Source organism: Lycorma delicatula, chromosome 9, assembly GCF_047948215.1.
Source record: "Lycorma delicatula isolate Av1 chromosome 9, ASM4794821v1, whole genome shotgun sequence".
Lineage (NCBI taxonomy): Eukaryota > Metazoa > Arthropoda > Insecta > Hemiptera > Fulgoridae > Lycorma > Lycorma delicatula.
This window is the reverse complement of record NC_134463.1, coordinates 74,266,437-75,196,436: the sequence shown is the minus strand read 5'-3', so window position 1 is coordinate 75,196,436 and position 930,000 is coordinate 74,266,437. Positions and strand designations below refer to the sequence as shown.

At 30.8% G+C, this 930,000-nt stretch overlaps 5 protein-coding genes across 5 annotated transcripts; 3 read left to right on the top strand and 2 right to left on the bottom strand.

Moving 5' to 3' along the window:
• The first annotated feature begins 93,852 nt into the window (after positions 1-93,852).
• LOC142330053 (uncharacterized) lies at positions 93,853-604,360 on the top strand. The gene is made up of 5 exons (XM_075375079.1): positions 93,853-95,484; positions 558,845-559,035; positions 593,619-593,801; positions 597,862-598,027; positions 603,726-604,360. The coding sequence occupies exons 1-5, from the start codon at positions 93,875-93,877 to the stop codon at positions 604,237-604,239; spliced, it is 2,664 nt and encodes an 887-aa protein (XP_075231194.1). The 5' UTR covers positions 93,853-93,874; the 3' UTR covers positions 604,240-604,360.
• A 20,286-nt stretch (positions 604,361-624,646) lies between these two features.
• On the top strand, positions 624,647-638,531 carry LOC142330685 (eukaryotic translation initiation factor 3 subunit D-like). The gene is made up of 3 exons (XM_075376132.1): positions 624,647-624,697; positions 629,701-629,848; positions 638,134-638,531. The coding sequence occupies exons 1-3, from the start codon at positions 624,647-624,649 to the stop codon at positions 638,529-638,531; spliced, it is 597 nt and encodes a 198-aa protein (XP_075232247.1).
• A 12,281-nt stretch (positions 638,532-650,812) lies between these two features.
• On the bottom strand, positions 650,813-654,694 carry LOC142330684 (eukaryotic translation initiation factor 3 subunit D-like). Its single transcript, XM_075376131.1, has 3 exons — positions 654,673-654,694; positions 653,308-653,651; positions 650,813-650,965 (listed from the first exon to the last, which is right to left on the bottom strand). Exons 1-3 carry the CDS (start codon positions 654,692-654,694, stop codon positions 650,813-650,815), a joined length of 519 nt encoding a protein of 172 aa, XP_075232246.1.
• Positions 654,695-661,815: 7,121 nt separating this feature from the next.
• On the bottom strand, positions 661,816-687,643 carry LOC142329756 (eukaryotic translation initiation factor 3 subunit D-like). The gene is made up of 9 exons (XM_075374511.1): positions 687,329-687,643; positions 683,995-684,040; positions 681,118-681,529; positions 677,590-677,722; positions 676,012-676,159; positions 671,329-671,672; positions 669,215-669,357; positions 666,012-666,204; positions 661,816-662,058 (listed from the first exon to the last, which is right to left on the bottom strand). The coding sequence occupies exons 1-9, from the start codon at positions 687,488-687,490 to the stop codon at positions 661,963-661,965; spliced, it is 1,677 nt and encodes a 558-aa protein (XP_075230626.1). The 5' UTR covers positions 687,491-687,643; the 3' UTR covers positions 661,816-661,962.
• A 133,849-nt stretch (positions 687,644-821,492) lies between these two features.
• Positions 821,493-822,533, top strand: LOC142330683 (uncharacterized). Its single transcript, XM_075376130.1, has one exon. The coding sequence runs from the start codon at positions 821,493-821,495 to the stop codon at positions 822,531-822,533; it is 1,041 nt and encodes a 346-aa protein (XP_075232245.1).
• The last annotated feature ends 107,467 nt before the right edge of the window (positions 822,534-930,000 follow it).

Here is a 930,000-nt window from a genome sequence, read left to right as displayed (position 1 = left end):
ATGCAAAAAGTTAGGAAACTTTTCGAAAATTATTTGTGAAATTTAAGTGTAAAAGATGATTCAAAAAGGACTTCACAATTTTAAAAGCATACAAAATTTTATTCACATAACCTACAGATTCGGTTGAGGTCTTATTTCATAGAAAAACACATCAAGTTTGTCACCCAGCATTCACTTTGGTTCGATATAGCTTCCATTTGTAGTGCAACATACATCCCATCTGAAGTCTATTTCATTCCAGAATGTAGGCAGCAGATCGGGCATTATCTCTGCAGCTGCGGCGTTAATTCAAACTTTTAGCCCAACAAGATGAACAGGCAAAGGTGGTTCATAAATTCGATTTTTAATGAAACTCCGCAAGCAAAAATCTAGCGGGGTCAAATCTGGGTAGTGAGGTGGTCATGCAACTGACCATCACGATCGATTCTCCGACCTAGGAATCGAGATAAATAAAATCTCGAAAATCTAAGTGATAGTGATGTGATACTACTATCTTGCTGATAGTAATGACTTGTACTTCTATCTTGATCAACATCGTCTGACTGAGGAATTAGAAGATTCTTCCTTCTGGAAGAAGAACGGGCCATGCAGTCTTTGCTTAGGGCACAAAAAAAACATCCTTAGGGCTATCACAAATGTGCTGCAAAGTTTCATGAGGGTTTTTCTACTCCATATTTAACAGTTATGGGTGTTCATCTTGCCGCGATATGAAACATTGACCCATCACTAAAAATTATATTGTCTAATAAATAAAATTATATTGTCTTTCTGCAATTCTATCCATCATTTCCAAACAAAACTACAGCCGACCAACTTTGTCCTCATCTGTAATATGCTGAAAAATCATGGTTAGTTTTTACGGCTCTAAGTGCAATCGTTTACGTAATATGCGCCAAACAGACCTTAGTGGAATGCCAGTCTCATGTGACGCACGTCGAATTGATTTCTTCGGACTACGTGTAAGAGATTTTCTGAGTTGTTCCACAGCAGCTTCAGGGGGTCCTGGTGATTTTGTTTGTTTATAGAATATCTCGACGAAGGTTGGGTGCAAAGATTAAATTGTATGCCTACTAGGTGGCTCCCTACCGTACTCTCTAAAAATTACGTTGAACTACAGTTGTAGACTGCAAATCAAGAAATCAAAACACACAACGAGCACGTTCCGCACCAGTAAATGTATTCATTTTTAACAACACTGGTAGATGAATTGTGATGTTTAACCGAAAAAAATAATAAAACATCAACACAGATAATAATTTTTAGTATTATTAGGTAATAACTTAATAAAATGTTCGCTTAAAAACACTTTCAACGGTGCTTAATTTAAATCTCTATGTACGTAGAAACAAATACATAATTAGTTTTTACTAATTATTTTCTCTTTCACCCTTCTGGCGTGTTTTTGGATAGATTTGGCAATCAAAGAGCCCTTGCTTTTCTCCATATTCAGATCACTACTGAAAAAACAACTAAATTGCTTTCATATTCCTTCCACCGACAAACTAGAAAAGGGAACGAACAAGGAACGTTCCATAAACATGCGGTATAAAAAAAACTACCTTCCACCAGCACGCCAGGATCGGCACTACGGGAGCGGCAGTGCTCTCTCTTCCTCGCAGCCTTGCATGCAGCTTCCTATGTGCACATGCACACAACAGCCAAACACTACGCTGCTTGAACTGTGATTCGCACAGTTCCATACAAAGATTTTTGTATGTTTTTCATAAACTGGGGAATGGCTACTGACTAAGCTTACGGATTATGTATTGTACAAGTAAAGAAAGAATTAAAGAAAAAAAGGACTCATTATATTAAATGTTATCGATAATATCAAGTGGTAATAGGGGGTGCTACACTTCCACAGTGCCTATACGCGAGCCGCCACTGTTCATACTGCAAAAGGTCGCCCACCGGGCGGGCTGATATAGTGGTTAAATCGTCATCGAAAATCAGTTGTTTAATATTTCATTTTCTAAGTCGAAGGTTCTAAGGTCTAAATCCTAGTAAAAGTTAGTTACTATAAGGATTTGAACAGACAGTGGATACCAGTGTACTTTAGTAGTTGGGGTTCAACTAATCATAGTCTCAGAAGTGGTCGGCCTCGGTCTGTACAAGATTACACCTTATTTACATGTCATACACATCATTCTCATGTCATTGGTTTGTGGAAGGTTGGTTATTGTTCACTAATTGAACAGATTAGTGGAATTAAATTACATACATTAGGAAAAATAAATAATACTGCATTAGGTAAAATCTTGTCAAATATTTTTATAAAATTTAAACTAAGTTACTTTGAGTTTATCCATTAATATAACATTAATATGGGTGTAAGTATTACATTAGTTATAATTACATTATATTTTACATGTGCAAACTTCAGAGGGAAATATTGTAGGTATAAGCTATACGGTTTACTGTCTATGTAACTCAAGAACATATTTTGAGTTACGTCATAATTGCGTACTACATTTATCTACTAACCATAATATTATCGTCACGAGAGAACAACCTGAGCTGTATACATTTTTTACAGTATAATAACCTAATGATATATGGGGCGATTTAATATTTTATAATTCATGCGTATCTAAAAATTGCTACAGGCTAAATTTATCGAATTATTCCAAATATTGTTTTGTTGTGTTGTATAGAATTTTATTACGTGTACAATGTTTTATTTTTTTTATTCAAAATGAAAAGGTGCAATAATAATCATAATAATAATAATTGATATTCTGATGTTATGTTACTATCGTAACATTTATCAGTATTCGTATATTTTGCGATATATCTAATGTTACTACATAACTTGAAGGAGATTAATCCAATCTTGATTTGTGTCTATTTGTTCAGAAATCGTGTAAAAATGATAGATCCAGTTTTAATAAAATTTTTAATATTAATTTATCTTGCCTCAAGTTGTACTCTTAATATTATCTCAAGTTTTATTACTATTTGATGGAGAAAAAATTATTCCCCCTTTAAACCTTTCGTTTTCCAACAAAAAAATCTTTTTTTAATTTTTAAAAGGCTAAATTTAAAATTCAGTAAACGTTTACCGACAAATGATAAATACCCTAGTTTCACGTAAAATATTCTATTTATTTGCTAATTATTTTCAGTATAAAATAATTAAAATGTTACATGTTAACAAAATTATTAAGCGTAGTTTATTTATTCAATCGTAATTTTTCCGACCTCTATTACAAAGTGTTAGCGTCTAAGCCTTTTATGCCGAAGTTCCCGGGTTCAAATCTAGGCCAGGAATTTCATTTTTCATATGTTACAATATTATTATTTTGTATTTCCACTCTGAAATTTTAAAGTTACATGATGAAACATTCATCAAAAGAAAAAAATTAATATTACATAACTGTCAGTTTATCTTGATGTGTGTAAAATATTAAAATAATTTAAAGACCAAAACTGAGATAAGTTGTCAAAGAAAATCTGCTACAGTGGTTTCAAGACAAAGATTTCTTTGCAGCATGCATAAATAAGCTGATTCAGAGATGAAACTAATGTATTAATGCTACTGATTATTTTTAAAAATGAAAAAAAATGTCACATTGATTAAATAAACCGTTTTAGCTCCAGAGTAATTTATTTTTAATTATTAAATGACCCTCGTATTTAAAAAAATAATAAAAATACCCTTTTGGCACGGCTGAAGGCGGAGGTAGATTTCACCGGTTAAAAAGTACCGGATTAAAAAGATTTCCACCTTAAAGTTAATAAAAACTTCAAATTTACTCAATACGGCAATGGTTGCATATAAAAAAAAATTCACATGTTTAGCGGAGGACAAGCCCTTACAATTCTTAAAATCTTTTTACAATTCCAACAACATTTTGGTCATCCCTTGCTGTAAGGGTTGGTCATATCAAAAATTGTTACAAAGATAAGTTTTAGGTAATGTTTAGAGGACTGACGGCCACTTAAAACCGATTCGGTACTGTGCCTATTAAAGGAGGTATGATTCTTCTTTGTCTTCTAAATCCCACTTTTTCCAATAGCCCAATAGTTGGTGATATAAAAAGAATTTACTTATACGTTTTAGACTCTTATCCAAAAAACAGTAGGAACTTTAAACGAATTCTTAATAAGAATACTTAATAAGAAACTTATTTTTACTACTACTTAATAGCTGCTACTTAATACTTAATACTGGTTGTTGATACCAAAATTAATGGTTGATGACATCAAAAAACTTTACTTACATAACTTTTATTTCTTTATCCAAAAAAAAAATAGTAGAAACTTTAAACGGATTCGATATTTTATTTAATAAGAATGTTATAGCAATATTTTGTTTTTTTCAAAAAAGTCTTCCCATTTCCACCCCCATATTCCAATTTTGACCGTTAACAAACTCGACCGACGAGTTATTTTAAAGGAACAATTTGAAAGTGATTGACGCAAAATTACGGCAGTTATAGTGTCCACAAGAAAGTGATATATATATATAAAATAATATATATATATGTAAATAAATAACGTTTTGAGCTGACGGTGTTTTTGGGGTCTGGTGGATGTGAAACGCGAAGATATGTCGAAATTTTCCGGAAGTCAAATCCTGGTTCCCTTACAATAGGTAGCTTTCTTATTAAATCTACCTAATAAAATAAAAGTACATACATTTATTATGTAATACTCATATTTTATATTTCGTTGAAAAATGTTAAATTGTACATCTCATGTGTTTCTTCCTTTAATTTTAATTGAAATATTTTTTCCTTGTAAACGAAAATAGATTTTTTATCTATTCTTTGTTGAGTATTTATTTTAAGAAAAAATTTCTGTAAACATATAAAATTTCTAAAGGAAATAAATCATTGATTATATTATTTATTCGAAAGAATTACACATATTTAGTTATATTATATCACTGAAGTGAAGTGTTTTCTTGTATGTTATACAAGAACACATTTTTGTATAAAAAACACATATTTTGTTATTGTTTCGAAAATAGATATACTGAGTGTTCCACGAAGGAACGCCAAAACTTTCAGGACATGTTCTACTGGTGAAAATAATGAAATAGGTTAATATAAAAATAGGTCTGGAAACGCTTTGTCTTCGAGTTACGGCTAGCAAAAGATTTCGCCCAGATTTAAGCACTTCTAATAAAAAGAAGCCCTAGTGTAATTTTTTGGGACCCAAATTAAGGAAGTAAAGTTGGTGATTTATTATGTAGTTAGAGGTGAGAAATAGGATACAACAGGTCCCAAAACTGTAACTCCAGTAGTTTTTGAGATATCCGACGTAAAACTCAAAATTCGGTGTCAAAAAAAGTTTTTTTTTAGATTTTTAATATAATACCTTTGTTAAAGTGACTAATAAATGCGGAAGATTTAGTAACAAAACTTTTAGAGAATTTAATTCTGAGAAAATTAATGTAAATACAAACAGTAAAAAATAAATAAAAAATTTAAAGTCGGTTTTTTTATTGTGGGTTATTTGTTATTTTCAGTTATTTATACTGGGACAATCTATATATAAATCTTTTTAAATTTATTATTATTTTATTCGTAATGTTTATATTACAATCTGTTCTACTACTGAACAACAAGCAACCCCTCACGGCTCTCACTGATATGAGGCAGATACATATGACATGTAAATAAGGTATAGTCTTCTACCGAGTCAGGTCGACCATTCCTGAGTGGAATACAAACCCCAATCACCAAAGTACACCGATATCCACTGTCTAATATTTAAATCTGTATAAAAGTATTTTCATTGGTCTCAGAATTATAGCCAAATAAAATTTTAATTAATGAAATATTTGGATCTTACAAGGGTAAGGCACATCGGTTCGAATCAGACTTCATCTATTTTTTTTTAACTTATTTTAATTTAAATATATTGATTTATTAATAATTATTAACCTCTGATTGTAAAAAAAAAGGAACGTTACGTTAAATAATAATTCAATAATAGCAGTAAAAAAAAATTAGAAAAAATATCAGAAGTTATTAATGAAATAAAATTTAATGTACTTTTCATTTTTTTAAAAATGGGTATATGCAATTTAATAGGCGTACAAGGAAGTCATGTGGTGTCCACAGCAGATATTTTTTTAAATCTGTATATATATAACTATCAGGATCTGAACCTAAGAACCCTCGACTTCGAAAATCAGTTGTTAAACAACTGATCTATAACGACGAGTTAACCTCCAGACCATGCCAATGGACTTTAAAAGTATTTTACAAGTAATATTATTCTTAGATTTATCCTTTGCATTCTTAAAACAGTAGATAAAAGGAGATTTTTATTTGATTGTAATTTAAGAGCACAGTGTGCGTTAGTATTAATTTTAGTATCAAATATTTCATGAATTAATGAATCGGACAAATTTTATTGTAATTTAAACTCCTTGTAATTTTAATTGTAATTAAAATCTATTGTAAATGTAAATAAAATTATTGTAATTTAAATTTAAAATTCCTTGTTTGTGACAAAACTTATAACTAAATTGTATAAAATGCTATGATCTAACGTTAAATAGTTTTTCTTTTTTTATCTTTGTATGTGTATTTCTTTTCGCTTTTTTTATGTATATATAAATTCAATATTTACATTATATAATTTTATGAAATGATGATTATGAAATAATATACTTTCTTTATCTTTACGAATTCTAAAGTAAGAAAAAAAGAATTGAAAGAACCATTTTTTTGTAAGGCATGATAGTAATAAAGAAAAAGTAAAGATGTAGATATTATGATCATATTATTTTTTTATTAGAAATTCTTTCTTTTTAATAAATCAAAAGAAAAATAAAAGTAACGTAATAAAATTTTATTTAAAATTAAAATAAAAAAACTATTGGTTAAAAATTATTACAGAAGAATATGAGAAGGAGAATTTTTATAATATTTTTTTTTCTATTTATGAAGAAAAATATAAAAAAAAGGCTGGATAAAATAAAAAAATCTAATAAAACCAGACAAGCAAACACAAATAAAGAGAAGATTCTATGTAGAAATGAAATGTAGTATTAAAAATTAAAGGAATTTGGAATTAAAAAGAAATTTCTTTTTTGTAATATTTTTATCCAGTAGAGTGTGATGATTTATAACATTAAAATATCTCTATTAAGAAAGTTAGAAATTAAAGGAATAAAGACTTTTAATATTAAGTCTACTGTTACAGTAGGAAGTGTGAAATTAATTGGATCGATAAAAAAAATAGAAGTGAAGAGATGATTGGCTATAAATAAGTATAGAGACATCTGTGATTAGTTAATTTAATTCTAGTAAGAATTATTGAGTGAAATTTTTCATGCAAGTGACAAATTTTTGAGTTATACGATTTTGTATGTATTTTGAAATTAAAATATGACGGAAGTATGAGCTTAATAAAGTAATACTGTCTGTAACTTGAAGTAAACCAATCGAAAAACAAATTAAAAAGAGAATTATTGTTATCTATATATCCATATATGTTACAGTAACTATGATTAATCCGGTGATTAAGCATAATTACCGGTGAATTTGATTAATCGCCTTAAATTTTGGAGAATTTAATAAATATATAACGATTTATTAAATATACCGGTCATTTTACATTTTCTCTATATTAAAATAACAACTCGACTAAAAGCAGTAATTACTGAATTTATTCTTTAAATATTCAAAACATTATTGTTAATTAGTCAAGTTTAGCCAGCGAAGCGATCATAGGTTGTGTTTGGTTAAATTATCATAACCTTTCTTTCTTTTCTTGTTTAACCTCCGGGAATTACCGTTCATTTTACTTTAAGAGGATGAATGAGGATGATATGTACGAGTGTAAATGAAGTGTAGTCTTGTACAGTCTCAGTTCGACCATTCCTGAGATGTATGGTTAATTGAAACCCAACCACCAAAGAAAACCGGTATCCACGATCCATATTCAAACCCGTGATTATCATAACCTAACCAAACATAACCTACGCTCGCTAGTCTCGTCTAATTAAAGTTAAATATACAAATTATATAAATATGTTATTCTCCAACATTGGAGGCGATTAATCAAATTCACCGGTAATTATGCATAATCACAGGATTATATATATATATATATATATATATATATCCCAACAGGCTGGTCTGTTGGTTAACTCGACGTCGAAAATCAGCTGTTAAACAACTGATTTTTGAAGTCGAAGGTTCTTTGGTTCACATCCTAGTAAATGTTAGTTACTTTTATACGGATTTCAATACTATACAGTGGACACCGGTGTACGTTGGTGGTTGGGGTTCTATTAACCATACGCTTCAGGAATGGTCGGCCTGAGTCTGTACAAAACTACACCTCATTTGCATGTTATACGAATCATCCTTATCTCATTGAGCCGTGTCGAGGTTGCGTATTGTTCACTAACATTTCTGTTTAACCTCCGAAATTGTAAGTTATTACTTCTGAGGATGAATGAGAATGATATGTATGAATGTAAATGAAGTGTAGTCTTGTACAGTGTCAGGTCGACTAGTCCTCTGAGATGTTTGGTTAATTGAGGACCCAACCACAAAAGAACACCGGTATCCACGACCTAGTATTCAAATCCGTATAAAAGTTACGATCCTTTACTAGGATTTGAACCATAGAACTCTCCAAATCAGCTGATATGCGTTGACGAGTTCACCAATAGACAAACACGAAAGATTGCTTAAAGTTCAATAGTTGAACAGATTGCAAGTACAATTTAAGAAAAAATAATGTATATATACATATATAAAACATATGCTACTGACTGATAATCAAGCCGAGCAAAAAATACTGGAGATAAACTGATGAAAATTTGTATAGATATGTGTAAGTGCATACTAAGAAAGGATTTTTTGAAATTCCGAGTTTAAAGGGTTAATATCTAGTAACAATGATGTTTACTATTTTTTTAATTTCTCAGTAATAAATTAAGATATCAACTTGATCTTTAGTGTGTGTAATCTTCTTGTGAATATCTAAAAATCAATTTCTAAGATTTTTTTTTGAAATTCGACCTTGAAAGGGGTGAAGAAAAGTAAAATCAAATTCAAATAATGATTAAAAAGTTTCCTCTTTTCCGACTATACTAAACCAGATATTTACTTTGATTTGCGCTTGCAAATACTCTTCAGATAAATATTAAAATAAAAACCATTTTTTAATTTTAATATTTTAAGGAGTAAAAAAATCATAAATTGTATATTAAAATTTTTACTGTTTTATGCTACTTTTTTTGAATCAATATTTATGCGATTTGGTAACATTGGGATGGTAATTTATATTTATAATTCTGATTATGTATTTCGCGAGCGAAGCCACGATGGGAATTATAAAAAACCAATTAGCGGGTTCTATATTGACTAAACTGTTGCTCTGAAGAAATCACAATACACCGATAGTTTTTATAAATTGAACAGGCTTTAATTTTTATTTTTTAAAATTATTCTCACAAGCATGAGTTTTGCCTGGATCCACCTGTGTTCACACAGGAGGATCCAGGCAACCGCCGGGTTGGTCTAGTGGTGAACTCGTCATCGCAAATCAAGTGATTTCGAAGTCGAGAGTTCTAAGGTTCAGATCCTAGGCAGTTAATTTTATACGAATTTGAATAAATACTAGTTCGTGAATACCACTGTTCTTTGGTGGTTGGGTTTCAATTAACCATACATCTCAGGAACGGTCGACCTGAGACTACATAAGACTACACTTCATTTACATTCATACATATCATCCTTATTCATTCTCTGAAGTAATATATTACGGTGGTTCCGGAGGCGAAACAGAAAAAAAGGAAGGTCCAGGCGGCAGAGCCCTCTGATCGGCTAAACATCCCCTGACCGCGACAGGAAATACAAGTAACCATAAAAAAACGCTAGCGAAGCCGCGACGGGGATGCTATTTATGTAATATTATCAATACAATAAACTTTTATTGTACGTTTAACATTTCATTTACGAAAGAATAGTAATTTTTTCATAATTTGATATTATGTACGATTGAAGGAAGGATACGATAAGTATCAGTTCTTTGTTTTAAGCAGAATTATTGGTTATAGGCGTTATTATCACACAGTATTATCAATATTTATCGGTTACCATTATGATTTGATTTGATTTAAAATGATTTAAATGGTTTTGAATCAAACCATTTTTTTTTTTTTTTTTTTTTAAGAAAAGAAAGAAACAGGTTATAGTCCAGCGTAGGCGTTATTTTACTTTTGCTATTAATGTTATTAGGTATAAATTTTATTTTTATTGGGCATATATTTATAATATATTCATACAGACGACCGCTTGCGAATATGATTTGTTGTAGCCTATATGAATTAGCGACGGATTGCAGAGAAAGGTGTTCGTTCCATAAGGGCTTTAAAACTGGTTTTACAGTTGTATCTGACCGAGATTCTGTAACGTACTTTTATTGTATAGAACCGTTATTTGCATTGAATATCATCAGCCTAATATTATATACAGATTTTTTTTATATTCTTGTAAGTCCTTTAAAGCTTTATTCAATAATTCTTTATCTATTTTAATGTAATAAATTTATATAATTACATACTGCTCTTTATGTATTTATATTCCATCCTTTCACTGATAGTTGAAATCTTTCATCTGTGGACATCTGTTGTTGATTAATGTTACTATGTTTATATTGTAATTTGCACATAATAATATTAAGATCATGGAAGAATTAAAATTCAGCGGGTTTCTTTTATTGTAAAATATATGCCCTTGGTTGCATCAATTATTATACTAACAAAATGTTAGAACTCTTCAAAAAATTGTAACCCCATTAGTGATTTTTTTTTTTAAATTCGTAGTAAACAGTAATATTATTTTAATTACATTTTAAAATTACTTTAAAATTAATACAGTCCAATTGCTATTTTAAAAAGTCATTGAATGATACCTTTCTTCACTTTACGATAACTGATCAAACACATAAAGTTTTTATATGCAATTCCCCTGCGCGAAGGGAGAACCCTCCACAAAAGTAGGACCCCATCAAGGGCAACCTGCTAGACTCAAAGGCACTAGGATCGAAAGTCCCTGGTCGCAATGAAGAAATTGCCTCAGGAGAAAGACGCAGACATCTTGGTAATTTAAGGAATAACCTGATCTAAAAGGATCGGAACCTAAACCTCCGTCCATCTTTAAAATAAAATAAAAATTAATATACTGTCATTAAAAATTAAAATCCGCCAGATAAATAGAATGGACACATGTCCAGGCTTTCTAATAAATAAGAGGATAAAGCATCCTTCAACATATTTGCGTTCCGTCCTGTACCGTTGAAGGATAACCATCGAAGTAGAAATACAGTGTATCATGCTTGTAAAAATAAATAAATATTTTCTTTTAATCGTACATAAAAATACAATATTTAAATTACTCAGGTATTCTACTGTATTGAGGTAATAAAAAGGAACTCTCCCAGCATTTGCTTGGATGGATCAAGGGAAACTTTAATTACAGCAGCATAGAAAAATTATAATTAATTGTTAAATTAAAATATTTAATAAAAAAAATGGGGTATTAAGTCCATTTTAATTACACTGATTTAAAAAATAAAACTTTTTAATGTTTCTCTAAATGTAATACCTCTTTCTCCATCCTGGTTTTGCGTAGATTACAGGTCTGTATCTATTACCTTCAGTTCCATATAAATGGGAAAATAACGGTCTATAAAAGTTAATATAACTAACGTTATGGGAAATCATACATATACATTAAAACTTCTTAGCAGATGCTTTCCTTTCATAGGTAGCTTCAGGTACATCTCGAATTAAAGTTAAACAGTATTTAACTGTACATTCGTCTTTGTAATAGTTTTCCAACCCTGAAATATCTTGGTGAAACGTGTTCATCACTTATTGCTCCAAAGTTTGTTGTTAGAAATCCATATGTGAATATAGGAAATGGAATTTTAGTGAATAATTACATCTCACATTTCTGTATGAATTTATCGATCTATCTACAATATCATGGTCCTTTTATTATTTATGGACGCCCGAAAATTATTCGCAAGTCTCTTTAAACGCTGTTCAAGTAGTGAATAGCGTTTAAAGATATCGGTCAACATAGAGTTAACATTTCATTTCTGACCGGTTTCTTTGTTGAAAAGTGGGTCAATAAAAATCCCTTCTTTAACTTCAGTTACATTTGACAATTTTACTTCACGTGCAAGAATTCACGACTGTCCCTCTTCATAGCTTTTATTAATCCCGATTTGATTTGAAGGGGCGGTAAAAATATTTTCCTTGCTTAAGTAGACGTTCATAAATAATATTTTTTTATCGCCAGGATATTCTCACGTTTCTTCCACTGTTTTCCTATATAATGATGATCCTGGTTGCCCCACACACAAATAAAACAACAGTATTTTGTATATCATAACTTCATGCCTAATAAAAGAGCTATGACTTTTAAATTTCCACACATGTTACGACTACGCTTTTTATAATTTACTTTTTCAATAAATTTTCATAACATCGTACATTTGTTTCGTATTAATTCCGTAACAGATCGGAATAGAAGGATATTTATAACTTTCGTGAAACAGAACTGCTTTTGAGCTGTACTTGGAGTAATCAATGAAAAGGCGCTACTGCTCAGGTTCATGAACTCGCCCTAACTGTAACATAAATTCATCAGTATTAGTACAATAAACTAAGTCATTTTCTTTAGCTAAATATTGAGAAAAATCTTTCTGTCAGCTTCGACAGTCCAAGATTTTTTATATTTTTTCCGAATTTTCGAAGAAAAGGTATTACTTTCGGTCGCATGATGAAAGTGACTGGGAGTGAAAATGGATTTTCTTTACGTTTTGAGGTATGAGGAGTGCGAAAATACCATTCACTTAAATTTAGGTTTCATTGTTTAATTATTTATAGGCTTATATATAAAATTTTGTGGCTCGAAAATCTCCAAAACTACTAAATCAGTTACATTGAAATTTGATATGCTGTAGTAATATTATCTGAAATTGTGCATAAAAAAATTAGATGAAGGTTGGCTTAGTCGTTCTTGAGTTTGCTCAATTTAAAGTTGAAAAAATTTAAGCGAATTAAGTTAGAATTGTGGTTCGTTTTAATGCTGCTAGCTGGAATGTTGATGTTACTTTATCTGACTTATCTATTATTAACAATGTTGTTAGGCGAATGCAGATAGCGGCCCTTCGATATTTTGTCTGTTTTATTGGATGTGCCCTACCTTGTTTAGGTATATTGTATTAGTGTCGTTAATTTAGATATATTGTTTAGGTTAAGTTTATATTGTAAGGGCGAGGAGTCGTGAACTCTCACTGTCGGAAAAATAATTGGATTAGATTGATTGTAAGATCGTCGTTGCCTTGTTGGCATTTTCGTGGCGTGTTCGTCGCCTTCTTCGTACGTGTAATGCTTTATTTCCGTGTTTATTCTCGTGTTTTATTTCCTTTGAGGGAATAAATAACTTGTAAGAATGGTTTTTGCCTTCTTGGAATATTTTCGTGGCATGATCACCGCCTTCTTCGTGTTTTCGCATAGTGTATTATTTCCGTTTTATTTTTGTGTTATTCTTTAAAGAAATAAGATTATTAGCTTGTAAGATTGTTGTTTGCCTTATTGGCTTGTTTTCATGTCGTGTTCATCTTTCATTCTTCGAGTTTTCGCGTTGCGTTTTATTTTCGTGCTTTATTCTCCTGCTGTAAATTTAGATAGGATTCGTTAACGGTAAGGTGATTGTATGCCTTGTTGGCTGGTTATCGTGTCATGCTTATCGCTTTCATTGTTTTTCACGAAATATTATTGCGCGTATTATGTTGGTCTCTAGCATTCGAGACGTTTTGTTAGTACGAGTGAGTTCATAAGGGGGTCTTCGGATGGCCCTGGGGTGCGTAGGTTTTACTGCAAAAGGGGAGTTGTTTTAGAATCGGTAGTTTGCTGCGGTTGGATTAGACTTACCAGCATAAGTCCGACACTCCGTGCGTAAATGTATTCCACCTCCCTCCAAAAAAAAGATAGCGGTACCTTCTTTGATTAAGTATGTCTTTGAGCGGGTCAGAAGGAAACAAAATAAAATAACGAAAAGTCGGACTTCTTGCGCAGAACTGCGCAAGAATTTTTTAAAAAGTAAATTATAACCTGGCAATCTTAAACATAAAACTCCAATTTGATTTTTTTATAAATTTAAATCTCTTACCAAGTCATTTAACTCTTCATTTTTGTGTTATATAATAGTTTTTATCTATATTTAAAGTTAGTACTCATTAAATGACGCCAAAAGAGGTGATAAAGATTTTTTTACGAATTAAAAAAGAAGGAATTTATCATATACGTTGTCAAAAAAAAAGGTAATTTTTAGCTATAACTTGATTTTCTACAGTTTCATTTTTTCAATTCTTATCAATTCCCTTTTAACCCATTATGAATTTCGTTATTCGAGATAAATTATATGAGATAACTTACAAATACGGTAACTAGTACAGCAGCTGGTAGGAAGTACGGGATTTGTTTTAATAATCTGTGTATCAGATAAATGTAGAAAATATTCCTTCCTATTTGCGTTATATCACACTGACTTTAACATTATTATATTTCATTTATTTTATATATTGACTAAAATAATAGTGAATACATGCATTATTTGTTTTATATTACAGTTTCGATTTAAAAGGATTCTACAACATATCATTAAATATTTTTTAAAAAATCATAAAAACTATTCACTAATAAGTGTTATAATCCAAAATAAAGCAATCAAACCTAATAAGTTACTGACTTAAAATAAAACTGAATGGTCACCGATTCGTTCACTTAAACAAACATTTTAATATAACGAACAAAGCTAACTGGTTAGTTTATGAATAACTAACCTTTTATTAGAGTTTTCAATTTACACGTACAAACAAAACTTATTCACATATTTAGAAGAAAAATCATTCATTACACCATTTTATTTTAATTCCAACATTTGTTATGTCTAGAAAAATGTTTATACGAACGTCTAATTATGTTCTTATACCTGAATAAATATCGCTAACATTTGTAGAATATTTTAAAGATTATAAATTTTGTTTTAATATAGTTTTATTAGTTAAAACAGCAATAGCATTTTTATAAATAACATTAAATTGTAATGCATAAATTCATTTTAAAAAAGTGATTTAAAACAATCCTGATTTAAACCTGATACATCTAATGTTATGGCAAACGCACAAAAATTAAACCTTCTCTTCATATTTTATTATATACTATTATAGACGAGCGTATATAACGTTACCTGCCGGCGGTTTAGTTGTAGGAAGAATACGATAATCCAGCACACACACAGCCAGGCGTCGACGTAATGATTGGTAAGATATTTCCACCGCTGGGAACATCGTGTTGAAGCACGAATGAGAAAGATGAATAGTACCTTGAGACTACTACTTTAGTATACACGAGTGTCGATCTTGGTAAAATGTTTATTGCTGTACGTCGCGTACTCTACCTTCTATTTATTTTGAACATATCATGTCTCCAGTTCTTGCTGAATTTTCTTTGTCGCTACACAAGTCAATGAACAAGATTAAGTGTTTTCTTCAGATGTCTATTATTAATTTGCAGGTGAATCCAGAAATTTGCAGGTCTATTTTTCTCTCTAAGTATAAATGTTTGCAAATCGTATATTCAAGTGCTCTTCTTTCATTACACTTCCATATCAGTTAAAAAATGATATAACGCTTCAGTACGTGAGAGTGAGTATATCTAGAAGGAAAAATGGAAAAGGAATGCGAAACGGCCCTGAGTTTTTTTTTGAAGTTGAAATTCTGTATCTCATTGCATTGACGGTGCTTTTCCACCGCTCGTAGGGACGTTCAAGACAATCCGGGACTTCGATAATTGTAGAACACACTTATGAGAGTAAAAAATATTCTTATTTCTCGATGTAATCCCCTGACACATTTGTCTCAGCGTTTCACTGGTGCCTGGATACCCGCAGTGAAGAAAAATTTGTCGTTACATCGAAACCAAGATAGGACTGACTGCTTCACCTCATCATAGCTGTTGAAACGCTGGCCTCCAAGGAACAGTTTCAAGAGCCCGTACAGGTGAAATACGTATTGCTGGGAGCGAGGTCTGGACTGTACGGCGGGTGTGGCAATAACTTTCAGCCAAGATCTTGTAGCGTGCATGTTGTGCAGTGGGCTGTATGCGGTGTGCATTGTCTGCAGAAACAGAACGCCTTTACTGATCGTACCAAGCCGTTTTTTCTTGAGAAAATATGCACACCTTGAAGAACTTTGCAGAAATACTCTTGAAGGATTTACGCCTTCATTCACGAGAAATTTCATTACAACGCGCTATTCCACATATCCATTCATTACATTGGACGTCATGCTCTTCATGACTGACTGCTAATATTGACTCCACAGTGTAGAAAATCGACGTGAATGATGCCATTATTATCCCAAAAAACTGAGGCTATAAATTTGGTGGTTCCGAACCACCTCACTCGAAATCATCACTCATTGATGTACAGCTTTCTTTAAAACTTTTGCATCACTCAAATGTTTTATTACGACTAAGAATCTCATCACCGTACTGTGCAAGGAATTTCGAACAAATTTCACCCGGTTTACGCCTACATTCACGAGAAATTTCATTACAATGTGCTTTTCCACATATCCATTCCTAATATTAGACGCCATGTTCTTTACGACTGACTGTTGTCGTTTAACATTGCTTCAGGCCAGCGCGCCATACGGTAATACCTGATTGTTGTACCTTATGTGTACAACCGAATGCGCATGTATCTCCATTTGCATTCTAGTCTGACAAAAGTTCCAGATTGACATGAACGTCCCTATGTTCTAAGGTTCAATATTGGTCGGGTGGTAACTTCGCATCGACGCGATACTGTTTGTAATAGTCCTTATAAATACTGAGCTTCGCTTCATCCTATTGTATACTTTTGAATAGTTATTTGTAGTAAACATAGAAATTAAATTTCTCAACGTCATCCATGAAAATAACGAATTTTTTATATTATTATCATTTTTTTGGATCTGGGAATCAGGGCCCACCCCAAAAACATATTTTGTTTACTATCAGAAATTTCTAAAAGTATCAGTATTTTTTAAGTTTTAAAGGAGAAATAAGCATCATGTTTTTTTTTTGTTGAAAAAGTATCAAAATATACACAAAATCACACGTACTTTTATATCTCTATGCTCACTTTTTCTTGAGTTAGGCGGTTGGGATTTAACAACCGGATTGAATGTTAGTCAAACAATAATATTTTTTACAGGCTAAAATTTTTCATGTTAAATTTCCTTTAGTAGATTAACTCTAGCACATCCAGTTGTAAATTCGCAGTTACCCAACCTAAGAAAAACTAGGTCTAAGAACCAAAGAAATTATGTATATTTATTGTGTATATTAGTACTTTTTTTTCTAATGTACCGAAATATGTAGAAATCCACAGTCGAATTGTTCAAGCAACCGCAGCGTTTGCTTCCCTGAAGTGATGCTTGTGGTAACAAAGCAACACCACTCTGAAGACTTTTCCGAACACTGATCCTCCCAATTTTATTGTTCTGAACAGAAAAGTGGACACTACTTAAGACAGACCTGAGCAAACTTGAAGCGTTTCAAATGGGATGCCTACGCTAGAGCATCAGAGTCTCACTTCGCGATCATATCTGAAATGAAGACATCTGCCATCGCTGCAGCAACAGCCATCAATCGAGAAACAGATTCAAAAACGGAGAGTACGATGGTTTAGCCATGTCTGCAGAGTGAGTGAAAACCTATCACCATACAAATTCCTCTGGCATGAACGACCTACCCATTGGAGAGTCCAACGAACAGCTTCAAAGAAAACGTGGATCAAGCAGATAGATGATAATATAAAAAAGCGCAGGCTAAACCTTAATGAGGTCAGGACAACAGCCATGGATTGCCATGTACGGAAGCGTCTTGTTAGTGAAATCAGACAACCGTTGGCATCCACAGGAGCGTACCGGCTTAGGAGTCAATCCAATCCAAACGCCAGGTAGAGATCAAAAGAAGAAAGAAGAATTTTTTTTAATTTGAGTTACTTATTTTTTTCCTTCTCAAATTAATAAGTTTTAATTAATTTAGAAAGTTTTCTGGTAAAAATCCGAAAGTTATTCATTTGTTAAAAATGGATTAAGAAAACAATTCAATCATATTAAGCTTTATTTGTTTCTTTAAGATAAAATAATTCATTTTCAATGAAAAATTATAACCAATATTATGAATTCTTTTTTAACATAATAAAACTGTGAATTTTTTCATTTTGGAAGCTTCTATTCTCAAGAAGAGAAAGTATTCGGTTAAAATTTATTTTAAAAAAAATAATCCTAAGTGATGATAATAAATTTAAAAACAGAACTTTTTAAAAAAATACGGAGCTATAACCTGAATTCTAAATAAATAAAGTAATTTTCTAGAAAAGGGGTGAAAGGTTTTGGGTAATTATTTTCTTTCAAATACCATTGAGTAACAACTATCGAAAAATAAGATTTTACACTTTAAATGCAGCGCGTAACTTGCTAGATAGATTAAAATTTAAAATAAATTTTGAAAAAGAATATTTTTTATTATCGCAGACCACTGAGTGGAGTGGGTAAAATATTTTATACTGATTTGAAGGCATATCGATGTACAAAATATAGATGCAAAAAATTCCCATTAATTTCTTTTCTGAAGCAAGATAAAGCTATATATATATATATATATACACACACACATTCTCACACACAGGCACAGTCATTTTTTGGAGAGGGAGATGAATAATAATAACATTTTTTGGTAATTAGTAATCTTGATAAAAAAATTTCAACTTTTGTAAGAAAAACGTTTTGCTAAAATTCCCCAACAATAATTTAAATTCTATTTCTGCCAAAACACGCCCACCTCTTTTTCCACTTTTTGCAAAAACTTTAATACCAAAATCTAAAATATAAATTTACTAACATTATAGAAAGACGGTGTTGATGTATTTAAATTCTATGTTTTGAAAAAAGTGTTCAAAAGGAAGATAGTTGTGTTTGACTGGGATTTGAGCCCCGATCCTTTTGGATAAAAGTTGGAAACACTATCACTTCACAACGGAAGAAAAGTCCTTATTTATTTTAGATATATTTATTATTAATTTAATAGTACTTTTGAGTAAAAACACCTTTATTTCTATTATTGTTAGTCTTAATACACGTTTCTTGAATTTCTAGTCACATAGGAATTAATGATGAAAGAGCAGACTTAGCCACCAAAGCAACTTGAATTCAACAAATATTCACAGACTGTGTGGTCACATACGACTGTATGTGTTTTGTTAAGCCCTGATTGAAATCTGTGCCCTGCAGAGTAAATACCCGTTTGTAGTCGACAAGGTATGCCACATCAAAGATACTGTAATCCATGGATATTTTCAGTTCATCGGAGTCGCAGTAAAGATTCGTTCTTTAGTGGTAAATTATCCTTGATTATGTGGGTTTTACTACAGGGCAACGCGAAGTATAACAAATACTAATAAGACAAATTATCGGTATTTTAAGCGTCTATATTTCAAAGTACGAGTAGATAATATTTTTCAATTTTCAGAATCTGAATTGACTTTTGGATTTTTTTTGTCATATTGTTTGCACAAAATACATTTTACATTAAGGCGGGAGCATTTTAGTGTACCAGTAACATGATAATAAGTTTTTTTTACAAATGTATATTGTGTGTGATAATACTATGCAGTTAATTGCCTAACTGGCGTTCATTCGAAAGCTTTTAAATAATAATATTATATTTATAGGTAAGATCTCTTTTAGATATTTGAATGATGGAGCAAGGTCCTTCTCTTATATTTGAGTGTACTATCACTTGATATGTGCGAAACCTAATTATTACATAAAACTTACTTATTCTCCTTATTTTTTTACATATAAGTCGTATTTTTTTTAATCAGAAAAGCATTCTTTAGTCGGTTTTTGTGTAAAAACTATCAGAAAATACAATAAATGTTTTGATTCTTTTTTTTCGTTGACTACTGATAACTGATAAATTTATCTATTTTATTATTTAAAAACGTTGTAATTATCAATTTTAAAAATGATATATAAGTAGTTTTAATGAAATTTGTATGGTGGATTGAAATTTTTATATTTTTACGTGGTAATATTTTGACAGTTGTCTATGAGGTTAATTAGTAAACGATTTTAATGTACAGAGTGTATCAAAAAGAATGACCCAATTTCAGACAGATATATTTCATAACAAGAATATGTTACAATTACAAGATAAATTACATCCTTTTCAAAAATTTATAAATGTTCTGTATGTTCTCCATCTGCTGGAATGGTTAACATTAAGACGATAGCTGAATTCTTCTGCAATGCATTGCAATCAGTATTCTGTTACAAAAGTTATTACTGCTTTAATCCTAATTTTCAGCCCACCCAAATCACCACTAATGGTGGAACGTAAACACTTTGTTTCAAATATCCCCGCAAGAAAAACTCACAAGTTTTAAAATCTGTGGATATTAGGACCAGGAGGAGATCTTAGGAATCTGGTCTCTTAGGAAACCAGGAGATCTTAGGGATATCCCCCCTCGAGGCGATACTTAATACTTACAATTTAATTGTTTTAATGGTGAAAAATAATAATTAAATGAATAAAGATTAAAACTGTACTATTAGAAGGAACACTTTTTTTTGTTTTATCGCTACCATAGCATAGTACAATAAAAACTATGTTCCAATTACAACTGAGAAGGGTCATTAACTTCATTATATATATATATTTTGAAGTGATATAAGAAAACGAATATCGACTTTCGGCTAAAACTAAGAAATACAGAGTGTTTAGAAAGTGACGCAACTTTATGGGAATATGAATAAGTTAAATAGTTGTTGAAAGTGGCCTCCATTACGCGATTCACGTAATTAAATACGACGTTGCATGCTCGTAAACATATGTTGCATGCTCTTGTAATGTTTGTTGAGGAATTGCGGCGACACATCCTTCAATTTCACTCTACAATTCGGGAACGGCGTGAGAATGAGTTTTGTAAGAAGCATCCTTAACGTATCTTCACAAGAAAAAGTCAGGTTGAGATAAATCAGGAGATCGAGGGGGCTACATCCCCTTCGAAATCACTTGTCCATGAAAGCACTTAGCCAAGAAAGTTATATTGTTGTTTGCTGTATGAGACGTAGAATTTTCCTGCTGAAACCATATGTAATCAAGTCGGTCTGCTGGTACAGTGTTTACAAATTGTTGCACCATCTGTATGTAGCGTTTAATAAGAATGCCGTGAAGATTCGCTTACGTGACATTGCACACCAAACATCTACTTTTTATCCGTCCGTGCAGAGGAGACTCGTGCAGCTGATTTAGATTTTCCGTACACCAAATACGTGAATTCTATGCATTCACGTATCCATCAAGGTGGAACCATGCCTCGTCAGACCAAAACCAGTCATCGAGGTCTTCCCAATCTGGCGTTAAAAATGACATGAACCGTGACAGAAAGCTATACCTTTGTCTGCAGGTAACAACGCATGAACAACACTAATTCCGTACAGATGCATCTTTAAACACATGTGCGATGCACAATGTGCACATGTGTGGGCACTACCAACAGAAAGACTAGACTGGTTATATAGGCCTCGCACAGACTTCTTGGGGCTAACAGAATATGCAGCTTACACATCGATCAACTTTTTTGGTGTTAGCACTTTCGGCCGACCAAGTTTAGCTGTATCTGGTACATTGCCTATCTCTTAGAACTTCTCGTACAGACGCTTGATGGAGAACTTATTTGGTGCATCCACACCATACTTTTCTGTTTTGGGCATTTTGGGTCTGGGCATAACTGGCACATCTAATATATTGGAAGACAATGAATATTCTCTGCTACATTGTGTAACCCATTTTTCTTCAATTAAACTGAAACAAAAGAAGGAAACATTCTTCCATAAGTTGGTGTCACTTTTTTAACAGTCTGAATTAGTGTTTTTCTATTTGCTCTTTTTTTTAGTTATTGAACGTTTTAATTCCATTAATTTTTGCCATTTTATTTTTGAATTTAATGGTTAAAATAAATACCCTTCTTTAATTGGTCTGATTTTTGGTGTTCTACTAACAATAATTTTTTTATTTGCAAAAAAAATAAAAATTTATTTATTAAAATTATAATATTTAATATTTATTAAAATTTATTTATATCTACCTCTGATCTTGAATCGTATCAGATACGTCGGAACAAATTTTTCTTTATGATACGCTGGAAAGGGAAAATTAAGAACACATGAATCTTACAATGGTTGTAAGTCAATATTAACTATATATTGAATTACTATATAAAAATAATTTAGATAATAAAACGATGTAAAAATAATGTAATGAAGAAAAGTATGTGTGGAAGGAATTTATAAAGTATTTTTCTAAACATAAACAAAAATATGCCGGCTTATTTTTTGAAATTAAATTATACTTTTTTATATATGTGCTGCTATTGATGTTTCTTGTTTCATCTATTATTTGTAATTTTCTAAAATAGAAACAAATTATTTAAACTTCTAGGGTATTGTATTTTATCTTGGAATTTAACTAATCATTATTTTCTTCATTAAATTTCATTCTTTTGATTTGTTTTTATGTGTTTTGAAACTGAATTTCTCTCCTAGCAATATCGTTTAATATCTCTTCAGCTCAATTTTAGTTGAACAAAACAATAGCGAATTTTAACATTATTATTTTCTATATTTTAGTAGTTACTACGTTTATAAATTTTTTTTTCAATTCCTTTATTATTTCTTCTTTGTACAAATTGAAAAGAAATAATGATAGTTTATATATTTATATCATTCCTTTTCTGTATTAAAGCTTATCTTTCTTCATTTTTTACTTTAATCTCATAGCTTCCTGTTTTTAAACAGTAACTTAAATTGTTTTATCTTGAATTACAATATGCAATGCTTAAAAAAAATGTTAAATAAAATATATTTTCATACTACATAATTAAAATCTTAATCAAAACACAGCTTAAAGAAAGTTATTTTAAAGATCTATTGCAAGTTCTTTCAACTTCTTCCAAGGTAAACATAAACAAAACTGTAAAAGAATTTATATATAATACAGTCATATCAAAAGAAATTTCTGAGTTATTTTAACGTAAAATTACACCGATTGAAAGAAATTATGTTAAGAATTTTTAGTAATAAGTAGAATAATACTTTTAAAAAAATACCCAACAAATTCTGGAATTATAAGAAATTGTAAAAATAGTCGCATGTAATGTAGCCGCATGTCTTAATAAAAAAAATGCGTGTTAGGAAGCCAGATAAAAAAAAAGATATCAAGAACTTTGAAATGTGGAGTAAATAAACATATATATATATATATATATGTTTAATTTTATTCGGCCCAGGGGATTTTCTCGTACTACGCACAATACAAAACAAATTAAACGTTACACAGATTGGAGGGACACCTCATAGTGACGTTGGATTTTAACTTGACCTTGTTTCAAGGTGAACGCGATATTTTTCAAGTGGCAGACCTATTTATCCCACCAATGAAAAGAGCAGAAAATTTTATATTGGAATATGTAGTCACACATATAACCTTGGACCATTTTTGAAGGTCAAACGACTAACCATCAGAGAGAGTGTTATACGGATGATAATGTTATTTGAGTTACACATTTTTTAAGGTCATACGCTACTTCTGGAGTATTTATATTCCAGGTCATTTATCTTACAACTATGGGATAGTGCATAAAAATTGACTTTACACTATCTTATAACATTTTTGTTAGTAGTGTTTTATTTTTAATAGTTTCTGAGAAATCTGGAGTAACTGACAGAAGATTGGGGTCAAAAACATAATATTTTACGTTGTATAACAACTTTGTTAAATGGGTAAAAAACAGATAAATGTTTTAAACAAAACTTGAAGAGAATTTCATTCTGAAAAAATGTATGTATAAACTCGAGTATATATATATATATATATATATATATATACTTGAGTTTATATATATATATTTAAACGCAAACACACACATATACCGTTTTCATATAATCCAAAGGAAAAATTTTCTGATCATCTAAAACCAGTAGTTTTGTGTTGTTCGTTTATTCTTTATCATTCATATTTTTATTTCATCTATTAATTATTGTAATAACACTTGCTAAGCACAATTTAATTAAATATGAAATTAAGTATGTATTTATGAAATTTTATTTATATTTTATACGATATCAGCAACTACCTAGAAAAAACAGCCATTGCTCGGTTGATTTTTTGGATGTCCAACAGGCCTTTGTAAGGCCTTCCTGGCGTACTCTATAAATGGAAAAGAAGCCATCCTAAGCCATATTATTTGATCCTACACAGTTAGCTGGATGGAGGTTCTCCCTAGATGAAGTTCAATCAAGAATTATCCTTATACTTTGAGACGGGGTCGGGTGTTCCTAAGGGCACACTTCTAGGGCCGGTTCTATATTCGATCATCACTGCAAATCACCCAACTCCAGTGGATATCACATTTGCATCGTGTGCGGATGACACGGCAGTCCTGGCTATGGATGCTGACTCTATAGTAGTTTCTGCTACACTTTAACAGTATTGGACGTAATTAGCGAGTGGTTAACTAAATGGAAGATGAAGGTTAATCCGGTTAAGTCTAAGGTGTGGAGGAGGGGGGGACTGCCCGCGAGTTCAACTAAATGGCGTTTTCTCATCCTGCATGCAAACAGCGTGCGATTCCTGGCCTGGTGTAACATCTGGATCGCTGTCTGACCTGAATAATTCACGTCAGATGGAAAGAGAAGCAGCTTTACTTTAAGTTCAGAGAGTCGTACTGATTGCTAGGCAGGGGATCACAATTATTAGTATCCAACAAGCAGTTATTATATTTAAACCGATTTGGGTCTATGGAATCTAACTGTAGGGTACGACAAGCGAGAGTAACACTGAAATAGTGCAATGATATCAGAACAAATTATTGAGAAATATAACAGAAGTGTCAAGGTTTACAAAAAACACTGAAATACACGATTATCTGGAATTCCAAAACGTTCAAGAGGAGAAAACGCTATTCGGTACAAGATACAAGATGAGACTGAACAAATATGTGAACTGGCTCGCGGTTAACCGCTTGGGTAACAGCGAGGACGTTAGTCGCCTAAATTGACTGCATGTATTAGATCTGTAAGTTCTCCAATATTTTAGGTGAATCAGTTACCCTATGGTGTTGTGCATCGTCAAAATTCCTCATTTCGTTTCCCCACTTACTTTTGTTGATTCTTTGATTTATTTCACTCTTTCGTTGATTGATATGACTATTTTTTGGTGTTTTCTTTGCTTCTTATGTTCTGAACTTTATCAGTGTTCCTTAGACTCATCTTTATACGTAGTTATTTATGTTTATTATATACATATATACCGTACAAGATATATATATAATATGTAGTTCTTTGAGTTCATGTTTTTTTTTTTGTTTTTTTTTTAATCAAATATACCTATGATTCCTGTAAATTGGAACCAATTTAAATTAAGCCGTGCAAAAAAAAAATTTTGAACGAAATTTTTAACGTGCGATAAATGCCAAATATGATCGGGATTCGAACTCAGAACCTTTCGGGTGCAAACGAAAATTATTTCAAAGAGGCCGGCAGATATTTCTGTTACGGTAATATAAATAAATAAAAAAAAGAAAATAGAATAATAACGAATGAAATGGATTGTGACATTTAAAAGATAGCCGGTCCCCACTACTGTTGTTGAATTCATCATTTAAACGATGACATTATGGGCTGCTGTTATAGTCTGTCGCAGAAGTAATAGCAATGAAGGTATGGTAATGTAATACAGGTGCGTTTGACACAAACCATCAGAAACATCTGTTCATCTGCCTTTATCCCACCTCATACCTAACGTATACCCTTAAAACATTGCATTTAACTGTCCCCGTCTCTGTTCCCTATTTCCCCCCATTCGTTTCCCTCTTATCCTCTCGTTCCGACGACCTTCCTGCAACCAGCATCTTCCATTGTATACTCTTCTCTCAAACAACAATTTGTCCTTCTCTTACACAGACATGATGTGGGTGATGACGTAAATGTAGGTTGTTAACACGTCATGTTATTCTATTATGTACGTATCAAATACAAATACGCACGTTTAGACGATTTAAATCTCTACGTCTCTCTGTATTGTATTTCATTTCACATATGTTTCCCTTATTTATTTAATCGTTCCTAATTACAACGGGTTCGGTTTACCTCCCTTAAAAATCCGCTGGAAAAGTAATTGAATACAGATTTATAAGTTAAGCACTGTACTTTATCAGTTACTTTTTATCCCAGATATAAACAAAAAATAAAAAACAAGAATGATAAAATTTAAGAAAAGTTTATAGACTGCGCAAAAGCAACTGATTCTGTTTTAATTTTCTATATGTTTTTTTTCTTGTTTATGGTAACAAGAAAAAGGGGAAATGAAAAAAAAAGAATCCAGAGACTAATGAAATGTGGTATTTCATGAAGATGTCAAAAATTTACATGTATAGATAAAATTCGAAATGGATGGAATAAAGACGAATAGAAGAGAGAAACGTTTGGAAAAATCTTTTTATGAGGCAAACTATGCTGATGAGCCATATATATAGAGTGTTTCTAAAACTGTGGGCTGGCTATACTTTTTCAGATTCTACTTGTAAAACTAAACAAAAAATATCTTTAGGATAAATGTTTTGTTCTCCTGCTGTCCATCATTTTGTTATTTTATATAAAAATTTATATTTCACGTTCAGATAGACGAATCACATTAATATTTGGTAAGCGTCTTGGTAAAAAATTAGCAAATAATCAGGAGTTAAAATACCTTCGCGAATTACAAAATGGTGACCATGTTTATCTTTCTATCCGTTATATCTCCATAAATATTAGTTTTATCAAAATTTATGTTATTTAATAAAATATTAAGCCTTTTATTTTAAACAAAATGAATTTTTTTTTTAAATCAGTTAACAAACAGTCGAGTTATGACAGAAAATTGATGTTGTAATTTTGTATCATAATTATTAAGTCTGTTATAGTGATAAAATTATTACTTAATTTAATACTAATCTACTATACTAGAATTAATAATAAATAAAAACAATTAATATTTAATCGAATTGAATGTAAAGTGGAGAACATGAAAACAGACACAAAATTCCAACATCAATTTTCTATCATAACTCGGCTATTGTTAACCAATTTAAAAAAAAAAAATTTATTTTATTTAAAATAAAAGGCTTAATATTTTAATTAATGACATAAATTTTGATAAGACTAATATTTATGAAGCTAGAAGAGGTTGAAAAATAAACATAAACGCCATTTTGTAATTTGCGAAGGCATTTAAGTCCTGATTTTTCTAATTTTAAAACTTTATTACCAAGAAGCTTACCAAATATTAATGTGATTCGTCTATCCGAACTTTAGATACACATTTTTATATAAAAACAACAAAATGGCGGACAGTGGGAGAACGAAGGAGAAATTGCCATTTTTCCTAAGGATATTTTTTGTTTATTTTTAAAAGAAGATTCCGGAAAAGTATAGCCAGCCCACTATTTTAAAAACATTTTATTTTTCTTTGTCACTTTAAGGGTGTTCCGTTCCTAGTTGCTAGTTGAGCCAGCTAGTGCTGCTCTCTAGTTTTTGTTAGCGCTGGCCTGCGAGCCAGTTCATACATTCATTCGAGTTAAGAATCTCGTCTGGCGCGTTCATGTAGTTTGTCATCTTATGTGACTTTTGTTATTTAGTATTTTTACGAATTAAATTCAATTACCTAGAAGAACATTATCTCATTCTTTCGTCAACAATTAATACAGTCCATCCTACCATCCTAGCTCTAAAGACTTAACAAAGAGTAATTAAAATTTAAGTAGTTTTGACCCGTATAACAGACCCAGACCTAAAATAAGAAGTAATTTTTTTTCATTACTGTTTTAAAAGTTATCCTTTACGTTTTCAATATTAAATTTTTTTTTTTAATAATTTTTATTGTATTGTCCCCTTAGAGTAAGGGAGCTTCCAAAATCAATATATTTTAATTTTAAATTTGGAAATGTTGATGCTTATATCTTGGTAATAATTATATAAAAAAATAGCCCCATTTATACGGGATTGTAAACGTTTTTGTTGTAAATTTATTTTTTTAGGAATTTAATTTTTCTAATTTGAATAAAAAAAAATAGGAAAATTAATTTGGAATCCCAAAGTTACTTTGACTGTCCCGTTTTTTAGTGATAAGGAGTTTAATGGATTAAAAAAACTATTCGATAATATTTTGATAAAAAAATCTTTCTTTCGTTGTTGTAATCTTTTACGGTGTATTAAATTCTCTATTGTTGATTAGCGTATATTTCATTAAAAAAAACCTTTAGAAACAAATATAAATTATACGTTGTTCAATCAAGTATAAAAAAAAGTTAAAAGTTGAAATGACGACTAAACTTTGAAAATGACCTAGCTGCGGTCGTTTAAGTAAAACAATATTTTTCATTTACAACCTAAAAACTTTAAAAGTTTCTGATTCACTTTCATGTTTTCATAAAGTTCTCAACTTAAAAAAACTTATTTTACATTATAAAGAGTAAGATAATCCGTATTATAATAAAAGAAGATATATATATAATATGTGTGTCTAAACTATAATGAAAGTGGGAATCACTTTCGAAATAATTAAAAAATTTATTGCAGTTTAAATTAAATTAAGAAGTTAAAACAGAGGATGCAAGTAATCCGGCACAGGAAGAAATTATTCAGCTTTAATAAGAACCAACCGTATTGAAGTTTTAATGGGTACTTTACTTAAATATAACAGCCAGTTTATTTGCATGAAGTTAACTTTTTCTAAAAATTCTTCGCAATTTACACTTTTATTTACTTAATGAAAGAAAATATAATAATAAAATAAATTTTCCCGGCTGAACCGTAAATTAATAAAATATAAGTAAGTTTTTTGTAGTTTATGTTAACATTTAAAAAAATTCATGCAGTTATAATAATTATGAATAATATACGTAATAAATTAACATGAAAATGATTTACTTGTAAGTACAAAAAACTATACAAGCAGATTATATAGAATTAATCACAAAACTTTTTCTTTACCTTAAAAAACACCCGCAAACTGTAAGGAACTGGGTCAACTTGAAACCCAGTTCCCCCTGTATTTTCGGTACTCTTTTTTTGTTTCACCTCCGGGACCATTATTAGACATTGCTTCAGAGAATGAGATGAATGATTTGTAGCGCGTATGCAAATGCCATGCCTGACCGGGATTCGAACCCGGGACCTCCGGATGAAAGGCCGAGATGCTACCACTCGCGCCACGGAGACCGGCGTGTTTTCGGTACTGCTATCTTTCAATGTGACCCCATTCTCCCATCTGTGGGCAAGTAATGCTTCCGCATTCGCCTTACTTGCTCCCCTGCACGTTGCCTTTCTCTTCCGAACGAGGATATCTAGGGATGCAAATCCAGAAACAAAGCCGGCGGCATCGCTGTAGATGTTCTTCTACCCGCAGCATACCTGTACGGGGACAGTCCTGTGCACCCGACAAATTCTTGGTCGGATGCGCAGGGCTCTTCTTCTCACCAGCGCGACGACTATGCAGTTGCTTCGTACAAAACTTGCGAGAGCATGACCTGGGTCAAAACTCATTGTTTGTCTAAGTCATTATCTGACTGATGGCGGCTGCCGTTTTTTTGGCCTTAACCGACATTTCTGCCAAGTGTCAGAAATGTGACTTCTTATCTATCAACATCCCGAGGGTAGGGACCCCAAAATCACAAAACCAACCTAATCTAATATGTTTAAACCCAACCTGACCTAAAATAAAACTTTTGGTAAAATGAAACCATAATTCAGCCGAACTCTGTATGAATATTTGATCAAAATGGTTTGAATAAATCATTATCTCTTAAGTGAAACTTTACAGAAGTTGATAAAGATAATAACTCACAACATTCCGCATAATTCCTTACCTACACTGGATAGTTTTTTATGAGATTATATACTCCGTTTATTCGGGTTATAAGCTTTCCAAAAATCCACAATTAAAATAGTATTAGAAAATATGAAAGGTCTATATTATCAACCAAGGGTTCAAATATCCTATAGATTAGGCTTAAGGAGAGTATTTTTATATATCTTCCCACTAACATGCAAATTTGTGAGTATACATGACCAAATATAAATTTCGTCAATGAAAAACCACAATCCACTAATTATAAGTAATCCACTAATTATTAGGTTTAATTTGATGGTTCACCCATTACGGCAAACTCTTTTTTAAAAATCTGACGTGGGCACAACATGACTTCCTTGCACGCGTATTAAATTACATTACACATTTCTTTTAAAATGAAAATTACATAAAATTTTATTTCATTAATAGCTTCTATTGGAGAATGTTAAAAATCAGATGGGTGGATAAAGTGACAAATGAAGAGGTATTGCGGCAAATAGATGAAGAAAGAAGCATTTGGAAAAATATAGTTAAAAGAAGAGACAGACTTATAGGCCACATACTAAGGCATCCTGGAATAGTCGCTTTAATATTGGAAGGACAGGTAGAAGGGAAAAATTGTGTAGGCAGGCCACGTTTGGAGTATGTAAAACAAATTGTTGGGGATGTAGGATGTAGAGGGTATACTGAAATGAAACGACTAGCACTAGATAGGGAATCTTGGAGAGCTGCATCAAACCAGTCAAATGACTGGACAAAAGACAAAAAAAAGCTTCTATTTTTCCTTTTTTTATTGTTATTATTGAATTATTATTTATCGTAAAACTGTTTTTACAATCGGAAGTTAATAATTATTAATGCATTGTAAGATCAAAATATTTCATTAATTGAAACTTTAATTGCCTATAACACTGGAACCAATGAAAATAAATACTACACTTATGATATATCGTTGAAAAGCTCTCAATCAGGGCTTATTAGTGCAGTTAAGAAAGAGTCCAAAATTCAAATTTTTTTTGGAATTTGATTTTTTTTAACATTTTGGGTTCATTCAATTGCAATCAAAAGGGGAGGTGCACAACTAGATGTTACAACAGTCCAAAATCCAAAATTTCAACATCTTATGGCTAATCTTTTTTGAGTTATTCGAGATACATACATTCAGACGTCACGCCGAAACTAGTCAAATAGGATTTAGCGATGGTCAAAATGTATATTTCCGTTGAAATCTGAAAACCGAAATTTTTCGCGATCACAATGCTTGTTTTACTTCGTACAAAGAAGTAAAAATGTTCGTTTATTTTAAAAACCTTTGTATAAAATTTCTAATTAATATTTTACTTAAAATCTTGTGAGTCATAAATCTTGTTCATTTTTCAATGAATATAAAAAAATCGAGTCTTCAACGAGATTAATTTAAAAAGATTAAATTTAAATGGATTATGATTAAAAAGAATTAAGGATTGAAATTAATTTTAAAAGAAGGTTTAAACAATACCAAAAATAATTTTATTGTTTTAACAATAATTTAAGCGCTGTTCCTAGGGACACCGAACATCACTGATGCATAACTATCAAGAAATTAAATCCATTATATTGGCATAAAAAAAAAACATTATCGAAAAATAACCAAAAATTAAATATTTAATAATAATAAAACTTTACTGTAGCCGTAAATTTCATTGTTAATTTTATATGAAAGAAAGATGCTACTTAAAATAGGGCAGTTTGATCTTTTTTCCCCTTCCTCCCCTACGCCGAACCCGCAATTAAGCATTGAACAGCGTAGGGGGTGTACTTTCTACTCTAACAGCCCTTCCCACCTCCGGCAGTATGTCCGGCATGGCAGGTCGGGCTGCCGGTTGAATATTTAATTTGTATTATATTAGTAAGCCATTATTATTAGTATCCCACTTCCTGTGCAGTTTTCCTATATGAGGCTATCCAGTTGTCAGAACACAAAAAAAAAATACTAAAGGGTTCCCCGATCCCTCATCAAGAACGGTCCACCTCGACGAAAAGTCCTCTCCAGATCGAGGCTGTCCTTCCCAACTAAACACACGCGTGGTTAAACACGATCGAGGTCCCAACCGTCACTGGATTTTGTCTTCAGTATTCTAGTAGCTAGCTTCTCCACAATTCCCCAGGCCTGTGCCTACTGGAAAGCATATAACCCGTCAAACCCAGCCAGGAGTAAGCCAGGTCAAACCCAGCTCCTGGCGAAAACCGTCCCACCTACTAAAGTGGTATATGGTGTACTCCGGTGTGTCCTGTGACTCGCAGTATCTACAAGCAGAGGTAGCGCGTTTACCGAACCGGCACACGTACCCCTCAAAATCCCCATGCCCGGTTAACAGCTGGGAGAGGTAGAATCCCACCTCCCCATAGCCACGCTGAACCCACAGATCAATGTTATGTATAATACGTCTTGTCCATTCTCCCGTAGGAGAAGGATTCCAGACTTCCTCCCAATCTCTCAAAAGGATTTGTCTAGCTTCAACTTTAGGCATTCCGTTATACACTCTGTACAGCATTTGAGCCCTCAGCAGAACTGGAGGTATGCCCGAAATCACTTCAGCAGCATTACGGGAAACAGTCCACTATCCCGAAATAATTTTTATGGCAATTCGCCTCTGAATAGACGGCAGCATATCAACGTTACTTTTACTGGTAAAGGCATCCATCCAGGCATGGCCGCATAGAAAATTATGCGGCATGGCCGCATTATTTTCTATGCGACCAGTTTGGTCTTGTGAACAACAAGATTAACACCGAACACACGTACATAGAACATTAACATCCGGAAAATTTCCATCCGGTTTTTTTGATTCCTTAGGTGAGAAAACCTTACGATCCGGTGAAAACCGAGTTTGTCTAAATTGGACCGATTACAATATTTTTCTTTCAAGAGCTATAGATCTATTATAGCGCTATCTAAACGGGAAAGTTAAATCCTATTATCATTTAAGAAATTCTGATTAATATATCCATAACTCCTAAGATAATTCTAATCAAACACACAAAAATATTTTTCTTTCAGAAAAATAGAATTAGATAAATAATAAATCGTTTCAAAGGATCACAAAGTCAATATGAGTAAAGCACAGATTATAAAGAACTTTTTATAAAAGGGTAATTGATTATAAATGTCCCATTACAGACGGAAGTTAAAACTTTATTTAAAGTAGGAAATAAACATAACGACTGGATAAATACTTTATTTTGTTTTTTCGAAAATATTTTTATTATTTTACTACAATGATTAATATGATGAAAATCTATTATAAACAAAAGTTTGAAAATCCAACAAACCCGAAAAATATATTTGTTTGTCATCGTATCCGTAGGCTATAATCTACATACACAAATACACATACAAACATAACAAAAAGGCGTCCTGTTTTTGATATTTGTTTTTCCGTTAAACAATATAGAACTGATATTTGTTATTTTGTCGTATTCGATTCTGTCTGTTACAGGTTACGCACTTTCTCTTTTTTGATGGATGATTTTGTTATGCTTTACGTTAAAATTGGATAACTTCAGCGCTTTATTCCTTTTCTGGATTTATAAATATTAAAATATATTACAATATTTTTATAATGGATTTCAATTTTTTTATGTGGAAGATAAATATTTCGTTAATTTTTTTCCTATTAATGGAAATAAGATTGAAAAATCTTATTTTAAATCTATTATTTTATCAATTTTTATTTTCATTTTTATTGTGTATAATAAATTATTTAATTTAGTATTAAATTACAATTGATCATATCTCAGTTAAAATATGAACAGATATTTTTAATTGAAAATCATTCTGTCTTAAAACATTATCATCGCCTCCACTTATTATACTTCCAAACAAATTAAACGTTTTAAAATGTAATTGAAATGAATAATAAAATTCCTTTAAAGTATTTTTACTTTCTGATACGTCCCTCATACTAGTAAATATTCATTTTGCCGTTATATATTCTTTTCTTTTTGTATTCAGCATTTTCTACTTTCTTTTTGGTTATCTGAATGTGTTTTATATAAATTATCAACCCAAATTGAACATTCTATTTTCCTTAATTCTAACACAAGTTTTTGCAAAACCTAGACAGTACTGGTAAAGGGAACTAAACAACATTTATGTGAATGAATGGTAATTTTTTTCATATTTAGAAATTTATATAAGAAAAATATTAAAATATCTTCAACATTCACTGACCAAATTATCAATATATTAACAGTTATCAATTATGACAGTTATCAATTATCAATTATCAATATATGATAATATATTATCATTAATCCAAACCCACCGGGTTGGTCTAGTGGTTAAACTCGTCATCGTAAATCAGCCGATTTCAAAGTTAAGAGTTGTAAGATTCAAATCCTAGTGAAGCCTTTATACGGATTTGAATACTAGATTATGGATACTAGTGTTCTTTTGGTGATTAGGTTTCAATTAACCACACATCTCAGGAACGGTCGACCTGAAACTATACAAGATTACACTTTATTTACATTCATACATTTCATCCTCTGAAGTAATACCTTACGGTGGTTCCGGAGACTAAACAGAAAAAGAGAGCAGATAGACCGAAAATATACTGGATCTGTTCTTTATAGTAGTTATGACATTTACCAAAAAATTGGCTGTGATGGTACATAAAAGCATCCTTCGTTTGACCTCTCATCCACTTTTCCGTCTAGATGCGCTGCAGAAGTAAAAGGGAAAGTATTGTAATCTGTCCAATTTGGGCATGTGCGGTTTTCACCGGATCTTGACTTCTTGACACCTAAGGAACCCCAAAAACCAAAAAGAAAGGTTGGGAATTTTCCGGATATTAATTTTCTTATGTACGTGTGTGTGTATGTATGTGTTTGGTGCTGGCCTCTAAACCACCTTACATCTCCAGAACTACTAGACCGATTTTGAACAAACTTAGTCAGATTATTTCTATATATGAGGCATTGATGCCGTTAACTTTTCAACTTAATTGTTCAAGGAGGGGAACTTACTAGAGCAAGGTCACTCTCAGGATCTCGAGATGTCGCCTAATTAAGATCATATATTCTTAGGCACATTTGTTAACAATTAAAAAATAACAATATATGATATAATTTAAAAAAAATTTTTTTTTTTAAATCACCCCTCTACCTCACAATATGCTGTTGTAGTCATCTGCTATGTTGTGACTTCACACGTGAGCGGTAGTATTAAATAAAAGAATAACATTTAAATTGTAAAAAATTAACTTGGTCTGGCTGAGTCTCGAACTCGATCATCCGGTGGACTCTATACCTGGTGCGTTAAGCCTACACCAGTCTTCGACTGTACAGTACAAGCAAAATGTTTTCTATGTGAGTTGTGAAATAACGTTAGTTTAGTTAGTGCTGACCGTCGTCGCTAGTACCACCACATCCGCGCGAATTAAATACTGTATGAGTGCGTGCTTTAGTTAGAATCATTGAATTAAATAAACGAATAAATATTTTATTTAAATAAAATTATAAATATTTTTAAATAAGTTGTGTGTGGAAGCCGTGCATCAGAAACAAACCACAGTTGTCCGATTTTTTTTTTAGCGGGTGAAATAGGGCGATCTCTGTTATCCGATATAACCATCTGTTGAACGGTAAAACTTCTCTAATAAGGAAATATAAATATATATGCGCTCATCATTACTTCCTCACTAGAATGTGTAATATGGAAATAGTAAATTAAAGAATTGAATAAATTAAGATGTATTTATACTTTGTTGGTTTCAATATTTTTCTTAATTTTAGTTAATTGAAGTAATTGTAAGTTTAATATTACTTAATTTAAGCAATAAAATATTTTATTATACATTTTATTATTTCAAGTTAAAAAATATTTCTTTCTAGTAATCATTACATTTTAAGAGCAAGCCTGTTTTGTTTGAATGTAGGAGACAGCAGAAGCTTAGTGGAAAGGACATTTTACGAGAGAATATTATCTCTCATGTTACTTTTTTATACTCTATACGCTGAAAATGGTTGGTTAACTTATATCCTTTAATGTAATTTTTATTGCTTTCGTCTGCAACTGATAATTCCAATTTAATTTAATGAAAGGTTTCAAAGACCATTGTCTAACAAATTATTTTATTTCATTTAAATTATACAAAGTAATTATTTTTGTCTAATGATTTAAGACATCTTCTTTTAGTCATTTGACCGTCGACTATTTTTACATTCTAAATCTGTACTTCCTATACTTATTTATACTAATCATTACCTCCCCCTTTCATCACAACAGGTTTTACTTTTTAAATTTGTTCCATTAATAGATTATTGTTTTGTCGAACAAAACAACTGAACTAAAGAAAAAAACTGAATTAGAATATTCAAATTATATTAGAGCCCACCGGGCCGGTCTAATGGTAAACTCGTCGTAAAATCACTTATTTTAACAACTGATTTTCTAAGTCGAAAGTTCTGAGGTTCGAATCCTAGTAAAGGTTAGTACTTTTATACGGATTTAAATATTAGACAGTGGATACCGGTGTACTTTGGTGGTCAATTAACCACACAACTCATGAATGGCCGGCCTGATTTTATATAAGACTACATCTCATTTATACGTCATACATATTATCCTCATCTCATTGGCCCATGGAGGGAAGGTTCTTGTTCAGTAGTTGAACATAAAGCAGTTTAGCTCTGCTAAAGCAGAGCTCCATTTTGCATTCAATTCGACTCAATTTTCAAACAAATTTGTAAGATTTATAATTATGCCTGAGACTCAGCCCGTTAACACTCAATAGTTAAACAGATTGCAACGTACATATTAAGAATATTAAAATTATATTATAAAAATTAAATTAAAAATATTATTTATTATTATTATTGCTGATGGATGAAGCAGGAGCGATATAAAATGCCGAATAGCACAGGCGAAGCGAGCTTTCAGTCAGAAATATAATTTGTTTACATCAAAAATTAATTTAAATGTCAGGAAAAGATTTTTTAAAGTAAATGTTTGAAGCGTCGTTTTATACGGAAGTGAAACTAGGACGATCGGAGAACCTGAGAAGAAAAGATTAGAAGCTTTTGAAATGTGGTGCTATAGGAGAATGTTAAAAATCAGATGGATGGATAAAGTGATAAATGAAGAGGTGTTGCGGAAAATCGATGAAAAAAGAAGCGTTTGGAAAAATATAGTTAAACGAAGAGACAGACTTATAGGTCACATATTAAGGCATCCTGGAATAGTCGCTTTAATATTAGATGGTCAGATAGAAGGGAAAAATTGTGCAGGCAGCAACGTTTGGAATATGTAAAACCAATTGTTGGGGATGTGAGATGTATACCGAAATGAAACGACTAGCATTAGATAGGGAATGTTGGAGAGCTGCATCAAACCAGTCAAATGACTCAAGATAAAAAAAAAGTTATTATTAGTTATTGCTATTTATAACTTCTTCCTTCGTAGTTCTAGAATGTAGCTGATAACTTGAAAATGAAAATGTGCCTCGTTTTTACACAAATCTTCCCTCCCACGGTCATAATGCTTGAATGTTTTTTTTTTTTTTATTTATTGTTATGTTTTTTATTGTTTTCATATTATTTATTTTCTAATCTACGTAGAAATTAGATCTGAACTTAAATGACTGGATCAGATTTAAAAAAATATAATAAACCCTTAAAAATACTACGTTTTTTAAGAATCTAAGTTCCTTTCTAAGGTGACAAGTTTTTCTTGTAATATAATGAAGATACAAGTAACAATAAATCAAATTAAACAAACATTATTTAAAGTTAAAATGCCGTAACATATGAAAAGGAATTTTTACGTTTATTATAACAATTTGATTCCGTTGCTTAATATTATTCAAAAAAAAGTATTTGTAAATAACTAACAAATAAATAAATTATTCATAACATAATATAGATAAGTAATTAAAAATATAATTAATTACTAGAATTTTTCTCCATTATTGTTATGTGAAAATGCAGAGCCACATTTTCTTGGAAAATAAAGCAGGGGCAGATAAATGTGAAGAATACAGAACAATTAGTTTAACTAGTCATGCATCAAAAATCTTAACTAGAATTTTATACAGAAGAATTGAGAGGAGAGTGGAAGAAGTGTTAGGAGAAGACCAATTTGGTTTCAGGAAAAGTATAGGGACAAGGGAAGCAATTTTAGGCCTCAGATTAATAGTAGAAGGAAGATTAAAGAAAAACAAACCAACATACTTGGCGTTTATAGACCTAGAAAAGGCTTTCGATAACGTAGACTGGAATAAAATGTTCAGCATTTTAAAAAAATTAGGGTTCAAATACAGAGATAGAAGAACAATTGCTAACATGTACAGGAACCAAACAGCAACAATAACAATTGAAGAACATAAGAAAGAAGCCCTAATAAGAAAGGGAGTCCGACAAGGATGTTCCCTATCGCCGTTACTTTTTAATCTTTACATGGAACTAGCAGTTAATGATGTTAAAGAACAATTTAGATTCGGAGTAACAGTACAAGGTGAAAAGATAAAGATGCTACGATTTGCTGATGATATAGTAATTCTAGCCGAGAGTAAAAAGGATTTAGAAGAAACAATGAACGGCATAGATGAAGTCCTACGCAAAAACTATTGCATGAAAATAAACAAGAACAAAACAAAAGTAATGAAATGTAGTAGAAATAACAATGATGGACCACTGAATGTGAAAATAGGAGGAGAAAAGATTATGGAGGTAGAAGAATTTTGTTATTTGGGAAGTAAAATTACTAAAGATGGACGAAGCAGGAGCGATATAAAATGCCGAATAGCACAAGCTAAACGAGCCTTCAGTAAGAAATATAATTTGTTTACATCAAAAATGAATTTAAATGTCAGGAAAAGATTTTTGAAAGTGTATGTTTGGAGTGTCGCTTTATATGGAAGTGAAACTTGGACAATCGGAGTATCTGAGAAGAAAAGATTAGAAGCTTTTGAAATGTGGTGCTATAGGAGAATGTTAAAAATCAGATGGGTGGATAAAGTGACAAATGAAGAGGTATTGCGGCAAATAGATGAAGAAAGTAGCATTTGGAAAAATATAGTTAAAAGAAGAAACAGACTTATAGGCCACATACTAAGGCATCCTGGAATAGTCGCTTTAATATTGGAAGGACAGGTAGAAGGGAAAAATTGTGTAGGCAGGCCACGTTTGGAGTATGTAAAACAAATTGTTGGGGATGTAGGATGTAGAGGGTATACTGAAATGAAACGACTAGCACTAGATAGGGAATCTTGGAGAGCTGCATCAAACCAGTCGAATGACTGAAGACAAAAAAAAAAAAAACTAGAATTTATTGTATAATGAGCCACGATTTTATAATGGATATTTCAAAAAGGACGCAACCTCTTTGTTTGACGACATGAATTTATTACAAAAATATTAATGTTAATGAAATAGTTGTCAAAATTAAAATTACCTTTAATAACTTTACAATAGATGTACAAAATGTTTTCATGTGATCCCGATGCAGGTTCATACACGTTTTGTAACATTTGCCGCCGCTTTTCGTAATGTTTGCTCTGTAGTGATTGAAATCTCACTTTCAATGTTGGCCTTCAATTCTTCAAGTGTTTGAGGACTGTTTTTAAAAATTACACTTTTTTAAATACCCCCAAAGGAAAAGGTCTGCTGCTGTAAGATCCTGGGCTTTTGATATCAAACGATGGTCCCGTAACATATCTAGCGTTTATTAGCAGTGTGATGCGTTGCGTTATCCTACTGGAACCGACATTCTCGGTCGTGTAAATCTAATACGGCAATAAACTGTTCGATTAAGTTGTGAAAAATCAAACCCTCTACAGACAAAAAATAAAGGCCGTATTACACGACACCGGAAGATCGCACACCAAACACCAATTTTACATGCGTGTAATGGTCGTTCATGAAACGCGTACGGATTTTCAAGCGCTCCATATTCGGCAGTTTTGGCCGTTAATGTAGCCACCCGAAAGAAACCGTTTCTCCTAACTGAAATAAACACGTTCCAAAATTTCAGTACTGTTGTCATCAACAAGAGAATGAACTTGATGACAATACTGTAAACGTTTCCCGTGGTCTACTTCTTTCAGTTCTTGAACGACACCGATACGATAAGCATGCGATTGTAATCTTTTAGTAGCTCTCAAAGCTGTAGATAGTGAAAGCCCAGTTTTTGAAGGTAACTTTCTGAGCGATTTTCTGGGTGAGCGAATCAAACTTTCTTTTACATACTCCAAAACTTCTACTGTTAACAGTGATAATCGACCTGTGCTTTTCCGATCATGTACATTCTCAGTCTCACGACTTCGACTTATTAGGAACTGAAGAATTGGGAAATTTTATCCGAAACTCGTCTTTCATTCGTTCGTAAGATTAATACACGCAATAAGTCTCAATAATAAACACACGTTTGTCCTTGGAAACATAGTTATCACAATAGAAACGAATTTATACTGGTATAGCATTAGAACATAAGGACATTTCAACTGATACAACTATTAACCTTGAGTACAGTGTTGCCAACTGATATGTAAGGAGAAATAAAATTTACCTATGGGTCACTTCTACCTTCATAATCTGAGGGTTGCGTCCTTTTCGAAACAGTCGTTATTTTAGCATAAGTAAGCATTATTACAGGTATGTATTCCTGGAATAGTAGTCATTTTAAGAAATGTTTGTTGTGTTGAAGTCTTTGTTCTGTATGTTGTTTTTCTGACTAGTTGTGTACTTTTAATAAAATTACATCTTAACATTATATGTAATAGTCTTGTTCTCATTTTGTTCGGAGGTATATCCAATATAATATAGAAAGAATATTTATATGAAACATCAACTTGTAATATATTAAAGTAAAGGTTTGTTCTTTAAAAAATAATTATTTAAGAAATAACTTAACTGGCACAGTCGGTAGGATGTCTTCAAGGAGGATTAAACGAAATATATCCACCGTTTATGAAGACAACAAATACAACGGGATTAAGAGTATATTATTCTACGGAGTATAGAATGAATAACTGCATATTATTCAAGTTAGTTATTTTTTAAATTTTTATGTGTTATATATTCTACTAAGTAAATTTATTTAAAATTGAAGAAGTTAAATTAATGAAAAATTAAATTAATAATAGTCTACAATCACCATATTATTCATCATGATGAGTAATATTATACTATCTCTCCTAATTCACTTGGTCAACTTTTGAGCAATATTTTGAAGATCCATAGTTCATATTATCTTTTTTATGGTGTAAAAGTGTCCGTCTATAAGTAAGGTAACTTTTATTAAATATCTGGGCTTATATTGATGAAAACTTGAAATTGAACAAACGTATTAGATTTTTATGTGGGAAACTTAAATTTATGATCTATAAATTTTATAAGCTAGAATATTAAGATTTGATTACCTCAGAATACATTTTGCTTTAGTGCAGTCCATTACACTAAGAGATCATGGGATGCTGCTGCTTATGATTTTATGAATGATATGTCTTTAAGATATAGAAATTTGGTTAAATAATATGAAAAAAAGGATATACTATACACATCTATCCATAACTTTAAAAAAATTTGAATGTGTTAACTGTATAGACAATATACTCTCTCTACCTTCTCCATCCCCAAATAAAACAACCAGGCCTTATGATTAGTTGGCTCAGGTGGCGTTTGTCTAATATTTTACAATATATTACCTCAGTGATTCCCAAACTGTGCGCCGCTGCGCCCCGGGGAGCCGCGATCTCTTCACAGGGGTGCCGCGAAATATTGTGAAAGCTTGATAATTAATTGAACCAAGAAATTTATAATTATTAATTTAATGTTAATAAAGCAAAAAAAATAATGAAGATACACGAGTTTTATTTATTTTTATCTCTTACTTACGAGTAGTCATACTTTTACTTTGGGTAGGGCGCCATGGAAAAATTTTAATTGAAAAAGGGCGCCGCGACTCGGAAAAGTTTGGAAACCATTGCATTACATAAACAATAACAATCGCTAAAATTAAATACGAGGGTTATTTTTTTTCAAGGTCCGATCAGTCACGAAATTAAAACCAAAGTGAAAATAAAAAATTTGTTATTTGTAACAAGTACTTACATAGTTACGTTATTTCTCTACATAGTCGCCACTCCGATTTAGACATTTGTCGTAGCGTGGTACCAACTTTCCAATACCCTCGTCATAGAACGGAGCCGCCTGTGTTTTCAGCCATGTTTCTACGCTGGTCTGCAGCTCTTGGTGAAATTCATGGAACGTGGCACGACCATCACTGCAGCCTCATACTGCACGACTCTTCAACGTCTACGAAGGGCAGTTCAGAATAATTGGAGAGGGATGTTGTCATCAGGCATTGTCTTTCTCCATGACAATGCTCGGCCGCACACTGCAGCTGTAACAAAGAAGCTCCTGCAGCGTTTTCGTTGGGAAGTGTTTGATCACCTACCATACAGCCCGGACTTACCTACTACATCTCCATCCGATTTTCACCTCTTTGGTCACATGAAACGCTGGCTAGGAGGACAACATTTTGGCACAGACATCGAGCTGCAGACCAGCGTAGAAACATGGCTGAAAACACAGGCGGCTCCGTTCTATGACGACGGTATTGGAAAGTTGGTACGACGCTACGACAAATATCTAAATCGGAGTGGCGACTATGCAGAGAAACAGCGTAAATATGTAAGTACTTGTTACAAATAAAACATTTTTTATTTTCACTTTGGTTTTAATTTCGTGACCGATCGGACCTTGAAAAAAAATAACCCTCGTACAATAATAAACTCCAAATAGATATTTCATTAGTTAGTTTTCTAAAAGATGAAACATAACATTATTTAATTGCATATAAATCTAATTTTTAATTTTAAAGAGAGTTTTCTGGATGTTGAGCCTTATCAAAATCTATTTCATTAATGTCCGAAAGTTTTGGTTGCCCGGGATTTTCATTTGAATACTGCAGAGGTTATTTCTATATATAATTCTAATATTATTAAATTTTATAATGTATATTTATTGAAATGTTTTAATTATTGTTTGCTTATAATTTAACATTTTTCTTTTTTTCGTTTTCGGCAGAATTACCTAAAATTATTGCATCTCTGGTACCCATTTAATTAAATTTTCAATATTTTGTAAAGGAACATATTTACAATTAATTGTTTTACTTGAATTAGTAATAAATTTATTATGTTATATTATTATTTATATATATAAATAATAGAACTATTTATACATAATTTGTTTAGCCGCCTTAAAACGAAAAGGATAAAAAAGTGAATTAAAATGTAAGATATTTATTAGAAAAATTGTAAAAAACAAGTAAATAATGTTCATTTAATGCATACAAAATATTACGTGTAATCAATAGTACTTGACTGCATCTCTTTAATTCGGTTTGGTCGTACAAATAATTTATACAAAAATTATTTAAGAGGAAGTCGATTATTTAAATGCAAACGTTTGTCTACTTTATCAATAGTCAATGAAATAATACTAGAGCAACGGTACTTTCAGTTCATTCACCGGAAAACTCTTTTATTTCTTAATAGCAAGGATTCAATGAACCGAATCAAAATTAAATTTTTAAATAAGAATTATTCATAAATAACTGTAAAAATATTTATTAAATGTATTGAGTTTATGTTACATTTTTTGATTTACGTAATGAAATAAATTAACCATTTATGTCACTAACGATTTGATACCAAACATTCAATAAACTATTTCACCAAATTGCAGAATTGAAATTTGTTGAAACTTTTCTATTCTAATAATATATCGAATATAAAGTTTTAATAGAAATATCAATGAAAATATTACAAAAAGATTGGTAAAATAGATTTTATGACTATTTCAGTTGGAAAGTATAATATCTTTATAATGCATTATTTCAAAACAGTAAAGGATAAATTAATTTTTTGGTTTACATAACTTTTCATACAGCGTTAGCTTTGTAACGTTACAAAGCACAAAAGATGATACAGTCATTGTAACTTTTTCTTAGAGTAATGGTGTTAATTGTACAGCCATATCCTGTGGTGAAAAAAGTGATGTCACTTATAGTACTAATCTTTAACAGACTTCAAAGAAGAAGTTTATTTATTTGACCCGTATATTTTTTTTGTTTCTTTGCGCATAACGTTTTCCCTATTAATCCGATTGAAATAAATCTTGTTGCAATCGACGCAGCTGCTACCGCGGTAGTACCATAATCTTGAAAAAATGTTTTAGACAAAAAAAAAACCGGTCTGAAAATTGACACGTTACATGTTATATGGTCTTCTTCGTGACTGTGTTCACAACATATATAGCACCGTTAATAAAATCATCAGAAATGGAGATATCTCGTCTTATACATTTCAGACCCAAAATACATTATAGATAATATACAGCATCGGTAGAGACAATGGGAATCTTATAATTATATATTCGTACATTACATTACATGGTCTTGATGTCGGTTCCATTTTTTTTTTTTTTTTTTATAATTATTACCTAAATTTCAGTGAGCTTGTAATACTGATGTGAAGTAGTAGATTCAGTTTAAGTAGATTTACGGGAAACCACTTCACACATTTTTTTCTTAAGTATAACTACTGTATGGAATATCTGTTATTTCTGGAAATGCCTATTCATATCAGGTCATTTTTTACATGCTCGTGAAAAATTTTGGCTTTCAGATTTCAACGGAAATATCCATTTTGATCATCCCTGATGACGAAAATCATCCCTTTTGCTTAGTTTCGGCGTGATATCTGTACGTACGTACGTACGTATGTATGTATCTCGCATAACTCAAAAACAATTAGACGTAGGATGTTGCAATTTTGGATTTACGACTATTGTAACATCTAGTTGTGCACTTCCTCTTTTGATTACAATCGACTAGACCAAAATTGTCTAAAAAAGTCCAAATTCCAAAAAAATTGTATTTTGGACTTTTTCTTTACTGCAGTTATAAACCCTCATTGAGAGCTTTTCAACGATATATCATAAATGGTACTTACTTTCATTGGTTCCAAAGTTATACCCAAATAAAATTATTGAAATATTTAGATCTTAGAGGAAGGCACATTGGCTTGAATCAGACTTCTTCTCCTTTTTTCTTTTAACTTTTCTTTTTTCTTAATTAAATGTATTGATTAATTAATAATTATTAACCTCTGATTGGAAAAAAAAATAATGAAATAAAATTTTATGTACTTTTTATTTTAAAACAAAATGTGTATATGTAATTTAATAGGCGTACAAGGAAGTCATGTGGTGTCCACATCAGATTTTTATAAATAGGGTAGGGTCAAACGCTTCTTAATCGTATTAATGCCATCACGTGTTAAGTACATTTGAAAAAACTTTGAAAGTGTTCAAAATATTATTTAGCATCTCGGATATATTGTTACTGGTCAAAATAATTCTGCTATCAAAAATAATACGGTTTTATATTTTTCCTAATAAATATAGATTACACATAATCATAAATATTATTCAGCACATTTTAGGAGTTAATAAAAATTTAACAAAGCAATGTACTTACATGTATGTTTTATTGTTGAACAGAGCATTTCAAACAGTTTTGTTTACAATAGTTATTAAGTTCAAACAAGATTTCACATTAGCACTTACAAACAAGTACGTTAAACAAGAGCTTTTGTAGCACGTAAAATGTCTACACGATATTCAATTTCACACCATACTTTACGAAGAATATCTGGAGTTATTCCATTTTATTATACCTTCGATTCTTCTTTATAATTTATTGATGTTCACAAACTTCATTGCGTACACCCTATATTTGACATACCGCCAAAGAAAGTAATCGAGTGGCGTAACGTCAGGGAATCGAGTTGACCACGGAATTGGTCCATCACGGCTAAACCAAAGTTGAGGAAATTATTCATGTAGGTAGTATTGCGGAACCTGTTAGCGAGCCCGACAGCACCCGTAAATGAGGTTTCTCCACCTCTATATAAAGAAAGGTAATCCCTAAAATAAAATATCATCCTAATGTGTTGGGGCGCCATCTTGTTGGAAATAAATGTTGGGTTGCCGATGTTCAACTTGTTGTACTGAATACTTCACTAACATGTTTAGATAACTAGCGCTAGTAACCGTTGGCTCGACGAAAAAGAATGGTCCGATCACTTCATAAGGAGTCAACGCTCACTGAAAATTAATTTTCAGTCTATCCCGTTGTGTTCGACGAGCAGAATGATGGTTCTCGCTATTCCAAATTTGACAATTATGACGATTAACGTGACCAGAAACATGGAAGGTAGCTTGAAGATTTCTATTTCTAAAAACGCATTATTATGAATGTCGACGACATCATAACGACTGGTTTATCGTCATATCAATTGCTTATACCGACTGGATGTTTTATGCGTGAAGTTTTACGTGCTTGTGTAGAACCTTCACTATGTCGATTGCGGTATTCCTGAGTTCTAAATTTTCAGGACGAGTCGATTTACCCGAGTTTTTCGAAAGAGTTTCTTTTACTCGGTCACAACTTCCTCGGAGATGGGAAGTCTGCCAGCACCTTTTTTGTGTAATACACTTTCTGTACCCTTAAACTGCTGATTCCAACGTAGGATGATCACGACCCAACTCTAAACGAAAGCGTCTACGAACATTAATAATAGATCGGCTTTCATGAAACCATATTACACACTTTGCTTTTACTTGTACGGTAGCCATTGCTCAACTGACGATACTATCTGTCAACACATCGCACCGGCGTGTACATTCAAGATCATTAGTAACTCTAGTACCTACATCCTGACCCCGTAGGCGAAGACACCTTCCATATTCCAATTCTAAAATTGCATAATCCGTAGTTCACGCAAAACGAATCTATTGCTTCGACGTTGTGTGTTGAACTCTCTAGTACGAACACTATTAATTTCTCAAACATGGTACCACTGGTATGTTAAATAAATAAATTAACAATTAATATAATCCACCTTACCAGCACATTGTTATGTTCTCTAGATCTCTCGGCTTACTTGAAGCCATCATCAGGAGTTAAGATTAATGCATAAAGTCAAAAGTTTTAGTTAAATTTACAACAAGTCATGACTTTTCTGTCCTACTACTATACTCTATATTAAAAAAAATCAACGCGCACTACATTACTTGCTTCATTTTTTATTAACCTCGAATGTGCGCTGAATAATTTATGTTCACCAAATACAATTTTTTGTAATAGGTCTGTTGACATAATTATAAAGCCAGTAGGTGCGCTTTAGATATGTGTATCCTCACCCCTGGTCACAGAAATAAGTAGGATGATAATATAAAATTTATGAAAAGCTGATATTCAATGAAATATTGATCTCAAAAGAAAATAAGGATAGACTGGAAGCACTAGAAATAAGGTCACGGAAAAAATGGAAAAAGATAAAATGAATTGGTAAAGGTGGAAATGAAGAAGTGTTAAACAAAATTGGAGAAGAGAGAAAAATAATATAATATAATAAAGAATATCAAAAGAGACTACCTAGGGCAACGGCAAAGAAAAAAAGTATACTACTGAGGAATGTAGAGGAAAAGGTGAAAAGATATGGTGAGGAAGAGGAAGAAAATATCAACTAATTGATGATATATAAGTGGAAGGACAAAATGGATAAACGAAATGGTTGGCTTAGAGGCTGGCTGTTTATTGAAACTTGCCTAAACGGTAGAATAGTCACTACCATTTATAATTTTTCTTTTCGAAAGCAGTTCTAAATTTTTTTAAGTTTAAATTATGAATTTCAAAAGGTATCTTCTAAAGTGAATCTCTTGTGATAAAATACGAAAAATGGTTTCTATCCAAAAGAGGAAAGAAATTTTGTATATTTTTGAAATGTATTTCTTGGTTTCAGTCTTGGAAAGATAATTTAGATTTGTGGCTGAGATTGTACGAGCAAAGGAATTGGATTACAAGAAGTGGAAGAAGTTACTTTAAGAAAAAAGAAAAAACAACATAACGACCGAAACCCGACTGCTGGGGCTGAGGCTGAGGCTAATTAGAATGGCGAGGACACTCCCCTGGGCTGTAATACTTGATTGCCCTAGTGCTTGGAGGATGCAGTGCGCTCCCAGTTTTCAGAGCGAGCACCTGCTGGCGATGACATAATTGTAAGATTTTAGAAGGTGGAGTGGTTGGTGAGACAAAGTTAGGAAACTTTCTTTTCTCGGGCTGTTTTCATTAGTGCATCTCGGCTGGATTCATGTCCGGTCGGATTCTAGTCCCTGGTAGCGGGTCAATCATCATTGCTGTTTCTTCTTTTCTTCTTTAGCCTAAAATAAAGAAGCAAATTTTTACAAACATTTATTCGGAAACGCTTCGCGAGTAAAGTTTAGTCAGACTAATTCTTGGAACCCCAATTAAAGGAGTAAATTTAGTTATTTTACTTGACAACTGACTTGAAAGTTTGTAAAAAAAAAAATAGAACTGTCTTTGTTGAAGTTTTTAGGACATTTTGGAGTAAAGGGCTCCAAATTTTGTTTCATTTAATACTACTTTTTTTTTTTTAATGTATTGCTTCAGAGGATGAGATGGATGACACAATGTAGCCTGTATATAGCCAATGTATGCCTTACCGGGATTCAAACCCGGGACCTACGAATGAAAGGCCGAGACACACTCAACCTTTTATCCGGCCTTTCGTTTAATACCTAGTTAAAATCTACCATATTTTCATGTTTTTTTTTTTTTTTTTTATAATAACCGTAGCTATTCTTACGTTAGTATTTAATTTCCGTGGACTTTACTCATGCCATTTTACTCAGGATGAAATTATCCCCAAGTTTTGTTATAACTTTTATGTGTTTATTACCCATTTAACAAAAATATTTTACCCCTAACATAATAGAGTATGTTTTTCGACCCTGAACTTTTTATTTTTACCCCACATTTCTCGAAAACTACTAAAAATATTGTTCTCGAAACTACTTTTTTTCAGCTCGATTTTAGCGATGGCGTAGAAATCAGGGTGAAATTTTTCGCCAGCTGAAACCCGTTAACGAAGCGTTTTCAAAATTATATTTATATGAGATTCCTTCTTTATTTTCAATAGTAAGACATATCCTAAAAGGTTGTTACATTTTCCATGAATCACCAAGTATATTATTTCGTTATTTTGCTTTTTAATTTTCTTTTTAATGTTTGATGTTTTTACTAGTGTAACTTTGGAACGGAATTATTCATCTATAATCGATCTTTTTACTTCTCTGTTTCAATATGAGATCGAACACGGAATCTGTTTTGATAAAAACAACCGTTTAAATTTTTTTCAGTATTTTATAAAACAGCTTTTTTAAGACCTATTAATTAATTTTTAAACTAGCAATATTTCAATTAAAAAAAATTAATCTTTTATGTACAATATGAATGAATAAATACCGGGAAAAAATTAATATTTTAAGGAAAGGACCATTTTGTTCAATAATATAATAAAATTAAAAAAGAATCCCATTAGAGCTAAATGGAATTTTAAAAGAGGGGATTTTTATTTAATCGGTAAAATATTGCGAGATACATTTATTTATTAAGCGGTTAAAAGAAGAGATTTACATTATCTAATAGAAAAGTTAATCGCTTGAACAAAATAAAATCGGTTTCACGAGTTCATCTGATTATTTTATTTACAGATACTAAAGTCGATGAACGCATATAAAATCATGCTTAATTATATTTTATTTTTAGGCAGGCCGTTACTAAAATTTTTCGTTTAATTAAAACATTAATGGCTTAATAAAATTCTTGTCTCGCATTAAATCTAAAATAAGGATCTAAAATAAGGCTCTGTATTATTTATATATTACTACTTTTATACCCGGAGTTGCTCGGGGTCATAATTTATTTATGATAAAAATTGTCATAACTTTCCATAATAATTATAAATTTCCTCTGCATACGTTTTTGTTGAATTTAACCTTTCAAATCTATCCTGTTTATTACTCTACAATAATATTATGGTTTGAATGAAAATGCGAGTTTGAAGAAAGCATATGTATTTTAAACTTTCAAATGAAATGCAGTACATTAACTAATGCAGGCTATACAAATATGTAAAATTTAATTTGATTTATTCTTTGTTTAATTAAATTAATTAATCCTGCCGTGAATATCGAGAGATATCTTATAGATAGCCATAAGTTGTAAATATTCTAGAATGTTCCAAAATGTTTAAGAAACTTATAAAAAGTTCTGAAAATTCCAATATGTAGTACTATTCAAAAATATTCTACAATATTACCAAATCTTCCAGAATTTTAACGTTTTATAATGTTTTATGGTTCTTACACTTCACCCCTCCCTAAGAAGCTGTGGTAGGGAGAATACTCGCAGCATTTTTGTTCAGTTACTATGTAGTAATTGTCCAAAGTTTGATTGAAATCGATTCTGTTGTTTAGCAGGAGATGCGGAACAAATATACACACAGAGTTTTATTTATTCTAAGATTACATTTAACAATAATTAAATTTCATCACCTTTTCTGCTCTCTTTTCGCACAAAACACCGGATGTGTGGATCAATATTTATCGATCTACCTAATATATTTATCTTAAGCAACCTAAGGAAATTAAATGGTTTTTGTTTTAATTTTATTAAATATTAATAATATTGTCGCGTGTTCCTGGCTCGATCAGGATATTGAGAGATTGACAGTTTAAAATGTTTATATAATTACAATTTATCGGTTTAAGGACATAAGTTAAACAAGACAAATCAATAATAACGACAATAGTAATAGTAAACGACAATAATAAACGAAATAATAAAAATTGTAATCACAACCACAATAATAATTAGAATAATAATAATGACAACAGCAAACAATAGTAGTAGTAATAATAATAATAATAATAACAACAGACAGTGATTACATACAAAACATAATTAAAAGTAATAGTCAGGATTAATACACAGGTAACTAAATAATGAAAAGCTGAATTCAATCCCATTGACAAAAGTCATTACCATGACCACTAGTTTTAACACTTTTAACCATTAGTTTTGTATTGACAACATAGTACATTAGATAAGAAAGTATAAAGTTCTTGTACTGCAAATACATTTGCTGTTCACAAATAAAATTACCCTAACAATTTTTGCGTGAAATTTATTACATTAACTCTTTCAATTATAGTCTTATAGTAACACACCGAACTATTTCTTGTTTTCGTGCACTGAAATTACTTGTGACATCACACCTCAATCGCGTCGAACTCGCATAGTAACTCCTCTATCGTAGCACTCTCGCAGACTCTCCTCTCAGGCTCACATCTCGCTGACTAACAACATAACGTCTCGCATAGACTGATTTCAAATGGTCTTCCCCGGAGAATTTATATTCCCATTCTCTTTACCTGCAGGACCAGACCCCAGTTGAGCGTGAGAACGATTGACCGAGCCCTTTCATTTACATACATTTCTACCCTGGTCCGGTAACTCTTCTCACGGAACATTTGTTTAGGTGTATCAGTAAGCAGTATTACAAAGGACCAGTGTTACCTTCACGAAAAGGGTTTCTATTAGCCCCTTTCTGGATCCCTCTCATTATTATATAATCTACTACTTTCTTTTTAATTGGCAGGAATTCGATACTCAGGTCCGTTATACCGATATTGTTACAATATAGTACTATTATTATTATTCAAATTATTATTATTAAATAGATTATATAGTTTGGTAATTAAAATTTGTTATTAATTAATAATATAGATTTTTAAGTACAAAGAAACCAGTGGAAATAAAAAATCAATTTTTTTGTAAGTGTAATTCTGCATATTTACTTTTAATTTTATATAAGTAAGAAAATTGAAATTTTCTGATTTTATTTATTTGTAATACAACTGTCACTTCTGCCGAGATTTAAAATGAACAAAAATGTATTACTTATAAATTTATTAGAAAATATTTTTAAAATATATAAAAATTAAGAAAAAATATAAATTTATTACTTATAAAGAAACTAATTTAATTATAATCTGTATCAATTATTAAGGCATAAAAATTTAATTTAAAGTGAAATGAAATAGTTTGATCGAAAACTTAGTGAGCTCAAAGTTACAGTTGAATAATTAATCCGAATATAGCAATGTTATAATAATTACTATAATTTCTAACTAAATTTGTTTTCTTTTAAGTAACTAGCCGACTAGTTAAACATAACTATGCTTTGCTATTGCTAGATTTGAGTATATATATGTATATAGATTAAATGAATATAATTGAAAGTCTGATATCAGGTATTGTATTTAGTTAAAATTAGATATCTACATATACATTATTACTTTTATGTTTTTGTTTACATAAATTGAAATATGTACAAAACGACCAATATTTTGTGGTTTTGGCGGCATGAATGTAAAATCGTCGCAATTAAAATTAAACATTATTAAATAAACTTAAAAAACTTCAATTCATAATGCAGCAAAATCATCCCAGTTAATTGAACATTAAGGAACTTATTAAAAAACTGAACATTACGGAACTTCACAAAATTTAACCTTTCACTTTATAAATGTCAGAATGTAAATAAATCAAATTATCAGAACAGAATTACCTATCGGATTTAATTCAATTCAAACTATTCTCTAAACACAGTAGATGGTTCAAAATGCCTCTAACTTTATTTCTACTGATCAGATCGAGGATTTCTATAGGTTTAAACCTTCTCCGGATAACGCGAACCATTTTGTAATAAACCGGGCGTAAATCGGTCCAGTAGTTTTTTAATCTATAGCGAACACACATACGAACATTGCCTTTTATATATTTAGATAAATTTATTAATATTTTTGTTCATTTTTTTAATAAGTTTCAAATATTGATAAAATATTTTCTAAGAAATTTATACGAGTAATAAATTTTTCTTTATTTTTAATAATATATAGATACTGCTATTATTTTCAGTAAGTGAAAATTTAAGTCACGGAAAATGTGGTGATAGTATAACGAATAAGACACTAATTTTCCTTATAAAAGTTTTTCGAGTTATAAGTTGTACAAAATATGAAAAAATAAATACAATTTACTATAATTCATTACACTTTTCTTAATAAATATATATACTTAAAAAAATATTTTTTATTGTAAAAGACAATTTGAAATAACTTTGATAGGAAATATTTTCCAATCTTTTTGATGGTGGGAATGAATTTTCTTACTGGTAAAAATTGATGCCAGAAGGAAAGGAAAAGAAGATATTTGGGCGTTTCAAACTACCTTCAATCGATTCTTCCTTTTTAAAGTACTTTTAAATACTATTAACAATAATAAAAATAATAATAGTAATTATAATCGTTAAAATAGATAAACAAGCGTCCCAGAGTAATATACTTGCTTTTTTTGCTACTAAATTCCTTCCAGATCATTACTTACACTGAAGGGAAAAATACAACGTAATAAACTCTCATAGAAACCAAGAAATGGGGACACATAATATTTTTTAATGCGTTCTCTACCACTAATAAAACTCTGAGGACCTCTATACCCCTCTCTTAGATTTAAATCCCACGGAAAAAAGACCAGAGAAATAATTCACCGACGGCAAACCGCACCATTTCTTTACTAAGTCTAAAGAAAAGAATTAACTTTCTTTTTTAAAAGAAAATGTACGGTAAGTACCTAGTATAATAGTAAAATTTTAGACGTTTATTTCTCCATTAATTTATACTTTTTTTCAGCATTTTAAGCAACCCTGAATCCATTTTAAAACTTTTTTAAAATAAAACTGCTAGTCTGTGTATGTGTGTTGTGTTATCTATGCAGACGCGTACATACATATAAATATATCACATTCACAGGAAAACTTAGTGTTCAATATTGCTCGAAAATACATAAATGGCTTTGAATAAAAGTTTCAATTTACATATATATTCTCCTTAATAAATTTAAGATATTCCTTAATTTTTATACATGAAATTAAAATAAAATCAAATATTTTAATAAATTCAAATAACTTTAAAGTTATTACACAATTAAATATAAATTACTAGGGTTGTCCCACAAATAATGCAGAGTTCATCAGGATTCAAAGAAAATGTATTTTTACACCAAAGCAAGTTTACAACCCTTCAATATAATCCCTTCCCATATGTAATGCACGCTCGCCAACAATCTGACAGTTTTTGGATTTGGAAACGATCTTTGTTTAGGTGTCAAATTTTCTTGACCATAGACGTTGAAACTTTTACAAATGCTAAAACGAATTCCTAGGAGTGGTTCTTTCAGCTTTGTAAGGCGATCGTAGTCCGGCGGTCTCAAACCAGGGCTCTATGATGTACGACGAAGCATTTTCAAAGGATAATCTACAAAAAGACAGAACTCGCAGTATTATGGTCATGCAACCCACTGAGTTGGTCTAGTGGTGAACTCGTCATCGCAAATAAACTGATTTCGAAGTGGAGAGTTTTAAGGTTCAAATCCTAATAAAGGCAGTTACTTTAATACGGATTTGTATACTAGATCGTAGATACCGGTGTTCGTTGGTGGTTGGGTTTCAATTAACCACACATTTCAGGAATGGTCAACCTGAACTGTACAAGACTACGCTTCATTTACACTCATGCATATCATCCCCATTCATCTTCTGAAGTAATACTTTACAGTGGTTGTCATGCAAAATTAAAACACAGTAACTTTATTTTCTGGACGCAGTTTTCAAACTTTGGTCGCGAAATCTTTCATTAAAATGCGGTTTACTGTAGCTTTTGGTATTCGAATTCTCTCACTATCATACGACGGTCTTCAATGATAACCGTGACAATAATAGTGTTGCTTGTGTTGTCAACAGCAGTTGACGGTAGGTAAGAGCGTGACTCATCTGCTGTACTCTTTTGCCCTCCCTAATATGCCAATGCTGTACGGTGCTGCTACAGTATTATCAAACATACTTATCATAACGATTGATATATTATTGGCACGTATTGCTTCTTAAAGTTTCGATTTTGATCTATACGCGTTGCTCGAATTTTGTTATGTGATCCGAGTTCATTTCTGCCTCTTCTTCGGACTGCCGACATCGTTACGCACTTCATAAACCCGAACAACTAATACGTCTACTTCGTGACACTTCAGCCTACATATTGTCAGTTGCCGCGGGTCGTTCCATGTCTTCGTTTTTTTTTTATTTCGTGCATGTGCATTGGAACCCTAAGTATCAAATATAATATTACTAGTATGAAGATTGAGGTATGCTAATCTTTGTATCTAATTTATTAGAATAAAATAGCAAAGAAAATGCTCAAAAACCTTTTGAAAAAGTAAACTCTAATATAAGATGCGGATTTAGAATGTTAATAAGGGAAAAAAATTTAGGTCCTAAAAAACAAAAAAGAAGCAAATGATTAAATTTACCCTCATTTTTAGAATAAAACCGATTGAAAAATAATAACTAATAATAATATTAATAAAGCCTGGTTGCTTTTAGCCCTGGTTGAATTAAATGTAATAGGGTATGTTTAATTTTCCCTTAGTATTATATACTTCTCTCGGCAATATTCACCTACAGAGAGACTCTAGTGGTAGCCAGTCCACATAGAAAGTAGTACAGAATACTCACTGTAAGGTAAGCATTTATTTTCTACTTGAACCATTTACAATAGTTTTATTATTATTTCTTAATCTTCGGATTTTTTTATATAAGTAATGTTTTATATTATTGAAGATTATATGTTTTTATATTGATTTCATGGATTTATTTTTATTCTTCACTCATTCTTTGTCTAATACCTGATGCTGATTGTTTAACAATCGAAACTTGCAATCTACTTTTAGTTTTTGCTTTCTGCACTTTTAGTTCCTGAGCATTCGTTACGTTCCTGTGTCAGTAATATATGAAACTTAGAAAAGCAGAAGATCTGCTAAATTCAAGTTAAAAATTAGTTGTTTCAACTAAATAAAAACTCAATGTTTTCCTTTTTTTAAATTATTTTCCTACTTTAACAATATATAAGTATTCCTAAAATTCGTAGTTTTTTTGCTTTTAGTTATTTTTATGTAATGAAAAAAATAATTTTTTTAAAAATAATTATAAACCTCCGTACTTAAAATACAGAAAGTTTTTTGAAAAATTTCACATTCTTGTTTTATAGCCTTTATTGAAGGGAGTTTTAGATAGAGAAAAGTTTACTTATATAATCTTTTAACTTATGAATATTTTAGAATTTAAAAAAAATTGATTTCCGAACCTTAAAAAGTATAATACAGTACAGTCCTGCTATAACGCGGCTTGATATACCGCGGTTACGAATATAACGCGAATTATAACCTGTTCCCCAAAAAATATCTGAATATCTGAAAATGTCGTATCTTCCACACTTAACTTGTTTCTATGTATGTACACAATATACTGTATTGGCTTTTTCTATAAACCATTATTTCTTGATTTTTTGCCTATTTTTTTTAATTGATATCCCTTTGTGATTTAAAATTTACTTCTCGAAATAGGTTAGCTTATAACGCGGGTGTCAACCCCAATAACCGCGTTATAGCGGGGTTACACTGCTTCTTTTGCTTCTTTTGCTTTTTGGCTACAACTCTTGACTTTTATTAATTATTTTCTGACACTTTAAAGGCAATATTAATTATAATTATAATATATTCACTCTATATATTATAGAGTATTTTTTTCTTCTGTAATATATTCCGGATACAATATAAGTAGCAATTTTATTCATTACTATAATAAAAGTTATTCTTTACTTTTCGATATTTTTAAAGAATATTTTTTTCTTTTAATACTTTTATTTTTAGCTGCATCAACAATTAAAGTCATTAGCAACTTATTAGTGTAATGTAACTGTACCAGTAAATGTGTAGACTTGAACAAACCGACCATTCCCGAGCTGAGTGATTAATTGAAACCCAACCATCAAAAACACCGGTATCCACGATCCAGTTATTCAATTCCGAATAAAAGCAACTACCTTTATTAGGATTTTTTTTTTTGTTAGCTTCTTTATAAAAAATTTTTTTAAGGTTCTTCCCACAATTAGGGAACCCAAAATAAAAAATAAAAAAATTGAAATTTGAAATTTTTTATGCTTATTTTAATAATTTTAAATCTTATTTTGGTAATCATTATAATCAATAAAAAATATTTGGGATTGAATATAGAGTCCCAATTGATATAAGTACCCCAAAATTTAAAACAATTTGGAAAATTTTTCTTTTTACTTACTTAAATTTAAATATTTATTATGAAAATAAAAATAGGCTTTTTAATGATTCAATTGCAAAGAAAAACGTTTTGCAATGGAATATCCGTGCAAGGAATTGTATAATGACCAGCGTAGCCGAAAGTATATAATAATTTACTAGCTTTTTTGTATTTTTTAATTCTTGTTTATAATTTTTATTTATTTTTCAATTAATTTATTTTTATTACCGTAAATGTGTACTTACTGGTAATAATTTAATAAAAATTTGAATAAAAGTAACTAAATTTGTATAAATGGAAATGCATCAGAGGTCAGGGTTTTCCTTCTTTGTTTATATTGTTATAATTATAATTTATACGTAAGATTTAATTACTTCCTTAATTTGCAGTATTTAATTTTTACAGTCCATTATAATTTAATGTAATTTCGTTGTAATGTTCATATTTTAGAAATAAATCTTGATTTAATAACAATTCCTCTCTTAATAAAATTTTACATAAAATAAAATTAAATTGTTGATACTCAAGAACATAATATTACATCAGGAAAAATAAAGGAATTAATTATTTATACTCATATGGTATTTTCGGTAATGTTTAACATTTATTAGCGGATATCCTAAAAATTTGGAAATAGCTACTACGTCTGGTCATGTTTATATATATATATATTATGTATGTATATATAAAAGTTTTTCGTTCGCTCTACCAGGCGCAATTTTTAACTGATTTTGACGAAACTTGATGGGTTGATGTAAACCTAAGGATTTTCAAACGAATCGATTCAGAGTAACCGGAGTTACATCCAAAAAACGGGGTCTGTGAGTACATTTTGAGTTTATTTCGTTCTATAATTATGCATTATTAAATCGTGCACTTAAATTAATGCTTTCATAAAAATTACACCACCTTTTCAGAATACATCAAATATTAAACTAATTATTTTAAAATTTATAACAAACCTTATTTTTAAAATTATAACAACAATAATACAGACAGAAATTCAAAAAGCTTTGGTAAAATGTACTTTCAGTAAAGCTGTATATGCTGCCGGCCTACGTGGCGCGAGTGGTACCGTTTCGGCCTTTCATCCGGAGGTTTTCGGGTTCGAATCCTGGTCAGGTATGGCATTTTCACACACGCTACAAATCATTCATCTCATCCTGTGATACCTAACGGTGAACCCGAAAGTAAAAAAAAAAGAAATGTATATGCTGCGATCTAGCGTATTTGATTTATACTTAAATGGAACTGTAGTGTTCATGAAAACCTTCATGATTTAATTCAGTGATAACTGATAAGATTCTTTTACTAACTTTAAATCGAGAGTAAGTCAAGAATGACTCAACCATTCTTCATCAAATTTTCACATGCACAACGTCAGATATACTGCTACAGCATATCTAAATTTCGATAAAATTGATATAATAGTTTTGAAGATTTTCGAACTACAAAATATTTTACATAGGTCTATGTATATAAGGAAGCTACACAATATAAGTAAATAGTATTTTCGTACTCCTTATATCTTAAAACGTAAAGAAAATTCATTTTCACTTACCACTCCCACCATACGACCGAAAGTAATATCGTACTTTTTTCGAAAATTTGATAAAAAATAGAATTGCATAAAAACCCTAGTTTCGCTGTGGTATTTTAATTTTGCAATAATCTAAAATGTGATATGGTATGAAGGAAAGAAATTGGGTGTCCAAAAAAATCAGTTTTTAAATTTTAATCGGTTTTGAACATGTTACTAACGTAATATGAAATATTAAAAAATAACCGAAAGCAATGTTACTTTCAAAAATCATTACAGCAGTGCAACATCCTTTCTTTCTTAATTAAAACCGAAATGCGCTCTTCTGAGGAACTTACTGCGAAGAATTATTATATGGGAAATACCACTTCATAAAGCCATATATAAATTATAAATTATAGCAATAATAAATTTTATTCGTAGAATTTCTTATAATGTTATCTAATTACTCGTAGTTATTTTCCAAAAGTAAAGTTGTACATAACCGTTTCACTCCTCTCTCTCTCTCTCTCTCTCTCACGTTGTGTGTGTGTGTGTGTGTGTGTGTGTGTGTGTGTGTGAGTGTGAGTGTGAGTGAGAGAGAGAGAGAGAGAGCGAGGGAGACGCGCTTGCCAGTTTGTGTAACGTATTTACTTTCAATGATACGAGAGGTAAACGAAGAGCGTTGTATGTAGAAATTACAGATGAACAAGTGCAAATCTAATAGGACTTTAGTTCGACCACACAACCAACATAAACGTATTAATCTACACCGACATATATTCGTACAACACAAACAAGAACGCTGAAATTCAGAGTTGTATTGTTTGTCAGATTGTTCTCTTCTGTTAAAGGGCTACCACTACAATCAAACGCTACAGTGTTTTGGAACGAGTTAAATAGTAATGGGTGGGGTTAGACACGATAGGGTGGGTCGTTTTGGTTGTAATGTAATGATGCAGCACCGAACGGTATTACAGTATGCATAAATTCAACCTACACTCATCATCATTGTGTTATGTTATATCTTGTACTGTTCATTCAGACATATACATATACATGGCGTATTAATCTCGACTGAATTGGTAATTTAATGCAATTACTTGTAATTTCAGTGCCATTAGTAGATATAGACCAGTATCATATTAATAAAACTAGTTGCATATTGTATCTGTTATTATTATTTATCATTTGTACTGTTTATAACTTTCCCTGTTTTATAGTATTAGATATAATTATGCATAAATCAATTATAATTAGGGTTAAAAACTGAAGAGGAATAAGAATTAAAAAGTTTTTTCACCGGAACAATTATTTAATGGTATTTTCTCACTCCTCGTGTTTTAAAACGTAAAGAAAATGTTTTTTAAACAAAGGTAATTGGCCGTATATCTCAAGATTGAACAAACCGATTTTATGCGTGAGATATGGAAATGAAATTTTTTAGTGTATAAAAAAATGCCATTCGTGACTGGAATTCGAACCTTGGATCTCCGGATTAAAGACCGAGACGCTACCACGCCGCCAAGTAGATTAGCTCAAATATTTCTATACATGGGTCATTGATCATATTAATTTTTGTTTCAAAATTTGTTTAGGAGATTGAGGGTATCGCGAAAAAACCAATTTCGAATTTCTTCAGTCGTCATTTTAGAAAATACTTTTTAGAAGCAAATTTGTTAGCTACAATGCATATACAACTAATTCAATAAAAGATTTTTCAAAAAGTCAACCCCCACCTTAAAATTGAAATAAAAGGTTTATTGCTCTATTGTTCTTTTGATCTATTTCCCTTCGGTTTAAAATTTTTCAACAATTTTTTGAAAGTTTATTTGATAAATAGATATCAAAATGTGTCTACAATTTTATAGACTCGGACCTTTTGTTTTTCTTTTCCTGTTTAACCTCCGGGAATTATCATTCATTATCATTCCGAGGTTGGATGAGGATGATATGTATGAGTGTAAATGAAATGTAGTCTTGTACAGTCTCAGGTCGACCATTCCTGAGATGTGTGTGGTTAATTGAAACCCAACTACCAAAGAACACCGGTATCTACGATCTGATATTCAAATCTGTATAAAAATAACTGCTTTAATAGGACTTGAACTCTCGACTTTCAAATCAGCTGATTTTGGAAGACGTGTTCACCACTAGACCAACCCGGTGGGTATAGACCAGGACCTAAAATGTAAAAAAAAACTTTTTTGAAAATCTTCGTTTTCTTATGTAATCCTTTATTGAAGGAGGTTTAATATTTAGCGTAAACTTTCTTAATCAAATTTGTTAATCTTAACCTATATATAGATATTTTTAGAAAACTTTTTCTTATAATTTATTCACCACCTCTAAAAAAATATTTATGCTGGTTTTTGGTTTTTAGGCTCTAACATTTTTATTTTTATTATTGATAGCCAAGAAAGTCAAGCGATACTTTGCTAACTACAAAAGAAAAAAAATTATAAATAAATAAAAACCACTCCCATGTTTTGGCATAATCTCATGATAATGTCAATCAAACACTTCCGTGTAATATTTCATGAAGGTATTGATGAAAACGTATAAAATTAATTGAATTCTACATACTTTGTATAAATTCTATTAAATATTTGAATCCAATCAAAAGGTGAAGTGATACATAGATTACATAACTGGATAAAAATGATCGAAAGTTTTTTAACTGTTCATTGCCTTTTCGATGTAATTAATGTGCATTATCATCTTTATCTTAAAAATAAAAGAAAGATTTTTTTTTTTTTAAAAAGTTGGAATTTAAAATATTATTAATTTAAAATACATTTTGGGATGTTAAATATTATTTTGATAAATATATCTTTTAAAGTGGTGAAAAGGTAATGAATGAATTTCAGTAGAATAACTAGAAAATAGCCGCGAAAAATGTTACATGGTTTATGTTTCATTTCAGATTATTTCGTTAAATGTTTCTTCCAATTGTAACTAACGTCATGAATTTAGCATAAATTGTAACGTCATGAATTTAGGATACTAACACAACAAAAACTTTTACGACGAAAGCTTCAAAATTCTGAACATTTTTAACTGTTTCATGAATTGTAATTTTTTAACACAGCTCTAACTCCAATTTTTTCCTTTTTTATTCCTAAAATACAAACATAATTGTAAATAAATCATTCGTATCAAGAAATATAAATCTTTTATGCACTGCGCGCAGCCGCCCGGCGCACAACCAACGGTCCGCTATGCGTCAATAGCACCTAAAATAAAAACGTGAGCACATACAACAAACTCACATAAATTCATTTTTTATGGAGAGTGATTCCAATACATCTCCAAACTGAGTTTACACAAAAACTGGAAATTTAATAAGGCGATTTCTATTTATGATATATTGACGTCAAAATATATTCTTGTTTAAATTCATCTAAAGTATGAATAGTTAGAAATTTATAAATACTATATACCGATAAAAAAGTCTCCAAAAATTACATTTTTTTCCTATTTATTGTTATTTAACATTTTTGGTTTATTACGATTATATTAATTATATAAATATTACTTATTTATTCAAATAATATTTTTCAAAAAACTAATTCATTACAAAAATATTAAAAATATACGAATATTAAAAAAATAAAACAAAAATTTAAAAAATTATTGGTTATAATTAAAACTATTATAATTTAACAGTAAATATTTTAACAGGAAATGCATCTAATGTTTGTATTTTTTGGGTAGATTTTTTTAAATTGAATTTTTTTTATTGTGTTTTAATTAAAACTAATGATAATTAGCCTTTTTCACCGTGATTTTCATCTTAAAGTTATAACTTTCGAAAATTACTTCAAATCGATTTCAAATCTATAATATAAATTAAGAAGGTGCAGCAAATTGATTTCTTGGCATTGATTATATTTATATAGTAGAAAAATAATTTTACATGAAAAATGTACATAAGATTTATTTAGGGAGAAGAGTAATTTATCGTGAAGTTTTATTGTAAAATTATCATTATATGTTTAAATAAACCAAAAAAAAGTTTAAAAGTTCAAAAAAATCAGTATATTGTTATTTTTTTCTGTTCCCCTACCTCCAAAATCACTTTCAAAGAATTTTTTTCTACGTTTATTATGTTAAATGGAAGAAACTACAAAAAAAAGTTCCACTAAAAGATATACAACCAATAAAAAGTTATCTACGATTTCTTTTTTGAAAGTGGCGGTGAATTGCTAGCATAATGAAATTTTGTTCTAATATTATTATTATTAATTTCATTTAGTAGTAATACGTAATAATATTTTTTTTTTATCTCTTGCACTACTACTGCTATACCTAGGAAAACATATAAGGAAAAAATCGATTAAAAAAATATAGAATAAATAAAAAGACAGCTTTTTTCGATTTTTGGGGAACTGGGAATCTTGGGGCAAACTTTTTTTAGAATGGTAAGATAAGATGTACGCATATACTGAACTTAATGTAAAGTGGAGTTATGTTTATAAAATTTTGAGAAAATTAATCCCAAAAACCCCTTTACTCATTGAAGACATGACTCCAAATTTTACCTACAAATTGCCTCATATACTCGAGTCTGTTCAAAATTTCATGAAAATCGGTTAATCCAAACAAAAGTTATTTAGCTTCAAACACGCCAACATACGTACATACGAACAAACGTACCTTTTGTTTATTTTTTTATGGCTTCTGGTCATCAAACATCGAAAAATGCATAAAACCTTACTCCATTTTTTGACTGATTACGATACTTTTCTTCTTGAAGCGCAGTTCTAAATCTATGTTGCCAGGAAAGTAAAAATTATAAGCTCATTCAAATTATATTAATTCGCATATTTTTATCAAATCATTCAGTATAAAACATTCTAGTTCCGTTGATCGATTATTTTATAAATTTCATACATGTATAGATTTAATAAAATCTCTATCTAGCTGTGTGATTGGTTTGGAAATCCTCCCATCTCTCTTTTTTCTGTTTAGCCTCCGGAACCATCGTAAGGTATTAATTTCAAGAATATGTATAAATGTAAATGAAATGTAGTCTTGTAAAGTCTCAGGTCAACCGTTCCTGAGATTTGTAGTTAATTGAGACCCAACCACCAAAGAACACTGGTATCAACGATCTAGTATTCAATTTCGTATAAAAGTAACTGTCTTTATTAGGATTTGATCCTTGGAACTGTTGACTTTGCAATCAGCTGGTTTGCGATGAGGAGGTCACCACTGTAAGGTGGGCTAGAAATGTACCTTTCGTACTTTCTTTTACCTGTTTAGCTTCCAGGAATTACCGTTTAGGTATTACTTCATAGGATGAGTGAGGATGATATATATGAATATAAATGAAGTGTAGTCTTGTACAGTCTCAGGTGGATTGTTCCTGAGATGTGTGGTTAATTGAACTCAACCACGAAAGAAAACATTATCCACGATCTAGTATTCAAATCCTTATAAAAGAAACTAACTGCCTTTACTAGGATTTGAACCTTAAACCTCTCTCTACTTCGAAATCAGCTGATTTGCGATGACGAGTTTAACAACTAGACCAAACCGGTGGATTTTTTTATTAAAATATAAGACGATTCAATATTAGAAATCTACGTTGTTTTTCAAGTATTCATCTGGTTTAATAAAGAAGCAATTTACTACTAGCAGTAATCCTATTTAATAGATCTTTTTTATTTTAAATGAACATTTTTAATTCTTATGGTTATCTTTACTTAGTAAATTTTGAATAATCTTTATCGCTGACCGTCATGAACAAACCGTAAAATTTTTGTGAAACGTTTATAATAGTAATTAATTTTGTTCCATAATTCATTTCATATAATATGGAGTTTCACTGTGTGGTGTAATAATAATCCTTTTTTAATATATATAAAAAAAAAGCTTATTGCTCACTAGTTGAACAGATTGCAACGTACACATTAAGCAAAATAAATAAAATACAAAAAAAAGTAAATATAAAACTTTACGAAGAAGGAAGTATAAAATGATAAACAAACGTTACGTATTATTATAATTTGTCCTACTTCTTCATCGATTCAAATGTATAAATACAATCAAAATGCGATGAGAAATGAGAGAAATCGTGCGCATTTTGATGAAAAGAAAAGAACCGCATTGATGCCCTGATACATTAAGCCTAAAGCATTATTATGGAAATGATAAAAGTTGTAATATCTGCATCTGCAATGAGAAGATTTAATGCGATATTCCCATCGTATTAAATTTATCTATTTTATAAACAAAGAAATAAATTTAAATGAAATAAACGAATTAAATTTATTATATTTCAGTTAAAAGGAAATTAAATAACTATTTTGTTTTGTGGAAAATAAATAATTATGTAATAGTGAAATGTATTTAATTCATTTTCAGAAAAACTCGGTTACCCGTATTTTATTATCTGTTCTTTTTTTTATGATATTTTCCTTCCTTTTTCCCTTATACAGATTTTTTTTCAAAAATAAAAATCAAAAAGTATGTATATGGATAAATAATTATCTTTTTCCTACAATATGAAGTAATTAAATTACTATACGTTATAGTTTTGTATATAAATCTCATGATGAAAAATTATATTGTAGTGATGTTCATAAAATATTTTTTTTTCTGTATTAATAACTATCATGAGTAGAGGAGTTTTTTGTAACAAAAAAAGAGACAAAGACCCTCTTATTTAAATAATGTTACTTCATAGATTCTCGACAGAAAGGGAAAAATTAATTCATTATTTTACTCTAGTTTTGTTATAAATATTCCTCTATATCTGTTATTTCCGGGTGATTCAAGAAGGACTTCACAACTTTAAAATCATATAAAAATTTATTGAGATAACTTACAAATTTGGTTGAAGTCTTATTTCATTGAAAAACACATAAAATTTGTCACCCAACATTTACTTAGGTTCGACATTTGGCTTCACTTTTTAATGCGACATACATCCCACCTGAACTCGGTTACATTTCAGACTATAGCCAGCAAGTATGGCGTTATCTCTACAGCTGCGGCCTTAATTCGAAGTCTTAATTCAACAAAATCACGAGGAAAAGATGGCACATAAACTCGGTTTTTAACGAAACGCTACAAGAAAAAATCTAGCGGAGCCAAATCTGAAGAGCGAAGTGGCAATGCAATTGGATCTTCACGATCAATCCACCGAACTGGGAATCGAGAATTAAGAAATTTCGGACTTTTAGGCGTAGTGAGATGGTGCCCCATCTTCCTGATAGTAGTGGCATTCCATCTTGGTCATCATTGTCTAACTGAAGAATTAGAGAATTTTAAAGCATGTGCAGAAAAACGATACCATTTGCGGTTGCCTCCTGGAAGAATAATAATCTGTCTTAACGATGGTTTGGTGCCAAGAGTAAATTGTATGCCTACTAGGAGGCTCCCTACTGTAATCTATATGAATGTTATGATGAACTGCAGTTGCTGACTCCAAATCGTGAAACCAAAATACATAGCGAGCACGTTCCGTATCAATAAAAGTATCCATTTTTAACAACACCAGTGACAGCGCTGGTGGTCAAATTTGGTACTAATGAACTAAGTCAAAACTTGATGTGTTTTGCTATGAAGTGAGTCATTAACTGAATCTGTAAGTTATCTAAATAAATTTCTATATGCTTTTAAAGTTGTGAAGTTATCGGCTTAAGACTCAGTTAGTAAATTAAAATTGTGCATGGAGAATAAAATAAGGTAACCGTGTTTTTTTTAAACTTTTTGTCGAAGATAATATACTTGGTATTGTTGATCAAACGAAGTGAAGTCCCTTTAACTCGACTTTTTGAAACTTTATTTGTCAGTTTTATGTGTTTATGCCAATCACGTAATTCGATTTATAGAGTTTTTAAGTAAAATTTAATTCTATTAGGTATACGACATAAACCCACCGGATTGTTCTAGTGGTGAACGCCTCTTTCCAAATCGGCTTATTTGGATGTCGAGAGTTCCAGCGTTAAAGTCCTAATAATAGCAGTTACTTTTACACAGATTTGATTACTAGATCGTGGATACCGGTGTTCTTTGGCGGTTGGGTCTCAATTAACCACACATCTCAGGAATGGCCGAACTGAGACTGTACAAGACTACACTTCATTTACACTGATACATATCATCTTCAATCATCATCTGAAGTATTATCTGAAAGGTAATTACTGGAGGCTAAACATGAAAAAAGAAAAAAATAAAGGTGTACGACATAAGTGAAACAATATTTAATAAAATGTTCAATTTCAAAACGGTGTTGTTATGTTTCCTGTGATATAGTGATGTATTAGAAAGAAAGATTCTGTCTTCATATCAACACTGCCGCTGATTGCCTCAGTGATATTGTCTTTATTCATGATCTTAGATATCCCTGTCGTCATCCACCAATTTTATTCTATTTATTTGCAACGGTTACGTGTTAGATACTTCCAATTTATACATTTTACTCCATGTTTATAACTAATACTTGTCTGTGCGAGACTGTTCTCATACTAAATTACAACATCGTATATTTCTTAATATACTATTACATAGTTAATTTTACATGAATTTCAAAAAGTTGTTTTTCCTTCAAACACCTTACATTAAAAAAGAAACACACCAAGGTAATAAAAACAGATTACCTTCTTGATAATTATTCACCGCTCTCTGTTGCCCTGGTAAATAAGGTTTATGATACCGTTAGTAACCTTCCATAATCAGTGACGATAAATAAGTCAGTTTTTTTAATGTATTTTAATTTTCATTATACATTAATTGAATTCCATTGTTGAGTGTCCATTTTTTTTTAATTTAACACAAAATGAGCAAGGGCTACTGTTCACAAAACTATTACTAAGTAGAATGTAAACGAAAAGTACAGCACTCGTGCGTGTTTTATGTGTTTAGATAATATTAAAAAATACAACTAAACTGGGTCAATACAATGTGTACAATTGACTGCTTTATAAAATACAGAACGCATGAACAGCGCAATAGGCTATAAATACTTCTGTGTCTGGACCTTACAAATTAAATTTTCTACGGTAGAATATATATAGGTATAAATATTGTTTAAAAAAATCGGTTTATGCAGATATAGATACGTGTAAACAATTTTTTTTTCTGTAATGTATACTATGCTTATGTTGATCAGTTTTCTATATTTACAATTTCACTGAATTATGTAAGTCATGATATTTTTGATGTTGTGTGTGTGTGTGTGTGTGTGTGTGTGTGTGTGTGTGTGTGTGTGTGTGTGTGTGTGTATGTGTGTGTGTGTTTTACGTGTCTGTTATATCTTTGTTTGTATATATTCGATGAATGAACGAATGAGTAAAGCAATTCGCTTGAATTCTCACTGTATCAATTTTATTTTAAACACTAAACTCGAATAAAAAGGTATTGCTTTATCTAGTATTATTTAACTTTCACCCGCATCTGTTGTTATAGTGGTGTTATTAATATAATGTTTTAACTTTTCCTGTCCCTCTGCTTTTTTCTTATAGAAAGTATATTTTTTTATTCTTTATTCGCATAAAAAATTTCTTGTTTAAAGTTCTTTTATGTAAATGAAAATTTAATTAAAATAGTTTGAATTATTTTTAACTGGTATCTTTGTCTTATGAAACATTAAATTATTTAAAATAGAGAAAGAAGAATTAATTTTTTTTCTTAAGGTAATTTCATCTTTTATTTTGGTTACCAGTTATCCTGTTATTATAATATCATTTAAGGGTATGCGACTCTTCCTTTTTATTTATGTATTTATTAATTAACTTTTAGATTCATTCTAGCTATGATAGTGATAATTCTGATTGTTTTATTTGCGTTTTTTCTATACTTTGTTCCGTTTTAGTATGCCAACGATATTCAGTTTCCATGACGATTCCTACAGTTTATTTTATGCAATATATTAGTGGACCCGGAAATGCTTCGTACTATTGCTAATTTGAGTGTATGAATAATACAAAATTTATTTAATTTTGTAATATATTTGACAAATTATATTACAAAAATGATAAAATGTACAATATTAATTTTCATTCTTTCTTCTTCATATGACCCTCGCAACGTTTCTTTTTTTTCATTATTTAACCTCCGGAATCACCGTTAGGTATTGCTTCAGAGGATGAGATGAATGACAAGTAGCGTGTGAAAATGCCATGCCTGACCGGGATTCGATCCCGGGACCTTCGGATAAAAGGTCGAGACGCTACCACTCCCGCCACGGAGGCCGGCCCCAGAATGTTTACCATAATTCAAACATCACCAATTTCACTACTAAGTAAATCATAAAAAACGCGTATAAATAAATAACCTAAAACTTCTTTTACTAAATTTAATGTCCTTATATATATATCGAGATATATAGTTTATATCGATTGTGATTGTCTATATCGATCGTTGTCTATGTCAATATCGACTTCCTCAGACAATTATTTAATTTAAAACTTAAATTATTATATTATTAAATATTATGGAGTTAATTTACATGTAAACCCTCCTGGGAGGGATGAATATAATAAATTGTGAAATTTTTATCGGAATGGGTTAAATAGGCATTGAGTTATTAGGGCAGACGCAAAACGAAGATTTTCTTACATATACAGAGTGTTTCATTTTAACCGCCCAGACGGTAAAATACGCACAATACAAAAAAAAATGGCCTAAACAAAAGTTACTCAGATTGGAGGAGGACACCTCATGTTGACCTCGTATTTAACCTTGAAATTGACCTTGACCGTTATTTCAACGTTAACAAGATTTTATTCAAATGGAATGACCTATTTTTGACCCTACCAATAAAAAGAGCAGAACAGTTTGCTTTGGAATATGTAAAATATACATCAGCTAACCGTCAGAGATAATTTTATACAAATTAGACGTTTTAGAAGATCATACAATATTCCTGATATATTTAAATTCCAGGCCATTTAACTCGTAAACTATGGGAAAGAGCATAAAAATGACTTTTCACTATCATATAACACTACCTCTGATGGTTGGTCGTATGATTTTTAGAAAAACGTCCAAGGTCATATGTGTGTCTACATATTTCAGTGTAAAATTTTCTGCTCTTTTCATCGGTGGGATCAAAAGCAGGTCATTTCATTTGAAAAAAATCGTGTTAACACTGAAATAATTGTCAAGGTGAAGTTCAACGTCAAATTCAAGATCACCATGAGGTGTCACCCTCCATTCTGAGTAATTTTTGCGTAGTTAATTTTTTTTTATTGTGCGTAGTTTACGAGAAAATCGCCTGAAGCAATTAAAATGAAACATCCCATATAGATTACTTAGACCAAAGTCACCGGGTTGGTCTAGTGGTGAACGTGGCTTCCCAAATCAGCTGATTTGAAAGTCGAGAGTTCCAGCGTTCAAGTCCTTGTAAAGTCAGTTATTTTTTTACACGGATTTGAATACTAGATCGTGGATACCGGTGTTTTTTGGTGGTTGGGTTTCAATTAACCACACATCTCAGGAATGGTAGAACTGAGACTGTACAAGACTTATACTTCATTTACACTCATACATATCATCCTCTGAAGTATTATCTAAAAGGTAATTACCGGAGGCTAAACAGGAAAAATAAATATTACTTAAACCAGAATTTTAAAAAATTTGGTGTATAAAAGTAAATATTTTTTCTATCAACAGTTTATAAATGTTATATTTTTATAACAATTAAAATTTTTTCAATATTTATTTTATACTATTTATAGAGTGTATTTTGTTAATGGGCCAAGTTTAAATTCCAGACATTATCGTTTCATCCTTAACCTAACTAGCCGGTTCAGTCAGCTGAACTATTTTCTTAATTAATTAATATTTATAAAAAAAAATCTATTATTAATAGACAAGAGGAAGTAACAGTTTTATAGTAAATCAGTAGACATTACAGGAAACCAATAATATTTTGATTCGCTAATTAGGTAAGAAATATGTTTAAAAAAATTATTTAGTATCATTCAGTCTTTCTATCTCCATAACCCGTGATGTGACGTTTTTTGTACTTATCGGATTATAAACTAAGGGGAAAATTTATTAGTTTTATACAAAATTTGGTTTAAAAACCTGAAAAAATAATAAATAGGTTGCAGAACTGTATTTTTCGAAAAATCAGGGGTAAAAAATAAAAGATTGGGTTCGAAAAATAAACTGTTTTATGTTTGCTGTAGAATGATTTTATTAAGTGGATAACAAATGTAAAAGTTTGCAACAAAACTTGTAGAGAATTTGATTCTTAGTCAAATGATATGATTAAGTTTATCAGAAACTGAATGCAAAGGTAAAAATTTTGAACTTTATTAAAACACATCAAAAGAATGTGGCAGATAAACTTTAGCTAGAACATGTTGTCTGTGTTCTTCATTAGAGAATTTATAAGGCATTGTTAGGTGACTTCTCTTTTCTTTTTAGCCTCCAGAACCACCGTAAGGTATTGCTTCAGAGGATGATGTGTAGGAATTTAAATGAAATGTAGTCTTGTACAGTCTCAGGTCGACCATTCCTGAGAGGTGTGGTTAATTGAAACCCAACTACCAAACAACACCGGTATCTACGATCTAGTATTCAAATTCGTATAAAAATAACTTCCTTTACGAGGATTTCAACCCTAGAACTCTCGACTTCGAAATCAGCTGATTTGCGATTACGAGTTTTCCAATAGACCCGGTGGTTTTTTTTAAACCTCCGGATTCACCGTTAGGCATTCTTCAGAAGATGAAGATGAATGATTTGTAGCGTGTGTGAAAATGTCATGCCTGACCGGGATTCGAACCTCCGGATGAAAGGCTGAGATGCTACCAATCGCAACACAGAGTCCGGCTTATTTAAATGTTTAATGCTGTTCAAACGGAATAAAAAAATCAAGCTGTTAGTTCAAATCAACTGTTTGTATCACCGATTTATGAAGTAATTTATATCAAAATATTTAGATAAAATTAATCTTTAATTACTTTAAAGATGCATAATAAATTGTTTATAAATTTGATTTTTAATTTTGGTTGTTTGTTTTTATAAAATACTTATTTCTTTTGTTTTGGAATATTGAAAATTTTGTTTCATTCAGTACCTATTTAAAATAGCTAGTTACACCTTGCGCAATATGCTTTGTTTATTTAATAAAATTCGAAAGTTTTACGTTTTTAGTTAGTTTCTGTAACCCACCGGGTTGGTCTAGTGGTTAACGCGTCTTCCCAAATCAGCTGATTAGGAAGTCGAGAGTTACAGCGTTCAAGTCCTAGTAAAGCCAGTTATATTTCCATGGATTTGAATACTAGATCGTGGATACCGGTGTTCTTTGGTGGTTGGGTTTCAATTAACCACACATCTCAATGGTCGAACTGAGAATGTACAAGACTACACTTCATTTACACTCATACATATCATCCTCATTCATCCTCTGAAGAATTATCTAAACGGTAGTTACCGGAGGCTAAACAGGAAAAGAAAGAAAGAAAGTTAGTTTCTGTAAACTTTATTCAAATCATTTTACTGAGAATCAAAGCTCTATAAGTTTTGCTTAAAATTTTTATGTTTTTTATTCATTTCATAAAGTCATTTTGGAGCAAGCATAAAGAACTGTCTTTTATCTCCGATTTCACTAACACCTAAACAGTTCTGGGTCTTATATTTCACTTTTTTAGGTCAGATTGAAACCCTTAATTTGGATCTCAAGAATTACATTCTAGCCAAATTTTACCGAAGACTTAGAAATCAGAGCGAAATCTTTCACCCAGCCGATGAAGTGAATTTTTCACTTCATCTAATGAAGTGTTTCCGAACCTATGTTTATGTTATCGTGAAAAACCGATGTCTGGAAAATGTCGACATTCACCGGAGAATGTTGACACATACCAAATCAAATACTCGGTGAAAGACCAATATATTTGCTTATTAGGACCTTCGCCGATGTTTATCGACATTCATCATGTACTTATGGTGAAAATTGAATAAAAACATTTTTATAAAAAAATTGCACTAAGGTCAGTTCATCTGACCACTTGTTATTAGTCATCCATGCAGTTAACATATTCTGTATATCTTATTTGGCTCTTTCAATTTATAAAATACTGAAAATTTTATTAAATTTTTTAATAAATGCGGTAAATTTGATTACTCCCTCAAAAGTTGGAGAATAGCATTCATGTTTTGTATATTTAACGTTAATTGGACTAAGATAGCAAGCGAAGCGTTCTTAGGTTACGGTTGGATGAAATTTAAACTTCTTTTCTTTTTTTACGAGGGTTTCTCGTAATCTGATTTACCTTAGAGATTGGTAGTGGGTGATTTTTTTTTTAATTCCTTGTACGAAGTAAAGAAAGTATTGTAATCACGAAAGATCTCAGTTTTCAAATTTCAACGGAAATATCCATTTTGACCATCCCTGAATCCATTTTCACTATTTTCTGCATGACATCTCTACGTACGTATGTGTATCTCGCATCCAATTCAAAAACGATTAGCCGTAGAATGTTGAAATTTGGGATTTAGGTTGCTGTAACATCTAGTTGTTCACCTCCGATTTTGATTGTAATGAACTTGAACAAAAATATCCAATAAACCTAAAATCCAAAAACTTTGGATTTTGGAATTTTTCTTCTGCCATAATAAGTCCCTTTTCAACGACATAACAGAAGTGATACTTATTTTTATTGGTTCCAGAATTATCCAAAAACTTTGAATTTTGGACTTTTTTTAACTGCAGCAATAAGCCCTCATTCGGAGCTTTTCAACGATATATCACAAGTGGCAGTTATTTTCATCGGTCTCCGAATTACAGCCAAATAAAATTTTAATTAATGAAATATCTGGATCTTACATGGAGAAGGTACGTCGTTTCGAATCACACTTCATCTCTTTTTTTTTTTTTAACTTTCTTTTTTTAAATGAAATATATTGATTTGTTAGTAAGTAATTAACCTCTGATTGTAAAAATAGATTTACGATAAAAAATAATTCATTAATAATAATTTTTTTAAATATGAAAAAATCAGAAGTGATTTTTGAAATAAAGTTTTATGTACTTTTCATTTAAAAAAAAATGTGTATATGTAATTCAATGGCATACAAGGAAGTCATCTAGTGTCCACATCAGATTTTTTTAATTACTATTATCTTTTCGACCCTCACTAGAGCTTATCTGTGTTTGTCGGCATATACCGGCAAAGGTCCGACTGTATAATAACATAAGACAATATGTTGGTCTTTCACCGACGTTTTTTGTACATTTCGATATTGACCGAAGAATGTTGACATTCTCTAATTTCGATCTTTCACGGTAACATTTATATGAAACTTTCTTCTTTATGTTCACCAATGTCTTAAATATTTGTCTTTATGTCCACGTCTTAAATATTTGTTACATTCTTCGTGAGTTATTCAGGATAACACGTAACGAAAAATGTTTTTGAAAAAGATCCTCTAAACCGTTTGAAAATAAAATAGAAATTAATTTTTTACTTATTAAATTTTTAATTAATTTTTTTACTTAAATATTATTTAAGCGAAAAGCAAAATTATTTTTTATTCTAGAAGGGTTAGTACTCTATATTCATTACATCCAAAGTTTGAATCTCGACAACCAACAATTAATAAAGAATTTTATTAGAAAGAGGGAATAAGGCGCTTAGGAAAGATTGTTGAACAAATAGACAGACTTTCACTTTTATTTAATTATATAAGTAAAAAGAAAAATTAAGTCCTAATGTTTATTTGTAGGTAATAATTATTCTTCCCACGATCTGATTGCTTATATAAAATTATATTACATAAAATAGTGCTTTGTAATGATTCCATTTAAAGTTTTTTCACGATAGAATTTTTTTTATAAGTAACTACAACCTTTTTATTATGGTTTCTGAATGTGATCCGTATTTGCATCTCTTATTTGATGGTTCCATAATTGAAATTAAAAGAGATGAGTTAAAGATCGTATTTAGTAAACCGTTTCACATTATCATTAGAGTTAAACGATTTTGATTGCAGTATAGAGCCATTCATTTAGTGGTTAATAACCATAAAATGATAGTTAGAATTTTATTGTTATGATCAGGTAATACAAATTTAATCAGTGATTAAAACTGAATTTATAATAAATTTTGAATTTATTTTCAATAAACTTTTATTTATTATTTAGAATTGTGGTGTTTGTCATTAAGCAAGTGTTCTAATAGTAGTTTCACTAATTTTTCTAGAGTAAAAAGCACTTTCCATCCGATCAAATCTATTATCAATTGATATACATTTGCTGTAACTTTGACCCTAGCCAATCTTTAACTATTCCTTCAATCGTTCCATAAGAATATATTCTTATCTAATTCAGCACGCTTCCTATTCTACCAATACTCGTTTACTTGTTAAACGAATATTGGTTAAACTAGATACTTTTTCCCATTACATCAAAATTTGATTAAAAAATTAAATTGAATCAACATTTACCATTAATTTACTGATAAAAAGGGAATATAAATAAACGTTAACATTTTTGCATTTAAAATTAATTTTTAAAGATAATAAAATCACTTTTGGAATTTACCGAAAAAATACATACACTGGTTGATATCACCAATAATATTTTTCATCGTATTCAATATAAGATTTTGGCTTTTATTGTGATGGTTTACATAACAAACTGAATACATAGAGTCGGAGCATTAAAACATGATTGTAGGGGCACAATTTTCCTGTCGATCAGACAAGGTGGAAAAGGTCCCTAAGTATGTCACAATTAACATACTTCTAGTTATTTTTCCTGTTTAGCCTTCGGTAATTACCGTTCAAATAATACTTCAGAGGATGAATGAGGATGATATGTATAAGTGTACATGAAGTGTAGTCTTATACAGTCTCAGTTCGACCATTCCTGAAATGTGTGGTTAATGAAACCAAACCACCAAAGAACAGCGGTATCCACGATACTAAAAGTCAACAGCCTCACTACCATTCCGCTTCATTACCAAATTTGTTAATTGATCCAGGTGGATATAGTAAAATGGTCCACTCTACATCGATGTAAATGTATCGCAGTCTAGTTTTTTGGTTGTAATTAGTTAAATATTGAATTTATCGAAAGATTTTATAAACAAAAATTGGAAAAACAGGTCATTTTACACAAAAAAATTTCTAGTAACATTTTCATAAGACCATAAATAAACGCGAGAATAATTTGTTACATTTAAAAAAAAACTCTTTTTTTATCTTAATTTTAAAAAAATAATGAAATCATTACACCCAATGCAATCTAATTACAATGCAATCAATGAACACCCAATAAAGTGTATATTTCTTGATAAATTTACAAAGTGTAACGTAGAAATCTGATGTGGACACCGAATGACTTCCTTGTACGCATATTAAATTTCATATATTTTTATAATTATTATTTTTTGTTGTTATTATTGAACTATTATTTATTGTAAACATTTTTTTTATAATCAGAGGTTAATAATTATTAATAAAACAATATATTTAAATTAAAAAAAAAAGTTAGAAAAAAGGAAATGAAGTCAGATTTGAACTGACGTGTCTTCCCCTTGTAAGATCCAAATAATTCATTAACTAAAATTTTATTGGGCTATAACTCTGGAACCAATGAAAATAAGTACCACTTATGATATTCCGTTGAAATATCTCAATGAGAGCTTATTACTGCAGTTAAGAAAAAGTCCAAAATCCAAAATTTTTGGATTTTGAGCACTTTTCGTCCAGTCGATTGCATTCAAAAAGGGAAGTGCACAACTAGATGTTACAAAAGTCGTAAATCAAAAATTTCAACATTCTACGGCTAGTCGTTTTTGAGTTATACGAGATATATATATATATATATATATATATATATATATATATATACGTACATACGTGTGCTACGGAACTAGTCAAAATATATTCAGGAATGGTCAAAATGGATACTTCCGTTGAAATCGGAAAACCGAAATTGTTCGCGTTTACAATACTTCCTTGTACAAGGAAGTAAAAAATAGAAAGAATATTTGAATTTACAATTTTAATCAATTGGACCGAAAATATTTATTTGCATTTTTTTTCCAGTTTCTAAGCCAGGTTTTTTAATCGCTATAGTCATTTTTCATTGACGACTACATATTTACTAAATTCTATGTTTTATAGATTCGAAAACTGTTCTTTTGGTAGCAGATCGAAAATACTGAATAGAACTAGTTTCTTGATCTCTACAAAGAATATTATCATTTTATTTCTTCCTGTGTTTGTTTATTCGTATGCACTTCATAAACGGGAATTATGAAAAGAACTCATTTTGTTTGCATAACAAACCGACAGAACAAAAGTTTTGTAAGAATATGAAGACCCTATACGCACACGTACAGGACGGACTACTACGCAACGCAGTACACGTGTACAAAGTTTATTATATGGTGTGCACGCTTTAAAGAACAGAGTTAGTGACTCAGCGCCACATAAAACTCAGCCGCTAACACCCCTAATAGTTCACTCGCTCTTTTCCTACACCGATTCTACCCTCCCCCGTTTTCAACCCTCTAATTAAATAAACCAGACTCATCTTTCTATTTCATTCTCTATCCTGACTTATCGAGCCGACAACAAAAATGGGGCGGTACGGTGATACAGAGAAAAGAGGGAACGTTCCCTGTAGAATTCATCATATACTCGACTGTCAGACCGACAAATAAATATACAGGACGTACTTACACGAAGTGTATTAAACCACATGGATTTGTCTGACTGGATTACTTGCAATTCAGAAAAAAATATAAGCCCTCACCGTTCAGTCATTGTTCCGTGGGACGCGGTTTATTCGCTTTATGAATTCAGTTCCTGTTCTCCCTGTAGACTGTACTTTTTTCTTTATATCTCCTTCACTTTTTTTATTAATGTTACACATATAAAATTTTGTTTCTATAAAAAAGAAATTGTCCTGACGTACTTCGTAAACGAATTTTTTGTACTTAAAATTCTCTAATAAATAAATCACAATTTTATAAGATTAATATAGTAGTATGAATAAATTATTTATTAAATATTTTATCATCTTTACTTTCAATCGGTGTGAAAGTAAATTTAAATTGCTTAATAATTTTTTGGTTTATTTTATTAGATTATTAGATTATGTTATAATAATGTATATAAATATCAGAAAAATTGATTTCTTTAATACAGTTGTTAATAATTTCTTAAAATTACAATATGCTTAAAGTAATGGAAAATAATTATGCAGAAATATTTCTTAATTTAAACTAATCATTGGTAATGATTAAAATGTCCTTTTTCAGGATTATATATATATATATATATATATATATATATATATATATATATGTGCGTGTGTGGGTGTGTGTTAGAGTTTGCTATGTTTGCTACATATAGAAAATAGCAAAACAGCAATAAAGAAAATTGTGATAAATAACTATTTACAAAACTTGACTATAAATCTGAAACAATTATCCTTATCCACTAAATTATCAGCTACAAAAAATTATGCGCATAAAATCAGTTATAGGAAATCGGGAAGAAAATATATTAAAGAAGAACAAAGTAAATTAACTAAAAAAAAGAGAAGATGTAATAATTAAGAAAATAAATATTACTTATAGAATTGCTTGTTTATTTTCATTTATTTATTGTTTTATTTATTTATTTTTTTTTTATATTGCTGATGATCATTACTGGGTATATATATAAATTGTTCATAAAAATATTATAAATAATACTTATAAGTTTATTTATCAGCTAAAAGACCTGTAGTGATACAGTTAGATATTATACAAAGCTAGACAACAGTAAAGAAGTGTATTCAGTTAAGATTTATGGTGAACAGAGATTTTATGGTGATAAACGTTCTTCTAATTTTAGATTTAAGTAAGTTTCTTGTAAACGTTTTCTTTTTTCAAGAATATATTTAGATATATAAACACATTGGAGGAATTATTTTCTCTGCTCGCCATGCTCGATAAATCCCTCATAATTTTTATGGTTTATGGTTATACAATTTTCATAATTTTTGTTAGATACTGTTTCAATTTTCCTGACATCATTGAGAGATAAATAACCAGACGGTTTATTATTAACGTAGTATTCTTCATTAGGTGAAGAATATTCATGTTTATTCAGTAGGTTACGTGTTATTCATTTGAAGGCAAACAGATTTTCAATTAATGTTTTTTTTTTTTTTGGCAAGTTTTTCTTTTAATTAGATTGGACGTCGGAGACATCAGTCGCCATCAATGTAGCGCATGTGATTTGTTTTAGTATTATTTCGTTTTTAAATGTTCAATGAGCTTTTTCAGTAATTTATTATAATAGTAAAGTAAATTAATAATTTTTTTTTTTTTTAATGCCGTACAACAATGAATTATTTTTAATCTATGATTTGTAATAGCACCAAAATAAGTTACAGCGATATATATTTTCATTAATTTGTTTTTTACTTTAATGAAATTCACAGTGAATTAACATAATTGGACGAACTAGGAAAAAACCTTGCTGTTACACAGACACCACACACACACACACCCACACCCACACACACACACACACACACACAGAGAGAGAGAGAGAGAGAGAGAGAGAGCGTGACATATAGTTAGGCAGACAGACAGAGAGAAAATTTGATTCACACATCATGAATTTCATTCAAAGTTACAAACACCCGTCCTTTCATAATTCATTCATAAATTACAAAAAATTCTGTATAGCACCCATAAGTAAATATGAATCATTTGGATCAGTATTAGTAAACTGAGAATTTTAACTTATCTACATACTCGTATTTAAATTTATGAATGTACAACTTTTACTAAAAATACAATATAAATTCATTCATAACAGTATTCACCTCTATCAAACGAAACTCCGAACTGTATTTATGTAATTCAATACTTTTGCTTATTAGAAATGGCCAATGGAAAATATATTTTCGTTGGCATTTCTAATAAATTACCGTTGCTTTTGAAAGATCTTCCCACCAATTTATTTTAATTAGGTTTAAAATAATATCTTTTATAGAAACAATATTACTGTACCGATAAATTTTTGAATAATATTAAAAAAAATTGTAAAAACCCTGAATTTTCTGCATTCAGTTTAAGGTGTATATATATATATATATATATGTGTGTTCAAATAATTTTCACTAACTCCTTTTAAATTATTACTTATTTTTTACTTACGTTATATAATTGCAGGTTTATACCTTTCTTTTTCTTGTTTGGCCTCTGGGAATTACCGTTCAGGTATTACTTCAGAGGATGATATGTATGAGTGTAGTCTTGTACAGTCTCAGTTCGACCATTCCTGAGATGTGTGGTTGATTGAAACTCAACCATCAAAGAACAACGGTATCCACGATATAGTATTCAGATCCGTATAAAAGTAACTGCCTTTACTAGGACTTGAACGCTGGAGCTCTCGACTTCCATATCAGCTGATTTGGGAAGACGCGTTCAACATTAGACCAAACCGGTGGGTTTGTAGGTTTATACCTGCAGGAATAAAGTCTACTTAAGATTGTTTTACGGGTGTCGTAACCAAGAATAGTTCATAATAAAGAAATGTTTATAAAAGAAGTACTATTTCTCGAAATTATAAATTTTTAATGAAAAATTGAACCAAATTTATTTTAATATCATTTATGAATCATCAATCGCTTTTTTTATCATTTTCAAAGCATGGTCCTGCTGTTTCCCAGTCTGTTGTCAGTTGATGTTATTGATGAAGATTTATTTCAGTAAAAAAAAATACTTATTTAGGTATATGCTCAAAAATAGTATTAGATTTAGTTGTCTCTGCTTATTAGGATATCTGTGTTATTATTAGTATTTTTCATAATGCAAAGTTTTAATACGTGACTCTTCTTAGCGATTGTGTTTAACCTTGCTGGTTGTTGTTTTTTGTGGATGGATTTGCAATTTCCTTCTATGAAGTTTTTGACTGGATACTGTTGTAGAGTACTTTCATGATATGCTCATTGTATCTTCATTTAAAGGTATCTCCTGTTTGCTTAATAAATAGAACATTGAGTAGACTGAGCAGTTTAGTTTACATTTTCATCAGGTTTTATGTTTATTGTGTTTTTTGTTTTTAAATCTAGATTGTTTCAAGTTTTTCTGCTTCTTTGTACGAAGTAAAGGAAGTATTGTAATAGCGAAAAATTTCGGTCTTCAGATTTCAACGGATATATCCATTTTGAATTCATTTTGACCAGTTCCGGCATGACATCTTTATGTACTTACGAATGTATCTCGCATAACTCAAAAACGATTAGCCATAAGCTGTTAAAATTTTTGATTTAGGACTGCTGTAACATCTAGTTGTGCACCTCCCCTTTTGATTGCAATCAACTGAACCAAAAGTGTCCAAAAATGCCCAAAATCAAAAACAATTTGAATTTTGGGCTTTTTCTTAACTGTAGTAATAAGCCCTCATTGAGAGCTTTGAACATTATATCATAAGTGGTACTTATTTTCATTAGTCTCAGTTATAGCAAAATAAAATTTCAGTTAATGAAATTTTAGATCTTAGAAGGGTAGGTCCATCGGTTCGAATCAGACTTCATCTCTTTTTTTTTAATTTATATATATCGATTTATTAATAATTATTGACCTCGGATTGTAAAAAAATGTTTTCCAATAAATAATAATTCAATAGTAATAATAAAAAAATAAAAAATCAGAAGTTATTAGTGAAGTAAAATTTATGTACTTTTCATTTTAATTCAAAAATTTTTACAATGGTTCATAATTATTAATAAATTAATTTATTTAAATTAAAAAAGAAAGTTTAAAAAAGTATATGTATGTACATGAAGTCGGATTCGAACCGATGTGTGCATGGTTACGGATCCTTCACGTTCTCACTTATACCACATGACTACTTGAGCGACGTGGAACAATATTAATATATGAACTAATGTAAAATGCTGATATTGACACCACAAAAAAATGTGATGCAATGTGTTGTCCACCACAATGCAATTGTGTAGTTGTCCACTGTATTAAAGAATTGGAGGGTCGTATCTCACTTTCAAAAAAAATAAGTTTAAATGAAGTGTAACAAAAAATATGTGTATGTAATTTAATAGGCGTACAAGGAAGTAATGTCGTGTCCACATCAGATCTTTTTAATTTGTGAGCGCTTTTTCCTTTATCTTTCTTTACACGAGGGTCATTCAATAAATTAGAGACAAATGGCAACAGCGGAAAACAATTTAATAGAATAAACTAAAACTTTTTGATGTTCAATTTAGCAACGCTGGCATATAAAATAACAGTTGTTCGAAAAGAATTTCCATTATTATAACCTCTTTTGTTTATTTTAAAATGTCGGCTCTGCTTGAAATGTATACCTTGAAAGAACAGTTTGCTTCTATAATACTTTTATTTTTTGAAGATGTAAAATGAGCCTAAATTCACTCACTGATTTTAAAATGTATAATAAAAAGAAATGAATCTTCAAAATAAGTGGTTCGAATAGTTTATTTCGGGTAGAGTAACTTTTTTCTTTTTTGTAGAGGCGAGGAATCCATTTTACAGACGCCAAGCGGTGTCGGGGTTGCTAACAGGACCCGCTAGGTTTTCGGAAGAGCGTATGTATACCTGCGCACTACCGACTAAATCTCCACCTCTGGCTATCCACCGAATTCGTTATTAGGCATAGCTAATAACGCATTCGGGTAGAATAACTGCCAGCGACCCACCGGCTTGGTCTAGTGGTGAACGCGTCTCCCCAAATCAGGTGTTTTGGAAGTCGAAAGTTCCAGCGTTCAAGTCCTAGTAGTCAGTTATTTTTACACGGATTTGAATCCTAGATCGTGGATACTGATGTTCTTTGGGTGGTAGGTTTCAATTAACCACACATCTTAGGAATGGTCGAACTGAGACTAGAAGACTTCACTTCATTTAAACTCATACATATCATCCTCTGAAGCATTATCTGAAAGGTAATTACCGGAGGCTAAACAGGAAAAAAGAGAGTAAGAGTAAACCACCAATATTTATTGTACCGGAAGACTAATGGATGTTTCGATTGACGCTTTCCAAAATCGCATTAATGATCATATTCACAAGAACTGACACATAAAAATTTTGAAAATTGCTGAAATTTGTAGTGGAAGTATCGGCATTGTACATTCCATTATCTCATGATAACCTAAATTACCGCAAAATATTTTCGGGGTGAGTTCCAAGACAGTCAACTTAAAGTAACAAAGTGACCCGAATTCATATTTGTACGGAACTTAAACGACTAATTTTAGCGGAAAGTAATGGTTTTTATTTCGTATAACAGGATTTCATGAGAAGTCACGAAACTTGGGGTCATAAATTTGATTCGGAATCTAAACGTCAGAATATTAACGGAAACATTAACGAAAACCTATGTGCCTGCTCGTAAAGTGTGATGCTAAAATGGATTTTGGACAATAAATGCTCAAGTTTTAGCGATTATTTGGAAGAACAATAAACAGTCAAGAGCGAATATTATTGTGATCTGTAAGATGAAAGCTTCAATGAAGAGAAAACATTCCGGTTCTTTCTCAAAGGCGTAATTCTTCTGGATGATAACGCCCTCTCCCATACTACTTTTAAAAGACATCGGGAAAACATTTAAAAGTCAAGTTGGAAGGTATTGCCATCTCTACCTTACAGTTCCAACTTGCAACATCAGACTTTTTTTTTTTTTCTTGATTCCATCAAAGAGTTTTTACATGGCACCTCATTCGTCAAGAATGCAATACAAGAATGGCTAAGATGAATAAATAATTTTTTTGTTATTGGTATAAGAAAGTTAATAGAAAGGTAGAAAAAATGCCTAAATGTAGCCAGGGATTATGTTGAAAAGAAGCGTTAGTTTGATTGTAATTGAATAGTAAATTTTTTAGTAATTTATCCCTTTAAATGTTCGGCTAGATGTTATTAATAGCTTATGTGTACCCGCACCCTACCGACTAAAACTCATATCTCACCTTTTCTCCTCCTCCGGGGTCGGTTCTGCAGTTTAAGCATTGCGCGGGCCCAGAAGGTGCCTTTAGGGTCCAGGGGTCCAGAGTCCCCGTGCTTCACCGTCGCCCATCCACATATGTGCAGACGCACGACGGCTCCACAGGGAGCTATCCTTCGCCCCTTTACCTTCAAGTCACTTTCTTCGCCTGAGTCTCAGGTCTTTTGTATGGAACTCTGATTCCTTTCTGGTGATCTTCAGTCCTCTTACTGATCTGGTTCCTTAATCAGGCTCTTTCCCATTCTCTCGCTTTAGTTTTCAGGATACTAGTTGCTAGGAGTACTACCTTGTCCCATTCCGTTCTTCCTGTCAACATGTATGGAACTGTTTCTTCCGGAGAAAGCCAGCTTAACCCGACATCTTGTCTGACCACATCCCACCGCTGGCATTGGTAGATAGTGTGCTCAACGGTATCCTCAAGATCGCAGTACCTGCATAGATATATATTTATTTATTACATTATTTCTTCATTCGATTAGATGTTTACAGATTTCCTTTCTTCTTTTCATCTTTCAACTGCTTCCAGTACTTTTTCATTCTTTCCAAGAATATCTATTTTTGCTCTTCTGTAAATTTCCTGGAGATGTTCTTTGGTTTTACCTTTTCATCTAGTTTGAAATCCTAAATTCTTTTTTAAAACTATTCTATCTATTATTTTTTTTTAAAGTTTTATTTATTTTTTCTAGGAATTCCCGATACCACCTTATTTTGGTTTTTATGTCTTTTTAAAAGTTAAGTAAATGTTTTCTAAAAAAACCTCATTGGTGTTTTTATCTCCCCAAAATACTTAGATTTGCCTACTTTTTGTCCCTTTCACAGATAATTTCATCTACACAGTTCTAATCATTGGTTATAAATTCTGTTTTCTTTCATAGGTCATTATTAAACCTATTAGGTACATTTCATAAGAAAGCTGCTACCTATTGTAATGAGTACCATAATTCGACTTCCGGGTAATTTCAACATATCTTCACGTTTCACATCCCCAGACCCGAAAACCACCATCAGTTCAAATAAATTAACATTTATTTATATATATATTTCACTTTCCTGTGGACACGATAACTGCCGTAATTTTCCGCTCACTTTTCAAATTGATACCTAAAATATATCGACCCAAAATCTCGGTCGATCTCGTTAACGGGAAAAATCGGACCATGGGGGTGGAAATGGGGGCGGACTTTTTCGAATAAACAAAATATCGCTATAACTTTCTTATTAAGTAAAATATAGAACTTGTTTAAAGTTCCTGCTATTCTTTGGATAACGGCCTAATACTTATCTAAGTAAAAGTTTTTGATATCACCAACCATTGATCCAGGGGGTGGAAGACATAAAAAAATCGTACCTTCCTTAATAGACACAGTATCGAATCGGTTTAAAGTGGTCGTTAGTTCTCTAAACATTACATAAAACTTTTGTCTGTAACAATTTTTGATATGACCAACCCTTACAGCAAGGGGATGACCAAAATATTGTTGGAATTATAAAAAGATTGTTAGAATTGTAAGGCTATGCTAAACCTGTGAAACTTTTTTTACATGCAACCATTGTCATATTGAGTAAATTTGAAGTTTTTTAACTTTAAGGTGGAAATCCTTTTATCCCCTACTTTGCACCGGTGAAATCTACCTCCGCCTTCCGGCGTACCGAAAGGGATTTTTTTTCGTCTAATATAAAATACAATTTTTTATGAAAACAATTCGTATTAAACTATGTTTGTCTAGCTGCTAAGTCCTCCTACGGTCTTACATGGCATCCGGGAGAGCGTATTCGAGAAACCTTTTATCCGAAACAACAGAAGAGACCACCAAGTCATCCTAACTCTACTGAGTATTGAACACACTAGGCTTACCCACCCCCATTTATTTGGCTCTTCTCAGCAGAACTGTGAGACGTGTAATGTAAAATCGTTCATACACCACTTCTTCTTAGATTGCACAATCTTCAGTTGTATTCGTCAATAATTAGAGGGGGTTCAGATGTGAAGTGTTTGCTAAATCGGAAGAAATGCATCATAAAAAGACTGTTGCGGTTTCTCTCTGATAGTGAGATGAAGAACGTAATTTAGCGGTTTTGCTTAGTTTTTATTTATTGTTTCTTGTTCTTGGTGTTTATTATTTATGATTATGTAGTTACATTTAAGTCGCTAATGAGACTATAATTGTTGATGGGACTAAAATAAATGTATTAAAAAAAATACGATTAATAAAGATTATATTAATAAAATTTTAACATCTGCTACTAAATATATATTAAACTGTAAAACAGCGGAATAAAATATAATGATAGTCAAACCCAACTGTTTTCGGAAATGTATTATTACAGGAGAGAGACAGGTATACGAGTATACACAGTTCATTTAATCAAACTGTACTTCGCTGATTACATCATATTAATTAGCAGTATTTGGAGAGGGATAATTGGAACGGGTAGATTGGTAACCCAATAAAATTGTCATAAATCAATTTTATTGCTTTAACTTCATTCATTGTCACAAAATACATTATCTATGTAGCTGTTGCGCAAACAACTAAAATAATTCACATCAAAACATTGATGAGTAAATGAATATGTAAATACAAATGCTTCGCTAAAATATTATTAAAGATAATTATAGGTTTATATTTATTAAAGTAATTTTTTCTATCCAGTTTTACGATTATCTGTTATAGAAATCCATATAACGCTGAAGAGGTGTGTTCAGTCATGAGTTGTAATATAACGAGTTAATTTCTTTTCTTCTCAGAATAATATCTAAATGATCAATTAACAACCAATCTTTTATCACCAATTTTTTGTTTGACTGATTTGATGTACTCTGTTTTTTTTTTTTTTAGTTCTCTGCTGTATTTTTAATCACAATATATTTTCTACAAGATAAAGAAATCTTATTTTCATTTTCTGTTTATTTATTATAGATTTTCGTATTTTTATAGTGATTTTGTGTTCTGAGTTATTCATGATTAAATTAATTAATTTAATCTCTAAATGCTGTTACGTATGATCATCCACAAAGTAGGTTTTGATTACATAAGATGCTTATAGAAATTATTTATAAATTAAATTATTGTATAATATATTCATTTCGAATTTTATAAAATTATCTGTTAGGTAGGCTATTATTATTCTTTTATAAAACTTAATTTCAAAATTTTAATTTTGTTTTCTTATATATCGCTATCCTATTTTTTTCATAATCAGATGAATGTATTGAAAAATAATTCCAAATCTATGAATTGAAAAATATATATATATATTTTTTTAATATCATTTTAATTTCTAAATCTATTTTTGTATTAAGAGATTTCTTTTCTGCATGGATGTTAAAATCTAGGTAGTATTTATTTCCATTAGTGATCATCATTATTTCTTTCTTTATATTGAACATCAGAGAAAATTTCCTTCTTTATATCAGAGAAAACAATTCGACTGATGTCTAATACTTAAACAAATTATACAATTCTTGGAATAGGAAAAAGATTTTTCTAGGAGATCAGGAGAGATTTTATGGAATATGAAATGAAGAATATTTTTGAAAACGTGAAATTGTGAAACAGTTTCACGTTTAAAAATATTTCATTTTTCGTGAGCCTTTCAGGTTAAAATCTTTACGGTTACTTATTTAAAAATAGGTATGATAAACAGTATTTGAAATATATTTGAAAGAAGATATCGAAAGTTATTTAAAAGATTTGATGTGAACAACACATGACTTCCCTGTACACCTATTAAATTACAATTACATACATATTTTTTACAACCAGAGGTTAATAGTTATTAATAAATAATATATTTAAATTAAAATTAAGAAAAGTTAAAAAAAATGAAAATGAAGTCGGATTCGAACCGATGTGCCTTCCCCTTGTAAGGTCCAAATATTTCATTAATTAAAATTTTATTGGGCTATAACTCTGGAACCAATGAAAATAAGTACTACTTATAATATATCGTTGAAAAGATCTCAATGAGGACATCACTGCAGTTAAGAAAAAGTCAAAAATCCAATTTTTTTTGGATTTTGGGCTTTTTTTGACACTTTTGGTCCAGTCAATTGCAATCAAAAGGATAGGTGAACAACTACATGTTACAACAGCTCTAAATCCAAAATTTCGACATTCTACGGCTAATCGTTTTTGAGTTATGTGAGATAGATACGTACATACAGATGTCTCGCCAAAACCAGTCAAAACGGATTCAGGAATGGTCTAAATGGATATTTCTGTTGAAATCTTTTGCGATTACAATACTTCCTTGTACTAAAAATTAAATGAAAAATAGCCTTTATGCAGTTGTAACCGTAAAACAAAGTAATGCATCTAAATAAAAATAATTTAAACAAAAACAAAATTTAAAAGAGATATTCCACAAGTAAAAATAAAAAATACAAACAACCGTTATCGTTTCAGGCAATACTAAACAAAATTCTAAAGTTAACTTAAAAAAATAAATTACTGCATTCTCTAAATTAGACTCCCACCACTGCTAATCCACGGCTCTAAGATAAAGTTGGATAAAATAGAAATTTATCTCAAAGAAATAGAGATAGCAATAGAGAGACCCCCTAATAAAAAATTATATCCCCCCCATTCATGAATAAAAGTTTAGGGAAGGGGGTAACCGTTAAGAAAATTTTCACAAAGCTATTTTTTTAAAAATGTAAAATTCTAAAAGATTAGGTTAAATTTTGGTTCCGTATTCAGTGTTAGAAATCGTGATAAAGTAAGTTGTCCAAATGTTCAGTTCCTGTTTTTTACGTGAAAATTTATAAAGCTCTTGTTTCTAATAAATCAAATTTTTGATCAGCTTCCAGGCAATGTTGTCCTAGAATTAATTTCTTTATTGTTCTAAGTTTATAACGAGATAAATACTCATTAGGAGAATGCTCATGAATATATATTTATTTAGGGTTGTTTATTTCGATCTATTTTTAAAAAAAAAAGTTATATTAAGAATATTTATTCTTATCATTGGAAATAATAAATCTTAACAACAAGTTATTTTCAGTTATTTTCAATACCTTTTTATACTTATAAAATTGTTTACTAACATTTTTAATAAAGCGTTGAAGTATTAATATATGAGAGATAAAAAGGACTTCCCACACCGTTTTTAACTGTTGACTGAATCCATTTCTCCAGTACTTTGTTAGTACATTATTGCTACCAGCTGCTGTATGTAGCAGCTGGTGTTAGTATCAGAAAAGGTCAAATCAGCCTTCAGGCTGATAACAGTGTATATAATCTATATACAAAATTTAAAAAGCCAATTGTATTTTTGTTCATAGATAAATTACTGTTGTTAAAAAAATAATTTTTCATTGTAACTTATTAATTTATGAATTTAAAAGTCGTAAATTATTTTACACAAATATTTTTAAAAAGTGACGTCCATATCGAATTGTTATACTCCTTATGTCTTTTTTTTCGTACAGTAAATAAATTATATGCTACAAAAATTTAAATTTTAAGCCCATTTTTTCATTTTTAGACGCAAGTTGGCGGAGGTGGTGAAATATGTTATTTTGTTGACACCAATTTTATATTAGAATAAATAAATAATTTAAAAGCGAATTGTTGGTTTCAACTCAATTTGCAATCTCATTTTTTTTTTTTTTAATTAGTATAATATATATTATTATGTAAAGAGGAAGAGGGATTTTATTTGTTCGGGATAAATGAAAAAATATCCTATTAATCTCCACCAAATTTTTTTACTCAGGAAATTTAAAATTTTAGAAAAATAAAACATTTCGGGGTCATCTTATGATCATAATAGTACTATTTTCTTAATGCAATAAAGTCGGGAAAGTATTATACCAATGCTATAAACCTAAATAGTTCATAAAATTTATTTAATTGGTTTTGTAGATGCCTGTCTAATAAATGCTACAGTATTACCTACCGTTAATCAGATTTAATTCGAAGGCAGTAGCCTATCATCAGTTAATGATAGGTTATTTAGTAATTTAGTAATTAAAATAAGAATTAATTATTATTTATCTAAACTAAAATTAGTTTATCCATTCCCCTCGTTTTTTAACCGATCTCAAAAAATAAGAAAGTCCAAATTAGACCCGTATGCTTTTTTATTTATGTTCATGTTTAAACCAAATGCACCTAATTCGCTGGTACGTTTTTTGTTCGTCTGGATTACTTAAGGATCACGTTTGCACTTCTTGAACTTCTTTTGTTTTAACAATATTTTTTTCATTTTTTACTCTGTTGTTTTTCTTTCTTGGCCCACTTTCTACCGATAGTCCTTTTATCCTTCTTCTCTAAAAATTTAGATTTTTGATTAATTTTCTAAATTAGCCATTATTTAAACAGGTTTGTTTGGAGGTTTTAAAAGTTTTAAGATCGTTTTCTTCTTCTTTAAACAAGCTAGTTTTAATAGTTCTACTGTTATAAAAGTTAAATATTTGTTTTGTTAATCTGTTTCCACTCATTCTGTATAAATGCCCATAAAATTGTAATGTTCTTCTCTAGATGGTTTCTTTTACTTTTTCTGTATTTTTATAAATTTTTGTGCCATTTTTAGTATATAAATTCCATCTTGGTAATCCGCTCCATATATGTTTCTTAAAATTCTTTTTTCTATTTTAAAAAGATCTTTATCCGAAAAATTTTGCAAACACTCAGCGCATCCTGAAGATTAACTGTTCTGTAATGTTAGATTTTAGTATTATGCGAAAGCGATCTTTTATTATATAAATTTCGTGTTAAGTTGAATGCTAATGCCATTTTCTGCGTTCACTCTTTTAGCGCTTCCTTTTCTAGAGAGTTTGGCATTATTACTTCTCCGAGGTATTTAAATTTTGATACCCTTTTAATTTCCTGATTTTCGAGAATTTTTAGCTTTTGTAATTTATGAGGAACCATTTTGTTTTTTTGAAAGAAATTTATAAGCCTATTTTATTAGTACATTCGCTTAACTTCTGAACTTTAATTCGAGCCTCGTTTATGTCTTTTGCAAATATAGCGTTATCTTTTGGGAAGGCTAATAAAGTTCCGTTTATAAATTTTTTTTTATATCCCATTTTTCACATTTTTTGCAGTATTTAGTTTTTCGAGTTCTTTGTCCCATTCTGTAATTACTTTTTCTAGAGTGCAGATAAAGAGGATTGATGGTACTTTTTTTATTTTAAAGTGAAAATTTCTTTGGTTATTGATTCATTTTAAATGATTTCAAGTACCCTATTTTAACTTTTTTATTAAATGAAAAATAATTGGTCAATATCATTCATTACATTGTGTAATGTTGGGTTTTTATAACAAAGTGATAGTTTGAAGTCTTTATTATATATATATTTTTTTTTAGCAATTTTTAGGAATGTTAATTGAAAAATTTAGATTTAAAAAACAAAACAATAGTTTATATACATTCATATGGATAGCCTTAACTATCGCTCATAGGTAGTTATAGTTTCTTCGTATTTCTTTTATTATTATTTTTTATTATGACAGGTACTCAACCTTTTCATTTTTTACAGATGGATTTTTTGCAGTTTATTCGCATTTTAAATTAAATTAAATATAAAAATTAATTTTTAAACCGGTTGTCAATGAAAGATCTATCTAATAAAGCTTTCACGAACCAATATTTTTATTATTGTATATTAACGTTACATAAATCTTTAAGGGATTACTTTTATGTTTTAAAATTCCCTTAGCTCATGTGACCATTCAAATCAGTGACCGATCAAATTAGTACTTATATGTTAATCATAAATTATAGCTTTATATGACGTTGATTCCTTTGCAGTATCTGCTACAATTATAGTTACATTTTTTATAATTTTAAATTTAAAAAAAAATTTAAATCTGCAGTGGTGCAAATAAGTTTATTACGGTTTTAATAAATCTTTATTGTGGTCCTACATACGCTAAGTTAATAAATTTATTTCCTGTTTTGGCGGTTTAATGGCATATTTTTCCAATTAAAAAGTTAATTTTTCCAAACATTTCACTTGGTCTTTCACTTGGTTTACAAAATTGATATTTATATACTCGTATAAAATACAAGTATATAAATATCAATTTTGTGATTTTATACATTTTTAGTAAATATTACATTAGTGCGTTTGAACCAACTTATAGCTTACATAGTTATTGCGTAGTGATTATTACAAAATTTATTTTTTTGAGGGCCATTTTGAGGTAAACCCGATGGCCGATCGCGGACATTCATGAATTTTTATAATTCTCTAATGATGATTAATCGGAATCCGAAATCGAATTTAAAACCCGAGACAAAAAGACACATACACACATACAAACATATTGAATCCAATAAAGACTGTTCGTTTGTTGATAAAAACATTAAACGGACATCTCAATAAAATACTCAATAATAATAAAATAATATAATAACAAAACTCATACTAAATAAAAATTGAGAATTAATACATTTTTTTTTCTTTTTACAATCGGCTCAAAATTATAACACAGATTTTTAATTTTTAAAATAGTATTTTATCAGTTTATTTACCTACATTTTATTTTTTTAAATATTTTTCTCGTTCTATATATTTCCTATCGGATTTTAGTGTGCAACTTACACTTTACAGTTTTTATTTGTAACGTAACATCCGTAAGAGCATACCAGACCTAGAAATGATAGACAAACTACTCATCCGGCATTTCTAGGTCGGTTATAGTTTCCTCTTGATTATTTATTTACGATATTATTGCTCTTTTTCTTTATAAACTCATTTATCTCTCATTTTTCTTATAGTTTACGTACTTCGTGTCTTTTCAAAATGAATTCGTCTTTCCTATATTCAATTTTCTTTTTGAGAATGATTCATTAACTCTGATTTTATATAATTAATTTTGTACTAATTTAATATTACTAATGTTTATTATCTATTTTATTATTTTTAAATTCAATATACCATTGTGTATACAATTTTTTCTAACTCCAATTTTTTTTTTACTTATATCAAAATAGTAATATTCTAAATAATTCGACGTATTAAAAAAATAATAATATAATAAAATCAGGATTACATTTTCATTTGTACGATTGGTTTGGGAAATTTTAGAAATGTTGAATTATCGAAAAATGTCTTCGTTTTTGTGTTACATACATTTTGAAACCATTATTTTAATTCTAAAAATGAATCACTTATATCAAGCTATCGGAAAAACCTTTTAAATCTTTATTTTGAAAACTTTTAAATGTATATTTTTAGATCTCTTTGAAAACTAATTGAGGATCATATTTTTTAAGGATGTTTCACAAAAAAAAAAAAAATTATTTTACTTAAAAAAAATATTATTACGACTCAAAAATAATTTTAGTTTTGTAAAATATTTAAAAAAAAAAAAATAATAATCACATTTAAAAACAGACTACCTAGTCTAGTGGTTAACTCGTCGCAGATCAGTAGTTTAACGCTGATTTTCGAAGTCGAAAGTTCTAAGGTTCAAATCCTAGTAAAAGTTGGTTGCTTTTAAACGGATTTGAATACTAGACGGTGGTATTTGAATACCTATGTATTTTTGTGGTTGGGGTTCAATTAACCACGCATCTTAGGAATATAATGTGATCGGCCGAGCCGATCACACTTCGTTTACATGGGGACTGTGGGTTAAAACCTTCCCTGGGATAACAAGAATGTATCCTGTAAATTTGAAAGCAATCGGTCGGTTGGTTCTTGCATAATGCGCGAACATATAAACAAACAAACAGTCAAATAAATAAAATTTCGGCTTTATATAGTATAAATATATACTGAAATATACTATAAATAAATATTAAATCTAGGAATAGTAATTGTATTAAATGAAACAACAACATTCAAGCATAATATAAATAAATATACAAACATGTAATACGTAATAATCTGAGTTAAGCAGAAGTTAGAAATAATAACTTTGTGGAAATTAATTAATAATAGAGAAAACGGTAGTAATATTAATAATAATAATAAGAATGTTCGTACGGGAAAGTATTACTAGACTTTTCATTGATAACCGGTTTATTATTTAAATGTAATATTAAGTTTGCTTGACGGATAATTTATTTTGAATTGTAAAATAATTATAAATAGAAAATGCTGGTTAAATAGAAGAAAGACGATTTCACGTTTTTTCAAGTTTTTCTATAAACGAAATAATATATGTGCATATTTGTGTTTTATTAACCGTTATTTCTAAACTAATAAAAAATGAAATTATTGTTACAGGGTTTCTTCAAGAGACGTGATGGATCAAACGACTGCAACAGCATGGGAGGATGCTGACGCAGGCCTCGATTAGGAAGGGTAACCACCCTGGGGGTGGCAAAAACCGCCCTCTATCAACTGTTGAATTACTTAAATCCGAAGAAGATATCGATTACAATACAGTAACTGTACAAAGAAAATTCTCTTTAGGGAATACAGGAAATCCTACTGCCGATGATCCCACAAATTTATTCGTTTGCCGAGACAATGTAAACGATAACGTGAAGTTAAACGATATAGAAAATAATAATTGTAGTAGTCATAAAAAACAAGAAAAACTTAATTACGATAATAAAGATAAAGAGGATACAGAATCTTCTGAATGTTCCGGTGATAACTATTTTTATGATTTTTTCGATAGGAATCTTAAATTGGAAGGGGAAGAAAAAGATGAGGTAGCAGGAAATAATAATAATAATAATAATATAAATGAGGGTGTAAACCCGTCTTCGTTAGATAACGAGACTTTAACGGTGGATAATGTTAAGGGGTGCACGGATTCAAATACAGTTCCTAATACTTCTGTTTCTGATAAATTAATACCGTTAGAAAACGAGCCGAGTTGTAGTCAAACCGAAGTAGATAATTCTGATAAAAATAGACCACATAGTTGGTACGAAAGTAAATCTCCGGAAGACAGTAGGAAAGTTAAACGAAGACAAACGCATCCGGGACATCATGCGGATTATCGGGAGGCGTTATCTTCTCTTTTATGGCAGCCTTACGAATGTCAAAGGGGTGAAGTAATTTCTTGTTCTTCACCCGACGATTCGGATGTTGCGTTCTGGTTAGGTTGTAGATTACCGGAGTTACGGATACCTCTAGATTTATCGTCATCGTCGTCGACCGCATCGCCTACGTCCACGATATCCAGTAGGGATAGCTTATTGGACGGGGGTGATGCGGTTAAAAGGCTGAAGGACGTCGGTAGTAATAATTGGGGAAAGGAGCCATCCGGATCGTCGTTAAGAGGGTTGTTAGAGGAACAGCGGGTCAGCGACCCTGAGTTAGAAAGGTTGCCGCTAGGAGCGCTACATCATCCGCAACAACAGTTGTCGAGGACTAGTACCGTCAGTGTGAAGTTAGACGCGGGCAGCGATGGTGTGTCTACGAATATGGTGGTCGATTCAGTCACGCGGTCCGGTAACCCTGTAGTGAGTGTTAGTGTTGTGCGATGTTACGAACGCGATCGTCAAACAGTATCCACAGTGCCTAGCATAGAGTGTTCCAACACCGCGAACGATGTTACTTCTTACACTACGACGCCTACCGTAAGGACGTTTACGTCTACGGAAGCTCAAACGGACGACGTGGTGGTCGATGTCGTACGTCCTAGAGACAGGAGACGTCACACGAGGAGGCCTCAACCGCCTCCACCTGCGCCTTCATCATCATCCATAGCCGCCGCTCCTTTGACCGATCGTCTTCCTGATATCCTAAATTCTCATTTACCGCCCCCGTATTCGACACTTCCTATCGGACTGCCGCCTCCGGTCGTCCCTCATTTACCTCCACCACCTGTTCCAGTTCTGCCACCCCCAGGTTCACCGCCTCCGACTCCATCGAATATTGTCGGCGGTCTACGCTTCCCGTTTGCAATTGTTCCAGCAGGACGTAGAAGGTAAATCATATTTTTTTCTTTCAATTTTTTACTTAATAAACAACAATTTATTAATAGTATTATAAATAACTATTATAATCCAGTCTTGTATAATTATTTGTAAATTAAAATAAATTGAACATCAACCTTTAGAAAACATTCATCGATGTAGTTCAATTAGTGTGGATTGGTTTTTTATTCAAAACTCTCCTTTTAATTTTAATGTATTCCGTTTTAAACGAAATCATAAATAAAAACTTTAATTAATTATAAATTATTATTTTAAATTTAACATTAACACTGAAAATGATTAAAATTTAAAAAAAAATCAGGAATCGATTGATGGTAAAAATAAACGAAGAACGCGTAAATAGGACAATGCATTTTGTAAAGTACTATCATAACGAGGTCATATTTATTCTTATAATTTAAATTTATGCAATTGAAATTATAAGAAAAGAGGTTAAAAGAATTTTTTTTTCTATTCTTAAGAACCGAAATTTATTAGGAATCTTAGAAAGTGAAGGGTTTTGTATTATTTTTTAGTAAATTTTAAATAATTAATGCATTTTCATTTTTAACTCAATATTTCATCACAACTGGTTACTAGAATAAAGTTTATGTTGTTCAGTAAGATATTTTAACATATTCGAAATAATTTAGTAACGAAAAATTTGCATTTTCCCTTGGGTTTCGTTTTTTATACAAATTTTCAAATTCTAGAATTTTATAAATTAAATCCATTTAACAACTAAGAAATGTTTACAACTATCCACTACGGTAATTTCACATAAACATTTCATTCCTTTAGATAATAATTATTTCATTTGTATAATATTGTAGTGTATAAATCGTAAGCTTTTTTAAACAAAAAATAAATTAATCTCTGGAGAATTAGAGACAATAGATGTTTACAATTCCAAGTACCTTTGTCACAAGTTGGTTAATATTGTTAACGTGCTTACGTTGCATTAAGGAGGTCATAAGTTCAGATTGCAATCTTACTACCTGCTTTTTCTAAATTTATTTTATGTACTTTTCATTATTTTCTTTAATTAAAAGTAAATAAAAGTATAAATTTTAAGAATTAGTTGAATTTTCATAGCAACAAATTAATTTTTTGTATAAGTTTTTATTGCAAAAATTAATAAATAAAATTCCTTATTTTTTTATCATTTTGTATTAAAATAATTTTTATCTTTGTTAATTTAAATACGTATTATATTGCTCAAAAATTATTTATATATTTATTACAAAATTGTTTGATAAAAAATTATAAAATTTCACAAGTTTCACAAAATTGTTTCTCACAAAAAAATTGTTTGTGAAACAAACAATTTTTTTTAGAATATTATTAAAAAAATTTACATTCAAATATTTTTTGTTATCTTTTATCCAAAAAGGGCATACTGGTCGATTTCAAGCTCTGAGTAGTAGAAAGTACTGTAACGAGTTATTTCGGTAATTATTAAATATGTATTAGTAATCTTTCTGAAATATACTTATGCTGTTCCTATAAACAGTCTGAAAAACGTAATTTATTCTCGTTGTCTTATAATTTGGACGGTTTTCCAATTATTGGCTATTTTTTTTTTTTTTTATTAGTAATTGCATACATATTTTACGTAGATATTGACTGCTGTAATCAAGTTTTTCTTTGTCCCATTCAAGTAAATTCGCTATTCGTTCCTTTTCCCATTCATCGAATAACTCACTTACCTATTCATGATTGTAAATACTCGTATATGCATTGTTATGTACCAGTCAGAATAAAGGATTTATTTATTTTTTTAATAAAAAATTAAAAAGCATATAGGAATAAGATAACCATTATGTTTCAGTGGCGATGAAGGGGTTTAAAAAAAAATTGCATTCATTGTTGTAGAAAGAAATAAGTACTGTAATGATCAAGTAATAACGTAGGCGCTATAAAATAAATATCAGAACAGTAGATAATTGATTGATTTGTCATATAAATGTCTATGATAATTAAAGAGCAAAGTAAGCGTAGAACGACAACTACATTAGTATTCACAGGCCAATTTTAATTATTTTGTAGTTTTCTGTATTATAATTTCAATCCAAATTCGAATTTCTAAGTTTAAAAAGCTTTTTTTTATTGGCTTATGCATTTTTTAATTTTTTTATAGTATAATGTAAAAAAAATCTATAAAACCTACTTTGTTTCGGATTAGTTTATAAAAACCTTGTTATGTACTTAAAGACTTTAAAAAAAAATACCGCTAAGCCTTTTGATTTTATAAATTTTTAATTGTTAAAAGAAGAGAGAAGTTTTTTTTATATTGAAGTAATGTTATTTCCATTATTATTCATTATAATTTATGTATTTCTAATTATATTCTTGTTTATGTCAACTTTAGAAATAAATAATAAACGTTACAAAGCTCCTAAACACTTCTTATTACATAAAAAAGATTATAAAGATAATTAGAATAAATAGAATCAGATAAATGTGACAAAAGTGAACGGATGAAAGTAAAGTAATATAGAATTTATTTTCTTTAATCATGTTTAAATGTCACGAGAAAGATGAAATAAAAAAAAGTATCATTTCTATTTTATAACTAAAACCGCTTTCATTTGACTTTAAAATTAGATTAGAATGACTGTCGTTGTTGTATTTCAATTATTCAGTTTTGTTTTATTCATTTGCATTGTTTTTACTAACTTATACGGTATTAATTTCGGTTAAATGGTGAGAGTGGGGGTAAAAATGAATTTTCTTTACGTTTTGAAGTATCAGGAGTACGAAAATACCATTCACTTAGATTGTGGTTTCCTTATTATTTATTTATGTACATGTATTTATTTATAAAATACGGCTCGAAACTCTTGTAAACTAATATTTATTAATGTCACTAAAATTGAAATACGCTATAAGAGTTTATCTGAAGTTGTAAATGTGAAAATTGGTTGAGTCGTTCTTTTTGAGTTACACTCAGTTTAAAGTCGAAAAAATTTGAGAGAAACAAAATAAAATAATGGAAAGTCGACCTTCTTGCGCAGAACGGCGGAAGATTTTTTAAAATTTTTAAATAATTTTTGACTTAAAAATAAATAAATAAGTTAGTAATTATTAAAATGAAAGTATATGAATATATTAAAAATAAAGTAAACCCACCGGGTTGGTCTAGAAGTAAACTCGTTGTCGTAATTCAGCTGATTTCTAAGTCGAGAATACTCAGATTCAAATCCTAATAAAGGTATTGCTTTTATTCGTACTTGAATACTAGATAGTGGTTACTGGTGTTTTTTTTTAACCTCCGGGATCACCGTTATATTTTACTTCAGAGGATAAAATTTCTGACAGGGATTCGGATTTCTGACCCGGGATCTGCGGATGAAAGGCTGCAACACTACCACTCGCGTCACGGAAGCCGGCTTCTTTGGTGATTGGGGTTCAATTAAACACACGTCTCAGCCTAAATTTGTTAAGACTTCACGTTTACCGGTACAGTTACATTACACAGATAAGTTGCTAACGACTTTAATTGTTGATGCGACTATAAATAAAATTATTTTAAAAATAATAATTTTTAAAGGAATTAAATGAGATAAATACTCAAACAATTAGCAAAAAAGAAGATTCTCAATTGGACTGTATTTCGTTTTCAAATATATGTTTATGCCTTACTCATATCAAAATGAATCCATTTCGATTTTTTTTACATTTTTTCAAAGAGGAAATACCACCTCTGGTTACTCCATTGTAAACATTTATTAAATAAATTAAGATTAAAATTTTTAAACAAAAAAGTACATTTATATTATGTTGTTAGAGGATTTTAACTTTTTTTTTTTTTAGGCAGTCATTATTTCATATTAGTTTTTTTTTTAGTTTAATGATACATAAAATGACATTATTTTGGTACTAAATGTATTTTCTTGCAAAAATTTAAGAAAACTAATTATTAATTCTAGAGAACCTTAATTCATGTTCTGTAGTAGTCGTAACACGTCGTTCGCTATATTCCTTTTCTTATTTTTACGAGTATCAATACGCAGATTTATCGGCTTTAACGTTTCTTGTGAACCGGTTTTTTGAGAAAGATATTTTTTTTTTAAACCTACCATATTTTAAATAAAATAAAAATTTAAAAAACTAACAACTGTGGGTTTTTCTGATGCACGGCTTACACATACAACTTAATTTGTGCCCGAGTAATCGAGTTCGAAACCCAGCCAGAGCGAGTTACTTTTTTAAACTTTAAATATTATTCATTTATTTAATTCCATGGCTCTTCCTGTAACGTCACAACATAGCAGTAGTTAAGAAGATTTTTTGGAGGATGGGAGTGCGATTTTGCAAAAATATTTTCTTGCAAATATTGTTATTTTTCAATTGTTAACAAACGTGTCTAAGAAAAATATGACTTTAATTAAGCGAAATCTCGAGATAATGAGGATGATTTTGTTCTACAGCCTCACTCCGTTGACCTTTTAAGTTGTAAATTTAATGGCATTATTGCCTCATATATAGAATTAATGTGGCCAAGTTTTTTAAAATCGGTCCAATAGTTCTGGAGATATGAGGTGATTTAGAGTGCGACACCGAACGCGTACACATACATATGAAGATCCGGAAAATCACAGTTTTTTTTTTTATTTTTGGGAATCCTTAGGTGTCAAAACGTCAAGATCCGGTGAAAACTGCATAATCCCAAATTGAACCGACTACAGTACTTTCCATTCTACTGCTATATCGCTAGATGGGAAAGTAAAAGACTATTGAAAAATGTATTATTAAAAAATATTTTAAAAAGGGAACGTTACCATTTTGTTGGAAAAAAAATTTCTATTCTGAAGTTTCCAAGTTTAATTAATTCTCTGGAAGTTTAAAAATTTCTTTTACTATAATAATGTTTAATTTCAATAAATTTTACAGCATATAGGTTATATTATATCTAAAAATAATGAGTTTAAAAGTTAAAGTTAGTTATTATAAGTTGCTCTTATACTCGGAAAAGATTAAACCAAAATCATTTAGGTTAAGTGTTATTCTAAAGTACTTTTTCGATTTCTGCATAAATTTTTATAGAATATTTAATCTTTTTCACTTTTTTCTTTATTATTTCATTTTTAATATATTATTTGCATTTGTTAGAATGTTATTATATTTCACTTCTATTATTAAAATAAACGTTGAATAAGAAATAAATAACAGAAAATGTTTATTTGTTTGTTACACTGCTGGTGTGTATATATATATTTTATATTTCGATTATGCAAAACTTGATATTTTTTCCTTTTTATTCTCTTCTCTATTCCATATAAAATATGCAAGTAGCCGACCAGATATTCTTAAGAAATATACACTGCAACGTGTCATTGCCCTGTTTATTTAAATTATTTTATTTTTTATGTGTTTTTTTTATCAATAAAATTTATATCGTAAGGAAACGTTTCTTTAAAAATATTAATAAATGGTTCATTGAACTGTCGTTCATTGTAATTTGATTTATAGTTAATATTTTGTATAATAATATTAATTATAATTACAACGTTATTAGTACAATATGTTTTATTTGACTTTATTAACAAATATTTTCCTGGTTTAAAGTCAAACTGACCGGCTATTTTATTTGTTTTTCCATGTAGAAAAAACTACTTTGTAAATTTAACTCCAAAGTTTTATTATTAATTAAGTTGAATTGGTTGGCGTTTTTACTCGGAAGATTTACCAACATTCATGTACTGAATTTGGTCCTGGTTTGTCACATCAACATACCAGTCCCTCAAAAAATGTAGATCATATTTAGCTTTCTTACTACCGTTCATCGTAGGATATGATCATGAATTGATCATCATTACTATTATTGTAGAAAGCGGCTATAAATAGTAATTATTATGCATTAGTTCTTATAAGATAACCTGGAACAGGTAGTGTAAATTCACCAAACAGCAGAAATTTACCGATCTCCGAAATCTTAAAACGGATCTGGATCCGTTCAGCTTAATACTGCTACTAAGCACTAGAAAAATAAGAAAAAAGGACCATCTACAGAATGGTAAATTATGAAAAGGGACAGATAAACAAAACCGACATCCTATACCTATCAACGGACAACGGACTTTATTACCTGTATGAAATTTGAAGGAGTGCTTCACAAGTTCATACAGGTAATGGATACCTATTCTGTTTTAAATTTTTCATCGATCGTGATACTTTATTTCAATTTCCCTATGCTTTGTTCTTTGTGAATAGCATATTTTTAATCATTATTTTGCGTTGAACGGCTCAATTATACATAGGAATAAATTGCAATTCCTTTTTCTACTAAAGATCCAGCTGAAAATAAGTTCAATTTTCCTTAAAGAAAACCATCAACCTTCCACAGAATACAGGTGATAAAATGTTAACTCACCGGGTTGGTCTAGTGGTGAACTGCGTCTTCCCAAATCAGCTGATTTGAAAGTCAAGAGTTTCAGCTTCCTAGTCCTAGTAAAGACAGTTACTTTTATACAAATTTGAATATTAGATCGTGGATACCGGTGTTCTTTGGTGGTTGGATTTCAATTAATCACATATCTCAGGAATGGTCGAACTGAGACTGTACAAGACTACACTTCATTTACACTCATAATATCATTCTCATTCATCCACTGAAGTAATACCGGAACGGTAATTCCCGGAGGCTAAACAGGAAAAAAAGAAAGGTGATAAAATGTTAGCTTTCCAAAGTAAGAACATTATTTAATTTTTTTTTTGTAACTTAATTTAGTAAATAATAATTTTTTTTTTTAATTGAAATTTATGAATTACTGTTTTATAACAGATTTTTACTCAATGTATACATTAACTCTAAAATGTATCTGTAACAAAAATGTGTAATTAAACAACGATGTTTTTTTTTTCATTACGCCTTCAGTCTGTATTCACTTTTTTTTTTAAGGGGTTGGAAACTTTATATGAAATAAGTTTAGACCCTTATTTGAAATTGAGACAAACCAGGTGGTTGTAAAGTTGGAATCGAATCTAGATCGTGCCGTTTAATAGAACAGCTGTTATATAACAGCTGACCAGCGAAGATACTATGCACGTTCACCCCCTAAATAACATCGGGTTGAAATAATGGTAGAAAATCTATCGGTATGCAGACATTACCGATTAGAGAAGTAACAACATGTTTCGTTTACGTTAACGAACAGATAAAAATCAAACTGTAAATAGTTTATAATATTTCATATCCTTCTGTTTTTCTCGTTATACTTTATGTAATATAATAATAATATACAATATTTTATATATGATCTATTACGGATGTACTTAGTTATTTATCCGTGACATTTATTATTTTTATAATATATATATTGGTTGCTCGTTGTAGTACATACGGATGCGTTGCGTTGAAGGACTTTCCAAAAGAAAGTAGCTAATGAATTTACAGTTGATATGCAGTGTTTATTATTACATTATAGTAGAGGTGTAAGTGATAAATTATAACGGAAGCAGTCAAGCGAAAAAAATGAATTATAACATCAAAATTCTTGGTCAGGTAGTCGATATTTTGCACTCGTTTCTTTCTATATATATATATATATTCGATGTAGTCTCTTCGATATGAAGTAAACGTGGTTATTAAATTTTACTATCGATCGGAACAAATTATTTATCTTTCGTACCATGGAATTTGATAAATCGATAATGTAAACCATCGATATCCAGCTGATATAAGTTATTTTATACTGTTAGCAATCAAGAGAGAAAAATAAACGTGTGGAATGGTGTGTGTGAGAGAGAGAGTGCGTGTGAACGAACAGATGAACTTTCAACAATTTTTCTGATATTATTACAAAAACATACACACGTACAAAGATGTGTTGTGCTTGACCGCATATTAGTGAAAGTTGATATAAGCATGTATTATAATAATAATAATAATAAATGATTTTACAGTTATTTTCTCTTGAATCCTAAGTTATGTTCTCTAACTAAAACAGTGATTTTTCATGTTAATTTTAAAATATAAAAAAACAGTAATGTGGTTATCGTATAACACTCTTTGAATAGTTTTTTAATTTTCAATTTATTGAATTTCGTTTCAGTCGATCGGTTTTTGTCTTAAAATATATTTAAATTTTTATTATTTTATGACCTCAACAGATTTATTTTTGATATTGCTTATAATTATTAGATATTTTATTATATACTACTAAAAATAAAGAATTTCCGTAAAAGTATAGCAGTTTTTAATAAAAGCGAGTATTTAATGTTAGTAAGTACTAATAAATTCTTTGGCTCTATTCCATTATTTATCAGCGTGGATTATTGTTAGAAAATTTTTTTTATAAAGTTTAAGTTGTTATATTTTTATAAAGTAAGTAATTTACTGATTCGCGGTTTCAAACTCAAATAAAGCTAATAAAGCTAAGTAATAAATAGTAATCGAAATTAGATCAATAAAAATACTGAAAATACGAGTAGTTCTAACCCGGTAAGGTTTAAGTACAACTTTATTTTAAGGAGCAAATGACAGCATAAAAAAAATTTAAGTTGAATAAAGATTTAAAATTAAAATTAACGAAATATTAGGAAAAAACAAGTTATAGAAAAAATTAATATTTCTTTGATTATTTAACCGATGTAAAAATGTACATGCTATATTGACATATGACAGAAAAGAAACCTTCCTTTTCACATGAAGATGGTAGTATAATTGGCCAGTATTATCACTGGTATAATATCTAACAGGTCGGCTTTTAAATCAATTGGACTCGTGTTTATATTTCCCAGTAACGATGTAACATTTTTTCACGTATCATTTTAATTTACATTCATGACCCACCCATCTTTCTCGTTAAAATACATATGTAAATACATGTTCGAGGTAGTAAAATAAAATAAAATTTAGTAATATCTTTTACATCGTTACGATGTACGAGTATTTCTGTGTGAGTGTTCCATTTTTTTTTGTTAGATATATAAACGTAATCCTATAAATACACAATGTTTTTTTTATACATTAAATTAGTCATGGAATATTTTGTCGGGTCACTTTATTATTAATTTATTCAAAGCTTTCATAAATCACGTTTCCTTGTAATTTAACATGGTACATATTGCATGATAAAATTCTGATTCAGCTTTGAAATATGATGTTTCTGATATATAGTTTTTTTTTTGCACAAATCATAGCTGGTTTTTACTGTCAAGTGTAATAAACCTTTGCCCTAGATTTTTACATTAATGAGAATACGTTTTAGTTTGAAAAAAGATAATACAAAACCTTTTTAAAAAATTATGTTTAAATAATAATTCTGAATTGGAAGACAGATCTTACTAACCGAGGAAAATTAAGGACTTTAACAAGGTTAAAATTAAAACGAAGGTCATAACAGAATTATTGGTAGCAAAGGATTGTGGGAGGTTGATGTGCCTAAAAATAACCTTATTGTTTTACGAATAATATTAGCTTTATTTCCAGGGCACAGCACATTATTGACTGATGTTTGTCAAGGAGTTGCCTATCCCCCCTTTTTTTTGTTTGTTCTTTCCAATTTTCTAAACGAGAATGTACAGATTGATTCAGGAAAAGTAAATAATTTTAGAGCTGATTCTACAGCTTGAAATAAGGAAAAAGGTTCATACAAACATATGTCCGAAAACGCTTTGTTATCGAGTTGCGGTTAGTGAAAGAAATCTCCCAGATTTCAGTTCCCCGGTGAAATTAGGTCTTACTTAACTTAAGGCGTTATATAAGGGATAAACTTGATATTTTTATGTTTTTTGCCCTAAAACATCGAATAAAACAGATCCGAGAACTGTATCTGTCGTAGTTTTCATTATATCTAACATAAAACAGGAAAAGTCGGTGACAAAATTTATCACGGTTTTTTTAGGTTTTAAGTACAATAACTTTGTTAAATGGCTAATAAATGCGTAAATTTTATTATCAAAATTTATAGAGATTTTAAGTATGAAAAGAATGTTACAATAAGTTTATGAAAAACAAAAAAGAAATTAATTTGTATTATTAAAAACTTAACAGAAAAATCTGACGTGGACACCACATAACTTCCTTGTACGACTATTAAATTACACATACATATTTAAAAAAAATGAAAAGTACATAAAATTTTATTTCATTAATAACTTATGTAATTCTTATTTATCTTAACAATTTTTTTTCCCAATCAGAGGTTAATTATTAATAAATCAAACATGAAATTTATTTATACAATTAACATTATTACAATTACTATAGGTTAACTATAAATAATTAACTTTTTGCGTGTATGTTAATGATGAATTAAATAGGACGATGAAGTGCATCGAGCGAATACTGCAATAGAACTTTATTTGATGAGAGAAGAAGACCAAGGAAATAATAAAAATATTAAGAAAAAATGATGAATATAAAGAGAGAGAAAATTTGAAAACTAGAGAACGTTTACACAAATTAAGATCAGAAGAATTATATGAAACCAAAGAGCGATTAAATGATTGGCAATAAAAAACAAATAAACGAAATGATGATCAATTTCGACTTACGGAGAATATTGTCCAACAGTATCAGGAGTAATCGGTTTAAAGTTTTCGTTGGTCATGCAAAGATTACCTAAAAATTCTGTTTGTAACAATTTTTGATATGACCAACCCGTACGGCAAGGGATGATCAAAACCAAAAAATAAAAACAGTAAAAACACATATCTGTAACTTTCTTACTATTTAAAATATCAAATTCGTTTAAAGTTTCTATTATTCTTTGAATAAGTGCCAAGGAGCGGAAAAAATTGGGTTTCAAGGACAAAAAACGCATAGCTCCCTTAACAGGCACAGGATCGAATACGTTTAACGTGGTCGTTAGTCCTCTAAACGTTACAAAAAAATTTTGTCTGAAACGATTTTTGATATGATCAACCCTTAAAAAAGGGATGACAAAAATATTGTTGTAATTATAAAAAGAAGAGGCTTCCCTTATGCTTAACATGTGGAACTTGTCTACATATGAAACCTTGAGTGAATTGGAAGTGAACGCATTTAAACTGCCGTGAATTAGTACTGTGTATATTTTAATTTTTGTAAGTGACAATATTTTATTGCCAAAAGTAATGTTTGATACGAGCAATCGTGCAATCCGTGTTCGCCTATCCCTATTTTGACCCGGTGAAATCTACCTCCGCCTTCCAACGTGCCGGAAGAAATTTTTTTTATTTATTAAAAACTGGAACAAAAACAATTTTTTGTGTTAAAAAATAACATTTTTTAAATTCTTTTAAAATTTATATTTAACTTTTAAAAAATATTTTAATTACATAAGATTAAATGTTAATTTAGTTTAATTTCTTTTTATTTAATTTTATTACTTGAATTTACTAAATTTTCAAAATCCAAACTTTATTCCGCCACCATTTTGGGTAAAAATATCGTACAACTTTTTATATATACCATTTTTTTTGTCTTAAAAAGCCATTTAATATGATTTATCATACAAAAGGTCATTTAAAAAAACTGGATTACAATTCCTGTGCCGTCCCCCAAGAAGAACTTAATATTTTATTTCTCGTGAAAAGTATCTCTGACCGATACCTTTACCTGAAAGTTACATTATTCTATTTGAAACAGTTTTATAGTTTATACTTTTGACTCGCTTTGTATAGAACAGGCGAAATTATAAAAGGTCGAGTTAAATTAAGATCTTTATTCGTTCGATAAGTAATTTGAATTGTAATAATTTTTATTTAAAAACTACGGTTGAGTACTAAAATCGTTTAATGATATTTATTTCAATAAAATAAAAATCTTGAATATTTTATTTTATGTATAAAAAGAAAATTTTTCAGGAGTCAGAAATAAGTTACTTGATCTAGAATAGCCCGTAAACCTATATCTCACTTAACCATTCGTTGTCTCCAGTAAAACATTTAAGCATTAATTATATTTTCTTAGTTCACCATTATTTGGATTAAAACTGATACTATGATTTTTTTTTTGCTTGCTATTGATGATATAAAATGTAATTTATCATAAAGAATGCATATAAAATTATTTGAAATAGAATGTTGTAGAAAATTAATGTCTGCCATTATTTAAGCGTAGATGTTTAGTTAATAATTTTTATTTTATTATTAAGTTTATTTTTATTATTAGTCGGCTACAACTTAGGAGGAGAAAATGATCTGTTAAAATTTTCAGCATTATAAAAGGTCATTTAGAACATCAAATTTCTTTGACGAAAGGAAGTATTACATCCACTAGTACAAAGTATGTCCCTACTTGTTATTTAACTCTTTGTCTACTATCTACTGTAGTGGAACTCCCTTCTTGTTATTTTAAACTACCATCAAGGGATAAATAATTTAGTTTTGGTTAAGTAATTGTTTGATACGAAATACATCAATGATTTGATGTAATTGAACTACATCATGAACTTTTGAAATACGTAGTAGCCGCCATATACAGTTGGCATCGCTGCTTTATACAAAGGAAAACTTGCGATTCGGTCATCATGGAGCAGTGGAATGGTCAACAGTATGCTTTTACCATAAACATTTTTTACAAAACTAACAATAGTTTGGAAGGTGCACAAAGGGAGTTCAAAAGTTCCCCATTTTTTTATGTCACCTGTATTTTAATGAATAGTTATATTTATTGGTTAAATTTTTTAAAATAAAATCAAAATATATAATGCACTTTTATTTCTTTAAAAAAAAAACTTGTTTACACTTGTTATCTATGTACGAGGGATATCTTTAAAGTAAAGACCTCTGGGTATTTCTCTCCTTAAGGTTGGCGACCTATGTCGCCAACATAAGGCCGTCGTTCATGGCCACGCTAGTAATGTACACACTGCATTGTTGTCTGTATGTTGTCGTGTTGTAGTATCTTTGATTACGTATGAGTTATTACGTTGTAAAATTAATAGGAAAATCGATTTTGCCACAGACTGTGAAATACGCGGAATCATACTTTTTTTAAACCATCTGAACGTTAAGCCGGCTGAAATTCATAAGCAGTTGTTGCTGTCTACGGTAATAATGTAATGAATGAAAGAAATATCCGAAAATGGTGGGAAAGGTTGTGAAATAACAGAATTAATGTGCACGATGAAGCACGTTCGGAGAGGCCCTCGAGGACTTGTTGAAACGCGTCGATGATGAAATCAGAAAAGATCGTCGCTCAATGATTTCCGACCAGGCTCTTCTTTTTCCTGATGTTTCAAGAGCTATTTTCGGTGATATTGATGACCGTTTAGACTTCAGAAAGGTTTGTGCGTTGGGTGCCTCATATCTTTAACGGAACGTCACAAAAAAATCCGGATGGGATCTGCTTTGAATTTTTGATGCACTTCACAGAAAAAGGTGTTGAGTTCCTTAATTCGATTGTTACCGGCGATGAAACATGGATTTCGCCATGCTAGATGGATTTTTATACGCTAGAGAGAAAACGGCAGTCAAGTAAGTGGCGTCAACCTCAATCACAAACCAGACCGACAAAGGTTAAGCCACAGCCATTTGGACGCAAACCGACAGCCACAGTCTTTTAGAATCGGTTTGGCATAGTGCTGATCGATTTCATGCCACGTGGAACGACTAAAAATTCAGAAGCCTACTACGACATAAGTTATAGCGCGCCATTCAAAATCGGCGACATGGGCGGCTGACCGACGGCATCTTCCTGCTGCACGATATTGCACATCCACATGTTGCGGGTTTGGCACGTGATTTACTGAGGACATTTGGATGGGAAATTTACGATCACCCCACCATATAGTCCGGACTCAACTCCTGATTACCATTTGTTTGGGAAACTGAAAGAATTTCTTAGTGGTAAGCGATTCACGTATGACCTTAAAAATGCTGTTAATCAGTGGCTAAATGGATTGGCGGCAGAAGAATACGACGAGGGTATATTGAAACTGATGTATTGCTAAGATAAATGTCTTAATTCATGGCGATTTTACAGAGACGTAGTATAAGGTATGTAGTTTAAGAGAAATGAAGAAATATTTACAAAGTTTTCAGAATAACCTATTTTACAATTAACGGTCTTTACTTTAGAGATAACCTCTCGTATAATCTTACTACTGCAAGCGATAGTATGAAATGAAGATACGGCTAGTACTACTTATCTTTAAATTAATAGGAATTATACAGGTTGGTAAAGCCGCCCGTATATTTTACATTTACTGTGAAGAAAAATGTATAAATATTAGGATACTCGTACATTTACTGGAACTTGTTTCTTAAACAAGAACTTTTATTATTTTTTAAAAAGTCTTTTTTTCATGCGTATAAAAAAGATTTAGACTACTTAATTTAGAAAAGATATGAAGCATTAACTCTATTGTATCGTATTCTGTTCTTTTATGTGTTTTTTTCTTTTATTACAAGAAACTAGTCACAATTTTTTTTTCCAATAAAACATCTGTTTTACCTGAGTAGAATTAATTGTGAAATTCCAACAAGGGTCACTGTTCCTTTATTATGTTGTAAATATATACATTACAATTCCCACACACCTTCTTTTGCTATTTTTATGTACATTTTATTTAATGTGGGCGTTTTTCAATGTTTTTTTTTTATATAAGATTTTACTTCTTTCAAAATTGGTGAAAACTAATAAAATTAGTACTTCTTGTGTGGATTTAAAAGTTATTATAATTTAATTGATAAGAAAAAAAATGTATATGTTTTTTTTTTTGTTGTGAGAATTGAAAAGTTTCTATAATTTATAAACGCCTTTATTCAGTCTACACCCACTTTGATATATTTTTAATGTATAATTTTAAGTTTTTGGAGAAACATATTTTATTTGAGATAAGTGTACTCTTTAAATGAATGATAAGTGTAAATCTTTCTACCAAAAAGAAAGATTTAACAATAGTTGTACTGCCGAAGAGATTTATCAAATAATATTAGTCTATCAGTTATCTATCAATTATCAGTCGATCGAAATATTTTCTTTCTGGATCAAAAATAACAAAATATTTGACATTTTTTATAGATCATATCATTGTTCTGCATTATTTAAATTTTATTTAGGTCATTTACGTCAAGGGTAATGAAAAAAACGCCTAGTTTTATGTTTAAAGGAGAAAAATTCGGAGCTTCTTTGTGTTACCAGTAGTAAAGTTTTTTCTTGACGATTGAACATCTTATCACCAGAGAATATATATATATATTTTTCTTCCTATAATAGCTGTTAAAAAATTATTTTTTGAAATGTTTTTATGGTAATTTTTTAATAAATAATGTTTTCTAAAAATATTAATCCCAACAAAAATGTAAATCAAATGTAGAAAAATATATAAAGATTTTTCTTAATTTGTAGTTAAACTATGGACTTAATTTTTTTTTTTTGACATTTTTAATAAATCAGACTAGATAACAGTTATATCGGCCACCCTGGGATAAGTGATAGCGTTTCGGCATTTCGTGCGGAGGTCCGGTGTTCGGATCCCGATCAGACATACTATTTTCACACGCTACAAAAGTCGTCATTCATTCATCCTGTCTCTTTTCTTTCTTTTTTCTGTTTTAGCCTCCGGAACCACTGTAAGGTAGTACTTCAGGGGATGAATGAGGATGATATGTATGAATCTAAATTAAGTGTAGTCTTTTACAGTCGACCATTTCTAACCCATCGAGTTGGTCTAGTGGTGAACGCGTCTTCCCAAATCAGCTGATTCGGAATTCCTAGTAAAGGCAGTTACTTTTATACGGATTTGAATACTAGATCGTGGATACCGGTGTTCTTTGGCGGTTGGAATTCAATTAACCACACATCTCAGGTATGGTCGAACTGAGACTGTACAAGACTACACTTCATTTACACTCATTTATATCAACCTCATTCATCCTCTGAAGTAATACCTGAACGGTAATTCCTGGAAGCTAAACAGGTAAAAGAAAGTACGAAAGGTTGACCATTTCTAGTCCACCTTACAGTGGTGACCTCCTCATCGCAAATCAGCTGATTGCGAAGTCAACAGTTCCATGGTTCAAATCCTAATAATATTTTTGTGTTCTCGGTATTTAGGAGTTGGTCCTGTAAATTTAATCGATTTTTACAAGAATTCAATTTGTGTTCCTTTGTATTCCATGAGTTGAAATATATGTTTTATTGCAGACCTCACTATTTTTATCTCTTTTGTCAATATTAAACCTCCGTGATTGGACAGGTAGCACCTCGATATTTCGTGAAGAGGTCCTGGCTTCAAATCCCGGTCAGACATGGCATTTTTCGAATGCCACCGAACTAATGGCTATAGCTTTTGATTCCTGCTCTTTCATAACAAAAAAAGAAAAAGATTACGAAAGTTAATTGTAAAATATTAATCATTTTCATTTCGTTGATTAAATCTTCTGTGACGAATAACATCATTTATTAACCCACATATGATTTTTGTACGTCATTGCTATACATTTCATAGAAATGCTTAAGAATGTGTTTTCTATCTCCAATTGGAACAGCCTCAAAACATTTTATTGGTTTTTTCCTAACGTCTATTTTGCTAATGTTAATCTGCTGTAGCTTTTACGTTTCTTAGATTGAAAATTTCTATAGTTTCTTTCACTTTTACCATTATTAGTATTACTGATAATATAACAAAAATTACTTACTAATAATAAAGTCAAAAACAAAACTGAATAATAAAAAAAAAAAACCATTTATTTTCAGTAATGATTTTCATGAAAATATGATGAATATTCAGAGCACAGTGAATGGGTTTAGCTCCTTCTTTGTCTGTAAAAGTTTTTACAATATATTTGTTTATTTGGAATTGAATTCGTTTTTTGCTACAATAAATAAAAAGAATCATGCGGTTCATCTTTAAGATGTTCATGATGCAATTAAACAAAAATCGGAAAAAAAAATTTTTTTTTACTTTGTACCCTTACTTTACTTTGTACCCGATTTAAAACCTTTTTTCTTTGTACCCTCCAATTATTAATATATATAAAAGTAGATAATGTAAGATTTTAAAAATTTAGTAGGTAATTTACTAACCATTAAGGATCAGAATCCTTGTTTGAGTTGATATTTTTTATAAGCTAAAATATTTTCATTTAATATTATCACATACACATTTTTCGAGCTTATAACGTCAATTTTCTAAAAAAAATTAAAGAAGCGCTTTAAACCGATCAAATAACCGACAAAATAAAATAATTAATAATTTTTTGAAGTAATTTGAATTTAATAATTATAAATGTGCAATTTATCAGTTTATATATTATTAATGTAAAACTTTTATGGAATCAATTATGAATTTCAAAATCAACATTTTCCAATAAAGTTGGAATTTTACTGTAATATTATTTCAATTAAACTTTGAAATTATAAAAGTATTTACGGGCTGATTTTCTTAGGGCTTCTCATGTTTATCGGTGATTCACTTTAGTCTAACTAAACTCTAACAGTTATCTTAGTCTTTAGCTAGGCTTATAGTTTGTTCTGAACTTTAAGCTATGGTAATTATATTAGTTTTAGACCTTTAACTTTAATCGCTGATTCGGTCGGTCTGCAGGTCTCCTGTAAAGTTAATTATTACTATCAGGTTCTCTGTAGATTCAATTCATAAATAATTAAATAAGCCGTTGAATAGAAATGAGGTGTAGAATCTGTAAACTTAATTTATTATAATTTTCCTGTATTTCTCTACTCCTTTTTCTATCTGAAGGTGTAACATTAATTTTTTTTCTTGTTTTTTTTTTAATTTTCGTCGTCTATACGTACGTATGTATGTATCTCGCATAACTCAAAAACGATTAGCCATAGAATATTGAAATTTTGGATCCAAAAAAATTGGATTTTGGGTTTTTTCTTAACTGCAGTAATGACCCCGCATTGAGAGCTTTTCAACGATATATCATAAGTGTGGTACTTATCTTCATTGGTTCCAGAGTTATAGCCAAATAGAATTTTAAATAATGAAATTTTTGGAACTTACAAGAGGAAGGAACTTCGATTCGAATTCGATTACATTAAAAAAAATTTTTTTTTAATTTAAGTTTATTGATTTATTAATAATCATTAACCTCTGATTGTATAAATAATAATTCAGTAAAAATAAAAAAAATATCAGAAGTTATTAATGTAATAAAATGTTATGTACTTTTCATTAAAAAAAAAATGTAATTTAATAGGCTTAAAAAGAAGTAATGTGGTGTCCACATCAGATATTTTATTTATGTAGGTATATTTTTTGTATAATGCCATGCCTGACCGGGATCCTTGAGTGAAAGTTTTATACGCTACCATTCTTCCACGAAGATCGGCAGATTTTTTACATAAAAAATAAATTGTAAGACCAAAGTTTTAGTATTTTAATTTTAGCCATGTTAAACATGTTTCCGAAAGGTTAAAGCGTAAATTTAACATAAATTCTTTAGAACATATAAAAGAAAAGATTTATTTTGATAAAATCTCTTGCCCTTAAAATTTTTTATTATTTTTTAGGCTGGCACTTTTACTATTTAGATGAATTTTGTAGTTCTTCCAGTTACCTTGTTAGGTAATCAGTAATAAAAAGTAAATTTTATACTAATTTTATCAAACATGGTCCGTTGGTATGATTATATAATTAATAATTAAAGAACCCATTTACCAACCATTCTTTTGTATATACGTTCAAGCGCTTTCAGAATAAATTTCCATCATCAGAAACTTAAAAAAAAATTATTGTATAATCTTAATAAAACTAAAACTTCTTCGTCATGTTAATTTTTTTATTAACGTAATATAATAAAACAGTGGTCGTCATACGTTTATGTCTCCACCGTTATCTAACGGTGAAGACATTCATAATGACAGAAGGTTAAGTCAACATAATTTTAAACATATGACGACTATTGTTATATTATATTACGTTACACAAACAAATTAACTTGAAGAAGTTTTAGTTTTATTAAGACTACTAGCGTACTCCGTCGCGACTTCACCCGCAATAAAAATGTAGCTTCTTCACTCGCGATGCTTTTTTAATAGCAAACTTATATTTTTATAAATAAAAAATATTAAATCAACAATATTATATTTAGATTTTCATTAAATCCTAATAAAACGGTAAATAAAATTTTTTATGAAAAATACTGAAGGAATATACGATAAACAATGAATTGTTGCCCAAAACTTAAATAAAGGAAAATAAAAAAAGGAAGATAAGAAAATTGAACATTATTTTTTAGAACAGTCCATTTTATGAATGAATTAAATACTTCAGTATAAAAGTCCAATAAAGATAAATAAACAATTTATTACAGTCCCAAATCTAGCATCCCCATCGCGGCTTCGCCCGTTTCCCTTTCCTTCTCCCGTTTCTCTTTCCCTTACTTCCTTTTCCCCTTCCTCTTTCCCAATTTCATCCCTTCATCTTTCCTCTTTTCTTTTTTCCTTTCCATTTCCTTTTCCCGTTTTCTTTTACCCCGTTTTCCCTTTTTTTTTCTTTTTTTCATTTTCCCCTTCTTCCCTTTTTACCTTCTTCCCTTTTTACCCTCTTCCATTTTACCTTTTCGATTTTTCCCTATTTCCTATTCCAGATTTTCCCTTTCTCCCTTCTTCCCCGGATTTCGATTCCAGTTGGTTTTCGATGAATTTCTGTATAGGTTCATTTTGCCGCTAAGCAAAAATCATGGTAAAATTCTTTGTTATTCCTAATTTAAAAACAAAGCCTTTTCCCGGACACATGATATTATGAACTTTTTTTCATTATTTTAAACAGAGAAATACAGCTGTAAAATTTAACGGCATTCTTCTGGAGCACTCATACACTCATTCTGTCGCTCTGCGCGCGCACACGATGTATTAATATTACTTATTTGACAGATGTAATGAATTACTTCATTTCCATACTTTACTTACGTTTTTAATCTCAACCAATTTTTTAGCATCTGACATCTTCAATTTGCTTTACATATTCTAATTTTTTAATTCCATTTTAATGTAATTATTTATTTATTTTAAATTTAATTTAATATTATTTTATTTTATTTTAATTAAATTTATTTAATCCCTTCCTCTTCCCCCAGTTCACTTTCCCCCTTCCTCTTTCCTCTTTCCTATTTTATTTTTTCTCTTTTCCCTTTTCATTTCGTTTTCCCCTTCTTCCCCGCGCGTAAATCGGTCCAGTAGTTTTTTAGTCTATAGCGGACACACATATCGGAAACATTGCAATGGAATCGTAAAATATTTAGTATAGCGTATGTTGCTTTTACGTCCAACAGATAGCGCTGTTAACAGGAAATTTAGTTTTTTATCGATTTAAACCCCTTAAAATCAAAATTTCGCAAAATCCTTTCTTAGTGCACGCCTACTTAAAGATACGAAGGTTCCCTGAAAATCTCAAGTCTCTACCTATAATAGTTTTGGTTGAACGTTGATTATGAGTCAGGACATTCTCTATTATATGAGATAATATAAATTTTTATGTTCCTGATGGAATTTTATTCTAAAACTATTTGCACGTATATATAAAAGAATTTTTAGTAAGTGGGTTCTTTAACTATTAATTAAATTTTATACATTATTATCACATTCTAAATTAGAAATTGTTTGTTCCTGTCTTTATTTTTATTTTCTTAGTTACTTTAGAAACAGTAGTTCAAAAAATTTCATTCATTTATCTATAAAATCTAAAAAAATAAATAAAACGTAAAAATTAAATTTGTATTAATTTTGTATTCATTTATTATACGCGTATATAAAGTACGTGTTATGGATATAAAATATCATCATTACGAAAAAACATATACAATTATTAACTAATACTGTTTTGTTTATATTTTAATTTCATTGTGCAATAAAAACAATAGCTGAGGTCAAAAGTAATACTTTTGGTCAGCGTTCGGTATCCGTTTCGATTAACCTTAAGGTTAGCTCGATTGGTATTCAACAAGACCTACGTAGCTGTTGAATGTTCCCACGTTTATTACGTGAATAAAAGGCAAAAGAAGACTTCTTGACACATGGTGTATAGTGAATGTGCCTCCTTTTAAAACTTCACCCTCTTCGTTTTTGTATTACGTGTATGTATGTGTGTGTGTTATTTTAACAGTGTATTAGTATATAACGCGATGAGAATGTTCTGGTGTTCCTTCTGCATTCCTTTACGTCTGAATGGATTCGTTTTACTGTTGCTGTTGTTATTTTTTGTATTTACTGCTGTTGGGCGGGCGCCTCTTTTTTGTCCGTTCATTTTTTATGCAATAATGTTTACCTTTTTCGATCTACGGTTAAGGTCTAATTTTACATTATTATGTAATTAATGATTATATTTTATTTTTATCAATAAATAAATGTTTCATTATATTTGAATTTTCGGTAATAAAAATAATAAAATAAAATTATTTTTTGAAAAATTTTGTTCCTGGTAATCTGTAAAACAAATTTTAAACCTCATATTATATTAATCTGTAATTTAATAAAATACTAGTAAACAGCTGTGCCGGCCTCCGTGGCGCGAGTGGTAGCGTCTCGGCCTTTCATCCGGAGGTCCCGGGTTCAAATCCCGGTCAGGCATGGCATTTTCACACGCTACAAAATCATTAATCTCGTTCCCTGCAGCAATAATACCTAACGGTAGTCAAACAGCTGTGCTAAACGGTTGGTAAAATATATTCGACAGTTGGTTGTAACATTCCAAAAACCAGTACCAAATATGTAAAACTGGGTAAATGGCTACTTTGATTGTTAAACATTCATCAGCAATAATAAAAAAATATAACAAAAAAAAAAGTATATCTAGATCAGTTTATAAAATAAAAATAACTACACATATTTAAATCCATGCGCGAAGTAATGGAAGTATTGTAATCGCGAAATATTTCGGTTTTCAGATTTCAACGGAAATATCCATTTTGACCACTCTGAATCCATTTTGACTAATTTCGGCGTGATGTCTGTACGTGTCTCTAATAACTCAAAAACGATTAGCCGTAGAATGTTGAACATTTTGGATTGAGGACTGTTGTAACATCTAGTTGTGCACTTTCCTTTTTGATTACAATCGATTGAACCAAAAGTGTCGAAAAAAGCTCAAAATGAAAAAAAGATTGGATTTTTTCTTATCTACAGTTATAAGTCCTCATTGAGCGATTTTCAACGATATAAGTGGTACTTATTTTCATTGCTTCCAGAGTTATAGTCAAATAAAATATTAATTAATTAAATATTTGGATCTTACAAGAGGAAGGCAAATCGGTTCGAATCCGACTTCATTTCTTTCTTTCTCTTTTAATTTAAATATATTGATTTATTAATAATTATTAACCTGTGATTGTAAAAAACGTTTTACAATAAATAATAAATCAATAAAAATTATAAAAAAACGATAAAAAATAATAAGTTAGTGAAATAAAATGTACTTTTAAAATTGTGTTTATATAATTTAAAAGGCGTACAAGGAAGTCTTGTGGTTTCCACAACAGATTTTTTCTTCGTGGTTAGATTCATCGACTACTGTGATCATTAGCTCTTTCTATCCACAAAAAGAGGGGAGGGAACTATATCATCCTGATAAAAACACTACATTTATGATAATTCTTACATTTATGTCCCCAGCCAACAAATGCGCCTCTTTCGAAAGGAGAGCGCATTGCTTCCTCCAAACACTAGAGCCCCGGAAGGCGTATTCCTGTTACTCCGAAAGGTCTTCAGTGGACGGACTGAAGGGAGATTATGCCAGGAGTACGAGGCTCGTTTATGCCTAGTCTCCTACGATCAGCCCCGGTCATTTATTTCTCACTGGTCTAAAGGACCGGAACCCACCGGGTTGGTCTAGTTTGTTAACGCGTCTTCCCAAATCAGCTGATTTGGAAGTCGAGAGTTCCAGCGTTCAAGTCCTAGTAAAGCCAGTTATTTTTACACCGATTTGAATACTAGATCGTGGATACCGGTATTCTTTGATGGTTGGGTTTTCAATTAACCACACATCTCAGGAATGGTCGAACTGAGAATGTACAAGACTACACTTCATTTACACTCATACATATCATCTTCAATCATCCTCTGAAGAATTATCTAAACGGTAGTTACTGGAGGCTAAACAGGAAAAAGAAAGCAAGGTCTAAAGGACCGGAACGCAAATAACAAATCCGTCCAAAAATAAAACACATAAATCTATAATCGTAACTAAATAAATAATGACCCGTCCGATAAACGAAAGACCCAGCAGCAAGGGTCATTTGTCCAGGCTCTGCGATTAGCAAGAAGATAGTAAACTCCCGCTATCCTTGCGTTCCGTTCCGTTCTACGTCGACGAGTTAACTACTAAACCAGCACGGTAGGGATAAAATTTAAGGTACAAAAATTTAATGTGTTGACTAATAAATTTATTAAGAAAAAAATTATAAGATTTTTTATCAGTTCGCTTTTATTTCATTTTTGAACATTTGGATTATATGAAGAAAAAAGAACACTGGTTAAATGAATGAATTTTGTTTTTAATTACCACTGCGGCGTTTTGTTGTTAATTATTCCCAGCGTTCTCCTACCCTTTATCAATCTTTATTTTTCTTTCTCTTTTCTCTGTAACTTTCTGTGTATAAAGGAAATGAATATCCGTGTTACAGTGATAATATAAATTATTCATAAATTGACATTATAAATTATTCATGTATGGTATAATATTTTAAATTGTTTTTATAGGCCTTTTAAAATGCATACCGCTTATTACGAAGATCGGTATTTTTGGGAGATTTATTTATTTTTTTTTTTTAATTTGCCTCCTATTTATTATTTTTAATGTTTCGTTTATTCACTTTTCTTTAGTACTCGCTTCTTTTTTTTTATTATAATTTGTATTTCTTTTAAATTCGATCTTTTATTTACGTTGTTTTATTACATTTTACAGTTACTTCACATTGATATTTTTTTCTGAATAGGAATAATTATTGTTAATTCTATTTACATATCTGGAAAATTTATTTTTGTAAGGTCTAATAAACATTAGGCTACATCTAACAAAATAACACTTAAAATAAATCAACTGACCCGTTGATTTAGGTCAACAATTATTATATTAATTTAATTTTATAATATTAGGGCCGAGATAGCTGCATATAATCAAAACGGCGAGTAATATTGGTTAGACAAAATCCTCTTATAATCATTGTTAAACACTGTTCTTTATCAATTTGTAAAAAAATCTGGTGTGGACATCACATGCCTTCCTACGCCTTTCAAATTACATACCAAATTACCTATCAAATAACATACTGAACAATACCTGAACGGTAATTCCCGGAGGCTAAACAGAAAAAAAAGAAAGGGCTTATTACTGCAAACAAAAGTCCAAAAAAGTCCAAAGTCCAAATGTTTTAAATTTTGGGCATTTTTTGAACATTTTTGTTCAAGTTGATTGCAATCAGAAGGGGGGGGGGTGTACTACTAGATGTTACAGTAGTTCTAAATTCAAAATTTCAATATCCTACGACTAATCGTTTTAATTATGCGAGATACATACTACGTACAGACGTCACACCGAAAATAATCAAAATTGATTTAGGGATGGTCAAAATGGATAATATTTTTACTTCCTACAAGGAAATAACAAGTATAAACACAGTAAAAAAATATTTAGAAATAAATTTATATTTATGAAATCTTACGATTCGGCAATGCGCTTTCACATTACTTATATAAAATGCAGATAAAGCAATCGAAGATTGATTACCAATTATGGTATTACGAAATGAGAGATTAAACATTTATTTTCGAATAATTGATATATTTAAAAGTAACTTGGACGTTTTACTGTAAAGCAGAACGTCATAAAAAAAGAAACAAGTACGTCAAATTTATATATAACAAAAAATACTTGATTTTTAATCAGTAAAATAATCTGATGTGGACACCACATGACTCCTTGTACGCCTGTTAAATTACATATACACATTTTTTTTTAAATTAAAAGAACATAAGATTTTATTTCACTAATAACTTCTGATCTTTTTTCATTTTGTATTTGTACTATTATTATTATTATTGTTGTTGCTAAAGGTTTTATTACAATTAGAGGTTAATAATTATTAATAAATTAATATATTTAATTTAAAAAAATAAATGAAGTCGGGTTCGAACCGATGTGCCTTTCCTTTCTAAGATCCAAATATTTCATTAATTAAAATTTTATTTGGCTATAATTCTGGAACCAATAAAAATAAGTATCACTTCTGATATATCGTTGAAAAGCTCTCAATGAGGGGTTATTATTGCAGTTAAGAAAAAGTCCAAAATACATTTTTTTTTTTTTGATTTTTGGCTTTTCTGAACTTTTTGTTCAAGACGATTGCAATCAAAAGGGGAGCTGCACAACTAGATTTACAACAGTCCTAAATCACAAATTCCAACATTCTACGGCTAATCGTTTTTAAGTTATGCGAGATATATATATACGTACAGACGTCGCGCCGAAACTAGTCAAAATGGATTCAGGGATGGTCAGAATGGATATTTCCGTTGAAATCTGAAAACCGAAATTTTTTGCGATTACAATATTTTCTTGTACTTCGTACAAGGAAGTAAAAATTATTTTAAATTATTTACACCGGAACATAAATTTATATTAGGTTGTGTAAAACGTATTGAGCCTCTGGAGGTAAAAATTAAGAACACATTTAGGATTTTTGGGAAAAGAAAACATTATGAGACCACATATGCACCATTTTTTTGGTGACTGCCATTCTTCTGGCAACACCATAAGCCCCTCGCTGTAGAATTATTCTGGTTTTCGGTCAAAAAATTGTGATACGTGCTTTCACTGGCCTCTTTTAAAACTAACTTAACCTTTCCGGGAATTCTGTATAGACCGAAAGAAATGGTCGTCTATCAGTGCCAGGTTCTAGTTAAATAAAAACCATCCCATTCATGACCTCTCAATCTTTGATAGGTCGTTAAATATATAAGCGATCTGTTGTTGTCAGTATACGAACCCCTTTCTGTCGACCAGGTATTTAAATTCCTAGCTGCAATTGTCCTAATTGTCGACAGTATAGGTTTGAGTTTATCGTTCTGCCTTGCAGATGCAGCTGATGACGATCCTATACCGAAGCAAAAGCACAGCATAACCTTCCTGGGAGTCAGTGTACGCTTTGCCCCAGACTCGGATCTTCTCCTCACATCAACCACAATCTTTTCGCACATTTTTGTAGGTTATTCACTTTTCATCATTCGCAACCAACCGTTTCAGAAACGGATCGATTTCGTTACGTTTCAGTAGAGATTCGCAGAAAGAAAATCGAACAAGTAAATTTTTCTTAGTCAAATCATGCGGCACCCAAACGTCGAGCATCTTTTTGTATCCAGCTTTCTCAAAACGGTTTAACTCTGGTGATAGATGTTTACGTCATTGGGGATGGCATGTCTATTTACATAACGGATTTCCTCGATTTTTTCCAGAATACGCTAACGCTATCTCGTGGACAAAATGCTCAATACGAGCATTTAATGCGCAATACGCAATACGTTTTAAATACCTATTATATTTATAGATTACTTAAGAAGTAGATAGGTTTCCCACTTCATGGATTAAACGAAGTAACAGAAATTGTCTTCAGAGTTTGCGTTCATAGAAAATAATTTTTAATATATGATTGGCTCTAAAAAAAATAAAAACAATTCTTATAAAACAATGATAACAATAAAAATTATAATTCATTTTAATACATAGAAATAATAATAAATTAAATTCGTTAGTATATTTAAGACCAGCAAAAATATAGGCGTATATTTCAGATGTCAGATGGACAAAATCCCGCACTGTAGAGCAAATTTACATTTACATAAAAAAAACAATAGAAAGCTAATAATAATATAATCATTAATTATTATAAATAACACAAAAATAACTATAACAATTAAGAAGGCGTTAATATAAATTATTTTAGTACAAAATTTGCATGTTTAAAAATGAGGTTACCGAGAGAGTCGAATGCAGTTCTTTTAATACAACCATATAAAAATTTATCTGGGTTGCAATAATTCATCATAATCTCATTTAACCCTGCTAATATACAGTTCAACTCTTCCGTTAAAATATTATAATTATTTTAAGAAACAACTTGATGTATGGTGTTCTTTCTTATCATATCTATTGTAGTCACTTCGTGTGCCATTTACTTAGGTAATCTGTGGTTGTATTTAGCATGAATCTTCTATTAAAATTCAAGAAGAACCTGTTTAATATGTATCTAGCATTCTTTCCCATCGAAATTAACACATTAATTTACTGCTTTGCACGATCTTTAATTTTATTTTTTATCATTATGATTCATTTAAAGCATTTGAGGTACAAATGACACTAGTTTCAATAGCTTTCTCTGAGAATAATGATTCTCTTTGTACAGTCAATCTCTGGTGAAATTAGTGAAGATGTCTTATTTATAGGGCTGAATACCAAGATTGATTTCAGTGGGATTGGCATGCTGATGTGTAACCGTAGATTTGGTTCAGTAAAAAAATGTAACGGGAAACCATTTTATTTTTCACTCTCTTTAGTAAGCATGGTATTGGATTTTGTTATTCTTTGGGATTGCTGTACCATTTCTGAAGGTCATTTTGTCTCGTGTCTGATCCATCTAAAACGCTTAGGATTGTAGTATTTTACACGTACACATACATACAATGGAAAGTAATGAAGTGAAAAACGAGAGAATAAAATTATACACGTGTGTTTCAAAATGAATATTGGGGTATTAAAGCTATGTAATATTTCTCAGGTTTCATGTACATTAATTAATTATACATGAAATGAAAGAGCAACAACTCAAACGGTTTTAGCTCTAAAGTCTACAGATTACCGTTTGCGTGCTATCTTTGCATATAAAATGCACCGTGACGATGAAGACTTTCTTTATCGTGTCGTATTCAGTGACGAATCAACTTTTCATGTTAATGGAAAAGTAAATACTCATAATTTCTATATCTATGGATCAGAAAATGCTCACGAAATATTGCAGTGTCAACGAGACTCTCCGAAACTGAATGTTTTTTATGCCGTATCTCGACGGAAAGTTTACGGACCAATCTTTTTCCCGGAAGCAAGTGTGTCCGGAATGAATTATCTAAATTGAGATAGTAACTATCTTGATATGTTACAATTATGGCTCTTTTTTCAACTTCAATACGAACCGTAGAACTTTATTTGGGAACAAGATGGTGCGCCTCCTCCCTGGCATAACGCTGAACGTGATCGGTTGAATAATATTCTCCATGACCGCTGGATATTTTGCCGGGTTCCAGATGACAGGGTTTGTTAGCCGTGGCCTCCACGTTCACCCGATTTGGGCCGGTGCGATTTTATTCTTTTGGGGTTTATAAAGAATCAAGTGTATGTGCCGGCCTACCCGATTTGAGACACAAGATTGAAGCAACTGTTGCATCAATTACTCCAAACTTGTTGATTAAAGTATGGGATGAACTCTCTTATCGTCTGGATATGTCCCTTGTGACGAATAGTCCTCACATAGAAAAAAAACTGATTGATTTGTTCTTCATTCAATGTATAATTTATTAATGTAACTAAAATTTAGTAAATATTACATAATTCTAAAACCCCGATATTCATTGTGAAATACACGGAACACTCAAACTATTCCTATAACACGTGCTTCAGAAGTCTGGGGATGAGTAAGGGATATCCTTAAGTAAACCTGAGCCTGTAATCAGTTTTACCTAAAGAAAAAGCAGTTTTTTAACCTTTGTTTAACCACGCAAAAATGGTGATCAGTAATGTGCTGGTGCATAGTATGAATAAAAATTTTCCGAAGAATTTTCGACGGGTTGATAACACTAACTGAATGATATATTGACGCACTGACTTTTTGTGCGATTTTTTATCACGTTTCACAATAATTTTGTAAATGGATTGTTCCTTTTCCTTTCGAATCCATCCTGTTTCTTTATTCTTAATTGCTTACTTACGTATGATCTACGGATTTAGATGCAAGTCAAGATTCATTTTAGGTAGATTTCATAAGAAAGCTATTGTAATAAGTACCATGATTCGACTTCCGGAAAATTTCGACATGTCTTCGCGTTTCACATCTCCCAAACTCCAAAACCACTGTCAGCTCAAACGTTTATATATACATTCCATATACACACTTTCTTGTGGACACGATAACTGCCGTAATTTTGCGCCAATCATTTTCAAATTGTTCCTGAAAAATAATTCGTCCCAAAATATCGGTCGAGTTCGTCCGAAATAGGACCATGGAGGTGGAAATGGGGGGGGGGAGCTTTTACGAAAAAACAAAATATCGCTGTAACTTTCTTATTAGGTAAAATATTCGTTTAAAGTTCCTACTATTCTGTAGATAATAGCCTAAAACTTATCGAATAAAGTTTCTGTATATAACCAACCATTGGCCCAGGGAGTGGAAAAAATGGGGTTTCGAAGACAAAAAAATTAATACCTCCTTTAATAGGCATGGTATCGATTTGGTTTAAAGTGGTCGTTAGTCCTCTTAAACATTGCTAAAACTTTTCTCTGTAACAGTTTTTGATATGACCAACCTTTACGGTAAGAGATGACCAAAATGTTTCTGGAATTGTAAGATGAGGTTTGTCATATGCTAAACATGTGAAACTTTTTTCACATGCAACCGTTGTATTGAGTAAATTTGAAGTTTTTTCTTAACTTTAAGGTGGAAATCTTTTTTATCCCCTACTTAGCACTGGTGAAATCTACCTCTGCCTTCCGGCGGAGAAAGGGAAAAAATCCTTTTCGGCGTGCCGAAAGGGTTTTTTTCCTCATTCTTGATGTCTAATTCTCGAATAATGCTATGATATTTAAATAAGCGATAAAATATTCGGAACCTTTAGATTTTCTGCGTTATTGATGTTTATTTGATTTAATGAAGAAGCTCTGTCTTTAGTCTTTATCTTCAGATTTCCAAATGGTGGTCGTAAAAATCAAGCCACTACTGAATGTGCTTATTGGGTAAAGATATGCTTCCTTATCCCTTGTAATACATACATCTAAATTTTAACTTCAGCTTTTAACAGAATCATGTTTAGAGGATTTCACTTGCACAACGGAAGTATTTTATTAATTACCGTACAATATAAATTATCAGATTAGGTACTACTTAGAAGGTCTTCAAAAGAGAGAGCTTTCCGTTATCGTGTAATAATAATAGTGGTTAAGAATATACTCTTACCCATGTAAGACGATTAATTATCAACTAGTTACTTTCAAAGAATATGTGTGAAAAAATGTATATTCAACCGTTTTAGTTGTATAACAGCTACAAAACTTGTGTTAATTTGTTTAGTTATGTGAGGAATTTTTTAACTATAATGGTCGAGTGAACATTAAAAATATTATGTATTGTTAAATGCAATATTTTCTCATGTGCCTCCTGCTACCTGGTCGGTTAATGATTATTACATAGGTTGGCTATATACAGGTATAATCATTTGTTTTGTACTCACGTGTACATTTAGACAGTAAATTTATATTGTTTTATTTTTTTCTATAATGCAGAACTACATTAAAGACGACCTTCCATTTAATTGGGTCAAAATTTTTCCCACAGAATATTTTACTGTTAATTTTATTTTTATCCGTTTATTCTGTTTTACCGTACGGTATTTCAATAACAAAGGACTTCATGAATATTCATTACTTTATTAGGGGAATTTGAGTGTAATGGTATAATGATAAATTCATTAAATATTAGTTTTTCCTGCTAATTTAAAAAAAAAATAAAAATAAGTATATAAAAGGGCACCGTTTCTGTTAACATGATTTTTCTGATTTCCAATATGTTTTTAACCTCTTATCTCCTGTTTCTTTTTCCAAAAATTTCATTTTCTTAAATTTTTTTATTTTATTTTAATATATAAAAAGTAGCCATCCTCTGTGGAACAAGTCGTAGCGTCTCGGGATTTTATTCAGAGGTCCCGGGTTCAAATCCCGGTCATGGCATTTTTGAACGCTACAAAATTATCATTTCATCTCATCTTCTGAAGCAATACATAACGAAAAACAACAATTCCCTTTTTCATACCAGAACTATTTTCTTTAAAAAAATATGTACTAGCATTCACCAGTCGCGGCTTCACTCGTGCTACATGGTTACTTGCGATTACTGTCGCGGTCAATTTTTATTTTTTTTAATTTTATGTTTTTACTTCCTTGTTCGAAGTAAAGGAATTATTGTGATCGCGAAAAATTTCGGTTTTCAGATCTCAACGGAACTGTTCATTTTGACCATCGCTGAATCCATTTTGACTAGTTTCGGCGTGACGTCTGTACGTACGTAGTACGTTGCATCTCGCATAACTTAAAAACGATTAGCCGTAGGATGCTGAAATTTTGGATTTAGGACTGCTGTAACTTCTAGTTGTGCTCCTCCGCTTTTGATTGCAGTCGACTGGACCAAAAGTGTTTAAAAAAGCCCAAAATCCAAAAATATTTGGATTTTGGACTTTTTCTTAACGGCAGTAATAAGCCCTCATTGATATCTTTTCAACGATACATCATAAGTGGCACTTATTTCCATTGTTTCCAGAGTTGTAGCCAAATAAAATGTTAATTAATGAAATATTTGGATCTTATAAGGGAAAGTCACATCGGTTCGAATCTGACTTCAAATAATTTTTTTTTAAAACTTAAAAAAAAATTCAATTTAAAAAAAAATATGAAAAAATATCAGAAATTATTTGGGAAATAATATTTTATGTGCTTTTCATTTAAAAAAAAAATTGTCAATGTAATTTTATAGGCTTACAAGGAAGACATGTGGTGTCCACATCAGATTTTTTAGTTAAGTTACCGGAGGCAGGTGTAGTTAGTCATGTCGCACAGACAGTAACAGTGGCAGTGGCTAAATTGGTTGAGTCGCCCCGCCGTAACCGTTACACCCCTTAAAATAATATTTGTAAGCCCAAAAACAGAGCATTCCCATCGCGGCTTCCTGGGTGGTTAATAATCAGCGCCCATTAAAAACTACTGAAGATAAATTAATGAAAATTTATATACAGATTCTTCAAGTGTATTCTAAGAAAGGATCTTTTGAAATTCCGAGTTTAAAGGGTTAAATTAAGTTACAATGAAATTTACTGTTTTTGATTTTCTCAGTAACAAATGAAGATTACAACTTGATTTTTGACGCTTTAAGGCCTTCAGCCTTTTTTTCTTGTTTCAACAAAATTTTCCTAGAAAATTCTCTCTTTTCCGATTCGTCTTCAAAATTTTTCTTTTATTTATTGTAATTAATTTGTAGCAATCTCCTTTCCTGTGATTTTGTTTTAATATATCTATTTTCAATGTTTAGCTACTATAAAGGGTTAAACATAAATACAAATATTTTTTTCTATTTCGTAAATCTATTACTGATTGTTACAAATTTTTTCTGAATAAATTTTTACTTCGTTATGATATTCTACTTTTAATCGTAAAAATTTCTTCCATGCTTACGCTCATAAATGTGATTCGTATATTCCAATATTTTGTAAATTAATATATCCATGTTTTTATATTTACGACTGCGCAACTTTCCTAAAAATAATAATTTATTCTTAAAAAAATAATAATATCTATATGTATTAAATCTGACAGTACAGTTGTTTTCGTGTACTTTGGCTTACTAAGTAAAATGTTACCATTTTTAATAAATTATTAACTCCTCTGTAAGATATTTAATAAAAAATGTTCTTTGTCTTACATATCTATTCAAAACATTGTCATTAATATCTGAATTGTTATTTATTTTATAATTTTTTTCTGGTATTGATTATATCACTATATAAACAATACAATCCACTTGTTCGTGGATTAGATTTTTCTAGCGTGTGAAAAATGTCATGTCTGATCGAAATTCGAACCCGGGGCCTCCGGATGAAAGGCCAAGACGCTACCACTCCGCCACGGAGATTTATTTAGTATCTTCATATATTTAACTTACTACATGTTTATTTTAAATTATTAATATGAACTTTAGCCATTTCATTTTTTTTTATTTTATAATTAATTTTAAATTTTATAACCCTGGTTTGATCACAGTTTCTTTTTGATCTATCCAGACAGATTTTTTTTCAACTGTTTAGTTGTATACGTATTATCTGGAATAGCGTCTAAATTGCAGGATATTGAGGAGTTAAATATATTAAGATAAAACAATATATTAAAAAATTTTCTGTTATTTTTTATTGATTTTGTAAAATTAAAAAAGATAGAAGACTTAAAGAATATTTGAAAAGCAAATCAAGACAAATAAAAGAAATTTTATTCAGGAAAATAAATTCATGATGGTAAGACATTTTACGCAAATTTCATAAGAAAGGTACCATGATTCGATTTCTGGAAAATTTTGACATATCTTCGCCTTTCACATCTCCCATACCCCAAAACCATCTTTAGTTCAAAAGTTTATATATATATATTTCACTTTCTTGTGGACACTATAACTGCTGTAATTTTGCGCAAATCACTTTCAATTGATACTTAAAATATAACGTCCAAAATCTCAGTCGAGTTCGTTAATTGTCAAAATCGGACCGTGGAGGTGGAAGTGGAGGGGCTTTTCGAAAAAAAAATATCGCTAAAACCTTTTTATTAGGTAAAATATTGATTCATTTAAAGTTCCTACTATTCTTTGGATAAGGTTCTAAAACATATCTAAGTAAAGCTTTTTGATATCACCAAATATTGGCCCAGCGGGTGGAAAAAATGAGGTATCGAAGACAAAAAAACAATCATACCTCCCTTAATAGGCACAGTATCGAATCGGTAAAATGGTCGTTAGTCCTCTAAACATTACCTAAAACTTTTATCTGAAACAATTTTTGATATGACTAACCCTTACGGCAAAATTTTACTGGATTTTAAGATGGGGCTTGTCGTATGCTGAACATGTGAAAGTTTTTTCACATGCAACCATTGTCTTATTGAGTAAATTTGAAGTTTTTCTTAACTTTAATCTGAAAATATTTGTTATCCCCTACTTAGCATCGGTGAAATCTGTCTCCGCCTTCCGGCATGCCGAAAGGGATTTTTATAATTGTTGTTACTTTTAAAATGTTCGATATTTCACTGCTAGGTTATTTGAAATGGTTACAAACTTAATTTTTAAAAGTTTACTACCCTCAAAGTTTTTATAATTTCAGAAATATTTTCAATTTCGTTTTTTAAATATACAGTTGTTTTTTTACAATATCTGTGAATCAGGATGTAGTAATATTTCAATATCACATATTACGTGAATTATCTTTTGTTTTTTATATATATATTTTTTTAAAAATATATATAAAAAATATATATTTAGTAAATATTAGAAAAAAAGTGGAAAAAAAATGTCTTGCTTTAATATTCGGTATACCCTGCTTCCTTATAAGTGAAAATACTGCTCTTTAAATTACGCAAACTTGTGTGTTCTTTAAATGTATAGTAACCAATCTACATAATGACAAAATACACGTTTATTAAATTATTGTAATTCTATTGTTATACGAAAAGAACAAAAGATTAATTCAACTGTGGAACAAACATTACAATCCGTTTCGGCTACGGTAGATTTATTTTAGATGACCAGCTGTTATAAATAAAATAGCTCTCGGGTCGTCTTAGGTAACTTCTTCTAATATTACGTCGAATATACGTAGGTTGTGTGGTGGCTATTCTTTCTTTTGTATGGCGGACTTCTTGGTTGTTTATGGTAAAAGAACGTAAAAAGACCAAGAAGAAGAAGAAAAAAGAGATGTAGAAGCAAGTAACTATCTTCCTGAACCGGTTTTTGGCCGCACTTTGTATGATATGCACTCGTGTTCTTGTGTGGACGATGCCGGAACAGGTTTCGTGATCCGGTCTGCTGGCACATATCGCCTCCACATTATCTCAACACCACCGTTCGTTCATTCGTCCAGTCATTATTTACAGCATCGTCCGTAAGGTAGAGAAATAATACCGGATATTTTGCACTCGGCTTCTCTTAGAAAATTATTACTATTTTTTCTTTCTTTCTTTTTAAATCGGTCTATGAAGAAGTATTTATATAGTATTTATGTTTACTTGCGTACTACGTACTATGTAGGTCAATGTATAGTTTCCAACCGAAGCTAAATGCGAAAGCTGTTGCTTATTCTGTTGTTATAAATACGTCATGTTTTTTTATTTGCAAAATTTCAACTTAAAAATTTCTGAAAAATTATTCATATAATTATTATAAGATCTTGAACTAATTTTTATATAATTTTATAAATATTTATATAGCATTTTTGAATAGTTTTTATAAAATTTTGTGTGGAGGAAGAGCACATCAATTTTCAACGTATTTAGTCCGTGTTGGTCGGCGGTGAAAGTTAGGAAAAGTATTAATTTTAGATGACAAAACAAAGCAGATTGTTTTTAAAATTACTGTCTTGCTATCACCGCATCGTTACGTCTAAATTTTATTTTCCTTGAATTATCATTTTGATCTCACAGTTTTTATCCGATTTATTTACTTTTTTTTTCTAAATTTAAATAGAATAGCAATGAACATTGTGTAAATTATTGTTTTACTTTATTTATTTCTGAGTTAAAACGTGTTTTTCTTCAACAGTTTGGTATAAAAAAATTACAGTTTTTTGGCAATCAAATTATTTGGTTAATAAGGGGCAGCCAGAGATAGAGCGGTTACATATCGACCTTTCATCTCGAAGTCCCAGGTTCAAATCCCTTAAAGATGTGACATTTTTAATAGCTACAAAATTTCCATTTCGCATTTCCACGATACAAGCTTCTAACTTATTTTGCATCAAAGCTTATAGCACGGTAAAAACTTCGAATTTTTTAATTATTAAATAAAAGCGTTATTTATAAAAGCTTTTATTTAATGAAATTAAGCAATAATTGTTTTATTAATATTGTTTGTTGTCAAGGTAACCAAAATTTCCTTTTTTTCGTTGTAATTACCTAACGGTTTAAATTCAAAGGTAATTATTTAATTAAAATAATCTTTAGCAAGGAGTAAGTGAGGTATCCAAAGAAGTAGCTGTTTCCATGTCTTATACATCAAGGGATATTCATGGGAAATTTAGTTCCAGGTAGAAGGGAAATTTCATGTTTGAAGAATTTAAGGCAGTGGTTTTCCGAATCTACCAGCATTTTACTTCGGTCAGCTATAAACAAATTTGAAATTATTCCGATGGTTACCAACCTTTGATAATAGATGTGGTACAAAAAAAAGATTTTTTAGATATACCAAACCGTTTGGTTGATAAACTATTTGTCATTTTTATCAGACAGTTGGGTGGAAGCTACCAAACTATGTATTTATTAAGAATTAATTGTACTTTTTGTACTTGCAGAACGATTTTTGGTCTGTATATAAAAGAAATTAAAATAATTTTTAGCACGGGGTAAGTGAGGTATCCAAAGAAATAGCTGTTTCCATGTCTTATACTTCAAGGGATATTCATGGGAAATTTAGTTCCAGGTAGAAGGAAAATTTCATGTTTGAAGAATTTAAGGCAGTGGTTTTACGAATTTACCAGCATTTTACTTCAATCAGCTATAAACAAAGTTGAAGTTATTCCGATGGTTACCAACCTTCGATAATGGATATGGTACAAAAAAAGATTTTTTTAATATACCAAACCGAAGAAGAAGAAATCGAAGAGGATGAAAGTACCACTCTTAATATATCGTTGAAAAGCTCTCAATGAAGGCTTATTACTACAGTTAAGGAAAAATTCAAAAATCCAATTTTTTTTTGATTTTGGGCTTTTTTGGACGCTTTTGTTTGGTTCAGTCGATTGCAATCAAAAGGGGAGGTGTACAACTAGATGTTACAACAATCCTAAATTCAAAATTTCAACATTCTACGGCTAATCGTTTTTGAGTTATTCGAGATACGTACGTACAGACGTCACGCCGAAACTACTCAAAATGGATTCAGGGATGATCAAAATGGATATTTCCGTTGATATCTGAAAACCGAAATTTTTGGTGATTACAATACTTGTACCAGAATCTCAGCAGATATAGTTTGGTTATTTTTATCCAATTTCGTTTTCCATCTATAACCATTGAAAAAATATATTCACTTATTTGAGACTATATATATATATATATATATGTATGTATGTATAGTCGTTTTCAATGATTAATTTGTTAGCAATGATTCTCATTTGAACTAATTAATTCAGAAACCTCGTAATCACTAATATTCTTTTCAGACAATGGATTTGGAAAAGAATTACGTAATTATTAACATTATTATTATTTTAATCTATTTATCTATTCAACAACTAAATAATTTTATTTTATTTCGATCTGTCTAAAATTATTTTGAAGGCCTCTAAAATGATTTTGTTTCTTTGTATGCGTTCTCATTCTTTATTTAATAATATTTATTTAAATTTAAAAAAAACTTTATATTTTATCAATACTTTTAATCTATAATTTAAAAAAAATAAATCTTATAAAAGGAGATCTTTATATGAAGAATAAAAAAATGAATTGATGTCTATTTTATAATAGGTTGAAAAAAACGTTAAACACTAACTGTTGTTATTATTATTCTCTTTTCTTCTTCTATTGTTGAATTCTAGTTTTATTTATAAGAACAAGGTAGAGAGAAAGGTGGGGTTGAATATCACGAACTGTTGTTGTTACCTTAGATGTTTCAGATGTTGTTGAATCGGACAAGAACGCAGAATTAAAAATCATGAATAACGTGTAGTAGTAGTAGTGTACTAGGTACAGCGTATAACGTTGCAGGACAGGACCTTTTTATTTTCTTTCTTTTAATCTTTTACTAGTTTATCTTATAATATGTAGGTACGATTCTTTATTCTATTTTCTTTTATATTCTCTTCCGTTCTGCTTGACAACGGTTTGGTCGGTTGTTCTCTAGTATAAAAAAAATAATAAAAGACTTTTTTTTTGTTAAGATTTCTCTCCCACGGCTTTTCTTCTCTTTTCTCTATTTCTCTGTCGTTTTTTTATATGCTTTTCATTTAAATAGATTACTGCACGATTTGATATACCTTTAACTTACTGTTTTTCTTGTAATTTTTTTTTAACGTATGAATGAATATCATATTTTTTAAAGACATGGTTAATTCATAAATATTTATTCGAATATTTATCACCAGTATTTTATAGTAATTTATTTTATTTTAAATAGGACTATATCCTCATATTTATGTTACTATCATAAATATAAACGGTGTAGGTGATTTGACAAGAAACATCTGAAAATGGTGTAGCTATTTTACGGAACATTAAGCATACCATGCCAGGTTTACTAAGGAAAGTAGTGTTCTGCTATTTTCTTCAGTGAATAAAACGTACTACTGCATATTTTCATGCTAATCCATCGATATTCTGCTATACAAGTTAATTTCTCTTTAGTACAAGAAATATTAGTACAATGAGAAAATATACTGTTAAAGAAAACAACTCGGACCAGTTCAAATTCATAACAGTTGTGATAGTATTACACCAGCCGTTCCCATATGATTATTCAGTTTCAATATCAATTGCATAAATAATATAATTGATCGTTTATTTATATTAAATGCTTCTAAAAATTTCTAATAAGCTAACATCTCAGAAAAGTTAACCGGCTGAAAAAAATTCGGCGAAACGATGAAAACGTTTCGGGAAATATCAGGAATAATGATAAAAAAGTTTAATTAATATGGAATAAATCCTGAGTCTTTGAGAAAAATAACAAATAATTTTTGATGTAATTTTGTGAACTGCATGATTTTTTTTATATGAAAAATACTTTAAAAATTTAATACGAATAGAAAATTGATCAAGTAAGCAGTGTAAATGAGTAATAAATCTTTAAAGCGAAATAAATAATTGTGTATAGTAAGTTATCATAATAGAGATTTACCAATTAGTTGTAAAATTAATTTAAGAAACAATTAGAGGATTTTCGTACTCCTCATAGCTCAAAACGTAAAGAAAAATTCATTTTCATCCCCCACTCAAACCATGCGACCGAAAGTAATACCGTACTTTTCTGCAAAAAGTTGATAAAAAACAATATTAAAGAAATAACCTTGTGTATATATGTGTGTGTGCGCGCGCGCGTGTATAGAATATGGTGAATATGAATACTGTTTGCCCTACTTTACAAGTTCGCACGAGTTAAATACATACCGTAGTATTCAGTGTAATAGTTTTTAAGTATTATATATTTATAAAATTTGTTTTTAAAACTATTATTATAAGTTTTTTTTAATAACTCGTTATTATTGTACTCTTTACATTTACTAATTTAAAATATGTTTTTTCTTTTATCTAATAAACAAAAAAGCCTCTAATAGTAATCGCATTACTTAACTGTATATTTATTCGAATGGTTTAAATACATATTAATCAAGTTATTTAACGCAAATGATCAAACAACTTTCTAGCTAATACCCTATTACTGTTGCTTGTAATAGTTTTAATATTAAAATTAATATTACGCTACTTATAAATTAAACCTAACCTCCTATTCAATGCTAATAAGTTATATACTGTATTTTGACATTTAAGCATAAGTTTAATCCCTCCCCCTCTACTCTCTTCTCATCTAATGTATGTTGAATTTCATCAAATAAATTTTTTTTTCATTTAAGTTTCATATTGTTAATATTTTTTTTTTTGTAATTGTTCAAATTGTATTAAATTTCTAATACTCTTAATTATTTAAATCGGATTAACATAAATAAATCACGTAAAATTGCCGTTTAGTTCTGAATATTATATTTTCTATTATCCTATTATATAATTTTATAATTAGTAAAATAATTTATGGAAATTCTACCAATATAAATGTATTGTAAAAATCATCAGTTATTATTATTATTATTTTTTTTTTTTATAAATAAATAAAAATAAATAGTGTTTCAGTAAGTACCGGTATTTTATATTAAGCCCCAGTATTTTTCGAACTATAAAATTATAAACCGCCATATTTGATATATATATATATATATTTATTATTATTATTATTATGCTTTTACGTTGTATATGATTCTCGACAGGATTTTGTATGTGCAATCCAGGAGAGATATGCCTATGTAGTTTTCCGGATTAGTTTTATCCCCTTTTTTATGTAATGGATGAATGAGGGCTGTGGTCCAGTGTTCTGGAAGTTTTTCTTCGTTCCATATTTTTCACGGGCATAGATATAGGGAAGTTTTGACTGAATAAACTGATGAGTGTTTCCAGAGTTCTGCGAAAAGCTGGTCTTCTCCGCTTGCTTTGTAGTTTTTTATTTATATAAATATATAAGTTTATTAGAAATGTCATTTTACATATTAGAGCAACGTTTATTTATTTCTAGAGAATCTCATGATAACGAAAAGTATTTATCATTTTTTACAGTAAAACTAGCGTCATTTTAGAAGAAATAGGGCACAATAATATTAAATATTATTTATTGTTAAATCTCGTTATAAAAATGAGGATTATTTGACGGAAACTATGAGAAAATTACGTACTGATTTTGAAGGAAATCAGTGTGAATTCACACTGATTTCCTCATCTCTGTGAATTATTTTCTGAGAATTAATTTTAAAAATTGAGTACATTATATGTATTCCCTTAAAGATGATACATCGCATGCGTCAACGTTCCGCACAAAACATTTTGAATGAGTGTAACAATTCATTATAAAACATCAATACCCCATTGAGCACAATAATTAAACATTTCACAGACTACGTACAACGAATTTTGACAAAATACCTTCTTTATGCATAAAACATTCTATTAATGCAAGATCTGCTTCCTAGAAATTATAAACGATAAGACTTCGTCAATTGGATTTTGGAACATAAGAAAGTAAATGTTGAATTTCAACGGAAAATAATCTTTGATAAGGCTCATTTCCACCTTAACAGTTTCATGAATAAATAAAATTGTTGAATTTAGGGCAGTGAAAACCCAAGAATAGTTCTTACGCATTCCATGAATCCAAAAAAACGTAAAGAGTATGTTACGCAGCTTGGGCTGGAGGAGTGATTAGGCCCTATTTCTTCGAAAACAACGCTGGTTATGCCCTACGACGATGTTACGATGAATATTGTTTGTTATCGTGCGATGCTTGCGATATCTTTTTTTTTTTATCAGAATTGAAAGTTATGGACCTGGAAGATTTACGGTTCCAACAGGACAGTGCGACCTACCACAGAGTACGTGAAACTTATTGCAGAACAAATTTTCCTTCGTATAATCTCTAGTTTTGAATATCAGAACTACCCAGCAAGGTCGTACGATCTAACGTTTTACGATTACTTTCTGAAGGGTTATTTGGTGAAGAGTAACGTGTATGCCAATAATTTACAGACACTCCTAGAGTTGAAGAACGAAATTCGTCGATATATTGAAGAAATTTACCCTTGTAAACGTGTAATATGTACTTAAAAATTTATTGAGAGTTAATTCCTGCGACGGAGCCATGGCGGTTAATTGCCTGACATTTCCATACTTAACCTCTTACATTGTACTTTATAATAAAAATATTAAATATTTTTGACAAAAAGTGAGTTTTTTTAATCAAAATACAGGTTTTTATTGAGACACTTTATATAATTATGCATTTATATATATATATATACCCAAACAAATTACAATGATATTGTAAACCGTACGGTAAGAGTCTAGCAGATATCATTTCTTCCGCTCAAATATAAACATTTCTGTAATATAAATAAAACTGTTTTTAACAAAACGATACTGATATCAAAAAAAGATAATTCCTATTATCAAAATCTGTTATTAATTTAGAATTTCCTTTAAAAATAAATACGTGTTAAATATATATAATAACAATAGATATACAATAATAGATAATAAACAATATTTAAGCGTTCCATATAATAAGCAAAAAAAAGAAATTTTGTTGCAAAACTCTTACCGGCCCGATTTCATTTATACGTAATACATATCACATTTACAGAAATAACAAAATTCTTATGATTATTAGTTGTTTAATAAATTAAATCGGACTGGTAATAGTTTCGTAACAAATTTTTCTTTTTTTCCTTATTACATGAAACGCTTAAACTTTTTTTTTTAATCTATTATTGTGTATTTATTATCTATTACATGTATTTAACATGTATTTTTTTAAAAAAAATTATAAATTTATAACAGATTTTGATACTAGAAATGTAGTGTCTTATCTTTTTTGATATCAGTATCGTTTTGTTAAAAACAGTATTATTTATATTACAGAAAGTTTTGTTTTTTGAGCGGAAGAAATGATTTCTGCGAGACTTACTGTACGGTTGCAATTTATTGTAATTCTTTTGGATATCACTGCGCTTTCTTAGATTATTTTATTCTATTTCATTATAAATTACTGACTGATAAATCTTATGGATTTATTGCCTTTCTAGAACAAACAAATTGAATTTCACGGCCAATTTTTTTTGTTGATAGTTATAGCATTCACTTCATACCATACTTTTCCTTTTTTAATAAAACTATTATAATGACCTTTACGAATCGAAGATCCGTGATGTAATTTTGCACTTATTACTTGTAAGTGTAACCCTCGATTTTTATTGTTAAATTCGATTTTACCAATCGAATTTATTTCTGTTTTATTTATTCCTTTTTTAATAAAACTAGTACAATTTCTTGTAAACTAATACTTTTAAAGAAATAATGGGAATTAAAAAAATTGTTTCATCTTCAGTATTTTCACTTATATAAGAGAATTTACTATTAAAACACAAGTATTTACAATACTTGAATTAACAACAAATTAAAAAAATTAATATTTCATCCAATTGAAAGTAAAGGACATGAAAACTTACACATAATTACAGCATCAATTTTCTGCCGTAACTCGGCTGTTTATTAACCGATTTTAAAAAAATAAAATGTTATTTTATTAAAAATAAAAGGCTTAATATTTTAGTAAAATAACAAAATTTTGATAAAACTAATATTTATAGAGATATAACGCATTGAAAAATAAGCATGGCCGCCATTTTGTAATTTGTGAAGGTATTCAAGTCCTAATTATTCGATAATTTAAAAAATTTATTACTAAGACGCTTACCATATTAATGTGATTCGTCTATCCGAACTTAAGATATAAATTTTTATATAAAAATAACAAAATTACGGATAGAGAAAGAACGGAGAAATTGCCATTTTTCCTAAGGTTATTTTTTGTTTAGTTTTACAAATAGAATCTGAAAACGTATAACCAGCCTACCATTTTAGAAACACTGTATAAATTTAGTATGGAAATTTATAATTGGAGTAGTCTAATAATTTATACATGTAAAAAAACTTATATGAAAATCGATAATTATATATGTATAAATTATAATGTAATGTTATAGATCCTCCGTAATTCATCATGTACGAGATGATGAAAAAAATAAATAAATAAAAATTACGAAATGTACTTATTTATACTTGTATAGTAGTACATAACTTAGTACTTGAGAGAAAAAACCGTGGATGTTATTGCAGCAAAGTACAGAGTAATAAATTCTTGCAAAAAAATAACATAAACAGTATAACTGTTTTTTTACGTTAATAGAGATGAAAGTTATTGTTTTACTTATATGATTTTTTATTGTGATTAATAAATGAAAAACAAAGAAAAAAGATCTGCTAGAGAAAATATAAACAAGAATATAAAATGATAAGTATGTGAAAATTTTATAATTTTTTGCTTTATTTTTTTATTTATATTTTGTGTTTTTTTTGCAATAAAAATTTTAATTTTTTTTTTTTTTCTAGAAAGACAAGTACTGTTGTCTTTGTTTGTTTGACCTAGTATATTTGTCTTCCTCATTATTCTACACATTTCACGAGTATTTGATATACAAATCAACAAAATTGCTGAGAGCGGCTGGCCCGAGCACCTGCACTTCTTACTAAACAACTACGCTCTGGACCCACATTCTTCAGTAACTTCTGTGTAATATTAAAATATGTTATATGTATATATATATATATATATATATATATATATATATATATATATATATATATATACAGAGTGTTTCTAAAAAGGTAGGCTGTCTATACTTTTTCGGATTCTCCTTGTAAAACTAAACAAAAAATATCGTTACGAAAAATGGCAATTTCTTCTTCGTTCTTTCCCTGTCCGCCATTATGTTATTTTTATATAAAAATGTGTATATCAAGTTCGGATAGACGAATCACATTAATATTTGGTAAGCGTCTTGGCAATAAAGTTCTAAAATTATCGAAAAATCAGGACTTAATACCTTCGGAAATTACAAAATGGCGGCCATGTTTATTTTTCAATCCGTTATATCTCCATAACAAACGTTTTACCAAAATATGTAATTTGTTAAAACATTAAATCTTTTATTTTAAACAAAATGACATTTTATTTTTTAAAATCGGTTAACATATACCCGAATTATGGCAGAAAATCGATGTAATTTTGTGTCTGTTTTCATGTCCTCCACTTTATGTTCAATTCGATTAATTGTTAATTGTTTTTATTTATTGTTAATTCTAGTATTGTAAATTAGTATCAAATTAAGTAATTATTTTCTAATTTGTTAATCCTAACCATACTAAAAAGGACCCGGAAGTGGCCCTCCTGGTGGGTTAGTGGTAAGTGGTCCTCCGGGCGGGACAACCCGCCCGGAGGACCTAGCTGCGAAGGGCGTGCCTACGGCAGGTCTCTGCTATTACGTAAATAAAGTTGTATGAAGTATTCAATGATTGATTACAATATTAAAAGATTTTCACAGAAAATTATGTAATTATGATAATAATTATAATTACATTATGATACGATATTGTGTATTAAGCATACACAATTTATTTTTTATTTTTTACATTATAGGCATCATAACTCTAGAGCTATGCTACAAGAAGTAAAACATGTTAATTAGTCAAAAAATGGGGTATGGTTTTTTTATTTTTACATTTCTCGACGTTTCATGACCCAGCAACCCCAAAGTCAAAAAAGAGGGGGAATGTTCGTAGTTACATATGTACGTATGTTGGCGTGTTTGAAGCTTAATAACTTTTGACTGAGCTAACCGATTTTGATTAAATTTTGCCCAGAGACTCATTTTTAGAGGATATTCTTTTGTAATTTTTTGTGTCAATATTGCCAGGAGGAAAGAAGGGTTTTTTGGGGATCAATTTTCTCTCACTGTTGCAAATGTAACACCACTTTATATTAAATTCAGTACAAGCGTGCATTCTTATCTTAACATTTTTGAAAACAATTTGCCTCAAAATTCTCCCTACCCTAAAAATAAAAAAAAAACAATCTTTTTATTTATAGCATATTTTTTTACCGAAATTTTTTTTGTCTTTCTAGGCGCACTAGTAGGGCAAGAAATCCCCAAAAAATACTTTAGGGGCAGTATTGGGAATTGGGATCAAATCATAGTTTAAATATATCTACTTTGTTTTAACTTTTCAAAACTTTTTTTTCGTTTATTTAAACACTTAGTAGTATTAAAAGTTAAATTAATAAATTATTAGTAAATAATATTACAATAAAATTTCATTGTAATTCACTCCCTCCATCCACAAGAAAGACATCTTAGGTAATTTTTCTTTGGTTGAAACAGTTTTAGTGGAATTTTTTTTAGTTTTTTCCACTTAACATAGTAAAGTTAGAAAAAGTTTTAGAAAGTGAAATTCTTAGTGCTGGGAAGCAGAAAACATAAAAAAATAAAGATTTCTTTAATTAGAAAGTTTTTTTAAATTTATTTATACATATAATGATAATTTTACAAGAAGTTTTATTATAAATTAACCCCACCCCAAAAAAAGGAATCTTAGGTAATATTTTTCCTTGTATAATTAATTATTTTTCACTGTATAAGAATAAATAACCGAACTTGAATGTAATAAAACTTTAATATCACCTTTTTATTCAATAATGTTGCTCTAAAATGTATATAAAAAAAATTATTACCAATGCAATAAAATTAACTTGTTTTTTTCTAAATAATATACTAGTGTATAACTCAAAAAAGTTTAAGATTTTAAAGTCTTAAATAAATCCTTTAAAAAAAAAATTAATTTCTATTTAAAAGTGGTGCTCTAGTTGTTCGGTACCAGGACTATCTGTTTACAAGAGCAGCGTTCCTGTTTGGTAACCGAAGTGTACATGATTTTACCCGTCTCTACAAAGTTCTTTTATTTCTTCGACGTATAGCATTTTAATTTTTAAATTATTATTATTCTCTTTACTATTAAATTCCATAATTTTAATGTTATTACTAGCTGCAGGGCATGCCTCAGCAGCTAAGCCCTCCGGGCGGGCGGCGTCTCGAAATGGGATAATTAGATGTCTAAATTTGATTACCTCTTGTGTAAAAATGCTTTTTTGAATGATAAAAATTGATCAGGAAAAGCAAAAAATATCAGAAAATCATCCCAATTAAATTTGGTTTAGATCGGCTTAGATATCTTTTAAAGATTGCACACTCTCATCAACTTATTATTTATATATTATATTTAATTTACGAAATAAATTATCGTAATACAAAACTTACCTTCCTAGACACAATAATGAAAGAGAAGTTGGCTTCAAAATCAATAAATCGCTTAGGAGAATATGTAGGATTCAAAATTCTTCTAATTTTGACCATTATTGTTTCTTCTAATTTCGACCTTTATTGTTTACCATTTCATTTTACCCACGTGTTTTGCCTATACGTATGTTTAATTGTAAGTATAATGCCAAAAACTCTGATGTAGGCACCACATGACTTCCTTGTACGCCTATTAAATTAAATATACACATTTTTTTAAATGAAAAGTACATAAAATTTTATTTCATCAATAACTTTTGATATTTTTTTCATATTTTTTATTGTTATTGAATTATTATTTACTGTAATTTTTTTTACAATCAGAGGTTAATAATTATTAATAAATCTTTATATTTAAATTAAAAAAAGTTAAATAAAAAGGAGATAAAGTCTAATTCGAACAGATATGGCTTCCCTTTTAACCAAATATTTCATTAATTAAAATTTTATTTGGCTATATTTCTGGAACCAATGAAAATAAGTACCACTTATGATAAATCATTGAAAAGCTCGCACTAAGGACTTATTACTGCAGTTAATAAAAAATAAAAAATCCAAATTTTTATGGATTTATCGATTGTAATGAAAAGAGGAGGTGCACAACTAGATGTTACAACAGTCCTAAATAAAAAATTTCTACATTCTACGACTAATCGTTTTTGAGTTATGAAAGATACATACATACGTACGTACAGACGTCACGCCGAAACTAGTCAAAATTGATTCAACGATGGTCAAAATCGATATTTCCATTGAAATCTAAAAATGGTAATTTTTCGCGATCTCAATACTTGCTTTATTTTGTACAAGTAAAAAAAAAATCATATATACTATTCTAATTGGATAATCCATAGTATTTTCAGTATCGATTTATTTGTATCGAAAATAGTTGTGTTTTAAGATCTGCTATGATATTGAATGAATGAATTACGGTAGCAAAATTGATTAATTTATTTTATAACTATTATTACTGTTGTTATTTATTATTTATGAACATTTAAGAAAAAACTCTTATAATTTTTTGACGGGCAGTATGTTCAATCATGTTCTTTCTTTTTGCTCTTATTTGTTGGCGTTGCTTCTTCTTACTTATTATTGATAAACATTTTTTTTAAAAAATCAAATGTTTTTTGATGGGCAGTATATTCAATCATGTAAGCATGTTCTTTGCTAAGGGGGATGTACACACAGACAGACGCACATACAAATGCCCTTTAGTAGGGTAGGATTATTATTATTTATTTTCAAATTGAATATTTTTAGTTGCAATCAGTATATAACACTTATTTTCCACAAACATAATGACGTTATTATCAGTTAATATAGGTAAAAAACTACTTTCAATTTTATCCTTGACCGTCGTTTTGTATTGTACACATTAGAATTCGTTATTCAATCTTCATAACCGTTTGATTATTTTGTAACCGAAATAAATTATTAGTGTTTTCATTTAAGGCAGCCATTCATTTTATGATTCGTAGTATGGTTTACGTGAAAGTTTTATGTCCATCGTGCCGTATCATTTGTATTGCCATATTTATTATTACTGTTGTGGAAGGATGTTACAATAACTATATATCAGTATATTATGAGCTAATAATAATAATAATAATAATAATAATTACAATGATAATATCACATCAAAAAAAAAACTAAAAGTTGCATCAACATTAGACCTATATCTTTAACTATATATGTCTTCATAACTCAACCATCCTAATACATGTGTGTTTCAAATCAAGGTATGCGTGTCAACAGCTCAAGGAGGATATGGCATAATTTTCAAAGAGGAATTGTTTGCTACGGTCATGCAATAATATTTCTATGTACATAATAGTCCCTCCTTCAAGGTCATTTCGTTTTCGTTTACTTTTACACATATATTGTACTAACCTATCATAAGTACATCCATCTTATTCGTGTGATGGGCCATGGTGTATTGACTATTGAATTTTTTATTTAATTGTTTTTAAATTAAGTAGGTAAAATTTTTCTTTGTTTTTTTTTTTTTTTATATTTAACATTCTTATTAAGTGTACGTTTACATTTAGATCAAGGTCTTTTTATGAATTACAGCTAGTAATGGTAATGTAATATCGTTGACAAAACTATGTATGTCCCTCCTGCTGATGTCTGATAAATATTTCTCTTACATTTTTGCACGCATACTGTTTGTCAGATAAGACTAGTTAATAGTTCTTTCTCTTATTCAAATATAAATCTGAGTCAAGGTTTTACACCTTATAAACGGTTGTTTATGTCACTTTATTGTATTTATTTTTTTTTTTATGTACACAAAATACATTTTAAGTAGCGGATAACCAAATTTGGATAAATTATATTAATTATATTCGACTACCTGTATTATTACAGCAATATTATTGTGTTATGAAATTTTTTATAATTTTTAAAATATATTAATGTATTTACAGAATTTTCAAAGAAAATTACGTTTGGGTACATGATAGGTGTGAAAATAAATTTTATTTACATTTTGAGATAGGAGTACGAAAATACCATTCATTTAACTTGATATTTCCTTATATATATAGGCATTCGTAAAAAATTGGTTCGAAAATCTCTGGAACTGCAAAATCAATTTCATTGAAATTTAAATATGATGTAATAGTATATCTGAAGTTGTGCGTGTGAAAGTTTGATGATGATTGGTTGAGTTGTTCTTGAGTTGCCCTCAATTTAAAGTCGAAAAAGCAATATTTTGGTCAACCCTTGCCGTAAGGGTTGGTGATATCAAAAATTGTTTCAGACAAATGTTTTAGGTTATGTTTAGAAGACTAACGATCACTTTACCGATTTGATACTGTGCCTATTAAGGGAGGTGTGATTTTTATAACAATATTATTTATTTTTAAAATCATGGTTATTGACTTTTGATCAGTTCTATTTTCTGAAATAAATTTAGTCAGAAATACCCTCTCTTTTCTCTTTTTTCTGTTTAGCCTCCGGAACCACGATAATGTATTACTTTAGAGGATGAATGAGGATGATATGTATGAATGTAATTGAAGTATAGTCTTGTACAGTCTCAGGTCGACCATTTCTGAGATGTGTGGTTAATTGAAACCCAACCACCAAAGAACACCGGTATCCACTATCTAGTATTCAAATCCGTATAAATGTTATTGCCTTTACAATAATTTAAACAGCTGATTTGCGATGACGAGGTAGCCAACTAAACCAGCCCGGTGGGTTTGTAATAATATACAAGGGTTAGAAATACCAGAGTTGGAAAAAAATGTATCGATAATTTAATATTTGAATTTCTAGGAGTTAATTTAAAAAAAAAAAATTAAATTAGATTCTTTCAGTATATTGAAAAAGAAATAATTCACATATTTCAAATTCATAGACTTGAATATTTATTTTATGTTATAATTCCTGTAATAGTAATGTTGACTAAGTTGAATACTATAGAGAATAAAACATCTTTTACAGAAAGTTTTTGTCGCTTTATATGGAAGTGAAACTTGGACGATCGGAGTATCTGAGAAGATAAGGTTAGAAGCTTTTGAAATTTGGTGCTATAGGAGAATGTTAAAAATCAGATGGGTGGATAAAGTGACAAATGAAGAGGTATTGCGGCAAATAGATGAAGAAAGAAGCATTTGGAAAAATATAGCTACACGAAGAGACAAACTTATAGGCCACATATTAAGGCATCCTGGAATAGTCGCTTTAATATTGAAGGGACAGGTAGAAGGAAAAAGTTGTGTAGGCGGGCAACGTTTGGAATATGTTCGGGTATTTGTTTGGAACAAATTGTTAGGGATGTAGGATTTAGGGGGTATACCGAAATGAAACGACTAGCACTAGATAGGGAATCTTGGAGAGTGGCATCAAACCTGTCAAATGACTGAAGACAAAAAAACAGAATGTTAATATACTATTTATTGTTATGTTTTTACTTAATAAAGAGTAAATTATTTTTTAAAAAAAGTAAATAAAACACGAAAAAGACCCGCTATAGAATACCGGGTAAATATTATTATAAAATATTTTTATATATTATTATTATTAAATATTATTAAACAAGTTGCGTATGATGCAGCTATAGGATATTACAGTAGAACTGTACATAGAATTTTGTATTACATTCTAATTTTACTCTAATGTAAATTAAATTCAACACTTACGTGTAGCATATATTAAATTTAAAGCTATAGTTATTTATTTATCTTGTGCGTTACGTTGGATGTAGGATTACTATACGCTGAATCTCATGTTAGATTTTAAGATACTGTTCTGCTTTGTGTACGATATATATATTTAAATTGTATTCTGTAATGAATGAATAATAGTGTCTGTTATATGTATGAAAATATAGGTTGTTAAATACAATGTAATCAACCTTACTAGAAGTAGTATTAGATTCTCGTCTTTCTCTCTTATTATCTTACACGCTGCCTGTCAGCCTGTACTTTGTATTTTATTATAAGATTACACGGCACTGACATTTTCTCTCTACGTACTGTTCAACAAGAACAAAATTGCACTTGATCTATGGATACTCCCTATAAGAAAAAAATTGTGAGGTCAAAGATCATTGCGTCATCAAATTTTATATTACTACATCGACTATATATATTCATGTTTTTTTTATTTTATATATTTTCTCTCTCGTCAGAGGTACTTTTATTCTTACAGACTCTGGTATTTAGCACCTGAATAAAATATTGGTTCATTCAGATGTTGCATGCTTTTTTTTCATTTATCTAAATAGTCATTCTAAAAAAAAAAATGATTATTAATTTACATTTAATGTTATTATTGTCATTTACAGGTAAACGGGTTATTTACCCTGATAAGCATTCTGAATATTATTATTATTATTACAAACTTATTTTCTTAGATTTTACTTTCCTAGTGGTTTTTTATTTCTGGACCTTTCATGAACCCGGAACATCAAAATCAAACAAATGGTTGGGGGTAATTTTCGTACGTACATTACCGCAGCATATATTATATCTTTTCGTTTCCATGTATAGTATAAATCATTTCAAAAATAATATTACACGATTCATATCGAAATCGAATAACAGTAAGCCGCACAACATAAATATACTTTCATCGGCGTCCAAATATATATTTTGAAATATTTCTTTGACACTTGCATTGAATAGAGGTAAATTTTCTGAATATATATATATATATATATATATACATAAAATCTAAAATTCCAAGATTGTTGTATATGTACATTTCATTTTTTCCCCTGTTTAGCCTCCGGGAATCACCGTCAGGTATTACTTCAGAGAATGAATAAGGATGATATGTATGAGTGTAAGTGAAGTGTAATCATGTACATTCTCAGGTCACTTCTGAGATGTGTGGTTAATTGAAACCCAATCACCAAAGAACACCGGTAAGCATAAGTAACTGCTTTTATTAGGATTTTATTAAATTTTAGGAAATTTCGACTTCGAAATCAACTGATTTGCGAAGATGCGTTCACCACAAGACCGGTGGGTTGTATATGTACTTAATTTTATGTAACGCATACTGAATGATCTCGTCTAATTGTTCAGTGTGAACGTTATTTATCCAGTAAGTAGTGTTAGGTTAGGTTGGGTTAATTCAACCCACCGGTTGGTCTAGTAGTGATCGCGTCTTCCCAAATCAGCTGATTTGGAAGTCGAGAGTTCCAGCGTACAAGTCCTAGCAAAGACAGTTACTTTTATACGGATTTAAATACTAGATCGTGGATACCGGTGTTCTTTGGTGGTTAGATTTCAATTAACCACACATCTCAGGAATGGCCGTACTGAAACTGTACAACACTACACTCGAACATACCATCCTCATTCATTCTCTGAAGTAATACCTGAACGGTAATTTCCAGAGGTTAAACAGGAAAAAGAAGAAGTTTGGGTTAATTTGTTTTGGTACTGACATTGGTACACTTATTACAATAATATTACCTTAGACATTTTTATCTGGGACGGAGTGCTTTTTTCCTCTATTCGATTGATGGCGGATTTGGCCAGATTTGGGGTCTGTGACATGATCGTCGACTGTTTTGAAATCAGGACTTTTGAGTGAATAAACCGATTTTTATGAAATTTTGTACAAACTCATATATGTGCGGCAATTTTTTGGTATAATTTAGTCAATATCTCCAGCGGGGTAAATTGTTTTTTTGGGCTAAATTTTTCTCAAAATTTTGTAAACATAACCCTACTTTATTTTAAGCTCGTACATGAGTGCAGGCTTATCTTAACATTTTTAAATAAATTTTGTCCCAAAATTTCCTCTACTTCAAAAAATAGAAAAAATCTATCTTTTATTACTTCCTTGTAGTACAAGGAAGTATTGTAATTGCGAAATATCTCGGTTTTCAGATCTCAACGGAAATATCCATTTTGACCATCCCTGAATCCATTTTGACTAGTTTCGGCGTGACGTCTGTACGTACGTACGCATCTCATATGACTCAAAAACGATTAGCAGTAGAATGTTGAAATGTTGGATTTAGAACTGTTGTAACATCTAGTTGTGCACCTCCCCTTTTGATTGCAATCGACTGAACCAAAAGTGTCAAAAAAAGCCATAAATCAAAGACATTTGGATTTTAGAATTTTTTTAAATGCAATAATAAGCCCTCATTGAAAGCTTTTCAACGATATATTATAAGTGATACTTATTTTCATTTTTTCCAGAGTTATAACCAAATAAAAGTTTAATTAATGAAATGTTTGGATCTTACAAGGGTAACGAATATCGGTTCGAATTCGATTGCATGTACATTTGTTTAACTTTTTTTTAATTTAAATATATTGATTTATTAATAATTATTAACCTCTGATTGTAAAGAAATTTTTACGATAAATAATAATTCAATAATAACAATAAAAAAAGAAACATGAAAAAACATTAGAAGTTATTAATGAAATAAAATTGTACGCGTTTTTCATTTAAAAAAAAACGTGTATATCTAATTTAATAGGCGTACAGGCGAAGTCAGATGGTGTCCACATCAGATTTTTTTTAACGTTTTCCTAGGCATGGTAGTAGTACAAGCGACCCCAAAAAAAATATTTTGGAGGCTACATTGGGAAGGGGAGAGCCCCTTACATTATTTATATTTTATTAAAAATATAGATTTTTTTTAAAAAATAATGTTTTGAAAAATTGTAAACTGTTTATTTAAAAACCGTTTGTTTATTGATTTTATTTAATCGATATTTTATTTTAAAACTGTTTTTTATTTAAACTTTTAATAGTATTAAAGTTTAAATAATATACTTTTAGTAATATTATTACAATAAAATTTCATCATAGTCCACCACCCCTAAAAAAGTAATCTTCGGTAATTTTTAATGGGTGTCATTTTTTAGTGGTTTTTAAATTTCTTCCTTTTAACATAGTAAACGTAGAAAAATCAAACAATTTTCTTGGAAAGTGATTTTGGAAATGGGAGAGTAGAAAAAGAATATAAATTTCTTGGGTTTAAAAATTTTTTTTAAATATATAATTTTACAGTAAAACATCACCATAAATTACCTTCTCCATCACAAGAAAAGTAATCTTAGGTAAATATTTTTCATGTATAATTATTTTTCCAGTAATAAGAATAAATAACCAATACCAGGAAATTACTGTAATTTTGTTGTTAGCATCTTTTTTATAGTTCATCAGCTTTGAGTAGACATTGTGAACGTGTATTTTTCCCTTTTGTTGTGGTTTTTTTTACAATAGAGGGGTAGATAGAAGACACTTGATAGGGTATATAGAGCAGTGAAGTAGTGTGTATATAATTAATTTGATTAATCCACATAAATAAATCATAAAAACGAGTTATTGCCTGTTATAGGCTTAAAACTGTAATTTTAAAGTATAGTTTTATTGCATTGCATAGTCTAATAAATAAATGATTTGTTACCTTATGAAAACTACAAATAATTTTATTAAATTAGGGTGTTTTTATTACACATACAGGGTATATATTATTTTTCAAGGGAACTGTAACATCTGAACGCTACTAACAGATTATTACGGAGTTCGTAATGCTGCTAGAAAATAATCGTAATTGCTCGTTGCAGCAAGATGGTGTGCAACAGCCCACACATAGTGAATAATACAATGTTACTTCTCTTCGATTTCTTTGGGCAGAAAGTCATTTACTATGGTCTATGGCCACCTACATCGCCAAATTTATCTCCCACGATTTTTTTTTCTTTGGAATTTTTTAAATGAATGTTCAGAAATAACACGCGATTGATCGATTCAAACTGAATAGTGAACTCGAAATATATCGTATCAACGCTGAAACCATTAACGAATGGTTTTCGTTAACATAAAGAAACATCTTCATGCCTGCAATGCTACAAATTGAGGTCATTTCGTACATTTATTACAAAAAAATTAGTGTACATTATGAAATTATTTAATATTTATTAGTTTTTTAATATTTAATAATTTTTTTTTCATATTTTAGTTTACATATATTATATTTTTTCCACACAGGTTGTTTGAGTTATCGTTCATCTTTTATATGCTTACATACGACAGATAATTAAAATTAAACTTCTATTAAAATAATTCACAAGACTGGCTAATGTGTTTTTCCAAATTTATTTTTTTCTTGATATTTTTTTCATTACGTGACAGTTATGTTCTTTATTATACAATTCTGAATAAAATTAAAAAAATAGTATTTTTTTAAAAATAAGATATTCTTTGAGTAAATTAATATTTAATGCCCATCATAGACGAGGAAAGAGGATTAAAATTAAATATGCTCTCTGAAATATCAGTATATTTAGCGAAATTATCACTAGCTTATTACATTAGTGTAGATACATGAAGACATAGAAACCATCTATCAGTAAATAGCGTAGTGTTATTGTGTAGTTATAACGACTGAAGTTCCCTGTACGTATTCTTTCTTATTTGTTGCTTAGTATATATTATTTTAAAGTTCACTTGATTCAATACCGTGTTGCATCTAATAATAATCTGTATAATAATAATAAGAATAGTTATGTGCACATTTAGTATATATCATTTGTTAGTATTGAACTTTAAACTTTATAATATTTCTGTGTAGCATTTTACCGGAGGTGAAAGGTAGGCCACAGTGTTAACCTTGTTTCTTTAAAGAGTAATCATAAACAGCCTATTTACTTTCTTGGCATCTTGTCTTTGTATATATACAGTTATAGTTAATTAATTGAACAATATGTTTTATACGTAAATTTATTTTATATTATTTTATTTTTTAACAATCTATATTATATATTGTTGGCGTATTAGGAAAAAATCTCCAAAGATTATGTTATAAATAAGAGATGGTTTTCTGGTGCTTAATTTTTTAAATAATTTTTATGTCTTATCATGAGATGATCAGAATTGAATGTTCATAGAGCACTTACCAAAAATTTAATTAATTATTTTACCGATTTAAAAAAGTATATATATAAAATTTCTTATATATAAAACTGAATTTTTTTTTGTTTTTCTATTTGTTTGTTCTTGCATCACGCGAGAACAACCGCCCAATTGTTTTCAAATTTACAGGATAATTTGTGTTTTGTTTTTGTCTGTGAGGACCGACTGTGTATATGGGCGTAATTGTAGTTTGCTGTGACTTAGTGTTCCTTGTGCTTTGTATCTTTTGTGGTAAGTGTGTGATTGCATTGGTGTTCCTTTGATTACGGTGTCCGATTGTGTGAGCGGGCGCGTTTCCCCCTTCCTGAAGTAATGATGCATAAGCGGTTTCCAGGAGGAATGGATAGCCAGGGTTGGAGGTTTAGTCGGTAGTGCGTAGGAACACATACGCATTTAATATTATCTAGCGGAATCTGTTAGCGAGCCCGATACTGTCTAGACACCCGTAAATGGGGTTCCTCCACCCCTATAAAAAAAGGGAAGGTTTTAAGACATAAACCGAGGGTATAGTCCCATTGGGGTTGAAGTTGTGAAAATTAAAGATATTCATTAAAGAAAAAAAAAGATTAATCTTTTACTACATTATTATATTATATTTAATTATATTATTATTTTATTACATTTCTGTCATATGGCAACAGAAATAAGTTATGAAGTTTGCGTTTTACTTTAGTTTCCGTAGTTACTACTATTTTGTCTTTTGTATTTTAGTTTCTTTTCAGATTTATATAAAGCCTAAATATTTTAATTGTTATTTATCAGTATTATTCTTACAACCAGAAAGGTAACAAGCACTGCGGGGGACGTCTCCCCCGAAGTTTAGTTAGACAGACGGCTAAATGGGAATGGCGAGCGAAGCGAGTTCTGTGGCCGTAAAGTTGGCCCCATGCTCCCGGAGAGCCCATGGGTCGGCTCCAAGGTTTGTCTGGACTGAACTGGGCCCCGAGGATCCAGAGAGCGGAGTCCCTCGACCTCCTAGTATATATACGAAGGCCGTTCAAAAAGTTCTCAGCGTGTCTATGAAAACAACGTATTTCAAGAATTTTCAAAATAGTCACCTTACTATTCGATACATTTATACCAACGACTTTCCAACTTTTTAATACACTCGGTAAATTTTAATCTGCCCAACTCTACAGAATAAGCTGTTGTCTGAGCGTTAACCTCATAATTTGAGGTGAATCTTCGTTTTGCGAGCAATTTCTATCGGTCTTTAGAAAAAGAAGTATTGGAGTGGAGCCAAATCACATGCGATTATGAGGCTTGTGGAAGTAATTCGAAGCATAGGTTACGGAGAATATCAGCAATCATTTAAGATGTATGTGCGGGCGCATTATCTTGGTGAAAGATTTTTTTTACCAAATGTGGATGTTTAGCCTGAATAGAACCCTTCAATCGGCCTAGTAGTGAAGCTACCCTCCAGTGATGGTCTTACCTTTTACCACGTAGCTTATAAGCAGTGTAAAATGAAAATCCCCCAAAAAAACAAATAGTAGCCATGATTTTTCCTTCTTGTGGGACCGTTTTCGCTTTCTTTGGAATAATTTCACCTGCTCCCACCCACTGTATGGACTGCTATCTGATTTCTGAAATATAATGGTGGATGAATGTTTCATCTACGTCGAAAAAACTCAATGGAATTGAGTTTCAACAGCCCCTAGAAATTTTCAATCAAATGCGTTTTTGATCGACTGTTAAAAAACGCGGTACCCATCGAGCGGCAAGCTTTTTCATATCCAAAACATCGTGTAAAATACAAGAACACGGTCGTTCGAGATGGTTGCGATGTCAGGAAACTGCGTACCTTCACTCGGCGATCGTTTATATGGCATTATGGATTTTTATGACGATTTTTTAAGTCGTAGCAATTTTTTTAGCGTCCCGAAAGTTCATTAAGTGGAATGAATGTACGACCACAATTAAATTCAGCTGCCCCCCACTTTTTACCGTCATAACTAAATAGAAGAATCATTTAAAGTGAAATCTAATTTTTTTTTGTTTACCGGTCTGGGATAAATCGTTTGAAACAAAGTACTTTATAACAGCTCGACCTTCGTTAGATTTTCTTTTTTTCAAAAAAATGCTTTTCCGATCGATCCTGGTTGTATATCATATGTGTGTGTGTGTGTTGTGCGTGTGCGCGCGCGTGACTCTTAGTATATAAAATAAGTATTTTAAGAGGTTCCTTTTTTGATTCTGTACTTAATTTATTCCAGATAATAAAAGTGGAAGATTTTTTTTTTAAAGAAAAATTACACCATCATGTAGATGATTTGAAGTTATATTTTATTTGCTGGTTGCTATCATTAATCGTTACTTTGTAGTGGATTGTAATGTAAGATCTCGGGGCGAAACAAGTTTTCAAAACTTGTAGAATGGGCTTGTCAGATCCTTATTTGGTGCCGGTAAGTATGATTCATACAGACCAATCTTTAGTAAATTAAAATTCTATAATTTTCGAATGTGCAACGTTTAACAAGAAATAAAAATTGAATTTATTTTTTAACATATAGTATTAATTTATATAAAACCAAGTAACGTAACTATTTTCTCATTAAAAAGTATAAAACTTCTTCGGACTTTGAGAAAGGACATTATTATGCATCGATTTTTATTTTTAATAAATTACCTATCGATCTAAAACATCATTCAATCAATTTATTTAAATTTAAATTCAAGATTCCGTTAAAAAAAAAATTGCTACTTTGCCAGTGAGATTATAAATAACAGTCACTAATGAGATAAACCTGAATTTTTTGCTTATTCATTTAACGTGTACATAAATAAGTACTGAAACATTTTTTTTTAAATATGAAATTTTTTTAAATATATATAGAAGAATAGAATTGAAAATCAAAAAACAGATTATATAATCATACGTACATATTTTCTATGTATATTTCATATTATTTTCTGCAGTTATCGTAGCGTCATTTTTCTATATTCCTATTCTTTTATTTGTATATTCGATTCTCCGCTCTTCCTTTCTTGTGAACAGCTTTTTTTCTTACTGTTGACTTTTTTGTGGTCCTACTCTTAAAACAAAAAAAAAAAAACGGTTAAAAGAGTTACAATATTGAAACCGACATAAAATATAACCTAAACAATTAAAAATAATTTTAATTTTTCATTTTTATTTTAAATTCGCGTCAAATTAGTAAACAGCCTATCGGGCTGGTCTAGTGGCTAAACTCGTCGTCACAAATCAGTTGTTTAACAGCTGATTTCTGAAGTCGAAAGTTCTGAGGTTCAAATCCTAGTAAAAATAAATTGCTTTTATATGGATTTGAATACTAGACAATGGATATCGGTGTACTTTGTTGGTTGGGGTTCAATTAACCACTCAGGAATGGTCGGCTTGAGTCTGTTCAAGAGTATTTACATATCATCCTCATCTCACTGGGCCTTGATATGGGTTACTTATTATTCACTAGGTAGTATTGTAGATACTTCACATTAGAAAAATTTAATTGTTTTAAATTAAATAAAGTATTTTTTTTTATTTACACAGAAAGGAGTGTAAATGATTTATTTATTATTATTTATCTTCTTTTTGCATCATCTTTCCCAGTCTTTTTATACGGCTGTAGGGTATGTAAATTATCTGAGGACAATAAGCTAAATTGCTTTCTCTGATAGTAATGATATCCTGAACTGGGTATATAACAAAATTAAGGTGTATCTTTTAGATTGGGTATTATCTGCTGTTTCGATAGGCTGGGATATTGATATAAAACAGTATATTTGGGTCCGTAAAATAGACAATGGATAACCAGTTCATTTCGTTATTTCTTTAATAAGCCTTGCATGTGATGCTTTTTATTCTTGATAATTGTTATATAATTTTTAGATGTAATTTAAGTTAGATTCATGTCAAATCGTGCACATTCATTATCGTTATGAAATTTAACATACATATAAATTATTGATAGTTGTTTGTTTTTTATTGTTTATTTTTTTATGATTTTAATAATATTCTTCATGAACTTTTTCCAGTGGGCTATTAAACATTTTTTTATATTGTTAAATGACGTAGTCATTTTATTATACACAAATAGAATAAGTTGTATGAATAACTTTACTTGAAAATTTAGAAATTCAAACTTTTTCTTTAAGTGATATAAAATCTATTACATTAAAAAGTGCTTTAATTATCCAAATAAAAATTAACCTTGAATATGGTAGGTTAAACATTTATTTGCAAACTTTTCGTGCGATATCTTTAATGATGTCAAAAGTAGATTTTTAAAAGTATTTGTAACTGTTGTTAGCTATAAAAACAAATCACTGACATGAAGTTAGGTTTGGCTATACAGTTTTTTTAAAACTCAGAGCACGTGTTGGATGAAGTCCAATCATCCATTGCTGGGTCTTCCCTTATGATTTCATTGTATTGTTCCAATCAGGAAGTGCTACTTTGCTTTGTTATACATAGTTTTAAAATGTTGTTTCATTTTGCTAAAACATTTATTTATTATCTTTACGGTTTGTTTTTCTTTCTTATCATGGGGGTGTAAAAGTACATATATACGTATATATTTAGGGGTTGGGTTTTCTGAAATTTTTTTTTATAATTTAATTTTTTTTCGGGAATTTTTTAATGATTGTCTCTCTTAATGTTCAGTTTTATTTAGTATATAAATTTTGCTCTTTGGAAAGAGTAATTTAGAGCCATAAATTTGGCATAATTTTTAAATTTTTGGACGAAGTAAAGGAAGTATTGTGATCGCGAAAAATTTCGGTTTTCAGATTTAAACGGAAATATCCATTTTGACCATCCCTGAATCCATTCTGATTAGTTTCGGCGTCTGTACGTACGTACGCACGTATCTCGTACAACTCAAAAACGATTAGCCGTAGAATGTTGAAATTTTTGATTTAGGACTGTTGTAACATCTAGTTATGCACCTCCCCTTTTGATTGCAATCGACTGCACCAAAAGTGTCCAAAATCCAAAAACATTTGGATTTTTAACTCTTTCTTAACTGTAGTAATCAGTCTTCACTGAGAGCTTTACAGCGATATATCATAAGTGGTACTTATTTTCATTGGTTCCAAAATTATAGCCAAATAAAATTTTAATTAATGAAATATTTGGGTCGTCTAAGGGGAAGGCACATCGCTTCGAATCCACTTAATTTCTTTTTTTTAATTTTTTTTTTTTATTTAAATATATTGATTTATTAATAATTAACCTCTGACTGTAAAAGAAAATGTGTATATGTAATTTAATATGTGTGTAATGAAGTCATGTAGTCATCCACATAACATTTTTTATTAAGTCTATAGGAATTTAATCCGAAAATTGCCGGTTTCCGTGGCGGAGTGGTAGCGTCTCGGCTGTTCATTCGGAGGTCCCGGGTTCGAATCCCAGTCAGGAATGGCATTTTTTATTCGCTATAAAATTCAGTTTCCATATCCCACGCCCAGCTGCAATCTTACCTGGCGATATCATCAAACGAAGTAAAGACCAAAGCCCCTAAGATAGAAGGTACAGATATAATGGGCCACAAATTAGTAAAAAAAGAATCAAAATTGATATTAATATTGAGTTATTACTCAATATGAAAATCAATATACCAATCAAAGTAAATCAATCAAAAGTAAAGGTCCTTACTTTATTGTAATATTATTCACTATTACTTCATTATTATTATTATTCTATAAATAAATTTCAGTATATAATAAAATACAAAAAAAATATTACAAAGAATCAAAAATGTAATAATGCTATTATTTTTTTTTTAATCAGCAAAATGAAGAAAATCAAATTACTCCGATGATTGAAAGGAAAAGATATAAGAATTATATAAAATAAAAAGAGAGAAGTAGCATAGAAGGATAAGGTCAATGTCCACCGCTGGTGATTGAGCGTCTATACAAAAGAATTGCTAAATAGGTTTTTATAACTATTTCTTTTTTTAATATTTTCAGATTACAAGGATTTAAGAATATTGTAAAGAAAAATTTTCTTTATAATTATATTTTTATTTAAGTTAATAATTTAATCATCATTCTTAGTAAAAATACAGCTGTATGAAAGCCGGTCGAAAAAATGTATTAGAGCTTCAAATCCCGCTGTAGTTATAGTTTGCAAATAAGAAAAAGATTGCAACATTTATTTATAATATTCATTGACTATCAAACCGATAAATTCTATTAGGAGACACCTTTTTTGGGTATCGAGAAACTTACGTTAATTGTACCCCAACGTTACAACTTCAACTGTAACCTGATTTTGAACTATAGAAAAAATTAACTTTAGGTTTTTTTAAAAAAATAAGCATTATTTCATTAAATAATTGATTCTGCTCGAAGTTATGCCATATTTATTCGTTATTTTATACAACTTGTTACAGTAAATAATTCACTAGCAGATGTTTTTTTTAGTCGATTGTGTTGATTATCAATTTCTATGGTTTTTTTTTTTATTAAACCAAACGAATTATGTAAAATATATACGTAATATTATACACATTTTTCATTAAATCGCTATATTTTAATGAATTTGATCTGAGTTACCAGTATAGTTAATAAACATAATATTTTAGTTAAAAAAGTTACAAATAAAAAATTATGTTCCTTACCGAAGTTTTTGTAAGTGATAGATTATTAGTTAATTTCAAAGTGATACAATGGACATCAATTTAAAATAGTCATACGCATTATGAACATTTAGCACGAACTTTGCTATGAATAAATTAGAAAATAACACTACCCCCCTCTTATTGAAAGTGAAATATTATATGGAATGACCAATAGGAAATGACTAAGAGGAAATACACGGCAGTTATTTAACATGTAAAAAATATTAAACTGTAATTCTTTCTTTTGTTTTAACTTTGATTTTCTTATATTATTATTACTAAAAGTCGGAGAATTTCGTTTTTTTTTAAACAGCAAAATTATAAAGAGTGGACGAATTAATAAAGAAATAAAAAGGAAATTCAGTAATAAGGAAAGAATTCATTCCAAGAATATAATTAATAGTAAAAAAATAAATCTTGGAGCAAATACAATTAGAACCAAATTCTTGAAAATATTTTTCTGGAGTGAAGCGCTTCGTAGTAGAAGCATGGACAATAGAAAAATAATAAAAAAAGTTATTTTAATCGAAGCCATTGAAATGTGTGTTACATGAGGATTTGGAAAATATGTGGATTTATAAAATTTGAAATAACGAGGTTTTATGAAAGGCAAAAAATTGTGGTAGAATATTATAAAAAGGTAAACTAAGTTGACTGATAATAATTAGCTTATATAAGATAATAATTAGGGGTTATATAATAATTTTATTTTGTTTACTAGGTGTTAGAAGGATGTACATAAATAAAAACTATAGAGAAAATCAAAAGATAAATGTATAAAACAGATAGTCAAAGATGTAGTGTGTAATTAAGTAAGTTGATATTAAAAAGTTTACGGTGAACAGAAAAAAATGAAGAATGACATTAAACCAGTCATCAGTGGAATGATTAAAAAATCTATTTTATTATCAATAGTAATAATTATATAAATATTTAATTAAAAATTATAAAATATTATTCTACTTTTCAGATTTTATATATTTTTATTATCTAACATAATAAAATTTCATTAAAATTAAATTCTTAAATTTAATTAAACAGTAATAAAATTATAATTATTTTCTCCGTTATTTAATTATGATTTATTGTGTTATTCCTTTACACTTTATACCTTGTAGAGAAAGAACATTAAAAATAAATTTCTTTAATGTTGTTAAATGGCATAACTTTATAGTTTTTAATTATCAAAAGTAACTTTTGCATTTATTTTATATTACAGTTAAAATTATTATAAATGAAGGATAAAGAAAGAAGTTAATTTAGCTCTATCTCTGTCTATAAATATTTCTGTAACTAATGAAGTATACACTCTATAAGTCAACAGAAGTAATCGCAACGAACTAACTGCTTTGAGAAAACCTACTCTCGTAATAGATTTGATGTTACATCTAGGGAAGAGAAACATTACTGATTGGAACACTCCCTAAAGGTAGAATTAACATCAGTTTTTGATTAGCTTTCTACTATATAGTAAACAATGAACTAACTACAATATTCCTTTTATTTTTGAAATAAATAAACAAAAATGAAATAGACGACATTGTTTTTGTTATAAATTATTACTTGGTTGTAAGAAATTAATTATACTATAAATATAAACAAAAATTAAAAAAAGAAAGACATATTTAATTTATAATTAAAATTCACGATATTGTAATCGTTACTTGACAAATTACTCAGGGCAACTTGGTATAATTTTTGTTATAATTTTAGGTTAAGCTATCAAAAAACATATTTTGGCATCGACGATAGTTATGTTTTTTACTTGGGAAAAATAAGAAATTAAATATACCAGCTGGGGATGGAGCCGCCTGGACTCTCGGTGCGTTCGTTATCCTCATGTTTGTGAGAATATTAAGTATTTACAGATATTCATTAAAGAAATAAATACGTTAAAAAAAAATTAAAACAATGGTTTTCTTTTAAAACGAAATTGCTCTAAAAAAGTAGAAAATAATTTTTCAGTGATTATAAGATAATCAAAATAATTTTCAATATTTGTAAAAAGAAAACCATTGTGCGCTCATAAAATATTATTGAAAAATTCGAATAGATCTTCTGTGAGAATCCATAACGTAAAAATGTGAACGTAAATTAAAATGATAAAACAACGTAATAGTAGAATACTGAAAAATTGGAATAGGTGGTCTGTGAAAATTAATAAAGGTAAAAATGTGAACATCAATTAAAATGGTGTTCACATATGAGTGCTGTCAAACCAGTGCTTTGTTGTTTTCAAGATCTAAGACTTCACAATTTGAATTTCATCGGAGATATGCTACACACGTTATAATATATGGTTTTGACGTTCTCAGCTTTTTAAGCTGCTTCTAAATTTTCTTATCTTATGCGTGTACGTGTCGGGTAAACCAACGAGAAGTAGAATTCCGATCCATTTTGTGGAAACTTTAAAGTCCAACGTATTTAACTACTGTGAAGAGCTTATGATTGTGTTAACGTATTCTGGTGTATTCTAACAAATTTCAAGTTTGGTATTGGTGAGGTTTTTAACAAAGTGACCTTGAGGGTGAGACCTGAGTGTTCGAAAGCAGTTTTTAGATTCTCCCAAATCTGCTTCGGTGTGGTAAATTTCTGATGTGAAAATAATTACCGGTATACACAGCCAATACAAGTTTGGCCTTAGTTTTGATCTTATTACGTTCGTTTCTGATAGCTGATGCGTCGGCTAAGATGCTTTCCTTTAAATCCACATGTTCAAGATAGGATTGCATAGCGAACTTTTGAACGCTGTAATCTGTCATGTCCTATCTCGATCGGTGATAAGTTACTTGCGATTTGTCATTGTTAAACAAACAACAAACTGATTTCTCGTACAGTTGTAGTACAAAAAACAATTCACTGCGGACCAGAAAAGAGAGAGAGAGAGAGAGAGAGACAGAGAGAGAGAGAGAGAGAGAGTATAATTTCATTAGAGGCTTATTAAATCTGTGAATGTATTTCTTGATTTTTAAGTAAATCAAGAAAACTTTGAGTAAATCAAATTTGTAGGAAAAAATAGTCGTTGTTGCAATAACACTAAAGCTATATAGCTATATATATAAAGCTATAATAAAACACCGATGTAAATGTCTACGGAGGGATTTATATCGGTGACATCCAACGAGGCCAGGCATATTACAATGAGATGTAAAAAATCAGAGGGCGATAGACGACTCCCGTTAAAGACCATCAGGGCAATTAACGGGGGGGGGGGCGACCGGAACGTTACTAGGCAGGTGTCTTTACCCCTACGGAGTTGGTATGTTGCAATAACATTTATTTGTTATTTAAATTCCCGGTATTTAACTTTTAACATTCATTTGCATGTTAAATATTAACATGTAAACATTTATTTAACAAATAAATGTTAAATATTTATTTGTTGTTTTACATTCATTTTTTGTTTGTATGAAGATAATATTTTTGGTGCTTAAAGAATCAATTAAGTATTGATCCGAGTGTGGAGGAGTCTAATTGAAGTTAGATATAGGAAAAGATTATGTGTGAAACCTTCGGTGTTAGAGGAAGGCGCGGGGATCGCGCTTCCGCGAATCGGTTAATTTGACAGTTGAGGGTTGTAGGTTAGTAGGTGGTTGTGGTTGAAAGAGACCATATTAAGGCGATAGTAGGTTGTATAAATGCACTGATGGAAATGTCTGCGAAGGTATTTGACGGAGGCTGACTGTTTGTATTATATATTTTAGAGGCTCGGGAAAAGTCCATCAGGGTTTGAAACGGAACTGGTGGTGTGGCGACCGGGATCGTCACAAGGCGAGTGTCTCCCCTATTGGGATATGGATGCAAAAAAAAATCTACGACATGTTTGTAGAGGTTAGGCTATGCAAAAAAAAAACGGACCTTAATGGCAGAATCTGTATAAAATGAAAAATATACTCAACAATACCACCGTTCACTTTAAATGAAACAATGTTAAATACTAGTAACCCACCGGGTTGGTCTAGTGGTGAACCCATCATAGCAAATCAGCTGATTTCAGATTCGAGAGTTCTAAGGTTCAAATTCAAGTAAAGGAAGTTACTTTTATACGGATTTGAATACTAGATCGGTGTTCTTTGTTGATGGGGTTTCAATTAACACACATCTCAGGAATGGTCGATTTGAAACTGTACAAGACTACACTTCATTTACATTCATACATATCATCCTCTGAAGTAATATTTTACGGTGGTTCCGAAGGCTAAACAGAAAATGAAAGAAATATTAAACACTAGTGGACTGGGCCCATAACCTGATGAGAGTAATAAAGATAATAATGAAAACCGAATTAATATATTTGAATGTGACTCAGTTACGAAATAAAAATTAAAACGTTACAGCATATAGTTGCGACTAACTATGGCGCAGTATACACAAATTTGTAATTATATTTTTAACATATCAGATTTTTTAATAAAATTTTCTGTAGTTTTTTTTTCAATTCTAATTTATACAAAAAAGTTTCATGTTTGCCGCATTAGATTTGTTCTATACGGTTTACGTTGTTACTAATTCTTTTTGTTTTTTTTTTGTTGTACATTACAAAACAAATAAGAGAACATTAAAATAAATTTGGATTAAAGTAGAAGAGAGGAGAAAACAAATTTAAGTTGTAAAACTTAAGAAAGTAATTTTCATCTGATATTATTATTTAATAACATACATTTGCATATATAATATACATATATTTATATATCTAAGCGTAATATTATCTAGCTACAGGATTTCTTTCTGTATTTCTTGTTACAAATTTATCCTACAATTTAGGTTAGCCTAGTAATTCAGTAGTTAGTACAGTAAACGTGTAGTTAACTATTAGAATTATTTTTTATTTGTTTGGAGGTCACAGCAACAAAAACCGTGTTTCTTGTTATTTCAATGCGTGTTGTGTGTATGTGCATATTAATGTTAGATAAAATCTTTTGTAATTAAAATGGCTTCTTGTTATAATTTACATTACACAAGTCACTTACTACAACTATTCTATTTCACCGGTTACTTTACATTTTTCGTAATAATTTATTATTATTTTACACCTGGATCTTTGTTTCGCAAAAGTTTTTTTAATCCACTTCTTTATTTATAATACAGGTGCGGACAAAATGATCCAACATTTGGTTTTATTAAAAAATATTTATTTGATTCGCAATACAAAAAAATAAAATACAATTTGTTTACTATACATCTGGAGATTATGTTCTGCTTATCACATGTTCAATATGACCACCATCACACGTCTAGAAACTTCTTCAACACGAACTCCTATATTTTTAATAACTCGACGACACATATCCTCGGTTATCTCGTTGCACATCTCAATGATCAGCACTTGCAGTTCCATCACTGTTCGAGGATGTTTAGGGAAAATCTTCTTTTTTTTTTAGAAAATAATCACACGGATTCAAATCAGAACTGTTCGGGAGCCAGATCTGTCCTCATGCAAAACGTTTAGGAAATCGATTTGAAACGACATTTAAATTAAATTTTCATGCAAAAAGTGTTAAACAACATTAGGTGTGTGTGGTGGGATCCATCCTGCATGAACTACTCGCTTTCTAATTGAAACCCTTTTACAAGAAGCTTTTTTCCTGTTTAGCATCCGGAAATCACCTTCAGTTCTTAATTCAGAGGATGATACATATGAGTGCAAGTGAAGTGTAGTCTTGTACAGTTAGAGGTCATTTCTGAGATGTGTGGTTAATTGAAACCCAACCACCAAAGAACACCGGTATCCACGATCTAGTATTCAAATCCGTATAAAAGTAATTGCCTTTACTAGGATTTGAACGTTGGAACTCTTGACTTAGAAATCAGCTGATTTGCGAAGACACGTTTACCACTAGACCAACCCGGTGATTTTTGCAAAAAGTTGAGGAAAAACACCATTACGCACCATCTTTAGATAACGTTTCACTGTCTGTTCAAAACGTATGGCCCATTACACCATGACTTGAGATATCGCCTCATACCGTAATTCTTGGAGTGTGTTACACCTTTCCATGAAGCGCGTGTGGCTTTTCGGAAGCCGAAAAACTCACATTTTCTTTATTAACAACCCCGTCTAAGTGAAAATGCCTCATCTGAAAACCAAACATTCTTCAACAGTACGTTTTGGTTCACAGCCATTCAGCGAATCCAATTATTTGATGTTTGTTGTCAACGGTTTATTTAGGCAACACTGTTGTTTTGTACGGATACAAATGCAAATGAGTTTTTAAAATTCGCTGCACAGATACCCTAGAAATTCCAAGTTGTGCTGCTGTTTTTCTTGTTCATTTGCCCGGGCTCCTCAGCAACGCTGCTCTAATAACTTTGACATTCTGTAGAGAACTAACATTGGCAGGCCGTTCACGCTTACTCTGAAATACTGAATCATCACTATTACATTTTTCGTAAAGTCTACCTAATGTTTTAAATGAAGGCGACCACCGAATTGGAAAAGGGGAACGAAACCATCTTTGTGTAAGCATCAATTTTTTCGTTTCATTAAAAACAAGACAGTCTTTACATGATGTTCAACAGTCAGAATTTCCTTTCTCAGCCATCTTGAAACTGTACACAAACAGCGCACTTGGAAAGAGAAAAAACTATTATTCATAAACTGCTGTCACTTCTGCCAACATAAAACATATTAAGAATTATTAACCTAAACAATTATTGCCAAAATAATTCGATCTGTTCAAAACAGTTGGATCATTTCGTTCGCCACTCTGTATATATTTTTTATTAATGGAACTATTCTTTTTTTCTACTAGAGGTGTATTCAGTACTGTTTGATCTAAGTCAAATACAATTTCTGCCATGCGCAAAATTTCATTGAAACTTTCTCTTATTTTATATAACTTATACTATATACTAAAATGAAAATATTAACTACATTTTCTGTTAATAGAAAATTATAATTTTTTTAATGTATTTAATTTTGTGTTGCTAGTGAATTTTGAAGTTAAGTTGAGTGATAAGGAAATAGTACGAAATGAAGAAGTAAAAGGTTATTGAATAGGATAAGTAATAGTTTATGGGATAAATTGGAGAACAAGAAATATAATAGAACCTTAAAAAAAATTAATTAATCAATAACTTAACATTTTATCAAATAAAATAGGCAACAAAAATCGTAAAAAAGCTGGCAAAGTATTGCTTGAGTTTCCCGGCTATTAAAAATAAAAATTAAGAGTTTACAGCCAAAACCAGAATATATAACTTCCCCGTCTAGCGCTATAGCAGAGCTTTAGCTCTGGAAGGGAAAGTATAGCAATCGGTCCAATTTGGACATTTGCGGTTTTTACTGGATCTTGACGTTTTGACACCTAAGAAACCCGAAAAACCGGATGGAAATTTTTCGGATGTTAATGTTCGTATGTTCGGTGTTGGCCTCTATATCACCTTACATCACCAAAATTATTAGACCGATTTTGACCAAACTCGGTCAGATGACTTATATACAGGTGTCCCATATAAAACGCAACCCATCAATCACTCATCCATGAAATTTCAAAAGTCAAGCTTACTCCCCTACTCGTTACTGAAATGGACTCGTCTAACATCTGAACATCGCGGCGACGCAGTAGAACACTACCGATAGTAACAACAATGCAATCATAACGTTCAGTGTATTGCTACAGACAAGATGGTGTTTTCGCTAGATGAACGTGTTTTCATTGTTGAGTCGTACTTCAGTACGAAATCAGTGGTTGCAGTGCAAGATTTGTTTCGCCATAAGTACCCAGACAAACCAGCTTTTAACAAAACATAAGTATTAAGGTTAGTTGCAAAATTTAGAGAGACTGGTTCTCTTAATAACAAGGAACACAAAAGATCTGCGTCAGTGTTGAATACAGATACAATCACTGAAATCAAAGACCGATTACTCGCCTCGCGAAATAAATCGATCAGACGTTTGTCTGCTGAAATTAATTTGTCTAAATCAACTGTTCATCGGGCGACCAAACCATTACAATTACGACCTTATCGCATTCAAACGGTTCATCAACTTCTTGAGCCCGACGAAGAAAAACGGCTACAATATTGTCAACGGTTTCGTCGATTTCTGCGTGAGAGAATTAATGTTATGGATTCGTTATTTTTCACAGATGAAGCACGGTTTCATTTGATAGCTACGTAAACAGCCAAAACAGTAGAATTTGGAGTGCTGAAAATCCCCACGTTTATCACGAAAAACAATTACACCCGCAGAAGTTGGGCGTGTGGTGCGCGATATCGCGGAAGAAAATAATCGGTCCTATTTTTTTCGAGTACACCATTAATGCAGAACGATATCAGGATATTTTATTTCAGTTCATCGCACTCTTGGAAGAGGAAGACACTGCTGGCTACAACATGACGGTGCGACATCGCACTACGCAGGTTCAACTTCTGATTTCGTCGAGGAATTCTTTGGTAATCGTGTTATCAGTCGAGGCTTGTGGCCACCAAGATCTCCAGATTTGACTGTGGCGGATTTTTTTCTACGGGGTTACCTCAAAGAAAAAGCCTACAGCAACAAACCACGAACACTTGAACAATTGAAAGTCAGTATTGAACAAGCTGTATTAAATATCCAGCCACAAACTTTGAAAAAAGTTGTAAGAAATGCTGTAAAAAGAATTGAAGCTTGTATTCAAGAAGATGGCGGCCACTTCCAACATTTACTCTAAATGTAAGGTAATGGATGGTAATAATAAAAACTACATTTACATTTACACATGCCTTTTTATTATTTCAATACCTACCAATATAAGGTTGGGTTGCGTTTTATATGGGACACTCTGTATAAGGGTATTAATGCTATTAAATTTTCAATTTAAAAGTTCGAGGGGGTGAGGCTGTAGAGCAAGGTCATCCTCAGTATCGATATTTTGCTTAAATAATGTCAAAAATATTTAGGCATATTTATTAACAATTAAAAAATAACTATAATTGCAAAAAAAAAACTTTTTTCAAAATCACACCCCCACCCAAAAAGTGTTGTAGTCGGCTACTATGTTGTGACGTCACAGATGAGCGGTAGAATTAAATAAATGAATAATATTTAAAGCGTAAAAAGGTAACACGGGGTGGCCGGGTCTCGAACTCGGATTACCCGGTTGACTAGGTACCTGGTGCGTGTAGCCTCGCAGCTACATCGGTTCTGTTGACCGTACAAGCGAAATTTGTTTTAAATGTTAAAATTACATTAGTTTAGTAAGTGCCGACCGTCGCCGCTAGTACCGCCACACCGGCGCGAATTAAATACGGTGTACGCGCGCTTTAGTTAGAATCATTAAATTAAATAAACGAAAAAGTATTATGTTTAAATAAAATGATAAATATTTTTAATTAAGTTGTGTGTGTATGTGTATGAATGTTTGTAGGCCGTGCATCAGAAATAATCCAGAGTTGTAGGACTTTGTTAGCTTTTTTTTTAAAAAGAAGGGAAATACATTTAGAAAAACGTTTTCTAAAAATATTCATATATAAGTTAAGCTTAACAAATTTGCTTAAGTAAAGTTTTCTCTAAATCTTCAATAAAGGCTAAAATAAGAAAAAAAAATTTTTGAATTTTAGATCCGGAGTCCATTATTATTAAAAAAAAAAAAAATGTAGTTTCTTATTAGTTTTTCCAATGGAAGTATAAACTTTCAAAAAGGTTTTGAGAAATATTTAAACCGAAGGGAGATAGAGAAAAAACATCCATTTCAATTTTAAGAGTGGGGGTTTATTTTATGGAAAAATATTTTTTTGTTTATTTGTATTCGCTTCGTAGGGAACAAACTTGCTTTAATCAAGTTTTCTCTTAAATGGTCTTTGTAGAAATTCGAAATTGTTTTTTTCGCGATATTCTCCATCCCTTTAAAGAATTTGGAAAAAAAATTAAGCCAAAACCTCGTCATGACTCGAACTCAGAAATGTATCGATACCGAAGGCCACCATTTTGAACATTTATTTTAATCACCATTTGGAATATTCAGTTTGACCAAAAAGTAAACTTATTTTTCAAATTTTACTGTAGCCTTACTTTTCCTAGAAATTTAACCTTGTAGATAGGAAAGTAAATTTTCTGTCACAGTTGAAAGTGTGTATATATTTTTAAAATAAAACGTAGCCAATATTGGTGCGTAATTAAAAGAAAGATTAACATTTATTTCCTGCGTCTATGAAAAAATTTATGAAGAGTTAATTTGAATGAAATAGAAAAATGTAAATAAAATTATAGTGATTTCTTGTTACTCATTTTAAACTAAGTAAAATATTCATGAGTCAGTCAAATCTGATTTAATAATCTTCCTAATTTGATTAGGCCAGTCCCCTAGTATCAATTCTCATTTGCCAGATGTGCTGTTATTCCAAAGTATTGCAGTAGTAGGGTTGTTAAATTGAATAAATATATCTGCATGTAAGGAAATCATTCAGATTGTAAAAAAATTGTGTAGTTATCCAGTTTTCAATCAATGTCATAAAACAGCATATTGTAATAAATATAATTTCTACAGTATTATACGAGTCTGTAATCAGAATTGCAAATTATTTGTCGTAAAATAAAATAGTGTTAGTTTGCAGTGAACTCAGCAAAAAAAAAAAAAAAAAAATGTTTCAAATTTGTAAGTGTACTTTAATTACTAGTGATTAAAAAAATCTGATGTGGACAACACACGACTTCCTTGCCTATTAAATAACATTTATTAAATAAACACCTATTAAATAACATTTACAATTTTTTTTTAATGAAAAGTACATAAAATTTTATTTCATTAATAACTTCTGGTATTTTTCATATTTTTTTTTTCATTTTTCAATTAGAAGTTAATAATTATTAATAAATCAATATATTTAAATTTAAAAAAAAGTTAAAAAAAAGGAGTTGAAGTCTGATTTGAATGGATTTGCCTTCTCCTTCTAAGATCCAAATATTTCATTAATTATAATTTTATTTAGCTATAACTGTGAAACCAATGAAAATAAGTATCATTTATTATATATCGTTGAAAAGCTCTCGATGAGGGCTTCTTACTGCAGTTAAGAAGAAGTCAAAATCCAATTTTTTTTTGGACTTTGTGCTTTTTTGGACTATTTTGGTTCAGTCGATTGCAATCAAAAGTGGAGGTGCACAACTAGATGCTACAACCGTTCTAAATCCAAAATTTCAACAACCTACGGCTAATCGTTTTTGAGTTATGCGAGATACATACGTACGTATGTACATATAGAGATCACGATGAAACTAATCAAAATGGACTCAGGAATAGTCAAAATGAATGTTTCTGTTGTAATCTGAAAACCGAAATTTTTCGCGATCGCAATACTTTCTTTACTTTGTACAAGTAAATAAAAAAGATGAAATCCATCTAAATAAAAATTTGCTTATCCTACATCTGAATCTTTTATCATATAATCTAAATTCTAAAAATGATTTTATAATATTTTAAAAGTGGATAATAATAATAACGAATCAACACATTTTAATATTCACGGTATTCATTTTGTCTGATATCTTTTATTCAATTTGCTAAGGTTTTTTTTTAATTAAAATTGATTATATAGTTTATGTATTTTTTACGATCACTGTTTCATAATATCTAATTTAACCAAAGGATGTAAATGAATGAAGTTAATTTATAGGTAATTTAACTAAATTTCATTAATGAATTTAATTTAGGGTTGTAATCGATTTGCACGATGAAGCAAGAGAAAAATCCAATCGATCAACAGAGTTTTAATAACAGTTTCTTTAATAAAAAATATAGTTAAGCTGTCGTTCATTAATATGGAAAATAGATCGTCACTATGCATGTGTTTCCATCCAACCAATTCAGCACAATAAATCTTTATCAAAAAATTATCTGTGCAGTAACTAAAAAAATATTTCCATATATTTTACTAGATGAACGTTTCTCTTGTTAAACTTGTTTTATGATAGACTGTACTGTAGGCTCAGTTTTTGAAGTGAGCTGTTTAGTATTTAGAGAATGAGTAATTAATCTTTTTTTGTTTTACCAAATTTCGTTATGCCGATCAACTGATGAATGGTTTATGCTATTTAAATGTAGTAACTTTTACTTGTTTATTTATGCAGCCTGTGAGAATAAATAACAGTATGTCGGTACAATGAACATGTGTGATTTGTTTTTTAGAATTTTTGTATCATGTGGATTTATATATATGTATTATTAAACTAAAATTTAAAACGATTAGGTAGTTATGAAATACTGCGATATGTATAACATTTGATGTCTGGGTTACAACTTTGGATACAAAAATTCGTCTTTTGTTTGGAATCCTATAAATCAGGGTTTTGAGAACTAAACTGAATGTTATTTAGGTTACGTTAACAACCACAGTATTGTCCCAAATACGCTAAATTTAAATGAACATCAGAGATCGATTCAATTTGTAAGACTGTAACAGTGCCGCCATGTTGTTTGTCTTGTTAAGTTACTTGTATCGTATTGAATGTTTTCTTTGGTGTTAGTTTATATACATACCTTTGTAAATCTGTTTCCTTGTGTTTTACTAATAATAGAAATTAACTGTCTTTAATTAAAAGACAAAGTCTTGTAGGAAGAACTTTATTTTGTATTAGTATATACGTTCTATGTTCCGAGTTTGGTTAACTCACATGTACGATAACATTTTCTACCGTTATTATAATGGTTAGTTTATAAATAGTAGTATTTAAACTGATAAATTCAGCTCGTTGTAGATCTCGTATATATGTCGGTAATTACTTCCTTGAAATTCAACGTTCCTGATTATATTCGTTTGCTATTAAGGTATTTTTAGAAATTTCATGTCCGTTTTGTAAACGATTAGATAACATTTTCTTATTTGAATTTAGCTGTGCTTGTTTTTTTTTCTTTAATAAAATATTTTTCTAAATTTTAAAATAATAGTTTAGTAATCAAAATTGATTAGAAATGTAGAATTTTTTTGTACTAGTATTATGTACCATTTTATTCATTTTTGTTTGCGTTTTATTTATAGTAGTTACTTTAACATTAAGAATTACAGACTGAATGGAATAGCCTACTGAAAGCAATCAAAGATGGTTTTGTTAGTGTAGTTGCTTGTATTATAAAAGTACTGGCTGATCATTATTGTTACATGTAGTAATAAGCTTATTATTTTATTTATTTCGGATTAGGTAAAACATTTTTTTAAGAAAATAAAGCTGCCTTAAAAAATTAACAACATAAAAAACTCGATAATTTGGGCTATCTTAAATTACAAATTATTCCTTCATCATTTATTATTATTTTTATTGTGTTTAAATGCTAATCTGTGTTGTACTTTTGTTTAAAATTTATTTATGTCTGGAGTAACTTCAGTGTTATGTTGCTGTTACAGATTATTTAAAAAAATTTTATAAAACTTTAAAATTACAGATTCTATTAAATATTTACTCTACCACGATGTACTGTAATTTATTGTGTTATTTACCGAACCTATCACCAGATTTTTAAGTTTAAACAAATTTAATTTTGGCTTTTGTAACAATCCATGCATGTCTAATACATTAATGATGACTCTTTTGCAAATTAAATGGAAATTGCCTATCTAGAAGAGCATTTCAAAGCTAATTATGTTGCTCTTTCATCTAGTGCCACTTAATGTTATTCTCTTAAAGTTGTTGGTTGGAAAGCTCTTTAATATGTGGTTGAATGTTATTGCAGGTTCAATTGTATGTTCTGTTTGTTAATTTAATTTAGTATGTCTATTCCTTGGATGTTTAAAAATTTCTGCTCCATATTTACATGCACAAGCTTCTTAAGTTTATATGGTGAATGATATTTTTATCAAACTTTGTGAATAAACTTCATATTGTACAAACATTTTGAGATGCTGATTTTTAAGTGGTACATTTGCTGTGAATATTTCTCTGTTGTGTCCAATTTTATAAAGTGATTAGCCAAGATGGATCTTTATTTGTTGTGAAAATCATATTTGATTTAATAAATGTTATATGGTTATAATAAGAATTTTCAGTGAAACAACTTAAATTCTTAGATTTTAGGAATTATAATTAATATTCATTCAATAAAATTTTAATTACTATTTTTAAAATTAATTGAATTATTATTGTTCTTTTTAATGTAATTTTTTTTTTGTTACAGGTGAGTGATTTTTGATGTACTTTTCCACACATCAGATTTAAAATTAAACTGTAAGTTGACATTTATGTACATATTCAATAATTACATTCTTATTTGTAGTAATACTATATTTTTTTTTATTACTTACCTTTTTAAAGCAGTGTACATTTAAATTAATATCAAATTTTAAAGACTTTAAGGAGTTAAACCTAAGGGATTGCTACCTATTGATACTTTAATTTTAGATTTTTCCAAAATTCTTCATATCTAATATTTTTTCCAGTTCAGCTATGTGTAATAATTTGTTATCAGTATGACTGAAATTTATTGTTTTTTGTAAATGAATTAGATTGTAAAATTTTATTTATTTGAGCAACATGATCATTGTTTTTAATTTTTATTAGTTGTTGCTTATTGCAAATAAATATTACTATGGAATGTTTGAAATTTTTGTGGTTGTAAAATTATAATTGACTTTACTTTTATTATTTTACTATGTTAAATTAAACTTTTATTATAAATTGCAGAAAAAAGTTAAATTATGAAACATATTTAAAAAATATAATAGAATAATTTATAATATATATATATATATATATATATATATATATATATATATATATGTTCAGCAGTCTTGCACATACATTTACAAGTTACTTTGTGTTAGGAATATGCATATTATGTAAATTTTATTTTGGGTGGGATCTCAGATCATTTGTATTTACTTTATGAGTGTATTTTATTTCAGTACATTTAAGAAAGATATTTTATTGTTCATGCTCAAAAATAACTTTCATGTCTATGTTCTAAGTATTATGTTTCTTTTTAAAACTCCAGAATAAATATCAAGAGAAAAAATAGAGGACTTTAATACTCAAATAATAATTTTTAATTTTATGACAGTTTTTGTAATAATAGGTTTAATTGCTTTTGTATTCATGGTGTGTGTGTGTGCGCGCGTGCGTGCGTGCGTTTGTGCGTGGTTTTTCTAAGAGATCCAAGATTAATAATTGATTGCTATTAGTTTGAATTGGTCAGTAGATAATCAGTTAGTTCTTTCTATAGTTAAACATGTTTGAACACCTTTTCCACCGTCTGGCTACAGTGTATTTTAACAGGTTACGTTGACAATTAAATCAGTGTTTAATGCTTTGTCACTCATTCGGAAAAGTCGGAATGAGTTTTTAAGATACAAAAATGCTCTATTTCATTAACGTCAGTAAATATTTATTGTGTCAACCAGTATTTACTAATGAAATTTTCTTTCATTTAGAAAAGTTATTTATTTATTTAAAATAATAGTCATGTTTCACAACACTTTACTTGGTCCTTTTTGAAAGGATCTTAAGATCCATTTAAATGGATTAATCCATTTGTATTCCCATTTTTAATAAATCACCTAACAATTAAAAATATCTTCTGATCAATTTATTTAAAATTAAATTACATTATTTCTTTTTTAAAAAAATAGTATTACTATTTTCTTGAGTTTGAAATTAAAAAAACCCCATTACATAATCCTAAATTATAAGGATAATTATTTGGTGTATGCCTTTATATTTACTTGACATTTTTCAATTAAGGCCTAATAATAATTGTTTGTTTTTCATTTATTATCTTTGCATAATTTTGTATTAAATGAAATTTAAATGGGTACCATAAAGAAAAAATTGGTACACCTGAACATTTTATATGCGTAATCAAGTCTCTCTATACCTTAATCAGGAAGAAGCTACATTCCTCACACCATATGGTGACACTAACTGATTTAAGATCAATAAAAGTACTAGGCAGGACTGTACCTTTTACCCTTTAATTTTTTATTTACATTCAGAATCTGTTATGAGAAATTCTGGTCTTGATGACTCGATTATTATTGTAAGACTTGGGGCGGCAGAATTCTTAACAACCTAAGATACGTAGATCCTGCTAGCAGAAAGTGTGGAAGTTCTTGAAACTCTGATCAGGATGGTGCAAGAAGAAAGTGAAAAAGCAGAACTTATCAGGATTTGACATTAAGAAGCCAAAGATCATGACGATCATGAAGATAAGGACATCAGCGTGAGGATTGGTGATGAGAAAATAGAGTAGTTTGAAGAGGGAGTTTGAAAAATCTGCTTGGATGGAATCTGCGTACCTGAAATTAAAAGATGTCTTCAAATGGTAGGCCTGCCATGATCGGGGTGAACAAAATGCAGAAACAAGGATATCAGCTTGAAAACAAAATGCAGAAACAAGGATACCAGCTTGAAAACAAAATGCAGAAACAAGGATACCAGCTTGAAAACAAAATGTAGACTGACCACTACAATTGTCTTCTCTGTTGCATCGTGCGGCTCTGGAATGTGGACCATCAAGAAGGCTGATTATGTAAGATTGACACATTTGAGCTCTAGTGTTGGCATCAGGTGTTAAAAATCCCATGTTTGGCCAAAATACCTAACAAAGAAATTTTAGATAAAATCAGACCTAACCTTCCCTTAGAAAGTCAGATGCTGAAGCTGCCGCTATCATATTTTGGTCATGTCATGAGGAAAAATAACTCCTTTGAAAAGGACATGTTATTAGACAAGATAGACGAAAGAAGATAACTGAGCCGATCAAGAGTCTGTTGGTTGAATACTATCAATGAACAACCAGCAGGAGTGTAGCGGAACTGAAAGAAGCTGTCAGCGACCAGAAGAAGTGAAGGAACTTAATCCATCAAATGACTGAGAACTGTACGCGACTAAATGTTAAGTGCCATAATTTTAATGGTTTTACATCAAATCATTCTTTTAATTGATACAGCTGTTCTCAAGAATAACAAGAGTCCTGTATCACTAGGCTTACCATGGAAACTGAGGGGTGAAGTGATTTCCTGATATCTTCTTCATAGAACTGAATATACAATTGTAAATCAGAATTCCAAGCTCATTGAAATCAGTTAACTACAGTCCTAAAAATGACACCTTCATTCTGCTTGTCACAGGAAGTGATTAAAAATGACTATTATTACTCTCAAAGAATGTTGGAGGTAATTCCACTGCAGATGCCTTACATGCATCAGTCCCAGGAAAGTGCCATGGGAAGCTGTGTCTTTAAGCTGTTTCATTCAGAAGGAGTTATTATTATATATGTATATATATATATATATTTATTTATTATTATTATTATTATTATATATATAATATTATTATTTATATTAATGTGGACCTCTTCTTATTTTATTCATAATTAATTTATTTTATTTTGATACCATTTTCAACACTTTAGAACAGTTCTCTTTTGTTATGCACATAATATATGTAACATATGTATTCTGTAGTTCCTAAAATCGATATGCACACTCAAATTGTTGAACTTTTATGTAGAAGTGAAAAGTAGAGGAACAAAAAAGATAGAAGCATCACATGCCATCGCTTAGAGATTAATTTTGCTGGTGAGGGATGTTATGTTTTCCGATATTTTGCACATTGTTAAGGACTTAATAACTAGAAATTCATCAGTAATGTAAAAGATTTCACTTATTAAATATTTATATTGATAAATATGCCATTTGGGAGATGCCCTCCTCTGTTAATAGAAAAATATACAGAAAATTTTTATAGATTATGCCAAAGGCTTAATGAGACTACTAGGCATGTTCCTAGAATGTGACGGATACCAACTTAAAAGAAATTTGAATTTGAATTTTTCCCTATTCCTGGTATGGGATAGGTGCCGGTAAATCAGAGCTTGCATTTACTATATAGAGATGCGTCTGCAGGCTTAAGGCAACAGAATGTTAACAAAAAAGCTTTTTTTGGTTGAGGTATTTTGTTAGATTTTTTTCTTTGTCAAAACTAAATACTACATGTCTCTACATTCATTAGAGATAAAGATTTTTATTTAATGATGAATATTGTCTTCATTTTGGTGATCATAACATGCTGATGTATGACATCTCACAGTAAAGGAAAGAAAACAACTCCATTACACACTTTTTCTGATACGTGTGATATAAAATGCTTTTTTTTATTTTTGAGAATGGCTATTGTATTTTCTAGAGTAAGTGGTATTTCTTGTAAAGTCAAGTCATATATACAAGTCAAGTCAAGTCATATATACATTCGATGCGGTTGTAGTAAACTCTCATACAGCATGTAATTAATTGTTATGATTTGCACTAAAATTAGAAATATTGAACTTTATTTTTCTGGTACGTCCTAAGAATTTTTATCATGTAAGAATTAAAGGAATAAAATAAAAATGAAAAGAATTGTTAGAAGAAAAAGTTTAAAAAAAAGGAATTTTCATGAATAATAGTACAGTATAAGAATAAAAATAAAATGATGAAAAATAAAACAAAAGGACTGAACGACTGAATGAATGAATGCTTGGTATTCTCTTTTTTGATGTTATAATTACTGCAATATAATAATAATAATAATGGAAAAAGGGTTTTTAGTGAGCGACTGAATGGCGAGGGGGATAGTCAGAAGGATGGTAGAATGAGTTCTGTTTTAAATGAAGAAGAGTAAATTGATTGGAGGGATTTTAATGAAAAGAAAAAGAGGAGGGTCAGGGGTAGAACTAGAAGTGAAGAAGCGTTAGTTATGTAATTAAGTATAATAGAAAAAGAATTAAATTTTATTGTGCATTTAACAAAAAGAAAATTCAAATATATGTTTTTGTTCATATTGTTAATTCTTTTAATAAAAGACTACTCGTTTTTTGCTTTTCCTTGAGTTTTTAATTTAAGTTCTCATTTCTTTCTTTTTCTTAAATTTAAGTATATTGTGATTTTGTTTTGATGTCTTTGGATAGTAGTACTACTTTTCCTGTTAACGTATTCTTTTATCCTTATTGAATTTAAAAGTAATGTTATAAATTAAAATCGTTTCAATCTTTGTTTTTGTTAACGTCTGGTGTTAATTTTACAAAAGGGTTTAGTAATTTTTTTATTTTTTCAGTTATTAGATTCAGATAGATTGATTTGTTGATTGGTTTTTAATTTATTGTTATAGAATACGTGATAATGAAAGAAATCATGTCCTTTATTTTGTATCTGCATTGCCGTCATCTTGTTTCTGAAGATTGAACAACACATTATTTTTTTCATTTATAAATTCATTGTTTGTGTTTTGAATGATTAAAATCAGTTTAGATGTTTTATTATTTTTTTTATTCTTTTAATAACACAACAAGGTTTGTTGTTACAATACATTTTGTTGAAGCATTTCTGTTAAATCTCTGTAGAATTAGTTTCAGTATAATTTTGTTTGTTATCATGTGTCATATTTTTATTTTGTATTAATTGTATAGAATGATAATTTTGATTTTTTTATGATTTATTTTATATACTGTTGAATTAGCTTAGATTTTTTTTTTTTGTAACATATACATGTTATGTTGTGTTAATGATTATACTGCCACACACAAACTATAATTCCAATTACAGTGAAATAGTAGTAGTTAGGTATAGTATATTATTTAAGAGGTCAGGTTGTACTATCTATGTCTGTCTGTTTCAGTTGTAAAATTACTATTATTGCTGTTTTAGACTAATTTAGCAGATCAGATGCTGTTTCAGTTGTTGCTGTCTGTTTGTCTATCCAATGTCAGTTGTATCTACTCATTATTAGCCTCTACCAATTCTGTATCATTTATCATTTTACCCTCTTTATGTGATATATTTAAACATCAACCTTCTATTTATCATATAGAGTAACATTTATTGATCAAATTTTCGAACATTTTAACTTTTAGTTAAAAAAATAATAAATGTTAACAAATGTTTAATTTTTTTTTTAGTTATTAAGCATTAAAGTGGAACTGTGATTAAAGGTTATTTATACTTAACTTAGTCTTAAAACTGTTAGTACTCATAAAACTCAACATAAAGAATATTTCTACTTGTGTTTATAAAATTAAAATAAAAGTACTCGCTGAATAAAAAGTTTATATATCTTGTTGTGACAACAACTCAAGTTGAAACTAAAATTAATACTTCGGGTGCGTTATTTTTTTTTAATGCGTGTAATTTTTATCGTTACCACATCCACTTTGTCGAACATTCATGCTTCCACTGGTGCATTAAAGAAAAACCATTTCTTGATAGCTTTAGCCTCTTCTTATGTTATCTGCCAATCTTTGAAGTTTTCTGAGCTATCTTGTTTCAGTTCCAACTTCACCAACCTATATAACTGGTGTTGCACAACAGTTTCCGTAGATTTCACCTTTTTTTGGAAACTGCTTTGGATCTGATTTTTTCAGAAGGTAAATCAAGAGTAGAATAGGACATCTCACAGTAAATTCAGGGTATATACAACTGGTACCGCATTAACTTTCTCAACCACTAAATCTCCTCGCTTGGACTAGCCTCAGTCAATTTCTATATGTAGTATTTATAAATGTTATTATTATATACAATTTATTTAGCAATTTGTTTTATTTCCAAGTTTAAATTCTTTTCATTGTTTTGAGGATTAGTCTTAGGATTCTAGTCTTAATTGAAAAATTTAATTTAGATAGTTTTTACTGACTAGTTTTGCTGACTTCTTCCTTTTGACTCTGATCACCTTATTTATAAGATATACTATATAACACCTTAATCGATAGCTCTTTATTTATTTGACCAGTTTTATTTACTTTAAAATTTGAAATATGAATTTATGTGGAATTCAATTTCGGTTATGCAACATTACATCTTGGTAAGAGTTGATGAGCTTATTATTGTACTACCTAGTCACAATTTTTATTTTATTAAATGGATTGATAAGCTTATTTTTAAGCTTTTCACTGGGTGTAGCAGTTAGGGTATTAGCTTTTTTAGATTAAAAGGTTTTATTTATTACGGTCATTAGCCGCAAATAAATATTTTGTGAAATCATACCCAGTTCTTCAACTTTGTTGGTCTACTGAAACCCGAACTAAATAAGGATTTGGACAATGGAATTTTGTATTCAGTTTACATCTTTCAATTTCCAGATTGCTACTTTTCGAGGAGCTCGATGTATTTCAGCTGTCATGTTGTAAGAATATAGGTTTATAAACTTGCTCTGGTTTTGTAATGAATTGCTTTCTAATTTTTTTTATTTGCTTTATTTACCGAAAATTTTATGTGAATTGAAACTTTCATTGTTCTTATGACCTTTTAATTATAGGTAGTATTTGTTTATTTTGTATAAGATTTCAGGCAGTTTGATAGGTAAAGTAGCCTTTCTTTGCTCACTGATGCGGAAGTAGGGCAGATCTTGTGTGGGATTTATTGAAGACATGAATGAATGCACATTTATAACTAGAAATAAATGGGTTGGAATTTACTTGTTCTTCTGTTAAGCTACATTGAATCTGATTAGTTATGAATAAATTAAGCATACTTATTTAATGCCACTAAGTTATTTTGCTACACTTCAGTGGTTTAGAAACATTTGGTTACCAGCAATATGTGAAACCTGAGTACTGTTTTTTTTTTTTGTACAGACTGGTCCTGTGTTTTTTTTTATTGTGCGTTTTATTAATTCTATATTATCAATAATCTTTTATTTTTGTTGTTTTAACATTAGTGTAAAATGTTAATTTTGCTAGTGTTTGGTGTTAAGGTGTGTGTAGAATAGATATTTTCTGTTTACAACAAGTAGTAAAGCTAAAAGAAAGATTGCAACCAACTTACAGCACTGTTTACAAGTTTTGATGTTACCATGAGATCCCTGGAATGGAAATAAGTATTAATTATTTTCAATAAAAATAAAAAAATAAATTATTCCCTACACAGTTGCTTTTCAACTGAAACAGTATTAAGGACCCGGGTTCAATTACCAGATTAGTTTTATGTCATTTTTTTTTATCAACTCTACTTCTCATTACCTAAACATAAAAGAAACCGTATGAGTTATTCTTATGCTTAGAAATCGTTTAATAATAAAAGAGAAAAAAACTGGTAAATTATGATTCAAACTTTTACTTTATTTATTTGTTTCACCTTCCATGATTTTACTTAATGGTATTGTAAACATATTAATTTGCAGTTTCGTACAGTTAAATTATTATCTGATTAAAATTTCTTTCTCTGGTGTAAAGCTTATTTATATTTCTAAACATATATAAGTTATTTTATTATGAGGATTCTTTTTCAGTGATTTTTGATCAAATAATAACAGTCCTGATTAGGCATAATCCTTAGGGTTCTATTAAGATTTGTTAAAGGATTTTTTAAATAAACTTTGCTTCGTTTATAAATCTTGGAATTGTAGAATAAATTTCATGTTATCATCTTTTCCCATCATAGATCAGTTATAATTGGCTGTTCTGGTACCTAATTTGTCCTCAGCAAACCAATGTCTTTCTTCAGGTGGGTTGTATTCCACAATAACAAAAGTAATTTTTTCTCCAACGTTAAAAAAAAGTAAAGGATCGATTAAACTAAAATACAAGTAAACTTAAATTATCCCAAAGAGGTATATCACTTTTTCACCATTTTCTTGTATATTTTGTTATATTAATCATTCTACTACCAATTTTGATCTGACAGTATCATTTCTACTTTTGTAAAGCCTTTAACTCTCCTTAAAAATCACATCTTGACAGCAGTTTCACTTTTGTAGTTTTTAATCAGTTTCTGTAATCAAGACCATGTCAGCAGTATATAATTAAATTGTTTTATAAATTAATATCCCCCTTAGAAATTAAATTTTTTGATTTGAGATTATTTTTGCAGCTGTTTCTATTAATACAGTCAGTAAATAATATAAATTATTGAATAATTATACATATTTTTTAGTTGATTGTGTTTTAGTGGATTTTTCATTCAACACACCACACCTTTTTATTTTTACCACTGCGATTCCATTCTGTTTTATGAAAGCAGAAATTAAAGGATTGAGGTCTTGAAATGCAAAGTTATTGTATTGTTATTGATGATGATGAAAATTGAGATTGAAAATTGTAAATTGATAAGTTATGAGATGAGATGCAAGAGGTTTCAAGATAAATCGTAGAAGATGGAAGTCACTAGCAGATTCTATATAAGTATTGACTAGGATGGTAGGTCATATTTTAAGATATCTAATTTTTGTAAATTTGGTAGTGAAAGGATGTATGGAGGGTAAAAACCGTGGAGGAGGATAAAGATCGGAGTTTATAAAATAGATAATTGTGTACTTAAGATACATTGAGGTTATATTTTTGATATTGAGATTAAGGATTATCACAGAACAGACAGAATGTAGAATAGCACCACGCATTTAAATCATTGATAATGTATCGAATATGGTGGTGCACTACTGAATGTCAATAATATGCATTTACTCAGGCATAGGAAACTAATAAGCATTTAAAGACCTATATTTGTAAATTTATATAGATATATATTTATAAGATATGTATAGATATATATTTTTGTAATATTTATATATATTTGTATTTTGTCATCCTGTTTAAATGATATCTACTCTGAGTATTTAGCAATCTTTTCTAACATTTAGTTGGAATCTACACCCCTGTCATGATACATTTTAGTCCTTGGAGATTACGTTAGAAGCACTTCTGTAACTTGTGATTTTGTGTACGTTATATACATTGTTTTCTCCTCTTGTTGTGCTGTGTGAGACTTCACATCGGATTCAATCTGTATGTAACATTGTTTAATTTGGTTATTCATTAATAACTGTGTTTCATGCCGATGAGAGTTTTTGTTCCAGATCTTTGTAGTTGCTCTAGTGTTGCCATCTGGAGTGTATGTTCTATCTTTCTGCTGAAGCTCTCATTTGTTAAAACTGAATACTCAATTAAGGTCCGCCATGAGAATCATTACAGATACTTTTGTGATCTATTTAAACTGATTGTTCGATGTTGTTCCTCTGTTCTTTGAAAAGAGTGATGGCCTGAGCACAGTATGGAAAATATCACCAAAAAAATATCATTTAATAATAATCCACCATTATATCAGTACTTTCCCAATATGATTGCCCTCTTTTAGGCCTCCTTGGCTCGTAAACTGAAGAGGGATGGTTTTAATATCTAGAACGCTTGTAGTTAACAGTGAGAAGGATTTTTCCTAATGCAGACTTAAATCCAGATTAGGTTACAGCAGGCCTCTTTGGTTTTTTCTTCTAGTAGATCGTGGAGTGCTACCCATAGACCGATGACTAGTCAAGGAAGTTAAGCTGCGCCTTTGTATAACTGTATAACCAGGGTTTGTACCTTTTTATCTGTGACTGCCCGCCCTTACAGGCAAACCTTAGAAAATTTAATTTTGGACGTATTTGACGGTTCTAAATCAGTAATTAGAAAATAGATATAATTTCAACTTTTGCTGTAACTAACTCATAAGCCGGTGAGAATTCACCGCAGTTTTTGGCTAGCAATATTATTACATGGATATTTGTTGTAAGTGTTACAAATTTCAAGCATGATCGGGATTTAAACCTGGCTCCTTCTGGATGAAAGACAGAGATGCTATTTCTTAACGGTAGAGGTCGACAAACATGCATGTGTTGGTCAGTGGGGTTTGTATCCTTATATTATATACAGAAGTTTTCAGAAATATTTGGCAACATATTTTGGTTTTGCGAACCGTCAGATTTTTGGATCTATCTTCTCCAGATTAATATAAGACTGGTTGTGCTTAAGGAAATCTTACATTATACATTATTTCATCGGCATAAAATTAAACCTATTGCGTGGATTTACTGGGAATTAGAATTAATTGAATATTTTATTGTATTTGTTGTTCAAGCGCCCACTGTAACTATTAGATAAACCGGTTGCTTCTCTTTTGAAGGACTACGTTTGTTCACTTAGTAAGTGAGTGACTGTTAATTGTACAGGATACGCCCTATACGGAGTTATTAAATTGCGGTAGCCGTATTAACGAGCAAAGGCAACCGACGTAAACGTCTTTTGATATCCTATATAACGAATAAACGTTAATGAATGTGGCATATGGTCGTTCCCTCCTACGCTGTAGTAAAGATAACGAAAACATTTACATCTGATATTTCGTAATCGGGGAAGTCGTGTTTTGCAATATTTTTTTTTTTTTTGTTTTAATTGCTTTGTTTAATTTATTGCAGTTAATTATCATGTAAAATTATGCTAATTGTCTTTTTCTATTTAAGGATTGATGAATATTATTTATTTTGAAGTGTCGTTAAAAAAAAAAACTGTGCATCGGTTTTTGTTTAATCTTACTTCCTGTTTGAAGGTAAGTCGAATTGAACATGAGGTATTAATTGTAAAATGTCAAACGATGTATAACTTCGTAAAAACGTTGAGGTTAATATTGAATTGTTTTCATTGTACAGCAAATGGAATCATTGTAATCCATACCTTTTTGAAAAGGTTTTCTGCCTGCACTCCTTGAATCAAGAATATTTTTAACGGGTAAATTATTTATTTTATGTACGATGGACCAATATTAAAACTATACTTCAGCCTTTGGAGCCTTATTATCCCAAAAAATTGATAAAAAAATTATAAGTATTATTATTTTATTGACACTTCTAAGAATTACCCCAATTAAAAATATGTTTTTAGTGTTATTCGCTAGAAACTTTTTACGTCAACTCTTTTTAACATGTTTGATCGATCTATACGCTCGTTTAAAAGTCTGTGAAATTTAGGCATATTAATAATACTTTTGGGTGGTTTTTTCTTTATGAATGAAACTGTGTTATTCTTGTGTACATTTTGATTCCACCATGAATAATTATCATTTTTTGTTAATTGGTGGCGATCCTAGAGGAATTTTTAAATAGATTTACTGCACTTCAAAACTTGAATGTAGTACATTATATTACGTTCTTCGAATAAAAATTCATTTTTATTTTTCAGTTTGTCGATATTATAATATAAGTATTCATTTTGGTATTCTGGGTAAATTTAGGTGGCCGGGCGCAACCGCCACATCTACCAATTACACCAGCTCTACGAGTTCTATTCAGAAAATAACCGAAATTTATTTTTTTAATATTTATTATTAATTTTACAGATTAAAGGTCCTTGTCCCCTTCTTTCTTTCTTTTTCCTGTTTAACCTCCGGTAATTACCGTTCAGCTAATACTTCAGAGGATGACATGTATGAGTGTAATGAAGTGTAGTCTTGTACAGTCTCAGTTCGACCATTCCTGAGATGTGTGGTTAATTGAAACCCAACCACCAAAGAACACCGGTATCTACGATCTAGTATTCAAATCTTTGTAAAAATAACTGACTTTACTAGGACTTGAACGCTAGAACTCTCGACTTCCAAATCAGCTGATTTGGGAAGATGCGTTCACCACTAGACCCAGCCGGTGGGTTAGGTCCTTGTCCCCTGAAAAGTACTTTCCTCCCTTATTCACACACTTTTCTCAGCGGTATTTACAGTTCACGAAGCAGTCCCGGATAGCGTCATTTGAAATGGCTTTTAAGGTCCGTGACGAATTTGCTTTAATGTCTTCAATAGTTTCAAAACGGTGTTCTTTTATCACAGATTTTAATTTCGGAAATAAGAAAAAAATCACGAGGGCCAGGTCTGGCGAGTAGGGAGGCTGAGGGTGAACAGTCATCTGATTTTTGGCATAAAACTGACGAATTGACAAAACTGAGTGTGCGACGAGCGCATTGTCGTGGTGAAGGAACCATGAATTTTCCCGCTACTGTCTGATCTCTTTTTGCGGATTTTTTCACGTAACCGTTTTAAAAAGCCTTGATAGTACGTACGATTCAATTAAAATAGAAAAATCTAGAGAGCATCACTTTGACATCGGATCGAGACTTACGTGCTGTCTCGGAGTTGGGAGATCCTTTGCCGATCCTTAGTGATAATTGAGCTTTTATCGTTGTTGTAGCCGTTATAATCCTTTTTGTGAACGTTTCAACATCATCGGATTGTTCAAGAAGTTGCCGACAAACGTCCACTCGATGTTGCTTCTCCTTTCCGGTCATCAAAAGAGGAACAAACTTCGCTGCAACTCGATGCACGTTCAATTTTTCAGTCAAAATGTCATGGCATGATCCGATCGACATGCTGACATCTTCTGCAAGTTTTCTAACAGTCAATCGACGATTTGCACGCATCAGAACGTTGATTTTCTGAACGTGGTGTCATCAGTTGAAGTCGAAGGCCTTCCTGGTCGAAGGTCATCTTCAATTGACTGACGACCGCTTTTAAATCGTGAAAACCATTCGTAACATTGCGTACGACCCAGAGAATCATGTCTATAAGATTATTTTAAAAGTTGAAAAGTTTCTGTGAAAAGTTTTCCCCGGTTTCACGCAAAATTTTACGTTGTATTATTACTTCTGAAAATCGCACATTACAAAAATCGCTACTAACGCTTAAAAATATTATTATGATATTGATATAATATTGAGATTATGATATTGTTACACTCGGATAACAATAACACGAAAACTAAACGAGATATCAACAATTCAAGAACATGTGGTTACACAGGTGGTTATGTGGATCATAATGCTGCCAACCGCACATCACTATCTCCTTTGGCGCGTAAATAAAAATGTTCGGCTATTATCTGAGCAGACCTCGTTTATGAACTAGCATCCTCAGCATATATCTTGTAAGGTTAGAATTACACCCATATAATCCACGGTAAAGAAAGGGTCAAAGATAAGGCAGAGCTGATTGATGACGATAAAGAACGATATATCTCCGGAGAAATAAAAATGACAGACAATCAGAGAAAAACTCAAGGTCTATTGCAGGTTGTTGTCGCCCATTCTACCCTCAAGCGTTCGGAAGATCTGACGGTTTTTTACCCATATAGTAATAATATATTACTGATCCACATTTTTCAGCGTATGTAAGTATATGATGCAACAAAAATTATTTTACCATCAGAAATGAAAAGTCATCCAAAAGCAGATAACATTGTTCCTAAAATAAACTACTTCTGTCAAATCTGTAATCTTGTGACGTAAGAAAGCTCCAGTTGAAGTATAGATTGTTCAGCCAGATATATCACGTGAGTCGAAGTAAATACCAACGATATTTTTGTCTTTAAAACTAAATTTACGGTTTTGGGAATCGTTGGTTTTGGATATGATGAAGGCAAAACTGTGAAGATAAAATAATTGGGATTTTAATCCTACAGCTATGTTTACGCCGAGTGACTAATCACAAAGATATTAATAAAATCTGATTGAAATTACCCTTGCTACGGAAGGGTATATTAATGAACATTAATGATTTCAAGTTTCGAGTGATTTTTTATTTTTTTTAATTTATGATAGAAAACAGGGTCTGGTGACGTAAAGTGCAGTTTTCGGCTTTTCCTCGATTAGGATGTATTTTAGATGAAAGTAAATAGTTAAAATTAAGAAAATTAATGGGCTTAAAACTTCCCTTATATTTATAGAAAACATTTTTCCGATGGTTTTGTGGAAAATAGTGAGAAAATAGAGTCCCCATTCCTCACTTTTCTTGATAGTTTTTTTGCGATTTGTTCTCAGGATTTAAGCCCATCTAGTTTCCGTAATTTTTGGTTTATATTTACCAGTATTTTTTCCTTGTGAAAAAATTTACCGAGTGTGAAGAGTTGCCGCTGATGATATTTCTTGTAACGCGTGGGAAATGAAGCCAGGAAGAATCCTATTATCAGTCTTTAATGTGATGAAATAGTATCTTGTATATTGTGGGTTGTTCTATATGAAGAACTCCTTTTACTCTAATTGATTTACTTTGCAAGCCGTGTATTGTTACGTTGTAATTTATTTACATGATCAGTATTTATTTTAAAAGTACTTTTCATTGTACAGGATATTGCTTTAACTTAAAGTATCTTAATTAAAGCGTATGTTATCTACCGTAACGGGATGCCAAACTTATATTGTTATATTTTTCTTCTTTTTTTTTAAGTGATACTGTTGTGTTATTCTTAGTTACAGCGTTTTATAGTTATTGTTGTAGCTGAGTTGAATCTGGCGAGTGAAAGTGTCCGTTTAGGTCATGGTTCGGTGGAAACAGGACTTTGTTAGTGCAGTCATGGCACATGGAGTTATTTCCTTTGTATTAATGATTTAAGGGAAAGTTTTTATTTTAATTATTTTTTCATATCATCTTATCTCAATTAGTAAAAACAATGTATGTATGTAGTTTTTTAATAATTATATTTTTAATAATTAATTATATTAAATTTTGGTTTCAAGTTAAAATTTTCCATATCTATTTATTTATACATCGTAATTTTTAATATTTTATTTAACATATGGAGTAATGTGTGAGAATTTTCTTGACAACTTTTCATACATCTTTAATGTTGCAGGACTAAGCTATGTTTAGTTCTAATATGCTGTTTAATTTGTCGCTCTTAATAAGCAGTGATTTAGGCCGTTTTATGCATTTTTTTTTGTCTTCAGTCATTTGACTGGTTTGATGCAGCTCTCCAAGATTCCCTATCTAGTGCTAGTCGTTTCATTTCAGTATACCCTCTACATCCTACATCCCTAAAATTTGTTTTACATATTCCAAACGTGGCCTGCCTAAACAATTTTTTCATTCTACTTGTCCTTCCAATATCAAAGCGACTATTCTAGGATGCCTTAGTATGTGGCCTATAAGTCTGTCTCTTCTTTTAACTATATTTTTCCAAATGCTTCTTTCTTCATCTATTTGCCGCAATACCTCTTCATTTGTCACTTTATCCACCCATCTGATTGTTAACATTCTCCTATAGCACCACATTTCAAAAGCTTCTAATCTTTTCTTCTCAGATACTCTTTATGTTTTATGCATATGATTTTTTAATTTTCCCGGCTATAACGGGGAAGTGTATAGACCGGTGAAAAATAAATCTAAAAAAAAAAAAAATGGTTTTTCTTTTACGTTTTGTGCCCTAAGGAGATATTTTGAAAAACAACTTTTTAAAAAAAAAAAAAATTAAATAAGTTAAATAGGAATAAATAATTTTTATTCCAGTGTTCTCAAGTTCAAAAAAATTTTCTTTAGCAGACGGAAGTTTGTGCGTGTGTATGTACGTATATTTATAATTTTGGTCTTATAACTTTGCATCCCGTTGACCGATTTTCTTCAAACTTGGTAGACAGGTATTACCTTCGGGGAGAAAGAATGTATTAAATTTTTGTAAAAAGGGGTGGGGGTGTTTTTTTTGCCGAAATAGAATTACAAATCTGTATTGTGGGATTTTAACAAACAAATTGTGTTAACAACAAGTTTTTGTTATCTAGATCACAATTTACCAAATATTTTTGTGTAATATTCACTCCCCTCTCTAAAAATGACATATATTTTTCTTTTTTAGCTATATCTTGCTTCAGCAAAGTAGTTCATGGAGATTTTTTCCATCTGTATGATCTATATTAGTAGGTCTTCTAACTGTTATAAAAAGGTTTACCCATTACGCTACAATGGTCTGTAGTAAAAAAAGTTGTTCTTTTAATGTAAAAAAAAAAAAATTATTATTACTTAAATCCAACTCGCAAGTTATCTATTGCATTTAAAATTTTAAAATCTTGATTCTTTGATAGCTCTTGCTCTTTAGTATTTCTTGAAAAAAAAAAAGTAACCAAAAATGTTTCCCCCGTCCTAGAAAATTCAATCATAAAATTTTAAATAGATTTTTACATAAAAAGATTGGTTATTATTTTTCTTTTTAAAAAATAATTATCGTATCATTAAGATGCAAATAGAGCTTAAAATGTGCTTACACATCATATATATTTATACATAAAATATTTGTTTTGTAAGATTACCAATTTTGTCTTAAGTAATTAAAGTTAATATAAATAACCTGCAGAATGGTTCGCTAAATAATATTACACTTTTAAGTGCACATAACCGTAGTATCATTAGTCATTGATTAAATAAATTTAATTAATTCAAAGGAATTTTTTTGATTTTTAAATAGAATTATTATATTGGTAATAATAATAATAAATAATTATCTCACAGCAAAAATAGAAAAAAAATTATATCCTTATTTAAGTATATATAATATATATGTATAATATATGTACTCTTTTTTTAACGAGTTTTGTAAATTCCTCGTGTTCATGTTATTAGAACAGTTCTTTTAAAGAGATTTTTTTGCTAAGCCAAAAAAAAGTACTTTTAACATAATTTGTTGTAATTAGAATTTATATTACGTACTTTATTGGTTACATATTTTTACAGCTATGCTGCAAGAAGGAAAGTATGGTAATCAATCAAAAAATGAGAGTAATGGGTTTTTTTTGGCATTTTCCGACGTTTCATGATCCAGGGATCCAAAAAAAAGTGGGGAGATAATTTTCGTACATTTCTACGTGTGTTGAATTGTTGGAAGTTTTAATAAATTTTGACGGTAAGCCGATTTTGATTAAATTTGGCACACAGACAAACGGGTGCAATTTGTTGGTGAAGGTGTGCAGTCAATACCTTCAAGGAGGTGGGAAGTTGATAGTTTATTGAGGTCAGTTTTCTGAAAATTTTGCAAACATGAGCTCGGTACATGCGTCATGTTTATCTTGACATTTAAAAAAAGAATTTGCCCCAAAAATTCTACCCCTTCATCAAAACCGATAGAATTTATTTTTATTACATATTTTTTAATTGAATTTTTTTGTCTGAGGCGATAAGAAATACTCTACGGCAGCATTGGCGGTAGGGCGGGAGGGGTCGATTAAAGTTTAAGAATATAGATTTTTGGGATTTGTTAAAACATTTTTTTGTTTATTTAAACTTGATAATAGAATTACAATAAAACTTCATCATAACTCATCCCCCCCCCCTCCCAATCAAAAATATCTCTGGTAACTTTTTGTTTTACATTTTTCAGTGGAATTTTGTTTAGTTTCCTCCGTTTAATAGTAAATATAGACAAATCAAAGATTTTCTTGGTATGTGATCTTGGGGATGGGGAGGAGAAAAAGGTAAAAAAAATGTGGAATTTTGAATTTAAAAAACTTTTTTATTACTGTATAAATTTTCTTAACTACTTGGGGATATTATTATTATTATTTTATATATATATTTTAGGAAAGTATAACAACTTTGTTGTCATATTTTAAAATTGTTTAAAATGATGAGAGTTGTATTTTTGTTTTTTTTTTAATATACTACTGTGTTAATGTAAGTTTTTAACTCATTTCTAAAAAAAACAAAAGGTTCTCAGTTTAAAAATAGGACCCCTATTTGTTATTTTTATTATTTATTTATTTCAAGCCTTATTACTCTTAAGGAAATGGAAAATATTGTCGATTTTTTGTTTTCTGTTGTAGAGAAATTTTTTTTTAGTTGTAGGACCAGTTTAAGTGGAACTAGTTAAGTCTAGTTAAGTGGAACAGTTTTTTAACAAAAAATTATTTTGTAGACTTATTCGATTAAACATTAAAAAAAAAACAATTGTCATTGTTCTTACGATCTAATTATTAAAGAATAATGATAATATACAACCGGATGTCGAGATTTTGTTATTCAAAATATTTTAATTTGAAAGTTCAATAACATTAGGAAAGTCCGGTTAAAAATAATAATACATATCCCGAATTCCATAGAGCTTTAACTAATGTTTGATTGACCAATCATGCGTACGGTTTACGTTGTTTATTGATATATTTATTTATTTAAATCAAGTACAGATTTCTAGTCCACATTTCTCGGTATTTTTTTGTTTGCAGTTGTTTTCAACAATAAAATTAAAAAATAGATAATTTAAAAAAAGAATTAAAACTATTGCACTAAGTAAAACTTTTAACATAATTAAATTGCGACTTTTCGAGATCAGTGCCAAATTAAAGGGTTAATAAGTTAGTTGTTAGTAGCTGTTTGTTTTTTCCGTTTTAACTTTTTGAAAATAACTTGTGAAAATTAAAAAAAATATTTTGTAGAGTTATTTTTCATTTTTTAGCGCTTTAAAAAAAATCGTGTATCATGATTTTTATTTTATTTAAGATATTTACCAACTTAACCTATCAAAATACCAGTTAAAATTTACTAGAAACTAATTTTGTTCTCATAATTGTTGAACCTTAAAATTATACGTAAAATGCATTTTTAACAAAATTTGTTTAAACGTTGATTTCAGTTCTTTGAAATCTTGTTAGCATATAAATTGAACCCAGAAAGATTAAAATCCTCGTTCGGAATCCAGTAAAAAGTTGTTGCAAATTATTCTTATTTCAGTACTAGATGACAAAACATTATTTTGATTTAGACGACAACAATTCTTCCTTTATACCAAATTAATAAACATCTGAATAATACATTTTAAGCAGGCTGAAGATATTTATTGAAGTTTCATTAAAATCGGATCTGACGTTCTTACTTAATGCCTGAGCAAAACAACAAAATTGTATAAAGCGAGATAATTTGATTTTTTTTATCAAGTGGTAACGTACTGATCAAGATGCATGATTTTTTCTTTGCGTTTAAATAGTGTTACAAGACCGGTATAACGGCCCTGAATAACGGATTACTATCAATTAAGAAGAAAGTAGTAGAAAATATAATAATGGGAGGAATCCAGAAAGGGATTAAAGGAAATCTTTTAGTAAAGCTAACAGGTCCGTTTAACAATCGTCCTTCGTAATACTGCCCGCTGACAAACCTAAACAGATGTTGTTCAATAAAAAGGGGTTACCGGACCAGGGTAGGAATCTCATGGGAAAATGTGAGGGTCGATGATCATTCTTACGCTGCTAGTTGGGTCCGATCGTGCAAGTAAAGAAGATAGGAGTATAAATACTCCGGGGAAGGCCAGTTGACGGCGAGTCTGCAAGGAGAGTCTGCGAGAGAGTTCTTAGCGAATAGTTATTATGCGAGTTTGAAGCGAGAGTATTCTGCGAGGAAGTCAACGAAGGAGCGAATTTCTAGTGCGTACAAGTTCGACGCGATTAAGGTGATGTCACAAGTAATTCCAATACAGGAAAACAAGAAGTGGTTTGGTGAATTACTGTTAGACAATCAGTGAAAAAGATATGTACTAAATTCATTTATACATTATTAGGGTAGTTTTATTTGTGAACAACAAAGTATTTACAGTTAAAACACTTTATACTTGTCTTATATATTGTACTATTGTTAATACAAGGCTAGTTGTTAAAAGTGTTAGCGGTCATGCTAATGTCTTTTTGTCAATGGAACTGGATTCTGGTTTTCAGTATTTAACTGTAAATAAATCGTGACGATTAGTTTAATGATTACTGTTTTGTGTGTAATCACTGTTTATTATTATTACTGTTCTTATTATTTTTGATTTGTCATGTTTTAAAACTACGTGGAACTTTCAATAATTAAAGAGACAAAATGGTGTAGAAATGAAAGAGTTTGTAGGAGTTTTGTACTTTCATGACTAGGTTGGCATCACTGGGATGAGCTGAGAACAGCCGACGGATAAAAATTGTTTTGTTATAACCTTAATATTTCATTTAACGATGGCGTGTCCGCTTGACGTTTCCACATTAGTTGAACAACGTTCAGTGATACGCTTTTTGCTTTCTGAAGGTTAAAAACCGGCTAAAATATTTTTTCAAATGATTTTACAGTATAGTGAAAGTTGTATGAACCGCGGAAATTTTTATAAGTGGGTAGAACAGTCAAAAACAGTCGAACCTCAGTGACTGTTGAGCAACTCCTCGTCAGTCACTGAGCAGGCCAGTTGAAGTGTCAACTCCTTCGCTTGAAACCTGCATTGACAACATTATTCGTGAAGACCGTCACATTGCAGTTGAAAATATAACAAAAACAGTTGCATTAAGTGTTTGCAAAGTTCATAACTTTGTCAGTAACAAGCTCAAGTACAGTAAAACAAGTGCAAGATGGGTCCCGCAAGAGTTAACGCAACAACACAAGGAAACAAGACTCAAAGTGTGTACAGACTTGAAAGAACGCTATGAAAGGGAAGGTGACCTTTTTCTAAACAAGATTTTAACGTATGATGAAACTCCGGTTCACCATTTTGAGCCGGAGTCCAAAAGACAAAGCATGGAATAGAAGTACACCAGCTCACCTGTCCGAAAAAAATCAGAACGCAAGCATCAGTGGGAAAAGTCATGTTGACCGACTTTTGGGATGCCCAAAGTGTCGTCTTTTGTGATTATTTGGAAATCAGCCTACAATAAACAGTGTCTACTACTCAGACGTGATGATGAAAAAAGTAAAGCCGCAATGAGACTATATCAAAGAAAAGGCGTGATATATCAAAGACAATGCTTGCCCTTATTACCGCCCAGCTAACCCAAGAAACAATTGGAAAAATGGTTGGGAGATACTACCACATCCTCCCTACAGTCCAGATCTGGCTCCCTCGGATTTTTATTTGTTTGGTCCACTCAAGGAGACATTACGTGGAAAAAAGTTCGGCAACAACGAGGAGATCAAAGAATTTGTGAGAAAGTGGCTCAAACAAGACAAAAGACTTCTTTGCATCAGGTATAAAAAAACTAGTTCATCGTTGGGACAAGTGTATTAGTGTTGGTGGCGATTATGTTGAGAAGTAAGTAAAAGTCTCATTTTGTAAAAATACGCAGTTTTTTTACATCAGTTTGTCTCTTTGATTATTGAATGCCCCCCGTAATAAATTGTAATTATATAAACATTTTCTATCGTCAATCTCTCAATATCCTAATTGACCCGCGAACACGCGACAATATTATTGTTATAAAGCGAATTAGTTTTTATGTTATCGTTTTTACATTGAAGCACTATAATGAATAAAAAGTAAAAAGAGTTTTATATATATATATATATATATATATGCGCGCGTAATTATTTGGAACAAACGAAAAGTGGGTAGGTGAAAAAAGAAAAATTAAAACCGTGAAATTGTTCTGCATAATTACAACTTTGTGTTTATAGACAGACCTCCTACTTATAACTTACATATTCAGTGACATAACATACTTTGAAGTTAATCTCATCTCTTTTGGATAATTGCCAACTTTGAAGTGGCAAAAATGTTTCTGTTGCATAAAAGTGTTAAAAAAAAAAGGAAGGGTTATGAGTGTAAGTCGAGTACGAAAAGGGTGCAGCAGGATGTGTATATGTAGTATACGTTGTTTAGGTTTAGTTTAGCGTGAAAGAAGTCGGGGTTGGTTTTAATACGAGGTAAAATACGTTGTATCCATTACTATATGTTGTTCCCTCTTACTCTTCAAATTTTACGTACTCTTAAGAAAAATAGCTTTATATGTTTTTTCTTTTTTTTTTTAACTTTCTTTTCCCTTCTTTTTTACATTTTTTATTTTAACTTATAATTAGTTCTTTCACAATTTACACACATAATTACACGATTACGAGCTATATTATCATTTTATCATATATGATTTACTAAATGAATTATCTTGTCTTCGTTTTGATGTCTGCCTTTACCTATTTAATTATAGTCACTGAAAGAGTAGGTCAAATTTCATAAGAAAAATAGTTGAATTTTCATTCTATTTGTTAGATAGACACTGAATTTATATCTGCATATATTTATTGAACGATAATTAAAATATTTAGATTATTATTGAACGATAATTGTAATGTATAAATTATAATAAGTAGAAATTAAGAGTAGGGGATTAGTCCTACAGGTTTTTCATTCTACAATTGTTTCATCATTACTCGAAAAAGAAATTTAAATTAAGATATTGAAGTGATTGTTTGTATTTACTGGTTGCTTTCAACATGAGACAATTTCTTCTGGGAAAACCTTTATAAATATTCAAAAATCCATAAACTTCCCTTGATAGGCTTACAAGGATAAATGAATTATGGTATAGTTTATCGTTCCTTTTTTCATTTACTCGTATGTACTTTTGCATAAGTATGCCAATTCCGTAAGCATACACCTGGTATCCTATACCTCAGTAATGAATAACACATCATAATTAATAATTGCTTAACACATCATAATTCAGTGGGGTAAAACTCAGTTTCCCTTGCATTGAAATTTAGATTCTATTACAAGTGGGAAATTTTGGTTTTGCAGTTGGTATTAATTAGCCCATATAATAACACCTCAATTATTGTTCAGTTCATTTTTGTATCTGTATTGAGAATAATACCTGTTAAATACATAACGGTGATTCAAAAAGGACTTTACATCTTCAAAAGCATATGAAGATTTATTGAAGTAATTTACAGATTCGGCTGAGGTCTCATTTCATAAATTAAAACATCAAGTTTGTCACCCAACATTCACTTTGGCTAGTTCGGTATGACTTACATTTCTAATGTAACATACATCCCACTGAAGACGATTTCATTCCAGACTGTAGCCAGCAAGTCGGGGGTTACCTCTGCAGCTGTGTCGTTAATTCGAAGTCTTAGCTTAACAAGGTCAGCAGGCAAAGGTGTTATATAAACCCGATGTTTAATTAAACCACAAGAAAAAATCCAGCCGGGTCAAATCGGGGAGATGACCGTACAATTGAACCTTCACCGACCTGGGAATCGAGTATCAAGAAAATCTCGGACTTTTAGGCGGTAGTAAGGTAGTCTCCTATCTTGCTGATGGTAATGGCGTCCATCTTGCTCATCATCGTGAATTAGAAAATTTTGAAGCATGTCCCGATAAACGATACAATTTACGGTTGCCTCCTGGAAGAAGATCGGGTCTTTCTGTCTGGAAGAAGAACAAGCTGTTTCAACGAAGGTTTGGTGCCAAGTGTAAATTGTACGCCTACTAGGAGGCTCCCTACCGTACTCTGTACGAAAATTTCGTTGAACTGCAGTTGTTGACTGCAAATCGTGAAACCAAAACACACAGCGAGCACGTTCCGCATTGGAAATGCATCCATTTTTAATAACACTGGTGACAGCGCTGATAGCCGAATTCAGTATTAGTGAACTCGACTTACTTACTGGCTACAGTCTGGAATCAAATAGATTTCAGGTGGGATTTATGTCGCATTACAAATGGAAGCCGTATCGAACAAATGTGAATGTTGGGTGACAAACTTGATGTATTTTGCTATGAAATGAGACCTCGGCTTGAATCTGTAAATTTTCCCAATAAATTTTTATATGCTTTTAAAGTTGTGAAGTCCTTTTTGAATCACCCGCTACAAAACAAGAAATGAGTTTTTATTCTTCAGTATTGGTGGAAAAATAATAAGAATACTCTGCTACTTTCCGTGAAAATTCCACTCGAGATTTTCTAATTCTCTAATATGGACACGTTAACATTTATATAAATTACCACATACAATTTTAAAATATTGAAAACATCAGAGTTGTTGCACGATTAAATAAGCCTAAAACGTTAGGTTACATTTTGGAAAAATGAACGAATTCTGGCTAACAAGTTAGTGAACAGCCCTCAAACGCTGGGGTAAATATCTAATATCTGAAGGATGACATTTTTAATATTTTATTTTGATTTATATCAAACATATAGTTAACACTTCTTTTTTTGAGTTTTGGCCAACCTATGTCCACGTGAAGTAACATTTTGCATTCATTTATCTTTCTTCTGGGCGTTTTTTCCCTGGTCTTCCAATTGTTCATTCTTTCTTTTAGTCTCACCTCATGCCTTCATGCCTTTTTGCTTCTCACCAGACTTTGGTTTCGTTTTTCTTCTTACTCTTGGGAAGCTTTGAAATTTTGTATCGGTTTCCTGAAAGTTGTTTTCTCTTTTACTATTTGTTAAGATATTTTCTTTTAGTCCTTTTTGTACCACTTAGATCAATTGATTTCCATACTTTTTGTTATAAATTTGCAACCATTTACAAATGGTTGAAGGTTTGTTTTGTGAACCTGTAATCATTAATTTTCATAAATCAGAAGAAATTGGTTCTTCTTTTTTTTGATGGAATCTGACTTTTCTCAGTTTCATTGTATTGTAAAGACCTTTTGAATTTATATTCATTTCGCCTACTTTCTTTTACTTTGCTGGCACCATAGCTCTAGATCTATGCTGCCCGTAAGGAAGTGTGGTAATCAGTCAAAATCGACATTTCATGGTTCAAAATACAAAAAAAAAATGCGAATAATGTTCATGCATATACTTAGTTTGTAGCTAAGTAACGTTTAACTTTATAAAGTTCATTAAACTCGGTTTTAACGGATTTTAATGAAATTTTGTACATAGACTAGTATATACAGAGCAGTTTGTTGGGAAAATTTTTGTCTCATCTCCAGACGGTTGGGGGTGGGGTTTTTGGTGGTCAACTTTTTATAAATGTTGCAAACCTTACCGTACCTTATATTAAGTTCAGTATATGCATGCATCCTTATCTTATCATTGCCCCAAAATCCCAAAAATCGTACAAAGTTTATTAGTGGATTTTTTAAAATTTCTTTCATTTAACACAGTAAACGTAGAAATATTAAAAAAAAAATGGAAGGTGATTATGGATGGGAGAAGCAGAAAAATAATTTTAAAAATGCCTATTTTTTGAATTTTGATTTGTTTAAACATATAATTAAAATTTTACAATAAAACTTCATCGTAATATACCCCCAACCTAAAAAAGAAATCGTAGGTAACTTTTTTCATGTATAATTATTTTTCCACTATATAAGAATCAATAACCAATGCCAAGAAATTATTACAGCCTTTTTACTGTTACATTTATTTCATCTGAGTTCAAACTGAAGATGCATGATCGTACGGACCTGATTTAATCACCGTAATTTTTATGCCTGATTTTTGGCCTTTATTAAGGGGTTCTTTTTGGTATACGTTTTGTTATTTGGTAGGTCAGTTTGATTTTCTTATTCTTCTTTGTTGGGTTTCTTCATCCAGACTTTAATTTGGATTATTTCTCGTAGATATTTAAATTTATTGACTTAAAATTTATAATTGATGAAACTGTTTTTAAACCGCTTTTATTTATTTATATAATGATTGTCAGGTTTCTGTGATAAAGTAAAACAGTTGACGACTGTCTTACGTTGCTTTAAAAAAAAAATCACTTAATAAAGACGGTGCTAGTAATATAAAAGTTAATTTACTCCCTACTTTTTTTTAAATTGTCCAATACATGTATTGGAAAATTTCTTAATTTATTTTCATGCTTATTGTCGTTAAGGAATTATCAAAATTTGTCGGTAAACGAGCGTGATTCTACAAGAAGTATAACCGTATTTTAAGTCCTATTATAAGGGGTGACGTACAGAGAAGTTTGACCTAGCGTTAGGATATCTTTGATAAGAATTTCAGTACACGGAATCGTTAGTTTCCTAACGTAGTCTAACCTAACCTTTCTTTTTTATTCTGTTTTTTAACCTCTGGAACCACCGTAAGATATTACTTCAGAGGATGATATGTATGAATGTAAATGAAGTCTAGTCTTGTACAGTCTCAGGTCGACCATTCCTGAGATATATGGTTAATTGAAATCCAACCACCGAAGAATACGGGTATCACGATCTACCATTCAAATCCGTATAAAAGTAACTTCCTTTACTAGGATTTTAACCTTAGAACTCATGACTTCGAAATCGGTTGATTTGCGATGACGAGTTCACCACTAGACCATCCCGATCGGTTTCCTAAGTTTAACTTAAGTGAATTTAATCTCATTCTTTACTTAATTAAGAAACTTAAGCGAATTATTTAGTCTGAAAATAATGTATTGCACTTGTACATTGATAAATTACGAAATTTTTGGTAAGGGTTTTATGTAATTTACGAGGAACGTAACTCGGTTGAAAGGCGTTTCCGAGAAATAATTTCAATTGTAACGAATTACTTAGGTAGTAAGTAGGCTATATTCCAGATTTCATTAAAAAGTTGTCGGTGAGTCCCTGTTTGTATACAATTACCAAAATATTATCTCGATTAGGGGTCATTGGAATGGCGGGGGGGGGGGGGAACGATTCAAGAAGTTATCAGAAAATATAAGACGACTTCATTCTAGAACGCATACAATCTTAGAATTTTTTAATAATTGAAAGTTTTTGAGAATTGTTTGGTTTGATTATTTTAAAAACGAGACTGTTATTTCCAAGATATAGAATGTAAAAACGTTAGTATAAATTACAAAACAAGGGAAAAAATCTCATCGTGCCACTCAAATTATTAATGAATAAATAAAACCATTCTTCTTGAAATAGAGTGGTTGTGAAAAAATATAAATTTTATCTACATTTATAATTGCATATGCGTGTTGATCAATTAAAAGATGACTTGACTTTTTTTTTCATCTTCACGTTAGGTAGTTTCATATTTACGTTATGTTGTACAGTGAAAACTTTCTTTTTTATTACTTGTGTGAACATTTCCTTTAATGATAATTTGGCATTCTCTTCATTCTTGGTGTTATAATTGTGGCAGTAATTATACTTTTGATTCATTTGTAAAATAATTTAAAGTTTTTTCATGTAATTTTCATTTTGCGCATCTATATATCTCATAGTACTAACATACACACGATAGAGAGAAAGAGAGAGAGAAAATGAATATGTGGTCTAGTTTGCTTGTGTGTATGTGCGTGCGTGAATATACGCAGTCGAAAGAAGTAATGAATAGGTATATGAAATTTCATTTCAAGTTTCTAGTGAATTGATTATAAAAAAATGAACTGTTCTAAACGCCAGTTTTACACAGTTCATTTGTGTTGATTTTATTTAAGTCGATATTGAACGATAATTGAAACGTATAGATTATAATACAGTAGAAATGATTAATGAACTTTAACGATTGAAAACGGTAGCAAACAATCTTTTCTTTTGTTCCCTGCTGTCTAATCAATCTTGTTGAAAATTTCCTGTTGAAAGATTTAAACATACGATTAACTGGTTGAATCAATTACTGAGGGAAAATCTTTTTTCTAGTGTTAGCTAAAAAATTCACGCGGTATTGAAAATTTTATTATTTTACTATGATTTTTATTGTTTTTTTAATTGATACGATATTACGCTACGATTTTTTATTCGTTTTCATCCAGTAATTTGTTTTAAGTGGCTACAAAATTATCATACTTTTACATCTTATGATTACAAATATAATAGTCATGTTTGTGGAGTATAAGAACCAAAGGATATTGGGTGAGCAACGTAAAACCGGAACCTGACCGCCTCAAACTGCAATTATTTGAGGTCATCTTTACGATGCTACTACTAACGTCACTATTGATTTTGCGTGTTATTTACTACTCCCTTCTTACTGTTATAATTTGTGAACTGTTCGCGGTTTAGTGCAGTTTAGTTTTTTGCAGTTGTATTTTTCTAAAAAGTCTTATTCGATCGAGAAAAGAGTTGTTATAGTGGACGCTTACGTGTGTTCTGTACCTTTCAAGAAACGCGTCAAATATTCACGAAAAAATTTCCGTTTGATATCTCAGTAAAGTTTTGCATACAGGATTTTGTTGAAAAATGGCAAATAACGGGGTCGGTTTCAAACGTAGAACGATGTAAGCAATCTTCCGTTAGGACTCCAGAAGTCGAAGCTGATATTCAAAAACGATTTACCGGTTTGAAAAACCTACACGTAAGTTATCACCACAAAGTAGCGTAAAATACGCATCTTGCTATAATATTCTTCATGATTTAAGTTTGAAACCGTATCGTGTAAAAACTGTGCAACATGGCATGGTTTGATTTATCTGGGCATGTTAATTCGCATAATATCTCGTTATTAGACGATTAAAAATTCTCATCAGTTGTTTGAGCGACTATTTCCCTATGGGAAAATCAGTGTGTGGTGTGCTGTAGCCCCCAACTTATGTTGGGGACTAATATTTCTTGGCCGGACTATCAATACAACTATCAAAACAATGTTTTGCAACAGGTAACTTTCAAGATTAGCACAAAAGTAGATCGCTGTAAAGTGACGCTTTTGTAAAGTTTGATAAATATATAAACTTTTACTAATGTTTATAGAGAATTTAATTTACGTTTTCATTTCATTCGTAAATTGTTACATGTAGTGACTGTGTTTAACGTGTAGCGGTTCGGTTTTAAATTGCCCTCCCGATGTAAAGGAAAAACCGAAAAGAGAGAAAACTCTTTGTTAAATCCTGAGTGATTAGGTAAAAATAATTTTCAATTGGACTATGTAAATCGCGTTTTAAGAATAATTGGATTTTGATGTGTTATTCTTCTGAATTAACTGTAAATCCCTAATCTCGTTAATATATATATATATATTAACGAAGACTGTGTGTCCCACGAAGACGTATACGCTTTTGATTTAATATCACTCCCCATTCCCCAGTCGATTCTAATGACATTTTATAGACCTTTAAACGAAGGTTCTAAAAATGTTTTGTGAAAATTTCAACTATCTAGGATTTATAGAAACAAAATGGCGGCTTCCAAATGAAAAAATCAATTTCAGGTAAACACCTTTTTTTATTCATTACAAAATAGCGGTAAGAATGATTAAAAACAGGTGATTTATTGTGAAACAGCTGTTCAAATTGAATAAAACAAGTTAATAATTCATAACCATGACTAATTATGTAATTGTTTAATTATCTTCTGTTTTTAATCATTTTTACTAGCTGGTTTGTAATGAATAAAACATGTGGTTCATCAGAAATTGATGATTTACTTTGAAAGACCCCATTTTGTTTCTATAAATCCTAGAAGGTTAAAATTTTCACAGAACGTTTTTAGAACATTCGTTTAAAGGGCTGTAAAGTTTCAATAGAATGGGTGGGGGAATGGGCGAGTGATACTTTATCAAAAGCTTGTACCTCTTCGTGGGACACACGTTATACATGTAAATTTTTAATTTTTTCCCTGGACTTGGTTTGCTCAACAGATTCCCGATAATTTCTGGGTTAAACGAGTCCATCAGGATGTCAAATAATCTATAATTGTTATGTATAAATAGTGAGGAATGGTTATAAGCGATATTAAAAATAAATATATTGCAGTTAAATGAGTTATTTTGTTGTTAAATTAAGAAGTAGGTAACAATTTGTAGTAAAGCGAATTATTTATTTAACAAAAAAGCTATCAACAGGAACGGAAAGGACGGAACGTAACTGTGTCTTTTTTTCCCGACTTTTTGCAGAGCTTGGACATTTGCCTATTGTTGCTGGATCTTTCTGGTTAGGTGACGGGCATAAATTAATTTAGTTTTGTTTTTAAATGGATGGAGTTTTAGAGTTAAATGGGATTGCGTTCCGATTCTTTTTAAGTCGATATCTTTTAAGAGTTTTTGCTGGTGTTATTCGTCGGGAGAATGGCAACATTTTTTTTGGAAGAATATCCTGAAGACATTCCGGTGTAGCAGGAATGCACCTGGTAGGGCCCTAGGTTTATGGAAGGTGTAATGCACTACCTTTGTCAAAAAATTCGCAGGTTGGCTGGAGGCGGTTACATACCTCTTAAAAGGTTTAAGATGAAAGAACGGGGAATCTGGGTTTTGGAGGTTATCGAATCGTCAAATCATTCAAATTTCGTATAAGTTTCTTCGCGGTAGTTAGCAAAAATGTAGTTAGTCTTAGAGCTTTTCTCCTTCAGCAAACATCAGTTACAATAGCGGATGGACTGAAAAGATAGGGTGTCCAAAAAAAAAAAATAATCCAAATCATGTATATTGCTAATGGTGTTTTTGGTTTACCCGTTGTTTGTTGAAATTTATATAAGGATATTGTATGCTACCTGTACCAGTTTAATATCTTATTTGTTGTTTGATATAGCCCAGTGCCATTGAAAGAATGTCAACCCTTCATCTAGCACTTTCTTTCATAATTCTCTTATTATCTTAGTATACCGTACTTTGATTTAATATCTTCAAGATATTTACGAGGGTAAGTCAATTATCCGCAATGTAGTTACAAATTTTATTGCAATACAAATAGGAAACTTACATGTACAAAATTTTTTAACATAGTGCCCTTGCATTTCAACGCACTTAGTCCATCGTTGCACAAGCTTCCTGATGCCCTCATAAAAGAGAGTTTTCGGTTGAGCTGCGAGCCAGGCATGCACCGCTTCTTTCACTGTTTCGTCCGAGGTAACTCGACGGCCCCTTAATGCCTCTTTGAGTGGACCAAACAAGTGGTAGTCAGAAGGGGCGAGATCAGGACTATACGGACGAGCCAGTACTTCAAAATTTTGTTTCTGGAGCGTTTCAGCAGTGTGGGCAGCAGTATGTGGACGGGCATTGTCGTGCAACAACATAACACCTTTCGACAGCAGTCCTCGGCGTTTAGCTTGCAAATTGCAGGCTTTAGCTTGGCAGTAAGCGTCTCACTGTAATGCGCACTGTTTATTGTCGTGCCCCTTTCCTTTCCTTTTATGTTCCAGTAGTGGGCCTTGCGAGTCCCAAAAAACCGTAAGCATCAGTTTTCCTGCGGATGGTTGGGTCTTGAACGTTTTTTTGCAGGGCGAATTTGTTTGATTCTGTCTAAGAAAATGTCCTGTTCGTTACCGTAGCGATCCAGATGTTTTTGGCAGATGTCCAAGCGCCTTTGTTTATGCAACTGTGCGAGTTGTTTCGGGATCCATCTTGCACAGACTTTATGAAACCCAAGTCTGTTGTGTATGATTTCGTAGGCAGAACCGTGACTAATTTGCAGACGATGTGCCACTTCATCAATAGCTACTCGTCTATCTAAGAAAACCATATCACGTGCACGCTCAATGTTTTCCTCATTTGTGGCGGTAAACGGTCGTCCGGCTCCTTCGTCGTGCGTAACACTTGTGCGAACGTTTTTGAATTTTTCAATCCATTCATAGACACTCTGTTGCGGCAACACACTGTTCCCGTACGGTACTGAAAGTCTTCGATGTATTTCGGCCCCTGATACACCTTCCCACCACAAAAAACGGATCACCAAAGAAGAGCAACGTATTTGCTCTTCTTTGGTGCTGACAGAAAGCGAAGCAGCCTTGGTTAACGGCAGGGCAGCGATAATGGAACTAACCTAGCAGCATCAAACCTGCACAGTCATAACAACAATTAAACCACGTATGCGTCATTTACGCAACACGATAGTACTACCAACATAAAAAAAAAAAAACTATAACTAAATTGCGGATAATAATTGACATACCCTCGTATTTATATCTAGCTTACTTGAACCGTAATATCTTATCCGACATGTCTAAAATTCAGTTTTAGTTTAAATTTTCCTCGGAATTAAAATTAATTGTCAATTAAATCTTTCTAATTTATTTTATTCAACTCCCGTTCGCACTTTTTTTCATTTTATTGGTCCTTCAAAAACTTCGTTCTTTTTTTAAATACAAATTTGTATGATGCTTTTATGAAGGTTTTATTTTATATACTGTCATGTGTTTTGCGTCACATTAACATTTTCAATTAAATTTTTGTTGTTATCAATCTATTTTTGGCCATTATAATAAAAAGTACTCCCTTTTCCGAAATAAGATTGTGTTAATCTGCATAATCTGATTAGTCTATTGTAGTTTTATGTGTTGTTATAGAATATACGTAATATTGATAACAACCGTTTCATATTGGATTGTGCAAATCCAATAGACGTGCAGTCTTCAGTAATAAGAATGATTTTTTGTAAGTTACGGAAATATTAAAAAAATATTTTTGCAATAATATTCATCTCTGTGTACTACTGGCTGATATTTCGACGTAAATGATCCGTATACACAAATCGTAATTAAAAAGGAAAACGAGTTCTGCAGTTAGCTGTATAATAATATAATTGCTAACGTCTATATGTATTCAGACGTTTTTCATTTTTTCCCCCTCCCCCTGTGTAATGAATGAATTTAGATTTGCTGTGGCGGTAGGGTTTATAAACTACGTTTGATCAAGACATTCAGACATTATTGTTTTTTTTTGTACATTGCAGCCGGTTTTCCTTTTAAATGTACATATATTGTAAACCGGTTTCGGAATTTATATCAAAATGTCAGTGACTCTAAACCACAATGATCTTAATGTATTCAAAATAATTTGGTGGAATTATTTTATAGTTTTAAATTCATTTATTTTAATTTATTATTCTTTTTTAAGACCCAATTAAATCATTTTATTTCATAAAATAATTTGTCATTAATTTCGATCAGTTAAATTTATCTTTTAACATCTTTAAACAAAAAATTGTTTTTTTTTATCATTTTTGAAAGTATTTATTTTGATTTAACGATTGTCGATATGATGGACGTAATAATATCCTTTACAATTGAATATCGTTTTGGTTGTATTTTATTACGCTTAAACAGGGGTTTTTTTTTTAATAAAGTTTTGTTGTTGCATATCTCGGCTGCTGATTTATTTGCGACGGATATTCTGAATATTGGTATACCACTTCCTGTTGTTCATGAGTAACTCCGTGGCTGATGCTTCATCGAGCAGGGGCGGTCACTAAAAAAAAAAAAAAAAAAATAACCGCAATATAACTTGATTTTCAATGGACAAATGTAATTTGCGGTCATTCTAAATTATATATATAGCGTTTTGTAACGTAAAAATAAAACGGATATCAGATTAAGTCGAATATTTATATCCGTAGTAAATCGAATTAGTTGATACCGATTTCATCTTTATTTATTTCATCTATCTTATTGCATCGCATGCAAACCTACATGGCTAAATACCGGGTTAGATAAAACATGCAGGATGGGTGCCAAATAGAGGAACATAACAATTTAGGTATTTGGGTGTACTATTTCTCTTTTGTATTTATGGTACAATAATTTAGAAATTGCTGAACATACCTTGCTTCGTATATTATCCCTAACATCCGTGTACTAAGAATACCTGTGGGATAACGGGGAGTAATTCGGTATTTATGAATAATTAGGTAATAAAAAAATAAACGTGTTTTAATTACTTACACATTAAAAAAATTAAAGTTTTTTTTTCTTCGTAGACAATAAAAAAACTATAAATCTAGAAATAGAATATTCTAGAATTATAGAATTTATTAATTCTAGATATAAATCTACAATTTATATCTTTATATAGAATTTATTTTTTTAGTTTTTTGCAATTTCGATAATGGAATATAATTTATTATAATTTCGATAATATAGTTGACATTTATTGAAAACTACTAGATATCTGAAAGGATATTCATATAATAGAGTATAGGCAGGTAAATTTAGTAATTAAAAATTACGCTAAATGGTTGTTGCAACAATTTGAAAGGAAGATAACGCTTGAAAACTGTTTTACAATAATGTTATTTAAAATCTAAACTTTGTTGGCCGTGTGTTGTTGACTGTTAAACAAAATCCGCAGACGTTACGGAAAAACTATATAATAAAAAAATCCCTTTCAGCACGACAGTGGGTGGAGGTAGATTTCACCGGTGCTAAGTAGGGGACAAAAAAGATGTTTAGCATATAAGCCCCATATTCTTACAATTCCAGCAACACTTTGGTCACCCCTTGTAAGGGTTGGTCATATCAAAACATGTTTTACACAAAAGTTTTAGGTAATGTTTATAGGACTAACGACCACTTTAAAGCGATTCGATACTGTGCCTATTAAGGGAGCTATGATTTTTTTTGTCTTCGAAACCCCATTTTTTTCCAACCCCTGGGCCAATGGTTGGTGATGTACAAAAAATTTACTTAGATGCGTTTTAGGCCCTTATACAAGGAGTAGTAGAAACTTAAAACCAATTCGATATTTTACTTAATAAGAAAGTTATAGCGATATTTTGTTTTATCGAAAAAGCCCCTCCATTTCCAAACCCATGGTCCGATTTTTCCCGTTAACAAACTCGATCGAGATTTTGGGTGGTTATGTTTTATGTATCAATTTGAAAGTGATTGGCGGAAAATTACGGCAGTTATCGTGTCCACATTAAAGTGAAATATATATAATATATATATATATATATATATATATATATATATAACTTTTGAGCTGACTGTGGTTTTGGGGTCTGGGGGATGTGAAACGCGAAGATATAGAAATTTTTTGCAAGTAGAATCACGGTACCCATTACAATAGGTAGCTTTCTTATGAAATCTACCTAAAAAATAAGGAAAAGTTAATTCAAAAGAGAATAATAATAAAAAATATTAATTTATTGTTAAATAAAAGTACTTACGGAAAACCATAAAGTGAGTATTTTAAGAAGGTTTTTAAAAAAAAGAGGAAAAAATAAAAGTAAAATGCAATGAACTGTTGTTTTAGGCAAACCCAATAGAAAATGTAAATTTAGCTTTTTAAAACATTTGAACTACTTCATCGTTCAATTTAGATTTCCCATCGCGACTTTATACGCCTCTTATGTAGATGGATAAACTTTTATCTTTATTTTGTATAGCATAAATATTTTATTCAAGCTGTTTTATCTTCCTCAAGAAAGATAAAAGATCCGCCCGTGAAGAAAAATTTTGTAAACGGTGTTTTGAATACAATCTTGTTCTCTAATACAGAAGGTTTTTCTTAGTAAAAACGATTTTTGATATGAATTATTAGTTATAACACGTTAAACTCATGTTTTCTGTACTTCTAATTACTTTTTTCTTTCTTTATGTTTAATTTACCACATAAGCCTGATGTTTGTGCCAACGGAATATAAAAACGAAGATTTTATAGGGTATGAAAGATGCCGTGACTGACCGGGATTCGAACTCGGGGCTTCCGGATGAAAGTCTGAGACGCTTCAACTTGATTACCGTTTCGCTTCCCTTCAGTACTAATATATATATATAAATATATATATATATATATATGTTTTCGCTACCCTTTGTACTTATTTTCTTAAATTATGTTGTTTTATTTTTTCTTCAGGGATTGATTTATTGGTTCCTGATATTTTTTATATGCGAACTTCAACTGCGCCGCAGGAAAAATCTAATTTTCTAAGATCACCTTTTAATTACTTAAAATTATTAATAATAGAAAATTAAATATTTTCATAAATTTAATCGTGAATTTCGGAGATTTTATACGTTGTATTCTGGTGAAATAAATGGAACGCACATATTTTATGAAATAATAAATTATTATTCAAACGGACGAGAAGTTTATAATAATTCATTTTATAATACTTAATTTCTTTTTGAAGCAAAATTTTGAAGATTTTTTCCGGCAGTTGTCAATTCTGTCGTTTTTTTACATGCAGTGTAATTTGGTTTATTTTCTCATAAATGTAATTAGCTTCATGAAAATCGTTGTATAATTTACCCGTGATAGAGAATGGGAGTATTGCAATATTATGTTTAAATAATAACAATTAATAAAATCCACCTTACCAGCACATTGAGATAAGGTCTAGCTCTTTCGGCTTACTTGAAAGCCATCATCAGGAGTTAAAAATATTATATTAAAGTCAAAAATTAAAAAAAGCATAGGTTAAAAATGTATGAACAATCATGACTGTCCGGTTCTACCAATATAGAGCATACTGGTAAAACCGGACAGTCATGACTCTTTATACATTTTAACCTATGATTTTTATTTTAATTTTTGAATTTAATGTGATATTTTTAACTCGTGTTGATGGCTTTCAAGTAAGCCGAAAGACCAAGGAGGTTATCTCAGTGTGCTGGTTAAGTGGATTTTGTTAATTGTTAATATTATTTAATTAATTAACATATCAGCGGTACCATGTTCCAGAAATTAATATTGTTTCCTTGATTTTCGATAAAAAGTAAGTTTGAATGGAAGAGGTCTGGTCGATCGGTTGAATACATCTTTTCATTTTGATAAATCTGTTTTAAAACCAGTTTTAAATTTTGCGGGAAAGGATATACCCTTCAAGAAAACTGAAACGGTTGAAAAGATTTTGGCACCATATCGTTAAATTATTGTCCCTTCGTTCTTCCGGATATTTTTTCTTTTATACAGAAATCAGTATAATTACCTTTAAATTGCTCTGTAATAGTTTCTCAATCTTACTGTACACAGCTCTACGGTTTCTCCATTCTTGCATGATTTATTTTCATCTCGTATTTATTATAAAGTGGTTTTGTTGGTTTTGCTACGTGAAGAGATTTTAGTTAAAAAAAAAAAACGAATATTTAGCAATTTGTTTACAATTTTATTTTAACTTTGTTTAAAAATTTGTTACGCTTGTTATGTGTGCTGAATAAATTTTAGCTTGGCACACAATGTTTCTTTATCTCGTTATTTTGTGTGTTTCGTTATTTTTTATATTCTTTTTAAATTTTTAATACCGGGTGTACTTTCTCTGGGATTTAGGTTGTATAAATCGTGACGTCATGCAGTCGATTGTGTAACTTTATCTTCCTAATAATCTTCTTTTATGTTTTATAATACTATATAGCGTTTCATGAACTTCGTAATAATGAAATTATAGTAATTCTTGTATTTATGTTAAGCACTTCTTTCTCTTTACTTTACCTTAGCTCTATGTAATTCTTTGTTTTAGGAATTTCTCTTTTTTTCATTTTGTTAATAGTTATTTTTTTTCCTAAAATTGCTCAAGGTTTTATATTGGATAAATTAGATTTATTGTACGTAGAAAAAATATACTTCAATAATTTTTTTAAATGGTAACATTTTTCATGATGAATTTATTTTTGATACAAGTTATGAAATTTTAATTTTTTTTTTTAAATTACACTATCAAGTCAATATTACGATTTTTGTTAACAAAAAGATTTTTTTTAAACAGTTATCTATTTGGTAAGTATTATTCGAATCGTTTTTATGTAACAGGAGAAAGAAATCCCTTTCGTCACGCCGGAAGACGAAGCTAGATTTCACCCGTGCTAAGTTGGATAAAAAAAGATTTCCATCTTATATTTAAGAAAAACTTCAAATTTATTCAATACGACAATGGTTGCATGTGAAAAAAAGTTTCACATGTTTAGCATGTAAGCCCCATTTTCTTAAAATTCCAGCAACATTTTAATCATCCCTTGCCGTAAGGGTTGGTCATATCAAAACTTGTTTTAGACAAAAGTTTTAGGTAATGTTTAGAGGACTAACGACCACTTTAAAGCGATTCGATACTGTGCCTATTAAGGGAGCTATGATTTTTTTTGTCTTCGAAACCCCATTTTTTCCAACCCCTGGGCCAATGGTTGGTGATGTACAAAAAATTTACTTAGATGCGTTTTACGCCCTTATACAAGGAGTAGTAGAAACTTTAAACCAATTCGGTATTTTACTTAATAAGAAAGTTATAGAGATATTTTGTTTTATCGAAAAAGCCCTCTCCATTTCCAAACCCGTGGTCCGGTTTTTCCCATTAACGAACTCTACCGAGATTTTGTGTGATTATATTTTATGTATCAATTTTAAAATGACTTGCGCAAAATTACTGCAGTTATCGTGTCCACAAGAAATTGAAATATTTATATATATCCATAAAAATAATTAAACTCTATTCTGTGGTTAGACAAATGTAAAAAAACTAAATAAGTTAGAAAATTATCCAAATTAATAGAAAAATTTTCTAATGCAATTCATTAGGTCAACAACCAAACAAACAAAATAACAAAAACAAAAGCAGAAAACCTCGACGTTTCATTCAAGAGGTAGGACTTTGTCAAGACAAACCACAAATGACAAAAAACTACACCAGCAAACACTTATATCCCCCCCTCTACCTAATCTAATAAAAACCAAAACCTCCACTACTAAAAATGTTATAATTTTCATAGATACTCCAACCACCATCCCAATGATATCATTAAGTTACAACCGAAACAAAAAATACTGATCCTGAAGGGGTCTGGGGGATGTGAAACGCGAAAATATATTAAAATTTTCCGGAAGTCAAATCAGGGTACCCATTGCAGTAGATAGGGAATGGAATGGAATGCAGAAGTGGCGGTTGTTTCACAAAATTCTCCCTTCGAATCGCAGAGCTTGGACAGTGTCCCTTGCTGCTGTATGATTCTGCAATCGGGCGTGTTTAAGGGTTTATTTTAATGACAGGTCTAAGTTTTAAGTTTTATTATATTTCATGGACGGATTTATGATTAGCATTCCATATCGGTTTGGACCAGCGTTCTCAAACCCATTTCTGGGTCCAACCGCGGGAGGCTAGGCTTTTAAAACCTGTGCCCCCGACGTAATTCCCCTTCAGACCGTCCGCTGAAGTCCTTTCGGTGCTAGCGCTTCATAGGCTAGCGGGAATACACCACAAAGGTGCACTAGTTTTAGAGGGAGCAATGCGCGCCCCCTTTTTCGGAGGGAGTCGCAATTGCTGTTTAATTTAAATTAATTGTAAGTATTAAGATATTTTATGTTATGGGTAAGAAGTTCTTCATCTACTTCTTCAATGGCTACCTAAAAGAAAAAAATTTATACAGAAAATGATATTTTATTTTACTATATCTATTCGTGTAATCCTGAAAAACCGTAAGGTTCATATTTAAATGTTGATACTGTTTGACCTAAAGCACTTAAATTTTAATTTTAATATACATTCGTGATATTTGGTTAAATCATTTTGAAATTAAATTATTTTCTCTTTATTTCGGTAACTTTATTCGGATTTACTATTTGAAATTCCGTGACGTTATAATGTGTAACATTATTTCAGTAAATTCTTTTATATTTAATAACGAATTTCAGAAATTTGATACATTGAATTTTGGTGAAGTAAATGGAACGCACATATTTTGTGATAGTGTTAACGAGTTTCACGTCGTTGAAATATTTCTTTGATTTTGTTTTTATTTATTATTATTGCAGTGAAAATCGTTATTAACGACAAAACCCATTACCCACGTACCGGCCATAACGACCAATTAGTACCGTGATGTTTGGTTTCCTACTATAATGCATACATACTAAATGTATCGATTGCAACGACATCGGCCATAACGACGTAAACGTAGGTACCAATTTCTGTTTCTGTATCTGTATCTATAGCTGGCTATTACAACAGTATAATACTTTTTTGTCTTCCGAACAAGTATTAAGCAGGTATTAAAAATTATTTATTTTTTTTTGTCTGATTAAATTGTTTATCTGCCGTCTTATCCTTACCGTTTTATAATTAGTGCATATTTACACGCTGAATTCTAAAAATATTTCATCTTATTTTCCTTACGCGCTTGGTGACGGTGTTTCGAATAATTAGCCGCCTAGGTTTAATACTTCGGTTGGGTTTTAATTATTCTATTATTTTATTAGCTGGTTCATTGAAATAGATAAAGTTTTTTTTTTTTGATTATATCCCAGATTATTTTTATTATAATATTCAAACTTACGCATCATATACGTAATGTTGTTATAAATTAAATTTTTTATACGTGACTCTTAAATACACGTTGAGTCTCTGATGGCTGACACTCGATTGACTATTATACTGGGAAACAGCGTAAAGTAAAGCTTTGCTTTTAGCGTGCAGGGAGCCGAGTGCAGCCGTCCGGAGCTGTGTGCAGCCGTCCGAAGAACTTTTACAATTTAAAAGTCCTTCTTTGAATAAAATTTAAAGTTCTTCGTTATAATAACATTTAAAATTCTTCCTTTTAATAAAATTTAAAGAACATGAAACGAAACCTGAGTCTTAACAATGATGTTGCAAATCTTTTCGAGGGTCGCAAATATGGGTACACGTGCAATGAATTATGTCTATCTAGCCAATCCGGTTAAGAATAAAGAAAGGTTATCTATCCATCCAATTAAACAGTATTAGTCTATGGAAGGAAGGTGTTTTATTCACTATTAAAACACAAGTAGTTTTTATTACGAAAGAATTGAAACATCAGAAACAGAATACACCAATGTATGTGTGTGTGTGTGTGTATCTCTCTCTCTCTCTCTCTCTCTCGCTCGCAACACCCACACTCAGAAAGAGAGAATGAGAAACTCCTGCGTGGTAGACAGTGGAAACAAAACACCATAAAATGGTTAGAAGATGGAAGATGGAATTTTATTTGCACGTTTTGCGAGGTCGGTTACTCTAGTCTTTTTTCATCAGGTGATGTGAACGAAACTTACTCCTGGATATAATGTTATATAGCTTGATGTAATACTATACTGCCTAATGAGCAGCCCGTGTTTTTGAAAACGCAGCTGGAAAATGTCTTCACGCGTATGAACATAAATATATACAATTGTCTCCACATACATATATAGAAGATGTACGTTATGATATTAAGCGACCAAGGACACGATAAAAAAAAGGAATCTTACGTTTTATTGTAACTGAAATACCCTGTGTTTTAATATTAATTAAACTTTTATACAGATTTATTTTACATTAAATAAAATACCAAACGGCCTTATTTTTGTACCGGGATATTTGAAATTTATATCATTTATAAGTGTGCTAAAAATACTTTTAAATGTTTTACGATTAGCTTTATTAAAATAATAAACTTGAATTAAAGAAAATTTAATTTCTGGTAAATCCAGAAATAAAGGGTGCATTAAATGAATGTCATTAAAAAAATTAAATGCTTGGATAACGCGTACATAAAAACAAATTAAAATTACACATTTTCTTTTTACCGACTTTGCAAAGAAGAATCTGTCGTACAGTGGCAGAGTGGCGGGGGGGGGGGTGCAAATGAATTTTCTTTTGAGGTAGGAGTACGAAAATACCATTTAATATAACATTTTGTTGCTCGAAAATCTACAAACTACATCAATTTTATTGAATTCCAGATATGCTGTTGTATTATAATTGAAGCTGAGCATGTAAAAATTTGATGAAGATTGATGGAGTCGTTCTGCAGTTACAGGTCGACAACAGACAAGATAACCTCAATTTGGGAGGTATATCGACTGTAGTGGTGTATTTTTTGTACGCGTTTATTCAGCGAGTCACAGGGGTGAATGAGTAAAGTCTACTACTTTAAGTTAATCGAATATGTAGCGCGTTGCACTCTGAAAATCCAGTGCGTTTCTGATTGCGAAATAATGAAGGCGTCGGAAACGAAAAGTCATCAGTTTTTTTTAATTAGTAGGCTAGAAGGTAGAATAATATATACACTATTTTGAATAAATTTTTTTTTATATTTAATTTCGAACGACTTGTCAATTTTTATTATTATATTTAGAATTATCGTTTTTTTCTTAAATTATTTCTTTTTTTAATTATTTAAACGTTATATACGATTAAAAAATTAAACCCTTTGTTTGGCTAAAATAATTATTTGTATCATTAAATAACCGTAACTGATGTATAATGAAGTCCTTATACGTATTAAATGAAAATCATAATTCTACAGTTAATATACGTAATGTCACCTAAAAGAAAGTGTTTTATAATTACAATTGGTCATAACCACCGAATTTTTCTCGTCCTTTAAAGCTTTTATTAACAACGTTTACTTTATTAACATTACAAATTATTTTCTATATTAATATAAACCCGATATTATTTTTATCGTTATATATTTTTTATATCATGTGTACTTAATTTTTTTTTAAAATGCTATAATTCATTATGTGAATTTATTTAAGAACTATTTTTTTTTAACGTAGCTTAAATGATTGTGAGAGTACAGTAAACCTGTAACGCACGATGTGCCACAGTAACACGCTACACTAACTTCTTTTCATTTTATTTTAGGTAGATAAACGATGATTCTAAATGATTTGTTATAGCGTAACGGATGTAGTTGTGCCGTAAAAATAAAAAAAAAATACTAGAGTGAATTTTATGTCGGGTAGCTTTTGTACTTATTTTTGTCATCGTGACTGTTTTTTAAATTATTATTTTTATTAATTTTAATTTCCTTTTGATGAATGCCCTACTTATTTTATGAACTTAACCTTAAAGAATGGTTTGTGGTAGTGTTACTTTTATGAAATTTGAGTTAAGATGACATATATTATTTTATGTGCATTAAATTACTGTTATTTTACTATTACTAAAATAATTATATATTATGTTGTTTTTTTTATATATATATTAAAATATACAAAAAAAAAATTATTTTGTTTTCTGTTTAATATGACTATTATTATAATCCCGTTGTATCTTTCTTGTTTAATTTAAAGTCTTCGATTAATTTTAAAAGCTATTTATTTTATTCTTCAATCACTTTTCTGTTATTCTACGCGACTTTATTTCATTAAAAAAAAATTATATATAAAATAAAATATAAACGAAATCAATAAACGTTTCTCATTGTCTTTCCCAGTTTGGGAATTATTTCACCAGCGGTTTTTCGGTAATCGGCCATTTTGTTTTCAAATAATACATTTAGGTCAGGAATAGATGTTATTTTCTCCCATCTTCCTGGAATCGCTCTACACAGCATTGCGTCAGAAAGGGGAGAGTCAGATGTCAATATACGGAGTACCCGCGACCTCACTGCGCCAGGACGACCTCCACATGCTCGGGGGGCCCTCCAAGCTCTCAGTCGCGGACCTGTCTGTCTCGGCACCCTCCTTATTTCCTAACGGGACGTCTCACAGGCTGGTAACTTATGTAATAACTTCTTGACGAAGTTTTCGTCCTCTATTCCCTGGCTCCCTTTAACAAAATACCCTGCGTATCCTCGGGACGGAACATGTCTTCCGGGACTAAAGCGTCCAGCATCTCCGCTCGTTCGCCTCCAAACCGTGGGCAGCAAAAATGGACGTGATATGGAGACTCCTCATCACATTCAGGGCACAGATCCCTCCGTATAATGGCCAAAATCTGTGAAGGTATGACCCGTAACCTCCATGGCCCGCCAGGAACTGTGTTAAACTGTATCCCAGCGAGCCATGTGTTCACCTGTACCAACTTTTAATGTCGCTAATAAGGTGATGGGTCCAGCCGCCCTTTGTCCACTGGTCCCAGCGCATGCGCCAAACCTCAAATAGCTCGTCTTCAATCTGCGACGATAGGCGGTTTTTGCGCACGTGCAGCAAAGTTCGCTGTTCCCAGAGCCTACTTCGCTGTGTGACTAGATAGGTCTTTTGGCATGACCCCTTCCAGGACCTCGGCTGCCTCCTTTGAGACAGTCCGGTACGCTGCTATAATTCTCAAGCAACCTTTTCTATTTACCACCTCAAGCTTTCCTTTACATTTTGTCGGCCCGACAAAATGTAGCTTTTGTTTTGTCGGCCCCGTAAAGCATGGTGGAGTATGTGACTCCACCCAATAACCTCCTACGATACTGAGTCTGTGGAGGGCGTACCGTAGGCACGCCCTCCGGGCGGGCGGCGTTTCGGAATTGGATTATTAGGTGTCCAAAATTGGTTACCTCTTGTGTAAAGATTTTTTTTTGAATGATGAAAATTCATATAACAAAGGTTAATTTGGAAATTTAACTTTAGAAATTTTATTGAATGTGTTAATTTTTATTAACGAATCGGGATTTTCCGCTTGTGACGGTACATTCCGTTGCCTACGTTTTGGTTATAGTTCATTATTTTACGAAGAAAAACTATCACATAAATTAAAAAAAATTCATTAATATATATTTCGCATATATATCGATATATATGCGAAAATAATGCTTTAATCCGCTATCGGGAGCGAGATCTATGCCTACACCCTCCCACACGCGGTAGCTCCATTACAGAGTTCTCCATACATCCATCTCATCGTAACAGCGAGTATCAGTTAAGCGGGGCTCGATGCCAACGCTTATCTTGGCGAAATTATCACCTAGGCGGACTCCTAGCCACCGGAGTTGCTATTCTATCTGTACATTCCATAACACTATTAGAGTTATATTGCGGCCGTACGAGGTCAGTTAAGTGTTTAATTAATTGGACTTAAAGTCTTTTTAAAACAATATTACATCAATAAGAAGTTTAAATATAGAATTAACTAAATTAATACTCGATTAAAAACAAACGGTTAAAAATATTACGGTACAAATTATTGGGGGGTATTCATGAAACGGCTTTTTTATTATAGAAATTGCTTTATGAATATTTATAAAAAAAAAATGTAAAAATCATTTTTATAAAGAACTGGAAAGCAAATGGAAAGTACAATAATTTTTTTTTCTCTCTTTATAAGCTATTTTCCAACGAAGTATGTTATTTTTTCTTCATGTTTTGCGTCGCCAATGTGGTTTCGCTTCATTTAGTGTCGAATACCAGTGACATTGAGGGATAAAAAAGAGGCTTTATGTTTTTCATGGTATAGTGTTAATATTAGGTGTGTAGTGTTTTACTGCTTTGCTTTCACATTTAGAAAGCTTACTGTTTATAGTTAACAATAAATTTTCTTTTGCATTTATATAACAAATATATATATATTATACAAGTATTAATCTACTATATCAAAATATATTTATTATTATTTTCAGAAAAAAATATTTTTTAAAAATTTATTGCTCTTTTACTACCGTATAGTAAAAAAGCGTTATTAAATTTATAAAATTTAAATTAACATTTTCTTTTTACGTTTAATTGTTGTAATTTACCGCAATAAAAACAACTTTCTTTTCGGTTACTGAAGCAGAATTGTTTTATGTTAATTATCGTATTTTATTTTATTATTATTATTTTCGTTTTTGTAATTTAAATTTTATGTGTTCGTCGAGGTTTTTAATTTTCTTTTCTGATTACATTGTTTTAATTTACTATGTTTTCCTCCTTTTGTTTCTCTCTCTCTCTTACACGTAAATTTATATGAATCTATGGGTATTACAATTTTTTTTTCTTTTATAAATTTTTTACAGATAAAAGTAATAACTATCTGAATAAAAAAAACCCTGTAGGGTTTTTTTTAATTTTTAAACTTTGTAGGTCACCGAGTTCAATTATATGAAAATCTGTGTTACGATATTCTGAACAACATGTTTGGATGTGTGTTACGTGTCTATTTCGCTTTGTATATATATTACCGACATTGAAAATTATAATCATGAGTTTGGTGGCATACCTTATGTACTGGTGACATTGTTTCTTGTTTTTATATGTAAATAAATTAAGTAGTGAGAAGCTATTAAAAAAGTAATATTTGTTATTTACAAACATTTCAACTGTATAATTTTTTTTTTTAGCATATCCAAAAATAATCAGAAATATCAGTATAAAGTTAATAGCACAACAACTGAAGAAAAAACTTATTAACTTTTTTTTATTTTTATTTCTCCATGAATTCCTCGATTTAAAACCTTATGTCGGTTTTCTCTTGAGTGAAGCTTTTTTTATTAGGTTAGGAATTCGTACATTAAAAATAAACAGACAAGTGGTAGGCGGCGACTTGACACACTAATCGCTCCAAAAAGTGGCATAGATATTCTTAAGAATAATAAACATAACATGCCAGGCTTATTAGAGAAATTTAGGAATGAAGTAATTATTTCGAATTATTACACTGCTCAAAAAGAAGGGAAATGTAATTAGGGTGTATGTATGTTTTTACCACCGTAGCAGCTCAACGACTGAACCGATTTAGATGTATGACCCCGCGTTGGAATTTTTTATGTTACCGGGAGTGTCATATGCTATGTATTATATATATATATATATATATATATATATATATATATATATATATATATATATATATTTGTGTGTGTATGTGTATTTTTAAATTAATTTAAAAAAGAATTGAAAAAATTATACTATATACAAAATTGTTACCCGCATACTCTCTTTAATTATCCTATATTAGTAATTATTCTATATTAAAGAGCAATATTTTTTTGGCAGTGATGTTTTTTAATTTTTAACAGATTTAAAACTTATTTTGTTTATTGGAATGAATATGTTTTTCATATCAGTATATCAAACTAAGCGAAATTTTTCATTTTTCCCTATGTTTAATAAAAATGTGTATCAGTAATCTTATAGAAAGTAATTCTAACTATTGCCATTTGTATTTTGAATGCTTTACACGAGTAATAAACATAAGAATGATCGGATTCTATGTATGTACATGTATATCTGTTTGTTGTCATAACGGGTAACATTTATATTTGTCACTTTGAAAATTGGCTTAGTTACTCATAAAAATAACAAATATTCCATGTCTGTCTTACTAAAAAAAAAGCTGACAAAACTGTGGGTTGTTTCTGATGCACGGTTTACACATACAATTTAATTTAAAATACTTATCATTTTATTTAAATATAATATTTTTTCGTTTATTTAATTCGGCGATTCTAAGTAAAGCGCGCGGGCATACCGTATTTAATTCACGCGGGGTGGCGGTGGACGGTCGACGGTCGGCACTAACTAAACTAATGTAATTTCACAACTTAAATAGAAATAATTTGGCTTGTACGGTCGGCAGATTGGTGTAGCCGCGAGGCTTAACGCACCAGATACCGAGTGTACCCGGCGATCGAGTTCGAGACCCAGCCAGATCAAGTTACTTTTTTACACTTAAATATTCTTTTATTTAATTCTACAGGTCACTTGTGACGTCACAACATAGCAGAGGACTATTACTGCATTTTTTGAAGTTGGGGTGTGATTTTGCAAATATTGTTATAATTTAATTGTTAACAAATGCGCCTAAGAAAAACAAATGACCTTAATTAGGCGAAATCTCGAGTTACTGAGGGTGACCTTGCTCTACAGCTTTTACCCCCTTGACTTTTTAAGTTGAAAAATTAACGGCATCAGTGCCCCTTATATAGAAGTAATTTGACCAAGTTTGGTCAAAATCGGTCTAGTAGTTCTGGAGATATAAGGTGATTTAGAGGCAATAATGAACACACGTACACGAACATTAACATCCGGAAAATTTCCATCCAGTTTTTTGGGTTCCTTAGGAGTTAAAATGTCAAGATCGGATGAAAACTGCATATGCCCATATTGGCCCGATTACAATTATTTTCCTTCTAGAGCTATAGCTCTACTGTAGCGCTATCTGGACGGGAAAGTAATAATCAGAAATGATGTGGTTTCCCTATCGTCTCTTTACTAAGCTAAAAAATATATTACAAGTTTGATATCAGCGTGTCGAGCGCATCGTATTCAGTTGTATAAATGATTCATTAATTTTGTTCACATGAACTTTTAACCGTTGGCTGTTATACCATAGTTGGTTTCATGTTACATGGTCATAAGCAAAACTGGGACAGAGAGTATAAAGTAGTAAATTAGTGTATTGGTTTCAGTAGTATATCGTTTCGATTCAACGAGAATTTTTATACATATGTCTTGCAGTAAGAAAACAGTTTTACTTGATTGAAAATTTTTAATTAAAAAAAACCTATTACAAATTTTGTGATTTTATAAATTATTATAAATTTTATTTTCATTTACTTACAAAACTTAACCACTTCAAAATTTACTACGCTTTTTTGTCGTAAGTGTACTATTTTCTGGTAGATTTTTATTTTTACCATTATCAGTGATATTTTTTCTTTTTCTATCAATAAGAAAATGTTACAAATTGTGTATTTTAACTGTAGATTTTTATTATACTTTCAAAAACTGTACCTTAGCGTAAGGAAAATTTGTGTAACTTTTTGCCGGCGTAACAATTCAATCTAGAATATTTATTAGTTTTTATTTATTTATTTTTTTGTTATAAATATGGAGATATGTTAGATTGTGTAACAGTAAAAATAGATTCCAACTTTGCTATTGGAAGAAATAATAAATTCTAAGCTGTACTCAAATGCCTGTAAAGTTTAGAAATTTATTATCACCTTTTTTTTTTAAAGTTAGCATTTAGAAATTATTATTATTAATTACATTAATGGGTGTTTTAAAATATTTATTCACAAATATTTCTAAGTAATATTCAATATTTATAATATTTAACCATTCTTGTAACTGAAAATTAGAAACTTAGGTCAACCAGAATGCCGGATAAAAAAATAAAAGCAAAATATACGTACATCAAAAAGATAGTCATCACTTCAAAATATTACACTGTGCATGCACGGTTGCAGGCGCTCATATTTTCTTTACGTAAACTATATAGAAGTAATATATAATTCATAAACTGAAAAAAGAACTAATGAATTTTATAGTTTGAATAAAATATTCACCTCTAGAAGAATAAAAGGTACGTTACATTTCACTTCACCAGCATTCTTTTTATTTTATCTTTGTTTACATAATAAGCATTAAATTAATCATATTAAGTCACGTTCACCTTTGCATCTTCATCATATAATTACGGCGTACTGGAAGTGAAAAGATACGGGTTTGTGAAACTGGGCCTTTAATTTTATTATGGTCTGGTTTACGAATAAGATACATGAGGTACAAAAGCTTATACATATGTTGCTTATATATTAAGATTCTGTTGCGAACGATGAAATATTTTTATCATTTTTTTATTCCCTATTTATGAGAAATGTAATTCTTACATATATATATATATATATATATATAACCCTATTACCCTATATGTACCCTTTTATTACCTTATATATAGGGTAATGAGTAGATTTATATCTGTTATCTTGGTTTACGACGGGATACGTGATACAGATACGAGTTACTTTTACAAGTTTTGTATACAAGAAGTAATACAAACGGTTGAGCGGTAGCCTTCAAGGTCGGTTTGATAGTTCGAGGCCTGGCAGAACCATTTATTATGTATATATTTTATCGCTAACTGCTTTTTTTTATATATATATAATTATATTTTTTTATATTTATTTATCGCTAAAGGAAGCCAGGGACAACCGTCCCTGGCTTTCTTTTCTGTTGGTTAGGTTTTAATTAACAACATATTCTGGTTATGTCAATTCGATGTATAGATGTAACAAATTAAATCATTTCACGAACATTGAAGGCAGCTGGCTATGAAAGTTGCCCTTAAACCTTTTCAGTATAGTACGAAAAAGTCAGTGTTCTGATATATTTATAAATATATTAGTTTACGAAAAAAAAATGTGTAACGTAGAACCCGATAAAAATTGTTATTTCATTTTTAAAGCAGTTTAAGATAAATTAATTCAATTTTTTTTATGCATATTCAGTTCGTTTTATAATTACGAGTTAATGAGGGGTTTTCCCGTAAATGAAGATGATAATGCAAACATCGTGAGATTTAAGTTGTTTGAAATCTGCCCATATATATTATTTAGGTTTTTTTTTTATTTTATTTTTGTGTGGTTGATAAGTAGCATAAAATTTTACGATTTTATAATCACATAAATTCGTTTGTAATGTAAAAACGATCTTGCTTAAGTGAAATAGTTGAAAGTATTGAATTGAACTAGTATATGATAATTTAATGTACGAATGAGCCTGAAATGTAATTCACACTGAAACGTAATGGGAGATATTTTCCCAAAGCGACAGTTGCTGTCGTCTTATAGTTTTATTCCCCTATCACTAACATTTCAAAACTCGTTGACCGATGCCCTCTCATTTTCTGTCAGTCGCCATTGTTCAGGCGTGGAGACGAGTACGTCTTCTATATCAACGCGTCTAAAATAACGTGCAATCGTCGAATTTTCAACTGCGGAAAAATGAAGTGATTCATCGTCGTCTAAAAGCCATTTATGGTCATGAAATTCGTTCGAAGTACTGAGTATAGGTGGGCAATAATGGTTTGTGCATTGATAAATCGAATATTGAAGACGATCTTTGCATCGACCAGTTTCTATAACCGATGAGAAACATCAAAATGACGTGGGTGAATCAATTCGAAAATGAATGTAGCATCTTAAAACATCGCCACTCGGATAGGCATACCGAAAGAACGAGTAGAACACATCGTTGCACTGGACTACCATAAAATCTCTTGGCAGTGGGGGCCACGCAGACTCACAGAAAAGAACAAACGCCAACGAAGGAATGCTATGATTACTTCTGAAACGTGACGAGGGAGATGATGACATCCTTTTCAATATCGGAGGCGAATTCGGCTATGTCATTAACCATCCAGAATAAAAACGAAGAGCATGGAATATCGGCAATTGGTTCATTCAGTCAAAAAAATTTAAAACCCAACGCTTTGAAAAAAAAAATTGTTTTGACAATTTGGGACTCCATACGTGACCGACGTGGAAGCCGGGCTGACTGTATTCGATGCACTACATAGAGTCGTTAAAACACTCTAGGAGATGTGTCATATTCGACGGAGTCAATTATTCTGCAAAACGATATTGTTCGGCCATACCCGTCGCGTGCATCCGCCAAGGCTCTTGTGAAATTTCAACTTATTCAAACGCACCAGATTGGGCGCCGTGCGATTTTCAGCACGACACCCACATTTAGGAAATATGTGTAGCTGTGAATTATGACTTCATGCAAAAATGTTTACTTTTACTCCATTTTTGTTTCATTTGATTATCTCTTTCTATTTGCAAATGAGCGAGACTGTGTATTATATTTCAGCCAGCCTTCCATAATTTATGACAGTATAAAATAACTTACAATTTTACTTCAGTTAGCACAAGCGACTCCCTCCGGAGAAGGGAGCCCATTGCTTCCTCCAACCACTAGGGCCCCGGAATTCCTTGTTATTCCTGTTAGTCCGAAAGGCGCTAGCACAGAGAGTACGAGGCTCGTATGCGCCTACTCTCTCACGATCAGGCCCGGTTAATTATTTCGCATCGGTCTAAAGGACCGGTCACTAATTAAACAATGACCCTCCCGAAAAACAAAAGACACAGCAGCAAGGGTCATTTGTCCGGTTCTGCGATTAGTAAGGAGACAATAAACTCCCGCTATCCTGCATTTTGTTCTGTTCCGACAGTATTCAGTAACGCAACCCGCCGGGTTGGTCTAGTGGTGAACACGTCTTCCCAAATCCTCTCTTTTGGAAGTCGAGAGTTCCAGCTTTCAAGTCTAGTAAAGTCAGTTATATTTACACGGATTTGAATACTAGATCGTGGATACCGGTGTTCTTGGTGGTTGGGTTTCAATTAACCACACATCTCAGGAATGGTCGAACTGAGACTGTACAAGACTACACTTCATTTACACTCATACATATCATCCTCATTCATCCTCTGAAGAATTATATAAACGGTAGTTACCGGAGGCTAAACAGGAAAAAGAAAAAAAAAGTATTCAGTAACGCAACCCGCCGGGTTGGTCTAGTGGTTAACGCGTCTTCCCAAATCAGCTCTTTTGGAAGCCGAGAGTTCCAGCGTTCAAGTCCTAGTAAAGTCAGTTATTTTTACACGGATTTTTAATACTAGATCGTGGATACCGGTGTTTTTCGGATGTTGGGTTACCACATATCTCAGGAATGGTCGAACTGAGACTGTACATGATTACACTTGAAAAAATATTACTCATACAAGACTACACTATTACGTGTACAATACTACACTTGAAATACACTCATACACATCATCTTCATTCATCCTCTTAAGTATTATCTAAACTGTAATTACCGGAGACTAAACAGGAAAAAGAAAGAGAAGTATTCATTAACGCAATATTTCAAGAAAAAAAATCAGATCGTATTCATGCAACATATTATATTATCAAGCAAATAATACATTTGTAATTTTAATTTTACTAAGCTACTTATCATTATTCTGTATAATTTTATTTTACTTTTATTGTCACTAATGGTTTTATAACTCGTAGCCATTAATTAATTTAAATGTTCCAACCGATCACAGCATCATGATTTATATCAACTTGAATGTAATGATAAATTTTATTAAATTTTTTTTCAATTGTTTCAAATTATATGGTGTTTATTTCTGGTTAACTATGTATCTTATCATGCTCGTTTTAAGGGTACAAGAAGAATTTTCTTATGTACGTAATGAATGTTATTAATTATTATTTATCAAAAGAACCCGGATAATCGATATTTATTGTAAAATTCGAATTTGAAAAATTAATTCAGATTTTGTCTTTAAGTTTAGGATTAATTTTTCTTTCCTTTTTTATTTTTTAATTTTTAAATAGACTTTTTTATTCAGCAATAAAAATCATCACTTTTGGCGATCACTTTTGTTTTTCTTTGTCAGAACTTCGGTCTGATTGCACAGTAAAAGCTGCATAGATGTTCACTTTGGGCGGGAAAAATTTGAAGAGCAGGTACTTAACTAGAAAAAAAACCAATAAAATTTAAAAAAATTAATATTTTATTACTATTGATTATTTTAAAAATTTCTATAAATAATTAAATCCCTTGCTGTGTAAGCACTTTATTATTTGTATTTCTGCGTTCGTATGAGTGTGAGGTGTAATAAAAATAACATTTTTTCATTTTATCTGGGATTAATATTCTTTTTATAATAATAAATCCGTTAAATTCAGTATTAAATCCAACGTTTATTGTTATATATTTGTTTTTATCATTTCACTTTAGGGGCGCGGAATTTATTTACGAGAGAAAATTGGTTTCAATATTGTCGTCCAAATTCTTTAATATAAAACTATTTTACCCGTCCGTTTACTACTCGATTCGTTTGCTTTTTAAATATTTCTCAACCTATTTTCTTATGATTCAGTTTCATATAACATCGTACTATATAGAAAATGCTATACTTTGTAAATCTCTTCGTAATTGAATCAGAATCTATCTGGGTTTTACCTTTTCAAAGATTCTTCTTTGCGTAGATATTGTACGTATATTTCCGCCGCATTCCTTCTCTTCTATATAATCAATTTTCCCAAATATTTGAACGTATTTACTTGTTACTGGTTTCCTTCCAATATCCTTTTTTAAACAGTTTATCAGTTTGATTTTACCAATATTTACCTGTGCTATCTTTTTCATTTCTCTTCATTTTTTTTTTTAATCATTGTAAACGGATTCAAAAGTGATGTGTATACGTTCACCTGTAAAAAAACCGAAACTATTGAAATTATTGTTATTACAACATTGTTCATATAAAGACAGTATAATTAAATAAGAGATAATTTTTAAATTATGATTTTTAAATTATTAGGTTTTAGCGTTTTAAGAATATCATGCCTGACCGGGATTCAAATTCGGAACCATCCGGATGAAATATATATTACTATTTTGTCACGGTGGAAATTCATTGTGGTTCTTAATTATTACAATTAAGTTCAAAACTTCGTAACACATGTTGAAAGAAATATCGTTTCAAATTTTATTTGCTTTAATACTTCTTCCCTGAGGAGATATTTTATTAAAATACATCCTCAGGAAGTAAATGATTTTTTAAAAATTAGGGAAGGAGACTTCTGATTGGAATTGCGAGTTTATATGAAAGTTATACAATATAATTAATTATAATTTTATCACTCTGTAATCTTCGTTAATTTATATCTTACACTAATAAATAATAAAAACTTTTCTTTTCCAAAAGAGAGTAAGAGAGAGAGAGAGAGAGAGAGAGAGAGAGAGAAAGCAAGGTAGAGAGTTTCTCTAATCAAAATGATTAAGAAAATACCAGGGAAAGTTGTTTAAAATGTTTGTTTTCATCCTTTGAAATTTTTTGCTAAAATATATCCTAGTATGTAACACAAAATTAAAGTAAGAGGAACGGGTTTAAATTGAATTTTGAAAAAAAATTCTACCCGTTAGATATATTCCATTATAATTTGTTTCGATTTAAGACGTAGAAACTTATTGTTAATGATTTCAATCCTTAGATAAAAGAAGTTAGTTTTATAAATTTTGTTAAAAATTTTTTTACTTCGCATTGTAATCTTATACAAACAGGAAACACATCTTTTAAAATTTAAATTTTTTCTCAGGTAGTAATTAAGTAACCCAAAGAACAAGCAACCCAGATTACGGTTTACCATTAAAAAAAATTCTAAAGGTAAAGTGAGATGGTGTAAAAGATATATATCAGTAGAAGAGCAAATAATTATATGAATTTGTAATATAAATGGGAATTAGTAAAAAAAAAAATCCAACATATTTGTGTTTAACTTTCCTGGCTGTAGCCTCGTAGATTTTTATTTCAAATGCGGGATAGGATTTTTTAATTTTAATGACTAAAATATGAATTTCAACGACAAAAAAGATCCAAAATGCTCATTAAAAAAAAAATTTGGGCCCGATTTAACTAAACTCTTTTATCCAATTACTTTATATTTTAATCGTATGTATAATTTTTTATACTTAATATTAATATATAATTGAGAAAAAAAAATGGTCTTTATAAAATAAATTTTGATCCCGGTATATCTTATTTGATCAAAAAACATTTTTATCATTATAATTATACTTTTAGACTTAAAAAATTTTGAGTAGAAAAATTAATAAAAGATACAAATTAAAGAGTTTATGGATAGTTAATTTTTAACCACTCCCTGGGGTTAAAAAAATTCATTGAATCCAATCAAATCTTATTGAAATTTCATTTAACTGGTCATTGTTTTAGCCAAATCCTGTTGCAGTGATTTTTCAATAACATTCGGCTGTATTCAACAGGTTTCTTCAATTGACAACCAATTAAATCCAACTAAATCTTATTCACATTAGATAAAAAGTGTAAATCAGTTGGATTCAATGGATTTTTTAATCAGGGCTGCAAATTTCAAATACGTATCTAACAATGCATGCAATTACATCACGGATCTTCGATTCGTGAAGGTCATTATACTAGTTTATTAAAAAAGGAAAAATATGGTATGAAGTGAATGTTATGACTATCAACAAAAAAAATTGGCCGTGAAATTCAATTTGTTTATTCTAGAAAGGCAACAAATTTTAATAATAAATTCATAAGATAACCGGTAATTCATAAAAAAAAAAAAAAAAAGAATAATGTAACAAAACGCACTGCTATCCAAAAAAATTACAATGTAATTGTAATAGAAATTGTAAATGATACTGTAATAGTCTCGCCGATTTCTATTATCAAAATCTATTATTAATTTAGAGTTTTGTTTTAAAAAAACACATTAAATATATGTAATAAGTGTTCCATATAATAGCAAACAATAGAAAATTTGTTTCAAAACTTACCGGTTCGATTTCATTTATTAAACTACGAATAATCATAAGAATCGTATTATTTCTGTAAATGTGATTTGTATTTCATATCACATTTTTTTATTATACATTCAGAACGTCAAAGAAACTACGCTAAATTGTATTTTTATTATTTATTTATCTCTTGCTAAAAAAAAAATCAGAATATGAAAAAGTAATGCAAACACAATTAACTGATTTTTTTTCTATTTATATCTTTTAGTAAAAATATTGCGTTAACACATATTCAATGAAAAACCGAATTTTCATGACGTTGAAATGTTAAAAATTTGAAGTAATGTTGAATATTTAAAACAAAGACAATACGAGTTGTAGTGAAATATAAGATGAAAATTACTTTCAAAACAAATATGTAATAGAAGAAAGGATCTTGAATCACTAATAAGTCAACATGCAATACAAACACTAATAGATGATAAACTTGTGACAATGTGCAATTTATAATTGTCAAATTTAACTATAATTGTGGTAATGACTTTATACTACCCCCTGTAGTACAGGGGTATTTGTCATCAAAATTGGCTGTATTTGAAAATCCTTACCTACCGATTGATCTTTTGTCCATGCGTTAGGGATGATGAGGAAGCTTAACTCCAGTTTTGTAGATTTGTAACATCCCCCTCCCATATATTTTTGAAAAACTCAAAAATTTATTGAAGTGCGTTTTTCTCTGAATCTGTGCATTTTAGAGAAAAGTTTTTCAAACAAAAAATGTAGAGGACATTCTCCTCTACAATTAATGTCTGAAGTTATGTCATTTAATTTGAAAATGAAATATTAGGTGGCGCTGAAGTTGTAATGTTACAATTTTCTTGTACGACTTAGCATTCCAGAGTTATAGCGGTACAATGGCAACGCAGCCGTCCTATTGTTACTGATGGCGGGGAGATCGGCATTGTTCAGCGATTGGACCGGTTTCGAACACGTGCCCAATTCACTGTTAATAGTAACATTTTCACACTTTCACAAGCTACAGGTCCAAAACGGTAAGTCGTATAAGAAAATTGTATAAAAATAAAAGTTGTCTGTTTTTTTGAGATTAACAACTTTTCCAAATGCAATACAGACGAAAAACAATTTTTTCCGGTGAAAAAACCGAAAAAACACGTTTTTTACAACATCAGCGCCACCTAGTATTTCAATTTCAAATTATACGGGATAACTTCAAACACATTAATTGTAGAGGGGAATGTCCTCTACATTTTTTGTTTGAAAAACGTTTCTCTAAAATGCATAGATTTCAAAAACTTTTTGAGTTTTTCAAAAATCTATGAGAGGGAGATGTTACAAATCTGGAGTTAAGCTTCCCTCATCAGCCGTAACGCATGGACAAAAGATCAATCGGTAGGTAAGGATTTTCAAATAAAAATACAAATTGATTGTACTACTGCTAATTATAGAGTTGGTTTAATAAATGAAATTGGGCCGGTAAGAGTTTTGTAATAAATTTTTCTGTTTTTTGCATGTTATATGGAAGGCTTAAACATTTTTTATTATCTATTATTGTATATTAACTATTTATTTAACATGTATTTTTTAAAAACAAAATTCTAAATAACAGATTTTCGTAATAGAAATGTAGTCTCTCACTTTTTTTGATATCAGTAGCATTTTGTTATCTGCGAGAGTTAACGGTATGATTTACAATTTCATTGTATTTCTTTTGTTTCAAATACGTATATAACAATGCAAACAATGAAGTAAGTATTCATGCTAGAAATATATACGTATATTATCGGTACTCCAAGCTTTCGAGTATTTTAAAATCTAGTAGAGACAAGTATTTGAAAATATTTTTGGACTCGTGTATTCTCCATCCCCAACTGTTTTTGTGAAAAAGATAAAAATATCGTGAAATATATTTTCATATAACATTGAGATTAATTTTTTTTAATATTGATAAAATAAAACTGGAAAAAATCTCCAGTTTTTTGAATTTTCAAGTTGATAAAATCGTAATTAAATCGTTTATTTCAGAAATCCGCTACGTTCTATATGAATATCATTGTTCATAACGGATTTTTTAAATGAACGATTCAATTATGAATTATTTTGAACGTTGTTTGGGAAAATATCGTTAGAATATTCTATATTATGGTTATTTATTCAGGAAAATCATTTTTTAATTTTTTTAAATTAAACTATTTAGCTTTTTTTAGCTTTTATAAAATTAAACTTTTGGCGGTATTTATATTAATATAATTCAGTATTCTTCCTTTTTTATTTAATGGAAGGTTAGTTCATTTTTTCTGTTAATTTTATAATAAGTATTTCATCTCAGGAAGAAGAAGAAATAGACAGATGTGTTATGCTGGCCATCGAACGTGACTACTACATATCTCTTTAAACACGTGATATATATATATATATATATATGAAATACAAAATGGGATCGTAGAGTAGTTCATCCTTTTAATCTGTTACATCGTATACGTTACTTACAGATATACAGTGAGTTCTAAGAAGGAACAAGTGTCGACCTAAATCGTGTAACTTGGTCGTTAGGTTTAGCTGGTAGTACGATTTCTGTAAGAGGAGGAGCAGGACTCTTCTTGTACCTTGTTTGGTACACATTTATTCGTGTGTTGTGTGTATGCAATATACTGACATTGAGTTAGTGCGATACGACAAGAGTCGAGCAACAAGCGACCAGCATCGGTGGCGGGTGTTTTCTTATGACCTCATTGCAGGTCCTCTGTCTGAATAACGGTGCTGTTACTTTTTATATACTACTTTTATTCAGTAAACTGTACTATATATATAATACAGTACTGTGTATAGTATTCTATGCGGTTGTCGCTGTTATATCTATGCAATATTGTACTTACTTTAATGCAGCTGATATTTATTATATAGTTACGTCCTTTTTGCAAAGTGCACCGGTTTAATTGTTTCTTTTTGCATTCTTGTCGTGCTTTTTATTGTGTGTATTTTTATTTATAGTTTTTCATTTATTTATTAAATCTTTATTTTTAATGTTTTCCTTTATGTTCTTCACCTGTCTTTTACCTCCACCGGTCTGGGTAAAAGGGATTCGGCAGGAATTTTCAGGTTCCTGATACAAATTTAGTATAGAATCCTAAAAACATATCTATTTATCTGTATGTCCTCGACATTATTATCTTTTTAACTATTAAGTTTTTTTTTAAATGAATGGTAAACAAAATATTTTTAAAAAATCAATCTTGAGGTTACTTATATTTAAAGGATACTTTTCGTAAGGAAAAGAAGTTTGCCGATTTCAAAGATTGATATAGAATTGAAAAGGAATTTTTAAAAATATTTTTCTTTCGTAATGTTTTCTTAACAGCTTGTTTGTATGGATTTGGTCCTGTCTTTTTTCCATAGTTCTGTCCACAGGATGATATCTAAAGATCTAATTAGGACCTGTCGTTTGGTTTTTTCTCCGTTTATTGTATCCGTTTTTCTCTTTACTTGTGTATTTCTTGATAAAATATTTTCTTTTCTCAATGCTTACTTGATATTAAAACCGTTACTGATTTAATTCCTTACATGTAAACAGTGAACGATTTGGAAGATTACATTTCACCATCTACGACCAACATTTTTATGTCTAAAACCATAGGAAAGAAGACAAACAAAGAAACATATGTTATATTTGGAGTTAGTGGGAGATTAAAAATTCGCGGGGTGGTTGACACAAACTCTTAGAAATTATATCGGGTTGAAACCAGTATTTCAGCCTTTACAACTATAATTTATTTTAAACTTTATTCGTACTGTACTGTTGGAGTATCCATTTTAAAAAAAGTCGTTTGTATGAATATGTGTAATGTTTTTTATTTCTGTTTTATCAGCAGTTGAAATCTCACAAAAATTTGAATAAATTAAAATTCCGTTTCATTGCCTGTCCTTATAAAAAACTTTGAAATGATACTGCTATTTCCTTACTATTTTATTTTAAATTGAATAAGTTTTCAAACGAAATTTGTTTTTTTTTCATACCCGATTCCTTTTACGGCGAATTCTACTATCCCAAAAATTTATAGAAAAACTTAATCGCGAATAAAATCGACTTTAAAAATCATAAAAAAATAATACATTACTTTAAAGCTTGTTTTAAATTTCTTTGAAAAAGATATTAAAAAAAACTTCAGTTTTGTTTTGAGAATAAAATTGAAAAAATTTCAGTACTTTGAAAAAGTATTGTTATTGAAATAATTATATTTTTGAAATTCTACGATTTTTTTTTATTTTTTATTTTTTTAATATATTTTTTTCAAGTTAACACTAAGGTTTCAAAAAACGATTCCCGAGTGGTAAAAGGCGTTAGAAAAACAAACAAAACGTTAGAAACCTGGTTATATATATAAAAGTTAGAAAAAATATATATACAGAAATTGAGATATAAGAACTTGTGAAGTGTGCCAAGGTTTACAATTTTAAAATTGCTTATTTGAAGATATGTTTTTTTTTATTTCATGAACACTACGTAACTTTTTGTAGCAAAAATATTTCTCTTAATTTATCTTGAAGAAATTTTTCTTTTGGGATTAGTTGAAAAACTTCCTTTAAAAATTAAGAAATATCGATAAATTTTGTTATGAATAAGGCTGTAATATCGCTTAATTATAAAAAAGAAATAGTTCTAGTGAAACATACTTAACAAATTGGGAACCTTCCTTTATTTCTCAATAGTCTGTTATTAATTTATGATTATTTTTGCATCTATATAAATAAAAATGTAAATGTTCGTTTGTTAAAAATCTTAAATCTCCGAAAGTTCTTCACCGATTGCTTTGAAATGTTAACACGTTGCATTAGAATACGCGCGCATTTTTATGTACCTATGACAGGTATTTGTAAGAGGTAAAAAGTGTGAGAGGTTTTTTTTTAAATATCGCTGTCTGTTGGACGTTAAAAGTAACACACGCTATACTAAATATTTTACGATTTCATTTCAACGTTTCGGATATGTGTGCCCGCTACATACTAAAAAAACTACTGGACCGATTTACGCGCGGGGAAAATGGGAGAAAGGGAAAATCTGAGAAGGGAAAAATCGAAAACGGTGAAAGGGAAGAAGGGGAAAATGGAAAAAAGAAAAAGGGGAAAAGGGAATGGAATGGGGAAAGAGGGAAAAGGAAATAAAGGAAAGAGAAACATATATAATGTGTATATATATACACTCCATATATATACTCAAATCTAACAAGCAATAGCGAAGCTTTTACCGGGTTTGCTAGTTATTAATAAAATATAATTTATGTTACTTGGAAATTATTAAATACGTAAAATTTGTTTTAACTAGGGCTAATGTTTATTCGTTTTCAACTGAATCAGTAGTTAAGATTTCTTTTCACTGATATTATTGGAGATATCTTTCCTAAGCCAGTCTCCCACTTCCCTCGCCCCCTATCCCACCCACTACCAACTATTCTTTTAATGCACACTGTACTGTTATGTTACCTTTCCATTCTAAACCAAGTTATTTGTCTCGTTCTACATTACCCATCGTTTTAATTAACAACAGTAGTTGAAACCTACACCCGAAAAAACTTTACATAAGTGAAATCCTCTTTTGTTAATAAATATAAAATAAATCTTAAAGTGGGTTCTACTTTCAGATATCTAGGAGAAACAATAAAATACAACAGTAAGTATAGAGTGGCAATAGAAGTGAGAAGAAACAATTTGGATAAATTCTCGTTTCGATTCTACAATAAAAAGAACCTCCCAGAAAGGACCCACTTCAGACATTACGCCACAGTGATACTATACGGAAGTGAAACGTTACTGGAACTGTTAAAAAAAATAAAGGGAACATTGAGAACAATGTTATGATGAAGAAGATGAAATGAAGAATGTTAGGATGAATGAAGAAATAGAGGAATGGAAAAAGCTATTACGAGAAGGAGACTAAATGTGGTGGCCACGTGTACGAAAACAAATAAAGAAAGAATTAAACAAATAAAAAAATTAAAACAGATAAAGAAAGAATTACAGAACCTAGGCTTCCAAGAACAGGAAATGAAGAAAAGAACAGTCGAGTATGAAACTATGAGGAAAGAAAAAACAAACACCAAAGAGAAGTGCTTGGAAAAGAGAAAGACGAAACGCGCAGAAAAAATGAAACAATATTGGAAGAAGAGAAAAAGAAACCAAAAGAAATGATTTGCACGGTCCATTCTTGGCCTAACGAAAAATAAAACAATGTATGGGCAGTATTTTGGGAGGTTTGTAATCTTGAATGTGATACATCGTATTTTGATGATCGTGGTATAATTAACATAACAGCGTAATTAAATATAAGACGATTCAAAAAACATTGTAAAATGATACCCGAAAAGAGTGCCAATTAAAACTATACAAGAACGTTTCTATTCTGATATTATTGCAGAGGTGTGAAACGTGGGTAAAAAAAGAAGAAAGATGAGAGAATTGAACAAACAATTGAAATGGAAGTTTTAAGGTCGGTTAAAGAATTTAGAAGATTAACACCGTTTAAGAAAATAAACAGTAACGAGCAATTTAAATAATTCTTCTGTTAATGATAATAAAGTAACTGAATAATAACGATCGGTAGAATAGGTGGTAATAAATTATCGGTCCAGATATGTAGTTAATGAACAAAGGGATATAGGTATCTTGAAAGACCGAAAATGAGGTGGGTATCGATTAAAAATATTTGATCCTTAAAGATAAGAAAAAAATCTCCTTTTTAAATAAAACTGGGGTTTTATTTTTACAAAAGGAAAGAAATACAATAAAAATAAACAAGTTGAGAATTACACTGAAATATTTTAATAAATTCCGGGGTTAATTCATTTTTCCTGATAATCATTTTTATATTAAAAAATTAATATAATGCGGAAAGTTTAAAAAGTTCAATTGACGCACAAGGTCGAGAAAAATTGCTGGATCGGCGACTGGCTTCTTCTAACCTAATATGCTCTATTGCGGTACACTCCGCACCTCTTCCACTGTACTACTAACCGTGAAAAAACTACATCGGATAACCGAAAGAACAATTGCATATTAATTGTGTGTGCTATCTAAAATCTCTAAATAATAGTACAACGTAGGTGAAATCGAATAATAAAATTAACTTCTAAATAGAATAAATATAAATAACGTGAAAGAGAAATAACTGATTTGGATTAAATAAAAAAGAAAAAAAAGGATTATGTTAAACTAATAAGATAAATTCAAAAGATAGATGCGTGATAAAAATAACCGGTCATTTAATTTAATACAAGAGAAAGTAATAAAGATATATAATTCTATTAAAATAGAAGGGGAATGAGAGAAAAAAACTTGTTTGAATTGAGGTAGAGTTTGAATTAAAAGAAAAAATTAGTTCTTTCATCTTTATTCCAAAAATACATCTATTATATAGTGTTAGTAGATAAAAAATAAAACATCATTTTCATTATCATATATTCATCCAGATCCAAATGTAACATTTTATCTTTTTATAGTGGTCTGTCATTTTATAACTGACATAAACTGTGTCTACCTCAACTATACTATTAAAGAGCTGTAGGTGTGTGTGTGTGTGTACGCGTGCGTGTGAGTAGAACAACGAATAAATTTGGGTCGATTTAAAAACGTGTTCTTGATCAAAGTTTTTTATAGTCTTACTATTATCATTATTATTTTTTATTGTAACTAACTGAAAGATCTACTTAAAGGGAGAATAGAAAAAGACCTAGAAGAGTCGAGTAGACAAATTGAGGCCACCTTCGTAACCATCATCTCATATGATCATCATCACCTTCTTATATCTTCATCTGAGTTTTTTTTAAAAGGCGAAAGTTTTACAACTTGTCTTTTCCAAAGGCTATGAAAATTTATTCAGAGGGTTGAAAAATATATCATTCATTATTTATACTTATAATATTTAATTTATTATTAAATTTTTCTTAAAAAAAAGTAAAATAATAAAAGACGCTTTAATAATTTATTAAACTATTAAAAAATTTATAGAAATTTAATCCTTAGTTAAGAGATATCTCCTTAAGAAATCTTAATTATGAATGTTTCAATTATATTTTGGATATTTGAGGACCTACTGAAAATAATAATTAAATGTAATTGTGGAAACTATAGAAAAAAAATTTATGTCATTTTTTAATAAACCAGTTAGAAACATTTATAACTTCTAATTTTTTTAAATTGTTTTATTTTGCACTACTTAAATTGATATCATGACCTAAAATTTATCAAATCAAATTCTTGGACTAATATTTAAAATCCAAATTTAAAGAAAAATTTTAATTAATTATAACTTTTTTTTAATTTATAAAAAAAGTTCAATTTGCAATTTAAAAATTTAAATTGCAAATATAATAAAAAATAATAAACGTACAAAAATAATAAACCAAGAGTTTGAAGATTATTCTTTTTTAGTCAAATTATTAAATGTAAAACCGCACGAAATGATTTTAATAAGTCAATGACATCTAAAAAAATCAAATTGAATATGTATCAATCGTTTATTTATGATTTAATATTCAAATCCAATCAATAAATGCAGTTCTATTCGAAATTTAAAATAAAAATACTTATAAAAAACTTAGGTTCATGATAATTTAATTTTAAGTGATATTTAAAAATACTTTAATTTTCAATATTTTATTTATTTTCCTGAATCTGCTATGGTCATTTATTGCAGACGTGTTAAGAATCCAGCCAACAGTAGCCTACATAGGGATTTCCTTTCCTTTTTTACTTCCTTGTACGAACTAAAGGAAGTATTGTGATCGCGAAAAATTTCGGTTTTCAGATTTCAAAGGAAATATCCATTTTGATCATCCCTGATTCCATTTTGACTAGTTTCGGCGTGACGTCTGTACGTACGTATGTATCACGCTTAACTCAAAAACGATTAGCCGTAGGAAGTTAGAATTTTCGATTTAGGACTTTTGTAAGATTTAGTTGTGAACCTCGACTTTTGATTACAATCGACTGGACCAAAAGTATCCAAAAAAGCCCAAAATTAAAAAAAATTGGATTTTGGACTTTTCTTAACTACAGTAATAAGCCCTCATCGAGAGCTTTTCAACGATATATCATAAATGGTACTTAGTTTCATTGGTTCCAGAGTTAGAGCCAAATCAAATTTTAATTAGTGAAATATTTGAATCTTATAAGGGGAAGGCGCATCGGTTCGAATCAGACTTCATCGTTTTTTTTAACATTTTTTCTTTTAATTTAAATATATTGATTTATTAATAATTATTAATCTGATTGTAAAAAAAAAATCGATTAATAATAATTCAATAATAACAATAAAAAAATGTAAGAAAAAATATCAGAAGTTATTAATAAAATAAAATTTTATTTACTTTTCATTAAAAAAAAAAAAAATGTTTACGTAATTTAATAGGCGTAAGGAAGTTATGTAGTGTTCAAATCAGATTTTTTTATATTGTAAATAAAAAATGACAAGAAGAATTTCTATTGATTTTGACATGAAAGTAAAGGAACACACTTATCACAAAACTAAGAAGCATCGGTTGGAAATGCGCGTTAAACGTTGTGGCGTTGTGTAACGTTTAAAAAGAAGTGAACCTACAGTACCGCCGACCGTATTGTATTTCCACGTTGTAGAAGTATTAAGAGGTAAAAAAGCAAAGCCGGGGTTAGATGGTTTGGGATTTACAAGTAAAAGAAAGCAGAGTGAAACGATGTCTTGAGAGTTCTATGCGGAATGTGCACAATAGCAAATATTTGTTGCTGCCATTGCTCCTTCCCATCCTTCCTTTAAAGGGGGCTCTAAGGTTGGTGGGCGGTACGTAAAGGTTAAAAAAAATAAAGAATTCTAAAGAAAAATAAAACTAAGAAAGAAAGAAATTTAGGTTTGAGAGTTCAGTATTGCTTGTGAATGTCTGCTATTTTTTAATGTCAACAGATGTGAACAATTTAAGTACTCTCTTCATACACACCTTTTTTATTTGTTATTTGTTTTTTATTATTCGCAGCATTTACTGTTTATCTAATCTACTGTTTCTTTATAAGAAAATAGTTTACTAATAAAAATATTTTTTTTTAAATTTATTTTGATGAATTTAAAAAAAATTATTTTTGTTCTTTTTATCACTCATTTTAAAAGGTGTTTTTATTTTTCAACACAAACAGACACATTTTTGTTATTTTGATCATTTCTGTTAAACATATCTGTGCGTTTGGTTTGTGTATTTCCTACGATAGAGAACACTTATTGTCGATCTTCAGACGTGATGTAATTTATTACGTGTTTACAAAATTTCCAATTAATTTAAACTTCTTTTTTATCAACAAACATTCGATTAGTTTTTTTTTCTTTTTTCTATATTAATGTTTTTAGCCTCAACCTAATTACCACAATAAATAAGAAAACAAGATTTTTCTTTTGTGTACAAAAATCTTATTTAGATCTGAACGTAGATGGTCTTTTCGATATTGTTAAACTATTATCATCAGTGGATAATATGAGAAATGTATTCACAACAACTTTTTTTAAATCCATAAAATATTAGTAAATAATATTGATTGGCAAACCACTGTGACTCGCTACATAAGAGCGCATGAAAAATACACCAATACAAAGTTAACAAAACCTCAATTTGAGGTTATCATCTTGTCGACATTAAATTGAGCGTAACTGAAGAACGACCCAACAGATTTTCATCAAATTTGCACGTGCATAACTTCAATTACAGCATATTTAAATTTAAATTTAATTAGTGTAATAGTTTGGAGATTTTCGAGCCACAAAATTTTACACATGAATGGTATTTTCATAATCCTCATACCTCAAAACTTAAAAATAATTCAATTTCACTCCTCACAGTCCTCTGTTGACCGAAAGTAATAGCGTGCGTTTTTTCGTAAAGTCTAAAACAGTATTCTTAGCGGGGGTTTTAGATAACATAAAATGCAAATAACTTGTTGTAGACACTTTCAGTAGAAGCGTAAATGTAGTTTAAAAATATCTTAATTATTTAAACGTCGAATCCAGATACTCCACTCCAGTGGCGGCTCGCATATAGGCACTGTGGAACAGCAACACCCCTATTTCCAGTAGATATTATCGATAACATTTAATATAATGAGTCCTTTATGCTTTAATTCTTTCTTTATACTGGTACAATATATAATCCTTAAGCTTAATGTCAGTAGCCATCCCACAGTTTATGAAAACAAAAAGTCTTGGCATGGAACTGTGCGATTCACAGTTCCAGCGGCGTGGTGTTTCGCTGTTATGCGCATGCGCACGTAGGAAGCTGCACGTGAGGCTGCAAGGGAGAGAGAGCACTATCGCTGCCGCAGTGCAGATCCTGGCGGGCTGGTGGAAGGTAGTTTTTTTTTTACTCCGCGTGTGTATAGAACGTTCCTTGTTCGTTCCCTTTTTAGTCGATGGGGAAGGAATATGAAAGCGGGTTCAGTTGTTTTTTCAGTAGCGATCAGAAGATGGCGGAAAGCAAGAGTGCTTTGATTGCTAAATCTGTCCAAAACCACTCTGGAAGGGCGAAAGAGACGATAATTAGTAAAAACTAATAATGTATTTGTTTCTGTATACATAGAAATTTAAATTAAGCACCGTTAGACTATAGTGTTTTTAAGCGGACATTTTACCTAATAATACTAAAAAATAGTATCTGTATTGATATTTTATTATTTATTCGGTTAAACTGAATACCGTTTTCAAGCCCAATGTGCTTAAAAACCGTGTACCATGTTTTTGAAAGTGATAAAGTGTAGAATTATATTATTATCCTGCTTCCAGCTATTCTATTTGACTGATTTTTCGGTTTTTTTATTTTACAGAAAACTTTTAACTATAGCCTTTTAGCCTTGAAAAGGCCCAGAAAAAAATTTCTGGAGCACCAGCACCCCCACTAATTTTAGCTACGAGCTGCCACTGCTCCATCCCAATACAGTTCTTTTATAGGTTATACAGTTCTTTTGTAGGTTAGGTTATCTAAAAACAGCGTTAATATTAAAACAGTTAGGGATATTCTCGCTCTACTATACTAATATTCATGATAAAATTTTCATGATTTAAAATTAAAAACGTTCACAAAAGGACGTTTAATAAATTTATACTTAAATCTTCAGAAATTTAAACATAAAACTAGATAAAATTAAAAATCTCTCTAATTATTAGATCCATATTTGATACTACTAGGTTTTTTTGCACAAAGCACTCCTTGTTTTTGCCGTTCTAATTTCAATTTCTCTTAATTCGTTTTTACTTTGTTTCATTGTTATTATTTTAGCTAAGTAATAAAATTTTCGCAACTTCTGATATATTTGTTCGCTTATTTATAATGTTTGTGTATTTTTTAAAATTTCATTACCTTTGATTTATTTTTAAATTGAATTTCTAGCAACGGATCAGACCCCGTGCATGTCATTCAGAATATATTTTTGAATATACTCTGCCAAAAAAAACAAGCGTCATCAGAATTTTTATCATTTCGCTGTGGATAGTAAATCCACTATGAAATTCATCCTTATATTCTTGTATTACTTCTACAGTTGTTTCACTCTTTTTTTGCATTAGTACTTGTCTTTTTCATTTTTTTCCTATTTTTCATTATTCAGTGCATTCTTCAGATGTATAATTTATATACATGGCGTTAATGATAGTGGTGGGTAGAATACAGTCACTTTAAGCTTTGACGAGTGTTAAAATTTCCCATCTATCTTAGAAGAACCGGAATCATTCATTCCACGTGTTTTTAACCGATCAAGTTTTAACGGAGATTGCTACTTATTTTTCCACTATCAATTGACACAAGAGCGTTACAAGCGAGGAGGACTGTTAAGTTCAACAAGAGAGAGTTGCAGACCATATAGCAAATTCAGTGATGAAGTTTACCGCTTTTTTTTTTGGACTCATTTTTTCCCCCTGGATGGTCACACCTTTCTCTTCTTATTTGTCTACTTTTTAAGGTTTTAAAAGAGAATTTTTATTCAAGAATCGATATACATGATAAATTAAAAATACAGCTTCAAAACTGTGTTTCTATCTTTTCGGAAGTAAAAATTAAAAAGTGGTAGTTTTCACAGTTGATTTGAATTCTTGATCTTGGATACCGGTGTTCTTTGGTGGTTAGGTTTCAGTCAATCCCACATCTCAGAAATGGTCGATCTGAAACTGTAACAAGAGTACACTTCATTTACATTCATACATATCATCCTCATTCATCCTCTGAAGTAATACCTGACGGTGATTCCCGGAGCCAAACAAGAAAGAAAGGAAGTGATGTGGTGTCCACGTCAGAATTTTTACTTATATTACGATAGTAATACAAACTGATATTTTACAGACAATGACATTAAATTTAATCAGTCTGTATTGATGTAGACAATGATCGATGTAGTGAATATCTATTAATATAGATAATGACATAATATTTACTAAATGAAGTTCTGCAGGTTATTTATTTATGCTGGCCTCGGTGGCGCGAATGGTAGCGTTCCGGCCTTTCATCCGAAGGTCCCGGATTCGAATCCCGGTCACGCTTAGCATTTTCACTCGCTACAAATTGTCATTTTATGTCATCCTCTGATGCAGTACGTAATGGTGATCCTGAATGCTAAAAAACCAGGTTATTTATTTATATTTTTTACCCACTTTTCGAAAAAAATTATCGTAATACTGGTACGTTTGCATGGCGGGTGTGGGGGGTGAAAATGAATTTTTTTTTGTTTTGAAGTATGATGAGTACAAAAATTTTATTCACTTAAATTTCGGTTCCTTATATTTGTTTATTTATAGGGGTGTATAATGTTTTATGGTTCGATAATCTCAAAAACTGTTAGATCAATTTTATCGAGATTTAGATATGCTGCAGTAGTGCATCAGAAGTTGTTATGTGAATAATTTGATAAAAAAAATACATGTTAAATATATATTACAGACAATAGATATACAACAAACGATAAATAATGTTTACGCTTAATCCATATAATAAAAATAAAAATTGAAAAATTTGTTAGAAAACTTTGATTTTTTAAACATTTTCATATCACATTTACAGAAATAATTCAATTCTTATAATTATTCGTTGTTTAATCAACCAAATCAGGCCGGTAAGAGTTCTGTAACAAATTTTTATTTTTTATTATTATATGGAACGCTTAAACATTGTTTATTATCTGTTATTGTAAATCTATTTTCTAATAAATATATTTAACATGTATATTTTTAAAGAAATTCTAAATTAATAACATATTTTGATAATAGAAATGTAGTTTTTTTTTTACTTTTTTGATATCTGTATCGTTTTGTTAAAAACAGTTTTATTTATATTACAGAAATTTTTGTTTTTTTGAGCGGAAGAAATGATATCTGCGAGACTCTTCCGTACGGTTTACAATTTCATTGTAATTTTTTTGGGTATCACTTCGTTTTGTTAGATATTATTTTATTTATTTTTTATTATTAATTACTGATTGTTTATTAAAGTTACTGATTTACTATTAACATATTTTGCCTTTCTAGAACAAAAAATATGTACAATTTTGAATTTCTCGGCCAATTTTTTTTTGTTGATAGTCATATCATATCTTTCCTTTTTTTAATAAAACTATTATAATGATTTTCACGAATCGAAGATCCTTGATGTAATGTAATGTTACACTTATTGCTTTTGTAAGCGTAACCCCCGATTTTTATTGTATCCGTGGACACACTTTTTATATTATTAAATTAATTTTTTTATTTCTCCATCAGTTAGTTCAGATAGTTATAATTATAGAATAAAAATTTTACCAGTTGAATTTATTTCTGTTTTCTGTCAAAACTTTTTGTTGCCACATTTGCAACAGTTTCTTACTGTTCTTTTTTTTTGTTTTATTAGCGGCTATAATCTCTTGTAAAGTAATACTTTTCTTTTTTTTCTTTTAATGAATTGGTGGGAATTAAAAATATTTACATTAGAGCATTTACTATTAAAATAAGCTTCAGTATATTTTCTTTTAAATTTTATTATTTCAAGTAAATTATCAATTTTTTGTACGAGATCATTCGTAAATTCAAAGGTGCCGCTAAGTACTGCTACCTCTCTTTTCCTGTTTAGTCTCCGGTAACTACCGTTAAGATAATTCTTCAGAGGATGAATGAGGATGATATGTAATGAGTGTAAATGAAGTGTGGTCTTGTACATTCTCAGTTCGACCATTCCTGAGATGTGTGGTTAATTGAAACCCAACCACCAAAGAACACCGGTATCCACGATATAGTATTCAAATCCAAGTACTGCTACCTAGCAGCGCGATTTGTAAACCTACCGTTTTGAGGAAAAGTCACATATTCGAGTCCCGCAGTTCATGAAATGGAAGAAAAAAAACGTTGTCTAATAAAATTTGAGATTTATTTTGAAAATATTTTTTATTACAAACCTGATTGAACTGAAATATAATATTTTCACGCTTATTTTTTAAACTTTTTCCTTGAAATTTCATGAATTCTAATTTCACTTTTAGGTTAGGTCATGTTTAGAACTGTAAACGTAGTTCGTTGACTTCGCCGTGCCGTCTAGTTCTGCGAATTCTTAACAGCGAAGTTCTGACAAACTTCTTGATGAAGATTGGTTATGTAGTTTTTGAGTTTCACTCAATTTAAAGTCGAAAAAGTTGGAGCGGGCAAGTTAGAAGCACGGTTCGTTATGATGCTGCAAGTTTGGAACGTTGAAGTTTCTTTATTTGCGGTGTGTATTATTACCAATTTTAAACCAAATTAAAAAAAATTATTAAAACCAAATTAAATTAACAAAAATTCTTTTGCAGTTCTACGCAATAATTTTTATTTATTTATTATTTATACAGTAGTAGGATTGGTGAGATTTGAACTTTGGTAAACATTCCGAGGATGGTAACAGATCTATAGTTAAATTTTCGTTATGATTGGTTCACTACTTTTAGCGGTTATCGGGAACAAACGAAAAAGACGTAGTGAGATTTGAACTGCTTAAAAGTAGCAGTAAAAATAACTTAATTCAATAGTATTGAGGGAATGAGGAATTTTTAGTATTAAAAATTCGTTATATATATATTTTTTTCCGTATCAGCAGGTTTTGTTGTACTGTGTATTATTCTTTAATATATATTATATATATATATTATATATATATATATATATATATATATATATATATATATATATATATATATATATATATATAAGAACGTGAAATATAATGATGGTTTTTTTATAATTTTAATATAAATAAAAGATGTAGCAATGAAAAGAAATGAAGGCCGGAAACAAAATTGAAGTTTTTTTTCTGTTCTTTAATAATAGGCGGAGAGATTCGTATGTATACCTTTTACTTTATTAGGTATATTTTTTCAGTTTTGTTTTTATTCTATTTTTACTTATTTATTTCTTGGTTTTTTTTTATTAATGTATTTTTTAGTTTTATTTTACGCTCTGTATAATAGTCTAATAGAGGAAAATATTATTTTATGCCTTTTATATATTTCCGTTTCTCTTTTTTTGTATGCTTATTATTTTTATTAAAATATTATCAGTTGTAAATTCTTTTAGTACTGTTAACAATACATTGTAACTTTTAAGATTAAAACTTCATCAAATTTAACTCTTTTATTTATTTATTTATTTATTACTGTTATTATTATTAATTTTTTCCTACTTAGTTTTGTGTTACTTTTACTGATATTATCTTTTATTGCCGGTGTGATTATTGTTACTGAATGATAATTGGATAGTAATAGACGGAATGATAATTTTAAATTCTCGTCTCTTCACATTTCGCCTTCTCCACCCTTCACTCCACCTTTTCCTCTTACATTTGTCTGATTATAATTTTAATAGTAGTAATAATAATAATAATGATGATAATAATAATTTAAAAGCTGCAGCAATCCGAAGCTTAATGCTTTTGCTTGCCCTCAATACGGCTCGACTGCGTTGTTGTACGTCGAGCCAAGTTTCTATTAGCTCTTTTATTACGTACTATATGTACACGTCTTTCTTGCACAATACTATCGTTCTCTCTCTTTCAACTTTCCTATTTTCTTTCTATCTCTTACTCTCATTTTATATCTATTTACCTTAACGTAATTTCTTTCGTCTTACCTTCTCTTGACTTAATTTCTTCTTCTATTACTTCCGGAAGATAATTTAAAAAATCATTTTTATTTTTACTTTTTACACTCGAATAACCTAGTAAATTGGATATTATAAAGTATTATCCCTATTAACTGTTAATTTATCCTCCTGAAGTAATTTATATTTATCTTTTGTTTTTTTGTCAAAGATTTATGATAACCTACAATTAAAATATTTTTATTTTATAAAACTTTTTTTTGAAAATATTATTCTGGTTTAAAACAAGTTGTGGCTGAGTATAAGTTATTTTAATTTTCCATTTCTACCTTGTATAGTCTTAATTAATAAGAAATGTTATTTATACTAAAGCCAGTAATATACAAATATATCTTCACTGGTTGTTTGCTATGAGATTCGATTCTGATCTTAAGTTATATGTGCAGAGCCGGGTTGTGAGATCCGTTTTGATATCACAGTGCAATTGAGATTTCCAACTGCTAAGTTTTTTTTTTACGTCTCATTTTTCTGGATAAAACTTTCATACTATAATATAGCAAACGATGATTTCAACGGTATACTTAGCTTATTTGTGCATCGAGCTATTTCCCAGAAATTAAATTTTACAATATTTTTATAAACTGATTTTTCCAAAATAATTTGTAGAATAATTTTGCTATTTAGGCCGGCAAATAAGTTCTAGAGATGGGGATGTGCTGGACTGTTTATTTTTGAATCAATATTAGATCGAAATAATTATAGATAAAAAAGGAAACTGGTAATTTAATATATATAAATTTATTTTAAACGTTTTTAAAAAACTACTACTTTCATTAGAAATATTTACTTTTGTTCATTCAAAGTTTCTTTTGAATTATACCATGTTATTACAAAATGACATGAAGTTTGTAAATAAAGTAATGAGACTGGTTCAGAAAAATAATTTTATTTACAATCCTATTATACACGTACTCTATCACCTTCGAAATAGTTCTCTTGGGAAATCACACAACGCTTCAAACGGTTTTCCTATTCTTCGTAGTAGAATGTTGGATCTCAGAAACCGGAATATCCTTCAGATGGTCAGTTATAGTATTTTTTTTCTTTTCTACTGTTCCAAATTGGTGTCTCCTTTGAGGTATTCTTTTAAAGTCAGGAGCAGGAAAAAGTTGCAGAGACTCAAGTCAGGTGAGTAAGGTGGTTGAGGAACTGCATTGTCATGAATCAAATAAAAAGCATGCTAATTTATTTCTTCGATAGTAATGGGATTGTCTATAAGGAATTTTTGTCTGCAGGACAGACTAAATCAATAAGTTTACCGAGAAATTCTCGAAAAACTGCGGAAAGGAGTTGCCCGCGTGAGACCAGCCATCAAAGACGACTGGATGCTGCATCATGACAACGCACCTTGTCACACTGCACTCTCAATTAATGAGTTTTTGGCAAAGAAAAACATTCCTGAAGTTCCTCAACCACCTTAATTCACCTGACTTGAGTTCTTGCGACCTTTTCCTGTTCCCGAATTTAAAAAAAAACTTCAAAGGAACATTTTGGAACAGTAGAAAACAGAAAAAAGGTAACCTATCATCTGAAGGATATTCCGGTTTCTGAATTCCATCACTGCTATGAAGCGTGACAAAAACGTTTGAAGCGTTGTATGGCTTCCCAAGGGAACTATTTCGTAGGTGATAGAGTCCATATATAATTGAATTGTAAATAAAAAGGTTTTCTGAACCAGTCTCATTAGTTTATTTACAAACCTCGTCGTATAAAATGAAAAAGTTGAGATATAAAAAAAAATTGGTTATAAAGTTTTCTTCACGTGCGTTGTGAACCACACAAACCTACATTTTTGACTTTCATTGTTTCAGATGACCGAAATAATTTTTTTCCTTATTTAATTCTTGTAAACAAAACAGTTTATTGTAATTATAAAGCTCCAATTTATGTTTCAAACATTGAATTTATTATTTTTTTGAGGCACCATTCTTTGTCCCACTCAATGAAAAACTGTGTGGCTCAAATTTATGTTTCACTTCAATTGAAATATAATTACAGAGAATTTAAAATAGAATGAAATTTTGTGTAGAAATTGAATACATTGAAAAGAGAGTAAAATATTAGAGAAAAACATTTTTTTAGCAATGTAGTCAAAAGTATTTCTGTTAAGGTGTAGCAGTCAACCTGTTGAAAAGCAATAGAATGTCTAATTAATTCATTAAGCTAAGTGACAATCATCATTAAAGTAATTAATTCAGAGGTTAATCCGGTTCCTACTACTAGATCACAATTACAATACGTCGATTTCAATTAACATTGTCATCATGGATTTAGCGGAGCCCTTAATCCATTACCCAAAGAATTTAAGCCGTTCTGTAATATATTGAGAGTAAGGAAAAGGAGTAATAATAGTAATAATAGAGTTGACGATGATGTACTCTAGAATGTAACCGGCAAGGGAGACTTAATAACTCCACTCAAAAGAAGCTTCTAGATCAGATGTATGAGCTAGTGTTCATTTGATATACCTCTTAACCATTCAGCAAACGTTTAATGTACCATTACATTTTATTAAGAAGGAGTCCTAATAAACACCTTTTCTGGGTTTGGATATTTTCTATTGTCATTATACAGGAGCAGACAGAAGGAAGCATAATGGACGAAGTAATTCAAAGAGGTCTCACCGCATCCTAAACACGGAACCATCTGATATTTTGATAAAAAAATCGCTGAAAGAAAGTTCTAGGATTATTTTTTTCCTAGAAAAGGGCTGATGATAATAAAGGGACGATCTACTCACAGAAAAAGGTAGAAAGAGAAACCAAACAACCTACAGAAATTACTTCGATTTTCTGACGGCAGTGAATATTAGTGCCATCCACATTCCTTCGGGGAATCTGAATATCATCATCTAGATCTCCATAGTAGGAAATATCCCATTACCTAGTACAGTATTGTTAACAATTTTTTCTTGGAAAATATATGTTAATTTTCCTTCGAATACCAAAGAGCTAATTAAGGGGGAGATACTCTCTGACTTGCTCAACGAAAACAAACACTGATTCTTAAAATTATGTTCCTTGCAGACATATTCCAACTAAAAAGTATAATCATCCACATCTATACTGAAGAATAGTGATTGATATATTTAGATACCAGTCAACCGGAAATATCCACAATATTTTATATAGGCTTATAATCGATAGTAAAATATAACGATTTCCGGTGTAATGGCTTATTAGCGATGTTACATAATCTATTCCAAATAGATCACGAAGTTTATTACAGTTATGAAGTTAATTTAAAAAAAATTTTAAATCACTAATAAAAATTGATGGGTAACAGATTAGGCTAATTTTGTATAAATTAACTAAAAACGAGTATACCCACACACTGAAAGGATATTAAAGTCGGAAACATTTTTTTGCGAATGAAATTTTCGTGCCAGACGTGGTAGAAATCATTCTTGTTCAGTGTGTTTAGCAGTCGTCTTTCATGCAGAACTAGGTTACCATTATTAATAAAATCGAAGTAACTTATAATTATATTTGAACAGACATGTTATTCCGGTGTACTTTGTCAATGAGATTCAATTACAATTTTGTAATTTTGTGCTAGAGACAGTATTACGATGTATTTTATTAATATAATTTTTAAAAGATATTAATTTTGTTTTTTTTTGTTGCAGGTAACATAACACATCTTTTGAAACATTCTGTACCTAAATTATAGCGTGTAAGTAGATTTATCTTAATATTACGTGCTTGGTGTAATAGTTATCTATGTTTTTCTTATAATTGTAGGTTTTTCTTGTGATCATTCGTTTTATATCTAAGGAATGCGGCAGCGTGTTCCGGATTAGTATGTTCCCATAGGCGGGATTAGGTTATAACACAGTTTTATATGTTTGCGTTTTCATGTAAATGAAATTCCATTCAGAAAATGAGTTTATTGACGTAACTGATAATTTTCAAACAGCGGAAATATCGTTCTGTTGTTTGAAAATTATCTTTCATTTTACGTTTGTTGCTCTTTTCCCTCTGTTTAAAATGTTGGTTTTTATTGTGTTATTAAAACGTATACATACATACATACATATATATATATATATATATATATATATGTATCATGATGCCCCCTTATTTGATGTCTTCGAAAATCAGATCAAAGCTGTAACACTTCAAAATAGTGTGCCAAAATTCAACTTTTTTTATCGACGTATTTTCGAGATAGGAGGCAAAACTGTTAATAAAATAATTTTGAATATTTAATAATTAAAAAACCACTTACCAACAATTCTTTTATATATAAGTTTAAGCGCTTTCAGAATAAAATTCCATCATCAGGAACTTATAAAATGTATGTTATAATTTTAATAAAACTAAAAGTTCTTCCTGACATAAATTTGTTAATGTTACGTAATATAAAATTACAGTGGTAGTCAAATGTTTAAAATTATGTCGACTTAACATCCTGTTATTATGAATTTGGTAACAGTGGAGAATATCATGATAACAGGACGTTAATTACATAATTTTAAACATTTGAGGACCACTGTATTTTTTTATATTACGTTACATTAACAAATTTACGTCACGAAGAAGTTTTAGTTTTATTAAGATTATAACATAGACTTTTTAAGTAAATTTCTATAACTACCATATAAATTTAATTGAAATTTAGATATATTGTAGTAATGTATCTAAAGTTGTGTATGTGAAAGTTTTATGCAGATGAGTCGCTGAGCTTAAATTGAGCTTAACTCAAGTTAAGCTCAATTTAAGGCACAAATATTTTGGCCCGAAATAACAAAAACTACTTAATAAAATTTCATTGAAATTTAGTTTTGTTGTAGTTGTGCATTTGAAATCGTGAATGTGAAAGTTTGATGAAGATTGGTAGAGTCGTTCTTGAGGTACGCTGAATTTATAATCGAAAATATTTGAGAGAGCAAGTTAGAAGCGTGGTTGGTTATGATGCTGTAAGTTAGTTGAGGTTTCCTTATCTGCGGTATCTGTTGTTAGCAATATTAAACAAAGTTAAAAAAAATTAAAATCAAATTAAATTAACGAAAAGTCGGTTTTTTTTTGGTTTTCTTTTTTGGACTAAGGAGGGGTCTTGAAACGTTGACTTTTGGAAAAAAACCCCATTACAAAAAATTTGGCCGTTCGCTGTAACTGTAAAAATGTGTTCGATTAATTATATAAATTCACCATCCGAAGAAAATGTGTCTGGTTTATATTTTCGTTATTTATTTTTTATTGAAGTGGTTCTTAATGATAAGGGAAAAATACGCTAGAAAGTTTCTTCAGAGTAGCTTAGGCCTTTTTTAAAATTTATAAAATATTTTCCTTACGATTGCGTTTACTATTTTATTTAATTTTTTGTTTGTTAGCGTTAATCAATAGGAAGTATAAACAAAATTATTTGGCCTAGAGTAAATGGTTAGAGTTTCAGAAATAATAAAAAAAACTTTTTCTTGACTATATTTTTTGTTGTATGCATTTTTTTTTAGTGAATGTATTTTTGCATTACTGAAATTTATTTTAAAATTCTAACTTTAAATTGTAAAAGCTCTTTAAATATATCAATAAATTTCACGAATCATTTATTCTGTTAAACTACTGTTAAAAACGTTATATTAGTTTTTTTAATACGCGAATTAACAGGCATAAATTTAAATAATGTCCTGTTTAAATTTCAAAACAGAAAGTTTATTTAATTATATAATTATAAGTACAAATAGATTAGCAGACTTTTTAAGTTAACTGTGGTTAAATTTATCTACTGCCTAACCTTTTTATAACCTTGAATATTGAATTTATTTATTTGCATAATCTCCTGTAACGGTTAACAGTTACTGTTTGTTGCTACGGTATGGTTTAGATATATAAAACCGGATTTCAGTTTTCAATCTTAATATCTATTACTTTAAATATTTTTATATAAAATGTATATTACTGTTTTATTGGTTCACAGTAGTTTTAAGTAAGTAGGACGTGTAAAAACATTTTTGTTTTTCCTTTTTTTTATCCGTTTCACTTAAATTGAATTTTAACCAGTGAATGGATTGACGAATTTATTCTCTTACCAAAACATGGTTATTTTATTGTAATTTTTATTTATTATTGATTCTTTTGTTACTTTCTTCCTTCATTACAGTTTTTATCCGCTCAGATATAAATGAATTCAGTCACGGAATATTATTCATTTAATTATAAACGACTGTAAATTGTTTAACGTGTACCGTAATACTATGAATATCTTATAGTTTAATCGTTAAATCTTAGTTAGAGTTATATTAGTCATATAATATCTTTGCCGATGAATATTATTTTGAGTTTGCTTAGTAGTAACCGCAAAACAAAGTCACGGGTGGTATTATTTTATTTCTCATAATTATTGAAAAATTTCATGATATGAGAAAAGAAATTTCCCTGTAACAATTATTTTCACATTTACGTTGCTTAATTTGGGTGTTTTTGAACCTGTAGTGTTGTGATCTTATCGGCCTTTTTTTTAATATAAAAATTCAGTTTGATAAATTTAATCGACCGAATAAGAAAATGTGCAAATAATTAAAAGTAATCATTATTTCAAAGGGGATGATGAGGTATTTGAAATAAAAAATTAAGTTTAAACTACTTATTATGGACAGAAAAGTATTATAGCTGTAAGAATCAAAAAGGCCTTAACCTCGAAAACATTCACAACAAATAAATTATTGGAATGGGTTCGGAAAAATATATAGAATAAACGTGTGCCCTAGCGAACATGAGGGGATAACTATTTAATTTGTTTATCAATAATTAAGGAAAAATGTTTAGTTTTTCGCCAATAGCGGCATTATTTTTAATTGCATGTAAAAATAAAAAACATCAACAGATAGCCGAGGGATATTTTGCATCAAAAACTTCGCTGGTTTTTTTTTTTAGCAGCAAAACTAAAGGCGCTTGCGAATTTTACAATAAACACCAAAGTCGCGCTATAGTAGAGTAGGTTGGAAATCGAGTACCTTCTCGTCTACAGTAAGACTGATAAATTAATAATTTATCCGTAATTTCTTAATTTTTCTCGTAAGCAAAAGTGTTCCGGAGATATTTTTTTGCAAAATTGTCTTAGTTTTTACTGGTGACATTTACTTTTTCATAAAATTAAAAGTATACAAAATACTGACGAAAAACTATATAGTTTTTCTAAAAAACACGTTTTTCCCACCAAAAAATTTGCAAAATCAATGAAATGAAACGTTAAGTATTGATAAATTACGTATATTTACGTAAGTGTACGAAATAATATATAAATATCCGTTTTAATTAATTTTTTTTTTTTTATGCCGTCATTTTCATGTATACGAGTATACTAACATTTATTTCCTAAAACTCGTTGAAAAATTAAAGTTTTTGAAAAACCATCCTCCCATTTTGAAGTACATGGTTCACCTTACAATAACAAATAGAATAATTTTATATTTGAAAAAACAGAATTAATAGTAACTGGTTTTGTGCGTTAGCTAAGGTAACATAACACGCTTTAAAAAAAAAAAAAAAAAATATTCAATTTTCAAATGCTGATAAATAAACAGTTAAAGATCCCTTTTAGAGTATCCGTTTTGGTAGAAGCTCAAGACAGAATGCCCATTTTGACTTTTACATATTTTGGAATTTGTTTATTGTTATATCAACAATAAACGTTTTATCAACAACTTGAAAATTTTAACAATAGATCCGGATTAACGGGCAATCAGAAATGAAAAATACTTCGAATATGTTACTTGTTTTAGTCTAATGAATCCGTACCTTTTTGAATTTTTACTTCCTTGTACGTAAAGGAAGTATTGAATCGCGAAAAATTTCGGTTTTTAGATTTCAACGGAAATATCCATTTTCACCAACCCTGAATCCATTTCGACTAGTTTCGGCGTGACATCTGTACGTACGTATGTGCATATGTATCTCGCTCATAACTCAAAAACGATTAGCCGTAGGATGTTGAAATTTTGGATTTAGGATTTTTGTAACATCTAGTTGTGAACCTCCCCTTTTGATTGCAATCGACTGGACTAAAATTGTCCAAAAAAGCCCAAAATAAAACAAAAAAATGCATTTTGAACTTTTTGTTAATTGCAGTAATAAACCCTCATTGAGAGCTTTTCAACGGTATATTATTAGTGGTACTTATTTTCATTGGTTCCAGAGTTATAGCCAAATTAAATTTTAATTAACGATATATTTTGATCTTACAAGGGGAAGACACATCGGTTCGAATCCGACTTCCTTTGATAGTTTTATTTTTAACTTTTTTTTTAATTTAAATATATTGATTTATTAATAATTATTAACCTCTGAAGTTATAAATGAAATAAAATACTATGTACTTTTCATTTTAAAAATATTTGTATATGTAATGTAATAGGCGTACGAAATATATGGACCAAGTCTTGTGGTCCATATCAGATTCTTTTATTACCTCTGATAGGAACAAAGTTATGGAAGGTTATTTATTGCGCGCCCTCAAGTTATCGCTACCTATGTATGATAGCTATAGTGCTATTTTGGTGCTTATTGTAAAATTTACTAGCGTTCTTAGTTTTGCTCGTAGAACAAATTACCCGGGAAGTTTTTTATGCTAAGTTTCTTCAACTGGTCCTTATTATTTGTACATGCGATTGAAAATAAAGCTGCTATTGACGACTAGCTAAAAGATTTTTCTTAGTTTGTTAATTAAAAAATTAAATAGTTAATCGCTCATGTCTGCTAGGGTATACTTAATTCTACATATTTTTCCGAACCTACTCCAGTAATTTATTTGATGTAGTAAATTCTTTCGAGATTAAAATTTCTATTGACTCAGCTATTATAACGACCATATATTAAGGAGGTATAGTGCTGCTATTGTGTGTTTTTCATCTCAAATGACAAGGCCATGGCTCAAAGTTTGTTTTTTTTTTAAGACGTATTGTACGTCTTCCTCCGCATAGTTGTGAAATATGCATCATAGTTTTATTTACTGAAATCACTTCATTCACTTTCTCTCATGATAGGTATTACATACGTTTTCTTGTTGATCTTATATACAAACATACAATTTTTTTCTTTTATTCCAGATAGTATTTGGAAAACCGTTCCAAAATTCCACTTTGGCACAGTGAGATGGGGTTAGTTATTTATTAAACCATTTTAAGGTTATATTTTTGCAAAAGGATAAAGTCGAGTTAACTGTAATTTTTTTTTTTTTGACTAATTTTAATGATGAAAAATGATATTATGCAGATGTCAGAAAAAAATTATTAATTAGGTAAGATTATCCTCATTTCTTACCGTTTTATTATGAAGTCGGTTATTAAAACTCTAAACTCGCTCTTCTTGATGAATTTTGTTAATTCTGAAAGGAGTAGTAAAGTTTTCTTTAACTCATTTTCATATCATGTATATGAATAGATAACGAAATTAGTTACATCGGCAAATAAACCGAAACTTTTTGGCCTGAGGTTACACACGGCTGTTTTATTAATTACCGTTTTATGTTTGTAACGTTTTACCATACTTAAATGTGTTAGCGACTCTTAAATCTGTATTTTAGTTAATTTTACTAATTATGTTTTTTGATGAAATTAAAAAAAAAATGATTTAAATTATTTCTTTGAAAACTTTGAAAAATTATACTTTACATACTCGTTCATAAGTTTTAATTTTAATAAAATTATGTTTTTTAAGTATGTATCGGTCTGTTTGGTTCACCGAAGAAGATAAAAGAGCAAATCATTTCATTCTTAATTTTTTTACTTAGTAAACCTGGCTTTGATGAGCTTATTTTTATCTTGAGTTTGGTTATAACAGTTAAAAGTCACGCCAAGTAACGGCGAGCTTGGAGTGGTGACGATTACCAACGTAAAAACATGTACCTCGCTCTTAATAAATCCCCATTACCAAATAATTGTTCTATTTTTAACAAATGAATGTAACATTTGAAATGAAATACAGTCGGCTGATTCTGTATTTTATTGTAAAATGTAATAACGGATGAAAAAATAAAACAGATATTTACAATTATATTACATTATAATTATAATTATTGTACATTATATTTGTACAATTACTAAATTGTACAGTAAATATTAAAATAGATGGTTATTACTGTAATTTTAATTACTTACTGGAAAATGAATTGCCCATTTAATTCTTCTGATAGAACGCTCTCCTCGCGGTCATCACTATCTCCAGTGTAACAGTCACTATTAACTCTGTCACTTCATAAAGACAAAAGATTCTGTCAGAGCATCTATTAATGATTCTTGGCTCCAATATTTACCTTTGATTTTTTTTAACTTTTTCCCAGTAAGGTTTCCAGTGTTCGTCGCTCATCGAATTCACTTTATCTTCACACAGTTTCTGCACTTCTAACATCTTAAACGTTCTGTTGTGGCTCACAACATGTTGTTGCACCTCTGACCGTACCATCTCGATTGGATGGTTAAATCAGGATGTTAAGATGGAAGCCGCAGAAGGCTTGATGTCCTTTTTTTCCCAACAATTCGTCAAGTTAATATCGATTTCTTTTACTTTTGTTCATCTTAATAAATTCATATAATAGTGGTTTAAACATGGTTTTTTTTTAATGTAGAACAATCTTATTATAGAATAAAAATCGATGTGTAATTTTTTTTTGTTAGAATCATTTTTCTAGGACTTAACCCGCTGGGTTGGTCTAGTGGTGAACTCGTCTTCCCAAATCAGCTGATTTGGAAGACGAGAGTTCCAGCGATCAAGTCGCAGTAAAGTCAGTAGTTACTTTTTTACGGATTTGAATACTAGATCGTGGATACTGGTGTTCTTTGGTGGTTGTGGAAAATTCTGTACTTGGTTTGAATTGTTATCATACAGATAAAGAAGCGTAATGTTTTCATATACTAGTTTAAAAATGGCCTTACCCACCGGGTTGGTTTAGCAGTGAACGCAACGACGCGTCTTCCTAAATTAGCTGATTTGGAATACGAGAGTTCCAGCGTTCAAGTCTTAGCAAAGGCAGTTACTTATATAAGCATTTGAATACTAGATCATGGATACTGGTGTTCTTTGGTGGTTGGGTTTCAATTAACCACACATCTCAGGAATGGTCGAACTGAGACTGTACAAGACTACACTTCATTTACCCTTATACATATCATACTCATTCATCCTCTAAAGTAATACCTGAACGTTAATTCTCGATGGCTAAATAGGAAAAAGATAGAAAAGGACTAAACAGCCTGATATGATCATTTTTAATCTCTTATGCTGAGGCTTTGGATTTTTGGAACTGATGAAAATTTTAACAGACATAAAAGATTTTTGTTCAGAAATAATCTGGTTTTATTTTTAACCATTCATTATACTTGAATGGTCGTCCATATACCAGTGTACTCGGTAGTAAAATTCGTATATAGCTATAAATATCATAATCATATATAAATCGTTGTATGTTAGGGATGTTCCCCGTGGGTTATAAGCTACTACTAAGAAGGGATTTCGTTCTCGTTCATCCGTAAAGGGGTGAAAAACGATTTTACTGAATCAGCGCATCACGTTATAATTGAGATCAACATTGTAATTTGTCAGGAATATTTACTACAAACAATATTTAGAGCAATATTTATTCAAAGTTTAGTAATTTCATTGTAAACCACCCTTAACATGGGCAAAGAGGATTTAAGTTGTATTCTCTCTAATACCCTTTATATATGTATCTTTTGAACCTGTTATGATAGAACCGTGAAATTTATTGTAAATGTTAATTTTAGTATACTAAGATAATTCATCCGGGTTTTTAATTCTCCCTTAAATTGGTGAATTTGAATTAAAAATAGACAGACGGTGATTTCCGGAAGCTAAACAGGAAAAATTAACTACAAAGAAAAATATGAAAAAAATATCAGAAATAAATTAATTAAATAAAGTTTTATGTATTTTTCATTTAAAAAAAAAAGTTTATATGTTATTTAATAGGCGTACAAGGAATTCATGTGGTGTCCACATCAGATTTTTTCTCTTTTGAAGCGCTTGTCTGGTTTTTTTTTTAGTGCATCAATATAACTTAGCTTGTTGAGTTATTTAACCATTTCTTTTTTTCTCTTTTATAATAAATTACAATTATTTTTATCATTTAAATACGATACTTTTTAATGTAACATTTCAAATTGATTTATAATTGCTTATTTAATATAGTTTCGATTTATTTATTGTATTATTATATCGATTTGTAGTTCGTATTTAGTAGCAATAAAGGAAATGAAGAATTTAAATAAAGTGGAAATTTATGTAGAGTAGGAGATTGTAGATTAATATTTCTGAAGGGTCGTCAAAGGATAGAGTTAGCGATTTTATTAGCATTCGCTAGTTTGGGAATGTAAGGGTATCGTTTTATAATAATGGAATACTAATTACTGTAATTTATATTCTGTATTTACCTATTTAGGCACATATATTATTACAAAACTGTGAAGTAACATATTGATTTTGTTTTTAGGGCACTATTTTCCTGTTTACCTATAAATGTGGAATGCGTCATATATAATCATGGGCAAACGTAGTTACTGCTTAATTGCTAAAAAAAGGTACACTAGAACACGAAATAAAAGAAATTGACTCTATAATGTACAGGAGGTATGATGTTGCCCACTTAAGAGATCATATTACTATAAATCAATTAGCCTTGAACTTTTTACTGTTGAAATTTTGGATGTAGGACTGTTCAACATCTAGTTGTGCACCTGTCCTTTTGATTGCAATCGACTTCATCAAAAATGTCCAAATTCCAACAAATTTGGATTTTTTCTTAACTGCAGTAATATAAGCCCTGATTGAGAGCTTATCAACGATATGTCATAAGTGATAGTTATTTTCATTGGTTCCAGAGTTATAACCAATTAAAATTTTAATTAATTAAATATTTGGATTTTATAAGGGGAAGGTACATTGGTTCGAATCCAACTTAATCTCCTTTTTTTAATTTTTTTTTTAATTTAAATTTATTGGTTTCTTAATTATTAACCTCTTATTGTAAAGAAAATTTTACGATAAATAATAATTCAATAATAATAATAGAAAAAAATAAATATGGAAAAAAGAGTAGTTAGTTATCAGTGGAGTAAAATTTTATGTACTTTTCATTTAAAAAAAAAAGTGTATATGTAATTTAATAGGAGTACAAGGAAGTTATGTTGTGTCCATATCAGATTTTTTTTAAGCGGTCAGTGATTTATATACATCTGTAATTTACAAAATATTTGTTGTTTTTATAAATCAATCGTTTTGTGTAAAATTAGTAAATTTATTGCAATAATAATTGGATTTAATATAAATTATTAGTATTATAAAACGATTAAAGGAGTTAATTGAAGTTGTAACTTTTTTTTTATTTTTTGAAAAACTGTTTTCATATTTTAGGATGCTCTTTTTGTTCTAATCTTTTTGTTAGTAATCTTTAAAAGAACTTGTTCTTTTAAAGATTACTTACCTAATATTGTTTTATAATTTAACCTTTCTGTATGATTAATCCTGGGTGTACTAAATCATTTAAAAATTAATATATAAATTTATATTTTCCTTCATCAAGTAGCATATGCGTGTTTGTTTTATGTATATATATAAATAAGAGAGTAGGTGTGTGTGTGTGTGCGCGCGTATTAATCATAGTAATATGATTTATTACAATTAGATCTGACATCTGTAATGTAATCTCATGTGTCGTACTAATTTCAATTTAATTATGTTAAAACGTTGCTAAAATAACCTTACTAATAGAAACTGAAGTTATTGATATTTTTAAACAATTTTCAGAAGTAGGGTACGAGAGTTATTTTACAACAAGATTTGGTGTTTTAAAATTCGGCATCCATAGTTTTTATTTTTATCGATTTCACTCAAACAGTATAGAGTTACTTGTGCTAATATTGTGTTACAATCAAGGTATTTATTTAAGGTTTATTCCACTCGCACTCTTATTAATGTAGAAGAATTTATACCGGTTATATAAGCTTTGCATAATGTTATTGTAGCGATATTGTTTTATACAGGGCTTTGATTGAATAACTCGTTTTTATTATTATTAAAAACATGTACTAGTAGACCTGGTTTTAATAATTATATTTATCTGTTTATTGTATAAAATTATTTTAAACTACTAACCCTGACTTAAGTGTTCTAGTTAGGTTTTTCTCTCTCTTAATGTTGTATTTTTAATATTGTGGGCGTTTACATTACGACCTTTTCTTTTAATTACAATTGTATTAATTAGAAAATATAATCTAATTTATTTCCTTTTCTGTTCAGATACTTACTTTACTATCATTACATATTACTACTATCTGTATTATTGAACCTGGCGAGAAAAAAAAAACGGCAATTATCGAGTTGTATATCATTAAATATTAAAATTACTTTTCAGCCATTCGATTGTGTATGTTTATTTATTTTTAATTATGACCTTAAATATTGGAGAAAAAAAAATAGAAGAAAAAAATATAATATAACTCCCTGGATTGGCGTTACAAAATCTCATAGGAAATCTTTTTCGTTTCCCGTTCTATTCCTTCCAGCTTTAATGATTTTACGGATCGTCCAGTACCCGTTCCATAACTACCGGTCAGTATTATATACACCCATTCCGCATTTTCTCTCCCTTCCAATTATTAATTTATCAAGGTATTTCATATCGGATTGTTAATAACGTTTTCTCTCGATGATAAGATATTTTCATTTTCATCTTTTTTCTCTCCGTTATGACGTTGGGGTTGCTTGGATCCAATTCCTATACCTTTGGTAATATCTTTTATTTTATTCAGAAATTCTCTCCATTTTTCTGTTTAATTTCTCTATACGTCTTGGAAATTCCTTGGTGTTCTTGATATCGTCGTCGGATTTTACGAATGTGGTCCTACCACGATAAGTCGGATGATGGGCTGTTTCAGGAGAGGGGGATTGCAAGGAAGCTGCTGTATAAACTCTACGTTTTCCGATCGAATTGTTCTATTCGTTCATCCCCATCATTCACTCACTGGAATAGAAAAAAATTAACAGTTACAGCCACACCTGTGCACCACTAATCCTTTCTCTTTTTAATTCTTCCTATCGCATAATTCTAAATTTTATTCGTTTTTATGTTATTAAGCTTTTGACGAGTCGTAACGGATTATGATATAAGAGGAAGTGGATCGGGCGAGAAGAAAGTATTCCGCATGCAGGAATTGACATTCAAGCCGAGTTGGTTGGGAAAATAGTTCAAGGAGAAATAGGTATCATTTTCTTCGTTGTATAACGTAACTTGTTGATTCGTTAATCTCGCTTATTTTAGTAATGTAATGCGCTTTAGTCGAACGGTTTACTTATCTCTTTAACTATATATATTTCTGAAAGTAGTACAGCAAGAGCTTTATTAATTGTTTACGTGAAGTATTATCGTCTGATAAATTAGATTATTTATCGTCTTATTTGTATTCACGGGTAACTTTTGGCGCGATCATATTGATTTTTGTTTACTTTTCTGGTCATTCTTTCATTAATCATTTGTTCTTCATGACCCCTCCATAGCCTATTCGTTTATTTAACTTTTTTTTTACATCTAATTTTTAAATGATTCTAGATCTTACTTTTTATGTTGATCTACAGTGTTCACTCAATCTTTTGACAGTTTTTACGGATGTTTTACTTAGTCAATAGATTAGGTTTTTGCTGGAGAATTTTATTTTCCATATAACATGTAGGTTGAATTATAAAATTGTATATCCTATTCTTTTTCTTCCAAATTTTGTATTTCTTTTTATATGAAATGTTGATTAAGCCAATCTATTCTACGTTTGATCTGTCATTCATCATTGCATATCCACCCAAATATTCGTAAAATCTAAATAATTGTTACCTCCTTCTATATTCCGTAATTACGTCTCGTCTTTTCCATTTTTCATAATTTTTGGATCGATACTGATCTTACCACGAAAAATAGTTTTACTTATTGGGATCTCATTTCTTTTGTTCCCTGTACTTTTTCGTTTTGAGAAAGTGCTCTTTTCGTCTTTGGTGTGTCCACTCTTTTCTTCTGGAATTCTCCGCATGTTTTGAGTTTTTATCTGAACGTGTCGCTACCTGTGATTTCGTACGCTTATATGTTTGCTTCTTTTAGATCTTCGAACCGATTGGTAATTGTCTTTTTTATTAAAGATTTCTTTGGTTAGTCTGTTTTCGTCTATTCTTATCAAGTTTCCGTAGAAGTCAAGTCTGCGTTTCCTAATCCTATATTATAGTTTATCTATCTTCCGGTAAAATTCATTGTTTTTTCGTAGCTATCAACTATTTTTTCAGGATTTTAATATATTTCTTTCTATACATAGAAAAAAAACGTCTTCATCATTTTATGATGAAGACAATTCTTCATCAGGAGTTGATTTGAAAAGAACAAGATTTGATCAAGAAGATTTTAAAATAATGAAGTCTTCACGATTTTACTATTTTGTTTAGATTTATCAGCACTATTTTTTTTTTTTTTAATATCCTATGTCTATTCTGAAATTGAATTTTTTAATTTATCTTTAGAATACTTGGACCCATAATCAGAAGGATCATCATCTCATCCTCGGGCTGTAGGGCATTAGATTCCTTTTATTATTTAAATGCTTGTATAACGGCAAGTTTTTGCTGGCACTAGCAGTAGAGGGGTCGAATGAAAAAAAAAGAAACAGGAATTGAATCGTAATCTTTTTTTTGTTTTTTTTTTCCGATTTAGCTCAATTACGTTACACGCTTATTGTTTTGTAATTTTATTTATTTCATTATAACAAATATGTAGCACGTTGTATTCATTAATTGAGATGCATGTTAAAAACAATTATTATGTCATAAGTTTCCGATCACGTACACTATGACTATTGTGTCTTTTGTACCAGTAGACTATGACGTTAGCGTTGGCAGTGTCACTGCTATGCGTTAGCATAACTGCCTGTTAGTTATGTTACATTGTTTTGTGTTGTCGCAGTGTGCATTAAATGTTGTTTATTACATGTCCCGTTAGAGTTCTCATACTGAATATTAAATTTACTTCCTTTTTAATACTTCATTTTCGTGTTAAAACATAACGTAGTGTGTCTTTTAGATTTCTTAGTTTTTTTTTTTTTATTTCAGGTTAAAAACAACTAGGACCCAATAAATTTATCGTTAAAATTTCCCAAAGGGCTGACAGTGAAATTTTACAAAAATGTTCACATCGTATTAATCTTAAGTACAATTTTCTATATTGGTTATCAATATTTACCTTTGGAAATATCAGTAAGGCTAGAAAATACCGTGATGTAAATTTATCACGATGTTTCTTGTGATACTATTTGTTTTAATATCGTGCTATTGTATAAAAAATAATTTTTTTTTTTAATTTTTAACTGAAAAAATATAAATATCAAAAGAACATCGTAAAAATATAATTTTTTTTTTTATTTTAGGAAGTAAAATACAGAATCTTCGTAAAAGAATGTTAGTGTTTTGAACATGGATTAAATGAAAACAAAAATACTTACAGTTGAAGTTGTTAATTTATCGAATATGTCATCTCAAACAGTTTTTTTTTTACATAACTATTAAATTCCAATACTGTAAGTGCAAATATTCAGTTAAGGTCAGAGTGAAGAAGTCCCCTAAATTCACCTTACCAATTACCAACAACCTTCCTTTCCTAACTTACAATTTTACTTCAGACAGCACATGCGATTCCCTCCGGAGAAGGGAGCGCATTGTTTCCTCCAACCACTAGGGCCCCGGAGGAAGGCGTATTCCTGTTAGCCCGAAAGGACTTCAGTGGACGGACTGAAGAGGAATTACGCCGGAAGTACGAGGCTCGATGCGCTTAGTCTCCCACGATCAGCCCTGGTTGTTTTAACTCGCATCGGTCTAAAGGACTGCAACGCAAAAACCAACTCCGTCGATAAATAAAACATAAAAATCTATAACCGACACTAAATAAATAATGATCCGACTGATAAAAGAAAGACACAACAGCAAGGGACATTTGTCCAGGTTCTGCAATTAGTAGAGAGATAATAAAATGCCGCTACTGTACCAATTAAGTCGCTCGGAAAATGTCCAATTGATACTCAGTTTCTGCCCATACCCGAATTAATATATCTTCTGTGATTGTAATTCTTTACTTTAAGTGACGTAGGGCGTATTTTTTAAAATCGCAAAGTGTCAGGTCTGGACTCTTTGGCGGCTAGGGTGTAAGTCCTTGTTGGCCTATCTTGTCGATGTCCAAATTTTCCGTTCAAAGGTTAGCTGAAGAATTAAAAGCCGTTCAAAGCTTGGCTTTAAGAACTGAAGTGCGGGTGTACGCCATCTTTTTGGAAATAAGTTCGTTGTATTTTTTCGAGTTAATTAAGGTGAGGAAAGCAGTAATTGTTTAACATATGGAGATAAATATTTCCATTAATAATTCTTTCAATGAAGACCCGGTATAAAAAATGAATAGTGTAAGAAACATTTTAAAATTTAGCAAAAAAAATTGAAGCCTTTTTCCCAAATAATTGAAACAGATTTAGGGATTAGAAAGACAATTTTTGAAATATTTCGACGGAATGTAAAGTTTTACGGTAGTGAAAACTAATAAAAATTGCCGTTTTTCGTCGTGGAAAGGTAGCGTCTGCCTTTTATCCGGAGGTCCCGGGTTCGAATTCCGGTCAGACATGGCATTTTTCATAAGCTAAAAATTTCAATTTTCATATTCCCACGTACGAGGTTCTTTGTAAGCTTCTATAGTGAATTATTTCATCAGTAAAAAAAAAAAACAAAAAAAAAAAACGATAAATGTCTTAATTTGATGATCAGTTTGGAAATTGATGTTGAATGTAAAAAAAAATTACTGTAGATTTAACGTTTTAATTAAAATTACATTATTACTTTTTCATATCGGATGTTGAAAGTAAAATATTATATTTTTATGTTCTATTGATTCTTTTAATTCTTTAGTCGAGTTCGGTAGATCTTTATAATCGTCGACGGTCCGTAAACTTACCGTCGGCGTAAGGCACAAAAAACATTTAGATTTGAAACATTCAGGAGAGTCTTGTTCACAATGCAATATTTTCGCAAGGATTTTCTGATCCCCAGATACGCACATTATGAGTTTTGCATTAAAATGAAATGTTGATTCTTCACCGAATACGCCACCATAAATAAAATCTTCATCGTCATGGTACATCATTTCATTTGCGAAGCTAGCACGCGAACCATAATCTGTAAGCATTACAGCTTGTAACAGCTGTTAATGATATGGACGCAGTTGCAGTTGTAAGCGTTTCCTTATAACCCTCCACACAGATCTTGGAATTGGTAATTCGCGACTAATCTTCCTAACCGATTTTCTAGGACTACGCACAAAAGTCTCTTCACGTTCAACATTATCTTCGGACAAATTCGGTCGTTCTGTACTCTTCCGTTTACTAATACAGCCAGTAGTTTCAAATTGTTTATACCATATACGAATGTTATTGTCATTCCAGGACATAACGGAACTCACGTTGAACGGTAATTGCAGATTCACATTTTGCAAACTGCAAAATCAGAACGCTGTCTGTTGGGAAAGATGCCATCTTTGATACTAGTGCTTTCAAGCGGAAGGTACAGGAAACTGTTTTTGAGCTTGCGCACAGTTAAAATCTTTGAGTTGTTGCTGTTTCATTTCATGTGTAATCAATGAACGTGTAACTTAAAAGATGTAATATTTCTCAAGCTTTCAAACCCCGATGTTCATTATGAAACACTCTGTATTATATGCAACTAGCGGCCCCTTGCTTCTGCTCTGCAGCGTTGTTATTATTATAAAGTAATGTTATTTAAAAAATTCGGCAAAAAACTAATTAAATTTACAATCCCTTTGGTTTTTCTTTCATTTCCTTCCTCGGGTAAAATGCGCGCTCAAAACCTACTTCTAGTGCGTCCAGACGTTCTACTGGACTTGATTTTTTGTGAGTAGTGACCACAGAAAAATCCCTCAGTTAAGTAATAAATGAGGATCGTTTTGAAGAATTCTCAGAGGAGGACACTCAAGTTTGGGTTTGATGACACTTAATGACGTATCTGTGAGGTTCATTTCAGACAGAATAAAAAAAAAATCAGCCCGATCCTTTTAATAGGTTTCAACTCAATTTTTTAATCATATAAGATAATGGGGCTTCATGAGTAATCGAGCTGTTATCGTTTTTTTTTGGATCTGGAGAATCTTTTACACAAAAGAGAAATTTTAAATCAATGTTTCGAAGGTGGTTTTATGAATATTCTTTTTTGTTGTAAATATGTGTTTCGTAAAAACTGTTTATACTTTTATTACGTACGACAAAACTTACTGTAGCGTTTAAATTCATTTAAAAATTAAATTTGTACGTTTGAAGTTTTGTGTTAAAATTATTTATACTTGAGTATTTTAATTTTTAAATGAATTTGGTCATATTTAAATTTTGCCATATATATTTTGTATATATATATATATATATATATATATATATATATATATATATATTAAGTTAATTTTGTTACATGTTATTTAATCTATGTAATTTGAAATAAATAAAGAGGAAAGCAATCAGGAAATGTAAATAAACTTTTAAATTATATATTGAAAGTTTATTTAAGTTGATGAAGTTTGAAACAAAGAAGTTTTAAAATGAGCTGAGATTAAAAGACACTTGGAAAGTTCTTACCAGAAGAACAATTAGGTTGATAGGTCATATGTCAAGGTAGCAGAGTTAATTAATTTTAGTAATGGATGGAAGTAAAGAAGGTAAAAGACTGTACAGGGATACAAAGATTAGAATGCATAAAGCAAATAATAATTGAAAATGTACGTTGTAACGTATAATTATATATAAATTAAAAAATTACCTCAAAATTTAAAGAAATAGTAATGTGCTTTTAAGTGTCTGATAACGGAAAATAAACGAATATATATAAATTCCTGTAAACTTCCTGTCCGTAAATCGTGAAGATTTCTAAAATGATTTTAAAAGTCTTTTAAAAATTAGAAGTTGCTAATTAATGCTTCTATTGCACTTTAGTTTATTTACATGAGGTGTAGGATTGTATTATTTTTTCTTTATTGTCTGAAAAGCTGCAAACTAGACCATCAAATTTTGTAAATCAAATAATCTAATATGCAATATTTAAATAAAATATCTAAATATCCTAATATTTTATATTAAAGTGGATGGGAACTAGAAATCTAATGGTTCTTGTGAGGAGGGTATACCGATATCAAAGTTTTGAAATAAAATTTTGTTTTTTTATAATACCAACATTCTTGTTTTACTCTACGGAAGTCCTACAAAATCTTTCAAGATAAAATCTAGTAAAAGTTAAAATAAAATTTTAATTAAGAAAATCAGAAGAAATTTTCCAAAATTTTGAAAAAGATAGACCATACAATGAAAAAAAATTAATTAAATTTTATGGTTATTTACATACAGAATGCATGAAACAAATATTTAACTTTTTAAAAAAGAATAAATACCAAATATAAACCGATTCAAAGAAATTGAAAGATGTAAAATTATTAAATTTCCAAAGAAATGATTGTCGATAAACAATTTCTTTTTGAACTAGTAGATGATTTAAATTTCAAAAGAAACAAAAAAGGAAATACAAGTAGATAGACCGAAGAAAGGAGAGAAAAGTTAAGGCAAAGAATGAAAAAAAATTGAAAAAGAGAAGTCGGAACTAAGCATGCTTGATCTATAGGAGATACGATCAGATTATGCACAGGAACAGTTCGAAAATGGTAACATTACGATTTCTCCTAATTTAGAGGTTTGAAGGAATAGATGATCATGGATAGGAGGGCCTAGAATAAAATTATCTTTTCTAATTTTTTTTTAAGGTATATATATTTTAAAAAAGAATAGTTTGAATATCACGATATTTTAGGTTTTCTCCGGGATGGAGGAGGTTTGAAGATTGTCACGGGAATTCGAAATTCTTTTGTATATCCCATGATGGTTTCCTTTTTGTCCCAAATAATCAGGGTTCCAAGTTTATAGGATGAATGATAAACGATTTTCTCATAATCATGCAAAGTGTGATTTCTAGTCAGGAGGTGATTTCTAGTTTAGGAGGTGCAATCACATTATGCACAGGAACAGTTTAAAAATGGTAACGTTATGATTTCTGTTAATTTAGAGGATTTCTGTTAATTTAAATCGATGCCCAATATTTCGGCTTTTCAACGATATATCATCATAAGGGGTACTTATTTTCATTGGTTCCAGAGTTATAACCAAATAAAATTTTAATTGTTGAAATATTTGGATCTTACTGATTTGAAGCGTAATAAACATCGGGTTACGATCTTAATGCTGGTCATTTTTTATGTTTTAAGTAGAAATTTATATCTTCAGAACGAATTAACTATTTTAATTAAAATTAATTGTTATTAAATTAATATCCTCCATAAAATAAATAATTAAATATGAAAAATTTATGTTCAAAAATTTAAAAAATTGTTGCCATCATAATTTTACATGAAGGTCAAGTATTACTAATATTTGCAAAATATACTAATTCTAAAAGTAATACTATAATAACTAATAAACTAATACTACTAATACTAATTTGTAAAATTAGTATTTTTAATGTTATTATTAGTATTGTTTATTAGTTGAAATTTTAAGGGTTTAATCGTGAACAAAATGAAATTTTATTTTTTTCAAATCGAACTTCAAACATCATCTAGTTATAATTGAAAATATTAGTGCGAGTTATGCTGAAATTAATTTGTTGCCAGTTTTTATCTTCTCCATTACCTGATTAAAAATTAGTCAATTGTATTCAAATAATTTTTATCGCTCAAATATCAACAAACTGGTGATAGTTAACGAAAAATAAAATTATTAGTTAAAAAATACAAAGTGAAATCGTTAAGTGGACTGTTTTCAAAGATTTATTTCTTCATGAAACAATAAAGGGTCCCCGTTTATTAATAATATTAACATAAAAGAGTATCAAAGGGTTGAAATGATAGGATTTTAGATTATGACGAAATTGCAATATAGTCCTTACAGATATAAAGAGATAATGTTAAAAACAATAAGGAATTTTTCATCGGTTCAGCAGTTCTTGTTATTTTACGCTACTATTAGATTTTACTTTCTTATACGAAGTAAAGGAAGTACTGAATCGCAAAAAATTCGGTTTTCAGATTTCAACCGAAATATCCGTTTTGGCCATCCCTGAATCCATTTTGACTAGTTTCAGCGTGACGTCTGTACGTACATACGTATGTATTCCGCATAACTCAAAAATGATTAGCCGTAGGATGTTGAAAATTTGGATTTAGGACTGTAGTAACATCTTTACTCCGCGTTTGATTGCAATCGATTTGACTAAAAACATCCAAAAATAAAAAAAATGTGAATTTTGGTATTTTTCTTAACTGCAGTAATAAGCCCTTATCGAGAGCTTTTCAACGATATATCAAGTGATATACTTATTTTCATTGGTTCCAGAGTTATAGCCAAATAAAAGTTTAATTAATGAAGTATTTTGATCTTACGGGAAAGGCACATCTATTCCAATCAGATTTCATCTCCTTTTTTTAACTTTTTTTAAATTTAATTGTATTGCTTTATTAATAATTAAATATTAACCTCTCCATTGTAAACAAATTTTTACGATGAATAATAATTCAATAATAATAATAATAATAATAATAATAATAAAAAAATATCGCAACTTATAAATGAAATATAATGTACTTTTAAAAATGTGTATATGTAATTTAAAAGGTATACAAGGAAGTCATGTGGTGTCCACATCAGATTTTTATATGATAGTATAAAAATAAAGTAGTCTGTGTTCAGGCTATGTAAAAAGGAAATGTTAATTTTTGTTGTTACGTTTTACGTTTTTCGTTTATGAATATTTTTAATCGATCGAAGGGTTGTCGGAAACATTTCCGATAAGCTTTTATTGCATTAACCCAGTTATTTCGGTTACGATTTGAAATGTAGTTAAAGTCGTTATTACATTCAACTGAATTTGAATGTTTGTGTTATGGGAGATTTACATCGACAATACTGTTTCAGGAATTGTCAAAGACTAAACCTGGATTACACCACCTGTCGAATCACGTTTAGTTGGACTGTAATAGAAATAAATAAAACAATAATAGTTTTATCGGAAAATTTTTTCTTATCACCATTTACAAATAAATTTATTTTATATGCTTTGTTTTGCTATGCACATATATATATTTACCGGTTTACAACTTTACGCTGAGGAGTATTTGGAGACAAAAGAAATAGAGTTCTATATAGTTAAAAAAAAATCTGCATAATGGTGGGATTTTAATTTTTTACCACCATCTTGGATCCGCCATATTGAATCAGACTTAATTTTTTTTTCAAATAGGAAGGGACACATGATTTCGATTTAAAATTTTACAAGAAAGACAATAGTGAAACCAGTTTTGCTGTTGTGCTTTCGTTATCGAGTTTGAAGTTGGAATGACGGAAAAATCATTTTAACAATAAAACGAGGTAAAACGAGCTGCATAGACAATTTTATTGTCTATACATTAATATTTATTAGAATGGCACGTAAACTTGGAAAAATAAATAAAATGATTTTTTTTGAGCCATTAATAGAAATTACTACGAAACAAAAGGACCTTTAAGGATCATCTTCCTGATTTTCCTGTTTCAGAAAAGTTACCTTAGACGGTTAGTAAATAATTTCAGTACAAATGGAAATGTTGTTATAAGAAAGAAAACAGGTCGACCTTTTCTAGAAGTTGTTTAAAAAAAATTGATATTGTTTGAAAAATTTTATAAAATCCTAAACGGTCTTCTAGAAATAAAAGTAATTTAGTTTGATGTAGGTTTTGTTTGTGTAAGAAATGTTTTAAAACAAAGAAATTCCATCCTTATAAAATTCAGCTACATGAAGAACTCAATAAAGGTGAACCTCATCGTGGGTTTAAATTTTGCAAAGAAACGGACAATGTTATGATAGATAATCCATATTTTGCTCATAATACTTTTTTCACTGATGAATGCGTTTTCTATAAAACGATGGTTTATAAAAAGGCACAATTGTTGGTACTGGGATAGGAATAATAACATTTTTTACTTGAAATTAACATTCATTATCCCGAAAAAGTTAACATTTGGCTTGCCTTTCTAAGTAATCATATATTCAGATCTTTATTCATTGATCTCAGTTTTATAGAAACTGTGAATTTTCAGATATTGAGGGTGCAAATCGTGTCAGTGGTTAGAAATATTACGGCTGATCATCCTGGAAATATACCTGCAAGGTGAAACTGTTTTCTAGCTATTAGTGCACTCCCCCGTCAGTTCAGTAGAGAATATATATATTTTTATATATATAAAATCGTTGAGAAAATATTTAACCGAAATAAATAAATTTAATTCTTTCTGATGTCTTCAAAGCTGGTTGGTTAACAATTTTGTTAGAAATCAATTTGCTTAAAGCGGTAACGCATTTCAGAAAACAATTCTTTACCTATAAGTTAATGGATTTAGAAAATTCAAGTCGAATTAAATAAAAATTTAAAAAAAACCAATAGATTATAATACTATAATCCTGGAAAAGGTTTGGAAATATGGATTTTGTGCTTTGAGTTATAAATACTACATGGGTCAGATTAAAAAAAAAAGAAGTTATTTGGAAAAAAAAATATATGTGTTTGTAATAGGTAGTGCTAAAAGCTCGAATTATCCAGGTTACCGAATAAAATAAATAATGAACAGAATTTAGATAACGTAAATGAAGAGTAAACCCGGAGAGAATTGTACTCGAACATTGTATATGGGTATTAATTGGCCGTGTATGCTTTCATCAAAATTGTTAGAGTACTATTGATTTATATATATATGGCCGTTAAAGGCTAAATATAATACATCGTTCGCTCGTATTGCACCTTCGTTGTTGTAATTCTCGATAAATATTGGCGGGTACGCTAAGTTATAGGATATAGTGTATGTGTTACACTAACATTTGTAAAGCCAGCCGACCAATAGCGTGAGCCCGCACGTAACATGACCTAAATCACTGCCGATGATTTGGCGGAACAATTCTCTTAACGGTTCTGCTGTACGGTATTTAGATAAATTTATATTCATAGGGTTAGAAAATATATCGGAAAAGCAATTTATTTGCTGCCTGTTCCCCCCTCCCCCCTAGTTTTTAACTCCCTTGTGAGAACAGTTTTTTTTGTTTCAATTTTTTTTTTTTATTGGTTTATCGAGATAAACAATGTACGTAATTAACACAATCCCATTTGTTGTTATTACAATTATACTGTGTATCTGATGATTGTGTATGAATAAAATGAAATTTTTTTTAATCTTTATTGTTTTCTTTTTCGAGCAAAGTCCTTTTTATGTTTGTCACGGTCAATATTTACATTAAAAATTATGATACAGTTCGATTATAAAAACTATTGTGATTTTGGTTATATATTTTTTGATTATAAGAATTTCCATGCTAGTTGATCGCCTGTATCATTATTTGTAAATGTATAACACGGCTTTTTTCCGTAATATGTATTATAACTTGCCCGAGCAAAAAATACAGGTAGATAATAAAAAAATTCGTTTTTTCTAGACTTTATTTTTTTCCCCCTTTTAATTGAAAGCAAAATAATATTTTGTAATATCAGTACTCATTTGTAAATTTAGAATTGTTTATTCATATATGTGAAAAATTAGATAATTTTTTACTTATAAAAAAGAATGTTAATAAGTCAATCAATTGATAAAGTTCGATGTAGTACAAAGAGATCTTAAATCGAAATAAATGTAGCTTAATCTTAAAAAATCTGATGTGGACACCACATGACTTCCTTGTACGCCTATTAAATTACATATACAAATTTTTTTTTTTTAAATGAAAAGTACATAAAATTTTATTTCATTAATAACTAATGATATTTTTTTCATATTTTTGTTTGTTATTGTTTTTACTGAATTATTATTTATTGTAAATTTTTTTACAATCGGAGGTTAATAATTATTAATAAATGATTATATTTAAATTTAAGAAAAAGTTAAAAAAGAGATGAAGTCGGATTCGAACCGATGTACCTTCCCCTTGTAAGATCCAAATGATTAATTAAAATGTTATTTGGCTATAACTCTGGAACCAATAAAAATAAGTACCACTTTATGATATACTTATATTGTTGAAAATATCGCAATGAGGACTTATTTCTGCAGTTAAAAAAAATCCAAAATTCAATTTTTTTGATTTTGAGCTTTTTTGGACACTTTTCGTTCAGTCAATTGCAATCTTAAGGGAAGGTGAACAACTAGATGTTACAGTGATCCTAAATCCGAGATTTCAATATCCTATGCCTAATGTTTTTGAGTTATGCGAGATACATACGTACGTACGTACAGACGTCACGCCGAAACTTGTCTGAAAAAAATCTGATGTGGACATTTATTTACTTCCTTGTACGCCTATTAAATTACTTACATATATATTTTTTTTTTAAATGAATAGTTCATAAAATTTTATTCCAGTGATAACTTATCATTTTTTTTCATATTTCTTTTTTTGTTATTTATTGTAAAATTTTCTTTACAATCAGTGGTTAATAATTATTAATAAATAAATATATTTAAATTAAAAAAGTTAAAAAAAAAGGAGATTAAGTCCTCCTTAATATTAAGTAACGGGGATGCTGAACATCCTTGTCGGATTCTCCTTTTTATTACGGCTTCTTTCCTTTGTTCTTCGATTGTTTCTTCGTCAAATGATCTTCCTAATACCATAAGTTTTGGAAAGATCATTCGACGAATTATAATTCGGATATTGTTTTAAAAAAGTTACGCACATAAAAGGTTTTTGTTTCTTCTCCATTTATTTTTATAAATTTAAGTGTTTAAAATATTCATGTAGCGGAAATGGATATATATATATATCATTACTAAACTTGCTTTTTGCGTTGAAATGACGAAAATCTAGAATATAGAAATCTTGCATTAATGGAGTGCATAGCGTTGTGTTAGTCGGTTAAAATTAGCAAGGTGTATTAATTAAAAAGAATCGGTTAACAGTTAACTGAAAACAAGGAAAAGAAAAAGAATTTAAAATTACTAGACGAGAAACGTTTTGTTACAAAAGCCTGGCACTAGAATGATGCTGACCTACCGAGCAAACGACTTGACGGCTTCTCTTACGTCGTACACAAATACACGTACATAGTAGCACTTAGTTGTACCGTAGTACCGTTCTAAAACGACCATCTTTCTTCGGAAATAAGTTTACCTTCCTTCTATTCCAAGAATTAAATGCACGTAGTTACCTCTTTACGAGCAAAGAAAGACTGATGGGTATATGTATATATATATACATATACACACTCACTCACATACGCATTCAAGTACAGAGTCGCAAGCTCTTTTTGTGTTTCCGTGCAATAACGGTTAGCACAAATAGCAGTATAAGCTAATGGTCTTTTCATAAATACTATTCATTTATATATATATATATATATATATATATATATATATATTTTTTTTTATTTTATTTTATTAGTCATTGTGTAGTTTTTTTTTATTGATTTTCTATTTATTAGTAGGATTGATTAATTAATTATTATAGAGCTACCGTTAGGTTGGTGAATTAAATTTATTGTTAATGTCTTAAAAAATACTTGGTTAATTAATTATAGTATTTATAGTAGTTATTTATTATAGAATTTTATTAATTAATTAATCAGTTGAATTATGTATCGTTTCTCAGGGTACTAGTTCTCTCATCTACTTCCTTGAAGGGAATCCAAATTAATAAGCATTAGAGTTGTTTCAATTTCTAATACGTTTAGAACGTTATTTTACGTTTTAACGTAAAATGTTTTGCTAATTTGTATCTTCACGATTTAATCAGTAATTTTTTTATTTATTTTTTATTTGAGAGACATAGACAATCTATTTTAAAGTTTAAAGATATTTTCACTTTAAATATTGTATTTAATTTTTTGTCATCTTTAGAATTATTTTTAAAATTCATTTCATTGAGTAATTAATTAGAAGTCGGCAGGTTTTCCAGAAAAGTTGTACGCTTTCCTTAAAATTTGTTGCTCAACGATTATTTTTATTAATTTTTTGTATCAGTGTATCTTTTGTAAATAATAAATAGAAGCTTTTTCGATAAAGTGGAACTTTTAAAATGCGTTCCTCTCCATGTTTTATAAACATGACAAGACGATACCCAGCTAATAAACTTTTTGATGAATTCAGATGATATAATTGTCTGTAACAATTATACATAAAATAAAAGTGTAATAATATATATATTTATACTGTATAACCCACAAAGAAACGGAGAATACCGTTTTGCTTCAATAAAAAACCGATTTTTAAAGGTTTCTGTTTACTTTTATTGACTGTATTTTCATAAGTTTTCTCATAAATAAATTCTCTACAAGTTTTATTACTACAATTTCCGCATTTAATAAAGCTTTTGTTCTAAAAACCTAAAAAAACTTGTTTTCCAACACCAGTTTTTGCGTTTTACGTCGGATATTTTAAAGACTGATTGAGTTACAGTTTTGGAACCTGTTTTATCTATCTTCCAAAATAATATTTTTTCTGTAAAAATTAACACGTCCTTTAATCGGGGCTAAAATAAGAAAAAGAAAATTTTCAAAAATCTAATAAAAATTGTATGTAGTTCTTGATTGATCTATATATTAAGCATAAATTTAGAAACATTTTTTAAAAGGTATTTAAACCGAAGGGAGTTAACAGCAAAAGGAAGAAAACGTATATTTCAATTTTAAGAGGTGAGGGTTGATTTTTTTGTAATTACTTTAGTGCATTGTAGGTAACAAATTTGGTTTAATAAAGTTTTTTTCTAAAATCCCACCCAACGAAATTTTTTAAAAAATTAATGCGATCAATGCCCCATATATAGAAACATTTGAGTCAAATTAGAAGAAAATCAGTTTGGTCAGTCCTGAGATATAACAGTGCTACGCATATTCTTACGGCTTTTTCTTTTTTTATATTTATATATTTTCTATATATGCTAATTGGACATTAAAATATTAAACACCTTTCTTCCTCTTTAATTAAGGAAAAGTAAACCAAACAAAAGTAAACTAAAAGTAATTAACTAAACATTAAGGAAAAGCAAAAATGACATAGAATGATGTAAAATTCTTTGAAATTTCAAGACTTGTTTTCTATAAAAGTTGTAAAAATTACTAAATGTTATTTTTACCCAATTTTTTTAAAACTGAGGAAATAAATGCAAGAAAATTTACTTTTTATGAAGAAGTGGAGGACCTACCTTTGAATATTTAAAAAATGAAAACCTTGCCAATTTTTTAAGAAGGGTTCAGTTTGTTTTAAGTACATCTTACAAGTTAATTAATTTATACGGTTTATCCCACGAAGAAAAAATATATATTTGATTAATTGTAGGTATTGTAGGATGAAATTAATTACGAATATCAAAATAAATAGTAATAAATTTTTTAATTGTTGTAAACAGCAAATCATGATTTTCTCAAAATAAAACTCTAGTTTTCAAAAACTTTAATTACCCCTAAAATCATTTGTGTTTTTATGATTCAGGTTACGGTTGATGACTTTTCTTTTCTTTTTTTAAGAGATGGAGGAACCCCATTTACAGGCGCCGAACCAGTGTCGGGCTCGCTAACAGGTTGCGCAAGATGTTATTAATTGCGTATGTATTCCTGCGTACTACCGACTAAACCTCCACCCCTGGCAACCCACCCTTCCTGGAAAGCGCTAACAGAGCTTACTTACTTACACACAATCGGTCACACAAGCATACATCACGCGCGCATCACAAAAAACTCATCAGAATATCAACACGATACCATTCAAGCACAAACATACCGGATAGGCACATAGTTACTTCGCAAACACATACCACATGCACTTACACTCTCAAGAACCCATGCCAACACACAGACACAGGAAATCGCATAAGGACTAAAAGATAGATAACAGACCAAGCCCAAAAGGCACTCCCACACATATAATAACCACACACACGCGCGCACTCGCCCAGCAGACATGCACACAAAGCGGCCGTCCGTCGTTGCTTCGAAGAATAAAACACCCTCAGGCACGGGGAGCGGAGTGTCCACGGGTAAGGTGACCCCTACACGCTCGTAGGGACCCCTGAGGCACTCAGCCGCAAACCTGTGCAACCCGGCATCCCTACGTCTGTGTTTTGTCTTTTTACGCAAATACTACTACCTACTTACTTGAGAAGTGATGTGCGTCTGATTGCTTGGGTGAATTATTGAACTTCAGGATAGGTCACCATATCCCTACATTTAATTGTAATTTGAATTTTTTTTACGGGGCTATTTGAAGAGTACTCTCATAATAGCCGATATATAAAAAAATCGAGGGTTTAAAGCTCTTCATAATATTTGAATTACAGTAAGGAATCACAAACAAGATGAAAGAGTAACTCATAGTTTTTCCCTAGAAGTATTCTATGTATAAATAGTGTCGAGAATTTTAAGAAGTCATCTAAGAAGAAATTTCGAAGTTCGATATCTTTTAGCATACTATAATAGAAGATTTGTAAAGCATTCGTTTCAGTATGTTCCTATACACATTGACATCCCCTATCTTTATGGACTTAATAAAGTCATCCTTATTGGTAAAATGAATAGCAATTTGAGCTTATTGTCTTGGGGATAGATGTTTAGCTGTAAGCTAACTTGCTAAAGATTAAAATCTGTCGTGTTATTTTGAATGGTGGACATTTTTTTTTGCACAAGAGAATATTAACATATTTTTCGTATTTTATAATATGATTCAATTTACGTCCATTCGAAATTCAGCCGTGTCGATCGGTACAGCTAAACTCACTGTGTCTTTGTAGGATATGATGTTTTTATTATTGTATGCAAGCCTTAATATATATTTTTTGTGTAATATAGCAACTGTAATTTTTTAGTGAATGGAAAAATAAAATATCTCGTAAATCTTCTCTTGATTTCTATATAACAATAGACTAGTTTATTGAAAATAATTTGTAAATGCTACTCGCAACGGGGTGCTACCCGATAAAGTATCAACTAAGCATTTAACCGCACCCCCTGCTGATTATAAGAAGGGATTCCTCCCTGACACAAAAAATTTACTAGGGGAAAAAATGTGAACGAATAAGATTTTTATCTTTTTTGTATTTTTTTTTTTTTAGGAGTCATTTTTCATAATTTTGACTTAATTTATTGTCTAGTTATAAAAAAGATAATGTACTTTTTTTGTATGTAGAATAACAATTCGGTAGATGATTTATCAAGCTTTTCTTAGAGAATTTCTGAATAATATCTTCAATTGAACTCTAACCAATTGCGTACTCTAACACCGGTGTTTAGATCATTTTTACACGATTGCCCAAAAAGGAGAGTAGTGTATTTTGGGTATATGTATGTATGTTCCACCGTAGCTGGTAAACCGATTTAGATGTGTCACCATGCGTTGGAATCCTTACTTTACTGGGGGTGTCATAGGCTATATATATATATATATGCAATAGTGCAGATTTGCCGGCTGAAGCGCAAACTTTAATGATTTAAATTAATGAACTATGAGCCTCTACCGCTTTGTGGACTGGGTTTGAACTGAATGATTCGAATCAATCCAATGAATAATATTATAAAAATTATAGAATTAAATTTACGTTGAATAAAATAAAATAATATTAAATAGATTTTAAAGATTTCTGTTTAATAATAATAATAATCATGGGCTTTCCACGGGGATTGCGTGTTAGGCTAAACTGCCGAGTTGATGCGAGCACCTTGTGCGAGGCTAGACCAATCAACTCGTAACAAACGGGGTGCCCCTGGGGCGTTATTTTGGGATATGTAATGGAGTGCTCTTATAATATCTCCAAATGATCGTCCGATTTTAAAAATTCAAACGGGGTATTTGTTGGTAGATTGAAGGCTAAAATTATGCATACACTTTGTATGCATAATTTTAGCCTTCAATCTATCGTCTCGAGCTTACAGATCACGGTTATTCGGAAATGTTGTTATATCTTCGTAACCAATCTTTCGATTTTTAAAATTTAAACTGGGTATTGCTAGTAAAATACAAAATCACGAAGGAACCAAACCATAAAAAAAGAGCAATGTTATTTCCGGTAGTCGCGTATTTTAATTTAAATAATTATCTCTTGTTGAATACACTTTCGCGTTTACAGAAAAAAAATTTCGTAAGTATTACAAAACGTAAGAAAGAGTACCGATTTGGCACGTGGCTTTGTAACACAGCCACACTAACGTTTCAGGATAGTAAAAATGAAAGTAAATTCATTTATTCACGATAATTTATGACGGAATTGAACAACTGCGTATAATTGTGTTACAGACAGCGTGTGTGTGAGCGCGCTTTAGTGAGTGCGTATGCGCGCTTTAGGTGATTACAAACGTACGCAGGTGCGTGCATATACCCGCAGAAGTCATTTCTTCTAAAATTGATCGATATAGCGGTTGTTTATTTTTACTTAAATATATAAAACTTTAAAATCGTTAATATGTTAATACTAATTTGGTTTAATAAATGAACATATAAGACTGTTTTTAATTACTAAATTATAATTCTTGTATAACTCATCGAAATAAAATAAATAAAAAACTTCTCAACAATAAAATTAAATTAAAATAGATAATTTTGTTGCTAAAGAAACGTTGTTAATAAATTTTAATTTATCTAATAGGAGTTACAGAATGTCACACGTACAACTGCTTTTGTCTTTGGAATGAATTTTAAGTTGATTTTACAGAGGGTACCTCCACTCCGATCCTGTTATTATGCCAGACACATAACACAAACAAGTTAGGCTTATGAAGACAAGTAGGGATTTTTCATCTTTTTTCATTTTCATTTCATTTTTTCTTTATTTTCCAAGGGCCGATAAGGCTCGTGTTAAATCACCTTTCTGTTGTAGGTATATCCCATATACACTGACACAGAATCGCGAGACGGGCGAGTATCGTACAAAACTTTCACTCGCATAGTAAAATACAATAACACACAAGTAGGAACAAACAGTAGGGGCTTGCCTGTCAAATGAATTAGATACCAAGTGCGTATTAGCAGGAAGGAGTGGACGTATCCCTTAAAATAATATTAATTTGTTTTATTTAAAGAAATAAAAATCAGTCATCATAAAAAATATTTAAAGAAATAATAAAATTGCACTAATGTATTAATTGTTTTTAATAATACAACTTTTAAAATAAATGCTTTTGATTACCATTAATCAAAGTAAAAATTTATACATAAAATAAAGCTGTAGTAAATTTGAGATAAAATTTCTTATTTATTAGATACAATAAAAAGCTAAACAAAAAAAAATTATTTAATTTTTTAAATTTATTACTAAAATCAATTATACATGAAAAATACGCGGTTGATGTAGGCGTATATGATACAAAAAGAGTAGTATAATCTGTATCACAAGCGCCTGCCTCTCACAGCCAAGCTGTATCTTTGTTCGGAGCACGGTACAAATAACTGCAATACTAGGAATTTTTTTAAAAATTATACAGAACTGATAAACCAAATTTATCGCATCTGAATACCTTAAGAACTATTATGAAGGATACCTATAAATGTATTATTGCTCTAGGCTTTGTATAAACAAGCAACAATCATTTTCAACAATATTTACGCGAGTTAGTCAATATACTCGTAAACCGAACTTTTGTATTCAAGGTTCGTGTATGAACATAAAGGGACTGACGCGTAGGGAGATAACTTTTGCACGCGAACGGGATAACGTTTGCACGCATCAGGTACACAATCTCGATCTAAAAGATCACGGTTATTCGGAAATGTATTATATCTTCGTAAACAGTCTTCTGATTTTAAAACTTAAAACGGGATATTTGCCAGTATTATAAAAAATCACGATGGAACTAAATCAAAACAAAAATTAACTGATATACTCAGAAATGGACCTTATTTAAAGGTGCATAGCATACGAATATACTGTTTAAAAACCTACTTCTAATACTAAAAATGAATGTGAAAGCATTTTCTTAGATAATACTAATATCCATAGATTTATTAGACGACTGACCAAAAAGTTGTGTAGTGTATTTACGGTTTTTCGCATCAAAATACTTCTGCCATAATATCTAATCGACGTTGACGCTAACGAATGAAGAAGTTAAAACTTCGCCGGTAAGTGTCCGCTGAACTGAACAGCACGGCGAGGTAAATGAAACTATGTTTACAGTTCTAAACATTACTTAACCTAAAAGTGAAATGAAAATGGGGGAAAATGTTAAATAATAAATATGAAAACATTATATTTCACTTCAATTAGATTTGTAATAAAGAATACTTTCAAAAAATACCTAGAATATTGTTAGGCAATATTTTTTAATTCCATTTGATGAAACGCGGGACTAAAATATGTTACTTTTTCCTCAAGAAGGTGGGTTTACGAATTGTGCCGCTAGGTAGCAGTACTTAACGGCGCGTTTGAATTTACGAATGATCTCGTACAAAGATGAAAAGATAAATACGCTACGATTTGCTGATGATATAGTAATTATAGCTGAGAGTAAAAAGGATTTAGAAGAAACAATGAACGACATGGATGAAGTCCTACACAAGAACTATCTCATGAAAATAAACAAGAACAAAACAAAAGTAATGAAATGTAGTAGAAATAACAAAGATGGACCACTGAATGTGAAAATAGGAGAAAAAAAGATTATTGAGGTAGAAGAATTTTGTTATTTGGGAAGTAGAATTACTAAAGATGGACGAAGCAGGAGCGATATAAAATGCCGAATAGTACAGGCGAAACGAGCCTTCAATCAGAAATATAATTTGTTTACATCAAAAATTAATTTAAACGTCAGGAAAAGATATTTGAAAGTATATGTTTGGAGTGTCGCTTTATATGGAAGTGAAACTTGGACGATCGGAGTATCTGAGAAGAAAAGATTAGAAGCTTTTGAAATGTGGTGCTATAGGAGAATGTTAAAAATCAGGTGGGTGGATAAAGTGACAAATGAAGGGGTGTTGCGGCAAATAGATGAAGAAAGAAGAATTTGGAAAAATCTAGCTAAACGAAGAGACAGACTTATAGGCCACATATTAAGGCATCCTGGAATAGTCGCTTTAATATTGGAAGGACAGGTAGAAGGAAAAAATTGTGTAGGCAGGCCACGTTTGGAATATGTAAAACAAATTTTTATGTAGGATGTAGGATGTAGGTATACCGAAATGAAATGACTAGCACTAGATAGGGAATCTTGGAGAGTTGCATCAAACCAGTCAAATGACCGAAGATAAAAACCTCGTACAAAAACTTGATCATGCATTTGAAATAATAAAATTTAAATTAAAACAGCTTGTTTCAATAGTAAATACTGTAAAGTAAATGTTTTTAATTCCCATCACTTCATTAAAAAAAAAAAAAAAATAGAAGTATTAGTTTATACAAGAGATTATAGCTGCTAATAAAACATAAAAAAACAAGAACATTAGTAAAGTTTTGCAAATGTGGCAACAAAAATTTGTTACCTGAAACAGAAATAAATTCGATTGGTAAAGTTTTTATTCTACAATTACAACTATTGGAACTAATGGATAGAGAAATAAAAAAACTTCATTTGCTAATAATAATATAAAAAGTGTGTCCACGGATACGATAAAAATCGAGGGTTGCAATATTAAATTTCGGATCTTCTATTCGTAAAGGTCATTATTAGTTTTCTTAAATAAGGAAAAGTATGGTATGAAGTGAATGATAGGATTTTCAGCAAAAAAAAAAAAAAAATTGCGAGAAATTAAAAAATGTATATTTGTTTGTTCTAGAAAGACAATACATTTTTATAATTAACCCATATGATAACAATCAGTAATTCATAAAAAAAAAAAAATTAAAGAATATTCTAACAAAACGCAGTGATATCCAAAAAAATTACAATGAAATTGTAAACCTACCGTACGGTAAGTCTCTTTCAGGTATCATTTCTTCCGCTCAAAAAACAAAAACTCTGTAATATAAATAAAACTGTTTTTAACAAAATAATACTGATATAAAAAAAGGTAGACACTACATTTCTATTATTAAAATCAGTTTATTAATTTAAAATTTTATTTAAAAAGAATACAAGTTAAATATATGCAATAGATTATAGATATACAATAATAGATAATAAACAATGTTTAAGCTTCCATATATATGCAAAAAATAGAAAAATTCATTACAAAACTCTTACATGCCAGATTTCATTTATTAAACAACTAATAAGGGAAGAAAAACAAACCAACATACTTGGCGTTTATAGACCTAGAAAAGGCATTCGATAACGTAGACTGGAATAAAATGTTCAGCATTTTAAAAAAATTAGGGTTCAAATACAGAGATAGAAGAACAATTGCTAACATGTACAGGAACCAAACAGCAACAGTAACAATTGAAGAACATAAGAAAGAAGCCGTAATAAGAAAGGGAGTCCGACAAGGATATTCCTTATCTCCGTTACTTTTTAATCTTTACATGGAACTAGCAGTTAATGATGTTAAAGAACAATTTAGATTCAGAGTAACAGTACAAGGTGAAAAGATAAAGAAGCTACGATTTGCTGATGATATAGTAATTCTAGCCGAGAGTAAAAAGGATTTAGAAGAAACAATGAACGGCATAGATGAAGTCCTACGCAAGAACTATCGCATGAAAATAAACAAGAACAAAACAAAAGTAATGAAATGTAGTAGAAACAACAAAGATGGACCACTGAATGTCAAAATAGGAAGAGAAAAGATTATGGAGGTAGAAGAATTTTGTTATTTGGGAAGTAGAATTACTAAAGATGGACAAAGCAGGAGCGATATAAAATGCCGAATAGCACAAGCTAAACGAGCCTTCAGTAAGAAATATAATTTGTTTACATCAAAAATTAATTTAAATGTCAGGAAAAGATTTTTGAAAGTGTATGTTTGGAGTGTCGCTTTATATGGAAGTGAAACGGACGATCGGAGTATCTGAGAAGCAAACATTGGAAGCTTTTGAAATGTGGTGCTATAGGAGAATGTTAAAAATCAGATGGGTGGATAAAGTGACAAATGAACAGGTATTGCGGCAAATAGATAAAGAAAGAAGCATTTGGAAAAATATAGTTAAAAGAAGAGACAGACTTATAGGCCACATACTAAGGCATCCTGGAATAGTCGCTTTAATATTGGAAGGACAGGTAGAAGGAAAAAATTGTGTAGGCAGGCCAGGTTTGGAATATGTAAAACAAATTGTTAGGGATGTAGGATGTAGAGGGTATACTGAAATGAAACGACTAGCACTAGATAGGGATTCTTGGAGAGCTGCATCAAACCAGTCAAATGACTGAAGACAAAAAAAACAACTAATAATAATAATAATAATAATATTTATCACATTTACAGAAATAATACAATTCTTATGATTATTCGTTGTTTAATAAACAAAGTTTCTTTTTTTTACTTTTAAAAGCATAATGGATCACTTTAGTTCATTTTTTTTTGGCAAGTTCTTTCTTTTCCTGTTGATTTGTTGTTTTTCAGATTTTCTTTTTTGCCAGCAATTTCTAAGGGTTTCAGATCTTCACTAATTAAATTTTCTTTTAATTATGTTACAGAAAGTTTTGTCTTTCGAACGGAAGAAATGATGTTTGCGAGACTTTTACCGTACGGTTAACAATCTCATTGTAATTTTTTTTTTATTTTTGTTTAGTTACATAAACTAAACATTTTAAATTTATTTTTAAGCTGTATATTTTTTTATGAATTCGAGATATAAAAGTGAATTCGACATATAAAAATCATGATGTGGTGATTGAATTTTGTTGGAATTCATAGAAAAAATAAAATAAAATAAGGCTATCAACTTGGGTCGTGTCTTCGTGCAACATTCACTGAAGTATACGCCGTACACTCTTTCATGTCGATACACTTCTGTCTCGGATTGCATACAGCATTGTTATTTATAATAATATTATACATAAGACTATAATAATGATATATCTTATTCCATATACGTATTTATTACAAAACGTAGGCTAACTATAAATTATGCACGCGTGCTCGATCAGTTGCACGAATACTACTAACCCAGCACTTTCTACTTGTAATTGCACCTTTGTTACCGATACTTGTACGTGTATTCTCACTTTTCAGGAAGTTTTGTTTTACAGTTTTATACGAAAAAAACCCTGAAAAATGAAACCAAATGCAGAGTTGTCTTTACTTTGTAGTTACTCCATTGTCGTTGTTTTATATATTGAATCTTTGAATTTTAGAAGTAGTAGTTTTTTGTTTGTTATTTTTTTTTTTGTGAAACACCTTTTCTCTTTAGAGTGGTACAGTCTATTTTATCATGCTTATAAAATGATGGTTTTGTAAAATAAAACTACTTCAAAGTTTTTAACGAAGTTCAAAAACAAAAAGATGGAGCTTCTAAATTCGATATGTGTGTAATTTTTCTTTCAGTGAAACCGTTTCAATAATTATTTAGCGATGCAATATTAAGTTTCCTTTAGATAAATTGAGTGGAAGATGAATTTTATATTTTAAAATAAATATTACATATATATTTATATATTTATATAAAATAAATGTATATGTATTGTTTACATAAATTATTTGAAAATATTTTTAATTTTTGATTATTAACGTTATTATGTAGTACTAGATTTTTGCAGCGTATTGCTATAGAGCATGGAATTTTGCTTATATTTTAAGTATTTTTAATAAAATATGAAGTAGATTGGTTTCAAATATTATTTATGTTTATAACGAATCGTTCAATTAAAGAATACTTGGTAGTTGACAAACTATTATTCTTTCATCATCTATAGTTTCATAGAGCATTCGATCGGCGCACGATGTTCTTCATATTTGCCTATTAAGGTCTTATGCAAAAAAATGAAAACGTTGCTTGGGAATTATTATAAAACGTTGATGTAGAATTTTAGTCAGTTTACTTCGCGTGTTAACTGTTTCTAGCTTACTTTAAAGTACATACATTTCCGCATCGTAATAGACCGCTAATCTTACGTTCGATATTTATCTGTACATTTCTAACTTTTTATTTTTAATAAGGTTTAAGTTTCTCCCCGTTTGCATTACTTGAGAATGGATTTTTTATAATAAAAAGAGAGTTTTTCCAGGATTTTCTACAATTATAAGGCGGCAATCTAATAGGTAAGAAATTTTCGTGATTTTGCGTTTGACTGATTTTATTTAAAATACGCCGGTAAGTTTTAAATTTTAATGACTTAATTATACATTGTATAATTAATTATACACTGTATTAATAATACAGAGATACTCACATTTGATTTGGTCGATAGAATGTAGTAATGCACAACTGGCAACAATATCTTACAACAGGTATTGGATATGACCATCGTTTTTTGAACGCACATCCGAACCCTTCGTAGGACATCAGGGCTAATGGAATTCATCTCAAAAAATATGGTACGAAGGGTTCGGTTCTCCCTTCAGGAAAATGGTGAACATTTCCAATAAGACATTGCTTTTTCCTTTTTAGCCTATGGGAATTACCGTCAGGTATTATACTTCAGAGGATAGATGAGGTTGATATATATGAGTGTTAAGTGAAGCATAGTCTTATACAGTTTCAGATCGATCATTTCTGAGATGTGTGGTTAATTAAAACCCAACCACCAAAGAACACCGGTATCCACGATCTAGTATTCAAATCCGTAAAAAAGTAACTAACTTTACTAGGACTTAAACGCTGTAACTCTCGACTTCCAAATCAGCTGATTTGGGAAGACGCGTTCACCACTAGACCAACCCGGTGGGTTGTAAGACATTGGTGGGTTGTAAGACATTGCTAGTTGTTCGTTACTACATTCTATGAATTAGATCAAATGTACTTCTGTATAATAGTCCATAGTGGAATTATAGTATCATGATGTGCACGATAAAATTATCTCACTATACAATACTTAAAGAGTAAAATATCAAAAAAAGATCAAAATGTGTAATAAAAAAAATTTAGGTATGATTTAACCCACTTGATCAAATGACAATTTTACATTAAAAAAAAATTGAAAACTTTGGGTTCATTTTACCCAACCCCTTAGCCCGAAAATTACATCATGTAACATTTTTAATAGCAGCTAATATTTGATATCGATATTTTTGAAGTATTTTAAGGTTTCAGAAATTATAAAATATAAAAATAAAAATTTTTTAATTCTTAAGTTGGGTTCCATTCTCTTTATTAAAACTTACCGTGACGATTACATTAATACTAAGTATAGTTTTAATTTTCAATCTTGAGAATTAAAAGCTTTAAATAATCGATATTTTAAGGACATTTCCCGTTTAGCTTTCTTGATTTTGAATTTTAAAAATTTATTTATTGGAATATTTACTTCAATATGTTCGCTTGATTTGCTGCATTGTTATTCAACTAAAACAATTATGGTTTACTAAAAACAAATAAAAAATTGGTACCTTGATACCTTCACCTGTCGGGTCAAGTCAGGGCAAAGCTGGAATAGATATATAACCAAATATTTGTTCAAAATTTCAACTTCTCTGGCCAACGGGTTTTTGAGGTACGAGACAAAAAATGTTTAGAAATAATGTTAAATATTCATATTCCTAAATCCGACCGATTTAAAATTGTATAATTATAAATATCTTAATAAGTACTTTCATCGTATTAAAGTTAAATTTTGTAGACTACTGTAAAAAATTCAAATTAAAAATTGCGAAAATTACCTTTTTCTATATTCCAAAATTTAATGCCATTTTTAGCATTTTTGAGCCATTTTCGAAGAATTTAAGTTCAGTAATTTCGGAGATATTAATCAAAATACAGGCCAAACGCGTACCTACATACATCTTCGGAAAGTTTTATAACTTTTTTTTAATAGGCTTTTTACTACGAAGTCCTGAAACGTCGATATTTGCAAGAAATCTCCATACCGAAAATTTTTGTTGATATTACTTTATATTTTTCAGTTATGCTGTTACAGCAATAATAGATTTATATCTGGGAAAGTAATAAAAAATATTAAAAATAATGAAGCTATTAAAAAATTAAGTAAAAATGAATACTATATCTTAATTCCGCCGATCTCCATTGTGAAGCGTCTCGGGTTTTCATCCGGAGGTCCTGGTTTCGAATCCTAGTCAGGCATGGAATTTTTCATACGCTACAAAATTCCATTTCGATGTCCCACGCAAAACCTCAAGGGTTATGTGGCGATATAAAAAAGTAATAAGTAAATAAATTCTTCTTTTGAATTTTTGACTTTTTTAAAGTCTGCCAAATTAAAACTAAAATCAAAACAATTGTTTGTTTTAATTAAAATATCTGATGTGGACACCACATGAATTCCTTATTCGCCTTTTAAATTACATATATACATTTTTTGCTGCAATTCATCTAAACTTATTTCATTCGAACGCGAGGTACGATTCTCTAATTCTTTATTAAAGTGGACAGTTACAGAATAGTAATGTGGTGGTCACCACATTGCATCACATTTGTTTCTGGTGTCCATATCAGCAGTTTATATTGGTTTATTAATTTTGTTTGACGTCGCTCAAGTAGTTATGAGAACCTGTCGGATCCGTAACCATGGACACATCGGTTCGATTCCGACTTCATATATATATATTTTTTAAATGTTTATTTAAATATATTGATTAACATTATAATATATTAAAACATCAATTTATTTAAATTAAAAAAAAGTAGTTAAAGTCTGATTCGAACAGATATGCCTTGTAAGATCCAAATATTTCATTAATTAAAATTTTATTTGGCTATAACTCTGGAACCAATGAAAATAAGTAGCACTTATGATATATCAGCGAAAAGCTCTCAATGACGGTTTATTACTTCTGATATGGAAAAGTCCAAAAACCGAATTTTTTTAGATTTTGCGCTTTTTTGGACACTTTTGGTTCAGTCGATTGCAATCAAACGGGGAGGTGCGCAACTAGATGGTAGAACAGTTCTAAATCCAAAATTTCAATATTTTACGGCTAAGTTTTGAATTATGCGAGATACATACGTACGTATGTCACATCGAAACTAGTCATAATGGATTCAGGGACGGTCAAAATGGATATTCCTGTTGAAATCTGAAGACTGAAGTTTTTCCCGATCACAATACTTCCTGTAATTCGTACAAGGAAGTAAAAATATAACATTTAGAGAAAAGGAAAAGTATTATTTCTTACTTGAATTTTTTCTGAACCGAAATTAATTTTTTTTAAATTCTTTACTATTTGGACATGACATTACAATTTGTCAATTTTTATAGATTTTCCACTATGTAATTTTACTAAATTCTTTTTCTATTTCCCAGACATATGTATTGTTACTTTTTCCTGTTATTTTCCAGTTCATCTTCTTCCATAGAAGTTCTTTGAACAGCAATATGAACTTTTCTTCGTTTAAAGAATAAATTACTCGTTTACTATTGTAGTGGTTAGACGTTTTTTGGTTTATGGATTATCATGAGTGATTTTTATTGAGTATGGCAATCAAAAAATTCATCTGTAAATCGTCTACTGTTGTCAAGGTACGGACTCTATTAATAATGTATTTATAAACAAAAATATCGTAATTAAGTTTGATTATGTTGTTCGATAAAAAAATGGTGTAATATTATATTTTTATGTATCATAACAGAATGCAACTGGAAAGTTTTGCATTATATTTTTTTTATGTTAATTATGTTATGAACTCATTTTATATTTATCCGCTGAATTACGACGCGTTTTGGAATGAAAATATTAATTTTAATTAAAAGTTTGTAATTTGTTTCTTTAAGTCTACGAATAATAATTATTCTGTTTCGTTTTCATTCTTTCTTTCTTTTACTTTTTGTCTTGTTTAAATGTAAAAGTTTTGTATAACAAGATGTAGCAAAGAGTTATAAACTTTATCGCTTGTTTCTGCTTTATTGTTGTTTAAAATTGCGTTGTTAAATTTTAATACTTCGCTTTAAGGAGAGACATAATAAAATTTCTTACTTTTACTACTGTGTATGCGAGTATTATCATGTATTTATATTAATCAGTTGCAATGTATTTCGTTTTGTTATCGTTTATTTATGGTAATGAAACAGATTAATATGTATTTTTCATTTCTTAAATATTTTTTTATTAGCAAAATTACTTGGTGTTACTTTAGTTTTTAGTATTCTTATATAGAGTAAGAAAAGGTACCTGAGCATCGAACTGAATAATTTTTCTTTGTTGTTTATTTGTTTTCATTTTTACCGTGATTGTACAGGATGAGCAATATAAAACCGATCCCTTAAGGTAACCGTTGCAGAATGGGTAGGTTATGTTGGAATGAAATTTTATGAATGATACGGATAAATTGAATAAGGCAAACATAAAACTTAATTTAAATGTTGCATTTATTTACCTTTTCGTTACAAAAGATCTCCAAAATGACCACCCTGGGCATCGATGCGCTTTTGTGCTGGACTGATCATATTGACAGTCGTCTGACGCAAAACGTTGTTGTCAATTGCGTTGATTTCTCGTTGAATGTTCACATTCAGTTCATCAATATTTTGGGGATTAGATGCAAAAACTCTCTCCTTTAAGTAGCCTCAAAGAAAAAAATCGCATGTAGACAACTCTGGGGAACGTTGAGGCCACCGTCCTCTGCTGACAGCTCTTTCATTTGTAAAAGCTGCATCAACGGGATTAGTGAAACGTTTGATGTGTGCAACGTTGCTTCATATTGTTGGAAGGAGCTGTATTCTTTTTCATTAACAGTTAATTAATAGAATTCGAAAATTGCGAGGTAAACTTGTGTGTTGAGACAATTCGGTCAAAACATATTGGTCCCATTATATGATTACCGGAAACGGCACACCAAACACCAATTTTCTCTTCGTGAAGTGGGCGCTCTAATATCTCGTGAGGATTCCTCGTCATCCAACACATTTGGTGTTCTACGAATTAATATGGCCAGATAAATGAAACCGTGCCTCGTCTGACAGGAAATACGGCATCAGGTCTATCTGTCCACCAACAATGTTTTCGAGAAGCCAGCTGCAATAATCAAGTCGTTTCGGTTTATTTGTGTCCTTCAGTTGTTGCACAGTTGTAAAACGGTACAGTTTCAATTTTAATTCCTGAAAAAGTTTACGACAAGATGTGTATTTCACGCCAGTTTGTTGGGATAACTTCCGTAGTGATTTTTTTGGACTGGCAGTAATTTTCCTTTAAATATCGGCTTTAAATAACGTACTGTAGTGAAAACAAGTTCATCTAGCGAAAACACCATCTTGTCTCTAGCAATACATTGAACGTTATGATTGCATTGTTGTTACTATCGGTAGTGTTCTACTGCGTCGTCGCGATGTTCAGATGTTGGACGAGTCCATTTCAGTAACGAGTAGGGGAGATCGCTTGACTTTTGAAATTTCATGGATGAATGATTGATGGGTTGCGGTTTATAATGGGACATTCTGTATAGGTATCCTTTCCTGAATAAGATAGCATAATAAGGATGGATTGAATAAGGCATTTTAGACAAACACACACAATACTGCATTGACACGTAACACCCTGACAAACGGCAGTAACAATTAGTAGTAACATATAAATCCATTAGTCGCGCTAGTTGTATGAGTGTCTTTCATAAATAGTGTTCGGTAGCGGTTTCATTACGGGTTTGGTTCTATGTTGCTCACTCTGTAGCTTGTTGGAATAATTTTAGAAGTTTGGTTGTGGGAATTGTACTTCTGTTCGGATGAAATTTTTTTTTCATCCTTCGAAAACGAAACTGTTTTGAAATTTAAAAAACAAACAAAAATAAGATTTTTAAAAACAAACTATCAAAACTATAATATATATTTTTTCTTTTATGTATCTTTTCTGATTAAATAAATTTCAGAATTATTGTTTGTGAAAAAGACAGCAAATTTTATGCGGTAACGATGTATTAATAATGTTTTGCAACCTGAACTACAACCTGAGTTAAGATAATATTATATAAATTATAATTAAATCATTCAAACCGTTATATTGTGATACTACTAATGTAAATAACGGGTCAATGCTCGTCAGTTGCTGTTTGGTGTAATATGTCATGAAATATGACACTATGAAAAATTTACAAATAAAACTGTTATATTTTAATCAAGGTTATTATTTTTTAGCGTAAGGCGTTTATTGTCAAAAGATATCAGAGACTGTTTTTTTTTTCTGGCCGTGAACACATAGAACCGTACCGTGAATTGAACCCAGGATATGTTATGAAACAGATTATTAGGTTAATTTGTTGGTATGCTATGTATTAGGTTAACGATGAGGTATGCTAAGCAGTTATTGAAAATGAACGCTCAAAAAATAGTTAAATACAAAGTAACGCGCGAAATGATCCAACATTTGGTTTTTTAAAAAAAATATTTATTTCAATCGTAATACAGAAAAGTAAAATTCAACGTGCTTACTGTATAAGTGGAGATTATATTCTGCTTATCACATGTTAAATATGACCACCATCACGTCTAGCAACTTCTTCAACACGAACTTCTATGTTGTTAATAACTCGACGACACATATCCTCGGTTATCTCGTCGCACGCCTCAATGAACAGCACTCGCAGTTCCATCATTGTACGAGGATATTTAGGGAAATTTTTTCCTTTAGAAATCCTCAAAGAAAATAACCACATGGAATCAAATCGGGGCTATTCATGCATTCAGTTCTGTCCACGCGCAAAACAATTAGTAAAGCGGTTTGAAATCAAATTTGCGTTAAAAGTTTCATGTAGAAAGTCTAAAATAACATTTATCGTGTGTGGTATGGCTCCATTTACATGAACCACCTGTTTTCTAATTTTATCTCATTATTATTTTTTTGCTTGAAAAAGTTTTGGTTGAATATATTCTTGGGTAGTTGATCACGAAACATGATTTCCTTTGTAATTTGTATAGGCTTCTTTTTATATATTAAAAAAAGTATTTTTATCATCAAAAGTTGATTCCGGGATTATTTTATTTTGGGAGAAAGGGTGTTGTATTTAATAAATTATAAAATATTGTATTTTGGTCAAGAGAAAAGGTGACTATTCTATAAATATTTTATGTTAATGTGATATGTAATATTTAAGGACTAACAGATATGTTAGTCCTTCATGTTTTGTTAAAATCGGTTCGGCAATTTATGGGTGATGCCGAGACAAATAGACCCACTACGTGTTCAAATAAAGCTGTTGGACTATTTTACATCGGTTCAGTTGGAAAACATATATTCTATGTTATTTATTGTAAAGAAAAAGTAGTAATACGTAGAGAGAACTTCAAATATTGTTATTTAAATAAATACTATCTATTTATTTTAATTGTGTTTTAGTTGAAATATTTTTTGAAAAATATCTAATATGCTTTTAATTTTTAAATCTACCTGATGCGGTTTAAAGAATATTAATTTTATTTTTTTGTTGAATTTAATAAGTCTGTAAAATGTTGTTATAAGAGATTAAATTGTATTATATATAAAATCTGAGAAATGATTTTAGTGCAGTAGAGCTGTAAAATGGCAACCGCGACTTAAACGAGAGCAAAACACACAAGCTATAAGCGTAAGCCACGGAGTCGGTAAATATAGACCGAGCGGGCGAGGAGTAGTAGCGAGTGGTTCAGTGATACGCCCGAGGTGGAACAACCGACTGCTAAATCTTGAGACGAAATTTTCGGGGACAAATTACATTACAGTTCAATTCCACGGGTAATCCTGTTGGCTTTCCTTTCCTCCCATTCTATCTTCTTTAACGTTCTGTTTTCGTCTTACACGACGTATACTCTTTCTATCGACGTTGTGAACCAAACGTCTCTCTCTTTCTTGTTCAACCACGAAATAGAATCTGAAATTAATTGTTTATCGAATCTAATTTCGGTGAGAATATAAATTTTAAACTTAAAATTATTATGATGGTAGAGCCGAAGCAAACTGCTTCTATTGCGATATACTATAGACTCTATACCTTCAGTATCTTGAGCCAATTTATTTTTCTTCGCTGATTATTATTTTTTTTTTTTTAGAATTGGTCGTATGCACACTACACCATCCTTACGTTAAATTAATTCTATCTATTTTCAAAATTGATATAACAGCTATTTTTATAATTTTTTTCATTTGTCTCTTTTAAGTTTATGACGATAATTAGTAAGTATAATTTATATACATAAGTATTCTAAGTTTAGTTAAAATTAGTAAAACTTGCAGAAATACTTTTCGGTTCATATTCTTCTAAATTACAGATTTAGAAAATTTAATCTTTTTTTTTGCTAGTATGGTTTTTATGTTATTTAAAAAAAAAAACTTTTATTAAAAGCACCTTTTTAAAAAGATTTAAACTTAATTAATTTTACGGATAGCCCACCGGGCTGGTCTAGTGGTTAATTCATCATCGCAAATCAGCTGATTTCGAAGTCGTGAATTCTAAGGTTCAAATCCTAGTAAAGGCAGTTAGTTAGTTACTTTTATACAGATTTGAATACTAGATCGTGAATGCCGGTGTTCTTTGGTAGTTGGGTTTCAATTAACTGCACATCTCAGGAACGGCCGAGACTGTACAACATTACACTTTATTTTCATTCGTAAATATCATCCTCTGAAGTAATATCTTACTGTGGTTCCGGAAGCTAAATAGAAAAACGAGAAAATTAGTTTTACGCGTAGGATAAATAAATTCCATATGCAAAAAGACTTCTTAAAAAAAATCAAAAATGTCTATAAGTTATTACAGTTTTGTTGATTATGAGAATTATTCTTTCATAATAATGTTTTTTGTTATTATATCACTTTTATATAAATGGTAAAAGATGAAGGGTTAAAAAATGTTTAATCGGATAGCAAATAAACCAATTAGAGATTACTATAATATCTCTGAAGAGTATCTTGTAGTATCTTTATTACAGTAAACTGCATAATGAGTCATCAAATAAAAATATAACCAAAACTAATGGGAAATAATTAAATTAATATAAAAATATTATAAAGAAATATTTAAATTATAGTGTTTTAGAAATTCGGGGAGTTTATGAAAAATAACCGAAAAATATCAAGGGTTTGACAACAAAAAAATAATCAGAAAAAAATTCCTCCTGTAAGTTTTCATTATTAAATTGACTGACAACAGAGTATGATTAAAAATATTGTCGTGTGTTCGCGGCTCGATCGGGATATTGGGAGATTGACAACAAAATGTTAATATAATTACAATCTATTAGTTTAAAAACATAAGTAAAACAAGACAAATCAGTAATAATGACAATAGTAATAATAATAACAATAAACGACAATAATAAAACAAATAATAAAAATAGTAATCACAATCACAATAATAATCAGAATAATAATAATAATAAATTACAATAATAAAAAATTATATTCATATTAATCACAACCACACGATACAAAAGACATTAGCATGACCGCTAATCTTAACAGTTTTAACTACTAGTATTGCATTAATTACAATAATAATACAATAGATAAGACAAGTATAACGTTCTTTTACTGCAAATACCTTTGCTGTTCACAAATAAAACTACTCTAACATAATTTATGAATGAAATTTAGCACATTATCTCTTCCACTTATATTCTAACGATAACTCACCGGACCATTTCTTTTTTTCAAGTACTGAAATTATTTGTGACGTCACTTTATTCGCGTCGAACTTAATTCACTAGAAATTCGGTCCTTCACTCACCTCCTCGCAGAATACTCTCGCTGAGTAACAACTCGCAGAACTCATCATAACGTCTCGCTTACACTGTTTGCCAACTGCTATTCCCCGGAGTATTTATACTCCTATCCTCTTTACCTGCAGAACCGGGCCCTACTCAAAGTGTGAGAATATGTCCGCCCTCATAATTTTCAAGAAATTCTAAACCTGGATCCGGTAACCTTCTCATAGAACAACAACTGTTTAGGTGTATCAATGGGCAGTATTACATAAGCCGATTGTTAAACGGACCTGTTAGCTTTACTAAAAAGTTTTTTTAGCCCCTTTCTGGATTCCTTTCATTATTTTATTATCTACTACTTTTTTCTTAATTGGCAGGAATCCGTTTCTCAGGTTCGTTGTACCGGTCTTGTACAGTATTTGTAATGTATACACTATATTGTACTGGTGTCCCATTTGAAATGCCTTATTTTTATTTAATTATATTTCCAAAATATTACACATATCGATATGAAACAGAAATTAAATTAAAACCTGTCTTAACAAGTTATAACAAAAAATCACATTACATCATAATCACTTCCACATGTGCCCTACCAGTCATACGAAGAATATCCAGCCCGTTTCAGTACCTTTGAAGATACTCTTAACTGGAATTTCATATTTTGACATGTTGGAGCAGTTTTCGTTCATATAAATTGAGCATTGGCATACTAATATCCTCTTCCAGCAAGATGGGGCTCCCGGCATTGATTCCTTGAGGTAAGGGAAAGGCTGTATGAATGTTTCCTGGTATATGTGGATTGGAAGAGATGTTTCAATTCCTTCGTCACTCAGATCGCCAGATATAACCCCTCGGACCTCTTCTGGGGTTATGTCTTCGTTAATATGATAAACTTAGGAAACATGCAGGAGCTGCGTGACAGCGTTCGGAATTCCATTTCAACCATCACATCAGAAACGCTTCAACGAACATGCCAAGAAATCGCTTATCGGCTGAGTATTCTTCGTGTGAATTTTTTGTTATAATATAATTTGATAAGACAGGCTTGAATATAGTTTAATTTTCTTATAGATATGTGTAATATTTTGGGAGATATAGTTAAATAAAAATGTGGCATTTCAAATGGGACACCTGTATTTTAATATATAATTAAAAACAACATTTAAAATAGTTTCGTAACCCATTTTAAGTCTCTTTTACTACAGTATTGTCACCGAGAATTACTCTGGACTGAATATGTTATGTAATTATCTCCATTAAAATGTATATAAACACTTAAAGAGTTTGAATGTATTATGCTTGTCTTAAATGCATTTAAATGTATTCCGTATTAAGCGGTGTTATTCCATTGTTAACAATAATAATATTGTGTATTAAAACTTATTGTAGTGGATATTATCTGGGTTAATATGAGAATGATGTAATTTATTGTTACCATCGAAGTTGCTGGTGGTGTGTTTGTTGTGGTTGCACCACAACAATAATAGTTTAGCTACTAATTTGTCTCTTATATCCGTGGGGATGTAAACAAATGTTCAATTATATTGCTATACATGACTAAATCTTTTATTTGTAACTAAAATTTGATTTAAAGGTTTCCATTTTTTTAAATTTAAAAACCCGAATGATTCATCAATTTTAAAATATCAATCGCGGCTTTGAACTAATCCTTCTTTGGAGTTTTTTTCAACTTTTATCAAACAGTATCTTTCGGGAAAACGATTCCATCTTCAGGCGGATTATAAAGGGTAGAGCAGAGTGAACGCATGTTATTCACTACTGGATAACCTCGGCTGTTTAAATTATTTAAAAAAAAGTTTAACAGCAAATAATAATATTTTTATTAAATTTTTGAAATCAACATACCTTAATTAGGGTCGGAAAATAATGTCAGTAAGATGACGACGTCCTTCTTGTCGGACGCAAATTCGGAGCCTCTTCTCAAATCTCTGCACGGCTTTCTCCAACATTTCATTCGACACAGCTAAAATATTTTAACGCATGGAAATGTTCAAGTCTTCGATTGCGTGTGGCTTGTTCACGTATACGCTTGATTTCATGTAGCCCCAAAAAAAGAAACCGCAAATCGATAGATCGGGAGATCGTGGGGGCCATCGTCGAATCGTAAAATGACATGTCCAGGAAACATTTGTCTAACCGCTTCAATCGATGCTCTCGCTTAGTGAGCTGTAGTACCACCCTGTTGGAAACACATTTCTCTCATGTTTACCATATGCCTTTCCAGTTCTGGATGCAGGAAGTTGTTTAACAGTCGATGTAGTGCGCTGATGTCACTTTAACTGCCATTTCCCCCTCTTAAAAAAAAGTAAAGACCAACAATCCCTATCTTGGAGACACCGCACCATACATTTTTCAGCTGTGGAAAGGTTTTTGGTGTGTGTTCACGTGGATTCTCCGACGCCCAGTGTACAGTTCTGTGTATTAACATAGCCATCCAGATGGAAATGAGCTTCGTCACACGTCATTATTAGGGCAACTTCTGTAAGAATGGCGTTCATTATGCCACAAAATTCTTTGCGTTGCACAAAATCCGTCGATTCTTCTTGAATGTTCACCGCAGTTAGTTCATCGTTATCATTGAGGATTTGATTCATTAACTGCATCATTAATAAAATGAAAGTTTATATTTATATTATATATCTATATTTTAATAAAATAAAAATTAATTAATTCATTTAATTTTTGTCAATGCATAACTAGTTACATATATATATATATATATATATATATATATATATATATATATATATATATATGAGATAAACAATTTAATATATTTTTTTTAATGAATTGTTAACGAATCATATAAAAAAATTGTACAGATGCAATTCAGAAGCGCAAATTGAAAATTAAATTTAAAAAAGTGTTTTCTGGGCTTGTTAATCATTAAAAAAAATGTTCATGATAGAAGTTAGATGTGATTTTTAAGTAGGATATGTTTGCCACATATCCCCATATAAAACACAAAAAAAAAAACAAGGGACGTAATGTACGGATTTCATACTGTTCACACATTCGGTCTTTTTTTGCAAATCCCTTATAATAAATTAATATCCTTACTTCAGTAATTAAGACGATTAATCATGCTTTTAGTTTGGAGGGATACCTTATCAGTAAAAATTACATTTTTCAAGCTTATTTATTATGGATACCGCGAACTCGTTTAAGTTTATAGTCAGGTTTAATTTCGAGCAAAATTTGTTTGTTTTTTTTTTATTTTTCATTTTAATGTTTTCAGTTCCAATCGCTGGTAAATAAAAGGCCTGTTATCAAAACATTAAAAGCCAGTTTTCGTTCAACAGTAACAACTGGTGTGAAATCAATGAATAAAATTACGTATTGTTCTTTTTGCTGCGGCGTCGTCATGACACTGCCCCTTCCTACACCATGTGCAGTTTTCACTCAGGGTCACGTGGGACTGCCAACTTTTGACAGATAAAATTGAAATTTCATACGATAAAAACTTCAATTTACTAAAAACATTCAAACGACAGTATGCTTTTATCTTACTTATTGAATCGTAATATATTTTTACATCCTATACGTTCTTATGAATTGAATGCTCTGTATGTGTGTGTGCGCGCGCGCGTATATATATATATATATATATATACACGCGTATTAAATGAACACAATTGAAATTTTGATAAAACATTAAAATACTAAGCATTACGGAATTTCACAAAATTTAACCTTTCACTTTTTCCTCTTTTCCCTATTTCCCCTTCCTTTTTTTCATTTTCCCCTTTCCCCCTTTTCTCTTTTTCGGTTTTTCCCGCGCGTAAATCGGTCCCGTAGTTTTCTTTCTATAGCGGACACGCATCCGAACATTGCTTTTTTATATATATATATATATATATATATATATATATATGTATTAATAGCGGAAAAAGTCTATATTTGTTTCTTTGTTTCGTAAATATCTCGACACCGGTGCAACCTAGCGGGTTTTTTTTTTTTGCATAAATTCTTCTTTTGACGTAACTAATATATATATTCTGAATAAGACCCAGATCGGACCATAATTACAATTTTTCGAAATATCTCGACCTCCAGCGCCATCTAGTGGGTCCAAACTAATTCAGAAACCTTTGCGGGTGTGCGCACAACTCAAGACAGTTTCATCGCAATCGGATGAATGGTATAGGAACGCATACAGGACAAACAAACATTCATTTTTATATATATATATATATACACACGAGGGCTATTCAGAAAGTAAGGAACGTTTCCACCTGACGCCGCCAGGCGCACGCCAATCTCGTATATACTGGTGTGCCGTGCTCGGCACCTCAGTCAGCGTCCAGCCGTGACAACGGGAACATCTCCGCACTGCCCGTTTTTTTTTTTATATACAAATTTGAAATGTGTGCTGCAATCGAAAATCCCGCCAGTTGTGAGGTGCGGTCTGTCATTCGTTTTTTGTTGGCAAAAAACTTAAAACCAATAGAAATTCATCGGGAACTGTGTGACGTGTACGGGAACAACGTAATGAGTGAAATTTCTGTCAGGAAGTGGTGAATTCAGTTTAAAAATGGCCGAACAAACGTTCACAATTAAGAGAAGAGTGGACGTCCGAGCATTGTGACTGATGATCTGGTCTCCAAAGTTGACGAAAAGATTCGTGAAAACCGCCGTTTCACAACAATTGAACTTTCTCTATGTTTTCCACAAGTTTCACGGACTTTATTGTTTGAAATTGTTTCACAGAAGCTAGGCTACCACAAATTTTGTGCAAGATGGGTGCCGCGTCACTGAGTGGTTGAGATCACAGGTGGCAGAATTCTATGACACAGGAATTTCAAAGCTTGTCCACCGCTATGATAAGTGCCTGAATTTGTATGGTGATTATGTTGAAAAGTAGTGTTTTAGTCCCTCTTTCACATGTATATAATAAAATGTTTTTCTTATACTTGGTTTGTTTAAAATTCCAAAACGTTCTTTACTTTCTGAATAGCCCTCGTGTGTGTGTGTGTATATATATATATATATATATATATATATATGTGTGTGTGCTCGTTATGTATTGTACATTAAGCCTTACGGTTTAAATTAAAGTTATGATAACCTTTGTTTGCTCTAGTTTCATTTAAATCTGTTTAGTTGAATTTGCTTGGTATCTGGGAGACCCGATTCGAACAATAAATTACGATAAACGGATATTGCTCTGCATGTTATAATTATTTGCGAGGTGGAAGAAAATTCGTATGTGGCAAACGAGTAGAAGTAAATAAGAACAGATGCATGAGATTCGAAATGTGTTATCATTTGAATCGAGTGAAATCTTCTATGAAGAAAGCAATATCAGAAAGGAAGGAAGGATACATATAGTGACTTTTATTTTTTTGTTTGAATCGTCGGTTTTAGTAGTTTATTGTGTCGAAAAGTAGTAGTGGTAGCACAAGCACTGTTTTAGACTACTTAATATTTCAGTTGAAGAAAAGAACAAGAAGGAACATTGGAAATGTTATTGGTCCACTGCCAAAATCTACAACGAAACTAGTGACCCTAGCTCAGCGCTCGGCTTACGCTAGTATTTGCTAACGCCCCTTTCCTATCCATTCCTCTCTTTGTCGTTCTATCCTTTTACTACTCGCTCGCTATATCTTTACTGCATCTCACGCTTTCTCCCTTTCTTTAATATTTCTATCTTCGTCGCACCCCCGTCTCGCACAAGTTCCATTTCAGTTTCTCTTTAGTATTTCCAACAATGACGATGAATGGAAATAATTTACGACCGCTGGATGCTCTAGAGATAAATGGAGATAATTTGTCTGCTAGGTAGAATTCCAGCGTGCGTGCTTGTACGGGTGTTTATGCGAGTGTGCGAGCGCTTTATGCAATTTATCCTTTATGATCTACAACGTACACTAACATTTCGTAAAAATTGGCCTTAATGCAGTGTTGCTGGTTACATGTTTTAATGAAATATATTTAAAAAGAGAAAAAAAAGGAAGAAAAATAGTTGTTGCTTCATGAATTATTAGTATTGCTGCCTGACCAATTACTTTATCTGATAGTATAATTTTATTTATACGTTACTTTAAGGTAAGGTAACAATTTAAAAAAAAAATAGAAATAGTAGTTAATTTTTATTTTTAAATTAGTTTAAATAAATTTTATTGTCTGATCATTTTCAAGTTGTAACATTCATCAAAATATTAAATAATATATATTTTTGGTTTAATTTTTATTTTTCAGCTTTAGATATACGACATTCTAGCATTGTGTACAAGAAATAATCGGTCGGTTGCCATGGCATTGATAGATTCTGATGGAAAATAAAATTGTGCGTTTTCTGATTATCGCGGGAATTAATATTTTCGGGAATAATCTATATTATACATTTACTTTATATTTTAAACAACATACGGGTCAATAAGTAGCAAAAAATCTGAAATTTTGGTTAATATGCAATTCGATTAAAATACCTGTATTTTTTCGATATAATTGATTAGGTTAAAAAATTTTTTAATCTAATTTAAGTTTAATAAAGCTTAAAGTAACTTTTCTTGAAGAAACCTGGTAATGTTCGTTTATATGAATACAATTTTAAATATTACTTATCAAGAATTATTTCAAATCTTTCTTGTATTATTATATCTTTGTTTTTTAAGTGTTAAATCGTGCTTTAATTTTCATTTAAATATTAATCTTTTTTTCGTTTGTAATTTATTGTATAAATCATTGTATTTTAAATGTGCTTTACCGCCGCTGTTTGAATTTATTAAAAACAGTCTTTACATATCATAAAATGATCCGCGTTTTAGATATTCTCATTAAACACAGTAAGTAATTTTTATTTGTCTTCATTATAATACAATACAGGTCATCGAAAAAGGTTGTAGCGATTTAAAAAAATCGTATCTTAGAAACTATTAAAGATAATCAAACGAGTAATTAAAAAAAAAATCATAAACTCAAAAGGGTTTTTTTAAATACCGTAGAATGTTTCAATATGAGCCCCGTTAGTCGCTCTGCAAACATTCTGTCGATAATCGACTTCTTCCTAGGTCCGCTGGATCATCGTAGGCGTAAGTGTGGTAATAGCAGCGGTGAACCATTGTCATAAATGTTGTACATCCCTGATTTTTTTTTCACTGTAGACAAAAATGTTTTTAGCATATTCCCATAGAAAAAATTCGACGGGTGTCAAATTTGGGCTTCTCGGAGGCCAAAGTACAGGACTGACGTTACCGATCCAACGATTAGGGAATCTTTCATTTAGGACGCGTCGAACGCCTAGTCTGAATTGTGGGGGTGCACCATCTAGTTGAAACATTACAGGAACGTTACTCTCTTATTCAAGTTGGGCTTCTTAAATAACTTTGGCGTCTCGTAATATTTTTTACGTGCTAGTTATCCATTGTTTTAATAACAAAATAACAATTTTGTTTCTTTTAGGTATGAAAAAAGTATTCAGTTATGACTGTATAAATTATTTCTATTAAATGTTGATTCAGGTTTATTTTTTTTGGGTTTATTTATTTATATGTTGTGGATGCATGTATATTACTGTTTTTAATTATTCTACTTCCTGAGGATTTCTTTGAACGAAATTTTGTGTACATACCACCGTCTAATGCTGTTTGCATAAAGGGGATTATTGCCATAAATACGCTGGAAAGTCTGTTGAACAGTTATAACTGATTTTTACTCCGCTAACCACAAAACGCACTGTGCTTTCTCCTGAATTGTCGCTACTGCACTGACTGACAGTGGAGCAGAGGCGTTGTGCCGTTGTGCGCATCGGATCAAGGTCACGTCTAAAAAAACTTTATGATATTCCGATTATTTTGCAATTCCAATTAATACTTAATTACATAGGGAGAAATTATTTTTTTCTTTATTGCTGCAATCTTTTTTTTGAACACTAAAATTTTATTGGTGGATTAATTACCTTGAGTTTACTGGCTAATAGATAGTAGTCATAGCAACAAGTCAACGTCCTCAGATTTGTCCAATCATCACACACCGATCTCAACTGCTCCCTCCCATCGTTCAGTTATAAATATATATATATAAAACTAAAACATAGTGTTTGCTTTTTTATTTTTATTTTACTAGTAGCCATGGCAAACATATATTCATCGTTGATCAATTATCTTCTTTAAAGTAAAAATAATGATTAACTTATTGTCGATTGGAATACTTCAGCGATTCGTTAACATTCATAAGTACAAAAATTGTTTCGTTACTACGTTTAAGTAAATTATTTGAAATTGAATGATACTAATCAAAAAATACACTTTTGAATAATATTACTTAACGTCCTAGATTAGATTTTAATTTTGTTGAATTATGATTCGCCGTGACTTGAGAAAATACATAATAAATTTCTACTATTTGTATGTAGATTTCTTTATCCATAGAGAGGAAATGTGGTATTCGTCATATATACGAAAACAAATGGATTACTAATTTCATTACGGATAACACAGATTACTAGTAGTAGTAGTCGTTATAGATTAAAATGATTAATTGTAGCCAATTAAAATATGTAGGTAGAAAATTAGGCAGGTCTACAATTTAGTTATATTACAACCAAAACTAAATCTGTAATAACATTTTAAAGAGGAGTTTATTTGTAATATTACTCATAATATTTACTGTTTTAAATAGTTGTATAGGTAGCAGTATTTTATGAATTATTCTTAGCAGTCTCCTTGCAATTTGCATTTTTGCGCATCCGGTTTGCTTTTTCACGTTTATCCATTTTTCTTCCTCTATGAATCCTTGCCGATGGTGAGGAGGCTTGAGTGCTCAGCGATACAGAGTAACTGGACCGAAGGTGCAACCATATCGGAGAGTCAGACTATGCAATTATTCCTGAAAGAGGGCAGCATCTCTTTCAGTAGTTGTTAAGGGCGTAGGTCAGGATGACAAACGACCATACCAACATCAGTCAATCTTTTGAGTACTGCGCAGCTGAAAGCGATGGAAAACTACAGCTGCTTTTTCCAAGAAAATGTAGCTCTCTGCATTTTCATACAACAAAGATGGAGGCGCCTTCCTTGGTAAAATATTCCGGAGGTAAACTAGTTCTCCGTTCGGATCTTCGGGTTGGGACTACTAAGGAAGGGGTCACCAGAAAATTAAAAAATAACATACTACTATTTGGAGCGTGGAATGTTAGAAGTCTAAAAAAGGTTGGTAGGTTAGAAAATTTATGTAAAACAAATTATTAGGGATGTAGCATGTAGGGAGTATACCCAAATATTTAAACGACTAGCACTAGATATGAAATCTTGAAGAGCTGCATCAAACCAGTCAAATGACTGAAGACAAAAAATATCCATTTTTAATGGGTGGAGAAATTAAGTATTGTTAAAAAGCTTAAAATTTCTCACGATATCAACGTGAAGATTTTTTTAATGTTGCTATAACAATATAATAATCTCATCATACAGTAAGCCCATCGGAATGATCTAGTGGTTAACTTGTCCCACATCAGCTGTTTAACGGCAGATTTTCGAAATCGAAAGTTCTGAGGTTCAAATCGTAGTAAAAGTTATTTGCTTTTACGCAGATTTTAATACTAGACAGTGTACTTTGGTAGTTGGGATTCAGTTGACTATACGTCTCAGGACTGGTCGGCCTGAGTTTGTAGACTGCATCTCTTTTACATGTCTTGCATATCATCCTCATTTCTTTGGGTCTTTGAGGGGTTGGTTGTTTATTGTTAACTAGTTGAATAGATTGACATTCGGAAATTATATATATATATACTGAATATTCAGAGGAACAAGAAAATATTCAGAGGAAGAAGAAAAACTTACTATAACAGTTTTCGATTATTAATAGTGGTTCCCGATTGGCAGAATATAATTGCCAAAGATAAAATTTACCGATTAGCTGGACGTTTAATTTAATGGATTGCGGTAGGTGGGTAAATTTTTACGAAATTGAACCGTTATGACGTCTTTGTTATTTATGTACGCACGCCCAAACGCTTATGTCGTTAAATACAATGTTCTTGAAAAAATAAGTTCGCCGTCAACCGTTACTCGTAAAATACGTAATCCCGCATTTTGAGTTATGAAATAATAATATTATATTTAAAATGTAACATTAATTTATTTTATGATTTCTAAAAATTATTTTTTAGGTTGTTATTTACATAATTTGTTTATTTTTTATTTGTGATATACGGATTTCCTAATGGAACTTATTGGTTAAGCAAAAAGATATTGTCTCTGTATGACATCCAATTAACCATTCGTTATTCGTAGAACATAACATTTATATTAGCATAAGTTCATGGCTTTTTCTTACAGATTTTAAAATATGTTTCCGTTGCTTTGTTTTTCTTTAACTAGGTGTAGGTGTTTTTAATGCATATTTTATATGTATATGTAGTATTTAGTGCGGCCTGTTTATGACTAATATTTGATCCTTAGGTCTATATATAATATAATATGTTGTATATATTTTTTTATTTAATATCGGTTTAAAATATTCGTATTCGCCGTAATCAAAGCAATGTGTGGGCAGTATCAGGCTTAGGTTATATTAAATTTACAATATTTTTTGTGTTTGCTGACATTTATTTAATATAATTATCTGTTTAGATTCTAATTTGCTGTAGTTTTTTCTCATGGGGTACTTGTTCCCAGTACTCTATATTATACTGTTTGATTATGTTGACAACTAGGCGTACATCTAGTATTTTTTACGTGCTAGTTATCTATTGTTTTAATAAGAAACTTCAAATTATAATTTTTTTTTCTTTTTTGAATGAAAAAAGTATGGAGTTATGACTGTATAAATTATTTCTATTGAATATTGATTCAGGTTTATTTGTTCCGGATTTATTTATTTATATGTTGTGGATACATGTAGATTACTGTTTTTAATTATTCTACATCCTATTGACTAAACGTAATTCTGTGTACATATTACCATCAGGTGCTGCAAAAATGGTAAATCGTGTCAGTTTTGAGGTACTTGTACGTTTTTCCCCTGCTTCTAACTTCGAAGATTACATCTCGTGACCTGTTTTACCCGATGAACAACATTAGAATTACGTATACAACGAACAAACTAATTGGGAATTTTCGGAAAATTTCTAAAGTATCAAGAATGAGAGTACATTTTTGATTAGTGTACGCTTTTAAAACTTGAAATCTTTACTCTAGTCTTTTATATTCTGTGTTAATTTTATTTTTTTAATAATTTTTACAAAAAATAAAACAATTTTTTTCTTAAAAAAGATTCCTTCCTTTTTTACCATCCCGAAAAGGGTGGAACAAGTTAAGCATGGAATCCCTAACTTCCGCATGGATGGATATTTGTAGAAAATAAAAATCTAGCATTTGAGAGAAACTATGAAATTCTATGAAAAAGTCTTTGATGATTTCCCTTTTTTATTTTTCTAGAGAATGAAACTGAATGAGACTGTTTTCAATTTGTATATGGAAAGATCACACTAAATAATTCAAAGCACAGACAATAAATACATAAAATGCCGTATGTACGTCGACCCCTCCCCATTTTTAAACTTAATTACCCACGACGGAAGGGAGACTGTATATGCGTTTGGGTTAACAAGTTTTGTGTGTATGTATGTGTTACCGTTCTCCTTAAAAACTACTGAACCGATTTCGATGCGGTTTTTTGCATTACATAGGTATTACTTCAGAGCAGGTTCTTTTACAAGTTTTACGGTTTTAGGCCACCATGGGGCGCTGCAGTAGATGCTTTTTTCTAAAACGGCTGGGCCGCTTTTTATGCGGTTTTTTCGAGATGAAATATTTGAAAAAACTTCTCATTGATGCCAAGAACATGGCTAACAGTTTGATTGCGATTGATCGAGTAGTTTTTTACCCATAACCGGAACGGAGACTGTATATGCGTTTGGGGTAAGAGGTTGTTCGTGTGTTTGTCCACGTGTGTATATCCTCAAAAACTACTGGACCGATTTTGATGCAGTTTTTTGCATTGCATGTCACATTATTACACTTCAGAGCAGGTTCTTTAGACATGTCTTACGGTTATAGGCCAAGGGGTTGTTAACAGTAGATGTGTTTCTCTAAAACGGCTGGGCCGATTGGAATGGATTTTGCATTACGTAGGTATCACCTCATTGTATTACATATGTTTCACTCACAACAAATCCTTAGATTAGTTTTACGGTTGTAGGCCGGCAGGGGGCCCTGCAATAGATAGATTTCTTCAAAACGGCTTTGTGGGTTTTTAAAATTTTTAATTTTATCACTTGCTTTCTGGAAAAAAGTTCGATGAGATGATTTTTTCCATCAAAAATAATTTTACCACCAGTAAGATATTAATTTCGAAATTTTTTTAAACGTACTTACATAATACTGTACATACTTTTTATTATAATATTATATTTGTATTTTATTATACTATTTATAATATTTAAATCTTGTTTAAATTTTATATTTATATAGCTTTAAAAAAGAAAGTAAAATTGCGTACAAGATTTTTAGTAAGAAATATTTTATTAAAAGAAATAGTCATTCAATTTAAACATTTTATTTAAATCATTTTTTATATTTTCATGAAAAAAATTGCATTAAAAAATTTACTCACAACACATCATCGCTACTGTCATCTGAAGATAAAATGTTTTCATTGTTTGATTCTTCGTTCCACAGAATATAATTTTCAGTTCCATCAATATGTTGCTAATGCAACAATTTTTAAAACCTTATCTAATGCTGTCTAGTGTTATCAAGTTCCATGAATTAATACTTCACTTCCATAAGAAGTTCGCGGAAGGATTTTTATTTTCCAGTAGGAGTTAGCTGATGACTATTGTTGCGCATCTAACAATTATATTTTTTTCAAAGATTATCTTTAAAACCTTGTTCACAATTACATCTAAAACGTGTAACTTTAAAGTCATACCACCGAGCATTATGACTAAATCCGTTTAGTTTTTTCTTCCGATTTTATATTTTCGGTCAAATGACCTCTATTAACACACGCTGTTTTCTAAGATCTAAGTTTGTGGATCAGACCATTTTAAGCCAATCTTTGATCAAAGGCTCATCCATCCAATTTTTTTTCATTAATGCCATATTTTTGTTAATAATGATAATAACTAAAGGTAGTTATTACCATAAACTGTAATAATTCGCCTATAACGAATATAGAACTTAAAATCCTTTCGAATACAATGTAAGTCAGCCCTAATTGTAGGTCAGCCCTCCCCTACATTATGGAAGAAAATATCGGAAAACAACCTATATTCGTTACTTTTTTTTTCTATTGACATTATTATTATAATTGTAAAAAAATATTTTTGATAAATTTATTTTAATTAAAAAGAGAATTTATTCATCGCTCGAATACATTATTACTATAGGAAACAATTTAACTTAACAACATCAAACTTAAAAATTAAATAATAGTAATAAAAACAAATAAAATTCACAATTAAAACGCGCGAATCATACGAAAAATATAGCTCAAATAGTCAGCACAGATGTAAAGTGCTTATGCCGTATACTAAAAGCGAAATAAAACCACAATAAAATACACTATTAAAAATCTAACGTAAAATAATAAAATTACCATGTGGCACGCGCCGGATAACATAAATAGACGAAATAATAATTTACATTATAGTAATAATCAAATATTACAGATGCACGGCCTTAACCTACCGGGTTGGTCTAGTGGTGAACGCGTCTTCGCAGATCAGCTGATTTCGAAGTCGAGGGTTCCGGCGATTAATTCTTAATGAAGGCAGTTACTTTTATACGGATTTGAATACTAGATGGTGGATACTGGTGTTCTTTTGTGGTTGGGTTTCAATTAACTACACATCTCAGAAATGGTCGACCTGAGACTGTACAAAACTACACTTCACTTACACTCACATATCATCATCTGAAGTAATATCTGGCATTGTTTCCCGGAAGCTAAACAGGGAAAAAAAGATGCACGGCCTTGAGAAATAGCAAGACATTTGATAAAATCGTCATATTTTTCCCTGAAATATTTCGGATGTTAGCCCCTAATTTAAATTTCCGACGCAATGCCGCATAATAGATACAGTCCATAAGGATGTGGTGTACCTTTAGTTGGCAGTCGCAACGAACACAAACAGGTGCGTCGATCTGAGTCATGAGATGTCCATGAGCGAGTCTAGAGTGCCATTTTCGCAAATTGCGACTAATAACCTCCTCTCGACGGTTATTCCTGCATTAAGAGCTCCACGGTGACATATTGTTCTTAAATTGGACTAAGTTTGTTGCTGATTGTAGTATTCCATTCATTCCGACACTCATCACGAACCGCATTCTTCGGAAAACAGAAACAACCCGATTAATGAAAGTAGGCTGGAAAAAGTCTCTTTTATCGCACTCAATTTCAAGCAATGAGCGCAGTCATTGCCTGAAATCCCAATATGGCTGGGGATCCTGCAGAAGCTCACACTATAGCTCACGCTATAGCAGAAGCTCGCAAGTGTGATTCTAATTATATCGATCCATCTAATTTTATTTCTCTTGGAACACCATATTTTAAAGGCAGATATTCTTTTTTTTTGTTTTGTTTGGCACTGTAAATCATAATTGTAATCGTTACAATATTGAATTTTTTAATGAATTTGTTTTCTTGATATATATTTCTAAAATATATACTAAAGAATATATATATATATATATTTTTTTAATAAATATATTTATTATGTCTTAAATGACGCTGAGTCATTAAAGTTGTCTGTGAGATACTCTATTTTTTCTTAAATAAGTCACCGTCATTTAAGAAATAATAGTGTCTCATAAACAGGATGTCTGGAGTCACTATGAACTCGTCATCACAAATCAGCTGATTTCGAAGTCGAGAGTTCTAAGATTCAAATCCTAGTAAAGGCAATTACTTTTATACGGATTTGAATACCAGATCGTGCATACCGGTATTCTTTGGTGGATGGGTTTCAATTAACCACGCATCTCAGAAATGACCTTAGATTGTTACACTTCATTTACGTTCACACATATCATTCTCATTCATTCTCTAACGTAATACTTTACGGTGGTTCCAGAGGCTAAACGGGAAAGAAAATGCCTGCAGGTTGCTCATGGAATCTGAACAGACAACGATGTGTCGAAATGATGGGCCAATTGTATCTATTAAGGTCTTATTAATACAGTTTCGCGAGGAAAACACTGACGAAAGCCAAATATGTATTGCCAACTACAAAAGGACAACCAGCAGAATTATCGTTATTAGAGCCGTCTGTATCAACTATAGCATATCAGGAGTCAATAGAATTTTTATGCACCTAATAGAATTTTTCTCGTTACATAACCAGATTTATATAGTTTTTGTGGTACCAAAAGCGGGGGGTGTAATAAGATCAAATATAAGAACAATTACCTCTAATTATTACTGGTAAATTCGGTAAATAACGTTTTTGTAAGGAACTTTTGTATTTCGTTTAAAGTGAAACATTTTCTTTATTTACAAACGTTTTTGAATACCTATTTTATATCACTTTGTTTATGTAAATTTAAATTCAGATATTAGTTCAGAAAAAAAGGAATTTTTTATAAGATTTGCAAACGTAAATATTAAATAATAACAAAAATAATGAATAATTTCATCGAAAAAATTGTATTGTTTTATTAAAATTAAGGAAACATTACACACGATCGCGTCTTTCTGTTATCTAGTAATGTTAAATGTAATTGTTTTCTACTACTTCATATTTTCTACTACTACATTCTCATCCAGTTTGTTTTGTAAATGTATTCCTGTATAGGTTTTAAACTCTACACGCCTTTTTCCCGCTAAATTAACTAATCTATCCCTTATTGCGTCTATTCAACCAAGTTGTCTAGCGGTCTCTTGGGCAAAGTTTTCTCCTTCCCTGTTCGTCTTCAGACCTGCTCATTTGAAATTTTATCGATCCATTTTGTTTCTCTTGTAACACCATTTTAAAGGCCGTTATTCTTTTTATTTTTGTTTGTCATTATAAACCGTAATTATATCTTTCAAATAGTTGTAATCGTTAAAAACCTAGGGTTATAACATCTCTTTTGTGTAAATTAAAGTTCCACTTAACAAAATTTTAAAATATGTTCCCAACTACTTTCGGAGCTGCTACTCCATCATAAGGGATTTCTTAGATATGTTAATTCAAAATTCATACATAATATGTTTAAATTAGAAATTTGTCGTTCATAATAGTCGGTCGTCAAGAAATAAAAAATTTATACGTCAATAAGACTGTCGGTAAGATGTTTACGATTGTTATGAAAATTAAATCTAAATACATCTTTTTTGTTGATGCAAATCTAGCGAAATAATAAATTATAATGTTATCTCGAATCTTAAATTGACAGTGACGTACTGCTGAATACAGACTGTTTACGTAAATAGGAAATTTCTCAGTGACTCAATTTATCACTAATTCTCCAATCTTTGTATTTATTTTGTGGAAAGATAAATTTTTACATAATTATTTTTAAATATGTTTTCATGAAAATTTATCAAAAATTAATTTGATTAATACTTTAACGGGTTTAAAAAAAGATCCCCTAAATTAAAAAAAAAATGTGTTTTCCGTCTGAAGAATGGATACTCCAATTAGTAATGAATAAAAAATAAAAATAATTAGTTTATCTTCTTTTTAAAAAAAAATATCAATATTAAAATTTTTTTATATCAGCGCATGATCAATTTTGTGAGCAATAAAAAAAAAAATTATTTATACTGGGAACTTTGTTTAGATTATGTTTATTGTATTTGTATTGGAAAAGAAAACGAGGTTAAGTATTCGTTAAGAATTGCAATATTAGTTTTTATTTCCTTCATAGATTTTAACTCTGGTGTTACCTCATACCTACCTTATTAAATAAAATAATAAAAAAACCTCTCACAATCTGCTCGACTTGGCCGACTATTTGCGCTTATTACCATACGTATCTTATTTGATTTGTCGACCTTTTCCTTTTATAATTGATTATTTCAGGTCAATTTACACGGATTCATTTCTATTTGAATTTTATTGTAAATTTTGTTTACTGTTCGTTGGGTGTCCACTGAAATAAACAATCCATTGTATTTACGCAAGGAATTTTTTTTTTCAAATCTATATAAATAATTTTTTTATTCTATCTTTCGTTTTGCTCAAATGAATAATCATTGTTGCATAGAAGTAAAAAGCAAAATAATTATTGAGTTATTTGATTTTAAGTCCCTTTAAATTTTGAGAAAATTGATGTTGGCTGAAAAATATAGAATTTCTTTAGTCTGATCTTTTTCTTAATTGTACATTTTATCTTCTATTGGCTATATATGTACGTTATTTTTTTATATTATTTGTCTTTTCTTTTACCTTTATGTATTTGTGTGTTATGCCATAAACTGTACTTGAAAATTTCATTGTAAAAAGCAATGTCTTCATATTTGCTATGCGTATTCATTAATTACGAACTCTACATTTTGGAACGGTCATTTAACTTTAGTACCTTGAAAATACTATTTTTTGTTTAAAATGATTTGTTCATATGATAGTTTTATATGGTTTTTAATCTAAAGAATTGTATAAAACAGATCCCAGAAGTTCATTTCCAGTAATCTGTTTACCACAATTCTATTTATAAATCACAATTTTGTAAAGGTTTTAGTTAGAATAAAATCGTCTAATTGCCAGTAAACAGATTTAGAAGAAAATTTTAAAAAGAATTTAATTACGAATTAAATAACCTTTTATGAACTTATGTCTAGATGTGTTATAAACGTCCACCTCTGGCCTTTCTTTTGGCCAAATGTAGACGTTTAGCCTAAATAACATTCGAAAATCGGTCTGAAAGTGAAGCGAAATATTTCCCGGTTGTGGTTCTATCTATTTCCAAGTAGTCTATGATCACCGCACTCAAAGAATCCCCAAATAATCAACTCAAGAAGCAAATTAAGTTATCGGAATTTTTCCTGCGATGGAATCGTTTTTGTTTTCTTTGGCGCGCTTTCATCTGTTCGTACCTACTGTTTTGAATGTTGTTTGGTTTCTGGCGTGTAATGGTAAATCCATGTTTCATATGCTGTTATAAAACGTCGAAGAAACTCGGTGAAATCGCGTTTAAATAAATCTAAAATCCTAAGACAAATGGAATTTCGGTTAACAACAACTCTTAAAAAACGCTGCACCCACCCATAGGGCGGGACGTTTTTTCTTACGCTAAACATCGTGTAAAATTTAATGGACACAGTCTGTCAAAATGTTTGCGATGTCAGTAACCTCGTTTATCTTCAATCGGCGATCATTTAATAAAGCATTGTGGATTTTTGTGACGATTTCATCGGTTGTAGTAGGTAGATTTTGAGCTTCTCGAGCGTTGATCATATTTTGAATACACGTACGACCTCTTTAAATTCAGCAGCTCACTTTTTTACCATCCAGGGGAAGAATCCTTTAAAGTGGAATCTGAGTCTCTATTTATCCGTCGAGGTTAAACCTTTATATAAGTATCTAAAAAAAAAAAAAAAACGATTGAAAAAGTTTCACTCATTTCTATAAGTATTTAGGGTCGTTCGGAGAGTTTTTGGCCAGACGTACAGATGGCGCAGGTATGATGAAATGACTATGATATTGTCAAGTATATAATCGCTGCTAAGTTTCAGACTTGTTTGATTAGTTTTTCTATTACGTCTAGCCAAAAACTTTCCGAACGACCTCTTTTTTTTGTTTAGTCTTCGGTACTACCTTAAGGTGTTACTTCAGAGGATGATATGTAAATGAAGTGTGTTGTATTGTACAATCTCAGGCCGACCATTCCTGAGATGTGCAGTTAATTGAAACCCAATCACAAAGAATATCGGTATCCACAACTAGTATTCAAATCCATATAAAAATAAATACTTTACTGGGATCTGAACCTTACAACTCGATGACTGGTTCACTACTACACCAAACCGGTGTGTTCTTTCCGAAAGTGTAGCGGGTTCTGTTTTTGTATTAGTAATTTATTTTTTTATGTTTCCTATTTTTAAAATTTTATTATATTTATGTAGGTGCAATGACTTTTTTTTTGTAATCGACGTTATTTAAAGCGTTGTAATATAATGTAAAATGTTAGTACAGCTTATGTTATTTTTGACATTATATCGATTTTGTTGTCTCCTGCAGACTGTAAACTACTTAAAAGTCTGGTTCTTATATTTCAGATTGCAATACTTAGCGTTATAATACCTTACACTGTTGTAACTTTTTTTTTTTTAATTGACAATAAAATCTGCAAGGTAGATATATGCGAACACAGCAGAAGTAACAAGTACACTACCCACCGATTTCCATTAAGCACCATCTTAATATAAAAAAGAAGCTACAGCGAAGAGTACTTTGGTCTCACCTTTTATTCAAACAGGGAGTTTATTGAAACAGGGACTTTTTTATTGTTATTTTTATAATCGATATTAGTTCTCTATGAAAGCATCTTACTACATTTTTGTATTTTTAATTTAACGGTATTATTATAAGGTGGTAAAACTTTAATTGGACGAGTTACTTTCCTACCAGTAATAATATATTATATAGTGTAACAAGGGAAAAGTATAGCAATCGTCCCAAAAAAATGCTCTTGTTTGAGTCGGGGAACATAAAATGTTTCAAATTTAAAAAAAAGACAGGGTAAAATTTGTATTAAAGTATTTAAAATTAAAGAGAGGGTAAGGTGTGTGGGTGTGGGTGTGTGTGTGTGTGTGCGCTTGTGTTTGTACACGTGTGTGTGTTTATATATATAGGTGCTTATTTGGGATAATTACTCAGGATTACCTTTGCTAAATATCCTCACATTTATTATGGAGACTTCAATAAATGAGACGTTTATCCTAATAAAGGTTTATGTCGATGTCTTTAAGGAGCATGGATGAGCCATTTTTTATATCTCGAGACACTTCCGGGAAAGTTTAGCTTAGCAACGCTGTTAATTTTTTCTTGTATGTTTGCGGCTACTAGTAATAAAAGCAAACAGTGTACTTAAGTCATAATATGCTACTTAAGTTGTCAGCTAATGAATAATAATGTTATGTTAATAACTAGTTAATATTTAAATACAGTAATTTATTAAAGCTAGTCATTAGTTTTACAATTAACTCAATGTGTAAAATATATATATATATAGTATTATTAAATACAAAAAATAAGCTACACTGGATGGTAGTTAAAAAATAACAAAGAGAATGTTTGGAAAAAGCTTTTTATAAAAAGTAATATTCTAATTTTAGGTGAACATTTTTGTTTATTAAAAACATCAATAAATGTAGATGAGTAAAAATAGAAATAAATGCATAACCGAAATTTAAGTAATTGGGTTATAAATGAAAAATTAAAATAAAGAAAAGTGGTTAAAAAAGAAAGAAGTAAGACTAAAAATGGAATAAAAGAAATATGCAATAATAGCAATGCAATACCAAAAATGTATTTCTACCGATATCTTTCAAACAATTTTACGAGAAATTAAAAAATTAAGTAAAAGTCTTATTATAAGTTCAGAAGACCAAAGAAATCAGTCGTGGCCAAACATTGTTAACAAACCTGCTTATAAAATTACCGTATTAAAAACAGGTTAAATACGAGGGTTATTTTTTTTTCAAGATCCGATCGGTCACGAAATTAAAACCACAGTGAAAATAAAAAAAAATTTATTTGTAACAAGTACTTACATAGTTACGCTATTTCTCTGCATAGTCGTCACTCTGATTTAGATATTTGTCGTAGCGTGGTACCAACTTTCGCCCACAAACAACCAAAATAAAAAAATAAAAAATAAAAAAACTCCAATACCCTCGTCGTAGAACGGAGCCGTCTGTGTTTTCAGCCATGTTTCTACGTTGGTCTGCAGCTCGATGTCTGTGTCAAAATGTTGTCCTCCTAGCCAGCGTTTCATGTGAGCAAAGAAGTGAAAATCGGATGGAGCCAAGTCCGAGCTGTATGGTGGGTGATCAAACACTTTCCAACGAAAACGCTGCAGGAGCTTCTTTGTTTGTTACAGCTGCAGTGTGCGGCCGAGTATTGTCATGGAGAAAGACAATGCCTGATGACAACATTTCTCTCTGCTTATTCTGAATTGCCCTTCGTAGACGTTGAAGAGTCACGCAGTATGAGGCTGCATTGATGGTCGTGCCACGTTCCATGAAATCCATCAAGAGCTGCAGACCAGCGTAGAAACGTGGCTGAAAACACAGCAGTTCCGTTTTATGACGAGGGTATTGGAAAGTCGGTACCGCGCTACGATTAAATCGGACTATGTCTAAATCGGAGTGGCGACTATGTAGAGAAATAGCGTAACTATGTAGGTACTTGTTACAAATACAAAACTTTTTTATTTTCACTGTGGTTTTAATATCGTGACCGATCGGACCTTGAAAAAAAATAACCCTCGTAGTTTCAAATAGTTACGATTCGTATTAAAGAAAAAACGGATATATCGTCTGCTTTTTATTATTACCACTCTTATGTTGACTCGCTCTTAGACTATGTATGTGAGATTCATGGTACGGAACCTTTTATTCGAATTTTGAAGCACTTTCGCTTATCCATTTGCTGTGAAATGATGTATACAGGTTTGATCCTGATAACACATTTTAGCAACATTTTCAAGTCGCTAAAGTGCCCCTAACTTGCTAAGTAAAAAAAATTGTCCCTTGAATTTATGCAACCTCGTTTACATGCATATTTTCTTAGTGAAAGTAATTTTAAGTGAGATACATATTAGCGTATACAGTTGTTACTAAAAATTCTGTACAGTAGCGTCCGAAGTTTTGGGAAAATTTAGTTGAGATATAGCAAAGTGTTTCAGGATGTTCAGGTTATTATTAACCTATTATTGATTGCTCAGTGAAAAAGAAGGGACCAATGATTCTGTTGTGCGTCGGACCGCACTACACATTCATTTTAGGGGAATCTCTAATTTTTTCCCTAGTAAAGTACGGATTTTCTGAGCCTCATATTTTCACACTATGTCTGTTTACTTTCCCTGAGGTGTGAAAGGTAGCTTCGTCTGGAAAAATGCGCACGTTGTAGTTACTCATTGTCGTTACGAATCCGTTGCAAAATCTCGGGTCGCAAAGACAACACGACGAGGGCCGTCATCTGGCTGTAGATGTTACGATATCTGAACTTTATTCGCGTGCAACCTTGGTTTCTTATGTAAAATTTTGTGCACTGTTGACCGGGGATACTTAATTTACGAGATACACGACGGGTAGATTTGGAAGGGCTATTTAGAAATGGTTGCTGCACAACCTTTAACCTTCTCTTTACTGATAGATGGCCGCCCTGTTCGCGGTAGGTCGACTACACTTCCACTCCCTTAAACTTTGCATACCACGTAACGATACTCTTGCTATCAGGTGCTGGTCGTCCGTGTTCCCTTCTAAAATTTCGCTTCATAGTAATCGGTGTTTTCGAGTAGTGATACCACAGCGCATATTACGTTTTCCCCTGGATTGATGCCATTTTATAAAAATAAAAATGGTCATAGTGTTCTCTACTCTGCCTCTACCAGCAACAAACCAATATTTTATATTTTACCCAGATTTCTCAAAAATTACTAAAAATATAGTATGTTCGAATCCATTATTTTTTCAAACTTATTTTAAATCTTTTCATTTGATCTTAAAGATGTTTTGATTATTTTTTTTGTATTTTGGTTCTAAAATGCTTTTTTTTTAATTTTCCTTTGTTTATTTGTTTTCAAGTTTTGACTGTCATAATTCCTGTTTTATTAAGAACATTTTTTAAAACTACTGTTTCTTATCAACTAATTTCTTGACCAATTTCCAGGCAACGGAAATATAAATAACCATTTAGTTTTAGATTTTGATTAAATTTTTGTTACAATTTTTTTTCCCCATTTGTATTTTAATAACTGTTTAGCACAGCTGTTACTTGTAATTAATCAATTTTCAATAAATATATGGACGGAGTATCATGTATTTTCTTGCTGTACTTAATTTACTGGAATACTTGATCAGTTTTGTATTAATTAAATTTTTTTTTTTAATTTATATAGCATTGTTTTATTATGTATTCATGTTTCGGTTTACCTTTAAAATTTAATTACCTCGATTGGTTTTTAAAACAAAAGTTTTACTTGCAGCGATTATAAAAATTTGTATGTATTTTAAATTTTTAATGTTACAAGTACGATTAAAAACTTAAATGACCTCCTTTCTTTCTGTTATTATTCTTAATAATCAATTATATATTTCTCAGTATTTTTATTTTATAATCGGTCTTTATTTATTGATCTTATTACACTATCGTAATTTTTTGTAAGTATTGCGTTTACTTATTACTATTATTATTCGTTTTTAATATTAAAAAAAAAACATAAATTTATTACTGTTTTAAGAATGATCGGTCATAACTAGTTCTGTCTTTAATGATGTAATTGATAAAGATTTACACAATACTATTATGGAAGGTAAAATAAAATAAGTTACGTTAGTTATAGCTTTGGTTGTTATCTAAAACTAAACGTGCCGGTTGGCATCAGGACCATCTAGTTTCACCTACTAACGACCAGTATTATTATTATTATTATTATTTTTGTTGTTTTGTTATGGTCAGAATTAAATTCTGCTTCTTAACCGCGTGCGAGCGATCTTTTAAAAGGTCGTAAGGTCATCGAAGGAAGGTAAAAATGAAAGAAAGAGTTTTAGTTTTAGAAAGTGGTTTATTTAGTTGGTATTAGTTACTAAAATTAACTATTTAAAGAATAGAACCCTTTTATGGCATAATTTTTTGTAAATTTAATTTATTTATCTTAAATTAAGAATTATACATTTACGCAATTTCGCACATGCTAGTAAAAGTTACGAATTTTCACATTTAACATAAAAAACGAGTAATATTAAATCTATCTATAATCATATCCTATTCCTACATTGATCAACAGGTATGAATTTTTAATCACGACCACCAGGTGCATCATTATGTTAGTATAACTATTTTATTATACAACTATTGGCCGTGCCTTTATAATAATTGAAAAAGACCGAGTCTCTTAATATACAGGTGATAGTGGGGGGAAAAACGTTGTTAGTATCATTAATTAAAATAATTTAATGCTGATGTTCGTGGTGGAGTGGTAGTGTCTCTGCCTCATATCCAAACGTTCTTGGTTCGAGTCTTGGTCGAGGGATAGAATTTTTTCACGCGCTACAAAAAAAGCATTCCTTCATCATCCATCGGCAGCTGTTTACTGGGTACCAGCCTAATAAGCGTATGATAAAATTGCTGTTAGTTTTTCCCTTCATCAACTCTGTTATATTCATTCATTCAACATATCTAATTGTTAGTTCTGAAAGGACAAGTGTAGATATTTGTATTAAAAAAAAAAAAAGATTATTAAATAAGGCAAAAAAAATATTTGGTTATTTATTTTATGATTTTTTTCTGTAAATATATAGTCTACAGTTTATTTATAATGTGTTATTTATTTATTTACTCATGACCAGCGATTGCTTAAATGTCAGCATTTAATATTTTTCTTATTCCTCATTTTAATAAATAAAATAAAATACATTTTTTTGAGTCGATCAGTTGACTGGATTTCTACTTTTTTATTCGTACCTTTCTGTTCTTTATTAATATTTTAGTCGACACATTTCCTACTTCCCGCTTCCTCAATTACCTCTTTCTCATATATTTTAATCTTTGTTTCCGTTACAGTTTTTACGTCCTATTCTAAACGTCCTTGTTATTTCTTCTGTTAAGTAAACGTATGTATCAATGTGTGTCCAATCAATCTGTTCGTATCTTTTTAAAACGATTTTGCCAAAAATTCCTTTCTTTCTATATTGGTCTTAAGACTCTTTGATCTACCTAATCTTTAAATCCCTTCTGTTGTACTTTCAAAGGGTTTATTCTTTTCTTATCTATTTTTTATTTTTGCCATGTTACCATAAAAATTTTATACATTTCATAGAGATATTGTCTAGAAGTTTTTTTCTAATTCTTAAATTTATATTTTAATTTTTCAAACATGGTACCGCTGACATGTTAAATAAATAAATAAATAAATTAATTAATATAATCCACCTTGCCAGCACGTTGATACGTTCTTTAGACCCTTCGGCTTACTTGGAAGCCATCATCAGAAGTTAAAATTGATGCATTAGTCAAAGTTTAAAAATCATAATTAATATTTAAAAACAGTCATGGATGTCCCAGTCCTACTAGTGTACTACCTATGAGTATACTAGTAGGACCGGTACAGTCATCACTGTATTTAAATTTTAATTATGATTTTTAAACTTTAATGCGTTAATGATGGTTTTGTTGCGTTAATGATTCCTGATGATGGCTTCCAAGTAAGCCGAAAGATCTAGAGAACGTATCAATGTGTGCTGGTAAAATGGATTATATTAATTGTTAATTTATTTATTTACATTTTAATCTAACAAGGTTTGTTGAGACATAAAAACTCCTTTCTTGTGCAAATCAAATGTTTTTGTGCATTTGAACGTCTTCACGTTTATTTTTTTGAGTGTACGGATTTATTTTTATTTTTCATAAGTCCTTTGCATGTCTGATAAAAGAAAACTGTACGAGTAAATAGTCTAAAAAAATAAAATATTTGCTTAATTAAATTCTAGAATTTGTATTTATGAATTTTAATTACAGTATTAATAATTAAAAAAATAAATTAAAAATAATAAAATAATAATAATCTTTGTTGGTACCAAAAAATAAATTTATTGGTACCAACAAAGACACACAGGTTTTTTATGTGTATTTCGTGAGCATGCAGAAGTAATTTTATGTTTAAAACTTCAAATTATCCGGCAAAGATACAAACTATCAAAATTATTTGATATACTTGTATTTTACATGAGTCTGTTCTTACAAACTGAATAACGTTTTATTTATTTGTGGTTTATATAAAATTTAAAAAAAAAATTAAAGAAAATAAAATATGTCGTGCCCGCACACGCGTGAATCGTATAACAGTAGAATTTGATTGTATCTTTTTATTTTTCGCTATTATTTAGTTTGTCTTTTTTTAATGGTAAGAAAGGAGATATTTTGAAGTACGATATTTGTTTCGTTTGTTTCTTATCGTAGCATAGTTTGTAACGCGAAAAAGAATAGAGTTTCGTTGTTGTCGACGTTTTCTATCTGTCTCATAAATAAAATGTTGAATTTGCATATTCAGCTTTACTGTAGGTATCTTAGGTATAGTGTGCTTGATTTTAAAAAATTTTGCTAGTTTAGTTTTACCGGATATGTGTATATATATATATATATATACACACAAGTCAGTATATATAAGTCAGTAAATATACTTGCTTCGTAAGTAGTGAAAAACAATATAAAAATACTGTATCAGGTTACGGTAATTTACTTTCTGTGATAAATTTTTTCTTGAACTTGAAGTTTTAAACAAGTAATCTTCCCATTTTAAATTTACTAAAACGATTTATCACCCTTAGTCTTGGTTAATCCATCGCTTTATTTTTATAATTTATTACAAACTACCGTTTAAATAACATTTTCTTTAAAAAAATTCCGGTGCGATTTTTTTTAAAGAAAAAAGCGCTTTTAAAATAAATTTAAAATGATATATTTCGTAAACAAATTGTATGTAAAACAAATTGTTAGGGATGTAGGATGTAGAGGGTATACTGAAATGAAGCGACTAGCACTAGATAGGGAATCTTGGAGAGCTGCATCAAACCAGTCAAATGACTGAAGACAAAAAAAAAAAATTTCGTAAACGTAAAGATTTTAGAATTAATTGGAAAACCTATGACAGAATGTAGAATGAAGAATGTAAAGAAAACATTAGTAATCAGGATAATAGACAATAATCCAGTGAACATTCACGTAAAAAAAGGGCGAATTGAACAAGTAAAAAAAAGCACAAGAATAACGGAAGATGAAAAAATGAAAATGACAAAAATTAGATTAGTAACTATTCCGAGAAGCGTTTAAGATAAAGAAACAATTATTACGCTGTAAAACAGAGGTCGACTTGAAAAAGATTCATGAAGTTTCTCACGTACGATATGAAACATGGATTATAAGAAAATGAAGGACTGGAGGCATTTGAAATGTGAACATGGAGAAAATAGTAGAAGATTAAATGAACACATAAATTGAATAATAGAAAAGTGAACGAGAACTTTTGCTTGAACCCAAAAAAAAATAAAAATCCAGATTAGGAAAGCCAATGGGCGTGGAAATTTCATGATAGCAGAATTGATTAAAACACTGAAGGTTCAAAGAAGAATTAAAAGAAAGATTTAAATTATGAACGATGTAAAGGGGAATAGGAGTTATTGAAAATTCAAAAGTTTTGCTGGTAATAAAAGAAAATGGAGTTGGAATTTGGTGCATGGGATCTGCATTAGGGTAGACCACAGTATAATAATATTTTAATGAAGATATTAAGACGAATATTTAAGTTGCATTTAAAAAACTCGGGCCTATATTGGCACCAGTTATAAGTATAAAATATATATAGGTTTTTTACTTAATTATATCATTGTAAGGCATTAATGTAAATACGTTCAGTCCAAAAGCACCTTAGTTTGGATTTACTTTGAACTATTTGTACACTACTACGTAGGGATCTCTGGATTGATTTTTATGTAGAATATTCTCACCAAACTACATACATATCTATAAAATAGGTTTTTGCATTATAATTCTTATCTCACACTCAGTGGTTATCGCCAAAACTCGCACATCATCGTTATGATGGTTGGTATAGTTAATAAAAAAGTCAAGTCATAGAATAACCAGTATAGTTTTTCCTCTGTTCCGTCTTGTCGAAGAGAAGTGATTATACTAACAGCCGGAAGTGCATTTTGTTTGAAAAAAGGTCTGGTAATAACATCGAGATAAGCAAACTTCATTAAAATTCTTCTTTATTGTTTCACAACTAAAAAATGGAAATGGCAGAGAATTCTGATTATTAAGAATAAATAATCCGTTTTCGGGGCATGCACACATTTTAAAACTATACTATCGGCGCGCGCGCAGAACTATAAAGATTCAAGTTATTTTATTCAAATCAGCATCGCTTATGTCCTGTATCCTAAACGTTGTGTGGTGCACTTATGACAGTAGAAATGTTTGTACCATTGGACAACATGCTACGGTTTTGGTTCTGTCTCGAAACGGAATCTTGTGTTTTGTGAGCGAACGATCTAAAGATTTAATTTTGCGTAAACTATTTTTGGTGAGGGGAAAAAGTAAAAATCTAATTCCTCCTGGCAAATGGTTTTACTTCCATTGGTTGGAGGTTCGATTAAACCAATAGTGAGTATAGGGATTATCCATATAACAAATTAATTCATTTTTTAAGATCCTTTGTCGTCTTAATAGCATGTAGCATTTAACAAAATAAACTATCCTTCAGTCTTAGGTTGTGTAATTTTAAAAATAATATTTACTTTTACTTATTAAAACAATCTGATGTAGACATCACATGACTTCCTTGTGTGCCTATTAAATTACATACACACATTTTTTGCTGCACTTCATTTAAACTCGTTTCATTTGAAAGTGAGATACGATCCTCCAATTTTCTAATAAAGTGAACAGTTACACAATTGCATTGTGGTAGACATCACATTGCTTCATATTTTTTTTTGTTGTGACTGTATCAGCATTTTATAATAGTTTATATACATTAATTTTGTTTCACGTTGCACAAGTAGTTCTGTGGTGTAAGTGTGAACGTGTCGGATCCGTAACAATACACACATCGGTTCGAATCCGACTTCATAAACATATCTTTTTTTTTTAATTTAAATATATTGATTTAATAGTAATTTGAAACGTGAACCATTATTTGGATCTGATAGTTATAATAATTTTAAGTTTTTTTTTTATTGTTATTATTGAACTGGAGTGTGCTTCAATGATGAACAGAAATTGTTTTTTACGCCATAAGGATCTTCTATGCAAATATATAGATATCAGAATTGGCCTTTCCCATGTAAGATCCATGTAAGATTTTATTAATTAAAATTTCATTTGGCTACAACACTGGAACGATTGAAAATAAGTAATAGATCGTTTGAAAAGCGTTGATATAAATCGTTTGATATATCGTTGAAAAGCTCTCAATGAGGACTTATTACTGCAATTAAATTCAAAATTCAAATTTTTTATCTTTGGGCTTAAGAGAGGAGGTGCACAACTAGATGTTACAACAATCGTAAATTAAAATTTCATCATCCTACGGCTAATCGTTTTTGAGTTATGCGAGATACCTATGTACGTATAGACGTCACGCCGAAACTAGTTATGTTATATTCAGGATTGATTAAAAGGGGTAGTTCCGTTGAAATCTGAAAAGTGAAATTTTTCGCGGTACAATACTTCTCTTACTTCGTACAAGGAAGTAAAAATTGGGATATTTATATTTTTAATGTATTATAAGTAATTGTTCGATCAGCGGTTAAGATATATTAGTATATTAATATGAGGTTCGATACCGGCTAGTGTTTCACTTCTTTCACCAATCATTTTATAATGTTCTCCCTATAAAAGTGCGCGTATAAATCTGTTTTTAATTTCTTTTCTTTTCATATATTGCTCTACTTAAAGATAAATTAAAAGAAAGCAAAACATTGAGGTTTGCTCACATCGGTTGTATTACATTTAAAATGACTATTCGATATTGTAAGCTATCCAATCTAAAATATCGGCTAGTTGTATTCCGTAAAAATAAAATAATTTTTGTTTTTATTATATATATATATATATTTAAATATAAATTAATTAATAACGGTAATAATATATGGGGCAGTTAGAATAAATGGTATAAATGGAAATATTTTATTAACAAAACTTGTTTTACCTTTACTGTATTACATTGATTTTGTTATTATTCGTTTCCAATTTGACTGGTTTATTATAATTCACTTAATTTTAATTAAGCGTTCATACAGTAATACATTTTCACTTTCCCGGCGAATATAGCTAAAATAACTATGTTAAAGGGGAAGTTATGTCAAAAATGGCGTATCGGGTTTTTGTAAATCTTTACGTTTTAGGGTCTAAAGCAAGAAAAACCATATGTGTGTCGCACTTCTTTTGGCCATTTTAGGTTTGACCAAATCGATTTTTTCAAATTCTGTATTTGGGAGCATTGATTTTTTTTCAAAATTCGTTTAGGGGTGGAAAGATATCCCAGAAAAACCAATTTCGATTTTCTTTAGAGGCGTTGTAAAGAAAATTTATTAAAGCAAATTTATTACCTAAAATTCAATATAAATAAAAAGTTTATTTTTAAAAATCAACTCCGACCTAAAAATTAAAATGTATGATTTTGGCCCTTTTGCTCCACTTCCCTTCGGTTTAAATATTTTAAAAATATTTTTTGAAAGTTTATAATACTTCATATACAGAACTATCGAAAAACGTATACAATCTTTTAAAATGATAGACCCCGGACCTAAACTACAGAAAAGTTTTTTTAATTTTTTTTTTTATTTTTTAACCTATATTGAAGGAAATGTTAGATTTACTGAAAACTTTATTACTTATTTATTGGTCGCAAATTTAAGTACGCAGCAACAAAGTTTCAACCTCTAGACTTTTAAAAGTTTTAAAAATGTTTTAGTATCGTAGTTATAAATAAGCGTAGAAAGTGTTTTAGTATTTTATTTTAAGGCTTGAAATTCATATTACGTCAAAAAAGAATTTTTTTTTTAAGTAATAATTTTATTATAAAAATAAAAGTCTGATCCTTAACGTTTGAATTGTAAACAATGAAAAATTTGTGCAAGATATATGACTTGACCGGAGTAGGGGAAAGTACGCAATTCTTCGCCAGATATTTTCTCTCATTTTTAAAATCTGATTATAAGAAGTTGAGATTTTAAAATATTTCTTAAATTATGATTAAAGGGAGTAAAACTACTTGAAATCTAAGGAGGATTATTATTTTACAGATCTATTAAAATATTTATATAAATTACAGTAATTTTTTATGCTAATTCCAAATACGAATCCCACATTTTCTATCATCATCTATTTTCCTGTCACCCCCCTCACCATATTGAAATTGTAATTTTATAGTGTACCACCCTAATAAAGAAATTCGTTAGAACTTCGTCGGTAAGAGTCCGCAGAACTGGACGTCATCATCAACGAACTATGTTTACAGTTCTAAACATGACGTAACCTAAAAGTGAAATGAAAATGAGGAAAAAATAAAAAAATTAACGTGTAAATATTATATTTCAGTTGAATTATATTTGTAATAAAGAATACTTTCAAAAAATGCCTGGAATTTTGTTAGACAACGTTTTTTTTCTTCCATTTGATGAGCCGCGAGACTCGAATATGTCGCTTTTTTCTCACGAAGATGGGTTTACGAATCGCGCCGCCAGGCAGCAGAATTTATTCCTCAAAAAGGTGGATTTACATATCGCGCCGCTAGATAGCAGCACTTAACGGCGCCTTTGAATTTACGAATGATCTCGTACAAAAACGTTTGATATGTACTTGAATTAATAAAATTTAAACGAAAATATACTGTAGCTTGTTATGTTAATGTTTTTAATTCCCATCACTTCGTTAAAAAAAATAAATAAAACTATTAGTTTACAAGAGATTATAGCTGCTAATAAAACACAAAAAACACGAACAATAGGAGAAAGTATTGCAAATGTGGCAATAAAAACTTATTACACAAAACAGAATTTTGTGAAATTTTTACCTATTTTGAACTAATTCATGGAGAAATAAATAAAAGTTCATTTAATAATATTAAAAGTGTGTCCATAAATACGATAAAAATCAAGGGTTACAATTGCAACGTAATAAGTGCAATATTACATCACGTATCTTCGATTTGTAAAGGCCCATTAAATTAGTTTTAATCAAAAAGGAAAACTATGGTATGAAGTGCAATGGTAAAACTGTCAACAAAAAAGTTCGGCTGAGAAATTCAAAAATGTATATTTGTTCTAGAAAGGCAATAGATTTTAATTATAAATCAATAAGATAACAATCAGTAATTGATCAAGAAATAAAAGAATAATCCAACAAAATGCAGTGATATCTAAAAAAATTGCAATGAAATTGTAAACCGTACGGTAAGCGTTTCGCAGATATCATTTTTTATAATGCTCAAATAAACAAAGATTTCTGTATTATAATTAAAACTGTTTTTAACAAAACGACACTAATATCGAAAAAAGGTAACACTATATTTCTATTATCAAAATCATTTTATTAATTAAAATTTTATTTAAAAAAATACATGTTAGATATATGTAATAAACAATAGATATACAATAATAGATAATAAACAATGTTTAAGCGTTCCATATAATAAGCAAATATAATAATTTGTTACAAAACTCTTACTGGCCCGATTTCATTTATTAAACAACGAATAATTATACAAATATTGTTATTTCTGTAAATATGATATGAAAATTAATAACAGATTTTCATAACAGAGATGTAATATTACCTTTTTTGATATCGGTATCATTTTGTTAAAAACAGTTTTATTTATATTACAGAAATATTTATTTTTTTGAGCGAAAAAAATGATATCTGCGAGACTCTTACCGTACGGTTTACAATTTCATTATACTTTATTTAGATGTAAGTTACAGTTTTTTACAGATGTCCTTAAAATGAATTTTTAAGAAATTTGCGTGGTTTAAAAATTAAATGCCAGGTGTCGTACAGCAGTTACATAGTGGATTAACCTGTTTTATTGCAGTTGTTTAGAAAACGGGCTGCTTAATGAATTATTAATATTGGTCTCTGTAACTAGTAAGCCAACCACTGCTGTGTATCGTTTCAATTAGAACTAATTGTTACGATGAAATTGATTGAAATATTGGTTCTCTGTAATTAATTATTTTGTAAGTATAATCATCATCGATCGAAATTTCTCTTGGTCGATAGATTATTTCATGTTTGTTAATAATAATATTTATTTAAATTCAGTTTTCTTTTAAATTTTGATTTAACTTCTTTAAATATATTTGTTGATTTTATATTTTATTTTATTTTTAGGGAAAAATATTGTTGTTTTAGCGCGTGATTTTTGTTGTTATCTTTCATTCGGCGTCTTGTTGTTTCCTTTTCTTTATCAAATTTTCCCGTTTTGTCGTTTTGTGGTATTTCTCACTCTGTCAAGTCATTTGACTTTCCACATACATTAATGAGTTTTCAAAGTTAGTTCTATTGTGTATAACTTGTATGGTAACGTGGCATAGCTTACAGCTATAGAACACAACTGTTTTGATTACCTATTTATTCAGTTTGGCAATGTTTAATAGGCAATCATCTCATCTAATTAAATACGTCTGCTTTTCATCATAACTTTCTTTATGGCTTATGTAAAAATGTTTTTTCTATTACTTTTTTCTTTCTTTTTTTTTAAATCTTCAAGTAAATAAATTAAAAACAAATTGAAAATCAATATTTCATATTGATAATTTTTATCAAAAATGTTTGGATTTTTGATTAGAATTTGTAATAAACTAAGTATTACACTTATGAGAAAACGTTTTGGAGTGTTGCTATAATGGTCATTATTTAAATAAAAAACTAAATTAAATTTGTATTTTTTTTAAACTTTCAATATGCGCCTAATATAATAATTAAAACGTACAAAATTAAAAAATTTGTTAAAAGTGGTTTCAAAATTTAGAATGGAGACTCCATTTGAAACTTTCATTTGATAGAATCTTTTTTTTTTTCATTTTTCCGAATGAAAACTCTTTCTAGCAAAATATATAATGAGGAAATATGTATAGAGAAAATATCTTTAAGAAACTGTAGTAGAAACTTTACTTAAATTTTAAGCTGGGTTTTCTTTTTAAAATAAAATTTTTCGTGATGTTTTCCGCTTCGGATGAAAAAAAAAACAACGAAAAACAATTTCTTTAACTAAATGTTTTGTATAATTTTTATTTTATATTAGGAATTTTTTAAATTACAACGGATTCCATCGTCCCGTTAAAGACAGACCTTTTATTTACTACTCCCTTAACTAATTCGCAGTCAGAAACTCGCTCATTTTATTTAGGTAAAAGTAATTTCGATACTTACGTATTAACGCCACCGCAGCTACAGCTTTATTTAGAAACAAAGTAGTCAATCGGATTTAGGTGGAAAATGGGCCAATATAGAGTTTAACATAGATTCAAAACAGTCTCTTTATTAATTTTAATAAATGGGTTATTTATATTTATTTATTTTATAAATATAATTTAACCAAACTTAACCTACGCTCGCTAACCTTGACTAATTAACACCGTAATTTTTTGAGTATTTATTTAATAAATTCAATAATTATTGCAATTATTTATTATTTAAATAATCAAAATAATCCTTTTAATAAATCCGATTGACTACTTCGTTTTTAAATAAAGCTGTAGTTGCGGTGGCGTTAATACATAAGTACCGTAATTTCTTTAAACTCCGAATTTCTTAGTCAGTGCCAAATTCAAAAAAAAAAAAAAATATCCTTAATTTGGTGGCATCATTTTAAAAATTAAAGAAAGATTTATTTTTTAAAAACAAAATAAATTATTTTTTTAAAAATATGAATAGACCTACAAACAACTACGACTTTAAAAAAAATTCCAGAAACTTCGTGATAAATTAATTCTTATGTAATATATACTTATAACTTTTTACATAATTTATTCTAATAATTAAATCGTATGAAATGGATAACAATTTAAAGGGTTCGTTCTGTGACAGAGTTCAGAGTGAGCGAAAAAATTAGTTAATATATTCTTTTGCAATTTTATTGGATACAGCTATTATGGCTTTTAGCCCTAGACGTGAAGGATTTCTAGCGTCTGTTTGAAAGAAATGGGTTGATTATAAGTGTTAGTCGAACATTCTATACGTGAGACTTTAAAATGTAAAATTTAAAGACTAAAAAATATTAAAAAAAAAAAAAACTAATATATAGAAAATAAAACACTATTTTTAATGTAAAAAGAAAATAATATTTTTATGGTTTGTTGAACTCTGTAATTAAGTAATTTTATTTTATTGTATTAAAAGATTAGCTAAACAGTTTTTTTTAAATATCGGTCGAGTAAATTTCTATCCTGGAACAGGGTGATTTAATCACAACACGAATACAGAAATGTTAACTCCTTATAAATCAGATTATAATTAAAATTAAAAAAAAAAAAACTATATTCTCAGAAACGCATTGATTTTCAGAGTACATTGCACTACATCGTTCAATTAACCAGCAGTTCTTACAAACAAGCATCAAGTTTCAACTCGCTCATTGATATGAAAAATATACCAATACACAGGCAACATAATGTGAGCGTAAACTCAAAAACGATTCGCCCTATCTTCAGCAAATTTTCACATGCGCAACAACAGATATGATACACTGCTACAGCATATCTAAATTTCAATGAAATTAATGCAGTAATTTTAGAAATTTTCGATCCACGAAATTTTATACGCGAATGTTATTTTCGTAAATCTCATACCTCAAAACGTAAAAAAAATTATTTTAACTTTCAATCCCACCTTGCGACCGTAAAATACCCCAAATTGAGGTTATGTTTCCGTTGTTGATCTTAAATTGTGTTTAACTCAGAAATGATTCAGTCAATCTTCATCAAATGTTCACATGCACAACATCTGATACACTACTGCAGCATATCTAAATTTTAGTGAAATTAATCTAGCAGTTTTGAAGATTTTCGAGCCACAAAGTTTTATACATAAGCTTATATGTATGTAGTGGGTCCAATAAAGGTGAGGCTAAACTCTAGGAAGCGATTCTACTTAACATACTGAAGAAAAAATGTCCAGTGAACTGTTCAAAAACGCATTATTTTTCTGTTTTTCCGCCTTGATTTCGGAGGCAGGAATGTATATTTTTTTTTTTAATACTCAACCTTTACTATTTTATGAAACTGTATACAATCAAGCTATGTAAGATTTTTTCTTTTTCTGTGGTATTATTATATTATAGTGTATTATATATAAGCAACAACAATCATATGTTATTAATAGGTTTTATGAAAAATATAATTTGGCGGGAAGCAATCATTTTGTGGCGCCGATCAACCTGGACACGCTTATTTTGCTGATCACGGCTGTTAAATTTTTCTATCTAAAATTCTTTCCTCTTTTCAGCTTCTCTCTTCTCCTCTTCTTTATCCTTTTTCTGTTTTCTAAAATCGTTGTTAAATACTGAAAGAAATATAATAAACAAAGATTATTAAATATAAGTTTATAATATATTTTTACAATAACGGCTGTTTTTTTTTTTTTTCCATGAAGAAAAGCGTAAAATAAATCTACTACTCGTTCTACTACTAATGAACCGTGACATTCAGTGTACCGATACGTTAATAGCTGTTACAGTTCAAATAAATCTAGAACCGTAACATAAGAAATTAATTTTAACATTGTAAAATGACCTTATCTATGTATGTTGTCTTATATAAAAAAAGAAATTGAACCGGAGATTAAAAAACCAGTTTTCATATAACTCACCTAGTTCAAGATTCTCTCTTATAATTTTCATATAATTACAAAATATTTTATTTTTTTATAGAGTTTAATTAATTTTGTATGTTTGCTATTAACATTGTTATGAAATAGTTTTATAATACGCGCGCGCGTGTATTATACATTACAGTTCCGTAATGTTAAAATTGTTTTAAGACAGACTCTATGGCTTTTTATGGTTCGCAATGTGTATCGTAATATATGCGTTTTATGCATGATATGTTATTTTTACACCTGATTGCAATGCATTGTATTTTTGAATGCGCAACCGTAAAGAGAGTTATGGAAGATACGAATTTATGAAAAATTCAAACTTTCCATCGTCAGTTTTTCCTCTATATTTTACTGTATGTCTTCTCTTTCTCTAGCTTTTTTCCTTATTATGTAATGATATATTTTATAATATTTTTTTTTCGTAATTATATTATTAAAATTCCCATTAGTAAAATCTGTAAGGGAAAAATAAAAAGGAAACGTAAAAAATGAAAGAAAGTATCTTATAAGACGTTAGTCTCGTAAAAATAAAATTATTGCTAATAAATGGAACGTTAAATATTTTTATATGATCTCCCATGTTATATAAGTACCAAACAATAGAATCTAAATGCAGATAAATATTACCGAAAGTGCCGACGTCCCTGAATAACTATTATTTTATGAAATTTTTTTTTAACCTAGTGATTCTGTACTAATCTGTTATCACATTTTATTATCTTTGAATATACTACGTATTAGTTTTCTTTGTTTATTTATGATAATCTGTTTATCTAATATAGCAATATATTAAGTCAAAATTAAACTTTTTATGTATCGTTCTTTTGTAGTAATTTGTATTTCATTTTCGTATTTATAAATTGAAAAAAAAGAACAAGGCTAATTAATAAAATATTATTATTATACGCAAATGAAATAAAAAGTTATTCAGAGTGTATCACGAAGTTTTCCCGAGACTTTCATAACCTATTACGTGTGAAAATTGTGGAAAAAATATATATTAACATGTCATAAAATGCTTCGTTACGGTTAGTGAAAGATTTCGCTTGGATTTCAGTTATCCCAGTGAAACGAGGTTGTACTGGAATTTTTAGGACGTTGATTAAGGGGCTAAACTAGTGATTTCATTTGGTGATTGACCTGAATAAAATAGATCCTACAACCGTATCTGCAGTAGTTTTTGAGGAATTAGGGGTGAAAAATCATTAAATTAGGGGGGATAAACCCCTGTTTTTTATGCTTGATATACAATAACAATACTTGTAGAGAATTTAATTGTGAATAAAATGGTGTCAGATAAGTCAAATAGAACAAAGAAAACTTTAAAAAATTCGAATATTAATAGAATTTATAATCGTTGGGCGATGCTGCTTGGTGAAAATCCATAATCACAGATTGGAAAACGAAAACAAAATTTGATTTTCACTAGATTTTTACTTCCTGGGTCGAAGTAAAGGAAGTATTGTGATCGCGAAAAATTTCGGTTCTCAGATTTCAACGGAAATATTCATTTTGTCTATCCCCGGATCCATTTTGACTAGTTCCGGCGTGACGTCTTTACGTAGGTATCTCGCATAATTCAAAAACTATTAGCCGTATGATGTTGAACCTTTGAATTTAGTTCTGTTGTAACATCTAGTTGTGCACTTCCCCTTTTGAATGCAATCGACTGGACAAAATGTTTTTGTGATGTTGTTCTAGCATGAAAGGGCCTATTAAAGTCTTATTAATTTTTACAAAACCATAACATTTTACTGTTTTTAATAATAAAATTTAATATTTTTTCGTAGACTTTAATACATCGATTATCTCTGAATTAAATTCTCTACGAGGTTTGATAATAACATTTTCGGATTTTTCATTTAATGAAGTTACTATATTCAAACCTAAAATAACGTGTTTTTCGTGGTCGAATTTTTCTGTTTTATGTTGGATATCATGAAAATTACATGAGATGCAGTACTGGGACCTGTTTTATTCGATTTTTGAAATCAAAAATATAAGAAACCATCATGTTTAGCTCTTATATAACGCCTTAGAAAGGTCAGTATAACAGACGGGGAACTAAAATTCGTGCGAAATTCTTCGCTAGCTGTAACTGGATAACAAATCGTTTTCGAATATACGTATGAACGTTATTCCTTATTTCAAGCTCTAAAATCAGTTCCCGTATTATTTCTCTTTCATCTCAAATCATCCTGCATCTTAACATATGACGTATTATTATATATTATATAACATATACTAAACTCCGCCGATTTCCGTGGCGGAATGGTAGCGTCTTGGCTTTTCATTCGGGTGTCCCGGGTTCGAATCCCGGTCAGGCATGGCATTTCTCATTCGCTACAAAATTTCATTTCCATATCTCACAGGCAACTTCAGGTTTATATTGCGAGATCATCGGGAAAAAATTCTTTGGGTTAGGTCGTAGGTATGTTACCTACAATGAATCTTTAAAAAAAAATCCAATACCCATAACATAAAAATATTGTTTGAACTAAATGACTAATTATTTGCTATTCAGCTGTAATAATAACTGGAATTAAGTACAGTGTTATCATAAAAGAATGGTGCGGTTTTGAACATAGTTTAAATTAAAACAGAATTACTTACAGTTTATGTTTTTTATTTTTCAAATATGTCGTCTCAAACGTTTTTTTACGTAATTAATGAATTTCAATATGTGCGCTCTTAATCGCTCGACAAATGTCCAAACGATACTCAACGTCTCTCCAAACATTAGTTAACATTTCTTCGTTAATGGTTGTCATTGCTTCATTAATCCTGTTTTTCAAGTGGTTTAGGTGAGAATTTTTTGTGTATAAACAACGCTTTTGATGTACCCCTACAAGAAAAAATCGCAAGGTGTCAGGTCTGGGCTCCTTGGAGGCCAAAGTATGGGTCCTTGCTGGCCTATCTATGGATCTCCAAATTTTTCGTTCAAAGCGTCCGTGACCGATGCATTGAAGTGCGGGGGAGCACCATATTGTTGGAAATGAAGTTGATGAATATTTTCGAGTTCATTCAGCTGAGGAAAGCAATAATCGATTAACATATCAAGATACACAACTCCTTTAATTGTTTTTCCAGCAAAGAAGTAAGGCCCTATTACACGATTATTCATCACACCACACCAAACATTAACTTTAGGCGAATCGCGTTGTTTCTCAATAATTGCGTGTGGGTTTTCAGAGCCCCATATTCGTGAATTGTGTCTGTTAACACATCCGTTCGCATGAAATGCAGCTTCGTCTGTAAAAATTATATCATCTAAAAATGATTCGTTTTCACTTATTCTGTCCAACATTTCAACAACGAAATTGTAACGTTTTACACCATCATCGGGTTGCAATTCCTGGATTTTATAAGCGTGTAATTTCAGTTTTTTATGTAAAACTTTGTGAACTGTTAACTTTGGAATACCTAATTCGACGCTTCGACGGGGGATGGACTTCCCAGGACTTCTAATTGCCAATTGTCTAATTAGTTCAACCGTTTCGTCTGGTATACTTGGTCTGCCGGTTGATTTCTGTTTCTTAACCGATCCAGTTTTTTTCTAATTGTTTGAACCAACGTGTTATTTTATTTTTGCGAAACGCACGTTGAACTAAAATTACGGATTTTAATTCAGCCATCAAGAAAACACACTTTGCTTTGTCTTTATCCGAGAAGATAGTAACTCACTAAACTCACCGCAACAACAATACGTTGTGGTTACAACTGCTGATAAACAAACTTATGGGTTGGAGACTTTCAGGGATACCAATATAACATCTAGAAACTTTTCTACAATCTTCCTATGAATTACTGAAACCGCACGATTCTTTTATGATAACCCTTTATTAATCATGATGGAATGTTGAAATGTGTTTATCCCTGCTTATAAAATCTTAATAATTTTTAACTTTTTGCATTGTTTTTGTGGTAAGCGCTTTATCGTCAGTAGTTCCACTTTTGGAGGTAAGGGTTTCTGTTTTCTAGTTACCTTTAGATTTTTAATTTTTCGAATTGTTAGCTAAATAAATACGTACAGTTTTAATGTGTTTTTCATATGTTATTATTTGTTTCCTATTAATGTTATTATTTTAAAATAACATTTATATTATTGTTCATATTATGCACGATATATGATTATTTATAATTAGGGTTCAAATTTTCTTGTCCCTTTTTCTATTAAACTTATGAATATTTCACGTCGTATCAACTTAACAAAAAAAAATATTTTCGACTGGTTACCACAAAGTAGGATAAGGTCAGTTAAGGTTGTTGTTATACTTGGAACTTGAACTCCTCAAAGATTAGTTTTTTATTGTCCAGAGAAAGACAAGTCAGGTGAATTGACTTAGGATAAAATAAAGGGGATAGAACAGCATGGGTGTCGCCCTGTGGTAGGGGAGAGGGGATGAGATAGATTGTGGGCGTTATACGCATTATCTTTTCCCTAATGTTGTTGATTTGCGGAGCAGCTCTTGGGTTCACCCGAACGAGTATGTGACGCAATTTCTTGAATGGCGTTTTTCGGGACAGAATACAGAAATTTAGTCTGGTAGATTCTGGTATGTGTCCGCAATGCGAATTGTTGGAAAATGCTTGTCATGTGATATATGAATGTGCTAGGTATGACTTAATACGCACAGAGAAAAAAATAAATTTTCGGCTTAATATTATCGGGTCGACTCTTGCTTGATCTTCCTGTTAATTGGAAAAGCCAGGCGAATGGGTGATCGTTGAAAGTTTTATTGCATATTTGGTGAAAGAAGGATCGCTGAAGGGGTGTGACTTTCCTTCTTTATATTTATGTTTGGTTTTATTGTTATATTGTTGCTATTTCTGTTTCTATTTGGTTATAGATTTTTTTTTTTTTTGTTTTTCGTTGGTTATGTTACATTATTTACTGTTATGTTTTTTTAGTGTTTTTGTGTTACTTTTTATGATTCGTTGTTTGTCGAATTAATTTTTACTTTCGGGTAGGTAGAGTCCAGTTCCTTCTTTTTTAAGAGTCATTCAGTATTTTTTGAGACTTGGCTAGATTTGTTTTGTTTGGAGTTTATGTTAGTAGTACGCCGATGAGAATGTCGCTTGTGCCATTCGCAACGGTGGCAACCTGGCTGAGGCTTGACTGAAAGATTTCATTGCCGAGATACTGAAGGTGACCTCCGGTAAAGCCCATAATGGCAAGCTACGGAGGGGGCGGCGTGACCACCGAAACTGTCACGTGGAGGATGTCTTCCCCAATGGGGTCAGGATGTGCAGAGAAAGGATTAAACGGAGGTTCTTGACAAACCAACATTGTAAAGTACAAAAATGAAAAAAAACAAGCTTCAAGATTCCCGTATTCTGAACATGATTTTGTAGATTTGTTTCATCCATTAGAACCAGTTATCTATAATAACAAAATTAATTTATAATATAGTTAAAAATATGAGAAAAATTAAAGAAAACAAAATTTGTATTGCCAAAGATGAACTTTCCTGTTTTTGTTTCGTCTAAAGCCGGAAATGCAATGTAATCTACCTGTGGGTTATGGAATGTTGATAAGTTCTTTTTAACCGTTGTAGTTATTTATTAAAAATAAAACTCGTAACAATACACGGGAAGGATGAAAGTTTTAAATAAATTTAGTATTATTAGAAAATGAAAATTATAATAAACCACGGTCTTGGGAATGATTGCTATAACATTGAATAATGGGTGTTGTTTTTATATATACAATGATAAATTTAAAGGTCCAGCTTAATTCTGTTCCAAGTAAGAAATTTTTTTATCTTAATAAAAAATAAGTAGGAAGGTTGAACCGTCCTTTTAGGATGACGCAATAGCTTATCTCATGAAGGCCACTAGATATTTTAAAATTTAAAGTTTCTATATTTGTTTAATGGAACAAACGTTTTTAAGTTGATTTAAAATATAAATATTTCCGGTACCGATACTTTTTTTTTTTTACTTTTTTGTAGATAGTAAGATATTCCATGTTTTATTTTTTGTTTTTTTCTTTTTTTATTAATGATAAACAAAAGCTCAGTGAATACTAATATTTTCTTGTGGACTATTTATTGTAAGGCTTGTATAATAGAATGTTTAACAGTTTTCTTAATTCGTTTTATAAATACAATCACACCTGTGTGGGAAAGAAACAAAAATAAATAATCTATAGTGAGTATTTTACTAAAATTTATCACTAATAAAGAATACAAACAAAAGAGAAACAAATATTCCCATATTAAAACAATAAAAGAGCCTCTCCTTATATCTTTTGTCAACAAAAGTACGCATAAATGTCCTGTACATTATTATTATTATTATTATTATTATTATTACGATACGGCTAAATCCTTGAAAATGGAAAGTGTGCTGTGTTTGGTTTTTTTTTTAATACTTTTGTATGACCCTGTGTATATTCATTCATTCATTCCATTATTGTAATAATACAATAAAGTGCTTTTTGTCGGTAAAATGTGACAATAGAAGATGTCAAGAACAAGAGACATTTGTGAACTATGTTACATAAATTTTTCTTAATAGCTTCTTTTTGTAAAATACTTTGAGTTAATGTATTTTTCATAAATAACATATTTTAATGGAAAAAAAAATTACAAAAATGAATATCAGTTTTTAAATTTGTTATAAAATCTCTTGGATGAGTGTTCAGTGTTGATTTAAGACTAGAATCGTAGAGCAAAGACGACAGTTTTTTAATTCCACAAATAAACGTTTATTTCCTTATCTTTCCGCTTGGCAGCACCACTGGCAAAGTTTGAGACTCCTGAACAAAGCACTTGCTAAATGTGAATCTGTCTGTAGCAGTGGCGGCTCGCGTATAGGAACTGTGGAACTGCAGCACCCCTTATTTCTACTTGATATCGGTAACATTTAATATAATGAGTCTTTTTTTCTTTAATTCTTTCTTTATACTTGTACAAAATGCTTAATGTAACTAGCCGTCCCCCTCCACAGTTTATGAAAAAAATACAAAAATCGTTGTATGCAACTGTGCGCTTCACAGTTCCAGCGGCGTGGAACTTCTTTGATTTCTGTCAAAATATTATGACTGGTTTTCACAGGCCTCTTTTTGAAGTTAACTTAATACTATTCTGGGAGTTCTGCAGAGACTGAAACAAATGATAGTCTAACGGTTCTATGTCCGCGCTGTACGGTGGATATATTAAAACCTCCCAGTCAAATTCTGTCAATTTCTGACTGGACGTTAAAGATGTATGCGGTCGTCTGGCGTTGTCAGCATGGTATGCGACACCCTTTCTATTAACCAATTAATGCCTAACTCTTAATTTGGGTGTCGATTTCAACAATTAAAACTTCTTTATTTCAAGTTTATATATTTTAGTTCTTTTTTCTTTGTTTATTTCTATTTAAAATACGGTTAGGTATAAAAAATCGCGCCTATGAATAAAAATCAATTCTTAAGCAACAAAATTCGAGAAACATATGTCTTGATAAAAATTGGAAAAGAAAATGGGGAGAAACAACGTAGAGCCTGCTGTTAAGTTTAAGCCTCTCTAAAATCCTGAAATTTGTATAATTGTTTACTCTAAATTTTCCTAAAAGTTTTCTTATATTTCTCCGTGAAAATAATTTGAATATCAGAATGATCTCAGATTATGTATATTTTAGTACAAATTTAATTTTTGAATTTTTTGTTTTTTCTTTACGTGTTAAGTAATTCGTTATGAGATGGAGACTAACTGTATTTTAAAGTCTATTCCAATTATTAAAAACTTAGTTTTAAGCGCAAAATGGAGAACGATTTAAGTCTTTTTATGGATATAATAAATTACATTAATATCGCATACACACCCACAAGTGTTTACAAAGACATATTCATACATGTAGAAAGTCGAGTTAATAATGCAAAGGTAAAGGTGTGTCAATTGTTTTAGTTGTATGTATTAGGGTTCCTATTTCGTTTGACCATTAAATAAACCGGTTGTTGATAGAAAAGTTGCTTTCATTTTATAAAATATATTTTACATTCAATTGTCATGATTTCCTTTTGCTTTGTTAAAATAATAAAAATAATATATATTTAAATGATGTTTTCCGACATCATTATATAACGCAGTAACCTTCTATTTCCATGATTTTTTTTTACATTTCCCATTAATTATGACGATAAAATTGTGAAAATAAAGTTAAAATTGAAAAAACTGACAACAAAAATGTGATGCTTTCCTGGCATAGGTTGTTTATTCTTATATATGGAAAAATAATTATACATGAAAAAAGTTTTTTTTGGTGAGGGGGTGAGGTATTAATTATGAGAAGTTTTTTTTTTGTAAAATTATTATTTATTTAAATGTATCAAAAAAGGTTTAATATCTAAAAAAAAAATTGGTAGTATTTTTTTCTACTGCCCATCTCCAAAATCATATTCCAAAAAAACTTTGATTTTCCTACGTTTAATACGTTAAATAGAATATACAAAAAATCCATTAAAAATGTACAACTAATGTAAAAGTTGTAGTTTTAAAAACAATTAGTGTAATTTTATTATTTCTTTAAATAGTTTTTATGATTACTGGTTTTTATTTCTTGAAATAAAACAAAGTAATATTATTTTAAGGGATACGTCCACTCCTACCTGCTAATACACACTTGGTATCTAATTCATTTGACAGGCAAGCCCCTACTGTTTGTTCCTACTTGTGTGTTATTGTATTTTACTGTGCAAGTGTAAGTTTTTTACGATACTCGCCCGTCTCGCGATTGTCTCAGTGTATATGGGATTTACCTACAACAGAAAGGTGAGTTAACACGAGCCTTATCGGCCATTGGAAAAAACATATTTATAAAGAAAAAATGAAATGAAAATGAAAAGATGAAAAATCCCTATTTGTCTTCATAAGCCTAACTTGTTTGTGTTTTGTTTCTGGCATAATAACAGGATCGGAGTGGAGGTACCCTCTGTAAAATCAACTTAAAATTCATTCCAAAGACAAAAGCAGTTGTACGTGTGACATCTGTAACTCCTATTAGAGAAATGAGAATTTAATAACAACGTTTCTTTAGCAACAATATTATTTATTTTTATTTAATTTTTTTTTATTGTTGAGAAATTTTTTATTTATTTTATTTCGATGAGTTATGCAAGAATTAGATTTACTTTAATCAGTCATATATGTTCCTTTCTCAAACCGAAATCAGAATCGGTATTAGCATATTACGATTTTTTAAGTTTTATATATTTAAATAAAAATAAACACCGTTATATAGATCAATTTTAGAAGAGATAGCTTCCGTGGGTACCTGCGTACGTTTGTAATTTGCCTACACCCCTTCAGGCATATGCAGTCACTAACGCGAGCTCACTCACACGCTGTATGTAACACAGTTATACGCAGTAGTTCAATTCCTTCATAAATTATCGTGAATAAATGAATATAGTTTCATTTTTAGTATCCTGAAATGTTACTCTGGCTGTGTTACAAAGGCACATACCGAATAGGTACTCTTTCTTACGTTTCATAATTCTTATGAATTTTTTTCTGATTTAAACGCTAAAGTATATTCCACAAGATATAAATATTAAAAATTAAAAAGCGCGACTGTCGGAAATATCATCGCTCATAGACATTATTCTTTTTTTTGGTTTGGTTCCATCGTGATTTTGTATTTTACTAGCATACCCCGTTCGAATTTTGAAAATCGGTGATTGGTTACGAAGATATAACAACATTTCCGAATAACCATGACCTGTACGATCGAGATTGTACCTGATGAATGCAAAGTTTAGTCTTCCATCTACTATCAAATACCCCGTTTGAATTTTTTAAATCGGACGATTATTTGCAGAAATATTATAAGAGCACCTTATTGCATCTCCCAAAAACAGCGCCCCAGGGACAATCCGTTTGTTATCAGTTGATGGTGATGGATTGATCTAGCCTCGCACGAGGTGCTTGCATCACTCTAGTCTCACTCCTAGCCCCCCACTGGAAGCCTTATATTATTAAACAGAAATATTTTTAATTTATTTAATATTATTTTATTTAACGTAAAGTTAATTCTATTATTTTTATAATATTATTCATTCGTTTGATTCGAATCATTCAGTTCAAATCCAGCTCACACAGTGATAGAGGCTCACAGTTCATTAATCAAATTCATTAAGTTTGTGTTTCAACCGGTTAAACTCCAATACTACATATAAAATATAATATAAAATAAAATACAATAAATAAAAATATAAATGTTCGTTTGTTCAAAATCTTAAATCTCCGAAAGTTCTTCACCGATTGCTTTGACATTTTGACACAACGTTGCGTTCGATACGCCCGTTTTTTTTTGTACATACTATTTATATACCTAAGTTCTCACATCTGTGACAGGTAAAAACATGTTTTTTTTTAAAAAAAACAGCTCTATCTGTTGGACATAAAGCACGCTATACTAAATACTTTACGATTCCATTTCAATGTTTACGATATGTGTGTCCGCTATAGACTAGAAAACTACTGGACCGATTTAGGCTCGAGGAAAAGGATAAGAGGGAAATATCGGAAAAGGGAAAAGTCGAAAAAGGTTAAAGGGAAGAAGGGGAAAATGGAAAACGGGAAAAATAAATTGAAAAGGGAAATGCGAGAAAGTGGGTAAATGGAAAGGGGAATGGGAATATGGTAAAGTGAAAATGGGGAAAAGGGAAAAGTTAAATTTTGTGAAGTTCCGTAATGTTCATTTTGTTAATGTTTTATCAAACTTTCAATTGTGTTCATTTACTATATATATACTCAAATCTTGCAACAGCAAAGCATTGCCGGGTCTGCCTAGTATGTTTATACAGTTATTTATGTAACCTATAACATTTCTGGTAACGTAAGGATTCCAACGCGGATTCATACATTAAATCGGTTCAGCCGAAAAATTTCTCCTATTTCGTCTTTAGTGATCTATTTTCCTGTCAAGTTTTTCCTGACATTTAAGATATAAGGTAATTTAGTTTTTCTGTTTTTAAAAAAATTCTAGTATTTTCAGTTCTACATATTTTTGCCCGAAGATATTATTATTAATATTAATATTTATTTAATATTAAATATTATAAAGAAAAATTTCTTAATAATAAAGAAATATAATAAAAATAGATTAATTCTGTTGCTAAAGAAACGCTGTTAATAAATTCTCATTTCTCTAATAGGAGTTACAGATGTCACACGTAGAACTGCTTTTGTCTTTGGAATGAATTTTAAGTTGATTTTCAGAGGGTACCTCCACTCCGATCCTGTTATTATGCCAGAAACATAACACAAAAAAGTTAGGCTTGTGAAGACAAGTAGGGATTTTTCATTTTTTCATCTTTTCATTTTCATTTCATTTTTTCTTTATAAATGTTTTTTCCAAGGAACGATAAGGCTCGTGTTAACTCACCTTTCTGTTGTAGGTAAATCCCATATACACTGAGATAGAATCGCGAGACGGGCGAGTATCGTAAAAAACGTACACTTGCATAGTAAAATACAATAACACACAAGTAGGAACACACAGTAGGGGCTTGCCTGTCAAATGAATTAGATACCAAGTGTGTATTAGCAGGAAGGAGTGGACGTATCCCTTAAAATAATATTAATTTATTTTATTTCAAGAAATAAAAATCAGTAATCATAAAAAATATTTAAAGAAATAATAAAATTGCACTAATGTATTGAATGTTTTTAAAACGACAACTTTTAAAATAAATGCTTTTGATTACCATTAATCAAAGTAAAAATTTATACATAAAATAAAGCTGTAGTAAATTTGAGATGAAATTTCTTATTTATTAGATACAGTAAAAAGCTAAACAAAAAATTATCTTCATTATTTAATTTTTTTGATGTATTACTAAAATTAATTACTGATGAAAAATACGCGGTTGATGTAGGCGTACATGATACAAAAAGGGTAGTATAATGTGTATTCGATGTATGCATGGTTACATGGATCCGACACGTTCTCACTTACACCACATAACTACTTGAGCGACGTGAAACAAAATTAATATATAAATTGCTGATACGGACACCACAAAAGAATCTGATGCAATGTAGTGTCCACCACAATGCAATTATGTAATTGTCCATTTTATTAAAGAATTAGAGAATCATATCGTGCAAGTGCAACAAAAAATGTGTATATGTAATTTAACAGGCGTATAAGGAAGTAATGTGGTGCCCACATCAGATTTTTTTATATTACAAATGACAGACGAGTAACCGGGACAAGATTATCAAAATTACCCGGACGGGCACCTCTGTGTGTTTTTTTTTGTTTTTAATATAATATTTATTAGAGTAGTGCATACTTTATTTTGATATTTTTGCATTCTAAACGTTTTTGCAGTTCTGCTGAAGTAGATTCAGGGATCAGATGTCGATTGGTGAATCCGCTTTTGCGAACTTTTTTCATTTACTTTAATCGTGTAAATATCCATATTAGAATTGTAAAGTGTAATGCTCCTTCAGCATATTACACACACGCGCGCGCGCGCGCGTGTGTGTGTGATTTATGTGTGCATTTATATACACACATATATATATACGCGAGTGTGTATGTGTGTTGATTGGACGTAGGATTTGATCTTTAAGCTTGAGATATTTTAATATAAATTTTTTTGGATGATTGCATTTTTTTGTTTTAATGCTACACAGCGAAAGTATGTTTCCGTATGAACGTATCGTATTTAGAAATTATTCTGTGCTTTCTGTATCGAACTAAGTGATCGAGTAATCTCTCATAAGAGGTGATGTATTTTGAGGTCATTACCTTTTTTTCTTTTTTATTTATAATTACAAATAATGAACATGGTAAAACATACATGTACTGTTTATATTTTCTATAATTTATCGTTATATTAGAAATACTTTTAGAGGTTGCAGACCGGATGTTTTTAGTGGATCAATCTTGGACATCTTTCAATATCTTTTGATTTATTTTAATCGGTCAGGAAATTGCGTAAATTGTAATTTTTACTTATTTTGTTGGTAATGTTGGAGATGGTGTTTGGAACATTTATTTATAGATTTGTTTTTGATAGCTGTGTTTTTTTATCTGTCTACGTTGATTGTTTGTTCTTTCTATATAGTAATCAGTTTTCTTTTTTTGAAATGGTGTGATTTTAATATTGTGTTTATTTTTATTATCCAGGTTTGATAGATGTTAGAGCAAAGAAACGAGTTTATCTTTTAAAGTTTCTGAATGATTTTTATTAGTTTGGAGTAACTTTTGATGCGAGTTATAATTTGAAGTTTTTCATAAGAATACTTTTTGAAATAATTCAGGGATTATTAACTGTTATTAATTTTATTTAAAACGTTTTTTGTAGAATAAAAACGTGCAGAAAACATCATTGTTTTAAAACTATTTTAATTATTCTGACGTGCTTTGTTTTTATTTCCGTTAATCAATTTTATATTGAATTTGTTTTGATTGAAATTTAATAATTTAGTGACACTCATGATTAAAAGTTGATACAGAAATAGACAGTACTTTTTTTTAGAACATGTTAGAATTACATTTCCAGATGTTTTTTTTACATCATAAATTTTATATTTAATTAGGAAGGAAAATTAAAAACGCAATGTTGAGTCTTGTTTTTACTTTTTTTTTTGTTAAAATTTTCCATACCACTACTTGTTTATTATGTTAATTAGAATTTATATCCCAACTGCTAAGTCCATCATTACGTTTTTAATATTTACTTTACGTAATATGCGCGTTCTCTGTGTTATCTTTTCTTTCTTAACATAAATTACATATTATGATGATTAATGTTTGGTAAAATTGTCTTAATTTTCTTTTTTATTATTATTTTGTTTAAAATAATAAATTTTATTTATTATTTGTAATTTTTTAAATTAATATATTTTTTTCCGGTTTTGTACTGTAACCCATAACTGTTAGCTAGTGAAATTTCTGTATTACTGCCTCCGGTTTTATTTAAGGAATAGCTGTTGCATGTGATAAATTTTCAAATATACATAAGTTCTTAATTTTTTTATGTTAAAATATTCCACAGTTCTACTGTGTGAAGTTTGTTTTTTTTTTTTTTTATAAAATATTAACAGAAAAGTTAGAAATCAATTATAATAGACTGTAGAATTTACATTGTGTATTAAATTTATTCTTTGTTTGATTTTTTAATGTTGATGGATAAAACATAAAAATCAAGTTCAATACGGCCAGACGGCGTCGTCGAAAAATAAATTTCTTTTTTTCGTTTACCTGTTTTATTTATATATATAATAAACTGATTAATTCTCCAAGTAAAATTGGTGTGCATTCTTTGAAAAATAGATGAGTTCTCCTTCATTATTTTCTTTTCTCGGTGTGTTTGTTAACTGAAACAAAAAAAGAAAAGAAAAAAGACAAAAATACTACATATTAAGTTTATATATTATACAAACACACACACACACACACACACACACACACACACACACACACACACACACACACACACCTTTTATTCGATTTATTCTAGTGAATGAGGCGTGTATAAAATGTGTATTGATTTAGAATAAAAGGACTGTGTTAATTACATTAGTCTATCTGTCTCCATCTATCGTATTAATCATAATCGCTTTCTATCAGAGTAATGTTCATTATAATACTCCAATCTTTTTATGGATGAATGTGATGGTATCGCGTGTAAGAATGAATATTACTTTGATTTCTCAGTAAGCATGATGTATTACGGTTTTTCTAGCTCACTGAAGAAGGAAGTGGACTCCTCACTTTCTCTAGCAAGCCTGTAGTAGAATGCTTGTTATTCTTTAGACTGGGTGTGCCGTATTCTCAACAGTATCTCATGTCTGATCAGCTTTTTTCATTGTCTTCATTCACCAATCTAATTACTGAATGAACAGTGTCGCTACTGAACGGAGAGATTTTAATTCAATATTTCCCACAGATTGGGGTATATCAGTGTGTTGCTTTACACTATGCTCTCGCGTTCTTTCCTTTGAATATAACGCTTGCAAAACTTCTAAGGTGGAAGAAAAACTAGTCGTGAGTTGTTTTCTTTAGAGCAATGATCTTCATTATGTAATCAAGATTCCATTGAACAGAATAATAGTATCGGTTGTAGTAGAGCCGAACATCATCTGCACTTAAGTAGGCTTGGCATACCGACATGCAATATTGATATCTTCGACACTCCTTAAAGAAACCAACAAACCAGCAGGTTTAGTCTTACTGTATACGAGAAGGTATCCATCCAGTTTCCAAACTCCTCTACTTCATAGCGCGATTTTGATGCTTATTGTAAAATTCGCTAGCGTCCTTAGTTTTGCTCTTAGAAAAAATTACCCGAGTTGTTTTTTATCTAAAATTTCCTCAGTTTTTATTTTCACATGCGATTAAAAGGAAAGCCGCTATTAGCGAAACCGTTTTTTTCCTTAATTTGTTAATAAACAAAAAAAAATAGTTATTCGCTTATGCCCGCTAGGGCACACTTTTATTCTACGTACTTTTCCGAACTCATTCCAATAATTTATTTGTTGTAGTGAATCCTTTTCGAGGTTGAGACCTTTGTGAGTCTCTGTTGATTCAGCTGTAAATAAAATCTGCTAAGTGCTGGTTTCAGTCAGCGCGTGTGACATAGTTTACTGTGAATTCTGTTCAAAGGTTTCTGCGTGTTTTATATTACTAATTTTCTTCTTTTTTTTGTTGTGTAACCTTAAAACTTTGAGCTAAAGTCTTTATAGGAACAGTTGATAGAATAATACAATTAAAATTAAAACCAAACTGTTTTCAACGTTTAACAATCGCTAAACTGTTACCAGTTTTATAAAAGGATTTCACAGCAAAAGAACAATGTAAAACAGTTAACGATTTCATTGAAACTATAATATAGTATGCGGTGTTAAATTGTACAATTATACTGTTCCAAGAATGCTGAAATATAACGGCACGCATTGTCTGATAAAATATTTAGTAAGATGGATTTAATTGTGTAAAGTTTAAAATTTATGTGACAAACTGTTGTACAGATGTGCAATTGGCCTGAATATATTATTAATTACTCAATTCCACTCGTTTTATTAAAAAATTTTACGTTTATATTTTTGACACAATTCATCGAGCGAAATTTCTAAATTAATGACAACCCGTTATTGAAGTACTTAATTAGATCTTAAAATAGACTACCTCGCCGTCTTAACCGATTGACTTGGAAAAAAAAAACGATTTCCATCCGATTGGATGGGAAAAAAAACGTAAATTCCTTATTTTTAACGGAAAAGTAAAAAAAAAACGTTTTATTTTACCGGCCGCTATGTTTCCGGTAAATTGAAAACAGGGGCAGTAGAAATAAATTGAAAATAGAAAAAAAATGTTTGTTGCATCTATTATAAAAGATTTTTAAATGTTAAATCTGTTGTTTTATTTTTTATTTTTTTTATATGTAAAGGGAGGCTTATATTAATTTTTTTCTACTATGTAATATCTATCTTGTGTAGTCACCACCTTAGTATAGCTAGCGACTTAATTTTATTTTAAAGTATGCTTGTCAGATTTATTTCGTTAATAAACCGTTTTTACCTAGCTTATGAACTCATTTCCTTAAAAGAAGTTCACTCGGTATTTTTTAAACTTTAAAAGCATTATAAAATAAGCGTCTGTCTGAGTCGCCGTCTTTTTAGATGATTCACCTTTTAATAATTAATATATTTTTCGTGGTTATTGTTAAATTTTTTTGTTCTTTAAAAATATCAAAATAACGAAAGTGTAATTTAGTATGGATTGTTCCCGGAATAGTTTCTGTCTTAAACAATTACTTCAAGTTTTTATATATTAAATGTATCGATAATTTTTTTTATTAAGATATTTATATAATTTGTAATGCATTGAAACCTAATATTTCCTTATTTCAGGTGAGTTAAACCGCTGATATTGGAATGTTTGCTGTTTAATGTGGTGTACGTAAGTAGTTACAAACACTTTTTTTTAATTAACTTGTTTTATCTAATAACTTTGTTCATATTTAACTATTTGATAGCATTATCGTAAAAAGTAAATCAGATTTAAGTTTTTTCTAACCATTTCTCTACTTGTTTCATTAGTTTGAATCGTATAAGATTTAAAATTGTAAAATGTAATTATTTTTTTTTTTTTTTTTGTATACGTTTCAAATTATGTTCATCCATTCATATTAATTATTATTTCTATAAAATATTAGGTTTTTAGTTATGTGAGATATGTTAATGTTTTTAATTTATATTATATGGAATTTTATCATGTAATAAATAAAATAAAATTATATCTTAAAATTATCATTTTGTGTAAATTTACGTACTTTTCCCAAATCTTTTTTTGCGTGATATTACTCTCTTTATATTTATTAGACCATCTGATTATTAATAACAGTTACAGTTCGATGAATTTAGTATAATTACTACAGGGTGTTCAACTTAAAAAAGGCCCAATCCCTTAGATTATTCTATAAATAATAGTTTTTATATAAATACTTATTTAATAATGTACAGGTGTTGAAAATGATGTCGTTCCATTTTTATGTACTTGTTAACACGTTTGACCTTGTTCCTTGGCTAATTTTATTAGCTGTACCCTATCTATGGCATTGGTAATGTTTATCTTCAATTCCTCTTTCTTTTTCTGTTTATCCTCCAGCACCACCGTAAGTTATTACTTCAGAGGATGATATATATGAATGTAAATGAAGTCTAGTCTTGTACAATGAGGTTAATTGAAACCCAACCACCAAAGAACACCGGTATCCACGATTTAGTATTCAAATCCGAACAAAAGTAACTGCCTTTGCTGGGATTAGAACCTTAGAACTCTCGACTTCGAAATCACCTCATTTGTAATGACGAGTTTAACATAAAACCAAGCCGGCGAGTGTCTTTAGTTCTTGCAGGATGCGTGGATTGCTCCTGTAAACAATTTATTTTAAGTAACCCTCACAGAAAGAAGTTTGGACTAGTCAGATCAGGGAATCATAGTGGCCAGAATCCTTTAAAATTTATTTTTCTACCGAAAAGATCCTGTAGCGGAGCTGTGTGGCAAGTGTCTGTTGCAACCAGCAGTCACGCTTGTCGTCTTGCAGTAACTGTAGTAGTTTTTTGGTACTCAGCAACAGAGTCCTATTATTCGTTGCCTTGAAACCGCAACATTATACGCCTATTTTTTTTTGTGGGTGTAAGAGAGATTAAAAGAAAACGTGCTGGTTTTCAGTACTCTAGGTCTGCTAGTTCTGAGTATTAACAAACCCACCAAGGCGAATCGTCTTTATCTGTGAAAAAAGCTTAATCTAAAATGCCAATGTTGCCTCTAATGGTTCTTCAACTTCCAATATTAGTGAATACTTTTAGCATAGTCAACTCATGAAAACATTCTATATGAGTAAGATTTCAGCATTCTTCTTACTGCATTGTGGACTGAACCGATTGAAATGTTTTTTCACCGGTTTAGTTTCCGCAAAGATTTATTGTGGAGTTCTTGAGAACTGCCGTTTTAATCTCCTGTATGACGTTAAAACTAACCTGTGTCGGGCATGTTTCTCGTCAAACGCAGTTTTTGTTTCACGAAATTTTTTAACTAACTCCTAAATAACATTTTTCACTGATGCTTCATTTTCAAATTTCTCCCTGAACTTTCGCCGACACACTACATGGTATTTCGTGTCTGAATAAATTTCCATCACGAATTCACGTTCTTCAAACGGGTAACCGCATTTTAACAAACAAAACGAACACACGATTATGTAACCTTGTTGAAAAGCCAACGCTCGACACAGGCTGGCAATACTCAAATGTGCAGGCAATAAGCAGTCCTCCCCGTTCCAGCACCAGTCGTTGCTCGTTATCTTCCACATTATTTTAACCATCTTCTTACACCAGTGTGTGCATTTTAACAGAAATATGGATTTACTATAAACTGTTGAGTGACGGGGCCTTTTTTTAAATTGAACACTCTGTAGGAGTAATTTGTTGTTTTGCAAAATCATTTTTCCCGTCTGTTTTTATTTTGTAGTTTCATAAAATACAAAAATTATGAGTTATCTAACCGAACTGTTAATTCATAGTTTATCTTTCGTTTAAAACGTAAAAATATTGTAAGTTATATTATATCAGTGGGAGTATATTGTGATAAAAATCTACGTTACAGTTTTGTAAATATTGGAAAAATATGAATTGTTACATTTATTTGTTATTTACTTATCTATCTCGTGGGTATTTATTGAGATAAAATGTATCCGGTCTGTGTCCTATTTTTGTTTGACCTCCAGTCTTTCAATTGGTTGTCAACTCTTGCGTATTACCTCTTCTTCTTATTCTTCTTCTTCTTCCCTTGGCTATTACCTCTTACAATTTTATTTTACATTAAAACAAAACATATCGATATCTAACATTTACTATAGTTAGATTTTATACAAAAATTTATAGCAAATTATGTGGAAGATTTTTCATCGTAATTAATTAATTTTTTTTAATAACTGGATTAAAATCTTACTTTCTAAAATATTTAATTAATTTTAATAAATTATTGTAATAACAGAAAGATAAATTCAGTTTGAAAAACTAATAAAATAAAAATCGTAAAAAATAAAGGCGACGTAAGGAATAAAGTATACTAAACATGGAAAATCAAGAAGAAACCGGTTATTTATCAATGGAATGCTTAGTAAGACTTTCCCGAACGAATATTTTTATTTGTATAACTGTTCTTTCAATTATTAATTTTTTTTTTAACAGTTATTTATTATTTATAAACTCTTATTTCTAACCTCTAATTCTTACTCTACGCTAAATTAATATAATTTGTTTATGTCCTATTTTGTTGGTCTTGGTTTTTTTTTCATTTATTATAAAGTTAGTTTTTCCTCCATATTGGACTGTTAAAAAATGAAATTTTGTTTTAAAAAATTTATATTTACGAGAGGTTATCTCTAAAGAAAAGACCGTTTCATTGTAAAAAAAAGATTTATCGTGAAAACTTTATAAATATTTTTTATTTCTTTTAAACTTATACCTCTTTAAAACCTGATACTACTTCTCTATATAACCGCCACATGAGTTAAGATATTCTTAAGAAGATACACTTCAATATATCCATCGTCACCCGAATTCATCGTCACCCACGAATTGCTAACCATTCAAAAATTCTTTTTTTAGTTTCCCAAACAAATGGTAATCAGAAGGAGCTAAGTCTAGACTATACCCGACGGCCGATCGCGACCATTAGTGTACTAATCCTCCAACGATGCTTAATTCGAATCCAAAATCAAAATCCGAATGAATTCGATAACGTGTACAGTTCGGTCGTTGAAAACGGAGGTATTTAAAATGTGGTGTTAATAGAGCGTGCTGAAAATTGGGGATTTGATAAAATTTAAAATGAAAAGTTCATAAAACGAATAGAAGAGTATTGAATCTTGTGGAAGAATCTGGCAAAGAGAATGATTAGGATTTGCCTAGTAGATAAATCAATATATTTAGCTGTAGTTAATTTGTTAATGGAAGGATGTGTAAACGGTTGAAGATTAAAAACTACGTTGGAAGACAAAGATTAGAATATTTATAACAGATTATTCAAGTATATAGGATGTATAAAATGGTGATTAAAATTAATTAAACAGTAAGAAATGAAAAATGGTATAAACCGATGGAAAAAATAATAATGGTGGACAAAATAATTTATTATTTTTAAGTAAATGATTTTATCGTACTGTTGGACTTTTTTTAAACATTACGATGTATCTCGCGTAAATTTTAATTTAACTTGTGCTAAATTCTATCGTTCTGTTATTCTCTTTTTACCCACGTCGGAATGGAGACTGTATATGCATTTGGGGTAAGAGTTGTGTGTAAGCGTGCGTGCGCGCGCGCCACCATTTTCCTGAAAAACTACTGGACCGCTTTCTATGCGGTTTTTTGCATTACATCGGTATCATCATCACTTCAAAGCAGGTTCATAGATATGTTTAACGGTTACAGGTCACCAGAGGGCGCTGCAGGAGATGTGTTTCTCTAAAACGACTGGGCCTATTTTGATGCGATTTTTTTAATTACATAGGTATCATCTCAGAGCAGGTTCTTAGATTAGATTTATGGTTATATGGTACCAAGAGGCACTGCAGTAGATGTGTTTTTACAAAACAGCTTCGTGGGTTTTAAAAAATTTTTAATTTTATCACTTGTCTTGTTAGAGTTTTCTTCTGAAATATCCATTTTTCTTCTTATTGGCCAAAATATAAGACATTCATTATTTAGGTATTTCTTTACACAGTTATTCTCTCCAATCTTTTTTCTTCTGTTTAGCGTCCGAGAATCACCGTCAGGTATTATTTCAGAGGACGAATGAGGATGATGTGTATGTGTGTAAATGAAGTGTTGTCTTGTGCAATCTCAGGTTGGCCATTTCTGAAGATGTGTGTATGTGGTTAATTGGAACCCAACCACCAAATAACATCGGTATCCACGATCTAGTATTCAGATCCGTATAAAAGTAATTGCTTTTACTAGGATTTAAACATTGGAATTCTTGACTTCGAAATCAGCTGATTTGCGAAGACGCGTTCACCACCAGACCAACCCGATGGGTTCCAGTTCTAAATCTGTAGTCGTTTTGTTAGACCATGTATTATTGCATTAAATTAAAAAATAATAATAATTTCGGTTTATTAGGGATAAAGTTTTCTTTATTCTTTTATACTATCGATCCCTTTTGAGTATAGTTTAAACCTTACTGCATTGCCGTTAGTATATAAATGTCAAAAACGACTTCTTCTTCTTACTTTATTTCCGAAAAAAGTGTAACAAACTACATTAATTAGATGATCTTGGAAGAATATTCTGCCAAAAAACCTTCTGTAACCCTTTTGTTCATAATTAAAACTTTATCTTATCCCTATCCCTAATTCCTAATTTTTTCCTAATCCTTTTTTTTAAGGTGGGTGAAAAAAATACATATTACAATACACTTTAATATCTTAAAATCTAATTTGTGCCATGTTTTACCATTTTAATTGTATGATGAACAGTTGCTTGTAAAAGATTGCAACAGATATAATAAGTTTTATGAAATCTGCTTGTATGGTACCACATCGTATCCAGAGCTGTTTAAGAACATTCTCTGAAGTGATGGGGTTCGTTAATTGCCAAAAGAGCAATTTTTGGTCAGATCTTAATTTCCAAAATACCGTTAAAAGAATTTAGACAAAACCTAAAAAAACCAACGTGGTGTGGCGTAACTTATCTCCAATTCCTGGACCCTATATGATACTCACAAAAAATTTATGTGGCCCGCGTTTTATGAATTGGAATATAAACTCATGATTTCATATTTGTGCGATACGGTGCTTCTAGAATTTGGCCTTCACTGTTAAAGATAATGGTAATTTTTACTTGCTTGTACGAAGTAAAGAAAGTATTGTGATCGCAGAAAATTTCGGTTTACAGATTACAAGGGAAATATCCATTTTGACCATCCTTGAATACATTTTGACTAGTTTCGGCATGACGTCTGTACATATATATATCTCGCATAACTCAAAAATGATTAGCCGTAGGCTAATCATTTTTCATGTTTAATCATTTTTGATGTTGAAATTTTCGATTTAGGACTGTTTTAACACCTAGTTGTGCACACCTCCCGTTTTGATTGCAATCAACTAAACCAAAAGTGTCCAAAAAAGCCCAAAATTAAAAAAATCTGGACTTTGGTGTTTTTTTTAACTGCAGTAATAAGCCCTAATTGAGAGCCTTTCAACGATATGTCATAAGTAGTACTTATTTTCATTGGTTCAAGTGTTATAGCCAAATGAAATTTTAATTAATGAAATATTTGGATATTATAAGGGGAGGGCATATCGGTTCGAATCCAACTTCATTTCCGTTTTCTTTATTTTAAATGTATTGATTTATTAATAATAATTAACCTCTGATAAATAATAATAATTCAATAATAACAATAAAAAAGAGTAATATCAGAAGTTATTATTGAAACAAAATTATTTGTTTTTTCATTTTAAAAAATGTGTATATGTATTTTAATAGGCATACAAGGATTTTTTAGGATGTTGGATTGGCTACGGATGGGCTTGGACGCAGTACAGATCTAAGTCCTCTGATTGCTTATTTATGCAGATGAAGTTTACCGTAGCAAACATCAGTTACTTGGTTAAGTTAATAAACAGAATCCATCTATTCGTATCCAGTGTTCTTTTCCGGTTCTTTTTGAAAACCGCAGAAAATATATCCGTCCATTTAAGAATATGTGCCGTGAAGTAAACGTAGAATATTTTTAGTTTAACTTTTAATAAATAGTGGCAGTCGTTGCACATGTCGTGATAGTGTTGCTAATTTTTTTACATATCGGGAATTTGAAATTTGGGAGTGAGTTTCACCCATCCTGAGTGAGTTTCACCCATCCTATATTTTTAACCATTTTTCTCTTTTTGAAGGTACAAATTAGTTCCATAATTTTTATTCAGGATTATCAATTTTAACTTCGTCTAATTCTTAACTTAAATTAAAAAAATATTTGAGAGTAATTTAAAAGCAATTCATATAGAAAGCTTGAATACTTAGGTTTCGATGTATTGTATGAAAAGGTTTAAATTGTGTAAAATATTCGAACAACGTAATTTGTCATTTTATACTGGCCGAGTTCAAAATATATTGGTTGTCAGTCGGTTTGATTTAAACTCTGCCAAGCTTTGATTTTATTTTCTTACCATTAATATCTTTAAAAATTAAAAGATAAAGATAAATTAAAATTGATAATTTAAAAAATTAAAATCGTTATAATATCTTTAAAAAATTAAAAGATAAAGAAGGGAGATTTATCGAAAGTGTTAGTTAGATTAATTCATTTTTTCACAGGTCTGTTATAAAATAATTGTCCTTTACAGAAAAAGCACTGATTAAATAAAAAAGAAACTTACTGTCCATTTGCTTTTCGTTTTTAAAATACGATATATCAGATAATTTTAAATTATTAAGAATGAAACATGTGGTTAAGGTTTTATATTACAGATTATTTTCTAAAAAAGAATCTTTGTCTTTTCTCGTTGGTGACTTGTATATGTAAATTATTCCTTCATCGAATAAGTACCCATCTGGTCTTTTAACCGTCTGAATTATAATTATTTTACATTTAAAATGTAGAACTTAAAATTCTCTTTGTCGGCGCTTTTTATATCTTTCCGTTTAACTAGCTGTGAATGAATTTCTTTTTTTATTTTTGAACAACATTTAGGCTTTTTTTTATAGCGGTGAGTCACTGGGTATAGCTGACCACAAAAGTGAATTGAGTTAGTTATCTTGTGAGTTGTTTAGAATCCTACTAACTGTCAACATTGCGGGTAAGGTTATTCGACGTGAAACAGTACGGCTTGATAATGTGAAGCTGTCATTCGTTTTAATGCCTTATTTTATTTTAAAGGGCATACACTTTTTAATCGACTTCAATTTTTTGTTTAATGTAAAGAGCGGGGAGGTGTGTGTGTGAGGGCGCGCGCGCGCGTGTGTGGGGATTTTTGTTTTCTATGAGATAATTTTAATTTGAAATACGTAAGGTTAATAAAATTGATTGATAAGTTTAGCGTTGATTAACTTTGAACCATTAAAAAAGAGTGTACCGAAATTTGCTGGTTTTTCGATACACTGATTAAAATCTTGTCCTTGACGTTTCCTGTTGAGGTTATTTTCTGTTTATAACGTATTTCATCAACCGAATTAATAATCAAAAAATGAACGTTCATTTAATTTGTAAAAACTATAAAAAGGAAAATTATTACTGATGTTCGAAACGGAGGTTCCGCCTCTTTGGATGAATCAGTTTTGTGTAACGAATTTATCCTTAATGTGATGATTAACTAAGAATGAATTTTAGCGAATGTTTTTGAAGGATAAATGCGTCAAAATAAAGTTTTGAGTAACATATAATGAAATAAAAATATTAAGGTTTTTGATTTTTTTTAGTGATTTAATTTTTTAATTAGGAATAAATTTTTACTGTATAAAAATTAAATAAAAATTTGTTAAATATTTTCTGTCGTTCGAGATTTAGCTTACCCTCTAACATTGCAAATAGTATTTCTTATTTAGTTTATTTTAGTAAAAATAAATTAGTGAAAAGTTATATAAAGTGCTGGCGGCTGAAATGTAATGCACACTGGAACGTAACGGGAGAAAAACTTGTTCAGAGCAATAGCTGCTTCCGTCTTTGTAATTTTCTTTCTCCAACTATTAACATTCCAAAACATGTTGACCCCATAGTTTTACTTTCTGTCGGTCGCCGTTGATATGGAATAGAGTACGTCAGCCTCCTAATGTGCATCGATTGAAACGGAAAAATCGAACGCTAATGACATTCATCGTCATTTAAAAGCCGTTTATGTTAATGAAACTTGATCGAAGTACTGCGAATTGGTGGGAAATAAAATTTCGTGCATCAGAAGTTGATAAAGCGAATATTGAGGATGATCCTTTCAGTTGTTGACCGGTTTCTGTGATTGTTGAGAAGTAATAAGGACGTGGAAAAGTCCTAAACTAACTTTCTGCCATCGGGTCCGTACCAACCGAAACAGCGGTCGGGGAAAACCGACCACGTACAGAGTTATGCATGTAGGAGGAGGTAGGCGCAGTATGCAAGAATAAGCCACTTCTGTGTTGCTTGTTTCACCGAAAAAGAACGACCCGTATGTAAACGTTTTCTTAAAAACATTCTACACTGGTATTCCTAGTTCGTGGCTTGCCTTCTAACTGAGTTTTTAAGACTATTCAGGAAAGACTACCTAGCATGTTTTACATTTTCTTCAGACACCCTCGGTCGTCGTGCTCTTCCCTTCACGTAGACTTCCGTTCGTTTCAAACCGATTGTGCCACCGACGAATGTTATTGACACACGGAGGATCACAATTAAACTTTCTGCGAAACACACGTTGAACTATAACAACAGATTCACGTTTAGCAAATTGCTACACAAAGAAGGCTTTCTGGCATCTTTTCTAGTGGTGCTGTCAAGGGGAAAGAATTTTTGTCAATGTACGATCATGTGTGCAACTAAATCTGACCCTTTTGCTCTTTTATTATTATAGCATTAATTAACAATACATCTCATCTAATAGATATTATAGATTAAACCCCGATATTCTTTTTTATAAACCCCCCTTCCCCCAACGGTATATACTGCATAAATAATTTTCTGTGTGGTATTTAATTTTGTTGTTTATCACTAGGAAAGAATTGTTCAAAATTTTCTTTCTTATTACATTAAAGCTTATATTTACTTGTGTTATTTTTTATCTGTTTACTTTTTTGTAGGTTTGTTGTGGATATACGTTAGCAGGTTTAAAACCCATTTTTGAAACCCTGAAAAATGTTTGATAGAAAACAAGGTTTTTAAGATCTTTCTCAAATGCCTTTATTTCGTAAACGTCATCGATATTGTATTCTTACGGACAATTTCTGTATCCACTTAGAAAAGGTAAGCGGGCTATACTGTCAGCGTTGGCTTTTATTTAATATATCAAGAAAATATACATTAATTATCCTTTCACATCACCGCAGTTTTAAATTCCACAGATCAGCTCTTTCCATCGATTTCTCATGAGATTATCTGGAACGTGGATTTTATGGGTTTGCACCATTCATTGATACCGGTGTATACAGGCCAAAGAAAGATTCCGTCGGTTAAGAAAAATAATAATATTTTACGTGATCTTAGGAATGATGACTGCCTTTATATTTTGGTTTTCTGTCGGCAAAGGATTTGTAGAAAAGATTACTTTTGAATATGTTTACGGGAAAACCGTGAGATATATGAGTGATAGAAGGTTCAATAATAGGAAAAGTTTCAGGTATCCCGTGATTTCCTAAGTAAAGTGTTCAACCAGCATGTGTTATTATTTGGAGATACATGTTTTGAAGTATAATTTCAAAAAAAAAGTTGCCTAAAGGGAATGTATTTGTATATCTGGCTACTTATAGGTAGGTATATTATTGGAGTCCGGTGTACCAGGTTAATTGAATAAGGATATGCTAAAAATTAAAATGTTCTTATGACTTAAGTCACCATCCTTTAATTATATAACCTAATTTTATTTTAACTGTGTTAAATTAATAATATTTTTAGAAACTGGAAATTTGTTTATTGAACTTATTAATAATACGCTCTTGAAATAATAAACTTATCAAACTTTAAATTATGTTTTTCTTTCCAGATAAATAACGTGGTTTTATAATTATAAGAGAAAACACTAAAACGTTAAATAATATTCTTGGTGGCATTGTATTTAGCAGGAATAGACCTACCTGTTTTATGATTGCTTTTAAAGTTCAGACGTTTATAACAGCGAGCGGCAGCAACATGTACTCTGTACCACACCGCGCCGTATTCATGGATTAAAACCCCCCACCCATTCTTGTCTTCTCTTTACTATTGCCTTTCATGATTTCTCATTAATAATCAACAATGGTATAAGTATAGGTGGTTTGGGAGTTTCGGGGGGATGATGTCGGTAGTCTGAGTTCCGTTTGATTGCTTTCATTCATCAATACTCTACTGCTTTCGGTGTTGTTTGAATCGAGAGAAGTTCGCTTTTCACCTCTCATATACACTGTGCTGTGTTTGCTACTTATTTATTGCGGTACATTCATATCGTGTAACTTTTCTGAACTGCTTGTTTCGCTTTGTCTAAATTCTTAGTAATAAGCTAAGACGTAACCTTTCTAAAACCGATTTGATTTTAATAATTTGTAAAGAATATATATATATTTTTTTCTATATTAAAGACTCAAATTAATTTTCCAAAATTAATTAATTTTGATTTTCGTTATTATTATTATTATTTACTGAAACAAAAGATACTTTACATCTTGTGAGATGTAGAGTAGATTTTATATGTCTTCTATTCGATTTCAAAACTGGTGTTTAAGAGAATAATATGACCAAATCCCACTCTTGTTAGATACTATCCTTATCAATAATTTTCATATTAAATTATTTAACACTATTGTTGTTTTGGAGTCTTCATTCCCAACTTAGAATACGGTGAATTATTTTACGCTCCGAACCTAGTTTTCGCTATTAAGGAGCACTGTACGTCAACTCTAATAGGTCTACTTCTGATAAACATCACTTGTTGATTTATGTATTTTTTTTTCATATATTAGGACGATTGTCTTTGTCCGTATACATTTCAGCCATTAGGCTTACTGAGTAGCCGCCGAACAAGGTGATCTATCTACAAATAGACCTTCCATCTAATGATTCCGAGGATGTACAGGTCCTGACATAAAGGCGTAGTTTTACTAGGGTGAGATCTATATCAAAAAATAGAAAAAAAGGAATTAAGGATAAGGAAAAAGGCAGAGCGATGAGAAGGGATGATCACTCCTCGGAAAAACTACAGTACAAAACAAGAAGCTTACCCGGAAGAAAATTTAAGGCCTAATTTAGGCCCTGAGGATTCATCTTACTTACTCCCTCGGTAGATCGAAGCGGTTTTACCTAGATGTGACATCGACAATTTTACGTTAACTGGGCGTAAATTTATATAATGCAAACAGAAATTTTTTCCTACGAAAATTAAACTTCTAAGAATAGTTACCCATAACTAGTAATTATCTGAACGTTTAGCTAGATTTTCACTGGAGGTGGTTGCAGTTTATGATATTTACGGATGGTTCATTTTTAAAAATTTAAAACACGTGATAATAGATTTACTCGTTTTACCAAACTGTCTTGGCAGTTTAACGCTAAATTTGCCTGCAACATTACACGTAAACAATAATGAAATCATTTTATGAGAAAAAAAAATTATTATAAATATTTTATTTAGATGATGCGTTTCTTTTTCATTTAAAAGTTTCTTCATATGTGGATCTATGTTAGAAGCACACAAAATCAAATTGTTTTCAAGTGATAAGAGATTATTCCTATATTTAGTTTTTAACACAGTCATTGACGAAAAGCCCTAATCGCACAGGTAAGACGTGGCGAAAGGAATTAATATTTTCAATGCTTCTGTAACTAAATTTCCATAATCTCTTTGACGAGCAAGCTAAAACGTATCTAAATCTTCAGATGTGAATTGTAGTTACAACGTTTTATCAGCAAACATTTCGATGAGCTAGTCGTGAATCTCAACCTGTAACTTAACAGCTGCAACAACGTTTTGAATACTTATATATATACTTATATATAATACTTATTTATTACTTAATGAATTCAGTAACCGTCTCTTCGAGAAACCATTTTTATCTTCCAGGAAATACTCCACCGACTGAAATTTTAGCTCACGCAAATGCATTTTCATGGAATCCAAGCTGTGGTAAATTTTATTGCCTTCTTCATCCAAATTTTTTTCAGTGTAACCGGAAGTGAGTCAGAATTTTTGCGTTGAAGGCGAATAATCTATGTATTTACTTCTTAATGAAAGCGTGGACTTTGTTTTTCATTAATAAAATGTTTTTGTCACGTCCTTGTAAATTCACATTCAAGTCGTTTAAATGCGAAAAATACATCAGCTAATTAAGCCAACAGTATTATATACTCATTCTGTAAAAATATTGAGAATGGCGTTTGTTCATCTTGGAAAAATTTTATCAATTCATCTCCATTCCAGTAACCGGGATATAACGCTTATCCCCGCGATAACCATCGGACTTCTGTATGGAAAAGAGTAGATTTTTTCTTTTCGTCCATTTCATTGCGTAGTTTAGAAACAGCCGCGGCTAAATAGTTGTAACTAGGTTTCATTGGGTTGGGGTTGTAGGGTCCCGAAATATTCATGATATATATTTTTTTTTCTTCTTGGAGGTCATGGAACTTAAAAGGTTGAGAATCACTGATTTAGAAAATTGAAACTTCTAAAAACGACATATCGGTGTTATGGTCTTTATTAAAAGCTGTTCATGAAACATGTAAACATCGTTGCTCTTATTGTTTTTTTGATTTGTCCAAATCAAAATATTACTTCTTATTACGTAGTATTACTTCTTTAAACGTTGACGTTATCATCGTAGGCCGTTTTAAATTTATTAGATTTTATCGGAAAAAAATTGTTAATGGTTAGTAGCTGATTATTAGTTGTATCTGTGATTACTATACTGTATTAAGTGTTGGCCAAAGTACTGTACTTTTGTTCTTAACAGTATTAACTCCTGCTTTTTCTTTTGAATGGAAATTGTATTTATCGCACGCACATCGCAATATATTTTGGTACTCCTGTCCCCGTAGGGGAAGATGCCCGGAAGACCGGGACTGCCATGTGGCAGTCCCGGTCGCCACGCCATCCCCTCCGTACTAGCCATTACGGGCTTTACCGGAGATCATCTTCAGAACCCCGGCAAAAGGCATCTCTCAGCCTTATTCTTGCCTCAGTTAGGATGCAACCGATGCGAGTACCACATGTGATATTCCCGTTGGTGCATTACCAGGAAATGAACTCTAAAACAAAACATATTATGTCTATTCTTTAACAAGACTCTGAAACATGAAGGAACTGAAATTAAAAACGCAACTACCACCTATCCGATAGTTGAGTTCAACACGCAACCATAACGTAACACAATACAAGAAATAAAAATAAACTTAAAAATAAAACTAGATAAAAAATAAAACACTGCAAAAACATCAAACCTTGTAATACAACAAAACCAAGACCAGGATAGACCAAACGGAACTGTAAATTCCTTTGGAAATCCGTTCTTTTGCTAGGTATCCGATGAAATTTTCAACGATTACCCATTCAGCCTATTGTTTCCAATTCTCACGGAGATCTAATGTCGACCCGATAACGTCGAGCTGACAAATAGTCTCCGTGCGTAAAATTTCGTATTTTGCGAATTCGTAAATTACATGGTATGGGTCTTATAGTTGCCCACAATCTGCACACACACCTGAATCCACCAGGCCAAATTGGTGGAGTCTTTCTCGGAAGGCGCCATGACCACAAACAAATTGCGTCACATACTTGTTAGGGTGAACCCAAGCGGCCCCCCGCAAACCAACAAAGTCTGGGAAGAGATCATGCGTATAACGCCCAAACTCTTTCTCATTCCATCTGGCCAACTGGCCTGCCATAAAGCATTGTCATGGCATTCTGTCTCGCGAATTTTTTCTGAGGTCAATATTCGTTTCTCCCTCCCCCACAGTTTGCAAGTTTTTTACCTGAAAATAACTCAAAATAGAAGTAAATATTGATATTAACAATAACCAGGCTGGAGAAATAACCCAATAACCATTTATGTTTATTTATTTTATAAATATAATTATTTTTTAAATAATCAAAACATTACTCTTTATTTATAAAGTATATTCGAAGTTAGCGAGCGTATGTTAAATTTGGTTAGATTATATTTATATCTGTTAGTACAAAAAATAATGCTTATATTTTAACCATTATATATTATTCCTTTTATCAGAATTTCCTACTATTTTTAGTTATTTCCATGTGAAAAACTTGCAAACTTTTTTTTGTGGGAGGGAGAAAAGATAAAGTAGCTACATTTTTTATTGGTTTATTACACCGTTAATGAAATGATTTCTTATGGAAATTGTTTTATGCTTTCTGTATTAAATATAAAATTATTGAGTAATGGAATTTAATCTTTAAATAACGTTTAGTTTGAGATTACATAAAAGTTTTGAAAAATTTGAGTTTTTCAGTGTAGCTTCTATTCTGTAGTATTCAACCGAAAAATCCTAAATACGTTAGATAAAGTTTGAGATTTCTCCAAAAGTATAACGTCCATTTATTTGGTAAACACTACATTATTAATATAGATTGGTTTAGTAGGAAATTATTAGTTGATTTTTGTCGATCTTATTAAGTAATTGAATAATTTCTTTTCTTCTTCATGGAGACACTGGAAAATCAAGCGAAGTTGCAGACAATTATCACGTACTCCTTTAAAAAAATATTTATTTAAGAATCCCGAAAGTTAGATAAAGGCAGTTCCATAAATATTGGATATCTCGGGTTGTGAAACCAGATTATAGAACCTAGGGAAGATCTGAAAGTATGATTTTGTTTTTCTATTGCCTGCTCTCGCATTACTATTAGATCTCCGTCTCTTATGAAGTAATTGTTATTCGCCCGATGTTTACATCTCTATAATTAAATTGCTGATGTGTGTGTGTGTGTGTGTGTGTGTGTGTATATATATATATAAATATATTAAAACGAAAGAAATATTTTAGTTAAAAGTATTACCTTTATTAATTTTTTGGGTTAACTAATCAACTATACAAACTTATTAATTAAATACACAACGTTTCACTTAGAATTCTCTAAGCTTCCTCAGGTCATAATACAGATATTATCCTTTTCTTCTTTCTTTTCCTGTTTAGCCTCCGGTAATTACCTTCAGATAATACTTAAGAGGATGATGTGTATGAGTGTAAATGAAGTGTAAAAGTCTTGTACGGTCTCAGTTCGACCATTCCTGAGATGTGTGGTTAATTGAAACCCAACCACCCACCAAAGAATACCGGTATCCACGATCTAGTATTCAAATCCGTGTAAAAATAACTGACTTTACTAGGACTTGAACGCTGGAACTCTCGACTTCCAAATCAGCTGATTTGGGAATACGCGTTCACCACTAGACCAACTCGGTGGGTCTGGTGTAGCCACCTAGATAACAATATTTTATCTCCACACTTGTTGTAATAGATCTTCCTACTTATACCTGTCTCATCTTATCTTTAGATAATTATCACTTTATATAACCTGATTGCTATTTCCTATGTATTGAAATATTTACAATGCATATATTTTTGTCAAAAATTACAAAAATCATGCTTCTGTAAACAAAAAAAAAAAAAAAAACAATACAGACATTTGTAATTATTACAAACGATTTATAAAATCAATTAGTGGTACTAATTTTTTTTTATTATCATAAGTTTTTTAATTTTTTTTTCGTTTTAGAGACAAATACGTGACAAATTTCAGTGTTCTGAAAATTTGTTATCGGCCAAACATATCCAATATTATATTATTATGCAATTGTTTATTATAAAATCTACTTAAAATAATCGTTTCAAGCTTTATTTATTATATCATTAAAAAAAAGACAGCTTAATTTAACTGTTGATTAAATTACGTGAAAATTGTAATTATCTATTGTTGTAATTACGTTATATATCCGGGAAAAAGTTTATAACTATTAATTTGTAGTAATAAATTATTAAATAAATAATAATAATAAAAGGCCTTCATAGAAGTTTTGTTAATCGCTTCGTGTATTCTTAGTTGATTCATTTGCAACCCTCAATATATATATAACTCTTATCTTATTTATAACTATATAAATTATTAGGCAACGCAATTATATTCCCTATTATTTAGTGTAAATCATGAAACGTGTATAGATCGGTACATAATTTTACAAGTAGAATATAGAGTGTAGTGTAAATCGCGTACTATTGTAGTACAATGCGCTATTAAATATCACCTTTTTCAACAGCAACAAAAACTAAAGTCTTATCAATTTTACGAAATGACCAATATTATATTACTGATGTGAAAACCTTGAAATGTATTTTATTCTTAAATAAAAACAATGAAGTTATTCTGAAGGCCTCTCGCACGGAAATTTAAATGATTATTCATTTTGTTGACGTTATTTTTATTTAAAATAATGAGTAGTTTTTCTGTTTGTAGGTTAAGGGATATTGCAAAATATTAAACCGTATTTACTTTTTGTTAAGAACAATAAAATGATATTATCTTTGTTATTCGTTTTATTACTCGGTAACGGATTTCCCAAAATATTTATTTACCTTCTGCTTTGTCATCATTTATTTTAATTTAATTGAAATGTAGGTTATATAGTAATAACATAATTTTATATCGGTTTTAGATTACTAAAAAAATAATCGGTCTAAAAATTAATCCATTATTTCATATAATTGGTCTAATTGTATTCAGTTAGCATATTGATTACGCAATAGATTATTTGCATATTATGAATAGGTTTAGAATTCATATAGTAAGAAAAAATTGTGTAATATTTACACAATATATGTACTTGTTCAATTTAAATTTATATACAACTGTAAAAGTGTTTGTCAGATTTAAATAAATACATTTGATTTTCCCAAATTCATCTCGTTTGTTAATTTTTAGATGAAAGATATTTTACTTTTAAAACTCAAAAAAAAAAAAAATTGCTGAATTCAATCGGTATGTATTTTTTTAATTTTCGTATATTTTTCATGTTTTAGTTGACAAAATGGACCGATTCTTTAAATTCTGAGATCTTGTTTGCAGATTATTTTAGGCCAAATTTTTTACACGAAAAATTTCGTTATTTATATAAAAGAAGATATTTACGTCATCATTGATTGATTAGTGTTAGATTGTTTTACTGGTGATGATATTTAGTTCTCTATCATTCTGCTGTTAAAAGTATTTTGTAAAAGAAAATTTATTCAAAAATTTAACTATAAAAAAATAATATATATTCCTGCATTTACTTTGTCTTTATTTACATTTAGAAGCAGTTTTACATCGTTTTTATGCATTCAGTTTCTTGAGAACAGATTTTTTTTTGTACATGAACGTTTTTTGTAAGAAACGTTTTTCTACGTCTAGATATCTCTATAGCTCTAAAAGGGAAAGTATTGTAATCGATTCAATTTGGGCATATGCAGTTTTCACCAGATTTTAACGTTTTTGATACCTAAGGATTTCAAAAAACTCGATGGAAATTTTCCGGATGTTAATCTTCGTTCGGTATGTACGTGTGTTCGGTATTGGCCTCTAAATCACCGTATATCTCCAGAACTATTGGATCGATTTTGACCAAACTTGATCAGATTACTTCTATTTATGAGGCATTTGATGCCATTAAATTTTCAATTTAAAAGGTCAAGGTGGTGAAGCTGTAGAGCAAGGTCACCCTCAGTATCTTGAGATTTCACCTAATTAAGGTTAGGCACATTTTTTAATCAAAAAATAACAATATCTACAAAAAAAAGATTCGCGAACTTGCACCTTTACTACAAAAAATGTTGTTATAGTCGTCTACTATGTTGTGACGTCACAGGTGAGCGGTAGTATTAAATACATTAATAATATTTAAAGTGTAATAACAAGGTCCGGCCGGTCCTCGAACTCTATCGCCCGGTCGACTCGGTACTTGGTGCGTTAAGTCTCGCGGCTACATCAGTATGCCGACCGATATAAACTGTATTTTTTCTGTTTAAGTTGCAAAATTACATTAATTTAGTCGGTGCCGACCGTCGCCGCTAGTACTGTCACACCCGCGCGAATTAAATACGATAAGCGCGTGCGCGCTTTATTTAGAATCATTGAATTACATAAACGAAAAAATATTTTATTTAAATAAAATGATTAATATTTTTAATTAAGTTGTGTGTATGTACGTCGTGGATCAGATAAAAGCCGCGTGATGAGAAAATCTTACAATTGTGTAGTCAGCTTTTTTCTAATCAAGATCGTAAGAAAATTAAATAAATTGAAAAATAAAAATTATTATAAAAGATGCAAAATAATTGCCCCTTTTTAAAATCTGAAGTCGTTGTTTTTAATTTGGCAGCATCTTCAAGCAATTAAAATTTTAGATGTATTTTTAAGATGATTATTTTTTTTTTAAAATGAGTCAGTATTTTTTTATACTACTTAAATTTTTTTGGTTAAAAAAAAAAATATATATATATATGCGATTTATTATTTCGATCCGAACTATTATTTTTACGCGTATTGAAGCCTTACTTTTTACGATACGCATAGATTTCTGTAGATTAATTAAAAATTACATATATTATTCTTTAGGATTATATATTAAATTTCGCGTTGATAACTTTTAAGATATGAAAGTTTTTTAAAAGAAAAAAGTTTGTGTTATGATATCAGAATCTAACTTTTATGTTAATCGTATGTTCAAATTGTTTTCACGTATAACTTCAAAAGAATCAGTTAAAAATGATTCTTTTTAACTTGCCTTAAATTTAACATATTCGATTTCAAAATCTGTTCGGAAAAATCTTTCGTCTTATTTATATTATGAATTCCTTACAGTCTTCAGATTTTCACTTTTTCATTCTTATCTATTTTCAAATTTAATATCTCTTTGACCAGTGCACCTACAATCAATATTTCCTTACAGTCAGAATCTATAGAAAGGATTATTAGATTACAGAATTTTAATCTACACTGCTTTAAAAAGAAGTAAAAGTATTAAAATTAAGTAAATTTTTATTTTCTTTAATACTAACGAAAAATAATAAGACGTGAAGCAAAGTCATGCACATTGTCGCAATATCCATTATGAATATGGAGTCGCCGACAAGAAAGCATGAGACACGACACCACAGTACACAAGACAACGGTATCTCTTACATCGATATCATGATTGGAAAGTTATCATTATGTATAGTCTATATAGTATGTCTATTCTCTGGGTAAACACCGAGCGAAGATTGACTTTCACGGAACGCATGTTCGTGCGCGTATGTTTAAAATTAATTGCTGTTGATGGAATATCGTTTCACATCTATTCAGTTCATTTAAAATGTAATTTCCGCAATGATAGTCTCTGTTTATCAGGTAGTAGACTATTTTACCGGCTGCTAAATTAACTACGTGTAAATCAAATTGGGTATTATTGTTTTAGACTTTTTTTTAAAGTAAATTAGCACAACCTTTTAGCTATGGTGCTACAACGTTTCTGGAACTGTTTATATTAATAAACGCATTATTAAAGTATTTATTATAGAAAACATCATTTGTTAAAAATAATTTTTTTAATCAATATTAATAGCGATTTAGTCCGAATAAAGTAGATTGAAATTGTGAATAGGATTTTTTGAAGATTTACTGGAAATTTCCCGTAAATTAGAATGTAATTAATTAAAATTTAAATAGAATGAAAAATATTATAAATAATGGTTAGATAAAAGGTGTGCGTTAACGTTGATTTGTTAGACGCTGGTTATGCAGCAGCAGATTATTTTTTTTTTTTTGAGAAAGGCTTTGAAAGAGCGTCTCTATTTGATTCGTTTTACGCTTTTTGTATAGCCATCGTTCAGTTAACAAAGAGATCTCTAACAGATCCATAAGTACACACCCTCCACATTATAATAATCATGCCCTGATACCGAAATCTTAATTTTGGCCTTAAAACAGAGTCATCATTCACCCGTCAATTCGAAAATAGGAAAAAAGGGATTAAGGAATTTGTGTAATGAGAAAGGGGGAGCTTGAAGAATTTAATTAAATCGAACAACCGTAGTTAAAATTGTAGTCTTTTTTTCAGACCTCTAGAAACAATCCTTCGAAACTTTTACCTAAATTTGAGAATTGTATTGTTATTATTGATAAAAAATTTTACCTTTAGCAATGTAATATATACAGCGCGTTCGGAAAGTCGGTGTGCAGTATGCTTTAGAATTATGTTGTGCATTCTGTTTTTTTGGCGTTAAGATGGTTGCCCTGTGGGTTCGTTGCGGGTTGCTCAATAATAAATTAAAAGTCAGTTGTTGAGTTGTGATTGAACGTGCTTAGTTTCGTGACGTGTTGTTTCGTTTATCGGAATAAATAGTTTCGAGAAACGTAACTGTTCATTCGGTAGAGAAACGCATATTTCTCGTTGAACACGTCTTTCGTGAAGATGACAAGTATACTGATTTAGTGAAGCGTAAATTTCCTGAAAAGTATCCAAATACTCCTGCCTTTTACGGCAATGCAGTTCGAAGTAATATCATCGTAAGATTTCGGGCAACAGGCTCTTTTGAAGACGTTGATCGAAGTGGAAGACCACCTAAACTAAAAGAGAAGAAGCTGCTTGATACTTCGAATGCTATGGCCGAAATTACATCAAAGTCGACGCGTAAATTAGCATAGCAGCAAGATATCGGACGTGATACTGGACATAAAGCAGTAGCAAGCATAACCCATCGGGTCGGTCTAGTAGTGAACTTGTGATCGAAAATCAGGTGATTTCGAAGTCGCGATTTCTAAGGTTCAAATCCTAGTAAAGGATTTGACTTTATTGACTTTTATTAGGATTTGAATACTAGGTCGTGGATACCGGTGTTCTTTGGTCGGTGGGTTTCAATTAACCACGCATCTCAGGAACGGTCGACCTATGAGACTACAAGACTACACTTCATTTGCATTCGTACATATCATCCTCATTCATCCTTTGAATAATACCTTACGGTGGTTCTGAAGGCTAAACAGAAAAAGAAAGATATATGCACATAAAGCTGTGTGAAAAGAACTGAAACTTTTCTCTACAAAGTAATGCGTAATCAAGAACTGAAACTTACAGACCAAAACACTAAGTTATTGTCAATGTTTTAAATGTTCTATTGACAAAAATTCCGTACATAATTCCGAAGCGTGGTTTCATCTGTGAGGGTATTAATTAAAAAAATACACGACTGTGACCGACAGATGATCCCCATTAATATTCCACACGAACAATCGTTACACAGTGTGGAAGTCAGTGGAGTCTGAGTCGATGTAAGTAGTACGCACATTTTGGTTCCAATCTTTTTTGAAAATACCGTTAATATTGATCGTTATTGTGCTGTTTTATCAAACTTCATAGTCTGTTAAGAGAAATGGAAATCAATCACGGTTCGTTTCAGCAAGACAGCGCCACGGCGCACACTGCTAAAATCAATGTCTTTTTTAAGAAACGTCTTTGTTGAACGAGTCATTTCGAGGGGTTTGTGACCTGCGACGATCGCCCAATCTGACTCCTCCAGATTGCTTTCAATGGGGGACAGCGAAACATGCAGCATAATATCGCAACAGACCGCGCACGATTGACGAACTAAAAACGGCAATACGGCATATGTACGAGACATTCCAATACATCAGCTGGTTAAAATGTTTGAAAACAAATTGAAACGTGTGCAGTGTTGTATTGATGTTGCTGGAAGTAATTTTTAACACCTATTATAAACTATTCCAGTTATTGTAATATCAGCCTCTATAAAATAATGAAATAAAATCCGAAGTAATAATTAAGAAAATTTCGTCATTACATTTCAATGATTGTAGTGTACAGCTACTTTGCGAATGCTCTGTATAAAAATTAATTTTCTTTTGTTAAGTAAATTAGCACAATTTTTTAGTCATGCTAATACAACCGTTCTAGAATTGTTTACGTAGATCAATAAATGCGTTATTCTGTAGAAGGAATCCTGCCTGGAAAGTGACATCCAGTGAGTCTGTTTGAAGCAACAGACATAGAAATTGTTTCTTGAGCAAGAGATCTAACTTTATTGCCCAATTCTACTCCAAGTAACTCAATAAAATTTTCTATATGTATTATCTTCTCAAGTTTGCAGGTCGGGATTCACGATAAAGAAGAAATGAATTTGAAATAGCCATCGTAAAAAAAATGAAAGAAAGGTTCTTCTACTATTTCATTTGTTTCCTCTTGAAAGGGTTCGTCTAATTTTTCACAAGCAATTTGCATATTTGAATTGTTTTCCTAGCCATAACTAAAAGAATTTTCTAAATCAGAATCAAATAAAGTACTTTCTGATTAAACGGAGGCTACCTGTTTTCAGAAGGAAGAATGATTTTAAAAAAAAACCCATACATTTGGTTAAATTATATTCTTCTTTATTTTTCCTGTTTAGCCTCCGGTAATTACCTTTCAGATAATACTTCAGTGGATGAATGAGGATGATATGTATGAGTGTAAATGACGTGTAGTCTTGTACAGTCTCAATTTGACCATTCCTGAAATGTGTGGTTAATTGAATCCCAACCACCAAATAACACCGGTATCAACGATCTAGTATTCAAATCCATGTTATAGTACAGGCAATTTGTCATCAAAATAGGCTGTATTTGAAAATCCTTACCTACCGATTGATCTTTTGTTTATGCGTTAGGGGGATGAGGGAAGCTTAACCCAGATTTTTAACATCCCCTCCCTAGATTTTTGAAAAACTCAAAAAAGTTTTGAAATGCGTTTTTCTCTGAATCTATGCATTTTAGAGAAAGGTTTTTCAAACAAAAAATGTAGAGGACATCCTTCTCTACAATTAATGTCTGTGAAGTTATGCCGTATAATTTGAAATTGAAATACTAGGTGGCGCTGAAGTTGTAAAAAACGTGTTTTTTCGGTTTTTTCACCGGAAAAAATTGTTTTTCGTCTGTATTGCATTTAACTTTTAAAATTAACTTTTATTCAAACAATTTTCTTGTACGACTTAGCATTCCAGAGTTATAGCGGTACAATGGCAACGCAGCGGTCATGTTGTTACTGTAGCCCGGGAGATCGGCATTGTTCAGCGACTAGACTGGTTTCGAAACGTGCCCAATTTACATTTTCACACTTTCACAAGCTACAGCTCCAACTGCAAACCGATAAGTCGTACAAGAAAATTGTTTAAAATAAAAGTTGTCTGTTTTTTTAAGATTAACAACTTTTCCAAATGCAGTACAGACGAAAAACAATTTTTTCCGGTGAAAAAACTGAAAAACACAATTTTTACAACTTCAGCGCCACCTAGTATTTCAATTTCAAATGACACGGCATAACTTCAAAGACAATAATTGTAGAGGAGAATGCCTCCACATTTTTTGTTTGAAAAACTTTTCTCTAAAATGCATAGATTCCGAGAAAAACGCATTTCAAAAACTTTTTGAGTTTTTCAAAAATCTATGGGAGGGGGATGTTAAAAATCTGGAGTTAAGCTTCCCTTATCACCCCTAACATATGGAAAAAAATCAATTGGTAGGTAAGGATTTTCAAATAAAAATACAAATTGACTGTACTATTAAAATAACTGACTTTACTATGACTTGAACGTTGGAACTCTCGACTTCCAAATCAGCTGATTTGGGAAGACGCGTTCACCACTAGACCAACCCGTTGAGTTTACAGCAGTAAACTGCGAAATATACGTTTCACGAAGGAAACTTGACCGTAAATAACACGTATAACTGCAATGTGCAAATACATTGTTTTTCGATTATAATTTGGAAAATCCTCGCCAGAGCGCAGTGATAACAGAGTGACTTGAACTGTTCAGTGAACGGTTTACGAAACCCTAGACACGGAAATAAACCGCGGAAACTGTTATATAGAATTAAATTCGATGGGCTGAAAGTTTTCGGGCTTCGTTAGTTAGCGTATTTCAGTCAGCTCGAAAGGTTTCGCTCTTCGGCTTCAGTGGGTTTTAACTAGAGGTATCGGCGATTCATCTCATCTTGTAATTAAACTATATCCTGCGCATTAAATAGAAGTCGTGAAATAGTTATCGTAGGGTATTAAATTATTGACAGAATTAATTATGCACAAAATGTTTAACTGTAAATATTTATAGCCCATATAATAAAATAATGAAGTTTAATTAAATAGAAAGTGGCGACGCTATACGTTATAAATTATCTATTCTACTTTCATTTGATATAAAAAGATAATTACGAATAAATATTTATGTATATTCTTAATATATTATCGTAATTAAATATGGGTGTATATATAACTGTCATTCCATCATTCACTTCGATTTATTCTAACTATAAACCACACGCATACAAATTTATCTCTTGCATATAAATAAAAGTAAAGAAGATTATTTAATGAAAGTATACAGCAAAAGCATTTAGATTGGTATTTCTTTTTTATTATCTGTAAGTTAACGGTGTGATTTTACTTAGACTTATTATTTTAAGTATTAAACGGAGAGAACATATAACGGGTGATCGTAAAGTCGCGCAACCCAAATGACAACAGATTGTTTTTTAGAAAGCCTTTTTATTAATTTACAAAATAATATTAACATTTACAAAAGTATTACTTACAAGTTTATAATAAGAGCTGGAAATATCCACCATGATTTTCAATGCATGCATCAACGCGTTTTTTTTTACATTGTAAAACCTTTTTCAGTGCAGCAGCAGTGATATTTGATATACAGTCCTCTATATTTTATTTTAAGTTCATCAAGTGTATGCGGGTTGTTTGAGTAGACATTATCTTTCAAAAAGGCCCACAAATAAAAATCGGGAGGACTCAGGTCCGGTGAACGAGGAGGCCGTAGACCATGAGAAATTATAGCTAGCAATTACGTTCATCTGTATATAGCAAAGCTATAAACCGCGTGATTTTTCTTGATACGGTTCAGCTGTGATGTTCTCTGAAAAAAAAAATAGGCCCGACAATTCTGCGACGTGATAATACACCACACCCTCATTTTTTGCGAATATAATTGCTGTTCACGGGACACATATGGGTTCTCTGAAAACCATATTCTGTAATTTTGACTATTAACTTACCCGCCAAGATGAAACTAAGCTTCATCGTTGAAAAAACCCTTGTCTATAACAGATATGTCATTTCGAATGAAACTTCCAAACCACCGACGATACTACATTCGTTTCTCCTTATCTGGTTCTTGGAGCCTATGACTTAGTTAATCCGGTACGGATGTAATTTTAGAATTTTAGCAGCCGTATGAACACTTCCGTAATATAGCTCAATCCGGCTAGAATTTTTTGGAGAACGAAGTGTTTCATTTATCGTCTGCAGACTGTCCTCAGTTAAAACACTTGGATGGTCGGTACGCTTACTGTCATGCATACTACCTGTCTCCAGAAAACGGTTAAATAAAGGACATATAGTGGATTTGTTTGGCACATTAGTATCTGGAAAAGCATTTAAAATTGTTCTTGCGTACGATTTCGACTCGCAGTAACTCACAACAATAAAGACGCGTTCTTCTTGCGTAAAAGACATTGCTTCTCGGACTAAACAAACTGCTTGGTGCCACGCCCGCCTGTTGCCCGGAGGCGTGATTTGGTAGTGCTACCTTACACTGGTCTGTCACACAAAAAATTACCCTTGTTAAAATATCTTTTACAAATTAACTGTCATTCCTGCAAAGCAGAAAAATTTGGGTTGCACGACTTTGCGATTGCCATATATCTTCTGTATTTAGTTGTTTAAAATAAAAATTGGCTGTCGTGTAGCGGATAATTTAGTAGAATATTATTATTTTTGTGTAAAACTGATGTCAATAAAATTAGCCTCTGAATAACAGAATTAATTTATTATTAATAATATAATTATATTAATTAACAGTTTTATAAAGGTAAAGTTTTTCTAGCACTGTATTATACGTGATAATAGTGTTTTTTTTCCTTGTTATTCTCCTAATGTTAAACGCTAAAATTTTGTCGGTAGGTGGATTAGTATAAGCTAATACTCTATCAGGATCGGCTTAGTCGTCCAACAGGGAACCACCCCCTACCATCACTCTTCACTATATTACCAAGATTTGAGAAGCGTATTTATGAAAAAAATTGCCTTTACCAATATGATATTAATAAAAATCGGTTTTCCTTCAAAAACTGAGAAGCTACTCGAGCTTTGCGAAGGGAAAGCTTTCCGATTTTGAAAAGAAAAAAGCTTGTTTTAAAAAAACAATAGACTTGATGACTTACAAAGTACTTAATAAAAGTTTAATTCTTTTAAAACTAAAAAGTTTGGTTTTAATTACTTTCTACACTATATTTGTGACTGAAAAGCTTATATATCGTTTAAGTAATTCAAAAAAATGTTTCCGATTTTTTTCCTCTTAAAATAAGGGCAGGATCTTTATTTATTGGATCATGATTTTTAGTTTCATAATAGCAGTTATTAGAAAAATGTCCGGAATGTGTAATTGATAATCGAATATTTTTTTTTTAAGCTTTAAATGCCAGACATAGAATTCTATTCTTAAATATCCTTAATTGTACTTATATTAAAAATAATCTTACGGAAGGTATGAAACGTTAAAATTGTTATATCGGGAAAACAGGTGATGAATGGGGAATGTCTTTTATTTGTAACTTTTAATTAATATATTGTTCTTCTTCAAAGGAATTTCAATTTATCTTATTACACTGGAATGTAACAGCAGAACAAAATTTTGCACAAAGCGATAGCTGCTGACATCTTGTAGTTTTATTCTCCTAATTCAAAACTGTTAACCCATGCTCTCTCATTCTCTGTCAGTGGCCATTTTTATGGAATCAAGTAGACCAGATATGTCAACGCGTATAAATCAACGTTTAGCCACTGAATTTTCAACAGCGAAAAATGTGAAGACTAGTTTGACGTTCAGCTTCATCTAATAGTAGTTTTGGTGACGAAAGCTTTCATCGAAATAAAACGAATAAGTTGGCAATAAAACTTTGTGCGATATTGAAGATAACCTCGCAGTTGTTGACCGATTACCGTGACTGAAGAGTAGCACTAAAAGAAGATGAATGCTTAAGTCAAAATGACACAACAACGCATTTCCATTCGGAGATTGACTTATCGAAAGAACGAGTAGGCACAACTGGCCTATCGTTAAAGTTGTTCGCCGATTTTGTCACGCAAAGTCATACAAAAGAACAAACACAATAATGCTTGGTAACAACTTTTGAGACTCTTGTGAAGTTGACATTTGAAACTGATTCACACCCTCTACACTCTCCACATGTGGCACCCAGCGATTTTCACTTCTTTCTGTAATTGAAGAGGGTTATTTAGAAAACTCATTTCACCATGGATGATGAACTGAAGAACGTTGTGAGGTCGCGGATCAAGGAAAGACCGCCAGAAGTTTTTATTCTTGGTATGAAAAAAGTGGTTCACCGTTGACAGAAATGTATTACTGTAAATGATGACTACGTGGAAAAATAAATATTAGTGTTATTAACAAATAAAGTGTACTTTTACGCTATATTTATTTCATTTTTAACTATCGTGCGTCATAACGTGCGTAAGATGCTGGATACTTTACACCACTCTTCTTCGTCTTGCCACAGGTACGTTTGTTTTGATCATTCGTTCTCAAAGCGGGCGATAACGCCCTCTTGTGAGCGTTGGAGGCCTTCAGGGAGAGCGGTAGATGGCCCCCAGAAAATTGACGGCGTTCAGGCGGTTTACGAAGGGGATGGCTGATTAAAAAAAAAGCAAAAATTATGTTTTCCTGATATTTTTAAAGTAAAATGTAAGTTTCAACTCAAAAATACGATATTCCATGCTTAAAACCGATAAGTGCAGTTGCTGTTTTTAAGAGCGCATATTAAAAACAGCAACTGCAATTATTATTTTTAACAGATGATAAGTTTAAAAATTTTGTGGACGCTAGATAATATTTGATTCTCAATGTGGGCAGTGGGCGAAAAAGTTTGAGAATCAATGGTTTAGATCAAGCAATATCGTAAGCATACTTGATTGTGGTGAGCCATCACTTTGGAATAGATGGACCAACTGCGCTATCATCTTTGCCCATCTTACTCTGAACAAACAAATCACTCGGTTCTTAAAGCAGTCCTCGCGAACTGTCATGTCGAACGATATGAGAACCATCCACGTAATCCTGCTCCGATGGGTGTCCTACCCGGCGTTTTGAGTACCTTTTAAATTTTGACACCTTCTGTTTTCCCAGCCTATCCCTGTTCGTATCCTCCGTGGATACTCGACCCCATAAATTTTAATGATGACCTCACCATATATAATAAAAAATTATCTCCTCTCGTCTTTCAGCAAACATTTTACCATTTTCCATCCCAAGACAAACCCAGATGCAGTAGTATACACTTATGGGTCGAACAACAGAATGATACCGTTGGATGCGCTTTTGTTTTAAATGCAGTACGTATGAGTTTGGGCTACCTGGTATTACAAATTTACAATGCTGAACTGTACGACATCAATATTGCTTTAATTACCATTAAATCAAACCATCGTCACATGCTTATCTGTAGAGATTCGGGTAATGCTCTCCAAGCTTTAGAAGATTTGTATTCTAGACATCCTACCGTCACCGAAATTCATAATACAATTTCCGAGTTGAATAGTCACAAGACACAAGTGAGTTTCTGCTGGATCCCTAGCCATGTTTAAATCCTAGGTAACGAACGCGCGGATTCCGCTGCTAAACTTGCGTGCCGCCACCGTCTTTCACCACTCGTGTTACTATTACAGATTTTATTTATTCTATTAAACATACGCTTCGAAGAAGGTGGCAAGGTGACCTGAGATTAGCGGAAAACGTACCACTGTGCGTACGATGCCACTGCCTTCTTACTGCGCGCCACATCCTTGTGCATTGCATATATTATGTGCTGTTACGTCGCAAATTTAAATTACCGACAGACATTCGCCGCATCGTAGGCCATGATAACGAGTGTACTAGACCGGGTATTGTTACTTCTAAGAAGTATCAATATACTTCATAAAATTTAATGATAACCAACCATAATTTTTGATTTTATTTTGTTTTCCATGTTGTACATTTTATCCTAATGGTTACGTTTATTTTATTTAGTTTTAATCTTATTACTATCTTGGTTTTCATTACTATCAGTTTTCATTTGCGAGTTATAAGCGACTACTTCTCGTAACATAAATAACTACGAACTTAATTCTATATGAAACTCCACTAAACGGTTAGTTTGATGTAATTATTCAGAAACAAGTTTAATATTTAAACAATAATAGTTACAGTTAAAGACAGTATTCTTAGAATTAACCGCTTGATTTTGTTGGGAGATATACTACCTCAGGTCAGTTTCTCTGTCGGCATAATTAACTCGCTTAACTAACAAAGTTAATTAAAGCAAAATTTTAGTTAAACGAAGTTTATTTATTTAACTTTGTTGTTTGACAAATAGGTTATTAAATATACTGAAATATACATATCTATTAATTTTAAAATCTGATAGGAAATGACATGAATCCTTATATATAAATCTAATATAGAAACTTGACCCGGTTTACGTGCAGGGAATGTTACGAATAACGTTAAGTTTTTACTCTTTTTTTATTTTGCTCGTCCTTGTTTACCAATTTCATAATCGCATGTGTGTCCGCCCACCTACTACAGAAAAAGAAGTATAATAACAATAATAAATAAATATGGCTTTAAGGTATCATCATTATTTATATATACTTTGTGTGAAATAGACGTAAAATATTAACTCAAGAAGCGGTATAAGTTTACTAGCCGGTATTATTTGTTATAAAAAAATAAAAATAAAAAACATGTTTTTGTAGGTTAAAGTAAATAGGAGGCTATTCAGTTTCAAATCGAAATCACGCACAAATTTTTATTACAAGGCCAACAACACAAATAAAAAACTAATGTTGTATTTTTTAGTAATTAGTATTTAATTAATCGGTTAAAAGAAATGCTGAATGGGGTAAGCGTAGATTCAATTTAAAAGTTATATGGATCTCAGCTGTTCAGACTGTCTCAGACTGTCAGAAGTCATATGGATCTCAGCCTTCGCTGCTTGTAAATTAAAATTAAGCAGTGGCAGAAATCAAAAAAAACATTTTGAAAAAAATGGTTTTTTGCGTCATGTAATACCAATTGAATATTTACTGGTTCCGTTGATAAATAACACTTGCATATTAGTGAGATATTTCGTTGAGTAATTAATTTTTTTAAAATCTATTAGATGTGTAATTTCATAATATTTATCTAGAAAAATTAGCTTTTTACAAATTCAAATAACAAACGTATAAACTGATTTTCTAATTTTTTTAAAAATGTTTGATAATTCACCAATTTTTATGTTTGTGTTATCATCGAATTTAACAAACAACGTGTGATTTTTATAGAATGTATTTCTTACCTAATGTGATGTAAAATACTGAAGGGTGTGTGTTTATGATAGTTTTGCATAATTATTTTTTCCATATATGCCTCGTTTCAGTAATATACTAACTAAAAACTGTAAAGGAATCAGGGGTAGACTGGTAAAAAGCGTAAAAAAATATTGATGAATCCCCATCGACGTCCGAGATTGATGTAAATAAGGACAGATCTGTGAAATCGCTCAATTTTTGTAAAAAAAAAAAAAAAAAAAGAAAGAAAAAAAAAGTGACTACGATAAATATTCGTCGGAATTTAATGATGTTTATTATCTTTTAGATATACGTAATCTAGTATTCTTGTTAATAATTCAGTATATATAAACTGTGAAGTTAGTTGCTTGCAAATAACATCTACAAGTGTGCATGTCGGATTAGCAACGCAGCTTGATATTTTTTGCTCCCGATATAATTTATCCAAAAATTACGCCTAATTGATAAAGCAATTGACCGATTGCAAACCTATTATGGGCAAGCAGTAAGAAATATTTCTGGAGATTTGGTTGCTGGGAACGAGCAGTTTTGGCTATTTAATTAATGCCGTAAATATTCTACGGACGAAAATCCCTGTTGTGGATTGTGTGCACCTATTAATGATTCAAGAAAAACAGAGGCTTCTGATAATAATCCGACTGAATACAAGCGTAAACATACAATTCCATACGCCATTCTTAGAGAATTTAAACGTTTTTTTAAAGATCTTTGCTACCCTCAACTTCTGACTGTCTCATAGTGGGACTCGGAATGCAAATGAAAATCGCAGTCGTGAAATTTAGACCTGTGTATCCAATACATTAAATACATTAAAACTGAGAGTCCTGGATTCAGTGGCTACATTTAGCTGAGGAAATATTACAAAGTGTAATATTTTGAAAGCATGTGGAATCAATCCAGGAAATAGGAGTGTAGACAAGATGAAAAATTTAGACTACGAGCGTGTGAGTCAGGCTGGTTCTGCAGTTAGTATGCTTGAAAGAGAAGCTAGGTGGCACAAAAGGCTGCTGAAAAGAAAACTTGATGAGGAATTTGACGAAACATCAGCATACGAAGCTTGTATGTATTAAAATTAGTTGTTTTCGAGGTTTTTAGCAGTTTTCCCTAAATTTAATTTTTGGTGGTTTAAGGTACATTTTTTCTGCAACCAGTACTTCATATATATATATATATATATATATATATATATATATATGAAATATTTTACAGGTAATTCAGCTGTCTCTGTGAATTAATTTTGAGTTTTTTCAAGCTAAAATTATATTTTTGAATTCGTAAAAAACATTTTAATACAATAAAATAAGAAATTAAAAGTAAGTTCATTTTTTTCAATTTTTCAGAAGCTTTTTTAATATAATTAACTCTTGTTGTATAGGAAAGTTTTAAAGAACCTTCTGTAAAAATTTGAAACAAATCGGTGCAGTGATTTCAAAGAAAATGTTCCTTATCTTAACATTCCGCTTCCCATTAAAATATTTTGATTGTAATTATATGGATTCAGTTTAGAAATTCATTACTTCTAAAAATTCTTTATTCTAAATTTTAAGGTTTTTTTTAAATTTTATTTCGTCTATATACGAGTAACATGTATATTCGAAATGTACATGTGGGTTTTAAAACTCGAATTAAAAAAATATTATTTTGTTTTATTTGTATTGTCTAGTAAGGAAATTAGATGTCAACATTAATCCAAGTTGTTTTTCCTTTAAATTTAGTTACGGTAATGTTTGAGAAACCATTCATTATATAGTTTGCGTACAAGGTTTTATTTTGCGATGTCTTGATCCCGTAAATATATACTAAGATAATTGAAAATGTGAAATTGAACGGCAAGATATTGAAGGCTTTTGAGTGGTTTGTATTTACTGCTTCGATTTATTTATTTTTTGTACACATATTTATTTTCTTAACCGGTACGTTGTGAGAAAAAATTCAACAATATTGTATTCCATTTATTCAAAGAAGACCTCAAATATTTATTACAATATATGAATCATATTCCATATATGAATGTACTTGTGATTGTCTGGCATCATAATTTGAAATTAGAAAAAATCTAATGTGGTCACCACATGACTTCCTTGTACGCCTGTTAAATTACATATTCACACTTTATTTCAAAATGAAAATAACAAAATTATATTTTATTACTTCTGATATTTTTTCGTATTTCTTCTTTTTTTTTTTAATTGAAATACTATTTATCGTAAATTTTTTTACAATCAGAGGTTAATAATTAACAAATCAATATATTTAAATTAAAAAAAAAGGATTTGAAGTCTGATTCGAACCGCTGTTCCGTGTAAGACCCAAATATTTCATTAATTAAAATTTTATTTGGCTGTAACTTGAACCAATGAAAATAAGTACCACTTATCTATATAAAAAGCTCTCAATGATGGCTTATTACTGCAATTAAGGAAAAGTCTAAATTCTAAATATTTTTGGATTTTCGACTTTTTTGAACACTTTGTTTCAGTCGATTCCAGTTAAAAGGGGAGCTGCACAACTAGATGTTAAAACAGTCCTAAATCCAAAATTTCAACATCCTACGGCTAATTGTGTTTGACTTCAGCGATACACATGCGTACGTAGGACGTCACACCGAAACTAGTCAAAATGGATATTTCTGTTGAAATCTGAAAACTGAAATTTTTCGGTATCACAATACTTCCTTTACTTCGTACAAGGAAGTAAAAATTACATCAGCATATTCAATTTCTGTATGCATTTAAATTATTTATTTGTTAGTAACTGTCGTTGGTATTTATTTTTGGTAAATAACAATAAGTGTGTGTTTTTTTTTGTTTTTTTTTTTATAAAAATGTTGAATTTTTAATGTAGTTAAACTAATCACTCGTCATTATATGAGCTCAGTTCTAATTCGAATTGTTTTTTTATAATCCGATATCAAATTTTTACTCCGATTTGCATAAATACCGGAGTCCGCCTTTATTGGTATTTGTGAACTCCTTTTTAATTGTAATTTTTGGCGTTTTAGTTAATAGGATTCATTCATTAGCTTAGTTTTGATTCTTCTTAATATAAAAAAATCTAATATGTATCTGTACAGCGTAAGATTCGTCATTGTTTTATAAGAATTTTTGTAATTTTTCATTCTGTAAAATTACGTTTTACTTAGCACAAGTAACTAATAAATCATTAGTTTGTGTAGCTATTATAAATTAAATTTAATAATTAAAATTCTGTAAACTTAGTAAATTCTCTGTAAGTTTCTGTGATGATCAGTTCATAAAAAATAAAATTTAAATATGTATTGAAGGCGGACTGGATGGATTCCGGTGCTGGATTGCTTAAACTTGGTCTCTCTACAGCGTATGCGTAAAAGGGTAACAGAATTTTCCGTACAGTCAGTGGTGGATCCAGTGGAGGGGGCGACCATGGGCCCCCAAAGGCCCGTAGGCTTTGCATTTTGAAAACCCAGTTCAAAAAAAATTGAAACATTTTACCATTATTTTATTGTCAAAATAACGTGAGTGTATCTTTTTCCTTAATTTTTTGTAATTAAAGAGTGGCTGACGTCACTTAATAATGCGTATCTTCTAATGCGTATTCATAATGACATGCAAATTGATATATATATATATAGGTTTGCTAAGTTGCGTAATCATAGACAGGAATTTATTTTGTAAATAAATTATTGTATTGTTATTGTATGAAATAAAATTTGTAAAATTTTGTATTATAAGGATTAATTATAAATATTGAAATTAATGAACAAATAAAAATCAACTTAATTTAAACCTTCATCTTATTATCATTGATCCCAGCTTATTAAATAATTTTCACGGCAATTTGATTAAAGTTTTTAGGACTATACACAGTCCGAGATTAAAGTTAATTTTTAACTTTTGGAGTCCCCGTGAGGGTCACTTCGAATAACTTTTTATAAATCGAAATAAAATTGGATGGTTTGCCGAACCGTTCCTTTTTGCGTTTTTTACAGCAATACTAATAACTTGTTAAACGATTTTCGTGTTCAAAAATAGTTCAGAATATAGTATGTATCCAATAAAAGTATACGAAATATTATATACCCAATCCAATTAGAAGGGAATAGGAAAATATGACCCCTTGCCACCAATGCCCCCCCCCCAAATTCAGTTGCTGGATCCATCCATGAATACAGTTGAGTTTTTACTCGTATTTCTAAATTAGAAGCAAAAAAAAAAAATATGTTTTATTAAACATATGTTGTTTCTTTAAAAGGAAACAGGAGAAAGGTGGAAATTACGATAATACTAATCTAGAAATTATTTAAATACACTACAAACAAATAAAGAGGTAATTAAATAAATTGGAAAATATACCTATATTCCAAAATGTACGTAAAATTTATACCTGATGCCATTCGATAAGTAAAAAAAATATCGTCAGTACATACCACGATAAGTATTTTTTTTTTTTTTTTTTTAATTTTATTTTAATTATCTAAGAATATGAAGACATAAACGATATTAATTGAAAAATAAACTGTACGAAACACTGTAAAATAAGTATTTTGACAGTGTTTTTAAGATAAGAATAAAAAATTGATGGAAAAAGTAATAGAACTTACTTTTGTCGTTTTTGGCAGTTCCAATAGAAAACGTAAATTTACTCGTAGTTTAAAAGTTTCTAACCTTTAAACCTCACTCTACCCATTACGATTTAGTGAAGGACGCTTGTATAGGTCGGGTAAATAAAATTAAGGACAACATAAACCTTAAACCGATCAGAAATATTCACGCCCGTGAACAAAATTTTAAGGGTGGGGGATAAGAGTTGTGTTCTTATGATTTTAAACTTTCACGAAAGGATTTTTAATAAAATTAAACTTCAAACAAGCTATTAGGGTATCGGTCTGGTCTTCTGATGTTCCTTAAGAGCAAAGTTTCTTCTGTACTGTTGATAAAGTAAGTTTCCAAACTATTTAATTTCTGTTTAATTTTAAAATTTTCATTTCTAATTAACTAATTTTGAGAGCAGTTTCCTGGCGATGCTCAAATGTATAGCCGATTTTTTTTGTCTTAATGAGCCAAACGATCCCTTATTATCCTTTATTTACTTTCAGTCTGTCTTTTATTTTGCTTTACTTATGCTAAATTGTAATTATTGTGTTTATAAATCAATTTACAAACGCCCACAATTTGGAAGGGTTTGGTTTTTCTTTAGCGTTTCCGAGAACAGAGACCTATTTCCTAAAGATAACCACAGTAACTTTAAAAGCGTGATTTTTAAATGGATTTTATCCATGTTTTCTCTGATCCATTACAATGCGTAAATAAATTTACTTGGTAATCTTATACTCTTTCTCCTGGAATTGCTATTCTGCTCTCAAATTTTTCTTTTAATTTCGTTTTTTCTCTAATTTTAGATAATTATAACACAACGAATAATCTACCATATTTATTTCAGTGCTTTCTAAATTAAAGTTTGCTTCTCTTTTTTTTCTACTTTTATCATATCCACCTTCTATAAAATTTGTACAGTAATTTTTTTTCGTATATTACAACTGATTTTTGATAATACTTTATTCTAATTTACATTATTCAATTACCTTCTTGTAAATTTTGTGTAAACCTGATTCATGAGACCAATATGAGGTTAAAAATTTAAAAAAAGCAAAATTAGTCCCAAATTCCATTTATTATTGTAATTACTCTTATGTAAAAAGAAAAAATACGAGTAATTTAAATCAATTAATCATTCAAAAGAGGCATTTCACACGTTGCACCTAAATTGTTTATATTAAGTGTGTGATTATGATTGGGGAAGAAACAGTTTATATTTAACTACCAACGAGGTACTTGGCAGATAACAAGTCGTTGTTTTCCCGATATTGTGGTTTAATCTCCGGGCTTCTCTTTCTACTAGCAACCTTCCTTCCAGATTGTAATAGACAATTATTAAGTTTCCTTATCCATGAAATTTCTTGAATTCCAACGCTTTCATTACACGCATACACATACTCATATAAAATACAAACAAATGTCATACAAATTTGATATTAATTGGTTCATTTTTGTTTATAATTATTAAAACAAACCAGGTTATTTTTTCCTTAACTTTAAATTATTTACTTTATTTTATAAAAAAAAGAGTTTTGTGACAAAATCGTTTCATAAAAAAAAATAAATTATAAATTACACCTTCGCCTTGAAGTATGCAAAAAAGAATAAATAGAAATTTTTTCTAAAATTATTCAAGATTTCTTTTTTTAATTTTCTTTATTATAAATTAGGCTGTTATGAGTAAATTTAATTACCTGTTGTTGTTTCTCAAGTAAGCTTCGTAATTTCTTTTTACATAACTCTTAGAAATAATGTTTAAAATGTGAAATAATCATTAAACAACCCCCTTCTCTCTTCTCACTCGCTCCCAATCATTCTTCCTCCCACTCTTTCTCTCAGCTTAGTATAATGTTGCATATCACAATGCCTCGTCTACTGAAAACCAGGTGATTTGTTCAAGTAAAATGACACCTTCGCTTTGTTTACTGCCATTTGAATTGTAATGAATATCAAGATATAATGTACATTTTAGAGAAAGTAACTGTTAGCTAATGTGTTGGTTGTGCCACACAAACATTTTACAACTATAAGAAGAATGGTACAGATATTTTACCAATGACTAAAATAAATGCAAAAAACCAAATCAAAAACCTCAGATGTCTGTGGCGGAGTGATATCGTCTCGGTTTTTCTTCACGATGTCCCAGGTTCGAATATCGGTCAGGCATAACATTTTTCGTACACTACAAATTTCTCTTTTCATGTTCTCTCGTACAAGAATTTATGATTGATTAATTGTCAGTAAAAAAAAAAATTGGGCGTAGCCCTTTCAATGGGAAACGGTGTTTCAATTCTGAAGAGAAAGTTTGATGATAAAAGAGGTATAATTTTAGTAATTAAATTTTTTTTTATCACGGAATTAATATCGGATTAGAAGTAGTTTGCTATTTGAAGTAGCAAACCTTGATAATTATGAAATGATTTAATAATATCTTGCTTTACAATGATGGGATAGTCTACTTAATAATGCAGTGAGTGATTGGACGATATTAGTGCCTTGCGATATGATCGTATTTTATTAAAAGTTTTTGACGGGATGTATAATCATTTTCTCTCATTATTCATTTAAATTATTGCATTTGATAGTAAACCATAACCGTTAAAAATTAATTAAAAAAATAACATAAATTTTTAACGAGATAAAAGAAAATATTGTATGGTATTGTGTAGGTTAATATTAGGAGATTATTAAAGATAAATTAACATTTTGTTATAATTAGGAAAATTGTTGTACGATATAAATATCAAAACGAACCCTAAATAAAAATTTAGACTATTTTATCATTCAAAAAAAAATTGTTAACGAACTTCAATAAGTTAGTACCGTGATTCTACTTTTATTGCAATATTGAATTTCGCAGTAATTATCCTTAGCACATATTTATCTTTTGCGTGATAACCTACACGAATTTCTTTCTAAATTAATTGTATTATATCAGAAATTTTGAGATGTGGATATGGAAAAGGAGGGAGAAAGAAAGATGGATGGATAATATGAGGAAATAATAAATTATTCAGTAAGTACTCAAAACAAAAGGAACTCGTTAGGAAATGTGTTAGAAGAAGTGCAATTACGCGGAAGTGTGAATAGAAGGAGAAAAAATGCGAGGAAGAAGAAGAAGGATGAAATTATTAGATGAGGTGAACTACGAAGGAAAAGGTTTGGGACAGGAATGTTGTTTATTTTCCCCAAAGACCGATGCTTCAAAAGTAAAAAAAAAAAAAATACAGTTGGAAATTTTCGCAAAAATAACAATTTTTAGCAGTTTTTCCGAATTTTCTTGGCGGGAAATGCATAGATCAAAACGCATAAAGTTTCATTTTACAGGTTTTCGCATTTTTCTATGACTTGTATCGAATGTACTGTCAGTACTCCAACGGTTTTCATTTTATACGATAAAAGATTATTTTTTGGCACAAAAACATTGTTTAAACAATTGTGTTACACCTATTTTTTTTTCTTTTTTTTGCAATTGTACCAGGTGTAGACCGATCCCGCTTTTTAAGTTTAACTCAGTCCCCACCCTGTAAGAAATCACCACCTCTGCAACAAACAGCCACCCCGAATAATTTTCGGAACACAATGGCAAATAGTTGTTCAGTACAATTTTCATATACTGAACTATGCTATGTTCCACACTTTTTTCCCTTTTCATGGAACAATGAAGAACGAGAAGCAGAAAATTTAATCAAATGATGACAACACGCTTAAGTCGATTCTATCAGTTTATATAGACATAAACCCCTAAGGTCTACAAGCAAACTTGCGGGGGGACGAACAGGGATCAGACAACCTCTACTCACCCTCGACCACCTCCCTTCCGCGAACAATGGCCTCCACCATGGCAGCTACGGTTTTCCACGCAGCCTCCGACTAGAGCATCTTGGTAATCACGCTTTCAGCCACAAGCTCCCCGAACTCCTCGACTACTGGGCGCCGTACATCATACCAGCGCCCACACTGGAACACCACTGTTCCGGGGAGTCGACGACTGCACAGTACCTACATAGGGGGGAAGCTCTTTTCGCAATCCTATGCAGGTAAGCGCCAAAGCAACTGTGGCCATTAGAAACTGAGTGAGTTCGTACGACAGGTTTCCGGACTTCCTCCCTATACAGGTCCCTGGGATGACGGATCTTGTCCGTACATCTGTCTGCGACGCATCCCACCTCTCTTGCCATTGTCCGATAAGCCAATCACCAGCGACACTTGGCAAAGCACCCGGTTGTCTCATCGCCCTCTCCTCCGCCATGAGACTCGGGGCAGCATCCCAGCGATGACAAAATCGGCCTCGCTGGAAACCGTCCTATAGGCATGTGCGATCCGCAAAGCCAGCACCCGCTGCAAGCCGTCCAGGAGCTCCCTGGTAGTACTAAAAGGAGATCCAGCCTAGTAGTACGAGCCCTAGCCCAAACCGGTACCCCGTACAGGCAGACCGACCATGCCACCGAAGCAAAAAGTATCCTTCTTCCGGTGGATGGGCCACCCCGATTCTGCATCAGCTTGGCTAGGGCATCAGCCGTCCTCCTAGCCTTGTTTACTGCTTCTCGGACATGTTCCTGGAACGACCTTCCACGGTCAAGCCACAGTTCAAGGTATTTTACCGTACGTGACGTCAGGATTTCGGTTGCACCGGCACGTAACGTGATGGGGGTCAAGTTTGCGTTTCCCGGGCATGACCAGGGATGACCACTGCCTCCGTCTTCTGCTCTGCGAGCTTCAGTCCCCTCGTAGCAAGCCAGTCGTTCACCATACGGATCGCCGTAGTTCCCTTCTTCGCGACTTCCAGCTCTGTTATATCTAGTTGCGAGTTTTAAAACATACGTAATGTTTTCATCTACGAAAGATACTTCAAAATATCCCGAAATCGGGTTCAGGGTAACAATTTTGTCATGATAAAAAACCCTATTGACTGGTCTTTAGGAAAAGATTATTATCAAGTCCACTCAAAAAGGCAGAGGGCGTCCATAAACCCTATATTTCCTAGAGATCATGGTAATTTTATCTAAAATAGTAGCATCACGTTATCAATTAATGATTTTGCTGTAACGAGTCGCTAAATTACTTTTCTTTCGTTTACTACCACTGCCATCTGAAACGAGGCGAATGCTTTCTTAGGAATACTGTCCCACAACCAGAATTATGTGGCGTGTGGAAATATCCATTTGAAATACACCGTTCGGTCTGACTCCTCTGATTGAATTTTTTATTTTTTAATTACATTTATATCGTGCTTAAGCTTGTAATTATTGTTGCTTGTACGTGAAAACGTCATAACATTTTAGGTCTCGTTACTTCTGACATATAATTAATAACATATGTGTGTGGTCAAGGGAAATGAATGTAGTCGTCGTCGGCAGTAAAATTAAATCATAATATCTCCATAGATGGCGTGAAAGTTAAAATGTAAATGATCTTACGTGTAGTAAATAATATTTATAGATATTGTGTAGCGCAATATAATTTTTAACGTACATAAGAATACATAAGATGGAGTCATTAAATAATGCGTACAGTACTTGAATTTGTAATTAATTATAGCAATAAGAGAGATTATTTCCCACGACATACTAAGTTAATGGACTTCTGCTAATGTTACACATGTATTTGTGTTTGTTAACATTATTCCCGCAATACAGAATTACACGTATATAATAATAGTTACAAATACATTAATATACTTTTATGAGAGGTAAAATCATAGAGGACGTGTACGTGTGTTTATATGGTGTGATTTTTAAAGTTCGCATACACTTGGAGCGTGAGAGAGAGAGAGAATTGATTTGATGGTACCTTTTTATTTAAGGTAGCGAAACTATGATGCAGCCGTACTTCTTTGCCGCATTACTTCCAAATATAACTGTTGATTCGAAGGGAATTTTCTTGAATATAAATAATTAAAAAATAAACATATTATCTGTTTATAGTACATACAATTGCAAATGAAGTAAATATACATTGTTTATTCAATCCTAGTTTATTATATATCGTTAGGGACGGTCATCCTATATACAAATTATCTATTCAAGAGAATTATCTAGTTAAGTCCCACCAAGTCCAGTGGGAATCAGGCCGACTGGTTTATAACTCGGTTGGATAATTTCAACATTATGCAGTTTATTTCCTGAAATTGGGCAATGTTTATGGGACATATACGCCGAACTTCAGGTACCAATTCAGGACACCAAAATGAGCAAAAAAGTCCATATCGACGTTAGTCCTATTTTGCATTGTTTTCGTTCTGGGTGCCATTTTGTGATTTTCAAAAAAAATATATATTTTTCAGGAACGGGTAAATTTATTGTGATTAAGTTTGGCAAACGCCTTGTTCTACAAAATAAGAGGATTTAAAAATGTCATATTCAAAAATTTCAAAATGGCGGCCATCTTAATTTTTTAATCTTCATAATTATTTGTTTGATCAAATTTTTACTCGTAAAAAATTTATTTAGCATTTTATTTTGAACAAAATAACACCTCATTTATAAAAATCCGTTAACAAGCAATATAGCTATTGCAGACAATTAACCCGGCAGTACGCTTGCGCGCCACAATGGAACGTAATAATTTTTATTTATATAATATTATTAATAGTTTTTATCACATAAATTAACAATTCACCTTACCAGCACGTTTTTGATACGTTCTGTAGATCTTTCGGCCTACTTGGAATCAATCATCAGGAGTTAAAATTAATACATTAAAGTTTAAAAATCATAATTAAGATTTAAAAACAGTCATTACTGTCCCGGTCCTACTAGTATACTCAAACTTTTAATTTGAGAAATTAATTTATATTACATTTAATGGAGGAGATAAAAACAGGCAAAAAATTACCATCTTGCATTACGGTGCGCAAGCGTACTCACTGGAAATCCTGCGGATATCACAAAATGGCGCTCAGAAGGAAAACAAAGCAAAATAGGACTTAACGTCGATATGAACGTATTTGCTCATTTTGGTGTCCTGAATCAGTACCTGAAGTTCGGCTAACACATCCCAGAACATTCTTTATAGTCTTTTATTTCCTGGAGATAAAGGAATATTTGCGGGTATATATTTAAACTAATCAACACAAAATCGTCGATCATTTACATGCTGGTCTTCCCGTCCGGGTAAAATTGTCACGATTCCCCAGGAATAATAGGTAGGATAAGTTCGCGCTGCCTGGAAAGTGTCTTTGGAGTAATTTCTAGTTTGGAGTAATCCTCTGGTTTGGAGTAATTTATCTTCTATTATGGTTTCTTCAAGAGAGTTCCTTCTGTATCGGAGGAGATTCTTTTAGATAGATTACGGATGCAATCTACTTCCGTATCAGATTTTTCTGTTTAAGTGGAGGTAATGTGCAGAATATATTAAGAGTTACATAAAGCCGGAGAGTAATGTTACATAAAGCCAATCCCTATGGTAAAACCCACCGGGTTGGTCTAGTGGTTAACGCGTCTTCCCAAATCAGCTGATTTGGAAGTCGAGAGTTACAGCGTTCAAGTCCTAGTAAAGCCAGTTATTTTAGTACGGATTTGAATATTAGATCGTGGATACCGGTGTTCTTTGGTGGTTGGGTTTCAATTAACCACACATCTCAGGAATGGTCGAACTGAGAATGTACAAGACTACACTTCATTTACACTCATACATATCATCCTCTGAAGAAGTATCTAAACGGTAGTTACCGGAGGCTAAACAGGAAAAAAGAAAGAAAGAATCCCTGTGGTAAATAAAATTAAAGTGTCACTTATATAGTTGAACATCATTTAGATTATGGCCGAGTCGACAAACTGGTGTGTTCAATTAAATAAAAAAGACAACAGGAAATCATTTTTTTTTTGTTTAATCGTTAAAGCATAGCGTGTTTGTTTTTGTTGAGAATGGCTGTGCCGGGTTTTCTTTTACAAATAAATTGTAATTCATGTCACTTAATCTGCAACCGTGTTATAGTGAAGAAAAAATAGTTTTTTTTAGAAATGTTGGGTAGTAATAGATTTTTTTTTATTCATTTAATTCTAAATATGTTCATTGTGGTTGAAAATAATTACAAGAGAAAATTGTTCTTAGGAAATTTGTTTTAGTTTTCAAAACTATTTAGCTAAGTTTATCATTCATTAACTTTAGATGTATGGCTTTTTAAATTATATTAATATTACAACATATGTTATATGTTAATAGGCTATTGAATTAAGTCAGATCATTATTTTTGAATGTTGTATTAGAAATAACCGTTAAAAGAATTTGAAGAAAATTGTTTTCTTTTTTTTGTTAAGAATTCCTTAGGTAAGAACAAAAAAAAAATGTATCTATAAATTAGAAAGGTTAGATCATTATTTTTATTAAATGATTCTTCTAAAACTTATATTTCTATCTTGAATTAAAAATCTTTCTCCTTTTATATTCTACAGCAAACCGTTTGTAATTAAAAAATAAAACGATCAACATTTTTGTAATTAAAACAACTCGCTTCTGGGGAGGTTATAAGAAGGAAACTGAAGAAGAAAAAATATTATATTTCCTTTCTTTAATGTCTTATAGTTTAGTTTTTTTATATCTCCGTAAATCTGGCGGTCGAATCAAAAGTAAAAACCAAGGCTTTTTTAAACACGATTTTTTTATAATAATAATAGTTTTAAAAATGTACTGTTGTCTTTATTATAAAAACTTTGCGTATAATTATGTTTAAATAAAACCAGGAATGTCACCGCGTATGAATAATGTTGAAATTTTTTTATCCGGGATTTTTACTTTCGGCTTAAAAATTCTTGAAAATACTTTTTCTCTTTCTTTTGAATAAATTATAATATTAGATTTTTCTTTTTAATTTTAAAAATATCAAAGCGTTATTGAATCATAATAATAAAAATTGGGATAAAAATAATGAAAATATTATTTTAAAATAAAATTTTCGTTTGGTTTAGTTGATTTTATAATTCATGGATGTGGCAATAGAAACAACTAATCGAGTAATAATAATAATAAACGTTAAAAAAGAAGTTCTCCTTGGAAGTCGTTTCTGATCTGGGACGACGGACATTTGGTTGGATGGACCGACCGATACTATTAAATACAACCACAAATTGGCGGATTTCGTGACTAGACAGATATGTATCTTATGCTGTAGGTTATCCATGCGTACGTTTATTTTTCTTTCGTTTTATTGTATTATTTAACTAACATTCATAGAATAAAATGTTGCGTAATTTATTTTAAAAGTTAGAGTTTTCTACCTCTTTCACTTTTATAATGTATTTTCTTTTATTTCTCCGTTGGCATATCATGTTGCTGGATATCTTCAGTTGTAGCTTACTTCTTAACGATATTTTCATTGTTTTATTACTAATTCCTATTTCTTTCTTATATTACGTGTTATGTTTTATTACTATTTTGATTGTACGCGTTACGGTCGACATTTCGTCTTTCATTACCAATTCGTGCTAAGCTTCAACCCAGTCCACTATTCATTACAGACTATGATTCAGCAATCATCATACTCTCCTCTCTCACGAGTTTCCATATTCTCTCTCTCTTTTCTCCCTTCCTCTATTCTGTTCCATTACTCTTATGTAGATAAATAAATATATTGTTTCGTTTCAGCCATCGTATTGTTATTATTCAACGGGTTATTATATATATATATATCGACAGTAAATATCTCAGTCTTTGTTATTTGTTACGACAGTGGTTTTATTAAATAAATCACCTTGCTATTTCGGAATTAATTATTTTTTTTTTATTGTTGTAATTTAATATAGATAGACTTTACGTGTTCTAGTATGATTGACGTAAAATCTGTTAACAAATTAAATTCATATTTTAATTATTGTTTGGTGAATTATTGCGTTTTTTGATACGAATGGATGATAGATTGTTATAATTGTTACGTTTAAAATGTCTGTCAGTTTCATTTTATTATTATTGTTTGTAAATATTCGTCATTAATACTTTGTAAAAGGTCAAAGGTATTAAGTTTGATGTTAGGATAACGATTTATCAAATCTACAAGTGTAATTGATAATGTATTGTTAAATAATAATTTATGTGAGGTCTCTTAAATTAACGAATTCTGTTTTGAATATTGTCTAGTTGTAATCTATAATTACATTACATATTATATTGATATTGCCGAACGATATTGTATAATTAAAAACCTTTTGTTTCTAATATTATATTATTTGCGATTTTAATTTTAGATAAATATGCTTGTTGTCCTCTGTTTTATCCTCTCATTTAATTTGTGTGTATTTCTGGCAGAAAATTGCACTAGCGTTTCAGAAAAAGATATTATTGAAATCATTAGATTTTTACTTCACATAATAAAAGCAAAATTAATAAAAAAAAATTCGATAAATAAATGTGCAAAAAAGTCCAAAGATTATTTTTACTTCCTTGTACGAAGTAAAGGAAGTATTGTGACCGCGAAAAATTTCGGTTTTCGGATTTCAACGGAACTATCCATTTTGACCATCCCTGAATTCATTTTGACTAGTTTTGGCGCGATGTACGTATATATATCGCAAAAACGATTAGCCGTAGGATGTTGAAATTTTGGATTTAGGACTGTTGTAACATTTAGTTGTGCATCTCTCCTTTTGATTGCAATCGATTGGACCAAAAGTGTCTAAAAAATCCCAAAATCCAAAAAATTTAGATTTTAGACTTTTTCTTAATTGCAGTAAGCCCTCATTGGAAAATTTTCAAGGATATGTCATAAGTGGAAATTATTTTCATTGGTTCCAGAGTTATTAAAGTCAAATAAAATTTAATTAATGAAATATATAGATCTTACCAGGGTAAGGCACCGGTTCGAATCAGACTTCATCTCCTTTTTTTAACTTTTTTTTTTTTTAATATATTTATTTATTAATAATTGTTAATCTCTGTAAAAAAAGTTTACGATAAATAATAATTCAGTAATAAAAATGAAAAAAATATCAAAAGTTATTAATGATATAAAACTTTATGTACTTTAAATGTAAACATTTAAAAAATATCTGTATATGTAATTTAATAGGCGTGCAAGGAAGTCATGTGGTCTCCACATCAGTTTTTTTATATGCATTAAAAAAAATTGCATATTGAAATTATTAAATACAAATTAATGAAACCTGAAACAGATAGTAATATTTGAAGCATTGAATATTTATATGTGAACAGAAATATGTATTTCGTAGGCCAAAAACGGCAATTTCTCTTAGATTTGGTTGAAATACATTGCGTTCATCCGTTATCACTTTTTTCTGCCATAAGAATTCGCATAAGTAGCTCTACAAAATGTCTCTTGCTATGCCTGATTTGCGGTGCATTTTTTGTGACTATCCTCCATGCCTAGTCGTTCTATTTTTTGACTATGCGTCCCTGCAAATGGATCAATGAAATTCGTGCCGTAATGACGTTTGACAGATTGGGGAGAATAACGGAGGACGACCAACATGTTTGTTGTTTTATTTCATCCTGTTGATACGAAGGGAAATAAATTTTAACTCAAAACATGTGGAGAGATTCAAGTCAGGTTACAATGTTTCCGAATGTGTAAACTTACAGTCTTCCTATGAATAAGTAAATGTTGGGATTTGTGAGTAACGTTTTTGTTCTTTTTCGGAAATGCATGGTTCCAATTCAAGCTGGATCATTTGTATTTTTTAAAGCGATTTGGTTCCTTGATATTTTCTTTTGGCCATCGTTGTATTTCTATATTCTAATTTACAATACAGCCATACCTAACGGTCCAGTGCTACGTAACCTTTTCTTTTCTTTTCTTTCTTTTCCCGTTTAGCCTCCGGTAACTACCGTTTAGATAATTCTTCAGAGGATGAATGAAGATGATATGTATGGAAAATAAAGTGTATTGTACATTCTCAGTTCGACCATTCCTGATGTGTGGTTAATTGAAACCCAACCACCAAAGAACACCGGTATCCACGATCTAGTATTCAAATCCGTGTAAAAATAACTGGCTTTACTAGGACTTGAACGCTGGAACTCTCGCCTTACAAATCAGTTGATTTGGGAAGACGCGTTCACCACTAGACCAACCCGATGGGTTAGTGCTTCGTAACCTGCAGGTTCATTAACTGTACGAAAAGGGACATAGCTTTCGATTTTACTACTTCCGAATCGGCAAACCGGTTTTAATATATCCAGACAACTATCATTAGAATTAAGTAATCATTGATTGACTGTGAAATTTTGTAACTGGCCTGTCTCGCTTATGTACTCGTATTCTAGCATAAAGACCTTTTAATTAGGTAAAATATTTTTTTTTTGTGTTGTTTGCTATTTTTTTTAAATTATACACGGTTTTAGTGCATCTTCCATTGTTCAAATCATTTTTGTAACATTTTAACAGAAGCACCGATTCGCGTTGTAGTCATTTTGAGGTGTAGCTAGCGAGTTAGCGTATGTGGCCATAACATTTTACAACTTTTTTTAAGGTCATCCGGTACCCTGTATATTTTTTCCCCTGTTTAGCCTCCGGGAATCACCGTCAGGTATTACTTCAGAGGCGTGTAGTCTTGTACAGTCTCGTTCGACCATTTCTGCGATGTGTTGTTAATTGAAACCCAACCACCAAAGAACACCGATGTCTACGATCTAGTATTCAAATCCGTATAAAAATAGCTACTTTTACTAGTATTTGAACGTTGGAACTCTCGACTTCGAAATAAGCTGATTTGCGAAGACGCGTTTACCACTAGACTAACCCAGTTGGTTGGTACCCTTTATCTAGGTAATGTTTTCTAACTTTAAGACCCGTTATCTCAGGACATAATAGGAATTCAGTAGGGAAATTTTCAACAGTTTTTTTAAGGTAATTTTTTAGCAATAAATTTTTTTTCATACTATAAAACTTTTTTCAGTTACGAGTTTTATTCAGTTTTCCTATGTTTGAAGCTGATTTTTTGCACAAAATGTTATTTATCTTAGAAAATATAGATGATTCGGTCTTAAAAAAACTCAGTAGCTGTGCCTTACGTACTCAAGCATTCTGTAAAAATTTCATTTTCTTACTTTAATCAGTTTATGAGATAATGGGTTTTATAGTTAAAAAACATGCAATTTTGAAAAACGATTAAAAACAATACCGCAGATCAATGCATCCCAGAACCATATTCTGGATCGTCTGGGTCTTCTTCTTCATCATCCTTATATTCTGGTTTAGTACTTTTTCTGTTTTTCTTAGTTCTATGTAAACAAACTGTTTTTGCTTCCTTATCGGCACTTTTTGTTCGATGATAGTCCATTGTTTTTAATAACACGCACATCATGTTTTCACCTGGTCCCATTCTAAACTTAACGTATTCCCATCATTGCATGTTAAGGTAGCAGCATCATGAGTACCACTATATAACGCTTCCAACCCAATAAAATCACGTTTTGGTATTCTGTACCGTAAAACATTTTTGGAAGATTCTGTGGGGTTCTGTGTAAGACCATGTAAACATTTTCTTAGAAGAATAATATCAACAAGACTTTGAAAAATCGTTCTTATTACTGTGACAATCGGTTTAGGTATAGGTGATTTATGAATGTTGTTATTTGTATTTAATTTAGCTAGGTTATACTTACACCACGTATTTTCATTATTTGGATGAAGCCCCAATGTAAAGGGTTTTCATCTGACGAGATTTTATGGAAATACATTGCCTATATTGCACGTTTTTCATATCTTCTATACTAAGGGTATTTTTTCTTATAGCAACACCACTGTAGCGCTGAATTTCATTGATAATATGTCAGTCGATTCTTTCCTGAAATTTTTTTGCCATCTTTTAACACAACATTCTTTAAGTCTCCGCGGAGTTTTCGCAATCATCAGCCCATCGAATTAAAATATCTAAAACGTCTCATATACAGTGCAGTGGATAGATTACACTTATATAAACGCTTAATTTCTGTTTCGTAATAAATAACTAGACAGTGCCAACAAAAAACAAACAATCTTTAGAAAAACTTCAAATTTTAGATTCTTCATTGAGTTTAACAAAAAAAAAATAATTTTTACCGCTGAAAAATTTTCTTTTCTTATTTTATTGTTTTATAATATACGCCTAAAATAACATTTGAAATAACCAAAAATGCAACAAAAAATCAATTTTTAAAGAACAAGTTAGTGGGTGCCCTTAAACCGATTTCAATAAAAAGGAGGTTATCAGTTCGATATTTGTATTATGTGAGTGTGATAATTTTTTAAAATTATATTGAGGTAATTCAGGAAATTATAAGATAATTTAAATAGTAGAAGATTTTTTCAACTAATAATTAATTAGGTTTTGTTCATAAACCCACCGGGTTGGTCTAGTGGTGAACGCGTCTTCCCAAATCAGCTGATTTGGAAGTCGAAAGTTCCAGCGTTCAAGTCTTAGTAAAGTCAGTTATTTTTACACGGATTTATATACTAGATCGTGGATACCGGTGTTCTTTGGTGGTTGGGTTTCAATTAACCACACAACTCAGGGATGATCGAACTGAGAATGTACAAGACAAGACTACACTTCATTTACACTCATACATATCATCCTCATTCATCCTCTGAAGAATTATCTAAACGGTAGTTACCGGAGGCTAAACAGGAAAGGTTTTGTTCATAGACGATTTCAAGATATTTTTCATTTCTTTTGCTATTATCATTTGTAGATAGTGTACAACATCATTTGTAGCAGCGTAACATCATTCTAATATTTTCACAATAATTCAAGGAAATTAATTGAAAAACTTATGGTAATAAAAAATTCCCTTATTCAAAATAATTATATCGCGTTCGATGGCATTTTTTTGTTTTTACATAATTTCTGTGTATTCCTTTTCATGTTTTAATAAAAATACAGGTTTTTCGCAATTTTTTTTTTCTTGGGGAGAGCCTTTTATTCATACGTGCAATGTTTTTTGTTGGCTTTAAAAAATAATATTAATTGTCCATAACTTTCTGCGCACTGATCTTTTAACATTTAATACGTTCTGATTATTCAATTATCTGTTTCGTATCATTAGAAGTTTTGTACTCCTTTACAAATTTTACGTTCTACATTTCCCCTTCTCTCATCGAATTAACGAAATTTGTTTATTTCATTCATGGTTAACCAATCATGTTCATCTTTTTACCAGAGTCGGCTGAAGTTTCTCTTTTTCAGTTCTACTTGAGATCTTTTAATTTTAATCTAACTTGAGATCTTTTAATTTTAATCTAATTTTCAATGAGTTCCTGCAGATAAGCGAAACTGTATTCTTTTCCTTTCTGTTGATTTTTCCTATTTTCAATGTTTTGTTACCATAAAGCGCTACTCTACGCAAATATTTTTAACGGTATTTTTATTCTTTATATCTACGTTTGATAATAGCAAATTTCTTTATTTGAAAATTATTCTTGTTATTGCCAGTCTCTTTTTTATATCTAAAAATACTTTCTCCATGGTTTGTAATTTTACAACCGAAATAGCAAAATTATCCCACCCACTTATAATCCGTTATATATTTTCCTACCTTAGTATTTAATTTCTTAAAATTAGTTAATTTTTTATTAAAAAAAATTCTATTCTATATATATATATATATATATTTTTTTTTTTTTTCTGACATCATAGCTCTAAATCTATGCTGCAGAAGGAATGTATGATAATCAGTCAGAAAATGGGGTATGGTTTTTTTTTTCATTTCTCGACTTTTCATGACCCTCACCCAGTAAACTCAAAAAACAAAAAAAGGGGAGGAGAATGTTTTTATATACGAGTGCTAGCGTTCGAAGCTTAGTAACTTTTAACTGGATGAACCGATCTTGATGAAATTTTGTGGACAGACTCGTGTATATGAGGCAATCGGTTGGTAAAACTTTGTCGTCAGTATTTCCAGTGTGGGATAGATAGTTTCTTAGGGGTCAATTTTCTCAAAATTTTGCAAACATAACTCCTCTTTATATTATGCTGAGTACATGCGTGCTTGTACTCAGCATTTTTTTTTTTTTAATTTTGCCCAAAATTCCCCCTACCTCCTAAATCGAAAAAGCTGTCTTTTTTGTAATATATTTTTTGAAATATTTTCCTAGGTATAGAAGTAGTGCAGAGGATAAAAAAAATACGTGGGTGCAATATTGAGGGTAGGGGTGTCGATCAAAGTTTAAAAATACCGATTTTAAAAAATTTTTCAATAGTTTTTGGTAAACTTTTAGTAATAATATTACAATAAAATTTCACCCTTAGCTCCGAAAAAGAAATCTTATGTAACTTTTTATTTGTTGTTTATATTTTTTTGATTTTAGTTTCTTTCTTCCATTTAACAAAGTAAAAGTACAAAAATAAAAAAAAAATTCTTGAAAGTTGATTTTGGAGGATGGGGGGCACCAAAAAAATGAAAAAATACCGATTTTTTTTGTTTTTAATTTTGTAAAATTTTTGTTTTGTTTATTTAAACATAGAATGATAATTTTACAATAAAACTTTATCATAAATTACCCCCTCCTTAAAAAAAAAAAGGAATCTTGGGTAACTTTTTTTCATGTATAATGTTTCCACGTTATAAGAATTAACCTGTGCCTGGAAAGTATTATAACTTTTTTGTCAGTTCTTTTTTTTCCGTTTTTAGATCTACGTTATTTTGAACAATCAATTCCCTGCCATTCAACATTTCCTAAAAGCATCTTTGTTTCTGTAAAAAATCAATGTCGATCAGAAAAATTTATTTTTACTATTTGGTTAGTTATTCCGTTCTAAAAATATTCCTATCAATTTCTGTATTGCTTTTGGTATATGTTGGAAAAGTAACGGCGATAAGCAAGATTCTTGCTTCTTGCGCCATTCCTTTCTGAATCAAAGCTCGCGCCTATAAAAAACTAATTAAAACTGCTACCTGATTATTGTATAGAATAACTCAAGTATTTGGAGAAAGTATTATAAAGTGCTTTCTCCAAATGTTTAATTACCATTTAAGTTTTTCTTTATTATCTTTTTAAATTCAAATTCTTTCTGAAATCGATTTATTCTAGTTCATTTAATACTCTTTATATTTCTGTTTATAAACTATTTTAGTAATTTTTTTTTTTTTTTTTTGATGCCCGAGATATTATGGTGTATATCTGACATTTTATATAAATACGGCAAATGTTTATTTGTGTCTGTACATGAGTAAGCGATTGAGGAATGTTAAGTTATATTGGCTCTGAAACAACTTCGTGTAAAATTTTATTTATAAATAAATAAACGATGGTAGAGAAAAGAAAGAGATAATTATTATTATGAACTCCTACGCCGCTGTAATATGCTGCTGTATATTTTGCTTGCGGTCGGTGACTATAAATAAACCTACGTACGCCTCTTACCGTTTTTTAATGTAATAGCTGTTTTTTAACATTATTAAAATACACTGCAAATATCATAAAATATAATTATTGTACGTTATTAAAAGATAGTTTATTGTGAATTATGAATACATTTCAGTTAAAATAACCGTAAATTGTTAAATACTGGTCTGTATTTATTAATTAATTGTTATGTAATTTACTCCAGATTATTTGTTATAAATGGCTACAGTTGTAGTGATTTATCTATATAAAAGAACATTTATAAAACTATATCGTTTCAATCATATCGCTGTTAAATATAAATTAGAGATATTTACACTGATTTATGGAAGTTTTGATTTTAGTTTGAGTAATTGAGGTTAACAATATATCAAAATCAGTTCTGTGACGCGGATTTCTTTTTTTATCGATGTCCCAGAAAGCTGAAATATCATTAACATATATTGATTTAAATACTAATAATTTTATTCCTGAAAATTTTTCATTTTAGTGGAAGCATCCTTTGGCATTCCTTCATTAAACAATGCGTTACAGACACAATGTAATATTTTTTACCGATTTTTTGAAGCAAAATATGGTATTAATTTTGGTCGCATTGTGGAAGTGGGGTATGAAAATGAATGCTTGACTTTTGAAATTTCATGGATTAGTGATTGATGGGTTGCGTTTAAAATGGGACACCTTGTATATATAACATTAAGCAAGCCTAACAAATTAAATTAAAGCCTACTATATTTAAATTTATCTTATTATCGACAATTAAAACAACAAGAATGACTTTTTTTTACATTTAAGGAAAATATAGTTTTTCTAAAAATCAAATCCTGTTAGAAAATCAGGTGTTTCAAAGTGCGCACTCGCTTAATCATTTTTTATCTCCTGCTAGGCGCACCAGTTGATAATTACACGAATATTGTACTAAGCCTACTATTGTAAACAACGTTTATTTTTATTTTCTTACGTACCGGAAAATGCAGTATTTCTACCAACGATAACGGGCCAGTTTCATTACTTGTTTAGAATGAATAATAAACTGCTGGGATAGGTTTCACTCGCGATTTAATAGATGATTTTTCAAAGCCCTGTTTCAAATAAATATGTAAATATTTTTTTAGAATTTTTAACAAATATTTTGTAACAAATTAAAATAGCTGAAGAGTTAACTTGCTAGAATTTAGGATCCCTTAACCAGACGTCGAAATGACTTAAGAAACGAAATAAGCGAATATCATGAAATGGGCTGACTGCTATGTGAAATGTTTTGGGGTATTCTAGTAAACGATAATTTTAAAGGCATGACTTGAATCTGAATTTTTTTTAAAATGAATTGCGTCATTTGTATTCTTACAAAAATATTAAAAAAATTGCGTTAATTTTTTAATTAGTGTTTTCGTATTATTACAATATTATTACGTACATCAGCATTTATTAACTCATCGCTGCCAGGTAAACGGCACGTAGTTCGCCTATTATAAAAGGTTTTAATCTAGGACGAATGGCTCAGTTCGGGGGCTGAGAAAATCATGTCGAAACGAGAAATTGGTCGAAATAATTACCGACGACGACCTGATGAATTGACGTGAGGATTAAAGGGCCCATATTTATGAAGATTAGGCCCATAATGTTTTAATTACATATTTCATTCGGATTTTTTTATCGAATACAGAGAATTTTCAAATAGCAAAATCCTATTTAATTATGTTTTTCTCCGATTATAAATTACACTTTTCCTATTTAAACGATTTCGTAAATAAAGAAACATAAAATATATCAGTTTGTAATTTGGTGTTTGTTTTGTTATAATGAAATTATAATAACTGGAACTCATATTTTCCTCTTGCCTGGCTATACTATAATATTGGAAACGTGTACGCGCGTTCTTTTTTCTAGAATTTAACTAATTAACTTTAGAGAGTTGATTTTTCGATGTATTGATTATTCGTACGTTATATTATTAAGCGTAACGTGTAAATTAATACACGGTAATTAATTTGTAATCTCACTCGGCGATGATATATTTGCATATTTATTTATTTAATTGTAATCACAGCTAGTTACTCTTACAGTAGGAACGGATTCATAGTTTAGTAAATATCTAAATTAATTTGTTTGTCGTACCAATTAAATTGTTTTGTACAAATGTAATTTAAATCATCCGGCATAGTACCTTTTAGGTATAACAAATTAAGTTTTATTTGTATTGAACTTTATCGGTTATAAATTCGAATTTCATTCTACCGTACAAAGTATAAATACGTAAAATTTATGTTAGCCGAATTCAAAACATTTTATCTCCGATAAAATTGTTGAAGTAATTGGAATTTAATGTTATGTTATTTAGTTTCAATTTCGTTTATTAAATCTCAATTTCAAAGTAAAAACTATAATACTTCGTAATTACGAAAAGCGCGTAACTATCTCGTTTATTTGTTAAAGGAATATAAATTTCAGTTATTTGTATATTAGAATTGGAATTTAATTTTTAAAATATCTAATTACCTTGGAACGTTAAAAATAGGTAATTGTTTGTAAAAAAAACATTCACTGGTTTTTTTTTGCGAGTTTATGGAATTTTTTTTCTGCTTTGTATTTCATGTTCCAAAAAAATCTAGAACAGAGAAAATAAAAAAAAATAAAAAGGGTAAGGCGATGGCATAAGATTAATAATTTGGTTTTATTAAAAGAAAAAAGAAAATTAACAACAGCCATTAATCAAGTTCATGGTAAATGGTGGATAATCCCTAACAGCATAGCCTACAAGAAAAACAAATCGATAATAGACACAATGTGAAAAAGGAAAGTCGTCTTTTTAAGTCACCTCTACAGACTACTTGACATACGACTCGCTTAACAACCCCTAAACTATCAACTCAAGGACAAGACCCAAAATAAATGGATCCAGGAAATAAAGTCCGATATGTAGATCTTAACTATAACTGAAGAAATTATAAAAAAAAGAGAAGAAAAAAGCTTTAAAAGAAAATAAGCTAACACAACTCACCTTCAATAAAATAAAAGAATCAAACAAAATGAATCAAATAGAATAGCTGGAAGCAGGATAATAATATAATTCTACACTTTCTCGTCCATACTATGTTTTTCCACAATTTGGGCATCAACGTGTTCACCCTTTTCTGGATAAGGTGGCCTTTCTATCATTTCGTAACTTTGTCTTTTTCCAACGGTGCTTTTAATTTCTTTTTTGTCTTTTGTGAGTATCACATTCAAGAATATGGTACACAGTTTTTAAGCAAAACACATGCGGAGGAAAAAAACTACCTTTCACTAGCACACTAGGGTCGGCACTGCAGGAGCGACATTGCTTTCTCTCCCTCGTAGCCTCGCGTGCAGCTTCCTGTGGGCGCATGCGCACAACAGCCAAACATCACGTTGCTGGAACTGTGAAGCGCACAGTTCCATACAAAGATTTTTTATCTTTTTCATAAACTGGGGGATGTCTACTGACATTAAACTTAAAAATTATATGTTGTACAAGTTTAAAGAAAGAGGTAAAGAAAAAAAGGACTCATTATATTAAATGTTATCGATAATATAAAGTGGAAATAAGGGGGTGCTACAGTTCCACAGTACCTTTACGCGAGCCGTCACTGTCCGTAACCAAGCATACATCGATTCGAATTTGACTTCATATACATATATATTTTTTTTAACTTTTTTTTAATTCTAAATATATTGATTTATTAATAATTATTAACGTCTGTAAAAATTTTTGAATTAAAATGAATAGTACATGAAATTTTATTTCCCTAATAACTTTCAACTTTTTTTCATATTTTTTTATTGTTATTATTTGAATTATTATTTATTGTAAAACTTTTTTTACAAACAGGTTAATAATTATTATTAAATCAGTATTTTTAAATTTAAAAGAAAAAAAAGAGATGAAGTCTGATTCGAACCGATGTGCCTTCCAAGTGTTGTGTAAGATCCAAATATTTCATTAATTACAGTTACATTTGGCTATAACTGTGAAACCAATGAAAATAAGTACCGCTTATGAAATATCGTTGATAAGCTCCAATGAGGGCTTATTACTGCAGTTAAGAAAAAGTACAAAATCCGAATTTTTGGATTTTGGGCTTTTTGGACACTTTTTGGTCCAGTCGATTGCAATCTAAATGGGAGGTGCACAATTCGATATTAAAACAGTCCTAAATCCAAAATTCCATCATTCTACGGCTAATCGTTTTTGAGTTATGCGAGATACGTACTTACGTACACACGTCACACCGAGACTAATCAAAATCGAGTTAGGGATGGTCAAAATGGATATTTCTGTTGGAATCTTAAAACCGAAATTTTCACAATTGCAATACTTCCTTGTACTAAAAATTTGAACGGCTAATATACTTTTTCGTGCTGTTTTAATATCCAACAAACATGTTGAAATGAATAAAAGTAGCTTATAATAATAGAACTTCTTGAACAGCTGGTATTTCCTACGTCCGGGGTGCCAAATTGAACGTCAGTTTATTCTATTATATAGTTTTCAGTTTTGCCATTAGTCTTCAATTATTGATTTAACGTTGCAGTTACGTCAAATTGACATCGGTAACTGAAGTCTAGGAAATAATGTAACAGTTGCATACTTGACAGAGTATATGATAATGTCTCAGGTTTTGGAATAGAGCTTAGTTGTTGAAGTTGAAGAGTTTTTACGACAGAAAAAGCGAATTTTTTTCTCTTATAAATAATAATACTGTGTTCAAAAACAGATAATTTTGATGTTTTTTTTACGTCAAAAAGTAAATGAAAGTAAAGTAAAAAGCTTTTAATTTTAATTCTTTATGTGAAACAAAGAGTTTTTCGGCTTATTTATTAAACTCTTAAATGTAAAAACCGTTGGTGATAAGCTTGGTTAAACTAAACTTTTATATTTTGTACATATAGCCTATATTCTGTATTCATTTTTTTTTTTTACATTTCCATTCCATTCTTCTTTATTATATCTTTTTTATATTAAAACTGTCGGGAAAATATAATTGGTTTTATGTTTTTGTATATAAAAATTTTGTTAAAAAAGTTTTTCGCGTTATTAAAAAGTAATTCGAAGCATGATAAATATTTACATAGAGATTTACATATATATATTTCCCCCCCCTCGAGAAAAATGAACTTCTTATGCGGCGCCTGTAGGCTCGAGTTATAGCTTATTAATGCATGATTTCGTTAATTATATTATTTATTTATTAAATACAGTATTCATTTGCCTTAAAAATACATTCATGAATTATAAAATAAAATTAGTCCAGTTTGCTGTTGGTTATTTATTTGCTTTTAGTCTCTTCTGTTGCATAATCATCTAACATCATTTTTTCTTTAAATACTATTCGACGAGTTGAGATGAAGTATTCTCCATAAGAGAAAGGTGGATATTCATAGCATTTTATCGAAATAGGTTTTTTGATTCCTTGAAAAAAACATAGATTCTATAATGTATTGTATGCCTTTTTTAATGATTGTCTAATTTACCACAGGTGCCTAAATATCGTTTAACGTTATTTTCCAGATGTGTAACTACCCAGACTGATTATACCCGCACTTGGCAATTTAAAAAAAATTAATACACCTTATAAAAAATCTATGATACTATTAAAATGGAGCTTTGTTTTAACAGGATTTATTTTTATCTTTTTTTGTTTCTGATGAGTTTTTTAATTGTCTTTTTTGTATCCAGTTGTGCTTTGAACATGGTGGAACTCATACAGACGTTTTAGATTTGCAGAAGGTAAGTTGCAGGTGTCCTAATAATTTCATAACTAGGGTAAAGGAAGTTCCCGCATATTCCGTAATTTTCATCCCGGATCATCGTTCGGAAATGCTTATGAATGTTTGTCTATCGCTATGGACTGCTATGGAGCTACAAAAACAATGCAGTCGTACACAATTTTTTGTTAATATTGATTACACGATCTTGCTGCTCATAAACAAAGATCTAAAGATTCAAAAATTAAAAAAAAAAAATCTAAAGATCAAAGATTCCAATTATTTTAATTTTTTTTTACGAAATTATAGTATTTTTATTTTATAGTAAATTAAGGTATGTTTTGGTTATTGACTGCCACTAAGTTTATACTATTAGAAAATTACCTCTAACTCTTTTATTTGCAAATTTCTATTCGCTGGATTTTTTTAAACGCATTATTCGATTTGTTTTTATTACATTGTACGTATTTTCCGAGAATTTTTAAATTTTATTGTAATAGTTTTTTTAGGTAAATTTCATAAGAAAGCTACCTATTGTAATGGGTACCATGATTAGACTTCCGGAAAATTTCGACATATCTTCGCATTATACTCCAGACCCCAAAACTACGGTCAGTTCAAAACTTTAAATATACGTTTTTTTATATATTTCACTTTCTTGTGGACACGATAACTGCCGTAATTTTGCGTCAATCACTTTCCAATTGATAATAAAATTACACAACCCAAAATCTCGGTGGACCATTAATTTCGTTAATGGGCAAAATCGGACCATGGGGGTGGAAATGGAAGGGGTTTTTCGAATAAATAAAATATCGCTACAACTTTCTTAAATAAATTATCGAATTAGTTCGTTTAAAGTTTCTACTATTACTTTGATAAGGGCATAAAACGTATAGAAGTAAAGTTTTTTTACATCACCAATCATTGGCCCAGAGCGTGGAAAAAATGGGGTCTCGAAGACAAAAAATCATACCTCCCTTAATAGGCACAGCATCGAGTCGGTTTAAGTGGTCGTTAGTCCTCTAAACATTACGTATAACCTTTGTGTGTAACAATTTTTGATATGACCAACTCTTACGGCAAGGGATGACCAAAATGTTGCTGGAATTATAAAAAGATGGGGCTTGTCATATGCTAAACATGTGAAACTTTTTTCACATGCAACTACTGTCGTATTGAAAAAATTTGAAGTTTTTTTTAACTCTAAGATGGAAATCTTTTTTATCCCCCTACTTCTTTTTCCTGTCTAGCCTCCGGTAATTACCGTTCAGATAATATTTCAGAGGATGATATGTATGAGTGTAGTCTTATACAGTCTCAGTTCGACCATTCCTGAGATGTGTGGTTAATTGAAGCCCAACCACCAAAGAACACCGGTATCAACGATCTAGTATATTTTATCCCCTACTTAACACCAGTGAAATCTACCTCTGCCTTTCGGCGTGCCGAAAGGGATTTTTTTAAATATATTTTCGTTTTTTATTAAGGTTTTAATCATTAAATAATTGTTACAAAAAAAAATACATCGAAGTCCATCCGTTATACGATTAGTACATTTTGCCCACTGTTTTGTACAACTTCCATACTTTACTTTCCTTCCGTGTCGGGCAATTGTTTCTTTCTCTTGACAACTTGTGTATATATATGAACAGAATTTCTATCTTCTTTTTAAAAGAGTATTCCTTTTCTTAACCATTGTCATATTACAATTGTGATAAATATTAATGTATAATTATTATTTCTTATAAAGATGAACGAACACCTGCTTCTTATGGAATTTTATAATGATATATCATCTATTCCATATTTTAGGTCAGCTTATATGATCGCAGGTTGAGTGCAACAGAATTAAAAATCCATCGGTTGTTTCTTTTTTCTCCTTTATACCGCCTATTTAGGTGCATCTGTCGATGTATTATTACTGTTATTAGATTCATGAAATAGGTATGCTTATCTATTATTATTATTATTATTATTATTATTAATCATTATAATGATTTTTTGTTGTAATATTGTGCTAACAATATGAGAAATTTTAATAAAATTCAAGGGAAATTAAATGTTTCTGCGAGTTTAAACCTTATAGTTTCATTGGTACTGATACATTTTATTAATTCCTTGTACGAAGTAAAGGAAGTATTGTGATCGCAAAAAATTTCGGTTTTTCTGATTTCAACGAAAATATCCATTTTGACCATCCCTGAATCCATTTTGCTGGTTTCGGCTGTAAGCTTATGTAAGCTTCTAAATATTCTGTAACTACATTATAAAATATAATTTCGAGAAAATTGTTTTTTTTTTTTTTTTTTTTTTATTTTATCTCGTTTAAATAGCTTTAAATAGTAAACTAATAATTTAAAAGGTAGGCTAACTTTTACGTTTTGAAAAAATCAATTTGTTTTTGCTTTTTTTTACTTCCTTGTACGAAGTAAAGGAAATAGTATTAATACATTAGGAAAACATTACATTAGGAAAAATTTCGGTTTTCAGATTTCAACGGGAATATCCATTTTGACTTGTTTCGGCGTGACGTATGTACGTACCTACGTATGTGTCTCGTATAACTCAAAAACGATTAGCGGTAGAAAGTTGAAATTTTGATTTAGAAATGTTGTAACATCTAGTTGTGCACCGTCCCTTTTGATTGCAAACGACTGAACCAAAATCCAAAAAATTTGGATTTTGGACATTTTTTTAAACTGGAATAATAAGTCCTCATTGAGAGCTTTTCAACGATGTATGATAAGTGGTACTTTTTTCATCGGTTCCAGAGTTATAGCCAAATAAAATTTTAATTAATGAAATATTTGGATCTTACAACGAGAAGGCACATCGGTTCGAATCAGACTTCATCTCCTTTTTTTTAACTTAAATATATTGATTTATTAGTAATTATTAACTTCTGATTGTAAAAATTGTTACGATAAATAATAATTCAATAACAAAAAAAAAAAAAATTAAAAATATCAGAAGTTATTAATGAAATCAAATTTTATGCCCTTTCCATTTAAATAAAAATGTGTAAATGTAATTTAATAGGCGTACAGCACAAGACCCCTATGTGTTGTCCACATCAGATTTGTTATAAATAAATAAAAAATATTTTTAGCTAAGTAAATAAGAAAAGATAGCAGCAGATAATTTCTTAATAACAAAGACAGTTGTGAATGAAAGTAATTTAGTCTTTATCGGGGATTCCCAGTGTTTTAACTGTAACCGTAATTTTTAAGTTAATCTCATATTTTATAAACAAATTAATATGAAATAATTTTTATTTCATATTCTATTTTCGAGATTGCTTGGTATGAAGCACAGAATAAATTATTTTTAATAAATAGTAATTATTACTATTAATATTATTTAATTAAAAGAAAGTGGTGTAAGTAATGAAAAATATTGCTTTTCATTTCGAGTCCGCAGTATAATATAAGTGCCAAAACTACTTTACTTTTACTAGACCTTTAAGTGATGTCCGAACATCTTTTTTTTAAAATAAAAACAAAATTCTTTCTATTCTGTGCAAAAAGACCGACTTTTCGTTATTTTATTTTTTTTCCTTTTGAAAACGTATAGCCTAATTCTAATCTAAAATCTAAAAAAAAACAAAAACCTAGTTTCAATTCGCTCACAGCTGCAACTCGTTGCAAAAACATCTACGAAAATTCTGATGAGGACACCACATGACTTTCTTGTACGCCAATTAAATTACATATACACATTTTAAAAGAAATGTAAAGTACATAAAATGTTATTTCATTAACTTATTATTGAATAATTATTATTTATTGTAAAATATTTTTAATAATTTTTAATAAATATATTTAAATTAAAAGAAAAAAGGAAATGAAGTCGGATTCGAACCGATGTTCCTTCTCCTTGTAAGATCCAGATATTTCATTAATTATACAATTCTATTTGGCTATAACTCTGGAACCAATAAAAATAAGTACCACTTGTCTATATAAAAACCTCTCAATGAGGGCTTATTACTGCGGTTAAGAAAAAGTCCAAAATCCAAATTTTTGGATTTTCGCTTTTTTGGACACTTTTGGTCCATTTGATTGTAATCAAAAGAAGAGGTGTACAAATAGATGTTACAGCAGTCCTAAATCCAAAATTTGAACATCCTACTGCTAATCGTTTTTGAATTATGCGAGATACATACGTAGAGACGTTGCGCCGAAACTACTCAAAATGGATTCTGGGTTGTTCAAAATGGATATTTCCGTTAAAATGTGAAAACCTTAATTATTCGCGATCCCAATACTTCCTTTACTTCGTACAAGGAGGTAAAAATACACCACTATACAGTCAGCATAACCTCAAATGTTTTTCGACTATAAATTGAACGTAACTCAAGAACGACTCGACCAGTCTCTATCAAACTTTAACATGCATAACTCCAAATACATTACTACAGAATATCTAATCAATGAAATTGATACATTAGTTTTGGAGATTTTCTAACCACAAAATTTTTTACCTAGGCATATGTATAATATGGATACCCGATTTTACGTTAATGGTATTTTCGTGCCCCTCATATCTAAAAACGTAACGAAAATTCATTTTCATATCACACTACCACTATGCGACAGAAAGTAATTCCGCACCCTTTCTTAAAAAAAGTCTGTAAAACAATAAGAATATATATATTTTAGATGAAGGGAATAAATTTTAAGAATAATGTTTCTGAAAATATTCATAAACTGGTTAATGTTTAAATAAATTTATTGAAGTGAACTTTTTTCTAAATTTAACATCCTCTTCAATAAAAGCTAAAATAAGAAAAAGAAAATTTTCAAAAACAAACCGTGTTTTACGCTTAGAGTATATAATTTTTAAAAAAATGCAGATATTTCATGATATAGCTATATATAATCATAATCTTACAAAAAGATTTTGAAAAATATATAAACCGAAGAGAGATAAGAGCAGAATATCAAAAAGTATATTTCTTCTTTAACTAAGGGGGAGGGGTTGATTTAAAACAAAAAATATTTTCTGGATTATTTATATAATGCATTGTAGGTACAAATTTGCTATAATGTTTTCTCTAAAATCCCCTGAAGAAAATCGAAATTAGTTTTTTCGTGATATATTTCCCCTTCCCATTAACAAATTAAAAAAAAAAATTATATCAATACATAGAAATATTAGAGCCAAATTTGAAGAGAATCGGTTTTGTCAATCATGAGATATAAATCCAGAGACAGTTGCGACACACACGTTTTTTTTTTCTTTTGTCTAGATGAACTAGTTGGATCCTAAAACGTAAAGATTTGCAAAAAACCCGAAACCTCATTTTTTACATGATCAACCCCTTTAAATGTTAGCTATATTCACCGGCAATCTAAAAGAATTTGATTTTTTTTAAAAAAAACTCAGAAAAAATGTTTTGCTTCGTAATAAGTTGTTAAACTTATAAAATAATTCTTGAGTCTTTTATTAATAACCAAGATTTTTCACGAACTCGTTAATAATGAATTGTTATGTTTAATACTGGTTATTTATGAATAAATATGTTATTATTGAAAGATAAATTTAAAAATTCACTTACGATAAAAATAATTATTTAATTTACGGTAAAATTCCGGGCAACAAATAGGAAAATTTATTCAATATACAATAAATGTTGAAGTTCATCGATTAAATGAATTTACGGGCAACTTGATACTTTGTAATCTTTTCCTTCCGCTGCGAATTTCCTCTTCTACCTTTTAATAAAAGTGTAAACTATACGCATTTTTACATAAACTAGTTCATTTTACACGATTCTATTATAAATTTCTATCTTTTTTCCCCAGGCTCATTCTAAAATAATTTAATTTGAAATTTTATCTACCTTGTATAGTTTTCAATATTTTCTTGTAACACATCATTTTAAAAGCTTCTCTTCTTTTTATCTCTGGTTTTTATTAATATCCATCCATATTATGCCGCTATTAAACATTGTTTTATCAAACTACGGTATGCGCCAAAATATATAGTACTGGATTTCGCGCAGTTCTCATGCCCATGTGTCCGTTCATCGGCGTATTGTTGCATCAGTATTATGTGTTGTTCGTAGGCAAAGAACATTGTACTGTAAGGTTGGAGTTGAAAATGGATCTCACAACGAATGAAAAGATTTTCATTGTAATTATTTTCGCTCGTACGGAAATGGCAATCAAGGCAGCCCTACTTTAAAGTTAATGGCGGAACATATCACGAACAATTTAACAAAGCGCCACCAGCAACACAGTTACGCTGTCTATCGTAACATAATTTGTACTGGTAGTGCATTGTGTCAACGGAAGGGTTACTGGTAGTAACTATGTCCACAAATGACAATTATGGACGTGTACTCGATCAGGTTTTGCAGTGGCCTAAACGAAGTCTTCGGCGAACGTCCTTCATAATGAACATCAACAATACGTCGCTTCGGCGATTATTTAAAGAGATAGGTGGATTTCCGTGCCGAATACAGGTTAGACAATTAAAATAATAAAAAATAACACCTCCACTACTATATATTTTGGCGCATATTATTTATTACTAGATAGTCGGAACGATCAGGAATTAGAAAGGAAAGTTTACATACAAAAAAAATTATTTATAAAACATAGATTTTGGAATTAGACGAAATATATTATTTATGTATTAAGATCAATGACTCTAAGAAAGTAAGAAAGGTATTTTTTTGTGTGTTATAAAAGAATTTTAAAAATTAGATGGATTGATAAATTAGAAAATGAAGTGGTTATATGTAGGTAAAGAATTGTGGTCGGAATCTTTTAAAAAGAACTACGGCGGGTCATTTATTTCTTTGACCGGGTTTATTTAATTTATTGTTATAAAGAGGTGTGGAGAATAAAAACTGTTAGAGAAGACAAAATTTATTTTACGTGAAGCTAGTAATTCAATAAATAAAATGTATTTTTTATATACATTTTCAGTTTAAAATATTTTCTTACCATTGAAATAAATGACCGGTAAAATGAAAAAAAAAAAATAACAATTTAAGAATGAGTTCCGTGTAATATATGATTTCAGTTTTATGGTGTATTATTTCCTTATACTATTTCATTTTAATAAAACAATCTTTCTTTTTTTCAGGTTAGTAAATATGTTCAGGAATATATTGCGATCCATTTCTTCATAATTTGTAAGTAAATCGTTTAAGCAGAGCTCTGATCTTAATTATAGATTTTCATTAATAATTAATGTAATAATAGTAATATTTTTTAAAAAATTGTTTTATTTTATTAATGTTTAAATAGCGTGTTATAAACAGATCCGATGTTGTATTTAAATTAGTTTTAATTATTTACATATTACTGGTGTACTGTTATGTTTATTTACCGTGTTTTTACCTGTTCGATAAATAATATTAAAGAAACAAATTGTTGATGAACTAAACGGAATATTATCTACTTTGATGTGAAACGTCTTTAAAATCACACCGAAACATAAGTGTACCATAACAGAAATTTGTAGCGTAACGAAAAGGTCTATATTGTCTTGTCTTAATAACTCCCTAATTATAAGTCTCAGAGACGTAAATACGGTGTCATTTTATTACTTACATGGTCAGCTCACCGATACGATTTTGAGTTTGCGTCATTGGCGAGGGGGTTGGTTGGGGAGGAGGCATAGCGCAGATCGGCCTAAACTGGCGCTCTCGTTCATTTCAATTCAGTGTAGTTCACGACTTAGACCTAATTCGTGTGTTTGTGTTTAGAGTTTGTCGAGATAGATCGATTTAAGTGATAATAAGTATATTTTGAATAATATTTACGTGTAAAAAAATTTAAGTAAAAAAGTATAAAAATTCAATGTGTCAACCTCATCAGAACGCGCAAAAACCAGCCGGAAAAATAAATTACACATATAGTTGGAAAGGGGAGGTTATGGGCCATGCAAAGGTACCTCAATGTCCGGTGTCGAGCGAGCGAGGTTGTTTCGGGAGCGTTGCGAAGCCGGAACGGCGCGCTCAGTGAACGACGCCGACGTCGCGAGCACCTCTACCGCTGCTTATTATGCCTAATGTCTCTTACTTATCATATCGCAGACCAATGTTTGTACAAAATTGTCGTCGAATATTAACCGAAATAAATATCATGTACTATTTAGTGTTAATTTATGTTAAAATTAATTCTAAAACGCAGTAAATGACGCGTTTTTATTTAAATCTGTTACACTAAAAATGACTGTCTGACATACAGACCGACCAATTTATCTGTAGAGTTGGCCAAATGAAGAACTAAAATTTTCCATCGAAGTCTTTTAGTTTTATTCAAAAGATACGACGGTGGCTCTCCCATTGGTCGGTCTGTAGCTCGGATGAACTTCATCCAAGGTCTGTAACGTTTCACGTTAAACCAACGGCCGTGCGCCCCGACATAGCCCCATCCGATTTTTTTCTTGAATTTTTCTTTAACCCTGCTCCGGTCGACTATCAATTCACGCACGCGTAGTTTCCTTCTTTTCATCTACTGCTCAACCATCGTTCATGTACTGTAAGCCGTTATAGATTCATTACGAGACAAAAGTAACGGCTGAGAACATGGTGGAGGAGGTAGTAGAAAGAATAAAATATATATAATAGAATAAAATAATATATAATTATATTAATATAATATATTAATAATATATACATATATATATATATATATATATATATATATATATATATATATATATATATATATATATATATATATATATATATATATATATAATAGAATATATTCAGGCTATTGTATAACATCAGCTGTATTCTCTTAAAATGGAAAATGGTGGGGATTAATAGACTGAGCAATTCAATCGGGTACGGCATCGGTTATTTAATATCTCACACTCAATATGTAGATTATTTTATTTGCGTGTAGTTTAGTCTAGATGGAAGGGTTACCGCACGTAATATTACAAAAATTTCCTTCAGATGTTATTCGTTTGTGGGTGGGGCTGCATATATGACGTCATGTGATACATCTTTTCATCTATCCCGAAGGGACATTTGTTTCTACAGTGTAGAAGGGAAAATATATGCGCAGTTGAATGTCTCGTTATCAATGTGCAATTTATTTTTCTATTATCATCATAGCATTCTACGGCTGTATGTGGCGATAAACGTAGCTTGTTTGGCTCATTGAATAAAGAGAAGAATAAATTGATCTGTGAAGAATTCCTTCTTCACAGTGACGTAATAAGTTTATAAACTCTCAATGCATTATTAAGTATAAAGTACTTATTGAAATAATTCAGCTCTACAGTAGATCCTTTATTGTATTAATGATCTGGTTAACTACCTCTGAAACTTCTGATGTTTTAAGCATTTTTATAGTATTCGTTAATTCTTTGAACCAATTTTTTTTTTGTATGTTGAGTACTGCTTACCTTTCTTGGCTTCATTATTTTATCACTTGTTGACTTGTTTTGGAACACCTGCTTGTCAAAACTTATTGCACTGGTATTCGTACTTATATAGCGTTTAGTCAACGCCCCTTCCTATATTTGACGTCATGCCTTATCTGGCTTTATTCTCGTTTATTTATTATTAACGGTTATACTTACCTTTTAATTTTATTCATCTGTTTTCAATAAATTGAGGTTCTTGGATTGTAAATACAATCCAACATACATCGGACAAACGGGAAGAAAATTAAAATTAACAAATGAGGTCTGTTAAAATTCTAATTATGCGACACATTTAATAAAAGGACATTCCGCAATGAGAAGGAAAAATCAATGGAATTAATTTACAATTGTATTAAAAAAAGAAGAAAGAACATTTTAGAAAATCTAGAAAGCTTTAAATTAAAAAGTAACACTAAAACGACCATAAATGAACAAATCAACAATCAAGCGGATATTCATTTCAAAAATCGCAATTTATTGAAAACAGGAAATAGATAAATAAAATGAAAAGATAAGTATAGCCATTAATAACAAATCAAAAAGAAGACCTGATAAGGCATGACGTCAAATATAGGGAGGGACGTTGACTAAACAGTATATAAAGATTAACAGATTAATTGAAGTACAAGCACAATAAATTTTGGAACGGAGTGGTTCCGAAACGCGTCAACAAGTGATAAAAGAATGAAGCTAAGAGGTGAGCAGTATAAAAATAAAAACTATAGTGATCTTAGCAGAAAATATAATAGTAATTATTATCTTAATAACAACGATTTCAGTTTTTTCTTTTTTTAAAATTGTTTTCGATAAGAAAATTAAGAAACCTTTTTTAAAAAATAATTATTTTATTCTTTATTTATTAGGGTAGTAGAGATCATCATTTTACGGCGTCCTGCTTCTCTTCTCTTGTGATAGACCAGCTCCATTGTATCTTAAATCTCTCACTCTATCTTTCTTAAATCACGTGAACTGTTTTTTTGTTCCCGCTTCTCCCATTTCCTCAATAGCCGTTATTATTTCCTTATGTCCGATTACATACCCAATCCGGTTTTCAGTTCTATTCTTTTTGTTAGAGTATATTATTCTTCTTAACACAGCGTATTTCATTCTCTCATTTTAATTTGTTCTCTTTTCCTCTTTCTTCAATTTCATTTTTTACACCTTGCTGATAACCGATAGCTTAGTGTTTGACCGGTCTGTTCCTCGTTTTGATACCCATACCGCTGCGCAAGTAACCTCTTCGTGTTGTTAAAGGATTTATTGATGTACAAGTGTTTTTTTTTTTATTATTTTTATTTTACTCCTTTAATTTTCTTTAACCGTACTTCACAATTATTTCTGTAGTACTCCACCTGTTCTATTATTCTCTCATATTTCATGACTACTATATCCTGCCTGTTGTTTATTCTTACTACTTTTGTTTTCCCTATTTTTATTTCGAGCCGAATGATATCCTTTTAAATCCTATATCCGATATAATTGAAAAAATAAAAATGGATGTAATAAATTGAGAAAATCCTTTTTTTATTCGGTACAAAGAAAAAGATTATAAACGTTATATCGTAATGACTTGTTCTTGAGTAGATTTTTAATATATCTTCTCGTTTTTTTTTTCGTTTTGTATAAAGAAATAACGCACTCTGTAGTAATCTTTTTATTACAGTACGTTTCGTTCGTTGTTAAACGGGGGATAGGAATTGAGTAGCGTAGTCTGTTGGATCGTAATAATTCTTGTCGAACGTTGTCTACTATCGCGTTTCTTTTCTTTTCAAATAATTTTCAGTTATTTTTCGACGAAATAAAATTGAAAACACGGATAATCAATTAAAGAATGGCATTTAATTATTAAACCTATTGAAGGATTACAAAATTCTATTTCATTACATTCCATGTAAGATAAAAAATACAAAGCACTCGTTTAACTGAATGTATTTCTGTATTGATAGTTTTATTTAATCTTTTTTTTAACGAAAAAAACTCCATTATATGATTACGATTTTACTTAACTTAATTTATGATTATTAGTTTCACTATGTTTATCTCATTGGAAGGGAAAATATCCTAAGAACTAAATCCCCTGAATGTAATTATTTTAACACATGTTATCTGATTCACATTTAAAAAAGAAAAAGAAAATGTATACGAGGTTTGTTCAGAAATAACTGAACTTTTTTAATTACGCGTCAATGGAGTTGTATAGTAAAGTGCGGTTGGCAGCGTTGCGTTCCGCATAACCTCCTCTGTAACCACATGTTCTTGGATTGTTGATATCTCGTTTAGTTTTCGAGTTATTCTTATTTGGGTGCAACGTGTTTAAGTGTTTGTAGCGATTTTTTAACGTGCGTTTTTCGGGAACAACGATACATTGAAATATTTTGTGTGTACCTGGGTAAAGCTTACACAGAAACTTTTGAAGTTTTAAAACAAGCTTACGGAGATAATGCTCTGGGTCGTATGCAATGCTGCGAATGGTTTTTACGATTTAAAAGTGGTAGTAATTCAATTGAAGATAACCTTCAACCAGGAAGGCCTTCGACTTCAACTGATGACACACACGTTCAGAAAATCAACGGTCTGGTGCGTTCAAATCGCCGATTGACTGTCAGAGAACTTGCAGAAAGGGTTAGCATATCGATTGGATCATGCCGTGACGTTTTGACTGAAAAATTGAACACGCATCGAGTTGCAGCAAAGTTTATTCCTCGTTTGATGGCTCAACAGCAGAAAGAACATCGAGTGGACAATTGTCGGCAACTTTTTGAACAACCCGATGACAATGAAATATTTATGCAAAGGATCATACCGGGAGAGATAGCTGGGTTTGCGGCTACGACATCGAGACAAAAGTTCAATCATCAAACATTGCACATTAAAAAAATCGTTACTAACACTTATATAACAATAACACAAAAACTAAACGAGATATCAGCAATCCAAGAACATGTCATTACAGAGGAACACAATACTGCCAACCGCACGTCAATAAATATCTCTGTTGGAGCGTAATTAAAACTTTTCGTTTATTTTCTCAACAGACTTCGTATATTTATAGATAAAGTAATAAAAATGATTTTATTTGTCGAAATTCACCTCCATCTTTTGCATACTACTTGGCGAAAGATTATGATGCTACTTGTTACCAGACTTAAAAAGTTGAGGTTTACAATTTAACCTTGTTTTCTCCTTCTGACTACTCCAATTTGAGGGCAACGTATTAAGCGATATATTTGTATGGAGTATATTTATCCCTGTAATTCCAGTTTGGATGAAATCTCTATCTAACGATTCCATTTAATTGTAAGAATGAAATTGTGTGTAAGATAATTTGATGAGAATATTTATTCTCTTCATCTGTGGACGGTACACGCCATTTTCTCTAAAACGATAACGTTTTGCAGACAAAACGGTTTAAAACTTACCAAGTTTGTTTATTAAATAAAAGTGCTTGAAAATAGATTTAAAATATCAAAATAAGACCGCATGATATATGTTCTTAAGATTAATTAGAAATTTAAAAAAAAATTGTTTTCATTCAATGCAGGTTTCATTCTACGAATTTTGTTACAGAGTAAAGAACTCATAATAGAGATATTAATCCTTAATGTAGAGGATGGTGTTATATCCACATGAACTTCATTTTTGCTCTACCAAAGTACCTTCTATTTTCACATCAAAATAAGCTTCAATATCTTTTTGTGACTTTTTTTATGAAATATGCCGACAATATGCTACAACAATATACCTATCCCGTTATAATTTTGAGAATTTTATTTGTCTATTTCATTGTTTCCAAAATTCCTTTGATGTAATGGTACCTTGAGTAGAAATACACATCCTACTTTTCAACGTTACTAGCAAAATAAAAAATACCATAATTTACTGCTGTTTTTTTTTTCTGTTTGTAACATCACATGTTGTCACCAGATGTTTCCAACAATGTTATCTGACCTTCGTTTAAAATATACATATTCTGTGATTTATTGTACTGTTTACAGCGAATTGTTGCATATCTTTTTATTTTCCTTTATTTTTAGTTTTTTTTTTTTTAAACAGTTATTTTGATATTACTGTCTAAAAAACTATGTTAAACTAAGAATAACATTCGTAGTTAAACTTGATAATAAATTTCTTTTGTGCAGGACAACTCTACAACTCTCCTTGCTTTTCTTATTTGCTTTTGATGTCTGCATTACTTCTTACTTATTCACATTATACCTATATGTAAATAATAAAGCTCTGTGCATACCATGTTCTCTGTGTGTGTTTGGTTAGGTAATAGCGATACACATAACGGGGTGGTCGTTAAAATGATTCAATGGAAAAATTATAATGACAATGAGTCGATGGAATCATTGTAATGACCACATAACCTACGCTCGCTAACGCCGCTTAATTAACGTTTTAAAAATTATATACGGCCAAATAATACGCTAAAAGTATAATGATTTATAAAACAAAAAGGTGAAAAATGTTGATCGTGAAATTCTGAAAAAGACTGGAATTTTTATCGCATAATTAGGAATTTTTATGTAAGTTTATTAGAATTTTTCAGATTTTATCGTTGTAAGATTATTTTTGATGATTTTATGGCTGAAATTTTAAAAATTAAAGTTGTGGAAGTTATACCTCTAAAATAGAGGTTTTAATTGGATTTAACATAATTATATGTTATTGAAAAAAATCGTTTAATATTAAAATATAATACCATTATTATCATTACTCGTTTAAATTTATGTTCCCAATCTTTTTGATGGTTTATCATTTATTTTTTATTGTTTTTAATAAATTGACGTATTTTTTTCTGTAATGGCAATAATAATATTAATAATCTGTATTTTATTTTAACCTTGACACATGAACGCTTGATTGCTATGTACGAGGGTTTTTTCTTTTTTACTCCGAAGTATATATTTTTTTCATTATAGTTTAGGTTCCATTAAATCTGCCCACTCTAATACGGGGAAAAAACCACACCTAAAATCACAGTTCAGAATATATATATTTATTAAGTTCCGGTAATAATATAATATGACTTGTTAAGAAGGAAGAAATATATATATATATATATATATTATATGCAATTTGTGATAGTTTATATAATAATAACAGCTATAAGAAGATGTAATTTGTTAAGTTTATTTTATGAACGATCGATATTTGTTTTAAATAACGAAAAATGTTACTTATCGTAATACGATAACTAACTGCGATTATTTATATTCCCTTTCAGTGTCAATGAGTGAAGAGCCAAAATATCGTTTAATTTATGATGTAACTTTTCTTTTGTTTATCACCGTCAGGGCGTGTTAGATGTTTTAGAGACTTAATTGACTTTATCTTTAAAAGAAAAATTATCACGGTTGCATCAATAAGATTATTTTTGTATCTTACATTAACGACGTTTATATAAAAATTGTAAGTGATTTATTGATGTACATATTTAAAAAAAAAAAAATGTTTTTTTTACTTTGTATTCGCAGTTTATACAAATTTTTAACTGTATAGTAAATTAGTATATATGTAACCAAAGTGATTTCCATATGGTAATTCACTTAATAACATTTCTTTTATTCATAGTGGTACTTGCAGTAGTAATTGTTTTACTGTAGTAGGCGTAACCCGGAATATATTAAATAAAACCTGAAAGCTAATATTAAGTTTTTTATTCGTAACAAAACTGCATAATATTTTACTTATTAAAGAAAAAAAGATATGAGATTTGCATTGCAAAGTATCGTCATGTAAATTGTTGAAGTGTAAAAAGGGATAGTAATTATTCGCTTCTTTTTTTTTGAAATATAAGAGGTTTTACCTTTTCTCCAATTAAGTAAAGACAGTATATTTAAAAGTTCATTGTATTGATAAATATGCCTACAACAAAAGAGAATAAGGTGACATTATAACGCTTGAATACACGGTCTGAAGTAACCTGGCGATTAATATTTATTCATCGTACAGTTTCGTGTTTCGATTAGGTGAATGTTATCGTGGTAGAACGCTTATTAGTGCAAAATATACGAAAGTTTATTATTTCCTTAATTAATATTTAAGAGATTAAGAATAGATATCAAAATAAAAATGTACAATTTTTATTTTCTCGTTTGTAGCTTTATTTATGCTGTAGCAACATAAATATAGAGGGAAAGTTTAGCGATCGATCAAACATCGTCGGCTCAACAGCGCCTTAGTCCAAAAAAACACATTAAAAGTTATATAATTTTCGAAAAATGTACGTACGTATGTTTGTATTGACTGTATTTCAATTAACATCTTCCGACTGGCTTAAGTTGTATTTTTCGAAACTGGCCAGAGAAAGTGCCTATATGTGGGGGGCATTGATGACATTAAATTTTAGACAAAACTAAAATAGGGGAGGGGTATTTTACGCAGTTTCAAAATATTTAAAAGTATTAAATCAATCTGATTTAAGGGTGGAAGTAACAAAAATAATCCAACGTTATTCTTTATTAAACTCTTCTCCGAAACCCGTTGACCAAGAAAACTGAATGGATCTAGCCGTGTAGGAATCTGGGTAACGAACGTGCGAATTCCGCTGCTAAAGATGCATGTAGCCAACCGTCTTTCACTACTCGAGTTACAACTACCGATTTTATTAATTCCATTAAACCACTTCGAAGAAGGTGGCAAGGTGGACTGGATTGCTGCAGTGGATAATAAAATCTGAAACATCAAAGATACGTTGTAACCGTGGGACCCTTCATGCAGAAAAATTCGCCGGGGAGAAGTGGTCCTGTGCCGATTGCGATTACATACTACGGTTACAAACATACCGCAGCTACTCACGATTAACTTATTACGGTTGACTTATTACGGAAAACTCACCACTTTTTGTACGATGCGATTGCCGCTTGATAGTACAGTCAATTTGTATTTTTATTTGAAAATCCTTACCTACCGATTGATGTTTTTTCCATATGTTAGGGGTGACGAGGGAAGCTTAACTCCAGATTTTTAACATCCAGCTCCCATAGATTTTTGAAAAACTCAAAAAGTTTTTGAAATGCGTTTTTCTCTGAACCTATGCATTTTAGAGAATAGTTTTTCAAACAAATAATGTAGAGCACATTCTTCTTTACAATTCATGTCTGAAGTTATGCCGTATAATTTGAAATTGAAATACTAGGTGGCGCTGAAGTTGTAAAAAACTTGTTTTTTCGGTTTTTTCACCGGAAAAAATTGTTTTTCGTCTGTATTGCATTTGGAAAAGTTGTTAATCTCAAAAAAACAGACAACTTGAATACAATTTTCTCTCTCTCTCTCTCTCTCTCTCTCAGATATATATATATATACCACTCCATCATAGCTTTGGCCTAATTTTCAACCCATCGAACAAAATGGTGTCACGGTTCCCGTATATTATATATATTTTTTCTTGTAACCTTGTTGAATAACATTGTACCAAATTGTTATCAGCATATTTAAGTAAATAATTATTCCAGTAAATAAAACATTTAAGCTCCAAAAAACAAGGTAACTAAATGGGAACAGTACTTAAAATAATCAATTTTTCTGAAAATTTAATTTTCAAGATTGAAAATTCTATTGTATTTAATGTTAATTGGCAACTTGGAAAAACGTTTCGAAAAAGAATTCCCACTGGACCCGAATTAAAAATTGAAAATCTTTTTTGAATTTTTATAATTTCTGATTGTTTATCTGATGACGGTCATTAAAAATGTTGTATCTGATAGCTGTTGGGAAATGGATGAATTCAAGGGTTAACACCCTCGACCAAATGAGGTTTTGTCATTAAAAAAATACTGAATTTAGAGTATAATTTCTTTTAAAAAATTTGTTTTTTTTTTATGATAAAAACGTCATTTGGTCGAGGATGTTAACCCTTGACCTTGACGTTGGTTTTGGGTCCCAACCCAAAACAAAGTATTTCCTCAGTTTACCTAGAATTTAGATTTTTTCGTCAGTTATAATCTTAGTTTTTATAGTGGATAATTTTTAAGTAAAAATGCCATTTGATTACGGGGATCAAATTGGACCCAATTTTTTTTCGTTTTCGCAATTTTTCTCTATACATTGCATAATATAGTTGTTAATAATTATAAAACCTTTAAGACCTATACGAAATAAAAATCGTTCAAAAAAAAAAGCCCGGAAAGATATCTTTTAATGTAACTCCTTTTTTTTTTTGTTATAACAAGAAAATATCCTTTGTCATTAAAAAAATTTATTTTCTTTATTGAATTTAATTCTCGCGTCTAATTAATTGTGTTTTATAACTACAATTTAATCACTTTCTTAAAGGCCACAATAAGTTTTTTAAATTTTATTCACTTTTATCTCTGGTTTTGAATTAATTAATTCATGCATATTTATTAATAGTAAAAAAAAAGATACAAGAAGGAATGGAAAATAGATTTTTAACATTTAACTCTAATTTAATCTACATTTAGTGTCAATTAGTTTCAATAGCGACGACTCAAGGTCATTTGTCATACTAATCTTATTGTATTAAACAATATTCGATAAATTGTGACAAAAAAATGATCAATTTGAACTTTCCAAGAATTATCGTTTTACTAAAGACATTTACAGATTTAACTTAATATGCGTGAGATTGTATAATCTTTTTTGAAATTAACGATGTGGTCATTGTAAACATTATGTATGAGGTAAATTAAGTAAAATTTTTATTTGGTTTTGTTTTATTAATAGTGTAGTTTCCATTCATAGGAAAAATAAACCTTTTTTTATGAATTCCATTGTACAACAGAAAAATATTCATAAATCATCTTAAGTAACGTACCATCAACACCATTATAAGCATAATCCAGGGATCCACAAGTGAGTAAAATGAATTCAAACATAAATGAATCCAAAGCCAATCTTCGTGGCGAAGTGGTAACGTCTCGGCCTTTCATCCGGAGGTCCCATGTTCGAATCTCGGTCAGACATGACGTGTTTTTCATTTGCTACAAAATTTCCATTTCATATTCCTATTCATAAGCTTCAAACTTATATGGGGAATTAATCGTAAAAAAAGATCATTTTAATTTTTCACTTTTAGCGACCCAGTCGTTTCACTTTCTTTAGTTTTTCTTTAATTAATAATAATTTCAAAGTACTTCTTTACTTTGAAATTATTCGCTGAGTGGATGGTGAATTGAATTATCTTTCGGATATATTCAATTAAAAATTGAATTTCTAGATATAGAGAAAAAATAGAACATCGGAATAAGAACTATCTTCATATGTGATTAAAATTTTTATTTTGAATTAAAATGACTCCAAATGTATCCATCAATACATAATCCGGCTGTGCTAAGCACAGCTGGATTTATGTTTTCTATCTTTTTTTGATAACACCATGACCTTTATAAAAAAAATTATTTTTAATTTGTATGGAATCTTATGGGGTTACGTGTTTTTCAACAGTGGAGGACACGCATCTAAATGTGTTTTCAAAACAATAGTAGTTTTTAGAGTATATTATATAAATAAAAATGGTTTTCATGAAAAAGTTTATTTTTTTATGTAACGAAACTTTTGGGAAACCTTTTATTTTAGAATCGTAATCCTTCCCAGATTTCTATGAGTTTAATTTTAAATAATATTTAATGTTTTGAATTTGTTTTCTTTCGACTCTATTTACAACATTTTACGCAGAGTTTAATTCTGTACAAATGTTATTTGTATATTCCGAATTTATAACAAAATTAAATTACGTCAAACCTAAATAAAAATGTGTTTTTCGATGAAATCTATTTCTAAAAAAAAAAACAAAAAAAAATAGAGGCATATATATGAGTGGAAATGTATAATGACCAAATTTGAAAAAATCTGATGTGGACACCACATAACTTCCTTGTACGCCTATTAAATACATATACACATTTTTTGCTTCATTTGATTTAAACTTATTTAATTTGAAAGTGAGATACGATCGCCAAATTTTTTAATAAAATGGACAATTGCACAGAAATATGGATCAAAATGTTCTTAGCATTTTATTTTAGTTTATATATTAATTTTGCTTCAGGTCGCCCAGATAGATGTGGTGTAAGTGAGAACTTGTCGGATTCGTAACCATGCACACATTGGTTCGAATCTGACTTCATATACATACGAGTATATATTTTTTTTAATTTTTTTTTTAAATTTAAATATATTGATTTATTAATAATGCTAACCTCTGATTGTAAACATTTTTGAATTAAAATGAAAAGTACATAAACTTTTATTTCACTAGTAAATAACGATTTTTTTACAATCGGAGGTTATTACTCGTATTAATAAAACAATATATTTAAATTAATTTTTTTTTCTCCTTCAAATACATGTTATGAAGTCGGATTCGAACCGATGTGCATTACCCGTGTAAGATCCAAATACTTCATTAATTAAAATTTTGGGTATAACTTTTTTCCTGTTTAGCCTCCGGGAATCACCGTTCAGGTATTACTTCAGAGGATGATATGTATGAATGAAGTGCAGTCTTGTATAGACTCAGTTCGACCATTCCTGAGATGTGTGGTTTAATTGAAACCCAACCATCAAAGACCACAGGTCACAGGTATCAACGATCTAGTATTCAAATCCGTATAAAAGTAAATGTCTACTTGGAATTGAAGACTGCAACTCTCGAAATAAGCTGATTTGGGAAGACGCGTTTATCACTAGACCAACTCGGTGGATTTGGGTATAACTCTGGAATAAGTACCACTTATGATATAGTTGAAAAACCCTCAACTAGGTCTTATTACTGCAGTTAAGAAAAATCCAAAATCGAAATGTTTCAAAATTGAATCCTCGCTTTATTTAGAGGTCTGACTGTGTACACATTTTTGGCCCAGTCGATTGCAATCAAAAGGGGAGGTGCACAATTAGATATTGCAACAGTCCTAAATCCAAACTAATCGTTTTTGAGTTATGCGAGATACATACATACATTCGTACGTTCAGATATCACGCCGAAACTAGTAAAAATTGATTTGGGGATGGTCAAAATGGATATTTCCGTTGAAATCTGAGCACCGAAAATTTTCGCGATTTCAGTACTTCTTTTACTTCGTAGAAGGAAGTAAAAAATAATGACGAATTCCAGCCAATTTTTAAGTGATAATACTTGTTTATTTGACTCAAGTAAACTCATAAATCGTTTACCTTTCCTTATGAAACACTTTCCGCATAATTGTTAGATAGAATAATATAATTGGATGATTAGTCGGTAGCAACCAAATTTATTCTTTGTTACATATTTGATTTTGAAGACAAGAGTTCTAAGTTTCTAATCTTACTAGACGCACAGTTGCTTTAATTCGGATTTGAATACTAGATTGTGGATGCCTGTGTTCTTTGGTGGTTGTGTTTCAATTAACCACATATCTTAGAAACGGTTGACCTGAGACTGTTGAAGACTAAATTTCATTTTTACATTCCTACATATCATCCTCTGAAGTAATACCTTACGGTGGTTCCGGAGGCTAAACAGGTAAAGGAGGTTACATTTGAATCAAATATCGAGACTGGTCTAATCATACGGTCTGTTTTATTCCCCGATAAGATATAATGACTCCCTCACTAGTGGAGTTTAAAAAGCCTAATAGATCTTTAGGTTACTTGATCTAGGATTACTTACTTTTTAAAGAAGATCTATTCTTTACCGGATTGCGCTTTGAGTGAACATATATTGACTGTGTCATTTGTGAAATGTTGACGGTTAAAAGCATCAGGCTAATTACAGTTCGTTATTCTACTTTTATAATTTGACTTAACCGTTCAGATAGCGTCTGGGTGGTATAATTTAAAAAAATATGTGATAATTGTGATATTTCACCCGATTTTTTCTCTCCTCACATTTTATTTTTTAAACCTCCGGAACCACCGTTAGGCATTATTACTTCAGAGGATAAGATGAATGACAGTTTTTGTAGCGTGTGAAAATGCCATGTCTTACCGGGATTCGAACCCGGGACCTCCGGATGAAAGGCCGAAACGTTACCACTCGCGCCACGGAGGCCGGCACTCTTTGTATCTTGTTCGTGTAATAATAATACGTTGTACATAAATGAAAAATTATGAATACAAAAGAAAAAAAATCATTTCATTTGACTAGTTAAAATAAACATATCTGACATTAAAAGTGATACAAAAACTCTAGGATTATAACACGTAATATGTCAATTTTATTCTAAATTTTTCAAATGATAAATATAGAAATAATTCTTTATATTTTGGTGGTGAAGGTATTTTATTTACTTCGGAATTTTTCGTTGTACGGATGGTGAATTGAATTGTCTTTATTTTGGGTATATTCATTTCAAAATTGAGTTCATAGAGATAGAGGAAAAATAAAACATCGGAATAAGGATTTTTTTCCTTTTTAGTCCTTGTAAAGTTTGATAAACGGTCTACCTTGACTATTCAGCTATTTAGTCGGTTCTATATCTACGGTATGCTATGCCGTGTTGTGCTACGCAACACCCTGCCGCATTCCAAGAAGGGCTGAACCGCTCTTCCAGTCATCTCATTCGGTCCCCCTCTTCACTACCATCTCATCTTAAACCTTAACTGCGAACGGCAAGATGATCTTTACACGCATCTATTCACTTTCGGTCGGAAAATACACACACGCACACGCATGATTTCTACGGTAACGCTTAGCCATATAAACGCACATACGCCGGTTTACGTTGTAGAAATATTTCTTTCTCTATTCATTATTCTACACATTTTGGTGGCTTGTGTTGTGTATCGAGTACCAGTTCTACGGAGGGAATGGCTGCTAGCCCGCCAGCCCCTATTCGTTCTTTCTATCTTTCTCTTTGACTCATCTTTATACAGCTTTTTCTCTCCTTCTTCAACTCCTCCCTCTTCCATTTCCTTCAGACTTGTTTCCCATTGAAGATTTATACCTTTCGTCTTAATAAACCCTCTTCTTCTTTACTGTGTAGCTTCTTTTATTTTCTGTCGGTCCCATCGAAATCAGCCCACGCCTTTTACAACTCTCTTCTGTTTTGTAGTGAGTGAGAGGTGTGTGTGTGCGTGTGCGTGCGTGCGTGCGTGTGTGTGCGTGTGTGTGTGTGTGTGTGTTACACAAAGCTGATCTATCTTTTTACCTCCCTATCGTTTTCTTTTCTTTTTTTTAACTGACCCTGCCTGCCTGAGTTGACGTATTCGTTACTATTCTCCGTTCTTAGCCTCAAGTTCTCAAAGATGAAACGACCACATGTGTTACTATTTTTTTTTCTTTTCTTTTATTCGATAGGCTGGTCGGATAGTCGATCTTCTTTAACGTCAAATATTTTCTTTTTACTTTTCAAAGTTTACTTTTGTGGCCTTAAATTGAAAATAATAGGCTACTAACACAATTTATCCATAATTGTTTTTTTTTTTTATCCTGTAGGTCGGAAACTCTTGATGTTTTATAAAATTTTTATTGGGTATCTTTTTTTTTTACTATATTACTCGAAGTTGAACGTTTTAAAAAACTTTGTATGGAATGTGTTTGAATTATCGGTATGGATTAATTGCAGGAAGAAAACTATATTTACTACTGGATTTTCAATAAGATTCACTATTTAAACAATGCTCTTGTTTGGACTGAAACACAGTGGCGGCTCGTAGCTAAAATTACTGGGGGTGCTGCCCCAGAACATTTTTAGTCTTTGTTTTAAAATTGTGTAAAAATAAACAAACATGTATAATAAGAAGATCTTGATAAAATCCTAAAAGAACAAAGTCAAACGTTATTTTACTTACTTACCCTAAATTGTTACAACCATGTTTAAAGTTATTTGTAAACTAAAAGAACCAAAAGAAAATGTATCAAATAGAATAGCTGGAACCAGGATAATAATCTTTCTCTTTTCTTTCTTTTTCCTGTTTTACCTCCGGTAATTACCTTTCAGATAATACTTCAGAGGATGATATCAGTGTAAATGAAGTGTAAGTCTTGTACAGTCTCAGTTCGACCATTCCTGAGATGTGTATGGTTAATTGAAGAAACCCAACCACCAAAGAACACCGGTATCTACGATCTAGTATTCAAATCCGTGTAAAAATAACTGACTTTACTAGGACTTGAACGCTGGAACTCTCGACTTCCAAATCAGCTGATTTTGGAAGACGCGTTCACGTTCACCAGTAGACCAACCCGGTGGGTCAGGATAGTTATCTAATTCTACACTGTATCATATTCAAGAATATGGTACACAGTTTTTAAGCACAACACACGCGGAGTAAAAAAAAAAAACTACCACCAACACGCCAGGGTCGGTAATGCGGGAACGATAGTACTCTCTCTCCCTCACAGCCATGCGTGCAGCTTCCTATGTGAGCATGCGCACAACAGCCAAACACCACGCCGCTGGAACTGTGAAGCGCACAGTTCCAAATAAAGATTTTTTATCTTTTTCATAAACCGGGGAATGGCTACTACATTAAACTTTTGGATTATATATTTATTGTACAAGTATAAATAAAGAATTAAAGAAAAAAGGACTCATTATATTAAATTTCATCGATAATATCAAGTGGAAATAGGGAGTGCTGCAGTTTCACAGTGCCTATACGCGAGCAGCCACTGCGTGAAAGAATGTTTTCGAAACAAGACAGAAAGCAGATTTTGATATTGTATAATTGGTTTACTACCTTTTTGTAATTTTGTTTGGTTCAAGAAACCGGTTTTTTCTCATCATGTTCCTTGTTCTTAGCTATCACCAGGTGTAATTCTGAAAATTGAATGCTTACATCCATGCCGATATAAAAAATAAAAATAATACAACAGTAGGTTTTCTGGTGAAAAATTATTTAAAAAAAAAAAAAAAATAATGTACCCTTTTCGTCTACTGTATATTTTAGTTGTTGCAACTACAGCTGGTTGGAAAAAACCTGGGTACAGACAAGCGTTCTAACCAAATTATTATTATACATCCTTTTCCTTCCTGGACCTGACGTTGAGATTATTAAATTTTGGACTTTAACGTAGTGTTAGTTAATCCACTTTGGAAAAAAAAAATCAGTATAGATAACTTAAATGCAGCTGTTATGTGGGGAAATAAGTTTACAGCGTAGTTAAATAACATGTGCTGTCTATAAAATATAGTAATTAAAATACAACTGTGCGTTTACGTCATTTGGCTACCCTTATCGTATGTCATGTAAATTAAATTTCGTGTATGAACGAATAAAATTTTCGATGTCAACAGGTAATTATCCAATTTTTACTGTTTTTAATTTTTTTAAATTAACTTTAAATTGTTTTAGTTTAATTTGCATGTGCTCTGTCCTTAGGAATTTTTTTTGTCTTATTCGTTAGAAATTTGGTTTACTGTTCTAAATTAATAATTTTATAAAAAAGTAATATATATATTTTTTTTATATATATAGTTTGTAAAATTAAGAAATCACATTTTATGCATATATATATGTTAAAGACCCATTCGTTACCTGGTATATTAATCTTTTCGTTCTCTGAAAATGAAGTAAATTGTTGTAAAGTACAGGCTCTACAGCAGACTAGTTTAATAAACGTCAATTATTTCTCTTTGATGTTAAGTGTTAACAAAAAGGGTGAAATGGATGATTAAGGAGAAAAACGTTAAAGAATTAAGGGGATGTCTAAAATAAAAAAGAGAGGGTTGTAGTCTACTGTGCTCCTGTAATATTAGGGTTGAATAGAGATAAAAGGAGGGAGTCTATATTAAAAAAAAAGAAGAAATATTTTACCCTTGTTGGTAGAAATAAAAGCACAGAGAAATGCAGTAGAAAATGATAATGTAGTCGTAATATCCAGAGAGGCGACGTCGATAAAGGGGGATCTTAAACGATGATGGTGATGGAGGTGGTGGAGAGGTTAGTTCGCTATAGTCCATTTTATACAACTCGTGCGTACATGCTCTCTTATCTTTTCATTGGATTAAACTTCGTAATCTGTTAATTACATTGTGTACGACAAGGATATTAGGAGAGGGCTTCTGCCACCTAAAGTGCGTCATAAAATTAGATTTTAAGGAAAGTTCTTTTAAAAGTTCCATTACGTGAATATTGATCTGAATTTGGAATTTCGAGTCTAGAATTTTGTGGGGATTATTATTTAATAGTATGAGAATTACTATGCCCGTATTATTCAATGTTGAACAATTGGAAATTCAGGGGACGGAGTTTAACTTAACTATATTTGTCAGAAAGAAAGGTTAATAACTTACAGCATAGCCGTTCTAACAAAGCGCTTTTTCCTCTACTTACAGTCGTATATCTACTCCCCTCTCTCTTTTTCTGTTGAGTCTCCGGTAACTACCGTTTAGATAATTCTTGAGAAGATGAATGAGGATGATATGTATGAATGTAAATGAAGTGTAATCTTGTACAGTCTCAGGTCAACCGTTCCTGAGATATGTGGTTAATTGAAACCCAACCACCAAAGATCATCGACATTCACGATCTAGTATTCAAATTCGTATAAAAGTAACTGCCTTTACTAGGATTTGAACCTTAGAACTCTCGAGTTTGAAATCAGTTCCCCTCCAATACACATATATAGCAAGGCAAGCGCCTTGCTATAACTGCTCGGCTATTAGCTCCTTAACACTTCCTACTGCAGATTCCTATCGATGTTAATAACAAGGTCACCACAAGTAATTTATTGTATGATGATAGGTTATGTCTGCCCGTACGTGATCGTTAGTGGTGGCCAGTTGCGGTAATACATATAATGTGATACCTAACTTTATGCAAAGTTATGACTATATGGTGTTCAACAAATTATTAGTACGACTAAAGATACATACTATTAATAATACATACAGTCATAGTCGTATTATTAATACGACTATATATATATATATATATATATACTTACATTAATAATTTATTGAACGCCACATTTTAGGAAGGCATAATCTTATATATATAGAGTTTGAGAACTGATTCTAGTGCTTGAAACAAGACAAAAAGTTAACTCAAACATACGTCCGAAAACGCTTTGTTATACAGTTTCGACTAATGAAAAATTCCGCCCGGTTTTCACATACCCCGGTGAAATGAAGTCTTTCTGAAATTATTAAGGTGTAATCTTGATAGTTTCTTATGTTTATTAATCTGAAAAATTGGAATAAAATAGGTACCAGAATTGTGTCTAACGTAGTTTTCGTGATATTCAACGTAAAGCAGAAAGATTCGGGTGATGAAAAACTCGTTTTTTTTAGATTTGAAATACAAAATCCTGGAAGAGTAGTTCCAAACCCTATAGCATTTTGTAAAATTATTAATCCTGGTGAGAATGGTACACTTCTTAGCGCTCATGTTTCATCTGAATGTCAACCGGTGTATGCTGATGAATGGGAGAACATTTTTCGGGTGGTAGGGTTTAATCCTACAACAGCACGCGAAGAATTTCTACACGATTCAACATTCCACAAAGTACAGTATGGAGGACAGTATCACGGACTGCGTCCTTATCATATTCAGAAAGTTTATCGCCTCCATTTTGGTACCATACCGGACGACTGCAGTTTTTTCATTGGTTATAATAATAATTACCACTTGATTCCGTTCATATTATTCTCGGATGTTGCTTTTACCCGTAATGGCATAAACGACTAACGGAATTGACATCGGTGATCTGAAGAAAACCCACGTGCTGTAGTCGGATCAAATTTTCAGCAACGATTTTTGGTGAACGTTTGATGTTACATAATCGACAACCAATTAGCCCTTTCTTAGTGCTTCGAAATTTCTGATTGATGAAACGAATCGGCTTGGCGGAGCACCAACACACTTCACGAAAGAAGCAAGACAATTACTAAATGAAGAATTTACTGGTAATGGATTGGACATAGAGTGCCCGTAAATTAACTTCTTAGATCAACGGATTTTACTTCTTTAGATTACTGTTTATGGGGATGGATGAAGTGTGGGAGATGTACAAGCATTCTAAATGTGTTGCTACCCTCATCAAGGAACGCGATTTTTTGTATTAGGTTGGCGAAAAAAAATGAATTGAAAAGTGCCTCGATGTCAGTGGTGGAATTTTTGAAAATTTATTCTAAAATAATACAGTATAAATCATAGTGATTATTTTTTAAGAAAATTAAAAATATTTTAATTTTTTAAAGGTCTAATTTGTTGTACGGAAAACAGCTGTTTTTAAGTTTTTTCTATATTTTTCTATTATAAAAGTTGATTCGTTTTTCTCTATCGTAGACGTTACACCAATTTTCTAAAATTAAATTCTCTACAAGTTTTGATAATAAAATTTATGTTTTTATTACTTATTTAACATATTTACTATACTTCAAAGCTATAACGCGTTTTTCGTCACCGAATTTTTTTGTTTTACGTTGGATACAATAAAAACTACGGAAGATACAATTCTGCGACCTGTTTTATTCGATTTTTCAAATTAATAAATATAAGAAACCATCAAGTTTACCTCCCTTCTTTATAACGCCTTATAAATTTCATGATGATTTCATTTCACAGGGGAAACTGAAACTGATAACAAAAACGTTTTTAGACATGTCTGTATGAACATTTTTCCTTATTCAAGCACTACAATCAGTTTCCAAATCATTTCCCTTCCTCCTGAACCACCTGAATATATATATATATATATATATTAATCTACAATTAAGTTATTGTTACATGTGATAAAGATTATATTTTTAACGGTGTACGATTTTATCGAGAAATGTCTTACCGGGTGGGGCATGATCATCTCAAGCTATAATTTTTATTATATGATTAATATTAATTTTACACCTTAAAAGTTTTATTATTTTGGAGTTATTTTACCCTTTTATTAATAAATTTCCGGGCAGTGATAACGCCCAGGCGTTTTTCGCCCACAAACAAAAAAAAAATCTCAAGCTACCGGTGATAAAAAAGAATTGGATGTAGATTTGATTTCGGTTTTTACTTTTAAAATTATTTTATACAAATAATATTTTCAGAAATTCATTTCTTACTTTTACTCGAATCTTTCGAGTATTTATTCGAATTATTTATTACATATTTATACTGTTTACAAGTTTTTATATCGTAATCTTCTGTATTTATTATAGTTATAAAAAAAAATGTACACAAAATAATACGTGTAGTTATTCATCAACGTTGCCTTGATTGCATCTTAGTGATGTGCATTTCTTTTTACAATCTTTAATCATGTAAAACATTTTTTGTTATTTAATTATAAATAATTAATATGATAAATAATCTAAACGAAGCACATAAAATTTGGAACTTTTTCTATTACTGTGAAGGTGTACTTTGTAGCGGCCGTTTTTCCCCCCCTTCTTATTGGTTTACATTCAAGAATCGTCCCCTCCTTTGGTGACTTCTCTAGATGTTTCGACTATAGTGATTGTAACAGTAGTATAATAATAATATAGGTAACATTAATAAAGGGAATTCTTCAAAGGCATAAACTACTTGTGATTTAATTTGGCTAGTCTTTATTTATCATCAACTTTTACAAGAAAATTTTAAATTAGTGAAATTAGTTCACTTACAAAGAAAGAAGAAAGAAAGAAAAAGTTACTTCTAATAAAAAGGGTAGAAAAGCGAACGGGTTTCAGGTTGCTGTTAAGTGTTAGTTTGAATGCCCTTGTTAGTTGTTAATCTTTGATTGTAGCTTTCCCTGTTCCTTACAAATAATAATCTTAACTACCAATGAGTGACTAGAGATGATAGAGTTAATTATCTGCATAAAATTTTGCCTCGTTAACTTTACCATCTCGCTCCTTTTTTGTAAACCTTTTCTCTCATTTTTTCTCTTCGTTTTTATCGTCATACTTGTATTTCAACTTTTTAATTATTCATTTTATTATTATCGTTAAATCTTAGGAAAAAAAATGAAACCGTTATTTATCTTGAAGAAATCTGATTCTTGTTTTGTTCAACTTGTTAGATATTCTTTTAAAGATGTATTTTTTTTTTTAAACAATTTTTTCCCAATTAGTGGATTTGTTCCGTTAGGATAATTTATTGTTACTTGTTTTAGTCAATAAAAGTTGAATTCTTTTAATTAGCAAGTAAACGCTAACAAAGTGTTCTTTTATATCATAATAATTTTATTCTGGTATCATTGAATCTGTAATTAACTGTTAGATAGAACTTTGAACGCGTTACTTTTACGGAACTGTACTAATGAAGAAAGTTGTGACGTGTGTGCAGCAAATAAAAGTTTACGCCCAATTAGTGTTACTATCTTTTTTAATGATGACAAGACATGAATTTTTTTTAACGTGTGAAAAATGTTAAGCCTAAGGTGTTTGTGAATGTCTATGAATTTTTATATCCATTTTCGTTTGTTGTTTTCATTTCGAGGGCGTCTGTTTACATTCCCCTTAATGTTTTAACTTTAGACTGTACCTTTTTATACAATTGCTTGGGGATATTTAAAAAAAAATTGTTTCGTTTATTTTTTCTACTGTTTATTTTGTGTAAATTTAATTTACGTTTAAATAAATTTATGATATATATATTTTTTTTTTTAATTTTTCTGCTAACCGGTCTGTTTATACGTTTATTAAATAAAATTAAAAAAAAGTATAAAATTTTATCGTGATTCAAACCCAGAATCTTACGGTGAAAGAAAGGGCAAATGCCAAGAAAACAGATGATTCCTATTTAATAATAATAAATGCAGAGTGTCTCAAAAAAAACGCAACTCCTTTGTTTGATGACGTGAATTTATTATAAAAATATTAATTTTAATCAAATACTTGTACTCAAATTACCTTTAATAACTGTACAGTAGATGTTCAAAATGATTCCCTGTGATCCCGATGCAGGTTCGTACACATTTCATAACATTTGCAGTCACTTTTCGAAATATTTGCTCATTAATGTTTGAAATCTCACTTTCAATGTTACCCTTCAATTCGTCAAGTGTATGAGGATTATTTTTAAAAACAGACTTTTTAATTATCCCTAAAGGAAAAGGTCTGCTGGTGTACGATCTGGAGATCTTGGAGGCCACAACCCTTAATATATCAAACAATGGCCAGAAAATTCTCGTAACATATCCAGCGTTTCATTAGCAGTATGACACGTTGCGTTATCCTACTTGAACTGACATTCTCGTTCGTGTAAATTTAATGCAGCAATAAACTGTTCAATTAAAATGCGATAAACCACCCAGTGTAGAGATTTGTCAAAAAGGAAATGCTCTGTTACACGACGCCCGGAGATCGTACACAAAACACCAATTTTACTTGCGTGTAATGGTTGTTCGTGAAACGCGTGAGGATTTTCAGCGTTCCATATTGGGTAGTTTTGGATGTTATTGTAGCCACCTGAGTGAAATCTTGCCTCGTCATTTAAATAAACACGATCCAAAATTTCAATACCTTTGTCATCAATTAGAGACCGAAAACTATAACAATACTGTAAACGTTTTCCGCGGTCTATTTATTTCAGTTCTTGAACGACACCGATGTGATAAGCATGCGATTGTAATTTTATAACCCTGAAAGCTGTAGGTAGTGAAATCCCGGTCTGTGAAGGTAACTTTCTGAGCTATTTACTGGGTGAGCGAGTCAAACGTTCTTTCACATCCTCCAGAACGTCTGTTGTTAACAGTGATAGTCGACCTGTGCTTTTCCGATCTGTTCACTCCCAGTCTCGCGAAATTTATTAATCAAACGCGATATTGTCGACTTATTAGAAACTGAAAATTGGGAAATTTTATACGAAACTCGTCTTTCACTCGTTGGTAAGATTTATACGCGCGATAAATCTCAATAATAAAGACACGTTCGTCCTTGGAAAATGACATAGTTAACACAATAGAAAGGAACTTATACTGATATAGCAAGCACTAGTGCATAAGAAGGATATTTCAACAGTTAAAAACTGCTAACCTTGAATACAATGTTGCCAACTGACGTGTAGGGAGAAATAAAATTTACCTATGCGTGAGTTCTACTTTCTTAATTTTCAGCGCTCCAAATTCAACTGTTTTGGCTGTTTACGTAGCCATCCAAATGAAACTGCGCTTCATCTGTGAAAAATTACGAATCCCCAACATTAATTCTCTCACGCAGAAATCTACGGAACCGTTGACAATATTGTAGCCGTTTTTCTTTGTCGGGCTCAAGAAGTCGATGAACCGTTTGAATGCGATAAGGTCGTAATTGTAATCGTTTGGTCGCCCGATGAACAGTCGATTTAGATAAATTAATTTCAGCAGACAAACGTCTGATCGATTTATTTGGCGAGGCGAGTAATCGGTCTTTGATTTCAGCGACTGTATCTGTATTCAACACTGACGCAGATCTTTTGTGTTCCTTGTTATTAACAGAACCGGTCTCTCTAAATTTTGTAACCAACCTTAATACTGATGTTTTGTTAGGAGCTTGTTTATCTGGGTACTTATGGCGAAACATATCTTACACTGATTTCGTACTGAAGTACGACTCAACAATGAAAACAGGTTCATCTAGCGAAAACACCATCTTGTCTGTAGCAATACAATGAACGTTATGGTTGCATTGTTGTTACTATCGGTAGTGTTCTACTGCGTCGCCGCGATGTTCAGAAGTTGGACGAGTTCATTTCAGTAACGAGTAAAGGAATAAGCTTGACTTTTAAAATTTCATGGATGAGTGATTGATGGGTTGCGTTTTATATGGAACACCCTGTATATATATATATATATATATATATATATATATATGTAAACCTTTGAACCCCAGTAGGTTTTGGTGTCTAGGGGATGTGAAACACGAAGATATTTCGAAATTTACCGGAAATCGAATCATGGTAACCATTACAGTAAGTATTTTTCTTATAAAATCTACCTAATTAAAAGATAACTTTCTGCCCCCCACAACAAAATTCAGTTGTTAGATCTATCCTTGTTTTTAAGAGAGATAAAAAAAATATTTTCCAATTGATTACGGTAAAAACGTAATAATTTTCTTTTTATCTCAAATAAAATTTTAACAAAGACTACCACAATAATTTTCTCTGGAAATACAACAAAAATAAAAAATAAATCATCGAAAACTGTCTAATACCAAAAAAGTATATAAATATATACAGAAAGAAATTAAAAAAAAAAAAGGAATCGAAATACGATTTTTCTCATTTTATTTAAACTGGATATAAATCTTTGATTATATATCAGAAAAAATAAAAAATAAAAATTATAAATCTAAAAAAATAAAATATAAAGCGAAAAAGCAAAATTTTTAAATGAGATCTCTTTAAATTTTAAACTGTTAAAGAGACAAAAGAAAGAATTAAAACGAGTAAAAAAAAAGTGTCTTTAAATTTTAAACTACATAATATTTTTAAAGGGAACTTTAAATGCCATAAAAATGAGGTACTCTCTTGTTAAATAAAAATGGAACTATTAATACTAATATAGTATAAGTTACCATGGTTTTTTTTAATATTTTTGTTAATTGTATTCATGGAAACAGTTTTTTTTAAATAAAATCTTATTTCATTACTTGTAAAAAATTGTTATAAAGCGGTGAACATCTAAAATTTGCAATAAACGTGTTTCGAATTTAGAATTTATCCTATAAATTTGAAATATTTTAAATTCGGTCATGATATCGTCAGTAAGCAAATAAATAAAATATTTAGTAATCTTAAAATGACTAAAAAGAAAAGATATATACAAACAGTATTTACGTTTTTCAGAGAATCTTTGTCGGTATCTAAATCAAAGAAAATTGGTTTATTTGATGTAGGGGATTTTATGAAGAAAAAAGGAAATTGTTGCCTTTTCTTTGGCTTTCTTGGTTTGCACTGGCTTGTGGAGTTGTGGTCACAAGCCAGTACAAACCATTCCACATTCAAATCCAGTTCACAATCCACAGTAGCCGTTATTAAAATTTTATTTCTTCATTACTTTGATAAAAATTATTATAAAGCGGTGAACATCTAAAATTTGCAATAAACATGTTTCAAATTTATAATTTATCTTATAAGTTTGAAATATTTTAAATTCGGTCATGATATCGTCAGTAAGCAAATAAATAAAATATTTAGTAATCTTAAAATGACTAAAAAGAAAAGATATGTACAAACAGTATTTACGTTTTTCAGAGAATCTTTGTCGGTATCTAAATCAAAGAAAATTGGTTTATTTGATGTAGGGGATTTTATGAAGAAAAAAGGAAATTGTTGCCTTTTCCTTGGCTTTCTTGGTTTGCACTGGCTTGTGGAGTTGTGGTCACAAGCCAGTACAAACCATTCCACATTCAAATCCAGTTCACAATCCATAGTAGCAGTTATTAAAATTTTATTTCTTCATTACTTTGATAAAAATTATTATAAAGCGGTGAACATCTAAAATTTGCAATAAACATATTTCTAATGTAAATCTCATGTATCGTTTCTAAGAAGATAAATTATCGTTTAAAGAAGATAAAATTAGAAACGATACTCCGACTCCACTAAACAACCTACTTTACATTTACGTACAACGATTATTGAAAAAGATTTTGGAATTTTTGTAATATTTATGTCCCATATGTAGAATTAATCTCTTAACATTCGATCAAAATCGGCTTATTAGTTCTGGAAATATAAAATGATTTACAAGACAACATCGAAAACCAGTTTTATTTTTTGTTTGAGGGCGGAGTTGAAATTTCGGTTTTACAAGAATTGTATACTTTATAACTACTAAAAAAAATTATTGCAAAAAAATAATAATTAGGTAAAATCTGTAGACGATTTCGTTTCCAAACCACTGTAACTTCACGCGTTGAACCTTTTGAGTTGAAAATGTAATAGCAACAATGCCACATATATAAAAGTAATCTGAATAAATTTGCTCAAAGTACAGAATGATTCAAAGAAACGGAAAATTTTAAAAATTAAATAACGTTAATGAAAAATTTTTTTCTAATTTTATTTCATATAATTGTACAAATGTTGCCGATACAACATAAATTTTAGTTTATTTTTTAAAGATAACATCTTCCAGGTGACCTCCTCTTCTACGTAAACACTCACGAAGTCTCTTCGTTAAAATGTTCATGGTTTGACGTAACATCTCAACTGGAATTTCCGCAATTGCTTCTCGGATGTTTGCGTTCAGTTCTTCCGTTGTAGCAGGTCTACTGTGGAACACTTTGCTTTTAAGGTGACCCCCACAAAAAGAAATCGCAAGCTGAAAGATCAGGCGATCTGGGAGGCCATCTAATGTCACCATTTCATGAAATGACACGTTGTCCAAACAATCGGCGTACAGCTGCCATTTATTCGTGTAGTATGTGACGTTGCTCCGTCTTGTTGAAACCAGGCTGTGTTAAGAATCGGCGGAAATCTCTTTTGTTGTTCCACAACAAAGGTTTCAAGTACGGCTACGTAACGAGCCGACATCACTGTAATCGCAAGACCGTTGTCATCCTCAAAAATATAAGGGCCTATAACACCATAAGATGACATAGCACACCACACGGTCACTTTCTGGCTGTGCAACGGACGCTGGTGTAGCTGCGTAGGAATTTCATGTGCCCGGTATCTGAAATTTTGCTCGTTAACAAATCCACTGAGGTGGAAATGCGCTTCGTCTGACATCCACTGTTCGTGAAAAAACTCTTCGTTATCGTTTATTTTCTAAAACATTACATTACAGAATTGTGCTCACACAACTGCATCATTCGGTTTCAATTCCTGGACGATCTGCAACTTGTATGGACGATATTGCAAGTCCTTCACTAACATTCTTCGAACACTTGAACTATGCTATTGTAAAGATGCTGAGAGACTACGGATTGACCGATGTAGACTTCGTGTGACAGCATCTTGTAAAGCTTGAACATTCCGTGATGTACGGACGATTCGCTCACGGCCTGGAGGTTTCTTTTTCATAGCCGAACCGGTTTCCTCAAAATTGAATGAATGATTGAATGAATGACAAAAAAGTTTTATGTATCCTTTTTATCGCAAATAATTAATCCGTAATTTGTTTCACGTAACAAAAATTAAATATAAATGTAGTAAAATTTTATACATATGTATCGTATATTTAGGATTACACCTATAAATTAGATTAGTAAAAGTTTTATGTTATCGTAAAATGTAATTTTACTGAATATAACTCTACGTGATATAAAATACCGATAACGGGATATCTTCGCAATAAAATATAATTTTACAGAAGGGATTTTTAAAACTGAAATCTTTGTAAGTTGTAAGCTTTAAGTATTCCCATTTAAATTTGTTCTGTACAGGAAACGTCAAACAAAACGTTATCGTAGTAGCATTATATTGTTAGTTCTTGAGAGCGTGGTTTTACGAACGTGTGTGTAAAGTTCTGCACGAAATTTGGATAGTATAGTATAAATGTTATATGGAAAGGATTTTATAACTCAACCGATGTATTTCATGCATGTATATACGCTGCTGTAAAACACGCATACAGAGTGTATTGAATGTAACTTATATTATTAACCTATTTGAAAGTAACCGATTATAAAATGATTACAGTTACGTACCCGTAACGTAAAAAGCTGATGTGGTAGTTACCCTGAGTGCAAACCTCCGGCATAAATCTATTAACATTGTAGAACTTATAAAAAATATCTTCTTAAGTTGTTTTATACCCCTCCACCGATCGCCTAGGTGGAGTGGTGGTAGTGGCTCAGCCTTTCATCCGGAGGTCCAGGGTTGGAATCCCGGTCAGGCGTGGCATTTTTCTTACGCTCCAAATTTCCATTCTCGTAGGGCAAATAAACAAAGCAGTCGATGTCCTACATCTAAAAAAAACATCCCATTTTAAGTGGGCCGCTAAAAATGAAAACGGTAAAATTGTATTTTGTGTCCTGATATTGATTATATTATATTATAAGGACACAAACTAAAATTTTATCATTTGCTATATGTATTTTTTCCACTGCTCTGCTTGGACGAATTTGCATTTCAGCTTAGCTCGGTCCAAGCAGAGTATCTCTAGACTCTAACGAGCATTCCCGCCCATCGGCTGTATGTCCGGTAATGCTGGTCGGCTCGCCGGTTCGGATCATTTGAGGCATTCGTCTTGTGCCTTGCTTCTAACAAACCAGAGAGGGGTAGTCCGGGCCCGACGATGTCGTTCCCGGGCCCCTTTCTAACGGCCGGGACTCGGTCTTTTTCGATTTGATTTTTTTTTAATCGTACTCCAAATCTAGCTCCCGTAGCTATCTTGTATTATTACGGCTTCTATTCTTTTAATTACTCTTCTAACATGTTTATAAACATATATGTGGACTTAACGTGAATTTTCTGAACGACTTTTATTTATGTACAAATATAACCGATTGGTTCCGGTGAAAGATAATTTAACTTGGTAACAACAGTTTCAAAAAACCGAATATCTCGAAATCCAGCTCACCGAAAATTATAATAACAATTGAGTGTTTGCTTTCGCTGGGGTCTAACTGAATGATTTATAATTCAGTTGGATGTTTCCACGTGCTATATCAATTCTAAGGATGAACGGCGTCATTTCTTTAAGTACTTCTACCTATTCCTGCGCAACTCATTAATTTCTGTCAACTGACACATTTACGCCAGTCAACGCAGAATCGTGTGATCAGTAAAATTTTACACCTATATAAATAAATGTACTCCGATCTTCCTAGGGACTGTGATCAGGATGGGTTCATACTCCCTGAAAGAAGCCTTCAGATTTCCTCTAGTTGGGGTCGGTTGCCATCTATCCCTTTTCCTTAATCCTCTACTCCGTTTCGGGTTTTCTAGTTGTAGATCGGTTCTTTATATCTATGTGTAGACGTTGAACTGTTTGATAAATGCTAAGAATTCCAGGATCTGTAAACCCGGTGATTAAATTTAACAAGGAAGTAGCAGTTTAAGACCGATCCGCCGACTCAATTTCCCGATCGGTGGCCGCACATTAAGCCTATCGTATAAAGCTGAGCTTCTAACTACTCCTAAAATACAAGCTATAAACATAATGTATCACATACATATTCTTACGAGGATGTCATTCATTATGTAAAAGATAAATGAGCGTGGAAGTGGAACTAATTTGTCTAGTCGATTACGTGGTCAATAATGATCACAAAATTAGTCTGGGAAGTTTTACCGTATCCAACATACAGACCTGGATTTTGAACTATCTGATTATCTTTTTTACCCGTTAAATTCTGTGGAAGAAAAAATAATGAAGAAATGGTTCCGGTACAACCCAAAGAATTCTTTGTTGATGAAATGAAAAATGTCTCAGGAAGATGGAAAAATGGATAGCGAAAGAGGGAAACTGTGATGAAAACGATACTAAACAATAAAAATCTGAACATAATTAATAGAATTTATAAACATTTGTCCCTTTACTTAATGAATTGCTCTTGTACTGTATTTATACAAAATACTAACTTGACCAAACTGTTACATTTTTAATATACCAAGCCAAAGGATTACTTTATCTATATTCATATTTGAATAGTTTCTTAACTTTCGGAATCAGAATTGAAGATCCTCTAAAATCCTCTCATTACTTGTCCTGTTCTATCTTTGAATACCTCTTTTCTGATTTTAAGAACTGCATTTCAACTGTATAAGATTACTTTGGTTTTTTTTATTATTAGTCTACTAAGTTGTTATTACGGCTTGAAAATTGCTCAACTTTAAGTTCGCATCTAAATTTTTCTGTGCGTAATCGTTCGTTCTTCCTGTTAATTAGAAAATGATACTTGTTCAAGGATTATGTTGGTTAGTATTATTTTAGAATGAACAGGGATCGAAAAAGTTAAATTTCGGAGCGTGGTTGTGCGTAGTTTTTTCAAATCTTTGTTAATAAACATCAATGTTTTAGCGGTTAAATGAAAACTTAAGCTTTTGATTTTTTCAGTATGTTCCCAAATTTTGACGTATTTAAATATTAACAAAAATCCTTTTATTATATTCCATTTTAATTTCTTTGTAATGCCAGGCAGAAAAAAAAATTGCACTAATAAGAATTATGTTTCTAGTGTACCACTATTTTACACAAAACATGAAGAGACTACTTATTTATTTTTAACAGATTTCCAAGATCGAGAAGGGTTTCAAAGAGAAGCTTTCTCTTTTGCAATACTGTTAAAAAATTTTACTGAAAAATAAAACATTTTTTTTCTACTAAATGTAAGTAACATTGTACTTACTTATGATCGTAGAACGGTGCACTTGTCTCGTACAAGAACATATTAAATGAATCCAATTAAAAATGTTAAGAAGAACTGAAATTCAATTTTTATGCTTTGTTAACTAACAAAATATTCCCTTCTTAAAAATAATACCTGAGGTACACTTATTTTTCTACTACATTCTCAGTTACAAATAAACGTTGTCCCTGACATAAGAATGTGATGAATCATGATACCAATTTTGGAGTTATTCAGTCGTGAATCATTTATATATATTTATGTATCATCGAAAACTAACCGATAAATAATTCAGTTTATGTTGAATGATGTTATATTCTCATTATTTCAACTATTTCTTGAAATTTAAAAAAAAAGTAGTAACATAAAAAATATCATTGGAATATTTCCTTCATTACTTAATGTGCATATTTAAAATTTTAAATAAATTAAATTAAAATCGTATAAAATGGAACGTGTGAATTAGCCGCATTATAAGTTTATGTTTTATAATTTCTTACCTAATTTTATATTATAATAAAAAAATATATTTAAATTGTTTTTAAAAATTTAGTTGTAATTTATTCATTTGAAACAGTATATATATAAAATGTGCAAATGAAATATAACAACGGTAATCCGATTAGAAATGTTATACGCTGCGGAATACGTACTTCTGAAACAAGGGGAAATAGATAAACTGAAACTTGCTGAGTAAAAACTAAATAAAATCTTAGGGCCCAGAAAAACTAACGACGGTTAGTTTTCTGGGTTTTCTTCGTTATTTATAATTAAGGAAGAATGGGGAACTTTATCGGGAGCTAAATAGAATCACGGAAGCAATACGTAAGCGAAGACTGCCATTCTACGGACATCTGACAAGAATAGTTTCAAGCAGGCTTACGAAGAGAATTTTTGACAATGGTAATGGTGACTAGACGAACGTTAAATAATTCAAGCAAGTTAAAAAGAATATACCGGTAATAAACGTAAACCTGAATTCTATAATTCAAAGTGATCGAGAAGGAGAAGAAAGAATGTACCACCCAAAGGGATGGAAGAAAGGAGGAAGTGGCACAGAGAAAGAATGAAGGCGAATTGGAGAGCTAAAAAAGTAGCCAGAAATTAACTATTCTATTTGATCCTATAGTGATCGGTTGGAAAAAAATATCCAAATATGTATATGTTTTATATTTTAGATATTCGCTTATTAGATGTTACGTGTAGATATATATCTATAGGAAATATGTATGACAATTTGTTCGTATCTTCCTCTTTTTACAAGCAAGTAGTGGTACGTATAATCGATAAGGTTTGATGAAACGGCTCTTATACGTATCTTACAATATTATGGCTGATTATGGAAAGAGATTAAGACTGTTATGTCACCAACATAAATTTGATTACACCTTTATATTTGTTAATTTGAAAACACAAAAAGGTACTCAATTTTTATTTTCAGTCGGGTTTAAATTTTTAAATTTTCGGTTTATTTTTATCTTAGACCTAAGTTGTAATATTTTCCTGGCATTGGTTATTTATTCTTATATAATGGAGAAATAATTATACATGAGAATAAACCAAAAAACGCATTAAAAAATTCAAAAAATCGATATCTGTAAATTTTCTCCCAAAATGGTTTTTTTTGGATCACTTGCACTGATTATTGACTAAGAAGACAAAAATTAATTCGGTTAAAAAGCTATAAGTAAAGATAACTATTTTCAATTTTTGGGAAGGAGGAATTTTGGAGCAGATTTAAAAAAAAAGTACGATAAGTACTCATGCATGTACAAAGCTTAATATTAAGTGGAGTTATGTTTGCAAAAGTTTGAGACTTGACCCCTTAAAAACTAATCTACACCATCCATCCGCTGAAGACATTGAAACCAAAATTTAACCAACAAATTGCCTCGTATACACGACTCTGTTTACAAAATTTCATCAAAATCGGTTTATCCAGTCTAAAGTTATTAAGCTTCATACACTCTGACATACGTACGTATCAATACTATTCTCCCCCCATTTTTTTTTGTTTTTAGGGTCCCTGGGTCATGAAACGTCGCGTAATGCAAAAAAAACCGTACCCCATTCTTGTATTTATTACCGCACTTTCACAGGTCTAGAGCTCAGATGCCAGGAAAGTAAACATATATAATTTTAAAGGTCAGATTACTAGCTACCGTGGACGGGCTAAAAATTCAAAATTCAAGATTGAAGTCGTAAAAAAAATTATTGAATAACGGATTTCAACTACCCATTCTATCGTATATCGATAAGTTAAAAAATTTATAATACGGTTGATAACAGCAGTTAATAGTTTAGGGTGGTATTAACATCATCATTATTATGTTGTTAACTTTGTAATTTTATTTTTTTTTACTGAAATTTATAATAAAAAAACTGAAGAAAAGTACGAATGATTGATTATTTTTTAAGCTAACCTTCTATTGAAAAATATTATCGTTTAAGTTAGCTTCAAATACCCGTACCTTTACAGTATTTTTTTTTCTCCGCAGAAGTTAATCAAAATTGTTTGTTTTTTCTAATACCACTTCATCCCCGTCTTAATAATGATTATTTTAAATGAATATTCTCATTTGCTTATTCAGTTTTTTCAAAAGAGAATTATTTTAAAGAAATTCATTTTAAATAATTTTTCTGGTGTTACTAGATATTAAAATAGGCCTATAATAAAACAATGGCTGATAATTTAAAACTGTTTGTCCAGCAATATCCAAATTTGGGAACATCAATGAAAAAATATTAAACATTGTGTACGTAATACGAAATATTTTTAGAGATTTTTTTTTTAACTTAAAAAAATTTATATTTCACTAGGATTCCATAAAGACGATCCACATGGTTTTGTGAAAATTAATTTCCAACATAGATTTCTCATAATGTTTGGTGTGGCATTATTTATGAGAAAACTCTGGGGACATTTGTTTTCAATGAAAACCTTACGGGAGATGCATACTTTGCAATTTTTGAAAAATAAATTGCCGGCTCTTTTGGAGGATGTACTGTTATAAACTAGATTGCAAATGATTTTCCAGCATGATGGTGCAACAAAACATTTTTTTTTTTTTTTTTAATAGGTAGAAATCACTTGAATGCAAATTTCTTAAATTGGATTGGACGTGGTGGATCAGTCGATTGGCCACCTCAAATCACCCAACAACGCCACTAGATTATGTCATTTGGAGCCGTATAAAAACGGTAGTATACAACAAAAAATTAATACTAAAGAATTATTCTTTAAAATACGAAATGCTATCGAATTTATACGAAATGATTCTGAGATAATACGGAAAGCCACCGGAAATACTTTATGTCGAAAGTGTAAAAAATACACTCTCCCCGAGTGCTGTGTACATTCTGAAGGATTGAATTTCGAACAGTTTACTGTAAGTGAGGTTTTTTATTTTATCTCTTATCATTTCGTGTATTTTGTTTTGCTATATTAAGAATAATGTTTATCAGGTACAGAATAATACAATTTTCTGTTTATTTATCGGCTGTTTTGCTTCAATAAAAAACCGATATTTAAATGGTTTTTTTACTTCTTATTGACTGTATTTACGTTAATTTTCTCAGAATTAAATTCTCTAAAGTTTTTTTACTAAATCTTCCGCACTTATAAGTTATTGTACTAGACCCTATAAAAAGGTTTGTTTTTCATCACCGAATGTTGTGTTTTTACGTTGGATATCGTAACTTTACTCCCTAATTTGGGTCTTGAAAATTACAGTTGCGATTATTTTTATTAGAAGAGCTGATATTCGAGCGAAATTTTTCGCTAACCGTAATTCGAAAGCAAAGCGTTTCTAGACATCTATTTATATGAACCTTTTTCATTACTTTCACCAGTAGAAAAATATTCTGAAATTTTCTTCTTTGGACATCTTGTATATATAAATTTCAGTAATTAAATGATATGTCAAATGTTAATAGAAAATAACTGGGGATTAAAATAAATTAACTTGTAGATAAAACGAGTTAATATGTTTCAAACTCATTGGCACACACGTAACGCTTAAGTTATAATTAAGATATTTGAGTATTGTTCAAACTTTCGCTTGTTAAAAAATAAATCTTAACAACTGTGCTTATTTAAAATTATAATTTTACGTTATTTATATTACATTAACGACTTAGAAACTCGACTATCTTGCCTTACATTTATATACATAAGAAGACGGTGAAGGTGAAGACTTTTGAATGTATCATTAAAAGAGAAAGGAGAACGTTACTCTTGAACGCATATAACAAAAAACAAAGCAATAGTCGATTAACTCTACGGATCATTAAAGTTGTTAAAGGTCTTGAAAGAGTCTGTGGCTTTGAACTTTACAAACTTGAATTCATTAATGCAAATACATCTGAAATGTTATTACTTAATTTTTTTAAATAGAGGAGATTTTTCAACCTTTACCGGCCAAATAATTCGTTACCGTTTGAAATTTGTGCATCATTTCTCCAGGTATTTATTTGTACATTTTAGTATTTTTTTATCATTAATTTAAGAAAAATCGTGAATTTTTATTAGATCTATGAGTTAACCGATTTCCGTAGTGATATAATAACGTCTCATATTTTATCCGTATGGTTCCGGGTTCGAATTCCGTTCAGATTTGAGTTTTTTTCGTAAGGTAAAAGATTTCCATTTCGTATTGTCTTCGTATTAGGTTCAAGCGTATTTGGTGAATTAATCATACGAGGCTTGGCTGAAAAATTTTGCACATATATGCGTAGCACGGAAATGAAAAGCGATGCTGGAATGAAATAAAAAATGAATAAAAGTACAATACCTTAGCTACAAAACGCAATATTTATTTTTCAATATAATCCCCGCTTACATTTATATACTTTTCCCAACGCGTGGCAAGTTTTTTTAATTCTGCCACTGAAAATCTTTGGAGGTCTTTCTCAGATCCTCTTTAAATGAGGGAGGAACTGGAAGTCGCACGGAGCCAAATCCGGCGAGTATGGCGGATGCAGAATACACTAAATCTTCAGCTTGCGGAGAGCCATCAGAAAGTTTGCGCTTATCCATCGTGCCCAGATTTTACAGTGGTGATCCAATCGCTCGATAATATGACCTACTCGTCCTTTAGATGTGCCTAACTGAATAGCGATGCGGTGCTGGGTGATTCACCGGTCACTTTGAAGCAAATCGTCCACCTCTTTTCGATGTTTCTCCTCAGTCACAGAAACCGGTCGTCCGCAGCAAGGTGCGTCCTCAATTTTCGCTTTACCAGCTTCACATTCGCGAAATTTCAACACCCAGCTATTCATAGTACTCCTGTCAACAGTTTCGTTACCGTAAACCGCTTTTAAATGATGAAAAATATTATGCCGTAAAAATTCTATCACTGCGCGCTGTTTTAACCGTGATGACATATTGGACTCGACTACATTTTAACCGCTTCAGAACAAACTGGTAAACTGATTTCAACGCATTATCGCAGGTTTGTGGAGAGGTATTTTAGCTACCATGTGCTGCCACGCCCAATTCGAGAGTACATTTTGTCTCCGTGTACACGCTAGTGTGCGAAATTTAACAGCCTATCCTCGTATAAAAAGAAAATTATTTATTTCGTTTCAGTTATCATTCAGATCTTTTTCGCTCGATTCATGAACAGATATAAATCGACTTAATGTTATTAGATTGCTCTTATTTGTTTGAAATACGATATAATACGAAGATTGTAATATGGTGAAGCAGTTTACAGAAAAAAAAACCTCAAATTATTATGTACAAAAGAAATCATTTTTTGGTAACGTCATGCAACCATGTACGTATATATGCTCCATTATTGTAATGAATAAAGAATATAAAAGATAACCATCCATAATGGTAAAATACATAAGAACATAGTATAATTCACCAGTATCTCAATTTAAGTGAGAAATATAAATTTCCATACACGCGATCACGTAGAATGTGGAAAAGAACGAACTGTTGTTAAAGTACTTTCACCTTGTAAATGAACTTAAACAAAAATAAATAAATAGAATAACCTTTAAATTCTAAGAAACGTTTTGAAATAATTTTATTATATGTAAATAAAAATAAAACGAAGGAAAATTTTTCTGTATATGATTTATTTTATCATGTAACTAAATGTGTATTTGTATATGACAAAGAGGTTACCAAGAAATACAGGCTGCATTTACATAAGTCATGCAATTAATCAGCGTAATTGCTCAAACTTATTAAACTCTTTAATTATTAAAAAAAACCTATTTAAATCCATTAAGTGTATTCTGCATACTAGAATATTATTCAACTGCACATCGGTACCGTTAACCTTATGTAAGGATAGATATATTGTTTTTGTGATTTCCTCGCTGATTATTACTGGAAATTTGCATTGTATAGATTAATCTTAAATTTAATTTGGATCGAGTTTTCTTGTTAGTTTTATTGTTCACAGATTTAAGAAATAATAATTTAAAAGTAGGCATAATATTGTATTTTTTAGTATGTAATTTTGAAGGATATCGTTTTGAAGAAATGAATTTAGACGGAAAAATAATATTTTATAGTGAAAATATACGAACGGATTTTGTTTTTACGATTAGTTTTTATATAGTAGAGAAAAGGCAAGGAAAAGTGGATTAGTATAATCCTTCTCGAAGTAAAACTCGAAAAACAAAAAAATTTCTTCTGAGAAATTTAAAAGTACCAGTACAATAATTTTGACAATGGAGTTATTCCGAAACGCGTCAACATGTGAGAAAGGATTTAAGCTAAGAAAGGTAAGCAGTACTAAACATAGAAACTATAGTGATCTTAGAAGAAAAAAAAATTTTTGTAATTATTATATTAACAACAATTAAGACTTAGTATTAAGTATTAAATTAAAAATTCCTTTAGTGTTCAATTCAAACTTCTGTCGATCTCCGTGGCGGAGTGGTAGCACTCCGCCACGATCTTTAACGCACCAGCTTCAAGATTTTTTGGTTATATATATCATCAAGCCCCCCAAAAAAAAGAAAAATTTGATGTGGACACTACATGACTTCCTTGTACGCCTATTTAATTAAGTACATAAAATTTTATTTCACTAATAACTTCTGATTTTTTTAAATATTGTTATTGAATTATTATTTATTGTAAATTTCTTTACAGTCAGAGGTTAATTATTCAACAAATCAATATATTTAATTTATAAAAAGAAAAGGAAATGAAGTCGGATTCAAACCGACGTGTCTCCTACCCCCTTGAAAGATTAAAATATTTCATTAATTAAAATTTTATTTGGCTATAACTCTGGAACCAATGAAAATAAGTACCACTTATGAGGATGTATCCACGAAAAGCTCAGTGACGGCTTATTAATGCAGTTAAAAAAAGTCCAAAATTCAAATATTTTGGATATTTTTGGTCAAGTCGATTGCAATCAAAAGAGGACGTACAGAACTAGATGTCACAACAGTGCTAAATCCAAAATTTCAACATTTACGACTAATCACTTTTTAGTTATGCGAGATACACACGTTCGTATAAATGTCAAAACGAAACTAGTCAAAATGGATATTTCCGTTGAAATCTGAAAACCGAGATTCTCACGATTACAATACTACCTTTACTTCGTACAAGGAAGTAAAAATAATGAGAAGTATTACTAATTATTCATTCTGCTGCAGTCTTTTTCGATATTCCTTGTATTTTTAAATTTTAAATCGATTTATCCAGTCAAAACCTATTAAGCTTGCAATACGTCAACACAATTACATCGGTATGAAGATTATCCCTAATTTTTTTATTTTTTGGGAGGTTCCTGGGCGATGAAACTTTAAAAAAATGGGTTATGTCCACGTTTAATTTTTTTACTGATTGTCATACTTTCCTTATTGCAGCACAGCTCTAGAGCTATAATTCCAGGAAAGCAAAAGACAAAATCAACGAAAGAGTCATAGAAATCTTATAATTACAATAGCCTTATAATAGTATTATAATTGCAATTTATATAATATATATTTTATTACAGTTATATAGTTTTATAATTACAATATCAGTTTTACTTAAAAGAAATGAACTATTTCAATCATCTGAAATAATAAAATCCAAGAATGTAGGTTTGTGTGGTTCACAATACACATGTAAAAAACTTTACATTCAATTTTTTCTACAATACTTTTTATTTATCTATCGCTTTGTAATAACATAATTCGGAAAAACTGTAGAATGGAAAAAATAAATTATTTCTAATGAAATAACACTTTTTAAAAATATTTAAAACAATTTATGATGCACTATTTTTAAGTCGTTTTATCTACTATTATTTCGATCTAATAGTCATTTAGAAAGAAACAGTTCAAACAAGTACGTGATAATACATAATTATAGTACATCTCCTCAGATTAATAGTAGAAGGAAGATTAAAGAAAAACAAACCCACATACTTGGCGTTTATAGACCTAGAAAAGGGTTTCGATAACGTAGACTGGAATAAAATGTTCAGCATTTTAAAAAAAATTAGGGTTCAAATACAGAGATAGAAGAACAATTGCTAACTTGTACAGGAACCAAACAGCAACAATAACAATTGAAGAACATAAGAAAGAAGCCCTAATAAGAAAGGGAGTCCGACAAGGATGTTCCCTATCGCCGTTACTTTTTAATCTTTACATGAAACTAGCAGTTAACGATGTTAAAGAACAATTTAGATTCGGTGTAACAGTACAAGGTGAAAAGATAAAGATGCTACGATTTTCTGATGATATAGTAATTCTAGCCGAGAGTAAAAAGGATTTAGAAGAAACAATGAACGGCATAGATGAAGTCCTACGCAAAAACTATCGCATGAAAATAAACAAGAACAAAACAAAAGTAATGAAATGTAGGAGAAATAACAAAGATGGACCACTGAATGTGAAAATAGGAGGAGAAAAGATTATGGAGGTAGAAGAATTTTGTTATTTGGGAAGTAAAATTACTAAAGATGGACGAAGCAGGAGCGATATAAAATGCCGAATAGCACAAGCTAAACGAGCCTTCAGTAAGAAATATAATCTGTTTACATCAAAAATGAATTTAAATGTCAGGAAAAGATTTTTGAAAGTGTATGTTTGGAGTGTCGCTTTATATGGAAGTGAAACTTGGACAATCGGAGTATCTGAGAAGAAAAGGTTAGAAGCTTTTGAAATGTGGTGCTATAGGAGAATGTTAAAAATCAGATGGGTGGATAAAGTGACAAATGAAGAGGTATTGCGGCAAATAGATGAAGAAAGTAGCATTTGGAAAAATATAGTTAAAAGAAGAGACAGACTTATAGGCCACATACTAAGACATCCTGGAATAGTCGCTTTAATATTGGAAGGACAGGTAGAAGGGAAAAATTGTGTAGGCAGGCCACGTTTGGAGTATGTAAAACAAATTGTTGGGGATGTAGGATGTAGAGGGTATACTGAAATGAAACGACTAGCACTAGATAGGGAATCTTGGAGAGCTGCATCAAACCAGTCAAATGACTGAAGACAAAAAAAAAGTACATCTCCGACACTGAATCTAACTTCTTTACCGACCTAAATAACAAAATTATTCTTCAAATTTATTTTATAAAATCAGCTGTTTTATAACAAAAATGTAATTTTATAACAATAATGTAAAATTTATAATTGTTTACTTCCTTGTACGAAGTAAAGGAAGTATTGTGATGGCGAAAAATTTCGGTTTTCATATTTTAACGGAAATATCCATTTTGACTAGTTTTGGCGTGACGTCTGTACGTACATACGTATGTGCGTACGTCATATGTATCTCGTGTAACTCAAAAACGATTAGCATTATGATATTGAAATTTTGGATTTAGGATGTTGTAACACCTAGTTTTGTACCTCCCCTTTTGATTTTAATCGACTGAACCAAAAGTGTCCAAAAAAGTCCAAAGTTCACTTGAGTATTGGAATTTTTCTTAACTGCAGTAATAGCCTTCATTGAGACCTTTTCGACGATATATAGTTTTACTTATTTTCATTGGTTCCAAAGTTATAGCCAAATAAAATTTTATTTAATGAAATGTTTGGATCTTAGGAGGGGAAGGCACATCGGTTCGAATACAACTTAATCTCTTTTTTTTTAGTTTAATTATATTGATTAAAAAAATATGAAAAAATATCAGAAGTTATTAATGAAATAAAATTTTTTATGTAATGTTCAATTTAAAAGAAATGCGTATGTAATTTAATAGGCGTACAAGGAAGTCATGCGGTGTCCACATCAGATTTTTTTGTAAATAGTTCAGTTACTTTTTAATAAGGGAGTGCACAAACAAGTTTAAATGTACTGTTGGAATCGTTGTAATTTCTGCAATACAGTATGGTGTTTTTATCCTGAAAAATAAGATTAAATAAAGACCATTACAAGTTGGAAATTACTATTACACTGAGAACATCAAAATGGTCTCGTAGTTGCACATATAATAATTTAAGATCTAGAATCGGGTCTCGTAGCAATCGATGTTACTTATATCCTTTTTCACTGTATTTTGTCTGCTTTTAATTTTCTTTAATAAGCAGTATAATATTAATTCGCTGCTGATAATATTAAGCATTATAACGAATTTAATATTTGGAAACAGAGTTTAACATATGATGATAGAGATGAAGTAGACTTTAATAAAAAAAATCAAATTAAATGCTTGTAAATCTTAATTATAAGAAAATTATATTCAGGTCTGTAAAACAGACAGATTTGTAAGAGAAATAAACATCGTATTTTTAAGATATTTTAAAAATAGTTGGTATACGGGTTAAACGTTTGGGTTTTGAATGGCATAATAAAATAAAAACTGATGAATTATGTATAAGTAGAGATATTGCCGTTGGATTTTGTCGTATAGAATGAGAATAGAAGGGATCAGGGATATTATGAAGGTCATCTATTCACTGGTAAATATGTCTGCAAAAAACCATTTATGGTAGGTCACATGCGTCGAATGGTTCCAGAGAAACTACCGCGACAACCGCGTTGGGAACGGTTGACGAGTCTCTAATTGTCGAAGGTGAGTGGGTATGACGAGGCTGGGGAGGAGCACGGTTTGGAAAACGAAACCGGTTAAAAAAGAAATATTCTGAGATTAGGATATGAGAAAAACTCAACTGTTGCAGAAACCAATAAAAAAAATTATTTTTAGTAGTGCGATACGTATACGTACATTATGGTTAATTCTTGAAGAACATTAATAAATAAATTTTTTATCAACTTATTTACGTAAGTATGTATGTATAAACATCCCTTTTAGTAAGCTGTAGGTTGCTTGGAGTAGAGATTATCTAGCTTTACTCGTATTTATTTATTTTAAAAAATAAATTCAAATTTGTGTAGAATATCGTGCCACATTAATTTAATAAATTGTTCCGAGTACCCTCTTATTTCAATTTCAGACCATATACATAATTTTATTCGCATCACAGCCAGCAGATTATTACAGAGAACATATATTACATAAATATTCAAAGTAATTCACCCTTCCTCGGCCAACAAGAGAGAGAGAGTGAGCGAGCAGGCGTTCAAAGGATGGAAAGATAGGAAAGAAGAGATTAATTTTTTTGATGTTCGGATTTAATAAAAAATTTGTTGTATTATACTCTCGAGCAAAAGTAACAAATTACTTTTTTCAAAATTAATATGCTTCGTAGTAATAATGTAAACATGAATTAATGCAAATACGCGTAAATAATTTTAATGTTGTTGGTAAAGTCTGTTTAATAAATATGCAGTGCACCATTATACCTCTTTTTACCAAAACATTATCAGCGAAAAACAGCATATTAAAATTAGAATAAAAAATGACAAGTGTAAACAACATGACGCATTTCATTCCTCTCTGCTTCCTATCCATCTTCCTCTGTAACAATTCTTTCTCTCGTTATATCGTAATAAATTGTTATTGTAAAACAAACAATCTAAATTAAAATTAAATAATTATGATTAAGCGTAATTATACGTATATTCATATTTATTTAACTCGACACAATCCAGTTTCGATTATTTTTAAATCGATTACACTCTTATATCTATATACAAATTTCGTTAATTTAACTCGACACAATCTAGTTTCGATTATTTTTAAATCGATTACACTCGTATATTTATATATACAAATTTCGTTAAATGAAATGTAAATTAACCCTTTTTACAAAATGAATTTAAGATGTTAGAAAACTGTACGATTAATAAACCAAACTGCTTACTTCTCTGTTCTGCTCATCTAGAACTGTTGTGCATACTTTTTTTTAATATAGAATTAACAGTAATTTCTCTTGTTTGATGCTATTCTCCATTCCGTTTTGTTTTTTTTTATGCTAATTTTCTTAATTATATAATTACTATAACCAACAGCCTCTGTTACGGGAGCAAGTAAATGTGAGAGTTTCATTTTAATATATCATTCTATTGAAAATCCATAATAGGATATAGTTCAGAATGTACGGTAGTAAAGGTGTACTCGTTAAAGAAAGATTCGGTTTGTGAAAGAGTACAGTTACAAAGGAGTTAATTTTTAAAGTCCTAGCTCTCAGAATTATTTTATAAGATAGGCTTAATAAGAATAAAGCCACTTACTTGATATTTAAATACCTGAAAAGCGCATTTCATTATCTAGAAGTGAATAAAATTTTGAAAATTTTAAAAAGATTCTTATACAATTATATTAGGAGAGAAATAATGTCTTTACGAATCGGCTGGCATATGTTGAAATTGAAGACACCTAAGCTTGATTGAGATTAGTATCAGATAAGAATGTATCTTTTCCGTTGCTTTTTAACTTTAAATAGAAGGAACAATATATTAATAGAAAGAAGTTATAAAGGAGGGGGTGAGCAAAATAATTCTGAAAAAAATCGCCGATGACATTGTTCTTTTGGCAGAAACCAAAGACGGTTAGAAGAAATACTGTATGACATTAATGTGTTACTACTAAAAGAGAAAGTTAATGAAAATAAATAACAGTAAAATAGAGGTGATATAATGTGATAAAAATGAGAATGGTTATGAAATAAAAATTAAGGTAGGCTAAATAAATGTACAAGAAATGGACGAATTCTGTTTTGTAGATAGTAAAATTACATAGGGTGTAAGAAAAAATAAAAATAGCAAAGCAGAGTTTTTACACAGAAAAGATAATTGTATTGTTTTTCGGGCCTCCGTGGTGCGAGTGGTTGCCTCGGCCTTTCATCCGAAGGTTCCAAGTTCGAATCCCGGTCAGGCATGACATTTTTCATACAGTACAAAAATTACCTTTCATATTCCGACGCATAAGCTTCGAGTTTCTATAATGAATTTCATCAAGAAAAAAATATAAATTAAAAAATTCTTGAAAAGTTTTGTACTAGCGTGTTGCGCCTTGTGATAGTGGAACATAGATACTAGAAATTTAAAAATGAATGCAGGCCGTTACAATGTTGTTTACTGAAGGGTGTAGGAAATTAGGTTGGTTGATAAAACTCAAAATAGGAGGAGAGTAAATAATCTATAAAACGTGTTGGAGCCAGATTGGTGGACCATGCAATCCAATTTTAAAGAACTAGAAAGAATAATTGTTAGCGTGCTGATAAGAAGAGAAATGTTAAAGGTAAAAACTGTAGTGGAACACAAAGATTGGAACTTGTAAAAAAATACCAAAGGGTGTAGGATGCAATAATTATGTTGATGCTAAAAAATTAACGCAGAACAGAAAGGAAGAAGTAGATTCAAACCAGGCAAATGACTGATGATTCGAAAACAAAAGATATTTTTGTGGACTTATTTTATATATTTAATTTTTTTCTTTACTTATAATTACCCCGTATACTTATAATTTTCTGAATAAAAATAGAGTGGACTCTTTTCACATTCTCACTAATTCCTACTGTATGTAGTTCTAACCTCTCTGTTAATTGTTTTAGGTTGTTCAGTCAATTGCTCATATATTAGAATGGTTTGCTAGACTTAAAATATGCTTGTTTTTTTTTAAATTCTGTTAACTTGGTTGCTTAATTTTTCCGGGTGGTAGTTCCCGTACGGTAGGAACTGCAAATATAAAAATGTAACAATATCAATGTCTCAGACCCAAGACACACACACACACACAAGTACTTTTAGAATTGACCCTAACTTTTTAAATATTTCTAGGGATGTCCAAAAATGCAAAACCTTTTGGTATCCTTTACTATACTTACAAACCGAGAAAGAAAAAATGTTTCTTTGAACTTTCTTACGTTATAACTTTCCTTTTATCTTTTTGAAGTGGAAATTATTTTAATTGCCGTTTTCACTTTAGCTGTGTATTTCATTGTCTCTTTATACATATCTTACTCTTTCAAATGTTTTTCAGGTTTTTCTACTTTAATGATGAAGCATTTCATAATAATCTAACACCAATACGTATCCCAAAATCTAATGACAAAACTTTTATATTAAGAAGTAAGATTTTTTTTGTAGATTTAGTGGCATTTGTGTTTTGTTTATATGTTATATGATAATTTTAGTTTATTGAATGCTATTTATAGTTTGGAATTAAAAAATACGGTTAGAAGTAATTACTACTTATTTATGAAAGTTGTTATTTATTTCTTTAACAAGTAAACAGAAATAGTTTGTATATAAATGACACTTTTTTCCTAAATTAAAACTTATTCATTCTGTAGAATGTACTTTCTATAATTAAAATTGAAAAAATGTTATATTTTTCTTGACAACCAAAGTTAACATAACAATGTGAGACATAATTATTAAATTTGCATAGAAAAATCATAAAAATAATTAAACATAATAGGCTGTAGGCTACTACAAACTAATATTTTAATAACAGTAATAGTGTGAAAAGAAGTATAGTATTAAATTTAAACACGCGCTCGCGCTTGTGTTTTTTATATATATATTAATGTATTTATTTATTTCATTTGAAGATTAGGGCGTATGATAATATATTATTTATTTGTTTTTATGTAAGTTTAGACCAAGCCAGTTCTCTAGATGGTATTATTTATTTTTGTTTTATAGATAATAGCATTTATATAATCATGAAATAGATAACCTTGGGGAAACGCACATAAAAATAATTATCTGTTCTATTTCTATGTCAGATCTAAAAAAAATATTTTCTAAGAAGTAGAGGTCAAATATTTTACATAATAAAGTATATAATGTTAGTTATATATTTTAGAAAAATACGTCTTGTCAAAAGAGAAGAAACTTTTTGCAATTTATTCGTCCTCTTTCAACATATTCTACAATAATATGTATTTTTAGTGTTGTTTGAGATAAGGATCTATTAATTAGATATAGGGTTAACAGAAGTCAACAAGTTTAAGTTCTGAAACAGTGCCATTAATTAAACTGTTAGCAAAGTACGATTATACTGGTAAGATGGAAATTCTAATCCGGTTGAATATTTTTGATTTTTTCTTTTAGTAAAAATAAAATCAAAAAGACTAGCTGAAAGTGATAAATGTATAACAGAAGCCCTTACAATGAATTTTGATTTTTAAATTCTGAGGTTTACAAAGAAAAACAAATTTGTTACTAATTTAAGATTTTGGTAAATTTCAGTTTTTAACATTATTTTGTTCGACTCGAGCTACGGATATGAAATAAAAGAAAATCAACAACCCGTTAAACAGAGTTAACGTATTTAGCAAAATTAAAAAATAGTTTTTATATTTTGTCTAACTGCATTATTAGAGAAATGATATGTGAAGATAAAATTACGGATCGGTTATTAAAGTTAATAAATCCAAGTCGTGATCAGTGGAACGGCACATTTTGAATGCGTCCACTGTCCCTTATCATCACCACATCACCGTCGCCACGAATCCGTAAGTTCGTCCATCAGCATTCCAGTCTGTCTCTTCCTTTCACATGTGTATCGGCCATAACTCCCACAACCTCCTCCGGCGTTCTATTGGAAGATCAATCGGGAGGACCCCAGCCAGCCCTCTGCCGTAACTTTGGAGACGGTTCGGTACGCTGACACCACTCGGAGGCAGCATTTCCTATGCAGCGCCTCTAGCATGACATATAGCGTACCTAGTGACGTATAAAAGTGGTAGTTATACAGAGCATATTATATTAATAAAAATTGTTTTCATAAGAAATGTTTGTTTTTCTGTCTATACAACATCTTATGGAACATTATGTTTTTCAGCCGGACAACGTTAGAATCGTGTTTTGTCAATGATTTTATTGCGATTTTTTTTTATAAATGGACCACGATCACATATTATTAGGGTTTGAGCCGAATGGATGTCCATCGTTTTGGAATGATCATGAAGTATTTTTTCGTGTACATCGGTTGTCTTTTCTCACTACCCATCTTTGTTTATCCTTAATCTATTTTATTTAATAAGGTTCCTGCTGGGGCCTATTCTAATAATAAGGAATGTATGGAACCGATTCATATGTATATCCTTAATAACTGTTGATCTGTTGTTTAAATAAACCAATTTCTCCAGTGATCTTATCCGCGGCTATCCAAAAAGTACTATCTAGTAGAGCCGGATCACTTCATTCGTCATTCGAGTTCCAGTGAAACGGTTCATAGAAAAGGGAATGGAATGAAAAACAGATCAGATTGATCGAGATGAAATTAATAAGGATAAATAAAAATTACGCGTAGTTTCCCACGGTTTGGTATCGGCTATATGAAACCGAATAAGTGATAATTTCACGGTCATTCATATTAAACAACGTAAAAGGCAAACCTTATCCTTACTTCTCGAACACTTATTTTTATTTTCCGATACGCAAACTATAATTTACTATTGTACGGCGTATTTAGATTACAATAATAACTAATGACGACACTAAATTACTTGTGATTAGTCGCTAAATAAAAAGGCAAAGTAACTAACTACTTTACGTCGTTCGTATATAATAAAAACTAGGCTGTACGAAGTTCTCATAACCTTGATGTCAGATGAATTTTTTATTCAAGTAGATTATTAATGGCTCTTACTCGTTAAAAAGAGAGATACTTTTAATATAATAGCCTTGAAAAAAAATATATATTGTTCTAAACAAATTTATGCTACATATTTATTATAAGATTTAACCTAGATTTAACGTTTCCAAATAAGAAAACATGAAAATATTGTAAGAGTTTCAACATTGATTTAAACAAAAAAATCTAATACTTCTATCGTAGATTATTTTTATTGTATAGAAAATAATAACAATATTATATGTACGAATGACAGCGGTCATGTAGGCATGTCTCATCGTGACTACGCCTCAATCGGTAATTTTTTTTTCTTTGGGCGTACACCATTTAGAGCGTGGGGAAGATTATTACGGATAGCCTACATGATGTACTTAAATCTAAGCAATAGTAATAATAATGATAAGAGTTACCGCGTCTAAGAATGATATACTAGTACAAATAACTAGCTATTGTTTTTTAACTATTTTCATTCAATCCAGAGTGGTCCTTGAATAATTAATTAATATATATATATATATATATATATATATATATATATATATATATCTTTATTATTAAAGAGTTTACTGTAGATTATAGAGTAACCATTAAAGGTGAAGCGATTAAATTAGGCAAATATTGAAAAATTCCGCGTCTATAAAAAAAAAATATAAGAAAATTGAGAACAAAAAAGTGTACCACTTTTATGTTCTTTTTCAAAAAAGATATTACGTCATAGGATATATTATCAATCGGCTCAGCAGAATTACAATATTTATAAACCGTTGGAGGGTGAGTCCCATCATAGGGGTAGAACTGCAGCTGCACTTAACTACCTTCTAAGCGTATCTAGTCGATCGCTTTAACGGTAGTCGTCTTTTTTATTAGGATCATCCTTTTTCTTTTAGTATAGGCCGATCTTATATTCTTCTGTCGGTAACCAACTAAACACCTGAAGTTCATTAACAGAAGGCCGGAAGAACAGGGATAGATCCAGTAATTAATTGTATTCCCAGTAAGTACCTGGAAAGAAAACTGTATTTCCGGACTCACAGTTACATTACGTACAGCGGTCTATTATCTTACGGTGTTATTGAACCGTATTTTTTTGAAGAAAATGACGGTGCCGTAACTGTAACAGCTGATCGTTACATTGCGATGTTGAATACGTTTTTCCATCCCTGAGTTACGAAATCGGGGAATCGATTTTTAAAAATCTGTATTCCAGCAGGATGAAGCTACAGCGCACACAGCGAGGGCAACGATGGCTGTTCTCCGTAACTTGTTTCTGGGACGGATCTTTTCCAGATTCGGCGACATTCCTTGACCCCCTCGGTCCCCCGACTTGAGTAGTTGTGATTTTTTTCTGTAGGGGGTTTCTGAAATCGCGTGTGTACGGCAATAAACCACGTACATTGAAGGACCTAAAGATCGCAATTCCGTCATCACGTCACCCAGATTGATGTAGACATGCTGCAAAGAATTGAGGCCAGTTACCGTGAAAGGCTACAACAATGTATTGCCCAAAATGGACATCACTTGCCGGACATAATTTTTCGTTCATGAGGAAGTAACAAATGCTTTATTTTCCAAGTGTTTCAGTACCAATAAAACTTTTTTAAAGTAAATATTCAATTTTTTATGATTATTTTAAAAACATCCGGTTCCCGTGAATGACCCTGTACAATAATACATCGCTATTCACAGGGTTTATCATTCCTTTATTGAAAAAAGTTGGTTATATTCTTAAATTATAAACTATCGGATTGCTACATATAAAAAAAAAAACTGAAAATATGCGATAAATGCTTACTGAAAATACATGAAGATTGAATAAATGTTTTATTTCCAGTAATTATTGCATGCAATTTACTGTGAAACATTGAAATTATGTTAAACATTGAAATTATGTTCAGTAATTCCTTCTTTAACAAAATTTTATTTATGTAAAAAAAAATTAAATAAAAAAATCGAAATGAACCAGTTTTTTTTCTAAAAAAAGTTCATTATTTGTGTCTATTTTTAATTTTTTTTCGTATCCTTTAAACTCTTCATGATACGGTTCCAACGCCTTGTCAAGTGGACATCTATAATTCACAGTACGTTCTAGGGAAGGAACAGTTTCAGGTACTTTAAATGCTAACAGTCTACCTAACCCAAAAATTTCATTCAACGAATGTATAGAGTGGATAGTGGTGAACTTTGGTAGTTGGGGTTCAATTAAACAGACATCTGAGCAATAGTCGACTTGAGTCTGTACAAGACTACACCTCATTTACATGTCATACTTATCATCCTCGTCAAATTGGGCCGTGTGGGAGGGGATTGCTTATTGTTCACTCGTTAAGCAGATTGCAAAGTTCATGCACAGTTAATTATATATATTTATGTTGGAGGATGAACTTGCGTATTAGATGGTAACCGGTTGATTTAATTTCATTAAATATTTTTTATTCGTTACTTCTAGGTTAATTATTTTGCTAGATGTTATCCTGTAATCCGGTAAAATAATTCCTGCGAAAAATTAACTTAATATCACAAGTCCAAGGTGATCTCGAAATCTTTTATTACGCACAACATAATAAATGAATGTTAGTGATTAACAATTTACAAATTAGCACAATCGTGGTTATTCATAACACGTACACCAAAATCTTTTGTGTCAAAAATAATTTTTGCACGCAGGTGTTCTATTATAATTAAACTTCTCATCGATCATTTTCAATTGACGGATTGGACGTGTTCACGCAGGCGAATGTGAGTATTCGGTATAAAAAAAGAGAGGATAGTGTAATAAAATGAGTGGTCACTGTCTAATAAATCTATGCCAGTGACTGTCCTGTGTAATTTAGCCTCTAAGCCGTCGAGACGAGATCTACTCATCAATCAAGCTGTGTGCTTATATTCGTGTATATCCGTATGTGTTTACATGCGCGTGCGAGTATACGTACGCCCAATTTTTTATTTTTTATCTTATTTATTTATTACAGTACTGGATGAATTTTGTAGTTTTCTGCTATAAATTGTCGATTTATAATTTTTAACATTATCATTTATAAAATTTGACTTCAGGTTAATGTTAATGAAATGGCTTATTATATACCGCGTTGAAAATGCCAATATACGTAACGTTGCGTCCGTAAAGTTATATTAATTCTGTAATGTCCAGAATACTGCGGTCTGGTTTGATTGCTAGAAGAAAGGTACTGACAATTTTTTTACCATTACTCTTTGAAAATATAATTCATGATCTACATCTAGATTTTGTACAACAGTGAATGGTATCGTTTATAGATTAAGCGACTCTTTGATTCGATAACCTCGTTATTTGAATCCCGGAGAAAACGTGACAATTTGGTATATCCTTAAATAAAAATTATATTTTGTTATATTCGTATCATGAATTTTAAGTCGTAGTGATTAGTCTTTATTGTTAGCTTGGTGTGTGTGTGTGCGCGCGCGGAATTCCCTTACGACGTTTTGGGTAAATATTACATTTTTATTTTCATATTGTTAATATTTAGTTGATTAAAAAAACAATACGCAGATCTGATTCCTAATCCTGTTGATATCGTTAATATTTTTAACTAATTTTTGCGTAAAAATGCATTAAAAAGTCAAAAGTGTTTTTCTTCCAGTTGCAACTTAAAACCAGACAAATTTACACGGGATTATCTTCGCACTGAATTCAAAGAAACTGATAACACAGTTGTAGGACTTACCCGGAACGCGGCTTTAGCCGCGTGATGGGGAAGTCCTACAACTGTGGATTGTTTCTGATGCACGGCTTACACACACAACTTAATTTAAAAAATTTATAATTTTATTTAAATTTAATATTTTTTGTTTAAATTCTATGATTTTAACTAAAGAGTGCCCGGATTCCGTATTAAATTTGCGCGGGTATGGCGGTACTAGCAGCCATGGTCGGCATTAACTAAACTAATTTCACGATTTACATAAAACAATTTTCGCTTGTACGATCGGATGATTGGTGTAGCCGCCAGTCTTAACGAAAAAGGTAACGAGGCGATCGAGTTTGAGATCCAGTCAGACCGAGTTGCTTTTTTATAATTTTAATATTATTAATTTATTTAATTCTACCTCTCGCTTTTAACGTCACAACATAGAAGATTACAACGGCATTTTTGGGGGTAGAGGTGCGATTTTGCAAATAGTGTTATTTTTTAATTAACAAATGTGCCTAAGAAAAATATGACCTTCGCGAAATTTCGAGATACTGAGGGTGATCTTGCTCTACAGCCTCACCCCAGAACAGAACAGAATAAAAGTATCGCTTGCGTGGCTTTATATCATCTACATTTCGATCATCACATTGCTTGATACGCAGTATGACTAAATTTGGTTCAGAGAAGAATGCAACAAAAAACCACTTTGTTCCTCATTTTTTCTTAGTAATTATATCAATAGAGGTTTATTTATTCTTAACGATTATTATGTTATTCGTGGAATTGATTTGCGGTTTATAACCTACAGTTTTGGTTATTGCACATAACATAAATATAACAAAAATTCATTTAAAACTTGCACGACTGATTTCGGATTTATGAGCAAACAGGTTTAAATCCACGTAATCTGTTAATTTGTTTAAATTCTGTATAAAAATTGGTGCAATTTACGGTTAAAACTTATAGAAATTAACTTTAAGGGTTATTATTTATTTAAACTAAAATATAAATATTATCGCCCGAACGCAAAAAAAGGTATTCTTGTTATAATAGAATTTAATTCGACAGAATTTTGATTTTGTTATTAAAATATAAATAGCTGGAGAAATAAAAAAAGCAATTGAAAAGATTTCGCTAACACTTTTAAACGGGTGAATGTGTACTACACGGATTAAGTGAAATGTAAAATTTGTCACGTACCGAGTTAATCTTAAAATTTATGAATGTAATTTAAGTACGAGATGCAGTAAAGGCGGTCGGATGCATTGAAACACGGTTACTTATACGTACAGATAGATAGATATACACGGACGGGTGGATAATAAAGAAACAAACAAAAGAGATGGGGTGCCAGGCTGACGCAGTTTCGTTTTGATACGATGTGAAACCGGGTCACTAGAACATGGATGCTGTGTTGTCCGTCCAGGTGAAAGCTTCACCTCCTCCATCTCGCTCCGGCAACAGTCGACGTTCTCCTACTCGTCTCCTCACCCACTAGTCATTTTATCTTCTTTCCGTCTTCTTATTTTTATTATTTTCCTTCTCCTTTCTTTAAAACCACTCACTTTCTATCCTTCCTGTTATACATCCTATCTACTATTCTTCATAGTATATCACCTTTTACACCCGGATACCCTCTCGTGATCTTCTTCACCATCCTATTAGCCTAATACACATTAAGCTCTTATTTATATAAATTATACTTACTACGTATAAGCTGGCTTTCTTTTACTTTGTTCTCGTATTTTCATAAAATAGTTTTTCTAATATTGATTTGTTTAACAGATACTCTATCGTTTAATTTTGATAACAGTGTTGATTGAAGAAGACAGTCGTGTAGCCGTTTTTTAAATGGCTTAAAAACGCTTTAAAAAACTGGCAACGATGTTGTGCAACTTTCTTCATAATTCTTTTAGAGCCTGAATAAAAATTAATCGGGTGGTGTAGTATCCACTCCTGAACGATGCCGTAATCTCTGATAATTTTATGACCTGAGGAAAATGGTTATAGCCTTTAAAAAAATGGTTTATAACAAAAAAAATTCCGCCTTCTAACTTGCGATTAAACCTGTAGATAGTTGCAGGTTTAAATCCCTTAATCTGGCTTGGCATTTAATTTATAAGTTTACAAATTGTTCATACTGTCAGTCATTTAATGTAAAATAAAATTGAAAAATTACTTTTACCGTTACGAACAATTTTTTTAATTTTTTTACTGTATATAAAAAAAATGTTTTTGATAGATTTTTTATGCAGTAAAGTATTTGTAAAACGTTGTTTAAATTCATCCTTTGCCGAATGAGGTAATCGAGTAAATAAAAATATATTTAAAAAAAATTCCGTAAACCATTGTAAATTGAATTTTCAATTAAAAAGTATTTAAATAATTCTTCTTCGCCCGAGAAAGTTTAAAGAGAGAATTATTCCTACCTTTATAATGTGTCGTTTTTGAAAAATAAAGTTTTACCCTGGTAATCCCAATTTGATTAATGCATAATATAAATAAAAATAATATATTGATGGAAACCAATACAATATTTGAAAAAAAATTCAATTAATCGTAGAAAAAATTTACTGAGCATCTAAAAGTTCTAGAATCATTATTGAGGGCCCTTGTTTATAGGCCGTTTAAAAAAAAAATGGTATGCTAGATACTTAAGTGACAAAATTGTGATAATGTCAACTTAACATTTATTATAATAGATATTTTCTTCTTATATTAGATCGTCTAGCAAACACAAACAACAAATTATCTATAAATAAAACTTAATGTATGTTATAAAAATCCATTTATAATTTTATGGTAACCAAAGATTTATATCGCATTGTTGTTCAGTATCCTACTTATTGTGCTATCAGAAACCATTGTATACCATATCTTAATGGTTTAAAAAGAGATGGGATTCTCTTGTATTTTGGTTACTGACTAAAGTCACAATACAAAAAAAGCTTAATTTATTATTTAGTTTACGGTATGAAAATGCGATCATTGTTAATTGAGTTTTGTTTGTTTGTATTAGGTAATTTATTTTCAAGTTTTTGTCGTTAGCTTTATTTATAAAATTATTTAAGGTATATATTTGTGTAATATTTCATTTTAAGATAACTATTATTAAGAAGTAAGCTGTCTCATGTATTTCTGTTTGACACTAATTTAAATTTAAGAATAGGCTTTTCTATAGATGTAATTTTTTGAACTTTTGTTTATAGATAAGATTTTGTTTTATTATTGTTAAATAGCTTCTGGCTTGTTAATTGATGTCTACATTTATAACTTATGTTATCCCTTAATCGTATCTAGGTTTACTACTTCTATTTCAATATATAAGTCTAGCCAGGGGCTCTGCCCCCCCCCCCTATATCTCCGATGGTTCGATATCCTCATTTTGTAACAAAGCCTGAAAAGCTCTCATTCCTCCAACGTTTCCCTCGTTCTTGATAAGAATTTCTTGTTGTAAACGAACATATCAATTTTGGTTTCCCTTTCCATTGCCCTAGAATATTCTATTTCACGAGAAGGGGTCAAGGTAGAGGACTTGAAAATCAGATATGTTGTAAGATGCATATTTTAGTATTTTTATATCGAAAGACGAAATTAAAAACAGAATTAGGTCGTCATCCAAGAGGAAAAATTCACAATTTTACCCCGAAGGGGGCTTGGGCCTAGATCTATGGCTTAACCCTCCCTGGGATAACACAAATGTATCCTGAAAATTTGAAAGCAATCAATCGATCGGTTTGTTTTCGCGTTATGCTACTGCAAACGGACAGAACCGCCATAGACTTTTGCATTTATGATAGGCGATATTTCAGTGTTTTTAATAGACGCGAAAGAAGCAAAAATAATTCCGCTTTCTAACGACACAGTATCAAGACGAATCGATGACTTGATACCGATAAGTGCGATCACGTATTCAGTAACTAAATTTTTTAGGATTCATTTTTATGTATCAACAGATGTAGCAAATATTTGTTAGTTATTATATTTCGTTAGATATGAACGCGATAGGGACAGATAAGTACCCACCGGGTTGGCCTAGTGGAGAACGCGTCTTCGCAAATCAGCTGATTTCGAAGAGAGTTCCAACGTTAAAATCCTAGTAAAGGCAGTTACTTTTATGCGGATTTGAATATTAGATCGTGGATACCGGTACCAGTGTTCTTTGATGGCTACCGGTTCTTTGCTGGGAGGGGGGTGGTGTGGCGACCGGAAGCGTCACAAGGCGGGTGTCTTCCCCTACGGAGTTGGGATGTTCTTTGGTGGTTGGGTTTCAATTAACCACACTTCTCTGAAATGGTCGACCTGAGACTGTACAAGACTACACTTCATCTACACTCATACATATCATTCTCATTCATCCTCTGAAGTAATACCTGAATGAGATTCCCGGAGGCTAAGCAGGAAAAAAGAAGGGATAGATCAGTCAAAGAAAATATGCTATTTTGCAAATCAAGAAATGTTCACGCAACTGGTCAGTGTCTTTTTGATGATTTTTATGAAGCTAATAAAAACTATTATATAAATTGAAAAAAAAATGTATTGCAATATGTAGCGATGGTGCAAAAGCGATAACAGGAAAGAACAGTGGATTTCCGGTAAAATTAAAGTTAATCTTATACCAAGGTCGGAATGGACGCACTGCTTCCTTCATAGTCATGCTCTTACCACAAAAAATATGCCGGTAAATCTTAAATTCTTTGTAATGGTGTAAAACTGGTTAATTTTCATTAAAAATCGACCATGCGAAATAGGCCACTTGCTAAACAATGCGATAAAATTGGCAAAAAGAAAAAATATCTTCTTTTTCGTACAGAAGTCAGATGGTTATCACGGGGAAGTGCTAACCCGGTTAGTGGAATTGCGAAATGAATTAATATTTTCCCAGGGTAAACAAAAGCGATTCTCAATGTTTTTACAGAATAATGAGTATGTGTTGCTGTTGGCTTACTTAGCTGATGTATTTTCGGATTTAAACTACTTGAATGGTATTTTACAAGGACGTGATAAAAATATTTTATTTATGACAAAGTTCATGCTTTCATTAAGAAGCTTGATATCTGGATTATTGGCTTTTAAAGCAAATATTTTGATATGTTTCCAGTCACTTCCGATTGTAGTAAAACTTTGGAAGTAGAGGGAGGACATTATTATTCACTACAGTTTGAATAGCATGAAGATGCATTTGCGTGAGCAAATTCAGATTTCCCGGAAGGTAAAAATTATTTCTGGAAGAGATGGTTGCTGAATCCATTTAGTGAAATCGTTGAAGCAGCTGCTAAGTTACCAATTGAGATTTATGAGCAGATTATCGAAATGCCTGCCGATGAAATATTAAAACTGCAGTTCACATCTGAAGATTTAGGTACGTTTTTGACTTGCTTGTCGAAGTGAATATGGAAATTTAGTCAAAAAAGCATCGATAATATTAATCCCTTTCGCTACGACTTACCTCCATGAAAAGAGTTTTTGTATGTGGTTTCGCTAAAAACTAAATGTAGAAATCTTCTAATATTACTTGAAAATAATTTGATTTTATACATTCTAATATACGAGTGGTTTCACTTACGGAGAAATTTTTAAATGAAAAAAACAAACGCAGCCAACTCAATTTTTTTTACATGTATATTTACGTAAGTAAAATGTTTATAATAATTGGATTTTTCTCCAGTAAATTAATTTCATTATTGTTTACTTGTAAAGTTGTAGGCTAATTTCGCGACCCCTCTTTTCATATTATCGCCGCCCCCAAATTGAGAATCGCTGTTCTATTGTAAACCACGATACCTGTGACGCATAACAAGTTGTGTGTAACCAGAAATTATGCTTCATACATTGTATGCAGTCGAGGTAATTGTTTTTATTCATTTTATATTTATTAACTATAAATTATTAATTTCCTGCAGCCCGTATTATTGCATTGCTAATGGGAACGCTGTTCCAACAGAATCATGTTAGTTACGCCTTATTACTTAATAAATATTTTTTTTTTTTTGTTTCGATCTATAATGAACTTATTATTTTGGTTATTAATAATGAATTAGTCACGGTATGGTAGTTGAATAGCGTGCCTGTATATGCATCCGTACATATGTTGCTGCTGTGACATATGGCTAATTATATTTAAAAGGAAGCACATTTGAAGTACTATACCTGAGTTAAAATATATATATATTTTTTTAAGAACCATCAATCAATTGCCTTTTTTTGGTATATAATCTATAGATGCCCGTCCGTTTAAATTTTTTTACTTTTTTTAAAAATACGATTGACTTTAAAAAATACGATGCTGCCTGCCTACCTTTTAGCATCGTGTTTTCTAGCAAATTCCTGAATTAATTTGTTTTTCCCACTTTCCTTAATTCTTGTTTTCAATTTTTTTCTTTTCCGATGTATTCCCATTTTTCTGTTGGTCTTCCTTGTTTTCCGGCTTTGTTTCAAATACCCTCCTTTGCTTGCTGCAATCATTTATTCTTCTTAACGATTTTACCATTGCTGTTGCTTTCTTTCATCGAGAGAGATCCGTATGCCAATTTCGGATGATAGACTTTCTATATACTCTTAATTTAGCCTTTTACTAGATATCTTTTTCCAAATAAGTGTTGTTTAATGTGTAATATGCTTGATTTCTCTTTTTCAGTCAGTCGCTCGATTTTTCAACTTTTGCATTCTCATTTTATATTCTGCTGAAATATTCAAAGGCTTCCACTTGCTTCGGCCTGACTCAATTCCTTCTGACCGGTTCTTTATTTTTATTTCCTTTTTTTAAATTTTACTCTTCTCTACTTTTACCATTGTGGCTCAGTCTCTCTCTTTCTTTGTTTGTTTCTTTATATAATAAACTACAATATTTAGTAACAATAAACTATATAAATACTGGCCTCCAGTTCTAGTTAGCAACTTGTACATTCTATTTTTTCTTACATCATTTAATGAGCATCATGAACATATTTGGACTTAAGCTATCTCTCTGTTTTATGGTTTTTCTATCTTGAATTAACCAAATTTCTGGCCAAGTGTACATACTGCCCTATATGAAAATTCTTTTGTTTTTTTAATCTTTAAAGATAATCATCGTAATAGCTTACTGTAGTGCGGATTAGCGTAGTTAATACGCGTCATCATTAATTTTATTAGACGTATTTAAATGTTAAACGTTTAGCGTTTCTACGCATAACGTGTATGATATTTTTTTGAAATAAAAATCAATGAATTGGACTTAAGTTTTTATTGGATCATCGGTAAATTGTACATTTGATCCCTTCATTTGATTTAACCAAGAAATAAATGATTATCTACAAAATAAATATCACTTATTTTATGTGTGTTAATTTTTTTGGAAAAATTGAAATTTTGTTTGATATTACGTGTTACTATATTACTGAATTAGAAACGTTTCACCAGTTATCAATATTATTAGTTAAAAATTTCTTTTTAAAATTTAGAATAATATTTTTTACGAATATAAAATGTTATTCTTTTTTAAACTTGTTTACTCGATACAATTTATTCTAAAGGAGTTTTACTGTAATTGGAATTACAATTCCAATTCAATTAAATGGTAATTTATTGTAAGTAGTTTTACTGTTTTAGGAATTTACTGTAATTAAATCCTTCACAAATTCATTTCTAAACAACAAAATTCTTCATATAAGATAAGGACCTCTATATTTGAATTTAATTATTCATTATCCTTATTCGTTACCTGTATTTTACTTTTATTTTTTATTGAATTTCTCTTTTATCAATGAATCCGTACAATTCTCTACATTGACTGATCATTTTCTATCCCTGGACTGTCAAACCTACGCCATCATTTTATCGATTATTGCTTCTTCCATGTAGTAAAATTCTGATAACACAGTTACAGGACTTTCCCGTCAAAGTCTTGCAACTGTGTGTTGTTTCTGATGCACGGTTTACACACACTACTGAATATAAAATAATTACTCTTTTATTTAAATATAATATTTTTTTATTTCTTTAATTCAGTGATTGTAACTAAAGCGCGCTCGCATACCGTATTTAATTCGCGCAGGTGTGGCGGTACTAGCGGCGACGGTCGGCAGTAACTAAACTAATGTAATTTCATTACTTACAAATTTCGCTTTTACGGTCGGGCACATCGGTGTAGCCGCGAGGCCTAACGCACCAGGTTCAACCTTGCGATAGAGTTCGAGACTCAGCCAGAGCGATTTACTTTTTACACTTTAAATTTTATACATTTATTTAATTTTACCGTTCATCTGTGACGTCACAACACAGCAGATGACTACAACAGCATTTTTTATTTTGGGGGTGCGATTTCGCAATATTGTTATTTTTTAATTGTTAACAAACGTGTCTTTAAAAAAAATAAGACCTTAATTTGGCGAAATGTCGAAATAGTAATGGTGACCTTGCTCAACAGTCTCACTCCATTGAACCTTTAAGTTGAAAATTTAATGGCATCAGTGCCTCACATATACAAGTAATTTGAACAAGTTTGGTCAAAATCGGTCCATTAGTTCTGGAAATATAAAGTGATTTTGAGTGCGACATCGAACACACACACACACACACACACACACACACACGCGCGCGCGCGCGCGCGCACACACACACGCGCGCGCGCGCACGCACGCACACATGTACACGTACAAACATCCGGAAAATTTCCATCCGATTTTTGGATTCCTTACGTATCAAAAGGTAAAGATCCCGTGAAAACCGCACATAACCAAATTGGACCGACTATAATACTTTTCTTTATTAATATTTTTCTTTTGATTTTTTTTTTTTTAATTTAGTATTAATAATTATATTTCTTTTGTTACAGGTAAGCTTCATTTTCTGAGTTACCAGATACTAATTGTCATTTAAATGATCAAGATGTTTAAGTGTGGGAAAACAAAAATCAATTTTCTGAAGGTAATGTATCAGTAATTAACGATTTTACTCATGTCTTTTTAGGCTGATCCTCAGTTTTCTCGTTTTTTTTTAAATCGTTTAGAATTGTGCGTAATTTCCGTCTCACAAATCAGATTTATTTATTTTTTATAAGCTTTCTTTTTGTTTTAATACGTTTTATTTTTCATTTTACAGTATTAATTTTTCTATCTACAGTTAGTTAACAAGTACATATAAAGTTTGTTCTCAGAAGGATGGATATATATTACTTTTAATGAAGTTAAAAGACTGCAATGAATAATATCCTGTTAACGTAATATCTGAGACGTGTTTACCATATAAGGTAATGTTTTAATTAAGAATAATACATCATTATGATAAAAAAAAAATTTATTTGTTGATCAGCTGCGAATTGTTTGTTTTACTAGATTCAGATAGGTTGTAAGAAGCGATTCATCTTTTTTTTTTTTTTGGTTTTTAGTTAATGAGGTTTGTTTGTATTCAGATTACATCAGTTTAATCATAAATCTACGTTAATTAATTTAAAAGGTTATGATTGCCGTTTTTTTTTTTTAAATTGTTTTTGTGTCAGTAGACTGAATTTACTGGTACTTGGGTTAAGTTATGTAACCTTTTTATTTTGAAAGAGTTGAATTAATCGTCGTAGATTATGATTTGATTGTAAAATTATCAAGTAAAGAATTTGTGGTTAGAATTTTATTTTCCAGTGATATCTAACGTTTAAATAAATCTTAATTCATCTTAGTGAAATATTTCGTGGTTTATAACAATCCGTAACTTAAAGCACATTCTAATTTTATTTTTTATTTTTTCATTTAATCTGACGTAACATTCTTCTATGTCAAGTCTTGACAATTCATAACAGTTTTGATCATTTTTTTATTTGAACAATCATAATTGATTTACTCCTGAGCTTCAGGCTGATTCCTGTGAAGAGTTTTGTTCTGTTTAAAATTGTAACGTTTTTGTACGTAGTTTGCTTAGATTTGTTTAAATTTAGTCTAATTCCTGTTTGTTTTTGATTGACTTAGCACATATTTTGTTAGAATTAAATTCTTCACAAATTTTGTGACATTTTTATTTGTTTTTTGGCAATTTAAAAAGTTTACGTTAACTTTTTTTCGACTGTCGATTCCTTTTGTCTTTTCAACAGTTTTCTTGTTAACTACAAGTAGTTACAAGAACTGTTGTTCTGGGATATAGTTGTGAGATTTATTCATTTCACTCTTGGAACAAAAATGTGGGCAAAATACTTCGTTAACAAAATTGAAAAGAAAGCGTTTCTAAACACAATGTTTGAGTACATTTTTGGATGTATTAATATCACAAATAAGCTCCCGAATTATTAACTTATAATTTTGAATCGTTCTGTATATTTGTAGTCGTTTTTTGACTTTGGTGAAAGGGACCGTTCGTTACATTATAGCTTCTTAAACTTTGAAAATAAGCTCACCGTGCTGGTCTAATGGTAAACTCGTTATCGCAAATCAACTGATTTCGAAGTCGAGAGTTCTAAGGTTCAAATCCTAGTAAAGACTTTGCTAGACTTTACTTTATTTTAGTAAAGACTATTGTACGGATTTAAATACTAGATCGAGGATACCGGTGTTCTTTGGTGGTTGGGTTTCAATTAACCACACACCTCAGGAACGGTCGACCTGAGACTGTACAAGACTACACCTCATTTACATTTCATACATGTCATCCTCATCTCATCGGAACAGGGAGGAGTTGCTGCTTATTGTACATTGACTGAACAGATTGCAACGTACACATTAGGAAACAAAAAATATATATATTTGCAAAAATACTTGATATTATATATAACTTTCTTCTTCTGAACACAATTTACTATTCAGTTTATTTGAATAATATCATTAATGTTCAATTGTCAACCGAATATTTCCAGAAATTCTATGCGTTTTTTTTTACAGAATAATTCTGCTCGTTGGTAGTAAATTACATAGAAAAATAAATTATTGTCTACCTTAAATTTTTTATGGCTCGTGAACTGTGTTAATTCTAATTTGGTTCTCGGCCAAAAGAAGTTTAACTGTCTCCCTTGATGTTTTTCTGTTACTATTAAAATACTACTTTCACAGGCCAAAGGCTGATGACTGTGTTTTATTAACAATTTTAGAGGGTCTAACAGACGACTACCGGTAAAGGCCAACAGGACTAGAAACGGAAGGGGTGGTTTTGGACCGAGATCTTCACCAGGCGGGTTTCTTCCTCTACAGGGGTTAGAATGTTCCCCTTATTTTTTTTTTTCTTTCCGTTTTGATAAATAAAAATTAAGTCTGTTCAATTCATTAAAAAATATCTGTTTATTGTAATTTCTTCACAGCAACCGTTTCGGCAGTACACGACCCGAAACTGCGAGTGATATGAAGAACGATGTGGGGTTTCGTAATAGTCGGAGTCGCATTTAAAAAAATATTAGTTGTAGCTGGTTACCCGTCCATACAGGTGAAAATGTATTTTACTCGGCTCTTAGCTTTAGCTGACAAAACATCGCTAGGAGGTGACCTTATTTAGTAATGTTTCTCTCCTTTTTTTTTCTTTTTTAACATAAAAGGCAGGTTTATCCAATGCCCTTACAATAACAGTGGATTGGCTACATTAGTTGAGCCACTGCGTTGTACACCGTCGCACCACTTAAAAAATCGATTAAAAAAAACCCCGAAAATGATTTTTAGATATTTAATGAAAAGTATATGCAAGCCCAAATTTACTGAATATATTGTTTATTGTAGCCAGAAATTGGGTAAACTTACGATCTTTGTTCAAAGTTTTTTAACTATTCTTTCCTCTTTCAAGGTTGAATTTCGAAAAAATCTAGAAATTGCTTTTTAGATATTCACATGACTATACAAACCAAAAAAAATAATCAAGTTAATAAAATCTTCATTTTATACTGATAAATTAAAAAAAATAGTAAAATTTAATGTTACCCTATTTTAACCCTTTAAACTCAGAATTTGAAAAAATTCTTTCTTAGTTGTGGACTTACACAATAAGAAGTACGTGTATAAAAATTTTCATCAATTTATTTTCAATAGTGCCTTGATTATTTGTCAGGACACCTTGTTTTATAGGTACAAATATATATTTTTATATTATCAATTACGATTCATAATTTTTAGTTCCTTATACGAAGTAAAGGAAGTACTGTGATCGCGAAAAATTTCGGTTTTGAGATTTCAACGGAAATATCCATTTTGACCATCCCTGAATCCATTTTGACTAGTTTCGGCTTGAGGTCTGTACGTACGTATGTATCTCGCATAACTCAAAAACGATTAGCCGTAGGATGTTGAAATTTTGGATTTACGACTGTTTTAACATCTAGTTGTGCACCTCCCCTTTTGATTGCAATCGACTGGATCAAAAATTTCCAAGAAAAGTAAACAATCCAAAACATTTGGATTTTAGACTTTTTCTTAACTGCCCTGATTCTTATAAGCCCTGATTGAGAGCTTTTTAACGATACATCATAAATGGTACTTATTTTCATTGGTTCCAGAGTTATAGCCTAACAAAATTTTAATTAATGAAATTTTTGGATCTTACAAGGGAAAGCATATCGGTTCGAATCAGAGTTCATCTCTTTTTCTTTTTTATTTGATTTTTTTTTTAACTGATTTTTTTTTAACTTTTTTTTATTTAAATATATTGATTTATTAATAATTATTAACCTTAGATTGTAAAAAAATTACAATAAATAATAATTCAATAGCATTAAAAAAAATAATTTAAAAAATATCAGAAGTTGTTAATGAAATAAAATTTTATGTAATTTTAATTTTAAAAAAAAATGTATTTATATAATTTAATAGTCGTACTAGAAAGTCATGTAGTGTCCACATCAGAATTTTTTTTTATGAAGTAGTTCACCAATTGTACGTGGGAATATGAAAATTGAAATTTGTATCCTATGAAAAATACCAGGCCTGACCGGGATTCAAACCCGTGACCTTTGAATGAAAGACCGAGACGTAACGGAACCAGCGATTTCAATTTATTTGATTGTCATTTATGTTCAACAACCGATCAAATATTACCAGAAATTCTATCCTGTTTTATTATAGAACAATTCCGGTCGTTGATAGAAACGATCGTAAATTACATAAAACATAATGTATACCTTAAATGTTTTTTATTGTATGGCTTGTGAACTAAGTTAATTCCAATTTGGTTCTAGGCCAAAAGAAGTTTTAACTGTCCGCCTTGTTATTTTTTTATGTTATTATAATACTACTATTCAGCCTTTCTTTCTTCTACACTTCCGCTTGTTTTATTTCTTTCTTCCCTTTTTGATAATTTTATAGCTTATGCCTATCCGATGTTTCGTATAGTAACATAAAGCAGTTAATGCTTGTTAATCTTGATGAGCGTAGCTATTCGTATATGTCACGAGTCGTCTTACCCGCTACCAATTAGTTTATAATACAGGATGTCCCATGTAAAACCCAACCCATCTATGTCAGTAGTTATACTTAAATCAAAAAGGCATTTGTAAGTTGCTTTTCACTGTTTTACTTGCAAGTGTTTTCAGAGGTTACAGATTGATATTTAAAGTACGTAGTTCGATATTGACCTTCAGTTCAGTCCAGGTGTTCGTGGTTTTTTTGCTGTAGGCTTTTTCTTTGAGGTAACCCCAAAGTAAAATATCTGCGAGATATTGCTGGCCATAAGCCACAACCAATAACGCGATCACCAAAAAATTCGTTAACGAAATCACAAGTTGATTGTGCGTAGTGTGATGTCGAACCGTCATGTTGGAATCTTCCTTTTCCAAGAATGAAACGAATTGCAATAAAATATTCTGGTGTACAATTTTCAGTAACGGTGTACTCGAAACAAGAGGACCAATAATTTTCAGCACTCCAAATCTTACTGTTACGGCTGTTTACATAGCCGTCCAGATGAAATCAAGCCTCGTCAGTGAAGAAAATCAAGTCCGTAACATGAATACTTTCACACACAAATCGACGAACCGATGATAGTATTCTAGCCGTTTTTCTCTTTCTCGATCAAGAAGTTGATGATTCGTTTCAATTCGATATGGTAGTAAGTTTAATTTTTTTGTCGCCCGATGAACGGTTGATTTTGGTAAATTAATTTCATCTAACAAGCATCTAATTGATTTTTTTGGCGAGGCAGAATTAATCAGTCTTTGATTTGATAGCAGCGTCCGTGTCTGCATTCAACACTGTGATCGATCTTTTGTGTTCCTTGTTATTAGCAAAACCTGACCTTAAATATAGCCGCTAACCTCAAAACTGATCTCTTGTTAGGTTTTTTGGTTTATCACGGTACTTACGACAAAAAATTATTGCACTGACAACCATTGATCGCGTACTAAAATACGACTCAAGAATAAAAATACGTTCGTCTTGTGAAAACACAATCTTCTCTCTAACAACTCAGCGAGCCGTTACGATCGCTTTGTTATGGCTTCAGTAGCAGTCTACTGCTTCGGAGCAATGTTCTCTCTTTGAACGAGTCCATTCCAGTAAAACGTAGGAGATAGTCAATTCAAATATTCTTGAGAGCTGATTGGCGGGTTGCGTTTTACATGGAGCACTCTATACTATTCTGATTGTGACAAATAAAACGTGGATGTGAATATTTAAAGTTATTGGGTAGTGAACGTTTTAGGTTTTTTACAAGTGGTTTATACTTTAGTGTAAGTTCAATTTTTAGATTCATACAATTTGGTAGACTTATTAATTGGAAAATAATTATATTTTATGTTTCGTTTAAAATTAAAAGTGAAATAAACGGATATTAATAAAATTTAACCACTATTTTTTTATTGTTAAAATTATTAAGAAATTTTTGGAACGGATTGGTCAAATGTAGGTAGTGGGTTTTTTACCACCTTTTCTTACATAAAGATACATCATATGTATGCCTATTTTATTAATTCAGATTATTTATTAACAAAAATTCAATATACGATTTTAATAAAGCTGTCTTATAAAAGACTTAGTTAGTTATCTATTAAAAATAATAATAATAATAATAATAACAATAAATAAATGCCCCATAATTATAAAAACTTTATTTTATGTAGGCTTATTACAGTGCTATAAATTATATTGTATTGTATAATATTCATGGTCATTCCGTGCAGTACTACAAAAAAAAATACGTTGTTTATTTTTGTGTCTACTTTACCACACTAGTTTCTTGCTACGTATTATATTATTTATTTATTGCTTCTTTTTCTTTAATATATTTATGATTTTTTTTTTAAATATTTTTTGAGTATAATTATTTATTTATTTAGCTATGTCCTTCTGCTGTTACTACGAAGCGCAATTAAATACGTACGATTTTTAATGAAAATAATGAATGAATAATATGGTCGGTAAGTAAACCACAATAAGTTACACGCTAATGGCGTATTTTAGATAATTTATTTCAAGGCGATAGGCCTATCTATTCTCATCGTGTATTTAGATATAAATTTTAAATATTTTGTGGTAGGTAGTACGTGTAGGGTAGATGGGTGAATTTCCTAGTTAAAGGCTATCTATAATTTAAATTTGTCGGCAGTTAATTTAATATGTGTATTATATGTGTTTGTTTGTCTTTTTTTGTTTTTTTAGCAAGAAATATAGGCATATTTCAAACCGCAAAAGATCTAAAATTTAAACGTAGAACCATAAAACTTTATAAACGGCAGTCGTGCGTGTAGTATTTTAATATGCCTTATTAACATAATAGTCATCCATTTACTATTTACTTATTTATAATACGTGCTTTATATAATTTTATTTTTTCTGGCAAATCCTTGACATATAAGAATCATAGATACTGTTCACAAATAGATAATTATAATCGTTCTTGTATTAATTATTTAAGTTTTTACGTATTATTTGTTAATATATGGTTTCGAACTACTCTGGGTGACAAGTAATTAATTTCGGTTTTGTAGTGCGAAATAAAACTCAATTTGTTTAATACAAAGAATGAACTTTGATCTTATATATTTTCCGTTTTGTAAGATAATCTTTTGACATTTTTCTAACGACTTCATGATTCGGCGCTCGTAGAACTTCTGGTCCTTATTAACAAAAAACTGAACGGAATGCGATTCCAGATCATCATTAATGAAGGTTTTACCACTCAAAGAGTTTTGAAAACTTCGAAGTAAATGGTAATCCGATGGTGTAAGATCAGGGCTTTATGGAAAATGAGACATCACTTCTCGAGCAAGCTCCGATAATTCTCTACGAGTTACCAAGTATATCTGAGGCCTTACATTGTCGTGGCGGAACACGATTCCTTTGCGATTTGCCAGTTCTAGCCGTTCTTCGATTGTTTCCTCTAGTTTAATTAGTTGTTTACAGTAAATATCTGACTTGATCGTTTGGTGTCTTGGAGGCACCATACTTAACGCTACGTACCATACGGATGTACTGTTTACAAAGCTACATCTGTTACTAGAAATTAATGTGAAAGCATATTCTAAGATCAAACTATATCCATAGATGCAGTGACGACAAAAAAGACGTAATTCAACAAATTATAATAATTGTATTTATACAGATTTAAATAATGTTTTTCGATCGTGTCGCACGGTAGTTCTTATTAATAGAAATACTTACAAATATAAGACTAATAATCAAAAAATATAAATCTTTGAATTGTTAATAATAATAATTCCCAATACATTTAAATTAAAAATAAAATCAGAACAATTTTTCACATTTAAAATGATATACAAAATGCCATGTTTTGAATGAACATATCTCTCCAGTTCTAATATGGATTCAGTAATAATATTAAAGTGACTAAAACAAAAATACAAGTGGAACCGAAATACGTTTGTCTTTTTAGCGACAATTGCTAAAGCTAATGATTAGACAGTGCAACAAAAACTGATCGGTTAAATAAGACCGGTCATCATTTCCAGCCTACTCAGTTCACTTATTTCCACGTTTTAAGCTAAACCGTTCACTTCCCAAATTCTCATATTGAGATTCACATTCTGTAATAAAAGTAGAAATCTATATTTTCACTAACGTTTTTAATTAAATAAAAAATTTAATTTTAAATAGGACTACACATCCTATTGAGATTTTTTTGCCCAAAACAGAGTTTAATGTATTCAGGGTGTATGTTTCACCATAGTAGTAGCTCATCGGCTGAACCGATTTAGATTTATGACCCGGCGTTAGAATCCATACGTTACCGAAAGTTACATAGGTTATTTATATATATATATATATATATATATTTACATAAACTTAAAAGATTATATTTTATACAAAAATGTCTTCTGTACGCTCTTTAACTATCCTCAGTTCAGCTTTCCATCGTGGCTTTTGCCGGTTCTTCACGCTTGAACCATGATCATTTTCAATTTATGTTATTATAGACGATCATTTTTCATCACCGATGATGATTCGTCTCAAAAAACTTTAGTAACACAGTTGTAGGACTTCCCGGGAAAGTTTTACTACTGTGGGTTGTTTCTGGTGCACGGCTTACACAGACATAAATGCGCAACTTAATTTAAAATATTTGTCATTTTATTTAAATACAATATTTTTTTCGTTTATTTAATTCAACGGTTCTAATTAAAGCGCGCGCGTATACCGTATTTAATACGCGCGGATGTGGCGGTTCTAGCGACGACGGTCGGCACTAACTAAAGTAATGTAATTTCACAACTTAAATAGAACAAATTTCGCTTGTATAGTCGTCGACTTGTGTAGCCGCTAAGCTTAACGCACCAGGTACCGAGTCAACCAGGCGGTCGAATTCGAGACCCAACCAGACCGATTTTGCTCCCTTAATTTTTTTCCTTTTCTTTGTAGTTACTTATAAATTTATTATTTATGATTAGAAATAATAATAGTGAATATAATTTCTTTATATAAGCTTATATATTTTTGCTAATATTAATCTTGGAATGTTGATAAATATGCATTAAGCTTTTATCTTTTGTAACTGAACTTAATTTTACTCGTACTATTAAATAAATTTCATTATTGGTAATTAGCCTTAATCTATTTAAAACTATAAATTAAAAGAAAAAAGGAAATTGATGGGGAGGAAATATTTTTCATTTAAAAAACGTTTTATTGCAATGAAATTACTATTTTCTGTTCAAAAAACAAAGGAAAGGTAATAAAGTTTAAATGGTTGGAGAATTGGTGTGATAATTAAAAAATACTTCGAGATCGATCGACTGTATAGAAAAGGGTTTAAGGTCGGGGTTAGGAGAAAAGACAAAAGAAAAAGGGATGCAGGAAATAGATCTTCCTTCTTAAATGATGAAGGATAAATGCTGTTCCCGTAGAGAAGGTTTAAGGTTAAGGGGATCGGGGGAATTTTATGAAATTCCACTATGATAGTAATACGGCTTCTTTCCACATTTACTAAAGGAATGGACCGAGAAATAATTTATAAACAATAACTTCCTCCCCTTTTATTGTCTGTTTTTATTTATTATTTTTCTCTTCTTTTACCTCAATTTTGTTGATTTATAAATCTTTTGACCTCTACCTTTAAAAACTACATTTTTTTAGCGCCGAGTTTTTTTTTGCCAGACATTTTTTTCTATTTATTCTCGTCCGCCGCTGAACGTTTACAGTTCACTCATTTTTCAGTAATTATTGACTTTTATTTTTTTCAAAGAAAAGGAGTACTTGGTGATAAACTAAAATTGAGGTAAGTGTGAACATGAATTTTTTTTATAAGAAAATCTCTTGTACGTTTCTTGCTGATTTACAGGAAAAGCTCCAAAGTAATAGGGAGGGAACTTTCAAGTATCTATTTTTATAATTAATTAAAGTAATGAAACGCTACAAAAAAAGTCTCGTTATTTATTACATCCATAGAAAGATTTTTAACGGATAAAAATAAAAAAGACTGAAATTAAAACACGTTTTTTAATAAAAAGACTTATTAAAATGTAATAAATTTTCCTTTTAAGAAATTCATGTAACAAATATATAAATTAATTAATTGAAAGGTAAAAAACAATATTTATGAGAACAGAATTTACTCGAGCATAAGAAACGGTTTACGCTGATACTTAATATACTATCTTATTTAACTATGAATAAAATTAACAAAAACTGAATTATAATATAAAATTCGTGTGAAAATCTAATTTAATATAGTAAAGGTTGAACAGAAAGGTTAATTATGATATTACATTTAAAAAAAAATATTAAAAATACGTCTATCCCCTCTCCAAAACAAAAACTCTTATGGATTTTTTTTGTTTTCTTTTTTTTCATTAGCTAGATAGATTTATGTTTTGCCTTTAAATAAATTAATAATTAAAAATAAATAGTTCAGGGATTTGTTAAAAGAAAAAGAAATACACATTCAAAGAAAGATATTATTAGTAAGTAAAGGTCAAATAATTATAACCATAAAAAATGAATGTAAATTAAATAAAAAAATTTAAATATATCTGTGTAACTTCCTTACAGAATGTTTCAGTGCCCCTCTTGAGTCGTAGTATTTCGTTTCTACTTTGCCGATATGTTAAAAGCGCCGCGGGCCTTGTACGGATAATTTTTTTTTTTTAATTTCAAATTAGTGTTCTCTAGCGGAAACCATTTTATTTCTATATATACTAGTTGTGGAATAAAATTTCTACTTGTAGAGGTCACAGATTAAAGTAAATAAATTTTGACAACTGTCTTGGGAAACATTTTTTCTTTAATTTTTTTTTAATTTGAATCGAGACTTCCCTTCTAGGTAATATGTAGTTCTCAAGACGAACCAGTTACGTTGGTTTTTCAATTTACATAAAACGAGAAAAAATACTTTATACGAAAAAATTTTCTATACGAGAAAAAATACTATATCAGGATTGATATAGTATTTTTAATTACATATTATTTTTTGGTAAATTCAGTGACATAATGCTCCAATTATTTTGTATAACAAATAATTTATCATGTATAGAAGGCTGTAATTTTATATTTAAGAGCATACTTATTTTTAGAATTATGCCAATTTTTATGTATATTTTGAGGAATTCTTAAAGTCCCGTTTTTCTCAGATAACCTAAAACTTATCCGATTTCTTAACCTTTGAAATATTGTCGCGTATTTGTGGCTCGATCAGGATATTGAGATTGACAGTTGAAAATGTTTATATAATTACAATTTATTGGTTTAAAAACAAAAACAAAACAAGACAAATAATGAATAATAATAATGACAATAAGAATAATGTACGACAGTAATAAACAACTCTCAGTAATAATCAAAATGTTAACTATAATGACAACAGCAGACAATAATAAAAATAAATGCCAATAATAAACAAATAATAATCATAGTAATTACAACCAAAATAACAATAATAGACAGTGATTACATAGAAAACAAAATTTAAAGTAATCGTTAGGATTTATTACAGGTAGTTAAATATTGAAAAGTAAAATTCAGTCTCATTGACGAAAGAAATTAGCATGACCACTAGTCATAACACTTTTAACCATTAGTCTTGTATTAACAACAATAGTATAGTAGATAAGACAAGTAGAAAGTTCTTTTACTGCAAATACCTTTGCTGTTCACAAATAAAACTACCCTAAGAATATACGAATGAAATTTAATACATTATCTCTTTCACTTATAGTCTTAATAGTAACTCATCGAACCACTTCTTGTTTTCATGTACAGGAATAACTTGTGAAATCGCCTTAATCCCGTTGAATTTCGTACACACTAGAAATTCGCTCTTTCACTATCCTCCTCGCAGGACTGATCTCGCTGACTCTCCTCGCAGACTGACACCTCGCAGAACTCTCCTCGGAGACTCACATCGCAGACTGCCTGTCAACTGGTCTTCCCCGGAGTATTTATACTCCTATCCTCTTTACCTGCAAGACAAGATCCAATTCGAAGCGTGAAAACGATCGTCCGCCCTCACCTTTCCCCATGCATTCCTAACCTGGGTCCGGTAACTCTTCTCACGGAACATCTGTTTAGGTGTGTCAGCGGGCAGTATTATAAAGGACGATTGTTAAACGGACTTGTTACTTTTACTAAAAAGGTTTTTTAGCCCCTTTCTGGATTCCTCCCATTCTTATATTTTCTACTACTTTCTTCTTACGGCAGGCTAACGGCAGGAATCCATTACTCAGGCCAGTTATACCGGTATTATTACAATATCATTCAGGTTTAGATAATATTTGGTTAATTTTTGGAAGTTTTTTTAATTGATGTCCTACCGAGAAATTATTCATTTTGTTGTGTCGGAGTCCATAAATTTATCACCGAATTTTTTAAGTGTCTTGAATTGGTAATGGTTGATTTTTTTTTGTACCTGCTTCTAAAATTTAAGCGGTCTTTATTAAATTATCTAAATGATTAAATAACCCTATAAATTTCCATACAGAATACATAAAAATAAATGCATGAAAATAAATAAGAATGATTTTCATTAAAAAAAATGTATATATTTTTTGTGTGTGGAAACTTTTGGGATCCTGTTTTCCACGAAACTTAAAATATATTATACATATTTACTTCTTTCCGTGCTAATCAAACACTGCCACTTCAGACGAGGTTCATGTTTCAGCCAAGCCTGTTGCCAACTCAGAAGTCAAAATGTATAATCGTTTGTACATTTACTTTCGCTGCAGAAATCTTAACAAAAGTACTATTGTATTTAAGTAAATCTTTTAACTTTTACTATGACTGATTTTTAAACGACTGTATAATATAAATTATACTTTATAAGGAACAATAAAAATCAGAAAAATGTTTTTAAAAGTAAAAAAATGATTGGAAACCATAAAAAAATGAAATGAAATTATAAAAATTGTAGGAACTTGTGAAAAGGGAAATTATGTCTCTTTTCCTGGCAGGATTATCATCCTCCAAATGCCTTCCGTATTTTGGATTTTAATGAAAGAAATTGACAATAACAGTCTTAGAGAACTTTGTTTTTTACAGACTTTTCAAAGAAAAGTTGTTTTGGTCCTCACGGTGGAAATGAGAAGGAAAGATTTCTTTATGTTTTGAGGTATGAGTACGAAAATACCATTCACTCTACAAATATAATTTCTTTATTTATACTCATGTATAAAAGTTTTGACTCGAAAATCTCCAAAATTAGTAGATCAATTTTATTTCAATTTAGATATTCTCTACTAGGGTATTTAAAGTTGTGCATGTGAAAATTTTATGAGGATTAGTTAAATCGTTCTTCAGTTTACGCTTGACTTAACATCAATAACAGACAACATAACCTCCCAAGTTATGTCAACTGTGTAGTGGTGTATTACTTATACGTGCTTGTGCAGCGAGTCACAATGCTGACCGAGTTGAAATTTGATGCTTGTGTATAGGATCACTCGTTAATCGGACGTACGTAGTGCGTTGTACTCTGAATATCAATGCGTTTCTGACTACGAAATAGGACGCCGAAAACAGTCGATCTTCGTGCGCAGAACTGTGAAAAAGTTTTTTTATAGAGAAATCATAGAGTAATAATTAATTTACTCTTTGATCTTTACTTCCCTTTCATAATTTATAAGTATTTTTATTCTTTTAATAGAAGAATTCTTTTTGATATAATAAAATACATTTTTTCTATACATAAAAGTATTGTACGCAATTATCGAATTAATATTTTAATTCATTTTATACGAGTAACACATTATTTTTATATGAAGTTTCTTGCAAATCGGAAGCTAAAAGTACATTAAATCAGTCATAAGGCAACATAAAGTTACCATTAATTGAACCTAAGCTTACGTAGACGATATTTTTGTATTACAAACCTTTCAGCTTTTACAAAAGAAGGAGAAGTAGTTGTGGAGTCCCCTTTCATCAGCATTAACGTTATCGCCTAGTCGTTCTGTTCCTTAGTCGTTACACCTGGTGTAGCAATTATACAGGGACTCCCTTTAGTTTTCGGTCGACTTAAACGACTTGTAATGAGCTTAAGTATTTAATAGAGCAATCCTCTTCTCTTTGTCCTGTACGCATGTGCGGATGCGTGTAGAGTCGGTTTTGTGAACCGGTGACGCGGTTGTTCTGGAACGGTCGTAAAATCTGTCGATGGAGCGCGGCGGTTTCGTGTGAATAAATTTACACTTAACCTATTTCTGCTACACAGAATGATTTTACACTTGCTTTGACAAAGCTTAAAATTTATCTTACACTTTCATTATGTAAGCTTCTAACTATTCTCTAACTGCATTGTAAAATATAATTTCGAGAAAATTGTTTTTCTGTAGGCTAACTTTTACGTTTTGAAAAAAATCAATTTGTTTTTGCTTTTTTTTACTTCTTTGTACGAAGTAAAGGAAATAGGGTGGTTAATACATTAGGAAATATTTTGCTTTTTTTTACTTCTTTGTACGAAGTAAAGGAAATAGGGTGGTTAATACATTAGGAAATATTTCGGTTTTCAGATTTCAACGGAAATATCCATTTTGACTTGTTTCGGCGTGACGTATGTACGTATGTGTCTCGCATAACTCAAAAACGATTAGCGGTAGCATGTTGAAATTTTGCATTTAGGACTGTTATAACATCTAGTTGTGAACCTCCCCTTATGATTGTAATCGACTGAACCAAAAGAGTCCAAAAAGTCCAAAATCCAAAAAAAAAATTGAATGTTGGACTTTTTCTTAACTGCAGATTTTAATTAATGAAATATTTGGATCTTACAAAGAGAAGGCACATCGGTTTAAATCAGACATCACCTTCTTTTCTTTTTATAACTTTTTTTTAATTTAAATATATTGATTTATAAATAATTATTAACCTTTAATAATAATTAAAAATTTACGATAAATAATAATTGAGAGTTATAACAAAATAATATGGAAAATATCAGAAGTTTGAAATAAAATTTTATGTACTTTTAATTAAAAAAAAAAAATGATTAATGTAATTTAACAGGTGTACAAGGAAGTCATGTGATGTCCACATCAGATTTGTTTTCAAAAACCGTTAAAAAATTTGAAGCTTTACGATTTCTCAGTGTTTTTAGGTTTTTAGTTACGACCATAAGATGATCGAAAGAGTGAGAGCGAGAGTATATATATATATATATATATATATATATATATATATATATATAAATGTTAAGTTCGTTTGTGTACGCTTCAAAAACTCAAAATGTTCTGCACCGATTGAGCTTAAATTTTAGCACGATATATATACCCGCATCAAAGATTGTTTTCATCTATTTTTAATAAATCTGACTATCTATATTGTAATTTGTACATTTTTAATTTGGAAATGCAAAGAAAGGAAAACCAATCAGATCAATGCAAGATGGCCGCTGTCAAACACAACGACCAAATTTCTTTGAATTATATTTAACAGCTAAAACATCTGTATTTTATTTTTTTTAAAAACACGATAAAAAAAAATTTACATGATATATAGCCCGCATCAAAGCGAATAATGCGCGAATTTGGTTTGGATGTGCAGTGTTGCACGCGTCATTAATACATATATCCCACTGTTGGTCGTTTTCTAATAAATTCAGAGCTTGGTGAAAGGCGCAGCTCAATCACGACACGATCACACAAAATTACCTCGATTAAAGTGAATATTTAATTCAGATTGTATAATAATCTGAATCAGATGCAAGTGGATACGTTTTTTTTTTTTTTGGTTAATAAACAATGTAATTGGGAACAGGTATTGTTTCACATGTGACTGCGGTTGTCGTTAGCTAGTATGGCGAGTGTTCTCCTCGCTTCCGGCAGATGGCGCGGTCACTGGTACACAGCTGACCGTTAAAAAAACTGTTTTCTCGCGGTCGCGGGTATGTGACTGTGCGAAAAATAGATAAAAACAATCTTTGATGCGGGTTATATATCGTGCTAAAATTTGAGCACAATCGGTGCAGAACATTTTGAATTTTTCAAGCGTACACAAACGAACTTAACATTTTTATATATAAAGAAGATTTGTGGGCTGTGAAAAAACACATCATTTTAAATGCTTACAAAAGCAAAGTAATGCTTACAAATTACAGAATAATCAAACGGCGTTAATTTCAGATGTTAATAAACTGCTAATGTAAGTAGAAGTTGTGCTGCTTCAGTGTACAACGTGATTCTCGAGTATGAATCTACTAATGAATTGCGGTCTCCAAAGAAAACAAAACCCCGCAGGTCAATTGAGAAAAAGGTGTGATTTTGATAAAAATGCGATTCGTAAAAAAATTACACGAATTTGAATTATTTAGAAATAGTTTAGCGGTGTATTATTATGTCCTTTGGAAGAGAATTCGGTTATTGTCTTCGACAACGCTTCTTATCATTAAACGAAAAAAATTCCAGCCATGTTATAGAAAAACAATGATATCAAAATGTTGCTTAGTTCAAAAGGAATAATTTTTGAAGAGGTTAAAGTTAATGTTCAATCATTGCATAGGGTTTCGCGTATTACAAGTAATTATAGTCCGTGTAAAATTGGTTTGACACACAATGCCATATTGGTAAGTCGTGTTTTTATTCGGCTCCTAACGAATATGTTTGCCGGCCTCCGTGGCGCGAGTGGTAACGTCTCGGACTTTAATCCGGTGGTTCCGAGTTCGAATCCCGGTCAGGCATGGCATTTTCATACGCTATAAATCATTCATATCATCATCTGAAGCAATGCATAACTGTGGTTTCGGAGGTTAGAAAAAACGAAAACTTAGTTGCGTGGTTTCAGTGTTACTATTTGTGAATTTTGTTCTTTGCTTTTACATAGCAAAGAACGCTAAATGACCAAAAAACGATTGTTTGGTCATATATATGTAAAAAAATAACCTAACAAAGGATGTTTTGGTCATTATGTAGGGATATTATTTTCTGTGTTTTTGGTTATTTCGACTTTTTTTGTTTGCATAGTCTATATGGGCTATAAGAAAATTGGGTGTTTTAATTTATTTACTTTAAGTCATCCTTCTTGGTGGATTTTCTTTTTGTTTTGGTGTTAAAACACAAATTAAATATAATTCAAAGAAATTTGTTACTTAATCAGTTGTGATTTTGTTTACATTGGCAACGGCCATACGGGCTCTTTGTGATTGGTCGTTGTGTTTGACAGCGGCCATCTTGCATTGATCTGATTGGTTTTCGTTTCCAAATTAAAAATGTACAAATTAAAAATAGATAGATAGATTTATTAAAAATAGATGAAAACAATCTTTGATGCGGGTGCTAAAATTTGAGCTCAATCGGTGCAGAACATTTTGAGTTTTTGAAGCGTACACAAACGAACTTATACATATATATATGTGAATATATGTTAATATATGTGTGTGTGTGCGCGCGCACGCGCGCGCGTTTGTGTACGCACTTGTGTAACCACTATTTTACTTAAATATTGATTTTTTTAATGATTTTCTGCAGCAGAGAATGAAAACTATATATCATATGAAATGATACTTCACCATGTAAGCTCGATGCTTGTGCGTGGGAATATGAAATGGATATTTGAGCTTTTGAAAAATGCCATACCTGACCGAGATGGGAAGTAGTTTATTGGAGACAATTTAAAGCATATTCCATTTTTTTTTTTTTTTTAATTTCTTAGTTAGGTCATATTAGCGTTTACTATGTTGGGGTTGAGTTATAAAAAATGAACTGTTAAGATATGTGAAATTATTCAGAATTTTTTACAGAAATAAACTTTTTCTTACATTTTATTTTAAAAACAGAGTATTTAATAACTGTAAAGAACTAATAATTATTTATGTTAATTATAATTAATTTGAACATAAAGAAATGTATTTTATAATAGTAATGATAAAACACATTACAACTTAACAAAATCGTTCGAAAAACCGGTTTCTTTTTTTTATTCTAAAATTTTAATTGAAGTTTATTAACAAATTTAAATACTTTTGTAATGATTAATTTTCGTAAAAAAACATGTTATATTATAATTTTTTAGATGATAAAATGTTCGAATATGTTATCTATATAAACAAAATAAATTTCTTTTATGTTTCGTAAATGTACAAGTATATTTATAATTTGCAAAACGAAACGGTTATAAGTGATGACATGAAACACATCACATCACTCCTGTAAATGGATTAGTTATTCCCAAAAATATTGAAGAAACCTGTAACAGATTTACTTGGAAAAATAAAGAAAAAATTGGTTTCCCTTCTACATTCTTGATGAAATCAAATATTTATATTATTATTCATCACCGATCAGTGTACCAGCCCATCGAAACGCGGTACATAAAAGAAGTATCGCCTGTTTTATTATCACTTGGATTAGATGTATAATGGGCATCATTACTCTCAGAGAAAGCAACTGTGAATGATTAGTGCCATTCGTATGACCGATGCTTTACAGGAAACATTTCGTTAAACAAAAAATTAATTTACAGTATATTATGTTTTTTCATGTAAAAACATTTCTTTAATGCAGTTTTGAAAAATAGTGATCATATCATACATGATTAGTTTTTGTTGCTTTTTCATTTAATTTAAGCTGTTATCGCATAGTTTCCTTATTTCTGTCTCTGTAATGTTCTATGCAATGCATATCTTGGTCTAAAATGTAAACTTTTAAAATGGCGAACAATTTTTTTCTGCTATTATAATCAAAGGAAATAAAAGCAGTTTTTTTTTTACAGCTGTAATAAACAGCTGCCGTAACATAATAGCTTTATAAAACCTGAGCGTATAGTATTACATTTTGTTTTTGGTTGTTTTTTTTTTTTTTTTAGCTTTCCTGTTTAAACTATTTACAAAAATGTAATACGTTTAATGTATTTTATATTTTAATTCGAGTTAAAATCATTTTTTTCTCATGTGTATAACTCAAAAAATAGCGTATTTCACAAAGGTTTAGTGTTAAAATATACAGATATAGATTTTTAAACGTTAGTATTTTTAACATGTGAGGTTTTAGATTAAAATATTTGTTGAATAGTAGTTTTTAAATTTCTTTTATTGATTAGAACCGTGTTCATAATGTATTTTTTCTACAAAAACGGGATATATTGTTTGTTATTTCCACTATCTGACGCAATCTTTCTTATAATACATGTAACACATGTAAAATATTTAAACTACTAGTGATTCTACTCAGAATTGTATTCTATAAGAATATTATTTTATTAAAAATTTTGAATATTTTATATTATCTACATTTTGGTGTCTTGGCTGCTCGATATGTTTATGGCATGTTGACATGTACTTGTTTCCTCAGATTCCACGAGTGCCTTACCGGCGATTAGTGACGTTTACCCTGTTGTCTGTGATATTCAGTGTGTTATTTCGCAAATGAATCGACGTAATACAACTGTTGAGTTTCTACTGATCCCCAGCCGTATTGAAATTGCGCTGATGGTGCGACTAAAAAGGATTATTTGCAGCCTCCTTTCACCAATCACGTCGCTTCAATAAAAGATCTTGTCTGTTTCCTGAAAAGGGGTGGTTCATGAAGAATGGCAGTATGAATGGAATACTACGATGAACGATAAACTTCGCCCAATTAAGAACACTGTGTCACCGTGGTGCTCCTATTGAAGAACAAACCGTCGAGAGGAGGTTATTATTTGCAGTTTGCGAATAGGGCACACTAGGCTCATATCAGATATTCATGAGCCTAGTGTGCCCTATTCGCAAACTGCAAATAATAACCTCCTCTCGACGGTTTGTATCTGATGACTCAAACAGATGCACCATTTTTGTGCTCGTTGTTACTGCCAACTAACAGTGCACCACATCCTTTTAGATTGTATCTGTTACGCTACGCGGCATTGCGTCTCAAGTTTAAATTAGGGGTAACATGTGATCTATCTTAGAGAATAATGAAATGTTATCTTCTGTTTTCGATTTCTTAGGGCCATCCGTTTATATTCAAATATTTGAATTACTGTAGTATATTTCAGCTATTTATGCATTTTCTGTAAAGCATATGGTAATTTATTACTTTTAGATACAGGTTTTTTCCTTTTAAGATGTATTTTAACGTTGCTCGGTTTTAGTTTTTGTCAATTTTAAAATTTATAATTACAACCAATATATTGTGTCCGAGCTATGATAACGCGAAAGCGGTTTTTCACCTAGAAAAGAAAAAAAATCGATATGTTTATCAAGCATATTTGCCTGAATGATTAAGGAAACTGGAAAAAATTAACTTCCATATTTAGGTCTTTATTAAATTTCGCTATTAAACCGGGAATGGTATGCTTATTGTTCAACCTTAGCCGTCCCGTAATCCAGAATGGAGTTAATATTATGTGATAGCTACAACGGTTCAGTTATATATTACTTAACATACAGAGATACAGTTTCTACATTGGTTTATTTGTGGGGAAACATATTCTCTTTATGTATATATATATATTTCTTGTGTGCGTGTGTATGAAAGTGAACTCCTCCTAAACGGCTGGACTGATTTTGATGAAATCTTGTGTGTGTGTTCAAGGGGATTCGAGAATAATATAGATTCACAGTTTGGTCCACTGGAAAGTGTTTTTTTAATTAATTTTTTATTTGTTAGTAGTTGTTGATTTTGGAATGTTTTACATTGGATCCGGCAGACTGCACTACCATCGCAGTATCGAATATTCAATAATATTCTATTTTAATTTTAGTTTGTCCTGATAGTTGGTGCTGCGATCAAATTGAGAAAAATATTTCGTAATTTTGTGTTATTATTTTGTTATAAAAAATCGCGAGAAAACAGTTTTTTAATAAATAAGAGGATAATAAATCAGATGAAAATGTAAACAAAGGGAAACCAATCAGATCAATGCAAGATGGCCGCTGTCAAACACAACGACCAATCACAAAGAGCCCGTATGGCCGTTGCCAATGTAAAAACAATCACAACTGATTAAGTAACAAGTAGCCTGCAAATACATTAAGTGATTAAGTAACAGTTGCAGCACTGCGATCGCGTTTAGAATTGTGCGCGTATTGAGAAATATTATATTATATTATTATTTATTGAAATAACGTTTTAAAGTTTAATTAAAACTATACTTTGTGCAAATTTGTAAGGTACAGTATTGAAGTGAAAATGTTTTTTTAATTTATTTATGTGTTGTTGATCTTGGGATGGTTAAGGTTCACAATTGGGTCCGGTAGGCAGCGTGTGGGTCCGGCAGGCAGAGCTGCGATCGCGTTTTAGAAGTTTTTTTTTATTTTTGGTTTATCAGTCAATCCCAGTAGTTGGTGCTGCGATCGGATTCTAGGATTTTTTTTTATTTTGTTGCTTTTTCGCATATCAGTTACTTGCGTCGTAGCTTAGTGTTGTTTTTACATTAAAATTCGTATTTAGAGAATAGTTTGAATTAAATCCGATAGGTAGTGCTGTTCTGACAATTAGATTTATTTACATTCTGACTTTTATAAAGTGAAAGGTTAAATTTTGTTAAATTGCTAATGTTCAGTTTTTTAAGGTTTTATGAAACTTTCAATTGTTGTCATTTAATCTGTATGTATACTCTGATCTAGCAATAGCGAAGCATTGCCGAGTCTGCTAGAATTGCGCGCTTATTGAGAATATTATATTATATTATTATTTATTGAAATAACGTTTTAAAGTTTAATTAAAAAATGTACAAGTTACTTATATTTATGTGTGTGCATTTATTACAGAATAATGCCGCGTCAGGACAACGTCTATCGGGTCCGCTAGTATATATATATATAAAGAGCATATCTTTCTTTATATTATATATTTTCATTATATTTAGATTTTCTCCTTTTATTTTTTCATACTGAAATCTGTGTTATTCTTTCATATTTTCCATGACTTAAAAAAAAATTGGTTCTCGTTCATGTACTATTCACAATATATTCTACTTATATATGTTATATTTAGTAGAATAAAAATTAAAAAATCTCAAATAAATTTTGCATTTTTAACTTTTTCTGGTCAGTTTACTTAATATTAATGTTATTTTAATCTTTGCATAACTCAACCGAATTAATTTAATGTAATTAATCTCTCCTCCGATCACTTCTTCCAGTCTGCCCAGTACTTTTTATCGGAAAAATCTTTTAAAATTGTTATAATTATAAAAGTTTCCGAATCACATTTCCGTTACTTTTTTTTACCAATAAATTGCACAATTCTTGGTTAGTTGGCAGTTATTTTTGTCGATGTTATATGCAGTCTTCTAAAATCAAAATTCTGGATCGTTAGTAATTTTTGCGAACTTATACCCTGTTGTAATATGATTTAATAATAACGTACGAGTGGGTTGTTTAAGATGATAAAATAAGAAGGGTGAATGGAATTTGTATGTAAAGGTAGGTATATGCCGGAGGAAAAAACAGAAAAGAAGAAGGAGGGTGGCAAACACGGGCCGGGCACAAGCCACTTCCTGCGCCGGTAATCCGACTCGACCCTTCCGTTCTACGACCCTGATGCTTGGACGATCGTCGGTCCTGCTTCGTTGAACCGAATAACCGCCGTGGCTTTTGCTATATATACATGTTTTCCCTTCTTTCATTCTCTCTCGCTCCTCTCTCTTTTCTCTTTCTTAAACTTTTCTGCATCTGTGTTCACCATCTTTATTTGCCACTTCTTTCCTGCATCTAACGACACCCGACATAGTTTATTTATGTTCGTACTTGTTAAAAAAGTAAAATTTGATCATCTTCCGAAGTATAAAAAATCTGATGTAGACATCAACATGACGTCCTTGTACGCCTATTAATATACACATTATTTACATTTTAACATTTAACATATACACATTTTTTGCTGCACTTCATTTAAACTTTTTTCATTTGAAAGTGAGACACGATCATTCAATTCTTTAATAAAGTGGACAGTTACACAATTGTATTGCGGTGGATACCACATTGCATCACATTTTGTTGTGTGTCGTATCAGCATTTTATATTAGTTTATATATTAATTTTATTTCACGTCGCTCAAGTAATTACGTGATGTAAGTGAGAACGTGTCGGATTCGTAACAATGGACACATAGGTTCGAATCCGACTTCATATACATTTATTATTTTTTAACTTTTTTTTAATTTAAATATATTGATTTATTAATAATTATTAACGTCCGTAAAATTTTTTTTATTAAAATGAAAAGTACATAAAATTATATTTCACTAATAACTTTTGAGATTTTTTACATATAATTTTTTTATTGTTATTATTGAATTATTATTCAATGTAAAACTTTTTTTTTTAAATCAAAGGTTAATAATTATTAATAAATCAATATGTGTAAATTAAAGAAAAAGTTAAAATAAAATATGCATATATATATATATATATATATATATATATATATATGAAGCCAGATTCAAACCGATGTCCCTTCCCATTGTAAGATCCAAATATTTCATTAATTAACATTTCATTTGGCTGTAACTCTGGAACCAATGAAAATAAATACCACTGATTATATATCGTTTAAAAGCTCTAATGAAGCATTATTAAAAATAAAAGAAAAGTAAAAAATTTAAAGTTTTTGGATTTTGGACACATTTAGTTCTGTCGATTGCAATCAAAAGAGGAGGTCACAACTAGATGTTACAGCAATCCTAAATCCAAAATTTCAACATCCTACAACTAATCGTTTTTGAGTTATGCGAGATACATACGTACAGAGTCACGCCGAAACTACTCAAAATGGATTCAGGGATGGTTAAATGGATATTTCCGTTGAAATCTGAAAACCGAAATTTTTTTGATCTCAAAAATATTAGTTTAAAAAATAAAGTTATCTTCTGGATATTGTCACTTGTCTTCAATGTACTTGGAATCCGATGAGGCAGGAATTTTGTGAATAATTTTGAAAATATGATGCTTCGTTTGGTTTCTTAATATAACCGGATTCTAAAATAATCCATACAAATTGTCTTTTTCCTTTATATATTTACTTGGAAAGTAAGCTTAGCTCTGGAGAGCAGATTTAAATCTCACTAATGTAATATTAACTCTAAATTCTCTCTCTCTCTCTCTCACTCACTGAGTGAGTGAAAAGGAAGAAACCCCCTACGGCTTTAAAACCGCTAAGATAGAATACTGCAACTTTTAGGATAAGGTATCGGTCAACTACTTTAACTTTTGACGAGAAATTGAATTTTAACCCCTTCTTGGGAAGTGGCCCCCAGTGGTTGTAACTCAGATATTTTAAATGCTAACACCCTTTGTGTGACACATCACTTTAAATGTCTCTTTAAGACAAAAAAGTAACAAAATGGCGGCGGAATAAACTTTTGATTTTGAAAAAAAAAATTACATTGATAATTAATATTTCACATATATTATCTTTTTATATATTTAAATTATCTTTATTTTGGACAGACTATTTCAGTGTCAACTTCGTTTATTTCAAATTTTTTTTAAACTTCAATTACATTCCTTATACATGGTCGTCACATAGTCGGATAAAAGGTTAAATATGTATGCATACGGACGTGGATACCATGTACAGTCCGTTCGGAAAGTTGCTGTGCACTGAAATAACTGTGCGCTGTGGCGCCATAAATCAACTGACCGTCATCGATTTCCACTTTTGTTAACTGACTGGTGAAATTTATTGAAACAGCACAGTAACGATCACAATCAACTGTATTTCCAAAAAAAAGATTGGACCCACAATGCGCATTCTATTCACATAGACCCAGATTCCCAATCTTTGCTTCGTGTAATTCATGAGGTTTAGTTATCGCCGAGTCGTGTATTTTGTGAAATAATATACCCTCCCAGATGAAACCACCCTTCATCTGTAAAAAAACTTAATAAAGGACATCTACGGAATTTGGTCGATAAAACGTTTAAACCGTTGACCGTAATTTAGTCTTTTGGCATGATCTGTAGGTTTCATTTCTTGAACACATATTATTTTGTAGGAGAGAAGTTTCAGTTCTTTCTTACAGCTTTATGTAGAAGTCCGATATCTTGCTGCTGTTATAACTTTCGCCTTATCTTTGATGGACATTTGACCGTAGCATCCGAAATATAAAGCAAATTCTGTTCGTTTAGTTTAGACGGTCTTCCACTGTGTTCAGCATCTTCAACAGAACTTGTTATCTGAAATTTTTCGATAAGATTTCGAACTACATTGCGGTGGAGAACAGGAGTATTTTAAAACGTTTCAGAAAACGTCTGCTTTACTAAATCAGTATATTTATCTATAGCATTCACGAAAGTCTTGTTCAACGAGAAAAATGCGTTCCTTTACCGAAAGAATCATTACGTTTCTCGCACTGTTGATTCTGATAAAGAAACGAAGCGCGTAACGAACCCATACGGCAACCAACCTAACGCCGAAAGAACAGAATGCACCGCATAATTCTAAAGCGTTCTGCAGAGCGACTTACTGAACGCTTTGTAGAATAAATAATAAAAAGAAAATAGAACAAATAAAATAGTCTTTATTTGATATTTAATTGAACCCATAATGTGTATAAATACATGACAACAAGTAGAATCATTATATACATTCATAATAAAAAATACGGAATGCTCACAGATATTTGTGATTCCCATGTCAACCCGGCCGCTGTTACAATTCATGAAGGAATTTAGTTGTCATGCCATTAATGAATTTGTTTGTCGAACAAGCATATACTTACATTAAGGTCCTTACTTAATGTAAGGTACTTACATTAAAAAGAAAGAAGACTCTTTCTTTTTCCTGTTTAGCCTCCGGAAACTTTATGTGTGAGTTTAAATGAAATGTAGTCTTGTACAGTCTCAGTTCGACCATTCCTGAGATGTGTAGTTAATTGAAACCCAACCACCAAAGAACACCGGTATCTACGATCTAGTTTTCACATCCGGATAAAAGTAACTGCCAATATGTAAAGTAATATGATTACTTTACTTTGATCTTGTTTTCTTATGTCCAAAACTTATGTTTTTAAGTATAAGATTCCCATCAAAAAAAATTCTCAATCTTTAACTGTAAATTCTTCTATTTCTTTGACATCTGTTTGATATTGCTGAACATTTGCTAAAATACCGATCGGTCTGGTAAACTTTCTTCATTATTCACTTATTTTTGGTGGGAGAAGCTTTAAATTATAAAATGCGAGAAGTAACTTAAATGTAATGCCCAGTTTTATATAATTAGTTAGTAAAAAGAGATAGTCGATTGAAATAGGTATGTCGTAAAATTACATTTTGTTTGCCGAACCGAACGTTTATTTTTCCTTGTAGTAATCAGTTTCGGCTATATTTCTTCCTATAACGAACCGGTTTTATATTCCATCAATAAAGAATTCCGGCGGTTTTCCCTTGTCCCTCGGCCTCATTGCGTCCTTCAGTTTATCCGCGGTCCCTTTAATAGCCCTCTTTCATTGCGGAAGGAAATGAAAAATCACAGGGTATCTTATCTGGTTAATATGGAGCGATATGTGCGGCCAAACATTATCGTGTTGGAGAATTATCGACTTCGTGGTTCGTTAAATACGACACACATCTCCTACGATGTTTCATTATCCGTATCTACCGCAGAAAATTTAGAGTCGGCCCTCTTTCCAAGGAGACGTTTATGTACACGTAATTGAAATCCCAGATCAAGGAAAGTTTTTTTCAGAGGGTTTGTTTTGAATCTTTTTGATTATGGCAATCCATAGTGTTGGTATTCCATTCTCTTCCGTTATTTTTCTGGATTTTAATGGTGTACCGGTGAGTTTCGTCTCCCGTTAAAATATTGAAAAGGAACTCATCTTCTTAGTCACGGTAACGTTTCGGAAGCTGTTCACAACATTCCATTTGTTGGTGATTGTTCTTTTCTATGAGTTCGCGTTGCACTCCGCGAACAAATTTGACAGCAGCCCTGTTTCACAATGATTTGCCATTTTTGTCCTTTCGATATCCATATCCGGGTGGCAATGCTTTGTATGATGGGATTATCATTTTGAATCGATTTATCCACCTCCTTTTGACGCTTCTCATCAGTCAGTACTGTTGCAAGGTTCATCTTAGATATTCGCTTTACCGACTTCTGAAGTACGCAATTGTATTGGTCACCTGCTCACAATAATTCGATAAACAGTTTTATCTCTTTAAACGGTTTTAGAGGATGGCAAATGTCACTAGCTTTACGTTTTTCGCTGTTAAAAGTTCAACTGCTGCAGTTGTTTTTACACGTTCTCGATTACGTACTCGATAGCAGGCGTACTCGATTCCATGGAATTCCCTCCGTAGCGCAGTGGTAGCGTCTTAGTCTTAAATTCAGAGGTCCTGGGTTCGAATCCCGGTCAGACATGACATTTTTATTTACTACAAAATTTCCATTTCCATATTCCCACGTATAAATTTCGACAGTAGGGGAATGAAACTGCTCCTATCAATTTGTGCGACTTTTTTCTCCCATTTTAATCCATTGTGCGTTACATTTCGCTGCCTCTAGTTCTAACAGAATTGTATCTGTACATTTAATATTATTAAAAGTAGTTTAAAAGTGCAAATTTTTGAGTCCCGCAAAGTACCGAGCCCTGCACAGTTCCATGAGCTACTTTAAAAACTTGTATAAAGTAGCTCTGATACGATGAAAGATAAATCAGTTATGTATGATCTTATACGATTACTCGGGGAAATAATGTGTTAATAAGCAATGTAGGTGAATATTTTTTCAGTGTAAATTATTTTAGGCAAGAAGGTGTTTTTTTTTTTGTTTTTTTTAGAAAAAATAAATTCAATAAAAATTTAATGGTGAATACTTTAATGTTTACTTCGTATCAAATTATCTATAAAATATGTGAAAGAAAACTGCTAAGCAATGCTAAGAACTACTAAATGCGAACTGCTAAGAAATGAAACAGGTTAATTTTATTTATTTAAAATTTAATTTTCTTAAGAATTACAATATTCTGACATTATTAAATATATTTAATGAAATTCAGGCCAGTATTTAACGCGTAATGAAAAATGAAGTGCTGAAAGTAAGAGCTTGCAGCTCTTATATCGAAAATTGTTTTTAACTTTTACGATGATGATCGAATGACTACCCTCACATAGAAGAGTGAAGGCATAATGCTTGGGACTACACGTATTAAGAAAAGAGGTGCATTGAATTAGCTGCGCGTTAAGTTTGTCCTTCATTTGTCCTCGAGACTAAACATCTCACCCTTCGTTGCAGTTTAATTTCTATCTGGAGGCAAACATTAAAAACAAATAATGCTGTTGTAACAATTCATTTCTCTTTACACAATGTAGTATTTGTCATTTTTTTTTTTTTTTTTTTTTTTTTTTTTTTTTTTTTTTTTTTTTTTTTTACAATAAACTCTGATATTTCTGATATTTCAGAAATAAATATTTTTTTGCATAGTCTTTTCAAATGTGTAATTTCTGTGAACAAAAATGTATAATTTCTTACTGTATCTTTCGAAAACATTTACTATTGCAATTGATTATTTCTGGCTTTATTTTAATTACCCACCGGTTTGGTCTAGTGGTGAACTCGTCTTCCCAAATCAGCTGATTTGGAAGTCGAGAGTTCTAGCGTTCAAGTCCTAGTAAAGTCAGTTAATTTTACATGGATTTGAATACTAGATGGTGGATACCGATGTTCTTTGGTGGTTGGCTTTCAATTAACCACACATCTCAGGAATGGTCGAACTGAGAATGTACAAGACTACACTTCATTTACACTCATACATATCATCCTCATTCATCATCTGAAGTATTATCTGAAAGGTAATTAACGGAGGCTAAACAGGAAAAAGAAAAAAAGAAAGGCTTTATTTTAATTATATTTTAAGAAGGTTATTATGTTAAAATTTATCTAAGTGTTAGAGAAAAATCACTGAAAACTTGTCTCCCAAAATTTTATGTGTACATTGTTGTACCGATCCTTTTTTTTTGTTACTACATTTATTCTTATCAAATCGATAAGTTATTTGAAAGGACTGGAATTACCCATAAGGAAATTTAATGAATTTGTATTACGGTATTCATTTACTTTCAAGTACTAATATCGGATGATTCAAATAGGATTTCACAAATTTAAAAGCATATAAAAATTCTATTTAGATAGGTTACAGATTCGGTCGAACTTTCGTTTCATTGCAAAACAAAAGTTATTTGATTCGTGTAGTTCATTAGTACCGAATTCGGCTATCAGCGCTGTTAGCAGTGTTGTTAAAAATGGATACATTTACTGGTGCGGAACTTGCTTACTTTGTGTTTTAGTTTCACGATTTACAGTCAGCAACTGCAGTTCAACGTAATTTTCGTAGAGAGTATGGTAGGGACCCTCTAGTAGGCGTACAATTTATTCTTGGCACCAAACCTTCGTTGAGACAGGTTGTTCTATTAAACATACAAAATCACCAGGACGCCTACGCGTCCCTGAAGCTGTTGTGGAATGACTCGGAGAAAGCTTTTCACGTAGTGCGAAGACATCAACTCGACGTGCGTCACATGAGACTGGCATACCACAAGCGACTGTTTAGCGCGTATTACGTAAACGATTGCACTTGAAGCCATACAAAATAACCGTGGTTCAACACATTACAGATGACGACAAAGTTGCTAGTTGCAGTTTTGTATGGAAATGTTGGATAGAATAGCAGACAGTGTAATTTTTAGTGATGAGTTAACATTTTACATCAGTGGCAGGTGAACACCCTTAACTGCCAAATATGGGGTAGTGGAAACCCTCATGAAACTTTGCAGCACATTCGTGATAGTCCTAAAGTCAATGTTTTTGTCTCCTAAGCAAACAATGACTGTACGGCCCGTTCTTCTTCCAGGAGGCAACCGTAAATGGTATCGTTTATCTTGACATGCTTCAAAATTTTCTAATTCCTAAGTTAGCCGATGATGATCAAGATGGACGCCATTACTATCAAGCGGTGGTGAGGTGATACCACCGCCTAAAAGTTTGAGATTTTCTTGATACTCGATTCCCAGGTCGTAAAGGTCAAATTGCATGGACAACTCACTCCACAGATTTGGCCTCGGTAGATTTTGCCTTTGGGGTATATGTACCGCGTTTGTCTGCTGATCTTGTCGTGCTAAGACTTCGAATTACGTCGCAGATGCCTAGGTTACGCCTGACTTACTGGGTACAGTGTGGAATGAAATCGACTTCGGGTGGGGTTTACGTCGCATTACAAACGGAAGCCGTATCGAACCAAAGTAAATGTTGGATAACAAACTTGATGTGTTTTTCTATGAGACCTTCCAGAGACCTAATTTGTAAGTTAACTCAATAAATTTCCAAATGCTTTTAAAGTTATGAAGTCCTTTTTGAACACCTGGTGTATAGTTTTTAAAATAATTTTATTTAGCATGGCCCGTTGGTATATATAATAAAAAAACATATATAAATTATAATCCCGCTTACCAGCCAGTGTAATTAACTATTATATTCTAGCGTTTTCGGAAGTTATTTTTCCATCTTCAGGAACATCTGATAAACTTGTATATAAATATTCACTTCACATATTAATTTTATGAAAATTAAAATAAAATTTCCATGAATATAACAATCGATCGTCAAGTTATAAGTCATACATTTGTACGTCTAGTCGATAAAAGCGTCTCAATTGTTATCTACAATTGAAACGCTTTTATCGAATAGACGTACAAATGTACAACTTATTTTATAACTTGATCGATTGTTATATTTATGGAAATTTTATTTTAATCGACATCAAATTAATATGTGAAGTGGATACGTCTATACAAGTTTATCAGATGTTCCTGAAGATGGAAAAATAACTTCCGAAAGCGCTAGAGCATAATTAATTAGGTTTTGGTTCTGTGTATTATATAACTTAATTACACGTGACTTTAAGTTTTAAATTAAAATGAATAATTTTTTTTTTAAATTGTAATTTAAAATAAAATAAATTCTTTCACCTTAACGTAGCATATTTCTTAAGTTATTATTAATTTAAAAAATAAAATTCATTTTTTCGTTGTTCGATTATTTATTTTATTGTAATAATGGATTATGCCAAAAGTTTACTTATTAATTTTAGGCCATTTTAGTTCCAAAAGCGAGGTATCTTCAGTCTTTTTGATTGCAGATGATTGTTTATATATTAACATCATTAATTTTGTAGAAAACAATTTCGATTGGTGTCTCTTGAATCTATTCGTTTATTTTTTTGTCTTCAGTCACTTGACTGGTTTGATGCAGCTCTCCAAGATTCCCTATCTAGTGCTAGTCGTTTCATTTCAGTATACCCTCTACATCCTACATCCCTAACAATTTGTTTTACATATTCCAAACGTGGCCTGCCTACACAATTTTTCCCTTCTACCTGTCCTTCCAAAATTAAAGCGACTATTCCAGGATGCCTTAGTATGTGGCCTATAAGTCTGTCTCTTCTTTTAACTATATTTTTCCAGATGCTTCTTTCTTCATCTATTTGCCGCAATACCTCCTCATTTGTCACTTTATCCACCCATCTGATTTTTAACATTCTCCTATAGCACCACATTTCAAAAGCTTCTAACCTTTTCTTCTCAGATACTCCGATTGTCCAAGTTTCACTTCCATATAAAGCGACACTCCAAACATACACTTTCAAAAATCTTTTCCTGACATTTAAATTAATTTTTGATGTAAACAGCTTATATTTCTTACTGAAGGCTCGTTTAGCTTGTGCTATTCGGCATTTTATATCGCTCCTGCTTCGTCCATCTTTAGTAATTCTACTTCCCAAATAACAAAATTCTTCTACCTCCATAATCTTTTCTCCTCCTATTTTCACATTCAGCGGTCCATCTTTGTTATTTCTACTACATTTCATTACTTTTGTTTTGTTCTTGTTTATTTTCATGCGATAGTTCTTGCGTAGGACTTCATCTATGCCGTTCATTGTTTCTTCTAAATCCTTTTTATTCTCGGCTAGAATTACTATATCATCAGCAAATCGTAGCATCTTTATCTTTTCACCTTGTACTGTTACTCCGAATCTAAATTGTTCTTTAACATCATTAACTGCTAGTTCCATGTAAAGATTAAAAATTAACGGAGATAGAGAACATCCTTGTCGGACTCCCTTTCTTATTATGGCTTCTTTCTTATGTTCTTCAATTGCTACTGTTGCTGTTTGGTTCCTGTACATGTTAGCAATTGTTCTTCTATCTCTGTATTTGAACCCTAATTTTTTTAAAATGCTGAACATTTTATTCCAGTCTACGTTATCGAATGCCTTTTCTAGGTCTATAAACGCCAAGTATGTTGGTTTGTTTTTCTTTAATCTTCCTTCTACTATTAATCTGAGGCCTAAAATTGCTTCCCGTGTCCCTATACTTTTCCTGAAACCAAATTGGTCTTCTCCTAACACTTCCTCCACTCTCCTCTCAATTCTTCTGTATAGAATTCTAGTTAAGATTTTTGATGCATGACTAGTTAAACTAATTGTTCTGTATTCTTCACATTTATCTGCCCCTGATTTCTTTGGTATCATTACTATAACACTTTTTTTGAAGTCTGACGGAAATTCCCCTTTTTCATAAATATTACACACCAGTTTGTATAATCTATCAATCGCCTCCTCCCCTGCACTGCGCAGTAATTCTACAGGTATTCCGTCTATTCCAGGAGCCTTTCTGCCATTTAAATCTTTTAATGCTCTCTTAAATTCAGATCTCAGTATTGTTTCTCCCATTTCATTCGTTTATATCTATTTGTTAAGAGTCGTAACAATGACTAGGATAGATAATTTAAAGCAACAGAGTATTGGCACCCTTCCGTCAAGAATCAATACTTTTATTTACACTTTTAGTCGATAAGAAAATTAAATAGAAAAAAGCGGCTGCAACTTAATAAACTGATTGTATATTTTAAGCGTAATTTTAAACAAACCGAAGCGAACGACTGGTCTCAGGTTTGTTTTATCTATAGTGTATGTATCTTTAAATGTTTAATCGTGTCTCTTCATTATTCATTTGTATTTATTTAAACGGTTTGTTTGTTGAATTAATTATTGTTCCTTTATTTGTATTAATTAGACCGAGTTTCTCATTCAGTAGCCGACTTGTTATTTTTCATGTCACCATGTTTTTCTATTCCTAGGCCATCTGATAAATCCAAAATAACAACAGCGCTAGTGTTTCTGTTATAAAAGCAAGCTGTTCGTATAGACCAGAAGTCACCCGACTGCAACGAACTGTGTACCGCTGCCATATACCATCCGCCATCAAGCGAATGCATTCAGTGATTATATTCGCCTGTACTCGCCTCGCCAGCTGCAACCACCAGACCGCGATGTCAGAATAGTAATACAGCTGCTATTATTACTCCTTATATTCTGTGTCGGTGTTTGCCTGCAGTGCTTTTCGTTGTTTTCGGTATATATCTATTTCATTCCTTCATTCGTTTTGGTTCACAGAACTTTTGCCCGGTCGGCTAATTTTTTGTTATTTTTTTGTTATGGTTATCCACAGCTGACCGGATGCGAACATCGAATCGTATTTAAAATCATAGTACTTAAAGGTAATAAATTAGATTTAATAAAAATCACTGTAGGTACTAAAGTATCGTTATAATAACTTAAAGAATTTCTTCTTAATTTCAAAATATAATTATTGTTCCTGTAGTTTATCAATTATCCGAATGGGAATGATTGATCAAAAATTTGAAAAATATTTCTCGTTAAAGTTGTTTCAATTTTTACCTTTATTTTGTTACATTCCTGGCAGTAAGGAAAGTATGATAATCGATGAAAAACTGGATTATGGTTTTTTGCATTTCTCGATATTCCATGACCCATGGAACACTTAAAACAAAAGAGTGAGGGGTAACGTTTGTAGGTATGTACGTGTGTTGTCGTGTTTGAAGCTTAATAATAATAACAACTTGAATGAATAAACCGATTTTGATGAAATCTGGTACTGAGACTCGTTTGTATGAGGCGATTTCTTGTTTAACCTCCAGCGGGTGGTGTAGATAGCTTCTTTGTGGTCAATTTTCTCAAACGTTTGCAAACGTAACTCCACTTTATATTAAGGCAGTACATGCATACCATTTAAAAAAAAAATTCCATCCAAATTGCCTCCTTTCCCCGAAATCGAAAAAACTATCTTTTATTTATTTAATAAAATAAATATTTTGTAACCGAATTTGTTTTAATGTCTTCCTAAGTAAAGTAGTAGTAATGTAAGTGGCTCAAAAAAAAAAAATTGTTGTGGTGGAGGCGCCGATCAAAGTGTAAAAATATAGATTTTTTGAATTTTAATTTAATAAAACTTTTAATAATGATATTACTGTATGTAATACTTTAATAACATAGTAAACGTATACAAATCAAAAGATTTCTTTGGGAGGTGATTTTGGTGATGGGGGAGTAGGAAAAAGTAAAAAAAAAATCGATTTTTTGAATTTTTTTTCACGTATCATTATTTTTTCATTATATAAGAATAAATAACCAACGGCAGGAAATTATTACAACTTTATTGTTAGCTTTTTTAACGCTAAAATGCTCTTTATTAGAATTTATTGTGTTATAATACTAATATTGTTCCTCCAAAAAAATACTTTAAAATGGAATTCCTTTACGAAATTTACAAAAATATTCTTCTAATTAAACATTTTTTAGATTTTTTCACTAATTTTATAATTTTTTTACTTTGCAAAAAAAATTTTTTTTTTAAATTGGAGGTAGGAGTCGTGGAAGAAATAATGCAATCAGTACCAAATAGAGGTAGATTATAAAATTGAAAGTATGTTATTTGTATGGAAATGAGGGGCTGACGTATTGAATTTTTGTACTTTTTTACACGTTTACTTTAATATTTTACACGTCAATATTGTCCAAAATACACTTATTATTACTAAAATCGATCTATCTCGACAAAATTTAAACACAAACGCACGAATAACCACGCTATCACATCTAAGTCATCGAACTACACTGAATGGAAATGATTGAGAGCACCAGTTTTGGCCGATTGTCTCTGAGACTAATAGGGTGTTATTAAGGCAGGACGATATAGATATTTTAGTTACGCTACAAATTTCTGTTCTGGTACCCATATGTTTCGGTGTACAGACGTTTCACGTCAAAATGCATACTAAAATATTTTAATAACAATTTTTAAGGTGAGCTTTGTAGATATTTTTATAGTTATTGTTGTTGCTCATTTTGTAATTATTTAAAGGATGCTTTTTATTACAGAAATATTGTAATTAGAGAATTTAATTGTAAGTATTTTATAGCAATAACTCTGCTAACGGATTACGTTTAAAAGCAAGTGATGTTTATGTTTTTTATTTTGTATTTTATTTCATTTTTGTTTTGCGATTAAACAACTGATGTATATATTTGTGTATTGATTTTCTTTAGTAAAACATTATTATTGTAACTCGTTGGAATTTTTAAAAAAATAATAAATTGCTTAAAGTTTTAATTGTAGAGGTATTTTCCCCCATTGATCAGTTACATTGAATCTGAACGTTTTAATCACAAATATTATTTTTTTATTCCATCCATTTATTTATATATAAATAAAACTACATTGTAATATCTACCATTTAAATTACCATGTCCAATAGAAGGATTAACAATATGAGTGACAACTTAATGTCTTTGGATACCTGTGGTAATTAATGTTACCGCGATTCACTATTAAACAAAAAATTAATGTGATTTAATTATTACATTTATACTATTTTGATTATGTGTATCTATCTACATGCATGTTTTCGTATTATTTATCCAACAATAATAATGGAGTAGACACAACAGTCAAATTATTATATTGTTGCTAGACGCACTAATAGAATATTTAATAGTCAAGAATATTAACTATAGTTTATTTAATAGCATTTATATTTCCTGTAATAAAACTTGGTTAATAAACAAATATCATATATTATTACATTGATAAAAATACATTCGAATGTAGAAAAGTTAAAATTATACAACAGAGATAAAAATAAATTTAACAGCAGTCAGTGGTAAGGTTAAATAAATCTATAAGACTGTTGATAATAATGTATTACTGGTAATTTATATTATCAGATTTTTATTTATTCAAGTTTTTAGAATAGGTCTCGTATTTCCAGGATATCGAAATATACACTTTTTTAATTCGTTTAATAAAAATTTGTGTATTAGCTGAGCTTCGAAATCTCTTATGTGACATATTGGAGACTTTCGGACAGATATAAATGAAAAGTTTTCTAAATAATCTCTTGTCATTTTGACTCGTTTTTTTTTTGCACTTCTGTTTTATAAATTATAAGTTAAGCATACGGTTATATACATAAAATAGGTTTATATTATTAACCTCTATCAGTTGTAAAATTCTTTTAGAACCTTGTTTACGTTCGTAATAGAATAAGTAAATAAAGGGTCTTTCGTTTTCAGCGCCAAAAGTAAAATTACATAAAATAAAAATTATGTGTAATATCCAATTTCTTTTGTTTTCATTTTGAAGCTTATAATATTTTATAATCCTCTGAAAACATCATTCGTGTGGCTTCCACGGCTTTAATTGTTATAGCCAAGTCTGTCAATTTCGTACAAATCGGATTGAATTCTCTTATAATAACGCGTTGAATATTTGCTTTCAAGTCATCAATCGTTGATAGTTTGTCGCTGTAGATTTGTAACTTAACATTACCCAGAAAAAATGTCTTTCTTTTTCCTGTTTAGCCTCCGGTAAAATTACCTTTCACATAATACTTCAGAGGATGTTATGTACGAATGTAAATGAATTGTGTAGTCTTGTACAGTCTCAGTTCGACCATTCCTGCTGTGTGGTTAATTGAAACCCAACCACCAAAGAACAACGGTATCCATGATCTAATATTCAAATCCGTGTAAAAAAAACTGACTTTACTAGGACTTGAACGCTGGAACTCTCGAATTCCATTCAGCTAGCTGATTTGGGAAGACGCGCGTTCACCACTAGACCAACCCGGTGGGTCAGGATAGTAATCTAATTCTACACTGTATCATATTCAAGAATATGGTACACAGTTTTTTAGCACAACACACGCGGAGCAAAAGAAAAAAATTACCACCAGCACGCCAGGGTCGGCACTGCGGGAACGATAGTACTATCTCTCCCTCCGCAGCCATGCGTGCAGCTTCCTATGTGAACATGCGCAGAACAGCCAAACACCACGCCCTGGAACTGTGAAGCGCACAGTTCCATATGGAGATTTTTATCTCTTTCTTAAACTGGGGGATGGTAACTGACATCAAACTTCAGGATTATATATTGTACAAGTATAAAGAAAGAATTAAAGAAAAAAGGAATAATTATATTAAATGTTATATTAGACGTTAATTGTGTGGTAAATTACTGTTTCCTGAAGTTATGGAATCACCAAACTTTTGATTAATTGTGTTGTTTCAGCATCTGTGTGACATGTGGCATCATCCTGCTGAAATCACATCTCATTCAAATCAAAATTTTCCAAATTTGCAAACAAAAAACTCACTAATCAAAGCTTGATAGCGTTCACTATTTATTGTAACATCATCTTCTTAGTCATTTTCGAAAGAATAAAAATGACCCGATGATGCCACCAGCTCATAATTTCATAAACAATGATTTTTTTCGGATGTAATGATCGCCGTTGAATCATTCGTGGGTTGGAATCATCTCAAATACGGCAAATTTATCTTTTTTTATAAAAAGCCATCTAGCAAAAAATGAGATTCTTCTAAAGAGATGATTTTTTTTTTAATGAAAATTTGAATCCATTCGAACTGCTCTAGAATGCAATAAGAAAACCGTCTACGCAATGAATGGTGTCGTGATTTTAATTCTTGAGTTAGTTGAATCTTTTACGGTTGAAGCCCGATATCTTTAAGCAATATTCTCCATGTTGTTGTTGAAGAAAGGCCCAATGTTGACGAACGGTATGAAACGGTATGATAAATTTCGATTTTCACGAACACTTGTACAGTCTTAACTCCTTGCATTCATTTTTCCTGGTACGAAGTACAAGGAAGTATTGTAATCGCGAAAAATTTAGGTTTCCAGATTTCAACGGAAATATCCATTTTGACCATCTCTGAATCCATTTTGACTAGTTTCGGCGTGATGTCTGTACGTACGTACATATCTCGTATAACTCGGAAATGATTAGCCGTAGGATGTTGAAATTTTGGATTTAGGACTGTTGTAACATCTAGTTACACACCTCCTTTTGATTACAATCGACTGAACCAAAATTGTCCAAAAATGCCGAAATCCAAAAAATAGGGATTTTGGACTTTATTAACTGCAGAAATCAGCCCTCATTGAGAGCTTTTCAACAATATATCATAAGTGGTACTTATTTTCATTGGTTTCAGTGTTATAACCAAATATAATTTTAATTAATGAAATATTTGGATCTTGGGGAAGGCACATTGGTTTGAATCAGACTTCATCTCCTTTTTTGTAACTTACTTCTTAAATTTAAATATATTGATATATTATTAATAATTATTAACCTGTCATTGTCAAAAAAGGAGAGTTTTTAGTTTTACGATAAATAATTATTAAAAAAAAAATAGAAAAAAAAACAGAAGTTTTTAATGAATTAAACTTTATCTACCTTTCATTTTAAAAAAATGTGTATATGTAATTTAATAGCCGTACAAGGAAGTCATGTGGATCCAAAACAGATTTTATTGAATTAGTGATTTAAAATCAAGAAGAGAAAATTTTCTTCGAATCTTTTAATCAAACGATGAATGTGTTTATGTTTTGGCCGATTTACCACATGATAAATATCGCGAAACGCACAGATTCGTGGTTGTAACCGATTCCGTATTTCGATAACAAATTTTTATGATTTGTAAACCTTGTTGAGGCGTATTGCTTTCCATGATGATTTGTCATAAAATACTGAAAACAAATAAAGCTTGCAAAATTAAAAAAAAAAGAATCAAATTCGCACCACAATCTGTAAAATTTTTATTCACAATTTGAAAGACCTTTATATATTTGGTTTATTAAAAAACTAATGCAATATATTTTTTTATTTTTATTTTTTAAATAACTACTGTTTTGCAAAATAAGTTTTAGCATGAGAATTTGCAATCTCCTTTTGACATTTCAACAATATTTACATATATATATGCTTTGATTTTTGCCACACAAATTTATTTTATTATTATAATGTGACGTAAGCTTGGGACTCAATAAAATATTATTTATTGAGAGGGGACAGACCTAACTTAAATAGCTTAACCGTAATACGATGAAAATCTTTCGGACCTTTTTATGTATGTAATTTACGAACGAAAAATCAAAACTTAGATAATATTTATTTGGCTGTATTATTATAAGGAAATAAGGTCTGAAAGAAAATTACGTATGAAATTTCAGTTTTATTCACAGAATACTGATATCATACTTGGAGTGCTTTTTCTACTACTTGTAACTTTTTTATTCTCTAAATTTGTTCCATTCTATTAAGTTTCTAATTACTGTAAAAAATGTTTTTAAAATATAGTAGTAAACTGTATAATATTTTCTTCTCTTAATATTTTAAAGTAAATGTTAATCTTCTTGTATATTCTGCTTTGATTATAATCAATTTCTCATCGTTTCCTTTGATTTGTGCATTGTTCTTTTGTAGTGTAATTCTGTATTTACAAACAATAAGAATAGTAATGTATACTGTATATGTCCTTTTCTTACTACATACACGAATGGCGAACATGAAGTAAGTATGAAGCTTTATTAATAAACTTGCCTTTATTCTTATATATATATATATATATATATATACACATATATCACGGCTACCTGATTCATGAATAGATTATATATAACCGTGCTTTAATGTTTTATTCCATTTAACATGACCGGATATCATGGGAGATTCTTTTGCAGATTAAAACTTCTATCGTTGTTCCGTACATTTTACGTGATACAATGTGTGTTTTTTTTACTTCGAAATCTAGTTTGACCAGATGATCACTACAGTTTCAGGTTTGTTTTTTTTACAGGCACCAAATAACGAACCGAATCCTGGAAACTTGTGTATAGAGAAAGGCTTCCTTATCATAATAAACAAACATAAAAAATGTAGTAACTCAAAGAGACTTAACATAAACCTAAGAGGTTCTTAGCAAAAACCCTCTTAAAGGACGGTTAAGGAAAACGGATGCACAGTAATAAAGAGACGATCCATCCAAAGAGACAGACATCCCCATCCAAGTTCGTTCCAGGTAATGGGCATTCATTCCTTCCCTCGGGAGATATTACTAAGGATAGGAGAAGGACTGGTAAATTATTTATTTCCATAGCTTAAGTATACGCTGCAACAAGTTGATTTTTCTTCATTATAAATGAAAGAAATCCGAAGTCAAATTTCGGCAATTTTTTAAGGAAAATCCTCATCCATACCAGCATGTGAAAGTATTCAACAGAACTGTGTGAAACCTTTAAGCTACTTGAGGGTTAATACAAAGAATTCTACTGTTTTCGAGTACATATAAAATGAAAAGGTGTAATTAATTTTTTCCATTTTTTTAAATCTTCTATTTCAATTTCATCGTTACATATACGGTTGGACTGTTAGTATTCAATTAACAACGCCTTTTCAGAATTGATCGATCTGAGTTTGGGTAAGAATGACTTAATAGTTGAACTGCGATTGGATTAATAACCTGTAGGATAGTTGTGTATTATGTATTACTAACTGTAATTTTGTTTTGAAAAGGTTTTATCTTAGTCGGTTATTTCTATTTCCTCTGGGCAAAATATCTGTATAACGGAATACGATCTAAAGACTAGAAATTTTAATAAAGGGTATCAGATTTTATTAAATGGAAACTTTTTTCGTAAGTTAAACTCCATTTATTATTGTAAAACAGTAATAATTATCGTTTTTTATTTTTTTTTATCTTTCATTTGTTACTCGTAACTTATTTTGTGTACCGGATATTAACTTAGAATTGTATGCTAAAACAATAGTCAATTGTTAATATAAAGGAATATTCGGCTGGAACAAAGAGGAAATATCGATAGCCTGTTCTTCGATTTTGTTGAATTCATTGGTTCGAATCGAGACGATAAAACAAAAAGACGAAGTTGTTATTGTAAGCGAAACGGAACGACTACGGTTCGGACGGCGTGGGAATAAAATAGCTTATGTACTATTTAAGTTTTGAATGCCTTCAAGGTACAGTTACTTAATAGAGGAATTCTATGCTTTATAAATGTTAAATTGATGTGACCGATTAACGAAGCGGTTACGGGCGTATAATACCACTTGTTGGTACCTTGATGTATATTAATTAATTAATATACATCAAAGTAATATTAATTACTTTGTTATAGTATGAATGAAATACATTAGTGATGATTCATGATATCAGTTACTTTTCGAAAATTGTTGCGTTTCGTGTGCTTTACATGACCGACTAACTTACAAAACGGTACGACAGGATAAGATCGAATGGAACTTGGGAATTAATTGAACTTTTAAGTATTAGTAGTGAAAAGTCTTCGTATCCCATATTGATAGGACAAGGAAACCTGTTCATTATGAATCGTTTAACAACATAAAAGGTTACTTACTTTATTTCTGTACTATAACTTCCCCAGTAACAGTAAGCAGCAATCAGAGTTTCTCTGAAAATAATAGGTTTACCTTTAGAGAACATATATCTAAATTTAAAACGTTTTTCATTGTTGCTGTAGTAACTTTATTGGACCATTAATAATTAATAATAATTATGTTTCGAATATAAAAATTCTTCTAATGATTTTCCCGTTGTAATGTTGTTTTAATTATGTATGAAACTTATAAGTTTATAAGATATAAAATCATTTTCTTAAGTCATTTTTATAAGTTATAAAAATACTTTTTTTGTTGAGAAAGGAGTTGATTATACGTTAGATTTTTTTTTTTTTTTAATTATTGTACAGTTTAAATAAACGATAATGAAAGACTACAATTTAAAAATATAAAAATAAAAGCTGAAAACACAGTTATAGGACTTTCGTGCATCAGAAACAACTCACAGTTGTTTTTGATGCACGACTTACCCATATATAAACACACAACCTAGTTTAAATTATTTACCATTTTATTTAAATATAATATTTTTTCGTGTATTTAATTCATTGATTTTAAATAAAGCGCGCTCGCATACCGTATTTAATTCGCTACCGGTGTGGCGGTACTAGCGGCGATGGTCGGCTCTAACTAAACTAATGTAGTTTTACAACGTACACATAACAAAATTCGCTTGTATGGTCGGCAGACTGGTGTAGCCGCGATGCTTAACGCACCAAGTAACCGGTGATCGAATTTGACACCCAGCCAGCCCGAATTACTGTTTTACACTTTTAAACATTAATCATTTATTTAATTCTACCGCTCACCTGTGACGTCACAACATAGCAGTCGACTACAATAGTATTTTTTGTGATGAGGGTGCGATTTTCCAAAATCTTTTTTTGAAAATGTTTTTATTCTTTAATTGTTAACAAATGTGCCTAGAAAAATATAACCCTAATTAAGAAAAATCTCGAGATACAAGCAGTGAGGACACCTTGCTCTACGGCCTTATCCCCTAAGACCTTTTAGGTTGAAAATTGGTACATTCTTGATCTTACAGATCACGGTTATTTGGAAATGTTATGTCTTCGTAATCAATGTATTACGTATTACTTGCCTTTGTAACAGCCCGAGTATCCTTTCAGGATACTATAAATGAAACTAATATCGATAATTTATGAAGGAATTGAACTACTGCGTATAACTGTGCTACATACAGCGTGTGTGTGAGCGCGCGTTAGTAAGTGAACGTGTGGAAAGGGTTGTAGGCGATTACAAACATACTTAGGTGCACGCATGTACCCACAGACGCCTTCTCCTCTGAAATTGATCGATATAACGGTTGTTTATTTTTAATTAATATATAAAACTTAAAAAGATTATTAATATGTTAATACTAATTCTGATTTTGATTTGAGAAAGAACATGTATGACTGATTAAAGTAAATCTAATTCTTGCTAATTCTAATTCTATAACTCATCGAAATAAAATAAATAAAAAATTTCTCAACAATAAAAAAAATTAAATAAAAATAAATAATTTTGTTGCTAAAGAAACGTTGTTAATAAATTCTCATTTCTCTAATAGGAGTTACAGATGTCACACGTACAACTGCTTTTGTCTTTGGAATGAATTTTAAGTTGATTTTACAGAGGGTACCTCCACTCCGATCCTGTTATTATGCCAGAAACATAACACAAAGAAGTTAGGCTTATAAAGACAAATAGGGATTTTTCATCTTTTTCATTTTTTCATCTTTTCATTTTCATTTCATTTTTTGTTTATAAATGTTTTTCCAAGGGCCGATAAGGCTTGTGTTAACTCACCTTTCTGTTGTAGGTAAATCCCATATACACTGATACAGAATCGCGAGACGGGCGAGTATCGTAAAAAATTTACACTTGCACAGTAAAATAGAGTAACACACAAGTAGGAACAAACAGTAGGGGCTTGCCTGTCAAATGAATTAGATACCAAGTGCATATTAGCAGGAAGGAGTGGACGTATCCCTTAAAATAATATTAATTTGCTTTATTTCAAGAAATAAAAATGAGTCATAAAAAATATTTAAAGAAATAATAGAATTGCAATAATGTATTAATTGTTTTTAAAACAACTTTTAAAATAAATGCTTTTGATTACCATTAATCAAAGTAAAAATATATAGATAAAATAAATCTGTATTAAATTTGAGATAAAATTTCTTATTTATTAGATACAATAAAAAACTAAAAAATAATTATTTTCATTAATTTTTTTTATTTATTACTAAAATCAATCATGAAAAATACGCGGTTGATGTAGACGTACATGATACAGAAACATTAGTGTAGCGTGTATCACAAGCGTCTGCCTCTCACAGTCAAGTTCGTATTTTCGTTCGGAGCACGGTACAATTTCGCGCAGTGAAGTTCTAAGATATAGCATGAAAATAGACAGTAACAAACAAAACAATTCATGTTTAATAATTTCTTACATAAATTCGTATATACATATATATTACGGAAGAAAAGTAAATATAAAAAAGGAGTTGTAATATTGAAGGTTTATTATTATTATTATTGTGTATATATAGGTCTACATATATATATTTATTAAATTGCCTTTTTTTTGAAAGGTAACAGAAATTTAAACGAATTAACCTCTCTTTTATCCTGTTTAGCCTAGCGCACGCATAACATATTTATTTTGCGCGGGTGTGGTGGTACTAGCGGCGACGGTCGGCACTAACTAAACTAATATAATTTCACAATTTACATACAACAAATTTCGCTTGTATGGTGGGCAGAGTGCTGTAGCCGCGAGGCATAACGCACCAGGTACCAAGTCAACAGAGCCATGTAATTCGAGACCCAGCCAGACAGAGTTATTTTTTTACACTTTAAATATTATTTATATATATTTAATTCTACCGCTCCCCTGTGTTGTCACAACGTAGCAGACGACTAAAACAGCATATTTTGGGATTGGGGGCGATTTTGAAAACTTTTACAAATATAGTTTTTTTTTAATTGTTAACAAATGTGTCTAAAAAAAATATGACCTTAATTAATTAGGCGAAATCTCGAGATACTGAGGGTGACCATTCTCTACAGCCTCATCCCCTTGATTTTTAAGTTGAAAATTTAATAGCAACAACGCCTCGTATATAGAAGTAATCTGACCAAGGTTGGTCAAAATCAGTCCATTAGTTCCGGAGATATATGGTGATATAGAGACCAACACCGAACACGTACATACGAAAATTAACATTCGGAAATTTTCCACCCGTTTTTTTGGGTTCCTTAGGCGTCAAAACGTCAAGATCCGGTGAAAACCGAATATGCCCGAATTGGACGGATTACTAGAGCTACAGACGCGCTACTAGACGAGAAAGTAAGAAAAAGAGCAATCCATTAGAATAAGTAATTGATTTGAGTATTATTTGAATATTCAGGTAAACTTTTCTAGTACCCATATCATTGTATAATACTTAACAATTTTATTACACAAAAAATTAATAAGTTCACACTAACCCTTATTTGAAGAGAGAATCAGAGAATTCTTCTCTGAATCAGTCCGAGAAGAGATTAGGTTTTTTTTTTTTTAAATGAGAGCTATCTCGACGACTTTGATCATTTATCCTAAGAGAATGGAGATTTGTAGCTTATGAAAAATGCCATGGTTGATGTGGATTTATCCCAGGACCTGTGGATGAAAGGCTGGGACGCTACTATTCCGCATTACTTTTATTTCTCTAAACGTTTAGTATAAATTTGAACGAAAAACATTTGTATTCGCTTCTTCAAAATGAATAATATTTTCTACGGTTTTATTAGACAACTAACTTAATCGACGTGTGTCCCTCCGGTTATTATTTCTTATACGTTACTCGACAAAGAAATCCCTGAAGGGGATATTGAATAATGTCTCCTTTAGAAGTTGTACAAACTTTTTATTTCACAGTTTTCTGTTAATAATTATTTTCTTTTAAATATCGTTTTTAAATAAAGTACTAGAATATAATTTTTTTAAGAGGAAGCGAATCGTCAGTTAAAAATTAAAAAAACAAAAAAAACATTATTTCTTGAAATAGTTATTTTTATGTAACTTTTTTTCATTAATCTAGTTTCTTCAAAAATAGTTTGAAACCTCGTTCAGAATTAAAATAAAATTGGTGCCTGAACTGATTTCGTAATTACAAGATTTTTTTTTCTGTAAACTGTAAGCTGAACGAGTCAAATTGTTGCCTCAGTGTATCGCATGAATCTAGATTCTTATAATTTTGTGTGCTTATTGATAGTAATAAAAATCATTATTAATTATTTTAAATTTAATTATTTAACGAAGTGAAAACATGTACAAAATTGTTCGTTTAAATTTTTGCGTTTTAACAATTTTAGGCTATATCTCGGTTTTTTATCAATTTGAACAAATAATATGTAATTTTGTTCGTAATAAAAGATTTAAAATTTTCATCTAATAAAACATAATTCGATAAAAGTAATATTTTCAGAGATATCACTGGGGGTAATTAATATTTTAATTACCCCCAGTTTTTAATATTCAAAGGTTTAATTTTCAAACTTCATTCATTTTGTGAATGTCGTATACTTGTACGAAATTTTATCAATCCATCAATTTTATTAAGTAAATAAAAAATTGAGAATAGAAGGAAAATTAATCTATATAGGGTAATTGTTCGTTCATCCTATTTTATTTTAATGTCCTGATTCAGTCCTTTAAGTTTGGTCAACACTTCCCGGCAGTGGCGGCTCGTAGCTAAAATTAGTGAGGATGCTGCTCCAGAAAATTTCTTCCTGGACCTTTTCAAGGCCATAGTTAAACGTTTTCTGTAAAATAAAAGAACTGAAAATATTGAATCAAATAGAATAGCTGGAACCAGGATAATATAATCTAATTCTACAATTTATTACTTTCAAGATTATAGTAAAGGGTATAACCGAATAAATAATAAAATAATACACATAATAATTTTTAGTATTATTGAATAGATAATAACTTAATAAAATGTTTGCTTAAAAATAATATAATCCAATGGTGTTTCATTTAAATTTCTATGTACGCAGAAACAAATACGTAATTATTTTTTACTAATTATCTTTTCTTTCGCCCTTCCAGCATGTTTTTGGGACAGATTTGGCAATTAAAGAGTCCTTGCTTTCTGCCATCTGATCGCTACTGAAAAAACAACTAAACCGCTTTCATAGTCCTTCCATCGGCCAAACTAGAAAAGGGGACGAACAAGGAACGTTCCATACACACGAGGAGTAAAAAAAAAACTGCCTTCCGCCAGCACACCGGCGGCGACAGTGCTTTCCCTCCCTCGCAACCTCGCGTGCAGCTTCCTATTTGCACAACACAAACACCACGCCGCTGGAACTTTGAAGCGCACAGTTTCATACAAAGATTTTTTAATTTTTTTCATAAAATGAGGGATAGCTGCTGACATTAAGCTTATATGTTGTACAAGTGTAAAGAAAGAATTAAAGAAAAAAGGACTCATTATATTAAATGTTCGGTAATATCACGTGGAAGTAGTTGATGTTCCAGAGCGCCTATACGCGAGCCGCCAGTGCTTCACAGGACACAGCAGTTCGTAAAGTAAAATTTTTCAGCAATTTTTTTTTCTTACGTACCGAATTCTAGTGAATTATTGGTCGTTACGTTTTCAGTGTATGCTTTCATTTTGTTAAATGTCCGTCGCTCAATTTTTCCGACAAATTTTTAACTGTTATTCCTGTCTTAGGGTTTCATTTAATATAGAAATTCGTTTCGGTATCGTCTAATAAACAAGTATTGTAAAGATATTGAACTCGCTATTTATCAGTAGAATTGCAACGTCGACGTTGTTAGTTACACGTGCGGCGACGGCGGCGACTTAAATGCCCTATAGTTGAATGAATGTTACGGCCTGGTGACAGTGTCACGAAAATCTCATAGATCTTTGTTGTCTCCCTGCAGACCAAATACCCTAAAACCAAAACAAATAGCTCGCAAAAGAAAAGAACTTTCCGAAGTATTTCTTATTTACAGTACATATTTCTCTTCTTTTATACCTGCTTAGAAACACATGTCTACGTTGTATAGGAGGTATGAAAATATATCGTAGATTTTAAGTATTTTTTTTCTTCTTTTATTATTAGTAAAAGTTATTTATAAAAGAACCTTAATATCCACAGTGTGCGCGCGCGTGCACCCACACAAATACACATTATTATTTTGTGGTGTATGTTGATAATGGTATTTGATATTTAACATGTTAATTTCGTTACAAATGGATTTAATTATTTGGTTTACAGACCTACTAATTATAATTTAAACTCATTATGTTTCGTACGATCATGGAAATTAATAACTGCAAAAGTTTGAAAGTAAAATCCACGTAGTAGTTTCAACGTACTTTTCGTGATTATCTTGTATAAAATTGCTCAACAAAGGAATTGTTTTACACAAAAATTTTGATTTTACGAGTGTGAGAAATAATTCCATTTGTTAAACTAAATGGGGATAGATTTCTGTTTTAAGATAGAGCGGCATTTATGGGAATTCGTAAGAGAAGGATGGCCGTAGAATGACGGTGGATTTGAGGAAGGGGAGAAGCATTCCACTAATTTCATTGTAAATTACATATACGTTCTCATTCCGTATCGGGCGAGGGGCGTAGCGGCGGTGTTTACTACTCGCCCCTTTACAGCAAAAAGCATTCGTTAGAAGCGATCGTGTGATAGCGTTTAATGATCGCTAGTTCACGCACGCATGCACAGTCACGTGACATTAGTGGACGTGACGTCACGCTCATGATTAGTTGTCTGTTCTCTGGATCTGACATCCAAATCCGCTCATCTCTCTCTTTACACACACACGCGCGCGCAAACACACACTTCTCGCTCCGTTCCCTGTTTCTTTTGTTTTGATGGCATCCCGCGGCGTTCCATATCTGATCCATTATAGTGCCTTTCAAACTGAATCATTACTGGTATTGCATTTTCCGAGTTTCAATGGGACGCCTATATAAATGTGTGGACAGTTCGGTTTCATCAAGTAAAATAGTATAAAATGCGTATGCGTGGACTACAAATGTTTTCATTTCTCCCGAAAGCTACATTTTTCTCGATACAGTAATCGTAATCTTTTGTATTATTCGTTATTACAAATCGTAGAAACGAAATGAAAAAGAAGTCAAACAAAATTTATATATTTATTTATGTTCTGATAAAGCAGCGATCTCTGTAGAAATTTAAACGTTGAAGATAAAAACAGTAATGCCTGTAATTGATTTTATAAATAATTCTGATGTAGAATACCACTTAGCTAAACTCATACGATGTTATTAATAATAATTTAATAATTATGTAGTTAATATTATACAATCCGCTAATATTATGTTATTTCTGTAATGCGCTGTACGATATCGAATAGCAAACCCGTAAGAGAGGCCGGCCTCCGTGGCGAGTGGTAGTGTCTCCGCCTTTCATCCGGAGGTCCCGGGTTCGAATTCTTGTTAGGCATTGCATTTTCACGAGTTATAAAATTGTCATACTTCATCACATCTTCTAAAACAATAGAGGTTCCGAAGGCTAAAAAAAAAAAAATTATTATAGAAGAGAGAAGACATTCGTAGAAGAATCTTGTGAATAAGTTTGGTCGACCACGTATTTGGATACTCAGAATTACTTGGTTCGGTAACTAAGTATTATTTATATTGTAAAAAACAAAAAAAAAAACTGTAAAAGAAAACAAGATTGGTATATAAAAACATATAACGAAATAAGTTTGAACGAAAATGTTATAATTAAATTGAGTTGAATTAAGAAGAGAAACAAATGTGATCTCATTAATGCGGATGACAAAATTTATGGCGACTTGAAGAAAATAAATTGTTTGGTAGGAAACGCAGTTTTCACCGATCTAAAACGCAAAAAATTGTTTGAAACTCACGTCGAGGTTTCAATTAAGAGTATGTTCCGATTTTACATTTATATTTATGAATGTTTACCTGATGAAAAAAAATATCACGATCAAGACTCGATTCTGGAATCTCCAGATGTAAGGTAGAGGCGTTACCACTCCGCCACCGAAATTGGCTAAATGATAAAATTTAAACACACACACGTATATGTAGTATATACTTCGAAGAAATTTGCATCTTGATGTAGATATTTTGTTTATCGTTCGATTTTGTTGAAATTCTACTTGTCACAAAATAGTTAATAAAGAATATGTCATAAAAATTAATTTTATTTTTTCAGATAAATGTAAAAAAATCTTTCAATATAAAATTAAAGTACTTGATTTTTCTAAGGGTTTCGCCTTAAGAAATACTTCTTCGACTATGATTGTTATTAACAATATTTATAATATTGTATATTAACAGTATGTTAACAATGTTAACATATTTGGATGAGTTAAATCTTAATTATGTGATTCATTATTCGTAAATTCTCATTTTAATTCATCGCGTAACACTTAGAGCTATTATTTAATGAGAAGCCATCTGGTCGATGTTATTAATCAAGGTTTTGAAATTTTGGAACGTCTTCCTCAATCTTCAGATTTAAATCATTTTGATTTAGTTTATACGTATGAAATACAAATAATTTACATATTTCTACCAGAGAATTTTACGTTAGAATATTGTTGATTTCTCTTCACGATATGTAAGATTTTTAAAAATTCCGTTCGTGCTGTCGTTGTTTTTAAGTAATCCATACCCACTTTTGGGTTTAACCCTCAGAAAACTTTACCATCAGAACAAAAGAGAAAAATGTTGACGTCATTCTAAATCGGAAAATTGTTAATAATATTCAATATTGTACCATTTTACTACTTTTAATGTAGGTCTCTTTTATTTCAATTTGATAGCAGTGTACCGTTCCGGTACTGCTTTTTGGAAGAAATAAAAAAAATTGCCCTTTCACATAAAATTTTGATTAAGTTTTATTTTAATATTAAGTATTTATTGTTATAATATTAATGAAAGATGTCATCACTTCCTTAAATGGTGTGAACGAATCGTGTAATGAATATTCATATGTTAAATGTTTTTGTGGAAATTAAAATTGTTTGATTTGATTACTAGCCCTCGCTTCACTTTTATTTTGATTGATTTGTTATTAACAAATCTTAAATCTATAAAAAAATATAATCTAAATTATAAAGGTAAGATGGCATGAAAATGGGTCCTTTCTTTTGGATGAACTGCAACAAAATAAGTCTTCTTTCATGCGCAAACTGCAACAAAATAAATCGTTAAAAATATAATTCACGAAAAAAGTTAAACATTTGACATGAAAAGATAAGTTTTGTTTCCTATCAATGTAAACATGGAAATGAACGCGAATTTTTCATAATATTGTCATGTAGCCAACCGCTTGTGGCTGTGGACCGTATTCTTGCATGCTATATCGTACAAAATCAAACGTTCCGGTATAGGAAAATTTTCGTGTACTCCCCCTGCTTAATATTAATGGTCTACTTCATCAGATTTAGCATTTTTAATAAGATTCGGGAAAAAACATAAAAAATCTGTAAGTTCTCACTTTTTATTTTTATATTGCTTTTTGAAATTTATTGCTTTATATTTTGAGTTTTTCTTATCCTTGTCGCATTTTTTTATGCTCGGTTGCTTTTATTAATTAACATTCATTTTATTTTGTTGTAATTCATATTGTTGTTTTGGTTTGCCTTTTGGAAACTTACAAAAAATTTCAGTTGGAATAGTATTAGTTATAAAATTATAGTCTTTCTTTCTTTTTATGTTTATCCTCCAGAACCACCGTAAGGTATTGCTTCAGAGGATGAATGAAGATGATATGTATGAATGTAGGTGAAGCGTAGTTTTGCACAGTCTCAGGTCGACCGTTCCTGAAATGTGTGTTTAATTGAAACCCAACTACCAAAGAAATGATAGCCTTGCTCTGGCCTCTGTTGATTATCTGGTAAACAGGTATCCTAAAAAATATTTTTATGTCATTAAGCTTATTGGAAAAAAAAAATTTTTCTACTGAACCGAAAATTCCATTAATAATAAAAATATTACCCGATTGCTTAATATTTAGAAGATATTTATCTCAAAGAAAATAAATTAAGATCTATATATACGTTCTTAGATAAAGCGAAACGAGATGAAAAATGTTTCTTATCATTGGATAAAGGACGCTTTGTAAATCTGCAATACTGCTAGCAGATTAAACGAAACCGGCTGAATATGCAGCATAGGAAATAAGATAATGAAATTTTAATTTGATTTTGTGACAACCGTTCCTGGTCTTCCCTATTATGTACAAGTTAAGGCGTTGCTAAATAATGCGTTCAGTATACTGTCATTATTGACGGTAGTCTACGGTAAAATTTATACAAATATTATGATGCGTTATTTTGTCAGTGATTAGGTTATGTGGGAAATAGGCCGTAAGGAACTTGTAATAAAGATTTATTGGAGTTCATTGTTATTGATACGATCGTATTTACCGGTATTTCGTGTATGTGTGTTTGTGTGTGTTCGAATAACAGTCGTGTAAAAATTTTCTTTGTGTTTCTCATCGTCAACTGTTATTTGACTTTCTCTTTGACTACAATTTAATAGTCGATTCTAAATAAGAACTTGTTGACTTTAGTTCTTCATGTATTGCTGTAAAGAGAAACGGCGTTATATATATATTTTATTATTATTTTTCGTTTAAATCTCTCTCATCATAGTATGATGTACATCAAATTGTCTTTGTCATGCGTCATCATGTTCACTCGACATGGGAAAGTGCTTCTTTTCTTTTTATATAAAAATAATATACTCGCGCGTGTGCGCGTTTTATGTATAACTAGACTATTGTTTGGATATTTTCGTCCTTTGCTTGTTTGTTAACCTTTGTGTTCATTTATATTTGGCTATATTCACACAGTTGTGAATACAATAGTCTCAATATAATTTTTTTTTAGAATGATCCAGCGTTTCTCCATTTTATCAATTTTAATTTTACCACGTGATTAAATTATGATGTATATCAGAACGAAGTGAATGATAATTTTGTTTTAAAAATTATACAACTTTTTCAGCAGTTCTGGGTATTTAGATTTCTTTCATTATTGTTCCTGCTCTGTAAATCAATAATAATAGTGGACATTTTTTTAATGCTCTTGTAAAAATAGTAGCTGTTTATTTTGTTTCTAAGTTTTCAATTAATTATCGTTACATTAGAGATACCGTAAATTTTTTTTCTTAGACTGTGCCGGAAAAGGAATTATGGGCTTTTTTGTCCTCATCATAACTAGACGAATTTCATAAAATATGTATCAACTGATTCTTCTGAACCCGCAATAAATACTGTGTACTTAATGATTTAAAAAAATTTATCGGACTGCAGACAGCATTTTTTTATCAACCTTAAAAAAGCTATTATAAAATTGAATAGGTATGTCAAATAAAAGGGCTTAAGAAAGGTTAACAATTTTGTACATATTTATTTGTATTTATTATGTTCTAACATACGATTATATCTTGGGTTGTAGAAACCCAAGATATAATATATATGTCCAGAATAATATTACGTAGAGGAAATATAATAATAAAAATAATAATAACATTTAAAAAGCCATATAATTGAAAACAAGCATAAACTTAAATATCATTAAATTAATAAATAGAAGTGAAGTTTATATTTTAATATATTAAAATTTAATATAAAGTCTTTTAAGAGATATCTTGTGTAAAACTTAAAATAAAAATTAACTCAAAGTAAAATAAATTTTTAATGATTAATCAAATCGATTTAATAAAGAATATTTTACGAAAACAATAGACATATAATACTTATGTACTTAAGTAATCTTTTAAGTTAGGGTTTTTAGAAGTCGGTAAATTTGAAACTAGCAGCTTAATGATCTTTAGTTTAGTCGGCGACTTCAAAATGCCAAAAACTAAAGAATTGAAAACGTTAGTTTTTAAAACTAACGTACGGTCATGTTTCGCTTCGCTCGCCCTTTCCATCTAATCAGAGGGCTTTCCTCCTTAGATCCAGGTGTGTTCTTTAACCTCATGCTTATGAGAATAATAATGATGAATATAAATTAAAGCCTATTCAGTTTGGTAAGTATAAGACCCGAAACTTTGAAAGTTCTAAGAATGCCGGTCTCAAACAGTTGCCTCCTTAAAAATATTAGTTACAACTGGTTATCCGTACGAAGTACGGGTAAAAATGTATTTTGCCGATTCTAACCTGACAAATAACACTAGGAGGTGACGTACTTCATTTATCATTTTGTTTTTTGATTACTTTTATTTTATGCGTTTTAGTCAAGTAAATGGACGCAAATGCAGCCAATCGCATCGCACATTCAGTTACAGTAATTGTGTTGATTAAGCCGCCGCACCGTACACCGTAGCACCCCTTAAAAAAAATCACGATTCAAAGAAACCCGTGAACGGTTTTTAGGTGTTTATCTGAAAAATATTTTGCAAGCCCCGATCTTGTTAAACTCGTTTAGTGTAGTCAGTAATAATTATTGTTCAGGTTTTTTTTTTACCTTTCTTTACCCCCTTTCAAATTACGAAATTACCCCCTTTATTACCCCCTTTCCGAATTACGAAAAATCTAGAAATTAATTTTTAGATATTTATATGAAAATTACACACGCCAAAGATCAAGTTGATATCTTCATTTCTTATCGAGAAATTAACAAAAAAAATTCAAAATTTATTTTAACCCTTTAAACTCGGAATTTCAAAAATTCTAGAAACTCGTTTTTAGATATTCACATAAAGATTACACACACCAGAAATCAAGTTCATATCTTTTGTTACCGAGAAATTAGAAAAAATGCAAATTTCAATTGTTACTCTATTTTTACCCTTTGAATCCGGAATTTCAAAAAATCCTTTGTTCGTGTACACCGTAAGAAGAACATCTTAACATCTTTATAAATTTATCTTCAGTAGTTTTTGCTGGGTATTGATGAATCTATTAGTCAATCAGGACATGTTTATATATATATATATATATATTTTTAAATTTATTTTATTGAAATTAATCTTTTTAAGAGTCATGAAAAATTAAGGTTAGATATGTCTTATCTCAATATTCTGTACTTTGTAGTTTATTTAATAGTATATATAAAATAATTATCGAACTAGCATATCTTTTTTTTTCTCAGCTCCCCTGGGCCGGACCGACTTGTTGGTATTATGCCGCCCAGGGGAGTGTCTTTAATCTCAAATAGGCCTCCCCACCTACCGGCTATATACCGGCATGGCAGGTCGGCCTACCGGTTAGCTCTTTTTGAGAGTTCTTTATTAATATTGCCCTTTTGGACACCAAGCCAGACCCAGTTCGCCGCAACGCGGCGCCGGGTCCCTTCAGTATTCAGTGTGCTGTTGCCTGACTGTTACCCGTGGAGTCCTTGGTGCCAACACACCGCAGCATGCTGGACCTCACCAGCAAGGCTGTCCACCCAGTCCTATTCTAGCCAACACCTTGTCTTCTCTCATCGGACTATTTCTGTAGAACAACTTGTCTAACAAAACTAGCAAAATTATTCCAGTTTGACTCGCTTCTTAGCATGTAGTCTATTGTCTCTGGAGTTATACCTGTGAGTGCCTTACTATGTCTAAGTGTGTCCCACCTATTGCACTCAAAAAAGGTGTGCTCAGCATCATCTATCTCGTTGCAGTAGTTGCAGATTGGCTCTTCTCTCTTGCCTATTTTGTGCAGGTAGTTATTGAAGGAACCATGTCCTTTAAAAAACTGCGATAGGTGATGATCAACCTCACCAAATCTTCTCGACAACCATGGCTTGATGTTGGGGATGAGGGTTCTCGTCCATCGACCCACAGCTTCCTGCGACCATCTTTCCTGCCAGATATTATAAACGGCATCCCTGACCTATTGTTCTGGCTTGCCTTGTGCCCTTTCCACCCTCTTTTTTGCGATTAGGTCAATAGGAGGTGTACCCGATAACAAGCACAGGGCGGCATAGGACACTGTCCTGTATGTGGACACAACACCTAGGAGCACACACCTGTGCGTCCTCACCAGTCTCTCTTTGTTGCGCCTGATGGCGAGAGAGCGCCACCAGGCCGGAACGGCATACATAATCGAAGACACGACGGTGGTCGCCAGTAAACGGCGCTTTGTAGCCCGAGGGGCATTCTGCGATGACATAATGATGGTTAGACTAGCATATCTACATATATATTAAAAACGAACATATTTATTTCATTATTAAAAAGCAATTGGAATTCAGTATCTTCGAAATAAGTTTTAAAGATAAAGAAAAAACTAAAAAGCTATTACTAAATTTTAAAAGGAACGTATGAAATCTGAGGAGAGTAGAAAATTTCGAATAAAACCTTTATTTTTGAATGTGAAAGTCATTTTTGGAATAACAATTTACAAGACAAAATCCTCATATTTGAGTAGTTTCGTTAAGTCTAGATCCAATTGAGATGACTTCCCCACCTCCTTACCCTTTTAATACTCTGACTCCAAACTTTAATAACATTCATATGCAGAAATATACATCATAATGCTGTATTTGAAGGTTTTTAGTTCAGTTGTACGAACATATAAACTACCTGCAAATTTAACTTCCCCTTTTTTTATCAAAATTTCTTACCGTTTTATAACTTGCTAATTTCAAAAAAAAAAAAATTGAAACGGTGATTCTCAGCATGATTACCGTACTTTACTTGTTATGTTCTGTAATATATATTAATTATACAAAATTAAAGAAAAATGTTTTGTGAATAAGCTAATAAAATCATCTTGATACTTGAAATTGACAAATACTCGTGTAATAAAAAATCATAATTGAAGAATTTTTAAATTATTGCCTAGCTTATGAAAAGCGTGAAGCCAATTTACCGATGGTGAATTCCATATCAGATTAATGTGATTTTCTCAATCATCTTCTTTACAGTAAATATTTTATTTTATTTTTGCACCGTAAATTTTAAATTTGATAAAATTTAAGTAATATTTATTTGAATTTGGCGTTTATCCGGAGTTTATTTATTTATTTTATTTATAAAATCCTCGATTTTTAGAAATGTTGATATTGTGCAGGAAAAATCATTTAATAATCAAATTTTGTTCTGTGTATTTTATATTTTACGCAGTGATAGGTGGTAAAATTGGCAGACCTCAAAATGAATAATTTAGGGGTTTTTTCATAATTTTAGGATCGGGATTCATTTTAGCGTGTTGTAAAAAATGTATTTATTTGTATCTAAAAATATCCTGAAGATAAAAGTACTTGTGAAGTTTGAATGTTGAAACTGTTTGTTTTTATTTACTTTTAATTTTCTGTATAAAAGTATTTATTTTTTTTGCCCTTAAGAGATATGGTTTACCTCCCCAAAGGGTCATGAAATTTTGTATGTAGTTTAAGTTTGGAAAATGGCCAGTGAGGGAGTCCCTGAGAGCGATTCATCAATCGCCAACTTTTCGGATGAATAATTAATGTTTACTATACCCCACAGGTCTCTGTTGCTATATTTAGCGATGTCGGCAACCCTCTGATTATACAACGCCTGTTTAATATTTACTGTTGAAAGTTTTCGGTCCAACGGTCCATAAAAGCTACATCCCCTTTCCCCCTCCATTTTTTTTTATGGATAAGCAAAAGAATTTTAATCTTATATTAATGTAAAATAATTAGCTGTAAAGTTTATGTTAATTTAAAATTTCAGTAAAGTATTCTGGAACAATACTTCTGGGAAGATTCCTTGCATTAATATTAATAATTTTATTACATATTTGTTTAAATTATGATATTTATAAACATACAGCTACATCAATTAATAGAGCAAGAAAGGAAAGTCCCATTTAGAAAATAGTGGGTCACCTAACTAGTTTATTTTCAGAACATCTTTACGTAAGAAAAAACCACAGTATTTAACGATTCAAAAGAACTTTTGTTTTTCTATTTAAATAACAATAAATTAATTTAATGATGATTTTCTTTTAATGTAATTACAATTGTTTACTAACTTATATAAATTCATTGATAGAAGAGAAATTCCGTTAAATATAAAATAAATATTTCGCTAGGATAATGGAAGGTAATCTAATGGTGTGCGAAATGGTAAAGCACAGTACACTAGAAGTAGTATTTATGTTAGGTAGGAAGTAAATTTATGGACAGTGGACGATATATATCATATTATATTTTAAGGAGATCTGGCTTTAGGCATATTACAGTTAGTTATTACTTATAACAGTTAGGATTATTTCACAACCGTTGGAAAAAAGTAAATTTTTCTAACAGGACTGTAGGCAATCGCTTTCCATCAGGTCATGATCTACAAATTTTAACAGAAGATCTGACCGGATTCGGCCTATTATAGTCAGTAGAATTCCAATCGAAAAAAAAAGGCTAGCATTTCTGTTGCCCGTAAAGCGAAATTTCTGGGTGTTTTGTTAAATGAAAAGTTCTCTTGGGATGTTCAAATTGATTTCATGTACCATTATCAAACCGTACTCTTTTGTTTTCAAGCGCTTAAATAAAACGCGAAGCTTGCCATTATTTATTAATCAATTTATTTCTTGTTGAATATTAAACCCCAGTAGAAATCCTTCTGTGTTTTGTAGTTTACTATATGTGAATCTATAGTTTTAGTTCGACGTGCGTTTGTAGAAAATGTAATTGTGATTTCCCGAATGACTATAACATTCGTCGATGATGTAATCGGTTTGAAACTATCAGATGTTTGTGTAAAGGAGAAACGACGTTCATGTTAAATCAAGATGGTCCAGACAGTTTTATGGCGCGTCTCCTCACTGGCATAACTCTGTACGGAATCGGTTGAATGAAGTTTTCCCCGACCGTTAGACGGGTCGGCATTGAACCAACGATACTTGTTTGCAGTGCCTCCATGGTTAATGGATCTGACCCTATATAATTTTTCTTTTGAGGTTTTGTGTATGTGCATCCGCTACCTACTGAACTACTCCATTTTGAGGCAAAGGATTGAAGCAGCTGTCCCTTCAATAGTTCCAGACGTTATGGTGCGGGACGAATCCTCCTATCGGTTGGATGTGTGCGCCGCGTGCCTAAAGGTGTTCGCATTGAACCCTTGTAAGGGAAGACTATAAAAGTTACTCTTTCATCTTATTCGTGATTCATTACTGTGTAAAAAAATTAAAAGATAGTATATAGCTTTACCCGATTTTCCTTTTAAAAGTCTCTTAAAAAGTCAGAAGGGGGTTTTAAGATAGAAAATGGGCTGTCAGGTCATCGTTTTGCTTTTGCATAAGTATGAATGGTATAGATCGATATTTAGAAAATTAAATGTGTTAACTTATCCTTGAAATTATATTTATCGATATGCAATCTTTGCTAAAAAGAATGGTCACTTATTTTTTTAAAAATAACAATATACACACAAATATCAGTATTCTACCAAACCGCAGCAAAACCTTTTCCCAACTAAACACTTACAAGAAAGAGCCTTATTATGATTTTAATTATTCATTTTTAATAAAATATCGAACCGCTTAAATAAACTTCCCACCAATCACTCTCTAAAAAATGATGTGTGGGTTTGTTTGTTTGTTGTACGTGTTCACAATTTTATTTTAACTGCTATTGGCGCAGAGTGGACCAATGGTGGTGCGCCGGATGGCTGCACACTGCTACCTCCACGACTCTCCCGCTAGAAGCAGTCTGTTTTTTATTAATTTACAGAATGTTTAATTTCTAAGCGTAGATTATTTTTATTTATATTTTATGTTTATATTTTTATTTACTTATTATTATTTATTAATTTTATTAATAAAAGAACGGCATTATTAGTTAATATTTAGCAGTGAAAAAAAGAAAAAAAAGAATTCTTTATTTAGCGTGAGAGAGCCGTTGTACACGGTTCCATCCACGATTCTCTCCCGCTAGAAACAGTACGTTGTCAATTAATTTACAGTTTGAATTTTTATTTATTATAATTATTATTTATTAATTTTATTTATTTAATTTCATTAATAATAGAAAGGGATTTTACTTAATATTTAAAGGTAAAAAAAAAAAATATTTTTTATTTAGCCGGAGAGAGTCGTTTGTGCGCAGCCACCCGCCGCATCACTCGTTCTGCACCAATCACGTGGTCAGCTCTGCGCCAATAGCAGCAGCTGTACTGGCATCTAACACAACGTCATAGGAACACACATAAGACTAAATTATGAACAAGATGGCATCCCTAAGCCAACTCCCTGTTAGCTATATGGTTAGCGACAAACGTTATATTTCTATTAAAAACTATTAAATTGTATATCTACTTACTCAAGACTTTTGTTTTAAATATGAATACACCAAAATCTACAGAAAAATATTCTCTACACACTAATATTTCTTTTCTTAAAATATTGATGTAAAATACTTAATATTGTTACAAACATGAGGATACGAAAGCTTAGAGAATCCAGGGGGTAGAGGCCCCTGGCTATATGGGTGATCGAAGGGAGTCTGACCGGCTAGTTTATTTATAATACTAAATTTAAAAATTATGAATTGCTCAACATTTACATAAGTAAGTGCTAAAGATCATTTTCAATAATCCCTTCTGAATTACGAGTTATTTTGTAGTTATTTTTTATATTTAATATCCGCATGTATTTAATGTATTTTTTTAACATTATTTCGCGTGTTTATGTTTTAAATAATATGAAGTTTAAATTTTTTTAATTTTATAATTCGTGTCTTTATATTTACAATTTATCTTTTAATGGGATGATCTATGTAATTTACCGATCAGAATTAGAATATCGATTGATGTATCTATTAATTGAGTATCTGTTAATGACAAAGAAGGAGTTTAGGATAAGGAAAGGAGTTAATAATTTACAACTACCTAAGAATAGGCTCAAACTTTAAGCAGCTTTGTTTATATTCGGAATAATTTCTAATCTTATGAAAAGTATCTGGTGTTAAAGATTTAACCGTCCACCTCATCCGCTGTGGATTATGGACAATTTTAGTAGCAAATTACTTACGTATGAAAGTTTTATTCAGGAATTAGAAATAAATCGTTTAAAACATATTTCTTCAGAGTAGAATGAGCTTTACGGTAGTTATCTGTTGGTAGTAAATAAAAGAATGGAAAGTCTTGGAATGGAGGTATAGAAGAGAGTATAAAGTGCATTAATAATTAGAGATTAAGAGTTTTGACATGAATCTGAGGGGAAAGAAGCCTGTTGAAAATTTTCACTCGAATTAATTTGGTTTGATCATTTTATATAGACACCAAGGGTTATTAAATTATTGATGGAAGAAATAAAGAAGAGAAGGAGTTCAACAAATAATATTAAAATTTATAATAAATTAGCATAGAATAGTGAGAAATGGAGAAGTAACTCAAACCGATCAAGTGACTGATGACGATAAATATCAGTAATAACGTTCTTCTTAAAATTTATTTTTTGTTGCCTTATATTCTTAAAATCAGAATTATTAATAATTTCCCGTTTATTAATTTTTTTTTTTTGTGCATTTATCAAAATAAAAACGATTCGTCACTGATAATTTAATCACAAGTTTTTTTATTGTCATATAACTTCTTCGTTTTCACGCATTTCTCCATTCCTTTATAATTTTGACTCTACGCTAATATATTTTGTCTTTACCTTTTTACATCTTACATATTTAATAATTTTGCTATATATATATGCTAGTGGACCCGGCACCGGCAATGCTTCGCTATTGCCAGAATGTTTACCACATCTCACCATCTTACCAATCTCACTAGTGTAAAAATCATTACAAAAAAAAAAAAAACGTATAAATAACTAACCTAAAACTTATTTTACTAAATTTAATGTCGTTGTATATATTGAGAGTTATTGTCTACATCGATTTTTGTCTATGTCAATGTCGGACTTTCTAAGACTGTTATTATGTATACTCTTTGCCGGTTGGGTTCAATTAACCACACATCTCGGGAATGGTCACCCGCGACTGTACAAGACTACACTTCATTTATATTCATACATATCATCCTCTGAATTAATACTTTTCGGTGGTTTCGAAGGCTAAACGGAAAAAGAAACGAAGACAGTTATTATGTTAATTTTTACATAACAGTTAATTTTTTTTTTGTCTTCAGTCATTTGACTCGTTTGATGCAGCTCTCCAAGATTCTCTATCTAGTGCTAATCGTTTCATTTCTGTATACCCCCTATATCCTTCATCCCTAACAATTTGTTTTACATATTCCAAACGTTGCCTGCCTACACAATGTTTTCCTTCTACCTGCCCCTCCAATATTAAACCGACTATTCCAGGATGGCTTAATATGTGGCCTATAAGTCTGTCCCTTCTTTTAGCTAAATTTTTCAAAATATAGCTTTTAGCTATATTTTGCTTTTTATTTGAAGAAAGAATGCTTCTTTCTTCATCTATTTGCCGCAATACTTCTTCATTTGTCACTTTATCCACCCATCTGATTTTTAACATTCTCCTATAGCACTACATTTCAGAAGCTTCTAATCTTTTCTTCTCAGGTACTCCAATCATCCAAGTTTCACTTCCATATAAAGCAACGCTCCAAACATATACTTTTCCTAATATTTAAGTTAATTTTTGATGTAAAGAAATTATATTTCTGACTGAAGGCTCATTTCGCTTGTGCTATTCGGCATTTTATATCGCTCCTGCTTCGTCCATCTTTAGTAATTCTACTTCCCAAATAACAAAATTCTTCTACCTCCAAAATCTTTTCTCCTCCTATTTTCACATTCAGTGGTCCATCTTTGTTATTTCTACTACATTTCATTACTTTCGTTTTGTTCTTGTTTATTTTCACGCGGTAGTTCTTCCGTAGGACTTCATCCATGCCATTCAGTGTTTCTTCTAAATCCCTTTTACTCTCAGCTAGCATTACTATATCATCAGCAAATCGTAGCATCTTTATCTTTTCACCGTGTACTGTTACTCCGAATCTAAATAGTTCTTTAACATCATTAACTGCTAGTTCTATGTAAATATTACAAAGTAATGGGGATAGGGAACATCCTTGTAGGACTCCCTTTCTTATTACGGTTTCTTTATGTTCTTCAATTATTACTGTTGCTGTTTGGTTCCTGTAAATATTAGCAATTGATCTTCTATCTCTGTATTTGAACCCTATTTTTTATAAAATGCTGAACAATTTATTCCAGTCTACGTTATCGAATGTGATAAAATTATTTAATATTATAAATTAAATTATTAAATATTATAAATTAAATTATTAAATATCATGGAACTAATAACATGTAAAAACTCCAGGGCCAAATATTAATAAACTGTAAAATTTTCAGCGAAATCGGTTAAGTAGTTTTTGAGTTATTAGGGCACACACAAAACGAAGATTGTCTTTGATATATATTTCTAACTATATAGTAAGAGAAGACTTACTATTTTTATCATTAATTAGCCACATTTGCCGTAATATATACTTTTAATAATTTTTCCGTACTCTCCTTCTTTATTTTATATTTCTTAATTCCACTTCGTTTTGAATATTATCGACCTGCATAATTCTTAACATTTTCCGCAATATATTTTAAAAGCCTCTGTTGTTTGTCTGGTCTTTATCATATATGTTTCATTACGTATGACGCGGTTGTACTCCTATCAATAATTTTTTTAATACTTCTACGACGGAAAAAATGCAAACTCCTTTTTTTATATTATTCGCTACAAAAGAATCTACGTATATTATCATTGATTATAAAAGTATAACCGCAATTATCCAAGGTCATCTGTCATAGTAATCTTATTGTATTAAACAATAATCAATAAATTATGACCAAAAATTGAAGAAGCAATTATCCATTTGAAAAAATTTCAACTTTCTGAAAACGATCGTTTTACTAAAGATGTCTACAGATGTAATTACTCGTATGTGAGATTATATTAAGTTTTGTTGAAATAAACAAGGAAGTTATTCTAAATAGTACGTATGAAGTAATCAGTTACTATTTTTATTCGGTTAAATTTTTATTTTTATTTACAGAATGTTCCATAACGTCGCATTCATGAGAAAAATACATTTTTTCATGGTAAATCAGGAAAAGATACAAAACATAAATCATATCAAGGAACCTATCACCAACGCCGTGCTTATCATACTTGGAATTATACTATTAATTAGTGATACATTCCTTATAATGGTTTATGTTTTGTATAGTTTCCTGATATAACATGGCCTCCATAAGAAATGTTTATTTTTCTTTTGAATGGAAACTTTTGGTGTTAAGTGTTCTTCAATGGAGGACACGCATCGAAAATGCGTTTTCAAAATGGTGGTAGTTATGTAGTAATATACTCGTAATAATAGATGGTAGTAATATATAATTAAAAATGGTCTTCATAAAAAAAAATGCTTATTTTTCTATATATGGAAACTTATGGGTCACCCTGAATTATGTTAAAAATAATTTTTAAAGGACTTTTATTAGCAAAACCGTAATAATAATATGTGCTTCAGATTTCCATTCATGTTTATGAAAAACTAATTTCTCTGGGGATTATATATATGTATTGCTTGGTAAGCTATAAATACGTACTTAAGAATCAATGTTTTAATTAAAAGAATGTGTGCCTAACCAGCTCATGAGTCTCGTACTTTTGAAATACAGTAAATTCCTGATTATCCGTGAGCGGTTTACGCGCGATGCTCCTTGGGAAAAATAATGTTTTAAAAACTTATAAAGAAGCTAAAAAAAAAATCTAAAATTTTTTCATCGTTCTTCGATAGATTTTAGTAGTCCTTCATTCATTTATTACTTGAATCCGTGCTTGTTTTGAATATGATAATGCTGTACTGTACTTCATTGTGTATATGATAGTACGATAGTCCATTGTGCGATATTATTATGCTACGCAAAGTACGAAGTTCAATTAAAATAAAGTGTTTTCAGACGCTACAACCACAATCAATTTCGTCTTTGTAAAAAAAAAAAATACATTTTTATCTGAAATAGTGCATAGTAAAATGCACAATTATTAATTTTCTTTTTTATGTATCTTTTTCTCGTTAGTTATTGTAGTTTTAATAAGTGTTTGTTAATGCACTCTGCTGCATGTAAAATCTATTTACGTACAGTATTAGTGATAGTGAACATCTGATATGTGCTGGAATAGCGTATTTTGAATAAACTTCTGGATATTACTTTTACCATGTTCGTAATAGCGTAGTGTACTGCATTTTATTTCATTATTTACCGTTATATCTTAATGTAATACTGCATGTAAATACTGTACTGCAGTACAGTATTACGTCACTTTAACACATGTTATTTTTTAATCAACCGCGATTTTATAACTTTCGATTATCCGTGATCCCCTTCCAGGTTATTATTGCGGATAATCGGGTCTTAGCTGTGTAGTTGAAGTAATATATACGAAATAGAAAAAAAAGCTTATAAAAATAAACGGTAACTACTTATCATTCTGTGCTAAATCTTTAAGTAGTTTCACTTCGATCCTTTCAATATATCTCCTCAATCTGTTTTATCGGTTATAGTTTTGTTTCCCATGTTGTACAGCATTTGCAAGTTTCTTAACCGGCTTGGTGTTCGATTCTGATTAATAATTCTTTTGAAAAAATTTTTACTAGCTAAATGAAAATCCAGGGTATTTTTAGAGAAACAGATAATTAAAGTGAAAGAGAGAGTTTGATTTGCTGGTGGTGATGGTGGGGGTGGGGTATAATGAAATCTTAATATTTACGTGCGGAATGTTTTTAGCTTTAACCGGACCACCAGCAGCATTCATGTCACAAGGACCGACCAGTTCATTTAAAATGTGTCAACGAGATAGTGTATATATGAGTGGCGGCAAGAGAGAGGGAACGATCGAGAGAGTAAATGTATAGAGGATGCGGGGCCCATCATATAAATTTACACTTCCGCTCTTTTCCCTTCATAAATTATCTTTAACTGCCTCTGTTAAGGGTCGAGTAAGGGTTGCGGAATGGAGCTAGTACAGTGAAAAGGGGGGTGTAAAAGGGTTAACTTATTTTAATACAGTCGGTTTCTAATGAGAGATGCAAAATAAGAGATGTATAAAATTTAAATAAATTTCATTCTTTCTCGTTTACCAAAGAACGTATTTTATATTATAAATCTTAGTGATCGTTGTTTATTAGGGTTATTAGAATAGGTATATCGCTGGGCGTGGACTTAATTTTTTTTTCTCTGTATTCGTTGATCGAATAAAATTGGAAATGGTAGAATGAATCTGGCCACTAAGTGATTAATTAAAACAAAACTTAATTGTTATTTCTTGGTTGTTTATTTTACATGAAAGATATTTGTTGTATTAACCGACCATAAAAGCAGTTTGTTATTTAATTTAGACACGGTTTAACGTTATATTTACGAATTATTACTTTTAATAATAACTCTATGTATTCGTTTGTTTTTTAATAATAATAATTATTATTATTGTTGTTGTTGTTGTTACATGGATATTTTTTCTGAAGTAATTATTTAGTTATAATTAGATTTCAATTATTTTTACTTCCTTGAACGAAGTAAAGGAATTATTTTGTTCGAGAAAAATTTGGGTTCCAGATTTCAAATATCTATTTTGACCATCCCTGTGTCCATTTTGAGTAGTTTCGGCGTGACGTCTGTACGTATGTATCTCGCATAACTCGGAAACGATTAGCCGTAGGATGTTGACATTTTTTATTTAGGACTGTTTTAACATCTAGTTATACACCTCCCCTTTTGATTGCAATCGACTAGACCAAAAGTGCCCAAAAAATCCAAAGGTTTTTGGATTTTGGACTTTTTTTTAACAGTAGTAATAAGCCGTCATTGAGAGCTTTTCAATGATGTATCATTAGTGGTACTTATTTTCATTGGTTCCAGAGTTATAGTCAGATAAAATTTTAATTAATGAAATATTTGGATCTTAGGGGAAGGCTCATCGGTTCGTATAAGATTTCATCTCCATTTTTTATTTTTTATTTAAATATATTAATTTATTAATAATTATTAACCTCTCATTGTAAAAAAAAATTACGATGAATAATATTAATTCGATAATAACAAAAAAAATCAGAAGTTTTTAATGAAATAAAATTTTATGTACTTTTAAATATGTGTAAATGTAATTAATAGGCGTACAAGGAAGTCATACGTTGTGCACAACAGATTTTTTATGTATTGACAGAAAAGGTTTGGAACGAACGCCGTTTGATAACGTCCAAATCTTTAATTTTTTATTTCGTAATTTTTTTAAAAGATAAGATATTCACGCACGGTGCTTAGAAGAAACAGAAAAAATTTGAATACCAGTGGTTTTTTTTTGTGAGGCTAGAGGGCTAAAACACCCTATAAAACAGGATCCTTTAGAACAATTAAAGCCTACAATTAACGTATAATTTTTAGGACAATTAAATCCTAATAATTTTGTCAATGTTTTTTACTCCCCTGAATGTAGAAGTTTTTTTTATCTTGATCTAAACGAATATAATATTTTTCTATACGTGCGGGGAGCCAATTTCTTATTATACTATTAATTTAGCGTTTCATACAAGCAGAACAATTTTGTTTTAAGAACTATGTTTTAATATCGCATTATTTAAATTATTTGTTAAATTAAGATTGAACGGAGGAGTTAGATTCGTTAGATGACCTGGAAAAATCTGGATCTCGTCAACAGTAAATCCTCCATCATATGCGTGGATCTTGCATACTGATATAGAACGAACAGGATAATCGGCTCTGTGAGAAAATCAACGCGAAACCTCTTCACTGCACCCTTCTTTTTTTAGTAATCCTTAAACAGAATGCTTGATTTTCTTAATGCCATATTCATTAGGGAATGGGTAGACGTGCTAAGTCACGAATTAAAAATTATCCTTTATCAAATCGTCACAACACACAGGTGAATCTCTGCTGGATCCCTAGCTGTGTGGGAATCCCGCGTAATGAACGTGAGGATTCCGCTGCTAAAGATGCACCTAGCCAATCGTCTTTCTCTACTCGAGTTACAACTACCGATTTATTAATTCCATTAATATACTCTTAAAAGAAAGTGGCAAGGTGACTGGACCGCTACAGTGGATAATAAACTCCGACACATCAAAGATACGGTATTACCATGGGACTCTTCATGCATGAATTTTTGGTTCATAGGACCAAAATTCGCCGAGAAGAAGCGATTCTACGCCGATTGCGATTAGGACATACCAAAGCACCTCACGGATACCTGATGTCAGCGAAGAGCGCACCGCTGTGCGTCCGATGCGACTGCCGCTTCACTGTGCACCACATCCTTGTGGACTTTTTATGTTATGCGGCCTTACGTCGCAAATTTCAATTGCTGAGGGACGTACGGCGCATCCTACGAAATAACAAGATGTACTTCACCGAATATTGTTACTTCTAAGAAGAATTAATATACTTAATAAGATATAACCCCTCATAAATTTTAATTATTTTGTAATTAGCCTTACAGATATTATCTTAATTGTTGCGTTTCTTTTACTATATCAATTCCTATTATTATCATAGTTCTAACCCTATTTTACTAATATTTTAGTATCCGAAAAGGAGCCTCTTATTATTTTGACCGGGGTGATAGTAACGCGAAAGCGTTTTTCGTCCAAAAAAAAAATCCTTCGTAGCGTTTGCCTAGACGAATCAAGAGAAACTAGTAAAATCTTAACAGAACATCATCACAAACTCGTAATTATATGTAATAGTTTGAATACCATAAATCTGTGAAGTAATATAAGGAAATATCTGAAGATAGTAAACAACATTTTTATGTTTACGTCAATAAGAAATATTAATGTGCGTTGAAGGAAGCCGCAAGAAAAATTATTGTTTTCTTTTATTACTATTCATTTAGTATTCTTTAAAGATTTATTGACAAAATAATATTACTGTTGTAAAATAAAATCTTATAATTTTAGTTTAAAAGGTTAGTAAGAATATCTTTTAAGAGCGACTAATCTATTGAAAATGGCAACATAATAAAAACTCTTTCTTGTAGGCCAAAATATTAAGCTGTACGAAAACATTTCTATCTCGTTTGATAGAATATTAATTTTTTTTTTAGAAATAATTAAATTTATTATTCCTCAAAAGTTGGTAATTTATTAAGAATTATCGCAATTTTATTACAATTTTTTAGTAATAAAAATATATTCCATCGTTTGATATTAAACATCACAAAAAAAATTGGAAGTAATTGCCTTATTAATTAATTAATTTTAATCCCAAATTTGCAGTATCTTTATATTTCAAGATTTCATCTCTTGTAATAATTATCCTTTCGTATGCATGAATGAAATAGTAACTTTAAGGTACGGCTTTTATTAATAAGGATTAAGGAAAGAGGAATTTTATAAAGAAAAGGAGGTGGCTGAAGGAGAATAAGAATAAGAAAGGAAAATAAAAACGTATCGAAGTCGTTTTTTAAAAGTATTTTTAGTCCGGTTGTAAAACGGATTAGTGCTTCGTAAAATTTTCGTTAGAAGTTTTTATGTGCTTCACAGTAATTTTATGGAATACTCCTAGATCTTTCTTTCATGACCTCACCCTTCGCTTTTAAAATTGAGTCGACTCGACTCGCTTTTTGTTACGCTCGCTCACGCACACATACATCATTTAAGATGAAATAGACTCGAAAGAAAAACGAAGGGAGTGTAATAAAACCTCTTGCCCTGTACTTTTATATAAAATTACCCAGAAAAATATCAAATCTTAATTTAAGCCTATTAAGTCGCTTCGCCGCTTAAGTTTTTGTCATCAAAGCTTCATTTTAATATAAAATTATTGTTTTATATATAAATATATATAAAACTTGTTTTATTTTACGTTTGCACAGTCGGCAATAAACATACTCGAGCTAGTCAACTGTTACGTCATAAAGTACACCATCTCCCATTGAAATAAAGCGTCATACGTTTCCTGACATCATTTTAAATATTATATTATATTGCTAGTATCCTCAGTTATTCTTTTCTTTGAAAATAAATGAACTGTAAATGGCCGAATTTTATTTTCGAATAAGTTATGGCTTACCGGTATGTTTTACCACACACACACACACACACACACACACACACACACATACGTTTTATATATATATATATATATATATATATATATATATATATATGATGTGTCAAATTTATATTAGGTTTTGGAAATCAGTATTCGAAGTGAAATATCCGCCAAATTAACCTTTAAAGGTTAATTTCCATATAAATTTGAACCGTAAATATCATGTCATTCCGTGTACTACGGTATCTCGATTGAAAATGCTGTACAGCGTTATCTATTTGATGTTCAGATTTCGTAATTAAAAATTAAAAGTTTCTTTTTTCTTTAACAGTGTAAAATAATAAATTAAACGTTAAAAACTCATGTATTTTCGTGTAGGTAATTTAAATTCTACTAATTTTTATTGAAAATATATTTAATTTATTCCAAATAAAATCCTTCTATACATATATTTCCTTTTCCTAATGGGTATATTGCTCTCTGTTCAACTATATTATCTTACTCAGTTAGCTTATAGAGTTCAAGTAAACAGACTGCGGACAGGACTCTTCAGGCTGCCGATTCACAAGCATCTCCTTCAAATCCTGATGCATATAAAAGTAACCTACGTTAGTATTCAGTAATCACGCTCTGTTAAATTTTACAAATATATATTTTAAATTTTAAATATAAATTGTTAAAATATATATTTTAAATTTAAAAAAATTAAAACATTTTGAGTTTTTTAAAGAGTTATGAAATTGTCAGTTGTCCATAAACATTAAAAGTTCACTAATATTTTAGTTTAAATTTCTATCATAAAACAAATAATAAATTCAATTCGGTTTTCGTCATCTGACAACGAGAAATCCGTAATGCTGTCAGTATTAAGAGATAAAACGGGAGGATGAATTTTGTTTTGTATTACAGTTCCATTTCCCAGTAATTGGGTTCAATTCACGTTCCTGTAAACCTAAAAATATTGCATTATATTAACTTTAAATAACAGTAGAGTAAATAAATAACGTAACAGAAACACAGATATTGAACACGAGAACAAAAGAGGTGATCGTATGAAAAGATCAAAGGTTTTAATAAAAGTGAAAAGACATAACTTTATATAAACTTTTGATTACATCGACTAATATATGACAGATTAATTATACGTGACTAATATATGAATAATGATTGTAGTGTAGTTTACAGATATGGCCGCGTTGTAAATCGGCACTGATACACGGGATATAACCAAGCAAAATCGTGACAAATTCATTCACACAAACGCACTGTTAGTTTAATCTTCACTCTTTCTTTTTTTCTGTTTAGCCTCCAGAACCACCATAAAGTATTACTTCAGAGGATGAAGGATCATATGTACGAATGCATATGAAATTTAGTCTTGTACATTCTCAGGTCGACCGTTGCTAAGATGTGTGGTTAATCGAAACCCAACCACAAAAGAGCACCGGTATCCACGATCTAGTGTTCAAATCCATTTAAAATTTACTGCCATTATTAGGATTTGAACCTTAAAACTCTTGAATTCGAATTATTCTTCACTCTACAAGCTAACTGAATATAATATAGTGAAGAATAATTAATCCCGCTCCCCTCAAGCCTCAATCAGGTGAGGATGATATATATATGCCACGTAAATGAGGTGTAGTCTTGTACAGTCTCAGGTCGACCATTTCTAACCCACCGGGTTGGTCTAGTGGTTAACGCGTCTTCCCAAATCAGCTGATTTGGAAGTCGAGAGTTACAGCGTTCAAGTCCTAGTAAAGCCAGTTGTTTTTACGCGGATTTGAATACTAGATCGTGTATACCGGTGTTCTTTGGTGGGTGGGTTTCAATTAACCACACATCTCAGGAATAGTCGAACTGAGAATGTACAAGACTACACTTCATTTACACTCATACATATCATCCTCATTCATCCTCTGAGGTATTATCTAAACGATAGTTACCGGAGGCTAAACAGGAAAAAGAGAGGTCGACCATTTCTGAGATGTGTGGTTAATTGAAACCCAACCACCAAAGAACACCAGTATCCACGATCTAGTATTCAAATCTGTTTAAAAGTTACTGCCTTTACTAGGATTTGAACCGTAGAACTCTCGACTTCGAAATCAGCTGATTTGCGATGGGGAGTTCACCAATAGACTAACCCGGAGGATTACAAATAAATGAATCAGGAGTAATTTTATTCCTGCTATATGATCATATTTGCTTACGTTTTAATTTTGTGTTTTATATTTAACCTTTACAATCTAAAGTTTTAAGTGGTCTGGTAACTATTTAAAAAAAATTTCCCCTTACGTTTTAAATAATTTTATATCGATATAGATCCCTAATGTTTTTTTTGTAATATTTTCTAATATATAATATTAAATTTATAAAGTTATAAAATTATGTAAAAATATAAAGTTAGAATAATATAATGAAAAATTCTGGAATGCCCTGCATCCTCTTTCTCTCTTTTGAATCTATGAACTGACTATTCGGTTTTACCGGTTTATCGATGTATAAATATTTTTTCATTTAATTTTATCGATGTGTGTGTGCGTGTGTGGGGCATAAGCCAAAAGGTTTATAATTTTACATTGACACAATAACTTGTGGTGATACTAAACTGAGGTACAGCAGTTATGTAGTCGGGTGTATATTACCATGAGGGTGGGGTTGGTCTGGATAGTTTTTTCTATCTTGGACGCGGTTGATGGCGGTCACGTGTCTATTATTGTTCGTTTGGTACCGTTGAATGTCGTCTGTTGTCACGTATTATCAATAAAATCTTTGCGAGTTGTAAAAATAGCAGCGTAGAATGTCCTTCGTCGCTGTTTTTCTATTTCTTTTACTTTATTACCTTTACTTTTTTATCATCTCTTTTTTTTTAATAAAAACTAAACGAATCATTTTGTTTATGTTTTTTAATAAATTTTGTTTGATTATATTAAATTTATTTGATTATTTTTGAAATGCTGATAAATTTAGTACGATATCTTTTTGAAAATGTAGTTTTTTTTTAAATTTCGAGATTATACTGTTTACCCGAGTAACTGTTCATCGGTTTGCAGTTATCCAATCTTCAGCCGATAATTTCCTGAGATAATAGAACCTCAATGACAAAAGTACGATGAATAGTTCAAATCAAAAGTAATTTCACGTCAAATCTTGTTGTACTGTGGAATGATTCCTTGTTAATCAGGTGATCGGGATGTTATTATTGGTTTAAGTGGAGTTCATTTATTGTTTCGAATTTAATAATTTAATGCGATTACTGGTAGTTCATAACAATTTACACCAACTGTATTTTTAACAGCGGAAAAAGTAAACGCTAATGGCATTCATCATCATTTAAAAAACCACAAAGTACTGTGAATAGGAGGGTAATCGCATTTCATATATCAAAAGCTAATAGAGCGAATATTGATAATGGACATAACAGTAACCGAAGGGTTTGACTAATGAGAAGAACCAAAAGGAGGTGGTTTTCTTTTTCTCTTTAGCCTCCGGACCCACTGTAAGGTATTATTTCAAAGGATGATATGTATTAAAGTAAATCTTGTAAAGTAAGTCTTGTACAGACTCAGGTCGACCGTTCCTGAGATGTGTGGTTAAGTGAAACCCAACCACCAAAGAACAACGGTATCCACGATCTAGTTTTCAAATCCGTATAAAAGTAACCGTCTTTACTAGGATTTGAACCTTAAAACTGTCGACTTCGAAATCAGCCGATTTGCGACGACGAGTTTACAACAAGACTAACCCGGTGTGTTAAAAAGGAGGGGATTGAATCGATTCAAAATGACCATCGCATCACATAACAACGCATCGCCACCCTGATAGCTATATCGAAAAAAGAAATAGGACATTATCGCATAACTGGAGTACCATCATATCTGTTCGCGGTGAGTGTCAGGGTTACTTTTGAGCAAAAAAAAGTTAATCTATCTAAATGCATGTTTAACTCTACAAGTCCCATGTTTCACTCTGTTAATAACATAACTGGTTGTATAATGACAATGGTGTCTCTCGGAGAAAGCAAAACGACTTTTCCTTCTTGAACTTCAGATGCTTACATCATCATAAGGAAGACCTGAGATAAATATAACTAATGAACTGATGTACCATCATACTCGTAATACATTACTTGTATACCTTTAACAGACGAAGTGCTTATAGATATGAATTGTTAATACTATTTTTATAGTTATATTTAATTGGTGGCAAGTCTGCTTTTGCATTGTATAGTAATTTTTAACTTTTCGTCAATATAGAGTTCGTCTACCGTTCACCCTCAGCGCAATTACGCGTTGTTATTAATTATATAATAAATTTTTACGAGATTGCTGAATCTTGGCTTCGAGTGCAGATAGACGGGCGTCCTGCCTCCCCTTTATGGGTCACACTTTTACGGTCACTTCTAAATTTCTCGATCCACAAAAACCACTGTTACGTGATAAAGCACTGTCCCCTTATTGTTACGGTGAATTATAGCCCCTTTCACACCCTCCGACCAGAGAAATCGGATCAGTGTTCGTTGTTTATACTGTTATAGCCAGATCGTAAATGATGCGATCGAGATCAAATTTCACGTACGTTACCGCAATCGTATCAGCTGTAAACGCGCAAGCACAGAAAGCAGTATAACAACCTTGAAGGTATGTTATAGCGTAGATATAATGTAGATATTTTTTGACTCGCACTCGTATTTGCAAAAAAAATAATAAAAAAATGTATCTAGTTTTATAAATCTAAATATATTTAGTTGTATAAATAATTGCATATTTTAGCATTTTGTTCGTAATTTCGGTTGTATTTATTACATCAAATTTCTGATGTAATAAATGCATGTTAAAACTACTGCTTCCAATCATTATAGTGAGTTAGACTACTAGGATCGACAACGTTGTATTTCGTTCATTTCTTATGATACGTAAGTAAGCGTGCTCCGTCTTTTTAGCTACCAAAATATATATAAATATATACTTTATACATATATATATATATATATATATATATATATATATATATGTGTGTGTGTGTGTGTGTGTGCGCACGTCCGCGATGGTTTCTGAATTAGTTTGGACCCGCTGGTGGTGCTGGGGTCGAGATATTTGGAAAAATTGCATTTATGGTCCGATCTGTCTCATATTCAGAATATACATTAGTTACGTGAAAAGAAAAATTTTTGTAAAACTATACCCGCTAGGTGGCGCCGGTGTCGAGATTTATACGAAACAAATAAACAAATATACATAAAATGTATATTTGTTTAATATATATAAAAGGAAGTGTTCGTATGTGTGTCCGCTATAGACTAAAAAACTTCTGGACCGATTTACGCGCGGGAAAAAGGGAAATAGGAAGAAAGGGAAATTGGGAAAAAGGGAAAATCTAAAAAGAGAAATAGGGAAAAAGGGATAAGGGAAATTGGAAATTGCGAAAAAGGGAAAAGGGATAGGTTAAATTTTGTGAAGTTCCGTAATGTTTATTTTTTTAATGTTTTTATAAAACTTTCAATTGTGTTCATTTAATCTATATGTGAATACTCAAATCTAGCAACAGCGAAGCATTGCCGGGTCTGCTACTCGGTTATAAAATTTAACTGTTCCGAGCTGAATTCAAACTAGTTACTTCTGATTTATAAATTTTACCGTCGATGTTATATTAATTACTTACATTCTGATTAGATTCTGGGACATATTGCAAATAAAAAGAGTCGAGTGGATTATTTATTTAGCGTATTAATTTGACTCTAAATATCAGCCGTTTACTTTCCTTCATCTCTTTTCCCTTGGGTCCTTATTTAAAGCATATCGGCTTATTAAACAAGGGGGGCATCGGTTGTGTTTGTGCGCGTGTGTGCGTACATGTACGCATATGTATATATACATTAGGTCGTAGGGTTTGTAAGACGCCTTAATGGGCCTCTGCTAACTCATTTTAATTGGATATTAGTACGTTGTCATGGTAACCCGCGTTATGATTTATCCACCTTCACCTAAAGAGGAAAACAACTCCCCCTCACCCGGTACATCTCTCTTCATTCTCTCTCATTTTTGCTATCCCGTGTTTTAATGTAAACAACATACGTTTAAACAGTCGTGTCATGCGGTGTAGATGTCTTATGTAAATTGTCTATTACAGTGTACGGAAATATTCTTCGTAACATTTATTTATTGTTGTTACCTAAGAATTTAAATATTGTTATTTTTTTTCGCTGTGTGTAGTTTGGTTTAATCTAACAGTTATATGAATATTTGATGTTATTTATCTATCACTGGTTAAAAATAATGAGAAAAATTTAGTTCTACAACTATATTCCAACAAATTGGTGGGTTTTATATCAGATATTAAATCTATTTCATGTTTGCAGTACGGATTTTTTTTTCAATTATGAACTAATCGTGTTCTATTTGTCTTTTTTTAATTTCGTGACTTCTATTTACTAGTTTTTGTAGTCTTAGGGTGACAAAATTTTACTTAGTACTTAGTAGGATTAATGTTTTGATTTTATTTTATTTTTTCTAAGATTTTAAATTTACAGTTAGAATATCATTTTATCAAAGTTAACATAAAATAAGTGTAATTATTTACCGGCGTACTGAAACAATCATTGATACTAAAGGGGCTATTAATCTGCCTAGCTTTTGCCAGCGGCTTTGCTTGCATGATTTTTGATTTGCACCTAGGATACCTTTCAAAAGAAACTAAATTTTTGTTAAAAATTTTACCGGAATTTTTAAAGTTGATGTTTTAGCAGACCTATTGATAAATTGGTCTAGTTAAGTTTAAATTAGTCTTAATCTTACTTCAGCGACAGAAAAACTATATTTTGCATGGTATTTGAACGATAAATCGATAGACCGAAGTCGTTTTCTAGAATACAATTATTCATTAAGTATTGTTTTGAAATTAAGAATTTTTATTCAAATTTTTGGTCCACCCTCTTGCTCCCCTAAGTTTTATTTTTGAAAAATGGTGAAACATGTGTCAGTTTGTTTTTAAAGAAGAATCTAATACCAATTTTGAGGATGTAAACCTTTCAGTTTTTGAGATATGAAATTTTTAATTTAAAAATTTGCCTTCCTTTTCACCTTCTTTATAATCGGAGTTTTCCAAAATTCTTCGTTAGTGTGAGTGCCAACGTTATAGATAACAATGCAGCTTCAAATATTCATCTATCAAATTTAAGCGGTTGGAACTGTACGTTGATGAGTCAGTACCTGAGTCAGGGTACTTTGTTTTTTTTTTTTTTGTTTTTTTTTTTTACTTTTAAAACCATAATGGATAACTTTAGTTCATTTTTTTTTTGCCAGTAATTTCTAAGGGTTTCAGATCTTGCCCTTTCTTGTTCAGAGTACACATGGCTTATTGTTTTCTTGGGTTTTGATAGAAATCTTGTTTCTTTATTTTTTAATTTCTCATAGTTTCCGGTTTTCGTCTTTAGGTTTTCACGGGTTATGTCTAATTCCTCCATGTCTTTCTGTACTTCGTATAACCAGTTCGGTCTGCTTTTCTTGTTCCAGAAAAGTTCGATTATCCGTCTGATAAGTCTGGTCTCTTCCATTCTGAAAATACTTTGTTTTATATATAGATTTTTTGTTTTGGCGTACATGGTACATTATTTTTATTCTGCTAAAATTTATTAAACTTCTTCTAATGTTGTTAGGGTTTAATTAATTCTATATTACAGTTTGAATTTATCATCATTTAGTATTAAAAAAATTAAAAGTTTTTCTAGAATACTACATTTTTAATAGTGGTGATACATATTTAAAAATTTCTTTATTATTTTTTTTTCCTGTAGGTCTTTATAGATGATTGGTAGTAAATTATATGCATAAAAGAGAGACGCTTATTGTATGAATAATACAAAGTAATGCTTTTGTCAGTTCAATTTTATAGAGCTGCCGTACTCCTGTAAAATTTTATTTTGATACTTCCTTTACATACTTTTTTTTATTATTAATTTTAGTATTCTTTGAAACTGTTCATGTTTTTTTTTTATGATAAGAATTTAAAGTAGTTTTTAGAAAGAATTTTAGACAGACAACTGTGTTGTTGAAATATGTTATGTGATATTTTTTTATATATTTATAAATTCCGTTGCTTATATTTTGTTAAATTTACTGGGTAATAAAAATGAATGACACTGTTTTTTAAATCCGTGTGTGTATTTGTCTACGTATGTATATTATTTTTAGATTTAAAGATACCTTCTCCTAAACGTGACTTTGACTATCGTAGTAATCACTTTTAGAAAAGCCGACCAAAAAAAAATTTAAAGATTATTTAATCTTTTAAGAATTGTTAATTAAAATAGTATTTGCTTTTTCTTTTTAAAGGATCCGTAACCTTTAGTGAATTTCAGTTCTGTACATTCGTTTGGAAATATAGAAAATTGGTGATGAGTATATCGGTAGGTTATTATGGCATCTAGGATTAGTAATGGAAGGACGTACAAAAAGGTAAAATCAGTTATGGGCGATAAAGGTATGAATACATAAAGCAAAAAATTATAGCGGTAATTATAAAAAAATATTTTAAAATTAAAGTATTTGTACATGATAGTTAAGAATAGATGATTGCATCAAACCAGTCGTTCTTCAAATGCGAGGCTAATAATTTATTTTAATCTTATATAAGAATGAGCTTAAACTGTACTCTTAGAGTCAATGGTTTTATGCACTGTACTTCTGTAATATTTTATCGTATTTGTCAGAAAAGTTTTTTTAATTCCTTTGGTATATTTTTCAGTCTACGGTTACTTAGTTTGCTCCCTTACTTTCTCTCTATTTATCTCTTTCTATCCCCTCTTTACTTTCTTTGTACAAATGACGTCATTGTAAAAAATGTATGATTGACTAGAGTAAAGGAAGGCGGCAATTTTTCTACTTGCTGGAAATCGATAATCCATTGTCCGCAGCAGTGGGTTGTTGGAAACGAACGAGGTATTTCATTTTGTATTTTTATTTTATATTTTTCCAACAATTTGTCATTATCGACGACTTAGATATTTTGTAGATGATTTATATTTAATTTTACGTTCGATATTTTGTAATTTATCATTTAATAACAAAACTATTTTTGTTGTAAAATGAAATTTATTTTTTATTTTAATGGGGTTTTTTTTAGATATCGGGGCTCGACTGCTTTTGGTCATTTTGCTTTATGTGAATGGAAATTTTTACTGTATGAAAAATGCCGTGCATGACCGGATTAGAACTCAGGACCTCCGGATTAAAGGCTGAGACGCTACCACTCCGCCACGGAGATGGGCTTGATTTATTATTTTTCATTGTTAATTGTTTTTAATCACAATTTTATTTGTGATTTTTTTTATTGGAAGGACAGGTAGAAGGAAAAATTGTGTAGGCAGGCCACGTTTGGTATATGTAAAACAAATTGTTAGGGATGTAGGATGTAGGGGGTATACTGAAATGAAACGACTAGCACTAGATAGAGAATCTTGGAGAGCTGCATCAAACCAGTCAAATGACTGAAGACAAAAAAAAAATCACAATTTTTGTTCTTAATTTTTTACAGTAATTTGTTACGACTTAATTCGATTTTTTTTTATAAGGCAATTTTTTTTTAATGGATTTTAGGATTTGCAGTTTGTTGTTTATATACAACAAACAAATATTGTACCATTACAATGTTTTACACTGATAAGTCGTTAATTACTTTACTTTTGGTGCGACTTTAAATTAAAAAAATAAAAAATAAAACGTTTTCTAATTTTTCCTGAAATTGTGACCTGAAATTTTTGCCAAATTATAAACAACCGCAAATTATTTGTTCATTAACCATCAATTTGATTTCTAAACGTAAAAATCTGAACACGAATTGAAGAAAAAATATTTTTTATTAATTTTTAATGTTCATCTTGTTATTTTAATTTTTTTAGTTTTATTATTTTTTTTAAATGTTTGTAAACCTAAAAAACTGTTGTACGTATGACAAAAGCCATTCGAAAGTAACGGTAAAGGTAAGAAATCTGAATCTTTATATTAATGAGATATATAAGGAAACGATGTAAAAGAGACTACTATTAAGCGTGTGCTCTCTGTAAAATAGGAATATATATTATTTAACATTTAAACACGTAATATAGTTAAAAAAATAAAAAAATAGAATTTTTTTTTCATTTAGCGCAGATAAATAGTAATTTTTTTCAGTTAGTTTTCTAGGAAATATCACGTGAAAACATTTTGAATATCAAATTGACATCAGGGACGATATATTTACGCTGTAATTACAAATGAAAAATTATCTACAAATCAATACGGTTTTCCGTGTAATTTTTGTTTGTACTTCAAATTATCTAAAGAATACTTTAGATAATATTTTTAACTTTAGAGAAACATAATTTACCACATCGAAAAATTTGTTGTGTACACCACATGACTTCTTTGTACGCATATTAAATTACAAATATACATTTTTAAAAGTACATAAAATTTTATTTGACTCATAACTGTTCATTTTTATTTTTTTATTTTTATCGTTATTATTGAATTATTTACTGTAAAAATATATTTACAATTGGAGGTTAATAATTATAAATAAATCTTATATTTAAATCTTATATTTAAATTTTAAAAAAATCTTTTTAAATAAAAGGAAATGAAGTCCCATTCGAACCGATGTGCCTTCCCCTTGTAAGATCCAAATGTTTCATTAATTCAAATTTTATTTGGCTATAACTCTGGAAGCAACGAAAATAAGTACCACTATCGTTGAAACGTTCTGAATCAGGGCTGATCACTACAGCTAAATAAAATCCGAAATCCACATTTTTTCGGATTTTGGGCTTTGTTGGACACTTTTGGTCCAGTCGATTGCAATCAAAAGACAATGTGCACAACTAGATGTTACAATACTCTTAAATCCAAAATTTCAACTTTGTACGATTAATCGTTTTTGAGTTATGCGAGATACATACATATGAACTACAGTCGTCACGCCGAAACTAGTCAAAATAGATTCAGGGATAGTCAAAATGGATATTTTCGTTGAAATCTGAAAACCAAAATTAATTTTACGCGATCATAATACTTCCTTTACTTCGTTCAAGGAAGTAAAAATAAAACAATTTTTTAAAAATATAATTTAATTTTCTACTTTTTGAAAATTAGGCCAAATTGAAAACGGAATTATAAAAAATTTACTAACTTTTAATTCGGTGCCAACTTTATAATTTTTATTCAGTATTATTTAGTTGTTTTTTAATAATTTTTTAGTTTTACTTAGCGTGACAAAAAATGTTGACTATGAAAGAAACCCGTTAGTTTTGATAAAAATTAAGGAAAGGAATCCGGTGAAAGGATAGTGGCTTCAGATTGTATATCATTACTTATAAACAGTCCAATACTAAATAATGATGACGTATATGATCTATTATTACCATAATAATAAGAAACAAATTAAAATTATGTTCGTTCTGTCAGACTATTCGTTTAAAAAATCTATAACTTCTATTTGGAAAAACTTACTATGGAACTTAACTTTCTCTTCAAAATAAAACAACCATCAAAATATTTACGTCTGTTTGGAGAAAAGTAAACGAAAAAATCTGATGTGGATACCACATAACTTCCATGAATGCCCTTTAAATTACATATACACATTTTTAAAAATACATAAAATTTTATTTCATTTAATTTAAATTTTTTTTTTTGATGTGCCTTCTTATAGTGTCCAAAATTTATTTTTTTTGGACATTTTTGGTCGTCGATTTCAACCAAAAGGGGAGATGCACAACTAGATGCTACAGCAATCCTAAATCCAAAATTTCGACATCCTGCGTCTAATCGTTTTGGAGTTATGCGAGATACATACGTACGTACCGACGTCACGCCGAAACTAGTCAATATGGATTCAGGGATGGTCAAAATGGATATGTCCGTTGAAACTTGAAATCCGAAATTTTTCGCGATCACAGAACTTCCTTTACTCGTCAAGGAAGTAAAAATTGAGTACGTACGAGTCGACGTATGAAAATCTACTTTTTTTTGGTCAGTTAATGAATCGAAATCTATCAATTTCGTGAGTAGTTAAATATATATTAAAATAATATGGGTCGAATTCTCTTAACGTGCCCTTTTTGAAATCAGTTAAAAATAAATTAAGTTCTAGTACTGTATTTCCCATTAAGCTGGTTATTTTAGTGAATATTTGTATTAATGTTATCTGTTGGTCTTACTATACAGTACTCAGGTCGACTAGAACCCAATAGAAATCTTTTCGTAATGTTTTTAAGATATATTAAGCACAAACAAAGATGTTTGGTGATACAAATTTTCACAATGTTTTGCGAAAAATTACATTTTTGTTTCAATTAAATTAAAATTAATCTTCTTTATCGTAATTTAATTGTGTAATTTTTTTAAAAAATTAACCATATATTAATAAAAAGAAAGAAATAGAACGCCATTTTTCTTTTGTTGCCATTTTTTTTGTTCTATGTAACAGTAGATCCACGTATTTTTCAATCTTATGTCATCAATTTTTTTTTATTGCTTTCTGTTAATGACGTATTTTGTTATCCGTTTCTTTTTCGACCTACATATACAAGACACGTTTCTATATTATATTCTCGCTACCTACTTGTCTTGTGGTTTTTTTTAGTTTATTTTCATTTTACATGAAATATCAAACCCGTTAGATCTATTAACCTAAACGTTGATTATTTTCTAGTAAATATGAATGAAAACGGTTAACGTTGCAATTTAAGTATTTTTTTTTATTTATTTTTATTTTTATGCTTTGTCAATTATATTTTAATTTTCTTTTTAATTATTAATTATTATTATTTAATTATGATTTTTATTTTCTTTAATTAAAATAGGTTTATTATTACATTTTTATTATATTAAATAAGTTTTTTGTAAAATTATAATTTTTTTACGTCAAATTTATACTTTAAGTTATTACATTTATTTCCTTTATGAAAGTGTGAGGAAATATGAGGTGAATAAGATAAATTGGTGTGTCTTAACAATTAAAATTACACAATATCTTATCACTCGCGAAAATTATGCCAAAATCTGAAGGAAAAGCAAAAAAATTATTTTTTGATTTTAGTAAATTGATCTTTATTATTCTTAATTATTTGACTGGTTTAATACAGTTCTCTCTTCCTTTATATTTAATTTCTAACTATTTTAACATCAATACATCTGTTATATCCTACATCCTTTTTATATCTTTAATCGTTTTTGTTTTTCAAGTAAACGGTACTCTTTAAGAAGTTAGAATCGATTACTTAGCTCTACTAGGATAATTTCTGGACGGATTTTATTAAAGCTGCCGGAAATTTAAGATTTCATCGGTTATTTCCTGGACCCTATTATCTCATCAGTATTTTTATCTGGTTGAAAGTGGTGAGCCATCCCTTTGGAATGGACGGGATCAAATGATCTGCAATTACGAAGCTCGTATTAAAGCGCAACCAACTCATCCCAACCTTTTGGTGTATCCTCCAATCAAGATACCAGGAATCGATGGAATTGATTCCAGGTATCCAATTCTAGGATTCCAATTGATGGAATCGATACCAGGAACAGCCGACATCTACTGCTCCACTAGGAGTCTGAGCTCACCTGATGGTAGCATTCCGTTCATTATGCCACTCATCATGAACCACCCTCTTCAGAAAACAAACAAGATCGTTCGAAAGTACGCGATTGTTGAAAGGGAGGCTAGAAGCAAGCCTCTTTTGCCGTTCTATCAGCTCATTAAATTAGCTTAAATTCCAATATGGCTGGCCCAGCCTTAAATTCCAATATGGCTGGGGATTATCTTTGTGTTTTTATTTCGTTTTTAGCATACATTACAGGCATTTTTCTTTTAAGATGGTTGGGTATTTTTACGTTACTGGGTTTTAGCTTTTTAATTGTCTGTTTTAATATTTCTTTTTTTGCAACAGATTTATCTTGCCCGGGCGATGATAACGAGGAAGCATTTTTTGTCGAGAAAAAAACTTATTTTTATCGTGTTCGAGGAGACCCAATTTGACCAAAGTTTACTGGTTTTAGTTAAAATGTATGCATTTTAAAAAAATCTATCATTTTCTTTATTTTATTCACTCTTCTATTTTACTAATTAATAAGTAAATAAAAAGGAAACAATTTCTGATTGTTCTTCATTCTAATTATTTGATTCCTTGTTATTATCCTTTTGTAATGAGGTACTTTATTAACTTTGTTTTATTTAATTTTCTTTTTTTATTTGTAAATGAGATTTTTTTTGTAATGAATTCATTCAAATTTCTTTCTAGTTTCAGCCAAAAAAAAAAGTGTCGCCAGAGATAAGTTTAAAATTTATTTCGTACGTTTGTAACATCGTTGTTAAATTTGTCTAGTCTTATTGCTTTTATCTAGCTGAAGTTTAAAAACAATGAGATAGTTTAAGCTTATTTCTTTCCTTGCCTGTACCAAAGCTTTCTTGTTTTGGCTTTCAAATCTTATTATAACTATTATTTTTTTTAAATTATTTGTATTTACACTTATTTAAATAATTGTATTTTTAATTTTTTTCTTAACAGTAAATCGTTTATTATTTTTAAAACTTTGAGCACGCTTATATAATTAGATTTTATATTTATATATTTTAATTTCTTTCGATTTTTAATCTTGTAACATGTGGGAGTTTCATAAGGAATACGTTTTATACAGTGAGATGGCGTGAGAAATATCCGTAGATTATTATAACTTGATTTTATTTTTTTTTTAAATCAACCCAGTTTGAGTGCAGAATATAATTTGAAAGATTGGTTTACTGGCATTTTTCCCGACACCACTCCATTCGGTCGCTGTAAAGCATTAGACCGAATTTCCGTGCCATGAAGGACTACAGTGCCTTAAACAGTTCAAGCGGCCAATATCCTATTTAGCTCCTAGAGCTAAACTAATGGTGTGAACGGTATAAGCTTATACACCATTAGTTTTTGTGTCCAACCGTTCACTTGGCATATATTAAACTAAATTGGGTAGGTGCACCCCGTCTATACTATAATATATGACTATTGTAAATATAAAATTTACAGTCACCTTAAATCTAAAGACAGCAATTCGCTGCCACGCCTAGGTCACTGAATGTCAGGCAGTACCTGTCCACCATTTATATCGCGTGGAGCTGTTGGCAGATAGCCGACCATTCCTCGAAGGTAGCCTCCTATAAGCAGGTTGGTAGGAGTCTTTTCCCTTAATAAACTACTGATGCCGGTTGAACAACGCAACCGCATCAAGTCACTCCCACACGGCCCGACAATGCTGCTGCTCATACCACATTGACTCGCCGTTTGTGAGTGGTCAGTTTTTCCCTTGACCTCTAAGTTCCAGTTCCGGTGGCCGGATTTCTGGCCCCTCCAAGAGCGGGGTAGTCGAACATCATATGTTCATTCGACTGGACCCCCGCCGCAGACGCACAGATCATCAGTAGCCAGGCGGAACCTGAAATTAATTGTAATTTGAAAGACGTAACACTAATATATTTTGATAAATAAACTTATTTAAACCTTACTATATATTGATAATTTTTTTTCTGTTTTTCAGATCGCCGCAGTATACGAGTCAACAAGAACCGAAGTCATGTTGCGGTGTAACTGTGTCGCAGACCGTATCTATAAGATGGTGTATATTGCTCATTTTTCTGGTCGGTTTATGTTGCGCTGTTTTCGGCACCATATTGGGGGCTACGAAGTCTTCAGGAAGAGAACACCTCACCGTTTCTCTTCTTATGATCGGTAAAATTTTATTATTTATTACTATTACTAAGTAACATCGTATCTACTTTTATCCTAAATAAATTAGTATGTATTCTTTTTAATACAAAAATTAAGAGGATTTTATTGGTGAATTGAAGCAGATCTTTAAGTACAGGGAACTGTTTAAACATTAATTCTGTTTAGTTTCTGAATTGTATTACATGAAATATTTTACATTAAATGTAGGTGCTAGAAACAGACGGTTGTGGCACCGTATAAATGCCGTGCTTATTAAGGAAAGAGAAATGAGTAGTTTCCCGTTGTCTTCTCCTCTAAGCACGCTCAAAAATTCAGGTGTTATTCAACTTTACAAAAGACAACTTCGTTTTGTTCATCCGACGGATTAGCTGTATAATGAACATCATTAATATCAGTGAAAGCAACATTAAATAGTGTCGTTTTTATTTTAGGTGCAAGATAAAAAATTAATTTAATTTTTGTTGGGAAGCGTTGCAATATATATAATGATTCCACTCAGTAGAGAAAGTACATTTTGAAAATATTTTATCAGAATTGTATCGATCACTCGGTTGCAGTTTATTGTAGGTTTAATAACGGCATAGCAGTATATTACTATGTGACATCCTGACCCCGTAGGGGAAGACAACCTGCCTTGTGACGATCCCGGTCGTCACAACTCCCCCTCCGTTTCTAACCCTGATGGCTTTACCGGGGACGTCTTTAGATCCTCTAAAATTGATAAAACAACACACAATTATAACGCCTTGGTCAGGATGCCACCGATGCAAACGCCTTGACAAACATTTCCATTAATGTATACACACAACCCACTGTCGGTTCGTATGGTCTCTTCCAACCACGACCATACCCTAACTCACAACCCTCCACTATCAAATTAATCAATTCGCGGAATCGAGATCCCCGCGCCTTCCTCTAACGCCGAATGTTACATACAAAAACTCTTCGCATATCTGACTTCAATTAGATTATGCACACAGATCATTTCTTGATTGAGTCTTTTAAACACCAAAACTACATTTCTCATACGAACAGTACAAGTGTTGATCGCAGCAACGAATTTTATCCTATAATTCAGTTTACTCAGTTCTCTTGATTTACTCAAAAATCAAGAAACAAATTCACAAATTTAATAAGCTTCTAATTAAATAATACCTTATCTCTGTCTGTCCTGGTCCGCTTTCAGGAGCGAGATCAATGTCTACATCCTCCCACAACGCAGCTCCAACACATCCATTCGCATTGTACCACTGAATATCTCAGCTACCCGGTAATAACTGTGTAATCTGTATATACATTCTTCGTTTTCTTTACGCTAAATCATTTATTAAACCGGTATGATTGATTTTTATATTTAAGAAAAAACCCAACCGATTGTAAAAGTTGCTGTTATTTCACTACTGGCTCTTTCATATCGTTTAATTTTTGCTTCTTTATCCCTATGAAGTTTGGTCATTAAATCGTGCGTGTATACCTTGTATTACTAAAATTTTTATAACATTTTAATTGTTAAAATACAAATAAATCGACGTTTGAACGCTGGAAAATATCTACGAGTACATAATATAATAATATTTTAAGTATCTGCTGGTACGTTTACCACTGTGGTTTGTTATGGAATACGACGAATTGAGGGTGGTTGTTTTAAGATGAGAAGTAAAATTTCACCCCACTATTGTGGCCTACAGCCATAATAATGCCTACAGCATTTATGATAAGCGTGAGGGGGTTTTCGTATATATATATATGTTGCAGGTTGACTGTTAATAAATCATATTTATTATCTACCGAGTGACTTTCCCTCTTATAAGTCATTGTACACGTACAAGTTTGCCTGCCTCCATCCCTCCAGCTGTACTCTTGCTTTAATTATATCTAATTTTGGATATTCATTAATTATTATCTCCCTTATTCCAGTTTTACTTTTTTAAAAGGATTTTCTATAATTTTTTCCCAAGCTTAGGATATTAAATTTTTTAAATAATTTAAGGTGATTACCGTTGAATACTTTCAAATGTTTAGTTAATTGTGCTTTTTATAAATCAAAATTCGTGTTAATTTTTCTACCTACTTATCCACTCATTCATGCGTGCGCGCGCGCACACACAAATGCACATCCCTGTAAAAGATTCTTATATCTAGACGATCGTGGCGATAAATATTATTGTTTCTCGTTTGTAACATTAAACAGCATAAATGTTATGCTTAAGTTTTAAGTCCATTACACTTAAACGTTAAGTCCCAGTATCTAAACGAATTTTTTTCCATTAAAAATAAAATCTATTCTCGCCAAAAATTGTATTTTCTCGTTGTAAAAGAATATACATTGCCATTAACTAAAATAAGTGCAACAAAATATAAATAAATTCGCGAAATTTTTCAATGGAAAATCTACAAATTACATTTTCAGAAACTTTAAATTCTTTAAAGTTTCGCTCGTTTCTATCGGTTTTTAAATGTATATACTTAAAATAGATTAAATATTCCAAAGCTTTTTTTAGTTTCGTCTTTTTTCAACCTTTACTTTCTTTGTCCTGTTTAGCCTCCGGGAATTATACCGTTCACGTATTACTTCAGAGGATGATATGTATGAGTGTAAATGAAGTGTTGTCTTGTACAGTCTCACTTCTACCGTTCCTGAGATGTGTGATTAATTGAAACCCAGTCACCAAAGAACACCGGTATCCACGATCTAGTATTCAAATCCGTATGAAAAAATAACTGCTACCTTTACTAGGACATAAACTAAACGCTGGAACTCTCGACTTCCAAATCAGCTGATTTGTAAAGATGCGTTCACCACTAGACCAACCCGGTGGGTTCCTTTTTCAACCTTATTTTTGGTAAAGCTAATAATTATGCTTTTTTGTATCCCTATATTTTTATTTTCCTGGCATCATACCTCTAAAACTATACTTCAAGAAGGAAAGTAAAGTACGGTAATCAATTAAAAAATGGGTGGGTTTTTTTTCATTTTTCGACGTTTCATGATCCAAAAAACAAAAGTAAGTTGGTGGTGAGGTAATGTTCTTACATATATAGTCGTTTAAAGCTTAATAACTTTTGATTGGATAAACCGATTTTGATTAAATGATGTTTAAAGACTCGTATATGTATATGGGGCAATTTTTGTAAAATTTTGGGGTCAGTATCTCCAGGGGATGGGGATACATAGTTTTTGGAGTCAATTTTCTAAAAATTTAGCAAGCCCAACCCCGCTATAAATTAAGCTCAGTACATGCATGCAAGTGTATTTTTTACAATTTTAAAACAAAAACGTTGCCCCAAAATTTATCCCTTCCCAAAAAACGAAAAAAACGTTTTCTTATTACTTATTGTATATTTTTTAAATGAATTTTTTTATGCCTTTCCAGGTATAGTACTAATGCAAATTATCCCTCTTAAAAAAAAAGAAAAAGTTTTTGGGACAATATTGTGGGTGGAGGTAACTTTCTTGTACGATCAAAGTTTAAAAATAACGAATTTTTGAAAAAAATTATTTGGTTATTTTCATGTATAAAATTATTTTTCTACTATATAAGAATAAATAACCGATGCCAGGAAAGTATTATAACTTTACTGTCAAGTTTTTACTTTCTTGTACGAAGTAAAGGAAGTATTGCGATCGCGAAAAATTTTGATTTTCAGATTTCAACGGAATATCCATTTTGACCATCCCTGAATCCGTTGTAACTAACTAGTTTCAGCGTCACGTTTGTATGTACATATGTATCTCGCATAACTCAAAAACTATTAGCTGTAGGCTGTTGAAATTTTGGATTTAGGACTGTTGTAACATCTAGTTGTGCACCTCCCCTTTTGATTGCAATCGATTGGACCAAAAGTGTCCAAAAAAGCCCAAAATCCAAAAATTTGAATTTTGGACTTTATTAACTGCAGAAATCAGCCCTCTTTGAGAGCTTTTTTTCAACGATACATCCATAAGTGGTAGTTATTTTCATCGGTTCCAGTTATATCCAAATATTAACCCACCGGGTTGGTCTAGTGGTGAACGCGTCTTCCCAAATCAGCTGATTTGGAAGCCGAGAGTTCCAGCGTTCAAGTCCTTGTAAAGCCAGTTATTTTTACATGGATTTGAATGCTAGATCGTGGATACCGGTGTTCTTTGGTGGGGTTGGGTTTCAATTAACCACACATCTCAGGATTGGTCGAACTGAGAATGTACAAGACCACACTTCATTTACACTCATACATATCATCCTCTGAAGTATTATCTAAAAACGGTAGTTACCGGAGGCTAAACAGGAAAAAAAAAAAGTTATATCCAAATAAAATTTTAATTAATGAAATATTTGGATCTTTCAAGGGGAAGGAACAACGATTCCAATCCGACTTCATCTCCTTTTTTTATTTTTTTTTTCTATTTTAAATATATTGATTTTTATTATTAACTCTGATTGATTGTAAAAAAAAAAATTACAATAAATAATAAATCAGTAATAACAATTAAAAAAAAATATGAAAAAATATCAGAAGTTATTAATGAAATAAAATTTACGTACTTTTGATTTTTAAATAATGCATATATATAATTTAATAGGCGTACAAGGAAGTTATGTGATATCCACATCAAATTTTTTTATGTTAGTTTATAATTTTTTAATGTAAAAGTCAATATTTTAAAAGAATTATTATACTCAATCGAATAAAAAGAAAAGAAAAACACATATATGTATATATTTTCACGTTTTGAGTTAATAAATCACTGAAATTTTTATTATTCATTGAATGTGAAATATGGTGAAGAAAATAGTTACCATACCTAGCATTTAACATGAAATGAAAATTTGATACTTTAATAACAATTATTCATACCGGTTTATTCAGATTTATGTGACAAGAAAGAACGGAAATATACAGTTCATCTCCAGCTTTCTCTCATGCACGCGCGCTTGCATACACACATACAGATACAATAACACGCAAGCGCTCTCACGTCGCTTATTATACTCTGTTTTTGTTACTTCCTTTACTCACACCGTCGCACCGTCCCTTTCTTTCTCGTGATTACGAAAACGATGAGTTTACTTTTATGAAAAAAGGAACATCAGTTTAGTTCTCTTCGTCTCATTCGTTCCCTAGATAGTTCAATTTAAGTGGAGAAATTAAAACGATTCTAAAAAGCTCTGAGGGAGATAAACTTTTAAGTTTAAAGGAGCACTGACTTCATTTAACTTTTATATAACTTTCGAATGTGAACTTAACAATTTAAAGCCAACAGTGAGGTTGTACCCCTCCTAACCATATACGGTATTTCATATTAACCTAAGGATTTTGTGAATTAATTTTAATTCAAGCTCTTTTTACTACGTAATTTATATATATATTTTTTGAAATAAGTTGTGTTTAATGTATTTTATATTATTCGCAATAATTATGAATTTCCTTTTATTTGTTAAATTAGAGTAATCCATTACATATTCATTTGATCGGTTAATTTTCTACTCGTATTAAAATTAGATTTGATCCGGTTTTTAATTATTTTATATAGTTATTTAGTTATAAAATCAATTCTGTTATAATTATTATTACATTTAAACTATCACTCTTGAAAATAAATAACATCCAGCATATTATATACGTAGACCGGGACTGTTAATTTTTATTTTTATTTATTCCGGAGGTCTCCAGAAATCTGGTAGAGGTTTCTTGATTTGGGAACTGTTGACACAATGCGTCCCTTTGGTGAATTTACCACAACTGTATCACGTTATTACATCACGATCGAAACACCACGATGCGTTGTTAATTACAAATCGAAAACCGTGAATAATATTAAAATATTAAAATATTATAAATAATCGATTCGGTCGGACCTCAAACTAACAATCTCTCGCACGAAGGTGATTTAGATTTAACTTTCTACCCCGCTCTGAGATTTAGTGAATATTTATTACTACTTCCACTCATCGACCATCATTTGGTGGTTGCAGGAAAGGTAATTCGGACGTAAATTCTCGCCTTTACCAGAAAATCTAAATAAGCATTTCAAAAAAATAAGCATTTTAAATAAAATTACTGGAAATTTTATAAGAATTTTCTGTTTCCTTTTTTAAGTTCGGATAAACTTTTTTTGGATTAATCACGTATATGTAAACAAGTTTTTCTTTTTTTTCAATCTTACCTCTTCTTCACTTGTGAAGACTATTTTTATAAGCACTTTATTTAAATAATAAAATGTTTTCTTTCAGTAAAGATTTAGATTTTGTATCGTACTTCACTTATTTTCGATCTACTAATAGATGATAGTCTTTTGTACAATTTTTCGGTCGTATAGTGGAATTTAAGTGACGTTCTGTGGTTCAAAAATTGGGAAAATTAACTTGACAAATGAGAGTGCTTTTCTTTAAATAAAATAAAACTTTACTTGTTTTACTTTTGCTTTACTTGCTATTAATTGAGCTTTACTTATTTTTTTTGCATTAAAGTTTAAGAAACGAATTATTGAATGAAGTTTGTGTAATTTCGAAAGTATAATGGGACATGTAGAAGAAAAAAACAAATTTTTTTAGCTTTTATTTTTACGTTTTTCAGATTTTTTTGTAGAAAATGAAAGAAATCCTTAAAATTTACATTTATATACCCCGTAAAAAAATATAACAATTTTTATTGTTACATTCTGAAAGATTTTTGGCCTGTGTGATTTTTTTTCTGCTTAGGGATGTAATCCCATTTACGGACAAGTGTAGGATTCGCTAACACGTTCCGCAGATGTTACGGCGTATGTAGCCTGCGCCCTGCCGCCTAAACCTCCACCTCACCAGCTCCCTTCCCGAGACTGGAAACCGCATTTAAGCATTAGTCAGTCCAGGAGATGCCTTCGAGCTCAGTGTGTTCAGAGTCCTCGTGCATCATCACAGTCGCCCATCCATGCAAGCACGAACGAACGCCAGCTCTACAGAGGGCTGCCTGTCCTTCCTTTACTCTCCAGTCCGGTATCCTTCACTTCAATTCTTGAGGTTTTCGCTGTTCTTCTGTGTTGTGCTGAACGGTCCGCATGTTATTATCGGGGAGCCTCGCCTCCTCATTTGAGATGAGTCGGCCATGGCACCCTAGACATGGTTACATCCCGTTTCTTCTCACTATCTGTTCAGCTGTCCACCCTGCTGCTTCTCTCGCAGAATCTTAGTGGCTATTTCTCCCCCTGAGCATATACTCCACCATATTGTCCCGTGTCAGTTGCAGGACCCCGAGGTCTCTCCGTAGCGACACCCACTTTGCACAGTCGAAGAAGGTGTGCTCTCGGGTATCCACTTCCCCGCAATAGACACACCCAGGGTCTGCACGAAGGCGGAATCTGTGCAGGTAAGCTCCAAAATCACCGTGGTCAGTGAGGAGCTGTGTAAGGTAGTAATTCAGCTCCCCATGCATTCTGCTTTGCTACGATTCAATTCGTGCGATAAGCCTCCAGGTCCACCTCCCTTTCTCCGACGTGTCCCGCTGTTCTTGCCAGGCCGCTGTAAGCTACTGCCTGGTTTCTCCTGGTGCCAGTCTCTGGTTTCATTCCTTAATCAATAACCTCACTGGAGGTAGGCCTGCCAGTACTCATACCGCCTCCCCCGAAACCGTCCTGTAAAGGCCTGTATGGTTTGGCCAACAGGAACTTAACGAATGTTAAATTGTGAGAAACATCGAATATTGCAATTATAAATAAAGGTAACTAAAAACATTACGTTGGCATAATTTATACGAAAATACGATGCTGATATTTCAAATAAAAATCGAAGTAAAACTGAATTTCTACAATCTGGTTAGGAAACTTTATGGAAACAAATAATGAGATATACATATTTTTTTTTAAATCTGAAGGAATATATCTCCCGCCATTTTTAAATCAATAAATATTGAGTAATTCTTTCTTCAATTATTATAATTTTATGCTCATTTCTGTGGATTACAGCTTTTATAGTCATTTGGTGTTTTTTTTTTTTTTTCAATGGAACTTCGGGTCTAATGGGTTATACGACCACCACTATATATATATATATATACAGGGTCATATATAAATATGACCCTTATAAATATAATCTAACCAAACTTAACCTACGCTCGCTTCGCTCGCTAACCTTGACTAGCGAGCGTATGTTAAGTTTTGTTTGATTAATATAATCTAACCAAATGAGTTTTTTTTAAAAACATCATTCTTCCTTCTGAAAACAGGTGGCCTCCGTTTAATCAGAAAGTACCCAAGGGCCTTATAGTGGTGGTCGTATAACCCATAACACCCGAAACTTCTTACCCGAATATCCATATTTAATATTTTTCGTATGTCGATGATTTGTTTCAAATAGATTTATTTCTGTTGATAAAATATGTAAATACTCCGGCTCCCACCTCATTGGGTTTTTTTAACAAACTGAGGTAGATAATGTTCTACGTAAATTAAGACTGTAGAAAATTTCTTAATGATTTAAGCGTTGTAATTATTATTTTTAGTGTGTTCTCTCTTTACCTTCTGCAACTTCAGTTTTGTAGTTCACAGGCCATTTTTTTTATTCTTCTTGATTAATTTAGCAGATCTTTTTGATCTTATCCAAGTCCAATAACAAAAACTAAGGTCAGATTTCCAAAACTTTTCTCCCTTTAATTGGATTCAATTTTTAATGGTGACGAATAACAAATGTCAAAAACCTATTAAATTTGACCGTCTAGGTTTCAAATCCTAATAAAGATCTGGAATTCTGTTTCTTGTTCATTTTAACTCTCTTTTAAAATAAGTGCTTAAATTTTTAACGTATATTAAATTTATTTTTCCCCAAAAGAATTTAAATTGATAAAACTGTGCTAGTGTAGTTTCCTAGTAGATTCTTTAAATTCTACTTTAAAATATTCACCTCAAAACTAATTCAAAACGATGTTTGATATTTGGAAAAGTTGGACATTTTGTAGATTTAGTGTAGAATTAAAAAAAAAAGTTAGATAAAAGTGGAACATATTTTCGTTTTATTATTATTACTGTTTACTATTCTTAAAAATTGAATATGTATAACATATGTGTACATACGTATGTATAACATACTAAAAGGAGATGAAGATTTATTATATACTATATATGTATGTATATATGGGTTATTTTATTACGCCACTCGCTTTGCTATGGACTTACGCCATTTCACTTCATTATTGAAATCTATTTCCATAAAACAATTAAAGGTAAGAGTATCCTTTTTTCTCTAGCTTTTAACCTGGAAATATTTTTTACGATTTATCTTCATACATGTAATAAAATGTTTAATTGCATTGCCTGTTATATTAAAAAAAAAAAATGATTTTTTCTTATCGCCTTTATCCTACTTTGGAGTTTTGGACCGACAATTTTCTTTCTCGATCACTTTTAATTTGTAATAGTTATTTCAGTCACCTAAATCATAGTCTAAGGTCATTCTTGATTTTTTTCGTTATTTTGAAGCTAAGAAAGCTTCAAATTCTAAAAAATATAAATCGCTACTTTTGTAAATATATGAATCATAATTATTATTAGAACAAATTAAATTAAAAAGTTATAAATAATTAAACGTTTTATAAAAATCTGGTAATTACTGTTATGTTAAATAAGTTGTTTTTATTTTAAGAAAGTTTGCAACTTTTCTTTTGTAGTTTTGTTTGTAGAAAAATAAAAATATAGAGTATTAAGTTTTTATAGAATTTTTTATATGCTAATCGACCGACATCAGTTTACGTATTCTTGTTTCCAATGCCGTTTAAATAATTTTTGAACAGAGTTAGTCGGCCGGCAGGTATATCCATGTTACTAAATGCGGGGAACATAATATTGACTAGATCTGGAAAGAGGAGTGGGTATCTCATAAGTGAATTTTAGAGGAAACAAACTTTAGGGTCGGTCGGTCGGTAGGGACTCAATTTCCCCCTCTAGAATTAGGGAGATTCTCGGTCGTCTTGCTAAAACTGTATCCCCACGGGACCATTATTTCTGCCTTCCTTTAAGGAAAAGCCTCGATTACTAAGCAAAGTCACACTATCTCTTTCGCTGTTTTGCCATAATGTCGCATAACCTAATGTCTCCTTCTCACCATTCCTTTAACGTTTTCGTACCATCGCATTTCTCTCGTTTTATTTGCTCCTTGTGCGATTCTTATCGACCTTTTTTTATTTTTGTTCGTAGTTCATCGTGATTTAATTTCATCCCTGAAGTTATCCAAGTTTATTTATTTGTCTTTTTCTTTAACAGTTTTTTTTTTGTATATTGATTGGTTTCACGTAATTTTTGAAATAAATTCAGTTGTGGTGGAAAGTAGCGATTTTGTACGCATTTGTATTTTTGTGGAGTTGTGTAAATTAAAAATAAGCTTAAAGTCATCAATCAGCCTTTAATTTTAAGTTGCCTGTTCCACTCGTAAAAACTCCCATCAAAATTTGGTTCTGAAAATTGTCTCTTCCGTCAAATATACCGGTTGTTCAAAAACGATATGGGGGTTTTAATTTTATAATATCGTATATGAAGTGTATACTTTGGATTTAAGGCTAGAATAATAAAAAGATGAACAGTTTTAGTTGCGCATACGGCCTTATATTGATTCCCTACCTTTACGCTTGACAGAACTATTAGCAAAAATGGTGACTCCTAACAGAAAGACTTCTGTGTTTTGCAGATTACTAAATGTGAATCTGCAATTAAAGTTCAACGTGCGTTCTTTAGAAAGTTTAATGGTGTTTCTCCAAATGATAATAACATTTGTCGATGGTATAGTCAGTTTGAAACGACCGTCTGTGTAAAGGGAATAATAAAATAAGAATAAAAACGATCGAGGGTATCTTAAAAAGGAAATTTTGAACGTGTCAGGGATCTTTTCTTCGTAGTCTTAAAGATTTGTTAGAAAGGCCAGCCGTGAACTAGAGTGCCGGTGGTGATAGTGTTGAATGCTTTAAGGAAACGCTTACGTCCATACCTTTTACAGATGTTACAGGCATTGAAACCTACAGATTACGCTGTGCGTGCCTACATCGTAATCGAAATGTTGCCGCATGAAGATGATAACTATCTTGATCCTATTATCTTCAATTACTAGTCAGAATTTCATAGTGGAAAAATGAACTCGCATAATGTCCGTTTCTGGGATTCAGAAATCACCATAAATTCTTGCAAAGTAAAAAGCATTCGCCAAAATTAAATGTTTTCTGGGCGGTATCCCGACAGCAAGTTTACGGGCCGCTTTTCTTTTCGCTGAAGCAGGCAAGAGTTGCTTATTTTGCTATGCTGCGTACACAGCTCTTTCTCCAATCGCAAGAAGAACCAGAAAATTTTATTTGGCGAAAGATGATGCGCCAACTCGTTGGCGTAACTCGGATCGGTTGAATGACGTTTTCCCGACCGCTGAATCGGTCGGCGTGACACAATGTTTTGCGGCGCCTCAAGGTTATCTAACTCCTTGTGATTTTTTCCTTTAGAATTTTGTGAAAGGTCTCTTTGTATGTTCTTCCATACCTATAGATCTACCCCATTTGGGTAACAGAATTGTATCAGATGTCACTTCCATTATTCCAGATATTCTGGTTGAAGTAAGGGACGAAATTCTCCTACCGGTTGGATAGGTACCGCGTGACGAAAGATATCTTCCGAGCAATGTTAATAAAGAAATAAAATCAACAAAAAAAAAGTAAACTTGTAATTAAGGCTAGTGATTAAATAGTATTTCGTACTTTATTTTCACTTCAAGTAAATTAATAAATACAGTAATAAAAAATAATATCTGATCAAAAATTTAAGAAATTTCTATATTAACATTTGAAATCTTTTATAGTCTTTTTAGGGAATACCTTTCCTTAAATGAACAACTGCTAGTTATTAAAATTTTAACGACAGTTATAATCTAGTGAAGAAGAATGTGGTGTGGACACTACATGACTTCCTTGTACGCCTATTAAATTATATATACACATTTTTTTAAAATGAAAAGTACCTAAAATTTTATTTCATTAATAACTTCTGATATTTACAAGGGAAAGGTACATGGGTTTGAATCCATTTACAATAAATAATAATTCAATAATAACAATAAAAATTAAAAAAGTATCATTTTTATTGTTATTATTGAATTATTATTTATTGTAATTTTTTTTATACAATCAGAGGTTAATAATTATTAATAAATCAATAGATTTAAATTTAAAAAAAAAAAAAGGAGATGAAGTCGGATTCAAACCCATGTGCCTTTCCCTTGTTAGACCCAAATATATCAATAATTAAAATTGTATTTGGCTATAACTCTGGAACCGAGGAAAATAAATACCACTTATGATATATCGATGAAAATCTCTCAATGAGGGCTTATTACTGCAGTTAAGAAAAAGACTAAAATGTAAATTTTTTGGATCTTTGGCTTTTTTGGACACTTTTGGGCCAGTCGATTGCAATCAAAAGAGAGTTTCACAACTAGATTTTATAACAGTTCTAAATCCAGAATTTCAACATCCTACGGCTAATCGTTTTTGAAATATACGAGATACATACCTACGTTACAGACGTCACGCCGAAACAAGTCAAAATAGATTCAGGGATGGTCAAAATAGATATTTCCGTTTAAATCTGAAAACCGAAATTTTTCGCGATCAGAATACTGCCCCTACTCCGTACAAGAAGTAAAAAAAGTAAAATTTTATTGCCTTAACGATTTCAACTTTGAAAAAAAAAGAATGATTTCTTTATAATTTGATCTAAATATTAAACATTTTTAAAATACTGAATAATGTATAATATGATGCTCGAGAATTTCGGGTAACTTCATTTTTTTGTGGCCTTAATTATAATTTTAGACCGTAATCTAAAAAGAAAATCTGTGAAATTTTTCTTTCAAATCTGTTTCTATTCCAGCAACGATATTTAATATCATAAACGCCCTTATATATAATTTTTCTGATCGTTGTCTAGTTTATTTTATACGAGGAGTGTTATGAATTTTCTCTATATTTTGCTTCCAGGTTATGTCGGAAGAGGTGTTTATTATGCATCATATTGTTACATAAGAAGTGGCTCACAATAGAGATAAATTCAATTAACCATTGTGTTACGTTGTGCCGAACTTAAATTACGTAGCTGTAGGCAGTGTAATAATTATATATCTGTGTATGTGTATATATACATGTATGTATTGTTTTGTTTTGTTTTTTTTTTTCTATTTTGGGTCTAGTTCTATTACAATTTTAAATATAGGTGCGCATAGCTGCAAACAGGAATTCGACCTTGGCCAAGGACATGATACGGTCAAAACCACACAACACATCGTCTTCGTTTGTTAGCTCTTTTTCAAGTCCAAGGTTATCATCTTTGAATCACACTCTCACACTTTATTGTATTCCCCCACCATACTATCGTGAATGTTTTTCATGTTATAACCTGCCGTATCTTCTTACCTCGTTTTATTCATCTTTTTCGATCCCATTAAAGTCATTTTTATTTCTTTATATTCATATTGTGCGGGTGTACATATGTTTCTGTAGACTAGTGTTATTTATTCTATACATTGACTTTCTTTCATTGGATTTTTTTTTTCATTTCTATTTTGTATATTTTATTTTATTTATTATTTTTATCTGTTTTATTAGCTGTCCTTTCTTTCTCCTTTAATAGTTTTATAATTTTCGTTCATATATATGTATACGTAGTTATATATTTAATTTAAATATTTTAGGTTTTTTTTTTATTGATAATCGTCATTTTTCTTTTTCTATTTTACTTCATCAGTTCTGTTTCAACGTTTAACGAGAAATTATTGTGATGATATTGGGGAAAATTAAAATTGCGTAAAGGAATATGCATTGTAATTCGGTTCGGTGTTCAATTGACTTCGGACGAAATTTTTTTTTCGTAAACATTTGAATTATATTTATTTATAACTGAATACTTTACCCTAAAAGTGCTAAAATTAGGATTTTGATAACCATGTAAATTTACTACTTTATTTTAGAAACATATCTTACTTATCTTACTACGTTAACAGTATAAAATCATTGCCAATTACAATTTTTGCAGCTCTTTAAAAATAAAAACTGGACTAACAAATTCTTCTATCTGGTTTTAACTTATTCATGATTATTTAAAGAAAAATCCTAAAATATGTTTTCATACAACTTTCATCTGTACAGGATTTTAGCACGTATTTTTAGTCCAGCCATAAAAAAAATAATTAAAACTATTCGCTAATCAAAATAATTTATATTTACTTTTCCCAAGATCCCCCATTAAAATTAACTACGACAAATCTTAAGATTCTGTCTATTTGGTAAATGTTACAATAAGGTGCGATTAATCCCAGATGTAATTTTATTTAGAAAAAACATCATACCTGTGTATTTTGTGTGTATCTAGGAATTAATATATTCTTTTATTTTCTTTATCATTTTGCCTACACGATTTGGCATCGATTCAACAAGTGTACTACACATTTTTTTTTTCCACTAAAAACTGTACCGATATTATTACATTAATGAGATCAATTTTGTGGTACAATTATTTTTTAGAATCGTTTTTTTACTATTGCCAAAAAAATTTCAGTCGGGTTTAAATGTGGGGGAGTTAACTGGCCATGGGAGCATTTTAATGTTTCGTTCTTTGAAAAATGTTTCCCTTTTTTGGGCAGTATGACGTGGCGCAAAATCTTAATCTAACTTTTTGTTGCCTTGTAGGAATTTCTTTTGAAGTTGTGTCACTATCCTTTCCTTCAGAATCTTGATATATCCATGAATTTTTAGCATAAAATCTATTGGAAGTAACGAACAAGAAGGACTTTCAAATGTGAAACAACCCCAAAACATTTTTTTCTGTTAATTTTTAACTGATTGTTAGATATGAGCCGGTGATGTATTTTCATTTTATCATCCTTTTCTAACGTATGGAATCCTTTGTTCCTGAACATAAAAATGTGACTCGTCGGAAAATATAACATTTTTCCAGTCTTATTTGATCTAGTTAGCATGTGCTTCGGCTCACAAGAGCATTTTTTTTTTGCACGTTGCTGGTGTTAAGAACTGTTTTTTAGCTGGCTGACGAGCTTTCCGTTCAGATGCAAGACTGACAACTGTTAGCTGCGACTAAAAATTTCCACGTGTAAATCTGTTCAACAGGCTGCTTATTTCGATTTAAGTCCACAGCAGATAATTTTGGATCAAATTAATTTTTTCTCATTAATAACCGATCCTGTGTTGAGTAGTATTTCTTTTACGGTCACATTTAGTTTAACTATGAGGTGAAAAGGAACTAGTTAGTTTCTTTAAAATGTTTTAAAATAGCATTCACTGTCCCCCCCTAAGTCCAACACCGCACTCAGAAGCTATTTGTCGTTGTGTCACACTGGTATGCTCAGAAAGAGAAACAATTTTCGAACGCTTTCTTGGAGTTATGTTCGTTTCATACATTTAAGATATACAGAACAAAAAATACGATTTCGTAATGAAATAAATTTTCACAAAACACTATTTATAACATGAAAATTGTTAAACAACGAAAAAACAATAACCTCACATTACAAGGATAACTTAGAACGGATGTGGTCGAGCAGTGTAGCCACAACATGGAAATAAACAAAAAATTCCCAGTGTTCGGATTAATTTGCACGCTACTATAATATTAGTAAAATTAGTAATGTACGAGTCATCGATGGGGAAGGTTTTCTTTCATACAATATGTACATTTATTGAATAATCTGCAAGTCCTATTACAATTCAATAGTAATTAATCCTTTATTAGATTGCTTAGCACCACTAGTTTTGAGTAGTTTCATTAATCGAATTTGATAGCCTAAGTACACTCATATCGGTACAAAACTATTTCAAAGTAACTTCTGCTGGATTATTATTATCCAGTGCTGCTCATTATTATCCAGTATAGTCTAATATTTAGAAATCTATTACGCAAAAGTTTACGTTTGATAAAATTTTATTTTAATTTAGAATTTACTTAGTATTTACTTTAGTGATATTTATCAACAAAATATATTTTTTTATCAATTTAGTGTTTAAGTTTATTTTTTATTATTATTAATTTTGGTTATCAATAGAAATATTATCCAAAATTTAACAGACTAGGTAATAAAATTTCCGCAGTTAAAGTACTTTGTTTTCTGTGTTAAAGTTATAATTTTTAGAAAAAAAATCATTTATTTTCATGGTGTTCGATTTTTCTGTTGCATCCTGTTAAATATGAACCCTTTATGGAGAAATATAAAGAAACTATTTCGTTCCACTTAGCTTGACATACGCTCATAGTAAAGCAATGAATTAATGAAAAAATAATCACAAAAAAATTATTTAAAATTAAAATCAAATTTATAAAATTGTTAATTTTTTTAAAAATATGTTTTTCGTGAAACGTTTTGTATATACTAACTTTCTAAAACAAAGTCGGTATAATAGAAACTTATGGAACACTCTGTATAATATTTTATAATCTTATAATAGTAATATGGACGGTACTATATTATTTCGTTTAAGGTTTTACTATACCTTGCATTAAAAGAATTAAAAGCGGAAAAAAGAGAACAAAATGATTTATATTTATTTTATTTAACCCGCCGGGTTATTTTAATGGTTGAACTCGTAATCACAAAATCAGTCGATTTTCGAAGTCTAAAATTTTAAGGTTTCAAGTCCTTGTAAAAGCAGTTGCTTTTATATAGATTTGATTGTTAGAGTGTGGATACCGCGGTATTGTTTGGTGTTTTTTTTTTTTTTTTCACCCTACATCCCTGGGCAGGACATCCAGTTAAGTATACTCTGCCCAGGGACGTGTCCATAAACTCTAAGGGGGTCTCCCCACCCGCCGGCTGTATGTCCGGCACGGCAGGTCAACCCCCCCGGTGTCGGATCTTAATGCGCCTGCCTCTAATCCCTGCCATGAGGCAGCATGGCCCGGCTATGCCGTTCCACGCCCCCCCCCCCCAACAGGGACCGGGTCTCTGTCTTTATGCCATTGCCTCTAACTGACGGAGCCGAACCCAAGAGACCAGCCCCATCAGCCGGGACTAGTTCTTTTTATTTTCCCCACAATTTGACAAAGACTCCCAGGAGTCCCCGCCCCATCATCGAAACCAGCACACCTCAGCATGCTGGCCCTTCGGGACGAGGCTGTCCGCCCTACCCCGCACCGACGACACTATCGTTCGCGTCCCCTTGATTCCCTCTCTTTAATACGGAGAATGGTGCCCGCAAAACTCCTAAATCTGTCCCAGTTTTGTTGATTGGCTAACAGCCATTCAACCAGGTTATCTACCGTCAAGTTGCCTATACCCGATACAAATCTGTACTGTGCCCACCTATGACACTCAAAAATTGTGTGTTCTGCATCATCCATGGCCGGACAGTAATCGCAGTTCGGGGTCTCCCGCTTACCGATTCGATTAAGATATTGGCAGAAGCAGCCGTGTCCTGTCATGAGCTGAGTAGTGTAAAAGTCCATTTCTCCATGTCGACGGTCTATCCAGGCGTCCAGGTCACCAATCAGGCGCCTGGTCCAAGCAGCCACCGACAAGCCGGCCCACCAGGTTTTCCACTCTTGTCTTGTGATTGCCTCTATTTCATCCTTGCTGTGACCCTCCTCCGTGAGCCTTCTTGCCCTGACCTGAAGATCTATAGGCGAGACCGACGCTAGGACACACAAAGCATCGTACGACATGGTGCGATATCCCGATACCACCCCCAGAAGACCCATCCTATGCATACTCTGCAACCTTCGTTTATTACGTTGAATATTCATAGCCTCAGCCCATACAGGAGCCGCATATAATGCAGAAGATACCATTACCGACATAATCAATCTTCTTATAGAGGTCCTGGGTATGGAGCGTCCAGCGAACAAGCCCCTAATAGCTTTAATGGTGGGCACCACGCATTTACACACCGACTCAATATGTCCACCATACTTCAGATGTTTATCAATTATCACACCTAAGTATTTGGTACTATTGACCTCGGCAATAACCTCACCCCGGATCCTGACATTGACTCCACGAAGTCTCCGTCTCCCCGTGAACAGGATACACTTGCTCTTGACGGGGGACACCTCCATATTGTTGCTTATCAGCCAGTCATCAATTAGTTGTAAGGAGCGATTGGCCTTAACCTCTACAACATCCAATTCCCTGTCCTCGACCAACACCGCCACGTCATCAGCGTATGCAATAACTTTGACTCCATCTGGGTAATCCAATCTAAGTATTTCATCGTAGAATATGTTCCATAATAAGGGACCCAGAACAGATCCCTGCGGGACACCCCCGAAGATCCGATATCTCTCGACACCTTCCAACGTGGACACCTCTGTCACCCTATTATTCAAGTAGCAGTTTACCTGATTTAGGAGGTAATCGCTGATATTTAACCTGGTAAGCGCACCCATGATTGCTGACCAAGGTACGGAACCAAATGCGTTCTTGATGTCCAATTGTATCACAAGAGGAATCCTCCTGGTACGCCATGTGCCCCGCCGAACCTCTGTGGTTGGGTTTCAATTAACCACACGTTTCAGGAATGATCGGCGTGAGTCTGTTCAAGAGAACATTTACCGGTACATTTTCAATTACACGCCAAACTGCGCACAGATACCTTAGCATCTCTGCAGAGTACTGTTGGTGTGCTGTTACTTTGTAACCTAGTATACATAAAAATAAATAAAATAAAATAAAAATACACGTTCAATTGTACAATTTTATGCATTTTTTATGTTTAAATAAAATATCGATTATGTACCATAACTATAACATTTGCAGATGACCTGACACGATCTACAAACCATTCCTAAAAATAACACAGCCATTCTCAAGAGTAACAAGCATCCAATGCCAGATTTATACTATGGAAAGTGGAGATTATTGATTTCCGTTTGCCTTTATCTCCGAGCCGAGCCGGTGATAAAGGCGGAGGGGAAGCGGTTATGCCAACCCGCCGTTTGCTTTTTCTTATTTATTTATTTTTTATTTTTATAGTTCATTTATTTGATTTTTTTATATGTCTTTTATTAGTTTTTGTTTACAAGTATCGCCCTTTTATTCATACTTTTTTGGAGTTTGCTAAACCTCCTACAGTGATTTCTATTTTTCTTTAGTTCGCTCCTTCAAAAATCTGTTTTTATTGTTTATTATTCAGCTCTTTTTTTTTTTTAAATTAAGTAAATGTTTTACAACTTATTACATTCCCGGATATAGCATATATGCTTCTGTAACAACTATAACGGAAAAAGTAAATAAGTCGTTAAAAAAAAAATATATTTTAGCTAAACAAGATTGGTCTTTTTTTAGTTCTGAGCCTTTTTTAACAATTAACATTTTTTTTTTAAATTTAACTAAAACAAAAAAAAACTTAGGTTTAATATATTATTTAATATTAATTAGTATAATAGTATTTAATATTTATTATTTAGGATTTGTGATACAAACAGTTTTAAAAGTTTTGTGATTTATACCATCTCGTTTTTTAATTTATAAATTAATGTTTAATTTTTCTGTATTATATAACGCAGTGAAGAATATTGTCGTAGATTAAAGCAAACAAGAAAAATAAAGGTCGAAGGAATTGTGTTTACGATTAGATAAGGATTGATGGATATTGACCTAAAGGGATGAAACGGATGAGGGTTAGTTTTTCCTTTGTTTATAGTAAATAAAAAAGATAATCAGAAATAAAAAAAAAAGGGTTAAAGAAGGTTTGTAGTAAAGTTACATCGTATTGAAAATAACAACACCGTACCAATCAGTGCGTGATCTACCTACAAAAATCTCCCTTTACACCCTTCATCATCTACCCTTTTAGTTGAGTAAAGTTCGTTTCACTTACTCATTCGGAACCCCTCAACTTTTTTTCTGTTTTTGTTTCTGGTGAAAAAAGGAAAAAAAAATTACGGTAGGGGTGAATGAACTACGAACCGAAATTGGATACTGTTGTTCTGTTGAATTTATTTTTTTTGTTTCCCTTTTTCCCCCTCTCCTTCTTGGAGGTTATTTCCCTCACCCTACGTAAAAGCTCGTTTCACACAACAACTCTTGGTATCTATCTGTTCATCGCGTAACAATAAATGTTTATGCATAGCACTTGGTCTGTTTAATTTTCGTTGACGTTTTACTTTCTTTTTTTTCTGTTTGTAGAGTATCCGCGTGAGTGTGTTTGTTTTTCTTTACGGGTGAACTTATATAAATATATATTTTTTATGCAAAATTGTTTTTGTTATGTTTAAGCGGATGCGTTTGATACCAATTCTATTTAAAAGAGTAATTTAGGTTGTATAATGTAGGTGTTTTTTGGTAAAATTTTTAGTGGAAGGATACACTTTTTACAAGATCTCAACATAAATATAATGAAAGCTTCTATGAATTGTAAACAATATAATCGGTTCAGTATTTTAGAAAAATGATTGATTTCTTTATGTTGATTTTCTCCCTAAAATTACTATATTTTTGCGTCAAATCCAGTTCAAAAATAAAGAATTCCTTGATTCTCGATTTAATTTAGTATTAAACGGGAAGTTTCAGGTTCAAATCCTGGTTAGGTTAGAAATTTTGATTTTTTTATCACATGTTTCAGATCTTTCACGGCGTATAGTTGAGCGGCCTTGATCGAGCGTGCTTTCTAGTACTCAGCTTTTCAACATTTATACCGATGACCAGTCCATCAGTCGAGAAACTTATTTACGTGTGGCGGCACAAGAACACATACCTTTGAAGAATCGGAGAATAAATGGAATAGGTCGGTGAAAGAACTCGCCCTATACTACTACTTTAAACCACCTCAAGCCGAATCTTAGCAAAACTCTGGATTTCATTTATGAAACAGGGTAACTGGTAGAAAGCTGCGAGTAACACGGAAAAGGGGTGAGCTGGAACACTGTACTAGGTCAAAATACCCGGGCGTGAAACTGCACTGGGACTCTCTCATTCAGATGACACTGCAGGGATATGAAAAGCAAAGTCTGTACTAGAAACAACTTCCTCAGGAAACTTGAAAGGCACATCATGGGAGGTCTGGTCGGGCGTCCTCCGAACTTAGTCGTGGCTCTCTGCCTCTCAGCCGCAAAATACATACCGCTAGTATGGAGAAACTCGACCCGGACGAGACGAGTGGATGTAGCTATTTAAAGGATGTAACGAGACGATTTTGATAGTTTCTCGATGCCTTAGACCTACTCCTGTTGATAGAATCTATACTATCGATGGAATTGTTCCGACAAAAATACGAAGAAAGGTAGTGACAGAAGGTGAGCAAAAGTCTTCAGACCTACGTCATCCTCTCTCCGGTCACGGAAAGTAACAGCTTTTTGTAAAACTGCTTCCTATCTCTCCCAAGGTACGAAGTTTAGAGATGTGGAAAAATTTAGGTCTGCAATTCTCCATGACGTTACAAGAAAATCTCAGCCCGGGCTCACGATCACTTACGAACCGGCGTGATTCGAGGCCAAAACAAATTTTGCCAATCGAGTGTACATTGAAGGAGACATAGGATGCCACTGTGGAACGATCCAGGACTAAGAACGCCTCCTAGCATTCACTTCTGCATTCTCGACATGTAACCTAATATCAAGTAATAAGGCTATCTATGTAGCCGAATTTTGGAAAAATCAAATTTATTGCGCTCTGGATATAGAAACTAATGAAAGGTTGTTTGTTTGACGTAAGTTAAAAAAAAAATATATATATTAAAATGCTACAATTCAGCGCTGCAAATCCTATGCACTATAAATTAAATAAACATTATACTGTTGTTGTATAAAATTATTAAGTAATTTAAAAATTTACCAAATATGTATACAAAAGTAAATCGTTGACGCTTTCATCCAAACTAAAGTTTTAATTTCATTTCCAAAAAAATTTGTATTGTTTACCTCACAATTCCAACATTTTTTTTTATTATAAATTAATTTTCTTAATATTGTTGGATGATTATAAGCTTTTAATAAATTATTTTGAGTTGAGTCTTCAAATAATGCTATTCCATGAATAAGATTATAATAATAAAATGTTATTTTTCAAATTATCTTAAAGCAATATGCGTAAATTATTAAAAAATAAAAATTAATAAATCGTAAAAATTACTTTTAAATAAAACTAAAATCATTGCCGATACTATTCTCTATGGTTACTTAACCATCAAAGTTGTGGCGCCTAACTAATGATAATAAAAGATAGATATATATTAAGAGAGAACAATAATATTTTTATTTCTCAATTATGTATGAAAGCTCCCCAGTGTTGTTGTAAAACCTATCATTTAGGTTTTTTTTTTATATCAAGGAGAATTTTAATGTGGTGAATTGTATAATGCATTACATTATGTAAATAACTGACAGTGTGCCGAAATAATACAGTCGAATAAAGTGGCAACCTGTCATTATTTATTTTTTCTTTAATATTTTTTACCGACCTTTCGAATAAAAAGGCGGTATTCGGTCACGGTGGGATTAGGGGTGAATTTTCTTTAGGTTTTTGAGGTATGATAATTACGAAAATACCATTCACTTTAATTTCCATATATATATATTTATATATATATATATATAAGGAAATTGAAGTGAATATATATATATATATATATATATATATATATATATATATATATATATATATTACAAGACCGGTATAGGGGCTGGCCTGAGTAACGGATTCCTACCAATAAAAAAAAAGTAGTCGAAAATATAATAATGGGAGCAATTCAGAAAGGGACTAAAAGAAACCCTTATAGTAAAGGTAGCAGGTCCGTTTAATTATCATCTTTTGTTACAATGCCCGCTGACACTCAATAAACAGATGTTCCTCCGTGAAAAGAGTTAACGGACGAGGTTAAGGAATGCACGGGAACGAAAGGGCTCGGTCGATCGTTCTTGCGCTTCGAGTTGGGTCCGGTCCGGCAGGTAAAGAAGAAGTCTCCGGGGAAGACTGATTAAAAATCAGTTCTGCGAACCAGTCTAGGGGGACGTTACAACGTCAGTTCTGCGATGTGAGTTCTGCGAATAGTCCGCGAGATGTCAGTCAGCGAGAGTAGTCTGTGAGGAGGTCAGTGAAGGAGCGAATTTCAAAGTGAACTGAGTCGCGCGATTAAGCTGACGTCACAAGTAATGGTTCCGTGAGTTGCTGTAAGACGTATAAGTGAAAGAGGTAATGTATTAAATTTCATTCATAAATTGTTAGGGTACTTTTATTTGTGAACAGCAAAGGTATTTGCAGTGTGAAAGAACTTTTTACTTATCTTATCTGTCTTATATTATTCTTGTCTTTTATTATTGTTATTAATACAAAACTAGTGGTTAAAAGTGTTAAGACTAGCGACCATGCTATATCTTTTGTCAATGGAACTGAATTCTGGGTTTTATTATTTAATCTACCTGTATGTAAATAAATCCTGACAATTATTTTAAATTCTGTTTTGTATGTAATCTTTGTTTATTACTATTGACATTTATGATTGTTAAATGTTATGGACATGTAATATTATTGTTTGCTGGTGTCATTATTCTAATTATTATTGTAAGATGTTTTATTATTGTCGCTTATTAGTATTATCACCATTGTCATTATTATGGATTTGACTTGTTTACTTATGTTTTAAAACCAATAAACTGCAATTATATAAACGTTTTCATTTGTCAATCTCTCAATATCCTGATCGAGCCGTGAACACGCGACAATATATATATATATATATATATATATATATATATATACTTTTATACGTAGGCATATATATATGGCTTGAAAATTTCCAAAACTAGAGGATCAATTTTATTGAAATTTAGATATGCTATAGTAGTGTAACTAAAGTCTTGCATTTGAAAATCTAATGAAGTTGGTCGAGTCTTTCTTGAGTTGCGCAACATTTTGTGGTTCTAAAATATCCAAAACTACTACATCAAATTTCAGTGTTATTTAGATATGCTGTAGTAGCGTACCTACTACAAATAAATTCCGCATGTGAAAATTTGATGAAAATTGGTTAAGTCGCTCTTCAGTTACGCTCAATTTAAGATCGACAGACCGTTTGAGGTTATGTTGAGTTTTTATTTTTCGTAGGCGCTTATGCAGTGATAAACAGTGAATGAGTAATGCTTGTATGCTTGTATTAAACTTGATGCTTGTATGTAAAGTATACTCGTTATTTTTAATTATTTCATCAAATTACGGTTAAAATAATGTAATTTTTCTATAAACAGAAAATATATTTTATTATTAAATAAAAATGTTATAATTTATGTTTTGTGTTGCGCAAAAATTATAAAAAATAGAATAACAGAAAGTCGGTCTTCTTGCGCAGAACTGCGTAAGATTTTTTAAAATTTTAATCTAAATGATAGAACGAATATTTTAAATGTAATACTCACCAAAAAATGTCATGCCTTTCAAACGATAACTCATTAAGATACAATTTATTCGTTCAATAATATTGCATTTATCAGTTGATTATATAAAAGAGTTTTGTATGCATATTGTAGTGAAAAATCTATCGACGTTTTCTATAACTTTACGATAACATGAACTATTATTTAATATCTTATTGGTACATAAAGCGGTATCCTGGGAAACCCTTAAAAGAAGTACGGTAATCTTTAATTCATTTTGACGTATCATACAAAGCAGTTTTATCACTACTCTTCTCCAAAAACAAAAAAAAAAAACAGTAATAAATAAACAAAATGAGATTAATAAATAAATTCTCGACACGTACGTAAATTAAAATAGTGTTGTCAGATGTATATTACACTATCATTCGGAATGGTATTTCTGTATTATTTATGTTTTGCATTTATTCTTTTGACATATATCGAATTGTTACATTTGTTACGCTGTATTCCAGTCTTTATAATAATTAATAATTCATTTGTTGAACATCAGATTAATTTATTATGACACATATCGGTCGACTGAATGTAACAACACAATCAGAATTCCTACGCGAGAGCGGGAACGAGGATACGTTACTGGCTTTGCACCTCTATTCTGCTTTCAATTATGTAGGGACTACGTATAGACTGTATTGTGTTATACTATAATGTACATTGCATTACGTTGTATTACATATATGTACAAAGATAATAGTTTAAAGCGATCCATTATTACACGGTATTATTCTGGAATTCCCTATTTTCCGTTGTAACGTTTATTAGTAGTATAACCTCTGGATGAACCGCAATTTTGTTTCTCGTACTAATAGATTTTTCCTTATTGAGTTTATAATTATACATTTATATATAAAGACCTTTTTTTAGGTAGATTTCATAAGAAACCTACCTATTGTAATGGGTACCATGATTCGACCTGCGGAAAATTTCGACATATCTTCGCGTTTCACATCCACAGACCCCAAAACTATCGTCAGTTCAAAAGTTTATATATATATATATATATATATATTTCACTTTCTTGTGGACTCGATAGCTACCGTAATTTTGCGCCAATCACTTTCAAATTGATACATAAAATACAACAACCCAAAATCTCGGTCTAGTTCGTTAATGACCAAAATCAGACCATGTAGGTGGAAATGGAGAAGTTTTTCGAAAAAAACAAAATATCGCTATAACTTTTTTATAAAGTAAAATATCGAATTCGTTTAAAGTTCCTACTATTCTTTGAATAAGGGCCTAAAATTTATCTATGTAAAGTTTTTTGTTATCAACAACCATTGGCCCAGGAAATGGAAAAAATGGAGTTTCGAAGACAAAAAAAATCATACCTCCTTTAATAGGCACAGTACGAATCTGTTCAAGTGGTCGTTAGTCTTCTAAAAATTACCTTAAACTTTTATTTGAAACAATTTTTGATATTACCAACCCTTACGGCAAGGGATGACCAAAATTTTGCTGGAATTGTAGGAAGATGGGGCTTGTCGTATGCTAAGCCTGTGAAACTTTTTTCACATGTAATCATTGTCGTATTGAGTAAATTGGAAGTTTTTCTTAACTTTAAGGTGCTAAGAAACACCCCCGTATTTACGAACTCGAACGAGAGTTTGGGTCATTATATTTTATGTGTCAATTTGAAAGTGATTGGCGCGAAATTACGGCAGTTATCTGTCCACAAGAAAGTGAAATATATAAATGTATTTATAAACTTTTGAACTGACGGTTGGTTTGGGGTCTGGGGGATGTGAAACGCGAAGATATGTCGAAATTTTTTCCGGAAGTCGAATCATGGTATCGTTTACAATAGGCAGCTTTCTTTTGAAATTACCTAATAAGAGAAGGAAAGTAGAGAAATTATCGATGGATGAAGCCGTTACTTGATGAAAAATATATTATAACAAAAAAATAATAAACAAACAAAAAATGTGTTATTTGATTTTCACAAAATTGATTTAAAAAATTACGACAGCTATTTCGGTACACAGAACCTATCTAAGACGTTAAGCACGTACCATATCTATTTCTGTCAAGAAGAGAAATTATTGTCAAAACCGAGCGGCGAGTTTTGTCTGTCTGAAATCCGCAAGTACGTATTATTTTTCTACTCTTTGTTTTCAGTTAATCTTTTTTTTATGGATTTCTACGTGGTTATATTTTGAATTAAATAATTACACTGAATTCTTAGATATGTGCGTTTAATGTTTACGTTATAACAATTCAATACTAAGCAATATTGACAACAAAAAATAGAAGAAAAATATCTTTAAATTATCTATGTAGACCATTAATATTTTTTGTTTAAGTATCTTAGTTAAGTTGTGTGGAAAACTCTTGCAGCTTAACTGCAAAATTTTTTCATGATTAATTAAGTTATGAATAAATCTTGTACTTATATGAAAAAAATTTTAACTTTATTGTATTTTTAAATCGATTTTTTATTTTTTTATTAATGTAATACAAATAGTTTATAGATGTTTAAATTATTTGAAAATTAAACTATGTTCTACATAATAATTAATTTATATTATATCATAATTACGTGACCCGCAATGTTATTGTAAATTTCTGGCAGGTGTTAGAAAAAATATACGGAAAGTATCGTAGTTTTTAATGTAAAAATGTTTTAATTTTCTCAAAATTTGTATAATTTTTTTATTGTTTAAAAAATAAAAATACACAGATGAAATAAGAAATTTCAGTTCGACCTTGCAAATAACAGTAAAAATATTTTGAATAACCTTTTTTTTCAAATTTTGTACGCTACAAAGAATGATTGATTTTGTTTATCAAAATTGAAATTTTCATCGAATTGTTTAGTTAAAAAAAGTTAATTTTCAGGTAATTTTAAACCTTTCTAGGTTTTTGGACGGAATGTACGTAATGTCTACAGAGATATGCATCCATTCGGGAAACAATTCTTTTATACTGATTTTTTTCATTTTCTTATGAAATTTCATTAAAAAAAAAATTATAGGAAAAAGGCGTGGTATCTTTTTTCATTATATAGTAAATCGATCTTTTTATTATATTTTGAAACTGATTCTCTATTAATTAATCTGATAAAAAAAAATAGAAAGTGGGTGACAAGTAACGTAAAGTAAATGAAAGTTTATGCGCTTCCGTAATTAATCGATTTCTTCTGTCATGTTATTTACTGTTCCATTGATGCTTTCTTAATTTTATTTTACATTCGACAATTACAGATATATTATCGATATAATAAACAATTTAGGTTTGATTAGCTCTTTGTTATGTGTTATATATATTTTTTTTTTGTCTTCAGTCATTTGACTGGTTTGATGCAGCTCTCCAAGATTCCCTGTCTAGTGCTAGAGTCGTTTCATTTCAGTATACCTCTACATCCTACATCCCTAACAATTTGTTTTACATATTCCAAACGTGGCCTGCCTACACAATTTTTCCCTTCTACCTGTCCTTCCAATATTAAAGCGACTATTCCAGGATGCCTTAGTATGTGGCCTATAAGTCCGTCTCTTCTTTTAACTATATTTTTCCAAATGCTTCTTTCTTCATCTATTTGCCGCAATACCTCTTCATTTGTCACTTTATCCACCCATCTGATTTTTAACATCCTCCTATAGCACCACATTTCAAAAGCTTCTAATCTTTTCTTCTCAGATACTCCGATTGTCCAAGTTTCACTTCCATATAAAGCGACACTCCAAACATACACTTTCAAAAATATATATTTATCAAATTTAATTTTCAAAAATGAATACTTTGATGTCACATTGTTACATCACAGGTGGTGTTATATGCACAATCATATTGTGCATATGATTACTGAATTTTTATAATTGTTTTATCTTTTGTGATCATTTTAAAATGATTTGTTGAATTAAGACGGGTCAGCATTAAATCTTCAATCTACTATTACAAAATGTTATTGTTTTTATCCTGGATGGAGTTGATTTGTTTTTAATTAATTTCCATTAAAATTAGTAAAAATACTATGAACATTTAAGAATTTTTGTGTTTGAGCTTACAGGATATCTGCATCAATATCAGAATATTAGCTCAGATTAATAGTTGAATGTAATAAGCTATTTTATTATCACCTATGGAATCATATTTTCTTTTATGTTATCAATTTTTTGATTGTTTGTGAATTATATGCCGATGATTGTGAAACTACTACTCGTTGAAAACAGATTTCTTTATGTGGTATTAATATAAATCATTGGACTTGAGGAAATTGTAGGATAAATTTTAGATTTTTTTTTAAAGAGGTATGAGTGTGACTTTTCACTTAAAATTGGTGAAATTGTAATCATTAGTAAATATTTTGATGTATCTTTCATAAAATTATGAGTTCTTGTTAATTAATGTAATGAAATAAGTCGATTTTGATCAGATGGTAATCTAACATTACAGAATGTATTCATATATATGAAAAGCGCATGAATAGTCAATATTCTTTTAATTTTTAAATTATCAAAATCAGTTGTTCATCACCATTTGCATCCTCAATTGTATGATAATCCAGTATCAAAGTGTAATTATTCACTAAACTGACTTAATAAATGATTGATATTTAATTTATAGATAAAATTTATATTATTTTCAATAGCTCAAAATGAAAAATATCAGATGTGAACACCACATAACTTCTTTGTATGCCTGTTAAATTACATGTACACATGTTTTTACAGTCAGAGGTTAATAAATATTAATAAATCAATTTTAATTTTAAAAAAAAAAGTTAAAAAAGGAAATGAAGTTGGATTTGAACCTATGTGTCTTCCCCTTGTACGATCTAAATATTTCATTAATTAAACTTTTATGTGGCTATAATTCTGGAACCAATGAAAATAACTGCCACTTATGATATATCGTTGAAAAGCTCTCAATAAAGACTGATTACTGCAGTTAAGAAAAACTCTGAAATCCAATTTTTTTTTTTGGCTGTTTTGAACACTTTTGGTCCTGTCGATTGCAATAAAAAGGGGAGGTGCACAACTAGATGTTACGACAGTCATAAATCCAAAATTTCAACATCCTCCGACTAATTGTTTTTGAGTTATGTGAGCGAGATACATACGTACCGCTGAAACTAGTCAAAATGGATTCAGAGATGGTCAAAATGGATATTTCTGTTGAAATCTGAAAACCGAATTTTTTCACTATCACAATACTTCCTTTACTTTGTACAAGGAAGTAAAAAATGAACTATACTAATTGTCATTACTATAAATTGTTCGGTTGTTGTATTGCAATAATGTATGTAAGTGGAGTTTATTCACTTCCTACATACATAGATTCTGTGAAATTCCATGTATAAATCATCAGTATAAATCTTAATTTTTTTTTAATTTATTGGTGAACTGCCTGGTAGCTACTTGACGTGCAGCTTGAGCCCTTCGACGCTCATTTATTTGATCTTCAACCCAGCAGCTCTGGATGATCCTTTTTGAACTTTCAAAAAGAAAGAAAATAAAAAATATTCATCAAAATTGATGCGGTAGTTTTTGCATGATTGATTAACAAACTTTGAGATTTATGTATTTTATGATTTATCTAATTTTTGCTACAGTTAACATCTTTTTGTTATAATGCTAGAGAATATCTATTGTTCATGCCCACAATTTCATTAAGCAATTTACTTGATTGGCTTGTCGGAAGAAAAAAGGGGTTAATAAAAAAAATTTAGTTGTGTTGATTGTTAATAAACTTAACTTGTCATGTTAGTTGGTGTAATATGATGTGAGAAGAAATACATCAATAATTATAACAACAATAACATTATGACAATAATTCAACCGTTAATTTGTTGAAAAGAGGAGGTTAATATAATGAAATATTATAGTTAAGCTGATTGTGAATTCCGTCTGATAATATTATAGTTTAGCAGATTGTAATTGTCAGCACAATAATGGAAGAAGAAACAAACTGACCAGTCACCAGTGCCAGGAACATTTATTCACATCAAAAACCCCCGAATGATTATGCGTCCAGGAGTTTGTCAATGTACATTTCTAGATCCTTTTATTAAACAAAACTCAATGTAATGGATTTGTAATGTTACATATATCATTAATTTAAGGCAACTAGTTAGTTATCTGTTTAAAAGTTTATTTAAGCCTATAAACTGATTTAAAAAATAGTTATTGGATGTTTTAATTAAAAAATAATTATAATTTTTAAAAAAACTTTCCGAGTAGAAAATCCCTACTACTGTCATTGTTGAAAATTATTTTATATTACTCTTAATGGTAAATTCTGCCAGAAACTTTGTAATGACAACATTAAATACAATGTGCAACAAATTTGCTGTACAGCATTTCTTGAAATTTTGAGAAAACACTTAAAACATTTTTTCCCTGTTTACGTAATTTTTGGAGAAAAAACATATTTTTTAATGTTAGGGAAAAATATGCCTCATAATTTCAATATTATTTTTTTTATTTGTCACTCCAGCACACACGTTTATATAGATTTTCACACTAATTCTTCTTGCTTCCAACTGAAGTGTAATATCAGTAATTTAATCTTTAACTAGATAAGTATTTATTGTTGATTTAAACAATAAATTGGTTTAAGTTAAACTACCCTACCATTATTGCATTCAGTTCTTCATTATATCTTAACATACATTTAGTTATAATTAGATGATTTTCAGAGAGCATTTTATAGGGCGATCTTAGACAATAACAGATTTTTATTTTCGACGTGGCATGCATAAATGTCTACTACTTAAAACAAACTTGTAATTATTAGTTCCATTTAAAGTAATCACTAAATAAAAAAATGTTTAAAAGTTGTACATGAAAAAGAATTTCGGTTCGGTTTGTAAAAAAACTAATTGATTAACCAAAGATTAAGTAGTTCAATTATCTGCTTCAGTTTGGTTATTTATATATTGGACGCAATTTTATCCCAAGACCTTTGCACAACCAAATTAAATTAATAGAAAATATCCATTGGCAAAATAATTTCAACTTCATAAGCTGAAATACATTCTTTATTATGAAATAAGAAAAAATATAATTTCTGAAATAATGGCCATGAAATGTCTTTTTGTTTTAAAAACTTGTGTATGAAGTTAATTCAAAGAATTCACATGAAAAATTGAATGTCATATTCAAGAAAATCAGTGCATCCATTCTGGAATTGGAATGCAAATATGTACGAGGTGCTACCCAAAAGTTGGGGGAATTCGAATTTCGCGCGCGAACCATTGCTGGTACAACCTGCTGCCGCTAGATGTGGCTAACAGTACTCTTTGTGAATCAGTGTTCCAACAGCTGTGACGGTGAGATGCTGCATTGTTGACTTTCATGCGGTTGTGTAACATTGTGTTTTACTGCTTCGGCGAAGTTCTAAATGGCAGATTTTAAAGAGCAAAGAACTTGCATCAAATTTTGTGTTTCATGCTTAAAAAAACTGGTGCAGAAACCTATTGCATACTTGTGGAAGCATTTGGTGACAATGCTATGAGTAAAAGTAAAACTTTTTGTGGTACAAACTATTCAAAGATGGACGAACGACAGTCGATGACGATGATCGTTCAGGAAGACCATGAACAAGCGCAACACCGGAAAACATCACGAATGTGCGAGAGGCTATTGTTGTAGATCGTAGACAAACAATCCATGATGTCTGTGCAATCGTACAAATGTCATATGGGTCCGTGCAACGCATCTTGTCGGATGATTTGAACATGAGACGCATTGCTGCAAAATTCGTACCGAGACTGTTGAACAGCGACCAGAAACAAAATCGCGTAGCTGTCTGTAGTGAATTAAAAAATTCAGCAAGAGATGACCCTAACTTCATCTCCAACATCATAACCGGTGATGAGGTATGGGTGTACGGGTATGACCCTGAAACTAAGCAGCAGTAGTCACAGTGGAAGTCGCCAAGTTCACTGCTCCACCACCAAAACAAGCACGCCAAGTTCGCAGCAATGTGAAGTCCATGATGATTGTTTTTTTCGACATCAAAGGCATTATCCACAAGCAATTTGTTCCTCTTTGTCAAACTGTCAATGGGATGTTCTATTGTGAAGTTTTGAAGCGGTTAAGTGAAAGCATTAGGCGCAAACGTTCAGGTCTGTGGGGTAACAACAACTGGGTTCTGCACCATTACAACGCGCCCGCGCACACATCGCTAGCCGTTTGGAATTTCTTGGCTTCCAAAAAGACGGTATTGATTCCCCACCCACCCTATTCGCCTGACCTTGCCCCGTGCAGAAAGAAAAAATTTCAATTGAAAGACCGTCGTTTTAACACAATTGAGGAAATTCAGGAAAAAACGCTGAACGTGCTTCGAACACTTACACCTGCAGACTTCCAGGGATGCATGGAATCATGGGAAAAACGCTGGTATCACTGAATCAATACCCAAGGAGATTACTTTGAAGGAGACAGTGGAAATTATAAGTTATGGTAAGCTATTTTATTTTTATGGTAAATTCCCTGAACTTTTGGGTAGTACCTCATATACATGTCAATGTAAATTAATATTAGCATTACAATAGGCAAAGATCAAAGCAACTAATAATATTTTTTGCATGTTTATTTTAATGATTACAGTTTCCCCCAGTTAGTTAGTCTCAAAGTATTTACTTTGTTTTAATGGCCATTCATCTTAATATTTGGAACTGTATCATAAACCACTGTTTTTGTTACCATTTTCAAGTGTTTTTATTTTATATTTTTGTATTTAGTTTTTAAATAGGTTACAAAAAAATTAATTTTTTTGAACACTTTTAAATGATTACATTACTAGTTCGTTGATGTTCTTGGCATATAAGAAATCATATTATATTACTTGGTTGTTCTTGATAATGGATTTTTCATGTTGTCTTAGTATTCTTCTTTTTTTTTGGTGGGGGTTTATTTTAATTTAAAAAATGAATTTGAAATGAGTTCAAAACCAGTTACAATCTTTATAGCAATTTGTAAACAATCATTATTACAGTGTACTTCATTTTTATATAGTGTCATTTTTTTAAAAATGTTAATTAGAAATTGATTACCACATTCAAATATTTTCAAGTTTTAATTTAAGATCAAATTACAAAAAAAAAATTTTTTAATGAATTATTGGAAACAATCCACAACCGTATAATACAGATCTGTTTGGGAAGTATTTAAGTATTCAAGCTTATTTTTTCCCCAAAAAATATGGGTGCGAGTGAGAAAACTTGGTACAAGTGTAGCTTTAGGTACCTAATATGTATGTTTTTTTTTTTGTAAACTTATAGATTGCATCAGATGTCCAGCAGTCATTGTTAGTGTAAATATAAAAAGTGCATGCTGAATTTTTATTTTGTGCATGACAGAACATATTAAACATTACTTTATAGTGACAAATAAAAAACAGTACAGCTACTAACCATTCTGAGAAAGGACTTTGAAAAATGTTTACAGAAGCAGGTGTAGTGTTGGTTTAATTACAGAGTCAAACAAAATAAACAGCATCTGTTTAGTTTTGTTGGTTAAATACTACTCAGAAATGTGCTGTTTTATCCAGTCATGCTTCTTCATAGTAATTGTTAAGAGTTTACTATTTGACTAATTTAAGAAAAACCACCTTTTGATATTGTCATTTTGAGGTGTAATTTTTGCTCAATAAAATTAATACTTAATTAATCGCATACAAGTTAATGATCAGAGATTGATTTTTATCCTTGCCACTGCCAACTTCAAGTTCTAAATCTTAAGTGGCTGTGCTAAATTTTAATTTCTAGTGAAACAGGTTTAGATTTATGAATTTAAATGACCAATTTTCTTTTCCCATATACAATTTTTATTATAGTTTGATTTTTTTTAACACAGGCAACAATGTTGTGAGAATACATCTACTAAACAGTTAAAGCATGGTACAAAGAAATTTACTCATAATTTAGAATAATATAAATGTTATTCTGACTAATTAGTAATTGATTTGAATGTTATTTTCTGTCCTTCCTAGCATTTACAATCATAACATTTGTAGTTCATGCATTTCAGAGTACATCCATTCTCAAAACTACTTTTAGCACTATAGCTAGTGAGAAAGTGTTTTGAGGATGGAGGTACTCCAAAATGTATCAACAATGAATGTTAGAGTGATAATGTTAGGATGGGCAGAAAATAACACCCAAATTAATTATGATAATCCTAGTGGAAATATAAAATATAAATAATTTAATATAAATATTAAATATTTGTATTTAAATATAAAATTTTTAATTATTAATGTTGATTTATTTATGTTTCGTTTCTAGGAGTAGGAGTAGTGTTGGTTACAGTAAGTGGAGTTGCTTGGAGATTGACGTCACAAGATGCCCCATCATGTCGAGCAATGTTGGGATTAAGCGGTAGTGATGAAGGCAATGGTAGCGAACCAAATAGAAGATTTGTTCCTAGGCTACCGCCTTCATACGGCAGACCTCATCATCCGTATGCCGGTAAGACTTTATATTATTCAATATTAAATTGATCAATATAATTTTGTTTAGTTTAATCTTGTGAATATGGTGCAATTATTTGAAATATTGCTGGAAAAATAACAGGAAAGTATACTTTATCAATTAAATTTTAGTAACTACCACAAATAGATTGGCAATGTAGATTAGCACACTTGTGCTAATTGACTTACGAGGGTAAGTCAATTATTATCCTCAATGTAGTTATAAATTTTATTGCAATACAAACAGGAAACTTACATGTACATCATTTTTCAACATAGTCCTCTTGCATTTCAATGCATTTGGTCCATCATTGTACATGCTTCCTGATGCGCTCATAAAAGAAGGTTTTCAGTTGAGCTGCGAGCCAGGAATGCACCGCTTCTTTCACTGTTTCGTCCAAGGTAAATCGACGGCCCCCTTAATGCCTGAGTGGACCAAACAAATGATATCAGAAGGGGCAAGATCAGGACTATATGGAAGATGAGCCAGTACTTCAAAGTTGAGTTTCTGGAGCGTTTCAGCAGTGTGGGCAGCAGTATGTGGACGGACATTGTCGTGCAACAACACAACACCTTTCGACAGCAGTCCTCGGCGTTTGCTTCAAATTGCAGGCTTCAGCTTGGCAGTAAGTATCTCACTGTAATGCGCACTGTTTATTGCCGTGCCCCTTTCCTCATAATGTTCCAGTACTAGAACATTATGAGGAACTCACCTTGTGAGTCCCCAGAAAACCGTAAACATCAGTTTTCCTGCGGATGGTTGGGTATTGAACCTTTTTTGCAGAGCGAATTTGGATGTTTCCATTCCATACTCTGCCGTTTAAACTCCAGCTCATAATGATGGATCCATGTTTCATCAACAGTGATGATTCTGTCTAAGAAGATGTCCCGTTCGTTACCATAGCGATCCAAATGTTTTTGGCAGATGTCCAAGTGTGTTTGTTTATGCAACTCTGCAAGTTGTTTTGGGACCTGTCTTGCACAGACTATATGAAACCCAAGTCTGTTGTGGATGATTTTGTAGGCAGAACCGTGACTAATTTGCAGACGATGTGCCACTTCATCAGTAAATCGAAGAAAACCATGATGTCATATGCATGCTCAATGTTTTCCCCATTTGTGATGGTAAACGGTTGTCTGGCTTCTTCATGGTGCGTAACACTTCTGCGACCATTTTTGAATTTTTCAATCCATTCATAGACACTCCGTTGCGGCAACACACTGTTCCTGTACTGTACTGAAAGTCTTCAATTAATTATGGCCCCTGACACACTTTCCGACCACAAAAAACTGATCACTGAACATTGCTCTTCTTTGGTGCAAACAGAAAGCAGAGCAGCCATGGTTAACAGCAGAGTAACAATAATGGAACTAACCTAGCAGCATCAAACCTGCTTAGACATGGCAACAATTAAACCATGCATGCGTCATCTATGCAACACGACAGTGATACAACATAAACAAAAATATAACCAAATTGCAGATAATAATTGACTTACCCTTGTATTTTGTACAGTTGAAACCAGTTTCTTTTCTTACTTTGATTTGTTACTTTGATTACTTTGATTTGTTATAATTACTTTTTTCAGTATTATTTTTATAATTTTTAAAGTGATTGTCAGTTTGTTTCAAGGTAGGATAAATAAATTTTCGTTTTTATATTAAATAATATTTAATTAGTGTACATACTGTATTAGTATTATCTCAGAATTCCATCAAAGTTGTATTAATTTGCAATTTTATTAACTTTGGTTATTGTATAATCACTTCTCATTTATACACATGGTAATTGTTATAGAAAAAATTTAAAGCTCACTTTACACTTTTGAATAATAGTTAATAAAATACATAGCTAAATACTAGTTAACAATAATCAAAAAAGAGGTTCAAAACATCTTGATCATGGTGTAACTTTTTGGAATATTTTTGAAAATATGTCTTTTCCTTCAAGTTTTATAAATAGCAAAGTTATCAAAATTTAAATTACACATTTTCACTTAGTTTTGTTAATTATTAATTTAAAAAAATTTTTAATTCATTTATTATTTTGTAAAGATGTGCATGTTGCACTGCAGGTTACACTGTTTTCACATCTGTTAAAAACAACTTGTAACATGTAATTTCTTATAATGTGTTTACTTTTATTACAAATGCAATAATGCCTTATATAAATGACTGAACCAAATTTTCTCTTGTTTTTCATCTACATTTGTTTTTATTTATCACTTGATATAATCGATTCTAATGAAATTTTTAAGTTAACTTTTTAGTGCCAAAATATTCACATGGCAAATTTTGACCTAATCTTGACAAAAAACAACATTTACTTGTTCAAGATGGATTTAAAAAGATAAATAATTTAATGGGGCAAAAATTAATGCAAATAAAACTTAAAATAACTCTTGGAGGAGACATTTTTGAAATTTAGGCCAAAGGTTCTGTATTCTGTAAAAGTAAATAACTGATAAATGAAGGAATGCTAATAATTCAGCAATTTGATATATAAATTCCATTTAAACTAACATTACCCTCAATCAAATTTTTTTTCATTAGACTACACCAGTCGGCAACATTGATATGTATTAAAAAATTTTAAAAATGTATTACTTCTCAAAGTTCAAAATTTAAACCAATAAACGCATAGTAATTCTACCCCAAATATCTGAAGTTGTGTGGACATGCTAATAGCACTTTGGAAAGGATATGACATAACAGAACCAAAAGTTACAAAAAGGCAGTTGCCGGACCAGCAATCCATCCCTTGATTCTAAATTTTGACGTCTAATAATTCATTGGCTCTATCAACCATTACATTTATGCTATTCCCTATTATGGAAGATCAATAATATTTTGAACGATCTTTGAGAAAAAAAAATAGGATTTTATCAGTTAAGAGTTAAAAGAGGAAGGTTTCATAGCATTTGTCGAGTTAGTGTTTGGATTGGAAATGGTATAAAGATGAGTCATGTTTTTTACGTTTGTGAACGACCCTTAATTTAAGAGTAGAGTACTGTAAAGTATATTTCAGTTGCCAGTTTAAATTGAAACATGACCATACACATTGTTTATTTATAGAACTAAAAAAAATCCTTTAGATTTCGCCTGTAATCATCCATAATCATGTGTAAGTTGTGTAATTTGATGTTGGATGAAAATTACTTAATTACATACAAGTGTATGGTATGCTTTTGAAGGTTACTTCTAATCATATATGATGATTATGATGAATATTGTTGTAAAAGAATGTGAAAAAAAATTTTTTTAATCTTAATTTTTAGTTTATTTAAAATTAAAAGATTTACAGTTTCAACTATAATTTCTTTTGATTTCTTTATGAATGATAATTTTTTTTAAGTAGTAATCTGGCTTGATACTATTTTCTACTTCTTTTTGTGTTCTTTTCTAATATTTTAACTTCACTGTATTTTCTATATCCTACATCCTTCCTTTACAATTTTTCCCTTATTGAGAAATTAAACCCTGCATGTTTTATTACACAGCCTAATGTCCAAGATTGTTTCTTAACAAAATTCTGTTATTAATTTTCACCACAGCTAATTTTTAACATCTTCCTCTAATTTCATATAAATTAACTTTTATTAGTATGAGAAAGTAAGCTAATAAAGTACTTAAAAAAATGTTTAATGAGTGCAATAATTTTTTTTTACTTTGAGATTGTAACAACAATTAGTTATTGAATCAATTGTTATTTATCAACAGTTCTTGCCCAGTTTGTATTAACTTAAAGACCAAATCTTTTACTTAAGAGCATTTTATTTTGATTAAGTGAATGAAGTACATTGATAACTTGTTTATTGAAATAAAATTAGAATTAGCCAGTTTTGATCTCAGGTTATATGGTACTGAATTGTTCTTAAAATTTTAGTATCATCTGCTACATCATGCAGCTAATTCTTGATGGTACTTGACCGATTGACAGAATAAATGACCAGTGTTTGTTAAATTGGCTTTTTACCAACATAATAATTAAAAACACATAATTAAGCATTTTGAATTGAATCTAACTTGTTTGTTTATATTTTGTTTGTTTTCTTCAGCAATGATGTACCCTGAGTTTCAGTACAGAGCACCACCTCCTTCATATCAAGCTTCAATGCAAGAGTACAGGTTGCGATTACTGCTGCTCGATAGGCATACAGGTCCTACAGGGAACAGTGTTTCACCACCACCTACGTATAGATCTCAAGCCGGTAGTTTGTTAAGGTGAGTGGTTTTGGTTGATATTCAGACTATAACTCAGGATCATCTTTAAGTTGTACTTAAGTCTATTATTTCTGTTTAATAAAATAATTTATGTTTAATGAATGTATAATTTAATTTAATGTTTAATTAAATAATTTCTATTATTTCTGTTATTCATCTTCTTCTAATTATTGTATACATTTCTTCTTTCAGTTTTTTAGGTGCAATATATCATATATGACGGAATTAAATTTTTTTAATAAAATTGAACACTTTTTATAAAGTAAGGATTTATTTAAAAGTACTTGAAGAAATAAGATTGCAAAATAAATGATATTAAAATTATATGAATTGATGTCTGCTCTTAATTGTTTGTTTGGAAGTGAATTCAGATATTGGTCAGAACATTGGAACATTTGGATTTAGCTGTTAGAACAAAAATAATATTTTGATTCATTTTTCTCCTGGGCAAAAGGAAAAATTTATATATCCAACAAGAATCTAAATATGTGTTTTCCGAATAACAAGGTAAACAGGTAGAGACAACAATGGCGTCACTAAATCAGAATAGATCTAAAAAAAAAAATAATCTATAGTTGACTGATGAATGTCATTTAGAGAGTAGGATTTTATAGAATGTCTTAAGAAATATGGAATGGCACCAAAGAAAACTGTTTTTTTTTATTTTCCTTTAAAGGAAATTAAAGAATTATGATAAAACGAAAGTTTAGTAATTATGGTTGATCTCATTTTGTAATTTGAAACTGATTAAAATCTTTCACTTGGGCTTGAAATCGGTGGATATATTTTTTAATGTGACAATATATTTTGTATTCTCTTCTTATTTAATTGCTAAATTTCATGGTACTATTGGTTAAAATTATTTTATCTTGTTTGATATTCTTACACTTCCAGATGTCTACTTCATTAAACAAAACAAAAAATGATGTAACTTGCAGAATTAGAACTGTGCTTAGTTCTATATAAATTCAATTCACTTTTATTTGGTGAATTATTACAATTTTTTTATTGTTTTTAGTAAACTTAAATACAGCGAACAATAATAGTTTAATAGTAATAATAGTTTTATACAAAAACAGCATAGTGGTATGTCTTAAAAATTTAGTGTTACAGCATACCCACATGTGAAGTTAGACAGAATGTATTTTATAGCATAAATTTTATTTTATCTCATATATATATATATATTACATACTGGCTTAAAATGAATGAAAATAAAAAGATTAGCAGCAGCATCTGGCTGACATTCAGTTTAAACGACTGTTACTTCAAAAACCTTTATATTCTCTTGTTTGGTTCTGTTTTTTTTCCAATTTTGTTAAAAATCTAACCCTCCTTTAATTTCATCATTCTGTTGTGTGTCAGTTCACACTTTGGTGCATGTGGTTTTTTTTCACGCTTTCCACCTCAATTCTTAGGGTTTTTACCATATTTTGTTAACCAAGCTGTTTACTTTAAAAAAAAAAATTTGAAGCTTAATTTGTTTTTTACTAAAGATTATGTTTTCATATTTATTTTATTCTAAATTTTTGCAACTTTTATAAAAAAAATTTACTATTATTATTATTATTAAAAAAATAACATTATTAAATTTCATTCGATTTCTAATGTAGATAAACTGCTCCAGATGTTAAACAATGATATATTTTCAAAAGTATTTTTAGCACAATCCATATGTTAATCTCAGAAATCAAAATAAAAAATGTACAAGGTGTAATAACAAAATAACAAGAATTTTTTAATTTTGCTCACTATTTCTTTTCAGCTGAGTTCATTTTTTCCAACACGATGGGAATCTTGTTTATAATTTATAATGATTATCATTTTTTCAGTCTTATTAGACATGGAATTCAAATTTCCTAGTCAAGTAATTAAGGCATATTTTATTACAAGTGGAAAATTATTTTGTTTAAAAGTGAAAGAACAAAGAGTTTGCATTAAGAGTGGAATAAAGTTCACTGAAGTGGTGAAGATGATATGTCAACACCAGGGGTTTATGAGTGATACAAACAGTTTCAAGAAGGCCATGAATGTGACAAAAATTCTGATGTCCTAATACAACAACTGATGAAAATGTAAATAAAATAAAGGACATTGTAATCAATAATTGTCAAATCACAATTAGAGAATTTGTTAAAGATGAGAATATCTTATGGCTCATGTCAAAAATCTTGAATGACATTTTGGGTATGAAGTAAGTATCAGTAATTTGTTTCAAGACTGTTGAGTTTTCAACATAAGTTAATTACTAAAAAACATTGCAGAACAATTATTGCTGACGTCACTGTTAAATAGAATTCATAAAACGCGTTATAACAGGTCATGAGATATCAGGGTATGGTTTTGATATTGAAACGAAGATCCAGTTATTCTGATCGAGCTTTCTGAAGAACCAACACAAAAAAGAGAATCTCAAATTTGATTGAAAGTTCTCCTTACTGTTTTTTTTTTTACTACAATAGAGTCAGCTGTTATGAATTCTTGTTACAAAGTTGTGTGGTCAACAAACAATATTAGTTTGAAAACAACCACAAATGTGGCCATTTAATTATTGAATTTTGCCCCACAATGTTCCAGCTCACACTTCACTATTAATTTATGTTATTTACCCAAAAATAACACCATATTGATACAGCAGCCTCTTGTGTTCTCCAGATATGGCACCCTGCAACTCTTAGACAACAGTTTGTGATGCAGATGAACTTAATAAAGCAATCACTAAGTGAATTTAAGACTATACATAAACTTTTTCAAGGACTGGAAGAAATATAAGTATGTCACTTCTCTGTGGGAGTACTTTGAAGGGGACAGTATGGAAGAATAACTAAATTCTTTTTGATAAAAGTTAAAATTCTTGTTATTTTTTTATCACACCCTGTAATTGATGCAGTTAAAAAAAATAAGGAATATCTGAAAATTACTTTCTTGTTGCCTCAGGTATCATTTATGAAGACTACATTAATAAAGAATAATTTCAAGAGACTATTAATGTTAACAATAATGTTACAAAATAATCAAAATTATTTGAAAAGATATAGCATATACATCTATAAAATATGTTAGGACAGGTTAGAATTAAATTCAGTTAACATAAAAATTATATTGTATAAAATTATATAGAAGTATATTGTGATTACAAGAAAAAAAATATAGTGTTATATCAACAATTATCATTGATTTTTAAGCTTTCCTGAAGTAGAAATAGGAGAAAATTTATCACTTATAATAAAGTTTGATGTAATAAAGTCCAGATCAAAATAATCATTATTCTTAAATGAATAATCCATGACTCTGGCTTCCTTAAGTTGAAGTTTCTGATTTTTTTATTTGTATTAAATTTCATTATTGCCTCTGTCTTTTTATGCTCATAACTAATATTCGAGACTGAAAATTCATAGTCACATTTTGGAAGATTGTTTTTTTATATCTAAAGTGAATTCTGTATATTTTAGAACAATTCAGATTTTTTCATAATTTCTGTTTTCCTTTATTTTGATTTCTTATATTCTGTACTGTCTTCATTATTTTGTACTATCTTTTACTTGTATGTCCTTCTTTTCATTTATTTACTATCCTTCAGTGTTAACTAACTTTAGTGGTTTTTGTGGTTGTACATCTAATATAACAATACTATTTATGTTTAGTTGATTTAATGTGTTTAGTTGGTTTTGAAATTGTTGTTAATTTTCTGAAGTCTATCGCTGTTTGTGTTAAATTATTTATATATTTATTTTTTCTTTAAAACACAATTTGCTTGTGTTGCTTGCCACAATAAATAAAGGCCAATTGATAACAGTTGAAAAAATGAAAACCTTATTAATGGTACCAAATTCTTACATTATTTACTTTATTTAAAAGAAACACAACTAGTTGTGTCTACAACTTAATAAATACAACTGGGAGGGCTTATAGTTTTAGCATCCTCTTGTTGGGTCTACTTTATTTTTCTACATAATCACCATTTTGTTCCAAACACTTCTGATATTGCGAAACAAGCGTCTTCAAACCCACTGCATAAAATTTCACTGCCGGGGATTTGTAGCCACATTTGCTCCATGACTTTCAACTTTCCACTTTTCGTGAATCGTTGAGACATAAGCCAGTTTTTGAGGTGTAAGATCAGGACTGTAACGGGATGATAGAAAATCTCCCATCCAAATTTTTGAATTGTCTCTCTTGTGCTTGCAGCTGTGTGTGGACGAGCATTATCGTGAAGAATTCCTAATGTCAGCATTCTCATCGGTTTTGAATGGCACAACATAATTTTGAAAGTGTTTCTCAATAGATTTGTGATTTGATGGATGTACCAGGTTCCATAAAACAACCAAAAGTTGTTTTAGTAGACCCTTTTTGTCCCCAGAATACAGTTGGCATGATTTTCCTTCAATACTAGGCATGCTTGAATTTTTTCAGATTAGGTGAACTGGAATGACGACTCTGTACTGGATTTTTATTTTGTCTCTATTGATGTATGAAATCCAAAAGTGACGATATGGGAAAAAATTCATGATTCTTATGGTTAAAGTGGTCAAGAAAAGCATGTGCAGATGTCATTTTGTAGTCTTTTTGAGCTCTTGTCAACATTTTCAGCATCCATCATACACACATTTTACAATAGTCTAGAGTGTCAGTCGTGATTCTCAACAATATTGTCTTTGAAACTTTTGGAAATTCTAGAAAAAGATTGCTAATCATAAAGGACAATGTTTTCTCACTTTTGCGTTCACATGTTCAGTGAAATCATTAGTCTGGTCACTACACCTGCTACTTCTTTGTTCATCATGAACATTTGTACAGCCTTCCTTAAATCACAACACCATTGCCTCACTTTTCCTTCACTCATTATGATAGACCCATATGTTTCACACAATTGATGGTGAATTTTGGCAGCATTATGATGCCCTCTTTGTTTAGAAATCTAATCACTGATCGAACTTCACAACTATAGGGATTTGTTATTACTGCTAGTCATTTTAACAGACTGCCTCACTAAGGCAAACAACAAAGGCCATGATGGCAATGTGGTGGGGGTTACATGCCCAACAGACCACTTAAAACTATTGTGTGTGCATGAACCAATCATTGTTATTGCCAATCGCTGTTGAACCTCGCTTTGAGTTATTCTTTTGTGTAACAAAATGTTTACTCTTATTCAATTAATTAACAATCCACTACCGTGCTTTGAAGCTCAAAAATCAAGAAACAAGAACAATGTGGAAACAAGTTTTAAAAATTTTCTGCAGTCATCCGTGATGCTAATTGTGCACTAATTTAACATAATTACAATGTTTTAATATGTCTCTTTTTTTTTTCTTCATTATGTTATGTGTATTATATGTAATATTTATTTCAAGTATGTGTTCTATTACATATTTTCTTTTTATAAATGATCTTATAATGACTAGCTATATACTATTAAAGCTGAGTGCTTTATAAAACAGATTTTTATTAAACAACAATTATGATCAGAATGTAGAACATTGTATTACTTCCAGAATTCTGGATTACTGTGTTCTTTCTAGTATTTTTATACTTCTTTCAGCTACATAACATATGTCATTGTATTTTTTTTTTTCTATAACTGTTTCGCATGGTATATAATAATAGTAATAATATTTCCTGATATAATAATATAATTTGATGTTTCTGTGTTTTTTTTTTAAAGTAGTTATCTCATATCTACAATAATTTTTTACAGAGCTCCAATCGGTTGTACTAGACGAGATCTTATCCATTACCAGGCTCCGAGTCAATCAGATTATAGTCGACCACCAAGTTACCGATCAAGAAGTAGCTCAACTCGTCCAGGTATTATTCCAGGCGATCCGACAACACATTCGGTCGGAACACACAGTCGTGATCCATCACAACTGAGTGTATCTGATTCTAGTGGGGTGTGTGGTGTTGTCGGTAGTAGTGCTGTAAATGTGATAACTGTTATGGGTCATAATACAAATCACGGTACCCATCACGATTCAGAATCGATTATTAAAATGGTACCGGATGAGTCTGCATTACCGGTATCGACGATAACAGGTATTTCTAATACTAAAGATAATGATAATATTAAAGACAGCAATCTTGTGACTATTGTTCAAACATCTAGTGAACCGACCGGTCCTGTCATCGTTACTATTTCAGGTAATACAGCCGATGACGGGTCATCGAGTCAGTGTAGAGATACTGAAATGGAAATACTCGCACATTTGTAACAAAAGAACATTTATATAATTTACTGCAGCTTTACTATTATTTTTTAATAATATGTGTGTGTATTATAAAATGGTATATATTTTTAATTTTTGTTTAAAGCTGTGATACTAATGTATTACTAATAATAATTATAATTGTAATGATTCAAGTGCTATTTTATACCTCATAATGATTGAAATAATGTTGTTATAATAAATTGTACTAGAATAATTATATTTATACCTTTTTACACATAGAAAACAAAAATTCTTACAAATTTTTCATTACAATTCTGTTATTAATATTTTTTTTTATCACATTGTCTAGAAATACTGGTATATCAGAATTTACTAGTTTATTAAAATAACACTAAAAAAAGAACAGAAATCTGGTAGATTCAAACAACTCATTTAAGTTCATTGTAATTTGACTGTTAGTATCTTTGCTGTAGACCTTAAATTTTAATTTGGTCCTGAGTTAAAAATAAAAAACTTTTTCTTTCTGTGTAAATTTATTATATTTTGCTTTTTTTTAAATTAATTTAACTGAATATAAACAATGTAGATTAATATCTCAAGTTTTATCTATCTTTATTCAAATAAACTAATTTTTTATATTAAGATTATTTTCCTCATTGCAGGTTGCAATCCAATTATAAATTTGGCAGTTGGTCTTCTCTTGTCTAGTCTTGGCTAACTGTTCTTCAGACAGTTTTAGCCATAAATTATTATACTTTTTAGCTAGAGATGGCAGTAAGTGTTGTAACAGACATAATATTTTACAAGCTTGACTACAAACTGTATGTGTTTCAACACTTAGTCAAACTTAGTTACTATGTACAAGGTTTTGAATCACAATCATATTAAATATTGTACAGTTTCTTTCCACCGTTAAATTGTTTATTTTTAATTTTTTAATTACGGAATTTTACTTAATAGATAATTTTATTGGAAAATTGAAGAATTATTTAACTCATTTGCGACATTGTGTGCCTGTATGGGTACACAAGTTCTTTTTTAAATGATGTTGTGTACCCATAGGGGTGCACTCGGCCCATTAGTAAAGTTCATCATGTGCCCAACGGGGTACACGTTTTCACAGGTTTCTTATAGCATTTATTTTTAGTATGACTAAACTGTAGATGTTGAAAATCATACAACAGCATATTATAAGTGTCATGAAAAGTACTATATAATACAAATTTACAAATAACTATTTTATTCAGATAAATATTTCAAACTTGTGTATACAAATTCTAAATTAAATTTTTTTTAAAGTTATAAAATGAAATACTATAAATGGTTTTTGTTTACAAAATGAAATAAGTGAGAAAATTTACAAAAAAACATTCGGTTTTGTGTCCATGGAAAGTACGTATTATGATTTATATTAAAACACACAGGCACATGGTGCCATGCTTGGACAGTCTTTGCAATATGTAGACCCCCTTTTGGCTTTTTTTCTAGCTTCTTTCATACTAGTTTCTGTAGTCAGATTTTCTTAGAAAGGCAGGCATCGTTTTCTTGTGCTGTGAACTGGACCCTCCCTTTTTTCTAGGCTGTGTTTTTTTGGCTTTTGTTGCCTCCATACCTCTGCTACTGATATAGAAACTGTCAGAATATTGTCATTGTTTTCGTCATTTGTATCTAATATTAGCTTACTGATTAACGCCTCTTGGAAGCGTAATATTTGCCATTTTTTCATCGATCTCGGCCTTCATTGAAAATAATGAAGGCATTCACAACATTGGTCCCAAGAAGCATCTCCATGGCTACTTTCTTATACCATTTGCTAGTTTTCTAAGTGAACCGCTGTCAACTGACGATTCACAATCACTGTCACTCTCATGATCTGACAAGGGGGTACGTATTCAGTGCCGTATTCTTTATAATAATTTAGTTCTAGTTCATCCATAGACTCGTTTAAAGCATTGGCTATTTCACTGGGATCCATATTTTGGTTCAGGTAAAAACAACACAATAATCTAAAACTGATTTATAATCTCAGACACACAAGCTATGTATACGATGTAAAAGCACAGGCAGGAACTGCCAAGTGTCTGCACAACTAGTGGCATGCCTAGCGGCAGGTTTAGAGGAATAAGAGAGCTCATCTACTCATGCAGGTGCATGACGCCCAGGAGTTATATATCTTAACAAAGGCATGTCATGCACCCGACAGGATATATAAAAAAAAAAGTAATAAAAACATGTGATTGGAGTTTTATCTCTTTGAAATTATGCTTGTTTCATGTATATGTCATAAAATATGAACTAAAAAATTAAAAAGAAAATTTCCGGATTTTTGTAAGTATACGTGTAAATAACTAAGATAAGCAAATAAAAAACCTACGTATTTTGGCGGCCGTCGTAAACGTGTTAAAAAAAACCTGGTGTTAATTTTTTTTTTCGAACTGTAATTTTGTAGTGTATGAAAAATGCCATGTGTAACTGGGATTTGAACCTGGAACCTCTGGATGAAAGGCCAAGATGCTATTCCACCACTGAGATAGGCAATTTTAAATAAGTTTGCCATTATTTATGTAGCATTGTTTCATTTTTCATGTGTTTTATTTTTATCTTATGACTGAATCTTTTAATATTTTTTTTTTTAATTTGAGTGAAAGAATTGTGATGTAATATATTCTATATAAATAGATAAATATAAATTTTATTACTGTTTTAATTTTATAAAAAAAACTCACTCTCTCAATGCAATGAACATTATAAAATTTATGCATTAATAAAAAAAATAAATAATAAACCATATTAAATGAACAAATATAACTTACATCAAATTAAGTACTGTTCAACCGTATGCTAAAGAGGCATTCTAACCACTTCAGACTGGACACCATTAATATCAGCACCACATACAACACCAATGACAAAAGATATATCTGCAATGTAGCTGCCTCTGAAAACACATTTCCATGTGTATTTAAAATGAACGAGAAAGGTTCTTTAATTTAACAACAATTCATCATACCGATATTTGCAAAAAGTAAAATAAATTCAGTGCAATATGTAATTTTAAAAATAAAACAACAAAAAACAAAGCTAATGGATTAAAAAAAGTTTTATATTTCTATTTTTAAAGATGTTTTAATCTTTGGAACAGATTACATTTCATTATTCTTGTTAAGGAACTCTTAATTAGTCTTGACATATATCTAAATTAGTGTTGTAAGTTTTTTCATGACTGACATAATTGTACTGTGAAATAAATTTTTTTTATCTATTACCAATCAAATTGTTAAGTTATATTAATTCTTAATACTTAATTCATATATCATAAACGAAATCTTTAATAAAATAATAATAATAATTTAATATTCATAATTTTTTTTTAATTCTTAATGTGAATGAGTTATTTAAAGATATTTTGAGAAAGTATTATTTTATTTCTTAATGTAGCTGAATGATGATGAATTCCCTGATTGTTTAAACATAAAAGTTGAATATATTGTGTACTATATAATTGTCAGTTTTTAACTATAGACAGTTTTATCTTGTAACTTTTCTTTATTATGTTGCATCATTAATATTGATTTTTTTACTACTTTACTGTACATTCTCATTGCTTTTCCTCTTGTTATGATATGGATTGATTGACTTGATTTTTCTAATTAATATTTATGTATAAGTTTATATATATATATATTCGAGTGTATACTACTTTAAAGTGCAGAATTAACCATTATTTACATAACAAGAAGTGTCTATAGATTGGAAAAACACAGTAGTGATCTGTGCATAGCATTAAACTGTATCATATTTACAAAAAATTTAACATACTAAAGTGAAACTGTTTGCAATTTTTATTATAATTATTATTTATATTTATTTTTAATGTATAATATTATATCTTGATGGTTTTCTTCTTTTTTTTGTGCTAGTATACAGTATATTGTAAGACGATGTGCCAATAATAAAACCCTTCCATGTTTGGTTGTCATATAAATGCTCTATTATATTTGTGGTCTCCTTAACAAAATAAAAAAAGTCTATGAAATATGAAAAAAAAATCCTTTTATATTCTATTTTTCTGAATTTTTAATTTCTCCATTTTTTTTTTATACATTTAAAATTAACTACTTTAAATAAGAAATTTAAAGTAGTATGAACTACAATGTTATATATACTTTTTAATTTTGAAGTGTGGCTTATATTAAATGTTAGGATAATGTCTTGTAGAAATATTTGTAAGAAAGTAACATAAAACTGAAGTTTGCTTTTACAAATTCAAATTCAGTTTAGAATTAATAAGTTGAATTTTGTTCATGGAAATTATATACAATGTATTTTATGCGTGAAGAATGTTCAGTTATAACGAGACAAATTGATGTAGAGAAAAAACTATTTATTCATAACTTATAAACTTATACTAATCTTAGACATAGTCTCCAGCAACATTTAGACACATGTCCCACCATTCTGTGAGTTGTATGATTCCTGCAGCATAGAAATCTTGAACCATTCGTATACCACTTTTTTTACCATTTCATTGTCGTCGAACTTCTTGCCATGTAAAACGTCTTTGAGCAGGCCGAATAGATGAAAATCAAATTGGGGGGGGACGGAAGTTATGGGTTGTAAGGAGGATGTGGCAAAACCTCCTGACCCAACTTTTCTCCCAAGAAAAGTTTCTCCCATTCTCTGAGCAATGTGGGGTGTGCATTGTCATGTAAGAGAATCACAAGGTTTTGAGAGAGCGCCTTGACATTTTCACCTTATCGTGGGTCTCTCTTCTGTTGGAGCAAATTAGAATAGTAATTATTGTTCACAGAACATTGTTCTTCTAAATCATAAATGATTATGTGATTTTGCAGCACAGTAGTCCAACTTCAACTGTTCTTCCAGAGCGAAGGAGATCAGTCACACTTGTTCTGCCTGAATTAAATGGTTCCACCCATTTATGCATGTTACTGTGATATAAACACTTTTCACCTTACTGTTTCAACATTTTTAAGTATATTTCCACCAGTTTCACAGCTTCTGATAGCAAAAATCTTATCACTGAACGTTGCTTTTGGGGCATACACATTTCAAGCACAGCTGGCACTCTGAAATCAACAAAAGAGGTTATGTTTTGATTAATTGTGATTGAACAGCTGATTAAATGAGTTCCCAAAGTTTCCAACTTTGATCCTCAAAAAGTTTCATTGTCATTGAATGAACAGTTTTTCTCTACATCAGTTTGTCTCATTAATTTTTAAATATCTTTTTTATACTTTTTTTTTACTTTTGTTTTCTTTTTTATCCTCATGTTAAAACCCTTATGTTGTCATTAAAGAAATTGTTCTTAATTTTTAGTGGTAACAGATTGTTTCAAAATTAAAATATTTATTCAAAAAGAAAAAAATGTTTGATGTACTTTGGAGGTTATGATTTAATTTACACCTTTGTTAATAAAATCATATTCAAAGATTGCATTATGAACCATGACAAATTTTTTTAAGCTGTATATATGTACTAATTATAATTTTATGTATGTAGAATATTTTTCTAATGGAGTGTTACATGCATTATAAGGTTAGAGTAGAGTGAATAACTATGTTTTTTCTACATTTATCATCTTAAATTGTATTAAAATTAAAAATAAATAGTAGATTTTTATTTTTAGAGAATTTTAATTGAATAGTATTTTATTCTGATGTGCAGTACAACTTCATTAATATCCATAATTTTTAAAGTGCAACATAATTTATTTTATTTGTTAGATAAATTATTAAAAGAATTTTTGTTAATTTGAAACACAGATCTGGATTAACCTGTATCTTTTAATTAATTTTTATTAGTCTGGACCATTCATATTTAATTTCTAAAAACAAATTTGAGGAAATAAATTATTGCTAGAAATATATATATATATATATATATATATATATATAAAACTTTGTGATTGTTGTTTACCCAGTTTAACTAATAACAGTGTTTTGATGTAACATAATGCACAATTTAATATAAAGTTTATTTAAATAGTAAAATAATGAAACAGATGAAGTGCAGAAATTTAATTTAACCTTTGGATAATGCACTTCGCTGATCTAAATCAATAGAGATTTTTGTTTCTGCTCGTTTTTTTTCTCAGTCAATTTTTAAAAGGAATTACCTTAAAATGTTACATTAAATATTCATGTAACTCCAAAACACTCATCTGTTTATTTTAATTAGTTTAGTGTATTGCAAACAAGCTCTGAAGTCCTAGCTGTAGAAATGCATGGAAAATCCATCCACCATTTTTTATAATAATTTGATATTCTTGTTTAGAAAAATGAAAATGACATGCATCCATGTACTGAACACATTCAGACTAATACATTGGTAAAATTATTTATCTCATTACTATATAAAGAAACTTCTTTTTCGTTTTTTCCCAAAACCAAAAAACTCTGAACTAATCATTAGTAAATTTTAACTGTAGATATCTTATGATCTCTAGAATATTTACCAAAATTCAAACCACACCAATCCCATTACTATGTTAATCATAAATAAAAAGAAATTATAAATAAATAACCTAACATTTTTTTAATAATTTTATGGCATTGTCTGTATCTATAGATATTGTCCACATCGATCATTGATTATTTCAATATCAACTTCTTCAGACTGTTAGTTATTATGAGATTTACAAAATTTAATGTTATTGTTTATAAAAAATCAATTTGCATTATAATTTTCATAAAAAAAACTTAGTTTGATAATAAAATTAAAGGGAACAGCAACTACTCAGATATTTTACAATTGAAAAGTTGTTATTCATCCAAATTAATGTATTTAATGCAGTAAGTTATGAACAGTGATAACTCTGAGAGCAATAACCCATTTGTAATTATTAAAAACTATTTCCAATCTTTGAAGTCCTAAACGCATATAGTGTGTGTGAAGAAGCCATGAAGGAGGATGCTAGTTTGTTAATAAAAACAAGCATAAAAGTTTTCTTTGTACTTATCGAAGTACTACCATGGGCAAAATTTGATCTTTGACAACATACAATTTCACATTTATCTTTGGAATTAGTTTCACAAAACAAATTATTTTAAACACAGTTAGATAAATTTCTACTTAAAACATTGTTAGTCTAAAATAAATTTGATCCCTAATAGTTATTTTTTTATAACTACATACATCATCTGAGTGTGAATAAAGTTTAGTTGAATAAGAGCATGAAATATATAACTTTTATCATATATATATTTTTTTTAATAAAATATAATATTCAACTAAAAAAGAAAACAACACAGATTTGATGAAGTACCAACATTTCTATATTATATTACGATTTGATTTTTTTTAATTTCACATTTCAATTCCCTACTTGTTCATGGACTTGACTTTCTTGTTAGATATTTATTACATGAGTGATTCAGTACATATTTTTTTTTTTTTAGTTGAGGTGACAGAATTAAAACCACCAAAAATGCCACAAGACTTTTGTATTCATGCATTTATTATTTTCCAACTTAGATTTAATTTTTAGTGCTGCTACTAATTATTGATGATATATTGTGTTTTCAAATTCTAATAGAAAATATAAATTATATAAAAATTATTCTAAATTTATTAGTATTTTGACATTATTCCATTTTAAGCTTAGATATTCTCTGTTTAATTACTATCATCACAATTTATAATCTGTAAAAATAAAGATTACAATCAATTTTAAATTGCTCATATTATCTCTATATTGTAGCATCTAATTTATGATAACAACATTCTGGTACAAGCAACAATGAAATGTGACCAAAGCCTTTATTTAATCTAGCCTGGTATCCAGGTTTTAAAAATTATGAGTAACCTTAGACAGCTGAGGTTGTACTGTAAATAAATCATGTAATTTTATATAACTATGTACATTTTTAGTGCCATTTTATTGTTATTTTTGTGCACAGTTATATTTTTACTTTTATCTTTTGTTTATTCAATTTATTAAAAAGCGTTGTTTTTATTATATTTCTATGGTTTAAAAAAATATACAACTAGTTTTGATTATCTTTTATCAGGAACTCTGTTATCTTTAGACCTGATAGTATAATAGAAGTTTTTATGTGACCGAGTGAATTGTATGATAAAAACAGAATAACGAATGCAATTATATTTTATCATAACCAGTATAGCTCCATTCTTGTTTATAAAATAACATTTTATTTCTGTTAGTAAACTGTGAACATCATTGTTTAAAGATTACTGTTTGTTAAATTATAATTAATGGTAATCTTTGCTGTCTTTATGTATAACGTAATTATGGCAATTACATTACATATGGTATTACATTATTATGGCAATTATGTTAGTGAACGACAATATTACATACACTCATATTGACATAATCAGTCTGGGATGTTTTTTTTATCTTTTTGTAGGTTATTAAATTTAAAAACGGAATATATGGCAAGAAGTAACCATGATAATGCAGGCCATCCTTCAATTCTCAGCACTAAAATCAGCAGAACTGATTCAAAATTTTCTAGTTTAATATTGATCTTTGAGTATTTAGATGTTAATGGAATTTTGTAGCGTATAGAAAATGCCATGCCTGACCAAGATTCAAACCCAGGACCTCCATATGAAAGGCTGATGTGCTACCACTCTGCTATGGAGAATTAATGTCAGACAAGAACATTTCTGAATTTTTAAAATGTTCAATAACTATATAAATCGTATAAATAACTATATAACCGTATTATAATGAGTGATAAAAATTATTGCTTAATATTCAATTCCAAACAAAATGTTGAAGTGCATTTTAGTTGAGTTGAAAGAAATTAAAAGCTTAGGAGGTGAAAATAAAAAATTGCAAATGAAAACAAAGCTGTTTGCATTTTTTGTTTGCATAGATAAAACTGACATAAATAAAACTCAATTTGATGCTCAAATAGTGAATATGTATGCGATTTGATCATTGTCATTTATCATGAATTCAGACTGTAAAATATAACTTTTCTAAAGAAGCGATGATGCAATGAAGTGACTGCTTGAATTCATCATTTGAGCCTGTGTTTATAAGGAATGGTTTCTATACGACATTGAATCTTTACTTTACTTACCAGTTTTAGCAGCGGCCAATTTTTATTTCCTAAAATAAAAAGAAACTGATTTAATAGTGTCTCATCGAGTCAAAACTGAACTAAGGGCAATTCCAATGGAAGCATTTTCTTAGGTGTGAGTCTAGTAAGCAATGGACAGAAGTGGCCAGAGACGGTGTTAAATGTTGCAGTATTAATTATTTTTTATTTACTATATATATATTTGTAATAGTGTTAGTCCTTGAACTTAATTATCACTCTGTATATACTTTATTATTATTTATGAAAATTTATGTTTGTCAATATGAATTTTGTTTTGAAAATAACCTTTATTAAGCATTGTTAAAAACAAACTATTTAAAACATGTGATTGAAAAGGAGTAATTTTGAGCTAAACTATAATTATAAAAAATAGGATTTTTATTACAGTCAAGGTAGCTACAAAATAACATCAATAAAAATAACCAAAGGAATCTTCTTTTTTTTGTTATGTTTAATAATACCAAGCATATATGTTTTCTTAATTTTATTAAAAGTTAATGTTTTTCAATTTTTGTTTTTAATGCGTTCTTTATGTTTAGATCTGCAAATATTTATTCAAAATTCTTTAAATATTTTGTCTTATCTTTCATCAACATGATGAACAGTATGTATTCAGTGAAATCAATAATTAAACTATGGGAGCTTTGAATTATTATTGTTAGGTAGTCTGTCTGATCAAATGCCATATATATTAACATTATTTTATATGATATTTTTACTAATTTGTAAATAATGTTATTTTATTTTCAGTTGTCCTGCTTTTACTAATATTTGTAAATAATCTCTCGAAAAAAATAAAATGTGTTTATCCAGTATTAATATTGTAGGATGATTTTTGATCAGTTTTTTCTTAGTTCGGAAAGTAGTTAACCCACCTGTGAGTTATCCAGAGTTGACTCTATTAGGTCTAAAAATAATTGCAGTTTTAGTTTTTATATCTAATTTTTTTTGTTTGTGTAAAATTTCTTTTAAATGTATGTAAATTCAGTATTGTGTAATATTTATGGTAGGTTAGATGGAATTTGGCTAGAAGATTGTCAATTCATAAATTTGTTGCATGCTAATAATACAGAACAGTAAAAATTAAAATTATTTTACTAACAATTTTTTTTTAATAATTTGCGTTATAATTAATTACATATAATGTTTTTACTGCTTTTTATTTATAATTCTGTTAAATTTCTAATTATTAATTCTTACTTTTCTGGCCAGTTTTCATCTACATCATTTAAATAATTGTAGTGTATACTAAGTAAGAAATATGTAAATAATATTTTCTCTATAAATATAGCATATATATTTTTTTATTTTATTAGTTTATAATGTACCAAAGTGCTATAAATAACTGAATGAATAACTAAGCACAAGAGTTAATTAGTACTTTTGTGGTTAATTGTGTATTATATGAATGCTCAATATGATATGATGGATTGATATTTGGTTTAATATTAGTGATAATTATTAATTTTTAATAATTCAATTATTTTTTAATTAACATTTTATTAACGGATCATTAATATTAAATGAAACAATTTATAGAGTAATTAATACTAACAGAAGAGATTCGAGCTAATGATATTTTTTTTAACGATTTCAAAAAATGGAGAGGTTTTCAATTCGTATCATATTTTTTTTTGTCTTTCCATAACTTTTTACTAAATGCGATAAAATGGACTAAACTTTTTTTAGGTGACAGATGATGATGACCCTCCAGTGGTCCCGTTCTAGCATACGTACTCACTCTCGTACAAATGTTTTACACACTTTCTGTAGATATTAAAAAGTTGTGTAAGAAAAAAGAATATTTGCAGTTATGGTCATCATTTCATGATTTCTGGGCGTAGTAACGTATAAGTACCTATGTATTCGTAATTTATTATGAAATATTTAAAATTCATTATCTTAGGGATAATAATTGGTTAATTTTGTTCTGAAATATAAATATTTAATTAACTGAAATGGACATCATAACTTCCCAAACTGCCAAGGTATTTTTAAAATTTCAATTGCTCAGCAATAAAAAAATCTATAACAAATTATATATTTATTTTCAAAATAACAAAACTAATTAAGGTAATAAATTATAGTAACATTATAATGCCTACCATTTTTTCTTAAATTAGCAGACATTTGAATAAACTATTAAATAATCTTTAAAGTTTCAAAATGAACACCCCATTTTCAAAAAAAAATTGTGTAGTCATTTATTTAGATTATGTACATACAAATTACTGATAATATTGTTTATTTAAAAATTAAAATAATAAAATTTATTTGTGTAAAAACTATACACAATCGAGAAATATACTTGAAATATTGCTTTTACAAAGGACGCAGAAGGGAAAAATGTGAGTAGATGAACTGTTGCATCGTAGATAAAATTGAATCTAATACTCTAATAATAATTTATGTGAACACTATTTGTTAACTGTAGTCACCATAATCATTCTGCAAAAAGTTTTTAAAAAAATAAATCTAAAAAGTGTGTTGGGTAATGTTAACAAAAAACACAGCTCGTATTCGCCAAAAGAAATTGAACTTTAATGAGAAAGAAAACAACTGAAACTTATGTTAAATCATAACCTTAAAAACTAAAAAGAAATTATGAAATTAACATAACTTGATGATACATAAGAATATCAACTGAAATCAGCATATCAGTAATAATAATATTAAATGAGATTTACAATTATATATAGAAAAACAAAACATCAATAAACATAGTATGTCTGAAAAACTATTGCATTGCTGACAAATGCTGTAATATTGAAAAAATTAGCAATGAACAAATGTCATTAACTTAGAAAAATAAATTGCAGTAAATCTTAATTATTGGCACTGGCCTTTCCTGATTTATGAACAACAAACTTATCATTAAATAATTAAAACATGTAATTCTAGTTTAGTATAGAAAAAAGGCCACAATAATATTCCAGTACAAAAGGAATTAATTACAATAATCAAATTGAAATAAATAAACATATAAATAGAGTTCCTTTCCTAGTAAGCTTTCTTGAAAAATATAAAATTACAAAGAAGTCCTAAAACATAACTGCACATCAGGATTAATTTGCTTTGGGTTAATTAATTTAAGAGAAGTATTATGAGTTCATGAATAGAAAAGAATTAATCTCGGCAATTAACAAGTTACTAGATTAAATGATACAGTTAATTACAATAACAACAAATTGAAATTAATTAAGCACGTAAAAATAGGTTGCAGCTGAACGATGACACAATCTTATATAAATCACCTGTCGTGACTGTACTTAAGTGAATAAATGGTTTTTAAACTAAACTTGAAATTGAAAATGCATAAGGTACGATGAACTGAATGTTCCACAAATTTTTAATGATAAAATAACTGTTTAACGTAATAAATAATGAAAATTGAACTTGCCTGTAGCACACAAATATTAGCAAGAGACGAACTCGTGAATGAAGGTAAAATGAATACATACAGTAATCCTGGGCGTAGTCTGCAGTGGTGTATCAGGAATGCAGGGGTGAGACGTGGTTTGAGGTTGAGCAGGACGTGGCGTCTCAAAAATGTAGTAACGAGTTTGGAGAGATTCCACATCGATGGAAATGTGCAGATGAAGCAGCTAGAGGGGATTTGGCGTCGATAGAACTGGCAGTTTGTAGTAATTGAAGCACTTTCAGCATAGACGTAATATACAGAATTTGAAGATTAAACTTGACAAAGAAACGAGGCAAAACAAAACATAGAGATCGGTGAAATTACAAGACACTGCCGAGTAGAGCTAGAGAATATTTCGACAGAGAAATACCACAACGTTTATGCGTGTATGAATGCGATGAAAATATTATGCGAGAGAGAGAGAGAGAACATCGAAGCCTGGTCTGAACTCCAACTGTACGAAGTAAAGAAGTGACTGAGTCCATAGGTCCGCACACCAAGAAAGTCTATTCTGTACTGAAGAAATAAAGGTGTGATGAGAAGAGGGGGAAACAAAGAAGGCAATAAACCGACGAGAGTGTGTGTGTTGACAACAAGAGACGAAAATTAATATTATAAGCAAGCAGACCATTAAAAGAGTTACGTAAGACAGATAAAAATTGTTGAATACGAACGAACAGAGGACAAGACGTGGTCGCAGACAAAGAAAAATATATTTCTAGGAACTTGACAACATTAAAAATTAGAGATAACAACAAACAGCTAAAGCTAATGTGGTTAAATAGAAATTGCTTTTATGAAATATTGCGACCACAGCAGATAAAAATAATGACAAAAACATTATTGAAAATAAAACAACTTTACGCATTAGCGTAAACAAAGTGGATTAGTGCAAATCACTAATAGGAAAGTACAAAAAATGTATATTGGGTAATCTTACATTTTTTGTTTTGTGAAAAAGTTTATCTCTAGTTTAAACGAATGTTTCATGATAATAATATTCACGGTTATAAAAATATGGATATACATTTAATAAGGCACTCTTTTTAATTGATATAATTGTGTAATTTTTTTTCAGATAATTTATTTTTGTGATTTTTTATTAAGTTGATCTAACAATTCATTCATTAACTTTCCACTATTGTACTCAAAACCTGTTGTTTCCCCCTTCTGTAATTTTATTTTGTATTTTTGAAATACTAAAGATCATTTTAGCTTTTGAATTTTTGTTTAAGGTAAAATAAATTTATGTTTAAAAAGTTAAATATTTTAAATTAAAATATCTAAACAAACAGTTTACTTTTTTATGTGTTTGTTTAATATTTTGATTGTTAAAATAAAAAAAATTATATGTAATATTTTATCGGATTTCTTCTGTTCGTATTAAAGATACTGTATTGGATCTTTGATTATCATTTAAGTTTTCTATTATGGTATACGTTGCAGTCGATTCATAATAAATTACTATTAATTTTTTAGTTGATTGTATTAGATTACTACTAATGTTGTATCATTAATTAATAAATACTTAATTCAAAATTTATTTACATTACAATTATAAAATTTATCTTAAAAACATTATCCAGTTACACTGGACAAGAAATACTTGCTGGGCAACTTCAGATGAAAAATGTTCCTGTGAATTTATTAATTAATGAAGTAGTATCAGACAATAATTGTTTTAATTCAAATATTTAAAGTAAATTTTATAAAACTATAAATTTTATAAAAATATGGCGGAGGTATATATTAATTTTCTTCTACACTTACAGAGAAATGTAAGTAGTCAAATACACCTGATCCATTTCAGAAACCTGCCTTCAGGTATATTATTATTCTTGTTGAGATTGATGTGATGATGTTTTTAAGTATTGTTAATTGAATCCAAAAAAGTATCTGAGTAATACTGAAGTATTTAAGCTCACGTAAGAAGTGACTTTAACTTTGTAAAGATTTCAATCTGTGTAGTATTATAATAGTTGTCATATTATTGATAGTAACGCTAACCATTTTTTTTATTAATGGGTTTTAATTATTTAAGAAAGAATCTGTATTATAAAACAGTTGAGCTCATTCATTTAAAAGATCATTTCATTAATACTATCTTCTCTGTAGTTACCCCTGAAAAATGTTAGCGACTTCTGCAAACCATAAATTGGTGACTGAATAATGAAGTGATCAGTATGTGAATTATCAGTTTTCTACTTTATAATATAGTTTAATTTTTTATAAAAAACCTGTTTGCTTATAATAGGAAAACATTTTTAATAATATTCATTTCAGCGATTGCTGTGACCTTAAGAAAGTCACAAACAATTTACAGTTGGTGACAGGTAGTTTTTCAAAAATTTCATAAGTCTTTTGTTAATTTACAAAAAAAGTATTTACTGATAAGTAAATCAGAAAGTCAGAATCAAACTCTATAAATTCATCGCTTAAATTTTTCTGATGTTTATTCAATAATAGTTTTTCTGATCTTTGGTCATCAATCCAAAGATTGGTTTGTAGCAATTCTCTGTATTGATCGATTTTGTGCTTTTCATTTCATGTTTATATAAGCGTTGCAATTCACATCATTAATTATTTATTGTATATACAGAGTTTTGGTCCTTCTCATGGTCGGTCGCTTTTCCTTAGTGTAGCCTTCTATTATAGTTTTACGATTCCCTCGTGCACTTAATATGACCAATAAGGGTTTATTCCATCAATTTCTGATGTTTTTCAAATATTTTTCATCTATTCTGTTAAGAATCTTCTTGTTGTTTACCCATGTAATTTTAAAATTGTCCCACCACATCTGGAATGCTTCTAGCCTTATTTGCTTTCTTTGTTTTCTGTTGTCTCACAGGCATACTCCACACATTGGTCTTGAGGATTTTTTCCTTGTTACCAAATCGATTTCTTTAGGAGTCAAAGGCTTTAATTTTATTATTAAATCCAAATTTTTTTCTGAGCAATTCTACTTGGAATATTTCTCCTACTTCTTTCATTGTTAAATTATTTTACTGCCTACATAGGATAGGCTTTCACTTCTTCTAACCTCTTTCTACAGTAGTACATCTGTATTACACTGCCTGCTTTAACTACAGGATATAACTTTCATTTTGTTCTCATTTATCTTCAGATTATGTTTTTTGTCCAGAACTTCTTTTATTAAGCAACAAATATTTTAATTCCTGTTTCAGTAATGACAACAATGTAATCTGCAAATGACATCTTTTTTTGATTAACATTTAATAATATAATTCAATTATAATAATATAATTGCCAATTAAGTACTGGAAAACATTAAATTCCATTGTAATAGTATTACATTGGCTCTACCCATATTGATCAATGTGGAGTTTGTAAAGTCATAAAATTATGAAATTATTACTTAAAAGTTGGGGAAGAGAGTTGTTTTTTTTTTTACAACACTAGAAAAAAAAAAATTTAAATGAATAAAAGTAATTCATTTAAGGGAAGAATTTTTCAAAAAGGTGAGGAAATATGAATATTTAGTTGCTGTATAAACAGCAAATTTCAGTAACATTGGACACTATAGGGATTGCACTCTACTACGTAATACGTTGTTCAGCATCTGTTTTGAAGTTCACTTTTAGGAAATACTATAATACTCATATCTAAGCTCAGAAGTAATTTGGGAAAATAAAGGAAAAGTATAAAAGCTTATTTATTACCATAAAAATTTTATTTTTTTAAATTATCCCCATTTTATTCTTTGTTGAGATAAATTCCTTTATAAACTTTTCTAATAATGACATTTTTCATTATATTTTGTCTTTATATATAGGTTATAACATATATTGTGTAATTATAGTAGAAAGTGACTGATGATTTTGTCATTAGCATATGTCAGATCACATTTTGGATGAGTGATGGATATGTCCATCAATGAATACATTACAGAAACTACTGGCTGAGATAATAGATTGAGATATCCACTATAATGGTTTTAAATCCATTATAATGGCTAATTACCTCCCCTCTTTTCTAAAATAATTCCGGATCATATTTCTTAATAGCAAGAATATTATAGCCGTACTGGTTTTTTGATAGCTGAAAAATTAATAGCTTTTTTCAAACATTACAGATATAGTATTTTCATATACAATTAATGTTATAAAATTACGTAATGTGCCTAATTAAAATTTAGTAAAAATAACTAATTATTAAAATTATATATTTGTTAATATAAGATTTAATTAAATTTATTTTAAAATGATTATACAGCTAGAATAATAGTCTTAATATTATTTTATAATATATTTTAAGAGTATTGAAAATGGCTTTCAGTATCCATAATAAGTTTGTTAATCGGTTATAGAAATTAACTTCTATTATACATATACTATTACATTAAAAAAAATGAATTGATGTATAAAAATACTGTGAAATCTCCAATTATCGCATAACAATATCATTTTTATAAACTGACTTTAATTGAGAAGTATCTACTAATCAGACAGTTATTAGAATAGTACTGATTATTATTTATAACTAAAACATAGCAGATGTTGTACTATGGTATTGATTATATCTTTGCTGATGAGTTGGATAGGTAAAGAAATTTTACTTCGTCTAATCTAGTTCAGCTAATGTTTTTTCACTGCCCTCACCTAGTTTGGACCAACGCTTTTTCAGTTATCAGTAATCTTTCAAGAAGGAATGAAGTGCTCACATCACCTCGCTACTCTAGCCTCACATGTGGTCTCCACGGGAAACCCATTATTACACAAAATTTATTTAATATTATTCATTTTATTAAATTAATCATTCAGTTCAAACCTAGCTCACACTTCAGTGACAGAGGCTCACAGTTCATTAATTCAATTTCTTTAAGTTTGTGCTTCAACTGGCAAGTCTCCACCACTAACTACGTTATGTATATATGTATACATATACGCATATTTATATAGCCTATGTATGTCACTCCTGGTAATAATGTAAGAATTCTAATGTGGGGGTCGTACATCTAAATCTGTTGAGTCTTTAAGTTGCTACAGTGGAACAAACATACATACACCCTAAATAAATTACACTCTTTTTTGGGCAGTTGTGTAAAAAAGGCCGTGTATTTATATTTTGCAATTATAACTTTTGGACGTGAAGAATTTTAGATGTAATAATAATATTAATTAGTATAAGAACATCTAATTATGCATCTCAGTAGTGTTTAGTACTTGGCAAGTTTATTTTAACCATCTCAACCTTTTCAACATGCCAACATATCTGCCTTTTGCTGTATTCATATAAATTAATGGTATTACATCATTGTCTTGTTTTATAACTGTTTTTAAAATATGCTAATTTTTTTAATAGACAGGCTTTACATTGTTTAAACCATATTTTTTGTTTAGGTCATAATTTTTCTTTATTTATTCTTAAGACTTAGCAACATATGCTATGTTTGATTATTTATGCCTGAGGTAAAGATTTAATTTTTCAACTCTTACAGTACTTAGATGTCAGATTATAATTATACAGAGACTATATTTATCATGATTTTTTTTTTAATTTGAAGTATTAAAATGTTATTAAAATATATTTTTTTTACAGTGATTAATATAACCCAAAAAAATGATAAAAAAAAAAAAAACTTTTTTTCTTGTCTATATTGAAACCAACGTAGTTATCAGTTATCAGTTGTAGAAAATTAAGTTAAAATTTTTGGATACAGTAACTCCATATCTTGAAGGTTATGAATCTTTATAAAAAGTAGGCTGTTATAAAAAGAAGTATACCTGATATAAAAAGGAGTAAATTAATAGTTCAGTGCAATTCTGGAAGAGTATGAAAAATTGTAGTATATTAAGAAGTATCTAATAATGAGAGGTTTCACTGTGAATGATGATTATAAAACATAAATTTGTAAAATATTTTGTATAAAATTATTAATAATAGTGTACTACTAATATTAGACTGTTTATTGTTACTATTATGTTATGTCTATATATATATATATAATATATATGTATGTGATAAATAATAATTATTGTAATCTAATATTGTATAAATATACTTATGTAATACAAATATAGTAATTATAATATGTATATATGTTATAAATATTATTATCACAATTATATTGTAAATAGAAGAAAAGGAGAAATATATGATTTTAATTGAATTTGATTGTTTGGTTTTTGTTAATATCTCTGTTTTATAAAACGTGGTAATATATTTTGGTAATATATGGTGCACTTCACAAAGAGGTAAAATATTTAGTTTTTTGCTTCATAAGCAAAATATGTGCTATAAAAGATAACTTCAAGTTTAAGTAATTACAGGAATTTATATTAGTTCAGAAACAATTTATCTTATTAGTTCAATAAAATACATTTTATTAAGATGAAATTTTTATAGATGACTTATGTCTTCTGAATTGAGGCTATTCAGGTGTGAACATGGAGAAAGTAAGATCAGACGGTTAAAGTTAAAAATGAGAAAGTAACGAACAGGATTAAAGAAGAAAGAACACTAATGATTGAAGTACACAAGAGAAATAAAGGAAACTAGTTAGGATGTGTTAGAATAGTTAGAGGAAGCGGAATCTTCAAAAATGTATTGTAAAGGTAGAATGTAATAGGGGGAGAAAGGAAGCAAGAAAGAAATATGAGATTATTAGATTAGGTAAAAATTTGAAACTATAAGGGGACAAAAGAGAAGCTTTGGGACAAGAATGAAGACACAGCTCAAACTGGATCAACTCAAATCACATCCATCTGTAGCAATACAAATACTTCAAATGTTGCTGCGTAGTATTCAGATGCATTTTCTCAGAAATATGCTTGAATTATACTATTATAATCTGCAACAATAAAAAACATCACTTGAAACAAAGTGGAAGCACACTACCACCAGATGTTTACACTGTTCAGCTGTGCGTCCAAACTGGCGGCATTTGTAACAACATTGAACATATACAAATTCTTCGGCCTTACACGAAGAGAAGTAAGCAAACAACCTGCCCTCAAATGGACGACTTAAAATAGTTCAAAACGTATCTGGAAAACAACAGCCTGGCTGACGATGGTCTCATGCTGTTCGAGAGAAGCACGTGAATGGACGTTTAATTCCAAGCCACTCAATCATGCAGGATACTAGAGCTGAAGGGTCATGCGGCGATTCGGCATATAGATATTATCATAATCAATATCTATGGTGGGGGTAATTTTTGGATTTAGGGTCATGAGATAGCGGATGCTTGGATCCTAAGGGATCTGTAAGGTTAAGGTTTTGGTCTGGGAAGAACAGGAAGTGAATAAAACTAGAAAAAAGTGATCATCCTTATAATTGACGCTGTGAGGACTTCGAATATATTTCCTGTTCAAGACATTGATACGCCGACTCGCTGCCTGTCTCTATAGCTCGATTATCCTGCATGCTTTAGTGGATTGGAATTCAACGTCTGCCCACAAGCCTCCATCGACAAGCAGAAGGACATCTGAGTCAGGTTGTCTTCCAGGTGAGTTCTGAACTATTTTAACGCGTCCATCTGAGGGCAGGTTGTTTACTGAATTTCTTTATTTGATTTGAAAATGTTAAAGTTTCAATGCTATTTGAACTTACCTAAATCTTACTTCAGCAATAGCCTATCCGAGTTCTGGTTAAATCTTGGCAAAATTTCTTTCTCAAATTTATTTTTAGCTTCCCGAACACTTTTTCTGCATCCTCATCATACAAAGAGTAATGAACTGATTTTCTGTAATTGTTGACCATAACAAAGTTTCCCTGTATAAGGTGCTGAAGAATCTTTTGATAGTGCATGTTGTGCAAGTGAGATAAGCAACACCTGTTTTATGGATGGGTAGAACAATTGAGTTTTTTAACTAGTGCAACTAGTTCTATAAGTTTTTTAAAAAATCATCATACATGATTTAAAAAATCATGTCAAACAACATAACGTTAGGGTGCAACGTAAACAATGAGAATGAGGGCAAGTTTTCCTGAAAAAAATGCTCTTGCAGAAACATTAATGAATGTAAGTATGGAATGATTAGTAATCTTCCCCAAAACTTGCTAGGAGTCTGTGCTAGTTGATTCACACGATGTTTCTTTTGATTTATGACTCGTGGCATGTTGAAATCTGTTCCTAGATGCTCAGCAATATTTTCACCCCTTACTCACTTTCAACAACTGCATTTCCGTGGTGTTTTCTCACGTCTGATTTTTTTATGTGATTTGCACATTGAAGTAAGTCCACACTTGTTTATAGTTTTACAAGCTCTATAACAATTTGAACATAATGTTTCTTAAATGTGGCAATATTTTTATATTTTTGAGACAAACATGTTTCACAGAGCATTGGTATATTTGGTATTCATTTTCGACAAAGGACTGATTCTCAGAAGAGGCTTATTCTTCAATTTTCCTTAAATTTCTTGTAAAATTCTATATTTTTCCTCGTTATTTGAGAAATTCTTTAATTTTTCTTGCGAGAAATTCTTTCACAAATCCAAGAGAAATTCTTTAATTTTTAAAAAATTTGTGAAAAATGCTTCAATTATTCTTGAATCTGTGAGAAATATTAGTCTAAATATTTTTTGCCAGACAAGATTGTTTCCCTAAATGAAATATATTATAAGGCAGTTCAAAACATTATTAATATTACATATTTTATCAAGATCTGTACTCTAAGGAACTGTGAATTAAAAGACTCTTTCAGTAACCAATGGTAAATTTGGGGTACCTGCAGGGATTCTGTTATCCACTCCTGAAATGTTTGGGTTAATAAAATAATTTCTTATCAACTTGTTATTTTAAATGAACCATTAAAATCCATTAGTTAATAATTTCCACAAATTTTTTTAATAGACATACATTTACTGATGATCTTTTCAATATCTGCTTGTCATTAATTTTATTTGAAAAATTATTTTTTCCTTAAGTATTGTTAATTTTATGTTCTGGTTTTTTGTTATAAAAATATTTTTTTAAAGTTTTCTTGATAAAGAAAACTGTAAGATAATTTACTATACTGTAAGATAAGTATGTTAAACTAAGGTTTTTACTATAAATATACAGAAACAAGCACTATGACCTTTTCAGCCAGTGGTTGCACTCTGAATTTCTTACAGACAGGTGATTCAGGGTGTATCCACTGCATGCTTTGATGCTTGGACTCAGACTCAAAATGATGTATCCAAGTTTCATCACAGGTTAAAATCCTGTCCAAAAATGTGTCACCTTCGTTACTGGAATGATTTTTGTGTTCGGTGCAAGTGCAAAGTCTGTTGGCTTTGTGATGAACAGCAAGCTCTCTGGGAACCCACCTTGCATAAGTCTTATGGTAGTTCAGTTTGTTTTGAATGTTGGAATGAGTTGTGACAACACTAACTTGACATTTTTCAGCAATTTGTTCAACTTTGTTCAATTTGTCCAAGTCGTAATCGATCTTCTTGGGTAAGTGAATCCGTATGAGAATCTAATGCTGAGGTCGAAACTACTGCCAGATGCCCAGAGTGGTCTTGTCAGTTGCTTTTGCGGCCACTTTTAAACTTTTCCACCCTTGCATGTAAACTCACATGATTCATGCAACTACTGCCATAATGTTTTTTTCATCCAAGAGAATATTTCTGACGGTTATACACTTTCCGAAAGTAAAAATTGGATCACAGATTGCTGTTCTTCGAGCGAACATGCCATCGTAACTAAGACTTACAAGGTTATGTTTACGTAAATATTAGTCAAACAGCTGACTAACACTCTTTGCAAAGTTACCAACTAACACTTATAAAAGTTTTGATTGCCTGCATTAAGCGTTTCCTTCACTAAAAATGTCTTCTCTGTTTAATTATTTAATATGAGCTTCATATTTGTAAATTGCATGTATGCAAGAATAACTAATATTCTTTTGAGCCTTGTAGTCCTACAAAAATACAAAATAAAAACATGTGATTTGGTATTTTAACTGTTATAATATGAATGATTAAGGTAGGTAAAACAATGGGAGAAAAAACTTAAGGCAATGTGCAATGTGAAGAATATTTTAAAAAGTAAATTGTCTAAGTAAAAAAATTGATCCTGTATTTACTAACAGGACTCTTGGCCTGACAGCCAGATTTTGTTTGTTGGATCCACACAATTTTATCTGTTGTAAGGATTTTTTTGTGTTGAGAATGGAAGACACTTTTTGTGTTTAGATAACAGACTGTAAAAAAGGGAATAAAGGATTAAAAATGGATTATTCTGAAAATAAAGATGAAAAAGATGAAAGATTAATAAAAAAAAAATGGGGAAATTATTTTTTAATAGGTAATGGTGATGCCATTATTTGTTAAGGTGTGTATTGATGTAGAATTTACTACACCCCATTTACATACAGTGTTATGGTTTCAGTCCATATTAAAGATGCCCTTACGAATTCCAAATCCTAATAGGTAGATGATCAATCCCATAGTTGTAGCATATCAAGATAATACATTACAGACATTTTCTTCCATAAAAAAGAGCTTGTAACAGCTGTAAACTACATGGATGCAGTTGTAAGTATTTCCCTCCACAAAGATTTCACTGGAATTGGACTACACACAAACTTTCTTACACATTAAACATTGTCTTCAGACATACTTGGTTGTCCTGTACTCTTCTCTTTACAAATACAGCCAGTGGTTTCGAATTGTTTGTACCATCTATGAATGTTATTGCCACTGGGAGAATGACAATGGAACTTCAAACAGAATGCACATAGAATAGTAATTAGAGATTCACACATTGCAAACTACAAAACACAGAATGCTCTCTTATGGGAGTTCATCAACATTGCTACTAGCACTTTCAAGTGGAGGTACAGAAAACAGTTTATGAGCTTGTGCACAGCTAAAACTGTTTGATTTGCTCTTTCATTTCATGTATATTAATTCAGTGTACATGAAACTTGAGAAATATTATAAAGCTTTAAAACCCTACTATTCCTTTTGAAACATACTGCAAATTAGGGTAGGTCATGTGCAAAAATTTTAAGTTCATTGCCAGTTTATTTCTGTTTATGGAGAAGATGTAATGAGTGACAGTGGTCTGTGAGTTAAGTGTATCATTTAATTTAAGAAAAAAGTGGAATCATCCGTGAAAATTTAAGATAATGATCAGGAACAAAAAGGAATACGTCTTGTTAAATTGTGCCTCAAGAAAATGGCATAAATGGTGATGTTTTCTCTGAGTGATCTCTGATTTGCTAATACTGATCAGGCAATACAAATTGATTACAAAGAAATATTGAAGTAACTTATTTTACAAAAACTGAAAGAGTATGTCTGGTTGAATACTTTTCATGATGGAACAAGAATATGTTTTCCACAAAATGTAAAATCCCATGAGGTTAATTTAAAAAAAAAGAAGATGTTACAAAGGTAGTATAACATATCCCAGAATAAAATGTTTCAAAAATATTTTATTTTCACTTAACTAAAATTTCTCTTGTATAAATAAAATAATATAACCTGTAAGGTAAAACTTGTGTTGTTCAGCAAGAGTAAAATTGAGTTGGGCAGAATAAATAAGCAAGGAGAAGCAATAAATATTATCTTTCTTTTAAACTGAAAATTATAAAATGTAATATTTTTTTAAACAGTATAAAAAAATGTAAAACTCCTACGTCAGTAATGAATATTAATATTTTTATCTACTGTAAAGATATTTCATCTCCTACATCAAAAAATCCTTAAATAGTAAAATATATATATATACAAAGTAAAAAGCTCATTCCTGAAATAAATGATGATTGAATATGAATATTCATTAATGCTTAGTTATAATTATTGAAAATCGCTTTTTAAATATTTTTTTTCTGTTTTTATTTGTGCATTTTGTTAATTAGCTACTAGAGTCAGATGTATATTACAGTGTAATGGCAACAAGTGCAGTGTGCTACCTACAAAATATGTCTGAATAGAAAAAGATCTGCTAGAAATACGTTGATATTCTTCTTTTTTTTAAACTATTTCCACAGCTCAACAACTGTATTCTTGAATATCTTGCTTACTCTCGTAAGCAAGTGCTTTAAAATTCTGTTTCCCTTAATTCAGATTTGATTCCATTCAAATTTTGATGTTATGGCAGAGAAATCAAAAATAATTTGAGTCTAGTTTTTATACTTGTGGTTGGAAGTCCAACTTATGTAACTGGATCTTGAATTTAAAAATATAGATGAAAAAGCAACATTGCTATATAAATTTTAGTTTTTTTAAAGTGGTACAAGGTACTTCATAGGATTTGTTCTTGATCCTTATTTTATTGTTTATTTACTTCAAAGAATTGGGAAATAGTTTAATACAATATAATATTTACATAAAATGTGGTTTCAGAAAGTTTCAAGATAAGATCTAAAATGGCTCTCATTTGAAATACTTTGCTTTATGATGTACACAACAAACCCAATTCTTTCTCTACACCTCAGTATGGAGTCATGGACTGGATACCACATTGATTTCTATCAACTACATTTTGTAGTGCAACAGTTAAAATCAAATAATTATCTTTTAAATCATTTTCAAATTTACAAATGATCAAACTATTAAAAATATCTAATATCAGGTTGCTCATAATGTCTAAAGGTATAGCAATTTATACTTGATTTAAATCTCCTGTAAACAGAACCATAGTAATTTGGCTTTTGACATTCAATCTGTTTCAGTAATTGGCGTTTGCTCTTTTGAGGCAGTGAAATCTTAAAATAAAAAGATATAGATATAAAATGTGCAGTAGATTCCACTTTTAATATTTATTCAAACGTAAACATCATCAGTTTACAAACATATTGTAAAAGTATTAATAAAACTGAAAATAAAGAATTTAATGTATTAATATTTCTTTTCTAACTTCAAATAATTATCAGGAAGATATAAATTAAAAATAAAAAACTCATTATGTTATACAGATTGATTTTTATTTCTTATTAACTCATATAGATTTTGTTTGCTTGAAGATGGATTATGAAAATGTAAGATTAAATTTACTTTTTTATTATATTTTATTTGTTTATTCTAGTTATCAAAAACTGTGGGAAATGTGTACACTACAGATGCTATTCTTGCAACTCTTATGTGTTGTACACGTTCTAACTATTCTTGGGACATTATAATAGAAAAAATTGGTGATAAATTATTCTTTGATAAGTATGACAACACAGAATTTGGTAAGTAGGTGTAAATCAAACAATTCATATCTTATTGTTCAAGTATGTCTACCTATAAGATGTTACACTTTTTTCTCATTTGCATGATTATGATTTTATATCCTTGGATATATAGTAGTAGTATATTTTTTATTTAACATTTTAGTTTGAGTTTTAATCTTCTTTTTAAATTTCTACTTTTTAAGTTTCTATTTTGTTGTTGTCTTCTTAGATTTTAAATTTTATTTTTATATTTCATATTTTTGTTTTCCAGGCGATAACACAAAAATGTTTTTCACCCAGGAAAAAAATATATCCTTGGACCCCACAGTCAACTGATTGTTACCTCTAAATTTCTGAATTTGAATATGTGTTTTCAGTCAGCCGTGTAAACCCAGATTAATTCAATTATATTTTTACCTTTATCATATCACTCTGTGCTAAACCATACTGTACATTGGCTTTTGAGTAAATTGGAAATAGTAATCATATCTTATAAAATTAACATAAGGGAGATATACATATACGTAAAGAAGTCTGGAACACTAAAATCCATTGATATGATCTGGTAATTGATTAACTGAAAATATCTTGAAGGACAAACATTATTCACCAAATTCTTTTGCTTGTTTAATTTTCATACATAAGCATTAAAGTTCTAAGGAAAAAATAGTTTTATGCTCCTCCTGGTTGAATTTTTAAGCATTAAGAAAAAATTATTCATCTACAGATTGTGAGCCGTTGTGTGCCGTTGGTGAGGGGGCTTGAGTGCTCAGGGATACAGAGTAGCTGGACCGAAGGTGCAACCATATCGGAGAGGTATCTGTTGAGAGCCAGACTAAGGAATGATTCCTGAAAGAGGGCAGCAGCTCTTTCAGTAGTTGTTAGGGGCGTAAATCACAATGACTTAAACGGCCATATCAACATCACTCAGTCCTCTGAGTACGGCGCAGCTGAAAGCAATGGAAAACTACAGCTGTTTTTTTTTCCAAGAAAATGTGGCTCTGCATTTTCAAAAGCAATAATGGAGGCGCCTTCCTTGGTAAAATATTCCGGAGGTAAAATAGTCCCCCGTTCGGATCTCCGAGTGGGGACTACTAAGGAAGGGGTCACCAGAAAAGTAAAAAATAACATTCTACGAGTCGGAGCGTGGAATGTTAGAAGCTTAAAAAAGGTTGGTAGGCTAGAGAATTTAAAAAGGGAAATGGATAGGGTAAACGTGGATATAGTAGGAATTAGTGAGGTTCGGTGGGAAGAGGAAGGCGACTTTTGGTCGGGTAACTTTAGAGTAATTAACTCAGCGTCAAATAACGGGCAGGCAGGAGTAGGTTTCGTGATGAACAAGAAAATAGGGAGGAGAGTGGAGTATTTCAAGACGCATAGCGATAGAGTCATTGTAATAAGGATAAATTCAAAACCTAAACCGACAACGATTGTTAACGTCTATATGCCTACAAGCGCCCATGATGATGATGAGGTAGAATGTGTATACGAAGAGATTGATGAAGCAATTAAACACGTAAAAGGAGATGAAAATTTAATAATAGTTGGAGATTGGAATGCAAGCATTGGAAAAGGCAAGGAAGGAAATATAGTGGGTGAATACGGGCTGGGCAAAAGGAATGAAAGAGGGGACCGACTTATAGAGTTTTGCACGAAGTATAATTTAGTAATTGCCAACACCCAATTTAAAAATCATAATAGAAGAATATACACTTGGAAAAAGCCAGGCGATACTGCAAGGTATCAGATAGATTATATCATGGTTAAGCAAAGATTTAGAAATCAACTCGTGGACTGCAAAACTTACCCTGGAGCAGACATTGATAGCGACCATAATTTGGTGATAATGAAATGTAGATTGGGGTTTAAAAACCTGAAGAAAAGGTGTCAGATGAATCGGTGGAATTTAGAGAAGCTTGAGGAAGAGGAGGTAAAGAAGATTTTTGTGGAGGACATCGCAAGAGGTCTGAGTAAAAAAGATAAGATAGAAAATGTAGAAGAAGAATGGGAGAATGTTAAAAAGGAAATTCTTAAATCAGCAGAAGCAAACTTAGGCGGAATAAAGAGAACTGGTAGAAAACCTTGGGTTTCAGACGATATATTGCAGCTGATGGATGAACGTAGAAAATATAAGAATGCTAGTGATGAAGAAAGTAAAAGGAACTATCGGCAATTAAGAAATGCTATAAACAGGAAGTGCAAACTGGCGAAAGAAGAGTGGATTAAAGAAAAGTGTTCAGAAGTGGAAAGAGAAATGAACATTGGTAAAATAGACGGAGCATACAGGAAAGTTAAGGAAAATTTTGGGGTACATAAATTAAAATGTAATAATGTGTTAAACAAAGATGGTACACCTATATATAATACGAAAGGTAAAGTCGATAGATGGGTGGAATATATTGAAGAGTTATACGGAGGAAATGAATTAGAAAATGGTTTTATAGAGGAAGAAGAGGAAGTTGAGGAGGATGAAATGGGAGAAACAATACTGAGATCTGAATTTAAGAGAGCATTAAAAGATTTAAATGGCAGAAAGGCTCCTGGAATAGACGGAATACCTGTAGAATTACTGCGCAGTGCAGGGGAGGAGGCGATTGATAGATTATACAAACTGGTGTGTAATATTTATGAAAAAGGGGAATTTCCATCAGACTTCAAAAAAAGTGTTATAGTAATGATACCAAAGAAAGCAGGGGCAGATAAATGTGAAGAATACAGAACAATTAGTTTAACTAGTCATGCATCAAAAATCTTAACTAGAATTCTATACAGAAGAATTGAGAGGAGAGTGGAGGAAGTGTTAGGAGAAGACCAATTTGGTTTCAGGAAAAGTATAGGGACAAGGGAAGCAATTTTAGGCCTCAGATTAATAGTAGAAGGAAGATTAAAGAAAAACAAACCAACATACTTGGCGTTTATAGACCTAGAAAAGGCATTCGATAACGTAGACTGGAATAAAATGTTCAGCATTTTAAAAAAATTAGGGTTCAAATATAGAGATAGAAGAACAATTGCTAACATGTACAGGAACCAAACAGCAACAGTAGCAATTGAAGAACATAAGAAAGAAGCCATAATAAGAAAGGGAGTCCGACAAGGATGTTCTCTATCTCCGTTACTTTTTAATCTTTACATGGAACTAGCAGTTAATGATGTTAAAGAACAATTTAGATTCGGAGTAACAGTACAAGGTGAAAAGATAAAGATGCTACGATTTGCTGATGATATAGTAATTCTAGCCGAGAATAAAAAGGATTTAGAAGAAACAATGAACGGCATAGATGAAGTCCTACGCAAGAACTATCGCATGAAAATAAACAAGAACAAAACAAAAGTAATGAAATGTAGTAGAAATAACAAAGATGGACCACTGAATGTGAAAATAGGAGGAGAAAAGATTATGGAGGTAGAAGAATTTTGTTATTTGGGAAGTAGAATTACTAAAGATGGACGAAGCAGCAGCGATATAAAATGCCGAATAGCACAAGCTAAACGAGCCTTCAGTAAGAAATATAAGTTGTTTACATCAAAAATTAATTTAAATGTCAGGAAAAGATTTTTGAAAGTGTATGTTTGGAGTGTCGCTTTATATGGAAGTGAAACTTGGACAATCGGAGTATCTGAGAAGAAAAGGTTAGAAGCTTTTGAAATGTGGTGCTATAGGAGAATGTTAAAAATCAGATGGGTGGATAAAGTGACAAATGAAGAGGTATTGCGGCAAATAGATGAAGAAAGAAGCATTTGGAAAAATATAGTTAAAAGAAGAGACAGACTTATAGGCCACATACTAAGGCATCCTGGAATAGTCGCTTTAATTTTGGAAGGACAGGTAGAAGGGAAAAATTGTGTAGGCAGGCCACGTTTGGAGTATGTAAAACAAATTGTTAGGGATGTAGGGTGTAGAGGGTATACTGAAATGAAACGACTAGCACTAGATAGGGAATCTTGGAGAGCTGCATCAAACCAGTCAAATGACTGAAGACAAAAAAAAAAAAAAAGATTGTGAGCACCATTAATTCATTCATTTTTTTATAATTCATTCAAGTAATCAAATAAAGTTTTACATTATTTACTTTACGTATTTATTTTAGAACAGTTCATTTACCGTAGGTCCATAGTCCACAAGAAGTAACAATTGGGAAAAAGAATGAATTTATTAAAAGCAAAGCTTAAATGTTAATAATGCAAGGCTAATCTTAACAAAAAACATAATTTACCATATAACTACTTCTATAATTATGTAAAAAGAAGTCAACTTGTTTATATAAAAGGAAATCTTTGTTTTTTCTTTTTTCTCAGCTGAAGAACTAAGGAATTAAACTTGTTGCAAATGCAATAAAGAACGTGAAATATAAACACAGAAAAAATTTTTTTTTAAGTTGATATTTTACTTTCTTTTTTCTCTGGCAAATTTATTGTATTAGTGTGAAATCTCATCAATTTTTTTATCGCTCCTATCATTCAGTGAATTTCATAAGCATTTAATCTACTCGCCTATACATAACCTTAGGAAAAACCTTCATTTCTTTTTATGATTGTGTATTTTAAATATAAGTGTAAATTTTATATCTAATGTCTGTCTTAAATTGTCATTTCTTGTCTATTGTATTTTATTTTTTATTAATATGCATACATTTAAAAACAAATATCAATTTATTGCTAATTTAGTATGAAATTGGCTTTTACTAATACATAAAAAATAGTGCAACAATGCTTTTGTTATTTTGCCATATAATGTGCTTGTTATCAGTGGAATAATGAAGATTTAATGAAAATTTTTGTAAAAAAAATTAATTTAAATGGTTGGCAAATGTCAGCAAACAATTACCAGAACACAGGGTGTCTGTAAAGTACTTCCATGATTACAAAAAAAAAAACTATTACAGTTATAGTTGTGGAGTAAGTGGCAAAAAAAAAGAAATTAAGTTTTTTTTACTATGTCAATAACCTTCAACATGTATGCCTTCTGTCGCTCATAGAATGTCGTAAAATGATTGTTGTGGAATGTGATAATCAATTTCATACCACGTGTTGGTCAATATTTCTTTAGTAATACTAGCAGCAGCTTCAATTATTCTCTTTCTCAATGTGTCCAGATCAGGTGTAGGTGTTACATAGACTCTGTCCTTAACATACAGAGGAAAACGTCTAAGGGAGTTATGTCTGGTGATCACGGTGGCCAGGGAGTGGGACCGTTGTATCCAATCCGTCTGTCATGAAATGATTCATTCAGAAAATCTTAAACTAGTAATCTCCAGTGTGGTGGTGAGCCATCCTGCTGGAAAACCACCCTAAGTTGCAAATCATTTAGTTGAGCTATAGCAGTGTCACAGCATATCCAGGTAAATGTTAGCTGTTATTGATTGGTCAGTGAAAAAGAGGGGACAGTGATTCTGTTTTGCATCAAACTGCACCACACATTCACTTTACAGAAATCTCTCATTTTTTTCCTGGTAAAGTACGGATTTTCTGAGGCTCATATTCTCACATGCCTGTTTACTTTATCTAAGGTATGGAAAGTAGCCTTATCTGAAAAAACACATGCTGCAGGTATCATTGTCGTAATCAATCTTGCAAAGGCAGCATGACAATTGAGGTCCGTCATCTGGCTGTAGATACATGTGCAACCTTATTTGCTAGTGTAAAATTTTTTACGCTGTTGACCAGGGAATCTGTAGTTCATGAGATGCATGCCAGGTAGATTTGGAAGGTTGTGTAGAAATGCTTGCAGCACAACCTCTACCTTCTACTAACGGATGGCTGCCCTATTTGCGGAAGGTCGACTACACTTCCATTTTCCTTAAACTTTGCATACCATGCAATGATACTCTTGCTGTCATCCATATTCCATTCTAAAATCCATTATTATTCCATTCTTGGTCATCCATATTCCATTCTAAAATTTTGTTGCACAGTAATCTGCGATTTCGATTGCACTTTCTCTTGGATTGACGCCATTTTATAACTGCAACAAACCAATATTAAAAAAATTGATATTTTTTTCTTTTTTTGCCACAAACCACACAGCTGTAGCTAATAGTTTTTTTTTAATCGTGGAAAGACTTTATAGACAGCCTGTATCTGCTTTTTTAAATACTTTTAATTTTTAAATATTTTTTTATCTGTTGTTTGCATGAGAGTCATTCAATAAGTAAAGGGTCGAATGAAAAGTTAAAAAACAAAACATTAAATTTTATGAAAAGGTTTTCCCATATGTTATGTGTGTAAAAGGATAAAAAAAAGTTCAAGTTGATAAAAATTATAGCAATTTTAAAAATTTGTTGCACTAAAGTAATTTTTTGGTGCTAAAGAAAGTACTTTTTTTTTCTTTGGATTTATGTTAATTCATATGTTCATTTTTAACATATTTGCAAATATGTTAAAAACTTAGATTAATATTCTTTGTTCTTCAGTTGGAAAAATTAAATGTAACGCATACTTTTTTTTATGTTAGTAGAAGTAGGTATAAGGTAATTTTTTGTTTCTGGCAGACTGTAATTAGACTATATTATTAGTGAACGTAGATTTCATCACTGAAAATATGTATTCTAAATTTGATAATCACATACCAACATTGGACATTCCTTCTTACCTGAAAGTAAAAGATGTGTGGCATTTCATATATTATTTCTTCTTGGTATTGAAGTGAAATGAAGACTGTTAGTTATGTATATATGTATTATTAAGAGATAGCATTTATATTATACTCACAAACATAAACAGAGTATAATTTTTTATATTTATTATTTTATCTTATTTCAGTATTAGAACCATCATTATTAAGAGATATAAATAAATTGGTAGAAATAAAAAACAAAAAGCATTGTAATTTTAAAAATCAAACTCTTTAACTAACACTATAAAACAGTTCAACTATAAATATATATATATATATGAAGTAAAATGAAAAACTTGAAAGCAAAAGATTTACTTTTATTACAGTATAAATTACTTAAACTCTGAGCTTGTAAAGGTGGTGATTTATTTATGTGTCTATCATGCTAAACGTTTTCTTGGCACTATACTCTATTCAGTTAGCTTATAGAGTGAAGTAACTTTACTGGAATGTGATTGTAGTGTATTTCTAGATTTGTGTCTGTAAGACTTGAGTTATACCGTTATTATGACACCATGTCTGATATCAAATCAGCTGATAATTTGTAATTATTGACATTCCCTCCAAAAAAAAAAATGCCATGAAAAAAGCCCGTAAGCCAATTGAAGAAAAAATTGACAATTTCCCTTATCATTAATGTAAAAGGGAAAATTTCAGCCTTGTGTTGGAAAAAGAATATCAAGCTGTGGCATAGTAAAAAAGGAATAATTTTTGAAGAGGATGAAATTGTTCACTTGTTGCATATTAAAAGTAATTCTATTGTGTATAAAATTGATGAGGTAGCAAGATCCTGTGACAAAACCATGCTTTCATTACCTCTTTCATTCTTTACTCAACCCAATTGAGGTAATTCGTGACAAATCAAAATTAAATAGCTTCAGAAAATACTGCTTTTAAAATATCTGATGTTAAAAATTTATGCTTAAAAGTCTTCGATAAAACGGGCAGAAGGAATGGTAAAAACTGTATACGTGTACTAATGAACCTAATTATTGGGAATTGGATAACAATAGAAAATAAAATTCAGCATCCCATTGTATCTCTTATTACTGTTAGTGCTAAGCATTTCCTGCATCAGATGACAAAAACTGAATTGAATTTATTATTTGTTTACTGTCATAGAAATTTAATTAAAGATATGAAGTTTTGCTATTAGGGGACAATTGACAATTTTAAAACTCTTAACTTAAAAGACCCAAGGAAATTAGTAACAAACAATTTTAAAAAATAAAATGCCCATGGGTTATCAAATGAGCTGAACAAGGTAAGAAATATTTATTGATCATTTAATATATCTTAATTTACAAAATGTATGTCTAATATTTGTTAAATATAATAATGAGTGGTTACTGAATATTAATATCACACAGTTTCTTTTATATGCATCATTATTTGCAGGACTTGCTTATGAATCAGCCTCCTGAAGACTCTTTTGTGCAGTCTGTTTACTTTAACTCAAGCAAACTGAATATGATGTAGAATCTTATTAACTGTCTCCTTATTTTGTTTTTAAGTATTTAGTTTTTTTTAAGTATTAACCTATTTTTATTTATTGTTTTGTTTTGCTTTTGTGTATGTGTACTATTACCTTTATTTTGAGTATGATTTAAATTCTGATTGTTTGCCAGTATTTCTGTGATATTTTATTTCAAGAATTATTTCATGTAATATTGTTTTCTTTCTCTAGATCTGTTAACTGTTAATGAAACATCCGTTGAACCTCCACAAGATGATTCAAACAGTCTTAATTCTCCACGTAACCTTGCTCTTGAAGCTACATTTATTAACCATAATTTTTCACAACAAGTTTTAAAACCCGGTGAACCGAGACATAAATTTGATGAACCAAATCCTTTTATATCAGATGAAGAGGAAGGTGAAGTAGCATCTGTAGCTTATAGATACAGGAAATGGGATCTGGACAACGGTATAGTACTTGTTGCTAGATGTGAACACGATGCAGTTTTATCAACGCCAAGTGGAGAATTACAGTTTTTGACCATTAAGGCACTTAATGAATGGGATTCAAAGGTAAGCATATATTTTTGTGGAAATTTATCATTGGTTACTGAAAGAGTATTGTAATTCACAGTTCCTTAGAGTACAGATCTTGATAAAATACGCTAGATGGTTGACAGAATGGCATGTGATAAACATGTCAAAATTCTTTGTTTTTTTTTTTCATTTTCATGTTATAGAAATATAAATAGTGTAATTAAACTACATTCTTGTTCATGTGCAGTTGCCTTATTTTTCATTTTTTTATTCAAATTGTGGCATTTCTTATTGTTATTTGTAAAATACAGAATATTGTTTACTGCATAAATCACCAGACAGCTACTAAGTCACCTATTCAGCTATATATGCATTCTTGCTGTAATTTTGCTTCAGTATAAATCAAAATATTTTGCCTTTTTTAAAATTAAAGAGAAATTTTTAACGAAACAGTGTTTCTTAAAGAATGCATGTTTTTTTTACATCAGAGATAACATTTTATAAGTACAGCAAATTTTATCAATGTTTCTGAATGAATGTAGTTAGTTAATCAATAGCTTAAGCTTTAACATAAAAGTAAACAAGTTTGTTGTTAACATTCACATAAATCTATGTGCAAGAGAAAGTGGATAATGGTTTTGAATTTTATACCTACCTGACACTCTGCAAAATGATAAAACTTGTAGAAAGGTGATTTGCAGCTGAGGTTGTGGTAATGTAGATCCACTGACGATTATTGAAGCAACCTTAACGTGTTAATATGTAAATGGAGTTGCTGGATTTAAGGAACAATTAATAATGTTTTGAACTTGCTTAGAATATATTTCATTTAGGGAAACAATCTTATCTGGCAATAAACATTTAGACTAATATTACACACATATAATATTTCTCACAGATTCAAAAATAATTGAAAAATTTCTCACAAATTTTTTAAAAATTAAAGAATTTCTCGCAAGAAAAATTAAAGAATTTCTGAATAACGAGGAAAAATATAGAATTTTACAAGAAATTTAAGGAAAATTGAAGAATAAGCCTCTTCTGAGAATCAGTCCTTTGTCGAAAATGAATACCAAATGTACCAGTGCTCTGTGAATCATGTTTGTCTCCAAAATATAAAAATATTGCCACATTTAAGAAACATTATGTTCAAATCGTTATAGAGCTTGTAAAACTATAAACAAGTGTGGACTTACTTCAATGTGCAAATCACATAAAAAAATCAGACGTGAGAAAACACCACGGAAATGCAGTTGTTGAAAGTGAGTAAGGGGTGAAAATATTGCTGAGCATCTTGGAACAGATTTCAACATACCACGAGTAATAAATCAAAAGAAACATAGTGTGAATCAACTGGCACAGACTCCTAGTGAGTTTTGGGGAAGATCACTAATCATTCCATACTTATGCATATACTTAACATTATGCTTGACATGATGTATGAGGATTTTTTAAAAAACTTATAGAACTAGTTGCACTAGTTAAAAAACTCATTTGTTCTACCCATCCATAAAACAGGTGCTGCTTATCTCACATTCACTATCAAAAGATTCTTCAGCACCTTATACAGGGAACCTTTGTTATCGTCAACAATTACAGAAAACCGCTCGTTAATCTTTGTATGATGAGTATGCAGAAAAAGTGTTCGGGAAGCTAAAAATAAATTTGAGAAAGAAATTTCACCAAGATTTATCCAGAACTCGAATAGGCTAGTGCTGAAATAAGATTTAGATAAGTTCAAATAGCATTGAAACTTTAGCATTTTCAAATAAAACCTTTTTTTAATAAAAAATCAGTTTTATTTTGATTTTAATTTTTTATGTTAAATTAAATTAAAATAAATAGCATCAAAGGAAAAAATATTTACTTTGTAAAGGAATTTAAAAAAAAGTCCTTTTTTCCGAATAATTGACGTATTTCAAAAATTTTAAGGCGGATTAAAAAATCCAGCTTTATATTAATCAATTTTCTTAATTTTTTATGTTAAATTAAAATAAATAGCTGTAAAGAAACGATATTTAGTTTGTCGAGGATTTAAAAAAAAAAGGGGCTTTTTTGTCCGAATAATTGATGTTAGTATACAAATGTCGTACTTTAAAATTTAAATGCGTTTTAAAAAAATCCAGCTTTATATTATTAATAAACTTTATTATTTTTTTACGTTAAATTAATTAAAGTAAATAGCTTTAGAGGAAAAAATATTTAGTAAGTCGAGGATTTAAAAAAAAAATCATAAGGTGAGAGTAATTATCAGGCACGAAATTCTAACCAATTGTATTCTTGGGTTCTTTAACTAATTATTAGGTGAGAATAATTCTTATCATTATCAGCTTCAAAATTCCAACAATTGCAATCTTTGTTTTTTAACCAATCATAAGGTGAGTGTAATTTATTTTGTAATACACAACATATTAATAACAAAAATTTCAATGCACATAACCTAATTATCTTTACATGTCATACAGTGTATAAATACAGCTAGCGTGTGTATGTATGTGTTTTTCAGTTACACATTGTAAAGAAAAGTGGAAGAATCAGTTTTTGTCAGAAAGAGGAAACTTCCTCCAAGTGGTGAAGGCACGTAAACTAAACTATTTACATGATTATATGGCATTCATAATTCCATACGTAAAACCTTCAGCCCCCCTGACCAGTTGATGTGACAAACCAATCCAATGAAAACACCGAATAACAAATAAATTAAGCTGAGGAACTTTAAATGCGTTTACAACAAACATCTTTGGTAAAAAAATTGAAAAGAAAACCAATATTGAATGAAATCGTTAAAGCCTTTCTTGGCTACTTTCAACATAAACAATCGGGTAATGACGGTTGTCCTCGAAAATACTTCTTACTAAGTCTTCTGTCAATCCAACGTTACCACATTACCGGAGTAAAAGCATCAATCTAAGATTTATAGAATATAATTAACGTTTTCAAATACTTGGGATAGCCAAGTTAATGTTAAATGAAACAAAATTGTTTTTATCATTCCAATATGTGCAAATATCAAATAAATATTTTAAAAGCATAAATTACAATGACGTCTTTTTTTGGTTTTTATTGATTTCAATTGTTATGAAAAGTGTGGTCAACAATTTATAGCCCTCCTCCGTGACGGTTCGTTTAAAAATATTCATATTATAGTAATTAATTCGTTCCTTTCTTCGAAATGAAAACAGAATTTATTACAAGGGTTATTTTTTTCAAGGTCCAGTCAGTCGCGAAATAAAAACCCGCGTAAAAATCGGATGAACCTTTGCGCATATGTGTTGTGCAGCATCTCTAGTATTTACGGCCTTCAATCAAGCCGCATCACTTCGTTTAGTTCTGAACACGCAGTTAGCACGTAAACATGTCTATAACAAGTGATGTCTATAACATCTCTCACCAAGTGTGAAGTGCGTGCGGTAATTAGATTTCTTTAGGCTGAGGAGTGTAATGCAGCTGAAATTCATCGGCGAATAAGTAATGTGTACAGTGAAACTTCAATGAGTTACAGCCAAGTGCGACAATGGTGCAGGAACTTTAAAAAAGGACGTACAGATGGTCACGATGTAGGCGGTCAGGGAAGGAAGCGAGTGTCAACCGATGATCTCGTTGAGTGAGTGGATGAGGCAATTCGAGAAAATTGTCATTTTCTGAAATTTCAAGGTCAGCTCTTTACACCATTGTGAGTGAGAGACTTCAGTACCGCAAACTGTGTGCGAGATGGGTTCTCAAGATGCTGTCCGACCATCACAAAACAGTGAGAATGGATGCCTCCCTAATGTTTCTCCAGCGCTACCACAATAAAGGAGAAGCTTTTTTGTACAAAATTGTCACAGGGGATAAGACATGGGTCCATTTCGAAACTGAAGACCATCACTGCAGCCTCATACTGCGTGACTCTTCAACGTCTACGAAGGGCAATTCAGAATAAGCGGAGAGGAATGTTGTCATCAGGCATGGTCTTTCTCCATGACAATGTTTGGCCGCACACTGTAGCTGTAACAAAGAAGCTCCTGCTGCGTTTTTGTTGGGAAAACAAAAACCATACAGTCCAGACTTGTCTCCATCCGATTTTCACATCTTTGCTCACATGAAACGCTAGCTAGGAGGGACAACATTTTGGCACAGACATCGAGCTGCAGACCAGTGTAGAAACATGGTTGAATACACAGGCGGCTCTGTTCTATGATGAGGGTATTGGAAATTTGGTATCACGCTACAACAAATGTCTAAATCAGAGTGGCGACTATGTAGAGAAATAGTGTAACTATATGCAAGTACTTGCTACAAAGAAAACATTTTTTTATTTTCACTGTGGTTTTAATTTTATGACCAATCGGACCTTAAAAAAAAATAACCCTCGTACATTATGCAAGAATAAAAATTGGCTTACCATTTAACAATGATGCTTATTGTTTAAAGTTATCAGAAAATTAATTTTAAAAAATTTAGTAAAATTGTATTGTAGCTGTTACCATGACTGTACTATATGCCTGTTGTATTTAGTGCATACAGTATTGAGAAAGCCACACAGATCATCTACTTGTATTCATCATTGTTGAACTTTTTGGAGTATTTTGATTTCAGAGAAGCATAATTTGCACTAAAGCTCTGTCTTTTTTCATTGCAGAAATTCTGAATGTAAATACAACTGTGCAGAATTAGACAAAGATAACAGAACTTTTCATATGAAATCAAAAACCAATGAAGATGGATCAACAAACAATAATCTCACATGTAAACTAAATACCATGAGATGCAAGTCGTTCTCGACAGAAGACCACCAAAGAATTTCTTAGCCTGGATTTAAATATTCATAGGTTGCTTTAATAAAATATCCAGACAACAAAGTTATGAATATTATAGAAAACGTTTTTTGTACAATTTTCAAAATTTGTCTTTTTACCAACCTTGAACGGATACAAGTAAAACATGTGATTTATTACATTGTACTAAAAGTGAAACTCCTGAAAGCAGGTCAGCTAAGGCACAGCTAGAAAAGCATCATGAAGAGGCAGAAATGCTATTCTACAAAAATGACTGTGTGGGACCTCGGTTACCTATAAGTAAAACATGTTGTGTTAGTATAGATTTACAGAAAGTGTTGTTTATACACACTCGGAAATATATTATCACAAACAGCTAAGTTGCTATGATCTTTGTGTTAATTTTAAGTGATCTCAAAAATACAAACAAGAGGTAATCAAATTTCCTCATGCTTACTGAAAGTGCTAAACATGGGTATTTTTACAAAAAATGTGAACTTATTATCTGGTATGACAACTATTGTTCTCAACAAATATATGAATGTTTGTTAATTTTAATAAGGAAGAATTGGTTTATTGATTAACACTCATAGACATCTTTGTAATGAATTTTTCTCATTTATTTCTATTTATTAACCATAAATTTCATTATAAACATCTTTTTTTTTATAATTAAAACATAGGCAAGTATAAATATATTTTGAGTTTGGTTAGGTTATTTGTAGCACTAATAAAAATCTATAAAATTTTAGTTACAGAAAACTCTACTATTTTAAGCAACATCTTAAATTTAATCCTGAAATTATCATAAATGAAACACTATAAATATTATATAAGAAAACCTGATTTCAAAATATTTTATTTAATTGTAGGAAATTTAAAAAATTGTTGAACAAATTATTTTTTAATGAAGTAAAAAACATTTATTTTAAATGACATTATTAGTCATTACAGTACTTTATTACAGTATTACATTATTTTTGACCACATCAGAACAATTAGAAAGGCATTTCCGGCCTCTTCATCATCAGCATCATCGTTTTCAGATTCAAAAGTATTATCTGGAATATCGTAGAGTCTTATCATAGGCTGTAAAAAAAAAACATTTTAAAAGAACAGAGATTAAAAAATAGTACTGCAGAATAACAATTTTTTTTTTGTTGTAATTATCACTTAACAGACAAAATGTCTTCTTTTACTTCTTTCTACTCTGGGCTTACTTTTAAATATAAGCTTATCTTTTCATCATAATTTTTAATTATAAACAATCATTCTATTTACAAACCTAGTTCTGTTCCTAGTGATAATTTGCTGAAATTTATTTCCCCCCCCCCCCCCCCGTATTGTTTATAATTTATAAAAGTTTAATTTCATTTAAACTTTTCAGACCAAAAAAATTATATTTTTTATAAAACATTACATTTCAGAATGTTGAAGTTAAGCGCCTATCGAAGAAGCTTCCCAGAATTTACTGCTCACATTATTTCAGGGCCAGATATATTTCAGTGAATCTATACTCTATTTCCTTTAAGATTTCTATTGTAAACAAACCATGTGGCGTTCTAACAGACTTTCTGTCTTACAAATAAGTAAGATAACATTATTTGACGTTTTCATTTAGTATCAACTGAATCAAGTTATTTACAATATAATTAAATGGAAGCTAAATATAAATATAAAGTTATATCACTGTCGACCAAAAACATGTTAAATGACAAAGTATTATAAACAACTAACTTAGTCGCCCGTACATTATTGCACTAATCCAATCACACACAATGCAGTAAAATCTCACTACAAACAAGGGCTAGGATAGCTCTTAACGCTGAACAGTATATAAACCCCATTTTCATATAATTATAGCAGGGAAATGAAATCTGAAGCTTGTAGTCAAGCAGCTAATATGCTGTATATTGATTCTACAAACATTTATCACATTAGTGTTTACAAAACAGAAAATTTATCTGTTCATGACTCAATCTCAGTCAATTTACATTAAAAGTAAATCTTATTTAACAAAATTTATCATCCCAAATTGATCTTAAGTATAATTTAATAATTTATTTTACAATATTAATTACAATTAAAATAATATTTTCATCAATTATTTCACTAGCAATCATTGTTTGAAAATGTTATAGGTATTTCCAAATCCAGATGATAAGTTATGATTAAAAATTACAAATTGATGCGTATGTTGACAAAATTGTTAATGCAAAGTCAACACTATATCTTATACTTACAAAATTATTTTGTTTAAAAATAAGTTATTGTAGTAAATGACTCATTCCAATCAGCTGACTGAACGGTAATTAGCTGAACAGTAAAGATATGTATAATCATATCCAAAATAAAAATAAGTACTATATTTATCCTATTACTAGAATACATTAAAGTTGAAAAGCTGTGTGTTATAATAATGTTCAGCCATTTTTGTTCTTTTGTTGAGTGTGTTTTGCCAGTGCCACATTTTGCTTTTCTTGATTTATATAGTATAGGTTAAATTTTTATTTTATCTGTATGTAATTGATATTTTTTTTTGTTCTGCAATAAGAATGAACTTAAATCCACTAGTAAAAAAAAAAGTTGGCAGGCTCAGGAGTTAATCAAATTCATGAAAGAAGCAGTTAAATTTGGAAGTCGGGAGATGATGACAAGCATTGAAATCATGGAAAAAATTCAGGGGAAGGACTTCTAACTCCAATCTCTGAAGACAGTAGATTGAAAATTATACATGCTGAAGGTGAAATGAGATGATTTATTCTGGACACATTATTAAAAAAAAAACTCTTAATACAGTATACAGAATACAATGTTCAACAGTGGCCAAAGATAAATTTTCTGAAACATCAATCCATAAAACAATTTACACAAAATCAGTTAATTACACTACATTTAATTCATAACTGAATCAGCAAAATATTAATTGAAAAACAAATTGTTTCCATAAGGTGTGTAACTATACATTATCAATTAAAAATAAATTACATTATTTTATATTAATTAAATAATAGTAACATTATTTTTGCAGTGAATAAATGTACTGACAGTTCCATAGTGAACCTTATGTTACGCTAAATGGACAATCAACCCAATTGGTTATGCCAAATGGGTGTCAACTGAACCAGTTCAGTTGACAAAGTGCTAAGCTTCAAGATTCATGACCTTTACACTATATCTTATTATAATAAAAATTAGTAATTATTGGTCAATAAAGTAACTTTTATAAATACCCATCAACATACAATTAAGTATTCACTGCTGAATAACATATACATGAGAGTTAATTAATTTGTAAACTTGACACTTTCAAAGAAATATCTAAAAACCTTAAGATACGATAGTATTTACAAACAAATATATTAACATTTAAATAATGTATCCCTCTTGTAGAGATTGCAACTCAGATTATCATACCAATCATTCCTCCCTGCCAGAGAAAACACTACTGATAGCTGACAAAGTGGCAAATAGCTAATTCAAGATCTAGTTAAAATTGAACATGCAATACATGATTTAAGCCAATAATTTTTTTTTAACAGTTAAATAGTGAAAAATCTTCTAAAAAAAAAACAGTTAATAATTTTAACAGGATCTGAGGTGATACATGAACTTTTCACTACACACACACATGTGTATATATATATATATAATATGACTATACCATCTCTATAGCTGATGGTAATTTTATGATTTACACAGCTATGTCCATTGCCAAAAATAAACGGCCATACTCTCTGGAGTTGAATGAAATGACAAATTAAAAATTGGTGATTTAAACAGTAAAACTAAATTTACAAGAAAAAGTCTAAGAATGTGGCAGATGCTGGCAACATTGAGAAAAATCAGGCATAATCATATTTTTTATGTTGAATGTAGGCTCTGCTGAGAAAAAATCAAAAGTTCAATCACTTTTAATATACTATTTTTTCAAAAGAATAAATTTTGCAACATATATATATATATATATTAACTAGTACAACAAAAAAATGGGTTCCTCCTACAAGTAGGAAATATGGTAAATTTTTATATATTTACATGTAACTGGATATAACAAAAATTCCTTTCGGCATGCCAGAAGGCAGAGGTAGATTTCACCAGTGCTAAGTAGGGAAAAAAGTTTCACATGTTTAGCATATGACAAGCCCCATCTTACAATTCCAGCAATATTTTGGTCAACCCTTGCTATAATGGTTGGTCATATCTAAACATATTTTACCCAAAAGTTATAGGTAATGTTTAGAGGACTAACGACCACCTGATTTGATACTGTGCTTATTGAGGAAGGTATGACTTTTTGTCTCTGAAATCCCATTTCTTCCACTCTATGGGCCAATGGTTGGTGATATCAAAAAACTTTACTTAAATAAGTTTTAGGCTCTTATCCAAAGAATAGTAGGAACTTTAAACAAATTCAATATTTTATTAATAAGAAATTTATAGCAATATTTTTTTTCTTCGAAAAAGCCCCCCATTTCCAAATCCATGGTCAAATTTGCCCATTAACAAATGACCGAGATTTTGGGTTGTTATATTTTATACATCAATTTGAAAGTGATTGCAGCAAAATTTTGGCAGTTATTGTGTCCACAACAAAGTGAAATAATATATACAATTATATATATATGGTGATTAAATAATAAAAATTTAAACCTTAAACAATAATAATTAAAAAGCTTCACTGCATTTTTTAGATTTACAGAAAAATCAAATCGTAAATTACATTTTACTTTCAATTACTTTTGGGATGAGATGTTCCTAATGCAAGTAAATAAAAATACTTAGGCATAATTCCCCAGGCATGTCACTGTTTAAGATGAATATGAACATCTGCGTAATTACTGTTTTTAATGTTGACAATGGTATGTTTCTATTCATGAAAAATATATTCTGAAAACGATATGACCTAAAAAAAAATCTGCCTCTTACAAAACTTTCTAATAAGGTTTTGTTGTATCAATTTAAAAAAAAGGAAAATACTGTCAAAGAAGTGTTTTTAACTATGTTTTATAACCTAAGACCTATGACTGAAAATACCTAACTAACAAAGTACCTGAAAATACCTAACTACCTACCCGTAGAAGGTAAAAGTGAGTTTAAAATAAAACACGAAACATAAAAATATTACATGGAACAATAAACACAAAGTAACTTTGAAACAAAACAAAATAAGGGCAAGAACAACAAAATCATAATTTATATAACAAATCAACAAAAATAAAAACAAGGAGAAATCCAAGCAGAGCTCTAGATCCCCTCAGCAATCCTTTCCTTTGCTACGTAACTACAAAACTCTCCATTATTGCCCAGTTGGCCTGTCTCCTCCAGTTTACATGGAGGTCCAACGTCGACCCGATAACAGCAATCCTTTCCTTTGCTACGTATACTACAAAACTCTCCATTATTGCCCATTTGGCCTGTCTCCTCCAGTTTACATGGAGGTCCAACACCGGCCCGATAAGATCAAGCCGAAGGATGATCTACATATGCATTAACTCATATTTTGAGTACTCATAAAGCATATGGTAGGTGTCGTCCAACTGTTCACACCCCAGAATCTACCAGGCCAAATTTCTGCAGTCTGTCCCTAAAAGAACCATGGCAGGAAAAAAATTGTGTCACATATTTATTAGGGTGCACCCATGAGGCGTCCCACAAACCAATAACATTTGGAGAGAGATCATGCGTTTAACGTCCACCATCTGTCCTGCCACAAGGCATTGCCATGTTGTTCAATTTCTCCAACTTTATCCGAAGTCAACTCACTGGACTACTTAGCAACATACCGCAGCTGCTTCTCAGACGCAATCCATCAGTTTCATACCTGCAATCACCAAGAGTGCCTCCCGTGAAATAGTATGGTAACCACCCATTGACGTTAACAATATTAGGTGTTGAGCCCTTAATAATACGTCCCATTGAACTTTATATTTTAGCCTATCCATCCAAACAGGCGCTGTGTATAGCATAATAGCCTTGTACACGCCTTTATACAGGATGTTCATGGTCTTAAAGTAAAGACCCCAATCAGGACCACACGTTGAATACCAAAGAAGGCATTGCAGACCCTCACTGCAACATATTGAAGGTGCTTCTAAAATTGCAGTTTCTCATCAAGAAACATCCCGAGGTACTTTTGAACCTGAACATACTATATATGCTGGCCTGCCATCGAAACATGGACACACTGACTCATTGCCAATAGGCCTTGAGGAGCATCATTGTGGTCTTTCCTGGGCTAAATGTCATCTTGTGTTGATGACTTCACAGCTCAAGCATCCTGCAAGCCTGAGTGGCTTGGAGCTCAACATCCCACCGCCAACTTTCTTCAACCAGCAGGAGCCCTTTGTCAGCATAAGCCACAATGCAACACAGTCAGTCATACTACTGTGAATAGCGGGAAACAAACTTCTGTGCATTGGAAGATGATTAAGGAAATATTGAGGATGAATCTTTTACAGCAGTAAGGTGAATTGATTCAGAGCGACTCGCATTCAACAAATCATCTAGTAAGCATATCGAAAGAATGAGTACAATACATTATAGGACAGTTTGGTACCATAACATCTGATTGCAGCAGCTCTTGCCAAGTAGAAAATCACTCATTCCTTATATCGTATTTATCCCATTTTGTGCCTTGATACTTTTCATTTCTTTCTGTCTTTAAAAAAAGAATCTTAAAGACTTAAGGGCATTTGTCTCATCACAAATGATGATGGGAGGGATCATGGATGATGTAGATGTGGATCAAAGAAAGACTGCAAGAACTTATCACTGATGGGAAGAAACAAGTGCTTCATTGTAGAGACAGGGTATAACTGTAAATGTTGACTACATTGAGGCATAAAAATAAACTCCTGCAATATGTAGTTTTGTGCATTTTTTACTTCATTAAAATATTGCTTCCATTTGCAAGTTATTAAAAAATGGGTATTACTGTTCAGTCATTTCTTTTTAAGATTGACAGATTTTTAAATCCCAAACCCCCTGACTAGGAATTGAACCTAGGGGATTTTCTATGCATCACTTAGTTACTCTCCCTTGTGCATTACTGAGGTAGTTGTAATTCTAATACCAATATTTATAATAAAAATTATATTAATTGTTAACAGTAAAATAATTTATTGTTAGAGACTAATGAATATGTGGTGCACAAAAAAAAATAAAAAGAATAAATGTAAAAAACAGAAATTTCAAGAATATAAGGAATGTACCACTGTTACATTTTATCTTAAAAATGTTTTAAAATTATGTGTTTATACATAATTATACACGTATAATTTACTGAAATAGAAAAATGACATTCATTAACAACAAATTCAAAATTCTTTGAAGAATTTTTTAGTAAAATTTATTACATCATAAAACTTAAAAAAACCAGTAAAAGTATAAACATAAAAAGCCTGTCCAAATGGTTCTGAATGCCACACTATTACACCAAAGCATTCTAAGACTTTACAACCCCCACTTCCGCTGTTGTTGAAGCCCAAAATATCCTGAATTACATTTAGAGTATTTAATCTAAACTGCAACCCATTTGTACATATGTATATATATGAATGTGCTGTTAACCAAACAATAATAAAAACATTTAAAACTAAATTACGAAATTAATCATACACACCCAAACTTGATTTGATCAGAACCAGCTAACAAAGCTTGTATGGTCCATTTGGCCAATTTACAAGAATTGTTTCTTAATTCATTAGCAAGAACAGCACCTCTCTGGGTATCTAACTTTTGTCTCCATTCAATACCTGCAGACAACTGCAACAACAAATTTAATGTATTAATCAAAGCTATATTGCTATTATATATTATATGACTATAAATATTACCACTATTAAAAATTTAGTAACACTGTCATAATGCTTTTCAAGGAAATGGCCAATAACATTATTAGCAGGAAAATGTTTTAAAATTATGTGTTTACTTTATTATTCATGTATAATTTATTGAAACAGAAAAATGGACAAAGGAAAAATGACATCGATTAAGAACAAATTCAAAATTCTTTGAAGAAGTTTTTAGTAAAATTTATTACATCATAAAACTTAAAAAAAACATGTAAAAGTATAAACATAAAAAACCTGTCCAAATGGTTCTGAATGCCACACTATTACACCAAAGCATTCCAAGACTTAACAACCACTCCTACTGATGTTGTTGAAGCCCAAAATACTCTATTGCATTTAGGGTATTTAATATATACTGCAATTATAGTATGATAAAAAATTTTTTTAATCTTTTCTCAAATTTGCGAGAAATTCAACAATTTTCTCATATTTACAAGAAATTCATCAATTTTTCTCAAATTCATTTCTTTCATTTTTCACAAAACTAGAAATTTTATATTTTTTCAAATTTCAGAGAAATTCTTTAATTTGCGAGAATTTCATAAATTTAACATGAACTTCGAGAAATTCTTCAATTTATCAAGAATTTGCAATAGATTCTTCTTTTTTTTTGGAAAAAATTATAATTTTTTTTCAAATTTCAGGGAAAGTCTTCAATTTTTCTCATATTTGCAAAAAATTCTTCAATTTTCCTTAAATTTGCAAAAAATTCTTATTTTTCCTTGTTATTCGAGAAATTCTTTCACAAATCCGAGAGAAATTTAATTATTCTTGATTCTGTGAGAAATTCTATATTTTTCTCAAATCTATGACAAATTTTTTAATTTTTCTCGAATTTGCAACTATTTTTTTTATTTTTTCTTGAATTTGTGAGAAATTTATATTTTTCTGAAGTTTATGAGAAACTCTTCAAATTTTCTCAAACCTGGGAAAAATTCTGCAGTTTTTCTTGTAAGAAATTCTTTAATCTTCCTCAAGTTTGTGAGAAATTCTTAAACTTGTAACAAATTTAAACAAAATGCTGTTAATTTTAATCAAAATGCTAGAATTTTCTTGCTAATGTTTCTGGGACCTGTATGTCAAATTACAAATTAAGGTCATATCAAACAAAAGTTAATTTTGTGTAACAAACTAGATGTGTCAAACTTTCTATGAAAGGAGACCTCAACCAAATTAGTAAATTTTTATGTGATTTTAATGTTCTAAAATCTTTTCTGAATCACCTGTATAAATGTCCGTATATACCATATTAATTATAGTCAATCAATTTGGTTCACTTCAATTGGTTCATTTTTAATTGAAAGAAATAAGTAATTAGTTTATGTAATATTAGTCTAAATATTTATTGCCAGACAAGATTGTTTCCTTAAATGAAATATATTATAAGCAAGTTCAAAACATTATTAATTGTTCCTTAAATCCAGCAACTCCATTTACATATTAACACGTTAAGGTTGCTTCAATAATCATCAGTGGATCTTCATTACCACAACCTCAGCTGCAAATCACCTTTCTACAAGCTTTATCATTTTGCAGGGTGCCAGGTAGGTATAAAATTCAAAACCATTATCCACTTTCTCTTGCACATAGATTTATGTGAATGTTAACAACAAACTTGTTTATTTTTATGTTAAAGCTTAAGCTATTGATTAACTAACTACATTCATTCAGAAACATTGATAAAATTTTCTATACTTATAAAATGTTATCTCTGATGTAAAAAAATGCATTCTTTAAGAAACACTGTTTCGTTAAAAAATTTCTCTTTAATTTTAAAAAAGGACAAGTATTTTGATTTATACTGAAGCAAAATTACAGCAAGAGTGTATATATAGCTGAATAGGTGATTTAGTAGCTGTCTGGTGATTTATGCAGTAAACAATATTCTGTATTTTACAAACAACAATTCATAAAAAAAATGAAAAAAGCCAACTGCACATGAACAATCTAATTACACTAGTTGTATTTCTATAACATGAAAATGAAAAAAAAAAAAAAAACGAAGAATTTTGACATGTTTATCACATGCCATTCTGTCAACCATCTAGCGTATTTTATCAAGATCTGTACTCTAAGGAACTGTGAATTACAATACTCTTTCAGTAACCAATGATAAATTTGCGGTACCTGCAGGGATTCTGTTATCTACTCCTGTTATGTTTGGGTTAATAAAATAATTTCTTATCAACTTGTTATTTTAAACGAACCATTAAAATCCATTAGTTAATAATTTCCACAAAAATATATGCTTACCTTTGAATCCCATTCATTAAGTGCCTTAATGGTCAAAAACTGTAATTCACCACTTGGCGTTGATAAAACTGCATCGTGTTCACATCTAGCAACAAGTACTATACCGTTGTCCAGATCCCATTTCCTGTATCTATAAGCTACAGATCCTACTTCACCTTCCTCTTCATCTGATATAAAAGGATTTGGTTCATCAAATTTATGTCTCGGTTCACCGGGTTTTAAAACTTGTTGTGAAAAATTATGGTTAATAAATGTAGCTTCAAGAGCAAGGTTACGTGGAGAATTAAGACTGTTTGAATCATCTTGTGGAGGTTCAACGGATGTTTCATTAACAGTTAACAGATCTAGAGAAAGAAAACAATATTACATGAAATAATTCTTGAAATAAAATATTACAGAAATACTGGCAAACAATCAGAATTTAAATCATACTCAAAATAAAGGTAATAGTACACACACACAAAAGCAAAACAAAACAATAAATAAAAATAGGTTAATACTTAAAAAAACTAAATACTTAAAAACAAAATAAGGAGACAGTTAATAAGATTCTACATCATATTCAGTTTGCTTGAGTTAAAGTAAACAGACTGCACAAAAGAGTCTTCAGGAGGCTGATTCATAAGCAAGTCCTGCAAATAATGATACATATAAAAGAAACTGTGTGATATTAATATTCAGTAACCACTCACTATTATATTTAACAAAAATTAGACATACATTTTGTAAATTACGACATATTAAATGATCAATAAATATTTCTTAACCTTGTTCAGCTCATTTGATAACCCATGGGCATTTTATTATTTAAGCTTGTTTGTTACTAATTTCCTTGAGTCTTTTAAGTTAAGAGTTATGAAATTGTCAATTGTCCACTATAGTAAAACTTCCTATCTTAAATTAAATTTCTATGATAATAAACAAATAAAATATTCAATTCAGTTTTTGTCGAAGATGTTTAAGCATAAATTTTTAACATCAGATATTTTAAAAGCAGTATTTTCTGAAGCTATGTAATTCTGATTTGTCCCAAATTACCTTAATTGGGTTGAGTACAGAATGATAGAGGTCATGAAAGCATGTTTTTGTCACTGGATCTTGCTAACTCATCAAATTTATACACAATAGAATTAATTTTAATATGAGAAACCCTTTGCAACAGTTGGACAAGTTCATCCTCTTCAAAAATTATTCCTTTTGAACTAAGACACATTTTGATATTCTTTTTCTAACACACGGCTGAAATTTTCCCTTTTACATTAATGATAAGGAAAATTGTCAAGTTTTTCTACAATTGGCTTACAAGCTTTTCTCATGGAATTTTTTTTTTTTTTGGAGGAAATATCAATAATTGTGCATTATTACCAGCTGAATCGATATCAGACATGGTGTCAAAATAATGGTATAACCCAAGTCTTACAGACACAAATCTAGAAATACACTACAATCACATTCCAGTAAAGTTACTTCACTCTATAAGCTACAATCACATTCCAGTAAAGTTACTTCACTCTATAAGCTAACTGAATACAGTATAGTGCCAAGAAAAAGTTTAGCAAGATGGATACATAAATAAATCACCACCTTTACAAGCTTAGAGTTTAAGTAATTTATACTGTAATAAAAGTAAATCTTTTGCTTTCAAGTTTTTCATTTTACTTCATATATATATAGTTGAACTGTTTTATAGTGTTAGTTGAAGAGTTTGATTTTTAAAATAATAAATATAAAAAATTATACTGTTTATGTTTGTGAGTATAATATAAATGCTTTCTCTTAATAATACATATATACATAACTAACAGTCTTCATTTCACTTCAATACCAAGAAGAAATAATATATGAAATGCCACACATCTTTTACTTTCAGGTAAGAAGGAATGCCCAATGTTGGTATGTGATTATCTAATTTAGAATACATATTTTCAGTGATGAAATCTATGTTCACTAATAATATAGTCTAATTACAGTCTGCCAGAAACAAAAAATTACCTTATACCTACTTCTACTAACATATTTTTTAACTTTTCATCGACCCTTTACTTATTGAATGACCCTCAAGCAAAAAACAGATAAAAAAATATTTAAAAATTAAAAGTATTTAAAAAAGCAGATACAGGCTGTCTATAAAGTCTTTCCACGATTACAAAAAAACTATTAGCTACAGCTGTGTGGTTTGTGGCAAAAAAAGAAAAAAATATCAATTTTTTTTATATTGGTTTGTTGCAGGTATAAAATGGCGTCAATCCAGGAGAAAGTGCAATCGAAATCGCAGATTACTGTGCAACAAAATTTTAGAATGGAATATGGATGACCAAGAATGGAATAATAATGGATTTTAGAATGGAATATGGATGACAGCAAGAGTATCATTGCATTGTATGCAATGTTTAAGGAAAATGGAAGTGTAGTCGACCTTCCGCAAATGGGGCAGCCATCCGTTAGAAGAAGGTAAGAGGTTGTGCTGCAAGCATTTCTACACAACCCTTCCAAATCTACCTGTCATGCATCTCATGAACTACAGATTCCCTGGTCAACAGCGTAAAAAATTTTACACTAGCAAGTAAGATTGCACATGTATCTACAGCGAGATGACGGCCCTCGTCATGCTGCCTTTGCAAGATTGATTACGACAATGATACCTGCAGCGTGTGTTTTTTCAGATAAGGCTACTTTTCATACCTCAGATAAAGTAAACAGGCATGTGAGAATATGAGCCTCAGAAAATCCGTACTTTACCAGGAAAAAAATGAGAGATTTCTGTAAAGTGAATGTGTGGTGCAGTTTGATGCACAACAGAATCACTGGTCCCCTCTTTTTCACTGACCAATCAATAACAGCTAACATTTACCTGGATATGCTGTGACACTGCTATAGCTCAACTAAATGATTTGCAACTTAGGGTGGTTTTTCAGCAGGATGGCTCACCACCACACGGGAGATTACTAGATTGAGATTTTCTGAATGAATCATTTCGTGGCAGACGGATTGGGTACAACGGTCCCACTCCCTGGCCACCGTGATCACCAGACATAACTCCCTTAGACGTTTTCCTCTGGGGTTATGTTAAGGTCAGAGTCTATGTAACACCTACACCTGATCTGGACACATTGAGAAAGAGAATAACTGAAGCTGTTGCTACTATTAGTGATGAAATATTGACCAACATGTTGAATGATATTGATTATCACATTCCACAACAATCATTTTACGACATTCTATGAGCGACAGAAGGCATACATGTTGAAGTTTATTGACATGGTAAAAAAAACTTAATTTTTTCTTTTTTTTGCCACAAACTGCACAACTATAACTATAATAGTTTTTTTTTTTGTAATCATGGAAGGATTTTACAGACACCCTGTATTCTGGTAATTGTTTGTTGACATTTGCCAACCATTTAAGTTAATTTTTTTTACATAAATTTTCATTAAATCTTCATTATTCCACTGATAACAAGCGCGTTATATGGCAAAATAACAAAGGTATTATTGTTGCACTATTTTTTATGTATTAATAAAAGATACTTTCATACTGAATTAGCAATAATTGATATTTGTTTTTAAATGTATGCATATTAATAAAAAATAAAATACAATAGATGAGAAAAGACAATTTAAGACAGACATTAGATATAAAATTTAACTTATATTCAAAATAGACAATCATTAAAAGAAATGAAGGTTTTCCTAAGGTAATGTATAGGCGAGTAGATTAAATGCTTATGAAATTCACTGAATGATTGGAGCGATAAAAAAACTGACGAGATTTCACAGTAATACAATAAATTTGCCAGAGAAAAAAAGAAAGAAAATATCAACTTAAAAAAATGTTTTTCTGTGTTTACATTTCACGTTCTTTAATGTCTTTGCAACAAGTTTATATTTTTTAAATTCCTTAGTTCTTCAGCCGAGAAAAAACAAAGATTATTTTTTATATAAACAAGTTTAATTCTTTTTACATAATTATAGAAGTAGTTATATGGTAAATTATGTTTTTTGTTAAGCCTTACGTTATTAACATTTAAGGTTTTCTTTTAATAAATTCATTCTTTTTCCCAATTTGTTACTTCTTGTGGACTATGGACCTATGGTAAATGAACTGTTCTAAAATAAATACGTAAAGTAAATAATGTAAAAATTTATTTGATTACTTGAATGAATTGTCGTGCTCACAATCTGTGGATGAATAATTTTTTCTTAATGCTTAAAAATTCAACCAGGAGAAGCATAAAACTATTTTTTCCTTAGAACTTTAATGCTTATGTATGAAAATTAAACATGCAAAAGAATTTGGTGAATAATGTTTGTCCTTCAAGATATTTTCAGTTAATCAATTACCAGATCATATCAACGGATATTAGTGTTCCAGACTTCTTTACGTATATGTATATCTCCCTTATGTTAATTTTATAAGATATGATTACTATTTCCAATTTACTCAAAAGCCAATGTACAGTATGGTTTAGCACAGAGTGATATGATAAAGGTAAAAATATAATTGAATTAATCTGGGTTTACATGGCTGACTGAAAACACATATTCAAATTCAGAAATTTAGAGGTAACAATCAGTTGACTGTGGGGTCCAAGGATATATTTTTTAAATAAAAATCAATCTGTATAACATAATTAGTTTTTATTTTTAATTTATATCTTCCTGATAATTATTTGAAGTTAGAAAAGAAATATTAATACATTAAATTCTTTATTTTCATTTTTATTAATACTTTTACAATATGTTTGTAAACTGATAATGTTTACGTTTGAATAAATATTAAAAGTGGAATCTACTGCACATTTTATATCTATATCATTTTATTTTAAGATTTCACTGCCTCAAAAGAGCAAATGCCAATTACTGAAACAGATTGAATGCCAAATGCCAAATTACTATGGTTCCGTTTAAAGGAGATTTAAATCAAGTATAAATTGCTATACCTTTAGACATTATGAGCAACCTAATATTAGATATTTTTAATAGTTTGATCATTTGTAAATTTGAAAATGATTTAAGAAGAAAATTGAAAAAATTATCAATAAAATAAAAGAATGTAGGCACACATTCTCTTTATTTCAGACATCATATATTAAAAAACTTTGGTCTTCCAGATGGTACATTGAATTCTTAATTTCACTACATCACTTTGAGGCACTTAGAGACGTGTAAAAAATTATACTTAGGAAAAATTGATTATAATTGTTGCACTACAAAATGTAACAGCTGAAATGTAGTTGATAGAAATCAATGTGGTATCTAATCCATGACTCCATACCGAGGTGTAGAGAAAGAATTGGGTTTGTTGTGCACATCATTAAGCAGAGTATTTCAAAATGATAACAATTTTATGTCTTATCTTGAAACTTCCTGAAATCACATTTTATGTAAATACTATATTGTATTAAACAATTTCCCAATTCTTTGAAGTAAATAAACAATAAAATAAGGATAAAGAACAAATCCTATGAAGTACCTTGTACCACTTTAAAAAAACTGAAATTTATATAGCAATGTTGCCTTTTCAACTATATTTTTAAATTCAAGCTCCAGTTACGTAAGTTGGACTTCAACCACTTAAGTATAAAAACTAACCTCAAATTATTCTTGATTTCTCTGCCATAACATTAAAATTTGAATGGAATCAAATCTGAATCAATGGAAGCAGAATTTTAAAGCACTTATGAGAGTAAACGTCAAAACTCCTTGATAGAGAAAAAAGAACACTGAAATTGAAATGGTCAAAATAACATAAGATGATGCTATGTTCGCATAGAGAAAAATATTACAGTACAGATTAAAGAAATTTCTAATTCTATATTAATTAAAACAAGTATAAGAATTAAAAAAACCAGTTTTAACAATCCACATAAAAAAAAACTATATTGAAATTAAGTATACAAACAAAGAAGCAAGAAATAATAATGAATGCCATACTTACTTTACGAATGACTGGGTCATCAGTTGTAGTTACAGTATGGAAAAAATCGGATGAACCTTTGCGCATATGTTGTGCAGCATCTCTAGTATTTATGGCCTTCAATCACGCCGCGCCACTTCGTTTAGTTCTGAACACGCAGCTAGCACGTAAACATGTCTATAACAATAGCATCTCTCACCAAGTGTGAAGTGCGTGCGATAATTAGATTTCTTTAGGTTGAGGGGTGTAATGCAGCTGAAATTCATCAGCGAATAAGTAATGTGTACAGTGAAACTTCAATGAGCCAAGTGCGACAATGGTGCAAGAACTTTAAAAAAGGACGTACAGATGTTCACGATGTAGGCGGTCAGGGAAGGAAGCGAGTGTCAACCGATGATCTCGTTGAGTGAGTGGTTGAGGCAATTCGAGAAAACTGTCATTTTCTGAAATTTCAAGGTCAGCTCTTTATACCATTGTATAAAGCTCTATATACCATTGTCTCTCACATTGAGTGAGAGACTTCAGTACCGCAAACTGTGTGCGAGATGGGTTCTCAAGATGCTGTCCGACAATCACAAAACAGTGAGAATGGATGCCTCCGTAATGTTTCTCCAGCGCTACCACAATGAAGGACAAGCTTTTTTGTACAAAATTGTCACAGGGGACGAGACATGGGTCCATTTCGAAACTGAAGAAACAAAAGAACAATCCAAAAAGTGGATGCATTCTCATTCTCCCAGTAAATCAAAGAAGTTCAAGTGAACCTTCTCCAACAGAAAGTGTGTATGGCTACGTGTTCTGGGACCAGAATGGAATTCTCTCGGTGGAATTCATGGAACGTGGCACGACCATCACTGCAGCCTCATACTGCGTGACTCTTCAACATCTACGAAGGGCAATTCAGAATAAGCGGAGAGGAATGTTGTCATCAGGCATGGTCTATCTCCATGACAATGTTTGGCCGCACACTGCAGCTGTAACAAAGAAGCTCCTGCTGCGGTTTTGTTGGGAAAACAAAAACCATACAGTCCAGACTTGCCTCCATCCGATTTTCACCTCTTTGCTCACATGAAACGCTAGCTAGGAGGGACAACATTTTGGCACAGACATCGAGCTGCAGACCAGTGTAAAAACATGGTTGAATACACAGGCGGCTCCGTTCTATGATGAGGGTATTGGAAATTTGGTATCACGCTACAACAAATGTCTAAATCAGAGTGGCGACTATGTAGAGAAATAGTGCAACTATATGCAAGTACTTGTTATAAAGAAAACATTTTTTATTTTCACTGTGGTTTTAATTTCGTAACCAATCGGACCTTAAAAAAAAATAACCCTCGTACATTATGCAAGAATAAAAATTGGCTTACCATTTAACAATGATGCTTATTGTTTAAAGTTATCAGAAAATTAATTTTAAAAAATTTAGTAAAATTGTATTGTAGCTGTTACCATGCCTGTTGTATTTAGTGCATACAGTATTGAGAAAGCCACACAGATCATCTACTTGTATTCATCATTGTTGAACTTTTTGGAGTATTTTGATTTCAGAGAAGCATAATTTGCACTAAAGCTCTGTCTTTTTTCATTGCAGAAATTCTGAACGTAAATACAACTGTGCAGAATTAGACAAAGATGACAGAACTTTTCATATGAAATCAAAAACCAATGAAGATGGATCAACAAACAATAATCTCACATGTAAACTAAATACCATGAGATGCAAGTCGTTCTCGACAGAAGACCACCAAAGAATTTCTTAGCCTGAATTTAAATATTCATAGGTTGCTTTAATAAAATATCCAGATAACAAAGTTATGAATATTATAGAAAAAGTTTTTTGTACAATTTTCAAAATTTGTCTTTTTACCAACCTTGAACGGATACAAGTTAAACATGTGATTTATTGTACTAAATGTGGAACTCCTGAAAGCAGGTCAGCTAAGGCACAGCTAGAAAAGCATCATGAAGAGGCAGAAATGCTGTTACCTATAAGTAAAACATGTTGTGTTAGTATAGATTTACAGAAAGTGTTGTTTATACACACTCGGAAATGTATTATCACAAGCAGCTAAGTTGCTATGATCTTTGTGTTACTTTTAAGTGATCTCAAAAATACAAACAAGAGGTAATCAAATTTCCTCATGCTTACTGAAAGTGCTAAACATGGGTATTTTTACAAAAAATGTGAACTTATTATCTGGTATGACAACTATTGTTCTCAACAAATATATGAATGTTTGTTAATTTTAATAAGGAAGAATTGGTTTATTGATTAACACTTATAGACATCTTTGTAATGAATTTTTCTCATTTATTTCTATTTATTAACCATAAATTTCATTATAAACATCTTTTTTTTTATAATTAAAACATAGGCAAGTATAAATATATTTTGAGTTTGGTTAGGTTATTTGTAACACTAATAAAAATCTATAAAATTTTAGTTACAGAAAACTTTACTATTTTAAGCAACATCTTAAATTTAATCCTGAAATTATCATAAATGAAACACTATAAATATTATATAAGAAAACCTGATTTCAAAATATTTTATTTAATTGTAGGAGATTTAAAAAATGTTTGAACAAATTATTTTTTTAATGAAGTAAAAAACATTTATTTTAAATGACATTATTAGTCATTACAGTACTTTATTACAGTATTACATTATTTTTGACCACATCAGTACAATTATTACAGTACATTATTTCAGTATTTTTGACCACATCAGAACAATTAGAAAGGCAATGCATTTCCGGCCTCTTCATCATCAGCATCATCGTTTTCAGATTCAAAAGTATTATCTGGAATATCGTAGAGTCTTATCATAGGCTGTAAAAAAAAAACATTTTAAAAGAACAGAGATTAAAAAATAGTACTGCAGAATAACAATTTTTTTTTTGTTGTAATTATCACTTAACAGACAAAATGTCTTCTTTTACTTCTTTCTACTCTGGGCTTACTTTTAAATATAAGCTTATCTTTTCATCATAATTTTTAATTATAAACAATCATTCTATTTACAAACCTAGTTCTGTTCCTAGTGATAATTTGCTGAAATTTATTTCCCCCCCCCCCCGTATTGTTTATAATTTATAAAAGTTTAATTTCATTTAAACTTTTCAGCCCAAAAAAATTATATTTTTTATAAAACATTACATTTCAGAATGTTGAAGTTAAGCGCCTATCGAAGAAGCTTCCCAGAATTTACTGCTCACATTATTTCAGGGCCAGATATATTTCAGTGAATCTATACTCTATTTCCTTTAAGATTTCTATTGTAAACAAACCATGTGGCGTTCTAACAGACTTTCTGTCTTACAAATAAGTAAGATAACATTATTTGACGTTTTCATTTAGTATCAACTGAATCAAGTTATTTACAATATAATTAAATGGAAGCTAAATATAAATATAAAGTTATATCACTGTCGACCAAAAACATGTTAAATGACAAAGTATTATAAACAACTAACTTAGTCGCCCGTACATTATTGCACTAATCCAATCACACACAATGCAGTAAAATCTCACTACAAACAAGGGCTAGGATAGCTCTTAACGCTGAACAGTATATAAACCCCATTTTCATATAATTATAGCAGGGAAATGAAATCTGAAGCTTGTAGTCAAGCAGCTAATATGCTGTATATTGATTCTACAAACATTTATCACATTAGTGTTTACAAAACAGAAAATTTATCTGTTCATGACTCAATCTCAGTCAATTTACATTAAAAGTAAATCTTATTTAACAAAATTTATCATCCCAAATTGATCTTAAGTATAATTTAATAATTTATTTTACAATATTAATTACAATTAAAATAATATTTTCATCAATTATTTCACTAGCAATCATTGTTTGAAAATGTTATAGGTATTTCCAAATCCAGATGATAAGTTATGATTAAAAATTACAAATTGATGCGTATGTTGACAAAATTGTTAATGCAAAGTCAACACTATATCTTATACTTACAAAATTATTTTGTTTAAAAATAAGTTATTGTAGTAAATGACTCATTCCAATCAGCTGACTGAACGGTAATTAGCTGAACAGTAAAGATATGTATAATCATATCCAAAATAAAAATAAGTACTATATTTATCCTATTACTAGAATACATTAAAGTTGAAAAGCTGTGTGTTATAATAATGTTCAGCCATTTTTGTTCTTTTGTTGAGTGTGTTTTGCCAGTGCCACATTTTGCTTTTCTTGATTTATATAGTATAGGTTAAATTTTTATTTTATCTGTATGTAATTGATATTTTTTTTTGTTCTGCAATAAGAATGAACTTAAATCCACTAGTAAAAAAAAAAGTTGGCAGGCTCAGGAGTTAATCAAATTCATGAAAGAAGCAGTTAAATTTGGAAGTCGGGAGATGATGACAAGCATTGAAATCATGGAAAAAATTCAGGGGAAGGACTTCTAACTCCAATCTCTGAAGACAGTAGATTGAAAATTATACATGCTGAAGGTGAAATGAGATGATTTATTCTGGACACATTATTAAAAAAAAAACTCTTAATACAGTATACAGAATACAATGTTCAACAGTGGCCAAAGATAAATTTTCTGAAACATCAATCCATAAAACAATTTACACAAAATCAGTTAATTACACTACATTTAATTCATAACTGAATCAGCAAAATATTAATTGAAAAACAAATTGTTTCCATAAGGTGTGTAACTATACATTATCAATTAAAAATAAATTACATTATTTTATATTAATTAAATAATAGTAACATTATTTTTGCAGTGAATAAATGTACTGACAGTTCCATAGTGAACCTTATGTTACGCTAAATGGACAATCAACCCAATTGGTTATGCCAAATGGGTGTCAACTGAACCAGTTCAGTTGACAAAGTGCTAAGCTTCAAGATTCATGACCTTTACACTATATCTTATTATAATAAAAATTAGTAATTATTGGTCAATAAAGTAACTTTTATAAATACCCATCAACATACAATTAAGTATTCACTGCTGAATAACATATACATGAGAGTTAATTAATTTGTAAACTTGACACTTTCAAAGAAATATCTAAAAACCTTAAGATACGATAGTATTTACAAACAAATATATTAACATTTAAATAATGTATCCCTCTTGTAGAGATTGCAACTCAGATTATCATACCAATCATTCCTCCCTGCCAGAGAAAACACTACTGATAGCTGACAAAGTGGCAAATAGCTAATTCAAGATCTAGTTAAAACTGAACATAATTTTAACAGGATCTGAGGTGATACATGAACTTTTCACTACACACACACACACACACACACACACACACACACATATATATATATATATATATATATATATATAATATGACTATACCATCTCTATAGCTGATGGTAATTTTATGATTTACACAGCTATGTCCATTGCCAAAAATAAACGGCCATACTCTCTGGAGTTGAATGAAATGACAAATTAAAAATTGGTGATTTAAACAGTAAAACTAAATTTACAAGAAAAAGTCTAAGAATGTGGCAGATGCTGGCAACATTGAGAAAAATCAGGCATAATCATATTTTTTATGTTGAATGTAGGCTCTGCTGAGAAAAAATCAAAAGTTCAATCACTTTTAATATACTATTTTTTCAAAAGAATAAATTTTGAAACATATATATATATATTAACTAGTACAACAAAAAAATGGGTTCCTCCTACAAGTAGGAATTATGGTTAATTTTTATATATTTACATCTAACTGGATATAACAAAAATTCCTTTCGGCATGCCAGAAGGCAGAGGTAGATTTCACCAGTGCTAAGTAGGGAAAAAAGTTTCACATGTTTAGCATAAGACAAGTCCCATCTTAAAATTCCAGCAATATTTTGGTCAACCCTTGCTATAATGGTTGGTCATATCAAAACTTATTTTACACGCAAGTTATAGGTAATGTTTAGAGGACTAACGACCACCTGATTTGATACTGTGCTTATTGAGGAAGGTATGACTTTTTGTCTCTGAAACCCCATTTCTTCCACTCCATGGGCCAATGGTTGGTGATATCAAAAAACTTTACTTAAATAAATTCAATATTTTATTAATAAGAAATTTATAGCAATATTTTTTTTCTTCGAAAAAGCCCCCCATTTCCAAACCCAATGGTCAAATTTGCCCATTAACAAATGACCGAGATTTTGGGTTGTTATATTTTATATATCATTTTGAAAGTGATTGCAGCAAAATTATGGCAGTTATTGTGTCCACAACAAAGTGAAATAATATATACAATTATATATATATATAAACTTTTAAACTGACAGTGGTTTTGGGGTCTAGGGGATCTAAAATGCATCATGTGAAAGTGTCCACTTTTTTGTACATGACCATTTTGAAAGTGTTCTCCATATTAAGAAAAAAAATTATTTTAATATATATAAGTTTTGGTAAATTTGATTAATCCAGTGATTATAAATAATTGCTTGTTAATATGTATATTCGCCTCTAATGCTGGAGAATTTAATAGATATACATAGCAATAAACATGTACAATTTGTATATTTAACATAATTAGACAAGGATTACTGCTTATAGTGGAGTTATTTTAATATGGAGAATGAGTGGTATACTTAATAAATGTGGCATGTATTAACTAGTAATTATGCATAATCACCAGATTAATTAATTTTACTCTAACATATATACTAAAATTAAAACCTAAAAATATTTTTTTTTAATTGTGAAAAGCCAGATGAAACAAATTAATAAGCCCCACATCAGACCACTAAAAATTAATATTAGATATAGTACCTTATTTGGATCCTTCATGATTAAGTATTTTCCATCCTTTTGTTTCATACATATATCAATGATGCAACGAAGTATACCCCAAGCATTGTCCATATTCAGGTTAATCTGAGTAGCAAACTCATTTGGTTTATACTGCTGTGTACCAAGGATGACATGCTTTGATGAATCCCTCACATGTGATCTACTTACATATCTGTAACAGAAAACAGCAGTGTTATCAATGGTGATTAAATAATAAAAATTTAAACCTTAAACAATAATAATTAAAAAGCTTCACTGCATTTTTTAGATTTACAGAAAAATCAAATCGTAAATTACATTTTACTTTCAATTACTTTTGGGATGAGATGTTCCTAATGCAAGTAAATAAAAATACTTAGGCATAATTCCCCAGGCATGTCACTGTTTAAGATGAATATGAACATCTGCGTAATTACTGTTTTTAATGTTGACAATGGTATGTTTCTATTCATGAAAAATATATTCTAAAAACGATATGACCTAAAAAAAAAAATCTGCCTCTTACAAAACTTTCTAATAAGGTTTTTTTGTATCAATTTAAAAAAAAGGAAAATACTGTCATAAGAAGTGTTTTTAACTATGTTTTATAACCTAAGACCTATGACTGAAAATACCTAACTACCTACCCGTAGAAGGTAAAAGTGAGTTTAAAATAAAACACGAAACATAAAAATATTACATGGAACAATAAACACAAAGTAACATTGAAACAAAACATAATAAGACAAGAACAACAAAATCATAATTTATAAAACAAATCGACAAAAATAAAAAAAAAAGAGAAATCCAAGCAGAGCTCTAGATCCCCTCAGCAATCCTTTCCATTGCTACGTAACTACAAAACTCTCCATTATTGCCCATTTGGCCTGTCTCCTCCAGTTTACATGGAGGTCCAACGTCGACCCGATAACAGCAATCCTTTCCTTTTCTACGTATACTACAAAACTCTCCATTATTGCCCATTTGGCCTGTCTCCTCCAGTTTACATGGAGGTCCAACACCGACCCGATAAGATCAAGCCGAAGGATGATCTACATATGCATTAACTCATATTTTGAGTACTCATAAAGCATATGGTAGGTGTCGTCCAACTGTTCACACCCCAGAATCTACCAGGCTGAATTTCTGCAGTCTGTCCCTAAAAGAACCATAGCAGGAAAAAAATTGTGTCACATATTTATTAGGGTGCACCCATGAGGCGTCCCACAAACCAATAACATTTGGAGAGAGATCATGCGTTTTTAACGTCCACCATCTGTCCTGCCACAAGGCATTGCCATGTTGTTCAATTTCTTCAACTTTATCCGAAGTCAACTCACTGGACTACTTAGCAACATACCGCTGCTACTTCTCAGACGCAATCCATCAGTTTCATACCTGCAATCACCAAGAGTGCCTCCCGTGAAATAGTATGGTAACCACCCATTGACGTTAACAATATTTGGTGTTGAGCCCTTAATAATACGTCCCAATGAACTTTATATTTTAGCCTATCCATCCAAACAGGCGCTGTGTATAGCATAATAGCCTTGTACACGCCTTTATACAAGATGTTCATGGTCTTAAAGTTAAGACCCCAATCAGGACCACACGTTGAATACCAAAGAAGGCATTGCAGACCCTCACTGCAACATATTGAAGGTGCTTCTAAAATTGCAGTTTCTCATCAAGAAACATCCCGAGGTACTTTTGAACCTGAACATACTATATATGCTGGCCTGCCATCGAAACATGGACACACTGACTCACTGCCAATAGGCCTTGAGGAGCATCATTGTGGTCTTTCCTGGGCTAAATGTCATCTTGTGTTGATGACTTCACAGCTCAAGCATCCTGCAAGCCTGAGTGGCTTGGAGCTCAACATCCCACTGCCAACTTTCTTCAACCAGCAGGAGCCCTTCGTCAGCATAAGCCACGATGCAACACAGTCAGTCATACTACTGTGAATAGTGGGCAACAAACTTCTGTGCATTGGAAGATGATTAAGGAAATATTGAGGATGAATCTTTTACAGCAGTAAGGTGAATTGATTCAGAGCGACTCACATTCAACAAATCATCTGGTAAGCATATCGAAAGAATGAGTACAATACATTGTAGGACAGTTTGGTACCATAACATCTGATTGCAGCAGCTCTTGCCAAGTAGAAAATCACTCATTCCTTATCTCGTATTTATCCCATTTTGTGCCTTGATACTTTTCATTTCTTTCTGTCTTTAAAAAAGAATCTTAAAGACTTAAGGGCATTTGTCTCATCACAAATGATGATGGGAGGGATCATGGATGATGTAGATGTGGATCAAAGAAAGACTGCAAGAACTTATCATTGGTGGGAAGAAACAAGTGCTTCATTGTAGAGACAGGGTATAACTGTAAATGTTGACTACATTGAGGCATAAAAATAAACTCCTGCAATATGTAGTTTTGTGCATTTTTTACTTCATTAAAATATTGCTTCCATTTGCAAGTTCTTAAAAAACGGGTATTACTGTTCAGTCATCTCTTTTTAAGATTGACAGATTTTTAAATCCCAAACCCCCTGACTAGGAATTGAACGAACCTAGGGGATTTTCTATGCATCACTTAGTTACTCTCCCTTGTGCATTACTGAGGTAGTTGTAATTCTAATACCAATATTAATAATAAAAATTATATTAATTGTTAACAGTAAAATAATTTATTGTTAGAGACTAATGAAAATGTGGTGCACAAAAAAAATAAAAAGAACAAATGTAAAAAACAGAAATTTCAAGAATATAAGGAATGTACCACTGTTACATTTTATCTTAAAAATGTTTTAAAATTATGTGTTTATACATAATTATACACGTATAATTTACTGAAATAGAAAAATGACATTCATTAACAACAAATTCAAAATTCTTTGAAGAATTTTTTAGTAAAATTTATTACATCATAAAACTTAAAAAAAACCAGTAATAGTATAAACATAAAAAGTCTGTCCAAATGGTTCTGAATGCCACACTATTACACCAAAGCATTCTAAGACTTTACAACCCCCACTTCCGCTGTTGTTGAAGCCCAAAATATCCTGAATTACATTTAGAGTATTTAATCTAAACTGCAACCCATTTGTACATATCTATATATATATGAATGTGCTGTTATCCAAACAATAATAAAAACATTTAAAACTAAATTACAAAATTAATCATACACACCCAAACTTGATTTGATCAGAACCAGCTAACAAAGCTTGTATGGTCCATTTGGCCAATTTACAAGAATTGTTTCTTAATTCATTAGCAAGAACAGCACCTCTCTGGGTATCTAACTTTTGTCTCCATTCAATACCTGCAGACAACTGCAACAACAAATCTAATGTATTAATCAAACCTATATTGCTATTACATATTATATGACTATAAATATTACCACTATTAAAAATTTAGTAACACTGTCATAATGCTTTTCAAGGAAATGGCCAATAACATTATTAGCAGGAAAATGTTTTAAAATTATGTGTTTACTTTATTATACATGTATAATTTATTGAAACAGAAAAATGGACAAAGGAAAAATGACATCGATTAAGAACAAATTCAAAATTCTTTGAAGAAGTTTTTAGTAAAATTTATTACATCATAAAACTTAAAAAAAACATGTAAAAGTATAAACATAAAAAACCTGTCCAAATGGTTCTGAATGCCACACTATTACACCAAAGCATTCCAAGACTTAACAACTACTCCTACCGCTGTTGTTGAAGCCCAAAATACTCTATTGCATTTAGGGTATTTAATATATACTGCAATTATAGTATGATAAAAAATTTTTTTAATCTTTTCTCAAATTTGCGAGAAATTCAACAATTTTCTCATATTTACAAGAAATTCATCAATTTTACTCAAATTCATTTCTTTCATTTTTCACAAAACTAGAAATTTTATATTTTTTCAAATTTCAGAGAAATTCTTTAATTTGCGAGAATTTCATAAATTTAACATGAACTTCGAGAAATTCTTCAATTTATCAAGAATTTGCAAGAGATTCTTCTTTTTTTGGAAAAAATTATAATTTTTTTTCAAATTTCAGAGAAAGTCTTCAATTTTTCTCATATTTGCAAAAAATTCTTCAATTTTCCTTAAATTTGCAAAAAATTCTTATTTTTCCTTGTTATTCGAGAAATTCTTTCACAAATCCGAGAGAAATTTAATTATTCTTGAATCTGTGAGAAATTCTATATTTTTCTCAAATCTATGACAAATTTTTTAATTTTTCTCGAATTTGCAACTATTTTTTTTATTTTTTCTTGAATTTGTGAGAAATTTTATATTTTCCTCAAGTTTATGAGAAACTCTTCAAATTTTCTCAAACCTGGGAAAAATTCTGCAGTTTTTCTTGTGAGAAATTCTTTAATCTTCCTCAAGTTTGTGAGAAATTCTAAAACTGGTATCAAATTTAAACAAAATGCTGTTAATTTTAATCAAAATGCTAGAATTTTCTTGCTAATGTTTCTGGGACCTGTATGTCAAATTACAAATTAAGGTCATATCAAACAAAAGTTAATATTGTGTAACAAACTAGATGTGTCAAACTTTCTATGAAAGGAGACCTCAACCAAATCAGTAAATTTTTATGTGATTTCCACTTTCTCTTGCACATAGATTTATGTGAATGTTAACAACAAACTTGTTTACTTTTATGTTAAAGCTTAAGCTATTGATTAACTAACTACATTCATTCAGAAACATTGATAAAATTTTCTGTACTTATAAAATGTTATCTCTGATGTAAAAAAAATGCATTCTTTAAGAAACACTGTTTCGTTAAAAAATTTCTCTTTAATTTTAAAAAAGGACAAGTATTTTGATTTATACTGAAGCAAAATTACAGCAAGAGTGTATATATAGCTGAATAGGTGATTTAGTAGCTGTCTGGTGATTTATGCAGTAAACAATATTCTGTATTTTACAAACAACAATTCATAAAAAAAATGAAAAAAGCCAACTGCACATGAACAAGAATATAGTCTAATTACACTATTTGTATTTCTATAACATGAAAATGAAAAAAAAAAGAAAAGAATTTTGACATGTTTATCACATGCCATTCTGTCAACCATCTAGCATATTTTATCAAGATCTGTACTCTAAGGAACTGTGAATTACAATACTCTTTCAGTAACCAATGATAAATTTGCGGTACCTGCAGGGATTCTGTTATCTACTCCTGTTATGTTTGGGTTAATAAAATAATTTCTTATCAACTTGTTATTTTAAACGAACCATTAAAAATCCATTAGTTAATAATTTCCACAAAAATATATGCTTACCTTTGAATCCCATTCATTAAGTGCCTTAATGGTCAAAAACTGTAATTCTCCACTTGGCGTTGATAAAACTGCATCGTGTTCACATCTAGCAACAAGTACTATACCGTTGTCCAGATCCCATTTCCTGTATCTATAAGCTACAGATGCTACTTCACCTTCCTCTTCATCTGATATAAAAGGATTTGGTTCATCAAATTTATGTCTCGGTTCACCGGGTTTTAAAACTTGTTGTGAAAAATTATGGTTAATAAATGTAGCTTCAAGAGCAAGGTTACGTGGAGAATTAAGACTGTTTGAATCATCTTGTGGAGGTTCAACGGATGTTTCATTAACAGTTAACAGATCTAGAGAAAGAAAACAATATTACATGAAATAATTCTTGAAATAAAATATCACAGAAATACTGGCAAACAATCAGAATTTAAATCATACTCAAAATAAAGGTAATAGTACACATACACAAAAGCAAAACAAAACAATAAATAAAAATAGGTTAATACTTAAAAAAAACTAAATACTTAAAAACAAAATAAGGAGACAGTTAATAAGATTCTACATCATATTCAGTTTGCTTGAGTTAAAGTAAACAGACTGCACAAAAGAGTCTTCAGGAGGCTGATTCATAAGCAAGTCCTGCAAATAATGATGCATATAAAAGAAACTGTGTGATATTAATATTCAGTAACCACTCACTATTATATTAAGACGTTTAAGCATAAATTTTTAACATCAGATATTTTAAAAGCAGTATTTTCTGAAGCTATGTAATTCTGATTTGTCCCAAATTACCTTAATTGGGTTGAGTACAGAATGATAGAGGTCATGAAAGCATGTTTTTGTCACTGGATCTTGCTAACTCATCAAATTTATACACAATAGAATTAATTTTAATATGAGAAACCCTTTGCAACAATTGGACAAGTTCATCCTCTTCAAAAATTATTCCTTTTGAACTAAGACACATTTTGATATTCTTTTTCTAACAAACGGCTGAAATTTCCCTTTTACATTAATGATAAGGAAAATTGTCAAGTTTTTCTACAATTGGCTTACAAGCTTTTCTCATGGAATTTTTTTTTTTTTGGAGGGAATATCAATAATTGTGCATTATTACCAGCTGAATCGATATCAGACATGGTGTCAAAATAATGGTACAACCCAAGTCTTACAGACACAAATCTAGAAATACACTACAATCACATTCCAGTAAAGTTACTTCACTCTACAAGCTAACTGAATACAGTATAGTGCCAAGAAAAAGTTTAGCATGATGGATACATAAATAAATCACCACCTTTACAAGCTTAGAGTTTAAGTAATTTATACTGTAATAAAAGTAAATCTTTTGCTTTCAAGTTTTTCATTTTACTTCATATATATATAGTAGAACTGTTTTATAGTGTTAGTTGAAGAGTTTGATTTTTAAAATTACAATGCTTTTTGTTTTCTACCAATTTATTTATCTCTCTTAATAATGATGGTTCTAATACTGAAATAAGATAAAATAATAAATATAAAAAATTATACTGTTTATGTTTGTGAGTATAATATAAATGCTTTCTCTTAATAATACATATATACATAACTAACAGTCTTCATTTCACTTCAATACCAAGAAGAAATAATATATGAAATGCCACACATCTTTTACTTTCAGGTAAGAAGGAATGTCCAATGTTGGTATGTGATTATCTAATTTAGAATACATATTTTCAGTGATGAAATCTATGTTCACTAATAACATAGTCTAATTACAGTCTGCCAGAAACAAAAAATTACCTTATACCTACTTCTACTAACATATTTTTTAACTTTTCATTCGACCCTTTACTTATTGAATGACCCTCATGCAAAAAACAGATAAAAAAATATTTAAAAATTAAAAGTATTTAAACAAACAGATTCAGACTGTCTATAAAGTCTTTCCACGATTACAAAAAAAAACTATTAGCTACAGCTGTGTGGTTTGTGGCAAAAAAAGAAAAAAATATCAATTTTTTTTTATATTGGTTTGTTGCAGGTATAAAATGGCGTCAATCCAGGAGAAAGTGCAATCGAAATCGCAGATTACTGTGCAACAAAATTTTAGAATGGAATATAGATGACCAAGAATGGAATAATAATGGATTTTAGAAAGGAATATGGATGACAGCAAGAGTATCATTGCATGGTATGCAAAGTTTAAGGAAAATGGAAGTGTAGACGACCTTCCGCAAATGGGGCAGCCATCCGTTAGAAGAAGGTAAGAGGTTGTGCTGCAAGCATTTCTACACAACCCTTCCAAATCTACCTGTCATGCATCTCATGAACTACAGATTCCCTGGTCAACAGCATAAAAAATTTTACACTAGCAAGTAAGGTTGCACATGTATCTACAGCCAGATAACGGCCCTCGTCATGCTGCCTTTGCAAGATTGATTACGACAATGATACCTGCAGCGTGTGTTTTTTCAGATATAGCTACTTTCCATACCTCAGATAAAGTAAACAGGCATGTGAGAATATGAGCCTCAGAAAATCCGTACTTTACCAGGAAAAAAATGAGAGATTTCTGTAAAGTGAATGTGTGGTGCAGTTTGATGCACAACAGAATCACTGGTCCCCTCTTTTTCACTGACCAATCAATAACAGCTAACATTTACCTGGATATGCTGTGACACTGCTATAGCTCAACTAAATGATTTGCAACTTAGGGTGGTTTTTCAGCAGGATGGCTCACCACCACACGGGAGATTACTAGTTTGAGATTTTCTGAATGAATCATTTCATGGCAGAGGGATTGGGTACAACGGTCCCACTCCCTGGCCACCGTGATCACCAGACATAACTCCCTTAGACGTTTTCCTCTGGGGTTATGTTAAGGTCAGAGTCTATGTAACACCTACACCTGATCTGGACACATTGAGAAAGAGAATAACTGAAGCTGTTGCTAGTATTAGTGATGAAATATTGACCAACATGTTGCATGATATTGATTATCACATTCCACAACAATCATTTTACGACATTCTATGAGCGACAGAAGGCATACATGTTGAAGTTTATTGACATGGTAAAAAAAACTTAATTTTTTCTTTTTTTTGCCACAAACTGCACAACTATAACTATAATAGTTTTTTTTTTTGTAATCATGGAAGGATTTTACAGACACCCTGTATTCTGGTAATTGTTTGTTGACATTTGCCAACCATTTAAGTTAATTTTTTTTACATAAATTTTCATTAAATCTTCATTATTCCACTGATAACAAGCGCGTTATATGGCAAAATAACAAAGGTATTATTGTTGCACTATTTTTTATGTATTAATAAAAGATACTTTCATACTGAATTAGCAATAATTGATATTTGTTTTTAAATGTATGCATATTAATAAAAAATAAAATACAATAGATGAGAAAAGACAATTTAAGACAGACATTAGATATAAAATTTAACTTATATTCAAAATAGACAATCATAAAAAGAAATGAAGGTTTTCCTAAGGTAATGTATAGGCGAGTAGATTAAATGCTTATGAAATTCACTGAATGATTGGAGCGATAAAAAAACTGACGAGATTTCACAGTATTACAATAAATTTGCCAGAGAAAAAAAGAAAGAAAATATCAACTTAAAAAAATGTTTTTCTGTGTTTACATTTCACGTTCTTTAATGTCTTTGCAACAAGTTTATATTTTTTAAATTCCTTAGTTCTTCAGCTGACAAAAAAGAAAAAACAAAGATTTCCTTTTATATAAACAAGTTTAATTCTTTTTACATAATTATAGAAGTAGTTATATGGTAAATTATGTTTTTTGTTAAGCCTTACATTATTAACATTTAAGGTTTTCTTTTAATAAATTCATTCTTTTTCCCAATTTGTTACTTCTTGTGGACTATGGACCTATGGTAAATGAACTGTTCTAAAATAAATACGTAAAGTAAATAATGTAAAAATTTATTTGATTACTTGAATGAATTGTAGTGCTCACAATCTGTGGATGAATAATTTTTTCTTAATGCTTAAAAATTCAACCAGGAGGAGCATAAAACTATTTTTTCCTTAGAACTTTAATGCTTATGTATGAAAATTAAACATGCAAAAGAATTTGGTGAATAATGTTTGTCCTTCAAGATATTTTCAGTTAATCAATTACCAGATCATATCAATGGATTTTAGTGTTCCAGACTTCTTTACGTATATGTATATCTCCCTTATGTTAATTTTATAAGATATGATTACTATTTCCAATTTACTCAAAAGCCAATGTACAGTATGGTTTAGCACAGAGTGATATGATAAAGGTAAAAATATAATTGAATTAATCTGGGTTTACATGGCTGACTGAAAACACATATTCAAATTCAGAAATTTAGAGGTAACAATCAGTTGACTGTGTGGTCCAAGGATATATTTTTTTCCTGGGTGAAAAAAATTTTTGTGTTATCGCCTGGAAAACAAAAATATGAAATATAAAAATAAAATTTAAAATCTAATAAGACAACAACAAAATAGAAACTTAAAGTAGAAATTTAAAAAGAAGATTAAAACTCAAACTAAAATGTTAAATAAAAAATATACTACTACCATATATCCAAGGATATAAAATCATAATCATGCAAATGAGAAAAAAGTGTAACATCTTATAGGTAGACATACTTGAACAATAAGATATGAATTGTTTGATTTACACCTACTTACCAAATTCTGTGTTGTCACGCTTATCAAAGAATAATTTATCACCAATTTTTTCTATTACAATGTCCCAAGAATAGTTAGAACGTGTACAACACATAAGAGTTGCAAGAATAGCATCTGTAGCGTACACATTTCCCACAGTTTTTGATAACTAGAATAAATAAATAAAATATAATAAAAAAGTAAATTTAATCTTACATTTTCATAATACATCTTCAAGCAAACAAAATCTATATGAGTTAATAAGAAATAAAAATCAATCTGTATAACATGATGAGTTTTTTATTTTTAATTTATATCTTCCTGATAATTATTTGAAGTTAGAAAAGAAATATTAATACATTAAATTCTTTATTTTCATTTTTATTAATACTTTTACAATGTTTGTAAACTGATGATGTTTACGTTTGAATAAATATTAAAAGTGGAATCTACTGCACATTTTATATCTATATCTTTTTATTTTAAGATTTCACTGCCTCAAAAGAGCAAACGCCAGTTACTGAAACAGATTGAATGCCAAAAGCCAAATTACTATGGTTCTGTTTACAGGAGATTTAAATCAAGTATAAATTGCTATACCTTTAGACATTATGAGCAACCTGATATTAGATATTTTTAATATAGCTTGATCATTTATAAATTTTAAAATGATTTAAGAAGAAAATTGAAAATTATCAATAAAATAAAAGAATGTAGGCACACATTCTCTTTATTTCAGACATCATATATTAAAAAACTTTGGTCTTCCAGATGATACATTGAATTCTTACTTTTACTACATCACTTTGAGGCACTTAGAGATGTGTAAAAAATTATACTACGGAAAAATTGATTATAATTGTTGCACTACAAAATGTAACAGCTCAAATGTAGTTGATAGAAATCAATGTGGTATCTAATCCATGACTCCATACCGAGGTGTAGAGAAAGAATTGGGTTTGTTGTTCACATCATTAAGCAGAGTATTTCAAAATGATAACAATTTTATGTCTTATCTTGAAACTTTCTGAAATCACATTTTATGTAAATACTATATTGTATTAAACGATTTCCCAATTCTTTGAAGTAAATAAACAATAAAATAAGGATCAAGAACAAATCCTATGAAGTACCTTGTACCACTTTAAAAAAAACTGAAATTTATATAGCAATGTTGCCTTTTCATCTATATTTTTAAATTCAAGCTCCAGTTACGTAAGTTGGACTTCAACCACTTAAGTATAAAAACTAACCTCAAATTATTCTTGATTTCTCTGCCATAACATCAAAATTTGAATGGAATCAAATCTGAATCAATGGAAGCAGAATTTTAAAGCACTTATGAGAGTAAACGTCAAAACTCCTTGATAGAGAAAAAAGAACACTGAAATCGAAATGGTCAAAATAACATAAGATAATGCTATGTTTGCATAGAGAAAAATATTACAGAATAGATTAAAGAAATTTCTAATTCTATATTAATTAAAACAAGTATAAGAATTAAAAAAAACAGTTTTAACAATCCACATAAAAAAAATCTATATTGAAAGAAAGTATACAAACAAAGAAGCAAGAAATAATAATGAATGCCATACTTACTTTACGAATGACTGGGTCATCAGTTGTAGTGACAGTATGGAAAATTCTATCAATCCGCTGCAATGGTTTTTCACTTTTAACATTAATCCTATCATATGACTTATCATAGAATTCCAAAGATCCACAACGAACACTAAAAACATCAATAAAAGTTTACAATACAATTAATTCTTAATATCATTTCTTTATTATTATACAGTAAATATCAAACAATTAAGTAAATATGCAATCTTTCCTGATAAAGAAATTCATAATTTTATTTATAATGATATTCAAGAACACAGTTGTTGAGCTATGGAAATAGTTAAAAAAAAAAGGAAGAATATCAACATATTTCTAGCAGATCTTTTTCTATTAAGATTAATTTTGTAGGTAGCACACCGCACTTGTTGCCATTACACTGTAATATACATCTGATTCTAGTAGCTAGTTAACAAAATGCACAAATAAAAACAGAAAAAATTAAAATGCGATTTTCAATAATTATAGCTAAGCATTAATGAATTTCATACATCACATTCAATCATCATTTTATTTCAGGATTGAGCTTTTTACTTTGCATATATATATTTACTATTTGAGGATTTTTTGATGTAGGGGATGAAATATCTTTACAGTAGATAAAAAAATTAATATTCATTACTGACGTAGCAGTTTTACATTTTTTTATAGTGTTTAAAAAAATATTACATTTTATAATTTTAAATGTAAAAGAAAGATAATATTTATTGCTTCTCACTTGCTTAGTTATTCTGCCCAACTCATGAAATTTTACTCCTGCTGAACAACACAAGCTTTACCTTACAGGTTATATTATTTTATACAAGAGGAATTTTAGTTAAGTGAAAATAAAATATTTTTGAAACATTTTATTCTGGGATATGTTATACTACCTTTGTAACATCATCTTTTTTTTTAAATTAACCTCATGGGATTTTACATTTCGTGGAAAACATATTCTTGTTCCATCATGAAAAGTATTCAACCAGACATACTCTTTCAGTTTTTGTAAAATAAGTTACTTCAATATTTCTTTGTAATCAATTTGTATTGCCTGATCAGTATTAGCAAATCAGAGATCTCTCAGAGAAAACATCACCATTTATGCCATTTTCTTGAGGCACAATTTAACAAGACGTATTCCTTTTTGTTCCAGATCATTATCTTAAATTTTCACGGATGATTCCACTTTTTTCTTAAATTAAATGATACACTTAACTCACAGACCACTGTCACTTTATGGAGAAGATGTAATGACATCTTCTCCATATGAGAAGAAATAAACTGGCAATGAATTAAAAATTTTTGCACATGACCTATCCTAATTTACAGTAAGTTTCAAAAGGAATATTAGGGTTTTAAAGCTTTATAATATTTCTCAAGTTTCATGTACACTGAATTAATATACATGAAATGAAAGAGCAAATCAAACAGTTTTAGCTGTGCACAAGCTCATAAACTGTTTTCTGTACCTCCGCTTGAAAGTGCTAGTAGCAATGTTGATGAACTCCCATAAGAGAGCATTCTGTGTTTTGTAGTTTGCAATGTGTGAATCTGTAATTACTGTTCTATGTGCATTCTGTTTGAAGTTCCATTGTCATTCTCCCAGTGGCAATAACATTCATAGATGGTATAAACAATTCGAAACCACTGGCTGTATTTGTAAAGAGAAGAGTACAGGACAACCGAGTATGTCTGAAGACAATGTTTAATGTGTAACAAAGTTTGTGTGTAGTCCAATTCCAGTGAAATCTTTGTGGAGGGAAATACTTACAACCATATAATTTACATTGGATTAAATACTTATCCATATAGTTTACAGCTGTTACAAGCTCTTTTTTATGGAAGAAAACGTCTGTAATGTATTATCTTGATATGCTACAACTATGGGATTGATCATCTACCTATTGGGATTTGGAATTGGTAAGGGCATCTTTAATATGGACTGAAAGCATAACACTGTATGTAAATGGGGTGTAGTAAATTCTACATCAATACACACCTTAACAGATATGGCATCACCATTCCCTATTAAAAAATAATTTCCCCATTTTTTTTATTAGTTTTTCATCTTTATTTTCAGAATAATCCATTTTTAATCCTTTATTCTCTTTTTTACAGTCTGTTATCTAAATAAACTCTTCCATTCTCAACACAAAAAATCCTTACAACAGATAAAATTGTGTGGATCCAACAAACAAAATCTGGCAGTCAGGCCAAGAATCCTGTTAGTAAATACAGGATCAATTTTTTTACTTAGACAATTTATGACAATTTACTTTTTAAAATATTCTTCACACTGCACATTGCCTTCAGTTTTTTTCCATTGTTTTACCTACCTTAATCAATCATATTATAACAGTTAAAATACCAAATCACATGTTTTTATTTTGTATTTTTGTAGGCCTACAAGACTCAAAAGAATATTAGTTATTCTTGCATACATGCTATTTACAAATATGAAGGTCATTAAATAATTATTTAAATAATTATTTATTCACATTTTTTAGTGAAGGAAAGAAACGCTTAATCCAGGCAATCAAAACTTCTGTAAGTGTTAGTTGGTAACTTTGCAAAGAGTGTTAGTCAGTTGTTCGATTAATATTTGCGTAAACATAACATTGTAAGTCTTAGTTACGATGGCATGTCTGCTCGAAGAACAGCATTCTGTGATCCAATTTTTATTTTTGAAAGTGTATAACCGTCAGAAATATTCTCTGGGATGAAAAAACATTATGGCAGCAGTTGCATGAATCAAGTGAGGTTTTATGCAAGGGTGGAAAAGTTTAAAAGTGGCCGCAAAAGCAACTGACAAGACCACTCTGGGCATCTGGCAGTAGTTTCGACCTCAGCATTAGATTCTCATACTGATTCAATTACTCAAGAAGACCAACTATGAGTTACAGTTGAACAAATTGCTGATAAAAGTCAAGTTAGTGTTGTCACAACTCATTCCAACATTCAAAACAAACTGAACTACCATAAGACTTACGCAAGGTGGGTTCCCAGAGAGCTTGCTGTTCATCACAAAGCCAACAGACTTTGCACTTGCACCAAACTCAAAAATCATTCCAGTAACGAAGGTGACATTTTTGGACAGGATTTTAACCTGTGATGAAACTTGGATACATTATTTTGAGTCCAAGTCCAAGCATCAAAGCATGCAGTGGATACACCCTGAATCACCTGTCTGTAAGAAATTCAAAGTGCAACCACCAGCTGATAAGGTCATAGTGCTTGTTTCTGTATATTTATAGTAAGAATCTTAGTTTAACATACTTATCTTATAGTATACATCTTATAGTATAGTAAATTATCTTACAGTTTTCTTGATAAAGAAAACTTAAAAAAAAATATTTTTATAACAAAAAACCAGAACAAAAATTTAACAATATTTAAGGGAAAAAATAATTTTTCAAATAAAATTAATGACAAGCAGATATTGAAAAGATCATCAATAAATGGTTGTATCAATAAAAAGGGAGGATCAAGATAATAAACAAGCACTTATATTTTTATCATACTCACATATCATCTCCATCCTTAACACTTGGAAGAGATAATTTGGCCAATCTTGGAAAATCCATTTCTTCAATAGTAACCCAATCAGCACGAACAGTAACGGATGCATCCCTGTTCTTTATTGGGGCTTGATTTTTCTGATTACGTAAGCCTTGTTGCTTATTCCACTTACGAGCACCAGGTTGTCCTTTACGATCTCTATCTCTCATCTTTAAACCTTTGCCTAAAACTTGGAATTGGACTTGACCACCACGTTGTCCTCCACGTCCTCTCATGTTGCGCTGATTTTGACGGAATCTGCCACGTTGGTATGGTGGTTTTTGAACACGTGTGGTGTCAACCAAGTGAAATGTGCTTTCATCTTCTTCATGGTAATAAGCGTATTGACTACCACTACCAAACTGTGACTGATATTTATCTGGGAGGAAAAAAAAAGAAAAACAAACAACATTATTTCAAAGCATAAGTATACTATATTAAAATACATTGGAACCTCTATTATTCATGGTAATTGTGCCAGTATTCTCAAACTGTGAAATTTGTTTATACAAATACTTTCTCTTTAATTGCTAAAAGTTACAAGGGTTGTATGGAGGCTTTTAAGATCTATATATATATATATATATATATATTGAATATCATACAAAATATAAACCACTAAAATGTAGTAATTAGATAAATTAACTTATATATTAATTCCAATAATCAATTTTTGCAGACCCCACATCTTCATATGGTATTTAATTCTATAAATACATTAAAACATTTGAATTATATAATTATATTTTTATAATATTAATTTTATTTATGTTTTTTAATTTGTGAATTTATCAAAATTGTTAGTTTTATAAATTTTGAAATTTATTATGAACATAAATAAATTTAGCTGTCCAGTACTGGAATAATGTAATAAAATACTTAAGTATTTTAGTAACTTTTTTAATTGGTCATTCAATAAACTTAAGTAACATAAATGAAACACACCAATATCAAATTATTCCTATTTATGTTGGTAAATTTCTATTTATTTTTGTGATCTTAAAGTTCACTTTTGCCACGTAGTCTCTCAATCTTTTAAGTTTTGACACGTTTTATAAGTGCATTCAATTATTAGGCTGGTGTTCCATAAAATTATTTTCTACTTCGTCATATTTCCTTTTAAAATGGTATTGTTGTAGCTTATAATTTCATTTTCTTATCAATACTTAAATATTATATTTTCCAATTAGTTCCCTTAACTCACTTAGCAAATCTGTGCTCCAAATTTCCCTATCACTTGCATTTTATATTTTATTCACTACATTGCTCCAATCTTCTAGCATCTTTTTCCAATACTTACCATTAATTAAAGTTGAAATTTCATTTAATGCTATCACTACATCACGTAAATTTTTAAAATGAAGAAGTGTAATGTAATAGAGAATTATCATATAAATATACATTATGGTAAAAAAGAAAAATTAAGCTTGTGTAATAAAAACTTAATAATGATTAAAAACTTTACATTGGCTTATCCCCTTCAAAGCAGTCCCCCTTACTGGTAATACACTGCTCCTACCTTTGGAGTATGTTTTTAGAGATGTTTATGTATGAAAATAACATCCTTTTTCAATGTTACCTTTAATTTAGGATACAAGTAAACAACTTTTGTGACCAAGTCTGGAGAATAGCGTGGATGAAGCACAACAGTTATTTTGAGGCAATTAATGCTGCACAGTTACACTGTGTAGTTTTGCTAAATAATGTTGATTAAAAAGAGATGTACGAGATGGAGTACTGTCATTGTGTAACATCCAAATCTGGTCTTCCCACAGCTCAGACCTATTTCGATGTCTTTCATTAAGTATTCCCCCCCCCCCCAAAAAAAAACCCACTACTTCATGTTTGGCATAATGACCCGTGCAGGTGTTTTTTAAAAAAAAAAAGTTGAGGAAAGTAGGATTTTTTCCTCCTTTTCTTTGAATTTATGACTGTGGTTTAAATACCACAGTCATAAATTCAAATCTCAACTGTTATAATACTTTTACATTTTTTCATTGGAGTTTGCACAGTCAAGGTCTTGAGTGATGTTACTACAATTCGCTTTCTGATCACTGGTTACTAAACGTGGAATAAATTTTGCAGGGATTCAATACTTGTTTAATTTTTGTGCTACAATTGTATGGGATGATCCTATGCCATACAAACTTTCTCAGCCCTCTCTCAGAGAGTTAATCTTTATGAAATATAGCACGAACTGTATCAATGTTATTGTTTGCTGATGTAGAAGATTGCCCAGGTCTAGAATATCCTAATTGGTTAATGTTTTCAAACTTTTAAATGATTGAACCATTCATAACATTACGATCTGCACACAAAGACATCCCCAAACACTTGATCTACCTATTGCAGCTAAAAACTAACAATGGTAGAGAGATGCTACCATTGTGTTTTCAAATGTTGCCACTTGATAGTACACTGATTAACATCCTATTATTAAAATTTGGTTTGTTTTTTTTTTAATGTAATTAATTTCCAGAATATATTTCATTAAATATACTTCCATTACTGAAATACAGAATTATCAAAACTAATGTCACAATTGATTAAAAGGTATAAATTGTTTCCTAACCAAACTCCAAACTTATTTTAATATATTTTTATGTATTAAAGGGGAATGCTTGTGTTTTTGATGTTGATGACATATTATGTCAAGATCAGAAAGTAACACTATCATAAAAAAAAATCTTGCTGCATAACATAAAATGAGATGAAAATAAAAATTCACTATACTAGTTTTATTCATTAATTTATGTAAACTATTTTCTCATAAACAAAGTAGTTAGCACTCTAATTCACAAACAGTCAACGATTTTACAAAAAAAAAAAAAAAAAAAAACTTACTGATATATTTCTTATCTTGGAATGCTGCACCAGTCCAATCTGATATCTGAAAGGAAAAAAGGCACCAAAATTTTAAAAGACAAACAAATTAAGTAAAATTAAACTAGAAATAAACAAAGTGCTGTAAATTAAAAATGATTTCGAGCCTCTCTCTCTACTCTTAATTTAAATTATTAAATTCATTAAAATTTTCTATAGGTCTTTTGGGGTAAACCCATCGGGTTGGTCTAGTGGTTAACGCGTCTTCCCAAATCAGCTGATTTGGAAAGTCAAGAGTTACAGCGTTCAAGTCCTAGTAAAGCCAGTTATTTTTACACGGATTTGAATACTAGATCGTGGATACCGGTGTTCTTTGATGGTTGGGTTTCAATTAACCACACATCTCAGGAATGGTCGAACTGAGAATGTACAAGACTACACTCATACATATCATCCTCTGAAGAATTATCTAAACGGTAGTTACTGGAGGCTAAACAGGAAAAGAGAGGTCTTTTGGGGTAATCCGGCCCAAGGGCACAGGATGGGAAAAAAGGATCTGCTCTCTTCTCTGGAATGTATACTAATATGCATGCACAATATATTCTATTGATTACAAAACACATCCTAGTGTTAAAATATAATAGCTAAAGAATTAATTGTAATTATAAAGTTTGCAACCCCCTCCCCTAAAAAAACTAATACATATGTGTGTGAGCCACCAAAGGGTAATACTTTAAATTAAAGCTTGTTGTCTAATATAGTTAACAGATAATTTACTAATTAGCCATTTTATTAAATGAAATAGTGCTTAAAAATGAATATTATTTTGTTGCTTAATAATCATAATGGGGGGAAAAATGAAATATCTTAGCTATAAAAATATATTAATTTTTTTTATTGACTTGTCAAACACTACAAAATTAATAATCTACTGATTGTACACAATAAAAGAGATACTGTTTATTATAATTAATGTCTAGTTAACAAACATAACTTCTTTGTTAGACTATCAAACATTAAATTGTTTGCCACTATAGCAAATCTTTATATAATTTAAAATATCAAAATTTTCTTTTCTTTTTTAAATTGAGTATTTTCTAATGTATTAAAGCATATGAAAAATTGATAAATAAGGAATCCTAACTAAATATTGTGTTCCTCTTTAGACTAGAGATGAGCTGATATTTTATTCCTAATGTGTACGTTGCAATCTGCCTTCAACTGGTGAAAATTAAACAACCCCATGGTCCGTTAAGGGGGAGGATAAAGTTTAGTTAAATAAGAGAAGGACCTTTGACTTTAAAAAACAACTGTTAAACAGCTGATTGCAGTAGAAGATTTCACCATTACACCAAACTTATGAATCAAGAGCTGATAGAAGTTGTTTTTAAATCTAATTCTTCTTGGTAATTGTTTAATATTCCCATCTGGCCGTAAACTCTTTCATAATGAGATATATTCTATGAAATGATTTGTAAACGACAAGGAAAGAGGTCTTGAGAGTAGGTAAGGCAATGGATTAAATAGATTGTCACTGTCAGATGATGACCCACTTATCTCAAGTCTGAAGGTCAATGTTATAGGTTGTGTAACTCAGTTGTGGTTATGGCTTCTTTATGTTCATATGAACAAGCTTATTCATGCAGCGGATGTTGGAGTATATTGTCACAACACTGTTCTACCAAAATCTAAGAAATGTCAGATTGCAGAAATCAAATGACATTAAATGAAGAACGAGAAGTGTTTTGTTCTCACAATATTATTAATAGAGTTGATTCTCGGTTTTTCATTCATAATTTAACTAAAACACTGCTTTGTTGATGTGGACTGGTGTTCATACCTGCGTGAAATTTGTGTATACGCTGTATTATAGAAGTTTCTAGTGACTGGTAGTATAGGAGTAACTATAGAAATGGATGAAGCAAAAATCATAGAAAATATAACACAGCTAAGCTGATTAATAATAACTGGATCTTCAGAGTTATTGAACATGGTAGTAACATGTGTTTCTTTGTTCCACTTCCAAATCACGTTAAGTGAAACTTTTATTAGCAACAGTCAAGCAATACATTTTGCCTGGCACTACTATCATTAATCAATGTTGGAATTTTTATAATTTTTTGCAATTCAAAAATTACAACTATTTAACAGTTAACCACTCTGTAAACTCTGTTGATCCAACAGTAGGCTCATACTCAAATGATAGAAAGTATGTAGTGTGAAGTTGGGGCAAATGTGCTCAAGTACAATAACAAAAGCACTATTTAGTTGACCATCTGGCCAAATTTATGTTCCACTGCTTCAAACTATACTAAAAAATGCAAATCCACGCTCTGTTAGAACAATAGGGCAGCTTTACAATGGTTCTGAGCTTCAGTCAGACCCACAAAAGCCTCTGACAGATGATTATGAATCTCCAGAAGACAATTTTTAAGGTTAGTTATGAATGTTTTTATAAGGTTCTGATTTGTTTTTCTCTTTCTCAAATTTGGTTTAAATTAATATATCTCAATATCTAGAGTTCAGAGGCAGTAATCAAATTGTAAATAATTATTTGTTTTGCTTCTTAAATGTTTTATAAAAAGAAATTTGGCTCCATACAAGCCAAGCGACTTCTTTCAAAATCAAAGTTAACCATTAATGGGCATTACATAATGATAAAAAAAAAAAATGTACATTGGTACTAAAACATTGTTTAATGTGCAACAGGGCTATAGGCTATTTCTTATTTTCATACAGTATTTGTAATTATAGGTATAATAATGTATCATCTTGCACAGCTTTTATGCAGATTTCATTTGCAACAAAATTAAACCATAAATTTTCACTTTCAATCATCTTATAATGAAGCGCTAAGTTTGTCAACTTTTAATTATGCCTGCTTATATTCCTGTCTCAAATAAAAACTTGGGGTTCCTTTAGAATTCTGCAATATTATGATAAAAGTTTAATATACCTTTTATAATCAATCCAAAATTCGAAACATAAGGTTAGTTAGTTGTGAAGCTGTAATGCAAATACAAAAATAAAAAATACCTACAATAGTATATATAAAATTTATTTTCTATGAACACAATAAGAACACACACACATATGGTTTTAATAAACACCTTTTATGTATACAATAAACTTTTTCATAACGAATTACTTTGTGTAATACTGTCTACCTCACCTACGTTGTTTGTAACTATGCCTCTGCACAAAGGACCTAACGAATATATAATTTAAAAGTAATCTACAACGAGCATACTAGTAACAAACAAAAAACTGCATTACAACCGTATTAAATCAGATGTTACCTTCCACAAAGAAAAGCTCCAACAATAATTCTCAAGTAAAATTAAAAATAACTTACCTTTCCAAGACGATCGCCCTTAGAAAAAGGTTGGTAAGGCATGTCCTTAAATTGGTCAGGCATATCGCAAGGACCCCATCCAGTAGCATTGTCTTGTATAACCGATGATATAAAATGCAGCAAACTTCCCTCTTCCTCACTGTTATTCTTTTGTTCCGGCATATTTTCAACAAAGCGATTACTTCCTAAGTGAATTTGATATTTCTTTATTAACAAAATAATGAATAAACACAAAAACAATAATTCTGGAACAAATTTTAAGACAAGTTAGCAACGTATCGCGGTGTATCAGCTGTTAACTAGCCAACGGATATCCTTCGTTGATGGAGTATTTAATCAAACATAAAATAATTAATTTCAACAATTTATTAAAATTCAGATATTCCGATTCGTTAAAATTTATAATGATAATTTTATCATGATAGGAATATTGATGTTACGAAAATCTTACTAAGATTACAAACGAAAAATAATTTTAAGAAGTATATTTTTAGGTGAAGGGCAAAACATTTCCCAATTATAGTATTAATTGTATGATTCAACTCTGTGTAAATATGTTTTTTTATTGTATTGATTAATTTCCAAGTTACTATATATGTAAAGAGAATACTAGAAAATATTCACTTCACATTAAAAATTAAAATAATGAATAAAAGAACGTTTATGTCATATTAATTTTACCAATGTATTTATTGATTATGTGGTTATGGAAAAATTGTATGATTATTAATTTAATTTTATATCTCATTTTCAAACTGACCTAAAATTCCAGAAATTATAAGATACCTCTTTGGCTGCTAAAAACAAGTGCGGGAATATTAAAGTTAAAAACAGATCTCAATTTATTAAAGTATTTAATATAAAGAAGTTTCCTGAAAAAATCACGACAAAATTTGTTTATTTTTATTTTTTCATATTTTATCACATATCTATTGTATTTCACAAATTAAAGTTTTTTTTTGTTTTTTTTTAGCTAATTAAGCAATTAAAGATCATTAAACATACTTTTGGAACAGTCCACCAGTTCATATTTTATAACTTATAACTTCATTTTATTTCTCAACCTTTTTAAGGAATTTGAGAGAAAAATGCATTTTTAGGGAAAGGTTGCTGAACTTTTCAAATGATTATCCAGAAAAAATGACATTTGTAACTGTAAAGATATAAAATAAATTTAAAAAAAATTTGCTTGACTAGATTTCATAGTATTGGTATTTTGAATTAATTTTATCATACACTGATGTCACAACTAGAAATCATTTTTTTGTGTTAAAAAATGAAAAATTGTACTTGTGTAAAAATGAAGAAATACTAACTAAAAATGCCAAAAATCTGCTTTTAAATTTCATGTAAGTAATTTTACTCTACTAATATAAAAGATGTGTACTCACCAGTCATAACTAAAATTTGGTGAAGTGTTCTTTGGATTACATTTCACAATAACCATGATTTTAAAGTTTTCCATAGCAATTCTACACTGACTATCCTGGATTAAAGAATATTACTTAAAATAAGGTGATTCTCATACAAGAAGTCAGCTGTATTTTAGAATTGTTTTATATTTTAATATACATTCTCAGTGCCTTCTAGGCTACCATAAAAAATACCAGCAACTTCAACCATTGTTTTAAATACAAAAATAAATTAACATTTTTATTTTAAATTTTACAGTTTTTAACGTGACAGTATATTAATTCTGTTTTCAGTATAATACATTTCTGTTAGTCCATTTCAATAATTTTTCTGATGCTTTAATTTTTTGCTGGCTTTGCTATTTTTGAAAAGATCAGATTTTTATGACGTTCAAATACAGATTTTGTCTTTTATTTCTTAATATGTTGGTTACATTAAAATTAAATATTCAGATTTTTGTGTAAAGCATGAACATGTTATGTATAAAACATTTTTGGATGACTCGCATAGAAGTAGTCTTCTACAGCCTTCTTCATATAAGGGACAGCATCTATCAGTAAGAGCAATCATATCTGCCTTGGTGCAGGTCCCTTTCACCATGTCTGTCTCCATCCTCCTTCATTAATTGCAAGACTTTTGAGTTCTTAATCATTTTGTTTTAGATTGTCTATAATTTTTAATGTTTTCTGGCCTCTCTTTTTTGAACCTTAAAACAATATTGCTAACACTAATTTTATCAATCATTCTTCTATTTTGGTGCCTTAGCTTTCACATTCTGAATTGGTCTTATTACACTTTAATCCTGGGGTGTAGTGAAAGCTGTCTACTCATGGTGCATTCTGGGTAATACTAAATGGCTTACTTAGTTAGTTCATGATAGCAGATCTTGATGGTAGGCAATCCAGATGTAAAGCAATCCCCCATTCAGTTGTTAAGGATGAGGCTGCAATAAGATCGAATAGCATAGAATTTGATATATTTAAAGTATACAGTGGAATGCATGTGGAATGTCCTGTTTAAAGAAGATAGAATTGCAGAAAACATTACAGGAGGAGGAAATTTATTTATTTATAATCCTAGGAACTAACATTACAGATGCTACATTAAAATATTTTTTCTTCAGTAACTACCAGATGTACCTTCTTCCAAAATCTCATGAGGTTGCCAACAGTATCCTAGTTGGTGTATGAAGAGGACTGCTGAATGAGTTTTATCATTAAACATACGGATGGTATCGATCTTTGTGAAATGATTATGTGTGATTGATTTGTGGGTAAAGAAACAGCAGTTTTGAATAAATGCATTGCGGAATCCACTATGCTGAATACAATTTTATTGATGCAGATGATAAAAATCTAATTGTAGGTGATTTCAATGCACATTTTCTGGCATTGGATACTAAGACACTGACAGTGCTGGCAAGGCAATTCAACAACAAAAAAAAAAAATTCAAGGCAATTCAACAAACGGTGTATGGCTCCTATAAAATGCCACTGATATACTTCTGCACTTGCACTACAATGTATCAACAACGAATCAGGATTTAACTCTGGTTTCAGATTGTTAGACAATGCTTATCATGTGATATATGATTGTGCTAGGTATAAATTAATATGCATAGGGACCATTTGTCGGCTTGATATTATCGGGTCAACACTTGATCTCTGTGTTAATTGGTAAAGCCGGGCTGAGTGGATAATTATAGAAAGTTTTATTACATATTTGGTGAAAGAAAGGATTGCTGAAGAGGTGTGATGTTCCGCTTGGACTTTCCTTCTTTGTGATTATGTTTGGTTTTATTGTTATTTTGTTTTATCGTTTGTTAAACTTTTTCTGTTTGATTATGGTTTTTTTTGTTTTTCAATTGAGACTTGGATAGATGTATTTAATAGTATATATATATATATATATATATACATATAGATATAGATGTGATTAGTCATACACTGGTGGGAATGTCGCTTGTGGCATTTGAATTGGTGGCATCCTGGCTGATTTTAGACTGAAAGATGTCATTGCTGAGATAATGAAGATGACCTCAGTCCATAAGGGCTTAGTCCTTATGGATTTAAGACCCTTATAGACTTTACCCCCATTTTTCAGATTGCAGAAATGATCTGAAAAATGGATAAAGAAAGGAAATGTGATACCTTCACTAAAGGAGGCATCAACCAGAAAGCTGAGAAAGGCTGGTGGGGCAAGCTGCTGTGGGAGAATCAGAATTTAATACTGACTGATACAAAAATAGTTGAGGAAATCTTTGGAAACAGTTGGTCTCAACAGATTTGATATCCAATGAGATTGTTACAGAATTGATAAATATGTTTAATGGATTGTGTAATGAGGTGGAAGAATATGTTGGCATAATAAAGAACATAAAAGAAAAGAGTGCTACATATATTTTATCCCATGTGCGGAAGTTACATTATTTATTACTTTTGACTGTAAAAAGGAATGACAGGCTCCTAGGAAATATTGAGGGGTTTACGGCAGGCATGAGTGAGAGACTTAAAACTGTTCCTCCCTCATTGATTTCGAGACTACTGTCTGAGGTCGTTACAACTCCAATGGTTTCTAAACCTAGGGTGATACTGGTTAAAACAAGTTGATGAAAAGGATAAGGGATATTGATGGGATAAATAAATAGCCAATTAGAATGATTAATACTAAGCCCCTGTTACCGAGACTCATTATTTATGATTTCCCACGTGCAATCAAAGTAGATGATTTTATGAATGCTGTATGGAACCAGAACTCACCGTTTGATTGCTATGAGTTTGATGAAATTTTGTTCTAAGTTTAAAGTAGTTGCTCAGACTAGGGAAAGAGATAGCAATGTAGCATATCATATCGTTGAATGTGATAAAAGTTACAGAACCTAATCATGGAGAGTGGACCTATTTTTATTGGTTATCAATCATGTAATGTGAAAGACCACATTAGGGTTAGCCAATGTTTTAAGTGTCTTGGTTTTAGACATGTGACAAAATTTTGTAAAGAAAAGGAAATCTGTTCGTACAGTTGCAAGCAAGGTTATCATGCAGATATTTGTCCAGTAAAAAAGTAAGGTGGTTCTCCTATATGTACAAACTGCTCCAAATTTAGGAAGCCAGATGGACATGATAATAAGTTGAGCGATTTTCCTGCCTTCAGGCAAGTACAGGACATATTGATCAGTCTTTCTTTTTCTGTTTAGCTTTTGGAACCATTGTAAGGTATTACTTCAGAGGATGAATGAGGATGATATGTATGAATGTAAATGTAGTATAGTCTTGTACAGTATCAGGTCGATCATTACTGAGATGTGTGGTTAACTGAAACCCAACCACCAAATAACACCAGCATCCACGATCTACTATTCAAATCTGTATAAAAGTAACTGCCTTTACTAGAATTTGAATATTTAAACTCTCGACTTTGAAATTATCTGATTTGGGATGAAGAGTTCACCACTAGACTAACCCCGTGGGTTACACTGATCAGTTGGATTTACAAATAGATTATTTGAATTTAGTTGAAAGTTGTTTTGCTTATTTATGTTTATATTTCATTTTAATTTTATAGATTTTAATTTGTTGTAGGTAGTGTTATTGTTTTGTTGTCTCTAATGTTTTGATGTCATCGTGTAAGTTTTTGGTTATATTTCAGTTTTTTTTATTTGCTTGTAGTTTTATTTTCATGTTAGAAATTGTTCAAGTTTCAGATTAGTTTACATTTTATTTTGGTTTTATAGGCTTTATATGCTGTTTTTGTTTTTTTAGATTCTTTTCTCTTAGTGTATTCAGATGAGATGGTAAGTTTTTGGTTATATTTTGGTTTTGTTTACTTGTTTACAGTTTCTCATTTATGTTTTCAATTATTGCAGGTTTTAACTTAGTGTTTTGTTACTGTTATTAATAGCTGTTTACTAGTTTGTTTTGTTTGGACTTGGCATTGGTTGTTGAAATCATTCTGTTGTCGGGTAGGTAGTGTCAGCTCAATTGGATGGTTTTGTTTAAGACTTTAAGACTTGTTTGAATTATCAAACAAATCAGATGGAAGGTAAATAATATACAATTAATGGTGAGAATATAATCCCTGACAACCTCAAAGAGAATGTTGGCAGTCTTCAGGATGACTATGTGTCAAGACTGCCTTGCAGAACATCTTTTCAGGATGAAAATCCTCACATCTCCTGTATGCATTACCTATAGAAGTGAAGGTTCTGTTATGAATTGAAGATACTTAAGAGTATGCAAAGAACTGATTGATTATAGAAACTTATCTGATGGAATATTATACTGGAAGGCCAGAAATCTAATGACTTTTATCAAAAAAAAATTGTCTGTGATTGAGCATTAATATAAATGCATTAATATTAATAAATAAAGCATTAATATAAATGCATTAATATTAATAAATAAAGCATTAATATTAATAAATTAATAATAAATGCTTTGATTCTTGATCACTCTTCCATTATTTCATTTTTCAATCTGTTTGTTCATTTAACCTTCCCTAACCTCCTCTATGATCATATTTCAGGTGGCTCTAGCCTTTATTTTTCTCATTCTTATTGCCCAAATTTCATATCTATACATAAGGATACTTAAGTTGTAAGTATAAAACATTTTTTTACGTTGTCTAACTCCATCTTACTACCAATTATTTCTTTGAATTGGAGACTTTTTCTTAGTCACTGATATTCTAATTTTTATTTTTGAAATCTTCTGGTTATAGTATACCTTAATTCCTGTACTGTTTCATTTATTCAATTCTTCCTTCTTTTGTGTAAACATTCATTGGCTTATTGTCTTCTACCATCTTTACGTTTATTTTATTAACATTCATTTTTATCTTATATTCTGCCATAGTGTCTTCTAATTCTGAAATCATCTGTTGAGTACCCTATGCTTCATCTTTAAAAACACCATGTCATCTCCAAACCTCATGTTCCTCCTATTCTGGTTCTTTATTCTCACATAGAGCATTTTTTATGTCTTCAACATACTTACTAAAACAGGCTGGGGATAAATAGCATCTTCATTTTATTCTTCTTCCTAGTTTTTCATTCTCATCTGTTTTATGCATACGATGTTTTCATTATTGTTTCTGATTTTGGTACTTTTCTTTAATTAATCATTTGTCTTTCCAGTCTATTCTGGTTTTTAATATTTTTGCTAGTTTATTCCATTTAAAATTAAATATTTTTCTACATCAGTAAAGATACACTTACTCCTTTTATTCTTTCTAAACATCTCCTCATTAGTATCAGTCTTTCTTCTTAGTCTCAGTCACAGTCCTTGTGTTTCTTCTCCTTTGCAATCCATATGTAACCATTTGCTCCATTTTTCTATATACTTAAGCTCTGTTCAGTTTCTCTAAGAATGTTTGCTGAATATGAACTTAGGCTTAGACTGTGGCTAATTGAACCCTAACTACCAAAGTATTCAGTCTAGTATTCAAATCTATATATAAGCAAATAACTTTCACTAGGATTTGAACTTTGACTTTGAAAATAAGCTGTTAAACAACTGATTTGCGATAAGTTAATCACACACCATTGGCTTTTTTTTATATATCTAAAATTCAAAACAATAAGCAGCAAACAATATGCATCAGAAAAAGCAAAAATAAAACAAAATACCAAACTCCCAATGGTATTCACATGAAAGCCCCATAACAGTGATCCTCTAGTCTGGGTTATACCACATTAAAATTGCTGTGTATATTACTTATGATGCCATTAATATTAAATCATATTACTCTTACAATTTATTTGTTCTAGCAGGATTTCTATGAATTATAGTTAACAGTTAGTAACTCCAAATCTTCCAAATTATTATTATCCTCCAAATTATTTCACTCTGAGCCATTTTTAAATAAGGTTGACTTATAAATATTTTCAGGCATTCATATTTCATTATTAATTATAATAAAATTGTAATTGCCAGTAATAAAATTGACATTAAAATTGCTATAACATTGATTCACAACAAATTTTTACAAGTGCTTAGTCTTGATAGAGAAAATAAATTGTTTTAACAATTTTAATTTTTTGAGTGACAATTACAAAAATATGTAGTTCTTGGGTCAAATTTTGAAATCATTTATGAATTTAATATAAAAAAAAATATATAAAAATAAGCCAAAATTATTATCTGTGTAACAACATTTTGTAGACTAATGTTATTAATATAAAACTAAGTAAAATATTAAACAATCAATACAAATTACTATTTTTCAATAAAATATTAAAAAAAATTATATAAAGTCTTTCTGTTTTATATGAAGTCCATCTTTAAGAAAATGGACTATTTGTTAATCTATTTTGGTTTTAATATTTCTTTAATTTGGTTTAATATTGCTAGCAATAGATACTGCAGATAAAGAAACATCAACATTCCACACTGCAGCATCATAATGAACCATGTTTCTAACTTGACCTGCTCAAATTTTGTCAACCTTAAATTAAGCGTAACTCAAAAATGACTTAATCAATCTTTATCAAAGTTTTACATGCACTCAGATACATTACTACAGCACACATAAATTTCAATGAAACTAATCTAGTAATAGTTTTGTAGATTTTTGAACTAAAAAATGTTATACATAGGCATATAAATATATAAGGAAACTCCATTGTAAGTCAGTGGTATTTTTGCACTTCTCACACCTCAAAATCTAAGAAAATTCATTTCACTCCCCATTCCTACCGTGTGACCAAAAGTAATACCATACTTTTCCTTGAAAAGTCAGTAAAAATAATTACAGATAGATGTGATTTATAGAGAATGTACAAAGGTAATTTTGGTGTAGTTGTGACAATCCTTATGTCAAGCACAGGCTTCTAATTTTTATTAAATAAGCTATGTTTCTACGTCACAATATTTATTCTTAAAAATTTATACAGTTTAATGACAATATAAAAAATATATAATTTTTCACATGTTTTATGATGAATTTTGAAAATTGTATATAAATTTTTCTCTTGATTGCAAACAAAAATGTGATAATCACACGTAAAACTATCTGTAGATTTTAAAAATATTAATAATATCTAAATATAAATTTAATGAAATTTAAAAAAATTCTGAATTAATTAATCTAAAAAAAGTAGAATTGTTAACCTCTACTTTGCAGTGGTTGACATTTTAAATTCTTTAAAAAGCTGCTAAAACAAAAACCACTTCTTTCTTTCTTATTTAGTGGTAACTATATTGAGGATAAGAATAACAAATAATTTATAATGTGATTAGAGCAGAAGTAATGGTAAATTTTGTAGTTTTTATTTTTAAAAACATTTTTTTAACAATAGAGCAATTAAAATATTGGCATCTACTTTAATTGCATAAAATAAAAATCCTAAACAAAATAAAATATTATAATGGATGCCTGGTAAAGATACGCCAAGTAATTTTACAATAAAGTTTAGCTATTTAACGACAAAATCAATGGTAGGCAAATATATATCACATACATATTATTCAAAATGTAGGTTTATTATGTAGAAAAATTATTATTTTATAAATTGTTAATTCCAAAAGTTAATTAATTTCTTTTCTTGAGGAGGTAATTCAATTTTCCTTCTGTTACATCGAGAGATTGTAAGAATGAACCTTCTACAAAAAGAACATTAAAGAAAAAAAAAATTATTTGTTTACCAGTAGTATGTAAGCGTTACGTGCTGCATTCTGTTACAATTAAAAGAAACAAATTGGAGAAGTTGTGGGGCTAAATGAAGTATTATTTTTTCGCCAACGCTACACACAATAGAAATTACGATAATTTTTTTTTTTAACTAAAAAATCAAAATTATAAATTATAAATATATACTTTCGTAAATTAAGTTAATTTGTTTGTACTTGAATTTTCTCCTTTTATAACTAAAAAAATGGTTGTGCAATTATTATTATTGTTTTTAAATTATACTGGATTAAAAAGTAGAAAATAAATTTTTAGATTAATAAATAATTACTATTAGACTATCCTTTCTTTTCTCCCTCCTTCCCAAAAGCCTAAATCATATGGATAAACTAAATGCAATTTTAAAACATTATTCATTAATGCATTTATTTTGTGAAGGATATTATTTATCATTTTGTTATACATATTTAATTTGTGACGTTTTAAAAAGAAAATGCAAATAAAGCTGATTCAACAGAAACTCAAAAAAGTCAACTACAGCAAATAAATTGTTGGATTGGATCCGGAAAAGTATGTAGAATAAAAGTGTGCCCTAGTGGTCATGAGCGAATAACTAATTTATTAACAAATTAAGGAAAAATGTTTAGTTTTTTGCCAGTAGCGCCTTTCTTTGTTAATTGTATATAAAAATACAAAGCACCAATAAGATAACTGAGGGAATTTTGCATAAAAAAACCTTCCGGGTAATCTTTTCCTACGAGCAAAACTGAGGGCGCTAGCGAATTTTACAATAAGTACCAAAATCGGGCTATGATGTAGAGTACCTTGGATACCTTTTCGTATATAGTAAGACTAAATGGATACATTATCATTTATCGATAATTTCTTAATTTTGCTCGTAGACAAAAAAATGTTCCGGAGATTTTTATGCAAAATTTTCTTAGTTTTCTACTGGTGTTATTTATTTTTTCATAAGATTAAAAATAAACAAAATATTGACGAAAAACTAGACATTTAAAAAAAAAAATAAAACACTTTTTTTTCACAAACAGCAAAACATTATCAAAATTAATCAAACATAAGGTTAAATATTGATAAATGACGTATTTTTACAAAAAAAAAAATCAACGAAGTTGCACAAAAATATCTGCTTTCGTTAATTTTATATAACAATTTGTTTATAGCGTAAGTATAAACAATTGAATAAGCGTAAATAAACAATTATAAGTATAGATAATTTGTGTTTACGAAGTATACTAACATTTACTTCCTAAAACTCATTGAAAGATTAAAGTTTTGAAAAACCATGCTGCCATCTTAAAGTACATATTTTATCTTACAAAATAACGATAAAATATTTTTATATTTGAAAAACAGGATTAATTAATGATTGGTTTTGAGCGTTAGCCAAGGTACCAAAACACGCTTTTTCTAAAAAAGTTTAAATTTTCAAATGTTGATCAATAAACAATTAAATAAGATATAGAGATATCCCTTAAAACTGAAATGAGTAGGTAGTAAACGCAAGAAAAGAATGCTATATGGACTTATTCACTTTTTGCATTTATTTATTTTTATAGGCCGTTTTATCAACAACCTGGAAATTTTGACAGTGGATCCGAATTAACGGGCGATCAGAAACTGAAACTACTTCGAAAATTTGATTAATTTAGAGCCTCGGATATAATGAATCGGTACCTTTTTGAATTTTGTAATTATCTCTAATAGGAACAGAATTATGGAAGTTTATTTATTGCGCGCCCTGGAGTTACGCTATCTATTTATGAATGACACCCATAACGCGATTTTAGTGCTTATTGTAAAATTCGCTAGCGCCCTTCGTTTTGCTCGTAGAAAATAGTACTCGAGACACTTTTTATGCGAAATTTCCTCAGCTATCTATTGGTACTTTTTATTTTAAGACGGGATTAAAAATAAAGCCGCTATTGGTGAAAAACTAAACTTTTTTTCTTAATTTGTTAATTAACAAATTAAATAATTATTTAAGTAACTGTTTATCAGAATAGGAAAGCCGATAAAAATTAAACCAACGACAACACACATGCACTCATCAGTATCTTAGATTATACTTAACCTCCTTACCGGTTTTATATTTTCACTTAAAATAATGCTAATCTACTTTTTATACTTTTTTATTTATTTTTTACTTATAAACATTATTTTGACTAATAATGGCCTAGTATACATATAATAAACGGTAATTCGTCAAGGAAATTATATTTTATTGTGATTACAAAATCCTTATTACCTAATCTACCTTGATCATGTTAATGATAAATGATATTTTTCTATTGCCCATAAATATCGCTAAATTATATTTTACACTGTAATTAAAATTATTGTCTTTATTACTAAAATTTTATTCTATTTTGATTCTTTGTAATAGTTTTTTAGTGTATGGAATATTTTAAATCATGGAGCTATACACAACCCAACATCGCTTATCGTATTTTGGTATCTTGAGTCTTTACGCTTTTTACTGTGTGATCATACTACACACCCTTTTGAAGCATTTGCATTCTTTCCGTTTGTAGGTATGTACTCTGGAAAGTACCTTTTATTCAACCTCAGATTATTCTCTACTAGTGATGGTCTTCCTATTTTCATTTTGGATACCATATGTTTTTCAACAATTGCTTCCACCAAAGTGTCTCTTAATTACAGATGTGTGTACTATCCTCCACATTTTTGATCCAAAATATGTGCATTTCAATGAACAAAATATGTGCATTTCAATGCACATATTTAGGAGGTTTTTAAATTATTTTTTGTATCAAATTTTGTTTCTTTTTCGTTCAATAGGGTATGTCGCAATCATCTGATGGGGGGAAGGTTTATCAACCCTCCCCCCATATAAATGTTATCATTTATAATTGAAGAAATGATTACATTTTGACCTTTTCTTCTTACCTCAACTGGAAGAACTTCGTACTGAGTTGACAAACATAGCACATTCCTTTTATCACATCACTTCAATAGGATCATTTGACTGAACTTTTCATTCAATGTTATCATTTCATTTTTCTTCAATTTTGCTTTTACAAAATCCGTAGGAACACTTTTTCTATTAAAATTTACTGTTCTAACCAGTTCAGTGATTTTATATTTCAATACAATAGTTAACTCTGGACTACAATTGAAATTGTCGGAATACAGACAATATCACTTTTGAAACAGGTCACGCATCGAAGTAAGTTCAAAATTTGTTCCATGCCCATAATTTGCGTTATGGATTAATTCTGTTTCACTTCCGGTATATACAAGTAGCCTGACTTTGATTTAGAAAAAACATAGGTTTTGATTCCAAATCTAGCTCGTTCGATTCTTGTAAATTGACGAAACTCAACCGACCTTTTCACAATAAAAGGCTTTCATCGATAGCTACTTTCCTCTCTGATGTGTAAACAGGAAAAAAATATTTCATTTACATATTCTAAGACAGGGTGTATTTTTATAATCATTTGTTCTTTTGAGGTAAAATTCTAGATAAAAGTTTCAAACGTTTGTGTGGCATAACAGTCGAAAATCCTGGGGTTGCAAATAATGTTTTTTTTTGTTTTTTGTTTATTATTTATCAATTTCGGGTTACCAAATCATTCCGTGCAAAATTTAGACTGCAATTAGTATAAATATTTCATTTCTATCAGCTGGATTCCAGCCTTGAAATCGTGAAAACTGCTTCAGAACTTATGTTGCATTTAGGACAAGTTCATAAACCTGAGGACTGGCGCCTTTTTATAGATTCGTCCAAGTATAGTTTAAAAGTGGTTCTACTACACAACGGTAACAAATATCCTTCGATACCGATCGCTTATGGTATTAATTTGAAAGAGACATACCATATGATGAAAGACGTTCTTGAAAAAATAAATTATAAAAAACATAGCTGGAACATATGTGGCGATTTAAAAGTTATAGGTATTTTGTTAGACATGCAGTTAGGCTATACTAAGTACATGTGTTTTCTTTGCGAATGGGACAGCCGAGCTAGGGATAAATATTATGTTATCAAAGAGTTGAAGAAACTAGACAACTTAACTCCAAATGGGAAAATATTATTGATGAGAGCTTAGTTGAAGCCAAAAAAATATTTTTATCTCCTCTTCATATCAAACTAGGACTAATGAAAAAGTTTGTAAAAAGCAATGAAGAAGGATAGTCCTGGATTTTTTTACACCAGGCAGAAATTTCCGAATGTAAGTGAAGGAAAAATTAAAGAAGGAATATTTTTTGGTAGTGGAATAAGAAAGTTGGCCAAAGATGATGTATTTAACTCAATGTTAAATAATGTAGAAAGTTCAGCTTGGGCTTCATTTAAAGATGTTTGCAAAAATTTTTTCGGCAAACATCGGTTCGAATCAGAATTCGTCTCCTTTTTTTAAAATTTAAATCTATTGATTTATTAATAATTATTAACCTCTGATTGGAAAAAAGGGTTTACAATAAATAATAATTCAATAATATCAATAAAAAAAAAATTATGAAAAACTATCAGAAGTTATTAATGAGATAAAATTTTATGTAGTTTTCATTAAAAAAAATGTTATATGTAATTTAATAGGCGTACAAGGAAGTCACGTGATGTTCACATCAGATTTTTTATGTGTATTCAAATGTACGAGTAAATTTGATGAAATTCTTCTAGTCTGATAATACGTTTTTAATTTTATACTGGAATTGTAGACAATTTTTTTTGGTGAATTGTTTTATTTACAATCTGATCCTGATTAATGAAATTGTAAGTAAATTGTATAGTATAATTATGACGTGAAAGGGAGGCATCCAGTGATATCTTCCAAGACAATATAAAGGTTTAAACAAAGTACAGTATAATAAAAAGTATAAAAAATAAAAATACAACTAAGCGTAACAAAGTACAAACAATTCGACAATTTACTGTTAAGAACAAAAAAAATTAAATGTTAACATAACTATAGAGAACAATAAAATTAAATGGTTAACAAAACAGAGCGAGAAACTGAGTAAAAGAAAAAATTTGTCACGTCATATATGAGATACAAAAACGACATAACAAATTAACACTGGTTTTCATGTAAGAAACAAAACCTTGAAACTTACACAATTCATAAACAATGAAACAACAAAAGAATGTTATATGTAATTTAATAGGCGTACAAGGAAGTCACGTGATGTTCACATCAGATTTTTTATGTGTATTCAAATGTACGAGTAAATTTGATGAAATTCTTCTAGTCTGATAATACGTTTTTAATTTTATACTGGAATTGTAGACAATTTTTTTTGGTGAATTGTTTTATTTACAATCTGATCCTGATTAATGAAATTGTAAGTAAATTGTATAGTATAATTATGACGTGAAAGGGAGGCATCCAGTGATATCTTCCAAGACAATATAAAGGTTTAAACAAAGTACAGTACAATAAAAAGTATAAAAAATAAAAATACAACTAAGCGTAACAAAGTACAAACAATTCGACAATTTACTGTTAAGAACAAAAAAAATTAAATGTTAACATAATTATAGAGAACAATAAAATTAAATGGTTAACAAAACAGAGCGAGAAACTGAGTAAAAGAAAAAATTTGTCACGTCATATATGAGATACAAAAACGACATAACAAATTAACATTGGTTTTCATGTAAGAAACAAAACCTTGAAACTTACACAATTCATAAACAATGAAACAACAAAAGAATTCATATTACTAAATTGATTCATAAGTAGTATCAGCAAAATTACTGTAAGAAAAGGATGATATTCAATGCACAGAAGCCTCTAGATCCAATAAATGCAGCCTCTTCGGTCGTCTCATATCTTCACTATTATCAATAAGATTAACAGCCAGATTCGTGAACGTTAAGCTTAAGTACATACTTTGAACTTTTTTTTTCCGTAGGGGGAGGAAAAAGTTCTGCCAGCCGCCATCAGGTCCGAGTTGATGGCAGTACGAGGCTCTCACCCGCTAAAAAACCTTCCCCTCTAGTCACGCAGGGGACAGACCTAATCCAGATGGTTATGTACACAGCCCCTGCACAATAACTCGGACGGTCTTATCTCCGAAACAGAATAGATAGAGCGAAATAGAGAAGCCAGGGATCATCGGCTATCGACAAATCCGAGAAGCCCCTGCCACCAACCCCTAAGGCTGGTCGCCCACAGCCATCCGCATCGGTCGCTCCGCCTCAGGTCAACTGCAGTCTTCCAGCCTGCCTGCTCCTCTCCTCTGCTGCTTTGTTTAGAATTATGGTTGACACCGCAGTCGTTACTCTCGTTCAAGCATCTCTGTCACTCAACATCACAATTATGACATTATTCACATTTACTACGCCGTGGCCCATCATGGCGGACGTCAAGTCTCTCCACCTCGGGCAGAAAAACACTACGTGTTACGCCGTGTCTTGGTCCCCAGAATCATAGCAGCATCTCGTGGTATTCCTACTCATACGGTAAGGTAATCTTGAAAGCATCCGTGCCCTGATAGAAACTGGGTGAGCATGTAATTGGTATCACCGTGCTTCCGCTCTAACCAACTCATACTTTGAACTTAGCCGTGATGTTCTTCACAAATAGATGACATTCCTAGGTAATCGTTGATCTCCTTTTTCTTCGCAAACCAAGGCGCCTCCTCAGTACTTTTTTCTGGAACCTTTGGATGATATCAATATTGCTGTTGCTTGCCGTATCCCAGTTATATCTCGTAGGCCCAAATTGGCTTTAAAAACGCCTTATAAAACAACAGTTGTTATTTAACGATAACACGGATCTTCTTCCTAATAACCAGTTCAACCGTCTAAGCTTGGTATTTAATTGTTTTCTCTTTTCTCTCACGTGATTTTTCCATGTTAGGCGGCAGTCCAAATGAAGTCTTAGGTGTCGTACGTTGTCCGAATGAAAGATGTGAATTCCATCTAGGCAGGCTTGTGCGCAAACTACCCTCCTCAACGCAAACATCACATGATTCGACATTGCAGTATTAACATGTACGCTCCATTTGACTAGTCATTCACTGAGAACGTCTAACTTCGATTGCAGTTTCTCCAAAGCTATTTTTGGGTTATCGTCAACCGTCATAATCGCCATGTCATCACCAAAGGATACAAGAGTTGTATTTTCCGTGGTAGGAAGATCAGCAGAATAGGTTGGATACAGAACTGGCCCCAAGACTGAAACCTGGGGAACCCCGATTTCGTATCAAAAAAGACTGATAATTCTTCGTACTACTTAACCTGTGAGAACTGCCCATCAAGGTAGTTGCATAATATCAAGTAATATGGTTGTGGCAGGCTCATTTTAAACTTGTAAAGCAGACCAGGCAACCATACCTTATCGAAAGCTTGTTGGATATCCAAAAACACCGACGAGCAGTATTCATTCCTTTTTAAACAACCGCTGATGACATCAACAATTCTATGAATTTGTTCAATACTGGAGTGCTCATTCCGGAAACCAAATTGGTGGTCAGGATTAACCCCTTTTACTAAAATAAGTCTAATTTGCCCGAGGAAGAGTATCTTAAAAAATGTTAAAGAAATTTGGCAAAAGGCTGATAGGACAATATGAAGATACATCTTCTACAGGTTTACCCAGTTTTTGGGATCATCGTTAATTGCGATATTTTCCATTCCGATGGGAAATGCTTATCCGAAGGTTGCCATTGAAGTGGCGTGTTTTGTATTCGATGGCCCTAAATGGTAACATAAACAGTATATTATGAGTTATTAGGCTAAACCCAGGATCCTTGTTTAAACCTCCTATTTTCCTTATCGCTTGCGACACTTCTGCAAAAGTTGAGGATTTTTTTTTAATCGATTTTCTATTGTTGCCATCGTAACAAATTAGTGTATTGAATTTCTATAACGCGATTCTATGTACATCCTGATGACATTCAGCTATTCAAAGTATTTTCCTGTGAAAATTCAAGAAAATTGGTTGAAAAATTTGAAGTAAAATAATATAAATTCCCGCATTCCAAAAAACTTTATCTCATGCTCCGAAGTAGTTACCTAGCGTGTTTTTTTTTTTTTAATTTTTATCAAACCGCAGATTTCTCATCTTTTTGTTATTTTATAAATGGCTTTATTTATTCGAACAAGTTTTTTTTTTGTAAAGCTACCCACGATTCAATAAAATCTAAACAAAATTTTTTTTAATAAAAAAAGTAATAAAAATCGATTTAAAAAATGCTTTTTCAATTCTTCTTCATATTTTAAATCTCTGAAGTCACTAATCAGTTTTAACAAATTTCTGGTTATAAATTTTTAATTTGATTCCATTAGTATTTCATAGGCTATACTAAATATGTTATACGAGTATATTATTACCCGCAAACCTAATACGAATTTCAGTCAAGATATAATATACACAGTGAACTAAAATAAAAAAAGTATTTTTTTTCCGTTTTGACCTAATTACTTCATTATTTGTCAATGAAAATATTGGAAATTCGATTATAATAAATTTCACGGAATTCCTTTTTTAATAAAATTTTCACACTGTATTTTATATACCAATCAGTAAGATAAAATGTAATCAAAGAGATACGTGTTAAATAATTCGTTTTAATCCGTTAAACTATTATAAACCAATTTTCTTTTTGCCTTCAATCAGAATTTGATACGTTTCACTTCAGTTTTCACTCGTTTATAAACAGTTTTCTAGATTTCTTCTTTTTATACGAGTTATTGAAGAAAATCTTCCTCTTGTAATTTAAATCTTTACTGTTATTTTAGATTGTATTGTTTCACAATACGATGAAAACACAATTTTATACTGTATATATACTCGTATACATCAATTGTTTCTCGCACAACTTTTTACCTTTGTATGGACGATTGCATTTGGTAGGAATTGAGGGATAAAACCCACCGGGTTAGTGTAGTGGTGAACGCGTCTTCCCAAATCAGCTGATTTGGAAGTCGAGAGTTCCAGCGTTCAAGTCCTGTAAAGTCAGTTATTTTTACATGGATTTGAATACTAGATTGTGTATACCGGTGTTCTTTGGTGGTTGGGTTTCAATTAACTAAACATCTCAGAATGGTCGACATGAGACTACAAGACTATACTTCATTTACTTTCATACACATCATCCTCATTCATCCTCTGAAGTAATATCTTACGGTGGTTCCGGAGGCTAAACAGAAAAAAAAGAGAGAAATTAAGGGGTAATGAAAATAGCAAAATTTATTAACTTATGAACAGAAAGTTTAGAAAGAAAAAAACAATTAAAATAAATTTAAATCAATGAAAACTTTTCGTTAAATTTATTTACTTAATAAAAGCTGGCCAGTAAGTTAAGTTTTCAAAAATAAAATTAAAATAATAACAGTTGATCTCAGGAAGTTAAAATTATAATTTTTGTAGGTAGCTTTATTAAAATTTTAAGTATAATACACTTTCAAATATTGTTAAAAAGAAAAAATAAAACAACATGAAAAAAATAAATGATCTGGAAATTATCATTTAATATCTGAAGAGATTTCTTTTGACACAAATGTTCCATTATGATTGTAAATATTACTTTTCCGTCTAGATAGCACTACACCAGATCTATAGCTCTAGAAGAGAAAGTATTGTAATCGGTCCAATTTGGGCATATGCAGTTTTCACCGAATCTTGACGTTTTGACACCAAAGGAACCTAAAAAACCGGATAGAAATTTTCCGGATGCTAATGTTCGTATGTACGTGTGTTCCGTTTTGGCCTCTAAATCACCTTATATCTCCAGAACTACTGAACCGATTTTGACCAAACTTGATCAAATATCTTCTATACATGAGGCATTGATGCTAGTAAATTTTCAACTTAAAAGGTCATAGGGGTGAGGCTGCAGAGCAAGGTCACCCCCAGTATCTCGAGATTTCGCCTAATTAAGGTCTCATTTTTCTTGGCACATTTGTTAACAATTAAAAAATAAAAATATTTTCAAAAAATACGTTTTTGGAAAATCACACCGCCACACCAAAAAGTTCTATTTTAGTTGTTTGTTATGATGTGACGTCACAGGTGAGCGATAAAATTAAATAAATTAATATTTAAAGTGAAAAAAAAATAATTCGGTCTAACTGGGTTTCGAACTCGATCGCCTAGTCGATTTATTAACTGGTGCATTATAACTTGCGGCTACACTAGGTTGCTGATCATATAAATGAAATTTGTTCAATTTAAGTTGTAAAATTACATTAGTTTAGTTAGTGCCGACTGTCACCGCTAGTAACGTCACACCCGCGCGAATTAAATTCGGTGTACGTGCGCGCTTTATTAGAATTATTGAATTAAATGAATTATTGAATTATATTTAAATAAAATGTTAAATATTTTAAATTAAATTGTGTATGTATGTGTGTGTAAGCCGTGCATCAGAAACAAACCACAATTGTCAGCTTTTTGAAGAAGACATTCGTTCAACAATTACTAATAATGTATTAGTAATTAGTAATTGTAGTTCATTTGGCGTTATATTACAAAATCTGTTTATCACTGATGGTGTAAAACTAAACGTTTTATTAAAACTCACCTATTAAATATATTTAAAAAAAAAAAATTATATTAAGGTACATTAAAGGAATTTATAATTTTGAAAGTTATATGTTAGGTAAGAAATTAATCAATTCGAACCCTACTATTTTTGTTGTGCTTTTTTGAAATTCCTAAAAATTGCAGTTAAAATATACAAATTTATTAACTCCTTTCACACGTTCGATGTTAGTTTTACGAATACGAATTAGTTTCAGACATATTGAATACTTATATATAAGTTGCAAGTAATATATTTTTTTAGATGAAATATGAAAACTTTTAGAAAAATGAAAACTTTAAGAACGACGTTCCTTCACGTTAACAAAAATATTGAACATATATAAAAATGAAAACAAACCAGAAATAAACTATTATTAATACTATTTTCCCAACCTTTTTACATATACAGAAGGTATGTTGTTGTGTGATGGGAAAGCGCTTACGATGATGATCTTTTATTCAGGAAATAACCAAAGGTTATCGCGTGATTTGCTGAGTCGGGACACCGGAAATAGACTTGAATTAGAGACACCAGGAGCCTAGCTCCACTTCTATAAATCACAGGGAAAAAAATATATAAATTACAAATATAAAAATTTCATTAATTCGGAACCACATTTACGATGAAAGTTTTTCCATTTTTCCTAAACCATTTTAATCTTTATTTTTATTTTAGACTTCTAGGCTTCCTTTTTAGTTTTTTAACTTTATAAATATCCTTATTTGATCATTCTCATAGAAATAAGGTAAAAATAAACTTTATTTCTATGAGAAATAAAGTAAAAATTAAAAACTCACACGAACGTAAACACACGACACGCATAAATACCTTGAGAAAAAGAAGCTTAATTAATTAATTAAGGAAACTCATATTTACCAGTTGCTCTATAACTGTAATAGGAGTATATATATTTATATACAGGGCGTTTCATAATGTTCTTAGGAGTTACAAAAATTCAGTTCAAAAAAGTATTTCACTTACCTAAATGAAAGTTGTACTAGGTGATGCAGGGACTCAAAACAGTTTTTGTTAAAATCTATAAATGTTCAATATGTGCTCCTTGGTGACACGGCACACAACACGAAAGTCTAGCTCTTGCCAAACTCGTTCTAACATGTCATTTTCGATAGAGTTGATTGCATTGATTATGCGATCCTTTAGCTCAGCGATATTTCGCGGCATTGGTGGGATAAACACCTTATCTTTCACGTAACCCCAGATAAAGAAATCACATGGCGTGAGGTCTGGTGATCTTGGTGGCCACAGCATAATATGTTGGTCTTCTTCAGACGCACGTCCTATCCAGCGCCGAGGTAATGTTGTGTTAAGGTACTGTCGAACCTCGTTATGAAAACGGGTAGGACAACCATCTTGCTGGAAAATGAAGTCGTTGAGTAGCTGAGGCATAAGCCATAATTGTAACATATCCAGGTATATCATGCCGGTTACTGTCGTTTCCATAAAAAAGAACGGCCCATACACTGCCTCACGAGAGATCGCACAAAAAACGTTTACTTTCGGAGAATTCCGAATGTGTTCCACATAAGCGTGTGGATTTTCAGTTCCCCAAACACGCACGTTATGACGGTTTACTTTGCCGCTAATATGGAAAGTAGCTTCATCGCTAAAAATTATCTTGTTTAGAAAACCTTCATCTGACAATATCTTTTCCTGTAATTGTAAACAAAAATCGAGCCTACGTGTTTTATCTCATCAGAAAGACGCTGGATTAATTGAAGACGGTACGGTTTACATAATAAACGTTTACGGAGAACTCTCCACACTGTTGTTTTCGGAATTCCTAATTCTCTGCCTGCAGCCGCAGTCGATTTTGATGGGGTGCGAATGAAACTTGCACGCACATGTTCGACATTGACTTCTGAGTTTGATGGACGACAGTTGATTTTCGCTTGCACAAGCAACCGGTTTCACTGAATTATTTATACCAAACATTTTGCATGCACGAATTGAATTGTCACTTGGTGGCTCCTTATGAAATTTCAACCGAAACCCACGTTGCACAGAAATTACTGACTTTGACAAGTGAAATTCTAACACATAAAACGACTTCTCGCTTCCCGTGGCAGCCATTTTCTCTCCTGTCGACGCTTAGCGAGCAAATGATTTACTAACTGACTAGTATATGTGGAAAAAAATTATTTGAAGTACTCTTTCGTACAGTACTTGTTTTATTCTTATGAGTGAAATAGTTTTTTGTTAATGAATTTTCGTAACTCCGAAGAACATTATGAAAAGCCCTGTATATATATATATATATATATATATATATATATACTAGCGTACCCCGTCGCGACTTCGCCCACAATATAGATGTAGCTTCACTCGCAATGCTTTTGTAATATAAACAAAAAAATTATTACAATCCCAAATCCAGTATCCCCGTCGAGGCTTCGCCCGTGCTGTATGGTTATTTGCGCTTCCCGTCACGATCAGAGGGTCATGGTTCGCTTCGCTCTCCCTTCCCGTTTTCTCCCGTTTCCATTTCCATCACCCGTTTCTCTCTCCCTTACTTCCTTCTCCTCTTCACCAATTTCACTTTCTCCCTTCCTCTTTTCTTTTTTCTCTTTTCCCTTTCCATTTCCTTTTCTCGTTTTTACTTTTCCCCGTTTTATTTCTTACATTTTCCCTTCTTCCCTTTTTACCCTCTTCCCTTTTACCTTTTCCGATTTTTCCCTTTCTCCCTTCTTCCCCGGTTTTCGATTCCAGTTTTTTCGATAAATTTCGGTATATTTTGCCGTTAAGCAGAAATCATGGTAAAATTCTTTGTTATTCCTCATTTAAAAACAAAGCCTTTTCCAGACATGTTTATTATGAACTTTTTTCATTATTTTAAACAGAGAAAATATAGCTGTAAAATTTAACGGCATTCTTCTGGAACACTCACACACTCATTCTGTCGCTCTGCGTGCGCACACGATGTATTAATATTATTTATTTGACAGATGTAATGAATTACTTCATTTCTATGTTTTACCTACGCTTTTAATCTCAACCAATTTTTTGCATCTGACATCTTCAATTATTTGCTTTACATATTATAATTTTTTAATTCCATTTTAATTTAATTATTTATTTATTTTAAATTTAATTGAATATTATTTTAATTAATATTAAATTTTAATTAAATTTATTTCACCCCCTTCCTCTTCTCCCATTTCCCTTTCCCCCTTCATCTTTCCTCTTCTCTCTTTTCCCTTTCCCTTTCCATTTCCTTTTCCCCGTTTTCCCCGTTTTCCCATTTTCTTCTTCTTCCCTTTTACCTTTTTCGATTTTCCCTATTTACCTTTTCCGATTTTTCCCTTTCTCCCTCCTTCCCCGCGCGTAAATCAGTCCAGAAGTTTTTTAGTCTATAGCGGACACACATATCGGAAACATTGCAATGGAATCGTAAAATATTTAGTATAGCGTACGTTGCTTTTACGTCCAACAGATAACGCTGTTAACAGGAAGTTTAGTTATTATTGATTTGAACCCCTTTAAATCAAAATTTCGAAAAATCCTTTCTTAGCGCACGCCTACTTAAAGATACGAAGGTACCCTGAAAATTTCAAGTCTCTACCTATAATAGTTTTGGCTGTACGTTGACTATGAGTCAGTGAATCAGCCAGGACATTCTTTATATATATATATATATATATATATATAACTGTAATAAGCTCTGCAATAAGGGTAAAAAAATAATAATTGATTTATTTACCTTAATTTGAGAAAAAAGAGAAAAAAAAAGGAGCTGAAATATTACTAGCGAAGAAAACATAATTTTCTGAAAATGTAGTCAGATTTTAATAATTTTTAAAATTTCTAAACTGGGGAGTTCTAATCTGTACCAAGACGTATAAGAAACAGTATTTAATAAATAAAAAAGAAACTAACTGCAGATATTGAACATCTATACCAAACGAAATGTAACATATAGGTGAAGGAAATTTATTAATTTTATCCGCAGAAAAACAAAGATTAAGATCAAAGTAAGCCGAATGGTAAAATTAAATGAGCGATTTCATTCCATAGTAAGCTGGTAATTGTGGTATTACGATCCATGTGAATTCGTTTAATATACTTTCAGTGTAGAGGAAGGGTGTATGAACCTATATGACTCGCATGGTCTTATAGATCTGCGCAAATAAAAAAAAAAAACATTATTTTTTTTTAAATTGCAAACTTTCAAAACTAATTTCTAACAAAATTATTTTACAATTAATTAATTTACGCTTATATAGAATATAATAATTTTTTGTTGATTATATTGTTTTAACAATTTTAAACAATTTTCAATATACTTTTGAAAAGAAAGGTTTTTACGCCATAACGAGTTTTTTATTAGGATTTTCAAAATAGTGTTCTGTCAGATATTATTAATGCAATACCAATTCTTACTACAATTTATTCAAAAGTAATAAAAAATCAATTTAAAAGTATTATTAGACGATTGAAAAAAAAAACACGTTTGGGTATTCCGTAGAGTAAGCAAGGCGGAATTCGGATTAAAAAAATAATTTTCCCATGTAATTTATTATCCGAATTCCGTGATGCAGACGATCAAAGTAAACCCGTAAGGATACCTTCTAATGATGTTTAATAATTACTTTGATAGATAAATCAAACCAGTTTATATCCTTTATAGATAAACTAACTAATAATATATGAAAAATCAAGATATTACCATAAATGGTATAATGGAAGTCAAGTCAGTACTTTAACCGATTAAAATTTAATCATTAATCAAGAATAAAAAAATCTCGTTACACTTTAAGAGGTAAATGCAAGTGGCAGGTGGTATATAAGGAGTAAGTAAGTAAAAAAGATAAAGTATAAGAAACGGATATTAAAATAAGGCAAATTTAGATAACGTAGATAAATGAATTTTATGAAAAATAAAAAGGTAAAGTCAAAAAAAAAGAATAACAAATATAGCCTTCCAGCTTATAGAGAATACCGTCTATTATAATATAATATTATATTGTTAAAGCATGATTAAGATTATGGATAATTTGATTTGATTTGATGGTGTGTTCTACGTACTATACATAAATTATTGTATAGTAACTTAATATAAAAGACCGTAGTTAGCCGCTATGGGAATATGGTTAAGGTACATAGGCGAGCTTACCCGAGCCAAAGGCGATTTGCTGTCGTCCGGTCCATCCTGACCGGCTGTTGTTCGTAATCGACCCATTGTGTTACGTTGTAAGCTAGTATGTTTTAATAACACGTTTAATGATGAAGACATTATGAAGATCATATCACGCAATTAATTATATTCTTCTAAAATATTATATACTTATATCCTCTCCCATTTCGCTGTTCTCTTCAATTTTTTTCTTCTTCAGATATCGCATCGTATTGCATGTCTTCAGGCATTATAGTCTGTTCGCCTTATCGGTTAACCTTTACCGTTTACGTCTACCGACTTATAGAGTGGGTGTCGGCATACACTTACCGCGTATATAGTTATTTACTACTTCTTCTTTAACCGAAGACGTTACACGAAGTGATTTTGATAATTAAGCTACTACAAATCGTCGGAAACATTTACTATATTTATAATACATTGATCGTATTGAGATAGCAAGTATCTTGAAAAGTGATTAGCTTGTGGAAGAGTTGTCGCCATGGTAATATACGTAATTAATCGCATAACAAGTTAAACGGTGTGGTGAGTTTCCATAGCGACGATAACTCCTCCCACCGGTCAATTCATTTATCAAGACCACGCCTTTCTTATAATTCTTGTTATATATTAAGAATATAAATATTAGTCGATGAATAAATTATTTAGCGAATGAAATGTATAGATTAATTTTCTATAGAAGCTGAAATCATTGAGATCCATCGGTTATATTTTACTCTTTCCTAATTTACCTATTTCCTAATTTTCCTATTTTACTCTTTCCTAATTTAATAGTTTTATTTGTATCAGAAGAAGTTATTTTTAATTTAAAAAAATCACTACCCTCATTTTCATAAGCTGAGAACGAAAGTATACACTTTTATTTAACGAATAAAAAATTATTAAGTCTTACAAATAATAGTTGGAATAAAGATATTATTAAATATTTCGTGTCAGTACACATGATGTACACTTTCATATAAGAGAATTTTTATTTTGTCTACGAGTAGTAGTTCATAACAACAATTATACAATCACATTTTAACGTAATGTTACAATACCTTTTCTACAGCGGGATAGTTAAATTTTTTTTTCAATATCACTTCATTCTCACAAGTTAAAATGTATATTTATAATTAATTTTTATTTTTTATTATCATATTTTAGTCTGTTTTATTCATCAGATTATTATTAATTTCTTTAATTTAAAAAAAAATATATTCATTCTTGACTGAAGTAGTAATTATTGAAAAAAAAAATGAACCAAAAACCGGAAAACTGTTAATCCAAAAAAACAACTATATAGACAAGGGAATAGTGAGAATAGATTATTTATAAAGAGTATTAAAAAAGTGACGCAACATTATGCATGAATTTTTTCTTCTTTTGTTGCATATTTAATTGAAAAAATGGGTTACATAATGCAGCAGTAAATATTCATAATCTCCGATTACATTAGATGTTCCAGTAATGACCAGACCCAGAATGCCTTAACAGAAAAGTATGGTGTAGATGAACCAAACAAGCGGCTGTAAGACAATAAGACAAGAGAATGTGGTAAATACAGCCACAAGTGGTCGACCGAAAGTGCTATCACCAGGAAAGTTCATCGATATGCAAGCTGCACATTATGTTAGTCCCAAGAAGTCTGTGCGACGCCAGTCTGGTTTCTCCGTTGGTAGTGTCCACACGGTATTGCACAAGTGTTTAAATATGGATCCGTACAGAATTCATGTTGTTTAAGAGTTGTTACCTGCAGGACATTGGAAAACGTGTAGTTTTCTGTCAGTGTTTCATGTCATCTCTAACGCCAGATAGGGAAGAACTCGATGACTGGTTTTGGTCTGACGAGGCATGGTGCCACCTTGGTGGATACGTGAATTTACAAAATTCACGCTTTTGTGTACGGAAAATCTCCATCAGCTGCACGGACAAAAAGTGGGTGTCTGGTGTGCTTTGTCACGTCGGTGAATCTTCATGAAATTTTCATGGCACAGTGAACAGTGAGCGCTACAAACAGATGGTACAAAAATTTGCAAACACTATACCTGCAGACCGGCTGGAGTACACGTGGTTTTAGCAGGACAATGTTATGGCTGACACAGCCAACAAACAACACCAAGACTTTCTTGGATCAATGCTTTCATGGACAAGTGATTTCAAAAGGGTTGTGGCCCCCTCGGTCTCCTGATTTATCTTCTCCTGACTTTTTGTAGTAGGATATTTTAAGGATGCTGTTTAGAAAACTCATCCTCACATCATTCCCGAATTGCAGAGCGAAATTTAACCATTTGTCGCTGAAATTACTCAACAAACGTTACAACATGTGTTTAAAAGCATGCAGCGTCGTATTCAATTATGTGAATTGCATAATGGAGGCCCTTTTCAACTACTATTGCAACTTACTCGTTTTTCTGTAAGGTTGCGTCACTTTTTGAACACTCTGTATATAGAATTCATTTTTTATGTTTTTAAAAAATATAAATTTAATTTACGTTTAAAAAATGATAAAAAAGGGTACTTTTATGTAGGGAAGTTTGATTAATTGTATGAGATTGCTTACATAACAGAAAAATTATTGGGAGATAAAGTAAATTCATCCTCAATTTTTTATTCATTTATTACGCTTTAAAATTATCGAAAAAGATATTAAATAACTAGTACAGTAGTAGAAAAATAACTATTTATGAAGTTAACTAGATAGGAGAAAAAATTAATTACTTTAATCTGTCTAGTTTTGAATATGTAGGTCAAATAAAGAAATGATAGTCAGTACTATGAAAATAGAACATGAATTACAAAGAAAAAAAAAATTAAATAAAACAAAAAAACAAGAACATGGAAACAGCATATCATATAATTGGAAACCCGTACAAAAAAAAATTTATATCAAGAAAAACCATTAAAACACTATAAAACAGTTAACCTTTCGGAAGCCTTATATGGATAAAAAACACTATATACATTCTCTACCAAAAACAAAAGCAGAGTTTAAAAAAAAATCTTCAGAAAAATATCTTGTCTAAAATGTAAGTAGGAATGTACCAGCTATGAAGAGCTTAAGATTTATATTAAGAAATTAAAAATATAGAAACAAAAAAGAGAAAGTTATACGGTAATTTAAATAGAATGAATAATAACAGAATGAGAAAGAATATTTTTAATTTTATTAATGGAAAAAAGACAGAAACAAATTGGTACAAACAGATAGAAAAAAAGACTTGAAGAACTAAAGATAAACAAAAATATGAAAGAAAAACATTTAGGAAATTTGTTGATGAATCTAAGTTTCAAGAAAAAAAATCTAAAATAGAACGAAAAAGAAGAAAAAAAGCAAATATAATAAAGAAGTCTTGGAGAAAAAAAGTCAAATTATTGTAAACATGGTACAAATATGGCCTGGAAAAAAGAGATGTACATACTTTTATTATGTATTCATTAAACTGAGAGAGTATGATGGGAGAGAAAGGAGGGAAGAAATTTAGAATACAATGAATGCAAATGATATATATATATATATATATAAAAAATATATTCTTTAATTTGGAATATTTAATAATACCTGTTACTAGATAATATCAAATAATACTATTTTAGTTACCGTTTTTTTTTTAAAGAAATGTAGATATGAAGTGATTGAGGATTTTTAATTTTTATTTTAAAAATCTCTTCCAACTGTCGAAATAATTGCTTGCCTATTGGTAGAAATTGAATAAAACCAGCGTAAGGTTTTATTAAATGAGCAATCATTTTAAAGAGACACAGAGAAAGCAAAATAGAGTAAAAATAGTAATAGAAGCAATAATGATAATATTAAATTTCAGTTGTAACGAGATAAAAAGTGTGCTATAAAAGAGAAAGAAAGGATTTTTTTAAATTGGGAATTATAGAGTGCGATGTCTATGTACTTGTTTTCATTGGAAATGTTGTACCTAGAATACAATAAAAAACAAAAAAAACAAACATAAAAAAACAACTGTATAATTAGATCTGGGAGAAATAGTCTTATTGATGCTATATATAACTTGTTTCCTGCAATCGTGTAATAATAAAAAATCATTGAAAATAATATCGTTGACACTTTCGTATAGATTACAGTATTATATTTTACTTTCTCATACATGAATCATTTACTAGACGTACTATTACGACCGTATAAAAATTACATTTCCATATTCTAATGAATCGTAACATTTGAGGTAATTTGTTTTAATTACGAGTATTTTGTTTTTCAATAATAATTAAATTTGTAATGTGTTCTTTCTCAAACATAAAAGATCTTATCTGTGTGATAAAAAATTAATATTATCATTTAGAATGGTGAAGGTAGAAACTGGACGGAAATTATTTTGTGATTTGAGCAAAGAAGCACTAATCTAAGATTTTCTATTATAACTGACTTGAAATCCGATTTGAAAGAATAACATATTTGGTTCATCCTGAACCCCGTAGGGGAAGACCCCTTGTGAAGATCCCGATCGCCACACCACCCCTTCCGTTTCTATCCCTGATGGACTTTACCGGAGGTCATCTTTCAGACTTTCCAAACCTGATAACACAACACAATCATTAGTCTGGCCTTTGTTAGGATGCCACCGATGCAAACACCTCGACAGATATTTCCATCAGTGTATTTACAAAACCTGCTATCGTCTTCGTATGGCCTCTTCCAACCACGACCACTTACCATAATTTACAACTCTCAACTATAAAATTAACCGATTCGCGGGAGCGTGATATCTTGTGCCTTCCTCTAACACTGAAGGTTTCATATAAAAACTCTTTCTATATCTAACTTAAATTAGACTGTGCACTCAAATCATTACTTGGTATTTATATTTCAATACATATATATTTTTTTTAAAGATATATTTATTTTAATATATATATAATCATCCATCGTCGCGCCTTTGCACGCGATAAAGGAGTATAAAACTCCAAAAATTGGAAGTAGTTTTAGTAATGTGTAGACTATTGCTCTCAGAGTTTTTGCTATTTCCAATTTCATAGATAAAATAGATTAATTTAGATGAATAAAAAAATATTTTTCGGTTGTTAAACGTGTAAAATGGTCATTCCTTTTAATTTTATTATCAAACTAATTTGTTTTTACTAACATGACGATAATAATAAAAACAGATCTTTTATAGACAATGATATTAAATTTAGTCAATCATAATATATACTATCTGAAGAAGTCGATACTGAGATAAACAATATCTATCGATATAGATAGTGACATTACCACTGTCCAGCACTCTCCACGGTTGCCTGGCCTCCGTGGCGCGAGTGGTAGCGTCTCGGCCTTTCATCCGGAGGTCCCAGGTTCGAATTCCGGATAGGCATGGCATTGTCACACGCTACAAAAATTGTCATTCATCTCATCCTCTGAAGCAATACCTAACGGTGGTCCCAGAGGTAAAAAAAAATCCCTTTCTGCACGCCGGAAGGAGGAGGTAGATTTCACCGCTGCTAAGTAGGGGATAAAAAACATTTCCACCTTAAAGTTAAGACAAATTTCAAATTTACTCAATACGACAATGGTTGCACGTGGAAAAAAGTTTCACATGTTTAGCATTCGACAAATACCATTTTCTTACAATTCCAGCAATATTTTGGTCATCCCTTGCCGTAAGGGTTGGTCATATCAAAAATTGTTTCAGATAATGTTTAGAGGACTAACGATCACTTTAAGCTGATTCGATAGTGCCTATTAAAGGAGATATGATTCTTTCTTGTCTTCGAAATCCCATTTTTTCACCCGCTGGGCCAATCGTTGATGATATCAAAAAGGTTTACTTACATAAGTTTTAGGCCCTTATCCAAAAAACAGTAGGAACTTTAAACGAATTCTATATTTTACTTAATAAGAAGGTTATAGCGATATTTTGTTTTTTCGAAAAAGCTCCCATTTCCATCCATGGTCCGATTTTGGCCTTAACGAAACAGATCGAGATTTTGGGACGACTAATTTTTACGAAACAATTTAAAAGTGAATCATGGTACCCGTTACAACAGGTAGCTTTCTTATAAAATCTACCTAAAAAGAGCACTCTCCATAGTACGTGGGTTTGTTATACTTTTTGTGGGTTTGTGGGACTATATTAAGTCCGAGGCCTTCAAAAACAATCCTCACACTATTGATGAACTTAAAGTCAATATTACAGACTTAATCACGAATATTTCCAATGCAACTCTTAACAAGGTTTCTGCTAATATGCTGAAAAGAGTCCATGCGTGTATAACCGCAAGGGGTGGGCATTGTGAGCATATTCTTTAACAATTATGTAAGTAATAGCTTTTTATTAAATCTCTTTTGTAAGTAGCAAATACATTTTTTTATTCCACCTAAATTTCCCTTTCTTAAATTACATTTAAAATTGGGTAACAGGACTAAAAAATCATTCTGTATATGCTCACATTCTTATTTTAGCTGCTTATTGGCGCAGAGCGTTTATGGACTGCGCACAGCGCATAAACGATTCATTCGTTCGAACGATTTATACTTTTTGATACGAATTTATCTAAAATTATATCTGTTATGGGAATAAAAAAGGAAAACATTGTGGTTAGAGCTGTGTTAAAAATCACAACTACAGAAACAGCTAAAAATTATCAGGATTTTGAAGCTTTTCATTGTAAAAGTTTTTTTTCTGTTAGTACGCTAAATTCATGAACATTATTTCGTTACAATTGGCAAAAATATTTAACAACATCATGTGTAATGAAATATAAACGATGTAAAATTTTTTGCGATGGTCGTAGGCCTGCCTTTTTTCTAGTTAAATTTACTTAAAGATGTTCTAGGTTATTTATTTATACGTTTTTGGTTTATTTATGATTTATATAATAATGAGATCGGTAAGATTTAATGAAATTGGTAATAAGTTAATATTTCGAGAGTCATAAGAAAGCTACAAATAATAAATTTGTAATGATTGGTTCAGTAATGAAATTTCTAATAAGTTAATATTTCGAGAGTCATAAGAAAGCTACAATTAAAAAATTTGTAATGATTGGTTCAGTAGTTTTTACGATTATCCAGAACAAACAAAAAATAAGTTTCTTTATATATAGTAGAGAGATAAAATTAAAACTTTTCCCATTTTAAATGGAACTAGCAGCTAGTCTTTAAATAATTTAAATTGACAAGCAAAGTAAGTGGTTGACGTTTTCAACCAACACTATCTCAATTTAAAACGGGACAGCCTATAATCTAATTTATAAACGTATAAATTTGTCTTAACTAGTAATTCTTTGAGAAGTAGTCGTTATTTATTTTAAATTGAATGTAAGAAATTGAGGTCATAATGAAATTGAATTAATGAAATGGAAATTAAAATTACCAAATGTAATTGATTATAGAAAGTTTATCCAACTAAAAAATAATAATATTGTATGTAGTAGCATTGTATGTAAAGCAATATATGCAAGGAAAACCAGATATTAATGATTAATTTCTGCTGAAAAGAAACTTCTACTATATTCAGATATATTTTTCATAATTTTATTTTTCAATAAAATTTTCAAAGAGAAAACAATAACATCATTTTTTTTGGAAAAAAAAAATCATTTTAATCGTGTACTGAGAAAGGCGAGGTGTTGTACACTACTAGGATGACAATCATAAAGACAAACGTAAGGCTTAGAGTAAAGCACAAAGAGTGAAGTATCTAACGTGACTACACTATGAAAAAAACTGTAATGTCAGGAGTAGGTTGAACAAGGAACGGAAAGGAGGTTACGTGTGGTGGATTTTAGGTAGAAACTTTTCTTCTATATTTTCGCTTTTTACTACCACCAACGAAATACAATAGTATCTATCATTTTGAATCGGAAAATATTTATGAAAAATAGTTTTATAATGTCGTTTCCTCTACGACGATTCATTTACTGCTAAATTGTAACTGTAAATTACGACAGATACTGATAGACACAACCCACCGGGTTGGTCTAGTGGTGAACTTGTCATCGCAAATCAGCTGATCTTGAAGACGAGAGTTCTAAGGTTCAAATCCTAATACAGGCAGTCACTTTTATACGGATTTGAATACTTGATCGTGGATACCGGTGTTCTTTAGTGGTTGGGTTTTAATTAATCACACACCTCAGGAATGGTCGACCTGAAACTATACTTCATTTATATTCATACATATCATCCTCTTAAGTAATATCTTCCGATGTTTACTGAGGCTAATCAGAAAAAGAGAGAATACAGACGAATTGCCAAGAGATCGAGTTAAATCAGGACCTTGCTTCGATCGGTCAAAAAATCTACTTCATTATACTTTTTACATTTACGTACTCCTTGAAATTATTTTGTCTAGTTTGTATTTATTCATTTTATAAATTTTATTATAATTAAAATAATTTTCTTTCCAAATTACGTGGTTAATTATTACTTTATTAAACTTCTTCATTAAAATTCCTTCTTTCCAAAATTTAATCACAAGCGATATTATTATACAAGTATTTCCATTGTTTAATTTAATTATTCTCGATTTAAATATTGATTATTTGGACTGTAATAAAAATATTTTTGTGCATTTACATCTAGAAAACATTCTGATCATTCTGGGATAAAAAACTATATACTTTTGGTAATTATTTTATGGCATAAATAAGAATTTTAAATTTTCTACGTAAACAAAATGAAAAATTCTTTAAATTTTTTATTATAAAATAAAATATGTAAAAAAAATCTATACATATCAGTGAGTAAATTCCTAATATTTGCGATAAATAATAACTAGTGATATTAGACATAACAAAGTTGTTGAAGAGGATAACTATATATTCGATAATGGTATCATTTTATTAAGTGGAAGTACGCGAGCACGCTGCTCACTATGGGAAGTGGTAAAAAAAATATCAGTCAGCGAGATCTGTTACAACTTACTGGGTACTATGATTAGACCGTACCAAAAGATATTCTTAGATAAAAACACGTTATACGTTCAGATTAAATAACTTAGATGAACCGCACAATATGTTTTTAGAGAACCGTTCGAGTTTATGTTTATTATGTTTACTGTTGAAATAACACGTTGAGTTTGGTAAAACTAAGTCTAGTCTACGACTTGAAAAATGCAACATAATTTTTTATTATACTTAATAACGAACAAACAACTACGTATCGGCTTTTATATTTATTATTATTATTATTTTGATATTTTCATTGATTTATCGCTTAATAAAAACAGTTTTTCTGGGTTATTCTAAAGCAAAGACATTATACTTACGTTTGAGGTACGGGTTCTGTTTAATTCATATCGGCTTGGAAGGCACATGATCGTAACAAAATTATGTTATTATAGTTTTTATGAATAAACGTTTGCAAAATACATGGTTTTATTATTGTTAGTATTTTTTTGTTTGGTTTATAGCTATAGATTAATTTAATTTCAGGTACGGTTTAAAGTTTAAAGCCTCTTCCTTTATTTATTTTATGATTTTTATCGTCTGTAATATATATTACTTTTGTTTATTTTATATAAATTATCTACTGGAACAAAAAATTATAAATTATTATTATAAAGATGGAACTTCTATAGAGTTCAATCCGGTATCAATCTAAAGACTTCGTATATTATTACGTATGCTACAATATATGATTTCTTTTTTTAATTTAGGTATTTTATTCTACGAAAAACCTTACGAATTTTATTTTACACTTGAAAAGAATTGTACGTAATTTTAAATTAAAGATATGAGGACAAATTAAATAAACAGAAATAAAATTCATCTTAATGTATCTAAGTCACAACTGATAATTAATAAGTTATGTCCGTCTGTATGGTATCTACTTAATCGTTACGTGGACGATACTTTTATCACATTTAATGGGATCATTCGGTAAATAAAAAAAATTAAAAAACTACATGAACAGTATTAATAATCAATTCAAACGTGAAATGGAATCAGACAGGACGTTAAATTTTGTAGACCTCACAGTGACAATATCAAATGGATTAATTACAGTACAGAATCTACAGAAACTCTACAACAGATGTGATTCCCACCACCAATTCTCACAAAAAATGGCAGCGTACCATAGTTTTATTCACAGACTTGTAACAGTTCCACTCAACGATATCGATTACCGAAATGATCTGGATACAATTAAGCAAACAACCATAGCGAACGGTTTAATAATTCCAATATAGATAGGATTTTCAGGAAACATACGAAAAACTAGACAAAACAGCCAAAAGTGAAAATTAAAGAAATCATTCAGTTCGAATGAATATGGCGACATTTAACCCAGCATCCTAACCATTGTCCCTAAGAAATTAAATATAAGAATCTCTTTCCGTACCGCTAAAAATGTAAAGAAAATGGTAAAACTTAAAACACAACACTTATTCAGTTAAAGTCGCGGATTTATAAGATTAAATAATGTACGGTTGCGAATATTTTTATATAGGTCAGACAGGAAGATGTTTTATAAAACGGGGCCAGAGAGGAAGACATTTTATAAAACGGTACTACACGCGCCACATTACGTTCACGGTCATACATACTCTAATTTCGAAATCAATTTCCTACCACTGCACAGATGTGAAAAAGGTAGATACACAGATACGCTTGAGGAATTTGTCACCCACGCTGCTAACATACGCACCCATGTAAACACACACTCAAGCGCCCACATTATTGTACTTAAAGAGGGCAGCTGATATATTTCATAAATATTATTATTTATTTATTAATGGGAATTAAATTTAAATTCTGCCTTATGGTAATTATTGTGATTCGTTTCTTTTCTCTCTCTTTTTTTAATAAGTTATGAGTTATTTTGTAAGTTTGACCTGCGTTATTCTCTCCCATCATTTATTTTGTGCGTATTTATGGCAGATAATTGGACCAGTATCATGAAAAAATTATTTAAAAAATTAATTGTGTAAATTAAAATAAAAATTAAAAGATGTGAAAAAATGTCCAAAATTTTTTTTAAATATAAAAAAAATGCGAATTGAAATAGTTAAATACAGATTAAAATAAAACTGATATAATGTACGTTGCAATCTGTTCAACTAGTGAACAATAAGCAACCCCCCAAGGTCAATGAGATGAAGATGATATGTATCACATATAAAAATGAAGGGTAGATTTTTACCAAAAGTAGTCAAATTACTTCTATACATGGAGCACTGATGCAATTAAATTTTCCTTAAAAGGTTAAGGAAGTGTCAACTTAAGGAAGTGAGGCTGTAGAGCAAGGTCACCCTCAGTATTTCGAGATTTTGCCTAATTAAGGTCTTATTTTTCTTAGGCACATTTGTTAACAATAGTATCTCCAAACATTTTTTGCAAAATCTCACCCCCACCCCAAAAAATGCTCTAAATAAACTGGCTAAGTGGGTGTGGTGCGTCATTGGTACCCCCTCTCACCACAAGGAGCGCTAGTGTAGCACTGACGTACAGTTGCTGTAGTCGTCTCTCTTTTTCTGTTTAGCGTCCGGAACCACCGTAACAAATTACTTCAGAGGATGAATGAGGATGATATGTATGAATGTAAATGAACTGAAATCTTATACAGACTCGGCCGACCGTTCCTAAGACGTGTGGTTAATTGAAACCCAACCACGAAAGCACATCGGTATCCACTGTCTAGTATTCAAAACCGATTATAAAAGCAACTAATTTTTACTAGGAATTGAACGTCAAAATCTTCGACTTCGAAAATCAGGTATTAAATAACTGATTTGTGATGAAGAGTTAACTACTAGACCAGTCCGGTGGGCTAAATGAACACAAATATTTATTGTGTTTGCCAAAGAGCGACAATATCTTCCAGATTTGATTGAAATATATTGCGATCATTCATTTTCATTTTTTCCGCCATAAGAATTCGCAATAAAAAATAACAAACTTGACCCCTTTTGGTAGGTTTTTTGAAGTCAGTCGATAATCCCTTGAAAAATTAATCTTTCATGGAATATATATTGATAATATATATTAATATTTCATGGATCATATTGATTTTCCCAAAATTTTGTCAATATACTTGTGTATATATATATATATATATTTTTTTTTTTTTTTTTTTGATGAAATTTATATATATATATATTGCTATTATATTGAATTTTTTTCATTTTTTTAGATAACCATGCTCCCATGCGATAAATCTTTTCATTCTATAAATACAGCCTTGTTAATTCTTCGTAAAAAAAAAATCAGTTAATGAAGATTATTTATTCAGCGTTATAAGTTTAAAACCAAAGCAAATTAGATCTGAATTGATTTATTGAAAACATTTATATTGTTTGATGATATATTTTTCTGATAAAGTTTACTTACCGCTGAATACCAATTAATTTGCGTTCATCGTAGCTTTCGATTTTTCTTTTTTTTCCGGTGGTCATGTTTAAGGTTATTCATATAGGCATTATATTTTGTTATCGTATGATTATTAATTTCAAAACTTTTTGTTATATTACATGTTAATTTAACGAGAAAACTATGGTGTTTTTGGAATTTAGTTACATCTCAAAACAAAGGTATCTTCTGTTACTATTTTTCTCCAAACGGCATAAATTTTATCCCGTAGTTTCTTTCAAGAATTTATATAAATCATTAAACATTAATTTTAGCTTGCTGATAGTAGTTATATTTTTTGTGTATATCTAATTTTCATTTTTGTGTAAATCAATTCTGCATCATTTTTTATCTGTAACCGGTAACCATTCATTAGCGCAAAATAATTATTGTAGGAGAAAATATGAAATAATACAAGAACAAAAATAGTAAAATTGATTTAAAAGGCTTAACTATAAACTAATACTTTAAAATATTTTGCTGATCTTCGTAGAGGAGAAGTAGCGAATCTGGCTTTTATCTGGATGTTCTGAGTTTGAGCCTCCCCGTTAGGCATTGCAATTTTTTAACATACTACAAAGTTTATTCCATTATCATCCATCGGCAGCTGTTATAGGATACTAGTCAGAATAAAATGCAATAAAGAGGAGTTATTTGCTCTACTTCAAATCAGTGATAGATATTCAACACATCTACTCGATGTTCCAAGGGTTGATATTTATTGTGTTTTTAAAAAAAATCAATATTTGGATATCGGAGCTAAATTAAAACAACTTAGCCCTCTATGATTAGTGAATTGTGATAACTTATAATTTACTGCCGATCTCAAAAATTAAAAATTTATTAAAGAATTAATTGGAAAAGTCTTGTGTTTTGGTATATAGGCTAATAGTTTAATTTGTTTAAAGTTGATTTACAGTTTCAATTTTTATTTAAAATCTCTACATGGTAAAAACAAATAAATGTTAAAAATTAAAGAAAACGATTGCCAAAAAAACAAAAAACTACTGACAAACATTGCTCTTTAATATATGATAATTACTAATATAGGATACTTAAAGATCTTGCAGGTGACAATTTTGTATATAGTATAATTTTTTTAATTTATTTAAACACACACACACACACACACAGACACACACACATATATATATATATATATATATATATATATATATATGACATGACATTCCCGGTTACGTAAGAATTCCAAAACGGGGTCATACATCTTAATCGATTCAGCCGTTCAGCTGCTACGGTGGAACATACATACATATATCCTAAATATATTACTTTCTTTTAGGGCAGTCGTGTAAAAACAAATTCCTTGTACGAAAAACCGTTTAAAAATCTTTAATAAAAATAAGAAAAAAAATAAGCAATGTGACTAGTAATGAGCGCGAGTTTTTTTATTTATTTATTTTTTTTTAACCTCCGGAACCACCGTTAGGTGTAACTTCAGAGGATGAGATGAATGATATGTAACATGTGAAAATGCCTGACCAGGATTCGAACCCAGGATCTCAGGATGAAAGGCCGCCACGTTACCACTCGCGCTACGGAGGCCGGCGAGTTTTCTTAGTATTAGATTACAATAATTTTTCTTTAAATAATACAAAACCAAAAATTTAATATTTTTCATGAAAATTAAATGAATTCAACGTAATATCAACATATATAAATAATGATAAAAAGAAAAATATTTTTCATACTTTTATGTAAATTATGAACGTTTTAATGAAACATTTTTTCATTTAATTTACAATTGAACCGCTAAAGAAACTCTGGAAAAATATAGTCGTTGAAGAGAGAACTTCTTCATATATTATACTTTCATTATTGTTAAAATAAAATAAAATCATTTTACATAAAATGTTCTTATGATTTGTTATTTCTTCAAGAAAATTATCACGTAGGCCTGTAGCAGTTTGAATTATAAAATAATCTGTTTCTAAATATGAGAGATGACAATTTATATATAAATAATCCAGCAACATTCATCGATGTATAAAGAAGATATTTATTAGTAAGTAATGACGGCAACATAACGATTATAAAATTCATTACTACTCGTGTTATTGCAATAACCAAGATGATAAGTCATCTCACTCGAATGAAATTATACATAACTTAAAGGTTATAAAAAGAGAAAAATTACTCTTAAAAGATATATTACTTTTGTAGTTCGACTTAGTAAAGTTTACTAAGATTTGTACAAACTTTAGTATAAATAGAAACAACTTTGGAATCTAATTTATTATGACAGAGATTCGAACCTGAGATCTTCTATGCGACAGGCTGACAGTAATACTCCGCTATGGAGAACTATTACATGAAAAATTATTGTTTGAGGAAGGTATGAAATTCTATTCAGGTTAAATAAAACTGAATAGATTTTAAATGCGTTTTAATAAACCAACTTTTCTTGTTTTAATCAAGATATTATGAAGTTATTTATAAGGAATTATTTTTACCGCCTTTTAATCCGTATATAATTAATTTAAAATAAATTTACTTTGAACATTTTAGGCAGATTTCATTTTATTTTTTATTTTTTGGATAGAAAAAGAGCCACTAAACAATAATAGCATGTATAAGAATAAATTTTATGATAAGTCGAATAATGTAATCGGTTTTGAGGGGCTTAAATATATAAATATATATTTTTTTTATTATAAAAAAAATTGACGTCGAATGTGTAAGTAAACATTATAAAATAACCGAGCAATAATGATATGTTATTAAATCGGAAGATAATGCAAGCTGTACGTGTAATGGTTTGAAAAAAGTAGAGGGATGGACTGTATCATTACAAACCGCCGTAAATAGTTACGGTCTATCACATAAAAAGAGATAGAGAGAGAGAGAGAGAGAAAGAAAATAATGTCTTAAAATTATCACATTACTTGTCCAAACACATCATTGTCTTAATATAATAAAGGTATAGAATACATGTGAACTGTACATGTTCTTTACGTACACAGTCGGGTATGTGAGTGAATGTTCACTCTGTTTCATGTGGAGCTAACACAAATTATGCTTGTTAACTTATCCTAAATTATTACCCCGATTATTTCATAAAAATTACATGTGCGTATTATAATAATATTACTATAATTATTATATGAAATATTATTAACTTACTTAAATATAGATATTTCTTAAAATTTTATTATTCATAATTTTATTACGACTACGGACGTACATTTACATGTAATTTAAAGAAAAGGAGATGATATAAATGAAAAGACAGGTAAAAAAAGCTTACAATAAATTGAACACGAACAGAATAAGCGAGTACAGAAGTACTCGTGAACAGAAGTAAGCAAGTTGACCGAACAAAGCGGAGGACCAGATTTAACTCGGTGTTTTGACATTTAACCATTTATGAAATACTTTTGTCTAAACATATTTTCCGATAATTGTAAACATTTTTTTTATTAAGATTCCTTTTTATTAAAGGAATGATGTACTGTACGAGTGATAATTTTTGAAATAAAATATTTCATTTGAAAATGATGGTCCGTAAAAATGTAGCACTTTTATTTTGAATGAAAACGGCTGACAATATATAATTAGACCTTTCCATGTATTCTATGCTATTTGAACTGACCTGAAAGAGTCACAATGGAGGAACTTTTCGGCAGTAAGTAATTTATATATGTATATATATATCTTTTTTCCTTATATACAGGCTTATCATAAAAGAATGGTGCGGTTTTGAACATGATTTAAATTAAAACAGAATTACTTACAGTTTATGTTTTTTATTTTTCAAATTTGTCGTCTCAAACATTTTTTTAACATAATTAATAAATTTCAATATGTGCGCTCTTAGTCGCTCGACAAATGTCCAAACGATACTCAACTTTCCTCCAAACATTAGTTAACATTTCTTCGGTAATAGTTGTCATTGCTTCATTAATCCTGCTTTTTAAGTAGTTTAGGTCGCGAATTTTTTGTGTATAAGCAATGCTTTTGATGAACCCCCACAAGAAAAAATCGCAAGGTGTCAGGTCTGGACTCCTCAAAGTACGGGTCCTTGCCGGCCTATCCATCGATCTCCAAATTTTTCGTTCAAAGCGTCCGTGACCAGTGCGGGGGAGCACCATCTTGTTGGAAATGAAGTCGATGAATGTTTTCGAGTTCATCCGACTGAGGAAAGTAATAATCGGTTAACATGTCAAAATACACAACTTCATTAATTGTTTTTTCAGCAAAGAAGAAAAGCCCTATTACACGATTTTTCATCACACCACACCAAACATTAACTTTAGGCGAATCGCGTTGTTTCTCAATAATTTCGTGTGGGTTTTCGGAGCCCAATATTCGTGAATTGTGTCTGTTAACACATCCATTCAAATGGAAAGTAGCTTCGTCTGTAAAAATTATATCATCTAAAAATGATTCGTTTTCACTTATTCTGTCCAACATTTCAACAGCGAAATTGTAACGTTTTACACCATCATCGGGTTTCAATTCCTGCAGTATCTGGATTTTATAATCGTGTAATTTCAGTTTTTTTATGTAAAACTTTGTGAACTGTTGATTTTGGAATACCTAATTCGACGCTTCGACGGGGGATGGACTTCCCAGGACTTCTAATTGCCGATCGTCTAATTAGTTCAACCATTTCGTCTGGTACACTTGGTCTGCCGGTTGATTTCTGTTTCTTAACCGATCCAGTTTCTTTAAATCGTTTGGTCCAACGTGTTATGTTATTTTTGTGTGGTGGATCTCTTCCGAATTCACGTCGAAACGCACGTTGAACTAAAATTACGGATTTTAATTCGACCATCAATAAAACACACTTTGCTTTGTCTTTATCCGAGAACATAGTAACTCACTAAACTCACCGCAACAACAATACAAGAACTGACGTTGTGGTTACAACTGCTGATAAACAAACCTTTGGGTTGGAGGCTTTCAGGGATATCAATATAACATCTAGTAATTTTCCTACAATCTTCCTATGAATTACTGAAACCGTACCATTCTTTTATGATAACCCTGTATATTAGAACAAATCTCTTTCTTTTTCAATACTCTTTAAAAGGTTTTCCGCAAATCTACTTCCTATTTAAAATTTTCGAGTTACATATTATTATTACTTTTCCCTCTAGAGCTATAGCTCTGCTATAGCGCTATCTAGACGGGAAAGTATTGTAATCGTTCCAATTTGGGATCCAGCATGCGATTTTCAGGATCTTGACGTTTTCACACCTAAGGAACCTAAAAACCAGATAAAAATTTTCCAGATGTTAATATTCGTAAGTACGTGTGTGGCTTCTAAATCACCTTATATCTCCAGAACTACTGAACCGATTTGAACCAAACTTGAACAGATTACTTCTATATATGAGGCATTGATGCCATTAAAATTTCAACTTAAAAGTTCAAGTGGGTGAGGCTGTAAAGCAAGGTCGCCCTCAGTATCTTAAAATTTCTCCTAATTAAGGTCATATTTTTTTTTATGTACATTTGTTAACAGTTAAAAAATAACAATATCTATAAAAAATATTTTTTATAAAATCGCACTCCGACACCAAAAAAATGGTCTAAAGTACTGTTATATTGTGACGCTACAGGTGAGCGGTAGAATTAAATAAATGAATAATATTTAAAATGTAAAAAAGTAGCTCGGTTTGGCTGGATCTCGTACTCGATCACCCGGTTGATTCGGTACCTTGTACGTTAAACCTCGCGGCTACACCAGTCTGCCGACCGTACAAGCAACATTTTTTCTATTGAAGTTGTGAAATTACATTAGTTTAGTTAGTGCCAATCGTCACCGCTAGTACCGCCACAACCGCGCGAATTAAATATGGTATGCGCGCGCGCTTTAGTTGGAATCATTGAATTAAATAAACGAAAGAATATTAAATTTAATAAAATGATAAATATTTTAAATTAAGTTGTGTGTGTAAGCCATGCATCAGAAACAACCCAAACCGCGTGACGGGAAAGTCCTACAACTGTGTTGTCAGCTTTCCTTCTAGATATTGAATCCAATTTTCAGATTTTATTTAAATATTTCACCTTTTCGCTTAAGGTTTAAGTGAATGAGATACATTATTTAAAGAAATGCTCATTTCAATTACAATTTAATTTGAAATTTAATTACTTCTTATGATTGGTTTTACATTATTATTATTATTATAATTAGCAAACCTATTGTTGCTTAAAATTATTTTCTCTTATGCCTTCCCCACTGTTGTTGTTATTATTACTAAATAATAATTATTAAGCTTTCACTTTTATCCAGTTGGACTGTTTGACCTTGAGAATACATCATTGCCCTCTAAATAAAGGTTAAACATTTTTATTATTATTAAGTACAAGTTAACCGTTTAATTAACCGCCAGTTATCTTGTTTGTAATTAAGTTAATCGGCTGAGTCAATAGGGATGGAAGTAGGAACAGCTAACCGCCGTTGCTTTGCCAGGTGTTACTACTCTTGAGATAGAAAACGTTTATTACACGTGCATGTGTGTGTATGCATGTTTGCGCTCGCGCGCAGAGGGTTATTATTGTATTACTCGTATTTCATATACGTTATTAAAAATTTACTCAAAACTGACATATTATTATTTATTATTTTTATATATTCTAACTAAAATCAAGATCGGTTATGTTAGAAACAGTAAGAATTTTTTAATAAATATAACAGAAGAAAATTTATTACCATAAAATTAATAGTGAATTTAATTACCTTTGTTAAAAAATATATAATCAATATTATTATAATTATGTTTATAATTTTACTCGACTGTTAGATATTGTACAACAGTTATTTTAGTATATTCAACCTTGTATTTATATATTAACTTACAGTTATAGAATTTATAAATATAAAAAGGTTAAAACAGAGAGTTATGTAATTATAATTTCCTTTATATTAATAAGTCGATATAAGAATTTATTTTTGCTTATTAGAAATACGATAACGTATAATAAACGTTACCTAGAAAAATTCCTTTATCTTGCATTAAATATTTATTAATAATATACTCGTAATTTCGCCTTTTTTACTATGTATAAAGAAAAATAACATTAGATTTATGTAATAATTTAGAAAATTATTATTTTTTTTTCGTTTATCTACTCTTACATAAAAATATGTAGTTATGAAACTATTTGACAACAAAGTATACTTTCCTGGCCTTGGTTAGTTATTCTTATATAGTGGAAAAATAATTTATACATGAAAAAAATTACCTAAGATTTATTTTCTGGGTTGGAGGTAATTTATAATGAAACTGTATTGTAAAGTTATCATTAGATGCTTAAATAAACAAAAAAAAAAAATTAATAAAAAAAAAAATCGGTATTTTTTTATTTTTGTTTGATGAGGTTACAGAGGTAAATAATTATTAATAAATCAATACATTTAAATTAAACAAAAAAGTTAAAATATATATATATGTATATATGAAGTCGGATTTGAACCGATGTATGCATGGTTACAGATCCGACACATTCTCACTTACACCACATAACTACTTAACCGACATGAAAAAAAAATTAATGTACAAACTAATATAAAATGATAATACGGACACCACAAAAAAGTGATGCAATGTGGTGTCCACCACAATGCAGTTACGTAACTGTCCACTTTATTAAAGAATTGGAGGAAAGTATTTCACTTTCAAATGAAATAAGTTTAAATGAAGTGCAGCAAAAATGTTTATATGTAATTTAATAGGCATGCAAGGAAATCATGTGGTGTCCACATCAAATTTTTTTAAAATTTTGAATTTAATTTAATCCCATCAAAGACCCATGTATAAAATTTTTTTGAACTATTTTCGAGGAATTTATGTTAAGCGAGTCCGGAGATATAAATAAAAATAATAGGCCAACACTTGTATTTAAATTTTTCACGATTTTTAAAATAAAAGTACTGAAAACTTTCAAGTTTATTTTTTTAATTTTGTCGTTTTGAAATAGGTACTTTATTTGGAGATGTTGGAAGTTATTCATTTTTAATTTGGCTTCGTCCTAAGGTGAAAATTTTAAGAAATATCTGTTTTTTACTTTTTATCGTATTTTTCAAAGTTTGATTAAAAATTAACATTAAAACTTAAGAGGGGGGGGGGAGATGTTGGCTGGGAACATGTACCTACAAATTAAAACAATTTTTTCTTTTATTTTAGTCTCAAGAGATTTAAAAAATACTTCAGAAAATTTGAGGATACTTTCCTTCAATTAAACACTATAAGTTTGAAAATCCACCGTGTTAAAAACACAAAACCTGGTTACGGTTTAGATAGAAAAAAAAAATTTGGTGAGTAAGTACTTCTTTATAGTAACGTAAAAGAGGGTTATGCGAATAATGACAAAACGGTCCCTTTGCATACTACACAAGTCGATAATTTTAATCCGTCAACGACGGTCCTTTATTGGCCACTATCAGTTATTCTAAGCAACTGATCATTTAATAACTAATCCCCTCTTGGAAAAACCCACACACGTGCGTATGTTAAACATTAGCTGTACTAATGTAACATATAAAAAAAAATGTTAAATATAAAATTACTTGTAGCATAAAGTAGAATAAAATGGGTTTATAAAATAATGTTTCAGAAATTGTGATTGTATCAAACTTGTGCCATCATATCGCGTGGCTTATAAGCCATTAAGAACACGTGCTCATTGAATTGTAAATAAACACTAAGCTTCTTTTTTATTCTATATATCTGTTATTATTTGTAATACTTAATTATCATATAAATCTAACACATACACATACACATACACATACACATACAGATACACATACACATACACACACACACACACACACACACACACACATATATATATATATATACACACACAAACACACTCATTCAAACTAAACTAAATGTCCGTAAATTTCTAGTGAAATTTTTATAAAATTAACAAATGTTAGCCACTTGTATGGCCAAAACGTTTTATTATTTTGAAAATAATCAATCATTTTACAGATAAATTTAGTGATTTTGTCAAATCTTTTTGAACTGAAATCGAAGATACTGTTCGAATTAAAAAAAATATAACGAATTCTAACTTCGACGAGTGTATTTTGGAATTCTTGTTTGTTCTAATCAAACAAGATATGAGAATTATAACTTTTGAATTTGTGTCGGGTTACAAACTTAGCCATCGTCGGTAGATATCTTTATCGTTACTCTGTCATTTGATACGGATAAAAGTATAATGTCTGACTAGGTAGTCGGTAAACCACTTATGATATATCGTTGAAAAGGTCTCAATGACGCCTGATTACTGCACTTAAGAAAAAGTTAAAAAGTCATATTTTTTTAGGATTTTGGGCTTTTTTGGAGACTTTTGGTCCAGTCGACCGCAATAAAAAGGGGGAGGGTGCACAACTAGATGTTACAACAGTCCTAAATCCAAAATTTCAACATTCTACGGCTAATCGTTTTTGAGTTATGCGAGAAACATACGTGAGTACGTACAGACGTCACGCGCAAACTAGTCAAAATAGATTCAGGGATGATCAAAACGGATATTTCCGTTGAAATCTGGAAACTGAAAATTTTCGCGATTACAATACTTCTTACAAGGAAGTAAAAACAAAGATAAACTAAACTTAATATTCATTCCCATAAGTAACTTTAATTATATACTAGTATGTTCAATCAGTATATAGGGCTCGTTACGAAAAATTACGTTAATCACCTACGTATGAAAATGGCGATATAACAAAAATCATATAACAAAATATAATAATATAAAATAATAATAAATAATAAAATAAAATAATAATAAAAATAATAATATAATTATACATAATAATATAACAAAATATAACAGAAATTAAAAGCTGATGTCTTGGATGCAGTAAAACCAAATATAATTAATAAAAAAATTACTTAATCTCGTAAAGCAAACCCTAACAGGAACGAATCCAAAATAAAGTTCCAAAAGGAAATGTCAGAAGCGTTCAAAGTTCAAACGGAAAGTCAAGAAGACATATTATCGCCCATTTTGTTTAATGTAGAACTAGAAAATATAATTAGGGAATAGCGAAACAACCCACCGGAATGGTCTAGTGGTGAACTCATCATCGGAAATCAGCTGATTTCCTAGTTGAGAGTTCTAAAGTTCAAATCCTAGTAAAGGCAATTACTTTTATACGGATTTGAATACTAGATCGTGGATACTGTTGTTCTTTGGTTGTTGGGTTTCAATTAAACACACATCTCAGGAATGGTCGACCTGAGACGGTACAAGAGCACACTTCATTTACATTCATACGTATCATCTTCATTAATCCTCTGAAGTAATACTTTATGGTGGTTCCGGAGGCTAAATAGAAAAAGAGAGTAAATGGCAAAAAGAGTGCGAAGAAAAGAAAATCAAAAAAGTATGATTTGGACCCAAGAGGAAGGGTTCTCGATAGATTTGCAAACGATCATCGTAATCCTAACAAAGGATTTAACAACAGCCGAAAAACAGATACACTGAAGGAAATAACTGAAAGAAGCAGGATTACGAATATCTTTCATAACTAACATAAATATTTCATACAAACATTTTAACATAAAAAATGGTGAAATCAAGATGGCTAACTGCTTAAAGAAGTTGGAGAATTAATACAAAGAAGCCGATAACTCACAAAAGCTATAAAGCTTTAAAAAAACCATATGGTAAGCTTTAAAAACCATATGGTATAAGCTGAAAGAAGATATGTGATAACAAACAAATCTTAAGGATGGAGAAACTGAGGCATTACTCAACAGCGCTAAGATCAGAGGTATTATAGCACGATCAAATGCACAACCTTAAACCAGCAAAAAATAAACATACTTGAAAAAATAGAAAGGAAAATACTGCGACTAAAAGCGATGATGATTAGAAACTATAAAAAAACTCAGAAATCAAACTCAATTAAAAAACCCAAATTTATCTTCTACGGACATTTGATGAGCACCAAGAAAAAACTATTACTTGAATCTAGGGTTTTTTTTGTTATAGGTACTAATCTAAGAAATTTTTGACTAACGAAATAATAAAAAGGCAACAACTAAGTGGTTCAAACAATTCAAAGACGATCTAGAGTGCGTTCAGAAAGTCGCTGTGCAATATGCTTTAGAATGCTGTGGTGAGTTCTGTTCTTTCAGCGTTAAGTTGGTTGCCTTGTTGGTTCGTTATAAGAGCAAGTTATCGGGCTTTTTACTTCACGTAAAGCTGTAAGAAAAGAACTTGAAACTTTTCTTCTACAAAGTAATGTGTGTTCTAGAACTGAAACCTACAGATCATGCCAAAAGACTTGATTATTGTCAGTGGTTTAAAGGTACTACTGACAAAAATTACATAGGTTTTCTCAAAATTACGTTGTTACAGCATGTTTTCATCTGGGAGGGTATATTAACAAAATATCGACGGTGGTCGACAAATAACTCGCATGAATTACAAGAACAATCTTTACACGAAGCAAAGATTGGAGTCTGAGTCGGAGTGAATATAACGCGGATTGTGGATCCAACCTTTTTTGAAAATACAGTTAATAATGATAGTTATTACGCTGTTTTAACAAACTTCATTAGTCAGTTAAAAGAAGAGGAAATCAATCATGATTGGTTCCAACAAGATGGCGCCACAGCGCACACAGCTAACAAAACTATGACTTTTTTACGAAATGTCTTTCGTAAACAAATAATTTCGAGGGGTTTACGGCCTACACAACGCCAGATCTGACTCCTCCAGATAACTTTCCATGGGGGCAGAAAAACAAGCAGTGTAGCGCAACAGACCACGCACGATTGATGAACTAAAACCGCAATAACGGCATAAAAGACAATCCAGTATATCAGCTGGTTAAAGTGTTTGAAAATAAACTGAAACGTGTACAGTGCTGTATTGGAGGAGGTCATTTTCATCACTTTTTATAAACTATTCCAGTTATTGTAATATCCGTTTCTATAAAATAATTTAATAAAAATACATATAATTAAAATGGTTTTCCAATTATACTTCCATAATTTCAGTTCACAGTAACTTTCCGAACGTATTGTATAAGAAGTAAAAAAAAAACATAGAAGTCACAGACAAAGACACGTTAACAAAAACTCAATAAGCTATACGAAGGATTTTAGAAGGCAAAAAACAAGAACAAAATTTAACCAGCGAAGGCAAAAAGAACACTCACGAAAATGAAAGATTACTGGGGAGGAAATAAAAAAAAAATGCCAACAAGTAAGAATATTTATCGTTGTTCTACAGAGACTGGTATAGATTAATAAAAAAAATATTTGTTTAAGACTTCACCTACCACTAGAAACGCACGGCTAATCAAAGATTAACGTTACAGCTTCTTAAACTAGTTTAAATTAAACAAAAAAAAGTAGTTGGCAAGTTAGGTAAAAAAAATATGTATTACAAAATTCCAGAAATCCTTAGCTCTTATACGGTATTAGACGTTTTAGTTATTTCTTTTTTATTATTATTTTCTTTTTAATCAAAACACAAAATTCCCATGTTTGCGTTTCTTGTAAGGTTTTTTTTTTAACATACGGATATATTAAATAAAATTTCGAAGGGATTTCGTAAGAAAAAAATTAGTTAACAAATTTGTGTTTTGATAAAAAAAAATAAAGGAATAATGTAAAAAGACTACTACTGTGTATGAGATAATGATTTTTGGAATATTGTAATATATATAATTTTTTGGTCTAAACGTGCCAACTATTTTTTTTTTTTTGTTTAATTTAAGTTAGTTTAAGAAGCTGTGCTTTAAATCTTTGATTAGCTGTCAGTTTTTAGTGTGTGAAATCTTAAAAATATGGGGTTTTTATTAATTGATACCTTCTTTCAGCTTCTTAAACTATTGTGATGGAAAAAAATCTTTTAAAAAGAAATTCATATTTTACTTTAGACTCGTCAACTAATGAAAGAAAATCGCGTTAGATTTACAATAAAAACATTTCTGAAAATTTTAATAAAAAAAACTGGTACAAAAGTCATTCGGATGTGACTAACGGTTCTTATGTAAAAAGAGGACATCTATAAATATGTAGATAACAAACATACAAATTAGATTTTATTTTTTTATATAAATAGTAATGTATGTGTGTGTTTGTGGGTATGAATAGTATTAATTATATGAATGGAAAAATTTAATACGCTTGACTGGTTACCATTTACATTTGTTTATAAGATATAACAAACCGCATGAAATGCCGCTAGCAAGTAAAAAAACCCAGAAAAAACAAATTACTAGAATATTTTTGTAAAATCATACGCAATATCAAATTAATTGGGTAATCCTGATAGCAATATTCTATTTATAATTTATAATGTCTTATTACAGCTATATAGATGGGTCGTTCTCTAATTACTTATTTTCAAATATAATTTTGTTTTTTTGCATTTTTGATTTAATAAAATTTTTTTTTGTATATTTTATTTAATATATTTTAAAAACACAAAAAACTATAATTAAAAAAAAAAAGATATGGACACCACATGACTTCCTGGTACGTCTATTAAATTACATACACATTTTTTGCTGCACTTCAATTAAAATTATTTCATTTGAAAGTGAGATACTTTCCTCCAATTCTTTAATAAAGTGGACAGTTACGTAACTGCATTGTGATGGACACCACAATGCATCACATTTTTTTGTGGTGTCCGTATCTGCATTTCATTTTATATTAGTTTATAATTAATTTTGTTTTACACAGCTGAAGTAAAAACGTATAAGTGAAAACGTGTCGGATCTGTAACCATGGACACATCGGTTCGAATCCGACTTCGTATACATACATATATTTTTTATTAACTTTTTGTTTTTAATTTAAATGTATTGTTTTATTAATAATTATTAACCCCTGAAAAAATTGTTGAATTAAAATGAAAAGTACATAAAATTTTATTTCACTTCAGATTATTTCATATATATTTTTATTGTTATTGTTGAATTATTATTTATTGTAAAACATTTTTACAATCAGAGATTTATAATTATTAATAAATCAATATATTTAAATTAAAAGTTAAAAAATATATGTATATGAAGTCGGATTTGCGCCGATGTGCTTTCCCCTCGTAAGATCCAAACATTTCATTAATTAAAATTTTATTTGGCTATAACTCTGGAACTAATGAAAATAAGTAGCACTTATGATATACCGTTAAAAAGATCTCAACGAGAGCTTATTAATGCAGTTAAGAAAAAGGCTTTTTTGGACACTTTTGGCTCAGTCGATTGCAATCAAAAGGGGTGGAGGGTGCACAAATAGATATTACAACAGTCCTAAATAAAAAATGTCAACACCGAACGGCTAATCGTTTTGAGTTATGCGAGATACATACATACGTACGTGCAGACATCACGCCGAAACTAATCAAAATGAATTCAGGTATGGTCAAAATGGATATATCCGTTGAAATCTGAAAATCAAAATTTTTCGCAATAACAATACATCCTTTATTTCGTGCAAGGAAGTAAAAATTATTGATATTTAGGTACAGATTTTTCGGCAACTTTGCAACTGAAGAATGGATATAGTAACTAAGTCTAAACGTAGTATTATTATCTTTAATCTAATCTTAAATAAGTTTCTTTTTCCGTTGAGCTTCCGAGGATGAATGAGAATGATATGTATGAGTGTAAATGAAGTGTAGTGTTTTAGGTTGACCATTTCTGAGATGTATGGTTAATTGAAACCCGAAACCCAACCAGTAAAGAACACCGGTATCTACAATCTAGTATTCAAATTCGTATAAAAGTAACTGCATTTATTAGGAATTGAACGCTGGAACTCTCGATTTGCGAACACGTGTTCACCACTAGACCAACCCGGTGGGTAATCTTAAATAACTAAAAAAGTTTTCATTGCCATTTCAAGATCTGTACTATGTTATGAGGGAGCTAGTAAGGGATTTCAAAACACGAGGTTGTGGAAAAAATGTAAGACTCTTTTAACAAAAAGGTCTTTAGTTGACAGAATTATGCATGGGTATTGTTTGTTTCTTTAAAAGTATTATCCAATGTTTTTATCGAAGGAAGTAATTAAAAAAAGATTTTCCACCGACAAAAAACATTGCTTTTTTGTACTGGTTTGGTTCCATCATGATTTTGTATTATACTACCAAATACCTTGTTTGAGTTTTGAAAATCAGAAAATTGGTTGTGAAAATATAATATTTCAGAATAACCGTTATCTGTTAGATCGAGAGATGTATGCAAAAGTTAGCCTTCAACTTAATAACAAATACCCCATTTGAATTTTGAAAATCGGACGACTGTTTGCAGAAATATTATAAGATCATCCCATTGCACCTCCCAAAGCAGCGCCCCAGGGGCACCCCGTTTGATAGCCTCGCACGACGTTACACCTCACTAATCTATCCTCACACGCAGTCCCCCATGGGAAGCCCATTAGTATTAAACAGAGAACCTTATTAAACAGAATTTTTTTAATTTATTTAATATTATTTTATTTTATTTAACGTAAAATTAATTCTATTATTTTTGTAATATTATTCATTCCACTGATTCGAATAATTCAGTTCAAACCCAACTCGCACAGTGATAGAGACTCACAGTTCATTAATTCGATTCATTAAAGTTTGTGCTTCAACCGAAAATCTCCACTACTACATATATCTATATAAATAAAAATGTAAATGTTCGTTTATTCAAAATCTTAAATCTCCGAAAGTTCTTCACCGATTGCTTTGAAATTTGACACAACGTTGCATTCGAATACGCGCGTGTTTTTATATACATACTATCTATATACCTAAGATGTCACACCTGTGACAGGTAAAAACATGTTTTTTTTTTTTAAAAACAGCGCTATTTGTTAGACGTAAAAGCAATATACGGGATATTAAATATTTTACGATTCCATTTCAATAATTCCGATATGTATCCGCTATAGACTAAAACAACTACTGGACCGATTTACGCGCGGATAAAAAGGGAGAAAGGGGAAAATCGGAAAAATGTAAAAGTGAAGAAGGGGAAAAGGAAATGAAAAGGGAAAAGGAAAAAAGGGAAAGGGGAAAAGGGGAATGGAATAAGGGAAAATAGAATTGGTGGAAGGAAAGGGAAAGGAAGAAGGAGGAAATGGTAAGGATAAGGGAAAAAGGGAAAATGGGAAATAAAGTATTTATGAAAATGGGAAAAGGAAAACGGGTAAAAGAGGAAAACAAAAAGGAGAAAAAGGAAATGGTGAAAGGAAAGGGGGAATGGAAATGGGGAAGGGAAAAGGGAGAAAGGGGGAAAAGGTAGATTTTGTGAAGTTCCGTAATGTTCATTTTGTTAATGTTTTATTAAACTTTCAATTGTGTTCATTTAACTATATATATACTCAAATCTATCAATAGCGAAGCATTGCCGGGTCTACTAGTATTTATATAAATATATATCTATATGTATTTTATGACACTCCCGGTAACGTAAGGATAAAGCGGGACTATATATCTTAATCGGTTTGGCCGTTGAGTTGCTGCGGTGGAACAAATATACATACATACACCCTAAATTTTTTTCACTCTTTTTTGGGCAGTCGTGTTATTAAACATGTAAATAAAGAACATGCTTACATGATCGAACATAGTGCTCGTCAAAGAATCGTACTTTTTTTTCTTAAATTTTTATTAACAATAAATAACAACAGTAGTAATAATAATTATAAAATAAATTTTGCTACCGTAATTCATCATACAACATCGTAGCAGATCTTAAAACACAAATATTTTTGATACAAATAAATCGATACTGAAAAATACTATCGATTATCCATTTAGAATCTTATATATGATTTTCATTTGGTCTTATAGTTAAAATTAAACATACAAATACATATATTTATATAGCCTACGACACTCCCCGTAACGTAAGGATTCCAACGCGGGATCATACATTTAAATCGGTTCGGTCGTTGAGCTGCTACCATGGAACAAACATACATACATATACCTACACATATATACAATGTATATATACCCTAAAACATTACACTCCTTGTTGTGCAGTCGTGTAATAACAATAATAATAATATATAGAGCCTTATTAAGGTCACCTTGGAGCATTTATTACTCACACCATTTCATACTGCTCAATAGTCAAACGTTGTTGCTATACAAAAAACTGAATTTTAATATTCAGTACAAATATACTGATGCAAGGTTTCCTTGATTAAATGTTTTTTTTTTTTTTTTTTTTTTTTTTTTAAATTAGGGAGAAATTGATTTGTTTAAACAAATGTAACTATTTTATGAAAGTAAAAAACCTGTTTTTTATGCAATTGAAGATGTGTTTCATTTTATCGTTTTTGATGAGCCGGTGAACCATTTAAATAGTGGGAATTGAAATAAGATCACTTATCAAACAGGCATGGAATATGAATATAATTTATTCGATGAAGTACAGTAGTTTTACTGATCATATATCAGTAATTCACGATGAACATAAAAAAGTTTTAGGACATGTTCTATTGGTGAAAATAAAGAAGAAAGTTTAAATAAACATAGGTTTGGAAACGTTTAGTTACCGAGTGTCGGCTGGCGAAAGATTTCATCCTGGTTTTTCTCCCTTCCGTAAAATTGAACCAGACTGTAATTGTTGGAATCCAAAGAAATGAATTTAGTGGTTTTTTATGAAATATGACCTGAAAATTGAAAAATGGTTCTTGGAATAGTATTTTTTATAGTTTTCGAGAATTCTGGGATAAAATAAAAAAAATTGATGGTAGAAAAACACAGTATTTTATGTTTATTTTTTTTAATTAAAAAAAAAAAAAACATTTTTAACTTCCGGTTCCACATTTGTTAGGTATTACTTAAGAGGATGAGATGAATGATTTTGTAGCGTGTGTGAAAATGCCATGCCTGACCGGGATTCGAACCCGGGACCTCCGAATGAAAGACCGAGAACGCTACTACTCGCGCCACGGAGGCCGGCAGTATTTTATGTTTGAGGTAAAATAACATTGTTAAGTGAATAATAAACTCATAATAATAATAATAATAAAAATAAAACACAAGTTTTAATTAAAAAAACTTTAAGAGAATTTGATTCTGAGTAAAATGATGTAAACAGAGTTTATAGAAACTAAAAACAAATGTAAAAATTTCAATGTTTATTAAGAAAAAAAACATATGTAGAATTTGGCAGATTTTAATTAAGTTAAATGAAACAAAATTTTCAATATTATAAAACAAAAGAATTAAATATTTTAACGATCAACATATAAAAAAGATTAAAATTAAAATAAAACATCACTCAATAAAACAATTTATTGGACATCTTTAAGGTTAATTAAACATGAATTTTATTTAAATTGTTAAATAAATAATTTATTTCATAAAAGCAACATTAAGAGATGATTCAGAAAATGCATACAAGTTTTTTGTATGCATTTGAACAGAATTAAACATTTACTTAAGTGAATGGAATATAGTGTGTGCATGTAAGTCATTAACTAATATAAATTTACAATTGAAGAATACGCAGACATTATTTTTTTTTACGGGTTCTGCAATGAAAACGCATGAACTACACAGCGAAAATATCATCAAAGACTTTCGAAAAGTAAGATTCTAGGCCACAGAACATTTTCTTTTGTATTTTGGTGCTTATTTACCACTGGATCAACCACATTTGTTCAAAGTGGAACTTTTAATTAAATAAAAAAGCAAAACCATATAGACGTCACGAAAATCCATACACGTCCTCGAAAATATTCGGTTTCAATGTGATGGTATCCTCCAACAAATTTCTGGCGAGGTAACAAAGTATTGGGACCATTTATTTTTAATGAGAATGTTTCGGGTGATTCATACTTAAACATTTTGCAGAACAGTATATTTTCCAGCACGATGGGACACTCCAACCTTTTTTCTAAACAGACAATACTTAAATACGACTTTTTAAAAACAAGTGCATTGGGCATGGCGGACCTACCAACTGACCTCCAAGATCGCCTGAATCAACACCTCTGGACTACTGACTATCTGTGGAGAAAATCATTGAAATCATTAGTACATGAACATCCTGACCCCATTGGGGAAGAACCCTCCATGTGACGGTTTCAACTGCCACGCCACTCCCTCCGTACGTAACTCTGATGGGCTTTACCGGAGGTCATCTTCAAAACCTCGGCAAAAGGCATCTCTCAGCCTTATTCTTGTCTCAAGTCAGGATGCTACCGATGCGAATGTCACATGTGAAATTCCCATCGGTGTACTAGATAGTACTACCTATTTTGTAGGTAGTACGACAAAACACAAGTCCAGGTCTTTAACTAGACTGAGTAGACAACTAGAAGCAACTGAAATTACAACTACCTATCCGAAATAGGAAAAAGTTGAGTTCAACACGCAGCGTTATTGCAGAGCATAAAACGAATAAAGAAACAATAACAAAACATAAAATAAAAAACAACAGCAAAAACATAAACCATAAGATAAGACAAAAAAAAAACAAAAAACAAAACGTAGGATAAGGCAAATCCAAGAGGAACCCCAAACGTCTTCGGCAATCTCCTTTTCCTTGCCAAGTAAATGATGAAATTCTCAACGATCGCCCACTCAATTTAGACGGAGATCTAACGCCGACCCGATAATATCGAGCCGGAAAATAGTTTCCGTACGTATTAGCTCGCACTTAGAACATACGTAAAGAACATAATAGGCATCATCCAACTGTCCACACCATAGTGTGGACAGTTGCAACTCTGGTATCTGTTCATAAACAGATACCAGAGTTCATCAGGCCGAGTCTCTTCAATCTATCTCTCAAAGCGTCAAGCCCATAGAGAAATTACGTCACATACTTATCAGGGTGCACCCACGAGGCGCCCCGCAAACCAACATCTGGAAAGAGATCATACGTATAACGCTAACTTTTTGTTTCATTCCATCTGGCCTGCCACAAAGCATTGCCATGTTGTTCAATTTCCCGCATTTTCTCTGAAGTGAACTCACCGGACTTCTTAGTAACACAACGCTGTTGCTTCTCAGACGCAATCAAATCGGTTTCACGCTTGAAATCACTAAGATTTCTACAAGAGAAGATTTAATTTTGAGAATTTTCAGTGCGATACAACCAATACAAAACAACTCTGTTGAAATATGGAAAGCCACAAAAAACATTGTTCATCGGGCAGAGCGTCCGATGTCCAAAATGTCCTCCATTGTGACGGAGGACATTTTCAGCAGTTTAATTATGTTTGTAACTTGGTTTTATTGTTTGCATTTGTTATTGTTGTAAAATATTTAATTCTTTTAGTTTGTAATATTGAACAATTTGTTTCGTTTAATCCTTAGTTAAAATCTTCCACATTCCGATGTTTTGTTTTTGATGAAATTCGAAATACTTGCGTTTCTATTTAGTTTCTGCGCACTTCATTTATAACGATTTACTCGTAATCAAATTCTCTACAAGTTTTGTTTAAAATTTTCATATATTTTTTGTTATTTAACAATGTTATTTTACGCCAAACATAAAACAGTGTGTTTTTTAATCCCTAATATTTTAACATTTACCACATATTTATCGAAAACTACTAAAAATAACTTCTAGAACATATTTGTTTCTTTTTTTCAGATCAGATTTCATATAAAATCACTATATTTGTTTCTTAGTTTGGGTCTCAAGAAATATAGTCTGGCTTAATTTTTTCGGAGATGTAGAAATCATGGCGCATTACGGAATCTATGTTTATATGAACTTCTTTATTTTCACCAAAGAACACGTCATAAAAGTTTGTTATATTCTTCGTCAATCATTCTTTATATGTCGTGGGTAAATTAAGTAACAGTGTAAGAAAGAAAATAAGAGAAACAGATATTATATTTATGTTTTTCTAAGGAAATCATTTTTAATTTTACAGTAGTGAACTTTTGAAAAAGCAGAGCGTGAGAGAAAGAAAGAGTGAGACTGTAGTTCTTATCCTGTGATTTTGTATTAAGATAATTTTTTCCTGTTTTTTTATTTTGCTTTTGTATTAAGTTTATTATTACTTTTTTATAATCGCCCATATGGGATTAGTATCATGAATACTATCAACAAATAATTTGTGTGGTTTTGTTTTGTGTGATTCGATCTGATGGCCAGTTAATGGCACAAATGCACTTTAAAGATTGTTAACAGTCCTATAGAAAGGAATAAAAGAGTATATAATGAATGTAAATATAGGGAAAACTAAAGTGATGGAAATAAACATCAAAGACGATATAATAGTAAGAACAAACGAAGGAAGAATAAAAGAAGAAAAAAAGAAAAGAAAAAGGAAAAAAGAAAGAAAAATTACAGATATTTGGGTACAATGGTGACAGAGGACTGGAACAATGCAATGGAAATAAAAGGAAGGATAGCGATGGCAAAGGAAGCACTTAGTAAGAAGAGGGGATTAGTATATAATAAAAGTCTGGACTGAAATTTAAGGAAGAGGTTAACCAAATGGAGCGTCTTGTACGCGAGTGAAGTATAGACGATAACGAAGATAAGAGGGACTTGATTGAGGCCTTTGCCATTGGATATGGAGAAGGATGGAGAAACTAAGACGGTCGGATAAAGTGAGAAATTAGGAAGTAGTGAACAGGATTAAAGAAGAAAGTGCACTTATGCGGGAAGTACGCAAAAGAAAAGGAAACTGATTAGAGGAAGTAAAATCTTGACAACTAGATTGGAAGGGTCATTAGAATGAGAAAGGAAGAAAGGAGAAGAAGGATGAAGTTAATAGATGAGTTGAAGTTTGGAAACAATAAGGGTACGAAGGAGAAAGCTTGGGACAAAAATGGTTGGAGACAGAGCTAGCGAAAAGGACCTTTTTTCTCTTTAGCCTCCGGAACCCACCGTAAGGTATTACATCAGAGGATGGATGTAAATGAAGTGTAGTCTTGTACAGTCTTAGGTCGACCATTCTTGAGATGTATGATTAATTGAAACCCAGTTAACCGCTCATTACATTTCAATTACTACACTTCATACATATCATATCATTCTCAGAAGTAATACCTTGCGATATTTCCGGAAGCTAAAAAGAAAAGAAAAAAAAGGTTCTTTTCGCAACCTCTATCTCCAACCATTTTTGTCCCAAGCGAAAAGAACCTGCAGCCAGGCATAGTGATGATCTGTACTTAGATGATTGTCTAGCCAGTAGATGATGATGGTCTCTGCTTAATAAAAGCTTGTTATTATAATTGTATAAGAGACAATGGTTAGAGAATTATAAATTCTGCGCCCCTATATAGAATTACAATAGAAATTACATTTCTAATTTATTTAAAGTTGTCAGAGAAGTCTTAAATCATTTTTGGTATACAGAGGTCTTGGTGAACCGTCTTCTGATTTTAAAGTCCAGTATAATTACTGGAGTTTTAGTTTCATGAGTGGTCAGTGGTTGTTTCAGGATGTTATATTTACAACTAAGGTTCTAAAAGGAAGTCTTATCAGTAATCAACGTAGGTTTTTTAATGTATTATGATAGCTTCACAAAGAATTGTATTTTTCTTTCGATGCAGCAGCCAACTTCTTTGATTCCTTTGATAAATTTATAGATAAAATTTACATTTATCTTTCTGATTCTGTGGATGATGTTGTTAATGGTAATTTATTAATAAATAAAACTATCGATTAAAAGTAATATAACTAACCCATAAAATAATTATTATAGCTTTTTTTCGACAATTTGATCAAGGTCTTATCTCTAAACCTTTATTTCTATTTTTATTTTCTGTATTACATGAATTGCTGATTGGCTCTCTGTTTTACGTCCGTTTATTTACTTATTTTTGTAAAACATATTAAGGATTAAACTGTTTTGTTGCTCGCTCACCCTTTTTAGTTCATCCCAACTTCCCAGAATTTCATTTTTAATGGATCTTTGTGGGTGGTTAGAAGGGGTGATATAAAAAAAATTATTGTTATGTATTTAGATAAAAAGTTCTGTAGATTGATGTTTTATAAAATAATTTTAGTTTTAATGTTTAGTTATGATTTAAACATAAGCTTCTTACGTAACTGGGACATTCAAATGTTTATTTTATTATAACCTAAATAAATATTTTTATATAAATGAAATCATATTTTTAACCGGCTTTAATACATTATAATTAAAGCCTGATAAACAATGTTAAAATGATTGAGCTAAATAAAACCGTTCATCCCAGTTCATTTACTAATTGTGTTATTATTAATGAACTTTTTTTTCTAATTTTTAATAATAATACGCTTCCTTTTGATCTATTCGGAACTTACTTTACATTTTAATTTAATACCAAATCTCTTCTTTTTTTTTTGTTATTCTACATCTATTTTAATATTTTTCAACTGCTTATGTTGTTATTTAATTATAAAAAATTTACTTTAAAAAAAAACAAAAAGAAGAATTAAAATTGAAACACTTGTATAATAAAATTCGCAAACAATAGAATATCAGTTGCGCCATCGTCCTCGTTTATGAAATCGTAAATTGGATAAAGAGGATGGAAAATAAGAAATAGACGGGGAGGGATAGAAGAAAACAGATGATGAATGATGCTGAGGAAGTGGAGAGGGGCAAAATACAAAAGATATTACTATTATTATTATTCTACAGGAAGCCGCTTCAGATAACCTTGCTTATGGCCCCAATCTTTGATGAAGCGTCCAGCGGTCTACCGACTTAATAATATTACATCAATATTTAATTAATTTTAGGCCAAATATAGGCTATATAATAATTATTGTAATGATAATAATAATCTAATTTTTATAATAATATCATTAATATTAATAATCTAGAACAACTGCTAAAACATCAAATAATTACGTATTATTAGTGAGCAATAGTTTTTATCATTATTTATTTATTTTTAATATAAAAAAGAGATATCTATGAGTTATTTTCAAAATATGTTATAATTGAAAGAAATAAAAAACTTGATTAAAGTCAATTTTTGCCGAACAACAAACCATTTAGTTTACTTCTTTTTTAAATCGTATTAATTGTAATCATCTCTCACAGATCGCTATTGGAATGTAATTGTTGATAATTGCTTGTAAAAATTGTAAAAGAAATAATTATAAATAAATTATAAACAATATAATTTATGAAAAACATCTAGAAATTATAAAAATTTAATAATGAATCAAAATAATTTTTGATTATTTAAAAAAAAATACCTAATTAGTACTTATTAAAATAAATCATGTTTACTTAGTTGCTATGTAATATAAAAATCGCAATGCTGGTAAATTTAAAATCTCATTATTAAATTTGTTTCCAAATTAACTATGCTAAAATTAGGTATATAAAAAAAAATAATAAAATAGAACAAATGATAGAAGGAGTACAAGATAATAAAAAAATTGGTTTTAATATATAAAAGAGAGTAATTTAGCCCTTATATTATTAAAGTATAGAAATTAAAGAAATACAAATCAACATGGCAACTATAGATCTTTAAAAAAAAATCCAATTATTTGATAATATGGAATTATTTTTAGTTTGTTTAAGAAATAATTATCTATAATAAAAATAATTTAGGAAAGATAAACTCCAAAAGAGAAAGAAGTAGTGAACAGTATATAAATAATACTTTTGTTTTATATTTTCTAACAGGAAAACACAGTAAGATCAAGAAAAAATTAAAGTTTCATCAAAATAATATTACCAAACTAATGATATTTTGATGAAATGAATGGCAAATTTGTTACTAAGAAAGTAATTCAGTTTGAAAATTAATATAAATAAGACAAAGAAAATGAAATTATTTCACAGAACGAGGGGAATCATATAAGAAGGATAAAGTACAACATACCAAATATAGCAGAAGTTTTAAATCTAGGTAGTAACATTTTAAAGAAATATAAGAAGTCATAAAGAATAGACTCCCATAAAAAAAAAGGAAACAGAAACGAAATTCCATACAACTGGTGTTGGAGAAGGATGAAAAAATGAAATAATATATGGACTGTATCGATATTCGTAAATTAATAAGTGCTTTTTCATTCCCACCGGGTTTGTAAATTTAAAGTTATAAATGAAATAAGATACTAGTAGAACACAAATATAATGTATTTTTTTTTTATTGTTTAAACTTCGGGACCACCGTCAGGTATTGCTTCAGAGGATTAGATGAATGATTTGTAACGGGTGTGAAAAATGCCATGCTTGACCGGTATTCGAACCCGGTACCCGAGACGCTACCACTCGCGCCACGGAGATAGGCTAAATATAATGTATTAACATTTAATATTCGCACAAAAGAACAATTGCATCATGTTGAAGCTAACAACCACGAATAACAAGAAGTTATACAGAGTGTTTGTAAAATGGTGGACTGGCTATACTTTTTCGGATTCTATTTGTAAAACTAAACAAAAAATATCCTTAGGAAATATGGAAATTTCTCCTTCGTTCTCTCCCTGTCCGCCATTTTCTTATTTTTTTATAGTAATTTATGTCCAAAGTTCGGATAGATGAATCAGATTAATATTTGGTAAGCGACTTGGTAATAAGGTTTTAGAAAAAAATTAGGACTTACATACCTTTGTAAATTACAAAATGGAGGTCATGATTATTCTTAAATCCCTTATATCTCCATAAATATTAGTTTATCACAATTTATGTTATCTACTAAAATATTATGCCTTTTATTTTTAAGAAAATGACATTTTATTTTTTAAAATCACTGAACAAATAGCCGAGTTATGGAAAAGAAATTGATGTTGTAATTGTGTGTCTGTTTTCATATCCTCCACTTTACGTTCAGTTCGATGAAATATTAATTATTTTCATTTATTTTTAATTCTAATATTGTAAATTAGTATAAATTAAGTAATAATTTACTCACAATAATAGACCTAATTATTTTGACACAAAGTTACATCAGTTTTCTCCCATAACTATTTGTTAACCGATTTAAAAAAGTAAAATGTCATTTTGTTCAAAATAAAAGGCTTAATATTTTAGCAAATAACATAAATATTGATAAAACTAATATTTAAGGAGATATAACGTACTGAAAAACAAACATGGCCGCCATTATGTAATTTGCAAAGGTACGTAAGTCCTATTTTTTATAATTTTAAAACTTTATTACCAAGACGCTTACAAAATATTAATGTGATTCGTCTATCCAAACTTGAGATATCCGAAGGAGAAATTGCTACTTTTTCTAAGGATATTTTTTGTTTAGTTTTACAGGTAGAATCCGAAAAATTATAGCCTGCCCACCATTTTAGAAACACTATATAAAATCAGATGTTTCTATTTATTTATTATTTGGTTACTAGACAATTTATATTATTTATTTTACTGATTTGACAGTGACACTATCTCCATCAATTGGAATTAAAAGAAAATTAAAAAAAAATATATTTGGATATAGTATAGAGTTTATAATAGCAAAAGAAGAAAATTGACAACACAGTTGTAGGACTTTCCCGTCACACAGCTAAAGTCGCTTTCTGGGAAAGTCCTACAATTGTGGGTTGTTTTGATGCACACCTTATACACACACAATTTAAAATATTTATCATTTTATTTAAATATAATATTATTTCGTTCATTTAATTTAATGATTTTAAGTAAAGCGCGCGCGCATATCTTATTTAATACACGTGGGTGTGGCGCTAGTAGCGGCGACGGTCGATGCTGACTAAACTAATGTCATTTCACAACTTAAACAGAACAAATTTCGCTTGTACGGTCGGCAGACTGGTATAACCTTGAGGCTTAACGCACTAGGTACCAAATCAACCAGGCGATCGATTTCGTGATCCAGCCAGATCGCGTTACTTTTTTACACTTAAAATATTATCAATTAATTTAATATTCTATCGCTTACCTGTGACGTCACAACATAGCTACAGTTTAGATAACTTTTTGGTGTGGGGGGTGTGCGATATTGAAAATAATTTTTTACGCAAATATTGTTATTTTTTATTTTTTAATAAATGTGCTTAAGAAAAACATGACCTTAATTAGGCGAAAACTCGAGATACTCAGTGTGACCTTGCTCTACAGCCTCATCCCCCTTGACCTTTTAAGTTGAAAATTTAACGGCATCAATGTCCCATATGTAGAAGTAATCTGACCAAGTTTGGTCAAAATCGGTCCGGTGGTTCTTGAGATATAAAGTGATTTAGAGGCCAACACCGCACACACACACACACACACACACACACACACACACACACACACACACACACACACATATATATATATATATATATATATATATACACATATCTTGTGTATATATCGTATGTGTATATATATATATATATATATATATATATACACATACGAACATTAACATACATCCAGAAAATTTCCATCTGGATTTTTTGGGTTCTTTAGGTGTCTAAAAGCCAAGGTCCGGTGAAAACCGCATATGCCCAAATTGGACGGATTACAATACTTTCCCTTCTAGAGATACAGCTCTGCTATAGCGCTATGTAGACGGGAAAGTAATATATATATATATATATATATATATATATGTATATAATCTGATCAAGAATCAAGTAACAATGAAAAATAAAAACAATGAATCAAGTAGAAGATGAAAAATTGTCTTAATTTGTCTTTATCTCAATTCTTTCAGAATCTTGATTCTGAAAGGATAGAGATAAGAATGTAACTTGTCCTCCAATGATTTTCAATTTGTATATAGAAAAAGCAATATAAAAATACAAATTAAAGACAAAATAAAACACTATCCAAAGGAAAAAATTAATTATTAAGATTAGAGTATGACATTTTTCTTTTGACAAAAAGAAAACTATTGTCAGAGGAAATTCTGTATTGACAGAAGAGAAATTCGTTTTGACAATAAGTAGTAAAATAAAGATAATGCAATCTGGAAATAGGAGAAAATGAGGAATTAAATATTAAGAGAAGAAGAACATATACTGGAGATTACAGAATTTTACTACATAAGCAGTAAAGTTTTAAAAAATAAATTAAATAAGATAGATGTAAAAAATAGATTAGAAGAAACATAAACAGCTTACATGCAAAATCGAAGTCTGGCAGTTTAAAATGTAGATCTAAGAATTACGAGATGTTCTTAAGATTTATATAAAATATTTTTTACCACCTTCATTGTGTCGAAACACTAGAAAAGCAAAAAGGAAAATAATGGTGATAGTTGAATTATAAGAGAATATTAAAAATTAGATAAATTCAAATTGTATTAAGAATTGAAGAGATTGTAAGGCGAAAGTGACATATATATGGCAGACACTTGTAAACTAAGTTGGTTGACCATATCGTATATTAAGACTTTAAAGTTCAGTTTGGTAATTGAAGGCTTATATATGTAGGTCGCCTTTTAATTTTTTACAAACGACCACTAGATGGCGCTATTGAGATGTGACATTATTATTGTTATAAAATTTGACTTTTTTTGGCAACTCAGAAACTGGCTGAGTAGTTTGTTTACGTGAGCGTTTAAAAAAAAAACAGTTTTGTAAAAAAAATGGAATTTTCACGTGAAGGTTTACGTTGGATGATTTTTTACGATTTTAGTAAGGGCCTAGCTCAACTAGAATGCCTCAAATCGCTTCGTTCAATTTTTGATAATGTATAACCATTAGAAAAGACTATTTACAATTGGTTTGCAGAATTTCGTCGTGGTTGTGCTCTCGTCTGGGATAAATTTTAAGAAGGTTGACGAAAATCTATTGTTATTCCAAAAAAAAATCGATGCTGTGCGCAACACGATTGAAAACGATCGGCATGTTACTTACCGCGAGGAGATAGAAGCATCCTTAGGATATCGAAGACATTCGATATAAATTCGATTTTGAATGAACATTTAGCTGTGAAAAAGATTTGTTTCCGAAGGATTCCGCATAATTTGACCGAAGCTCAAAAACAGGCACGTGTTAATCGGTGTGAGGAAATGCTAAAAAAATTCGACCCAGGAAATGTAAAATTCGTATACAAAATTGTAACAGGAGTAGAAACAAGGATATATTCGTACAAGCCGGAAACTAAGCAACAACCAACTGTTTGGGTGTTCCAAGATGAACCGAATCCAACAAAGATGGTTTGTTCGCGAAGCACTTCCAAGAAAATCATCGCTTGTTTCTTCGTTTATACTGGACCTGTAGCAATGATTGCTTTAGAGGATCGAAGAACAGTTAATATTGAATAATATACAATTTGTTTGCCAGAAGTCATCAATAGAATCAGGAAAAACAACCGAAAACATCGCATTATTCTTCATCATGACAATGCCAGCTGTCACACAGCACGTCAAACAATTGATTGACAGAGAAAAATATTGAATTAATGTCTCATTTCTTGTATTCATCTGATTTATAGCCTAACGACTTCTTTTTGTTCCAGATTGTCAAAGAAAAAATGCTTGGAGAGCGATTTTCATCACCTCAAGAAGCTGTTGAATTCTTTCAAAATCATGTTTTTGAGGTGCCGAGTTCAGAGTGGAAAAAATGGTTTTGAGAATTGATTCAAAAAGCAAAATTGTATAAATCTTAAAGGTGAATATTTTGAGAAACGATTTGTACCAAAAAGGGGTTTCTTTCTTTGTTTTGTAAAAATTTAAAAGTAGGCCCTAGTATAATTATAAAATAGATAATTAAGAAAATATAGTAATACTGATTCTGAATCTAGCCTAGCGGTCAGGCTTGATTAGTAATTTTGTCCCGTAAATTTAAAGATTTACCTTGATTTTGAAATCGATAGCGTTGCGAACTGATCAAGTCAGTTGTAGAAGCAATTTTAATTTGTGGATTTAGGGTTTAAAACCATATCAACGTCTACTAACGAAACTATAAAATCCGTGGTTAAAACTATCTGAGAAGTGCTTAGTGCAGTGGTTCCCAATCTTTTCCGAATCGCACCCCCTTTCCGAGTTTTGGCGCACTTTTTCAATTAAAATTTTTCCATGGCACCCTACCCTAAGTAAAAGTATGACTGCGCGTGAGTAAGAGACAAAAATAAATAAAACTCGTGTATCTTCATTATTTTTTTACTCTATTAACATTAAATTAATAATTATAAATTTCTTAGTTCAATTAATTATTAATCTTTTGTGGTGCCCGTGAGAAGTGCATAGTTTGGGAATCACTGGCAGTGGATAAATATTTTTCGTTACTTAATAAAATTCACGGTTTTTTTTTAAACAATGTGAATCGTAAAGTTTTGTTATAAAACAAAACTTATTTCATTGACTTTTATTTTTTTTCATTATAGTTGTATAATCAAATTAATTAATTGATAAAAAACTAACTTTATCTTTAACCGATGTGAACAAAGATATTTCAATGAATTAGAATATATATTATTCCCAGTAAGTTACATTGACCTTTTACGCCTTGGTTACATAGAATAAAAATACAGGAAGTTTGCAATTATGTATAAATCCTTGAATTTTTTAAATTATTCATTTATTTGAATTTTTATTTATAAACTAAATAAAACTAACATGTAATTACAATTTGTGTATATAAAGATTCCAATATACTAATCCAGCTAATATTTATTAGACAATAATTAATTCTAGGGTCAAAAATCAATTATAATATTATAAATCCTTAGTGGTTAATTTAATGATTTCTTTAATTTTTATAATTGAAAAGAAATACATATTTTAATATTTATTTATATATATATATATATATATATATATATATATATTTTTTTTTTTTTAATTTAAATTAAAAACTACCATTTAAGCAGTCCAAATATCACGGAATTAGTGAATACTTAATTAAACGCTTAAATATAAAAGTACGATTTACTTTTTAAGGTAAAATTAGCTGTAAAAAAAGATTTTGACATTTCATAATTGTTATATTTCCGAAGTATAATTATTAATTATAAACTAAATATAAATAACGTCTTGCTATTTAAAATAACGAAATAGTTTAGATATCTTTCAGTAAAAAAAACAACGAAAACAAAAAAAAAATGTTAAGACATGATGATATTTATATTTGTATCACGTATAATTGTTAGCTACAGCAAAAGATGATGGACTGTGTCATCAACACGCGATATTACGGCTGAATGCTGCTTAATGAAGTGGCCTGTATCCGTGTCATGGCTGGTAACGGAAAGAATTTATGATAAAAGTTCTTTACATGCACTTGTAAAGAACAGTAATTAAAAATCCCAAGTACTTTTATTCGTAATTAAAAACCAAATTATTTATACAATTTAAACAGATCACCCAGCCGTGTATTACAAAATATCAACTCTTATAAATGTTAATTAAAGAAGAATTCTGAAAAAATATTTATTTATTTATTTTAATTAAGTTTTTAAAACAAAATGGTACAATTTACATTTAATTTTCGATTCGATTTGAATGAGAAAAAAAATAAAATGCCACTCAAAAAAATGTATTTCAAGGATTGATTTTCTAAGGTGACACATCGATAAAAACACCTAAAAACGCTAGTATATGATAATCCTGAGTTATTTTAAAGTCATCTGTTAACTTTTCATAAACGTTTAGTGTAAAAAAAAAAACTGACAACAGAGTTGTAGGACTCTCCCGCCACGTGGCTTTTTTCAGATGCACGGCTTACACACACAACTTAATTTAAAATGTTTATCATATTTAAATATAATATTTTTTTATTTGATTGAATGATTCTACGTAAAGCGCGTGCGCATTCCGTATTTCATTCACGTGGGTGTGGCGGGCAGTACCAGCGGCCACTTTAAACATTATTCATTTATTTAATTCTACCGCTCAGCTGTAACGTTACAACATAGCAGACGGTTACAGCAGCTGCACTTCAGTGCTACACTAACATTCCTTGTGGTGAGAAGGGGTACTAATGACGCACTATACCCACTTAGCCACTAGTTTATTTACACCACTTTTTTTTTTTACGATTTAGCAAAAACAAAATTTTGAATATTATTATTCTTTAATTATGCGTCTAAGAAAAATAAGACCTTAATTGATGAAATCTCAAGATACTGAAGGAGACCTTGCTCTACAGCCTCACCCCTGGACTTTTTTTCATCAAGTTGAAAATTTAAGTTGACTTTTAAAGTTAAAGTCGAAGTTAAGTAAGTTGAAATTAAGCTGAGGTTTTTTAAGTAGAAAATCTAATAGCATCAATGCCCCATACATAGAAGTAATCTCAATTTAAGACAAATCGAATATTTCTGAAGATATAATGTGATTTAGAATGCGATACTTAACACCGAACTTAAATACGTAGATCCCGAAAATATCCATCCGGTTTTTTAGTTTCTTGGGTTCCTTTGGTGTCAAAACGCAAAGATCCTGTGAAAACCGCAAATGCCCGTATCATTACTGTACTTTCCCTTCTATAGTTATAGCTCTGCTATAGCGAGGCGGGAAAGTAAAAGAGCTAATGAAATATTCTCCCAACACTGTAGACCAAATAATGAATTTTATTGGAATACGTAGAAAAAAATTTGTATGCTATTCGTTTGAAAAAAAATACGAACTATAAATTGTTTCATGAAAACTTAAATTTGTTCAACTATATAAGTTTTAGTAAACTAATTGGTACAATAATTTGGGTGTAATTGTCTAATAAATAATTAGTGGATGGTCTTTAAAAGAAAGTGGAACAGCATCTTATTGGTTGGTTTATTTTCTTAGATGAATGAAACGATAAAATGAATTAATATATAATTGGGAAATCTATCGGGTTGGTCTACTGGTGAACGCGTCTTTCCAAATCAGCCGATTTGGAAGTCGAGAGTTCCGGCATTCAGGTTCTAGTAAAGGCTGTTACTTTTATACGGAGTTGAATACTAGATCGTGGATACCGGTGTTCTTTTGTGGTTGGATTTCAATTAATCACACATCTCAGGAATGGTCGAACTAAGACTGTACAAGACTACATTTCATTTACACTCATACATATTATCCTCATCATCCTCTGAAATAGTACCTGAACGGTAATTCTCGGAGGCTAAATAGGAAAAAGAAAAAAAGAATATATAACTGGGAAATCATCAATTTATTAATCACACTTGATGTTACTTAGCTTAATTGAAAATATTATTATTATTAATATTATACATTAATAATATTAATATTATTATTATTAATATTTTAATCACATCAATCATTAATATTAGTAGATGAGTTTTTTTTTTTTTTTTTTTTGTCTTCAGTCATTTGACTGGTTTGATGCAGCTCTCCAAGATTCCCTATCTAGTGCTAGTCGTTTCATTTCAGTATACCCTCTACATCCTACATCCCTAACAATTTGTTTTACATATTCCAAACGTGGCCTGCCTACACAATTTTTCCCTTCTACCTGTCCTTCCAATATTAAAGCGACTATTCCAGGATGCCTTAGTATGTGGCCTATAAGTCTGTCTCTTCTTTTAACTATATTTTTCCAAATGCTTCTTTCTTCATCTATTTGCCGCAATACCTCCTCATTTGTCACTTTATCCACCCATCTGATTTTTAACATTCTCCTATAGCACCACATTTCAAAAGCTTCTAACTTTTTCTTCTCAGATACTCCGATTGTCCAAGTTTCACTTCCATATAAAGCGACACTCCAAACATACACTTTCAAAAATCTTTTCTTGACATTTAAATTAATTTTTGATGTAAACAAATTATATTTCTTACTGAAGGCTCGTTTAGCTTGTGCTATTCGGCATTTTATATCGCTCCTGCTTCGTCCATCTTTAGTAATTCTACTTCCCAAATAACAAAATTCTTCTACCTCCATAATCTTTTCTCCTCCTATTTTCACATTCAGTGGTCCATCTTTGTTATTTCTACTACATTTCATTATTTTTGTTTTGTTCTTGTTAATAGATGAGTAGTTCAGCGATATTAGTTCACCTAATAAACATTATCCAAGATAATTTTTCCATTTCCATTTTACTTAATCATAACCTGGATTTTAGTTAATCATCATCTGGACTCTTACCCCGGGGATTACCCAGTGAGGTCCGTTTGGAAAATTCTAAGCCTGATACAGAACAAAAAAAGGTGTTTTTATTTTTCAACGTAATCAACTTGCAATTGGATACATTTAAACCAACAATTTTCCAACTCTTTAATACCTTCAGTATAATTCGAATTGTCCAACTCTACAAAATAAACGGATTTCTCAGCTTTGATCTTATGGACTGTATTCACATGCACCGGTGATTACGGTGCATGTAGAAGCATTTAAAAAGTAAGTCATGGACATTTGCTACAACAACCAGACAAGTGTAGGCGCATTATTGTGGCGAAAGAGCATTTTCTTTTTGGTCAAATATGGAATTTTAACTTGAATACAATCTTTCAATTTGTCCTGTAGTAAAGGTTAGTACTTCTTTGTGATAGTTCTGCCTTTTTCCAGGAAGCCCACCATAAAAATCCTAGAAAACCATAAAATGACTTTTTTGCTCAGGTGGAACCGTTTTCACTTTCCTCCTGCTCACACCCACTGTTTAGATTGCTATTTCGTCTCTAGCGTATAATAATGATCCATGTTTAATCTCCTGTTACAAAACGTCAATGATATTTAGCGAAATTGCGTTCAAGTAAGTCTAATTTAGTCGAATACGTTTTTGGTATATTGTTAACAAACGCGGCATCCATCAAGCCGAAATCTTTTCATACCCAAAACATCGTCTAAAATGTGAAGGCCTATTAAAATGTTTGAGATTTACTAAGCTTGCGTAACTTTAGTCGGTGGTCATTTGATACTGCAATGTGAATTTTGTGACGATTTCATCTGTTTTAAAAGTTTTAGGGTGTCCCAAACCGTTATCCACATTTAAATTCATCAGTCCACGTTTTTATAAAAAAAACCCAAAGAAAATGATTATTTTAGAGTAAAATTTAACTCATTTTTTATAACAGTCGCGGCTAAATCTTTTGAAACAAAATACTTCATAGAAGCTCGAACTTCAATTTTATCTAACTTTCAGAAAATTTCAGAACTATTCGCTTTACTAGATAACCTCAAACAAGCAACTAAATGCAAGCGTGCAAAACTTTCCACGATGCTATCTAAAGGATTACACTTGAAAAATATCATTATCATTTGGTCATACTTATTCCATTTCTTTGTTAGGCTGAAAATTTTCCGAATTACCTAAAAAATATCTACATACGTTTATATAATAAACTAGCCGGATGGGGCTCCGCTTGGAGGCTGGGTCCCTGAACCAAATCGACCCAGGGGTGCTCGAGGCCGACCCAGGGGTTCCCTAGGGCCTCCATGGATCACCGGGCTGAACCCAGGGCTGGGCCGCAGAGCTCGCTTCAATTCCCATTGCTATCTAGCCAGAGGGCTTTGCGTCCTAGAATCCCGCATTGTTCGTTACCCTCGTGGTTGTGAGAATAACAATTAAAATATTCAGACTTTATAGAAATCTGATAAAAAACTAAATTATAAGACAAAATAGTAGTACTATGGTAACTAAAGTACACAGGACTTTAATGAGGAAAACGCCAAAACTTATTTATTTTACCATGGTGAGAGAAATATAATAATGGCGTAAAAGGATTAACTTATTTTCTTTAATAAATATCTTTAACTCACAACGTTACCCCCAACGGGACAGGGCCCCGGTCTACTGCTTAAAACCTTCCCTAGGATAACACAATGTATCCTGAAAATTTGAAAGAGGTCGGACGGTTGGTTCTTGCATGGTGCTGATACAAAAAACAAACTTTCGCATTTATATATAAGCTAAAAAAAATTGTACACTTAATTCATACAAAATAAATAAAACGTTAGATAAGTTATATATGTTTGTATTAATTGTAAGTGTGTATTAAAAAAAAAAAAAACAAAAAAAACAAAGAATAATTTGAATATTATTCAAAGTAACCGAACAGGATGTTCGGTTACTTCTAAGAAACATCTTAACATCATAAGTAATGAATAAAAATAAATAAAATTATTAAAAAAAAAAAATAAAAAAATTATCAACATATTCAAAGAATATAAAAGTGTAGATTAATAAAGAATTTATAACATTAAAATATATATTACGTTAAAGTAGTCAATTAAAATAATAATTAATTAACTAATTATAATTATTATTGTTGCTATTATTAATCGCCGCTATAGTTTCTCTGATAATTGATAAAATTAATAAATAAGTATAACATCCGATTGCATAACAACAACAACAAGAACAACAACAACAACAACAACAACAATAATAATAATAATAATAATAATAATAATAATAATAATAATAATAATAATAATAATAATAATAATAATGATCTATAATTATTATTTTTAAACTTGATTTGTTGTAATTAATTATAAATAATGAATAAATAAAATGTTTTTCTTATAATAAAAGAAATACCGACAATATTTTATGAAAACACTAAAAACTATAAATAATGGAATTTAATTTGATTTTTTTTTTGTTGGTATCTTATGACAATAAATTACATGAAGCTAATTAATAATATATTTATTTATGATATATATATATACACACAAGGCCAAAAAAGGAAGTAACTATAGGAAGCTGTAATTTAAAATGTGAATAAAAAATAAGTCGATAAAAATTATTAAGAGTGAAAATAAAATATTAATTTAATAAATCTTAGATATGTTGATGTTATTTTTATTTAGTTAAGTACACAAAAAATGATTATGGAAAAATACAAATTAGTACAGGCAATTTGTCATCAAAATAAGCTGTAATTGAAAATCCTTACCTACCGATTGATCTTTTGTCCATGCATTAGGGGTGATAAGGGAAGCTTAACTCCTGATTTTTAACATCCCCCTCCCATAGATTTTTGAAAAACTCGAAATACTCAAAAAGTTTTTGAAATTCGTTATTCTCTGAATCTATGCATTTAAGAGAAATGTTTTTCAAACAAAAAATGTAGAGAACATTCTCCTATGCAATTAATGTCTTTGAAGTTATGCCGTTTAATTTGAAATTGAAATACTAGGTAGCGCTGAAGTTGTAAAAAACGTTGTAAACGAGTAGACCGGTTTCGAACACGTGCCCAAGTCACAACATTTTCACATTTTCACAAGCTACAGCTCCAAAACAGTAAGTCGTACAAGAAAATTGTTTAAATAAAAGTTATCTGTCTTTTTGAGATTAACAACTTTTCTAAATGCAATACAGACGAAAAACAATTTTTTTCGGTGAAAAAAACGAAAAAACACGTATTAAAACCGAAAAACCGAAATGAAGTCCTTCTTTAACTCACTTTTAACACTTCGTGTGTTTTTGACAATTTTTCGATTTTTGGAAATCTGACATTAATATTTCTTGCTATTATACAGAATAACTTTTTAAAAAATTTTCAATTTTAATATGACTCCTTTATTCCTTAAATATTGATTTAAAAGGGAAGTTTCTATAACCAAACAATTTGCTTTTAACAAATTTTACACGCGATTTTCATTCATTTTGGACTTATGTTGTTACCACTATCTTAGCAGCTAGGCGTTAACCCACTGGTTAATTCGTGAGTGGTTAACTCGTCATCGCAAACCAGCCGATTTTAAAGTCGAGAGTTCTAAGGTTCAAATCCTAGTAAAGGCAGTTACTTTTATCCGGACTTGAAACTGGATCGTGGATACCGGTGTTCTTTGGTGGCTGGGTTTCAATTAACCACACAGTTTAGGAATGGTCGGCCTGAGACTGTACAAGGTTACATTTCATTTACATTCGTACATATTATCCTCATCATCCTCTGAGATAACATTTTACGGTGGTATCGGAGGCTAAACAGAAAAAAGAGAGAGTAGATAGGCGTTTGATATTCTCCTCTTTCACGTTTTATTTCATCTTTAACAAAAAAGTTTGTCTTTTGGATAGTTCTCCTGCTACTGCGTAGAATTATGCCTTTCTTAGTAGGCCTATATATTATACATTTATTTTGTATGCACAGACATTAAACATTACGTTTATTTATTTTTTGGAAACCTTTTTTTTAAAATATATCTTTGTCGTAGTAAGTGGGTCGTAAGAGCGGATTTCCGGTTTTAGTTAAGAAAGAATATTGTACTGCTGTAATGATTTTTGAAAATAATATAGCTATCGATGTTTTTTGTTTTGTATTTCATATTAGTATTGTACGTTCAAAACGATTAAAATTTCAAAACTGATCTTTTGGACACCAACTCCCCTTTTCCTTAATCATACCAAATTAAATTTTTAATTACTGCGAAACTAAAGCATTATACTGGAACTAGCTTTTTTTAACTGCGTTTTTTACCGACTATTCGAAGAAAAGTATTACTTTCGGCCGCATAGTTAGAGTGGGGGGAGGTGAAACTTTACGTTTTGAGAGGTATGAGGAGAACGAAAATACCATTCAATTAAATTGGGGTTTCCATGTATATATATATATATATATAATTAAATTAAAAAAAGAAGATGAAGTCGGATTTGAACTGATGTGCCTTTCCCTTGTATGATCCAAATATTTCATTAATTAAAATTTTATTTGTCTATAACTCTGGAACCAATGAAAATATGTACCACTTATGATAACTCGTATATCGTTGAAAATCTCTCAATGAGGGCTTATTACTGCAGTTAAGAAAAAGTCCATAATTAATTTTTTTTTTTGGATTTTGGGCTTTTTTAGACACTTTTGGTCCAGTCAATTAGGGAAAAGGGGAAGTGCACAACTAGATGTTACAACAGTCCTAAATCCAAAATTTCAACATTCTACGGATAATTGTTTTTTAAATTATGCGAGATACATACGTACGTACGTACAGACGTTACGCTGAAACTAGTCAAAATGGATTCAGGGATGGTCGAAATGGATTTTTCCGAAGAAATCTGAAAACCAAAATTTTTTGTGATCACAATATTTCTTTGTATTTCGTACAAGGAAGTAAAAAATGTGTAAACATGAGGAAAAACTGATTTCTGTATCATTATTTAATTTTTATTAATGTAAATTTTATATACATTCCGGAAATAAGTTACCACAGATTAAAAATTTTATAAAACGTACAAATTTCCTGGCAAACCTAGATAACGCAAATTTTATTATCTTTTTAATAATTAATTAAAAGAAGTAATTTGATGCCAATAGGAATAAAATTATTTTACAAGGTTACATTATTTTTCATTATTTTAGGTTACATTATTTTATGTTTCTTATATACATATTCTGTATGTAAGAAAAAATAGCACACGCACACGCACGCGCATGTTTGTTTATGTGTCTATCTCGACCGTTAGAACTATAATATTCTTAATAGAAGTTGTTACTGAAGTATTGAACGAAAGATGAGGGTTAAAAAGAATATAACCACACCACGGATGAACGATGAACTGTGTAGTCCATTATGATGACCGTTGGTGGTTCAGCAGTTGAGTGGTAAGCAAACAGAACTAGAGTTCATACTTCCCCTTACGTACGTTCGTTCACCCAAACCATTACTCTGATCGCTCGCTCTAAAAGTGCCATACGTAGAAGATATTAAGTAAGGCAAACTCGATTTTGGAACTTCCTGAAAATATCAGATTTCACACAGCCTATACGGATACAGATGATAGCAATACGATATCTCAAAAATTCGTATGTTACAAGAAGCATTCAACTTATTTAGAATTCAAATTTAATCTTTTTGAAGTTTCCATTACGATTCTGTAAAATCACTTTAAATTTTTGTTAAATATACTAATTTATGAAATTAATTTATATTGATCAGTGTTTTTGAACGTATAATTCGTATTTACGAATTTATTATCGTAATTAATTAAATTTTGATTGAATCCAGTTAATTGTTCGATTCATGTACTGAATTATTTTATCAGATTTAATGAATCTCGTCTTTTTCAATGCACATATTAATTTTAATCTGAATTTTCGAAGATCTGATTTGATTCGAATCACCCAATGGAGCATAAATAGCGACTTTTAGATACAAGATAGATAAACTACATAAATTACCCTTAAAGAAACTAGCATATAAAAAAGAGTTAAAAACTGTTTTTCATGTAGCAGAAAATAACGGGTATAACAAAGAAATGTTCTGCACAATGAATAAAAATAGAAATTAAATTAAAACAATAAACGATAAAGAAACCTTTAGAATGGAGTAAATTAACATTTACGAGAAAGAAAATTATCCAGTTAAACAATTCTTCAGAAAATATGATATAAAAATGGCTATAAATACAAATAATACACTAAAGAAGACTTTTAACAGTAATATAAAAGAAAAAAATATATACAACAATAATCGGTTTACACAAAATAAAATATAAATGCGATAAAACATACATTGGACAAACAGGAAGAAAATTAAAAGTAAGATATAGGAAACACATGAGATCTTTTAAAAATAAAAAGAAATATTCTAATTTAAGTTTTTTAAACATGGCACAGTTTTTATATCATATTATTTATATATAAATAAATGAAATTCAACCTTACCAACAATTCGTCCGCAGTCACTCACGAGTAAACCGGTGGACGAGTAACGCCTACCTGCTAAGGTAATAGTAACAACACAAGCAGGTCTCGTCCAAAATGAAGAGAGAGAGAGTGAAGAGTACATCACAAGCATTTCTTTATGGATAGTAAAAGAAGTTCGGGAGTTAATGGTAAACAGTAATTGAAAGTGTCAGTATTCTACTCATTTATAAAGTGTAGGGTAGTTCTACTGTAAAAACTAGAAGTAATAATATTTGCAGAAAATTGAAATGTATGAAAGTTAGACATTTCTAGTGTGTTCTTGTTAATGCAATATCTGGTTCTAGCGGTTATTATAACATTTTAAGTAAATTAGGCTGTTCTATTTTTTGTAATTTAACTGTCTTTAAACAAATCTTGTTCTTTTTATTTGAATTACTATTTTTATATGTAAATATTATTATTTTCATTAATTATTTTGTTTATATGTCTTTAAGGCAATAAATTCTGTTTGTAAAAAAATGTTTACGTTTGTTAGTCTCTCAATATCCTGGTCGAAGCGCGAACACGCGATAAAATATTGTTTTTCAGCCGAAGAAAGTAAATTAATTTGTTGTTGTTGTACAATATTTAACCCAGTCCTTCTTATAAGTATAACTCATGTTTTACATACTCGTACCTTCTGTATTATTAAGCACATTCGCTTTTTTTCTGAGAAAAATATATTTATAACATTTGTAGTGCAAATGGTAAAACAGATTTAGTTGCTTATAGCCCTGAATATCACATAAATATCGATAGGATTGTCATGCTTGTGTGCTTGTATTGTTTGTTTACTTAATGAAAGGGGTATAATCCTGACATAAGATGATTGTTATTTCTATCTTACTTTTACGAATGATATATGTCTCGAATCAAGTCATTTAGAATGACTTGATTTTTTAAGTGACCTGTAAGGTATGTCACTTAAAACATAAAATACATAAAAATATTTTTTATTTCGTTTAACGTCGAAATTAAGATTTAATGTTTATTTTTTCTCTTGTTACTTACTTAAGATAAACTAGTGGATTATACAGAGTGGCCCATATGTTTCCATACATAGAAAAACAAACATTTTTTTTATGAAGACCATTTTGTTTTAATATAATATGCTCTAAATAAGTACCATTGTTTAAAAAAAAACTAATTTCGATGTTATCCTCCATTGATGAAGAACAAGTAACTCTATAAGTTTCCATTCAAAGGAAAAATAATCATATTTTTACGAAATTCATGGTGTATCTTTAACTGATACACCATGGTCTTCATAAAATATGTTTATTTTTCTTATGTATGGAAACTTATGGAACATTCTCTTATAGGTGTTAGTTATATAGGTGTTTACCAAATTTATTACAATCATATATTTTTATTTTAGAAATAAAATAACAGATAAGAATATGGTAATATAAAATTGTGTATTAAAAACACAATAAAAGGGAAGAAGAAAAAAGAAGAAAAACAGATAAACGTATTCTTACAATGTGTAGGGTATATCTCTACTATTGTTATTAACTTAACAGTAATGATAATGATACAGTCATTTATGATGATGAATTATACGAAAGGCGATTCTAACATTTTGTGCTTGTTGCCCTATTCCTCTCGTTTTTATATTAGATAAATTTAATCCGTAAAAAAAGAAAATTCTTTTTTTTCTTTCTCTCTCTTTATAGGCGGGGAAAATATGATGTAAACCTTTTTACTAGAGTAAATTCCATCAGAGTGTGATTTCTGCGGGGCAAAAATGAAGCGGGTCCACGATAAAGACAATGAGAACACTGTTTAGGGTCGACGTGTGTGTATGTGTGTGTATTTGAAACGGGGTGGTCGCATATATAGTTTAAAGCGGGGAGGGTTGAAGTGATGCGAGCGGTCGGTATGCCTGGTGCGGGTGAAGGGTAGGACAACACAGCGATAAAAGTTAATTATGATAAGGCTACATTGAAACAGTGGAAAGAGAAAGAGAATGAACGTAAAGAAAGAGACAGAACGAGAGGAAAATGATGAAGGGCGGTAGATGAAGTAAAGGGGGGATGGACGTATAAAAAAGGCGATAAATCAAGGGGGGTTAGCAATTTGCCGCTATGTGGTCCCGGGGGGGCCGTTAGTTCCCGTTTCGACCGACAGATGGCGTGCCACGTGACCCGAGCCTAATGAGCCTCAAACAGCACCGGCCAAAATCCAAACAACTTCGTTGAATAATTTCATTTGCGCCGGGCTCGGGTTGCTGCATCTAATTCGCAACGGGTCATTACTGTGTAAGCCTATAAAAAGACCGTTTGTATGTAACTGCGCTCACTGTCCGACCCGAATTATATTAGCCTGTAACAGACACACGCTCACACTGCTAACTGATTTTCTACTCGTACAAATTGTTCTTGTTTTAATATCACGGGAGGATGGTAAATGCATTTACGGTACAATATACATAGTTTTTCCAAAACCTTATTTTCTTTACTCTATACATACATTTTTTTGAAAACTAATTTTATTCAGTTATTTAATTAATGAATAGGAGTAATATTTTGAGATAGATCATAAATAAAATTTTCTCAATAAAACACAAAACACACATTACATTATAGAATTCTCAAAAAAAAAAAGAATTGTTTATGTAAATCATTCACAATTATTGCATTACGTAGTTTTGATATGTAAATATAACCTTTAACATATTTATGACAAGATAAATGTTTCTAAAGATATAACAATTTCAATTTTTTTTTTTTTGGTTTTAAATAGGTCAAGTTGGAAGAATACTAAAATATAGACTGCTGACTAATAATAATTATGTTATAACTTTTATTCTTACTAATTACAAAAAATTCAAACTATTCCTGGTTATTTTTAAAAATAAGGATCTAGAGTGAAAAAAATATTAAGAGGAATGTGTAACTAACTGGGGTCACTGCCCAACCCAAATTATATTAGCTTGTAATAGACAAATTCTTACACCGCTAACTGATTTTCTATTCTTGTACTTGTTTTGATACCACTAATGGGTGAAGGATAGTTCATACTTAACTGGTACAACATTGTACTTTAAGAAACTTCAAAATTTCTGTATGATTTGCAGTGAAACAGTTTCAAATTGTTCGTTTAAATTTCTTGATTAACAACAAATATAAGACGATTTCGGAAAAGATAAAGTAGTGAAATAAATAATTCTACCCAGGGTAAAAACAAAATTAATTAAAATATTTCAATTACAAATTATCAATTATCAAGACCATGAAAAGGACTTAATAAAGAGTATACTGATGTTACATTAAAAAATTTGATTGATAAGGTATCAAAACTTGAAGTTATTCGTAGACATTTTTATTACTTTTTAGCATCTTTTTCATTATTTACCTTTCATCATCGTAAAAACTTCTATAATTGGAAATATGCCTACTGAAATTACAAACGTAAATATATATCCCATACATCAGTGTTTTTAAAGGTTCCTACAGTCATCTATGTGTAGTATTACATTAGTTTAAACAAAATAATCTCGTATTAAAAAAGGAAAAAAAATCTGTTACAGAAAGTAATACAGTTTTACATAAGAAATGAGCCAATAAAATGTTTCTTTTTTTACCTTTTTTTTTTATTCATAAATCGTATATTTACAATCAGTTCAAGAAGGAACCATAAGTAAATTGAATTACAATAAATACTTCATGAGGGGTTTCCAATGAATACCATCAATAAAACATATATACATAAGACAATAGTTCATTTGCATAAATGCTTTTGCACAAATTCACTCCATAAAAATACAAAAGTCCGTAAAACTTTAACAAAAAAAAATTGCAAGACAAAGAAAAAATAAAACATTAACATCATTCGGTTATGAAAGGAATTTTGGCTCTTCATCAAGGCATAGAGAAGATGCTCATCACTTAAGTGTTGTCGACCCAGCCCATCAGCCACTCAGACTTTCCTAGGTCCAGAATGTGAAGGCGATTAAGTCATCGGACATCCTCACTGTTGTCTAGGAAATTCAGCGCTAGATAGTTCACATGGTTAGCCGTTTATAATATGAACCGAACCGTAAGTCAATTCTAGATAGTTATGAATTTCTTAGTTCTATGATAACCACGAAGTCTGCAATGGTCCTTGCCAATTTATTCTGGAAGCGTTATATAACTTCAACGTTGCTCTTGCTCGTTGGAGACCATAGCTGTATACCACACATCCAAATAGGTTTCAAAATGCTTTGTATGTTAAAAGTTTATAGGGTAGTGACAAATATGAATTCCTGCTTAGTAACAATAAAGCTCCTTAAACCTTATGATTGGTTGTTTTCTCTTCTCTTTCATATGGTTCTTCCATGTCAAGCGACGATCAATTTGGAGCCCGAGGTATCGTACACGGTCAGAGTGCGGAAAAAAACCCGCCGTCTAGATGGACCCGGCGAAAGTGCTCCTAGCAAACGTGACTTTATTCGATTTATTGTGATTTTACCTTTATTCTCCATTTTTATAACCTTACACCGATCAAGTCTAATACTAACCAGAGCTTCACTGAGGCTAATTGTGGGTCTTTTTCAACAGTAGGGTTGCTGAATCATCAGCAAACGAGACGATGGTTACATTGTCCGGAGCCGGAAGGTCCGCAGTGAAAATTGAAAACAGGACTGGTCCCAAAACATTCCTCTGAAGAACCCCCGATCTAATGTCAAAGAATCCAGATAAATCAGGAAAAAATATACATCATCACTCTGGATACACACAGGCAACAATATTGCGTAACAAGTTTATATACCCTCGTTGTAACTCAACTGCCTTCATATCATTTAGAAATTGACTATAAGTGATTATTTTCTTTATCTTCTCTTGTGAAACGAACCTTCTGAACGAGTTTTTTAATTTTTAAAAAGATGAGAAATCTTTTGAGATAAATTCAGGGTTTTACAAAGAAAACTCGTGGTTTTTGGCTGGAAGTATAGAGCTAGGCGTTTTCAAAAAAGTATCACAACATCAGACTCCAGAATTCAGAGGTTCTGAATTGTGCGTTGCAAATGCTTTTTTTTTGTCTTCAGTCATTTGACTGGTTTGATGCAGCTCTCCAAGATTCCCTATCTAGTGCTAGTCGTTTCATTTCAGTATACCCACTACATCCTACATCCCTAACAATTTGTTTTACATATTCCAAACGTTATTCCTATACATATATTCCTATACAATTTTTCCCTTCTACCTGTCCTTCCAATATTAAAGCGACTATTCCAGGATGCCTTAGTATGTGGCCTATAAGACTGTCTCTTCTTTTAACTATATTTTTCCAAATGCTTCTTTCTTCATCTATTTGCCGCAATACCTCTTCATTTGTCACTTTATCCACCGATCTAATTTTTAACATTCTCCTATAGCACCACATTTCAAAAGCTTCTAATCTTTTCTTCTCAAATACTCCGATTGTCCAAGTTTCACTTCCATATAAAGCGACACTCCAAACATACACTTTCAAAAATCTTTTTCTGACATTTAAATTAATTTTTGATATAAACAAATTATATTTCTTACTGAAGGCTCGTTTAACTTGTGCTATTCGGCATTTTATACCGCTCCTGCTTCGTCCATCTTTAATAATTCTACTTCCCAAATAACAAAATTCTTCTACCTCCATAATCTTTTCTCCGCCTATTTTCACATTCAGTGGTCCATCTTTGTTATTTCTACTACATTTCATTACTTTTGTTTTGTATTTGTTTATTTTCATGCGATAGTTCTTGCGTAGGACTTCATCTATGCCGTTCATTGTTTCTTCTAAATCCTTTTTACTCTCGGCTAGAATTACTATATCATCAGCAAATCGTAGCATCTTTATCTTTTCACCTTGTACTGTTACTCCGAATCTAAATTGTTCTTTAACATCATTAACTGCTAGTTCCATGTAAAGATTAAAAAGTAACGGAGATAGGGAACATCCTTGTCGGACTCCCTTTCTTATTACGGCTTCTTTCTTATGTTCTTCAATTGTTACTGTTGCTGTTTGGTTCCTGTACATGTTAGCAATTGTTCTTCTATCTCTGTATTTGAACCCTAATTTTTTTAAAATGCTGAACATTTTATTCCAGTCTACGTTATCGAATACTTTTTCTAAGTCTTAAACGCCAAGTATGTTGGTTTGTTTTTCTTTAATCTTCCTTCTACTATTAATCTGAGGCCTAAAATTGCTTCCCTTGTCCCTATACTTTTCCTGAAACCAAATTGGTCTTCTCCTAACACTTCCTCCACTCTCCTCTCAATTCTTCTGTATAGAATTCTAGTTCAGATTTTTGATGCATGACTAGTTAAACTAATTGTTCTGTATTCTTCACATTTATCTGCCCCTGCTTTCTTTGGTATCATTACTATAACACTTTTTTTGAAGTCTGACGGAAATTCTCCTTTTTCATAAATATTACACACCAGTTTGTATAATCTATCAATCGCTTCCTCACCTGCACTGCGCAGTAATTCTACAGGTTTTCCGTCTATTCCAGGATCCTTTCTGCCATTTAAATCTTTTAATGCTCTCTTAAATTCAGATCTCAGTACTGTTTCTTCCATTTCATCCTCCTCAACTTCCTCTTCTTCCTCTATAACACCATTTTCTAATTCATTTCCTCCATATAACTCTTCAATATATTCCACCCATCTATCGACTTTACCTTTCGTATTATATATTGGTGTACCATCTTTGTTTAACACATTATTAGATTTTAATTTATGTACTCCAAAATTTTCCTTAACTTTCCTGTATGCTCCGTCTATTTTACCAATGTTCATTTCTCTTTCCACTTCTGAACACTTTTCTTTAATCCACTCTTCTTTCGCCAGTTTGAACTTCCTGTTTATAGCATTTCTTAATTGCCGATAGTTTCTTTTACTTTCTTCATCACTAGCATTCTTATATTTTCTACATTCATCCATCAGCTGCAATATATCGTCTGAAACCCAAGGTTTTCTACCAGTTCTCTTTATTCCGCCTAAGTTTGCTTCTGCTAATTTAAGAATTTCCTTTTTAACATGCTCCCATTCTTCTTCTATATTTGCTACCTTATCTTTTTTACTCAGACACTTGCGATATCCTCCTCAAAAATCTTCTTTACCTCCTCTTCCTCAAGCTTCTCTAAATTCCACCGATTCATCTGACACCTTTTCTTCAGGTTTTTAAATCCCAATCTACATTTCATTATCACCAAATTATGGTCGCTATCAATGTCTGCTCCAGGGTAAGTTTCGCAGTCAACGAGTTGATTTCTAAATCTTTGCTTAACCATGATATAATCTATCTGATACCTTGCAGTATCGCCTGGCTTTTTCCAAGTGTATATTCTTCTATTATGATTTTTAAATTGGGTTTTGGCAATTACTAAATTATACTTCGTGCAAAGCTCTATAAGTCGGTCCCCTCTTTCATTCCTTTTGCCCAGCCCGTATTCACCCACTATGTTTCCTTCCTTGCCTTTTCCAATGCTTGCATTCCAATCTCCAACTATTATTAAATTTTCATCTCCTTTTACGTGTTTAATTGCTTCATCAATCACTTCGTATACACACTCTATCTCATCATCATCATCGGCGCTTGTAGGCATATAGACGTTAACAATCGTTGTCTGGTTTAGGTTATGATTTTATCCTTATTACAATGATTCTATCGCTATGCGTCTTGAAATACTCCACTCTCCTCCCTATCTTCTTGTTCGTCACGAAACCTACTCCTGCCTGCCCATTATTTGACGCTGAGTTAATTACTCTAAAATCACCCAATGAAATACTCTAAAATCACAAATGCTTTAATATTTCAAAATAAATGTTAGTATTTATTGTTTTTGTTCTTATCATAAACTCAAGAGGATTTTGGTTTTAGTAGATTCTTGCTTTGTTTTCTGAAAAATAACATTTGCTTACATTTTATTAGTAATTAATGCGAAATGTAAAGAAACTAATGGAGAATGAGTAGAATAAAACAAATTCTGAAAAAGTGAAAAAAAAAACCGCGTATTAGAAAAAAATGATGGAGTAAAAAGAGGAAAAGAAGAATTTGAGAAAGCTTTATTTGATAGCTACAATACAAGTTTGTTTTAATTTGACGCATCTTTACTTAAGTTTACTTTAATCTGACAATTGATTACAAATAAATAATACACATATTAAGATGCGATTATCAAATGCGATAAATTACCAAAATTTTTCCCGTGTTAATCTATATTTAATTTATTTATCTTATTAATATTTAGGAAACTTTTATTACTCTATTAACTTGAATTTCAACTAAATTTTTTTATTTTTATGACAATTGCATATAAAAAATTTGGAAGGAAACAAGTTTACAAATTAAAGCTTTTGTATGAAAATATCTGATGTTTTGTGCTTGGGTTTTATAAATTCACACACACACACACACACACACACACACACACACACACACACACACACACACACACACACACACACACACACACACACACACACACACACACACACACACACACACACACACACAGACACACACACACACACACACTCGCGTGCGCGAATGTATATAGAATATTGAGGTAAGATTGATGAAATTCAAATAAATGGATATTACTACAATTTAATTATTTAAACGATAAAAATAAACTTATAAGCTAACAAATACAGAATGATTTAAGCAGAAAGAAACATAGTTTGGAAACTGATTCTAGAACTTGAAATAAGAAAAAACGTTCACACAAACATATAACTGAGAACGCTTTGTTATTGAGTTACGACTAACGAAGAGTTTTGCCTAGATTTCAGTTCCACGGTGAAATAAGGTCATACTCGAATTTTTATAAAGTAATAAAGGGAAAAAAATTCTTGATTTTTTTAATATATTTTGATCTGAAAAATCGAATAAAGGTTTAAGAACTGTATCTCCTTTAATTTTCATGATATTCCAAGTAAAATAGAAAACTTGGGTGATAAAAAACAGGTTTTTATAAATACAATAACTTTGTTAAATAACACGTAGATTTTTTTATTAAAACTTGTAGATAATTTAGCATTGACGTATTTCTTTTTTGTGTATTGCTTTATTTAAAATCAGATTCTTGAACGATGAAACGACAAATAAATTTTACAATAATAATGACATGAAAGGGAGGTATCCCGTGAAACCTCCCAAGAAAATATAAAGGTTGAAACAAAGTACAGTACAATAAAAAGTATAAAGGATAAAAATATAACAATAAATTAAATGGTTAACAAAAGAACATAAGTTAACGTTTAGCCTGGAGAAGACCACGATGATGCTCCTTAAAGGCCGTTTGGCTGTGAGGCGGCGAGTCCGCGTATCGATGTCAGGCCAGCGTGTTAGATATATTGAGGTTAAAAAGTACCTCGGGGTGTTTCTTGACGAGACATTGCAATTTAAGAAGCACCTTCAATATGTCGCAGGGATGGCCTGTAATGTCTTCTTCGGAATTCGACGTGTGGTCATTCCTGAATGGTGTCTAATTTTAAGACTATGAGTATCTTGCATACGGGCGTCTACGAGGCAATTATGCTATATTATATATATTATATATTATGCGTCTGGTTGGGCGGGTAGGCTAAAATTAAAAAGCCATCGGGATATTTTGTTACGGGCTCAACGTCTTATATTCTAACTGTAGCGGATGGTTACTGTACAACTTCACGGGCGGCGATCTTGATGATTGCAGGCGTGAAACAGATAGACTTGATTGCGTCTGAGAGGCAACAGCGTTATGTTATTAAGAAGTTAGGTGAACTGACTTCGTAGAAAATAAAGAAGGTAGAACACCATGGTGTCGCCCTGTGGCAGACCAGATGGTATGAGACAGAATGTGAGCGTTATACGCATGATCTTTTCCCTAATGTTGTAGATTTGCGAGACGCCTCTTGGGTACACCCGAACAAGTATGTGACGCAATTTCTTTTAGGGCATGGTTCTTTTTGGAACAGACTACAGAAATTCGGCCTGGCGAACTCTGGTATGTATTTGAAATGCGGATTGTTGGACGATGCTTATCAGGTGATATATGAATGTGCTAGGTATGACTTAATGCGCACAGAAACCATTTGTCGGCTTGACATTATCGGGTCGACAATTAATCTCCGTGTTAATTGGAAAAGCCGGGCCAAATTAGTGATCGTAGAAAGTTTTATTGCATATTTGGCGAAAGAAAGGATTGCTAAAGGGGTGTGATGTTCTCTTGGACTTTCCTTCTTTGCGTTTATGTTTGGTTTTATTATTATTTCGTTGCAGATATAGATTTTTTTTTTGTTTTCGTTGGTTATGTTACATTATTTATTGTTATTGTTATGTTTTATTAGTCTGTTTGTGTAGCGTTTTATGATTCTCTGCGTGTCGAATTAATTTTTACCTTTCGGATAGGTAGAGTTCAGTACCTTCGTTCTTAGAAAGTCATTCAGTTTTGTTTGAGACTTAGCCAGATGTGTTTTGTTTGAAGTTTATTTTAGTTAGTAGTACACCGATGGTAATATCGTTTGTGGCATTCGCATCAGTGGCATCCTGGCTGAGGCTAGACTGAAAGATTTCTTTTCCGAGGTTCTGAAGATGACCTCCGGTAAAGCCCATAAGGGTTAGGTACGGAAGGAGTGGCGTGGCGACCGAAACCGTCACATGGAGTTTGTCTTCACCTATGAGGTCAGGATGGTTGAATATAAAAAAGATTAGCAAAAGAATGATATTCAACGCACAACAGTCCCTAGATCCGGTACATGTAGCCTCTTTAGTTGTCTCACGCCTTCGCTATTATCCAAAAGGTTAACAGCCAGACGGTTTTCGTGAGCGTTAAGCTTACGTACATATTTTGAACTTAGCCGGTGGATTTCTTCACAAATAAATGGTATCCCTAAGTAATCGTGGATATCTTTGTTCTTTGAAAACCATGGCGCCTCCGAAATGTTCTTCAGCATTTTGTTCTGGAGCCTTTGGATGATGTCAATATTGTTATTGCTTGCTGTACCCAAATTTTTGTATCCCGTAAGCTCATAATGGCTTTATAGACGCCTTGTTCATCAACGATTTATTATTTAACGATATCAGTTATATCAGTTCAACCGTCTAAGCTTGATATTTAATTGTTTCCTCTTTTCTCTCACATGATTTTTCTGTGTTAAGCGGCGGTCCAAATGATGTCCTAGGTATCGTACGTTTTTCGAATGAGAAATGTGAAGTCCATCTAGGCAGACTCATGGGTAAACTCTTCTCCTCATCGCAAACGTCACATTATTCGACTTTGTAATATTAACACGTAACTTCCATTTGACAAGCCATTCACTGAGAATGTCTAACTCCTACTGCAGTTTCTCCGATACTACTTATAGAACTTAGAAACTCGATAGCAAAGCATTTTCGGATATATGAACTTTTTTCCTTACTTCAAGCTTTAGAATCAGTTGCCTGATTATTTCCTTTTCCTCATGAATCATTCTGTATAAAACTTAATTGAATTGAATGGTTTAATGATTTAGCAGGAAACCTATTTTTTCTGGGTTAAAAGTAAATTGATATGTTTTTAAAGGATACTGTTTGATTGCAATTTAAAGAAAGAGAAAAAAATAGGAAATTGGAGAACAAAAAGGAATTATGTTAATATTAAAAGAAATATATCGAACGTAGTAAGGGAAAAGACAAGCTTTAAAAGTGAAGAACTTGAGATGAAGTAGATAGGTTTTATATATATATATCTCGTATACCTATATATATATACCGTATCGTACTTATTGGTATTGTATTACAGTAGTAAGCAGTAACTTTCGTGCATTATATGTGTGTATATGTATATACACGCGGGTTTGTGTGTGTAGACCTCCTCTGGAGAGATTGTGTCTGTTCCGGTGGAGAAGATAGCCCGGAGTGTGTGCATTCACGTCGGTTAATACCGGGGAGATTGAAGCCGTGGTACTGCTGGTTACTATGGCGACGGTTGCGACTAGGTCCGGGGTGGGGGTTGTTCGGGTGATAAACATGGCATTTTGATTGGCGGAACGGGGACTGCGCGGGGACAAGCCCCGAGCAAGGAGACCGCCACTTTATCGACATCTAATGGGGGGAAACATCATCGTTCCCCCTAAAGTGACTCTTTCTATCCCCCTCTTTTACCCCGTCGGCTGAACTTATGCCACCCCTATTTGTGACGGGGTGAGAGATGAAGGCCGGAGGCGAAGAAGATTTAGTCTTTCCGACCGTCGCAGCAGCCTACAAGATGTTTTCTTTACTTATGTACTTACTTTACCATACTTCTTCTCGTTCCCTTTAGGGAACAAATTCAGCAAGACAATATTTCTTTGAAGAAAATAGTTTTATATTGCGTTTTAACATTATCAAGTATTAAAATTTAATTATTTTTCTTTTTCTAATTTCAAGGATAACTAAATTTTTAAGTTTATTATATAACTTACTGAAAATTAAGTACAACTTTACTGATAAAATTTCAATACCGCTTGAATACTAAAACCCTAGATTGCTAATCGAAAATCACTAATAGTACGATCTAGAAACTCGTAAAAACATAATAAAACAGAAAGTTTCTCTTTATTTCAGTCTATTCGAATGTTTTTCTTTTCATTGACGATGAATATTATTAAAATTTTCATCTCAATCTACATGAAATATACTACATTTATACTTATTGTACGTAAGTTTTATTAATCTGCTGAACATTGAGTGACGTTAAATTTTATCTTTATCAGTTAGAATAAAAGCAAATTTTACCAAACCTCAACATTCTTGAATTCTCATTTTTTATTTCCATAAATTACTATTCAAAATTGGTAAAAAATAAAACTAGCAAATAAAATATTCTTCACAAAAAGAAAGGTAAAAAAATAATATTATAAACGGAAACGCTTAATTTTTGTCTGTTCATCAGTTTCTATTTTTTAAATAAATATCCATAGATCAAGAATGATTTAAAGTACGAACAAATAAATCAACGTAAATCAGATTCGATACATGATTCATACATACTATAGAATGGTAAGAAGTGAAAGAGTATTCATTTACAAAATTAATGGACCTGAATTCTATTTACCGGTAAGAAACAAAGATCTGATAGCTTAAATTTGTGTCCTGAAAAGTCTTATTTTTGAATAATATCCAAAATCTTATTGTATTTTAAATGGAGTGGATGATTAAGGGTAATAAATATTTAATAACAATTCTTAGCTATGAAGTTTCATAACTGATGAAAACGCTTAAAAGTTAAACAGTACGGTAAACGAAACAAATTTGATGATCTCATGTAAATTTATCATCAGTAGAAAGATGTGGAAAATTTTTACATTATGATCAATAAAAAAATTTCTATTAAATTTAATGGGAATATCTGAAAAAAATACTAATGTTTTATTCATTTAAATACAAATTTTTAAGTAAAATGAAAAACAAATTATATTGCAATTTCCGAATAAATAAATACAAAAAAAAAAAATTATGAAAAATACAAATTTTTAAAGCTAAAACTGACATTAAAAAAAGAAAATTAATTTAGTTAAAAAAAAAATCTTTCTATCTGATTTCGTCGTGGAATTTTCATTGAAATATTAAAAATCAAATAATCAAAACTGACCATTTAAGGTCCTCTATATTTCATGAAAATTTTACTTAATAAGTAGATAAATAAATACTACTTTTACCAATATACTACGGCATTATTAGTAAACGGAATCAGTTGCAGATGACCGTACAAGTTTTTTTTCTGTAATTTTAATAAATTCCATAGCAAATCGAGTGTAGATTACCTGTCCCAAAATCACCCTGTCCCTGAATTACCAAAAATTCCATTACCAAGAATAACAGGTACTCAATATTAGTTTTACCGGGGAATTGAGAAAAAGAGGAGTGAAGTAGTCCTCCCCGATCTTCAGTGAATAAAATAGCGTTGCATATCACCAAACAAAGCCCACCGAAATTAATGTAATATTCAGCCTTGCAAGTAACAATTTTTTCACGACAGTAATGGCTGTTACTGATTTTTCTGAGTAATTTAAATGAGTTAACTGATGTCTATCGTACCGTAGATGGTGCGTATGTACTACATATGTAAAAAAAGCTGGGAAAGATAATATACCCCTATTTTGATGAAAAACAATATATTACATACACTGTCTCCGTTCAGCGCAGGAAATCAATCATTTATGTAACATTTTTCAAAACCTAGAAACCAAAATTATTTGAAAATTAATAATTGTGTGGACATTAAATCAAAGTTACTGAAAGAGAATTCTAAAAATATTTAGCTATGCAGTTATATAAAAATACTTGATAAATAGTAATAAAATAAAAAAAATATATATAAAAGATTATTTCTAAAAATTCTAAAAAGGTTAGATTTTTCATTAAGAAAAAATTAGTTAAAGAAATTTTTTGTGTTTACTCGTGTAAAACAAACAAACAAACAAACAAACTTTTGATATATAGTATTCTTTTAGGGGGTTGAATAAAACTTTACATCTAAACCTTCTAACACGCTATTATTTAATTTTAAATGTGTCAGTTGCTCTTTTAATAAATGGAAAGGGATTTAATTTAAAATAATAAAAATTTAATTAAGAAATTATTATAAACAAAGTTTTAATTTTTTACTAGAAAAATTGCAATGTTGAATTATTTCAACACTTTAAAAAAAATAAAAATAAAATAATTAGTAGGAAAGAGAAATTGAGTTCTGAACGGATTAACTAGAACGGAACTGGTAATACAGGATTAAAGAACACGAAATATTTTGTAATTGCTTCTTTTTTAAGTTTATTTTTAAAACTATTTACTTTTTCAGTAATAAAAAAATTGCTTTTTTAAGTATTCACTAAAACGAAAGTTTTTAAAGAATTTTATTTATTTTTTAAAATAAAATTTTTATTTTTTTCAAATTTATCTCAAACTAGACATAATATCATCAATGTGTGATTTTGATATTTAAAATTAATTTATATTAAATATTTTAGATAAAAAATTTTTTTAAATAGATTTTTGGTGTTATTTAAGTTTTGATTCAAGATCTCAAAGTGGAGAGATAGAGAAGAGACAGAAGACATATCTCTTCTGGGAATGGAACTAATTATAAGTTTACTTTTACAAGTTTTGAATCCTTTAAAATTCTGAATATCTTTTGATAATTTTGTTTTTATAAAATAATCGCCCTACTCAAAAATAGAAGTTTTAGTTGAAATTTTCTATTTCTTTTATATATATATTTTTTTTCAAACTTGGTACATAAACATATTCCGGAAAACTTTAGTAAAATTGTTACCGATTTTATTTTTTGCCCTCTTCGGTTATATAAAAGGTATTGTTTTTTTTTTTTGTGAATAACCTATATGTTTGTTCAGTCATAGCAATTGCAGAAAGATTATAAAATTTTTAAAATATCGAAAAATCAAATGAACTGTCGATTTCACCAGTAAACTTGGTGAAATAGTAGTTTAAAAAAATAAATAAATAAAATGCCTTGCGGTTAATTTTTTGTTTTTTCGAATCGGTTAATTTAAATGGAGTATAAAATTTGAAGGGTAGAGTGAGTAAACTGAAAATTCAGAGTAGGTTTTAACGTATAAAGTATAAATATTCCAATCAAAATAATAATTATTGAATAATTTAAAAAAAAAAAAAAATTAAAATTTAAAATAATAACTGTTTAATAAATTAATTTAAAAAAGTTGAAAAATATTTATTAATTAGAAAATATGAAAACTTTTGAAAAAAAATATAACAAGAGATAAATATTAATAATTAAAAACATGACGGCCAATGAAAAATATTGTTCTTTAATATAGAAAAATTAAAGAACTAATATAGGATAATTAAAGAAAGTGCGGGTTACAATTTTGTATATAGTAATTTTATATAGTATAAAATTTATTTTCATATTTTTTAAATTTATTTAAACATATATATATATATATATATATATATATATATAGCCTGTAACACTCCCGGTAACGTAACAATTTCAACGCGGGGTCTTACATCTAAATCGGTTCATTCGTTGAGCTGCTACGGTGGAACAAACAAGCATATATATATATATATATATATATATACTAGCATGTACCCTACCACGCTTCGCTGTGGCACATTGTGGTTGCATGGATGAGAAATGAGAAACAAAACAAAACATACGTTTCGTAGAAGTTTAATTTTGCAATACTTGTGGCTATACAATATTTTTTGTTTTTCCACTGTCTGCGTAGATATAAAGGCTATCTATCTGGTTTGCCGACTCGGGATCACGCAACATACAGTTGTCCATGTGAGAAGCAATCCGCATCAACCACACAATTCTAAAGATTGACCTTGAGCTTTATGGATTGTGATTGCAAATGCCAATCGAATTGAGAATTGCAATCTTTTAAATTGAAATGGTGTATCGGCCGGGATCATGGGTATTCGAGGAATGAGGACATCTTCACCTGTAAAAGGCCCAGTTAAAATCGTTGCTTCCACTACGTTTTCATCAATTTCTTAACTGCAAGTCGCGTGCCGTTGCAGAGGTTTGGCTGATTAATATTCCGCAGCAATATAATTGGCGTATGTTCAATTTTAATATGTGTGGTGGCATCCCTGGCAGACCAAGTGAGTTTAAAAATTCCGTTGGATAATTTACTGGATACGCATATTCGTAGTCAACTGCAATGTACGTACGTGTCGTCACAGTGTTGAATATTTCAGGCAAGCATTTATTTCGTCTGCTGGTGTCGATCGAGAAATTACAGACAATGTTTGCTTAAAATCTCCTGCGAGCAATATCAAAGCATTCCCGGAATGGTTGAACGTTTCCACGCAAATCTCGTAACGATCGATCAAGAGCTTTAAGCCATTTTTTATGTGCCATCGTGCATTCATCCCAAACAATGAGTTTACATTTTTGTAATACTTTTCCCATACAGGATGCTTTGGAAATATTGCACGTGGGAGTCTCGATGATTTGCATGTTTAATGGCAACTTCAGAGCTGAATGCGCAGTCCTTCCACCTGGTAACAATGTTGCACCTATTCCAGACGAAGCAAGAGCTAAGGCTATTCCATTTTTTGATCGAACCGTTGATAGAATCAATCTAATGAGGAATGTTTTCCCAGTTCCTCCTGGCGCATCCAAGAAGAAGGTCCCCCCAACTATCATTTATCATTTGGATTATGCGATCATAAATACCTTTCTGTTCATGCGTTAATTTGGGAATGTTTGATTGTACATATTACTGAAGATCACCAATGTTGTAACTCTGTTCACGGCGTAAATCCACATCAAATGAAGCAATCGCAGCTCGGGTGGGTGCTGGCATTCCCAATTGACTAACAACTTTATTTGCAATAGCTAAGCACTTGTCTTCAATATTTATCAATGCTTCGTTGTAAATGCCTTCTGTTAATTCAGACAAAAGTGAATATTTAACCTAAAAAAGGATTTTTTGGTCATTATGTAGGGATATTATTTTCTGTGTATTTGGTTATTTCGACTTTTTTTGTTTTCATAGTCTTAAGTCTATCTGGGCTATAAGAAAGTTGGGTGTTTTAATTTATTTACTGTAAGTCATCCTTCTTGGTGGCTTTCCTTTTTGTTTTGGTGTGTTTTTTTTAAAAATAAAATACAGATGTTTTAGCTGTTAAATATAATTCAAAGAAATTAGTTTCTTAATCAGTTGTGATTTTGTTTACATTGGCAACGGCCATACGGGCTCTTTGTGATTGGTCGTTGTGTTTGACAGCGGCCATCTTGCATTGATCTGATTGGTTTTCCTTTGTTTACATTTCCATCTGATTTATTAGCCTCTTATTTATTAAAAAACTGTACAAATTAAAAATAGATAGATTTATTAAAAATAGATGAAAACAATCTTTGATGCGGGTTATATATCGTGCTAAAATTTGAGCTCAATCGGTGCAGAACATTTTGTCTTTTCGAAGAAAAGTGCTGTTTTACTTCTGGTCGCATGGTGGTGGAAGGAGGAAGGTGAAAATTTTTTTTATGTTTTGAGGTATGATGAATACGAAAATACTATTCACTTAAATTGGTTATACTTGTACATATAAAGGAATTTTCTTGATTGACTGACTGACTGAGAGGTTTATCATCTCCCAGGAAAAACTATTGAAGATAAATTAATGAAAATTTGTATACATGATTTTTCTTATGGTGTAAGTTGCATACTAAGAATGGATTGTTTTTAAATTCAGACTTTAAAGGGTTAAAATGGGTTAAAATGAAATTTACTATTTTTCTAATTCATTGGTAAAAAATGAAGAATCAAATTGATTTTCGGTGTGTGTAATATTCATGTAATTATCTAAAAAGTAATATCTACACTTTTTGAAATTCTGAGTTAAAGGATTAAGATGAACTTTGAATTTTTTTGAAACCCGGCTATTTAAAAAAAATTCCTTTATAACAAATGAAGATATATTTTTGTTGTGTATTATCTTCATGTTAATATCTAAAAACAGTTTTCTAGATTTTTTGAAATTCGACCTTGAAAGATGGTGAAGAAAGGTAAAATATCTCGAAAAATGAAAATTTTTCCCATTTTCAATTGTACTAAACCAATATATTTACTCGAGTTGGGCTTGAAAATACTCTTCAGATAAATATCTAAAAATTATTTTCCGGTTTTTTGGAATTTCGATTTTTAAGGAGTGCGACAGTGTATGGCGCGGCGGCTCAACTAACATAGCCGCTGCCACTGTATGTGCGACGCGACCTGCATCCGGTTACTTGACTAAAAAACATAAAATAAAAAAAACATAAATTAACCGTGACGGGAAACGCAAGTAACCGTAAAGCGTGAGTGACTTTACGACATTTTTTTATTGAAAAGTACGGTATTACTCTCGGTTGCATGGTGTGAGTGGGGGAGATGAAAATTAATTTCCTTTAGATTTTGAAGTATGAGAGGTACGAAAATACCATTCACTTAAAATGGGGTTTCCTGAAATATATATAGGCTTAAGTATAGAATTTTGTTTTTTGGAGGCTTTCCATAAGAAGTGTTGTCTCAGGGTTGCGACAGCCTAAAGGACTGTCTCCTTGGAGACCATGGAGGTCATTTCCGGGTTGCTCCCGTTTGACTTCATGATTATGCGTAGGAAGAGGATGCGTGAATACGGGGCTATAACCTCAATTGAAAAGAAAGAAGTGAATGCAATAATTACTGAGGAAATGGTAAGGAATTGGCAAGAGAGATGGGACTGCTGTGTGAAGGGCCGATGGACCTACAGGTTAATACGCATTGTTGGGAGATGATCTGGGAGAATCATGGCTCGCTGGATTTTAACCTTATTCAGCTGTTGGCGGGCCATGGAGATTTAGGGCGTATTTCTATAGGTTTGGGTTGGACCACTCAGATAACTGTCCTGCTTGTGGGGTTGAAGAGACGTCTTTTCATGTATTTTTTCGCTGTTCTAAATTTGTGGTAGAGAGTGAGAAGACCGTGGATGCTATTGGCATTGTTTGAACCTGAGGATTTCCAGGAAACTATGTTAATCAATGAGAATTACTGGGCGGTTGTTGCCCGATATGCTAAAGCAGTTATGGAGAAATTACCTTCTGCCGAAGAAAACCGCAAGTTAAATAGAGGCCCTGGTGTCCCGGTGCGGGGGACAGAGCCGCAGGCGAGTACCTAGAGGGCCCCCCAATCTTGTAGGAGTCGGCTGGATGCAATGAAGCCGCGGTCACTCTACCCGCTGAGGTCCTGGGGGCTTCCCCCACTTCCGAGCTAAAGCTGATAGCATGTAAGTATGCGTATGGTAAGTATGAGTGTTGCGAGAGTTTTGGATGAGTGTGCGTGTGTCTGTGCGCAGGTGGTGTATATGTGTTGGCTTGTTTGGCTCAAGTGTGCTTGGTGTTGTTTTGTGCTGGTTTTTTAGTTGTGTGGGTCTGTTTTTGTCTGTGTATGTGCCTTGTTATTTGCTTTGTTGTCTGAATATGTGTGTGGGGGTTTAACCCCCTTCTGAAGTAATGCTTTACCAGCTATTCACAGGAGGAGCGGGTCGCCATGGGTAGGTTTAGTCGGCAGTACGTAGGAATAGATCAGACTTTTTCACTATGTTGCGGAACCTTTTAGCGAGTACGACACTGCTTCGACTCCCGGAAATGGGGTTCTTCCACCTCTTAAGTACAAAATGTTGTAGCTCAAAAATGTCCAAAACTACTGGACCAATTTCATTAAAATTTCGTTGTGCATGTTAAAATTTGATGAAGATTGATTGAGTCATTCTTGAGTTTTCAATTTAAAGTCAAAATTTTGAGCAGGACAAGTTTTTTTTTTCATTTAGCGTGCGCAGTGATGGAACTAAGCAGTCTCTAGCCGTCATACCGAATAGAAGGAGGAAAGATGTTGGTATCGTTTCTCGGAGCGAAGCAGGACCTAAAGGACCAAAGCACAACGCCTCCCGGGTATGTGGGAGTTGAACCCACTATACCAAAAACTGTGCCTTATCACCAGTCTAGGAACCGGATGCACCAAAAGACATGCGGGGTTCCCAGACAGGCATGAACCCGTTAGCGGAGATGCATCTAACAATATGTTCGCTTCAGTGCTACCAAAAGGTGATGGTTACACGGAGCAGGAAACTTAAAAGCAACCACACCGGGTTGGTTTAGTGGTGAATGCGTCTTCCCAAATCATCCGATTTGGAAGTCGAGAATTCCAACGTTTAAGACCTAGTAAAGGCAGTTACTTTTATACGGATTTGAATACTAGATCGTGAATACCGGGGTTCTTTGGTGGTTGGGTTTCAATTAACGATACATCTCAGGAATGGTCGATTTGAGACTGTACAAGACTACACTTCATTCATACACATCATCCTCTGAACTAAAACCTGAACGGTAATTCCCGGAGGCTAAACAAAAAAAGAAAGATAGGACAACGTAAAAGCATAGTTCCTTACGGTACTGCCAGTTGGAACGTTGACGTTTCTTTATCTGCGGTATATATTGTTAGCAATGTTAAACCAAATTAAAAGAATATTAAAACCAAATCAAATTAACGAAAAGTCGGTCTTCTGGCGTAGAAATGCTTAAGAGTATATTTTTTTTTGGGGGTGGCCAGTTGTTAGGTATATCTTGATAAGATTACAAAAGTGGATTAAAAAAAATCAGAAGTCTAGGAATGAAAAATGTCTTTTTATAATGAAGTCCGTAGAATCTTATCCTTTAATATTAAATTAATATACGAGTAGTTTAGCGTGCTTTAAAAAAGTTTTAACTTATACTTTACAAATTAATAAATTAAATAAAATTCTTAAAATGTTCCAGGAGCAGGACACTTATCAGGAATAATCTTTTTTATTACCCTTTTTGGTTAAGAAATATGTAGGATATATATTATTTTAATTCAAGTTCAAATGTATATTGAAAACAGATTATCTTTTGGAATCAGTAATTTTTTTTTTCAGTGAGGTTTGGATATTATTTTAAGTTCTTTTAATTTATAATAAAATTACTAAAATGCTGTAACAAGAAGCATTAATTGATAGAATTTGAGTGACCGGAATAGTTTATCTTTGCTATTTGGTCATTCCTATAAGGTCTTAAAAAAATAAAAACAAATTGTTATTTTCAATATGCGTCATCGATCGGATGAATGAGACGCACTTAATACAATTACCGATCAGCGAAAAAAAAATCTCGACATTTTAAATTAGTTCATCATATGCCGTTACAGATGATAAGATACATATAATTTATATATAAAATAAAATTATATCGGCAAACAAAAGATAGTATTTTTTAATCTATTTTTTATAAAAGTTAAATATAATGTTTTAAAAACCTTATTTAATCTCTAAATTGTAAATTGAGATAAATTATTCTGTTATATCATATGTAATTATATCTTTGCAACTTTTTAAAACCAAATGTAAGTTGAATAATAAAATCTGTCTGTTATATTCAGTCAGCCAATAAAAACGTTAGGATTAATTTTATTTTATCCTATAAGAAGCCAACAAATTATACACGGTAGATGATGGGTTTTTTAGAAGTAATAACAATATAGGAATGAATTTTTATAAAATTTATTCCCAAATGGAAAGGGACGGGAGATGTATGGTTTTTGAGCGTAATACGTTAGAGCGGTTGTGCGTAGGTAAGTACGATAGTCAACGAGATTAAAAGTTGCGTGTGTTTGTCATGCGCACCCCTCCCCACTATCTCTTGGTGGTACTGGCAGTAGTCCGGAATAGAGGCTATCTTGTTAAGGTATGCAAATTTACGTGCGCTACGTCCGTACGATTCAGAGAACAAAACGGGTATGAAATTAAATAATTACAAAAAAGGGTCGTGGGGAGGGAGGTTTAGGAAAAAGAAATGGGGGTAGAAAAAATTAAAAAACAGTAGATGAACAGCGATCGGCCGGTTTTGTCGAGGAAGAGGCTTATTCTACAAAGCGATGCGCTTCACACACAAACGGGGGACAGAGATTCGGTGTCGCGTGTTGTGTAATGAGTGTTTATGCCAGTAGAGCGCTCTTTGAGTCCTTTGAGGGTCGTAGAATTTATTTCGTAATTATGAAGATGGCTCTCCTGTGTACCATAGAGCAAACTTCGCGCAACGTACACGGCCCGGGCGGTAACGCCGCTCTCAGTCTATATAATACTGCCGGCAGCGAGCTCGGGTGGTTGTAATGGAAAGTAATAGAATCAAGGCGGTTTCACCGACACTTGTGTCGGTTCGCGACCGACCCTTTAATCCTTAACTAATAACCTGGAAAATCCTGGAACCCTAGAAACTTAAGTCTTCACTGCTCTGCCGCACCCGTTCATCTAACAACCCCTTCATTATTAAACTAAAAGGAACACTAGAGAGAAGGATAGAATTATCGGAAAGTCAATTTAAGATTCTGGAGTCGCCGACTGTGAAATGAAATACTTGCAATTCCTTTGCTTCAGATCCTTAACGCATTTAAAAATTGAAAAGAAATTAAGTCTTTTTTATATAAAATTAAAATAAATGAAAAGTTTTTGGTTTTTCAGCTCTTATCTACTCCTCATATTTCATTTTTCTAGCGTAACTAATTTTTAATTCTGTTGTTAAAACAAATTAAAAATATTTATGAAATATTATAAAACGAATATTTCTAATCACGTTTACTGAATAAAGAAAATAATGATAATAATAATAAATGAAAATAATTAAATTTATTATTAAAATCATTATTCTTTAATTTTATCATTGTTATTTATTTAAATCATTATTCTTTCATTCCTCTTTTGTTTTATGAATTAATTCACTACAAAGGCTTGTGCCTGGGAATATTAAAATGGAAATTGAAATGGAATTTTGTAGCGTATGAAAAATGAAATTCGAATCCCCGACTCCTGGATGAAAGCCCGTGACGGTACCATTTCGCTACGGAGAACGGCAGATTTGCATAATACTTCTTTTTCTATTTGTATATTTTTTACTTACTATTTATTTACAAACAATAATTGTAAAAAAATATATCAAATATTACGATTGTTAAACTATCGAATTAGTTAAATTTTATTTATGTATTTCAGACTTTTTTACTTCCTTGTACGAAGTAAAGGAAGTATTGTGATCGCGAAAAATTTCGGTTTTCAGATTTCAACGGAAATATCCATTTTCACCATTCCTGAATCAATTTTGACTAGTTTCGGCGTGACATCTGCACGTACTCAAGTTTCGGTATCTCGCATTACTCAAAAAGGATCAGTCGTAGGATGTTGAAATTTTTGATTTAGGATTGCTGTAATATCTAGTTGTCCACCTCCTCTTTTTATTGCAATCGATTGACCCAAAAGTTTTAGTGAGACTGATCAAAAAAAATATTTGATTTTGGACTTTTTTTTAACTGCAGTAATAAGCCCTCATTTCGCTTTTCAACGATATATCATATGCAGTACTTATTTTCATTGGTTCCAGAGTTATATATAGCCAAATGAAATTTTAATTAATGAAATATTTGGATCTTAAAAGGGAAAGGCACATCGCTTCGAACCAGACTTCATCTCTTTTTTTTTAACTCTTGTTTTTTTAATTTAAATATATATTAAATATATTGATTTATTAATAATTATTAACCTCTGATTATAAAAAAAGTTTTACGACAAATAATATTTAATAACGACAATAAAAAAAAATCAGAAGTTAGAAATTAAACAAAATTTTATGTACTCTTTTCATTTTAAAATAAATGTGTATATGTAATTTAATACGCAAACAAGGAAGTCATGTTGTGGCCACATCAAATTTCTGTATTTTCCAATTTCAGTATTTATATATAAATAAATGTTATGAGGTATAAAGTTTCTATTTTCGGAATTCATATGATATTAAAGAACAAGTATTTTCAGATTTAAAATAAAATCAAAACAAATAAATTATTAAATTAACATTGATGAATAAGAAACACATTTCTGTCTACGGAATTTATGTTGCAAACATTTGATAGTTTGTGTAACCATCATAGATGTAGATTAATCTAATTAAACAATTCGTTCCAGATGTGGTTACATTTGCTCATTTTTTTAAAAAATGTTGACAAAAAAGTTGTAGAACTTTCACGTCACGCGGCTTTTTTCTAACGCGCGGCTTACACACACACAACTTAATTTAAATTTTATTTAAATATAATATTTTTTGTTTATTTAATTCAATGATTCTAAATAAAACGAGACGCATATCATATTTCATTTGCGCGGATGTGGCGGTACTAGCGGCCATTTTAAATACTTTTTACACTTTAAATATTATTCATTTATTTAATTCTACCGCTCAACTGTGACGTTACAACATAGCAGACGACTACAGCAGCTGTACGTCAGTGTTACACTAACGCCCCTTTTGGTGAGAGGAGGTACTAATGACGCAGTATACCCACTTAGCCACCAGTTGATTTAGAGAATTTTTTGAGTGGTGGTGCAATTATTTTTGGAAATATATTTTTTTAATTGTAATTAATATGCCTAAGAAAAAATAAGACCTTAATTAGGCAAAATCTCATGATACCGAGGGTGACATTGTTCTACAGCCTCACCCATTCCTCACCCACTTGATCTTTTAAGTTGAAAATTTAATGGCATCAATGCCCCATACATAGAAGTAATTTGACCACGTTTTGTCAAAATCAGTCGAGTAGTTCTGGAGATATAAGGTGATTTAGAGTGCGACATCGAACACACACACGTACATACAAACATCCGGAAAATTTCCATCCGGTTTTTTGGGTTTCTTAGGTGTCCGGTGAAAATCGCATTTGTCCAAATTGGACCGATTACGATACTTACTCCTCTAAAGCTATAGGTCTGCTATAGTGTTAAACGGGTAAGTAAAAATCACAAGAAATATTAAAAAAAGTACAAACACACGCATATGTATTCACAACGAATATTAAAACGAATATTCAACGAATATGTTACAACGAATGTTATGTGAGTATTCACAACGCATAGTGATTCACAACGAATATAATAAACTTTAAGGACTGGTGAAAGTAAACAAGAAAACTCGTATAAATATTGGTTCAGAATCGCTTCGTAGAGTGTTGGCTGGCCGAAGATTTCGCTCTGATTTCTGTACCTTCGGTAAAATTAAGTCATACTATAATGATTGGGACTCACATTAAGTGAGACGTAAATTTAGTGATTTTATATGAAATCTAATCTGAATAATTGAGAAACCTACGTTCCAGAACTCTGTTTTTAGTTGTTTTCGAGAAATCTGGGGTAAAGATAAAAAAATTGAGGTAAAAAAATACATTATTTTATGTTTGGCATAAAATAACTATGTTAAATAGGCGATAAACGTACATTTTTTTAACGAAACTTGGAGAGAATTTGATTCTGAGTAAAATTATGTGAATAAAGTTCACAAGAAATAAATACAAATGTAAGAATTTCTAAATATAAAACATGTATAAAAGTGTGACAAATACTAACTGGATGTTAAACGAAACAAAGAAAAAGTTATTTTTCGCCAAACATGAATTAGTGTGTTTTACGACCAGAATATTTTCTCTTTTACCCCAAATTTTTCGAAAATTGAAAATAAATCATACAAACTGTATTTTCAGTAAAATACAGTTCTGTGACGATTTGTTCATTTTTTAAAAACAGATGTTATATAAAACAATGAAATGTATCCTTTAATTTGTGTTCTAAGAATTACAATCTTGCCTAATTTTACTGAAGGCGCAGAAATCAGAGTGTGATCTTTCGCCATCCACACTCGCTGACGAAGAGTTTAATCTATGTTTATTATAAATGAACATTCTTTTTTATTTTCACTAATAGAGTACGTTCTGAATGTTTGTTAATATTCTTCGTGAATCACTCTTTATATGTATTTATAGATATAAAATAATGAATTAAAAACAAAATTAGAGAAAATTTAAATTCTTTCCATATTTATTTATTTTTTTATAAACTTTTTAAATAAAAAATTTATTTTAAAAAAAATTACAAACTTACCAACGTGACTAATCTCTGTTAAAAGTTAAACGAACGGATTTTCACAAAACTTTTCTGGTATAATTTCTTGAACCGTTTGTGGATAAGAAAATTAAAAATTTCATGAAGTTAAAAAAACAAATCTGAAAAAGATTAACATAACTTCACTGTTATGCGACATAACTTCACTGTTGTAATTTAAAATATCATTTTAGTTTTAAATACCAGTTTAATGTTAATTAAAAAAAAAAAATGACTTAAATTAATGATCGATTTTAATTTTAAATACCATTATCTCGTTTAATTTAAAGTAAAACGATTTAAAAAATTATATAATTATAAATTTTTAAACATTAAATATCTAACAATTTTTATTACGTGATTAATATGCCGTAATGAAAATGCCATACCTGATCGGGATTCGAACCCAGGTTAATTAACTTAACTTTTAATTAAGTTAAGTTTAATTAACTTTTAATTAAACCAATTTATAATTGGTTTTGCGAACGTGTAAAAATCTTATTCACCGATTTCAATGTATTTTTATTTTTTCCTTAATTCTTCATCCATTAATTATGGATAAAAAACACGTGTAATTTTCGCTTTGATCATTTACGCGTTTATTTAATATAATATATTTTAACATGGCTTACGATTAATTAATATTTGGCTTTTACTTTTTATATTTGATAAAACCTCGTTCACTTAGGTTTTAATTCCCGTTAGGTAACATCATTATCTTTACAGATATTTTTTATATTTACGAACAAATTTTTATGTAAGTAATTTTATTAAACACATTGTCTAATACGAGTATATTGAGAAAAAAAATTATTAATAAAAATCAAGCCAGTTGTGAAATACGTAATATATTAACTAATGTAATGTTTAATGTGTAAATGTTTATTAATAAACAGGTATGCTAATTTAAATAATTCATATAAAAAATTTACGGGATCGTTCATATTTGTGCATGTGTTTATGTTTATTCTAAGTATTCCTGGGTGGGACTTTGTTTCTACTGAGGTAGGTTGAGGCAATGGTAACCCGTGGAGCTGAGTTTATGATTGGTGGCGAATCCGGCTCCGGGGATGGGGAAAATACAGATGTATAAAAAAATATATTCAAGTTTATTTTTATTTATTTTTAATATTTCTAAATGATTTTCTATATTTTTAATGAATTTCCACGCAAAACGACCATAACAGCAACATTAAAATTTATCTACTTTCATTTACTTATTTATTTATATTTTTGAATACTTTTATTTATAGTTGCATCAACAGTTATAGTCATTAGCGAATAATCAGTATAATGTAACTGTACCGGAAAATTTGTAGTTTCAACAAACTCAGGTCAACTACTCCAGAGACGTGTAGTTAATTGAAACCCAACCACCAAAAAACACCGGTATTCACGATCTAGTATTCAAAACCGAATAAAAGTAACTACCTTTATTAGGATTTGAAGCTAAGAACTTAAACTTCGAAATCAGCTGATTTACGACGAATTTACCACTAGAACATCCCGACGAGTTATTTTCATTTTTATTTTCTCTAGATGTTTTAAAAATATAATTACGATCTAATAATTATTTGTCATAATGCAGAGATAAGATATTTTTCTGTTAAAGAAGGGAATATTTTTTCTGACAATAAATTAATTTTCTGTTTTTTAATATGTACGCTTGTTTTTAGGTAGATTTGATAAGAAAGCTACCTATTGTAATGAGTACCATGATTCGACTTCCGGAAGATTTCGACATATCTTCGTTTTTCACATCCCCCAGGACCCAAAACCACCATCAGCTCAAATGTTTATATTCACTTTCTTGTGGACACGATAACTGCTGTAATTTTCCGCCAATCACTTACAAATTGTTCCTTAAAAATAACACATTAAAAAATCTCGGTCGAGTTCGTTAACGGTCAAAATCGGACCATGAGGGTTGAAATGGAGGGGGAGGCTTTTTCGAAAAAACAAAATATCGCTATAAGGTTTTTATTAAGTAAAATATCAAATTCGTTTAAAGTTTCTACTGTTAATTCGATAAGGGCCTAAAACTTATATAAGTAATTTTTTTATATCACCAACCATTGGTCCAAGGGGTTGAAAAATGGGGTTTCGGAGACAAAAAAGAATCATACCTCCCTTAATAGGCACAGTAACAAATCATTTAAAGTGGTTGTTTAATCCTCTAAACATTACCTAAAACTTTTGTTTGAAACAATTTTTGATATGACCTTACGGCAAGGGATGACCAAAATGTTACTGGAATTGCAAGAAGGTGGGGCTTGTCGTATGCTAAACATGTGAAAAGTTTTCTCACATATAACCATTGTCGTAATGAGTAAATTTGAAGTTTTTCTTAACTTTAAGGTGGAAATCTTTCTTATCTCCTACTTAGCACCGGCGAAATCTACCTCCACCTTCCGGCGTGCCGAAAGGGATTTTTCTATTGCTGTAATGCGTATAAAGTATTTAATATACAAGAAGAACTAATCATAGATGCTTTTTTTGAAAGTAATAAAAAATATTGTAAAACTAATCTTTGTAATGACAAAATAAACGTATTACTTGTAAGATTAAATGTCATCGACTTTAATTAGTAAGTTGATGTAAAGTAATATAATCAAAAATGGTTTAACCATAAGAAACCGCTTTACTTTTTTTTCATCAACTTCTTTACTTTTTTAATCCAAATTAAAATAACAATCAAAATAAAAAATCCAAAAACCAAAACTAAAATAACCCATATATTGTTTACAGAGAAGCCTGATTTAGGATGATTACTATTCCTGAAAAAGATTAACTCAATATTTAGGATATTTATGTCATTTTTTGTATAATCGTTTCGGGTGTGAATTTAATTTCTATTAATAGATATAAAATCTACTGTGTTATTAATAAATGCGATAGCAACTTAATATTTTATTCACAAGTTTGAGGACAAACTTCTCTTAGCTTTCATAAATTGTTAATATTATTTTTATAATTATTCAGCCGCTAGTCATTCGCGTATTTTGTAAATCCAGTAAAAAGAATAATTGATTGCACTGAATAATATATTTAACTTCAGAGTAATCATATATAAAGTACAAATGTATTGATCAATTTACAAGTAAATACGCTCGCGTGCGTTTGTGTGTATAGGTGTGTGTGTGTGTGTGTGTGTGTGTGTGTGTGTGTGTGTGTGTATATATGTAAAATAGATATTTTATTGAACATGCACAGACTAATAATACTTTCCCACGAATACAACATAATTTCTTCATTGAAAGGGAAATTATAGTGTGATGTATTTTATAATATTATATAGTTATAATATAAAATTTAACCGAGTTAACTTTCAAATAATATTAAAGATGTCCAATAAATAAAAAAAATAAAAGATACATAAAAAAAAGAGGTTTTAAAATATAATTACAGTTGTTGAGTATCGTAATATAGACTGCTTTCAATATATGCTCTACGTTCAGCTATCAATACAAGTCAAACTACTTGTTTTCATATCGTATTATATACCATCTAATGTACCTGTGGCTTCGTATACGTGCTTTGTACAGTGCAAACCGCAGTATTACTATCGATTGTTATAGGACAAAAAAAATTAAATAACATAATCCTAACCCTACAAATAAAAAAATAAAAAATCGAAAAATCGAAAAATAATAAAAAAATGTAATAAATATTACAAATATATAGAAAATAATTAAATAGAATAATTAATTAAATACCAGAAGTAATTAAAATTGAAGAATGAATTACAGAAGAAACATGAGTAGGAGCTGCTGTAGCAGCAGGTAGTTAAAAGGATTGAATTCTAGATCGTGGATACCGGTGTTCTTTGGTGGTTGGGTTTCAATTATTCCCACATCTCAGGAATGGTCACCAGAGACTATACAAGTCTACACTTCATTTACACTCATACATATCATCCTTTGAAGTATTATTTGAACGGTAATTATCGAAGGCTAAACAGGAAAAAGAAAGAAAGAAGGAAAAGGAAAATTGAGCTCTTTTAGTAAAAAAAACAAATAAAACAACTATCATTAAAAAATCAATATAAAAACATAATGAAAAGAACAAAAAAAGTAAAAAAGATGTCCAAACATCTCAACAGAAGAGACGCAAGTCATCCTAACTCGAATGAGGATTGGACACACTATAGGCTTACCTACGCCTATCTATTTTTGCTCTCAGCAGAACTGTTAAGCGTGCAATGTAAAATGGTCCGTACACCATTTGTTCATAGATTGCCCAACGTTCGGATCTATTCGACAAAAATTAGACCTGGTTTCAGATGTGAAGTTTTTACTAAACCGGTATAAAAATACTGTTGCGGTTTCTCTCTGTTTGTGTGATGAAAAACGTAATTTAGTGATTTTGCTTAGTTTGTGTTTATCGTTTCTTGTTTCTGATGTTTATAATTTATTATTTATGATCAAGTAATTATATTTAAGTCGCTAATGACAATAATTGAAAATGCGACTAAAAAAAAAATCTCAATAATATTCTTATTTATTATATAGAAAACGCTAATATTTAAACCAATTACAATTTTTAAAAGTAATCAGCAATCATCAATTGAATGATTTTAAATTATACTGCATTGATACAATGAGTTACTAATAATAAAAGTATTCTAACAGTGGTAAAAACTGTCATGAACTTAAAATTCATTTATAAATTTAAACAATTTCATTAGGAACAGGAGTATGAATAACAGTAAACAGAATAAGCAGAGTCAAACAGACAATAGAATAATTATTAATGCTTCATGATCACACACTAATAATCCTTTTATCAATTACAAGAACAGTGACAATAATTGTAATATTTATACTAAAAAATAAATTATCAAATAATATATTAACAGAAGACAGATAACAGAAACAATTTGGACTACATTACCAGCAATTATATTAACACTATAAAATTAAAATTCACGAACATATTGGTAAATAATAAATTAGAAATATATTAAAGAAAGTCATTAAAAGAAGGATGAAAAATCAAAAATAATACTTTAAAAATATTAACAAGAAAATTTGGAATTTCTTATTTGTATGTTATACCTTAAAAAATACAAAAAAAATTACAAAAATATATTTGATTACATATAAAAAATTATTTTTTAAAAAAGCTTTTATTTAACTAATATTAATATTAACATTAATAAAGAAAGGAAACAAATTAGAAAAACCTTATAAAAAGTAAAAAATAAGAATTAAATCAAACTGAGAATTTTAAACAAAAAAATATAATATATTAATACATATAAAAATGCACTGAAAAGTAAAAAATAAATTATATAAATATGAAAAAACCCTTTTTTGAAAACTCTCATCCGGACCTCAAAAATGCTGGTACAATCGTCTGTTACGTTGTGAGCGGTAGAATTAAATAAATTAATAATATTTAAAGTATAAAACGTAACTCGGTCTAGCTGGATGTCGAACTCGATCGCTCGGTACCTGGCGCTTAAAGCCTCGTGGCTACGCGATTCTACCGACCGTACAAGCAAAATTTGTTGTATATAAGTTGTAAAATTACATTAGTCTAGTTAGTGCTGACCGTCACCACTACTACCGCTACATCCGTGCGAGTTAAATACGGAATGCGCGCGCGCTTTAGTTAATCGTTGAATTAAATAAATCAAAAAAATTTATATTTAAATAAAATGATAAATATTTTAAATTAAGTTGTGTGTACAAGCCGTGCATCAGAAACAACCAACTTCCCGTCCCGCGGCTAAAGCTGCGTTCCGGGAAAGTCCTACAACCGCGTTGTTATCTTTATTTTTTAAGAATAAGCGATCGTTCTCTTTAGAAAAGATTATACATTTATAAATTTAAATACAAGGAGATTTATTTTTCTAAATTTTGATTTACATGATTCATACTTATGGGAACCAGTTAATGATCCGGAAGCCCGTTTTTTATCTTAAAAAATCGTTTTGACTTTTTGAGAGAGTCCCAAGAAATGGTATTATACTTTAAAAGGGAATGCAAGTAGGCTTAATAAATATTTAATAATGAAGACGAATTTAGCATTTTATTAACGGGCTTCAAAGTAAAACATTTCGTTTGATTTTATTGTGAATGAAATTAATTTGATCAACCCACAAGAACTTGTTATCCGATAAAACACCCAGAAATTTCGCTTTATAAGCTAACGAAATAATATTCTTATATAATTATATTATTATATTATATTATTTATTAATTTAATTATTATTATTTTTCGTGGTGCACGAAATGAACCAACATTTGGTCTTGTTAAAGGATATTTATTTGAATCGTAAAACAGAAAAGTAAAATACTATGTGTATACTATACACCTGAAGATTATGTTCTGCTTATCACATGTTCAATATGACCACCATCACGTCTAGCAACTTCTTCAACGCGAACTCCTATATTTTTAATAACTCGACGACACATATCCTCGATTATCTCGTTGCACGCCTAAATGATCAGCACTCGAAGTTCCATCACTGTACGAGGATGTTTAGGGAAAATCTTTTCCTTTAAAAATTTCCAAACACAATAATCACACGGATTCAAATCAGGACTGTTCGGGGGCCAGTTCTGTCCACGCCCAAAACGATTAGGAAATCGGTTTGAAATGAGATTTGCGTTAAAAGTTTTATGCAGAAAGTCTGAAACAACATTAACTGTGTGCTGATGAAGGTCTGGCTTCATGCAGGATGAAGCCAGACCTTCATCCTGCATGAACTACTCGTTTTCTAATCGAAACCATTTTGCAAAAAGCTGAGGAACAAAGTTATTACGCAGCATGTTTATATATGAGGTTCATTGTTCACTGTTTGTTCAAAACAGAATGGCCCTATTACCCCATGACTTGAGATAGTGGACCGTAGCGTAATTCTTGGAGCGTGATGCACCTTTTCATGAAGCGCGTGTGATTTTCGGAACCCTAAAAACGCACATTTTGCTTATTAACGACCTCATCTAGGTGAAAATGTGTCTCATCTGAAAGCCAAACATTGTTCAACAATACATGTCGTTGACAGCCCGTTCAGCGAATGCCATTCTTTGATGTTTGTTGTCAACCGTTAATTTAGCCAACACTGTTATTTTGTACGGATACAAATTCAAATCGGTATTTAAAATTCGCAGCACATATCGCCTAGAAATCCCAAATCGTGCTGCTGCTTTTCTTATTGATTTGCCCGGGCACCTCAGGAACGTTCCTCTGACAGTTTCGACGTTTTGTTGCGAACGAACATCGGCAGGCCGTAAGCGCTTACTTTCAAATACTGAACCATTGCTGTTAAATTTTTCGTAAAGTCTACGTATTGTTTTAAATACGGGCGACCACCGAGCTTGAAAATTTTCACGAAACGTCTTTGTGTAAATGCCAAACTTTTCGTTTCATTAAAAAACAACAAAGTCTTTACGCGCTGTTCAACAGTCAGTCTTCCTTTGCCAGCCCATCTTGGAACAATACACAAACAGCGCGATTGGAAACGGAAGGAAAAAATATACATTAACTGCTGTCATTCACTTCTGCCAAAATAAAACACATTAATAATTAATTATTAACCTAAAAAATTATTGCCAAAACAAATGTTGGATCATTTGGTGTGCGACTATGTATATTATTAATGATATTAATTGGAATTAATATAGTATTATCCTTATATTATTAACAGGAATTCTATCCACGTGAATAGGAATGATACACCTATCTTGGTTTATTTTTAGTTTTATTTTGATTTAACGAGAATGGTGTGTTACGAATCGTTTTCTAATTGGCATATCAATAATAAATAAGTAAAAACATGTGTATTACACATGTTCACTCTTGTTCAGTACTAAAGTTAGTGTCCCTCAAACTAATTTATCAATAAATTGTGACGATAAATAAACATAATTAACGTGTAAGATGAGACGCTTGCATAAGGATGTAATTTTTATTGTATAGTACCTAGTTATTGGTGAAATAAATGATAAAATAAAATTTTGGAACTATATTATTAAATTTTCACTATATTTTTTTTAATATTAAAATTTAAAATTAATTTCATTGAAAGAGATCAAAATATTTTTATGCTTATTATCTTATATTTCTTTCATTTCCTTATTTACTCGTTCAATTAAAAAAATCTGATGTGTACACCTCATGACTTCCTTGTACACCTATTATATTACATATAAACATTTAAAAAAAATGAAAAGTCATAAAATTTTATTTAAATTAATAATTTCCGATATTTTTTCATATTTGTTTTTATTGTTATTATTGAATCTATTATTTGACTGTAAAGGCATATAATTTTTCAAAAACCAATTTTTGTGTAATTGAACATTATTACAGTGTGCGGCATATAAATCTGACGATTTTGTTGTAATTGTTAGGTTGACGTCACTGTCAATGAGAAGGCAGAGTGTTGTATATCGACAGGTCTATTCATGCTATTTCAGTTGCCAGTATGTCGTGGTCGGGTGAACAACGAGCGTTTGTGATTGAAGCCTATTTTAAAAATAACGACACTGTTATTGTAACACAGCGTTTATTTCGCAGACATTTCAATTTAAATCGACACGCGTCTGTTCCTAGTAGGAATACGATATTGTTGTGGGTGAAGAATTTTTGGAACACACCGTCTGCTTTAAAAATGAAACCAACAGGATGAAAACGGACTATGAGAACGCCTGAAAACATTAACGCTGTAAGGTTAGCTGCTACGCGGTCTCCAAGACGTTCAGCAGTGAGACGTGCTGCTGCGCTAGCCATTTCTGATCAAAGTGTACGACGAATTTTTCATGCCTACCTGAAATTCCATCCGTATAAGATGATGTTAGTGCAGCAACTTAATGCAAATGATTGGGCGTCTCGCAAAGCAGTTTGCGAGGTCATCCTCGAAAATGTCCACCAGGATGCCATTATTCTTTTAAGTGATGAAGCGCATTTTCATCTGTCAGGATTTGTGAATAAACAAAATTACCGTTATTGGGCTTCGCATAATCCACGGCAAATTCTTGAAAAACCACTTCACAGTCAATATGTTACAGTGTGGTGTGCGGTTTCAAAGTTCGGCATAATTGGCCCGTATTTTTTCGAGGAGTAAAATCGTACAGTAACTTCTCATCGATACGTAAACATGTTGAATGAATTTCTGCGATCGAAACCGAATGACTTTCAAGGACATGAAATTTGGTTTCAACAGGACGGTGCCACCGCCCATACGGCGAGAATCGCAATGGAAGTTTTGCGAGAAACCTTTCCTGGACGTTTGATTTCCCGATTTGGCGACATTCCTTGGCCAGCGCGCTCACCTGATCTGGCTGTTAGTGATTTTTTTCTGTGAAAGTATCTCAAAGTCTTCAGTAGTCGACTACAGTCAATTGCAGAACTCAAGGAGGCCAGTCAACGAGAAATTGAAGCATTACACAAGTGATGATTGAGCGAGCAATGTCAAATTTTAGAATGAGGTTAAGTGAGTGTGTGAGGAGTAATGGAAAACATTTGGACGACATAATATTCAAATTAAAAAAAAAAATCTATGTAAGTAATTCACTATAAACTGCAAAAATTGATCTTTAATTTGATATATTAAATGTTTTAATAGTATGAAACACAGTTAAATTATTATCCCTCAAAAATCGTCAGGTTTATATGCCGGACCCTGTATTTTATTATCTATTCCAAACAATACGTAAAGGCTTTTTTACAATCAGAGGTTAATTAAAAAAAGAAAAGGAGATGAAGTCTGATTCGAACTTATGTGCCTTCCTCTTTAAAGAAACAAATATTTCATTAATTAAAATGTTATTTGGCTATAACTCTGGAACCAGTCAAAATAGGTATCGCTTATTTTGATCTAACGTTGAAAAGCTCTCAATGAGAGCTCTTATTACTGCAGTTAAGAAAAAGTCCAAAATCTAAATTTTTGGGAATTTTGGACTTTTTTGGTTACTTTTGGTTCAGTCGACTGTAATCAAAAGGGAGGTGCACAACTAGATTTTACAACAATTATAAATGCAAAATTTTAACATCCTATGGCTAATTGTTTTTGAATTATGCGAAATATATACATACGTACAGACGTCACGCCAAAACTAGTCAAGATGGATTCAGGGATGGTAAAAATGGATATTTCCGTTGAAATGTGAAAACCAAAATTTTTCGCGATCACAATACTTCCTTTACTTCGTACAAGGAATTAAAAATAACTACAAAGATTTTTCAAGGTTAGAGTAATAAATATATGCAAAAAAAAAATTAACTCTGTATTAGAAGTATAATAAAGTTAGTGAAAAAGCTAAACGGCTATATTTTTGACAATAATAAAGAACAACTCTCTTTTAAAGAAAAATGTAAAATTGCATATTTCTTTTAGTTGAGTTTAAAAAATATTCCTGTTGTGATAACCCCTCAATAAAATGTAAATTAAAAAATGTCTTAAACAAATGTTTTTAAGTAATAACGTTTTGAAAAAAAAATCCATTTAAATGAGTGGTTACTACAAAATTCTACAAAAAGATTTTAAAATTGTTTACACTCATTTAATTTACCTAAAAACTATTTTTAGATCAATTAATAACAGTTGTTAAAAGTTACATTTATAAAAGAGTTTATAATTTGCTTCTTTGGTGATGAATTATTATATTTGTGAGATGACTTGAATTCTTTTTACTCTGGTAACAGATCATTCGGAAAAAAATAGCTGACAACAAAGTTGTAATACTTTCCTTATATTATTTATTCTTATATAGTAGAAAAATAATTATACATGAAAAAAGTTACATAAGATTTCTTTTTCATGTTGTGGGGGGGCCTAATTTATGAAGAAGGATTTAAAAAAAATTATCATTATATATTTAAATAAATTTAAAAAAATAAAAAAATCGGTATATTTTTATTTTATTCTGTTCATCCACATCTAAAATCACTTTCCATAAAAAGCTTTTGATATTTCTACGATAAACGGAAGAAACTAAAAAAAAAAATTCGACTAAAAAATGTACAAACAAAAATTTATTTTTATTTAAAAATTCTTATTTATAATATACAAACTTAAAATAAAGCAAAAATATTTTGAAAAAATAAAAACATCTATATTTTAAAATTTGATCGGTTCTGCCACCCACAATATTGTCCCTGAAGTATTTTTTTGGAGTCACTTGTTTAGGAATACATAAAAAAAAATTCTGTTAAAAAATATGCAATAAATAAAAAGATTTTTTCGATTTTTGGAGAAGGGGAGAATTTGGCAGGTAAATTTTTTTTTAAGTAGTAAGGTAGACATGTTTACTGAGATTAATATAAAGTAGGGTTATGTTTACAAAATTTTAAGAAAATCTTTCTCCAAACTCCCCCACTTTCTGGCGATATTGACTTAAGTTTTACCAACAATTGTCCCATATTTCACGAAATTGATTATCTAGTCAAAAGTTATTAAGCTTCAAACACGCCAACATACGTACATACGTATGTGCGAACATTATCCCATATTTGTTTTTTGGGAGAGGGGTTTCTGGGTCATGAAACGTCGAGAAATGAAAAAAAAACCTGTATATCGTATTTTTTTTACTAAAATCCACATCAGCTGCACGAGTCTCCTCTGCACCGACAAAATGTGGGTGTTTAGTGTGCGATATCACGTGGGCGAATCTTCATGACATTTTTTAATGGCACAATGAACAGTGAGCGCTTCATACTTATGGTGCAACAATTTGTAAACGCAATACCTGTATACCGGCTAGAATACATGTGGTTTCAGCAGGATAATGCTACGGCTCGTACAACCGACAACACTATGACTTTCTTGGACCGGTGTTTATGGAAAAGTGATTTCGAAGAAGTTGTGGCCGTTTTGGTCTCCTGATTTATCCCCTCCTGACTTTTTTTGTGGAACTATCTTAAGGATGCTGCTTACAAAAGTAATCCTCACACTGTTCCCGGAATGCAGAGCGAAATTAAATGTGTGTCGCAGTAATTCCTCAGCAAGCATTACAACATATGTTTAAGAGCATGCAACGTCGTATTCTGTGAATCTCATTATGGAGGCCACTTTCAAAAATTATTGTAACTTACTCATTTTTTTCCATAAGATTGAGTCACTTTTTGAACAGTCTGTATTAATTGTTACGCATATTATAAAACAGACTAATAAAAACAGTTGAAATATTTTTTCCTCATTATTAATTAGAAAATATTCCTTGATATCCCTCAACTCTAATAAGAAACAAAAATTAAAAACAACATCAAAACATAACAATAACAGTTATACTACGAGTATTAAAAGGATGGAAGTGATGATGATGATTCAATGGCCGCTCAGATTCGTTTTAATTCAAAAAGGCATTTGTTAGGTTAACGCGCTTTGGGACCCATTTATCTTAAAACGGACATTTCAATAATTGATAATGCTTTGTTTATTTCACTATAGAGCACCGATCTCCTCCTTCTTACCACCCTTTATAATAGGAGTTTTCCTCACCCCTAAGTAATAAACGCAATGATAGGCCTAGTACAGTCAAAAGTCGTAATCGATTGCTTCCCCTTATAATTCTTTTATATCTGTTTGTTTGTCAGTGTTGTGTATCAATTTATAGATAATTCCTATTTCATTTTTATTTTCATTACTGAAGACCTTCTGAATTAAATAAATAAATAAATAAAAATGATAAATTAACACAAGACCTGTTCATTTTACAATTATATTCGAGAATATTTATAACACATCCGGTATTTACGGTTGTTTAATAAATCTAAACAGATGTTTTTAAGTTAAATAGACGGTTTAAATTTATTACTTCCCTGGCATCATAGCTTTAGAGTTACATTACAAGAAGGAAAGGTAAAATCGATAAAAAAATTTTACGGGTTTACTTTATTTTCTTGACGTTTTACGACACAGGGACACCAAAAAACAAAAAAAAGTCAGGGTAATGTTTGTACCTACGTATTTACGTTTGTTGATGTTATATTTCTGTCACCATAGCAACAGAAATAAGTTATGAATTTTTCGTCGTCAAAGGTGTGTATATTTTAGTTACCACAGTTTCTAATACTCTGTCTTGTATTTAATTTCTTTTTCAAGTTTCTACAAAACCTGAACACTTTAATTGTTATTTATCAGTATTTTCTAACAATCTTGAGGACAACGAACATTGAGAGTGCTCCGCCCCGTCGTATTCCTGGACAAATGGACGGAGCACACTGTAGCTAGATGGGAACGGCGACGAAGAGAGCTTTGCGACTCTGTGGTAGGCTTTATGTCCCTGGGAGGTCCCGGAGAGCCTCTGGGTTGGCTCCCGGATTCACCTGGGTCGACCTGAGCGCATGAGGTCCAGGGGGAAGAGGTATTTTTAATAGACTTTAATCTTCTCAAAAAAATAAAAACTGTGGTTCTACGGAATCTGAACATAATAAAATCAGTTTTTTAGACTAATTTTCAAGATTGAAAATCCAACTGTACATAATATTGAGAGATTAAAAAAGAAAATCTTTTTAAACTTTTAGAAAGTTTTTAAAAGGTTCTCTTGGGAAGTTTTAGCTGCTATTAAAAATCGAAATAAAGAATTAGCCGTCGAAAAAGGAAGTAAAATGAGATTCAATTTTTTTTAATAAGAAATTTAATTTTTTTCTTAATTACACTTTTAATACTGTATAATTTTTAAGATAAAAATATAATTTGATCAAGGGAGTTAAATCGAGAACCAAATTTTTAAATAGAATTAATATTAAAACCCTAAAGGGTATTTAAAATAAAAATTTCTCGAGGGGGAATTTTTTCTTTTGAGATTGTTTTTCCAACCAGTTTTTCAGCTACTGCCGGGTCGAGTGTTTGTGAGCGCGCGCGCGCGCGCGTGTGTGTGTGCGTGCGTGCGTGCGTGTAGGGAAATGGAATTACTGGTATCGGCTTGCCGGGCCTGACGTATCTGTAGATGTAGTAATTGTAAATGTGTAAATATACCAGCAAACATGTAGTTTGGAACAGACTCAGGTGACCACTTCTGGGACGCGTGATTAATTGAAACCCAACCACCAAAGTACATCGGTATCCATAGCCAGCATTAAAATCCATTTAAAATCAACTGCTTTTACAAGGACTTAAACCTTAGAACTTGTCTACTTAGAAAATCAGCTGATTTTGCGATGACGAGTTTAACCACTAGACTAACCCAGCGGTTTTTTTGTTGTTGACATTATTGATCCTAAAAACGTTTTTTGAGTTTTTTTTAGAGGATTAACACAAATATCCTAAAAAATGTCATTTTTGAAGACCACAGATTCGTGCGATACTATAATGAGTTAATAGAATTTGCGATTATATGTCATATATATATATATATATATATATATATATATATATATATATATATATATATAGATTAAAATTTGGGTTGCTTTGTTTAAAAGATCGTATTTTCTTTTCAAATAATTGATACAAATTAATTTTATAAGCAATATATATTTCCAATCAATGTTCTCGCTAATTTATTTAATAATTTAAGATAAAGAATATATGGGTAATCTTAATTTTTAAAATGATAAATTACTTTATAATTTTTTTCAGAGTATAACGACTCACGATAGATTTCTAATTATACAATTTATTATCAGACATTAACGTGAAAATTGACTGTAATCGAAATCCAGTTGAAAAATTCTGTAATTTATTTTCCTGGTGTATTATTGCTAAGTTACAATATAAAATCATGAACAGAATCAAAGTAAACCACAAAACACATTAAAAAAGAACCGTTTGGGGGGTCTATAAAGAGAAAAAAGGGAGAAAGGAGAAGTTTCAAGTTATTTATAGCGTGTTTACAGGAGTGAAATAGGATCAAGTGAGGCCGAGTGTGTTCGGTAATCGGATAAGAGAGTGGATGGAGAGTATGCCGCCGGGGGATTCGGCTACCCTTCGGTCCCTCGAGGGTCATTTCTCTCTCTCCCTGTCCGAAGGACCCCTCAGTGTCACAAAGAGCGAGAGAGAGGGAAAGAACGCTTCATTCTCGGCTATAACAATCCGACCGTAGCGGGCCAATACACAATACGATCTCTCTACGTTCCTGCGGCTGTGCTAACGGGTATAAAAAAAAATTATTACATCAATCTGTTGAAGAAAGCTACCAAATACAAGTTCCCTAATTTAACTAAACAAAATTTAACAATACATTATTAAATAACTGGAAATTAACGTTTTTCATGTCATAAGATGAACAAATCAGGCAGTTTATAACCTTTATAAAAAAAAAAGAAAGAACAATTTGCATAATGGATGGTCTCTTTATTTAAGATTATGTGTATATATTAATTTATGCAAAAAGTATTCAAAATTTGGCTTCCGATTGGTTTATAAAAACTAAACAAAATTATTAAGATTTTTTTATATACATAAGATATTTTTGTACGTATTTTGTCACCAATATGCAGAGAATGATCTTAATATAGAACCTTTTTTTATCGAAGAGCTCCCCTTATCAGGGTATCCAGCCAATTGATTATTCCATTTATCAGCTCCTTATCGGTTAAAAAAAGCTGAGCAGCTGTTCAGACCAGAAAGTCGGTATTAAACTGAGATATAGGAGGAAATGATCAAAATATTCTGTTTAAACTTCTCTAGAAAAGCCATTATCACAACCTGCAATATGGTATTATATCTTTTCTTTGTTTCTTGCAATATGCTAAGATCTCCACAGCCTGTAAATATACTAAATCACAATTTATTTTTATAGGTAATAGTGCCGAGTGTTCAAAAAAGAAAATCAGGTATTTAATTTGTTATATCTCTTGGATGAAGTGTAGTATTAATATAAGGCTAAAATCAAATAACAAAAAAGACAGTTTTAGTTATCCGCATGGATGAAGATTGATTCCTTACCTTTCCGCTTGACATCACCACTAGTGATTCCTGAACAGAAAGTCATCTGTTCAGCAGTTTTCTAAATGTAAATCGGTAGTTAAAGTTCAACGTGCGTTCCGAAGAATGTTTAACTGTGATACATCCGGGGGGCAACAATATTCATTGATGGCATTAACGGTTACAAACGACCGGATGTTTGTGTAAAGGAAAGAGTACGGGATGAACAAGGGTGTCCGAAGAAAATGTTTAACGTATCAAGGATTCTTTCCTGTATAGTCTTAATAAATTTGTTAGGAAGGCCGACCGTGAACTAGCTATGCCGGTGATGACAAATTGGAATGCTTTTAGGAAACGCTTACATATGCGTCCATATCTTTTAGAATTGTTACAGGTTTTGAACTATCAACTGCAGTATACGTAGCCGACTTCGCGATCAAAATATTGCAGCATTAAGATGACGAATTTCTAGATCGTACTGTATTTAACGATGAGTCAACATTTTATCTTAGTGGAAGATTTAACATAGATACTGTCCGAATTTACGGGTCAGACAATCCTCATAAATCTTTACAAGGTGAAAGGGACTTTTAAAATTAAAAATTTCCGCGCGATATTCCGTTGGGATTTTTTCTCTAAAGCAAGAGTAACAGGAATGTTTATTTGGAAATACTGCGTACACAGATCTATCCTCAACTGCAAGATGGATCAGAAAATTTTATTTGGCAACAAGTTGTTACAACTATCGATGGTGCAACTATGTGGGATCGATTGAATGACATTTTCCTAACTGCTGAATCGATCAGCATGAATCGGATGTCAGAGGTTTTTATCGTAACCTCCAAGCTCTACTGATCTAACTAAAGATCAGCAGGTTGAAGTATGGGAAACTATCGGTTAGATGTGCGCCCCGACAAATGTGCTTACATTGAATACTTGTAGAGAAAAACTGCAAGAGTTATTCTCTTACTTTATTTGTGATTACTGTAAGTAAATATTAAAAGATATTAAGAAGTTTTAAAACCCCGATATTCTTTTTTTTATACAACTTAAATTTTTCTTTCCAATTTTCAAATAATATCATCATTTTTTTCTATTCAGGATTTTCAACTTCTATATATTTCAAAAATATATAGAAAAGAAACCTATACAGATAACATCATAGCTTACGATTCGAATCACCACCCAGTGGATCATAAATTAGCGGCTTTTAGAAACCTGATAGATAAAAAATAGTTAGCACTATTTTTCAAATAGAAGAAAATAACGCGTATAAGAAAATAAATGATAAGAAAAATGAATAAGAATAGAAATAAATTAAACGAAATTAAAATAATAAACCTATCTCCGTTACTTTTTAATCTTTACATGGAACTAGCAGTTAATGATGTTAAAGAACAATTTAGATTCGGAGTAACAGTACAAGGCGAAAAGATAAAGATGCTACGATTTGCTGATATAGTAATTCTAGCCGAGAGTAAAAAGGATTTAGAAGAAACAATGAACGGCTTAGATGAAGTCCTACTCAAGAACTATCGCATGAAAATAAACAAGAACAAAACAAAAGTAATGAAATGTAGTAGAAATAATAAAGATGGACCACTGAATGTGAAAATAGGAGGAGAAAAGATTATGGAGGTAGAAGAATTTTGTTATTTGGGAAGTAGAATTACTAAAGATGGACGAAGCAGGAGCGATATAAAATGCCGAATAGCACAAGCTAAACGAACCTTCAGTAAGAAATATAATTTGTTTACATCAAAAATTAATTTAAATGTCAGGAAAACATTTATGAAAGTATATGTTTGGAGCATACCTTTAAATCGAAGTTAAACTTAGACGATCGGATTACCTGAAAAGAAAAGATTAGAAGCTTTTGAAATGTGGTGCTATAGGAAAATGTTAAAAATCAGATGGGTGGATAAAGTGACAAATGAAGAGGTATTGCGGCAAATAGATGAAGAAAGAAGCATTTGGAAAAATATAGTTAAAAGAAGAGACAGACTTATAGGCCATATTCTAAGGCATCCTGGAATAGTCGCCTTAATATTTGAAGGACAGGTAGAAGGAAAAAATTGTGTAGGCAGGCCACGTTTGGAATATGTAAAACAAATTGTTAGGGATGTAGGATGTAGAGGGTATACTGAAATGAAACGACTAGCACTAGATAGGGAATCTTGGAGAGCTGCATCAAACCAGTCAAATGACTGAAGACAAAAAAAAATAAAGAAATCTTTAAATGGAGTAAATCAACATTTAAAAATGTTATATATACAAATAATAAACTAAAAAAGATTTTTAATAGTAACAAACAAAAAAAGATATATACAACAGTAATGGTATATACAAAATAAAATGTAAATGCAATGCAATATACGTTGGACAAACGGGAAAAAATAAAAATATAATGAATGCATGAGATCTTTGAAAAATCAAAAACAAGATTCTAATTATGCAACGCATTTAATAAAGGAAGGTCCTATTATAATGAAGATGGAAGAATCAGTGAAATTAATTAATAAATGTGTTAAAGGAAGAACAATTTTATAAAATCTAGAAATCTTTAAATTAATAAATAACAATAAAACAATTATAAATATACAGATCAACAACCAAATAGATGTCCTTTTCAACAGGAAATAGATAAATAAAATGAAAAGATAAGTATAACCATTATTAACAAATAAAAAAAGAAGGCCAGATAAGGCATGACGTCAAATTTATGGAGGGCGTTGATTAAACACTATATAAAGATTAACAGAAATTTGAAAGTACTAGTACAGTAAGTTTTGATAATGGAGTTATTCAGAAACGCGTCAACGTGTGATAAAAGGATGAAGTTAAGAAAGGTAAACAGTACTCAACATAGAAACTATAGTGATCTTAGCAGAAAAGATAATAGTAATTATTATTTTAATAATTATTAATTATCTAATTTTACGTACGAAATAATCCAATAGATTTTTTATTTTTTTTGAGTTTTAAATTTTAATTACCCTTTGAATTGAACATATTCTAAACTAGCACATATTTACATCTGCTACCTGCAGTTGACCCGTAACTGGAAATTTATTTGAGTGGATTATAGCCAGTTCCACACGATTTTCAAGATCTTTATCTGTATCCTAGTGTAAAACAATCCTTTCAATGTTTTGGCTCTTTAATTTTTAAAGGAAAAACAATTTTTTTTTGTATCGTATATTTAAAGTTACATAAAATCGGTAATCAATGATGGAGTAGCACCATGGGATGTCATTCTGAGTAAAAATCCTGTAACCATTGAAGGGAAGTTTGAGAACTTTGAAGGGAAGCTGGAAAGGGCGGGCAGGTCGGTATTTAACTACTCTCCAGATGAAGTTTCTTGTCTCGTATGATTCCTATGTCAGTATTTCTTCCTAAATATCTATTCCTTTTTGATATCCTTGATTTTTTTTTCATTCTAGGTTCCAGACTGTGCTAGGGTCGTGTTGAGGCTGTCCGACCTGAAAAGTTGCTGAATCTTTGTAAGCCAATCGATGGTTGATGCTTAAAACCGATCAGTAACTTCTTTTATTTTAAGGCGACAGCACGATAATAAGATTAATTGAGATGAAGAGTCTATTGGTAAAGCAGCACCTAATTTCCTGTAAAATATGAAATAAAATACGATCAAACAATCTGTGTATTTAAAAAAAAAATCTGATGTGAACACCACATGACTTTTGTACGCCTTGTACCTTACCTTGTACGCCTATTAAATTAAATATACACATTTTTAAAAGTACATAAAAGTTTATTTCACTAATAACTTCTGATTTTTTCATATTTTTTTTTATTGCAATTATTGAATTATTATTTACTGTAATTTTTTTTACAATTACATATTCATAATTATTAATAAAACAATATATTTAAAAAAAAAAAAAAAAAAAAGTTAAAAAATTGAGATGAAGTCTGATTCAAACCGTTGTGCCTTCCCCTTGTAGGATCAAAATATTTCATTAATTAAAGGCTTATTTGGCTGTAACTCTGGAACCAATGAAAATAAGTACCACTTATGTATATCGTTGAAAAGCACTCAATGCGGGTCTACTAGGCCAATATTCGTAAAAGGAATCAGCCAAGAAACATTACGAAAGGCGATTATAAGCATAGAAAGATCGCGTCATTGTGAAGAGCAAAACGTTGGATATTTAAAGAATGTAATTTTCAAAACTAAATTAAATTTATTACAGTTATTTGTTTATAAAAATTTAAATATGAATGAATAAAGGATTAAAAAGTTATTTTATTTTAAAACTATCTAGAAAATTTTGGACCACACCGTATTAGCATTCAATTTTATTTCAAACATATTTTCATATTTAATCTTTTCATTGAAATAAATAAAATAAATCAAATTAAAAAAAAAAAAAAAATGATAAAGAAATCTTTAAATGGAATAAATAAATATTTATGGAAAAAGAAAATTACCCAATTAAACAATTCTTTAGTAAATCTATATATATATATATAACAATGAATGTTTGTCTGTCTGTATGTCTTTTATGCCTTCCTAAACCGTTCATCCGATTGCGATGAAACTTTGGGGAATGGTTGGACGTATGCCAGGGAAGGTTTCTGAATTAATTTGAACCCGCTAGGTGGCGCTGGCATCGAGATATTTCGAAAAATTGCATTTATGGTCGGATTTGTCTCATATTCAGAATACATGTTAATTACATGGAAAGAATTATCACTGCAAAAAATGAACCCGCTAGATGGCGCTGGGATTGAGATATTTAGAAAAATTATATTTATGGACCGATTTGGTTTATATTCAGAATATGAATATTAGTTATGTGAAAAGAAATATTTATGCAAAATCTATATCCGCTAGATGGGGTCGGTGTCGAGATATTTACGAAACAAACAAACAAATATACAAACAGACTTTTTTATTCTATATATATATAAAAGGCATGTTCGTATGTGTGTCCGCTAAAAACCAAAAAACTAATGGACCGATTTATGCGCGGGCAAAAGGGAAAAAGGGGAAAATGAAAAACGGGGAAAAGGGAAGAAGGTGGAAAGAGAAAAGGGGAAAACAGGAAAGGGTAAAAAGGAAGAGGGGAAGAGGGAAAAGGGTGAAAGGGAGAAGATGGAAAGGGGAAGAAAAATAAGTGATAGGTAAAATTTGTGAAGTTCAGTTTTTCATTTTTTTATCAAATTTTCAATTGTGTTCATTTAAACTCTCTCTCTCTCTCTTGATATGTATATATATATATATATATATATATATATATATATATATATACATATAGCAATAGCGAAGCATTGCCGGGTCTGCTAGTATAATATAAAAATCAGTTGTGGACACCACATGCCTTCCTTGTATACCTATTAAATTTCATACAACATTTTATTTTTAAAATGAAAACTCATTAAAATTTTATCTCATTAATATTTTCTGAGATTTTTTAATTTTTATTTTATTGTTATTACTGGATTTTTTTTATAGTAAAAATTTTTTTACAGAGGTTAATGATTATTAATAAATCAGTATATCTAACTACAAAAAAAAAGTTAAAAAAAAAGGAAATGAAGTCGAATTTGATTCGATGTGCCTTTACCTTGGAAGTTAAAAATATTTAATTAATTAAAATTTTATTTGGCTCTAACTTTAGAACTAATCAAAATAAGTACCACTTATGATATATCGTCGAAAAGCCCTCAATGTGGGCCTATTACTGCAGTTAAGAAAAAGTCCAAAATCCATTTTTTTTTTATTTTGATCATGTCCATTACAATCAAAAGGAGAGGTGCCCATAGTAGATGTTACAACAGTCCTAATCCAAAATTTCAACATCCAACGGCTAATCGATTTTGAGTTACGTGAGATACGTACGTACGTACAGATGTCACGCCGAAACTAGTCAAAATGGATTCAAGGATGATCAAAATGGATATTTCCGTTGAAATCAGAAAACCTAAATTTTTCGCGATCACAATACTTCCTTTACTTCGTACAAGGAAGTATAACTTGTTTTCCTCCGTTATTAGAGAACACAAATAGACACTTAATAAGCGTCTTGCACATTTTCCCCTTTTCATTTAAGTTTAAATGTATAAATTTCTCCGGAAGTTACGAATTTACAATATTATTACAAATTCTATTATTAAAAAGTGATTTTACGTATCGGTATTTCGCAAAAAATATTTTAGTTAAAGGGATCGGATGTAAATGAGGGGAAAAAATTGGGAAATAGAGAAAGTACGATGAAAGTTTTGTAGGGGAAGTACGAGGAATGAATCCCTCTCTTGTTCTATTATATTCGCATCATGGTTGTGTTTGTATTTGTATAGCCAACAACCTTCTACCCCCAGTCGCCCCGCAACCACCTAAATCTAAATGGTAATGACATTTGTCGCAGTGGCCTCTGCCGCTGTTAATGTGGTGCCCTTCTGCTGCCAGATAACGTTGATTAATATATATGATTTGTCACCCCCTCATGTCCCATAGCACCCTGCGCTGTGCATACCACTTCTAGTGTTATTATTATTATCTTTGTTACTACTACTAAAGCAGCAGTCATTTATTCTAAAACACCCTTCACGGCTAAAACCCCCTCATCATAGCATCCCTACCAATTGACTACTCGTCGTGTTTTCTGCAACACCAGTCGTCGTATAGGATTTGTTAAGAAACTATTAACATATTTATGAACTGCGTCCAATGCTATTATTTAAAAACAGGGTGAAAAGAGGGAATTACAATTATTAATGTTGTAAAGCAGTAACATGTGTTACAATTGTTGTTATTACTTCTTTTCATTTCGTAATTCAAATCAACTGAGATTACATCATTAATATAAATCTAATAAATAAATATGTTATCGAAGAAAAAAAAATTGCATTCTACAATAGTACATTAGTAGATAAAATGAGATGGATTATGTCTATTTCACTGAATAAATAGTCTTAATGGAAAAAAAATACCACAATTTTATAGATATATTTATTTTATTTCCTTTTTCCTTTTAGAATTCTTCTTCTATTATCCTCGGACTATCTTACAAATATGGTAAATAATGTAACACAATATGAATAATGAACAGAAAGAAAAGAATACGACAGAATGTAAAGTAATAGCTATCACAACTTCACGTTGCAGCTTTCAGGTTTTTCAGTAAATTGTTTTTTAAATAAATACATTGACAAAAACATGTTTTTTTTTTAATAAGAATATGTACAATACGTTAAATAAAACTGCAGAACATGTTAAAAATCTTTTAAGACGATATAAAAAGTTTATAAGTGAGATTCTATAAATATTTACTGGTTTAAAAGTAAAACTTTTGATATAAAAACGAGTTTCCTTAATTTAATTTTAATTAATTCATCCTTAGTTTCCTTAATTCATCCTCTTTCATTGTGAAAACCCTCATTTTACAGTACTTTTTATTGAAGGAAACTTGAAAACTAGTTACTGCTTCAACATTTATTGTTTCTATACAGTTTTGTATATGTTCCGTTCCACCTGTGGCGTCGGGTGCTGCTACCTAGCGAGGGCTAGGGCCCTCCGACAAGCTTGGTCAGGCGATCTATCACGCGATGTCCAACGTCATAATACCGCAAGGAATGGTCATTATAATGAAGCGACTTTCTATTCATTCGGCGCTCGAATCTGACCCAGAGCGGTCGTGTTGCATATTCCGTCCGAATGGACGTTTACATTAGTTTTATATTTATGTGTTATTAAGTTATATGTTATTCTGTTTAATCATATGTGTTACGTTATATGCTTTATTAAGTTCAATTATATGTTATCGAAATGTCAGGATGACAACAAATTAAATAACAATTCAACAAGCAATAAGGGGTTGTTTCAATTCATCACCTATGAACATACAGCCCAACCTCACTCTAAAATCTACCACAACGTGTTGACGGTCTTCAGATGAGATCGTTCATAACAGTATATTTAGGACACATATTATATTTTGAATGAATGGCATTATATTTATATTATATATATACATATTATATTTATATTTTAACAATGAACGGCATAGATGAAGTCCTACGCAAGAACTATCGTATGAAAATAAACAAGAACAAAACAAAAGTAATGAAATGTAGTAGAAATAACAAAGATGGACCACTGCATGTGAAAATAGGAGGAGAAAAGATTATGGAGGTAGAAGAATTTTGTTATTTGGGAAGTAAAATTACTAAAGATGGACGAAGCAGGAGCGATATAAAATGCCGAATAGCACAAGCTAAACGAGCCTTCAGTAAGAAATATAATTTGTTTACATCAAAAATTAATTTAAATGTCAGGAAAAGATTTTTGAAAGTGTATGTTTGGAGTGTCTCTTTATATGGAAGTGAAACTTGGACAATCGGAATATCTGAGAAGAAAAGATTAGAAGCTTTTGAAATGTGTTGCTATAGGAGAATGTTAAAAATCAGATGGGTGGATAAAGTGACAAATGAAGAGGTATTGCGGCAAATAGATGAAGAAAGAAGCAATTGGAAAAATATAGTTAAAAGAAGAGACAGACTTATAGGCCACATACTAAGGCATCCTGGAATAGTCGCTTTAATATTGGAAGGACAGGTAGAACGGAAAAATTGTGTAGGCAGGCCACGTTTGGAGTATGTAAAACAAATTATTGGGGATGTAGGATGTAGAGGGTATACTGAAATGAAACGACTAGCACTAGATAGGGAATCTTGGAGAGCTGCATCAAACCAGTCAAATGACTGAAGACAAAAAAAAAAAAAAAAAAATTATATTTTTATATATTTTAATCATTAAACGTTTTACTTTTCCGTCTAGATAGCACTACACCAGATCTATAGCTCTAGAAGGGAAAGTATTGTAATCGGTTCAATTTGGGCATGTGCGGTTTTTACAGGGTATTAACTTTTTAACACCTACGGAACCGAAAAAAACAAAAAAACCAAATGGAAATTTTCCGGATGTTAATGTTCGTACGTGTATGTGATCAGTATTGGCCTCTAAATTACCTTATCTCCAAAATTACTGTACCGATTTTGACTGAAGTCGGTCAGATTACTTCTATATATGGGGCGCTGATGCCATTAAATTTTCAACTGAAAAAATCAAGGCGGGTGATGATGTAGAGCAAGGTCAAACCAGTATCTGGAGATTTCACCTAATTAAGGTCATATTTTTCTTTGCCATATTTGTTAAGAATTAAAAAATAACATAATTTTTCTTTAAATTTGCAAAATCGCATCCTCACCCCAAAATATGCTCTAAATTACTGCTATGTTGTGACGTCTCAGGTGAGCGGTAGAATTAAATACATGAATAATATTTAAAGTGTAAAAAAGTAACTCGGTCTGGCTGGGTCTCAAACTACATCGCCCGGTTTATTCGGTACCTGGTGCGTTAAGCCTCGCGGTTATACCGGTCTGCCGACCGTACAAGCGAAATTTGTTTTATGTAAGTTGTGAAATTACATTAGTTTAGTTAGTTCCAACCGTCGCCGATAGTACTGCCACACCCACGCGAATTACATACGGTGTGCGCGCGCGTTTTAGTTAGAATAACTGAATTAAATAATTGAAAAAATATTATATTTAAATAAAATGATAAATATTTTAAATTACGTTGTGTGTGTAAGCCTTGCATCAGAAAAAATTCACAGTTGTAGAACATTTCCGTCACGTGGATTTAGTCGCGTGACGGGTAAGTCCTACAATTATGTTTTCAGCTTTTTGAATATTTGGCCGGTGGTCATTGCAACAGATCAAATATCCAAAAAGTCTAATTTACCGTCTTTTTAATTTTTTTTTTTTTTTTTTTAGCTTGTATTTAATTTCCTCTCATTTTTATTTTCTGTTCCCACTATTATCTAAGATTATATACTTTTTCCGAGATAAAATATCTACCACATATCACAGTTCTTTAACTGAACCTTTTATTGACATAATTTATCAGTACTTGAAAATTAATTAAATCAGCAATTGCGACTCCCTCCGGAGAAAGGGGCGCATTGCTACCTCCAAACAACTAGGGCCCCGTTGTGGCGTATTCCTGCTAGCCTATTAGGTGTTAGCACCGAAAGGACTTCAGCGGACGGTCTGAAGGGGAATTATATCGGGAGCACCAGGCTCAAAAGCCTAGTCTCCCGCGATCGGACCCAGTAATGGGTTGAGAACGCTGATCCAAAACGGATAGGAACGCTAATCACAAATCCGTCCATACACAATTTAAAACTTATAACCGACACTAAAAATAAACTCTTGAAACACGCCCGATTACAGAATCATACAGCAGCAAGGGACACTGTCCAGGCTCTGCGATTCGAAGGGAGAATTGTGATCCTCCCGCCATTTTTGCGTTCCGTTCCAGTATTTGAAGTAAAAGACACCCTCAATTGATTAATAAACATTATATTCGATTTTAAGTAGAAAAGCGAAAAGTTGTGAAAGTATAATAGGACATTTTTATTTAAGGTACATAACAGTAAATTCGCTTACTAATGGTTAATAAAAATAGTTTTTTCAAGTTAACTTATAATAAAATTTTTCAGGATATAATATGGTTTTAATAAGAAAAAGCGTTACTTCGCTTTGATTTAAATTTCTGTAAATTTCTAAAAAACATATTGATGAGGAATGGATAAGTAGAAGAAAATAAAGGGTCTGATTATGTATCATATGTCTCAGAACTTGACTTTACACAACTACTTTTTTTAGAATTATTTAAAAACCAAGAGATATGCTTGAAGCAAAAAACCGCAAAAATGAAGTTGTATGCTCAAAAAAATGCATGCATTTCACGACAAACTTCTGAACTTTACTGTGGTCCCAGATAAAAAAAAAAATATTTCAACAAAATTCCTAAGCATTCCCAAAACCTAAAGTCATATTTTTTCGTTGTTTTATCACTGCTTAGATTTATTTTAGGTGAATTTGTGGCTATAAGAGTGTGTTTACAGTAGAGTTCATTAAATGTAAAGCATTATTAACTTTACCTTTACAGGAAAATTGAGATGCTGATGATATGGAAATTCTAGCTGATAGCAAACATGAGCTTTAAATATTTTTTTTTTTTTGTGAGCGAAAAACGCCTGGGCGTTTTCATCGCCCGGAATTTTATTAATAAAAAAGGTAAAATAACTCCAAAATAATAAAACTCATAAGGTGTAAAATTAATATTAATCAAATAATAAAATTTAATAAAACAGGAGTCAAGAAGGTAAAATAAAACACAAAAGTAATACCGCAGACGAAGTCTTTAAAATATAAAAGTTAAAATAATCGAATAAAAAAACTATATAAAACTTACCTAATTCCGATGAGTTATGCAAAAGGCGCTCCTTCTTCGGATAATAAAATTAAAGACATAGATCCAAAAAAATCAAAATTGAAAGTAAAGGTTAAAAATTATCAACAACTCTTCTAGCATAAAAATATATAAGATAATATTAAATTTTTTGCAGTTACCTGGTACTTACCAAAAACAGAAACATCCGGTCCAAAATATTACTACAGCTTTGGAGGAAGGAATGAAAGAGTATGAAATGAAAATAATATATAATGTAACCAAAAAACAAAGAGGATTTAGTGAAAAGATGAAAAATATTGGAGACTATGATGAAAGAGGACTGGAAAAGCGCAATGGAAGCAAAAGGAAAGATAGGAATTGCAAAGAAGAACTTCAGTAAGAAAATGAAATTATTATGTGTTAAAAGTCTGGCGTTAGAGTTAAGGAACTGGTTAGCCAAATGCTATGCATGGATTGTCATGTTTTATGGAAATGAAGCATGAACGATGAGGAAAAGGAACTGGATTGTGGCTTTTGAGATGTGAGTATGAAGATGGTTAGAGAAAGTAAGATGAATGGATAAAGTGAGAAATGAGGAAATAATTAGAAGGATTAAAGAAGAAAGAACACTAATGCAGGAAGTACCAAAAAGAAGGAAAGTTATTAGGAGATGTGGTTAGAGGGAGTAGAGCCCTGAAAATTGCGTTGTAAGGGTCAATAGAAGGTGAAAGGAAATGAAGAAGAAGAAAGATGAAATTAATAGATCAGGTGAACAATGGAAACTATTAGAGAAAAGTTTAGGACAGAAATGGAGCGAGACAACTGTGGCGTTATGGACCTGCCGCAAGGCAAAACGCCAGATGATGATGATTACCATTAACGTCCGCAGTAGTCTATGGATCTTAACAACCTTTCTTTTACAATAGAAACGAACGATGCCACGCACCTCATAGAATGACCGATTCATGTTTCTTAGACAACGACTTTATCAGTATCAATAGATTAGAGAACAGATGGGCTTATAATAAGATTATACTTGTTTATTTCTACTGGCTACTGTCCATGTGCGATATTCTTGTTGCAACCAGTTTACTTTCAGCTGAAGTAAGTTTTCTGGAATATAGTTGAGTAAGTGTATTCGTACCGTACGGACGTGTTGTTGTGCTGCTCCGCAATTATAATATTTTTGGACTGGTTTTTCCGGCTTTTTCTTGGAGACAGACAATAGATATTGTTAGGTGAGTGTTTACTGGATGTGTTTTGAAATTTTTACGATTTTTGGTTAACGGACGGATTTTTTATTGTGATTTTTGTCGTTTCAACCTTATTGTCACAGGCAATAAGGATTATAGTGGAGCGCCTCTTCGCTGTACGTGATTATTCGGTTATCTCCAGCTGATAACAGATAACATATCAGAAAGTAGTAATATAATTAATATAAATGTTATTTACGATAACTGATTACATCGGTCAAGGACTTAGGAAATTCTCTAATACTTCCTACTGTGTATAGGAAATTTTACCGAGTGCTACGAAGCGAATTTAGTAGGGGGAATTCCTTTTCCTTCATAACTCCTGCAATAGTTACCCTATCCAAAAACTTCCTTGATATAAATCCCGATCACAAAAATCCTCAACTTTTGACCCCTCCCCCTTCCCACCAAAAATTTTTATTAAATTTTTGGGAGGATACATTTTACCCCCTCGACCACTCGCTGAACTCGGAATTGTCTTCTGAGTCCAGTGCCACACTATGAGAAGACGTGGGTCACTTCCTTTGGAAGGTACATTCTCCCAAAGTGGTGGCACGACGAAATCGTCTGTAGCCAAGAAAATGGACATCAAAGGGAAAAAGAGGGCTCCTCTGAAGAAGAGGATGGGTCGCCCTACTCATTTGGCAGTCTGGTTCAACAGCTTGGACAAGCGATTGATGCCCTGAAAAAACATACGGGGTCAAGTTTGACTAGATATATAGCAGTCCACGAGCAGGAGCTGAGGAGAATACATGAGGGCTTAACTGATCTGTCTGATGTGCCCCTTCCCGTAGAGGTTAACACGCAGTCCACTCAGACTGATCCTGCTTCTGACACGGATCAGACAGAAATCTTAAATCTTGATTTGTCTGATGATGAATTAATTGAGTTACTCCCACGCAGGTGGTCTGCGTGGGCAATGAACAAGGCGAAAGTCGTTACTCTTCCGACAGACGGGGATACATGTCAATTCGTTGACATCAGTAAATCGAAGAGAGCGGCCACAGAGAAGATCCAAGCAGGCATGATCGCATTAGACTCCTCCACAATGATGGAGAGTTTCCAAATGGAGGCTACTAAGAAAAATAAATTTACTATTTTCTTCGATTCCGAAAAAGAGGAAAAGCTTGCGGCCAGATGCATTATAAATGCATTACGAAAGGCACTAGTCAGTGTACGCAAAGTGACCTATATTCTACCAACTGGTGAATATGGCAATATTTTGAGAAAAATACTTATTTATTTGCATAGAACCAACGAGGAACTTGCAACATTGGTAGTACCCAGGAAATCAGACTCAAGCCGTGGGCGATCTAGGTCTGCTTCGGCTCGTCGCTCGACGCCTCCGGTTGAGGGGAGCAAGATAGTTGTTATCAAGGGACAGGGCAAGTCCTATGCGGATTTGCTCCGTACCATGAAGGGCAAAATAAACAAGGAAGAAGCTGGAGAAGTTCTTTCTCTGCAAAAAGGAAGAAACAACGAATTAGAGGTCAGGATCAAGAATGCCGAGCAAGCAGTTCAATTTACTACGGTGCTTAAGGACAGAGCGGCAGACCTTCAAGTGAACGTAAGAACTAGGGGTGATAGAAGAGCGGTTGTGCATATAAAGGACTTAGAAGAAGACACGTCAGAGCGTGATATTAGTGAGGCGATAGTTGCAGTTATTGGTGCCGCTGAAACGTTCCGGATCACCTCGATAAGAAACGCCTACGGTAATACACGTAATGCTACAGTCATCACAAATCATAGGGCAGCACTAAAATTGATTTCGAATAGACTTAGAGTTGGCTGGGTGCACTGCCGCTCATACATCAGAACGGATCCTGTCAAATGTCATAAATGTTGGGCGCTGGGACACACCAGTTTTGAGTGCAGAGGTCCTGATAGGTCGGCTTTGTGCTACAACTGTTGGGGTACAGGCCACTTTATACGTGATTGTAAAGCGGCGTCCAAATGCCTCGATTGTAATGGGACTGACCATCGCAACGGAGGCGTAAAATGCGGCAAAGCCAGAAATGATTAGTATAATATTGTCCAATGCCAACAGGAGTATTCTGTCCCATGATTTAGTGGGAGAGACCGCCAGGGAATTGAATGTTGACATCGTGATTACTACTGAGCCGAACTTGGGTACTGCTGCTCGTCATGACTGGCTGGCTGATGCTGTTGGTGATGTCGCTATAACAAACATCAGTAATAGGATCGGATGGCAGTTGCATCATAGAGGAGAGGGGATTTTAGCGATTATTTTGCCGAATTTTGTCCTTGTGGCTGGATACGTGAGTCCTAATATTGGAATTGCTGAGTATGAACTTTACATTGACGAAATACAACGGGTCATCTTACAGTCACCGAAAAGAGCCGTGGTTATGGGTGATTTTAACTGCAAGGCCACGATTGCTGGTAGCAGTTATACTAACAGAAGAGGGCAAATCTTTACAGATATGATGATGGCGACAGGTATGATCTGTCTAAATGACGACTCTTATACATTTGAAGCCAGAGGTCATAGATCTGTATTAGACCTGACATTGGTTGACAAAAGTTGGGATCCTTCACTCTATCAATGGAGAGTTTTGAGGTCAGAAACTGGTAGTGATCACTTTGCCACGATATTTTCTTTTGATGGTATACGACTGGTGATCGGGAGAACATCAAAGCCGCTGAGATTGTCTAAGAGACAGGTAGAAGTAGTGGTTGACAAAGTTGCTCGCAAGCTCATGGATGGCAGAGAGGTTAGGCCTTTTGTTCTGCAGGAATTAATAGTCACGGAGATGGCGAGGATTCTCCAAAATATCAGGGGTTATCAACCCGCTTACTGGTGGACTGCGGAGATTGCGAATCAAAGACGGATTCTGCAGTACTGGCGAAGGAGAAAATTTAGACTCCGTAGAAGAGGCGGTACTGTGTATGAGCATGCTGTAAATATGTTTGCTGATGCCAGGCGGTTACTAAATTACCTAATAAAATCTAGCAAGAGAGCACGTTGGAAGGAGTTATGCTTGGAGCTGGACTCGGACCCGTCCTTTTCAGATCGTCATGGGAAGACTGGGTAGAAGTTTGCCTGTCCTTACAGCTGAGTCTGCTGGTATACAATTGAGAACACTTTTTCTGGTGGCTGAATCGGGTCTGGTTGAATGCGATGCAGGTCGATTCACACAACATGAAGTCACCTTGGCGGTATCTAGACTCAGGAACAAAATAAGTCCGGGTCCAGACTGTATTCCTGCTGCGATCCTCAAGGGACTTATGATGAAAGCCCCTTGGTAAATGACAGATGTGGCAAGTTATTGCTTGCAGAACAGGACCTTCCCTAATTGTTGGAGGGAGTCGCGCACTGTGTTCTTGCCCAAGAAGACTGCTAATGCAGAAGTGGTTGGTTACCGCCCGTTGAACCTCATAAACAATATGGAGAAAGTGGCTGAGAGATTGATCGCAGAAAGGTTACTGCTTGAGTTAGAGTCAGGCGGGGATATTCATAACAACCAGTATGGGTTCAGGCGTGGCAGATCGACGCTTCAGGCGATTGAAAAGATAACTAGCTGGGCTATAACAGTCAAGGCTGGAACATGGCGCACCAGGAAGATTCCTTTACTGGTTATGCTCGACATTAGAAATGCTTTTGGGACCGTCCAGTGGAACTCCATCATGGCGGCTTTAGTCAGAAGGCGAATAAGCCCTTACATTAGGAGACAGATCTCGGAATACCTGTCTGAAAGATGGACTACGGTTAGCACGCTTGACGGTGACATACGATACCAAGTTCATGGTGGTGTTCCCCAGGGGTCAGTACTGGGACCATTACTTTGGTTACTGGTCATTGATGATGTATTACGACTACAGCTACCTGAAGAGACGGAAATAGTGGCCTATGCTGATGATTTAGCGATACTCACCTCTGCGAGATCAGAAGATGTCCTCGAACAAAAGAGCAATGATACTCTAGAGATCGTAAATAACTGGCTAACCGACAAAGGATTAACACTTTCAGTAGATAAAAGTCAATATATTATGTTGGCGGGAAGGAGACGGCTGCGAGATCTTGAACTTAAGATAGGGGAACATAGGCTTGAACGTGTCAATCAGGCTAAATATCTGGGAGTGATAATTGATAAAACCTTGAGCTTTAGTGCTCATATAGTATATAGATGCTAGATAGTCGAATGATTACTACAGTCCCTCATAAGGCTATTAGCTCGCCGAGATGCCCCAAGATCATCTAAACGTAGGGTTTCAGTCTCCGCATGCACCTCGGCTTTATTGTATGCTGCACCTGCTTGGTATAGAGCCATATTCACGCAAAGGAATGCTAAACGATTGAGGAGTCTACATAGACAGGCTCTAGTTGGGGTGATGTTCGGATACCGCACAATATCTTATGAGACGGCGTGCGTTCTGGCGTCAACAAAACCCATAGAACTCCAGGTCTTGGAACGCTGGCTTCGCTTTCAGGGCATGGAACGGGGTGATGCTTATGAAGTGGTTATACAGGCATGGCAGCGTAGATGGAGTCAACATGAGGGGGCTATGTGGACAAAAAGGTTGATTTCAGACATTAGCCAATGGGTCAAACGAAAGCATGGCGAGGTCAGCTACTATGTCTCTCAGATGTTCTCCGGACATGGAAATTTCGAGCAATATTTATTCCGCTTTGGCAAAAGAAGCTCTCCACGTTGGTGGTACTGTGAACGCGATGACACAGCTGAGCATACTATATTTGAATGCGATAAATGGACATCACTTAGGTTTCGCACGGGAATACAGAATCTCACATCCGAGGAACTAATCAGCTTCATATTGAGTTCTAGACAAAATTGGAATAATTATGAAAAATTCTCCTTTTTAGTTTTAAAAGAGAAAAATGATACTGAAAGACGTATGGGGTACTAATAAAGACTGAAGTAATTGTAGAACTAGGATATTCATTAGTATTGTCTCTTTATGAAACCTACGACCGCGAGTAGGCGTTACGAGATCGGACTGGGAATGTAAAGACCGAGACCCGGCTTCGTAGTTGGTGGTTGGGAACGACATAGTCGGGCCTGGCCTACCTTCTGCGGGGTTAGAGGCAGGCAACACCAAAAGACCGAGACCCGGTTCCCGGGGCTGGGGCTGGGAACGGAATAGTCGGACTCGGTTCCTGCCCTGGGAATTTGAGGCAGGCAATGTAAAGAAAACAAAAAGAAAAGATCCGACCGGGGGGGCTTACCTACCGTGCCGGACATACAGTCGGTGGGTGGGGAGGCCTCCTTTGAGTAAAAGGACACTTCCTCGGGCTGCGTATACTTAATTGGATAACCGGCCCGAGGGAGTAGGGAAAAAAAATCTTCCTTCTACTATTAATCTGAGGTCTAAAATTGCTTCCCTTGTCCCTATACTTTTCCTGAAACCAAGTTGGTCTTCTCCTAACACTTCCTCCACTCTCCTCTCAATTATTCTGTATAGAATTCTAGTTAAGATTTTTGATGCATGACTTTATTTTTTATTTTTTGTCTTCAGTCAATTGACTAGTTTGATGCAGCTCTCCAAGATTCCCTATCTAGTGCTAGTCGTTTCATTTCAGTATACCCTCTACATCCTACATCCCCAACAAATTGTTTTACATACTCCAAACGTGGCCTGCCTACACAATGTTTCCCTTCTACCTGTCCTTCCAATATTAAAGCGACTATTCCAGGATGCCTTAGTATGTGGCCTATAAGTCTGTCTCTTCTTTTAACTATATTTTTCCAAATGCTACTTTCTTCATCTATTTGCGGCAATACCTCTTCATTTGTCACTTTATCCACCCATCTGATTTTTAACATTCCCCTATAGCACCACATTTCAAAAGCTTCTAATCTTTTCTTCTCAGATACTCCGATTGTCCAAGTTTCACTTCCATATAAAGAGACACTCCAAACATACACTTTCAAAAAACTTTTCCTGACATTTAAATTCATTTTTGATGTAAACAAATTATATTTCTTACTGAAGGCTCGTTTAGCTTGTGCTATTCGGCAGTTTATATCGCTCCTGCTTCGTCCATCTTTAGTAATTTTACTTCCCAAATAACAAAATTCTTCTACCTACATAATCTTTTCTCCTCCTATTTTCACATTCAGTGGTCCATCTTTGTTATTTCTACTACATTTCATTACTTTTGTTTTGTTCTTGTTTATTTTCATGCGATAGTTTTTGCGTAGGACTTCATCTATGACGTTCATTGTTTCTTCTAACTCCTTTTTACTCTCGGCTAGAATTAGTATATCATCAGCAAATCGTAGCATCTTTATCTTTTCACCTTGTACTGTTACTCCGAATCTAAATTGTTCTTTAACATCATTAATTGCTAGTTCCATGTAAAGATTAAAAAGTAACGGCGATAGGGAACATCCTTGTCGGACTCCCTTTCTTATTAGGGCTTCTTTCTTATGTTCTTCAATTATTACTGTTGCTGTTTGGTTGCTGTACATGTTAGCAATTGTTCTTCTATCTCTGTATTTGAACCCTATTTTTTTTAAAATGCTGAACATTTTATTCCAGTCTACGTTATCGAAAGCCTTTTCTAGGTCTATAAACGCCAAGTATGTTGGTTTGTTTTTCTTTAAACTTCCTTCTACTATTAATCTGAGGCCTAAAATTGCTTCCCTTGTCCCTATACTTTTCCTGAAACCAAATTGGTCTTCTCCTAACACTTCTTCCACTCTCCTCTCAATTCTTCTGTATAAAATTCTAGTTAAGATTTTTGATGCATGACTAGTTAAACTAATTGTTCTGTATTCTTCACATTTATCTGCCCCTGCTTTCTTTGGTATCATAACTATAACACTTTTTTTGAAGTCTGATGGAAATTCCCCATTTTCATAAATATTACACACCAGTTTGTATAATCTATCAATCGCTTCCTCACCTGCACTGCGCAGTAATTCTACAGGTATTCCGTCTATTCCAGGAGCCTTTCTGCCATTTAAATCTTTTATTGCTCTCTTAAATTCAGATCTCAGTATTGTTTCTCCCATTTCATCCTCCTCAACTTCCTCTTCTTCCTCTATAACACCATTTTCTAATTCATTTCCTCTGTATAACTCTTCAATATATTCCACCCATCCATTGAATTTACCTTTCGTATTATATATTGGTGTACCATCTTTGTTTAACACATTATTAGATTTTAATTTATGTACCCCAAAATTTTCCTAAACTTTCCTGTATGCTCCGTCTATTTTACCAATGTTCATTTCTCTTTCCACTTCTGAACACTTTTCTTTAATCCACTCTTCTTTCGCCAGTTTGCACTTCCTGTTTATAGCATTTCTTAATTGCCGATAGTTCCTTTTACTTTCTTCATCACTAGCATTCTTATATTTTCTACGTTCATCCATCAGCTGCAATATATCGTCTGAAACCCAAGGTTTTCTACCAGTTCTCTTTATTCCGCCTAAGTTTGCTTCTGCTGATTTAAGAATTTCCTTTTTAACATTCTCCCATTCTTCTTCTACATTTTCTACCTTATCTTTTTTACTCAGACCTCTTGCGAAGTCCTCCTCAAAAATCTTCTTTACCTCCTCTTCCTCAAGCTTCTCTAAATTCCACCGATTCATCTGACACCTTTTCTTCAGGTTTTTAAACCCCAATCTACATTTCATTATCACCAAATTATGGTCGCTATCAATGTCTGCTCCAGGGTAAGTTTTGCAGTCAACGAGTTGATTTCTAAATCTTTGCTTAACCATGATATAATCTATCTGATACCTTGCAGTATCGCCTGGCTTTTTCCAAGTGTATATTCTTCTATTATGATTTTTAAATTGGGTGTTGGCAATTACTAAATTATACTTCGTGCAAAACTCTATAAGTCGGTCCCCTCTTTCATTCCTTTTGCCCAGCCCGTATTCACCCACTATATTTCCTTCCTTGCCTTCTCCAATGCTTGCATTCCAATCTCCAACTATTATTAAATTTTCATCTCCTTTTACGTGTTTAATTGCTTCATCCATCTCTTCGTATACACACTCTACCTCATCATCATCATGGGCGCTTGTAGGCATATAGACGTTAACAATCGTTGTCGGTTTAGGTTTTATCCTTATTACAATGATTCTATCGCTATGCGTTTTGAAATACTCCACTCTCCTCCCTATCTTCTTGTTCATCACGAAACCTACTCCTGCCTGCCCATTATTTGACGCTGAGTTAATTACTCTAAAATCACCTGACCAAAAGTCGCCTTCCTCTTCCCACCGAACCTCACTAATTCCTACTATATCCACATTTGTCCTACCCATTTCCTTTTTTAAATTTTCTAGCCTACCAACCTTTTTTAAGCTTCTAACATTCCACGCTCCGACTCGTAGAATGTTATTTTATCTAAATCTTGTAAATTCAATACATTTACAATTTTTTCCCCTTGTAAGATCCAAATACTTCATTAATTAGAAGTTCATTTGGATGTAACTCTGGAACCAATGAAAATAAGTACCACATATTATATATCGTTGAAAAACTCTCAATGAGGGCTTCTTACTGCAGTTAAGAAAAAGTCCAAAATTCAATTTTTTTTGATTTTGGGATTTTTCGGTCACTTTTGGTACCAGTCAATTGCAATAAAAAGGAAGTCAAATTATTATCTTCCAAGTAATATCTCAATTTTTTACACGACTGCCCAAAAAGGAGTGTAATGTTTTTAGGGTGTGTGTATGTATTTCATTTTTTTATATTTGTAAGATCAAGTAACATTGTAAATAAACAGTGATCATAGAAGACGTTGAATAACAACTATCATCTAGCAATTAGAATCTTAAATTAATATTCGCAAAAAAAGACATTACAATTAATTAAATATCAAACGAAACAATTTATTTCATCATCAAGAAATTATAATAGAACAACTTAGACATATTTCTTGATTTTAGTAAAAATATTTCACTTTCATTTAGATTATTGAAGTCCTTGAAATAATTCTTGAATTAAGTAAAAATCTGAGTGTTTGTCATGGTATAAAATTATAAAAATAACACTAGATCCAGTAGTAATATACATATCTTCGTAGCTCACGATTACAATTTTGAAGTTTTCTAACAGTTCAAGATGTATATATTGAAGATAATACGATGAATTTTGTATTATAAGTCACATATGCCACTATTAATTTTAAATTAAATATAATTTTCGAAATGCGAAACTTTAGAAGATGTCCTTGTCCATTGATTCCAATGATAACTGATTCTGAGAAGCACATGATGCAGTAAACTTATAAATTTGTTGTTATTTTCAGAAGTTTTCATAATGCACTTATCTTCCTTTAATTCAACTGAATTATCTTCGAATACCTCTATGGTCACGTCGTTACTCAGGGCTGATGAAACAGGTCTATCAGAATACGATTCTTTGCTGTTATCTGTTGTTTTCGATGATGTCTGGACATGACAGACCATTTCCTGCTTAAAACTAGCCAGTTGTTTTTCATAATCTATCTTCGTTTTGTTATTTGCTCTAATAGAATCCAAATGTTGTAACTGTAGATCACGTTTCAGATTTTCATTTTCTCTTCTGAGAAATGCATTAGTGTATTCTTGTTCTTTGTATAATTCGTTGAAATGTTCTAGTTTAGCCTTCACTTCATCATAATCTTCACTTAATTCTTCCATTCTTTTTTTATTTGTTTTCATGACCTTTTCCTGTAGAATGTATTTTTCATTTGCTTCAGATAATTCAGTTTTTAGTATTTTTATGTCTTCTTGGAACCGACGATTTTTTTCATTTAAATCTTTTAAAATATTGGTTTTCGATTCTTGAATGCGATTTAATTCAAGTATTTCAGTTTTCAACCTCTTTATAATGTTGTCTCTGATATATATCTCTTGAATTGTATTATAAGTCTCGCCATTAATTTCTATGATTCCTTTAAATATTTGACTTTGTTCAGTTTGATTATTTTGCGACATTTTTCTTTAAACCGCTATAAAAATTCTTCTTATAGCTATGAGTAAAAAAAATATAATGAATTAGGTAAAGTAAACAATTCAAATATAAAATAATTCTGTTGCAAGGCAACAGACTTTCAGATTAATAAAAAAAGTAGATAGAATAATTCATTGTTAACTTCCGTTGGATGCATTATATTAAGAATTCTTTTTTACCTTTAATTACATGATGTTTTTATTAGTATTGCATGGTTAGTTGATTGATGTGATGCCATCTACTGAGGCAATTAATGCTGACCTTTAGAACGTGTGCTTCTGGAATCATAGTGAGTGGCTGACCTATTTGAAAATGCCCAGGGTTAAAGGGGACACGTCTGAAGAATCAGAAAGGTAAGTTAACGAACGGGAGTTTAAACAACTTTCTGTTCTACATAAAATCGTGAATGTCAGTGATGCCTTACTAATTGTTCTTAGCAAGAGATGCTTTACAGATTTTACTGAAACGAGGAGATCTGAGAGGAATGAATTTCTAGGTAATATTGTCTTCAGCGAGGGTATCAAGTATCGTTTCAAGATGTGCTATTGATGATAAAAGTTGGTTTAATTCGTTTGAGGTTCGAACAAAATTCTTTGCGTTGTCATGAACATTTTCCTCTCCGTGAAATAAAGCGTTGTAACGCTAAAGCGTTACAACGCTTTAGAGGAAGTAAAATCTTGGCAGAGCGTTGTAACGCTCTGCCAAGAAGGATTTGGCGGTTAATTCTTGAACAAGCTCCAAGTGAATAGATTTCGTGGCCATGCAAACAAATAATGAAATGTATCCGTTGGATGTTTTACATTCTCGTGTGTATGATGTCAGAATTTGAAATGGTTCACAGTAGTCCACTACGATATTAAGAAACGGTCTAGACAGTTGGTGGGCATATCTCCCATTTGTTATTGAATGAACCTTGGTTTTACTCTGAAGCGTATAACATTCATCAACTATTTGTTTTGCAAGTTTTCGTCCGTTAACAGGCCAAAACTGTTGCCGAAGTTGAAGCAACTAATGCTTGTGGTCTCAAATGTAACTGTTTAATGCGCTCATGTTTTGCAACCAGTTTTGTAAAGTGATGATTTTATGGAAGAACAGTAGGATGTTTTGTTAGTAGTTTGAATCTGAATTGTGTATTCGACCACCAACTCTGATAACATCTTTGTTAGTAAATGGGCACAGGGATAAGAGCTTGCTATGTGTGCTCAATTCCTTGCCGTTTTTTAGATGATTGTACTCATCAATGAATGTTCTTTTTTGAACTGTCTTGACAAGAGTGATCGTTGCTTGATCTAATTCATTCGTTTTAATAATCCATTTATTCTTAAACTGTAAACTTTCAGTTTTGCACTATTTATAAAACGAAGAATATATGCTGATACGCGCTTAACCCTAACAAAGGATGAATATTCATCATCTAAAGTGATCACATTAACTGGAGACGTCGACCTTCGTTCAGGTATGTCATCTTCATAGAACTCCAAATCCAATAGTTGCTGCCATGTGGAAGAATCTGACAACCACGTTGGCCCTTGCCACCATAATGTTAACTTTAACAAGTGATCGCTGAAACTCCTCGTGAAGCCATATCAGCAGGATTGTCGTTTCCTCTCACATGATTTCAATCAGGGTCTGACATTTTTTTAATCTTTAGCAAACGCGGTTTGCTAAAAACACATTCCAACTGGTAAGAGGCAAGCTAAGTGGTTTATAAAAAAGAAAACCTTTTGTTTCTTTTACCTGTTTAGCCTCCGGTAACTACCTTTCAGATAATACGTCAGAAAATGAATGAGGATGATATGTATGAGTGTAAATGAAGTGTAGTCTTGTACAGTCTCAGTTCAACCGTTCCTGAGATTTGTGGTTAATTGAAATCCAACCGCCAAATAACACCGGTAGTATCCACGATTTAGTACTCAAATCTATGTGAAAATAACTGACTTTACTAGAACTTGAACGCTGGAACTCTCGACTTCAAAATCAGCTGATTTACGAAGACTAGTTCACCACTAGACCAACCCAGTGGGTTAATAAAACATAAACCATATAATATTATCGCGGTGGACTGCGGGTCCGCTTTTTTTCAAGTAAGAATAAATAACCAATGCCACAAAAGTATTGAAACTTTGTTATTAGCTTTTTTAATTAAAATTTTTATTTATATTGAGATCGACAAATAGTTTTTTGTATTTTTTTTAATTTTAAAAATACTTTCTTTATTATAAAAATACTCTTTGTAATGATTTTTTATTAAATTTTTACTTCCTTGCACGAAGTAAAGGAAGTATTGTGATCACGAAATTTTCAAATTTCAACCAAAATATCAATTCTGATTATCCCTGAATCCATTTTGTCTAGTTTCGGCGTGACGTCTGTACGTACATACGTATGTATGTATCTCGCATAACTCAAAAATTATCAGCCGTAGAATGTTGAAATTTTAGATTTAGGATTACTGTAAAATCTAGCTGAGTACCGCCCCTTTTGAATGCAATCGACTGAATCAAGAGTGTCAAAAAATTTGGATTTTTGAATTTTTCTTAACTGCAGTAATAAGCCCTTATTAAGAGCTTTTCAACGATTTCATAATAGGTACTTATTTTCACCAACTTATAACCAAAAGAAATTTTAATCAATTAAATATTTGGATTTTGTAAGGGGAAGGTACATCGGTTCGAATCAGATTTCATCTCTTTTTTTTAACTTTTTTTTTAAATTTAAATATAATTTGAGTTATTAATAACTATTAACCTCTGATTGTAAAAACATTATTACGGTGAATACAATAAAAAACAAAAAATATCAGAAGTTATTAAAGAAAAAATTTTATATACTTTTCATTAAAAAAAAAAATTGTATAGTTAATTTAACAGGCGTACAAGGAAGTCATGTGGTATCCACATCAGATTTTTTTTAATTTTCCGTAGTCCACCTAATGATGGTTGTTTAATAATCGAAATGGTCATCTAGATTTAGAGTTTAATATGACTTGTTTAAATGGAAGTTTGTATGTTGAGTAAACGAATTAATAAATAATATTAAGAAATAAGAAATTAGAATAGCAAACATGATATATTCCAAAAACCGTCTACTTTTAATGATATTGAGCTTCACTCCAAAAATCGTTTACTCAAAAATAAGTTAATACTTCGCCAATTTATTATTAATTTTTTAATATTATTTATTTATCAGTTTTTTTACTCAAGGTACAAATCTACACTTAGAGGGTTCATTATTATAATTATCATTTGCATCATGATTGAAAAATACATCTTTTATTATGATAAAAATTTGTTAAATCAGAAAATATGTGTTGGAAACTTTCTTAAATTATTTTAAATATATATTTATTTTTTTAAATTTAATACGTGTGCTTTACAAACTTTTTTATAAGTTAAATAATTATGTTACAGTAACTCATGTTTTCTTTGTAATTGTTTTATTCAAGAAATGAATATAAAAAAAAGTAAATAAAATAAGTAATAAGTTAGGTACTATTAAATAGTATTAGGGATATTTTTTACAATCAATGTAACAAATGCATATCACTCTACAAATAAATCGTGAAATATTATTTACAATTAAGATTGAAAATCATTAAGAAAGCTTTAGAGAGAGAAAAATATAAAACACCAGAAGTAAAAGAATTTAGTTACTTATTCTTTATTTACAGTTTCTGCTCTGCAGGTTCTAGCTATTTTTCTCTGATGCTCTAATCTGTGCCTTCCTCTTCACTGACGTATCTCACATTATCATTTCACATCAACCCTAACTTTCATCATTCTTCTTCTTCCTCTTCTACTTCTCGTGAACTACTCCGTGTTTTTTCTGATCTATCCTTCAACCAAAGTATAAGAGCAATATAATTCTTTCTTTTAATAATGGTATTAACCAATTTCCACTGGCTCACTTGCCAACATGTGGTTATTTTATTAATTTACTACACAGCCCACCTGTTAAGAAAGGGAGGCCTCCTTTGAGTAAAAGGACACTTCCTCGGGCTGCGTATACTTAATTGGATAACCGGCCGAGGGAGTAAGTGTGCACTTTTCCGAGAAAAAAATGCATACAACTCCATCACGTATGTTTTGTATTTCATATTTCAATGACTGTTATAATTGAAAAACATTGGTGATATATCAATTTATAGTTGGATAATAATAATAATCAATACAATTAAATTATTCAGATTTTATTTATAATTTTTATTGAATAAAAACAGTTTGTCCTTGTCTAAATAAAAACTCTTGATATCAGCTCCTTATATTTTAATGAATATTTTAACTCTGAGTTTGAATATTCAGTTAATGATTATATTTTAACTAGGTGTTTTTTACTTATGACATTAAGAATATTAAAAAGTGATGACTGTATAAAAGCGTAAATGATTTGAATCGAGTACTGAATTTTAAATGAAAAAAAATTTAGACTGCTGAAATTAATTTCTAAAGATAAACGTCTTTTTAAATGTTACGAAAATTTATACTGAAATTTTTGTTGGTAGCCATAACTTGGAAAGATTTAATGAATATTCAGAAAATTAGTTAACAGACATATCCTACTTAGTAGATAGATTTACATCGTTTATTATTTCTCAATAGAAAGATTTACATTAATTTTGTTGCTACTTATTATGTGCTCGTCCTTCCTTCTTATGGATACAACTTAGGTGAAGCACTTGAGATAAAATATAAACCATTCAGAGTACTTTAATAATAAGTAATGATGTTCACAACATATATGGAATCGGTATAGTGATTTGCAAACTATACCGTATGTGCCACCGAGAGGTATACGCTTTTGATTTAGTATCACTCGCCCGTTCTCCCACCGATTTTATTGAAACTGTACAGACTTTTTAAAGAAGGTTGGAAAAATCTGTTGTAAAAATTTCAACTTTCTAAAATGAATAGAAACAAAATGGCTGCTTTGAAATAAAAAGATCAATTTCAGATGAACTACTGTTTTATTCATTACAAAACAGCCGGTAAAACGATTAAAAACAGATGATGTATTGTTAAATTGTCAAATTGAATAAAACAAGTTAATAATTAGTCATAACCATGACTAATTGTCTAATTATTTTTAATTATTCTAGTTCTAATTATCATCTGTTTTATTCATTTTTACCAACAATCTCGTAATGAATAAAAAATGTAGCTTATCTGAAATTGGTGTTTTTTTATGAAAGCCACCATTTTATTTCTATAAATTCTAGAAGGTTACAGTTCAACAGAATCAGTGGAGGAATGGGCGAGTGGTACTAAATCAAAAACGTATACCTCTTCCTGGGACACACGGTATATTTAGCAAAGGTATGAAAGCAATAAAAAATTATTTTACTCCTTATTTACCCAGCAAATCTAGGATGAGAACTTTTATATTCTTAAGAATAAATGAGCATACTACATTCAGGAATGATTTTTGTCTTGTGGTAGATCACTTACAAAAAGACAGTCGAATAGAAAATCGATATATTTATAATCAATTACAGATTATTTTAATTTAAATTTATTTTTCAACTGTTTTAGAAATTGCTACCTATAACCACTACTAATTGTTATAATTATCAATTAAATTTCCTTTACAACAATTATATTTAAAACAGAGAAATCTGATAATTATGAATAACAAACCTTTTCTTTATTTTTTCCTGTTTAGCCTTCGGGAATTACCCGTTCAGGTATTACTTCAAAGGATGAATGAGGATGATATGTATGAGTGTAAGTAAAGTGTAGTCTTGTACAGTCTGAGTTCGGCCATTCCTGAGATGAGTGGTTAATTGAAACCCCAACCACCAAAGAACACCGGTATTCACGATCTAATATTCATATCTGTATAAAAGTAATTGCCCTTACTAGGACTTGCTTTACTAGGACCAGCTGATTTGGGAAGACGGGTTCACCACTAGACCAACCCGGTGAGTTATGAATAACAAACCTAACTTCCCTGGCGTGATCTATTTTGTATAATTATGTTGTAATCTAATGTAAGTATTTAAATTTAAGATTGATATTATTATCGTATATTACTTTTAAAAAAACGAATAAAAATCGAGTTGCTCTGAAAATAAAAAGTTACCGTTATTCCCTCAAATGAGGGAAAGATAAAAATTCTGTATTTAAATGAAATTCTTAAATCCAGATTTTTTATACTAGGATTACTTTAGTGTGAGATATGTGAAAACTGTTATTTGCCATAACTCATTTTCATTCAACTACTGTTTTATTTAATATCCGTTATTGTATACTTCTGAAGAATATGTAATATTAAACTTTATACATTTTATCTTTGCAAACTTGACTTTGTATAAAAGTTTAAGGTCAGCAAACTTCCTAGAATATATAACTACTTTACGATAAGGTAGCAGCTCAATCTATCCTAAGGTTGTGTAATTAATTAATTCCCAGTGGTCAAGTAGTTAAATTACATTAAATAAAGAAATTGTCTTGTACTGGCAGAAACAAGGAAAGCTTATCAAACTGAATAAAACACGAGGAATATTTCATTAAAAAAATAGGTAATTGTATTAATTGAATTTCTAAATTAAGATATATGAAAACTACTGGAATAATTAAAAAAAAGTTGTTGCATTAAGAAATCGTTAATTACGTACAAAAAGAAAATAAACTCGTGGAAAGATTTTTTTCTTACACATCCTTTAGAGTAAGACAAATACTTAAGTCAAAGTAAAATACTTTAGATACATTTTTAGAAGACTTTACTTAGTAAGAGGAAGATTTTCTGTAGACAAGATGGAAAAGCGTTATTCGTCACCATGACAACGAGTTGCTACGTAGTTCTCTTACCCTAGGAGGATTAACGTACCCGCGTTCTGTCCAATCCCCTAAAACTCGCACACAAATACACACACATAAACCGCGCGCGCACACCGTACATATAAAACGATAGTCCTCTCTCTATATCGTACAAGGGAACAGGAACATCAGTCCCTCCCCTCTTTAGTGTGTAAAGTCAAGTGGGAACCGTGTAAAAAAACAAGATTGTCGGGTATTAAGTGATAAGCCCTCAGCATATGCACACGGATTATACCTGGGTTGTGTGTGGCCCCGCCATCGTAACATGCATTATTCAACGCTCAACACCTCCACCCCCCCAGCCTATGCCAGGGGTTCCTACACTTATTGTGATAAACATAGGCTATATTACTACTACTGCTCGTATGTATTAACTAACCATCATACCAAATTCAGCCATCCCTCCCGACTCTATTATTGTATCTCACGCGCATGTATGTATGTGTGTGTGTGCGCGCGCTCACACACATACGTACATATATATATATGTAGGAAGTACATAAATATGTTTTCATTTATTGAGATAAATTGCCATTAAAGCCAAGTGTAAACCATATTTTACAAGATTTATACTATTATACGCTTAAAATATATTGGGCTACAGTAATTCGCAAATATGAATGCGTGTGTTACATTCTATATGGAGAAAAGAGATTTAATGTACAGACTACAGACGTGGTAGATGTTTTTATGGACTGTAGAGGCAATATTCATGAGGTATTATGAATATGGCGGGCTAAAATCTAATTTTCAGTTTCCCTAAATAATTACCGATAAAGAAAAAAAATAAATAGAAAAAAATGTAATAAAATTTTCTTTTATTACACGTTTAATACGTAAAAACGGAAGTGCTCAGTGTCAGTCTTTTGCCTATACAATCGTAACAGTATTCAACCACTAAATTATATATTTTTCCAATACTTATCTATCCTAACTTATAAAATGACTGAGTTTCCCATCGATAGCTTGAGGCGGTTGACGACATTCCGATTTGAAGAAAATGCTAAGAATCGTGAAATGAGAATTGACAAGGTATCAAATCACATTGAACCCAGAAATCGTTTAATTTTTCCTCAGTGTCCTATCCATTCATAAAAACATTCATAGGGGTAATTTCTATTTTGAGAAGTATAATGAAGAGATGCCTTATCATGCTGTCAAATAAACAGGCTTCCGATGTCAAACGGAGGGTTTTTTAATAATTAAATATTAACAAAATTTTATAAAATCTCATAATATGTTACCTGTTACACTTTCGTCGAAAAAGTAAGGGTCCAACAACCTATTTTTTGTGATCTCATCAAATATGAACTCTAGTTATACTGGAACTTAATTTATACCTAAATTAAATGAAATCTTACTTCCTTCTTCATAATTATGCAAGGATTTTTATCAGAACAATAAATACAGTTATGATGATAATGGTCATTCTGTTTGAAATATCAGTCTCCATCAGACTGTATCACTAAGCTAGAGAAATGCTTTAGAATAAATAATACTCCACATTTCTTTTTGAGGGATTATTAAAATGACAGAATATACTGTTACAATCATCGGACCATTCAACAATTAAAGGCCAACATTCGTTGAAGGAATCAGCCAAGAAACATTACGAAAGGCGATTATAAATACTTAAGAAAGAACGCGTCATTGTGAAGAGCAAAACGATGGATACTTAAAGGATGTAATTTTCAAAACTAAATTATATTTATTAAAATTATTTGTTTATAAAAGTTTAAATATGAATGAATAAAGGATTAAAAAGTTATTTTATTTTAAAATTATCTAGAAAATATTGGACCACTCCGTATTAGCATTCAATTTTATTTTAAACAGATTTTCATATTTTAACTTTTCATTGAAATAAATAAAAAAAATCAAATTAAAAAAAAAAAACGATAAAGAAACTTTTAAATGAAATAAATGAATATTTATGGAAAAAGAAAATTACCCAATTAATTTTTTACTAAATATAATATAAAAATCTGATTTAGACCTACGAGACTTCCATGTATGCCTGTTAAATTACATACTAAATTTTTTTTTTTTAAATGAAAAGTCATTAAAATTTTAGTTCATTAATAACTTCTGATATTTTTTCATTTTTTTATTGTTATTATTGAATTATTTTTTATTGTATACATTTTTTTACAATCAGAGATTAATAATTATTAATAAATCAACACATTTAATTACAAAAAAAAAGTTAAAAAAAAGGAGATGAAGTCATATTTGAACCAATGTGCCTTCCCCTTGTAAGATCCAAATATTTCACTAATTAAAATATCTTTTGTCTATAATTCTGGAACCAATAAAAAAATAAGTACCACTTATGATACATGGTTGAAAAGCTCTCAATCAGGACTTATACTGCAATTGAGAAAAAGTCCACAATAGCCAAATGACATTTTACATTTGGCTATAACTCTGGAAAAATGAAAATAAGTACCGCTTATGATATATCATTAAAAAGATCTCAATCTTACTCAATATTCCTGCAAGAAAAAGTCCAAAATCAAAATATTTTGGATTTTAAGCTTTTTTGGACAGTTTTGGTCCAGTTGATTGCAATCAAAAGGGTGCTGCACAACTAGATCTTACAACGGTTCTAAATCTAAAATTTCAACATCTTACGGCTAATCGTTTTTCAGTTATGCGAGATACATACGTACGTACACACGTCAAGCCGAAACTAGTCAAAATAAATTCAGGGATGGTCAAATTGATATTTCCGTTGAAATCTGAAAACTGAAATTTTTGCGATGACAATACTTTCTTTACTTCGTCAAGGTAGTAAAAATGTCTATAAATGCAAATAACATACTAAAACATATATTTAATAGTAATATAGGAGAAAAAGATATTTATTTATGGTATATACAAAACAAAGTATAAATGCCATCCAACATACATGGATAAACTAAAAGAAAATTAATATTAAGATATAACGAACACATGAGATCTTTTAAATACCAAAAACTAGATTCTAATTATGTAACGCATAATTAGAATTATAATAAATATAATATATATACATATAAATACATTATAAAAAATAATAACTAATTCACAAATGTGTTAATGGAAGAACAGTGAATGTTTTAGTAAATCTAGAAATCCTCAAATTAAAAAGTAACAATAATACGAACATAAATGTACAGATCAACAATCAAGCGGATGTCCTTTACAAGAACCTCAATTTATTTAAAACAGGAAATAGATAAATAAAATGAAAAGATAAGTATAGTCATTAATAATAATAAATAATCAAGAAAAGGCAGGATAAGGCATGGCATCAAATAAAGGCAGGTACGTTGACTAAACGCTATATAAAGATTAGCAGAAATTTAAAAGTACCAGTACAGTAACTTTTGATAATGGAATTAGAAACGCGTCAACATACAGTAAGAGAATGAAGCTAAGAAAGATAAACAGTACTCAACATAGAAATTACATTGATCTTAGTAATTAATAACAAAAGTAAGATGAGATATTTAAATATATTAAAGATATTAAAATTAGTTAGCTGAACGAAATTGAGGCAATAATAAAAGATTAGTAAGAGCGAAATTTGTTTTTTCCGCTGAAAATAAATCTACTGGTTAACATAATTGTCAATACCATGACAATCATATGGTTATCTGTAAGTCTCTTGCTTTTTAATTTTCTTTATATGTTCTACTAACCCCTCAAGCACTACTTTAACAGCTATCATAAGTTGACACTATTTTAACAACTCTTCTCTCATGGTATTCTCAAATTACTTACCTATTTGAGTTGTTTCTTTTTAAAAAAAATGCATATAAATAATATTTATTTGCATTTCAAACTACAGGAATTTAGAGCTATTTAAGATATTGTAACGAAACCGGTACAACGGACCTGATTAACGGATTCCTGCGAATTAAGAAGAAGTAGTCGAAAATATAATAATGGGAGGAATCCAGAAAGGGGCTAAAAGAAACCCTTTTAGTAAAGGTAAAAGGTTGTTTTAATAATCAGATTTTGTAATACTGCCCGCTGACAAACCTAAATATGATGTTGTTCTGTGAGAAGAGTTACCGAATGCATGGAACGAAAGGGCTCGGTCGGTCGTTCTCGGACTCAACTGGGGTCTGATCCGGCAGGTAAAGAAGGTAGAAGTATAAATACTCTGAGGAAGACCAGTTAAAAATCATTTCCACGAGAAGACTCTGAAGATGTACTCTGCGAGATAAAATCTGCGAATCAGTCCCCGAAACGTCAGTCACCGAGAGTATTCTGCGAGGAGGTCAGTGAAGGAGCGAATTTCGAGTGCAGGTTCGATGCAACTAAGGTGACGACACAAGTAATTCTCGTACACGAAAACAAGAAATAATTCGGTGAGTTACTGTAAGACTACAGGTGAAAGAGATAATGTACTAAAAAATTTCATTATTTCATTAATTTCATTAGTTAGGGGGGTAGTTTTATTTGTGAACAGGAAAGGCATTTGCAGTGAAAGAATTTTATACTGTTCTTATCTATTGTTGTTAACACAAGACAAGTGGTTAAACGTGTTAAGACTAGCGATCATGCTGATGCCTTTTTTCAATGGGACTGAATTCTGGTTTTCGATTCTAATTATCTACCTGTGAATAAATCTTGACGAGTACTTTAGGTACTCGTAATTTTATCTGAATTTTTAAATCGAACGAGTAATTGGGTACTCGTTGAGTAATATTTGAGTACTTTAACGAATACTATGTTTTAGGGGCATCGGCTGCTACGGAAAGCAGTTTAATATTATTATTGTTTACTGTTGCCATTATTGTAATTATTCAAAATATTATTGTGAGATTTTTTGTCTATTATTATTATTATTATTAGTGTGTTTTTTTTTATTACATCGCATCTTTATTTTCCCCGCTTCCCGGAGTCGGACACGCAATCAAATATAAACTCAACTCCGAGGGGTGCCATCGACTCTAACTGCATCGGCGGGAACAAAGCCCTACCCAGGCAGCCGGGACTCGGTTGTTTATTGTCATGCCATGCCTCTAATGAGGGGCGTCCCAGAGGGTCCCCCCACCGAGACATCAGTCTTTATGCCTCACCTCTAATGAGGAACCCCCAAAGAGATCGTCCATCGGGACTACGATCTTACCTCCCCCCCCCCTCAAAGGTGCTACAAGGAAGTCCCCGCCCGATTATTGATGATGAGACGCAGGAGCCTCCCACCCCTCCTGGGCGAGGCTGCCTCCGCAAATACCACGCCAGGGCAGGCACCGCCGACTCATGACACGGGTGAAGTCTTATCACCTCGCTCTCCGAATGCATGTCCATGCAACTTGCAAGAGGGACAGCGAGCTTACCGCTTGCAGTCCTTACACAAGTGGCCGGCCTCTTCACAGATAAAGCTCACTCGTGTCCGAGCTGCAACAAGATTGAGCACTATAGCCCGGACTCCAGTTGCGGAAACACAAGTGCGTCATGTGACTCTACAGGCCACCTACGCACTATGGATCCGCCCATCTGACAACAATTCTTCTGCAAGAATGATCGGAACTGCTACCGTGACCATCTGCGTTGCATTATAGGCCGGCCGCATGGACATTATATCTACCGTAACCGATTCCCTCGTCACCTTGCGCAATTCCGTAATGAATTCTTCTTTTGTCATTAGCACGTCCACATCCTTAACCAGAATGTGGACCCTCCGACCGTCCCTCCCCGCCAGCACTGTGGAGGCATCTGCCACTCTTGTAGAGATCTCCTGACCCAGTTTCTCTGCGGCTCCACCAGCAACCCGCACCCGGATGTATAGGTCCTCCTCGGAACCTTATTATTGTGGTTGTGATTAGTATAATTTTTTTATTTGTTTTTTTTTATGATTGCCGTTTACTATTATTATTATTATTATTGATTTGGTCTTGTTTTGTTTATGTTTTTAAACCAATAAGTTGTAAGTATATAAACATTTCCAATTGTTAATCTCTCAATATCCAGATCAAGCCGCGAACACACAACAATCTTTTAATTCGTTAAATATAAATATCAAAATCACGGACAATAATAAAATTTGATTGTTCAAAATTAAAAAAATCATAATATACAAATATAAATTTAATGTAACGAATGAACCGTTTGGACATGATCCTTTGTATATATATTCGAATCAACTTGCCAAAAAGCTTAATCTTATGTTTTATATCTCTAGCCGTAATGGTTCAACAAACATTAACAAAACAAATTTTTCTTTTAGATGATGTAAGTTGAATATAAGCTTTTCTTAATGCAATTAAAAAAAAAAATTCTTTAAAATTTTAATATTTCCCTGAATATTGTTTTAAAAATTGATAAACAAAGTAAAGATTGATAATTAAACGTGATGAAGCTATTCATGTTGATTGATAACATGTTTCTTTAATTCTATGCCTACATATGTTTATATTTATTTTAAGTATTTATAACTACATTCTTTTATTTCGATTTATCTCCCTTATGGGCTTTTTTACAATTTGGTAAAGTTCCTTCGTTTTTCTTAATATTATTTCTCTCTTCCCGGAACGATTTACTTCTTTCTCTTATTGTGGTATCCTTTATATCTACTCATTTAACTGATAAATCGTATTTCTCTTTATATAATTTTCATGTAAATTGAATATTAATTTTATTTTTAATCATTACCTGTTAGTATTGATATAAATTAATTATATAATAATTTCCACTTACCAATTTTTTTTATTATTATGTCCGAGCGCTTTCGGATATTAATCCATCATCAGGAAGATTTATTTGTTATGGATTAAAATTACTTCCTTCACAAATTAATATATTAGATGAATTTTGAATTTTTTAAAAACAAAAATTATAAGTACAATTGATCGTCAAAATGTAAAAATAATGTCGACATTGTCTGTTATGTCTGTTTGAATATAACAATTGTGAGCTTAAAATTAACAATTGTGATAATAATAAAAATAGTTGGTAAGTGGAAATTATTATATAATTAAATTGAATATTCTCTCGTATCGCTAAAATTTAATGAGATGGAAAGTACTTCTATGAAAAATATCTTGCGAATTTTGATAGATACCAACTGGGAGTTTTACTACCTACAAAAAATTCCTTCATTTCTTTTTAAACTATTTTACATTAGACGTCTTTTAACTTTTTAAAACTTATTTTATTTCATTTTTTCTTTAAATTTCTCCCTTCATGATCCTTTGCTCAATTTTTTAATCATCATCAGGTTCTTATTCTTTCATTTTCCTGGTTGTTTTAACATTCCTTAGTCGGTAAGTTTATTTTCAGTTTTTCCGTTAAAAATTTCTAAGTTATTATTTATCTTATTTTTTATTGTGTTTCCATTCTCAAAACAATATACTTTAATATACGTAACTATTATTTCACAACAGAAAAAGGAAAATTAATTAGTAAGTTTACATTAACTATCCCACTTTTTCTTATAACTGACGATTGTACCAGTAAGATACCAATTATATTTACTTTCTCTGAGAGTAATGATGTTCATTATATCATTAGAAATGATGTGAAAGCATAAAGGTAACAATTTTAAAGCTGAATATCACATGAATTTTGATGGCCTTGGTACTTATATTCCAGTTAACTATACAATAGTATATTCTAGCAAAATCAATCAACTTAAATGGGTCCTCGATATTTAATTTCTTAGAAGGCTTAGTTGTTTGGAAATTTAGAAAAAAATGGATTCTAATCTTTTTTAAAAACTTTGCAAGAATTTTCTTCCTGTACTAAGTAAAGATAGTGACCAAAATGAATTATGTCCTGAAGGAGTATAGTAGTAATTAATTTCAATAAATGATCCACGTATTCAGAGTTGTTTTCCGTGAAGGATTTAAATTCATTTGTAATCTTATCCTGTGGTGAGTAGAATGAAAATGTCACTTTCAGGTCGGTAAAGGACATAAAGGACATGTATTTTGGTGAAAATAACATTATGATATTAGATACAATAGTATAATCTTTGGCTCAATAAAGAGGATTACGGTAAATCACTTTATTCCTTATTTTTCCCAATAAGTCTATTATGGCATACTTGTTATTTTTAAGAATATCTATGTAGTTTTTAAGAATGACTAATGATTCATGAATGGTCGCTTACAACCGTTATGTTATGATAATTGACATATATATAAAAAAATACCTATCAATATCACAAAAATGATATTTATATAAATTTTACGTTCCTTTGATTCATTTACTATAAAATTTTTAAAATTAGGTAAATAAGTAAAAATTATATGAACGTTAAATGAAAGAGATAAATCTTTTAATAACATGTGGTTAAGAATGAAATAAAATAAACACCCCATTATGTTTTTTTTTCTGTAAGTATACACAGACAACAATACATATTTAAAATGAAAACGTGGCGTGAAATTTAAATCGCTTTTATATTATTACAGAAAGGAAAACAGGGTAGGTTAAAACCAAAACGGAAAGTCAAACAATAAATATAACCGAGAAAGAGTAGTCGAATGATAGGTATTTTAACAGGGGTGGAGAAGGGAAGGTGGTTTGGTGTGGTGATGTTGATGGTTGCTTAAGGGTGTAATTGGAATAATAGCAATATTTGCACCCCTTGTTGACTCACCACCGCTACCACCATTTACCCCTTCGAATCTCTCTAGTATATTCTATTCAATGGGTCGACCGGTCTGTTCAATTTTCGATGGGTGCTATCGATAATGATACTACGGTGTCGTATTAGAGCTTAACCTACCCTCGTTCTATCGAATCGAACGTGTACAGTTTCATTGTATCTATCTTATAATAGACTCTCTATGTTTATACTATGATCCGATGCTCTTTTTCCTTTTCAAAAGGGAAAGGGTTTATAAGTTTAAATCGAATGTGTTTTCTTTTTCAATTTCTTTTCTTCGTGGGTATTTCATATGTGCGTAAAATAATGATGTGTTAAAAAAGTAAACTTTATTTAATTTATTATTTTTTTTTTTTACCAACAAATTTTATTAATAAATTCCGTGATATAACAAATAAAAAAAAGATTATTTGTCAGTATAATCAGATCACTCTTGATTTTTATCGCTATGTTTAAAATTTACTTGAAAAGAATAACCCGTATGTAGGATTTGATTTATTTATTTTATTATTAGGTGATAATCAGTAAAACTATAACGTGATCTCAATCTAACATCTGCTGCGCTTAAAATATTCATTATAATAGTTAACTGGTGAATAGAACATATGGCGTACTAGATGAAAACCGGCGAGGTTTCAGATAGTGTTGGTAAATAAGAGATCATTTTGACCTTCAAATTAATATAAGAAGCTAAGTATTTAAGAAGACTGTAATTTCGGATAAGATTCTTTGTAATTTTGGATAACATTCTTTGTAATTTGGGAAAACAAACAGTCTTCGGATGGGTTCTTAAGGACCCATCCGAAGACTGTTTCTTGTCCAAAGCTTGTATATTTAGTAATATACAAGAATTTAGAAAAACCTACAGAATTTAGAAACGAGGTCACCTAATATAATCTAAAAACAAAAGAAATTGTATTTATGTATAATCAAAGAAATTGGTTAAGATGAGAACATACTAACTCTGATAAACTAAACACAAACACAAATTCAAAAATCATATTCAAGGGAGAAATCTCCCAAACGTTTGAAATCAAGACAGAATTTAGTCAATGAAATGGACTAGCCAAACTTCTTTTCATTGCGGTCTAAGAAAAGATCATAAGAGAATGGAGAATCATTTTAAAAGTAAGAGGACTTAGAAAGTCATACTGGATTATTTAAAAAGGAATTTGAACATAAACAGATTGCTTAGTCTTTGCAGATGTCATTGTATTCCAAACAGAAGATGTGGAAACAACAGAAGTACAACTGAAAACCTAAACAGACAAAGAGAAAAACGGGACAACAAATATCTTTTGAAAAAAGTAAAATAAAAAACAGAAAGTAAAAAACAGCTTCCAATTATCTAAAATTAAAATTTTTAAAAATAAAAAAGACAGAGAAATTAAAGTACCTAGGCGAAGTCATTCAAGCAAATAGATTAGATAAAGAAGCAAATAAAATAAGAATCGACAAATAGCAAAAAGCCTGTGCCTTGAAAAAAAATGTAATCTACAAAAAACGAATATTTAGGATGAGTAAAAATTAGGGACTACACCATAGTAATCCGCCTTGAATTCCTGTATGGCGCAGAATTCATAACACTAAATCAGGGAGAAGTAGACAAAATAGAAATTAGCGAGAAGTTACAAAAAAAAGAAATCGGATGGAAGTTAGAAAATGAGAAATACAGATTCACAGACGTCATACAAAACTGAAGACTAGCCTTTTATGGATATTTAATAAGAATTAACTTTAAGAGACTAATTCAGAGGATGTTTGATAAATATAATGGAGACAAAACAAATGTTAAACGGTTCAAACATATCAAAGATCTCTGAATTGGTGTTATAAAAAATACAAACATAGGCAACAGAAAAATATTCAGAAAAAGTTACAAGACTATGAAGGAATCTAGAAAGAAAACAGAGTATAATTTGAAGTAAATATAGTAAGTTATAATGGTCACAAAAGAAAAAGAAACAACACCGCTTGAAATTGAAGGAGAGTTGAAGAACATGAGACAGACCAGAAATTAATTATTAAATGTGGTCCCTCAAAAAAGAATAATGTATATATACACAGTAATCTTAATAAAATCTGGATCAACGAGCAATTACCAGAACGTGAGTTATTCACCTATTGTTCAAAAAGGGTGAAAGAACAGATCCAGATAATTATAGAGGACCCACCGGGTTGGTCTAGTGGTGAACGCGTCTTCCCAAATCAGCTGATTTGGAAGTCGAGAGTTCCAGCGTTCAAGTACTAGTAAAGCCAGTTATTTTTACATGGATTTGAATACTAGATCGTGGATACCGGTGTTCTTTGGTGGTTGGGTTTCAATTAACCACACATCTCAGGAATAGTCGAACTGAGAATGTACAAGACTACACTTCATTTACACTCACACATATCATCCTCATTCATCCTCTGAAGTATTATCTGAACGGTAGTTACCGGAGGCTAAACAGGAAAAAGAAAGATAATTATAGAGGAATTTCTCTGGTGGATTGTACCTTTAAAATTTAATCAAGAATAATCTTAAATAAAATAAAAAATATCCCAGAACCACAACTGGGAGAATATCAAGATGAAGGTCAGACCAATTTTAACACTAAAATTAATAATTAGTGAAAATTTTAAAATACCGCCAAAAACTATTGTTTATTTCATTTATAGATTTAAAAAAAACCTAAATTCTAAGAAATTATAAAAATTCCAAACAGATTCCAAATCTGCGCCATACAGGAATTCAAGGCGGGTTACTATGATGTAGTCCCTAATTTTACTCATCCTAGATATTCGTTTTTTTGTAGATTACACTCTTTTTCAAGCCACAGGCTTTTTGCATTTTTTCGATTCTTATTTTATTTGATTATTCATATCTTATTCTTTGATTATACATAAATACAATTTCTTTTGTTTTTTAGATTAGATTAGGTGACCTCGTTTCTAAATTCTGTAGGTTTTTCATATATTACTAATTATACAAGCTTTGGACAAGAAACAGTCTTCGGATGGGTTCTTAAGGACCCATCCGAAGACTGTTTGTTTTCCCAAATTACAAAGAATGTTATCCAAAATTACTTAATAATAATGTTATTGTCTTAATAATAATGTTATTAAGACAAGGCGACGGATTTTCACTACTTGTTTTCAACATTGCCCTGGATTTTATCATGAAATTATGGTCCAAAGAAAATCAACAAAATATAAAAGTCACAATACGAATCAGTGCAATAAAGACTAACCGTCTGGGATTTGCTGATGACCTAGTCCAAAATATGGAAGAAGTTAAAAAGTAAATAAACAGCTTGGAAATAATTGCTGGGAAAATTGGTCTAAAAATTTCATATGAAAATACCGAGCTTAAAGCCATGAAACCAGTGTGCATAAATAAGATAAAAGTTGATAACCAAGAAATTAAATTAATGTGAACGTTTAAATATTTAGGAGAAATTAAAGATAACAGACTAAAAGAAATTCAACCTGGAACAACAGAGCGAGAAAAATGAAAAACTCTGAAACGTTAACAAAATCAACATACAATAAAAAATGTTTGTTAACAAACGCAAAAATGCGACACTACAGAATAGTAATTTTACCTGAAACACTTTAAATTTGCGAAACGTTATTCCAAATTAAAAAACGAAAATGAAAGGGATCAAACGCTCAAAAACAGGGATCAAGCGCTCAAAGGGATCAAAACAGAACGAAGAATAATTAGAACATACATAAATAAAAATTATAAAAAAGTTGGAGTATGGCAGATCGCAAGGAACGAAACCGTTTACAAAAATATTACAGACCCAATTATTGGTCTAATGAAAAAACGAAGATTATCTTACTTTTTCCACTTTATTAGAATGCCAGAAATAGATATCTAAAATAACTGGTAATCAGATGCCCTGAGCTTGAAAACGGTGGGAAATACGAAACAGAAATAAATAAAGATCTAGAAGAGATTGGACTAAAAATTGAAGATGCAATTGATAAACCAAAAATCAACGAAATTCTAAAAAACAAGATATTTTTCTACAGACAAAACAAACCGAAATTCGGACGAACTAATAAAAATCAAGTCTGATGATAACCTAAAGAAATATTGGCAAATACAGAAAACAAAGCCAACGAAGAAAGTCAAAAGAAAACTGACATAAATTGACTTTGTGATCATTAAAAAATAAAATAAAAATATAATGTTTGTAAATAATTAAATATATATATCATAGCATATATACTGAAAATTAGATTAGCGTAGAAGAGAAAGGAGTTAAGAATTGTATCAGACCAGTTAAATAAATTTCGATCAAATTAAAAACAACATAAAAAATTCTTCTTTAACTTCAGGTACGTACACGTGTATGGGTATGTAACTACACGTGAGTGCCTATGTATATATGTAAATTTAGTTTAGAATTTAATTAAATTAAAAAAATGATTTACAAGGCGTTATGAAAAGTTGTAATTAGGACACAAACCAGGAATGTTTGTAGTTCTAATAATAATAATAGTAGTAATAATATTGAATTATATATATATATACTATAAAAAGAGATAGAATATGTTAACGTATGTAGAAAGAGTGAGAAAGTGAAAAAAATGAACTGAAAGAGAAGTAAGGAGAGAAGACTTGTAGGTAGAGAATTGAGATGTAAGTTAATATTAATGTGTGCGTTGCCTGATCCCCGATCCCAAAACCCCCTCCTTTCTTGTTCATTTTGTGAAATAAATCATAACCACCTGACAACAAAGGTAATCATTTCACACCTCGGTCTGATCATCTGAATCACTTGATCACCCACCTCCTTCTCCTCCACGCTTCATTCTCTCCCTGTTTTCTTATTTCCTTTTCTAACCGACTTCTCCCTTCTCTTTTTATCTACTATTGCACGCTAAGCGAGTGCCATATTTTTATTTATACACGTTCATTAACCGGTATGCGTACTTTTTTTTTATTTTGCTTTCTAGCCAGCGGTGCGGTTTGTATGCACCCTACCTTAAGGGGTTTCCTATTTAATGATTACATTCCATCTTGTGTGGTTTATTTTAGGTTTTTCTCTTCCTCTTTCCCGCTCGTTTTACAAATGACGCACGTTCAAATTATTAGTATACGTAAGCACATGTATGAAATATACGCTGTTCTTTTTAGTTAAAATTCTTTTTTTAAGTTGCTTTAACAGAACTTTCCAAAAGTGTACATTTGGTTCTGTAACCATAATAATAACCTTTATAAGAGATCAATCACCTTTAAAAATGACCGAATCATTTCCAAGAATAACAAGCATCTATAACAGGTTTTATGATAGAAAATTTTAGATATTTTTATCATAGTATGTAGAATTTATTTATAATCTTTTTTCCTATGAGTACGTTGAAATCTGTTCAACTAGCGTAAAATAAGCAATATATCTACAACATAATGAGGTATGGTTGATATGTATTATAAGTAAATGAAGTGTAGTCTTATACAAATTCAGGCCGAACAATCCTGAGATGTACGGTTAATTGAACCCCAACCACCAAATTACCAAAGTATCCACTTCTAGTATTCAAATCCGTAAAAAAAGCAATCAAATATTACTAGGATTTGAACGGAGAATTTTCAACTTCAAAAATCAGTTGTTAAACAAATGATTCGTATTCTTTTACGTGAGAGGGGGTACTAATGACTCAGTATACGCACTAGTTTATTTAGAGCATTATTTGGGATGAAGGTGCGATTTTGCAAAAATGTTTTTGTAAATATCGTTATTTTTTAATTGTTAACAAATATGCCTAAGAAAAATATGACCTTAATTAGACGAAATCTCGAGATAATGAGGGTGACCGTGCTCTGCAGCCTCAACTCCTTGACCATTTAAGTTGAAAATTTAATGGCATCAGTGCCCAGTACATAGAAGTAATCTGACAAAGTTTAGTCAATATCAGTCGAGTAGTTCTGGAAATAAAAGGTGATTTAGAGGGCGACACCGAACACAAACACACACACACACACACACACACACACACACACACACACACACACACACACACACACACACACACACACACACACACGCACAAACACACAAACACAGACAAACACACCGCCCCCCCCCCCACACACACACACACACACACACACACACACACACACACACACACACATGTACACGCACGCACGTACATACGAACATCCAGAAAATTTCCATGCGGATTATTGGGTTCCTTAGGTGTCAAAACGTAAAGATATGGTGAAAACCGCGTATGCCCAAATTTTCTGTACTTATACAAATTTACAAACGATTACAATACTTTCCCTAATAAAGCACTAGACGGGAAAGATAAGTAATAGAAAGATAAGTAAGATAAGTAATATCATAAGAGTAAAACTAATTTTCAAGTTTATCACGATAAATAAATTTTAAGCCGTATGAAAGTTTCCGGTAAAATGTTTAGGAATACTATTACTTGCTTATTATTTTTTTAATTTTCTAGTTTTGCGTGATACTGAAAACCCAATTTTTTGGGGTTATGGGAAGAGGATCATTAATCATTTGATAGTTTATATTCATACTGTAGTAATAAAACTGATTTCATCAGAAATAAAATCAAACTAATATGTTTTCAATTTGAAACATCTATTTAATATTGTTAAGTTAACAAATTACGTTTTTTGTTTCCTGGTTGAATATAACTAGAATATATTAAATGGAAAACTGGTGATGATGTCAAAAATGGGATATGGGATTTTGCAGATCTTTACGTTTTAGAGTTCAACTAGTTCATCTAGACCAAAAAATAACATATGTATTTTATCCCTAATGTGTACGTTGCAATCTGTTCAACTAGTGAACAATAATCAACCTCCCCTTCACAGCCCATTGAGATGAATATGATTCTGTCGCATGCTCGTGGCTCGATCAGGATATTGAGAGATTGACAGTTGTTTACGTAATTACAATTTATTGTTTAAGAATATAAGTAAAACAAGACGAATCAATAATAATAATAAGCGTCAATAATAAACAACTCACAATAATAATTAGAATAATAACAAAAATGGCAAAAAGCAAACAACAATAATAATAATAATAATAGATAGTGATTACATACAAAACAGAATTTAAAGTAATCGTTAGGATTTATTCACACGTGAATAAATTATGAAAAGCAGAATTCAGTCCCACTGACAAAAGATTAGAGCATGACCGCTAGTCTTAACACTTTTAACCACTAGTCTTGTATTAACAACAATAGCACAATAGATAAGACAGGTAAGAAGTTCTTTTACTGCAAATAGCTTTGCTGTTCACAAATAAATGTACCCTAACAATTTAACGAATGAAATTTAGTACATTATCTCTTTCATTTATAGTCTTACAGTAACTCATCGAACCATTTCTTGTTTTCATGTACTGTATACACTGGAATCACTTGTGACGTCACCTTAATCACGTTCAACATAATTCACTAGAAATTCGCTCCTTCACTGTCCTCTTTGCAAAATACTTCCGCTTCAAACTCGCATAATAACTCCTCTATCGTAGCAACCTCTTGCAGACTCTCCTCCCAGACTCACATCTCGGAGACTTACATCATAACATCTCGCTTAGACTGATTGTTAACTGATCTTCCCCAGAATATTTACACTCCTATCTCTTTTACTTGGAGAACCAGACCCCAGTTAAGGGTGAGAACGATCGACCGAGCCCTTTCATACCCATTCATTCCTACTCTGGTCGGGTAATTCTTCTCACAGAACAACATCTGTTTAGATTTGTCAGCGGACAGTATTATAAAGGACGATTGTTAAACGGACCTGTTACCTTTACTAAAAGGGTTTCTCGATTCTTCCCATTATTATATTTTCTACTACTTTCTTCTTAATCCATTACTCAGGCCCGTTATACCGGTATTTTTACAATATGTATGACATGTAAATGATGTGTAGTTTTTTACAGACTCAGGTCATTCATTCCTGAGATGTGTGGTTAATTGAAACCCAACTACTAAAGTACACCGGTATATCCACTGTCTAGTATTCAAATCCTTAGAAAAGCAACTAACTTTTACTAGTATTCGAATCTGAGAACCTACAACTTAAAAATAACTGATTTGCAATGACGAGTTAAGTAAAAAAAAAAAAACTTGTATTTATGTATGTGCGTACGTATGTCCATTTGTATGTCGTACTACTCTTGGCTTTATATCTCAGGATTGACGGAACGTTTTTTTTTTGGTAAAATATTTCTACATATGAGAGAAAATGAAATGTATGTTTGTTTTTATTTTGCTCAATCTCCCTTCGTTTTAAATATTTTATAAATTTTTTTTTAAAGTTTGTAATTCATATATATAGCTATCAAGAAATGTCTACAATTTTTTTTAAATATTAGACCCTAGGCCTAAACTGCAGAAAAGATTTTTAAAATTTATTTTTACTTATTTTAGCTGTTATTGAATAGTGATAGATTTAGAGAAAACTTTACTTATGCAAATTTGTTAAGCTTAACCTATATCTGAATATTTTTAGAAAAGTTTTATAAAATTTATTCCCCACCTTTAAAGAATATATATTCCGTTTTTTTTTTTTTTTTTTTTTTTTTTTTTTTTTTTTAGTTTTTGTCGCTATATTAATAGCCGGGAAAGTTATGAAATACTTTAACAGCTTTTTTATTCAGCTTTTTCCGTTTTAAATAAATTATTATTTATCAGGATTCTTTAAAACCACAATAAAGATTTTCAAGGTACATAAATAGGTATTTTTTTATTGTCCATAAATATAGAAAAACATGTTTCGCCCAGCATAAATTTTTAATAAATTAAAGAATCTTACATATCTGTTCGATCATATTTACGAATACTCAATATTAAAATAAAGAAAAAGATGTGATGTGGACATCACATGACTTCTTTTTATGCCTATTAAATTAAATTTACACATTTTTAAAAGTACATAAAATTTTATTCACTAATAACTTCTGTTTTTTTTTCATATATTTTTTTTTTTGTTATTATTGAATCATTTTTTATCGTAAATTTTGTTTACAATTAGAGTTTAATAATTTTTAATAAATCAATATAATTAAATTAAAAAAAAAAAAAAATTAAAAAAAGAAGGAAATGAAGTCTGATTCGAACCGATGTGCCTTCCTCTTGAAAGATCCATATATTTCACTAATTAAAATTTTATTTGGCTATAACTCTGGAACCATTTAAAATAAGTACCACTTATTATATATTGTTGAAAATCTCTCAATTACTGCAGTTAAGAAAAAGTCCAAAATCAAAAGGGAATGTGCACAAGTAGATGTTATAACAGTGCTAAATCCAAAATTACAACATTCTACAGTTGATCGTTCTTAAGTTATGCGAGATACATATGTACGCACAGATGTCACGCCGAAACTAGTCAAAATGGATTCAGGGATGGTCAAAATGGATATTTCTATTGAAATCTGAAAAAAGAAATTATTCGCGATTACAATAATTCGCTAAGGTAAAAAAGAATATTTATTGTTAAAAAAAACTCATACTATCTATCTATATGAGACCGATAAATAGAATTATTTTTGCGTTACATAGCACATAATTCTCATTGTCTAACCCCTATTGCTAACGACTAATTTTTTTTTCTTATTTCAACCGGTTCTGAGGTGGTAAATTCCAAAGAAATATAGTAAAATCTAAGTTAAAAAATTCTTTAAATAAAAAGCGGTAAATATTTGTTGTTGATTTGTATTGTTTTCTCGGGTATGGTTCAACTTTAGTCATGAAATTTGGTAGAGTAGTTTTTGTAAAGTGATTTCTAGGGATTTCATAGAAGGTAGAGAGAATTAGTAAAACCTACAGCTAACATGCAATACTACAACCAAAGTATAGTATAATATTATTTCATTAATTTTGCTGTAACATTTTCTCTTGCTTCTGTTCCTACTACTTTCTACTCTACTCCTATTATTACTATCTCTCCCCTACCCCTCGAATATGTAGTAATATTAAATTTTAATTGATACAGAAGACTTATTTTTACTTGTTAAAGAATTTATCAACTGATTAAAATAAATTATCAATTAAAATTTTATATATTGATCATCCATCTTTAAATCCTAATAAAATAGTTCTTATTTATTTATTTATTCTTTTGTAATAATTAGCCACCATTTACGATGGTGGTCTTATTTAAAAGGCTCTTTTAAATAAATGTAATCTACGTTGTTTAATATTATATTACCCTTAGTTTTTTTTATTATGATCAATACTGTCGATTTACGTTACATCATCACAATTCATTCCGAAGGATCCTACTTCGAATTCTGGTCAAATTTTAATTTTTTTCACATGCTACAAAATTAATTTTTTATTACCAAAAAATAAAAGAATAGGATAATTATAATCGGGTCTTAGGTTGAATTAACGGACCGATAATAAAAAATAAATCTTTCGTAAAGAAATTTAGTATATTAAATAATTTTGCCGGCCTTTATTAATTGCGGGCCTCCGTTTCGCGAGTGATAGCGTCTCAGCTATTTATCTGGAGATCCTGGGTTCGAATCCTGGTCAGGTATGGCATTTTTCGGACGCTACACAATTTCATTTCCGTATCCCACGCACAAGCTTCAAGCTTATATGACGATATCAAGCCAAAAAATAAAATATTTTCAATTTTAGCACTTGGGTTTGTTTATTAATAAAAAAAGGTAGTTTATTCTGTTATTCCCCACCATTTACAAAATTTCAATTTTCAAGATTTTTTTATCAACATTATTGAAGTATTTCGTGCTAGGATTATAATAAAATTAGTTACAAAATTCTCATGATGTAACTCATCTACGAGTGTATGTGTTAATTATACAATATGACGTCAATGTCATATTTGACGTGTAAATTACCGTAACGTAATTTATTTGATTAAATTGTAGATGAAACTTTCTGGCCTTTTGAGAACTGGACTTTATTTTTAAACACTTTTTTTAACTTACTTTTGTTCCACGGTTAACGGTTAACGAACAGTACTCATGCGCAGATGGTGGAGAGAAGTAGTACATAGCCGCTGTAGGTATTTGGATGAGCCAGCCTCCGTGGCGCGAGTGGTAGCGTCTCGGTCTTTCATCCGGAGGTCCCGGGTTCGAATCCCGGTCCGGTATGCCATTTTTCACACGCTACAAAAATTATCGTTCGGCTAATCCTATGAAGCAATACCTAACGGTGGTCTCGGAGGTTTAAAAAAAAGAAGTTTTTTCGATTAACATCGATGTAGTCGATCAACCAACGTAACGTTTCGAACACCCTTGTACGAGATATCAAAAACTCCCGTAAATATTTAAACATCGTAGTAATAAAAAGAACATAATTTAAAAAAAATAATGAAATCATGCTTTTAAACAAATCTAAAAAAAAATGGATTACCCAGCAAAACTAAATAGAAGATAATTTTGTTTAAAAAAAAAATAATATCTATAAAGTTTCTATTTTCGCAAGACGACAATAAACAGCATGGGACGCCCTTTCATATTCAATATCTACATAAATTCTTTAAAAATGACAATGTTTTTGATGCAAAATGGAAATGATACCTTTAGTATACAGTATCTAGTAAATCTCTTTGGATCAACTAAAGTTAACATATAAAAAAAAAAAAATATTCGTCCAATTTTGTATGTGATAACAAAAATAAACACAAAAACATCGAAGAAAATAAATTTTCTTTTATGAATTTGTTACTCAGGTCTACTAAATAACAAATTAAAAAATTATTTTGTAATAATTTATTTTAAATTGATTTTCTAGAGGACAATAAACAGTTCAGTCATTTAAAATTTTAGTAAACATCGGTCAAAAAAAGTTGTAATAATTTTCTGACATTAGTTATTTATTCTTAATTAGCGGAACAATAATGTTACATGAAAATAGACCAAAAAAAGTTTTCTTAGATTCAAAAAAAATCGATATTTTTAAACTTTTATCGGCTCTCCCACTACCAATTTTACCCTCAAGGTATTTTTTGGTTCACTTGAACTAGTATTACCTCTAGGAAGAGAAGAAAAATTCGGTTAAAAAGTACGCAATAAATAAAAATATAATGTTTTTTACGATTTTTGGTGATGGGAAAATTTTGAGGCAGAGATAAGCATATATACATGTAAAGAGCTTATTATAAAGTGAGGTTGTTTCCAAAATTTTGAGAAAATTGACTCCAACCCCCCACCCTTCTACCAACAAATTGTTCCATATAGATTAGTTTTTGAATAAATTTCAATTTTATATTGCTTGTTATCAGTTAAAGTAAACCATTTGGTAATAGTTTTAGTTGAACTATTGTAGCGCTTTACTTTGACATTGTTTTCCTGTATTCACTTGCGTATTTGAAGTTACTACATTAATATTTTCGAGAAGTTGTCGTCTCGAGTTGAGAAATTCTATAAAGGAAATAATCTTAGTTATTATTCAAAATCTAACTTTAAGCAATGTTTGTTTTGTCATTCAAATCATTATTTATAACAGTTTGAAGAACTTTTAAATTTCTCCATTGATGATGGTAAAGCCTTCTTGGGATTAGAAAATTTATTTTGCTTTCCCCTCTTGCTTAAAAAAAAAATTCGTAGAATCTAGCTATTTAAAATAATATTTGTACTATAGTTTACATCTGATTTTTAAATTTATAAAAATAACTTACACATACAATTAATTGTATGTGTAAAGGAAATTTTATTTATCCATGTTATTAAAAAAATCGATGTAAGATTTGTGCTAAGAAACACAAATGGGTAGAATTAATGGTTATAAATTAAAAGGTAACAAGTCTGAAATTAATACTTGTTGTTTATCTAAGGATCAGTCGCAGAGAAAAATTGGTAGAACTCAATCATACATATCATGTGTTGGCAGTATAATGAAATAAAACCCTGTTTATCCAATCAAAAGTTATTAAGTTTCAAATACCCCAACACACATGCATATGTACATACGAACATTACCCCCCATTTTTGCGGAGGGAGGGGTCTCTGGATCATCGTTGAGAAAATAAAAAACCATACCCTAATTTTGACTGATTACCATAATTTTCTTGCACATAGTTCTGTAGCTATAATGTCAGGAAAGTAAAAATTAGAACAAATAACTCAGAACAATAGTGCTTATATCCAGCATTAAGTTTTATTTAATGTATTTTTCAGAGTATCTACCAATCTGTAAATAATTCATTATTTTATATTCATTGTTGATAGAATAATTAATGTTATAAAATAACTTTATTTATTTTTTTTTATTAAAAGTTTTTTAACAGTCATGGTGAAATTTGAGTTGATCACAAGGTTCATTCAATTATACTTCTGTTACGTTTCTATTTCTAATATAACAAAAAAAAAAAGGTAGGAAAGCATAACAAATGTATGGGGGGGGGGGGGGTTCGTTGGTAAACTTGATTGCAAAATAAATAACATAGGGGACTCCCAAAAGTGCTACTCTTTTCATTCACTGGAGAATCAAACGTACTCTATATACGAGTACAGCCTATAACTAATATGCATATATACATTTATGTTATTCATATGTACATGACACCTGTAATTCATTATATTTTACGCTGTATCGTTAAAAAAAAGAGCTCTTATGTCCGTAAATTTTTGACATGATTTTTTTTTTACATATTAGAAAATTTATTTTGCTTTCCCCTCTTGCTTAAAAAAAAATTCGTAGAATCTAGCTATTTAAAATAATATTTGTACTATAGTTTATATCTGATTTTTAAATTTATAAAAATAACTAATACTTCTGAAAAAACGTATTATTTAAAAAAATATTCAACTAAAAAGTCAACTGTCAAAATTATTTTAAAAAAATATAGAACGTTCTTAAATAAGATAAAAAATTGATTATTAATTGAAGGAAACAAATTATATAAATAAATAAATGGAAGAACGAAAAGGAAATCTATAAAAAAATCTGGGAACACTACTAAATTTTCCTCGCAATTTTAAGAGAGCCTAAAAGCATAAACTTTATACCATAAACAAATAGGTGACATAGTATTAAATAAAACAGTTAAGCAAATATTTCATGATAGAATTACAAGGAAAAATAGAGTGAAGTAGTTTCTAATTGCATCTATCACGAAGTCCAATACAGGATACTAATAAACATCCGGAAGTTAAACTCACCAAAATGGACGTAATCGCATTAAAATGATACTTTCATTCTCCTTAAAGTAGGAACTGATTGAATATTATCAGTGTTAAAAAAGTTACTCAACCTTATAGAAAAATGTTTCCTTCTTTTGTTTTAGATTTAACTGAAGAAAAATGGGTTACATAATGCAACAGAGAATATTCATTGAATCCCAATACATTAGATGTGTCAGTTATGCCCAAATCCAGAATGCCTTCACAGAAAGGTATGGTGTAGATGTACCAAATAAGTCTACCATCAAGTGGGTTTACGATAAATTCTAAGAGACAGGGAATATTGTAGATGCAGACAAAACTGTTCTACCGAAAGTGCTAACACCAGAAAAGTTGATCGACGTGCAAGCTACATATTCTGTTAGTCCAAAGAAATCTATGCGACGCCTATCTAACAAATCTGGTCTCTCCGTTGGTAGTACCCAAACACATCACTCAAGCGTTAAAAATGCTACCGCACAGAATTCGAGTTGTTCACGAGTTATTATCTGCAGACGCTGGAAAACGTGTAGCTTTCTGTCGGTGGTTCATGTCGTCTGTAACGCCAGATGGGGAAGAACTCGATGATTGGTCTTCGTTATGATAAGGCATGGTTCCACCTTGATACGTGAACGCTCAGAATTAACGAATTTGGTGTACGGAAAATCCATATCAGCGGCACGAGTCTCTACTGCACTAACAAAAAGTTTGGAGTGCAATTTCACGTAGGCGAATCTTCATGACATTCTTTTATGGAACAGTGAACAGCGAATGCTACATACAGATGGTGGAACAATTTGTCAAAATTATACTTGCAGACCGGTTAGAGTACATGTGGTTTCAGCAGACCAATGCTATAGCACATACAGGCAACAGCACTATGAATTTCTTAGATCAGTGTTTTCATGGACAAGTGATTTGGAAGTGGTTGTAGCCCCCTCGGTCTCCTGATTTATCTGGACAAGTGATTTGGAAGTGGTTGTGGCCCCCTCGGTCTCCTGATTTATCTCCTCCTAACGTTTTCTGGTAGGGATACCTTAAGGATATTGTTTAAAAAACTCATCCTAACACCATTTTCGAATTGCAGAGCGAAATTGAACGATGTATCCCTGCAATTTCTCAAAAATCGTTACAACATGTGTTTAAGAGCACGCAGCATTGTATTCAGTTATGTGAATAGCATAATGGAGGCCACTTTCAGTAACTCTTAAGACTACTACTCATTTTCCGATAATATTGCATCATATTTTGAACCTATAACACGACTCTTTAAGAAAGTAAATCTTACTAATTCTTTTGAATCTCAGATGCTATGCAGGAAATAACGATAAGAAAGACTACAAAAGATAACGTAAAACATAAAATTAACTTATCCCTTTCTGTGGGAAAAAATTCAATCCGAGTATATATTGTCCTAAAAGCGATGAAACTGATTTTATTATTAAAATAAAAAACAAATACAAAAAGGGCTTGTAATAATCAGTTAAACCAGTAATAACATATAAAAATTAAACCAAATTTTATCATATATTAAGATTCTCTGTCTTTAGGAACTATAATACGTTGTTGAAATAACAATTGGTCATAAAATACCTAAAATGATAAGATTCTAGATTTTAGCCAATTTGAATAATAACTTATTTAAAAATAAATAAAAATTTCTTCCTTTACATTTGATAATGAATTTTGAAATTATTCCCAACTCGATACCATCTCCTTAAAAAAAGTAATCAACTGGTGGGATATATATATATATATATTTACAGTCTATTAAAATATTTTTACTCTCCATCTAGTGCTATATCACAGCTGTAGAAGATAAATTATTGTAATCCGTGCAGTTTGGTCATATGCGGTTTTCACCGGATCTTTACGTTTTGACACCTAAGAAACCCAAAAAACTGGATGGAAATTTTCCGGATGTAATTATCGTTTGTACGTGGTGTGTGTTCGATGTTGGCTTCTAAATCACCTTATATCTCCAGAACTACTAAACCGATTTTGACCAAACTTGTCAGATTACTTCTGTATATGGGGCATTGAAGCCATTAAACTTTCAACTTAAAAGGTTAAGGGGGGTGAGGCTGTAGAACAAGGTGACCTTCAGTATCTCGATATTTCGCCTAATTAAGGTCATATTTTTCTTAGGCACATTTGTTAACAATTAAAATATAACAATACCTGCACAAAAAAAAAACTTTTGCAAAATCGCACCTCCACCCCAAAAAATACTGTTGTAGACTTCTAATATGTTGTGACGTCACAGGTGAGCGGTATAATTAAATAAATGAATAATATTTGAACTTTAAAAGAGTAACTCAGTTGATCGCCCCGGTTAATTTAGTGTCTGGTGCGTTAGGCCTCGCGGCTACACCGGTTACCGACAAGGAAAATTTCTTCTACGTAAGATGTGAAATTATATTAGTTTTAGTTAATGCCGACCGTAGTTGCTAGTACCGCCACACCTACGCGAATTAAATATGGTACACGCGCGAGCTTTATTTTGAATCATTGAATTAAATAAACGAAAAAATATTAAGTTTAAATAAAATGATAAATATTTTAAATTAAGTTGTGTGTGTAAACTTCGCATCAGAAACCACCCACAGTTGTGGGACTTAATTTGTTAAGTCATACAACCGTGATGTCAGTTTTATTTTATTACTGTTTTTTATACTCTTAAGAATAAAAAACACAATTTTCATAATTTTATGTTAAATATTGGCAGCCACTCATGTATTTTATTCGTTCGTTACATTCATTGTATGTTATTCATGTCACATATTCATTCGTTTAAACAAAATTTTACTATTTTTGAACACAGAACAACCTCAAATATAAAAATTCATTAGATTTATTTTTAAATAATTTTAGTTAATTTGAAAAATGACCTCTTACTTAGAAAGTAAAGTTGAACTAAATTAAAATTAGAACAAAACAAATTTGAACGGAAATATTAAGGCTTTAATATTTTTATTTTTTAATAATTTCCATAAAAAATTGACCTATGGTTCCTAAAATATTTTACTTTAAATTAGGCGTATAACCTCTAAAGAAAAAAAAATCGATTACATAATACTTCAGTTTTGGTTGACATTCATAATTTGGTAAATATAATTTATTCGATTCGGTTATTTAAAAAAAAAAAAAAAAATTTTTTTGATAAAAAGTCATATAGATAAACATTATCTTCTAATTATGAAGAAAAATAAAAAATAATTTTTTTTTGTTTTTGGCGTTGAGCTTTAAATTTTTTTCATCACTTTCATATTCATCTCATAACATCTACGGGAACGGATAGAGTAACGAGAATAAAATATTAGGTTATATTAGTAAAAAAAACCCGTTTTCGTTCGCCTTTCAGTTTATATTACCCGAGGGAAAACAATCAATGAAAAGTAAAAATATATTATACGACAGTTTGTTTTAAATTTATTTAAACCATTGAAATCTTTCGTTATAATGATTCATCGGCTACTTAAATGAACTGAAATAATATTATTTGTTACTTTATTGGAGCAGATTTTAAAATCTCAAATCTGTATGATTTTTTTTTGTGCTTTCCTATCTATTTTTCTATGAAACATTTGAAAAATTAATTTTTCATTATGTAATGAAAAATGATCGATATATTATTTCAAGATGATCGTATATTATTTTGAAAAATCTTTGTTATAAAAGATGTTTCCAAACTTTATTTAATAATTTGATTTTTATGTCTGAAATTTAAAAAAAATGTTTTATTCTAATCCAGTATATAAAATAAAAAAAAAAAAAAACATTATCAAAAAGGATTGATATCCTCATTTTCAGGCAATGGGCGCATTGATAGTAAGGCAAAAGATACTTTTTTTTCGGTGAGTCGGAGGAACCCGTCACGGGCGAAGTGTCGGGAAAGCTAACAGGTTCTGTAAGATGTTATTAAAGGTGCTTATGTGTGCCTGCGCCCTACCGACTAAACCTACTATCTCACCAACTCCCCTTCCGGTGCCAGATCCGGATCCAAGCATAACACAGTCCCGGTAGGTGCCTTCGAGCTCAGGGGATTGAGATTCCCCGTGCATCATCACCGTCGTCCATCCACGCAAGCGCGAACGGCGACGGCTCCGCAGGAGGCTGTTTGACACTCCTTCACTCTCCATTCGATTTCTTCTCCTCAGTCTTGGTCTTATTCCAGGCATTTATGCTGAAATATAGGTCTTCCATCCTGGCTGGAACATCTTCATTAATCCACACCCCATTCTTAAAGTTCTACCGTCTTTTCCTTTATGAGGTTGGCGGCAAGCTGTTCAACCGCAGGCCATTCTTCTTTTCCCAGCATGAAGTGTTGGGAAAGTCAGCATGAAGTTGATAATATTTTCTGGAGTGAGTCCTCCTAGTCCTAGCCTCCCCTTCTCTGTATCCAGCGTATGCACCTGTAAAAGGTGTATACCTTTTACATGTATAGGTGTACCTTTTACATGTGTATACTTATTTAGGTGTAGGTTTGAATTTCTACGCTGCGTAAGACATAATTTTGATTGGTATGAGGGTAGCAATGATTTAACTTTAAACTCGTTCGTTTTCTGAGGCGTTCACAGTCACGAACGGTACTGTCAAATATGGACTAGGCGCGGGGTTCGTGCATCCACGTTTTTGGTTAGTTAGTTTGAGGTAGGAGGTGAAGATGTCCGTTTGAGGCCTATATGAAGGCGAAATTTGATATGTATTTTACTGATGCAAATGTCTGCCGAGGAATTTACATCGCTGGCATCCCGACCAAGGCCTGGCTGATAATTGTGAGATGTAATCAGTTAGAGGGTCTAAAGACGATGGTAAAGCCCCTCAGGGTTCGGAAAGGAGGGGGTAGTGTAGCGACCAGTAACGTCACAAGATGAGTGTCTTCCCCCTACGGGGTTTGGGATGTTTCATAGGTATGAAACATTCGCACATCAAACTCTTCGCATTACATTCAAAGGAGGGAATATTTTCTGTTAAATCCGTGTAGGTAGGCGTCCCGAGTCCATCAATCTTGATGCTTATCTCAGCTAACTTCCTTGTGCCCGCAATCGGTCGGGTAGCTGTTTTTGGGGATGCTATGCCTCTCTCTTTGAGCCAATTGCTTATTTCTGCAATAGAGTCATTTGCGTCTGTTTCTATGTCTTCTTCTGTATGCTCTGATGAAAGAAGGGCTAGATCTCAGCATAAGCTATTAAGATGCTGTCACCATGAAGCCCCTGTCAAAAAAGAGGCTTGTTTCCAGTCTCCTTTCACAAATCGCGTTTATGCTCTCTGCGATTGCCAACTAACTGTACACCATATCCTTGTAGGTGTATCTGTTTTACGCACATTGCGTTGAAAATTTAAACTAAGCGCTGACATGCGAAGCAGGTTGGCGAAAAATGAAACAAGAATGTCATCTTTTCATTTCTTAGGGCCGTCCGTTTATATTCAAATATTTAAGTATTCAGTAATAGGTTTCAGCTATTCATACCGATTGTTGTGTAACAGAAGATAATTTTATTGTTTTAATTTAGATTATTAATGTGATTCGTCATTGTGGTTTTATTTCACTTTTTGGGTTTTTGTTGTTAATTTAATTCTAATTTGTTAATTTTTAATAATTATTTACCTACTGTATTAAATATTTGTTTGGCCTCCGGGAATTGCCGTCAGATATTACTTCAGAGGATGAATGAGGGTGATATGTATGAGTGTAAATGAAGTTTAATCTTGTACAGTCTCAGGTCGAACACTTCTGAGATGTGTGGTTAATTGAAACCTAACCATCAAAGAGCACCGATATCCACGATCTAGTATTCAAATCCGTATAAAAATAACTGTAAATAGTAATTTTAGTTACTTTGAATTTAAAACAAGTATATAATTTTATTTAACACTAGCAGACCCGGCAGTGATTCGCTATTGCTAAATCCGAGTTTGATAAAACATTGACAAAATGAACATTACGGAACTTCACAAAATTTAATTTTTCCCTTTTACCCTTTCTCCCCTTTTCCTCTTCCCCATTTTCATTATTTCGTTTTCCTTTTTCCCATTTTCATTTTTACCATATTCCCTTTTCCCATGTTACTCCTTTCCTAACCCATTTCTATTTCCTCTCCCCATTTATCCCTAATTATTTTCCTTTCCCCCTTTCCATTTTTATTTTTCTCCTTCCCTTTCCATTTCCTTTCCCCGTTTTTCTTTTCGCCGGTTTCGGTTTTTTCTTTTTTCCATTTTCCTCTTCTTACCTTTTTCTCTTTTACCTTTTTTCGATTTTTTCCTAGTTCCCTTTCTACCTTTTTCCTCGAGCATAAATCGGGCCAATAGTTTTTTAATTTATAGCGGACACACATATCGGAAACATTGAAATGGAATCGAAAAATATTTAGTATAGCGTGTGTTGCTTTTATGTCCAACAGATAGAGCTGATTTTCAAAAAAAATCATGTTTTTACGTGTCACAGGTTTGATATCTTAGGTATAAAAATAGCAGGTATATAAAAACACGCGCGTTTTCGATTGCAACATTAAGTCAAAATTTCAAAGCAATCGGTGAAGAACTTTCGGAGATTTAAGATTTTGAACAAACGAACATCTAGATTTTTTTTATCTAGATGATCAATGTAAAATCGTTTATCACTATTAAGCTGCACTCATCTGGAAAAAAATATTCTGATATCCTTAGGAATTGTGAGCGAGATGACCATTGTCTGGTAAGCATTATAAGCTTTTATTTGGATAGGGTTAGTCCAACAATTTCTTCAAGGGTAAAATATCCATTTTTATTATCTATCCATTTTCTAATCCTATATCTCTATTTCCTCGTTTGAATATAAGTCTGATCTTACAAATTTATATTATAAATACCCCTACCTGTACAACTATTAAAACATTGGTAATTTTTGATAAGAAAATTGCACGTGGATCACCCCGGGTGTACTCTTTCTTCCGATAATTAATTAATAAGGCTAATTATTGATCTGTCTATCGTATAAAGCCAGATCGATTAACTGATCGATTAAAATTCAAAATTCGTATAGAAAGAATGATGATGACTCCTGTAAATATTGTCAAACTTATTCAAAAATACAATCTAAAATCTATTCATTCTACAAGTTTCGTCAATATTGATTTAGTCTGAATTGTAACTAAGTAAACTAAAGAATGAGAAAAAAAATTCATATAATGGTTTGATTTACGTTAATTTTTTCATGAAACGTTATGTATTGGAGGAAAGAAGAATTTTCTGGGCAATTATTTTATATATATATATATATATATATATATATATATATTTGTGTATTATACATTATAGGTATTAGCCTACAACAACGATTAGGCTAACGGGTAAGTGCTGCTGAATGTTGGTTGTAATATTAGATGAATCTGATAGGTGTGAATGTTGAAGAACGTTGAACGGCGGCGCGAGTGTGCCGCATTGAACACACAGTTATTATTATTATTATTACACATTACACATTTACACGTAGCACGCATCAAACATAATCTCACTCTCTACTAAACTTTGCTGTAATCAAATAGTGATTTACACAATAACAACCACAACGATAACGACCATAGAAAAACATTAAGAAGTAGAAAAAGAAAAAGAAACCGAAATATATTCGACATTAATCTGATTTAATAACCGGCGGCATGGCGGACGTCGTTTATTTTGCTTTTATTATTTGATTGTTATTATTTGTAGCTGTTGTTTTATTTTCTTTCTGTTTTTATATCTTCTTTTGATTCACGTTTAATTATGTTATTCTAACACCTTTAAATATAACGTTCAACTGCTATAGGCTACTGTAGTTATTTACCGGCTTTCTTCATAATTTGGTCGCTTAAAAGAAAATACTATACACCGGTGCAGTTTAAATGGAAGACCCGTCCACACTTGATTTTCTATCACGTATCTTTATCACCTATATAACTCCTATTCATTTAACCGTGAAGAAACAGGTGGATAGTACGTACAATCCACGCTTACAGAAGGGAGATTTACAGATACAAAGTTGAAATGTATCTTAATAAAAATATGCTAGATATTAATTAATATGATCGTAACTAAACTAGTAATTTGCAAACCGATTATGTCGCAACTGAAATCTATATCAATAATAATAAAGAACATATATTTTTTAAATATATAAATAACTGTTGTACAAAATTCACGAAAGAGTAAAGACAATTTTTTTTTCAATCCTTCTTTAAATTTGTATTTTATTTTAAACCTCTTCGATTTCAAAAAGGTGAAATAATTTTAAAAAATTGGTTTTTCTTTTTATTTATTTAAATTTTGAAAAAAAAATTTTTATTCTATTCTATTTTAAATAAAAGTGGCTATAAAAAATACTAATTATATGAATAAAAATACGTAAGATAAAGATTCCCTGATATACGAAAGTACGTGTAAATTTCAAACAGTGAAGATACTTGATAGTAAGATACGATTTAATTTATTAATTTTCATAAGAACGTTACTGCAGATCTCACGTAACTGCAGTGAAATATGTTTATTCAAAAATATCACTTTAATCACGACAAAACAATTATCTTCTTTTTTTTCCATTACTATGAATATTTTTCTTACTCAAATATACTCATTGCTTAAAAAATGTATTCTATTGCTAAAATATCATGTATATATCAATATAAATTAACTAAAAAATAAAAAAAATAAGTTAATAAATATTAATGACAAATAAATAATTAATTCATAAAAAAACAGTTACAATTAATACTTGTTCGAAATATTTATATCGTAATCGAGGTATACATTTAGTTATACATTTTTACTTCCTTGTACAAAGTAAAGGAAATTTTGACCATCCCTGAATCCATTTTGACTAGTTTTGGTTTGACGTGTGTACGTACGTATGTATCTCGTATAACTCAAAAACGATTAGCTGTAGGATGTTGAAATTTTAGATTTAGGACTGTTGTAACATCTAGCTATGCGTCTTCCCTTTTGATTGCAGTCGACCGGACCAAAATTGTCTAAAAAGCCCAAAATCTAAAAAAAAATATGGATTTTTGACCTTTTCTTAACAGCAGTAATAAGCCCTTATTGAGAGCTTTTCCACGATATATCATAAATGGTACTTATTTTCATTGGTTCTGGAGTTATAGCCAAATAAAAGTTTAATTAATGAAATATTTGCATTTTACAAGGAGAAGACATATTGGTTCACATCCGACTTCATCTCCTTTTTTTAAACTTTTTTTTTAATTTAAATATATTGATTTATTAATAATTAATAACCTCTGATTGTACAAAAAAATATTTACAATAATTAATTATTCAATAATAATAAATAAAAAATATGAAAAAATATCAGAAGTTACTAATGAAATAAAATTTTATGCACTTTTAAAAATGTGTATATGTATTTTAATAGGCGTACAAGGAAGTCATGTGTTGTCCACATGATTTTTATTTTTTGTTTGTGAATTGTTTTTGAGGATCTTCTGTTCATAAATTAATCTCAATAATTGTTCAGTATTGTTACATTTGTTCTTTACTCAACTTATGAACTCTGTCTTTTGTAATTTTCCAGTTTCTTAGGACCGTCCGTTTATACTCAATAATTTAAATTACTGTAGTATGTATCAATTATTGATGTCAATTGCCGTATAGTAGTTTGAAATTTTTATATTTTAATTGAGAAATAAAATGTGATATATATGTTTGTTTACTACAATAAACATGTCATAGCCGGGCGATGATAACGCTAAAGCGGTTTTCGCTCCAAAAAAAACAAGCTAACAAAGCAATTATTTTTTTTTTAAATTCACCTTTCGTTTTAAAAAATTGTTTAATCTTTAAAACATTCAAGATGCTTAATATGCTTAATCTTTAAAAAAACTCAAGAAGTTTTCTAGTGTTTAACAGCTGATTTTAAAAGTTCAAAAGTTCAAATCTAAGTAAAGATAAGTTATTTTTATATATATTTGAATAGTAGACATTGTATACTTTGGTGGTTGGGATTAAATAACCACACATTTCAGGAATGGCCGGCCTGACACTGTAACTCATTTACCGGTTATCTGTATTATCCTTATCTTATTGGGCCATCTTATCTTACCTTATTAACAAATTAAACAGATTGCAACGAACACATTAGGAAAAAAAAATTAAAATCGCTTGTCGAAAAACTTCTCAATTAGAGTAAAATTCTGACAAAATAAGAGTAGTTTTTTAGTTTAAAAACTGAGTATTGAAATATATTCCATTTTTAAAAATGAAACGAGTGTATATAGTAAATTACTTTTTGTTTTTATAATTACGAGTATAACGAATCAGGTTATTACGCTTCAAACTCATCGGAAAAGATATAACTAAACTATTATTCAATTTAAAAAAAACTTAATTTGTTACATAGAAAATAATTTATTCGATATATAATATATTTCGGCGTAAAGTAATACTTACAGATTAACAGTAGAGAGAATCTGTGTAATTTGAAGAGGCTGAGAATTTTATTATTGGAAAAATTATACAGGAAAAATTAATTTTAGTTTTGTAGCATCACACTGAATAATTATATCAATCAATTACTGATGTTAGCACTTTCCAAATTGATAGATTTCTTATAATTTATTAGTAAATAGACGTTGGGCTAAATATCAGTTTCAACCGCTTGCAAATTTAAATTCTGTAATGTTAGGTAAATTTCATAAAAAAGCTACTTATTGTAATAGGTACCGTGGATTCGACTTCCGGAAAATTTCGACTTATCTTGATGTTTCCCATCCCCCAGACTACAAAACCACCGTCAGCTCGAAAGTTTATATATACATTTACATATATATATATATATAACTTTCTTGTGGATACGATAACCGCCGTAATTTTGCGCGAATCAATTTCAAATTCATAAATAAACATAACAATCCAAAATATCGGTCGAGTTCGTTAATGGGCAAAATTTGACCATGGTGCTGGTAATAGGGGGGGATTTTTCGAAAAACAAAATATCTCTAAACTTTCTTATTAAACAAAATATAAAATTCGTTTAAAGTTCCTACTATTCTTTGGATAAGGGCCTAAAATGTATCTAAGTAAAGTTTTCTGATATCACCAACCGTTGGTTCAGGGGGTAGGAAAAATGGGGTTTAGAAGACAAAAAATCATACCTCCCTTAATAGGCACAGTATCGAATCGGTTTAAAGTGGTCGTTAGTCCTCTAAAAATTACCTAAAACATTTATGCGAAACAATTTTTGATATGACCAACCCTTACGGCAAGGGATGACTAAAATATTACTGGAATTGTAAGAAGATAAGGGCTTGTAGTGTGTTAAATATGTAAGACTTTTTTCACATGCAACCATTGTCGTATTGAGTAAAGTTGAAATTTTTCTTAACTTTAAGGTGGAAGTCTGTTTTATTTCGAACTTAGCACTCTTTTTTATTTCGAACTTAGCACCGGTGAAATCTATCTCCGCCTTCCGGCGTACCGAAAGGGATTTTTTTATAACAGGTGGGAAATTTTGTTTTTTTAGTTGTTAGTAATAAACTGATAAAATTTTGACTAGATTTTATGTCGGTTCATTTTTTTAATCTGTATTGAGAATTTTATTCTTAATATATTTTAATCGTTACTTTTAAGTGAAAAAAAAAAAATAAACCAAAATAGACGTATTTTTACGAATGGGAAAATAATAATGATACCGATGCCATCTACGAGTATAAAGAATTTCATGCTAGGTTCCTTAATTTTCAATTACCAACTTATCAAAATTTGCGTAAATTGAACATAACATTTTTAAAAGTACTAAAGACGTTGGAAATTCTCCACTAACAGTAGGCGTAAAATAGTACTTTAGAAACCAAACAACTTGTTGCGCAGAAATTAATAAAGAACCACCAAATGTAATTAGAAAGGGTTCCGAGGTACTGGAAATATTCAGTACGGGTTTCCCGAAGGTTTCTAAAGAAATGAAGTTTAAGTTTTATCAATTAAGATTACTTATATATACTTCATGAAGTTGATTTTGACCGAGGGTGGATTAAGTGTAAAAAATGTATTATTCCTTCTAAATTTTTATTTTTCTAATTTAACGATACCATCTGATGAAGTATGATTTAAATTAAACTGAATCATAATAATAATTATTACCTGGTAAAGTTCTCGCTTAGAAGAAATTTAATTTAACTGAAGTTTGTTTGGTGTAAAATCACAAAAAAGAAGATACTTGTGCGTTAACCGACACGCATATTATTTTACACATTTTTCTTATTAATTATTATGTATTTTTTATTAATCTAACGCTAGTTTAAAAGTAATTTAACAAAAAATGATGTTTTTAAAAATTAAAAAAAGAATTATAAAATTATCATTTCATACTGCATCATTAATGTGGGAACCAGAAAACAGATATTCGATTCAGTATTTCTCCAAACAGTGAATTTTTTGGAAATTTTTGCCGAAACATGAATTCAGCCATGTAGGATTACAAGTGGTATCGATCGGTACCCGGGTGTTTTTTTATTTCTCCACTTAACTGATACCCACATTCTTTCGTTATGCTAAGTATGAGATCCTGTCTCCGGGTCGATAAAATTGTACGATAATTTGCCGATGTGTGTAACCAGCCGCCTCCAATTCATCACGCTGATAACCACGCCGGCAATCTGATACAAGGATCAATCCCTCTTCAACTGTTTCTTTAATAATTTCCAGCAGCGTTTTTTCGGGAAAAATCAAGAACTTCGAAAATAAAAATTTGGTTCAGTTCTTAGCAAATTCCCCTGAATATCCACTGACGTGTAAGAAACCTGTCCGCATTATTTTTGCGTCGTGTAAACTTACTTTCATCAATCTCCACGACTGCACCGTTACCGCTTTTTTTGACTATCGGAAACTGATGTAAAATAAAAGCACATATTTCTGTAATGCACATATTCCAGTCGACCGCAGTGCGTTGATTTATATTCAATTGTCGATTACAGAAGTCTACTGAAGTCGGTTACTCGCACCGACAACAAATGATTCGTATAATAGTAACTATTGAAAATCTACTACGCTGAAGCCAATTTCCAGTATGAAATCGCTTAGATTCGTTACAAGTTCTTTTGTTATTTTTTCGACTTCACACCGTCACTGAAATGTAATTTCATGTCGTGATCCTGTATGCATTTTTAAGATCGTAAAACTATTCCATATTCCTGTAACAACTATACCGCTGCCTCTTCAGTAATTGGAAGCTGCTACAAATTCATTATTTCTTGTTACAATGGAAAGAAACTGAATGACAAAAACACGTCAGATTAATAATCAAAATAAAACAACAAAATTATTGCGATAACAAGGAGATAACGACAAATAAAGTAACTTCGTAAAAAGGGCTCACAACAAAAATAATGCGAAATAATAATATGTAACATCTTTATAAGTTTCTGTAATATTATATGTGTTTGTATGTAAAACAATTGTGTCTATTAATGCAAAAGTACCAAAGGAAATGTTAAAACCATATTTCTCCAGTGGAATTATAACAGGCAGTTCATCTTGAGATGTCAAGAGCATGTTGTAATTTTCGAATTTATAAATAACGCTGTGTTTGGTATTAGCCATTCTAATGTTTGAACGTAGGATGGGGCCAGACATCTACCTATTATGTTCTTCAATGACTAATTTAATAAAATATTTTCTGATTGGATAAATACCGAGAAATGGTTGAAGGGCCACCACGTTAATATGATTTGACATCATTATCATTTTATATTCTAAATAATCGTCAAGGATAAGGTATTTTAGATTTGAACCGCTTGTAACATTTTTTTTTTGTTTTTTAAATATAATTGATTTTATAAATCTGGAAAAAAGTGTAATTCAGAAATTAAACGCTGTCACAGATGCATAAGGGGAGAAGGAGGAGATGTGAATCATTCCTCCGACTTGTATTAAAAGTGTAACAAAACAGTGTTCAGAAAGGGACGCAACCTTATAGAAAAATGAGTAATAAATCATTGTAGTTGTTGAAAGTGGCCTCAATTACGCGATTCACTTAACTGAATATGACGTTGCATGTTCTTAAACAGATGTTGAAAAGTTTGTTGAGTAATTGCAGCGATATATTGTTCAATTTCGATCTGCAATTCGGGAATAGTATGACGATGAGTTTTCTGCGTAGCATCCTTAAAGTATTCCCACAAGAAAACATCTGAAGGGGATAAGTCAGGACACCGAGGGGGCCAAAACCACTTCGAAATCATCTGTCCACGAAAACACTGATCCAAGAAAGTCAGGGTGTTGTTGGCTGTATGAGCCGTAATATTGTTCTGCTGAAACCACGTATACTCTAGCCGATTTGCAAGTATAATGTATGCAAATTGTTGCACTATCTGTATGTAGCGTTCAATCTCCACTGTGTCGTGAAAAAATGTCATGAAGATTCGCTTAAGTGAAATTTCACACCAAAGACCCACTTTTTGTTCGTGAAGCTGATGTGGAATTTTCCGTAACAAAATGCGTGAGATTCTGTGTATTCACATATCTATCAAGGTGAAACCACGCCTCGTCAGACCGAAACCAATCATCGAGTTCTTTCCCATCTGTTGTTACAGATGACAAGAACCATTGACAGAAAGCTACATGTTTTCTAATGTCCGTTGGTAAGAACTCGTGAACAAGTATACTGTACTGATACATCTTTAAAAATTTGAGTCATGCCCTGTGAGCATTACCAACGGAGAGACCAGACTGGTTAGAAAGGCATCGCACAGATTTCTTGGGATTAACAGAATATGTAGCTTCCACGTCAATCAACTTTTCTGGTGTTAACACTTTCGGTCGACCGTTTTTGGCTGCATCTGTCACATTCCCTGTCTTTTGGAACTTGTACAGCCGCTTGATGGAGGACTTATTTCGTGCATCTACACGATACTTTTCTGTGAAGGTATTCTGGGTCTTGGCATAACTGGCAAATCTAATGTACTTGGAAAGAATGATCTCTGCTTCATTGTGTAACGTATTTTTCTTTAATTAAAAAAGCAACAAAAGAAGGAAGCTTTCTTCTATTTCTTCTTTCGTTTACCTAGTTTCGTATTAGTGATTCACGAAACATTTTTCTTTTTTTTTTGGAGCGCGATAAACGCTTTCGCGTAATCAATTCCCAAGATCCAGGAAACTGGTTTTTAGTCCACCCCTGGTGTAATGTACGTGTCTGGAAGTTTTCGTACGCATCTTATGACCTACTGTCAGAATATAGAGAAGAATAAACTGGTCCTATTGCCCTACAAGAAACAAAACCGATTGGTTAATAAAATTAAATGAGTATATGTTAAAAAAATTTATTTCAGTAGGGTGATTAAATGTAAGGACATGTATTACGGCAGAGAGTAAGAAATATCCGCCGGTGTTCCTTTTACAGTAGAAGCTACTTTGTGTTACGTTATTTTTTATATATATGTAAAAGAAATAAAGTTAGAAAAGAAGAGCGGTTAATAAATAAAACAGATATAAACCGGCAAAGATGATTTCTTATTTTTAATAATAATAGTAAAGTAACTAAAAGTTATTTTACAGTATATGGTCTAAGGGATACGTACCGTATAGAGACAGACGGCCGGCCTGACGATAACCGGTGGATGTATGAAGACATCAAATCGCATCGCATCGCATCACAGTGATGACCATTTAATGTGCACATTGTGGTGAGGGAGGGCAAAAGGGTCTCGGCCTGCGGTAATGCCTGGAATTAAGTAATAAACTCGGCCCTAATGGGTCCCATAATTACAGGACTCGCAACACCGACTTTGTGTTTCAATTTTAACGATCCCGCTCGGATTCTTGTGTTTCTTTGAAAGAAAAAAAAACAATGAAAATAAATAAAATAAGAAGTTAAAGCAAAAAAAAGGAATAAGAACAAAAAGAACGGACAACAGTGGCGAACTGCCTCATTTGTAGCCGATCAGGTCTCGCTCGCTCGCCGCCGCAATGTTCATACATCTCATCCATCACGTCTTTGCATCTCTCCTTTACCTTCCTCCCACGCCCTTCTCTTACTATTTTCCTTTTTTACTTCTCCATCATCGTCCGGGTGTAAGAAAAGAGAAGAAATCTTTTTTTCTTCCTTTTATGTTAAAAACCAGTGCGAGTAATAAAACGGTAGCTTCGCCAGTAATTGCGAGGCTTTCAAAAACGAATTCCCCCTCGGCTTGTACTGAACGGACAATTTATTGTTTTCTACAATAACATTATTAGCCCCTGTTATAAAATTATGTAGACCGTACCTCCAACCGTTTTATCTCTCTCGATCAGGTTGCGAACAGCGGCCGACTAGTACAAGATATAGTCGAGAGTCGATCCCTCTTGATTATCGTACTCTCTCTTTCTTGTTCTGAGTGATCGTGGCGGCCAGTCGTCATCTGCCGGTAGTAAAAAGACCGGGAGATGAATTCCCTACTACTCTCTATAATAACTCAATTACAATACTATTAAGGAGTACGTAATACGTATATTTTTTATATTTATGTCCGTCTACAGCCCATACCTGTGGATAACAAAGAGGTATTAGAATCATGAAAAAAGCAAAATACAAATTCTATTCTATTATTTTACTATTTAACGTAGTAAAAACAGTGACAAATGATGAAATAAAATGTTTATTCGTTATTTAGTACGACGCAGACCGTATGATTTAAAATAAAATTGAATAACCTATCAAGCAATGTATTTTCAATAGAATTTAAAAGTTTCTACTGTAGATGAACAGGATGACTTGAGATTTAAAAAATGGATGAGTATAAATTTTATTTTTTTGTTTTATAAAAATTAGGAATACCTTCTATTGTGAAACTGTAAGAAAGTAATCGTTTCTTCTTTTTCTATTCTATCCTTATTCTCTCATAAAATATGGGATAATTTTTGCATTATTTACGGTAACTTCTACAATGAAACTTATGTATATAAATTGAAACATTAAGAATAAGGTAAAAAGAAACACGTTTAACAGGTTGACTGGTATGATCCAATTCTGGGTCTTAAATTATATATTCAGCTAGGATATTAGAGCCGTTTTGAAGTCACAGTGTAATAGTGATTTCTAACTTCTAAGGAAGGGTCTTTGTTGAGTCTCATTTTTCAGGGAAAAATTTCATCATGTAATAAATAAAATTATGACAATTACAACTTATATCAAGTTTCAACTGTGCGTTGCCTCATTCAAAAGTTACTAAGCTATTTCTAAACGATTATAAATTTTACAATATTGTTACGAAGTAAGTTATTATTTTAAAAGCTATTGAAGTTATTTTTCAGCTGTTTTGCTTCATTATAGAACCGATTTTTAAAAGTGTTTATTTAATTTTTTATTGGCTATATTTACGTTAATTTCTTCATAATTAAATTCTCTATAAGTTTTTTTTTTATTAAATTTTCCGCTTATTAGTTATTTAACAAAGCTATTGTACTAAAATCCTAAATAAAATTTGTTTTTCGATACCGAATTTTGTGTTTTACCTTGGATATCTTTAAAATTACTAAAATTAAAGTTCTGGGATTTATTTTCTCAACTCAAATTACATAAGAAACTACCAATTTTAGTCCTTAGTTAGGGGCCCAAAAATTGTATTAGGACTTTTTTTATTAGAAGAGCTGAAATCCGGGTAAAATCATTCGCTAGCCGTAAGTCAAAAACAAAACATTTTCAGACTTATGTTTATTTTCGTTATTTTCACCTTTAAAAAATCTTCTGAATGTTTTTCCGTTTCTTCGTGGGACATTCTGTATATAAATATTTAGAATTAATTTAGCCCTGCAATATGGAAAAAAAGTATCTATCCGAAAAGTCAACTTTGATAGACTTATTCTACGTATTCTTTTCTTCTTGAAACATTTTTTCTGATTAAGAAATTCATACTTTATCTAATATCGATGCCACTGAATATTTTTTTTAAGACCCAGTATATTTATTTTTTAACAATGTAGGAATGTTGTTTAAAGATTAAAGGCCTTAAATGAAAAGCATAATGTAAGAGTAAGCTTATCGAACTGACGTAAATTCAACTCCGTATCTAATGTATTGCAGCCTTCTGGCTGCTTGAAACAAACAGATTAGGTACCAGCAGTTCTGTGCATTTATCGTAAAAGCAGTTTAATTTTGCTACTGACATTATCATGAATGTTTGGAATTTGCCGTGCCATTGAGTTCTTACAACTGCGTGGCATTTTACCAAGAATAAGGACATGTCGCAACGGACAGGGTATGTATAGTTACGAAACTGTGGTTGTATATAACGTTGCAACAAATGTACTTCCAGGTCGAAAATCAGTATGCTTGTAGCTACGTGGCTGAAAAAATTTGAACCTCAGTTTTGTGATTGTCATACGTTTTTTATATAGTTAGGCGTTCGAACTATCAATTGTGAATTACTATGAATTGGGTATCGGTTTGAATTCCAGTATTCTCCTGGGATAATTTCATTGGAGAAATGTGTGCCCACTATATTGAACAATACAGGCAAAACAAATTGGGGAAAACAGTAAAGTCGTCGAAATTGATGAGACGCTGTTCTCGAATAGTAAAAATAATTTTGGTCGCGTCATCTAGTAATCGCGAACAGTTGAAATCTGTGAAGGTTGATAAATAGATTCAAAGATTGCTGAATGAGATCAAAGAAAACGTAATATGCAAGTTGAATATTATTTCTGATTTTTTATTTAATTTTATAGCACATAAATATTTATATATTTTATCATTGGCCTTTTTACTTCCTTGTAGGAAGTAAAGGCAAGTATTTTGATCGCGAAAAGTTTCGGTTTTCAGATTTCAACGGAAATATCCATTTTGATCATCCCTGAATCAATTTTGACTAGTTCCGGCGTGACGTCAGAACGTACGTTCGTATGTATCTCGCATAACTCAAAAACGATTAGTCGTACGATGTTGAAATTTTGAGTTTAGTACTGCTGTAACATCTAGCTGTGCACCTCTTTTTTGATTGCAATTGACTTGACCAAAAAGGACCAAAATAAAAAAAACTGGATTTTTAACTTTTTCTTAACTGCAGTAATAAGCCCTCATTGAGTGATTTTCAACGATATATCAGAAGTGGTACTTATTTTCATTGGTTCCAGAGTTATAGCAAAATGAAATTTTAATTAATGAAATATTTGGATCTTACGAGGGGAGGGCACATTGGTTCGAATCAGACTTCATCTCCTTTTTTTTAAATTTAAATCTATTGATTTATTAATAATTATTAACCTCTGATTGTAAAAAAGTACAATAAATAATAATTCAATAATAACAAAAAAAAAAAAAAAAAAACAGAAGTTATTAATGAAATAAAATTTTATGTATCTTTAAAAGTGCGTATATGTATTTTAATAGGCTTACAAGGAAGTCATTTGGTGTCACACCAGATTTTTTTTACAGTACAGAACAGTAAATTGTATTTTTAAATCATTATATTGCCTAATTAAAAATCTAGAAATAGAAATTTATTTGTATTTTTATGACGCACAAAAATTTACGTTTTATAAAAAAATAATCAAAGAAATAATAACGTAATTAATATAGGTACAGTTCTTTAATACAGTTAAAGGGAGCATACTCGGATTTCTGACAACCAATACACTGGAAACGGAAGGATTCCACCATTGCCTTTTGAATCATTGGTAAGCTTTTGTTCATCCACACGGCGTTGCTCATACTTAAACCATTGAACCTTGTAGGAATCGCAGAAATGTTGGAATAAAAAGGACAGGGAAACTTCTAGGCACCAAGTGAAATCCTACTTTTCCAAATTCATGTGAAATCGCATGGTAGAACGAGAACTCGTTCCAGAAAATGCTCGATGCAATAAGAAACAACTGATCGCCGGAAGAAGCAGTTACCAAGTAGATTTTCTTATCTTTAAGTTTAAATAATGGAGTAGAACATAACATATTTGTACGATTAAGTCATCGGTTTGATGGGAACAAATAAGTGGCCCCGGTATTCGATAAAAGAAGCAAGCAATTTTAAATTTCTAGAATTTCAATACATGTAAATAAAAAAGGTATTTTTTAGCATGCTAATTTTTTAAATTTGGCATGCCCCGAGTAATGCCATTACGGTGGGTATCGGGGCTTGTTTTCATAGGTGGAGGTAATTTAGTGAGTACTCGCCTTCTGCGGGAAACCTCCTACAACTAGTAGTGCGGGTTGCTGGGCGTCTGTATGCAAATTCTTCTTTCTCCTGCGCAAAACAAAAAGAAAAAAAAAACACTTTGAACTATTATTTTATGTACATACAAAGGTAATAATTATTTTATATTTTAGTAATTAAGTATTTTTTTATTGTTTTATTTTATTATATTATTTATATAGATGGTATAATTTAATAATTAAGCAATATAATAATAAAATAAAAATAAATCTTCAAGGTGAATATTATTTCTAATTTTTTTATTTAATTCTATTCGCGTACGTCATAATTGTTTATACCTTCTAACAACGACCTCTTTTTTACAATTAAGAACAATAGATTTATTTTAAAAATATTATATTGTATAATTAAAAAATATAGAGATAAAAATTTATTTGCATTCATATGACACACAAAAATTTACGTTTTATAAAACGATCATCAAAAACATGATAACTCAATTATAGGTTAAACACTAACAAATTATATATACCATTAAGGTGAATACGTCAGTTAAAAAAAAGAAAAAAGTGTTAACAAATTTACAGAAGCGTTGTGAGAATTAAAGTTTACCTTGTGGTAGAGCGTATAACATTTAAGTTAGTGTAATGTCTAACCGTATAATACATGTAATGAAGTTAATAATAATAATAATATTAATGAAAATGATAATGGTAATGACAATAATTGTTTCCGTTGTAGTTTTTGTACACTAACTGTATTATTATTGTTACTATAAACCGTATAATTAATATTAACTCAACTGTACATTTTACTCAAAGTTATAGGGTGTAATAGAGACTGGTTGTAGAAAAGACTGGGTTTATATGTATTTGGTATATATGTGTTTATTTAATAGTGATATAGCGTGATGGTTTCTCATGTTGTAAAAATAATATTCGTCACTCTCTATCATGTCACATCATAACATTTTCATTTCTAACTTACAATTTTCTTTCTAATTTATATTTATGTCTCTTTCTATTCCATTCATAGTTTCTTAATTTCATCTTTATTTCATATATACACATTTTCATTATGTTTTTTCTTATTGTATTAAATATATAACTTATTTAATACTGTTATTAAATTATTAGATACAATGTTTTAATGAGTTTAATAACTTAATTTCATCGAAACGCTTTTTCTTTTGTACATTATACTATCTATCTCAGATCTTCTTCTCCTTCTTAAAAACAAAATACAAAAAAAAATTAAAACGCATCAAACCATACATACATCGACTCAGATAGTAAGTTTAACTTTATGTTTTCCGACTACGTTGATATATCTCCTTCTGAAAAGTAATATATCCCTTCCAATTTTGTATCGAATCAGTCTTGAGTAAAGATACGGAGATAAGTAAAGTTTTATTTATTTATTAGTAATAGAAATTTGAAAGAATATAAATGAATTTGATAAAATATTTAATCAAATTACGATCACTATTAAAACAGTGATTTTAATAACAGATTACGATAAACTACTAAGTAAAAAAAATATAAAATAAATGTACTTCTCTAAGAATAAAAATAATATTCAGTTACTTAATTTTACTCTCCCAGGGAATATAACTAGAATATATATTATAAAGGGAATAGTATAATGATCGTATAAAAAATGGGAGTATAGGATTTTTTTTGCAAACTTTTACGTTAAAGATCCAAAATTTTCTCCTTCATTAAAATAACAGGCCGAAGGCGTGTTGATGAGTTTTTGGTGGAGGTAGATAGTACAGAGATCCAGCCAATGGGAGGAAAATACTTTGGCGTATGGCTGGGCAAAATTAGGAAATTCACCGTGCATACAAATTGTGAAGAAAGCATCTCGGACGGCCGCGGCAACAGCGGGAGTGATGGCCAATGTAGCGGGACCAAGGTCGTCTAAGAAGATGTTGATAGCTTATGTGGTCTCCTCAATAATTTTGTATGTTGACCCAATTTGGAGTAGGACACTGGGCATCAAGAGGTGCTGACAGAAGCTGGATACTCTGCAACGAAAGGTGGCGATAAGAGGGTTGCTACGTACCGTACAGTCTCGTTGGAAGCGGTTTTGGTGGTGGCTGGCCTGTCGCCTCTGACGTTGCTTATACAAGAGAGGAGAAGTGTAGCTGATGGTAGCACTAAGAATGAAGCGAAGGGCGACCTTTGGAACCACAGACAGGATAGGTGGGACCAATCCTACGCCGGTAGATGGATTCACAGGTTGATTCCGGATCTCCGGGTGTGGGTAGAGAGGAGGCATGGCATTACTGGTTGACCCAATAGCTTACGGAACATGGATCGTTCGGGAATTTCTTCTAAACCATTCAGAAGAGACCTTCCCCGGAATGCATCTACTGCGGTCAGGTGGACATAGTTGAACACACCTTTTTAGAGTATCCGCGGTGGATGGCATTTAGACCGGAAGGAGTGACTTTCGAGACCCCGCAGTATGTCATATAGGTTGTGCTGCATGAACGAAACCAGTGCAGACGGTGTGGAGTATGGTTTTGGACGGTCTTGGAACTAAATGCCATAGTGGGAATACGGGACAGACGGGAATACGGGAAGGGAAAGTTTACACATGGAGGTAGTTGGGGCCCTTGAGTCACTACTACCAATGATGTGGGGATTAAATTAAATAAATTTAATACAAAATAGGGTCCTCAAAGATATTGCTCTTTATGATTCTGATAACAATTATGACACTAATTTAAATAATCTTACAAGGTTTCTGTCAGTTAGAGGTCTATTTAAATTCTTAATTATTTTTAAGAACTTTTACAACAGTGAATACAGGGTAAATATAGAAAGTGGATACAATTTGAGAGCAATGAGCTTTATCACAGATAGATATAATAATACTTACGGTAAACGATTAAAGAAGTACGTTGTTCCTGCATTACTTAATTCTTTACCGAATCACCTCAATAATGTAAAAATAAAAAAAAATGATTTAAAAAAACTTCTCATTGAGTGGGCATTACTTATAACGTAATAGGTACTAACAGGATTCATGTTGGATTTATACTGGCAGTCCAGACAATTATAACATGATTATAGTTATTATTTTAATGTTGATAATTATTGTAAATCAATAAATAATGTATTGTTGAATGGTTAAAGCTTAGTTATTTATTTTCTTTAAGTAATTGTTGCAACAAGATATTAATTGTGTAATTCGTTGTTGTAATTAAGTATATATTTTGTATAAGTATATTTTGTTTCTTGAATATAACTTTAGTTACTAAATCTAATACATTACAATTATTAAAGAAATAATTTGTTCATTAGTTTTTAAATATTTAGTCTAATTTTGTAAAATTAATTTTATAATTGTACTACTATTATAAGTATTATTAAACTAATAATATCTTTAGTTGTTACATAAAATTGGTTATTACATTAACCACTTAATAATGTAATAATACTCTTTAGTATATCTGTCGACAGACTTAGGTCTGACGGATGACCATGTAAGTTTTAAATTGTAAATAAATAAATAAATAAATAAAATAAATTTCTGGAGCCATTCTCTCAGTCAGAAGATTCTGCTGTAAAGAAATGGGGTTGACGTCGTCTGCCGCGATGAGTCCGTCGACCCAGCGGCGCTAATGGATTCAGGGAGGCCACCAGTAGTGTCCCTTTATTGGTCTCCAGGTTGTGCCATGGAACCCATGGATGAAGGAAATAGGGAAGAAATAGAACCACAGAGATGTTATAGAGGTTCTGACAGTTGTAGTTTTGCCGGAACGTACGGGAAGGGCGGGATAGCGACAGCCTACACATGGAGGTAGTTTGAGGCCCTCGAGTCGCTGTTACTAATGATATGTGCGGGATTCCTGAAACCGTTCTGTGTAACCCGTGGGGAAACAAAATGCACCAAGTAATGCCATTACGGCGGTTATCGAGGTATGTAGTCATAGGGGGAGGTTGTTCAGTGAGTCCCCGCCTTTTGTAGAAAAATTCACACCCAGTGGTGAGGGCTTCCTACATCCTTTTTCCTATTTAGCCTCCGAGAATCACCGTCAGGTATTTTTTCAGAGGATGAATGAGAATGATATCTATGAGTGTAAGTGAAGTGTAATCTTGTGCAGTCTCAGGTCGACCATTCCTGAGATGTGTGGTTAATTGAAACCCAATTACCAAAGAAAACCGATATCCACGATCTAGTATTCAAATCCGTAAAAAGTTAACTGTCTTTACTAGGACTTGAACGGTGGAACTCGACGGCGTTCATGTCCTAGTAAAGGCAGTTACTTGTAATGTAACAGTTTAATAGTAAAGTGTTGTCTTGTACAGTCTTAGTGGTGCGAGCTGCTGGGCGTCTGTGTACAGATTTTTCTCCTCCTGCGTAAAAAAAATGACCAGCGGTTCTCAACCTTTTTACCTCGACATCTCTTAGAAAGTAAAAAAATTATATATGTAATTTATATTTCTCGACTGCCTAACCCCAAGCCAGTGAAATCTAGTTAAAAATCATTTAGCTGGTGCTATTTCTTAAACTATGCCATTAAATGGGCGTAAAGAATAAATCTCTTCTTTTCCATACAGATGTCAGATCATTATCGCAGGGAAAAGTGTTACCCCGGTTATTGGAATTGCAAGATGAATTATAAAATATCTTTCCAGGATAAACAAACAACACTCTCAATGTTTGAACAGAATAATTAATATATATTACTGTTGGCTTACTTAGCTAACGTATTTCTGAATTTAAACGACTTAAATATGAATTTATAAGGACATAATAAAAACATTTTATTAATGGCAGACAAAGTTCATGCTTTCATTAAGAAGCTGGATTATTCGCCTTCAAAGCAAATATTTTGATATGTTTCCACTCACTTCCGATAATGTTGAGAAAAATTTGAATGAAGGAGACGCTATTTATTCATCACAGTTTGGGACGTATGAAGATGCATTCGTGTGAGCTAAAAATTCAGTATTTCCCGGAAGATATAAATGATTTCTCGATTAGATGGGTATTGATTCAATTAAGTGAAAACGTTATTGCAGCTGCTAAGTTACCGGTTGAGATTCACGACCACTCATCAAAATGTCTGCTGATAAAACTTTACAACTACAATTCACATCTGAAGATTTATATACGTTCTCGCTTGCTCGTTAAAGGGATTATGGAAATTTAGTCACAGAAGCATTGAAAATATTAATCCCTTCCGTCACTTCTTACTTCTGTGAAAAGGAGTTTTCGTCTACGGTTCTACTATAAATTAAATATAGGAATAATGTTTTATCACTTGAAAATAATTACCTTTTATGTGTTTCTAACGTAGATCCACGTTTGGAGAAACTTTTAAATTTTAAAAAAAAACCGAACCATCTCATTAATTTATTTTCTTTATATGTTTACTTACAAATTTACGTAAATTTTTATTATAAATCATATTTTTTTCTCATAAAATGATTTAATTATTGTTTAGGTTAATGTTTTAGGCTAATTTCGCAACCTCTCTTTCATATCACCGTAACCACCGGGGGGATCGCGACCTCCAGGTTGAGAAACGCTGATCTAGACCAATAAAAGACGTGTTCACCACTAGAACAACCCGGTGCATTACAGTTGTGTTGATTGTTTTTTATAATTTATATATTCAAATAACCATTGTAGGCAACAAATTTGCTTTAATAAAGTTTTCTCTACAATGTCTCTGAAGAAAATTTAAATTCGTTTTTTCGAGTTTTTTTAATTTAATTATTTTAGTTTAGCCTTTATTGGTTTTATCGGTGAAAGGGACAGTTTCACCAAGAGAAACCGGAATACTCTCCGTCGGGCAGGGCCAAGGAGTGGACCTACACCTACGGATTCGGGTGGACGGTGGCGATGCGGACCAACTCAGCAAGGGTATTTCCGAAAAGGTGGAGGGTGCTACTCTACGGCTCTGGCTAGTAGAGTCGGCAGAAGAACCCACGTCCTGGTTAACGACGTGGATGCCCTCACGTCACAGGACGAATTTATTCGGGAGCTTTGCAAGACGATAGGTGAATCGGTTACTATTGACGTCTTGTCAATGCGACCGGCTTGCGGTTCCACTCAGGTGGTTACACTGGCAGTGCCGCCAATCCTGGCGGACAAACTACTATCTGATGGGAGAGTTCGGATTGGGTGGTTGGCCTGTCGAGTGGTGCGGCGTACATCCGACGACCTTTGCTTTAGATATTGGAATCCAAGTCACAGGGTCAAGTTCTGTTCTGGCGCAGACAGAAGCGGTCGCTGTTTTACGTATGGTAAGGCTGGCCATTTACGCAAGGACTGCCAGGAGGACCCTAGGTGTATACCGTGCAAGTCACACGATCATGCGCCTGAGGACGGGGATGTAAGATGGCTCCATCGGATCTGGAACTGCTTCTTCGTTGGAACATCATGGTGTCTCTGAGGGATAGCTCCATCCGGCAGGGAGTGGGAGGCCTCGGTTTCCTGCTAACAATGATCGGGTGGGGACTCCATTGCAATACTGTTGGGAGGAAAGTAAAACCTAGTTCCGATGTGGAATTCTTTCGGGGTTCCCCATTACTGTTGGGAGGAAAGTAAGACCTAGTTCCGATGTGGAATTCTTTCGGGGTTCCCCATTAGAGGCAAGGCATAAAGCAAATCCCGGAGGGGGGATCCTTTGGGGTTCCATCAATGGAGGCATGACGCCTAAAAGACCGAGTTCCGGCTATCTGGAACCCCCTGCCATAGTCGGGAACAAAGTTCCCGACTATGGCAGCCCTCGGAGCTGAGTTTATGTTTAGTTGCGGTCCGGATCCAGGGTGCGGGGAAAAAAAAGGAAAAAGTAAATTAAAATGTTGAACATATTCGTCATAAAACGAATATATACGTCATAATATTATGAAAATATTTTCTTAGTCAAATTAGTATGTTTTGATGATTGCAGTAATATATAAACATACAAAACAATTTATATATTTCATTGTAGAAGTAAAAGACACTATTGTCACCCACACATTGAAACATATGTGGTCACACGGTGGACATCGTAATAGGAAGTGATGCATTGTGGGCAATAACCGGAGGTGACGAACTACTTGCTTAAGCTTAATAAAAATTACAGCTGCGTGTCTACATTCATTAGTTTTTTCTCACTATATGACACTTCTTCTTCTCCTTTTTTTTTAAATTCAACAACCGTAAACTTTGAATTATATACAATTCACAATACTTTGAAAGTTCTTATAATTCCAATAATAATAGGTTAATTATTATTGTTGTTGTTATTAAATCACCATTATAATTAAAAGGGTTACCCCTTTAATTACAACAATTAAATGAAACAAATTCCTGAAGTAATTTCATGAATTACTCAATTATCAAGCACGCGAATGAGTGCGTAGATACTCACAGTACTATATATATGTGTGCTTCCTTGCACACATACACAAATGTACAAGTAAACTCACATAATTAGTATAGAGAATTAAAATACCGTGGTATAAATTCAGGTGATATTATTATGTTACAAAGAGAAATTATGATAGATCTTATTGTTATTATTTAAGATAAATTATTGTACATAAATATTCGTTTTACGTTCACAGAGTGTCCTTAATAAAAAACAATTGATGTGGACTTCTCATTGTATGCTTAAATAAGTCTTGGGTTCGAATCCCGGTCAGGCTTGGCATTTTTCACGCACGCTACAAAACATTCATCATATCCTCTGCGGAATGAATTGCTTGACTGCGGACCCGGAGGTAACACAAAAAAAAAAAAAAAGTTAAACCCTACTTTTTAGCAAATGTTCCGGTTTTTACGTAATTATAAAATTCTATTTATGATGAATTTCTGGAATAATCTCTTTTAACCTGAAAATCAATAAAACTGTTATATTTAAAAATTGTAGCTCTAACAGGAACCAGTAAAAAGCAGTGTACATCAGCTGTTGACAACGCTTTAAAAATGAAGAAATTTCTTACGCTATTTTGAGAAACACCGATAGAGTAGAGTTTAAGCAGTAGCCTAATCTTGGATAAAAGCAAGTTTCCTATAACATAATGTTAAACATAAACATAAAATTCCTTTATATAATCAAATAAATTTAGTTATTAAACGGCTAACTGGGTACTAAAATTTCTTTTAAGGAATGTAAAGAGATAGATTTTTGACTGAAAATTATTCTGTTATTAGACAAATATGTTTCCCAAATGTGATTTTTATAATGTTAATGTAATAGAGTTTCCCATAGGAAACTATATTCTATTTATCATAGGAATCTCTATAATTCTCATATTCTACGAGAGGTTACCTATAAAGCAAAGAGCGTTTCATTGTAAAATAAATTATTCTGAAAACTATACATTTTTTTATTTCTCTCTAAACTACATACCCTTTACTACTTCTCTATATAATTGCCACATGAATTAAGATATTTATCGTAGCGATACACCGGCTTCAATATATTCGCGTCGTATCCTTCTGCCGCCAGTCCATTTAGCCACTGATTAACAGCATTTTTAAGTTCATATTCACACGCAAATCGCTTACCACTCAAAAATTCTTCCCAAACAAATGGCAATCAGAAGGAGCTAAGTCCGGACTATATGGTGGTTGATCGTAAATTTCCTATCCAAATGTTCTCAGTAAATTACGTGTTGGACCTGAAACATGTGGGCATGCATTATCATGCAGCAGAACGACGCCGTCGGTCAGCCGCCCACGTCATCGATTTTGAATACGTAACTTACGTAGAGTTTCGCAGTAGACTTTTGCATTTATGGTGATTTCATGTGGCATGAAATTGATCAGCAGTATGCCAAACCGATTCCAAAAGAGTGAGGTCATCGGTTTGCGTCCAAATGGCCGTGGCTTTACCTTTATCTGTCTGGTTGGTGATCGAGAATGACGCCATTCACTTGACTGTCGTTTTCTCTCTGGCGTGTAATACGAAATGTATGTTTCACCGCCGGTAACAATCGAATTAAGGAACTCATCACCTTTTTCTGTGTAACGTATCAAAAATTCCAAAGCAAATCCCATTCGGATTTTTTTGTGATGTTCCGTTAAGATGTGCGGCACCCAAGTGCACAAACCTTTCTGAAGCCTTAATGGTCATGAACAATGCGACCAATAACAGTTATTGAAACGTCAGGAAAAAGAAGTGCCAAGTCGGAAATCGTTGAGCGACGATCTTTTCTGATTTCATCATCGACACGTTTCAGCAAGTCCTCGGTGATTATCGAGAGCCTTCCTGAACGTTCTTCATCATGCATATTAATTCTGTTATTTCTAGACATTTCTCACCGTTTTTGGATGTTTCTTTCATTCATTACATTATCACCGTACACAGCAACCAACTGTCTATGAATTTCAGTCGGCTTATCGTTTTGACCCCACTTTCTTCACAGTCGGCGGCAATATCGATTTTCCTATCCATTTTATAACATAATAACTCACACGAAAACAAATATACTACAACGCGACAACTTACAGACAATAATGTATTTTTTATTACTAGCGTGGCCATGCACGACACAGGTTCGCCAACCTTAAGGAGAGAAATTTTCCAGCAGTGTTTACTTTAGAAATATCTCTGGTATATTAAGCGATTTAACCATTGGTAAAACACCATTTTATTTTATGGTTTTTTAATCATATTTTATGAAAACAACGACGAAAGAAATATTTTTTTATGCCTAATAAAATTTTTTGTATTTTAATTTGATATATCGTACGCTTTTGTATTTTTAGAGATCTGGAATGTTTTTGTTTTAGTAATAATACCAAATTATCCGTGGTAATTTTTTGATTTGTTTAATTATTTTAATAAGAATTTTGATTTTTTTTCAGACAAGACTTTTAATGTGAGTTTAAAACGCTTTAACGACAAGTTTACTAATATTATTTTTTTTACTAACTTTGAGAAAAAAAGTATTGGCAAGGTTGGTGAACCAACCTTGCCAACCTTAAGGAGAGAAATTTCCCAGAGGTCTTTGCTTTAGAGATATCCCTTATATTTTTCTCATAGGAAACTGTCTTAGTTCCAAACAAGGAAAAATATACATTTTTTTTACAAAGGTCATGTTCTATCTGGAAAAGATATAAAACATAAATCATCTCAAGGAACGTATCAACAACGTTGTTAGAAGCAAACTTCACATGTGCTTAACGCAGCTTGTAATGGCGTTGGTGATAGGTTACTTGAGATGATTTACGTTTTATATTTTTTTGGCCTACAACAAATCTTTCATAAAAATATGTTTATTTGTTCTATGAATGGAGATTTATGGGGTTATGTGTTCTTCAGCACTGGAGGATACGTATCGAAATGTGTTTTCAAAATGACGGTAGTTATTTTGAGCATATTTTATAGATAAAAATGGTTTTCATAAAAAAATGTTTATTTTTTTATGTATGGAAACTTTTGGAATACTCTGCATAAAGGTTTTTTAATAAAATTAAATTTGACTAAACTGAAAATTTAATGCATTAATTTTTACCGTGAAGACACAATAATTATATTATTTTTTTAATTTTCCACTTTTCTTTTATACTGGTAGCTATTGATTTAGACTTTAACTGGTTCCTAATCTGGAGAAAGAAATAGTTGAAAATTCCATTCATAGCTTAATGACAATAAGATAAAATCTTTGATGAAATTTTGAAAAACTGGAATTTGTACCCAATAATAATAATATTAATAATAAATTTATTGAATATGGTAATTTTAATAAAATAATTTAATGTATCACTTGGATATATTTAATGGTGGATATATCACTTATATCACCAGTATATATATATATATATATATATATATATATATATATACCACATTTTGTTATTTTATAATAATTATAATAGTAGTTGTAATCCGTTGTATGAAAAAATAATGAAAAAAAAGAAACTGGTATGATACCAGTTTATAGATACGTTTAGTTTGTAAAAAAAAGTAGTTGAAAATAATATAAAAATATTTTTAAAATATTCAACTCATTTTTATGAGCTAAAAAATATATTTGATACTAGACGTTGCTGGTTTTTAGGTAAAGGAATGAAAAATATACAAGATATGATTTTCATTACGTTAGACGGCTCATGCTCACCAGTTGTAGGACAAACAGAGCGTCATTCGTAACATGTTACATTCCATATTACTTAACTCGGCGAGCAATTTATTTGCTACTTCAAAAGAGATTTCCTTCTCGCAAATACTTGCGGGAGCCGTAAACGGCAGCCATTTTGATAGTATAACGACTCTCCAGCGAGTTGTACACGACGTCTTTCCTTTCTTCTTAATAGAAAATCCCGGGCAGGTTTAATAAAATTCAACCGCCTCTTTTACATTCATATAAATAATATAAAGTATATATTTTATTTTTACCCCAACAGAAAGCGTACTATGTATGTATGTATGCATATTTCATCTATGATTATAAATTTGATGTTAAAATATTTCATATTATTATAGAAAATTATTCTGAAACAGTTCTACCAAATATTTGAGATAAATTGAAGCATTCACAATTTCGTTAAAATCGAGCTCAAATCCCGGTTAAACATGGCTTTTTCAATGGCTAAAAATTTTCATTTCAAAAAGAGAAGCCTGTAGTAAATCTTTAATATACCATTCTTAAAACAAGAAAAAACTTGTTTTTAACACTTGTAAACCATTTGATAGAAAAATTAGAATTTTATACGATTTTTTTATTAAATTGAATTAATTAAAAAATATTCGGTTCTTTCTTATTTAGGAAAAGTATAAAATAATAAAATTTTCTATTGAACCGATTATTTCTCCAGAATAATTCTCTTTCTTTTAATATATATGTTGCTGTGAAAGACCGAAATTAGCGAATGTCGACACACACTAAATACGTCGGTGAAAGGCCGAAATATTTGCTTATTCGGACATTCGCCGGTATATGTCAACAAACACAGATAATCTCTTTTGGGAGTCGAAACGATCATTAGAAATTAAAAAAAAAAAAAAAACATCCAGTACCAGTCTCTTAGGTAAATAGATTACGAAAAATCCTCGTAAAAAATTAAGTTTAAATTTAAGACAAACATAACCTGTGCTCACTAATCTAGTCCCTTTTTTTCTGTTTGGCCTCTGGACCACCGTAAGGTATTACTTTACAGGATGTATGAGGATGATATGTATGAATGTAAATAAAGTGTAGTCTAGTTCAGCGAAAGTACTAAAAATACAGTCATATGGGAACTCTCTTTTTTTTTCTGGTTAGATTTCATATAAAACCACTTCTTTCTTTTTCTATTTAGTCTACAGAACTACCGTAAGGTATTACTTCAGAGGATGAATGAGGATAATATGTATGAATGTAAATGAAAGCAATAAAAAATTATTTTACTCCTTATTTACCCAGCAAATCTAGGATGAGAACTTTTATATTCTTAAGAATAAATGAGCATACTACATTCAGGAATGATTTTTGTCTTGTGGTGGGCCACTTACAAAAAGGCAGTCGAATAGACAATCGATATATTTATAATCAATTACACATTATTTTAATTTTAATTTATTTTTCAACTGTCTTAGAAATTGCTCCCAACAACCACTACTAATTGTTATAATTATCGATTAAATTTCCTTTACAACAATTATATTTAAAACATAGAAATCTGATAATTATCAATAACAAACATTTTCTTTATTTTTTCCTGTTTACCCTTCGGGAATTACCGTCATGTATTACTTCAGAGGATGAATGAGGATGATATGTATGAATGTAAATGAAGTGTAGTCTTGTACAGTTTCAGGTAGACCATTCCTGAGATGTGTGGTTAATTGAAACCCAACCACCAAAGAACACCGGTATCCACGATCTAATATTCAAATCCGTATACAAATAAATGCCTTTACTAGAATTTGAACGTTGGAACTCTCAACTTCAAAATCAGCTGATTTGCGATGAGTTTACAACTAGACCAGCCCAATGGGCGAATGACGTCTAATTAACGTAAATATATAAATTACATATGTTATTCTTCATCATTGGAGGCGATTAATCAAATTCATCTCATTCAGCATGCACGGATGTTGAAATTTGAATAAAAATATTTTTATAAAAAAATTGAGCCAAGGGTAAACCATCTAACCATTTATTTGTATCGTTATCGTTCATCTATGCAGATAACATATTCTATATATCCTGACTGGTCCTTTCAAGTTATAAAATGTTGAAGTTTGATTAAATTTTTTTAAAAATGCGGAGTTTTAACGTATAAATGCGGTAGGTATTAGCGAGCGTAGGTTATGTTTGGCTTAAATTTAAACTTCCTTTTTTTTTACGAGAGTTTCTCATAATCTATTTACCTTTGAGTTTGGTATTGAGTGATTTTTTTTTAAATTTCTAATTATCGTTTCGACCCCTATCGGAGCTTATCTGTGTCTATTATATCGGCGAAGGTCCGAATAAGCAAATATTTCGGTCTTTCAATGAAGTATTTGGTATGTGTCGACATTTACCGGAGAATATCGACATTTGTCAGTTATTGGTCTTTCACGGTACATATATAAAATTAAAAAAAAAATATTATCTATATATATAAAAATCAATGTTTATTTGGCTGTCTGTTCCAACTTAACTCGAGATCTACCGGACAGATTTGTCTAAAAGTTTGCACACCTACACTTTGAAGCCCTGTGATGAACATAGGCTAATTTTTTTGGACCTCCGACATAACGAAATTTAAAACACTTTATTTCTTCCTTAAAGCTTATTTAATTTTCAAAATGACTGATTTTCAAGAAAAAATTAATTTTTAGCTAACATTTTTTTTCAACATTGAATTGATTAATTTTTAAAAGGGCTGAAGTTTTAACGTACAGTTATTCCTAAGTTTCAATCGATTTAGCGCACATGCATATGTAATTTTTACGATTCATTCATTTACAATTTTTTACAGCTGTTTAACAACATAAATAAATAGCTGCTTTTGTTTATCATGTGTGTGTGTGTTACTAATTTAATGTGTGTAAAGAAAGTATTTAACTGCAATATTTTAAATTCTGTGATCTTTTTTCAAAACATTATACCATGCTTAAAAGACATTCTTCAATTGGGAGAAATACAAAAAAAGCACGTATGATGAAAACTGTTCGTGCGGCAGAGACTGAAGACGAAAGACGGTCAGGATTGGAAAGCGACCGAATACACACACCCCAATCCCGTTCGACTGAAACAACTGAGCAACGGGAAATGCGATTAGGTTTGGGGGCGCAGCCCCCATATCGGTAAATTAAAAAAAAATAATTTTCTGTTATCAGATAACGTATCTAAATTGCATGAATTTTTTTCTAAAAACATTAAGCTCTTAACTTGAAGTAAAGTTGATAACGTCAAAAATTTTCCAGTTGAAAAAAGAACTTTGGAAACCTGGAAAACCAAAGCGCAGAGCGAAGCGAGGCCTGGCTGGGAGGTCCAGCGAAGCCGGGCCGAGCGGCTAGTTTCTTCTATATCTACTTCCAGAAACCACATTAATCTCTTACAAATAATTTATACTTCACTTAAAATTGGTAAATTTACACTAAAGATTTTTTCAAATAAAATTGTGTTAGATATTTATATTTATGAATAGTAGCTCCATCAATATTTATTGAGGAAGGAAGCAGAATGAATTTTTTCTTGTCAAAAATTCTTCAGTAACAGAAAAGTACGAGAAATGCATGTTCCGATTTAACCGCCGACTCTGTTTCTATGGTAACGGGCCAAAGCTTCCCTTATGCAATATTGATGAATTATGAACCTTGAAGAAAATATGCATCCTTGTCACAGTGGAAATACAGAAAATTCTCTTCTCAACCCCCGCTGATATATGACGTTCCTTATGTTAAAAGTCGCACGAGAGAATCGTAATCGAGTCCGGTCGGTCGTGGAAGAAAATCAAAAAGAAGACTGTAGTGGAATATATTCGAAGGGAGAAGAGTGAAAGGCGAATAAGGATGGCTGGGGTAGAACGATGTTCCAGTTCCACCCTCATCACAAATTCGCAAGAACAAATCGCCGGAGAGAAACACATTTTCCACTTTCATCTTTCTTTCTCTTTTTATTTTACTATATATTTTTCTTTCCCTACCCTTTCTTTTTAACTTAAAGATTTCCTTTTCCCTTACCGGTATCATCGTTGTCGTCTGAATACTCTCACTAATAGTTTCGTGTCTGTCTGGCAAAGCTTAATGTTAAAGTTACAAAGACTTCTTCCACAAAATGGCGTCGTTAAAGAACACAGATCACGAAGCTTTTCTTTTCTTTTCTTCTTTAATTCTCGTACTTTACTCTCTCACATACCCAGACATAGACACTCATCACAAAAGATATTTTTCTTTACTTTCTTTACCCTCTCTTTCATTTTATTCATTATTTTCGTTTGAACATTTCTCTTATTCATCAGTTTTATTTATTTTCTTACTTTTTCTTTACCATCTAATTTTAAAAAAAATGTATGTGATTATATTCTTTTTCTTTTATATATTAAACATTAATTATTTTCATTTGTTAAATTAATAAAGTATTGAATAAAAGTATTTATTTATAATTTTATATTTCTTGTAAATTTACCATTTAAAAAACCATTCACTTTATTATATAATTTCCTTTATTTATATATATATATATATATATATATATATATATTTTTTTTTTTTTCGTGCGGACCATTAAGGATCATGTTTGCATAACAGTTACGAACTTCTTTTGTTTTCCCAATATTTTTTCATTTTTCCACTCTGTTGTTGTTTTTCTTCCTCGGCCCTCTTCCTTGCTATATTCCTTTTATCCTTCTTTTCTGAAAACTAAGATTTTTTTATTAATTTTCTAAATTGGCCATTATTTAAACATGTTTCTTTGGAGGTTTTAAAAGTTTTAAGATCGTTTCCTACTTCTTTAAACAAACTATTTTTAATAGTTCTACTGTTATAAAAGTTAAATATTTCTTTTGTTAATCTGTTTTCACTTACTCATTATAAATGACCATAAAATTAAAGTCATCTTTTCCTGTTGGTGTCTTTTATTTTTTTCTGAAGTTTAATAAATTTATTTATTTTTTTGAAAAAATACAGAAATTTATTTTTTCTGTATTTTTATAAATTTTGGTTTCACTTTTTAGTTTATAAATTCCGTCCTAAAAATCGGGTCTATATATATGTTTCTTAAAATTATTTTTAAAAGATCTTTACCCGAAAAAGTTTGGAAACACTCAGTGCCTTATAACGCTTCCGGAAGAATTACTGTTTTGTAAAGTTGGAGTTAAGCATTATGCGAAAACGAATTTATATTATGTAAATAAATTTCATGTCAAGTTGATTGCTAACGCCATTTTCTTTTTCTTTCTTTTACCGCTTACTTTTCTAGAACGTTTGACCTTATTACTTATCTGAGATATTTAAATTATGATACTCTTAATTTCCTGATTTTCGAGAATTTGTAATTTTTTTTATCGTTGAAAAACACCATTTTATTTATTCGAAAGAAATTTGTAAGCCTATTTCATTAGTACATTCGCTTAATTTCTGGACTTTAATTCGAGTCTCGTCCATGTCTTTTACAAATATCGTGATATAATCTACGAATAAAGTTGTGTTTAAAAATTTTATTTTATCAAATAATTATTTCCCGTAACTTCTTCTAGGTCTAAATACTCCTGGGTATTCGCCTATCTATTTTTCTATTATCGACTGAACTTTGTTTAGCAAGGCTTTGGACAACATTTTATACGGAACTGATAGAAATGAGTTATTAATATCTGTTTTATTTCCTTTTTTATAAAGTGCATGGATTAACGCGTTTTTCCATTCTACCAAGATTTTCTCTTTTTCCAGATTTCTTTTAGAATGGTTTACAATTTGGAGCCTAATTCATTGCTCGCATACTTTAGCGTTTCTGGTACTATGCAATCCTCTGCAAAAGTTTTGTTATCTTTTAAAGATTTAATGATCTATTTAATTTCTTTTAAATTTGGTGGTTGCGAATTTTTAGTTTTTTTTTGTTGTTATTTTTACAAAATTAAAAGTTTCTTCGGGATCCAGGAAATTTATATTTTTTTCGAAATAATTGGCTAGTCTTCTTAAATTTTAATCCTTCTTTATTATTCATTTTTCTTCTTAATTTTTACAGTTTGTTCAGATCGGGTTAAAAGTTTAAACTTAAAGACTTGGTAAAATTCTCTAGTGTTATTTTTAGTAAAATTGTCTTCTATTTCTCGGCATTTTTGTTTTTAAAATCTCTTTTTGTTTTTCTAAACGTTTTAAAGGTTTCCTTTATAACTTCTACCCAAGTTTTAGTGTTTTCTTCAGTTTGGCTAGAAATATATTTTTTCAAATCTTTTCTTTTCTAACGAAAACGTCTTTCCACGTATCATTCCATCAAGGTTGCTTCTTTCTTTAGGCTTACAAAAAGCATTATTTTTCGGATGTATTTAATTAACTTTTAATTTCATCCGAACTGTCCTCTGTGTTTAAAAATTTTTATGGTTTCATTCGTTAAATTTAATTTTTGGACATTAAATCTTTTAATATTATTCGTTTTCTTAATATTTTTAATTTCTGGTGGGAATTTTAGTTTAATTTGTGATAAATAATGATCGGAGTCGAAATCCGGTTTTCTTACTTTCACAATGAAAATTTCTTTTATACTTTCATTGGAGATTGCAATATGATCTAATTGGAACTCTCCTAGTTCCTTGATCGGACTCTTACAAGTTTTGGAAATTTTCTTAATCTTGTCGACGTTAACTTCATTCAAATGGTTTACAAATTGTAACCATTCTTTGGCCATTTAAATTTTTTTTTTGTATTCCAAGCACTTCTCTTTTATTTCTCAGTATTTTCTACTTTTACATAATGATTATATATTTTTTTTACCCTAATAACTTGTAATACATAAAATTATTTATTTGAATACTAAATCAGTATTAATTTTTACTTCCTTATATGAAGAAAAGGAAGTATTTTGATCGCAAAAAGTTTTGGTTTTCAGATTTCAACGGAAATATCCATTGTGACCATCCGCGAATCCATTTTCAATAGTTTCGGCGTGACATCTGTACGTATGTATATATGTATCTCGCATAACTCAAAAACGATTAGCCGTAGGATGTTAAAATTTTGGATTTAGAATTGAAACATCGAGTTGTGCACCAGTCATCTTGACTGCAATCGACTGAACCAAAAGTGTCCAAAAAAGCCCAAAATCCCGAACAATTTGGATTTTGACTTTTTCTTAACTGTAGTAGTCAGACCTAATTGAGGGCTTTTCAACGATTTATCATAAGTGGTACTTATTTTCATTTGTTCCAGTGTTATAGCCAAATAAAATTTTAATTAATGAAATACTACGATCTTACAAGGGGAAGGCACATCGGTTCGAATTAGACTTCATCTCCTTTTTTATTTAAATTTTTTTTTCATTTATTTTTTTAACTTTTTTTAATTTAAATGTATTGATTTAGTAATTGTTAACCCATAATTGTAAAATAGAAAAAATGAAAGAGAATCTTTCATTCTTGACTGAAGAAATATTTGTTCTAAATTTATTTTAACTATTTTATTTTAACTATTTTATTTAACTATTTTTTTAAAACTATTTATTTTAACTATTTGTGTGCTTATGTGCACGCGCGCTGTATACCAACAAATGGACAACCTTAGAACTTTCGACTTTGAAAAATCAGCTGACTTTGCGATGAGTTTAACAACTAAACTAACCCGGCAGGTTATGTATATATATATATATATATACAAATTGTATGAAAGTTAAGAAAATATACAATTCCTTGTCTATCCTGCGTGGAGTTATTATATAATATATAATAATTTTATTAACCATGCCCCGTTGGTGTAGGTATATAATTATTGTTAATATACAAAAATCCGCTTAACAACAACTGAATTCGAAGTTCAAGCGTTTTCAGAATTAAATTCCATTTTCAGGAACACTCATATTTGTTCTATTTGTAATAGTAATTAAAACTTCACATGTAAATCATAAAAAATCGTGGTATTTGCTTAAAACATAACCGTTGGTCCATCATATATTATAAATTTTGTCAACGTAAACGACCTATCAATTTGTTGGTCTCAACTGTTGTCAACATATAAAGACCAACTGTTATTTTAATCAAATACCAAGAGTTTTTATAATTTACATGTGAAGTTTTAATTACTACTACAAACTGGACGAATATAAGAGTTTCTGAAGATGGAATTGAGTTCCAAAAGCGCTTCAACGCTTCGAATTCAATTGTTGGTAAGCGGTTTTTTTATATTAAGTTTAATGTTACACAATAAACCTGATTAGTAACAACAATGTTTAATTTGTAAAAACCCGATCACCTATCATTCTTAAAAATTTACACATATGGTTGTGTAAATTTTTAATCTCCCAGTGAACGTCAGATTCTGCTGCTCAGAAGCTGGCAGTACGTGTATCCCACATCCATCACATAGGAACTGTATTAATTCCTCGCGGCCAGGTCCAGTTCCTATGGGAAGAAGCGGGAGGTTTTTTAGCAGGTTTGAGCCCCCGCACTGCTGTCAGAGCGGACGTGATGGCAGCTGATACAGTTCTTCCCTCCCCCTAACAGAAAAAAAAAATAATGGAAAAATTTACATTTTTCCATTAAAAATCTAAATAATTTTCATTGATCTCGGATCAATTGAAATAATAAATAAACAAACCAAATAATGTTTTTACTAAAATTAAAAATTATTTTTATTTTTTATATTTATCACTTATTTATCCAAACTAAATAAATTTTCATCTGATAATCCGGTGAAATCGGTGACTTTTAAGTTAGATTCAAGTCTATTCACTTCATTTTATTAAATAATATTATAAGTTGTACAACATTTACGAATCAAGCTTTATTTTCAATTTATTTCTTTTGTGACATCCAGAATTTTCTATTTCTTATAGGTACGGAAGCAGACAAAAAAGAAAGCGCGTGAATTATGACATGAGTGTAACATAAATTGGATTCGTTGTCTTGTTTTAAAAATTAAAATTTCATTAGTATACCTTTAGGCTAAAATTATTATTACTTTATTAAAGCACAGTAGGGAATTTTAATTATAACATCAATCAAAGAAAGGCTGTTATTATAGAAATATAATAAAAATAATTATAGAAAGACATAACTAAATAATAAAAGATATTGTACTAATAGTAATTATTGTAACAGTTAGTTGAGCCTACCGGTTTTTTAATTAACGTTCAAAAAACATTAATCATTCATTCCATACAGCTTATTAGAAGCGGACTAGAGACCTGTTAGCCTACAGGTAAGCTATAAATGGAAGAGCTTATATTTAATATAAGCTTTATATATATATATATATAATGTAAATATATTTGCACAGATAAATATTTATTTATTACAAAGTTAATATAACAACTGCATAATAAATGGATATATTACTATCATTATATTTTTTAACATTTAACATTATTACTAGTTTTAAGTAATATTAGATTTATTATTTTTGATATATTAGACGTTGAATCCATAAAGATTGTAGGCGTCTTAACACGTCATATATCACTCACTTCTGAAAACAATATCATTTTAAAGAATAATAATCTTATCAGGGTTACAAAAAAAAAAAATGAAGAAGGAAAATAAATTTCTGTTTCATTTTTCAATGAACCAAATATTTATTACGTAAAACCATGCCAAATTCACTGATATGAAACATATAAAAATAACCTTGATTTTGATTCTGAAATATAGCTAGATGAAAAACTATTTTTAACTGACGATGTTTTGTCTGCCGTTGCTCTATTAGCGACTTATTCATGTTAATCTATATTTTATGTTAACTAAACCAAACCAAATTAATTCAACAAAAGTGTATAAATAAATATGTATATGTTACTGTGAAAGACCGATTTCTATTGTCGTTATTCTCCGGTGAACGTCGACAAGTATCAAATACGTCGGTGAAACATCGAAATATTTGCTTATATTAATTATGTATATAGTAATTAAAATTTAATTAAATGGTTTTTTTAAAGCAAGAGCCAAATTTATTTATCTGAACAAATACTCATTTTTGATTAATTCTCAGCTTTTTTCTATGTGTAATATGCAAAGAGAGGAGCGCATTTTGTTCTATTCTACGGAAAATGAAGCTATAGTTTATTAACAATAAAGTTTTGGAAATAGAGGATCTGAAGCGACATCTTAATTGAAGTGGTTGGCCAACATTAAGTAAATACTGCAAAAAGACTTGATTCAGGAATTTAATTTTTAATAATAAGATTTTTTTTTTGTTTTTACTACCTTGTACGAAGTAAAGGAAGTATTGTAATCGCGAAACATTTTTGGTTTTCAACGGAAATATCCATTTTGACCATCCCTGAATCCATTTTGAGTAGTTCGGCATGACATCTGTACGTACGTATGTATCTCCCATAACAGTCCTTCGCAGTGGAAGGAGGGCCGGCGAGCTGTAGTCCATATTCACAACCTTGAGGATATGAAGATTGAGGCAGGACGCTGTGAACCGGGTGGTTGGATCTGACGCCGATTTTCGCGTGTATTTACTCCATCCGGCGTTTGGTAGCACGTTTGATCAAGCAGTTGATTACCCGGCTGGTGAAGGTGGGCTGGGTGCATTGTTGGGTCCGCATGGGCGACCCTGGGGACCGATGCTTCAGGTGTTGGGGCCTGGGGCATATGTCATTTGAATGCACGGGTCCTAACCGCACCAACTGCGCTTCAATTGTAGTTAGGAGGGTCATCGGTGGGCCCAATGTCCTGCTTCGCGGAGGTGTGGTGTCTGTGGTACGGAGGGACATACGCTGGAAAATTGTACGGCCCGGTAGTAGAATTTTTCCATTTACTTGCAATCGGGTACTTCGACTGAAAGCCACAGCTGCTGGAGCAACAAGGGAATGAGGGACAGGTCTCTGCTGAACTGCCATTCGTTTGTGCTAGCACAGATGGGTGGCAGTGATGAGGCTCGGAGACTCTCTTGTTCTGCTTTGGGGGGGAACGGAAAAGACCGTAGTCCCGAAGGGAATGCCCTTTTGGGTGTATCTGTTAGAGGGAAGAAGGCATCAAGACGGCTCCTGGGGTGAGAGAACAGGATGGCAGAGTCGGGCCAAGTAACCCTACCCCTGGGGTTAGAGGCAGGCGATAACATAAGATCCAACTGGCGAGCCGACCTGTCCTGCCGGACGTACTGCTGGTGGACGGGGAAGGTTGTTAGAGTAGATGGAAACTCCCGTACTGTGTCGTGCTTCGTTGTGGGATCCGGTGCGGGGAGGGGAAAAAATATATATAGAATGAATTTTATTATTTATATGTACCTTTAAAAAGTTGTCTTGGTGAGTAAAACAGTAAAACGATTTGAAAAATGTAACTATAATGAAATGTGTATGCCAATTAAAACAACAGATTAAATATAATGTAACTACAAGGAAATATGTATGCCAATTAAACAAAATAATAACTAAAAACCAAATTATCTATTTCCTAACGTTTCTAAATCTAATTACGACTGTCATTTATTTACATATTTTACAAAAATAATTTTTTTCGTTTTTATTTCAGTCGCGTTGTTCTGAACGATAAGATTAACGCAGTAAATCGTAATTGTTTTGAAATTCTCCCCAGTAACATAATAATACGAACAGGCTTTGTAAAATAAAAGGGAGAACGAAATTACGATGAAATAAACACAAAATGAACATCCATACATAACGTCAGTTCGGTTTGATATTATATATTGTCGTTTTATTCAGTCATCGTGTATTTGTTTTCTTTAACAGAAGAGGGTTGGTTATATAGACGGTGAAGAAGGAAGAAGGGTGGTATTAACACGTAATCACAAGCTTATTGCGGTTCAGACACCCCCATTTGATCTTCCGGCTCGGTGGTCGCAAACTCAACCCCCGGATTCCGAACTCGTATTGAATGAACGAGAATATTCGAAATAAACAGAAATGTTATTAATTCGTCCGGAATTCACAGCAGCCTCTTTCTATCCCCCCAATAAAAGCCAATCCAATTTCTCTTATTTTTCATCCCTTTTAAGAGTAGTAGGAGAGGGAAGGAACGGTTGACAACAAGGTATAAAGTTCTCTGTTCTTGCCCTTCCTCTTTTTCACTGATACTCTATCTCTCTCTCTCCGTGCTGATCTTCTTTCTTCCCTCCCTTACACCGAAAATCTCTCTATCCACCGCCGCATTCTGATTTTCCACCCCACAAACCACCACCGGCAGAAGCCAAGAGGCAGGAGATCTACCCTCTCCTCTCTACATACTCACTCGGGGGAATATCAAATTAGAATACTTTAATTACACCGCCAATCTCCCACCCCTTTTCCATAACAGAAACGACTAAACCCACCTTTCTTCTCCCTTTACATACATAGACTTTTTCCCCTTCACTGTTTAAACTGTAATAATAAGTTATTCTTTATATATATATATATATATATATCATTGCTTTTTTATGTTGTTTTAAGTAAATAAATAAATTTCCTCTTTCTGTGGTTAAGTCGGTGTACTAGAAGGAGAAGGGATTTTTTTTTGTATTGATTTGTCAAGCGTTAAGTAATTTCTTTTAAATTACCATCCCCTTATCGTTTTATAGGTTGCTCAACTCTTTATAGTTTTTTATAGATATACCATATTCATACTTTTCCTTTAGATATAAATTAACAAGATAAATTTATGACACGTTAAAAAAATGCATAATAAATATTATACAAAAAAAAGACGGTTGATTTTATAAAACTTTTAATCAATTACTTTAAGAAATTTATACAATTTTATATATAATAAAATTAAGTTCTTGGTAATATTATTATTAATTTCTTAGTTTTTTCAATAAAAAGTTAGCTGTGTAAAAAAATGTTAATATTATACGTATAATTTCTTTACATAATTATTTCTCAATTACGAGTTTATTAAATAATATAAGTACATCTGTAAAGCTAATTAAATAATTTATTCAGAATAACAAGTAGTAGTCTAAACTATTTTCACCCGAGTGGTGTTAAAAACGATTAAAAATATTATTTTAAACAAATTTTTTAGGCTGTGAATATTACATGAAGCCAACTCTTTACCAACATATTGTTTAGTTTTATGTATATACAATTATTTTAATTATAATTCAAACCGGTTGTCTGCAATTATGATTTTATGTAAAACAGTTTTCCCGGATAACGTGATGAATTTATTCAGTAGTTTGCAGGTTTTTTAAAATATTTTTTATTAATATACCACTCAGCCTAATTCAACAATCTGGTTTCCATTATATCTTATTTAAATTAATTTTTCTAATAAATTTTATAAATAAATGGAATTAAATGAATTTAAAATTAAAAACAGCTTATATTTTTCTAAAAATTTAACATCTATGCTATATTACCTTTATAATTAAATAATATATTTTGTTACTTCATAAATTTCCATTATATTTTTCGTACTTATATTTGTGTAATATACATTTTTTTTAAATATGTCTGTACAGAAATCTTTCCAATAAAAAATCACGATTCGTTGGTTTGTTTGTTATTTGCGCTTACATTTTTATTTTGAATGAAGCGCCCGAACGATTTCCTTTCTTTTTCCTGTTTAGCCTCCGGTAACTACCGTTTAGATAATTCTTCAGAGGATGAATGAGGATGATATGTATGAGTGTAAATGTAGTGTAGTCTTGTACATTCTCAGTTCGACCATTCCTGAGATGTGTGGTTAATTGAAACCCAACCACCAAAGAACACCGGTATCCACGATCTAGTATTCAAATCCGTGTAAAAATAACTGGCTTTACTAGGACTTGAACGCTGTAACTCTCGACTCCCAAATCAGCTGATTTGGGAAGACGCGTTAACCACTAGACCTACCCGGTGGGTTGACCGAACGATTTATACTTCTTGATACGAACGATTTATTTTTGATTGATTATATTGTTGTGTTTTAGATTATAAAAAAGGAAAACATTGGGGTTAGAGCTGTGTTAAAAACTTACAACTTAAAAATCTTATATACATAAATGTGAAAATTTGTCTGTTTGCAACGGCATCACGTGAGAACCAGCCGACCGATTACTTTAAAATTTTCAGGATACATTTGTGTTATCCCAGGGAAGGTTTTAAGCCACACACCGAGTTTTAATTGAATTTATGAATTCAAGATATTAATTAATGAAAAAGAAGTATCCTTTTACTTCATTATTGTATTTCTGTTACCATAGCAACCGAAATATAATGAAGTAAAATGATTTTATTTTTCTATATTTGTAAAATATTTAGCATTCTAAAACCATGAGGATAACGAATACGTCAGGGTCCAGGGGGCGAAGCCCCATGACCGGCTAGTAGATTATTATTTCATAAAATTATAAATTAAAGAATAAATAAGAAAAAACTTTGCAGTTATTAGTTTTTTTTATTTTGTTGATATAACTTCTAAATTTTTTATGCTCAATTACAATAGACGCTTGATTTTGTTTGACATCAATCGATCGTTCAAAAAACCTAAGCGATTGGAATAATCACTAATATAAGAATGTAAAATAAAAAAAACATACTTCCTATTTATTTAATTACTTTCCCATCTAGATAGCGCTATAAAGTTATAACAGAGTTACAGCTCCAGAAGGGAAATTATTGTTATCGTCCCATTTTGGGTATGAGGTTTTAACCGGATCTTGATTTTTTGACACCACTTCTCTTAATGAATCCAAAAAACCGGATGGAAATTCTCCTATGTTAATGTTCGTTTGTACGTATGTTCCGTGTTGGCCTCTAAATTATCTTATATCTTGAGAACTACTGGACCGATTATGACAAACTTGGTCAGATTACTTCTATATAATATATGGGGAATTGATGCCATTAAATTTTTAACCTAAAATGTTAAGTAGGTGATGCTGTAGAGCAAGATTGCCCTCAGTATCTTGAGATTTCCCCTAATTAAGGTCATATTTTTCTTAGACACATTTGTTAAAAATTAAAAAATAACATTTACAAAAAATATTTTTGCAAAATCGCATATGCACTCAAAAAATTTTTTACACAACTACTGCATTGTTGTGACATCACAGGTGAGCGGTAGAATTGAATAAATGAATAATGTTTAAAGTGTAAAAAAAGAAACTGAGTCTGGCCGGGTTTTGAACTCGATCGCCCGGTTGACTCGGTTCCTGCTGCGTTAAGCCTCGCGGCTACATCAGTCGTGAAATTACATGACATTAAGTAGTAAAATTACATTATTTTAGTTAGTTCCGACTGTCGCCGCTAGTACCGTCACATCCGCGCGAATTAAATAAGGTATACGCGCGCGCTTTAGTTACTGAATTAAAAGAGTCACTGAATTAAAAGAAAAAATAGTACATTTAAATAAAATGATAAATATTTTAAATTAAGTTGTGTGAGTAAGCCGTGCATCAGAACCATTAAAACTATTCTCTCAACTAAAGTAAATATACATATAGTGGTTTTGCAAATTTTTTTATTCCTAATTTTTAAGTTACAATCTGTTCCAGTAGGAAACAATAATAGTCCCCCCCCCCCCCACGGACTAATGAGATTAGGATGATATGTATGACTTGTAAATTAAGTGAGGTCCCGACAATTCCCGAAATGTATGGTTAATTGAATCCCAACCACCAAAGTACACCGGTGTACACTGTCTAGTTAGTATTCAAATCCGTATAAAAATAACTAACTTTTACTAGGATTTTATTCTCACAATTCGTGTATTCACAATCGGTTCCGATTAAGGAAATACAAGTAAACTGCATTACAATAGGCACGTTAATAGGGGTTTCCACTGAACACATAAATGAATAAATATATATATATATATATAAATAAATACATATACATAAAACCTCTACGTATAAAAATAAACATACATTCATTAATTGGGATAACAAAGATTCAATAGTCTAGTGAAAAAAATAACAAAAATGAATTCACAACGTTATTAAACAAAAAAAAAAACAGAAAACTTTAATAGGATTTGAACCTCAGAACCTTCGACTTCAAAAATCAGCTGTTAAACAAGTGATTTGCGACGCCATTTTACCACTAGGCCAGCCCGATGGGCCAATTATTGTACATTTAACATTGTAAACACATTGGCATAATTATACAGAATGATTCACGAAAATTGTAACAAACTTTCAGGACATGTTCTACTGGTGAAAATAAAGAAGAAAGTTTATGTAAACACAATTTAGGAAACACTTTATTAGAAATTGCTGACTGGTGAAAATTTCGCTGTTTCTGAGCCTAAGGAAAAATTAAGCCAGACTACAAATTCTTTGGACCCGAATTAAGGGGTTAATGTAGTGATTTTATGTAAACCCACTGGGTTGGTCTAGTGGTGAATTCGTCATCGCAAATCAGCTGATTTCGAAGTTGAGAGTTCCAACGTTCAAATCCTAGTAAAGGCAGTTACTTTTATACGGGTTTGAATACTAGATCGTGAATATCGGTGTTCTTTGGTGGTTGGGTTTCAATTAACCACACATCTCAGGAATGGTCGATCTGATACTGTGTAAGACTGTACTTCATTTACATTAATACATATTATCCTCTGAAGTAATACATTACGGTGGTTCTGGATACGGGAAAAAGAAAGAAGTGGTTTTATATGAAATCTAACCAGAAAAAAAAAAATATATAGGTCGCATATGACTGTATTTTTAGTACTTTTCGGGAAATCTGGTAAAAAAATTTTTTTTTTCTTTTTTTCCGTAGAGGGAGAAAGCTCTGCCAGCAGCCGCCACGTCCGCTCTGACAGCAAGTGCGGGACTCTTACCCACTAAAAAATCTCCCCCTCTAGTCAGGAACGGACCAGACTAAATCCACATGTATGTACACAGCCCCTGCGCAATAGTATGGGCGCTCATGTCACCGATTTAGGATAGCCAGAGCGACGTCCCCAGGCGATTATCGGGAAACGACGACTCCGAGGAGCCCCCGCCTCTGACCACCATAGACTGGCCGACCACAGCCATCCGGCATCGGTCGCTCCGCCTCAGGTCAACTGCAGACTTCCAGCTTGCCTGGCCCTCTCCTCTGTTGCCTTGCTTCGAATTATGGCTGACACCGCTGTCATTACTCTCGTCCAAGCATTCTGTCACCCAACATGACACTTATGACATTATCCACAATTACTGCGTCGGAGTCCATCATTGACCACGGTACAGTAAATGTCGACACATACAAAAGAGAAAAGACTGGGTGTCAAAATACAGAATATATTTTTTTTGGTGTAAAATAACTTTTTAAACAAACAAATAAAAATTTTAAATAAAACTTGTAAAGTATCTGATTAAAATGTTATGAATTAAGTCCACAAAAAATTATTACAAATGTTTGTAATATAAATTTTATTTCGTTTAATACCTAGTTAAAATCTGCCAAAATTTAATATGTTTTGTTTGTAAGAGATCTCGAAATTGTTTGATTTTTATTTAGTTTCTGTTGAATTTAATCATGCAACTTTACTCAGAATCAAATCCACTAAAAAGTTTTGTTTAAAACTTTACGAGTTATTAAACATATCTTTTTTATACCGAACTTAAAAAGTGTATTTTTCGATTTCAGTTTTTTTTGTTTTTTTTTTATCCTAGATTTCTCAAAAAATACAATTATGGGAACTATATTTTCATTTTCTCATGTCAGATTTCATATAAAACCACTAAATTTCGATTTCAAGAATTACAGCCTTGCTTAATTTTATCGAAGGTACAGAAATCAGGGCGAAATCGTTTGCAAGCTTTCGCTCGAACCTTTGCTTATACAAACTGTTTTTACTTTCACCAGTAGAACATGTCCTGAAAGTTTGTTTCATCGTGAATCACTCTGTATAAATCAATTTTTTATTTTCATATAACAATGCATTATGGATCATGTCAAGAATGAATGAGTAACGTATGATAAAAATGATAACACATCGATAAAAAAAGAAGCTGTCTCAGTATCTGCCGTAATAAGCCATAGGAGACTATGGAAAACCCTGATTACTGTAGGGTACAAAACAAAAATAATTATGTAGTAAAAAAAGACGTGGTTAAAGTCGATATATATAATTAAAATTGTATTTTCAAGAAGTAATAAAATTATTTATGTGATGAAACGAAATAAATAAAATAAGTAAAAAATAAATAACTTTTTGAAGTCTTTAATGAAAATTATATGAGAAAATATTATTTAAATGGGGATGCAAAATATTTACATATAAAACTATTTTTTAACCGACTATAAAAAAGGAGGTTATGTATTCGACCCCCATATATATATATATATATATATGTGGGAGTCGAATACCCCCATATATATAAAATATATATTTTACTTCCTTGTACCAAGTAAAGAAAGTATTGTGATCGCGAAAAATTTCGCATTTTCAGATTTCAACGGAAATATCCATTTCGACCATCCCTGAATGCATTTTTACTAGTTTCGACGTAATGTCTGTACGTACATATATTTGTACGTACGTACGTACATATGTATGTATCTCGCATAACTCAAATACGATTAGTCGTAGGATGTTGGAATTTTGGATTTAGGACTATTGTAAATAGTTAAAATCAAAAAATTATCTTAAGGAATTAATTAAGTATTTGGATGAAATTATTTCTAATATTTTACCGCATTTTGATTTCAGTTCCACATTTTAAAAAAATTATTATTTAGTGTTATTTAAATTTAGATAGAATAATATTCTTTCTATTATTATTCTTATTCTACCCTTTGGAATTTGTTAAACTAGTGAACAATAAGCAATCCCCTACAGCCCAATCAGATGAGATTGATATGTATGGAAGATAAATGACTGGTTCGATATAATAAAATAATTTAATTTTACTGATGGGAGAATTTTTTATGTGTCGTAATTTAGTGACATGGCAATGGATGCATAATAAGTCCTTTTCTTACATACTGAAATAATGTTACTGGAAAACAATTCTGTTTTCTGGTTTAATTTTGTTTTTTTTTAAGAATAAGTGACAAGTTCATTTTTCTAACAAAGGTATGAACCTTAAAAATACGAACATACTTTGATATTTTATTGCCTTAGTATATTATATTCTTCAATTTAACAAAATATGAAAAATATGGAAAATCAAAATATTATATAAAGTCGAAGAGGGTTTTTGTTTGTTCGGGATAAAGAAAAATACAACTCCATCAATCGCAACCAAATTTTTTCCCATGTTTCTTGGTATAACCGAAAAGGTTTTTTGATATATTTAATCTCGAAAAACTAGAAAAAAGTATATATATAATCTCATTATATATACAAATCTCATTCGAAAAAAACGGAAAATATGGAATGGAAACACAAGAATGAAAAATGTCTAGAAACAAGATCAATAGGGTAAACAGCTTCAAGAATCTTTCTTCAAGAAAAGCCTACGGAATAACGAAGAACAGGTACAATAAAAAAAGTATATCCAAACAAGCGAAGATAAGACATTGTAACACTGTCATCAAGCCAGAAGGATTATACACCGTAGAATGTTTATCCATGAACAGAAACGGGGATATCAAGGAGATCGAAAAAGTGGAACGAAAAATAATACGGAAAATTTTAGGACCACGGAAAAACAAAGAAAGGGAGAGTGGCGACTACAAAGCAACGAAGAACTCTACAAGAAAACGTAAACGTTCATAACGACGGCAAGAAAACGAAAAGATACATTTTATGGACACCTAAAGAGGATGGAAACAAACACGCCGACGAATTGATTTTTGTCCATCTTACGAAACTCAGAAAAACAACAAATTGGGATGAGGAAATCAGAAGTGATCTGGAGAAAATGGATATACTGGAAGAAGAGACAGCTGACAGGAATATTTTCAAGAAAAAGATAAATAATCGGAAGCAATTTAAAGAACAAAAACAGGTACGCGGGACTGGTTTAAAATGGACTGACAAACAGAAGAAGGTTGGTAGTGAGCGAATGAAGAAAATCTGGAAAGTAAGATTGCTGAAACTCTTCAAGCCAAGGTTCATCAAGCCAAAAAAGACCTTAACGCTTCAAAAAAAAAGAAGATACTAATAAAAAATATATATAAATAAACAATTTATTTTTAACAATAATGGGCTTACCGTTGGGACTGCGTATGAGACGCTAGAGTGGTGAGGTATGCAAGAACCTCGTGGGAGGCTAGAGCCAATCATCACCATCAAATGGTAACAAACGAAGTGCCCTTGGGGCGCTATTTTGAGAGGTGAAACGGGGTGCTCTTATATCTTATGCAAACAATCGTCCGATTTTCAGAATTGAAACGGGGTATTTGTTAGTAGATTGAAGGCTAACATTTGCATGCATCAGGAACATTATCGATCTAAAAAATACGATTATTCGGAAATGTATATGTTTGTTATTGCATCACGCGAGAACCAACCAACCGATTACTTTCAAATTTGCAGGATATATTCGGGTATCCCAGGGAAGGTTTTAAGCCAAAAACCGAGACCCTAACTCCCTTGAAGATTAAGATATTAAATATATTCATTATTTCTTCGGCCCCACGGAGGATGAAATTGTAAATTAAAGATATTCATCAAGGAAAAAATAGGTTAATCCTTTTACTTCATTATTATATATCTACCACCATGGCAAAGAAATAAATTATGAATTTTTCTTCGCCAGAGGTGTGTGTACTTTAGTTACCATACTTACTATTGTACTATATTTTGTAATTTAGTTTTTTTTCAGATTTCTATAAAGCCTGAATACTATAAATATTATTTATCAGTAGTAGGGAAAAGTCGCGAAAATGTTGCATGGTTTATATTTCATTACACATGATTTTATTAAATGATTTTGCCAATTTTAACCAAATAACTTTCATGAATTTAGCGTATTAACAATAACAAAAACTTTTACAACGAAAAGCTCCAAAATCCTGAACATTTTTAGCTGTTTCTTGAGTTATGATTTTTTAACACAGCACTATCCCCAAAGTTTGCTTTTTTTATCCCTATAATACAAATTTAATTTTTAGATAAATCGTTCGTATTAAGAATTATAAATCGTTCGAGAAGTAAAAATCATTTGAACGAATCGTGCGAATGCTGCGCTGCGCGCAGCCGGCCGGCGCACCACCATTGGTCTGCTCTGCGCCAATAGCAGCTAAAATAAAAATATGAGCGCATACAACAAACAAACAAACCTACGATAACGTGCTGTGCGGAGGTCCAGGTAGTGGAGCCCTCCGAATAGATAGAAATGGCGACCGAAGTAAGGTCAACGGGTGTGCAGGGCGCCGGTCCCCCTGGCAAATTGGTAATGTGAGCTAAGCGAGCTCTGTAGCCATGGGATAAGTCCCTTGGACCCGGGAGGCCCCGAGGAGCCCTTGGGTTGACTCCGAGTTTCGCCTGGCGTGACTTAAAGTTCCAAGGTTCCAGGTTCTGGCCAGATAGGCCAGCTAGTTTATAAAGTAACAAATTTTAAAATAAACCTTATACTAAATTTAAAAATTAATCGTACTGATAAGATACGTTGAATTAAATTCAGTCACCATGTTTCTTAGTTGTACTGAATACAAATTATTCAATTTTCTGGGAGCAAATAATAATAGTTTATTATGTGTAAAATTTAACTGGTCATCGTCCAAAAACGTTTAAGATAACTACGACGCAATAATATTCCCAGAAGTTGTTAGCATTTTATTTCCCTATTTAAAGTAATTAATGTAATCAATGTTAATGGACACGTTAAATGACGTCGAGTAAGCAGATAACCTTTCTTTTAGTCTACGCTGTAAATGATTATAAGCAGATTTAATTTACTGTCGAAAGGGAAGTTGGAATTAAAATCGACATTCTTCAAGTCTACGCTGTAAATGATTATACGGTTTCCCAATATATTATTAAATTAAATGCTAAAGGTTTAATAATAAGTAAGTAATGCTATAGTTACTTATTTACCATTTATTAATTTTTCTAAAAATGACATTATTGCGTAGTACACCCAATTAACTAACATAATCACAAATTAGTATTAATTTTAATAATATAATAATATTATAAACGTTTGTAGTTAACAAAATTAGAAAAAAAAAAAACACCTGTTAACTTTTATTTATCTATTGAAAAGATTTTCTTTACGTAGTCTTATAAAATAAAACTGATAGGAAGGGAATATATATATACTGGCTATATAATATAAGTGAACATGATGTAATATAATATAATTTGTGTTTTTTACAACGCGCGCACCCATATCAAGAAGCTAAATCACTTTTGTATAAAAGAGGCTGTTTTTCCCCCTGTAAAGAACCTTTCTTTTCTCCGCATCACCGTGAAAGAAGTCGCGGCCCGCGGGCGATCTTATGTTCAGATATCGTGCGAAAAACAGGCCTATAAACCAGCAGCGTGGCTTATAGTCGGTGGCGTATACAGATTAGGATGTTGCGCTTCAAGCGATGGTTGTATTATAGCTATATCGTAGAGAGGTAGAGAAGAGTACAATTCCAGATGCACATCTTTCTACTTCTTTCTTTTTTAACTCCACACGCGTATCCATTAACCGGATATTACCAAAAGTTAGGGGAAAAATTCTGCATATTCTTTTTAACCCTAACCTCTTCGCTTTTTTTTTTCTCCGTTTTAACTGTCAGTCTACTCGTTCCTTTACATCTTATGCTACGCTACGTAGTGGAAATTTAAATGTTAAAATACTAAGATTACTTGTTCTACACCTGGCAAACTATCAAAACTAACTGCGATAAACGTTAAAAGTATTAAACTTTTATTATTACTACTCGAATTTGTTTTTCTTCAGAATTTTCTTGAAATAAATTATAGCTGTATTTGAATATCAATCACCAAAGATAATATAACTGATCTTTGTTTTTAATAATGAGTAAAATATTTACGTTTTTTATTTCATTATAAATAATTTAATCTAAAAAATGAAAATAGGGAAATTAAAAATAATTTAGTGTTGAGAATGGTTCCTCCAGCTTTAAACTTGGCTGTTTGATGATTATTATTTAGATCATGATGGTGGAAAGGAACAGGCAAAATCAAATAAAACAGTTTTTAACTGAGAAAACGTTTTAGTACTGTAGTGGCTTTATATATAGGAGCATCATCAGACGATATGTGAAATCTATGTTTCTATGTGTGCGCTTAACATAACTGTCTAAGTACGACATCCTCAAGTTGACTGTCTTACAGATAATTACCTAACTTATTTCCAGTTCTGCAGTACTGCCATCAACCTATGTATATTTCACAAATTATGTACAACAGGATTGGATCAACTCTTCACTATATAGCTGGAATCTTTTGTAGTAAGATGATATAGACGGTTGTTGAAAATCAAATGAATTTATAATATTAATAATCCTTAAAAAGCGTTTTAAAATTTTAAATAAGACGATATTTTCTAATTTGATCCTAAAATGGATTGTAAAAACGATTCGAGTTCCTTAAAAAATAAATGACCCAGAATGGATCTAAAATTGCTTCCTGATTGAAAGGAATTCCACTAAGCAGAAGAACCACTAAGAAATAAACAGGCTTAAATATGTACATTATAATGCCATTATATATTAAAAGGAACCATGGCTTCCTGGATGATAGTTTTCCGCACTGTTCTTTCCCCAAATATTTCCACCCATTCTCTTCTTTACAACACAACGAAATTCTGTTTAACCTCATCCAAATTTCTTTTCTTGAAGCTTCCTTCTCCTGATGATAAACCTTTTATTGAATAAATAGCTTTGGGATCCTATCAGAATCCACTTTTCAATGCATCTAAGACAACGAATCCTTTAGAGTTTTATGACCTTTTTTTCAATATTCTCTCCATTCATTAGATTATTGAGCTCATCATTTCGACTTATTTATTTACCTCTATTTTTAACACGTTTAAATACCTTTGTTTCAAACCTTGAGGTGAACTTCACCTACTCTGGTTACTGTCCACTTTTCCGATCCGTATTTCAAGTCGAATCAGATTTACGTAAATTTATATATTTAAAATGGATGATGTAAACTTTAGGCTGCAAGATATGACAAATTTAAAAGGAAAACTGTAAACAATCAGAGAAATGATAGTAAGAGTATAAGAGAGGAGAATGGAGGGTGAGGGAGAAAGAACACTTTTTTTTATAAAATATTAAAAAACTTTCAGTGGAAAAGATGTGTAAACAATATAAAAAAAGAACGATTGTCCACTTATAAAAAACAACGAGTTCTGGTTTAAGAAATTTTCTTCGTTAGGCATTATGCGGATCAATATTTAAAAACATGCTTTTTTATTATACTAATACTGTAAAAATATATAAGGCAATAAATGTTTTAAGTCGATGTGCAATGCAGTAAGTTAATAATAAGTTAATATAATCTGGTAGAAATAATAATAACAATAATAAACGAACGTATAATAGATATTAGATTTTGTTAAGAGTTTGTGTTTCAGTTATATAACAACAAAGGATGCCTAGTTTTCTATTAAGAAACTCAGCCAGACTACAGCACTCCGGAGAGTCATTAAGCTTACGAAATGGTTGCCCGCCGTACACCATACCGACTGAAACAACAGCGAGCTAACATCCTCCGACACCCTCCCATTCACCATACTTATACGTACAACTCCCAAAACCCTCTACCCAGTTACCCCCCAAATACCCCGTTCACCGTATTACCATCGCTATCCCAATTTACAAAGAGGTAAAGAGAATAGTAGGGGAAACGTTACGGAGAAAGTGGGGGAAAGGGAAATAGGCACACATGTATACAAAGAGGATAGCGTTAAGAGGAAGGAGGAAAATGCGTTTACAACCGAACCAAAACTCATCTGATCCCTTTTCCCCGCTCATTTTACTTTAGTATACTCTCTGTTCCGACCAAGGGGCAACCGTTTCCTCCTCCTTTCCATCCTTACAACTAACGCCTTCTCTTTTACTTTAATTGAAACCGAATAACATCTTGAGTTTAATTCCAACTTCCCTTTCGACAGTAAATTAAATCTGCTGAAAGAAAAACTTTTCAAAACATTTCGAAATTCACTTTTAAATTCTGAAATAATATTAATAATAATGTTTTTACAGTAAAAATTTTAACAGAATTTTATATTTTAATATTAGGTTATTTTTAAGTCTATTACATAAGAAGAAAATAATAATACAAGTTATGATTATTTATAAATAAATTTGGTTTCAATTACTGCTTATTTAAGTAATTAATAATAAATGATCTACAATGCTCGAAATAGAATTTTTTTTAAAGAATATTAATCTATGTAAGCTGGATAAAATTACAGAGATTACAAAATCCTTGCGCAAGAAGACCACTTTTTATGATTTTATTTTCTATAAATTATTTTATATAATTTTTTACGCAAGAAATATACAAAATGTAAATTAAATGAGTTATAATTTTTTTTATTAACTATTAAAACATATTCTCTGTTTATAAGAAAATTAAATTATTATAATCGTAATTTGATGAAATAATTAAAAATAACGAGTAGATCCTGCACACAAGCATCAAGTTTAAACTCATCTTAGTGACTCACTACATAAACGCGTATGAAAAATATACCAATACAAAGTCAACATACCTGAAATTATGTTGTCTTTTTTTTACTTTATTGAGCACAATTCAAGAACTATTCAACCAATCTTCATCAAATTTTCACATGTACAACTTCAAATGTACTACTAAAGCATATTTAAATTTCAATGAAATTGATCAACTAGTTTTAGACATTTTTGAGCCACAAAAATTTTATACATAATTGACATTTTTGTTATCCTCATACCTAAAAAACGTAAAGAAAATTCACTCTCAACAAATACTTTTCTTCTAAAAGTTGGTAAAAAAAATAATATCAGGAAACTTGTAGTTAAAGCGTTTTATACTCACATTAAAAGTCTTGTCAGAAAAAAAAATCAAAATTCTTATTAAAATAATTAAAGAAATCAAAAAATTTTAAAACAAAAACAATTACTAAAACAAAAACAATTACTAAAACAAAAACATTCCAGATCTCTAAAAATACAAAAACGTACGATATATCAAATTAAAGTAGAAAAAATTTTATTAGGCATAAAAAAATATTTCTTTCATCGTTGTTTTCATAAAATATGATTAAAAAACCATAAAATAAAATGGTGTTTTACCATAAAATATGGTTAAATCGCTTAATATACCAGAGATATTTCTAAAGTAAACACTGCTGGAAAATTTCTCTCCTTAAGGTTGGCGAACCTGTGTCGTTCATAGCCACGCTAATAATGTAAACACTGCATTGTTGTCTGTAAGGTGTCGCATTGTAGTATCTTTGATTTCATGTGAGTTATTATGTTATAAAATGGGTAGGAAAATCGATATTGCCGCCGACTGTGAAATACGTGGAGTCATAAGCTTTTTAAACCATCAAAACGTTAAACCGGCTAAAATTCATAGGCAGTTGGTTTCTGTGTATGGTGATAATGTAATTAATGAAAGAAACATCCAAAAACGGTGAGAAATGTTTAGAAATAACAGAATTAATATACATGATGAAGAACGTTCGGGAAGGCCCTCGATAATCACCGAGGACTTGTTGAAACGCGTCGATGATGAAATCAGAAAAGATCGTCACACAACGATTTCCGAGCTGGCCCTTCTTTTTCCTGACGTTTGAACAGCTGTTATTGGTTGCGTTTTTCATGACCATTTAGGCTTCAGAAAGGTTTGTGTGCACGTTGGGTGCCGCACATCTTAACGGAAAGTCACAAGAAAATCCGAATGGGATCTGCTTTGGAATTTTTTATGCGCTACACAGAAAAAGGCGATGAGTTCCTTCCTTCATTCAATTTTTACCGGAAATGAAACGTGGATTTCATATTACACGTCAGAGAGTAAACAGAAATCAAGTGAATGGCGTCATCCTTGATCACCAACAAAGGTAAAGCCACAGCCATTTGGATGCAAACTGATGGCCACATTGTTTTGGGATATGTTTGGCATACTGCTGATCGATTTCATGCCACGTGGAATGGCTATAAATGCAGAAGCCTACCGCGAAACTCTACGTATGTTACGGCGCGCTATTCAAAATCGGCGACGTGAGCGGCTGACCGACCGTGTCGTCCTGCTGGACGATAATGCATGTTCACATGTTGCGGGTCTGACACGTGATTTACTGAGAACATTTGGATGGGAAATTTACGATCATCCATCATATAATTCCGACTTACCTCCTTCTGATTACCATTTGCTTGAAAAATTGAAAGAATTTTTGAGTGAAACGATTCGCCGGTGACAATGAACTTAAAAATGTTTGTAATCAGCGGCTTAATGTTTTCGAGGATGCCGAATCCGAATCTTAAGTTTAATTTGATCTAAAAGTAGGGGAATACTGTCTAGAAGTATTTCAAAAACATATCTTAAAATTAATCAATCTTATCCATCCATCGAATACGACGAGGGTATATTGAAGCTGGTTTATCGCTACAATAAATGTCTTAATTCATATGACGATTATATAGAGAAGTCGTAGAAGGTATGTAGTTTAAGAGAAATAAAAAATATTTATAAAGTTTTCAGAATAGGTTATTTTACAATGTAACTGTTTTTACTTTAGGATACATATATAGCGATTTTAAAAATTTTGTACTGGTCACAAATATCATCCGGTTCAATTTTTTCTGATGTTTAATAGACTATTTTGAAAAATGTTCAATTACAGTTATGGTATAGAAATAAATACTTGTACTTGAAGAGAAAGACTAAGTTTTTGATTGCACGAGTTGCTTTTCACTTTTACACATTTAGCAATATTGGAAAATATTGCTACAGCTTATAGCTAATTCTTCCGATTTTTCTATTTCTTCATGTTATATAATTAACATATATTGTTAAAATTAATAATTATAAGAAAAAGTTCTCAGATTTATTATTTTACACGGTTAAAACGGGTATTTTTACACCGTTTCTTGATATAACAGCGAAATAATAATATAAGATGAAATGAAGTAGTATTTTTAAAATTTTCATTATTTTCAATTTTTTAATTTTTACGCGCATTAACTTAAAAAAGCTGGCAAAGTATTACATGACTTTCTCGGTTACGCCAATCAAAAAATAATGTTGTAAAATCGTAAAAAAATCTAAAATAAAAATTCTATAAATTCGTAAAAAAAAATAAAAGTAAAACAAAGTTATAAAAGAATAAAATCGTAAAATATCCTATAAAATTATATAATAAAAAGCCTTAAAAAGTCACACAATTTTTCGTATTAAAAAGATCCTTTTAATAAGGGTAATTTTCATCAAAAATAGTTTTATAAGTATGATCGAAAAAAATGTTTAAAAAATTTCCAATTGTTTTTAAATTTGGGAGTTCAAGTATCAAGAGAGCTTTTTTTTATTGATTTGATGATTACCAAAATAAGATTTAATTTAATTTTTCCCAACGAAATAAAAAAAAAATTAAATTAATCATAATTAAATGAAATTGATCTTTATAAACAAAAGCTATTCCATAAAATTTCCATTTCTTAATATAAATTTAACCATTCCTGAGGGAAAAAATAATTAAATTTATTAAATCAAGATTTCAGATGTTCTGTGATTAAATTAGAGAGAAATAAAAAAAAATGGAGTCTTTTCTCGGATAAATGTTATCGGTTTTACGTATCTATTTTTAGAGATAATTACGATGGTTCAGTAAAACACAATTCTGATGCAATTTTTTTTTTTATTTTCACCACCAGAAATCTCACAAACTATCTTTTATATCTCTAAAACTCTTGCCTCATACTTTTTTCAATGCTTGGCTGAATTCCTTGTACTGTATGTTGATTGCGTAAGAAAGAAACAATTTTTGGTTTAACTATAGTTTTATTAAATTTCAAATTTTATCTTAAGTAACTTTAAAGATCCACTTTAGTTTAATACATAAATTATTTAATACATTGTTTATAAAATAATTTAGATTCATTTTAATTTAAATATAATTTAGGATTCTAATTAATAGGCGAGCGGGAACTCCCCCCAAATGACATGGTAGCGATCAAAATCGTTTTAATTGCTAACATTGATCATACTTTACGTTTTCGAGGAAAGAATTGCTGAATCCGAATATTAAGTTTAATTTGATCTAAAAGTAGGAGAATACTGTCTAAAACTATTTATCTAATTAAACAAAATATATCTTAAAATTAAGTACTCAGTACTATATTTTTTTTAATGAGCCAGCGCGCTTGTATCAGTACCTAGTGCGAGCACTCCCACGAGCACTAAGTTCGATGTTCATTAAATTTTTTTAACTTATTTTTTATGGCATATTAAGAGTTAAAACACTCAAAAAAATCTTTTCATATCTTAAACTTTAATACTTAACAGTTAAAAAATTTTAATTCGAAACTTTTCGCTCAACTTTTGCAATTGAATGTGCAAATTCATAAATACATACCAAAATGTTAAAAAAATTATAATTCAGTCGAAACATGCTTTGAAAATTTCTGTTGGTTTTGGATTTTTGAAGGATTGCTTGAAGGATATATAAAATTTTCTAAGAGAAATACTAATATTTGACTGAGTTATTGTGAGTTAAACGCAAAAAAAAAATAAAATTTTTATTTCGCATTTTTGATTGAAAATGTACTTTAGACAATGCTTCCCCAATTTTAGGTCAAATTAAACTTCAGATTCGAATTTAGCATCTACAAAAATATAAAGTATAATCAAAATTAGCGATTAGAACAACTTGATCGCTTTTTCATGTGTCTAAGCGACGTTTTGGAGGCGTCCCGCTCACCCGTAATGTTAATTTAAACATGTAAGAGAACTAAAACAGAACAATATGTTCGTTAAATAATTGATTAAAAGAATAATTAAAAATCAACTATTTATATAATAAAGAAGTAGATCCATATGATTTCATATTTCAACAATATTAACATGAAGAATAGAATCTCCAAAAAAGATTCAACCGGTGTGAAATTTTTGTGAGAGAAGGGACTGGATTAAAGGTTTAAAAACCCCCCCAAAAGAAATATTAGTTTATAAAATTCCTTTTTGTTTCCTCGTACAAAGTAAAGAAAGTATTGTGATGGCGAAAAATTTCGGTTTTAAATTTCAACAGAAATATCCATTTTGACCATCCCTGATTCAGTTTGACTAGTTTCGGCGTGACGTCTGTACGTATGTGTGTATGTATCTTGCATAACTCAAAAACGATTAACCTTACGATGTTGCAATTTTGGATTAATGACTGTTGAAAAATCTAGTTGTGTACCTTTGCTTTTAATTGTAATCGACTCTACCAAAAGTGGCAAAAAAAGCCTAAAATCTAAAAAGACTTGGCTTTTGGACTTTTACATAACTGCAATAATAAGCCCTCATTGAGAGCTTTTCAACGATACGAGGTCTGTAAATAAAGTAATGTGACTGATTCAGAAAAACGTTTTATTTACAATCCAATTATACATGGACTCTATCACGTTCAAAATAATTCCCTTGGGAAGCCACACAACGCTTCAAACGGTTTTCCCACTTTTCATAGCAATGTTGGTACTCAAAAACCGGAATATTCTTCAGATGGTCGGTTACATTTTTTTTTGTGTTTTCTACTGTCTAAAAATGGTGTCCTTTGAGTTTTTTTTTTAAATCGGGAAAAGGAAAAAGTTTCAGGGGCTCGAGTCAAGTGAATAAGGTGGTTGAGGAACTACAGGAATGTTTTTTTTTGCCAAAAACTCATTAATTGAGAGTGCAGTGTGACAAGATGAATTGTCATGATGCAGCATCATGATTCAAATCAAAACTGTGCTAATTTTTTTTCCGATAGTAATGGCATTGTCCATAAGGAGTTTTTACCTACAGGACAGACTGTAAATCAATATGTTTATCGAGAAATTCTTCAAAGACTGGGGAAAAGAGCTGCCCGCGTGAGACCAGCCATTAAAGACAACTGGATGCTGCATCATGACAATACATCTTGTCGCACTGCACTCTCAATTAATGAGTGATAGCGAAAAATTTAGGTTTTTAAATTTCAACGTAAATATCAATTTTGACCATCCCTGAATCCATTTTGCCTAGTTTAGGCGTGACGTCTGTATCTCAAATAACTCAAAAACGATTAGGCGTAGGATGTTGAAATTTTGAATTTAGGACTGCTGTAATATTTAGTTGTGCACCTCCCCTTTTGACTGCAATCTACTGAACCAAAAATCTCCAAAAAAGCCCAAAATCCAAAAAAATCTGGATTTATTACTTAACTGCAGTAATAACCTCTCATTCAGAGCTTTTCAATGGTATATCATATGTAGTACTTATTTTTATTGGTTCCAAATAACATTTTATTTAATGAAATAATTGGATCTTACTAGGGGAAGACACACCGGTTCGAATCAGACTTCATCTTTTTTCTTTTTGTTTTTCTTTCAGACTTCATCAGACTTTTTCTATACCTTTTTGTTTTAATTTAAATGTATTGATTTGTTAATAATTAATTATTAACCTCTGATGGTAAAAAAAATTTACGATAAATAATTCAATAATAACAATAAAAAGAAAAAAAAATGAAAAAATATCAGAAGTTATTAATGAAATAATATTTTACGTACTTTTCATTAAAAAAAAAAATGTTAGATGTAATTTAATAGGCGTAAAAGGAAGTCATGTGGTGTCCACATCAGATTTTTTTTTATAAGTTGTATTGGCATTAATTTTTATTTATCATTATTTTTCTCACAAACATAGTATAATGAACATTGGGGTTTATGAAGCAGTGTACTTAGCTAAGCAAGCTCTGACGGTTAGTGAAAATATTGTTTCCTTCAGTTGAAACTTAGAAATAGGCCAAATTATAAAAAAATAATAAAATTTTTAATTATCGAATGAGGTTTAGATTAAATATATTTCAGTAAAATAATGCAATAGAATATTCAATTTCTGATGACGTAAACTATAGAAAAATAAATACAAAATACAAAGTAAAATTTACATGAAATTCAATTCCCTTGTAGTCTTATAAATAGATTTAACAAAATTAATATCCCCAAATATGCAGCCTACCAAACTAAATTTTATTATTATTGCTAGTTAATTCGTCCCTGTAATATATATCCAGTAGAAACCAAACTTTCCCCTCCACGCAAACACATTCATACACACAGAATGAAATATCATTTTACAAACAGAACGTTACATTCATTCATACGAAATTTTGTAACCTACATTTCAACGTTTTTCAACTTAGAAATGTTAAAATTTCGATAAATAAGAAATTTCACCTCCTCTATGAATCATGAGACCTTGCCGTTGGTGAGGGGGCTTGAGTGCTCAGGGATACAGAGTAGCTGGACCGAAGGTGCAACCATATCGGAGAGGTATCTGTTGAGAGCCAGACTAAGGAATGATTCCTGAAAGAGGGCAGCAGCTCTTTCAGTAGTTGTTAGGGGCGTAAGTCACAATGACTTAAACGGCCATATCAACATCACTCAGTCCTCTGAGTACTGCGCAGCTGAAAGCAATGGAAAACTACAGCTGTTTTTTTTTCCAAGAAAATGTGGCTCTGCATTTTCAAAAGTAATAATGGAGGCGCCTTCCTTGGTAAAATATTCCGGAGGTAAAATAGTCCCCCGTTCGGATCTCCGGGTGGGGACTACTAAGGAAGGGGTCACCAGAAAAGTAAAAAATAACATTCTACGAGTCGGAGCGTGGAATGTTAGAAGCTTAAAAAAGGTTGGTAGGCTAGAGAATTTAAAAAGGGAAATGGATAGGGTAAACGTGGATATAGTAGGAATTAGTGAGGTTCGGTGGGAAGAGGAAGGCGACTTTTGGTCGGGTGAGAGTAATTAACTCAGCGTCAAATAATGGGCAGGCAGGAGTAGGTTTCGTGATGAACAAGAAAATAGGGAGGAGAGTGGAGTATTTCAAGACGCATAGCGATAGAGTCATTGTAATAAGGATAAATTCAAAACCTAAACCGACAACGATTGTTAACGTCTATATGCCTACAAGCGCCCATGATGATGATGAGGTAGAATGTGTATACGAAGAGATTGATGAAGCAATTAAACACGTAAAAGGAGATGAAAATTTAATAATAGTTGGAGATTGGAATGCAAGCATTGGAAAAGGCAAGGAAGGAAATATAGTGGGTGAATACGGGCTGGGCAAAAGGAATGAAAGAGGGGACCGACTTATAGAGTTTTGCGCGAAGTATAATTTAGTAATTGCCAACACCCAATTTAAAAATCATAATAGAAGAATATACACTTGGAAAAAGCCAGGCGATACTGCAAGGTATCAGATAGATTATATCATGGTTAAGCAAAGATTTAGAAATCAACTCGTGGACTGCAAAACTTACCCTGGAGCAGACATTGATAGCGACCATAATTTGGTGATAATGAAATATAGATTGGGGTTTAAAAACCTGAAGAAAAGGTGTCAGATGAATCGGTGGAATTTAGAGAAGCTTGAGGAAGAGGAGGTAAAGAAGATTTTTGAGGAGGACATCGCAAGAGGTCTGAGTAAAAAAGATAAGATAGAAAATGTAGAAGAAGAATGGGAGAATATTAAAAAGGAAATTCTTAAATCAGCAGAAGCAAACTTAGGCGGAATAAAGAGAACTGGTAGAAAACCTTGGGTTTCAGACGAGATATTGCAGCTGATGGATGAACGTAGAAAATATAAGAATGCTAGTGATGAAGAAAGTAAAAGAAACTATCGGCAATTAAGAAATGCTATAAACAGGAAGTGCAAACTGGCGAAAGAAGAGTGAATTAAAGAAAAGTGTTCAGAAGTGGAAAGAGAAATGAACATTGGTAAAATAGACGGAGCATACAGGAAAGTTAAGGAAAATTTTGGAGTACATAAATTAAAATCTAATAATGTGTTAAACAAAGATGGTACACCTATATATAATACGAAAGGTAAAGTCGATAGATGGGTGGAATATATTGAAGAGTTATACGGAGGAAATGAATTAGAAAATGGTTTTATAGAGGAAGAAGAGGAAGTTGAGGAGGATGAAATGGGAGAAACAATACTGAGATCTGAATTTAAGAGAGCATTAAAAGATTTAAATGGCAGAAAGGCTCCTGGAATAGACGGAATACCTGTAGAATTACTGCGCAGTGCAGGGGAGGAGGCGATTGATAGATTATACAAACTGGTATGTAATATTTATGAAAAAGGGGAATTTCCGTCAGACTTCAAAAAAAGTGTTATAGTAATGATACCAAAGAAATCAGGGGCAGATAAATGTGAAGAATACAGAACAATTAGTTTAACTAGTCATGCATCAAAAATCTTAACTAGAATTCTATACAGAAGAATTGAGAGGAGAGTGGAGGAAGTGTTAGGAGAAGACCAATTTGGTTTCAGGAAAAGTATAGGGACAAGGGAAGCAATCTTATGCCTCAGATTAATAGTAGAAGGAAGATTAAAGAAAAACAAACCAACATACTTGGCGTTTATAGACCTAGAAAAGGCATTCGATAACGTAGACTGGAATAAAATGTTCAGCATTTTAAAAAAATTAGGGTTCAAATACAGAGATAGAAGAACAATTGCTAACATGTACAGGAACCAAACAGCAACAGTAGCAATTGAAGAACATAAGAAAGAAGCCATAATAAGAAAGGGAGTCCGACAAGGATGTTCTCTATCTCCGTTACTTTTTAATCTTTACATGGAACTAGCAGTTAATGATGTTAAAGAACAATTTAGATTCGGAGTAACAGTACAAGGTGAAAAGATAAAGATGCTACGATTTGCTGATGATATAGTAATTCTAGCCGAGAACAAAAAGGATTTAGAAGAAACAATGAACGGCATAGATGAAGTCCTACGCAAGAACTATCGCATGAAAATAAACAAGAACAAAACAAAAGTAATGAAATGTAGGAGAAATAACAAAGATGGACCATTGAATGTGAAAATAGGAGGAGAAAAGATTATGGAGGTAGAAGAATTTTGTTATTTGGGAAGTAGAATTACTAAAGATGGACGAAGCAGGAGCAATATAAAATGCCGAATAGCACAAGCTAAACGAGCCTTCAGTAAGAAATATAAGTTGTTTACATCAAAAATTAATTTAAATGTCAGGAAAAGATTTTTGAAAGTGTATGTTTGGAGTGTCGCTTTATATGGAAGTGAAACTTGGACAATCGGAGTATCTGAGAAGAAAAGGTTAGAAGCTTTTGAAATGTGGTGCTATAGGAGAATGTTAAAAATCAGATGGGTGGATAAAGTGACAAATGAGGAGGTATTGCGGCAAATAGATGAAGAAAGAAGCATTTGGAAAAATATAGTTAAAAGAAGAGACAGACTTATAGGCCACATACTAAGGCATCCTGGAATAGTCGCTTTAATTTTGGAAGGACAGGTAGAAGGGAAAAATTGTGTAGGCAGGCCACGTTTGGAATATGTAAAACAAATTGTTAGGGATGTAGGATGTAGAGGGTATACTGAAATGAAACGACTAGCACTAGATAGGGAATCTTGGAGAGCTGCATCAAACCAGTCAAATGACTGAAGACAAAAAAAAAAAAAAAAAGAAATTTCAAGGGATGATCATTTTCTATGTGTTCCATAGCATTACTTTCTGCAATGTGCCTCGAAATTAAAAAGAAGAAAAACATTAAAAAAAAAAAAAAAAAAAAAACACTAGGCCTAGCAATTATTAAAATAAATGAAAATTAACACTAAAAAATATGTATTATAAATATTATAACTATTCTCTTAAATATACAAGTTAAAATAATAACATTTTAGGTATTGGTGAAGATTTAATTCATGTCACATCCTTATTAAGTCACTTATAATACCGGTATTTTGGACGCAATAGTATCAATGGAGAACTGAACTTCAAACAAATAGGAACATTCAGTGGTTGTGTTGATTACTGTGTTAGAGATGAATTACGATTTGTTTTTCTACATATCAGATTTCATTATAGGTTAGTAAGTTAATCGAAATGAAATTAAATCACAAAGAATTAATTACAGTAGTAATTAAAAGATATAAGAAACACTAGAATATCTATTTTTTATAGTTTTTATTATAATAGAAAATTTATGAATAAATTTAATTAATTTAAACAATGAACCTTTTTTTAATATAGTTAACGGAGTATGAGGAAGAGATAATAAGTACATTTTAGTGATGTGAATAAAGCCGACCGCCCTTTTATATAAGCTTATATAAAATAAGAATAAAGAGATTTCATACCCTTGTACTATGTTTTTATAAAATGTGCGCTTCCTTCCAGGGCCTTATTTTCCGGCCCACAAAGCCAGGATAGTAAAAGCAGCCGGGATGCTTTTTCTTGGCACAGAATATAAAATTAAACGGCATTAATTATAGTGAGTTTTTCTTGGCCCGGGTTCCTAGTTGGCAGAAGCGTACAACAGAATGTAGGAACGGTATGGGTTTTTGTGGGAGGCAAAGTGTCTCGCCTTATCACAACAATATTAGGCTTAACTTGTGTTCTACGTAAATACAACACACACGAACATATATACAAGTATACAAAATAGTAATGCTACTAGCATATTACCGTTGTACAGTCCAAAAGCACTAACCGTGTATATATATATATATATATATATATATATATATATATATATATATATAGTCAAACATTGTACATTCTGTACGGATCTTTTAAGTTGTGTTCTACAGACCACAAGCAAAATACTATTATTATTTTTATTGCCTATAGAGGGCATAGTAGCTTTTATCTTGACCGGACCTTAGTATGGCTGGCTAATGGTACTTGTTTAAAAAAAAATTTCCCTTTGCCCGACTAGAAACCGTAATTATAATTACATTTAAGTTAGTTACTCCAACATTAAAACTTTTTCTTCTTTCTTTTTATAATAAACTTTAAAAGGAAGATAAAATTCATTGTAATTTTATTTTTGTTTATTTTAATTACATAAATCTAATATGTGAGGTCATGTAAATCATTTCAATTTGAATTAAAAATAAAATAAAGAACATAACGATTTTCTCATAAATATTGTTTGAAATTTTACTGAGCTGAAGAGAGTAAATCAAACATATCAAAAATATTTCGCTTACTACATTACAAAATGTGTATTTTTTTGTCGAATAAACGTGTATTTTTTAATCAATCTTTTAATTATACATTTCTGTATTTATTTTTATATTATTTATCTTCAATATAAATTCAACAATTTACACTGTTAATTATTTTATTTATTATTTATGCGGATTTCTACAGCTTCCGCCGTTTGTTCTGGTAAACTTCCACGTTCAAACCTCCTGCCACCTATGCCTAGGTGACAGAAGGTTTGAACGTGGAACCCCCCAACTTCCTTCTGGGGGGTTCCCCACTAGAGACAAGACAGAATTAAGACCGAAACCTGGCTTTTGGGGTGGGGATTAGGTTTGGCATAGCTGGACCTGGCGCCTTACACCTGAGGCCTGGGGCAGACATAAATAGAACATCGGACTGGTGGGCCGACCTGTCATGAGGATGTAAAGGCGGTAGACAGGTAGGCTCGTTAGAGTATTGATCACTCCCCTGGGCTAAGTTATACTTAATTGTGGGTCCGGCCCAAGGGAGGAGGGAGGGTTGAAAAAAAGGTATAGAAGAAAATTAATTAATAGAACATTTATAGATATAACTAATTCAAAACTGAAAATACCATACTGGCTGCTACGGATAAAAATATAGCGACATCTATAAAAATACGGAATTAAATGAAAAAAAGCTGTCAAAAAAGTTGTTATACTTTCTTGGCATTGGTTATTTGTTCTTATACAGAGTGTTTCATTTTAATAACCCCAGGTGATTTTCTCATAAACTACACACGATACATAAAATTACCTGAAAAAAAACTTACGCAGATTAGAGCGGGGCATCTCATGGTGACCTTGCTTTTGACCTTGACCTTATTTAAAGGTTAACAGGATTTTTTCAAAAGGACTGAACTATTTCTGACCCCACCAATGAAAAAAGCAGAAAATTATACATTAGAATATGTATTCACACTTATAACCTTGAACCCTTTTTTGAGGTCATAGGCTAACCATCAAAGTTAATGTTATACGAGTAATAGTTTTATAGGAGTTACACGTTTTTAAAGGTCATACAATATCCCTGAAATATTTATATTCTAGGCCATTTATCTCGCAAACTATAGGAAAGAGCATAAAAGTGACATTACACTATCGTATAACACTATCTCTGATGGTTAACCTTCAAAAAAATGTCCAAGGTCATATGTATGACTACATATTCCAATGTAAAATTTTCTGTTTTTGTTTTCTTTTTTTTTCATTAGTAGGGTTCAAAAACAGGTCATTACATTTAATAAATAGCGTTAACCTTGAATTAAGGTCAAGGTCAAATATAAGGTCACCATGAGGTGTTCTTCCCTCAAATCTGAGTAAGTTTTGTTTACGACATTTTTTGTACTGTGCGTAGATTACGAAAAAGTCGCCTGCGGTGATTAAAATGAAACACTATATGATGGAAAAATAATTATACATGAAAAAAGTTACCTAAGAGTTTTGTTGTGGTGAGGAGTAATTTACGATGAAGATTTATTATAGAATTAAAATTATTTGCTTAGATAAACCAAAAAAGTTTAAAAATTAAAAAAAAAAATCGTTGTTTTTTTAAATTTGTTTCTGCTCCTCACCACCAAAATCAGCTTCCAAGAAATTTTTTTTTTGATTTTTCTAAATTTACTAAAATAAAAAAACTAAAAAAAATCCACTAAAAATATACAACAAAAGAAATTTATCTAAAATTTATTTTTTGTAAATGGGAGGTGAATTATGAAGAAATTTTATTGTAATATCATTGTTAAAATTTCAATAAACAAAAATAAAATTTTATTAAAAAAAATCTATTTTTTTAAACTTTCATCGGCTCCTTCACCCCAATATTGTCCCCAAAATATTTTCTTTTTTTGGGTGCTTGCGCTACTAATTTGCGTGGGAAAACATTAAAATAAAATCGGTTAAAACTATGCAATAAAAAAAAATATAGCTTTTTTCGATTTTTGGGGAAGGGTAATTTTGGGGAAAAATTAAAAAAAAAATGGTAAGATAATGGTGTACGCATATAATGAACTTAATATAAATTGCGGTTATGTTTGTAAAATTTTTATAAAATTGACCCTCAAAAAACCCTTCATCAGCTGTAAGTATTAACCCCAAAATTTACTAAATAATTGTCCTATATACACGAGTCTGCACAATGTTTCATCAAAATTGCTTTATCCAGTCAAAAGTTAGCTTTAAACACGCCAACACACGTACATACAAACGTACGTATTAGCCCCGAAATTTTTGTTTTTTGATGCGTCTCTGGATCATGAAACATCGAGAAGTGCAAAAAACCCATACCTCATCTTTTAACTGAGTTTCCTTCTTGCAGCATAACTTTAGAGCTATATTGCCGGCAAAGTAATACCTTTGGTACGTAGATTCCTTTGTTATTATAATAAAAAGAAAAATATAAGATTAGTAAATGAGAAAATAAGAAACGTAGAAAGTAAATTCTCATTTCAGGTAAAGTAAAACTTATTATTTATTTCCAGGTAGAATAGAAAAAATTAATTTATGGAATATTTTAAGATATAACTAATTCAAAACTGAAAATATCGTACTGGCTGCTACAGATGAAAATATAGTGACAGCTGTACAAAAAAAAAATTAAAAAAAAAATGTTACGTTAAATAAATTACGACTCAAAAGTTTCACGTATTTGAACAAGGATAAATTTACGTTACTTCTTTCTTATTCGCAAACTACGGTTTTCTTTGGTTACACCAACACATAAATACATGTACACTCACAAATACACATTTACTTTTACGAAAGCGCGGTTATGAATAGAACACTAATTTTATTTTATTCTTATATAGATTTATATTTAAAGTAATGATAAAAGTGCAACGGTAGTACAGTGTTATTTGGGATGTGACGTAATTAAAGCTCCGTTCACAT

Excerpts from the sequence above, each read along its gene's own strand:
- LOC142330683 (XM_075376130.1), top strand. The coding sequence starts at position 821,493 with ATGATTAGTATAATATTGTCCAATGCCAACAGGAGTATTCTGTCCCAT.
- LOC142330685 (XM_075376132.1), top strand. The coding sequence starts at position 624,647 with ATGAGGGCAAGTTTTCCTGAAAAAAATGCTCTTGCAGAAACATTAATG. Across the intron at positions 624,698-629,700 it reads TTGCAGAAACATTAATGAAT|TTATCAAAAACTGTGGGAAA; the intron begins GTAAGTATGGAA and ends TGTTTATTCTAG. Across the intron at positions 629,849-638,133 it reads GTATGACAACACAGAATTTG|ATCTGTTAACTGTTAATGAA; the intron begins GTAAGTAGGTGT and ends TTCTTTCTCTAG.
- LOC142330053 (XM_075375079.1), top strand. The coding sequence starts at position 93,875 with ATGCTGACGCAGGCCTCGATTAGGAAGGGTAACCACCCTGGGGGTGGC. Across the intron at positions 593,802-597,861 it reads ACCTCATCATCCGTATGCCG|CAATGATGTACCCTGAGTTT; the intron begins GTAAGACTTTAT and ends TGTTTTCTTCAG. Across the intron at positions 598,028-603,725 it reads CAAGCCGGTAGTTTGTTAAG|AGCTCCAATCGGTTGTACTA; the intron begins GTGAGTGGTTTT and ends AATTTTTTACAG.
- LOC142330684 (XM_075376131.1), bottom strand. The coding sequence starts at position 654,694 with ATGTCTGATATCGATTCAGCTG. Across the intron at positions 653,652-654,672 it reads GTCTGATATCGATTCAGCTG|ATCTGTTAACTGTTAATGAA; the intron begins GTAATAATGCAC and ends TTCTTTCTCTAG. Across the intron at positions 650,966-653,307 it reads TTAATGAATGGGATTCAAAG|TTGTCTGCAGGTATTGAATG; the intron begins GTAAGCATATAT and ends TTGTTGTTGCAG.
- LOC142329756 (XM_075374511.1), bottom strand. The coding sequence starts at position 687,490 with ATGCCGGAACAAAAGAATAACAGTGAGGAAGAGGGAAGTTTGCTGCAT. Across the intron at positions 677,723-681,117 it reads GTTAAGGATGGAGATGATAT|TGTTCGTTGTGGATCTTTGG; the intron begins GTGAGTATGATA and ends TGATGTTTTTAG. Across the intron at positions 671,673-676,011 it reads GCGTGACAACACAGAATTTG|ATCTGTTAACTGTTAATGAA; the intron begins GTAAGTAGGTGT and ends TTCTTTCTCTAG.